The sequence below is a fragment of the Gobio gobio genome (genome assembly GCF_949357685.1).
Source record: "Gobio gobio genome assembly, chromosome: 21".
Lineage (NCBI taxonomy): Eukaryota > Metazoa > Chordata > Actinopteri > Cypriniformes > Gobionidae > Gobio > Gobio gobio.
The window spans coordinates 27,543,979-28,471,130 of record NC_137117.1 but is presented as its reverse complement, the minus strand read 5'-3'; the positions used below and the strand labels follow the sequence as shown (position 1 = coordinate 28,471,130).

Genomic DNA, 927,152 nt, shown 5'->3' with positions numbered 1-927,152 from the left:
GAGAGAGAGAGAGAGAGAGAGAGAGAGAGAGAGAGAGAGAGAGAGAGAGAGAGAGAGAGAGAGAGAGAGAGAAAACAATTCAATAATAAACATCGGCAGCTCCTAAATCTCTATTACCTTTCCAGTTCTTTATGATTCATGGCTAAAAGCTGATTCATACTTCAGCATCTGACCTGCGCCATAGCCTCTACGCCATGGGCTACGCGCCGATTTTCATTTATACTTCTGCATCGCGACATGCTCAGGGAGGGGTTCTGGCAGACCAATCACAGCCCCTGTGGTCCGCGTAGAATTGACGTGTTTTTACATTTTTGGAGAGATGCACGTCAGGCTACACCATGAGGCTCTAGGGCTGTAATCAACCAAAGAAAATCTTGGTCGACTGAAGTCCTGAAATTTTCGACTAAAAATCGACTAAAAATGACGTTAGGGAAAAAAACGTTAAATTAATTAGCTGCGCACTGTGCGCAGTACTTGGTAGCCTTGTTGTCTGCATAAATGAATTATAAATAAACATAAAAAACTAGTAGGCTATTTGCAGTATATAAATAGTTTTTGAGCTGATTATTTTGCACTGAAATGAGTCTGACACACGAGTCTGTGTCAGCTCTGACAGCGTTGCATCACGTTGCACCTGCGCAATATCATAGCCTATGATTTCCCAAAATATAGTACTATTGTCAGCTAGATATCATCACAATAACTTTTGAGGAATATGCAACATAATTTAGACAATTGTTTTTGTCATATGTATTATAATAACTGACAGACAGTACAATTTCAGCCGCACTGTGCAGCTCGAACAGGAGCTGGAGCTCAGCTTCGCGGCTGAGACACGAATAGACTATTAACTTAAAGTTTTTACTCTTAAACACAAAAGGCACGTCCACTTTAATAAAAAAATGAATATTTATTAAACAAGCCAGATCAAGAGCAGAAAAAACGCTCTCACAATTAAATAAATAATATAAGTTACAGAAAACTAGCCTTCTTCAATCTGTCTCTCTTCTCCAGTGGGTTGGGCTAATCAAAAGTGAAAACAATGGGTTCTGTTTTGAAGACAGACTGTTACCTGTGAAACAGGGGTGCTCTGAAAACACCCCATTAGCAATTAGTGCTTTCCACCTGATGAAATGAACGCGGCGCGGCAAAACTGATGAAATGAACGCGGCAAAACTGATGAATATGAACGCTGCAAAACGGACAGTACAGATCCACTTTTGCGGCACGACTGAAGCGTGGTGTTGTGACGCTGTATGTTGATGGGCGTTCCTCAAGTTTACCGCTATTGGCGTGCGTTTGAGCCAGCGGGGAATGAAAAACAAAGGACGGGCGAGAGACTTCTCTTCGCCAGTTGGTTGGGCTAATCCAAAAGAAGTGAAAACAATGGGGGTGTTCTGAAGGCAGACTGATACCAGTGAAACAGGGGTGCTCTGAAAACACCCCCATTAGCAATTAGTGCTTTCCACCTGATTAAATGAACGCGGCGCAGCAAAACTGATTAAATGAACGCGGCAAAAACTAATTAAATGAACGCTGCAAAAAAAAAATCGACCAATCAAAATTTTGGTCGAGCCAGAACAGACGTAATCGACCAATAATCGACTAATCGACTGGGAGATTACAGCCCTAGAGGCTACATGTGGTACACACAGCCTACAGCATAGCTACGGTGTTCACTCGACGCAGAAGTATAAATTGGGCGTTAGGATATTAAATATCAGTTTATAATTATCTATTAAAAAATATTCATCCGGTCAGCAAAAAAAAAAAAAAAACAATTTAAGAAATTTTTACTTTTTTCAGGGGGACTTTTTTTTTTTTTTAAATACATCAGTTAGACATATCTCAGAGGTAAAAATTGATATTTACATTAAAATTGTGCAGTACAGTGAAATATGTTTAACAGAGTTTGACATGGAAGGCATAATGGTGGTTCTTCACCTTTCAATAAATTATGAACTTTAGGGGTTACTTGATCATAACTAGATTTTAAATTCAACTTATTTTACTGTAAAATATATCAGATACTGTAATCGCTCAACTTATACATTGTGAATATTTATTATTATAAGGATTTGTATTTGTGTCATTACATTTATGCAAAATTATCGAAAATGTATTTTAATCTCCATTTTGGGCTATAAAATATTCCACTGCTCACTTAAGAGTAAATGACTATAAAGTTAATTATGCATATTAATGATTGATATACTATCAATGAAGTTAATAAAAATACAGTTAATGCAAACATAACTGTTCATTGTTAGCTCGTATTAGTGTAGATCTATTAAAAAATATTAACAGATACAACTTTTAATCTTAATGTATTAATAAATGTAGAAATTAATAGCTTTATTAAGTATTTTTCTACTAATGTAGTTAACTAATGTTAACAAATAGAACCTTACTGTACCAATAACAATAATACTAACAAGAGATGTTTCCCCTCACAATGTCACTAATTTCTGAAGTTTTCAGTGCTGGGAATTGCACATTTAGCATTCACTTGATATTTCCAGGTTTTTCCTGGTTTGGTTACAGCTAGGGGCAGTTTAATTATGCACTTTTAAATGGTAATAGATTTAACAAACTTAATTTTATATTATTTTACACTCACATCTAATCTAATGTGTAATGGATGAAATCCGATTTCAATTACAGTTTCACTTTACAACAAGAGCTAAATGAGGCCATTCACTGACACTTCTGCCCTTAAAAACGTCACAAATAAAAAAAAAAAATCACTCTAAATCATATTGAAATGTTTCGTGATGCTTTTCACATTAAAAAATAGATAATTTAACTGTTTCTCAGTGCGGTGTTCATGCTGAAGACAAACACATACATCAAATACACTGTTGTGTCTTATATTGAGCTGATATTTAGTTCTTATCGACAGGTTTATTTCAAACAACTTCTCACGTCTTCGGAAAGGCGAGAGTCAATGTTTTGTTTACAGGCTCGTTACAGACGTGTTCAGCTAACGAACTAGCATCAGCGCATTTCAAACCCGAAAACATTCAAAACCACATATTAACACAATTCAAATTCATTATATATACTTAAATGCTGTGATAAATATATGGTATGATGTAATAGGAAGGTAATTATTACCTTATTTAAGCAGTTAACAGTATATAAGTCTGCGCCAACACAGATCCACTGTCTGTCGGTCTTCCGCCAAAGAAACACGGCCCTGTTTACAGTCACCCACAGACGTTCAGGTCGGCCAACATCTTCAGCCTCCCCGAGCTGGAAAATCAGAATCGATGGTGATAAAGTAAATCAGATGAAAACGTCCATAAAAGCTCAGACAGGTGCAGACTGTCGAGGAATTCCCCCGCGATACTTCCGCGCTTCATCACACTGTGCACTGTTTCCGGGTAGTGGAATTATGGGAAGACAAATTACAGTAAAAAGTCACGGGAAACTTCTTCATCAGAGTCGTTTTGTTATTACCTCTATAAAATGAGTTTTTAAACCTTTTTTATGTCTTCAAGTCATTTTTGACATGTTTTGGTAAATAATTCGCCCGCGATCTTATAGGCCTAATATTGTTTGTTTACAACCAATACTGATACAGATTCATTATACCTGTCTGATAACTGATATCCAGAACAGATTATTAATTATTGTTTTATTTGTTTTGACACAATAGACCAGTGGTTCCCAACCACGTTCCTGGAGGACCCCCAACAGTGCACATTTTGGATGTGTCCTTTGTCTGACACACCCACATCAGGTCTTGGAGTAGCTACTAATGAGCTGATGACCTGAATCAGGTGTGTTTGATTGAGGAGACATGCAAAATGTGCACTGTTGGGGGTCCTCCAGGAACGTGGTTGGGAACCACTGCAATAGACTACCGAAAAACATTATCCACCACATATTTTATTATAATTATTAATAATGACCACAAATGTATTTTCTTCTCTGTTTTGGGCTATTAAATGCTCCATTCCTAACACAATCCAGTACAGCTCTTTCACCTGTAGTAGCCTACTGCAACAAATTGTATAAGAATTGACTTGTTGCAATGGATTTGAAAAGTTGGCCCATATTTAGCCTACTGTACTTGTCGTAATGAAGATGTAATGTTAAATATGCAGTTGTAATGTTCTTTGTTCTTTTATGAATACCATCACATTGCAAACATTTTTAGTTTGACCTCACAAATAAAAGTAAAAGAAAGAACAATATTTGATTCTTTTTAGTGCTTTGTCGTCTGGAATGACTGGAATGATAGTTAGGCGTCATGATTGACAGGGAGCACAATTATGAGAGATAATAGAATCTGTAGCCTATTGGCCAAGGATCAGCTTACATATTGCCTTTAAAATGTTATTGACAAAACTTGTAAATAAGAGAACTTGTATGTACAAATGTAAGTTTTTTTTATTTATTCAAATACATGTATGACATGATAACCATCAAAACAGACATCTGGCTTCATAGATAATACATGATCATCGCTCATTATATCAAACAGAACAAAACAAATATAAACAGATCATATGAAAAAGGAGGCTATTGATATTTTGTGTAATAAGGCTCTTTTTTTATTATGCTTAGAAAGAAACAAAATATCTTCTGACATGCAAATTGTATATCATTTAAAATGATTATGAATATATTATTAAATAAAAATCTTTAGGCTATAATAGCATGTAATCCTCTTCTTTGAATGGTTTGAACACAGCTCTCTTTTGTAACTTCGAAAGAGCATAAAAAATCCATTCATCACTCTTTGGAGAAAATCACATATATGCCACTGCAACAGCGAGCCACAGATTTGCAGAATGGAGCGATGAAGATATTAACCACACTTATCCACAGTGACCTCACACAGGGCAGGCAGGTATGACACACCTGAATACAGGGCATCACACACCTATGACAAGAAGAAGGACATAGAAGCAGTGACAGTATTTTTGATTAAAAACTTTACTTTATGTAACAGCTTTCATAAATAATTCACAAAATGAGCCTACCAGATGTGCATACAGGCCAGCAGGGCAAAAAGGCAACCACAGAGGCAAGAGAGGGGAACCGCACACAGCGCTGTCAGGCAGCGGTAACCCCACAGCCGCGTGGACTCGAAGGCGATCCCGCTGTACACCCACACGCGGTCGTAGCTGTGTGTGGACGCAGGCTCTGCCAAAACATCGTTAAACTCCACCTGGTGTCATAATGAACAGAAAGTTACGTGAATTTTATTTCTGGTTATGCCTTTTTCATGTAAAACATCCCGAATGTTCACCTTCAGGTGTTTGTTGACGCCACAGGGATCCCTTGTCTCAACCTGAGCGAGGGAAGGGGTGGAGGAGAACTGTGGTGGAGGATACGGGTGGATCTTCTTCACATCATATTCATCATCATCTTCTTCTTCTTCATCATCTTCGTCATCATCATCAATATTACATTCCACCAAATACTCGTCTCGCAACATATTGACTGCAAAGCAGATCACACTTTGTGTTTATGTGCAATTTATCATGATCATCCTTAAATCAGTGCAGAACCAAACAGCACAGTAGCCTACCGAGACTCTTTTTTATGAATATAGTTTTTTTTTTTTTTTTGCATAGGCCTATATCCGTTAAATATGTTAAATTAAATATTTTAGTTTATAAACAACACAAACTACAGCAGTGGTTCTCAAAGTTTTTTAAAGGTCCCATGGCATGACATTTTTCATTTTATGAGGTATTTCAACATTAATATGAGTTCCCCTAGCCTGAATATTGTCCCCAAGTGGATAGAAATGTTGATCGGTGTAAAACCGAGTTCTGGCTGTCTTTCTCTGCCTTTGAGAAAATGACAGGCCAGACGAGCCAATCCTGAAGTCTCCTGGTTTGACGTCCAAGCAGGAACGGTTTCCTCCCTTTCCTCCGCCCAGAGAATCTGGCACGCCCATGCAAACGCTCGAGAGATCATGGGTTGTGAACGAGTGAATGCTGGCAGTTTCTCAGTGTTTGGATGTACAAATGAAAACAGAAGTCTTTTTTCAGTTCCTTCTGATCTGTGATCAGTGATTTCTTATGTGTAGCTAATTATTTATTATTCGTGCACACACTGCGGCTTCTCTCTCTCCCGACAGAACGGTGTTTTCGTCTTTTCTATCTTGTGAGTCAGTGTTTTTGTACGTCCTCGTCGCGTCTATCTGTTCTTAAATGTGCATACAGTCGGGAGTTTCTGCTTAACATCGGCAGAGCCAAATCTATAACCTCACGCACGCCGAAGCTCGGCCTTCAACATCCCCGACCCCCAGTACTGCATCTGGCCCACAGCGGAGGCACCAAACGCGGCGTGAGATTCAGCAGACGGGGGTAAGCGTGAGGGTATCCGGCTAGGCTAGCCAGCTTTCCCCACAATAAACTGGATTACATTCGATTACTGCTGTTGTGTCTTTGTTTGCGCTGTGTAAGTTACTCAATGCGCGTCACTGACGCTTTTCATATGATTGGAACATATCTAGAAATAATGCTTTAATCAAACTTACTAACTCGTTCATCGCTGTAATGGTACATTGCATGTGTTACAAAGTTGGTAGAATAATGATGAAGACGGACTCTGCGTGACTGGGACTCGTGTTTATTCAGAACTCTCAGATACAAACACAATAAACTCGCGCTGACAGACAGCGCTCTCACAACTCAGTAGTTACTATAAATAACTTTGTTAGCGATCGCTCCGTCTCCGTGATGTCCGGTTGGCGAACGAATCATTCTTTTGAATCGGTTCTTTTTAGTGAACCGAACCAGTTCACCAAATCGGACTGAATCGTTCTAAACGGTTCGCGTCTCGAATCAGCGCTGATCCATAATTTACTAAAGTTACTAACTTTCTGACATGAGTGACAGCCCCTCCGACTAGAAATAAACTAATAACCTGAAGTATATGCTGTAACTACAACAGTTCACTGAAGTGAGACATGCTGAGAGAACTGATGAGAAGTGAACTCAGGTCCATCCGTCTCTCTGGCAGCAGCTCGTGCGTCGTAGACCTCGTTAAACCACGCCCCCTCCGCTCATTTCAAATGCAAAGATGTCAGCCAATCACAACAGTGGGCGTTTTTACTGAAGTCTCACAGCAGACACGCCTCTTGAAGCAGGGCATTCAGCCACAGGGCAAACAGCAGTATAGAAAAAATGCCTTTTATTTCTAAATTATGACATTTTATGATGTAAAAATCATACTAACAATATAAGTACACCTCAGGAAACACTATAAAATAATAGAAAAATGCCATGCCATGGGACCTTTAAATGCAAGGCATCTCATTGTCAAAGGCAATATTTGAAGGCCCATCAAGATATCTGCTGTATGACATAGGCTTTTAAAATAATAAAATATATTAAAATAATTATAAATAATAAAAATAAATTAAAAAAAAAAATCTTACAATCGCTGCACCTTTTTATTACTAATGGATTTACTTAATTCATTTACTTCTAGTTTGTAATTACAGGGTTTCCCCCCAATAAATATGATGACCTGTATATTATTATAGGGCCTACATTTGTTTGAATAGACCTCCATGTATAAATAAAAATGATTTTATTAATTCCAATACTTTTTCAGGTGGAAATCACACTTTTAGAATTCCCTCATAATGTATATATAAGAATAATCGTAAATACGAGTTTCCTATTTAAAAATTGGACATGAACGCCTTCTCAAAGCAAAATTTGAAGATGAGATCGTAATCACGACTTCAGAAGTGGGAAGTAGGAAATTTCCAATAGCAGATTGCCATGTCGTAATTACCGTAATTTGAAGACACGTTACGTTCCTATGGCAACACTATCAACGCCTAAATGGATCTGTAGTGGTCAGGTGGTACAAGTGCAAGCTCTACGAGGACACAAAGGCTTTTTTACAAGTTGTAAATCACGAAAATTACGATATGGCGTGAATTATTTAATAAAAAATTGCATTGTTAAAGATTGTTAAATAAAATAATTTAAATAAGAAATATTTCAGCTTACATTTTGATTTATTTTAAATAATTTTGAGCCATCTTGAAGTCCCCTTGGAAGTGTGCTGAGGCCCGCTATGGGTCCCGGCCCCCTGTTTGAAAACCACTACAGGCAACATGTGACAAATACAAACCCAACTGAGACAAGACACCCTCACAACTCTTGCTTACTATATTTACACATCATACTGTAATACATGCTTGTCTGACTGAGAAGTGATTACATGAACCCAACAGTACTGTATGGAATATGGGAGTACATGTCAAAATCTAACATTTCATAAATCAATAAGAAAACAACGTGCAGAAAATCTTATAGTAACTTAACTGTGGATAAATTAGATTATTCAGTTATGGAGTACTCATGAATGTAATGCAAAATATTTTTTAGCAATATTTATCACTTACCCTATTCCGTCCTGGTCCCAAAAAATCCTGTGTAGGTCAAAAAAGTAACTTCAGCAGTAGTTTATGACTATTTTGATTAGTATGACATATACTCATAAACTGTCTTGTCATCCAAATCTATGAATATATGCCGATATCATTCTGTCATTGGGCACCAGAAGGCATGGGGCGTCTTACAGTATGGCAGTGTGATCTCACTCTCTCTGCCTTGTGTTCTTTGCCATAGTCTAGTTTGTGGAAGTGTGTGCACCCAGTGAAGCATTAGTAGGCTGGGCGTAGAGTTATTTTGGGGAGAGGAATGGAGAGGGCACCACTAATCAGGTTACCGGACAGGCTAACCCTCTTCGCACACAGCCAGTTTCCTCTCATACCATCTAATTCTAGGTCTAGATAAATTGCACATTTTGGTAACACTTTAATTTACAGTGTCCTTATTACATATGTTACATTTACTTACCGCAGTAATAACAGTAAATTATATTTATTTTACCCTTAAAATAAAGTTGTTTTTTGTTAGGAAACATACAATGGCCCTAAAAAAATATTTGGACAGTTAAGTGACAATTAAATAAAGCTGAAATAAAATACAATATAAATATTAGATGAAAAAAATTAGAAACAGAAATAAAATTGAATAAAAATACAAAGTTAGGAATACAAAAAAAAAGACAAAAAGCAAAAAAAACATACTAGGCTACATAAACTAAAATTAAAATCGAATACATTAATAAATGCTATAATAGAGTTTAGATAATATTATATAACATTTTAAGAGTAATTATTATGCATGAAATATTTAGCAAGCCGACAGCATTTTAGAATCTATAATTTATTTTGATAATATTGTAATCCACATATCAATGATGACATCATCTACCAGAGACACACACTGCTAAGGGGAATGCATGGGTGAAGGTGGAAGTCAAGGGAGACCAGTAACCAGAGGCATTAATGTGCAGCGAAAAGGAAGTGAGTGCCACTGTACTTCCTGTGCCTACATGTGCCTTTTCACAGTTTGATCTTTTCTCCAATCACTTCTCTGTTGGACAGTTCCAGTTCCTGAGCTGCTCTGAGTGTTTGGTGGCACTTATCTTCACAGTTGTCTTTCCAGTTTTCATATGGAGCCGGCGGGATAAAAAAGGCTACAGAGCTGTGCTTATTTTGGCCGTCCCACCTGTTCCCACGCGAGACCATCCCAGCACATTGCATGCATATGTGCTGTTTCCTTTATGACAGAAGGCTTTTTAAAGAATAATTCATTGTAATGCAAATAATTGTAAAAATAGTAATGCAATTAAATGTAAAAAAAAAAAATCGAACAAAATTTAAATAGCAAATGATACAAGAAAAAAAAAAAACTAAATGAAAAACTGGAGCATTTTAATATTCATCATGTTGTACCTTGAACTACTTGAGCTATGCATAATATCAAAAAGCCACTGAATAAGAAAAACTCCAGTAATGAAGTAGAACTCTTGGTTCGTTGTGTAAGGTTGGCCTTCATAAATCTCTTTCTACATTCAGGGTTACACGTCTATATCTAAAATAACAGCGTGGACTCTGTCTGTCATGGACGTCATTCCCACAATTCACTTGCCGATCAGGATCTATGTGCTTTGAGGGACTCCATTGTACTCCATGAATACATCATCAGCAGATAGTTATGTTTCTCCAAAAGAACACAGCCTACACTACAGTCAAAAACGTCAGACACATTGGACATCACTGCGATGAAATATTAGACGGGAAGTAGGAAATTCTTGACCGAGGAACAGATTAACTGTTGTCAAAGCTAGTAAAACACAAATACAACCAATAATAGGATCAATGACTTGGTCTCACACGAAACGAAACCATAATCAGTTACTGTCAACGTAAAATCTTTTCGAACACAGTTGAGTTAATAAGGCGTAAAGAGTACCATATATTGTATGTCTGGAAAAATATATTCATATCTGTGATGAGTTTGCTGTTCCCCCAACATAGCTCATACTCAGATTCACTCGTATATCATCCCTTGTTCTCCCTCAGTCCTGTTGGTCTTGGGGTTTGAAGAGACCTCTGCTGCGCAGGCCGAAGCCTCCCTTCTTCACCGGAGGTCGAGCAGCAGCAGAGGGAACCGAAGCGACAGATGCAGGGGGAGAGGAGGGAGGAGCGCTCGAACCCGAGACTTCCAGAGGAGGTTGACGAGACAACAGCTCCTTAAACACTGAGTTCATCTGGCGACTGACCTCCTATGAGGGAGAGAGAATTGTTCATTAACCCTTGTGCACTGTTCGATTTCTGCTTACACCCCTTATGGTCCGGGTCAAATTGACCCTAATTGGATTCAATACAATTCCCCAAAAATCACACTATGAAAAAGCACATACAATCAGGTACAAACAATTAACTTTTAATATCAATACTTTTCACACATTACAAAGAATAAATATCTGAATTTACGATTTATAAAAATAACTTTTAACCATTTTTATTTTTAAGATTGGCCCTTAGGACACTTGCCTTTATACATTTAGAACAATACTATCTTAGTCTAAACCTAAAGTAATCTTGACCAACTATATAGCATTTGAAAGATTTCAGACTCTAATTTTCATATTTGGTGACTGATTTTCAAAAGAGATGACAGAGCAGTAGATAAATAGCAATAGATTTGTCATTTGTGATGCGGTACCAAACTATAACGCACGTTTTGACTCTGTCCATATGTTTTTTTTATATGCATTTTAGAGATTGAATTCAAATCAAATATTAACATTACTGCCCAAACTACTTCTCAATAGGATGTCTACTTCAAAGATATTTTGAAAAGTATGAAAATATAACGTTCAGATCACTCAAACCATATATGGAAATCGAAGAGTCTGCATGTCATCTAGTGGAAAATGTTGGTACTGCGCACAAAAACTTTTTTTTTTTTTGAGATATCAACCTAAAATTTGGTACAGAATTTCAGATATTTAGCTTTGATTTTCATGAGGTTTTAGAATTTAACATGTTTTGTAAAATGTATATTTTATATAAAATATAAAAATATATGTTATATATTTTCATGTTCATAAACTTCTATAATTTGTTTTAAACTTTACTTTTATGACTTATACAGTGATGGCTGATTTCAAAACACTGCTTGATGAAGTTGTTAATAGTTGAAGAGTTCTGACATACACAGTGTTTTGTATTTTGTGTCTGTACTGTACTTTTGAATATCTGTCCTATACGGGTCAAATTGACCCACAAACAGCAAGAGTGTATAAAATTTTGATAATCACATTTCACAACGCATTATCATGTTGAAACTTTGCATGCATGTTAATGACCCTAAATGAGAAAAGGTCACACAATTTCAAGAAAAACAATGTGGGTTAGATAGTATTTCAGATAGATTGAAAAAAGAAATTATAGCTCATTTTTACCATTTGTGGCATACAAAAAATATTTCTGTATTGAAAAAATGGGGAAAAGCTAATTTTTTTAGCTTCATAGGTTAGTAAAAGACTAAAATAACAAACTATAACCAAGAAATGTTATTATTTTGGGTCTCTACAATTTCCTTAGAACATTAAAATATGCGGGTCAAATTGACCCGTGAACATCACGAACGTAACAGTAAATGTGTGTGTATATGTCAAAACACATCAGCGTGTTGAAATTTTGCATGCATGTTCATGACCCTAAATGAGAAAAAGTCACAAAATTTAAAGAAAAAAAACATAGCTTAACTGATATTTCAGACAACTTAAAAATCAAAACGGGTCAAATTGACCCGCAACATAACACAAGGGTTCATTAAAACATTAGGATTTTCAGTTGGGTTTCCATGTTCATAGATTTCAATCGGTGGTTCTCAGCCTTTTTTATTTTAAGCTGTATGTCCACCAAAGCGTTTTTTCCTGAGGAGAGCATATTTTTCCAATTGTTTTCAATGGGAGCGGCGCATTTTTAAAACGTCAGAAGCGTGATGTGGCTGTTTCACACTGAGTGCTGGGCGTTTTTTACCGGCCGCAGAGAGTTGAAGACTGTTCAACTTTGGGTAAAACGCAGCACTCATCAATGTCATGTTTTACCCAGCCATCCAATCACAGTGGAGGAGGGGTGGAACAAATGCAACACCGACCAACTGCCACATTCTCCTTGTACAACGTCCACCAATGACAACAACAAGAGCCAGACAAGATCATTTAAAACAAGAGCCAGAGCAAACACTTTACACTGTATCAACATTTTTTTAAAGAAACAATACAGAAACACACTATCTGTGAAACTAGATACTAGTAATACTTCCGCTGATTTTCTGTATCATAGCAAGCAAAGCGCTCAACTGGAAAAAAACCCCCGCTGCACTGCCGAATCACTCTCAAGCGCCCACAGCAAGGCATTTTCAGCTGGCTAAAACCCTTTGGTGGACACGCGGCCCCCATTGTCCAAGTAATATACGAAGGTAAGATATTTCTGGTACTTCTGCTGTAATGACAAAGCTGCTTTTTTCAACCTTTTTTATTTACAGAGTGGAAATATATTAAAATAATTTATAATCAAAAATTGAATTCCATAATTTTAGAAGTTTCAAAAACTTTTTTTATTAGTTCATGGGGGATTTTTACAATTTCTCAGCAATTTCTACCTGATAAAATATTTGGCACCTTATAAAGCATTGTATGGTCTCATGAATAATTGTAAACACAGTTATAATGCATTATAACTCACTTTTATAAAGTGTAATGCATTAAAACATAAACAACCAATTTCAGATGTAACAAGTAATATGTGAATATTATAATGCATTTTAACTTTGGTTATAATTACTTATGAAAAGATATAATGCATTCTACCATACATTAAGAATACCTTCATAATGCATTATACATAAAGGCTTTAAGTAAAGTGTTACCAAATATTTTAGCTCATCAGAACTACAAAAATGTATAATCATTATAGAAATGAGAATCAAACCTTGTCGAGATGTACTGTCTGTCTGTCTGCTGCTCCTCCTACTGGCCTAAGACTGTCCAAAGTGTGTCTGCGCTCTTGGTGACTGAAGAGAAAGAAAGGCATAGAAAAGGGAATGATGAATGAAGGTTATTGATGAATAAAAATATTCAATTACTTGTAACATACACTACAGTTCAAAAGTTTGGGATCGGTCTCTCAAGGCTACAATTATTTGACAAAAAATTACAGGAAAAACAGTAATATTGTGGAACATTTTAATAATAATAATAATAATAATAATAATAATAATAATAATAACTGTTTTCTATTTTAATATTTTATAAAATAGCCATGAGATAGCAAAGCTGAATTTTCAGCATCATTCCTCCAGTCTTCCAGTGTCACATGATCCTTCAGAAATCTAACATGCTGATTTGCTGCTTAAGAAACATTTCTTTTTAGTTGTGACTAAATTTTTTTTGTTATTTTTGTGGAATCGTGATACATTTTCTCTGGATTCTTTGCTAAATAGAAAGTTCAAAAGAACAGCATTTATTTGAAATAGAACTCTTTTTGTAACATTATAAATGGTTTAACTGTCACTTTTGACTAATTTAATGTATCCTTGCTGATACAAAGAAATCATATACTCAGATCATGTCTCACACATGTGACTTTCAGCAGCTGGTACCATCAAAACAACACATTCTGTTCTCCTACCCTGAGAATTGGCGTCCAACTGCAGCTGACTGAGGAGGAAGGATGAGTCGTCCCTCGGGCACCTGTAGGGTGAGCTTCCGTATGGGGCTCACATTCCCACCGCTGCCTCCGCTGCCGGTCCTCTGCCGGCAGGGCAAAGAAGCGCTGTCGCTGTTCACTCTCATCCTGGGGAGTGACAGCAAACACAGTACAGATAAGATCTCAGTGGGCCTGTGTAGAGCATCCATGGTGCATTATTATCAGTGGTCTGAGAGAATGTACCGGGTGCTCTGTTCAGACTGCTGCTGTTCTTCTGCTAGGTTTCCTGTGCTTCCCCCTCTGCTGTCCTCCTTCTTCCCTCGTTCCTTACGCTCCGCCCTGAGGATGAGAAGACAACAAGATGAGGTTACCAAAGCTGAGGGGAAGGTAATTGCTTAAAAACAAAAGAGCAATATGTTTGTTTATTATCGGTTTTCTTTATGTCTCTGCAATGGTTTCCATAGACTTGAATCAGTTTAGACCCCATGTATTATTTAATGCTAATAAAAACAAGGCTGTGAGGGATGGATTTACAGCCATCTCATTCATAAAATAATAAGAGCAAATTATTCATAAATCCATTCTTACAATGGTTGCAGTGAACTGAATGCGACAATTTACGCAAGATGGTTGTAAAAGTTTGCTCTTCTTGCATTTCATAAATGAGGCCTATTATGTCTATGTACCTGGATGTTGATCAACCTTAGGCCTTATTTTCAGTATGACATTGAATGGACTGAACTTTTGTCCCGCACAGTCTTGTTTTTGTTTGTGACTAATGAAATATGACATCTACTCTGACTAAAGTCTATTAGAGACATAACTGACTGATTTCCTATGCTTTGTATCAGTTGTTTGAAACAACTGTTTTGGTTAGCAAATTATACTCATTAGCTCTGTTTCAAAAGCATTCAACACTGGAAATATTGACAAAAAATGTTCAGTGTAATATTTTACCCTATGTTTGTGTGTGCTATGTATCTTTATGTTTACACTACCATTCAACATTTTGGAGCTGGTAAGTGTTTTACGCTCACCAATTCCACATTTACTCATAAATACATTAAAACAGTAAAATCGTAAAATATGATTACAATAAATACCTCATTTAATGTAATCTATTTTAAAATGCAGTTTATTTTTACGATGGCAAAGCTGAATTTCCATCATCATTAAGAAATCATTCTAATATGATGATTTGCTGCTCAAGAAACATTTCTTATCATCATCAATGTTGAAAACAGTCAGTTGTGTTGCTTCATATTTTTGTGGAAACTGTGATACATTTCTTTTTTTCAGGATTTTTTATAATTAGAAAGTTCAAACAGCATTTATTTTAAACAAAAACATTATATATGTCTTAACTGCCACTTTTGATCAATTTAATCAATCCTTGCTGAAAAAATTTATTAATTTCTAAAAAGCTAAAATGACTTACCCCAAAAGTTTGAATGGTAGTGTATAAGGGAAGATGTGGAGTCAGCTTAGCAACATGTAAACTCTACTAAAAACAATAGAGTCAAGGCAAGAGACACTATAGTGGAGCACAGAGTTGCTGTCTATAAAACATATGTTATAAATCAATCCCTTACTGGGTCAGGATGCTGTCTGTGTCACTAGTAAGATTAGGATTGGGCTTTGAAACGGAGCTACTGTAATAGTAATATCAATGCAGTGTTTGAAGGAACCTCATGTAGTTTATGGTGAATATGGTCTCACCCCTCTACCATACTGATGTACTTATGGGGGATCAGGCCTCTCACTCCTCCTAGTTCCCCTCTCCACCAATCAGGAGAGACCTTGCTGTGTAGTAGGAGGTGGTCACCCTGCTTGAATGACAGCTCGGCTGCAGAGCGTGCAACATAATCAAACATGGCCACAGCCTCGCTCTCTGCTCATACAATGCATACACACACAACACGAAGCATGGCAACAAAAATGCCACATATGCCGAAATCCAACATGGAATGTCCACAATGCACAACAGCACACAAAAACCCAACATAGAACACACACGGACACATTAGATAGGCAATTACTTAAAACATCAATGGTTTAAAAATAAATTGTCATGATTTATGTTGTATTTTCTTACCATCTTCACTGGGAAGATGTTCAATTTCTCCCTCGCCCTCCTCTGTGATGGGTTCACTGGAAAAGGAGGTTGGCGTTACTTAAAAGCAAAAAAACACTAGAAAAATCCAAGCAAGAACTGCTAACTACTCTCTAAAAATTAAGATTTTTTGTGTGACACCTACACAAAAGACGTGAGAGTGAGGAGATGACAGAATTGTTATTTTTGAACAAACTATCCCTCTAAAAGCCCCGATATACTTGTGTGATGTCATTTAAAACAAAATCAGGCCACAACAAATTTCATTTGGAGTTTGAAACCATTCACCAAAGCAAACTTTCCGGAGAAGTTCGCTCTGTCTGGTTAACACCTTCGAACTACCATTGGTCTGTGGCAATTCTGTACTAGGAGGGTGTTGCTCTTTTTCCGGTTCAAGGTCAGGATCAGACTTTTATGCTTTTTGAAATTTAAGTTATTCTAATTGAAAACAACACTTTTTTCCATGTTTAATGCTGTAAATATCATGTAAATCTGACTTGTTCCGTGTTTAAGTGCTTTAATCAAGTCCCCGGTGCATTTACCAACCCAGAAAACGTGAAAAAGGAAAAACTAGTAACTTTGTTCTGGTAAGCCTTTTTCTACAAGCATGTGAAAAACGAGCCGCTCAGATTTCTCTCCCCTTCAGAGTAGGAAGGGGATCTATTGTAATATTACGGCCCCTTAATCTGCAGTTTCCACCCATGGTGCTGACAGACTGTTCCGTATTAGCATAATTTCCGCCCTCAGCCAGTTGTACACTGTCCGCCATTTTCTCCGCAGTCGAGCAGCTGTAGCGACAACAATGTCTTGTAATCAATGCAGGAGCATTTCCTGAATGAGGGACAACTCAAGGCAGGTTTTGCTAAAAAGTTAAAGCTCAAGGATGGATCAGTACCAACTATTCGTGATCCAGCTGAGTTTATAGTCTCCGGAGCGATACTGGTCACGGCAGTAATGAAAGGGAGAGCGCACACTATATAATAGTTCATCTGAGTTGTTTTACGGATATAAAGTTGACCAGTTTATTAAGCACCCCCTGAAAAGGCATAAGGTCAGTATATATTTGTTTACTGTTAGTTGTAAGGAGTGTTTTTGTGTAATTCGCTGTGTATGCGGAATTTAACTAAACTATACCTGTTCTGTGTCCATGCAGCATACTGTATATTCTCTGGCTCTGTAAGGATTATTGTTCAACTCCGTTAGTTTCTGACATGTTCTGTTATTATTGTTGCATTAGCGATTGAAGCACGGCCCTCTTCTTGAAAGAACAGACAGGGAGCACCAGCTCATTTGCATTTAAAGGGACATACACAAAAACGGTGTGTTTTTGCTTACCCCAAAAAAGTGGCAATTATAAACAGGCTATAAAACATGATCTGTAGGATATTTTGAGCTAAAACTTCACATACACACTCTGGGGACATCAGAGACTTCTTGTAAAAAAGGGCATAATATGTCCCCTTTAAAGCAAAATATTGTATAAAGTGCTATATAAATAAATGTGACATGACTTTATTGGAGTGCCGAATTGCAGAGCTGGTGCAACCACATCTATATCACTCTGATCAGATGATTTCTTAACTGCTATTTCCTCACCGGTGTTTTTGTTGTGTTTATTTTGTTAATGAGAGGAAAGCATGCAGCCCATATTTACATATTCATCTAAACCAGGGGTGGGGAACGTTGATCCTAGAAGGCCACTCTCTTGCAGAGTTTAGCTCCAACCCTGAAAAAAACACTTACCTGCCTGTAACTTTAGTAATCCTGAAGACCTTGATCAGCTTCAGGTGTGTTTGATTAGGGTTGGAGCTGAACTCTGCAAGAGACTGGCCCTCCACGATCAACCTTCCCCACCCCTGTTCCAAACACTGCTCGGAGCAGTGTGGGCAGTGTCTGGATTTTCGCTAACAGTATACCGCTGCTCAGGTGTTTCAAACTTCTTTTTACCCTTAAATGAAGATACGGCGGAAGTATATCGGGGCCTTAGGACTCACCAGTACTCCTGTTCCAGAGTCATGCATTTCTCATAGACAGGGCCCGGGAGTTCGGATGGCCCCAGGAAAATGTTCTCGTAATGAAGGATCATGGTCTTGACAAGGTCATTTATCTGAGGTGCCAGGGTCACTTCATCACTACCCATCTCCACCCCTCTGAGCAGACTGGGGCCGAAGCACACGGCCAGGTTATACGGCTGCATCATGTTCTCATCACTGTACTGAGAGACACTGAACAGACACAAACAAAACAGGTTACAGACTGTATCACTGCACACCATAATCAGGTTTGGAACGATTACGAGGGCCTTTAAGAAAAAGAGAGCAGGACTCACTGGTGAAGGAAGGCGAAGAGATAACGCATCACTATAGCGACGGGTCTATGGAAGGTCGAGACTATCATCTTTATCTGCGCTACTTTTTCTGTCATGTTTTCCATCTCTGAAAGAGACAAAGAGTTAATAGTCAACTCAATTAAGACTTTCAAAACCAGTAAGTTTAAAGCAATATACACTAGCATTCAAAAGGTTGGAGCCAGCAAGCTTTTTTTAATGATTTTGAAAGAGGTCTCTTCTGCTCATCTGCAATTATTTGATCAAAAATACAATAAAAACAGCAATATTGTAAAATATAAATTTCAATATAAAGCATCCTTACAGCCTCCAGTCAAACACTGTTCAAGAAACATTTTTTATTATCAATGTTGGAAACAGTTGTGCTGCTTAAATTTTTTTTTAACATTATAAATGTCTTTACTGTCACTTTTGATAAATGCTTACTGACCCGTTTGTACTTTTGAATGGTGCTACTTTGTGACCACTTGGTTAAAAGTCATTGCAAAATAGCACAGAAAAGTAAAGTTCTGAGAAATGCTCTAACATCATTTGCTTGCAGACGCCACTAGGTTGGATATGTTGTTATCTAATGCAAAGTAAATGTCCAAATACTTTTTGGGTAAAATGCAAACATGAAAGGCATCTTACGGACACACTCCATGAGCCGGCTAAAGCTCTCCTCAGGGAACAGAGGTTTCTCTAGACCTCTGAAATACAGCTTCAGAACCCCAGCCACTGAATCAATGTCACTCTCACTGTCCGTGAGCGGGTCCTCTCCTGCTTAACCAAATAAAAGAGAGAAGTAAACAGTTAGCGAGAAGAGAAAACAGACAAGAGACTGAGCAAAAAAGCATATTTGTATAGAAATATAAAATATACACTACCAAAAGTTTGGTCTCTTATGCTCACCAAATATTGTGGAATATTATTACAGTATACAGCTTAAAATAATTTCATTTCAAAATGTAATTTATTCCTGTGATGTCAAAGCTAAAATGTTTTAGCATCATTACTTAAAGGACCAGTGTGTAAATTGTAGCGGCATCTAGCAGTAAAGTTGTGAATTGCAAACACCACGCCCTTTCGAAGCACATAGAGAAGCTACGGGGGGCGACACAGGACAAAAAGGTGTTGTTGGAGACAGCCGAGAGTGACTAGCGCTCTGTATCAGTTTGTCCGTTTAGATCTACTGTAGAAACATGGCGGTGCAAAATGATGACTTCACTGTAAGAGGAGCCGCGGTGTATGCATAGAAATGGCTCATTCTAAGGTCATAAAAACATAACGGTACATTACGTAAGGTCTTTATACACCACTGAAAACAGTTATATATATTATATTGCATTTTTTGTCAAAAGATCCTCATAAATATTACACACTGCACCTTTAAGCATCACATGATCCTTCAGAAATCATTCAAATATGCTGATTTGCTGCTCAAGAAACATTTCTTATAATTTTAATCAATGTTGTGCTGCTTAATATTTGTGTGGAAACCATGATACATTTGAAAGGATTCTTTAATTAATAAAACATATCAAAACAATAGCATTTATTGTAAATAGAAATCTTTTGTCACATTATACATGTCTTTACGGTCATTGTATTCATCCATTTAAACATGATCGTACCTCTTTCAAAGGCATCCCTGATATGATTGACTTCAGTCTGTGATCCAGGAACTCTAAAAATGCCTTCATGATGCAGACCTGTTAAACATCACATTTATATTTACACATACATAAACACTCACTCTCCTTTACATTAATAGTACCACCATTAAAGGTGCTCTTAGTAAATGTATTAGAGGTCGGCTATGAATAATTTGCACTTGTTTTAGGCTACTGATATATGACTATAGTCATTCATTATATGTGATTTTAAATCATTTCAAACATATTTTTGTTTTCGTTATGTGTAAAATGAAGGAATTTCTCCTTATTTAATGAGGAGAAATGACAGAGTGTAACTATAATAAGGGATTTTCTTGCAATTAACAGTTTTACCGTGCAGGTTGATGAAGCGAATGCAGCTCTCCACCACCAGGGGGATCTGTTGCCCAGAGCTCTGTTAGAAAGAGAATGGAGGGAAATTGGGAATAATAATTATGCACATCTGGATGGAAACCGAGTTGTATAGGAATCAATCATGAAAGAAATAAAACAAATATACATATGAAGTATAGTAAACATAATGTGCCAAGAGACAAAAAGTGCAGAAATACATTTTCCCACAAAAACAGATGCACACAGATGCATGCATGACAGGCGAAACAGCTGTACCTGAGTCCTCGACATCCGCCTCCTTCTTCTACAGTCACAGCCAGCCAAGCAAGGAAAGAAAGAGACAGGAGGGACATATAAAGGAGGAGCAGATTGTTTGGCATGACCAGAAGGAGTGTGTAATGTGAAAAATACGGAGAGAATGACATAAAAGCAAACAAAAGCAAAAGCCGTCAGAAAAAGGGACGAAAAATTGGGGTAAGGGATAAAGACAAAAGCAAAGAACGTTTAGATGAAAAGCAACATGTCAGGGATGCTCCGTTTTAATGTAGAACTTGCTAGACAAGAATAATGGGCTTAGCATGAAATCAAAATTAGATAGTTCATGTTTTGTTATTTATATGCTATTGTACTCCTGGACGTTGACAAAATACACTTTTAGTAGATATCTAAAAGTTTTACAATTTTGTACTTTGAAAGCGTTTCGGAAATGTCACACCCCTTACCATAACCGCAAGTTTCAACACACAACTAACACAACTCAACTAGGCCTTATCCCCTTTTTTTACGCATTTCTTGGGTGGGAATTATTCAAATGAGTAATATTGTGGCGTGTTTGTTCCTGGAAGAAAACTCAAGACTACAATTGAGGCGTTTCAAGGAGCTTACTGATATAGAGAATAGCTTCCTCTGGAGTGACTTTGTGCTAACATTACAGACCTTTTTCATGCTCAAACAGCAACGTTATGTAAAATGCATATATATATACACATTAATGTAAAAAGCATAATAGGTCATCTTTAATTAAGTAGTGTTTAAAAGCAAAGAGCTGCTTTGTGTACAGCGATGGGGAAACCGCTCTAATTCTGCTGTTCCATAAGCGCCACCTACTGTCAGAGAGTGGATTTTCATTCAACCTGTCTACCATTTTTGTTCGGACCATGTCCTAGAAAGTGAAGCCAAAGTGTCTCGATCGCCCCCAGGTGGTTGGTCCCAGTGTAGCTCATAAACCCGCCCTCTCCATGTATCCAAATGGGACGCGATACAAACTTAACTTCAAATACATTTTTTCCAAAGATGGTTTCTGTCATTTTAGGTAGGTTTTATCATGCAGAGTTCAAGTGTTCGTTTTTTTATGCTATAAAACGTGACGTCATGATTGACAGCTGTGATTGACAGCTTCTATGAGCGAAGTTGTCACTGAGGCACCAACAGACTTTTTTTCGGGATTTTCAGGAGGAGATTGGAGGTTTAGCTTTAATTTCTACATTTCCGTAACGTTGAAATGTTTATTTCACACCGACATAAGGAGTTGTTCTGCAGTAAACTGTACTAACAGATCCTGCGGGAGCGCGGGGTTTGATATCGCGGCTCTACTTCCTGCTCTCTCCCAAATCAGCGCAAGATGTCAGCCCCATATTCGGAAAATGGCGTCTTCACTTTTCTCCAATGGAAGATAGTGAAGGGGCGTCGTCCATCTTTTTTACAGTCTATGGTTCAGACCATTGCAAAAATCGGACCAAATGTTTATGCACTGTTGTAAATATTAAACGGTTGATGCAAAATAATCTAATGTGCATTCTAAAAATCTAAACAATTCTGATATAAAAAGTATCTAGAATTATTAAAGGAGCAGATATAATACCTATAATCATTCATTATTGTATCCTTTATCATAAAAAAAAGAACAATTACTTCACATATCTCACCCAAACATCTTGTTTCAATGGGAAATTTGTCAATATTGGACACAAAACTATGTTCGTTAAGGGATTTGGGGTCTTTTAGTGTCAGAAAACAACATGTTAGTATAGCTCGATGCCAACAATGTTCCTAAATCGGATTTCAATCCACTTTGCCAGAAGAAAAAAGAAGTCAATTTTACTGGGCTGCACCCATTGATCAACCAATCAAGCCCAAAAAAAGTGTTGTTGGCAAAGCAGTTCTGTGGCCCTGACTGCATTATCCAATTATTAGCGGTGTAACGAGAGTGCACATCTCAAAGATTTACTGTCCACTTAAGATGAAGAGATACAGAAGCCATTGCTAATGCAGGATGTAGCAGACACTGTTAGACACTTCACCACAATAGAATAAAAGTGTGAGAGAATGGAAGCGAGTGGACGAGGGAAGAAGGAAGTCATTTCACATGGTCCAGAGAGGCAGATGGCAGAGCAGTGCTCTACAGCCCTGAGCTCCCAGGAATAGAGAGGGACAGAGAAACACAGGGTGGGAATCTCAGAGAATAGAGAGCACCCTGCTGAAACCACTAGCATGACTGCTCACCAGCATATGCTGTCTGATGGACGCTGGATTCCCCAATAGGTTTCTTAAGCTTAACCAGAAAGATTACACTCGCTGACCAGCTTCACCAGAAAGACCATGCTGGTTGACCAATTTGACCTATGTTCAATGTTTGTTTCGCTCAGACCAACATTACATCACCCTTGAATAGCATAGAAATAGAAAGTTGACAAAATAAGTTTTCAAGAAGTGACAGCAGACATTCTATATTTTTAGACATAATTATCAAGCAGTAATTATGGCCTCATATTAACTGAGAGACTAGATGGAATTTTGTATGTTTATAAATTCATTTGTCACACTGCAGAAACCGAGACCTGAGTTTCTTTCATCTGTTGAACACAAAAGAAGATATTTTGAAGAATGTTGGTAACCAAACAGTTGGCGGTAACCGTTGACTTCCATTGTATGGGAAAAAATATATTATGCTGTTTGGTTACCAACATTCTTCAAAATATCTTTTGCGTTCAACAGATGAAAGAAACTCATATAGGTTTGGAACTAATTGAGGCAGAGTAAATTATAACAGAATTGTGAGAGTGAACTATCCTTTTAAAGAAAGGAGATACACAAAAGAAGATATTTTGAAGATTGTTTGTAACCAAGAAGAGAGAGCAACCATTGACTACCATAGTAGGGAAAACAATGCTATGGTAGTCAATGGTTGCTCTATCTGCTTGGTTACAAACATTCTTCAAAATATCTTCTTTTGTGTTCAGCAGAACAAAGAAACTCATACAGGTTTGAAACAACTTGAGGGTGAGTAAATGATGACAGAATTTTCATTTTTAGGTCCCATTGATTAAAAATGGTTAAAAATATACCTAAAAAATATATTGTTCCCTTATACATTTATAAATGAAATGGTTTATGGACATTATTTGTCAACCACCCAAGCTGGTCTAAGCTAGTGTTTTCAGCAGGGTGGTCTGAAAGGCGGACACTGCTAATGAGCCAAGGACATCAGGTGCAGATAAGGCAGAAAGCAGGATTGACAGCTCTTAGATGGTGCAGAATTTAGCTGGTTTTATACACTAGCTGTTGTGAGCTCTATGGTAGCAGCTAGGGTATAAGCTCAAAAAGTGAAACACTTGAAAGTGTTCAGTATGGAGTTCCCCATTGCTATCAGAGGACTACATCTTGAAACCGCTCTGAGTCAGTTTGTAAAACACTAAGTCAGCAGAGCAAATGAGAGTTAACCAAAGGAAGCATCATATGATGCCAATTATTAAACCCATTCGTTTTTCTCCATATAGATTTTTAAGACAACATAAAGGAATCTATACTTCTGTAGAAGCCACAAGAGTCATTTTACATATTTTTTAAAGAGAAAATATGTGAATTTGGAGTAAAGAACTATGGCACCCAAAGAGTGAAAGACAAACAACCCACTCAAATAAAGCATAAGTAAGATGTAATCAAGAAATAAATCAACAAAGATGCATATCTGGTACATAGCTGAATATTTAGTAACCATAAATAATAATAATAATAATAATAATAATAATAATAATAATAATAATAATAATAATAATAATACAATTATTTAATATACATTTTTTTATTATTTTAATTAATTATAATTATTGAATTATATTTATAAACAATTATAAATAAATGTATATATAATTTAATTCTCATTTTATTATAATTGATTTGTCTTTCATTATTTAAATTTACGCTCATATCACTCATGTATTCATTTATAATTTGCTCATTTATAAATACATGTATAAATATGTTAATAGTTTAATATTGTGCCTTTGGATTTTTATTTGATTAGGTCATTCATAATGCTTTATGGGATTGTAGTTCATTGCCTGTTTTTATTTTTAAATCCCTATGGAGAAAACAAGGAAGAAATTCCAGAACCAAGGCTATTAAAAAAAACAGTCAACCACAATTGTGCACTTTTGGCAGCATTTTCAATGAGAAGCATTTTTATAGGCCTTAATAACATGGAAGAGGCATTAAATACGAGCATCAAGAAACATTGCACTGAGCAAAAGGCTGTGATAACTGTTGAAATGATGCAGTATTCAGAGAACAGCCAAGTGTATCTTATAAGCACACGACACATGCACTAAAATATGCATGCCTTCACTCACACTCACACACAGGTGAACAACGAAGGTTGCTTGGCTGCACAGATGCCTGGAGAGAAAACTGTGAGAGCCTCTGTCTCACCCGATTTAATAAGCAGCCATGTCACTTTATGGAAATAACGTAGCATGTCATTTCAAATAAGATTCGGTCACACAATCGTGCAAACCGCTCTCTAACCTTACTGGGGAGCATGAAGTGATCAAATAATCTCCATACATGTTCTCCTTATTTAATATCCCCTTGTAGATTTACAAGCCAACTGGTCACCCCAAAATTCACAAGTAATCATTAAAGCAGATGCAATAATCAGACAGAGGGATGTCCATGCTCAAAGCCATATCAGAACCGTACAAATGCAACACACATGACCAGAAGCACATGAGAATGAGGCACAAGTGTTAAGGAAGCCATGGAGGGAATGGAGTTAGAGGAACACAGCAAGAACATTACAGAAGTCTATCTGTAACAGAGCAGAGGGCTGTCAGCCGCAGGGCTATACCTGAATGAAGGAGAGCATGTCTCCAGAGAAGAGTTTGTGGTTGTACTGGGAGCAGGGCCTGGCTTTCCGCACACGCACTGCCCTACCAGGCTGCATTCTGGGAAATATATACACCGGCACTCCACTGTGACACTATGGCATCAGTGTACTCATGCAAACATGCTAACATAACAGTAATTCACACAGAACAGACAACACAACAGAAATGTACTCTAGATCATGCACACTGTCTGGGGTCAATACACACTCTATTTATCCCACAATGAGATGTTCTAGCCTCATTATGAAATTGATTGTGTTCTGTTCGATCACTTGAGTCATTTAAACTGATCGTTAAATCTCTCAATGGAGCCGTCTTAATTTCTGCTGAACACGCAAAGACCGTCGGCCAGGAAACAAGAGCAGATGTTTGCTGGATTGCGGCCAATGTTGTCAGCACATGACTGTGTGAACAGTACATAGTTACAGAGAGACAGATGGGATGGGAGACGTACCTGGAGGGATCGCTATCAGTGGCCTCAGCTGCAAAAGAGAAAGAGAGGGAAAATGAGAATAGAGAGTTGACAGACTTCCTCATCCTAGGGTATTATAGTTACTAAAGTCACTGTTGCTACAACAAAACTGTGGCAACTTTTATTGTGGTAAGGCATCTTACACCATCTTACTCTATATTTACCAATTTCACACATGCATGTTGATTCATTCGGTCTTCTTTTATTTACCGTTTTTATTTTTAGTTGAAGAACTGACCAGTTGTGGTTAGTTACCTTTCTGTATGGCCTCTTTAAGTAGGTCGTGCTTGGCTTCGAGTTTCGAGATCAGAGAGCTGCCGCTTACATGCTCCTTCACTTTCTAAAAAAAATAAAATACATTGAATAAATCAATGGCCATGTTATCGTTCGTCATCAAGGTATTTACTTTTCTGCTATAAGATTTGCGTGAATATTATAAATCCAAAAGTATACAGTACACTACCATTCTTTTTGAAAGAAGTCTCTTAAGGTCACCAAGTTTGTTTGATCCAAAATACAGTACATTTTGCACAATATTATTACAATTTTAAAATACCAGTTTTTTCTTTTGCAATATATTATTTATATTGCATTATATATCATTTATTTTCTGTGATGTCAAAGCTGAATTTTTTTTGCATCATTCTTCCAGTCTTCAGTGTCACATGATCCTTCAGAAATCATTCTAATATGCTGATTTGCTGTTCTAGAACATTTCTTATTATCATCAGTGTTTTTCAGGATTCTTTGATTAATGAATTTTGATATTAATTTGAAATTTTGAAAAAAGTTTACTGTCACTTTTGATCAATTTAATGGCACATTGAAGTGCACCATTATTCAATGTGATGACGTAATTTCCCCTGAAACAGGAAGACAGGGTGGGACATATCAAGCAGCTCCTCCCCTTTTTTAAAACAGCCAATAGCGTTTCGTTTATATCGCAGTTTGACTAGAGCCGTTCAGCTCGGTAAAGCTGCAGTTTCCTCCTAATCTCTAACCGTTTATCATCATAATCTCCACTATATCGCTTTGAAATACAGCATTCTGTGCAGAATTCAAATGGGTCCGATATGTTTTGTTGCCTGCGCCGACTCGCGCATATGATCCGCTCTGTGCTTTCGTGTCTCTGGACCGGAGCAGACGTGTGTGTGCGCTGCGGCGGTGCTCGTGAAACTAGCGTGAAACAAGACTTAATTCGTCTCAACTGAAAGTATATTTACACTGTCTGAATCGTTCCCTATCCCCTACATAGTGCACTATGCGCCATTCACCATGTAGAAAATAGTAAAAGTGACCTATTTCAGCCACATCTTCAGCGTCTATTTAGGGGGCGGGACATTTCAAATTCTAGAGAGCATTTGATTGGACAGAAAATATGACAAGAAGCTAAAGTCTGCGTTGATAAAAGCACATGATCCATTTTAGCGGAAGTGAGAGACTAAGTTTTGACAGTCAGTTTGACAGACACTCATTACCTCAAGGCTAACATATTCATACTAATAGCTAAAAAAATTCAAATTTGATTTCAGGGGGCCTTTAATGAATCCTTGCTAAATAGAAGTGTCCGCTTATTTTTGGTCATATGGCACATCAGTCCATGTTGGAAAGAGATCTTACTGTAAAGTAGAAGGTCTCTGTGTCCTGTTGATTGGCTCTGCGTTTGGCAAGGCTGGGTTTGGCTCCTGTTCCGTCACCTGTGCTCTCCACTGATGGAGTGGCGGAGGCGTCCAGAGTGGGGTTGCAATCATCATCACAGACGCTCTCCAGAAGGTTTGAATGTGTTGCCTTAAGTGTCTTACTGACCTGAAGGAATTTCACAGGTGTGAGATGCACAGAGGTTTGTTCAAAGATGCGCATGATAAATGAAAATAACAATGTGAAAGAGAAGCATACTGCTGCTATGTGCATCTCTGGAGGAGTGCACCAAAATAAAGAGTGTGGCATAGAATTTACCTCATCAGTTTCCAAGGTAACAGATGCCAGTCTGGACTGAAGCTGCTGGAATCTGGTCTCAAACTCATACCTCACCTGGCCTTCTGCGCTCACCTCACACACCTGTCACACACCAGATGTTTTTATTCTACATAACGCTGGCCCCTCATGATGGCAACATGACCAGCACAATATTACTCATTTTATCTTATTAACACCTGATTATCAAACCCTTTCAGTTGCCAAAAAAAATAATTATATATATATAAATATATAATTGGTGGTCAGTATAAAATGTAAAAATAGTTATTTTTACTTATGCCTTTAAAAAATTTATAAAACTTATATTGTATATAAATAATAGATTTAAAATAATTTTCTTTTTTAAACTACACTACCATTCAAAAGCTTGAGGTTGGTAAAAAAAATTTATGTTTTCTTATGCTCACCAAGGCTACAGTAAAAACAGTAATATTGTGAAATGTTATCATTTAAAATCTATTTTCTATTTTAATATATTTTATTATCCTTCAGAAATTATTCTAATATGCTGATTTGCCGCTCAAGAAACATTTATTATTATTATTATCAATGATGAAAACAGTTGTGCTGTTTAGGATATTAGAACAGTATTTATTTGAAATGGATCTTTTTGCAACATTATAAATGTCTACTGGTTACACGCCAATTTAATGCATACTTGGCTGAATAAAATATATCTTGTATTTGTATTAAAACATTACAAAAGTTTAGTTTCTTAATATATTATATTACCAAACCGAAGTATTTTTAAGGATTTAATTCATTCAAGAGTTACTGAAAGCCCCACTAAAACATATAGTCATTTTCATGATGTTACCTGGTCTCCTTCATGGGGCTGGTACTGAAAGCGGAAGGGCAGACAAAATGCGGTGTTGTGAGCCTGAAGCAGAGCATCTCTATCCTGGCTCTGGCTGAGTCCAGTCACTGCTGAGTCTAGTTGCTGAAGGCCATTTTTCATATTCTGGAGGGTTCGGTTTCTGTTGGAGAGGTATCCACGTATGACCCGAGACACAGACAGGTGATACCCCAGATCTGTGCACTGCATTCAACATCAGCCAGATGGCAAGACAAAGACAAAGACAAAAAGAGGAAAATACAGTCATTGTTTGAGCAAACATGAATGTTCAGATTCCCGCTCACTGACTAAACCTGCTGTGATGTTTTTGACGTGACATGTTCTACAATGTGCCTCAGGCAATGGGAATAACAAACCATCTGACATATTTCAGAGCTTACTTGAGAACTGAAGATAACAGTGTTACAAAATATGCACACTATCTATCAAAAAGCAGAACAATAGTGAAGTCATTGAAACTATGAAATGAAAACAAATGGAAGTGTGGGAATTATCTAGTGACTTCATGAGATGCAGGTCTTGAACATTGGGGGGGACCAATTTTTTTTTTAGAAACAGAACAGTGAACGAAATTCTAGGTCTAATTCTAGTGTGGAAATAATCATTTTGGGGCTATTTGCAAATAACATTTGCATCAAATATATCGTTAGTGAATAAATACATAGACCGCTTTTGACACTCAAATTCCTTGGTGGTCTGGTGGTAGAATGGTGGTGAATTTTTGTAAACCATGTCGAAGGTTACAGGTTCTAACCCGCCCTCATATAGTTTTTTTTTTCTTCTTCTCCATTAAAATCAAAGATGTCTAGTGATTGTATATTAAGAGCATGGACACGTTTGTGTGCATTTTGTTTTGTGATTTCACAGTCCCTGCAACGGCATTAAGCGATAGATTTATGCGCTCGTCTGTGTGTGAAGACTGTGCAGGAGCCAAAAGAGAACGTAAACCCCGCCTACTTTGATTTCATTGGCCATCTCAATCATTTTGACATTGACGAGCGCTTACAGACCTAAGGCAGACCAGACTAAAAATTTAACTTTTAAACCTATTTGTCATCCTAACATGCAGAGTGCTGCATAATGAAGTGTAGTGCAAGAATTTCAAATATTGGGAGGGACAATTTGGCCATTTCTAATTATTGGGGGGACTTAACCCCCTCAATGTCTATGGTGGTTACGGCCCTGGTATGATGGATATGTGTTGGCTTGTTTCTTTCATATTTGTCTTTTAAAGCTTGTATGCATAAATCTTTAGATCAAAAGCTGTTTAAGACCTTGAGAAACATAAATCAGTCAAGTGTGTTCATTTATTTTTTTTCACTGGTAGTGTAGACGTCTCTAGTGTCTTTTGTTTCTCTAGTATTTTCTCAATGGATACATTCTGCATACCGTCAAATACATTAGACAGAATGGTCTGTACTATTTTTGGTGAGAGGTCAATTCAAAATGAAAAGGGAACTAAAACAACCACGCCTTAAAGAGTGTCTAGACAGATGGTAATAGGACAGCAACAGTGTGTTAGACTCACATCAATCAGAGTGCAAATGTCCTGTAGATAGTACTTATTCATGGAGGCATTAGCTGCTGCCAAGTTGAGCAAGTAGTCGTTACGAGCTTTAGTGCACTTCAGCTGAGTTTCCTGTACTTTCCCTTGTCTCTGTAAAGAAAACACATGTGCAGTGGAAACCAGGGGGTTAGAGATAAAAAGTGAGATCTTGCTCTTCCTGTGCCATCTTCACAGAGCAAAGCTCCGGAAGTTACATTTTCACAAACCACCGCTTTTACCTTCTCCATCAGTCTCTCCATTTTTTTCACAGAGCTGCGTCTTTGCCCCCCTGATTGGCTGAGCCCGAAGTCAGCTGACTTGCCCGTCTGTTTCTCCTCCAGTCGTGTGGCCTCTTTGAGCTTTCCTTCAGCAGCCAGACAGTCGATGTGGTACTGATGATAAGTCTTCAAAGCCTGTAATGCACAGAAAAAAAAAATGTTCTCAATTCATATTTGTGTCATTTTCCAGTAATATCTAAACATCTTTATAACAAGGTAAACTTACTTGAGAAAGAAAATTGTGTCAATTAATTAATTAAATTAATCATATTATATATGATAATAACAATAATAAATCAGTTTATTTTTACTCCATGTGCAAACAATAAGTTTTTATATTTTAAGTTTATCGTTAGATTCATGAATAAAACAAGATAACATATAACACTGTCTTGTTTTATTCATGGGCAAATAAATGCATGTATTGTTTTTAACATAAGCCAGACATTTGAAGCTTATTGTTAGATCTATGGATAAAAACATATTTTAAAAAATGTATTATTATTATTATTATGAAAACGTTTATTTTTACTGCATGTGCCAATCTTTTTTTATTACTTAACATAATAAGCCATGGCGCGGTTTCACAGACAGGTCTTAGATTAAGCCTTAGTTCAATTAGGACATTTAAGTAGCTTTTATAAAAGTGTCTAAGAAAAAAATATATCTTGAGACAAACCAATGGCACTGACATATTTTAAGATATGCCAGTGGAAGCTTCTGTCAGTAAAAACAGCTCAAGCTCTAAAAGCACACAAATGTGCATTTTAGTCTGAGACTAGGCTTAATCCTTGTCTGTGAAACCAGGGGTATATATTTTAAGCTTACGGTTCGATTTATAAATAAAACAAGTTAAAAAAAACGACTTGCCAATGTGACATATTCAATTACGTCCTATTTTACACACTCGTATAAAGCCCTATTTTTATGATCAAGCTTAGCGCATTTATTTTCAGAGACATTAAATACCTTCTAAGACTGCAAAAAGACATACGTGCAAACAAAAAATATCACAGAGCCAAGACACTTGTGGTAGGCAAGCTGTTTGTCTACTGGAGGGTAGAGAGCACACAGCTGCTGTCAGCCAGGGTCAGTAGGCTTGATCTTGCAGCTCTGACCCAAGCTAGAAAAATTAGCTCTGGCAGTGCACATGGGCTTTTTGTGCTACAGGATGGACCAAAATGCACTGAGGTCTATAGAAAGACATGCATGCAGACACATTCAATTGTGAATGCTTGAGCAAATACGTGCATCATGTGGTATTTAGTCGAGTTTAATCATGCTGTCTTTGGCCGCAGTGAGATTATGTAATTCAAAGCTGATGCCATTTGGACTCTATTTCAGTTCACTAGAGCATGCTGCTCAGTGTAAATTTAGCATGTTCACAGCAAAACAGCCTCCGACCTACCGTCTGCATCTCTGTGGTCACTTTCAAGAGCTCATCTTGCATCTGGAGTCCCACCTCCTTGCTCTGAAACAGAGAATAAGAGTCAGTGTGTCAAATAGGGAAGATGCTTTGGCTGTGTTTTGTGTGGGAGTGTTTCTTGTCGGTAAATAAGAGAGGAAGAGAAAGAGGGAAAAATTAGATGTTGTAGCTGGGGATTCTGTACCCGCTTTGCCAGGCGGTGTGTGTCCTCTATGCAGTGTGAGAGCCGCTGCGTGAGTGTGTTGCCGCAGAGCTCACTCAGTGAACTGTGATCTCTACTCTCCTGCCTGGTCTGGGTCAGCAGAACAGACCAGCACTGAGCCACTGACAGGTCCAACTGCTCCTTCCTACAGAGACAGGAGCAGAGAAAATTAAAGAGATGGTTAAAGTCGCAGTCTAATAGAAGTAGCAACATATCTTTTCATCCATATTGTGACGTACTTCAGTGTGAAACATGAAGTATGTCACAATATGTAAAATGTATTCCGGGGAAGCAGGAACTTGGTTCTATCAGTGGTTTGTTGATTGAATGAAGGCAGCTCTGAATGCGAGCTTGCAGTGATTGTAAGAAATGAGCAGTTTTAAGCAGTAGTCTGGCATACGTCACCAGAGAGAAGTCTTGTGTTTCACCAGATAAATAATCCATGTGTAGCATGTGCCTAAGTACTAACGTGCCTAAGACAGACTTCTGCACAGTAATGCATCTATTTATATATAGATTTGCATTCATGAGTTTAAAAATAGTAGTAAAAACGTGCCGCACAGAACGCAGGGGTCTAGAGACGGTAAAACCCAGAAATAACATTAACTGCTTACAAATGATACACAGTTGATTAAGATATGGCGCAATGGTCAAAGACATCCATAAAGCGCATGTTTACATGGAAGAACAATCAAACAAAGAGTCAATATTGAGTAGCTCACATTTTAGACACAATATTGTCAGTTACTTTCGCTATGCCAATGAAAATATTTCAGAACAAAGCCACAGCCGTTGCACATCTCAGAGCAACAACACAGTAGTGGTGTTCGAGAGTGGATCAGTGTTTTTGAACAAATTGGCGAGAGAACGATTCAATGACTCACTCACAAGTCACTTATTTGGTTACTAAATGAAAATGGTGTTTGAACAAATCCTCTATCTATCCATCCATCCACCTATTAGGGCTGTCAAATGAAAAATATTTGTCGAATTTCAAATATAAATCAACATTCAAATGATAAAACGTTGCGTTTGAATTTTAGGTGTGCTTCCGGCAGCCTTATTAGTGGCACACGAGATGGGATGATGACGTAAGAGTTGTTTCATTTTAATGTTTTTCTTAGCCGAATCCAGTTGAACCCACTTGATCCGGTGCTACTGTGCTTCAAACATTGAACAAATAGAGAAGCTCAATGCGGATGCATCCTTAACCAAGCAGTTCATACAGAACATATTTTCTGTGCTGCTTTTCTATGTAAACATGGACTCGACGGACTTTTGCACTGAAGCACTGTTTAAAAAGCCATGTAAAGTTAAAAGAAGTTCAACTTTTAAAAAATATGTCTTGAGACTTTGTGGGGGTTTTTTCCACTCCACTGCATCTCATGTTTTTAAACGCAAAAAAGTATATGATTGGCGCCTCGGCTCTTTGTTTAAAACTATGCATTAAAACATGATGCAGTTTTGTTCATAAGTTGATTTATAAATGTTAAGTTTAAACTATCATGCCCTTTTTTTGTAAAGGCAGTCATGTTATTTCACTGCTTTGAATAAACAATTTAATGTGGTGCATTAATATTTTTCTCATTGCGCTCTCTTATGGCCTCGGGAGATAAGCCAAAAACGTTTTCCCCCTAACTGAAAAAATTTGATTATATAATTGTAATATATTAGTCATTTTCAAGTTTTAATTTAGTTTTTGACAGCCCTACCAGCTATCCATCCATTCATCCACCCATCAATGCTAAAAGTGAGTACCTCTTGGTTTTCACTGTGAACTTCTCACTGAGTTTCTCCAGACAGCGGGCATATTCTGCCTCAATCTCCCCCCGTCTGCGCAGGTACTCGCTTAGATCCTGCAGCTGCTGTGTCTTGACCTCCAGCTGCGCGTCTAGGATTTTTAGCTGCTCTGATAGCTGCCCACGCACCTCTGAGCGAAGATAAAGAAGGGAAAGAGAACATGTAAGGATGGTTTTCAGCACAAAAAGAGGCATAAACTAATGAATTTGTATCCCCCTGCACTAGTGGCTCTGGCCTGGGGCTCAAAGATGATTGGATGAGGGAAGACAGCATCCCTAATACTGCCTATAAATACATCACAGCGCAGGCCTACATCTCACACATAAAACACACATTACATTTTGAGATGTACATTAGTCTGTACTACCTAGCCAAGTGAAAGAAAGAGAGCATGAGATCAAATTGATTTCCTTTACCTTTGATTTGAGTCTCATACTCCGCCAGACTCCCCTTTTCCTTTCTCAGTTTTCCATGTGATGTCATGGTCTCCTTTGCTGGTGTAGCGCTCCTGTTGACTTGTTCACAGTGGCTCACAGTCTGAGATGTTCACACACAGATTTTGTTCCTCTTCACGAAGCAAATACTCGAATTCCGTATTGGCGTTTTTATTTAGCAAAATTATTTATATTTCCATTACAGACAGACATGTCATGTTCGGTCTTGAGTTCATACTGGGCAACGAAAGAAAAACCTTTTCACTCTCTTTGGTCTTTCAATCTGTGCCCTCAGCAGAAACAGAACAGGGAAGTCTCTGTGTGCATGTGTATGTTGGTGTGTGAGTGTGTGTGTTTGTGAACACGGAGGGAGTTCCAATCCAAGCAATTCTCTCTCAGCACTGAGCTTGTGCATTTAAATATTTGTTTTTAGAGCAGAGAACGTTGCATGGGACTGATAGTTTTCTAGTTCCGTTTCCTGAGACCGTGGTTAAATGTGATTGTCCTTGCCTGGAAGAGAGAAGGAAGAGACGTTTGGTAAGAAGGTGTGACAATTGTACAACACAGAAAAAACCATAAATGGAATATGGAAGTAAATACAAGATAAGAGAGAGACAAGAGAGGAAGATACAAAAAATGTTACTTCAAGTTCAATATGACGTGTCACGGGCACTTCCAGAAGACGAAAACGGTTAAGCAAAATGAACACACCTGCCCACATCCTGTTTATCTTCTATAGTGTGTGTGTGTGTGATTCAAAAAGAATCTCACATGAAGACATCCTGTCAATCCTAAATTAAGTATCCACACATTTTACTACATTAAAAAAAGTTCTCAACAGTTTTAAAGTACTTCACACTGGATGTCAAACTGTCAACCCAACAGAGTGCCAAAAAATATTTATTTTTGTACAATGCACCCTGTCGATGTTGGCACCTGCCTAAGCTGGCTGCTTCCACCAAGACAAAAATAGTGTCTGATTGGACACACAGCCATTGATATCAACAACAAACAATAGGAACTGTTTTCTTCTTCTTTTTTCAATTATGTGGTTAGTTGCATTTTATTATTTGCATTTAGCATCTTCAATGCTGTCTGCAATCTAATCAGACAAACCCGCGACCCACTTTTGGGTCCCGACTCGCGACCCACCAGCTTAGAACCAATAATCTAAAGCTTGAGCTAATAACTCAAATTAAAGGCCTTAAACACATCAGAAAACGAAGGGAGGGTTTTTTAGGAAGATCTGACATAGCTCTGACTCTGTCTTAGACAAGCTACGTGACTGAATGTTTGTTGTAGGATGGCAGCCTGAACTGCGCAGGAGTTCCTGTGAGTTGCGCCAGTGATGGCCGTTGGTCTTATGAGAGGGTGGAGGGACCTGAGTCATCATGGCTCTCGGCACAAACACACACAGTCATAGTCAGACCAGGGAGTGCAGCTCCAGCACTGTGCATTAAGAATTTAGAGTACCACACATCTTTCATGACTTTCTTTGCATGTAACCTGAGAAATGCAAAAAGAAAAGTTTGGCACATTGTGAGTTAATGTAAATACATTTAATAAATGGGCCTCTCAAGATTTGAAGATCAAGTCATTTGTCTCATGTATGTATTTAAATGTGTTGGTGTGCACACGTGTTTTTACAAACTTTTTGTAAGCCAAACCATTTTGACGTGTTTACTTAAAGTACCCCCTGAGATTTTAAGTTAATATCTAATTTGCATGGTCACAGTTCTCCAATGTTGTTAATGGTCGCATATATCTTTTTAAGCAAATGTTTTACTTTGTTATTATTTTACAAATATTTATTTCTTTAATTTTGTATATTTTTATGATTTAATAAATGATTAGCTTTTCATTACAAATTCCAGTTTTAGGTTGATTGATTTATAAATTGATTATTTATTTAATTAATTAAAAAATAAATAATAATATAAAAAAATTATCTATATAATTTATATACTAATAATATATTGTAACATATAGAGTAAAATCAAAATTATTTTTCAACGTTTTTCAAAGTTTCAGGTTTAATTCAATTTGGTACTTACCAATTCTTCATTGTAATTATTTGTTACATTTTCTTTCAACTTTCTTTTTATTATTATTTGTTAAATTTACTAGCAATTACGGAGTGGAAATTGTTTCAAAGTAAATCCTGCACCAATTCTTTTTTTAGCCCTGTCACATGAGCACAAAGCGTTTCATGTAACAATGGCAAAAACTATATAAATAAATATTGCACTTTAACCATTATTCAAATAGTATAAACATTATTTTTAGGCAACACATTTCCTCGTCAACTGATTCCATGTAAAAGGCACATCATGCACTCTCCGTCATTCAGCAGTCATGAAAGTCTAGTCTTCACTTCCTCCATCTCAGTGTTTAGAGGTCAAAAGCCTAAGCCAGCCAATCAGAGCTCAGCAGAGACTTCATTATGATAATGCTATTATTGATTCACAAGAGTTGAATCGGATTTGTGCACAATGGGGTTGACTTCTATTGCATTAGTGTATGCCAAATGCCAGTGCTTTTTTGATATATACTCTTGGCAGTGGTTTCTCCATTTTGCTAAAAAGATTGAAACATTTTAAATAGTTAATTCTAATCTGATATTTCAGGCAAACAGATTCTGCATTCTGCAAATGGCTGCATTAAAAACAAGTCATCGGATAGCATAATGCATTTAGCAATTCACAAATAAGCAAATCTATTATATATATATAGGCCTATATGCAGGGCCATAGCTGGGGTATCCATGGCCCCAGTGCCTCTGGGTCCCCTAGAAATCTGTCAGCTACACATAAGTAAGCATATATATTGATCCAGCAGTGGAATGCCTGTGTGAAACCACTCCGGTGTCCTGACTGAGTGAATGTGCCTGTTTAAACTTGATCTGTCTGCTGGTATTGAGTTAAAGAAACTGAGGGGAATTGGAGATCCATGGGATCAATCCTGTTTTACGCTCCCAGTGGAGGCTGGGAAGAAGCTGAGCTCTGGTCTTATCTCTCAGAACAGAGGACCAAAGGGACCCCGCACACATAGACACACACACCGCTGTGCTCTCTCTCATTGCCATGGAGTGATGCTCCTGCACCACGGACAAAGGCACAAATATTAAAGGCTGAATGTAATGTAAATCACTAAATATTTATCTTAAGGGATAGCTCACCCAAATATGAATGATCAAGTACATTTACACTCATTCTAAACCTAATCTTTCTTTCTGAATGTCTATGCTGTGCTTTTTTTTAAGTGGTAACCATGGCTGTCAAATATGACTTTCAAGGCACATTTTGCCTTGACAGATAGACAACTCACACAAAGCTGCAGTATAGCTTCAAAAGACTTTTCGCAAACAGAATATGAGGTGTACGGACTAGTTTAATGGTTGTTTGTTTTTTTGTAATTTGACCTCTACTTTGACAACATGGAAAAGGGCAGCTTAAACTAATATCTCATTTTGTATTCCAAGAGAAAAAAAATCATGTGAATGTGAGAGAATGACAGCAAAATGTTTTTGGGTCACAAGCTGTGGATGTGGACATATCCTTCAAAAGAATCTCTTATGGTTTTGAAAGAAGAAGTGTCATAAAACCGTTGAACGGCATTCAAAACAAACAGTTAAAACACACCATGTATATTTCCCAGCAGCACTCGCAAACTCTTTCCTGCCGATATGCCAACACAATACTCAAGTTAACTGAAATGAAGTGAAACCATAGACCGTAAAAAAATATGGACGACGCGACTTCATTGGCTTCCACCGACGAGAGTTGGCGCACACGGCGCTGACATCTTGCGCAGATTTGTGACCGAGTCTGCGCAGTAGCGATCTCAGGACCGGAGTTGCGCAGTAGAGAGCAGGAAGTAGAGGTGCGATATCAAAAGCCCGCCCACACTCTCACAGATGCAGAACAATTCATTATGTTGGTGTGAAATAAACAGTTATGGAAATGTAGAAATTAAAGCTAAAGCTCCAATCTCCTCCCAAAAATCCAGAAAAAAGTCTGTTAGCGCCTCAGTGACAACTTCACTCAGAGAAGCCGTCAATCTCAGCTGTCAATCATGACGTCACACCCCCCGTTTTTATAGCATCAAATAACTCACTTTAACTAAACTTATTTAAAGAACGAACACTTGAAATGAAATCATCTTGATAAAAACTGCCTAAAATGACAGAAACCATCTTTAGGAAACAATTATTTGAAGTGTAATAAAAAAATTTTAGTTCGTCTCGCGTCCATTGTAATACATGGAGAGGTGGGGTTTATGAGCTATACTGGGACCAAACAACAAACCGACTTGTCTAATTACACAACAGTAAACCACAACATCATACCTACACAACAGTACAGAAACTCATGTGATGTGACCAGTGATAACGCATACCACATCCGTCACACAGTTAGTCCTCACACTGTGATCTTTATATTAATATCTCGAATATGGCCTGAGACTAATAAGTTGATTGATATGCCTTTCTCTGATGGCTGCCCATAGGGATGAAACATCATGAATTAGATCTTTGTAGAAACTGTCAGCCATGTGATTAAAGGGATAGTTGACCCAAAAAAAGTACAATTCTGTCATTAATTACTCACCCTCATGTCATTCCTAACCTGTAAGACCTTCGTTCATCTTCGGAACACAAATGAAGATATGTTTTGATGAAATATGAGAGCTTTCTGACCGCTCCATAAACTGCAGCACAACGACCCTAACTGGAGTTGGCATTCTGACAGAGCTCTGCAGTGTTTTTATTTACTACTTCAGCAGCATAGGAGATTGTCACAGAAGAGAAAAAAATTCTTCAATAAAGTTATTTTTGTTTGTTTATGTATTGTCGTCGCTTCATAACTTTTAAGGTTGAACCACTGGAGTCACATGGACTATTTTAACAATGTCTTTACTACCTTTCTGGGCCATGAAAGTGTTAAACAGCTGTCTATGGAGGGGTCTTAATCAAAAATATCTTCATTTGTGTTCCGAAGATGAACAAAGGTCTTACGGGTTTGGAACGACATGAGGGTGAGGAATTAATGACAGAATTTTCATTTTTGGGTGAACTAACCCTTTAAGTCTCCTGTTTTTCTTCTGAGGAAAGGGTCCACCCATTAAACACAGAACATTCCCCTAACATTCCCATATGGTCCCTGTTTTTTGTGGAACCAAATAAGAACGTTCTCTATTGGATGTGTTTTTGTATTGACGTCCATTCATCCGTCTTCCATACCGCTTACTATATAGGACGCGGGAGTGGATGATTACTGTACAGCAGGGTAAATGATATCGGAGTAAAGAGGTTAGGGGAACGTTCCGGGAACGTTCTGGGAAGGTTAGGGGAACATTCTCCAAACCAACAGGAAACGTTCTATTGACTTAAAGAAAACTTTCCTGGCTAACATTCCCAGAACGTTCTGGGAATCAAAAATTGTTATCTGGGCAGTAATCTCATTCAGAGATTCAGAAGAGACCTCAACAATAGCTATGTTTCCATCAACCTATTTTTATGGACATTTTGGGATATCACATAAAAAAAACCTGGATGGAAATGCTAAGACACGTAAAAATGTGCTCAAAATTGGGGGCGGGTACATTTTCTTATCTGATAAGAAGACATACACAAACTACAATGGAACCACTTTAATGAATAAATCCCTCTCTGAACAGTGGATGCGATTGGATAACTGGACTAACTAGTAGACCAATCACATCGCGCAGTTGAGATCTGTTGAAAACTGTTATGCTGCTTAATATTTCTGTTAAAACGTATCTAGATGAAGAGAACATTCAAAAGAACAGCATTTATTTGGAATAGAAATCTTTTGTAAAATTTTAAATGTCTTTACAAACATTATCATCTCCCATAACTCACTTGAGCTATGAAAGAGCAACTTTTGAGAAATACAATTTTCTTCTGGACAGAATGCAAAGATAGCAGAGCTTTGAGGGGCAGCTCAGAGCAGTAAATGTAGGAGCTGAGTAGAGGTCATGCTGAGATGAGACTGCTTATCTGACAATCACGATTGCCTTTCCTGCACTGTCGCTCCTTTTCAGCTTGTGTACATAAAAACACACACGGACACGCTCTCTCACACACACACACTCACTCTAATCCCATATTAAGAAGCTTGAGTGTTGAGTCACTGTATTCTTTCCTGCATTTCCCCTGAAGTCTGACATCGTGTTGTTCTTTGTGGGTACAGGCCAGAAAGACACATCTCTCATCTGCCTGCATTTATCCCTTCTTATCTGCCAAGTTTTGCCTCTGAAGACACAAAACATCCTTCAATCCCCCTTTCTAGGGAGCATCTATCCCAACTGCTACATATCAGCTTTTAAAGGGTTAGTAGTTCAGCCCAAAATGACGACTCTGTCATTGTTTACTCATTCTCACATTGTTCTGAACCTGCATAATTTTCTTTATTCCATGGAACACAAAATGAGAAGTTCAGCAGAATTACTTCTCTTTTCCATAAATTGAAAGTGAATAATAACCAGTGACTGTCAATGTAAAATAAAAATAAAAAAAATTGGCACAAAAGCACTATAAAAGTGGTCCATATGACTCGTGTCTTATAAGCCATATTGTACAATCGCTTGTGTGAAAAACAGACAGAAATGCAAGTCATTATTTATCTCTCACAAAACACCCGCTTGTAATTTCAAACCTGTATGTCTTTCTTCCGTGGAACACAAAAGAAGATAATTTGAAAGATCTCTCAGTGCTTTTTTTTTTGGCCATACAATCCAGAGTTGTTTTCGACCCCATTAATTTTAATAGCATGGACAAGATATCTTGTTTTGTGTTCTGCAGAAGAAAGTAAGTCATACAGGTTTGAAAGACGTGAGGGTGAACAGATGATAACAGAAGTTCCATTTTGGGATGAATTCTCCCTTTAAATTTCATCCATGTACATGTAGGTTGGACACCAGTGATGCAAAATGTAACTGGACCGTGTGTGTCTTGTAACAAGTCGTGACGCCAAATTTGAATATAAATATATGACTTGAATATTTGTATGTGTTTAATATTTGAATATTTGAATCCCATAACTGAGATTTGAGATTGAGGGTAGCATAGATTTCATAAAAATGCTTTTTTTTTTTTTTTTGTCTAAAAACCCCTGGTCATCATTTAATTTCACTGTATGGAAAAGGGCAGCATGAACACTCTGCCAAACATCTCCTTACATGACAGAAGAAAGACACGTCATACAGGTTTGAAACAACATGAGGGTGACTAAACAATGGCCAAACAATGACATTTTCATTTCAAGGTGTACTATCTCTTTAAGGTTGATTTGAAGTGTGAAAATGAAAGGCAAGAGGAAGAGGAAGAGAAAGAGAGACAGACAGACAGGGAAACCCTCAGCCAAATGACAACACCACGGAGCTAGAGGAGGTGAGAGGGGAGGTGATGAGGTGGAAGATTGAAGCAAAGAGGTGGGACAGACTGCTTGATAACAATCAATGCTGCTGAGACACCCTGAAAGAGCTCGTCAGTTAGTTTCTTTCTCTCGCTGTGTGGTATTCATGCGCACAACCAGTCATGTATGCAAAAGCACTAAGCTTATGCGTGGACGCGTTTGGACGGATCTGCCAAAAACACACACAATCATCCTATTGAGGGGATAATGCATGCAACTACGAAATACTCGCTATCATACACACACAAACATGTCAGTGAGCCTCCACTGTGTGTGTGAGGAGATGGAGGGAGAACATACAAACGGTCATGCTGAGAGGAATACACAGTGAATTTATAGTCATAAATAATAAAGAAAGCCCATGTCTTACCTCATTCTCCTAGGATCTGTCTCTCGCTGGACACTGCGTTTGAGTCACACAGATTTCATGCAGCCAGCTTGATTTCACCGCCTCTGACACATTATACACACGACTCTTTCTCTCTCTCTCTCTCTCTCTCTCTCTCTCTCTCTCTCTCTCTCTCTCTCTCTCTCTCTCTCTCTCTCTCTCTCTCTCAGGAGCGCAGTCAAAATAAGGTGGAAGCACACACACACAAACACACAAGCATGAAAGCTAGAAAACAGCTCCCCTTCTTTGGTTCACACACACATGCATGCACAGCACACGCGCATGCTGAAACACAACCTCTCTCTCTGTCTCCTCCGCTCTCAGGCAATCAGAGAGAATGTCATAACCGAAGCCACGCCCTCTTCGCCCCCCTCCCCGCAGGCTTACTATAAATACAGGGATGGATATGAATATGCTGTCTTGTTCTCTTTCCCCCCTCCCGCTTTGTTCCATCTCTCATTCCTAATATTCCCTCTCTGTGGCCATGAAATGCTTCTCTTATGACCTTGCATTGTGCTCGCGGACTACCACCCCCCCTTTCTCTGCACACATAAACACACGTACAGTCATGAATCTATTTAATGCTCTTGCAGATGAGCTATAAAACTGATGCTAATGCCAATCCAAAAGGGAATGAATGGGTAAGAGCTATAGCTGGGTGATAAACAAACAATGGCCGACGCGTACACACACATAGCCTACACACATACACCTGCTGCTGGCACTGTAATGGCCGGTTTGCACAGAACGCGTTTTTTCCGCAACATTGCGCTGTTTTTTTTTTTTTGTTTTTTTTTTTGTAAACATGCACCGTTTAACTTTTTAAAAAACGTCATTTCCCATTCTATTCTACTGCGCATCGTCTCGTTTTTAAATGCAACACGTTCAGTGTGAACATTCACCACGCGCGCGCAGTCATGTGCTAATGCATTATCTGTCACATCTAGCATGCACTGAATGTGCAAATATTTATGTAGCTCATTAGCTCCATTATTGTTATGCATACAATAAGAGCAGGGTAGCCTATAACGAGTTTTTAGATGAGTTCACACCTCACAGGAAATAGTGCCCACATAACCGCCAATTTACTCAGCCTTTACCCAGCCTACAGCAACCACTAAGAGCACTGAGAAGTGTTGAGTGTGGGTCGAGACTTGTAAATGTGCCAGAATCGTTAAATTTGTTGTTGAAACATAAATATGCTTGGCTAATAAATTTATAAGAGGCAGTTATACATGTTTTATCTTCCTGTAAATATACCGGCTTCATTAGCATATGCATGAGAATTGAGAAGTTTAGTTTTGTAAATGAGAAGATCTTAAAGGTACAATATGTAAGATTTTTGGATTAAAATATCCAAAAAACACTAGAACCGTGTTATATATTTTGTTGATTTGTGTACATTATCCCAAATGTTTCCAAGAATTTTACAGTCCAGAGAAATAAGCTATTTTAACCAGGACTGTGTCGCCTATCAATGACATCATACCTGCATCTATTTTGTACAAACCATGAAAAAAATCAAAGCTTTAATATATATGGGCTATATGTTTTATTGGACAAACTGTTTGGAGACATTTATTGACAGAAAATAAATTATTGCACAGTAATACAGAATTTTCTCCATCATACAATATGTTTTAAAATGAATTGCTTGTCATTTAGCAACACAAGCCATCCAGCATTTATTCATATGATATTCTAATATGGATCTAGCTCACTGCAGTGTGCAACAAGTGTCTCATAGCAGCCGCGGAGCGAATATACAGAATAACGTTCTAACATAATTTTTAACGCACACTCAAATGTATCTAATATGATAAAACAGCGCTGCGTTACCCCACATACCCTTGACCGGAAGAAGCGGAAGCGGCAACTGTGGCATAATAAAAGTTCCGCTGCTGTCACCATGTGTCACGCTCGTTTCTCATTAGCAATCGCTCCAACGGCTTCGTTCAGCTCCCACAACACTCGGCCCTGCTCTGCTTCCTACTACAGTAACCTTAATAATCTCATCCATGAACATGATTTCTGCCCGAGTCCCATCCCGATTCTTTTCCACCGACTGTGAGGTGAAGATTACGAATTCCAAGATTCCGCGCTCAATCTCGGCGTCATCAAGCTACGACTTAGTTTTGAAAAGGCCACCTCTGGTGGTGAAAAACTACATAGCGTGCCTTTAAAGGCATAGCAAAAAACAAAACGAAAATAACACGATTTCATTATTTACTTATCCTCACGTCGTTTCAAACCTGTAGGACTTTCTTTCTTCTTCTGGGCACAAAAGAAGGTATTTTGAAGAATGCTGCCGACAAAACCGTTTTGGGTACCATTGACTTCCATATGGACAACACTTTTTAAAAAAATTTTATATCTACAAAAAGAAAGTAAGTCAAACTGGAATGACAAGAGTGTAAAATAAATGATTCGAATTTCCATTTATGGGTGAACTATCCCTTTAACGTCTCAAATGAGAAAGTTCAATGTAAATGTATCATTTACATTTTGTGTTTTAACATTTAATAAATATTTAATTGAATAAATAGTTGAATATTTCTGGCCAGCTGTATGCAAGTGAAATTCCTGTTCTGAGTTAGGCACTCTTAGATGAAAAGGTTAGAATCTTAAATGTTCTGTCAGGTGCATCATAGGGTTATTTTAGGGGTTCCCATATTATGGATTTAGTTTGAATTAATTTAGTTTTCATTTTGAATACATTTAATGAACTTAAAAGCTTAAACATACTTTATCACCAGAAAAAAAAAAAAACTGAAATAACCTTTCGCATAAACATAAAATTGAGTCAAGAACCCTTGGGTTCTATATTGAAACGCATTTAATCTTTTTTTTTCTAAGAGTGTGCAACGAGAAGTTCAACCCCTTCACCTCCCCCATCTTTCCTGTGCTTGTTTCCTTCCTCTCTTGGGTTAAGCCTGTGTTCACTCTCTTTCTCTCACTATAAAATCCCCAGGATGTGACAAATAAAGGGAAATTAAGCCCCCTAAATCCTATAATGTGAAACATACACACACAAACACACAGACAATATATATTTACACACACAAGCAGAAACACACACAGCTGAGAGAAACATCTGCAGCTGCAGTGCAGCTCAATCTCACTAGATATAAAAAGATTGATGATTATTGATCCCTAAAGAGAAATTCAGTGCAGAGGCCGCGATATTAAACAGAGTGCACTCTCAACACAACTATACATGCTTTCAGTGAGCATAAACAATATAAATGTGTGATGTTGTGTGCAGTTGGTCAAGAAGGACTTATAAAATCATGGATATAATACAAGGATTGTTGCACATGCTCAAGCTCCCTTGTGGCAAACGAATGGTCTACGGGAACCATCACCCCACCCATGATGAGTGCTTGGAAAGGCGACTCCACTGTGAGGGTGGCTGGGGGGAAGTCATGATGTGACGTGAACATTATAACAGGTTGTCAGAATTGTGCAATACATGAAGCGACTTATAAGGCCCAGCAGGTAGCAACCATATATGCGGTTTAACATGGTCGGCGTTGACTCTGATACAATTGTTTCTATATTTGCCCCTCTTCCCGCATCAACCCGTACTACCCCGGCCCGTCCTCCCTGGGGACAGTTCAGTTTCCACTTGGTCAGTCAGTCCGCACAGCTTTGACCTACTTCATGTCTCTGGCTTCAAACACGTACTCATAGCCTCGCATGCTCAAAACTGCACATGCAGCGATGCAAATGAACGCTGAGTGGAGATAACAAAGCTGATTTCACGTGCTGTGGTCTGATGAACACATCAACAAAGCTCCTGTTCAGAGATGCTGATGGACTGCAGAACGTGGCAATGACATAAACAGACGATATAGACGTGTGCATTGATCATAGAGTTGGGTTCAAATGTCTGAAACCACACTGAAAATCTGAGATTCAAAATAATTTTTAACTTGGAAATAAAGAGGAGGCTTATTTGATGAAAACAATGCAAACAAAAACCTAAATGAATAGGAAATATTGTAATAAAAATTTACAGGGCACCTATTAAGCAAAATTCACTTTTATATGACGTTTGAACATAAATGTCCCCATAAATCATAAGCAGTATCTCAAGCTGTTTGCACATTCTGGGCAAAGTGATGTCACTTTGCACAGGCCCCGCCCACGACTGTTGACAGACGTATTAGAGTAGACCCCGCCCAGAGCGAGTTGTACACATAGGTGTTACACAAGGGGGTAATCCAGCACCAGGAAAGCGTACCTTCCTTTGGGGCAGCCATTGCTAACCAATGCTGTTAGCATCCCATTGAATCCCATTCATTTTGGCGTAACTTTGACAGCGAATAACTTTACATCTGAGGCGTTTAAAGACTCCATTTTGCCATTGTTTATTTCTAAAGAAACACGACAATGTATTAAAGGCTCCATTACCTTGTATCTTACACTATCGCCCGTAGAAGCCGTTTTTGTAAAAACAGTCTAACGATTGCGTCATAGCCACGCAACTCTGTCGCATAGTAGAGGAATTACCATATAGACCTGAGGAGAAGCTCGCAGGCAATCTTTTACTGTCTATGAGGCAATCGGGGGGACGTGGAGGCATAAAGTCCGATAAAGTCAAGGGAGAAGCATGGGGAGAAGCCCATAGAGAGCCAAAAGCAACGGGACAAAATATTTCAACAACGTGATTCAGATTTCACTTTGCACAACTACTAGAAGACTTACAAATGTCAGACAGGTTGCTCACGTCACATCTACGTCGTCATGCTCAGTCTGAGGCTGCGCAGTACGCTCAGCCATCAGGAAGTGAGTGCTTCTAATTGACTTCACTTTTCCCCGTTGAAGCCTATGGGGTCGCTGTGTCCATTTCTTTTACTGTCTATGGTTGTACACTGTCCGCCATTTTCTCCAGGCCAGAGCAGCTGTAGCAACCAGAATGTCTCGTAAGTAACTCAGGTGTTTTGTTGTTGGATGTAAGAGAGAACATAACAGTTTTCGTGTACTCCCAACATCAGAGCCACTGAAGACACAGTGGATTACTTTAGTTTTTTGAAGGGAATGTGCCTCCGTATAAAGTTACCTAAATTTGTTTATGTCTGCACAATTAATTTTACACCTGGGGGGTATTCCAGAAAGCAAGGTTAACTTACCGTCACATATACATTTGAACTCTCGGTTGATTAACCCAAACCTTGCTTACTCGAGGTACTAGTTCCAAAAAAACGAGTCCGGGAGTAAGTTCAGACAACTCAGAGTATGTTCCCGGTTAACACACAAGACATTCTCAACAGAGACGAATCGATGATTCACCATGGAAACAGATGCAAAAAAAGCTTTTGTTCTTCTTTTGTTTAAAGGCGGTTTACATTACCTACTTAGTGCCAGTGTTGGGAATAACGGCGTTACAGATAAACGGCGTTACTAACGGAATTATTTTTTTCAGTAACGAGTAATCAAACGAATTACTGTTTCTCTCGTTACAACGCCGTTAGCGTTACTGAGGGGAAAAAATGCGGCGTTAGTCGCGTTACTATAATTGAGCTCACTGAAGCGCTTTTCATCCGAACAGGCTCTCTGTCAGTTGGACCTGCAATGTGTGTGTGTGTGTGTGTGTGTGTGTGTGTGTGTGTGTGTGTGTGTGTGCGTGTGCGCGCGCACCAGCCATGCGTGTTGGGGGTGGGTGCGGTGGTACACATAACTGATGATGATTGGTGGGTGGGAGACAAGGTTGAAGTTGATAGGTTGAGTTCACACCTATTTTTTTTCACGGTCTATGGTTCACACACACACACACACACACACACACACACACACACACACACACACACCTATGACGCACACGCATATGCACGTTCAGCGATAGTCCAACGACTTCAAAGGTAGCTTTCGCAAATTGGAAGTATAAGCGCTACTTTTCCCTCGTTGAGGTGAAAGGTAAGAATATTTAAGTAACGTGCAACTTATGCCCAGGAAGAAAGAGTCTCTCCACGCCGGTGGCAAGTGATTCTGAAGCGCCTCACATCATCATATGCCACAAAATTAGTGGCTAAAAACCCAGGTGATAACGTGAGCTCCACTACCACAGGAAAGTATAGTACTGATAATATTTACACAATATTTACACTATAGTAGGCCTACTGATAATATTTACAATAATGCATTGAATTTGATAGGTGTCTCTCACATTGTCCCACAGCAACATTACAATAGTGCACATTAATGTACAATGTTTTATAATAATAATTTATTCTATTTAGTGTCCAATTCATTCATTTAACATATCTAATATTGGGGGCATCCAAATTATTTGACATATTTGAACATTTGAAAGGAAAAAAAAGTAACGCAGTAATTACTTTCCCTGGTAATTAGTTACTTTTATAATGATGTAACTCAGTTACTAACTCAGTTACTATTTGTAAGAAGTAACTAGTAACTATAACTAATTACTTTTTTAAAGTAACGTGCCCAACACTGCTTAGTGCACATCGCCACCTATTTGGTGGTCATGCAATTATTTTTTCAATGTTTTCTTTTAATAAGTAATCTTTATTCACTGAAAATAAGGATTTATTGTTTGTTTGATGCTAATTAATTGAATGCAGATCCATGTGTGAGATGACAATAAAATAAAAAAAATATATATCTTCAATAATATGTTCATCTGAATTAACATTTAAACTTATTTTTTATTCTAATTCTTTAGAATTAATATATAATACTGAATGTATTACATAACTGAAACAAATTTGGTTATATTAATAACTATATTAATTATATAAATACCTCTGAATACCTCTTAAGCAAACTAACCCTGGAACATAACCTGCAGGTTATGTTCAGAGAGTGAGTTGCCATGGTTACTTACATATCCTGAAAGTTACCTCCGTTTTTGGAACCGAAAGTTGAGGTTATCCGCTTAAGTACTTACCCGGGTATGTCACATAACCTGCTTTCTTGAATACCCCCCAGACTGCTTTGTGAACAAGGGTCAATATACAAAAAAAAGTTGTTACTCGCTGGATTAGCATTAACGGTTTGTGATCCAGTTTATAGTCTCCAGAGTGACACTGGTCATGGCAGTAATGAAAGGGAGAGCTTTATTAAATGATGAACTTTATCTGAGTTGTTTTATGAATAAAGAGTTTACCAGTTTATTAAGCACCCCCCGAAAAGACGTGAGGCTGCCGCTGCTGATATGAGTTTGTTCATCTTGTAAAAAGGGGCATAATGTGCCCTTTAAGCAAATTTGCAGCATGTGACTCTTTATTCAGATGGGTCAGATGTTCTCTCTTCCATTGAAGTCCAAGATGCTCTTTGAATCATCTAAAATAAAGCCTACTGGAGAACATGATCACCAGGTTTCACACAAACTTGTGGCATTCATGAAGCTTGAGTGCTGTTGTTAAATGGAAGAAGAAGAAGAAAAACACTAGGAAATGTTTCATTTCAACTTTCACTCCAATTCTTATGTTGATAATATAATTTGTAATAAAGAGTTAGAAAATTAAATGGGAAATATAAACGTTTTCACTAGTGGTCTCACAATTTTAGACCACTTGCTTGTATAAAACTCTCTTGAAGTTAGCAGTATGTTTTCCAGAATTAATAGCAAGGAATAAAAACAAATAAAAAAAACAGGCAGAAAAAGTTTCATGCTGAAATTGCCACATCATTTTACAGTGAATTTACAGTTAACAGTGAATTACTGAAAATGCATCCATCTCATGAGTCAGTCAACAAAGAACTCTGAATAATGGAATTTATGAGAATTCTGAAAGACATGAATTATGTAGAACAGTTTCATACTTGAAAAGGGGAAGCTAAAATGAGACTTACTGCACTCTCACTTCATTATTGATGGGCACAGTTTAAACACTACTATGTTTAATGTATACTGTTATGTAAAACAACAAGTCATTAGTAAATTTCTCTAAAAAGTGTAAACACTGTACCGCTATTAAAACATTGCTGTTTGTTTGAGAAGTATTGTGCAACCAATGGTATGAGTCTAGGGCGGGACTCTCTGTTTGCTAACTAATAGCAGATAAGAGAGTGTTTGAAAAAAATGTATTATTTGTACAATTACACACTGCAGCTTTCTCCTACAGCCAGATATCAAGAATTGTTTGAAAAAGTGCCTGTCAAATAAGGCAGCCCGTTAGCACAACTCTGTGGCCATTCTAAGTACTGCAACTGTGATGTGATTAAAACCTCAGCTTTGATACAAATTGAGAAAAGACACAAGCGAAGCCTTACATGTAATTTGTTTATTAGTCTAACTAGCATGCACAATTTCTCTTGCAAACATAACTTTCATAGACAGTTCTGATATGAATTCATCAAACAGTATGGCTTCACTGCCACAAGGATAACAATCAGCTCTAAGCACCTATGCATAAATAATACATTTACATATGTAAATTATATGCGATCATATTAAAAAATAAATTACATTTTTTTTAGGTATAATTATTGCAACATCTCAGTCATTAATTTGCTTCATTTCTGCTCTAATATTGCAGAACAGGGACTATTAACATATGCAAAACTTACATCAAACAATCACAATCCTATTAAGTGAATCCGGGGTCATGAATTTTTAGTGAAATTATGATAAACAGTTAAGCTTCTATTAAACAGGTCTGCACCTTTGAGACAGTATATCTACAGAGAGTGCATGCTGTACATGGATGAATCAGGAACTGAGGGTAGGGTGAGGACAATAGGGAGTTTCTACTGGCACTTGGGGGGGGGGGGGGGGGGGGGGGGGGGGTTGGGCTACTGTGATGTAGCTGTAATGGCCCAGGGGTGAAAAGGCACCGCTGTGTAAACTAATGTCAGTGCGGATCATCGCTGTGTGTGCGTCTCATCTGCTCAGCCTGTCTCACAGCCTTCTCCAGCTCCCCCTGGGACAGCAGCCCACAGTGTTTCAGGGCAGAGAGCAGCTGGGCCCGAGAGTTACTAATAAACGAGTGGGACAGGAAATAGGGGAGACCACCTCCATTCTTAAGGAAGTAAAGTGGGACTCGAACCATACCCAAAACCTGGGGACAGACAAGAAAATTGCATTATAAGAGTTTGTAAGTACATTTACACACACATTAAAATAAATAAACAGAGCATTTACCTCTAAACCATGGTCTGTGGCCGTGGTTACAGCTGCTCTCTCTATCTCTTTCAGTTCTGACTCTGTCATCTTCTTGATGTAGAAGTGCGTGATGAGCCGAGGGCAGGATGGAGAAAGGCAGGAGGATATGTGATCGTCCACAACCACGGGCACGGCCACGCCCGCCTCCTCGTGGAGCTCTCTGCTAAGCCCCGCCTCCAGCGTCTCCTTAGACGGGTTCACAAATCTACAACAAAATACACTCCATGAATAACTACAGTAGCTACATTTATATGCAACTTAAAACAAATAATTTATAAATTTTTATTAAGTTATTTATTCGTGCAGAAAGATGAACTCACCCCCCAGGGAAACCCAGCAAGCCATCAAAGCGCATCTGCATCTGAATAACAGTCATCTGAACTCAGGTTCATAAAGTCAGGGCGTTCATTCACACATTATTTTTGAACTTCCTGTGCACCTGTCGTAGTCGCACTCTTCAAATAAATGTGCAAGTCACACTCTTACTTACCAGTACTATATGTTTGATCGGGGTTTTCCCAAAGAGTTTGGCACTAGAGTCTCCGTACAGCATAATGTGACACGCATGTCTGAAGCCCTCTCGTGTCAATGCATCTTCTCTCGTGATCTGTTCCGCCATTACGGGACGAGTGATAAACAAACAAACAAATCAGTTAACTGTGGGTTTAATGACGCGTATTGATAAGTGAGATAACGCTGACTACAGCGAGCAACAACGAGCCACCTGACATTGACCATTTCAAAATACTAGTCCACTGAGTGAACGCAGCTCTTCATGCCACTAAACCGTATAAAACACAAGTTAACATGCATTAATAAAACGGTGCACATTTTTCTATTTACCACATCTTTCAAAAAATAAATGACAAACTATTTCACAGTTATTCTAAAGAAGCAACAATAATTGTATTAACCCATTTCCTCTCCCAAACTATTGTTAGGCTACCATCTGTAAGGTTGGACTTGGCCACACTTATTTATTATTTTTGTATCTAGACCGATACAACAAATGACAACGATATACAAATAAATGTTTCTTAATAATATAGGCTACTTTGTTTATTACAATATATTGAATATTAATAAGTTATGGACAGGATGATGAATGTAACATTCTGTTGTCCTATAGATGGCAGTAGCAACTAAATTGTGCTCCTTATGAGAAAAAGAAAGAAAGAACAGTTCATGCTGAAAGAAGCCAGAGGAGAAAGATAAAGTGAATAATAGACACGGTGCTTCCCCTTCTCTCTTGTGTCACTCTGAATCTATGCCACCTGTGCATAGCACTAGAAATAACCTCTTATATTTAAAACCAGTGTGGCTTCAAAAGCAAAGCTGATTCATCTGCCATAACTGTTAATTCCTCACGCATGCACTGACTCTTGTCTCATATTGTCCAATTAGTTTGAAAAGAACCAGTGAATTGATGTGGCCCGAAATAACATTTCTATGTATCCAGAAAAGGGCTTTTGTGACAAAATCAAATGTAGGCTATACACTGCTTCCATTCCAATGTACAGGTTTCTTCAGCAGCCTTACAGGGCTTTACTTAAACCATGATGCTACTATCTCTCTAACCTGATCACCGTTGCGAGGTGATAACTGGAGGAAATATTTTGCTTCACATCCACTCCCTTCTTCATTTTCAACAAAAATGATGTCTTAACTCCAGTGACAGTTGGTCGGACAGTGGAACATGGAAACCGGTCTTAAATAATATATGATGATATAATCAAGTTTATACATGGAAACATTTTTAAACAACTAAAATATCAACATACGTAAGCACAGCTAACAGATTCACTAACTAAAAGGCTAGGGATGAGAACTGTGGGTATTGTTGTGTATGCGTTCTCCAGCAGTTGTTGCAATGTTGGCTACGGCTAATGTGGGTTTTCTGAGTCAGCTGTGTGGATGTTTCGATCAATCCCTGGGCTTTTGAATTGTTAAGAGACCTTTTACATGGCAATATATGGGAGACTGACTGAATTAAGCCATATCCACTTCCCATTCCAATCTGTCATGGTTTCTATTGTCCCATGGTAGGAGACCGTAAATGAATGTGGAGAAGTGCAGGTGTGTTTAAGTGGAGCTGAGAATTTTAATTGCCGTTATATGCACTATTTAAATACTAAATACGATAGTGGAAGCCTATGCTGGGAATGTTAAGAGACAATGAGACAGATGGAGAGATAAAGTGAGGTTATGAGGGTGTGCATATGGTCACAATTCACCGTTTTATCTTTTTAATCACTGTGTAATGTATAGCAGTTAAACATTCTGAAGTGATAAGCCAGAAAGGATGAGCATTACAATGATTTTACTGATTGTTTTTTGACCAATTTTCAATAATTACATTATATTAAAATAAAAATTTCTCATCATTACTATATTAATAATAATGAGACAGCAATTGTTCCAGCAATTAATATAGTTCATTAGCCTTATATGGGATGTTTACATGGTCACGCAACAGAGCGACCTGGTGAATTAAGATGTGCGGCCACAGGTCTGTGTGTGTGTGTGTGTGTGTGTGTCAGAGCCATAGAGAGAGAGAGTTGCGACAACGGAAGTTCAAAACGCTTGATAGTCACGTGATTCATGTAGACCTCGAATAGTTCCAGGAAGTGCTTTGACGGGCAATTCAAATTGATAGTCACAGTGACAGAACTGCGCTTTTTGGTAATTAATAGTCAATAAATGCATTGATTTTCAATAATTTTATTACACATCGACATGTGTATGTAGCATGAGTATGTAGTTACAGCGATGTTGTTTTTAAAATATATATTTTTTTAATGATGAATAATCTACACAAGCAGGCTTTAATGTACAAGTTATTTTGATTAAAATGTGCTGATCATTTAAAATCTTACTGATTAAACGTCTTACCTTTTAAAAGTGCATCACAAACGGTCTGTTCTGCTGTAACTCTATGGCGCGGCTGCTACTTCCGGGAACTATTGAGAGTCTCCGTGAGCCGCCATTGCTGTAAAAAAAACCGTTCCATTGGAGTCTATGGAGTTGTCGCAACTCTCTCTCTATATGGCTCTGGTGTGTGTGTGTGTGTGTGTGTATATGCATATTTTACAATGGCTTTAAATGCAGTTCAGAATTTAGAGGCAAATCTATCCATTTTATAAAATGTAACTGAAACTTTGAGCATCTGCACAAGTTGACTTAAACAATCCTAGATGCCTGATTCACGTCTGTGTTGACTCAAGGCCTTGTTAACTCTATCCGTCCTCTCTGGGCTTACCATGTGGCAGAAGATTGCGCCAGAATGGCTGGGCTATTCTTGAGCCTGAGCGCTTTCTAAGTTTAAAAGGTTTATGTGAGCTGCTGGCTATTGTTCTGGTGAAGGCGTCAGGGATTGTTACAGGGGATCTGGGGGGGAGAGATATACTGCTGTCAAAATCCAGACTAAAATAGACAGACAGCTGTGGTTGCTCATATCTAGGCTATGTGTTTGAGTGTGATGGTGGTGCAACGGAGAGCTAACACAATGCAGACAGGCCGTGCGTTGGAGCTGGATGGGGAGAATGGCACTGGTCATCTCCATCCATGAGTCACTTGCTAAAAGACTGATTAGCTTACATTACTGCCGATTTGTGGGGATGGACTGGCTGGTAATCCTGAGATTAGGACATCTAGGGTTTCCCAAACTCCTTCTCTACATTCTCGCTTTCAATCACACACACAGGTGCAGGGGGGTTTGGTGTGTGCCAGGGTCTTAGGAGACTGTCAGAGGCAGATCAGCTGGAAAAATGTATGTAGAATCCAGAATTGTGAGGGAGCCGAACGTTGCTCAGCTGGGATCTGGTTCATATGTCTGCGCCTGGTGGATAGATCACACATAGGATTTAAAAGACCAGAAGATACTGTATGTTTTGATTGGCAAGAGGAAAATATTCATTAAGGCAGTTTATGTGTATTGTCATTGCCTCCATTGAGTGTGGGTATACAGAATGTGACCTCCCCCCTTCCACCTCTGAACTTTTAGCCTCTGTGGAGAGGCTTGTGCCACTGTATGAGAGCTGATAATCTGTAACAACTGCTCACCATGTGTAGAACTTCAAACCCTGGTTCCTGGAAGCTTTGTTCAGGTTTGCCATTTTGTTTGCTCTTTTATGGCAGGTGACATTGTAATGAATTTTACAATGTTGGATAGTAACTAACTAAAAGATACTTCTAGACAATGCTTCATTAATTGTCTGCTAAATGAAATAATGTAAAAATAGCAAATAAAAGTACTAACTAAAACTAAATTTTTAGTAGTGATAGCAAGGTACTTTTTACAATGAGTACCGCCATGGTCCACTCTCTGTTGTTTTGAGGAAAGTCTGATTAATTCTAGTGAATCAGTTCATCTTAAACGATTCTCTATGTAATATGTAGCATTGGAAAGTCTGATTCATTATAATAAATGAATCATTTTTAACGGTTTTCACTGTTCTATTTTAGTGTTGGAAAGTCTGATTCATTCTATTGAATCGGTTCATCGTAAATCGCTCTCTCTGTCCAATGTGTAAGTAGGCCCTGATAATAAATCGGTTTGTCCGAATGAACGTTTTTAGTCTATGTATAAACTATGTATAACTTTAATTTACTTCCACCCTAAATTTTCATGCATTTAAAAGCACTTATATCTTCGATTAAAATGATAACTCATTGAATAATTGTGTATTTTTTATTTATAAAAAAAAAATATTAAGCAACTTCAGTATAGCTATTTTTGTTCTTGCTTACTACGTTTTTAAAAAGCAGTTTACTCAACAAGGAAATTGCTGTATGAAGTAACCCAATTCATTGCAACATAATTTCTGAAACTACAAAAATATTATATATAAATAATGCTTAGGCTACTTATGAACTGTGTTTAACAGCACTTTTAACAACCAAACATAAATGGTGACATCTGTGTACCTCTTTCAGCGTTTATAGGGTTGAGATGTGTAGACGCTCTTTCAGTGTTTAATCACTGGCTGATCACTCTCAGTAATTTCTAAGGGAAACAAAGCAGAGCACCGCCTCTTTAACCACAAACCAATGCCAGACAGCATGGCTATCTCTGCACGGAATGCTGGCTATTGGGAACAGGAGTTGTATTCTCTTCTATTTTCGGACTACATAGTGGGCTCTGGATTCTGCTAGAGGACACTTATCTCAGCTTTACCCCTCAAGGTCGACAGCTTCTGAGGCGCCTATTTGCTAAGGAGGATCTGATTGTATCAGTAACTGAGTATGAACGTTATGCAGATCTTGTGTGTTATATTGAACATGCCACTGTGTCTTTCAACCAGTCTGTCAAATCAGGCAAAGATAGATACCCTTCTACACCCATAGAAATGGACTGCACAAGTTTTGACAAAAAAAAAAACAAAAAAAAATCATTGTCTCAGAAGTTAAAGGAAGCCTTAAGTTATAGGCACAGACTAATCCCATTCTTTTCAAGACAATATTTCATGTCATAACAAAGTAACAAATGCCAACTCTTAAAAATCCCCTGATAGTTCTCTGGATTGCCTGAGCTAACTAGCCCATGTTGTATTCAGTCTGGTATGCTGTTAATGTGTAATAATCATATTATAAATATACATTAAGCAATAAAAATATAAATAACCTACATTTCCTATTGTAATAAATATAGCTATAGGAAATAAAAATGTAATTGTATATGTAGGCTAGGGTTTTGTACGTTTTTGTTACCCGTCTTACAAACCCCTTCTTTACAGCCTACATATAATATAATATTTCTATTTCCTAATGTAATAAAACCATAATATCACTGTTTTGTCAATGTACCGTCCGATACAATCTGACGGAAGTCTCGAGCACCTGTTGTTATTGTTACCACAGGTGGACGCGACGTCTGTCCTCAAGCGTCAATTTAGTGCGCTGTCACTAATTTATAATCCAACTTTTGTGTTTACAGAAATATTGTTTGAAAATGCCGTTGTATGTACAAAAAAATACCAATTTCCCCTCCCCAATCTTTTGCTTTCACTCTCATATGGGGTTTCAAGCCTTAATTAGGGTCAGAACCCTCCAAAGCCGTAGGTTTGTTTTTACTGTGACCACTTTTTTGGCCATTACAACATCATTTAAGTCTTTAAAGAAATATAGAGAGGTCATGCATTTAACCTCTGGACAGCAGCGCATAAACCACAAGCAACAACTATGTCGTTTTAAAAATAACCCCTTACAGTACGATTCGTCAAACCTGTTTGCCTTTTGTGATCGTGCAGGGACGGACCGCACGGCCACGCAGCCAATGAGCAACTGAACACACACGGACACATGGGGATATCTGACACATCTCCCCAACTCTGACCTTGAGGGAAACAATAAAAGAGGACCAGGCCACTTCTTCCGAGGCCAACCCGTTTAGACATTTCAGAGGTTAGTAAATGCATGTGCTTTCCACAGCGCTGTTTGGATAGTGCGCCGTGCCTTGCATGTGGCGATTCTTTTTGTACACAAATACTCAACAAGATTGTGGATTAGAGATTTTTTTTCAACACATGCCTATGAGAAGCAAAACAAAGAGGAGAAATATTTTTTCTAACAAAGTTTCTACGACGTTACAGGTGTTTGAGTTCAGGTCCGGGACCGGAAGCGTTAATCATGTCCCGCTTTATGGAATTGAGGGAATTTGGAGATGCAGCCACATTCCTGCGTAAAACCAACCTGGAAAAACTCGCTGCGCAGTCCCATGCGTTTGATGGTACTGTCAAATGTCCTGGTTTTTATTTATTTATTGGAGGCCAAGCCTATCAAAATATTCAAATCATTAATTTTTAAATCCTATCCAATTCTGAATGAGTTACACATTAAGATGAGCATGTATTGTGCATGTGAAAACATTTTGTTTAAACGTTACATGTTAAGCAATACAATATATATTTATATTATAGGCTAAATTATATACATTAATGTAATTATAACAATATGTTTAATTGGTGTATTATATGCACAAGATAAAATCTACCATAGTTTGTTATGTTAGTTATCTGACAGTTCAATTCAGATAAGAGGTGCCAAATACTTCTGTGTGCAGGGAAAAAACGTGTTTGGATTGCAGATGAGAAAGAAGCCTACATTGAGGTGGAGATCAAAGATACTGATGGAGACAAAGTCATGGTGGAGACCAAAGATGGGATGGTCAGTGAAGTTTAAACTGCCCATTTTAACTATTTTTGTCTTATTTTTCAAAAATAAGAGACACATTTGATGTTTCTTACTTCATTGGTAATTTTTTTTAAGCAAAATCTGATAAAGAAAGAAAAATAAATTTAAGTATTTTTTTTACTAGAGTATGTGTATTGTATTGCATTTATAGCTAGTACTAATGTGTGTTGTATTGTATTTAAAGCAAGGGACTCGATTCATTCAGCAGCGGAAAAAGAAAATATATCACAAGGTGGTGATTAAATTCTTTAATCTAATATTGACAGATGTTAACAGTGAAAGAGGATGACATTCAGCAGATGAATCCCCCGAAGTTTGACATGATTGAAGACATGGCCATGCTTACGCACCTCAATGAGGCCTCTGTTCTTTTCAACCTCTGTCGGCGCTACAGTTTCTGGATGATCTATGTGAGACACGACTTTATCATTTACTGTTAAACAGCTGTCTGTGTCTAAAAGAGTTGTAAAAATAACTCGAGAATCAAGTGATCTGTTTCTTTAACGTTCTTTTGGATAATACTTCATGTGTGTTCTTTTCTGTCTGTCCACAGACATATTCAGGACTGTTTTGTGTGACAGTTAACCCGTATAAATGGCTCCCTGTCTATTCTCCTGAAGTGGTTGCAGCGTATAAGGGAAAGCGTCGCTCAGATGTTCCACCTCACATCTATTCCATAGCAGACAATGCCTATAATGACATGCTAAAAAGTATGGTCTGAAACACATTTCGCTTTTGATCTCTATTTCACACAGGCCTTCATTTGTCTTGATTCTGAATAGCACTTTGGTCAAGCTCTTAGTCTTTACCATGTCAACTTTTTTTTTCTTGTAGATCGTGAAAACCAGTCAATGCTTATCACGTAAGTAACCTTCCACCATGAACTTCTACTACTATTAGGTCAGAATGATCTGAGAATGCTCATCATTTAATCATGAAGCGGTATAAAAATGGGTTTTTTTATCATTTTGAAGAGTTTTCTTTTTTTCTTTTTCAATCTTTCTTCTTGGATTTAATATTGTTTCATGTATATTTCACATAAATTTTGTCCATGCCTAGCGGAGAATCCGGTGCTGGCAAAACTGTCAACACGAAACGTGTAATTCAGTATTTTGCCATTATAGCTGCTCTTGGCGAAGCAGGGGGCAAAAAAGGAGTAAGGGCAGAAACTTCACTTCTCGGCTTCTTTTTGTCATCACCCATCCTTATCCCTTGTCTCCCTACGAGTCTTACTTTTGTTCCTCTACATCTTGTTTTTTGGGATTTTTAATAATGTCTAAATGTTTATCGATTCCTTTTGGATTCACAGACATCCTTTTAACCGATAAGGAGTGACCCTCAGAGTTTTGTTACCCAAGTTTTGTTTTCCCGTTCCAGTATGTTTTTATGAACCCTTTTTATACCACTCTTTACATTGCCCGTTCCCCTTTTTGCAATGTCTCTCATTTTGTCTCTTGTTTTTAACATTATAAGCTCCTTTTTCACTGTCTTTTTTGGAAAACAACAAACAACAACAACAAAAAAGCAACAACAACCCTGATTTCATCTGTTTTCCCCTCAATCATGATGGATAATATTTCATTTCCATTAGTTTGTTCTGTCCCACTCATAGATATCATTTTGGTGTTCGATTATAAACTCACACATTTCTTTTTTCAACATAAATAGGGCACATTAGAGGATCAGATAATTGAGGCCAACCCAGCTATGGAAGCTTTTGGCAATGCAAAAACCCTGAGGAATGACAACTCATCCCGCTTTGTGAGTAACCATCCTAAGAAAAGCACGACCTCTCACTTTCTTTCAATATTGTTCTCCGTTTTACTTTTTTCCCTCTCTTTAACACAGGGCAAATTCATACGAATCCATTTTGGTCCTACAGGGAAACTTGCATCTTCTGACATTGACATTTGTGAGCTGATTTGAAAAACATTACTTTTAATAGATTATATACATTGTTATTCCTTCAAAAACTGTTCCATTTCACATTCTCTTTTGTTTAGATCTTCTAGAAAAATCTAGAGTGATTTTTCAGCAAGGCGGAGAGAGAAGCTACCACATCTACTACCAGATCCTCTCGAACAGGAAACCAGAACTGCTAGGTATTCCGAGGAAACAGCATGGCTACTATTTTAGCTGAAGAACTGAGTTTATACCAAGTATAGATGTTAATATGCCTGCAGTATTCCATCCTCAGCACACTGTGTGACTTAAAAACCAAACCTCTTCCATGTGTTAAACAGACATGCTGCTGGTGTCATCAAATCCCTTTGACTACCACTTCTGCTCGCAGGGTGTTATAACTGTGGACCACATGGACGATGGTGATGAGCTGCTTGCAACTGATGTAAGTACTGCTTGTATGATGGAGATCACTGTAAAGAGATACTTATTATAAGATGCTTATTATTCCACATAAACACTGAATGATCACTCACTTATAATGCAACTTGCTTACCTTCCTCTCTAGCATGCCATGGACACTCTTGGTTTCACTCCTGAGGAGAAGTATGGCTGTTATAAGATAGTTGGTGCCATCATGCACTTTGGCAACATGAAGTTCAAAGTTCGGCAGAGAGAGGAGCAAGCAGAGGCAGATGGCACTGAAAGTAAGAGGGATTCTGTCATAAGCAAGGCCAACATCTTCGGTCAGAGTTTTAAGCGTTGTGATTTTGTTACTCAGGTGCAGACAAAGCCTCCTATCTCATGGGGATCAGTTCAGCTGACCTCATAAAGGGACTGCTTCACCCTAGAGTGAAAGTGGGCAATGAGTACATTGTTAAAGGACAGACCGTTGAACAGGTCAGTTTGGTCAGTAAATGATGAATTAGTATCCCTACTATATAATTTCACCTAGCAGTGAGAGTATTTGTGCTTTTGTGTCTTGACAGGTGACCTATGCGGTTGGTGCTTTGGCCAAAGCCACGTATGACCGCATGTTTAAATGGCTGGTGAGCAGAATCAATAAAACCCTGTACACGGCCCTCCCTCGTCAGTTCTTCATAGGAGTGCTGGACATAGCAGGCTTTGAGATCTTTGAGGTAACTATGTCAGTCATCGTCAGAATTGCTTGTATATTGCTTTGCATCACTCCTTGCCACTGTCTTCACATCAGATGTGGTACAGGATACAAAATTAGGGCTGGGTAAAAATATGTATTTTCTCTATTAATTGTCATTTGATTGTCAAGATTTTGATTCTTAAATACTCAAGATCAATTTTTTTGCACTGATTTTCGGTGACTCGTTTACTCTTATGAACCGGTTCTTGGTAGTAAATCAAAAATGTGAATTGCAAACAGTGTAGTCCAATTCACAAACAAATTACACTTTTGAATCAGTCTTTTTAATAAATAATTTAAAAACACCTATGAACTCAGTCTGACGAATCATCCACTGAATAAACTCTGAAACTATCAGAGTGGTTAATGAATCAACATTAAGTTATTATTACTTACAGTGATGGAATATTTTAATATATGTAACAGTATATCAGAGAATATATATCTTTAATATGAGCCTATCATTTCACATTAATATTACACATTTTTATAATAATTTAAATAAGACAATAAGAACTGCAATTTCTGCACTTTTCACATTTACTTTAAAAACGTCTTTGGTTGTGTTAAATCACAATTAAAGTGCATCCTTTGAGCCCTGTTGTTAATTTACCAAACTATTTTTCACAATGTACCAATTTAGAAAGTTTCCTGTTTACATCAATAGCTAAGAGAACATTTTGGTTACACTTTATTTCAATAGTCCATTTGAGAGATTCTACTAACTAGAAGTAACTTTGCAACTACATTCCAACTAACCCTTAGAGTAGTAAACTGTTAAGTTAGAGTTAGTAGAATAAGTTGACATGTACTTGAAAAGTTACTTATAGTCAGAAGAATGTCTTTTGGAAACTCCAAAAATGTCCTTTATATACTATAAGCAAAGTGGACATTGCAACTGAAATATACCTAAATTAATAGAAAATGAATCACATTCAATTAAAATCAAATTGAATCGAGAACTTGTTAATCATGAAGTATACATTATTCAGTACCTTATTTGTAAAACTCTCTCTTCCTTTTCCCTGAACAGTTCAACAACTTTGAGCAAATGTGCATCAACTTCACCAATGAGAAACTGCAACAGTTTTTCAACCATCACATGTTCATCCTAGAGCAGGAGGAGTACAAGTCAGAGGGCATAGAGTGGACTTTCATAGACTTTGGATTAGACCTGCAAGCCTGCATTGACCTCATTGAGAAGGTTGATATAGAATTACATACAACTCTGTGAAAGCATGTGTATGTTTGTATAAGATAACTATACCAAGCAACTCTAGCTGTTACATCCTTCTTGTGTTGTTTGCAGCCGATGGGTATACTGTCTATTCTGGAGGAGGAGTGCATGTTCCCTAAAGCCACAGAGATCAGCTTCAAAGCTAAACTCTACGACAATCACCTTGGCAAGTCTCCCAACTTCCTGAAACCAAGGCCAGACAAAAAACGCAAATATGACACTCACTTTGAGCTGGTGCACTACGCTGGAGTGGTGAGTGAAAATAACACCATATTCACACACATATTTACCATAGCATACAATAATAGACTCTTTATAAGCCGCATAACTGGAGCCATTGGAATTTGTTAAGCAATTTACAGTATGCAATGCCGCCAGACAATGGCACCATTTAAGTAACAAGGATAGTCTGGAGCAAGCTGAGGTTAAGTGCCTTGCTTAATGACACAATGGTGATAGCTCAAGGGTGGCAAAGGATAAATCACTTGATCACTATAATTCACTTAACATATAGTATCAACTCACATCCATGTATGTTGTCAGGTGCCGTACAACATCAATGGATGGCTGGACAAAAACAGAGACCCTCTAAATGAAACTGTGGTGCTAATCTTCCAGAGGTCGTCCAACAAGTTAATGGCAAGCCTCTTCGAGAACTTCATCAGCTTAGATTCAGGTGTATATTAATACAACTTATATTAAAAAGATAATTCCACTTGGCCAAATTGTACTGAGGTGTTTTACACATTGTTACAGGTTCAGAAGCAAAGCCAGGGGGCAGAGAGAAGAGGAAGAAAGGAGCATCATTCCAAACTGTTTCCCAGCTACATAAGGTGGGTAAAAGTGAGGAGATACGGAGAAGAGATTTTCTATAGGTCTATTGTATTATGTCAGAATGCACCAGAAAAGCCACTTTTCACTTCTTTAAAAATCTGCAAATGTTGAAACTAATTAGATATTGGAAATGGTGTTGGAAAGTGAGCCAGTTAAGACTTGCAGTGATGTTTAGGTAATCTGACCCATGAACATCACTTTAAGTCTGTGCTGGCTCAGCTTTCACCAGCTGCAGATGCAAAGACGCAGGTAAGATCGGACCCAGTAGGTAGCGGAACTAGCATGGAGACTGGGAAATTATTTTAAATCTTAACATGTTGCATTATGGACTGCATTTTGAATGACCTTTGCTTCTATATCACTCTAGGAGAATCTAAACAAGTTGATGACTAATTTGAGAAGCACTCAGCCTCATTTTGTGCGCTGCATTATCCCCAATGAGACAAAGACACCAGGTACAAAAAGTTCAGTTTAGAGGATAAAACCATTTGTTATGCTACAAACCTACCGTAAACACACCATCAGTCTTCAGTTTCTGTTCTTGTATCTGATAGGGATGATGGAGCCATTTCTGGTTCTGCACCAGCTTCGCTGCAATGGTGTTCTTGAAGGAATCCGCATTTGCAGGAAGGGGTTTCCCAACCGGATTACATATGCAGAGTTCAAACAGCGGTGAGTTTTTCTTCATAGATCACACTTGTACTTGGGGTAACTGTAATTAAAAGAAAATGCAACAGTTTCTGGGGACCTATCTCTTTGATTTTCACTACTTTAATTCTACTTTGTTGTATTTAAAATTTGTATTAGCAATTTAACAATTTAAAAGCTATTCTCTGGTCAATTCTGAATGGTGCACAACCCTAATAGAAAGATGAATAAAGATATTTAACTAAACCGTCATGATTTACCAGCTACCGTATCCTGAACCCTTTGGCCATCCCAGAGGACACCTATGTAGACAGCAGGAAAGCTGTAGAAAAGTTGCTTGGGTCTCTGGATATCGACCACACACAGTACAAGTTTGGCCACAGCAAGGTACATGAAATGGTTCTCTCTCACTCCTATCACGCTACACTATTTTCAGTTACTTAAAACTCATCCCTGGCTGCACTGACCTGTGAATCTGTCCTCCTTCAGGTTTTCTTTAAGGCTGGACTTCTTGGGCTGCTGGAGGACATGAGAGACGAACGGCTGTCTGAGATTCTCACCTTGTTGCAGGCCTTCTGCAGGGGAAAACTCATGCGGATGGAGCGCAGAAGGATGATGAAAGAGAAGTATGTGCCATTTGGATGTCCAAACCATGACAATAGTCATAAAGCATTTAAATAGCCGAACGCAAATAGTTCTGCTGTTATTCACTGACTGAAGAAAGTGTCAGATTGCAGATATCGCTTCCTTGAGCTCTTTCTAAGCATGGCGATAAACTGTTGAGAGTGTGCATAGGCCTATGAGCCTGTAAATCTATGGGAGGAATGTCTGATGTGTATGCGGACTATGTTGTGGCGTGTGTCTGGCGTGTGTCTGTATGTTTTGTGTGTGTGGTCACTACAGAAAAAGCCAGTTAAACCCCCTCCACCCCAAATGGCATTTACAAAAGCAGGTGTGGAGGTGGGTCATATATCCCGCAAACAGTGCACATACCAGTTGTTGACGGTTCCTTACCAGAGTGCCCCCTCCCATCTTTATTATAAGTAACCTTCTTTTGTCCAGAATGGATATGGCTGAGAGCAGGCTGAAAACTGCTGAAATGCCCTCCCAGGTGACAGGAGATTAAGTCCTCTTGTTTCTTCAGAAGGGTTCAGCTTTAGATAATCAACAACCTCTGCCTGACCTTTGACTGTTCCTGATTGTGTTGCCACTTCAGCAATGCGGAATTGATTTACTCTTTAGGCATGCTCAGTATCACAGTGGGATTACTGATTTAGAACACACGAAACAATGGCGTGTGGCAGCCTGGCCCTATTTGGTGCTAGACATACTGAGCTAATTTAGAACAACGAGGGCAGGGAGTGTGAGGTGCAGGCTACAAAATGGATAAGGGTTCTTTTACCCTTAGACATAAGGAGGAGACATAAGCCACTGCCCCAGAGAAACTCTCTGCACAGCCCTGAATACATTGGATTGATTTGAATAACTGGAATGTATTTGAAGTGTGCACCAAGCACTAGGAAAATACAGATATCTGATCGGGACTCGGTATCTGCAGATATATATTTTAAGATGTACACTCACATGTACTTAGATGTCAGGAAAATATGCTATTATATTTTACTTCATGGTTGAACAAGATGACAATTTTGGGGTCAGTATATTTAAACTTTTCCTGTTTTTAGGAAAAACTAAAAACTATGTTTTTAAACCAGGTTTTTCTTTATCGTGGATAGTCATATAGAGTATGTCATTGATCCTGATTGTCTTCACTCAGGGAAGCTCTGATGGTGATTCAGTGGAACATCCGTGCCTTTTACGCAGTCAAGAACTGGCCATGGATGTGTCTGTTCTTCAAGATCAAACCTCTGCTGAGGAGCGCAGCTACAGAGAAGGAGCTGGTTACACTGAAGGAGGAGTTCCAGAAGCTAAAGGAGGCTCTTGAGAGGTCTGAGGTGAAGAGGAAGGAGTTTGAGGAGAGACAGATCTCTTTGGTGCAAGAGAAAAATGATCTCTCTTTACAACTTCAAGCGGTGAGTGTAAGAGTGGATCATACCAATGAATAAGAATCACATAGTTAGCAATAATATTTTAATAGCTTTTATGCATCATACACTGGTCAAAGGAAAGATGGAAAGAATTAATTTTGACATTCTGACCCCAGGAGCAGGATAATCTGGCTGATGCTGAGGACCGCTGTAACCTGCTGATCAAGGCCAAGATCCAGATGGAGGGTAAAATTAAGGAGCTGATGGAGAGGCTGGAGGACGAAGAGGAGGTTAATGCCACCATCCTGGCCAAGAAACGCAAACTTGAGGATGAGTGTATTGAGTTGAAGAAAGACCTGGATGACCTGGAGATTACTCTGGCCAAGGTTGAGAAGGAAAAACATGCCACTGAGAACAAGGTAACACAGATACGTTCATGGATGGGTCAATGTGGTCTAGGTCAGGTCCTCCAATGCACTGATTAACAAGTTCTCTCTGGTTGACTCAGGTGAAAAACTTGGTGGAGGAAATGGCTGCATTGGATGAAACCATTCTGAGGCTCACTAAAGAGAAGAAAGCCCTCCAGGATGCTCATCAGCAGGCTCTGGAGGACCTGCAGACTGAGGAGAACAAAGTGAACATGCTGTCCAAGGCCAAGATCAAACTTGAGCAGCAGGTGGATGATGTGAGTATGAAGTAAAACCCTATGAGAAAACCTCAGAGTCTGTAACAATCCAAAACTCCTTATCCACAGCCTATTAGCCTACACAGTCTAACCTAGCACAATGGTTGAGTAATACATTTCTTAGATTTCATTGTTTATTACTATTTGTTAACTGGAACAGTTAGAGGGCTCTTTGGAGCAAGAGAAGAAAGTGCGTATGGATCTGGAGCGAGTGAAGCGAAAGCTTGAGGGCGATCTGAAGCTTTCCATGGAGTCATCCATGGATTTGGAGAACAACAAACAGCAGCTAGAGGACAGACTAAAGAAGTGAGATTTGATAAGCATTAAGCAGTCATTGTCATGTCAAATGAAAGTACTGTATTATTTCCTCTAATATGTTCTCTAATGAAATCTGTACTTGGTCTTTTCTGTAGGAAAGACCTCGAAATGGTTCAGATAGGTGCAAAGATTGAAGAGGAGCAAGCCTTGGTTATTCAACTACAGAAGAAAATAAAAGAATTACAGGTAAAGTAATTATTTGGCTAATAACAGAATGTTACGTGTTTGCATAATGAGTTATTAATCTAACAGTATTATGGTAAACTGTTTACAGACACGTATAGAAGAGCTTGAGGAGGAACTTGAGGCTGAAAGAGCAGCTCGATTAAAGTCGGAAAAGCAGCGCAGTGATGTGTCAATGGAACTGGAAGAGCTGAGTGAACGTTTGGAGGAAGCAGGAGGTGCTACCACGGCCCAGATCGAGATGAACAAGAAGCGGGAGGCTGACTTTTTAAAGATGCGGAGAGATCTGGAAGAAGCCTCTCTGCATCATGAAACCACCATGGCCATGCTACGGAGAAAGCATGCGGACACTGTGGCTGAGATGGGGGAGCAACTGGACAACCTGCAGAGGGTCAAACAGAAGCTGGAAAAGGAAAAGGCAGAAACCAGAATGGAGTCTGAAGATCTGGCGTCTAACCTTGAACATCTCTCCAGAGCTAAAGTAAAACATCTCAATGTGCTTAACATGGTTTCTGAGATTCATAATGCCATTATGTTACTATCCATGGGAGTTTATGGTTAAAACAGAGTAAACATGAATTGGGTTGAAAAAAAATGATATTTATTGTTATTGTTTATATGGTACCAAATGAACAGTGGGAGAATTAACAAAGAGACTGACGTTTGCAGGCCACAACAGAGAAAATGTGCAGGATGTATGAGGACCAGCTGAATGAGTCTAAATCTAAGGTGGAGGAACTCCAGAGGCAGCTAATGGATGTCACCTCTCAAAAAGCACGGGCTCAGACAGAAAGTGGTAAGTGTCTTGCACTTTGAAACGGAATAAAGATTAGGAGCTGGAAATATATTATACATTATGATTGGAAGTCTCCTACAGAAATTATGATTTACATTTTCGTTAAAAACAAGTGCCAACACAGAGATCAAGTAATGTAAGAACAAAGTACCTGGCACTTGGTAAAGTACCAACGGATGTTCCCTCTTTTCACTCTTACAAATATCAGCCGAGGTCAGCCGCAGACTGGAAGAGAGAGAGGTTCTGGTCATGCAACTGCAGCGAACAAAGAGTGCTCTCACCCAGACCACAGAGGAGCTGAAGAAACAGCTAGAAGAAGAATGCAAAGTGAGCCTGATTTTAGATACATTGTGCCATAGCTATTAGGGCTGTCAGTCAAATGTTTCACTGACAGTGCTTATATGTTTATCGCAAGTAAATCACATTTAATATTATATTGTGTGTTTGTGCCAGGCAAAGAACAGTTTAGCTCATGCGGTACAGTCCTCCAGGCATGATTGTGAGCTCTTGAGAGAGCAGTTTGAGGAGGAGCAGGAGGCCAAATCCGAGTTGCAGCGTGCTCTGTCTAAAGCCAATGCGGAGATTGCACAGTGGAGGACAAAGTATGAGACTGATGCCATTCAGAGGACCGATGAACTAGAGGATGCCAAGTAAGAGACCACTCTGTCATCCGTTGATGTAATATAGGGTCACTTTGCTGTTTTATTTAATTTAGCTGATTCATCTGTCTTCAGGAAGAAGCTGGTTGCACGGCTCCAGAGTTCTGAGGAGGCAGTGGAAGCCTCCAATGCCAAATGCGCCTCGCTGGAGAAGACCAAGCACCGTCTGCAGACTGAGATTGAGGACTTGGCGGTTGACCTGGAACGCTCTAATGCTGTGGCTGTTGCACTGGACAAAAAGCAACGCAACTTTGATAAGGTCAGGACAAAAAGTACATTTACTGTAAATATTTCATTTAACCAGCATTGTTTTTATTTATTTTCTATTTCTACCACCACATATTTTTATTATTATTATTATTATTATGTCCAGGTGCTGTCTGAGTGGAGGCAGAAGTTTGAGGAGACACAGGCCGAGCTGGAAGGCTCTCAGAAAGAGTCCCGCAGTCTCAGCACAGAGCTCTTTAAACTCAAAAACTCCTATGAAGAAGCCCTTGACCAACTGGAGACAATCAAAAGGGAGAACAAGAATCTGCAGGGTACAAATCTGTACATAGACTTTAGGAAGAATATATCTGTGAAACTTTGCATACATTTATAATAATCAAGAGAGGTCATATTTTGGTCCAGAATGTTTTTCAGAATGAGCCTAACCTATATATTTGTTTTGCAGAGGAAATCACTGACTTGACTGATCAGATAAGTCAAGGCAACAAGACTATCCATGAACTTGAACAGGTGAAGAAGGTACTGGACCATGAGAAGAGTCACATTCAAGTAGCACTGGAGGAGGCTGAGGTGATGAATATTACCTGAGACACCAGACTATGCTCACCAACAGACATTTATAATTATGTACTTGGATGAAAAGCTAATGAGTTGCTAACCCTGTGTGACCCAGGGCACTCTGGAGCACGAGGAGAGTAAAACCTTGCGCATCCAGCTGGAGCTCAGCCAGACAAGGACTGAGGTTGAAAAGAAACTTGCAGAGAGGGATGAAGAGATTGACAATCTCCGGTAAGGAACTTTTATATCTATAACACCCAAAAAAAAAAAAAAAAAGCTATTGAAATCACAATATAATTAAAACATGCATTTATCTATGCAGTCGAAACCATCAGCGGACTCTGGACTCCATGCAGACCACTCTGGATGCAGAAACCAGGGCCCGTAATGAGGCAATCAGGGTTAAGAAAAAGATGGAAGGAGATATGAATGAGATGGAGATCCACCTGAACCACGCAAACAGACAGGCTGTGGAGTCTCAAAAAATGGTGCGCAACCTACAGCTTCAAATCAAGGTGAGAGGGGAGGGCTGGTTGTATTACTATGCAGATTTAAAAAGATGATCAACTATACACAAACAGAATACTCTTTAACTACAACTTGAGAATCTCTAGAGATGCACAATATTACGATTTTTTTATCGGTATCCATTGATATTGTATAATTGATTGTGCTCAATTTCTTATTTTTACATTCGGATTACCTCAAAGTTTTCATACTGTACATTATAATGTTGTGATGCCTTGATTCACTTGTAGCATTTACTTTTTAAAGTTTTATTTTTAATTTACACAAAATAGAATACATATTAATTTCAGACTTGACATAAAATAACTGTATTGGCCAGTATTTCTATATTGGTGCATCCTGTCTAATCTGTATAACATACATTAAAGTAAATTTAAAAAACGCAAATGTCAACTGCAATTGTTGTGTCTTCTAAGGAACTGCAATTAGAGTTAGATGAGTCTATACATCAGTGTGAGGACCTGAAGGAGCAAGTGGCAGTCACAGAAAGGAGAAACACCCTGCTAACTGCAGAGTTGGAGGAGTTGCGTGGAGTGGTGGAACAAACAGACCGCATGCGTAAAGTGGCTGAGCACGAGCTTCTGGAGTCCAGTGAGAGAGTGAACCTGCTGCATGCTCAGGTATGATAAATTAATGAAACAAAGGATCAATAATCAACGTCATGATCTTACCTCACAATCCACTGATCTACACAGAACACGGTAGTGTTGAACCACAAGAAGAAGCTAGAGAGTGATCTGTCCATGCTGTCAGGAGAAGTGGATGATGCTCAGCAGGAGTGTCGCAATGCTGAAGAGAAGGCGAAGAAGGCCATAACTGATGTGAGTTTCTTCTGGAACAACAATAGTGTGCATTCGTTTCTGCCCTCGTTTTCTGATCCTGGAAATATTTTTTACATTAATGTTTTCCCCATAGGGATTTTAGGAAAGTCTTTAAAAAAGACAAAGGTACTTAACAGCTTTAGTGACAGAACGAACTACAACCCCATGTGTGAAGCATAGGGAGAGCATAGGGAGATAAACTCAATTATGTAATTCATGGTGCTTCATGGGATTGGGCGTTACCCGTAGAGCTCTTTTGGCGAGATTCGCCGCCATTCTCTGATTGGTGTAATTTTCTGCTCAGCATCATGGGTAATGTAGTTTTCCTGTAGTTTCTGCTGTTAAACATGATTATTTAAAAAAAATACGTTGAAATAATGTGAACAGATGGCTTCAACAAAAGCATACACCACCGATTAACAACCTCAGATCTCACAACAGGTCTGTCTTTAAAGGTTTATAAGGGTTAAAAATTTTTAAAAAAATGCCAGATTGTTGCGCTCTATAAGGGTTAAAAATGTCCAAGAGCTCCCATTAGTACTGGAAACAACCCAAAATGCTTTACAAGCATCCTAGCAACCACCCACAAAACTCTAGCAACATGAGTGAGTTTTGCATTGGCAGAAATTGTAAAAATCTATTCTTCTTCTTATCTAATTCTTCTGATCACATCAATAAAGCACAACACTTAAACTCTTGTTTTGAGTGTGCTGTTTTATATTAAAACTCTTAACCAAACATATCCATCATTAGGCGGCCATGATGGCGGAGGAGCTGAAGAAGGAGCAGGACACCAGCAGCCACCTAGAGAGGATGAAGAGGAACATGGAGCAGACCATCAAAGACCTGCAGATGCGTCTGGATGAGGCTGAGCAGATTGCTCTCAAGGGAGGAAAGAAACAGATTCAAAAAATGGAAATTCGGGTGAGCAGAAAAAAAAATGTCCATTGCAGTTTTGGTCCAGACATGAAAATAACATGTTTTATGGATTAATCTGTATCTGTGGGACCGTTTCAATCATCAGGTGCGGGAGCTAGAGGGAGAGCTGGAGTGTGAGCAGAAGAAGAGTGGAGAGTTCCAAAAAGGATTACGAAAATATGAAAGGAGGATTAAAGAGCTCACTTACCAGGTATTACTCACGGGGATCCACGTGACGCAACAGAAAAACAGTGTGTCTCATCTCCAGTTCGTCTAAAACTTTGTGTTCTCTGCGCAGACAGAGGAGGACAGGAAAACTCTCCTGAGGATGCAAGACCTGATTGACAAACTACAGGCAAAATTAAAGAGCTTCAAGAGACAAGCTGAAGATGTAGTACGTATTTTCCATTCACTTGCAATATTAACTCAGTGAGTTCATTCTTTCGGTACATAAAAAATAGGGTCCATATGGCACAGGATTTTTATTTTGGGAAACTTTTACTTCACTACATTCTAAAGCATAATACCATACTTTTTACTCAAAAACATGTTGTTCCTCATTATTTTGAACTGAAGAAATTGTCACGTGCTCAGAGAAAGAGCTGATTATTTTCAATTAACCTGTTAGATCGGTTCACAAATCGCACTGAACGATTCATTTGTGAATTAGACTGATTCGATTGTATATGTTTTCGAGTAAACAACTCACTGATTCAAATGATCCGGTCGTTTTTCCTCATTTTTATATACTATATGGTATGTTTTATTAGTTTGTACACTTGAATTATAAGTAATTATCAGTAGTATTTATCAGTGTATGACAAGTTTTGGTATTTTGAGCAGTAGGATAGAGTATATAAAATTGCGAAATATACATTGTTCACTTTTTACCTATACTTAATATATAATTAAAATTGAAAAGGAGTACTTAATACTTTTACTGGAGTAATATTTTATTAGTATCTGGTACTTTTACTGAAGTACTTGGTTTGTGTAGTTTGTCACCACCACTGAAATGGTATATGCAAATATCATCATGTGACCTGTCAGACAGACGATATGGCATTATCCATTTTTTAAAGACTACAGAGCACTGTATCTCGTTGTTGTATGGCAGGAGGAGCAGGTCAACTGCAATATGACTCGGTTCAAGAAGATCCAGCATGAGCTGGATGAAGCCGAGGAGAGGGCGGATATGGCCGAATCTCAGGTCAACAAGCTGCGTGTGCGCACCCGAGAGACTCATGTTGTCAAGGTAACATACAGTAAACTAATCTCAGATACTTATAGATTGATCACCCAAAAAATTTAATTCTGTCAATGAATTGCCACAACAAAACTGGACCCCATTGGACAAAACAAACAAACAAACAAAAACACTGAGACATTGCAAAACATCCTCTTTTATGTTCCAAAGTCATCAGAAAATAAAAATGACAGAATTTAAATTTTTGGGTGAACTGGCCCTTTAGTGAATAAACAAGAAACGATAAAAGTGAGTCATAACAAACATACATTTTTGTTCACAGATTGTGGAGTGAAGACTGACTTAAAGCAGATGATTTTTAAGAGTTGTGTAGCTTGTGACAAGTACCTTTCCTTCATTTTTGCTCTTTGTAAAATGCTGCAAGGCACAAAGGTTTTGGAAATGTTTAATGCTTAATGTTTTAATGCAATTGCAGCCTGCAAAGATAAAATGCTGATTTTCAGATATCAAACATTAGTCTTGACAAGTTTTTAAGCATTTGTTCATACATACTTGGAAGCAGCTCAGGCTGCAGAGCTCATCATTTGCAGTGTTTTGGAAGATCACAGTGTCATTACACAGTCCAGCTGAAGAACAGCACAGGAAGACAGTTGTGTTCCTGTACCCTTCACATTTCAATCTGGACTGAGTTGAAGGACCCACAGGGTATTTGCAAAGCTATTTGGACATGATAAATAAACAGTGCCTAAATGGAATTGTTTGCATGATCATGTCAAGTTGCACAGAAATGAATTTGCAATAAAAATGCTAAGAATGTGTTGCTCTTGTTTTTCTGTTCTAGCCTGCATCACCAAATAATATACCACACCCAATTTCCACAAAGTGGGATAATTTACCACTCTATGTTCTTTCTAGGGATGCAAACTCACAAAGGGTGAAAGTTGAGAGTCACAGTTTGTCTCCTAGAAAATGTTAACCCTCAATTAAAAAAAAAAGTGACTCATAGGTCCATGGAGGACAAAAATGTCCATGTCAAAAAACTGTGAATATTGAATATTGGGAGCACAGACTTAAGTTTAGTCTCATTTTAAAGTAGACCATTGGCAGATTATTGTTGAAGTCAAAAAAGTTTAAAAAGTGAAACAAAAAAGGTTTATGAAAATTATTTATGAACAATATTTTATATAAAATATATATTTTATGAAACACGTTGAACTCTAAAACTGCTAGAAAATCAAAGGCACGAATCTAAACAAGTTGTGTTCCAAATTTGAGCTTGACATCTCAAAAAATTAGCTTTCAGTAAGATTTTGTTTGGGCGCAGTGCAAAGTTTTTCCCCATTAGATGCCAGCAAAACTCCACTGGTGCACACAGCGGTTGGATTTGTGATTTGCAGTTGAGTTTTTGCATATAGCTGCATAATTTATCCAATTGACTTTATATTGCATAATCAGAAAACAGGAATAAAGTGAGTATTTGCTTTATAGGCCAAACCGGAGAAAAAAATAAAATAAATTTAAATTACATTTTTGAAGCCTTGCCAACAAAATGAAAGCCTATCAACAAAGATTGCATCATTTTATAGTTAAATGGCCCTGAGCTTAAAAATTGCAGTTTTAATGGGTTTCAATGGTGACATTTTTTGTCTAAATGGTGCTGAGGAACTATTTTGTGTACCTAGTGCAACAATTATTTTTTTGAAGGAAACAGGGGTGAAATAGTAAAATTCCCATAAAAATACACACCTGTGCCAAAATGTATGTAGTTTGAATTAACAGAGGCAAAATTATCAAAAAAACTACACTGAAAAAGACAAAAATGTCCATAAGGATGCACAAGGGTTAAATAACTTATAATGCTGATTTAGAAATAGTTACAATCTTTACAATAGAACATTATCTGGCATCTGTGAAAAGGGGAATCTTTCTAAAGATCACTGAGGATTCTTTTTCCATAGCTCATGGTCTGACCCGTGTTTAGCTGGTCTCATACCAGTTTACAAACACCAAAAACTGTATGAAGTAAACCCAGCAAAACACTCCAGCCTAACCATACTGGGGGACTAGCTAATAAGCAAAAAAAAAAAAAAAAAAGTTTTCTCAACATCTGAAGATTGCGATTAGACTACATATCTTTAAAGGCAGTTTTCTCAAAATTAGTTTTTTTTCTCACATGCACAAAGCCATAAATCTCCAATTAAGTATAATTTATATACACCACATTTTAGTTTTAATTCATATAAATATTCCGAAGGGGTTTGTTCTTATATAATTTGCCAAATTTATACAACATTTCATTTTTAATAAATAAAAAAAAATTCTCTAGCTGTCGATGTCCATGGTAAAGAGATATCTAAAATTCCTTCTTTAAAAAACCCCCCCCTTAGCCTCTATTATGTCGACATAAAAATGTTTTGAACCTGGCTTTATCCAATGTTCAGATTTCTGTTCTGGAAATGTATGCAAATTAGTGCATGTTTAATTAGATTAAAATTTACCATTTGCATATTTTAACATATTTTAGAAAATGTGTAATGCAGAAATTGCAAAAATGTTTGCAATTCTTAATGTAATCAATCCACTGGGAAGGTATGATGATGATATTTATTAGTTTTTTTTCATCCTTGGCCTTAGGCTAATTTCTTTTCGTTAGCAGTAATCTGACAACAAAAGAATGATTAGTTTCAAGAACACACTCAAGTGAAATGATCATTTTGAACTTTAAAGTAAAGAACATAAAATTAACGTTGAGATGGAGGGGGTTACGCAAGAAAAACATTTTTATAACTGAATTGAACAGCCAGTAAGTTTTATATGCTTGCATAGGCTTCAATGGATTAGCTCTATCCGTCTTAATATGGTTTTGTACTAAAATTAATCTAACAAATGAATGTAATTCACGGAATGTAATAAGTAAAAATACCTCACCTCAGAAAACGAGCCATTTCTGCCAGTTACCGTGAGTGCTGGGTGCGCGGGGTACGCTAAAGGGCGCATGGTCGATCATTTTGGAAAACGCACCTCTGATTTGTAGAAGAAGAAGAAGAGGAATAGGCTAGTGACAATGCCCCCAAATTTTTGAGATACCCCTACCGGAGGTAGAGCTAAACCCAACAATGTTTTTCCTCATCTCTAAGGTGTCCCATATATGAAATGGATTCTTGGCTAAAAATATTTTACTGCTAAGATTGTTAAATTAACAGATATTGTTATACACCCCAAAACCAAAAAAGGACTAAAATATAGCCTGTCCGTATGGGAGTTAAGGCATATAAACTAATGCAGATCAATCACACAAGCTCTGAGAGCTTTGAAACTTGACATGTTTGTAGTCAGGAAGTTGTTTTAGCTACTAGAAAAGACTGGATGTGAATATCTTGATGTATGGAATAAATAGAGACATATAAACACATACCTAAAATAAGCGGACATGCACAAATTGAATACCTATGCAGAATGTTTTCATTTACTTTGTGGTTGCTTTGCCAGGTATTATCATAGAAACACATATGATGACTTGTTGGAAAGGGGGGGGGGGGGGGGGGGGGGGGGGTTGTGCCGAATCCAGCAATACCAAATATGTAAATATAGCATGACGAATCAGAGTGTTCTGTCACTCAATGTATGAGGTGTCCAAAATGAAAGAACACCAGACAAAATAGTCTCAAGTCCAAATCACATTATCAGTGGTGAGAAGAATATTGACAAATGCATTGTTACTGCAAAGCAAGTTACATTAGGTAAGTGCTGATCTATATTTGATACTTTGATACTACTATGATACTTTGAATAATAATACATTTCATAAGGTACACTATACAATTCATGAAAAACACAGATCCAATTGAATACGGTTAACATTGGAATGGAACACCTTTATTAAAATATGTTTATCCTCTTGAATTTTGTTTTGGTCAAGTCATTACTGAATAATGGAAAATAATGTTGTTAGCTTTTTTCTGTCCAGACCAGCAGTGGGCAGTAGAGCCTACACTGCTTACTTCACCCCATTGGTGTGATCTTTGAGTAAATAAGAACAAGGTATTAGATATATTTAATTTGAGTTTTTGATTGGTCTAGTGAGTTGACTACTGTTAGGCTAAAGGTTGGATCCAGCTGTAGCTAGCTACTTGATTGTCTTTATCAATATCTTCATAACCAGACAGGTAAATCATTACAAATATTATGTCAAATGAAAAGGCTGACCTAGCCTATTACAAGTAGCTAAATAGCTAGTTGAAGAAACTGCTTAGCCTAGCTAAAACAAATACTTAGCCCTCTGACTAATGTTGCATGTGTAATTCGACTTGATTTGCATTTCAATTAAAATTCTGAAATGTATATAATTTTTCCTTTTTACTAGTCTCTTGAATTATGGAGAATTTATTACAGACATTAGATCCAAAGCTTTGTATAATTTGTGGGAAACATTTTAAAAAGGGCAAGAAAAAAGATCCCTATGTCCAAAACCCCACAGTAGAAGGCCTCCAACGGATACTTACCCTTGCTCAGCAGAAAGATGATGATGTCCATAAAACTCTGGCTCCGTATACAGATGACATACTTTCCTCCAAAATCAAAGTTTCATATCATGTTTCATGTAGAGCGAACTACTGCAGTAAGACAAAAATCAGTGAGCAGCAGCAAGATGCAATTGTTGAGAGTGAGAGCACATCTGCACCTAGAAGGCTGAGTAGGGCTGATACAACATCATTTAAAATACGGAGAGATTGTTTCATTTGTGGGAAGGCCAGCTCTAGACCAGAACCTCTGACAGCCATTTCGACTGGTACAGGTGCAAGTACCAGAGACAAGGTCCTTCGGGCAGCTTCTGAAAGGCTTGATGAAGATGTACACCTTCGAATTCTTTCATGCCCAGATCTCTTTGCATATGATGCCAAATACCATAAAATGTGCCTTGCACACTACATCTCTGAACGAAATATAGCAGGTGCCAGACGAAGAAAGGAATCAGAAAAGCAGACCAATGTCTATGACAAAGCCTTTATTAAGCTCACTGAAGACATTGATAAAACCGTATTGTCCAAATATATGAATGTGAGGACTCTCAACTCTTTGATATATGATAACATACTTAAGACCAATGCTGAGGAAGAAGGTGTGCCCATAGTTCAACACAAGAAATATAGATCCTGGAAACTAAAGGAAAAGCTGATACAGCATTACAAAGACAGGCTTGTATTTGTTCCACGTCCAGGACAGTCAGATCTGATCTGCTCAGATAGTATGACCATAGGTTGTGCACTGAGGGAAGCTGCTAAACTCACAGAAATAACAGAAGACTGTGAGACAACACTTTCACAGACAAGTCAGAGTCTTTCCGAAATCCAAATATTACACAGGGCTGCAGACATTTTGAGGAAAAGCATGGAGCAAGTAGAGCATGACAGTCAATCATATGTCAGCAGTGACCGTCTATCACGTCTCCAATGCAGCAAGTATGTACCCAACATCCTGTATGACTTTGTCAACTGGTGTGTTGATTCACATGCCCACAGAGATTACCAAACATGTGATGATGACCCAGCTTCAAAGGACAATCTGTGTGTTATCGCAATCTGCCATGATCTCATTGGACAGAGCTGTCACATCCACACGCCAATCACACTAGGACATGCCATTTTGATACATCATGAGTTTGGTAGTAAGACACTCATCAATGAGCTCAGTGCAATGGGGCACTGCGTTTCCTATACAGAGGTTAGGCACTTCCTCACATCTGTGGCAGCAGACCAGATATCAAGGACAGAGACTGGTGTCTACATCCCAACTGGCCTCACTGGAGTTGCTGAACATGGAATTGTTGATGCAGCCATCGACAACTTTGACCAAAATGAAGACACCCTGGATGGGAAGCGTACAACTCATGCTATGGCGTCTGTTGTGTTCCGTAGAGGCCAAGTCTCCACAGCAGATAAATGCCTAGCACGGGTTCCACAGAGGTCCCTCACCACCTTAAACACGTTTGATATGAATGGAGATAAACTTTACAGGTACATTGTGTTCATTCTTTTTTCTCTGAAATCTATTTTTATGTTGTTTTTGTTTTCATGTTATGGTATTCGCTTAGTCACATGAAATGCTAAAGATGAATACAAATTAATGTTCAATATGAATGTATGTTGTGAGGTTTTAAAAGTGATTTGATATTCAATGCATATGATCATAAGCTTATCCTCTCATTTCAACTGTGATTACAGATACATCAAATCTACAAAGCGACCCGAACCACCTGAACTTGCCCAACCTGAGTTACTGCACACAAACACAACAATCTCTAAAGCAGCTGAAGACAGAGATCTGGTATGGAAGCTGTCCCGAAATGTAATTGAGAATCAGCAGCATGTCCCTGCTTGGTCTGCATTTAATGCCTTCACGTCAGAAACTGCTTGTTCAGTAGCCAGTGTAATCTACCTGCCCTTTATAAGAGAATCACCCTCAGAATTGTCCACCATCTACACATATATGATACGACTTGTACAGCTTGCTGCAGAACTGGGACAGCACCATATTCTTGTGACAGCAGACCTCGCTATTTATAGTAAAGCACAACAGATCTTGTGGAGCAAACCATCACCTTTACAAGGAAAGATCACAATGAGACTGGGAGGTATGCATATCACGATGGCTTACCTAGCAAGCATCGGAAAGCTCTATGGTGATGGTGGACTTTTTGACATACTAACTGAGTCAGACGTGTATGCAGAGGGAACAGCTCGACAGTTGCTGGAAACAGCTGGCAAGAGGAGTAAGAAGCATAAAGCTAGCCTCTCAGGCTCTGTTCAGGCTCTTCTGGCAAGCCATGCAATCATGGCTTGAAAAACAAGGCCAATGTGCAATGACTGAAGCTCAAGAGCAAATTCTACGAGATGTACAGCATGCATTTCATGGTAATGACAAGGCCACTGCTCAACAGCTCATCAGTGAGGTGGAGACTGAACTTCCTGAGATCCAGAATAGAATCCAGATGTTCATAAATGAGGGAGTTAAGCAATCAGCAACCTTTGGATACTGGTTAATGTTCCTCAATGGTGCTGATCTATTGCTAAGGATTCTTCGTTCAGAACGTGAAGCTGACTTTCAACTTCACCTGAATTGCATGTGTGAAGTGATGCCTTGGTTCAGAGCTGCTGGTAGGACCAATTATGGCAAGTACATGCCAGTCTACGTTGCAGAAATGAAAGCACTTGAACATGAACAACCAGAAGCATACACATTCATGCAGCAAGGTGGGTTTGTTGTTCGCCGGTCTGAGCATCGAAGCTTCAACTGTGTGGCTACTGATCAGGCACTGGAGCAAACCATTAATCGAGAAGGCAAGAGTCAGGGTGGAGTTGTTGGCTTCACATTACGAAAAGGAGCTCTCACAAGATGGTTGATGACAAGACATGTGACCACAGCATATGTGGATGCCATGAAAGAGCTTTGTGACACTGATGATCAGAGCTCGAAAGCACACAAGGAGCATGGAGCATCCAGAATGGACCGAGACGAAAGAGACATACAGAAGATAATGGAAGCTGTGGAGCAGAGGCAGAATCCCTTTGATCTTGATAGCATTCCTGAGGAACTGATCAACATTGCAAGTGGTCAGGTTGCATCTGAGAAAGTTGCAAAAGAGCTCTCAAGTTTCCTCCAAGATGGTGCGAAGCAGAATGCCATCTTTATTGAACAACGTCTGGCAAAATCAAAAAGAACAAAGAGCTTCTGGGAGCCAGAGAGAAGAAACCAGTGTGCAACCTTCAAGGACATGAAAACATCAGTTGGAGTCAGCATATCTAGAAAGGTTCACATGGACTCAGACGTGCTCTTTCGAAGATTACTGGCTGTCTCCAAGCAAAGAGAGGTGTCCATGGAGACTGTGATGTCTCACGAACTCGCAGCTGTCCCACCCTCTTTGTTTTATGATGATGTAAGCATGAGGAAAACAACAAAAGCTGACCTGGCCAAGAAACTCGAGGCTGTTGTTGAAGAGACACAGCAGCTGCCAAATATTAAAGAACCATCAGCATATATCATTGATGGCATGGCTCTTCTACAGAGTCTCAATGATTCAGCCTTTCAAACGTTCAATGACCTGGGTGAGTGTGTCTGGAAAAAGGTTGCAACTTTATTGGGAAAGGAAGGTAACAGCTGTGTCGCTATAGTGTTTGATAGATATGACCACCAACACTCAGTCAAAGATCTTGAAAGACAAAGAAGAGGCACCATTCACACCAGCAGACAAACACATATCATCACAGGACAAACAAATGTTCCAAACTACAGAAAATACCTCAGGATTAGCGGAAACAAGGCTGCTCTATGTAGCTTTGTCAGCACCTACATCGCCAGTACTGGGCCAACGAGAATTTCTTCAGGGAACACTGTCATCTTGGCAGGTGGCTTTGAAAATGGTCAGGAGGTTAAGAGGGTTAGCAAGTCAGGCATTGACTGCTTGAAAGATCTTTACAGTGACCAGGAGGAGGCTGACACGAGGCTGGTGTTACATGCAATACACCTTCACAGTCACATTCTAGTCTAATTGTCAAATGTGATGATACAGATGTACTAGTTTTGCTTCTGTACTATTTAAGCAAAGGGATGTTTGGATCCTCAGTAGTGTTTATGCACTCTGGACATGGCCTTAAGGAAAGATTTGTCCCTATCTGTTCAATCGCTCAGAAGCTTGGAGCAGTGCTTTGTGAGTGTTTACCTGCATGCCACGCCCTCACGGGTTGTGACACCACAAGCAGTTTGTACAGAATTGGGAAGGCCACTGCCCTCACAAGACTGAAGACCCATCTTTGTGAGTTACAGGAAATGACCAAATTTGGACTCTCTGGTAGCCTGGAAGAGGCTTTGCCTGTGGCAAGAAGGTATGCCCTCCTCCTGTATGGCCAAAAGAAAAAGGTGGATGGGCATCCTTGCACCAACCTGGATGAGCTGAGGTACACACTAGCATCTACCACAGATTTGTCAGCAGCAAATCTACCCCCAACAGAAGATGCCTTCCAGCAACATGTGCTGAGAGCCTTGTACCAAACAGCAGTGTGGCGTCACAGCCACCTGGCCAAACCTCTTCTCTGGAACCCAGTTGGTAGAGGATGGAGGCTCAGAGAAGATGGGTGCATTGAACCTGTGATGTTCCAGAAGGCACCAGCACCTAAAGAAGTTAGAGACATCACCCACCTCTACTGTAAAGACGGAAACTGCAACGATGCCACCAAATGCCAGTGTCTTTCAGTGGGCTTGACCTGTACAGAGTTTTGCTCTTGCCCTTTCCCAGACTGTCCAAATATGACCCACTTTGTCACTGATGACAATGTGGATGAATGACAGTGGTGTGTTGCAGTTGTTACATGATGACCTCAGAATAGCTAACAAAAGCAGTTCATGTTCCAAATGGTTGCTGCTAGAAAAAAAAATCACAGCCTGAGAAGACAGGGCTCATTCCCCCACAAAGTGTTTGTTTAGTTTATTTGTTTGATTTAAGACAGTCATTTAATTTGTATTGTGTGAAGTTAAGTTATAGTTTTATTAAGTATCTAAACTTTTCCTCTCCAGCCATCCTACCACCTGTCCTCTCGATCCCATTCCCTCACACCTCCTTCAAGCCATCTCTCCTACTCTCCTTCCTGCACTCACACACATCATCAACACATCGCTCTGCACTGGCACTTTCCCTACCACTTTCAAGCAGGCTCGGGTAACTCCACTGCTTAAGAAACCCACTTTAAACGCATCACTCATAGATAACTACAGACCTGTCTCTCTCCTGCCATTCATAGCAAAAACTCTTGAACGAGTTGTTTTCAACCAGGTTTCATCCTTCCTCTCACAGAATAACCAGCTGGACTCTAACCAATCCGGTTTCAAAAGGGGCCACTCCACAGAGACTGCATTACTGTCGGTCACCGAAGCCCTGCGGATAGCTAAAGCTGAGTCCAAATCATCAGTCCTCGTCCTCCTTGATCTATCTGCTGCCTTTGACACGGTAAATCATCAAATCCTTCTGTCCACCCTCTCATCACTGGGCATCACAGGGACTCCGCTCCATTGGTTTGAATCTTATCTCACAGGTAGGTCCTTCAAGGTTGCCTGGAGAGGAGAGGAATCCCAAGCACATCAACTGACCACGGGGGTTCCTCAGGGCTCAGTGCTTGGACCTCTCCTTTTCTCCATTTACACTACTTCATTAGGTCCCATCATACAGGCACATGGCTTCTCATATCACTGCTATGCTGATGACACTCAGCTCTACCTTTCATTCCAACCAGACGACCCCACAGTAGCTGCACGAATCTCCAGCTGTCTGGCTGACATCTCTGCATGGATGAGTAAAAATCACCTACAGCTCAACCTGGCAAAGACTGAGTTCCTCATCTTTCCCGCCAGTCCCACTATGCAACATGACTTCACCATCCAGCTAGGTGCATCCCTGATCTCCCCTTCAAAATCAGTCAGAAATCTTGGAGTTACATTTGATGACCAGTTGTCCTTCAGAGATCACATTGCTAAGACAGCTCGCTCTTGCAGGTTTGCGCTCTACAACATCAGGAAGATCAGACCGTTCCTAACAGAACACGCAACACAGCTTCTTGTCCAGGCCCTGGTTATTTCTAGACTTGACTACTGCAATGCGCTTCTGGCTGGACTCCCCTCTTGTGCGATCCAAACACTACGAATGATCCAGAATGCAGCGGCACGTCTGGTCTTCAACGAGCCCAAAAGGACCCACGTCACACCTCTCTTCATCTCTCTGCACTGGTTACCACTCGCTGCTCGCATCAAGTTTAAGTCGCTGACGCTTGCCTACAGAGCCACCACGCACTCAGCTCCTGCATACTTTGACTCGATTCTACGTCGCCACACCCCCACCAGAAGCCTTCGTTCAACCAAGGAAAATCCAAAAAAAAAAATCCCTTTCCAGAACATTTTCATTCAACGTTCCCAGCTGGTGGAACGATCTGCCCACCGCCATCCGAAATGCGGATTCATTGACAACATTCAAAAGTCAACTAAAAACTCATCTCTTCCGTGAGCACTTAACCTCCTAAAAAAAAAAAATAAAAAAAAAACTTCCTCTTTTCCTCCTCTTTCCCGCCCTACTCTAGCCTGTGCAACACTGAGACCAAGTATTTCAGGCACTTGTTGCGCTCACTCGACTCTTCACGACCAATCGCTTATTGTACCTGTAAGGTGGTGCCGATCGGTCTGGGCCGAGAGATGCCGTTCAGTCTGAACAGAGAGACCGTGATTTCCCGGAAACAAAGGACTTTCCCAAAGATTACCATTTGAACACTTCCCCAAATACACAACAGCCCCACCCGAGACACATCACACTGAGACACACACACCACACATTCACACCCTGCACAGCACCCTCTGTATAACTCACTCTCACCCACACTGAAAACTCATTCAAAATCTATGCAACATTAAATGTATACAATGTGTAACTATGCATGTTTAGTATCATTTGAAACGTATCAGTGCGTCTGGTAAAATGGTCTCATTCTCCTAATCATAATGCAAACCTCCAAGAAGTTATGTAAGTTGATAAAAATACTATGTCTCACCAAAAGGTGACCCCCCACAGATCATCTACTCAAGTGCCTCCTGTATGTAAATAAATGCCCTCCTTTGCAGATGTCTAGAACCCATTCAAACACAGATCCTGATTGCCCATTTGTGACCCCCCTGGATGAGGGACCAAAATCTAATTATAACCTCAAACACCACCATTTGTGGTCTTATTGAATTATCTGGGTATTTAAGGGAAGGTGATACAAGAATCGTGGAGTCTGTATTGAGATTTCCCACACTGCTTGTGTGTAGTTTTTCATGACCAGGTAAAGATTTCTAGAATCCTTGATTCTTGAATTATTGTTTCTGTATATGATTGATTGATGCTTTTTTACTCTTTGAGTTGACTTTTGATTGATGTTTCTTACCTGGTTAATAAATCGTTATGCTTTAAACTTACTGCAACGCATTTTGTGTTATTAACTCAGTATTTCATGTTATAACCATAACAGTACGGATATCTGCTCAGGTTAGTTTAACACGGACTAAGACACGGTTTTGGTGAAGCTTAAAGAGCACACCGGATCGATGTTTTAGAGCTCCGACTAACACATTGGCACTAGGTAACGTATACTTGGACTGTAGAGGTTGATAGGCTAAACAAGTCTTTCCGTTTAGAACAATAGTAAATTGTTAGACCAATCTAAATAGGGCAACCTCAATTCCTGATTATTGCAATATTGTTCTAATTAACGTATACGTGGGAAACCACGGCATGATTATAGAAAGTTATCATCAGAATTAGCAAGTTGGTCGCTTGATTCTGTGATAATGGTCATGGCCTCTGATTAGAAACAGTTTTGCATTAATTAAGTGAATTCAGATCTAAGGGAACTGAATAAAAATATTCTGGAATGATCAACGTATTGCACGGGCGTCCAGAATATCAGTGTGTCGCCTCTGCCTAGATGACCAAGACTGACTGGTCCGTAACAGAGATCGTAAACCCGGCCGGTGCGAAACTCTAGACCGTTACTGGAATCTTGAATGCTGAGTATAACATAAGATAAACGATTTAAATTGAAAGACAAAGTATAAATCTAAAGTTAATGGTTAACAAAATCATTTAACACATTTTCATTTAATGGAGTCAGATGAAACAACAAGGTAAATATATACAAAAGAATGTGTTTAAATTGAACTGTTTTATTGTGTAAAAGGAAAGACAGCGATACGCAGAAACACCTTCTCCCTGCCATTGGACGCCGAGAATTGGACCAGTGGGCGGGGTTTTACATACCCCCAAGTTGTAAGTCGCTTTGGATAAAAGCGTCTGCTAAATGCATAAATGTAAATGTATTAAAAGGCTCATTAAGGTCAAACTGCAATCCTGACTCCTGGTCTCCTGTTTGTGCTATGGTAAGGTGTTATCTTTCGATTTCAATCTTTGTTTCCATATAGTACAAGGTGCCATATGAAATATTTAATTATTAGATGTATCTTATATTTGAATTTCTCAACATTCTTCTCACCACTGATAATGGGCTTTGGACCTAATTATGTCAGTGTTCCATTTTCATTCATTTTGGACACCTCATACATTGAGTGACAGAACACTCTGATTCGTCATGCTATATTTACATATTTGGTATTGCTGGATTCGGCACAACCCCACCTTTCCAACAAGTCATCATATGTGTTTCTATGATAATACCTGGCAAAGCAACCACAAAGTAAATGAAAACATTCTGCATAGGTATTCAATTTGTGCATGTCCGCTTATTTTAGGTATGTGTTTATATGTCTCTATTTATTCCATACATCAAGATATTCACATCCAGTCTTTTCTAGTAGCTAAAACAACTTCCTGACTACAAACATGTCAAGTTTCAAAGCTCTCAGACCTTGTGTGTTTGATCTGCATTAGTTTATTTGCCTTAACTCCCGGACAGGCTATATTTTAGTCCTTTTTTGGTTTTGGGGTGTATAACAATATCTGTTAATTTAACAATCTTGGCAGTAAAATATTTTTAGCCAAGAATCCATTTCATATATGGGACACCTTAGAGATGAGGAAAAACATTGTTGGGTTTAGTTCTACCTCCGGTAGGGGTATCTCAAAAACTAAAGCACTTTTTGACTATTTGTCACTAGCCTAGAAGAAGAAAACAGCTCCAAAACAGCTACACGTTTTTTTCCCCTGTAAGAGGTAGGTGGTGTTGTTTCTGAATTATCGAAACAATAATTGCTTGCTTAATTTCACTGATCATCAAAACAAAAAGTATAGATTATATAAAATATAAAGTAAAGCCAAACCGCCAAGAAAAAATTAAATTAAAACGTCACATATGTATGGGTTTTTAGAAGAATAAGCAATCTACCGCTATAGCCATACAGACAGAAACATGCTTGTGATAAAACAATTCCTTTATTTTCTTTTGTGTTGCCACTCAGTGAGTTCAGGGCTTAAAAGTTAAATTTTGAAGTCAAGTAAGAACTACGTACATAACATACATAAATATACAGGCAGTATGTAAACTAAGCCAACCACCGACATTAGACATTAGGATGTCCCTGAATGAAACAGCCTTTTTTGCAGTGAGGGACAGTGGGCAGTGAGGCTCTTCCTGACTACTTTCAGGAGTTTGTCTAGATGTGTCACTGACAACTCAACTTACAGGAGGCAAGAGAGATCAGCAATAGAGAACAAGGCAGCTGTAACTCTATGACCCAGCTGAAAAACATCCAGACTTTAGTGCCATTGCAAACACACACACACACACACGCAGACACACACTATACACACCTCTAAAGTGGCATTACATATTCCCAAGCACATTCATTTCACATTTAATACTGTGGGCCAGCACGCTCACACACACACACACACATGCTGTTGAACACAAGCAGATCAATAACCTCAGTGCCATGAATAGCCAGATACACTTGCACCCACATACTTATAATTTCACGCATACACACACACACACACATACTTATAATTTCACGCACACACACACACACACACACACACACACACACACACACACACACACACACACACACACACACACACACACACACACACACACACACACACACACACACACACACACACACACACACACACACACACACACACACACACACACACACACACACACACACACACACACACACACACACACACACACACACACACACACACACACACACAAATATTCTGTAATGCATCTGAAGGGACTAGGTCTTATAAATTTAGGCATGATGTAATTCTGATGTAAAGAGAGTCCTCTCAGTCTCTATAGTCACAGCTCCATGAAGTCTCTGTCCAGGTCCCTGTAGGCTTCATCAATGTAGGTGGCAATGGCACATTGTGAGCTTCTACCGGAACCCAGCAGCACTGATACCGTCTCCTTCCAGTAGGTGAATGGAATACAAGAACTCTGCAGAGAAAGAGATACAAAAGGTAAATGCCTTCTGAACTCCCAACCATGACCGAAAGCTTGCGTTTGGTCAATCAAGTCAAGCTCACATTCTCCAGGCAGGTGCTGTCCTTGTCTTTGTTGAGGTAGTGGTGCTGCCAAAAACGCAGCAGGTTGTGGAAGTTGTTGAGCAGGCAGCCGGGGTATTTCTCTGCATATTCCTTCTCTCGTAGAGCACTCAGGTAGAAAGGTGACTTCCCTCGCCTCCGTGCCAGCATCAGAATCACCAGACTGGTGTTTAGACAGCTCACATTCTCCTGTGATTGGTCAAAATCACAGCAATCAGTTTTAAAGGTCCCATGGCATGAAATTTTCATTTTATGAGGTATTTCAACATTAATATGAGTTCCCCTAGCCTGAATATTGTCCCCAAGTGGATAGAAATGTTGATCGGTGTAAAACCGAGTTCTGGCTGTCTCTCTCTGCCTTTGAAAACATGACAGGCCAGACGAGCCAATCCTGAAGTCTCCTGGTTTGACGTCCAAGCAGGAACGGTTTCCTCCCTTTCCTCCGCCCAGAGAATCTGGCACGCCCATGCAAACGCTCGAGAGATCATTAACGTTACTTGTGAACGAGTGAACGCTGGCAGTTTCTCAGTGTTTGGATGTACAAATAGTCTATCTTCAGTTCCTTCTGATCTGTGATCAGTGATTTCTTATGTGTAGCTAATTATTTATTATTCGTGCACACACTGGGGCTTCTCTCTCTCCCGACAGAACGGTGTTTTCGTGTTTTCTATCTTGTGAGTCCGTGTTTTTGTACGTCCTCGTCGCGTCTATCTGTTCTACAATGTGCATACAGTCGTTTCTGCTCAACATCACCTTTACAGTAACACCTTTAGAGATAAACTTCACACACGCCGAAGCTCGGCCTTCAACATCCCCGACCCCCAGTACTGCATCTGGCCCACAGCGGAGGCACCAAACGCGGGGCGAGATTTAGCAGCCAGCTATCCCCACAATAAACTGGATTACATTCGATTACTGCTGTTGTGTCTTTGTTTGCGCTGTGTAAGTTACTCAATGCGCGTCACTGACGCTTTTCATATGATTGGAACATATCTAGAAATAATGCTTTAATCAAACTTACTAACTCGTTCATCTCGCTGTAATGGTACATTTCATGTGTTACAAAGTTGGTAGAATAATGATGAAGACGGACTCGGCGTGACTGGGACTCGTGTTTATTCAGAACTCTCAGATACAAACACAATAAACTCGCGCTGACAGACAGCGCTCTCATAACTCAGTAGTTACTATAAATAACTTTGTTAGCAATCGCTCCGTCTCCGTGATGTCCGGTTCGCGAATGAATCGGTTATTTTTAGTGAACCGAACCAGTTCACCAAATCGGACTGAATCTAAACGGTTCGCGTCTCGAGTCAGCGCTGATCCATAATTTACTAAAGTTACTAACTTTCTGACATGAGTGACAGCCCCTCCGACTAGAAATAAACTAATAACCTGAAGTATATGCTGTAACTACAACAGTTCACTGAACTGAGACATGCTGAGAGAACTGATGTGAAGTGAACTCAGGTCCATCCGTCTCTCTGGCAGCAGCTCGTGCCTCGTAGACCTCGTTAAACCACGCCCCCTCCGCTCATTTAAAATGCAAAGATGTCAGCCAATCACAACAGTGGCCGTTTTTACTGAAGTCTCACAGCAGACACGCCTCTTGAAGCAGGGCAGTCAGCCACAGGGCAAACAGCAGTAAAGAAAAAATGCCTTTTATTTCTAAATTATGACATTTTATGATGTAAAAATCATACTAACAATATAAGTACACCTCAGGAAACACTATAAAAAAATAGAAAAATGCCATGCCATGGGACCTTTAAGGGTCAATAATATTTAATACAGAATTTAGTTTTACATGTTCAAAGTTCTTAGAAATGTAATCTTTGTATTCATTTTGGTTTTAGGATTTTTTTTAAGACTAATAATACAATTTTCCTTTAAGAAAATTGCATTTTTCATGTATTTTTGAACAGATTTATTGATCTGGACAAAACATAATTAGTGTAATGTCAGTGTCCTTTAAATTATCTCTCATATTTGATTCATTTGAGTATTACCTGGCAACAGCGTAAAACGGGTCAGCAACCTTTTGGTCATTAAGTGCCATTTTGATTTTTCCAAGTAAATCACTGTGCCATATGCATGTGTGTGTGTGTATATATTTAGTATATAAACACATACATACACAGTACTCAGCATTGTTAAATAAGCAAATTAGCCAATTTTGCTTACATGAAGGTTTGCAAAACGGAGTACACCCTTGATTAAATTCAACAAACATACAATATTCTAGTGCATTGTATGTCCTCTATAACCAAGTATACTGCTCTGACCCTTCTTGGCAGTGAGTATACAAGTTCACAACAAATGAATGACCTCCTTGCGTGTCCTGATGTGAGTGTTGCTCAACTTGGCTCTACAAAATCCACCCCAGGTGCCTAACAGTAAGGTCATAAATCAGTGTCATGTTAAAAAAAAAGTGCCCAATAGCACATGGAATTAAGAGAAGGTAGCATCTTCTGTTTCACACAATGGTGAGTGAATTCATGACACCATAGATTAAACACTACTCCCCCCACCCTTTCAACCCTCATTCAACCTTTTACAAGAACTTTACTACCACCGAACTTCAGTATTGAGCCCAGGCACTTCTCACAGTATACTCCTCCCCTGTGCAATACCATACATTTTGGATGCTGCTAGATCCAAAATGATTAATTTGGTCTCATGAGACCAGAATATTGATTCTATATTTTGTTAATACAGGCCTCGGAAAAGACAACGAGTTTCTTGTGCTTTGGCTACAGTAGGTAGTTCTCGTGTGCACAAGAGTCTTTTTGGAGTTTCTGTGTTACTTTTGCTATATTTTTATACTTGAAACATTGCTTTGGTAATCCTCTTGTGCAAAGAAATAAGTCTTCTGACAATTTTCTTAACAGTGGTTCCATTTTTCAGTAACTAGTCTGAGAATGATTCAACTGGCATTTAAAAAAAAAAAAAAAGCCTTTAACTTGCACCAGAAAATGTATTTTTAGGAGGGTGTACTAATTTTTGCAACAACATTTTATCACTTTGATAAGAAAATCTTATTTTCCTGATTAACATTGACATGCTTCTTTGGTAACAGATTCAGCAGACTTGCTGGAACTTTACCCCTCCACACATTAATATTGGCACTCGCACCATAGGTTGCCGACCCCTGACATAAAAATAAATGTTATAACTTGCCTGAGTGAGGGTTTGTACATTGATGATGCTGACCAGTCTATAAAGGAAGAACAACCTGTTTTCCACTTGAGCCATGTAGGACAAGAGGCGACATTCTGAAAACACTTCAGCCACTGAGGAAAAAATGACAAAAGAAACAAATTTAAAACATGTCTTGTCTTTCATCCATCTCTCCATTAATTATTCAATCACTTAAGTCAAACCTTTCATGTCTTTAGTCTGGCTCTCAAAGCGGTCCAGAGACAGGACGATACATCGCACCAGCATGTTAGAGTCCACTAAAGAGCTGTTGATCTGAGTCAGGAACATCTGAAACTGAGGTGTCAAAAGAGAGTTTTGAGATCTACTGAATCACTTAAGTGTGTCCCACAAGAAAAATCAAGGAAGATCCGACTCTAACCCCACCTTCTCCTCAGTGTTGACATATTTGTTAAATCTTTTGAAGGCATCAATGTTGAACTTCATAAGCTCACCAAGTAGGTCAAAGTAGCTCTGAAGGACATCATGTGACTTACAGCCACTGTCGATGATGCAATATAGAATGTGCTGAAAGGAAAAATATATATATTTTTATTCTTTTAACGTTTTTGAAAGAAGCCTCTTATACTCACCAAGGCTTAATTAAATAATAAAAATAATAGTAAAAACAGTAATATTGTGAAATATTATTACAATTTAAAATAACTTATTTATCTGGATTCTTTGAAGAAACTTCAAAAGAACAGCATTTATTTAAAAACAGAAATACTTTACAGTCACTTTTGATACATTTTATGCACCTTTGCTGAATACAAATATGAATTTCTTTCAAAAAAACGGTAGTGTGTAAACGCATTGTGTTTACCTCTAACAAGCCTCTTCTGAGAAGGAACACTTGATCGGCATAAGATGGCGTTCCTCTCAGAAAACTCTCCACTGCTCTTGCCTGCCAGAACCTTTTACCGTGAATTGAAAAAAGCCGAAAAAGACATGGAGAAATGTCATGTGATCAGTCAAACTCAAGGTTAAAGATGTCTATTAGATGTCTATGAGGAGGACAGCAAGTGGAAGGAAACATTAGGAATATAATTGAAGATCTCACCTGAATGAAGAGTCAATTGGCTCTTTCTTCATTACAGAGATTAACCGTGTAAGAAGACCTTTTTTACCATCACACACAAGGTTCCTGTAACACAATGAACTCAAGTTAATGTAAACCAATTAACCAGCAGTTCAAAATATGAGAATAAGCAAGCACTAAAGTATATGATATGAAAAGGGTCCCCATGCCTGTCTGTGTTATTCAGTGCCTCCATTTCAAAGATGTTCGCACTCAGGTAGATGTCACTCAGTTCATTCAGCTCCTGTCCACTTAGAAGAAGGTACTTATTCCTGTGATCAATAAATAGTTGGTTTAATATCAGTCGAGTATTTGCTAAGAAACTTTCCCTGTTCCTTGCATCTCGGTGTTATACTCACTCATGGTGGTCACTGAAGCTCTGCAGCAACCTGAGGAACTGGATCTTGAAGGAGATCTCCTGATGTGCAGGAGGAAAGAGGTTAATTGACATTTATATGTTAAAAGTCATTTAAATAAGTCGGAGTAATGAAGGGCTGCTTCTTACTGGACTGCAGTCACAGTTCTGGTTCTGTCGATGTAGGACATGACCTGATGGCTGCTTCCTCCAGATCAGCTTATCAAACAGGTTATTGAGTCCAGGAATTAACTTGAACTCTGCCAGCATTCTGTGAACCTGTGTAACAAGAGTAAAAATATATAATCAAATGCTTTAAAATACACAATCGTTCAAAAGTATGGGGTCAGTTTTTCAAAGAAACTTTGTCACTGCCCATATCAATGAATGAGAGCGTTCACATCGGAAGTGTGGCGGCCGACCCTCTCACGGTGCGTGTTCACTAGCGCGGAACAGAAAGTGTGTTTTCAATTAATTCCTATGGAAGTTCATATGAATAAATTGGAAATGCTCGCTCTGCTCCACTTGCTTCGCGCCAGTGGACGTCATCATTCATTAACATGGGCAGCTGCAAAACATGTGCTGTTCACGCTCCGCTGACACTTGCGATATGAAAAGGCATAATCGACATAGCAGAATCGCGGAATGAGATCGTGTGGGTGTTTGAATCGAGATCGCAAACTTTTAGCGATTAATCGTGCAGCTCTACCCATCACATTTACATTTATGCATTTAGCAGACGCTTCTATCCAAAGCGACTTACAACTTGGGGGTACAATAAGCGATTAGTCGTGAAGAGTCGAGTGAGCGCAACAAGTGCCTGAAATACTTAGTCCGTGTACATTTCTCAGTGTAGCACAGGCTAGAGTAGGGAGGGAAAGAGGAGGAGAAAGAGGAAAGGAAAGTTTTTTTTTTTTTTAAGAGGCATAAAAGGTCCATCACATTACCTGATTTCGCTGTCTGCCCATAAGCAGCACACACAGTACATAGAGAACCTCCACTTTGTACATGATCTCGTGCACGATCTTCATAGATTGGGGCAGCCTGTGTCTGAGCGGACTGGAGAGGGAGCTCTCATCAGATGACTCTGAAAGACAGCCAATCAGAGTGGGTGAGACCAAGTAACAGCAAGGAAATGATAGAGAAGAGTCAGAGCTAATGTAAACAAAAGAGTAAGAAAGAGAAGAGGATCTCACCTGTACTGCTCTGCTCCGCTTCCTCAATTGCTAACTGCATGAGAGCGTCCAGCACCAGTGCGTTGTCAAGCCAACTATGCCAGTCCTCCAGCTCCAGCCGGGCAGAGGCACCCGCCGCCTCTGTAACTTTCCGTGTAGCGAGCTTACAAAGGCGCTCAATAAAGCCCGGGATATTCAGCAGAGCCACTGCAAAAAGATCGGGGCAAGTGTGTGATCACATGATCACAGTAAAACGTATATTACTATTTTATGGATTTGTAGCAGTCATGTTTTCTAACCCTGGTTGCTCTCAGAGCGTGAGGTGCACGTGCTGGTCTTTTGCTGGGTACTGCGGGCCAGGAGGGTGTGTTTGTCATCTACACCAACATCTGGCTCTGATATGGTGACCGAGAGGATACGACAGAAGTTGGCCAGCTGCTGCTGGTTGAAGCTTTGGACCAGACTGGCCAAGTTGGGAATTTTCTCTAGGTGGATGATTTCCTAAAGTTAAAGTTAAAATTTAAAATAAATTATTTACTATGTTGCAAAGCATGGGCGTCGGAAGCTAAATAAATGTGAGTGGGTCTACCTTTTGCTGAAGAAAAGGCATTTATAAATTAGAAATAAAGCATCAAACGTGTGTTTATTAATAAGTGTTTATCGGTTAGGGGTAGGTGGACAGAAATGTGCTGAATTAGAGACGATAAAAGTGAGTGGGTCCAATATCATTGGTAGTAAAAAGTGGGTGGGTCTTGTCCCACCCACATACAATGGTTCTGACGCCCATACTGCTAAGACACAGAGAGCATAAAAATCATACAAAATACACTCTTAACATATTTTAAAATGTAATTTATTCCTGTGAATTTTCAGCATCATTAATCCAGTCTTCAGTGTCACATGATCTTTCAGAAATCATTCTGATATGCTGATTTGCTTATCAAGAAACAATTCTTATCATTATAAATGTTGAATACAGTTGTGCTGATTAATATATTTTAAAGAAAACCGTGTAACTTTTTTTCAGGATTCTTTGATGAATAGAAAGTTCAATAGAACAGCATTTATTTCAAACAGAAATCTTTTGTGACATTATAAATGTCTTTAATGTCAATTTTGATCAATTTAAGGCATTGCTTGCTGATTAAAATAATTTCTTTAAAAAATGTAAATATATAATGTGTGTGTGTGTGTGTGTGTGTGTGTGTGTGTGTAAATGCATTTGCTTTTACCTTTCGGACGCTCAGAATGTCCTCTATAAGAGTGGCAGTTGGTAGGAAAACCTTTTTGTTGGACATGAGAGTGAACAGGAACATGACGAAATCTTCCCTCGCTGCAAGGCTTTTTGTAACGCCCTCTGTCTGACAGACAAAACCAGAGGCTGTTACTCATAAGGAAACAAGAGAAATAATTCAGAATTATAATTTTTCGTCCTTTCAGAGTCATGCACATGTTATTATACTTACACATATACAGCAGTTGTAAAGTCCGCTTAGACAATCCTTGATGAGATCATCACTCACTGAAAATAATGAAGCAAACCTTTAATGAAATTGCAAAACATCAAACACACTCGGTTCCTAAAAAACACTAAGCAATAACAAGAGTGGAAATGATAAAGCTTGGATTTAATATTTAAATAAGCTTACATATGGGTAGGTCTCCCTTTACTGTGAGCGTTGGCCGCATCAGAATCTCTACAAATAGCTGTAGACAAAAGACAAAAGCATACTAAGTAACTACAAAATCTATATTCTGTGATTACCGGTATGATAATTACGATAACAGCCAAACTGCTTCCTTCAAATATTATGATTCCATCTAGTTAAAGTGCTGGTTGTAAGATTTTGTATGTTCTCAAGAGTGCAGTGTCTGCTGTCTTTTCCACACCGCAAGAGCAGAATAAGACAAAGCCAAGAACATGCAACACAACGCTTATTAATAAGACTCACTGAGTTCTTGTGAGCATGTCACCATACAATTACCAAGCGTTACAATATTTTACTGATGGTTGTAAATAGAGCATGACAGAAAATTGAATGATGGATTGACAGTGAAAGTACTGTATATCAAAGTGGCATTATTTAAAGCACAAAAAAGAAGTCCCTTATAATCATCACCAAGGCTGAATTTATTTGATAAAAAATGCAGTAAATAATATAGTAATAATTCAGTAATAATAATATTTAATAGTGTTAATTTTAAAATGACACATTTAAAATAAGGTTACATTTGTTAACTAAATTAGTTAACATTTTTACATTGTAAATTTACTAAAATTAATTAAGTCTATAGAAGCAATGTTCATTTCAACATTTGCTAATACAAAAAGATCAAAAGTCGTATCTGTTAACATTAGTTAATTCACTTACTAACATGAATATGAAAATTTGTATTAACTAACATTGACAAAGGTTAATAAATGCTGTAAAAATATTTCGTTTTAAATGTTAGTGTGCGTTAATGCATTAACTGATGTTAACAAATGAGACCTTATTATAAAGTTAGTAACAACTCTACTATTTTAATATATTTTAAAAAGTAATTTATTCCTGTGATGCAAAGCTTTTAGCATCATTACTAAAGTTTTTAGTGTGAAATGATCTTTCAGAAATCATTCTGATTTGCTGCTCAAGAAACATTTCTTATTATTATCAATGCTGAAAATTATGGAAGCTTGTTTCCTCCATGGAATTGTAAAAATATACAAAAGAAAATTGTGACTCTCACACTTTTGTTTTTGTTTTTCTCGCAATTGCGAGTTATTAAGTCCAGATTGTGAGATATAAACTCGCAATTCTGAGATAGAAGATAGAAACGCAAGATAGAAACGTCTTTATAGTATACTGTCTTTACCGTCACTTTTGATCAATTTAATGCATCCTTGCTAAATAAAAGTATTATCATGCTGACCCCAATTTTTTGCAAGGTATTGTAACTATTTTAGGGACTCTTGAAAAAGAAGAACAATTGAAAACTAGATGAATAAGAACAGTCATTCACATGAATGCCTTCAAAATGAATACAATTGAATTGATCAAGATTAGTCAGGCATTATATTTAATTACAAGAAACTCACATCAACTCCTCCAAACAGGTCAAACGTATATGTATTAGGTGAAACCGACTCCTGTGGCGTTTTACGCTCCTCTGTGACAAATGACATGGCCTCCATAGACAGCAATGATGACAGCTCCTGCACAAACACAAAACAACTCAATTGACGTCTGATCACAAATTATAAGAACAGGTTTCAGCTGATGCATTTTGTTTGAATGGACGACGACATTTTGAATACCATGACCATGCTGTCAATCTTGGAGAGATCACTGTTAGGATGGCTGCTCTCGTGAAGTCTCCTCAATAGCACTGGTATTCCCTGCCATTGAGCTCTTTTATCTCTCTCCTCCAGCAGAGCCACAGGAATCTGCATTCGACAACACAAACATTGTAAATATAGTTCAAATATATGAATTGTTGCTCCTATTATTGCCATTGACTATTGTAGCACTAAATACCTAAGCAAGCAATGCAAATACATATAATAGCAGTATCACATAGTTAGATCATAAACTAATCATGTTTGCCAAGTTGAAAAGCAGGAAGAGAATCACTGAGTTTTTTTTAAGTACAAACCTACCACCACACATTTGTCATCCACACTACACAATTGGTTTGTCGGATTATCGCTCTCAATGAAATGCGATATATGACTCTTTGAGAGTTATTTTGTATTGAGGGCTCTTCAGGCCCTCGTATGTAAACAGTGTCTAAGAAACGTATCGGAGGCCGTTTGAACCATCATATAACTTAAAATCTCACCTGAGACCCTCTAGTCAACCCAACACCTGTGATTTGGCCTTGCCGTATTTTATTAAAAATGTTTTTGCATGAATTTCCTCGGCTTGTTTGGGTCCGTGAAAACCCAGAGCGCCTTGTCGCCATTGCTGTTTCGCTGACGTTGTGACGTTGAGAAGTTTCCACGAAACCAGCGGGGAGGATAGATTTAATACTGCTCCCTACAGGACTGGAGTGGTAACTACAACTGCCCACTGCTGTTTGTTTCATGTCAGTGCCCCTTTGTGAGACTTTATTTGCAAAACATGTGAATGCGTGTGATTTTATTTTAGACGTTGTTTAGGAACATATATTACATATTTATGAAAATTCCCATTTTTGACTTGAACATGCTATTATTCACAGAACTCGTATAGATTGGCTTATTCATAACTGAATGCGACGGAACGATAAACATTTTGCGGTTGGTTTTGGGATATTAGACTTACAAATGCATATTTTAAAATAAAATTAAAAATATTTGCAAATATCCCAACCTCCCCCAAATTATAATGAATTAATCATATATAGTTTTTAAACTTTACTCAAATCACAAAATAACAACAATTATAACAATATAAAGAAATAATAGTTTGGTTTTTAACCCTGACACATTTAACACATAAAATACAAAAAACTTAACTTTATTAATAAACTTAACTTTATGAACTAATATGAAATTATTTTAACATGGCAATCTCTCTCTCTCTCTCTCTATATATATATATATATATATATATATATGTAATGTTAAAGTGGCTGACAACAGTAAATATTCTTATTAGGAATAAACTGTCTCGTTTTTGAACTGTGCAGAGCTGTAGCTGAATAGTTAGGCCTACTACGCTACTTTATTTAAATGTTGGTCATTTTTGTGGTACTTGGAGAGCCAAACATTTTGTGAGGTGGTAGGCTACTTGGTATAAAAAGTTTAATTTAACAGATTTTTTATTCCATTTTCAGATGTGCTGGAGAGAATCTGCAGAGCAGATAACAGGTAAAAGAAACACAAATGTATACAGCACAACTGAAATAGCACATCGTAAATAATGTTTTCCCGTAATATGTACCAGACTCATAGTTCCAGGTCAGCTTTATCAATTCCCACTTTTAAGTCTTTAAAAATTTATTCTTTAGCTTTTGAATAGCTTTTAATTAATTTTGTATTGCTCTCTCTTTCCATATTTTATGTAATATAGGCTACATTGAACCATTAAAACAACACATTTTTATAATGTATATGTAACAAGGTTTACAAAATTACTGATAAATAGACAGTAAGGAAACCGTTGTTCATTAACAACACCAATAAAAGTGATTAAACTTTTTAAAAATAATTAAGGCCAATTGAAAGGTAATTTATGATATTCAGAAATGTTTTAATATTAGGTGTTTTGTATGGTGTGTTTATTTTGGTGTAAATAAGTGTAAACAGCTGTGCAGAATTTGGGCTTTTTCAAAATGTGTAAATTTGTAAAATTTCTGTAAATTCAACTTGCCTGGACAACTACCAACAAAAGACTGTGTACAGACTTAATAAAGAAAAAAAAGTCACTATTAATTGATTGAAGATGACAAGCTTTAATGAAATCAGCTGCAGAGTTCTCTGTATCTTCATAATCACACATGCTATCATCCATCACCATCTCCAGTGCCTTCCAGTGACCCTCACCAGCCCCAATGTCTTTCAGTGACCCTCACCAGCCCTTGTTTCTTGCGGTTACCTTCACTGGCCCCAGTGCTGTGGGGTGACCATTACCGGCCCCAGTGCTGTGGGGTGACCATTACTGGCCCCAGTGCTGTTCAGTGACCATTACTGGCCCCAGTGCTGTTCAGTGACCATTACTGGCCCCAGTGCTGTTCGGTGACCATTACCGGCCCCAGTGCTGTTCAGTGACCATTACCGGCCCCAGTGCTGTTCGGTGACCATTACCGGCCCCAGTGCTGTGGGGTGACCATTACTGGCCCCAGTGCTGTTCGGTGACCATTACTGGCCCCAGTGCTGTTCGGTGACCATTACTGGCCCCAGTGCTGTTCGGTGACCATTACTGGCCCCAGTGCTGTTCGGTGACCATTACTGGCCTCTGTGCTGTGACCATTACTGGCCCCAGTACTGTGCGGTGACCATTACTGGCCCCAGTGCTGTGCGGTGACCATTACTGGCCCCAGTGCTGTGCGGTGACCATTACTGGCCCCAGTGCTGTGTGGTGACCATTACTGGCCAGAGCGCTGTGGGGTGACCATTACTGGCCAGAGCGCTGTGGGGTGACCATTACTGGCCCCAGTGCTGTGCGGTGACCATTACTGGCCCCAGTGCTGTGTGGTGACCATTACTGGCCAGAGCGCTGTGGGGTGATCATTACTGGCCCCAGTGCTGTGTGGTGACCATTACTGGCCCCAGTGCTGTGCGGTGATCATTACTGGCCCCAGTGCGTGGTGGTGCCAGCCCGAATGTCTTACAGTGTAATATCTTACAGTGTCTCCATTCCTACAGAAGCCTCTCCACTGAAAGAATGAAAAAGAAAGAGAATTCATGTTTGTCCACTCAACACATTCATTACCTGTATAACTGTGCACAACCAGATCATTCTCTTTCTCACTCTGACATGAAAATGTTTTATAAAGATCCTGCCGCTTACCTGCCAAAGCATGAGCAAAACATTCTCACAAAATTTCCTAATCTTTTATTCAATCGCCGAAGTCGTCCAACTTTAGGCAGCTTTGATCTGGAAATACATACACAGAACAAGCATGAGGAAGGTCTGACAAGAACTATACGATAAATGAGTTATGAAAAACCCATAATGACCAGCATCCATGTGTACATGTTTGTGGGTGTATGTGATCTGTGCATGCATTTGATCAACAACTGTTTGCTAACAACACGGCTCTGCATGTGTGTGTGTGTGTGTGTGTGTGTTCTCAGCATACGTAACATACCTGATTTCTGTGAGTGGCAGGTGTTGGACACACTCTTCATCAATCGAGTCCTCTGCCTCCTCAAACACACAAACACATTTCTAAGCATTTTAAATCTCTCATACACTCTTACACACTAGCAATGAATGACTAATAATAATAGTTTAACAATGTTCTGATTAAATTCATAACCCAATCACACAGATACCAATATCATCTGAAACAAACTTATAACAGTATAAACTCACTGCTGTGTTGCCGGTGGATGCATGAGGGTACATGTTTGGCAGCAAATGTTTCAGGTTGTTGAGCAGGTGCTCTGTCAAATCGTTACACAGCTCCTGTTCCTCAACCATGGCGGAGCCGAGAGGAACGCTACACACACAGATAACAAACATTACTATATAGACACCTCAGTCCTTGAGTTATGTTGTAATGTGCGTTTAATTACAGACTATATCAGATTAATACACAAATACAAACACTTACTGAAAGATAGTGGGTCCAAAAACTATTGACAAGTTCTTGGATGTCATAAGATTTATATGACTCTCTGCAGCCACACGGGACAGGAAGAACAACAGGTAGCAGAGGACGTTAAAATGTTCCTCAGGAAGACGGTTCAGGATCGTCCTCACAGCCTGATTCAGTTCTTCCTCTTTTAAATCTGCAAGATACAATAAAGAATTCAAGAAGATTTAGTTAAATCAATTTTGTTGTGCAGCAGGAACCCAAAATGTTCTCTCATCCCCACCCCAGCTTCACCTACCCCTGAACACTTTCAGCAGTTGTGTCCTGTGTAGCTCTGGAATAAGTCCACCAGGCAACTCCCTGAGGAAAAGTTTTAATAAGGAGGCAAGAGTAGGAATATCCCCACCGTCAAACTCCGGAAATCCTCCTTGATCAAAACTTGTCCTCAATTCCTTGCAGAGTTTCACTTTCCCACCAACCCTGAACAGGCCACTTTCCCTGAGACCTAAACACAAACACATCTCAGCATAGATGAAGCTATTGCATTGACCAACACTGAGAAACACACGAGCCACGGCACTCACCATGCTTCTCCACAAACTCCACTATGTGCATGAGCGCTACAGGAAGACCCAGCCTCATCTGTCCACTCTTCCTCAGGTCGATCAGGGGCACACCAAACACAGCTCTCTGTGTTTCCACCTGCACAAGGCAAAAGTTCATGAAAAACAACAAATCCGGACAGTACTGGTAAATACTGTAGGAGTGCACAACATTTTTTTTTACATGAAGCTGTCAACAAGTATCCATTGTAGCAGGGCCGTGCAGAGAGATGTATATGTGTATGTATGTGTGTATGTATGTATGTATATATATATATATATATATCCTTATGCTCATCAAGCCTGCATTTATTTAATCAAAAATACAGAAAAAACAGTAGCCTAATATTGTGAAATATTACATTGTTCTTTTTAATTTTTATTAATCAAAGAATCTTGAAAAGAGTATCACAGTTTCCATCATTGACATTAAATCATCATATTAGAATGATTTCTGAATGATCATGTGGTACTGAAGAGTGGAGTAATGATGCTGAAAATCCAGCTGTGATCACAGGAATAAATTATATTTTAAATTAGTTTAAAATAGAAAATCATTATTTTAATATTTCACAATATTGCTGTTTTTTATCAAATAAATGCAGGCTTGATGAACATAAGAGATTTCTTTCATAATGCTGCATAATATAAAAAAATGGTAATATAATAAAGTCCCTTCACGTATTTCGTCAGCCTACACTTCACATAATAGGCCTGTAGGTGCCGGTGGCACTTGGGTTTGTTTAACTTTGATAGTTTAATGAAATAGTAAACGGTGTATCAATATACATAATACAAGTGAATTTAACACTAATGTGACTTTTGCTGCTGCATGGTTTTGTGCAGGGATTTGTTTGTCAGTTAAAATCCATTTTGTCAGTGAAGCAATTTAAAAAAATGACACAAACCGCAGGAAGTCGTTCCACAAACGATGTGGAATCGTCTCGTCTGTCTATGTAATTTTCAAGCGATTTATAAATAAGAACAGAAAATTACCTCCACTTCACATCGCCCAATGGAATTTGAACTTGCTTTGCCAGATCACGATTGGTTGGTGTATGCACATGACAAACGGGCATTGGTGAATTGTGTAATACTTTAAAATATATAATATATAGATTTGTAATTAAATCAACACATTAGCTCTGATTATGGATTAAAAAATTATATATTTTTGGTTTACTTTTTTCCGTAAGGCCACACACTCTCTGAAAGGACCATATTTGGCTCGAGAGCCGTTTCCGAACAGTGGAAAATCAGCAGTCAATCAAAATGCAGGCAACCCATAGCAACGCGTCATGGCAACGCCACAACAGAAATTGTCCGACTTTTGAGCCGTTCGTTACTATTGTATACATTGTCATGTTAAAACATTACTACATGTATTATAGCGTTCCTCCATGTACACAAACACCAATTTACAGGATTGTCGTTCGTTAATATCAATATTTAACAGAGAATGCTGATGTTTAAAAATGTCATAACACATTAAACATTAAGTTCTTTACCGAAAGTATTTGTGAATTGTTAGTCTGCTGTGTGCATATCGCATACTTACACACACTGATAAAACTCCGACCACTCCCATTTTCATGAAAGGAGCTGCCGACCAATCCGAGGAGTCCGAGGCCGAGAGTCGAAACCAGAAAAGGGTCAAACACGGGAATCCAAAACAGTCAAAATCGTGAGTCAAAAACCAAGAGTCAAAATCTGTCGCGAATCCAAAGCCGATAGTCAAAGTCCGAAAGAGAGTCAAAAACCGATAAACAATAATCAAATATATTCAATAACTGTAGAAACTCGCCAACCGCAAAAAACACACCAACTTCATCAATCGCCAAAAACACCCAACAGAGAGAATTCCATAAAGAATGTTCATATGCAGCTGAAATTCACGTCATAATGACACTTTCTGGAGTCCAGCTGAGTTACCATAACAACACATGATGTGCACACATTAACATTAACATAAATCAGAAAACTTAAGGCAGATATTACAATAATTAAACAATAGAGTGAAAACTGCTAAAACTATCGTTTTAATAAAAAACTAAATTTGAAACAACTTCAGAAAAGGATTTTATTAGAGGGCAAATTCATTCACAAACCAATGCAAAAAAATATGTAGCCTACATACATTCACTTAAAACACATATACAAGACTGAACAGCAAACAACTAAAAATAAACTAAATTGCAACACTTAAATTAGGTTCCATTTGTTACAGTTACAATAAAAATGGAACGTTTACTTATAATGCATTTATTCGTCTTAATTTCGGCATTCACTCATCCGTGAAGCACGTTAAAGCATTAATGCTGCCTTCACGTGCTCTCGGAATTATCGTAAATACGAGTTTCCAGGTAAACATTGCACATGAACGCCCTCACATTTTGAAACTTGAATGCAATGCGCTCGTAATCACGACTTCAGAAGTCGGAATCATAAAATTTCCGATAGCACGTGAAGGCAGCATTAATACGAGGTGTAAACTTGCTCGCTCGCTCGCTTTATTGTTATTTATTGCCTTCACGGGCAAACTTCTCGAAGTCGTGATACGAGTTTGTTGCATTCAAGTGCGTTTTTTGTCGGAATGAACATGAATCACGGAGGACACCAGGTTTATTATTGGGGAAAAATCTTATTAAAACCAACAACATTATATGTAGGCTAGTATCACATGCAATGACAACCTGATAAATATCGATGCCCTCCAGATTCTGTAATGTCGGTCAAATGCAGGCCATCTTCGCTGTGTATAAAACATATACACTAACTTAACATTTCATCTGACATTCATTATGAAGTTTAATTAGGAAATTAAAATATCCAGGTAAAATAAAATATTTTTCAAGGGCCTTCTCTTCCCTTGGGGCCCTGGTAATCAGTACTGGTTTTACCCCCAATCCGACGCCCCTGGATGGGCGTGCCATAAACTTTAAGCCAGTGGTTCTCAAAGGCCCTGTCCCAAATGGCACACTTCATATGCGCTTTCGGTCTTGTGGACTTACAAACGTGCCGCGTGTCCCTGTAAAGACAATTCTTTTATTTTTCTAAACGCATTATAGATGTTAGAAATGTATTGCTGAAACACGTTACAAAGACAGATAACTCTGTGTAAGTTAGTACTAAAGCGGTGGCTCGATGACTCACTGGAGCCACTGAGCCTGGCCCCTCCCCTAACACTACCACAACTAGAGCATAGTTTTACAAACTTTCATCGGAGACAACTGGGATTCACTGATAATCCACTGCAGAATGGGTCCGAAGTGACCATCTCCCGCGACGGCCTTCATCCTCCCGTCCCGCCGACATCTGGTGCCATCGTTGACAGCACGTGCCCACCAATGATACCCCTTTTCCACCAAAGCAGAGCCAGAGCTAATTCAGAGCCAGAGCTAGTCCCAGTTCTGAGTGTTGTCTTGTGTGCTTAGTTAGTACTGCAGTCTGCAGCTTTCCCGCGAGTGGGCGTGGTTTCCGCGGTCGGCGTGGGTGCGATGTCGACGTGGGGGGGAAACGGGTAAGCGGAAGTCAATGAAGTCGCGTCGTCCATATTTTTTAAGGTAAAACCGAAAACTTGTCTTGGTCTTGTGCTATGAAATTGACATGTCATCAGTGTCACAATATTATTAGAATTACTGACAATAGCGAAGGTTGTGTCTGTCATGCCAGCCCCCCTAAAACTATCAACTTTAAGGTACAACACATTTTAATTTAATCATGATTATTTCATTTTTTTTAATATACATGTATGAAAGCACAGTGCAGTGTTAATGTACAAACTGTGTATATGTATATATATGTGTGTGTGTGTGTGTGTATATATATATAAGTAAAAATGCATGTTTTGCTTAAAAAAATGCATGTTTTGCTTAAAAAAAGTTACATTACAATTCTAAATTATATATATATATATATATATATATATATATATATATATATATATATATATATATATATATATATATATATATATATAATTTAGAATTGTAATGTAACTTTTTTAAGCAAAACATGCATTTTTACCTATACAGCAATTGTTATGAGCTTATAAAATAACACACAATAATACATTTTTAAATAGACTAAGAAATAGATTGAGTATGAGCACAATAATGCATTGCTTTCAATACAATGGACAGATGTATTTACAGTTATGGCAAGATTGTATTATATGGCAGTGCATTTGTAACACTTGCAGAAATAATATAGATATATAAAGATACTATAACACAAATAAATAATATGTTTTTTTTCTACATTTACTGTGCACAGCAGGACAAATAAACATTGAGGTTCCTGTAGTTTTGCCCATTTAGGTGGCTTTCCCATCCAATCTCATGGGCGATGATGAATGAAACCAACTCGCATAATCGACATCATCAAAGGAGATTCAAGTTATGATAGAACCCCATAGGAACTCAGCGCACACCCTCTGAGATGATAAACGACTGCAAGGAAAGAGAGACGTGTGCCCATGCTCATGCGTTTCCTGAACACACAAGGAGGATCAGATGGGACTGTGTGCAGGACAACAGAACTAACCCAACATCAAGGAAATGGGCGTTTCTGAAGTTGACCCCACAAAATCATCCAATTTACTGGAGCTGAAAAGGGAGGAGAGTAGCAGCAGACCTGAATAAACACTGAAAGAGTCGATACATGGTCCATTTGCCTCAGCTGGATTTGGATCAAATTTGGTGAGTTTGCCTTTATTTGATCTGCTTTTATTGTTTATGGTTTGATATGTTTTTTTTGTTTTGTTTTTTATAAAAACAAAAGTCACAAAACACAACAACTTAAGATACTTTACCATTTCCAACTCTACTGTGAAATATAAAGTGATTTTAACAAGGGAATGAATCTGCTTGAACATCATAGTTTTATTATAGTCAGACGAAATGTTTAGAAATGTTTTTTTTTCCTTTCTTCATGTAAAAAGTGTTTGAGAATGATTAAGACTGGTTATGAGAACATGACTTTTCCCAAGGCTGTTTACAGTGTCTCAAGACTTGGAAAAGTCTGAAAGAGAGCCTTCATTTCTCAGCTCTGGGCTTCAGCCATAGTCAGTTTACTTAGTATTTTTACTTCCTGCCCTTTTCCCTCTCTAGGTTAAAAGCAGATTTGTTAAACCTTTTGTTCTCTTGAGGTTAATCGTACAATTATGCAGTTGTGTCTTGAACTCTTAACATCAAATATAAAAACAACAGTAGTATTTTATTTATTATATAACAATAATGTTTTTGTTACATCATTTTATTATAAATATATATAATAACATTGTAACTATATAAATAAGAAATTGTTTATAAACAATTTAATACATGCATAAATTATGCAAAATATTTTAAATCGTTTAAAATAATATTGAATAATAATATTGAATACTTAATATTAACTGAAATGTATGTAAACAATTACATATTATTAATAATAAGCAAAATATTTAAAATGTGTTAAAAGTGAAATATGTGTCCTGATTTACAACACAGAAATACACAGATGAGAACGTTTCAGATGTTGACAGGTGCTGTTTATCACCATGGCGTCCCTTCTGATGTTTGTCACGCTGCTTCATCTCATCACACTGGCGGTTCTCTTTATTGCCACCATGGAGAAGGTAACTATACGAAACACTTTATCCCCCAAAATCTAAATAATGTGCATACATCTGAAATCATGAATGCTTATTTAATCATCTGTATGATCAGTCCTGGTGGGTTTGGCACGGCACAGAAAACTCAGACCTGTGGTACAACTGCCGATTTGACAATGAAACAGAGGCGTGGTTTTGTGCGACATCAGAAGAGACAGGTAAAATAACACATTTGAGCACTTGGATATGGGAATTTATTGCAATAAGCGTCACCAATAAGAGGTTCAAAGCTGCCTGGTATATCTTCGTGTTTTGTTTCCACCAGAGTGGCTTCAAGCAGTCCAGGTTCTGATGGTCCTGTCCGTGGTTTTCTCTTGCATTTCATTCCTGATATTCCTGGGACAACTCTTCACCATTTCTAAAGGAGGACTCTTTTACCTCACTGGCGTCTGCCAGGCATTTGCCGGTAAGTTCTTTGAATTGATTTGCTTTATTAGGTAAACGTCTTCAAACCAAGCCAGAATACATACTCATTTCTTAAGTCGAGGAAAAATGTTCTCTGACCTTTTCTGTCTCCTTTCAGGCCTCAACGCCTTCACTGCCGTGCTCATTTACACTCTGCACAATAAAGAAATCCTTCAGGACACTCGAGAGTTGAGCTCGGGACACTTCGGCTACTGCTTTTTCTTGGCATGGGTTTGTGTACCTTTGCTCCTGTGCAGTGGAATCATGTACATCCATCTGCGCAAAAGGGAATAGCAAGAGTCTCTTAAAAAAAAGAAAAACAAGCCATTCGAAGAATGCTTGCTGTTGACATACTCCACTGAGTGATTATATACTTCACGATATCTCTATGCAACAAACAAGACATTTATTTTTCTCTTATTTAGGCCGTATTTAGCCACACATAAATAAACACGGCTGAAATATAGCCCAGCCACAGCCCATGCCAAAGATCAGCACAACTTGGTTAACTCTTAAAGGGCAACCATGACTAATATATCTGATTAGCTGAATTATATCTAATTTAATATAAAGCGGGCCATATAACTTAATCTCATTTAATACTGAAGGGATACTTGTATACATTACAGTGGTATCTATAGGCTAAAATGTTGAGATGTATTTTTATAAATAAATCCAATTAAGTCATTAATGTCCGATTTCAATTTCATTACTGTGCTAAATGTGAAAAATATTCTTCACAAATACACTGCAAGCCGGTGGACTCCGCAGACCTTGGGAGTGCATGACAAACTCATGACTCCAGTTTCTGAACTAATAGCTTCCATCACGCCGTCTAGCATGATCTTACGATAAACAAAGCTTTCAAAAACAAACTGCTTCCTGACATGCAAAGGTCTCATTTTTTTGGGGGGGGGGCACCTGGTGGTCCCATACTCTGAAACACTCCCAAAAAATAAAGCGCTCTCCAATGCCAGACAAAGGGGTTTAATATCAGGTTTACCACAGCTCACAATCACGCAATACGTCCAGATTTATAGTCAGTTTCTGCATAGAATACAGGAAGGCCGCTGATACGTTTACCAGCAGCAGTGTCCGAAACTGAAGTTGGCTCTTAATTAACCAACTCATTTTGTTTTATAATCAGGCAAAATACTCAATAATATAGTGTGACAACCTAAATAACAAAAAAGCCTCAAATCTCATAAAAAAAATGTTTTGTAAAAATAAATGTTTTGATCATTGACAGTTGAGGTTGATCTTGGAGGTCCGTGTCACTGTATGGGGTCAGAATATAAGGCTACTTTATTTTTAATGACAGTTCTGAGAAATGTTAAGAGATGAATCACAGAACGAGGAATAAAACTGAGGTGGTAAAGCCGAAGCAGCATAGAGCTGCAAGATAGACATCGAGGTAAAAGAATGTCAAAACTCTTCAGACAGCTCTTTATATCAATCTGAATATGTTCAGCAGTTACTCTAAAATCGTAAAACTTGTCAGATCTTCGCTTCGGTTGCTCTCTCCTTTCCTTTAACTATATCACAGTGTGATTGCTTCCCCTTCATCTCCATTTTGTTTAACCAGATACACCCACCACCCTCAAAACTGTCACAGAGGAATAACATATCACTAAAGAAAACAAAATTAAGTAATTAGAAGTCCTTCAGTCCTGGTATCTCCAACTCAAGAGTGCTTTAATAAAGCCAGGCCACCGGATGGCGCTGTCACTTTAGCCGCTGCACAATGACAGCATTCAGCAGGTTGGCTTCCTTCAGCGTCTGGCTCTCATCTGTCAGCTCCTTGTTGGGGAAGGTGGTCATGAGAACAAACTCGGTGGCGGCTAAAGCTGGACGAGCGCTCGCCACAAACTGACGCACATCAGACACCCTGAGATGGAGAAAGATTTAACAGTCAGTCATGAGGAAGAATTTCATGCCATAGTATTCAAAGCATTTTAGTAACGCTTTTACCTATGGGTGTGGTTGAATTTCTGCACCAGCCGGCCTCCATCGGCCATTCTGATCTGGATGCTAGTAACAGGTTGAGAGCTGTCCACACTGATGGAAGCACTAGCCTCAGCTTCACTGGTAGCCTGGTCCTGCGGGTTGTTCTGGAGCGACACCAACTCTGGAGTGGCGCTGAGGGAAGTTAGTGTAGAATGAGGACAAAGTTCAGCCGTATTCAATTATATACCATATAATGTTCAAGTGTTAGGAAGTAGACCACAAAGTACAATGTATTAATAGAACTGTAAAGTGCTCATGATTTTCTAGGGCTGCGTGATTAATCGAAGCAAAACCGAAACTGCAATATGGCCTAGTGTTATTATCAATAACAAAATATATGCATCTTCCCAAACTTGTAAAGATGTTGTCATCAAAAGAGCAGCTTTAAGGTGTCCCAGCAGTTTACTGCCAAAATAAAAGCTTGATGGTTTAACGTTTGAAAATTAATACATTTAGACAGCCATACATATTAGTATTGCAATTTTACAGTTGTTCCATTAAAAAAAAAACTAGCATTATTATTATTACTATATTGTTTTTCTTATACTCAATGTTTTTATTTTACAATGATATTTTACAATAATAATAGGGTTTGTTCACCCCAAAATTTTAATTTTGTCATTAACTACTCTCCCTCATATCATTCCAACCAGTGAGATTTTTGCTCATCTTTGAAACACAAATGAAGATCTTTTTAATGAAATTGAGATTTTTTCCCTCCATTGACAGTCTACGCAACTACCACTTTCAAGCCCATGAAAGGTAGTAAAGACATCATTAAATCCCCAGCGCATGTTCACGAGAGCACCACGACGCATGCATGTGTTGATGTGAGAATAGACGTTGCATGAATGCGCGATGAAGATTAATTTTTGGTAAATAAAGTGGTAAATTACTGGAGTCACACAACCACTGGAGTCACATGGGCCACGTACACACTGCAACTTTTGTAATTTATGTGAAAACCACATTTTACAACCGAATTAGCTCCCGAAAATGCACGTAGTGACAACAGCCTTTACAAAAATTCTACGCAGTGTGTGCGGAACCAAACTGAACAACTAGTTATTAATGACATACAACGAGAGACATAAGAGATGACAGTTACAAGTTACACATCTCTGAAGCAATTTAAAGTACATATTTTAACATGCATTAGAGATGTAGCTAGCTCTCTTCTGTATGTGCGGTGCAAGAAATCACAGGGAAAGCAGCAAGAGCCTGACTCGCATTGCCAGATCTCGAAAGCAAATCAGCGAACAAGAACAAGCCCACAAAAAACTAAATAAATGGAAATGCTTTATGCCGAAAACAAGACCGAAACATTGCAACACGCACCTGCTCACTTTAATAACTCCATAAACTTGATCTGGACCCACTTTATATTAGGTGGCCTTAACTACTATGTACTAACATTTTAATTAATCAATTGATACAATGCACTTATTGTGTACATACATGTTTTTACATTGTACTTACATTTAAAAAAATACCTGCATGTAATTACGTCTGTAGTTACTTTCTGTAGTTACATTTGTAATTACACAGTTGACACTTCCCTTACACCTAACCCTACCCTTAAACGTACCCATACCACCACACCTGTCCCTAACACTACCCGTATCCCACCTCAATATCAGCAAAGGTGTTTTGTAATACAATTTGAACACAGCAAGTACATTGTACTTATTTATTGATGCAATTACTTAAGGCCACCTAATATAAAGTGGGGCCCTTGATCTCTTTATGAGCCAAGCTTAAACAGTAACCCCGAAAACGTTTATAATATGTTAACATGGCAACACTGCAAGCACGCTCTGTTAAGCAGCCTTAAGCTTAAACAAAACACAATGTATTTGTCGACTGTGCTTTAGTTAAAAAGTCTTTTGTCACTGTAATATTACTTTAGTTAGAATAGCAGATATTAACACACGAGAAGCCAGAACGTTTCAGGAGTGAGTTGTGTTTTGTACACACATAGAACGATAATTTAGGGGACTCGGTCTAAATTATAGTTTAGTATTTTAGTCATAATATAATATATATATACATACACACACACACACACACAAAATGATGGGGCCAAAATGTGCAGCCCTACAAACAATTTTTACCAGTATTTATCAGAATAACCCAAATTAGATTTATAGGTATGAAAAAGCTGCTCAAACAGTCTTTTCAAGCACACAGTATAATTATTTCTGTCTTACAATCATTAAAATGACCACAGAAGAACTGGAATAAAAGTTTATAGTTCGGATATAAACACTGACGTCTATAGCAGCGATTCGAATAGAGTAAATCACCTTTTGAAAATAACCTGACACTTCAAATATTATATCAATTGCATTGTTACGTGGCGACAAATGAAAACATTTATTTCTCATTGAATCATTCATTCAAAAGATTTGTTCAAAAACAATGATTCATCCAGTAATGAAACAATTGAAGACTTTTGAAGACCGTTTTTTAAAGGTGCAGTGTGTAATATTTATGAGGCTCTATTGACAGAAATGCAATATAATACACATAACTATGTTGCCAGTGGTGTATATAGACCTTACATAATGAACCGTTATGTTTTTATTACCTCAGAATGAGCCATTTCTATCTACATACACGTGGTTCCCCTTACAGGGGTCACCATTTTGCGCTGCCATGTTTCTCCAGTAGCCCTAAATGGACAAACTGCTCTACGGAGCACTAGCTACTCTTTGCTGTCTCAGACGACAACATCTTTGTCCTGGGTCGGCCACCGTAGCTTCTCTATGTGCTTCGAAAGGAAGGGGCGAGTGGTGGGCGGAAGCAAACATAAAATCATGATTCTGAATTTACCCAGAATTGTGCAGCTCTATTAGCCTAATTAACATTATAAAGAGTTTCATTACGTAATTAAGCCACCCTCAGTTCAGTGAAATGAAATCAGAAGAGAGAAGGAAGAGTTTTCCAACCTGCCGAGTTTCTGTCCTTCTCCAGTAAAGGCCCTGAAAGCAGGCTTGGGTTTGGAAAAGTCTTCATCCCGATGGTCCTCCATGTCTAGGTTTACCTGACCACCTCGGAAACGCTGTCTCAATTCCAGAGGAATCTCCCTGAGAGAGCCAGCAGGTGACAAAGAGGTTTAGTGTTTGACAACTAGTTAGCATTGAAAATCTTTATTAGATAGTCCCTAATCTATGTCAAGAAGGCCCAACATTTCATGAAAAATGTTGGATGCTTTTGAAAGTGACCTGAGGGGGAACAATAACTTCTGCCAATCAGCTAAACTTCTGCCAAACATCAGTGAATTAATTCAGAGCTCACCCTCTGCGGATAGACTCCAAGAAGAGAGCGTTTGCGGGATCACTGTAGTTCCTAAGCTCTCCATCATCAAGACTAAACCCAGACTTCCAGAGCTTCAGCACCACATGCACCTGCTGGCACAGCACAAATCACTGAAGCAGATCTCTCTCTACGTCTGAATGACTTCAGCAGGCACAGGCTAGGTGACTCACATCTTGTGTACTGCTGGGCTGTCTCCGAGCTCCTGCCACATAAGTTGACTCCTCCTCCGGTGCTGCACCCAATCGATAACCACCACCTATAAATGGCTGTAGAACGAGAAATGAAAAGTGAGCAAATCAAAATCACATGAGATATGAGTACACAAAAAGCATGCATATTATCTTTAATTTACAGAAAAGTTTATTCTGTGGAAGAACTACCTTAGACTTGCTGGATTCTCCAAGTCCTTTGCCTGCTTTGTCAACAGGAACCGCCCCATGCTCCTTAGCTCCTTTAAACAAGTCCTCAACCACCTCATTTGGGCTCTTCTTTTTGGGAGGGCCAACAATCTGCTGCCCACTGCGTTCTGAGCCACCGGCAAAGAACCTGCAGGAGGAGAAGTCTGATGTTACTCAAAAAAACCAGATCATTAAATATGTGTAAACATTACTTTAAAGGAACACTCCACTTTTTTTGAAAATAGGCTCATTTTACAAGTCCCCTAGAGTTAAATAGTTGAGTTTTACCGTTTTTGAATCCATTCAGCCGATCTTTGTATCTGGCGGTAGCACTTTTAGCATAGCTTAGCATACATCATTGATTCTAATCAGTCCATTAGCATCTCATTCAAAAAATGACCGAAGACACTTTCAATATTTTTCCTATTGAAAACTTGACTCTTCTACAGTTACATCGTGTGCTAAGACCAACTGAAAATTAAAAGTTGCGATTTTCTACACCTATATGGCTAGGAACTACCTTCTCATTCCTGCGTAATAGTCGCGGATCTTCGCGGCCGTACCAGGGACAGCAGTGTCTTGGAGGGTCACACTATTTTATTTAAAGGCTCACTTAAGTGCCTTCGATGAATTTATGTAATTTCCATTGAAACAGAAAGACAGGACAGGACATAGAGCAGCTCCTCCCCCCTTTTAAAATAGCCAATACCGGTTAGTTTATAATCAGAGCCAGAGCCGTTGACCTCAGCAATTGAGAGCCACAGTCTAATAGATTCCCCTTTTATGAAACTACTCAAGCAAAACAGTGAACACAATCATGCTGAGGATGTTTGAAAAGTTTGCAATATATGTTGGTGCATGGCACCGGTGTTCTCTCTTCTACGCCTCAGTGCTGTTTCTAACGGTCTGTCTAACCGTTTCTCCTCCATATCGCTTTAAAATATTGCATTTTGTGCAGAATTCAAATGGGGCCAATACGTTTTGTGGTCTGCGCCAACTCGATCATATCATCTGCTGTGTGCTATTGTGTCTCTAGACCGGAGCAGACTGTGCCGTGCATACTGCGCCGGTGTACGTTACACTTAACGCAAAACCAGACTTCATTCGTCCAAAAGGAAAGCATATTTACACTGTCTGAATCATTCCATTTCCCATTTATAGTGCATAATGTTCCATTCACCATGTAGAAAATAGGTATTGTGTGAAAAAGTGACTGATTTCAACCTCAGCTTCAGTGTCTATTTGGAGGCGCGTCTCGTCAGAGCATTTGAATGGACAGAAAATCTGATGAGAAGCTGAAGTGCAGAGTGATGTCATCAAAATCGTTGATCCATACAGGCAGAAATGACTAACGTCTGTTTCACACTGGACGCAGTGGAGAAGCTGTGCGTATGAGCGGGAGCAGCAGGCTCCCATTGTGTGTTCACACTGACAGCTGAACCGTTGCGTGTGTACTACAAATACAGATGAGTATTGTCCATCCTGTCACCTTATCCATGTGCTTTGATTTATGATGGGCACTTGGGCAGCATACTCTGCTGTGATGCGACTAGTGTTGTCAAAAATATAGATGTTTCGATACTGAAATATCTGAAACGATATGATACTCCTTTTCTACAGTGTCGATACCAGCTGCGCTCTCCTCTCCGACCGACAGTGAGTTGACACGCACCCGCCTCCTCTCATTCAGTCCAGTTAACCCTCTGAACATGAACCCTTTTCTAGTTAGTGTTGCTGTGACCGGTCTGAATTTCGCGTTGGATTGCACATAACGTTAATTCTACTCATTCCCACAGATTTTGCGCTCGCATCTGAAGCGCGTGCACACTCACACACACACATCGTAATAAAGCCGCCTCTAACATACAAGTGCAAAAATGAGCTCCTTTTTCCAGCTTATTAATGGTCGAATACACTCAAAAAATGTCTCAATGCCCATCTTGGTGAGTATTAACGTAAAAAGTCTTAACCAGTTCAGGAAGAATGTGTAACAGGATCAGTGTTTGGGATCCATGCGTGCGTCGGGTCTTAAAGGGACAGCAGTTATTTATTATTCAAACTACAAAAAGACAAACGATCACTTACTGCTCTTGACTCATTAATAGGGTTGGGAACCGAGAACCGGTTCTTATGCAGAACCGAAACTGATTTTTGAAAAATACCAGAACCGCGCGAAATTCCTAAGTTTCGGTTCCGAAAACGGTTCTGGTGCAATGTGTGTGCGAAGCGCTGGAAGCGTATCCTTTCATAGCGAGTGACAGCCAGTGTTGCCAACTCCGTGATTTTCCCGCTTTCCACTGTTGCCGCGGGCTGTGTTTCATGTCCGCGGGTTGAAACGATTGTGCAATTGTGCGGGTTTTGTTGTGAAAACCTGGCAACCCTGGCTCACCTCATCATGAATATTAATTACGTTGCCTGCCGCTTCCAGGAGTGCAGCAGTTCAGCCTGAAAGCCCTCGCGCTACACATTTACGGTTTTGCGTCAGATATTTTCTCGTTGACCACCAGCATAGCGAAGAGAAAGTCACAAGTATGGATTCATTTCCAAAGAATGAATGATAATGAAGCAAAATGTAACACGTGAAAAGTTAATAACATGCAAAGGAGGCTGCACTAGCAATTTGACAAAACATGTGCTACAGCACAGAGTGCCACAGGGCTTATACCAGATTTATAGTGAAAGGCCTATATATATATAGCCTATATATATATATATATATATTTGTCAACCATTGAGTCACCATGGTTTAGGTAAGCGTTTAGGCACAATTAGGCTACCTTTGTAATGCTGAATTGCAATTTATTATTTACAAGTTCACTGAATTACTATTAAATTAATATATAACTAATTAATAAATATAACTAATAAATATAATTTATAACTTGGTTTTATTCAGAGACAGAGAGATAAAATGTAATAAGACAATTTCAGAGGTGTTCATTTGAAAAAAAATGTGTTGCAAGAATGGCTTAATTAATACTGTAATATATGTACAGTACAGGACTTTTTTGACATTGCCAACCTGTAAATAAATTTTAGAGCAAGTAATAAACACAAAATGGATTGTTTGAGTTGCGTATTGTGCCTTTTTCCTTTACCACTATTTGTTTAATAATTTTAATGGAACCGGAATCGGAACCGGAATCGTTAGGCGGAACCGGAACCGGAACCGGAACCGGAAAATTTCTCACGATTCCCAACCCTACTCATTAACTTGTGTAACTTCAATGGATTAATCTGCATTTAATTTTTTACAAGGAAGATTATCCAGTGTTATTTTAAATTTGATTACTTAGTTTTTTTTTTCTTACCTGAATAGCTACTGTCTGAAAAAATAAAGCAGTCTATTTCATTTGTATCTTTATTCTATTGTATTTATTTGTGCTATTGTTTGTAATTTGTTTATTTGTTCTTATTTTATTACTGTTTACTCATCTTTTTAAATTCAATTTGAAATCAAGCTTCCTTGTGCTGTATGTAAGCTATTGCAACACAATTAGTTAGCAAATATTTGTGAGATAATTGTAATGGTAATTGATCAACGTTTATACATGACAAAAAGCTTAAAAGCTTTATCATATAAAGTGTACTCTTCAGAAGAATTTTTTAATTGCCTAGACTTTCAATAGACAGACAAAAAAAATTATTATATTAAAAATATCAATTTGACAGTATATGCAGTGTTTTTTCCCCGTGGTATCGAAAATGGTATCGAATATCGATATTTTTTTTAGGTATTGTATCAAAGTTAGAACTTCCAGTATCGTGATTTGACCATGTTCCCCCTCTGTCCCACAAACATATGCATATGACATGCAGTATATAGGTAGTTTACATGATAAAAGTAATCTTAATATTAAGATATACCTCTGGTTTAAAAAAATTTAAACAGGCCTTTTAAAGTTTGGGCAAGGATTTGTTTTCATGCATTTCATTTTTTTTCCTCACAGCGCTGATTATCATATGGTAATTGTGAAACACTTACATGATTTTATAGTGAAATTAGATTTTTTTTCATGAAAATCAGGTCAATTTTGATCAAGAACAATGGATGTGGCTTTAACACGTGGCATTTAACATGTGACTCTGCGGCGAAACGATCGGAGCTCTGCTGCTTCCGCAACGCACTACTGCGCCGCCTCTGCGTCCGTTGTGGATGCTCTAATCTGTTAACATGGGTGCCGGAAAAAATACATGCTGCTTACGCTCAGCTAACGCGTGCAGAGTGAAACCGGCCTATGGTTAGAATGCTTATCTTCTAAATGCACATTTTGTCATTGTTTTGAAGCACACTAGCTTATAGACAACCTTAAGACTAGCATATTCACACTAAAAGGCAACAAAAAAAATTTATTTCATGGGGACTTATATACATTATATTTTAATTCTAGTATAATTATCGTACATGCATTTATGATGATCACTTATTGAGATTTTACTTTTAATATATATTTGTCACCACAGGACCATTGGAATGAACAGCAAAAAGCTAAAACAGTGATTATATACAGATTATATACAATATAGTATACCCATGTATAACAGTTTCTCAAACAAGAAAAAATTATGTAGGGGTGAAATTTGAATGTCCACTGGAAATTGATTGGATCGCTGAATCAACACTGAACTGACTTCAGCTGAACAGCCGAAATGCATCATTTTCCTTTCATCACTGTAAAGCTGCTTTGAAACAATCTATATTGTATAAATCGCTATATAAATAAAGGTGATGACTTAATTTAAAAATAAATATTCCGTAAGTAATTATGATATTACTCCATAATGATATTAACTCCAATATTAAGAAGTGTAACGTTACATTTAAGCTGTTATTAACTGTACAAGATATTGATACCTCTGGCCTTCCTCCTCACCACTCTCATCGTCATCCTCATGCATCAGATCTCTAAAGGACGTCACTCTGTGCTCACTGAAATCAGAAGAGATTACATTAAAGATTACACATATACCAGCACAATTGTTATTATGACTTTAACCGTATAACTGATACTGTATAATTGAGAAGCCCAAACAGTTTGTGGGTTGATGACCTGTGTTACCTTGGCCCTGTGGATCGAGTGACAGAGCCAGTCTCTGGCTGAGGGAGGGTGGCAATATCATCATCTCCTCCATCTTCAAAGAAATTAGCTAGAGCAAGCTGAAGAGACAGAATAGAGAGAGCTGTCACTTCATTTCACAGACAGACAGTTGGTGAATTACACAAACAAAACAACAATTTTTGCTTTCAGTAATTAGATGCACCAGATTCATTATATTAACGACTCCAAAATTACACAATTTAATATAGTTCAGGATGAAGAAGAAGAAATAACCACGGATGTAAACATGAGCATCAATTGAACAAGCTAAAGCTGCTAGCTTATGGGTGACTTTCTATGTAAAATAGACCAGCACAATTTAAAAACATCTAACGTTATCTTCTTCAATACTGACTACCAAATCCTGACGTGTGAATAGCATCATTTATGATTGCCGAGCTAAACCAGTTTAAGATACTCCTGGTGATTTGAATGAAGAGTGACTTGCACATTTCGTTAGCCGGTTATAGATTTCCCTGTCTGCCAGTGGAGGCTTAAAAGTCTGTTGAATTATCAGCTGCAGTGCTTGTGCTTCACAGCACAATATTTCAGTAATAAAGTGATCAGTGTGGCGCCGACCTGTAGGTCCCAGCCGGCTGACTCGAGGAAGAAACGGGCCCTTTCTTCATCAACATCAGTTACAGCGATGAATCCCCTCACTGCTTCTTCCCGCTCCGCCATTTTGATGTGTGACGCTCAGGAAAGATTCGATGGGAAACGGGGGAAACGAAAGCTTAGTTCCGCTGTTTGGGAGCACAAGTTTAGATGGGATTTTTCTGTTTTTAATTCCCTCTCTTTTCATTTAATCGATATTAATGTTGGCAATGGTTTTATTATCACACACATTTATTATCACCCATTGTTTTATTATGACACACAAAAACGAGAAAATCTAACAAATATTGATTTTTACATATTTATTTATTAGGGTCTATATGTTGACATACTTATTATTGTATTATATTTTATTAAAAAAAATATATAGTGCAGATTTTACTAGTAGCACGTGGAGAACAGAATTCAGAGAAATTCAGAGATCCCTTCCCTAACACTTGTAACCAGCAGATGGCAATATAGTCCATTCTCACATATTTGTCACATTATTTCTAATCCCTAATACGCAGTAAATTTTCAGACCCACATCTAGTATGTTTTGTTATATAGGATCAAACGTTATGTTTACAATTTTAAAAGATGGTAATTATATTAGTTAGTTTTCGTTAATCACAATATCACAATTAAATGAACAATTGGTGGATGGTGCCACATTTGTCATGTTCCATGGCTTTGAATCTAACAACTAACATGGAAAACTGTCAATTTCTATGAAATATTCAAACCAAAATAAACATTTATGATATCAAAAAAGATAGCTACAACATAGCCTATATTTCAAGTTGACACTGACATGCAAGCTAAATTGAATCTTGTGTTCTTATAGAAATATGTATAATGTATCATAATAGGTTACTATTAATAACAGTAATAGAACAAATACAATGCATTCTGTGTTTCAAATGTTATGCATAATAGGAAACAGGTCTAACTTACAGTGTCTCCTTTTCCACGTACAATAATTTAGAAATAATATGTATGCAACAATTTTTCCAAAGTAAAAAATAAAATCTGGGTTGTAACAGTTCTCACATGCACGTGATTTCAAACCACAGAGCTTTTACACACCAGCAGACAATAACTTATTTATTGTGTGACCTGGATTTTGCAGGACTTTCTTCCTCTAATATTCATTCATTAGCAACTGCTGATTCAAAGGTCTCTAAACAGAAGCGAACTATGTGCTAAATTAGTTTGGGGGTATAATAATTTAGCACATTGTTTCTGGAGAGAAACTTGGCGATGCTTTGTTGTTTGTTTTCCAGTGCACTGGCTCGTTTGATCTTCACAGATAATCGGGTTCTGGTACATGACTAAACACCAGAGCATTGCTGTCATCATTCACCCCCAAGCTTTCCTTTCCTATCACACTCAATGCAGCTTTTGCAAGAGAGCAATATGCCCTCAAATTTTAATCATCTTGCCGGCCCTTAAGGGAATAAAACAAATTTTCTATTTTTATATGCATTATTGCAGCATGTTCTTATTGATTTAGAAAAGTGTGTCGTCTTTCTGCAGCTATTTGCAATCAGAGATTCGCTGCATTACAGACTTAAATATGTCCCATGTTCCTCAAAAAAAGGAATCAAAGAATAATCTGATTTTAAAGGTGCATTAATCAGATAAACCTGATTCTCTAAAAAAAAAAAAAAAAAAAAAAAAAAAAAAAAAAAAAAATCACTCTCAGGAGATTGAACAGATACCATGCATAAAGTATGCTAATATGTGTACATTTACATTTATTTATTTAGCAGACGCTTTTATCCAAAGCGACTTACAACTGAGGAATACAGGAAGCAATCCGTCATGAAGAGTGCCTGAAATACTAAGTTTTGAACATTACCCAGAGCAGCACAGGCTAGAATAGGGAGCAAATAGAGGAAAATACAAATATTATTATTTATTTTATTTTTTTAGATGAGGTTAAGTGCTCACGGAAGAGATTCATTTTCAGCTGTCTTTTGAATGTTGTCAGTGATTCTGCATTCCGGATGGAGGTGGGAAGATCATTCCACCAGCGAGGAACGGTGAATGAAAATGTTCTTGAAAGGGATTTCATGCCTCTCTGTGATGGTACCAGAAGTCGTCGCTCCTTAGCTGAGTGAATACTTCCGGTGGGGGTGTAGACTCGTAGGAGTGAGTCGAAGTATGCGGGTGCTGAGTTTGTGATGGATCTGTAAGCAAGCGTCAATGCCTTGAACTTGATGCGAGTGTCACCTTGTGACCAGCGTTACATAAAATAAATCAGGTCCCAGCCACAGAAACAAAACAGACAGTCAATGTGTGGATACAACAAATAGTATTTTTTGGGACAGCAAGCACTAAGAGATAGTGTTACGTAGGGGAAAGAGTTCACTAAAATGATGTCTCTGAAGCCGTTTGGAAAAAGGTTAAGGTTCGGTGGCTTCACGTCAGTTCGCTCCAGCTGTCCTCCCTCCAAAAAGTCAAGCGGACATGTCCAGAAGGTCACGTCAATCGTCCGACACACAGGAGAAAGTTACTGTACTCTCGGCAGCAAACAGCAAACGCTGAGGGGAATTCCGGTGTAACCAAGGCAGTCCTCACAGCAACACTGGGCCCAGGAGCCCAAGATGGATAATCCAGAGGCTAGAAGAGAGCACCAAGAATGACCACCAACATCATAGATAGCAGGTCACACTTACACTGTAGTACGATAAAATATAATTACGGCCCTTCAGGCAGCATTAGAGAGCGTTGAGGGAGGTTCGAGGATTAGAGAGCGTTGAGGGAGGTTCGAGGATTAGAGAGCGTTGAGGGAGGTTCGAGGGTTAGAGAGCGTTGAGGGAGGTTCGAGGATAGCCACAGTCTTCAGGACAATGCCAGCCACTGGAACCATACGATAGGTATTGCAGAGGCTAAAAGCAAACGACCACAATGAACACCAACACCACAGAAAAGGGACACACATTCACGATGTGTGGTAATAAAATATAATTACGGCCCTTTAGGCAACATTAGAGAGCGTTGAGAAAATCCAGCTGCGGTACACCAGTGGTCAAAAAGAGATGCCTGGGAACTTGGGCTTCATGTGCAGGGCAGGGAAGTGCATGGAACACAAAATGGCAGCAGACCAGCAGCCACCAAGCAAGACCCCTCTCTGTTCCAAAGAGCCAGTTTTTATCTCCTTCAAACTAGGCATGGCCAGCTGTTAAAGAATTAGTCACTAATTGCCATTATCAGCGGCAATGCAGAGGCAATAATAAAGTTACTCAAATCACAGGAAGTGTCGTCCAAATATGGGCAGAAAGGTGGAGCATGGTGACAAGTTCTAATGAATTAATTAAGTCACATTAGCAGGGAGGAAGCACAGTCCAAATATGGGCATAGCAATACAACAGGAAGCGGGTTGCCAGGTTTGTCCATGAATGGGTGTCTATAAAGAGTCAAACAGGGCAGATTAAGTAGTTACAAAAACCCACTACAAATTTGATGCACATGCACAGTAAATAACCACTACCATTCAGAGTGCCAATATATTAATGCACACAGTAAACACCATCACACATGACACTGCACACAGTAAGGCCCAAATGTCTCTGCTCAAAAACAAACAAAATACTGAGTCAACCTGTGACACGAGCAGCGAGTGGTAGCCAGTGCAGAGAGATGAAGAGAGGTGTGACTTGGGCCCTTTTGGACTCGTTGCAGACAAGACGCGCCACTGCGTACTGGATCATTTGAAGCTTTTTGATCACACACAATGGAAGTCCATCCAGAAGCGCATTGCAGTAGTCAAGCCTAGAAATGACCAGGGCCTGGACGAGGAGCTTTGTTGCATGCTCTGTTAGGAATGGTCTGATCTTCCTCATGTTGTGTTGCGCAAACCTTCATGACCGAGCTGTCTTTGAAATGTCTCTTTGAAGGACAGCTGGTCATCAAAGGTTTCTCCAAGATTTCTGACCGATCTTGAAGGGGAAATTAAGGATGAACTTAGCCGGATGGTGAAGTCGTGTTGTAGAGTCGGATTGGTAGGGAAGACAAGAAGCTCAGTCTTTTCCAGGTTGAGCTGCAGGTGATGTTTTTTCATCCATGCCGAGATGTCCGCCAGACAGCTCGAGATTCGTGAAACTACTGTGGGATCATCTGGTTGAAACGAAAGGTAGAGCTGTGAGTCATCAGCATAGCAGTGGTATGCGAAGCCATGTAACTGTATGAAGGGTCCCAGTGATGTAGAGTAAATGGAGAAGAGGAGAGGTCCAAGCACTGAGCCCTGAGGAACCCCCATGGTCAGATGATGTGCTTTGGATACCTCCCCTCTCCAGGCAACCTTGAAAGACCTACCTGTGAGATAGAATTCAAACCAGTGGAGTGGAATTCCTATGATGCCCAGTGATGAGAGGGTGGAAAGGAGAATCTGGTGATTCATAATGTCAAAGGCAGCTGATAGATCGAGGAGGATCAGGACTGATGATTTGGAAGCAGCTTTCGCAATCTGCAATGTGTCTAACGTTCACTGATGAAATCAGCATTACACAAATCGGGTAAGCATAAACTCTTTCTATAACAGTTGTTGACAATGATGTGTGGGTGTGTTCGAACAGTTAGAAAGAGGAGAAAGAGGAAGAACCAGCCTTATCATGGGGAAACGAACACCGTCAGCCTGGCTGTGAATGTGGGCCTGCAGTCACTGATGTGTTAAAGGGCAGGGAAGTAATTCACAACACACAATACAAAGAGCAAGGGCCTGCGACCCTTGACTGAAGTAGGAAGAGCAGTCAGACAGTATCTCAGGGCCAAAATGAGGAAGGACCGGCATATGCCAACATATCAAAATAACAGCAATTTCCTCACTGGGTGTGATGCTAGAGAAAACATACAACTGTAAATTAGCAAGATAGCTATTAGCAGTACTGTTCAGACAATAAATGTTACATTATCTACCACTTCCACAATAAAGATAAACATGAGTATTTCTAGCATATATATGATATGTGTGCTTGGATAAACACAGTCTTACTCACTGACAGATCAGGAAGAGCACCAGAGAGGAAGACAGAGGTGTGGAACAGGACGTTTAGGGTCAAAGGCTGCAATTGTAATGCTCAGAGTCTAAGTGGAAAAAGCACACATGGACACAGACTTTAGAGAAATATTAATAATCCTGTGTCGATACATGTTCAGTTGCATCACAAGTATTATTTTAATGTTTTGTTTTGTTTTTTTGCTGCGTTGAGCCTTGTAACAATCACATGTTTGTTGAGCACACGGCCAAACAGAGGTGTTTAAAGTTGCTGACACATAACTCAAGCTCACTGACGGTCATTTTCGTGGTTCTCATTATATCAATAAAGTGTACAAAACATGATGTTAACAAGAGATTTATTGTGCACTGCAGACAATTGATTAAAAAGTCAAAATGATGACATTAAAAGTTATAATTATAATATTAAAAAGTCAGAAAAATGAGATACTAAATCACAATTGTGAAATTGAGTTATAGTCTAAATTCTGTCATAATAATGAATTAATCTCATAATTTGGATTTTTTTAAATCATAATTATCAAAGCATTCTTTTGTGAAATGGGCTTCCATATGTTTTGGATGTGTAGCCTACATAAAGAACATTACACCATCCCCCCAAACTCCCCCACCCCATAATTTATGGAATATAACATGTCTGAAAGATTTTGATCACTGAATGGATTTGCATTTAATGGCTCACACAATGAAAGAATGTTTATAAGTTGTGAAGAGTTTGACAGTTTCACTGAGAATCAACGTATCAGTTTCGATCAACAAGCCATGTGCATTTAGTCATTGTGCAGATTGTAGACAATAATATTTTGCACACACGTGCCAAAACAAATGCCATTTGCTTAAATCAGTAAGAAATTAAAATCTGATGTGAACAAGAAACGAATTGTTCAGAGATCTGAACTTATTGTTTTCAGGGGGGAACAAAGTCTAATTCGAGAATTGGGCCAAAGCAATTGAGAAAAACTGTAAAAGAAAGTGAGAGCCAACGTTATGTGCACCAATTTCTGTGCTGATAATGACCATGATGCATCTCTCTTCTGGGTGGAGTCTTAATGGGCAAACTGATCTTGTGAATTAAGACTAATTTTCCACTTTCTAAAAGTCACTTGAGAAATAATTGCATTACTGTTGCGCCAACAGGATCTCTCTGTTCATGCCACCACCCCTCCACCTGAAACTGAACACCATGACCTTTGACTCATGAGCCTATCAGAGATTATGACTTCCAAAGAGAACTCAGTTTACTTCCTCTCTAACAATGGTCACCTTTACTAATCGATTCCCATGTGCACTACAGATGCATCTGGTCTATCCCATCCATGAATGATCCATGAGACTTGGAGGATACTCTCAGTTTGACACCGTAATATTTGGACACCAAAGACTAGGGAAATGGTTCCGTAATTACAAAGATGATAAAGTATACTGTTACACAGCTATACAAATTAGTTTAATCTTAATTTACATCTTTGAACACTGATGTTTACTCAGCAAGGCCGCTTTCCCGTGCTATCTGTTCCTCTCCTGGGATTAGTTCTGTTTATATGGAGCTCTATAGCTCTTCACAGGGATAGATATGGAGATAAAGTTTGGATCAACAGGAAGAGGCCTGCTCGTAGACCGGAGAGTCATGGGATTATCCTCCCATCCCTTGTCATCTTTCCCTTTATATGCATCTTTTCCATATTTTTGCCATTGTAATCATCAGTGGGGAACAATCACGTATATCTCTTTTTTCCCCTGTCTCTTTTTTATGGAAGCTTGTTTCCGACATTGAATAAAAATATAATTGCAACCTTTTTAAGTCATAATTCTGACGTTTTTCACAAAATTGCGAGTTTACATCTCACAATGCTGACGTTTTTTCTCACAGTTGCGAGTTTCTCACAGGTATTTCACAATTGCAAGCTCTAAACTCATAATTGTGAGCTTACATTGCGAGATGTAAACGGAGAAGTCGGAAAAAATAGTCAGAATATTGCAAGATGTAAACTTGAAATTCTGAGGAAAAAATCTGAGGAAATTCTGAGGAAAAAAATCTGAATTTGTGAGTTACACAACCCCCCCCCCCCCCCCCCCCCCCCCCCCCCCCCTCACCCATTGTGGGGACCAGCCAGCGGAAAAAAAGGCATTAATAAACATAGTAAATTATGTTTTTTTGAAAATGTAAAAATGCAGCAAGTTTTCTGTGATGGATGGTTAGGGTTAGTGTGAGGGGATAGAATATACCATTTCACCTATGGACCCCACAAAGATAGCAAAACCAAGTGTGTGTGTGTGTGTGTGTGCATGGTAGCATCCTAAATGTCCCTCACTTTGACCTGTCATTTTTCACTCTGACAGTTTAATCAGAGTTCAACTACACTACTGCAAGCTTCCCCCGTCCTGACCACCTCTCCTCCCTCCTGTCCCTCCCTTTTTCCATCTTTTCCACTTTTGTCCCTCCCATTTTCCATAAATCTGCCTCCATCTGTCTCTCTCTCTCTGTCAGCTGTCTATCCACTTGTATGTATGCAAGATAGACCCAAAGTGGTTTCACTCCACTATAAGTCCTGTGGAAGGAACATCAAACTGGGGAAATCAAAATCATATCTTCTCTGAAAATGAGAAAGCGACTCATTTGTGTGACCTAGCCTGATCTTACGAGAGCCCACAGTGTTCAAAGGCAGCGGAGAACAGAGGCACACAGGTTATAATACAGAGAGGGCAGATTGATCGCCCCCTTGACAGAGTGAGAGTAGTAAATCTACTGTGAGCGCACTAGCAGTGTAACTCTATCTATCTTTAGTGCACTCTAACCAGAGCCCTTTCTTCAGTCAACCTTTCCCAACCGCCGTAAAAACATTAATTAAACAATGCTCGGTGAGTTTGCTTTCATCTTCGATATTAAACCCAATCACTATGAATAGCTTTACTTATTAAACTATTTTCCTCATATGATTCTCTTAATTTCTCTTAAAATTGTATTTCCTTTTTTGTAAATCTTTATAAAATAAAAATAGACAAATGAGACAACTGCTGAGTATAGAGCTATAAAATAAATCTGCATAGTATCTTTTGTATCTGATGAAAAAGTTGAAAGTTTATGTATTATGTTTCATAAAAAACTGCTGGATTTTATTGATTCACTGAGAGAGTCTCGCTGTTTTTCTCTCATACAAAAAGCAGGAGACTTACGCAAAATCCTCCAATTGCTCGCCATTCAATCTCATTGTGTAAAACAAACAACCGAGACATTTCCTTCGTGATATTTCTATCCTTTTGGCACAGACAGAAGGGGAAAGGGAAACAGACATCACTGTTAGAATAGGTGTGACATTTCCACAGTTCAACCTGTAATTATTTAAGCAATCAACAATTAGTCAGAGTCTGTGAATGTTTTTATGACACTATTAGTGCAATGAACCTCTCGGGTAAGACAATGAAAGTCAGACAAAATGACAGACATTGACAAACCAATACCAAAATGTGTGTGCAGGTCTAGAGACCTTTACGGCCTGTTATCACAGCGTCATCAGATCTTCTCTCAGACACTAAGACTCCAAACATCAGGGTCTTCAGCTCAGCATTCCTCCTTCAGACGCCCAGGCAATGGTCTCTCTTGCTCAATAAAATAGTGCGAGGAGTCACCATGGCAACCAACGAGGACCTCATCTGGCTAAATAGACATCTAAATGCCTGGGATATCAGTGAACATTTGGCTGCTCTGTGACCCGTGTGCATGCATGTGTGTATATGTAGGTTGAATTATGTGTTTGAGAGGGAGGGGAGTGTATTTAATAGCACTGATGGGATTAATTTGAATTGTGGTTCTGTTGTTAGGTTTAATTAAAGCATTAATGAGACATGCATTCTTGGATGTCTTTTTTCACTGGCCTCATTGCAGTGCATATTGGGATATTGTCTTCTCTGCAAAAGATGCATTTGATGCTGCCATAGAATTTGGTTAAAACAATATATTTTAGAAGGCAACATAATTACGATGCCTACTTTCTGGTTTCTTCTAGTTGGGATCTCATCTATGATGCCTAAAAATGCTTCCTCAACTGGCAGATCACTAAGATAAAAAACAGAAAGAAAGACTTTTATTCAGCAAGGATGCATTAAAGGGACATTTCACCCAAAAACAAAATGTCTGTCAAATCTGTCATTAATTACTCACCCTGATGTCGTTCCAGACCTTCGTAATCAACGTAATCACCATTTTGAAGGCCCAGAAAGCTAGTAAAGACATCAAAATAGTCCATGTGATTCCAGTGGTTCAACCTTAAAGGTGCAGTATGTAATATTGATAGCTAATGGTTGAAATGGGCACTGCAATCCAAATTCAATATACTGGAGAGAGTTGTTTCCCCCACCCCTATCAATTTATCAATGTTTTAATATGCTCCCGTTCATAGAGATTTTTAGATGGATGTCTGGTAGAATCTGCCCTCTCTGACCCAGTTCGTTCTCTGGCTTCCGTGGCAGCAATACAATGTGTTTTCTGCCAACATGCAACCCGGGGTGTCAAAATACTATTGGGTAAACTGGCAGCGTGCGGTATCGCACAGACCGAAACAAAAACAGACATTCCGCCATGGAACGCACATTTCAATGCCGAATGACTGGCTGTAGCATTGTTTTTTAGTGTAACGAGTATGTGAACTTAGTAAAAGAACTCAATCAAAAATTTCCTAAATATCTGCCACCATATTAGGGTATTTTTATGCTTTAGTAAAGTCAAAAACTTACTTACAGCACCTTTCATGTTATGAAGCGACATTAATACTTTTTGTGTGCAACCCCGCCCAAAAATAACAACTTTATTCAACAATTTCTTCTCTTCATGTTGTAAACACAGTGCATCGCTTCTGGGTTCTACGTCAGAATGCTGGCTCGTTATTGGCCGGATCCTGCGTCAGCATCAAATGCATGTGTCGTGGTGCTCACATGAACAGTATCCGAGACTGACTCAGAAGAGAAGAAATTGTTGAATAAAGTCGTTATTTTTGTTTTTTTGTGCACAAAAAGTATTCTCGTCAATTCATTACATTAAGTTTGAACCACTGGTGTCACATGGACTAGTTTAATGATGTCTTAACTATCTTTCTGGACCTTGAAAATTGGCAATTACATTGCTGTCTATGGAGGGGTCAGAGAGCTCTTGGATTTCATCAAAAAGTCCTTAATTTGTGTTCCGAAGATGAACGAAGGTCTTACAGGTTTGGAATGACATGAGGGTGAGGGTTCATATTTTGATGAACTAACCCTTTAAATTGACAGTAAAGACATTTATAACATTACAAAATATTTCTTTTTCAAATAAATGCTGTTATTTTGAACTTTTTATTAATCAAAGAATCCTGAAAAACTTTCTCTGGTCTCCTGTCTCAACTGTTGTCAAAATGTATGTTTCTTGAGCACCAAATCAGAAATGATTTCTGAAGGATCATGTGACACTGAAGACTGGAGTAATGATGCTGATAATTCAGCTTTGACATCACAGGCATGTTTTAAAATATAATAGAAAATAATATTCAATTGGAAACATTTTCACAGTTTTACTGTATTTCTGATCCAATAAATGTAGCCTTAGTGAGCACAAGAGCATAAAAATCTTATCCACCCAATACCGAACATTTGAGCAGTGTATGTGTTCAGGAAAGATCATGTCTTCATGTAAGAACTTAGTTCAGACACAAGGAGAGAAAGAGAACTGAACACAGCTGCACTTCAACAGCTGTAATCAACACCATGACTTGGGAACATTGAGGGAGCAACAGGTGCACAGGATCTGGAAGAAATGTGAGAGCTACAATGCAGACTTGTGAATTTCTTAGAAAAAGATGGAAAAAAGTCAGTAGTGCACATTTTAAGATTACATTCATCTCTGTAACAAGGACACACGTGCAGCTGTGGTGCTGCTTTACAGCTGCTGTAATAAGAAACTCATTCACAGTCCAATTGACCGTTGGGAAAAGCAGGCCTGCATATTAAAATCAGATCAACTTCACCTCATAAATTTGAGCTTGATCATGTTGTTATGGAAGCTTGCAGGACCGACGGCCAGGATGGGGGCTTTACCACAGCGCCCAAGGATACCCTGCATGGAGATATAAACACACTGAGAGTATTAACCACAGGGTCTTTTACTCAAATATGAAATGGTCATGGGTATAATATAGCCTTAGACTGAGAGAATGTGATTGATGAGTGAACCCCTTCATAATACACACACTACCGCGCTACAGCAAGAATGCATTTGATCAAAAGTCACAGTAATTTCACTTAAATTTCCATTCCACAAAAATATTAATCAGCACAACAACTATACAACATTGCCAATAATAAGAAATATTTCTTGAGCAGCAAATCAACTTATTAGAATGATTTCTGAAGGATCATGAGAAACTAAAGACTGGAGTAACGATGACATACATGCACATAAAATACATTCAAATAGAATGCAGCTAAACGCTACTGAACCTGGAATATTCCTTTAATGGTTCTTGTTGTTCTAACAGTGTTCTGGCTACAGATTTCTGGACTGTGACATCAACAGTTGTGTGGTGCAGTATGTCCTTCCAGTTTATCTGCTGTGTGGGAACCTGAGGACAGAGCCAAACACAGACATATAAAGTCATGCACTGATGATGAAGTCATGCAAACCTCACATAATCGAGAAAGTTGCGAGGCAGCTGAAAGAAATTAGAAAGGAGAGAAAATGGGGCTAGGGAAGAAAAACATGCACATCATGAAACACAGTATTGAAGGCACAAAAACAACAACATCATCAAAACCTCTTCTTTCTGTGTATATTCTCCACTCACTTCCCTCTTCATTCACTCAGCAGTGGATTCTTACAGATAGTAAATCCCTCCTCTAATTAAAAATGCAAAATCTAGCCCACTTTCGCTTCCACTAATGTGCGTTTAGAGCTATGATGCGCCTGCCGCCGCAACTTTCCAATCCTCTTTCTCTCGCTTCTCTCTGTCTCGCTTTTAGATCTCAGTAATATAAGTCTCTCTCACACACAACACACTCCTGAGCCTGAGGTGTGGGTGAAGATTTTCCGACATCAAAAATACAAATGACTTTCAAGTTAGCAGGCAGTGATTCATGCAGAGAGATTCATACTCTGGCACATATATCTCACCATTTGCTCAATTGCAGCCTGGCATTTCATTAAAAACCTTATTTAGCCTACATATCATATTTTATTCATTTTTTTCAGCCTCTCTTTGGTCTATCTATCTATCTATCTATCTATCTATCTATCTATCTATCTATCTATCTATCTATCTATCTATCTATCTATCTATCTATCTATCTATCTATCTATCTATCTATCTATCTATCTATCTATCTATCTATCTATCTATCTATCTATCTATCTCTCAAGTCATCTATTCTCTAGTCTATATCTATTATTATGCACTGATTGGGTGAAACAAATAGCTATTGTCATGCCTGTAAAACACACTTTATTGCACTGGATTGCTAATATTTTTATTTTCTTTTTATTCCTATCCTACGCTCTCTCTAATGGGGATGTCATGCTGTGCAGCTCAAGCTGCCTTCAAAAAGAAACAGTAATGTCTCAAAGGCAATGTCTCCAAACTGGGTCGTCTGAGTAGGCATGGGTTCTTACAGACGGAGGAAAGCTGTGGTTGACGCTGAGAACAATGTGTGCACAGAAAGACTGTTTTGTGCTCTTACAGTTTTCATTTGTCTTGGGAACTGCAGGTACCTTACAATGCAGTCTGTAAGAGATTCAGTTACAGTTAAAACTGAAATGCAAATTATTTTCTACTGAGCATTATTTTAATTTAGAGCCATGGCAGCCATGGAGGAGTATATAAGGATGCACTGTATGTTCATAACATGAGTGTTTGTCTTTTGGCAAATTGGAAAGGATCTATTTGTGTCTTGACATACTTCCTACATGAGTGTGATATGTAAAAGCCGTCAGTGCAGGATTGGGCTAAGCTCTGAAAAGTCTCGCTCAAATATACTTTTTGAAAGGTTTTGCAATTCCCATGATAATTATTCCATCTCTCTGTTTGGAGTCATTCACAAGCAGTTCTCATGAAAAATGCACTTCTTCATCGGCAAGATTTAACACTATGAAGTGAGCTTGTGCAAGCAGAAAATACGAAGTACATTACTGAACCCGAAAATAGGTTTGCACACCAACACTCACACTTAGACACACGCATTCACTCCCTAAGGGAAGCATGTGAGCAAACTAAGGGCAAAAAGCAGGGTGAAGCTCTGGCAGACCAGTGATTAGAAATGAAACAGGAAATGCTTTTAGAATTAATCCAGTTTGACAGTTTGAGTATCTGATTTATAAGAGAGAATTTAGCTCAAAAATAGAAAGGATCATCTAAGGCAGGATCTACAAGCAACTTCACACAAATAGTAAGAGATTTGTCTCATTATTGAGTTTGCAATTTAGCATGTTGCTAAGCTAATGGTGCAATAATCTAATACGACACATCAATATTGGATACAATTTTACATTTTTAGTTAAACTGAACTATTATTATCTATATTTTTTAATATTTCTCTTGCCCTTGCATCATCTTTGAAACAGAGCATCTGATACTACAGAATGTTAATCAGATTGAATCATTATATTCTCTTTCACAAATATGTTCATATCTGGATAGATCGCAGAGACTATTTGGGGGAGATCAGACTAGCTTTGCCTGTCCTGTGGTTCAAAGCCTCTTTTCTTTACCTGAACAAGACCTAATTCGATGATCCCCTCCCACAGAGCCCAGGGGAACCTCCTGTTGGTGCTCCGAGACACAGATCAGCACAGTCTGGGGTGAAGGAGGCTCACAAACACAGTGCTACAAAAGTGTGGAGGAATATTTAAGGATTTACAAAAGCCTCTAATATGAGATCAAGGGGTCACTGTGATGTGTAAATCTTATGTGCAACTTTTAGACAGCTATTGGAATTAGCTGAATGGGTGGCTTTAAAACAAAAAACAAGACTGTTCTTAAACTGGGAAGTTATGTGGACTGTTCAGAGAATGTGTTTTTACATTCTGCTCTACTTTTACATTATTTTTATATTTAAACGCGATTTAGACGAATGTGGTTGCGCTCACGTCTTGTGTAGCATTTTGCATATAACAGAGAGTTCTAAAAGCATGGAGCACAAGTCAAAAAACACATCTAAAGACAGTGTCCTGTGTGAATGCTCTCTAAGGATGTTTTATAACTTCAAAAAACTTTTGCCACGGCAAATAATTGAGAGACTATACCAGCCATAATATTTCTTAGAATCCATTTTTTTTTCTTACTTTTTTTTACAGGTGGGGCAGAGTCCCACCAAAATATTCATCCAAACATAGACCTCTATACACTGAATTAATAATAAATTACAGTGAAGTGAGGTGACATGTGGCCAAGTATGGTGACCCAAACTTGGAATTTGTGCTCTGCATTTAACCCATCCAAGTGCACACACAGTAGTGAACACAGACCCAGAGCAGTGGGCAGCCATATTGCTGCGGCGCCCGGGGAGCAGTTGGGGGTTCGGTGCCTTGCTCAAGGGTCTCACCTCAGTCGTGGTATTGAGGGTGGAAGAGAGCACTGGTTATTCACTCCCCCCACTGACAATTCCTGCCAGCCATGATGAGATTCGAACCCACAACCTTCAGGTTACAAGTCCGACTCTCTAACCATTAGGCCACGACTGCCCCGTGTTATACATGTGTTCAGCATTCTGCAACAAATATTTTTCGGATTTTCTAGACTATTTTAAGTCGTAAATAGAGCAGGATATATAAGAATGTAGCGCATGGATTTGGCAGGCATGTATTCATGATACTAAGAGGGGCAGCCGGTCTCGGATCCCTCCCCAGCTCTACAGCGCCCCACACATTTCCAATGTAAAGCTGTGGTGAAAAATGGAACTGCAGCGTGCTCTCAGAGAGAGCCATTGTGGCAGATTTCTGGCTGCCCATCTTATTTTCATGTGACGTTACCTCACGTAAACCTCATTCCAGACCAATATGATATTAGTCCATCAGATTCAGCTTCAGCTAGGTCAGTAACTAGTTGGCATGTCTGTTCTTCCTATCTGGAGTAGTGTATCAAATTATTGAGATCATAAACCCTTTCATTTAAACATGCTCATATGAATAGACTTTATATACAGTGGGTCTGTAGTGTTTGTTCTGAGAATAGACATGACTTTATTTTCCTCACTGGAATTCCTACATAACTTGTAATATTCTAAAACAACATTCGGACGCAATAAATACTACATTAAAGGCAATTCTAAGATGGCATTCTATGCGTTTGTCTTGTGTAATAAATTCTGTCAATCATCTTTAGAGTGCCATCTTCAGGAATTCTGCCAAAAGTGTGTCTGAGGTGTTCAGCGATTAGAATATAAAGCTTACAAAATGGTTATCATAAACTAGCACTAAGATTATCCATTTCAATAGCGATAGTCGGCAAAACGAGCGAATGAGTGAAAGATTGCTGTAATTGAATTTAAGTAAAATATAATAAAATGTAATTTAAGTACTAAGAAGAAGAAGAAGAAACACAATAGAAGTAACAGTGTTATGCAAATGCATTATTATTACACTTTCATTTATGTAGGTTGTCATTAAGAATAGCCTAGATATCTAACTCCGCGCTGCATGTGTTATGTTTATGTTCACATTACTTTTACATGAAATAATTTGTGTACATTGGCAAAAGTCAATTACACGAATTTCGAAATATTACGAAATAATTGATTATTTACGTTTTACAGCTGGAAGTGCCGTAATTTTTCTCTGCTTCCGCGTGAGGTGCAGCGGTCACGTGCGTGGTACAAGAGAAGTTCATGAGAAATCTTGTCCTCCTGTGAAATCGTGTCCGCTTAGGACCCCAGAACGATTCTATTGGCTGAAATAACTTTTAATGGGTAATCTGTTCAGAGCCTGATTACAATTCAAAATCACGTTTTGATTTTTTGTCATTTAAATGATGTTAAAATAGTCTTTAACATCTTGCAAATCATATGTTTCATATACTAGTATATAACCGAAGCTATGAGTTGTGAAATCAAGCATATCTTGTTTTTTTAGTTAGCGTATGTTCTAGCATAGCATACAGCTACTCCATTATCTTATACACTACGTTTGCACTTACCCTACATTTTAAAAGCCATAGCCCGCTTTAATGTTTATACAATTAAAAAAAACTAAACCTGTTGTATTTATTTTGTGCACCTGTTCTGAATATTATAGTTTTTTTATTCTTTATTACATTACTATGTTATGATTTTGTATTGGTATTATTACTTAGTTTATAAATTGAAATAATTTACAATGTTAGGCATGTTATTGCTCCCATTTTGATCAGGCATTACCACGTTGGGTTCTAAGTGGACACTATTTCACAGGAGGACACGATTTCTCATGACACCTGTCACTCTCAGAAAACTCCCAGTTTACAAGCTGTAATTACGAGCTCTACGAGGACGTGAACACTTTTTACAAGCTAGAATCTCGTAATTACGGGAATTACGAGGTGGCTGAACGCACCTTTAAAGGTCCCGTTTTTCGTGTTTTTTTGAAGCTTTGATTGTGTTTACAGTGTGCAATATAACATGTGTTCATGTTTCGCGTGTAAAAAAACACATTATTTTTCACACAATTTACTTATCTGTATACTGCTGCTTTCACTGTCCTCAAAACAGCTTGAAAGATTTCCCTGTTCTATGAAGTCCCTCCTTCAGAAATACGTAACGAGTTCTGATTGTGCCAGCGGTTCCCGTGTTGTGATTCGACAGCAGCTTAGGGCACGCAGAGCGCACGTTACCGGAAAGGTCACGCCTCTCACCATAACAGGGATGCATGCGCTCAATGATCTCGAAGTACAGCGTCCCTGGGAAAGCCAAACAAAGGTGACTTGACTCCGGGATGAAAATAACAGCGTCTCGACGACATGGCGACAAACAAACTATACAAACGCAACCGAACGCAACACTTCCTATTCTCCACGCGGGAGCAACAAGACCACGCCCCCTTTTTCGCGCGTTCTTGTGGGCGGAGGTTAGTCAACATACTGCTCTACTGACGTAATTAAAGCAGGAAATACCAGGATGTAGTCCTAACCAGCCGTTCGCTGTAGGCTTTGAAAGGGAACTTCTGTTAAATAAAATATCTCGCTTGGCATTGAACTTTGAGCTTTATAATTTTACAGGTATTATAAATGCTCTAACAGCAACATTACACACTAACTAAAGTTTGAAAAATGGGATCACGAAGAACAGGACCTTTAATTCTGCCATATTGCGCGTTGCGGTTGCAGTAATATGAGTGCACCAATTTGAATATCTAAGGTCTTTGGCTGCATTTACAAATGTGAGACACTGGATTGCACGTGTTAAACTTTTTTTCATTTGCGCCGCTCACGTATGAGCACTATAAAAACAGGGAGACAGGTTTTGGGAAAAGGGTCAAAGATGTCCGCAGAAATTATTATAAATGAGTTAAAGCCATATTCACGTTGCATTTCCTAATACAGTTGGCCAGTATTGACAAAGACCATTTTTACATGCTTCAGAAACCACTCACTCTTTTGACATTGCAGGTGTTTCATCATAATGGCCAAAATGTGCGTCATTTGGGGGAAAGAGACAGGAAGGGTCTGAAATAATATGAGGCGTTTATTGTGGTTCAGGCACTATCTATCAGCTCTGCTTGTAACTAATTGTGTGTGGGGGGGTTAAGGTCTACATTTATCTGTCGTCAGCTTTACTGCCTCGGTCGCTGACGTATGACCACACAACATGTTGAGTCTGCAGTCTGTGGCTTAAGGTCAGCTGTAGCTCCACAGAGATGTTTTTCAGGACTGTTTTTAGTGGAGGAGTCTCACAGAACTCAGAAGGTCCTTTGTTTGGGTTGTTCTTTGTTTTTGTAATGCAGTTCTTGAGAACAGCCCGGTCTGAGATAGCGTATCTGTTAATTGTGGCATTGAATTTGCGGGGAAGTTTCAAACTTTTTGATGACTTAGATCACCAACTATGATGATGTCCTTAGGATGGATACCTTCCTAAAATTACAGTTAAATATTTTCACATATAAAAACCCATTTATTCAGAGAAAATATAAATATATGTAAACTATTAGGTGGAAAATATTTACTTCATTTTTGTTTAATCTTTTTTTTCTACCAACAATTAAGAGTAGATGTATATCTAGATCTGAAGAAAAACATAAAACTATGGCTGTCAGTAGAATAAAATAATAGGCTACTGATTATTTAACTTTAAGTTAACTTTCCTTATTAAATGTACTAATAAGTTTATTCATAATAATAATAATTATTATTAGGTTATAGTATTATTATTTTATAATATAATATTATATTGGTATTAAAATTATTCTCATTAAATTATTATTATTAATCAATTTTATTTTGTTACTTTTTTTCTTCACACTTTTTTTCTCCCGGTGACATTTAAAATTCTACTGTCTATTTAAAAAATGGGTCCTTTGTTGTGTCTCACCCAAAAGAAAACATGTTCTAGTTAACCAATTTCATGATATATTTATCATAGCCTATTTAAATATTCAAAATAATATATTCAGTATAATACTGTTTACAAGAGTTTTCATAAGACCTGTTGAACATGCAAAGAAAGCAAGTGAGAGAGAAGCAGATATTAGCAGTGTAACCGGAGGCAGAGACAGAGGAGAGGTGTGGAATTTCACCGGATTGAACCGCTTGTTGTTGTCTAATGCGCCCTTGCTTGTCGCATTACTCATCTCGTGCGTGTAGTGTTGGATAATATCATGCAGGTTCTTTTCATCTCTTGTTTTTATGCTACATCATTTTTACTACTCGCCCCAGGCCCACACTGGCACATTCTGCCCAGTCTTGTCAAAGATGACCTGACCTGTCCTCTGACTCACCTGAATCCCTTCAGAGCTGTGACGCAGATTGCTCCAGTAAAGGTGATCTAATCTCCGGATCAACTGACATCAGACCTCGGCTCTCTCCACCCCAGCCACCTGCATGCTGCGTCTCCCTGTTGAAAAAAACAGCGTTAGGTATGTTTTGAAACACGGCAGCTGGTTTGAGCTGGTTTAAATTGGTCCTTAGCTGGTCATGAGCTGGTCCTAAGAAACTAGCTTCAGCCCAGGACCAGTTTAAACAAGCTCATGACCAACTAGGACCAGCATAAACCAGCTGCCATGCTTCAAAACATACCTAACCAGCACATGCTGTTTATTTCAACAGGGCTGCCCTATTGTGGGTGCTGAGTTTCTGGGGCTCTGATAATGAAGCTCCCCTTCCGACTCCTCACCTCTCCTCTCACACCCGTCCTCCATGCTGTGAGTTTATGAGCAAGTGTAGAAATTCAACTGTGTTATTGTTAAGTCAGCTCATTTTTGTTCTGAATCATTGTGGTTCAGGATGAAACCATGTTACATTGGCTTGTATATGGTTTATAATTTGTTTGTGTGTCTGAATATGCAAAAGTGTAAGCCAAAATTTACCACACATACTGTTTTTGTGTCAAAACATAAAGGATTAGCTACTAGCGGCAGACTAGCGAATCTTCTCTGTCTCCTGCTGGTTTCAGTTGAATTGTTTTGATGTAGTTTGTGGCCAGTCACAGCTGCATATCTGTCATGCCGGTTACTGTCCCATTCAGACAGACATGTTTTGGAGGGGAGAATGTGGCGATTTGGGGAATGTAAATTACATGTTGCAAGTTCCCTCACATAAAGTAGCGGAGCTACAGCGCAGCAGTATATAATGCCGCTTCATTTAGTGGGACTAAAATGATATGCATGCCGTCTGTTTGTCCATCTTTCTATGCACACACTGAAAGAAGAAATCCTATCTGCACAAAAGTGTGCATACCTCCATGACAACAGGCACATTATTCCTTATGAAAAATTGAAGGTGCATTCGGGTGAGCGAGTGTCTTTTGAATATTTCATTAAAAGTTGTCTCTTTCTTGCTCTTGACGTCATTATCCTTCGGCATAGAACTGGGACAGGATGCCACTGCAACTTCCTGTCTGATAACAAAGACCAGTGAGTGCTTTACAAATAATTTTATTGAATATTTTTGTAGGATTTCAAATAAACATAAAAATTTACATTAATAGTAAGTGGTTAAAAGATACATGTTACTAAAAGTAAATATTTTCTAAAGCTTTAGTACAGTGACAATATTTCTTAATCTTGCTCACCAAGGCTGTATTTATTTAAACAAAAAATACAGTATAAGCTTCACATTTCTGCATTAAAATCATCCAGAAGTCTGTACATCATATCAAGTACACTAAATTCTGCCCACACTCAAAGGACAGAGCGAGGAATGACTTTTAATCAATGCTTTGTTAAAGCTTTCCAATTGTCTGAAGCAGTTTCTCTTCAATAATGTATGCCCACAACATAAATAACAGACATGTAGAGACAAGCAAAACCAGAGTGATAAAGGGAAGGATTTTGGGTGCACACACAAACAGACTCCGAGATTCAAACAGGAACCAGACAAACAGTCTAGCTCTTATCTACAAAAACACCTGCCTTCAGTTGGGACATGGTGCAATTTCAAAGAATGATGCAAAGACGACTGAGAGTTAGACACAACTGCATATCTGTTCTTGAGTGAGGGAATGTGAAATAAAGTTTATAAGGTGCAGACGCCTGGTAATGAATATCTAGAGACAACAGGAAAGAGGAATTGAGCTAGAAATAAAGAAGTAGAAGAAGAAAAAAGCAGAAACGTTACATAAAGAGTCTGAAGACAGTTGGTAACATTTTTCTAATGTAATTGTTTTAAATTATAATTCAATTTATTTAATAATACTACATAATTTTACCTTCGCCAATACATTTATACAATTGTGTCATGCCAATACAGCAGAGTTAATTAAAAATAATTTTTTGAACTGAACTGATAATTGAAAAGAGAAATACAAAACAAACAGCGAAATACTAAATATTAAATACAAATATTTAAAGAATTGGTGTTGCCTGCATTCAAACATCATAAAATGGTAGTATACGCTGTATATAAATAAATCTGTGGATGCCTGTACAACAAAAAGCACAGTAAAAATGTAAACAACTTTACAGAACAACCTGTACATTTTACTGTTTAAAACTGATGTATTATAAAAAAAGAATTAGCATCACAAAATTACATGACGTTTTTTTGTGTACATTGAATGCACTGCCTGGAAAAAAACTGAACAACCAGTCTGAAGGGAGGGTGGAAGTGACATCACATGACCTGGTTTACTAGTCAGAGTTCAAATCAAGCGCCACTCATCTATCAGGGCCATGAGCCATTGATCTGTTGAGTCTGTTTGTTGACGAGAAGGATGAAGGACCCACTGACACACATCTGATATTCTATGGCAGCTCAGTTTGGAATTTTAAAACACTTGTCTAAAAAAGGTTTAGTGTTCGAAGTGTTCAAATTATTTACAGCCCTGGATTTTGATTTTTTCTCTCTCAGTTGTGTGTTGCTTAAAACATTGGCTTGATTCTAGAATACACATCAAGACATTGCACATGATGCACAAATATGAAGGGCTGTTGGTTTATCTCACGAGGACCACCTGTTAGTCTGAAATAATAAATAACCATATGGTCAAGGTCTTTACATGGAGCTGTATATTTTAAGGCACATTTTTACAACTTACAGCAAGAATAGCAAAGCAATAGGTCAAAGTCCAGATAAACACGGCCTTCATCCCATTGGCTAACCCTCCTTTATCTCATGAGTTTAAACCCAGAGCAGACAGACATAGGAATGCTCTACATTTCCTGAAGAACTTTCCCAAGCCAGGATCCATGGCTCTCTCCCACCATATATATTGCTTCTCACAAATAATAAAGCCAAAGAAGCAACTTTTACTGCCAGGGAATTGTCAAGATACTTACATCCAAGAGGGATGCAATTTTAGTTTTCTACGGGTCTTTAAAATCAGCTGTCATATAATATTATGCATGACTCTTGACTGAGAAAGTCTAATCAAATGTCCATAGGGTGCCGTTCATGCCTGTTGAATAGTAACCCTCTTCTGCGTAGTGTTTCTCTCTCGGATCTTTGAAGGTGATGAAATATTGAGTAGGCCTCAGTGTTTGCATCCACTCCATTAGTGTTCCTTTCAGAATTCGGCCATTCATACGTTGTATCTTTCCACCCTTTTTTTTTTTTTTTTTTAAATCAATGAGGTCTTAAAGGATTAGTTCACTTCAAAATGAACATTTCCTGATAATTTACTCACCCCCATCTCATCCAAGATGTTCATGTCTTTCTTTCTTCAGTCGAAAAGAATTTACGTTTTTGGAGGAAAACATTCCAGGATTTTTCTTCACGTAATGCATTTCAATTGCAACCAACGGGTTGAAGGTCCAAATCAATGCAGTTTCAAAGGGCTTCAGAGGGCTCTGCACGATCCCAGACGAGGAATAGGGTCTTATCTAGCGAAACCATCAGTCATTTTCTAAAACAAATAAACATTTATATACTTTTTAACCTCAAATGCGCGACTTCTGTTTTGTTCTTCTTCACGGCGTATGAAGTCATCACTTTGGAAATGTCACGTCCGTGGCGTAGGTGGAAGTACCGACCCAGTGCCGAAAAACTCCATCTCGTGTTCTCCTCCAACTTTAAAATTGTTTGGCAATAGCTATGTTTCCATCCACCTATTTTTATGCGCATTTTGGGATACCGCATCAAAAAATGCTATATGGAAACGCCACAATGTGCATAAATTCTAAAAATGCGCATTAAAAACGTATGCGCTTGTTTGAGTAGGATACATTTTCTATCCGAAACGAAAACATGCGCATAAACTACGATGGAAACGCATTTACCGAATAAATTCCTTGATGCGCATAAAGAAAATCATGTGACTTTCGCGATGTAACAGCATAACTGTACTAACCAGCGGAAAAATCTTGTTTGCACAGCATCTAAAATGCTGTTTTGGTGTTTAAGAAGTCTGTTGTCAAAGATGCTCGGGATATTTCCCTCCTAGAACTGTCTTACATTACTGCATTCCCAAACAGCACATCTGCCTCTGAAAGCATGACAACAAGTTTCTCTGAGACGCAAATCATTTATTATATACGAAAATGATTATATATGGTGGCTTCTCCTATGTTTCTTAGAGATTTTTTAGCGGCAGTTTATCGGGAAGTGGCGATTATGTTCTCTTCGACTCACTGGATGAAAACGGTGCTTTATTCGCAAATGTTTTATGCGATATTGCATTTTTGCGCATAAATTATATTTGCAACTTTGGATGGAAACATAGCTATTGTTTTACCTTTTTTTTGTATAGGGAATTTGATTTAGTCTTTGCACGTTCGTTTAAACACTGGGACAGCACTTCCATGCATGAGAGGCATACGCAGTGAAGAACAACAACACGAAGTTGTGCATTTGAGGTTAAAAAATATATAAATGTTTTTTTTTTTAAATCACCAATGGTTTAGCTAGATAAGACCCTATTCCTCGGCTGGGATTCCCTTTAGTGCCTTCTGAAGCCCTTTGAAAGTGCATTGATTTGGACCTTCAAACCGTTGGTTGCAATTGAAAACCATTATGTGAAGAAAAATCCTGGTATGTTTTCCTCAAAAAACATAATTTCTTTTCGACTGAAGAAAGAAAGACATGAACATCTTGGATGAGATGGGGGTGAGTAAATTGTCAGGAAATTTTCATTTTGTAGTGAACTAATCCTTCAAATTTATATACTGTGTAAATAATTTTTTTTTTTATAAAATAATTTTGTTCTTGAACATGTTTTTCCCTTTGATAAGAGTAAAGTTTTTTTTTTATGATCCATAGAGACCAATCAGATCCGATCAGGACTTTTTAAAGGGATAGTTCACAAAAAAAAGTAAAAAAAAAAAAAAAACCTTTTACACTTATTTGCGGAACACAAAAGGACATATTTTGAAGAATGCTGGAAACCATACAACATTGGAGCCCATTGACTTCCATGGTGGACAATATATAAGTGTGAGTAAAAGTTTCTCATTTAAGTAGATAGGAGTTGGTCATGGAAGCCCAAAATAACTACCCGGACCAGAGGCGATAGATACTAAACTCCATACAGTCTCTGCTAAAGCATATGCTTAATACGTCAAAGTTCATTCCCACCAGTAATAGATTCTGACGCTTAGAACAAGCCATAGCTGACATAGATCTGTACAGCTTATCTCCTTAAATTCAGCCGCTGACAGTCTGGTCTCTAAGCAGATGAGTAGTGAGGGTTAAGTGGCTTCAGCTCATTGCAATTGAGGCTGGTGAGAGCAGACTCACCAATTCTCAACGCACATCACAGTCAGTTTGGTACACACTTGCAGACCCATCTGCCTTGTGCATCTAATCAGCTTATGACCACATAAAATGCTGTTTTGGTGTTTAAGAAGTCCTGCTGAAGTCACGCAATACTTCCTTCAGATCAGGAGATGCACAAGCCTACAGTACATCCAGAGCTAACCTGAAGAGGGGGATCAAAAAGGCCAAGCACTGCTACAAGCTAAAGATAGAGGGTCACTTCTATAGCGTGAGGGTCACGCTATTGTTGGGAGTCATTGTTCAGCTAACCTGGAGTTTCTCATGGTTAAATGTAGACCGTTTTATCTACCCCGGGAGTTCACCTCCACTATTCAAAAAATGCTATATGGAAACGCCACAATGTGCATAAATTCTAAAAATGCGCATTAAAAACGTATGCGCTTGTTTGAGTAGGATACATTTTCTATCCGAAACGAAAACATGCGCATAAACTACGATGGAAACGCATTTACCGAATAAATTCCTTGATGCGCATAAAGAAAATCATGTGACTTTCGCGATGTAACAGCATAACTGTACTAACCAGCGGAAAAATCTTGTTTGCACAGCATCTAAAATGCTGTTTTGGTGTTTAAGAAGTCTGTTGTCAAAGATGCTCGGGATATTTCCCTCCTAGAACTGTCTTACATTACTGCATTCCCAAACAGCACATCTGCCTCTGAAAGCATGACAACAAGTTTCTCTGAGACGCAAATCATTTATTATATACGAAAATGATTATATATGGTGGCTTCTCCTATGTTTCTTAGAGATTTTTTAGCGGCAGTTTATCGGGAAGTGGCGATTATGTTCTCTTCGACTCACTGGATGAAAACGGTGCTTTATTCGCAAATGTTTTATGCGATATTGCATTTTTGCGCATAAATTATATTTGCAACTTTGGATGGAAACATAGCTATTGTTTTACCTTTTTTTTGTATAGGGAATTTGATTTAGTCTTTGCACGTTCGTTTAAACACTGGGACAGCACTTCCATGCATGAGAGGCATACGCAGTGAAGAACAACAACACGAAGTTGTGCATTTGAGGTTAAAAAATATATAAATGTTTTTTTTTTTAAATCACCAATGGTTTAGCTAGATAAGACCCTATTCCTCGGCTGGGATTCCCTTTAGTGCCTTCTGAAGCCCTTTGAAAGTGCATTGATTTGGACCTTCAAACCGTTGGTTGCAATTGAAAACCATTATGTGAAGAAAAATCCTGGTATGTTTTCCTCAAAAAACATAATTTCTTTTCGACTGAAGAAAGAAAGACATGAACATCTTGGATGAGATGGGGGTGAGTAAATTGTCAGGAAATTTTCATTTTGTAGTGAACTAATCCTTCAAATTTATATACTGTGTAAATAATTTTTTTTTTTATAAAATAATTTTGTTCTTGAACATGTTTTTCCCTTTGATAAGAGTAAAGTTTTTTTTTTATGATCCATAGAGACCAATCAGATCCGATCAGGACTTTTTAAAGGGATAGTTCACAAAAAAAAGTAAAAAAAAAAAAAAAACCTTTTACACTTATTTGCGGAACACAAAAGGACATATTTTGAAGAATGCTGGAAACCATACAACATTGGAGCCCATTGACTTCCATGGTGGACAATATATAAGTGTGAGTAAATGAAAGCTATTTTATATATTTAAAAAATATATATTTTTGAAGTCTTCAAATGGCATTGTGAGTTTCTCATTTAAGTAGATAGGAGTTGGTCATGGAAGCCCAAAATAACTACCCGGACCAGAGGCGATAGATACTAAACTCCATACAGTCTCTGCTAAAGCATATGCTTAATACGTCAAAGTTCATTCCCACCAGTAATAGATTCTGACGCTTAGAACAAGCCATAGCTGACATAGATCTGTACAGCTTATCTCCTTAAATTCAGCCGCTGACAGTCTGGTCTCTAAGCAGATGAGTAGTGAGGGTTAAGTGGCTTCAGCTCATTGCAATTGAGGCTGGTGAGAGCAGACTCACCAATTCTCAACGCACATCACAGTCAGTTTGGTACACACTTGCAGACCCATCTGCCTTGTGCATCTAATCAGCTTATGACCACATAAAATGCTGTTTTGGTGTTTAAGAAGTCCTGCTGAAGTCACGCAATACTTCCTTCAGATCAGGAGATGCACAAGCCTACAGTACATCCAGAGCTAACCTGAAGAGGGGGATCAAAAAGGCCAAGCACTGCTACAAGCTAAAGATAGAGGGTCACTTCTATAGCGTGAGGGTCACGCTATTGTTGGGAGTCATTGTTCAGCTAACCTGGAGTTTCTCATGGTTAAATGTAGACCGTTTTATCTACCCCGGGAGTTCACCTCCACTATTATCACTGCAGCCTATATTCCCCCGGATGCTGATGCCAAGCTTGCTATGAAAGAACTTCACGCAGCCATCAGTAAACAACAGACTGATCACCCGGAAGCTGCGTTTATTGTTGCAGGTGACTTTAATCATTCAAACCTAAAGTCAGTGCTACCCAAGTTTCACCAGCATGTCTCCTGCCACACCAGAGGAAACAAAACCTTAGACCATGTATATACAAACATGGCGGGAGCTTACGTTGCGACACCCCTCCCCCACCTGGGACAGTCAGACCACCTCTCTTTGTTTCTATCACCCAAATATTCACCCCTCATCAACCGTGTGAAGCCATCAGTAAAGACCATCAAGGTGTGGCCTGCGGGGGCAGACTCCACACTCCAGGAAAGGTTTCTAAACACAGACTGGAGTATGTTTGCTTCTCAAGCCACCAGTGGCGCTCACACGGACATTGACTCATTCACTTCCTCTGTATTGGATCATATCAATACCACCATCGACAGTGTTACAACCCAGAAACAGATCACCACATACCCTAATCAGAAGCCTTGGATGAACAGGGAAGTTCGACTCCTGCTGAAGTCACGCAATACTTCCTTCAGATCAGGAGATGCACAAGCCTACAGTACATCCAGAGCTAACCTGAAGAGGGGGATCAAAAAGGCCAAGCACTGCTACAAGCTAAAGATAGAGGGTCACTTTTCCAACTCTGACCCTCGACGCATGTGGCAGGGCATCCAGGCCATCAGTGATTATAAACCCACCCACTCCACCCCCGCAGCCACTGATGTCAACTTCCTGAACGAGCTAAATTACTTTTATGCTCGTTTTGAAAGAGACAACAGAGAAACTGCCACCAAGCTCAAACCCTCAGCTGACCACCCACCAATCACACTCTCCTCCACAGATGTCTGCAAGGCACTGAGCCGGATCAGCGCACACAAGGCTGCTGGACCAGACAACATCCCTGGACGTGTGCTCAGGGCATGTGCGGAGCAGCTCGCTGGGGTTTTTACAGACATTTTCAACCTGTCTCTTGCCCAAGCAGCTGTACCGACATGCTTTAAACGCACTTCCATTGTGCCAGTGCCAAAACACTCTAACCCGAGGTGCCCTAATGACTACCGCCCTGTAGCACTCACACCCATCGTTATGAAGTGCTTTGAGCGGCTGGTCCTGGAACACCTAAAAGACTCTCTACCATCCACATTGGACTCACACCAGTTTGCCTACCGCAGCAATAGGAGCACAGAGGATGCCGTTTCCATGGCACTGCACTCTGTGCTCACCCATCTGGACCATAAGAACACGTATGCACGCATGCTGTTTGTTGACTTCAGCTCCGCATTCAACACTGTAATCCCATCCAAGTTAATAGCTAAACTTGGAGACCTGGGCATCAACACTTCAATGTGTAACTGGATTTTGGACTTCCTAACTGACAGACCCCAGAATGTTCGTTCAGGATTCACCTGCTCCACATCCATCACACTCAACACTGGCGTACCACAGGGCTGTGTGCTAAGCCCGTTTCTCTACTCCCTCTTCACCGCCGACTGCAAGCCTGTGTATGGATCTAATTCTATCGTCAAGTTTGCGGACGACACTACGGTGATCGGGCTCATCAGCAACAACGATGAGACTGCCTACAGGGAAGAGATCCAGCACCTGGCCACATGGTGCGCTGATAATAACCTGCTCCTCAACACCACCAAAACTAAGGAGCTCATCGTGGACTTCAGGAAAGAGTCAAGAGGCACACACGACACCATCCACATCAATGGAATGGCTGTTGAACGTGTCTCCAGTTTCAAGTTCCTGGGGATCCACATCTCGGCGGACATGTCGTGGACGACCAACACCTCCAGCCTGGTCAAGAAGGCTCACCAGCGCCTCTTCTTCCTGAGGACACTGAGGAAGAATCAGCTCTCCTCTGCTATCCTGGTGAACTTCTACCGCTGCGCAATAGAAAGCATCCTGACCAACTGTGTGGCAGTATGGTATGGGAGCTGCTCTGTTGCGGAGCGCAAGGCACTGCAGCGGGTGGTGAAAACTGCCCAGCGCATCACAGGGACTCCACTGCCTGCCATCGAGCACATCCAGAGGAAACGCTGCCTGCATCGAGCTCGCAGCATCCTCAAGGACTCCTCTCACCCAGCCCACAGACTGTTTTCTCTCCTGCCCTCCGGCAGGCGTTTCAGGATCCACCGGACCAGGACCAGCAGACTTAAGAACAGTTTTTTCCCCAGAGCTGTCTCTTTATTGAACTCAAACCCCCGTTGATCCACTTCCCTCATAAACTGATAACTCTCCTACCTCACATCTTCCTTCACTTTGTTATTTGCACTACCGACTGTTTATCACAGTAACAACTGTTTACATATGCATCTTACACTGCCATATCTTAACTGGATTATGCTCATTTGCACTGCCGACTGTATTTATAGTACCAATGTTTACATTTGCATTTTTGCACTGTACTTCTAAATGTAATATGCAACCACTTTCCACTGCACTTTACACTTTTTTTTCCAGATAGCTCTGTCCATAATTTATTGCACTACCCTAATCCACTGCTATTCCTCATATTAGCCTAACATATTATTGTATACCTCTATCTGTAAAATTCTGTTTATAGTAATAGCCATCTGTATATTGTATTCATAGTACATATTCACCTGTAAATTCTGTTTATAGTAATAGCCATCTGTATATTTATTCACTGTACATATTCACCTGTAAATTCAGTTCTGTTTATAGTAATAACGTCTCTCTATTTATACATATTTATACATATTCAGTACATATCCATGTCCTGCACTTACGCATCCATTGTATATCCTGCACTTGCTGCTATTGCACTTCTGGTTAGACCTAAACTGCATTTCGTTGCCTTGTACTTGTACTTGTGTAATGACAATAAAGTTGAATCTAATCTAATCTAATATCCCCGCCTGTTAGTGAGCCCATGGCTGCTGTGCTTTGTGGTTTACAACAACACAACACCACATGACCACTGAAAATAAAACAAAAAAACAATAATAACAGTAGAAACAACACATAAACTTCAACAACGGTGACAATCAATAAACTACAAAGTACTTTATAAGCTCTTTAAACCACCACCACCACCACAAACAACATCAGCATAAGAAAAGCCAGTCAATATAATAAAAAACTGCATAACTTATTCATGCTGCCATGAATGCATGCATCGACATGACATTGTTCAAAGTGAAACTGTTACATGGGGGACTATTGTTTGTCTAATGTGTTTTATATAGATTCAAAGTAATTCACATTTCTCATCTGCAATTTAAAAAGCCCCTGGATATAACGTAATTCCTTTATTTACAGCTTCACTGGTGCGTCCCCCCCCCCCCCCCCCCCCCCCAAAAAAAAAAACACTGCACACACCAGTCTCATTGCTGTAATGTGTTTAGTATGTGATCTCACTGTAATATCTAATGAAAGCAGGGGACTATTCTGAACACTAGATCTGATTACTAGTGCATTATACACTCAGTTACACCAAGAAATGCTTATGAAACAATTGTTTCCATTATTATCCAGAAATGAAAATTAAAATAAATTGCCGGAGGCTTGCAGGTGCAGAAATGTTTACTGTACTTTGTGTGCTCTTGAATGAAGCAGCTGGTGTGACTGTAAATACTGTTTGAGTGCACTCCTCCCTCAGCATCTATAGTTCACTCGCACTCTCATCTGTTTACATGAGTTTACCTCACAGAGATAAATACACCTTACCGCAAACCACCTCACTAGGGAAGAGTCCATTACCATAAATCTTATTCGTTCCTTCCACCGGTTTCATTTTCTTGGATTAAAATGGGAGGTTCTTCAATAAAAACTAATTGGCCTGCAGAAGATGCTGTTAATCACACCTCTGCCCTCTTCATCTTCTTACATGGTCACATCCCCCGCTCTCCCTGGCCGTAATTCTTTGCTTGTCTTCTCAAGGTTGGACATAATTCACATGTGACTGGGGCAACAGGCTGCTTCTGTGACCGAGCCACAGACTCGACCTCAGGGCACAGTATTTTACAATATATAATACATTTGAAAGCAGAGACAGAGACAAAGAGATAGTTCACCCAAAAATCAAGAGCCTGTCATTTACACACCCTCATGTTGCCTCTTTCTTTCGTGGAACACAAAAGGTTTTTTTTTTTTTTGGACTTTTTTTTACTTTTATTGTTTCAGGCTTTCATAAAACCCACATTCACAGCTGTGTCAAGATGTTTGAATAGGAACATCTGGTTACTTTGGATCCTGCCTCATGTTGGGTTTTATATGCCAGCTTTATATTCAGCACTACATACTCAGAATGACGTCTTCCAACTTCGGTCCTTCGCGTAAAGTGGCTTTCAACAGTGCTGCACCCTGGATTATTCTCCAGTAGATCAAGATTAAGTTAAACTACTCAAATGAATCATACAGGAAATAACGAAAAATCACAACTTGTTTTCAAAAACATCATTTTATTGACATTTTCAAAAGACCGATTTTGCATTCGACTCTTTCCGAGTCAACGGTAAACTTCAGAGAATGAGCAGATCCACCATGTTCTTCCTTCAATAAGTACTGCGCTGAACCGTTAGAGTGTTTGTACCTTTGTGTGTTATTCTTTCTGAATGTGCTGCAGAGCAATGCATTTCAATGTATTCAAATGTTTTGCGTTTACCTTTTCATGCATTTATGGCTATATTTAGATTGCACAGTCAAGTAAAAAACAATCTTGATTATTGTGCTTTTAATAAAGCAAAACTTTCTCTTAAAAACTCCCAAACAAAAGTGAATGTCTTGCCTATGTGCACATATTCAACCAACTTCCATCAAAATAACTTTTTTTCTCTCTTTGTAAGGCATTTCCTTTTCACTACACGTGCGAAAACTCTGCAGTGAACAGATATAAAAGCTTTGATTCCCCTGAGAGTATCGAGCCAAACACTCTCTCTCAGTTCTGTCAGCTCTCACACCTCACCGGTCTATAACATAACCTCTCCAAAACAGGCAGAAGGAACGGTCACAAACAAAACCCAAACAAATCCTATATAAACTGAATGGAATGTGTTTTGGAATGCATGTTTGAGGAGTGCACATCGTGCAACTGTGCTTTGCCACATAATACAGCTGTACATCCACATGTGCATGCTGACAAGAGGCTCTCACATGCTTATATTTTGAACGTCCAAACGTATATTTAGCAATAACAGTCTAAAAGCCATGTTTGCAGAGGAGCAGAGCCTCTGTGAAAGCTCTGAATTCTTCACAGTATCATAGTCTTGCCTTCAAAAACATCTACACCAAACATCTGACGCATTTGTGAATTTGACACCTATGGAGCAAAAGGGTGTGAACAGTGAGCAGGGGTTTGTGTGTGCATCTCAGTTTCTATATGCGTGTACTGGTGCGGTGTCTGTTCTAGGTGTGGCTTATTAAACATGTCCCTGAGGTCTTACTACAACCGACACCAAATGACGACCTCATAAACACAAGCATCCTAAACAGCTTCAATCATTCTTCAATTCAATACAAAGATCTCTAAAACTAGAAAGTACCTGCTTCATTTCCAATACTATAAACACAATGGTTCCTAGAGTAATTAGCTTAGGCCATGGGTCCCACAGCATTGCTGTTTAATAGAGACTTTGTACCTGAACAGCACCAGCACAGCAGATCGACTGCTGCCTTCATCATCATCCATTCAATCACTTTTAGTGCCTTTAGCATTAGTCTTATTGCTTGAATCAAAATGTATCAAAGTCACAGTGTTGAGAGTCTGTAGTATTCCACATCTGGAGGAACGTAATTTTTGCAGAACATCAGACGCTCGAAAAACAACAGGATGTCCATGTAAATTCTGTGTGACGAACATCATTAACATTATCCTTTTAGTAAGGCAAATACAAACATGACAAACATTTGTCAGAGCCTTCAAACAAGACCGCAATAAATATTAGGTGTGTGACAGACATCAACTGAATGCTACAGCAAGTTCCACTTATATTGTCTATGTCTGGACAGCCAGAGAGAAGCTTCTAGACATTGGAGATGTTTTGTGAGGCATCCCGTGCTTGTCGGATACCGTAGAGCCACTTAATGACGCGTGCATTCCTCTCAATGACCGAGATGCCGTAAGGAACCCGATCACCGGGCTTGATGGGCCCATCGTCGTCCTCATCTTCCGCTTCCCCTCGCCGTCCATCCCCGCGCTCTGAGCTAGACGTACTGACGCTATGGAGCTTGGAGACTGAAACAATGTCCGAATTGGCCCGGGCGAAACGCTCCACGCCACCCATTCCTTCCACCTCATCTGGGTCCAGCCCACAGTAGTTGAAGAAACGCTCCAGGTCAGCTGTGGCCCGGGAGTAGCGGTCGCTCAAGTCTGATTTTGACCGATGGAGGGAGGGGTGCTTCCGGCTTGAACCGGGACGTGACCCCCGAGAGCTGGCTGAAGAAAGGCGAGTGAAAGCAGGGGAAGCTGGGGGTAGGATGCCCGGGCGCAGAAACAGCGGGCTGGAGGGTATGCAGGGGGATGGATGTTGTGCTGCTGAAGGTTGCTGCTGAGCAAGAGGTGTGGGAGGCGCCTGTGGCTGGGCTTTCTGTGGTTGAGCAACTTGGGTTTGTCTAGGTTTGGGTTGTAGAGGCAATCTCTGAGGTTTTCTGCTCTCTGCCTGCGGTCGCACATCTACCCGGCGCACAGTTACAGAGTTGGGTGGTCCGTAACTTCCCTGTGGTACCAATCTGGGAGCTCTGGCTGGGACCGGAGGTGGCCTTCGGCTGGGCTCCGCAGGTGAGGATTGATTGTTTAGAGGAGAGGAGGTGCGAGAGGAGTTGGGCGTTGAGGCAAGGTGTGCTTTGAAGTTGACACAGTGCTGAGGTTCTGCAGATTGTCCACTACCAACACTGTGAACCCCAGAAGAGGGAGATGAGCCTGAGGGAGAAGGAGAGGAAGGGGTAGGGGAGGATGCAAGCGGCCCATCGCAGACATTGATTAGATTATTCAGTACTTCCAGGTTGAGTTGTGGTCCTCTGCTTATGCCATGGTCCGGTCCATTCTCTGCCTCAAGTAGCCGCCGGGTAATCTTCCTCGCGGGTGGAGTGTTTATTCTGCATTGCATCATCATGCTTGGTGATAACAGCGGTTTGCGGATGATTGGAGGCTTCACAGGTTCTTGCTTAGTGAGTGCCACTTGCTGACTCTTTACGTACTTGGCCTTGTCCGCTTCCAGGCGCTCGACTGCACTCAGCTTCCGTGTTCCTGTCTCAGGCGCTCTGCGGAAGTAGCCGGGGCCTTTATTGAGGATGCGGAAAGGCATGGCAGAGGTGAAGGGACCCCCATTAAGACGGCCATCTGTAGGACGGAGGGTCTCCACTGGCATGATGGGTAGCAGTGGGATTAAATTTAGAGGTGAAATAAAGACTAAGGGTCAAGTTTTCTTTGCGATCAAAAATGTCTCAAGAAAGACTTTTGTAGTCACAGGTCTCTTTATTCCTCCTCCTTTGTATTTGAAGCTCTTTTTTCCCCACCTTAAAGGCCCCCTTTAACTTTCTTACCAGTCTGAACACTCCTGCTGCTGTTACTTCACTCTTTTTTGTGTGCCGGTCTCTTGCCTCTATTATCTGCTCTCTCTCTCGAGTCCGGCTCATTGAATAGAGGCCCGTGGGATGGGGTCATAAAGGGTCACATTCCACATCAGTCCGGCTGAGTGACCCACCAGGACGGGGCAGATCCTGAAGTGAGCTCTCCGCAGCTGAAAGGTTAGCAGAATATTTCTGCTGAAACACGGTGGCTGGGTCCTTTCCTTTCAATCTCCAGATGTCTCAGACTTGTAAAACGCTCCTTGAAAACCAGAAACTCTTTTTCTTGTAATCCTGCACTCTTTTTCCTGGAGGAAGGAGAGAGAGAGAAAAAGATGCTGTCAGACATGAGTAGGCAAAGAGAGGACCTCCTTTCACTCCCTCTGCTCCACACATAACAGATACTGGAGTACTCTAGTGCGAACGGGGGCAGACGTTGGGTTTTAATGCACTGTCTGGCCCCTCCCACTACACTCTTAAAGCCTCCAGATGCTGCATGTGTGAGCAGCCAATCAGGAAAGAGAAAAGTGTTGTAAGCACAAGAGGAGGAGAAAGGAGTAAGCCAGCAGATGCTCTCTGATTGGCCGAGGGTTGAAACTCTGACCAATTGCACCCTTCCCCCCACTCACAACAAACACTCCTACTGAATTCTCATTCAAATGTGATTCTTTGAAAAGAAAAAAAAGAAAAGAGCAGAGCTAAAGAACAGCTGCAATCTTTTACATTTAATTACATCAAACAGTGGCGTTTTATGAAAATATTTAAATGTCCTCTTGTTCAGTGTTCATGAGTGCACAAAGGCACTTTGTGTAGTGTCTTTAGAGTTCATTATAGGCAGATTATCATGTTTTATACTCGGGTCTCAGACCAGATCTAAGCCAAGGCTCATTAAAATCTGTCTGAAACACTCATGAGCATCCACACAGCTTTACAGTAAAACCCTCTTACCTTCAGAGCTGCTCTCAAATCTGTTCTGGCTCAAATTTAGACTCTTCTATCACTCTCTCTGTCTTCACAATTTATGATGCTTTCATATTCTCTTGATCCTTAGTGTCAGGGGAGTGAAGGCAATTTTTCCCTTCCCTATTCTCCTTTTTGTTACTGCATTAAAGGTTTGGATTACATCATCAAGAGCGCTGAGAGGCTTGTTCCTTGCCATTTCTCGCCATCATCATCATTATATTCAAATACACATTTTTAATTAATCTTTTTATAGCATGACTTTGTGTCTGGGCCCTCATCTTCGTTACGCTCCCCCTCCCTTTCTTCCACTAATAAGATAGAAAAGACTCGGTACAATAGAAAGATAGACAAATTCTCTTACCAAGCAACAGTTCACTTGGAAACCTAAATATAGTCTTATACTCTAATTACAGAACAGAGTGAATTGCCTTTAGAGAAAACTTTTAATAACCTTACTGACATTTGCCCAAAAGACTGAACAATAAATAGCTCAATTGCTTAAATGAGCTCCTCGGCTTGCACTGCCATTATTTCCGCCATGAAATCAAAGTTGACCCCATTTACTTTCTTAATGCATGTTCCTTAGTGCATGCTTGTCCTGATATTAAAATTGTGTGGCTTTGTAAATTGTCAAAATGTAGTAGCTTGCTCTTCCTCTGGAACGACTTTCCTTTTCTGCTGCCATCACTTAGGCTACACCGGCTAATGGATAATCACATATAACTAGTTTTAACAATTTCACAATCGTTTTGACTCGATTTTGGTCTGGAACGCCCTCTTTTCACAATCCAATCCATTCCCCATGGATGAAACCGAACCACGTTATGCAAGTAAAACAGGTTTCAAGAGGTAATTCATTTTAACTTAATGTTATGCTAATTATTAGGGATGGGTTAAAAATATTGATTTCAGTTTTTTCTCATTTTGATGAACCATATTTTGATTCTTAAATCCCAATAATCGATCTTTTAGTCTATGCTGTTTTCAGTTAATGCATAAACTAAACATTAATTTCAGCGTGCCTCCCATTCATTAATTCGCAATAATCTTTGTGCTCTTACTTTTCATAAGAAACAAAGTCTTGCCAATTTTTGTGTGTCATGTGTCATGACAGATCAGGGTTGCTGCCACAGTTCAAGTGAAGCGGTTCAATGACCATAACTTGTTAGTTTAAAAACTAACTAAAAATGTATTTATTTATTTATGATTTAATGCCATATCAGCAACAATAAAAACTAACTAGAGAGGTGAATTTTGATAAATATATGCACTATATTATATATTCATTAAAAGGATGAGAAACAGGTTATGTAAAAATATAATCTATGTTTGAATAAATCCATTATGAAAACAAGTTATGACAGCCACCGTTTAAATGTTTATTCTCCGAAAACGATTGAAGTAGAAACAATGTCATAATGCCATAAAGTTATAATTATAACATTATTATAATAAAAGGTTTTGCCTTAATTGCAATTTTAATGTTTGTATCCATCTTATTTTTAATAGTGTAAAATATTAAAGGCACGGCCATTTATAAATGTAATAGGTGTGTTTGACTTGAACACTGATAGGTGTTTCACATCAAAGTACCGCGAGAGCGATTAGAGAATAGATGGCTCTGTATGCTTTCCAATTGCTCTTGCTGCACTTTGATGTACACCGATCGGTCTGCGCAGTACCGCTTCAAAACGAACACACCCAATGGTTCTGTCGGTCTTTCGGTGTCATTCGCTTCCATTTATTTTTTTGTTGTATATTGTAAACTGGTATTTCCTACCAAATTACACACAGGTTTGTAGCACAAGTAGTTTTACCGTTTACAGCACTTTGTTATTCTTCTAGTTATTTACCTATAGCCAGTGCCTACACTTCTGGAGGCCCTAAGCTAAATTTTGTGAAGGGGTCCACGTCGAAATGACCCTGCAGGGTGATTTGCTTTGGATACAAGATTAAAAACTATTACTGTTGCCACTAATGATTCCATTCTGGTTTTTGAAGCATTCAGATGTGTGACTCATACGTGACTACGAGACTGAAACAGAGTGACAGGTAAGTTAAAAGTAGGTTAGCACTGGATTGAGAAATGTCTTGTGTAGTGGTGTTTCTATTACTATGGAAATGCTTGGCATGCCTCTATCTATTATTGTGTCTTATAAGAGGCTTATGGACAGAGTAATGGAATAAATGCTTATCCAGGTCAAATTCTGTGGTGCATTTAGATGATGATCCACATACACACACACACACAAACACACACAGCTGTCTCTCAATGGCCAGGCTTTTAATAGAAAGCACAGTTGCTCAGGACCCTGCCATGCTGCTAGGGGTGAGGCAGCTCTAGTGTCCAAAAGCCAAAATGATTCATCATTCCTTCCCCTTCACATCTCTGTATTCCCCAGTGCTACACTGGCCTTTACCAGGCACCAACATGGAGTAAAGCTCTTCCACAGACAGGGACCATAGACCACTAGGGATACACCAAAATTTCACCCGCCAAAAAAGGCTTTTTTTTTGGCCAAAAGAGAAAAACAGCCGAAAATATATGCCACCCCTCAGTGTTCATCACTCAGTTTTAGACACGCTCTAACCGTTATCATTGCGCGGTGTGACGCATCGCTCAATATTCCACTCTATACATGTGATCTCCGCTCAGTTGCTCACGGCCCATGTGAATGCTCCACTCATGTACCACTCGTGCTCCTTGGAAAAACAAAGTCCGCCAAATAACAAGTCGACAGGAAATTTCTATGTAGTATACTTGTTTCTATTTGCAATAGCCCTAATGTGCTGTAACATGGTATGGTATAGCCCTGCTGGGCAACACTGGTAAAATAACGCTACCCTCTCGTTCACTGAATTGAATAAAGAATAATATATTGATATTTAATACATTTTCTGTCCAATTCTAGTATGTTACTTTCAATAAAAGTATGGTTATTTTATTGGCTTGTATTTTTTAAATTCAGGATTGTTAAAATGATTGAATTTCATTAAAAGTTTAATATTATTACAATAATTTATAGCTAATTTAAAAAAAAGAGGAAATAAATCATTTAAAAAAAACATTTTCAGTTTTCGACCAAGGCCAAAGTCAAAATTCACAAATCCTGAATTTTTGGTTTCAGCCCACAATTTTCATTTTAGTGTATCCCTATAGACCACAAGCATGAGGGCTTAGAGGGACAAATATGGATACAATGAGAGCTAACAGAAATTCTAGGCTTGTTAAGTCATCAGAGCCCTCTCTCCAAAATATTTAACTGCCTCAGGCATCAGTGAGACACAAACAGCAAACTATTTAATAATAAAAAATATTATTATCATAGATACCAGTATTTTCTTTGTATGGCTGATAACATAATTGGCTGATTTTAAAAGTCTATACTATTTTGTTAAAACAAATACGCTAAAAGTCTTTTTAAATGCTGCAAATTTCAAAATTCAGGCATCATATATGAACTTTATATGAAAAATGGGTCTTTATATTTTGAGATTTGCTAAAGATTATATTTAGCAGTGTTATTAAATCAAGAGGGCTTGCCTAAGTAAACAGGGGACATTAACATGCAATTAAATATCCAAAATGAACAAATACAAACCATTTTACTATCTCTAATATGGGCAGATAATATCATTGAATGAGTAAAAAATACAGTTCTCCTGTGCAGACGGTAATAAGCGGAGTTTGGTTCCTAATTTTGGGTTGCAGCCCACCAGCTGAGAACCAATGTTTACAGCAATGACATACTCGGTCCAACAGGAGTGGAAATAACGCTCATCTTACAGGACACAGTGATCCCAAAAACCATTAAAGTGTTTACTTCTACTACTTCTACTACTTCATGTAAAATAATATCCTCAAACAGAAGCAGACACACGGTGGAATGTGAGGACCACAGGGGCGAGTGTGGCACGAACAGCCCACAGCTTTGTGCACAAGCGTGGTGTGAACTGATTGAGATAACAGAAGCATTTCAGCGCTGAGCCAACTGGACCCGGAACACCGAAGAAGACGTGGGGAGAACCAGGAATACACACACTTAGAGCCACACACACCCACGGCAGACTGCCACAACCACAGAAACACACAGGCATCTCCAAAGCAAACCTTTCTGAGCACAAAATAAAGATCTGGTCTTGATTTCTGAGAGCTGATGTAATGTTCCCCACAGCGTTTAGTGGTATACTGGCCTGTTGGTTGGGCCGCAAAAAACGTGACTGGAAAATGTTTGCTAATGGCTTGAGCATGGCATCTAACAGCGATGTTTTTGTGGGTGTTTTTAAAACCGAATGGATGTATAATTTCCAATGTTCATTTTATTAGTGTTTAATGATTTAATGATAGTACACTACATGGAGGAAAATGTGATGCAAATAAGCTAATCCTAAAAACCATTGGCGAACTGGGTGAGGGCCGGTCGAGCGCGGCGGTCTACAGCTGCAGGGACAAAGTAAAAAATGACTGTACTAATTTTGGCTGAAAGAAACTCTGCAATGTAATTAGAGGGGAATTCTGCGCGACTGAAAGGGATCTGCTACTTTAAGAATATCTATCAATTACTGCTGCGACAAGAGGCCTGACATGAGAGATACACGTGAGGGGGAAAAAAGAGCAAGGAAGAGAAAATGAAAGGGAGAAAGTGAGGGAGAGAAAGAGAGATGTGGGTCAGGATAGATATCTGAAAAAGATAAAAAGAGTGAGATAGTTGATAAACAGTTTTCAGTTGAAAAACAGATCGAATACAAAAAGACAAAAGAAATTAAGTTTCCTTAAGATAACGCGAGTGTTGCTTACCAAAGAAAATCTCATCACCACAATGTCAAGGTGTTGCTACGGTGTTCAAAGTTTTTTTTTGTCTGTTGCTAGGGTGTTCTGGGTGGCTAGGTAGCTTACTGGCTCAAATCAAAAAACCCAGTCTCTATGATTCTGGTCCTTAGATATACTTTGGCTAGAAACATGACATCACATCTTTTCTCAACAAACTATACAATTTGTGGCATCATTCATGTCTATAGCACATGTGTTATGTGCCAAAATGTAACTTGTATTTAAGCATTTTGAAACGGCCCCTAACTGTAATTATGAGTATTACTGCACTAAAGCAATCTGGTTCTCAACCAGGAGGCCAGGGCCCACAATAATGAGTCCTCAAACTTTTAACCAGGCCACTTGATGACTTAAAGGGTAACTCAACCCCAGGTCAGCCTAATTCCACCCACTGGCAATATTTGAAAAATGCTGGAAAAGTGGGCAGAGCCCAGCGGAGACAGAGGGGACGAACCTAGGGCAGGGCTGAGCGGGGGGCGTGCACCTGAGACCCGCAGTGACGGATTGATTGACAGCTGTCAGACTCGCAAAGATAGCTTTGCAACAGAGTGGTCATTCGAAGTAGAGGTCTTTTCCATTTTTAATGAAGAACACACAAAATGAATTGCCTTTCCAAGCTCTTGGATGTCAGATTGTCTATGTGAGGCCTTTGTGACTGGAGACTGACAGCTCTAACCAGATCAAAACCAACATTTCCCGCTTCAAGCAGCCTGGAGGGATTCACTCTGAGGCTGAGTCATCTGTGCAAAGTTACAGTTACATTCCTGTTCTGCAGACTACATGCTTTTCATCATTTAACGTGTCAGGAAGTTCCTGTGAATCTTCTCAGGTATTCCGAAAGGATTGAACGCAGAAGATCTGACGTCATAATGAGTCATGACAGAATTCAGGAATCCCTCTAAACTGGGAACATGAGCCATCCTGCAGACATGAGCGGAAGTTGTGTAAGGAAAAAAAAAGACAGGAATGTGTAAATACAACCCAGGTAGAGACCATCACAACACTGTGTAGTAAAGAGCATATTACCTCTGCAGAGTCATTTTCTGCATGCCACCAAATGAGGAATCGGACAAGGAGAGTCAGATAAGATGAATTGTGGACGCGCCCCCCATATTCGGCAAACAGTAGTTATATATTTCTAGCGCTTTTATGTGACAGTTCTCAATTGATTTATTGAAAACGGCTTGTTTCAGATGTAACAGCTTTGTTTGGATGTGTCCGACAGATGAACCTCGTTTGTGGGCCCGCTCACTTAAAGATTTGACCTCTTGCACCACACTGTAAGTGTTAGGTGTAAGTACAAGTTAACTAGCATCATTCCCAAGGGTTTTCTCAGTCGGCTTTTACTGCATTGACAGAGTCACACCTCTCACTCAACTCACCTCAGCGACCGCGATAAAGACGCCCCAGAGGATTCAAGCCTTTAGCTTGATAACCTTTCACACTGCCTCCATCCATAACCACCACAAAGCTCTATCGGCGAGGGACAGCCGGTTATAAAGGGTTTTAAACAGCCTTCTCTTCTCAATGTGTGGCACCCCACAGCACAGCTGTTTCCCCTCCGTCCACAGCAGGCCAGGATGACCTCTCAACACAACATCATTAGACAGAGCCTGGTATTGTACTAAACGTCCCACAGCTAAACCAGGATACAACTAACATTGAACGTCTGAATGAGCCCTCAGGATAATATCATCATTCATCTCACATTTATTATTACAGCCAATATGTGGATCCCTAAAGAGATGCAACAGTTGCCCTTAGTGCCACACAGTTTACCCAACTAAACCGATGCATAACAATTCTGTTGTTTTCAAATAATGATTATAGCATTTTTAGAATTATTTATAATTAATATAAAAATTGAAATACCTAACAATTATTTTGGTAATCAATAAATTGGTCAAGTATTTCTTTGGTTAATCAGATAAAACATTTATTTTATTTTACAAAAACATACTATTCAAGTATTGTCCTCTAGAAAAATGTGAAGGTTATGAAAACAAATATAGTGAAAGTATCCATGTAGGCTGTTATACATTATGTGAAAGTTTTTTTTTTTTTGTCAGCAGCTATGAAGCAGAACGGCAGTTTAAAAATCACCATATTAAAAATTATATTAAAAGAAAAACAAGCACATTATTTTATTATCAATTCATTGTTGCAGCCCTAATAATCTTTCATTTATAAATGATTTTAATTATGATGATGAATAATTGTATTTATTAATCAAATATTTTATACATCTTATATAATTTTTCTATAATATTTATATAATTTTGGGATAAAGATTTTATGCCTAAAAGGGTATAAAAAATATAAAAATAAAAATTGGAGAGACATTCTGAAATCCAGTATGGATAATCTTATAACAGCCGAACATAAGGTTATTAAAGGGGATAGTTCTCCAAAAAAATTAAACATTTGTCATCACTTACTCACCCTCATGTTGTCCCAAACCTGTATTCTTCTGTTGAACACAAAATAAGATATTTTGAAGAATGTTGGTAACCAGACAGTTGAGGTAACCATTGACTTGCATAGTATTTTTTCCCCTACTATGTAAATCAATGGCTACCATAAACTGTCTGTTCAAAAGAAGAAAAAAGGTTCGGAACAACATGAGGGTGAATAAGTGAAGACAAAAATGTATCATTACATTAGTAGAAAAACTTACAAAAGTAGTGTCACATAATAATGGTTATTTGTCACATGTTAGAGAGGAAACAAGCAGAGAATGTGATCGGTCTATTCCTCCATGAACTATAATAAGATAATCAGATGAGAGCAAAAAGTCCATCTGTCCGTCATGGCCATCCTCACTGTTGCCATAAATTCTCCACATTTCCCTTCGTCCATCACTTTAAAACTTCAAATCGAAGAAAACCAGATTAGATCAAATCAGATCCCTGGAGTTTTCAGATCATGGTTAAACGTCACAGCAGATCTAGACACTCAGCAGATCAGCACAGATGTATCTGACCCCAGAGGCATGGGTGATCTGTCACTTACAAGATTATTAGTGATTTACCGTTTCCACCGGATGAAGCTCTGCAGTACCAGCTGCACATTTGAGGAAGAACACTGTGGTATCGAGGTCACATTAAACTCTCAAACCAGTCCTGCTGATCAATCGCCTTGGCAACATCCTCACAGCGCTGTCAGCGGTGAAAAGAGAGATGCAACTTGCTGTCATATTGATCAAGCAAAATGGCCTGATCATCCCCTAATTACAACCATGGCAACCTTGTCCATGTCAGACTCATCTCAGGAATCCATGACCCCCAGGTCCTTTAAATGGACCCTGACCCTTTGGCCTGCCACAGGCCTGACAAAGAAATGTCACTCACACATTTAAATGCCAAATACACATACACACTCATAACTGCAGAGAAATACAGCCTGCTAGGTGTCTGCCAAAGACAAGCATGCAAACAGACACACAAAAGCATATACGTGTGGACAGAGTGTGTAATCACAAAGATTAGATGGTTTAAGCCTCAGTCCAGAGTGTTGTTTTTACCTTCTTCCATCGCAGCTACCAAATCCGCTTTCTCACAGTCACACACACACACACACACACACACACACACACACACACACACACACACACACGAACAAAAGAACAACAAACAACTAGTAAAAACTAGAGCACAACACAAACACAGCCTCTAAACATACATAAGCAGAGGTCACCTATTAACCCAACAACTAAGCTAGGAATGTTAATGGATCTCAGAGAGGGAGAAATAGATATTTTCCTACATGAATATACAACACACAATATAGCACAGAAATACCTCATAGTTGTTGTTGTTATTACATGTACTGACTCAGTTCCTCATTTCACAGTCACTATTGTTTTGACACCATCCATCTCAGGGATGCACAATATATCTATACACGTTTATTATTCATCAGTATTGTTCAATGTTGGATTTTTAATTAATTTTTAGATTACAATTTGGTGTCAATCAAGCTCACTTAAAGTTCATCTTTAAAAGCACTAATATTTTAATAACTCTGGTTATTGTAATCTTGAGCAAACGAATGTCCATTTTTTTATACATTATAGTGTGATGCCTAAATTCACTTGTAGCATTTAAAACTATTCATATTTAGTGACTTTTAATATCAGCCATTTAATGGTTATTAGCAATAACATGAAAATAATAACGTTGTGCTTCCTAAATTCACTTTTAGTATTTAAAATGCATTTAATTTTGTATTTATTTAGACAAAATGGTATAAAGTATAAATAAATAGTAAAATAGTTAAAAATCTAACTTTTAGTATTATCCAATAATCAGCCAGAACATTTAAATAATTATCAGCTTAATAAATAAATATCCGCCAGAATTTTAATATAGGTGCAGTCTTAACAATGGCACAAAACAAAATGTAGCACCCACAAAAACCAAAGTAATCTAGCAACTGAGCTCATAAATGCAAAGCAACAGTTTCCACTGTTTTACAAATATAATAAAAGCCCTAATGAGATGGACAAATACCTGGAGTTTATCTGTATTTTATTTGCCTAAAACCTGAACTCAATCACCCTACACTCACACGATTCTTACTGATCCCATATAAACAACCATTACGTCCTACTAGGTAATCAGTCCAGTCCCGACACGCTTAAATTAGACTCATTAGAGACTCACATCCTTCATAAATGAATGATGAAATGAGAGGACATGACACGAGTTTCACTGTTATTGCAAATACAATTGATGATAAAAAAGCAAACAAACAACTGATACAAAGCCAGAGTTCAACAGATATCTCACATAGTCAACAACACAAACTTCAGTAAGAATTTGACAAATCCACTAGTATATAAATGATTGGACCATCTCTGTTACGGGTTGTTAAACTTACCAGGACAAGTGTTCTCCGAGAGCAGGATGAAGCTCTCAAGCTGTAGAGCCTTTTGAAGTACGGAGCTCTGCAGAGAGTCAGCGCTCCAGTGCATGCGTGTGCGAGTCTGTGTGTGTGTGTGTGTGAGCGCGACTGAGATGGCAACTCAAATACTTCTCCTCCTCCCTCTTCCCTATAGCGCCTCCCAGCCAACTCTTTTAGGAAGAGCAAGGCTGAAGAAATACAAGCAGGAAGAACAACAATTTCCTACGGACACATGACCAAATGAATTCATTCATGCACCACAGTGTTTCCACCATATTACCACCACAAATCCTTTGCCTATTCTTGGTCTCGAGTGGTTTCCGATTAGAGCTTTTGCTTCCGATTGGAGTTCACCTCCTGGATATTTGAGGCAGTCATTTCCCAAAACACCTCTCAATAATCTTTTCCCACATTCCACCTAGACTACGAGAGGAAGTGATATAAGAGTGTCCGTCGGCTTCTTCAAAGTAAACAGTGCGCTGAAGAAGACAGAAAGACAAGCAGTGGTTGCCATAAGGATATCCCGTCATTCAGTTGGACAATTTCGGGAAGGTCTCAAAAGGAATTACCTGAGAAAGACTGGAGGCAATCATCTATTATGACTATTTCTGTTCTTGGAAGCAGAACGCTAAGAAGAATTTGTGGTTTCTCGGCTGTCAAAATATGAGTCTGGGTTGAGCATCGCCCTCAAAAAAACAAGTTCATCCCATAAAATCCTATAAGAGCAGGGAGTGGACTGTATCCAACTCAGAGGGACAGGAAAGAAAGAAAGTTGTGAAACAACACTTTATTTTCACTGACACGTCAGTGTGCACCTCAAACTCACTTTGGAGACTCCACCTCTCCATTTTAAGTATGATTAACCGGATTATTTAAGGAGTGGTTGAATGAAGTCAGGTTTGGCAGACCACCATTGTGTGAAAGTGAATGTTCTCCTGATAACATCTGCCATCCAGATGCACAACAAATAACAAGTCTGACCATAATAGCTCCTCTTTGGGTCTATTCATTCAGTCAAGTCCAGGTGTGTATTCTTACCCAATTCCTCTCCATTTGGCTGCCTTTGAAACCCACACCCTCATGCCAAGGGGGCATACCTGAGTCCCACCATAAACACAATACCCACAGAATGTGTGCCTGTGGCTATGGTAACAGATCTCTATGGGAATGGCTGTCGCTCGGTCTGTTTTGAGGGAAGTGAATCGAGCAGATGCTACCAAAAGTGTTAATGAAAGAATGACGATTAATTATTGTGTATAATTTATTAGATCAAATATTTTAAAATGATTAATAGGCAGTGTGTGAAAACACCGTCTATATAGGTATCTGAAGCGTATCTGCACATTGAGTGGCGTCACATTTGCGACTGGCATATGAAAATAAAGTAGGCTAAATAAAGATGTTACAACATTTTACTGTCTATAAACAATGACTACATTTACTGAAAACACAGTGATAGTGTGATAGAGACAATGATAAGCAACAAAAAAAAATTCTGCTTGCCCAATCGGGGCAACACTTGCCCTGCCATTATTTTCACTACATACATTATACAATTTATAATAAATTTAAATTGCAATACATACACATAGTACCGGTCAATAGTTTGGAAACTTTTTTTTAAAAGTAGTTTCTTAATCTCACCGTGGCTGCATTTATTTGATAAAAATAAAGTAAAAACAGCAATATTTTGAAATATATTACAATTTAAATAACTGGTTTCTGTTGTAATATATTATCAAAGTGTAATTCATGCATGTGATGGCAAAACTGAAGTTTTAGCAGCCATTACTTTAGTCTTTAGTAGGGCTTCATACTACAGTAACGTTAATAATCACATCCATCAACATGATTTCTATCACGAGTCCTATCCCGATTCTTTTCCACCGGCTGTGAGGTGAAGACCACATGTCCCAAGATTCTGCGCTCAAACATGGCGCCATCAAACTACACCTTTGTTTTGAACAGGCGATCTCTAGTGGAAAAGTTACATAGTGCAGCTTTAACCGTTAGTTAACTAAAAGAGGCTTGGTCGACCAAAATGTTATTAGTCGTTAGGTCGCAGAAAAAAAAACTCCACAGGAAGTGGAAAAATCACGCAGCCTGTGATGGACAGATCGTTAACGGTAGGAAATCCAAACATTAACCCATCATTCATTGACCTCAAATATGGCTTATCACTTGAAACATGCAGGTAGTAGCAACTACTTGTGTAGTGTGTGTGTAGAAAGCGCGCTTACTGCATGACATACAGAAGCCGGCACGATCACTTGCATTCATTGGTCATACAGGAGTAATGCAAACTGTAAAAGGCCTACTTTAATTTCTGTGTTTTTGTAAAATAATGGGGGGGAAAATCAGGATGCACTTGATCTGCCGTCTCAGTGAACTTGAGCAAGAAACAAAATTAAACCAAAACTCAGCATATATATTTGCCTCACAGACATGAGAAATATAGCCTATCTTTAGAAAGATTGAAATGTCTACTTTTAAATTAACCAATTTATGTAATCCTGAAATGAGATTATGTAATACTGCAGAGATGAGAGTCAGCAACGTCGACAATCTCTGCTGAAAACGTCACATTCATAATTATTATCTTTGCCGGTGCGCTACCTGTGGCGAGCTTTATGCATGCGTTTGAGCGCGGATTAGGCTATGTATTTTATATATAGGCAATTAAAGGCTCATTATTATGATTTATGGCTTATTAATATAAATGTGCGATTAGTCAACTAATGGCTAAAATGGTCGACAAGAAAAATCTTTAAGCAAGGGCAGCCCTAGTCTTTAGTGTCACATGATCCTTCAGAAATAATTCTAATATGCAGATTTGGTGCTAAAGAAACATTTATTATTGTTAAAAATAAATGTTAAATAATGTTGTGCTGCTTAATATTTGTGTGTATATTTTCAGGATTCTTTGAATAGAAATTTCAAAGAACAGCATTTATTATAAATAAATTATTATAAAACTTTTTTGTAATACTGATTCATTTCATAAACGTCTTTACGATCTTTTTTTATCATTTTAATGTGCCTTTTGCTAAATAAAAGTATTAATTTTTTTTTTTTTTATAAATCTTACTCGCCTCAAACTTTTGAATGCCAGTGTATCATGATTTCCAAAAAATGTATTAAAATAAAATAAAAAATTAAGCAGCTAAAACAATGAATTTCAACATTGATAATAATAACATATGATCTTATGATTTATGAAAGATCTACTAAGGCTGTTATAATTTATTTTACATCATCTTACCTGAGCATTCCAATGTGCAAATATTTTCATAACAACATGAACCGTCTGGAATGAAGAAAGTGATCAGCATGATTGATATTCAAAATGGTAAGCAAGCGCTGTTTTGTTTACAGTTTGTCTATCTGCAGTCCTAGTTTCGGTCTCTGTTATCATCAATGGAAAATACATAAAACTAGACAACATTTTTTATTAAAATGGATAAAGAACCCAAATGCACTAAAACACATCGAACCATTTTAATTAACCAATACTTTGATTTATTTTGAGTCCTCCACATTAACATGAATTAAAACACCTCTGGTCTCAAAATCCTTTTGAATTTTTTACATAAGCTACACTAGTTGATCATGTTATCATGTAATTATAGTTTGAATGCAGCACTTTCATAACCATCATCAAGTGTAACTGACCATTGAGTTCATATGCCTTTCATCAAATTTATAAACATCTTCAAACTCTTTGCAAATATGAAGACCTCTGATCTTTCACCTTATGTCGTAACTTCATCCCTGCCCAAGTTCCTGAAGTGTTTACATTGATGCTGCAGGATCAACGCTAATGTTTAAGAGCCTGGCTGCCCTGTGTGCCACATTGGTAATGCTGTCAACACTGATCTGTTTGGGTGAAGAATGCCAGTGTCTTTGAAAGAGAGGATTATGAAGCAGTGCAGGATTACTACTGCTGCCCATCTTTCATTCTGAAGATCATAGACCATGCTGTAGGCTCTGAGCGAGACACACACACACACACACACACACACACTCAAAGGGTCAAATACGAACATCTCCTTTTACAACTCCTATTACACGCAGACATGTCCAAACGGGCTTTCACACCACTAAATCGTCACAAATACACACACACCCCTCTGTGAACACGCACATGTGCACATAAACATGCCTGATCAACTTATTAATCAAAAACAGTGATGAAAATGGCTCAAAACCAAAGTGAGGTCACCTACCATAACAAGCTGTTTACATACTTAGCTGCATTTGAATAAGCGGTTCAAATTTGCATGTGGGTTACATTCTTTATCAGAGGCTAGAATAGAAACAGATACCAGTCCAATTCCCTCTGAATTCAAAAGCGGCATTTAAAAAAGCAGGTCTTGATGGAATATGTGTCATTTTATGCATGAAATTCTGCAGAACTGAAGGGTGATGCATCTATAGTTTCCAATTATGCAGAAATATGGAGAGTTTTCTGCTGAATTTCGTGTAGGCCTGGTTATAAGTGGGCGGCACTGAAAGGCCTGTCTAAAATAGCACCTGCTTCAACACAAGCACACATTGAGAAAAGCTTCAACTGTTTGCTATACAGGCCATCCAAGTCAATACCGTAGATTTGGAGGTTACGCAAAAACAAGAGCACCTGAGCCAATCAATGGATAGAGAGAGGGAGACCAGGGGTTAGTGAACTCTCAGTTGCAGTGCCATACAGGGGAGGAGGCCAGATCCACTCTCTCACGTGCTGCAGGGAAACACAGCCCTCTGGGAAGGGCGGAGGGCTGGCTGGACTAGCACTGTTTATCTTGGGAGGGCAGTTTTTAGGGAGAGGCTGGAAAGAGCCAACTCGCATTCCTAAGAGAAAAAAACTGGAGATTTAGAAGAGTGTGCGAGGAAAAGGGAAAAGCTTGGTCAAGTTCTGAAGTCCAAACTTGAGGAAGCAGTAAACGCATGCGGGCAGTTGATGTGTCAAACTTCTTATGGGTCAAAAGCATCATCCAGAGATAAAAATAAAAATAGACTGTTTTTTAAACTATTTGTATGGTTGATCATATTTGTGGAGCATTACAGAATTTCATACTTCTGTAATTTCAATGCTGTCAGGATGTTTTTCTCTAAATAAAATATTTATTAATTTAGTGTATGCTTTTATTCAAACTGATTTACAAATGAGAAAGCACAAGCAATTTATTATAAAAGTCAACAAGAATAGACAATATGGATTTATGTTGGATTCTCATGCTAAACATGGCCAAAGATTCAACAAACGAGTTTGACGTATGATGGAGTATTTCTGTTCCAAATACACTCCTTCAGGATTCATATAAGTTTCTGGAATTTTTTTGAGTATGGCCCTGTATGACATCACAAAGGGCAGAAATCCTTGTATGGGCACTTCTCCCGGATGAGACTAGAGCGAGTGCAAGAGCACGTCCATCAACAAGCTTTGTTCAGGTTACAAAAGCCGTCATCAGCGCTGTCATTTTGTTTTTAGACCTCGAAATCAACAATGTCACTAAAGAAGTGTGTTTTTGGTTGTGAGGGAAAGATAACCTTGTTCAGCTTCCCAAATAACGCAGCGTTAAAGGGTTAGTTCACCCAAAAATGAAAATTCTGTCATTAATTACTTACCCTCATGTTGTTCGACACCCGTAAGACCTCCGTTCATCTTCGGAACACAAATGAAGATATTTTAGTTGAAATCCGATCCCTCAGAAAGGCCTCCATTGGCACAATGCACGGTTCACTCTCAAGACCCTTAAAAGGTACTAAAGACGGTGTTAAAAAGTCCATCTCACTACAGTGGTTCTACATTAACTTTATAAAGCGACGAGAATAGTTTTTTTGCGCAAAAAAAACCTAAATAACGACTTATAAAGTGATGACCGATTTCAAAATAATGCATCATGAAGCTTCAAAGCGTTATGAATCAGTGAGTCGAATCATGATTCGGATCGTGTGTCAAACCGCCAAACTGCTGAAATCAGTTGACTTTGGCGATTCAAACCGCTGAATCGACTCACTGATTCATAACGCTTCGAAGCTTCATGATGCCTTGTTTTGAAATCGGTCATCATGATACAAGTCGTTATTTAGGGTTTTTTTGCACACAAAAACTATTCTCGTCACTTTATAATGTTAATGTAGAACCACTGTAGTGAGATGGACTTTGTAACGACGTCTTTAGTACCTTTTATGGGTCTTGAGAGTGAACCGTGCATTGTGCCAATGGAGGCCTTTCTGAGCGATCGGATTTCAACTAAAATATCTTCATTTATGTTCCGAAGATGTCTTACGGGTGTCGAACGACATGAGGGTAAGTCATTAATGACAGAATTTTCATTTTTGGGAGAACTAACCCTTTAACTTTTTTTTTCGGAGCAGCAACGGAGTTGTGCAAGTGTGTTTGTTTGTGCATTTCAGTGACGAATGTTTTATAAACAAGGCCCAGTGCGACGCTGGATTTGCAAATCTTTTAAAACTGAAAGATGGAGCGATCCCAGCGATAAAAGACCCCATGAGTCGAAACCGCAGGCGGTAAGTGAAACTGCATCAAATGTCTCTGTTTTGTTGGCAATCAATATATGTAAGTGCATATAATGTAAACAACACAAACGTGTAGTGAACAGAAAGTGTTCCAGGGATAATGCTATGATGTAGTGTGTGTGTGTGTGTGCGCTCGTGTCTCTTTAGCTCCGCCCACTGCACGCCTCCATGAGCTCGGCTTTTTCCGGAAAGAACCGGCACAGTGTATCTGTCTTTTATAAATATGATAAAACTAAAACTAGACTCTTTGGAGATATGAAGGATGCAATACTAATCTATAGTACTCAAGATTAACATGAGACTGGCAGAAACTGTGTGTTATACCCTTTAAAATATACAAACATTTGTTGATTAGCAACCATTTCTGAAGTCCATAATAAACTTAATACAGGTCTGTGGTCAAAAAGACTCGGAAAGCAATGAATCACAGGCATAAGTTTCAAAAATCATTTTTGCTTATTGGAGAGGAAAGAAAATATAGGGACATGGAACATGGTTCAAGATATTCTATGGAAAGCCTATAAAATGAGTACAAAACCATTCTAGCTCAATTAGGCTACAGATTGAGCAAAGCACATGAAACATTATGTGGGTCAAAGGGAACAGTGTCACAGTCAACATCATATTCTGCACTGCAGTGGCTATTGTGTGTTTATATCCTGGTAACAACCCATCAGCTATTGAGAAATCAACTCAACCTCTTGTTTATACATTGACACAAAAATATTCTGCAATTTAAACAGAATATCGCCAAGAGTTGTTCATTCTTTGAAACATTTTAGGGTTTTAGGAAATTTAATGAGATCACTAAGAAAACCCAAAATCTCTCAGATGCTCTCTCTAATCCTCTCAACTCTACTGAGCATATGATCATATTTTTTATTCGCAGGAGCCTTGAGGCAGTCAGACTGTCAACTATCACTGAGGAAGAGACTGTGGTGCTTCACATGGTTTGCAAACTAACTGGCTTAGGACCTAGTGGCTAGTCTGGGGTTGAGGATGTGTGTGTGTGTGTGTGTGTGTGTGTGTGTGTGTGTGTGTGTGTGTGTGTGTGTGGTTTGAAAAAAACAGACTTTGCTCTGCCAGAGACGGAGAATACACAAACTACATACATACTTATCTTTACTTAACAGTGCCCCCCGCTCTCTATCTCTGCTGATAGACCTCTACTACTCACCGCTGACTAAACTCCTAAGCAGCAGTCATCCTGGAAACTCACAAAGCACAACCAGAAGAGATAGAGGAGACTATTAAGTCATGGACTTCTCCTGTTTTATGACATTCAGACAGATCCCACATTTCCCAACACTACTGAGGATGGTTTCAGAACTGACATCAGCACTAATACTTAACTAATGAGTGGACAATTTGCCACATAAGGGGAGCTCATATACTTCCTTTTGCATTCCGCTGCGTCTAGCGCACAATTGACCTATCGGTAAGCCCCGCCCCCCTTAGTTACTGTTGCTAACTCGGACAAACAAACGGAGTTGCTAACAGTCTTACAATGACAGCTGTCAGTAGGTGCGTTTACATGGAGCACTGTAATCGGTTTAAAAGTCCAATCCGAATAAAAATACTCCATATAAACACCTCAATCGGAATAAAAATGGCCAAACCAAATTAAATTGTAATCGGTTAGAGAGGGGTGGGATAAACCTTTTCATGAACCGATCAAGCGAAAAATTCCTCCATGTAAACGATCTGATCCGATTACTTTGAATGCACGTCTTTCTGTGAGGTGATATACAGCGCGCGCCTCCTCAACTGAAGAGCGCGCGCCGCGCTCACACCAGGCTAATGTTGACAAGAGAGGAAAGTTCATTTTTCTAAGGTATTAAACTTTTTATTTCGTAACATGTTATGAACATGATGTTGGAATAATGACACAGACATAGCCTGGCTACACCATCTCATCTTGACAGCGTTTGTCCGAGGCTTCAACTGCGCCTGACAGAATAATTTATTTTTCTGAGGTGATTCTTACACTTTACGACAAATAATAAATAGCTTTTATAAAACTGTACAAGTCCTGGTGGCCTGGTGGCCGCAGCTCTCAACGGGGAACATTCAAGCTGCTCTCTGTTTCTCGTTAGTTAAGTTAGCTATAAAAAAAAAAATTCAACAACTGCTTCAAATTGGTTAAGTAACATTACCCATAGTCTACTTTAATTACTTTTGTTAATATTTATACCTTTGTGAAAAAATATTTTGAATGAAGGAGTCATGTCTCATTCATCAAGACTTGTTTCATTATTTGATGAATCAGCATTTGTGAATCTCTTGAATGAATGATTCAATGACGACAAACTTTTTTACACAGTCTCTTGTCACCACTTAGTGGCGTAATAAGCAATGACTTGTTTGTATTCAAAAAAAACATTTTTTTAACACTTTTGAAAGTGTCAAAACACTTTCAAAAAGGTGATTTGCTCTATTTTGATCGCTAGATATCAAACCAAAACTATAAACTTTTATCCTGTTACACATTTTTTCCTTTCATATAATGTTTATAGCCCATAACACACAAAAGAAGATATTTTGAAGAATGTTTGAAACAAAGCAGGTAGAGCAACCTTTGACTACCATAGTAGGGAACAATATACTAAGGTAGTCAATGGTTATTCTCTCTGCTTGGTTACAAACATTCTTCAAAATATCTTCTTTTGTGTTCAGCAGAACAAAGAAACTCATACAGGTTTTGAACAACTTCAGGGTGAGTAAATGATGACAGAATTTTCATTATTGGGTAAACTATCCCTTTGAGGCCTGTACGAATAGTGCGCGCTTATCAATATGTTTTTTTTTTTAAAAAGCAGTGTGTGCTCGGCAAGACCAGTTTTGAGCTTGAGCACCACCAAGTCGTGTTTTATTATAAAATTTTAGCAGCTCCAGGCACGTGAACAAAAGCGCCGTTCTCATTGGTCGGCCAGTTTAAACGGCTGCCGTTTTGCGCGTCGGTGTGCACACTCACATTGGTGCTCTTTGTTTAGTCATGAGGCGTTAAACGTTGGCGATAAAAGCGCGCGAAAATCGTCCCGGTGTGAACAGGCATCACCAAATGCAATGCAAAGTGTCAGATGCAGTGGTGTAAAGCACACCGCCACTGGACTCTAGAGCAGTGGAGACGTGCTCTCTCCAGTGACGTATCACACTTTTCTGTGATACTCGATGGACGAGTCTGGGTACTTGCCTGACTGCATTGTGCCAAGTGTAAAGTTTGGTGGGATTATGGTGTGGGGTTGTTTTTCAGGGGTAGGGCTTCATAACACCACAAAGAAAAGGGGCACTACTAGTGAAAGAATACATAGACATGATGACAGAATAGCAATTCATGTTTGTTTATATGCTTTAGGGCTTATCGTGTACAAAAAGGTCAACATGATTCAATTCACTATTTAGACAGACACAAAATGATAATGCCCAGGCTATCAACTAACAGGAAATAATAAAAACATACTCTGTCTGAGCGTAAACTAATCCCTTTTCAATTTCCTTTGCAGTGGAATCAGGTCAGAACAACATGAAGAATAGTAGCCTATTTGTGTACATTACAATGCCAAAACAATGCCAGTCTGTCTTCTTATATAATATGATCTGTTTAATTTGGCTTGGTGACTAAATATATGCAGACGTGCGTACAAGCACATTCTTCCAAACAAGGCCTTATCATAATACACAATCTAGTACCGAACCACACAAAAGTCAGCAGTTGTGCAGAAGAATGTCAAGGAAGCAGTCAGGAGGACCAACTTATCCATATAAACAAAAAATCATCACACTGATGTGTATAGGCCTGTATATTAAAAAAATATTATAGTACATATATTTGTATAATAAAAGAGGAGAAATAACTTTACTTTTCCTGGATCATCCAAAAAAAAAACCCTCTCAATGAGTCTGAAATTCAATAACAAGGGAAACTTCCTGAAACGTAGATGAACGGTTCAAGTTCCTGTGGCCTCTGGGTCAAGTTTCCTTATTAACAAAATATGCTCTATCCACCCACAGCCGTCACTTAAATACAAAAATAGTGCTACAACAACACACAAAAACAGTAACGTGAAAAAGATAGGAAGCACCTGTCACTTACTTGTGTGCAGCTATTTTGTTACTTCAGTCAGTGCTGCAGTCAAAGTTAAATCACTCACGAGAATGTGTGTGGTAAACCTTCACTCTTCACTCCAGAACTCGCCCTGGGCTCCACTTTTAACAAGACTGAACATTCATTTTCAACGCCTTGTTCGGATGCAACACTGACATCCTGCAGTAAAAGTGCTCATCACCCATAGTTAATTAGGGATAGAGAGGACTGACTCCTTGCCATGAATCGGTTCTTTCGACAGTTCATTTCAAAGGAAAAGAAACGGGGCTTCTTTTATTAACGTCATCACGCGGTCACAAACTGCCATAACGATCTCATAAATTGTACTCATATATCTCAGTTCATATCTTCAAGAACACAAATATCACCTGCATTTACGTTAAACAATATTAAAATTCATTCATATCACTTCGCTGAAAAAGACTTTACGCCAATCACTGAACGAATCATTCATTCAAATTGTGAACCGGTTCAAACGAACCGCTAGAACAACATGATCATACGCCGATATAAAAACACATACTGAATGTGCTCAAAATAATTTTAAACGACAAACTGTGAGCGATGACTGTTTGCGAGCGTCACGTTTACTTTAGCACTTTGTCAACATTGTGTGAATAATCCATTAAAGACCGTTAGAATGTGTTTTCAGCGTTACAATTGCTTCTGAAGCTGTCGATCGGATATCCCATACGCAATAATCTTTTGACTAGCATAAGTTGTCATTCAGTCTTGTGTATAATTCATTCATTCGTTCGTTTAAAGTTAGCACTCACCTCAGAAGCGACACTGCAGCGTTTCCGAAGTAGACCTCAAACAGGTCAAATTCACACCAGATTTTAGTTAATAGCTGAAATGTCTTTGAGACAAAAAGTGAGAGTAGCTACATTTTCATGAACACTGATAGCGAATTGAATTTCTGCGGGGAATATACCATTATCAAACCATAAAATATGAGGGTGCAACGTCATTGTTTTTTAAGATAGAACAAAAAAGTCGTCAGCGATAACATGTGAATTGTACGAATAACACAAATATATGCTTATTTTTTATAAATATGTTATTTCCAAAAAATTAACAAAATAAAATAAAATCAGGACAAGAACGCGGGTTTGAGTGTCTGCACACCGTGTGAACACCCCCAATACTGCAAATAATAGTATGAGCCGAATCCCGCCATTGGTCGCTTCCCAGTTTGGAAAACGCAGGATAGTTTCCAAGGTAACCGCCCCTCAATGTGTTACTTATTACGTAATTGTTTGCCTCCGTTCAAAACTCACAGTAACTGATAATAAATATGGGTAAAAAAAAATAAAAAATAAAAAAAATATTATATATATCTGAAATAATTTGGTTTTATTCTGGTATATACTTTGTTCACATTAATTCTTTCATTCTGTCAAGGCCTGAATCAGGTAACGTTAACTCAGCTATTTTCCAATGTGATTTGTGGGCGATGTTATATGTCAGCAATGCTAACAACACTTTATAAATAGGAGGCTTTACAAGCTGAATACATAAACCCTGACCTTATAAATGTGTTTATTTAAATTCTGGCCTAGACTCTTTTTTTGTTGTTGTTGCTGATCAGTAAGGCAAGAGCAAACTTATACAGAATGATGGATAGTTTACAACTCCAGTAATATTCATCAATCAGCAGATGAACCTACATTTGTGACTTTATCTAAATCATGTGTTGAGGGCCCAGCCAGCCAGACAGGGGTGTTATGGGGGGGGTGGTGTTAATTCATTAACTGGCACAGATTCACTAGACTAGTGTGTTTGTTCTCGTCTGCGTATACAATGAAGCTACTGATAAAGTAAAGTAGCAGAAGGTGAATTCAAAGTGATTTAATTAACTTGCAAAGCAGCCTTTCACTTTTTGTCATCTTTAGGTGATATTGAGTTGCAAAAGACAAATGCAATAGCTTAACGAAATTGAATTTACAGACTGTAATTGTAATTTAATTTATTTAATGATGTATTTGATGATTGATATATATATATATATATATATATATATATATATATATATATATATATATATATATATATATATATATATATAAAACATTATTAGATTATTTTATTGATTCAACAATGAAATCAAATAAATATAAAAACTCGAACAAAGCAATGCAGGCATTGTAGAGAACCATATTGCATCAAAAATAATATTGCTGCTAATTGAAGATGAGGTCTGTGCAGACTAGATGAGACGAGACCTAATTAATAAAGAGAGGCAGAGAATAAGAAAGCTGTTTTGTATAAAAAAAAGCTGCAGCCTGATCTTTAAACCCCCATTCTTCACTCCCACTCTGGACTCTGAGAGGCCAAATGGCGTATGCATCTATTGTTCAATGCTCGGTTTAACTGTTAGCCATGACAGAGGAAAACAGAGAACGCTGAGACACAAAGACACAGTCCCCTGGGCCATGAACCTCAACCGTCAATCCTCTCCCATTACAAACATGTCTCATTAAATGCCAGGCTACTGCTGATCTGTCTCTCTACTGAAAATAAACGGTTGAAATAGTGAAGTATATCAGTTTCACTTCCATATCAATTGCAATAACAGAGGTTCGGTTTTTATATGCTGACATGTAAACAAAACAAAAGAGCAAACAGGAGGACCTAAGGAATACCAAGTTTATTGCTTATCATTTAAAGAAATTATTAGTGTACTTGATTTAAATACTACTTAACATGAGTAAATACTGCCATCTGTTTATCTCCTTTACTTCCATTTTGCTTTCTCTTTACTCTGAAATTTGATCCATTTTATTCATAACTACTGGATGCGAAACAATGCCATTTATGTCACAGTCAGCTGTAGTTGCTTCTGAGAAAACCTGTCTGATGAAGACCTTGTGGAGAGCCAAGTTATTGTCTGTTTTCAATGACTTCCATTTAACTGAAGCCGGCCATAAAAAGCACACCTTGACACACTCTCAAAGCTTCTTTTGTTGTTTTTATGTAGTCTCTTCACACTGAGGACTGATGAGGTGTTAAGAGTTCTCTCATGCAGATCTTGTCTTGTGTTCTGGCTGACTTTCTGAACATCTACTATAATTTGGTATGTAACAACACTTGCTTATCTGAAATTCTGTCATCTTTTACTCACCCTCATGTCATTCTCATGTCAATCTGTGTGCATTTTTCTTCTTCTGCAGAACACAGAAGATATTTTGTAAAATGCTGGTAACCAAAGAGTTTTGGTGCCCAATGGAATCCATTGCATGTAAGAAAAAAAAAATCAAAATATGTTATTTTATGTTCCACAGAAGAAAGAAAATCATACAGGTATGGAATGACATGAGGGTGAGTAATTGGTGACAGTTTTTTTTCTTTTGCACAAATTATCCCTTTAATAATATATGAGCATCTTACCAACCCTCTAATCATAGATTGATAGACAATAAACTGCACATACTTTCATATTCTCAAACTACATCTAAAAACTGCATCTTTTTCCTTGCACTGAGGCAGAGATTGGCAGAAAGCCAGTCCAAGATGCTACTATTCAATCACCAATGACAGTCTCTCTTTCTCTCTCTCTCTCACACACACACACACACACACACACACACACACACACACACACACACACACACACACACACACACACACACACACACACACACACACACACACACACACACACACACACACACACACACACACACACACACACACACACACACACACACACACACACACACACACACACACACACACACACACACATTTTCATTCTCATAAACAAATACTATTTTCCCCTTTCCCTGTCTATTCATAGCACCCTGACTCTCTCCCATTGGATGATGGACTCATGGGAAAGGACCCATGCTGTTGGGGATGGGAAAGGTTCTCTTATCTCTTACCTTTCATTATCTCACCGGTTAAAACAGAGAGAGAGTGGCAAGATGAAACAGGAAAGATAAGGCCATCATCTTTGGATAACAGAAAACTACTAGAGAGACAAATAATGAGAAAGCACCAGATGACAACAGCGATTAGTGTGCGAGTCTGTGAGATGTTTCATAGATGATAAAACGCTCCATATGGCCACAAACACACTTATAGTTTCACAGATTTAAAAGAATGAAAAGTGCCTTGCACAAAAGACATTTGAGATACGAAAAATGTTTTGACTAAGCATAAGGTCACAGTCTAGTGACTTTCCATAAAGCTTACAAGAGAAAGAGCAGTGCATTGTCTTATCAGTCCACAAACACAATCACTATACTTGAAGCAATAGCTCAAAAATGAACATGCTGTTATTATTTACTCACTAATCTTCGAAATTGCAATGTTAATATATCAATTGACTTGAAAATCAGCTTTTTCCTTTAAATGTACTGATAACCACCATCACATAGATGTTAAAATAGAAAACCACATGATGATTCAGAGCTTTTGTATTTTAACTGTTTGTTTTTTTCACAATAGCTAATATGTAATTAATCATTTTTACTATTTGACAATTTGACTATTTTACAGTAAAATAAAACAATGCAACGTTTAACCATTTCAAGTTTTTTAATTGTACTGTATATGGTAAGGTAACTTACTGCTATATCATTCAACATGTTTTACTGTAGCATTTTATAGTCATTCTTTTCCACATTTAAATAAATGGTATGGCTTCAGTCAGTGTGTTCAGATAATGTGAAATTATCTTTTATGGTGTTTTCCACATTTTGGAGCTTGACAGTCCAACTTTCATTGTATGGAAACGAATATTGTGAACATTCTTCAGTTGTGGTCAGAATTATTGGCACCCCTGGTAAATATGATCACAGGTGGATGTAAAAATGAATCTGCATTGTTTTCTTTTTGATCTTTCATTAAAAAAATTGCAAAAATCTAACCTTTCATTGAAGTAAATGAATTGAAACACATAATGAAATAAATGTTTTTCTCTAAAACACGTTGGCCACAATTATTGGCAACCCTAGAATTTTTTTGTGAGTAAAATATCTAGTTAGAAGTTTCCATTAATATTGGGGCGACTAGGAACATGGAATTGTATAAATATGAGGAAACACAAAGGCCAAATTCCCTTAATCATTCATCACAATGAGTAAAACCAAAGAATATAGTTCTGATGAAACTATAAAAAGAGCTTTTTGGCAGCAAACCCACCAGATGGGTTTGGTCCAAACAGGGATAAAAAGTATCCCATGGTTTAAATATACTGCTGGATCTTTAATATTGTGGGCCTATTTTTTTTCCTGGAGGTCCTGGACATCTTGTTCAGATGGTATCATGGATTCTAGCAAATACCAACCGATCAAAACCTGATGGCCTCTGGTAGAAATCTTATAACGGGACGTAGTTGGATCTTCCATCAGCACAACGATCCAAAAAAAAAAAAACACATCAAAATCAACACACAAATGTGTCACTGAGCACAAAATGAAGCTTCTGCCATGGCCATCCCAATCTCCTGACCTGAACCCTATAGAAAATGAGTGGGGTGAAATGAAGAGAAGAAGCTCTAACAAGGACCTGGGAATCTGAAGGATCTGGAGAGATTCTGTATGAGGAATGGTCTCTGATCTCTTGGCATTAGGAGAAAACTCAGAGCTGTTATCTTGGCAAAAGGAGGTTGCAAAAAGTAATTACAGTTTTTCTCAGTCGTTTTGGTACATTTCTCAGATCAGAATTGAAATTCTCAAAGCTACCTGTTCAATCTTCACATCATTGTGTCACTTGTGCACATCAAAAAAGCAGTTTCTCATTTCTTTGAACAAGTTGCAAATGCTTGTGTACATCCATGCAAATGATTATGTACAATTCTCTGCTGTTTCCTACATTATCAGTTGCTTATGTCATGTTGATCAAAATGTATTATAATGGGTCTCTGTTGAATAGTCTCACCCCCACAACATTTAGGCATTAGTTCATAGCATAAGTCTTTACATGCAAAATGAATGAACAAGTTGTCATAAAATGTCAAGCATTTTCTATACATTTCCGTTAGACGTTCACATTTCTACTTTTGTTTTTCTGGGGGGGGGGTTTTCTTTGTGCTATGCAGTGCTGTCTTTTCCTTTCTGTATCGCAATGACATGGTCTGTCAACAAATTACAGTTCAAACAGTAAAAGCATAAATGTGAATCTTGTCCAGTCTCTTGCATTCAAACTCCCATATACACTAAGATGTAACCTACAATTTACAATAATTGTCATCAAAATTTTAGCCATATTTACATCAGAACATCCCTCCAGAGTGCAGTTATATTGACAATATGACTAAGCAATTTGTCTTATTCATACACAATGACACAAGGACTTGTCATTCTGATGGCACTGACATGTTCATTGACACAGATATTTACTTTTGAGAGATGAACTAAGGATTTTGAGCAAGAGACTGGCTTTTGCAGGTAATCCATGGTGTTTTGCTATTTGTACGAATTGTTTTGAGAAATGCACTTGCTGTTTTGCAAATGTCGAGGATGATTCGAGAAATGTACCAAGCGACTGAGAAAAACCACAGAAGAAAAGTCATACGTGGAACAATGTGAGTTTGACCATCTCTTTAAAGGGGCTATATGCGTTTTTCTGAAATTTAAACTCGCAACTGACACCTGTGGCCAAAAAACAGAACTGCTCTCATTTTCTGCTCGCTCTCGCAGCGGTGGTGACGTCACATCCGCAGACAGCGCGGGAAAAGACGACCCGCCAGAAAATAGGAAAAATAGGATACAGGCTTATAGGTGCACCCACTGTGAGCGGACAAGGTGTCAGTATGCTCATCAGGAGATGTTTGAGTCATAAATGGTAAAATAAAAAGGCTATTGTTACGTTTATTATGGGGAAAAAGTTGCATATAGCCCCTTTAACTAATGTATCTGACTTCTGTTCTCTCTCAATACACCTCATTTCCACCATCTCTGGTGTTCTCCTGTTCCCAGTGGAGTTAGTGAGGGAGTCCGCCCAGCAGGACCATGACAGAGGGATCAGCAGATGCCAGGCAGCAGAGAATCAAACTGAATTAAACAGGTTTGGCCACCCCCACCCCCTAACATGCATAAAAAGATTCACTCTCGCACACATGCACCATCTACTCTCCATCAGCCTTTATCAGGAAATATAGAGACAATGTAAACAATAGTTCTTTCAAAGTCAAGGCTGCGTCATGCTTGCACATGTGTATACAAATCCAAACCACTATTGTGCCGGACACGTTGTTTAGGGAGTACTTGAATTACATGTGTCTCGGAATGTGGCTACTTGAGAGTGTATTAAACTCCACTGCCTCTTTAGAATTGTTCATGTTAACTAATCACATTAAGAGCATGTAGAAGAAGAAAGAGGAAGAGTGGCACGTGGAAGGTCCATGTTTTGATGGTGTCACTTGGAGGGTCAAAGATGTAGCATCTGTCCATACAGGTTTAAATTTGGGATGAAGAAGAAAATGGTGATGATGATGATGATGATGACAACAATAGGCCTTCACAAACAAAAACAAACCTTATAGAATGTAAAGACGTGTATTTTATTGTAAAGACAAATAGTTAGTCGACAGGAGGACTGTGTTACAAGATACAGTAACCATTTTACTTGATTCCTTCCTTTCATCTTTTCCCAAATACCCCGTCCACATCCAAATCCTCTTTTCTTTTCTTCATCTAGACAAGCAGCTGCTGTCCTTCTCGCTCTGAATGGAGAGCCCCAGGAGAGAAGGAGGATGAGTGTGACTAGACGCTACAGGTCAAAGGTCAATACTGCATTTCTATATGGCACATCAGTTAGGCAAGTGCACACACCTACTAATCATCATATATATGCACAAAGCACCAAAAAATCTTTAAAAAGGGGTCAATTTAGACAAGTAATGTGTTGCATTGTTCCATCTCAAGCTAAATTGAGCGATTCTAATGTCGGGATTTATTTATGACTTCAGAAAGACGAAAAACATGAGACAAAGAGACTTACTTCATTGCCTGAAAGCATTATGTCATTAAAAATTAGTTTTTATCAAATAGTTTTATAGTTCATTATTTTAAAAGAGAAACACTATATTGACACACAACCTGAGAACACAATAGTTTTTTCGAATAATTCAAATAATACGTCATCTAAAAACCAAACAATATAAGAAGGAATAAAGACAAAATATATTTCCATATATTTTTCATCAAAATTCAGTAATATAACAAGGAAAAGTTGGGAACGCAGGGGTGGAACAGAATTATTTTAGCGTTTATTAATAGTTTTAAACGTTCATTGTTTCAGTTTTCATTTCAATTTTAGTTTATGTTGTTGTTAAGTGCTTTTGTCATTAACTTAAAGCTTGAATTTATTTTTATTTCAGTTTTATTTTTAGTAATTTTATTACTTAAACTTTTATTTCAGTTTGTTGCCAGGGCAGTTTTTTAAACAACATCAGCACTGGGGTGGAGATAAGCCAAACAAGGCACCCTCGTGACAAAATGAAAATAAATTAATTAATTAAAATGACTGGATTTTATCCAATGACTGTGTTTATATGAGACTATAATATAAAGATAAGATTCGCTGCTTTCTTATGTCAATGTTAAGGCAAATTGACTGTGAAATCAGCCATTAAACCTTCAGACACAATTGTTCATATTACGCTACTGCGCATTACACAATGAGGATACGGAATCCAAATCAGCTTTTTCTTTCCCTAAAACACACCCACACACACATTACTCGCTCGTTGCTGTGTCAAAGATCAAAGCCCAGGGGAGCTGACCTCATCACCAAAGCCATGAGACTCTGAGGAGGAGGTGTTATCCCTTCCATCCCAGATACACTTCCTTCCCTCACTCCCTTCTCACTCTTTCCATCCTTCCAAACTTCACTGATCCTTCAGCTATTAAGCAACAAAATGACACGAGGCACATGTTCATGCTCAGAGACCGCATCCCTGCACGCAGAGGCACTCAGTTGAATTATGAATATGAATATCATTATGAATAATGAATGCAGGATAATGTTTTTGTCCTGAAGCTGTGCAAAAAGGGACGAGACTTGCAGATGTAGGACAAGGGTTTTGCTTCTACAATGGTTTGTGGTAAAGGCTGGCTTGTTTCTTTATGATAATCTTTTATCATAAAGCAGCAGTAATGCAGCCCTCTGTTTTACATGCTTTCTATATTAGTACCGTTTAGGTCGATTAGAAACTGTAACTAATTCATCACAAATTTTTCTGTAATAGAAATAAATGTATACAGGCCTATAGTTATTTGAGATAAAATCTACTTTTTATAGCATTTGTTTACCAAGTATTGCCAATAGTAATACATTTTTAAATTTTGAGGATAAAGTGACTAATAGCATTCAAAAAATATTTGGTGTACCGTTTTTGAGAAATAAATATTTCTGTTTCATCACTCTATCAACTTGAATTGATTACAGTCTGTTCAAAGCTTATTTCAAAGCATTTAATAATAATATTAATAATAATAATTAAAGGTAGCACTATTTTAAGATGACGTACATGTACTTACTATACACTGTAAACCCGAATAAGTTGCCAAAACTCAAAAAAATTAAGGTAATCAGTTAGGCCTACATCTAATTTTTTAAGTTAAGAAATTTAAAGTTTAAGTAAGCATTAAGTAAGTATTTTGCACTCGCACATTTTAATTGCTCTTAACTTGAAATAACTTTAAACGAGTAAGCTAATTCATACATTTAACTATCATGTAATCTCAACTTAAATATTTTTAGTAGTGGAAACTTGGCTAGCTTCAACTAGCTAATTCAATAAATACTACCTTGCTAATTGGTTACAATTGGTGATTTGGTGGCATTAGCATAGCATAGCACTTGCTGAAAGAGTACAGCAATATAAAATGTTTCCACAATTTAGACTGATAACATGTAGTGCTAAACATTGATACAAGGGGCACCAAGTAAAATCTTGCCTATAGGGCAGCAAATTGGTAAGGGCCATTGGTAATGCTCCACTCATTACCATGATGTTAACCCTACAAAAAAACAACATAACAGAAACTCTTCTAAACGGGCATAAAAAAAATCTCCACCTTAACATTAATCTCCCACCAAAAACATAATATAACACTTAATTTTGGCATTTACTGTCCCTTTTGAGTGTCATTGCAAAGCATGCTGGGAAATATAAATATAAAATATAAATAAAAAATAAATTTAAGTTTGTCAAAATTTAAAGAAAAAAACTTCATAAAACTCAAAACAATGAAACAATTTAGATGACTTAAAAAGTATCAGTTTTGTGGAAAAAAAGAAAAAAAAGAAAGTTCTAAATACTCATAAAAGTTATTTTGATTGAATTATTTTGAGTTGGGTCTTCTCAAACCAATTGAGTGTCAGGGTTTACAGTGTAAAAATTATACATAATTACAAGTAATTAACCTTAAACCAAACAATAACCCTAGACATAACTCTATAGAACATGTAGTTAATTAATACTCAGTAGTCAGTACGTCACCTAAAAATAAAGTGTAACCTACTTTAATATTCACTATCAGTATTTTGTGTGTGGATTAATCATCTCTATTGGAAGTATTCTATCCACACTTACAAAGTACAAGAACTTTCTTTGAGCACAGCAAGCTAAATAAATATTACATGTAATATTAATACATATTACAAATAAATAGTTAAACATTTACAGAAATGTTATTCAGTTTAAGGTTTTAAAGTGTAGACCTGCTTAACAGAAATGCTTTGAAACAAGTTAGCACCAGAAGTTACGCAGAACAGAATGAAATGTTATCATTTTCAATGAAGTATATGACCCAACTGTGTTAAACAAATTAATATGAAAACATAATCTCAATTAGTACTATATATCAAACGATTAATTCCATGAATTCTGTAGATAAATAAGGATTTGTAAACATGTGCTTCTATGAATGCTCATACGTAAATAATTTACATTTTAGATGCTGTCAGTATTGTATGTTTTTGTTGTCTATGCAAATGTAAGTAAATGTTAAAAGTACATAGAAAACATAAGAATACTCATGAGATCATGTTTCTAATACTGCTAATCTGTATGTCATAACTTCGGCAATACTGCAGTACTGTGAAACTGCAGGAGTACTTACAAATCCTTAAAGGGAAATATTTTACCCTGTTTTTGGTTTTATTATTTTTTCCTGATATCCGCTTAAATGTAAGTAAAATAGTTAATACTTTACAGGTACACATAACGTTGGTAATACCTAACAATAAATCATCTACTCCTACTCTTTCATACTCAGTTCGGAGGAAAAGCCACGGGTTTCCCTCTTGTAGAGCTTTTACATGTACATACACTTGAAAAGGGGGGGAAAAAAAATATTTCCTTCTCCACCCACAAATAACGGTAAGAAAACACTTACACACTGAGCAGTACTTTCCAGGATATCCATTACACTAAAGCTTCTCATAAAACTACACACGAAAACAAAAAGCTGACTCAAGAGGACCAACATCTCTTTCTTCCTTAGAACTCAGACAATGACATTTAATTCAATGTTCACAAATAACACATCATATCTTAGCATTTATATTTCCTGTAGCTCAAATAGTAGCGCAAAGTGCTAGCAACAACAAAATCATAGTATTTGATTATTCGAAAATTATGCTTTGGATAAAAGCTTAAGCCAAATTCGTAAATGTAGGTACATGTAGGTACAATTTTTATAATGTTTTGCTTTTGCAGATATGGTGAAATGATGTGATCATGTTGGACCATGATTCGTGATGCCTGGTAACGAAAGCTGCTTTGAAACAATCTACATTGTTAAAAGCGCTATATAAATAAAGTTGACTTGACTTGACTTGACTGGTGATATAGCACACATCAACAAATTTGGAAATAGCAACTTTTAGTGACATTAAATATAATTAATGTAATTTAACGCCATCTCTCATATCGTGATGCTTTCCAGACTCTGCTGTGTGTGTTCATGTGTTTTGAAGGAGGCGTGGCTTTGGAAACGCTCTGAAGAGAGGGTGGGATCTTATACTTTCAAAGCTAGCTTGATATTGCTAGCCTCTCCGAAATTGCCTACCCTACCTTTAATTTCTGCAATCACTGGATCAGTTGAATTTACAGGACAAAAACTATTTTACGAGGTGGATGTATGAATGTGAATCGTATGAAAATTTATGATTTTAGGGAAAAACCGCTTGAAGGTCCACACCTAAATATAACCATCACTGTGGCATGAGCAGATACGAAAACGTTAAAAATTCACCAAAACGAATCAGTGAGAACTGTGAACCGGTTCAACTGGTTTATAGAAAAAAGTCGACTCAAATTCACTCAAAAATCAGACATTTTGATTTCTGTACAAAAATATCTGAAATGTGGAGGAAAAACATCAGATATGCTTCAAAAAGTTATCTCATCTTGCCTTTAATGAATGTTTTAGTGCACAGCACATAAGGATTTTTTAAGATGATGTGGAAATGATTTGAATATGCATGAATGAAATCTCTTTGGTATGATGTTGAACTTGTTGCTTATGTTCACAGTGTCTCTTTAGGGGGAAGGGCGCTAATGTTACACCCTGAAGCAAAATGCTTAACCTCATTTGCCTCATTACATCTCCTGCCAACAGATAATATGGAAAACTCTAAGCAAGGTAGCTCAGCCTAATAATCCTGTCACGATAATAAAACTGAACGCCATTATTATCACCAAACGTTTGGCAGTGCCAGTTTGAATAGAGAAAATAAACAGTGAGAAGCTCTAATTGGTGTGTAATGCAGGTCATTGTCCCATCATCCATCAGGGCCATCATGGAGTGCATCATCTGACATCATGTGCACTATTCAGAAGCATAACATCATTGAACAAGAGCCAGAGGACAAGAGGGTCCAGATCAAACACAAAGCTGTAACCACATGAAATGAGCGGCGAAAAGAGCAGCCACACTTCTAACGAAAGGCGGTGGGAGAATGACCCATTTACCCAGCATGCCCTGGGGGTCTGAAAGGAAAAGGCTGTCTTATGGTGCCAGTATGCAAAGTAGGTTGGATGTGAATGGAAGAAGGAAAGGAACAGTGAGAGAGGTGGCTCAGTAAACCAGGACACTGGCAGAAGAAGGTCTAGGTCAAAGATGGCATTTTATGTATGGCATCCGCCCTTGGGCATATTTTGATGGCAGGGTTTGTCAGGTTCACCCTCATATTTATGGCCTCCCAGGCGTTGGAGTCAAGAGAGTGAATTATATATTATCACTAAAGTAGTGCTCTTGCAGATTTTGGCATGAGAAGGCATTTCCCTACAAGGCTGAATGAACCAAACACAGAAAGTAATGAAGCATCTCTTTAAATTTCACTTCAGTGACAGAAATATCTCATTGCTAGGTCCATCTTTCTGCATGGTGAAGTCTGTGGTCATTTTGCAGTTAAAATAAGGGAGAAGAGAGACTCATTTTTTGGCTTTAATGTATGTAACTCAGTGTTTATTTACACACACACACACACACACACACACACACACACACACACACACACACACACACACACACACACACACACACACACACACACACACACACACACACACACACACACACACACACACACACACACACACACACACACACACACACACAAATATAAACACTGAGTTACATACATTATATAATTTCCCCAAAAGTATCTGCTACAAATTTGAATAAAGTTGTTTTAAAATATATAAAAACATGTAAATTAATGTCAAATACAAGCACTGTAGTTAAACCTCATTTTATATTTTGTACATGCGTTTATTTATTTTTTGTTAATTAAATGACTTGTTCAGAATTATTTGTGTGTGTGTGTGTTTCCTGATTTAGGAAATAACTGACATGCATTTTTTTCAGATAAACTGTTAGCGAGTTTCATCTGTTTGGATGTGGACATAGACAAATGGCATTGACCAGACTGACTTCACGTTAACGGTCAAGAGGGTAATTTCTCCTTCAATCTTCATCTTTGGCTTTTTGTTGTGAAGGGACAAGACAATGCAAGAAGCTTGGGATGGGTAAGACAAATGGCATACGAGTTTCCTCTAGAGAGCAAAAAATGCTAAATCTGAGCATATAATAGGACTGAGCTGGAGGAAGGGGACTAGGAGATAACAGTGGGTTTAACGACAATAGCAGGGGGGATGTGTTCTCTCGTTTTAAGCTATGTTTAGGTGGGGGTGGGCAAGGACACGTGCCACTCTTGGTAGGAGGGGACCGGGTGGAATTGAGGGAGCACAGCCAGTGGTGCCCGATCCGGCCCTCTGCTTTGTTCTGCCAGCTGTTGATGTCACGGTCAACACCCGAGAATCAATGGACCCTAAAAATACAGTCACCACCTTAATACTCATTAACACACAGATAACACTAGGGAGGGGTGAATTGATCTTGAAATAGTGAGGCTTCCAATTGAAAAAATCAAACACTCAAACATAAATGTTTTACTTAAAGTGCTCTAGAAGATATATTATTGAATGTTCAAATAATTATTTTTCAAACACAGATGGCGATGAGGCAAAAGATCCGTAGTGCAGCACTGAATAATGATTATTTATCTATCATGATCATAGATTTATATTATAAACTTAAAAAGTATGTAGGCATACTTTTGCAAATAGTTGTGAAAGACAAGAACTATTTCCCTCCACTCTCTCCAGCATTCAAACAGGTAGATATTTCAGTGTAATGACAAAAAAGCTGGAGTGTATCAATTCACAAGAAATAACCTGAATATGGCATTTACTGTAGGCTTATAGGTTTGCATGCTGTTTGATATAAGTTTAAACTTTAGAAGTTGTTAAATGATTGACAGTGTTTTATAATTGTTGATAAATGGAAAGAGGAGTAAGAGGAGAAGTGTTTAGGGCTTTTTAATGGTAGGCTAAATGGCTATTTTATTCACAAAATGTTTTCATTTTCCAGCCATAGATTCTCTCAGGAATTTAATATGGGTTTTTAGAGCAGTAGTTTTTATTTGCGAATGAAATCAGGTCTGTGTGGTTAACATTAGGCTACCACATAAAGCAGACAGTAATACCTCAAGCTTGAATAGGTCCAGGTTGGCCAACAAATTGATGTCATGACAGGAGTACAATTTGTGATGTTGTCCTTTTTTCCAGTCTTCAAAGCAAACAAGCTTTTGTATTCACATTACAACAAACAAAAAGCCTATCTCAGATAAAAGATACTCCTTATTTGTTACTCCTTATTTGTGTGTCACGCTTGAAGACATGTTCAGTCAGACTCGCTGTTGCCTCCTGTCCTCGTCCTGTATAAACTGCAAGACCTGCAGTTGGCATCATGTGAGGCTTACTGCTGCCATCTAGAGGCTTCTGAAGGTTTTCTCCATCACACAAATGAGCAGAGCTCTTATTATTTCTCTCAAAAAGACCTTAATGACCTGTTCTCTTTAATTTCATCACTGGAACACAACCAGTGAAATGCCTTGTTTACAGTCTGGAACTGGTGTGGCAGCTTTAGTTTGAGTTTCATCCAAAGAGAACTGTCCCAACTTGTCCTGCATTTTTTGTCGTTGGTTTGATCTAAAAAGTGACAGTGACAGCCCATATTCAAGATGTTGTCATCTACACATGGTAGCTCTGTTTCAGCATGCTTGAATGGCCAATGAAAACAGGTCAAATTCAGTTATATACACAAATGCTTAAAAGATAAGCACTGAGCAGGTCATTTCAGGTCAAGAGTTCAAGCGTAAATATAGGTTGCGCTTCAGGTTTTTTTTTTTATTAACACATGGTTATGAAGAGTAGATTAGTGTGTCTACAAGCACTGTTAAATAAATATTCCAGTTTAAATATAACTTAAGCTCTATCAATATCATCGGTGACATTCTGCTGATATTACGTTGGGATATTCTTATCGTGGTCAACAAAGTGATTAAAAAATAAAAAATAAATGTACAAAGTAGTTTACATATTACATATTTTAGCTCAATTTGTATTTTTAGAATTAAATTTGAACTTAGCTCAAATTTTAAATGATTCCAACAGCTTATAAATCATACTAAATTATGTTTTTTGAAAATGTAAACATCATTATGGAAAGTCCCCATAAAACATGTAACAACGCGTGTGTGTGTGTGTGTGTGTGTGTGTGTGTGTGTGTGTGTGTGTGTGTGTGTGTGTGTGTGTGTGTGTACAAGTATATGTGGTTTATGATAACACAAATGTGTATAATGACATGGGTATTACAATGTAAAAAATGGTTTATGAGGACACTTCCTGTGCCCTCGTAAACCAAATGGCTTAAAAAACATTTCGACATTCAAAAAACTGTGATGAGTAGGTTTCGGGTAGGGTTAAGGGTATAGAATATACAGTTTGTACAGTATAAAAACCATTATGTCTATGGAGAGTCCCCACAAATATAGCAAACCAGACATGTGTGTGTGTGTGTGTGTGTGGGCATGTTTTTGTGAAATATCAGGACACAAAAGTGTATAATGACATAGGTATGACATAGGTATTACAAAAAGAGGGTGAAATATGAGGACGTTCTCCATGTCCTCACTTTTCAAAATGCTTATAAATCACACAGAACAAGGTTTTTTTTCACAGAAAGTGAACTGCACAGTCTCCTGTGATGGGTAGGTTTAGGGGAGTGTAAGGGGATAGAAAATACGGTTTGTACGGTATAAAAACCATTACGCCTATGGAATGTCCCCACATTTCACAAAAAACCCCCTGTGTGTGTGTGTGTGTGTGTGTGTGTGTGTGTGTGTGTGTGTGTGTGTGTGTGTGTGTGTGTGTGTGTGTGTGTGTGTGTGTGTGTGTGTGTGTGTGAAATATGATGTTGATAGAGATTAAATTGTATTTAACATTCCTTCAAAGCAATGAGCTGTTGCATAAAGCAGAAGAGCAGGACATCTGCAGTTATTGTCGACAAATTCTCACTTTTCTAAAACACTTAAATTACAGTAAAGCAGAGGAGAGAACTGAACTGATAATAGAACATTTGAAGAAAGTACATTTAAGGACACCATTTTACCATATTTGATTGTCTGAATAACATCTTTCTCTAGATATATCTTTATTTGTGCTGAGGGATGGAAGGCATGTGTTGGAGCAGATGGATATTTCCCAGAAGGTTTGTACTTATTTGACCCTATGTACTCCTCAATATTTCTCTGATATCTTTCTCCATCTTTCACTGCTTGAGCGGTGAAATATATCCCACTCGCAAGCTCACTACCAGACTTCTGAGGCAGACTTTAGTTCAGGTTGCATTGGGCTAAACCCATATCAGGACTGGACATGAGCCAGATAAACTCCCCGCCTCTCTCCCCTCACCCCTGACCCCCCCACCCCTTCTGGTGTTTTCTTCAGAAAATCTTCCATTTCACAAGCAGGGGAAAAACGCATAAAACGAAGTGTGCACATTTTCTTTCTTTTTCTTTTTCTTTTTGCAATATTTTCTTATTTGTGATTTTGTCATCGTCTAGTCTCTCAGGAAAACTGTGAGTACAATGAGGGAATTTTCTAGAAGCAGCAGGGGGAAAAGGGTAGTAACCATGGACTGCAAAACAGGGAACAAACTGCATTTGTGCAAAAAGCACATTTAACTGTGAAAAACAACCTTTTTCAACGATGCAATGTTTACAAATTCTGCAGTAAGACTGAGTAATCTTTTTGCTTTTATAAAAATGGATGGATAGGCCAGTTTTCAACAGCATTACAAAGCATACAGATGAGTTTAATGCATTTACATAATGACTGTCTGTATTTTTACAATATAAATTTATTGTAAAATAAAGTAAATTCAAGACATGAAAATAAGTTTTAGAGCAAAATACAGCAGATACCTGACTTTTATAAAGCATTTGTTTATTTGTGTGAGAGTTAAGAGTGTATAGGGGTCATTATGAACTCTTGGCTTGAGATTTTGAGTTTCGTCCATTTTAGCATATTTGCCTCTCTCCCGCTGCGCTGCACATGGAGAGTGCATAAAGTTTCAGCTCTGCACAGATTAATAAAGGATGTTATATAATTATAGCATGATCATTGCATTCTAAATGAAATAGAAAAAAAAAACATTAAATTAATAAAAAAAATATGGTAACATCTTACAATAAGGTCCTATTTACTAACATCAACAAATGTATACTGTAACATTGTTACAGTACTTATTAATCTTTGGTAATGTTAGATAAAAATCCAACTGTTCATTGTTCATGTTAGCTCAGGTCCATTAAATAAACAGATTTAATAATGTATTAGTAAATGTTGAAATGAAAATTAACTTTTTCCAAAAAAGTGTTTTTATTGTTATCTCTCTTCTCAACTATTGTAGTTAATAATGGAACTTTAACGTAAAGCGTTACCAGTAATTATTATAACGATTTTTCCCACCCAGAACTGTGTACCAAGACACAGACTGTTTATCATGAATGTTTATCGTGTGCATGGTTGAGTCTTACTGTAATTAACAGCAAAAGATGATTATGTGACCAGACTGAACAAGCTGGGATTTGGATTTGATCCAGAGCAGGAGGAACTAAAGCATCATGAAGTTTATAGCCATACCTTTATCGACAGTATACATGCAAAATAAAATAAATGGCCAAAAAGTCCTAAACTCAAGACTGTTCCCTTTACTTTGACGGCTACTAAAACTACTGTAGACTGTAGAATTGTCACGAGTTAGTCCAGATGAAGATGAGAGTATAGTCGTACATCAAATAGTCTTTACACAAGAAACTTTAATAAAATAACAGAAGGTTCAATATCTACATAAGCAACACCTGTGGCCAGTTGCATAAACTACTTAGACTAGTCTTACTAGTTAGTCTATCATTTTTTTCTTAAAAGACTGATCATAACTTTTTTTTAAAATAAAAAAATAAATAAAAAAGGCAGATTGGTCTAATTTGAATTCGAAAGGTAAGTTTTTAACAAATTGAAGCATTTAAACTGATATAATATACTATAAATACTTCCATTAGTTTTTATATTATAGACTATTATAATTGTATTATAGTGTAAGCCTAATAAAGAATTGATCTCACAAGGGGATTGTTTAGGGATCCTTGCCATTAAAACGTTTGAAAAGCCCTGATATAGAAAATCATAAGCAACAAACAAACATTTAATATAGATGGTTTAATGCTGCCATGTCACCAATAAATGTACAAAAACACATTAAGAACCATCTCAGTGTAACTGCTTAATTATTTTCATACCATATTATATTATAAAGAACTGAACTGTCCTGGGGGAGATTTTAATTTCTTGGTAAAGAAGACTACAATTAACAGCACTGTAAAATGCGCTTAATTTAGTGACTTCTGAATGAACTGTTTTTTATTTTTTATTTAATATATCAAGTTACATCAATGCTTAAATAAAATAGAAATGGCACATTAAAGTTAAAAGTTATAACTGCATGATGAAACCACTTTTTGTGTGTGTTTACATACGCTGTACAGGTAAAGAATATTTTTGCTCATGTGACCAAAATGTCCACCCAGTAGAGAAAAGTTGATAACACTTTACAATAAGGTTGTATTAGTTAACATTAGTTAATGCATTAGTTAACATGAACTAACCATGAACAACACCTCTGTTCAGCATTAGTTAATCTTTGTTAACATTAGTTCATAAAAATCCAGCTGCTCATGGTTTGTTCATGTTAGTTCACAGTGCATTAACTAATGTTAACAAGATTTTAATAATGCATTAGTAAATGTTGAAATTAACATTAACAAAGATAAATACATGCTTTATAAGTGCAGTTCATTATTAGTTCATGTTAACTAATGTTGTTTCCTAATGTTAATGAACCTTATTGTAAAGTGTTACCGAAAAGTTTTGCTCAGCGAGAAAAGAAATTAGAGGGAACATTGGTTGTAACCCTTTTTGTTTGAGCATCAGTAACTCAGTGGTTGTGTGTGCAAGAAGTCTCAAATTGTGATACATTGTAGCCACATTTGTCTGCTACAAATATAACTCACTTGGACATGTACTACACGATCACAGATTATGTGAGTAAATGTCAAATACAAAGAGTTCTGTTGTTACAATATGGGGTGAGTTGTAACACTAGCTGGGGATAGATGTAACACTACAGAGGTAATTTGCTGAAATAACATCCACACTATCAATTTTTTGCATAAACATCTTTGAAGAACAAAGAAAAAACAGTGACAAAAAACAGAACATTATATTGTAGTTTTTTTTTTAGAACATTAAATTGTTTGTGTGAGTGTGCATGTAGCCTACTCATGTCACACAAGGGTTCAGTCACTAGCTATTTTTACAAGATTTTTTTTTGAGATATTGCATGAAAAATGCTGGATGAAAAGATCAAAATGCGCATAAATTATAATAATGTTCACAAAAAACTCAGTTGCATTCAACTGAGGCAGATCTTTGTTAGCACCTAAGAAGACATGTGCATAAACTATGAGGGAAACACATTTACTGAATAAATTCCTTGATGCAACAAAAACAAAAACCCACATGATTTTGCCTCAACAGAGGATGTGATTGATAACTGGACTCATTGGAATCTTCATAGGGGTTGGTTGTAACATTATTAAAAATAAACTGTTAAAACTATCCCCACCCAAACAGCCATAACAAGGTTAACTGTTTTAGCATGTGGGTTTGAAGTTAGCATAAACACACAGCATCAAATTAAACTAGAGAAATAGCTACTTCAGGTCATGCAAGTGAAGTTATTCATTGATTGCAGGCAAAAAATAATCCTGGTGAAAAATGTTACTGTCTTACCTGAAAAAGGTCCGTTTTTGCTCAGTCACGTGCAATTTCTCCTGTGAGCTAAAAAGGAAGAAATGAGTGTATGATATTGACAGTGTTACATCTAACCCTGTTACAACACTCCTCGGTCTCCCCTACCTCGATTAAGAGGATGACATTCAATGTGGCTGAGGATTCAGGTTTCTGAATAGCCCTGAATAATACTGTAGATCACAGATTTAACCTCTGTTATCTTTCTGAGGGATTTTGGGTGCTTTTTCTTTTGTGGATCAGATGCTGCACTTGACAGCCGGACGTGTAGGGGGGCTTTTGTCCAGACGGGGAGTGGCTGCATTCAGCTCCAGCAGTGTCAAGATGGCCAGCCATGGGCATGGTAATGTTCAATGTCCTTTTAAAGCCAAAAATATAGTAAAAAACAAACAAACAAGGAAATTAAAATAAAATCTAAACAACTTTGACTATGTAAACTTGTGTGATTAATGAGTGGCCGCTGCATCAGTATTATACCAGTATGATTTTATACACAAGATTTCTACTTTACATCTGAGATGCCTGCATTTTTCTCTCAATTGATGAGTTCTTTCTGTTTTCTCAGGTGAAGTGACAGAACAGGCGGACATGTCTGTCCCCATGTACTGGGGCCGTCTGGACACTCCTCTACCAGACAGACCATACAAAGACACCCTCAGTGCTGCAGACAAGAGCCTGAAGCAGAAGGAGAAAGGCCCCTGGAACAACCTCTCCAAAGAAGAGAAACTTGCCTGTTGGTACTTCTTCCTGTCCATTCTCTTTCTGGTCCGGTGTCTTTTATTCAGTACTTATTTGTATTCGAAAGGACACTTAAAGAGAGAACAAATGTTTATATTTTATCTGACTTTCCATCTAAGTTTTCTGTAAGAGTCCATCTAAATTCTTAAAATGTATAATTAAATTTTAGCAGATTTAAAATCATAACTTTCTCTTACGAGAAAATGAACCAAAAATACTGATCGCATTTGTGAGTGTATCCAAATTAATATCAAATGCTCTCTGTAATTACGTCCTTTCATATCATCTACCTCTGACTAGCAATAGAAAGTACAAATCATGATACCCTGGTTCATGGTGTGTGATTTAAACTAAAGGCTATTGGCGAATTTAAAGATACAAAAAAATACAAAAGCAAGCCCTTTGATACACCCTGCCAACTTTTTATGGGGTTTTTAAGGACAGAAACTTTCCTGAGAGGGCAAAGCACAATCATGGAGAACGGGTAAAATATGTTGTAATCTTTATTTGTGATCCTCGATGGCAGTGTACAGGATGATGTTTAAAGAGTCATTCGCGGAGATGAAGAAACCAACGGGTGAGTGGAAGACGGTGGTGGGTGGCATGTTTTTCTTCATTGGCTTCACTGGCCTGGTTGTTCTGTGGCAAAGGTACTATGGTAAGCGATCATCTTCACTTTTGTTTATTTTTAATTCAATGAATATGCCTGGATTGAAATAGGTCTGGGTTCAACAGACGGTTTTGCTTTCCCAGTGTATCCTCCTCATCCTCATACCCTCGATGACGAATGGCAGGCCATGCAGGTGAAGAGGATGCTGGACATGCGGGTGAACCCCGTGGAGGGCTTCTCTGCCAAATGGGACTATGAGAAGGGCCAGTGGAAATAAATGAAGGGAATGCAGCTGTGAGCATCATGTCAACACCTTGCCAATGTATCTGCCATTCTTTATACATTAGTATGCCATCCTTTATGCAAACACTTGAATATTATCCGACGGGCAACAAAGAGAAATCTGAACAAGTAGATGAGTGAGACAATGCCCACAACACTGAATGAATCCCAAGTGTTTCCTCTTGAATGACAGAAGTAAAACCTGAAAGAATAACGTCTTGTGTATCTTTGTATTCATTAAACAAGAGAAACAAACACATAATAACCATGAGAGGTCTTGTGAATTCAAATGAGTCTTTATTTAATTTAAATGATATCAGACACTTAAAAAAAGTCTCAAGACATAAAACAATTCAGGGGTGAAGCTGTTTAAATAAACCCAAAACCTTAAAAAAATAGTTTTCATTTTTGTCCCCTTATGTTGAAGGTTAAGTTGGCTAAATACAAACACAATGAACAGATACACTTCAAAAGAAATTATGGAGTTTAAGGCCATAGGAAGGAACAATATGCGTTTACACCAAATATCATAAATAATTTCAAATCAACAAACGCCTTAAATATTTTACTAATCTATGATGAGCTAGTCTAATTGTTATTTAAGTTAACTAGTTTACATAGTGTCGTGCCAATGCTGGTACATTTCACTCTTAAGCATACATTACTCTCAAACTCAGTAACCACACACACGAACACGCACACGCGCGCACGCACACACACACACACACACACACACACACACACACGCAACACGACAGACAAACACGGACTAAGCATGCAAGCAGCAAATTTCATAACACGGAATGTATTCTGTGAAATCAGTGTCTATAGAGCAGCAAAAAGTGTAATGTCGGCAATTTCAATCTGCTGAGACTCACCAACTATAAATGTTCAGGCTACATCGCTATTTAAACAGTTCACTCACAATTTAGGAGTTTAAAAGAGACTTCTGGATCTAATGTGGTCACATAAAGCCTCTTTAAATTTCAAACTTAATTTTAAAAATCAACATAATCGTATTCGCAACCCATTTTACGTTTGATTTGTGACGTATTTCTGAACGAAACATGGAATCGCTGCAGTGAGAGCGTAACAAGCGGATCCCAGCGACTCCAGATTGTAACGATGTTCAAATGTAGCCTATGTTATTGTACATGATCGGCATTCAATTATTGTAAACAATAAAACTAAAGGGCAATTTCAGAAAAGCTGTATATTAAAAGAGAAGGATTGAATCACGAGCAAAAGACAATATGGTTCCCTCTTTGGATTATGGCTAATCGTTCATAAAACAACAACAACAACAAAAACCGTGTATTACGATTCAAGAAAAGGGTATTTTTTATTTTATGTTGACTTTAAAACAAAACACTCGAACTCTGGGAAATTTAATTTAATAATAGGCTAGTTCTTCTGAGTGAATCGGGGAGAATGAAATCTTTTCTCATACCTGCTAAGTTAAATGTTAACTTCCCGCGGAGACCTGCGGCAGGCGTCTCTTTTCTAGACTGGGTCTCAAAAGGACGTTTAGGATTGGTATCTTTGACTTTGACTGACACATCAAACGATCTCAGCATCTCCGTGAGATCTCCAAACCGGGGTTGAAGGCTGGAAACACACCTGTACCACCATTGCTTTCATCACTTCTGTGTGAATTAACCCGCTCGTCAATCATTACTAGTCGGAACAGGCGAGGAATATTCAACTTGACGTCCTATTTGAATTAATAATGGGTTGAGGCCTAAAGATCATTTCTCCACATCTCCGAGCGTTTTAACGAGTTTGACACACACTCAAAAGCAGCAGGCGCGCGTGCGGATTGACACGCGCGCTTAACCGCTCCGACAGGAAAGCGTTTAAAATGAGATTCGGCGGGAAACAGGAGCTCCGAGGAGACCGAGAAGATCGGAGAGATTTATCCTTGCTATTCTAAGGTTAGCTTTCGAAAACTTGGATTAGAAAAAAACGACGAAGCATTAATTCCTACTCTTTAAGAGTTAAAAACAATGATTTAGTCAAATACTATTTTTTTTGTTTGTTTATTTGTTTGTTTTTCCAGGACAGCACCATGATGTTATTTGACCCAATATTATATGTCTGTCAGTTCAAAACATTGTGGACCATTACACGGTAAGACCCAACTCGACAAATCTATGAATGCTCCAATATCTGTGGAAATATGAATGCTAGAAGACCAGAACTGAGATAAGCATTTTAGCCTGGCTCTATACATTTAAATGTTCTGCAAGTGTCAAACAAACTTTTGCTTACCAACAAAACCACTGCATATATCATTTCATACCTCTAATTCCAAATAAAATAAAAACTCAACGACTATTAGCTTGTTTCAAATGCTAGGCCAGTATTCCCAGCACTGGTTACATCCTTATTCCAAAGACCATACAAGACACCAAGCACTCTTGTGGCAATATGGTTTAATCTAATTACTTTCAGCTTAATGTGTTACATTTTCTGTGTATAAAACACAGTTAAGTGTAGTCACAGATACAACAGGAGTGACCTGCTCACTCCTTGTGTAGCCGTGTCTGCTCTAGCTCTAGTTACAACAATCTCAAAAGGTATAAAGAGTTATATGTGATATCACATCTGAAGCTGAAAATTAAGTTTAATAAAAATCAAACGGCACCAAACATACAGAACTGTCTCTCAACTCAAACTGTTGGCAGTCTCTTAACTGTTGGTCCTTTTAGACAATATAGGTGCTTCAGAGGATTCAAACCTGCCCATGCAGGCAGTCACACACATTTAACGCTCATCAAATCTGCATGTGAAAAGGAACAGAACAATAATTTGGGGAAAAAACTACAACATAAAAACACTCACACAGACACGTTTTATCTGTTTGCCACGCTTTTCTAAAATGGTAGAGATTGCCGAGGAAGCAGGCAATCAAGTGTAGTGCCGGGCCCATAAGATGCCTCTCTGCTCTCGAGCTGATATCTGGCACTCCTGACAGCAACAATGTTCCTCAGAAATGTCAGTGCTGATTTATTGACTGAATACTTCAAATTCAGTCCAGATTCAACGCCTCTATCATTCGGTCAACTCAAGAATCACAAATGAGCTTAAATTAGAATCAAAGATAAAATGTTTGTATCCTTGTCAGTTTTGCCAGTCTCTTTGAAAATGAGAGAATAATATGGATACTTAAACAGATTGATGATAGAGCTGAAAAAAAAATTACAGACATAAAGAACAAAGATTTGAAACTTTTTTCCTTGACTTTTAGTCATTTTTCTCATTTCGTTAAACAGGGTGTAAGGAGACGTGGCCTTGCTTTTTCTGAGTCGGCTTACACCAAAGCACCCTCATGCAGTCTGGGTCATGTGATTTGACATCACAGATGCGCTCCACTCAGTCAACAGTACACGGCGGGACGTGGGATGTAAACATGACATTTCTTGGCAATAAAAGGGAGACAAATAAATCCAAAACATAAGCATTTTTGAAGTTCCTTCATGTTAGCTGGAGGTCTAAATGAACCAGTAGGTGTATTTGGATCTTCAGTTATTCTGATCCTCACAGGCGTTTCTGTGCAATGAGTGACCCGACCACGACACCCGTGATCAAGGTCATCCCCGCCAGCAACCACTTCTTGAAGTTTTCTTGTGACTTTCTGCTCTCTGCTGCTGCATCTTTTCCAAAGACCTCTGCGAATCGCTCCTGCACAAAAACCAGAGAATATCAATCAGATTTGAAAATATGTACACATGTACTATATTATGTCATTAATGACTGAAATTGGCTGAATATTTTGATTATGGGGTGAAATCGGTTTCTAAAAAAAATTCTCCTAATTGCCAACTTAATTGATTACCACAGCTGCAGCACTAGTGCAGTGTAGGGAATATTATAGTGCTGTAACAAATATTGTCACAAGCTAATTCATAAAGCAGAGGAAAATATTACCATGCTCAACCACCCAATAATTATACTTCCGACACAAACTGACAAGCTCATTCCAGGAACTCCTTCAGTGTCCCTTCCCATCAGGCCTTTCCTTAATCCCGCACTTCCTGTGACAAGCTTGTGTGTGCAATAATGTTTTCATGCAATGACCACCAGGGGGCAAGATTTACCATGCCTGTTTACTTCACTAACCTAATTTCTCAGCAGGATTCTGTAGCAGCCCCAATTTTATTTGAAAAGCTAAAAGGGGATTTCAGGCTTTATAACGTAACCCGTTTCCTCAGGGAACACACACAAAAGTAGAGCTCACCAACTGCAGACGGAGGCTGAAATAACTCAACCAGAGCACTGCAGTAAAAAGCAAATATGACTCATAAACATCTATGAGTTCATACTACCCCGACGATTTCTGCGAGGACAGATTTTTTTCCTCTCTGTAGTTTTCTCAGTTGGATCTTCAGTGCAGATTCAGGGTCAATATGATTAGTTTCACTGGCATCACATTTTTGTCAGAGGTATTACAGCAATGCAGTGATCAAGCCAAAAACATTCAGTGCATGCAGTCTATTACAACACACACACACACACACACACACACACACCTATTTCCACTCAAAAAGACTGATGTCATCCTCCAGTCTTTCCCTTTGCCCTAGTTATCTACACAAGCTTGAAAATATGGGAAGAAGAATGTGGAGAACTGGATAAAACCATCCAACACTTAACACGCGCACTGTGGCAACATTTTGTAGTCACAACAGAACTGGGTTTCTCTTTACAGTGAAACAAAACTGGAGATGTCATAGCAAGTAGCAGGATCGAGTTGTGTGACCATTTATTTAATTTGGCCTTTTTAGCATAAAAAAATTATATGTATATATATATGTCCATCATGTTTGATAGTGTGTCACCCATGGCTTCTCCATTTTGGCTTAGTTTTTGTTAAATAAATAATGACAAGAGTGTAATATGTCATGTGTTGCTGTTCATCTGAGGTTGTAATTACCACATTTTAAGACCTGCCAATAGAATAGGCTAATAGAATTATAGCAATTAAGACTTAATATATAAAATACAAAAACAAAAACAAACTTTGGTTAAATGGCCAAGCAGGCCAAATATTGACAGGTTAATCGCAAATGTATAGGACAAGTTAGTGGATAGGAAATGCTGGGGAGAAAACGAAGAAATGGGATCAGGGTAGTACACAGCCTAGACGCTATAGTTGCATATGCATAGCAGCTTTATAAGTTGTGTTGAGAACATGTCAACCACTAGGCCACAGCTCCAGTGCTTTGTGACCATATTTCTGCATATTAATACTCATCCATAATCTATGCAAGCTACTAAAGCAATCGGTCAGGTTTTATATGAATTGAGAAGGATTGTCAATGCTGAAACATTACAAATATCTTTACACTATCATCAATGCACTAAAAATATTATGTGTCTGATGGAAGGATAATTCTCAACAAAAATGCTAATGACCTATGGTAAATTTCACAAAGCCTCTAGTATATAATCTGGGGTGGAGTTGTCAAATTTATTGACAAGTACATTGTTTTAACTGACAGGAGGCTGAAAGGGAAATTGATCAAAAGGAAGTAAGAGACAGAGTCAAATAGGTGTGTTTTGGATATGAAATGTGTGACAATGTAGTCAAAGTGATGTTCGTCACATAGATGTGTGCATAGGAATGAGATCAATTTCATAGGAAATGATTTCGTAAGTGTGAGGGAGGGGTGATGGGAGTGGCAGAAGCTGATAACAGACATGCAGTTCCAGAGCAGAGGGGTTATCACAACCAATGACGCAGCACATGACAAGTCAAGACCGTAACTTACTTTTGCTTACGTTTAACACAGATACCCAAAAACAACCTCAAAAACACCTTATAAATTCTCAAATCTATGATATACTATAATAATACTAACAATAATACTACTACTAATACTACTACTACTAATAATAATAATAATTATTATTATTATTATTATATTTGATTATAATTTTAATATAGCTAACAACTACATGTTTACAATTTTGTATAAAGAACGAATTGGACTTATCTATGAAGAACTACACCAATTTACAAAATCTTCCCCGCAACAGTACTAGGGAGTTGCTAAGCATTTGCTAGGGTAATCATGAAAAAAATCATGGCCTGATTGCTTATAAAAGTAATACTTCAATAAACCGCACAATCTGATGTATGATTCATATCTGTAGCATAAAAAGTGCGGAACGAATGTCAAACAACCCCAATAGGATAGTGATGCTTGAGTTGAGCAAACCAAACACCACATTAAAAAAAACTCACACTCACACTCACACTCAATTAGAACAATGAACCATAAAAGTAAACTACCATTTCATCGCACAGTGACTTGAAAAGTAAATATAATTTCTATCATGCACTTCCTCTGGCACACCTTTGTCAACCTTGGATAGTTTAAACATGACCTGTGCTGACCTGACCATGAATGGGGAACAGAAAAGGTGTGCTACAGTCAATACAGTAAGGTGGCAGAGGAATTTGTATCATTCTTTAATAGGTACATGAGTAACCCCTGTAGGAATGCTAACAGTATGACCTGGCAGCAGAACCAAGCCTAATGCACACATGTTAGAGAATATCAGTGTGTGAAACTGTGAGAACAAGGTAGGAACAATGTCCAATGGTATGAAAAGAATGTGGCTCTTTGATTACAGCCCGAGTCATAAATCTAAGACATGTTAAGGCATGTTTGTTGGCAGTAAGATTATGGTGCAACACAGCCTATAGCACATAAAACAGTAGTGCAATCATGTAAAGGCACAGGCTATACATGGTGGGTGGATCCAGGAGGTGTGTCGTCTTTCATGCTGGAGTGAGTAAGCTAAATATCTCTGTGTCATGCAAAATAAGCTTTTAATTAACGAATCATCAGCTGAAACATCACAGGACTTTGTCTAAATCTCCAAGAATAAGCAATAGTGATGGTTGCTTAGAAAACCAGTAATAAGCCTTCGGTGTCCCAACTCGATGTTGCATGATAAAGTATTAAGCAATTAAAAGCATCTCTTTCATGTTCAAACTAATTCCATAATAATCTTTATTTTACGCAGTCACAGAACAGGCAATACAATTTGTACAGTTTCCATTTCACCAGGCAGCAGAATTATTTCTGATGCTTCCCATCAAAAGTGAATGTTGTATCTGTGCTCAGATCTTCCAATGTTTAGCATTAGTATATTAAAATGATTGTTCACACAATTTTTATTCTGTCATCAGTTACTAACCCTAATTCCATTCCAAGCACAAGACTTTTTCATTTTTGAAAACCAGATATTTCTGTCCCTTGATTGAAAATCCATCCACCCAAAACTTTGATGCTTCAAAACATTCATAAAGAGATCATAAAAGAAGTTCATATGAATCAAGCAGTTTAATACATTTTCTAAAGAGGCACGATCACTTTATATGATGAACAGATTTAATTTAAGGCTTTTATTCATACAAACATTGATCGATGCACATACATAGAGCTAATCAAATATGGAAAATGGAAACTTAAACTTACTTGGCATAATCTGATTCATTTGGATATGGATTAGATTCATACAATCTAACTTTTTGAAGCATCAACATTTTGGTTGCATGGACTTCCATGGCCAGAAATCTCTCAGGTTTCATAAAAAATATCTTAGTTTTTTTGAAAATGGATGAGTCATATGGGTTTAAAACAACATGAGGACGAGTAACTGAATTTACATTTTTGGGTGAACTATCCCTTTAACAATTGTAGGGGCTTATTAATTCCATGACCACCAAGCCAGGTACAGCACATGCCCTGACATGTCTCCAACAACACAGTGTAATATGCCTGACCATCATGACAGCATTTATGACTCGGTTTTTAAACAGTTCATTAACCAATGTGACTCTTTGTATATCTTGCAACTACACCTTAAAAGATCCACTCCCAAACTCTGATCCACTATAGGTGTGCCTGAGTAAAAAAAGCATTTTTACACAAACACAATCTGTCAAGAAAACCTGATTTTCACTGGCTCCAAACAGCGCTGAGGTTGTGCGAATGCTCCCAAGAGATATCGGCTGCTAGGCAGCGGTGACTGCCAGGCGTTTTCCACAGCCCTATCTGAACAAAGAGCACATACAAACCTGGCCCTACAGGAGAGAGTGAAACCAGGTGCAAGGTGACTGCGTTTGTTAGTTAGCATAGGGTAATATCCAAATAGAGGCCAAGAAAGGGGCTGATTCTGATCTTGAAAGAAGCACAGTGGGTGAAGGAGAGTTACTGGAGGGGTATAAAAGCTGGCACAGACGAACAGAGGCGGATCGCAGAAACACAGAGTCATCCTCACCACTGTTACAATACAGTTACTGAGTTACTCTGCTGACATCAGTGTATTACATCAAGTATGTCCAACCTCATCTTGTTAGAAGATGAGCAAATGTGTGTGTGTGTGTGTGTGTGTGTGTGTTTGGGAAGTTATGAGAGGATAGTACAGAGAGTTCAGTTGGTTCGGTTGAGTCAGAGCACTGGGTTTCTCCACTGTTACACCATCCTGACCCCTTAACCCTCACCATGGCGTTTGTGAAGCCACTGACTTTCTTTCCAGAATAGCTTGTTCTGTTTTCAGCCAGATGATTGATGATACACACACTTAACATAACAGGTTTCATACAAAACACAGCATGTCCACTCGTTTGTACTGGTATGATAGCGAAGCTAGTTTCTTATCAATATATCTACTATAGTCTTTTCTTGCTTGGTTGACCAATGAGCATCCTTTGAGAAACAATGAAAATAAACAGAGCAATTATAATAGGGTCCTCCAATGGTGCTCGGGCCCTAATAACTAGATTTGCGTGCACATTTTCTGCATAATATGTACAAGCCTCTATGCTGGATGTTCTGTACGGTTGCTAATGTGTTCTGATTGGTTGCTTATTTAGTCCCCAAGAAACTATAATCTATGTAGGTAATAGGAGCTGTACTTGTAATATATCTATTTTAGTAAAGTACCAAAATCTCCAAAAATATCTGTCAAAACTACTTTTAAAATGTGTCAAATCTGACAACAGTGGTATCATAAATGCATCTTTCAACTCACACGAAAAAACATTGTAGGCTGGTCTACTTAAAACGAATGCACAAGTAAATTATAGAGTAAATACAAAACACCATTGACTTTTTAAACTGAAAGGTGGGACTTATATAGAGCATTACAATTACTCTGTATCCTACTCCTGGGATGTGTTTGAAATTGCATTCTCAACTGTTCAAAAAATGCATGTTATATATAGTATGAATATGTATAGTAATGTCATCCAGACATACTACATATTTCATGTTGTCATTGTCATTCCCTCGTGGAGAGTGTCCACTGGATATGGTGGAATTTTGGTGGTAGTAGTACATCCAAGTACTTTTTGCTCACTAATTTATGAATATGAATATGTGAAAGGTAGTAGATCCAAATTCACAGTACTGTTTTTTCGTCAACTGAATAGTAGGGAAGTATGCATATTCAGGCTAAGGGTTGAACGGCTTCAGATTTTTTTAAGTCAACATTTTTGTGAAGTCAAGTCAACTAGTCGCTGATGACGTCATTAATAAAGAAATAAGCCTGAACTTTCCTCGAGCTGAGACTAAGGCTGCGTTCACACTGCAGGCTGAAACGACCCAATTCCGATTTTTTTGCCCTTATGCGACCTGTATCTGATCTTTTCATGACAGTCTGAACGACACAGATCCGATCTTTTCAAATGCGACCCAGGCCACTTGGGTATGTGGTCCAAATCCGATACATATCCGATCTTTTGAAATGCGTCTTCAGTCTGAACTGCCAGGTCACATGTATCCGACCCGCACGTCGTTGATACGCGACAAACGTCATCATTGTAACTCCCGTTCCTTACTCCAGTCCAGTGGTGGCGGTAATGCACAAGAAATAGTTGCTAACCGCCAATAAAAGAAGAAGTACGCACCTGTTGCTAGCCAATACACTCCAACTCCAACGCGTTTCTGCACTGTTATGGGCCGGCGCAGACGTGTCTCTTCCCGTGACAAAGTTAGTTGAAGGCGCTCGCAAACACAATTGAAGGTGGATCTGGTCATTCTGAAGTTACTGACGAATTCGGTATCAGTAAAGCCACTCACATCAGTATCCCACCACTCCTGGCTGCGACTCCGCTCCCACACGTTTCTCTGTACCGACGTTGCTACCACTGCTCCACAAAACGCCATGGCCAAAAACCTTGCTCTCCTCCTCTTTTTTAATTTTCTTCTTAACATGAGAAGGTTGTAATGGTGCTGGCTCCGTTGCGAAAATAACTTTAATAAAGCTAAACGAACTCCAATGCTGACACCCATATTTGGCTACTTCCGTAAACAACAAGTGACGTCGTTGACCGTTGAGTACTCTTCTGCGCATGCGGGTCACTTCTGGGTCATTTCACGTTCACACAGGAGATCACAAAAGGTCGCATTTAATTGGAAATGTGAACGGCCTTGCAAAAAAAAAAATCGCATTTTTTCAAAAAATCGGAATTGAGCATTAAGCCCTGCAGTGTGAACACAGCCTAAGAGATTCAGAGCTATGGCATATGACGCAGAGCTGCCCACAAGGCTATTGCTCCTACATAACAGCTTATTTTTTTTTATCACTTGTGTGTTTGGGTTGTTATATTTCTGCACGTTATAACTCAAATACACAAAGTAGCATGTAAAATTTACATTTATTGATTAGTGAGAGAGCATGTGAATAAATTCTACCTTTCAGAACCTCTCCACTAATAGTAAAGCTGTGGGTTTTAGTTACTAAAAACTTTCAAAATTTCTAAGTGATTTTATTGATAAAAATCACAGAACAGTGTTGGCATTACATTTCTGCGCTACTGAATGTTTCTGTGCGCGCACGATCTGCCCGTGATGTGCGAGCTATGCAGCAGCACATTAATTCTGACCTCGATTAACTTGAGCTGTTCAAAATGTGCATTCACCTGATCAATATTGCGCTCCAGATGATATAATCAAACATGTCTTGTGGAGCACTCTAAGAGTATGCATTTATTTGTCATTTTAACTGTTGAAAACAGAGCGTAAAAGTGGACTACAAAGATTTCTTGTCCTCATGCGCCCTCTGTAAGCCACGATCAGCGACTAGTCGATGTCAAGCTTAAAAGAGTCATGGCAGAGCATTAAAGTCGACTAGTCTGTGCAACCCCTAATTTGGACTTAGCCCTGGTCTCTTCCAAAGTCAAAAGTAGAGATGCTCCGATCAGCATTTTTGGGGCCGATCACCGATTACTGATCACCAAGATCATGATCTGCCGATTGCCGATCACTGCCGATCACTGGCAATGGCAATCTTTTATCTATAATCTTGCAGAGTTTGCACCATTTGTAGAAATGAAACTAACTCTAAATTAACTGAGTCAAGATCTTGAAGAACCACCAAGTGTTTATTTTAGAAAATGAGATAACTTAAGGCTACTGTAGGCCATCTTTCCCAAATAAATGTATATAATAAATGTATATAATTATCTCACCTAAATATTTGATCAAGCAGTGCATTTTTGTTTTTAAAAACAATTTTTCAGGTAGGTCTAACATTAGTATTGAGGTAAGAAATACTAAAGACATTTAATAAGAAATCAAATGTAAATTAATATTGATCTTCCCTGATAAATTAAATTAGATTAATCCTTACACTTAAGGTTGCAAAAGTTAGTCATTCAAGCAGTGAGTGTCATAAAGGTTCATCAAACACCACAAGACAAAGAGAAACTCAGAGACAGCAGCAGTTTATTCGACAGCTGTCACTTTAAGAGCGAACACGGATACGGTTACAGCTGCACAAACGTTCACTCGCGAGTCACGACGGGATTTGTGTGTATCTGACCATTTCAGCGCAATTTGTACTCACAAGCTTTTTGTGAGATGGCCTGTGTGTGTGTGTGTGTGTCTCTCTTCAGACCGTGCGCGCGAGTGCTGAGCGGTTTGAACACTGGCAAGACTTAAAAATAAATGCAAATGATAAACTTTAGTGACGATGCGACACTGCCTCGATTGTGCAAAGTGGCCAATCCTGTGTCAACTGAGCAGCTCGATTTTAGTGCACATGCGATGCGCTGATGTGAAGCCATTTGAGCATTTTGAAAGGGAGAGAGAGAGCGCGCGCACGCAGTGATTCACGCGCACTGTTTGTGAATTTACGTCCCACAGAAAGTTTTCAAATGAGTGCGTAAGTTATTTAATATAGAAATATGAATTGTACCTCACCTTCAGCATTTTAATTATTTTACCCGCGCCGGAAAGAGAATGAGACGGTGTCGCTGCATATCATGCCCTAGCTCTCACGGCAGGCACGGGTTTTATGTGTCGTCAGCGTGCGATCGGTTCATGAGATCGGCCTTTTTGGAGACCGCCGATCAATCATCCCAAAGCGATTATCGACCGATCGAGATTGGTTGCCGATCAATCGGAGCACCCCTAGTCAAAAGACTTCAAATTTCTTTAGAGAGAAGTGTTATTTTTCATATTTTTACCCAAAATAGGGTAGTGTGAGTATTATTGAGCACTATAAAGACATGTAATATTTGTTTCATTAATACCAGAAGCCGGAGGGCGCCCACACACAGAAAGTCCAAATATGCCTCACAAAAGTAATTTGACTTATGACGTTCCAGGAAATCCCAAATATGGACAAAGGCATCCAGCTATCGCTGTAGCTGAATAAAAAGAAGATCGAAACGCTTCGACTTATTAAACATGAAGACAATAAACTGTGACAATATACACTCACCTAAAGGATTATTAGGAACACCATACTAATACTGTGTTTGACCCCCTTTCGCCTTCAGAACTGCCTTAATTCTACGTGGCATTGATTCAACAAGGTGCTGAAAGCATTCTTTAGAAATGTTGGCCCATATTGATAGGATAGCATCTTGCAGTTGATGGAGATTTGTGGGATGCACATCCAGGGCACGAAGCTCCCGTTCCACCACATCCCAAAGATGCTCTATTGGGTTGAGATCTGGTGACTGTGGGGGCCATTTTAGTACAGTGAACTCCTTGTCATGTTCAAGAAACCAATTTGAAATGATTCGAGCTTTGTGACATGGTGCATTATCCTGCTGGAAGTAGCCATCAGAGGATGGGTACATGGTGGTCATAAAGGGATGGACATGGTCAGAAACAATGCTCAGGTAGGCCGTGGCATTTAAACGATGCCCAATTGGCACTAAGGGGCCTAAAGTGTGCCAAGAAAACATCGCCCACACCATTACACCACCACCACCAGCCTGCACAGTGGTAACAAGGCATGATGGATCCATGTTCTCATTCTGTTTACGCCAAATTCTGACTCAGAAATTGAGACTCAGACCAGGCAACATTTTTCCAGTCTTCAACAGTCCAATTTTGGTGAGCTCGTGCAAATTGTAGCCTCTTTTTCCTATTTGTAGTGGAGATGAGTGGTACCCGGGGGGGTCTTCTGCTGTTGTAGCCCATCCGCCTCAAGGTTGTGCGTGTTGTGGCTTCACAAATGCTTTGCTTCATACCTCGGTTGTAGCGAGAGGTTATTTCAGTCAAAGTTGCTCTTCTATCAGCTTGAATCAGTCGGCCCATTCTCCTCTGACCTCTAGCATCAACAAGGCATTTTCGCCCACAGGACTGCTGCATACTGGATGTTTTTCCCTTTTCACACCATTCTTTGTAAACCCTAGAAATGGTTGTGCGTGAAAATCCCAGTAACTGAGCAGATTGTGAAATACTCAGATCGGCCCGTCTGGCACCAACAACCATGCCACGCTCAAAATTGCTTAAATCACCTTTCTTTCCCATTCTGACATTCAGTTTGGAGTTCAGGAGATTGTCTTGACCAGGACCACACCCCTAAATGCATTGAAGCAACTGCCATGTGATTGGTTGATTAGATAATTGCATTAGTGAGAAATTGAACAGGTGTTCCTAATAATCCTTTAGGTGAGTGTATGGTTTATCTGTGTTCTTCAAGCCATCCCGGTTATTTTCATAAGAATAAAGCATATTTATAATGCAATGTCAATGGACATATGATTAATTACAGTATAAAATACAAAAGTAAAAACATGTAATGTTTGACGCATTTTGCTTTTCAAATGAACATCATAAGTGACTTAAGCTCACAGCACTTGCAGAGATGGAACAGCATTTACCGAACCGATTGAGCCGCTCTGATCACACTGCCGTTAATTTTAGTCATTGATGTCCGTAGCACAAACAATGCAGGTTGAGTTATGCAGCAAAGTTTATTCCTTGGGATAATGAGTTAGGTTAAAATCCCTTAGCAATAGAAACAAGAGATTCCTAGGAAGCACCACTATTGAATCAATGCACTCAACCTAGATATTTACAGCCCGAGGCTGGCCAGCAAAGCAGCTGAGCTCCCAGCAGATGAGAGAACAAACTGGAATGTTAAAGAGGTTTCACAGAACAACAAAATGGGCTCTCGGCCCGAGATACTGTCTGGCCTCTTTAAAATGCATTTAGCCTGAGTATTGAGACGAGAGGAAACCAGTGGGATTCTTTTCTGCCGTTAACCTCACACACCAGCACAGAGCAGAACAATTACAGAGAGGCCGGAAGGGCAGGATTTCCTCACAAATCGCGGAGGAATGCTGGACACCCTCATTCCTGTGTGGAAATCAGCTGATATGAAACGTGCTTTAAGGGAGGGAAAAAAATTCAATTCTAACTGTGCGGCATCAAGAACAGGCCTTGCTGTTTCTCACTCAATCTCTGCTGCGTCATTCAGACTTCAAGCTGAAACCAGAAATTTCCAGACCATGATTAAAGTGATGGTGGAGAGAGTGAGAAGGAAAAATAAGAGGTAAACAAAAAAAGGTGTAATGAAGCAAAACTAACCCAGTTAAACTATCACAAGGCAGTATATGTGACAGACACAGTCAGTCGAAAATTACTTGTTGCAAAACAAACAGGATGTCTTTTTTTGAAGGAATCACATTTTTCAGGGTAAAAATAAACAACAAGGTCAAAGATTGCATTTTCCACAGTTCATTTATCTCTGATCAAATTGATGGTCATCTCTTTGGTTTAGGACGACAATGTGATCTCACTTACTTTAAGAGGGAGGCAGATGCTTCACAGCAAATGGGATTTCTGATGTCAGCCTGGTATTTACCATTTAGATGTCAATGACATCAGCCCACACCTACAGGCCAGGCAAACATTTATTATAGAGAGTCTCACTTTTTATAGAGAGCAACTGTCTCTCTCTGGATAATGGCCTGTGGGTTTAGTGGTTCACAGTTAGAGTAGCAGATTCTGCATCTCCTCCATAATGGTACCTTAAATCTCAATAAAATGATTGAAAGATACAGTCAACCTGGTTCACTTAGCCACTTTTATCCTGGGCTAAGATACTTTTTTTAACACTTGTAATTTTGAAAGGTTGTTAGCACTGCTTGTAACCCGCTGAGTTGTGAATTATTCAAAATATCCTGAATTGTGTTGCCTAATGTATAATGTGAAACAATTAATGTAGTAGGGCTGTCAATAATGATTATTTTGGTAATAGAGTAATCAGATATTTTTTGGTAATAAAAATAGACCTAAGCAAAGACCTAAGCCTTTAAAATGCATATATAATAACAACAACGAGGCAATAATATTTGGATAAAATCAAGTAATTATATGGTTTTATAGAACAACACTGTTAAAATACATAGTATATATAAAATGTTTTGCGTTACTCGATACGGGTAAATTGCTATTTGCTATTCTATTAATTTTTTTTTTTAGAAAACTCAAATTTAATCAAGAAATCGTGACAGCACTAAATGAATGAAATGCTAAATGTTGAGTGGTTTATTGACAGGAAACCAAGCCTCAGCCTCATTAATTATTAAGTTCAAATGACCCCAAGCTTAACATTTTAACAAAGTTCTGCATATATAAATGCAAATATAAATTTAATTTATGGCTAATATTAAAATTCTATACTAATTTTGTCCAAATATATAAACAATGAATGGCTAAAAATCAAAAATGTAAATGCTTATGTTATGAAAATGGATATTCATTTTTAAATGTCCTACAGATTACATTTAACAGTAGTTTTAGATGACAGTAAATGTAATTAGTAAATTGGTGGTTTTAGATGTAATTTAAACGTAAAAACAGGAAAATAGAGCAAGCCAAATTAAATATTCAATATTGACTAATAAATGGATTAAAAAAATAAATAATAATCAGCCCGTTCTAAAAAAAAAAAAAAAAGTCTGGCAAAACAGACATCAACGAAAAGGTTCTCTAACCGTTTAACCTTTGTACATTAATCCAAATACAGGAAAGCAGAACCCTTGATGAAAACCAAACATCAGTTTCCCAAGCACAGAAAGTACAATCACCTTAAAACTACAGCAATACTGGCCTGTACAGATGATGTTTCAAGCAACTCAGTTGCTTCATTCACATTAACTGGACTAACTGTTCTCAGCATGGACAGACTATCTATTCTCCTACATCCAATTTTTCCCAATTACATCAGTCTTTGCCCAGAAACATTAGTGTTTCGTTATGTAATCGTTTAGTGTGAGAACACCTGAAACATTAAACTAGTCTAAAGCCCTGCGCCTCAAATTTAGCTGATAATTGGAGCAAAAAAACAGACTCCACTAAACCCTCAGCCCAAATTAAATTTAGATCACCGAACATCCAATCAGATCATGCATATAAAGTAATCGGAGCAGCACACCTCCCCGTTTTATTTTAGGTCATATATCTGAGGATCTGTCTGTGGGAGGTGTCTTTTGTACCCGCCTGGCAATGTGGCCATGTTTGTGCGTACCATAAATGAATTAAAGAGAAGATTAATGAGTCAGGAGAGTGGGGCTCAGACTCCAATCTGTTCCTTATCTCACCGGGGAGACATCAGCTCCCATTCTGTCAGGCAAATCCCAGTGAGCTGGAACACACACAGATCACATGCATCCACATACATACGGACCAAAACACTCATGCATGTTCTTGGACACACATATGCAACCAGATTTACCAGTCGCTGACCTAAACCCCCACTTACAGACAGACACAGCCTCTGGGGATATTTGTCAGGAAACAGACATGTAAGACTTATGCATATTGGATGGCACACCAGCCTGAGACAGAGCATGCATGCATGCAAGTACATGAATGGTGTGGTGCCATGGTCAATTCCATTTGCAGCTGCACTTGCTGCTATTACACTTCTGGTTAGACCTAAACTACATTTCGTTGTCTTGTACCTGTACTTGTGAAATGACAATAAAGTTGAATCTAATCTAATCTAAACATGTAACGAAAGGGTCTGGACAAACACATTGGAGTAAAAGTATCAATTTTCTCTTAATTATTTAGTAAATTAAAAGTTGTCAACAAAAATATTTATTCTTGAGTAAAGTACAAATATGCAAAAACTGTACTTTGAACTTCGTTACTATATACCACTGAATTGAATAACTGTGACTTTATCAACTGTGTGTGTGTGTGTGTGTGTGTGTCCTGGTATTCCCTACTTTGTGGGGAAATGTCTCCACACTGATGATAATATTATTAGTTGTAAATGATTTGTAAAAACAATGATAACACCTTTGAGCCTGTCAATATTATGCGAACATGAAATCTCAAACACACAGTAGCACTTGCTAGTTTTTCAGTAAGAGTTGTTAGTTTCGTTTAGTTTTAGTTTTTCATTTATTATGATTTTTTAATTTTATTTCAGTTTATGAAAATGTTTTTTGACCAATAGTTTTAGTTTCAGTTTTCGTTCACGAAAATAACCTTGCTTGCAACTGAACAAGCCCAAAACTACAGCTGGTCAACCGATTGGTCAACCACTGGCAGGCCAAAGGAGAGTTCAGGAATTGTCATTTTTTAAATTCCCTTTAGTGATGTTAATGGAGCAGAAAAGACACATTTCTGCACATTTTTGTTGCCTCTGGCTTGGCGTGCTCAGTTGGGGACACAAAATTTTTCAACTAAACATCGAAATACATCTAAATAATAAACTAAATTAACCATTTAAACTAAATTACTGATCAAATTATTGATCTAAAGCCCACACTGTCACTGTATGATACTTGAAATTTTTCCAGAATGGCTATACAGCTGAATAAAATTATGCTGCATTATTTTCCTGTTTAACACTGTAAAGCTGCTTTGAAACAATCTACATTGTTAAAAGCGCTATATAAATAAAGTTGACTTGACTTGACTTGACTAAATCTGAGGAGGTGAACAAGATGGAACCTAGAAAAAGAACAACAATGTGACTGATGATCATCAGAGATGATACCATCAACACACTTTATCAGTAACTTCAAATCCCTGTGACTCCATCGTCATGGCCTTTATTCACAACTGTGTCTAATCCTACTGATGGGCCTCAGATTTTTCGACATAATCTGATCTCAACTAGAAGCTACACAGAAAAGAGGGAAAGCTGGATATAAAGAGGGGCTTTACTGAAGACAGAAGGAAAGGGATGGACAGAATATGAAAGAACAGAGGATGAATAATAAGTGAGAGAGAGAGAGGGAAACTGCACATGACCTGATTTTCCAGCATAAGCCAGTTCAGTAGGAGTAGAGCAACAGTCATGCTATGTCCAGAGCGGCATAGACGAGAAGCTGATCCCCCACCCCCTTAATCTGCTATCAGCCAGGCATCACACACTCAGACTAAGCTTCCATTCTGAGTCAGGGCTCTCTTTCAGTCTTACCTGAGACATCTCTGAAGCACCGTGGTGATCTCCGGTCTCAGATGACTTCATTTCAAGACTACAAACATGCTTATGCAAACTCAAATGCACATCAAATAGCAACTCAATTCAGACTCTATTGTTAATTTTAACCTTTAATATTATAGTAATGTATCAACTGACAGGGATCCCTGTATAGTTTACAGCATTAGTTGAGAGATTGTTTTCCTTAAGAAAAAAATGTACTGTACCTGACATATCTACATGAACTGAAATCAAATCAAGAGCTTAAGAATCAGAATCGAATTGATTAATGAAATCTGTATCAATACCCAGCCCTATTATTTTGCATGATTTACAATGAAGACGCCATATTGGAAAACCATATGCTGAAGCATATGACTTACAAATATACATTTCCATTCGTATTTCTATCAGTTGTCCTTCTCCTCTTCCTCCAATAGTCTACTTTACGATTCACACACACTTGGACCCTACGCTCTGCCTAGCTAGAGGCTGTTCAGAGCAGTACATTATGAGCGAAAGTGAAGCGCAGACGATCCTTCACGAAAACATAAAACACAGTTGCTTTTTAAAAGTCATAATTCTGTATGATGAACAAGGAGCTTAATGTGGTCCACTGCTCAGTGAAATGGCGACAGAGCCACTAAAAGGTTAGCAGGTCCTTTCAGTGGACCATTATTTGTGTTATTAGAGGCTAATTGCAGTGCGGTTCGATGACGCTGGCTAATCTTGGCTAAAGTGCATTAGGAGAAACGGGCTTAAAAGATGCAGGTTGCTCTTCCACACGATTGACCATGACATAGAGAAGTGCATGTATGTGTGTGTGTGTGTGGAGATTTTTAATTAGCTAAGAGGAGCTGCAGCTAAGAAGCTAAATCCACTGGAATTGAACATCATACACGTAAACAAACACACTGGCAGCGCCACAAAAACATAACGTATGACAAAAATGTGGGAGAAACTTTGCTAAAAATACACTAGGTGTAGTCACAAACACAGGGTGTATTCACAGCAAGGTGAGAGAAAAACTGGTGACACAGACTCAATAACAGACTCAAACGTGCTTTAGTTGAGCACATGCATTTAAACAGACAGTTCACCCAACAATGAAAATCCTGTCATTTACTCATTGTTTCAAAATATCTCAATGGAGCAAAAGAAGAAAAATTTAGATACTGCTCTTTTCCATACAAGTGATTGGTGTTGTTCTGTCATACATCTCCTTTTTTGTTTCACAGAAGTCAAACAGGTTTGGAAACGATTCGTTTGACAGAATTTTCATTTGGGTGAACAACCTACATCATTTAGCCTCTACTGTTAGTTACATGGACCAAAACAATCCTTTCCAATCCTTCCCTCTCTCACGTTTGGGATGATCCGTCTCCCCCTGTGACCCTGGCATAATGGATCAGTCCAACCTTCCTTGAAGGTGAGGCCAGAACCCCAGAACCCCCACCTCCCCATCTCCCTCTGCCTGTGACATAAGATGAGTGCACTACTACAGTACAGCGCAAGTCCTTTTCTCTATCTCTCTCCCCCCTCTTTTTCTCTTTCACTGGTGACAAGGCTGCTGGAACAGAGTGAATCACACCATCTGTTTACTGCCATTTTCACTCAGTCAGCTACACATAAACCAAGCATAAATGCATGTGCACGTCCTCCAAAAATGAAATAACATCGTGAAATATAAAAGAACATTTAAAATGAACCAAAAGGTCAGGGGTGAACTACAACCTTGAAGATAGTAATGTGCGGTGCCACTGACAACAGCAGCAAATACCATAAACATTAGCTTAAGCACTAACTGTCAGGGTATAAATGATGTCTGTTCATGTCTATGGAGGAAAACATCACATCTGGATCGCCGTCTCCACTGCTGTTGTCACTGTGTATACAGCCAAGCTCCTCACCTGTACTCTGCAGGCGTGCGTGTGTGTGCGTGTGTGTGTGTTCACCCGCAGCTCCATTGTTTAAAGTAATCACATGCTCAGCGTGTGCTATACCTTTAAATAATTGCACAACTGAGAGGCACATGCGTGTTAACATGCATGAAATAGAATAAAAATAATGCACATATTGCATTTTAAATGCAATGTGTATGATCCAAACCCAGACACAATTGACCAGGGACACAAAAGCAGATGTATAGTGTTATGCGACACACACAGGCACAGAGTGGGTGGTGCTGATGTATCGAAGCTTGACGAATGATTGCGGGAGGCGTGTCACAAACACGCATGGTCTTCACGCCTGCCAAATCAATAGAGATGACCAGTAAGGTGGAGGAATGATGGATGGACGGATGGACGTAGAACGAATGAGACATAATGAAGGGGTGAACGGGGACACTAACGGTGGTGACGCGGGCATGTTGTTGCATGTCTGATCTGCAACACGTCCAACCACGTGAGACCGAGGGAAAGGCGGGGGAGAACGACCGAAAGAAAGAAACGGAAGAAAGGAAGGACACGAGCTGGAGGCGGGAGAAAAAGTAAAAGTGATGGAGGATGGGAGTAAGGGGTTGTCCCGTGGGTGTTCCTTGTGCAAACATGATAGACAATGGGACGAGTGTGTGTGTGTGTGTGTGTATGTATATGGTGCGCATGTTTGTATTTGCACGCGTATACGTTTGATGAAACTCCCGGTAACAGCCTTACGTCACACAAAGACTTCTGTTGTGGTGACAGTGATTAAAACATGATAAAGGCGGGCCTTTGTTTATCAGCATGCATAAGCGCTTCACTGCTATGTGTGTGTGTGTGTGAAGTTTGTGATTAATCATTTGTTGTGTTTGGTAGTCACTGTTCTAGTTAGGTGCAGAGTGATAGTGAAGGAACCTTGCTGGACACTAATTAGGGTTTCATAGGGACTACACGCGCACACACAAAAATCTGTAATAATGAGAGTGAAAAGGTATGGATCCTGCCTGCTGTATCATTATTTTGGCCTTTTACTCTCATCAACTGCAAATAAATAATCCTGTACTAGCCTATCTGAACAAAGGCAGTTACCCTGAGCACATTCACATATAATTCAAGCCTAATTGGTAATATCCCCACCCCCTCAGGCACAGGACTCTACTAGTGGCAACTAGACAAGACTCTTATTCACGTCAGTCAATCCTCTTTTCACGTCCCTCTGTAGAATGAGGAACTATTTAAAAAAAATAATAATACCAGAACCGAACTCGCCCATGCATTCATCTCCAGAAGCATTTCTCTGTACTAAAATGCTCTTGCACTATTTATTTAGAGGTACCGCAACAATAGGGGTGTATTGATATACCCTCATGTCACAATTCAATATATATAGCAAAACTCACGATACAATATTATTGCGCTATTCCAAGACATATGGTAAAAGGTTAACAAACAAACAAAAAAGTACTGTTGATTAAAATGTTAAATTTGGTATTACATTGGGGGTGGAAATGAATAAGCATGGACTTGGTGCTGGTAACCCCTTCCTGATTGTCCTGACTTTCTCAATATTTAGATTTTTTTGCACCTTCAGATTCTAGATTTTCAAATAGTTGTGTATCGGCCAAATATTGTCTTATTCTAACAAATCATACATCAATGGAAAGTGTATTTATTCTGTTCTATTTAGTAAATTAAACATGTACAGCTTTTTACACTGAACAAAATTATAAACACAACACTTTTGTTTTTGCCCCCATTTTTTTTACTTTTTCTATGTACACAAAAGGCCTATTTCTCTCAAATATTGTTCACAAATCTGTCTTAATCAGTGTTAGTGAGCACTTCTCCTTTGCCGAGATAATCCATCCACCTCACAGGTGTGGCATATCAAGATGCTGATTTGACAGCATGATTATTGCAACGGTGTGCTTTAGGCTGGCCACAATAAAAGGCCACTCTAAAATGTGCAGTTTTACCATTGGCGTCCGAAAACCAGTCAGTATCTGATAGAGCCCGACCGATAAAGGATTTTTAAGGCCGATACCGATACAAATATTTGGTCACTTAAAAATCCGATATTCCGATATATCAGCCGATATATATAAAAAATAAAAAAATAAAATAACAGAAACGCGTAAAAAAACACAAACAGATTTCCCTTATACATCAGTTATTTGTAGTTATTCATGATCCCTCAGCCTCTCTAAAATAATATGATAATGCAGTTTAAAAATAAACTTGTTTGTTTTATTGTTACAACAGAACAGAGGAACATAAAATATATTAAAGTTCTGATAAATAAAATGTATAAAAATACAAACTTAAGATATGAAACTTAAAGTCGTTTGGACGAAAACACAATAGGCTAACAAAAACAAAAAATCAAAGTTACCAGTATTAATAGATGTGGTAAGCTTTATAAATATAACTTTTAGCAAGACTGGAAAAAAAAATATTCAGTTAAGTTCTAGAAGTTCTGATAAATAACAACAACAGCAAAATATAAACTATATACAGTATAAATATGAGCCACCTTATAATTACAATGTCAACTTGCTTATCCCTTTACATGCACTTTTAATTCTATCCATCAAGCTACAACAAACCATTTTCAATCATCATTTGCTGCCTGCCTTCTAAAATCTACTAACGTTACTGATGATGCAGTAAATCCATTATTTGACTCGTTAATGCGGCGTCTGAACGAAGTCACGCACTTTCGTTCACTCTTCACGAGCCTAACTTACGATTTACAATGCAGAGACTGGAACTACAAATATACTAGTTATAAATACAGTAATCATTACTTTATTTAGGCAGAATAAGTTTGTTGTGTTTTTCAAGGCGCATTAATGTTAGCGGTCTCCCACTGATAGCCATGGCATTAGCTAGCTTTGTGGTTAGCGTCTATGATAAGTTATAATTTAGAAATATGTATACTTTTTCAAAATAACGGGCAGGGGAGAGATGATACGTCTCATGATGTCAAACTGTCAGACTATTAAAGAAATACATTTTATTCAGTCACATTGTCCGAGGTAAAATAAGTCAGTCAACTGTAACCTAGCGTAATTACCAGCTCTCTTGGCTTACATGTAACAGCAAAACTGGACTTGGCAGTTACAAATTGTGTCATGTTATTTGAGTTAAGAGAACTGATGGGGATGTTCTTTTAACTGTTATTCAATTCAAGCAATGTATGTCTCGTTGCCAACTTACATGCATTTCGCGGATGATCTGTGTTGTGAATGCAGCGCTCAGAGCGCTGAAGCTCAGCATGACTCTGCTGGATCAGCTGGTGGTGTTGCCAGCCGGCACGTTGTAGAGTGCCCTCTGGTGGACAAACTATGAAACGCCAACACTCAATGTGTTTGAGAGGTGTTTCGTCCGGTTTTTTTATTTTTAAAAAAATATTCATTTATCGGCCATCATAAATGCCGATACCGATAGTTTGGAAAAAGCCTAATATCGGCCGATAATATCGGCCCGCCGATATATCGGTCGGGCTCTAGTATCTGATGTGACCACCATTTGACTCAAGCAGTGCAACATTCTCCTTCGCATTCGAGTTGATCAGGTTGTTGATTGTGGCCTGTGGAATGTTGGTCCACTCCTCTTCAATGGCTGTGCGAAGTTGCTGGATATCGGCAGGAACTGGAATTATTATCATGCTGCAACATGAGGTGATGGTCGTGGATTAATGGTAAAACAATGGGCCTCAGGATCTCGTCAGTATCTTTGTGCATTCAAAATGCCATCAATACGAACAAAGGTTCGTTGTCCATAACATGCCTGCCCATACCATAACCCCACCGCCACCATGGGCCACTCGATCCACAACGTTGACATCAGCAAACTGCTCACCCACACAACGTCATACACGCTGTCTGCCATCTGCCCTGTACAGTGAAAACCGGGATTCATCCGTGAAAAGAACACCTCTTCAAAGTGCCAGACGCCATCAAATGTGAGCATTTGCCCACTCAAGTCGGTTACGACGACGAACTGCAGTCAGGTCGAGACCCTGATGAGGACGACGGGCATGCAGATGAGTTTCACTGAGATGGTTTCTGACAGTTTGTGTAGAAATTCTTTGGTTATGCAAACCGATTGTTGCAGCAGCTGTCCGGGGGGCTGGCCAGCCTAAGGCACACCTGTGCAATAATCATGCTGTCTTATCAGCATCTTGATATGCCACACCTGTGAGGTGGATGGATTATCTCGGCAAAGGAGAAGTGCTCACTAACACAGATTTAGACAGATTTGTGAACAATATTTGAGAGAAATAGGCCTTTTGTGTACATAGAAAAAGTCTTAGATCTTTGAGTTCAGCTCCTGAAAAATGGGTGCAAAAACCAAAGGCTTGAGTTTATAATAGAGATGCACCGACTGCAATTTTCTTGGCCGATTCCGATTTTCTTTCTAAGAGCTATAATTGACAGCATATACAAACAAAAATCCACTTTTTCTTCAAAGCAATTTTTTTTTTATTCTAAAATAAATTATTAAACATTACAACAGGATCTTCTCTCACTTAAACAACTCTCAAAAAATAAGTGTTCTGTGCCTGGAAAGAAGTAGAAATAACAAATAACTAAAAATCAGTTGCTTTATGAAACAAATTTTTTTGTTTTACTTTTTTCTCCTTTTTACTAAAGTACACAAGATACTATGAATGAAAAATCCTGAAGTGTACAATACTCCTCCAAATAATAGTTCAGTAATTTGGGTAATAAATGTTGCCAGCTAGGGATGTCACAGTACCAAAATTCCAGTAGTCGGTACCAATACCATAAACATTTTATGGTACTCGGTACCAATTTCGGTACCACAGCTAAATGTTATATATATATAAAATTTTACCATTTAAAAAAACTTAATACATTTAATAATTTATTATTTATGATGATAGTCATAAGTAAATAATACATAAACATTTAAAGGCTGTATGCTGTTTAAAAGTAAACATTGTAAATAAAAAAAAGATCAAGTGAAAAATAATCAACCATTTAAGCATAATGATTATTAGTAGTAGAGACATATTATTTTTACATAGAGCCGGCACGAAATCTACTGTAGGCTACAACAGTAGCCTAATATATTCTGTCAATTAAATTTTTTTTAAACCAAACTTTTATTTTGACGGGTTGCCGTGAAGACGGGTTGCCGTTGCCCTTGAGTGTCTGTGTTCATGATATGAAAGTTCTCTCAAATGAAACGGTAAATTCTCATGAAGTGATGGTTTATGCGTTCGGCTGATCATCCAGCGCCATGAAGTCCATAATTTCTTTGTAATTGCGTTGGTCTTTTCGCTGCTTATACCAAGGAAAGATAGGAGAGGCTGCTGACCTGTGGCTGGCTCTGAGCTCTGGCCAGCTTTAGCCGTTTTACCTTTGCTACCTTCTTCCAACTGGGCATGTTCCGCGGGGTGATGGAGTTTTAAGTGTCTAATTAGGTATGTCATGTTTTGCACTTTCCTGGTGGTTCCCCCGCGGTTTATTAACCTTACAAGTTTTACAAATGGCATAATTAATGTCCACTTTGGCTGTGAGCACGAGCGTGGCTGTGACGTCAACTGCGTGGCCGCGCTCTTGCTAATAGCCGCATGTAGACCGATCGGCTTAAAATCGGAGACATGTGAGACTGATCGGCCGATCACCGATCATGCAGAAAATCGGCCAATTCCGATCCCAGGCCGATCAATCGGTGCATCTCTAGTTTATAATTTTGTTCAGTGAACTAACTGTGAGACTTCAGCGTAGTTACCAACTGGTTACACACACACACACACACACACACACACACACACACAGTTTGTGTTTGGTTAGTAGTATAACGAACTGGAATAGTAACTGAGCTCCTTGCAATTATCATCCGTATGCCTCCATGTCCTTTCTGCATCTGTCAACTGTACTCAATTTATTCCCAATTGCAAATTTCTGTTCGACAATCTTTACCACCACTCACCAAACCATCATGGCGAACATACAAGAGGAAACAGACATGATGCGGCCGCGCCTCTGGGCATTATTACAGTATAACATCAGATCCATCCAGAGCAAGAGAGAGACCCAGTAATCAACACAGCCTGACGTGCAGATACTGCGATACACCTGCATCATACAGCTGCCAGCCACTGCATAGGCAAAGAGAATGAGACCAAAAGGTGGTTAAAAATGTGTCTGCATGTGGGAGAGGAGAAACACGCATGCACAAAAAAAATCTTGAATGCGAGAATTTGTGAGTGAGAGAGTGAAACTTGAAATGGGCTTTCCCAGCTTCTTCCCGCACCAAGGGAACGTCCCACTGCAAAGGGCGCGCTTTGGTTTTGCGACAGCTGCTTTTAAATCTCACCACAAAGCAGAAACTGAGATAAATAAATAGCATGAGAACCCCCCGCCACCACAACGCCTCGATGCGTGGAAAATGCTCACTAGAGAGAGATCCTGTTCGACCGTGAAATTGAGCGTGCATGTGTGTTTATGCGTCCCCCCCCTATTGCCACAGCGCACAGATGAGCTAAACTGGCCTGATTGAGATTGAGCATCCGAAGGACAACCAAACTGAAATTGATGCAGAATGCGACAGAGATGAAGTGGGTTGAGTGGGAGTCTGCAGAAAGGCGGCCTACATTCATGTAACACATGCACGTCTGCCTTTTGTATGACACGCAGACCTCATTTTCCTTCCTCATTGAGGAAGTGACATGAAGAGCACGCTTTTATAATTTCTGTTCGAGACAAACCCAAACTGCAGCTGGGTGCAAAACCTCAGGATGTGAAACTTCAAAACTTAATTCATTAGCCCATTGTAGTGCCATTCAACTCTCCGACTTGGCATAATAAATCGCCTGACACCTCCCTCATCCAAAACAGTCCACTGGGTGGCGTCTAAAATGCCAAAATCTTCTAACCGGACAGTATTAATCTCATTAACAAAAATTACTGATGAAAATGTTAACAAATCGAAGACAAGACAAATTCCTATCATGACAATTACATTTAAATTAGTAATTAATACAAACGGCTGACAAACATATGAAAGATATTATCGGTGCAGTACTGTTTTTGAAGAAGAAAAATCTAGGTTAACAACAACGTTTTCAAATGTTGAGATGTTTAAATTAATAAATAAAATGTCTGAATATTTGGTTTATTTATGCACTTTCCTGTCAACTAAAATATTATTGTAGACAAAAATTAGATAACCTGTTAGTTAGTCCATAAAATGTAATGAAATATTAACTGAATATAATTTGTCAGAAATTGTCATTTACTTTAGAAGTTGACAAAAAAAACTGACCAAAAACAACCCTTAATAAAATAGATAAAATGGTCTACTCTAGACCTTCTTTATCCAACCAATGGCAGAGCTCAGAAAACCTGTTTACTCCTTTTAAATACTCAATCTTTAAGGACTGTTTGTTGTGAGCCATAATGTTCTCATTCCTGTGATCACATGATGAGAGATTCAAGATCCAAATTTAGATAACGTATTGACGTATTTAGATAATGACTTTTGCTTTCTACACAGTTCCAGATTTGTGCAATCAAGACATCACAAGATAGCAAAAATGAACGTCAAAGGAAGAAGAAAAAAAAAAAACAAATGCACGACTTAGAACAACACATTGGCAAATGAAAAAAACAAATGTCTGCAGTAGAATAAATAACATTAACAAAACCAACCTGACAATCAGAGAGTCTTTTCTCTGCACCATCCAATAAACCAGCCGTGTTAAAAATGACCTTTACAATCCACTTCCATATCTCACCCCCACTACCCACCCAATCACATCACAGCCCTGATCACAAAGAGAAAAGGCTGACTTGGCCAGGACCCCTCCATTACCTGCCACTCGTCCAGCATACATAAAGAAGAGAACCAACACAAAGGGTTTTCACATGACTTCTCATTCCTGCCTTTCATCTACTGGACAGCTGACGAGGGGGAAAAAACATGGGGAGAAAAAGTGAAAACAATAAAAAGACACACAAAAAAACAGAGAGCATCCCCCTCTATTCTCAACCATATGTGCTCATCTCCCACACGCTCTTGATTCCATTCTGTTCTGTGGTTTATTTTGGAAATTAAGAGACTATGGAGATCAATAATCAGCTGACCAGAGGTTGTGGCTCTGCTATCTTATCTCCCATTCCTTTTCCCTCCACCGAGTTAGAGCGTCCCCACCCAGGCCCAAGAGAAGGCAGGCGCTAAAAACAGCCCCCGTCTGGACCCAAGGGAGCCAGCATATTTGGCCATGCAAAACACACCGTTTCATCAATAACATCCACTTATCCTGGACTATTACAGTCTTTTAAAGTATTTGAGTCACAAATGGCTACAGAGGTCTTGAAATGATACGCAAATATCATCATAGCAATCATATCTCTTCTCAAGACTTTATTTATGCTTCATTTTATGACGCCTTTGGAGCTCCTAAATTCTTTTGTGTTTCGAAGATTACCCAAAATCTTACATTTGGACAGAATTGTACATTTTTGGGAATACTACCCCTTTAAAGTTGAGTCTTTTACATTTGGACTATTTTACATCAAGGTTGGCAAAGGGAGGTTTGAACCCAATGAAAGGCTGTTTGTGATTAAACTGAAGAACATTAACAAGGTAGGAGAGAAATGTAATTTTCCACTCACCCATCCTCCTTGGCTCTGGATCCAGGGCTGAATGTGGTTGTCCAGGTAGACGGTCATCCATTCTGCAATGCGTCCCACTAATGGGCTCATCTCCTTCTCCACACACTCGACGCACAGAGCCCCTCCGAAGGCAAACAGCCCCACGATGCGTCCCCAGTTGACGCCGTCGCGGAACACCTCATCCATCACGCTCTCGAAGCTCTGGTATGCCGTGGCGGGTGTGATGTGGAGCTGTGAGGAGAGGTCGTTGAACGCTCGGGAATAACGCAGCTCAAACTCGTTGGCAGAATCGCGGAGCGCCTCCTTCACCGCGTCCAGACCCCCAGTCCCGTTTGTCTGATGCTGAGGGGATGAAGCGGGGGATCGTGGAGGGGTTCTGTTCATGGAGCCGTTAATGAGGGTCGTCGTTCCTGCCGCCCCCTCGCCATTCTCTTCGGCCCCATCAGTCCGATTTGTGTCTTCTGTAAGTCCAATGTGGTTGCAGGGGTAATTCCTCTGCGAGAGTTTATATTTAATAAAAAATACCACCAGTTCTCGGTTATAGTAAGACATAGTTCACGTCGTTGCTTGTCCTTCTCAAATGTCTGAATATCCACTCGCTCGTTCTTATAACACAGTGCACACCCTTGCGTCCTTCTCAGGCTTCTGCCGACGCTCAGGGATGGTGCAATGGCTCATACCCTGTGGTAAGACAACAGTGCAATGAATTGATCTGTAAATACGCAATCATTTTCACAAACAGCAAGAGGAGGGGGTAAGGGTGAAACTTTGGAAGAGGTTAAGGGGCATTGAAGATAAACAGCTTTTTTTTTGCCCTCTTACTTAATGGAGAGGCTTGATCAAAAGAACAGATGGTAGCCTCTCATCACCTGCCTCCTATGAAAAACATGGACAATCGCCCCGCTCTCCTTGTCCAAGACAAGGCGAAATGTACACTGACCTTGACATGAGTGAATTTTAAACAGCAGGGGGCACGGACAGCCAAGCGTGGCTAGAATTATGATTCCCTCATTTAAACAAATCTATAACCGACCATAACTGTGGAGCCAGAAGAACCAGCCAAGAGTCACAGACAAAAGACACCCAAGTGACATCATGACATTTTTCACTAGGAACGCCTTTTAAAATGTCCTGACAACTCATGTATAACCTATTTACTCCTTAATGTATTTGATAGGATAGACTAAACTGAATACCATCATTTATAATTACATAAATGTATTATAATATAGTATCTTAGTCAAATAAATCTGGATGAATGGATGCAGTAGACAGACAGTTCTAATGAGAATATATACTTTTTTAATAACTATTATTCAATAAACAGATTAAGTGAATCATTTCTGCTGATTTCGTCTTTTTGAACGCATCACGAGCGCGTTCACGCGGTACTGCTCGCTAGTGGGAAGAGCGCGAGAGTTCTCTGGAAACAACTGGATCAGCCAAACACGTGCTGACAACAACGAGGCACGGAGCACAACACATGGCCGTTTCAAAAGCTCTGTCTGTCGCGGGAAAATGACAAATATAATATTATAAATAGAATTCATATATATTAATTCGCATCGTTTGGTACGTAACAAAAAATTACTAATTCTTAGTCCGAATATGACGCACACTGTAATATATAGTAGTAGCAGTGATAGTAGTAATATAACTATTATGTATATCCAGTGATGTGGTAGCACATATTGATGTCGCTGGATTGATCCGCGGACACTTCCAGGACTGAATTCATCTATTAGACGACACGCAGTGTTTACAAACACAGAATTCCTACATACAGCACACGCGCACCCGCGAGCGTGCACGCGTACCTAGACGAACACAACGCTATTCAGTGTTTTATATCAGTAATCTCAAGAAACAACATTTCAAAAACATAGTAGTCTAATACAGTAGTGAACCATTCTCTACAGATCTGCATTTACTGAACCAAAGTTTGTATCGACCAACTGGTTAGAAATGAACAGAAACAAAGTCTAACGTTATCATATTTTTCTACTTTATCTTACGTTATCCTGCTTATTGTTTACGGTCATGACAACACAGAGTAAAAGAGCATTCATCTTACCATAACACAATCTGCTTACTGTTCTCGTAGATTATGGCAAACAACTCTTTTGAGTCAATATCAATAGCGACAATATCAAACCGCGGCAGATCAAAAGTAATACTGTATGTGAGGAAAGAACGAGACAGTGCTCGATATTTGTCTTTAAAGCAGACCTCCCCTCTCTGTGATAGGATATATGATTACCTATGCATGACGCTAGCGCTGCCTACCAGCCATTACGTAATAAGGCTCCATGGAGGGCCCATTACAGAGGCCGAGCGGAAACATCCAGTCAGTTCTGCTGGGCAAGCGACCGCAGCACGTATCGCTTTCAGAGAAGTGCTCGCACACAATCACTCCAGCACGAGAACACGGACATAAAAGGACCAAATACAGAATTATTAGCCAAACATTGCTGCTGATCAGAGGCAGAGCGCGAGAGCGAGGGCTTCCCAAATGTCGCACGGTCTATGCTGAGAAGAAACACAGTCTGGATGTAGATTATTTCATCATTTCTACATGTTTTATCGGTCATCTTCCTCTTATAACTTGCATAAATGACTTGCGCATGCAGGCAAAATTAAACACCCATTCATGTTTCATTTACGAATGAATGCAGGACATTTACTGCATTTCTGCACGCAATAAAGTCACAAAAACACTAGCCAGAGAGCAAATTAATATCAAGCGCTATATAATGTGTGGTTCTCGCTGGCCAAGAATGCATTTCCTCTAAAAAATCCAAGCCAACTAACGTTACGTCAATCTTTCCCTCTTCGGCTAGTTAGCCGTGTAGCTAGCGTCATGGAAGATGGACAGCCTGTACAGGGAAACACGGAATAATTTGCTAGTATACAGATCAACCTCCCATCTCAAACCGCATCACATACCCTTGGTACTTACTCGGATATTTGGAAAGGCAAATTCCCGATCTCCCGCATGATCGATATCGGCGTGTTTCTCCTCGGTCAGAGTGCAGTCGCTGTAGAGCCGCTGTCAGCAGCGCATTCAGTGCTCAGTTCAGTTCCGCCCCTTCAGAGAGCTGCTCTTTAAACCAAGGGCCTATTCATTTATTACAGCAGCTACATCATATGTGGACTGCCTAGGCTGGTTTATGGAGTTACTATTATACTACGCTAATTAAAGTTTTTAATCGTTTGAAAAGCAACACTCTTTGGCAGATATGTTACAAAATGTTGAGACGCGCCATGCAGCGTAACTGCTACTAAATACTGGGCTAAATCTTAACGAACTCGCAACTTTTACACATTATGTTTGTTTAAATGACTGATATAAAGTACTAATAATTTTCTTAGTATAACTACATATGTTTTAATAAACACAATTAACTGGCGTTATGAATGTATATATTATTAACCGTAAACGGCGCGAGCTCACTAAACAAAGAGTGGAAGTATTACTATGGTAACCTTTGTTACCCCAAAACGCTCGTTATGCCTCGAACTGTTACAGCGACATCATGTGGCGAATTCAAATGAGTACAAATCTCCTCTTTACTAAGATCAAACTTATCCTTCATTGGAAATGTTGGTATTGTCGAGATATAAAGCAAGCAGGGGTATTAAATATAATGTCGAAAAAGAAACAAAATATAGGAGAATATTCAATGGTTCAGAATTCAAACTTTATTGATTACTTCACCAAATGCTTTTAAGATTACATCACAATATGTATAGAGTTGAACATTATTCTGTATATTTTACATGAAAACTTTACACATTGTATTTATTCATATACTATATATATTTATATTCCCCTGTCTCAAGTGAAGTAAAGTAGACATCCATAGTTGCAAGGGGAAGGAATGCTTTTCAGAAAATATTTCAATGCACTTCAAGAATGAAATACATCCTTAATGAAAATGAAATGGGATTTGAATCTACACTGGTAATACACTACTAAGCCATATGCTGCTGCTTGGGTTTATTTACCTGGATTATACAGTAAATTTGTATTCCTGTATTTCTCCTACTTCATTCATTTTTTGATAATGACATCAGTGACTGGCATCCATCGTGTAAACTTGCCGATTCAGTCCGACTCCGAATTAAGAGCGAACAGCATTTCCAAAAAATAAAGATTAAAAAAAAATAATAATAAAGCAACTTTAGTGCACTAAAATAATATTCATTAGATGTCTTAAGATTTCAATGATAAATATGAAGAAACAAAAATCAGAATGCAGAATTAGCAAGCCTCTCAAAAACAAAAAAACAAAGGAAACCAAAAGAGAATTGTGTGTGTGTGTGTGTGGCATGTAAGGAATGGTAGTGTCTGCCTGGTCTGGATTAACAATTGTAATTACAGACACATGTGAAATAAACACCAAATGCTTTGAAAGCAACCGTTACATTCTTAGCACAATTTGGGTTTTAGTGTGAACACACCAAAACCAAATTCATGTCCTTTGCCCAAAACGAAAAGCATTTTAAATGCAAAAAACTCTGGGGTTGCTTGAATGAATTTGAATCTGAGATGATGTTTAATTGTATGATGATTCAAAAAAGGACAATGATAATGGGCATTTTGGGACCGATCAGTAACAAATATGCCGCTGCTCAAATAAACCCATTGCACACTGGGTGTCACCTACAAGATCTTCATAACAGGGGTAGATCTAATTTTGTATGTTTTTGAGATGTCTATATTTGTTCAGCCTTTAAAACAGACAACAAATAAACAGATAGGACAAAAGCCAACAAAATGAAAATCAACAGACGATCAAAAACCAGATATTCAACAGTACTGGTAATAAATTATTGTCGCAGCCATCCAGAAAAAAAGTCAAAATAAACAAATATGACTAACAACACAGACGGATGACACAGCAGAAGCGTCACCCTGCTGTTCTCTCATAAGGGAGCGACCAACGGCTGATGAGTCAGGACTGGCAGAGGAAAGAATTGGACAGTCACACACAGTCATTCTTTGTTCCTGTACAGTCCTTCAAATCACAGGAAGGGTTTATACGCTCTGACCATCCATCCACCCACTTTACAGCCCCGGTTTTTCCTAGTTCATCTCAGAGCTGTGTGCCCAGTCCTGATCTACTTTATGACGATGAAGGCTGCGCTCGGTTTAATTCAGGAGCGGCGATGTGGAAGACGGAGCCGATGCGGAGGAAAAATCGCCGCAAAGCAGCACGAAGCTCCGGAATGAGGTCAAACTGCATCATCTCACACAAATGGTGGTAGTAGCAGGAGGCATGAGGCTTGAACTGAGGGAGAAATGACAGTGTTAGACATTCATGGAAAGATACTTTTAACGTAACACAAGTCTTTTCATTTAGAGGTTTCCCTAAAGAACTTTTAGTGGCGTCTCAATCTGGAGTGGAACACCACGGGAAATGCCTGATGTTATCAACAGTGATGAATGGAAAAGTATATTTTAGTTATGGACAGGGAAGATCCCCAGGGCTGCGTAATGGCACAGGTCTCTTTTACATATAAAGGTCATCACACTGACAAGCTGGAGATTCTGCAGAGTGCTTCCTGTAATAAAAGCCTTAACTCAGACCCCTGAAGGATAAGAGAGATATCCAAAACATTGTCGTTTCCAACAGGAAATAACACCCATTGGGTTAATTATCAGCCCACCTGTATGGTTAATAAGGGCACTATTTTTACTATCCGTTTTTAGATGGGACATGTCAATATTTAACAAGTTCTAATTTGAATGTATAATATACAGTTGTAAGAAAAAAGTATTTGAACTGCTTGCAGGTTTATTTTAATTTTAACTAAATAAGAGATAACACAAAAGGATGTTATTTTTTATTTAGTGCTGTCCTGAATAAGTAGATAATAAGTAGTAATAGTGCTGTTTTTTTTTTTTTACATATAGTCCAAAAGACAAAAAATAAATAGCTGAATTCATTAAAATGACCCCGTTCAAAAGTTTGTGAACCATTCATTCTTAATACTGTGTGTACCCCCTGGCTCTTAATGCATCGCGTTTCCTTTTGGAGCATCAGTGAATGTTTGAACCTTTTTTAATCGTTGTGTTCAATAATACAGTCACTGCTGGAAAGGGTTCAAATATGCAAAAGATGCTGGACCACTGAAGAATTTGCAGGACCTGGAGGATTTTTTTTGAAGAACATTGGGCAGTTTAATGGCAAACAAGGGACACAAGAACAACCATAAAAAAAAACCCCAGCCGTGGATCATCCAGGTAACAACACACAGTATTAAGAATCAATGGTTCATAAACTTTTGAACGGGGTCATTTTAATAAATTCAGCAATTTTTCTGTCTTGTGGACTATATGTAAAAATGTTTTATACAAAATATCTTATTCAAGACAGCACTAAATAAAAAATAACGCATTTTGTATGATCTCTTATTTAGTTAAAATTATTCACTGCAAGTTCTGGATTCTGCAAGTGGTTCACAATCTTTTTCTTGCAACTGTATATTATACATTAATTTATTTTAATTAAAAAAAAAGCATTATTTTAAACAAAATTAATCCACATCAATGCCCAATTCTGTCCACCAAACAATAAGTAACAAAGGCTATGAAAACAAATGTAGTGAATGTATCTATGTAGGCCATGCTGTACATTATAAGCAAAAAAGGGGTAAAATACATTCTAAACCTAAAAACATCTGATTGCTTACTATTTTAAAGTAAAATTAAAACATGATAATAAACAAAAGCACAAAATGTTAACTGTTATTACTGTTACTGTTCCCATGAATATGATTACTCGTGTTATTTATATATTTAAAAAATACACTTAGTGTTTCTTGGTGGTGGTGGACCTGCGCCCAGAGAAGACCAACACAGGACCCTGAAGTGTCTGCAGAGACCGTGATTAGACTCCCCCTGCAACTGCCTCATCGACACGGCATCTCAATAAACCCGTCTCCGGCGTGTTGCCTCCGATCATTCGAATATTGCACTTTAATAATTATTTAATCAACATCATCCTCAATAAACCCGTCTCCAGCATGTTGCCCCCGGTCCCTCGAATATTCTGATCTATTATGACCTCTGAGCTGTAAAGCTGCCAGAATAATAATAATAATCATACGCTGTTTGTTAATTGGCCAGAGGAGAACTGGCACCCCGACTGAGCCTGGTTTCTCCCAAGGTTTATTTTTCTCCATTAGGTCACCTGATGGGGTTTTGGTTTCCTTGCCACTGTTGCCTCTGGCTTGGCGTGCTCAGTTGAGGACACAAAATTTTTCAACTAAACATCGAAATAAATCTAAATTATAAACTAAATTAACCATTTAAACTAAATTACTGATCGAATTATTGATCTAAAGCCCACACTGTCACTATATGATAATTTAAATGAACTGATGACATCAGCGTTTTTTCCAGAATGGCTATACAGCTGAATAAAATTATGCTGCATTATTTTCCTGTTTAACACTGTAAAGCTGCTTTGAAACAATCTACTTTGTGAAAAGCGCTATATAAATAAAGTTGACTTGACTTGACTTTCTTGTGTTTGTCAGTGCCGTTTCATATGGTTTAAACTATTTTAAATCACATTTGTGTTCTTCGCTGAATTCAAGCGCTTCTCACTGGATCTCACAGCGCTGTTTAGTGGTCGCGTGATCAAGATCAGTCAGCGAGTAAACACACTCTGCTGTTTGAGCCGAGTGGATAAATGGTCCTTGTGGCGCGGTTCAAACGAGTAATGCTGTTTTGTTCTGCTTTTGGTGCATAAAAATTATATCGTACATTTATCAAACTTTTGTTATCCTTTCATCAAGGAAAATTATATTGTGATGATTATCGTTATATCGCCCAGCCCTACCGCTGACCAATTCCTCTTTGGTAATATCTCCTCTGTCTTTCTACAGTCCCCTTGCTCACTCTCTCTCCTCCCCCATCATGACTGTATACAGGTGTATTGCTGATTGGCTACAAGTGTGTTTTGGTGCTACGTGGATCAGTCCGATACACAGTTTTTTATCCTATTTGCACAGCCAGGACTATGTACAAAGACAATATTTTTTCAGCACACACACACAGAACAGACATCTAACAAATATTCACAAAATTGTTTGTTTAGGCGTTGATCTCTCGCAGTCAAACGTGACTTTAGAGTAAACAAACATGATGGACGATGGGCAAGAACAAATTGTGTTTGGATTGCTTTTTACAGAAAATTTGTGGGGGGGACGTGTTATGCGTCCATCTTTGTTTGTATCACAAATTTTCAAGTCAAAATAGCTGAATATTTTATTTAAATGATTATTTTAATAAAAAAACAGAGAGAGAGAGAAAAGAAAAAAAAAAGTTTCACAGCTGGTAAAAAATATTTGCTGGCACGCGAGGCGAAAAGTTCATTTTGGGGCCTGCATCTAATGTTCTGGTTCAGTGAGAGGGTGTGTTTGTTTATGCATGTTATTACTTTGTCATCAGGCAGTCTGAGTGTCCGGGTGAGGAGCAGCAGCAGGAGGCTCGTCCAGGCTTCCCGGTGGCTCTCTGAGGTAAGACTGATGAAGTAAGCCAGGGCTTCACTACATACTCTAAATCAAACACACACACACACACACACACATTATTACTGTCCTATACAGCACATATGTGACTCAGTGTTTTACATAAAACAGTTCCTACCACTTTTTCTTTTCAAGAGTCATACATCTGATTTGTACGCAATATAGTGATGAGTGTACCATTTAATCCTTTCTAATTGTTAATAATGTCAATATAATTTAAATAATTACAGAATAATAATCAATCAACTCAAGTGCAATTCCTTCAAATAATAGGTGCATCTGAACACATAGCACAGGTGAATTGTGTAAAACCCGCCGTCTTTGTGCTGAGCTTGGTGATTAATGAATGAGGCAGACGGCTGCACTCACTGCAAAAGGCGTGTCTGAATATCTAGCCAGGAGTCTTGCAGCTGTGTGTCGGAGTACATGCGAAAGAGGATCCTCAGACTGCAGGCTAGACTGCTGGTCTCCTGCTTTAGAAGATTCGGTTTTGACTTCCCCTTGAAGCCTACACACAAGATTAATAAAAGACATGCATGATAAAAAAAAGACTGTCACCTTTAAATGACAGCATTAACACAACCCAGACGAGGAAATAAAAGAGCCCAGACCTGCTCTCCAGAGCGCTGTCCTCTGCTCATTGTTGGAGTTGAAGTCCTTGGCAAACCTGTGGGACTCAAGAAGGCAGTCGAGCAGTTTGAAGAGGTGCTGAGATGACAGGTGTCTGTACATCCCCCGATCGGGCTCCGTCTCTCCCTCCTCTGCTTCAAGTGCATCTCGCTATTGGGAAAAACAAAGAGACGGAAAAAAAGACACTTAAAGTTAGCACACTACAACTAAGCCGTTTCTTGGCTTGGCTTTCTTGGCTTGGATTTTGTCAACACCACACAGGCCACGTTCTTGCAGTTGTCTATGCTGTTTATTAGTTGTAGTTTCAATGTAATCATGTCAATGATCACACATTATAAAGCTGATAGTTGAATGGACTTGGGTTAAGTGAACAAACCTGAGCAGCAGCCATGTTTTCAGCATCCTCCCTCTTGCTGGTTGCCGGGTAGAATACAATGTTATCTATGGTCTGAATCAACTCCAGCTGTACAACGCACTTTATAAGCAGCCCTGCAAACAGCCTGTGGTCCGAGACCCCTAGAACATAACATGTAAGAGAGTAACATGTTAAAAGTCACAGAAGGACAGAAAGGCTCAAGAGCTGGGCAACCAGGTTGTCCCAAGGAGTTTTAATCCACATTCAGATCAGCCTTCAATTAGCTTGCAATTAAGTGTTCCAATCAAATCGTGCTGTAGAATTTTTTCTTCTTCAATAAGCAGGTTTCAACTTTTTCAATAAATGGCACAACAGGGAACAAAAGTTGTGACTTCCGTTTCATGACGACTTTAAAAGAGGAAGAGGTCATATAGTTCAAAGAGAATGTGGCTGTTGGTGGAAACTCTGGATGACAACGTTTCGTGGGCAGCTTATCAGACGTCTTTGTACGTCAGACAAAGCAGGTAAGCTGTGTGGCATGAGGTTGTGTTACAATGTTCTGCGAAAAACTAGGAAAGTGATGAAGTCATAAGGTGGTTTCTCAGTACAAGGGCAAATCCACCAAAACCAAAGGGTTTTGTCTGTTCTTTAATGGCTCGTTTCCACTGAGCGGTACGGTTCAGTACAGTTCGTTATGGAATATTTGCTGTTTCCTACCCTAATTCCAAACTGTACCGTACCACTTTTTTGGCACCCTCCGTTGGGGTACCTAGCACAGTAGTTCGGTACTAAAGGGTGGAGCTAGACTCATTGCAGAACGTTGATTGGTTGACAGAGAATTGTCACTTGCGTGTGTTGTGCTAGCGGCTGTTTTTCCTTGCAGCTTTGGCTCAAACAAAGCGTGTCTTCTTGTGACAACAGCCACATGCCGAGAAGCAAGAACAAGATCTGTGTCGCTTTCTTCTTCGCGTGAGAATGACATTGATCGCTACTCTATGTCTATCATAAGGGTGCTGTTGGCGGTGGAAACGCAAGCTGGATTAGGGTTTAGCATCCCAAATTGTACTAAACTGTACTTTACTGAACCGCACAGCTCGGTGGAAATGAGCCATAATCCAGTAAAACAAATTACTTATAAAAAAAAAAAAATTAAATTTTTTTTTTTTTTAAAAAAGGTTAATGCGATTTTTTTTCATTACGGTAATGGGGAAATGGAGGCTTAATTTTCTTTAGGCAAATATTTTGGTATATACTTTTTTGATTTATATATATATATATATTAGGGATGCAACAATACAGTTAGTCCACGGTTCAATACATACCTCGGTTTTTAACCACGGTTTTCGGTTCGGTTCTGATGGCTTGTCACATTAGTTTTTTGCTATTCTATTCTTAGCCAACAGGAACAGCAAGAGGTTATGGAGAAAAAATAAAAAAAAATTATTGCAATACTCTTTCTTTATTTTACTTAAAAGAATTGAAAAACCTTACTTAAACTTAAAACTTTACTTAAAAAAAAAACCCTTGTACACATTCCTAGTGTATTGTATAATATAAAATAAATATATATATATATATATATATATATATATATATAAAGATTTACACTGGCATATCAGAGCTGTACATCAGTATTTAAGTATGAAATTGAATGAATAAATGTAAAAATAAAACACTACATAGACTTCACTATGAAATATACAATGATTTTTAGCTACTGTATTAGTTTTTCAGTCAAGAGCAGCGAGTGATTTTCTCTTTGTCTCTTGTTGTCGTATTAACATTAAAGGGATAGTTCATTCAAAAATGAAAATTCTGTCATCTAGAAATGAATACAGGTTTGGAACAATATTAGAGTAAATAATGACAATTTTAGAACGCCGTACCGAACGGTTCAATATTATATTGAGAATTGTGGCATCCCTAATATATATATATATATATATTTGAGAATGAAATGTATTCCTGTGATGGTAAAGCTGAATTTTCAGCATCATTACTCCAGTCTTCAGTGTCACATGATCATTCAGAAATCATTCTAATATGCTGATTTGATGCTCAAGAAACATTTCTTACTATCATCAATGTTGAAAACAGTTGTGCTGCTTAATACGTTTTTGGAAACGGATATATTTTTTGCAGAATTAGCATTTATTTGAAATATAAATAATTTGTATAAATGTATTTGTCACTTTTGATCAATTTAATGCATACTTGCTGAATTAAAAAATATAGTAAAATATGGTAATGAGGGACACATTTTTATGAGAATCAACATAAAAGAGAGAGAGGCATTGCAGCGGTACGTACTGGTCTGGGACCTTCCTTTCCAGGTTTCATCACTGGCGGTGGACATCTGACTATGGGCTCTCTCTGATAGAGTCCTCTCAAAGCTGCTCTGTGACTGAGAATCCACCTCAACATCCTAAAAAAAAAATACAGAGACAAACACACACATATACATATGAAAACCAGAGCCTAATATGCAAATGTCTACTATAAATAGCAAGCAAAGTCTGGTGGGTGTGTCAGTGTTAGCAGAAGGGAAGGACGCAGCAATGTATAACAGAATAAGGGCTTAGAAGGTGCTAAGGCATTTCCTCTCTCTCTCTCTAAATATTTGCAATATTTATTTATTTATTTATTTATTTATTTATTTATTTATTTATGTGTTTGTGATCTCACCATGTGTTTTCCTTCTCCCACCTCCTCCTCCTGTCCAGCTGGTCGCCATGTCAGCAAGCTGTTAAGAACAAAGTCAAAACCAAACTGAGAAAGTATTTCAAAATCAGAGCTAGAGGAGCTTGAGTTTGTTCAAACACACTCCGATTTCAATATCAGTGGTTAGGGGTGGGCAAAATAAGTTCTTTTTGACACCTTATTGGGCTTGAACGGTCAAATACACACACTTGTGTCAAAATGCCCATCTTTGCAAGTATCCTTTGTAAACAGTAATTTATGTCGTAAGTGAACGTTAACTGTTTCGAAAGCACATGTGTATCAGTATATTGGATCGGTGCATTCGGTCTTAAAGTGACAGCAGCCTAATATACCGGTGACTGCTCTGGACTGAATCACTTTAATAAGAATAAAATGTATATTTCATTTACACAGTGAAGACCATGCAGTGTAGTTTTTTTTAATTACTTTTTACAATTTATGTAGCATTTCTTATTTAAAGTGCTTGAATTTTTCAGGTAGGCCTATTTCATTTGTCTTTGTTCTATTGTGGTTTGTTTTTCTATATGCTTGTAATTAGATTATTTGTTGTTATTTCATCACTGATTATTATTTATTATTTTAGTTGTCTTCAGTAATCTTGAGTTTTCTTTTTTACTTAGGCTAGGCAAGGTTTTTTTGTGATATTAAAATTGGTGACAATAATAAAAATGTCAATGGTTTAAATTTTAATATCATAAAAAACCTTAAAGCAAAAATAACGATATCATGATTATATATAATATATAATTATATTATATATATAATATAAATATATATATATATATATATAAATATATATATAAATATATATATATAAATATAAATATATATATATATATATATATATATATATATATATATATATATATATATATATATATATATATATATATATATATATATATATATATATATATATATATATATATATATATATATATATATATATATATATATATATATATATATATATATATATATATATATATATAGTGAAATAAAATTACTCATATCACGATATAAGATTTTGATCATATCGTCCATCCCTATCAGTGGTCACCGTCAACACCCATCAAGATTTTGAAATATGTTGCCACGTCTTACAGACCCCCAAAAAGGTCTTTTTTGGGGGAAAAAACCCTTTCAGATTAAGCTAGAAATTACAAAAAATTCTGTAGTGTGATTATTTGCATTTATTTAGACTAATTGATTATCATACCATGTAATTTATTAGATTATTTTAATCGATTGACAACTCTAAATCAAAACACATCCAGATGGAAGGCCGTTAAGTGTCATTGAAACAGATGGTGGTGTGCAAGAGTGTCATACGCATGAGGGCTGGTGGTCTGGAAGATATCCAGCATGCAAGCGCAGGTGATGTCCCACACCTCCGGACTGAACTTCTCCCCGTTCAGGATCACCAGGTTCTCCAGACAGTTTGTGCCTGACCGCGCCAGCTGCTCATTATCTAAGAACAGAGGCAAAGTTCTGAGTGTAACACACTAACACTTTCCCTGTATCACCACACCCTGATGATTTAAAACACTACCACCCACTGGGCCAGTATGTTTTCCCAAATGTGACATGTGTAGGTGTCACGTTTGAAATGTCCATCTGGAATGAAGTATAGCCAGTAGCAGGGCAGGTCTTAAAATTCACAAACTCTCCCTCATGATTAGCGCAACAGATTAGCAAAATCCCCACCTTGTTTCACACACCACTGCAGCTGTGCAAAAATATCCGCCAGTAGCACCTCGCTGAGAGGCTCATAAAATTGTGTGAACACATCACAGATAGCGTAGAGGGCATGGTTACATGTTGTCGTCATCCACTCTGTTTTCTTTGAAAGAGAAAAAAAGAAATGTATAAAAAAAACTTTGTCATCATTGATTGGCTGCAATGTATCTACCTTATTTTTCAATGTGCAAGTAAGCTATTTTCTTGTGAATGTGTGAGACTTCTAATTCAATAGCCGCTACAACTAGAAGAATAACAAAGTGCAGTAAAACAAACCAGTGGGTTTACGATTACAATATTAAATTAAAATAATTTGATTATACCAGATCAAAACAGACTATTTTTATACAGCTAAAATAACTAGAATCAACAGAAGCCAGAAGCCTCAACATTTAAGTTACAAATGACAGCGTCTGCTTTTATGTTAAAAATATGTGGTGGATACACAACTAACAAAAAAGTTCAAATCAGCTAGCTACATTTAAGCTATAAAAGGGGGAAATATCTATTAAATTAGATTATATGAATCAGTAAAAAATATCAATAAATCAACAAGGAAAAAGCATAATATGAATGAATGAATGAATTAATAATATATTTAAGCATAAACGGCATAAAAGAAATCTAAATCTCAATTGCACATTCTGGGAAAACGCTGCACAGGAACACAAATGAGTGATGATTCAAATGAATCAGTGAACTGTTTTTTGAATCAGTTCATTAATAAGAACACACTGAACCAACAGACTCTAAATGAATCAGACTTGATCAATACTACTACTCTAGTAGACATGTTAGTGAAGTATGTTTGATTATTACTTCAGCTCGCTTGGTCGCAAGGCTGCATGCACAAAATAATGTGACTAAAACCGTGATGTAACATTTTGTGCTGTTATACTGATATGGGGGAAAAGTAGCTTGTTATTGGAAAATCTCAAGTAGTTTGAATACAATGCCAATGTGTTTTCCCCTTTTATTTATCTAGTCAAACCAAAAATTATTCAGACACCAGATATATTACTAGTGTGTGCAGGACACTATAGTTCATTTATGCAAGTGAGGATAGCAAAATAATGTAAACTGTGACATTATATAAAAAAAATCCTCAGTAGACTACCAGTAAGATTTATACAAATTTGGGACCAAAATTATTCAGACATTTTGACTTGACCATGTTTTGCTTAAGTGTTTTTTCTTTAATTGCTAATGCGACCTTTCACCAGACTGAACAAAATTATTATTTAATTGTGTAATTAAAATGTAACAGCTGACAGCTGATTGTAATCCATTACAGACCTTTCGATCAAAGTTATCGGACATTATCAAGATTAATTTGTTCTGACAGTTTAACTCGGAGTCCTTGTCATATTTTAGTACCATTTTCTAAACTATAGCGAATAAACTGTAATTTTGAAGGTGTCTGAATAAATTTTGGTTTGACTGTATGTGTTTGTATACGTCTATTACTTTGGCAATATTGTGCTATTTCACACAGTCATGCAAATAAGGCTAATTTCAAATGAATTGAACAGAACAACGAACAATTATAACATTATCAAAAATGCTGTTAAGTACTCCGCTATGTTGGAGTATTAAACTCATGATTGACACTCACTTCAGTTTGCTGCTCAGGGAGCTTCATGTTGTCAAATATTCGAAAGATGATCCGAAAGAGGTCATGCCACCAGTGCTTCTCAAATGTGTGTCCGTAACTCTTCATGATTTCAAACATTACAGTCAGACCCCTGAAACACCAAAACACACCCTCTGAATAAGCTTCATAAAGTGTTTCTTTAGGAAATCATGAGAGTAGCAAGGTTGATGATGGGGACCCACCTGGTCCTGACGTCTAGTTTGCAGCGGTTGATGATGCAGGAAAGCTCAAACAGGATGGGGAACCAGCCTCGCACCCAAACACGGTCACATGGGGCCACGTTCATATCGTCACTAGTGTACTCCCTCAGTGCCTGGAAAGAGGAAGAGTGACTAATCTTTGAAGCTCAGACGTCACGGGTTACAAAGACTGAGGTGACAGCACTCACCTGCGGCCTGTCAGATACGTATTTAGCGCAGTGGCGAATGAGTCGAATGGCTTCCATACTGGTGTCAGGAAATGCAGCATTACACACAAACTCCGACAAACACTTCACTGCATCCTGGAAAGAGTCAATGGCCGCAGCAAAATGCTGCTGAAACGTGTTCACTGTGAGGAAACAAAGAATAGACATGAGAATTAAAAAAAAAAAAAAAAATGTTTATTTAATATTCAAGATGCAAGTTTTAAAATTATGTGCAATTGCCTGTACTTACTAACAATGTGCCCTGTGGTCTGAAACGCTAGGTCCACAATGTTCTCATCGTGATCTGATGCTGCTTGATGGAACACAGAGAAGATGTTCTTCCAGCCAGAGCGAATATTAGCAGCCTGGGAGTTCACCATCTGTGCCACACAACGTATCACCATGTCCCGGATAGTGGGCGACCTTTAGAAAAGGACGAGGAAGTTAGTGTAGAAGAAAGTAAAATGCATGGCTTAAAATGGAAAAATGTTCTAAAATAATGAATTAAAATAGGTTTCCAGAACACTTCTATCTTTATAATGGTCAAACAAATAGTTAGTTCAGCCCCAAACTCGTGCCATTGTCAGACAGGTTAAGTGTTTCAAACAAACAGAATTTTGATGCACCAGTGTTGTTAGGGGTAAATAATTAATCAAACTAAAACCAAAATCATGATTCAGCTTAGTGTGATTGCCATATCGCAAAGGCTGCAATTTATTTAAATAAATATACACATTGTGTAAGGGTTCCATGTGGTTTTCCGTCAAAATGAAAGTTTGAAGGCTTAACGTTTGGATTAAGACAGCCACAAATATTAGTATTGTAATTTTATAGTTGTAATTATTATTATGATTTTTCTTAAATACTCCGTTGATTATTATTATTAATATTATTTTAATAGCTCACATATGTCATATACACCTAGGATGGCTTGAGGGTGAGTAAATCATGGGGTAATTTTCATTTTTGGGTGAATTATCCCTTTAAGTGTTTACATTTAACAGGTTTCCTCATTCTTTATTTATCTCCTCAATCACTCACTTCTAACTCCCTTCTCCTCACCTGTTCTTCTTCATGATGTGTTCAAATGGCCTTAAAAAGTCCTTTTGGAAGCGGAAATTGGCCAGTTCTCCTTTCTCTAGAAACTTCATTGAAAGTTGTCTCAGGGAGTCAACTGCAAAGATGGCCACATCCTCATTAGGATTACAACCCACCTGTCAAACCAGAAATAAAACACAATCAGACGGCTGTTTTACGGATTCATCAAATCTAGAAAAAAAAACTTTATTGGCATTTTTAAGGTACGGTCACATTAGTGATATTTTCATATAATTTTGCTGGTCCATTGTCAATATAGTGTAGCACAGCTCACACAGCAGTACATTTCAAACCAAGCTACTTTCTGTTGGTGAATGTGGTGAAAACGTGACACCACATTGATATCGTTGCAAAATCTGCGTGGTGAAATCTTTCACCCTTACACGCAATTTCTGATTGACGCATGGATTCCTATCGAAATGACTGGATTTTGCCAACGAACCTTCACAGAACAATGGTAAATGTGACCACCCCTTTAGATAAAGGCCACAGACCTTGTTGAAGTGATCTCCGATGACCTGCCAAATGCGTGACCACTGCAAACGGATGCGGTTCATGTTGTAGTAGGAGATTTCCACTATCTTCTGCAGACTGAACATGCGCGGCTGGTGCGCAGAGGCCAGCTCGTCCATGGACACCGCACATAGCCAACGCACAAAGTCAACTGGAGAGATGGAGCAGAGTTTAGAATTCACGCAAATCTCAGGGACATTTTGCCCCCAAATACATTACATGTTCACTGTCTACTGGCAGAACACATTAGTTTGACAGTTTAGAAGAGTGTCTGTGTGCATGAAGTGTAAAAGTGAATTAACGTGGGATGGAAGAGTGAGTCAGTCCTGAAGGCCATTTTGTGTGGCGGTCGTCTAATGGTTATGCTTCATAATAAAGTAACTAAATAAACTTTCCCCCCAAAGAGTCTGAAACAGATCTTTTTCAGCCACTCATACACCCACAACCAAGACATGTAGCAATTATGTGATAGAAAAATAGTTTTTTTTTATTTTTTTAAATAGCTCGTTACTAACATTTCCTGAACTATTTTTGCAAATGCTTACATCATTTCTGATTCAAAAAGCCCTAATGTCTTCTGTGAAAGAGAAGCTCCGTCATGAAACTACACGTGTACGTTTAACACAAATAAGGGAAGTTTATATTTACTTCTGAATTCAGAGTACTGGAAACAGGTAAATTCAATTCACAATTAGGAAACATAATTCTAGATAGACAAATTCAAGTTTCTTCCTACATTTCTTCTTGTTTTAGAAGTTGTTTCACTTGGATAATGTCACAATAAGGTAGGCGATTGCAATTCAGGATGGCTTTAGAAGCAATTCAGACTGAACAACCACCACCCCTTGTAACTCACTTCCTTATGATGTAATGGACCAAATGAATGAACGTCAGACTAAGAACAAATCCAAGTTTTGGTGAACAGGATCACAGCGTGGACGCCCACTTAGACTAAGAACTAATTTTCCATTGCTCATGAAGCTAAAAGATATGTTAGGAATGCAGTCATTCGAGTTTGTTTCTTTGTAATTTCCAACAAAACTCAGAACCCACTGACTCAAGTTTACTAGAGAATTAAAAGTATCGTCATAATCAACCCACACAGATATGCTTTCAAAGAGTGTTGGTGTGAAACTTACATATAGGGATACTTATAACTTCGCAAAACACCCCTCAGTAGCGTGACTAGCTAAATTTTTTTCAAAATAGTGTTGCTTTTCCAGCTTTCCAGCTTTTCAAGCTTGTTTATTCCAACAAGTAACAGTGGAGTGACACAACCTTGTATGTCACATTGTATTGCATATGTCTATAAGGATTACAACAGTTGTTTGATTTGCCAAGCATGTAAACTTGCATCCTTGTGGTAGTTGTAAGTCTTAATTTAGCAACACAAATGCTTCATAATTCAAATTTAAGGTTTGACTGTATGTAAATAATGTAGTAGAACAAAACGTGAAAGTCTTTTCATGTTAACCACAGACTTTATTTAACTCATAAACCCAAAACCACTACTCAAACTATTTAATAATTCCTGATGAATTATGCTAACCCATGCTAATTTTATTGTTCATGTTTAACAACTAAAAACGGAACGCTCTATAAATCAAACCCCTAGCATTTCTCATTTGCAGCATTGGGGAATGTTCAATTCCTCACTGTTTCGGGCTGAAATTAGAGCATTTTACTTGTACATTTATTTGTTTATAAATGTAATGCTGCCACATGATGTAACTAATTGTGACAATTTATTTTGCGCTTTGTAAATAAGGAATAATAAATAATATAATCTGATAGTTACACTATTGTTCAAATGTTTGGTGTCAGTAAGATTTTTTTTTTTTTTTAAAGAAATAATGTAAACATATTTCAAAAAGTAAATGCTGTTCTTTTGAACTTTCTATTCACCAAAGAATCCTGAGAAAAATGCATCATGGTTCAAGCAACACAACTATTTTTAACATTGATAATTATCAGAAATGTTTCTTGAGCAGCAAATCATCATATTAGAATGATTTCTGAAGGATCATGTGACACTAATGATTCCAAAAATTCAGATTTACCATAATAAGAATAAATTCGATTTTAAAATATATTTAAATAGAAAACAGCAATTTTAAGTAATAATATTTCACAATATTACTGTTTTACTGTATCTTGATGCAGTCTTGATGAGCATGAGAGACTTATGAAATCTTACCCACCCCAAACTTTTGAAAGGTAATGTGTATATTTATATTGCCCACATCAAAATTTTATGCAAATGTTACGTTAAAACAAAAACAAAACAAAGAAACCCTACCAATTGCATTTCCATCAAGCCTGGTGGATCCAGTGAAGATTCTGGCACACAAAACAGAGAGACGAAAGGTCAGACAGAGGATTATAAACAGCAAGAACAACATTGTATGTTTGCATTGTCCTGTGATTTCAATGCACCTGTCCACAGCCACCACAACACTCTGAGAGCTGGTCTCCCCTACTGACTCCTGGATATGAGCCATCTGACGCTTGTCTGGACCTCCAACCAAAGTACCTGCAGGATACCAATAATATGTTTTTGCTCCATAAGCAACACTGTCAACACGATCCACACACACATCAATAAACAAACAATAAACAGACTGAACACTTGGGCCCCATCCGTGAGCTATTAACTGCAGTCATACAATAGCTTACCTAAACCGAGGGGCATGAATTCCTCTCCCCCTGATGGGAAGCCCTTTATGCTGCCTCCCTGGTCCCGGACTACACCGGAGATATAACGCGTCTTCACCCCTGTTCCAATCAACTGAGCCAACTCCAGCTGACTGATACACCGCAGAATCTACGCAGGGAAACAGAGCAGGCAGACATATAGAGTCTACAAAGAAACGTTATCTATTCAGTGGTTTTGGAGGAAAGCAGGGGTCAATGCCCACCAGTGGAGTGGAGTTGCATGACTTTACAGGGCTCAACAATAAGGATGACCTGCTGGCCTGGGGCAAGTGTGAGTGCTTTAGACCAGTGTCTGAATGTTACATTAATTGATCTACATCAATTTTTCAAACCTAATCGTTTGGTTTTCTGTTTTCAAATTCTGCTGATTTGTCAGCGAGATAATATTGACTAGCTAGAAAACAGATGTGTCAATTTTGTTGGATTAACAAAAAATTATTTGCGATAGTCTTGAAATTATCAGTAATGCTGCATTCACACAGGGCGTCGCAGTTAACGCTAGGCTGAAGCTTCGTGCTGATGCGACCGTCATAGTGACAACAGCCAATCACACATCTGCTCTGGGGTAGCATGAACGTAATTGGCTAGCGTCTGCTCTAGGATATTTGCATAGGGCGATCTGATTGGATGATGCCTGCATTGGCACTTGAAAAGTTGAGAAATCTTCAACTTCTACCTCTTGCAACGCGACAGAACTCACAATTCAGTTTGGCAACGCATGACGTCACCCATTCAAAGTAAATGAGAAGCGTTAACGCCGATGCCCTGTGTGAATTAGTGTTGTTTTCGTCAACGAAAAGTATGACTAAATATCTTCGTCAACGAACCTTTATAACGTGACGAAAACGAGACGAGACGCAACGTAAATGCTGGTCATGTGACGATGACGAATAAAAACGAGAATAAATGTGGTTCACAAAATAAAAACTATGCTAAAATGTCTCTTCATTTTCGTTGACGAAAATGAGACGAGACGAAAAGTCATGTTTTTATTTTGCAGTATTTCTGTGCGTCTCAATCAGGGGCTGCATCAGGTCTCACTGCGCAGACGCAGGCCACATCACTCTCTTCAAACCCCACTCGCGCGGCGTCTCCGGTGAGTGAACGGGTCCGAATCCGATGGCCGGCCAGTTGGGGTTCGTAAGCCCTATTCGGACGGTAATTGTTTGTCCTGCGGTCGTAAGGTGTCTTCATTATTTACAAGAGCTAGTCAGTGATTTTATTGTCGTCTTAATGCAGAATATCAGTGTTTTTCTCCCACCACCCGTGTAAAAATCTCCGGCCGAATTACCTAACTGAATTACTGTTTGACAAACACCAAGGTCGTGGGGTGCCGTCTGAATCCACATCTCTGAGTTTTCAATCACTTCAGAATTCACGGTTTATATCCTTTTTGGCCACTGCAGAGCACCGTGCGGTTGTGCTTCGCTGTTATTTTGATGCATTTTAAAGATCTAGACTTGTATTACTGAAATATTGGCAAGTATTTACAAGAGCAAGATATTTCATCACCGCTCAAACAAACAAAGAAAGAAAAGCACGTAAACATTTGAAATGTGCCGTTATAACGGCAGCAATTATATATGTTAAAATAACCGCAGCATTATGAATACCTCATAAGCGAATAAGAGGCTATATTCACTTATTTCCACTAATTTCCATGTGGAATAAAATTACATCCTTTATTTTGAGATAAAATACAAGACAGAAAAACATTTTAACTATAATGTGGGTCTAATTTTAAACATAAATAATTAAATAATAATTTGGATATTATTTTCCTATTAAATTAAATATGCATTTATTCTTATTAAGACATTTGGAAAAACTTTTATTACATTGAAGTGGAAAATAAAACGGGTGTTGTGGAAATAGATGGGGAGAAATGTGGCCACAAAAATCACAGGAAAAAACACCACAACCCTTAAAGGGTTAGTTCACCCAAAAATGAAAATTCTGTCATTAATTACTCACCCTCATGTCGTTGGACACCCGTAAGACCTCCGTTCATATTCGGAACACAAATGAAGATATTTTAGTTGAAAGCTGATGGCTGAGAAAGGCTTCACACAGGCCTCCATTGGCATTCAGTACATTGACACTTCCAAGATCCATGAAAGGCACTTAAAACGTCGTTACAAAGTCTATCTCACCACAGTGGCTCTACAATAATCATACAATGCGACGACAATAGTTTTTGTGCGCAAAAAAAAATCAAAATAACACCTTTATCCAACTTGTTCTTGTCTTCCGTGTGCGCCTCCACGACGCATGCGCGAGAATATGACGTAGCGCCGGTGTTCGGGAATCGATGAAATACACACTTAAGCTCCATTTTGAGCACTACGCCGAGACCTAAAGCACGATCAATGTAGAATCCAACAGCTTAGACACGCGCGTCTTCCTCTGCTCGTAAACAAATCGCTTCTGGGTCATATGTCCGAACGCCGGATCTGCGTCATATTCTCGCGCATGCGTCGTGGAGGCATACACGGAAGTCGAGAACAAGTTGGATAAAGGTGTTATTTTGATTTTTTTTTGCGCACAAAAACTATTGTCGTCGCATTGTATGATTATTGTAGAGCCACTGTGGTGAGATAGACTTTGTAACGACGTTTTAAGTGCCTTTCATGGATCTTGGAAGTGTCAATGTACTGAATGCCAATGGAGGCCTGTGTGAAGCCTTTCTCAGCCATCAGCTTTCAACTAAAATATCTTCATTTGTGTTCCGAATATGAACGGAGGTCTTACGGGTGTCCAACGACATGAGGGTGAGTAATTAATGACAGAATTTTCATTTTTGGGTGAACTAACCCTTTAAGAGACATCTCAATGTTTTTATTTATTTTATTTAAATGTATGTGTGTGTACTTGTTTAGTTGGTAAAATAAATATGTTGTAACTTCAAATCGGAGCGTCTTCCGTGTCTGGAATGGATGTATTCTTGAGTCTATAAGGTAACAATAATATAATAAGATAACATTGTTTGAAATGGGTTTGGCTAAAAGAAGATTTTGGTTTTGTCTATAATACAGTACGTACTTATACTATATTGACTGGGTTAAATAGAATTGCATTACTAAAAAGAGACTAAAATAAAATTTTCATAGACTAAAACTTGACTAAAATGTCATTAGATTTCGTCGACTAAAACTAGACGAAAATAGTCATAGATAATTCTGACTAAAATAAGACTAAAATGCTCAGACTTTTAGTCGACTAAAACTTGACTAGACTAAAAAGAGTATGACTATGACTAAAACTAATAAAAACTAAAATGACTGCTTGACACAAAGACTAGACTAAAACTAAAATGAAAACAGGCCGCCAAAAACAACACTAGTGTGAATGCAGCGTAAGAATGTGCTGAAAACTACAAACCTATCAGTAATGTTTCCCAGTAAAAGAGTTTTTATACATCTATTTGTATATTGATGAAAAATCTAAATTAATTGCTAAAAATAAAAATAGATTTTTATTTTGTTGGCAACCCAAGTAAAAACCCAAGTTTCAAATTACTATTATGTTATATAAACAATAAAATACAAATATATGTTTTACATTACATAAATATACAGGCTTCTTTGTTCATATGTGTATACATATATATTATTGGCATTAGCATTGTTCATATTTTTGTCCTTTATATGAAAAAAAACTGAAAAAACAAATCTAAACTTTAATTGAAGTAAAAACAATTAAAAATGGGGGGGGGGGGGGGGTCTCACTATAAAATAAATGTCTTCCTCCAATACATGTCGGCCACAATTAATGGCCCACTTTTATTCAATACTTTTTTCAACCTCTTTTTGCCAAGATAACAGCTCTGAGTCTTCTCCTTTAATACCTGAGGAGTTTGGAGAACACCTGACAAGAGATCAGAGATCATTCCTCCATACAGAATCGCTCCAGATCCATGTTGAAATACTCTTTTTTGAGTTTTCTAAAGGATTCCGGTCAGGGGACTGGAATGGTCATAGCAGATCCTTCAATTTGTGCTCAGTGACCCATTTTTGTGTCGATTTTGATATTTATTTTGGATCATTGTCCTGACGGAAGATCCAACCACGGCCCATTATAAGATTTCTAGCAGAGGCTGTCAAGTTATGTTTTTATCTGTTGGCATTTCCAGGAATCCATGATGCAAGATGTCTAGGACCTCCAGCAAAAAAATTGGCAGACAATATTAAAGCAGTCCAGCAGTATATTTAATTGTAAATATTTAAAACCCTCCCAAACAACTGATGTAGGTGGTGTTTGATATTTTTTTGAGGCTTTGTGTCCTGTTGATTGGAGCTTGTTAATTATTGCCAACGTTTATTAGAGAAAAGCATTTATGTTATAATATGAGTTTCCCCCTACATTAGTTTTACTTCAATGAAAGTTTATATTTTAGTGGTTTTTCTAAATGAAAGATCAAAAAGAAAAACAATGCAGATGAATTTTCAAAGCCTTCTTTGATCATACTTAACAATCAGTCAATAATTCTGACCACGACTCAGTGATATATATATATATGCTCTGATGCCTACCTCATGCCAGGAATTACCCAAGTAGTTTCCGTCGGTGTGGGCGACCATGATGAGTGTCTTAATGGTGTCAATGTTTTTCTGCTTCATCTCTGTGATACTTGAACTGGCTGTGAGCAGCGTAAACCGGGCCAAGGCCTGGATGTAGGCATCTCTTTCCAACTACAGAGAGAATGAAACAGAAAAGAAAATAAGACTTGGCGGAAGGAACTAAATAAAACAGGCTTAAATAAGATCAGTCACATGAAAAGAGTAAAAACACAAACCTGCATGTTGAAGATGCAGGCGATCCTGATAGCACAGCGAATTCCCTCCAGACAAAGAGATGCCACATCCTGATCGTCACAATCCTGGAGTCCGACACTGAACGCCGCCAGCAGGGGAGTCCAGGCCAGCTGTTTTACATAAGCATACAAGTATAGAGAAATGAACCCACAGAAAACATACTTTCATTTCCAAGTTTAACTTCCTTTCGACCTTTCGAGATTTGTGTGTGAAGCCACTTCCTGGAACAAATCAGATTATGTCTCTTCCATGACCTGCTCATGATCCTTTTGACATATCAATGATTTTGTGTTCCAGTGCTCAATGACACCAAACTGCTAAGATGTGTGGTTTTGAAACGGAAAATAGCGAAAAACTGTGTTGTGATGTTGTTACCTTGAACATGGGCCGGACGTGCTCTAGGTGAGTGGCACTGAAGAAGGGAGCCTGAGCGTGACTAACAGCCTCCATCAGAGCTTTAGCCGTTTTGGCCATCTGCTCCATCTCCATGTTATACAGCAGCCTTCTCTGCTTCTCATTGGCTACATCTAACAGGAAGACAACCAGCTCGCATCAGCATTGTTTTTTAAAATCCTAACAAAGGAAATTAGACGCTAAAGATCAATATTATCTATATATCTCTTACTCTGTTTGCTGGATTTGGGAGTGATGGAGTATTCTTTACTCTCCTTCATGGCTATCTTCTTGCCTGCAATTTCATCATAGATGGAGGAGAGATACTCCTCGGGCAGATCTTTACTATCATTAATGCCACGGTTCATTTTTATGTACTGCTCCTTCGTCATCTTGTTCTTTACCTGAAGAGAGGAAAAATAAAAACAAAACTAGATTTTGGTATACAGTTGCAACCACCTAGCAAACAACCAGAACACCCTAGCATCTGGATATCAACACCCTTATAACCACCTAGCGTGTTGCTATGCAGTTGCTGGTTAGTTGTAGGTATCTTAGAAAGTCGAAAGCAAAGCAAAAAGAGAGAAAGGAGACAGTGAGTAAAAACAAGTAGTCTTACCTGTGGACTGTGCAGGTCAGTGGTTAACATGATGATGGAGTAGGCCAGAACGTAAGCGGTGTCCGCGCTGGCAAACAGAGTCTGCCTGCAAACAGAAAGCAACAGACAGGTCAGCACAAAGGCTACACAAACCCCCAAGCAAGCCTCAAAAATATAAAACTCCTCCTCAGACTACAAAACTCACCCCTGATTGCACTCCAGGTAGCGGGCGGCAAACTTCTCCATAAGCCTATCAATTTTCTGGGCTTCACCTGGAAGCCTGAAGCCTTCCAAGAAGGCACGGAGTGCTGACACAAAGTCTCTGCCACAGAAGTCCAACCGGTCCACGTAGCAGTACATCACCTCCTTATTAAACTTCACATTCTCTCCCAGGAACTCACCAACCTGAGTCTGATCACAAGACACAGCAGAGCCTAAGTAGCTGGAGCACGAAATTTCTTGGTTCACCAATTTATCCATGTATGAAAAGGAGCATGAACTTACCGTGTCCAAACGCTCCTCTTGTTGCAGGAACTGTGCGATGTCTTCTGGTGAGGTTCCCAGCATGCCTTGTTCCTGGAGGTATTGCAATCCCCTTTTTGGTTTCTTGTTAAACCTTTAAGAATCACAGAAACAGTCAAAAAAATTAAAGGAAAAAGAAATAGCTGATAAAAAAAAAAGGAAAACTCACAGTTCAATGCCATGCTCAATGATCTCTTTCTGCTGCTTGATGACTTCATACTGCTCAGGGTGATCTGGCTGAGACTGCTGAACTCCAGAGGACACAGTGGAGTCCAGAGAGCTCGCACTATCTCTGCGAGAGGAAAGATGCTCAGGGAGCTTCACATCCACACTGTCGCCCTCTGCTGGACGTTCCTGACCTACAGCACAACACAGTCTATTAGACTTGCAAAATGATGTTGTAAAATATAATGCAGACAGTTAAAACAGACCCCAATATTGTCTTACCGAGGTTGGCCTGCAGGTTGGGGTTGACGTACATGTCTCTGCTCCACTCCACCATGCACTTCAAAATGGACACCAGACACTCCAGCCCTTTCTTTCTCAAACTCAGCTCCTGCAAATGAATCATTAACCGATCAACTCGGAATTATTACACACAGTGAATCATGCACCTGTTTTTACTGGATATGTTTGCAATATTCTGGAAATATATTTGAAATGTAGTTGTCTGGCACTACTAATATACTTAGTTCCTTATGATTAATCACTTGATTTTATAAAAAATATATATATTTAAAAAAATATATTTTTACCCCATTAAAACATTTCAGATTTCATTAATTTGTTAAAAGAAATCTAAATTGCATGACGTTAATATCAAATAGTACACATCTGTTTTTAACTAGAAATGTTTATGCTATTCTGGTTTTCTTTTGAAATGTAGTTTCCTGTGTTGATATTTACATTTACATTTACATTTATGCATTTGGCAGACACTTTTATCCAAAGCGACTTACAGTGCCCTTATTACAGGGACAATCCCCCTGGAGCAAGGACACACTGGTGGTGACCGCTGGGATCGAACCAGCAACCTTCTGTGTGTCAGTTCCATGGTTTAACCCACTGGACCACCATCTACTATCTATTTTACCTCATTTAAATTGTTTCAAACTTAAGCATCTGCTAAATGAAATCTAAATGACATATGCTCTATTGTGTACATTTAAAAGAATAGCATGCCATGTAAAGTACTAATGTTGTAGTTCAAAAATGATGATAGCTACCTGTAATGGAGTCATGCCGAGCTCCTGTCCACTCCTTCCCATGGCGATTTTAGACAGGTCATTTACCAGCCGCTCAAAAATGTTGGCAGCGTTGAGATCACAGTCATAGTTCACATAAATGTCCACCACACATTGTGCATCTGTGAGAAGAACAGCAGACTGATTCACCATTGAGTTTGATATTTAGGCTAATTATCTGTGAGATGCTTCTGTGTATGTGTCTGCAAGTGTACACTGAGGTGCGCCAACCTGCACATATTCGAGTAAGAGTCTGAATGACCATCCACTTGTGCTCAAAGGAGCTGGATGACGTCTCCAGGATTGTTAGAAAGATCTCCCTGAAGAACACCTGAGCAAAAAGTAGTGGCAAGAGACAAAAAAAAATTAATACCTTTTTTTTTTATCACAGGCAAAATGTATATTTGTCTGCAAAACTAATTTCATGCATTTAAGTATAAGCTTTTAGATCAGAATGTTTTGAATATCATGAGAAAATCTAAACATCTGACCATATTTTACCTCAATTTGCATCTTAAGGTGCACTTTGAAGTGGGAGAGCAGGGTAAGGAAGATGGCAAGAGACAGTTCAAATACTTCAGGCACAGAGGAGACCCCGTTTTTAGAGAGTGCCACACACAGGTACTGCTTGATGGCGTTCACAAACATCTCATGGGTTCGAAATACAGGTCCAGCACCCTGCAGAACTGACAGCAACAGCTGCAGGGAAACCACCTTAGAGCGCAACTCATGAGACCTGAAAGAATATAGAAAAATGATAGCGGTCATTCGAATGTTAAGGATGTTTGCATGAAACTGAATACCTTTAAAGATTACGGTGAATTAATTCAAACAGGGAGTGTCCATTGTGGGACCAGAGCAACATCTATTCTTCATTTGCAGGGCTGCTTGTCAGTTTATAAAGTCTTTCATATAAAATAAGAAGCTTAAAAATACTTTCTTGACTCATTTATATTCTAATGTTTCTAATGTTAAATACATTTTCTCTCCATGTTCTTACTTTGGGTCTGGTGGTCCATCAGCCAGGGGCTTCATTGACAGCTTGCAGAGGGAGCGGAACACGAGGAAGGCGTCTTTCTGTAGAATGTGCGAGAAGCGGGCAGCTGTTTGACTGCCCTGAATGGTTTCTACATCCTGCTCAGACAAGAAATAAAAGACCAGTCGGACCACACTTGACCCTAAAACAGGCAAGACTGGAAAATTATCATTTCATGTCTTTTTATATCATCTGAATTTTTGATATATTTTGGAATTTATGAGTTGTATTTCCTAGGATACATTGTACAAAAACACCAAAGTCATCAATATGTCTATGATTTATTTGATGCAAAAAAATATATATATTTAATATGTAAATTATGCTGCATGTATGACAATGTCTAAGTGTCCTAAAATTGAGGCATATACATTTCTTGTATTTTTACACTGCTGAACTGTCTCGTCAGTTCTAGCCCTTGAGGTTTACTGCTCTGCAGGGTTCAGCTCCATCCCTAGACTTTGGTTAGATTTTTCAGGTGTGTTTGATCAGGGTTGGAACTAAACTCTGCAGGATGCTAGCCCTCCAGGAATAGGATTGGACACACCTTTAAGGGAGGGCCTATAAGGATCTTCCCCAAGTGCCCCAGCCCTGGAATGCAATTTCAACTGAAGGAGACTCAATCCCCTCAAAGTGATTTATTTTTAATCAGTTTACATTGCGACACCTCTCATTGTCAATATTGTGGATTAACCTTTTTTGTTACCCTAATCTGGCAATGTATCTCAGGGGATACGGCCATTTCAAAATGCAGTAAATAACAGCATGAACAACATATGACTAATATGATTTATTTTCTTTTTCAACATCTTAAGACAATGTTCATAATTAGTATTAGCTGGGGAATTGCATTTTTTGCTGAAAAGAAGTAAGATTAATAAATGCCTACTTTCTATAAAGTCAGAATGTCCAGCACCATCCCAGCAGGCACCGTTGGACCCCAACGTCAGACAGATATTGCATTTTGGTTGAAAATGAAAATCGGGTTGACATCAGAACACAACATCAGATTGAAGTTGGGTTCTGACGTCAACCCGATTTTCATTTTCAACCAAAATGCAACGTCCGTCCAATGTTGGATGTTGACATCAGTCTGACGCTGTTGGCTTGAGACGTTGGCTCAACGTTAGATTCTGGTTAGTACCACAACCTAAAACCAACAAATGATCAACATCTAATGATGTTAGAATCTGACGTCAATATGATGTTGGCTCGATGTTGGATTTTGGTTACTTTACAACACAACCTAAAAACAACTAAATATCAACATCAGCTGATGTTGGTATTGGACGTCAAATTAACTTTGGCATTAGACGTTGAGCTGGTGGTTGAATTTTGGTCACCTGACGTCGCAACCAAAATGTCACCAAATATCAACATCTTATGACGTTGTGTGCCTGCTGGGATAGGTGGACGTGTTGGCTTTAGGTCAAACTGACAAAACGAGCACAGAAAATTTGAACCAGGTCATGTGACGCACATTCTCCAACTATGATCAACTATGATAATCATAACCGAATTAGGCAAAAAATTATTTGTCATGCCACCTACAAGAGACTAAAGAGTACATATCATGTGGTGCACATTGCCTGTTTAAGGGTTAAAAATAGTCCAGTTATGTATCTTTTGTGGATAATGGGCCTCATTCTAGAAAACTTTCAAAAATATATGAGTAAATTCATAGCAATTTGTGCATAAAACGGACCTTCCTGACAAACGATTCGTAAACATCAGATTTGATAGTTAAACGTGTGTATGTTAATGAATTCCAATCATTCATAAATATGCATGCATGCATGCTCAACCACAATTAGCATAATGTAAATTACATGTCCAGGAATGCTGTGGAATCTTCTGGACTCTTATCTCAGGTTTGGCTCCAGTATATTGCATAAATGCAAAAAAGACTAATAGGCCATATGCCAACTGAAAAGCCAGGTGCTCTTCTGAAAATGCCCAGCTGGAGGCGCAGTATTTTTCAAGCATTTCATTTTGAAGAATATTATTGAATATAAATGCAGTTATTACTAGCACTAGTTATAGTTATAAATAGTGAAACAAACAAACTCGTGAAATATTATTTATAGTATATAGTGCATCAAAATGCAGTCATCAGTTTACCTAAAAGAACACAGAATGTTTGAATGTTTTACGCACCATTTACACGTGGTATGGAGCAGGTGTACATTTTTTTCGTACCAACTAACATGTCGAAAATTTAATTTTTCTTGAATTCGAAAATTTACGCCAGAACAGCTTTACAAGCCATTTACACACAAAAATAAATTCTGCTCGTGTTTCATGAATGAGGCCGATTGTCTTTATACACTTTCATTAAAATGTTTGCGGTCGTAAGATTTTTAAAAAGGTTTTTCAATGTCTCTTCACCAAAGCTGCACTTATTTTATCAAAAATACAGTAATATTTAAAGTAACCGCTTTCTTTTTTAATATATTTGAACATTTATTTTGTAATGTTTTTACTGTCACTTTTGATAAATGTATTGTGCTGTTTATTGTGTAATTCAATTGCTTAGTAAAACGATTAACTGGAATCTTAAGATGGCAGAATACCCTTTTAAGTGAGCGGGGAGTCACAAGGGCTGGAATTGAGAGCCCCTGTCCTAAATCAAAAACTGTAACCCAAGAAACACACCATGATGTCTGTTGAGGACTCTGAGCCACGGTCATCCACCATTCCGTTCATCTGCTGCATGTCTATTCGGACAACAGGGGGCGGCACTTTGGTTTCAGAGTCAGAATGATGATCTAATCCTGTAGTAGAAACAGAAGCAGGAGTGACTAATATGTCGTAGGTCCACATAAAGGTACAGTAACCTATTTCCAGTGTGACGCACCTCCTTCCACAGAGCTATCTCCCAATCCACTGTCCGGCTCGGTCTCTTCCAGAACTTCAGTGTCTGCTTCTGTTTCAGGCTGCGGATGGGCTTCCTCTCTCTCCGATGGATCGGCAGTTGTTTGGTCTGACTCCTGAAGCTCTTTGTCTTTAAGAAGTCAAATTAAATAGCTTCTACTACCCAAATTAAACACATTAAAACAACTTTCAAAAACGTAACTGGAAACTGCCAGAACCTTATAATTTTAACTTAGGGTGGGCAATATGACCAAAATTATTTCACAAGATGATAATTTTTACTATACATCACAATATAGTTATTTTTGTTTTATTTTTGTTATTAACATGCTGTGTATTTGACTATTTAAGCATATTAAGCCATGAAAGAGAACTGAATTTGGGAGCGCATGCTGTCTAAGAAAGGCAGTATTCTGTGTGTGCCCACTTTAGGTGTGTCATTCAGCGTAAGTGTCGCATTGGTTTACTTTTTATGGCTTATTGAGCTAAAAAAAACACTAATTCATGCCATAACTTTAAGTAGTACTGTGTACCGTGATATAAACCAAAATCTATATAGCAAAATCTCTAAAAATAGACTCTTTATATCGTCGCCACGGTATATACTGTCATTCCACCCAGCCTCATATCCTGATCCAAGTGATTCCCCATACCTGGGTGTTCAATTTCCTTTGTGCTCTGTTGATTTGTGGCAAACTCCTCCTCTGACTTGGACTCCTCTGGCTGGCCATTGATGGAGGATGAGTCTTGGGGGGTGGAAGGAGTGGATGGGATCTCTGGTGGGCTGAGAGAGGGGGATGGTGGTCCGTTCTGTTCTAAGCGGGCTCGTCCGAGCCATGGAGATCCGGACCCCCGACCAAGAGTTGGAGAAGGGTTTTGGGTCACAGGTGAAGGGTTACTGGACACTGGGGAAGGATTGTGCAGCTGCAGACGTTGTCTGTCCTTCTCCGCTTCCTGAGCTTCCAGAGCCTGCAAGACAGTCATCAGAAAGTCAAACATAGTTTCCTAGATTTAGTGTACTTTTCTCAACCCATAATGACACACATAGTTCCTCTAGGACAGGGGTGTCCAATCCTGATCCTGGAGGGCCACTGTCCTGCAAAGTTTAGCTCCAACCCCAATTAAACACACCTGAACCAGCTAATCAAGGTCTTATTAGGCATACTAGACACTTCCAGACAGGTGTTGAGGCAAGTAAGAGCTAAACTCTGCAGGACAGTGGCCCTCCAGGACCGAGTTTGCACCCCTGCTCTAGGGTGTGATACCACACAACGAAAAAAAGGGTTGTTTTGAGTCTGCAAAATGAGAAGCTTTATACTAACCGCCTGGTTCTCCATACGGGTGAAGATGACATTGAGCATCTGTGTTAGAGTGGCCTTGGCTGTAGTTTGGTTGATTAGGTTGCGGCTGGCAAGGTAGATGTTGTAGCAGGTGCGCACAGTAAGGAGAATCGTTCCCTCGTGGATCTCTATGTGTGGTGATGTCACAGCAGTCAGCAAAGCCTATTGAGCAACACAATGATCTGCATTATGAAATCACAGATCTAAAGTAGTGGGGTTCAAAAATCTGAGATGACATTTAAAATCTATTTAAAGCTAGAAGTTCTGCAACTAAATAGAAAGTTAAGATTTTGAAAAATTCAAAAGATATATTTCAGATTCTGCATACTGTGACATTGAGCATGTGATTTTTTCTTTTTTTTTTCTTTTTTTACAATTCTTTGTACAGATGGTCAGATGCCCTTCCACTGAAGTTCAAAATACTCTTTGGATCATCATTTCCATAATCTCAAAACTTGTGGAGTTCGTGCAACTCGAGGGCTGCTGTCATTAAAGCAAAAGAGGGACAAACAAAATAGTAATACATTCTCAAATTCATGTTATCCCTTTTCATTCAAATTGTTGTTCAAACCCAAATTGCAATAAAAAAAATTGTGGTAACACTATATATATAAAGCCTTTTTGATACATTAGAAATGCCTTGTAATGCACCTTATAATGTATTGAATGGTCTTATGAATAACTGTAACCACAATTATAATACACTATAATTTTATGTATTTAGAAAATATAATGCATTTAAAGGGGTGATGAATTGAGAAATCAACTTTCCTTTGAGCCTTTGGTATATAAAAGTTCATCGTGATATAAGAATATCCTGTAAGTTTCAGAGCTGAAAACGTCCTTGTTAGTCAAACAAAAGCTTTTATAGACACCAGGCCCAGAAAACGAGAGCTCTCACAATATGTCGACCACTGACGTATTAGGATGCAGAAGCACCGCCTCAAGCCCGCCCACCGACTCGTGGAGCTAAACGGGTCATGCTACCGAGCAATAAACATGCCGGTTCCAGCTCACGTGCGTAAGACATTGCGTTTGTTCGCTTCATTTCACCGCGGAATCAATTGTAAACAAGATAGAGGTCGAGACTGGATTTGCAGACATATTGAGATTAAAACACAATGCTGTGCCTTCTATATTGGATCCGACAGGAACGGTGCAACACACTTTTGTGAGTAAAACATTTTTTTTATATGTGTTAGTATTCAGGGTATATACAGAACTTCTTAAGTTGAATTTAATACCTTTTACTACCTTTTTTAATACCTTCAAAATATTTTTTAATACCAGCGCGACTTCAAGCTGCAACTATAGTAGCGTAAATGTAATATCTTTCCAAATGGAATAACATATTGCATCACAATGTAACGAGGTAATTATAACTTAACATCAACTGCCCACAGAGATGAGAATAGAAATAAAGACAGAAGAGGAAGGAGACATCTTCTTCATAGTTCGTGCTGAAGGGTCAAGGGTCAAGCCAAACATCACTTGTCTCTTCATCAGACACATATCCTTCAAGAATGATTTTATGTTCAATATTAAAATAAGAATTAATGATAATCAAGTTATAACCATTTCCTACATTTGATAAATCAGTTCTCTATATTCAAGGAGTGATTTTGGATATTGTAGTGTTTTTGTTGCTGTGTGCTTTTGAATCCACATTATTTAGGTGCTGCTCTGAGTCTGTGTCAAGACGTGCTGACAGGCGAATGTCCTGGGTGTTTGTAATAACACTCCAGGGAGTGAAGAGTGCTCAGCATGTGTTAACTGTATGTCTTACTAAAGTGACCCCTGGGGTCATCTATGTCACAGCTATGGGACTCTTTGGGGACTCAGAGAAATGTACCTCTTTGATATACTTTTCTTTCTTACTAAATAGAATAAATTCACTTCTGTACTCAATGTAGCATCAGCATGTTTTGGAGAAGTGCTTTGTTGATAGTTAGTTAAGATGTTCCCGACCTTGATGGAAACTGCTATTCTGTGGAGCATTGTGTGTGCGTTTCATGATTCTGTGCAGATCCAGTATTGGAGATGGTCCTTTCGGCAGACGATTCTAGACTTGGAGGTGTCTTTTCTATGACCTCCGAGGTCACTAGGGACTAATCTGGGCCTGGGCGACATCAAGTCTACGCATTTTTAGTGATATATGCTCCTATCTGTCTACGTGTGGAAAGTTGCTTACATTGCATGTTGCTAGAACCAATCAGAATCATTCCACATGGCAGTAATGACGTGGCTAGACCTTGAAAACAGTATAACTGTTTAGAAAATTGTATGTACGTTAGACGGAGGCGGGGAGACTGTTAGAGGGAGTGCGGCCTACGAACTCCTCTTGAGCTGGCTTCTGCTGATGAAACTGAAAACTATTCTTCAGAAAAATTTTCTTTAATTAATCCGACTCCTGGTCTTCATTTTTCACTACTGGTCCTGGGTCCAAAGCTGTTACCCCAACAGTGCAGTGTACAGAGGGAAACGAGATCAATTTTCACGGCGCAATATAGATTTTTTTTCTTTTTCGTTTTAAATCATGAAGGCGAGTCAGTGGATATCACACAAAAACGCAATGTGCGCGAGAGTCGGTGAAGTCTCAAACCTAGTCAATTATTCACTACAGAAAGTGAAAGTAAAATCTGACAAGCTTTCGGCGCATTTTGTCACAGAGACAAGAGATATCTCTTTATTTAGATAAATCTGCTTTAACATATGCTGATAACGTATAGCCTATAACTGTCTGAATTTATATTCTTAATATTTCACGTGTGGCCCATATTGTGAAACAAATTAGAAGAGAAGTATAGGCCCAATTCGTGTTAAACAAGTTGTTTTTGAAATAAAGCTGCTCTTACTTTCTGATAATAATAATACTGATATTATTGTAGTGTTCTGACATATTATAGACTGATAATCATTTTAATTATAGGTCTATAATTCCTTGTTTAATTGGGCAAAATGTATTTAAATAATGAGGAGTAAGCTAATCTATCTATTCGTTTATTATGCAGCGTGTCGGTAATGCTTTGATGCACTATGAAATTATCACAGGGGCAAATTAAATGTAATATCAATTTAATAACAAAAGTAGGCCTACCCTAATAATAATAATCATTTATATACATAAATTGTAAATGCTAAATCCTCTTGATATCGATAGCTGATGCATTTGATAGGCTATCTCTCTATTATAGGTTTTTCGCGCATATTTCACTCGTACAGTGTGAGCAGACAAGTCACGCTCGGCGATCCGCACAGTGTGAGCCATGGTGTGAGCACATAAACCGTGAGCTTTGGCTTTACATCGCATGCGATCTACTCGCACAGTGTGAATAGGTAACCTTGCTGAAATCGCACAGAAACCGCACAGTGTATGCCCAGCTTTAAGCAACTTGCATATTTCGAAACAGCTCTTCAATGCCATCGTTCAAATTGAAAGAGTGGTGTTTAGTTGCAAGGTCTAAACACCACAGCACCTCAGCTCGCAATGTAGCGGTGGTGATAGGGCATAGCGTCTGCTGTCTGATGTCTGTCACACACCTGTTGATGCTGCTGCTAGGACTAACGTTAGGCTACTGCTGGCAGTGGTTTGAATCGGGAGAGCAGTCGGGGTTGAGGACAAAGCAGTGGAGGTTGAGGTCGTTGATGCATCCGTAGCGCAGAACATTGATATGGGAAGCTGCTCGCTACGTCCGCGCATCTTGGTGGCTATTTGATTACATATGCGATTTGATGCCATTCACCCCCACCCAGGTTATATTAATTGTCTTTTGCAGACATGGCAATAAGCCTCGCGGCTGTTGCAAACTACTGGCCTAAGCCAGTCTTTAAATCGTGAGTCCTCCAGCCAGAGGTCCGAGAACTTGCATTTCCCCATGCTTTAATTACTGAATGGAAGCGAGCTCACGGACATGAGCAAGCCAGCCGGGTACCCAGTTTGTTTCAGCGCGCGCGCGCGCGCGAACGAACACCACCTCACATGATATCGCGCAGGTCCTACTCTCAACATATAAATAAATCCACGCGAATTTTAGAAAAAAAGGCCTGTACTTAACACAAATTCAGATGACGTTTCCTACTTTTTACTACTTTTTAATGCCCTTAATTTTGGCTAATTTAATTTACTACCTTTTACAACCCCGCGGACACCCTGGTATTGCATTATTACAGATCGTTTGATATCTATTGATTACATACCTTAGTACGCTGTCAAAGGCTGGAGAAGGCGTTATTGAACGGAACTAAAAAGGAGGCTTGTTGCTACCACTTTCTTGTCAGTGCTGGACTATGGCGATGTTATATACATGAATGCTTCCATCACAAGCTTGAAACTGTTGGATACTGTTTATCATGGAGCTCTTAGGTTTATCACAAACTTTAGAGCACTTACTCATCACTGTTCTTTGTATGATCGGGTTGGTTGGTCTGCATTGTCCACCCGTAGACTTAATCATTGGTACATTTTTATCTACAAGGCAATTCTTGGTCTGCTTCCCCCATACCTTCAATCTTACATCGAAAAGAAAAGTACAGGAAGATATTGTCTTCGCTCTGAGGACTTATTATTATTAACTGTCCCTCAAGTCCGGACAGAACTGGGAAAAGGGGCTTTCAAGTATGCGGCCCCCTGCACTTGGAATCAGCTGCAAAATGTGCTGAATCTTAAGGAGCCAGTTTCGTTGGTTGATTTTAAGTTACTTTTAAAAACCATGGAAGCTACACAAACTGACTGTAGATGTTATGACTGACTGAGTTATGACGGACGATCCTTGCTGTTGTTTATCGCTTGCGATAATATGTGAAATTCTGATTTCTTATGACTTTATAATTATTTATTACTTGTACAAATTGTTATATGTTGATGTTATATGTTTTTATGTCTGTAACCTTGTTAAATGTGCTGCTGCCTGTCTTGGCCAGGACGCTCTTGGAAAAGAGATTTTTAATCTCAATGAGTTTTATTCTGGTTAAATAAAGGTAATAATAATAATAATAATTGGTTCATTCGTGATCAGACTCGGACTTGTAACGCCAGCTCGCAAAGCCCCGGGGCTATGTTTTTTTCAGACGGGCTATCACCTTTCTTGCGCGCGCGTGTGTGTGTGTGTACGGTTCGCGGTTATATTCACTGATGATCGGGCGAAATGATACAGAAATAACATTCCAATCAATCGCAGGTGAATGAGAGATGAATCATTGTGTTTGTTTGATAAAGATATTTTGAGAGACCTGTGAGCGTTTCCCCAGACGCTTTCAAAACAATCCCCACATGTACTGAGGGGAGCTGAAGCTCATTATGCAAATCTTATCCAATCATAGCCGTGGGCGTTTACTTCCAAGTCTTCAGAGCGGCACGTCAGTTCATGACACCTTTAAACACATGATAACCAATTTCAGATGCAAGAAGGAATCTGCCAATATTATAATTAATTTTAAATTAAGTAAAGTTACAATTATTTATTAATATATATAATGCATTATATATTTACATTAAGAATAGCTTTATAATGCATAATACATAAAGGCTTAAAGTAAAGTGTTACCAAAAATTTGATTAAATTAAGAAAAAAAACTAAAACTTTTGAACCTCACTTATAAGACAAATGTGATTCTGGCGCAATGGTAAGTTTATGGCTTAAAGGATTATGCATGTAAATAATGACACTGATGAAAATGAGATCTCTAACGGGATCTTTAACTCCCGTGTGACTATGTACACATCTCACTGGTAAAACTAAATCTTACTGCAAGCTAACGTAGTTGAATAACCCTGGTGACATTTTATTTAAGACGCTGCCCAACCCCACTACACTCTCTATGTACTGTAGGCTGCGCTGCCTTTTCTCTCCATTAAAAGAGAATAGAATACTTGTAGATTCGTCACACAGCATGCCTATCTACAATGATAAGAGTTAGGCTTGGATAAAAGAAAAGACTTTGTACTGCTCAGCTTATGTTGCAAATGCTGTAAGGTAATGACAGTGTTCTCATATATCATTATTTAGCTGCCTGGTAACTAAAGTGCCTTGTGTGACTCAAATGTGTGGACATAAGTGCTAAATACAGAGGCAGCTTTGATTACTTTGGCATGATCTCCACTGCAGTGACCAGGTGAATTGACTGCAAGGTCAAACAGAGATGTATTACGAATGATGAAACTATAAATTGATTTAATGTTGCAACTTTTTTTCCAAAATAGATTACATTAAAACATTTAAATTTAGAGTAAATACTTTTTAATGAAGTATTCATTTAATAGCTATATGTTATATTTTGTAATATACATTACCGTTTTGGGATCTGTTATGCTCACCAAGGCTGCATTTATTTGATCAAAAATACAGTAAAAACAGTAATATTATGAAATATTACAATTTAAATAATTTTCTATTTGAATACATTTTAAAATGTAATTTATTCCTCACAAACCTGATTTTTTAGTAGTCATTACTCCAATCTTCAGTGTCACCTGATCCTTCAGAAATCATTTTAATGCTGATTTGGCGCTCAAGAAACATTTCTTATTATTATTATCAATGGTTATTTTTATTAAAAACGTTGTGCAATCTTTTTTGGGATTCTTTGATAAGCAGAAAGTTCAAAAGATCAGCATTTATTTTCGTAACAGTATAATATAATTTCATTGACCCCAAACTTCTAAACAGTTGTGTATGTATGTTTGTCATACACATCATCCATCAAATATGGATTTCAATAAGAAAGTGTCTGTCTGGAGATTTGGAGAGTCAACTGAAGGGTCAAGGGTCAAGCCAAACATCACTTGTCTCAGACACATATCCTTCAAGAATGATTTTATGTTCAATATTAAAATAAGAATGAATGATAATCAAGTTATAACAGTGTCCTACATTTGATAAATCAGTTCTCTATATTCAAGGAGTGATTTAGGATATTGTAGTGTTTTAGTTGCTCTGTGCTTTTGAATCCAGACTTTGATATACTTTTCTTTCTTACTAAATAGAATAAATTCACTTCTGAACTAGAGTTAGTATCAGCATGTTTTGGAGAAGTGCTTTGTTGATAGTTAGTTAAGATGCTCCCGACCTTGATGGAAACTGTTATTCTGTGAAGCTTTGTGTGTGCGTCTCATGATTCTGTGCAGATCCAGTATTGGAGATGGTCCTTTCGGGAGACGATTCTAGACTTGGAGGCGTCTTTTCTATGACCTCCGAGGTCGCTAGGGACTAATCTGGGCCTGGGCGACATCAAGTCTACGCATTTTTAGTGATATATGCTCCTATCTGTCTACGTGTGGAAAGTTGCTTACATTGCATGTTGTTAGAACGAATCAGAATCATTCCACATGGCAGTAATGACGTGTCTAGACCTTGAAAACCGTATAACTGTTCAGAAAATTGTATGTACGTTAGACGGAGGCGGGGAGACTGTTAGAGGGAGCGCGGCCTACAAACTCCTCTTGAAGCTGGCTTCTGCTGATGAAACTGCAAACTATTCTTCAGTAAAATTTTCTTTAATTAATCTGACTCCTGATCTTCATTTTTCACTACTGGTCCTGGGTCCTAAGCTGTTACCCCAACACAACGATAGAGTTGTCTCACCTTAATGATCTGTAGCTGTACCCCCTCATCAGTCTGGGGTCCCTGAAAGCAGTTACAGATGGTCTCCAGCAGCCGGTCAATCAGCCGTTTTCCTGGAGCTCCGCTGTCAGGGGCGTTTCCCGTGATGTGCCCATACGCAATGAGTTTCTGTGATGAATGGAATGGAGTCATATAGTGCGTTTAAAACCACACTTAAACAGATTTGTCACACAGGGCTAAAACTATTATTTACAAGAATTAAAAACTATAAACTGAAACAATCCTTTTTAAATGTATTAATGACTTGAGTATGATGAAACCCTGCAGTAGAGTGCAGTGGACGAGAACTCTGCATACCTGTAGACAGTCAAGAGACGTACTGACAATGCGTGGGGACTTGGACTGACATGCCAGCTCAAAAGGCAGGACGTACTTGTCAGCCTCAATGTAGTTGGCTCTTGGAGGAACAACAGTGCCGTCCCTAGCACATACAGGATTCACAGCACAAATCAATATGCAGCACTTAAACATGCTTTATTTAAACAAGTAGCCCGTTAGCATTACAGGGGGCTTTTTTTCAGCATGGACATGAGCGCATGGACATGGACATTATTACATAAACATGATGGTTCACAATAAAGATGACGCATTATGCTTCAGAGAGCCTTTTCAGAAAAACATAATAAGCGTTCTCTTAATGTTACATCAATGTGTGACAGGAGACTTTTGGATGGATGGTGCATGTTGGTAAATGAGTTGTAAACTTACTTCTGCTTTTCCAGTTCATGCTTAATTTCATCTAAAAAAAAAAAAAAGAGAGAGAGACAATTTTACACATCAACTCAAGACCATTCGTGACTCCTCCTTCAAAGCAAACAAACCTTAAGAAAGAAGAGAAGAGTGCTAATGCCATTCCTAATATAAAACACTGCCTACTCAGCAAGATACAAATCATCCAGGACAAACTTGTTCTTAACATCTATAATTTTCACTGAAGGTAGCAATGAGACGAAATATATCTATTTGCCATTTTATTAGCTGCTCAAAATTAAATTAAATCAATAATTCACCCAGAAATTATAATTTGTTACCTCATGCAATCTAAACCTGTATAAAAAATATATTTTATGTGGAAATAAAAAAATAACAAAAAGTGCTGGTTGCTCTTTTTTACACAATAACAATGAATGAGGACACAAAAGGACCATAAAAGTGTCCATTACACAGAATTAAAGTAAAATTAGAAATATTTTATGTGTGCCTGTGTATGAAAGCCATTTGCTGCGTCCCAATTCGCCTAGTACTTATACTATGACCTAAAAGTATATGTACTGTTTTTGTGAAGAAAAAGTACATACTTTTGAGTGTGTAGCAGAAGAGTATGCAAGCTTTGGGACATACTACTTTGTCATCTTTAACGGGCGCTCTGTAGCTTAGATACATGCATCCTGTCCCCGTTTAAACTGCCCTGTCAATCATTTTGTCACCGTTAAAATCCTCCACATTCAATTTTATTTAAATTCGCTACCATTTTGGAGAGAAATGTAGTAGCACGTTGATCTGTCATTCAGGTCTTTCATGCGGAGACTCTCCTCATGTGTTTACAATTTGAATATAATGATGCATTTAAAAGTTAATGTCCAAACATATCATTACAAAAGTTCTCAATGCTGTTGCAGATGAAATATAATGTGGATAACACTGAATAAATATATTTTTTTCGTCAGGTTAGATACTGATAATTATTCACTCAAACCCCTTTATCTAAACCCCTCTGCGTAACCGTCGGACTCGCACATCTGCCATCTTTGTAGTTTAACACTTTTTATCCGCGTTTGTAGTTCTAATCGAATTTTCGTCTAATTCACAATGGGTTGTGGGCAATATTAGCTGTTAGAGTTTGCACGGATCTGCACTTCGAATTCTAACCAAAAATAGTAGACCATCCAGGTATCTTTGGAATACTCTTTTCAACATACTACGATTTGGGACATAGGCCTACTAATTCTATTTTCAAATACTATTTAGGACAGATAATATGCGAATTGGGGCACACCAATTGATTCCTATGGGAGTATTTTTGCATTCTGAAAGAGACCCAGAAGTCCAGATAAATACTATACTGTATAATTTTCTTGGCAGATTCCAATTTCTGATTTGCTTTGTAAGTGTGACCAGCCGATACAGATTTTTGCCAATTCAGATTTTCTTTCAAAGAACTATAATTGACAGCACATACAAACAAAAATCTACTTTTCTTCAATGCAAAATTCAATTTTATTTTCATTAAAAGACTAATAAAATGAGAACAAATTAATTTCAAACAAACAGCACAAATAAATGCAATAAAACAAAGAGCTTTACAGCTTTAGGCTACGTGTTTCAGGTGGGTTTAACAGTAGTTTAGTATTCAGGTAAGAACTATTACAGAATTCAAAGTAATCAAATGTTAAAATACCAATGGATAGTCTTCATTGTAAAAATTAAATACAGATTAATGCTTACAATTAGTTACAAAAGTAATTCAGTCTACAGCAGAGAGTGGTTTTATTTGTCTTTTATTAACATGAAACCTGTGGGAATTAGTAAAATGATATGCAATACAAGCACTATTTAACTGGAGCGAATGAGACGAGTGAGTGAGAGGAGGCGGGTTTGTCACTTTGCGAGAGAACATGACGTTATTACCTGTGCCACTTGCAACTAAACGGAACGATCATGGGGTAAATCGGACGATTCTGGTCCCTGGCCGCTTGATCAGTGCATCTCAAGTAAATAACAATAAAAACATGTTTCAGTAATTTCCATCTCATCTGTTTACAGGAGGCAAATTTAATTCTGACACTGACTGTCTTGAATTTGTAGCAGATGTCGCATCAGTGCTCCATTGGATTGAAGAGCCAAAACCTCTCTAGTTTGAAGATCCCTTTAAATACACACCATCACTAAACATCTTAAACTCACTTGTCAACATCACTAATCAGCTAGTTGGCTGTTAAATGGCTAGTCAACTATCCCAAACTATCCAATTTGTGGATAAACGGTTCTTTTGTTTTGTGTCTTTTCAATGAATCGTTTGATCTGGTTCACAAATCAGGTCTAAATGATTCATTCACTAATCAGACAGATCTAGTTCTCGAGTTCTAGTTCTCATCCAGTCACAGTGGTGGTAAACACCTCACTGGAGGGGGAAATCATCTAAAGTCTCTCTATTGTCTACCTTTTGAAGATCTTGAAAACCACAAATCATTCTTTAAAATTTCTGACAATTTTCTGACATAAATTATGACAATTTTCATTTCTGGGAGAACTATTCCTTTAAAATCCCTAAAACAAGGTTATTAGGATGAGCAAGTTGCATAACGTGACATATTTATACAGATTTCTTGCCTCTGATATTCAGGAACTATCAACAAATGGATCATTATTCACTATCAGATAGCCATCTGCTCACAAGAAGGGACAGGAAACTGAGCTTAAGCAACACCACATTTCATAAGATGCACATTTTAAGAACTATGTTTTTAAAAATCTGTATCCGGCTACCTGTAGTACTTAAACACGTGTATTCAGGCAGGACAACAAAAAAACAGTCATACTAGTCTATATAAGCCATTGCCTAGCAGTGAATCCGGGTGGCCGGTGGACTGTGTAAATAGGTCTATATGGTAATCAACCTCATTCACTCACATGACAGGGTAATGAGGGAGTGTCTGTTTGAATGAAGTGCTACTGAGAGCATTCAAACAAACCCACGGTGAAGCAGCATTACATTAACAGCTAAATGAATGATCACTACAGCTCTTCACTGGATTAAAACCTCAAATATACCCAGCCAAAACAACACAAAACGCAATGCAGCTTTTATGGATTTGGTATAAAAAAAAAAAGACACAAAAGCGCTATTTTTGTTTTAGATTGACACTCCAGGACAAAGGTTAGTGTTTGGAAACGTTCACGAAGAAACCAGAGCCTCCTGTCTCAACATGTGCTCATTAACTTAGTAAATAAGTAATACAGCGCAGACAGGACGAGTCAAATGAGTCTAACCTGCATATCCAGCTTCCTTATAAAAAGAGGGATGGATATCCCGGAAGTTACAACAGGAATGTTATAGGCTACTACAAATTAAAGAGACCGTTCACGCAAAAATGAACACTGTTATTTAAGTACCCTCAAGTCATAAAACATACAAAAGACATTGTGCGAAATGTTTCAGTAGTGTTTTTTTTTTCTTCTGTCCATACAATGGAGGCCAATGTGACCAAAAATGTTTGGTTACCAACATTCTTTAAAAAATGTTCTTTAATGCTCCACAAAAGACAGAAAGTCATGCATGTTTGAAATGGTAATGGAGGTAAGTAAATGACTGAATTTAATTTTTTGGATGAAATATTCCTTTATTAGCACTAACAGTAAAACACATAAAATGTGGCCAATGCCAAGGAAAGCCTCAGTCTCCATTCAATGCCATTGTGTATGGAAAAAAGATGCAAAGTGAATGATGACTGATGCTGTCAGTACTGAACACTGTGCCAGAAAAAAGATAAGACAACTCTTTAAGGGTGAGTAAATGACATTTTTTGAATATATTTTGGTGAACGGTTTCTTTAAAATGTCACTCACAACACAGATATTCTGTAAATCGGTGAGTGATCTTTAATCAATAAGAGAGCAGTAAAATCGCCAATCTGTCGAGTCGCCATAACAGCCTGAGCAACATACATATGTATATGTTGGATAGCAGCTGATCCCAGCTAACACATGCTAACATGCTTCCAGATAAACAAAACACCAAGACATGTCATTTACTCTGTTGCCAACATCTCATTCATCATAATGTAACATTATATAGCCGATGGGACGGATGACAATGTCAGCTTAAGGAAAATTGAAACAACCGATTCCTGACACTGACGCGTGCTGGAATGACGTTAGCTCGCTAAGCAGACTTTAAGGTTCATTTAGGATATCAGCATTATCAGGGGGCAGTAGACATGTCTGAGGCCTGAGAGGAGATAAATAGAGAGAATCTTACCTAATGCCACTTGACAAGCCTTACGCAGCTGGTTGTGCTGGCTCCGCTTCACCTCCTTATCCGCGAGGATTTTCTCCAGCGCTCGAGACAGAAACATGCTCTTGGTGCTCAGGCTTTCTGTCTGCGTATGCCGTCGATGGATTTCCAACGCTTCCTGTTCTTTCATCTCTCGGTAGACGTGTTAAAAGCAGTCCGTCAGGCCGTCATCGCTGGCCCGTTCCCTGCGGTTTGGCAGGGGCGTGAGGGTGCCAGGAATGGGCCGATGTTGTCGCTGGTTCAGTCGGGCCAGTTGGACGCTGCTGCTACTATCTCAGCACTGCGTCGCCATGTTGGCTGCACGTCACGTCACGTGATCCGCAGGCACTTACAATGATGTGTACATTCAGAGCACGAGCACGGTTTGGCTGAGGTGGAAATGAATGGAGCATGTGTTTGGTGGGCTGTTTGGGTTCAGGTAGTTAGTTTGGGGGGGCATGCAGTGGACATTTTAGGACTTCAGTGTGATCACCAATCATTTATTTAAAGTAAATCCCTTAAAATGAATGCCAATAAATCCAATATTTATTTTTTTTAAGTGTAAATAAGCATTTTTTAGTTGAAAGTTGTAGGTGTCTATAAATAGTTTGTAATTTGGAATCATACACATATTTATAGTTAGTAGTTAGGCTTTTACATATGCTTGTTCATATATAGTATAGCCTAGCCTACATTTACAGTTGCAAGAAAAAGTATGTGAACCGCTTGCAGAATCTGTGAAAATGTGAATAAGTTTAACAAAATATGAGAGATCATGCGAAATGTATGTTATTTTTTATTTAGTTCTGTCCTGAATAATATATTTTAAAATGTTTTAAAATGTTTACATATAGTCCACAAGACAAAAAATGACCCTGTTCAAAAGTTTCTGAACCATTAATTCTTAATACTGTGTGTTGTTACCATGATGATCCTCGGTTGTTTTATTGTTTTGTGATGTTTGTAACTGCTCAGGATAAAAAAAGGGACTCAAGAACAACCATCACAAAAAAATAAAACGACCGTGGATCATCCAGGCAACGACACACAGTATTAAGAATCAATGGTTCAGAAACTTTTGAACACGGTCATTTTAATAAATTCAGCTATTTTTTTTGTCTTTTGGACTATAAAAATTTTAAAAACATTTTTAAATATCTTATTCAGCACTAAACAAAAAATAATTCTTGAATATGTGGGTTACGGGGACTCTTCATAGGCATAATGTTTTTTTTTTTTTACTGTAAAAACAGATCAAACTGTTCTATACCCCTACACTACCCCTACCTCTAAACCTACTCATCACAGAAACCTTTCTGCATATAAAAATAAATAAATACAAGTCTGTTGGTTTATGAAGACACAAGAAGTGTCCTCATAAATCATGTTTGCTTTGTAATACCCATGTCATTGTACACATTTGTGTCTTCATAAACCACATATACCTGTACATATGCACACATTTGGTTTCCATTTGGACATTACATAGACGCAATGATTTTTATACTGTACAAACTGTATATTCTATCCCCTACCCCTAAACCCATTACAGAAAACATTCTGCATTTTTACATTTTCAAAAAACATCACTTAGTATGATTGATAAGCCGTTTTCCTCATGGGGACCAAAAAATGTCCCTTATAAGGATTAAGGACAAAGATTTTGGATATTGCCATTTTTGTAGGGACATTTAGTCATCATAATGTAGCGTATTCCAAGGGAGACAGAATATGGGAAGTTGTGTGTGGAGTGATAAATCACAATGAAACACGAGTTGCATGGTGATGCTCCAGAGCGGTGTCTTCGAAGATCTGGTGAGAAATATAACAATAAATTAATCTCTAGCACAGTGCATGGAGGAAGAGTGTGTATTTAACACTGTGTGAAGAGCTTTTTTATATGCTGTATTGGTGAGATACTTCACTGTGAAAAGTCATTTAATGCTTTGAAGTACAGAAGAATATTGCAGAATGGCTTGCTTCCCACAAATTAAGTTATCTAAAGAGGAAAGATCAGAAGTTATTTTTCAACAAGACAATGCTCCTGTCCAAATTGCAAAGACAACCAAGAAGTGGCTTGAAGTCCATCAGGCGCATATTTGGCCTGGTCAGAGTGCAGATTCAAATCCTATAGTGAATATTTGGTTTCACATTTAACTTAAATGAACAGGGAGACATTTTTCAACTATGAACTGTTTGAAGCCATTAACATTGAGTGGAACAACACTGACTCTTCTTCCTGTAAAAAGAGAGCGAGCTTTATATAAAGACATTTGCCATGTCAGAAAAATCACAATAAAGAGGTGTAAGGAAGAACTGAATTCAGATGTTGTAGCATTTTACCACTTGTATTAAAACAAGAGGTTCTGAGGGAATTATACTGATATTTACTGTGCTTATTGAATAAAATGCCAAAAAACCCAGACCATGTGTATTTTAATATGTGCAAAGGCATAGATTATATTTCAGAAAATGAATCCCTTCCAAATTTAGATAAAGCAACACTTTTGAAGCAGAAGTGTGGATGCTGTTACATGCTTTTAACCACAGGGTGGCCTCCTGACATCAGCGTTCAGAGATTGAGCTTGCTCTCTCAGCACTATAGTGTAGTCGTGTCTGAACTTTGTAAAGCAGCACCAATGCAACCTTTATGTCAAGTTCTGTAATTATATGTATGTATGTATGTATGTATGTATGTATGTATGTATATGTATGTATATATATATATAAATCACTGGCTGCAATAATCAAGTTAACACGAAGCAAAATCAATTTCATATCATCCAATAATTTAGCAATGGTAACTGTAGCAGAAGATATTTATTGGCTCCATCATTCATCATACACATTATGTTATGTTAAAGCATCTTCTATTAAGCGGTTCACTAGGACCTAAATACATTGAAACAAAACATTTCTATAGAGTTGCTTTGAAATAATATGCAGTGTAAAATGCGTAATATATAAATAACATTGACTTGTATTAATCCTGTCACATATTGATTATCACAAATAAAAATCATCTTCATGACCAATACACCAAACTATTAAGAAAGGAACAGCATCAGTGGATTTCATCATATTAGTTTATTTCATCCAAGATTTGACTATAATACATGTGCAGCTATGTCATAATATAGTATTTATCCTTTTAAAAGTTTCATTATGTGAAACAAATTTACATCAAGTAGTACTAATAAGAAAATACTGATGATTTCAGTACAAATCTATACCTTAAGATTTATCTGACAAGCTCATTATCAAAAAGAGGAATTGACACATGAATGATAATGCTTGAAAGCCTATTTCTAGGTCTCTCAAAGCAGGTGCTCATAGATATAAGGTCTCTCCTTTAGCAAAGATATTCACAGTTTGGAAAATAGCAAGTTTTTCTTCATATTTATATTCCCCCTAAAGGTCTGAGCATTAAGTTCCACCAAAGATGCAAGTGGAAGAGAATTAAAACACCATTTTGTAGAGATGATCTAAATAAAATAAAAGAAAAAAAAGAAAAGAATGAAAATCATGAGGTTTTTATGTCAGCTAAAACAAAGCAAGTAAAAATACAGTCTATTTTAAAATAAATAAAACTTCTGTGGTTACAATCCCAAATCGTATGTAGTGGTTAATATAAAATTAAATGAACACAGCTAAAGACTCCATTCAATATGTCGTTTGTACCACAAGAATGAACGATCGGGATGAAGCGTGAATGATCACAGCTACAGTGCGTGTGCTACTCCAAGCAGGTTTTGGTAATGTAAGTGCCATGAAAAGCTCTGTGTGATGGGTAGAGGAACCGAGCAGACGTGTGCTTCGCTCACAGACGCCCAGTGATTAGGATTCTCACCAGCAATTATAAAGAGAGAAATGGGGAGATGACGAAAGGCTACTTCGGCTGAATCTCCATCAGCAGGTCCTATAACTGTAAGAGCATAGGCACATCTGTTTCTTGTCAGTCTCTTCCAGTGCATCTGCTGACACAAACTCGGAGATCATAAAAGTTTGTATTGAAGCTTACAGCTTTGACATCATGCATATCATTATGATATGTATGTATAAGGACAAAAATGGGAGAAATGTACCGACAGTCATATGAACTTAAAGGAATGATTTGAAAGTAAGAGCTTAACATTTGTTCATTTGTCCAGTCATTCATATAAGAGGTAATTTTTTTAGAAATTAGAATTATCACTCAAGTAGGAAGGCCCCACTCACTGAAAGTGAAGGGTTTGTGAGGGTAAAATGATAACAGTGTGCATTTTTTTCATCCAGTTGAATTAAAGTCTACATTGACCAAATCAAGCCTGTCCCATAATAATGACGAAACTAACCACATCATTTCAAAAATTCTGAAGTTTGGCTGGTACGCAGCTGCCCAAAAAAACAAACATCAATAAGGAACGATATTGAATATTTTGATAGACATTCAAAATTCATAGTAATTCAATAATCACTATAAAATCAAGGGTTGTTTTCTCCATTATTCATTTTCAACACTTATTGTTAGAGAGGTAACACTTTAAAATAAGGTTCAACTTGTTAATATTAATTAATGCATAATGCACCAAAAATGAGTTTATATAAAGCTAGTATATTAATTAATATTAATATTGTTAATATTGTTCATTATTCATTACACATGAACTGTTAACTTATACAACTTGAAATGTTAAAAATGTACACAAAATGTTAATAATGTAAATAATTGTTATTTCATGATACCTAATGCCTTAAATTTATAGCCCAAAAATGTTAATTATGTTATGATTTACTCCACCGTGTTGTTCCAAACCTGTATGACTTGAATATCTTTGAATATGTTTTGTTTTTGTCCATACAATGAAAATCAATGGGATCCAAAATTGCACTGGACCCCATTGACTTTCAATGTATTGAACAATAAATATTTTACAGTTTCGGAATGACATTAGAGGGAGTAAATGATGACAATGTTCATTTTTGGTTAAACTATCCCTTTAAATAATTGTAACAAACTGAACCTTATTGTAAAATGTCACGGGACACTCTTCATACATGAAACAGCTTGGTGTCCATTCAGAGTGCTCCTTTGAAACATGACAGCTAATGATGATCTATTTCAAAGCCCCAAAAGGGTTATCAAGTAGAGATCAGTGGGTAAAATAAACCACAGGTAGCAGAGAGCAGGATGATAGCCCTTGTCATAAAGAAATATAAGTGGTACAAATAAAACATAGCACAATGGAAAATATGACATTAATCATTTGTCTTTTTTTGGCTATGAATAAAAACTTTTGAGATAATAATAGACATCTGTATCTCAAGCGAGGCAGCAGTCTACAACCGTTCTGAAATGTCAGATCAAGTAAAAACACCTCCAAATCATTCGCTCAAGTGCCACAAATGTTCAAAGAATCGGTAATCTGGGTGTGTTAGTGTTGCAGACAGGAATTGATGAAGAGCATATTTCAGTTCCTTCTGAAGTTCTGTAGCTCAGACTCAGTTACCATAGTAACACAGCCCATTGTACTTTGTTCACTGTCATAATGCTAGAGCCGCGTGGCTCGAAAGGGAGTGGTTGTCAAAGTAAAAAAAGATTGTCATGATTCATACGCTGCCGAGTATCTGTTCTCAGTCACGTGACAGGCCTCTGCATTCATTCAATCGCACTGACTCATGAAGTTCATTATTACTCAAGAAGCAGCTATATTTGGTGCTGTGCTGTTCTCCATGGGTTCAATGATGGGGACTACCTGGTCCCTGTGGTTATAGAGAAGTGCTGTAAGGTGCTGTGGTGACTGTCCTCCTCTTTTGGTCTGGGACTCACTGGTCACCCAAATATAAAGACATGCATTTTCAGTCCTATGGCACACAAGAGTGTGTATTGGCATGTGTGTGTGATTATATGCTGCGCGTGCGTCCTTACAGTGTAATGACTGTGCCGTCTTCCTCCAGATTACGCTGCTCCAAACCCCTGTCGCGGGCATTCAGAGACCCTGCGCTTGCGCTGGTCGACATGGTACCATTCGAGGGGCGGAGGTCGAGGTGAGGCTCATATCTGGGCAGAGCGGGCATGCTAGAGCTTGCCGTCGCCCGCGCCGTTGCCGGTGGAATGAGTTTAGTCCCTCCGTCCGCCTCGATCACCAGATCCTCCTCGTCCTCGCTCTCCTCGTCCGGCTCATAGTTCTGGATAATATGGGACGGGGTCATAGCCATGGAGCCTGCTGTCGAGTAACCGTAAAAACTGGTGCTGCTGTCAGAAGATCGTCCTGAGCTGCCGGATGTGGCTCCGCCTCCGCTGTTGCGTACCACGTTATTGCGCTGATTGGCTGGTTTGACGGTTATAATGAGGTTGTGGCTATTAGCAATCATCATGTCCGTTACTTGGTCCAAAGACTTTCCGCTCACCTCAATGCCGTTGACTTCGAGCACCTCGTCATTGACGGCCAGCAGTCCCGTGCTCTCTGCCAGGCCCCCGGGGACCATGCGGGAGATGAAGATGCCCGGGACCTTTTCCAGACCCTGGGGTGTAACCCGCACACTGGAACCGTCGCGGATGTAGAAGCCCAGTGGTTTCTCCTGACCATGTTTGTATAGGCGGACACGGCGATGCGTCTCTGGGAGGATGTCCACATCGATGATGGAGGACACTGGACGGAAATCTTTGGGCAGGCTAATGATGATTGGAGGCTTCTTCTTGTTGGCGTCCGGGCGAAGGAGGACTGCTGCAAGCACCGCTGGGGTCTTCTTACGGGTCACAGTGTCCGTACCAAATGAAGAGTAATCTGCCTCCTCTTCATAAAAGGAAAAAAAGAGAGAAAGAGAATGTAAATTTGAGGGTTAAAAACAAGTTATGTTCTATTAGGGGTGGATTACAATAGTCAACTAGTCGTTGAACCACAAAGTAAAACAAATTATAAATCAAAACAGGCAATATAGTCCAATAACATTTTTCATCAGCTCTTCAAATGCAGTTCAATATCGGCGTACTCTGTACAAGTTTATTTAGACTGTACAGGTTTTATTTGTTTTTATGTAAAGCAGCCATATGTAGGATTCAAAAACCCTTGTTATTAGTGACACTAGTGGCGTTAAATTAACTGCAGCCAGCAACTACTTATTGCTAGTGCTCGCACTCTTGCACATGTAACGTTCAAGAGACTGAATGGGATTCAATGCCCCCATATACTCACGGTGGAGTTGTTTTTCATTCTTTGCTTAGAGGTAAAAAGGAGTTGGAAATAACTTTGCAGTGATATACTTTTAACAAACATCCAGACGCCATCCACTCTGCTGAGAGCGACGGTAAGATGAATAGGGCTGGGATGGTATGGATTTTTTCTTACCGCGGTTGAAAAGCAAGAAATTCCCGCGGTTCAGCGGTAAACCGCTTTAAATGGCTCCCGCTGGACTTTCGCGCACAGCCGCACACGCACACCCCAGCGCAGGCAATTGAACATAATAAGGAACATGTTTATTTTTTCACGTTTAGAACAGGAACAATTAGAACAGAAATGGAATGATATCTGAAAAAAAAGTGCTGGCAAAACGAAATATTGACTAGGCTATGGTTTACATCCCAGCCTTCATATTTTTTCCTGAGAGAGCAGATCAGATCACGACAGAGATTTGATGATGGAACAGCATAAACAAAGACAAACAAACATTTTTATTTATCGGTATTGATCAGTAATATAAATTTATTTGTTTATTTATTTCCCATATTTTTACTTTCAGATTACAGTCGTCGTCATTAAACAATCACTTAAACTATAACGACTTTTGCGCACACCCGCCCATATAATAGCCTATAGCCTAATATATTATTTATATTTATAGTATTTATATTTTTATATTACATATTTTAAAATATTCAGGCTATTAATTTACATTTAGCTACAATTTACACCTTGTGTGTGCTTTTGTCTCAGTGGTTAATGAAGAATAACGAAGGCTCAAGGCTATTTAATTTAACAAAGTGTAGTCACTTGCTGCTCACACTACCTTGATTGTATATTATGCTACTTTTATTATTTATATTTATTTTTTATATTTTATAACATTTACATATTTATATTATTTTACATATCTCGTGTGGTGTGCGCTTTTGTCTCAGTGGTTCAAGGCTATTTAACAAAGACTTTTTAGGCTAATTTAACAAGGCTATTTAGGCTAATGATTGTATCACATAATTTGTTACATTTATATAGCGCTTTTCTAGGCACTCAAAGCGCTTTACATATAGAAGGGGGAATCTCCTCAACCACCACCAATGTGCAGCATCCACCACCAATGTGCAGCATCCACCTGGATGATGCGACGGCAGCCATATTGCGCCAGAACGCCCACCACACACCAGCTGATTGGTGGAGAGGAGACAGAGTGATGAAGCCAATCTGTATATGGGGATGATTAGGAGGCCATGATGGAGAGGGGCCAATGGGCAAATTTGTCCAGGATGCCGGGGTTACACCCCTACTCTTTATCGAAGGACATCCTGGGATTTTTAATGACCACAGAGAGTCAGGACCTCGGTTTTAACGTCTCATCCGAAGGACGGTGCTTGTTACAGTATAGTGTCCCAATCACTATACTGGGGTGTTAGGACCCACACAGACCACAGGGTGAGCACCCCCTGCTGGCCTCACTAACACCTCTACCAGCAGCTACCTGGTTTTCCCAGTTGGTCTCCCATCCAGGTACTAACCAGGCTCAGCCCTGTTTAGCTTCAGTGGGAAACCAGTCTTGGGCTGCAGGGTGATATGGCTGCTGGTTACATACATATACATTATTTATATTTATGTTATTTATATTACATAAATAATTTTTACATATTATATTATATTAGGCCTATTTTTACATATTTATATTAATTTATATATAGGCTATATGCCTATCTCGTGTGCGCTTTTGTCTCAGTGGTGCTATTTAACGAAGGCTATTTAATTTTACAAAGTGTTGCTGCTCACACTACCGTGATTGTATAGCCTATTACTTATTATTTATATTTCATATTTTTACATATTCATATTAATTTATATATCTCGTGTGCGCTTTTGTCTCAGTGGTTCAAATATTTAACGAAGGCTATTTAATTTAACAAAGTGTCGCACACTACTGTGCTTGTAAGCCTGCCAGACGGATATCTTTTTCGATAGCCTTTTAATGAAATTGGAATTTCAGAATCGCATAGCCAACTTATATTTAATTGCCTACAATAGATTATTTATTGATTATATTGAATGAAATTTCGCAGGCTCAGCTTATTTGTAGTCAATCTTTCCCAAACAGAGTTGGAAGAGAGTAAAAACTTACCAGTACTAAGGAGTGCTGAGGCAGGTCCAGCTCAGTTTGTTCTTTCTGAAGCCGTTTTTTTTTTTTTTGCCAGCTATGGGAGAAATCGGTCAGCGTTCGGCACAAACCCATGGCCCGGGCGGTGCGTTCTTTTTCTGCTTTCATGACTTCTATCTCCCTACCCGCTATTGTCGGCTGCGCAACCATGTGAGAGAATTGTGTTAAGCACGTGCAATTAAAAACTGAGGTCCTGCTTATGCGCCTGTATTTTATGCTTTAGTAAAATTAAATTCAAATTATAGGCTAAAAGACATTACACAGGTACAAATGGAATGTTATAATGGAACATTGCGCTCCCAACTCGCGAAAGGTCGGATTTGCTCCATCTTTTGTTTAGAAAACCTTGAATCCATATAAGACACACATGTCATTAGACACAATCCATGTCATTAGAATCAATGAATCCATGGAATTAGACACAACGTGCACACATGGGCAGGCCAATGTTTTTTTGTTTTGTTTTTGCGGTGATGGCGGTGACGATCTCAGACCCGCGGTAGGCGTCACGTGACCGCGGTATTGCGGTAATGCGGTAACCGTCCCAGCCCTAAAGATGAATATGTAAATATGTGCTGCACGCTTTCCTCTCAATAACAAAATAAACAGAACAACATTGACAGTGGTGAGAAAATGACAGTTAAGAAAGCATCTGATCAGATTGATATGGATATGTTTGCACCAGCTCTGCACTGGCATCATGTCGACAAATGAGGTCATTCAAATTACACTTATGATAGTTTGAGTATATAAGTATAAGTATATTTGAGACTATAGATCTGAGAGTATAGTTTGACTTAATCCCTTTTCTTTGCATGACACATTGACATCGCAGTACAGAATAGCTCTTTCGGCATTATCCTGAACATTGTATAAGCACTCATTTCATGTGTCAGTGAACGGAAGAGAGGCTCTCGGGAGCGCACATAAACATCACATCCTTTCAATTTTCCTGGCAAAAACATACCAAGTTCTTCACATAAAAATCACTCTACAGGCTTTCATAGACAACCTAGGAAGTCAAGGAAGGTCTAGTTTTTTTCAAGTTGTGTTACAAGTTGATCACACATTGGCAATAAAAAAAACAAGATTAAATGCATGGAAATCCTTACATACAGTATAGCTCTTTCGAATAATAAATTAAATTAATTTAAAATAACTTTTTTTTTGTTTGATTTTACTTGATTTACAATAAAATGTAATAAAAAAAATAAACTAAAATGTCCATTAATAATATAATGCAGTAAGTAAAAGTGTCTGGGCATTGACACTTTTCAGCGGCTCAGTAAACAGTTTAAAATCAGTGTATTGTTGTGCATGTAAACACACATTATCTGTGCAAGTTCATTATTTAACATGTTCAAATGATCAAGTGTGGGTTCCCACAACTTTGTAAGGAGAGACCTGCAGGGGATACCGTGGTAGAGAATGCCTGCTTGTTAGTTTCCCTCCGCCTCTCAGCTAATGTGTAATCTACTGTAAACCCAAGCCTCCTTTCAACCTCTCTCTCTCTCTCCCGCTCTCTCTCTCTCTCTCTCTCTCAGCTGCCCTTTATGAATTCCTCAGAGGCTTAATCACAGCCTTTCACCTGCAAGACATTCATACTCAAGATCAAAAAGGAGAATAGAGTAGGAAGGGAGAGAGGATATTAATGTATGTAGGTAAAGGATGGAGATGTCTGAGAGAGTTCAAAGCAGTACCATGTGTTTTTCGGAACTCCTATTTACCTGAACAAACAATGGTTAACCTGAGAGATGTAATTATTAACAAAAATAACCATGTTATGAGATAATTACTAACATTATTTACTAACTCAATTATGTTATTTACTGATCTTTTGTATCTAGGTCCAACAAGTTTTGTGACTAAAAGCCATGATTTTTTTAATGTACGGTCTTTGTTTAACCAGGACCATGTTAGCAGGGACGAGCCTGTGTGATCTAGCATGTGAACAGATTTCACTTCAGCCCAAATATAGTCAAAACACACTCACACAAGATTGATTGTTCAGTTAGAGAGAGTAAAGGCCCCCTGCCAGTTCCCACCAGAAAACTACCTGGATCGTCCTTGTGTTTTGTTTCAATGTGAATATGCAGCCCTGTGTTGACATTTTTACAATCATTTGGCAACATGCCTTCAATACTTGCCACTCGCCAAATCTCCTTCTGACCTAACAGAGCCGAGTTATATTCACAAACACGCAGCATGCACACACAAGTCTCAGCTATCCAAGTTTGGCTGGAGCAGCATGTATGGAGATCTATTTTCCTCTCCTCCAGCGTTCTACTCTCTTCCTTCCTTATCTGCTCCACTCTTCCATATTAAAAGCTTAACAATGGCTTCATAGTCAGTGTTGAAGGGCAGCATGGGAAGTCCCTGAGGGCCACTCAAACAGGCACAAACTAGCTTTTCTGTGAAGCTCAGAGGTCCAGAAGAGAAAAAGTGAGAGGATGCATAAAGCAGCGATATATATGCATCATGCTGACGGACACACAACTTCATCATCTCAATTCCTGAACACAACACAGTTGGTTCTTTGTGAAACCTGATGCTCTCACAACAGAAACAATAATGGCTAATCACAAATATAATAGAGACGATCATCATGTGTTTTAATCAAACATAGACAACAGGCCTTATTACACCCCACCATGCACTGGGCTCTCTACAATCAGGGGATACAATCAACTCTCATCACGAACAATTCATTGACATGAATTTCCATGATTTTTAATGTTCCAGATGTTCATGATTACAGCATGAAAACTTGTGGTATTTAAAATCAATAAATATTCTTAGTGCAGAAAATTACTGGAATTTAAATTTTTACTTTTCTTAAGAGACTTTTGAAGTAAATATACACTACGATTCAAAATTTTGTAGTCAGTAAGATTTTTTTTCAAGCAAGAAATTGATCAAAAGTGAAAGTGAAGACATTGATTTTACAAAATATTTCCATTTCAAATAAATTATGTTTCATTTATCAGAATTCAATGTTTCAACATTGATTGATATGAATAAGAAATGTTTCTTGAGCAGCAAATCAGCTTATTAGAATGATTTCTGAAGGATCATGTGACACTGAAGACTGGAGTAATGATGCTGAAAATTCAGCTTTGCCATCACAGGAATAAATTACATTTTAAAATATATATTACAATAGAAGAGTTATTTTAAACTGTAATAATATTTCATAATATTTGCTGCATTTTAGATCAAATAAATGCAGCCTTGGTGAGCATAAGAGACACCTTTCAATGTCTGATCTCTTGTTTTAATATGCAGTCGAAATGTGACACAGGCTTTATCTGATACTGTGGTCACCATTGACCATGGCAGTGCAAGCACCGTCCTCACTTCCTGTCAGAGGACACCAGGATGCAGTCTGTGTAATCAGTCTGCCATGTCAACCAGTGAGAGTAGTGTGTGTGTGTGTGTGTGTGTGTGTGAGAGAGAGAGAGAGAGAGAGAGAGAGAGAGAGCGCTTAGTGAAATGCAGCCCCACCTTTGCTAGATGATCAGTATCCCATTACAAAGGGTCTTACATTCCCAAGGTCAGGTGACTGTTTGTGTATTCTGAACTGTTCTGCATTTCCAAGTAATTGATAAAGAGTCAATATTAAAATACTATTTAGCTAAATAAATATAAAACACTAAAAAGTAAATGCTACAAGTGAATTTAGGCATTGCAACAATGCACAGTATGAAATGTGTTTTGCTAATGATAACATTTAACAGTTCGATTATTTGTGTTTTTAAAGATTAGCGAAGATGTGTGTGTTAGATGATTTTACATGTAATCTAAATGTAAAAAGAAGGCAAATGAGCACGAACAATTGAATGACCAGTACCTGCCGATACCAAAAAATCTCTATCATCCCCCGATAACGATACAGTACCAAAATATTGTGCATCAGTTAAATAGGCCACTGATATGACACACATCAGGATATATCGTATTAAACATATCTATACTATCCATGTCTTATAGGTGTGAAATGAAATGTAAAAGTAACGACTACATAAATATACAAGATCTCTCAAGAACAATGAAATGTGCAACATATTAGAATGTCTAGATGTCACCTATTTGATTAGGGACTATTGAGTATTCATTGTCAGTTCAGAAGTTCACAGGCACATTTCGTGAGCAGCATCCCTCGAGGAACGTGAAAACAATAGAGATGTCACACCGTGTCTCTGCTCACCGCAAACTGTGAGAGACAGACTCATCTCATCCAATATTCAGCAGGCCTTATGAAGGCCGTGATGGCTCATGTTTCACTTTTGTGAATGTCTCATTCAGGGTTTTTTTTTTTTTTTTGCATGTGCTACTTTCTGTTTACGGTCTTGCTCCACAAAGCTGCTTGCAGAGAATTGTGCGCCCAGATTATTCAGATGAGCAGCCACTGACAGCACGACAGCATCTGTGAAAACATTTCTGCTTTTTTTAAGGTTGAGTCCAGACATCTCCCACATGAGGAGTGTGTACCATCCCGTTCCAGTCACGGTACGACAGAGGAGCGGGGAGAAGAGAGGGTGGAGAGAGGGCTATAATGAGTGCTTATTAGGCCAGGGGGAGAGAACGAGAATGAAAGAGTGAGGGATGATGGGTAAAAAAAACTTTTGAATAGAGAAACTTTATGAGGTGCTTATATTCTGGGCCTGCTGAGTGCATACTTCTGTGACACAGCTATGATAAAGTGAGACCTCTTCTGATAACAGAGGGAGAAAAGCAAAGTCTGAGAGCTATGAAACATAGCCCTTGAGAATAAGATACACAGAGAACATGTGGAAAAAATAAGGTGCACTGTGTATGAAACTTGCATGGGAATCATTACAGCAGTTTCTAATTTAAGCAAAAATGACAAGCCATTCAAATAGCTTATTATGTATAAACAACCTTGAGCAACTAAAACACATCATCATCATGCATTTCCTGTGAACTGTACAGACAACAGAAGACCTGGTGCATTAGGTCCAACCGGTAACCTCCCGCAGTTTCTCTTGAAGCCAATACGGAAGTGCCTTAAACTGCAATTCATCGACTGGCCGCTAGGGACAGGCTCCAGAAGGGAGCAGAATCTCATTGAGCCCCATGTTAAAATGGTCAACTTTACAGCATAATAAAACATGTTTACAGCCTGGTACAAATTGTGGTTTTGGTCTATACGGCTAATTTTGCCCTTCATGACAACTGTGAGGGGGTGAATTTTTTTATAACTCATTCGTTTACATTATATAAAGCATTAAAGTTCTGCATAATTAAGGGCGTGGCCACTTCGAGTGACAGGTGGATAGCCATTTATCTGCTGTCTGTTAGTCATCGCGTCACTTAAGCTCCGCCCACGTCCCGCCTTTTTGCCCATTTTCTGTTATCCGGGAGTGACGCGCTGCCAAGATGGCAACGGCCATCTCGTCCATACTTTGCGCTTCAAAACGGCTCATCAGAATCCTATGGGTGACGTCACGGACACTACGTCCATATTTTTTTACAGTCTATGGTTAGGTCTTTAAGCAAAGACATTTAAAAGTGCTGTATGTAAGTTTTTGACTATACTAAAACAAAAATACCGTAATATGTTTGCAGATATTTAGGAAACATGCTGAGTTCACATACTCTTTTCTCTGAAAAACAATTAACAAGTGATTTTCCTTTGAAATGTGCGCTCTGTGTCAGAATGTCTGTTTGTTTTGGTCAGTGTGATGACACGCGTTGCCAGTTTACCCAACAGTATTTTTGCCAGTTGGTGGAGAAAACGGTGTATTGCAGCCATGGAAGCCAGCGAACTGGGTCAGAGATTGCAGATTCTACCCGACCTAAAAAGCCTCGGAATCCATCTAAAATCTCTGAAGCACATTAAAAACGCGGATAAATCAACTCATCTCCTTGCCTTCCATTGTCAATTGCGCTCATTCCTGTTGTGTCGTTAAACTGGCAACCTGCATGAGCGTTGAGTCTGAGGAGGAGGTGGCAGGGCAAACTATATTTTAAATTTGGACTGCAGTACCCATTTCAAGTAGTCATTCCTACAAACAGCACATTTAAGTGTTATATGCACAGAGTCAGACTGTTGACTATCAGCATATCATATTTGATCCATTTTGCAACTTACACTTAGACAGGAAGAGAACATCTGAATGATATGTACAGCAACTAACCATAATTCATTGTGTTTTTGTGATTCAGTGTTCAAATAAGTTTCGGAAAGTTTTTTCCGAGTATGGCCCTGTATGACGTCATAAAGGGCAGAATTCCTGTAGCATGTTGTTGATTACCACAGAAAATAATTCCTTAATTTAGCATTTATAATGTTGCATAGCACAAGACAGCTTTCATATATAGTTCCTTAATGCTAGAGCTCTGTGAACACCTTTATGGTCAAGGACACATTTGTAACAAATTTAAGACCAAGCAGTATGTACGTTTAATAAGAGTGTGTGGGTAGAATGACTCCTCCATGTCATGTAACTACCGCTGCCTTCAGTTTAATTCGTGCTGACGCTGCTCATTCTTCTCTCTCCCACTTTATTCCTTCAGATCATCATCTTTATCCCTCTGACACATTCTCTGTCTCTCAGGGAGTGACTGTGACTGCTTTGCTACTCAGGATGTGCTACTTCAGCTGGGCTTAGCTTGTTTCTGTGGGCCAGTGTTTGGGGCGGCCCAAGAATAAAATTATTATTCTATGGCATTGCTCCAAAAACCCTCATTTGGAAGCTTTATTGTTAAGAGTGTACAGTCTATTCATATCATTCGGATGCATACTCCAAACAAACATTGCAAACTCCAATATGACTGGCTGGCTTTAAGCAATTTCCAGGAATCAGTCTTTAATTAGTCTGCCTGGAAACAAATTTGTACTAAAGCAAACTAGATATACATGAGAATAATTATATACTGCATACCTTTTTGTTTAGGTTATGCCTGTGAAATAATTGGCACTTTCACTTTTGGATAGAAATTATGATCAGTCTACATGTGTTTTTCAAGAATTGTGGAGCAGAGACTTCCTGTACTCAATAGTAGCTGGCCTGGGACACCCTGTCACTCTTTCTGATAACCTGCACCTTCTCTTGTCTTTGACTGTGAAGAATGTGAAGGTCACTGGTAAAGGTCACATGGTCAGAGTTCAGTTTGGAAGGTGCTTTACTGCTCTGAGGTTAATCATACACAGAAGCATCATAAAACACTAAAGTCATCAGCATTCAAAACTTGTGACAGAGGCAATAAAGAGCAAATTATCCAACATCAGACTTGTGTACTGTGAGAGTTTCAATCTCTCTCATGGATGGGACACAATGGTCCAAACTGTTCATTCAAAAACTAGCTTATCTATATTTTTTATTTTGGTATTTTAGCAGCAGTGCACTACAGTGTGGTGTGCTTGAATGGTAAAACTCTATTTGAAAAGATGCATCTTTATGAATCATCCATTTTAAAGCACAGCCACAAGTTGCATCTTAATATTCAAAAGTTTAGAGCACTGATTTTTGCTTTAAACTCTTTTTAAAAAGTTTTAAACTTTAAAAAATCTTTTAAAAGTGTTTTTAAACTCTCTGGTTGCGCTTCATCTAACCGTTTTTGAACACAGGAACATCCATCTAAGAAACACGGCTGATCAGGGTCAAACCTGAAACTAGCCTAACTATTCAGTCCTTCCACTTCACTGACTAGTCAATTTTGAAAATCCCTAGGGATGCGCAAATAGCTCTGCACATCCCTAGAACGGTACCTCATCGAGCGGTCTCCAAAAAAGGTTCCTTTCTTATTTAGTTATTGCTTATTTAGACGATCTTCATTACTTCAATTGGACTAGAAGTTACATGATTTCACATATTAGCATACACTAACATTCAAAAGTTTGGGGTCAGTACATTTTTTCTTTTTGTGAATGAAATTAATACTTTTATTCCACAAGGATGCATTATATTCATCAAAAGTGACCAAAGAGATTTATAACGCAATACAAGAATCCCATTTCAAATACATGCTTTTCTTTTCAACTATTTATTAAAGAATCCTGAAAAAAAAACAAAGACAACACAAAGACAGCACAACTGTTTTCAACATTGACGATAAGAAGAAATGTTTCTTGTGCGTCAAATAAACATATTAGAATGATTTCTGAATGATCATGGAACACTTAAGACTGGATTAATGGCTGCTGAAAAATCAGCTTTGACAGAAATCACAGGAATAAATTACATTTTAAAATACATAAAAAATGTTTTTAAATCATAATATTTCCCAATATTACTGTTTTCACTGTTTTTATCAAATAAATGCAGCCTTGGTGAATATGAGAGACTTCCTTTGTATACATAAAAAAAATCGTACTGACACCAAGCTTTTGAATGGTACATAGATACAAGGATCTAAAGTATTGATACAATATTGTGAGAAAAACTCAACATACAGTATGATAATATCGACACCTCTTCTACAAACGAAGCACAACAACAACTCACTTTGAACACAAGTTGACTACAAACAGTGTTTGAGAATGACTTGCCCTTTTATCCAAAACAGGACTAACCAGTGACCAGGTTTTTTTTGACCACTATTGTTTTTTCCCCCAACAATAAGGTAATAGCAGAGTGTTTTCCCACTAATAACTCCTCCTTACACTCCCACCTCTTTTTCCATTACCACCTTCCTGGTCTGGTCCCTCTCTACAACTCCATATGTTCACAAACTTCTTCATTCCTCACACACATGTGCAGCCATCCTGTCCTGTCTAATCTAATCAGCAGAGGTGATCAGAGGCTGACCACATTCCACACAGTGTGACGCCTCCCCCCCAAACCTGCAGCTAACTGCCCCTTCCCCCCCACAAGTACAACCTCTTCCACCACGCAGCGAACCCTCCACCCCTCCTTCATCCCGCTCCGCTTCATTGACAACACCAGAGAGGCACTGGGCCGATCACACTGGCCATCTCAACCCAGGCATGATGACATAATAGTGTTCCAGTGCTTCTGTGTTTCAGTCTGACATTCCTTGACCCTGGAATTCCTCCCTCTTATTAAAGCGGCTCCTCCTAAAACTGAAACGGCAATAAAAACTGCAGACGTCACAGGTGTCAATAAAACACAAACCCACCCCTGTGCCCTGATTCAGCTGATGACATGAATGGAAAAGTAAACAAATTAGTGGTTTCATAAGAGTAGAGGAGAGGTAAAGCGAGAGCGAGAGAGAGGGAGAGAGTGGGCAGATTCCTAAAACGTAAGTCACGGCACTCTCTAGAAACTATGCCATTTGCTTTCCAGAACCACACCTCTCAGACAGGTGAGGCCAGCAGGGAGGATCCCAGAGCCATGCGAAGAAAACTATGAAAGGAATGGAAATTATGCGTAATGAATGACAATAAAATGAATCACAGCGCTATTATTAGAAACATATGAAAGCTTTCATTTTAGTGAACAAAAGACAGATTAATGCTAATATTATTAGCCAACTCGTTTATTAATCTCAGCGGAAATTGAAGCTTTGTTCAAAACCAGCATCCTAACCGAAATGAAACCTCATAAATGACAGATTTAGGACACTATGCAGAGGCAGTAAGTCCACACTCCACATCAATAATGATCCTTGTGTAAAGCTCTCAGGATTACTCTTTAATCTGCATGTTGCTAACAGCGCGCAACAATGCAATTTTTAGGGTGACCGCAAAGCAAAATTTGGTACCCTCGTGTCAAAGGATTGCCAATGGGAGAGAGGGTAGGAGATCACCGTTGGACGCCCATCGGCTATATGTTTATGACACCTATGCAATGCATATGTTCCATAACCCTTTTCTGTCCTGCTGGTTGCTAAGCTACACTATATAAAATCTGCCTAACACTGCATAATATGTAATTGTATTGCAAAATACTAACATGTATAGGTTTTGTAAGAAAAAAAATCTATGAATTACCATATAATTTAAAGTGAAAAACAGCAAAAGGACATTCCCAGTTGTCTGTGTAACAAATCACATATGGTTATATTTTTCTTATTATTTTTGTGTAATTAGGGTGTTTTGTGCTGCATTTTCTCTTCTGTTATGTTTGTTGCATTAGTTTAGCGTCAAGTGAGATATGTTCAGAGCCTGTATTATTAAGGTGGTTATCACACTGTAAAAAAAAAATAATAATTTGATATTATCACACATTTTTATCAATAACTAAAGTGGTTCAGATAACTTTCTACAGTCTCTTTCACTGTATTAACTAAATGTTTTAATGTCAATTAACTCAAAATTAAGGCAACCAGGTAACTAAGTTAAACCAACAATCATGTTTAACAGTGTGGTACATTTTAAGATTGTCAATTCAAGTATGTACAACCCCAAATCAGAAAAAGTTGTGACAGTATGGAAAACGCAAAAAAAAAAAAAAGAAGTGATTTCTAAATTTACTTTGACTTGTATTTCATTGCAGACAATATGAACACAAAATATTTCATGTTTTGTCTGGTCAACTTCATGTCATTTGTTTCCTTTTGGCACAGTACAGTTTTAACTGGCATTTGTGGATGTAACTACGTATTGTGGTACTTGACAAAGGTTTGCCAAAGTAGTCCTGAGCCCATGTGGTGATATCGCTTATAGATGAATGACGATTCTTGATGTAGTGCCGCCTGAGATCGGAGATCACGGTTGTTCAGCCTAGGCTTGCGCCCTTGTCCTTTACGCACTGAAATTCCTCCAGATTCCTTGAATCTTTTAATTATGTTATGCACTGTTGAATGTGAAATATCCAAATCTCTTCCTATCTTTCTTTGAGGAACATTGTTTTTAAACATTTCAATAATTTTCTCACATATTTGTTGGCAAACTGGCGATCCTCGGCCCATCTTTGCTCCTAAAGGATTAGACCTTTCTTGGATGCTGCTTTTGTACCAAATCATAATTACAATCACCTGTTGACATCACCTGTTTCAAATCACATCATTATTTAACCATTTTACCTCATTACTAGCCCTAAATTGCTCCTGTCCCAACTTTTTTTTTTAAATGTGTTGCAGGTCTGAATGACAGGAAAGGATGCATATTTACAAATGAAAATATTTACAAAAGTTGACCAGACAAAACATGAAATATTTTGTGTTCATATTGTCTGCAATGAAATACAAGTCAAAGTCAATGTAGAAATCACTTCTTTTTTTTTTTTTTTTTGCGTTTTCCATACTGTCCCAACTTTTTCTGATTTGGGGTTGTACATATAGATCAATCAAGATGACATACGCCATCCCATAATACTTTTTAAAGTTATTTTCTACAGGGCATAAACATAATGTTAATAAGCATATTAATACATCACATTGTGTAAAATAGTTTTGATTAGATTAAGCTTTTTTTGTCTTTCTGTATTACATGAACTATTGAGAAAAGAGGTTGCTGCAATGCAGCCCAAAATAGGTATATTTGTGGGCTGCATTACATTGAAGGAACATCAAGAGCGCTGTTGATGCCTTAAAACACTGTCAAAGGAGGTTTTGGAAGAGAGGTTATTTCCCGGAGAATCAGTTGGTACATTTTGTGAATGTAGAGCACAGAGAATATACAGAGACCCAATATTATGACATAGCAGCAGCTGAGCAGGATGTCTGATCAGGAAATCACATGATGCAAATAGAGACACAGGTGCCACCACCCCTTAAGCCAGCAAACATGTATCCACAACAGACAGGCAGTGCCAGAACCACCATAGACATTGAGGGTGGGGGACATCCTACTCAGTATTCAGATTTTCAATGGTTGATTCTTAAATTAATACATTTGGTCCGGTCCCGCACAATCCTGATTCCTGAATGTAGTATCTATCCCAGCATGCTACAATCACCACTCATGAATCTCTTGTCATTAAACCCAATCAGCTCGGGCTCTTCACTGCTGCCATGGTAGCAGGTAAACAAGCATGGGATTAGTGTATTGTGGTCATCCTGAACATGATTGTCTGAAAAAGCATGCACGTCTGTGTTGGGACAGGACGCCTATAGAAACACATAAACCCTCTTTTGGAGTTTTCAGATGTACATTTACACCCTACAAAACATCCTCATTAAAGATCCAATAAGCTGAGCTCAAGTCAAGCCACTTGAATATGCAAAACAGGCTACGGCAGAACAAAACCCAGAATTCCAAACACAATCCACAGACGAGGCGCACCGCTCAAGAATGCCTCAGACCCCCCCATCCCCCACGTGAACTCCAACCACGGCGAAGGCTATCTTAACCCAGATCACTGAATGTGTGCCATTCAATGACGGCAAGACACTGCACAAAAGATTTCGGTTAGTTTGGCAGTCTTACTACTGTGCACCTTGATGTGATTTCAAACATGGAGCTTGTTTTTTTTATGTGTGTGCTGGCTTCCATCAAAGTGCACAAAGCATTCTGGATCTGATGCGTTCACGTTTTTATTAGTCTTTATTTCTCATAACTTGTGTGCCTTTTCTGAGCCAGTCGGAGTGAACTGCTGCGCTAATAGAGTAGGGCTGGGACAATAAATCGTTGCATCGCAATTCGTGGATCGATTTTGAGATTTTCCGTATGCATCGTTATTCTCTCTCCAATTGATTCTGAGCTTAGTTTTTAACTGCAGATGGATCTGTAGGCTAGTTTTTAACCACACACTCAAATGCTAACGAAGAGCGCTTGTGCATTCGGTTGGGTGCTAGATGAGTCCACGCAAGTAGTTAAATGTACACCTCAGAATGCTTTTTTTGATGCAAAATTAATGTAAACACACCCCTTGTAATTTGCTTCAACCTTTTCAAACTTTATGAAATATTATTTAATGGAAGATTCAAACAATGTGTAAGGAATTGGAAGCAAGCAGAGTATGGCTGTTTCTAAAGCACGCAGCGTTATCTGCTGTTAAAAACGAAGCTCAGAATCAATTGGAAAGAGAATAACGATGCATACGGAAAATCTCAAAATCGATCCAAGAATCGCGATGCAATGACTTATTGTCCCAGCCCTATAATATGCCGCTTTTCCACTGCATGGTACGGCTCGGTACCGATTCTGAAATGTAAACACTGTCGTCATTACCATTATATGCTTTGTGACAGTGATATAGCGATTAAGAACCTAAACACAATAGGCTTGTTCGAGATGCATCAGCGCTGCACAGACCGATCGGCGTAAGACATCAAATCACTCTCGCGGTATTTTGATGTCATACGGCGATCGGTCTGCACAGCGCAGATTAATCTCGAACAAGCCAATATTAGCTTACCCTCGTGCGCCGCTGAGCAAACCAAGTGATGTCGTTGTCTGCACTTTGTTGTGCGAGTTCCCAGACTCTCTTGGTTTTTTTAGCAGTATTTTGTTTTGCTGCCATCAGCCTCCTTTGAAACAAACTTCTTCATTCTTGAAGTTAAAAACATCCACATGCTGAGAAGTAGAGGCAGCGTAACTATAATGACCATTATATAATCCCACCCACTTTGAAGCGGTATTAATTGCAGTGGAAAAACAAACCGAGCCAAAGTGAGCCGAGCCGAGCCATGCAGTGGAAAAGCGGCAATAGAGTCGAATGAACGCGCATGTTGTGTAGCCGTGCACAGAAGACCAACAGTCAAGTTCAGGATTTTCTTTAAATAATACATTAATATTTGTTTATTTTACTAAACCCTATTGTATACCCCTAGAACATGTAGAGTTTAGATTCTCTGCCCGAGCCCAAACTTGACCAGACCCTGCCATTATCCTTGGGCCGGGCCCTTGATCAAGCATTTGTGTTTTTTTAATCATTGCTTTATTAGCTTAATTGGGTGGAGAGAAAGCTATGCCATAATCAGAAATATTATATCTATTTTTAACAAAGAAGTAACAAATGTGTACAAAGTTATGTTTCTTCATTCAGATCCATTTGTGATCCATTCCATTCTGAATAAACAAACAACGCAGTTTACATGCTTCGTCCTTGTTGCAATATTCATTAAAGGGATAGTTCACCCTGAAATGAAAATAAAGCCATCTTATTCTCACCCTGCTCTTGTTCCAATGCCCATCTTTTTCGGACCTCAAAAGCAGAAATAAAAAAAAAAACCTCCTGCTCGCTCTCCTCCATATAATGGCAGTAAATGGCGGCCAGGCTAAAATTTACCAAAAGGATACAAAAGTATCACGCAATGATACAGTAAGACGCGCGCCATATATGGAAAGTGTTCAGGAGGCATACTATAAGGTTTTGCGAGAAAGAAACCTTATTTTTCAGTCAAAATACTGTGCTTGACCGTTACTCTGTGCGCGTTCCTGTGAGTGTGTGCGAGCCGTCAGCAGTCGCTCATGCTCACTATAACTCACACTGTTGTCATGGTACCCAGGATAGGAACACACACATGCACCATTTTGAGAAATCAGGCTCAATAGAAAAAACGCGACTCTCATCTTCTCTATAAGGTATATGATAAGAAATAAATGTAGTCTAAACAACTCGAAATCGTAGTTGAGAACATCAGTTATAACGGCCCACGTATTAAAAAATGGTCGGGTTTAAATCGGGCTCGGGCTCATAATTACAGTTAATGTGTCGGGCCGGGTCGGGCTCAGACACAACGTGCACAAGCTCGGGTAGGGTCGGGCTTGATTTTTTGGGCCCGATCTAAGCTCTAAATATATGGCATGTGTTGCATAGGATTATTCTGTGATAATTTTGTGTCTTTTTAAAAAAAACGTTATATGGATAAGCACAAGCAGAATTTTTTGGTCCGAAAAAGAAAGAAGGGCATATGGCATTAGAAAAACACCAAGGTGAGTAAATGATGACTTAATTTTCATTTTAGGGTGAATTATCCCTTTAAGAATATTGACAGCCAATCAAAATCAACCAAACTTTAAAGAGCTAAAGCATTTAAAGCAGCATTTATTGCTTGTTGGTATGGGCGCTAATATGGTTATCGTTCTTGGCTTACCATGTTTAGAATTCCCCTTAAAATCCACACAAACTGTTAAAAAAAGAAATTTCATCTGGACTTAATCAGCCTATAATCAAGTGTGCATATTAACCTCTGTTGCATTTAGGGCACCAGGCTAAACTTCACATCTAGTTTTTGGAATAATGTCTGCGTACCCCCTACATAAACATGCATGCACATGTGATAAGATAGGACTCCTCCCCATGCGGAGTTAAAACGTGGGTGGGTCCTCATGTGCTTCTGTGTCACATACTCTGCCATAGCAACCGGTCACAGCATGAAGCTAGCGTCGCCGTGTAATTGAAACGCAGGCCACACAATGTTACACAGTGACCCCTCTAATCTCCACCTGACAAAGTGGCTTACCATCTACAGGTCATATGGCACACAGACACAGCTTATAGTGGGGCACCCCACAGCCTAGGGCCACGACAAAGCAAAACCACACAATAACTATAAACTGTGTTACTTTAACTATATATTGTTCCTTTCAAATAAGCTCAGCCAAGGGTTTAAAGTCTAAAAGTCTGAAGACTTTTAACCCAAATTAAGAAACAGTTGGCCACATTAGTTAAAGAAAAACACATCAAGAAAGATTATGCAATAAAATATGCCTTGTGAAAGGTCTTAAATATCATAACCACACAACTGCAATTAAAATTTAAGATACAATATCAATAAAATAAGCAAGCAATGATTAACATTTAGAAAAGATAAACAGTAAATCTTTAAAAGCAGCTGTGTTAGTCACACGATTACATGCATTACAAAGAGAATTTATCTAGAACTTATAAGAGACTTAACTAACTAGCAACCAGGTTACCGCACAGAAATACTTGCTTTTCTTAGGACAACATAACCCGACACATTATAATCTGATATAACTGATATATAAACAAAAGCACCACTTCTGGTCTGACAGCTTTCTGAAGCACAGCTATTGCCTCCACATATATTATCAGTTGAAACACATTTGTGCATACTATACAACTACATATAAACTCTCACCATACAGATGAACAAATTAACTACAACTGACCATAAGGGATCTAAAGGAAATGATGTCCGAGTACGGCTGTGTGAGTAGCATATGGAGTTGAAGTTTGACCAATGACCCACTTCAAAAAAACAACCCTCACCTTTCCGTTGCAAGAAGAGGCGGAGCAGGGGTGCTGCCACAGAGATTGCTTTATGGTAGTTGTCATCGTTGTTGATTGGCAGCAGGTCCCCGTGAACATCGGCGTAACCCACAAGCAGGTCGACGTTAGGGATCCGATGCACATGCTGCAGTAAGCCATAGAACTCATCAAAGCGCCCCGGCTTGGACCGGTCCAAAGAGAACCGCCTGAATTCTGCTCCAAACTAACAACATGGAACAGACATCAGTACACATAAATAACATGGTAAAACAAGAAGAACAACCCATTTCACAAAGTTTTTATTGTATAACTACAAAAATGTCCTAGTCCTCTGAAGTGTGATTTGAGTGACAAACAGAATGAAATTTGAAAATTACTAAATCTATGTCTACGAACTTCTGTTATGATTCTGTTGTTTTTGCTCCCTCTTTAAAGCTTTTTAAGCTCCAGATGCCACTTACTGTAATGGATAAAATAGCTGATAATGGATAAATGGCTGATATTAAAAACGTATACAACTTTGTTTAGAAAAGAAAATGAAAACGGCACACAGCAGCTCACTCCAACAAGCCATAAATCTAAAGTTTTAGATGACGATCTAAATCTTAAATTAGTCAGTGAAAATTAAAATCCCAAATCTGCTAATACATTTTTAATATTCATCAATCCCAATAAACTAAACAATTGCTAATATCAGCCAAAAAACGATATGGTGCCAACATAGGGTGCATCACTAAAAAACGAATTCAAATTCTTCTTTTTGCTAACTTATAAGCTACAACAAATTCTTCATTTTTGGGTGAACTATCCCCTTAAGGGGACGTAAGCATTCGATTTCAGTATAGAGCAACTAAATATAGAACAGAAGCATGCATGAGTAGCAATCAAGAAAAATAACTAAAAATAAACCAGGAAAATCATGGGCAAAAAATGTGATGTTAAAATTAGACTCCTTAAATTGTTTCATGATATGTAATAAGTTATGAAGTGGTGGACCTAAAAAATGAGTGGGAGGATTGAGACTTAGTCAGCTGTAACGTCATCACTAGCTAAGCATGGCTTGTCCATTATAAAGGAGCCCTGTAAAGCTTTGTGTTGGTGGAGTGAGTATGACCAGACTCTTGTTTACAATGTCATCTGTAATGATTAACACAAGAAAAACATATACTAAACATCATACACATTCCTCTGGTGGTGAATATCTATCCCTAGATTCCCCTACCCTACCTACAACAACATGGACATAAACAAGAAAAAGCAGTGAATAAAATTTAACTGTCTACCTAGACCTACATTTCCAGAACCCTGTATCGGATTATTAGTTTTGAGACTAAACCAATATTTGATTTGTACATCAGAGTACAGCGGTCTAAAGTTATAAATAACTTCTATATCGATGTTGAGGCATTTATAATGCCTGTCAAACTGCTCTCACGTCACAGTTGAGATAAAGGGTCAATCTGTAACAGTTATTTATTTTATATATCACACGTGCAGCTTGGTATTTGATTGAACTTATTTTGTTGAGTCAATATTTAATTTCCTCAAACCTGATCTTGTCATGTGGATGTGAAGTTAGGAATCCAAAACGAGTGATCATCAGTTTGTTTACCAAAAGACCAAGGGAAACATGTTTAGGAGCAAGAATGACTTTTGATAAACTGCTACACGGCAATGGCAAGACATTTTAGCACTTATTAAAACAAACTAATATGTGTTACGAGCACTTAAAAAACTGTACTTATTCCAATAGGAATTTTTTCAATTAGTCTTTGCTAATAGTTACTGGTAACATTTTTTTAGTTTTTCCATTTAATTTTATGGGGATCTGTGGTTCTGATATCAGTTATTCATTTCCAACTAGCATTATTCTGGTTCTACTAGAAAATAAGCATTAGTTAGAGACCTTTTATTTTGTTACTTGTAACTACTCTAATAATAGTACTATCTATTCCAGTTTTTCCAGTAGCTACTATTTGAACAGACACAAGTACTTGTTTATTAGACATTAGCATGGATTCCAGTTGGCACTAGTAACATTTTTAATTGAACTACAAAATACTCATTATTAAATAATGAGTATTTCATTATTAAATCATTATAAAATAAGACAACAAAAAAAGTAAGTATAACCATTGAGATATTAAGTGTTATAGATACTATAGATATGTGTGTATCATACTGGCATAGTTCTAATTATTAACATGCTAGAACCTAATTAATAGCTACTAGTAAAACTGGAACAGGTACCAGCAAGAACTACTACATTCTAGTTTGACATGAGCACATCATCTAAAAGCACAGATCCTAATAGATTTCAATGGTAGCAGCAATTTGTTCTCAGCAACAGTGGGATTGTAATTCGTCACTATTGGGAGTGACTAGCAAAGGAATAAGTGCTAGTATGAAATATTTGAAATAAAATTGATGCCAGTAAATATTAGTACTTAAAATATAGTTAGTTTAAATAAATAATTATTAAACAGCTTGCCATAGACTGGGAGATATTGTGGATAAACGAACACACACGGGTTACTTTTGTAACACTTATAAGACAACTCAAATAAAAACTATAATGTAGGCTAATAAACACCTGACAACATGAGATAAGACCACCTGTCAAAACACTCTAATACTCCCCAACAACAACTTACAACGTAGTGTTAAAGCATCGATTTGAACTCACAAGGTTGGCAAAACTTATAAGGACAGTGTGATTGTGTCTTAACACCCAAATGTACAGTTAAGTCTATTCCTAACAAGAAGACTAATCTTTCTTTGATTCAACACTAATTAAAGTAATTGGCCCGCTGGCTACGCACCTTGCTCTTCACCTCCACGGCGTTCAGAGATCGGTTGCTCGGCACTCGGTGGTTTTTGTTCATCTTTCGCTAACAGGACCCCGCCGCAGAAACACACTTGCCCTCCCGCGGGCTGCACTCATCCGCCTTGAGCTCGGTCCGTCCAAAACGGCTTTTCTCGGCTTAATCCGGTTAAAAGGGTGTATCTCGCGACAGCTCCGTATCGTTGCTTGTGTTGTTATCGGAATCGAGTAGCAACGGCGACGCCTGTCAACTGAACGTGCTCCGAAACTCTGCCTCTGCCCCAACCCTGCCTCTCGCATGCACGCGCACATACGCTCTGCCACATAGTCCTGGGTCTGGGACCGTGACGCTGCGTGCACCCAGGAAACAGCTCAGCGTGAAGAGCTGATATCAAGCGCGCCCCCTCTGGTCACAAAAGCCATTCTTTTGCCATGAACAAGTCAAAGACTAACAAAAAATATTTTGTTCTTTAAACAAACCTTGGAGTTCCATGTAAATACCGCGAATGCGCTATCAAAGCACATGCTATTACCATCTAATAGCACCAGTCCCTTTAAGGATACACAGAATAAACTCACTGACCTAGTCTTATGTAAAAAAAAAAAGAAGAAAAGACAAGAAAAAAAGTCAAAAGACGCATCACAAACAAAATTCAGAAAAGTAGACTATATTAGTTTATACTTATTTGCTTTGCATTTTCATTCTACAATAAATTGATTATTTATTGATTAAAAAAACTGGCAGAAGTTTTGGCAGAAATTTAAAAATAGTCACAATGTGCTGGCATTACAAGCAAGTAATTTGGGGTTAAGCAAAACGTCACTGGTCCCACTCATCGTCTTAATCACACACTAGATTTAATTATATCACATGGAACCAACCCAACCGACATAGATATTATACCGCAAAGTGATGATGTCACTGACCATTACATGGTAACTTGCATACTGCGTACTGCTGAAATCTGTCATGTTGCGCCACGTTATCGACCAGGCAGAACAATCCTTCCAACCACTATAGATAGATTCTCAAATAGCTTACCTGATCTGGCTCAGCTGCTCAGTGAACCCAAACAAACAGATGAACTAGAGGAAATGGCTAGCAGTATGAGCACGATTTTATCTAGCACATTAGAAATTGTTGCACCAATTAGATTAAAAAAGGTTAGAGAGAAAACTAAAGCACCATGGTACAACAGTGCTACACATGTTATCAAGAGAGAAACTCGTAACTTAGAGCGTAAATGGAAACAAATTTAGAGGTCTTTAGAATCGCGTGGAAAGATAGTATGTCACGTTATAAAAAGGCCCTAAAAGCAGCCAGGGCTGAGCATCTCCGCAAAATAATAGAAAATAATCAAAATAACCCAAGGTTTTTATTTAACACTGTGGCTATACTAACAAATAAACAAACATCGCCTGAGCAAAATATTCCGTTACAGTTTAGTAGTAATGATTTTATGAATTTCTTCACTGAGAAAATAGAAAGCATCAGAAACAAAATTGTAAATGTACAATCTTTAATGATGTCTTATGATTCAACCGCAACTATCGCCCGTCAAGAACTACTACACCGCTTTACAACTATAGGACAGGAAGAGCTAAATAAACTTATCATTGCATCTAAACCAACAACATGTTTATTAAATCCAATACCCACTAAACTACTGAAAGAATTGTTACCTGTAGTGGAAGAGCCTCTTCTCAATATTATTAACTCATCTTTATCTTTAGGTCATGTTCCAAGAATATTCAAGTTGGCCGTCATAAAACCTCTCATTAAGAAGCCACAATTAGATCATAATAACCTAGCAAATTACAGACCAATTTCAAATCTTCCATTTATGTCTAAAATACTAGAAAAAGTTGTGTCCGCTCAATTGTGCGCTTTCTTGCAAGAAAATGATATCTATGAAAAATTTCAATCAGGATTCAGGCCGCATCATAGCACAGAAACTGCACTCGTTAAAATCACAAATGATTTACTTCTAGCTTCTGACCAAGGCTGTATCTCAATACTAGTTCTACTCGATCTTAGTGCTGCGTTTGATACTATAGATCATAAACTACTCTTAGATCGACTTCAAAATTATACTGGTGTTCAGGGACAGGCATTAAACTGGTTTAGATCGTACTTATCAGACCGCTACCATTTTGTCTGTCTAAATGGGGAAAAATCAAAGATGACGTCAGTAGACTATGGGGTGCCGCAAGGATCCGTGTTAGGCCCTCTGCTATTCTCAATATATATGCTGCCACTTGGTAATATTATGAGAAAACATGGAATTAATTTCCACTGTTATGCTGATGACACTCAATTATATATTTCATCACGACCGGATGAAAACGCTAAATTATCTAAACTGACAGCGTGTGTTGAAGATATTAAATACTGGATGACGTGTAATTTTCTGCTATTAAATTCAGATAAAACGGAGGTGTTACTTATTGGTCCAAAAAACTGCCCACAAAACCTCTAGCAATACAATTTTACCTTGTAAGGATGTCCTGTCACTTTATCCACTACAGTAAAAGACCTGGGTGTTATATTAGACCGCAACCTGACATTCGAAAATCATATTTCATATGTTACAAGAACGGCATTTTTCCATCTTAGAAACATTGCCAAGCTACGTAACATGCTATCTATTTCTGATGCAGAAAAGTTAGTTCATGCATTCATGACCTCGAGATTAGATTACTGTAATGCTTTATTAGCTGGTTGTCCTGCATCCTCAATAAACAAACTACAGTTAGTCCAAAACGCGGCTGCTAGAGTTCTTACTAGGTCAAGAAAATATGATCATATAACACCAATTTTATCATCTCTACACTGGTTACCTGTGAAGTTCCGTATCAATAACAAACTATTGCTACTAACCTATAAAGCCCTAAATGGTTTAGCTCCAGTGTATCTAACGGATCTTCTATCGCCCTACAATCCATCGCGCTCTTTAAGATCACTAAACTCTAGGCTTCTGGTCATTCCTAGGATATCTAAGTCCACTAAAGGAGGGAGGGCTTTTTCACATTTAGCTCCTAAACTCTGGAATAGTCTTCCTGATATTGTTCGAGGTTCAGACTCGCTGTCCTAGTTTAAAACTAGATTAAAGACGCATCTCTTTAGCCAAGCATTCACATTATAATTATCTTTTTATACTACAGTTAAATCGGATCAAAAGCATTAATATAATATTCTGAACAGCAGCTACGCTAATCATTTCCCATCTGCTTTTCTGTTGTTATCTCGGGACACTAGTCCCGAGGTAAATAGTTCATCAGCTCCAGTTTGTATCCAGCCTCTCATGGAGACTTCGGATGCCCCGACACCTGTGATGAGACGACTTCACGCCTGTGAAGAGACGACTCAACGCCAGCGTTGTTATGGCCTAAATTAATACACGATTGATTAACTTTTTCGAACATTATTCTTTAACATTGTCTTTCTAACATTTTTACTGTACATCTATGAAATGCACTTTCTGTAAAGCTGCTTTGAAACAATGTGTATTGTGAAAAGCGCTATACAAATAAATTTGAATTGAATTGAATTGAATTAATTTGGCACCTGTATATTTTACTCTTTAAAACCATGTATTATTAACTATAATGTTAGTACACTTGCACACTCAAAAAAATGCAGGGTTAAAAATAACCCAAGTTGGGTTGAAAATGGACAAACCCAGCGGTTGGGTTGTTTTAAGCCAGCGATTGGGTTGTTTTAAGCAAACATTTAAGTCAAGTCAAGTCAAGTCAACTTTATTTATATAGCGCTTTTAACAATGTAGATTGTTTCAAAGCAGCTTTACAGTGTTAAACAGGAAAATAATGCAGCATAATTTTATTCAGCTGTATAGCCATTCTGGAAAAATTTCAAGTATCATACAGTGACAGTGTGGGCTTTAGATCAATAATTTGATCAGTAATTTAGTTTAAATGGTTAATTTAGTTTATTATTTAGATGTATTTCGATGTTTAGTTGAAAAATTTAGTGTCCCCAACTGAGCACGCCAAGCCAGAGGCAACAGTGGCAAGGAAACCAAAACCCCATTAGGTGACCTAATGGAGAAAAATAAACCTTGGGAGAAACCAGGCTCAGTCGGGGTGCCAGTTCTCCTCTGGCCAATTAACAAACAGCGTATTATTATTATTATTATTATTATTCTGGCAGTTTTACAGCTCGGAGGTCATAATAGATCAGAATATATCAGTATATATCAATAGATCAGAAATTTAACCCAACCGCTGGGTTAAAACAACCCATTCACTGGGTTAAAACAACCCAACTGCTGGGTTTGTCCATTTTCAACCCAACTTGGGTTATTTTTAACCCAGCATTATTTAGAGTGCAGTCTATTATTCACTTAATACTTGCAGTACTAAGATTCACTTTGTATCTTAAAATGTACTGAAAACCTACAGTTGGTAAAACAGAAAAACTCAGGATAAATTAAAGTTCATCAAAAAGAGCATGAGCAATGAACATGAATAGATATATGCATATACATGCTAATAAACATGAATAGAAAGAGCGTGTTAAAGGGTTAGTTCACCCAAAAATGAAATTTCTTCCATTAATGACTCACCCCAATGTTGTTCCACACCCGTAAGACCTCCGTTCATCCTTGGAACACAGTTTAAGATATTTTAGATTTAGTCCGAGGGCTTTCAGTCCTTTGAATGTAAGTGTAAGCACACTTTGCTGTCCACGTCCAGAAAGGTAATGAAAACATCATCAACACGTCACAGCGTCTTACGTCAGCAGCGTCACTGTGGCGTCGTGAACGCGGATTCAAACAAAACTGGAAGAGAAGACAATGCTTAATAAAGTCTTAGTTTTTGTTATTTTTGGACCAAAATGTATTGTCGACGCTTCAAAAGAGTCTAACTAACCAAATGATGTCACATATGGACTACTTTAATGATGTTTTCATTACCTTTCTGGACGTGGACAGCAAAGTGTGCTTACACTTACATTCAAAGGACTGAAAGCCCTCGGACTAAATCTAAAATATCTTAAACTGTGTTCCGAGGATGAACGGAGGTCTTACGGGTGTGGGGTGAGTCATTAATGGAAGATATTTCATTTTTTGGTGAACTAACCCTTTAAATGCACTAATTAAATGTTGAATCCACTAATGTTTTATATAGAGTTGTTCTATACTCTACATACAGTATTTAATGCAATTACATCATAAGTAACTGTAATTCAATTACAGAAAAATTAAGAGTATACTCCCTTAATTTACTTTTTCAAGGGAAAGGTAATTAAATAACAGTAGTTAATGAGTTACACCCAACACTTTTAAAACCATCAGATTAAAACATGTCTATATTCATGTCAATAAAATACATGTCGCATGACAGAATCACATGATTTAATAAAAAGGGGGAAAATTGAGTAATGTGAGAGCGTAATGAACATAACTGTTTACAAAAAACATTTTAAGAATGTAATGTGATGAGACAACACTTACAGTTTTTCAACACAAATTTTATATATATATATATATATATATATATATATATATATATATACACTGTTAGACATTTTATTGTATTTTTGCGGTAACTTACTGGCAGCACTATTGCCAGTAAGTTACTGTAATTGCCCCTTTACAGTAGCTTACCTGTAAATGTGTTTTACAGTATGATGCCCTTACCGTAATTTAATTTTACAGTATGATGCCCTTACCGTAATTTAATTTTACAGTATGATGCCCTTACCGTAATTTAATTTTACAGTATGATGCCCTTACTGCAATTTCATTTTACAGTATGATGCCCTTACTGCAATTTATTTTTACAGTATAATAATTTTTACAGTAATTTTACTGTAATTTATTTTACTTTTTATTTTACAAAATATGCATATGTTAATATGTTATTACTTTATTTTGAATATTTTACATGAATGCAATAAAATAAATAATACATTTAATAAATTCCAAATAAGAGACTTGAGTCCATGTACATCAGTATATTTTTTATTCACCGTCACAATCAATTACAAAAAACAGAAAAAAAATAGAGAACTGAATTCATTACAACAAATCAAAGCAGAGATCATGACGATATGGCAACAAAAAGTATGAACAAAATACCCCAGTTGGTCTTGGCTGGCCTCCCTACTGGTAAACTACTGATGGCTGATCTGAAACAAAACAGAGGGAAAATGTGTGAGAAATGGTTTATCTCATCTAAATTTGTTCATGGACAGATGAGGTAACAACTTGTGCAACAGCAGTTATTCATAGTTATACTTGTTATATTATTATTATTCATAGTTATACTTATATTATATATCTCTATCCCGAGGACAAGCGTGCGCGCTTTGGAGATTATCATGTGAAACGCAACAATACCCAATCAGAAAGCAAGCTGCTGACGGAAGACACCTCCCTCCAGCTCACGCTGGAACATGTAAAGGCCATGTTCACACCATCTCCATTACTTCATCTAAACATTTTCCTTTTCCCCCCCGCAAATTTTCTTTAAAAAGCATTCCATACACTATCAGGGTATATACAGAACTTCTTAAGTTGAATTTAATACCTTTTACTACCTTTTTTAATACCTTCAAAATATTTTTTAATACCAGCACGACTTCAAGCTGCAACTATAGTAGCGTAAATGAAATATCTTTCCAAATGGAATAACATATTGCATCACAATGTAACGAGGTCATTTTAACTTAACATCAACTGCCCACAGAGATGAGAATAGAAATAAAGACAGAAGAGGAAGGAGACATCTTCTTCATAGTTCGTGCAGTGTACAGAGGGAAACGACAAATTTTCACGGCGCAATATAGATTTTTTTTCTTTTTCGTTTTAAATCATGAAGGCGAGTCAGTGGATATCACACAAAAACGTAATGTGTGCGAGAGTCGGTGAAGTCTCAAACCTGGTCAATTATTCACTACTGAAAGTGAACGTAAAATCTGACAAGCTTTCGGCGCATATTCTCACAGAGACAAGAGATATCTCTTTATTTATATAAATCTGCTTTAACATATGCTGATAACGTATAGCCTATAACTGTCTGAATTTATATTCTTAATATTTCTCTTTTGGCCCATATTGTGAAACAAATTAGAAGAGAAGTATAGGCCCATTTCGTGTTAAACAAGTTTCTTTTTAAATAAAGCTGCTCTTACTTTCTGATAATACTGATATTATTGTAGTGTTCTGACATATTATAGACTGATAATCATTTTAATTATAGGCCTATAATTCCTTGTTTAATTGTGCAAAATGTATTTAAATAATGAGGAGTAAGCTAATCTATCTATTCTTTTATTATGCAGCATGTCGGTTGTGCATTGATGCATAATGAAATTATCACGGGGGCAAATTAAATGTATTATCAATTTAATAATAAAAGTAGGCCTACCCTAATAATAATAATAATCATTTATATACATAAATAGTAAATGCTAAATCTTCACTCATACAGTGAGCAGACAAGTCGCGCTCGAGGATCCGAGCCATGGTGTGAGCACATAAACCGTGAGCTTTGGCTTTACATCGCATGCGATCGTACAGTGTGAGTAGGTAACCTTGCTGAAATCGCACAGAAATCGCACAGTGTATGCCAAGCTTTAAGCAACTTGCATATTTCGAAACAGCTCTTCAATGCCATAGATTCAAATTTAAAGAGTGGTGTTTAGTTGCAAGGTCTAAACACCACAGCACCTCAGCTCGCAATGTAGCGGTGGTGATAGGGCATAGCGTCTGCTGTCTGCCGTCTGTCACGCACTGTTGATGATGCTGCTAGACTAACGTTAGGCTACTGGCAGTGGTTTGAATCGGGAGAGCAGTCGGGGTTGAGGGCAAAGCAGTGGAGGTTGAGGTCGTTGATGCATCTGTAGCGCAGAACATTGGTATGGGAAGCTGCTCGCTACGTCCGCGCATCCTAGCTTGGTGGCTATTTGATTACATATGCGATTTGACGCCATTCACCCCCACCCAGGTTATATTAATTGTCTTCTTGCAGACGTGGCAATAAGCCTCGCGGCTGTTGCAAACTACTGGCCTAAGCCAGACTTTAAATCGTGAGTCCTCCAGCCAGAGGTCCGAAAACTTGCATTTCCCCATGCTTTAATTACTGAATGGAAGTGAGCTCGCGTACATGTTTGTCAGCAAGCCAGCCGCGGACCCAGTTTGTTTCAGCGCGCGCGAACGAACACCACCTCACACGATATCGCGCAGGTCCTACTCTAAACATATAAATAAATCCACGCGAATTTTAGAAAAAAAAGGCCTGTCCTTAACACAAATTGAAAATTTATCTAAAAAAAATTGGGCTCGAAAAAGCCCAATAATGAAAATTCTGTCATTAATTACTCACCCTCATGTCGTTCGAGACCCGTGAGTCCTCCGTTCATATTTGGAACACAAATGAAGATATTTTTGTTGAAAGCTGATGGCTGAGAAAGGCTTCAGACTGGCCTCCATTGGCATTCAGTACATTGACACTTCCAATATCCATGAAAGGCACTTAAAACGTTGTTACAAAGTCCATCTCACCACAGTGACTCTATAATAATTTTACGATGCGACGACAATAGTTTTTGTGCGCAAAAAAAAATCTAAATAACATCTTTATCCAACTTGTTCTCGACTTCCGTGTGTGCCTCCACGACGCATGCGCGAGAATATTACGCAGATCCGGCGTTCGGACATATGACCCAGAAGCAATTTGTTTACGAGCAGAGGAAGAAGCGCGTGTCTAAGATGTTGAATTCTACATTGATCGTGCTTTAGGTCTCGGCGTAGTTCTCAAAATGGGGCTTAAGTGTGTATTTCATGGATTCCCGAACGCCGGATCTACGTCATATTCTCGCGCATGCGTCGTGGAGGCACACACGGAAGTCGAGAACAAGTTGGATAAAGGTGTTATTTTGATTTTTTTTTTCGCACAAAAACTATTGTCGTCGCATCGTAAAATTATTATAGAGTCACTTACCCCTTTTCCACCAAAGCAGAGCCAGAGCTAATTCAGAGCCAGAGCTAGTCCCAGTTCTTAGTTGGTTCGACTGTGGAGCTTTCTAAGAACCGTTTGCTTTTCCACAAGTCGAGAGCCACAACAGAGCCAGGTCTTACGTCACTGTGTATACGTCATATCTTTCCCAGCAACGCTAGCGCGCTAGCGCCAAACACAAACACACCATCAACAATGGCGGACGTTGCGTTGCAATTGATGTTCATGGCTTTGCGGACTTACATCGGCATCCAAACACGGCGGATCCAACGTGTTCGTGCGGCTCGCCGTAATTTGTACAGACGGAGATTACAGGCGAGAGTAACGGTATGTACATAACATTTATTTTTAACAATAAGATGTCAACTTTAGCCTCAGCATGTTGCTACCATCCTAGCATCGACTTTGCTTATAATCAATCACATTGTTGTTAAATAAAAATGTATTAAGCATTGGTGTAAGAAGTTTACTGCTTTGTAAAAACTCTACTAGAAGTGCAATTTACCTAAGTAAAAGTATGTCTGTATTATAAGCAAAAGTCACTCACAATATTAAAACCAAAAGTAGTTAATCTGCAGAAAAATGTGTCCATTGTCAGTTGTTCTATTCTATATAATATTTTTAATTTTTCTTACTGCTGCTTTAATGTTTAGCCTATATTGCATTGTACTGCTGTTGCCAATTTTTATATCATATATACATACATACATGTATATATATATATAAAAAATATATAAAATGCACAGTCCCTCTATTGCCCATAAATGAGACTTTTTTTTTTTTTTTTATCTTTACAGGCAATCTTGCAGCTGAAGGCAAGGAGGAGGTCACCTGTAATGTGGGCATATCCACGATCTGACCACTGGTGGGACACAATTGTTCCGGATTTTACCCCGTTACAATTCATGCAGAATTTCCGTGTGTCCCCAGCATCATTTGAGTATATCTGCAGTCGGGTCAAGCATGTCATGGGGAGAAGGAACACAAACTACCGTTTGTGTGTCCCAATCCGAAAGCGTGTTGCTATTGCCATCTGGAAACTGGCCACGGGTGGTGAATACAGGACCATCAGCCATCTTTTTGGAGTAGGCCTCAGCACTGTGTTTAATTGTGTTCAGGAATTCTGCAACACAGTCATCACGGTGCTGCTTCCTGTCCACATGAAATTTCCTGATGCTGACAAGTTGTTAGAAATGGCCACTTTCTTTAATAATCGTTGGAGAGTTCCACAGTGTGTTGGTGCAATTGATGGCAGCCACATTCCAATAATTGCACCAGAGGACTATCCACGAGACTATTTTAATCGGAAAGGCTGGCATTCTATTGTTCTGCAAGCAGTTGTGGATGGCAAAGGTCTTTTCTGGGATGTTTGTGTTGGCTATCCAGGGAGTGTGCATGACGCCAGAGTGCTCCGACAGTCACATTTGTGGGAGGTCCTAAGTGATGGGGAATTACTTGGGCAAAACAAAGTGACCATCTCTGGCTGTGATGTTGGACATTACCTGATAGGTGATCCAGCGTACCCAATGCAGAATTGGCTCATGAAGCCCTTTTCTGACACTGGCAGACTGACCCCTGATCAACACACCTACAACTACAGGCTGAGCAGTGCACGATCGGTTGTGGAGATGTCTTTTGGGAGATTAAAAGGACGATGGAGGTGCCTCCTAAAAAGAAACGACTGCAAGCTGGAGCTGAGCAAGAAGATGGCACTGACCTGCTGTGTGCTCCATAACATTTGTGAGGAACATGGTGACAATTTCACTGAAGAGCACCCAGACAGGACTGTAAACATTCAGCCTCCTGTCCAGACAGTACCTGAGCATGCTAACGCAGAAGGGGCCGACGTCAGAGCTGCATTAATGATGCATTTTAACGGAGGGAACGAGTGATTCTTTCAATACAACAATTCCATATTTTTGTAACACCGCCATTTGTGTTTAAGGACTTCTGGACTGTCATAAATTGTATTATGTATTATTCTCTTCCATTGATTAAAAAACTGAACCAGACATTTGTATTAAGAAACATGTTTATTTAAACCAAAAAAAACTAATACAAATATTTATCAAACAGTGCAAAATGTAAAAATGTAAAGTGCAGTAAATAAATTGTAAATAATTTAAATAAAAAGTGTACATAAAAAGAAACCAAAAACACTGGTGATGTGCAATTCTTGTGCAGTTCTTTGTGCAAATTTTTGGCGCTCATTTGTGCAATTTTTGGGCGCTCATTTTTGCACTTGTGCCTCCATTACAGCCACCATGCGCCCCATGAGTCCAAGCAGCGAATGTGTGTCCGCTCGCATGTCCTGCCGCAAGGCATCGTCCAGGTCTTTGCTGTGCTGCAAAAACCTCTCATCTGCCCTTTCTAAATACTGCACCAGTTCTGAAGTGCTGTCTCTCTTCCTTTTTCCTGTGTAAAACAATAATAGCAGATGACAGATCAATGTGTTGTCATAGCATTGCAAAAAAAAAAAAATTCTGCAGGGAAATATGCGTATGCATCTGCTATATGATTAAATACTATTTTATATTATAGCATTATACATCACTATCACTTCACATTTTGCTCATGTCCCATATTATTTCCTACGCATAATATTGTATAAAGCAAGTTAATGTAATTAATGTTACATATCAAAGCATTTTGTGTTGATGTTCATTAAGTTAAATGAAAGGAAAAAACGTTATTTCCGTATCTTTTAGATAGATACATACATACACATGTGTGTATATGTGTGTGTGTATATATATATATATATATATATATATATACACACACACACACTCACACACTTACATATACATACACACACACATAGAATGTTTGCATAGTGTACGGTGTGCCCATTTGCACAGAAAGTCTTACCCCGTTCAGAAGATGTAATGTTATCCCCAGAACTGCTACACGACGGCGTGGGAGAGCTGCAGCCCAGCGGTGGCGGTAACGCGACGGTTTCATCACCGTCGTTGATGGCAGACAATTCTATAAACAAAAACAAGACAGTGCATCAATAAAAAACACTTTTTTTGTCCACTGTTTTTTATACACGGTTCTGCTGATACTTTAAACAATGAAATCACAGATACAACTATCCTAGCTATCAACATTGCAAACACTAATATGAGTAATTAGTACCTTGCTAAACATCTAAAAACACAACTGACTGGGAACAAGTAAAATATTGTAAAAACAGAACTTACCAGGATCATTGCAACTTTGCTGCAGTGAATCATCCGCCATGGCCTCGAGCACTATTGTCGCCGAATTCAGTGCCCCAGTGACCTGGCATGCCGGTCGATCGCAGAGGACCGAGTCGAGGACGTCGAAATGGGGGTTTCGGCGTGGGCGACCATTGCCGCTTCTACCGAGATCCTTTTTTTGGTCCCTGTAGTCTTTTTTTAGTTTTTTCAGTTTGTTGCTTATCTGGACGATGTTCCTGTCGAACCCCGCTGTAGCCATGTCCCGCTGGATCTGCTGTAAAACTGGTTTCGTCCGTGAAGCCCCGTCTAGTTTACTCTGGACTTCTGCAGAGGACCAGAGTGCTAAAAAGCAGCTAATTTCCTCCTCGGACCACTGTTGCTTTTGTCTAAGCGCGTCCATTGTTGTGTTTAGCGTTAGCTGCTAATTCAAAAATGGCGGTCACAAGTTTGTGGTCTTGTTGGTCATGGTAACCCCGCCCCCAGCCGCTGACGTAGGCGGTTCTTACTTCTAGCCCTGTTCTAGCCCAGCAATGTTTTGGTGCTACTTAAGAACCACTTTTCCTGGCTCCGAGGTGGTGCTTTCGGTGTGGAAACACAAAGAACCGATTTGAAACTAGGCTCTGGCTCCGATCTAGCTCTGGCTCTGCTTTGGTGGAAAAGGGGTAACTGTGGTGAGATGGACTTTGTAACGACGTTTTAAGTGCCTTTCATGGATATTGGAAGTGTCAATGTACTGAATGCCAATGGAGGCCTATCTGAAGCCTTTCTCAGCATCAGCTTTACACTAAAATATCTTCATTTGTGTTCCGAATATGAACGGAGGTCTTACGGGTGTCCAACGACATGAGGGTGAGTAATTAATGACAGAATTTTCATTTTTGGGTGAACTAACCCTTTAATGCATTAGTTAACATGAACTAACCATGAACAACACCTCTGTTCAGCATTAGTTAATCTTTGTTAACGTTAGTTCATAAAAATCCAGCTGTTAACTATGCATTAACTAATGTTAGCAATATTTTAATAATGCATTAGTAAATGTTGAAATTAACATTAACAAAGATAAATAAATGCTTTATAAGTGCAGTTCATTATTAGTTAATGTTAACTAATGTAGTTAACTAATGAACCGTATTGTAAAGTGTTACACAAATTTTTAAGTGCATACAATGAATCATTTTTAATTACTTTGTCATGTTATGCAGTGACATATCCCACATGAGACTAAACAGTCACAACAAGATAACAAATAGATGCCAAGTAGGAAATGTAGGCAACAAGTATTTTTGAAATAATAAAATGTTATGCATTAAAAGACGTTAATCACATAATGTTAGTCAAAATATATACTTACAAAGCCAAAGATGCTCAGTGCTGTGGCTCTTTCTGGGGTGTTGTTAGCTCCTGTTGACACAAGAGAGAAAAAGAAGAAATTTTCATTAATGTTTATTGACTAATGGTGCCTAAATGTTATGCACATGATAATTCACAGATATAGAATGACTGCTAGATTGACCACTTACACAATCAAATGACTATCAACACTGAAAAAAGAGAGAAGACAATAATAGAGCCTACAGTGGCATGTAAAAATGAATTCATATGAAATAATATAATAAATAAGGAGAGAGAGAGAGAGAGAGAGAGAGAGAGAGAGAGAGAGAGAGAGAGAGAGAGAGAGAGTGCGGGCGCGCGAGACAGCCTTTGACACCGCTCAGGCGCTAACGTTACTTCAAATGGCGTCACACACATTTAACTGTCAACGAAAATATGTAACTATAACTGGCCGTGAAAAGACGGAAACCATTGTTCGCGTAAATACAACATTTGGTACATAATGTACAATGCAGGTAACAGTTAGTCAATTGTATGCAAATTTAATGGGTTATGAAAGCGGTTCTTGAGGAAAACGAACAGTTCCCCGAGACTGTCGTAATAGCAATTCGATATTATTATTTACTTTCTTCATGTATGTAGCTATATTTAATGGATATTGGTTTACGTTTTAAAAGTATCAAAGACATTTGTGATAAATTTGTCAAATAAAAACTTCTTACCTCAGGAAAGCTCGCAGCTGGTGTCTGGCGATCCGATCCATTCCACAGGCAGGGACGTCCGTTATGCGCGCACTCGACACAAACCTCATTTGCGCGGGCTTGGCACGCGAGTAAACAATTTAAATTGTGTGAGGTGTAAGCAAAGTTTATAAATATATTTTTTAAACATTTAAAAATTACATTTATATCACCACACTTGTACTGGTATTACTCTGGCATTAAAATAATAATAAATAAAATAAAATTACGGATCATGAGAAATAAAATGCTAACAGTAGGTGTGTGTGTGTGTGTGTGTGTGTGTGTGTGTGTGTGTGTGTGTGCGTGTGCGTGTGCGTGTGTGTGTGTGTGTGTGTGTGTGTGTGTGTGTGTGTGTGTGTGTGTGTGTGTGTGTGTGTGTGTAGCCTACCGTTAGCATTTTATATCTCATGATCCGTCATTTTATTTTGCAACGTACATTTATAGCCGAAAAATAAACAAGTAATGAAACTTCACTTTGCCCTCAGCCTAAACGATTTGCCAGGGAACAAATTATAGATCCATGAGAGCAAATATGGGCCGTTAAATCTCCACAAGACTAATTATAGCTGGAGACGCCACAGAGACATCAGAGCCAGCGGCAGACGTCAGAAGGACTGGCCGAGGAAAGTCTACTCTCGCCGGGTAAACAAGCGCTGAACGCCGCTGACTCACTGGAGCTCACATCTCCGAAAACGCCAGATAAAATGTTAAAATAGGCACTCTTCTTATAAATAAACCACAGATTTGAGCTTTAAACAACTACATTACCGACTGAAAAAGTCTTAAAACTACGTTTTGTCACACATTAACAGTTTTAACACAAAAAGACGTGTAAACACAGCCCATGTCAGTCATTTCTCAACGAGACGAGCCGCTGGCAGAAGCTCCTCCTATGAGGCGAATTCGAAATACATTTATAACACTAATACTTTACTCTATTTATTCTATACTCTATTTTTTCCTCTTTTTGAAAGTTGTGAAATCACTATTGTGGAGTTTTTCTTTTGCTATTTGAGCAATTGGGCACACAAAAAATATATAATTATTGTATTCTCTCATTCACCACTATACAATTTAACCCAACCATGACGACTTCCGCTCTGAGAAACCCGAAAATGTGAAAAGGGTAGGAGAAAATACTAAATATAAAAATTACTTCTTTGTCTCCCACAAAGAACTAATTTTACATCCTTCCATCCACATGTTTTTATTTAACTTTTAAACATCCAGTGTGTGTGTGTGTGTGTATTCTTTGTTTACAGTAGCACTACTGCTTTTACGTAAACAGTAAAATACTGCAAATTCCCATATACAGTAAGTTACTGTAAATTTCATTAAAAATACCCACAATGCAGTGCATATTACAGTAGCTAACCGTAAATAATATAAATGGTATTTTACTGGGCTTTTTTGCGGTAAGTAACTGTAAAATTGCGGTAAAGTCTAACAGTGTATATATATATATATATATATATATATATATATATATATATATATATATATATATATATATATATATATATATATATATATATGACAGCTATACAATTAGGTTTGTTAAGATTTTTACTGTAGTGCTTTTACATTATTTCCTTCCAAAACTCCTATATAATTTACTTGGTAGGCTAAAACTTGATGGCAGTTGGTAAAATTGACCAGCTTTCATTGGTAAATCTGTATCAGGCCTATATATTCTTTCAGGCAGAACAAGCTTTCAGTTAAGACAGCTCAAACTTGCATTTTAGTCTGGGACTGGGACTTTCGTCTATGAAACCGGCCAAAAAGAGTAGCCTACAAGACGTACGGTAAATATATTTTCAGTTCATTCCATGCCGCACCTGTAGAGGGCGATTGCAGACATTCATTGTGAGATATTTGCTGTGGAAGAAGAGAGTGTGACAGTAACAACCATCACTTAAGTAGGTAAACGAGTTCACTTATGTGTCATTATTAACCTTGTTTTATACAGTCTATGTTATAAACGTGTTCTAGTTTAAATACTCATGCATGTCTATCGATGCGCTAGATTTAAAATGAGTGCAAAAGACTTTGCATCACAGTGCTAACAGGTCTCGTGATAGCAGCCTTCCATGTAGTCTGCGTTTAAGTTTCTTTTGTCTCTATAGTTATTTGTTCCATCAAATAATATTGTTATTTTTAGGTTTTCTTCGTCATGACAACATTCCAAGTGCCTGATTGTCCCCCCGCTGAGACGTCTTGGGTCTCCGCGTGTCCGGGTGGTCTGTGGGAGGTGCGCCGAAGGTGGCTTGAAGAAAGACAACGAGGGGACAGCACGCCTATGATGGGGTCACTGTGTAAGGTCAAGGTGCGGAGAAAGACTGTTACAGGGGAAAACACACTGCATACTGTTTCTCAAGAGCAAGAATCAACAGCCAGCGTCGATTCTAGCGAGCAAGCCACCTCGTATCCCCGCTCGCAGGACTCTGTACTGCAGGTCCAAATGGATGAGTGGTTCTTGTTGCGCATGGGCGAAGGACAGTGTGACATTATAGAGGGCTGCCTGGAAGGGATGAGAGCTGGAGAGATGTGTGAGGTAAGGGTAAATATGGACATTATGCTAAAACATAATTTTAACAATATTTTACTGTAAAAGTACATGTATTGGTAACACTTATTCTAATGTAGTTAACTAATGTTAACTAATGACCAATATTCTAAATGGTCATTAGTTAACATTAGTTAACTACATTAGTTCATATTAACTAATAATGAACTGCACTTATAAAGCGTTTATTAATCTTTGTTAATGTTAATTTCAACATTTACTAATGCATTATTAAAATCTCGTTAACATTAGTTAATGCACTGTGAACTAACATGAACAAACCATGAACAGCTGGATTTATATTAACTAACGTTAACAAAGATGAACTAATACAGTAACAAATGTACTGCTCATGGTTAGTTCATGTTAGTTAATACATTAACTAATGTTAACTAATGACCATTATTCTAAAGTATTACCCATGTATTGTTTAATTTTTTTTTCTTTCTTTAAATTGGAAGAAAATTCCCATCTCTGGCCTGTGTTAACGTCTTGTTCACAGATTTCATAATATTTCCACACAAATTATCACACAATGCAGTTTGTGTGCAAATCCAGAACACAGAGTAATGAGGCCAAAATAAAATAAAAAAACGTCCGGTTCCGATCAGTCCATCTCTAGATGTCACAGAAGGGAAGAAAACACTATTGCAACTTCTGTTTCATGTCAACTTTAATATATTATGTATAATATATCATGAGAAAATGTGATGTTCTCATCTATAAACATTTTTGCTTTTTTTTTGCAGTTCACTATAAGTGCCTGGAACGCAAAGAACTCCAAAGCAGCATGCAGTGATAATGGCACCCAGATTGAAAATACAACAGAGCAGGGATTGTCACAGCAGGCCGACTGCTTTACACTTCAGCTTCACTCTTTGACCCCTGGGCAGGAGTCTTGGCAGATGACACCTGGAGAGAAGTGGGCTTGGGTGCTGTCTCACAAGCAGAGGGGTGGTCAGCGGTTTGGGAAGGGAGATATCTGGGGTGCGGCAGACTGCTATTGCAGAGCTGTAAAGCTGGCAATTACTTTAAATGGCCAGACAAGAGGAAACCCAGAAGACGAGATGTCTAAAGAAGGTGTGGATGGAGATGATAATGATGGAGCTTTGACATCATGCTATGATAAAGAAAACGAGCAGGCAGAAAGTGCTGATGATTCCTCCATTCCAACTGAGGAGGAGTACAAAAATGTAAAAGCAGAACTTCACTGCAATCTCTCTTTATGCCAACTTAAGTTAGGCCAGTTTGGTAAATCCAGAGACAGCAGTATCAAGGCCACCGAGCTGAACCCAAAGAGCACTAAGGCCTGGTACCGCCTTGGGCAAGCTTGCATGCAGCTGGGCGAACTGGAGGAATCCCGCTTGGCCTTTGGAAAGATTCTGGAACTCCAACCTGATTCTGCATCCGCTCGCACTGCTCTAAAGCAAGTGAACTCTAAATTAAAAGACCTTAACAGTAAACTTGGTCAAAGGCTGAGCAAGATGTTTAACTAGGAAATAACTGATAGTTTGCAATTACAAAACATGGAGTTATACAAATTATATTGTGATGCTGATTACTGTAAAGTGCCCATAAGTTATGTTTTTGGACTTTCCTTGCAGCTCAATTTCAGTTTTTTTAAAACTTGAGGTATGTTTACTGAATGGGTACTATCTTAAATGTTCAATGTTGTAATTTGTTAATGTTTAAATCTACATAAACTTGAAAGTTGTGGAAATTTGTAAGGCTACTTGGGACATTTACTGAATGTACTTACAATTTTTGTTTATTTTTGTAAAATAAGAGCATACTGCTTTGATGGGTTGTTCTAAACAAATGTTTTATCCTGGATTTATAACTGCTGTAGACAATTATCAATTGCCAAGTATAACTTATTCTTGCATATAATGACATTAAACAATGCTATTTATAAAAAATATTGTTTTATTTGTAATAGGTTAACACAAAAAATGAACAATTAACACACATAAGGCATACCATTTAAAACAAAATGTCATTAAAATATTTAAGGGAATTTGAGAATATATCTTATTCACTCATTGAATTTTCTGTTATTTAATGATCTTAAAGTTTGCAGAATATATTGAAATTATAAAAGCGTCTTTAATGAGTTAATTGTGTATCCAATGACATCACGTTCTTCAGGTGGAGGCGGCCAATCAGACGACGCCTCCTCGCTATGTTCACAAATATCCAGATGAGCAGCGACTCAGCAAGTGACAATAATAATTAAAAGAATAAAACCAGAAGAATAACCACGTTTGCAATCGCTACAAAGCATAAGTTAGTTGGAGAGGTAAGAAGATTCTTGTACAACGACTAAGTAAAAAACAACAACGATCTATTAATTCGATTCTTACAGTAAGTTAACGTGTTTCTTGGTGGTGCTGTGCTGAGTTGTGACGAGAACTATTAACGTTAGCAAAACTGCTTCACAGCTAATGTTTGTATAACTAAAAAAACAGCTACAACGTGACAAGTAATAGAGCAAGGTATACACATAATAGAGCATGTCAGTGAATGTAGTTATTAATATAACCTAGATGATTAATATTCGATTGTAATAGCGGCCCAGGACAGTGACATTACATTTTGAAATGTCGGAAATGAACCAATAAGTTACCCGATGCCAAGAAAATCTGCATGTCCCGAGGATGTCTGCTCAACAGTTAACGTTACCTATCGAAATAATCATAATAAGCGTAAACATCTTAAAACAAAATACCGGAATATGTTGTTTGCACGTGACGTCGCTGCTGAGGCGCGAAAGCAGATGGAGGGCAGGAAGCTATTTTCTACATAGGAATCACAAACTCAAAATGCCGATGTTTTGCGTGGTTTATTGTTGTTCAAATCGATCAAACCGAGAAACCACACAGAGCTTTTATCGTTTACGTAACTTTGATCACTTTTTTATTTTAAAATGTGTTGCCTTTAATGGCGTTTTGCGTCTGCTGATACTTAATACGGATACGGCTTACCTTTATTTTCGACTTGGTTAAATATATACATTCATCTTGGTATCGTTTGCAGGGAAGAAAATATATTTTATTGCATCGCATGCTCGTTTTCACTGGCGTTTGAAGAATTCGGTTCACTTTGTTGATCTGGTTACCGTGAAAATAATGTCGCGCGCTGGGCACGCTGCTGCTTCAGACATCATTATAGGGTAGAAATGTGTCCAAATAAAAATGTGTTCAACAAGCTGACAGAAGTCGATCTATTTCTCTTATTGGAAAGGTGTAAATGTAACTGAAGCTGATTGTTGTCATTGTAAATTTTCACTTTCGCCTTATGACCACGGAGAAGAATCTGAGAGGGTTAACGTACATTCAGCGGACAGACACCGACACTATTCGTTTTTAAAATATTTATTTCAACAAATTACAACCAAAATCACATCTATGAAAGCTTCTGAATAGTTTTGAAGTGGCTGTTCTGTTATTTCACAAGCCCACCATGTACACCAAAACACTAACGTTAACCGTTATTGTTTATTTTTTTAAAGCAGTTTCAAAAACATTTCCTTAGCGGTATAATTTCCTTGTCACTGCCACCCTCAAATTGAAAATTTAAAATAATTTCCAAAGGGAATTGCAAAATAATGGCAGTTTCCAAACAGGTTTTTCAAACATTACTGCCGCTAAGATATACTGCAACCCCACACTGACGCCATTTGTTGAGCTAGTGTTGTTTCAGTTATTACGAGTGTAAGAGTTTGGTTTGACAAATATTAATTAATTATATTCTTTCTTAATTTGTACTGTATATAAGACCATCAATAAAATATATTTAATATAAAATATATTTTATATAATTTATCATATAAAAGTATTTATTTAAATGATAAAAACAGGTTGTGTACACAAACTAAACTGGAAGACACATTCACATTAATTGCAAATAACTGTCTAGTCAATATTTATGAGCTGAAATTAAGTTTAACTGTTTTGCAAGAAAACTTCTTAAGATTATATGCGTGGAAAGTGAATACAATCCAGTGGAGAGTTGCGTAAAACTTAGCCTCTATTTTGACCAACTCGCAGTTAGTTAGGGATTTTCATTCTTACTTCTATCTTTTTTATGCCATTGACTTTACAAAGTTAGGACCAATCTTGAAGAAAAAAAAATTAGATGCCCAAGTTTTAATACTAGTCAGTCTATGCAACCGGCCACAGTACTCACTGGAGGTATGGGGAGCCATGGTTATTTGAGTGGGAAAATAAAACATGTTCACTTTCTTTGTTTACAGATAATACCCACAGCTATTTGCAAACTACGTTTATTGGCAACCCTGCAAGCCCCTGCTAGAAGTGGTATGTATTGAAACGAGGTATGTTTCAGAAGTGATTTTCCTGGGTAATAAACCGGTTGTACTTATTGCGGAATCATTGGAGAAGGAGACACCAGTCTCTGTGGCGCAATCGGTTAGCGCGTTCGGCTGTTAACCGAAAGGTTGGTGGTTCGAGCCCACCCAGGGACGAAAAGATTTTGTTTTTATGTCTTCAGTAATTCTTCGAGTAATTCATGTGAATGTTGCATTGACACGGCAACATTTATTCACAACACTTATTCAGACTTTATGGTGATTCACTAGTGATGTCTCTGTACATTTAATGAGTGCAATCAGATAGGTCTGCAGTTAGTAATCACAGTTCGTAGCCACTGACTATTCATTTATCTCAGTGATTCTGAAAGTAATACTGATTTTAGTTTATACACATCTACCCTCAAAGCAGATGGCAACACCATTGAATATAAAGCCTACTTCATTAACATTTACACTTAATCACAGTACAATATGCACTAGAATGTATTGATAGTATGTGTTATTGATTGTACTTTATTGATAGTATGTGTGTATAGTTAGTCATGATTTTAAACATGCATTAGGCATGACATACAGTAAAAAAGTTAGGAGTTCATGTGACAAATGTAGAACACTATGCAGAGTTACTTCACTCCTCATGCATTCTTAAAGGGCGACATCTAGTGTCAAGCTCAGAGTGTAACTACACCTTCTACAAAGCAGCGGCCATCATGAAGAACTTAGAATTTCTTTTGTGCAATTTATCTTCATAATGTGTGATTTATATGTGATAAAAAAAGGCTTTTAGGCTTTTCTCATGCAGGAGTTCAGACAGAAAATGTTTCTTCTTACTGAAACATACCAGTGGTCACCACCAGGTCTCTGTGGCGCAATCGGTTAGCGCGTTCGGCTGTTAACCGAAAGGTTGGTGGTTCGAGCCCACCCAGGGACGGTTAGTCTTTATGTTTATGCTTTATTTTTTAGTAATTGATGTAAATGTTGCATGGACACGCTAAAGGAACAACCTAATAAGGCATGGTATTAATTGATATTAAATGTGAACTGAAAGGCCTGCAGTTTGTACTAAGGCTGCATCTGAAATCACATACTTCCCTTCTATTTAGTGGGTGAAAAACAGTATGTGACAAAAGAAGCATGTCCGAATTCACAGTAATCATAAAAGGGTAGGCAAAAAGTACCTGGATGACCTACTTCTTCTGGTGAAATTCTGAAGTGTGCATTCGATGGACACTTTACTATCCCATATAAGGCCAGGGGAGAGGATTTATGAACGGCAGTGAAGCGACGTAACTGATGCTGGTGGTCACATGAGAATGACAACATGGCGAATGTAGTACGCATAGATTACATTCATACTACACACATTCCTATTATATAGAATGCACTCTTTTTTTTAAGTGGTTGTGATGGAATTATGTATATTGTGTATATTTAAATACTCACGAAAGTATGTGCTTTTGGATGCAGCCTAAGCTTTCTTTGTACAATTTTTCACATTTCTTCATCATAATAATCTTCACAAATGAACAGTGTTTTTATGACTTGAAGCCTGAATGCAATTGTCAGAAGTAAAAAGCAACTCTTTCAATCTTTATTTAAAACCATTTTCTCTGAAAGTTTGAGTTAGAATAGTTTGCAAGAAAACGATTATGAACGCAACTCATTTTCGGGTTTTGGCCAACAAAAACACAGCACTCATTATATAGATTGCTGAATAAGCTTCACTTGGTCAAAAACACTAATACTAAAACACCAATACTTGCAAATATATGTAATATTATCATGCATCGTGCCAGGTAGAATTATGATTTTTAAATCTTAATTAAGCAGGAAATAGGTGACAAAATGAGCCTAAACCCTTAGTAATTCTTGATAGGAATTTATGAGAGCTGTTTCAAACATTATAAAAGAGCGACCCCTTGTGTTACGTTCAGAGTAAAACTAAAATGTATAAATTCCCCCCTTGCTTTTCCTGTAGAGGGCGATAGAAAACCACCAGTAGGTTTCTTCTTAGATCTTTGCTGTGTTTCTTAACTGGTAGATCGCAAGACCGTTTAAAAAAAAGTTTTAATGAATCGAGACGTTTGTTTTGAAAGACGTGCGTGAAAGCTGTTGAATCTTCTGTCAGACTCCGTTTAAGTAAACAGTGCCTGAGAAAAACGCGTTGTCCTGATTCTGTATCTGCGATCAGATAAGATGTTGTCAGGGTATATGTCAGTGTCGTTATTCTAACGTTATTTTCGTAACTCGTTGTTACGAAATTAAAAGGTCGCACTTCATAAAAAAGAACATTGTGTCCTGTCAGACGTTATTGTGCTAGTATCGCGCGCTGTGCTACTGGAGGTGCAGGCGTGCAGGCACTCATGCTCATTCTATTCATCAGGATCCGCGTCTGTATGTTTAATCAACAGTTCATGTTAGTAGTGTGTATTTACCATGGCAACTGATCCCATATAGTGCCACTCAATTTTCACTTTGTGTTATTTTTGTATAGCCTATTCCTAAATGACTAGGGGCTCATACCAACTTACTAACTTTATTGTATTAACAAAATAGCCTAACCTTATACTATTTATTCATCAATTTGAGTCATATTCTTACAATTTATGTGTATGTTAAGTGGGATGGTACATGTGTGTGTGTGTGTGTGTGTGTGTGTGTGACCTTTAATAACATTGACCATTTTGGATACACCACATGGTTAGTAAGCGGATAAATTATTTCCCTAAATCAAGAGGGAAAACTCATCTGCTGCTATTTATACATGGATAATTACTGAAAACTCAAGTTAAAACAGTCAACGGGTACCCGTTTTTCAAGTGTTTAGAATGGCTGCTAAAATATTATAATAGTTATAAGGGTTTTGTTCTGTAGAAAGCATAAATATTTGTTTGTTTTCAGATTATGTCCATACAGAAACACAAAGCCCATGGGGGATGGGAAGTGAATATCCTGCTGGCTGATGTTGGCAACAGCCCAGCTTCCCATAAAGAAGTGTTTTAAGAAGGTATGTATTACCAAGAAATACTACTACTAAAAAGTTTACCTTCATCTATAAACCGTCCAAGTTTGAATGACAGCTAAACCAGATCTTCACAATGTCCCACCCACATATGTGTGACATCATCTTAAAGGTCAAGTCCTCTTAAAGTCGTAGAAGGACATGCAAATTAGATACCATACATGATTTTTGTAACTAAAATTGTCTTTTGGGAGTGAAGTTGAATGGTATGTTTCTCAGTGGTATTATTAAGTACTACTGGTCACTGACCAAAAAATTATGGCTTCAGTCCAGTAGGGGTCCTCATAGCCGAAATAGCTCAGTTGGGAGAGCGTTAGACTGAAGATCTAAAGGTCCCTGGTTCGATCCCGGGTTTCGGCATTTTGATGTTTAAATATCGTATTATTTCATCATTCTTTTACAATCTCTTGTGTAGTGTTTTATTTTTATTTTTATAAATCTCCACAAAGACCACAAAGCAATCATGTATTTAATTGATGGGTATGCAATAAAATCAAACTGAGCCATATATAAGGTCTTTTAAAGAACAGATTAAGCTTAATATTTAGGCTCAGAGACAGACACTGTTTGGTGAAGTGGCCTTACAAATGCACATATTGGTGGTGGCAGGTGGATGCTGCACATTTGTGGTGGTTTAGGAGAGCCACCCCCCCCCCCCTTCCCTTTCATGTAAATCACATTTGAGGTCCTAGAAAAGCGCTATATAAATGTAACAAATTATTATATTCAAAGACTATATTGTCCATTGTAGAATAAAAAAAAACGTATGCCCCTTATTTTAGGTACCCACTCTCATTGTGTGTGGCTCTTGAAAAGTGAGCAGTTACTTATTCATTTGCAACAGAACATAAAGGCACCCGAGCAGAGAAAATTGATATAGTGCAACTTCTGGAGCAGTATTATGAGCATTTATTCAAACATATTTTCATTAATGTAATGAATATGACATTACACTTCAGGCTCTTATCATTTTCTTCCAAGTGAATCACTGTATTATAAAATTACATATTTAAAATACATCTCAACATATTGTATATGCTATCAAGAACTGTGTACAGAATTTCAGTTATTTTCTTTCCATATTCGTTCTAGCTTTTTTTAGACTTCCCTTTCAGTGCTTTATCAAACATGGATTGACAGGTAGATAGCTGACACCATGAGTCTGCTATAAGAATGAGAGGGATGACAATCCACAAAACATTCATAAACACAAAGTAGAACCAGAAATAGATGGGGTGACCATATTCGCTGTGAATATATCCATCTCTGTGCTCAGTGAAGAAGTAGAGGACTGCACCATACAGCTGACCTGCAAGTAATGTTGGACATTAGACTGAATTGTGAATTGTTTCTCAATTTGACAAAATGTGGAATAATAACTATTTAATAAATAATTATAATTGCATATGCAGTAGGAGGACACTTCTTACCTAGAGATACAATGAGCTGCAGGACAAATCTATAAGGACGGTTATACAGGAAGGCCAGAACAATCCATATGCTGAAGGGACCCCACAGGCACGCGGTCACTGTCTCCATACTAACGGTGAAATTATCCGCTCTGGAGAGAAGATCCCATAAAAGGAGTTCAGGTACAATGCAATGCATAGACTCATTTTTTTAAGCTTAAAAACACAAGCATGTGTATAACTTACATTGCATATCTGCTGTCTCCTTTGGAATATTCTTTCCCTATAGAGGATGAAAAAAGTGTTTTCAGTCAAACGTATGAATAATGAAGCAATCAAGTAGACATGAATTGAGTGCATGTGCACGCCACTGCAATATCATAATTACGAGTGGGAACCTGTAAACTAAATGAACCCTGCAGCGTCTGTGGTAAATTTGTTGTAGAATTACTTTTTTAATTTACAATAAAACTAGCTAAGTTGCATGTATTACTCCCACGGTACTTTGTCTGCGCAGCACTGCTTCAAGTTGAACACACCTCTAACGTAGTAATTATGTCATGATATCCGAATTATCGTAAATACCAGTTTTCTAGTCCGAAATTAGACATGAACGCCCTCTCAAGTTGTATTTACAGGGGAATCTCAGATAATTTTGATGCCCAAGTTCCCGAGTAGGGTAGGCCATAAACTTTAAACATCATGGAGGAGGAAATTGATGCCATGATTATTAAAATTGTCATTTAAAATGTATAATTACATATATGAATAATCATTTGAAGCATATTGTATACACAGGGAAAATTCCAGAATCGTAAGCAAGCCGACTATCTAGAAAGCGTGGTGAATGTTAATCGTTGTCAACGAATGGGACACTACATTTTATTCAAAATTGAATATATTCAAAACATGTTGGCTTAAATAAGATTCCCCCAAATAGGCAAGAAAAAACCTGGTGTCCTCCATAATTCCTAATCGTTCCAACAACAGAGCACTTGAACGTGACAAGCACATAATCATGACTTCAGAAGTGGGAAGTAGGATAGCAAGTAAAGATAGCATTAGTACTTCCCAACTTGTAAATACGTACTTCCCAGGATGACTTGAACGCAGCTTATGTTCACATTTGCTGGACTGTGCATTAAAAATTTAGGTCTTTGATACTTTTCCCTTAACGTCTCAAACATTATCATTACAAAGTATTATCTCAAAACATCCTAATGATAAACTGAGTCAAATAGACTTTGAACCTCACTCACACAGTTGAGAAAGGAAACTCTGGTCTTCAGGAATGATGGTGTAGTATAAAGAGAACCATCCCTCAATGACTCCGTGGATGAATCCACACACAGTGAACCAGCACAGAGCTAACCTTCTCCCTCCGCTCAACCTGCTCCCAGACACCTTACGCCCAGTCAGTGACCAGGTGGCAAGCAGCAGTATCCCAGACACAGAGAACAGGAATATGAGAATCTCTGACATTGAACGGTCATTAGCCACATAGTTGGGAATAGACAGGTTGCGTGGCCAATAGGGATGGTTTATAGTTTCTGCTTCCTTCAACATCTGTAAAGGTGAATGAAAGCGAGGAAAAAAACGTTATGAAACAAAATTTATAAATAGGTGCATCATAAAATCAAACTCATAATCTGAAGGTACATGTTTTATCTTGCACCAAATAACGTGGCAATAACATTCTACAATCGATGGGACTTACTTTGTGTTGAATTGTGAAATATCCTAGAAATGTGATTATTTCCCACGTTTGATAATTTGCTCTTTATGTTGCATATACTTGCATATACAGTCCTCTCGGAGCTGGAGAACGCGGCAATGAACAGGGTTACTGTCTGCTCTATGAAACTACATAATCAAATTGCAGAAACATCGCGCCACCGAGTCACATCCTACTATGCCTACGTGATTGTTGCTACCCAATCACCATTTGGCTCCGTGGGAGGAACAACCCCTCGTGATATTTACAAGGCTTGCAGTTGGACGATCTCCTCGGAACATGCATGTCGTCACATGGGATAGCGGAATTGTGTAAATGCTAGTAAAAGACACATTTTGTGAATGAACACTTTTTGTCTTTTACATTGCCTGTAGCATCTAGAAACAAAGCAAAACTTAAAACAAAGTGAAGCTTCCAAAAGAGTGAGGAAAAAAGCACACTCCTATGCCGTGTCAGGGAGTCTTCCCTGCCGTGACCCGGATTCGAACCGGGGTTGCTGCGGCCACAACGCAGAGTACTAACCACTATACGATCACGGCGCGCTACCGGAGGTGGTGGAAGAAGCTAGTGGAATAGCGCTCTAATACTTGTACATGAACGTGTTTTGTCAGTTTCCTATTTAAGTGATTTGCGAATTTTATTTCAGTAATACACGAGAATACTACCCTTTTAGCCTGCTATTAACATACGCAGTATGTTAGCTTTTTTGGGTGATTAGTGAAAATAAAGTGAACGTTGAATGGTGAAGTTTGGTAAGTTTAATCATTGACTTTTGCAACGCTGGATACGACATTTTAAAAAGATCTAATACGAATGGCGGTCACTATGATAATACACATATTATTTAGACGCTAAATATATATAGATGTCGCCTTTAAAATGGTTGCTTTCAAGCTAGTGTGTATCTCCCATATGGTCTAGCGGTTAGGATTCCTGGTTTTCACCCAGGCGGCCCGGGTTCGACTCCCGGTATGGGAAGTAAATCTTTGTTTTTTTTTTTTTTTTGCCATCGTTAATGCACGATTACAAAAAATAAAAACAAAACTTTAGAAACAGAGTCTAACCAAATACATAATTTGCTAATTAGATATTTAGTAAAGTCATATTACACACAAAACACACTTATTACAGTCCAAGCTTTTGGGTAACAATTTGTGTAAATTATATACGTGCTTGAATAATGATGTCATCAGAAAGCGCAAACGTATAATAACAATTCTGTAAAGTATACATGTTATTCGCATAAATAATACTAACCTACACGAGCTCTACGTAACTGATGTCACGTGACTTGTCACATGACCGGTAAAGAGTCTAAACATCTCTGTGGCGTTGTACAGGAATATATCTGATTCATTATTTAGTCACTTATTTTAAATCTAGTCGAATAAAACGACAGAAATGCGTGTTGATCAACATCTTCGTTTGGACGAGCAGTTGCTGCTTTTCATGGACCAGCTCGAGGCTCTTGAGGAGAAGCGACAGAAACTGAATTCCCTTATAGAAGAGGTGAACACTTTACACTTGATTAGGTTAAACATTTTCATCAATAGAATCAATTACGTGTTGTACACGATACATTTTCATTTGTAATTTTTCTGAATATAATTCTCTTAATTCTGTTACACAGGGATGGTTTTCTATCGCCAAGGCACGTTATTCAATGGGAAATAAGCAAGTCTCCGCTCTGCAGTACGCTAGTGAAATGGAGCCGCTGGTTCACGTTGAAGCCAGGTCCGTATTTCATCACATGCATTTAAATAATACTTCCTTGTGCATTAGACTTATTTATATATAATCATGTGCTTGTCTTAATAACAGTTTGTTGGAAGGTGGAACAGCTGAGTTCAAAAGTGAGAGAAGAGAGAATAAAACAGCAGAACCGACAGTAGAAGACATTGGAGCGAAAGAGACGGGTAGGCATGACGTACTAACATTTAAATGAATGTACATTTTTTTGTATTTATTAAGAGTCTTTCCACAGTGTTGCCTATTTTTGTACGATTTTCTATTTGTGACAAAACCATTGAAAATTTCAGGTCTTAGGAGGCGAATAAATACCAAACAAAAGGGGGTTAAAGAGGAGGAACAAGAGACAGACCCTCAAGTAAAAACTAAGGCAGAATCATCCACACCAGAGCACAGAGATCCTTTAAAGTGGTTTGGAATCCTTGTACCACAAAATCTGAAACAAGCTCAGTCTGCTTTTAAAGAGGGTGAGCTCGTCTTCTATAAATATGCTTATGCTATATATAATTTGATCTCTGTGCATTATACTGATGTGATGTGCTTTTGCTGTGTGGCTTAAATTTGAAGTATTATTTCAGCACAATTTATTTGTTTTTAGGGAAATGCTGTTTCCTGTAGCCTATTCTGGATTTATTTAACTGTTAACAATTTATGTAACTAAAGCACATTTTCTTCCTCCCAGTCATCACTCTCTCAGCAGAGATCGCATCTCTACAAAGTGCAATACTTACTTCAAGGAAAGAGATGCAGGCCCTGATGAAGAACAAACAAGAGAAGACTCAACCAGAAATAAAAGAGGAATAACAGTGACCTTATTCATGTTCATCTATAATCTTTATTTATCTTGTTTCATGAACCATATACAGTATACCTTTGTTCTTAGAACAATTTCACTATGTTGAATGTTTGACGTGTCAAGGGGACCACTGAAATCACTCTTGTTGTATAAATACGTTTTCCTAATAAATTTTTTTTAAATTCAGACAAATTATAAATGTTTATATTTACTACAGATTTCATTCATTTTCAGTTTTTTAGAACCGGCTTGGTTGAACGTTTTAATGAAATTTTCCTTTTAAATGAAATAACTATAATAATGGCAGTTATTATGCAGTTATCAGATAGTTAATTTAGTAATATACACCGGTAAGTAAACAAAGTCACTGTTATTAATTATTTCTATGTGGCTGAATCATACCTTTCAGATTATAAAATTTCATAGTAAATGCATGTGGTGGCAAATTCAGAGTTTCATTAGTTTTCTATTGGAGAACGTTTTCTGATTTTTAACAACGTCAAGCCATAAACTGCGCTTGCCTGAAATAAGATAATAATGGTTTCTCAAATCCAAGCAAACATTTAGTAATCATGTTAAATGTGATTCTTCTACCCAGTACCGTCAAAGAAACATTTTCTTGACATTAAAAATTCCTTCTGAAACATTAAAAACAACAACAAGACGTTGTAAACGTGCACGAGCAGTAAGTATCAGGCGCGTCCTCGCCGCCTTGTCTGTTTTAGCGACAGAAAGATTAGCTATATTTAATCTGCATTTAATTCGTGTATATACAAAACTAGACATATATGCTGTTATTTATTGCGTTTATTTCATTAGCCTTGTATCACGTTGTGGGTGCCTGTTCACGAATAAACAAAACAAATAGAGGAGGAATGGGAAATAAATAATTAAATTGCCCATTCGCTGTCTACTTCCTGGTGCTCATCTCAAAAGAGCTGCTAGCGGATAGCGATGTTTACGGTCGGAGCTGATACCGGGCATAATACATCTTCTGCGCTCTCACGCAGAGCTGACGGACGTGTGTAATGTTTTTATTGAGACGTGTATCCGAGAAGATATTTTCACAATGATAGGACGACGCTATCAGTGTCAGATCAGGTGAACACGCTATCTCGGCCAGATTATTATCCTTTTATCTCTATGGTGAGACGAGGCTATTAACACTGAACCCCAAAGCAAGACAGATATTTCGGAAAACAAAAGAGGATATCAAATTTTCCCCCTTTTTTATTCGGAGTTATTCTTACGATATTGTTCATATCGTGGAAGATAACAAGATCACTGATGGCGTCAAAATCTAGGGTCTCCATTCTGGATTATTTTAATATCGTCTGTGAGGGAGAAAATGGCAAAATTGAATCAAACTGCAAAGCTTGCGGCACAAGGATTCAGGCTAAACGGACAGTTACTTCTAACTTTGTTACACATTTAAAGGTAAGGGTTAATTTTGATACGTAACACTGTTTTGTATCTAATAACGAGACAAATGTGGAGATCTATGCATGACCACTTTTAATATTTACAGTCCCCACAGTCATGGAAATTAAAAGATTATTTAAAAATGTAATTTTGAAAAATATAATTATACAATATATTGATAAACTTAGCTTTATGCAATTAAAAAAAAAAAAGATTCTTAAAAATGTGGTTTATTCATCACGAATGATTGACTGGAAAAGCCAGTCAGAAAGTGTGGGAACGCTTAATGTATTTTTTTTTTTATTGTGCATGTGTGTGTTTACATATGTTATGTATTTACATTGTTTTGTATATTTGGGTTCTACATGTATTTTATCTGTATATAATTATATCCACAGCGCAAACATCAGGCCATGTATGATGAGTTTGTGAGGAAGAAAGATGTGAAAAGGGAGGCAATGCAGAATTGCACTGGCCCACCAAGTGGTCGAGTGATCTCTCAAAGCAGTCCTGGGATGAACAAGTTTGACTACAGTGACCCTCGGCAATCCCTCATCTCGGAAGCCATCGCCAAGATGATCATCCGAGACCTGCAGCCCACACAGATAGTTGAATATGAGGGCTTCCGTGAGCTTCTTCAGCTCCTAGAGCCCCGTTACATTCCGGTACCATGCCATTACATACAACAGCAGCTCCTGCCAGCCTATGTCTCCCAAGTGCAACTAGCTGCCAAACAGGCTCTAAAAGGAGCGGAGTCCTGCAGTGTGACCCTTGACCTGTGGAGAAGCAGCTCTGTGGCTAACAACTGTGGTGCTGGGTATCTTGGAGTGACTTGCCACTTCATAAACGCAGACTGGCACATTAGATCCGCTCTTTTGGCATGCTTACCTCTTACAGACCACAGCAACACTCAGCAAATTCTTAGCGAGTTTGATGAGATCTCTGAATCGTATGGCATGTCTGGAAAAGTGTTCAGAGTCGTTGCTGACCTGTCGCTTTGTGAAAACAGATCTCTTTTTCGTTTTCCTGGGTTCAATCTCATAGGAAATGGTGAAGAAGATGAGGAAGGCGAAGAAGATTGTAGCGATGAAGAGCCTGGAGCAGGAGAAGCCAAAGAAGCTATTGGTAGCAACGAGAACCACAAGTCTTTAGAACAGTGTCTTGGTCGAAGTAGGATAGACTGTTTTGCTCGATTGCTAGCTCAGTGTGTTAAGGAAGGAGTTTGCGCTTCCCCTCAGATATCACTTCCACTAAACAAAGCAGCCCACCTCTATAACTACGTAGTTGCTACAGTGGCTCCCGAAAAACTTGTCCAAGTGTTTGGCTCAACAAATTGGCAAAGACCCTCATCCATGGACAAGTGGAACACTCAGTTAAAGGTATTGCGCCAAATGGTGGAGTCAATGGATTTTCTTGAAGACATTGTGGATAGAAATGACCTAGTTCTCGGTAACTTAGAAAAAGCGTTGCTGCGGGAGCTGGTTGAAGTGTTGGAGCCTTTCGAAGAGGCCTCAGACATGGTACAAGGAGACAAGCACGTGTCCATCAGCCTAGCCCTGCCCTGTGTGTTGGGTCTGCGCAAGCACCTGGCTGAGGTCGTAACTCACCAGTGCTCTGGGATTGTGATGGGATTGTCTCAAGCTCTAGACCGCAGACTGGCAGGCATTCTTGAGGACCCTCTTTATGTAACAGCCACCACCCTGGACCCACAGTTCAAGTTGTCCTGGAGCAGTGACAGCGACTGGCACAAACAGGTGCTGCTGGAAGAGGTTGGAAAGCATACTCGGCCTTTGAGTCCACTAGAGCATCACTCGGAGGCCCAGCCGTCACCGTCCAAACGCTGCAAGCTGTTCTCTTTCATTAAGCAGCGGCCGACCGCCCAGGCCAAGACAGTGGAGCAGGAGCTGTCCACATATCTCCATGAAGAACCCACAGATGAGGATCCTCTACAATACTGGAAACGCAAATCCATCGATTTCCCATTGCTCTCACAAGTAGCCAAGAAAGTTTTTACCGTGCCAGCTACAACCACTTCAGTGGACCAGATATTTAACCTGGTTAGCAAGACGCTCAGGCCAGAACAATGCAGATTTCTTCCAAAAAACTTGGACACTCTGATTTACTTGAAGGCTAACTATAGGATACTTTGGTCCTAACTGCAAAGAGGGCTTTACAGAATTTTCTTTGTACTGATATCAAACCAAACACCTCAAATGCAAAATGGGAATTGTGCCTGACATGTATCTCTCTATAAATACTTTATAATTTCCACAAAGTAAGCAAAATACTTTTGTCAGCAAATAATTCCTTTTTTAAATAAAGTACAAAAGGCTAGACTTAAATGATATAAAATCAGCTAATTATTATGGGTAACAATTTATAATAATTTTCTAAAGTTCATATTACATACATATATGTATGTATATTTTTATATATATATATATATATACACATACATACATATATACATGTGCTGTCAAATTGATTAACTAATCACATCTAACATAAAAGTTTGAGTTTATATACACATGTATATATGTAGACACACACACACACACACATATATATGTATGTATGTATGTATGCATATATATATATATATAATATACATGCATACATACATACATACATACATATATGTATATTTGTGCTGTCAAATTGATTAACTAATCACATCTAACATAAAAGTTTGAGTTTACATGTATATATGTAGACACACACACACACATATATATGTATGTATGTGTGTGTGTGTGTGTGTGTGTGTGTAATGTATACACAGACACACGCACACCCCCCACACACACACATATATATTTCAAAATTTTGTTAGATGCGATAAATCACGATTTGACAGCCCTAATATATATATATATAGTGTGTGTGTGAAAATACACTATATTGGCAAAGGTTTTGGGATGCCTGCCTTTACTCTCTCATCCATGTCTTTATGGACCTTGCTTTGTGCACTGTTGCGACATCCCTAAACTGTTCCCACAAAGTTGGGAGCATGAAATTGTCCAAAATGTCTTGGTATGCTCAAATTTTAAGAGTTCCTTTCACTGGAACTAAGGGGCCAAACCCAACCCTTTTATGTGGCTGAGTTGCTGTTGTTCCCAGTTGCTTCCACTTTGTTATAATACCACTAACAGTTGACCGTAGAATATTTAGTAGTGAGGGAATTTCACGAATGGACTTGTTGCACAGGTAGCAATCTATCACGTTACCACATTTTATACACCTTTGGCCATGAAAGTGATCACCTGAATTCAATGATTTTGAGGGGTGTCCCAATACTTTTGGCAATATAGTGAATGTTCAAATATATGTTAGGAAAGTTATTATATAGTGTTTACTCATTATCATATAGTGGATACTTTTTTTGTAGAATTTTTTATTTTCTGTGTACTCTTTCACGCCCCAATAATGCAACAGGATCAGATAAGTACAGTGCAAGTAATTGTTAAATATTTATATAATAATTCTCCTAACATCAGCATGTTATAGAACCCCAGAAAAACTTTTCTTGCAGCCAAATGCTTCCTCAGAACACCCATATTACTACATTATTAAATATTTGGTGTATAATAGTTAGCTTTATATTCATTTAAGGAAAGAACTGGTTAAACAGTAACAGGATAGCTGACATGCTTTTTGTGGGGGTTCTTTGTGTACAAAACCTACCCACTAGAAAGCTGCAGGCAGGTTCTGTAATTGAAAATCATTACGTTTCAGGAATATAGGAAATTGGAGAACACTGATGGTGGACTGTAGTCTCTCCTAGCTTGCAGAGCTGAATCAAGAAAAATCAAGCCTGTGGGATTTCAAGAAGAGTTGGTGTGCATTAAAGACCTTTTGTGTGAAAAAGACTTCCATTTCAGTAAAAAGTGTTTCATCAAACCTGACTTCTTGTCTTGTCATAACTGTGAAATACTTTGTCATGCAATAATATGCCAAATGTCAAGCAATTTCATTGTCTTCATACAACCGCTTATGTCAGTGTGTTTGCATTTACAGTTTAAGTACATCACAAGTTGTGCATATAAACAGTAGAGTTTGTGTGTGCTTGTATTCTGATCATGTGGAGAAGAAAATAGCAAAAAGGACATTCAATCAATAAACTCAATTTCAAAGAGATTTATGTGCAAGGCGGGGCGGCACTGCTGCAGTGCAGATATAATGAACGTTTGTATATGGGATGTGAATTCTGATTTCAGTTTCCCCACACAGTCTCAGTAAGACTATCATATTCTGGGCAAAATTGCAATTGCATTTTCTATTTGTGCACACGTAATTTACAACGTCTGCCAAATTTAAAATGGAAAAGCAAAGTCCATTTGACGTTTCATTTCCAACATCCGTGCAGGAATGGCACAGCCATATTGAAACAGCAGTAGCATGGCTCTGGTTGCAATTTCCTTTCCTCATTGTCACGCTCCCTTCCTGCCAAACCTCAAAAGAAATTGCAATCCTGCTTGTAATTGCAATCTCTATGACAACAAAGGATGCCTGTCAATCATTTGCTGTGAATGTGATGTGTAGGTGTGTTTGTGTGGTAAATTGGTCAGTTTTATTTGCTATGAAAATAACATTTAGCACTGGCATGGGGCATAACTAGATTCCAATATCAGGGGCTAAACACAACATCCATTTTATATACAACATATTCAAGCTGTTACATTTGAAATATTTCCAGTATTACTTTTGATTTGACAACTATATAGGCTAATGTTTGATTAATTTAAAAACTATTCTATTATACATAAAGAGAGCTTAAAAAAAATCCAAAATCAAATGTATGCTGCTTTATAACTAATATTGGGTAAAACCAAATGAGAACACACTGAATTCACTAACAGACTAGCTTATGAGCCATTTAAAACTGAACATTAACACAGTTAGGTATAAAAATATTAAGGATTATTTTACAATCATTCAAACGCAGAACAGTTTATCAATAATACTGTATCATCTAATAATCCCGGAGTGACTTGAAAATTACATTCGCTTTGCTATGAGATAGTTGTAAGTCACACTATATTACACGTAGCTGATATAGTGTGAATTTGTGTTAACGTGATTTCTACCACTTTAAAAATGAAAGCTTAGATACACCAAGTAAAATTAATAAGTTTCTTTTGTTTTGCTATAGCCATAATAATGGAAGGGATCAATCAATGGTACAGTTCAGACATGTGTTTGAGCAGTAGCTCAGAGTGAGCTAAATACTGTGGCTCATGGGAGGTGAGATACCATTGTATTTTACACAATGTGTATGTCCACTTTTATAACAGATGATACATGACCCAACACTTCAGTTACTCGCAGGTCTATATTTAAACCGTTCATAACTGAAACATTTCTGTTCTTAGGATGTGTTCTGTATTTATAAAACCGTGATAGCAATATGACTAAAATATAAAAAAATATTTAAATATTATATACCATTTACCTGCTTTTTATGGTCAACAACCATTGTAGCCTCGGAGATGTGGGACTGCTATACTCTTACTCTTACTATTGCTGCAGTATATATTATGTATACAATGTACATTATGTTAGAGGATATCAGCCAAAAGATACTGGGCAGATTTGTGGAATTAAACATGTATATTGATCATTTTTAACATGAAATAACGCCTTCTGTTTTGCATCCTATTTTTAAAAATAGTAGGCAGTACACAGTGTGTACTGTGCACTATCCAGTAAGTGTGCTAGTATTCTGAACATAGCCCAAACCATTGGACTTTCCCCGGTTTCCCAGCTCAGGCAGAGGTTCAAGAATGTGTACAAAAGCTGGCAGGGAACTAGTAATGACTTGAATTGTTAGAGTGGGGACATCAGCACTCTGTACCGGAATCGAACTTTAAAATACACTGTATTTCACATCTGCGATGGTTATCTTCTAGAAAGTGACTCAGTTCCTCCAACACAACTCAAGTATCTGTAAACGGTAACGACACAGATTTCTAATGAGTCAGTGAGTGCCAAAAATCGAGTCCTTCAGGGACTGGTCAGTGCAATGCTGACCTTTAGACGACCTTGATGTGAGGGTCGTAAGGGCCCAAACTGGACTATGGCATTCACTATGTGAAGAGACTGAGTCATTCTGAACTCTCTGCCAAACTACAGTTATTAATAAACTGCCCGTTGTTGGTGTGTGATCAGCAATAATATCTTGATCAAAAGGGAAGGGAAATACCTGGTTATATACGTGGCTATATGTCAATGCTCATTACATTATGCCGGGAAAAAAAGGCTAGTTGAAGCACTTGTTGAACAAAATTGGGCGGTGGTGTGTTTAAACAATGAATGTGTGAACCCCCCCCTCCTCATTGTACTTTGTCCTTTTTATAGCATGGAAACAAGAGAGCAGCTGCCCTTCAGTCTCCCTCCCTTGTGCGTTCTCTGACCAGCTCCTGTTTGTGACAGAGAGTTATCTTTATCTTCATCTTCAACTCACAGACTTAGGAACATATTCAGCCTGTCATCTCTCTGGCTCACACACTGAATCAACAGCACCCCTCACACGCTCCCATCTAGCAGACTCATTTCATCGCACAGCTAAGGCATGGCGGACAAAAAGGACAGCAAGACTCCCAGTAAAGGCAGCCTGATGAAAAAGAAAGAGAAGAAAGCCGAGAGTAAACCTCAAAAGGAGAAAGAAAAGAACAAAGTCAAAGATGAAAATGTGACCAAGAAGCCGGAGAAGACCCCAGAAAATCAGCCAAAAAATGAGGAGGTGACACAGGGAAATGGGGAGATAGCAGAAGGAGCCAAAGGCCCAGTCAAAGAAGAGGAGTTTGAGCTGGAGCCTATGGAGCTGCCTCCATTTGAGATCATTGTAGGGTATGTCAAACATCTTTCACTTATTCCAACTACATCCCACAGTAATATTTCCATTACTGTAACTTATTTACCCCTAAATGGTTCCTAGTAGTACTTTAAGTGTATATATTAGTACTTTTTTAAGGTACTGAAATATAACTTTAAGGTGTAGACTCTTTAAAATTCACAACCGTACACTAAAACCGGCAATAAAAGTGGTTCTTTGGCTCGTAATCATAGGGGAACCACTTTAAGTGCTGTAAATCTCGGTGCTTCAGTGGTTCTTCGGGATGACTGAGGTGCTATATAGCACCGCTACCATATACAGAATCTGTTAAGATATGGTGCTATATAGCACCAAAAGTGGTTCCCCTATGATTATGAGCCAAGAACCACTTTTAGTGCCATATAGAACCATTTTTTTTAGTGTAAGGGCATAAACATTGTGTGACAAATATTGAATTTCCTCTAATATGAAGGTAGCAGAATTTTCTCTAAACAACATACATAAATATTCACCCTTTTAAGATTACTTTGCCACTTAAAATACATTTTAATAAATGAAAACATTATGATAGATGAATGAGTATCGATCACTCGAGAAATATTACTTGGTGGGATCACCTCTGACAACAGATACATCTCAAATTCCATTATGCTGAGTAACATTGTGTGAATTACACCAATTCATTGTTTTTTGGAATATTTTATTCTTTAGGATTTATCTGTGCACTATTGAGCTCAATCAATTACTCTTTGTTTCTTTATAATTTTTCCTGTCTTTGCCACAGACAAGTAGGCCTATCCCTAAATGATAAAGCTTTTGGCACTTAATGACTAAGTATGTGGACGCCGCCTATTAATTAACCAGTTTCACTATTTCAGCTACACCCACAGTAACAACAGAAGCAATCAAGCATACAGACAGACAGTCTGCAATATCTTAAAAGATTTACAGTACCAAAGAGCTCAGTGACTTCTAACATGGCACTTCACTAAGTGAGGTCCAAAAGGTTTACTGAGCCTAATGTGGAAAAACTTGAGTTACCTGAAACCACACTGGGATGAATTGCTCTCATGTTTGAATGGGAGCTAATCTCCACAACCATGATCCAACTATCATGCGCAAATCCTTCTCTGAAGAGTGGAAGCTTAGAGGACCAGCTTACTATTAATGTCTGGTTTTGAAGTCCAATGTTCAGCAAGCACATATGGGTGTGGTGTTTAGGTGGCCGTTGCCTTCGTCATGTAGTGTACTTGAAGGCCAAAAGTTCAGTTTTGTCAGTTCTTCTTCCAAATATCGCAATAAAACTCAAGATTTTATTAGAATATTTTTCAACAAAGAGCTCCCTACAAGTTCATTAACTCCTTTTGAGGCACTGTAGGCCTATTAGTGGTCACCCAAGCAGAAACGCTTCATGCCAAAAGTTAATGGATTCATTTAAAAAAAAAAAAAAAAGCTGGAATGCACCACACAAAGTTTTTGCCTGATTTTGCTTAAATCAGAGCTGCAGATTTTGGCCAGTCGGAAATGACAGATTTCACAGAAAATCGCATCCAGATTTGATTTCATCAGTCAGAGAATTTGCGTTTGAGAACACGTTTGATATTTGAAAACGCATTATTTTCATCTGTCATGTGTCTCCTAGCAGTGCTGTGCATGAGTTAGGTAGGACTAGTCTAGTAGTGTGTGAATCTCAGTCTTATATGACACAGAAAAACCATTCAGAAGGTTCAATTTTGTTAAATTGAGAAGTATACATCATACGAAAGCTGAATAAATAAGCTTTCCATTGATGTGTGGTTTGTTACAATATTTGGTCGAGATACAACTATTTGATAATCTGAGGGTGCAAAAAAAATCTAAATATTGATAAAAGTCCTTAGCAAGGCATATTTCTAATAATTATAATTTTTGTTGATATATTTACGGTAGGAAATTTACAAAATATCTTCATGGAACATGATCTTTACTTAATATCATTATGATTTTTGGCATAAAAGATGGATAATTTTGACCCATACAATGTATTGTTGGCTATTGCCACAAATATACCGTGTGACTTATGACTGGTTTTGTGGTCAAGGGTCACATATGATGCTCAGTTTTCCTCTGTAAACATTTACAATAGTGTGTGATGCCTAGTTTTTTTTTAAAAAATTGGTGTGTGTGGTGTATTCCAGTGTCTACTTTAATCTAAGTCACATTCTCACAATGGAATGTGATAAAAGTCCATTGGTTTATGTCTTAGGCATTGTTCGCACTGATTGCTGGAAAACAGGAAAGCTTATAAAAATGATCAGGCATTACTTAAGACTCTAAATGTCCTTCTTCTTCCCACAGAGACAGAATGAATCCCACCTTCTTTAAATTCCAGTTTAAAAATGTGGAATATTCTTCCGGGCGCAATAAGACCTTCCTGTGCTACCAGGTAGACATTCAAGGGGGCGCTACAGAGACAGACGGTCTTCGTGGTTACCTGGAGGATGAGCATATGGGTTCACACGCTGAAGAGGCCTTCTTTCAACAGGTGCTGGCCTATTACGACAAGTCACTCCAGTACACAGTGACCTGGTACACGTCCTCGAGCCCTTGCGCAGCCTGCGCCTCTAAGCTTATCGAGATCTTGCGAGCACGCAAGACACTGCGCCTTAATATCCACTGCTCCCGACTTTTCCAGTGGGAGGAACCAGAGATACAGGCCGGACTTCAGGCGCTAGCTAGGGCGGGATGCAAACTACGCATGATGAGGCCTTTGGATTTTGCGTATGTTTGGTCTACTTTCGTTGAGAACGAGGAAGATAACTTTACACCCTGGGAAGACTGTCAAGATAGCTATGATTATTATGATGAGAAGTTGTGTGATATTTTAAAGTAGGATAAGGAGCTGCGGATGGCCGATTAAGATTTTTTAATACAGCCTGTGAACTGCCTTTAAGGAAATTGGTACTTCAAAGCATATTATTACAATCACCCTGTCATTTTAGCCGCGTTGTTTCCTCTGTCAACACCATTTCTCTTGTAACATCACATGGCTGACTTTACACCTTTCAGGGCTAGATAAGGTAAAGAACAAGCTGTTGTACCCCAAATGGTATCATTTCTGAACATTTTTGTCTGGCAGTATATTCCTATTTTATGGAGTAAAATCTTTAGAAGCCAAACATCTGGGTTTAAAGTAAAAATCCAAGCATGAAATTGATTATTTTCCAGTTGATTCTAAATATATTATTTTGCAAACCAAAATATAGTTTGCTTTGCTCTAAGTATAATGCTTAAATATTCTTTTTTTTCTCTCTTTTAAATGATTTTTTAAAAAATATTTTGAAATGGGAAAGTGCCAAATGGTGTAGTGAATAGTCTCCTTGTATGTTAATGCAATAAACATGAGTCAATTTCCTATCATGAGCATAATTTAAGACAGCAGTATGAAGGTATGATGCTTTTTAATGCTGCTTACAATATACTAAAGCTGTTGATCAAAAGTGCACATTTTAGTTGCGTCGCATTTCGAAGGCTACACACACAGGTTTCATTTGTTTCCAAATGTAAAGAAACGACAGTAATTATGCCTCACGAAGAAGAACAGTAGGATTTATAATGGTTGCTTCACTGAAATGAGAGAGCCTCGATGATGCATGCGGACAACTAATGCGACCTTTGGAGGGTCAGTCTTCGAAATGAGACAAGCTGAACTGTATAATACTATTACTATTAAAAGTACAATGCTAGTATACGTTTTTAATTAATCAACAACTTTTGAATGTCTCCAGGAATCAATTGAAAATAAGAATATCAGAATAATGGTGAAATCATTATTTATGCGTAATTTATATTTTAGTACACTTAATTAGTAATGTTTTACTGGAAAAATGTGAACTTGAAGGCATAAATTATAAAACAATATCTTCATTTTGAGACTCAAACAATCTAATGAAACAATGAAAATAATATTTTATTATTTTAAATTGAGGATCATTTCTAAATGCTTTTGCAGAGGTAGTCTAAGGCAATCTTGACAAATTTGAAGAGAACAACAGTATGACATGCACCCTCTAGTGGTGAAAAGAGCATCTAAATTCCTATTATATATAAATAGAACAGTCTTAAGAATTTGTTTTTTTATGTTTCCCAGAACAAGACTAATAAACACCCACCATACAGCATGTTGTGAAATTCCATTGGAACAAAAAGCAACCCCTTGACCATTCTTTAAGAACGGTTAAGAAATAACGTGAGTTTCAGACCTGCTGTGGTCTAGATTGTGTACACAGTGATGGAGATGTTTGTGTCCTGGAAGACATCTGTAATAATGGGAGACACATTTTCCCATTTCAGTTTATCCAGACCACAGCCAATCCTAGCAAGAGAAAATGACATCAGTTATTGTAGTCTATTCAGCAGAACAAAAAAATAAACCTATTTAAAATGACAAGTTACGCTAATTCTTTTCAAAATTAGTATTTAAAAATGCAATTATCAAGTTATATTTCTGCAAAATAATTTTTCATTGTTTAAAGTCATTTAGGTAGAATCATATTCAAAATTTAAAATCAAAATGTGACTATTATTAAACCTGTCAGTTTACCGAGGCATGGATATACTGTTAACGCCATTGGCCAAGCAGTGTTCCCTCATAGACACAAGGCTCTTTCTGAGAATGTCATAGGTGGGTTTTTGGTAGTACTTTTTCTTTGTGACCTAGTGCAAGAAAAAGGTGGACAAGGTAAGTTTTGGATAACAAAACAAAGAAAGTCGTAAAATCCAGAAAACTCTACCCTTATCGTAATTGATTTAGTAAAACAGAACATTTTAAATAAACGCTACAAGCCATCTTACCAGGTAATACACAAAACGACTAGATCTTTTAAGGACTGCACATTGCCCAGGTTGCTTCTCTACACACACACACACACACACAAAAAACAGAATACAACAAAGAAAACTGAGAATCAACTGGGTGCGATTTGAGTGCTACATGTAGTGTACTTGTCAGTAATGAAAATTCACACTCACCCTGAGTCAGTAGCTCCTCAACTCCACAAAACTTTTTCTTGAAGAGCAAAGCGACCCCTGCTCCCATGCGGCAATCTTCACTGATGCAGTGTGCCAGGGCATCGGTGGACGGACAGGTGAACAAATCTCCTTTCATGTGGAGCAACCGCCATCCTGCGCTGCACGGGAGCTGCAACAAAAGAGGAAGACCAAAAACCCAATCATGACATGACACAAATCCCTCCAGTCCACTCTCCTGACAATGGCATGCAATACCGCATCTGAATTCACACAGCCAACACCCAAAACTTGTATTTTATTTTAGTTTAGTCATTTTAAGAATAATTTCTAAATGCTTTTGCGGAGGCAATCATTACACAGATTTGAAAAGTAAAATAGTAAGACTTCTGCCCTACCTTCGTTCGCCCTATCTTGTCCATATTTGACATGAGCAGGGACTTCACTGTGGGTATTTTTCCACAAACTATATGTATCTAAAATGTATGACAGGCGTATAGTCAATAAATTCCTCATGAAACTGTAGAAATCAACAGAAAATGCAATTAATCATTGTTTAAAATGAAAACATATATATAAAAAACCTAACAATTACGAAGAAGTAAGGTATTATTTACAGCATTGAGTTAAAGAGCCACTGGTTAGATACGTTGCGTTCTGACTAGAAACGCTGGTCAGAAAACTTACCACAACAATAAAGATGAATGTGTGTTTTGAGCCCCTTTAAACGTTCATATAGTTCGAGTCAATAACTGTAAATAAAGAAGCAAGAAAGACCACAAAAACCAAGGTTTCACTTTTGGCGTTCGAGTGCAGGTTTACATTCGCTGTTTTGAAAGGCTTGAGTGCCATCTTGCGTCAGGGAGTGCAAGAGCATCCTGTTTATCCAGTGACTCTGTTGGTAAATGCTGGTGAATTGAAGGTTAATGAAGGTTAAATCGAAATGACAAACCTCACTAACGTATTCATGAGTTTGTTTGTTAATTTAAACCGTTATCAGCATTCAATGATTATTCTGCTAATAATATTTTATAAAATGAATAGCCTAAAATAATAATAATAATAATAACAGCCATTTGACCATTCTTTAAGAACGGTTAATAAATAATTTTTAGACCAAAGGGGTATTCCAGATTCACCATACCATACAGTATGTATACATATCTATTCATAATTACAAAACAATTATATGTTGCTGTAGCACCATTGAGTAAATTGTGTAATAATTGACAACTGATGACATCCTGAGGCTAAAGGTTATTTGGAATGAGAGGATAGCAATAACCACAAAATGTTTTAATTAATTCCCTTTTAAAATGTGTCCCTTTATTAAAATAAATTATTTTTATTACCATATAACACAACAGAGAAAATTGCATGTCACCAAATTGTATATAACTATATTGTGAGCTTGTAAAAAAGTGAAATTCCTTAATAGTCTATTTAATGTATGATTGATGAGTTTTATTTTTGAGAAATGTACAGATGCAAATACTTTTACAGTTGTGGCCTTCAAGAGACTTCAGTCTTTACAATATTCATATATTTACAAATATCAGGTATGCCCATTTGAAACTGATGGCTGTTATTGATAAACTGAGTAATATGCCTCATAAAGTACAACAAATGCACATCATCATCAGAATAATAGATCAATATTTAAAGTGAGCCATTCACAGACCCTAGAGCAACAAGAATGAAAGAAACAATAAAGAAAACATGAATATATACATGCAAATAAAATGAATTCTGTTTGTCAAAAAAAGAAAAGAAACGGGAGATAGGCATATACATATAATTTGTACTGATGACTCAAGATTCACTTTCATGAACCATGACTAATACCTTAGTGTAGTTGAGAAACTAAGCATGTGTATATGTTGGTTAAGTTAAGGGTTGTTTTGGTGAATACGGAGTTCAAGAGTTGGAGCTGCGGCGTCTCTGTTCGTTGATCCAGTCCCCAGGGTTCACGTCCATTTGCAGCATCTTCATGACCCACTTGTCACGTCGTGCCCCGTCAATGAACTCATCCAGAGACAACTCCCCTGTGGACACAGGGCTTTATAAAGGCTGCCTTTAGGCAGAAAGCTCACATTTTTCTAAAACTCACTTAATAAACACAGGCTATATGCAATGAAGGAAAAAGAGTTTGGCTAGTCATTTCGTGTCTAGAAAAATAACGAATCATAGTAGGTTTTACCATCTCCGTTCTCATCCACTAGCTCAAATATTCGGTCCACCACCTGATCTGGGGTCAGTAGGTTACACTCTTCATCCAGCTCACCATGGCAGGCTTTCTTTAGTCGGTAGATTGACTATAAAAGTAAAGTAAAGGTGCCTATTTTAATCATAAATGCATAAATATCTTCTTTACAGTGCACTGATAAACAGTATTATAGCATCTCTGCACACAAATGTCCTGCTATCACAGAGGTAATCTGGATTAATCCCCTTTTTAAGATTTAATGTCACGGTGAAAGTGATGAAATGTAATTGTAATCTTAGTACAAATGCAACCAGAACACACAGAATTATTCATAAGTCGGTCTGATTGACAATCGGAAAAGGGCACGAGGGATGATTACCTCCACAATCTCCTTGAGCTCTGTTTTGTCGATGCAGCCACTCCCATCCTTGTCATACATTTTAAAAGTCCATTTCAGTTTGTGCTCCAATTTTCCTCGCAGAACTAGATTCAAGGCGGCAACGTATTCCAGAAAATCAATTGTGTTGTCCTATGAAAAAATGAAAGGAAAAAATAGGATTGAACTGTCAAAAATTCAAAAAATTCTGAGAATAAATTTTGAAAGAGGTCAGGAACATAATATTACATATGTTAAATATCTAGTAGGCCTATATTATAATAACTAGCTACTCACTACAGTGTGCACTAACTTGGATGGGTTATGCAGATGACAGATTTCGACATACTTGGCCTTCACATGTCATTTTCATTTGATTGTATTAGATATTATTTTTGAGTATCAAGAGTTTTCTACATAGCCAAGTCTCCTACAGAGTGTTTATGCCTTTTTTGTAAGGTAACTGAAATTTAATCACTTACCCCATTTTTATCAAAAGCACGGAACATGTTTTCTATGTAATCAGCCGCTTCCTGATTTCCAGTTACACCGAAGAAGCTCTTGAACTCGTGCATGAAGAGGGTTCCACTCGGACATTCCACCACAAACTTTTTATACCACTCCTGCAGTTCAGCAACATCAATCTCTTTGTCGTCAGAATCCTCACTCAGTCGCTGACCCATCACGAAAGATGACAATAAAAAAAACACAAGCTTCTCTGCTTCTCAACAAAGAATGTCCATGATCACATCTGGCAGTTTCACTTTCCTGGAGTTCTCCCTGATTCAGACATCCCAATAAACCTTTATGCCCCACAAAATGATGATCCAACACTGAAATTGTCGGATTTAGTACACAAACGTGTATCCCTTTTAAAAAAATATCTGAAGTTAAAATTCGCCAAAGTCTAAAACTAACCTCCACCTTTCAGCGAATGGGCTCTACTGGTTTGGGATTCAGCACAAGGGCTATTTTGGATCACATGACTGCAAGAGATTATTCATATCAATCCATGTCTGAATCAATTAGCTTGAAACAAGATCAAGAGCTTTGCTATAATTCAACATTTAGTACACAGAGTGTTCCATTCCTCATTTCAGGTTCAAGGGCTCCCTGAGGGTCTCATGTCAGATCAGAAAACACGACCAGACTATTTTTACCTGTTAAAATCATTTAGGTTTAAGGCCAAAGAATACTAAAGAAAAATCCCACTTCCACACTTAAATGTATTTTTTTAACCAATTCCATTTTTTAAGACATATTGGTCCCAGCTCTGGGTCTCCATTAAGGTTTTGCAGTGGGTTTCAAAAATATTCCATATATTTTAAATTAATAAATGTGGTACATTAATGATATGTAAGCAAGTATTACAGTAATGTTTACTAAAACTAATAATCAAAGTTATATAAGAAAATCGAATATATCATTTTTAGGGGGGGTCCATTTTTTGGCTGAGAGTCTGGAAGGGGTCCCTGGATCCAAATATTAAAACCCCTGCCCGCATATATCTCTTGATCACTCAATCCAGACAATCTGAGTCATAATCCCTTCTGCCCTCTGCTCTTACTATTTATAGTCTTTCAAAAATAGGATCTAGAGAAGTCTGGCCTAGTTCATGAGGGTAGTGCATTTTGGTAAAATTTTACCAACAACAATAAAAAAATACCAACAACAATAATAGTCCAATGGCTTAATTTTCTAGTATAGGTGATATAGACCAGAAACCTGTTTAAACATGATATGCTGTGTATGGGCCTGTCTCCAAAGTGACAGAAAGTATCTACAGGTATAATGGTGGATTTGATTCTGTTATCAGTAGCCTACTTATAAGGCCACGATGTTGATAGTTCTGCAGTGAGATATAGGGTTATATGTCAGGTTGTAAAACCTCAAAGAAACGGGATTATATACAGTATGTCAAATAGGCAAAACAGCACACTCATGGTATGATTTAACTATAATAATCTTGTTGTGGAGAAGTATTACAATGTTCACAGTGCTCTGATTCATTGTACTGTGTTTATACAGTACACACACCTGCATGTCAACATATTCGTCAAAGACGGTCAGTTGTGTTCAAGTGCTAATATAGTAGGCTATAAGGTCAGTGTTTTGTCAGTCCGTGAACTTTAAGGACCTTTTCCAAAGTGCTGACTACATACTTCATGAGGATAAGCTCCTCTGGCCTAGAGATATCCAGGCCACTCATTGCATAATTAATGAATAATCTTATTGGATTAATTCAGAATGCAATAACAAATAAGGATAATTTACACAACACATACATTTAATAGTGTTTAAGCCTAGAAAACCCCTTTATTATTAATTTCACTCATAGATTACTTGTATTTTGCTTTTTTACCATGCACCAGATGACAAATCTTTGCCAGTGTTATTACAATGCCTTTAAAATCAATTAGATCTGAAAGGGATTTAGTTGTAATGTCATAACTCCAAATGAGGCAGTAATCAGGACTGACTGATGGAGAAAGGAGCACTCTGATTAAGTTCTTTGAATGTGCTTAATTGCAAATCATCCGTGGATATTTATATCTTTAGTTTTAATAAACTGCTGAGCTGTGCTAATTTTTATGATTATTATAGCCTATAAAATTATTCATCACTGGTCTAATCTGATATGACACTAAATCAGTTATCATGACACAAATATAGACTACCAATCATTAACATGAACTAGAGAAGACTTGAGAGAATTAATGTAATTAAAATTTAAACAAAGTTTTTCTAAAATTCCCCTTTACAAAAAATTTAATAAAAATACTAACAGATGCCCCTGGGTGTCAGTGTTACAAAGGCTACAGTTTAATACAATGACTGGTTGGTTGATCGTTTTCTTTAGCCTATTTCTTTTAAAACACAATTAATACTTAGTGGTGATTGGTTTACACACAAAATATAGTTTATAACTGCTCGGATTAAAGACTGTAAGTCATGTGAGGATTTAGTATATTTTTTTATTTACTGCGTTCACTAATGTAAAAGTAGGCCCTACCTCAGAATGATGTCTCTGCATTAGTCACCGTACTGACCGCGGGAGTCAACATTATGCAATCAAAAAGGACACGGAGAGGAAAGTTATTCATGGCCCTGAATTGAGATTAATGTCTGATCCAGTTGCCAGGGCAGTGAATAAATATTTCCTCTGTCTCTCAGCCCACCTACACAAGCCCCTCGCTCAAAACACAACAGGGAACTGAGAGTAATATTTCTGAAGTTACATCTCGCTCCTTTAATCAGAATGAGCAGGCTAATAATGATCCACAGCACATACACACTGCGGGGAATTTAAAAAGCAGAAATTAGGATAAGTACTGGCTGCGGCTGTTTAATTAGGTTATCAGCAGTTACCTGAGCAGATATTCAAAGGCTTATTAAAGCACTTTACTGTTTACTGTTCATTAATTTTTGATCCAAATAAATATTTTTTTTGGCCACAACCTTCATCTAACTATTTGTGCAGCCTGTTTGAAATAAATGGATTAATATTATATATATATATATATATATATATATATATATATATATATATATATATATATATATATATATATATATATATATATATATATATATATATATATATATATATATTTAATATTAGGCTACAGAAAGAAATGAGGTGGGGAAAACGCAAGATCAGTGTCATTTAGGCAGCTGCCAGAACACAAAGTCATAAATCAACCCCAAACAGGCGAGGCAAGAAACAAGACATCTTAATCTCCGTCTTGCCAAGAGTTTATAGTGACATTTGAAGATGTTCTGGTTGTGTACTTCATCCAAAATAGATGAAGGTGACCTTTTGGGGAAATTTGTTTATCTTTTTTTTGGAAACCAGTCAATAAAGAAAATATAAATCACAATTCACTTGGGCTGGTTCACACAGAAAACATTTTTCTCGTTACACTGAGCCGGTTTAAAAAATTTTTTTAATGTAAACATATGCTAGATTTTCGACTATGCGCCTTGCCCGTTGCGAAACATCACACATTAGCGATCGGTGTTGGGAGTATCGCGTTACAATTAATGCGAGTTATGTAATCAAATGAGATTAGTAGAGAGTAGAGATTAGTAACGCAAGTTACTTTTCATAAAAAGGAACTAAGTAACAGTTACTTTTAAGGGAATAACGCAATATTGTAACACATTTTAAAAGTAACTTTTTAAAGAGATATATATATATAAGCCCTGATTTTATGTGAAGGACTCTGGACACTTTTGCCAGGAAAATCAAAAAGATGTGATGTTTAAGCGCACTCCCGAGAGCCTCTGTTCCGTTCTATGACACATGAAATAAATGCTTATAAGCATGTTGTATATAAATATACAGTCATGGCCAAAAGAGTTGACACCCCTGAAATTTTTCCAGAAAATGAAGTATTTCTCACAGAAAAGTATTGCAATTACACGTTATGCTATACACATATTTATTTCCTTTGTGTGTATTGGAACAACACAAAAACAGAGAGAAAAACAAAAGCTAATTTGGCATAATTTCACACAAAACTCCAAAAATGGGTCGGACAAAATTATTGGTACCCTTAACTTAATATTTGGTTACACACCCTTTGGAAAAAATAACTGAAATCAATCAATCCTATAACCATCAGTAAGCTTGCACCTCTCACCTGGAATTTTGGACCACTCTTCTTTTGCAAACTGCTCCAGGTCTCTCATATTGGAAGGGCGCCCTTTTCCCAACAGCAATTTTAAGATTTCTCCACAGGTGTTCAATGGGATTTAGATTTGGATTCATTGCTGGCCACTTCAGAACTCTCCAGCGCTTTGTTGCCATCCATTTCTGGGTGCTTTTTGAAGTATGTTTGGGGTCATTGTCCTGCTGGAAGACCCATGAGCTTGGACGCAAACCCAGCTTTCTGACAATGTAGTTCCCTACATTGCGACCCAAAATCTTTTGGTAATCCTCAGATTTCATGATGCCATGCACACAGTCAAGGCACCCAGAGCCAGAGGCAGCAAAACAACCCCAAAACATTTTTGAACCTCCACCATATTTGACTGTAGGTACTGTGTTCTTTTCTTTGTAGGCTTCATTCCGTTTTCGGTAAACAGTAGAATGATGTGCTTTACCAAAAAGCTCTATCTTGGTTTAATCTGTCCACAAGACGTTTTCCCAGAAGGATTTTGGCTTATTCACGTACAGTTTGGCAAACTGTATCTTGCTTTTTTTTATGTCTCTGTGTCAGCAGTGGGGTCCTCTTTGGTCTCCTGCCATAGCGTTTCATTTCATTTAAATGTCGACGTATAGTTCGCGCTGACACTGATGCACCCTAAGCCTGCAGGACAGCTTGAATTTCTTTGGAACTTGTTTGGGGCTGCTTGTCCACCATCCGGACTATCCTGCGTTGCAACCTTTCATAAATGTTTCTCTTCCGTCCACGTCCAAGGAGATTAGTTACAGTGCCATGGGTTGCAAACTTCTTGATCATGTTGCGCACTGGGGACAAAGGCAGGGGCGTAGCACAAGATCCCAGGCAACTTCTTGATCATGTTGCGCACTGGGGACAAAGGCAGGGGCGTAGCACAAGATCCCAGGCCCTATACATAGGTAGTCCTGATGGGCCTAGTTATATAAAATATATTGCAGATTTTTCAAGGGCCCTCTCTCCCCTTGGGGCCCTGGTAATCCATACTGGTTTTACCCCCAGTCCGATGCCCCTGGACAAAGGAACATCAAGATCTCTGGAGATGGACTTGTAACCTTGAGATTGTTGATATTTTTCCACAATTTTGGTTCTCAAGTCCTCAGACAGTTATCTTCTCCTCTTTCTGTTCTCCATGCTTAGTGTGGCACACACAGAAACACAATGCAAATAATGAGTCAACTTCTCTCCTTTTTATCTGCTTTCAGGTGTGATTTTTATATTGCCCACACCTGTTACTTGCCCCAGGTGAGTTTAAAGGAGCATCACATGCTTGAAACAAACTTATTTATCCATAATTTTGAAAGGTAGCCAATTATTTTGTCTGGCCCATTTTTGCAGTTTTGTTTCTGAAATTATGTGAAATTTGCTTTTTTTCATCTGTTGTTTTTTGTGTTGTTCCAATACACACAAAGGAAATAAACATGTGTATAGCAAAACATGTGTAATTTCAATACTTTTCTATGAGAAATACTTTGTAACTGTAATGTATAAGCATATTACATATTGTATAAATACAATGCTCAGGTCAGGATAATGCCGAAAGAGCTATTCTGTACTGTAATGTCAATGTGTCATGCAAAGGAAAGGATTAATTCAAACTAAAGTCTCAGATAGCCAGATAGTCTAAAGTCTCAAATATAGCCTACTTCATAATCAAACTATCATAACAGTGTAATTTTAATGACCTCATCTGTATGATCAGATCATCTGACAAATAGATCTTTCTTAACTGATGCTTTGTCATCACTGTCATTTTTGTAGCGTTTGTTTTGTTATTGAGAGGAAAGCGTGCAGCACAAATTCATCTAACCGCCGTTATGGGTGCACGAGCGAGAGCACGACCAATAAGTTGCTGGCTGCAAGTCACTTAATGGCCAACAGTGTAGCTAATAACAAGGGTATCTGAATTCTACATACAGCTGCTTTAAGACTGCATGTCATTCGTTCATTCCGCTGCACTGCATTTTAAATGCATTACTTTCTATGTGAACGGAACCTTACGTTACATTTCAAAGAAGAGACAGTGAACCACACAGAATCACATAGAAATGTTCAAAGAGTTTATTACAGAAATCGCAGTAGAGGCACTACCTCACATATATAGGCACTGAACTACTGAACTGGACTCGCAATTGTGTGTCAACACTGTTCAACACAATTCAGATTTAAATCCAAAACATGTCAACTCATCTATTAAGTTTCAAGTTAAGTTCCCTATGTGATATGCAGCTCAAATCTCCGCTAACATACAATGGGGGCTTTAACCGGTGCCAGAGATTTCACTCATCATCTGTGCATTTTATATATTGCTTTCAAACCATTCTTCATTCTGATGACAACAAAGGTGCTGTAAGCAATGTTGGGAATACCACACTTGAAAATGTACTAATCTGACAGATATCAGTGAAATAGGGGTCCTGAGAAATCACAACCTCTCTGTGGCAGAGCAATATTCTGTAAAAAAAATAAATAATTGAAAACCAGGGGGTGTCCCATGCTATTTTAGCCAATTCGACTCTGTCAATCATTGAATGGTGGAGAAGTTTCAACAGAGATTGTGTGGTTTAAATTAGCAAAATACTGGAACACTACCACTTACAGTACAGCACCTTTACCGAAATAGTTCACCCCAAAATTTAAAAATGAATTTACTCACCCATATGTCGTTCCAAATCTGTATAACTTTCTTCAGCGGAACAAGTTTTCAAACAGTTAAAATTTTGGACTCCATTGACTTGTATTGCATGTTCCACAGAATAAAGTAAGCCATCTGGTTTAGAATGGCTTGAGGGTAAAATGACATACAGAATGTTAATTTTTGGGTGAACTATCCCTCTAAGACAACAAATATTAGCAGTTTGAAATAAAGCTTCAATCAACAGCCATCAAAAGGTATGAATAAATGTTGTCCCGACTCGCACAGGTTCATGCCTACAGTGATCATACAACATCAATTCTACTGTCCCATGGTTCTTCACAGAATAAACGTGGATAACAGTTACCAGTTTTTCAAAGTGTAACAACAGAGGTTGAATCAGTGTGTGGTCGACAACAGTATGCTAGAGGGTAAAACAGCTTTCGCTGTGTGAATGTGTGCAGTGTAATCTCATGGGACATTCTGAGTTCCCCTGGGCCGGCCGTGTGTCATCGCTCATCTACCTCAGTGTGAAACAATCCTCCATGGCAATATTTCAGATGTGGAAAAACACGACCTAAAATTGTATTTTCTGCTCAGGGCTAAAACCAAGACTTATCAGTCTAGATTAGCGATTATGCAGTGAAATAATGTGGATTTTGATTGATTTTTTATGGATATTATGAGTCAGAAGCTGAAATGCGCTCAGAGTATCGGCACTGCATATTGAAGACTGTCAGAGGCCATCAGCTATCACTAGTACACCACTATATGACGGCACAACATCATATTGAAAGAACAGACCATCTCTACAGCTCCTCAGATTACAAGTCAACATGACAACCTGTCACCTCACAAATCAACAAAACAAACAGGTTAACCCACGAAACACTGAAGAAACTGCATTATTTTAACAACCCACCACAATAATATTCAGAACATGGAGAAACATGAAAAATCACCGCAAAACAACTGCTACTTAAGAGTTTAGGTGATCACACACACAGCGTTTACTCCAAAGTGATTTACATACAAATAAGGGTAAAAGACGAAATGCATTTGAACATGTTTGTATAATAAAAAAAAAGCCCAGATTCCGATGATTTTAATTCCCTAAAGTAATTTAAAGCACTGTGGAGAGGTCTGAACGACACCTCAGAAATAAACTCGAGTAAACCATTTCGCACCTCTAGATATGAAAATATGAGCTCACTTCACCCACTGAAGCTTGTGGTCAAATGAATTCAGAAAACAGCCTGTTTAACATCTTGAGATTTTCTTTCGTGAGTAAATATGTTCAGCTTTTCCATTTCGCAGAGGCAGCAGAAAGGAGACTCGAGTGAAAGCGAAACATATAATGTGTCATGTTGCAGAATTCGTAGACAAGAAAAAATAGAGGTATATTTCTCTCGGCATTATCTCTTTCGCTTAGATCGTCTATTCACACATTGCCGTCTGCTGCGGTGCTGGAGGGCGTTTCAGATTCGAACCACTGTGACATTTAACCTCATATAAAGCAAAGTGAAAATGAACTCGCCATCTGAGTTAGCCTGCAGCAGAGCCTACATCAATGGTGCCAAACTAAAATAAAATAAAATCAGCTCATCTTCTGACGTTGTCACACATCTTCCAGTCCTCTGTTGTCTGTGAGCAGGATGACTGTCAAGGCTTCATACAGGCAGAAATATCCATCTCCACTGTGACATGATGCACAAGACCGCTGTCAGCCAGCACATCATCACAGTCACTGGGGAGGCGTAAATCTATAAGTGTGTGGATAGTATGTGTTTTTTTTTTGATTCTGATGTTTCTAAGAGGCATTTTAATGTTGGATGTAAACCAAACTGACATACAATCCTCACTATCCCAACTAAAAACACACAAACAGCCATTTGCACTCAAACAACGGTCAGTATGAATATGTATTCTGAACGCCTTATTGTGCCCTCAGGCAACATATCGCCCCATAACAACATGTTAGCAAACCATTTGAGACCAGAACATAATTTATACAAACACACACAGACCACCCTGACCTCTCATAGTGAAGATCCACCTGAATTTAGTGCATCCAAACAGCTGTCACCAAGCATTGTGAATTCCTGACATGCATGATTTCTGTTCTCGGCATGCTAAATGAGCTCAGTGACCCAATACCCTTGTCAAATCATCAGTGGGGGCAATACAAGACCCTCACACAGGGCACCGAAAAATGAGGTACGAGGTCTACGTCAAGGGTTTTATCTCATCACAAATTACATGAAGTGAGCCCTCTGTCCTCCTCCACGTCCCCCTGAGAGCGTCATCTCTCGTGCTGTAAATGGGTCACTCAGAAACAGTTAATGTGAGCCTTGAATTGCAACTACATTGACTAGATTTAATTAGCTCTCACCCTGAAGAAACAGTTTCCAATTAAATATGAATATCACTGCATGTGGACTTGATCGGCAAACACATTTCCTGTGTGTTTAACGCGCTGAGTGTCAAATAATTTTGTGTCAATGTTTACCGCATACAGCACACTCCTGAAAAAGGAACACTATCAGACTTTCCCTCTCTCCAAACTTCATTAGCATTAAAGGAATGTTCTGGGTTCAATACAAGTTTACTTACCCAAGAAAATAAGTGCATCAGCTAGTACAAACAAACCAGATACGCGTTTACAGTAATGCTCTTACAGTGATCAGTCTGTTGGGCAGGGCATTACCCTAGGATCACCATTAAAAGACACATAAAAACGAAACATTATATATGCTGCTAACATAAAAAAACTAATAAAAGTTTGAATTTTTCAAATTCTGGCATGGCTGGTGTTCTGAAAATCAGACATATCCATACTATATGTGTGTTTTTAGGGTAAGGATTATGTACTATCCCTACTGTAAATTTATACATGACTTTCTAAAACTATGTCAGGGTTTCACACAATATATAGCTATATATTACATTTATATTATTATATACTAATATATTTAGCAGCACAACCATTTTCAACATTGATAATAAAAATAAATGTTTTTTTGAGCACCAAATCAGCTTATTAGAATGATTTATGAAGGATCATGTGACACTGAAGACTGGAGTAATGATGCTCATCATGGTGATCATCACATGAATAAATCTTTACATTTACAAAATTCTAATATTTCACAATGTTACTGTTGTTTTCATCAAATAAATGCACCTTGATAAGCATAAGAGACTTCTTTCAAAATCTTAACCACCCCAATCTTTTTTTTTCTACAGAATTAATTTAACCACTTAAATAAAAAAACATGTCTTGCCTGATATACCTACAAAATGAGCATTAGTGTAAACACATTTTTTGGTTGTTTTTACCAACTGATGGACACATGGGAATTATTGTCTGTGCTAATTGACAGTATGTCGTAGATACTCTAAAGCTTAACCTGTTTTGAACCCGAAACATTCCTTTAATTAACCAAATTCTCATCCATCTTCATGCTACAGTGAGGCATCAGTGATTTGCCATTATAAGAGTTGCTTTTTCCACTAACAACAATGCTCTAATTCACACGTTCATGGCTGTGAAGATACAAAAACACACGTACACGCATCCGCCTCCCACTTCTGAAGTCTCGCGCAGAAGATTCTCTGTTCGTCAATAGTACAAAAAAGTGCTAAACATGCTACCTCAGACGGGTGCTGTGGCAGCGTGGTGGATATGGCCCTAAGTTCCTCTTTAGTTTGCCAGAAAATTACCCTGCTTTTTACTGAAAAAATGCTGTACAGTTCAAAGGCGCCTGGAGTGTTTGCGTGTGCCTGTCTGTGTAGGTCTGCACATTTATATTTATCTATAAATATATACTGCTCTGGAAACCAGAGCTGTATATATTTGTTATTCTATATATTAATAAATATATGTATTAATACATTGTTATAATAAATATATATGAATATAGTTGAATATGAATACCTCCAGTTCAAAACTCTTCTGTTCAGAGGTGTGGAACACTGTCCAAGCTCCAGTAGATTGTCTCCACTATTCAAAGTATAAAGCTGATGCGTCCTCTGAGGGGAAAGTCTGTGAATATTTGCCAGAGACACACACGTCAACTTGACATCAGTATGTGTGTTTGCAGAGCCTACACTCTGGAAAGTACAGCATGTGAGGATTTGTTATAGTTGTCCATTAGTGTGTGTGTGTGTGTTTCTGTCAGACGGTCTCTTTCAAACAGAGGGCTTCCACAGCATTGCTTGGACCCTGGGACACCCCTCCAATGAGGAACAGCATGTTGGGGGTCTGAATGGAGGCACAGGAGCAGCGAGGACTGGGTAACGGGGCCACAGGTTCCCATCTCCTCTTCAGCTGGTTATAACTCTCCACTGATGCCAGCGGGGACGGCTGGTTACCTGACAGCACACAATACAACACAGAACAAATCATTGTCACAATTAACACACATATAAGATAAATATGTTCTGAAGTTCTCAAAATGCGTAACCAATGCATGACGATTTGAATTTAACAATGGCTTTGATATAAACCATGAAGTATATTAAATGTTCCCTTTTCATTTAATAGGAGATTTGAGGTAATCTATATGCAAGTGCAAAAGCTTTCAGTGCTTGGGGGTCCATTTGACTTTTGACAGATTTTTTTTTATTTTTACAACATTTATTTTTATGCCTATTCAAGTTAAATAAGTTTGTTAAATAGCAAGTTAAATAAGCAAAATAAATATCATTATTATTGGTAACACTTGTTACATGAACTAACAACGAGCAATACATTTGTTACAATATTTATTAATCTTTGTTTATGTTAGTTAATAAAAATCCAGCTGTTCATTGTTTGTTCATGTTAGTTCACAGACTGCATTAATTAATGTTAACAAATACAACTTTTGATTTTAACAATGTATTAGTAAAGGTTGAGATTAACATGAACAAAGATTAATAAATGCTGTAGAACTGCAGTTCACTATTAGTTCATGTTAACCAATGTAGTTAACTAATGAAACCTTATTCTAAAGTGTCATCCTTTTATTATTATTATGATGATGATGATTACTATTACTATTAATACATATTACATTTTACATTTATTATTTATTTATTTGTTTACATATTTTTCGATTAAAAAATATATATATATATTTCATTCTGCTTTTTTTATTTCATGTATTTAATAAACATATACTATATACATGTTTTGGGGGGCTTTAGTCAAATGTCAATAATAAAAGCCAATTATTTAATTTTAGAAACAATGTGATATATTTTAATAATCATATTAATGTATATTATATAGAAATTAAAATGAACTTTTAGCAGATATATGCATTAAAATGTATTTAAAAAATTTATAAAAAAATGTCTCTCTTGAGAAAATGCACTTAAAAAATATTGATGACTCATCCTGCACTACACAGATTTTTGTCCAAACAGATGCTCTCTAGAATGAGAACGCTCCTCCCCCAATAACCTCCTGATTCAAGAAACAGAGAGTGAGAGCGGGACATACAAACTATGGCTGCCACTAATGACTATTTTTATATCGATTAATCTATCGACTAATTGATTGATTAATCACTTAATCTATCGACTAATTTATCACAATCATTTTCAACAATTTTACTTAAAAACATGTTGGCCTTGCAAATCAAATTCAAACAAGCCCTTGACAAAATGTAAAACTAAAAGAGTAAAAATTTAAAAAGGTACAAATTTGTAAACCAACATAAAAAAAGAGAATATCAGCAAATACTTTTTATATAGAATAGTGTTGTCACGATGCCAAAATTATGGCTTCGATACGATACCAGACTAAAATACCTCAATACCCATAGTATCGACCAATCGCGACAGGCCTAATCCAAACACACTGCTCGTCCAGAACTAAAAGTTAGTCAAACAAGTCTCCCAGTCCACATGTCAAAGCCTAAAGAAAGCATTTCCACATTTAGTATTAAATATTTCAGTGTGAGCAGCCTATATGAGTTGGAGTCACATGCAGTTGTGCAGAAAGCAATGCACATTAGACAGCCTCTCCAGCCATTCAATCAACACAACACCCTCTCCACATTAGCACACATCATCCACAGCGCTCTCACTCTCACAGCACACACACACAGCGCATGTTTCTCGCAGATGAAGCACTTGCCACCTGGTGGGTTTTGGGACTAAAACAGGTTTGAACAGGTGGCACCATGCAGATTTCTTCAAATTATGTAACTCCTACAGATTCTGTGGCTTATGCTTCAGGGAACTTTTCCTCTGATGTTGCAAAATAAATAAATAAATAAATAAATACAAAGTTTCCCTAGTAAATCCTGGCTAAAACACTACAGTCGCAGTGAACAGCGAACATTTTTTCATTTTCCCCCAGGGTCAGTTAGACTAGACTGGGTGTTTTCAATCCTTTGCCTTCGGTAATGAGACCTAAACCCTCATGCGGTACCTGCCACTAAGTTTCCATGGTTACTCAAATTGAAGTGCAGATGATATGGACGGACTGGTGCGGTGACTATTGTTATCATAATTTCCTGGTAGAACAAACACTTGGGCGAATCTTCTTGCGGTTATCAAAAGTGTCACGTCGAGCTGTGCTCCGGCACTCGCGTCAGGAGCTCCTGCATGTTGCTATGCATCCTCAGGTGCTCATGTTCAGACAAACACACATTTGAAAAGGCAGATTTGCAGAAGATGTTTTTGCAAAGGCTGGTTCCCAAACTGGAGTACGTGAGGTGACAGGGAGTACGCGAACAAAATGCCGTTCATTTAATTCTACCCCACATTAAAATAACATTAAAACCGAGCATGTATTTCTAACAGGCAAAATGCTATAAAAGGTCAAATACATAATATAATAGTTCCAACAAAGGCCAGAGCAGAACTGCAACACAGCAGTGTTTCGTGAAAGAATCAGGAGTCAGTGGGCCCTTTCATACACCCGGCGCAATGCAACGCCAGGTGCGAGGCAAGTGTTTTTTGCTCGTTTCAGCCCGACGCATTTATCATGTTCACGTCCAGCGCCATGTTGTGTAAATAGGAAATGCACACACGCCCATCTGTATGCCCATCTGTTCGCCCACGGGTGCGCTGGTCTGAAAACAAGGTGTGTTCAGGCACATTTGTTGGCGCGTTGCTATTTTGAGGCAAATGAAAACACAGTATTTTTTGTGTTATTTAAAGGCCGCATTAGTATTATGCACCTATAAGGCAGCGTAAGCGCACGAAGGTACCTTCTGAGGCAGCATAACTGTTTAATGATCTACAGCAAAATAAAGCGAGCTTTGGTGAGTACTAAACAAATATTTAATTACTACAGTAGTTATTTCTCGCTAGATATGACCTCAGAAGTGGAAAACGTTGGTCAAAAATGTACATTTACACACAAACTGACCAGCAACTGTAACTTTCAGATTCAGATCTTACTTTTGCTAGCTCAACTGTCACGGAATGGAACGCATAGGATTGTGGGATATCAAAGGCAACAAAGCATACATCTATGCTATATATGTATAAGTATCTATATTATTTCTACTATATTATGTTATTGTTACTTTCTGTCAGACCTAAGATGAACCAAAAAAAATAAATCCATTAGATGAAGGTATCTCAGGAGGCAGGAAGTGAAGCTAACATTGGAATCGGATGTGCCTTGATGCACTTCCTACCTTGAAATGTCCTCCGAAGGCAGCATTTTCCAGATTTCGGATGCATAAATAATCACTTGCTTCCTTACTGAACGAACGAATGGCTCTATGGGCCCTATTTTAACGATCTGAGCGCATGGTCTGAAGCACGGCGGAGGTGCACTTAGGGCGTGTCCGAATCCACTTTTGCCAGTTTAGCGACGGGAAAAGGTCAGCGCACCAGTCGCATGGTCCAAAAGGGTTGTACCTAGTCTCCTAGTCCCCTAGAGTTAAATAGTTGAGTTTTACCGTTTTTGAATCCATTCAGCCGATCTTTGTATCTGGCGGTAGCACTTTTAGCATAGCTTAGCATACATCATTGATTCTAATCAGTCCATTAGCATCTCATTCAAAAAATGAACAAAGACACTTTCAATATTTTTCCTATTTAAAACTTGACTCTTCTACAGTTACATCGTGTGCTAAGACCAACTGAAAATGAAAAGTTGCGATTTTCTACACCTATATGGCTAGGAACTACTTTCTCATTCCTGCGTAATAGTCGCGGATCTTCGCGGCAGTACCATGACTGCAGCAGCACAATGATATTACAGCGCCTGAAAGTAGCCCCCAGCTAGGTAACTTTCAATGTGACCGGCACTAAGTTTGTGTAGTTGCAGAGAGAGTTTCAGGCTTGCAGCCGACAAATTGTGTTGTGGATTTACCTGTGTGATTAGCCATGGTTCTGTGTGTTGTAAAGGTCTGTGATAGTAAGTCGAAGGTGTAACTACCACCCTGTTTCACAGAATACCAATGAATCATTGCGCCGCTGCAGCCATAGTACGGCCGCGAAGATCCACGACTATTACACAGGAATGAGAACGTAGTTCCTAGCCATATAGGTGTAGAACATCGCAACTTTTCATTTTCAGTTGGTCTTAGCACACGATGTAACTGTAGAAGAGTCAAGTTTTAAATAGGAAAAATATTGAAAGTGTCTTTGATCATTTTTTGAATGAGATGCTAATGGACTGTTTAGAATCAATGATGTATGCTAAGCTATGCTAAAAGTGCTACCGCCAGATACAAAGATCGGCTGAATGGATTCAAAAACGGTAAAACTCAACTATTTAACTCTAGGGGACTTGTAAAATGAGCCTATTTTCAAAAAAAGTGGACTGTTCCTTTAATGAGTCATGGGTGTGTTTTGGGCATAACGTGCAATAAACCAATCAGAGCCTCATCTCCCATTCCATGTAAAAGCCAGTTGCGCTTGCAACGTGGCGGATTCGCTATTTACATGACGGAATTTAAGAGCGGACCGACTGAACACTTCTCCAGTGTTGTTGTTGTTGTTGTTGTTAAGTACAATGACCGTATAAAATACACCGATTTGTTTGTTCATAGAGTGTCGTAAATATCCAGTGTATCTACATCGGTTGTTATAGTAATGATGTAAACACAATGACAGGTTTTCTCACGCTACAACAGAGAGCAGACGTCAGAGTGGAAAGAGAGGATGGAAAACTTAAAATTATGTCTCTGCTCATGTCTACGGTGACATCTTGCTGAACTCACAAGACACATAAGCGACTGAGGCATTTTACGCAGTCATGCATGTAATGCACAGAAGTGTCATATCATTGACTATCGTGAATGGGACTAGAAGGAAGAGTGTGAAAAATGAGTCACCCTGAATGACAAAAAGGACAGAATTTGATTAATTCTGATTCTGATTTTGACAATCATTCAAATATGACAAACAAAGCAGCCTTTGAGTAAATCAATCCTAATTAAAGCTGCTAGCAGCGATGAAAGGGCCCTCGCACATGCACCGCCACCCGGTGGCCTCAGGAATACAGTGAATATTGGGCGACATGTATTTAAGCGGGTCAATATAGGAGAAATATGGCAAACTCACTTCAATGTGCCACACTTCCTTCTGCCTGCAGGTCGCGCTTCGACTATAACTGAATATTGCCATGTAGAGTCTTCAGGTCAGGACTATTATCAAACGTGAAGTTTGAGGCAGATCGGACATTGTATACCTGAGTTACAACAACTTCCTGTTTAATGGCGTAAATCACATACAGTAGCACGTATCCACGTGTTGCAAGATTTATTGTGTTTCTAGCATTTTTGGTATTTCATGGCATATTTAAAAGTGTTTCTGGGAGTGAATTATAGTATAAAGCATGCCATTTCCTGTTGCCAGCAGGAGGCGCTATAACTAACTGAATATTGGCATGTAGATGTGTTTAGGTCAGGACTCTTATCAAACATGTGAAGTTTGGGGCAGTTCGGACATTGTATGCCTGACTTACAACAGCTTCCTTTGTCATGGCGAAACATCAGACTTTGTCAGGCCACCACGGACACGCCCTTCAGGGAAAACTCAAGATCTTCACAATATAACATCACCAAGGCCTTTAGATAAGACTGACCACATATGATGTTGATCTCAATGAGGAGTTAATCACAGTGTTAAACATGCCATTTCCTGTTGCCCACAGGTGGCCCTATGACTGTCACTGAATATTGGCATGTTGATATCTTCAGGCAAGGACTCTAATAAAACATGTGAAGTTTGGGGCAGATCAGACATTGTATGTCCGAGTTACAACAACTTCCTGTTTCATGGCGAAACAACGAAATTTCTGAGGCCGCCACGGACACGCCCTTCAGTGAAAACTCAAGATCTTCGCAATTTAACGTTGCAAAGGGCTTTAGATTAGACTGACCAAATATGATGTTGATCTGATAAAATCTCTATGCGGAGTTGATTAAAGTACAACATCTGGAAATGGGAAAATTTGCAACAATTTAGTAAAGAAAAATCAAAATATCTCACTTCCTGTTGGTTTTCAGATTTCGTACCAGGGAACTTTTTTGTAGGTATTGGGCTGTTACATGTGTGTACCTAATTTCATACCTGTACGTGAAACGTAGCGGGAGGGGCACTTAGTTGAAATGTTGTAGGTGGCGCTATGGAGCCATTTTGCCACGCCTAATTCTGAAACTTATATGTAGATGTCTTCAGGCCAGGACTCTTATCAAACATGTGAAGTTTGTGGCAGGTTGGACATTGTATGCCTGACTTACAACAACTTCCTGTTTCATGGCAAAACATCAGATTTTGCGAGGCCGCCACGGACACGCCCTTCAGTGAAAACTCAAGAGCTTCGCAATTTAACGTTGCAAAGGCCTTTAAATTAGACTGACCAAATATGATGTTGATCTGATTAAATCTCTATGCAGAGTTGATTAAAGTACAACATCTGGAAATGGGAAAATTTGCAACAATTTAGTAAAGAAAAATCAAAATATCTCACTTCCTGTTGGTTTTCAGATTTCGTACCAAGAGACTTTCTTGTAGGTATTGGGCTGTTACATGTGTCTACCGAATGTCATACCTGTACGTGAAACGTAGCGGGAGGGGCACTTAGTTGAAATGTTGTAGGTGGCGCTATGGAGCCATTTTGCCACGCCTAATTCTGAAACTCATATGTAGATGTCTTCAGGCCAGGACTCTTATCAAACATGTGAAGTTTGGGGCAGATCGGACATTGTATGCCTGACTTACAACAGCTTCCTCTGTCATGGCGAAACATCAGACTTTGACAGGCCTCCACGGACACGCCCTTCAGGGAAAACTCAAGATCTTCACAATATAACATCACCAAGGCCTTTAGATTAGACTGACCAAATATGATGTTGATCTGATTAAATCTCTAGGAGGAGTTAATCACAGCGTAAAACATGCCATTTCCTGTTGCCCACAGGTGGCGCTATGACTGTCACTAAATATTGGCATGTTGGTGTCTTCAGGCAAAGACTCTAATAAAACATGTGAAGTTTGGGGCAGATCGGACATTGTATGTCCGAGTTACAACAACTTCCTTTTTCATGGCGAAACATCAGATTTTGCGAGGCCGCCACGGACACGCCCTTCAGGGAAAACTCAAGATCTTCGCAATTTAACGTCGCAAAGGCCTTTAGATTAGACTGACCAAATATGATGTTGATCTGATTAAATCTCTAGGAGGAGTTCGTTAAAGTACAACGTCTGGAAATGGCACATTTTGCAACAAAAAATTAAAAATATCTGACTTCCTGTTGGTTTTCAGATTTTGCTTGTCCTCACACCATCGATGTCCTCACACCATCGGTGCTCGGGCCCTAATTATCCTAATTACCTTGATAGATTCACCCTGGAAATACGTTCATTCAATCATTTCTTTACACTGACAATGCTATAATACATGAACTAATGAGCATATATGGGCATAACTGAGTACATTTGAATGAGGCCATAGATGATTGAGGGACAAATCATCTGAAGAGCAATTTCCTAAACATAATCTCCAATATGGACCTAATAGCAGCCATTCATTTTGGAAAGACATGAGGAGCTACAGGGAATGAAGCATCTCTTACAGTTATATCACTATATTTGTGTGTGTGTGTGCGTGCAAAAGTCTGTATAGCCTGAGTGTCCAACAACGGCTGTTAAAAGAAGAGCAGAAGAAAAAGACGATGAAAAGACAGAAAAACCGCCACGGAAAGGAGACACAAAAATTGCTCAGAAACAGCACCAGATAAAACAATAAACAGCAACAGCAGTGACACTAAAAACAAAGGGAGGAAAAGAGACACCTGCAACATGACATGATGACATGAAGGGGGGGACGGGGTAGAAAGAGGTAACAACAACTAAAAGTGGATAGATCGAGCAGGTGAATAAGGAAGTAGTGGGACGCTCAAATGTGGATGTTGTCACATTCTATGAATAATGAAAATACGCACGCAGACAATCCTCCATCAACTCCTATGATGCCTGACATTCTGTCTATTTCTAGACTTAGGAAAAGATGAAATAAAAATGTGCCATGTATAATCTGCAACGCTCTGCCCTAAATATCAGTTTTTGGGAAGATGCAGAAATTTCTCGCCCACTCTTTGAGCTGACATTTATTGAATAAATCTCTCTTTCTCCCTCTAGTAATGTAGCCACAGACAAACAGACTGGAAAGAAATAAGGCAGTATTTGAGACTGATCAAATACTTTCAGAGCTTCTTCAATGGAGCGTAAAGAGCCAAATGAACAAATCATTTAGTTTAAAGACAAGCCAGTCTAGGGAACAAGCTGTCGCAGAGCCATTTCACATGTTCATTGATTCATAATGAAGCTAAGTGTGATTCTTTGACTTTCCAATTAAAACTAAGTTCTGCTTATGAATAAAACAAATGGATAAGGGACTGTTGATCGAACTATCAATGCAAATTACGCAGACTGCTTCCTAAGAAAAGGTTGCAGAGTTCGTAAAGTCGTTTAGATGTGGCCTGAAATTGTTGTCGATGTACTGTGAGGTAGATTCTAGTTGCTAGGTGACATTAGTGCACAGTACTTACTCATGGCTGCACATAAAGACCTGACATAATGAATCCATTTGCTTGATATGGCATTTTATTAAGAGGCCGTTTCTGCCGCAGGTTGTTCTGAAAAATGACAGTCCCTGCGCTGCGCTTTGTAGATTTCTTTCCTAGTTTTCTAAGCTCAGTTGATCCTATTTACATAATCTATTCAACATCTGCAGTTACTTACCGAGTCCCCCCGCAGCGATGACCCGTCCACCGAGACAGCCGACTACGAAGTCCGCCCGCTTCTCTCTCATGCGGCAGCTCCGCGTGGCCTTCAACCACACACCTGCCCACAGGTGAAAACAACCACCAGAGGTTAAAGGTCAGAGAGGAGGTCAAGATCACACCAGGGTTATTATTGTTCACTAAAACGAAAATCAGTTTTAAAGGGGTCATATGATGCGATTTCTTGTTTTCCTTTTTCTTTAGTGTGTTTCTTTAGCTTCTGACTCCCTTTATGACCTGTGACAACCTTGTCGTTTCTACGATCACAAATGCAGACATGGTTTTATGTTTACATAGTGTTCTCCCCCCGTAGCATTGATCGATCAGCTTGGTCATCTGCATTTTTCCGGATCAGATTCGGGCTTGAATTGATAAGGTAGTACCAACATTATCACCTGTCAATATTGCTTTGGGAGCTGATGTTCCAAATATGATAAGGGGCGTGACATTTCCATCACACGCTTAAGGTATTCGGGTCAATCACGATGCACTGGATCGCTGGCCAATCAGAGCACACCGTGCTTTTCAGAACGATGAGCTTTGTAAAAAGTTTCAGAAAGCTGGGCCATAGTGGAGCAACAATAACGTACGGTATGTATAAATCAATGACTTTTTTTTAACCTAAAACCATGTAAACAGATTGCATTAAACCAAATATGTTCTTTTTAGAACCTTCATATGACCCCTTTAAAAAATTATACACTGAAATAATACATAAACAATGTTTTACTCCAATTTTATTCCAGCTAGTTTCCCAAGGCAACATTTCTCATTATACTTTAGGTTTAAGTACTAATGAAACTAAAATGTAATATAAACTATATAGACTTTTTTTTGTGGTTTAAAAAAAAAGAGAGAAAAAAACACAAAATTACTAAAACTATAATAGTATATCAATGATACTAAAATAACACTGGATTACTGCTGCTGCTACCACACCATGGGGCTCTAAAAAGCAACTTTCTCCATTAACAACCATCCAAAATTAGTTATATATATTTAATTTGTCAGGTATTTTAGATTTTACTGAATTATTTAAAAATTATTACAATTATATTATATATATTATATTATATTTATTTATTTCATTTATTATATTATATTACATTTAATGGTTATAATAATCAAGTATGTAATAGGTTCCATTATTGAAACAAATATTTCATTTAATTAGCATTGTCATGACATCATCATTCCTGTGGCTCCAGTCACATGGCCTTCTTGGCTCGGGTGATTGGCTCAAAAACTTCCATGATTTCCATGCACACTGATGGCAGATTGTGAACTTTCGGGGGGTCCTTTGCTAGTTGAACAGCAGTTGTTGAGATCTCTCCAGCTATTATACCCTCCTTGGGGTCTTCACAAATCAGTATAAAGCTCCAGCATATGTCCCTGATTCGCTCAAATTTAGCCAAATGGGGCATGTTGCTCGTGGTCATTTGTTAGCATGTGGGGACCGGCCATAGTTGACATGGAAACCATAATGTACCATAATGGCTGCAATAAAATAAAACAAGCGGGCACTGAAAGTCAGAGTCAGAAAGAGTTCAGACTCACACACAGTTGATCTGCCCTGAAAATACAGATGGCTTGAGGCACTTTAGTGATGAACAAACAGCTGAAAAGTCGTATCGCTCTCTATTTTTAATGCCCTAACATTGCATGAACATGCAATCTCCAGAAAGTCTCCCTGCATGACATCTGCCTAGGAGAAAATGTATGCCCTCTCTTATCTCTTACCTCTCTTATATCACTCTTTTTGAGGGAACTTTAAAATCTATTCGCTCCATTTCCTTTCTTTGTTGTAACCTTCAGCCATCTGCAATCTCTTTAAACTATTGTGATCTCTAAGCTCTTCAGCATCTTTCAATTCATCCCAAATATTCTCCCTTCTGTCTGAAAAATACTCTATAGGCCACTGTTCCTCACCTGCACTCTCTTACCTATCCTCATTGGACTAAGTAGCCCTCTTGCTCAAGGTATCAGGATGATGTGCTGAGGATGAGAAATACTCAACTGTAACCCAACCTTGTCCTGACTGATGGCACAATCTGCAGAGCTACTCTGAAATCTGTCTAGGAATGAATCTCTTCCAGAATCGTTTGACTGAGGATTTTACCACTTTAATGGGTTCATAAGAAAAAATAATTTTCCTTGATATTCTGAGGCCAACAGAGTTGTACTTTAAAGGTCCCATGGCATGAAATTTTCATTTTATGAGGTTTTTCAACATTAATATGAGTTCCCCTAGCCTGAATATTGTCCCCAAGTGGCTAGAAATTTTGATGGGTGTAAACCGAGTTCTGGCTGTCTTTCTCTGCCTTTGAGAAAATGACAGCTCAGACGAGCTGATCTGAATTCTGATCTTGAATTCTCCTGTTATGACGTTATAACAGGAACGGTTACCTCCCTTTCCTCCACCCAGAGAATTTGGCACGCCCATGTGAGCGCCATATTTGTTTGTCCTCGAGAGATCATGGCTTGTGAACGAGTGAATGCTGCCAGTTTCTCAGTGTTTGGATATACAAATGAAAACAGAAGTCTTTTTTCAGTTCCTTCTGATCTGTGATCAGTGATTTCTGATGTGTAGCTAATTATTCAAGTTCACACAGAATTTTATTATTTGTGCACACGCTGCGGCTTCTCTCTCTCCCGACAGAACAGTGTTTTCTGTCTTGTGAGTCAGTGTTTTTGTACGTCCTCGTCGCGTCTATCTGTTCTAAAATGTGCATACAGTCGTGAATTTCTGCTCAACATCGGCAGAGCCACATCTTTAGAGATAAACCTCACGCACGCCGAGGCTCGGGCTGCACTGGCCGGTCGGCCTTCAACATCACCGACCCCCAGTACTGCATCTAGCCCACAGCGGAGGCACCAAAGCGGCGCGAGATTAAGCAGAAGGGGGGTAAGCGTGAGCGTGTATTTTTATATTAAAAATAGGCTAACGATTGCGTCACAACCACGCAACTCTGTCGCATAGTAGAGAAATTACCGTATAGACAGGAGGAGAAGCTCGCAGGCAATCTTTTGCGGTCTATGAGGCAATCGGGGGGACGTGGAGGCATAAAGTCCGATAAAGTCAAGGGAGAGGCATGGGGAGAAGCCCATAGAGAGCCAAAAGCAACGGGACAAAATATTTCAACAATGTGATTCAGATTTCACTTTGCACAACTACTAGAAGACTTGCTACTGTCAGACAGGTTGCTCACGTCACATCTACGTCGTCAAGCTCAGTCTGAGGCTGCACAGTACACTCAGCCATCAGGAAGTGAGTGCTTCTACGTGACTTAATTTTTTCTCTGTGAAGTCTATGGGGTCGCTGTGTCCATTTCTTTTACTGTCAATGCGTAGACCTCGTTAAACCACGCCCCCTCTGCTCATTTGAAATGCAAAGATGTCAGCCAATCACAAAAGTGGGCGTTTTTACTGAAGTCTCACAGCAGACACGCCCCTTGAAACAGGGCATTCAGCCACAGGGCAAACATCAGTATAGAAAAAATGCCTTTTATTTCTAAATTATTACATTTTATGATGTAAAAATCATACTAACAATATAAGTACACCTCAGAATACATTAAAAATAAAATTCCATGCCATGGGACCTTTAAGAACATACTGTAAATTCAAAACAAAACCAGTTTCTTTTGGTCTTCAGATTTGATTGGCAAATATGAGTGAATTGTAATGCTAATACACAGCACCAGCACTGGGACTTTACACTGTTTTTATCACACTGTGAATGTTTGAGCATGTGAGCGAAACTTTGATGTTTAAGTAAGGAATAATTGTCGACGGGCCATTGAATTATTAGAAAAATAATGCACACCCGAAGTTGTAATGCGGTCACAACCCAAAGCGGATGTGCATTATTTTTCTAATGATTCTGCTTATACTACGGTTACCAAACCTCAAGACATTGTTCAGAGCTGCATTTCCTGACAATGTTGTATCTTAGCGCGCTACGAAGACTCTAAAGGTATAACCATTTCTAGTTGTGTTCCCCGAACTATACCTTAAGAGGTTGCTTTAAGTATACCTTCTTAAGTGTGGCGTTACCAGGTGCTGTCCGTGGCGGCGGTGCTGACTTGGTTTATCAATGGCTCAAAAATCGATTATTCACTCTATGCAGTGGCTGTTTAACTGCGTTATTTGTTCTTTATAAAAGAAGCACTTGAGAAATAGTTGAAATGGCATTTATCAGGACTCCTGCGATCTTATAAATATAATCCAAATCGCAAACTAAATCCAACTGTGGATATTTTATATAATTTTGAAATGATTGTGCGACCCGCAACCTCTCATGCCCAAACATTTTATGAATCAACCCACTACACTAACTGGCAGTATGACATTTGCATTATCATAATATATTTGTCTTCATTTAGCCTACTCCACAATCAGGTTAATTACCTGCATCACATTATTGGTGTAAATCACACATTTCTGTTATTGGATGACCTACTCACAACACGCAAAACATAATCAACAGCTAGGTCTACTATAGCGGAGAAAAAAAAGACAGAAAGAGAAGAGCTGCCAGCTGCTATTAACGTTAAGATACACCTTAAGGTATAACTTAAGAAGGACGTAGTGTTAAGAAGGTTTCGGGACATCTAGTCCAGATTATTTAGTCCAGATTATTTATTCCAAGACATTTATCAGGTTATTGGGCCTCATTCATGAAAAAGTCATAAATATACAAGCAAATTCTGTGTAAACTAAGTACCTTTACAAGAACTCTCCTCCGGATTCACAAACGCTTCGTAAACATCAGATTTGGTAGTTAAACGTGTGTATGTTAATGAATTCCAATCATTCGTAAATAGGGCACGCGTGCACGCTAATTCACAATTACCATAATCCCCGCCCATAAATTACAACTGACAACCATATAAGGATGTCATAATATGAAGTGAAAATTTGGTTTTCAACATGTCTTCAAAAATAAATTCTGACGCGGAAATAGAAGCTTTATTGGTTGAAGTACATTCAAAACGCAACATTTTATTTACAAGTGTACACAGGGGCATATCAGGACCTAGAAAAAAGGAGGCTTGGCAGCAAACTACAGATGCTGTTAATGCAGTTTCATCTCTTAATCGAATGGTTCAAGAAGTGAAAAGGAAATGGTTCGACATGAAATTTGAGAGTAAACAACGCATGGGTAATTATCTAAAAAATCTTGCACAAACTGGAGGGGGACCACCATCATCGGGCGTATCCATCTGTGATGAATGCATCATCAGCATAATTGGTGAAACGTCTCTGTCAGGTGTAATTTCCGATGGTGACAGTGATAAACACCCCTTGCAGGAAAACACTTCTGCACAATCGGACGGTAAGGCTACATAGTTTTTATTGTCATCAAGGTATATTTGGAAAAGCAAAACGATATTATACAATTTTTGAGGAGAAACCCACAAAGTAATGTATGTTGAGTTTAAATTTTAAGAAATGCTAACTGTGTCCAGTGTGACCACTGAAGCAGCAAACAGCCCCGTTCATCCAGCGGCACCAGGACCTGTTTATCTTTCTTTTGCCGAAGGTGCCCAGTAGCATGATCTGCCTGCTCTCCAGCCCTAACCCGACTGCCTCGCTGATGTGCTGTCAAGGGTCAAGCCAAACATCACTTGTCTCTTCATCAGACACATATCCTTCAAGAATGATATTAAATATTAAATATTTAATCAATATTAAAATAAGAATGAATGATAATCAAGTTATAACCATTTCCTACATTTGATAAATCAGTTCTCTATATTCAAGGAGTGATTTTGGATATTGTAGTGTTTTAGTTGCTCTGTGCTTTTGAATCCAGATTATTCAGGAGCTGCTCTGATGTCTGTGTCAAGACGTGCTGACAGGCAACTGTCCTTGGTGTTGTAATACACTCCAGGGAGTAAAACGAGATCAGCATGTGTTAACTATATGTCTTACTGAGGTGACCCCTGGGGTCATCCATGTAACAGCTATGTGACTCTTTTGGGGAGAAATGTACCTCTCTGATACTTTTCTTTCTTCATAGAATAAAGTCACTTCTGTACTAAATGTAGTATCAGCATGTTTTGGAGAAGTGCTTTGTTAATAGTTAGTTAAGATGTCCCGACCTTGATGAAAACTGGTATTCTCTGGAGTATTGTGTGTGTGCGTTGTATGATTTGTGCAGATTCAGTATTGGATATGGGCCTTCCTGCAGGCGATGCCAGACCTTTAGACGCTTTTCTGTGACCTCCGAGGTCACTGGGGACTAATCTGGGCCTGGGCCACATCAATTCTACGCATTTTTAGAGATATATGCTCCTATCTGTCTACGTGTGGAAAGTTGCTTACGTTGCATGTTGTTAGAACCAATCAGAATCATTCCACATGGCAGTAATGACGTGTCTAGACCTTGAAAACAGTATAACTGTTCAGAAAATTGTATGTACGTTAGACGGAGGCGGGGAGACTGTTAGAGGGAGTGCGGCCTACGAACTCCTCTTGAGCTGGCTTCTGCTGATGAAACTGCAAACTATTCTTCAGTAAAATTTTCTTTAATTAATCTGACTCCTGACTCCTGGTCTTCATTTTTCACTACTGGTCCTGGGTCCTAAGCTGTTACCCCAACAGCATGTTTCCGAGATAGTTCACACCAATCGGTTTGTGGGAATACAAGCATCTCTCCTGTCAAGCTCCTCCTGTGGGGCCTGGATGAAGATAGAAGGATGTGGCATCAGGTGGGCATTTGGTGATGTACTCTGTGGATCTTTTCACCTGGATTGGCAAACATGAATCCTCTGTAACAGTCTTGGTATAAGACAAGCAAATATATTCATCACCATTTTCATCTTTTTTAATGACAAATTAATGCTTTCTTAAAGGTCCTGTTCTTCGTGATCCCATTTTTCAAACTTTAGTTAGTGTGTAATGTTGCTGTAAAAGCATAAATAATACCTGTAAAATTATAAAGCTCAAAGTTCAATGCCAAGCGAGATATTTTATTTAACAGAAGTTCCCTTTCAAAGCCTACAGCGAACGGCCGGTTTGGACTACATCGCTGTACATCCTGCTTTAATGACGACAGTAGAACAGTTTGTTGACTAACCTCCGCCCACAAGAATACGCAAAAAAGGGGGCGTGGTCTTGTTGCTCTCCCACGTGGAGAAGAGGAAGTGTTGCGTTTGTAGTCTGTTTGTCGCCATGTCGTCGAGACGCTGTTATTTTTATCCCGGAGTCAAATCACCTTTGTTTGGCCTTCAGGGACGCTGTACTTTGAGCACATGCATCTCCCTGTTATGGTAAGAGGCGTGACCTTTCCGGGCAACGTGCGCTAAGCTGCTGTCGAATCACAACACGGGAATCGCTGGCACAATCAGAACTCGTTACGTATTTCTGAAGGAGGGACTTCATATAATAAGGAAATCCTCAAGCCGTTTTTAGGACAGTGAAAACAGCGATATACAGATAAGTAAATTGTGTGAAAAATACTGTTTTTTTTTTACACGCGAAACATGAACACATGTTATATTGCACACTGTAAACACAATCAAAGCTTCAAAAAAACAGGAAAAACGGGACCTTTAACTCTCGATTTCCTTCACGCCAGGTTCAGCTGAATATCAAACCAGACCTTGCGAACCAGCCCGGCTGCTGTATCTGGTGACGGATACGGAGAGTTGCGAATGCGCTCTATTTCAGCGGTCGAAATGGGAGGATGATGAGAACTGGAGTCTTTCCCAGCCTTGCGAAACCTTTTGAGGACAGCCCTGAATACGTTGTTGGATGACTTGAATTCCGATTACCCAACGATGTTGTGTTTGGCTATATGGCGGTTCAGTCCAGCTCTAAGGGAGAGAAAACTTGAGACTGAATTTTCTGCGTTTCGGACATAGATGGCATAGAACGCCCGCAGCTGGGTATTTAAAGCATCTGCCCCCTCTCTCTCTACTTTGTCCACAGACGTCTTTTGGCCTTAAGCCAGTCGTTAAAAACATTGACAGCCCAAGCTGTTGTCTTTTGGTGTTTTCTTCATTTTTTTCGCCCTCGAGGCTGTCCAGCTGTTCTTCGCTGATTGTTTTATGCCTTTTGTTGTTGCCGGCTGCCTTTGATGTCCGCTTCCTTTTATTTATTTTTTCATCTGGACTATAATCCATGTTCACCATAAATATTAAAATTTACTTTCGGAAAATAGAAATTATCTGTCATTTTGTTCTTGTTGTCTGTATGCTATATTGGTATTGTATGATGTATCCTTATTTTACAGTTGACTACACAAAGTGATATCGAACTGTAATGCACTGCTCCAGAAAGTCAGTCTGAGCATTAGTGATGGGGATTTTTGAGACTTTTTTTCTAAGTATAGTTATGCTAGTAGGTGGCAATAAGGAAATGTCTTTATGAGTGTGTCAGTGAATCGTTTAATTAGGGATTCATTCAGACCATAGACAGTAAAAAAAATATGGACGACACGACCTCATTGGCTTCCGCTGAAGAAAAGTGAAGCTTCCGGAGGTCTGAATATGGCGCTGACATCTCTCGTCCCAAATCGGCGCAGTAGTGACCTCGGGACCGGAGTCTGCGCAGTAGAGAGTAGGAAGTAGAGCCACGATATCAAAAGCCCACCCACACTCTTGCAGATGCAGAACAATTCATTATGTCGGTATTATGAAATAAACAGCTATGGAAATGTAGACATTAAAGCAAAATCTCCTCACGAAAATCCTGAAAAAAATCCGTTGGTGCCTCAGTGATCAACAGCTAGGCCTACTATAGCGGAGAAAAAAGACGAAGAAGAGAAAGAGAGGAGCTGCCAGCAGCTATTAACGTTAAGATACACATTAAGGTATAACTTAAGAATGATGTAGTGTTAAGAAGGTTTCGGGACATCCAGTCCAGATGATTTATTTCAAGACATTTATCAGGTTATTGGGCCTCATTCATGAAACAGTCATAAATATACGAGCAAATTCTGAGTACCTTTACAAAAACTCTCCTCCGGATTCACAAACGCTTCGTAAATATCAGATTTGGTAGTTAACCGTATATATGTTAATGAATTCCAATCATCCGCATTCACAATTACCATAATCCCTGCCCATAAATTACAACTGACCACCATATAAGGATGTCATAATATGATGTAAAAATTTGGTTTTCAACATGTCTTCACAAAAGAGAAGTAAGAAGAAAAAAAATTCTGACGCGGAAATAGAAGCTTTATTGGTTGAAGTGCATTCAAAACGCAACATTTTATTTACACGTGTACACAGTGGCATATCAGGATCTAGAAAAAAGGAGGCTTGGCAGCAAACTACAGATGCTGTTAATGCAGTTAATCGAACGGTTCAAGAAGTGAAAAGAAGTGACACCTATCTCAGCTGTCAATCATAACGTCACACCACCCGTTTTTATAACATCAAATAACTCACTTAAACGAAACTTATTTAAAAAGCGAACACTTGAAAGGAAATCATCATGATAAAAACTGCCTAAAATGATAGCAAATGATACCAAATTTGGGGAAAAATTATATGAAGTGTAATTTGATTGTTTAGTTTGTCTCGCGTCCATTAGAATACAAGGGGGGGTCGGGGGTTATGACCTATACTGGGACCAACCACCTGGGGGCGATTGAGGCGCGTAGGCCTCAGTTTTTAACACGAGTGCTACCGACACACGGGCTGAATCCGAAATCGCCCCCTAAACCCTCATTAACTATTCCCTATGTTACTCCACTAATATAGTTCACTTGAAGAAGTGAATGAAAACAAGTGCGTGAAGTCGGAAAGCCGCTTTGTGTACATTGGCTGTACACTCGATTATTGCGGTGCAATGTGGGATTGAAGGAGTGCACTCAATAAAGTCCACTATGGTTTCGGACACCACTACAAATGGCTGTCCCCTCAAATAGTGCCCTATTTAAAGGTGTAGGAGGCGATTTCGGATTCAGCCCCGGATTAATTCACAACGACTCATTTAAACACACCAATTCATTCAGGAACAAAACGAGTGACTGTCTATGTGAGTCAGTCATTGAATCATTTAGTTAATTGTTTAGTTCAAACACACTAATTCATTCATGAAAAAAACTTCCAGTGCAACATTTTGATTTGTAGTACAGAAATCTTGACTAACATTATAAGTAGATCTCAGGGAAAATATGCTAAATTGATACTAATATTAACAGGCATCAGTGGTGGTTCCTCATTTCATGTGGTGGCTTATAATAACTATAATTATAATATAATATACAGGACACAGACACATGGTTGAAGACAACAATGATTCAAATACTAATAATACATTGCTTCCTGACAGCTGTCAAAAACAAATTCCAAGTCAGAGAGAGCCAGAAAGACATTTGTTGTCTTGCATCGTCTCCTCTGATAATGAATCTCTGCATTTAAGCACCTCCTTTCTAACAAAACAGATGTGTTGAGAAACACTGAGAAAGAAAGCAAAAGATCAAAGATATAGGAAAAAGCTTTCTCAACCTGTCTGTCTGTCTTAGCCTTCACACACACAGCAAGGCAAAGCATGGTAGTTAATGAAGTGTGGCGGCCCAGCGTGACCAGTAGTGTTGTAGTCAAGACCACCTAAACCGAGACCAAGACAAGACCAAGACTTTGAAGGGTCGAGACCAAGTCAAGACCAAGACCAAGACAGGCCGAGACCGAGTCAAGACCAAGACCAAGACAGGCCGAGACCGAGTCAAGACCAAGACCAGTGCAAATCCCCACATTGCATGACACACTTCTGATAAAATGTGGAATATGCATACGATTGGCACTTCTCTCGTGTGTGTGGGTGTGTAAGAGAGAAGTTTTGATAAAATAATCAACAGGCATTGCTGATATGTGGGAATTTATCTTTTTAGCAAATAAATGCGAATAAACACTTAAGAGCTGAAATGAACTTAACCATTTATTCAGAACTCCTTTTCAATGGTTTGCCATCCACCTAACACGATGCAGGCATTTTGGCCAAAAAAATTACAAAAATTGTAATTGGGAGAACCTCAAACATTGATGACATTATATGCCAGACCTGAATGAACTGCCGTGGCAAAACACTTCTAACAAGCTTGCCACCAAGGACAAAACATAAAGCTGTAGTTAATGAGAAAAATTAAATAAAATCTGATCAATGGGAAAAGTGGGTAAAACTTTACAATACAGGTGCACTAGTATGCATTAATTCATCCTTAATTAATGCACAGATAATCATGAGTTAATGTATTACTAATGGTGAACTAACCCATTTATTAATGATCACTGCATCAGCAACTAATGAAGATTCTACATGATTAATAGATTAAGTCATCATTAAATTGTTATCAGTTAAATATATCATAATGTATTAATTCCTTAATAACATATTATACTAACTAATCATTTAAATTAATTACCACAACGGGTCAAAGCCACGCATTTCAACTTCCAGTTGTCTGCTTTAATTAATCATTAGCTAATGATTTACAAATGTGTCATTATGTTATGACTTGTTGAGGCACATGACTATTAACTAATTGATTAAGTAATATTTACTTGTGGTTATGGGTTTTGAATTAATTTTGAATTAGTTAATAGTCATGTGCCCCAACAAGTAAAGTCATAACACAATGATACCTTTGTAAATCATTAGCTAATGATTCATTAAAGCAGACAACTGGAAGTTGAAATGCATGGCTTTGACCCATTGAGGTAATTAACACGTTGCTTTACATTATTAGTTCATATAATATGTTATTAAGGAATTAATACATTGACACATTTAACTAATAACAATTTAATGATTACTTAATATATTAATCATGCTGAATCTTCATTAGTTGCTGATGCAGTAATCATTAATAAATGGGTTAGTTCACCATTAGTAATACATTAACTCATGATTATCTGTGCATTAGTTAAGAGTGAATTAATGCATTTTAGTGCAAATGTCGATAGAAGTTTGACGTGGTCCCAGCCGTCTCAGTAAGCGTCGCGTTGCAGAACTTACACACTGCTGTATGTTTTCTTTTGGATGCATTTTTGCAGATGAACTCTTTGTGGTTTAGGTAGCCAAATTGTATAACAGAAGATTTGGCTGACATCTCTCCAACAGCCACGGTGACGGCACAGCTTGCTCTCCAAGCATTCACGTGTGGAGTGTGTGTGATGCGATGTGGGGGTTGGCGGCGCGGTGCGGCGCGGCGCAGCGCAGGGAGGAGAGGGGAGTAAAAACTAAAAGTATTTAAAATTAGACACGAGTCAAGCTTTTGGTCTGAAGTTTTTTGTCTAATCATCACAGTAATGATGTTAACAAATAATTTCGTGATATGCTCTCAGTTGTGGTCTTGACCGGTCTTGAAATTAAATCCCGAGTCCTCTGAGTCCGAGACCGAGACGAGACCGAGTAAAAATATGGTCGATTCCGAGACGAGACCAAGACCTTTAAAAAGTGGTCTCGAGACCGGTCTCGAGACCAAGACCGATCTCGAGTACTACAACACTAGTGACCAGTCAAACAGTTTTTTAAAAGAGAGAAAGCCATTCACCACCTCACTATAGGTACAGGTAAGCTCATTGTATAAGATTACAGCACATTGAACGGAGAAAGAGAGAACAGTACAGAGAAGAAAAGATTTGGATGGAGGGAAGAAAAGAGAAACAGTTAAGCAGGAACAATTTCCACCTCCCGCTGCTCCTTCTGAAACCGCAAGATAAATTGGTTGAAATTGCCAATGACTCCACACTGACAGGAGTCTGAGTGTTTGTCTCTTTCTCTCAATGTGCATGAGACGCTAATGGAGATGAATTAGGGTCAGAGGTCACAGATAACTCTCTGAAGCTTTACATCACACAGACATGCTCAAATCTGATAGTTTATGTAGCCATGTGTACAGCGATGATGGCTTCTCTCCATATAAGATCTCATCTGTAGACCACATTTCATTCTCAGATTCATCCGTATTCATCAATTAAACGACAGGTGAAGGGAAAATATTCCAGGTCATAGCTGTTCACGTACAAAAGGTCAAATTTATACTGTAAACTATTACAGGAGCCTACTCCTTTTTTAAGTATGCTTCCTTTTCACTGTCTACAGTTCGCTGGAGCCAAATCTGGTCTGCAGTCCACTAATTGGGGAGCACTTCCCTAGATAAACTTATGATGAAAATCTATTCTTATATGCCATCATGTTATCATTTCGAGAGCTGAGAAAAAGAAAGGAGGCGTCATACATCATAGCAAAGTCTACAAAGCACTGCACTTTCCCTTTGAACTGCTGCTTTAGATTACCTGTCTGCTTGCCTGCCTGTCTGTGTGTCTGTCTGTCTGTCGACCTGTCGCTTGCTATTGAACCAGACATGCACACAGCTGCGCTTCTCTCTGCAGCTAAAGAGCAGGAGGTGTTGCATGATTGACAGTTCTGCAGGCTCAGAACAACGACCCAGCTGGAGATGAGACCCCGTGTTTATTTAAAGCCCACAAATCAATCAACTCTCCTCTTTCTATTACACTCACACATGCGCACACAAGCCTCGTTCTGATCTAAAATAATTTTTGTGAGCGTTTTCAATCTACAGATCTCTATGTATGTCTGTCTACCTATTTTTTTCATGTATTTTAATCGTGACTCACCTTCAACCGAAGTCCCTTTCAAGTCAGTTCACTCGGCGGCCATATTTTAAACACCTCTGGGCAGATTTCTTTCGTGCATGCAAAAGCTTGGTAAAAAAACTTTTTACCAAAATCTTTGAACTCACATTTATAAAACATTTCAAGACATGAACCGAGCCAATCAGCTACGAGGTCAAATACAACTACAAACTTTGATTTGTAGCAAAAAAGTTTTGAAAATCTGGGAAAAAAAGACAAAGTTATTGAAGACTGTGTACTTAACGCTTTTGGTGAGGTAAAGAACTACAATCCTATGCATAATTTAATTAAAACGATGGAGAAATATACAACTTCTCATTTACATATAAAAAATATATATCTTAAATTTATTGCAAAATGTAAGTATTGTGAGAGCACAGCGAGATCGATTTGATTAGCCATTTTGGCGCGTATTGCTTTTTCCAACTTTTTTCAATATGTATACATGTATAAAAAATGGTCTTGATGGGGGAAGGAGTCAACTAGGCTATGCATAGGTACGGCGCACATTAGCGACTAGCGATAATATTAAGCTCCATATCAAGAGTGATCATAATGGAGGGATATTAAATATGAAGCAAAAGTCTGCAGACTTCTAGCACATCTCTGAATAGCTCAACATATAAAAACAGACTTTTTGTCCTCTTGTAATCTGCTATTGGTGAGTAGCTACTTTGGTGGCTTAAGGTTTCAATAAACCGTTATTTATTCAAAGAGTATGACAAAACACATGATAAAGATCAGATAAATGTATTACATTTGTTTAATAACTGTGCGAACTTTACAACGTGACCTTTAAAATGTATAGTTTTAAGATTTAGATAAAAAAACTGAAAATGAAATAAAATGCAATAAATGCATAATATTTAATTTATTGATTTAATTTATTGATGCAGAATGCAAAAATTCTCAGACCCAGCCCCCCCTCCTCCTTGAACTGTTAAGCCCTCTCTTAGCACCCCCAAGATAACTGCGGAAAGGTTCTGCTTGAAACAGAACTCATAATTTTAAGATACACTATATTGCCAAAAGTATTGGGACAACCCCCCAAATCATTGAATTGAGGTGTTCCAATCACTTCCATGGCCAAAGGTGTATAGAATCAAGCACCTAGGCATGCAGACGCTTTTACAAACATTTGTGAAAGAATGGGTTGCTCTCTAGAGCTCAGTGAATTCAAGCGTGGAACCGTGATTCGTGAAATTTCCTCACTACTAAATATTATATGGTAAACTGTTAGTGGCATTATAACAAAGTGGAAGCAGTTGGGAACAACAGCAATTCAGCCACAAAATGGTAGGCAATGTGAAATCACAGAGCAGGGTCAGCACATGCTGAGGCGCACAGTGCGCAGAAGTTGCCAACTTTCTGCAGTCAATTGCTAGCGACCTCCAAATTTTGTGTGGCCTTCGGATTAGCTCCAGAACAGTGTGTAGAGAGCTTCATGGAATGGGTTTCCATGGCCGAGCAGCTGCATCCAAGCCTTACATCACCAAGTGCAATGCATTATAGCGTTGGATGCAGTAGAGTAAAGCACGCCACCACTGGACTCTAGAGCAGTGGAGATGTGTTCTCTGGAGTGACCAATCACGCTTCTCTGTCTGGCAATCCGATGGATGAGTCTGGGTTTGGCGGTTGCCAGGAGAACGGTACTTGCCTGACTTCATTGTGCCAAGTGTAAAGTTTGGTGGAGGGGGATTATGGTGTTGGGTTGTTTTTCAGGGGTTGGGCTTGGACCCTTAGTTCCAGTGAAAGGAACTCTTAATGCTTCAGCATACCAAGACATTTTGAACAATTTCATGCTCCCAACTTTGTGAGAAAAGTTTGGGGATGGCCCCTTCCTGTTCCAACATGACTAAGCACCAGTGCACAAAGCAAGGTCCATAATGACATGGAGGAGCGAGTTTGGTGTGGAGGAACTTGACTGGCCTGCACAGAGTCCTGACCTCAACCCGATAGAACACCTTTGGGTTGAATTAGAGCGGAGACTGAGAGCCAGGCCCTCACGTCCAATATCAGTGCCTCACCTCACAAATGCGCTTCTAGAAGAATGGTCAAAAATGACCATAAACACACTCCTACACCTTGTGGAAAGCCTTCCCAGAAGAATTGAAGCTGTTATAGCTGCAAAGGGTGGACCAACTCCATATTAAACCCTACAGATTAAGAATGGGATTAAAGTCCATGTGCATGTAAAGGCAGGCATCCCAAAACTTTTGGCAGTGTATTGCTGCGTCCCAATTCGCATACTATCCGTACTAAATAGTATTCGAAAAAATAATTAGTATGTCCCAAATCTTAGTATGTTGAAAAAAGTATTCCAAAGATTCCCGGATGGTTTACTATTTCCGGTCAGAATCCGAAGTGCAGATCGATGCGCACTCTAACGGCTGATATTGCCCACAACCCATTGCGAGATGGACGAGGATTCGATTAGAACTACAAACGCGGATAAAAAGTGTTTAAAAACTACAAACATGACGGTTACGCGAGTCTGACGGTTAAGTGGAGAGGATTAGATAAAGTGGTTTGAGTGAGCAATTATCAGTATTTAACCGGACGAAAATATATTTATTCAATATTATCCACATTATATTTCTCCTTCAGCAGCATTGAGAACTTTTGTAATGATGCGTTTGGCCATTAACTTTGCTAACACTTGAGAGGAGTCTCTGCATTAAAGACCCACGAAAGGCAGATCAACGAGCGACTACATTTCTCTCCGATACGGTAGGAAATTAAATTGAAAGTGGGGGATTTGAACTGTGATGATGATTGACAGGGCAGTTTAAACGGTGACGGGACGCACGTAACAGAGTCCGTTAAAGATGATGAAGTAGTATGTCCCAAAGCTTGCATACTCTTCTGCTACACACTCAAAAGTATGTACTTTTTCTTCACAAAAAGAGTACATACTTTTAGGACGTAGTATAAGTAGGCGAATTGGGACGCAGCCTATGTTTATTAAAAATGTCACTTTAACAATTAGTGTAAATTAAAAATATATATACAGTGAGGAAAATAAGTATTTGAACACCCTGCTCTTTTGCAAGTTCTCCCACTTAGAAATCATGGAAGGGTCTGAAATTGTCATCGTAGGTGCATGTCCACTGTGAGAGACAGAATCTAAAAAAAAAATCCAGAAATCACAATGTATTTTTTAACTATTTATTTGTATGATACAGCTGCAAATAAGTATTTGAACACCTGTCTATCAGCTAGAATTCTGACCCTCAAAGACCTGTTAGTCCGCCTTTAAAATGTCCACCTCCACTCCATTTATTATCCTAAATTAGATGCACCTGTTTGAGGTCGTTAGCTGCATAAAGACACCTGTACACCCCATACAATCAGTAAGAATCCAACTACTAAGCAGATACCAAAGAGCTTAGGTCTCTTGAACTCATTCAAGAGACCTAAGACACTAGAGACAAAATTGTACACCTCCACAAGGCTGGAAAGGGCTACGGGGAAATTGCCAAGCAGCTTGGTGAAAAAAGGTCCATTGTTGGAGCAATCATTAGAAAATGGAAGAAGCTAAACATGACTGTCAATCTCCCTCGGACTGGGGCTCCATGCAAGATCTCACCTCGTGGGGTCTCAATGATCCTGAGAAAGGTGAGAAATCAGCCCAGAACTACACGGGAGGAGCTGGTCAATGACCTGAAAAGAGCTGGGACAACCGTTTCCAAGGTTACTGTTGGTAATACACTAAGACGTCATGGTTTGAAATCATGCATGGCACGGAAGGTTCCCCTGCTTAAACCAGCACATGTCCAGGCCCGACTTAAGTTTGCCAATGACCATTTGGATGATCCAGAGGAGTCATGGGAGAAAGTCATGTGGTCAGATGAGACCAAAATAGAACTTTTTGGTCATAATTCCACTAAACGTGTTTGGAGGAAGAAGAATGATGAGTACCATCCCAAGAACACCATCACTACTGTGAAGCATGGGGGTGGTAGCATCATGCTTTGGGGGTGTTTTTCTGCACATGGGACAGGGCGACTGCACTGTATTAAGGAGAGGATGACCGGGGCCATGTATTGCAAGATTTTGGGGAACAACCTCCTTCCCTCAGTTAGAGCACTGAAGATGGGTCGAGGCTGGGTCTTCCAACATGACAATGATCCGAAGCACACAGCCAGGAGAACCAAGGAGTGGCTCTGTAAGAAGCATATCAAGGTTCTGGCGTGGCCTAGCCAGTCTCCAGACCTAAACCCAATAGAGAATCTTTGGAGGGAGCTCAAACTCTGTGTTTCTCAGCGACAGGCCAGAAACCTGACTGATCTAGAGAAGATCTGTGTGGAGGAGTGGGCCAAAATCTCTCCTGCAGTGTGTGCAAACCTGGTGAAAAACTACAGGAAACGTTTGACCTCTGTAATTGCAAACAAAGGCTACTGTACCAAATATTAACATTGATTTTCTCAGGTGTTCAAATACTTATTTGCACCAGTATCATACAAATAAAAATCATACATTGTGATTTCTGGATTTTTTTTTATAGATTATGTCTCTCACAGTGGACATGCACCTACGATGACAATTTCAGACCCCTCCATGATTTCTAAGTGGGAGAACTTGCAAAATAGCAGGGTGTTCAAATACTTATTTTCCTCACTGTATATATATATATATATATATATATATATATATATATATATATATATATATATATATATATATATATATATATATATATATATATATATATATATATATATATATATATATATATATATATATATATATATATATATATATATATATATATATATTTATTTATTTAAATTTGTAATAAATGTTTTAATTCATTTTGTAATTCATTGCAAGTTATTATGTGTGCCTTTCAAATAAGAATTAATCTTTGGAAACACCCCAGTGCCAAAATTGTGCTTTTTTACTTTTGTACAGTTTATCAAAATAGAGTAACATACAAATATACCAATACATGCACAATGGAATGAAAGTGGCATTTTGATCTCTACTGTGAATTGCACATCCACGACCCAGAAAAATCTCTGATAGTCTCCTGCACACTGTTGGACTGTGGAATTGATTAGAGCAGATCGATGAGCTAATCCACGAGAGCTGTGCATTTTATCAGTCAGTGTGATGCTGCAGAGGAGCGCATGTGGAGTTTGTGTTATCAGAGCCGCTGGTCCAGATGGCCCTTGTGAGGCAGGAGAGAAGAGTTGAAAATAAGGAGAAATGACAGGAGTGTATTAGGAGGGAATGTGTAAGGTCAGCCTGAGAACAAAAGATAAAGCAAGAGAGGAGGAGTAAAAGATGTGACAGCAGGACATCAGCGACAAGGACTCGCAAAGTGGATAAACTGTTTTTATCATACCTTAAAAACCTTTAGGCAGGAAGTTTGTATTAAATCCTGCGTTGGTGATGCACACAAGCCATTTCTGCATGATGTTACTGTGAATAAGGATGAGGGATCAAGCACTGTTGCTAACGCCACACTCATTCATGTACAAAAAGCCCCGAGAACACAAGCTGACAATAGCAGCCTTCACGTCTAATGAGTGAACACACTGCCTGTACGGCACAGCACATAGCGGCATAAAATCAATGGACACCAAAGCTGTTCTTTTAAAATCTTTTGTGTTCCCCAGAAAAAAGAAAAGCCTGGAACGACATGGGGACGATTAAATGATGACAGAATATACATTTTAGGGATAACTTCCTAAAGATTCAATAAAAGCCTCTTTGCAAAGCCTGTGTTATTCCATCAACTTATTTGTATGCACATTTTGGTATATCACAAAAAAAATTTCATTGAAATGCCAAGACGTGCATAAATTCAAAAAATGCGCAATTGCGCATAAAAAACCCTGCATGCGCTCAATTCATAATTTTTTATCTGATAAGAAGACGTGTATAAACTACGTTTGAAACACTTAAAGGGTTAGTTCACCCAAAAATGAAAATTCTGTCATTAATTACTCACCCTTATGTCGTTCGAGACCCGTAAGACCTCCGTTCATATTCGGAACACAAATGAAGATATTTTTGTTGAAAGCTGATGGCTGAGAAAGGCTTCAGTTAGGCCTCCATTGGCATTCAGTACACTTATACTCCCAAGACCGATAAAAGGCACTTAAAATGTCATTACAAAGTCCATCTCACCACAGTGACTCTACAATAATCTTACGATGCGACGACAATAGTTTTTGTGCGCAAAAAAAAATCAAAATAACACCTTTATCCAGCTTGTTATTGCCTTCCGCGTGTGCCTCCACGACGCATGCGCGAGAATATGACGTAGCGCCGGGGCTCGGGATTCCATGAAATGCACACTCTAACCCCATTTTGAGCACTACGCCGAGACCTAAAGCACGATCAATGTAGAATCCAACAGCTGAGATACGCGCGTCTTCCTCTGATTGTAAACAAATCACTTCTGGGTCATCTGTCCGAACGCCGGATCTGCGTCATATTCTCGCGCATGCGTCGTGGAGGCACACACGGAAGGCAGTAACAAGTTGGAAAAAGGTGTTATTTTGATTTTTTTTGCGCACAAAAACTATTGTCGTCGCATGCTTGGCCGGTAAAGAAAACGGGCCACCACATATACAGACACTTCATTCGAACTGACGGGTGGTTACGACGGGTGGTTACAACACCCTGTCCCATGAATGAGGGAACGGCACCTGCCGGTCTCCTTCAAATTCACCACACCTTGTCTCATGAATGAGGGAGCGGCAACGCCGGTCGCCTTCAAATTCACAATATCTTGTTATATGAGTGAGGTAACGGCACCGCCGGTCACCTTCAAACTCACAACAGCTCGTCTCGTAAATGAGGGAACGGCACCGCCGGTCTCCTTCAAATTCACATGAGCCTAGTACCGAACTTACTACCAGTATGTGAGCTATGTCTGCGCAGAACCACTGGGCAGAACCAACAGCCCTATTGAACTGATAACACTTTCGCCTGTAAGGCAGGAACTTCCAGATTGTAAAATCTCACGAACGTAGAAGGGGAGGCCCAGCCTGCCGCCATACAGATATCGTGGATGGAAATCCCTCTGGCCCAAGCCCACGAAGAGGCCATGCCTCTGGTGGAGTGTGCTCTGACACCTAGCGGGCACTGCAGGTGTTTGGAAGCGTATGCAGTTGCAATTGCGTCCACTATCCACCTGGACAGGGTCTGTTTCGAGGAGGCGAGACCCTTAGTGCGCCCACCAAACGAAACAAATAGCTGCTCAGAACGCCTGAAGGCGGCGGAGCGTGTGACATAAACCCTCAATGCCCTGACAGGGCAGAGGATATTGCCACCGTCCCCCTCATCGGATGCTGGCAGAGCCGAGAGGGAGATAATCTGCGCCCTGAAGGGAGTGCCGATCGCTTTGGGGACATAACCATGCCTCGGTCTGAGAATGACCTTAGAGTCATTAGGACCGAACTCCATACACGTCGGGCTCACTGAGAGCGCGTGTAGATCCCCCACGCGTTTCACTGAAGCCAGAGCTATCAGAAACGCGTTTTTTAGCGAAAGGAACCTTGGTTCCACAGTCTCGAGCGGTTCAAAGGGATGAGCCTTCAGGGCCTCTAGGACCAAGGCCAGATCCCATATAGGAACCGACGGGGGCCGCGGGGGATTCATCCGTCTGGCTCCTCTGAGGAAACGGATGATGAGCTCGTTCCTTCCTAGCGTGCTACCTAGCGTCGTCTGAGCGAACGCTGCTATAGCCGCCACATACACTTTGAGCGTGGAAGGGGACCTGCCCAATTCCAAAAGCTCTTGGAGGAAGGAGAGCACCCGCTGGACACCACATTGCTGTGGGTCCAATCCCTTGGAAACACACCACTTAGTGAACACCGACCACTTAGAACTATATAACCGCCTCGTCGAGGGGGCTCTAGAGTGTGAAATCGTGTTCATAACCCCTTCGGGCAGGTCAACGGGTATCCGTTGGTCACCCATACATGCAGAGACCATCGCTCTGGATGGGGATGCCAAACTGACCCTCCTGCTTGAGAGAGAAGGTCTGCTCTCAGCGGAACTGGCCAGGGGGGTGAGTGCGACAGCTTCACCAGCTCTGGGTACCAAATCTGGTTCTCCCAGCGCGGTGCTATAAGGAGCACCGGGCGGCGCGTTTCCCTGATTTTCGCTATGACCTGGGGCAATAGGGAAATCGGCGGGAAAGCATACAGCGGGAGGCTGGGCCAAGTTTGGGACAGCGCATCCTCGCTTTTGGACAGAAACGTCGGGCAGCGGGCGTTCTCTTTTGTTGCAAAGAGGTCGAGCTCCGCTCTGCCGAACAGGCGCCATACCAGCTGGACTGTCTGGGGGTGCAGGGACCATTCTCCTGGGAGAATGAGGCCCCTGGACAGCTTGTCCGGGCCCACATTGAGGTGGCCCGGCACGTGCGCAGCTCTCAGCGAGCGCAGCGAGCTGTGTGCCCACACGAGCAGGCGTTCTGTCAGATTGCCCAGACATCTGGACCTGACACCGCCCTGCCGGTTCACGTAGGACACCACTGTGGTATTGTCCGACCGGACTAACACGTGGTGTCCTCGTATAAGCGGGAGAAACTGCCTGAGCGCGTTCTCTACCGCTATCATCTCCAAACAGTTTATGTGTAGGAGTTTTTCCTCGCTCGACCAAAGGCCCGAGGCTGATCTGCCCTCGAAAACGGCGCCCCAACCCGTGGTGGAGGCGTCCGTCGAGATGACCTTGCGGTGTGAGATGGCTCCCATCGTCACTCCCCTCTGGTACCAGTCGGCTACTAACCAGGGCTCTAGGGCTGACACGCAGCCCTGAGTCACTCTGATCCTGAAGCCTCCGGACGCCCAGGCTCTGTGAGGCACTCGGGCGTTTAACCAGCATTGCAGCGGGCGCATGCGCATTAAGCCCAGCTGGAGCACAGCTGCAGCTGAGGCCATACGTCCCAGCATCCTCTGAAAAAGCTTGAGAGGTGCGATTTTGCCCGGCCGGAAGTACGCAGCCATGCGCCGAACTTGGCGCGCGCGTTGGGGTGACAGGCGGGCTGACATTGCCACAGTGTCCAGATTCAAACCCAGAAATGAGGTTGATTGCGTTGGCACTAATGAGCTCTTGGTCCAATTGACCGTGAGCCCTAGGCTGTCCAGATGGCTGAGCAGCATTGCCCTGTGGGCGAGGAGCTCGGCCTCCGACTGCGCCAGGATGAGCCAATCGTCCAGATAGTTCAATACTCGCATCCCTCGATTTCTCAGAGGAGCGAGGGCCGCGTCCATGCACTTCGTAAATGTACGGGGTGCTAGTGACAGGCCGAACGGAAGGACGGTGTATTGATAAGCCTGGCCGTCGAAGGCGAATCGTAAGAATGGCCTGTGACGCGGCGTTATCTTGATTTGAAAATATGCATCTTTCAAATCTAGGGAGATTAGCCAGTCTCTCAGGCGAATATGCGCGAGGATCTGCTTGGTCGTGAGCATCTTGAACGATCTTTTCATAAGAGCTTTGTTCAGACGCCTCAGATCCAGAATCGGTCTGAGCGACCCATCCCTTTTTGGCATGAGAAAATACCGGCTGTAAAAGCCTGACTCGCTCATAGAATGGGGAACCGGTTCTATAGCCCCTTTGCACAGCAGCGTGGCTATTTCTGCTCGAAGTAGATGTGCTACTTCCTCGCTCACTCTCGTCTCTGTACGCGCAGGGCGAAGAGCGAACTGCAGAGTGTAGCCGTGCTTCACTGTTTTCAGCACCCATTCTGATACACCTGGAATGGCTTCCCACGCTCTCGCGTGCGCCACACGGGATAGAATGGCCTCCGGGCTCGAAACGCTGCGCTTCGCGGGTTTGACGGCCTGTATAGGAGGGGCGGGCGCAGTGCGCGCGCTCTCTGTGCTGTGGGCCAGCCGATCGCTCGCGATGGCTGGCCGCCCTACACACTGCATCTCTGCCGCTTCGAGCGGGGAGTGGCTTGTGTGCGGCCCTACACTCATCGCTCCGGCCACCCTGGGCGGAAAACAAATGGTGTGTGGCGCGGCGCGTGGCGCCTGAGGCATAATGTTCGCAAAAATGTGTGAGCGCGTTTGAGCGGGCACAACTCTTACGCGTGGAACATGACCGGTTAAGAGTGGCTGTGTGACAGCGCGTGTGGTGGTTAGTCGTGGACGCAAACAAGCGGACACGTGACCTAACTCTAGCACTCGAGCGGCCGGTGGCCGCTTTATGTGAGTGGGGGACACGGGGTTTATAGTGCTTGTATGCAGGGGTGAACACAGAAAAGTGGGCACATTTACTGCATTTGAAACACATACGGCGTGAGCCGTGCAACCAGAAATAATGCAACTTTTGTGATTTCTCTGGTTCGCCGTAAAAACGGCGGTTATTGACAGGCGAGAAGGCGTTTTTGCCGGCTCGTTGGCTGCGTGAAATCCATCTGCAGCAGCCACAGTGGTGGGGGCTGACAGGAAAGAGAGTTTTGACGGTGGTCCGGCCGCGGCGGGACTTAACCGTCGTTTCTTGCCTCTGGCTAGGAGGACTTTGGAGGCTCGGGCTTCAGCGCGATCCTAGGCCGGGGGCCCCGAGGTGGAGGCGGCTTACCACGGCTGGAAGAGCGCGATCGGGGGCGGCCGCTCGGTCTTCGCTGAGACGAAGGGGGCCGCGCTGGGCGCTGCGCGGAGCTCGTTGCTGGCTGGTCACGAGGACGGCGAGCAACGGAGCTATTGCTAGCGCCGGGGCGTCGAGGCAGGAAAAGGTTCATGGCCTGCGTCATTTTCTGCACTTCGGAGAAACGGTCGACAATCCCCTTGACCGCTGGTCCGAAGAGCCCAGACGGAGAGAGCGGGGCATTTAGGAAGGCCGCGCGCTCTGTTTCTCGCATGTCCGCGAGCGTGAGCCAGAGGTGGCGCTCAGCTACCGTGAGGGAGGCCATAGAGCGTCCGAGGGCCTGTGCTGCGGTCTTGGTGGCGCGAAGGGAGAGATCCGTCGCGCTTCGCAAATCCGTGATTAACTCAGCGTCACAGCTTTTCTCGTCCAGATCGCGGAGGAGATTAGCTTGGAGGATTTGCAGCACGGCCATAGAGTGCAGAGCAGACGCAGCTTGACCGGAGGCAGCGAAAGCGCGGCCGATCAGCGATGACGTCACTCTGCAGGCCTTAGACGGGAGGGCAGCCTTTGAGCGCCAACCGGAAGGCGGGCAAAGGTGCGCTGCGACCGCCTCTTCCACCGGAGGGATAGCGTTGTAGCCTTTCTCAGCCGCGCCGTCAACTTGTGAGAGCGTCGAAGAAGCCTGAGACGAGACCCTCGCGGAGAATGGCGCGTTCCAGGACTTTGCGAGCTCCTCGTGAAGCTCTGGCAGAAAGGGTGCAGTCCTGGAGGTGGGCGCACGGCGGCGACTGTTTAGGAAGCATCCGTCAAGTTGGTTCGGCGCTGCCACCTTGGGCGGGGCCCATTCAAGGCCTAGCTGCTCGACAGCCCGGGCGAGAAGGCGCAAAAGTTCGGCGTCCTCACCCGCTCGAGAGCGTCCGGAGCCCCGGACTGAAGAGGTCGCGGAAGACCAGTCCTCGCTGTCGGAAGCCATGATGGAGCAGCTGTCGGCGCGTTCCGCGGCCGCATCCGCCTCATCCCCGGAGGCGGCAACAGAAATGGCGGCCTGGGGTGGGGGCGGGGAAGGCGAGAGTGAAGCGGGCGGGAAAGGTTCCGGCGAGCTTCTCTCCGCGAACTCCGGAGTCCGCTGCGAGCGGCGCTTCTTTCTGCGCGGCGTAGCAGGGACTGGAGGGATATCATCGTCGAACAGGACGAGTCGAGCCCACAGGGTCGACATCGTCAGTTCTTCGCACTCCTGGCATCCACCGGCGAGAAGTGCGGCGGCGGCGTGATCACGGCCCAGGCAGAGAGCGCAGATCACATGGCGGTCCCCGGAGCTGAGCTGCGCGTGACACGAGCCGCAGGTGGAACGAGACATTTTGCATCAAACGCTCGGCTCTTTTTGTGAAAAGTGTGACGCAGCGGCGACAACACTTGAGCGTAAAGGATATGGGCTGCCGGATAGCAGAGCAGGCACGGATGGCTGAAGGTGGCGCGATGCTGCCGGCTTCCTCAGGCGCTGTCCTCTGCTTGCTTGTCTGCGCGGTCACGGCGGCGGGTTCCAGATCCAGCGATGCGAAGGGCTTCGCTGAAGAAAAGAAAATCGAATATGCAGCCCGTGAGCCCTGCTTATATACACGTGGCCACGCCCCACCGGTAGGCAAATGAAGCCAGGTGGGCGCGAAGCGCCCTCATTGGTCGCCACGTCACGCGGGCTCACCGATAGGCTGCTGCAGTTGCCAGCAGAGCAGCCAATAGCACGCTGGAATAGCCTGCTATGGTCTGCCAGGCTGCCGCACTGCGTTGACAATGTTACAAAATTAAGGATAATTTTGGGTTTTTCAGAAATCTCGAAGAAAGAATACTTTCCCGTAGCGTAAGGAACTTACGCAATACGAGAGAACCTCTCGTAAGAGAACTCCTAGCTGTGGGCGCTTGAGAGCGTTTTGGCAGTGCAGCGTTTTTCTTTTTCTTTTCAGTTGAGACACTTTGCTTGCTATGATACGGAATATCTGCGGAAGTGTTACTAGTATCTCATTTCACATTAAATTGGTTTCTCTACTGTTTCTATATAAAAATGCCGATACAATGTAAAGTATTTGCTCTGGCTCTTGTTTTAAATTATATTGTTTCGTTATGTTGCTTATTGTTGTCATCTTTGACATTGTACAAGGAGAATGTGGCAGTTGGTCTGTGTTGTATTTGTCCCGCTTCTTCTCCACTGTGATTGGATTGCTGGGTAAAAAGTGACAGTGATGGGCGCTGCATTTTACCCAAAGCTGAACATTCTTCAACTCTTAGCGACCGCTAAAAAACACAGAGCACTCAGAGCTTGAGCGTGAAATAGACGCCCAGCGCCTCGTTACTCATGGCGGCGCTCCCATCGAAAACAATTGGAAAAATACGCCAGCCACATGAAAAAACTTATACAGTAGGAGGCGTTACTTTGTATCTTCTGAAAGAGTACAGAATCTCCGGATCTAAACACAGGAAGAAAAAAAAAGCAGTAACAAGCGATAAAACCATTGCTTATGCACGTTTTGACAAAACACAATTTTCTCAGCTTTTTGCTCAAAATTTTGCTTTTTAAAAATTAAACACCCACATTCAAATGTGGATAAGAATGCATAAAGCTAGAATACATTTTTGTTATTGTTGTTTATAAGCAGAGCTCTGTTCTTTCTTTTAATATAGTGCATGTTCAGATATTCATGAAAGTTTTGTGAAAATGATCAAAAATGCTGGTGATGGCTGGCAACTTTTTAAACTTGTTTTTATTACAGGATCACATTCATTCATTTTGTAAATGCAACTACAGTGTCCATTGATATGACAGTGTAATATTAGTGATCTTAACTGGGAGCCTTTTGTTCATGAGAGACATATAGCAATATAATTCAATTACTCATGCTCAGTGTTTTTGCTGGCAGAATGATTTAGCTACATGTTTCTCTTTTATGCTGCATTGGGTGGGCGACTTATGCCAGTCATTGAGCATCTGCTTCCATTTTTTGTCTGCCCTCTTGAAATTGATTGCGATTGAAATAATAGTTTACCTTGCCATTTAACAAACAATGGGTGAATGTGTTCACAAAAGCACTGTAGAACTTTCAATTCAGAGTGACTGGATGCTTTTGATGCAGCACAAACTCTCATATGCAAAAAATGCATTGCATATTTATGTAAAACTGTAGCTAAGCGCTAAATGTCGTGCCACAATATTGCTCATATACATAAAAATCTCTAATTAATGCAAGCTAAAAGTTCTTATTCATCAGTTGAATTGAATTTGTGCAATTACGAGTCATATTTAGTCAAACTTACAGTCATAACAGCATGCTAATGCATATCTTAATATGCATGCTAACAAACAATGTTTGATCTGTCGTATCATATTTGCATGAAGCTAAGGATGACTGGCCAAGAAAACAAAGTTTCAAACATAAGCAACGGAATAAAGAGAGGAAAAACGACATGAAAGTATTAAAGGTGACAGCACAGGAGCAATGAGACAGTGAGTGACAGAAAATGAATATCAGAAAAGAAATGGGACAGGGAGAGAACGAGAGACAAACAAGCATGAAGAGCACTGTGGAAGGTGTTTGATTATGCTATGATTCCTCTAAAATGTCAAAGGCTCTTTGCATGCAGTGCACTCTCACTTAGCTCTGACAAAGAGCTAAAATCTCAACTCATAAATACTGGCAGATGGACAAGAGGAAGCTGGCCAGAAGATAATCAGACCTTACGGGCAGCGATCCTCTAGTGCACACTTCACTTTCATCCACACACATTTTCTTAATTGATTTGGCATGTTATAAACGTTTAAAACATTTATGTGCAAATGCATTATAATATTTCTGTAAGGGTCACTTGGATTTATTGTATGACACAAAACATTTAAATGGATAGTTCAGCCTAAAATTGTATTCTCATTTACTAACCTATACTTTGTTCCAAATCCAAATGACTTGTGCACTACATAAATAAGGAATAATTGACGACGGGCCATTTCATTTTTCAAGTAAGTTAAGTTGCTAAACAATTTTACTGAAAAAAATCGCCAGAGTAGCACTGACAACATGTTTCTGTGAGAGTGTGTGTCCGTAGTGTATATGTGTGTGTGTGAGTGGGAAAGCAGATAGAGTGGAAGAAAGAGAGTATGTGCATTTCGTACATAATTAAACATAATTTTGTGGGAAAACTAAAATTATTTGTCGTTTTTACCCTATTGTTTACTATATTTTGTTGGTCGATGTTGGTGTGGGTTTTGGTTATGTTGCTGTTGTATGCTGTAAAGACATTTAAAATAACTGAAATTATTTGGTCAAATATGGAACTGTAATGCGGTCAAGACATGCCTGGAACTACCTTTGCCGTGCGTTTGCCTGAAAATAATTGCACACCTTAGAACGTTCATCAGCCAATTAGATTCAAGCATTCAACAGCCCAGTTGTATAAAAGAATACAAATAGTTTTGTGTGAGGACTGAAATTTTATTCATTATTCACCAATATTTCCCTCCATTCAAATATGGATGATGTGTTTCATCAAAATGCACCATATGGAAAACGTCTCGGGTTATGACTATAACTCTTGTTCCCCGAGAAGGGAACGAGACACTGCGTCATCGTGATGACACTTCAGGGAACGCCCCTCGCGTAAAGCGTCTGAAGAAACTGTAGAATCAGCCCAATCCGATTGGTGTTGCGTGATGACGTAGTATGTGACGGCATACCCGGAAGATACAAAGAGACGTCTGAACGTAACAGAGATAGCGTTCTTTGAGATGAAGCGAGCGCTCTGATGATTGGGTGGACACGAGACGCAGTGTCTCGTTCCCTTCTCGGGGAACAAGGGTTTTAGTCATAACCCGAGACGTTCCCCTTCGAGGGAACTCGAACTGCGTCATCGTGATGACACTTCAGGGAACGAGTACCAACTATCCCGCACCAATCATACCCACCCCAGTGTGAAGCTGGAAACCAGGCACAACTAGGGGGCGAGCACTCTCGCGCCATGTGTCTCAGGGAGATGCAGACTATAAAAACGAATGAAGGTGTGAGGGGTGGCCCACCCCGCCGCCTCGCAGATCTCCTGCATAGAGGCTCCAGAAAGGAGGGCCACAGAGGAGGCCATGCTCCTAGTAGAATGGGCCCTCACGGCTAAAGGTGAAGGCAAGTTGCGCACCTGATAAGCCATGGCTATAGCCTGGACAATCCAACTACTGATCGTCTGCTTGGACGCAGGCAGCCCCTTCTTGGGTGAGCCAAAACACACCAACAACTGGTCTGACCTTCTCCACTGAGCAGACTTCTCCAAATAGATCCTCAATGCCCGCACGGGGCAGAGGAGGTGAAGTCGGCTCTCTTCCGCCGTCACGTGAGGTGGAGGATGGAATGCCTGGAGAACCACTGCCCTGTTGGATGGCACCTTGGGCACATAGCCCTGGCTGGGATGCAAGATGGCTTTAACCATGCCAGGGGCAAACTCCAGGCAAGTCGGCGTGACCGCCAAGGCCTGGAGGTCCCCCACTCTCCTCAGAGAAGTGATGGCAAGGAGAAAAGCCACCTTGAAGGTCAGTATTCTCGCCTCAGCCGACTCCAGCGGCTCAAAGGGGGCCTCAGCCAACCCCTCGAGCACCACTTATCCTCATCCTCCGAGCCCCACGTAGGAATCGTACAACCAGATGGTGCCTCCCAATGTCACATCACCTAAAGGTGCGTGGAAAGCCCCAATGGCAGCCACATACACCTTAAGTGTGGACGGGGAAAGACCGGCGGAGAAGCGGTCTTGAAGGAACTCCAGCACTGAAGCCACCGGGCAGTTAACTGGGTTCACCTCCCGCTCTCTACACCAAGTGGAAAATACATTCCACTTTAGGCTGTACAACCTCCTGGTGGATGGAGCTCTGGAACTGAGTAGGGTCTCCACAACACCCGCCTACAGGCCCTCTGCTAGGAACTGAGCCCCCTCAGGGGCCAGACCCAGAGATCCCATACCTCTGGCCGGGGGTAGAAAATCGTACCCCTGGCCTGAGACAGCAGGTCCCTCCTCAGAGGGACCTGCCATGGGGGACCGTCCAGCAGGTCGATGATGTCGGAGAACCATACTCGAGTGGGCCACCGGGGTGCTACTAAGAGAAGGCTGACGCCCTCCCGGCGGACACGTTCCAGAACTCCCGGGAGCAGAGCAATCGGGGGAAAAGCGTACAGACGCAGCCGGGGCCACGTCTGTGCCATGGCATCCAGCCCCAGTGGGGCCGGATGAGTGAGGGAGAACCACAGCGGGCAGTGGGACGTCTCTTGAGACGCAAATAGATCCACTTCCACCTGGCCCAACCGCTCGCACATAGCCTCCACCACCTCGGGGTGGAGTCGCCATTCCCCGGGCCTCAGCCCCTGCCTCGACAGGATGTCTGCTCCCTGATTTTGGTCCCCGGGGATGTACATCGCCCTGAGGGATGACAACTTCCCCTGGGACCACAGAAGGACCTGATGCGCCAGTCTGCAAAGAGGGCGCGACCTCAGGCCCCCCTGGTGGTTTAGATACGATACTGCCGACATGTTGTCGGATCGTATCAGGACATGGTGGCCGCGGAGGTCCGGGAGAAAGCTCCTCAGAGCCTTGTAGACCGCCAGCATTTCCAGGCAATTGATATGCCAGGAAGAATGCCGGAGCCAGTGCTGCATCCATACACTTCGTGAAGGTGCGAGGGGAGAGAGCTAGGCCGAAAGGAAGAACCCGATACTGGTACGCTTCGCCCCCGAAAGCGAACCGCAGGAACTTCCTGTGAGCTGGAAGGATGGAGATATGGAAGTATGCGTCCTTCAGATCTATCGTGACGAACCAGACCTCGAACTGGATCTGAGTCACGATGGCTGGAATTGTGAGCATCCTGAACCTGTATCTCCTCAGAGACCGGTTTAGATGCCTGAGATCTAGAATTGGACGCAACCCCCCATCCTTCTTGGGAACTATGAAGTACCGGCTGTAGAACCCGGACTCCCTGTCTGGTGGAGGAATACATTCTATAGCCTCCTTGACCAGCAGAGAGCGTACTTCTTGCTCCATCACCCGCACCTGCTCGGGACCGACCACAGTCCGAACCACCCCGTTGAATTTCGGGGGAGGGAAACCGAACTGCAGTCTGTAACCCCGTTCCACAGTACGCAGGGCCCACGCAGATATACCCGGAAGGCATGACCATGCGCCGAGATAATCTACTAAGGGAACTAGCCTCTCGAGGCCAGCCTCGGGTGTTAATCGAGCCTCTACTCCAACTCCCTTGAGCGGCTGACCGGCAGGGTGCCGTCGGGGAAGAGGTCTGCAGGGCGCACGCGACTGCTGAACTGTCGCAAGTCCTAATGGAGGCGACTGGTTCAGTGCGCGCGCGCAGGGAATGGATGCGGCCCGAAGCGTCTTGGACGGCGGGAGCGCAGCAACGATTCCCCGAGAGTCCCAGAGTGGGAACGACCTTGATCGCTCCACCCTGTGGGGGACGACTCTCAGTGGTCCTGCCGAAGCTAGGACCGCTTGGGAGCCTTCTTAGCCTGGATGACGTCCCTCAGGTCGCTCTTAGGCTGAGAAGGCTTCCTGCGAGAGCGCCGCCTCCTTTGCCAAGCTCCCTTAGGAGGGGCGCGGGAGGCGACACTCTGCCTCTGCACATCGCGGTGCGATGAGCTGGATGAGGGTCCGGGCTGCCCACCCGGGCCTGCTCTAACTGCACAGCCCGAGCGGCGAGGGAAGAACTTCTGGAAGGCGGCTGACTGCTTCCTCGCCTCCTGAATCCTCTCGACGACAGTATCCACTGCCCCGCCGAAGAGGCCAGAAGGCGAGATCGGGGCATCAAGGAGAAAATGTTTCTCGCTCTCCTTGATTCCCGACAGTGTCAGCCAGAGATGCCTCTCAACGCATACCATTCCAGCCATAGAGCGGCCCACAGCGCGAGCCGTCTCTTTGGTAATGCGGAGAGACAAATCCGTTGCCTTCCTGAGCTCGGTGACGTCATCCGGAGATGGTCCCTCGCCCTCATCCAGCTCTTTGAGGAGGTCGGCTTGGTATGCCTGCAGGACCGCCATGGTGTGCAGACAACCAGCAGCACGACCTGCCGCACTAAAAGCCCTGCCGACTAACTTGGACGTGTCGCGGCAAGGTTAAGTGGGCAGCGACGGAGCCTTCAATGATGCAGCGGCCCCGGGTGAGAGGTGGCCCGCAAGCGCCTCTTCCACCTGTGGCAACGCTGCATACCCCAACTCAGCCGTCCCCAGCACATTAGCAAAGTCGAGTACTGGGGGATTTGATATACGGGCTGAGAAGGGTTTTTCCCACGATCTACACAACTCGTTATGCAGATCGGGGAAAAAAGGAAGGCCCCGCCGTGGAGGTTGAACCCGACGCCTGAAAAAGCGTTCATCCAGCTTAGATGGTGGCTGGATGTCCACTATTTCTTGTGGCCAATCCAAACTCAGCTTGGCCACAGCGTGGGATAAAACCTCCACCAGCTCCTCCATAGCGGGCGTGTGGGGTGGCGAAAGCCCCACATCATCCACCTCGATCCTCAAATTGTTCCACACGGGCGGGAGGATATCAGAATCGTCAGAGGAGGATAGGGAAGATGCCTCAGCAGTCCCATATCCTCTTGACAGATCCCGCTGTGAGCCCCACGATCTACGGCGCCGCGCTGCCTCAACAGACGCAGGCCCAGAACCGCGGGGCTCACGAAGCTGACCGGTCTCCTCAAAGACGGCCAGCCGCGAGCGCAGCACCCTCAGCGGCAGCAGTTCACAATCACCGCAAGCCGCCCCCTCAAGAGTGGCCTGGGCGTGCTGCACGCCGAGACACTGCACACAAAGCTGATGTGTGTCCGTGCCCGTAATGTAGCGCGGACACGGGTGCACACACAGTCTGAAACGCTCGCTCGCCATAATATACTTTAATATACTTTCTTTCACGTTGTAACAACACCTTCAGACTGAACAAACAGAGCGCTCACGCTGAAGAGCAAAAAAGCTATCTCTGTTACGTTCAGACGTCTCTTTGTATCTTCCGGGTATGCCGTCACATACTACGTCATCACGCAACACCAATCGGATTGGGCTGATTCTACAGTTTCTTCAGACGCTTTACGCGAGGGGCGTTCCCCGAAGTGTCATCACGATGACGCAGTTCGAGTTCCCTCGAAGGGGAACTGACTCATTTTGTGCATAACTGTCATACATATTATTCTGCTTGAATTCGGGTGGAATTCATTGAAAAAATTGCTTTTGAGTGTTTGAAAAAGAAATGCCAGGAAAACCGTCTGTGTACAGTGAGCATAGCCTCAGTCTATAAACCCTCTAAGATGCAGAATAATAGTCTAGACTGTATAATTTTTGTGTGGTATTATGTGATATACTGGCTTGGAGCTAAAATGGGGCTTTTAGCAGAGCTTCAGCGCCGAGCTGGGAAGGTCAACCACTGGCCTCAATGAGACTTGTGGGACTGAGGAGGCTTGAGGAGATTTGTAAGCCATATGGAAGAGAAAAGAGCCAAACAGGCAGGCGTTTTCAGCAAATAATACTGAGACACAGTTCCTCTAGTGTCTGCCGATTACACTGATGAACTCTGAAACCAAAGTCAACAAGTGGGATGAAAGAAAAACAAAACACAAGGGAGGAAAAATGTGTTAGGGAAAGACCAGTGACTAAAATAACCCAACAACACTCACAAAATGGATTATATTGATTAAAATTAGCAATAGGAACATAATTCTACAACATTTTGTTACATTCAAGCAATGTAAATTCAACGCCTATCAGCATATCATCGCTTTTGCTGGCCAAAAAAATGTGATACGAAATATGAACTAATGTGTTAAACCACCAATCACATACAGACCAGCACTGTACATCAAAAATGACAGTCCGGCATATGTATATTGGGGGCACAACTGTCACCCTTCCCAGTTTGAGCACTGCCCATATTCACATGAATACTAAAAATGTGTTTGAGTAGATTGATTCATCAGAGGAGAGCATGTGGTCTGATGGTTCACACAGTACATTAGAGTTCAAATTCCACTCAGTCCTTCTCATTGCATTTAGTATGCATAACCAAGTTAATTTGATCAAAAAGACTACTAGACCAAATCCATTCAAACTATTTATTTTTGCTGTAAAGGCTTAGTTGTTTAATTGCATGGAAAAGCTTCCTTATTGAATTATGTAAATTTTAAATTTTTGAACGAACAAAGGAGTGGAATGTGATAAGGGGAAGAGTTTAGGAATCCATGCTCGGGAAAGTTTATAGGAAAGGTTCAAAGGAAAGGAACAATATACTAAAGCGATTATAATGAACCAATGCAAAAGAAAGGTTCTCCCTGCTGCCGAGGAGAGCTGAGGAACAGGCAGACAGAGAACGCTCATACTAATGATTCATCTCTAACAAGCCTCCGCTTGGTCTTTTATGTGGCACTGCTCTGAGGAAGCTTGAGGGAGAGATTCCTCTGTCAGACGTTCCACCATAGACAACCAAGAGAAATCGTGCTTTACCCATCGCTCGTAATTGAATAGATCTGCTACAGGCTAAAGGAAAGACAAAATTCTCAGGTGAAATGTTTGTGATCAGAATCACATCACCAGATCAAATGTTTAACTGTTGTTTCTCATTCTGCAGCGGCGAGAATAACCAGTGTTGTTATTATTAACCCCTTAAGCCCTGAAGGAATTTATAAAGTTTTTTTTTTTTTCTGAGTGACATACACAAAAGTAAAGACTCATAACTCCAAATATAGCAAGGAGAGTCAAAAGGTATGTTTGATAAAACAAACTTTTTACATTTTTAGAAAAAAAAATTCATTACATTTGGACATTCTCATGCTGAGAAACTGCTGATAAAAGACAAATTTGACATATCTTTTTTATTTGACATGCAATAACGTCTCGGTTACGTATGTAACCCTCGTTCCCTGAAGGAGGGAACGGAGACGTACGTCGGAACTGACCGACTGAAAGGGAACTCAGGATAACTGAACTCATGAGGGGCAGTTTTGGTGAAGTTCCCCTACATGTGAGCTGCATCTAGATCAAATTTTGTGACGATAGCATAAAGTAATCAAAAGTTACAGCAATCAGAACCAAGGTAGCCTTTTTGTTAAGCCCTTGACACCCAGAAGGCATTTTTAAAATTGTTGTTCCTCCGTGAGGAATATCTGGTGATCGATGCAATGGATTAAGTTGATTTTGGAATCATTTCAATAGGGGGCATCCACTGTTAGTAATTATGTGCCATTTTCCGCATGTTTCATGATGTTATGAGCGAAAACGTGACAAATGTATCTCAATCTGTAGCCTATATTATTTACAAATGGGTCTGGGGGTGCTTCATGTACAAAAACTTGCTAGTTTAGTCAAAGCCCAAAACAATTTAGCTTGTTGTATTCTACTCTGAGAGACCTTTCAAATGACATATGACACATGACTATTTGAGCTGTATTATGTTTTTGACATATTACAGTACATAGTACAAACAAGTATTTCATAAATTATGAAAACTTTTTTTTATCAGAAAATAACTCAGCACTACTTAGGAGTTAATCAAATCGTAACATGCTACATGCAGTGTAAAGTTCAGACTCTAAGCTTTCAAATGACACCTATTTTGTTTTGCAGTAGTTTTGAAAAATAGGATTTTTAATTTTTTCGTAGCTAGGTGGCGTCGGCCGGCAGTACACAATGTTTTAGAGGGACTACTCAGCACTCGTTAAAGTGATAGTTCCCCCCAAAATGAAAATTAGCCCATAATTTACTCACCCTCAAGTCATCCTAGTTGTATATGACATTCTTCTTTCAGACGAATAAAATCTGAGTTATATTAAAAAAGTCCAGGCTAATCCAACCATTAGAATTGCAGTAATAGTGGATAAAAAGTGCATCTGTCCGTCAAATAAAATAATTTTAAATAATAAAAGGGTGTTAATAAAGGCCTTCTGAAGCGAATCAATGCGTTTGTGTAAGAAAAATATCCATATTTAAAACTTTATCAAGTAAACTTTCGGCCAACCAAAATGGATCAAAATGAGATGCATTAAAACACTGAGTTTCTAAGCTTATTAATTATACCTATTTGGTGTTATTTCATTCAGTGGTTGCTTAGCAATATGTTTTTTTTTCACTTAACATAGAAATGAAAGCTAAATTAAAATATGAATAAATACTAGTATAATAGTAAAGAAATAACCACAAAATAGCACTGAGAAGAACAACGCCACAGAAACAATTGCGTCCCTTGATAGCATTTACAATGTCTGCATTTAGCATCCAGTCCATGCAAATCAGGTGTTCAACATGCAAAAAAAAAAGCATCCATTGTTCATCTGGATGTACGTCTGGTCAATTTTCTGCATCATTGGAACATCTGATAAATTTGATTAGCTGCTGCCATGATCAATAGAAAACGTTAATCAACAACTCTTCATAAAATTCTGTTTAACATGCTTTCTGTGGACATTAATAACTCCACAGAAATTGAACCAGGATCTCTGTAAATAAGGTCCAATCAATAAAAAGCCTACCTTACACAAAGAGAAATTTAATCACTTCATTTTGCAAGGTAATATCACAGACTACTTATTTGGCCCCAGCGAGCTCCAATGACTAACAATCCTTATTTCACAGCTCTCTGTAATACTTCATTCTGATTAACCAGTGACGACATCCTGCAATCACTTTTTTTTTTAGATAATGATCACTAAACTGTACAATTGACTGCTGTTCCAGGAAACGGATTAGCTGTGCTTGTGTCAAGTCTCTCGTATCAGCCTCTTTCTTCTCGTTATTTTGCGAGAATGACCGGTTGACCGCATTTTATCCCATACAAATAAAGCTTATAGATTACAGTGACATCAAGGCTGCAATATACAATGCAAAACACGATGCACAAGACGTGCGTTGTAATGCAGGACGACTCATAAATACACATAAGAACACACATGTGGTCCTATGCGTATTGAATGGGGAGATTAGAGAGCAGTAATGTGTAATTGAGGATATGGCCTGTCAACGTGGGCCGGTAATTACACTGGGCGGCTTTTCTCTACGGCCTCTACAGTAATAGGTAAAGTGATAATGGAATTAGTGATTGCCACTTACACAAGAAGGACTCGCGCTATACCTCCATTAACCGTACACACTCATCTATAGACCTGCGCACGCACACACACAGTCTTTTTCACACACTTACAGCACAGAATCTGAGCACGCAACTGCAGCATTTAAATGCAAATGCATCTGATTAAAAGGTAAAATTGAGCTGGTTACAACCAGTCCCATTTGCGTCACCCCGGCACCTTTTATCTCACGCTTGCCGTCACCAAATAAATGTATTTATTTTAAACTTAAACTAAATTTATTTTCATAATTTTTTTAATCTAAAAAGCATGTAGGGTCCAAAAAGATGGCTTGGTGTTTAAACATCCTTTTTACTTTGATATTGATTTTTTTTCCCTTCTGTCCTTCTCTATTTGAGTGTAATAGATAGAGACATTCGTGTAGCAAAGGTTTAATATATAGGCAGGCAGGAATATAATTTAAGATGTCGGTGAGCAGGGCCGGATTAACATAAGGGCTAGGTGGGGCTGAAGCCCCAGGGCCCGAGCACGGAAGGGGCCCGTGATTGGCCGAGGAAATGATTGACAATCGATCGGGAGCACCTAAAGTTTTCCTTTTGGGCCGCTCGCCAAACCACACCACGCCCCCACATATTAAGCGCTGTTATATTATTTAGGCTACTGGAGTGCTGCGAGTGCATGGGAAAATCAAAAGCCAGGTGAAGAAACGGCGCTGAATAAACCGTGTGCGCATCCAGCAGTCGCAGCGCGAGAGCAGCTGGGTCGTCTCACGCACAGCGCTGACGAACTCATTTGGCGCTTTCGCCGCTCTTTTGAAGTCATAACGAGCACCAGGCAGTTGAATTTGATACAAGCTCAACATCATGTGTAGCCTACAGTAAAGGCTCTCTGGTGAAACTGGCTGAACCAGACTGAAAAGCTCCGACCATGTCTGAAGTGTTGAGGTAAATATAGGCTGTCTACACGATGGCCGTAGCCAGCTATGAGGTCTCCGAGGTCCGGACCTTTGTATTTTTCCGAGCAGTAGGCTATATAGCTAATAAATGTTGTGAAATAATTGACCACCAAAAGAGTGCTTTATGTACACAGAAGCTGCTGCGGGAGTCACGCGACGCTTCAGTAAACGGTGTGAGATGTAGGCTAAGTATAGCTAAACATTTCATATTTGACAGCTGTTTTAGGATAGAAATGTTAAACAAGGAAAAGACTATCAGCCAGAGCTCAGCTTTAGGAGGGGAAGAGAGAGGGCAAGAGAAGGAGACTGAGAGAAAAAGAAAGAGTAATGGAAATGAGAATGAGAGAGTGATGAAATGAGGAGAGAGCAGGTATGACCAGTGCAGGCAAGACAAATAAGCAACCACAGCTTCAAAAACAAGCCCAATATTATTATATTATTTATTATCATCATCAATATCATTTATTATCAATTATTTTTTATCAATAAATGAGCCTGCAACATATTAAACTGAAACCTCTCTGAGTTTGAAAACAGATGTGATTTTACAAAAATCATCAAATTGCAATAAAGGGCACAAAATATCCTCCGATCAGCTGTGAACAGAAGAGGTTTGGAGATGGGAAAAGTGACATGAAGGCCAATTTAGTTGGAGTTAGTGCACACATAGGAGCAGAGTAGTGAACACGCACTGCAAACCGTGAAAAAGACAAGCCCTGCATCTCAATGTGCATATACTATCTGCCCTAAATAGTATTGAAAATTACTAATGTCACATGCTATTCAGGATGGATAGTATGCACATTGGGATGCATGCAAGCACTAAGGGAGTGCTGCAATATAGCCACATATTTATAATAAAATAATTTGGAACCATACCTACTGTTAGTATACTTGTTTTATTTTTATTATAGCCTGTAATGATAAATATGTTATACAAATATTTAAAAAATTAAATGAGGTGCCTGTCCTCCCTGTTTCCTCTCCATCTCTGTGCATCTCTGCTGGTGGCATTGTTTGTGGAAATGTATACGTCTATTTACGTCTACTAACTATCATTACGTGAATTTATAACGTCACATGCCTGCACGTTGAATGCACTTTTTCTTCAATGAGGGGGAGAAGGAGGCGGGATGTGAGGTCAAATTACTACAGCACTTGTATCATTGCACTGATTGGCTATTAGCTGTGAGAAGACAGTGTCAGTCAATGTTTTGGACAAAACAGCGACCATAAATGTAAAGAAACGAAGTTGCTTGTCATATTTTCCTAACAAGCAACCACATTTTTTAAAATAAGCCCAAAAAACTGCAACACGTGATTTTTTTTTACACGACCTGCTAGTGCTGGGCGGTATACCGGTTCATACCGAATACCGGTATTTATTTTTGTTATGATATGAATTTTGATGATACCGCAATACCGGTATATGTCGCTAAACAACGTTCGGAACGCGGCGCAGCGCGTCATTGTTTGAGAGGGGACCGATTTCACTGTTGCACTGTACTGGTGAGAGCAGTCAGAACACAGCTGAGATCGCATCTAAAGCCTATGGCTGAATCCGAATCTGAAACCCCTATACCCTCGTTCACTATTCCCTACGTTATCACATTATTTGAAGGAGTGAATGAAAACGAGTGCGTGAAGTCGGACAACCGTTGTGTGTACATCGGCTGTACACTCGTTATTGCGGTGTGATGTGGGATAGACTGAGTGCACTCAATAACGTCCAATGGTTTCGGACACCTCTACAAAGCGCTGTCCCCTCCAAATAATGCCCTATTTGAAGTTATAGGGGGCTATTTCTGATTCAGCCCTTGATTATAGCGGAGAAACTACACGCGGCGCGCGCGAGAGAGCAGTTTCTGCGCGGAGCGCCGTGATGAGATTAACAGCGTTCTCCTCATGGATCATATTGCACATATATAGACCGTTGCGAGCGCGTTTAAGTTTTTAATGGACATATTTCATATACTCTAGTGCTCTGAACAAGTACAAGAAGCGTGTATGCGCACATAATTCATCACATCTTCTTCATTTGGCTACACTGAACCATATGATCACGACCATATGACACGATCGATTATTCTGCTATACAAAAGACAATGAATGATGCAAGTTAATAAATAAACTGACAATTCAAAGAAGAATGGGCAAAAAAGTAACTGCTTTATTCTTTCTGTTAAACTGATGTGTGTCATTTGTTCAGAGAGTGCTCTTAAATGTATTGCAAATATCCGCGTTTCTCCCTCGTTTTGTCAGTTTGTTGTTATATAGGGTTAGATTTTTAAAATGCTTAAGGTGCCCTAAACTCTGTTTTTTTTTTCTATCCGTGGTCATATTTTAATATTCATGTGCCTGTAATGAGTGTGTTGTAGGTCTATGTTTTATTGTCTCTCCATAGCATAATTTTGTGGGGCTTTGCAAACCTGTATTAACTCTAGTGTGGAGTTTTTCTACAATATTCACCCGTCATGACAGTAAAATAGGGCATTCCAGTCAATCTACTGCAGTATTTACTCTCTCAATCAGTAGAAAATGTGGTTAACACCCGGTCATGCATAGGGGAAAAAAATACCGTCATATACCGTGAAACCGATATAATTTAGAAAAATACCGTGATATACATTTTCGGTCATACCGCCCAGCACTACGACCTGCCATAGAAAGAAGCCCAAAGTCGCTTGTTATACGCAGACTTGGCAACTATGGGTATATGACAGATAATCTACTGCCCACTAACATGGTTTTGAAAGCTATTTATTATTACATTTTAGCCTTCAAACATCTTAAAATGCACATATAAAGATCAGAGAAATCAAAATTTTCTTGGGGGACCATGCCCCCCAAACCCCCCAAAATACCTCTTATTTGGGACCTCACAGGTCTTAAAACTCCTTAAGGCAGTTGTATATACTCAAAAGTTGTTGCTTTTTCTGGAAACCGGTTTGCTTTGACCTCATATCTGGAGTTAATGCATTTATGCTGTTAATGTGTTGCAGCCTGGAATATTTATATATAAGGCCTTTTGAATATTAAAATGGAAAATTCAGACAGTATATACTCATTGTATCTCTGTGCTTTGAAGATTTCGTTTTTGAAAAATACTAATTATTTCTGTGGTAGAAAACGTTGTGGCACTAAGATCAGCTACTATGGGGGCCCTTGGGTTTGTCATAGCCCCAGGGCCCTACATGTTCTTAATCCGGGCCTGTCGGTGAGAGTGACCCTTATATCAAGAGGACAGATCAGACTTCATTCTGTGTTGCAGAACGTTCACGAGTCTGACAAACACGTACACACATACAAACTGGCAAACGCAAAGGGAATAAGAAGGAAAAGCGACAGAAGATGAAAGAGACAACAACACATGTCTTTGTGATAAGGGCCGGTGGCCCGTTGGGGTTTGACTATTTATGTGAAAATGAGAGAACACTTTTTTTAGCGCAATTAAAAGCTCCTTGAGTGGTACTCCTGGGATGGGGAAAATGGTTCAAACAAAACAGAGAATTATAGTTTAATTAAATGCCAATAAGGATGGTGGGAGAAAACTAACACAAAGGAACATATACCGTGGGGACCAACATTTTGAGAGCACTAGTGACAATGTTTATTTTTTGCATGTTTCAAATGTAATAAAAATTATTTATTGATATTTATTTTATTAAATATTAAATGATCTTAAAATAAAAAAAACCAAAGAAATGACAAATAAAATCTTAAAATAAAAAGTTTCTTTGTTCAAAATCCTAAATCAGATTTTGAAGCCCATAGTTTTTATGTCGTCTCAGACTTATGTTAGATCAATGTGAATATTAAATCTGTGTGAGTTGAATACGTATGATTTTTCCCCCTCGGTTTTATATCAGATCCTTTATGCAAATGAATAACTATGTCTTGAAGATTGACTTACATTTTATATACATCGCAGGATGTTATTAAATCCAGGTCACCAGTACATTTAAATATCTCATAAACTCTCTTAAAACTGTGTATTGGCCAGTCAGCATAATCTAAAGCTAATATTGCTGGATTCTGTGCATACTGACTGAATAACACTTCCTGTGCTCAGAGGAAGGTGAATAAATATTCAGCGGGCCCCTGTTGATTTCCCCAATACAAGAAATGGATTAAAAATGTGCATTTTATAAGACCAGGCGACCGACTAAGCAGTTTGCACATGCCCTTATATGAGGTGTTCGCCAAGAAAGCATGTTGTTATACCAGTGAACACTGTTGTGCAGAAAGAGAAAGAGAGAGAGAAACAAATATATTTCCACCCCTCTGGTGCTGTATGTACAGTTAACACAACAACACATCAATCTTTCTCCTGACCATCACATAGCGAAGCTGAAGAGATTGAAGCCCAACTGTCAGAGGTTTCAACCACAGCAAAAAAGCAACAAAACAAAAACGTGTATGAAGTACCACATGATCAGTTTCATGATTGGATAAAACATGTAATATTGCTGTTAAGTTTTGATTACATTAAATTACACCTATATTATAAAAGCATGACTTGCAGTCTTTTATGCACCAAATTTTTATTCATTTGATCTTCACTGATTACAAACACTACTGTCATCACATATTGCCACCACTAAATTCCAACTTACATTCTTATTCGGTGATGACTTAAAGGATTAATTCCCCTCAAAATGAAAATTTCCTGATAATTTACTCACCCCAATGCCATCCAAGATGTCCATGTCATTCTTTCTTCAGTGGAAAATGAATACATTTTTTTGAGGAAAACACTTCAGGATTTTTCTCCACACAATGGACTTCAATTGCAACCAATTTGTTGAACGTCCACATCAATGCAGTTTCAAAGAGCTTTGAAGTGCTTCAAATGGTACTGCACGATCCCAGCTGAGGAATAGGGTCTTATCTAGCGAAAAGATCTGTCATTTTCAAAAAAAAAAAATCAAATGTATATACTTTAACCCCACTTTTTAACCGTCTTGTGCTGGTCTGCAACAAGCCAGTCATTATGTAACGTTTGTTGAAAAGGTCACACCGAACGTGGGCGGAAGTACCGCCCCATTGTTTCAAAGTGTGGAGAAGGAGGATCGTTCAAATTTTATTGTATGTTGAATGACATTTATTATTTAATTTATCATTGTTTTACCTGTTTTGTTAAAAAAAGCGTTTGTATTAATCTTTGAATGTTTTCTTTGTAAACAATGGGCGGTACTTCCGCTCACGTTCGTCGTGACCTTTTCAACGATCAATTGAGGTTAAAAAGTATATACATTTGAATATTTTTTTTAGAAAATGACAGATCGTTTTGCTAGATAAGACCCTATTCCTCAGCTGGGATATTGTTCAACATACTAGTTAGGGCCCAAGCCCTGAAAGGGCGCAGAGCCCTATTGTTCTTCCTCAGATTATTCTTTGTTTTTTTTTTTTTTTTTTTTTTTTTTTTTTTTTTCGACTTCTCGGGTACTTTTGGGGCACTTAACATGCTCGAAAACTCTTGAAACTTCGCACAGGCGTCGGAATGCGCGGCCATCAGAGCCGGGCTGAAGCTGGTACCCGGGCGTGGCAGGGGGGCTCGACAGCGCCCCCTTAAGTGGGGTCTGAAAACTTGGTCCATATATCAAACACACTTGCACGTACATGTATGAAACTCGGTACACATATAGACCTCATCGGGCCAAACAACTTTCGTGCTCATAGTTATGCGTCAGCCCAACAGGAAGTGAGCTATAATCGGTTGTTCGGAAAACCCATGCTCTGGAATTTAATATACTCCTCCGAGGCCATTGTTTCGATCATCGCCAAACTCGGTCAGCATGAAGAGAACATATCCAGGATGCTAAATTGCGAGCGGATTTTTGATATCTCATACGGTTTGGCCGTGGCGAAGCAACGAATTTATGGCGAGAAAAGGGAAACAGGAAGTGTGTTATAACGTCAGCAAACATTGACTGATTTGGATGAAACTTCAGCTGTGTGTTCGTTGTAAGAGGCCGATCACATGGATATGACTTTTATGAGTCAAAGTTATAGCGCCACCAACTGGCAGCAGGAAGTGTATCACTTTCAAAAATGCTTTGAATCACCATCTTATTTTCACCAGATTTATTTAAAACTTCATCAGTATAATGTGAAAACATGACAGATAGAGACGTATGAAATGGATTCCTGAAATTTCAAATACTGTTGCCATGGCAACGTGTCAAAGTTTAATAATCTTTTGGCTGTTTTGAGGCTCTTAGCATGCTTGAAATTGCTTGAAACTGCTTGAAACTCAACACACACATCAGAGATGTCAGTCAGTACACATTGGCAAAGCATCAGAAATGGGCGGGGATGAGGGCCTCTCTAGCGCCACCTTTTGACAAAAGTGGGGGGGTTAGTTTTATCTTCAGTCACCAAACTCGGTACATATATTGTTCTCTTTGAGCCGGACAACTTTCTAATTTACAGTCATTAGCTCCGACCAACAGGAAGTCAGATATTTTGGTTTTAAGGTGAATTTTTGGTTAAATCGGGGTCTGAGTTTTTACGTTCTCCTCGTAGGCGATTTATTCAATCTCCACCAAACTCGGTCAACATGAAACAAAGATACTGAAGATGCTAAAATGTGAACGGATTTTGGATATCTCAAACGGTGTTGCCATGGCGAGGGATTAAATAAGGACAAAAAAGGGGAACAGAAATTGTCTCATATCTTGTAAAATCATATTTTGATTTCAATTAAATTAAGATTGTATGTTTGGCAATTGAACTTAGATTAATTTTAAATGACTATACTATTTTTCAGATGAATATATATATATATTTTATAAATATTTATTTGTATAATGTATTGCGCCTGTGTGTGCCCTCCCCTCAATGAACACAAGATGGCAGCATTGTGTTAGTTTTGAAACAGGATATAAAAAAAAACATTCCATCTCTTCAGGGATTTGTGTGTGTGTGTGTGTGTGTGTGTGTGTGTGTGTGTGTGTGTGTGTGTGTGTGTGTGTGTGTGTGTGTGTGTGTGTGTGTGTGTGTGTGTGTGTGTGTGTGTGTGTGTGTGTGTGTGTGTGTGTGTGTGTGTGTGTGTGTGTGTGTGTGTGTGTGTGTGTGTGTGTGTGTGTGTGTGTGTGTGTGTGTGTGTGTGTGTGTGTGTGTGTGTGTGTGTGTGTGTGTGTGTGTGTGTGTGTGTGTGGACTGGTAATCCCTGATGTTGGGTGCTGCCCCTTTAAGGACGTTGTTCCGGTGAGCCCAAGTGATGTGATCGTGCAGGAAGAAGTGCAGGGAAAAACAAACTGAACTTAGAGAACTGAGTGAGAAAGCCATGTTGATCTCAAATGAAGATTTGAACATTTAATAATTCCAGCTAAAACTATTATCTTACATTATATTCCCAGCGTGGTGAGTAGTGTTATGTTGTTTAAGTGTTGTGATGGTTTGTGTATCACTATGAAGATCGCTATTTGCGATTAGCGCCTAAACGCCTATATGTTATATATTTGTTTTGTTTTAGACATTTACAGTTTGTATTGCCTGTAAAATATGTTGCATTTAGTTAAACAAAGTTTAATGCTTAGTACACAAAGCTGATGTTACAATGTTTTAGAAACGTATTTGGTGATGTGAACATTACTAGATAATAATTGTGAATTGTTTTGTGTTTGCAGTTTGACCACACACGCACACACATAAATGTGCACAAATACTCAACTAAAGTACCACCAAACTCGGTCAACATGAAACGGAATGACTATACTATACTTTTTTAAGACCTTCTCAAAATATTTAAAGACCTCATCGGCGATGAGAACTACTGTTGAGCAATAAAATAAAAATATATAATCATAAGCTATAACAAAAATATATATTAAATTAGGTGAGTGGATAGTTAAAAAAATTTGCAATTACAAAAAGTAATTCTTGAAAAAACATCTCTGGACTAATTTTATAAAATCTAAAAATGTTAATGAAAAGGTACAAATTACTTTGTGTTCTTATTAAATACATTTATAAAAAAAACTATTTATATTTAATTTATATATGAATGTAAATAATTATATGGGCCTACACAAATAATATAACATTTCAAGATTTATAGTTTATTGTAAACGTAATGTGCAGCTCTGTAAAGGGGCAACAAATATATGATAGATACGTGAGAACAAGATTTTTTTTAATCATCTTTAAGTGCACAAAACTATGAAAATATATGAAAGCGTGGCACAATGCGCTTATGCGCATCCCGGGTGCAGAATGATGCGCTTAAAGCAACATGGAGTCAGAGGGCGCAGTGCACCGCGAGTGCACATTAAAAAGTTCACGGCATAAAGAGACGATGAGCGTTGAGCGCACAAATCCTAGTCTACTATGTATATCGGTCGGTTTCTTCACAGTTTTAAATTCCGGTTATTGTGCGTGTGATGCCTTGTGTTGTCACCCGGGTAGGGAGCACAACATCGTTCAGAAACCGCTAGATAAACTCCAGGAAGATAAATTATTTTATCTGCATATCAAGTATTACAACGGGAATATATCATCTTGGAGTGAGCTTTACCGAGCAGCTGACTGACTGTAACCAAACATGACGCGCAGTTTGAATGCTGAACGGAGAATGATGGACAGCTACAGAGGAGGAAAGACATTCAGCTATGGAATGGCTTTAGATGACTTTGTACTAGCAAATCATAAAATACTAATAATGATTGCTGAAAGATCATGTGACAATATATATTTCTGATGATTATTTAATTACCACGACATGCCTAATCTGAGCAAGTGACTGCCTGTCTTGAGTTTTGTCGACAGACGGAGGTGGCACGAAATGTGACGGATGCGGCCGCTATGCAGGAAAAACCATAGAAAAACCCTGCGGTCATTGTTTAAACTCATCCTACTCCAACCAGGAGTCCGCAAATTTACATTTCCCCATTTCGGAGTCTGTTTCGCAACGTGTGGAGGGCGACACATCACCTAACTGCGCATTTCGCAAAATACGTGACATCACCCATAGACGGTGTGCGCGCCCGAGCTGATCTCACTGACATATCACTATTCAGACAGGACTAGTTTTTGTAAATTATATTTGAGTTACAATTCTCATCACCCAACATCTGTGATTTCAAATATATTCAAAATAATGTTTTCAGAGATTGAAGTAAAAAAAAACTTTCTCCCACCATTTAGATTCTATTTCTTTTTGTTGTTAAAATCTTGTGAATCTTGTTCAATGTGCAGATTGCCTCTCTCTCAGTCCTTCCCCTCCCCCCTCACTCTCAGGCTCACCCTTAATGTGTGTGTGTGTGGGGTCTCTCTCTCACCCTGTGAGTTTGTGTGTGTGCCTTTCTCTCTTGATGATGATAATTTACCCCTTTCATATCATAGACTATCACAAATAACTATCACTTGTGAATAAGTAAAAAAAGAACTATACAAATACCTTGAATTAAATACTGGCCTTCTGGACTTATAACATTTTGAGCAGGAAAAGATAACTTTTCACATATTTGAAAGAGATCTATTTCATCCCATGACATTAAAAATCATCTACATTTAAATTACATCATGGGTGTGGCTTGTGGTGATAGTGGCACCAGCTGCTGCAGTAAATGTGACATATTCGAGCGATTTAAAAAAATTATCCTGTTTAAATGCATATTGCCTGCAGTGCACAGTTAAGCTGATGCCACCGGCGTGGCGGTGCCACCGGCTTGGGCCCGTCATCGCTGCTCGCAGCTTTAATTACAATTGAAGTCCATTGTGAGGAGAAAAATACTGCAATGTTTTCCTCAAAAGACTTTCTTTTCCACTGAAGAAAGAAAGACATGGACATCTTGGATGGCATTGGGGTGAGTAAATGACCTGGAAATGTTCATTTTGAGATGAACTAATCCTTTAATGGAAACGATTTAAGTAAAAACAATCCTCCATTATTTAAGCTTGCCCTTTGTGTGAACATTGAGATCCATTTATCCTCCTAAGTGAAGAAAAACAGCTACAATGCTTCTTATTTACAGGCCTAACCAAAATGTTTTAGGCTTTATAGCACCTTTCCAAAGCTCAAGGACACTTTAAACATGTAAAACGGCATATAAATTACTGTTCAAATGTCTCCAAAAGATTTTCATTTCAAATAAATGCTGTTCTTTTGAACTTTATATTCATCAAAGAATCCTGAAAAACAAAATCACGGTTTATGCAAAAATATGAAGCAGCACTGTTTTCATCTTTATAGTAATAAGAAATGTTTCTTGAGCAGCAAATCAGAATGATTTCTGAAGGATCATGCGACACTGAAGGCTGGAGTAATCACAGGAATAAATTACATTTTAATAGGAAACAGTTATTTAAAATTGTAATAATATTTCCCAATATTAATATTTTGTACTTTATTTTTGATCAAACAAATTATGCTTTGGTGAGAATAAGAGACTTCTTTCAAAAACAAAAACAAAATCTTACGGCCCTGAAACTTCTGAATGGTACTAATGCAATCACCAACCTTAGCAAAGCTTGGCTTAAAAAAACATACTTTTTACAGTACAACTATCAGTTATATTTATTATTCCAGTGAATAATGTCTAGACATACTAATGAGCTGACATATTAATATTAATATTAATATTTCTGTTGTGTATTGTTTTGACAATAAATATTCTGGAAAAGAGATTACTCACCTTGCTCACAATCAAATTCCTCTACAGTGGAGACGAAGTGAGGTCTGGAGTAAAAGTTGTGAGGTCCTGGCTGCTGAAGGCCGCCCAGGCTGAAAAATGCCCTGTCACTGGCAGCACACGAGGAGAACGCTCTGCGGCTGGGGATACATGGGTACCGCGTCCAGCTCTTCATCTCAAGGTCGAAGGCCTCGAATGCGGTCACTGGCAGCTTGCCTTGACGCCCACCTGTCGAAGGGGAAAGTAAGAAGAGGGAAGGAGGATTAAATTGAAGTGTGTGTGTGTGTGTGTGTGTGTGTGTGGGGGGGGGGGTCGGTATCTCTCTGATACGATTCAGTCAGTGTGTCACGTCTCTGTCCCTGCAGGGAGCCAGTGTGTGCACGATTACCACATGTCACGACTCACTGACAACGCTTTGGTCTCCTCAGACAAGCTGACAGCCTATATCATTGGGTCTCTGACACACACACACACACACACACACACACACACACACACACACACACACACACACACACACACACACACACACACACACACACACACACACAAAAACACACACACACAGATATAAATATGCATCTAACAGCACATCTACAGCCACTAGTGGACGTTAACAAGTATTTTTACTTTGTTACTGTACTAAACATTTTAGTATCTGTTCATCTGAGCATTTTTATTTTGGGAAACTTTTACTTTTATTTCACTACCTTCCAAAGCATAATATCGTACTTTTGACTTATTTCTACATTTCATTTTGAATTGAAGCAATAGTCACCCACTCAGAGATGAGATAACGCTGTCCGATTCTCTCCAATTAACCTGTTAAAAATCGGTTCACAAATCGCACTGAATGATTCATTCGTGAATTAGACTGATTCGATTGCATCTGTTCTCGATTCAACAACTCACTGATTCAAATGATCCGGTCAGAGCGAGTCTCCAGTTAACAATTGACTGAATTCACAACTCTGACTCAAAATGAGCCAAAAACGGGAGATCCTCGGAGCTTGAGTGTACAAATGACTAATGGCGCAAAAAGTACATTTTAGGATTTAATATTGTAAATGAAAATCATATTTAGGTCACAACTGTCAGTTACTTGTGAACTAAATCTGCTGTTTATAAAGGGCGAGCTGTTTTAGCCATGAGATGCTTGAATGTGAATATGCCCACATTTGTGTATTACCGTCTGAACGGGTAGGTTTTACGTAAAATATAACATTAAAGTAACGAAAATGAATGCCCATACATCTTCCCCGCATTGCCATAGCATTTTAAAATGATGTTAAAATTATTATGTTTGCATAGCGAATATCTCTTAAAATGTTAATGCATTTTGCCCCGTGTGATGTTTTATTGTAACCTATGTTTATATTTGTCAAAACACATTTAGATATAAATTTTATAAAATTATAAAATTATAAAATTGCTAAATAAATAAATAAACATCCATCAAGCAGTACTTTAAATACTTAAGCACTTTAAAAAAGTACTTTTACTCAAGTAAAATTGAAAAGGAGTACTTAACACTTTTATAGGAGTAATATTTTATTTGGATATCTTTCACTCAATTACTTGATTTGTGTACTTTGTCCACCACTGCCTACAGCCATACACAGGCTTGAATGTAAAAACTAATTTACATTTATTCATTTAGCAAATGAGACGAAGGTACATGACGCTTCTGACTACAACACAAATGATCATCCAAAGGAGACAGAAACATATACACATGCAAGTAATGAAGAACTAGAAAGCCACATTAGGACACATCAATGTTGTCAGCTAATGGTTTTGTTTCATTACATGAATGCATTTGGCAGACACAAACCAAAGCAAACCCATGGTCTTATCATTGCTAGAATTAGACAAAAAGGCTAAAAGCTCAACTAGACTGCTCAACCACAATTAAACAATCACAGAAAGGAAAAATTATTTATGCACTTTCACCAAAAGTGACATTTCAAACCAGCTCTTCATACTCTACTGCTTAGTCTACACAGGAAGTAGTACCGGAGCTGTCAACTTATTAGTTATTACTTATTAGCCACTGTGTTGCTTTCTATATACAAGCAGAATGGTGTTTGTGTGTCCCTATTTCATCTCTCAAGATTAATTATTATTTCATTAATAAATCAAATGATCTTATTTCTCTAGTCTTGAGGTCACGTGAACATGGTGTTTTTGTATGTGGAATATGTATGGAAGTAAAATAATGCAAAATGTTTTTGAAGCAAAAAAGCTTGTTGCATTGTACTACTTGAAAAAATATGCATTACATTAACCATGCTTGCATATTAATGCATTGCATGTTTTTAGGGCTTGCATTTTTATGGGCTGAAATTCAACCTGGTTGAATGTTTATAATTTATAATATTTATAATATTCGACAGGCAATTTTCGCTTTACAAATTCGCATCCACAAATTCAGTGGTTCAAATTCGACAGAAAATTCAACAGTTCACATCCGGGAACTGCAGGAATAGCAGTAGATTACCGAGCATAATCTCCATCTGCTGTTAGTCGGCCTCACCAGCAGGTGGTGTAAGCGGCTGTTGATGAAGACCAGAGCAATGTGTAGAGCATTGACTGTAAAAAAAATATGGACGTCACCCATAGGATTCTGAAGAGCAGTTTTGAAGCGTAAAGTAAGGATGAGCTGGTCGGTGCTATCTTGGCAGCGCGTCATCGCGCGTCACTCCCAGACAATAGAAAATGGGCAAAGAGGCGGGATGACTAACAGACAGCAGATAAATGGCTATCCACCTGTCACTCAAAGTGGCCACGCCCTCAATTATGCAGGACTTTCAGGGTTTATATAATGTAAACCAATGAGTTATAAAAAAAATTCACCACCCTCACAGTTGTCATGCAGGGCAAAATTAGCCGTATAGACCAAAACCACAATTTGTACCAGGCTTAAACATGTTTTTATCTGCTGTAAAGTTGGGCATTTTAACATGGGGCACAATGAGATTCTGCTCCCTTCTGGAGCCTGTCTCTAGTGGCCAGTTGATGAATTACAGTTTAAGTCACTTCCGTATTGGCTACAAGAGAAACTGCGGGAGGTTGCCACTTGGTGTAGAGCAGGGGTCTCAAACTCCTTTTACCTGGGGGCCGCTGGAGGTAGACTCTGGATCAGGCTGGGCCGCATCAAGTATTACACATAAAAAGTGTTTCAAGTATTCCAAAAAAAAGTAGCACAACTGATCCAATCTTCTCAATCTTTATTATTAACAGTTCTTCAACATGAATGTTTCTTCTGAACATGAACTGTTCCTCTGAATTTGAACTAAATATAGCCTATAGAAATTAAATCGTGTAATATGAAATAATGAATGATTTTAATTTTATTTTAAATAATAGACTAATTCACAGCAAGTCCGTAATCAGGTCAAACAGAACAGTGAGCGAAATTCTAGGTCTAATTCTAGTTGGGAAATAATCTTTTTGGGACTATTTGTAAACAATATTTGCATTAAAGGTCCCATGGCATGGCATTTTTCTATTATTTTATAATGTTTCCTGAGGTGTACTTATATTGTTAGTATGACTTTTACATCATAAAATGTCATAATTTAGAAATAAAAGGCATTTTTTCAATACTGCTGTTTGCCCTGTGGCTGAATGCCCTGCTTCAAGAGGCGTGTCTGCTGTGAGACTTCAGTAAAAACGCCCACTGTTGTGATTGGCTGACATCTTTGTATTTTAAATGAGCGGAGGGGGCGTGGTTTAACTTGGTCTACGAGGCACGAGCAGGCACGAGCTGCTGCCAGAGAGACGGATGGACCTGAGTTCACTTCACATCAGTTCTCAGCATGTCTGAACTGTTGTAGTTACAGCATATACTTCAGGTTATTAGTCTATTTCTAGTCGGAGGGACTGTCACTCATGTCAAAAAGTTAGTAACTTTAGTAAATTATGGATCAGCGCTGACTGGAGACGCGAACCGTTTAGAACGATTCAGTCCGATTTGGTGAACTGATTCGGTTCACTAAAAAGAACAGGTTCAAAAGAAAGATCGTTCGCGAACCGGACATCACTGACGTACCAGAGACGGAGCTCAGCGATCGCTAACAAAGTTATTTATAGTACTTACTGAGTTGTGAGAGCGCTGTCTGTCAGCGCGAGTTTATTGTGTTTGTATCTGAGAGTTCTGAATAAACACGAGTCCCAGTCACACCGAGTCCGTCTTCATCATTATTACCAACTTTGTAACACATGCAAAGTACCATTACAGCTGTCGAGATGAACGAGTTAAAAGTAAGTGTTGATAATAGCATTATTTTTAAAATAAAATAAAAGCGTCAGTGACGCGCGTTGAGTACACAGCGCAAACAAAGACACAACAGCAGTAATCGAATGTAATCCAGTTTATTGTGGGGCTAGGCTGGCTAGCCCGAATATGCTCACGCTTACCCCCCGTCTGCTTAATCTCACGCCGCGTTTGGTCCCTCCGCTGTCGGCCAGATGCAGTACTGGGGGTCGGGGATGTTGAAGGCCAACGGCACAATTTGAGAAACTGCCAGCATTCACTCGTTCACAACCCATGATCTCTCGAGCGTTTGCATGGGCGTGCCAGATTCTCTGGGCGGAGGAAAGGGAGGTAACCGTTCCTGCTTGGACGTCAAACCAGGAGACTTCAGGATTGGCTCGTCTGGCCTGTCATTTTCTCAAAGGCAGAGAGAGACAGCCAGAACTCGGGTTTACACCGATCAACATTTCTATCCACTTGGGGACAATATTCAGGCTAGGGGAACTCATATTAATGTTGAAAAACCTCATAAAATGAAAATTTCATGCCATGGGACCTTTAATTTGTCAAATATATTATTAGTCCCGATAGTCTTCGCATGAGTGAGTGAATAAATACATAGATCCGCGAAAGACTTTTGAATTCTCTATTGGTCTGGTGGAAGAATTTTTGTCAACCGTGTCAAAGGTTCCGGGTTCTAATCATCCGCCCTATAGTTTTTCTTCATTAAAATCAAAGATGTTCATCAATGATTGTATAATAAGACCATGGACACGTTTGCACTTTGTTTTGTGATTTCACCGGAAAGAATAGTCTCTCTCAGCAACAGCATTAAGCGATAGATTGATGCACTCGTCTGTGTGTGAAGACTGAGCAGTGGTGTGCACGAGACGAAAGAGAACGTTAACCCCGCCTACTTTGATTTGATTGGCCATCTCAATCATTTTGACATTGACGAGCGCTGTTAGACCACATTCGTTTCAACTGTCTGATCAGCTTCGTTCGTCTGTTCCTGTCAATCATGCGGTGTCAACCAAATATACTGCACGAGGGAGGGGCGAGCCAACTCTCTCTCTCTCTCTCACACACACACACACACACACACAAAGGAGGCAGCAAGCGCGACAAGCGCTGCACACGCAACGATTCAGCAAAAAGGTGCTTTTCAGAACAACGCGCGGGCCGCACTAACACTAAACTTTGATGTCAAGAAAGGGGCCTCAAAATATCATCCTGCCCCTGACCCCTGGTGTAGAGAGAGTCATTCATTCATTAAATGGAGTCATAGAAATGGAGCAAGTGACGTATTTGTGATGATTATCAGGGCCAGTATGGAAAAAATGATTAAGACACAAAAGCAGTGTTTACATTTAAGTCTTCACGGTTACTTTTGTACATGTAAGCCTCTCCCGCACATAGATAGCACATTTAGGGACCGTCTCTAACGTTATGTGTATACATGTTTCTAACTTCACTAGCATTTGAAGAGAATGACTTACAGTCATATAACCAACTGTAAAGTGTTCATGTAGGTGTCAGGCATGATGCACAACTTTTTTTTTTTTTTTAATTAAAGAAATTAGAAACGTGTATACACATGATGTAACTTTAGAGACAGTCCCTAAACGTGTGGCTATCGTCCAATATCATTGTCAAGCCAACTTTATGCCAGTATCACTGGTAAATGCTTAGCGTGAAACTTTTCCCGTTATGTTCATATTCTGAGTCCACCTGCTTGCCTGTAGCCTATATGCGAGGTGCGAGTTTGGTCTTTTATATCACTGTATTAAGCTACGTTAAGTGTCCCGACGGCAGGGGAATCCTGGAGTATGGCGTATTGAGGAAACCCCCAGTATTGCAGTACAGCGCTGCGATATAAAGTTAAGGAAACTAATCAACCGAGAGAAATATATGTCTACCTCAGCTGTAATGTTTGATCTGTACGTCTACGTAAGCATCGGGGAATAACATTATAATCTCGTTCACGGTAGAGAAAGCTGCTTACATGTACAAAAGTAACCATGAAAGACTTAAATGCAAACACTGCTTTTGTGTCTATATCAGCTTTTCCATATACAGGTGCTGGTCATTTGATTAGAATATCATCAAAAAGTTGATTTATTTCACTAATTCCATTCAAAAAGTGAAACTTGTATATTATATTAATTCATTACACACAGCCTGATATATTTCAAATGTTTATTTCTTTTAATTTTGATGATTATAACTGACAAGAAAATCCCAAATTCAGTATCTCAAAAAATTAGAATATTGTGAAGGGAAGGAAAAGATGTGGTAGAAAAAAGTGTACAAGCAATAGGGATAATCGCACCCTGGAGAGGATTGTGAAACAAAACCCATTCAAAAATGTGGGGGAGATGCACAAAGATTGGACTGCAGCTGGAGTCAGTGCTTCAAGAACCACTACGCACAGACGTATGCAAGACATGGGTTTCAGCTGTCGCATTCCTTGTGTCAAGCCTCTCTTGAACAACAGACAGCGTCAGAAGCGTCTCGCCTGGGCTAAAGACTAAAAGGACTGGACTGCTGCTGAGTGGTCCAAAGTTATGTTCTCTGATGAAAGTAAACTTTGCATTTCCTTTGTAAATCAGGGTCCCAGAGTCTGGAGGAAGAGAGGAGAGAAACACAGCCCACATTGCTTGAGGTCCAGTGTAAAGTTTCCACAGTCAGTGATGGTTTGGGGTGCCATGTCATCTGCTAGTGTTGCTCCACTGTGTTTTCTGAAGTCCAAGGTCAATGTAGCCATATACCAGGAAGTTTTAGAGCACTTCATGCTTCCTGCTGCTGACCAACTTTATGGAGATGCAGATTTAATTTTCCAACAGGACTTGGCACCTGCACACAGTGCCAAAGCAACCAGTTACTGGTTTAAGGACCATGGTATCCCTGTTCTTAATTGGCCAGCAAACTCGCCTGACCTTAACCCCATAGAAAATGTATGGGGTATTGTGAAGAGGAAGATGCGATATGCCAGACCCAACAATTCAGAAGAACTGAAGGCCACTATCAGAGCAACCTGGGCTCTCATAACACCTGAGCAGTGCCACAGACTGATCGACTCCATGCCACGCCGCATTGCTGCTGTAATTCAGGCAAAAGGAGCCCCAACTAAGTATTGAGTGCTGTACATGCTCATACTTTTCATGTTCATACTTTTCAGTTGGCCAAGATTTCTAAAAATCCTTTCTTTGTATTGGTCACGAATACCTATTACTTGCTCCATTTCTGTAAATCCATTTAATGAATGAAAGACTCTCTCTACACATTGCTCTGGTCTTTGTCAACAGCCGCTTGCACCACCTGCTGGTGAGGCTGACTAACAGCAGATGGAGATTATGCTCGGTAATCTACTGCTATTCCTGCAGTTCCCGGATGTGAACGGTCAAATTTTCTGTCGAATTTGAACCACTGAATTTGTGGAAGCAAATTTGTAAAGGAATATTGCCTGTCGAATATTATAGGTTGTATTTTTAAACAAAATTAATATTTTGCAAGTGAAATCTGAGAGGTGAATATGGACTGTGTGAAATGTTTTGAATTGAAATATTCACATCATAAATATACAACCATATTGATTTTATAGGCCATAAAAATGCAAGCCCTAAAAATAGAATGCATTAAAATGCAAGCATGGTTAATGCAATGCATATTTTTTTCAAGTAGTGCAATTCAACAAGCTTTTTTGCTTAAAAAAAAATTGCCATTATTTTACTTCCATAAATATGTCTGAGGAGCGTTTTATTATTGGGATTTTAAAACTGCAGAGAGATGATACAACAATGAGCTCTTCTCAGTGATAACACAAGAAATGTGTTAGTTGGACTTCTGTGAGCGTGTAGCTACAGTAGCAGATATTAGCCACAGCAGACAGCACATTTAATGTGATGAGAATGAAAATGAGGCTGTGATGGATGGAAGATCATGTTATACCATTGTGCATCTGGGTACAAATCATTCAGCCGATGAACACTGAATATATGGTCACAGTGGACAAAGTAATCTGGAAAATCTCAATAGGATCTTAAAATGCGACATACTAGATGAACTGTTCTTTCTATTTCATCTGATAATAATTTTTCACTTGACATTATCTGAGTCAAATTAAATATGGCCTCTACCTGTCAGGGTTCTGTCACTTCTGTCTAGTTTATTCATGGTTTTGTGACAGAGCCCTGACACTCCTGTATTGTTTGTCTTGTCTTGTGTGAGCGCGCAGCTTTGAGCATGCTCAAGCTGCGTGCTCTTCTGTCCTTGTGTTTTGTGTGCGGGCGTGGTGTTCGGATCCCAGCACTTCGGTCTAGTTTGGGTTTCAGTTTTGTGTTGGGATTCGGACATTCATGCTCCGCGTGTTTGTTTTGTCATGTGAGCGTGTGCTCTTCTGTCTGTGTGTTCTGTGTAGCACACGGTTCATGTTTACATCGGCCGTGTGCTTTCATGTTTTGTCTTATGTTGTGTAGCACGTGGTTGGTGTTTTTCACTGGCTACGTGCTACGTCATGTTGTCATGTTGTCATGTTTTGTGTGAACATGCAGCTGGTGAGTTCTCATTAGCTGCATGTTCATGTCATGTTTGGTGTGAGCACATGTCTTGTTAAGTGTTTCTTTGTGCCATGTGCTCGTGTCCATTGTCTAACCCCGCCCACCTTGTTTCCTGATTATTGGTTAATTTGCCCCACCTGTCTTCCCTCGTTACCCTCCTTTGTTTGTTCCCTATTTAATCTTCTTGTGTTTGCAGTCCAGGGCTGAATCGTCGTCGTATGTACCTCCTGTTTCCCTGCTCCCTTCAAGTCAAGCCAAGCCTAGTCAAGTCTGTTTTTCCCCCTCGGGGTAGTTTTGTTTTTGTCTTGTTTTATTTTATTATCAATATTAAAAGCCCTTATTTCTGCATTCTTGAGTCCTCGCTCCTTTCCCTTCACCAACCCTGACAGAACGATTCAGCCAAAATGAGGACTCAGCAGAAGAAGGGCTCACCCCATCCACCAGCCTCCACTGTCTCCAGCCCTCTCTACCAGCACATGCTCCAGTTCAGGGCCTTGAGCTCCCTTCACCAAGAGGGGGCTGATCTAAGAAGGTTTGCCCTGGAATTCAGCAGCGCTGCTGAGGGTCTGGGGTTCAACGACGCTGCTCTCAAGGACCTTTTCAACTACGCCCTTGATGAGCCCCGTGACTGGTGGGTTATGAGAGCGCTGGATCACCTGACATTTGGGGAATTTGTGGAGTTTCTCTTTCACCAGGTGACTAAGTCAGCCATTGATGCTGCAGCTCCTCCAGCGGCGGCTGTCAGCACTTCAGCTCCTCCAGCGGCGGCTGTCATTACTGCAGCTCCCCCAGAGGCGGCAGTCAGTGGAAGCCCCAGCCCTCCGATGAAACGGAGTAGGAGGAGGAAAAAGAACCGGCCCGACTCAACTGTCTCCAATCCAGTGGGGGCAACACACCCTGCAGGTTTGCCCATGTTGTGTGTGTCCGCTGCAGGTTTGCAAGAGTTGGCCGAAGACTCTGCAGCATCCACAGAGGCGGCTGTAGACGCTGCAGCGCCCCCGGAGGCAGCCGAAGAGGCTGCAGCTTCCCCGGAGGCGGCCTTAGAAGCTGCAGCACCCCCAGAGGCGGCCGTAGAAGCTGCAGCATTCCCAGAGGCGTCCGTCAGCACTACAGTTCCCCCAGAGATGGCCGAAGAGGCTGCAGCTCCCCCGGAGGTGGTAAGCACCCGACCACCGCCTCGTTCTCGGAGGAGGGGGAGGAGGAGGAGGAAGAAGGCTTCCTCCATCCTACATGGCCCAGAGGCCATCCCAGAGCTTGCTGCCAGCCCAGAGGCGCCACCCAGGCGTCTTGCCCTGCCCGCGCCACCCAGGCGTCTTGCCCTGCCCGCGCCACCCAGGCGTCTTGCCCTGCCCGCGCCACCCAGGCGTCTTGCCCTGCCCGAGCCACCCAGGCGTCTTGCCCTGCCCGAGCCACCCAGGCGTCTTGCCCTGCCCGAGCCACCCAGGCGTCTTGCGCTGCCCGCACCACCCATTCGCTTTGCCCTGCCAGCCACAGCCCCTGACCCGAGGCCGGTGAGGTCTCCGGCCCCTGATCAATGTCTGGTATTGACTCTGTCTCCTGTCCTGCATCCGGTCATGCATCTGGCTCCCGTCCTGATTCCTGTGAGGGGCCCAGTCAGCCTTCCAGACCCGCCAGAGCCCGCCTGGCCCGTCCGTCTGGCACCACCCTGGCCTTCAGCCAGGACTCCTGACCCGCCGGAGCCTGCCTGGTCCGTCCATCTGGCACCACCCTGGCCTTCAGCCAGGACTCCTGACCCGCTGGAGCCCGCCTGGTCCATCCCTCCGGTCCCACCCTGGTTGTCTTCCGGGGTTCCTGATCAGCCGAAGCCACCCTGGTTCGTCCCTCCTGCTCCGCCCTGGCCTTCTGCCGGGACTCCAGACTCGCCTGAGCCTCCCTGGCTCAACCCTCCCGTCCCTCCCTGGTCTTTGCTAGAGACGTTCTGCTCTGTCCTGCTGGCTCTGACTTGGCTCCCCTCCCTCCCCTCTTTGTCTCTGTGTTTTGATTTTCCTGTCTTGTGTTTCGTCTGTGTTTCTGTCGTGTTATCTTGTTCCTGTCTTGTTTTTGGTGTCCCTCGTTAGGGACGCCAGGTGGCGTCCCTTTTGATGGGGGGTAGTGTCAGGGTTCTGTCACTTCTGTCTAGTTTATTCATGGTTTTGTGACAGAGCCCTGACACTCCTGTATTGTTTGTCTTGTCTTGTGTGAGCGCGCAGCTTTGAGCATGCTCAAGCTGCGTGCTCTTCTGTCCTTGTGTTTTGTGTGCGGGCGTGGTGTTCGGATCCCAGCACTTCGGTCTAGTTTGGGTTTCAGTTTTGTGTTGGGATTCGGACATTCATGCTCCGCGTGTTTGTTTTGTCATGTGAGCGTGTGCTCTTCTGTCTGTGTGTTCTGTGTAGCACACGGTTCATGTTTACATCGGCCGTGTGCTTTCATGTTTTGTCTTATGTTGTGTAGCACGTGGTTGGTGTTTTTCACTGGCTACGTGCTACGTCATGTTGTCATGTTGTCATGTTTTGTGTGAACATGCAGCTGGTGAGTTCTCATTAGCTGCATGTTCATGTCATGTTTGGTGTGAGCACATGTCTTGTTAAGTGTTTCTTTGTGCCATGTGCTCGTGTCCATTGTCTAACCCCGCCCACCTTGTTTCCTGATTATTGGTTAATTTGCCCCACCTGTCTTCCCTCGTTACCCTCCTTTGTTTGTTCCCTATTTAATCTTCTTGTGTTTGCAGTCCAGGGCTGAATCGTCGTCGTATGTACCTCCTGTTTCCCTGCTCCCTTCAAGTCAAGCCAAGCCTAGTCAAGTCTGTTTTTCCCCCTCGGGGTAGTTTTGTTTTTGTCTTGTTTTATTTTATTATCAATATTAAAAGCCCTTATTTCTGCATTCTTGAGTCCTCGCTCCTTTCCCTTCACCAACCCTGACACTACCCTTACTGAGGTGGTTCTCAACTGGTTGGACCATAAAGAGAGTTGCCATATACCATATAATTGTGCATTTAAAGGGATAATGCATCCAACAATGAAAATAATGTCTTCATTTACTCACCCTCATGTCATTTCAAACTTTAATGATTTAATTTCTTCTGTGGAATAAAAAATAATATATTTTGTGGAAGGTGGATAACCAGGCGGTTTTAGTTAACATTGACTTCCATTGTCTGGACAATAAAAACCCCACTGAGACAATTATCAAAATATCTTCTTTTATGTTCCACAGAAGAAAGCAAGTCATACAGGTTTGGATGATGAGTAAACAAAGACAGAATTCTCATTTTTGGGTGAATCAAACTAAAAATGATGAAAAATGAATGGAGTAGAACTTGTCTCATTGACATGTTTTTGTTGTTGACATCAAAGGTCCCATGCCCAATTGAACACTGTGATATTTAAGTACTAAGACTTCTGTCACTGGGTAAAGGAGCCAAATCAGGCATATGCCAACATGGACAGGTTGTGGGACATATCCTCATCCTTGAAAACCATGAAAAATAAAAATAAACAAATACAAACATGCAACCCTAAAAATTCAAGAGACCAAAATTGTCAACACTAACCAATTTAACTGTTGATTTCAGTGAATTAAAAAAGTGATTTACTTTTCTACGATAAATAGTTTTGGTTTTGTGTTGGTTCACTACTTGAAGTCCAATGGGTCCTGAAACAAAATCAGTTGTGACTGATCTATACAACAAAGATACATAAACCTCTCTGGAGAACAATGTAAAGAGTACAAACTCTAGGGTGTGTATCATTGTTTATGTATGTGAGAGCTCAGAATGCATCAAAACTGTCACGATTCCAGGTATGCCTTCATTTTTTCCCCTTCTTATTCTTCCCCTCTCGCACGTTCTCTTTCCTTGTCTATGCATTCACAATGTGACTGATCTCCTCCCAGAGTTGGCATTACTGAGAGCCCTCTGGGACAGAACAGAGAGCCAGGGAAAAAAACACACACAAGAGAAAACAAAGGGAGGAGAGAAAGAACCTGTCTGAGAAACAATGCGGAAGAGAGAAGTGATGGAGAAAGGAGGCCAAAAAATGGAAATGCAGTCAAGACAGTAACAGATAGAGGAAAAAGCGTTGAGAACAAGGCAGCGTGTCTCTCTGAGAAGTGAGGCTACAGCAGTCCATTTAAGAGGACTTGTTCTCTTGACCTTTCTGGACATCTCCAATTAACTTCTTTCAGCTCTTTCAGCCTTTCGCCTTCAATCATTAAAGCCTCCATGGTCAAAATTGTGAGAAATTAGCTGAGGGGACGAGGGCAAATACACAAGCAGATTCAACAGAGACGTGTATGGGCGAGATATTGAGCTGAGTGAAGTGAGGCTACTATTGGCTCAGACCCAACCACAGACAGATTTGAAGACAGACGGTCTCTGTGTAACCAGAATCATGCACACTCGCCAAAAAGTAAAAAAAAAGTAAAACACACATCAACACAAAACATCACACAGTAAATCCGTCAGTTAATCTGAATTTAAAAACAAAGAAACATGAGATCTTGAATATGTTACAGGAGGGTCATCAACGTCAAACTCCCCCTATAGGTGGATAGAAAGACGAAGCCGGAACCATGTTACATAATGCATTGGATTTTAAACCTGGCCTATAACAACATAGTAGCTTATATTGACATATGTATACTTATATTTATATAAGTCAAGAAAAGTAGCTCCAATTGCTTAAGAAGTTAATGCTGGTTCTTTATAGAAAGGTGTCAGAATACACAGTGCATCGTAGTTTGTTGCGTATGGGGTTGCATAGCCGCAGACCAGTCAGGGTGCCCATGCTGACCCCTGTCCACCGCCGAAAGCACCAACAGTGGGCACGTAAGCAGCAGAACTGGACCACAGAGCAATGGAAGAAGGTGGCCTGGTCTGATGAATCACGTTTTCTTTTACATCACGTGGATGGCCTGTGCGTCGCTTACCTGGGGAACACATGGTACCAGGACGCATTATGGGTAGAAGGCAAGCCAACGGAGGCAGTGTGATGCTTTGGGCAATGTTTTGCTGGGAAACCTTGGGTCCTGCCATCCATGTGGATGTTACTTTGACATGTACCACCTAACTAAGCATTGTTGGAGACCATGTACACTCTTTCATGGAAACGGTATTCCCCTATTTCCAAACTTAAATTTTTACTTAAGTTCACTTAATATTGTATTAGTTTTAAACACTTTTTTCAGACAAAAATTCAAGACATGAAGACCCCTGTGTTGCAGTATAGAGCTTTTGTGTAAAAAATATGGGCAAGTGTGTTGGCACAGAGGTTTTTCAGTTAATTTCAAATATCAACTACTGGCTCATCCAATGGCGTGAGTTTGAGAACTACACTTTCATTCAAAAGTTTGGGGTTGGTAAAAGTTGTATTTATTTATTTATTTGTAATAAAGGAAATCTCTTATTCTCACCAAGACTGCATTTATTTGATCAAAAACAGTAAAAACAGTAATATTGTGAAATATTACTAAAATAACTTTTATATTTCAATTGAATTTCAAATGTAATTTATTCTTGTGATGTCAAAACTGAATTTTCAGCATCATTACTTCAGTCTTCAGTGTCACATGATCCTTCAGAAATCAGAAATGGTGATTTACTGCTCAAGAAACATTCCTTATATTGAAAACAGTTGTGCTGCTTAATATTTTTGTGGAAACCATAATGCTATTATTTTTCTCAGGATTCTTTGATGAATATAAAGTTACAAAAAAACTGAAATTATTAGAAAAAATTAAGCAAGAGCTTTCTGTCCCTCAATAGACAGTTACGCAACTACCACTTTGACGCTTCAAAAAGTTCATAAAGAGATCGTAAAACTAATCCATATGAATGGAGTGGTTTAGTCTAAAAAGGCAAGGTTGCTTTATATATGATGAACAGATTGAATTCAGGCTTTGATTCACATATAAACAGTCATCAACTCATACATGATTTGTGGTAAACGGAAGCTCAAGCATGTTCGCTTGACATGCGAGAACCAATGAGATTCATTCTTGTGTTACGCAGCTCATTTGAGCTTCCGCAAGAACCAATGATTTTTGTTCTCGCGCATCAAGCAAGTTTGGTTGAGCTTCTGTTTGTTTGCTGATCAATGTAAATGTGAATAAAAGACTAAATTCAATCTATTCATCATATAAAGCAATCATGTCTCTTCAGAAAATTTGGACTAAACCACTCAATTTATATGGATTAGTTTTACGATCTCTTTATGAACTTTTTGAAGCGCAAAGTGGTAGTTGCGTAGCTTTCAACGGAGGGACAGAAATTGCTGAGATTTCATTAAAAATCTTAATTTGTGTTCTGAAGATGAACAAAAGTCTTATGGGTTTAGAACGACATGAGGGTGAGTAATTAATGACAGAATTAGCAGAATACACATTTCATGCAGCTTAAAACTTTCTCTGAGAATGTTCAAGTTTCCATAAATAGAGTCACGTCGCTCTCCTGCCTGCACCAGCGGTAACGATATTAGCACGCACAGTAGGGATTTTATTTTGGGGAGATAGCGTGGTGCATCTGGGTGACATGTGATCGAGTGTCTGTGCTCAGTGATAGACCTTGCGGGGCGCATCTCAAAGTAAATCAAAAGTAAATGAGCATTCTGTGATACAGGCTCATTCCTCATTCTTGGCCCTAATGTGATTCTGCTGCGGCTCTATTTGTGGTCCAGCAATCCGACAAATAACAGAATTAAGTTTCTTAACTTTACTGCTGTCACCAAGCAGAAGATCTTCAATGCAAAACTTTTTCTAAGTGTCAAACTGTATCCAACACATCACAAGCAATACAAAGGCGAGTGGTCCATTGAGGGCAAGTGAGAGAGAGAGAGTGAGAGAGTGAGAGAGAGAGAGAGAGAGAGAGAGAGAGAGAGAGAGAGAGAGAGAGAGAGAGAGAGAGAGAGAGAGAGAGAGAGAGAGAGAGAATAGAGATAGAAAAAAAGAAAGAAAGATGAAGACTTCAAGGAGGGATATAAGAAAAAGCAAGGGTTGCATACAAAGAGACTCTGAATGAATTATTCCCTGTGATGTCAAATCAATGAGTTTAAGCCTAACCATCAAGACAAAACTGTGTCACAGTGTAGGAGGAGAATCAGTCCAGTCCAAGGGGAAAATATCCTTATTTCTTATTTCACTTACTTCACACATTATATCTCAATTTCTAATAATTTTATGAATGGTTAAGTTTTTGAAGGTTTGTAAAGGAGTTGCATTTATCCAATTCCAATAAAATGAATCTGTGCAGAACGAAGAAATAAAATGAGAGTTTAAAGTTACCAGGGAAATCTATAAACATAAATAGTTTAAGTGAACACTTCACTTTAGAAAAATCCCTTTAGTTTTTACTCTATTGGTAATAAAATTCCTTAAAACCATTAAAGCAAGATGAAGTTCAAGATAAATCCATTTATTTTTCCCAGAGGCAAATGGGTGGTGATATTTAGGAGGACACGCACATTAACATATTCTCCTTAATCTACATTCAAGCCATCTCGGCTGAATTCACCACATTTCTATTCAGTATGAGCTGTAAAAATAAACCAAACAAGACTATATAAGAAGTTAAAAATGCAGAAATTGTACTTGCAGAGAGAGAATGACAGCCCAGGTGTGTAACAGTAATGAGGGTGCGTCTGCTTCACCAGGCTGATATGTTGGCATCGGAAGATGATCTTGCCCATCACTCTTGTGTGAGTGTGTGTGTGTGTGTGTGTAGGGAGGCAGTTTTAATGACTTCTCAAAAAGTGACAGGGCAGTTGATCTTTGTGGCTGACCTGAACAGAATGTCTCACAGTGGAGAGAGGTTAGAAAGGACAAATCTGCCAAAACAAGACCCCATATTGACCACTCCACATGCTCATCATACCCATGGGCACTCTGATCAACTATCAAACTTATACATACACAGTCTAACCACTCCACATGCTCAACAAAGTACATTGTAGTTAAGGTATACATTTCTTTCAGTTCATGCATTCCCAGACACACACACGCACACACCACCTAACAAACAGTACCTAAATGGTAAATGACTAACTATTAACCCTAATCTTTACAAAAAGTCTTTGGCACTTAAAAAAAAAAAAAAATTACAGTACATTATATGGGTCAATGACACAAAATAAATATTTTTTTGTGTCTGGCTCTACTAATTATATAAACTAAAAAGTGAGGTGTGACTAACATTCAGGAAAAAAACTGTCTTGACTGTGTCGATGTCAATAAGTCTCTTAAAACATCCAACAATTTTACCTTTTTATGACAAGGCAAGGTTGATTCAGGTTGTAAAATGCTATTTGGTGCAGCATCCCAAAAACATAATAATTTTTATGAATGAATAATTCATGTTTTTCAAAAACATTTGACACCAACATAAATAAGACCACCATTTTTAAAAAGATTTTTCCTTTACATTCTAATGGTCATTCCTATTTTTCATTGACCCATTTTATGAATAAGTATCTTTAAGAACATCCCCAAATAGCTCACATTTAGCTAACTTCTGGGGACAATATTTTGTCAGTAAAAAATTGTATATAATTACTTTTTGCCACACCTGACAATGGCAAGTGACATAAGAAAATGTACTGGCCATAAATGTTTTTTATCAGCCATGAAACATAAATTAATCCTTATTAAAGTAAGAAATGTTTCTCAGTTCTTTTGATGTTTGATTAACATTAAAAACACAGACAGTAGCAGGAATATTAGGCTGCCTTCACTTTAAGAGTTAATGCACAGATCCAATATACTGATACACATGTTTCCTTTCTCAACTGTTTACATTCACTGACTGAGTTTAAGAGGATACGTGTCAAGATGGGCATTCTGACATTATTTTGTTTGAATATGTCTGTTCAACTACAAGACGACGTGAAAGAGAGCTCAATTCAGTATTTGTGCACTGTCTGAGACGCAGATTTCTGGGCGCACGCTTCGGATGTTTGTGCACAGAGTGCGGGTAACGAATTGAGTTCCCTTTGCATCCTCTTGCGCTTGAATATTTAAATTGGCAAGGCAGCAATCGTGACAATACAGCACTGGGCCGTCAACCATTCTGAGCATCGTTCACATTTGTTCTTGTTCTCACAATTTTGCATTGTTACGGCCAACTGGTGATTGACACCGCTTCATATACTCGCCAACACAGATTTTTACTTGCATTTGGGGCTTGGTGAGTGTTATTTTTAGGCCCTGCTTATATATAAAATATACATGAGCAAACATGCATACTCTTAGGGTGTACTCACACTAGGCGCTCTAAACCGTGCCAGAGCCCGTTTGACCCGCGAAGCCTGGTTCGTTTGAAAAGTGTGAGTGTTCCGTTCCTTGCCCTGGCGCGGTTCATTTGGCCGACCCTAGCCCGCTTGGAAGAGGTGGGCCAGAGCACGGTTTGCATGCAGTGTGAGCGCTAACTGTGGCAGAGCACGGAACCGCTGTGCGCTACTGTCATTATGACAACAAACACCAAACTATTACTACTTGGATACACTTTTCGAGTGTAATCAAGTATATTTAGGTTTATAACAGTCCTGGTTCTCACCTTATTGATGAGCATGAATTGTAGTTTGCAGGTAAAGCTGCAAATTCCTCCATCAAAGTCAGCTGTCTCCGTAATAATCACGCTCGGGCACGGTTCAAGGCAACCGTGCCTAGTGTGAGTACACCCTTACACACAAACACAAACATACAGAGTAGCAAATAGCCACTTAGGGTGTGTGTCTCTTTCACTCAGCCCAAAACTGGCCACTGGTGGCAGTAACTTGCAGCCTAAGGCTGTGGCTCTTTTAAAGGTCAGACTGTATCATGGGAACCTGCAGTGTAGCTTTCCATTTAATGCTCTTTTGTGATTTCCAACACTAAGGTAAGAATTGAACAGCTCTGCTGTAGACCGTCAGATCCCTGCAGCATATTGCAGTGCAGATTTCACTTCCCCCCACTGAAAAATGACTCCACTCCACAGTTCTTATCAGCCCTGGCATGGCATGAACAATTACCAGGTGTTGTTACCACATCTGCTGCTCCTGGAGAATATTGTGACACAGTCTGACACAGAAAATAAGATACATTATAATTATTGCCTAGTCTACACAGTCTGCTAAAAGAGCAATGTATGTTTATATATTTATAACACTACCATTCAGAAGTTTGGGGAACTTTTATTTAACAAGGACGCATTAAATTGATCAAAATTGACAGTAAAAACATTTATAATGTTTCAAAAGATTTCTATTTCAAATAAATGCTGCTCTTTTGAACTTTACATTCATCAAAAAATCCTGAAAGAAAATGTAACATGGTTTCCACAAACATATTAAGCAGCACAACTGTTTTCAACGTTGACAATAATAAGAAATGCTTCTGGAGCAGCATATCAGAATGATTTCTGAAAGATCATGTGACACTGAAATAATGATGCTGAAAATTCAGCTTTGACATCACAGGAATAAATTACATTTTAAATATATTAATTTTAAAAAATGTTATTTTATATTGTTATAAAACTATATTTCACAATATTACTGTTTTTACTGTATTTTTTTAATCAAAAAAATGCAACCTCAGTGTGCATATTTTTACATTTTAAAAAAATGTGTCTTACTGACCACAAACTTTTGAACGGTAGTGTTTAAATATACAAAAGCACGATTACTCATGTTACCACCGTCATGTTGCTTGAAAACTGTATAATGTTCAAGTTTAGCAGCAGACAAAATGAGAAGAATTTTTTTTTTTTTTTGCATTTTAAAAAACTATGTTAGCTTGGGATTTGAGCTTCGACTCGCCTTTCACACTAAACAAAAGTTTTACCATTAGACTCTGCTCTATATTTGCCTGCACTTTTTTATTATTTGGTCATGTCTTATTATTCCTAGGGCACCAAGACTGTGTTTCTGACAAACAACAGAATTATTCAGATTAATGAGACAATTTTGTGAGGGCTTACCCAGAACATAGATCTTGTTACCATGCAGGAACGAGAATGCTCCGTAGCGGGGTGTGGGCATGGAGGTGAGGGGCAGCCATTGGTCTTTTGTCGGCTCATACAGCCTCACTGAGGCCTGAGGGGTTGTGTCGGCTCCCATCCCGCCTAATGCATACACCTTGCCATCTGAGAAGAACAGAGAGAAAGAGAGAGAGACCGAAATTAGTTTGAACTCGGTTTCCAAGTCTCCCGCATCCCTTATTAAACAAATTAATAACAAACAAATCAGGAAATGAGAGAGCAGTGGAAGTGAGTCACTAGTCTGAAAAATAAATGTTTTCTCCATGCCAGAGTGGAGAATCTCTAGAGACGTGCTTTTTTTCCCCTCAGCTCCAGCTATTTTAAGGTTTACATAAATTCCACCTCTAAACCTCACAGTCCACATTTGTTCTCTTCCCCTAAAGGACAGAACATTAAAAATGAATGTGTTCACATACAGTAACTGACCCAAACTTTTGAACTTCCACACAAACTTTTCTATTAAAGCTCTACCAAAAGATATAGTATGTTTTTCTCTCAGTCGCTAAAACACATTTATTGAACCCATCTGGTGAAAAATCGGCTTATCCTGGCATGAATTCACAAGCTTGTTCAGGCTGGTTAGTGCTACTTTGCTGATGGTGGACATGTTTAAGAAGCCTGGTGTACTGACAATAAATATATCAAAACTACAAACTTAATGTTACAAACCTCAATATAAAAGAGCCCAATTTACATTTAGAAGGTATGTTGTTCCTCAAAGGAAAGGCAATGACTTCATTCAATACTTATACTTTTCCTCTAATATGAGCACTATCTACATTGTTTGGATCCAAAGCCAAGAACTCATCTGTAGCTATTTTTACAAAGCCCATTCTAACTGCTGTGTGAACTAGTTTGCATACTAATGTTCACATAATGAGAATTGTGTGTTAACTGACGTTGTGAAGACAATGTGATGCTAGTGCTTTCAACACAAGAATGGTGTGAAATGATTAAAATGATTGCGTTTATAGTTTTGAGAAAGTAGTCTGCCTTTGGACTATAATGACTGATATAGATATTCTACCGCAAAGTGATGTCACTGATCACTACCCTGTAACGTGTATACTGCTGATATTTTCCATACCGCGCTAAGTTATCGAACAGGTAGAACAATTATCCCAACCATTATAGATTGATTCCCAAATAACCTACCTGATCTGTCTAAGTTGCTCAGTGTACCCAAACAGACAAATGAAGTTGAGGAATTGACTAACAGTATGGTCACCATTTTTCTCTAGTACATTAGAAACTGTTGCACCCATCAGATTAAAAATACTGCATCATGGTAAAACATTATTACTCAAGCTATCAAGAAGGAAACTTGCAAACTAGTGCGAGAATGGAAACAAACTCATTAAAGAGGTCTTTAGAATCGTGTGGAAAGACAGCATGTCACGCTATAAAAAGGCTCTAAAAGCAGCCAGGGCCGAGCATCGTCTCGGTTACGGATGTAACCCTCGTTCCCTGAGGAGGGAACGGAGACGTAACGTTAGTGACTAACGAATGGGGGTTTCGCTTAGAAGCCTATCAACTTCGAGTTTTGAGAAAACGCCCAATGGCGTGCCAATGCCATGGGGCATGCGGAATTTGCATACGTAGCTCCGCCTCACTGCGTGAGTATATAAGGAAGTACGAGGCAATATCGCATTATGTTACCTGCTTGAGGAGCCAAGACTGAACTCCTGCGTTCCAGGTAGCACAGCTCGAAGTGGCAAGGGGACGTTACGTCTCCGTTCCCTCCTCAGGGAACGAGGGTTACATCCGTAACCGAGACGTTCCCTTTCGTTCAGTCACTACGACGTAACGTTAGTGACTAACGAATGGGGGTCCCAAAATAATCCCGCCACTCAGCTGTCTTCCAGTGCCCTGCGTTAGTGTGAGTACCCTGTCGTAAGACTAGTACGGACGAAGGACTCCCACTTAACACAGAAATACCAAGGTACACTGGGAAGCATATCCCAGTGAGGGAATGCCAAAGATGCCTACCCGTGGGGAGGACTTAAGAGACACATATGACCCGGAGAGGGTTGCATATGGAAGATCTCTAGGGTACCAGCCGAAGGTGGATTTTTAACCCTAGGGGTGGCGGGGACACGCCAAGGGAAGAAACCCGCTCACTGCGGAGACTTACGGTGAAATACACATGTGGGGGTCGCCGGAGGGAACCATGCACATGGGGCACCTGGCCGGACATGAGGGTCTGGGCTCGAAAGGGCAGACTGAACTGATGTCGGCGTCGACAGTGCTGGAGGAGCGCAGGGCTCTCGGGGAGCTCACCTGAGGAAAATATCGCACGTATCCAGTCCGTGGAGTGGAGTGGCGAGCAAGCGAAGACACCTGAGCCTGGCCCATCACCGGCCCCTCGGGGGGGCGAGTACATAGTCGGACACTGGCTCCACTCGGAGATTGTAGAATCTGGCGAATGTGTTGGGTGTCGCCCAGCCTGCAGCTCTGCAGATGTCTGCTAGCGAGGCGCCATGCGCTAGAGCCCAAGAGGAGGCCACACTCCGGGTGGAGTGTGCCCTCACACCAAGGGGACATGGTCGGCCTTGCTGCTGGTAAGCCAAAGCAATGGTGTCCACTATCCAGTGAGACAACCTTTGCTTTGAGAGAGCACTTCCCTTCCGCTCTCCACCATAACAGACAAAGAGCTGGTCTGAGGTCCTGAAACACTGCGTCATGTCTACGTAGGCGCGAAGGGCGCGTACTGGACAGAGCAATGCCAAGGCTGGGTCTGCCTCCTCCAAAGGCAGCGCTTGCAGGTTCACCACCTGGTCCTTAAACGGAGTGGTGGGAACCTTGGGCACATATCCAAGCCGGGGTCTCAGTATCACGTGAGAGTTAGCCGGCCTGAATTCCAGGCACGCTTCGTCAACCGAAAATGCCTGCAGGTCCCCGACCCTCTTGACTGAGGCCAATGCGGTCAGCAGAGCCGTCTTCATAGACAGAAACGTAATATCAACCGACCGCAAAGGCTCAAAGGGAGGTCTCTGCAGAGCAGTTAACACTACTGCGAGGTCCCAAGAGGGTACGAGAGGAGAGCGAGGAGGATTCAGTCTCCTAGCTCCCCTCAGGAACCTGATGACCAGGTCGTGCTGACTTACCTTTTTGTTCTCCAAGAGATCGTGGTGGGCAGATATTGCGGCCACATATACCTTGAGGGTGGAGGGAGACAGCCTTCGCTCCAGCCCCTCTTGGAGAAACTCAAGCACGGACCCGATCGGGCATTTCCAGGGGTCTTCTTGGCGGGAAGAGCACCAGGTGACGAAGAGGTTCCACTTCAACGCATAGGCATGCCGAGTGGACTCTGCCCTAGCGGAAGTGATGGTGGCGACCACCGTAGGTGGTAGGCCACTCAAACCTGCCGGGTCCCGTCTAGGAGCCACACGTGGAGGCTCCAAAGGTCGGGACGCGGGTGCCAATGGGTGCCCCGTCTCTGAGTAAGGAGGTCCGGTCTCAGAGGAATAGGCCAGGGAGGGGCTGTCGCAAGGAGAATGAGTTCGGGGAACCAGGTCCGGCCGTGCCAGTACGGGGCGACCAAAAGGACCTGCTCCTTGTCCTCCCTGATCTTGCACAGAAGCTGTGCGAGTAGGCTCACTGGGGGGAACGCATATTTGCGTAGGCCCCGCGGCCAGCTGTGCGCCAGTGCATCCGTGCCGAGCGTGCCCTCGGTCAGGGAATAATACAGGCTGCAGTGGGAAGAGTCGTGGGAGGCAAACAGGTCTACCTGTGCGTCGCCGAACTGTTCCCAAATCAGCTGAACCGTCCGGGGATGGAGTCTCCATTCTCCCGGGAGAGGCTGAAACCGCGAGAGCTCGTCGGCTGCGTGGTTCAGGACTCCCGGAATATGGACAGCACGAAGGGACCTCAGGCGCTTCTGACTCCATAGGATGAGATGGCGGGCGAGTTGAGACATGCGGCGGGAGCGTAGACCGCCCTGGTGGTTGATGTACGCTACTACGGCCGTGTTGTCTGTCCGGACAAGCACATGTTGGCCCTTCAGCAACGCTCGGAAGCGGTGCAGGGCGAACCGTACTGCCAGCAACTCGAGGCAATTGACATGCAGGAGGCGCTGGGGTCCTGTCCAGGAGCCCGCGGCTGCTTGTCCATTGCACATGGCACCCCAGCCCGTGGCAGAGGCATCCGTCGATACGACAACATGCCTGGAAACTCGTTCTAAGGGCACACCGGCCCGTAGAAAGCTGAGGTTCGACCACAGGGTGAGTGTCTGTAAGCAGGCCCGAGTCACTTGGACCCGGAGCGTGCCAGACTGCCATGCCCATCTCGGGACTCGATCGCGAAGCCAGTGCTGAAGCGGTCTCATATGAAGCAATCCGAGCGGCGTTACCGCGGCTGCAGATGCCATATGCCCCAGGAGCCTCTGAAATAGTTTCAGTGGAACCGCATTCTTGCTCTCGATTTGTCGGAGGCAAGTCAGCAGAGACTGCGCGCGCTCGCTCGAAAGCTGCGCGTACATGGCGACCGAGTCGATCTCCATACCGAGAAAAGAGATCCTCTGCACGGGGCAAAGTTTGCTCTTCTCCCAGTTGACCCGAAGGCCCAGACGGGTTAAGTGGTGGAGAACCAGATCTCTGTGTCCGCAAACCTGCTCTCGAGAGTGGCCTAGTATGAGCCAGTCGTCGAGGTAGTTCAGGATGCGGACCCCGTGCTGCCAAAGGGGCGCAAGGGCTGCCTCGGCGATCTTCGAGTTTTGAGAAAACGCCCAATGGCGTGCCAATGCCATGGGGCATGCGGAATTTGCATACGTAGCTCCGCCTCACTGCGTGAGTATATAAGGAAGTACGAGGCAATATCGCATTATGTTTCTGCTTTCGGAGCCAAGAGTACCTACCTCTTCACTCCTACAGCCTTCTGAGACTCTGTCAGCTTCTTCGAGACGAGCAGCTTTCCAGTCGGTGTTGGTGGACAGAGATAACCCGAATGGGAGAACTGCGTACTGGTATGCCCGCCCCTCGAAAGCAAACCGTAGGAACGGTCTGTGTCGAGGAAGGATGGAGACATGGAAGTAGGCGTCCTTCAGGTCGATCGCTGCAAACCAATCGTACGGACGAACGCATTCGAAAAGGCGTTTCGCAGTCAACATCTTGAACGGAAGCCGGTGAAGGGATCGGTTCAAGATGCGAAGGTCCAGGATTGGCCGTAACCCACCGGTTTTCTTGGGTACAATGAAGTAGGGGCTGTAGAACCCCGACCTCATTTCGGCTGGAGGGACAGGCTCGATCGCACCCTTCGCCAGTAGAGTGGCAATCTCCGCACGCATGACGGGGGCATGGGCCCCGGTCATGGTATAGCGGACTCCCCTGTAACGGGGAGGAGCCTGCGCGAACTGAATCGCGTAGCCGAGCCTGATGGTCCGGACAACCCAGCGGGACAGCCCCGGAAGCTGAAGCCAGGCTTCCAGAGACTGCACCAACGGGGTCATACGGACGACAGACGTACCCTGGTTGGGGCAGCGAGGCAGCGTTACCGGCGCGGACAGGGGAGGCTGTTGGGCGTCCCCGGGTCGGAGCACGGTTAACGGCTGCGCCCTGACAGAGGAGACCAGGGAAGGACTCGCGTTCCACTGGGGTCTGCTCTGCCAGGGGGCTGGCGACAGAGAGGGACGAGAGTGGCGAGACCCGAGGGTGGCGCGCACTGCCGTCACCGATCTCTGGGGGCTCAGGGATGGGGTTGTCAGTTCTTTCTTTAACCACATTAGGGTGCTGCTGACCCGGGGGCCAGCAGCTGAACAAAAGATTCTCCCCCGGCCCTCCACCGGGGGAAGGAGCGGCCCTGCCGCCGTCTCCTGGAAAGAACTGCCCATCCCTGAGCCGTCCGCATCAGGAGCGCCGCTTAGCCTGGCGTTTCTTCGCGGGCTGCGGGGCTGGAGCGGACTGGGACGCCTTCCTGCGGCTGCCTCTGCGCGGCCCGGGTGGAGGCTGCTGCTTGGGTGGCGCAGAGGCGGAGGAAGCCGCGGGAGGGCGTCCTCGGCGGCGAGCAGGCTGAGGCACCTGTGCGGGCGGTGGGGTGGAGGCAGCAGCTGACCGCCGGGGCAGGATGTATTTTATTGCCTCAGTCTGCTTCTGAGCGGCCGAGAACTGTTGGGCGAAGCTCTCGACCGCTCCGCCGAATAGCCCATCCTGCGATATGGGGGCGTTGAGGAAACGTGTTCGCTCAGCGTCGCGCATATCAGACAGGTTGAGCCATAGGTGTCTCTCCTGGACCACATTTGTGGACATCACCTGACCCAGGGAGCGTGCGGTCACCTTCGTCGCCCGGAGAGCGAGGTCGGTGGCGGCACGCAACTCATTGCTGAGTCCTGGATCAGCCCCTCTCTCGTGCATATCACACAGCAACTTGGCTTGGTAAGCCTGAAGAGTTGCCATGGTATGCAAAGAAGCGGCGGCCTGCCCCGCAGCTCTATAGGACTTCGCCACCAGGGATGACGAAAACCTACAGGCTTTGGAGGGGTGCTTTGGGTCACCACGCCAGGACGAAGCGCTCTGAGGACACAGTTGCATCGCAACAGAACGTTCGACTGGGGGGACCCCAGTGTACCCATGAGCCGCAGCTCCATCAAGAGAGGTGAAGGCGGAAGAGGCCGCCAAACGTTCACGGGAAGACAACGGGGCCTTCCAGGAACGCGCGACCTCTTCATGCACCTCGGGGAAGAAAGGTATTGGAGGAGCGGCCGGACGGGTGTCCGAACGCGCCGCCCCCAAAAACCAATCATCCAACCGCGAACGCTCGGGCTGAGGCGGAGGGTTCCACTCCAGCCCAAGCGCTGCGGCGGCCCGAGATAGCATAGCTGTCAACTCTGGGTCCGACTCGGGCAATGCTGGCGCACCCGAAGGTGGCAGCACAGCCGAATCATCATCCTCAGATGACTCCAGCCCACCTTGTGATGCGGCGATAGACATCACTTCCTCTTCCGCCGCGCCAAACGCCACAGTCGGGACAGCAGGAGCCGGCCCCAATGTAGACGCCTGAGCGCGGACCGGGTCAAGTGCCTGAGAGGGGGGTGTGGGCCGAGGAACTAGCGTCGGAGCTTTGTTCCACACCGTCACCCTCAGATCACCCTGGTCACCAGCCAAAGTGCCGCCTCCAGAGGAGACCGCAGATTGGGGGGTGGCGGAGGGGACTCTCGTTCCGGCATCAGCACGGAATTCACGGAGTCTCGATCGAAGCACTGAGATGGCCAGGTTCCCGCACAGGGAACATGAATCATCCACGAGCGCTGCCTGAGCGTGCTGAAAGCCCAAACACGTCACACAGCGCTCGTGCCCGTCAAAAGAAAAAAGCGATCTACCGCACCCAGAAGTGCACGGACGAAACATCCTGAAAAGGACGTGTCACGTGCAAGCTCTTTTATGAGAGGAAACTTTGCAGCCGATGCCGAAGCGCCCAGGGAAACACACACCAGCTGGATGCAGACCACTGCACAGATCAGCAGGCAGGAAGTATGCGATCACTGGAACGCGCCGTCACACCAACACCGACTGGAAAGCTGCTCGTCTCGAAGAAGCTGACAGAGTCTCAGAAGGCTGTAGGAGTGAAGAGGTAGGTACTCTTGGCTCCGAAAGCAGAAACATAATGCGATATTGCCTCGTACTTCCTTATATACTCACGCAGTGAGGCGGAGCTACGTATGCAAATTCCGCATGCCCCATGGCATTGGCACGCCATTGGGCGTTTTCTCAAAACTCGAAGTTGATAGGCTTCTAAGCGAAACCCCCATTCGTTAGTCACTAACGTTACGTCGTAGTGACTGAACGAAAGGGAACTCCGCAAACTCATAGAAAATAACCAAAACAATCCAAGTTTTTTTATTTAGTGGCTAGATTAACAAATAAAACGACATCACCTGAATGTAATATTCCATTACAGTTTAGTAGCAATGCTTTTATGAATTTCTTCACTTAGAAAATCAAAAGCACCATAAATACAATTGTAAATGTACAACCTTTGACAGTGTTTTATGATTCAGCCCTTCAAGAACAACTGCAGTGATTTACAAATATAGGACAGGAACATTTAAATAAACTTATTGCATCTAAACCAACAACATGTTTATTAGATCCAATACCCACTAAACTACTGAAAGAGTTGTTACAGAAGAGCCTCTTCTCAATATTAGTAACTCGTCTTTATCGCTAGGTTATGTCCCAAGACTGTTCAAGCTGGCATTTATTAAGCCTCTCATTAAGAAACAGCTAGATCCAAATGATTTAGCAAATTACAGAACCATTTCAAATCTTCCATTTATGTCTAAAATATTATAAAAAGGTCTGTCCAACTGTGCTCCTTCCTGCAAAAAAAAAAAATATATAACAATGAACAATTTCAGTCTGGTTTCAGGCCCCACCATTGCACAGCAACTACACATTAAAATTACAAATAACTGTAATTACAATTTTTTCTGATCAAGGCTATCTCAGTACTAGTTTTACATGATCTTAAAATCATAAAATACTCTTAGATCAACTACAAAGTTAAAGGTATTCAGGGACAGGCATTAAGGTGGTTTAAATCTTACCTTTCAGACTGTTACCATTTTGTGTATTTAAATAGGGAAAAATGGGGAATAGGTAAAAATAGGGGAAAAAATAGGGGAAAACAGGGAAAAAAAGATAACGTCAGTAAATTATGGAGTGCTGTATTGATCTGTGTTAAGCTTTCAGTTATTCTCAATACATGCTTTCACTTAATAATATTACAAGAAAACATGGAATTAGTTTCCAATTGTTATGCAGATATCAGTTAAACATTTCATCACGATCAGATGAAATCTCTAAATTATCCAAGTTGACAGAGTGTGTTAATATAAAATAATGGATGACCTGTAATTTTCTTCTATTAAATTCAGGTGAGACTGAGGTATTACTTATTGGACCAAAACCTGTACACAGAATTTCTTATAATACAATTTGCATTTAAAGATGTACTGTTAATTATCTTTACTTAATGTTATGAACAGCAGCTACGCTAATTATTTTCCATTTGCTTTTCTGTTTTATCTCAGGATGTCCATCCCAAGGTAACTAGAGAGTATGTCAGCACCAGCTTGGATCCAGCCTCTTATGAAGACTTAAAGGGATAGTTCACCCAAAAATGAAAATTCTGTCATCATTTACTCGCCCTCAAGTTGTTCCAAACCTGTATGAGTTTCTTTGTTCTGCTGAACACAAAAGAAGATATTTTGAAGAATGTTGGGAACCAAGCAGAGAGAGCAACCATTGACTACCATAGTAGGGGAAAAAAACACTATGGTGGTCAATGGTTATTCTCTCTGCTTTGTTACAAACTTTCTTCAAAATATCTTTGTTTGTGTTCAGCAGAACAAAGAAACTCATACAGGTTTGGAACAACTTAATGGTGAGTAAATGATGACAGAATTTTCATTTTTGGGTGAACTATCCCTTTAAGATGTTAACCCATCTTAAGAGTTAACCCTCTGATGGCGAACGCGCCAGTTGGTCTGATGGGTCAGAATTTTGCAATGGGATCGATACCGATTATTTTCCTTGTATCGTATCAAAGTTAGAAATTCCAGTACCGTGACAACACTAGTGTGAAAACGTGAAAACAACTAACTAATTATAACTGCAACTAATCCAATGTGTGTAATGCATTTGACTATAATTAAGCATTGCGCCAGAGAAAATACATTATATACCTCTATGATATGACTTGATACATTTGAAATAGCTGTTAGCTTAGGCTTAACCCTAATGTAAAAGTGACCTTGACAAAGTTTTCAAGGGAAATTCTGAAATGCAGCACAGCAGTGAAATTAGAATATGAATGTGGAGAGAAATGCAGCATCAAAGAGAACAGCCCTGTTGCAGCACAGCCAAGAGCTAATAGAGACAGAGAATTTAGAGAGAGAGAGAGAGAGAGAGAGAGAGAGATAATAGGCATGAGAAAACTACATTCAATGGTGGTAGAGAACAGAGAAAAGCATCCTAATATTAATTTGTCTTAATTTAACTGAACTGTCAATGGGATGCGAGCATATGAGAGAGGGCATAGGAGTACTGACTGACGTGCGCATACAGGTTATTACAGCAGAAAAACACACGCATCAAGACATCAGGATCATCCCAGGAGGAAACTGCATTAATGATCACCATATGGAGCACTTAAGCCTGCGAGAGAGGATGTACAGAATGTTAGTTAAACGCAGTCTCTGTATGTCTGTATTTCCCTTTTAGCATGACTGCAGCAGCTGCTGACTCAGACATCTGCAGTACTCTGGGACAGCAACCTGTGACTATAGTTAAATGCGGTACAAATACAGGGTAGTAAACTAGGTGGCAGCAGAGAGCACAGGCAGTCCTGCATTACATTTCTCTCCAAATTTTTTAAAATAAAAATAAGGCACTAGTAAACATCTGTTATAGTAGCAATATACAATTTATGCTCCTTGAAAAAAACTGTTAATTTAGTCATAATAAACTGCGAATTTCTGAATGAACGCTAATGAAGAAAGATGTTTTTTGGTCATCTACCACCATCCACCAGCAGGGCCTAACTAGACTATGCTAAGTTAAACCTTGACCCCCTTGGGGCAGCTCCTATTCAATTCTTAATTCTTTCTCTCTTTGTCCCTCCCCACTGAAAAAGCTATTTTAGAGCTACTGTATTAAAATGAAGAGCAATGTATGTGCATTAGGTGTGTAATTGGTTGTCACAAAGAATGATAAGAAGGTAGATTGGTAATGGTCATAAACCCTGTCTCTTTAAAAACAGGATAAATGAATAGTATTATCAAGCAAGCTTCATCAACAGTACAGCAAATGCAGACAATCCAAATTGTACCCTCAGAATTATCTGGGGCATCTCCTCTCAGGAGGCAAAGAAAAAACTAGATAAGAACATAATCAATATTACAAAAAATTAAAACAATGCAAATATTACAAAATGTGACATTAAAAAGTGTAAAAGTCACTCGTTTTTATAAAGTAACACTATCCAACAGCGGCACCTGCAGGTGAAGTTACAGCGGGAGTCCACGTCTCTTGTGCCTCCTCTGATCCCATTGACTTAAAACAGAACCCCTAATGTGTGCGGTGGGTTTAGTGGGGGGGTAATTGAGAATGAATGGGGGAAAGTCACGTGAGAGGCTATGATTGGATATAATTTGGTTTGCACAATAAATCCAACCTCTTGTTTTCGTGCACATTCTCATCATTATGCCGCTAATGGGAATACTAATCAAAAAGTACATAAATCACTCAGCCACTTAGATATGACTGTGGGGTTTTCTAGTGAGCAATCAGCTTGGTTTTAATAAATAGAATAGAACATTACATTAGAATTGTTTTTGGTATCTCTTTTTTATGTAATGTTTATATATATATATATATATATATATATATATATATATATATATATATATATATATATATATATATATATATATATATATATATATATATATATATATATATATATATATATATATATATATATATATATATATACACAGTGAGGAAAATAAGTATTTGAACAACCTGCTATTTTGCAAGTTCTCCCACTTAGAAATCATGGAGGGGTCTGAAATTGTCATCGTATGTGCATGTCCACTGTGAAAGACATAATCTAAAAAAAAATCCAGAAATCACAATGTATGATTTTTTAACTATTTATTTGTATGATACAGCTGCAAATAAGTATTTGAACACCTGTCTATCAGCTAGAATTCTGACCCTCAAAGACCTGTTCTGCCTTAAAAATGTCCACCTCCACTCCATTTATTATCCTAAATTAGATGCACCTGTTTGAGGTCATTAGCTGCATTAAGACACCATCTACTATCCAACTACTAACATGGCCAAGACCAAAGAGCTGTCCAAAGACACTAGAGACAAAACTGTACACCTCCACAAGGCTGGAAAGGGCTATGGGGAAATTGCCAAGCAGCTTGGTGAAAAAAGGTCCATTGTTGGAGCAATCATTAGAAAATGGAAGAAGCTAAACATGACTGTCAATCTCCCTCGGACTGGGGCTCCATGCAAGATCTCACCTCGTGGGGTCTCAATGATCCTAAGAAAGGTGAGAAATCTGGTATTGGGACCAACGTTTCCAAAGTTACTGTTGGTAATACACTAAGACGTGACTTCCGGTTGGGCCTCGAAGGGATGTAGTCATGTCTAACTGAGCTCTCCCACATGAACCTTAAAATTCGTGAACAAGACACTTTTTTCGTTGTTTAAAGCCATACAGACACCATGTGCATGGATAAAATGTGAGAATTTTTGTTTTTATTCTGTTAATCGAGTTGAGCCGCTTATAAATATGCCGGACCTGAGGAAGGCTGCTAAAGCTAACGAACCAGCGGAAAGCACGAGCTCGGGGCAGTCAGCTATATTACAAGCAATAAATTCATAAGAAACGAACTGCTGGCGAAAATGGATGAGAAAGCAGAGATACACTAAGAGGTCATGGTTTGAAATCATGTATGGCCCGGAAGGTTCCCCTGCTTAAACCAGCACATGTCCAGGCCCGTCTTAAGTTTGCCAATGACCATTTGGATGATCCAGAGGAGTCATGGGAGAAAGTCATGTGGTCAGATGAGACCAAAATAGAACTTTTTGGTCATAATTCCACTAAACGTGTTTGGAGGAAGAAGAATGATGAGTACCATCCCAAGAACACCATCCCTACTGTGAAGCATGGGGGTGGTAGCATCATGCTTTGGGGGTGTTTTTCTGCACATGGGACAGGGCGACTGCACTGTATTAAGGAGAGGATGACCGGGGCCATGTATTGCAAGATTTTGGGGAACAACCTCCTTCCCTCAGTTAGAGCACTGAAGATGGGTCGAGGCTGGGTCTTCCAACATGACAATGACCCGAAGCACACAGCCAGGATAACCAAGGAGTGGCTCTGTAAGAAGCATATCAAGGTTCTGGCGTGGCCTAGCCAGTCTCCAGACCTAAACCCAATAGAGAATCTTTGGAGGGAGCTCAAACTCCATGTTTCTCAGCGACAGGCCAGAAACCTGACTGATCTAGAGAAGATCTGTGTGGAGGAGTGGGCCAAAATCCCTCCTGCAGTGTGTGCAAAACTGGTGAAAAACTACAGGAAACTTTTGACCTCTACTGTACCAAATATTAACATTGATTTTCTCAGGTGTTCAAATACTTATTTGCAGCTGTATCATACAAATAAATAGTTAAAAAATCATACATTGTGATTTCTGGATTTTTTGTTGTTGATTATGTCTCTCACAGTGGACATGCACCTACGATGACAATTTCAGACCCCTCCATGATTTCTAAGTGGGAGAACTTCCAAAATAGCAGGGTAGAGTGCCGAAGTAATGACGTCACTTTGTAGGCCAAAACGCGGAAGTGAGTTAGCATTTTAGCCCTATGGGTTCCCTCGCCCTAAAGTCTATGGGTTTTTTGAATGGGTTTTTGCTAAATCGCCTGAAATAAGGTCTGTGGTTAACAAAGCCTCTATATATTTTCACGTTTTAATCTATGACATAAAACACACTAGTTATAACCTGCTTGGGATTTTTTAAGACTTTATTGTGTCTTAAAAACGATGGTTGCTAACAAGTTGCTAAAAGGGACTACATCCTTTGGCGGGGACTTTAGACGTCATCGTGACAAACAGGCAATCTCTCATTAGCCCGCGTTTTAGCCTAAGAATGAAGAACTTATGTGGCGTGAATAAATCGCGCTATTCGCGCAAAGTTGGATGCTTGAACATTTGGAGTTTACTCTCTTCACATGTTTGTCTCGTTGAGAAATGGCTGACATGGGCTGTGTTTACACGTCTTTTTGTGTTAAAATCTACTGTTAATGTGTGACAACTTAGTTTTAAGACTTTTTCAGTCGATAATGTAGTTGTTTAAAGCTCAAATCTGTGGTTTATTTATAAGAAGATTGCCTATTTAAACATTTTATCTGGTGTTATCGGAGTTGTGAGCTCCAGTGAGTCAGCGGCGGTCAGCGCTTGTTTAGCCGGCGAGAGTTGACTTTCCTCGGCTAGTCCTTCTGCCGTCTGCCGCTGGCTCTGATGTCTTTGTGGCGTCTCCAGCTATAATTAGTCTTGTGGAGATTTAACGGCCCATATTTACTCTCATGGATCTATAATTTGTTCCCTGGCAAATCGTTTAGGCTGAGGGCAAAGATAAGTTTCATTACTTGTTTATTTTTAGGCTATAATATAACTGTACCGTTGTAAGTTAGCCGACTAGAACTGACTTTGAATGTTTGACTGAATTGTTTGCTTTATTTCATGTGTAGCTTATTATACGTTTTGTATTATTGATCATACATAAACTTGCATTTAACAAAAAGAGACTGGGTTGTGTTTCATGTCATTTAATGTTATCACAGTGATAATCAATTGTCTGAAAAAACATTAACAAAAGATAAATCTCAGAGAGGCACGCATAAACAAAATTAGTTTCTAACATTTTTGGAAAAAACGAATGGGCAATATTTCTCATGAAAAAGTGGATAAGTGTTCATACACAGCGCAGATCATAATGAGCGAGCGTGATTTTAAATAAAGTTTGAGGAAGCTTGATGATGACGTTGATCCGCGACCATGTTGTGCTGTAGTCCGTTTATAGCCTACCGTTAGCATTTTATATCTGACGGCTTTATTTGGGCTTCAAAATGTATACATTTTGGATTAACTTGTAAAGATTATCTTGGTAGACAAAACGTGTAAGGGTCATTACTCTTTGTTGAACACAGATCTTATTTTTTGCGATTTTCCAAAAATCTATGGGGAAAATGAATGGCTTTTTGATCGAGGGAACCCATGCGCCGCTAACTTCCGGGTTGGCCTACAAAGTGACGTCATTACTTCGGCACTCTATATACACAGGAGAAATTCCCCAGTGCGTTCCAGTGAGAGAAATTCCCGAATCTGTTCCTGTGAGTGAAATTCCAGAGCCTGCCCTTCCTCAGGCTCACTCATATATAAAAAAATGTGAGTGTCACACGGTTGCAGCAGAGATGAAACAGGATCTAAGTGCAGCAGGGACTAATCAAAGAACCGAGACACAGCTGACATGACTACAGAGACAATGAATGAACAGGTGACAGGAATACAGACATACATGGAAACATGAACTGAACACAGTTTAAACGTCTATAGAAACAGACATGAAGACTCAAACCGTGACAGTACCCTCCCCCTCACAGAAGGCGCATCCTCGCGCCGTAATACATCCAAGGGGTGGGCGCCCCCGACAGTTCAGGGGAGCATGGCGGCACAGGTAGCTCAGGGGACCAGTAGAGATGTATAGCACAACCAGGGCAGACAGGAAGGGCAGGCTCTGGAATTGCACTCACTGGTACGGACTGGGGAATTTCACTCACAGGAACAGACTCTGGAACTTCTCTCACACTGGAAGAGCCTCTCTAGGTCAGGTCACGGCCAGCCAAGTCCAGATGGAAGATGGCATGGGACATGTAGATGGGCACAGAGTGGGTGACACCATCACCAGAGTCCATCTTTACCAGATCTAATTTTAAAGGTCAGTTCTTCTGTCACACGTTGGTTGCAGCAGAAATGAAACAGGAGTGAAAAGTCCAGCAGTCTTTATTCACAAACAAACTCAAAACAGAACAACCAACTAAACATAGAACTAACAACTGAACTGAACCAAACACAGGGTTTAAAAACACAGGGACTAATTAAAGAAAAGAGACAGCTGACATGACTAACAAGACAATGGATGAACAGTTGACAGGAATACAGACACACATGGAAACATGGGTGGCGTCCGAAACCTGCAAAATGCTGCCTTCGGAGGACACATTTCAAGGCAGGAAGGCATCAAGGCACGTCCAAATCTAATGTAAGCTTCACTTCCTGTCTCCTAAGAGACATTCATCTGATCGATTTTCGAAGGCAGCATTTATGTATCCTTCGCTGCCTTTGATTTCCTACAATCCTGTGCTTTCCATTCTGTGACAGTTGAGCTGGGGAAAAAAGATGGCGTCCGAAAGTTGCGTTTGCTGGTCAGTTTGTGTGTAAATGTAAATTTTTTACCAACCACTTCTGGTGTCATTTCTAGCAAGAAATTACTAATGTAGTAATTAAATATTTGTTAAGTTCTAACCAAAGCTCTCTCTATTTTGCTGTAGATCATGTGTAAACGATTACACAGCCTAAGAAGTCTTTTGTGAGGTGCCTTCATGCACAAACGCTGCCTTACAAGCCATTGTCTGATAAGGCAATGAGGCAACGAGTCAGCTGCCTAGGTTTTTGGACGCAGCCATGAACTGAACAGTGAAAACAAATCTAGAAACAGGTGACAGAGAGGATTTATAAAAAAACCTCATTTAAAAAAAAAAAAAAACCTTGCACACCACTGATCTCATGATACTAATTTGCTTCCACCATAATGCTTTAATCAGTTTTTTTATTGTTAACTAGAAACTATAAATAACATACAAATAAAATGAAGCTAAAATCATATAAAATATTAAACGAAAAACTTAAAAATAAAGTAAAATATATATATATAAAACTGAAAACTAAAAAAATAAAAGCCTTGACATGTGCCCACACATGATTACTTTGACATGATTATTGCATCTTATTTTTGTGCTGCGACAGAGAATGATTGCAAATGTAGTTTTGCCACTAACCTGTCACCTCTTTAACTGCCTAAGTATATTCTCTATTAGAAAGAATTTGTTTAGCAATTAGATATAGTTTTTACAAATTTGCATTGATGATCATGGGTGGTAAGCAACAGCAATGTTCTTAACAGCACTCCAACACACATTCTACTCAATCTCTTTTCTTTGGCTTTCTATATCTGTGAAAATAATTTTTGGTAAGGATTTTTTGGTCCTTTTTTAGAGCTTGACAAAAACAAGTCACTTTAAATTGTCTTTGCATGGCAGGTGTTGCAAAACAAGTCCTGGAACAAAAATATTTAAGAAAAAAAAAAGAAAAGAAAAAAGAATACAGGTTCGGAACAATTTTAAATTTTAAATTTTGGGGTGAACGGTCAATGTGACTGTGAAAGGAGAAAGTATACAGCAACTGGAAAATTACACACCTATTACATCACCATCCAGAAAGAAAGGAGACAGTGAGAAAGCAACAGTGAAAGTAAGAGGTCTTTCAAGGCTTGTGTGTAAATGACAGAGGAAAACAACATTCAAAGATCATGACCACCATCTTCACTTTCATCCTCTTCACTGAATTCACTCTGATGACCACAAATGATTTCTCCAGTTTGATTCGATATGGTCTGACATGTTCAAGACTGTGTAAAGCATGACAGAGACTGAGAGAAAGAGCAGGACAGAAATATCTGAACAGTGCACAAGGATCTAATGGCTTAAGAAACTAATGTTTTCCCACTTTATATTAGGTGTCTATCTTTAACTACTATATGCTAACATTTAAATTGATATTAATACCATGCACTTATTGTTACATACATGTTTTTACATTGTACTTATATTTAAAAAATACCTGCATATAATTACATAAGTAATTAATTTCTGTAATTACATCTATAATTACACTGTTAATTACACAAATAGACTTTTCATGGATGTTTTCTATAAAAATGTGCAATATATTAAGCAATTCCACAGACAAGACATTCCACAGTTTTTATCATAAAAATACAACGACAGAGGCAAACAATGAGCAGGACATTTTGCTGAATGTTTGTCATATATTTTGTGGTAGACCTGCCCACTGTGAGATCTCCAAAATCTCCCTCTTCATTAATGTCATTCTGATTGCTTTTATGTCCGACAGCGCATGGTTTCAGTCCAGTGCGAAAGGACAAACTGCCAGTTGCTAGAACATATAGTGTTTGGTTAGGACACACTGTCAGTTGTCAGACAACAGACGGGATACAAATGTCTGAGTACACTCATTAATGAATGCCAACCAAACCTGTCTCACACAAGCCATCAAAATGATATCCATGTATTGCACAGTACATATTCCTGACTGCCCATAAAAAAACTATAACTTTTTGTATTCTAAGTACTTTTCAACTTTGTCACATCAAGTCCCTGGCCATATATTTCAACCAAATTAAACAAGGCTTTGGAAATGGTTCTGTCCTTTTTAATAGCTCCTCTTTCCCCTTAGGACAGCATCAGCGCTTATTCTTATCACGCATCTGACATCTTTATAATATCTTGCTCATGCTGAAAAAAATATTGAATGCTTTTAGAGTAGCTGTATATTGTTAGGAGATTTTTAAAGGAACATGTCTTGTACAAAAACTATTTGGTATATTATAATCCTAATAACTGAATAATAAACATTATTAAACTACTGCAATTGTTGTGTATTGTTACATAGCTTAAATACAATTCATGCTGTGATTGATTTATCATGCAGTGTGACAAGCAAAATACTGTCTTAGCATATGATTTAATGTCACGCTGTGTTTCACGCTGTTAGGTCAATCCGCGACCAAACTGAACTCAGCCGGACATTGTCGTAACAGTCACTCGTTCTGCATGGAAAGCCGAAATATTGATGCTTGTAATATAAATCAAAGCACTTATATAAAATGCATATAAATATCAATTGTCATTCTATATCGCCCAATGATATGTCTTAGTGTTATGATCAAATCTGTGCAGTTTATTAGTCAAACTTTCAGTGGAGCAAGACAGTACAGCACATGCTGGCTCTTTATACACATAAATGCCATTAGAGAATTATGGGAATGGTAGTCTGGGAGCACAGTGCTTTGCAATCAAGGATACATAGTGAGTGAATCACCTTCACCCAAGCCTCCATCTACAAACTGTTTTCTTCAATCAATCTAAACTCAACCCACCCACCTCGAATTCATCTATTTCTCCCCTCTGCAACCTCGCTGAGTTCATCACCCCCTGCAGACTGCACTACCCAATCACACAGTCACTTCTAATTAGAGCTCTCTGTTCTGATCTCCATTCGTCGCCCAGGGAGACCCCATAGCAACCAAACACGTACTCTGAGACAATTAGGAAGTAGTGGCCTGACAAGAAAAAGCAGAGAAAAACACACATGCATTAGCTTACATCAAGCCAAAGCATACAACTGAACAAACAATTCACATTGTAACTATAATTTGGTAAACAAATGCACAAACGTGTTCGTCCGCTCCTGTACACACAGCAGTTTTGAACCTTCCCTTATAACAGAAAGACCCTTATTAAACAGACCACCTGCTGCTGGTCTTCCTCTTCTATTTTCATGACTGCAAGCAGGAAATATGGTCTTCATCTCATCACATCTCTTTCTGGCAGTGTAAACTGGTTAAACCTTATCCCAGAATAGAAACCTTGCCTAAAGCCAAAGCAAATGATCATTCCTGCAGTTCGTCTTCAGCTTCGAGATCACAGCACCCTTCCAAATATTCCATATACCATGACACTGATCCCAGAACAGGGAGACATCTGACTAGAGTAGTGACAGCGAGAGACTCGCACAGGACTAGTTGTCCCTGAGGAGGCAACTAGTACAGATACTTTTGTGATTTGAATCCCATCTGAATACAACAAGTCTGTGTTTTCCTCTTTGGTAAAAAATACTTCTGTAAAAATAATAGATCAAATGATCTACTACATTTTGGCTAACTTGGAGGTCTTCTAATTCTAAATCTAATGCTCCTTTCCTTTACATTCAAATAAAAATATTTATGATTGCAATATATATTTTCCACAACATTTCCACAACCTTCTTATTTTGACCATCACTGAATAACTTTTTAGGTATACTTTTTGATATACACCGATAAGGCATAACATTATATCCTAATATTGTGCTGGTCCCCCTTTTGCTGCCAAAACAGCCCTGACCCGTCGAGGCATGGACTCCACTAGACCCCTGAAGGTGTGCTGTGGTATCTGGCACCAAGATGATAGCTGCAGATCCTTTAAGTCCTGTAAGTTGCGAGGTGGGGCATCCATGGATTGGACTTGTTTGTTCAGCACATCCCACAGATGCTCGATTGGATTGAGATCTGGGGAATTTGGAGGCCAAGTAAACACCTCAAACTCGTTGTTGTGCTCCTCAAACCATTCCTGAACAATTTTTGCTTTTTGGCAGGGCGCATTTTCCTGCTGTAAGTGCACACAGCCACCAGGGAATACCGTTTCCATGAAAGGGTGTACATGGTCTGCAACAATGCTTAGGTAGGTGGTACGTGTCAAAGTAACATCCACATGGATGGCAGGACCCAAGGTTTCCCAGTAGAACATTGCTCAAAGCATCACACTGCCTCCGCTGGTTTGCCTTCTTCCTATAGTGCATCCTGGTGCCATGTGTTTCCCAGGTAAGCGACACACGCTCCCAGCCATCCACGTGACGTAAAAGAAAACGTGATTCATCAGACCAGGCCACCTTCTTCCATTGCTCCGTGGTCCAGTTCTGATGCTCACGTGCCCACTGTTGGTGCTTTCGGCGGTGGACAGGGGTCAGCATGGGCACCCTGACTGGTCTGCGGCTATGCAACCCCATACGCAACAAACTGCGGTGCACTGTGTATTCTGACACCTTTCTATGAGAACCGGCATTAACTTCTTGAGCAATTTGAGCTACAGCTTGTCTGTTTGATCGGACCACACGAGCCAGCCTTCACTCCCAGTCCCTACATGCATCAATGAGCCTTAGCCACCCATGACCCTGTCGCCGGTTCACCACTGTTCCTTCCTTGGACCACTTTTGATAGATACTGACCACTGCAGACCGGGAACACCCCACAAGAGCTGCAATTTTGGAAATGCTCTGACCCAGTCATCTAGCCATCACAATTTGGCCCTTATCAAACTTGCTCAAATCCATACGCCTATTTTTCCTGCTACTAACACATCAACTTTGAGGTCAGTGGTCATAACTGTTATGCCTGATCGGTATATATATATATATATATATATATATATATATATATATATATATATATATATATATATATATATATATATATATATATATATATATATATATATATATACTAGGGTTGACTCCAAATAGTCGCTTCGATAGGAGGAGCCTGATTCGACTACCAATCTCACAGATGAATCTTCGCAGAGGTATTATGAAATGAGTATCATGCCATTTTGGCTATATGGAGGTGCTCAATGTCTGATTTTACATTATAGAACTACCGGTTTTCTCCCAATAAGTTAATATACAGCCTATTATGATAATGCTGTAAATAAAAATGTGAAAAGAAAGCAGCTTTTAATAAATATTTTTGTAACGTGCGTGAATAAATCCAAAAAAATGAATGACTTTCCATGATCAGTGACCGACAGAGGAGCATCTTGGCGGCAGGGATTTAAATCTTTAACAATGTCTGGGATCAGAACATTTATAGTGTGGATGCACTTTGAAATGGTAAAAGATTCACAGCATCCCGTCTACCTCCACACCATCAGAATTGATATTCTCCAAGGCTGGATTTATCATCAGTAAAAGCAGGAGCGCACTTCTGCAGTACAACGTTAACATGTTTTCCTCGCACACAATTTGAAAAGACACAAAGGCAGAGTGAAAGACTTGATTAAGGTACAAGTTCGGTACCTTACCAAGGTAAAACCTTTCAGTCAGTTCTAATTTGATTTTTGGATGCTGTGAACATGTTTAGCTAAAAAGACTGCCACTCCAGTTTATCATTTTGTTGTCTGCAGTTAAAAAGACAGTTAACAATTCTGGCTATACTTTCGTTATTTTAATAATTTCTTTATTTTTAATTGTATTTATTGATCACTCAGGGTTATCTAATTTAACTATTTGTGGCTTGGATATAATGTTCCCATGCACTTTACCCATTTTGCACACATTTGTTCAGCACCTTGTGACTTGATTCTGACTTGTTTCGTTTTTATTTATATTTATTAGAAAGGTATATTGGGTTCTAATTTAATTCTTTAAATACATTTTTGATAGTTTTTTTCAGTGCATCAATGTTGCGCTGTACTTAGAGCTTGCTCACACAGGCAATTTAGCCCATTTAATTAGATTTGCCGGCATATGAAATGCAAATCCTGTCTGCAGTGTGGCCTTTCTGCACTTATTTATTTGTTATTTTTAAGGTTTATTGATCCAAAAGGTTTATATACATTTTTTTCTATATCTTTGTGTGATGTTTTGTACATTGTGGCTTTAAAATGTTATGAGGAATCGTTTTATGAATGTTTATCAACATTGCCTTTTAGTTCAACTTTAAAAATATAAAAGTGCATTATCAGTTTCGTCTATCACTTGACAGGCAGTTTTGGTCTCTTTATTAGAAAGTTGTTTCTGTGTGCCATCACAGGAAAAAATTACATTTTAAAGGGGACATATTATGCCCCTTTTTACAAGATGTAAAATAAGTTTCTAATGTCTGTGACCAGTATCGCTTTGGAGACTATAAGCTGAATCACGAATAGTTGGTACTGATCCATCCTTCATCCTTAAGCTTTAACTTTTTAGCAAAACCTGCCTTGAGTTGTCCCTCGTTCACCTGCATTGATTACAAGACATTGTTGTCGCTACAGCTGCTCGAGTGCGGAGAAAATGGCGGACATTGTAAAACTGGCTGAGGGTGGAAACTATGCTAATACGGAACGGTCTGTCAGCCCCGTGGGTGGAAACTGCAGATTAAGGGGCGGCAATATTATAATAGAACCCCTTCCTACGTCAGAAGGGGAGAGAAATCTGAGCGGCTCGATTTTTCACATGCTTGCAGAGAAAGGCTTACCAAAACAAAGTTGGTTGTCCTTTTTCACGTTTTCTGGGTTGGTTATTTTAACTTGTAACAGTTAACAGTTATTTTTAACTTAGACCCTTGAGGGTCTAAGATAAAAAGACAAAACTGCGTGAGATATTAATTAAATGTTTAACACAATGATTTATTTACATTCTACAAATTTGAAATTAGTTACATTCTACGTACTGAAGAGTGGTCACATTTCATTCATTATATTTATCATGCTTATTTTATTCAATTATCAGCACTAGTTTTTAAAAGGAAAAAAATATAAATTGATTTTTATGCATTTAGTAAATGGGTCCTTCACAAGGGGATCCACACATTTATCGTTTCTTGGCATCAAAAAGTTGCCAAGAAAGAAGTTGGTTTACAAAACTCCAGTCGTAAAAAGCATAGTTTTACAAAAATGTATCCTGTTCGAATGGTGCTTTGGACAGGAATTTGATGCATCTTGAAATGAAGTAAGATCACTGTCAAAGAGCCAAAACTGATTGATCTCCAAAAGCAGCGCTGCATGTCCAGTGTGACAGGAGAGTTAAGTGACTGATATTTACAGAGAGATTTTGGAGGTGGTGTGGCAGGAGATGGGCACAGTCAGTGTTTTTATAAGTGAGCTTGAAGACTCCAGTATCCTCAACAAGAGCCCTGTCTGCTGATAACACAGGCATCATCGCCCATCATGCCATTTAAAGGCCACTTATTTCTGTCTTTCACAAAAGCACAATCAATATTCAAAATCACTACTAGAGGCTCTCAGAATATGGAACTGATAACAGCAGGATATATTCTCTACAGAGTCTGGAAGGAGAAGGAGAGAAAACGTCAATAATTCACTGAAGGATGAAATTTAGGAAGCCCGCACAGCTTTTAAACCAGGAATAGAACCAGGAATAGAAAGCGTTTGTAACTAAAAGACACAGTATGTCATTCAGCTCTGTGTGAGCACCTTTTTTGCTCCTCAATCAACACGGTGCTCTTGAAAGAAAGAGGTGGAAACAGCTTACACATGCTGGAAAACATCGTTCCCATCAAGCACCATAGACGGGTGACTCACTGAAAGACAAACAGTCCTTTTTGATATTCAGAGAACAGAAATAACGGGACCTTTTCAATAGCAAATGCTTTGGACAGAGGCCCTCTATTATCCCATAAAATTCAAGCCATTTCAAAGAAAGAAATGATAAAGGCATGATATTTCAAACTGGAACACCAAAAAAAAAAAAGAGAAAAAAGAAATGGTGCTGAATTGCAAGAGAGACTTTGCTGTACAAAGTCTTTACAATACATCTCTTAATAGAGGCAGGTCTGCTGCTGTAAATATCACCTATAAAGGACACCAGCAGGTCTGAACTTTATCTCAAATTTGCTCTTCCAACTTATACGTAATATACTTGCAAGACATATTTAATTGAATGTGAACAAAAATGAGGCTGAGAGGTACAGTTTGTTCGTACTGTTTTAAGGTCATTTTGTCATGTTTAATTTTAATACCATGTTATTTCCCCCCTGGAAATGTATGGAAAGATGTATTTTCAAATGTTTCTTAGGCGGAATGAATGACATACATAATTGTAGGGCACATTACGACATGAGTAGAGTGGATTTATGCGTAAATCCATAAAATTGTTCTTGCCTTTTTACTGTATCAATGAACTAATTGATGTAAGAATGGATTTTCCAATTGATTAACACAAACATTAATTCTGCCCATTTCATGAACGAGGCCCATTGAACAGATTGTAAATCCATCCCTCACAGCCCTGTTATTGTCCATGTCTCCATCAATTTATATAAAAAGTTAATCCAAAAATACTAATTGTAACCATTTATTTCCTTTACTTCCAAATAAGTACTAATACGTTTACTTCCAAATGCATTTTTTAATCCATTTGAATTTCTTTCTTCTCCAGGCCACAGAAGGAGGTTCCATACAATGAAAGTAAATGGTGACCAGATTTACTATTAAAAGAAGAAAAAAAAGTGCATGAAAGGCATTGTCATTTTCGTCAATCACTTGACAGGCAGTTTTGGTCGCTTTATTAGAAAGTTGTTTCTTAGTGCCATCACAGGAAAAAAATACATTTTAAAGGGGACATGCTATGCCCCTTTTTACAAGATGTAAATTAAGTTTCTGATGTCCACAGACTCAGAGTGTGTATGTGAAGTTTTAGCTCAAAATACCCCACAGATCATATGTTTTATAGCCGGTTAAAATTGCCTTTTTTGGGGTGAGCAAAAACACACCGTTTTTGTGTGTCCCTTTCAAGAAGAGGGCGGAGATTCAATAGCTTGTGCAACAACAACAACAACAACAACAGAACATGTCAGAAACTAACAGTGTTCAGTTCGATCCGGAGTCGAACAATAATGCCTACAGAGCCAGAGAATATACAGTATGCTGCATGGAGACAGAACAGGTATAGTTTAGTTTAATTCCGGGTTTAACTTATGTTGCCATTTTACTTTTATCCACTTTTAGTACAAGCATGTGGTAGCAGACCCTGTCCAAAAGATGGCCAAAACTTTACTGATGAATTTTATGAAGTTTATTGTTCATCACACACAAGATGAATTACTCCAGAAAATCACTGTAAGAGCTGAATAAAACACAGCACAAGAAGAGCGCATTTAAGTCTTATCCATAAACACTCTCTCTCCCTTGCATTATCATCAGCATACACAGCGAATTAAACAAAAACACTCCTTACAACTAACAGTAAACAAATATATACTGACCTTATGCCTTTTCAGGGTGTGCTTAATAAACTGGAAAACCTAATATCCGTAAAACAACTCGGATGAACAAGTATGCGCTCTCCCTTTCATTAGACTGAGCTACACCTGTCTATAGAAGTCAGCAAAGTCAATTTTGAGAAAAATTTAGTTAAAGTTTTCTGAAGGTTCCAAAACAAAATCACCTAGCAACCATACCTTAAAATCCCTGGTAATAACACCAAATTTGACACGCACCAAGTCAACACCAAATATCTACAGGAAAAATATATATTACACTTTTGTTTTCCATGATACCACAATTTGATTAACATTAATGAAACAGACAGTCTATATATTAAGACCTACTGTACTGCACGGATCTAAAATGTAATGCTACTTCTCTCCGAAAACGTACAAAGAAAGATACTTTAAGATGTTTAGTTGTTATTTGGAGCATTGGGACCGCTAGACGAGGGCTTAATTAATACATTTTTGTGAAAACCTCAAAAGCACATTCTGACTCCTTTGTCAGCACAGGTGACATATTATGTTGTGTCACAGGATACAGAAGACCCAAATGAAGAATATGATGTCAATCCTGGTGTAACACGCCATATCTGAATAAATGAATGTCAATGAGATGTTATAGCTATGATAGAGAGTTAGATTATCAGTAAACTAATTACATTTGAGTCTTTATCTTCACACAACGCTATCATGTCAATTGGAATATAAAACACTTCAAGTCACTTGCATTGACTGGTTTTATGATTTTTAGAACCTGACAGACTCTAGTCACCTTTCATTCATTATAATATAAACACAGTAGCAAAAACATTCTGCTAAACATCTTTTGTGTCCCAGAGAGAGAGAGAAAAAAAGTGATGACAATTTATTTATGGGTGGATTTTCCATTTAATTATAGCATATTTTCTGACTAAAGCCAATTACTTCTTTCTCAACAGGTTTCTCCCTTTCTTCCTCCTTATTTGGTCTTAGCTTCTGGTACATTTCTCTGTTTCAACCATTCTCTCTCTTCTAAACACTCTATCATCAGTGCTCTTTCAGAAACTGTCTTTAGTATTCATAGCACAAACGAAAAACATGCAGCAAAACAAGTTCATAATGACAGATTCTCCTCCTCTCTTTTCTCTAATGATCTTTTCCTCTTTAGGCCAATGATGAAAATGAGCCGTTGAAGTGGTAGTGTACTATTTCACACTGACCTTTACTCACCACAGCCAGAGCCACACATTCAAACACACACACACACAGACTGGCTACAATGCAAAAGAATAATTAAATAATAACAAGCTACCATTAAACACAAGAGCTGTTCAAGTCTAACATTACATTGTGTGTGATGAGCTGAAGTTCTGAAGAGGACAAAAAAATATATATGTGAGGACTATATAAATATGAAAAATTCTCTAACACTGCAGTGACAGGAAGAGATGAATAAAAGCCTCTCAGCTGACCTTACTATTAAAAATATCAAAATAATTAACCTCCAATTCTGCTCTACAGTACATGTCTATGAACAATAGTAAAGGAACTACTTCATTCACATTCAGGACATACCACATGAGATTAATGCAGCGGGTTTGGACCAATCCATAATGGGATTGAATAATTGTATGCAATTAAGTGAAACTCCCAAATAGAAAGAGACAAAACTTGAAAGCACAAAATTAATTCTGTTTACATTCTTAAAACATATTCCCGGTTGTATTTGTGATTGACTCGTTTTTTTCCAATAATTAAAAAAAAAAAAAGTTTGTCCTGGTGGTAATCTTTGTAATAACTTCTAAAAAATTACTTTGCTAGCTGACATCACAAATCTCTAGGGATCTGATATTAAAATGCTCATTTAAATTGTTTAAAATCAACAATGGTTTAATAATGCTGTTAAAATCTAATCTCTAAATGAATATCCATTTTTCATGCAGTACATTATAAAGTTAAGATGCTTACTTGTCTACTTGTAGTGAATTGTTCATTAAATGTAGACATTAAAACAATCCATTTTAGTTCTTTTTTATTTATGTCTGCTCCTGGACAAAGAAAATGGACCAAGTCAAAAAAGATCTTTGATCATTTTAAATCACAAATAGTCCGGAAATTAACAAGAACTGCACAAATACTGTAGATAAATTAACTTAGCACGGAAAAGCCTTCCCCAAACTTGCAGACAGCTTTTTACAGGAAGAAGAGTCACGGTTGTTCCATTCAATGTTAATGGCTTTAAACAGTTCATAAGTTGAATAATGTCTCACAGTTAGTTTGAGTTTGTGTGAGATCAAAGATTCACTTTAAGGTTTAAAAAAATAACTTTTATAATAAATATTAAATAATAAATGTTGAAAAATAACATCTGATCCTTCCTCTTTAGATAACTTTTCATTTGTGGGAAGCAAGCCATTCTGCAATGTTCTGCTGTACTTCAAAGCATTAAATGACTTTTCACAGTGAAGTATCTCACCAATACAGCAGCTAAAAAAGCTCTTCACCCAGTGACACTCTTCCTCCATGCTTCACTGTGCTAGAGATGCATTTATTATTATATTTCTCACCAGATCTTCGAAGACACCGCCGTGGAGTATCACCATGCAACTCGTGTTTCATTGCGATTCATCACTTCACACACAACTTCCCATATTCTGCCAAAAACTTAATTCTGTCTTTGATGTTTTTCTGTGACAGCAATGGCTTTTTAAATTGAGAAAAAATTCCTGACAAATAATTTGTGGTTAAGACAATTAAAAGCTTAGAGTTTGTTTAGCCATTTTACAACAATATACAACAATACACTATCAGTTAATGGCCATAACACAACTCACATCTCTATTTACAGAAGCTTATTAAATCAGTTGTCTCTTCAAATGAGCAGTAAACATTTATCCTAAGGTTTTGAACAAGTGGACATAAGTCCATTTGCTGAGTGCCATGTGACCATATGTGACCATATGACCAAAATATTTACTGATGATTAGTTCCTCATTAGAGAGTGTTGTTTACGTGCAGAGCTGACACTCTTAACATGATTCTCTCTCATATACAGCAGCAACAGACCATGACAGACCTCTCACATCATACTGATAGTAGCCTACTAAACACAAGCTGTGCCGTGAATACCAAGGCGATGAGTCTGAGATCCTCAGTTAGATATAAACACGAAGTCAAACGCATAGGCTACAGTACACAAACAATATGGTTTGCAGCATTTGTCAAGCACTAAGCAGAGGAATTAACCTGAGGTGACAGACTGGTGATAAACAACAGCAGCTAGAGGCTGTCTGCGTGAAAACAAACCAAAGAACGTGTGCACACACAGGCACCCCAGAGAACACACCTGAGTGATTATGCAAACACAAATCAGAAACATTTACAAAGTAGTGCGAGAACAGTGTGTGAGACTGAGAGAGAGAGATACTCCTCGCTGTCTGCAGTCTACGGCAGCATACTAAATTTCATGGAACTACTGAATTCTGAATTTCGCGCGGGGTTGCACATAACGTTGATTCTAATAATTCCCGCAGATTTCGCGCTCGCATCTGAAGCACACAGACACAGGCCTACCGAGATAAAGCCGCCTCTGACATACAAGTGCAAAAATTAGCTCCTTTTTCCAGCTTATTAATGGTCAAATACACTCAAAAATGTCTCAATGCCCATGTTGAGTTTTAACGTAAACACAGTCTTAACCAGCTCCTCACAGGAACAGTGGGATCCATGCGTGCGTCAGGTCTTAAAGGGACAGAAGTTATTTATTATTCAAACTACAAAAAGACAAACGATCACTTACGAGCACACATATTCTGAATGCCTTCGGCAGAATTCAAATGAGCCATTTTAATCTAGATTAATATAGATTAATCTTGGAATTAATGTAGATAAAAAAAAAATCTATGCCCACCACTAATATATATATATACATTTATGCATTTAGCAGACGCTTTTATCCAAAGCGACTTACAACTTGGGGGTACAATAAGCGATTGGTCATGAATAGGGGTGTAACGGATCGCAGTTGATCCGTGATGGTTCGGCACGCACGTGACCCGCGGATTTATTGCGCTTTTTTTTTAAACTTGTGGATTAATCTGAATTGTTTAGCGATCGCAGACTAAAAGACAGTTTTTCTGCCGATATTGCTTTTTAAGTGATCTCGTTCCTTTAAACTCGATGCTGAGTTTCAGAGAAACACGTGTTCACGTGAACAGGGCATGTTAATCAGTCAACAGTGGCTATCGGAGAAGCAGAAGAACTTGAAAAGCCTCCCGCATCATTCAAATCGCGTGTATGGGAGCATTTTGGCTTCCCCGTAAAATATAATGATGACGGAAGAAGGGTGGTGGACAAAACTGTAACAGTATGTAGGCACTGTGGCACGAGAAAGCCGTATGAAAGTGGCGCATACATCGAGCATGGCACCTGCTGACGCCCATTTCACACTCCGTTTGCAGTGCGTCTGCGGTGCGTATTTTTTCCGTACCCATGTTAACGGATACAGCTTTCACACTGCACGCGGCTTCGGTCCGTCTGTGCGTTCCAGGAGCGCCTAGCCATAGCCATACAGCTGTGCTGCGATCGTTTCCGCACAGTCTATTTTTTGATGTGCTGGCGCTGAATTAAAGTGACAGCGCATCCGCATTAAAACAAACATGTATCGATGCGAAAATCTAATAATTCCACCACAGATGCATATAATGTAAAGTCTACACTGTTTCAAAGTCATCAAATGGCTTTTTGACTCGAGTAAAGCAAGGAAAACGGCCTTTAAGGGCGTTTTCACACCTGAAAGTCCGCACCAAGGTCCGAACCGAAGTTCATGTTTTGATACTTTTTATATATTCGGTTAGTTTTGGTTTGGTTTCACATTGCAATTATGTGAGCGGACTAAAGAACTTTACATGACGCACTTGCGTCCACTCGTCATCATCTATGTGGGCGGCATCTGGACATTGATTGGTTTGTAAACGGACGTGCGTCTGACGTCAGCGTCTTTGACAAGTTGAATGAACGGACGCATATCGTTGCCACTATTGAACAGTGCGCATTGCTTGACTATTTTTTTATTTGTTACGTTTAAAAGTGGACATTTCAAGCTTTATATACACATATTTCTCATGTTTGTGAGGCAAGTAGCCTGCTGAGTTTCGGTTTATTTGAGACTCGCTCCAGTTCATGTGTAAAGCATGTGATCGCTCCCGTGATTATTGTCTGCTATAGACTATTTGCTTCTTATGTATTAAATCCAGGCAATTATATGATTAAACGTTGATTAAAATTAAGATACAATTTATACAAAACGAAATTCCCATAAAAGAAATGCTTTCTAAGCAAAATCATACAAAATTTCGTTCAAAATTATTTCTGACTTTCTGTCTACTGACATATTGCGCATATTTTCACTTTTCATAATCAATGTAGCCTAGATTGAATTTAAAAATAACGTTATAATATTTAAACATAAACAGGAACTTCCTGTAAATGGTCTGAAAGTCCGAACCATACAGAAAATGCTTTCACACTAGAAACGAACCAAACCTTTGTTCAGTTTGATCCGGATCGAGACTACCTCTTTTCGTCGGACCAAATTTCGTCCGTTTGGTCCGGACCGTGGTACGGTGGAGGTTTCACACCTGCAATTTTGATTCGGACCAAACTGAAAAGTCAGAAAATCCGGACCAAACAAGGTAGGTGTGAAAACGTAAACAAGGAGTAATAATGGAGAGCACCTGTCCTTTCTTGGAGGTTCTTTATGACCTGCAGGATTTCTTGTAAAAAGATTTAAAAACAAAAGAAAAGACGACAGTCGGTTTTTGTCTATCGTAAGTTTTAATTTAAAATGTTTATTTTAACATAGTCTATTGTCTGTTTTGCAACTTGAATGAGCAACGTAATATATACATCTAAAGTAGGTAGGCTATATAAATATAAAGTAATGAATTCAATAAAACGTTGTTTAAGTGTAGTGCGTTTAAACATGATATCTATAAAATAGTGTATAGGCCTACAAAGAGAATTGCAATGCTGACAAGTGTGAGAGGTCTACTCTCTCCCTGAGAATGTTGCCATCCTAATCTTTATTTTAAAAAAAAGTAAAAAAAAAAAAAAGCTCAGGCCCATTTTCACATCTCAGGTTGTTTTTAGTCAAATTTGATTTATTCAGATGGTTATTTATTTATTTTATTTTTTGTTAACACCAAAAGTTTTTATTTAATAAATGGAAAGCAAATAAAAATAGTCTCCTCCCCCTTTTATTCTGATCCGAAAAATGATCCGATCCGTGACTCATGATCCGTAGTGTGATCCGAACCGTGAGTTTTGTGATCTGTTGCACCACTAGTCATGAAGAGTCCAGTGAGCGCAACAAGTGCCTGAAATACTTAGTTTGTGTACATTTCTCAGTGTAGCACAGGCTAGAGTAGGGAGGGAAAAGGGAAGAAAGAGGATTTATTTTTTATTTAATTTTTTTAAGAGGTTAAGTGCTCACGAAAGAGATGAGTTTTTAGTTGACTTTTGAATGTTGTCAATGTCAACGAATCAGCGTTTCGGATGGCCGTGGGAAGATAGTTCCACCAGCTGGGAACGTTAAATGAAAATGTTCTGGAAAGAGATTTTTTGCCTCTCTGTGATGGTACCACAAGTATTTATATATATACATATATATATACATACACACACCGATCAGGCATAACATTATGACCATAATATTGTCTGTAACTGCTCCAACACACTTACGTGGTCTACCATGAACACCTTGATTAGCTGGTTCAGGTGTATTTGATTAGGGTTGTCCACACTAATACATTTTTATTTGAAAACACATTTTCCAAAAAAACACTCTCCGTTTTGGCCTTCTGTCCACACTGATACAACATTTTTATTAACGAAAATTAAGCTTTTTGAAAACACTGTGTTCACATTGTAGTGTGGACTGTGAAAATGGAGGTATTTGAAAACGATGATTCATGTTTAGTCATGTGACATTTTTTACCGATATATTAGGGGTGCAACGCTTCAAATTACTCATGGTTCAGTTTTTATCACGGTTTTAGGGTCACGGTTTCGGTACGGTTCAGTATATGTTCAAGGAAATTAAGACATTTACCAGATAAAAATAAACAAAATAAGAACAAATAATCAAACTACAAGCAACAGCACAAATACATACAATAGCGCTTAAGACGCATATAAAATAAATAGGACCTAGTGCTTTTCAGGTACAGAAATTGAATAAAGTAATCAAAAATAAAATAACATTGCAAATTATAATCTTCACTATATAAATTAAATAAAGATGAATAATTATTAAAGTTAAAAAAGCTATTCAGTCAAGAGCAGTGAGTGATTTCTTTGTCCTTTGTTATTTGATTAACATTAAAAACACAGAGAGCAGGAATAGGCTTCTTTCCCTTTAAGACATAATGCACAGATCCAGCATACATACTGCTACGCATGAACACGTCATGAAGACATAACCTACAATGTTTGCTAGGATACTCGCCAAGATGGGCATGTTGACATTTATTTGTGTGAATTTGTCCGTTCACACGCAAGACGTGAAAGAGAACTCAATATTTGCGCGCTATCTACGATGCACCGTGTGCGCTTCAGATGAGTGCACGCACACACATATAAACACACAAAAATCTTCTCTCAGCGTGCGCAAGCTCTCTTTCGCATCTTGCTCTTGAATGTTTAAATGGCTTAAATGAGTGTAGTTTAAAGGGATAGTTCACCCAAAAATGAAAATTAGCCCATGATTTACTCACCCTCAAGTCATCCTAGGTGTATATGACATTCTTCTTTCAGATGAATAAAATCTGAGTTATATTACAAAAGTCCAATCCAAGCATTAGAATTGGATTTATAGTTGCTCTGTTTTTGAAGTCCAAAAAAAGTGCATCTGTCCATCAAATAACGTGCTCCACACGGCTCTGGGGTATTAATAAAGGCCTTCTGAAGCGAATCGCGTTTGTGTAAGAAAAATATCTATATTTAAAACTTTATTAAGTAAACTTTGCAGAGAGCAACTATAAATCCAATTCTAATGCTTGGATTAGCCTGGACTTTTGTAATATAACTCTGATTTTATTCGTCTGAAAGAAGAATGTCATATACAACTAGGATGACTTGAGGGTGAGTAAATTATGGGCTAATTTTCATTTTTGGGTGAACTATCCCTTTAACACAAATAGCAACATGTGCTGTTCAGGTCTCACCAGCGCTCGTGCGCTATCAACACCGGGGTGATGATGGCTTAAATGACTGAGTGAGTCACATTCGAGCATACGGCACTCTGTTTTGTCCACGCTTTTTGATCATTGCTGTTGTAATGTATTGGGAAGCCAGAATGTGTATCCATCAACAGAAACATACAATTGCTAACTCTGTATGTTTTATGTTACGTTTACGTTATTTTCAACAAACCATATTATAGACCAAAGTCTAAAGTTTTAGTGAATGATGAGATATTATTCTAAATAAAATGATCCTGCCAGAAGAATAGAGTAATAAATGAATTATATCTTGTTCCGTCTGTATCACCTCAGTGAGCTTTCATGAGGGTTTACACATGCGTAGTAAGGAGATTTGAGTGTTTTCAATGTTTCAGTTTGGAGAAGAAACTTTTGGAAAATGCTTGAAAATTCTAGTGTAGACAGAGAGTGTTTTGAAATGAAAACAACCGTTTTCAGATGTATCCGGATTCATGTTGAAGTAGCCTGAGAAGCAGGGTTTGAGACCCCATTCCTCCTTTTGTGTTCCACAAACAGAAAGTGATACATGTATGAATTCAAATGAGGATGGCTAAAATATGACAATCGTTTATTTTTTAGCTAACTATGCCTCTCTTTATAATGCCTACCTTTAGGAACAACTGTACAATGCTTCCTCTTTAGGAACTAAGTTTTAGAACAGAGAAAGAGAGAGAGAAAGAAAAGTCTCTGTTTTCGCTGGCAACCGTGATCTAGAAGAAAGTGCTTGTACTAATAGAATTCGTGACACGTCTGATTAATCACAGTGAGAGATGTTGCTAGACCTCACCAGCACGAAAACACATACACACACCATGCCGTATCACAAACATCCATCAATATCACAAACAACCCCATATTTTTTTCACATATAGCCATCCCACTCTAGAAACAGCAAGACAAACAGGAAGTCACAGGACAAACAAACCATTAGCGTTATAGAAGGGCACAAAACAAAAGCGGAATACAAAACACAATCATCCAGAGCATTTCTACTACTGGCGTCTGAGGCTTAAAGGAAAATTCCACCGTTTTTAGAAATAGGGCTTATTCAACATTTTCCTACATTTAGATATGTGGGCAAATGCATTTTTGTCTCAGTGCATGCATTGTTTTAGTTTGGCAGGGTCGCCACTAGCTTAGCTTAGCATAAAGAATGGAATCCTATGTTGCCAGCTAGCATGTCCCGAGTAAAAGTGATCCAAAAAAAAAACCCCCACCTAATTACTTCTTGTGGCCTGCGTATTCACAACGAGTACAAATAGCGATGCAGATTAAGACTAGGCGATTTCCTTGGCAGATATTGACATGGGACTATATTATGGGGAAGCACAGGCGAAGCACTGCTACTATATCATGCAACACATGAAATCCCCGTGATATCTCTGCGCCCAAGTAGCAGTGCTTCGCCTGTGCTTCCCCATAATATAATAAATAAAACTTGAATTTGCCTGAAAATATGATGACTGCAGGGAGTTTTAGTGAGCGGTCAGTTTGGGGAAATTAAAAGTGCATCTTTGTGTCTGTGACCAGTGTGTACAAGCTTGATACCTGCTGAAAAAGTTGACTAAAAAGAAAAGCTGAACATTAGTAACAAATAATATATATAATGAACAAATAATATACATTGTTTAAATTGTTACTGCCTTTAATGATTCTTTTGGAATAAATGTAAACATGCATAGAAACACTAACTTGATTAAATTAGTTAGTGCAAAAATATAAAATTGAATTGTATTTGATATCTCTTTTTTAAGTAATTTATTTTTATTTAACCAGTAATTTTTTTAATGTAATACGATTAGGACTATAATAGGTAGTCCTAATCGTTTCCGGTTGAGTGAACGCTGTGCGTGTGTGTCTGCCGCTACTCACCGGGTGTCTCTCCTTCCCTGCTGGATTTCTCTGTGTCGATTCACCCCCGTGGATTAGCCTACCATATTCCTGGTGTCTGCAGAATCTTCCTGCCCTGTCGCTGGAGCATTGTTGCTTTGCTGCTGTCAATTCGTGGATTATTGCTACAAACTTTGCTACAAACTTTTGCTACAAACTGCTACAAACTTTTCTACAAACTTGCTCCCCTGGTGTTTGCTGAATTCTCCTGCCCTGTCGCTGGAGCATTGTTGCTTTGCTGCTGTCAATTCGTGGATTATTGCTACAAACTTTGCTACAAACTTTTGCTACAAACTGCTACAAACTTTTCACAAACTTGCTCCCCTGGTGTTTGCTGAATTCTCCTGCCCTGTCGCTGGAGCATTGTTGCTTTGCTGCTGTCAATTCGTGGATTATTGCTACAAACTTTGCTAAACACTTGCTTCTCCAGTTCTGTCTGCTACTGCCCGGCACACCTGCGTTTCCCCTGCATGAGCTCTCTTCCTCTCTCCCCTCACATTGACTACTTCAGCGGTGAGTGTGTTGCTACCCTCTTGTCCCGTTGTTGTCCCCAGTCTATTCTATGGTTGGCGTACTAAAATGCGCTGATTACACTTTGGACTGGGTTGTGTTGTGAGCTTGGTTGGCTAACATGTAGCATTAGTGCGGTGTTGCTGTGTCGCTTGTGACAACTTTACTGTGTCGAAGTCATGTTTTCCGCTGGCAGCTGGATTAAAATCCTTTCAGCTTGCTTTGTGTTGTGGCTGTGTGCTTTCTGTAATTTAGCAATGGAGCTTGTTTACACCCCTGCTACTCTCAAACTTTTTCGCTGCTACGTTCCCCTGCACCCGACGCTGTATAACCTCTGCAGCTCACTTGGAATTACTCGTCGTCCACGTTATATTCATCGCTCCAAAAGAGGTCCGACTTTCATCTATAGACATGATGCTCAAATTCCAACTACATACACGCCTGACTGTTGTCGACGACCCCAGCTAAAGAACAGGGGAATTAACTTTGACAACCTCCGTCGCCCCCCCAGACTGCCTGCTCCTGCCTCGTCGTCACGTCAGAACTTTAATATTGGTCACCTAAATGCGCGCTCAATCACAAACAAAACGGCCCTAATAAATGATCTCATCCTTGACAAAAAATGTAACTTGTTTTGTCTCTCAGAGACCTGGCAACAACCTGGTGATTGTATTAATTTGAATATGCTGACTCCCCCAGGCTACTGCTACATATCCAAACCCAGATCTGTAGGGAGAGGGGGCGGGTTGGCTGTAGTTTACCGCGCTGATCTAACTGTTAAAGAACTAAGGCCATTTGAAGTGACATCTTTTGAATACATTGCTGTAAAGGTTGTTTCTACCCTACCACTATTACTACTGCTAATCTACCGCCCCCCCAAACTGTCTGCAAATTTTTTGTCTGAACTGAATGAACTGCTCACTGTTATTTCATCTCTTTGTTCTGCTATGATTATGTTAGGGGATTTTAACATTCATGTGGATACTAATTGTTCTTACACCTCGGAGTTTAACTCTGTATTGGACTGTTTTAGTTTGACACAGCATGTGGACTTTCCTACTCACACCCATGGCCACACTCTGGATCTGCTCTGCTCTTCTGGTCTGAATGACATCTCTGTCTCTGGTTCCATTTCTGGTGTCTCTGATCATAAGCTCATTGAATGCTGTTTTCATATGATCATTCCTCCCCCCTCCTCTGAGAAAACAACTATCACAGGTCGTAACATCAGGTCAATTGACCACAGCATACTTGCTGCCGCTATACAGGCCTCGCCGCTGTTTGACCTAGACGAGCTCTCGTCCCCAGATAACCTGGTTGCCATGTACAATGGCACATTGACCAGCCTGCTTGATAGCTTAGCCCCTGTCAGGACTAGGCTTGTACCAGCAAACCGTAAATGCCCCTGGTTCACCCCAGAGCTCAGGCAAATAAAAGCCGCTGGCCGCCGTCTTGAACGGCTATATAAGAAAACTGGCCTTAAAATTCACTCCATGCTCTACACCGAACATACTCAGACATATAGGGATGCCCTCAATGCTGCCCGCTCAAACTATTACTCTTCTCTCATAACCTCCTCCATGTCCAGGCCAAAAACTCTATTCAGGACCGTAGACAAACTCCTCAAACCACTTGTCATTGCCTGTCCTAAGACCCCGGAGCAGTGCCAGGCCTTCTTACACTTCTTTGAAGATAAAATTAGCCAAATTTACCACTCCTTCAACTCCACTGCTATTACTCTCTCTTCTTCTCCACCCTCTATGGGCCCTCAGCTCTCCCATTTCATCACTATTGACTCCCTCACTATCACTGACATCATTACTAAGTCAAATTCCTCATCATGTCAGCTTGACCCTGTCCCGACCCCTCTACTTAAGGCCTGTGCCACATTCCTATCTAAACCCATTACACTGATTGTAAATACCTGCCTCAACTCTGGTGTTGTGCCTGCTGCTCTCAAGACTGCTGCAGTTACACCCATTCTCAAAAAACCTGATTCCGACCCAACATCACTGTCAAACTACCGCCCTATCTCCAACCTACCCTTCTTGGCCAAGGTACTGGAAAGAGTGGTGGCGTCACAATTACACACCTTTCTTAACAACCACGACCTGTATGACCCTTTTCAATCAGGCTTCCGTTCATGTCACAGTACAGAGACTGCCCTACTACGCATAGTTAACGACCTCCTCCTGTCCGCTGACTCTGGTTCATTTAACATTCTCATCCTCCTTGACCTTAGTGCTGCTTTTGATACCATCAACCACAGTGTTCTAATCTCCCGTCTGTCTGCTATTGGTGTTTCTGGCACAGCCCTCAATTGGTTTCAGTCATACCTCACTAACAGAAAACAGTTTGTCACACTTGGTCCACATCAGTCTACCAAGTCTCCAGTCACTCGTGGTGTCCCCCAGGGTTCTGTTCTTGGGCCCCTCCTCTTTCTCATATACATCCTCCCTCTTGGCCAGATCATCCGCAGACACGGTCTAAATTTCCACTGCTATGCAGATGACATTCAACTCTATCTTACCACTACCTCTCCCTCTGACCCCCCACCACGCTCCCTCACTGACTGCCTTTCTGATTTAAAATCCTGGATGCAAAACAACTTTCTCAAACTCAATACAGATAAAACAGAAATTCTGCTGATTGGCCCCAAAAGCATGCTCTCCAAACCTCAAACTGTCATTCTTAACATTGATGGTTCACTTTTCCACTCCACCCCGGTTGTCAAAAACCTTGGCATTCACCTTGATTCAACCCTCACCTTTGACCACCATATCAAATCACTCACTAAGACTGCCTTCTTTCACCTCCGCAACATTGCCCGCCTCCGCCCCTTCCTCTCTGTTAGTGATGCACAGACTTTGGTCCACTCATTCATTATGTCCCGTCTAGATTACTGCAACTCACTCTTCCTTGGTCTCTCCTCTAAATCCCTTCAAAGATTACAATACATTCAAAACTCTGCAGCCAGGCTCCTCACCCATACCAAACGATCAGCACACATCACCCCCATTCTCCATCAACTTCATTGGCTACCAGTTCGGTCTCGGATTAAATACAAAGTACTACTACTCACTTTCAAAGCACTCCACAACCTTGCTCCCCCATACATCTGCGACCTCTTGACCCCTTATACTCCCTCCCGCTCACTCAGATCCTCTGATCAAAACCGCCTAGTCATCCCCCGTACCAGACTCTCCACTCTGGGTGGCAGGTCCTTTAGTGCCTTGGCCCCCAAATTCTGGAACTCCCTCCCCCAACCTCTTCGTGACTGTCCATCTCTTCCCCTCTTCAAAGCACATCTCAAGACCTTTTTGTTTAATGATCACTTCTCTTCTACACCCAACACATAGCTCCATACACAGCTTATTTTGTTGTATTGTTATTGATATTATTTTGTTTGTCTGTTTGTTGCTATGCCTCCTTCTGCTATGTTAAGCGACCTTGGGTTTGAGAAAGGCGCTAAATAAAATAAACTTATATATATTATATATATATATATATATATATATATATATATATATATATATATATATATATATATATATATATATATATGACCGAAATGTTAGCAATACAATTTTTTTGATATATTTTGCAAGTATCGATAGTGTGCGGGCGGGGATCTCCTTTAACTTTTGAGATTTTTTTATATTTTTGATCCTCTTTCCTATGCACCTACCTACTGGTGTGCGATGGTAATTGTCAATTGATATATATAAAAAATGTGAGGACTTTACCTCCTCATTTTAAAACACCACAGCACACCAGTATACTAATATAGCACACTAATATACACACTATCAATTTAATATTCATTTAATATTTGTACAGGGATAGATTAATAAATATTCCCTCACATAAACATCCTGCAAACTCCACCTCACACACACACACACACACACACACACACACACACACACACACACACACACACACACACACACACACACACACACACAGACAGACACGTTCTGCTGAAACGGACTTTAAACTGAATAACTTCCCCACAGGGCTGAGTGGATGAGAGTCTCTTCAGGGAAGTGGGTTAATCGTCAGTTTGATTACATCATTAAGAGATGTTTTCCAGTGGCATACAGGAGAGGGTGTTGAGCTAGTCAAGCAGAAACAGACAGATGCTTCAAGTCTCATGGCACAACCAGCAATGTTATTACCTCAAATACACTCAAAGTGAAAAATATGAGAATTTGTCATTTCCTAATGATTGAAGGGAATTGTAATGCATTTCAAAATTTTTATAATACAAGAAATACTTTTCAAACCAGTCAACTCGATACATGGTGTTGATTAGAGTAACTGCTTGATTGCTACTGGAACAGCTGAGCTTTTACTGAGAGCTGAAGAGGGAATTCCAGCCATTTTATGCGGAAGTGATTTCTATTCCACTCTAGCACCTGCACAAACATCTGCCACATGCATTTTTTATCTGATAATAATCTTGATTTTAAGTATGAATATTCTTGTTTTAATCATTTGAAAAACCAAAAACTTATGTTTATTCCCTTTAAGTTATTAAATTATTTCTGTTATTGAATGTGGTTTCAAACAAAAGTAGGCTACTATAAATAAGCAAAACAATTAATTTATTTAGCAGTACAACTTTTTTAAAGCTACACAGCTACAGCAGTTGCATGCGGAGGAACATTAGCCGCGTTTCCTCTCTCGGGCCAAAAATGGGCGTGCTAGTGCATGCCAGGGCCAGTCGCATTTCCACTGTCACTTCTGGGGCTTTGGAGTTTGGAGCCGCGGAAGATTTCATATACCAGATCATCAACATTAAATTCATTTTAGCTCAAAACTCACTTTCAGACAGCAGCAAGTCTTTGAAATAACTTCTGTTTGTGATCCGATGTGGATTCTGACCACTGTATAAGGCAGAAATAGTGATGCAAAAGACTATTTGCGCTAACCATTACCATAGTAAACATGGTAAATACGACTGCTTGAAGAAATCAGACAAATCATATACCAATCATGTATTTATTTTATCTGTCAGTAGGTTTCATCTCTTTATACCAGACTGTCTGATATTATCCATATTTAGCGCCGTACACTATGTCATAAAATAAAGCAACTCCAGTTTTTCGGGAGCTTCCGCTGTTTCTCTGACTGAAAATATAACTATTGGGACTGTCACTGGAGAGAGTGCTAAAGCTGCTCAGGTCGAAAATTTGTAGAAATTATCATTCTTTTGGTTTGAATGTGATTTAAACACTGTCCTGTAACTACAAAAAAAACTGAAACAGACAAGACTGAATAAGTATCCGTGTCAACTTACTTTAGTGAAATAACGGTAAATACCACTTTATTGCTGTATGACTAATGTGCAATCTCGACACAAATTAATTATGATCAATGTATCACTTATTATTGTAAAACTGTGGTAAACTTCTGTGACGTTGCTCCAGAGAGGCGTGTTATGGCCGGGTTTTAGTGAAGCGCCCGATGGAAACGCAGCGTGGTTTTGGGCTCGGTGCAACAGGCCCGAGGCTATTAGCCCAGCCGGCCCGTAGAAAGCCCTGGCCTGACAGTGGAAGCATGGCTATTCAGTTCGGTTGTGCTTCGGCTCTAGTATTCTGTGCAGATGAATCTTGATGCGCACTGCTGTGCCCATAGTTGGAGATAATCAACAGCAACAACAACAACAAAATACGGGTATCTGAAAAACATGTCTTATGAGTAAGAACCTTATACCTCGTTGTTGTTTTAAACAAATTGTTTTAAAATAATGTTACAAATGTTGCCAACGCTGACATAATTGCTATTCACATCACATAACAGAGGAAACTGTACTTGACAATGCTATTTAAAGGGTGTTGGGGTAACAGCTTAGGACCCAGGTCCAGTAGTGAAAAATGAAGACCAAGAGTCAGGAGTTAGATTAATTAAAGAAAAATTTACTGAAGAATAGTTTGCAGTTTCATCAGTAGATGCCAGCTTCAAGTCTCACAAGGAGTTTGTAGGCCGCGCTCCCTCTAACAGTCTCCCCGCCTCCACCTATCTTACATACAATTTCTGAACAGTTATACTGTTTTCAAGGTCTAACCACGTCATTATTGCCATGTGGAATGATTCTGATTGGCAGAGAAAATCAGTCATGGGAAATTTCCACACAAGGATAGATAGCAGAGCATATCACTAAACTAGGTAGACTAGTTGTCAGTTTCATCAGCAGAAGCCAGCTTCATTGTTGACCTCAGAGGTTGCAGAAAGGCGTCTTCAAGTCTGGTGTCGTGTGCAGAAAATGTCCATTAAGTCTTAACTACATATCAACAAAGCACTTCACCAAAACATGCTGATAACATGCGCTTTTCTCTCAGCCAGGGGTACAGACAATAGTACAATTGTATTCATACAATTCTTTACGGTTTCAGTAAAAGGTAATATAAAATGGTATAAAATAAAATGAAAGCCAAATCCATATTTAATCTCTGGAAGCCGTCACCACTCAGAGACCAAATACAAACTTTTAGAAAATATAAAGGAAGAAACAATCATTGGTCCTCTTGATATAAGCAAAATCATAACTGGAAAGAATCATTAAAATCATAATAATTATATAGGAGGATGAATATTGATTGAGGATTTGATTATGAATTTATAAGAATATATACAATTATATTGAAGTGGTAGTGGATTTCAGAATCCATCTTTCAAGGGCAAATAGAACAAAGTAGTAAATTGTTTAGAGATTGGCATTGTTACCAACATAAACAAGGATTTGTGAGCCTAGTCAATGCACAGCAAATGTGATGCTATTATGCGACAGCAGCCACAGTATAACGGCGCCAGTGCTCTCACCACACACCAGCTATTGGTGTAGAGGAGAGAGGGTGATAGAGCCAATTCAATGGATGGGAATTATTAGGAGGCCATGATTGGCAAGGGCCAATGGAGGGAATTTGGCCATGCAGGACACCGGGGTTACACCCCTACTCTTTTACGAAAAGTGCCATGGGATTGTGTCCCATCACTATACTGGGGCGTTAGGACTCACACAGACCACAGGGTGAGCACCCCTTGCTGGCCTCACTAACACCTCTTCCAGTAGCAACCTAGTTTTCCCAGGAGGTATTTTATTATTTACCTAAATATATATAATTACACTTTAACATAGAAACCTTAAAATAAAATGTAACGACATGTACTTATTGCATTAAAAATTAGGCATACAAAATATATTGGTAGCATAAAGGTTACTGGCTGATATTAGAGGGTTTTTTTATAATCTGTATATTGTATATTTAATCGTTTTATGCAAATTATCAGTTTTTTGTATATTTATATTGTTGGCTCACTTACAGTTCATTATTAAAAAAGAATAATTTAATAACACTGTTAAATGTAATCAATATCCATTATTCATAGTATATATTATAATATTGTAATGCCTAATTCACTTAGCATTGACAATTATTTAAAAAAAATTAACATTTATTTTATTTTAGTCAAAATAGTATCAAACCTTAATATCAGCCATCCATCTCATGACATAAAAATAATTGTCAGGCTATCAGCATCAGCCAGATTTTTTAATATCAGTGCATCCCTAACAAAACCTAATATTTAGAGCTCAGTCTGACCACATGCTTCCCTTCTGCAGCACAGTAATGAGGGAGCAGGTTGCCGGACATGCTGGGCCACTGCTGTTGCAGTCTGGACGCATAACCACATATACTAATTAAAACCCTTGGCTTATAGACATCGCCCAATCAGAGAGCTAAATACACGCCACTGGGATGAATGGTACTTTAGTGCAGCGTTATACTGAAGTCTGGCACTGAGCATGAGGATGAGGAGAGCAACAGTGAAGGCTGACTCATGCACTCCGGCAGAATGCGTCAGCAATGTGGAGATGAAAGCCCAAACGATCCCCCTTGATTTACCTGGCACTGCATTAAAGCAAAGGACAGAAAGTAAGCCATTAAAAGGACAGAATTTTCTCTGTTGTTCCAAATGAGAGATGAATTTGACAGCCCGTTATCTTTGAAGACAATGAGCAATGGGAGAAAGAAACTGGAAAACAGTAGGGAATTAATCTGATACTTTTGGTAAATAAATAAACTCAAATAAAGTGGAAATAATTAAACTAAAATCCACACAAGTAGTGGCTCGCCCTGCATGGGTGACTAGCACAAAATATTACAATAAACGTGCAATGCTTTGCTGTGACCAAAGCTTTAAATTGCACTGAAAAAGAGGCAAGGGAAAGTAGCCTTGCTCAGGCTGCTGTCTCAGTGGGGTTGATGTAGAACAGCGCTTAAAGAGCCTGTCTGGTTACGTTTGGCCAGAACCCAACACAATCATTACTGCTTAGGACAAAAAAAAAAAAAAATCAATCAGCAAAAATTTGGCACATGCTCAGAACTGGCAGTACAGGATGCCAGGCTAAATCTCAAATGACTCGCAGCCTGAGAGCCACAGAACCAGAATCACAACCCTGGAACCGACATGTCACACTACTGGATGTTGTAGGGCAATTTCACAATAATCAACTATTAAAGGGACAGTTCATCTGTCATCTTTTAATCACCGTCATGTCACTGGTAATTATTCCCAGTTAATTTCACGTTCCAGTCGTTCAAATTTGTAGTGTTTCGGTGAAGAACAAATCAGTGTTTTTTAAAGATTCATGTCATTTACTTCCAGGTAATGACTCATATTTCATTCACTGGCATATCTTTCTTATGAAGTGCATTACTGTATTAAACAAGCAATGATTTTTGTTTGTGGATGAGGACCATGCACTTTAACTATGCACAATTAAAATTAAGTAACAATGTTACTAAAAATGTAATATGATTTGTTCTGGTTAATGAATGGTTTTTGTTTTTCAACAAATCTATTTGTCTATATAGTGAATGATTAAATGACTCACTCATAAATAATGCGCAAAAAGTCACTAGTCACTGTCTACTAGTTGTCTAACAAATTTTATTAAAAATAATAATAATAATAAATAAAAAATAAATAAAATTCAGTTTAACGCGTTAAATATATTTAACGCAATTAAAGCAGCATCCGTTTTTCCCCATTATCCTTTGGTTAGCATTGTATTAGCCTATATCGCCACGGTCTTATTCATGCAAATGCTTTTAAACCATTCAAGCGTGGTAAGACACAAAAGAGAACGCGGTGTGATACTGGCACGTGTCTGTGAATCTCCTGTCTGTGTGACACACACACACACGACTCGTGCGCACAGAAGTGCGCCACTTCAGACAGCGCTTGAAAAGACAAAGAATTATGCCAAAATGCCCGTTTTGTTGAGTATCCTCGCAAACCAAGCGAGTTAAATGAAACTGAACTTAAATTAACTAAATTAACTTAAATTAGTTAAATGAAGTTTTGAACGTAAAGAGTTGTGACAAAATGGGATGCGTGTCAGATCATGTTGCGGCAGGTCTTAAAGTGTTAGCAGCCTAATAAACCTACTGCTGTCTGTCTTTAAGGATGATCAAAGAACAAAAGAAAAAGAGAAAATTTCTCACTGCTCTTAATTAAATACTTTTGTAGCTTTTATAAGGATTAATCTATATTATATATATATATATATACAGTGAGGAAAATAAGTATTTGAACACCCTGCTATTTTGCAAGTTCTCCCACTTAGAAATCATGGAGGGGTCTGAAATTGTCATCGTACACTGAAAAAAATGGTGTGTTGGATTTACATGATTTAATCATGTACATCGGTTCCACATGATTCAACTAAGTTAAACAAACATAATTTGTTCACATAATTTCAACATAATGGAATTAAGTAATTTTTAAGTAACCGAATTGAGTAGTCTCACAATGATTTTAATATGGCTCCCTAACAACAGTGGTGCACACGGGGGCTTGAGACCCTGCCTCTTTAATCAAAACACATGTTTATTTTTGTATATTTTTGTAGTCACTTGACTGATCTATAACGCTGTACTCAGTAGCTTTCATTATATTTGCCAGCAATAGCACATCATATATGTGCTAACTGTGAAATGCTCTTTAATGACATGTGCTGAGTCAGTCCACAGCCTAAGCAATCGCTCTGCTCTTCTCCACTATGGTAACCCAGTGTAATTTAAATGGTTCGAATAATTCCAACATAATTAAACATTAAACACTAATAAACAATATAAAGTCTCCCCCTTTTTCTCATTTTGCCCAAAAACACATAAAATAACACTTAATTTCAACAATTTTACTCTAGTCGTCAAGTCCCAAGCAAAGCATGCTGGGAACTACAGTTTCAGCAAAAATCATTTTCGAGTACTTAATTGGTTCACATTCACCCCAAATAATTGAATCTAGTAGATTGCACATTTTAGAGAATTACATTAATCGAAAGCAATGAAATCATGTTTAGAAGAGAAACACAAATTTGTTGCGTAGATCATAAATAATACGATTAAGTAAAATGGACAACATGTGTTTTCCTGTTTTTTCAGTGTAGGTGCATGTCCACTGTGACAGACATAATCTAAAAAAAAAATCCAGAAATCACAATGTATGATTTTTTAACTATTTATTTGTATGATACAGCTGCAAATAAGTATTTGAACACCTGAGAAAATCAATGTTAATATTTGGTACAGTAGCCTTTGTTTGCAGTTACAGAGGTCAAACGTTTCCTGTAGTTTTTCACCAGGTTTGCACACACTGCAGGAGGGATTTTGGCCCACTCCTCCACACAGATCTTCTCTAGATCAGTCAGGTTTCTGTTCTGTCGCTGAGAAACACGGAGTTTGAGTTCCCTCCAAAGATTCTCTATTGGGTTTAGGTCTGGAGACTGGCTAGGCCACGCCAGAACCTTGATATGCTTCTTACAGAGCCACTCCTTGGTTATCCTGGCTGTGTGCTTCGGGTCATTGTCATGTTGGAAGACCCAGCCTCGACCCATCTTCAGTGCTCTAACTGAGGGAAGGAGGTTGTTCCCCAAAATCTTGCAATACATGGCCCCGGTCATCCTCTCCTTAATACAGAGCAGTCGCCCTGTCCCATGTGCAGAAAAACACCCCCAAAGCATGATGCTACCACCCCCATGCTTCACAGTAGGGATGGTGTTCTTGGGATGGTACTCATCATTCTTCTTCCTCCAAACACGTTTAGTGGAATTATGACCAAAAAGTTCTATTTTGGTCTCATCTGACCACATGACTTTCTCCCATGACTCCTCTGGTCATCCAAATGGTCATTGGCAAACTTAAGACGGGCCTGGACGTGCTGGTTTAAGCAGGGGAACCTTCCGTGCCATACATGATTTCAAACCATGACGTCTTAGTGTATTACCAACAGTAACCTTGGAAACGGTTGTCCCAGCTCTTTTCAGGTCATTGACCAGCTCCTCCCGTGTAGTTCTGGGCTGATTTCTCACCTTTCTCAGGATCATTGAGACCCCACGAGGTGAGATCTTGCATGGAGCCCCAGTCCGAGGGAGATTGACAGTAATGTTTAGTTTCTTCCATTTTCTAATGATTGCTCCAACAATGGACCTTTTTTCACCAAGCTGCTTGGCAATTTCCCCGTAGCCCTTTCCAGCCTTGTGGAGGTTTTGTCTTGTGGAATTTTGTCTCTAGTGTCTTTGGACAGCTCTTTGGTCTTGGCCATGTTAGTAGTTGGATTCTTACTGATTGTATGGGGTGGACAGGTGTCTTTATGCAGCTAACGACCTCAAACAGGTGCATCTAATTTAGGATAATAAATGGAGTGGAGGTGGACATTTTAAAGGCGGACTAACAGGTCTTTGAGGGTCAGAATTCTAGCTGATAGACAGGTGTTCAAATACTTATTTGCAGCTGTATCATACAAATAAATAGTTAAAAAATCATACATTGTGATTTCTGGATATTTTAGATTATGTCTCTCACAGTGGACATTCACATACGATGACAATTTCAGACCCCTCCATGATTTCTAAGTGGGAGAACTTGCAAAATAGCAAATACTTCAAATATATATTTTCCACACTGTATATATATATATATATATATATATATATATATATATATATATATATATATATATATATATATATATATATATATATATATATATATATATATATATATATATATATATATATATATATATATATATATATATATATATATATATATATATATATATATATATGTGTATATATATATATATGTGTATATATATATATATATATATATATATATATATATGTGTATATATATATATATATATATATATATATATATTAGGGATGCAACAATACAGTTAGTCCACGGTTCAATATACATATTATAATACATATTATGTCCAGAACTCAGCTGCCAGGGTTTTAACCCACACAAAGCCCTGGCAGCATATCACTCCCATCCTCAAACAGCTCCACTGGTTGCCAGTCAAGTCACGCATTGCCTACAAGATCCTCCTGCTCACCTACAAATCTCTCCATGGACTCTCACCACAATACCTTACAGATCTCCTCCACCCCTACACTCAGTCGCGTTCCCTGCGGTCCTCTGACAAGGACCTGCTGCCCACCCCCCGCACCAGGTTGCGGACTTTTGGTGACAGGGCTTTCTCTGTCAATGCTCCCACACTTTGGAACACTCTACCGCTCCATGTCCGCTCTGCCCCGTCCCTGCCCATGTTCAAAAAGCACCTCAAAACATTCCTTCTCACTAAGTCATTTGACCTCTTACCCCCCCCCCAGCCCCCATAATTTGTTAAGCGACCTTGGGTATCATGAAAGGCGCTATATAAGTCTAAGTTATTATTATTATTATTATTATTATTATTATTATTAATACATACCTCGGTTTTTAACCACGGTTTTCGGTTTGGTTCGGTTCTGATGGCTTGCCACATACATTTTTTGTTATTCTATTCTTAGGCGATAGGAACAGCAAAAGGTTAAGGAGAAAAAATACTATTTTTATTGCAATACTCTTTCTTTATTTTACTTAAAAGAATTGAAAAACCTACCTTAAACTTTAAAATAAAACCTTGTATTCCTAGTGTATTGTATAATATAAAATATATATATATATAAAGATTTACACTGGCAGCTCAGAGCTGTACAGCAGCATTAAAGTATGAAATTGAATGAATGAATGAATGAATGTAAAAATAAAACACTACATAGACTTCACTATAAAATATACATTGATTCTTAGCTACTGTATTAGTTTTTCAGTCAAGAGCATTGAGTGATTTTCTCTTTGTCTTTTGTTAACATTAAAGGGATAGTTCATTCAAAAATTTTAATTCTGTCATCGAGAAATGAATACAGGTTTGAAACAATGTTAGAGTGAGTAAATAAAGACATAATTTTAGAGGTGAACTGTCCCTTTAAGGATCGCGTGTTCACTACTGCGCTGTTGTCTAATATACTGCATCTAATATAAAGACACGCAATTTTACTTTCACTTTAGACATAGACTGTTTATGTTAACCTTGTGTGTATTTGACAGTATTAGCGCAGTAAAACGATTATTTAGTCCTGTAATCACGTTTGACAGGCGTTTAGTGCGCGCGCTCCGAAAAGCAAAACCACGCTCGCGAATGAAACCGGCAAGGCTTTAACACGCATGCAAATAATGAACTTTCGTGATTGTGAATAACTATAGTGTTCCGTGAGTATAAATCTACCACTAACGTGTGATGTGAATGTATGTCGCGTTGTTCAGTATATTGGGATCTAGGCAAATGATAGAATTTGTAGAAAAATACTTAATTAAATGCAAAACCGAAAAACCGCAATTCACAGGCGCGTATTGAAACGTGAAGGCCGTACCGAACGGTTCAATATTATATTGAGAATTGTGGCATCCCTAACACACATATATTATATATCATTTGATATATATATCAAAGATGATTGATTGACTATTAGCATATAGTTTGGATTGGAGGTATGGTTCTGTTCTGGGCAAGAACTCCCTGTACATCCATGCAGCCTAGCATGGATAAGAGCAGGGAGAGCAGCAATAACCCACCTTAGGGTAAACAGAACAGCACCAACATAATGTATTGCAGATATCATTAATGTTGATATTAAATGTACAATATAATTCAGGAATTTAGTCAGATTCAAGGGAAATCAGAATACCAAATCCTGACTGACAAGAGGAGGAGCTGGGGGTGGAGGAGGGTAAATGAGCTCCGGAGAAACGCGATAGCTGCTGATGATAGTACTGAAGGAGCTTATATATGTATGCGGTAGACATCGTATTCCTATAGGTAGACGTGATCAGCTGACAGTCAGCTGATGCGAGTTTGACTCCAAAATACTCCATTCGTGGTACATGCAAGGTATCAGAAGTTTAACTAACCTTTTTATGGGTTATTTTTTGCACTTTATTCTAATAACAAAGCATTTTATGATGATTACAACCCTCTTTTTAGGAGGGTGGATATTAGTATTTTCTAAAAATGGATCAGAGAGATACATAATTTCATTTCTCCGTATGGCGCACTTAGCCCTACCCCCATGTCCCCCGGTAACTATTTAGTGTTTGTGAAGCCCTGCGCACCAATTACAGACCTTTCTAAATATAGCAACCTCACAGTGGAGACATAAGTGCCCCTCCTACCATAACCACAGCTGTGTTTCTGTGTTTGTTTGTACATGTGAGTAACTCTGTGGGGGTGTGTTCACGCGTTGGCCATCTCATATTAGCTCAAGTTACTTCACAAGTAACTAAATATCATATTTGACGCTGCATGCAATATGTACAGGAGTGTGTGTTTATCTGTGAGTAATATGGCACACTGAGGAAAAGATTCACCACCCACTCAGCGTCACAATCAGTGAGGCAGGGGAAATAAGTACATGAAATATACATTAGAGTATAACTATAGCACAACAGCAGAGCTGCAATGCAGTGAGAGAGAAGCACAAAAATGAAGAAACTTCAGATAACCATGTGTGAGACAGCACTCATTTTCAATAGTGGTCTGTGATAACTCCAGTTAACACATATTACCAAAAGTGCACGTGAAAGCACAGTAAAAACACGTCTATCAATAATAAATTAAGCAATGCATAACTCAACATGTGAAGCTACAGAAACATGAATCAAAGATGAGGGATGTGCATGTTTCAAAAAGCATGCACATGCTTCACATGGCATATTGCACACAAAACTGGAAAGCATTATTCTGACTGGCTGACTTTACACAACCCTGCTGGGAAACCTTGGGTCCTGGCATTCATGTGATATGTAGGCTGCCACCTCCTAAAGATCGTTGCAGACCACACTAGAGGTCTGCGTGGAATTGATTTTTCAATCCCACTCCCGCACGCTTATCTATTCTCGCCTGCTTCCGCTAAAAATGCCCAACCCAAAACGTTCACGTTTTGTCTCGTTCCTGCCCACAAAAGCCCAAAGGATTATAGGTCTATAGGCTATTTTTTTTTTTCAATTTCCACACAACGCTTGAGATCTCCAGTTACAGACTTCTACATGCTGTTAATATTAGATAATTATATTTTGCGGGAATGCACAAGTCATTTCTTACTCTCTCAGCATCTTCCCTCCCGCATCTACACTTAGCGGATCCAAAAACCGCACTCTGTTGCGTCAGGTCCCCAGATTGCAGACCTCTAATGTACACTCCTTCATCGCAATGGTGTTCCCTGAAGCCATTGCTCTCTTTCAGCAGGATAATACACCCTGCCACACAGCAAAATGTGTTCAGGAATGGTTTGAGGAATATGACAGTTCAAGGTGTTGCTTTTGACTTCCAAATTCCGATCTCAATTCAATTGAGCATTTGTGGGATTTATTTATTTATTTTATTTTATTTGTAGAAAAAAAATACAAAAGGGACAATACATATTAATGAACATTTTTCACAAATGTAAATATGCCAGATTATAGCCAAAGGCTAATTTCCATCTGCAGACCCCCAAACAGGTAGATGTTACACATAAATACACATAACTACATATAGACACACTATGCACAGGCTATACACAGTGAAGCAAGGACAATAACAGTGATCACAACACACAAGTCCATAATACACTATATCCATGCTATACTAACTCCTATTACACAACCCATATCACACCAATAGTTCTATCCCCTTTATTTTTATAAAACACTAACTCGGATGAGCTGGACCAAAATCGATACAGGTTCCACCTCGCAACTTGCAGGACTTAAGGGGAGGGCTAATGCTATTTCATGCATTCTGACTTTTCTTTACACTGTTAAAGAGTTGGATTCTCATGCTAAACATGGCCAAAATAAAAATAAAACGAGTTGGATGTATGGTGGAGTATTAAGTACGTTTTGGAAAGTTTTTTCGAGTATGGCCCTGTATGACTTCATAAAGGGTGGAATTGCTTGCATGGATAAGCACATGTGCACATCAACCAGAGCGAGAGCAAGAGCACGTCCATCAACAAGCTTTGTTCGGGTAACAGAAGCCGTCGGTAGCGCTGTCATTTTTGTTTTTATACCACAAAATCAACATGTCACTAAAAGAAGTGTGTTTTTGGTTGTGAGGAAAAGATAACTTTGTTCAGCTTCCCAAATGAACCAGCATTAAGGAAACAGTGGATGTAGTTTGTTTTTCCGGAGCAGCAATGGAGTTCTGCAAGTTTGTTTGTTTTGTATTTTGTGTGTGTGTACTTGGGTCTCTTTAGCTCCGCCCACAGCACGAGCTCGGCTGTTTTCGAAAGAATCGGTACAACGTATCTGTCTTTTATAAATATGATAAAACTAAAGACTCTTCTGAGATATGATGGATGCAATACCACTCTATAGTACTCAAGATTAACATGAGACTGGTAGAAACTGTGTGTGTTATGTACCCTTTAAAAAGTCTGCTGCTATTGTCTTGGTGCCAGACACCACAGGACACATTCAAAGGACTTGTGGAATCCATGCCTCGACGCATCAGAGCTGTTTTGGCAGCACAAGGGGGACCTACATAATATTAATACTTTTTTTTCTAAATACAACATTAAAATAAATGTTATTCTGTATAACATTTATCGACGCTGCCATGCCATTACTTTTTCCTCGCTGGTCTATTATGGTATAATACATTTCACATAACCCCGCCTAAAAATAGCATGTAAACACGCACACACACACACACACACAAAAGTTACTGTAGATCTGCCTCTGCAACATGACATCATGACTTTGCGTAAACATACACGCCACTTTCTAAAGCCAAATGGCGTGTTATCTGTACGCATTTTGAGCAATCCGCGTGTATGTCTACGCCGTGTCATTCCATGTGTATGTGTACGCCGAAACGAACCATAATCTCTGCGTGTATGTCTACGCCATGTGATTCCGCGTGTATGTCAACGCTGTGTGATTCTGCGTGAATGTAAATGGATTTATAAACATACTAAATTATGTTTTTTTGAAAATGTAAAAATGCAGAATGTTTCTTGTGATGGGTAGGTTTAGGGGCAGGGGCAGTGTATGTGTGTGTGTGTGTGTGTGTGTGTGTGTGTGTGTGATGGGTAGGTTTAGGGGCAGGGGCAGTGTGTGTGTGTATGTGTGTGTGTGTGTGTGTGTGTGTGTGTGTGTGTGTGTGTGTGTGTGTGTGTGTGTGTGTGTGTGTGTGTGTGTGTGTGTGTGTGTGTGTGTGTGTGTGTGTGTGTGTGTGTGTGTGTGTGTGTGTGTGTGTGTGTGTGTGTGTGTGTGTGTGTGTGTGTGTGTGTGTGTGTGTGTGTGTGTGTGTGTGTGTGTGTGTGTGTGTGTGTGTGTGTGTGTGATGGGTAGGTTTAGGGGTAGGGGCAGTGTAGGGTGATGAATGAAACAGCGTTGATAAACAGGCTAAAAAGCGATTATGCGTCTTGATAGCACGCCAAAATGGCGTAGCGAATTGGCGTGTCATACATACGCTATTTCATGAGATCAGTCTGGCCATTTAGTCAAAGGTGTGGCAACACGTGGGCATATACTCGAATACACCTATGAACCAAATGAGTAAAAGCTAATGAGGCCGATCCCCTTTTGCACAAAGGAGAGGAAAATATCTTATTAAAGAAATGCTGTTACATAAGACCCAGGGCACCACTTCTTGCTCGACTGAGGGAATCATATGGAGTAGCAATTTATGGAGCAGGTGTGGTGGAAAGGGTTAAACAAGTAGTTTGTGTGAGAGAGAGTGAACATGAGAGAGAGAGAGGTAATGAAAGGCTAAGCAGTCGGTGATGTTCCATTGAAAGTTGCTGTCGTGCTGAGTGCTACCATATGATGTCTGGAAACAAAGCAATCTAAAATTGGAATAGAGTAGAATGTGATTGGGATTTTTTGCTGTCACTCAGATGTTGTAAATGACAGATCCACTTTCTGTTCAACATCTGCATGTACATGTCAATGTGTCCTGCTATATTCTGTCTAGCTTGCAAAGCTGTGAACAAAAGCTTTTGTCATCACTTCAGAATACAGGTGTAAGAGGGTATATATCAAATATTATAAAAAAAGGAACCCTCATGTTGTTCCAAACCTGTATGACTTTTCTTCTGTGAAACACCAAAGGAGACTTTTATCTGAATTTTCATGCATCTCTTTTCCATACAGAAGATCTGTCAAGCTCCAAAACTAGCCAAAAAGGCATGTTCACATCCACACGAAAGACTATGGTTCAAAAGTTATTAGCATAAACATTAGTGCAAATTTGAACAGTTGGTGGCGCTAGAGGGTTCAAGTTAGAGACTCCAAATTTGCTATGGTAACAGATAAGACTGTCCTCCATCTGTGTGCCAAATTTCATTGGGCTGCCAAAGACCTCCATGGCGAGAAGAAAGAAGCATTTTGTGAAAAAAAAATTGCATTGTGTTTATTTATAAAGTGTTTATTTTTGAATGTTTCTTCATATCAAACATACATAGAGTTTGATGAGACTACAGCAAATGTGAGTGCCATTTAAATACCTTAGATATCTCACTTACCTCCCACATCCACTGGTGTGCGCAAGTTTAAGCAGGTTAGTCCAAATTTGGACAGGAGTACACAGTGATCCCAGTGTTTTTACGTAATTTACGTCATAGTCACGCAACAAAAGAGCCCATCTCTGGCAGTACACAGCGTTACGCTCCATGGTATATTTGGAAAAGCACTGGCAGGACTACACAGTGTGTTCTCTTCAAACGGTTTATTCAGTGTGTGAGTGAATATGTGTATGTCAGAAAGAGAGAGAGAGGGAGACTGAGGGTGAGCGAGTGTTTACTGGAGCATGACACATAAAATCATTCGTTTTTTACTTGTAAAAAGAAAATATACATGTTTTATGTTGTGTGAATGCACATTTGTGTGCCTTTTTCAGCAATATCATTTGGAGGGGAAGAATTAAATCCACCTACAATTTTATTACATTCATCCAGAATAAACATCCTAATGATGCTCAATTTGCCGAGCCAAGATGAGCTGCAGACTAAATAGAAATATAATAACCCAACAGCCCTCTTGCTCCCAGTAGCTCAATCTTAATAAAAAAGCGAACTGCACTGGCAATCAGGGAAGAAGTGAAGTTGAGGACAGACAAGAAATCATTTTCATTTTTTAAATTGTTTCATTTTCTTTTCTGGAGTCTTAGCTCCTCCCTGAGACACAAGGACGGAGGAATCAAAAGGGAGAAATATTGTATGTGTACTGGACATTTAAATGATGTCAACTTCTGATGACTCTGCAGAGCTATATTACCTTAAGCAGCACTCAAGGGATCCGCCGTTATGTTATTATTATTATTATTATTAATTATTAAAGGGGTAGTTCCCCAAATTATAATGTTCTTCTCTGAAACACAAAAGAAGATAGTTTGAAAGTCAATCAGGTCAAAAAATAACATTGGATCCCACTGACTTTCATTTTATGGCTATAAAATGAAATGGTGGCAATAGAAAGTGCTTGGCGATGGAGATGATTAGAAATACAAAGTCTTTAATCAAATAGTAAACTCAGCAGAATCACGACCACGTTCAACACAAACAACAACCTACAAAGGACTGAACAGAACAGGGAGTAAATATACACGTAGTAAATGAGGGAACTAAACAGGAACAGCTGGACAAAGATTAACTAATTCTAAACATTACATAAATGTGAAACAGAAATCATTCTAATATGCTGATTTGATGCTCAAGAGACATTTCTTATTATCAATGTTTAAAATAGTTGTGCTCTTAATATTTTTGTGGTTTTTACTTTTTTTAGGATTTTTGATAAATAGAAACTTGAAAAGAACGGCACATATTTGAAATATAATTTTTTGTAAACATCTGTTAATCAGTTAAATGCATTCTTGGTAGTGGTGCAACGGATCACAAAACTCATGGTTTGGATAATATTTTTGAGTCAGGGATCAGATAATTTTTCAGAAAATGTAACTTGGCTTTCCATTTATTCCTTAAAGCACACTTTAAGTTCAATACCACAGCAAAAACTACTAGCTTAACTAATAACGTTCAAACATTATTAAAGACAAGTGAACAGTCAGTAATAAAATAAGAGCAAATACACAAATGACAAGCATAGATAAATATAATATCACAAAGTTACAAATAAACTAAAGTCTAACAGTAGTATTCAGGTACAGAAATGTAATAAATGTCAAATAACATCATATAGGGTTCAATGTATAAATTAAATCTAGATTAATCCTGGTTAAAGCTGTTTTGTTGTTTGATTAACATTAAAGGGTTAGTTCACCCAAAAATGAAAATTAGCCCATGATTTACTCACCCTCAAGCCATCCCAGGTGTAAATGACATTCTTCTTTCAGACAAACACAATCAGAGTTATATTAAAAAATGTCCTGGCTCTTCCAAGCTTTATAATAGCAGTGAATGTTGCTCTGTTTTGAAGTCCATAAAAGTGCATCTATATCCATCATAACTGCTCCACACATCTCCGGGGGGGTTAATAAAGGTAAATATTTAAGGAAAATAACCATATTTAAAACGTTATAAAGTAAAACGTCTAACTTCTGGCTTTGTCTTCTGTATTCAACTTACGTAAAAAGTGTTGCGCCCGTGCCTCTCGCAGTTCAAAATGCTTACGCTACGTCTGACGACATTGGCACACCAGTTACTCTCGTCAGACGTTCACTGCCATTATAAAGCTTGGAAGAGCCAGTACATTTTTTAATATAACTCTGATTGTGTTCGTCTGAAAGAAGAATGTCATGTACACCAAGGATGGCTTGAGGGTGATCAGCTGACAGTCAGCTAACGTGAGCCAGAACTAACGCAATACGCTTGATTTACGAGAATACTAGTCGAGACGGGTATTTTGACAATTTTGTGTGTATAACGCGAAAAAGAACACAATTCTGTGTTTGTGCACTATTGAAACTGGCTCTCTGTGCGTGTGCTGTGCATGAGTACTAAATTGAGTTTGCCTCTTCTTGTGCTTGAATGCTTAAAAATCACTTAAGTGTATAAATTGTCAAGATGAAACACATGATAAACTTTCACTCTATGATGGTTAATCTTTGCAATTAATCTGCAAATATATGACTCACAGATCAACTACGATCCGTTACAACCCTGATCCTTGGTGAATAAAAGTAATCATTTCTTTAAAAAAAAAAAGAAAAAAAAAAGAAAGAAAACAAATCTTACTAACCCCAAACTTCTGAATGGTAGTGTGTCTTACACTCCTGTCCAATCTGTCTTGCTCCTGTGGAGAGCCCCATCCCTCTGAACAACTGCAAGCATTTGTATGAGGTGCGCCAGGGGAATCATGGGTAATGCTCTCATCTCTGTCAGTGTGGGTAATGAAAGGAGAGCATACCTTTGGGTTGAGACAGACAGAATGGGTGGGCTCAACACCAAGCACATACACCACGGTCATCTGGGAGTGTGTAAATTGTCGCTATGGGAGATGCATTCAGGGGAGTCAGGTCTACTGGGCTATCGTATCTGCCTCAGTAACAATAAGACAGAAAGAAGAGAACATGAGGAGGAGAGCGAGAGAGAGAGAGTCTGAGAGGAAAGAGATGAGGGAGTATGATATGAAAGGAACTGTGCCACAAGCCAAATAAAACTCTCCTCTAAGCCTGAAGAGCTCAGAAACACAATCACACTCACACACAGATATCGGGTGTTTTTTGTTTTTTTCTTCAACTTTTGACACTTTTGGCCTTGTGGACTGTGAAAAATACACTCTTGAAACACACTTTTCGCACTCCCACCTGTTTATTAGGACATACATGCAATGCAACAAATAATTCTATCATATCTATCCAGAATGTCATAAACAAATATTATTTCCAGCACCTCAGATCACTAGACTTTCTTTGGTGGAAATTACACTTTTGTCTTACCAAGACTAATGTCATAGCTATTGTGTTAATTAAATAATAGTTTTAATACTTTTTTTTGTTGCTTAATTTGAGAAATTACAACTTAATTTAAAAAAAAGCAAACTATATATATATATATAATACAATCTTTTTTTCACTCATATGCATCAATTTCATCTCAGCTCTTCACTTCCACTGTCTCCCTGGTAACCAAGAACACTAAATTTGAATAAAACTATGACTTTATCTGATTATCATGAACAAATATTATCAACTGATCTCAACGGATCCCACAGATCTCAAATCACCTTTAACGGAAATGTCAGTGGTGGAAATGACCTTTTAAAATGGCTGAATAAGGCTAATACCAAAGCCAGCATGTTATGTATGCTAAATACACACAATTGAATAATATTTACACACTTTTTGCATAATTTGGAAAAAGAAAATGCATAATTTTATTAGTGGCAAAATTGTTGGTCATGATGGAAATCACACTGTAACACTGTAAAGGGTCCTTTGTGTAAAAATGTACACTTCCAATCAAAAGTTTGGGGTGAATAAGATTGTTGTTGTTGTTGTTGTTTTGTTTGTTTGTTTTTCATTGTTGGCCTTTCGTTGTAAAAACTTTGGGCACCTCTGCCTTAGATTATCTTAGTTTTGATCATAGTTATCAAGTAATGATTAATATTTTATGAATTCTCACAGTTTAAGATTGAAAGTCTGGGTCTGGGACAAGGTTAAGACAATTAAACCTATACAGAATATAAAATAAGTAATAAAAAAAAAGTAGCCATGGCAGGGTTAAAGGGGTCATAGAATGGTACATGCACTTTTACAAGTTGATTATACGGAAATGTGTGTTGGCAGTGCCTGTAATGATCTATAACCATCCTATAATGATAAAAATACATCCAGTGTTTTTTTTTAATCTCCTTATATATTTTCCCCTGTCTCAAATCGAGCCGTCTGATCGTGTGACGTTACACGGTGTACGCCCCTCCTAAGATTGTTGATTGACAGCAGCGTTTCAACACAGACCCGCCCTGAGCGAGCTGTCATCAGTCCGCCATTGTTGATACTCTGGAGCAGAATGGCGTCTAAGCGATTGTGGTGTTGTGTTGTTGGGTGTAATAACGAACACAGCAGTCATTTTGATGTTCCTAAATCCGAACCGCTGAAGACCCAGTGGCTGCTGAGTTTTGTTTTCGAAGGGAATATTCCCCCGATCAACTTCAATGTTTGCGCGAATCATTTCTCAGCAGACTGCTTTATAAACGAGGGTCAGTATAAAGCAGGTTTTGCTAATAGGCTGCTCTTGAAAAAAGGATCGTGTTCCTGCTGCACCTCAGGAAGATGTGAGTGTAACGTTTTATTAACCTTTATTTTAATCTTTGCAAATCGCTTGCACGCTTCACGATGAATGAGGCTAAAGTTTACAGGGTAAGTTACATTACGGCATGCTTTCTGTGTATGGCGTTCTCAATATAATTCATAATCCCACGTTTATAATGAATAACGCGTTATGTTTGTTATTACAAACTGTGTACTCGGGTGATAAAGTTAACGTGGTAACACTACACTAAGCTTACTTTTGTACATGGTTTATAACGGTGTCTGTTACTGATTAAGAAGTAATGTAAAAAAAAAAATCTTATAACATAACATCAATCTGTCAATGAACAAACACATCAGTAAACACATAGCAACTACACTACTCTGCCAGTACAAAGATAGATCAAAGTGACATGACGTTAACCAACCATTCAGAAACGTCCTGTTCGAACTTCGATGGGTTCGTCATCTGTTCCTGGTCCGACTCAGGTTCAAAATGATATGGTTGCTCAGATGTGTCCTCAGAGACTCCCGTTGCCATTATTTCTCGAAAATATACCCTCAAATGTTGTCAAGGCAACACTCCATGTGTGTTGTGGTGTTGTGTCGGGTCGAACCGAACGCCCCACAGAGCAGAGGGTGATTATCATTTAAAGTCACATACACTGAAATGACTTGCTGAAAACTGAGCTGGTTTTGACCAGGTAAATTGAGTGTTTTCTTACAATACTAATGAGAATTTTTAATTAAAGCATATTACAAACTTTTCATTTAGACACTAAAGAATCATATTAACTTGTACAAAAATGTCATTCTATGACCCCTTTAAGAGTTTATGAGGCAGTTTTTATGCAAAAAAAAGAGAGGTTGCAATCTCTTAGTTTGAATAAACCCCTGGGACATAAAAGTGCCTGAACTCGAAGAAACAGCCATGTATATATACAAACACATCAACACCAAAGCCATTAAATGAGCAGAGAGATGAAATGAGACTAATCTCAGAGCTGAGCCAGAGAAATCCGCCTTTTCAGCTTTCACCATCTGGAGCAGAAGAGCACGATGAGTCGAATCAGTGCCACACACACAGATACACACACACATATAGACTGTCAACCACTCACACTACAAAAAGGGGCGTGTAGGAACACCAAACATTTGGCTCCTACTTAAAAAGTTAATTCTGCTGAGTATCAGCACACATATACTTTTGTACAATAATCAGCTTACAGCAGCAAGTGTCTGTGCGGTCAAAGCGAAAGACTGTGATGAGGATGAGGATGGCGCGTGGGCGGGTGGCAGTCGTGTGTGTGTGTGCGCGCCATCCTCGCGACTGGCTCTCCTCTGCAGTATCACCCTAAGCAGCTTTCTGCTGTTCACTGTCTTGTGCGAGTGTGCAATGAAGACAGACTAACAAGAGACTCATGAGTCTGAGGCTCATTTAAAGGTGTGCATATTAGGAAACTAATATACTGTACTTAGGGCATTAAAACATCCACCATTACAGTCTCATACTCTCAATGTTTACACATTCACACGTGCTGCTCTAACGAATGCGTCTTAAGACGATCCTACAGTTGTTTGCACCACAGTTTTTAAGCTTATTGATTTTACTTGGAAAAATGTTCATTGAAAAATGCATGCGTCTAACTTGTACAATTATATTTCTAGGGGATTATTAGCCTTAAAGGTAGGGTAGGCAAAACATTTTTTATGAACACTTTGTTACTGGTTGAAACTCAATTCACATCTTGATAGCAATCAATAATAGAAGTGGTCTAAATATTACGTACATGTACATATATCTTCTGTGGAAGTCTATGGTACAAAAAAAAAGGTTGTCCAATCATTGCATTCCATACCTCTGTGCACCCTGCTCACGCAGACATCACACATCATCAGTGCGTTCCGTAAGGCAGAGTTGTAGACAGACAGTCACTAGGGATGCAACAATACAGTTAGTCCACGGTTCAATACATACCTCGGTTTTTAACCGTTCGGTTCGGTTCTGATGGCTTGTCACATCAGTTTTTTGCTATTCTATTTTTAAGCGACAGGAACAGCAAGAGGTTAAGGAGATTAAAGACAATTTTTCTATTGCAATACTCTTTCTTTATTTTACTTAAAATAATTGAAAAACCTTACTTAAACTTAAAACTTTACTTAAAAAAACCCTTGTACACATTCCTAGAGTATTGTATAATATAAAATAAATATATATAAAGATTTACACTGGCAGCTCAGAGCAGTACAGCAGCATTTAAGTATGAAATTGAATGAATGAATAAATGTAAAACTAAAACACTACATAGACTTCACTATAAAATATACATTGATTCTTATTAAAGCTACTGTATTAGTTTTTCAGTTAAAGGGTAACTAAACCCCTGCTCAGAGCTTAACTCCACCCACTGGCAATTTTCAAAAAATGCTGGAAAAGTGGGCAGAGCCCGGCGGACACAGAGGGGACGAACCGAGGGCGGGGCTGAGCGGAGGGCGTGCACCTGAGACCCGCAGTGACGGATTGATTGACAGCTGTCAGACTCGCGAGTCGCAAAGATGGAGAATGACTGGAGTGACGCCAGCTTTGCAACAGAGCGGTCATTTCTCCTACCTTCACCTGAAGTGGAGGAGGGTGGATTGTCTGTAACAGACTCAAACCCGGAGCCTTATCAATGCGAGCCGCTGCTCAAACTGCGTTAACTCCCGATGCAGACGATGCTAGTGAAGCAGCCGCGCAAGAGAACTGACCTAATCTATCTGCGTCCGCGGCAACCACTTGCGTGTCAGGGTTTGAAAGCGCGTCTCATGTATGAAAATTATCTGTACACATGACGGGCGACAATAATATCGCAAGAAAAGCCTGACGTGTACTGACAACTGCATTATTTAACAGTATTTTCTTCAATACAATGTTAAAGCAAGTATCAAGTGAGTTTCATTCATAATGTTTACTTCATGTAACATGACAGTTCATACTGGAGTGAAGCCGTTCTCATCTTGTGATTGGGGGAAACATTTCTGAGGGCGTGGTGAGCTCGTGCCAGGGGCGCGGATAGTGAGCCGTTGGAGGTACCATCCTACGTCACGATGTACCACAGCGTCCAATAGGAAAATTCAACTGCAGTAGCCACCGTTCAACCTTAAGAGGGCAGCACTTTGGCGGTTTTACACCATATTTTATAGAATTAAAACACTTTATACTCAAATGTCAAAACATTTACTCGAATCAATGAACAGCATTAATAAAGCCCCAGTATTACAGATCATTAACTAAAAAAAGTTGGTTTAGGGTTTAGTTACCCTTTAAGAGCAGTGAGTGATTTTCTATTTGTCTTTTGTTGTCGTATTAACATTAAAGGGATCGTTCACTCAAAAATGAAAATTCTGTCATTGAGAAATGAATACAGGTTTGGAACAATATTAGAGTGAGTAAATAATTACATAATTTTAGAGGTGAACTGTCCCTTTAAGGACAGCGTGTTCACTAGGCTGCGCTGCTGTCAATTTAAGACCTGCGTGCATCTAATATACAGACACATGCTGACTTTTATTTCACTTTAGACATAGAGTAATTACGTGTTTGACAGGCGTTTAGTGCGCGTGCTTGGAAAAGTGCATGTTAAAACCGTGCATAAGCACGTGAATGAAATGTTTAACCGGCAAGGCTGTAAAACGCATACATATAATGAACTTTCGTGTGAATAACTAGTGTTCCGTGAGTATAACTCTACCACTAACGTGTGATGTGAATGTATGTCGCGTTGTTCAGTATATTGGGATGGAGGCAAATGATAGAATTTGTAAATGCAAAACTGGAAAAAACTTTCACAAGCGCGTATTGAACCGTGAATGCAGTACCGAACGGTTCAATATTATATTGAGAATTGTGGCATCCCTAACAGTCACTGAGTGCCACAAACAAACAGCAGCTGCCTTTTCCTCCTGAACCAAAACAACAATCTAATGCTGTGTTCATGTCATGTCATAACCGCAATTACTAGATGGCAACCCGTAACGTTCTACTCGGAGCTGTCCACGTCCTCAGACTCAAATTTTTGCGTTTCTGTGTCAATGCCATCAACACTAAAATGAATCTGCAGCAGTCAGGTGGTACAAGTAAGAGTTGTTTACATTCAATATTATTGCAGTGTTATGTGCTTTGAGATGTGATGTAATTTAACGCCATCTCTCGTCTCGTGATGCTTTGCTGACTCAGCTGTGTGTGTGTTCATGTTTTTTGAAGGAGGCGTGGCTTTGGAGAGACGCTCTGAAGTGGGGGTGGGATCTCATGATTTCAAAGCTAGCTTGATATTGCCAGCTTCTCCTAAATTGCCTACACTACCTTTAAATCTTAGGGATGTAATATTGATCAGTACCATAATGGTTATTGGTCGATATTAGATTTTTAAATTAATTATACATGCTGATTTGCTGGTCACAAAAAGTGAATCTTCAAAAACACCTCAAATTGAATAACACTGATAAATGCAATCTTTAGCAATATATTATTGTACATTATAATATTGTGATGCCTAAATTGACTAGTTGCATTGAAAATTATTTTAGTTTTTAATGTATTAGTATTCATGCAAGTATGTAGGGCTTTATTTAAATATTTTTTGAAAAATGAAATACTTTGCTACATTGACACTGCTACTGAACTGAATTGAATCAACACTGAAATAAATTGTGGTAAATAATGACACTATCTTCTGTAGAGCTGCTTTATAGCTGAATTTTATTTGTTTCTTAATTTATGGATTTTACATTACCACTGTTATTTTCACATTTACTACTCTGAAGCTGCTTTGAAGCAATCTGTATTGTATAAAGCGCTATAGAAATAAATGTGACTTGACTACGCAATAGGCTGTAAAGAACACTGGATGCACAGACAAACATTACCACCACAACCATTTACTCCACAACTATTCCCTGTGTCAGATTAATATCATATCAAACCGTGTGACCAAACTCATTATAAATCCAAAAATCTAAGTCCTGGAGAAAACCGGGAGGATTTCAAACCTGGTTACTATGGCAATAATCTAAGTCAAGCAAACGTTGAACCATGTAGTGATCACCGTATGAGCTGCGGCTTTAGCTCCTGTGTTATGGTACTGAATTTCCAGGCTGAATAAAAGTTGACAGAGCAACAGTTCTCTGGAGATTTATGAGTTTCTGTACTCTGACTGCAGCAGTGGCATTTAAGCAGAACAAGATGAATGCACATGTCTGCAGGAGAGGTTCAGAGACATATGTGCTAATGAGTGAAAGTTCTTCATCAGCGTGTCGCTGCATTGACGACATCAAAATCACAGCGGCAGTTGATCACCTGGTGAAAGAGTCTGCGTGTATTTTTGGACTATGAAAAAAAGTTTAAATTCCACAGGTGCAAAATAACCAATGAATTCAAGAAATCAACAAGCGCTGTGTTCTTTCATGGCACCAGATGAAAGCAAACACATTTTTCCAGTTTTTTTTAAAAGAGATGCAGTGTGAAACATGCTGGGTAGTGAAATCAAGCTGAGCAGATAAACATTTTCAAACAATTGCCATTTAAGATAGAGGTGTAGGCACACAACTTTTGCTCTCGTTCAGGCGCTGCCAAACACATTTGCATGCTTATGTATTATTCAATTAATAATTTTATAAGTTTCTTCAGGGACTGATTCAAATGCACATATAAGCGTTACATCAGTATGTTTTCTGGAAAATTTTGTTTCATCTGTATCTAATCGGCCCTCTTCTTGACCATGAGCTGATCTGGCTCAGAGGAATATTTCTTGTCTTCAAGGCTGTGAGTTGGAATCTTGTTCAACAGCAACTTTTAAGGAAATTAAAATGTAAATGTATATCAGTAACAGAGCATTTGGTTGCATTTTATCTTGTAATTTCACTAGAATGGGAGGCATTCGTATGATGTTCACCAAAATAAATGATAATTTATAGAATTAATTAAAAACAAACAAACAAAACCAATAAACCAAAAATTCTGATCTTTAGAATGTGGAAACCTACAAAATAAGATCTAGAGTAGTCATGATTGTTTTAATTAGATAAAATAATAAATAAATGTAAAATAATCTAAACTTCATCTGTCTCCGTGGGCTCCACATCACGACTTTACTGTGTCAGTGTCAACTAAACCACACGGAGGGTTAATTATTTGCCAACGGTTTGACTTTTCCACAGAGCTACCCATCGCCATAGAAACAGAAGCGAAAATGAACTACTTGTGATTTGATATTGAACGAACATGACGTGTGCTTGTTTTATTATTATTATTTTTGGGGGAAATAAAGTGGGAAGTGGAATGTATGCGTGTCAGAAAGCAGAACGCAAAAATATTTTAAACTGATTTAAATTTACTGAAGGATGTAACAAAAAGCTGTGGATGAAGAAACGCTATAAAAAGAAAGACAGACAGGTTGAAAAGGAATATCTAATAATAATGCGGAGGACAGAAGGAAGAGAAAAATCAGTGAGAGATGAAGATCAACATGACTGAAAATATGATGGGTGGAAACAGAGTGCATTAAATTTATCCCCATTGGCCCTCTTGGCCCTCCATTACTTAGTGGGCCGCTTTGGAGTAAGTGCCAGAAGAAGCATTAGCTGAATTGCTGGTAAACCTCCTCTTAAATGGCCCCACAATTCTCCCTGAGGCTCAGTCGAGCTGAAAAAAAAATAGATGTACACAGGGGCCAATAACTAGATGCCCATTCAATCTTCATTCAAGGTTCGCCTGACCACAATCAGGCATGTTTCTTAAGGGGTGTTTACATAAGAAAAAAACAGAGCATCTTAAAAACCTGTTTTTGGCAGTGGCATGTGTATGGATGTACTGTAGTATAAACAACTTGTTACGAAACAAAACTAAATCAAATCCCCAAAAAGGATCTACAATAGTAATGTGAGTCATGGCCAGTGCTTTGAATTTAAAGGCTTTTCTAAGAATGTTTTGCTCTGCAAACTGACTACCAGCACACTGCTAATATGCTAGTTAAAGCACCACCACTAAAAATCAAGGGGGGGGGCGGGGGGGGGGGGGCAACAACATTTAAAGCCCTAGATCAGGGGTTGCAACCTACGGCACACAGCAGGGTAATCACTGTTACGTAAGTAATAGCAATTACATTACATTTCATGCCAAAAAAATTCAAACCCCATGACTAGATAAACTAGGTATTCGCACCAATTGACTACACTCTAAAAAATGCTGGGTTAAAAATAATCCAAGTCGGGTTGAAAATGGACAAACCCAGCAATTGGGTTGTTTTAACCCAGCGGTTGGGATAAATGTTTGCTTAAAAAAAAAAAAAATTGTTGGGTTAAAAAAGCCCAATCACTGGGTTAAAAAAAAACAATTGCTGGGTTAAAACAACCCAATCACTTGGTCAAAACAACCCAATTGCTGGGTTAAAACAACCCAAATCACTGGGTTAAAAAAAAAATTTGTTGGGTTAAAAAAGCCCAATCACTGGGTTAAAAAAAAAACAATTGCTGGGTTAAAACAACCCAAATCACTGGGTTAAAAAAAACAATTGCTGGGTTAAAACAACCCAATTGCTGGGTTTGTTGTACTTGGTTTTTTTTAAACCCAGCATTTTTTAGAGTGTAGTATATTAAGAGTTTTTTATAAGGAGATTTCTAACGTCTTCTGATCCATCCTGAACATTCAAAAATGAATAATTTATTATTTTATTTATTTGGCAGGGTGCATTTAAAATCCATTTGATTCATAATCTGATGTGGCATGTTTGAATGGGCATGACGCATGAAGGGGGAAAAAACAACAAAAGGCACTGTGAATGAAGTCAGTGATGTAAAACCAACTAATTTTCCTACTTAGGGATTTACAAGTGGATCAGTGGACATTCATCCAGAGAAGTGGATCACTGGACATTCATCACTGAAGTATACAGTAAATATACAGGAGAACCCACTGAGCCAGAAAACTTAGGTCATTAAGAAACTGCCAGATTAAACATTAAAAACACTGAGTGTAGTTTTTAACCTGCTATTTTCTCTGTAAAGTACATTGCATTCTCTGGAACGATTCAAGTTGGTATAACATATCTTAAATTTTGTGATCAATCGCAGGTCCAAGGAAAGTTACTTAGACCAGATAGCGTTCTCCCATGTGTGCTCTTTTACAAGCAAATCCTTGCTGTGATGGAGCATCTGCCTTCCCTCAAATTGATGCTGCCTAGCTACGTGCAGACATCCCAGCGGGAGCGGGAAACCAAAAAGCCAGCAACGATGGAGTCCTCTTCCCACTGTATCATAAGGCATTCTGGATGCTTATTATGTCCTTAAATCCAGCACTGCATCTTGATTCCTCATACAGGTTCAATGCATGCTCAAGTAATCCTCAAGGTCAATGTACAGTGCAATGGCAGCAGGGACCTCTGACAACTGACCTTCAGTCATCTGCGTATGCTCACTGATCCGTGTCTGAGAGACAACAGCATCTACAAACAACTCTAGCAAGCTGCCTTACCTGACTGTTACGAAGTCATCTCAGCCTCAGATGGCAAGCCCACAGCCCACCCACAATCCGTTCACACAGCGTCTGATGCATATTGCATACAAAAATGAACTCACCAATGCTAGTTTGCTTTTACAGGAGTAAAGAGGATATTACAGTCTTCATGGAGCTTTTTCCATATGACAATTCATGGTGGCCACATCTGTAAAGCTCCAAAACTTACAAAATGTACAATATAAGCAGCATAAAAGTAGTCCACGGTACTAGTTTAATTCACTAAATTTTACAAGCTGTATGTAGAATTAATTCATTATATCATTATTTGAACAGGAAGATGGTATTTCAGTACATAACGACTACAATAATTATCATATGGCTACACAAACATAAACAGTTTTAAGGGAGCACATTTAAAGATGATTCTGGATGTAGAGATAGGGGAAATAGAAACAAGGCACTGTAAATGGAGTAAATGATCAAATAAACAAATGTTAGCCACTGAGCCAGAAAACTCAGGAAGTTATGATTTATGAAACTGCAAGATAAGTAGCCAATTAAAATGTTAGTGTGCATAGTTTGTAGTCTGCTATAGAAAATATAAAATAAAATCCAATTATTCAGGTTTGGAACAACACAAGGGTGAATAAATGATGCTTTTTAACCTTTCCTAAGGGGCCTGTTCCTGCGATTAGTTTGCTGGAGTTCCTCTTGATGAAAAGCATCTATTAAATGTGAAATAATCAGGAGAACATGCTCAGGTGTAGAGCGGCTCAGCTGGGCCTCAGGATAGAGTGGGGAATGATATATGGCCAACAAGCTAGTGTATTAGAGACCATTCAGCACTGAGTCCCACTGGGCCACACCACTGTTCACAAAGACTCTGCAAGTGTAACAGCTGGCACAAAGCAGCATACAGTGAACTCTTGAGGCTAGGGATTGTGGGATAGAATAGTCTTCTGCCACCTGCTCAAGGGGAGATACGGCTTTCTCAAAATGAGCTCTGACCTCTATCTCTCCTCTGTGAAACTCTGAGAGCACTCTAAATAACAGCCGCCGGGTGAGTCAACACAGAGGACTGGTGAAAGGAAGCTGCCTGACCCGCACATCTTCTCTGTGCTCAGGTACGTCCTTCTCAGCAGGAGCTCAGACAGCTGATGCCTAGAGCACACAAACACTGAAATTACTTTGAAGTCTGGTCTGATGTAGAAGGAAATACCAATCATCTCTCGCTATCATTTCCGTTTTATGCTTTTTGAACTGTTGCAAAGTATGTTTTTTTGAACGTGCATTTAAAAACACCTTCAGACTGCAAATTTGGTTGATAAATGAGAGAAATATCAATGTCTGTTTGTTTTTCCATCCAAATACAGTTGCTTTTCTTTAAACTGAATAAATCATGAATAGCTTAACTGATAAGTTTAAATATCATAGAGAGTGAAATAAAATCACATACTACCTTAAAGCCAACATGAGGTTAAAGTTGATATTTATTTAAGTTCCTGGTCTTGTCATGTAATAATTGTAATAATTTTCATTTTTGGCCGATATTACATACAGGATAGGTCACACAGGCTATTACGATGATGTTAAAAAATGTCACAATTAGCCCTTTCCGCACAGTAATCCCAGTAAATGTCATAAAAAATACCAGAACAACTTTTCCGGTAAATACACAAATGTGCTGTTCACACAAGCAATGCCGTTCTGTCTTTTTACCGGAAAGATACCGTTCACACATCAGTACAAAATAACGTTAAACTCTGTGATATCAATCATCGGGAAAGACCTTTAAATGCTGAGCCGTTTTCTTCATCCACCTGGATGATGAGAAGCACTTTAGTTTCACTCTCTTTCCAATTTGACTACATTTATTTAAATTTGGAGTGACAGGAGTAATGATCATACAGAATGCGGTTTTGCTCTGAAAAACACAAGACACATAATAGTTACTATATTATTGCAGTTAGTATAGTACATAATAACTGCAGATGATGAAGAGCCACACTGCTCAAACCATTACTTTTGGTGAGAACATGCAATAACTATTTTTCTACTTTTGGAGATGTGGTGTACCAGCTACCAACCCTCATTGAGCTTCGTTGTTTCCAGGGTATGTTTACATAGAAAAATAATTAAAAGTAGCGGAGCTTATAAGTACTCAGAAGCCTCATAAGTACTCATACCGGTAATCCTGTTCTTAGTTCACACACACCATACTACTGGTAATGTTACAACTTCTTTTTTTTAAATTGCCCCTATCATGCTATTTTAAAGTTTCCAACAACAGGTTTACATGCATCAAAGGTAAAAAATACGCTTTCATTTTCTCATAATATACACTCACCTAAAGGATTATTAGGAACACCTGTTCAATTTCTCATTAATGCAATTATCTAATCAACCAATCACATGGCAGTTGCTTCAATGCATTTAGGGGTGTGGTCCTGGTCAAGACAATCTCCTGAACTCCAAACTGAATGTCAGAATGGGAAAGAAAGGTGATTTAAGCAATTTTGAGCGTGGCATGGTTGTTGGTGCCAGACGGGCCGATCTGAGTCTTTCACTATCTGCTCAGTTACTGGGATTTTCATGCACAACCATTTCTAGGATTTACAAAGAATGGTGTGAAAAGGGAAAAACATCCTGTATGCGGCAGTCCTGTGGGCGAAAATGCCTGGTTGATGCTAGAGGTCAGAGGAGAATGGGCCGACTGATTCAAGCTGATAGAAGAGCAACTTTGACTGAAATAACCACTCGTTACAACCAAGGTATGCAGCAAAGCATTTGTGAAACCACAACACACACAACCTTGAGGCGGATGGGCTACAACAGCAGAAGACCCCACCGGGTACCACTCATCTCCACTACAAATAGGAAAAAGAGGCTACAATTTGCACAAGCTCACCAAAATTGGACAGTTGAAGACTTGTTGCCTGGTCTGATGAGTCTCGATTTCTGTTGAAACATTCAGATGGTAGAGTCAGAATTTGGCGTAAACAGAATGAGAACATGGATCCATCATGCCTTGTTACCACTGTGCAGGCTGGTGGTGGTGGTGTAATGGTGTGGGGGATGTTTTCTTGGCACACTTTAGGCCCCTTAGTGCCAACTGGGCATCGTTTAAATGCCACGGCCTACCTGAGCATTGTTTCTGACCCTGTCCATCCCTTTATGACCGCCATGTACCCATCCTCTGATGGCTACTTCCAGCAGGATAATGCACCATGTCACAAAGCTCGAATCATTTCAAATTGGTTTCCTGAACATGACAATGAGTTCACTGTACTAAAATGGCCCCCACAGTCACCAGATCTCAGCCCAATAGAGCATCTTTGGGATGTGGTGGAACGGGAGCTTTGTGCCCTGGATGTGCATCCCACAAATCTCCATCAACTGCAAGATGCTATCCTATCAATATGGGCCAACATTTCTAAAGAATGCTTTCAGCACCTTGTTGAATCAATGCCACGTAGAATTAAGGCAGTTCTGAAGGCGAAAGGGGGTCAAACACAGTATTAGTATGGTGTTCCTAATAATCCTTTAGGTGAGTGTACACTGCACATCACCAGTGTTCAATGATTCTCAAACCACTCGTTGGATGAAGCGGTCTCTCTAAATCCCTCCTTACCACGAGAATACTCTGCTCTGATTGGACAGCTGACCCAGTCTGTTGTGATTCGTATACTGCTTACAGCGCACGTCAGAAACAAACTTGCATTACCATAACTATTTCAGCTCCATGCGGAGGCTTCCTAAAGCTCAGTGACGTCGACCCGTTATTCAACCCGAACATCCATCGCAAGGACGACTTAAGCAGGGCATTTCTCAGTGATACGCTACTCATTTCGAGGTACATTATGAGAAGTTGCAGCTGTAATTCCTCACATCAGCATTAACAAGAGTATGTACATCAACAAACCCATGTGTATATTTATAATTTATGGCGGTGCACATACAGGAGCTGTATTAACTGTATCAATTCAATAACGGTGTATACGTTAGTTAGCCCAGCACTAACAAGAATGACTGATGTGACATTAAAATTACACTTCACAAGTGATAGTGTGAATAACTATTAATAAAGCACGTTCAGCTTTACAACTTTACAGACTGTTTACATTCACATACAGCTACATTACATACTGCATGAAAGTTAATTTTCAAAAATCCATAATAGGGGCACTTAAATGGAATTTTTGAAAAGGTCTTGCTCACACCTGATCTCTTAGTTGTAATTTACTGGTAATTTACCAGTAAACAATGTATGTGTGAAGGGGTTACTGTTAAAGCTTTCGCCCGTGATCCATTCTGCAACAGTTATTCATGATCTAGGCCATTCCTGATGGATAAAATCCAATCATGCCCTATTTTTTTCCTCATTCACTCAAAAATGCAAATTACAAAAGTAAAATGGGTTACAAACTACAATTCAGGTTGTCTTTAAGGTTATGGCTTAAAGGCTTAAGGCCAATTTATACTTCTGCGTCGAGTGCACGCAGAAGGTACTAGTGAGGTTCTTTTTTCATTGTTAAAATACTCCAATACATTTCTAATATTTAGAGACAGCTACTATTAAGTAATTTGCAGGTTGATTTTATAAAAAGCGTCAACACTTGTTGTGCTTAAAGAAAATTGCTTTTCTTTTGAGTGATGAAGAATGTTTATAATATCTTGAGGAAGCAATCCAAAATTATTCCAATTTACCTCAATGGCAGCTGTTCATAGCCAATCAGCCTTTTTGAGCCAATCAGCGGAGCCATAAATGTCTTGACGAATCACTGTGAAGGCAAGTAATACGCTAACAATGTTGATAGGTTGATGGCACCACAAAAACACGCAGTGTAAAACCTTTCACTGGTGATTATACTGTGACGTTAAAGCAGACGGGGAGGAAGCTCTCCTCAAAATGACAAAAAATAAAAAACAAATAAAACATCTACCATACTGTAATGAAATACTTGCCATTTAAATGTTGCTTATAAAAAAACTATGGCTATGGCTTCTTAAGCTAACCAAAAAAACTCTGTACGGGACAACTTGTTTGAAGGGTGGTAAGGGTAGCCATTATTTTCTGTTCTGTAATTTAACTACATTTCCACAAACCCAAGATTTTCTGAATACATTAAAGACATGGCAACACAGTATCTATGGCACTATGTACACGCATGAGAACAGATTGTGAAAAGTAAAGACATCTGCTGGGTTTTATGAAAGTGAGCTCAACACTTTAGCTGTGGACTATATCTGTGCCTGCGGCAAAAGCATTGACTGTCAGAGAAGCTCAATCCCCCAAAGCTCCTCTGAGGGGAAAAAAATCATCTTTAAGTGGGGTGAGGAAAGTTACAAGTCGCTAACTCTGAGACAATTACTTCTTGTGGGAGAAACTCTCTAATCATCTTCCTTGCAGAGCGCTAAATTGTAGCAGAAGCTCAAGTATACAGAGGGATTTCTCTAAAGCTAACCTGATGAAGTCTGTGGACGCATAACAAGGTGATTGATGAACATTCAAAAGGACAGAATAACAACCCCCCCGTTTCACAGACAAGGCTTAAGTCTAGTCCCAGACTAAGATGCATGTTTGAGCTGTTTTAACTGACAGCAACTTGCACTGACATACACTATATTGCCAAAAGTTTTGGGACGCCTGCCTTTACATGTACATGAACTTTAATGACATCCCATTCTTAATCCGTAGGGTATAATATGGAGTTGGCACCCTGTGCAGCTATAACAGCTTCAACTCTTATGGGAAGTATTTCCAAAAGGTTTAGGAGTGTGTTTATGGGAATTTTTGACCATTCTTCTAGAAGCGCATTTGTAAGGTGAGCATATGGAGGTGACATGAATTGTCCAAAATGTCATTAGCATTTTGAAGCATTAAGAGTTGCTTTTCATTTTTTTCCATTAAGCTCTCAACGCACTATTCTTGAGCTAATCTGAAGGCCACACGAAGTTTGGAGGTCTGTAACAATTGACTGCAGAAAGTTGGCAACTTCTGCGCACTGTGCACCTCAGCATGCACTGACCCCGCTCTGTGATTTTACGTGGCCTACCAGTTTGTGGCTGAGTTTCTGTTGTTTGTGTAATATTACCACTAACAGTTGACCGTGGAATAATTAGTAGTAAGGAAATTTCACGAATGGACTTATTGCACTGGTGGCAACCTATCACAGCACCACGCTTGAATTCACTGAGCACCTGAGAGCGACCCATTCTTTCACAAATGTTTGTAGAAGTATCTGCATACCTAGGTGCTTGATTTCATACACCTGTGGTCATGGAAATGATTGGAACACCTGAATTCAATGATTTGGAGGGGTGTTCCAATACTTTTTGGCAATATAGTGTATCTTAAAATGTGTCACAGTCATTGTTTTGTCTTAAGATGCACATCAGTAATGTGTTTTAAGTCACGTTTATAAAAGCTACTAAAATGTCCTAATAGAACCAAGGCCTAATCCTGGCTTAATCTAAGCCCTGTCTGTGAAACCAGGCCTACATTTCCCAGAATGCTTCAGACTAGTTCTAATTTAATGGGTCTTATGTCTGTTCTTACCATGGCAAATAATAAAATGCAACTAACTGTCAAAGATGGTGTGATCCAATCAAACTCTACTGTATTTTGGCACAAATTCATCGGTCATTTGGAAGATGACAAAATATGCACATCAACATGGACAGGTTGCATAACGTCCTCCACTTCAAAAACCATGTAAAAATTAGGGGCGTTGCAATATACCTGTATTGACGATAATTGTGAAATTCAAAGCATGAAATATCGACTTTGTGTTAATTTAGGGTGTGACAATATAGCGTTATAGGTGATGACCACAATATTTTAAATGAATAGGACTCTTATTATAACATGACACAAATACTCCAGCGCCAGTACCTGGTTGATCTCTCAAGTGGCAGTATTGCACCTTAACGCTGACACCTCAAACAAGAAAAAGACGCAATGCGCAGCTACTCCGAGAAGAACCATGTCGTCCGAGCAGGAGAGTGAGAGGCTCTGTCCACACCCGAAAAAAGTAAGCTTGCAGTATGGGAGTTTTTCGGCTTCAAAGAAAACAGCTCCTTAGACAGCCAAATCTGCAGAATGTGTCGGGCTACTGTCAGTGCGAAGGGGGGCAACGCCACCAACCTTTTTACCCACCTCCATGTCCATAACCCTGCGGATTACGCCATTTTACAGAGACGACGGGTCAGAGCATCTCCAATACTGCAGCTCTTGTGGGGTGTTCCCGGTCTGCAGTGGTAAGTATCTATCAAAAGTGGTTCAAGGAAGGAACAGTGGTGAACCGGCGACAGGGTCATGGGCAGCCAAGGCTCATTGATGCATGAGGGGAGCGAAGGCTGGGCCGTGTGGTCTGATCAAACAGACGAGCTACTGTAGCTCAAATTGCTCAAGAAGTTAATTCCGGTTCTGATGTAAAGGTGTCAGAATACACAGTGCATCGCTTTGCGTATGGGGCAGCATAGGGCCAATTTTGGCAGCAAAAGGGGACCAACACAATAATGTCATAATGTTATGCCTGATTGGATATTTATGAATAAAAAAAAACTTTCTAAATAAATATAAATACATTCATAAATGTAATTTTTTAGATGTATTTAATATTCAAGATTATAAATAAAAATTCAAAAAAACACATAATTTTTGTATGCTTTGATAAAAGTTTTAGTTATTTGTTGAGTGGCCACCTGATGTCCTGATGTAAAATAATTTCAATAAGGGCTGGACCAGAATGTTTGAATATTCAAATATTCGTTCGGTGGGTTGATATTCGATTTTCAAATTTGGTATTCGAATATTCGTTGTCGTTTTTTTCCCGCACATCTGGCATCCCCCTTTAAACGGTTCTCATTCGCGCGCGAATGTGTTTACACACGATATACAATACTCTTATTTTACAATTATCTTATAGCTTAGCCATTTTAATAGGATGGACAGTTGAATAGGAACCTAACTTTGTTATACTTGAATATATTTGCTTCTTCTTAGCCTAAGTGTTCCCTGCAACTGAGTATTCTCTGTCTAGAGTGCACAACTGCATGAGCTTACAGTTTATGCAAGAAGCGCATGCCTGATTTTTGAATTTTGAGTTAAGCTGCGTTGGTTTGACATTGTGGAAACTAGAATAATAGAAACAATGTTTTTACCCATTAGGGATGTGCTTGTGCACTGTGACGGCCGTGAACGAATGACAGTGCGGCCGTGTGCATTTTACTTTCGGTTTAGAATTAGTGCCAATTTGGGGGCAGGTTGCTTGAATGGTGGGTTCATTAGCCTATTATTCTTAATGAAAAACACAACAACAAAACAGTACAATTACAAACTCATTACAAGGCGTATTTACATTTCGCTTTGAAACCAAATCTTCCGCGATCATCTTGTCATTCAGTTCCCTTTCAGTCGGTCACTACGACGTACGTCGGTAATAACCGACGAATTGGGATCACTTCAGAGAGCCCCTATCAGCTTCGAGAACTTAAGAACAGGCCAATGAACAATTGGCGTGCGAGATTTGCATCTCGCGCTCCGCCCCGCGCCGCGGGTATAAACGGGAAGCGAGAGCACCGCACTGACGTCATTCACTTCGGAGCCGAACCGGCGTTTGAAGTTGCAGAGACTGCTTTCCTGTCTTTTCAGCGAAAGAGAATTCATCAGAACAGAGAAGAGGATCGTGTGCTGGTGTGACGGCGCTTTCCAGCGGGACCGCGAACTCAAGCTGCTAGAAGGAACAAACTGCTGTTATCACAGCAATCTGTTGGTATCGGTGGGCGTTCCTTTCTTTGAGTGCAAACACAGGCTGCACTATCCCCTGTGTGTTGCCGCGGTTTCCCTGGGTGCTTCAGCACTCTCTTAACCCTTTAAGACCTAAGGGTATTTTTACAATTAATTTTCCGCCTGGTGTTATTTACTAAAAAAGCTTGTAAAACATCAACCCTGTTGAGCACAGACAATTGACACACCTCTTTTTTTTCAAGAGAAGTTGCACTGTCAGTATTTTTGTGTTGCATTGATGTCACCTGAATGTAAAATAAGTTTAGGGGACCATAAAGACAAATGAAAACATAAAACGGAAATTGAATCACTCAAATATTTATTGAAAACACACACAAATAAATAAAAGCTAAGCATATTTCCTCTGGAAAACAGTTTGTTCAAGTCTTTGGAGTCCTGGAACTCAGGAATAAACATGATAACTTATACAGAACCAAAACTATTTACATTTTTCCAAAAAAAGTCCAGGCGCTTTTGGCCTCTTTGGATTTTGGATATTTACTGGTGCCAAGCCTCAAAACAGTTCCTATCAGGAACTTCTCCACAAACTTTCTTCTCAAACTTTTTCCTCAAACTTTCTCCACAAAACTGCAGCGCGTCTCTCTCTCTATCTCCTCAACACTAGCCGTGCGCCTCTCTCTCTCCACAATAACAGAGCTGTGGTAATGCGTAATGACGCACACCAACGTGGATGACGGATCAGCCTGTCATTGGTCAAACCCTCATCCAAAATGGCAGCTAGCATCGCGCTAGCGGCAAAAATGACGGAAAATGTATAAATTATGGACATCAAGTGGATATATCTTGGATGTAAGCGTTTTGATTTATTGCTGAACAACTCCAAAAAGATGCACATGTTCCAGGCTGGATAGAAAACCTTCTGTAAAGGCTACAAAGACACCAAAGACACCCCCGTGATGGCTAGCTCGTTAGCTTTCTGCTGGAAAAAACGGTAAGAAAATCGATAAAAGTTTCATGAAATAATATAGATATTTATCGGAGGTGCCGTGTGACGTCGTGGGCGATGCCGTCGGGCTCTGAGGGTTAAAAGAGCGTTTCCTCACAAAAAGAGCAACACGGGTGTGACACTGCGTCTTTTTCAAGACGTCATTCCACTCGTGCGTTTCTGGATGCGGTTGTTTCCTGTCCTGACGGCCACGATCCCTCTCGCATAAACATGTTGAGACTGTGTTCGTGGGTGATCCGTGTTCTCTCAGGGGAACGGGACCACGTCGACGCGCTGGTCATCTCGCCTTCCGCGTGAGGGTTTGAGTGTTCAGCGCGCCGTGTGCCGTCCAGCTGCCGAGTGACAGCGCGGGTTGCCACGGCAGCTCAGCGCGCGTCACTCGGCGGCTATGCATGTTGAGACTGTGTTTGTGGGTGGTCTATGCTCTCTAATGAGAGCATGGCCACGTCGGCGCGCTGTTCATCTTGCCTTTTTCATAAGGGCTTGAGTGTTCAGCGCGCCGTGTGCCGTCTCACGGCCACGCCCACTGTCTCACATGTCTGCCGGTAGCTTACAGATGGGATTGCTGGTCCTAAAAAATAAATAATTTAAAAAAAAAAAAAAAAAAGGACCTAGCGTTTCGTTTGGGGCTCTAGCAGAGGACAGATGTCAATCGCTGCATCGGAGAGAGGGCTGTTATGTGTTGAAAATGAAGATGATGCTGAGATTCCCACTATAATAGTGGGCGCTCGTGCTGAATCCGATTCATGCTCGACAGCCATGCTTTCCCGGGTGGCTGAGGCATAGTGCAACGCATAATTCGCCTTGCCTGCCTCTTGCCTTTCCCGGATGTGCGTTGGGAGGCTTTTGCATTATGGAACTATTGGTGGCAAAATATGGAACACCAATAGGGCCATAATCTGTATAAAGTTTTCCTCTCTCTCACTACCCTCATCGGTGGGGTGGCAGTGCCACTGGCAGGCCACCTCCGCCCTGCTTAGGGCATGAGGGTAGTTCTCAGCCGAGGTTGAGCTGCGCACAGCGCTGGCCCTTGGCTAGACGATGTCCAGAAACACCATTGACCCGGATTTGGTTCGGGACTGTTCTTCCCCCGGAGGAGGGCCGGGTAAAAACCATTAGTAATTCTGTTCCGCCACTGGGGTTAAAAACAGCCAGTGGTACCCAAATATATATATATATATATATATATATATAAAAAAAAAAAAAAAAAAGAGAAGAACAGTTCCAATATCTCTGGGTCTCAGGAGTTCAGGAATGGCAGCGTGTGACGCTACAAGCCTCGCCGCCCTCATTCCCCTCCCCACAAGAGGGCGAGAATGGCAGTGTGTGACGCTACAAGCCTCGCCACTCTCATTCCCCTCTTCTCAGCGGTGTGTGGACGACAGTGCGCGACGCTATGCCTCGCCGCTCTTGTTCCCCGCTGAGGAAGGAGGTGAGGCAGACCGTATGCAACGCCACAAAGCCTTGCCACGCTCAGCCCCTCCTTCATTTGGAGAGCGCGCTGGGCGGTGTACAACGCTCCCATGCCTTGTCAGCCTCTGGTGCCTCTCCAAATCGCCAGCAGGGGGTGCCGGCTGTGGGAACGCACTCAAGCGGCCTTCCCACACTCGCGCACCCCCTCAGCGGATGCAGGTCGTGTGTCAGACCCAGACCCCTACACGGACCACTCCCATGTCGTCCTGGGGTCCCTGCATTCCGCCTCGCTGCCCTGCTGCGGGTACGTCTGTGGTACCGATGACCCCGCTTGTTCGGTCTCTGGGGGCCTGGCTAGTGCTCCCCAGCCCGTCTCGCTGGGTCATCTGTACCATCAGACTCGGCTTGCGATTCAGTTCGCCCGGCGTCCGCCCAAGTTCGAGGGCGTTCACTTCACGTCTATTGCGTGGGTGGATGCCCCCGTGCTTCGGGCGGAGATCGCTGTCCTACTGGCGAAGGACGCGATAAAGCCGGTCCCTCCAGCCGATATGAAGTCCGGGTTCTACAGCCCGTACTTCATTGTACCCAAGGAAGGTGGCGGGTTACGACCGATCCTGGACCTGCGTTACCTGAACCGCTCCCTCCACAGGATGCCGTTCCGAATGTTAACCCAGAAACACATCTTCAGATGCATCCGTCCCCAGGATTGGTTTGCAGCGATCGACCTGAAGGACGTGTACTTTCATGTCTCGATTCTCCCTCGACACAGACCGTTTCTACGCTTTGCTTTCGACGGACAGGCATACCAGTACAAAGTCCTGCCCTTCGGGCTGTCCCTGTCGCCCCGTGTCTTCACGAAAGTCGCGGAGGCGGCCATTGCTCCCATGAGAGAGCGTGGTGTTCGCATCCTCAACTATCTCGACGACTGGCTGATTCTTGCCCAGTCACGGGAGCAGTTGTGCGAACACAAGGACATGGTGCTCCGGCACCTCAGCCAGTTGGGTCTTCGGGTCAACTGGGAGAAGAGCAAACTCTGTCCCGTACAGGGGATCTCTTTTCTTGGGATGGAGATCGACTCGGTCGCCATGACTGCGCGCCTCACAGAGGAGTGCGTCCAGTCGGTGCTGAGCTGCTTGAGTACGCTCAAACGCAGTACAGCGGTTCCACTGAAACATTTTCAGAGGCTCCTGGGGCATATGGCAGCAGCAGCCGCAGTAACGCCGCTAGGGCTGCTCCATATGAGACCGCTTCAGCACTGGCTACACGACCGAGTCCCGAGATGGGCGTGGCACAGCGGGTCCCTCCGTGTCCAAGTGACGCCGAGATGCCGCCAAACCCTCACCCCGTGGTCGGACCCTTCATTTCTACGGGCAGGAGTGCCTCTAGAACAAGTGTCCAGGCATCATGTTGTCTCCACGGATGCCTCACCCACGGGTTGGGGGGCCACGTACAACGGGCTTGCAGTATCGGGTCTGTGGACGGGGCCCCAACTGCAATGGCATATCAATTGCCTAGAGTTGCTGGCAGTTCGTCTTGCTCTCAGCCGCCTCAAAGGGTCGCTCAAAGACAAGCACGTTCTGGTCCGGACGGACAGCACGGCGGCCGTTGCGTACATCAACAAACAAGGTGGTCTACGCTCCCGCCGTTTGTCCCAACTCGCCCGCCATCTCCTCCTGTGGAGTCAGAAGCATCTGAGGTCCCTTCGTGCTATCCACATTCCGGGCCTGCTCAATCGTGTGGCCGACGAGCTGTCACGGTTGCCAGTGCTTCCCGGAGAGTGGCGACTCCACCCCCAGGTGGTCCAGCTGATTTGGAGTCGCTTTGGGGCCGCACAGATCGATCTGTTTGCCGCCCACGACACGACCCACTGCCAGTTGTTTTATTCCCTGTCCGAGGGGACCCTCGGCACGGATGCACTGGCACACAGCTGGCCCCGGGCTCTGCGCAAATATGCGTTTCCCCCAGTGAGCCTTCTTGCACAGACACTGTGCAAGGTCAGGGAGGACGAGGAGCATCTCCTCTTGGTAGCTCTGTACTGGCCCAACAGGACGTGGTTCCCGGAACTAGTGCTCCTCGCGACAGTACCTCCTTGGCCCATTCCTCTGAGGCAGGACCTTCTGTCTCAGAGACGGGGCACCCTATGGCACCCGCGTCCAGACCTCTGGAAACTCCATGTCTGGTCCCTGGACGGGACGCGGAGGTTCTAGGTGACCTACCGCAAGCGGTAGTCGACACCATCGCTTCCGCCAGAGCCCCCTCTACGAGACGGCTTTATGCGTTGAAGTGGAACCTGTTCGTCGACTGGTGCTCTTCTCGCCGAGAAGACCCCCGGAAGTGTTCGATCGGATCTGTGCTATCTTTTCTTCAAGACGGGTTGGAGCGAAGGCTGTCTCCCTCCACCCTCAAGGTATATGTTGCCGCCATCGCCGCAAGCCATGACCTCATTAATGGTGAGTCCTTAGGCAAGCATGATCTGATCGTCAGGTTCCTAAGGGGAGCGAGGAGACTAAATCCTCCTCGCCCTTCTTCTATACCCTCTTGGGACTTGACTCTGGTGCTGACCGCACTTCAGAGGGCGCCCTTCGAGCCTTTACAGTCAGTAGAGCTTAAGATCTTGTCTCTAAAGACAATACTCCTGATTGCATTGGCCTCAGTTAAGAGGGTAGGGGACCTGCAGGCATTTTCGGTCGACGAATCGTGCCTGGAATTCGGGCCGGGTGATTCTCAGGTGATCCTGAGACCCCGGCCTGGATATGTGCCCAAGGTTCCCACTACTCCCTTCCGGGACCAAGTGGTGAGCCTGCAAGCGCTGCCTTCGGAGGAGGCAGACCCAGCCCTAGCTTTGCTCTGTCCCGTCCGTGCTCTCCGGACTTACGTGGACAGAACGCAAAGCTTCAGGACCTCAGAGCAGCTCTTCGTCTGTTACGGAGGACAGCAGAAGGGAAAGGCTGTCTCCAAGCAGAGGATGGCCCACTGGATAGTGGATGCCATCGTCTTGACGTATGAATCCCAAGACGTGCCCTGCCCGCTCGGGGTTAGAGCTCACTCCACCTGGGGTGTAGCTTCTTCCTGGGCGCTGGCTCGTGGCGCCTCGCTGACAGACATTTGTAGAGCTGCGGGCTGGGCGACACCCAACACGTTCGCTAGGTTTTATAGCCTGCGTGTAGAGCCGGTGGCTTCTCGTGTGCTCGCTTCCCATAGTCAGCTTCACTGAAGTGCCCGTTCTAGTGTCGGCTTGCTGCGCCATTCCCTTCCCCTGGAACGGATACGTGCGCTTATTTTCTCCAGTCGAGTTCCCCAGGATAGGCGAACCCTGTTGAGTCCTCCGCACCCCTCGGCAGTCGGATGTTGCGGAGCGTCCGACGCCAGGTCTGGCACTCGTATGCATTGGTGGAACTTGTGTCAGGCTGGGTTCCGTATGTCGTGACCCCTACGGCGGTCCCATACGTGTATTTCCACGGTACAGCTCCCTACGGCGAGCTCGTGTCTTTCCCTTGGCAGAGTTCTCTGCCGTCTCAGTACGGTGTCGTCCCCCGCCTGCATTAGGCCGGGGCCTCCCCTGGGACTCCGTATGTTGTGCTGCCCACGGCCAGCCCATACGTGTTCTCCACATGGTAACTCCCTCCGGGCATGATGTGGCTCCCGCAGCGTCCTTCGGGCACGCTTTCCCAGCGTTATCCAATCAAGTCTGCTGAATGGGTCTTGCGGAACAGCAGTATGACTCTTCTAGCGTGAATCTTCCCGCCCGCTTCAGAACGGGGTCTGAGGGGCTCTCGCTGGGCGCTGGAAGTGGTAGTAACTGTGGCGTTTTCCATAGGGATCCCAATTCGTCGGTTATTACCGACGTACGTCGTAGTGACCGACTGAAAGGGAACGTCTCGGTTACGTATGGTAACCCTCGTTCCCTGAAGGAGGGAACGGAGACGTACGTCCCGTCGCCACAGTTCCTTCCATCACTGCTTGGCCGAGTCACTGGTTCGGCTCCTCAGTGAAAAACGTCAGTGCGGTGCTCTCGCTTCCCGTTTATACCCGCGGCGCGGGGCGGAGCGCGAGATGCAAATCTCGCACGCCAATTGTTCATTGGCCTGTTCTTAAGTTCTCGAAGCTGATAGGGGCTCTCTGAAGTGATCCCAATTCGTCGGTTATTACCGACGTACGTCTCCGTTCCCTCCTTCAGGGAACGAGGGTTACCATACGTAACCGAGACGTTTCTCACTCTCGTGATGAATGAAATCTGACTCCTTCTGCTGGTCTGTGCTGCGACTCTCCTTCGGCTTACCTACGCTGTATTAAGCAGACACGTTCAGTTTTTATTTGTAATGTCTGTTCTCTAACTGAACAAAATAATGTATTACTATAAAAATAATCAAAACGATGGTGGTGGGCAAGTGATTTAACCGGTGTTATGCCTGAACACTGGTAACACAACTATCGCAGCAAGCCTATTAGTCGTTATTATCAATGTAAATGAATCTACTGCGAAATAGGAGCTTGTTACTGGGAGGTAACAGACCTGTGTGTTTTGTATCACTAGTGCAGTGTCCGTTCTCGGAGCATATAAGCCCTGCCCAAGTGAGGCGCGCCACTTCTCGAGATTCCTGCCTTTATTAGAGAGAAGAATATGTTTAGCCCCCTCCCTCTGAAGCTTCGAATATTCAGTGTTAATTACTACCGAAGCTTCGACAAGTATTTTAGACAACAACTAAATAGAGAGTGAGAATACAGTTTGGTTTGGGATTTGTATGACTGTGTCGATACAGAAAGAAATATTTAATATATTTAATATATATTTAAAATAACATGTTTAGGTATTGAGGGCAATATGACTTCAAAAAAGATCTGCGAATGAAACAAAGGACAGAATCAAAACCACACACACACACACACACACAGGCTGACTGGTTTCAGAAGACTAATGAGCTCCACAGTGATTGAGGATGCATTTAGATCAGCTCATTTAGATGAGCATCAAATAAGCACCTCAACACAGGTGTCAGGAAAAAAAGAGAGATGGGACAGAGAGAGATGATGGAAATTAGAGTTGTATGTATTCTTCCCTATTCTTCACGCTTCCTCAGAAGAAAGTGTCCCGCACACCACACAACGATCAAACGTGCGCCACACACGGAGGTCGCAAAGCAACATCAAACAGCCTTTGCACAATGGCAGAGAGGAAGGGACTAATGGTTTCAGCATCTTTTATTTCAGATTGCATGCGTGTGTGCACGTAATGAAGGCTTGCGGTCAGGAATCAGGATATCCATGTGCGTGCAATACATACATTGTATTCTTTGAGCACCATCTTTGTCGGAAGTTACCACATCTAATGATGAAAGTATTAGGAGGTGAAACTTTCATTTTTCAAGAATTTTAAGAGTTTCAAATGTGTTTGTTTGCACAGCTGTCTCATCCCTACGTGAAGCAGAGATGGATGTGTTTCCATAGTGATCTGCATCTCCGCTCACTCCCCAGACGAATTTATAAAATGAGATCACACAAACACATGCACACACAAACACAACATCATTTTCACGGCTGTGGTGATAACCAAATGACAAACACATGCTAGCCAAGTAACATTCTATCAGCAGCTTGCACACCTACACGCAACATGGACTGCATTTAGACATGCGCTAACAAGGCCAAATCAGATGAACTGCACATCTTGCCTTCACATAATATCATTCCAAAACAACATTATCTGTACTGTAAATTGGAACAAGAACACTGCGGCTTGATTATGAAAAACTTTTTCCACAGACTCATCAACTGTTAAACATCCAAACAAACGGACAAAAAGAACATCCATCCAGCCATCCATTTTGAGTGTTTTAACCGACTACTGTATAATTAACCAATTATATATGTCAATCAATACGGAGGAGTCTCGAATGTTATTAAAAATGCAAATGCTCATTAAAGTAGGCTTTATATTCAAAACAGTTCAAATGCAAACAGCTCAGCATTTATCTCTGCTTTAAGTTACAGACATAAATATTATTTCATTTATAATTTAACCGTATTTTAATTCGTAAAATAATTAATAAATAGCTACAGCTTCCCCTACACTTTGTAAGCAAATTTTCAGCATTTTCTTGCCCACATGCCTCTGTTTAGCATTAACACAATCTTATGGCAGTTTTAGTGCTCAATAATGAGGAACATTGTTAGAGCTGACCTCGATTTTTACATGTACAGTATAGCTATCTTTTGAAGAAGCAGCACTTTCACTGCGTTTCTGCATAATTCACTGAGGGAAAGCTCACTTAGCCTGAAATCACATACTTCTGGGAAAAATGGACCAAATAGGTCCACTAGGATTACAGCAGAGACATACTTTAAAAATCATCTCCAGGGGCTACTGTACAACCCAAAAGTTTCTTTTAAGGTGCTTCTGTAACAGATGGACAAACTGTCCTTAAACACAAGTACTTATTTTAAAAGAAAGGGAGTGTAAAAACTACAGAGATGCACATAGCTCCGGTGTGTCTACTAGAGAACATAAGGAGGAAAAAACCCTGTTTGGGTCAAACAGATGGATTATCAGAGCAAGTGAATTGGGAGATTCTCTTCCTATGGTGTATCTGAAGAACACAGAGGGCATTATGGGTATTAAGGGGGCAGAAGGGCAATAAGCACTTCTTTTTGCCTCTCTTGTGAAGAGGGAAAGAGGCGAGTAGCACAGCAGCGAGTGAATCATGGATTGGCATTGCAACTCAGCCTGTTCCGTTCTAAAAATGTCTCTGGGTCAAACACACACACACAAATGCAAACACACACACACAAAGATTTACACACCTGTTGCCTAGCAACAAGAATGCTCTCTTGATCAAATGATGGGAGGGAAGTGAGAAGGATGGTAGAGTGGGAGATACAGATAGCAGTAGTCTCGGAAAGAGAGAGAGTCCCGTGCCACAGGCCCATAGGTGTGCTGTTTGGAGGGTTGCAAACTTGAGCAAAAGAAAATAATGGACAGTTTCTTTCTATGACAACCTTTATCTATGTACCACATATGCTTTTTGAGATGCATGTAAAGTGTTAGTGGCAGGTAACTGTCACTCTGTAGCACTTCATTTTTGTTTACAGTTTACAGACGCATGTGTACAAAAAATATCTATCAATCATAAAATGCATTGAGATCCAAACACTTTTGCCTACTTTTATCTGGATGATAGATCAGAAACTATACAACAAATACTTATCTGCCAGTATTACTGTTTTTTATGGATGGACTAGTAGTAAAATGCAGGCTGAGACAGATTAAGTCAAGTTATGGCCAATAATCACATATCAATTTAGCTACCTAGGCAAATTATGATCAAAAATTAGTTATGATCAAAATCTGGTCATCTGTTTTAGACCATAATCTGTCCGGTAATTGACAAGTTTGGCTTAACTATGCCCACACTCATAAAACGTTTTGAAAATGGATGAAAATGGCACCAAATGACTTGACCAAATAAATGTGCTACCATTTAAAAGTTTGGGGTCAGAAATATTGTTTTAAAAGAACTTAATACTTTTATATGCATTATATTGAGTGAGAATAAAATACATGTATAATGTTACAAAAGATTTCCGTTTCAAATAAATGTTCTTTAGACCTTTCTATTCTTTAAGAAATTTCAAATATTAAGCAGCACAACATTGATAATAATAAATGTTCTTTGACCAGCATTTTTGAAGGATCATGTGACACTGAGGACTGGAGTAATTATGTTGAACAATATTGAAATAGAAAAAACGTTTTTTACTGTAATGGTGAATATATTCACATTTCATTTGCAACTTGCAGAAAACATCTTGTTTCACATTCATAATTTGCTATTTGTTTTCCATTCCATTCTGTAATTTATAACACTGACACTAAATTGACACAAATGCCAAAGTGTTCTCAGCTGGAGCAGGAGCAAAACACTAAAACGATCCCACACTAAAGCATCCCATTTTGAGTTTAACACAGGATGATTCTGTATTATGTAGTATGGTTGGCAACCCTAGCTGACAGTCATATTGTCTTCAGAGTCCTAGTCTGAAATCAAAAAGACCATGTCTGCCTAAATACCCATCCAGTCCAAATGCGGCCCCAGTGACAAACAGGTCAGCATGATTCTGACACGTCCTCACATCACAGCACAGCACACACTCTAACTTCTATAACATATATGAGATAGGACTTCTGTGGTTTCAACCGGTCACAGCTGCACTTCTCCAGCTCGAGTCTCTATTATTGTCATTATCACAAGCAGCATCAGCTAAAAAACGATTTTTCTTCCTAAACATTGAGATCAAATCCAGTATGGGATGTGTTATTTACAAGATCCCGATGGTTTGGCTTAGACCCAGATTGATATTCGGATACAGAATGTGTCCAATAAGGCAAAGGGGTGAGAGGAAAATGGGATTTCAAAGCCATACAAATACAGATTGGACCCTCAAAGCAATTTGTCTCTAAGATGACGTGAAGGATATCAAAGAGAACAAGCTCTGCTGACAGAAAGAGAGAGAGGTGAAACAGAGGTCTTTGATAACAAAGCCTAGAACTGAATTATGGCTTCAAACGGTCTGTTTCAGGACCTTAATGCACGAGACGATAAACGAATTATGATGATGTACTGATAGTAAAGAGTGACATGATGGACTGTCAAATGAAAATGAGAGAAAAGTTGTGCCAGGATCGCCTAAAGAACAATCTGGTGCTAGACAGTGGTTTGTGAAGAAATAAACCTCGTCAGGATGATACAAAACCCCTTTAATTTGTTGAGGTCCTGATCACCATATTGGGATTTATTTTGCGAAATTGTGATAAATTATTATTAATTATTTAATTATTATTAATTGACTGCTAAGTAATTAAACAAACAAATGTACCTGAATTATCTGAAAATGTTTTGTCATGCGAGAAGAAAGACGGTGGAGAGATGTGTATGAGGTCGGTTGCCATTGACAATGGTCAAATGCACAATTTAGCGGTCATTAAAATATTTTACCAGTAAGAAACAAGTATTCCAGAAAACTCTATAATAACATCTTTCAAGTTTAATTATCAGTGCACATGGTGGTGGCATATGGCAATTAGCATGCACTTGTTTTCATAAGGCTAGGCATGGATCATGCTGGTATTTATATTCTTGTATCATTTGTGTGCCCAGAAAAGGAACACAACTTTAAGGAGAACAACAGAGGCATAATTATGAGCGCACTAATGCACATGGATAAACACACAATCCTGCAGCTCCTTCCCCGGTGTGCTGGTGTTCTTTTACACACAAAAGAGGCGACAAATTCATATCAGTTGTACCTGACAGTAAACCTACCATGTCTAAGCAGTGTTACTCGTTTACATGCAAAGAGGTTAGTCAATCATAGCAGAGGTCATTCATACCTCTTAAAGATACAGTAACAGGTCTTAAAGGTACAGTAGCAAAATAAAATCCTGTAACTATTTACTCATTCCAAACTCGCATGACTTGCTTTCTTCTACTGAATACAAAATGTGGCCACTCTTTTTCTCACAAAACATATGACTTGACTATGATTTTGTGTTCCACTGAGGAAATAATGTCATAGAAGTTTGGAACAACACAAGCATGATTACATTTTCATAAATTCTTCGTAAATTCTTAATAATATGTATTATTAATGATTAATAGTAATAATAAAATTGTGATCCCTAATAATACTAATAATGATTTATTATTAATTGTGGGGAAAAAGGCCAGACTGGAAGTAAAAATTGTCAAAGAAAGGGCACAAAAAATGCCACACAAAAGTAAATAACTAGTTTTTGGTGCAAGGAACCTTGACTAAAATTAGAAGCAGACCTAGAAAAAATACAATTAACATATTCATGATATGGCCTCTTTAATGTGTCTCAAAATGATTTCTTAATGGCAAACTTCTAGCTCACAACTCGCATGCTAATTTCAAATGCTCCGATGCTCTAGGTAAATGAGAAGACGGGTCATTTATAATTCTGTGGACTGAAATGGATTGAATCAAAAGTATTGGTAAAAAGACCACAGGCTCATGATCTCTCTCCTGCACATGAATCCATAGGTCTTGCTGATAGTTTTAACATGGACCCACAGACAGAACTGATCTGCCCCGTCCTAAATGCGGCTCAGCTGGTGGAATGCGTATTAGCAGAAGCCAATCCCTGTGAATAAACACTCTTCCTCTGGGTCTCAACCTGGATAAACGGTCACCTGAACACACACCTAGATAAGCTGGAGAGGAGGGAGGATGTGTGAAAGAGATTCTCTCTGCACTGTAAGTCTTTGTGTCACAGTATGGCATGACTGATGCCTTGATTTGGAGCTGGTATATCTGGAGCACTCCAGAGGCGCTGGCTACGAGAGGCATTTATTAGAAGCGCAGTGATTGTACCAAAGATAACAGCATCCGAGATTATACGGCTAATCGTGCTCTGACGGGAAGCAACACAAAGACAAGAGAGGAACCAAACTTCGTTTTTTCCCAATTACAGTCTGATGCCTTTCTACGCACCGCTGCTCACTGAAACAATGACAGTTTAGTCTGAGAAACTACAACAGCAGAAATTCATACACTTGTAGGGACAAGACAATGATGTGGGTACGAAATATTATTGTCTTGTTTTCCCGTAGAGAAAAAAACAACAAAAAACTAACCATCCTTATAATCAGATCAATTTGCTTGGTCAATAACATGATGCTATTTTTGTAATTTTTTTTCTATTCATTTATTCTAAAATACATTAAAATGCAATTCATGCATACAATACATTGGAATATTCTCTATGATTAGTAGGTTTTTAATTTCCATATTAAAACTCAGTTTGAAATTTGGGGGGACATAAAGCCAAAACATTACTTTTTATTGATCATTAAACTTTTCTAGGATTTTTTTTTTTTTTCTGGATACGCTTATTGTCATTGACCATAAAATATAATGGCTTGTTTTCAGAGATTATGCCTGTAATTAAGTTTATTTTTCTTACCCCATTGTCAAATTATGCATAAACTAACCATTTTTAGTCAGGTACATACATGACTTTGACAACAGGGTAAGAAAAATAAGCATAATTAAGGGCACAGCCTCTGAAAACAACTCTTAAAATACTGCACAATTTTGTTTCAAGTCAAGGATTTTTAGACTTTCTTTTAATTGGAAAAACAGTGTTATAAGAAAAAATAACTTGGCTGGTAATGCTAGTTGACTACTACAATTGATCTGATGAGGCGGATCAACCAGTGCAGTCTTGTAAACCAGTATCTAATGCGGGTCTTTTCAACAAGGAATTGGTCAAAAAGAAGAGCCAATACTTCTTACCTTTCTCCAGCATGGTGATGCCCATGGAGGGTTGCCCCAGTCCTGTCTTCCTCTCCCACTTGCCCTCATCAGGGTGAAATACTTCCACAGAGGCCAGTGGGCTCTGCTGCGCATCCATGCCTCCCATGATCATCAGCTGGTCTCCAACGGCCACGGCGGATGCCCCGGCCCGAGCGGTGGGGAGAGGGGGCAGCTCGCACCAGCGCTGGCTCTCCAAATCCAGCACCTCGGCAGAGTCCATAGGGAGGCCGTTCTCGCTGCAGCCCCCCAGCACATAGAGGCGCCCAGCCCAGAGCACGGGCGTGCAGTACACCCGCTGCGCGGCCATGGAGGGGAACACCTCCCAGTACAGAGACTTCACCGGGCTCAAAGCCATCTCTGGGATGGGCATGGCTCCAGGACGGCACGCCGGCAACAGAGCATGACACGGGCACGGATGGGGAGGGCAGAGGAATGCAAAAATCAAGGCAAATGCATCAACAAAGCACCAGGCTAGAGAGCAGGAGAGGCTGCAACTGTCAGTCTGCCAAAGACCTCAGTTCTAGCTCTCGCTCGCTCGGAGCCGGCAGGTGGGGTGAGAAGAGTGTTTCCTTCAGCGCTGTCTGTGAAGAACTAGCCCTCACACCCTCTGGATGATTTATTCATTTTTGTTGCAGCTCTTAAAAGGTGCATCAGGCCCTTTTAAGTCTTTCCCGTTGTCTTCCACAAGCTGTGCAGTTGTAAAAAATATGGAAAGAATGTGTAACTCTGACACAAAATAAAACTAATTTATCCACGTGGAACGTGTAGCCGGATCCTTTTCTGTAGTCCTGCCAAACATGTCAGTGTGACCCACATGCCTGGCGCTACGAGAAAGAGGAAAAGAAAGAGCAAGTGCAAGATAAAATGACAATATAAATCAAATTAGTTCAGTTTACTTGAATGACATGCATAATAGTTTGTCACTTTTTATTTATTAATGTACATTAAAGTACATTAAATGTATGCATACAATAACTTGAATACATCTTTTCTACAATGAGTAATTTCTATATTAAAATTAAGTTAGATTTTTTTTTTGGGGGGGGGGGGCATAAAGTAAAAAAACTGCTTAAGTATTATAATATTTGAAAAACGTATGTTTGTCAAATCAAAGTCATGTGTTAATGTGATAACATCAGAGAGAGGGAAATTTAATTCCCCTAATTCCCGCTAATCAAAGAGAAAATTCCCAGATTGTAGAAGGCCGATATGTGGTGGATATTATGGGCCAATCTGATCCGCTTATTTAAATAAACCATGTTATTCAATGGCCAGAGCATTGACATTTACTATTCACTATTTACTGCCAGAGGCTCAAGGGTTGACACGTGTGTGTGTGTGTGTGTGTGTGTGTGTGTGTGTGTGTGTGTGTGTGTGTGTGTGTGTGTGTGTGTGTGTGTGTGTGTGTGTGTGTGTGTGTGTGTGTGTGTGTGTGTGTGTGTGTGTGTGTGTGTGTGTGTGTGTGTGTGTGTGTGTGTGTGTGAAGGTGTTGGGCCACAAAGCAGCAGTCTGGCCCTCTCCAAAGGTCACTGTGTCTGCGGGGACCAACGGCCCTGGATGGTCACTGAACCAGGCTAATTTGGACTTGTGCATCATTAATTAAATTATTAGCTTCATTATGGTGGGATGTGTGAATGAATGGGATGTCAGCGCTGGAGAGAAAGAGAAGCACTGGAAAGGTTACAGACATTAAATGCAAAAAACTTACTAGGTACATGTGTGGGAGACAGCAGGACCTCTTGGGCATCTTTTAGATAATAGCATAGGTAAAGATGACAAACAAAAAGAAAGAAGATCTCTAAATGGCAGCAAATGTCCAGATGTAGAGACGTTTCTTCCGTGGTCTAAATCGATTTGGCTGTGTAATTAAGATGCTGTGGATGTTGAGCCCAAGCCGCATGCTACAACACACAGTGCGGGAGGGCTAACGACGGGAGGAGCCAAAGTGCTACTGCTGGGCGCTCAGACTGAGTACAATCAGTCCAGATCATATGACACCATCAGGCTCTTCTTTGGGTTTAGAAGTAAAGGAGCAGTTTTGTAAGTAAAATGAATCCTGTCGGTCAGCCTTTTATATACTTCCCTTGGCTTTTTGTCAGACTTTCCTCCATGTAGAGAGAAAAGACAGATGTCTCAGTCAGGAACATGGGAAAAATCCCAATTTTTTAAGGTCTAGTTCCCTTACTGTAGAGTGTATTCCACATAGAAGGAAGAGTCTCCTGGAAATAGTGGGAGATGATAATGTCACTGGGATACGCTGTCCAGTAGATCCACGGGATAAACATCAACTCCAGTCTGCGTTGCCTAAAAACACAGAGGAAGTAACCATTAGAAACTAAGTACTGGAAGCAAAAAAAATGAAGAGAAAAGGGCAGAGAGCCAAGAAGAAGAGAAACAGATGTTTATGTTATGTTCCTGGAAGAACTGCTATCTATAATTAGGCCGAGACATCATGTCTTGCATAAAGAGTCATATTGAAGCTAAAAATGCAGATGGCAACAAAACTAGAAGCATATAAGGCTGTGTTTTAGTGCTATAAAAATATCTTTGAACAATAAAAAAAAAACCTTTCATAATAAAAACACAGACTATGCCCCTTCCGCGCCGCGGGACCTCCAGACGCGCGTCAACGCGCCTTTCCATTGACTTAACATTGAAATCACTCGCGCCTGACGCTCAATTCGCGTTTGGTGTGAACGCAGCATAAGAATCTTTTTTCTCCCTATTGAGTGGACACACTTGTGCCATTATGTTATAAAAAACCTTTTTGGACCTGGCGGTAATGGTGTCCTAACCTACAAAATTGATTTTCTATGAAGTGTCTGCTCACAGGGAGAATTTTCTACACTCACGTCTCCACACTAACTTAAGGCTGCATTCAGACCCAGAGCCCTAAAAAGGCACGATTTGACAGAAACTAGTGCATTTTAAGGGTGCTGTATTCTACCGAAGAAGGTAAAAGCTGTTTTTCTACTTATTTTTTTCCGGTAACAATGTCAAGTGGCAACTATGAGACCCTGAGACAGGAACAGTCTTCATTTTTGTACATTTCTCAATTTCAGACAGTTAGAGGCTCTTGAATCCTCAGAGCACACAGCAAAACTGAAAGCACAGACAGCTGTTAAAGTTTATAAAAGCCCAAAAAGAAGACATAAGGATTTTTTTTTTGAAGCTTTAAAACTTCAGTAACCACATTTAATGCAATTAAATACAGTCAGAGGAATTAAAAAACAGATGCACAGTTATGCTGCAAAAAATATGTCACGTATAAAGTACAAAACACATCAAGTATAATGTGACAAAATAATTTTCCTAATGGGTATTTTTATCTTGTTTTCCATTAGAAATATCTAAACATCCTTAAAAGAAATGGTCAACATAACAATTTGTCAATGGAGTAAAGAATAAACTTTTGCAAATAAATGAGTCTTGTTTTGAGAAGGTTTATATATTTTCAAATGGATAAGACATAAAATACTAATTAAGACAAAGCAGATTGCAATAGGTCTATATACATTTATTTGACAAATGGCTGTCTTGTTGATAAATCCAAAGGATTAAAGCCTGCAAAGACAAGAGATTCATAGACGGCAGTGATTCATGCAGTAGAGACAACCTGTAGGGAATCCCATGGACGTATTTTAATTCATTAGGATGCTTGATTAATAGGATGAATTATAATTGCTAAGCAGGAAGAGTGTCAAACTGTAAGATGGAAACCCTGAACGACACAATACTGAAGGAAAAAGATGGATTGGCCTTGGGCACAGCTGACACTTGTCCAGAAACATACTGTTGGATGAATCAAGTATTCTGTACAAACAGTTCTTGGCTTCAGCAAAGGCCCCATGGCTGTTTAGTAAGACTTCTGGTTCTATCTGCACTGGAAAAGACGCAGAAGCATTATTCCCTCTTAAAGACAGGTTCAAGTCTGTGCCTGAGCTCCAGATAGCATTTAGAAGACAGATCAACCTTAATCCCACAACTTCACAACTGATCCAGGCTCAAAGAGCGCACTTTCTTCAGCTGTTCCCATTATCACTCCACAGTCTGAATTTTTCATGCATGTTATCGCTTACGTTCTGTCCAACACACGCAAAGAGCCCCATTCCCTTGTTTCCATTCTCCACCATCCACTCCTGCCTAATGTCAGCCTCTCTCTTCTCACTCCCATTGACAGATCCCCCGCATTTCTCAGGCGTTTAGCCTTTAGCACAAAAAAAATATTACTTCGGCATAAGAGTTTCCCAGGGATAGGGAGTTGAGCCAGTTGGGGCACTGGAAAACTTGCAGGGTGTGTTCAAATCAGCATCAAAGTAACACAAAACACTTAGACAGATGCTTAAAGGCATGATAATACTGTATACACCAGATTTCTTCTATAATGTGAGTTGCAAAGGCAGCATCTCAATCTACGACATGTTTGATGTAAGCATACTCATAGTTAAGCCAGATTATACAAAAATTATTTTAAATGCTTCCTTCCTTAGATACAATACTTAAACAAGCATTTAAATGATTTTCTTTTTGCTTTTCGGCTGTGAAAGAGGACCAAAAAATGAAGGAAACAGAAGCAGTCAGCAGGGGAGAACTACATCAACAGAGCATAAGGTAAAATAAACAAAGAAATTTTAAAGATGTAGCGGCCTGGGGATGCAAACAAAGAAAGACGCGGAGAATGGGTTTATATCGTGTGTGTGTGTGTGTGTGTGTTGTGTGTGTCACCGCAGCAAATATATTCCAGGATTCCCTTGGAGAATCAACTAATCAAAAAATTTACTGCCTCAACACTCAATGTCTCTACTAAAGGCAGGAAACAACATCATGTATACACATATACACATTACACACATGTTTGTTTTTCCATCTTGGTGATTTTAATTTGAACCGACTTTGACGACTTTTATTGCTTTTATACTGAGCTAATCATGGGCAAAATAATTCCCGATAACAATATATTGTGATATACTGTTATAACGAAATACATCGAATTCGCAATATTTCTAAATCTTGTCAAATTCATCAGAAGAAGAAGAAGACATTGCATACAAAAGGAACATTTATACTTAATGGCAACCAGTTTGAAATAACTTGATGTGGCTTCTTATCACAGAATGAGGCATAAATGATATTATTTTATAATATTCTTTACATGTTGATTGGCATTGCATTATAAATATGCATTATCCTTATGAAAACCTAAGATGGCTTGAAGAACACAGATACTGTCGCAATGGTGTGTTAAATATCTCCCATGTTTAATCAGCCAAAATGTCTCTATCTGCGTTTTATTCAGCTACAGCGTTTGGTGGATGTCTTTGTCCATATTAGGGATTTCCTGGAACGTCATAAGTTTTATTGCTCCTATAAGTCTCACTTGTGGACTTTCTGTGAGAAGTATGAATGAAACAAATTACATGTGAGAGTTAAGCGTTTCATAATGCTCACATTGCAACAACAACAACAACAACAAAAAAAACAAGTTAATCTAACATTTTCCATTTCAGGACTAGCAAAATAATTGCAACTTACTCTCTTTACAGTGGCCAAATCTGCAAGATAACAGGTTGGTGGTTTTGCCCCATTTCTGTGCTCGCTGTTGATCGGCAAGTCATTTTAAACAAGTCATTGAATATGTATAAACATTATGTACATATTCAATATTCAATGTATAAACAACTAATTTAGACAAAATCTGACCACTATAACCACATGCTCACCTGGTCCCCAAACACATTAAAGTGGCACAGAAAACGTTATACGTTATAGATGTGACAAACTCACATCTAAAGGCACAATTCTGACAACTTCTCCTTACAGCCTGAAAACCTATCATTATCTCTCAACTCCATTATGCACATCACTACAATAGTAAGCGATGATTATACAGGAAATTTATGCAACGGGAACACACTGTCTCACAAGACCAAAGAGGTTATTCTAATGCCTAGCCTGAGGGACCCTGCACACATTCATCTTACTGTCCCACCACAAAGAGAGAAAAAGATCTCTCTTCTACTTTATCTGATCCCTGACCCAACAATCTATTTCTTAAGAGATAAGAAAAACTAGTCCGGACAGCCAGAGGAAAAAGAAAATAACCCATCATAAAGTGAATTACAGACTGTACACAAGTTAGAAAGATGCTTTGGTTGGGTAATGTTTTGTATGTGTTTGTGTAATGTTTTAAAGCGATAGTTCACCTTTAAACATCATTATTTACCATATTTATATTTCTTCTTCTGCACAATACAAAATCCATGTTGTCCATGTTATGACCCTATGATTTGTGTTTTATTATATTTCTGTTGTTTTGTGAGTGTGTGTGCCTGTCTAAGAACGTCATCTGATTGGTTCCTGCAGGCTGATTGATGCTACAGTATGTCCTGATTGGTGCACAGTACTTTAAAAAGCATGTCATAACTTCCTATGGAGGGATCTTGTGTTCTGAGAAGAGAGAGTTTGTTGTATAGTGCAGAATTTGTGTGTGTTATGAGAGCTTGAATGTGTTAAGAGTATTAGAGACTGAGAATTCTGCTTGTGTTTGACTTGAACCCCTTTTCGGGTTTCAGACACTGATTTTTGGATTGCCCTTTCAATGTTTTATTTGCCAGGCTTTGTAAATAGATATATATTGTAAGTATTGAGGGTTTGGAAAAGTAAGGAGTCTGATGCCACTTTTGTTTATTGTAAATTGTTAGTTTTTGGTTAGGGAGTTAGGTTTGTATGTATATTGTATTTTATTTTAGGTTAGGGTTTATGAAAAGTTTTTAAAATAAGTTTTGTTTGTTATTTTGGCCCGATCAGCGCCTGAGTCCAAATTTAATTCATTGTTGTTCCAAATTCACTGCATTACATAGTCTTCATGTTGCACCCTTTTCACAAACAGGGAGTAACAGCCCTTACAATGACTGTCAATGGGGTCCAAAACACCACTGTACTTCATAGACTTCCATTACATGGACAACATGTTATTTTCAAAATATTTCCTTTTGTATTGCGCAAAAGTAGAAGAAAAAATCTGGAACAAAACGAGGGGTTTTTTTGGGTCGTGCACAGAAGTCCAGAGGCCAAGGTCAGGATTTTATGTTAAATACATTAGATTTTGATTGTTTTCCCACCAAACCCTATCATATACCCCCTGAACACTTGGGACACATGTTGCATGGCAACATTTTGTGATATTTTGCATCTTTTTTTAAAACTTGATGCTGGTCGCCACCAATGTCATTATATGGAGGAGTGTGTGCAGGATTTTTTAAAAATCCAAAAAAGAAAGATGGACATACGGTATTAGAACTTGATTTTAATTTTTGGCTGAACAATCCCTTTAAGGGTTTAAATCTGGATTATTAATAATAATACAATTCAGATAATAAGGGCTTGAATCTGGATTGAAACACACACACACACACACACACACACACACACACACACACACATAAAAGGATTCAAAAATAAATTGCATAAATGAAATGTTAAATGTCTGTGCAGCCATCCCTGTTAAACTTCTAAAGATTTGCAGAAAAGCAGTTTGCACAGTCTGTCAATGTCCAGGATTGCGTGCAAATGACCCATTTCACTTCCTTGCCTCTGCTTTCTTTTCTTTTTCACAGAGAGCTCAAGGAGACATGTCTTTTTAAACACTGACCTTTTGAAATATGCTGGAGTGCTGGGACTGAAGCTGGACATTGAGCTAGAGTGTCTTTAATTAAAAGAACTCTCAGAGTCTGTAACACTTTAAAAAAAAAACCTTCACAGGTTTAGATGTACCCTATAAATACCACAGTTGTGTCATTTAGAATTGAATTGAACTGAAAATGCCTTTTAAATTCCTGAGTTTGATTTGAGGTATGCAGAATTGTGGTCTGAACTGGAATAAGAGAAATAGAATAAAAACACTGTTAACTACCGTTAAAAAGATTCTGTAAGATTGTTTATAGCATGGATTAAGCAAGCATTCAATTGTATTACACAAATTACATTTCATTCACTTTTTAAACATTTGGGACAATATCCTTAGAAGCGATCTATTTCAACTGTTTGCCCATGTTTTTTGGACTAATAAAGTCATATGCTTTGTGAAATCAATGGAGTGGAGCTAATTCAATTCAAAATCACTCCATGAGTTGTGAAGGAGCCAATTGTTCAAGGTCCTTGCAAAGTTCTCTAGATTTAGCATCGCTGTTCTTCATGTACTTTAAATACTGATACCACAATGATGTTGACGGTGGCAAATACAAACACAGCTCCTTAGACAGAACCTAATGGGATCTGTTAACTTTAAAAAAAGACTGACTGAATTAATGTAGTTTTCTTGATTTCCAGTTTACATTCATTTAGCAGATGCTTTTATGCAAAGAGACTTACAAGTGAGAAACATCACAAACAATTAATCATGAACAATATTTGTAGTACACAATGCCAGATTTAACTAGATTATTTGCTTCTTCAACTAAGGCCAACATTTGAGTGAACGATTTGGAAGCGGAAGATTTAAAAGTGGAGGGCTTGTGCAATTTAGCTCTTAAAAAGTCTTAAAAAAAGGGCAAGCAAGGAGAAAAGGATTACCATTGTACTAATCTGCAGTCCAGTGAAATGATCAGGACCACTTGAGACAGAAATAAAGCCAGCTTCCTGTACAACACCTCATCTCCTCACTCCTCTCTAGAATCTTCCTCTCTTGCTCACACACACATATCCTCATTCCATAATCTTCCATGTGAATCACTTGTATTACTCTTTATAAGCAGAGACCTGTCACAGGTCCAGTGCCTAAATAAAATAAAGGTAACACTTTACAATAAGATTCCACAAGTGAACTAAATTTGTTACCATGAACTAACAATGAAAACGCATTTATTAATCTCAGCTTATCTTAATTTTGCATTATTAAAAATCAAACATTCTGCCTGTTAACATTTATTTAACAAATCTCTTCTTACATGAACTAACAATGAACTGAACAGTTGTATTTTTATTAACTAACATTAACACATTATAAATACTTTACCAAATATTACAGATTGTTAGTAAATGCATTAACTAACGATAATGGGAAACAAAGTGGCTTTGTTGAAAATTCTTTATTTTGTTACTTTGACGTTTTCTTCTACAACATAAATTACACACGCCAAACTGTCTTATATTTACTTATAAGAAACATACATTTTCAAAAGTAAACAACCACTTACAAGTGTGTGTTTTCGTTATGGATGTGTGTAATTTACGTTGCAGAACAAAAAGTATTGTCATGTTTACCACAGGCTTTATTTTACTCATAAATTAAAAAATCCCATAGGAAAATCTTGAGGGAACCAGTGGCAAATTAGTCTTCCAGGGTTTTAACCTCATCCCTGCACCACTCTATTTTTGCAAGTGGGATGGAAAGTTATTTTGGTTAAAGATTATGAGGGAACATGTGCATGGATAAATAATTTATATTAAGTACTGGAATTCCATAGAAAACAAGAATTTTCCATTTTTATTTTGAGGTTTCTTAGGCTCATTTACTCATGATGAAGCGCAAGTACTGTACGAGCTGTACTGCACATCTTAGCTTTTAAGTTCACTATTCACCAACAAATGTGAAGTTACCAACAACAAAATATCTGTGTGCATGACCTGAAAAACATTGTTATAGTATATACTGATCTTGTTGTAGAACATTTATAAATGCTATTTTATAGAATATAAAGATACTGTGGTCCTTTCTTCTTTCTGCATGCAAATGAAAGTCACTGTTTCCAACCTTTCGCCAAACAGTCTGTGTGTGGATAGGTGTGTGAGTGGGTGGTGTGAAATTCAAAGCATATTAATGTAAGCATGTTCTCTGGATAGCTATTAACAAGTCTATAATTAATGTTGTAAACTCAGTAGGATACAGGTGCTGTGAAGGGGAACCATGGGCCGCTGGCTAAGTGAGTGTACTGAGAGGCCATCCATCTCTTGTGACCGTATCATTTCTCTGTTGGAAGAGCACTCCACAGGAAGTCGGGCCCTTTCTTACATTTAGGAATTAGAATCACTACAGGCCATTATTAGCTATCACATAGTTCCCTCTGGGTTATGTATTTGAGGAGATCTGAGGCTAACCTTTGGAATATTTATAAGCAAATAGAGGGAAAGACAAACGAGAATATAATAGTAAATCTATGCACAATCGTTTTTTTTTTCTTTTTTCAAACACAAGGATTTTGACTTAATACGCCACTATAATGTCTCTGAATGTGGCATCACCTCAGATGTTTGACAGCACAGTGTGGGGCTGAAATAATGCAGATTGTGATGGGCCAACCTGCTCAATGAAAATCAAATGACTAGATTAGGCAGTTAATTGCCCAGCGTTCGGACATGGATTGGCATCCATGTAACAATTACACTGTGAACTGATGGTGCTTTGAGGATTGATAACGCTTTGCTAATTTACATTTAGTCATTCTTTTCTTTAAACGATTGTTGCACAGGCTGCAGTTTCTAGATATGACTTTCTGCTTTCTGTGAATCAGCCTTCGAGAATCTCTCTTCATGGTGCTTGGGTTAAAGGGTTTACCAGTTCTCTGATTCTGGGAACTTTTGTGATATTTAGCAGAATTGGTGTCAGGTCACATTGAATAGGGGGTGAAGAGGCAAAAACTACAGAGAGCCATAAAAGACGGCATTTATTGGGAGCACACACAGAACTCATTACACTGCTCATTAATTACCAGATGACAAAGCAGCCACTTGCATATCAGCCTGTGGTGCAAATGGGAAAAAGTGCATGTTCATTTTTCTAATGATTATGCAAATGATCGCCATGCAGACGAAGGTTATCACGTCCGCACGCAAGGCAGTAATTACCATCTCCAGGGATAAGCACGAGACGAAATCATTAAGCAGAAGAGTTTCGTGTGATGCAGCAATGCATTTAAAACATCACCTTAACAATCAAACAGAACTAAGTGGTCAAACTAAAAAGTTTGCCATTTAGAAATGAATAGAAATTTAAAGGTACGCTGAAAAAAAAACAGTATCTTAGCATATTGATATCCTCCCCTTAGTAGTTGTAACACTTTAAAGTTTGTTAAACTGACGTCTTGACGTTGTGTAAACTGCCTTCCTTAGGCTGAGTGTTACACAGTAAGTTTTACCTGTTCCTAGTCCAGGGGTATCCCAACTCTGTCCTGAAGGGCCACTGTCCTGCAGAGTTTATAGCTCCAACTTGCCTCAACACATCTGCCTGGAAGTTTCTAACAGTTTCTAACAAGGGTACACTGTTCACTATTTGTGGATACCATAGAAATGAATGTGAAGTGCCCTAAACTGAATAATACCCGTCGCGCAATTGTCTGTGACTTCTCTTATGAAACAGCATTTTTTTTCCGGTGTAAACTCTAAATATAGATCAATCCAAAACCAATGTTTAAGAGTAAACATTAGCCGATGGGCTGACGATTCATTAAATGATAAGCCGTTTCCTCACAAAAGTGGTTTATTCAGCGTAGTGAAGCCTCCTCTATTGATATCCAAAAACGGCCTTGTCTCCTTCCCTATGTATCACAGTATAAACAGGCATTATGCTTAAGGCTGCAGGGTTGCCTTCAAGTGGCTTTGGGTGCGTCTCATTCAGTTCCCTAGCTCCCGAGCTCCTGAATCAGTATATTTGGTGTACACAAATTCAGGCACTGGTAAGGACAGTAAAGGACGCTGCTGGCTCACTACACATTGGGACACTGATGACTCTATTTCCGGCGACGTGACAATGTCCTCATTGTGCAACATCATTACTGGTATTTATGAACAACAGCAGAACTGACATCTTTCTGACATTACTTGTAATGTTATTTAAAGTACATTATGATAAATACTTTGCTTGTTACATATATGTACAACATTTCAGCCTTAAATAAATTATAAATGTAAGCTAGATTGTGTTCATTACCTGTCTAACGATGTATGTTTATGCTGAAATATAATAAAATAATGTTTTTAAAAACATTGCGTATCGTTCTCGGTCATTAACTCATTATGTTTAGTGAGTTGGTTCACGTGATTTGAGTTTCGCGCTTCGGAATTTCCGTTAAGGGAGCATAGTGAGCATCGATACACCCTGGGTTTGTGGGACTTTTTAGGGAGCGAACATTTCAGTGCACTGGAAGGATTCTGCGATTGAGACAGCCCTTAAAATGGCCGACTCCCTGATCCATGCACTGACTACTGAATAGGGAGCTGATTGAGATGCACCCTTTGTTTCTAGTATGCCTGCAAGACCTTGATTAGCTGCTTCAGGTGTGTTTAATTGGGGTTGGAGCTAAACTCTGCAGGACAGTGGCCCTCCCGGAGCAGGATTGGACACCCCTGTTAGCCAGTACCAGACCCCAGCTGAGGCAACATAGGCCGCGTCCGAAATCGTATTATCTCTTGAGTAGGTTATTATTTTACCATTCACAAATCCTCTCCTGTGGCCTCACGTGACCATCGTATGCACACTTCAGAATGTGGGACTTTTTTTGCCTACTCTTTTATGAGTACTGTGAAATCGGACATACTCGTCACATACTGTTTTTTACCTACTATATAGCAGGGAAGTATGCGACTTCGGATGCAGCCTTATACTTGCTTAAAGCAGTTTACAAGGTGAGTACGAGGCACAGCCCCCACAAACAGCTCCATTCTCAAAGACAATTGTCCATTCCCTCTCATCTCACTAAAAAATTGTATTTACTTTTTAAATACTTGTTGCATTGTGAACAATTCATCAGTGCATGTTATTCCAAAAGACAAAATGTGTTCTCATAATCTTTAATCAAATGTAAAAACGTGCTTCTGTTGCTTCGCCATTCATTGTTTTAAACAATAGCCAAATACTATTTATTAGCCACTGTTTTTGCATCCATTCTGATATGAAAAACACATCGCCCAATCAAATTCCAATGGTTGAAATCAAATACCAACCTATTTTTGTCTCATTCAAAAATATTCACTCCGAAATACATTACAAAAATAAAAAGGGTTGTCAAATCACATTGACTTCAAAGCAAATTACACATCTCCAGACCCTAAACCTTCATTAAATCTATGACTTTTAATAAAACTGCTAATATTGTTGGCTCCTGATATATATATATTTTTCTCATTGATAAGTCACTTAAAGGGAGACTACTCCCAAAAATAAAAATCTGTCATCATTTACTCACGCTCATCTTGTTCCAAACCTGTATGACTGTCTTCTGAGGAACGCAAAATAAGACATTTTTAAGAATGTTGGTAACCAGACAATTTTGGACACCATTGACTTCCAGTGTATGGACAAAAATATCTTGAAATATCTTCTTTTATGTTCTACAGAACAAACAGGTTTGGCACGAGTATATAAAAAGTAAATGACAGATTTGTTCATTATTTTTAGATTAACTATCCCTCTGCTTGGCTGAATAAATAAATATTGTTAATCTAAAAAAAAAAAAAAAACTTTGTTCAGGTGAAGGCTGTGGAAAGCCTACATCTGAAGACAGGTTACACAAACCATGCGCATAAAAAGATAAAGACTACAACAAAGGGTTTCATTACTGTGAGCTTGTAAAATGTTTTTGTTGAAACATTCATTTAAAATTGTAAATGCTGTTTTAGATGAAAGAGGACAGCCATGCAACAGGTGATTAAATTAAGCGTGGTTATTATTGCTGTACTGTAGCCTAGTGTGACAATAAAGCTCTTGTTATTATTGGGTTTGTTTAATTAAGCGAATAATAAAGTTAGATGCCTCTCACTAAACAACCATTCTTTTAACAAATCCTTGAGATAGGTAGCAGTTCAGCTTCATAACAGTTGGGGGTTGTGCAGTGCTGACCTAATGCGGAACAGCATCTCCAAAACACACTGCACAGACAGCCTTACCCAGTCGTGAACTCAAAAATATGCATTTATATAAAATAGTACGTACTACATCGACCAAATATCCTGAAAGCAAGATTAAATCATAAAGATACCAAACATTTAAAAGCATCCGCGTTCCTAAACACGGCTGTAAGGTTTTTTATTTGATACGCTTTTCATACGACGGTAAAATGTTTTATAGAAAATAAAATATAATTTAATTTTGTCTTAATACCGAAATACAGATTAGTCTATAGGTGGATGTTCAAAAACAGGCACAAACAGCACCATGTGCCTCGAGTAGGCTAATATGCAAAATGACACGACAAAACTTTCAAAAAATAACCTTCTCGTGCGTATAAAATTACCTTCTTGTTTTATCCTGCTGGAGCGAATCTCCACAAGTCCGTGAATAAGAGTGAGCTTCTTCAAAGTTCAATCAGATTTTCATCTCAGCGAGCATCACATACCGGAGACAGTAGCGTTATGCCAGCGGTTAGTTTGTGTTTCGGACAGATGCTTCTCGCACGAGTATCTCCATTGGCTCAGCATCACTTACTTCGCCCTCCCCGAATGCTCACACGCGCTGTCTGCATCGTGCATCCCCTAGTTACTTTGACAGAGAACTACAAAGTGAACACTTGGGATGAAAACAAACAAGTGTATATTTACTTTACAGCCTTTTAATGTAACTTCAAAGTATTCAATTGGTAGACTGCTCAAGACAAGAAATATAGGCTAGCTTATTCTCTGTTAATATTTGCAATGACAGAAAATTGCTTGTTACTAAAATTATAATCATTGATAAACTAATAGCCTAATAATTCATTCATACTTTGTCTCAAATGTATGTTCAGTTACGATTGCGCTCATCGTCACAATGTCAGTTAAAATCTGTGTTCTCGTCATACAGAAGAAAAGAAAGAAACGCGTGATGTACACTTTCGAAATGAAGAATTAGTGATCCTGTTGAGATCCTCCCTCGATCCCTCCTGTGCCTCGCATGCTCCGACTATTATAACAAATGACTTGGGTTATGGGGGTGCTGTGAATGACAGCATACTAATGAATTGCAACGGTGTAAGCTTTCATTTTGTAACACTACTGCCACCTTTCGGTATTTAGTAAAATTGTCTCGTATCAGCAACACTGTGATTAGTTGTCACACCTTTTATTCCAGTGAATATTTCTCAAGAAATTAAGTTTCTGTCTAGCAAAAAGGCCCTTATTTTAAAAGGCCACCGTTATGTGTAGCCGAGGCCTGTATAAATAGCATCAGAACTATATATATATATATATATATATATATATATATATATATATATATATATATATATATATATATATATATATATATATATATATATATATATATATATATATATATATATATATATATATATATATATATATATATATATATATATATATATATATATATATATATAATCAGGCATAACATTATGACCTGACTTGAAGTGAATAACACTGATAATCTCTTCATCACGGCACCTGTTAGTGGGTGGCCTATAATTAGGCAGCAAGTGAACATTTTGTCCTCAAAGTTGATGTGTTAGAAGCAGGAACAATGGGCAAGCGAGTTTGGCAAGGGCCAAATTGTGATGGCTAGACGACTGGGCCAGAGCATCTCCAAAACTGCAGCTCTTGTGGGGTGTTCCCGGTCTGCAGTGGTAAGTATCTATCAAAAGTGGTTCGAGAAAGGAACAGTGGTAAACCGGAAACAGGGTCAAGGCTCATTGATGTACGTGGGGAGCGAAGACTGGCCCGATCAAACAGACGATCTACTGTAGCTCGAATTGCTCAAGAAGTTGATGCTGGTTCTGATATAAAGGTGTCAGAATACACAATGCACCACAGTTTGTTGCGTATGGGGCTGCATAGCCGCAGACCACAGGTTGCCCATGCTGACCCCTGTCCGCCGCTGAAAGTGGCAACAGTGGGCATGTGAGCATCAGAACTGGATGGCCAGGTGCGTGTGCGTGGCTTAGGACGCATTATGGGGAGAAGGCAAGCTGGCGGAGGCAGTGTGATGCTTTGAGCAATGTTCTACTGGGAAACCTTGGGTCCTGCCATCCATGTGGATGTTACTTTGACACGTACCACCTACCTAAGCATTGTTGCAGACCATGTACACCCTTTCATGGAAACGGTATTCCCAGGTGGCTGTGGCCTCTTTCAGCAGGATAATGTGCCCTGAAACAAAGCAAAAATGGTTCAGGAATGGTTTGAGGAGCACAACGAGTTTGAGGTGTTTACTTGGCCTCCAAATTCCCAATATCTCAATCCATTCGAGCATCTTTGGGATGTGCTGAACAAACATGTCCGATCCATGGAGGCCCCACCTCGCAACGTACAGGACTTAAAGGAACTGCTGCTATCATCTTGATGCCAGATACCACAGCACTCCTTCAGGGGTCTAGTGGAGTCCATGCCTCGACGGGTCAGGGCTGTTTTGGCAGCTAAAGGGGGCCTAACACAATATTATAATGTTATGCCTGATTGGTGTGTATATAGTCATGTAAAAAAGAAAGGACACTGTATAGAATTTTATGATTTTACAGATCAGAACATAATGAAAATCTTTATGGTTGTTTGCAGGTCTTAAAATTAGGTAAAAACAACCTCAAATGAACAACAACAAATTACATATTACATTGGGTCATTAAGACCATTTATTTAACAAAAATAAAGCCAAAATGGAAAAGCCATATGTGGCAAACTAAGTACACCCTATGATTCATTCGCTTGTTGAACCATTTTTAGCAGCAGTAAGTTGAAGGAATTGTTTTCTGTATGACAGTATTAGTCTCATCATTCTGGAGGAATTTTTGGCCCGCTCTTCTTTTCAACGTTGCTTTGGTTCATTAGGGTTTGTGAGCACATGTTTATGCACAGCTCCTGCCGCAACATTTCAGTCGGGTTGAGGTCTGGATTTGACTGGACGTCTGTCCAAAGGACATTGTTTCAAAAGTCTTAAGGTTTGTTCAGATGCAATTTTGCAAACCTAAGCTGTGCTGCTGTGTTCTTTTTAGAGAGAAGAAGTTTTCTCCTGGCAACCATTCCAAACATGCCATACTGTTCCAGTCTTTTTCTAATTGTACTGCCATGAGCTTTAACATTTAATATGTTAACTGAGGCCTGTAGAGTCTGAGGTGTAGTTCTTGCATTTGGGTGTTTTGTGATTTCTCTGAGAATTCCACGGTCTGACCTTGGGGTGAATTTGCTGGGACGTCCACTCCTGGGAAGATGGCCAACTTGAATGTTTTCCACTTGTGAATAATCTTCCTTACTGTAGAATGATGGACTCCAAATTGTTTGGAAATGGCCGTACAACCATCCCAGATTGATGGTAGCAACAATTGCTTCTCTAAGATAATTTCTGATGATCAGTTAATCAACATTTGATTAGCAGCGCTGATACTTAACCTCTTCATTTTTATGGAAGTAGTAAGGGTGTTTGTCACCCATGGCTTTTCCATTTTTGCCTAGTTTTGATCAAATAAATAATGACACAGTGTAATATGCCATGTGTTGTTGTTCATCTGAGGTTGTATTTACCTAATTTTAAGACCTGCCAAGGAACAGACAATTTTTTTTATGATGTCCTGATACATATTATCATATAATTCAATAGGGATTTCTTTCTCGTGACTGAGATTATATATATATATATATATATATATATATATATATATATATATATATATATATATAAATTATTATTATTTTTTATTTTTTTTCTTACAAATAATCAGCTGTAACCACAAGTGAAGCATGACACAATTAAGGGCAAAGCAGATAAATTAGTCATGGGTCTGTCTCCTTGGAAATTGAGCTATAATGTAACCTTTGCATTATTTTCGAGTCATTAGGCAAGAAAACAATACTCCTAGCTGTGCTGTGGCCCAAGAGCAAGTTGTACAACACTTTAAATGTAGGCTAATTATTCACCAGCACCTCATTTAGCCTGTAATGAAAAATCTCTGACTACCACAAAGATAATTAATGAGTAAAAACACATATTGGGGTAAGGAGTTAAAATGGAAATGTGCATTGGTAAAACAAAGCAAAAATAGAAGAAGAAGAAGAAAACAGGCTGCTAAAGTATTTGATCCATATACATGAGATAAAAGACATTTCAGATGAATAGAGTGAATAGTGTTGCCCTGTTAATTGTTTGTTCAAGCAATAACAAGTCTTATTGTTACAAAATATTGAATGCAATGAATAGGCCTCCAGTCAATCTGAAGAACAGCTGAGTCTTGCACACTAACAAAGACAGAGATCCACATGAACAAACAGACAGACAACACACACTCAGACTATTCAGTGTAACTAATTATGTCTCTCCTCACTGCATCCATGGTGAACTCGTTCAATTGATCTCATTTTCACATTCTCCTGAGGAGGAATTACTGCCCGTTGTCTCCAATCGATCACCTCTGCAGAGTCTCTGTGTGAGTTTACTGCTGAAGACAGGAGGCCAGCATGCAGGAGGAAATGAATGCTTGAGTCAAACTCCTCAACCACTGCACTGACAGGCCAACACAAAGAAGGAAGAAACAAACAAAAAGGGGCATTTTGTCACACTAAATGGGGCATGATGTCAGAAAGAAAAAACAATAGAGTCCAAAAAAGAAATCAGCATTTCATAACATGTTATAGATAGTCCAGAGGTCTTCAACCCTGTTTCTGGAGGCCCACTGTCCTGCAGAGTTCAGCTCCAACCCTAATCAAACACACCTGAAGCTGCTAATCAAGCTCTTCAGGTTTGCTTGACAATCAAAAGCAGCGTCTGAATTCGATTACTCTCTTGAGGTTGCTACTTATTTCGAATAAGTAATTACTTCACGACCGCTTTAAAAATTATCTATATAGTAGCCTATAAATGTGTGTATGAATGTAATCTAGACATACTACATTCACCATGTTGTCATTATCATGTGACCTATACCAGCATACGTCGCTTCACTGTCGTTCATAAATCCTCTTTCGTGGCACACTTCAAAGAAGTAGGTCATCCGGGTACTTTTTACCTACTCTTTTAGTAGTGAATTTTTATTAGTGAATTCGGACATACTTCTAGTCACATATTCTCATATTGTTTTTCGCCTACTTTATAGGGAAGTATGCGATTTTGGATGCAGCCACACTGAAGCAGATTCTATAAACTTTGCAGGGCAGTGGGCCTCCAGGAGCAGGGTCAGCTAGGTATAGGTCAGCTATTCAGTGGCTTCTAAACAATTACAAAACAAAAACAAAATAATGAAAAGTCAAAATCAACCACTGTTGTAGTGTCCCATTCAGCATACGTTCACTGGACTAAAATCATGCCATTTGTCACGTATGCAAGTGCCTCCACCTCCTGGTTGTTTATATGAATAACCTATTTGATGATTGCAACGTCTATGAAATTAATGTTTTCTATGATATATACATTTTCTAATATATTAAATAATAATAATACAAATTATTACATTAACTAATGGAAAAGTAGTTTAGATAAATACCACTGTAAAACGTTTGGACACAGGGTGCAAAAAGACCTCGACAGTACACTTTCTAAAAATAAATAAAACAAACCTGACTCTTCTCACCCTGACGTCCTGCTAGAACGCGCGCTTAAACAAATCACATGTTCCAACTCCATCGGACTTTCCAAAAGGTGGGAAATTATTATGTGATTGAAATTTAATTTTAGAAATGTTTTCATCAAAAACTGGCAAACGTTTTTCACAAAGAGAGACTCCGATTTGAAAGGTCAGTTGAATATAGGCCTACACATAAGAGTTTATTAAATGGTGTGTCGTCACAGAAAATGTATAAGTTCAGTTAATTTCCCACACATTCAGCATTTTGTGTGCCCACATCATGTGAGTGTAGAGTAGATATACTGTGCAAAGCTGTTTTCAGTCATTTTCTGGAATACTGTACGACTTATCAGTGTTTGGTCTTGTGTGGGGGAGTACGCTGTGCTTCTGTCAATGTGACTGCTGCCAGCATCTATGCCATGCATCAGTGTTTCTGAAGAGATGCCACCCTAACAGAATGCCACTCTATAAAAACAAACATCCTAATTCTATTTCACAGCTTTTGATTCGTCACATGCTGTGACTGATTAACTTGCCTTGACTCCAAGATCTATTATATTCCAAAACATTATGCTTGGATGGGCCTCATTTTCCACCTACCTACTAAAACATGGACATATAAATTGAAGGTGGATATCATTATAGAATTATTTTTCAAAAGAGATAAAGAGGTTTGCCCATAAAGTTATAAAGATATTCCAAATCATTTAGATGAAATATCAATACTACAATTCAGATGTACAAGATGATGACTGTGGGAGACACTCTGCTAAAGGCTTCTGGAGAAGCACAAACAAACCAAGACCAATGCATTGTGACAGCAGTCAGCTCCCTCAGGACCACCATGACCAAGACAACCGACAACAGCTGCCAAACACCGCCTGGCAGCGGAGATGAGGGGGAGTCAAAGCTGACTGGTACCTCGTGCTATTCCAACAAATTCTCTCTCATCCAAGTCCAAATGTTCTGATGATTTTCATGAAATGTAAGACGATAAAAACACACAGCATCCGAAATCCTGTTAAGAGATGTGCTGTATGGGGGCGGGGGTTGAAACGGAAAAAGATGAATCCAGAGGGGATTAAAGGAACTAAACAATAGGAGAGAGAAAGAGACAGAGTGAGACGTAGAAAGAAAGATTTAAAAAAAAAAGAGGGAGCCGTTTCAGGAATAATCACAACGTGAGAGGGAGAGACATGAGGCGGTGCTCTGAATAGGAAGCAGAGGGAAGGATGGGAAGAGATTAGTGCTGCGCTCTGTGGGCTCATCACTTAATGAAAGGGCACTCTGCAAACAACAAGGGTGCTCAGCCTCGGGAGAACTGGGAAAGGTGCGAGTTTCGTTTTAGGGATATATAAAACTTACTGGAATACGCGTTGGAGTTTCTGGATATTTTCAGATCAGGATAATCGGTTCAAACAACTTCTAATTATGGATTGTGACATCAAAGTAAGAACAGAGGAACCAGATTCTATGTGACTTTTCTGGTAGGCTTTCCTGTGTATGTTGTGCTAAAAGAATACTTTAACCTAATGTAAAACATACATTTTAATTATATATAGTATTTTTTTTTTTTATTCTTAGGGCATTCCTTGCCCTAGATTTTGTCCATCTGCTCTTATATTACAGAGGAAATTAGATGCCCATATGTGAAATACAGGAGGACATGACAAATGTAAAACTAGGATTTAAGAGCAAAGGGCTTCCTGTGTTGAGTGTTTCTCCAACTGTGCCAGCACTGTTCCTGATGTAATCCTTTCAGCGTGCAACTAAAAGAAAATGACCTCTACATCTTACATGGTTTTGATCTCGCTCTTGGTTCGGATCTCAGGCGCTAGTTGTCCTCAGGGCTGCCTGTGCACCTCCGACATACTGAACTGTGGCTCTTTAGGTCTGGATAGATTTCCCAACCAGCTTCCATTCACGTCTTCTGTCTTGGACCTTAGTCATAACAGACTAACATGGCTGGCAGCCGGCAGCTTCTACGGGGTCCCAAGGCTGCACACTTTGCATTTGTCCCATAACCGCATCTCCTTGCTTAGTCCAGGAGCTTTCCATAACATCAGCAGTCTACGATACCTGGACCTCTCTTCCAACAAATTGCAGGTGGTGGGAAAGTATCACTTCCAGAACCTGCCAGCGTTGGAGGTGTTGTTGCTGTACAACAACCGTCTTTCTCGCGTGGAGAGCAACACGCTGATGGGGCTCAGCAGTCTCCGAAAGGTTTACTTCAGCCTCAACCAGATCACAGACTTCCCGTTCTTCTCAGTTCGCAAGCAAAGCCACCCCAACCTGGTTATGCTGGACCTCTCCTCAAACCGTCTGTTTCGTTTGCCCATGGATGACCTTGTGCTGTTGCCTGTTGCAGTACAAAAAGGCCTGTTTCTGCATAATAACAGTCTGGAGTGTGATTGCTCTGTGTACCGCATGTTTTGGCACTGGGAGCAGAAGGGATACGCAAGCGTGAAAGACTACAAGGATGACTACAAGTGTCTGATGTACGGTGAACCTCAAATCTCAATAAATTTTCTGCGCTTTTCTCACCTCTTTGAGAACTGTACAATTGAGAAGATGATATCCCTGATATCCCCAAAGGCTGATAAAGTTGTTTACGAGGGTGAACATGTGAAACTGGACTGCACTGGAACACTGAACGGAGAAGACCTGTCCTACAGCTGGATCATTCCTCATCAAGAGAACATCTCTCAGCTGATCCAGAACGGAACTCTACGTCTCAATCAAGATGGTAGCTTGGATATTCTTGCTGCCCAGTCCATAGATTCAGGGGTCTACCAGTGCACTGCTGTGGATAATACGAGGATGATAAACGAATCACGAGAAGTCAACCTAACTGTGATAGCCCAGCGATCCTCGGAGGAGCCGTTCAACACAGGCTACACCACTCTTTTGGGGTGTGTTGTGACCCTTGTCCTGATATTGATATATCTGTATTTAACCCCATGTCGCTGTGGTTGCTGCAAACCTCCTCCCCCCTCTCCAGCCATCTCAACCTTTGGGGAAGACCGCTGCACTCTGACCTCTATCTTTGCAGCTCCTTCGACTGATCGACTCAAGGGCAAGTCTCACTCCGACAGGCACGTAGTGTTCCTTGAGCCACTCGAGGCAGGGAAAAACAGCCATCCGAAAGCTGCATTTGTTGTTGAACAGCCTGCAATTGAATGGGACACAGAAAACTTTACCATTATTAGAGAAAGAAATTACTCAGAGTAGCACATTTGTGACTTCAAAATCCTACCGGATTGCTTAAGCCTGTTTGAATCATAGGTACAAGCATCACAAATTAATCTGTCATCATTCCCTAATAAATTATTTTGATCCTCAGATTAAGAGGGTGTCTCCTGTCTCACCGTATGAAGTGATCTATTTGTTCATGCTGAATGCTTGGGGCTGCACTACTAGTGAATGTGCTGTAAATCCAAAGCGGTGAATTTTATATTTTAGAGATCCAAAAAGCTCAAAAGTCACTGTGATGAACAAAAGACATTACAGTCGCAATGTTTGGTGGCCAGCATTGCAGTTATTTGCACAGAACAAAAACTATCTGAGCTTTGATTTTGTCAGTTACACATCTATCAGCTGGGAATATCTTCATGTATAGTTTCTCAGAAAGGTAAAGTCCCTTTGAAGGTAGTCAAAAACATCTAGGTGCTGTAGATATTATACTATAAGCAGACAGTGATTTAAAGAGAGGACATTTCAGTAATCTAAATCCTCAACAGAAGGCCATCTAGATCTATTTAAGACTACGGTTTAATCTCTGCAGTTGTGTCATTACCATTAGATATATCTAATCCTTCATGTCAAGAAAACATGAACGTTTTGGTGCGGAACCATGACGGAATGCGAAAATAAATGTTCTGCTTGCTCGCACCTAGCAGTTGTGAAAAGCAAATAACAAGATAAATGAAGAAGCAGCAGCGAAATCAATGTAGTGATGTCTGTTTATGTGTAATATTCATTTCTGCACTTTGCATTAAGCAAATTGCTCTTTCATTACAGAGATGTGCTGTGGGAGAGGATTAACGCCCCTGCCAGAATTTTCCCTCCCACACCATGCACAGTATGCAAACTAAAAGCAAAATATGAAAATGAAAAAGCACCAAGGTACAGAGTTAATCCATGCAGCCCATTTCCAGATGTGATCAGATTTATCTGTGGCAACCCACTTCCACATACGTAATACGACGACACATGTCCCCTGGTTGTTTGTCCACTGTTGTGCAGTTCACAAAGCCCTGCCAAATGCAATGCTACCAGATGTTTAAATAAAAAACATCTCTTTATGTCTGCAACATGTACATCCTATAATGCCAAAACATTAATTAGACTTACCAAACGGATCTGATCTTGTCATCAAACTCATCTCATTTTATGTTGTTAACATCAAGTCTCCCTGTCTATTGAACAGAGGAACAACGGAAAAACCGTTTGTAACAGCAACTTTTCTTTATATAACAGTGACTGCCCCATTACAGCCATGTGTTTGTACTAGTGTTGTTTTGAGAGATGACTATATTAAATGAGAGATGAGATGACCAGGGGTCAGATTTTAGCAGATTACTCTTTGGGGCAAAACTAGGTACAATTTTTCAGCCTTCTCTTAATCCTTTAAGCTTTCTTTTTTTTCCATTCTGCTGCTGGTATGATTTGGTCTAATCTTTCTTTCTAACCTATACTGAACTCAGGTGGTGATAAATGTAACCAAACGACAGATCTCTCATACCTCTCAGCCACACCTGACATCCACTTGGGTTGAAATGTAGAAATAGCAAAAATCTTGCACATTGTTTTTAGAGAGTCAGCTGTTTATCTGGTAAATAGTAACATTTGTGAAATGCCCTGAGGTATTTTCAACAGAATTTCAGTTAATTATATTCATGTTTGTCATGTACAATGGGCAAATTCAGAGTCAGTTTTGAAATCAAGATGCATAATCTGCTTTATATATTTAAACACATTAATTCATTGATTTTTGACAAGAAACAAACCATTTAGAAAACTGCATCAGACCGGCAGAATCAATTAAGAAATTATGCCCTCTTCTGGCCAGCTGTAAAACCATTAGGTCGAATGTTGCCGATGCACACATATGAAACAGCTTTGGCATTGATTATCCTCATTGGAAAAGAAAATCTGGAACCATTTTTTATATAACATCATAAATAACTATGTACATGTACAATGATTTCAACCATTCCCAACTGTGAGTTAATACTGAACACAATATCACAATGTTTGATACAACCTTGTTTTAATAGAACATCTGTACAACCAAGAATGTAAAAAAAAACAAAAAACAGCTAAAATGAAGAACGACTCACTTTCTCTCTTTAAAAAAATATTGTTTGCATTTTGCTCCTTGTTCACAAACCATTTTTTGAAAATCCGAACGAAAAGTATTGACAAAAATGAAACATTGAAAGGCAATTACATTTCTTGGCAATATAAATATAGTGGTATGAACAAGGTTTCTCAAACATCTTGTTTAGGAAGAGCATTACTGAAAACAGTGAAAATCTGGCCACCGTCTGAGTCACCAATCTCATTTATACAAAACCAGATTTCTTAATTTTTTTCCTTTTTTATTTCAGATGATATTTTGATGTGCTCTTAAATGGTAAATATGTACATTCCTAATGCCAGTAGTCTATGAGGGAGCTTGGCATCCCTATGGCATTTAGTTGTAGGTGTAGTCCGAATAGTAGTCTGATCGACCACCCCCTCCCCTCCCAGGGGGATAGCCCCAGTTACAGGACGGGCCCCCTCTGATGTGACCCCGGCCAGGTCTAGATCTCATGGGATGCGGTGGTACTCCTCGACCCCTGAAGCCACCACGCATCATATCAGGGGGTCCCCCCCTAGGATTGTACATGCTATTGTTGTGTCCGCCTCGGCACAAGGCTCCCAGTGTGGCTCCAGGGATGGGTAAGAGTCCTCTGTTTGAAGTGCCACCCCTGGTGGGAGGGGCTTGACTGCCGCCCAGACTCTCAGAGGAAGAGTTCACTGGAGTTCTGCTGCCTTGGCCACATGAAGTCGAACCTCCCAGTGTACTTCCTTTATCTCTACCGCCCTCCTGCTGGCCCACTTTAGAGGTGGCTGAAGCAGGGACATCTTCCTCTTGTCCACGAGAGGTTCCACTCTCAGAATCTCCCATCCACGATCCATCTGCAGGTTTAGCAGCCTCAGTTTGGGCGGAAGGTAGAGCGCTGTATCCTGCCCCACTCTGTCCAGCCGTGTATCCTTGCTGGGCTCCCGGTGTAGGAACCCAGCTGTAAAGTGGTGGAACAGGGGGAATTGGCGTGAGGGCTGGAAAAAGCGTAGCATCTGGGTAGGAGGGAAAAGTTGTGTGACGAGAGGACGAGGAAGCAGTCTCTACACCCATTTTAGCAGTTTGAGAGCCTCCCTGCTGATTAGCAGTGTTTGCAGTTGCTGCCCCAGGCAGTCCCACACTGTCAGGAACGGGACCAGGTGGCTGAAGAGAGGAGGCTGACTCTGGAGTAGGAGGCACCTCCACCGAGCTAATCGGCAGCTGCGGGAGGGAAAGGGGAAGGGCAATGGGTAAAGTAGAGGTGTTTGTTAGAGGTTGAGTCCCAGGAGGAGCGGCAGTTTGACTGTACTCTGATCCCCTGGAGGCCACGCTGACAGGAGATGAATATGCCGAGGACATGTGGTATGCAGGAGAACCAGAGTAAGGGCTCCACTGTGCTGAGCTGGGACACAGGTAGCTCTGGTGGGGGTTCACGCCGAAACTGGCCAGGGTGTCCTCTCCTTCAGGCCTAGGTGTACTATCCTGAGTGGCAGCTTTATATTGAGCAATGGCAGACTTCAAAGCTGCATAATCAGTCAAGTAAGAGCCCTGGGTAGGGTAGGTGGTAGGGTTTGGATGCACAAGTGGATCGACAATGGGGTCCAAAGAGGGTTGGTCAGGAAGGGGAGGACGAAATCCATCAGTCTGAGGCGGAGGGGGTTGAGGTGCCTGCGGTTCCGACAGGTCATTTTCAGTCTGAATGGGAGTCTCGGTGATAACCAACATGTCATCTTCAGAGTCAATAGACATGTCCTCCTCATCTCGAACTGCATCAGGCTCCACTGAACAGTCAAAGAGAAGATACGGTGTCAACATTGAAATCTACAATTTCTTTGTGAATTTTGTAGTAAAGTAGTAAAGGACTGTGTAGTCTTTACCTGGATCAGGTAGTGCAGCCAATGCTACTTCTTCTGGGACACTGATCAAACTCTGGAAGTTGTTCATGATGTCGTTCATACCTGCAATGATGACTCCACTGCCGGAGAACTGTGAGAACCTGTCGTCATGCTTTTCTGAATGTGAACAGAGCACCGATTGATTAAGAAACATTACAGATGACCCCACATAACCCCATCATAAATACCAGCCTAACTAGACCTGTTGCGCATACCTGTGAGGAAGATGAGGTGCCGTAGCTGTGTGTGTTGAGCTTGCAGCTTTACCAAACAGTCCAAATCAGGAGCCTGCCTAGATGGAGTATCACACTCGTGATAAGGCAGAAACTCCACCAGGTGTTTCTTCTGGTAAGTCGTCAGCAGGTTCAAAAGATTCAGGGCCCTTGTGTTTAACCTGTGAAAGGAAAGATGTGTGAGATATTGGAGACTAGGAGTCTGTCAGGAATGGTGAATTAGACTAATCATTCTGTCTCTAACCTGCTGAGCTCTTTAAGCTTCTTCTGAGTCTTACAGTGCACCTTCCACTTCCAAGGTGAGCCCTGTTCCTCCAGGAACTTAAGAAATGCCTTTAGCTTCTCTGTAAACACAAATGTCAGTTATTGAAGTCTTGACGTAATGAAAGTAGAAACAGATTTTTTTTCTTCCATATTGTGACATATCAGTGGAATGAATTATCAAAATGTATTTGATAGAGGCCGTTCTGAATGTGAGCTTGCAATCATTTGGAATAAAGGGGCAGACTAATGATTGGAGAAGTACGTCACCAGAGAAATCTGTCATTTCAACGGGAAGATCGGGTTATGTTTTGAATAAAAAGTATGGAGGTTAAATGCTGACTTTAAATGAAAAGATACACCAATTTTTGCATTCACAATTTAAGATATGAAGCGCGCACAGTACATTTTTGGACAAATTGTTTCAACATGGAGGATTTTGTAAGCCCGTCTACATTCAGCTCTTACCTAGTGTTATATTGTCAGGGTTAAGAATGAGCTCATCCGACACAATAAGACCTCCAGACACGAAGAGCTCATTGTAAGTGCGATTCTTCACATCATCCAGACTGTCCACTCCAGCAAAGTAAACCGTAGGCAATTTCTTTAGAGACACCAACGCTGGGATCTAAATGTGTTATAGAGGGAACCAGGTCTCAAAATAGATACTTTATGCAACAAATTAACTAAGAAACAGAAGTTTACAATGGCGAGTTATTAGTTACCTTATGTACATGAGCTGCGATATCCTCATTCTGAATAATGATCATAAACTTTTGCTGACTTTTAATCTCTAGGTAATTCTGAGGGTTGCAATCGATGTTTCCAAGACTTCTTAAATACCCCTGTAAAATCAAACAAAGGAGGTTAAAGATTTTTAAAAGGTTGTTCAAAATATTAAACCACACTGAATATTCTGACATTTTATACTTTCAGACCTTGATCTCAGTGCAGAGTTCACTCTCCTCATCTCCTCTCTGAATGTAAAACTTTACTGCATTCTTCTGCATAATCTCCATCAGTGTGCACAACACATCTGGCTTGAGTTGCCCGATAACGCTGCCCCCCACAGCGCTTGAGGTTCCTGCAAGAGTAGGCTCTGAGGGCATCTCTGGGACTGAAGTGATTCGAGGATGACTGGCACTTCCTGCTGATGGAGAACACATAGGACTTCCCACAACATCTGAACCCTTGGGGTCAACTGATTTTTCTGCTGAAAACAGGTGGACCTCTTTGACGGTGCCAAGGCGATGCTTGACTGAAGAAGAAGGTTTAAGGGTAGCGTGTGGCTTGGTCGACAAAGCCTTAGCCTTAGGCACTGGAGATGATGTTTTAGTGCGAGGATGAGCAGAAGGTGAGGGCAGCGTGGGTTGGGCAGGAGCTGGCATGACAGAAGGGGGTGGAGCAGGTGGCAAGTGGGCGGGCACTGGGGCAACAGCAGGTGGTGACACAACAGCCACGGGTTCTAAAGACGCACTGGGAGAACGGATCATACGGTCCATCTTTTCACAGAGACTGTTAACGTAGCCCTGCACAGGCAGCGAGGAGACATATTTGGATACAAAAGGTGAGAATGAGCTCGACCGTTTGGCCTGATCTTCACGTCGCGGCAACGGAGTTGATGGGGTGTAGGCTAAATGTTGGTCCTCCATCATTTTCTGGATCCCTGTGCAGAGGTTCTGGAACTCGCTGTCAAGGATAGTGTCTACTACTTTGCCCGTAGTGTGTACTTGCTTCTCCCCTCCAGCAACAAAAGGTTCACAAACACCCTCTAAAGCTAAAAACAGAACGTATTTATTAGTTTTTTCCATTCATTATTTTACTTTAATAAATTCAATTTATGAATAAAAATTGTTTTGCACTATACAAGATTTGACTTTTTAAATCTTGGCATTTTTAAATCAATAACTGTTATACGAATGTAATATAGTAACTATAATGACTAAAACAGAAGAAGCACCAAAACAGCATATCAAAATGATTTCAGAAGGATCATGTGACACTGAAGACTAAAGTAATGGCTCCGGAATATTCAGCTTTGCCATCCTATGAATATATTTTATTATATAATTAACAAGAAGTTATTTTAAAATTGTAATATTTCACAATAAAAAAAATGTTTTACAATATTTTTTAAGGAAAAAACTAAACGTAACTGAAGACTTCTTTCAAAAATGTTTTTTTTTTTTTTAAATATAACCCCAAACTTTTGAACAGTAGAGTATATTAAGAACAAGTCTGTCGCAAACATGCAGTTGAGGACGAACCTGTGGCGGACGCTGTCCAGAGATGGTGGCTCTGATGTGAGGCTTCTGCTGGACGGGAGGGCTGTTGCTCCAGCCTGGGAGAGGGACTGTACACATCCACACTGCTCCTGCTGCAGGCTATCTGCTCCTACACACGCATATTAAAGGTTAATTAAAACAGAAATTGAGCGTGGCTTTAGATATCATAAGGAACAGTCCACACCTCCAAATAATCCAGGTTAACCTGCTCCTCATCAGCACGCCTGCCACGCAGGTCAAGATCACAGTGGGCGGCTGAGTCAGTGGGCTCGTATCCCTCTACTTCTTTGGGGAGCATGGCAGGCTGGCTGCTGGCAGTGTCAGAGTTCTGGGCCATCCTGTTGAGCGTGCTGAGAAAGAGTTTGAGCAAAGCATGCGTGTCTCGGAGGGTGGCACTCTGAGTTACTTGCTCCCGCAGGTCCGTGTCACACAGCCCCATGCTGTCCATCACCACTAGGAGAAAGAGAAACCAGCTGTCAACAAGGAGCTCATGTCTCTAAGGAACTGCAGTCATACTCTATTGAGCTGGAGCAAAATTTTATTTTTCATTTTTTATTTTGAGATGACAAAACCCAGACATGCTCCTGACAGGTTTCATGGGATTCACCTTTTAGTGCTGGTGTAATTGGAAACAAAAACATGAAAGAAATGCACACATACAGAAAAAACACACTTCATGAAGCAACTGTCATAAAGTAACTAAAATTTGTTGCAGGCAAATTCTCGCAAATATTATCACTTTTAATAAGGTCCTCAGCAGTTACTCTTAGGGTTGGGCGGATGCATCAGCCTCAATCTTCTCTCTCGGCGTCTCTGGACCTCTTTCGTGCAAGTAGATAGAGCACCTTGTCTCTAATTAGGCTCACTGCACTTCTTTCAGACATGTGACGCTTCACATGACCCGTTGAATACCCCCTTTACTTAAATAACAGCACTAAATAAGACAAATGTGTTTTTTTAAAGAGCATTTTCATATGGATTTCTAGAAACAGAGTTTTTCTAAAGCCGCATTATCCTTTTTCCTTCATAATCATTTGAGATTTTATATATAAAGCCTTCACTTTAACACATTACAAAAAAATAAATGTTAGAAATGTAATCTTGCATAATCGTTATTAAAAAGAAAAAAAGAACCCTGTAAAGTGAAGGGGCAGGATTCACCATCCCTCTTCTTGTATTTTATAAATGAAATGGAAATCATAGTTTTCATGTTTTGTTTCTGACAAAAACTCAGCCTTGAAGGTAAAAGATATTGCCTATGTTTTATCTAATTGTTCCTGCAGGGGATGTTTATTATTTTTTAGAGACATGTGACCTTGCCAAAGGAATAGTATCCAGGAGAGTTCAACAGCAGCCAAGATGAGTCCTTCCGGAATTCATGTGACCCTTGCAAAACTTTCTTACTTATATTGGATAAAGCGTGTCAAAGATATAATGACCTCATTTGCGTAAAGAACAGAATGCTATGTTTGGATGCTGCTAGAATGATCTGTACTGTTAACATATCAGAACCTGTAGGAATGACGTCCACTGATTAACTGTAAGTACTACTGTTTCTGTATCCTAAGTTAGTTTGAGGCTGGATCCTCATACTCATTTTCTACAGCCTTTGGAAGTGTGGAGAACTTTGTCTTCAGTAAACTCACAGTCAACTGATTGAACTTCAACTTTGACTCCTGTTCTTCATTGAGCATTTTGGTCTTTTTATGTGGTCTAACTGCAGTTCCCCTACAATGGTATCCAACCTCCATGCTGTTCCCTCCTCTACATTATTTCAGCAGAGACTTACCTCTCCCCGGCTCTCCATTCAGTAGACCTGTCCTAAGGTACTTGCTCACACCTCCAGGACCTTCCCTCTCCAGCCTCCTCTTCAGGCCAGCGGCGTCCCACTCCTCCTCTCTTTCTGGCCCACTCCCCTCCTCCTTGCTCAAAGTCCGTTTATGTAACTGAATCAACTTTAACAATTTCTCCATCTTGTCTTTGTCATACTCACTCTGTGGCCTCTGAGCACCACCGTTAGACTGAGAAACCCCAACTGTACTGCTGCTTGACGCCTGTCTATCCGACCCTCCCCAGTCTGAGACAGGACTGTACTCTTCTGCACCTGCTGGGGGAGATGCTGCCTCCTGTCTGCTTTCCATAAGACCCTGCTGCAGCGCCTCCACAGGCAGCTGGAACTGTCCCGGACCACATATGTAAGAGTTCAGTGCCAAATCCATATTCTTAGGACGAGGCGGCGGGTGTTGGTTGGTCCGATCATCCAGACTGTGCCGGTACTCTACGATGTGAAAGGGCCGGATAGCACCTTGCTCCTTCTGGTTGAGGTAGTCCAGCGCCTGACGTTTCAGTCCCACCGCGAGCTCTTTGGGTGGATTGGCACGCAGCTTGTAGAGACCATGATGCAGGGCGGGTACACAATTATCTAGTTGCTGGCAGATTGGGTCTTTAGGCTCTAGTGGAGGATCCTCATCTACTCCAGAGTTCTTCAAAACTTCACAATAAAAGAACAAAAGCCATTAGAAGGACTGCAAGGTGATGCATACACACTTAAAATGCAAACAAACCTCAAGAAACTACCAAAAAAAGAGAGACACTTACTCAGTTTAGAGATCATTCTTTGCTCTTGAAAAACAAAAAGCGCCTGCAAAACCCTGTCATTTCTTCCTCGTCGCTCTTTAAAGAAACAAGAAAAAATATCCTCCATTATTTCATGCCAGTGTCAATGCAGTGTACAAGGTTAAAGGCTATGCATATACCTACCAGTGGTAGCGAACAACTGAGAGGATGAAAGGAGGAAGAGAAATCCTTTGTCTATCAATGGCTTCACCAAAACCTAGAGTGAAGAGATATAGTATAAAATGACTATAATAAAACATCAGCAGTTTGACACAGATTCTATCAACAGACTGATGAAACCGTGTAGAGGGGAGAGGGTGGGCGGTAATGGTTAGAGTAAAGCTGCGGACATTAATTCAATCAAAGTGTAAAGTGGGCTGTGAATGAGCTCACCATTCTTTCTCTCTCAAGCCGGTGCAGAAGTCCCGAGAGACTGTTTTCCTGTTTATTCTTCCCCATGACCTCATACAGGCTGCAGTACATCCCACACTTCAACACTGCAAAATACCACAAGACATTATCATGTCAATACTGACATATTAAATGTTTTCCCATGTATTGGGCTGAAAAGCATCACTGGTACTCATCCTACCCTCTCGTGATCCACTGTACGCCTCCCACGTTAGCAGAACAGGCGGGATCTTTCTCTTCACTTGATCAAGATGCATAGCCATATTGACGTCAAGCTTGTCTGGTCTGAAGAAGAAGGAAAAAAACAGCAATTTAAAACCAATGCACAAAACATCAGTTCAATATAATTGGTCAAAAGAAAGAAGACTCACAGTTTAAGTGGAAGGTGAGCGAGACTTGAAGACCGGATGTACACCTGATAGACCTCCTCTCCTTTATTCACCAGCGAACCACTCCAAACTGTATATCTTCGTCGAACTAAAGCATCAAATTAAGTAATAACAATACAGCAAGTTAGATAATATGCCTCATCATCTAATCATTGTATTAGGCTGCTATAAAGAGAAATACAAATCATACCTCTTTGCCCTTCATATAACATGCTGTTTAATCTGCTAAAAGAGATAATAAATTGTTAAAAATAAATCAAAACAGAGTGTAATAAACTTTCTACACACATCACCAGTTATTCCATTCATACCTGTGTGTGGCTGTGGCCGACTCTTTGCCTTTGTATTGAAAAGACACAATCGCATATGGCAACACATGTCTAGGCCTTGACCGTAGCTCCTCAAATGCAAATTCATAGTAGTATTGCTGGAATAAAACAGAAGGAAATGAGATGCATAACAGGTCATCTATCTGAACAGCCATTACAAAACAAAAGACCATATTGAAAAACTCACTCACCTGAGTGTGCTCAAAGGCCCTATACGACAATAATGAGGTCACTTTGCTGGCATTTTTGTACACATGGCTGTCATATTTAAGGGCCGGCTCAAGATTATTTTTCGGCATGTTCTCAAATATTGTCTTCACTTTACCCTGCAGAAAAAGACAAAAGGTCACAGTTGTTTTTGAAACCACAGTGAAGTTTGTCGTTTTTATTTTTGAAAGAGACTGTCACATTTGATGCTTGGCATGTGTAAATGTTGGACCCCGTCAATGACTTACCTTCATGACTTTAAATATTATTATGTCTCCAGCAGCACCCACTTCAAATGGATTCATTTGTAACAAATCTGAGTATTTTGAGAGGTAAACCCCTAAAAATAGAAAAAAGTTGGAGTTAATCAAGGATAGGAGAGTTACTTGGGGAGACATTCCTGTGACCCATAAAAAGCCCTGGGGTAATCCCAAGAAATTTGTTAGCAATGCATGTGGAATGCAGAGTCTATGTTTGCTCAAATTAAATATTTACAGAAACTATTTCATTTCACCAGTTAAGGCGAACCTATTCGCATTTACAAGACTTACAAAATTGGGTTTGTGAATGTCTCTAAACACACAGCAGCTGTTTCACTAAACCATACAAAGATCATGTCTCAGAAATTTGCCTCAAATCCCTGACAAGAAAGAAAATGAACATAATGTTACTTCTAAAACCTCAAACACGCTCTGAAAATAGAAAGAGGTAATAGGGGTGACCAATATATAGAACAGATGTTACTTAAAACCAAAAATGAGCGTCTGTAGCAAGTTTGGTTTATTAACATTTATTTGACCCAGTGATAACAAGAAAGTATGAAGCAGTGGTCTTTTTGGCCCCGACCAATTCAACTACCCCAAACCACAAGATCAAGTGACCACAGAAATACAAAATCCTCCCAGGACTCCTGTCGCAAGCAAAGGATTACATCTAAACAGACTCACTGGAAGCACAACACTCACCTTTGAGAGGGTTTCCCAGATTGTTGACCCGCGAATGTCCCACAGTAAGACCCTTTTCGCAGATCAATTGAGCCTGGTAAAGAAAATCAGATATTCCTTTGGTTGGTCATACTTTTAACCAAGACTTATCGCTAAATGATGCTCTTTAAAACCCTTTCAAAGTAATATTTCTCACATTTACATGTTATGCCATATATCCTCAAAAGTTCTAAGTACTGCCAATATTATAATTATTGTAGTAATTATGTTGTAAATGCATTATAAACACTTTACAATTTAGTAACTTAACAGGAACGACAAAACGAGAATATTACGAGTACGAGAGTAATACGAGTTCTGTTTAGGATATGTAGTAGTACAAAATTCTGAGGTCAAGCTCAGACTGCACAAAAGTCTTAGTGTTAATATTACGATTAAAACAACACTCACAGACATCATGCCACGTTAAACAAAACTAACACAACCTCACCTTATTCCTCTCAGGTAGCAGAAAAGCATAGGATTCTGCGAGTTCTGCCTCTGTCCTACTATTCTGCTTAAGTTCCCTTTTCTTCTCGATGAACTGTGAAGACAAAAAAAAGTCTAATTATTCCATATCAGTATTTGATTCACTGAAAACTGCCCCCAAGTGGCCTGACCAGTATTTCAATCATCTAGTCTTTTACTATTGCAAGCAGCGCTCACCTCTTTCTCCAAGAGTTCATTGTGAACGAGAGAAGCTTTGGTGTAGGTGAAAGTCCCACGGGAGGTGGCGTCCAGGTAGAACGAGGACAGAAGCTTCACAACTTCCTCAAACTCTCTGGAATCTGGAGACAAATGCTGAAGGAGACCTGGAGGACAGCACACATTAAAGACATTAGATCAGAACATCAATACATTCAATAAAATAAACTGGCAAGTAAAATATAGAAGCTGTATAGTGTCTTTTGATTATTTTTTTCTCAACAGGAGTGCATAATAAAGAGTTGCGCATCACCTGACAAGACAATGTGATGCATCTTGCAGTTCAATGCAAAACAAGATAGATCAAAACTAGTGAAATTGGGTTTTAATAGGCGACGGTTAAAGTATGTTGATACTAAATAGCGCTGCCAGACAAGACACAATAATAATAAAAAAATAAAAAAGCATAATCAATAAGTAAAATATCGAATATTTTGTTGCTTTCGTTAATCGATGCCCATAACCTCATAATGGCCAAACGAAACAGCTTGGTCGATTCACTTATCAAAACATTTACGAAGCGACATTAACCGGGGTTAAAATGTATTTAAAATGGCTAATCTTCTTTAGAATAATTATTTAGACAGTTTTTGCCGTATAAAACAGAAGATAAAGCGCCTACAAAAAAAAACCTTGCACTATACCAACAAGTTTCGCTTGTTTTTCTGTTGGCAAGATATCATATCTTTAATTGTTTCGCGCTATAAGGAAATAGTACGGAATGAATGAGGTGTCCAAATAAGGCTGGTTGTTCAGGACTGACAGGTGTTTCAAACGGCGTGCAGAAATGCAGTGGTCAACGGAATCACACTGGTGCCATTGATGAGGAGGGGAAGAAGTGTGTCATGTGGTGCGGCAGTACTGTACGGTGTAGGAGGAGGAGTGTGCTCAGTGGAGCCCAATAGCAAAGCAATGACACCGGCCTCGTTGAGGTTTACAACCGTGAGACGAAAATGCACGTCTTTGATATTTGCGTTGAATGCCTCGAAGGAATCGAAACCTCACGTGCTGCTGCGCGAGTTGCATTAGAGCGCCTTAACGTTACGTACCTGCAGCTCCGAGCAATGCACTCGCACAAAATCAATTTAGTAACTAGTGCAAACCTTTCAGGCCGATCACGTGGTTCGTTATATAGATCCCCCGTTTATATATCAATACAGGTCTATTAATTTCACCCCAAGCGCCAAAGAGCGCGCTTTTAGCGAACTTGAAAGCTGCGAAACAGAAACAGTGCATTTCGGGAATGGCAGTAGTAGTGGTAGTAATGGGGCACACAACCTTTCCGCTCCTTGATTTTCCTCGGAATCTGAAAATTCCTTCTTGGCAGCTCCTCGGTCGACCTCGGTAGTGTCGAAGGCGAACCGCCGCAATTTTTCAGGTCCGAAAGCCCTGCCCTCCGCCGCTCAGAAGCATCTTGTTCAGACATTTGCTCGTCTTCACATTCAGCTTGATCGCCATTTTGCTTGGATGTGGCCGTGCTAGAGGCTGACAACAATTGTTTCTTGCTGTCGCCATCCTCCAGTGTTAGGCCGCCGGCCTTGCTGCTCTCCTTGTCGATTTTTCTCTCCTGGCTGAAATTGCAAGCCATTTTTCGGACCTGCGGTCACCTAATCAGCTGGCGATGAAGTTGGTTTCAATGCCGCTTCTCGGAGTAATTCCCCTTCTCAACCAGCCTCCGCCATTATGCCTGTGACGTATACCTTCCCCACCACTGCAAAACTCTGGCGTCACTCTGTTTACATTCACGTAGCCTGACGCCCCCCAGTGGCGCTACTGTGAACTGCGCAGCGTCTGGACGTCTCTGGCGCACGGGGAGCAGCTTCACAGATGGCCAGAACGTTTACACGAGGAGCCAAGAACGAATCGTCGAGCTGTCTGACAAGAAACTCTTTGGGAAAGTCACTGCGTATATTTGTGCAATTCCTCCCTCCCAGAAACATTACATTTATGCAATATAATCACGTGACATGGATTCAGAAGATGGAGGCGTAGGCTATTACATAATTAATTTAATTCTAACATACAGGAGCCTACTATAGTGAAAATGCTTCTATTTAGTATATTTCTAATAGGCCTACAAATATATCCATTACAATATCATTGACATAATTTGAGAGAAAATGGAAATTGTAAAAATCTTAGTATTAAAGTTCGATCTTCTTTGACTTTGAGGACAGCGGCACTCCAGCTGCATGGCCTCCACAAATTTGTGAGAAACATAATGCATGATTTGACAGAACATCTGACAGCTGTACAAAAAGTCACATGACCAGTTTCACAAATGTGCTTATTTGATTATTCACCTCGAAATATAGTAAAATTATATATTTGTTTCAAGTTTTAAATGAGCCAAAATCCTAAACCATGTCTTTCCAAATTTAAATTACATTTTGAATCAAAGATTTTCAATGTGACCCCACAGTATTTTAAACAAACTTTTTTCAATAAAAAGTAAAAAACAACATATCCATAAAGTGTTGTTATCAGCTTCTCATGTACTGATTTATCCAGTTTTACTCCTATTCTGTCATACTTCCTCTACTGTAAATATCATACTCTTTGAAGCGAATATAGTCTTTGAGACTGGCAGGCAGAGGCAGGAAACTGATAAAAACTGGAGCCCTCAGACGCAAGCGACCCAAACAATCACGAATCTTCAGTCTGCAGAGATGCTTCAGGCTTCGAGTGTTTTCTGATGAAAGCAGAAAACATACATTAATATATTTTGAAGTGCTGCGTTTCAATCTATTTATCTAATCACTTATGACAAGTATAGCACAGTGCATTTGAGAACTATACATCAGGGGCCAGTTGCATAAACATAAAGCCAATACTGTGTCTTAATTACTAGAAGTTAGTGTAATCACTCTACTTTTCGGTATCAAATTAGACCAATGTACATTTTTATGTAACTGACTTATGAAAAAGTTATGAAGTCTTAATCCTCACCTGTCCCTCGCACTCGGTAACCAATCAGTCCCTCGTAAGTCAAAATGACATAAAGCCCTAAAATGATACTTTGCGTGGGGCATGACCAGAAAGCTTATGTCAATAAAAAAAAAAGCTTTATTTTTATTTACTAGATTTTATCGGTAATATAATTTAACTTCACATTCATTCAATTATATTATATTATTAAATTATTAAATTCAAAATAACTCAACATTTCTAAGGGGGTCAAATTGGGGGACTGATTTGTTACTTTTTTTTTATTTCAACCACATAAACTCCTCTCATCCAGACAATTTTTTTGTGTGTATTCGTGGCTCAAGTGCAACAAAAGTCCTAGGGTCTTGTAAAAATTGAGTGTTCATTGGAGTGGTCCATTTCATTAATTTCGGGTCAAAATGACTAGAGGGACGGAAAAAATGAAGACTAACTTGTAAGACTATTAGCAGTTTATGCAGCCAGCCCTTCTGAGAAATTCATGTTAAAGGTTTTCTGAATCTCAATCGCAAGATGTGACAGGAGACTCACCTTGAATCTTACATATTTCTGGCCACTGTTTTTGCTCAACCAGAACAGTCTTCAGTTTGGAGCAGAGAGTCACATGATCAACATAATCCAACATGATTCTCACTACTTGGGCTGAGATGTGCTTGAGCCAGTACACTGTGATCACCTCACAGAACTGCACAAAAATAAGTTTAGATTTATAAAGGGATCACCCAAGAATGAAACTTCTGTCATCATTTACTCATCCTCATGATGTTACAAATATGTATGACATTCTTCCTTCACAAAAGAAGAGTCTCATTCTTTTTTCTGTTTTGTTTGTTTGTTTTTGTGGATAAAATGAGTCAGTGGGGTATAATTTTATTTGGACCCTACATTCTTCATAATATCTTCTTTTGTGTTTTGCAGAAGAACGAAAGTTACACTCTAAACATGTGAGGTTGGTAAGATTTTTTTATATTTTTGAAAAAAAGTCTCTTATGCTCACCAAGGCTGCATTTATTTTGATAAAAAATACATTTAAAAAACAGTAATATTTTTTGTGAAATACAGTATTATTTAAAGTTTATATATATATATATATATATATATATATATATATATATATATATATATATATATATATATATATATATATATATATATATATATATATATATATATATATATATATATATATATATATATATATATATATATATATATATATATATATATATATATTCCTGTGATGCAAAGCTGAATTTTCAGCATCATTACTCCAGTCTTCAGTGTCACATGATCCTTCAGAAATCATTCTAATATGATGATTTGCTGCTCAAGATTTCATATTATTATCAATGTTGAAAACAGTTGAGCTGCTTAATAGCTTTGTGGAAACTGATAAGTTTTTTTTCTTCTTCAGGATTCTTTGATGCAATAGATGAAAATTATAAATATCTTTTCTGTCGCTTTTGATAAATTGAATGCGTTCTTTCTGAATAAAAGTATTACTTTTTTTTATAAAAAAAAAAGACTGACCCCAAACTTTTGAACAGTAGTGTTTGAAATGACGTGAAGGTGAGCAAATGATCACAGATTTGTAATTTTTTGGTCGATAAAAAACAACATCAGATCATATTCCTTGATACAGACACATCAACTGGTCTTACCACCACGTCTTTGATGACAGAGGCGCTCCAGCCCTCATAATCCACAGGCACATGTGAGGCCTGTCCGTACGGACAGTCAAAGCAGCGTTGCACATCATAGCCATTATTGAGTAGCATGCGCAGCATCACCTCATCCTTTAGTGCGTACTGAAGGGCGGAAGGGAAGTGGGTGGTGTTGACACGGGAGTAGTAGTTTACGTTAGCACCGTAGCGTAGCAGAGTGTTGATGAGCTCGTAGTTGCCCAGTCGCATGGCTACCTGCAGGCAGTTGACTGGGTCTTGATTGGGCATGGCTCCGGCCTCCAGAAGCAGCCTAGCTGACTGGACGTCATTATTCGATACAGTGAAGAACAGCGCTGACCTGCGCTCGTCCTCATAGTTCCTGCGCACTCTGGGGTGTAACATGAAGTTAGGGTCAAACCCAGAGCTCAGGAGCAGATCCAGGCACTGCGAGTGACCGCCTGCCGCGGCAGAGTGTAAAGGGCTCATGCCGCTCTCTTTGATCACCTCTTTCTTAGTCACTGGGATCAGCTGCTCCAGCGCTCTATGAAAGACACAAACAGATTTTTCTGTGACTTCTGGTTGGATCAAGGGTAAGCACTATGTTGATTAACCCATCAGTGAGTTACTCACAGTAGATGCCCGCGGTAGGCTACACGGTGGATGGGCAGATGGCCTGTGTCGGTGGGCACGTTGGGATCAGCTCCATACTCCAGCAGCAGTGAAATGATATCAGGGTTTCCAGAAGCCGCAGCATCGAATAAAACTGAGGCTGAACCTGGAAAATGAGGCTTGGACCACACACTGGCCCCTGAACATGAGCGGATTAAATATTATTAGAAGTGGTCAATGTCCAGCAGACAGACAGATAGCAGTAAAAAAACACTAACTGAATCAAGTCAGATAGGCTACTGAATTTCTAGCCACAGACACATTTCAAAATCACCTTTCTGAAGTAGAACCTCCACAACGTTAAAATGTCCAGCTTGAGCCGCAAGTCCTAAAGAAGTATGTTCACAGACATCAATGGCATCTGGGTCAGCGCCAGATTGTAGGAGCAGGTATACAAAGTTGTCCAAGCCAAGCACGGAAGCTTCATGCAGGGCGGTTCTTTGAAGACTTCCTTTTTGGTCCACTGTGGCATTGTAGCGTAGCAGCAGCAGAGCCAGGTCATACTGGTCATTCTTTACAGCTGGAAAAAAGTTAATTTATGTATTTAGTAGTACTTGTGTCAAATGCAGTCTATCATCTCTAATAAAGGATGCAATGATGTTAAAATTCAGGCTTATACCAATAACTGTTTTCATGTTGTATACTTAAAAAAAAAAAAAAAAAACTAGTTTCATAACAGTTTTCGACACTACTTTGTCTAAATACATTTAAAATAAAACGGTAACACTTTACAATAAGGTTCATTAGCTAAGATTAGTTAACTACATTTGTTAACATGAACTAATAACGAACTGCACTTATTTATCTTTGTTAATGTTAATTTCAACATTTACTAATCCATTATTAAAATCTTGTTAACATTAGTTACTAACATGAACAAACCATGAACAGCTGTATTTTTATTAACTAATGTTAACAAAGATGAACTAATGCTGAACAGATGTGTTGTTCATGGTTAGTTCATGCTAAATAATGCATTAACCCTTAAAGACCTAGAACATTTTTTGGGGGTGCCTGACTTGCCTCTACTTTTCTTAGTTTTTCTCACCCATTCTAATAGTTAGCATCAAGTGCCATATATCATTTTAAACAATTTTAAACCATTTTAACCTGACGTTTCCATCTAGCTCATTTGAAATCCCAATTTTACATGTATTTAGTCTGAGAATGGATAAAATTAATATAATTTTAAGAAAAAAGGCAGCAAAAATGAGGTGTTTTTACTGTGAACTCAAACAGAACTTCATGAAGTTTGGATTTTTTTCTTTAGAAAGTTAGACTTGGTTGTTTTAGACTCCCAGATTAAATTTTGTCTACATGTAACAATCCCTCAGCAAGTTATAGCCATTTATTATAATATTATTCTAGGTGTTTTTGAGTGAAAACAGGTGTATTTAATTTACTGACAATGTAACCTTATTGTAAAGTGTTACCAATAAAACACTAAAAATCAATCATGATTTTAAAATCAAATTCATCAGTGGTTATCAACCTTTCCAAGGTCCTCAATTGTCCCCAACGACATTCAAAGGATTAATGATCAGGATTTAAAAAAAAAAATTTTTACTCACAATTTCTACCCAATGAAATGTTGTAGAGCCTGGCATAACTGTATATTCATTATAAAAATGCCTACCATGTTTTAAGATATTATTCATTAACATTACTTTTTTCACGTCTATTAATCACACTTAAAAGAAATAAAAATTAAGTTAGTTAAATAATGACAATCATTTTGATTTAAATTACATTTTAATTTAATTTAATTTAATTTGAGTCATCTTGATGCCCTAAGTTTGCTGAAGCCCTCTAGTGGGCCACGGCCCCCTGATTGAGAACTTCTGCTTTAAGTGAAGTGATCACACAACATTATGCTACAATATGAAAAATGTATATGTGGAGTCAAGAGAGAGAGAGAGAGAGAGAGAGATTTACTAAAGATTACATTTTAATAGTGTTATTAAATTAGTGTTTTTTAAGTATTCACTTTAAGTGAGCATTAGATGACAGCATAGGTCATCTAAATGTAAAAATATAGGAAATGGGTATGCAGAACTTAATTAATACAAATAATTAAAAAAATATCTAATATTCCAGTATATTGTGTGGCTTAAACTGTATATTGTGCATCCCTGGCCTTGTCTTGGTGCTAAACTTACTTAATACTAAAGGAATACACTGAACTGCAGAATGTCATTTATCATTTATCCGTATAACATGAATCAAAACAACAATGCGACTTAAATCTCTGCCTTGTGGTTCTAATCTTAAATGTGTGCTTACAGTAAACAGTTCGCTATAAATAGCACTGTGTTCCACACCTGCAACCAATGCGGAGTCATCATCCTCGTTTTTGCAGTCAGGGTCACAGCCGTTCTGCAGCAGGAATGTGGCATTCTCTCTGAGGCCGTGGAAAACAGCGAGAAACAACGGAGTCTCCCCTCTAAGAGTACGGCACTGGCCTGACCCCTGAGGAGAAGCTGAATGAGGAAGCCTCATTAAGAAATAATTCAACATGGTTTTGGGGGGTTAGTGAGGTAACTATAGATATATCTCATGGACCTGCATAAGTGATCTCCAGAATGCTCCTCTTGTGTTGCACCGCTGCCTCATGCAATGGGATCCAGCCCTTGTTGTCTGCGTTAGACAGAGCCTCTTTACGCTGCACCAGGACCCTCAAAGCATCCTCATTACCTGGAATGAACGGAAGACGTCACAACTTCTACAGAGGAACACTGAAAATGCTCATGAAAATTTTTGGAGGATTTAGCTCTTACCAGCTTGTATAGCAGTGAAAATTTCCTCATGGTCAATGAGGTCTAATGGATCACTGCTGAGGCACATCAAAACAAAATGTTCGATCATGAGACACACACTATTAGTGCATTAAAATGGTGGGATTTACCTGTACCTGGTAGATGAATCAGCATGTTTGCTGCACTCCAATAGACTCTGTTCAATCATGTACTGAGTGGCCTCATCTTCATCCTCATCCCAGTCATCCTCCGCAGCATCATACACCTCCTCCATCTTTCAGTAATTTACTAATTTGGCAACCAAAACCAGAAAATGGCCTTACAATGTTAATTTTTTTTTTGTTTATCAGTATACACTCACCTAAAGGATTATTAGGAACACCTGTTCAATTTCTCACTAATGCAATTATCTAATCAACCAATCACATGGCAGTTGCTTCAATACATTTAGGGGTGTGGTCCTGGTCGAGACAATCTCCTGAACTCCAAACTGAATGTCAGAATGGGAAAGAAAGGTGATTTAAGCAATTTTGAGCGTGGCATGGTTGTTGGTGCCAGACGGGCCGATCTGAGTCTTTCACTATCTGCTCAGTTACTGGGATTTTCACGCACAACCATTTCTAGGGTTTACAAAGAATGGTGTGAAAAGGGAAAAACATCCAGTATGCGGCAGTCCTGTGGGCGAAAATGCCTTGTTGATGCTAGAGGTCAGAGGAGAATGGGCCGACTGATTCAAGCTGATAGAAGAGCAACTTTGACTGAAATAACCACTCGTTACAACCAAGGTATGCAGCAAAGCATTTGTGAAGCCACAACACACACAACCTTGAGGCGGATGGGCTACAACAGCAGAAGACCCCACCGGGTACCACTCATCTCCACTACAAATAGGAAAAAGAGGCTACAATTTGCACAAGCTCACCAAAATTGGACAGTTGAATACTGGAAAAATGTTGCCTGGTCTGATGTGTCTCGATTTCTGTTCAGACATTCAGATGGTAGAGTCAGAATTTGGCGTAAACAGAATGAGAACATGGATCCACAATGCCTTGTTACCACTGTGCAGGCTGGTGGTGGTGGTGGTGTAATGGTGTGGGGGATGTTTTCTTGGCACACTTTAGGCCCCTTAGTGCCAATTGGGCATCGTTTTAATGCCAAGGCCTACCTGAGCATTGTTTCTGACCATGTCCATCCCTTTATGACCACCATGTACCCATCCTCTGATGGCTACTTCCAGCAGGATAATGCACCATGTCCAAAGCTCAAATCATTTGACAATGAGTTCACTGTGCTAAAATGACCCCCACAGTCACCAGATCTCAACCCAATAGAGCATCTTTGGGATGTGGTGGAACGGGAGCTTCATGCCCTGGATGTGCATCCCACAAATCTCCATCAACTGCAAGATGCTATCCTATCAATATGGGCCAACATTTCTAAAGAATGCTTTCAGCATCTTGTTGAATCAATGCCACGTAGAATTAAGGCAGTTCTGAAGGCGAAAGGGGGTCAAACACAGTATTAGTATGGTGTTCCTAATAATTCTTTAGGTGAGTGTATTATTCACCATTTATACCCAGAAGGGTAAATTTGCCACCACAATAAACGGACGGGTCTTATATAGGAAAACATTGTATATTATGTAAATTACAACTAGCATCCTGCTAGCTTGACTCTATTCAATGTTAAGCACATTTTTTACAAGAGACCATTGTACATGCAATGCGAGCATTGGTTTACAATAGCCGGAGCTGAAAATATCTGCTCTAGTTTCAACTGATCTGGCTTGAATTACAAAAGGATGTAACCGGCACTCGAAACTCTGTGGTTGTTGCTTTAAAATGTAAAATTCATATTTAAAATGAATGTAAAGGAATAGTAAGAGCCTGATAACTAGCTGCTTTGGAACTTCATTTGTTAAATGACTGTCTAATATTACTTTGAGAATGTTTTGTAAACATGCAACACATCCCATGCAATCTATTTATGTAGCTAGAGTTTTCCAGGAGGAATAATCAGTTTACATATGCTCAATTCAAAGGCAAATGTTCATTCTACCTTGAGGCAACAGGAAATGTTGAAAACAGTCGTGGCAGTTGTATCTGTACTGTGTTTTTGGTCGCTTTACACTCTATTTATATCCCTGCATGGTTAAAAATATTCGCTCATGGGGCCTGGGCCAACCAACCAACACCTGGCTTTGACCCACTGCAGTCAGTCTTGCAATTCTACCCTACCAAACAGCTGACCTGAGAGTTAATGTTCTTAGGAACATATGCAATAGGCCACGCTTTATCTTGTATTCCGTTGCCTATTTTAATTGAACCTTCACCACACAGCTTGAAATTCACAGTGGACAGAAGGCATATACTCTCAGACAAACAGGAAGCTGTGCATTGATTAATAAAGCAAAACCCACCAGAGACGCACATTAACACTGATGTATGAATTATTAAATCACAACAGAATTTCGTTTTACAATATTCCTTTGTACTTAAAAGCAAGAATATAATATATTCACACTCTGATCCACCCTATTCCATTCAATCCTAAAGTTTAATGTACAGTAATGTAGGCCAGTTTGTCGGAAAGCAAACAAATATGTCCTTTTAAGCACTAAGCTACATTTGCTAAGAACTTAATAACACACTGAAATATATAACAATCTCTCCCTGAGTTGAAAATATTTTAGTATATTAATATAGACTGTATCATGGAGAAATGTTTTATGTTTACCGAATTGTTTCTACAAAATATAAGCATTTAAGTTTAGCATTTTTTACAATTATGCATAATATAATATATCCTAATAATTTGTCCTTGTGGAAGTTGCATTTATTCGAAGTATTATTTTAATGCATTTAATCCATAATGTTTTCAGTTATGGACAGTATAGAAGATTACAACAAATATATAATATTACTGGACTTTCAGTGTTCTTTAGATCTTATTAAAATTCTATACTGAAAAATTATTTTACCTGCCTCGTTCTCATGGAATAAAAGATCAATGTAGATATTCTAGAAGTACTTGAAAACCACAATGACATGGTAAGAGCACAATCCTATCGAATTATGACGGTGTTTGTTAAAAAATATTTAAAATCAATTGCTGAGATAATCATTTATTTAATGGACACAGTGGAAAATCATAAAAGCCGTGTGTGAGAACAGTAAATAAAGTGTTGGTTCAGAAGTCAAAGGGGTTTGGAATCAATCATCTAGTTGACAAAGCAAAGCCACGCCTCTCTTGATCCAGTGCTGAGGACGCTTGCTTGTTTTGAGCATCATGCTGATGACGAAGTTGGTTGAATGGCCAGTGGTGGACAGCGTACCTTTACGCTCACTGGTCTTGTACAGGGGACACACATAGATGCTGTGGGGGTTTTCCATGCCCTTCTTGTCTGCTAAAGACAAATTGAGAAAGGTTGCTGAGCAAAGTAACAACAAAAGCATGAGGTGATAGATATAGACGTATTTAATAATTATCACATAACATTTATTATCTTACTTGGTTTGATCCAGATAATAGGGACTGCATCAAATAAAACTTTTGGATACTGTTCGGCCAACACTCCACTGCAAGGAAAAACATATTTCATTAAAATATAGTTCAAAAAGGATTATTTCCAGCATCTTGCCTCTCATCTCTTGCCTTTTTCTATCCCACCGAGCGCCATCCAGGAAAAGGCCATGAATGTAGACTCCATCTTCAGGAGATGAGTCGGAGGTGTCGAATGGCAGAACCTGAAGCAATAAAGAACAAAATGTAGCTCTCAAATAGTCTCTTTCTGATGAATGTACTCTAAAACTGTTGCAGCAGAGGATACCTCATAATTAAAGCCAAGCATGTCAATAGGGATGGAGTACTTCCTGGCGTAGTTCTGCAAGGCTCCTGTTATGAAAGCCTGAGTGAAGAAAAACCCAGACAACCAGAACACATGGGGCTTCTGGGTGTCATACCACTCCTGGAAAACAATAAGACACATTAACAAAGAGAAATAATATTTTTAAAGTTAAATTTACTTGATTTGACAAAAAAAATACAATAAATATTGAAACATTATTACAATTTAAAACAACTATTTTCTATTTTGAATACATTTCAAAATGTAATTTATTCCTGTGATAACATAGTTGAATTTTCAGCATCATTACTCCAGTCTTCAGTGTCATTTTTTCAATTTCTTTAAAAAAATTTCAGCTCAATTTTTTTTTTCACTTGTCCCCCTCAATCGCAAAACACCATCAGGGTAACACACATGACTAAAATAATGCAATAAACATTAACTAAATAACATAAAATGTAACACAAAAACACACTAATGTACATTACTGATAACAAAAATCAGAAGAAACTAAATTATTTCTAAAAATATAATATGTGATGTATAACGCAAGGATTTCTGGGAATGCCGTTTGTTACTGTTTTGTTTTTTCCCCCGTAAATTATCTAGTAATTCATTGTTTTTACTTGCAGAAAAAATACATTTGACAGTATTTGACAGTAAAATTAAATGGAATGTGATGTTAAACCCTTTACAGGTAACTTACAAACCAATTAACATGTTACAAACATTTTTTACAGTGTAATTTCAAGTTACACTTTATTTTAAGGTGTCTGTTACAATGTAATTATACATTTAAGTACTGAGTAATATTAAGTAACTACGTGTACTTAGGATTAGGGTTTGGTTTTAGTTTAGGGTTAGTTTCATGTAATCATTCATAATTTATAGTTATAGTAACTACATGTAACATATGTAAAAATGACACTGTAAAATAAAGTTTTACCCAATTTTCACAAGTTGTCTGATACCTTTGGCCTCTGTGAGGAGTTGTCTGTGTGTGGTCACTGACCTGCAGAAATTTGAGTCTGGCTAGGAAGTCGGTGACATAGCTGCCCAATGGCTTGAGACTGGGATAGGAGCATTTGGCCCACTTTTCTGGCACTTTCCCCACCAGCAGACTGCCAGCTATAGCCTCTAGCTCTGCATCCATCACCACCAGCCCCTTAATGGCCTTTATCAGGTTCTGCAGACTCACACGTATAGTACTGCTCAAACTGAGAGAAGAAAGTACACAGAAATGATTGAATAAACGTCTTCAAATATGAATTGTTTCTATAGACATTTTGGATCCAAAATGAGCTCTGAGGACTCACTTGTTATACCGCTGCATCTCCTGCACAAGCACCGTATTCATGCTCTCTTCATAACACACAGGGAATTTGACAAGGGCAGACTCAATGTCAAAATTACCTGGAAGCTGCATGACCGAAATCAGAACGTCAATAAATCGCTGGCACATTTGCAAATAACTTTTTAACCCAATAACTATTTCTAATCCTAAGAATGATGAGTTACTTTAGACAGGATGTCATTAGCAATGTCCAGTAGAGTGGTATCCCCGCCAGAGCCGCCCCCTCCCTTTGAGCCACCACCCTGGGTCAGGATGAGGGAATCAAATAGTAGTTTTGTCTGTTGAAGGTCTTTGGAGATGTCCACATTCTCGTGCATGCCAAACACCTCGGGATGCTGGGTAGAAGGCAGGTTCTGTGGAGCATATGCAATATTATCATTGCTTCATGAGAGTTTGAATATAGTCCGAGGTCAGCAGCTATCATAACAAAGTCGTACCTTGATAAACTCCACATAGTCTTCATATATGGACTTCGGAGGTGCATGATAATTGCCACTGGGGGAGAAGGAGTACCGTGGGTGGTCAATAATGTCTTTGTTGTAGAAGTCAGCGAGGATTGTCATGAGGAGGCGACGGTCCCAGTCATCTGTTACACGTCCTCCATAGTTACACTCTCCAGTCAGATACGTGATGGCCTCAAAGGGAACCTCCTGGTACTCATTCACAAAGAGCTGAAGAACAGAAAGTAAATTATACCTTTTAACAATCTTTGTTCAACAGATTTCAACTGTTATATTAAGGTCACATTAAACTGTCTAGGATACTTTTTCATGCCTTCATTTTTGTATAGATTTCATTATTATACTGGTAATACTTTTTTTGATGGTCCCCTTTAGACATTATGTTGACTATAAGTAACGTTGAATCTACATGTCAGCTAACTCTCATTAGAATATTAGAAGAGTATTAGTAGACTGTCTACTTAATATCTGCTAACACTTTATTTTGATGCTCCCCAAAAGACATTCTACTGACTATAAGTAGCTTTACATTCTACCAACCCTAGCCCTAACGGTCTACTAATAAATACTAATTGAAATAAAGTGTATCATTATTTTATTACAAAATATTTTTACATTTTTGAACACTATGATAATATGAACAATGAGTTAAATAAGCATACACCATTACAATATATATTGTGTGGAAAAATAGTTTGGGGCCAGTAAGATTTTTTCTTTAAAATAAATAAATATCTTTTTTCAGAAACAACTAATTAAATTGATCAAAAGTGACAGTAAAGACATTTATAATACTTCATTTGGCTGTTCTTCTGTGTCATGGTTTCCACAAAAAAATATTAAGCATCTAATCAGCATATTAGGAATGATTTTCTGAAGGATCATATGACACTGAAGACTGGAATAATGATGCTGAAAATTCAGCATTGCATCAAAGGAATACATTTAATATTTTAAATAATTTTAAAATATTAATAATAAATGCAGCCTTGTGTGAGGATAACACAACTCTTAAAAAACATTTTATAAAATCTTAATGGCCCAAAACTTTTGAACGGTACATAACTTAAATATAATTTGAATAATAATATAAATTTCCACAATACCAAACAAAAAGTGACCCTAAATTTAGTACCCTTGGTGTACATTAAGAGCTTGAAATGTAATATGGGACATATTATTTAAATGAATTCAGGACAAATAAAATGCTTGTTATGAAATTAGACAATAGAAAGATAAACGAGTCTGGAATTTTATTAATCTAAAATTAATAAAGTACATTTTCATTTCCAGCAGAGTGCTATTAAACACAATAAATAATGTGGTGACACTGTGGTGAGAATTCAGGTGCTTTACCTGCAGCTGTCTAATACTAATGCGCAGATCTGACTCGTTAAATCCATAAGGAATGTTCCATCCCAATGGCCCAAACTTTTTCCTCTCCTGGACAAGAGCATGGAAGAAGCAAACCCCGTACAAGAGCTTCTCCCAGACCTACACAACAGCAGTCAGTAATAAAATTATCTTACAGAATATCCAAAACATGAGGGAGATTCACCATAAGACCACAAACAGTTACTGTACTCACTGGCTCTTTATTAGGACAGGCTGCAAAAAACTCAGGGTCAGAGATGGGGTCAGAAATATACGACTGCAACAGATTTAACCTCAAGCCAGTTGGAGGCTCATTGGTCATCTTCACTCCATTCTGCAAGATGGTCACTGGAAACTAACAGAGCAAACAGATTATATCCTTCATACAGGACATACTGGAACATAAAGAACTGATTATACAATAATTATAGTTCAAAGTAAAGTGTCTACTCAGAAGTGTACAGTATGTGTACCATGGGTGATGGGTAGCTGGTGAGCCAAAGACGGAAGTTTGAATGGCATGAGTCCGGGGAGAGGTCCTCACAGATCTTCTCCAGAGTGGACATCCAGGACACGGCCAGGTGGCAGTTCTGCAAGCACACCCAGGTGCCCTCCTTCATGGCCGAGCGGATCATCTTCACTGCTATGGGACCCTGGCCTTGTCCCAGAGAGATGGATTTAAATTGGGAACCACCCATGTTCTTATCATTGGCAAATTTCAGCAGACCTAAGGAAAAGGCAAAAAAGTGTTTCAATGTAGTATTTGACAAGTTTAACACGAAACTGATATTATACACCCCCACCAGGGTTTGCCAAACCTACTTAATTTTAAGAAAACTAATTATGAATTTACTTACAGACGTAATCAAATAATATGTGCTATAAACACAAAGATGTCTTTTCCATCTTCTATATTCTAGATATACATTCACACATATCCTGCATTCAGTCTGCACTATTTACTAATTGTCAACTACATTTGTGTCAGATGGATGTCTTTGTTTTTCAATGACTCTTGCTTTTTCCTTAGTGGAAAATTAAGCATACTCTAAATGAGAGAAATATATTGTCCTATTTAAGCTGGAGTGATTCAAAAAACTCACTAGCCATAGGATCTGCTCCAGGAGAGAGAATGAACACCAGTGGAATGGTGCAGTTGGAGTCACAGTAGCTCTTACTGAGGTCAAACGGAGGTGGTTCAACAAATCTCTTTCCCAATTTGTCAGTCACAAATTTGCTGATTGCTGGCTCAATCTTTGAGGAAAGGATAAAGTCAAATTAAAATAGCTATACCTATGATAAGAACATGTCAATTTTAAACTCAATGAGAACTCACTTTATCAGGCCTAAGGCATCGGTAAATGATCATTTTTTGAAGTCCGTTGAGTTTATCACACCAGGGCTTGGGCAAAGCTGTGTTGTATGGCTCCTTATTGTCATAAATGGGCAGGAAGCTCTCAGGACTCTTAATGAAGCTCTCCCTATATTCAGCCAAAGAATGTGTCATATTATCAGCTGCACAAAACTTGATATAACATGCAAATGTAAAGGCCAATTCACACCGCAGTTTGTTGGGTTTTGTCGGATCAGTGTGTTACCCCAGTCGGCCTCTGTTGGCGTTGGTCAGGGTTTGTTGTCACCCGACTGAACATGTTCAATCAGCGTTTATTGGTGTCTGCTGGGGCAGTGCGAACATGACAGTTTTTTCATAAAATTCTAATCCAACTGCCAACTTGTTTGTTGGTGTTTGTTGGCGTTTGTCTGTGGGGTGTGAATTGGCCTTAACATTTCAGTCATTTCAGATGGCATGGCAGAGACTTCATACTTGAGGCCCTGAAGGGCAGGAAGATCACTGGCCCGGCAGATCTCATCCCAGCTCTTGTCAGGCAGCCAGTTTGGATCAGGGTTGGAGACGTTGTTCTGAAGGCCAACACCCCCAGTAAGCAGGAACATAAATTCAGAGTACTCAATCTCTTTCTTAGCCCTTAGAAAGATCAAGTTTATTGCACAGATTAAATCAACACCATATTGTAACATGACAATGTTGTATTCAGGACTGTATCAAAGCTTGATTTGTTTGAACTTTGAACTTACAGCAGTAAGTTAGAACAGAGTAGGAAAGAGAAGAGAAGTTTGTCCTTCTCGAAGAGAGAACGGCACACGTTGCAGTACAGGTTATAGGTGAAATGATCAGTCAGGTATCGGAGTCTCTTCTCTAGATTCTTAGATTTGTTGCTGTAGAATACATATGCACAATAAGTGTGATGCAAAGAAAACTGCATAATTTGTAAACTCATGTGTAGTTATTCCCCACCTGTCATGTATGGAGTTGACATAGAGGTTGACAAACCAGTTGAGTGAGTATTGATACATGGGGTCGATGTTGGCCAGGTCTGCGATACTGAAGAAGAGGATGGAGGAGTGCTTAGCGATGGCTCTGTAGCCCTCCCTCGACTCAGCTATTTCAATCTCAGTTTTCTCTGCGATCTGAAAGTTCACAGCAAAGCACAGAGGTTAAACTAGAAATTATCACGGTATTAATAAAGGGATTTCTTCTAAACCTGCTCTTTGATGCACTACACCTGCTGTTTCTTAGTAATCTCATTAGACATTATCTTGGAAGCATCCAAGATCTGGATGGCACTCTCGTCTTCCAGGATGTTCCCCTCTGAGGATTGCAGAGTCTCCAGGATTTGGTCCTCAATCTCCTTAAGCTGCTTCTTATTGGCTGCAGACTGAAGGATCAGGGCATTTCTCTCCTCCTCTAATTCAGGTCTGAGGGAAAAAACAGAAGTGAAATATCATACAGGGACATTAATTCTGAATCATATTTCTCAGGGAATCAAAAGAATAAAACCAGAAACTATGCTCTGCTTTACGAAATGTAATCATATTTTTAGTACCATTAAAGGGCGGGTCTAATGCTATTTCATGCATTCTAACTTATTTACACTGGTCAAGAGTTGGATTCTCATATTAAACATAATTTCAAAAAACGAGTTGGATGCATTACGGAGTATTTCATTGCCATATGCACTCCTTCAGGAAAGTTTTTTTTTTCGAGTATGGCGCTGTATGATGGCATTAAGGGCGGAATTGCTTGTATGGGCACTTCTCCCGGATGCGCATATCAACCAGAGCGAGAGCAAGAGCGCACCCATTAACAAGCTTTGTTCGGGTTACAGAAGCCGTCGACAGCGCTGTAATTTTGTTATTAGACCACAAAATCAACAATGTCACTAAATAAGTGTGTTTTTGGTTGTGACGGAAAGATAACCTTATTCAGCTTCCCAAATAACCCAGCGTTAAGGAAACAGTGGATGCAGTTTGTTTTTCCGGAGAAGCAATAGAGTTCTGCAAGTGTGTTTGTTAGTTCCTGGTCATGAGTCGAAACCGCAGATGGTAAGTGAAACTGCATCAAATGTCTGTGTTTTGTCGGCAATCGGCACATAAGTGCATATAATGTAAACAATGTATACTGTATAATGTATACGAACGTATAGTGAATCGAAAGTTATCCAGGGATAATGTTATGATGTATCTTGTGTGTGTGTGTGTGTGTGTGTGACTCTTTAGCTCTGGCCACTGTACGCCTGCACAAGCTCGGTTGGTTTCGGAAAGAATCGGTAAAGCATATCCGTCTTGTATAAATATGATAAAACTAAACTAGACTCTTCGGAGATATGAAGGATGCAATACTACTCTATAGTACTCAAGATTAACATGAGATTGGCAGAAACTGTGTGTGTTTTGTACCCTTTCAGATCTGTTTTATTATTTTCATGACAATTATCACATTACCATAAAGCATCTGGAGATTTTTTTCGTGATTGCCATTATTCTCAATGATTTTCTTTACACAGAATCTGACACAAGCGCTTCCATGAAATATAGCTACATTCTATAAAAATAAGATCATGCATTATTTTTGCATTACAGTACTTAGAAAAAAGGGGAAAATTTTCATTTGTAATGAAAATAATGCCTAAAATAAATCAATAAATGTATTTATTGATTTATTTAGTATGCATGAATAAATTAATAAATAAATATGTATTTATGATTCATTACATTCTGGCTGTATGATTAATTAAATACTGGCTGGTTTTTGCTACTTATTAACAGTTATGCATATTTGTATACATGTAAGAATTTTTATAACTAACTAATAATTGAATTAATAACCTCTCTTTTGCTACCACAATGCCAAGCAGCTGGTCTTCAAGGCCCTCTGGTGTAATCATAAAGTTCAGCAGGCAAACTTTGGTAGCTAGTTCAGGCAGGTAATGAGGGTTCCTCAGCTTTGTAGTGATGTAAAAGCGGAAGTCAGTCGAGTACTCAATCACACTCTCGCCCAATCTGATACAGTCCACACCCCCTACAAAAACAAAGCAGGAACTCACTTTTATTTCTAATCCCTCTTTTAGAGTCAAGTATCAACAAAAAAAACCCAAATCAAATAAATTATTGTTTTAGGTTTAAGGAAGATACCTTGTTTGAAAACTTGTTTGAGCAGCAGCGGCTCTAAGGAGGGGTCAAGCTCCTCTCCTACATTCTCCAGCAGCAGTGGAGTACCAAACTGGATGCAGTTCTCAAGTGTTCTCATGTAGTCGGCATCAGTTAGCTTAATCACATTCAAGTTATGCTCCCTTTCTGAGTTTTTCACCCATTTGTTGGCTTGGCCCTGTGGATCTATCATTAACGGCCTGGCAATGACAAAACTTGGTTGACATTTTGGTTCTGAAATCTGATGAAAAGATTTGTCATCTTTAACAAACACAAATTTTGAAAGGTTTTGGCTTTGTTGAGTCATACCATCTTCTGGAGTTGCTCACTATAACGCCATTGTCAATGGAGAAGATGTCGGTGGGCAGGCCAGCGATATTCCAGGCCCTGATCTTGATTGGATCTCCAAGCGTTTTACTTAGAGAGAAGTCATCAGAGGATGGGATCTTCTTTGACTGAGTGGACCAGGAATAGGAATATAAATTACACTGAATGTTCATTTTGCAAACAAGACCAGTTTTCACAGAGAGGAGCAGTGCTGTACCTTGCAGAGCTTGGCCCACATTTTAGTACAGTCATTGCGGAAGCTGGCAGTGAAAGCTCCCAGGTAAGCAATAACACCAGCAGATATCAGCACATCACCTGTCAAGTTATCATACGTGCATTGAAGATCATTGGCTGCTTTCAACCACCTGTGTAGAGATACAGGAACACATACTCGGTTGGCCTGAATATAGGAATTAACTGTTTTCTTAGTTTTATAAGATTGGTCATGGATGATTGAAACCTTGATTTTTCTCCTCCTAAACCTCCAATAAGTTTCTCGGCTCTCTCCAGCTTGCGAGCACAGAGGTCCACCTGGAACTCCAGCTGAGCTTTCTCTTCAGTCTTTTCCTCCAAAGTCTTCTGCAGTGAGGCCAGACGATCCTCCACTTCCTTTAGCTCCGCCCTCTTCTGGTTCAGCAGGGCCATGGTGGTGGCCAGAGATTCCTGAGCTACAATAAGGTTAGCTTTCTTAGGTCCCACCACCTGAAAGAGAAAATAATTATGATTTTGACACATAGTATAAAACAATAAAGAAAAATATTTTAAATTAATAAAATTAATGTAATAATTGAATATAAAATATTTTACAATATAGAATACATAAATAAATGTGTGGGTATAAATATAAATTGATATAAAATAATACTGAGAGTAAGCTAGACAAATTTTATAAATAAATAAATAAATAAAAACACAAAATATCTGATTTGAGAAGATATTGAAGAAAATATGTGATGTAGAAGAAAACTCTACACGGTGTGAGATACATAAAAGGTTTTGCCACTCCACCTTTGCCACTCTGTCATAAACTTCCATTGCAGTGATCCATTTGCAAAGCCCCTCAGCAGCAGATGAGGCCTTTGCAACTTTGATGGGGTCAAAGTCGGGGTTGGTCATGTACTCACTACGGATTTTAAGCATCACTTGGACCTATCACAAAACAACATCAATAAAATACATCAGCCACAGTGTTACAAAACAACATTCACACCCTACAATACAATAAACACTTACAGGTATGTTGTCTTTGTCATATTCCTTCAGGTCTTTGAGGAAATTCATGTCCCCAAGCAGCTTCTTGCTTGGACCCCAGTAGTCAAGAATCTATTAGAACAGACACCATGCTGTCGGTAAACATAAAAACAAACAGAGCTCTTAGCATGTGACCTGACTAGACTTGCGTTTGACCTTCTGTCCGGTTCCTGCAGGATCATTGATCTTCTCTGGCTTGATGTCCTTCATTACACACACTGCTGCCATCACCAGCTTGACTCCTGATGGAGGGTTCTTCATTGCTTTTACAATGGTCACATCAGCCGGCTGAAATCACAAATCAACCCACATCTTACATAATAATCTAGCATTTTATAAATCACAATTTCCAACTTTTAATCATACATGAATTATTACAGGTCTTTATTGATATTTTTTAAACATTCTGAGAAGGGTTTCATCTAAACCCCCATCCCAAAGTATGACATTTCTGCAATTCTGCATTCAGCATGGACGGCTTACACATACAGACTTAAATGTAAAATTTTTATCCGTTTTGTAAAACGGAAAAATGAAACATCAGAACAAGATTAAAATGTGAAATTTGTGAAAATGTGCATACTAAATTGTGATTGGTATTCATTATTGCATTAATTTGCATACTTAATTGTGACAGGTATTGTCTTCCTTGCATGCCTTTAAACATTTAAAGCTGCCTTCACACAGCACAGTTACTCTACAGGCATCTGAATATGCCTACTTCTCTACTATATAGTATGTGAAAAGCAGTATATAAAATATATAGTTGACCTTGAGTGTGTCCAGGGCAGACAGCGCAGCCTCCAGTGCAGGGATGGCCTCAGCCAAGTCACTCTCACACTCATTCTTCAAAGCCTGGGCTTCGTTCGCTTTTAGAGTAGCCGTTTCTTCATCCACACGGACAAGCTTGCTCTTTGCCTCAACCTCGACTGACTCAACCTCTATAACCTGCAGATGAAAAACATGTAGCTAACATATGTAGGACCACAATAGGAATAACAGAAACACTGTAAATCTATACATCGGCAGTACAACATAAACACACAATTATTTGCTTTAAACACAGATACTGTATGATAGACGTTAGGTTTCTTACTTTCATTATATTGGTGTTGTCAATCTTAGCTTGCTCAAGTTTAGGCTGCAAGTCCACCAGCTCCTTCTTCATTTCACCCACCTAAACCAGCATAGATGCATTCAAATCACTGCCTTATTGACCATAATTAAAAAGCTATGAGGTTATAAAAAGATCAATTTTAGCATTATATACACCAATGTATGGAATGAAAAGATACAATTACCTGCTACTTTCTTCTTTACATTATTCTTAGCACATTACCTGAGACTCTGCAAAAGCTAATTTGTCCAGTCCATTTGTATATCTGTTTTTAGCACTCATAACAGTGTCTCGTTTTTGAGTGAGAAGAAGTCTGAAGGCAGCTATTAGCTCCAGGTAGGAAGTTGGAGTCACATAGTTATGGCGACCCAGCTCTGACAAAAACCTGCAAACATGAAACAATTTTACTCTTGCCTGAAAGAATATTTGTGATAACTTTACTGTTCAACATTGCAAAGTGCCTGTGTTCTACAAGCCACAAGTTAAAGAAATGACCCATCTTCAGTGGTTTTTGGAGGAACTACCTCTTTAACGGAGCATATTAGCTTAGATATACGCATCATACCTGTGAGACAGATCAATAGCAGATGTATGGAAGGTCTTGCAGATTGGCACGACTTCCTGTCGCTCAAGATCACTCAGCTCCAATGTCTCCAAAAACTTATTGGCCACTCGCTCCAAAGCCTCTTCAGGCCATGGCTGGGGAGATCAAAAGCTTTAAATTCACTTTCAGAGAAGGTTTATATTCAAAATGACCATAATTACTAAAACGCTTAACCATCTCTTCTCTGGCCTTGCCAACCTCACCTGAAACCAATCTATGGTGCAGCAGTTAATGAGGGAAGGGAACTGTCTGAGGCGGTTTCGGAAGGCATCTCCTATTGGGCTGAAGGCCACTACTACATGTAGGTTCTCTCTGCAGCGAGTCACAAAATAAGCAAACAGAGCCAGAGGGCTGAAATCCACATTTTTATTCCCAGCCTGAGCAATGGGCCGTACAGCCTGTAGGGGACACAGAGAAGAACCCACAGAAATAAAAATAAATTATTTTCTTACAATACAATACAAAACACACATGAATAAAGAGTTTTAGCATTTATTTAGTCAGTATCTTACCTCCAATATTTCTTGCTTTTCATCCACAGCAAAAATATTTGGTACCTCTCCTGTGTTTAAAATGCTGTCCACATCTTCTAAAAAGGCCTCATCCTTTATCTGAGCATCAGTGAGCAGGAACACCATTTTCTGGCCCTTTACTCCAGCATTCTTCATCAGGCGCTAAACAATACAAAATGTGCCTTCTAATATAATTTTAACACAGCTCTTTTCCATTTAACAAAAATTCTAAGTGACCCAGGGCTGTTAAGTTACATAAATATTGTAATATACACTTGGAATATTGCACACAAGTAGTATTTCTTACTTTTATGGTGCTTTAATGGTGTTTTTGTGCTTTTTTAGAGCTTGACAGCCCCTGGTCACAACACATAGTAGTGGCATGGAAATAGCTACATGAAGATTCATTAAAAAACTTTTGTGCTCCATGGAAATAATAACAGCATACAGGTTCGAAATGACTTGATGGTGAATAATTTAACTATATAATACCTTGAGATCATCTCTCCATTCATTCATGCCATAGCTTTTGGAGATCTCAGGCTGGAACAAAGTCATATTAGCCATAAAAGTGGCGAGCCTGGTGATGGACTGACGGCCGCTGCCTCCAACTCCAACCAACAGAGCATTTCCCCCAGGCTGTTTTAACACACGGCTGATCCTGGACAGGTGCTCCAGAACGTAACTACACAAAACAAGGGAGACAATCAATCAACACTGTCAGACTTTTGATCTCTTAGATAGTTCTTCTTATTGGAGAATCACAGTGACATTTTGCGCTTTCGAAAAGTTACCGGAATATGACCAAGTTCATGCGGTTCTTGTGGGTTTGGTTGTACTCGTCCAGACAGGCTTCTACCACCTCACCAAAACGCTCAATGGAGGGAACCTCTGCATACAGCCTCTCACTTTCATCCACATCAGGGGTCATATAATCACCAAATAGCAAGTTACGCATGTTCTCATCACAAAGCTAGGAAAAAAAAACATACAAAAAACAAATAATCTTTGGTTTTACAGGGTGAGACGTTCCTTCATATTCACCACATTCATCAATTTCAAGATATTATATACTAAATTATAGTTATGGCTACAGAATGAGAAAGCCTTGGATGTTTTTTATACGTACATTGCTACCATCCTTAAGATGTTCGAAGACTGTTTCAAAGTTCTCCTTGAAATGCTGCTTCACAATATTGCTTAGGAGTGTGAAGAGCCAGGCTCGGTCCTGGTCGTCTACCAGGCGATCATAGAAAACGCGGTACACTTCGTGTACAAAAAGCCGGATCATTGTTCGCTTGTTTGCAAGTGATTCCTTCTTCAGTAGCAGGCAGCCCTGCACCACTCTTGAGAAATCTCTTAGGTTGAAAGTGTAATGAGACTTAGCTGGAGTGGGAAGGAGATTTTCAATGGCCTTTTTATAAACCTATTTCCCACAGAACACAGAATTAGACCATATAGAATAAAAGAGACTAAAAACAAAAAATGAAAATATATACTGTTCAAAAGTTAAGGGTGAGAAAGCTTTTACTAGTTAAAGAAATGAATCATGTTATTAAGCAAGGATGCATTTTTACATTTTTACAAAACATTTCTATCTCAAATAAATACTGAACTTTCTATTAAATAAAAAAATCCTGGGAAAAAATGCATCATGGATCATATTCCACAAAAATATTAAGCAACACAGCCGTTTTCAACATCGATAATAATAAGGAATGTTTCTTGAACACCAAATCAGCATATTAAAACGATTTCTAAAGGATCATGTGACACTGAAAACTAGAGTAATGGCTGTTGAAAATTCAGCTTTGCATCACTGGAATAAATTACATTTTAAAACATCAAAATAGAAAAATTATTTTAAATAAATATTACACAATTTTAGTGTTTTTACTGAATAATTGATTAAATAAATGCAGCCGTGGTCATCATATGAGACTTCATTCAAAAATGTAAATATCTTAGCAACCCCAAACTTTTGAACAGTATACGTATTAAAAGCCTTTTTACCCCATGACTCACCTCAAGTGTTGCAGTGACTATCTGATTGCCAATCGTGAAACAGTCAGTTGGGAAATCATTGATCCGGAGGTAAAAGGCCACAACATTAGAGAAAATGCGCACCATGGTCTCATCGCTGAATGAATTGATGCTGCAGATGTTAAAATGGCGAAGGAAACGAGGAGTCACTGCATTCCTGCCACCACCAGGGGGGCCCATCGCAGATATCAGTTGTATGTCCATAAGTGTGATCTTTGAAGTGTCCTTGAGATCATACCTACAACATAAGGACTTGATTATAACAGCAAAGGACATCAAAGAATCAAAAGGACTAGGACAGACAATACTGATTTATAGTGTACTGTAGGCTATAAGTGTAGTGTAGTGTAGTTTACCAGTTCCCATGGTCAAAATACTGACGAAGCAGCTCAATTGGAGGTTGTGCACCAAACACCTCTTTTGCTGGCATATTCATGTCATCCACAAAAATGATGCATTTCTTTCCCATGGGAGGTCCATACACTCCCTTTCGCCTTTTGTCTAGTCTGGACATAATAATGTTCTAGAGGATAGAAAGAGAGTTTGTGTTTTGGAAAAATACCACTGATAGATTAAGTGGATTCATTGTAATATATTGAAAATATGGTGACTGTGAAGTGGTTACCTGGGTCTGACTGGCACTGGTGCGAGCTGAGAAGTTGATAAAGAAGGGAAGGAAAAGGTCTTTGTCGAGATTGTTCATTAATTTTTCTTTCACATAAACAGACTTTCCAGTGCCAGTAGGGCCGACGAGCAAAAGAGGCCTAAGTTCAATGGAAAAATAAGATGAGTTTGGGTGAAGACAATAATATAAAATCTATAGCTTAACTAGCCCATGATTTACTCACCCTCAAGCCATCCTAGGTGTAAATGACATTCTTCTTTCAGACGAATACAATCGGAGTTATATTAAAAAAATGTCCTGGCTAATCCAAGCATTATAATGGCAGTAAATGGCCCAAAATTGGAAGCACAAAAAAAGTGTACCAATCCATTATAAAGTAATCCACACTGTTCATCGGGGTTAATAAAGGCCTTTTAAGGCAAATCGATGGGTTTTTGTAAGAAAAATATCCATGTTTAACACGTTATAATAAATGTATACGTTAGGCTATAGTGTAAGCATTTTGAACTGCGAGAGGTGTTACACTTTCACCGTAAACTGAATACAGAAGGCGGTTCGCCGTAAGCTAGATATTTTACTCATAAGTTTTAAATATGGATTTAAAATTTTTCTTACACAAACTTCACTTTCAAAGGCCTTCATTATCCCCCTGGAGATGTATGGATTACTTTATATTTATCCGTCTGAAAGAAGAACGTCATATACACCTAGGATGGCTTGAGTAAATTATGGGATATTTAAAATTTTTGGGTGAACTATCCCTTTTAAGGCTAAAAATATTTGGTCTAATTGGTACTAAATTATTAATATATATACAAATAATGTAACTCTAATCTAAATTAAAATGTTTCTGTTAATAAAAAAAGTTTCAAAAGCTTTGTCATAATTACAAAAAATCAACAGCTTTGTCATAATTAAAGCAAAAATATCTTACCCTATATTTGGGTGTGGTGGTGGGGGGGGGGGGGGGGGGGGTAATTGGTTGAGAAGCACTGGTCTAATATTTGTCAAGACATTAAAAAAGAATACTTACATCCCATATCGAATGCAGAGATCCATTAGATAAGTGTATCGTACAGTGTCAATTGTGGGGACAATGATATCCTGTACTTTGGTATTCTTGTCCCCTAATGGTACATTTCTGATCGACTCATTCCAGTGTACCCAACGTCCTTTTCCTTTGAACTTAATTTGAAGGGGGGGGAAAAGAGACTGGAGTAATACGTCTCAAAATCTCATACTACTAAACTTCTATGTACCAACCTCATAATAGTAGTCATAGACAAGACCTTTCTCGTCAAAGGGACATTCCCATCTTGACACAGTAGCAGGTATGGGGTAGTCTTCTGCATTTCCTGAGATAATTTTCCTCAGAAACTGATCAAATCGACTGCAACTGTCAGTATCACAGCAACCACCGACAGACCACACCAGGGCAAAGGTAAAAGCTGCCTACATAGGCCAAAATTCATGCTTACATTAAACTGTGTTCTGACAAGTTGTATATTATACCTTTTAAATTAATAATTACCATGATCCATGAGCGTATGTTTTTGTTCCCTGGGTCTTCATTTAAAGGTCCAGTCAGAAGCATCTCAAAGAGTCGTGCGAGAGACACAACAGTATTACTGTTGCTAGTGGGAATGACCTCCTGGAATATGAAACTTAATGTAACTCAATGAGCTCATACTGATTTGTTGACAACATCTAAGATCAAAATAATCTAACATGGTTATTTTATATGAAATTCATAGCATAAAGCAATTACCCGGCATTGTTTGCGTAACAAAACAAGTGCCGGAGGAAGTAACCACTCAAAGAGTTGCTGCAGTAGTGTGGAATTGTCTTGTGACTGAAGTGGGTCAGGAAGTGTTCTCATCCAAGATAGTACCAGAGGAGACCAGCCTAGCTGAGACGGCTCCATGTAGATCATTCCACAGCGACTCACTGTGGCTGGCTATTTCAGAAATCAAAAATTGTTAGCATGCTATAGATCATGAAAACTGTAGTGGATTTGAATATGCTGTATAACTGGACAGTGCTGAGGTTCAATATTAAATATTGTGACTTACAGAGGCTTGCGACAAATCCATAGCCTCAAAAATCAGACTCATCTGATTGGACATCTGAATAATCTCCCCACTCATGAGGCATAGCTAAAACAAAAGAGAATAGAGAATATATTTGATATAATATATTATATAATATTTTATTTTTTATATTATATATTTTATATGATTATATAATATAATTGCCTTCTTGTTGTCATCCAGCACAGTGTTCATGCTTTCAATCCACAGGGTGTCTATGGGGCCATCGAACACCACCCATTTCCTGTCTGGGGTCTCACTGGAGGCAAATTCTCGAAAAGTGTTTGCCACAATCCCATCAGTCCACTAATAAAACAGAAAGGAACAGGTGAAAAAAATGCACAAATAAACAAACGGTTATTTTTTATAATCTGTCTGATGTAGAATTCAAACTCTCACCTCATGGGACACAGGATCGAACTGACCAAACAGTTGACCCATCGTAATAGATTTAGGATTGACAGTTTGGTACACAACTTTTTCTTCTTCATTATAGCCCAACTCATTCATCAGGGTCAAAGTATCAGCAAGAACATGAAGTACTTTGGTTTTTCCAGCAAATGGTTCTCCGACAAGCATAAACCTATGGAATATTTTAAGAGAATATTTTATTATTTGTTTCAACCTTTCCATTGGATAAAAATCATCTTGTTTGATAGAAAAAAAAAGAAAATTTAATAATATAACACCTAGAACAAAGTAGATCACCATGCAAATGTAGAAGAATGATTACTCTATTATAATATTACTATTATTAATATTAGTATTAAATAAAATTTAAAGGGTTAGTTCACCCAAAAATGAAAATTAGCCCATGATTTACTCACCCTCAAGTCTTCCTAGGAATCATCTATGACATTCTTCTTTCAGACGAATACAATCAGAGTTATATAAAAAAATGCAAATGCTTCCAAGCTTTATAATGGCAGTGAATGGTGGGCAGTCCAAAATATGAAGACCAAAAAATTGTATCCATCCATCATAAAAGTAATCCACACGGCTCCGGGGGGTTAATAAAGACCTTCTGAAGCAAATCGATGGGTTTTTGTATGAAAAAAAATCCATATTTAACATGTTGTAAAATATCTAGCTTCCGGCAGACCACCTTCCGTACTCAACTTACAAAGAAAGTGTAGCGGTAGCGCCTCACGCAGTTCTACGTCCGACGCCATCGTCGCGCCAGTTACGCTTTTTCCGTAAGTTGAATACAGAAGACGGTCCACTGGAAGCTAGATTTTTACGTAATAACGTGTTAAATATGGATATTTTCCTAACAAAAACCCATCGATTGGCTTCAGAAGGCCTTTATTAAGCCCCGGAGCCGTGTGGAGCAGTTATATGATGGATATACATTTTTTTGGGCTTCAAATTTTGAGCTGCCCTTCACTGCCATTATAAAGCTTGGAAGAGCCAGGATATATTTTAATATAACTCTGATTGTATTCGTCTAAAAGAAGAATGTCATATACACCTAGGATGGCTTGAGGGTGAGTAAATCATGGGGGAAATTTCATTTTTGGATGAACTATCCCATTAATATTACACTTCCTTTTTTTTTGTTTGGCATACAGCTTAAAAAAAATATATATATATTTTTTTTTTTACATATATTTTACATCACCTGTATTTTTGATAAGGAAATACCCACTTACCCATGACGAACTATCATCATCTCATAAGTTTGAATCATTTTGTCCAGGAAAGCCTTGACAGGTTGCACATTGTGCTTTTTGCAGCACTTTTCAGCACATTCCAGGAACAACTAGTGCACATGAACAAAGATGTAATTAAAATCTCTTATTTCTCATTAGCAATCTAAATGAGAAACTAAACAAACAAGAAAAAGCATACTTTATAATCTGCCACAGGCAGAGAAATTCCTGGGAACAGGTCACTGGTGATTCCATTGAAAAGAGGGATATCATGGGAGAGAAACTTAGGCTCATTGACATCCTTGATGGACCGGAGAAGCTAGCAACAGAATGAGGATAACGTATCAGATTTCAGCCAACTTAGGGTATAAGATACTATGCTAACTATTCTTTTATTTAATTTACTTACAAGCATATCCTCGTTTTCATCTGGAAATTTGAGTTTGAGGTTGCCAGCAGCCACCAGCACTGCTTTAACAGCTCTCATGCCATAGTCATAGTGAAACTGAGAAGACAGCTGCTCAGAGCACAGCCTGTAGGTCATCACAATCTTCACTGAGAGAGGCTTAGCATTGAGGAAGCCATATGAGTATAAGGAGATCTCAGCGATCAGTGCATAGTTGGGCACCATCATGGCCACTGTTCTAAACAAGACCTGATTAAAATGAAAAAAGAACAGTATAGTTAAAGCCACATCGGACAGCCTGATGTTAAAGTCCTCATGAAATCAAAATCAATCTGATTTACTTTGTTAGTACACATTACACGTCTTAGGGTGAACAATTAATGCGTGCAAGTTAATACACAGAAAAAAATGGTTTGCCGTGGTAATCTTTAATCAAAATCTGAAAAGTAACTTCTGGTCTGGAATGGTGTTCCCTTTCCGATGACGGCAGTTTGACGGCTTGGGTTTGAATATCCTTAACCACTCCCCTCCAACCATTAGTCTGCTATGAGCGAGAGATGGAGAGGAGGAGCGCTGAAATAAAACCCTGCCCTCTATTCAATATTCCATTTCACTTGGAAATACGTCACAGCACTGAAATAAAATCAGTTGCAACTTCCGGTTCACTGGGACTTTAATGAAACAAGTTACACATAATACGGGAAAAAAAAAACACCTTCAGGTTATCAGGAAGTTCAGATCGGCCAGCGTATCCAGGGTTCATGGTGATGGCGACAAAACAGTTGGGGTTGAGACGTAACTCTGTGCCCTCAAAGTCAAAATATTCAAGCTTCATTTCGATGGCCCTCTGAATACACAGGATCTGCTGAGCCACCACCGACAGCACCTCCAACTCAATCCGGTTAAATTCGTCAAAGCATGCCCAGGCACCAGTAGACGCCAATCCCTTGAAGAACTAGGAAATATAGTCAGGCAATTGATGACTTAATATAAGAGTTTTCATGTTATTCCCAGAGCCCATTGAGTACATTATAGATAAACTGGTGAACATAGCCTAATGAAATTAAAATGTGTAAGAGATAAACATGCTGAAGTTTCTGAACTATAACCAGATACGAGTCCTTGATGTCCAGAACACCAGCTTTATGTTTGAAATGTAAAAACTGTCACCTTCCCCATGGCTAGGTAGTCAAGGCCATCTGAGCAGTTAAACACCACACATTGAACAGCAAGGGCTTTGGCCAGATCTTTGGTGGTTTCAGTTTTGCCTGTGCCTGCAGGTCCCTCAGGAGCTCCACCCAAATTCAAGAAAAATGCTCCAATCTTTGAAAGAGCACAATAAACCAGATATCAAAAATAATTATGCCTCAAGCTAATCACAAAAATGATAAAAACATTTAGCTAGCCTGATTAGCGTCAATTTGATTATTGTTTCAGATTGAATACATTGTCACAGCTGAGTATTTTCTGTATTCTCATTATAGAATAATAAATTAGCCATTTAATATACCAAAGTTCGGTAGCATCTGTCTGTAAGTGGTGTGATGACCAAGCGAGGAGAGTTTCCAAGGTATTCATAAGCATACTTGACATCACAGTTTATAATGCGGACACGAACATTGTCATTAGCCCAATAGTAACGTAGCTGGGCAAGCCACTGGAAATCTGTCTCACTTGAAACACCTGAAATAGATATTGAAAAAACAAAAAAGTACAACACATTAACCACAAATTTAAATAATTATGTCACACATTAAAGATCACTTTTCAAAATGTTTTTACAAGATTGCAGAATGATTGCTTTATAAACTACATAATATCAGAGCGATAAACAAGAGAACCTTTCTCTATCATCTCCATGATAACATCCCTGGCATGAACATCTATGGTCACTAGGGCTCCAAGAGTGGTGCGTGTCTGCTTGGGCAGCTTCCCCCTCACCAGCTCTACGATATCGTTCAACTGATTCTGCAGCTGATCATAGTAGTTCTTCAGACCCTATGAAATCATCAACATCTTAGACAAATAGCAAAATAAGCACAAAATTCAATGGTCCACTGATATTCAGAGTGATTTCCTTACATTAGCTCCACTCCTGATGGCCTCATGTACCTCCAGTGTCCAGTACATCTGAGAAGTACAGAGGACCACCTGTCCAGGCCACTCACGTACCCACTGACTCCTTTTAGTGTTTGGATATGCCTGAACACAGTAATCACAGAAACATGGTGCAAAAAATATAATAAAGATATACATTTTAAACAAAAAGTGCAAATAGGAACATGGGTTTTTACCAGCCTGGAGTGATTAATCACATCCCTGATGCTTCTCAGCATTATGTCTTCCACCTGCAACAGCCACTTTTCCACAGCTCCTCGAGCTTCAGAGGTAGAGATCCTCTCGATGAGCTCCACGCGCTCCCCCTCACTGCTGTACATGGCCTGGATGTCCAGGTTGGGCAGGAAGTCCAGTTTGGCGATGCCTTCAAAGCATTTCTTTAAGTGAGGCTGCACTCGCATGGGATCTTTGGTTTCTGAGAGAATCTCCAGCATCTCATCATTTGAAAGAAAAAAGAATCTACAGAGTGTAAAAGGATTATTCATAAATATGGAGGTTATATGACAAACATAAATGAAAATGAGAAATGATGCCTTGGTAAATGAATTAAATAAATAAGAGAAAGTTGAAATACTAAAATAAAAATTAAAACAAATTAAATATAAATTAAATAAGAGAAATTGCTAAAATAACACAGCAATTGTGTAGTATCACAAATGGAACTGCAAAAATAATGACTATTTCCAAACATGTTTCCTAAAGAAAACTCCTGTCTACCATTGGTCAAAAAAAGCCAGTGTTGCTGTGCTGAGATTGTCAGATTACACCTTTCTCTAAGATCTACTTATGAATGTCTTATTTTAACATTTACAAAATTCCATACTTTAGCTTGAAACATGCAACTTTTTAAATATACTACCGTGGAAAAAACAATCTTTTCTTTTCAAGGTATGCATTCAGGCCCTTCATAATGTTCTCAAGGAGGTTGTAGGACTCTTGCAGTCTTTCGAACAAGCCAGGAAGTGAAGTTGCAGGTAGAATCTGTGCAAACGGGAGGATTATTTGTATTTTATTTCTTTCAAAAATAAAAAAAACGATGAATGAGGTTCATGCTAGCCCATGAGCAAAATTATTTCTAAACCTCCAATTTTTTTAAATAATTTTATTTTGTTTAATCACCTTTGGGTCCTTCACACAATGTGTCATAACCTCCTTCCAGTGTTTGTTTACGATCTGGAAGAGACGGCCCTCCTCTGGCATCTGCTTCATTATATCCTCTGAGCTGAAGATGGGCTCCAGGTATAGCCACTGATGTTGTACCTTCAGCCACTCATCTATAGTGTCTTGGATACGGATCAAACGCTCCTCCCAGACCTGGTTTGAATCAGTAAAAATCTAAATTAGTCTTTCTAAATAAACTCAGTATCCCTTGACCACGATAAAGAAAACTGACAGACCGGAAATGAGCTCATAATATGTTTTTTACTTGAATATCTGTCTGAATATTCTTTATGCAGAAAACTTAACCAATTGCTAAGAACATTAGACTTAGACTTCCTTTATTGATCCCTGATGGGAAATTGCTAAAATAACACTGCAATTGTGTAGTATCACTAAATGGAACTGCAAAAATAATGACCATTTCCAAATTTGTTTCCTGAACGAAACTCCTGTCTACCATTGGTCAAGAAAACGATAGCCCCACCCCAAACTCACATAATTGGTTAAGCCGGTGTTGCGGTGCCAGCCACTTGTCAGAATGATAAAAACAAATAGCACTTACATTTTTCAGTAAATTTCTAGTTATGAATGTTTTTTTTTTTTTAATTAAAAAAAATTACATAATGTAATGTGAATCAATAAAAATGTGGTAGTCTTTATATAGACACAAAAAATGCACATTAAGCTCCAGGTGAGTGGAAAAGTTTTTATTAGATTCATTCCGTTTTTGTTTTTAATATAAATTTTTTTAATGATTTGAAATACCCACAAGCTCACCTTAATTTCTGTCTCGAAAGGCTTGATGAAAGGAGAGCCTCTCATGGTTTGGGTTTTCACTATCTGGTCATCTAGCATGGTTTGAATCTCATCCACAGAGGAGAGAATGGAAACGCCAGAGTCCCTGTATGGATGATAATGAAATGACACCGTATCCCAAACCTCCACCATATTCTGCATGGCTCTCTCCAGAGCGAATTCCTGAAAGTGAACAGTTTCAGTTTAGTCTCTTTACGGCATATAACTGCACCAAATCATCTTGGGTGGATTCACAGTGTTATTACTTTGCTGGCTCCTGCACTGATGCTTTCAAAAGATTCCAGGTACGGGGTGAGGTTCTGTTTGAGGATTTTGCGCAGAGTGCTGCCAGAATCAGGGATCAAGTCTTGGCCCGCAACTTCTGACATTTGCTCCCAGTGTCGGGGTCTGATGCCGGGGTTACACAGGATAGACACCATTGGAATGTACTCCTAAGAATATAAAACATATAAATTCTGTCATTAATCTTCCGTCATGTAATTCCATGAGGGTGAGTAAATGATTGTTCATTTTTGGATGAACCAATCCTTTTATCTGTAGGGAGGAAACACTACCTTGAACTCTTTGACCTGCTCTATAACACTTGAACAGATGTCAATAGTGGCACTTTCCCGTTTGATTTCCTCTTCATCTTTGGGCTTCCTCTTTTGTCCTGCTTTTTTCTCCTTTTCTTGCTCAGCCTTCTTTTGTTTCTGCTGGAAGAACTTCAGCATCTTGTATATTTCTCTGGTGTACTCCTCAACCTCCAGCTCTATACTCTCACCATTCAAATCCAAGAAAGACCCGTCCATCCATCTACACTCAGATGACAAGACAAGATAGCATCCATAAAAGATAACATAAATCAAGTTTTTGGAGTCTGAAAATAGTGGCAATAAAGTGATGCATTTCATAATTATGGACCAGAGGAACATCAATCCACAAACCTCTTTCTTGTGCGTTGCCATTTCAGAACCAAGTTGAAGAGCTTTTGATAGGGCTCAATAGTTTCCTTGATCACGTCAACCTCTGGGTACAAGGTTTGGTCCCATTTGTAAAGGGCTTCTTCTTTGTTGATAAAGACAATTAATTCCTCAATGTCCTGGATCCTTTTCTGCACTTGTCTCACATCAGAAGCATACTGGAAACGAGAGAAAGTATTGCAATACTATCTTTCAGAAGTCCAATAATCATGATCAAAGATCAAAGAAATAGTTTAGCCAAAAAAGTTTTGTAATAATTTTCTTGCCTTCATGTCATACCAACTATGTATTTACTTTCTTTCATGAAATACAGCAGGAGATCTTAAACACAATGTCCAAGCTTTTGTTCTCCATTCAATAAAATTGATGCAAAAAAGAAAAAAACAGAAGCATGGATGTTCTGCCTGACAGATATCCATTTGTGTTCCAAGGAATATGGGGTCAAAATGAAGTGACTGACACAATGTTCATTTTGGGTGAACTATTCCTTTAACTGGATTTAAGTTTGTAATATACCTGTTGAATCATATCGACTTCAGAGCACTCTGCAAATTCCTCCATCCTGCGGCCTACTTTCTCTACTTCCAGCAGCAGTTTCTCTCTTCGACCCACAAGTTCCTGCTGACCCTTTTGCTTGGCTTCTTCCATCACCTACAAAAATGTGTGTAAGTCCTTCTAACTGAAAACCTACAGTTTCTATACTTGATATTCATTCAAATCCATCCCTGGACATTTATTAAAAATATCACCTCATCACTTTGATCGAAAATCGGGTAAATGTTTTGTGGCCAGAGCATTACTGTGGCGTTCAGTTCAAGGTGCTCTGCATCAAATATATGAACATCCATCAAATAATTCATCCTGTGTTGTATTTCCTGGAAAAAGTATTTGAAAAAGCAACCATTTTAATAGTTATCCATACTAAGAACATGTAAAAGTAAATAGTTCTGAGGTACCCACCATTATCTTATTGTTGAGCTCCTCTGTTTCCTTGGTTTTCACCTGATTAATGTAAGTAATCATTTCTATCATGTCCTCTGTTGTTTCAGGGACTTTCAAAGCCCTGTCCCGAATGGCCTCAAACTCTTTACAAATCCTGAAAAACAAAACAAATATATATTATATATTTAAAGAGAAAATTATTGTTCACCTTAAAATTGTTACACAGGTTTTGAAGACATAAAGGTGAATAAATGATGATGTTCATTTTGTTTAATAAATGACACGTTCGTTTTAAGGTGAACTACTGCTAACACATCGGCAAAACACTGATCTTACTGAAGACTGCTTTGATGGTGTGAGCTGACGAGCTTCCCCACAAAGATTTCGGAAAGGGTTTTCACTTTCTTTGCAAGACCTTGTTTGAGCTCCTCACAGTCCAGTTGCACCATGTCAAAATGGATCAAAGAGGGAAGACCAGATATCTCTTGCGACAGGGCCCGAAACCTTTCCACTTCCTGACATGCAGCCATTTAAAATGTAAGAATACAGACATGTAGTGTAAACAGATTAAACACAAAACAATAAAAACAAACACCTTAGTATATAATTAAAAACATATTACCATTCAAAGATTTGTGGTCGGTAAGATTTGCTTTTTCTTTTGAACAAAATGAATAAGACTTAGTATATATGACATTGTTACATTTCAAATAAATTCAATACAGTTTCCACAAAAATATATATCAGTAAAACTGTTTTCAACATTAATAATAATAAGAAAGGTTTCTTGAGCACAAATCAGCATATTAGAATAATTCCTGAAGGATCATGTGACGCCGGAGACTGGAATAATGATGCTGAAAATTCAGCTTTATCATCACAGGAATAAATAAAACATTTTAAATATATTCCAATAGAAAGGTTATTTTAATAATGATATTTAAAATTTTTACTGTATTTTTGATCAAATAAATACAGCATGAGACTTATTTCAAAAACAAAACTATAAAAAAAAATCTTACTGACCCAAAACTTTTGAACAGTAGTGTACATAATGTATTGAAATAAATATGAGCAGACCTTGGTGTACTCATCGTAAGAATGCTCTTCTTCCATTAATTTTTCCACTTCAGACTGTGCCACCCCATTGACTATCCAGTCATAGCTGTCAACTAAATAATATCAATGATAAAACATACAAAAATAATTCAGCAGGGAATAGTAGAGTCATGAAGTACATTGCTAACATCTATGTGGTTTTAGCACATTGCTATGCGGTTGCTAAGGTGTTGCTAGGGTGTTTCGGGTTTTGGTTACTCACCATAGCTCTGGAAGTGTTTGGCAGGTCCATCCAGGTTTATCCGTACAGCATTCCTAAGAGTGGTCTCTGCCCACATCTGAACATGATCTGAGAGCTTGGCATCCACTACAGAAACATTGCCCTCTGCTAGCCATGACTGGATCGTCTGCACATTCTGTGGGACGGGCCGGACTTAATATCGAACATAGATCGGTCCGTTTTTTTTCATATAGACAGAATAATTATGTGAAACACAACTGCACAACATTATGTTTCCTAACCTGCATGGTATTGCTGATCAGGTTTGCAATTTCAAGCACAGCCTGCTCTAGATCATGAAAATTAGGATAAAAATCCATCTTCTCGTCATCAAATATTAAGTCCATCTTGAATAGGGGGAGTTTGCTGATGTTGAGGGGATCGAACAAACTGACGAATGCCACCACACTTCTCTCAACTAGAGCCTTTAGCTAAAAGAAAAACAATGGGTAAACAAAACCAATTATTAAATTACCCTTAGGCAACAAAAACACCAACTGTTGGAAATAAAGCTCATGGTTACTGCTAGCAGATATTACGAAAAACAATACTCAGCAGCTCACCTGATTGGATAGAAGCGTTGAGGCACAGTTGTAAAAGGAGTCAAGCTTTTTGGGTTTGACTTTCTGCAGAGTGCCTTTGCTGGTGAGCAGTTGAATGACTTTGGGGAACCAGGCTTTCATGAGTCTGTCCTCCACTCTCTCACACTCCACAGCCACTTTGTTCTTCAGACTCTCACAGTCTACAGGCCCTTTGGACCTTTATAACAGGTTTCAAGAAGTACATTACTCATTCACATTTCAAGTCATATGAATAACTTCTTTAATATAGTTTTAATATAGGTGTTGCGTGTGACTGTCCAGAGTTTGCACAAAAAAAAGTCTCATTAAAAGGCTAATATTCTTTTTTGTTTAAGTAGTTTAATTATTACATATTTATTATTTCTTAAAAGTAGTTTTATATTTATTTTATTTTATTCATATTTACGGTAATAACTTTTATCAGCCAAAGTAAGTCATGTAGGAAGTCATTTTACTGTCATGTAGCAAGAAAACCATTAAAATAATTATTAAATAATTGTAATAATGTTTGAAACCCACATGAATATAAAAGATGGCATATTTGTGCAACTTGTGTTTTGATTTTCAAAAGATTTCTCCTTTTCATCATTGACCCAAGCAACAAATACACAGCATGTAATGAGAAATTGAATTGATTGATCCCAGATCACAAACATCATCATCAAGAAGTACCTGCAGTCTGAAAGATCAATAAGGAGCAGGTGGGAGAATGTGCTGTAGCAATGATCAAGGACGCTCTTCATGGCTGGATGCAATATGTGTAGATTCTTCTGTATCTCTTTTCGACTCTGCACAAAGCTGTCATGCCATGGACAGGAGAAATCTAGAATCCTGGGGAAGCAAAACCAAGATCATAAGTTGTAAGACACTTTATAAACTGGCCATATTAAGATTATTATGATAAAGGTTGCTAGAACATGTACATTTTTATTTGTAAATGTGTGCACACTTACTCAGCAGATCTGTTGCTCTCTTGAGAAATTGTGTCAGTTGACTGTGGATCTTTTAGTATAGTGCTTACTAGAAAAAACATTAATAACAACCTAATAAAGACCCAGTATTCTTCATAAAAACGTTAAAACGCACAAAAAACAGATCTACAATTTATATTATTTTCTGTAAATCTAGTCATTTTCTGGAAAATGTCCTAGTTAATCACAAGAGATAGAAAAATATTTTAATGAAAAATGAGCAGGGCCAATGTGTTTTTGAATGACCACTTTGACATTATCAAGACAACAATGACAATGTGATGTTTTTATTTTAAGAGCAACGATTGGACTCACCTCTGTGCTTGATCATGACTCTGAGATAGGTCTCACCGACCTCCTTGCATATGACTTCCAGCAGCTCTTGTCTGCCAGGCCCCTGACGGAGCCGATGGGACACGCGGGTCAACATGGCATCCAGCCACTGTTGCTGAAATGGCGCAACAGGACTTTGCTCAACACACTCTTTCAGGAACAAGTAGTTCATCTACAAGGAGAATGTGGAGGGAAAAGTATAAAACACAATTAAATGAAAAGATCCACCATGTAAAAAGAGGATAACTGCGTGGTAAAATATAATAGCATACATATTGTTTCCTCTCTTCAGTGATCATCTGAAAAACAAAATTAAATGACATTATTAACAAATGCAATGCATCTTTATGAGACTGCTTAAAGTGTGTGAGACGTATGAAAGAGTAAAACGTTCATACTGTTGCAGGAAGCTCTGGTTCAGATGAAGGAGATGCTGGTCCTGCTTCCTTGGCCTTCATGTAAGCTTGCATTGCCCTGTCAACTCTAACAAAATTGCAGTTATCCAATTACAATAAGACTCGATTATATTACAAAACACCATTATGTTATATTACATAAACAGCAGCAATATCCTGATCTTTTATCTAAAGCTAAAATATTTTTTTTTTTCAATTTTTTGTATAATTTTCTACACATGCTGTTGTTATGACCATACATTAATTAAGTGATCCCTTATTTGATTGTATAGCCTACAATAAAACTTTACAAATTTGTTTAATTGAACTACAAAAAAAAAAAAAGTGATTACAAAAGAGAAAAACTATTTACTCAATATAACCTACACTTCAAAAGTTAAGGTTTTTAAATGTTTTAGAAGGAAGTCTCTTCCGCTCACCAAGGCTGTATCTATTAAACCAAAAATACAGTAAAAACAGTTATATTGTGTAATATTATATACATAAATTATAATGATTTAAAATAACAGTTTTATATGAATATATTTTAATGTAATTTATTCCTGTAATGGCAAAGCTGAATTTTCAGCATAATTTGTAATACATCTTATTATGTATTATTGCACAAAAATGTACAACTATTCCTGTCTTCAGTGACACATGATCCTTCAGAAATCATTCTTAATAGGTCGATTTGACCTATTAATCGACCTTGTCGATTTTTGAAAATTATTTCTTTTTGTTTTTTTATTATCAGTGCTGAAAATCGTGGAATGTTTTGATAGAATATTTAAAAAAATAAAGAAAAAGCATTTTATTAAATAAATATTTTCTAACTTTATACATCTCTTTACTGTCACTTTTGATACATTTAATGCACCCTTGATGAATAAAAGTAAGCTAACGTTACCTTCTTTTTTTTTTCAATTACTGACCCCAAACTTTTGAACGGTAGTGTACTTTTATAATGTTCAGTTAAACCAACATTTTTATGTTAAATAAAAACGCCCAGGTTAATTGTGAACAACCTATTAACAAATAATAAACAATAACAGCGATTAACGTTAAATGCACCAACAAAGCTCTTACATCATGTTTTGGAGCTGTTGTCGCTGCTCCTTGCTCCTCCTGTGTCGCAGGAGTTTTCTCCTCACGGCCAGCCTGCTCTCTGGAAGGCCTGACTCTACCTCCTGGACCGGAGGGCTTGGGATAGGAGGGAGGGCATTGTACCTCCTCAGACCATTCTCCTCCCGAGACCTAAATGTCCCAGATGAGGTCGGCATTTCAGCGACTGAAAGAAATTACGATATTTGTTCCGTTTAAACATATATTAATGTGTTTTAAAAAAATCGTTCGTATTGCTAGAATTATGAGGGAAACAAACTGCAGAGCAAAGTTGTGTCCGTACCTAAATAAATTAAAAATAAATCTTGAAGTGATTACGCATTTTGCCGTTTATCGTAGTTTTGACACGTCATACGTTCTTCCTCCTAACGGTTTTTTTGAGATCCTTGCTCCAAACTGATATAAGTTTGTTGTACTTGTGGAATTTCCGTCAACATATGGGTTACCATGGATGCACAATCGGAAGTGCTTTGTTATCAGCGAACACAAGAAGCGCATTGGGGAAGGTCAGAGAGATATCTCTTAAAGGGATAGTTCACCCAAAAGGAAAGTAAAACTATTCTGATTTACTCATAATTATGTCTTTTCAAACCTGTATGACTTTGTTTCTTTCAAAAGTATATCAGTTATGATACAAAGCAAAATAATTCACTTTTACTGTCTGGTTAAAAGATCCAATGAAAGTACTGCAAATGGTGAATTAGGATGTCAGTCCCTAACACTCTAATAATGTTAATAATGCTTATAACTTTTCACAGAAAAAAGAAAGTCATGCAGGATTGGAGCAACATGAGGGTGAGTAAATTGACAATACACCTGTTTTGCCTTCTAAACTTATTTTGTTAAAGGGTTCAATATACTATGTTGAGATGTAATATTTTATTTTTATTATATAATTTTTATATATATATATATATATTTGGTGCTTTTCATTCCTAGTTATGTAAAGCCTGACAAATTAAATATTTAAAAAATGGAACAATTTATTGAACCTTTAGACAAAAAAAAAAAAAATTAAATCCTAAAAAAGTTTGCATGTGTTTTATGTTTTGTATCATAAAAACACCTTGATTATTTATATTGCCAAAATCAAGATGCCATTCTGATAGCTTGTAATGTAAATCAATGAGATCTTTGCATAGAACAGACTTGCATAATAAAAATGCATATAACTATCAGTCATCACCCTATATTTTCCAATAATATATCATATTAAGATGATAGTCAAATGCTTAGTTTTATGATCAAAGCTCTGTCGTTTTTATTGAGGGAGGCTAAACATATAATTCAATGCAACACACTGAAGATGAGAGAGCATCATGTGATACTCACATTTTAAAATGATATAAAATTATTCTAAACAATTATATATAGATAATCAGGTAAACCCAAGTTGCTTCAGTCCAGTAAGTGGCCATCTTAAAATATTACTAACAATAGTTATTAATATTTTTTACAACAAAGTTATTCTTGATTTGTATACAGTAAAAAGCCAATTATACTAAAATGCCTTTTACTTGCTAAAAAATTAAAACTATTAATCAGAAGGAAGCAAGTAGATTGTATAACAGGTTTTTCAGCAAAGTTTTGATCATGTTGATCATTTAGAAATGCTCAGGCTTTAGGGTTAAATCTGTACATTTGCCCTTTTTCTTTATCCATGTATTTTTTTTAATACCTATGATGCATGTTATAATGTGGATGTCAAGAATTAGCGAGTATGAAGTATGCATTCATCACTCGTGATATTAAATAAGTTGACAAGTTGAATTTGTGAACATACACACCACAAGATGGCAACATTTTCCCAACATCATTACAATTAGGCGCATGGTGTGATTGATGTGGTGCTGGTAGATGCCCTGTAGTTTAATTACCTTCCGAGAGATCCTACTTAGTCTGTCTGGGTGTGAACAGTCTGGGTGTGATTCATTTGCAGCCACTGTGGTCCAGTAAACGTCCTTGCCCTGAAAATGACTCCTCGTGTAAGCAAAACCATAATAAAGGGTGTCTGGGGACAAAACAGCCTGGGTGGTTCCAGATCAGTTAGCAATAACATTAGGCGTCTTAAACAGCAAACTAAATTTGGCCTTAAAATAGGCCCCTCATGTGTTAGTAGTTTATCTTTAGAGCTAAAAAAACATGTTTTGCATTTTCTGCAGTGTCTAAGAGACAAAGGAAGCTATTAGCATGTTTCGTGCCATTCTATTATGAATAAGTAGCACAACGCATTAGTCTACGCTGCACTTCACTGTATTAAGGCCAGTGTGAAGGCGACATTAAAATAGGTCTGTCTTACCCAATGAAAATGACTGACAGTTGTCACTCTGCTTATCAATCACACTGTAAGCACATTCGAGACAAGGGGCAAATGACCCACTTGGCTCACTAAAACCATTCTGCTGGCATTCAAATCAACACAAATCTAGATTACAAGAACTTTCAATATGCAAAAATCTAGCTTCTTTAAAGCATGTTATACCATTAAAGTCAATGGGGTCCATGGTGTTTTGGACCCAATGACGTTCATTCTATGAACAAAAACTGTGTTCCACAGAAAAAAAAGTCATAGGCCTACAGGTTTGGAACGACATGGGGGTGAGTAAAAAGATTTGCGTGAATTATCCCTTTTAGATTATTGCACTGTGATGGTTGACAAGGGGGTTTCTACTATTTGATTCATTTTGGTTATCAAAGCTTTCAGTGTAAATCTAGGTCAGTTGTCATGACCTTTAATTGAAACAAATTCACGCTCTCAACTCATTTTTAGCCGTGCCAGATATCAAGTTCTTATGAAACCGGGTTCCTGAGACTAGAGTTGAAACAACTAAACCCCTTTGCTTGAGGTTGGCCGGCAGCTACTGTATGTTTGTATGAGACAGAGGGTGCAGAAGAGAGAAAAACGATAGGGGAGGGGTAGAAGAGTGTGTTTGTGAGAGAGAGAGGGTGTGGGGAGAGAGAAAGGCTGCAAGAATGAAGGCTGTGAGGCGAATGACGCACGATTATCTCCCCCCTGCCCGCTGATTGGCTGCGCGGGCTGCTCGTCAGAGAGCCCAGGTTTAGGGATGTGCGTTCAGAGCAGATTATGAAGCAGACCTCATCTCTGGCAGTCTCGTCAGATTGTCTCAATGGCTAAACACAAGCTTTTCCTGTTTTTTTCCCTGTTACTGTGTGTGTTTATCTCTCTGTCTTTGCCCTTCGATCAAGTGCCTGCGATCCTGGACAGGAGGTAAGAGCTGCGCTTTCAGCTCTAGCGTGGGGAGGGGGAATGGGGCAGTGATGCTGTGCAGCTGATGCACTGTCTTAGTCTTTTACAGTGGGCAAGAGCCACCAAGAAAATGCGCTTTATTAGGAAAATGCTGAAAGAGCATTCATATTCAACTCATACATTAATTTGACGTACGTGGGCTCTAGATTCAGAGTGTGTTGTGGTTTTGCTGCAGTTTTTCTTCTCTGTAAGTACAAGACATTCAAACATGGCTATGACAATGGGACAGCAGGCAGACCCTATCCAGTGTCTGTAGGAGTCAGTTTACAGATGCTACTCCAAGAAACAGAAGAACGAAGTGAGATTCCGATGGCTCTGGCTATATGAGCATCTTTGAATATACTCAGCCAGTTTATTGTTCAATTTGACAGTTGCTGAATTCCTTTACTCATATCAAAGCTGGATTAGGATAAATATGTTAATTTAGTTACATTTATGTATTTATCAGTGATTGGCTCCTCTGATATTACTGTATATGAGAGTGGGTAAAAATATAATATAATACTAGTTATGAGTAATTTATAGCTCACCACACAGGGTGTTGGAGTTGGTTTAAATTTAAATTGAAGAGAAATTGAAACATTCAAATTTCCAAAAAAGTTTCACAAAAAATAAACATTTTAAATTTCTATTTTACTGCTGATTTTGTGTGTGTGTGCATAATCTAACTTTTTGTATATTTTAAATGAGATTTACAAAGTGTCTACTGTATATATTAAGTTAAACATCAGCAAACTTTAAAATTATTTAGTTTATCCCTTTGCCTGGATGATGCTTGATTTGTCGCATTAAATATTTCTTTTTTATGTGTTTTTTTATGAGCATTGTAATCGTTTGAAATGAATAAGATCCAAGTTGAGGTTCTTGGCATTTTTAATTTGATCAAAGAGTCAAAATTCCATTTAAAGAAGCAAGTGCTTATTCTTTTGTGTTTATCTGATATCTGTTGTCTCCTAGAATTATTGATGCATTTATATGCGAATATATGAATAATACATGTTATATGATAGAGATGTCTTCCTTTAGTTCTGTAAACTGCAGCTGTAAACAACCTACCAACTTGCCCATCCCTCCCTAGATCAAATCTAAAGCTTAGGATTTATAGGGATAAGAGCAGCATTGCAGGCTATTGAAACATTGGGGATCTTGTTAGTCCAGAAATGTGTTTTAGGAGTAAAAAGTGTCGAGTGGTTTACAACCCTCCTCAAGTTTCTCAGGGTCAATGCATATAGCAGACCAAAACAGACGGTCAAGAATGGCAGCAAGTGGAATTAAACCAAAGGCTATAATCTTATTACCATTTAACAGACAAATCTATTTTAAAGCATTGTTGTGTTTCTGGAGTACCGTGCTAATGTGTGCTAGTGTACTGTGCTAATCTGTATGCTAAACCTAATCTATATATGCAAAAGATGATATTGAGCTCTGACAGCGCCAGTGAGGTGAAGACATAGTGTGAGCGCTGCTTTTCATTACATAAATGCTCAATTCAGCACTTAGGCTACTGTGTCCAGCCATAACCAATGACAGCAGCGCAGTCCTCAGCTGCTGACCTCGGTAAACTGGCATTAGAACAAAGGCGAGAGTCACTCCTCGTGCGCACACACTCCTCAGCAGAGCTCTGAAGACCATATTTGCTGTGCTTACATTGTTTTTATTTTTTAGCAGACCTGGAAAGAAGAAGAAAAAACAACTACAAATGTAGTTCTCTTTATAAGTTTATGTATTTTCTGTGCTTGTGTTGTTTTGGTTTTATTTTTTTTTTAGCAAAAATACTCGAAAAGTAGTACAAATGTACTTCCAGAGATCTTCATGTCATTTTTTTTTTCAGTTTTCACACCTGAATTTGAGATTTATTGTCACCTTGATTGGATTATAGGGGTTTTATGTGCCACATCGCTGTTGATTCAATGCTCATATCACGCTTGGGAACTGAATGAACTTAAATGCTCCATGCAGTAATCTCTTTATTTTCCCCACAAGACTGATGTTTTGCTGTATTCTTTAATCTCTTACATGATCACAAAGCACTAAATTCCAGTGTAGTAAAGGTGGGTGGGGTGGGCGAACTGGTGTAGTACGTAAGAGGCGGACCGAATCATCTGCTGCTCTGGTTCACAATCACACACCCTACTGACTTTGCTGCAGGTGAACAGACCTGAATCTAGGCCCAGCCCTGGATGTCAACACGTTCACACAGCAGGAAACCTTCCCGCAGATAGGGCAGCAGATTCTTAATAAGGTTTTAGGAGATCGTCCGCCAAGCTCATTATCTCTGTGATTAGACGTATAAACGGTTCATCTTTGGATAATCCAGCAAGTTCCAGCGAGAGGGATGAGGTGGCACAAGATAAATATACATGTGCGTATGTACACGCAAGGTGCCATTAAGTAATTTTTAGCCCCCACTTTGTTGATGGACTCAAGGTGCTAAGCACGTGAGAATCATGACATTCGACTAAATGTCTTGTCTTCTCCGGAGACACTAATCTGGACTGAAGATGTCAGACTTGTAGTCATGCATGACTGGTGCATCAAGCTGAGTGGATCTATGGGAAATCTGTCTTAGAGGTTGATAAGTAGGCCACAGTCTGACACAAAGAGATCAACCCCCTTTTTGTTTTGCTTTGTTTTTCCATCACAGCTCGGAGGTCCCACCATATCAAGCTGTGAGAATTAGAACAGGTCAGTATCTATTACTTTAATGGGAGTTATGCTTTTTGGGTTTGCCTTTAGCTTCTTTTAAATATAGTACTCTCATTTTCTGCTGAGTGTAGTTTTTTGTCATTTTAGTTAACTTTGTGCATAACAGTGTAAGGTCAAACTTGTGTTTATCTATTGTGTTATTGAGCACTGTGTAAGCTGCCAGGTTGAATGAAACCGTTTTATGCTACATTATAAATAAACAAGAATTTAATATTGCAGAATTTACATTTTAGGCAATATTTTAAGTTAACAATTTTTTCTCCACTAATGAAAATATATCCAAACAATATAATTTAACATACAGCAGTGGAGTTTAGTTTCACTGCTCCGAATAACATACAACAGTGGAGTTTCGTTCCTGAATGTTTTGAATGACGTGAACAATTCAATGACGAACCCACAAAAACTTAGAGCAAATCAGTTACCTAAAAATTACTCAATGAATCACTTATATCATCACACACTGGTGAAATGATTTAACCTGTAGAAAGAGTCATTGAATAATCCCCACCGCCAATCAAATTCGAGAACTGGAAATAGCTGTTGTTTAATGACATATTAAGCATTAGCTTTTATTTAAAAGTTTATTAGAAGCTAATGCAAATGGAATATGATCTCAGTGTGAAATAAACAATTTACTAGTGTGGATCTATTGCATATTTTGTCTCTTAGATCTCTTTCATCTTTTAGAATTTTACTTTCATACCGCAGAAATGAAAACTACAACTTTTTCGAGCATATTCACGTTGCGTGCTTAAAATATAGTGATTCTCTGTGCTGAAAGAACTCACCATGCCATCTCCCCCATGGTCCCATTTCAACATTTTGTGATGCAGATGGAGAACATGTTGAGAGTCCAAGTGCCTCACACGAGGAGAGTTATTCGCCTGCAGCTGAAAATCCACTCAGAAGAATACTGCAGGTATTGCATTTTCCCTGATAGTCAATGTGACCTTGGATTCCATAAGCAACATCTCTGCCTTAATTCACCCAGCATCCTACAAGACCAATAACACAGTGACAGATTTAGAACTAACATATTATGAGGGGGGGGGGCATTTGTGGGCCAGGAAGTATCTGCCATCTTTGGCCTGATTGTTTCCTTTTATAAGAAAACATATGAGATCAGAGAAGCCCATCAATAATGCATGTTCCATATATTATCGCTCAGTTTATCTTGTTATCATTTTCAAACAGCCTTATGGGTGGCATCTGCATGCCCAGCCCAGAACCAAACGGAAGTTACTACAGTCTACCAGCTCGGGACCCTACTCCCCCCTGACTGTAGCTTACAATGGCAAGATATGCATCCTCTTCAAAGCTAAGAGACTGGCTATTCGATACAGGAACAACACTTTCCTGGACCTCACAGAGAGGGTGTTTGGACCCAATGCACAAGTAGACACCAAAGGCTCTGTTTGTGCAAAGGACAAGGCCACGTGAGTATTCTTGAAAACTCTTTCTGCCATAATAAAGTAAAAAATTTGGTAAAATTACATTTAAAAAACATATATATATTGAATTTTTATAGGCTATCATTGCATTTGGGTGATGTGGAAGACATCAGGGGACTTGTCATCAGGTAAACACTCTTTTTCTTCTTCTACACTCATCTTGACGTATCAGAAGCTTGCACAAAACCTCACAGGCTGATAATTACATTCAGTTGTTAATTACTTCCTCTTGTCTGTTTTCTAAAGGCTTCAGATGTCCAACACATTCTATGAATCAGTAAGCCAGAACTGGTTCACTCTGGACAGTGTTCACATCCACTACAACTGGACTCATGAGGCCACGTTCAATGCCACGGAGGTCTATGCCCCCGCCACCTATTCTTACCACTGCCAGCATGTCAGCAGCTTACAGAAATATGACACCCTACTAGTGCCCAGCTCCCACACTGACAGCTCGGCAAACTGGCACATCACTTTCACAGATTTTCAGGTAGCTGCCACGAAATGTGCTTAAGTGTTTTCCAAAGTTTACTGAAATGTTGTATTTTTGAGAGTCACTGTGGTTTTTGCTGACATACTGTATTTGGAAATTAATTTAAGTTTATGTATTATAAGTTTATTCTTTATTGACATGCCAATATTCCGTGAAGAACCTTTAACATCCATGAAGCCTTTCCATTCTACAAAAGGTTCTTTGTAGTGGAAAAAGTTTCTTTAGATTTTTCAAATGTTCTTCACACTAAGAAAAAATTGTTTTTTTTAAGAACTGTTCACTGAAAGGTTCTCACAGCATCTCAAAAAATTAGTTTATGACAAAGAGTGCTGAAAATGAGAGATGCATTACAAAATTCTAAGTTGTCTATTTATAGTATGATAAACATAAAACCTAACAAATATTTTCAGCATATTTTTGTATTTCTTTAGACATTTCGGTTTTATACATCAGTCAACAGACCCAGGTCTAGTTCCTGTTTAGGTTCCCAGTAAAAAAATATAGGAATTTATTTGTTATTTACAACTTTCTCAGACAGAAAACGTAAATTTTATACCTTTTTTCAGATCCAGGCCTTTAATGTCCAGTCCAACAAGTTTGCTTCAGCAAGTGACTGTGCAACTTTCTTCACTCCAGCCATCTTGATGGGCCTAATCACCTCTCTGATTCTGTTACTGGTATTGGCTTATGCCCTGCACATGGTCGTCCACCTCAAGCACATTGACCGCTACGAAGAGCACAAGACCACCGTCTACTTCCCCCGTACCCCTGAGGCCGAGCTCCCAGACAAGAACAGCGTGTGAGGAGCGAAAGACCAGCCAAAGACTGGCGTGGAAAGGATTGCTAGTTCTGATTCTGGATGGCTGCATTGTCCTCTTGGTCTTCCTCCTGCCTGGCACTAATTCCTCCCCTTATCACTTTTTTAACCTTATTTCTTACAGTCAGAGGATGAGATTACCTGATGCATCAGGTGTTAAAACCCAGACTGGAGCCAAAACCTGGACATACAACGGCTTTCCAGGACCCGTACTGGGAAGCCTATGAAATGAGGACAAAAAAAAAAGAGAGAGATTGCCTTTTAATAGACCACCATTCTGGTGGACTTTTCAAAGCACTTCACTGACTGGATACAAGTACTGTGGTTAGAAATATACAAATTGACAAGGCAGAGATGGCAGAAGAGAAAAGACTGTGAAACAGAAATGACTGTGGTTTGATATGGAAGTTTTTTTTTTTTTACAGTACTTCATAAATCACCATCTCATTCATCCGTAATGGCGTCTGTAGACTGATCTGCCACTGCTTACAAGAACTGTTATATGACTGCCAAAGTGGTGCAAAATTGTTTGTCAACCTTGATGGGTAACTGACAGTAATAATGTGAATACGAAACATACAAAACAAACCATAAATGTACAGTGCTTAATACTATTTATGTATTCCAGGACTTTACAACATAGATTCAGGAACTCCATAAATATACTCATTGGCTTTAAATGATCAGCGAGATGCTCATATAGATCTAGAATCAACTGCTGTTTTAGTAATTAACAAACTTCCAGTATTAAGCACCTTCAAATCTATAAATATTAAGTGCGTAAAATGTATAGCAAGAAAAAGACCTTTTTTTAGCTTCGGAAACTGATATATTGCACAGAACATTTTTATATGATCTCATAATTGCTAGATCTATATGCTGTCCCTTTTCAGGTGGATTATATTAGGACTAATAGATGAATTTAGCATCCCTTAAGAATTTATAGTACAGACAGTATAGCTATAGTGAGGTAATGCTGAAAGAATGCTGTACAATTATTCATGTAAGTGTTTAATACCCTCAGTATCATAATCAGTATACCTCTATATCTACAATTATAACATCAGTAACTCATTATCACAATAACCTGCAGCATGACAATGACTAGAGATAAACCTCTACCATGGCACGTCTGATTCTGGAGGTAACAATGTGTTCATTTGAATGATGGTCATACACACTGAAGTGCACAAGAAGTTTTCTGAACATCAGTCAATTCAGTCTGAACAATAAACAGTGAACAGATCAAAATGCAAAGTGCGTCATACCTTTATATCTTAATAGTAGATAAATGTTGCATGCGTTTGTTGTGCTGTTCTCCTTGTACTATGGTAAAGCAGTGGTCATGGCCACATGCTGCTGTAGGGATCGCCGCCTCATGCTGACCGTCTGCTATGGCCCCGGATTTTTGCGGTGAATAGGCAGCAACCCCCTCCTGTTCCATTTTTCCTGCCCTTTCTGCCATCTGCTTTCATCTCACACTTCTCAGCAGGAGCCTGCGGCGCTGCCTTCTTACCAGGACAGTTTACCTGTCTGCCTGCCTGCCTGCCTGCGAAACAAACTTTACTCACACATGCTCTACATTCTGCGTCACTGACTCTCACAGCACCGAGAGTGTGTTTTCCTACAGGGTCTAACAGCTTCACAGCTGGCATTAGTCTGGCTTTGTGCTGCAGATACAAAGAATATCATGTTGGTTTAGTCGTGGCTAAGTGCTACTTAATAATTGTTATCTCCTTAATTATTTGGTTTCATTACACGGCCCTCTGGAATACTAGGTTCTGATTGGTCAATCCGATGTCCATAGTAGCGTTGCAGTCCGCTCATCCGGGTTCCTAAAACTGCAGCTACTTTCATGTTTCGTGCAGTCTTGTTGCATATAAACTACTTCAGGAGCCTATTAATATTACTGTAATATTGTTGCAGTGTTCGTCTTGTTGCTTGGACGATTATTTACATTCCAAGGCATTAATTTTTATTTTGAGGAAAAAAAATATTTCACTCCATTTCACTCCACACACCACATATACTTATGCATGCACACACACACACACACGTTACTTTGCTGACTGACCCCTTGACCCCTGACCTCCTGTCTCAAACCTGATTCAGGTATCCACTCTTCCTGACTCTCCTCAAGCTCACTGTCCTCACTGTCCCAACTGCTCGATCATGTTCCTTCCGCCCATAAAATGTTCTTGTGTCCATTTCCTGCAAGTATCTGTAGATAGCAAAAACATTAACTATTGGTGCATTCAAGTCATGTCAGAAAGATTGGATTTTACGAGTTGAACGCACATGAATGCCACCACAAAGTCGTAATTAAGAGTGGGAAGGGACTACAACGAGCTTCTTCACAAATTTGTGATACCACTAACCCAGACAGAATGATGCTAATCAATGACTTGAAGATAGTTAACTCCACATAAGCTACATAAATTGATCAACTGACCATTCAGTAACGTCCTGTTGCATACATATTTGGGTCTCTCCATCATTGTCCGACTCCGGTTTGAATATAAAAGTCTGAACAGTTTCAACTTTCATAGCTTTCCAGTACATCTGCATGAGGTAATCACGAGCTCTTGAAGCTCCTCCCTCTTCTTGAAAGAGCAGCTCATTTGCATTTAAAGGGACACAAAAAAACGGCACGTTTTTGGTCACCCTCAAAAAGTGACAATTTTAACATGCTATAAAGATTATCTGTGGGGGGCATCAGAGACTTACTTTACATCTTGTAAAAAGGGGCATTTTAGGACCCCTTTAAAGGCCCCCTGAAATCAAAATAGAAGTTTTTTAGCTTTTTGTATGACTATGTTAGCCTTACAGCCTGTGCACACCAGGACGATTATCGCACACACCAGCGTTTTTTGAGACGTTTTTCAGTGCATTCACACACTTTTGCTAACTGGCAAAGCAGCATTAGCGGCTCATCTTCTTTGTCTACTTCCTCTTCGTCGTATCAATGTGCTCGGCAAAACCGTTTTGTGCTTGAGCGCCACCAAGTCGTGTTTTACTGTAACTTCAGCAGCTCCAGGCACGTGAACAAAAGCGCCGATCTCATTGGTCGGACAGTTTTTAACGCCAAAAAATGAACCCAAGGCGTTTTTTTAAAAAAATGACCCTTTTATGCCTGCCGTTTTGCGCGCCGATGCACACACTCACATTGGCACCCTTTGTTTAGTCACGAGGCGTTAAACGTCGCGATAAACGTGTGTGAAAATCATCCTGTGTGAACAGACCTTTTAGGTTATGAATAAGCTAGTGTGTTCCAAAACAATGACACAATTCGTATTTAGGAGATATAAGCTTTCGAAACTTACAGTCTCTCACTTCTGTTAAAATCAATCACAGATGTTTATGATATCACCACAGACTTCAGCTTCCCGTCACATCTTCTGTCCAATCAAATGCTGTCTAGAATCTGAAGTGTCCCGCCCCCTACACTATAAATAGACGCTGAAGCTTCGGCCGAAATCGGTCTAGACTAGAGACAGGAGAGCGCAGAGCGGATCATATGTGCGAGTCGTCGCAGACAACAAAATATACCCATTTCAATTCTGCCCAGAGTGCTGTTTTTCAAAGCAATATGAAGGAGATTATGATGATACACGGTTAGAGATTAGGAGGAAACTGTGGCTTTACCAAACAGAAAGGCTCTATTCAAACTGTGATATTAACGAAACACTATTGGCTGTTTTAAAAAAGGGGAGGAGCTGCTTACAGCTGGAGCCTTTTCATGGGGAAATTGTCAACACATTGAATAATGCTGCGGGTTTCAAGGCACTTCAGTGGGCTTTTAAATATGGCTTTGCTTCATGAAAAGACTGCTCCACCCCCAAACAAATGGCCACACCCACTTTAGCCCCTCATTTCATTTAACAGACATGTCAGGTGATATTATATATATAAAAAATATATTAAAATTAAAGGGGTGGTGTAAGGTCAAAAAAGGTAGTTTGTTGCCCGAGGGCAACACCATGCCATAGAGCTTTAATATAAATAAATTAAATATATATAAATAATATTTCATGGCCACGTATTCATTTTAAAAAAAAAAATTGACATTAGATGTGCAGGATAATGTATAGTCTGCGTTTGTGCAAAGAGTATCCATCCCTGTAATTTTAATAATTATATTTTAACGTATAATTTTAGATTTTTGAAGAGGTCTTATATGATAATATTATCATAAAATAATAATACTGATCATAATAATAATTTAAAAGGCAGATTCTTTTAAATGTTGTTAAATTGTGTCAGTTCTTTTGTCAGCTGTTGAAGACGTATCATTGATTCAAAGTACAGATCTCGTAAAACCATCTAGCATTAAATGTTGTTTAAATGTTTTTTCATAGTTGAAACAACAACTGACATTATTTCAACCACATTTCAGTGTTGAAGGTTGGTCATGTTCTGACATGCAAATAAACCCCTAAAAACCTTTATATACATTATATATAACATATTTAAGCTAATAATAGTGAATATGAAAATATTAAATGCAAGTTAGAGAGGACAAAAGAGACAGGAAAAGAAATAGTCTTAATCTTCTTAATCTAGCCTACAAAACACTGAATTATTCAGGCACCCATAAGACCCAATTTTAGATCCAAATCTTGGACAAACGCAGCTTCTTTTTATTGTCATTAAAAGCTGTAGATCTTACACCGCAGAGATTTATGACCATGACTCATCCCTTTCAATGATTCAAGGTTATAGTGATGCCACTGGACAAGGTGACTTCAATATTCTCTGCTGGTGACCGTAACTGATTTTTCTCAGTCTATCTTGTGCGGTCAGAATTTACAGGGCAAGAACTATAAGTGAGACAGGTTTGCTCTGTCACCATGACAACAAAGGAAAGATCCATACAAACCCTTTCAGCCTTCCTCTTAGCATGGCAAACCCTCCTAATTCCACATCAGTATATCCTTGGTTGGTCAAATTTAGAGAAAGTAGCCAGGACAATTCAGCCTTATTGAGAAAACATAATTATTTCATAGAGACAAAAGAGATGGTACTGGAAATGCAACGTTTATGTCTAATGCAACAGTAGGCTATCTATAGGATCTACATATAGGCTACATCTAATGTCCTGCTAATAAATTATCATATTTTATATAATAAGGTAGGCCTAATTCTTATTATAAGATGTTACAATATGTGAGACATTCAATCTAAAAGTTTCAAATATCAATTTAAAACAACATAGGACGTCCCTGATCATGTTCAAGTATTTTAAATCACAGATTTTGACATGGAAATTTAAAACTTGAGGATCCGTCACTCAAAATCATTGTTGTGTTTACATCTGGATAAACAAATAAATAAGTTACCATGAACCATTATTAGCAAGTGCATGTATTTTTTTTTAGAGGTCAATTATGAAATTGCATGTTTTCTATCGAATGATCGGTTTGACATTCAAAGTGATTGACATTTTGACATGCAATGCAACTAATAATATAACATAATTGACCGAAATCACAGTGCTTTGGTTGGCACTGATACAAGCACGAATGACCACTATTGTTAACAGTTTTTACATAAGAGACGGCCTAACAAGTAAAACAATGGGCCTGAGTGTATTCGACCATGCAGCTGCAGCCTCTTTTTAGATGCCTCAGGACGCTTGTATGCCCATGTGAGCGAGACCTCCAGACCATCACCTGCGGGGGGAGGGCGTCACTTGACGCGGCATACAAAAATTTCCACAAAGAAAACGACACTTCAGAGTACAATACACTTCAGCAGCGCCCTTATAGCGTAATCTTCTTCATCTCCACTCTAACGTTACTGCCTTTTTTGTCGAGGGAACCCCCAGACCAGATATTTAGATGCGTCTGTGTCCCCCGCCCTTCAGAATGGACTCGTCCAGTTCTCATCACCAGAGCGAATCGATAGTTAAAGAAGCCTGAATATTGCAGCTCTATTTCGACACCGACAGAACGTGACATCACGAGTCTACAGGTAATGGCATCTGTTTTTAGTCCTCAGACTTAAGTAAAGGCGATGAGTAGTCTTCCTAATTGATGCAGTGATGCTAAGCTGTATTATATAACTGGCATGACGTTATGCTTTGAATGTAAGCTATAATTTGACGTTTAAAACGGGAAAAGATTAAGACGTGTGTTTATTTCCGTGCAGATCGGTTGCCCTTTTTGGAAAACTGTGATTATTTTAGTTCTCCATCTCAATAACTAGCTGAGTCATAATTGGCACCACCTGGAAAAATTCATATTAAAATGTCTTTACTATTCAACAAAATGTCTAACTTCGATTAAAAAAATATTTAAAGTTCATATTTTAAAGTGGTATTAACATAATTGCTCTCGTGCTCTGTCACAGTTGGGAGAACAATGGAGGAGCAGAAGCTGAAAGATCCTATTAATAAAGTGTCTTTGATCAAAGGTAAAAACACTTTATTGCTCTTGAGTTTCTATAGTTATTTGCTATTTTTTTTTATTATTATACTTGGAGTATGTCAAGGTACTGTTTGTCTAAAAATAATGATTGTTTGACTGTAAGGTATAAAGTTATTTATACCTTATATTTGTGTAAGAGTTATTTGTGAGCAATTGGATTATTTAATTATTTGAGATATATTTATGTAAAATAAATTGCATTAATGAATAAAAAAATGCATTTTTATTAAGTTTAACATGGAACAATGACAGACAGTGAGGAAGACAATTCATATTTGGTTTCAGTGAAATTTCTGTAAACTATGCTTTTTGTATTTCTGTAGTTTTATGTGTCAGCTCAAGTGCAATGAATTAAACCTTTTGTTCTGAACAAGCAATTTTACAAATGGATTATGCACATTTTATGCCCAAATGGAATCATTCATGGCAGAGTTTTGTTATCATTAGTTGCGACGGGACAGTCTCCAGCCTCTGCTAATACTAATATTTTCTGAAGATATTTTGTCCATCTCACGGTGTCTGTCTTCCTCTTCCACACACTCAAAAATAAATTAGGCCAAAGCATTCCTATGTGCCCTACTCTGCTGCGAGATTGAGTTCTTGATGCAGAATGGCATCAATAAACATCCACCGCAAAACCTCATGAAACGTTAATGCCTTCGTCCTCTCTGCTCTAGCAGTTGTGTTTGGCCTGCACAGGATTTCAGTATTTTAGCTTAGTCATCCAAGCAAGGCATGTGAAGATCAATTTTCTAGAATTATGTGTCGCTGATTGCAATGATATGTCCTTGATATGCCCATGTATGGTATACACCCTTGAGTTTGTAAGATGAGGTCATATCTTTCTGGAGCATTTGATAAGGTGGCCTGGTTTTCAGCAAGAGGAACAGATTTGTTTCTAAGTTTAGGCAAACTAAATTGCAGCCAGTAAACGTAACTTTTGCAGAGCAACGGATCTTTATTTAGTAGTTAAAAATCTTCATGAATGTTTTATCATAGAAGTTTCTGATTCATTATAAAATGGCAGCGCATAACATTAGAACCTTTTAAAACTTTTATTCAAATGGCAGTTTTATTGAAACCCTGGCCATCCTTTTTGCAGATCCCAGTTTAAACCGTACTGATGACATTATGTTTTTAGGATAGATCTATTCTGAGTCAAGTTATTAATTCATGGAATAGGCCCATTTTCTGACCTCCAGGGAAATTACCATGCGATTCATTCTGATTTAATTAACCTTTGGAGACAGGGTTTGCACTTCGTCAGAGGGCAGAACAATCCGGCGAAGTTGAAATGCATCTGATTGACGCTGATACAGAGATAAAGACACCGATCTTCCATTAACTGTTGATGAAAGAGTGATGAGCGGCAGAGCACCATAATAGTGTCTAATTATGCATGTAATAGTTCCCATTAGATAATGCAATAATTTCTCCAGATGAGCTGAGCAGGAGCACTGTGGAGGCCAGTGAGTCTGAGAAGGTCATCCAGCGGCTGAACCAGGAACTGCAGGAGGCCAATGAACAGGCCAACTCGGGCAAACACAAGTGTGTCGAACTCCAAGGTAAAGAGGGGACTTGAAGAATTTGTATTTGTTCATTGTGTGTTGGTCTTCTACATTAGGATATGAGAGACAAAACTGAACTCAGCTTTGCCTCGCATATATTTTTATTTATTTGACTAAGCCTGTGAACATTTTAAATTATTTGTAATGGCAGACATGCTCAATAGGTCCCCCTGATGGCTTGTGCTGTGTATTACAGGTCTACTGGAGGAGGAGAAAAGAGCCAATAAGCAGCAGGCAGAGGAGTCAGCAAAACAGATAAAGGTCTTGCAGAGTAAGTGAAGGAGGATGTGTGTGTGTGTCTTAAGTTATTACCCAATGTATTATACCAAATGGTCTTTATTTGTGTCTACATGTGCATGCAGCTCAGCTCCAGAAGCTGCAGGATGACATGGAGAATCTCAGGGATCAGAAGGACAGTGCGGTCTTCAGCATGCGTCAGGAAGCACACGCAGCTCAGGAGGAAGTGCAAGTGTTGCGCCGCACTATGGAGAAAACTGCAGCCGAGCGAGAGCATGAAGTCAGTGCGCTGAAGGGGAACCTAGCAACGCTAACTTCTGAGCTGGAGAAATGGCAGTTGGCTGCAAACAAGTACGAGCGTGAGCTTGACAGTGTACAGGCCAGTCACCAACAGCAGAGCCAGCAGAGAGACAGAGCTGCCAAACAGCAAGGTACCCACAACCCCACAGACCTCGCCCCTCACAGATGATTGGACCGACCTACAGAATCTTTAACCTACATTTTAATACTGATTTCTTTAATTTGTAGAAATCATGAAATTATGTGAGAACATCAACATTTCTTAGCCAATGTTTTTTTTAAACCAAAATGTACATTCATTAATATTTTTGATTCCACATTAATGGGAAATATTGAATTTAATTTTGTTGTTTTTGTTAATGATAATAATAATAATAATAATAACAACAGTACATTAAAATAAAAAATCCATACCTCTTAAAAATAGTAAATATGACCTCAAATTACCATTAACAAATCAGAATTTTTCTGAGAATTTTATAATAATAATAATAATAATAATGATGATAATAATAATCATCATGGTAATTTAAACATTATTGTAGACTGTTGAAAGTGTTCATTAAAAATATATATATATTTAATTTATCCGAAAACTCTTATTTCCTTATTTCAGTGTACAAAATGAATAAATGAATAAAATGAAATAAAATAAAATAAAATCACATAACTTTAGCCTCACAAGACTAAATTCCTGTATTTTGATCCAGTTACATGTGTCTTTTGCACATTCATTATCTATTAGAGGAATTTGTCCTCTTTTCTCATAAATCTGATGAATGAGGAAAATGTGTTCGTGGAGGTTACAAATCAAGCTCCAGGTTCATCAAACAACAGTCATGGCAGTGTTTGCAGTAATCTGACAGATATTCAGAAGATGACTCGCGTTTCTCACATCACTTCCACCATTATGTAACCGAGTAGCGTTTTGAGTCAGTTTGTGTGTGTGTGTGCACGCATTTGCTACATCTGTGAGTTTGTGTGCATGTCTTTGGGTATGCTTTAAATGTATGTATATTTGTGTGTGTGTGTGATGCAGCGAGCGAGCTGGAGAGGCTGCAGAAGGACTGTGAGGCCCTGAGGAGGGAGTGTGCGTCTCTGAGGTCAGAGAGAGAGCAGCTGGCTGATAAACAGCAGAAAGAGAAGATCGGCCTGCAGAGTGAGAGCAGCACCCTGCGCTCAGAGAAAGAACAGCTACTGAAGAAACAACAGCAGCTGGAGAAAGAGCTGGACAGGTCTGTCCCAAGCGGTATCTGCTACAGCTAATTTAAATGTGAAGTGTGTTATTTCCGTGCCACTTGAAGCTCCAAATGTATTTGCCAACTGTTTTCAAACCGATTCCCACACTAAACTCGCGCTATTTGTTGCTGTGTCAGGTTGCTCTAAGAAACAGTTTTTATTAAGACACAATGTTTAAACTTCTCAGGGAAATTAAATGTATAGTTCACACAAAAATGATATCATTTTCATTTACACGCCTTCATGTCTTTTGTGTGAGTAACCGACTGAAATTTCACTGTATGTTGCAAGTTTGATGTCATTAATGCAATGACATTTGGATGTCATACAGACTACTTTCATGTTGTTGTTGTTGTTGTTGTTGCTGTTGTGTAAAACAATTATTAAAGCGATAGTTAAGGGATAAAGTTATCCCATAATTTACTCACCCTCAAGCCATCCTAGGTGTGTATGACATTCTTCTTTCAGACGAATACAATCTAAGTTATATAAAAAAATGTCCTGGCTCTTCCAAGCATTGCGCTATTTATTAACCCCCTGGAGCTGTGTGGAGTACGTTTATGAAGATGGATACACTTTTTACTGCCATTTTTAATGCTTGGAAGAGCCAGGACTTTTTTTATAAAAAAAACTCAGATTGTATTCGTCTGACAGAAGAATGTCATATACACCTAGGATGGCTTGAGAGTGAGTAAATCATGGGCTGATTTTCATTTTTGGGTGAACTATCCCTTTAAGATTCTTCTAAATTCTACATTTTGTGTTACATGGGGAAAAATAACATCATGTTTGGAAAAACATGAGGGTGAGTAAAGAATGACAACATTTTTCTTTTTTGGGTGAATTATCCTTATAAGCTTACTTATAGTTGGATGTTAAATTGGATCGGAGAAAATATTTACACATGAAAAAAAATGACACCCTTCACTAGGGCTTGGTTGAACCAATATCGATTATTAAATCCCAAGATCAATCTTTTTGTTGATGATGCATGGGACAATCTTCACCAAACGTTTGTAGTTGTAAAAGCTTTATTGCTTTTAACATTTAAACAAAGTCTCAGCTTTCAAATTCTGTCAATCACAAAATTTGTGAGTAGCGCTTTATGTTTAAATAAATCTGTCATGAAGTTTTGCAGCTTTGGTCAAGAGACCCCCCCCCCCCCCCCCCCTTTAAGATAAAAGGTCATGCTGTGCCTGATATCCAAATTAATACATTTTTAATTTAATCTAATCTGTATCAACTGAAATCAAGTGCTTCTGACTCTAAATTGAATCGAATCGTGAAATCTGTGTCAATACCCAGCCTTACACTTCATCTTTAAATTGGAAAAAAGATCCTTTTGGAGACTTGTGATTATAATGACGTAATCTATCTGGAATCTGAACCTGCATTCTGCCTCAGCTCCAAGAAACAGACCACAAGCCTGAGCAACACAATCAAGACTTTGGAGAAGACGCAGGCGGACCTGGAGGAACGGCTGAGCGTCCTGCTGGAGGAACACCAGAGAGACACTAGCCAGCTGGAGCAAAACAATAACCGGATCAAAGAACTGCAGAAAGAGGTTATTTCCCACCATAGTTGAGAAAGTAGAACTGCCTGAGACTCATTAGCAGGCATGTCACATAAGAGCTCTGCACCTAAAAAAAGACCTGGCCCCTGGACACACAGAGTGTGTGTGAGTGTGTTATTGACTAGGCTCATTGCTTCTTGTGAAAGGTTTTCTCTTTTTCTCTCTCAGTACGAGGAGATCCAGTCAGAGCTTTCAGGCCTCAGGGAGAAGCATGAGAATGTAGAGGAGGAGAAATGCTCCATCAGTCAGGAGCTCCAGCAGAGCCAAGAGCGCCTAAAGCTTCTGCAGGACAAAGGCAACCATGTAAGTTTTCAATAATGTAACGCTGATATTCAAACACAGGGGCACTGACAATAGGGACAGTTCAAGAGGAAAGAGCGCATATTTTGCATTGTTGTTTGTCCTTAAAATCACAGATGAAAAACATAGCATCGTTTGTTTGACAATAAACTTCCACAGTTTGTCTAAACATTTTGTATAGCCTAAAGATGAAGTGTGTAATTTATGTGGCCAGTAACAACTCCAAATGCAGTTGCAGACTGTTTCCAATAAGGTTTCTACCCAGGGTCCAAAATTGACACTCGCCATAAAAAAGTAAATACAATCAAGCATGTGTTGCAATATGCAAATTTGACCTCAGTACAAAGTCTAGTACAGAATGCATACGTTTTTTCCCCCAGAATTCCTTGCGACGACATCAAATACATGCTGAATATTTCTCAAACATGCCACCAAAACAAAAATGAGGAAGTTGTTTCATGTATGATTAAAATATATATATATATATACATTAAACACTTATTTATATAAAATAAAAATAAAAAATAATAATAAAACATTTTATATATATAAATAAAATAATAATTCAAACCAATAATTCCACAATTTCAGGCTGATAAACAACTGAGAGAAGGCAAAGGCTTGCTGCTTCCGCCCATGCCATTGACAAACCGGGGTTACTGCCCCACACTCATAGCATCGGTTAAACCAGAAGTTGACATGTCATATTTAAACAAACAGTGGCGATGTCTCTGCACATTGAACTGGGAAAGGGGAAGTGTTTTAACAATGAAACAATTACACACTTCACCTTTTGATTTCCTTGTCTTGATGATGGTAAAATTCACCAGTCCAATAATAGCGCACATAAACACAAGCCAGTCATTCAGTAATATCCCTCCCTTCCCTCCTTTAGCTGTCTTTATTGCAGCCCATCCTAGCCGTAGCCATCGGCCTTGTCCTGGCTTTGCTGTATTGGTGCTTGGGCCCATTGTGGTAGAAAGGTACACAGTGCTCCTGTCCCGTCTCATTCCTCTGCTTAAGCATCCATCATCCTCAGGGCTATGCATGACCACTAAACGATTCTCTGCTTAAGCTACCAAATACTGTCCGCCCGGTCATTTGCAAAATGCTTCTGTTTCCCTACTACAGGTCCGCTTTGTATTATAAGATGCACACTAACGAGTGTCTCTGACGAACTCCATTTTGTAGGTTGTAGTTTTCCGGCGTAGCTCTGAGGCATCCCGGCTCTTTGTCCTGCTCCGTATGTCTTCTGCTGTCCTCGTCTTTTTGTGTCCTGACCTCTTTCTCCATGTCCCGTCCTTGTGGCTTTTGTGTGCCCGTCTCTGCTCATGTGCATCCTTGATTGTACACATGTTCTGATTGGTGATGCGGTGCTACAGATGATGTCATCTCTTGTCATGTTTGTTTTTGCAGGGAAAATGGGTCCGGTGGATGCCCGTTGCTGCTGTAACCATTGCTGTGACGGGGTATTTGCTTTCAAAGACCTCAAAATGAACAACGTGATGAACCAGTAACAAGCACGCACACCGTGACATGCATACCTAGTCAAACCTGTTGACATTTTGTGTCCTTTTAGTCTGTGTGGTGTTAGTTTGAGTAAAAAGTGTTTAAATGCAACTTTCTACTCTTACTTTCGATGGCCTTAGAATAATAATATCACAAGATTCCCTCAGTTGCACCATATATATATATATATTTTTAAATATGATGTTCTGTATGCATAGCATTTGAAGTATCTGGCTAATAACAGGTATTTTATCCAACACTTTTGCTTTGCCAAACAAACACTTAGTGAATTGCCTTATATAACATACAGTAGCATCAGGTAAACAAACGTTTATACCTTCCATGAGAATTGATTGAGAATTGCAAATCCCACTGCAATAACACATTTGACACATGATGCATCCATCTATGTTTTAACTTGTTCATACATTCTGTGGCTTAAAGGCCTAAATCCGCCATGTAATGTGTATGTGTCCTTGCACCTTATACGAAGCCATTAGTGATTAGTCTATGCACTGTACTTTATTGTGATAAGAATTTGACATATTATTAATGATGATGATGATGATGAAAATGATCACTGTTCACTTAGGACATTAGAGGGCTAATTTGTCCTAAAGAGACCTATAATAGAGTGTTTATGATTTATGTTTATTATTACTTGTACAGAGATTTAAGGAAAAACTACCTGATCTAACAAACATGCTAATTGCAATAAATAAGCAAAAGTGAAGTTAAGTCCCTGTTTAATTTGTTATCATCTGATATGCATAACGGATTTACACACTTTAATGCATTCGGTACCATTAACTAGCAATAAACAATGTTTACAGCATATACAGTAACCACCTAGGTTGATGTAATATTATTGAAAAAGAAATCCATATTTTGTCAATCGGAGTTTGCAGCCTGTATTGAATGTAATGCAATAATAAGACCAATGTTTGTTGATGTTATTTCAAGGTACATGGGCATTTAATAGCAAATGCATTATTCAGTTGACTTTGAAATATACAATTTGACCATTGTAGTCTAATTCGCAAACAAATCTCATATGTGCAAGTTCTTTTTAGTGAATCAAAAAGATACAGCACAACCAATTCTAGTCCGATTCTTTAGACAAATGTCTTTTTAGTAAATCAAAAACATACACTTCGACCGGTGTAGTCCGATTCCCGGAAATGAATAACTTTCATGAGATGGTTATTTAAATTAATTACTGCCTTGTATTACTTTGTGTAAGAATGTTTAAAACCAAGTGGACATTTATAACTACACTGAATCAAATCAAGAGCTTGTAATCCATTTCATAATTTGATTATGATTTACGAGTGCTAAGAACCTTATTGTGAAGTATTAAGATTTCCAGTATACACCTAAAAAAGAACACCCCCACGAAATGATGGCCTCATAACCAATTTTGTCATAAATCTGCAGCCAAAAACACACGCTTCCATGGTGTAATGCAGTCCGCCCCAGTGAGTCATCCCTCCTCAATGCCGCATGGGAAAAATGAGGACGTGCCCCGATCAAAAGAGCTCTGGCAATAATACGCTCAGTTTATTCTGGAGTAAATGAAGTGTAACGTCACCAGCGATAAGGTTATCAGCAACAGTGATGTCAGACCTTCATCTGGCTGCAGGTGGGAATTAGCTGAATTCCCCAGGCCTGAGGATCCTGTTTCTGACCCCTGTATTTCGAGTAAATACATTCTTCAAGCACTGATGTAACTAGAATCTGTTTTTATTATTCCTTTGCACGATGTGGGGCTGCGGCATGATGACACGGTTAATGTCAGAGTAAAAACAGCTCTCAGAGGTGCTGTATGATCATAATTATGGGCCAGAATAGGGGGTTGGAAGGCACTCCCACCACCAGCAAAGCTACATGAAAGCTTCATACTACTATAGTTTGGTATAAAAGGTTTCAGACTCCACACTGATCAGAGAGAGCGATGGGTGACTTTAAAGATAGTGTTACTGCAGCTGCAATCAACCTGGCAGATGATGCCCCGTGGAAAAAGATACAGAAGAACACCTTCACACGCTGGTGCAATGAACACCTGAGGTCTGTGGAGATGCACATCAGCGATCTTAAGTTTGATCTGAGCGACGGCCTTGTCCTTATCTCGCTGCTGGAGGTCCTGAGCCACAAGAGGATGTTTAGAAAGTACCACACGCGGCCCACCTTCAGACAGCTCAAGCTAGACAATGTTTCGGTAGCTCTGGAATTTTTGGATCATGAAAAAGTTAAGTTGGTGTCTATAGGTAAGTTGCAACCTGCCTGAACTCTTTCCAAAGAAGTTGTTTGCAAAGATCTACAGTATTAGTTTTCTTGAGAGATTTTCAAGGCTCTTGAACAACATTTTAAAGATGTTGTTTCTGAATATTGTTAAGTTCGTAATGAAGCAATCTGCTGTTTTAATGTGAGGTGTGCAAAGTAGGAAATCTTTACGGTACAAGGCCAATTAAATAAGAATAAAGATGGGTTGGAATGCTATGAAAGACATCTGATCAAGTTTGTTTTATAGAAGCAGAAACACCATTGGCACTGTGCCATGCAAAAATTAAAGTGCTTATTCCACAAATGGCTTAGGTGAAATTATCACTATGTAGTCACTTGAATTAAAACCATGTAGTAATTAGAACGAACAAACCATAAATCACCTTTAATTATACTAATTACACTAAATATTAAGTATAATTGTCTTGACAAAAGCCGAGGCTGTTAAACCATATCGGTTAATATCAGGTATTAATTTGGTTGCAGTAAAGTATTACTTAAAACATTCAACTTTTTTAATATTCATTTAATTTTCATATATATATTTTTTAAGTAAAAATGATTACTTCATTAGTTAATAAGGTCAGCAGAAAAGTCAATGATCCTGTACCTGTTGTCTGAAAAGCATTTATTCAGAAGGACATTATCACACAATTAAATTGCTGCTCCTACACTGACACTAAAACATATTGTCCTGTGAATTCCTGTGGCCCCTTCCCTAATTAGGGAGGGAAGGCCTTGGGTCAAAGAGTTTTTTGTGTCAAATTGGGGATGGCACTTCAGTCAATTAGCTGTGAGCTGGACCAGAACAATGTTCCCAGTTGAGCTCTCTTGTTTGAATGTAATGGCTAAATAACAAAAAGGCATTTGGTGTATTAAAAAGAAAAAAAATGTTACTAAGAGAAGGTCTCAATCTTGAGAACAAATAGACCCACACGTTCACTGTCTTCATACAGACAGTAAGGCCATAGTGGATGGGAATTTGAAGCTGATCCTGGGTCTAGTTTGGACCTTGATACAGCATTACTCCATCTCCACCCCGGTGTGGGAGGATGAGGCAAATGATTCCGTCTCCAAACTCACTCCAGAGATGAGGCTTCTGGGATGGATCCGAAACAAAGTCCCTGAACTGCCCATCAGTAACTTCAGCCAGGACTGGCAGGATGGCAAGGCCCTTGGTGCATTAGTGGATGGACTGGCACCAGGTAAACCAAGTCTTCTCATGAATGTGACATTTTTATTTATTTTTTCCCATGTGTTGAAAGGGGAAAGTGTTTTTTGGCAAAGGTTTTCAATGTATTATTTGTGTTTACGCAGGCTTGTGTCCCGACTGGGAGAGCTGGGATACAGTGCATCGGGTGAGTAACACTAAAGAAGCCATGCAGCAAGCAGATGACTGGCTTGGAGTTCCACAGGTGAGTTCAACCAGAATAGACTACTTGGTGTACATACATTTCAATAACATCCTCAGGGATTCTGTTGTCCTCATTTGTCAATTTGTAATTATTATTTTGTTTTATTACATTTCTTAAGCTCATAGCCCCAGAGGAGATTCTTGATCCAGCTGTGGATGAGCAGTCAGTGATGACATACCTCTCCCTTTTCCCTAAAGCCAGACTGAAACCTGGAGCCCCACTCAAGCCAAAGAAAGGTTTAGCCCATTAGAAAACTATTTCGTTTTTTGATGTCGTCAACGATAACGAAAACGAGATAAAAGATGTAACGTGATGATACGGATAAGAACTTTTTTTTTTATTAGAACATAGTTCGCCTAAAAATGAAAATTAGCCCATGATTTACTCACCCTCAAGCCGTCCTAGGTTTATATGACATTCCTTCTTTTAGACGGATACAATCTGAGTTATATTAAAAAATGTCCTGGCTAATCCAAGCATTATAATGGCAGTGAATGACAGCCCAAAATTTGAAGACCAAAATAAATGTATCCATCCATTATATCCATGTTTTTGTCGGTGGAGCAAAAGAATATTATACATATGTGTCTAAAAAATAAGTTGCTCAATATTAACTTTATTGAACTGTTATGTAAAAGCAATATCACACTTGCAGTGAAGCTGTTGTAGCACCTGTGTCCTCATTCCTACAGTCAACAACTTGATGCTGTTTTGTTTTGTATGTTTTTATATCACCTTTCTTTCTTTCTTTTTTTCAGTGCCAAAACCAAAAGCCTGTCGTGCCACAGGACGCGGATTGCAGTCCAAAGGCTTGAGAGTAGGTCAGCTGGCTGAATTTAAAGTGGACACCTGCAAAGCTGGGCCTGGAAATCTGGAGGTTCTTATTAGAGACCCCAGTGAGTCCATAATCATCCCATAATCTATATTAAGATACACACAGTATGTAACCCCTTTGTGGTTTGAATGAAACGTCATCCTTTCTGTCAGGTGGCAAAGCAGTGCCTGTCAGACATAAGGATGCCCTAGAAAGTGTATATGCCTTTGAATATACACCAACTGCTAAAGGAGATCACACTGTGGACATCACCTGGGTTGGTCAGCCCATTACCAAGAGGTTGGCTCTCATTTACACAAGTTCAAAATGGAAACATTAATATATCATTTCAGTAATATGTTTTTTTATTCTTTTCTATTACAGCCCGTTTAAAGTCCATGTTGGTTCGGAAGCTGGTCCACAGAAAATCCGGGCATGGGGACCAGGACTAGAGGGAGGGACTGTGGGCTTTTCAGCAGATTTCATGGTGGAAACTGTCGGTGTGGACTCTGGCATGCTGGGTGAGTGAATGTTTATGTACGTAATTTATTACGCACTAAGAATGGCATAGCTGTGCTGTGTTGTTGATCACTTTTCACCAATTATCCTTCCAAGGTTTTGCCATTGAAGGTCCATCTCAGGCAAAGATCACATGCGATGACCACAATGATGGCTCCTGCCTCATGCGGTTCTGGCCAACTGAGGCCGGTGAGTATGCTGTGCACGTAATGTGTGATGATGAAGAAATCCAGGACAGTCCCTTCATGGCTTCCATCAGACATAAAAGAAAAGACTTCCACCCTGAAAAGGTAAAAAATTCCTATATTCTCTCATATTAATCTGTTTATGGTGACATGTATTCAGTGTGAGAGCTCTTTCTCTTTTAAGAAAGATCCATTTCATATGAATTACATTTTCATTAGATGTGAAATTGTTCCTTAAGTTATGCACATTGGGTTTCAGGTGAAAGTAGAAGGACTAGGTGTTTCCCAAACGGGGTGCATTGTGAACCTCCAAACCCAGTTCACTGTGGATACCAGGCAAGCTGGGGAAGCAGAACTTAAAGTTTATGCAGAGGTACTAATATAGTGAAATATTTGGGGTTTTATATTTTCAAATTAAAAGCACTTTGTTTGACTTCTTGGTTGTTTGACTTCTTCACAGAGAGCAGATGGAGAATGTGTAGATGTTAGTGTTGCCTCTGAACAGTCTGGTGTGTTTGTCTGCTCCTACATCCCTTCATCTCTCTCCAAACATACCATTGTTGTGGCTTGGGGAGGAGTCATGGTTCCTGGCAGTCCTTTCATTGTAAGTGCATATATTGATCTCAATAAACAGCAGAAAATATGGTCTTCAGAATTCAATGTGCATAATCCCAACACATCTAATGCTCATTCTAATGCATTTCATTTACATAGTCTGATGAAGGTAGAGAGAAATAATTTTCTCAATTTGTTTTCCATCATGTTGCATTGATGTTCCAGCATCTGTTGCCTTATTGAAATTCCATTTCATCTCACAATGGCTTTAAAACTGTCTGGTGATGATGTACAGCTTCTTAGCGCAGCAGCCAGAGCTCACAGGAATGTAATAGGATGTTTATTGGTCTATTTGTACTGGCATTCCCTCTGTCAAGAGGGAATGAAACTATGCTTACTGAAATCATATGTGAGAAAACATGCATTAAGAAATGAGCCTATGAGCATCAAAATGTAATCTTCAGTGCTTTTTGGAATCCTTGCGACGCTGTGATTTTTGTATGATTGCTGTGTCATTACTGTTTCAGGTGACACCTCACAGGATTAAGATTACACTATGTAGCCCAGTCTGGTTTAAACCAGATGGATCGGAAATGTATTACTCTGGTAAGTTTGAAGGAACAGTTCTTCCAAAAATCGTTTACTTATCATGTTATTCCAGACCTGTATGGTGGTATTTTTAGTGAAATGCAAAAGGAAACTGTTTGAAGAATCTTCACACAGTACTTTTCCATACAGCGCAGTGCATGAATGACTAGATGGGACAGTTAAATAAAAAATAAAAAAGATTTTTAAAAAATGACGGAATCAGTTCATAAATAAAAATGTAAATAACTTAAACGACATTTAAAATTGACAGATGAATTGAATTTTTATTTTATTCATGTTTAAAAATGTACTTAAAATAACTATTATTGATATTTTAAAGGGTTAGTTCACTAAAAAAATGAAAATTGTTATCATTTAGGCTATCTTTGGAACACAAATGAAGATCTTTTTGATGAATTTCTGTACTCCATAGACAGATACGCAACTGAAACTTTGACACTTCAAAAAGTTCCTAAAGAGATCGTAAAACTAATTCATATGAATTGAGCTGTTTAGTCCAAATTTTCTGACTAGACACGATCACTTTATATGATGAACCGATTGAATTTTAGGCTTTTATTCACATATAAACATTGATCAGTTTACTTTACTCATTTACCAGTGGGGTTAAAACATGCATTTATACTATTGGGAGCAACCAAATATGTTAATTAGGCATAACTGCATCACAAGTGCCATATTTGATTTGAGATTTCTTGCAATACCTTCGATGTGAGCAAAATCCCATGTGGTCACAGGTGGAACACTTGTGGATTTATACAGGTCTCTGAATTTTTTTTATTTTTATGTTATCTGATTGTGTAAAGATGAAGAGGTGGACCTTGATGAAGACTTTCCAGACAGTGTACAACCTGGTGGTCATGGAGAACTTGTTATGAACGTAATGAGCCCGTCAAACATCCCAGGCGATGCCACAAAGGTATTGAGTCATACAAATTCTGTGAATTGAGAAGGAACAGTACAGTTAGATGCTGTTTATTTCTTCAGGTAAGGGTTCATGGTCCAGGCCTAAAAGAAGGTGTTGTCGGAGAACAGGCAGAGTTTATCATTGACACAAGCAGCGCAGGCAGTGGACGACTTGCCATAAGAGTGGAAGGACCCTGTGAAGTTACACTAAAATGTCTGGACAATCAGGATGGCACTTGTACAGTGTTTTACCTCCCCACAGAGCATGGAATGTACAAAGTAAATGTCCTTTTTGACAACTCTCACATAACTGGCTCTCCATTCGAGGCTGTCATACAGAAGCCGATTGACCCATCTAAAGTTTTGGTAACAGGCCCTGGTCTGCTACAGGGGAAAGTCGGGGAACCTTGCATTGTAAATATAGACTGTGCGATGGCAGGGTCTGGAGATCTATCTGTGCAGGCTGTCTCTGACACAGGAGTCATTGTCCAAACTGAAGTGAAGGAGAATGAAGATGGCACCTACACAGCTGTTTATGTGCCTCTAACTGGAGGCGTATACACGCTGCTTCTGAAATATGGAGGAAAGATGGTGTCCAACTTCCCCGCTAAAGTTATTGTGGATCCAAAGGTCTACAAAAGCCATGTAAAAGTGAGCAGGCAAGGTGAAAAGGATCCTACTTTTTGTCACATGACAAGTATTGCACTCGGATTATGTTTGTTTGTCCTCTCATCCAATCTGCTTTTTCAGGGGGTATGGTGGTTGGTGAAAAGGAAACTGACACATGTCAAGTTGTTGCAAATGGTTTGGGTCTCCGAAAGGGCCTCACTGGACATCCTAATATGTTTAGTGTAAATGCCAGGTAAGCTAGTAGTTAATTTTAGGTACGCATTCAGAGCCAAAAATGATTGACAACCACATTTGATCCATAATGTTCCTCTTTCTCAGCAGATCTTCAGTTGACGATCTGGGCATAACAGTGGAGGGTGCGTCTGAGTGTCAGGTGACATGCAAAGACAACGGTGAAGGCATGTATAATGTGGAATATACTCCTTTAGTGCCTGGTGAATATAAGATCACCATTACCTGTGGAGAGAAAAACATTCAAGGTAACCTTTAAATTACAAGATTTTTTTTTTTTTTTTTTTACATTTTATTTACTTCAAAGATGTGAAATAAAGCCTAGTATAAGAAGAATGCTTTGTAAATTCTGATATAGGTATGGTCAAGTTTTTACTAGGTGTTGTTTAGGTCAAAATGAAGATTTACACATGGTTATGTATTGAAAGGTGAAGAACTATATGAGGTGAATCCAGGAATAAATCAAGGAGTTAATTATTGTTATTTTGAAAATAGATATGACCAGGTTTTATATGCGAGATGTCGAATTGGTCAATCAAGACCTTTATTGAAATATTTATTGCAAAACATATTTTAATAGAATGTCCATTTTTAAATGATATTCAACAATGTTTTTATTCAGAAAATACATTAATGGACATTTTTAAAAAGGTTTCACCTGGAATCATTTTATTGATTTTGCTTTGACTATAGCCATTGCTGCTGATATGGCATTAAATCATAAATACATTTTTATTCATATATATGTTTAGCTGACACTATCTACAAAAGTGTCATCTGAATGTATTTTAGAATATTTGTCTTGTGTTAGTATTAAATGTTTTTAAATAATTGTATGACTTTAATTATTCACTTTGGTTCACTTTTAGTTATTTCACCATGAAGATAGCTGTGCTGCTGACATAGCTCTGAAAAAAATAATAAATGCATATTTACTACAATAACAATGATGTTTTACACAACTGCCGTCTGTATTCAACAGGAAGTCCATTTATTGCATCAGTAGAGGATGTTTCAAATACTGCAGATTCTGGAGTCTGTCTGCAGTCAGGGATTTGTTTATCTTCAGATACTGTTGCTCATCATGGTAGGTTAATTTTATTTTTAATGCCAAGACATATCTGCACAAGTGCACATTATTTTAATTGGCGTAGGTACTGAAATGACAGAGATCAAATACAATGGAGATGGGATGAGTCTAGATCCATCAATGGAAGACAGAAAGTCTCTCATAGATCCTCAGAGTCCTTATAGAAGCAGCAGGTTAGACAATCTTTTAATAAAAAGTAAAGCAAATTATCTGAATGGCTTGGAAGCAGAATACCTTCAAAAAACTGATTGTATCTATTCTTGACTTCTTTTTTTCCCCTTTTTAATCATAGTCCCATCCAGTTCCAAGCTCTGCCTAACTGTGACTGTGATAGAGTCCCTTTAGAGCTTCCCTCAGCTCAGGGCGTGAATATGGCAGAGATCATTGTTCCAGGTTTTAAAGGTAGAATCTGTGGTAGAACTTCACAAACTTTTACGGTTGGCTGCAATAGCGATGGAGAAGCACCTGAGACTGTTGCTGTGGTGAGACCTGATGGTGAGGACAAAGTAAAATGATTCTAAAACCTATACTTGCAATCATTGGAAAAATCTATCTCTGAGATGCTTTGAATGTTTGCTCTGTAGGTTCCATGGAGATCCTGGAGATGAAAAAAAGTGGAGACGGCACTTATAGCGTTGTCTATTTGCCCACCATGAATGGTTGTCATCTATTAACAGTGAAATTCACTAGTGAGGAGACTTTTAATAGGTGAGAAAGTTACATTTATTTGCTCAACAGATGTGTTAAATTTCATATTAGTTAATACCAAGTCAAATGTAATTTGTTTTACGCAAGAAGCGTCAGCCCATTTTAAATCAATTTTCTTTTTACATTTAATTCAATGTTTGTTTTGTTTTTTTTTTACATGAAAATATCCTTTTGATTATTATTTAAATATATTTTATTTATTTATTTATTTACAGACAATTCAAGTTTCAAGTGTTGCCGATAGATGATAAAGCTCAGGTTAATGTAGCCGGTCCAGGTCTGACATCAGGAACATGTGCCTGGCATCCTCAAACATTTACTGTCGACTCCACTTCCACAAAAAAAGTTCCACAGTTTGTTGCCATAATGACACCAGATGGTATTACACTGTATTATATATTAGATCACAACTACTAATGTCATATTGCAGTAAAAATCATTAATGTTGCATGTCTTATTAATCATTAAATAGGTTTGACTGAGGTATTTGAGGTCAGCGATAATGGCGATTGGACATATTCCGTGAATTACACCCCTTCAATGGAAGGCCTTCATTCTTTGATGGTCAAATATACTGAAGATGCTTCCTTTTGCAGGTATGAGCATTGAATTTATAGGTGCGAAATATTGACTAAATGCATAGGTCATGTCATATAGAGATGGGAGTCAGCAGATCCACCTTCAATTGAAATGACAAATTTCCTTAACCATTATTTGGAGGATTACAATCAAGCATAATATTTTGATGCATGTTATTGTTAATTCACAGTCCTTTCAAGTTTCGAGTGCTGCCTATGCCTGATTCTAAATATAAGCCAGGCTTGAGGAATGGGACTCCAGTTTTAGAGGCACAAGTGTGTGTAAACACTCCTCAGACCTTCACAATTGATGGCAGTAGCTCCGGAGAGCCGCCAGAGACTGTAGCTGTTGTTACACCTGATGGTGAGAATGTAATTGAGAGAATGTGTTTGTTTTGTTGGGTGTTTCATGCCATTTTAAACAATAGAATTTGACTAACTGTTGCACTTTGCAGGCAAAATCATATTATTAAGTGCACAAGACAATGGAGATGGAACGTACTTGGTGGCGTACTCCCCTTCTGTTGAAGGATCTCACTCAATTATAGTCAAATGTACCAACGATGATTCCTTTAGAAGGTAAAGCAACAGATAAATTCGATTTTAGTGTGAAGCCACCCAGTACATGTAGTCCATGTCCTCAAGTTCTTATATCATCCTATCTTTCAGTCTTCTCAGGTTTCATGCTACACCTTCTCAATCTGGTAGAAGGGATGAAGATGTATTAAATAAAGAGGAACCTTCGAGTCAGAAGGGAAGTGTCAATGCTAAAGCTCCTCAAACATCTGCTAACGGATACAGTGTGACACCTGAGACCATCACCATGGTGAAAGCTAATGGTCAGAGAACCATGTTTATGATGTATTGCTGACATCTGCATGACTGTTTTTGCCAGGGTAATCAGTCACATGGGGTTTTTACATTTAGGCTCAATCAAACTCTCCACAGATGTGATGGGCCACAGGGACAGAACTTGTAAGACGACTTGCGCCCCAAATACAGAGGCCTCTAATTCCATGATGGATAAATACACCTGTGAAGAGACTTTTAGAAGGTTTGAAAGGTGTATTTAAGTCTGTTTTAGGCCCTACTATCATGTATTATAAACTTTAAACATTTTATTCCTTCTAGAGAACTACCAGAAACATGATGTTTTATTTGTTTCATAGGCTGTCTGAGTTCCAGGCAGACATGACTGTTGAAAATACAGAACCAAAGATTTGTGCTCAAATTCCTCAGTCATTCAAAATCAACTGTAGTAAATCTGGGAAGCCCCCTGAGTGTGCGCTGATGATCACCCCCAATGGTGAGGACCAGCTTCTCTTGAAAGACGGTTCAGATTTCTATGGCTGTAACTGACAAACCTGCATACCTACAGGAAAGGCTGAACTGACAGAGGTCAACGAACACCCAGATGGGACTTACTCTGTGAAATATTCTCCCACCATAGAAGGTCTTCATTCTTTGATGGTCAAATATGCTGATGATGATTCATATTGCAAGTATGATTTTTTTATTTTTATATATATATATTAAAAGTAAAATAAAAGTAGTATTTATAATAGTAAAATATAGAGTTATGTTGTTTTTATTGTAAGAAAAATGTATAATAACTTTTTTTGTTTTGGTAACATTTGAATAATACTAATAGTAATGTATATTATTGATGATGATGATTATTTTTTTATTATTTTAACATCTTTTCATGGTTTTTAATAAATGTAGTAAAAAAAACATATTTTTATTATTATTATTATTAATGGTAATGCAAAACTATTATTGATAAGAACTTAATTTTATTATATTTTTTTAATTTATCATTTTTATTTTATTAATTAATTATAACACTTCCTCATGTCTGATTTCATTCATACTATTTGTTTTTCAGTCCATTGAGGTTTCATGTCCTGGCTCACTCTGCTAGTGATGATGACCAGGGGATAAATACAACTGAGGTTTGTAGTAGACAGTTAAAGGAAGATGTCTGTGCTCAAATTCCTCAAACTTTCACAGCTTGCTGCAACACTAATGAGGCCCCAGAGACAGACATGTTGAAAGCTGATGGTGAGGCCCTGATTTTACGATCATCTGCATCTGTCTGTTTGGAAGTCATCAGATATTGAGCAGAATTTAAAAGAAACCTTGTTTGTTGTGGTATTGATTCCTTAGGCACTAGAGATCGGGTTGAAGTGTTAAATAATGAGAACCAGACCTATGCAGCAACACTCTCACCCTCCGCTGAAGACTCTCACTCCTCAGCTGTCAGAAATCCCAGTGAGGAGGATTCTCAAAGGTAAAATGGCCATTACAGTCAAGTCTAAACCATATGCATTAATCAGTCTCTCTCAGTATCCCAATTCATTATTCACTAATTTGTGCTCTGTTTATCCCTTAATTAATTGTGACACAAATTATAGTCACCAGCCATCATCCTCACACGCGTCAAGCGGTCACATTGGTTTTCAAAACAAGGTATGAATGTGTGAAGCTTCTTCAAGGTTAATTTCAATCCATTTAATAATGTCTTGAGTCCTTGAGACGTTTCATACCTTGAATGTCTTCAACATCTTCATTATTGCTCATCAGGTTGAGGGCAGAGATGTAATTCCTCTTGGTGCCATTAATCAAGCAGGGTTTATATCCTGTGATATAGTCCTGCCATCCGACTTAAGTGAAGGTGAAATTACAGGTGAGATGTTGCTCTGGATTTGCTCATTTTAATGATTGCATAATGATCCTTGCATCATTATTTTAATGGCATTCATAGGTGAGGTGATCACACCGTCTAGAAAGACAGCACAGCCCGACGTGATTGATAACAAAGACGGTACCCTCACTATAAAGTTTGATCCTTCAGAAGAGGGTCTTCACCAACTACTTATTAAATCGACCGGAAGCGATCTACCAGGTTAGACCGCACACATCCTCTGGAAAACATTCACTTGTCCCTCTTCTTTTTAATCCTCTAGCAAATATTTAAACATTTCACTGTAAACATTGCAAATCTATGGATTAAATATGATTCTCTCTCCTTCCTGCAGTACTTCCCCTGCAGTATTATGCAAATAGTCTTGCTAATCGCAGCACGATGGCCTATGGACGTGGACTTGTGTATGGAATTGCAAATGAGATGGCAACATTCACCATCTGTCAGGAGGATTCAGCCTCGAGTAAGCATTTATTTTCTGATTCTATAATAACAGACTGCACATTTTTATGCAGTTGTACTGTATATTCTTGGTGCATCCAAAATTGGTTGAGTTTTCATTGTGTGTGACAAAAAGAGCCAAGAACCATGACGAGGAAAGTCAAGTGGAAAGTGTGCCTTAAATCTTTTTGTGCAAAAAAAAAAAATAGCTGGTAATGAAATAACACTGTGCATTAGTGCCAGCCCATTTTTTCGGCTTTGAATTGTTTTCATTAAAGCATTATACGCCATGAACCAAGCCAACCTACAAGTTGAATAATAACAACAACAACAACAACAAACTTTTATTTGAAGCAAAAAAAGTGTTTAAAAATACAAAGGTACACTTTAATGAGGCTTTAATTGACTGTACAATCCTATGAAGCATTGTGAATGACAATCAAATTAAACTGGAGAAATATAAACCTGTTTATTTTCGTTAATTATATCTGCATATTTAGCAAACCTTAATGTACTAAGTATTTTGACAACATGGCAAGACATTTTCGGTACTTCATGGGTTTGGGCGCTCCCTGCACAGCTCTTTTGGCATGATTTGCTTGCCGCAATTCCGATTGGTGAAATGTTCTGTATAGCATCATCATGGGTAATGTAGTTTTTCACCACAAATTCAGCTGTTAAACATGATTTTAAAAATATTTTGAAATGCAGACTGATGGCTTCAGCCTCATTGCTCCCAAGGTCTGTCTTTACAGATTTTTAAGTTATATCGTTAATTAAGGATTTCCCTATGGAGAAAATGAATGGCTGTTGACTGTTGCACACCATGAACCCTAAAGTCATTTATATGTTAATTGTTCAGGTGATCTGGACATCACAATCGAGGGTCCATCTGAGGCAGAGGTGCGCTGCTTGGACAATGCTGATGGCACTTGTACTGTGAGCTACCTCCCAACGGAGCCTGGGGATTATGAGATCCAACTTCAACATAATGACATGCCAATCCAAGGTAGCCCTTTCAAGGCTAAAATTACTGGTATGGCAACCCCACCAAACCTCAAAACACTGTTCATAACGGTATAGTGCTCTAATCTTAAATTTTCATTTTATAAACCCAATACAGATGGAAATGTGAGAATGTCACAGGTAAAACTGGGCAGTGCTGTTGACTTCACCATCAACATCACTGAAGAAGACATTAGCCAGCTCTCTGCCAGCATCATGTCACCCACAGGCAATGATGTACCCTGCTTACTGAAAACACAACCTGACAGCCATCTCGGTGAGCCATCTATTAATGTACACACAGCTGCTGTTGGTAAAAATAAAATGACTTGCATTAATGAGCCTAAACAAAAGTTTTAGCATTTGACCACCTCAAATGCGTCAAGCATTCCCACATTATTAGTGCTGGTGAATGTGATTTCACCAAGTACAACATTCCAAGTCAACCAATCAGATTTGAGGGTCAGGTTCAAGTTTACAACCAGGGTTCGATGCTTCTACATCAGTGTTATTCACCCACCATTTCCCTCTGATTTTAGGGATAAGTTATGGGTAGGGATAGGGTTAGGTCTTCATTTTTGGACCGGAATGTTCTTCCAGGATTAACAAAATATGTTGATCAAGAAACATGGTGACCCCTTAGTGCCATTGTCAAACTTCATCAGTGGTGCACTTTGTTTATGCAGGTGTATCATTCATCCCCAGAGAGGCTGGTGAGCATCTGGTCAGCATCATGAAAGACTGTGAGCATGTGAGCAAGAGTCCCATCTCTCTTTCCATCAGTCAGGCTGAGATAGGAGATTCCAGCAAGGTGAAGGCCTTTGGGCCAGGCTTGCATACAGGGCACACCTTCTGCATGTCTGAATTTGTGGTGGACACTTGGGATGCAGGTATGATGCTATATAATCCAAATTAATTAATTTATGGCTTATGTTGAGATTTGGATTGTATGTTATGATGGTTAAAAACCTTATATGTAGTCCAAAACTAACGTTTCATAAACTTTATGCAACCTGCAGGATATGGTGGGCTAACGGTTGTAATTGAAGGTCCCAGTAAAGTAGATGTTCACACTGAAGAGATGGAGCACGGAACCTGCAATATATCGTACCACCCAATCAAGGCTGGGACCTACAAAATCTCCATTAAATTTTCAGATGAGCACATTCCAGGTTTATAGAGCTGCCTCTTTATAATTTTAATAAGGTAACACTTTAGTTTAGGGTCCAATTCTCACTATTAACTAGTTGCTTATTAGCATGCATATTACTAGGATATTGGCTGTTTTATTAGTACGTATTAATGCCTAACTTTAATCCTACCCAATACCTAAACTTAACAACTACCTTACTAACTTTTAATAAGCAGTAATTAGGAGTTTGAGGCAAAAGTCGTAGTTAATGGTTCGTGAGAACTTGACCCTAAACTAAAGTGTGACCAATGATAATAATTTTTATATAGAATTCAATGAAAGAAATTATCAACAAGTATGCATTACATTGATCAAAAGTGACCGTAAAGACATTCACATCGTTACATTTTTTTTTACTTTACATAAATGCTGCTTTTTAAACTTTCTATTGAGAATTTAACACAAAAATTTTAATATTAAGCAACGCAACTGTTTTCAACATTGATAAAAAAATAGTTTTTCTTTTTATAAATGAAGTGGTGTACATTTAAATGAATATTAAATATTACATTCCTCTTCGCCAGGGAGTCCTTTTACAGCTGTTGTGACAGACCGTGGACTTATGAGAGAGAACATCACATACAACCAGAAAGCAGCTCCTATTGCCAACATTGGGAGTGAATGCAGCTTAGGCTTTAAAATCCCGGGTTAGATTAATAGCACATCACACTAATCCTTGTACTATATTTCACATCTCAAGAACTTTGCAATGATGTTAACAAACACATTCCCTTTCCTCACAGGGACTGATTCTGAGACTCTGTCAGCACACGTGCATGAACCATCAGGAACTCTAGGGGAGGCTGTTATTGTTGCTACAGGCAGTGACACCTATGCAGTGAGCTTTCTAGCGAAAGAGAAGGGAGTTTATAATGTGACCATAAAGAACCAAGGCCAGACAATCCCTGGCTGCCCACTCCAGTACACTGTCGGCCCACTTGGAAATGCAGGATGTGAACAGATCCAGGTGTGGGGACAAGGCCTTCAGACAGCTCTGGCAAGTGTTCCAGGTATCCCACTAATATTTCTCTCTTTCTGTTTTTAGTTAGAACGAGGGGTTTTGTTATGTACTGTGACAGCTGGCTAATTCAATTGTGAGTCATAACAAAAGTATGTGTTGATTTTCATTTTGCAGCTGACTTCAATATTTGGTCCCGTGAGGCCGGAGCAGGAACACTGTCTGTCTCAGTAGAGGGCCCTGGAAAGATTGAGCTCCACTTTGATGATCATCTGGATGGTTCTTACAATGTGTCTTACACGGCGCAAGACCCTGGTGAGTAATTGCTGTTATGCAGGATACTGTATGTATTCTATGTCCAGACAATGTCCATAAAATATGTCAGAAATATCCAGTCAAGCTCAGGTACTTACATTTTAATTATGTAAAACTTGATTTACATAATGAAAACAGTTGTGATAATTTTTTTGACCATCTTTTGAAGTTTTGATATCATCATAACGATTTCTGTAGTTGTATCGAAGAGAATGAAATGTTTAACAGCAAGACACTTTTAATACCACAAAATATAACATAATTCATCAAGTCCATTGTTACTACAACTGTTTATTTTTTTCCACTTAAAATGATGTGACTTTCTGGAGAATGATGTCATTAGGGATCTGGAATGATTTTAAATGATTTATAAATACATTTGTTTTTAGTATGACACAAAGTATCTAATATTTTCATCTTTAAAAAGTAAGTTTAGTATTTTATCCAATATATTAAGACTTAAGGGCTGTTCAAATTAAGGACAATAACTATAATGACAACGATAAAGTATTAATAATCATTCTTATTCTTGGAGAATAGGGATGTCCACTCCACAGCTATAAAGATAAGGACACAGAGGAATGATATCTTTAGGAATCACTTTCAAAACATTTTTTTCCTAGCTGATCAAAATCCACCCTGCTTTAAAGAACTCTGCAAAAAAAAAAAAAATTATTATTAATATAGTTAACGTTCTTGGTCCGAATGGGCCATTAGGTGCATAAAAATGTACAGTATAGTCATAATGACACCAATAAAACTACTCCATCAGCATATTGATTAATGATTTTATGAGGAAGAGAAGGGCCTATTTGAAGACATATTACCGAATTTGTTTTTCTGCAGGTGACTATGAGGTTTCAGTCATGTTTAATGAGGAGCATATTTCCGAAAGCCCTTTCCTTGTGTCTGTCAGTGCCGCCACACATAAGAGTCTCACACAAGGACAAAGTGGCTCTGGTATGAATTTGCAATTTTTTAAGACAATTTCCTTTTTGCATGGAAGATATTTGAGTGTGTATGGTCTGATATTACTATCTTTTCCGCCCATATATAGATCATAATCAGATATGTAACAGTTATGAGGAACCCTCTCCGTCAGAGATGGAGATAAACATATCATCTGACAGCAGTGCTGAGCCAGTTTTCCTGTCTAACGCTAGTAAAGTCATCTGCCATGGTCCAGGCCTAAGTAAGGGCATTCTAGGACGCAAAAACACTTTTTATGTGGACTGCAGTAAAGCTGGTGAGTGCAGCTTGACATTAGCTGGAATATTAAGTAACTCGTTTCACTTAAGTAATGCAAAAGAAATGTCTCTCTCAAAACTGAGTGTAACTGCATTTGTGTTGTAGGACGAAACCTTCTCTTTGTCGGCATGCATGGCCCTACTGTCCCCTGCGAGCGGGTGTCGATCATTCACATGGGTGGGCTTCAGTACAGGATCAACTACGCCGTAAAGGAAAGGGGCAAATACATATTAGCAGTGAAATGGGGAGATGAGCATATTCCAGGATCTCCGTTCCATATCAGTGTTTCATGAAATCCATGAATCTGTGTATGTGTGTACATACACTACCATTCAAAAGTTTTAGGTTGGTAGGATTTATAATAATAATAATATTACAGCAGCAGTAGTAGTTTGTGATATTTCAAATAACTGTTTTGTATTTTTATAGATTTTAAAATATAATTTAATCCTGTGGTGGAAAAGTTAAATTTTCAGCATCATTCCTCCAGTCTTCAGTGTCACATGATCCTTCAGAAATCATTCTAATATGCTGATTGCTGCTCAAGAAACATTTATTATTATTATCAATGTTGAAAATGATTGTGCTACGTAATCAGAAAAAAAAATCAGGATTCTTTGATTGATAGAAAGTCCAGTAGAACGGCATTTATTTGAGAGAATTTTTTTGTGACAATATAAAAGTAAAATTTCTCCATAAAAGTATTAATTTCTTTAAAGAACAATCTTACTAAACCTTTGAATGGTTGTCTGGCTATCACCAGATCAAGCTCAATTTAAAATTGAACATTGGTCTGGGAAGTCTGCTATGTATTTTCTACTGCATAATTCAAATGACTCTGTACACAAGTGGATAGTCCTTCAACCAATCAGACCACAAGAGGCGTGATAAACGAGCATAATTCAACTGACACTGCATGCAATTGGATAGTCCTTCAACCAATCAGACTACAAGATAGCACGTCAGGTGGATAAGCCAGTCTGTGATTGGTTCCTGCAAAAGTGTAACCGAAGCAGTAGAAATGAATGTACAGGTTTCCAGACTGAGTTGCAGGGCGAAATCAAATCGCCGGCAGATCAGGCTGGGTTTACCCAGTCTATTTGAATGGAAGTGTACACTCATAACATTAAATAAATAATCAGTATGATTTTGTTTTTAATTATAATGACAAATAAATGCATTTTTATATAAAAAATATTATTTTTTTTAAATGTATTATAATTCTCACATTCTTAAATTTTTTTTCACTATATTTGATGTAAAACTAAATTGAATGGCTGGTTAAAATAACACATTTGAATTTCAACTCAATAGTGAATTAATGGTGGTTTCCATAATTTTGCTCTCATGTTCTGATGCCTTTAGACATCTGGAGCGTTTCATCTTGTGAAAGTTTTTAGAAATTTGTAAGCGGTCACAATAAATATGATGCGAGCATAATTTCAACTAAATGGCTTTAAATGTTAAATGGAATTTATATGCAAAAAATGTACGTGATTTATGAAATATGACATTTTTGTTAGTCCATTATTAAATGCATCGTCTAATTTGATTTATTCCCTTTATTTATTTATTTTGAGTAAGAGAGAAATATTGCATTTTCCATCTGAACTCATTGATTTCTTGATCACGGGATCACCACACACAGTTTTCTCTGGATGCCATCTCAGTGTTTATTGGGGTAAGCAGACAGCTGACTTTTATTATATTAGAAGCGCAGGCAGCACACTGACCAGCTACATTAGGATGTCTAAATGGGACTTTTAGGATCTGTCATTTGAAACTGCATGATTATGACTGACTTCACTGATTACGTCCATGTAGGATTAACCTTATGAAGTAAGTTCATTGCTTTCAAACTCTTCCAAATCTATTAGTTGAGTCATAGGGCAATTGTTGTTATTTAAATGATTTATACTTTTAACCTCGATTCAAAGGTTTAGTTGTCTTTATTGTACTCTACTAATTAGCTCAGGTCACCTGTTTTAAATAAGGGAGATAACAAGAATGGTTTGAAAACCACTGGTTTAATGGCGAGGTATTGTATAGAAAGATGCATGTTCAGAATTGTAAAATCTGTCTGTGAATGTATAAAAACATAAAGAAAACAAAATATTTATTGTAGGCAGTGACACTAAAATGAAGGGATAAAATGATGGTCATGTAAATATTTGAAGCGCATGGTGAGATATCTAGGTTACATATATTGATCAGACACAAACCGATGCTGCGAAACCCTCCCCTGTCCCTCACCCTCTTTGAATCTGCCCTGTACATATGCTGCCTTTATAGCAGAACAACAAAGGTATTTTGAAGTTTTTCATCATTCCCTAACATCTGTAATGTTTGGCAATCATTGCAGCATTTCTGCTTGTAATTGTGGGCTGTATTATTCTGCAGGGTGTTTACCAGATAAACCCGAGTTGCCATGGATCAGGATATGGTGAATATGTTTGCCATTGCTGCAGGGACTCTAGCTATCCCTCTCCTCCTTTTCATGGCCTCCTTTATGCTGTGGCCATCGTCGCTCATCAAAGTCTATTACTGGTAAATACCACTTATAAATAATATATACATGCATTTAACTTCATTGTAATATGTAAATATTAAAGCCCTCACTGAAAAGCTATAATGAGAAATATTTCAGATTTTTAGGAACAAATTTGGTTAAAACGTATTTGATTAAAGTGCATATAATAAATGCTGTATTTTAATATAATTTTTATTAAATCAGAAATGACTGCATAAAGCATTTTCACTGTCTTTTGGACTGCACTGTACTGTATGTTTATAAATGTATAATTTATACGAACATATTTTAAAACTCTACATTTACCTACATGCATCTTTTATAGCTTTACATTTGTTTATTTTGTCCATGCATTATATACTTTTTATTTTCTATGGTAAAGTTTTATTTGTTAACTTCATTAGGTAACTTGAGCTAACGTTGAACAATAGTTCTACAGCATTTATTAATCTTAAATGTTATACACATGTTATACATTGTTATTTACCAACAGGTTTGCAGTGATGCATATTAAATGTAAATGCACATGTTTTGTTCATATATTCTGACCCATGAATGCTTCGTGTTTGTGGAGGTACTGGAGGAGAACTCTGGGTCTGCAGGTATGTTATGCAGACTGCGGAGGTTATCGCTTTTGTTACTCGCACAGGGGAAAACCAGGCCTCAGGCCCTCTATCCTCATGCTGCATGACTTCTCTGCTCATAAGGACACATGGCTTCCCATGGTGAAGGTATAGTACATGTTTACATGGAATTCTCATTTTCTACCCTGGCCATGTACAGTATATTGTTAATTATACCAGCAATAAGCAGTTTGTGTCTTCATCCTAAACAGTACCTTCCCAAACATCTGCACCTCCTGTGTGTCGACATGCCAGGGCATGAGGGTACAACACGTACCAGCATGGATGACTATTCAATCCAGGGCCAGGTCAAGAGAATACGCCAGGTAATGGGTTAGGTACCTTTTTCTATGAATAGGGTACACATAGATGCAAATAGAAACAAATCAAGCATATAGCGTCAGTTCTGGCAGGTCACGTTAGTCAAGCTCGCATCAGCTGAGCACGTCTACCTGTAGGAATACGACGTCTATCACAGCATGCATATATAAGCTCCTTCAGTACTATCAGCAGCTATAGAGCTCATTTACCCTCCTCCATCCCCAGCTGCTCCTCTCGTCCAGCCAGGATTTGGTATTCTGATTCCCCTTGAATCAGACTAAATTCCCGAATTATTTTGTACATTTTAATATCGACATTTAATGATATCTTGGGGGGGGGGGGGGGGGGGGGGGGGGGGGTTATTGCGGCTCTCCCTGCTCTTATCCATGCTAGGCTGCATGGATGTTCAGGGAGTTCTTGCCCAGAACAGAACCATACCTTCAATCCAAACTATATGCTAATAGTCAATCAATCATCTTTGACGATAGTGGTCCTCCTGACAGAAATACTGTTTGTTGTGAGAATTTACTAATTGTATTACCAAATCCAAAATAAGCTAGTCTGTTTACTGAACTTAATTTAGACTAGAAAATAATAGACACGTAGGGTTTTAAACTTAATGTACCAACATTTGGTAACAGGAAAAAATACTTTTGTTCTAAAATTTGGGGTCAGTACGATTTTCTTTTTTTTATTATAATATTAATACTTTTATTCAGCAAGGGTGCATTAAACTGATCAAAATTAACAGAAAGTAAATGTATAAGCTTCTATTTCAAATAAAGGCTTTTCTTTTAAACTTTCTATTCAAAGAATTTTGAGAATTTCCTTTTTTTTTATCACAATTTACACAAAAATATTACACGGGAACAATTCAACACATAAACTTATGAGCATCAAATCAGCACATCAGAATGATTCATGAAGGTTCATGTGACACTGAAGACTGGAGAAATTCTGAAAATTCAGCTTTACCATCACAAGAATTTTAAAATGTATTAAAATAGAAAACCGTTATTTGAAATTGTGATATTTTCACAATATTTCTGTTTTTACTGTATTTGATTAAATAAATGCTGCCAGGCATAAGAGACTTCTTTTAAAAACATTTACAAGCAATTATAAAAATCTTACCAACCCCAAACTTTTGCATGGTAGTGTAAAATTAATAGAAAATAAAACAACTCATTTATTTTGTAAGTCTTGAGTATAACTTACAACAAAACCTCCTGAGGTTTAGAAACGACTGTTCCTAAAAGTTAAGCAATTTCTTTAACTTTCCATTCGTAATTAAAGATTAACGCCTGAATTAAATCTTATGATCACAAGCCAGCATATTACATGTTTGTGTTGGCAGCATTTATGAATATTCCCTACTTTTTGCCCCACTCAGTTTGTAGAGGCCATTCGACTAAACCGAAAGCCATTCCACCTGGTGGGGACTTCAATGGGTGGCACTGTGGCAGGAGTGTATGCAGCCTGCCATCCCTCTGACCTCTACAGTTTGACCCTCATCTGCCCAACCGGTTAGTCAATATATTTTGTTTTTGACACAGAATGAATGGATAAATTCATACAGACATGACATAAATATAAACTAAAATGACTTAATATCACTCCTGCATGCTCACATTTTTTCTCTGAAGGTCTGAAGAACCAAAACGAGAGCAAGTTTGACAGTCAGATGCATGATGTGGCGCACAGCCAGTACACACTGAATATTCCTCTTATTCCATCCACCCCGGAGGAGATGGAGGAGATGCTGAAGCTCTGTTCTCACGTGCGCTTCAGAGTGCCTCAACAGGTTAGTCACACACATGTCATGTAGAGTTACTCTTGATTCAAAACACACATTCACACGCCATGTGTGGCTTTTACCTTCGTTTATAGATTCTTCAAGGCCTGGTGGACGTACGGATACCACACAATGACTTTTATCATGAGGGTCAGTATTAACATAGGCCTACTTAATGCATTTACTTTAAATATGCAATATGCTATAAAAAGTGTTGTTTTGCATAAGTACATTGCCTAAAGTATCTTCTCTATAAACTACCACAGTTTTCATGGAAATTATAAGTGAAAATTCTAAGTATGCTTTGCATGAGCATATGCAGCAAATAACTACCCCTTTACAAGTCATCTGGGGCAAACAGGACCAGGTATGTGTAAGCATGCATACTGGAACTATACATAGAAAACACACACATGCACATTGTACAGAGTTTAGTTCATATCATTTGAGATGCTGATGTAGTTCTAATAATATTTTGAATTAAAAAAATTTTGTTTAGTAGTTTGATTCGTTAGTTATTTTAGTACATTGTTAAACTAAATGAGAAATGTTGCCTGGGCAACTCGTTTTGAATATTTTATTTCAGTTAAAATATTTTTTCTATGGTTTTCATTACCTAATAACCCTGATATTCCTGTCTTTATTTTCAGGTGGTGGATGTGTCTGGCGTAGCGGTGATTGCCGAGGCTCTTCCACACTGCCGTGTTGATCTGCTGGAGAACTGCGGTCATTCTGTGGTTATGGAGCGACCACGACAAACAGCCAAACTCATTTTGGATTTCATCATCTCTCAGCAGAGCACAGAGAGCTCCAGCACGAAGAAGAAATCCTGAGATGGCTCTGCAATCAACCATATTTTGTTTAATACTTAAATGCAGCACCCCACTGACCCTGAAATAACAAACTTAGGAAGAAATAATAATCATAGTAATAATTTTTGCAGTGTTTTTCAGTTTGATTGATTAAAGAAAGAGATGATGCTTATAAAAAAATAGATGCTAACACTTTACAATAAGATTTTACTTACTAACATTAGTAAATATGAACTAACAATGAACCGTGCATTTATTAATCGTAATGTTAATTTCAACATTTACTTATACTAATTTGAGGTTAGTTAATGCACTGTTTGAGAACTAACATGAACGACTGATTTTGTATTAACGTTAACAAAGATTAATAAACGGTGTAAAAAAGTTATTGCACGTTGTTCATGTTAATGCATTAACTCATATTAAAGTCGGCATGAAATGGAAGTTGCGAGTTCTTCCCTGTTGGGATGTATGTCTGAGTAAAACGGCTTCGCGAACAAGAAAAAATTAGGGCGGGGCTTGATTTTTGTCCATCGGGAGTTGTTTGGATTATTGTTTGCTATTGCTGTGATCTCATGTGAGTGACAGGTTGTCCCGCCCTCGTGTCAGTAAACACGTCATCAGAGAAGAGATGTTGCTGCAAGAGGGAGGGGAAGTTATTTTGATTCAAGATTACGTGGGCAGGGCACATTAATAAACAACGAGACCTTGCTGTAAAGTGCTGCAGTATATTTATGGCATAGTTATGGCATCAAATGGTAATACCATGGTATGTTTATGTATACCATGGAGCTGATTGTGTACCAATGCACTTAAATGAATACCCTCATAGTTCTGGGTCCTATGATTGTTTATAGCATTGGGCACCATACCTCTTTTTCAACAAAATAAGGTAGGAACGTGTCCAGAGTTTACGTAAATGTGTAATTTAAACATTTTTGAATTTAAATATTAAAATGAGGATTAGAACATTAATATTACTTGCATACAAACTGTTGATTAATTAAAAGCAGCATACATTGAATTCATCATTTACATTTAAATAGAATTTAATTCATATTAAAATGCATATTAATTAAAATGTATTGTAATGTAATTTATATTTATTGATTATATAGAAGTTACTACAATTATCCTGCTTGAATTGCTGTGGGCATCATTTCGTCAACATACTATACAGTTATTACTATGGCACATGTCCAATAAACTATGATTTGCCAGGTCCAAAAAGTTATTGTTGATAAAATTCTGTAGTTATATAATATTTGTGCAAAGCAACATTTTATCCCCAGTCTTAACCTCTTGGGTGCCATTGTCCTCATACAAGGACATTATATTTTAGTGAATTTCTCTGACACCATACACGTCACAGTTAGATGTCCTGTAAAGAGCAAATTCAGGGCTTTTCAGAGATATATCAATATTTTACAAATATATAATAGAGATATAAAATATATATAAATATTTTACCAAATATTTTGAGGCGTCACCAGGACAATAATTTCTCCTTGGTCTTTAAAAATGACTGAATGATCAAATTTAGCACTCTTATCGAAATAAGTAAAATAAATTAATAAATTAATTTACATCTGACACATTTTCAAATAGTTTGTTATAAATCAACATCTCATGAAAATGTTTGGGAGTTTCTAATCAAAATATGACTTTCTGTTACAAAACAGGGCATTGATTTCATACATTGATTGGACTTAAAGCATGTTTATCAGGCATTTTGTGAGACACAACAAGTGAAAAGGGAAAGTAACATGTTCCTATAAAATATTAGATATTATTATGAAAATGGGCTATTTCCAACTATTACTCCCATTATTACATTTCTTGTTTGTTTGTTTTTTCATTACATGTTGCTCAAAAAACACATTAATATGCAAATTTGATACGGAGTATAGATATTTGCACTGAATTGGAAACATGGTCATTTTACCCACATATTGCGTAAAGTAAAATGGCATATCAGTTCATTCCGTAATATCTTTCGTAGACATAGAATCATATTTAAACAAAATTTGGATTAAAAAAATAGTGAAACCTGAAAAATGATTGGTGAATGAAAAAAAAAACACCCATCATTTTTTAAAAATAATTTTTCAAATATCAAATTCCCATACGTTTCTTATGCTCTAAACAATGTAATGACATGAAAAAGAGGTTAAAAGGCAATCTAGAATTGCCTTAAATCTTCCGTAATGGACGCTAGTGTAGGTCACGTGACAGTGCGGCTGCTGTATTTGCGGCTATACAGGAGAACACTGTGTTATAGCTGCTCTATCAAAACCGACGATTAAACCCCTCAGCTTTGGAGACGGGTAAGGATGGAGTTATCTCACGCAGTATGACTGTCAGGAAAAACCTGTATTTTATTAATTTAAGTCACCTTTACATTAGTAGTTAGCAGGGAGCTAACTGTATATTATGGTAGCTGGCTAGCAAAGGTTCCTAGTAAAAACTAAAACGCTTCATTTTATTAAAACTTATTCATGTTTTTAATGTTAGGTACATCAGGTACACTCGCTGGACGTGCCTAACTCTTCCAAACGGTAAGTAATTACGTTTGAGTGAACCTGTTTACTTGTCTTACCAAAACAGCTAGCATGCTATTGAGCATCTAATTCATTGAGCTTCCTCACACAGCAATGCATCTCGTTGTGCGCGTCATTTACATCTCAGAAAACATTCAAAGACCCTTAAGTGGGACTATACATGTGCCTTAATTTATGACTAATAAGTGTCTTTTTTGCAGGTGTGATCAAGTATAATATCCGAGCTTCTTCTGTGTCAGAGCGGTCTACCTATCCTTATCAAATGGATAATGGGGACTGGGGGCATAGGGTATGTATGTGGTTGTGGAGAAATATTTATTATATAAGTATTAAAGTATATTGGTGGTTATTAGAGTTATGTGCCATGCAGTATTGAAATTTGAAGAAGTAGAATTAAAATGTATTAATTCAGACATTCATATTACTGAAATAAGTGTATTTCTTAACTAGACTAATTAGTTAAGACAGCCTTTTAATGTTAAATGCTCAAGCGCTTTAATTCGGGTGCATTCTGATTGGCTGTCAGTGTTTTTATCGTTCATCATTTAAGTCCTGAAAGGGATTCCAATGATATCATTCCTCTGTTATGTAGACTTCACTATTCTCATAGAATTAGAGTGATTATTAAAATAATGGTATTTATGTTTCCTTGTTGTGAATAGCCCTTTATAGTTTTCTTGTACTAGATGGTGAAAAATCCCAAAGACATGGATTGCCATTGAAAATGTCTAATTGTATTTTTTTCAATCTGCAATCCACAAACTCGGTTCAGACCTGCAGCCTGTTCTGAATTGACTATTTTCTAAGTAATCAGATTAAAGGTTTTTCCATAAATGACATTCAAATAGGTCAAAGTTTCCGTAGATAGATGGGCTATCTGTTTGTCTGTCTGACTGCAAGGTCTGTGTCGCCTTTGAATTATGACCTTTACACTTTTAACAGTATTTTAAAGCAAAATGTCAAGCCGACATGTTTAACAAACCATCCTTTTCTATTTCCAGTTCAACACCTTGTACGTTTTGGCCAATTTGAGGAATTTTGAGTCATTTCCAAAAATGTTCCCAGATCCTGTTATTAGTGATGCAGCGAAATTTCGGAAATTCCGCTGAAACAGCAAAAAAAGAATTTTTCAGTTTCGGCTTAAATTGTTTTGGAGGCCCAAAATCATTGACCGAAACATTGGCGCTTGATTGGTACTTCTCTGATGACATATTTTGATCGTGTCAGTGGCGCTGCGTCTGAAATCGCATACTCTTTTGATTAGGTACTTATTTTGAAAAAGTAATTACTTCACAACCGCTAACGTTAAAGTACGTTCTATATAATATGAATGTGTGTAGTTAGTATGAATGTAATCTAGACATACTACATTCGCCATGTTGTCATTATCATGTGACCTACCAGCGTGTTACGTCGCTTCACTGCCGTTCATAAATCCTCTCCCGTGGCCTTATGGGATAGTTAAGAGTCCATCGAATGCACACTTCGGAATCTTGAAGTAGTAGGTCATCTAGCGGCTTTCGTCTACTGTTTTATGAGTACTGTGAATTCGGACATACTACTTTTGTCCCATACTGTGTTTCACCTACTATATAGTAGGGAAGTATGCGATTTCGAATGCAGCCAGTGTCTATTTTGTGCACCCAACAGGTAAACATGTCAGTAGTGTGGATGCACTTCACCATGACCAAAAGTGACGCTAGAGTACAATTTATTTGGCTGAAATATAGAGTGACTCTCGTTGCTGAATAACTTTACGACTGGTTTAATTTATCAAACTGAAAACACAACACCCTGAACAGCATACCGGTTTCAATCACCCAAACTTTATTTTCTACTATCTTTAATTTAGTTTAAAATTGATGCATCACTCACCTGTTATTTACAGAGCCCCTAAAGGGACATGGTGAAGGAAAATAAATATGAGATGGAGGAAAAAAATATTTGTCAATGCTTTTGCATTCTCTCGCAAAAATGTTTGTGTTCTCTCCTAGAAACTTTGCGTTTGCGAGTGAACGCAAAGTTTCTTTGGGGAACGCAAAACATTTGCAAGAGAACGCAAAAGCATTGACGTTATTTTTTCTCCCATCTCATTTTTTTTTTCCACTACCATGTCCCTTCAGGGGCTCCGTAGTTATAAGCGTCTATACAGAACTTTTAGTTTTTTGCTATTAACAGATTACTCACATTAAAATCCCCAAAGAAACAACTTTTTGATTATGTGTGATGAGTTGCATTAAAATTTTCTCATTATTGTCCATCTCTTTTAGTTGACTCACCCAGTCACCTTAAATGTTGGAGGTCACCTCTACACGACCTCTATCACCACTCTTCAGCGTTACCCAGATTCCATGTTGGGCGCCATGTTCCGCGGCGACTTCCCCACCACGCGGGATGCTCAGGGAAACTACTTCATCGATCGGGACGGGACGCTTTTCCGCTACATATTAAACTTCCTGCGCACATCTGAGCTCACTCTTCCTCTTGACTTCATGGAGATGGACCTTCTGCGTAAAGAAGCTGACTTCTATCAGATCGAGCCTTTAATCCAATGCCTCAGTGACCCAAAACCTCTGTACCCACTGGACACTTTTGAGCAGGTGGTGGAGTTGTCCAGCACCCGCAAGCTGTCTAAGTACTCAAACCCAGTAGCGGTTATTATCACGCAACTAACCATAACCACCAAGGTCCACTCGCTGCTTGAGGGAATATCCAACAGCTTCACCAAGTGGAACAAACACATGATGGACACCAGAGACTGTCAGGTGTCTTTCACCTTTGGACCCTGTGACCACCATCAAGAGGTGTCTCTAAGGGTCCACCTCATGGACTACATCACCAAACAGGGATTCACAATCCGGAACACACGGGTGCACCACATGAGCGAGCGAGCCAACGAGAACACAGTGGAGCATCACTGGACTTTCTGCCGGCTAGCATATAAAGTTGAAGACTGACCAATTTATGAATGTGGTTGCTGCTGTTTCCAATGCAATGTTTAAATATGTCGAAAAAATTCCATTGTCAGTTGAGGCCAAGCAACAAAAAGGGGAATGAAATGTTTCAAGATTTGTTCAAAATGAAGGCATCAAAACGATATGATATAAATACATATTCATATGATACTCAAGCAACTTTAAGTAATCTAGGAAACCTTGACCATGTAAAAAAAAAAAAAATAGATTTGCCAGAAAATATTAATTCTATATTTAAATAATCATTCATTCATTCATTCCATCAGATGATAAATCTGTCCAACATTGTGCACTGTGTGCAACATCAAGATGTTAGTGTGCATGTATTTCTAACACATTCTTTAAGTATTAAATGTCCACATGCTGTAAATGGAAATCAATTTCACTGATTTGTTTATCAGATTATCAGAAAGCATCAACGTGTGACAATTATCTTATTTTAGTCTCTTCACTGAGAGTGATTGAAAATTAATCAGAGAAGCTCTTTTTTCCAAGTTAAAATGTTATTATATATAAATGTGTATGCTTCGTGCCAGTAAAAGACTATGAAAGGGACTTCCCTCTCTTATATCAGATTTGGTAGAGTCCTGCCAGTGGACCAATTAGAACACACTATCCATGACGTTAACGCCGCCATGTTTCCTTTTCTGTCAGCGAAGCGGGTACATGCGTTAAGTACAAGATCAATGTTGAAGGGCATAACTGTTCAGATGTTGTATTCTAGCGTGTAAAACACATTTTTGTTAGTGGATATTGTTGTGCTGTCCTTTAGAAGTATCTATCTGGTAATTGTGTTTTGAAAGAAAAAGATGTTTAGAAAAAGTCGGAACCTAAAGTATATGTTAAGTCTTGTGCCTGGAAAAGGACGATTTGGCACGTACAGATTTCTGCCCATTTTCTTCTGTATCGGTGGTGTCATGGAGTGGATCATGATTAATGTGAGAATAGGACGAGAAACGTTTTGTAAGTATGCAATCTTATGTATACATACACGCCCATCTCTTTGAGGCGTTTTTGTGCATTATTCTGCGTCCTCATTGCGCAGCCCTACCAATTTTACGTATGTGCTCATGCAACGTGTTACGTGAATGATGATTTACTCAAATCTTTAAAACAGATTTTTAATGTAATCTTAATAGGGTACAACGGTGCTAAATATTCACAGTTGACATAATGAATACCCTTATGTAGGCCTGTGAATCACTATTAATTCTGTATTGGTTATTGTCATGGATAAATTGTTACATTATTTTCTGCCTCCACAGATGATGTGTACAGAAGAAAGCAATCAGAGAGGGAATACCAACACAAGATTGATGAGGGCTTGATTGTGATCACAGAGTCTGAAGTCAAATGAGACAAACATCACAACACACTGGAAATACATGATCATCACGATGAAGAGACTGAAACCAAAAATATTTTGACACTTTTGCACGCTAACACACTTTTGGTATAAATCAAAAATGGGGATCCTATAATATTATACATCTACTATGAGGCAGCTGTGACAAGGATTGCGTAATTATGAGGACAGATGAGGTGCAAAAGACTATTTCTGTACAGTGACAAGTTTTGTATTGACTAAGAGATAAAGATGCTATTTATGCTATACAAATTATCTGTATGTTCTGTGATTCTAAAAAAAAACTGGTCTGCAATGGTACTGGCATATTTAAAGATGTGTCATTGCAAGTTTCTTGCAGTTAAAACCGCTCAGACATGCATTTTATCTTCATACAGAAAAAAATCTAACAATTTACTGTCTTGTGATGAAAAACTCATAATAAAAAACGAAAAATTATTGCTTGGTATCTCATAATGAGAAACATTTTTATAATTATGACAATATCTCATAACAAAGAGAAACTTTCTTGTATAGTCTTTGCTCATCTCAATAAGGAAAAACCTGCATACTTATAGAAACGCACTCATAATAATGACTTAATGACAGCCTTTCTTGTAATGACTAGCTTTATCATTATTATGCGCTGTTAAGTCAGTTACAAGAACATTATTATAATATGGCCTAATAAGTCATTGTGAAATGTTATCAATATAATGAGAAGCTAAGCCATAATTATCAAAATTTCTCATTAATGTGACTTACAGTCATGTTTTTAAATCAACTGTGGCATAAACATTTTGCTCGTACTTTGCATTAAAGGGTTACTTCAGTGATTTAGCATTAGGCTTTGTATCAGTAGAAACCCGGTAGTATATTCAAATTATGGTACTTTCCCCCCTCATATCCCTCTGAGACGAGAGAATTATGCATTTTATTTCTGGAAAAAAATCCTCCGATGACGCAGAATATCGTCATTTTGCGTCATCGGAGGATTTTTTTTGGCCAGAGGCTAGAGACTACAGCCACTAGATGGAGCTGTTCCGCGTGCTATCAACCTGCCCATAGGGAAGAGATCTCGGCTCACGCACAAGACACAGACGGCCGCACGGACATTCAGAGCAAAGTGAGTGTTTCAACAACTTTTCAATGAATTCCTGTGATAGTTTAGCTTCCATTTGCGATCTGAAAACGTGTCAGACTGGCGCTTAACGTTACCTCAGCTCAGCTCTTCGTGATGAATGAAATCTGACACTGCTGCGTCTGTGATGTGACTTTCGTTCGGCTCACTCACACTTTTTTGAAAAGACACGTTCAGTTTTTAATTGTAGTGTTTATTCTCTAACTGAACGAAATGATTGTATTACTATGAAGATCAAAACTACGGTGTGCGGAGTGGCCTTGTAGGGCAGCGAAGCAAGTGCATTCTGGGAGTTGTCTTTCATCCACATGAGACAAAAATACATTGTCTGTCTTGGTCTAAAAGGCACCAAAATCAAAAATAATTTCACATTTCTACTACATAAATGACCCCGTTTAAATACAAAGCTTAATGCTAAATCACTGAAGTAACCCTTTAATAAGAGGAAGTCCAGCAAGTCTGCTCCAAAAATGAATTTATTTACCAGCAATGAATGTCAGTAAAAGTACCACTGAACATTGTTTTCCCATTTTAGACATTCTTTGCCTCACTTTTACTGCCAAAACTTAAAAATATAACAAAATGATTACACTAAAATAGTTGTTTCTGCCTGTATATGCGTCTTAGAAATGATATAAATGATCTTAAACATCTAAATGTGTGATGCACTGAGGAGTCTATATTTATTGTGCTGTTAAATCTTTGTGAATGTGCTGTCTAACATAACAGCAGTTGCCAGTTGGACGATGATTGGACATTTTCTTCTTTTCATAGCATTACTTGTAGTGTCCAATAGGTAGAGCTCTCAAACAGATGAAGCTGTTGGGATGTTGGGCCAGCGTTATCGGGTTTCCATCGAGCCGAACCTCCTGCATGCTGTACCTGATGTAGTGCGTGTTGTTTCCTTTGCAGAACGTGTCATCCGTCAGTGACGTTATGTTGTTGTTCTGAAAAATATTTTACAAGTATTTATAGGGAGACTCTAAATACTGCAATAAATGTAGACTATATAGAGATGAGAAGACCGTACATACATGTAGATGAACCACACGCAGACTTTCCGGCAGCGGTGGGACGGCCTCCAGCCCGTTGTCGCCAAGGTACAGGTATGCCAGCTTGCTGAGTTTCTAATGTAAAAGATGGAAGTCATTTATGATGAGTAAGACAAAATAGTGTATCGATACAATTTCAGATTCTTGATTTGGTTCATTTTTACCTTGAAAATGCTTGCTTTCACTCCCTTTGTTTTAAGTAGGTTGCGATTGACATTGAGAGACACAAGTTTATTTGGCAGCATTGGCAGTTTGACCAGCTTGTTCCCAGCGAGTGTTAGTTCCTCAAGCTGATCGAGTTTTGAAAAAGCTCCATCTTCTATCTCAGAGATGAGGTTGTCAGACAGGTCAATTCTCCTCAGCGTGGCTGTAAAGCAATACAATATGGACGTGGTCCATATGGGTATGTTTACAGATTTGGACATTACAATGGAGGTGCAACTGAATTTTAGGCTTTTCAAAAACTTCATCATTGTTATCAGTTACTCACCCTCATGCCGTTCCAAACCTGTATGACTTCTGTGGAACATAAAATAATAGTGTGGAAAAATGTCTGTTTTGTTTAGTTTTTTTGTCTGTCCATGGACTTTTAAAAATAAAGCTTCCAATCTGAAGAACCCCTTTCCAATAAAGAACCTTTTATGCAATGAAAAGTTTCCATGGATGTTAAAAGTTCTTCATGGAACCATAGACGCCAATAAAGAAATTAGGTTTTATTAACAAAGTTCACGAGGAGCATGTTTAGATAATCTACCCAATCAGCACAAGGGGAGGCCTATATAGCCGACTTACCTCTGTCCCATGACAGTTTTCCAGCATCTTTCCACCACCCCAACCCCTCACTCTTGATTGTTCCTATCCCAGGGATGGGGGGGGGTGGGGGTGGGGGGGGGCTCCTCTCGGACAGCACGCCAAATAAGCCTATTTTATCTGATTGTATATAAGTGTGAACATTTGAACCTTTATTTTCAAGTCAATGAGGTCCAAATGTCTAAAGAAAGAAAGTCAAAGGGTTTTTATAATGAAATGATGGTGAGTAAATGATGACAGAATTTTCATTTTTAGGTGAACTATCCCTTTAAATGCACAAAACCTTCTAGATTTGTTTCCCCTTCTGTACCAGCGACTCTAAGGGACCTTTCTCGGTTCTGTATGTCAGAGCCTTGGCTTTTAAAATAGTCTCAAGGAAAATTTCACTCAGTTGCTCTGATTACATTGATCCGGTTCCAATCATTACACAGTGGGTTTTTGGTGGACACACCCAAAAGCTTTTCTAGCATTCCTTACCAATATCAGCAAAGTCTTTGTTGGTTATTTTAGTGATTTTGTTGAAGCGCGCATAGAGGTAAGCCGTTTCCTTTGGCAGTGGTGGAACTGTTGTCATGTCAGGAGAAACCTCCTCACAATACACCGATCCAGTTAGACACACACACATCAGACAAGTAGGAAGTTCTAAAAAATAAAAATAAAAATGGAAATGAATTGGCTCAAATATTATTTTTAATCAAATGAAAGCAACATTAAAGGAAATAATAAATACCCTTGTCATCTTTTTGGTCTGCTTCTGGACTTTCGTCATCTTTATCAGCTGGACTATCATAGTCTGGGCTAAGAATGACCTTTTTCTAGTAAAGCAGATGATAAGAAAATGATTTATGTTTCCTCTCAATATCAACACATTCAACCAGTTCAAATTATAGTTTGCCTTTCACTGAGCTTATGAGTTCCCAGATAACTTGCCGATTGTGCTGTTTTCCATTGGACATAATCCCATTATGGATTTAACAGGTTTTTCCATTGCATACCTTTCTTGGAACAGATTTATGATATCTGGCATTCTGATCATACATTCATTTTAGCCATCAAAAACATCAGTATGTTAAGCAAAATTATATTTTAACACAAATTTCTGTATACAAATGCATTATCAGCATTAAATTGAAGTACCTTTGGTTTCTTGGCTTCCATGACAACTCGACTCTCTGAGATTAATTCATCATCTACTATTTTCAATACCCCTTTGTGTCTAGGTACCACTTTATTGGTTCTTGCTGTATCACAAAATATCCACGGCACAGTCACGAAAAAGAGTAAAATCCTCAGATCCATCATCTTGTGTTGAGAAACACTTCTTGTCCTGTGTGTAGAGCAGAGAAGAGCAGCGCAGTGTGTCACAGCCTCTGAGTAAAATGAGACCTTTAAAGAGTTTCTCTGCAGTGACTGCCTGTGAACCATTAAAAAACTGGCCTTAACCCACTCCGTGCTTTCCTAAGGTTATTTAACGGATCACTTGCTCCCATTCCTGCCAAAATAAAACTGTAGTGAAGATGTATTGATTGCTATAATCCATTTTATGTCCATATGCATGTGTTTTGAAATCGTGCTTAAAGGGAGTAAATGGGATAAAAACACTTTGAAATTGATATATTTAGCTGTCTTCTTGTGAATGCGCATTATCTTACAATAACTAGTAAGACCTGTTCCTCCCTTTAGTGATATAATGAGACATTTTCAGGGAACACTGTGATCTGGAAAATAAAGGGAAAATATAGGAGAGAATGAACAGTGCTGGCTATGGAAATAAAGGATGGAGTTCAACAGGAAATTATTATTAGTTCAGGAATCTTGGACAGCATTTTAAAATATGGTGAATTTTTAAAACTCGCAAACTCAAAAAAGCAACCGATTAACGTCATGTGAGTTAAGATTATGAAAAGAGTGTGTTGTCCAACTCTATGTGACGTTCAAAAGCTTTATTGTTAGAAATGCAGCTGGGTTTCTTTGGTAGGTATCAGGGGATGGATTAAGAGAAGAGGGAGAAAATCTTCTGTCCCCCTGTTTTTCATTAAAGGGATAGTTCACCCAAAAATGAAAAGTCTGTCATAATTTACTCACCCTCAAGTTGTTTCAAACTTGTATGAGTTTTTTTGTTCTGCTGAACACAAAATAAGATATTTTGAAGAATGTTTGTAACCAAGCAGATTGAGGGGGAATAAATGATGACAGAATTTTCATTTTTGGGTGAACTATCCCTTTAAGCCAAAACGAATTCCTGATTTGGGCAAGATAAATAATATCATATTTATACTGGAAATGAACACAGTGTTGTGAAACAGCTTTCAGACATCATTCAGTTGACATGCCGAATGATATAAAGTACATAACTTCACCTTCTTTATATCTCCATGAAGTGAGAAAGATCTGATGGCTTTAACAGCGATCCACTGGGTTTTGAGCTCTTTTGGAGAACTGCTTGTTTTCATCGGATAACCTGGGAGAAGAATTAAACAGGTGTTCGAACAAATGCCAAGACTTTTAAAACGCACTTCCTCGACCTCCCTCTGGGTGCTGTTACTTAACCTGATGAATCCTAGACAGACTAGTTTACCATATAGACAAACAAAAAGGACAGCAAAATTATTATGGAAGGCAAAGCATCTTTGTGGCAAAGTCCGGATATTATTCTGCATGGTTTGCCTGCAGCTCTACCAACTGATGCATAATGGAGAGAGTGTGAACATTTCAACAGATGTGAGAGTGAATGAGGCGCTTAATGGACTTCTATCAGGCAAAATATATTTGTAAAGTAACAACTACACAGAGTCCAACAGTGAAGATACATGGAAAAGCCTTTATTATCAAGCTTATGAGAAATAAATACAAATAAGGGACTGCAGTCCTAAAGGTCCCATTTGGGGTAAAAGGCCCTTTAAAAGCGTGCGCACTTCAACCAGAGCGAGAGCAAGAGCACATCCATCAGAGCTTCGTTCGGGGTTACAGAAGCCATCAGCAGCGCTGCCATTTTCTTTTTAGACCATTTGGTTGTGAGAGAACGAAAACCTTGTTCAGCTTCCCAAATAACCCAGCATTAAGGAAACAGTGGATGCAGTTTGTTTTTCCGGAGCAGCAAAGGAGTTCTCGAAGTGTGTTTGTTAGTTCCCGGTCATGAGTCGAAACCGCAGGCAGTGAGTGGAACTGCATCAAATGTCTGTGTTTTGTTGGCAATTGGCGCGCAAGTGCATATAATGTAAACAACACGAACGTATAGTGAATAGAAAGTTATCCAGGGATAATGATGTATTGTGTGTGTGCCCATGACTCTTTAGCTCTTTAACTACTCTGTAGGTACTCAAGATTAACATGAGATTGGCAGAAACTGTGTGTTTTTAATATTTATAGCTGTCTTTCAATTAACACAGTTTTTTTAATAGTTCTAGTTTAAGTTAACAATAGTAACACTGTTATGCATGAAATTACATTTGCTTTTGAGTTAATTTTTACAGAAATTTGAAAAATGTCATATGTATTTGCTTTTGGTGACAAATTTTGCCATGTCACAATTGTGCCCCTTTTTTTTTTTTTTACACAAATTATGCTTTTCCATTATCCATAATCCAAAATTAAATCATCATGATCTTTGTGGACATATGTAGGATGCAAAGTTAATGTTCCACATTCATTTACTCCTTTAATGCTTTAAACAAGTGCAGAATGGACTGGGTTATAGAGAGGGTTTCAAAATCTCTCAAAACAGATGTTAAACCCTTTTGATCACTTCGATTGTCTGGTTTTCAGTTTCTCCTTCCTGTGGGCTGATGTATCTGCTGAGGAGGCAGTTTTAGTCCGTAGCGGTGAGGACTTGTAGAGAACACAAGTGGATCCATCCTCCCCGATCCGATAGGACACCTCGGAAGGGTCCACCCACAGTGTCAGCTCTATGGGAAGTGATGAGTAAAGCTGCTCTTGTGCAAGTCCAACAGCAGAGGCTGCTTTTCCAATGAGAGGGTCCATTTTACGGTTGATCCGTAAACATCTGTAGCCAGAGCCTCTGCAGGGAGCATGAGGAAACCAATGGTGCTGATAGTACTCTAAAAGAGAGACATATCAGGTGAATAATAGCAACAAATACAAAAATAGCGTGCATACTAACACTTTAAAGTCATTTTAAAGCATTTACTTGTCATAAAAAATAATACTAGATTATTCAGTCTTTGTTTAAAAAATATATTTTAATAAAAAATAGGCTACTTTAAAAAATAACGTTAAAATACAATAAGCAATTTAAATGAACAAAGATATTGCTGGCGAGTTAATACTCAATTAGTAAAGAAAAGCCAGCTCACACAACTTCTTCTCTCACCTAGTAGCGCATCAGAGAGTGTGTGAGTGAAGAGCTGCAGCTGATCTCCAGTCAGAGACGCCCTGCCTCTGCTCAGTAAACCGCCGATGAAAGTAGCAGCGACTGACACCTCTGTTTTCATCCTGTTTTCAGCGAGCATATGTTCTTCAATAAAAAGATACGAGCTGTCGAAACAAATAAAGGTAACTTACAATGTAGGCAACTCTACAAATGCAGTTATTTATCTTAAATAGTTTTGCATAACTCACCTGTAGGTTTTCAACGACACAAAACGCTAAAAAAAACTGATTTATTTTTAAGTATAAATACCGTCGGACTAAAACAGACATTCAATTTAAACTAGAATAGTAGCTACATTAATTAATTGCTGGACGGGCAAATATTAATGAGTAAAACTAAAGCAGAACCTTCCAAACAGTTACGTCATAGTGCAGAATTAGCGCGCTTCTCTAGCGCCATCGCTTGGCAAATCAAGTCACGTGTGCAGAGACATTTCTCAATCAGCTTGATTGTGATTTTAATGTAGTTTTAGACCAGCTTTTACATTAAACTGGCTCAGAAACAGTTATGATATAAAATGTTGAGAGAAAATCTGCATAAGGTATTAAAATGTGCGCGATATGGAGCTGGTAGCACATGGTATGCTAACTAAGCATGTTCCAATTATCCAACATATTTAAAAACAAACATGGGAGGGGTGGGTATGTGTAGAACTGTGAATAAAATGCATTCCAGTTCTGTGGATATCTGCAGTTTTCTGAGGAATTTTGGGTGTGTAGATTATGTGTGGGCCTGGTGATAATTCTTCAGCATTTCATTTCTTTTTGTGAAGCAAGAGTTCACTGAATAAATCAAATCTAATTTTATTTATGAAGCACATTTAAAATCAACCTTGGTTGGCCAGAGTGCTGTATGAAAGCAAAAACAGGAAAGACAAAAATCAAAATCAAAGCAGGAAATACATTAGAATTACAAAGAAAATATGAGTTTTAAGCATGGATTTAAATTCAGCTAATGTAGAAGCAGTTCTAACATGTAGTGGTAAGTTATTCGATTACCGATAGGAGATGTTGATCTCTTGACCTAAGTGATCTGGCTGGATTGTGAGTGACAATTAAGTCAGAGAGATATTTAGGGGCTTGATTACAACAAGCTTTGTAGATTGTACTAATATCAAATACTGTACAATATTGAATATTGTGCATGAATAAATATCTTACACAATAGTTACTACACTAGTAACTACATATTTCATAAGGCTTATTTTAGGCTTAATCAAAGGCTTAATCAATCTGTAGCTTTTCTGGAATTTGACAGACCTTTACACTTTTTGATTTAAAACTGTTTTGTTTTGTTCTCTGCAGACACTAATCCAACTATACTTAAGCAACTATGTTGTCATATTGTTGAGTAAAAGCAGTGTCCTAAACCGGAAAGACCTGAAAGACGAGAAGAGAGTAAACAGATTATACACCACACAATTCCGTTATTCATGCATATGTATTGTATTTACCATTTATCTCTATTGCAGGGTGTGGAAAGCCCCACACTCCATACATTAGCAAGATAAGCTCCTCCCTTTGTCCACAAATAGCAGAGCAGAGGGTGTGTCCTCAGTCTCCCTGAGTATAATAACACCAGTGGAAAACTCTTCTGCTGCGGAAGGAGAAGAAAGAGAGACCTGCATTGTTGAAGTGAAACCCAACACATTTCAAATGAGGTAAGGAAGTCTGCTTTTCAGTATATTAAGCTTTGTATGTTGCTCTGCCACAGTTTGTGAGCGTGTTGAGGCTTTCTCTGTGCTGAGATTCCCATGTTGTAGCTACTTGGCAAATAATTGCTAGGAAAGTTCTTTGGAGAAATGTGTGGGGAACAAAAACTATTAGAAAGCTCTAGAACTCACAGATCATGTTTCAGCCTGTTATATGCAGTCCGGATTACTTCCAACAACAGCATAGGCTATTAACTTCACAATAGGTCCCTTACCTTTAAGCAGACACATCCTGATCGTTGACACTGTCTATCATTTGTTTAACACACATTCACTTTCTGATCACAGGTCTTACCTAAAAAGCAGTTAAAACTTTGATCAGAACATGATTAGGGTTGTTAATCAGTCTTTCAATAGCAAATTTAAGTGGTTTGGGGTCTTCCAATTTCATAAAAACTGACAAATTGTTATTGTCTTTGTGTGTTTTTATCAGTGATCTTTTTGGGATCGGAATGGGGAAATTAGGACTAAAAAAAAAAAATCTTTAAAAAATGAGAACTTTCCATTCCACAAACCACAATCATATGATGAAGTATCACACATCAGTTTTCAGATCTTTTTTTGCAGTAACTGCAAGTCTGTAACAATACAGTCAAATGAGTTTATTTAGCTGAGTTATATGATTTAATTCTTGTCTTTTATTCTCCCTTGTCCTGCTTCTACATTCTTGTTTTTTACACTTCTACAGTGTCTTCCTGCATACGACTCATCTATTCCTGTTAATATAACATTTAAAGGCTGTTCTTTCCCATTGAATTGTGAAGCTATAACTACAGGGGTCTCTCTCTAACGCTTTACATGCAGGATGACCGTCAGACTGTTCCTCTTCACCCTCTTCATTCTTTCTGGCTCGCTGGCCTGCTATGGCTTCAAAATTTGTGCCTTTAATGTTCAGAGTTTTGGTGATTCAAAATCAGCCAATATCAAAATCATGAACTCTCTATCACGGGTAAGAGGATGAATAGTACAATGCTTTTAACTTTATATATATATATATATAAAACATGTCTAAATGTGTACTGTTTTGTTTTGTCTTGCAGATTGTAGCTCGTTGTGACATATGTTTACTCCAGGAGGTCAGAGATCAGAAAAAAAAAGCCATCACACGCCTGCTTGATGCAGTCAACAGGTAAACAACATGCAAGTATTAAAAATCTGAACTTATAGTGTAACAAATCAGATTTAAGAGAAAAGCAAATATATATAGTGCATAAATGCTGTTATGTTATGTTTTGTTTTCAGTCTTAATAATAATGATTATGACTATGTGGCGAGTGAACGTCTCGGGAGAACAAAAGCATATCAGGAGCAATACGTTTTTATTTACAGGTATGTGTTCAGAACTTTGTACTTTAGGACAATATGTAAAAGCTAAGGATGCACAAGATATTGGGAAAATATTTAAATTTAATATTGTTAATTTAATCAGCAGCGTTGGGGAAAGTTACGCATTACAATATTGCGTTACTACCTAAAAAAGTAACTAGCTGCATTACCTGTGTTACCTTTGTCTCATCTGGGATGGGCTTGCTTGTTTGTTTTTAACCCTAACCCAAATTCATGCGTGTACAGTAAAGGGCGCAGCTTAAAACAAACCTTTCAGCTGTGCTGCCATTCTGGAAAGCAGAAGAATAGGACACAGGAGTAGAACGTTCAACACTCTTACTTCAGCAATAAAAAATAGATAAATAAAAAAACGTGATGTTTATCTAAAGTCATTTTTGCTTATCGGTATGGTTGAATTGGATTACCGAAGTTCAGCAGCAAAAGCATTGGTTAATAAAGTGAGATTAAATACATAAAGTATCTTTGTGTAATTTAACATTTAAAGGGATAGTTCACCCAAAAATGAAAATTCTGTCATTAATTCCTCACCCTCATGTCGTTCCTAACCTGTAAGACCTTCGTTCATCTTCGGAACACAAATTAAGATATTTTTGATGAAATCGGAGAGCTCCCTGACTTCTCCATAGACGGCAATTTAATGAACACTTTCAAGGCCCAGAAAGGCAGTTAAAACATTGTTAAAATAATCCATGTGACTCCAGTGGTTCAACCTTAATTTTATGAAGCGACGAGAATACTTTTTGTGCGGAAAAACAAACAAAAATGACTTTTATTCAACAATTTCGTTCTAGCCAGTGTCAGTCTCCTACTAGGTGAGAGAGCTCTCATTTGTGTTCCGAAGATGAACGAAGCTCTTACGGGTTTGGAACGACATGAGGGTGAAAGACAGAATTAAAATCTTTGGGGGAACTGTCTCTTTAACTGTTGCAGGTTTGCAATTCACAGTTTTTATTCATTTTTGAGGAATACTGAATCTGTTTTTGTGCACGTGAGATGAGTAAATGCCTGCTCACATTTAGTCTACAACTACAATAACCATCAAGTTTAGACAGCGCACACAACACCTCCAGATTTCTCTCAACATGAGGACAGAAGAGGTGTCAGTCAATACATGGGAAAACAATGTAATTATTTGAAGAAGTTATTTTGTTGTAAATTATAATGTGTTACTTTACTAGTTACTTGAAAAAGTAATCTGATTACGTAACTTGCATTACTTGCAATGCGTTACCCTCAACACTGTTTATTGGTATACTAATTTCCCCTATTTTTGCATTAAATTAGATTTGCTGTCATCTAACACACTTACAGTTGTTTAAAACATTAATAATTTAATGACACCGTCTTTAGCAAATCTCAATATATATATATATATATATATATATATATATATATATATATATATATATATATATATATATATATATATATATATATATATATATATATATATATACAACCCCAAATCAGAAAAAGTTGGGACAGTATGGAAAACGCAAATAAAAATAAAAAGAAGTGATTTCTAAATTTACTTTTATTGTAATATTGTTTGTAGACAATATTGCAGACAATATGAACACAAAATATTTCATGTTTTGTCTGGTCAACTTCATGTCATTTGTAAATATGCATCCTTTCCTGTCATTCAGACCTGCAACACATTTCAAAAAAAGTTGGGACAGGAGAAATTTAGGGCTAGTAATGAGGTAAAATGGTTAAATAATGATGTGATTTGAAACAGGTGATGTCAACAGGTGATTGTAATTATGATTTGGTACAAAAGCAGCATCCAAGAAAGGTCTAAACCTTTAGGAGCAAAGATGGGCCGAGGATCGCCAGTTTGCCAACAAATACGTGAGAAAATTATTGAAATGTTTAAAAATAATGTTCCTCAAAGAAAGATAGGAAGAGATTTGGATATTTCACATTCAACAGTGCATAACATAATTAAAAGATTCAAGGAATCTGGAGGAATTTCAGTGCGTAAAGGACAAGGGCGCAAGCCTAAGCTGAACAACCGTGATCTCCGATCCCTCAGGCGGCACTGCATCAAGAATCGTCATTCATTTATAAGCGATATCACCACATGGGCTCAGGACTACTTTGGCAAACCTTTGTCAAGTACCACAATACGTAGTTACATCCACAAATGCCAGTTAAAACTGTACTGTGCCAAAAGGAAGCCCTATATTAAGAGTTTCCAGAAGCGCCGTTGACTTCTTTGGGCTCGGAGGCATCTGGGATGGACCATCACACAGTGGAAACGTGTACTGTGGTCAGATGAGTCAGTATTTCAGGTATTTTTGGGGAGGAATGGACACCGTGTGCTTCGGACCAAAGAAGAAAAGGATCATCCAGACTGTTACCAGCAACAAGTCCAAAAGCCAGGGTCTGTCATGGTATGGGGTTGTGTCAGTGCCCTTGGCAAAGGTAACTTGCACTTCTGTGAAGGCACCATTAATGCTGAAAAGTACATAGAGATTTTGGAGCATAAAATGCTGCCTTCAAGAAGACATCTTTTCCAGGGACGTCCATGCATATTTCAACAAGACAATGCAAAACCACATTCTGCACACATTACAAAGTCCTGGCTGCGGAGAAAGAGGGTACGGGTACTTGGGTACGGGTCCCGACCTGTCTCCAATAGAGAATGTGTTGCGCATTTTGAAGCGCAAAATGCGACAACGAAGACCCCGTACTGTTGCCCACCTTAAGACTTGTTTGCAGGAAGAATGGGACAAAATTACACCTGAAACACTTCATCACTTGGTGTCTCCAGTCCCTAAACGTCTTTTAAGTGTTGTGAAAAGGAATGGCAACATTACAAAGTGGTAAATGCTTTACTGTCCCAACTTTTTTTTAAATGTGTTGCAGGTCTGAATGACAGGAAAGGATGCATATTTACAAATGACATGAAGTTGACCAGACAAAACATGAAATATTTTGTGTTCATATTGTCTGCAACGAAATACAAGTCAAAGTAAATTTAGAAATCACTTTTTTTTCTTTTTTTTTTTGCGTTTTCTATACTGTCCCCACTTTTTCTGATTTGGGGTTGTATATATATATATATTGTACATTATAATATTGTGATACCTAGATTCACTTGTAGCATTTAAAATGATTGATTTTAGTTCTTTGTGTTACAAAATATCTTAGAATTTGAATATGTTTATCAGTTATCAACCATAACATGAAAATAATTTTTGGCTTATCATTATTGGTGCATCCCTAGTTAAGGCAGTAATGTGAATTATTATTGGTTATGTATGTCTTGTATTACTTTCATTAATACTAATATATTCTTGATCATCATAATTGGTTTTAAGGGATTTCAGGCTTTGCACAATAATTTTCCTATTTTTTTCTTTCCTCAAACAGGAAAAGCACAGCAAAACTGAAAAAACAGTATCAGTATCCAGATACGCAGAATGGGGATGTTGATGCTTTCTCCAGAGAACCCTTTGTGGTACATTTTCAAGCCCCTAAAACAGGTCAAATTACAAAAAGGAAAACTTGCTCACTGAATTCATTCAAATCATTGTAAGTTTTGATCATGATCTGATAATGAATGTCTCTGTTAACAGTGGCCAAGGAGTTTGTCTTGATTCCGCAGCACACTACTCCTTCAAATGCCACCAAAGAGATTGATGAACTTTACGATGTCTTTGTGGATGTTAAAGAGCGATGGAAAATTGAGGTGTGATGACGGATCTCCTATATTATATAGAGCGTAATACCTTGAGATCAAGTCTTAAACCTTGCTTTTTTGTCATCTTGCCAGAATGTGATGTTTCTTGGGGACTTCAATGCAGCTTGTGGTTATGTGGCTAAAAAGAACCGCAAGAACATCAGGCTATTCTCTGACCCGACATTCATCTGGCTGATTCAGGATAACGTGGACACTACGGTGAAACAGTCAACTGATTGTGCATACGACAGGTATGCTTTCGAAACGTTAATATATCAGCATAATATAATAAAGCTGCTTATGATTTGCATGTAGACACTGCATAACGATTCGTATTTATGGCTACAATCCACAGAATTGTTGTGCATGGAGAGCCATTTCTCAGAACAATAGAACCGTTTTCAGCACAGCCCTTCAATTTTCCCAAGGAACTGCATCTTACAGAGGCTCAGGTAAGCCAAATTCAGCATTTACCGTTATTTTGTGCAATTTCACGTCACTGAACTTTGGATTGTCTGTTATAGGCTTTAGAAGTAAGTGATCACTACCCCATCGAGGTGGTCCTCAAAACTCAGAAATCAGGGATTTTCCCAAGAAGCAACAAAGCATCATGTCTTTTGCCTACAGCGTTTGTCCTGAATGTCTTGCTGCTACTGCAGATGATCATATGAACACAAATCAGCCAGAAGTGGATTATTCATCTCACCTAAATGAAGTGAAGACTTTACTTTGCTGTTACACAGCTGCACTGTACTTGAGCTCGTACATATCCACTACTGTTTACATCTACAAAATGTGCCGCTTATTAGTGGATGTGACTGAATTGTTTTACAGCTTTTAAAATGGATAATCATAGAGAACTGGCTCAGGTCGTATATTCCTGTTGTCTTTTTGACTGTATAAATTAAATTTCTCATTTAGTCATGCAAGTTAAATGTTTTCATTTTGAGATTTTTATTTTTGTAATAAACTCTGAAAAAACATGCAACTGTAAGAATGAGTTTAACTTTTCACACCCCAATGCACATTTTGTTAGCTGTCATTAGATCAATCGAAAAGTTCTAATAATCGAACCAATACAAATCAGCCTGAAACTCAAAACACATTGTTAATGTAAAAGTTTCCAAGTAGTTTAACCAGCAGTTTGTCAAATCAAGTCATGGCCAGAGGTTTATAAGGAGCCATGTGACAAACCCAGAAATTAGCTGACAAAGTTTGAGTCTGATTATCACGCTTTTTGCTTTAAAACAAAGTTTGATACAAAACTAGACAGCCAAATGCCCAAACAATCCCATCAAGAGAATCTATAACTTTAAATATTATGTCAATTCTGGAGATATTTGAATTAAACCAACTGTATTACCATGTTTGATTTTCCCTACATACACATTTTGAAGGCTGCGTCTTCCAGAGGTCACATTTGAAGGCTGCATACGTCATCATCGAGGCAGTCTCATTTAAGTAAAGTAACTTAGATTGCAAAGAAAGAAATTATTGTATTTTACACCTCACGAGGAACAGTCAGAAAGAAATTATAGTGTTTTACACCTCACAAGGAATAACGGTCAGTTTTATTATACTTAAGATATCCTTGATGACATATGCCGCCTTCAAACGCAACCTCTGGAGGACAGCCTCCGAAGTGAGATGCAGCTTTAATCATTCACATTCTAGAATTCCACACAATTATATTACATTTATTAAACTACACGTTCAAAATGCAAGGCAAAAAAGAAACAACAAGACTGTAAATCAAAGAATGGACTTTATTTGTGGCCATTAGAGCCCTGGGTCACACAGATGCACTGAAGTGTGTGGTGCTTAGTTGGCGTGCAGGGCCTTCCAGCGGCTCAGAGGTCCATGGCTGGGGATGTATTTCACACCACAGCCGTCGGGGACCAGACGCTTCTCCGCCAGCATTTCATCAAAGTCGCAGGCGTTGAACTTTGTGAAGCCATACTTCTTGGAGATGTGGATCTAAGAGGGAGGAGCACAGTCAGCAGACCACTTCTACACAATTAACAGACCAGTGGTTCTCAAATAAAATACCCCCCCGGACACAATTCCTTTGAAATAGACCGAGTAAACCTAGCCTGATCTCCCGGCGATTTGATTTCACCCTGCAACTCAGTCTGGAAACCTGTACATTCATTTCTACTGCTTCCTTTACACTTTTCCAGGAACCAATCACAGACTGGCTTATCCACCTGGTGTGCTATTGCTGGGTTTAACACAAGGATGGATAGAGAAGCGATGGGTCGTTGCCCGTTGATCACGCCACTTGTGGTCTGATTGGTTTAAGGACTATCCAATTGCGTACGGTCATTTAATTAATGCTAGTTTATCACGCCTCTTGTGCAGTAGAAATGTAGCAGACTCCCCAGACCAATGTTCAATCTTAAATTGAGCTTGATCTGGTGATGGCCAGACAACAAATAGCCTTCAGATGAGATTAATCAATCTTAAAAAAAATTTTTTTTTAAATGGTCAAACGGAAAATTCTATCAAAAATAAGCAATGTCATGTCTCAATGGTCCCTTAAAGGGCCCAGCACTGCACAGCCAGGCTCATACACAACCAAATAATTACTGTCTGCAGCCTTTGCACACCACACAAGTACAGACAACTTGTCTAGTCGGCTTAATAAGCTGCAGGTAAGAGTCACAGATGCTCTAAAGGCCCATTTATACTTCTGCGTCGAGTGTACGCCGTAGGCTACACGCGTAGCCGACGCCGTCGTGAGCATTTATACTTCTGCGCTGTTGTCTGCGTCAATGTGCAATTCCACATGCAGACGCTAGAAGGCAGTGTCCTCGGGCATGTTGGTGTAATCAAGACAACAGCCGAAGAAGAAGCAGCTTGATGTGTAGAATCTGTACATTCATGTCGGAATATCAGCAGCAGTGAGAGAGCGGCTTTTCTTGCAGCTTGAGTTGTTGTATCTCTAGTTGATTAGTAAAGTTAAATAAGGCGATCTGGCGCTGGAATGTGTTTGTGAAACCATGCGGAGCTCGTGGCCGCTGTTTTCAGCAGCGGTGGCTCAGCAAGCGATTGTTGTTGCGGAGACTTCATTCACGAAATATACCCTAATGTGTCCCTGTTCTTGATATACAATTACTGATTAACATCTTTGGTTTTAATGAGAAAATAAATAAACTATATTCAGCGGATCTATGTATTTATTTACTACCATAAAGAATCGCTGGACTGCAAAATATTGTGTTATAGCAGACGTAAGGAACTATCATCCAATTTCTGGACACACACACACACTCCTATCGCAGATTTTTTATTTATTTATTGACCAGAGGGAAGGGTTCTGGCAGACCAATCACAGCGCTTGCGGTCCGCGTAGAATTGACGCGTTGTTACATTTTTGGAGAGGTGCGCGTCAGGCTACGGCGTAGGGTACGGCGTATCCAACGCGTCTATGCGTAGGGTACGCCGTACCCTCTGCGTGCACTCGACGCAGAAGTATAAATTGGCCTTAAGTGTGCGAATAGCGGTTGGCGCTCTACCTTCATAAATCAGCACCAAACACCAATTCCACTGAATTCCTCTTCAGACCATTTACTTTGCACCATCTGAACAAGCCTGACATTCCTTGTCATCGAAATGCACCTCTTCAGTCGAGGACATCACAAGGTGTTATTGTGAACGCGCAGTTCAGCAGCGAGAAGACACCGAGCTTGTGAGGAGCCGCCAAGTGCTCTCACTACAGCCACTGATAGTTCATACAAAGCATCACTGAAATATTAATTTAGTTTTTTTTAAGTTTAAAGTTGTTCTGATTCATCTAACGTTTCAATTGCATTACAAAGTGAAACTATTGCAGATATTTAATCATCTAGTAGTCAGAGATGGGGTGGATTTTTTTGGTGGGGGTGGGGGGGGCACATGACCAAAAGTTGAGAACCACAGATCTAGACATTTTTCAACTTCATGATAAGTACCTTCTGACGGCCAGGGAACTTGAACTTGGCTCTCCTCAGAGCCTCGATGATATGTTCCTTGTTCTGGGCCTTTGTGCGCACGGACATGATCACCTGGCCAATACACACACGGGCCACTGTGCCCTGTGGCTTACCGAAAGCACCACGCATACCAGTCTGGAGCCTGGAGAGGAGATGAACATTAAGATTAATTCACTCAAAAAGGTAAAAATGGAAATTCTATCAAAAGTAAGCAATGTTATGTCTCAATGGTCCCTTAAAGGGCCCAGCACTGCACAGCCAGGCTCATACACAACCAAATAATTACTGTCTGCAGCCTTTGCACACCACACAAGTACAGACAACCTGTCTAGTCGGCTTAATAAGCTGCAGGTAAGAGTCACAGACAGCACGTGCTCACCTATCAGCTCCAGCACAGGACAACATTTTGTTGATGCGGATGACATGGAAAGGGTGCAGACGCACACGGATGTGGAATCCATCTTTACCGCAGGTCTTCACCATGTACTTGTTGGCGCAGATACGGGCAGCCTCAAGAGCTAGACAGCAAATAGCAGATTAAAGAAATGTTAAGACTATGTATCAGAAAGTGCTTCATGTCATGTTTAAACTATGGACAAATACATTATTCAAGATATAAACACCAGTATTGTATGAAGACACCATACCTTCACTGGACAGCTGCTCATACTCATCAGATACCATGTGACCGCACAGGGGGAACTCATCCACCTTAGCCTTCTTCCTGCCCAAGTCGAAGATCCTGATCTTAGGATCTGAGTTTGTGAGTAGGACATGCTCAATCAGAACAAATCTCAAACTACATGATTCATTAATCAAATCAATATCACCAAATTTGAAACACTTTTTGGCTAATAAATTCTAGATAAAATAGAATAGCAATGTTATGTCTCAATGGTCCCTTAAAGGGCCCAGCACTGCACAGCCAGGCTCATACACAACCAAATAATTACTGTCTGCAGCCTTTGCACACCACACAAGTACAGACAACCTGTCTAGTCGGCTTAATAAGCTGCAGGTAAGAGTCACAGATGCTCCAAGTGCGTGAATAGCGGTTGGCGCTCTGACTTTATAAATCAACACCAATTCCACTGAATTTCTCTTCAGACCATTGACTTTGGACCATCTGAGCAAGTCTTTATTGTTTTTTTAAAGTTAAAAGTTGTTCTGGTTCGTTATTTAATGTTTCAATGGCATTACAAAGTTAAACTATTGCAGATGTTTTGCACAGCACGTTTTTCCATTTAAAATCTTTCAGTTAATCATTTTAGAGTGAAATTATCTAGTAGTCAGAGATGGGTTGGATTTTTTGACCAAAAGTTTGAGAACCAGACATTTTTCAACTTCATGATAAGTACCTTCTGACGGCCAGGGAACTTTAACTAATAAATTCTAGATTTTTTGTAGTTATACTATTAAGACTATAAGGGACTGAGCTTCAAATTAACTTGAATAATTTCAAACCGTTACTATGTATTGCAAGTTAGTTTAACCTTACACAAAAGCAATGATCAGCAGATGAAATGTGCACTAAAATGTTATCAGCTAGACAAAGTATATTCATTACAGAACCTTCAATGACAGACATTTAAAGGCTTAGAAAAAGGCATTTTAAAATTATCCTGATGGTCCTCCATAACTTACCAGGAACACCTCGACAGAAACGGGACTTGGGGTAAGGCTTGTTCTTACAGTATCTGTAGCTGAAGCAGATAAATTGACAATTAGCAAGGCTAGTAAAAAAAGAAAGAAAAGCAAGTTGTATATAAAACATCATGACATATTTGGGCGCTTCAATCATGACGCGTATCAAATATCTAAGAATTTATCAAATGCATTTTATTAGAAGCCAATATAATCAGCACAGTCGTGTTAACAGCAGAAAGTAGTCCATGTCAGTGTAATGTCACTGCCGAATGAGGCCGGTGTGCTGCACATGGTTAGCGGGCCTGCCATTTTCAGTACGGCCAATTTTTAAAACACTAAATTCACTAACTTACCAACGGGCTGGACGGCGGCCCATGGTTGCGATCTGTAATATAGACAATAACAATAGTTTTAAAGACAAAATGCGTATTTATAAGTGAATAAACACGTTGTTTTTTCGACAAATCTGAAGAGAGCGGCGAAGCGCGCTCTTACCACGCACTCACCTAATGGAGGAAAGGAAGAAAACTGATCTTCCGCTGCGTCATAATGCACCGATAGAAACTACTTCCGGTTACATATTAGTGGCCCATATATACTACAGTTTATTATAGTTAAAAATAAATACATAAATAAATAAATACCGAGTAATGCCCATTCATATAAGCGTGTTGTAGACAAATTATAGTTAGTCAATTTCTGTGCTCTTACGCCAACTGGGAAGTGTAGTTATGCGCTCCCTAATATAGCTGGTATTTGTAGTCCATGTCATGAGCATCCTTGTCCTTTGTCAGCGAGAAAAAAAGCCCATCATTCAGTCCAAAACCTACATGTGAAGCTTGCAAATGCCTCTACGGGACAGGTAAAGGCATTTTCCTAACCAAAAGACTATCACAAAATAAAAAAATACAAAGCATACGAACGCAATCCCCCCCGTCAAAATGCAACGACATTAACACGCTTTTCCGATCATGTATTCCTTGTAAATACAGTAGTTGGCCTACATGAATATGTGGGAAACCTTCAAAAGCCTGGAAGTAGTTTCACTATGGTACTGGCACACATTATGCTAATTTTTAAAAGGTAAGCTTGAGAAACTTCAACTAGTGCTGTGTCGTGTAGAAACTAAAGTTTCCGTTCACTTGCTTGGTCAGTAATATGGTTAACGTTAGCTTGTAAGATATTTATTTTTACGTTATAGTCATGCAAATAAAAATGATTTGTAGTACGACTGATGTTGACGCATTTCACTTCTTCAGAACAATCTTAGAATCTACTAGAATAGATCACGACAAAGCAACCATATCTGAAGACACAAGAGGACGACAAACACCTTCGAATGGATCCACTGGTTGCTCGTTCCACATTGTCTCGAGGGAGCGCTGTTGCTTTGTGCTTCTGCAGTTCGGATGTGGTAATGAAACCCCTCCTGCACACTCTTAATTTTTAGAGAGATGACCTAATATCTTTGAACTGTGGATAACGAGGACCAAATGCTCGGGTGGTCATTGAAACCAATGAAATCACAAATATTCAATGTAAAAATGACGTGACATTACAAAAATCCTCCTTCTGCTCTAACATGTGATGGAAATGTTGAACATCAGTTCAGATGTAGATCACTAAAGCAGCCATCATGTAAGAACAATAAAGGGAGAGATTTTAATCAGGCTTCAACAAAGATCATTTATAATCTAAGGAAACATCCACTCTATCCAAAGCTGAGGCCCAAAGCTTGTGAACAATCTGAAATATTCCTCTTGTCTACGTGTTCTTCAACTAACTGGGGCAAGCACATTCTTACCTTAGATGGGGCTGCGCACAGGTCAGGCCAAGTCAAATCTGTCTCCTCATTTATTTGATCTCATAACTCTGTTCCAGAGTCAGTCTAGACCGGCCAACTCCCACAGCAACAAAGTCTGGAGATACGCAAAGCATAGGTCTAAGACTTAATAGGCACGGGCCACGGCATATAGGTAGCCTATAGTGATTATGTAATAAAAATAGATAGCTTTAGCTAAATAAATAACATGTCAAGAACAATTTTTAGATAATATTCATGGATTTTTTTGTATAGTGATATTATTATGATTAATTTAAATAGCTTTAACTGAATAAGTCAATGTCAAGAACAATTTTGGCACATTTTCCATTGATTTCCTCTTGTAAGCTTACATGCTTAATGAATCAGACAACCGTTGCAGTTCTTATGTTAGAAATGTGCACATAGTGGTTTCAAAACTCACATTTGAGGTTTCACAGTGTAATTTATATTGAACAAATGACAAATCTTTTCAAGTAATGTTAACAACAGACCTCTTTTCGATCTTAAATTGAAAATCATTATTCTAAAAACCATCTGAAATTCTCAAGGGAATCCATGTTGAATTTTGCTTTGGCTTACACATTGAGGTCATGACTAAACATCTATTTTATGGGATCATGATTCAAATATGCAAAATAACGAACAGTGTTTTTGTATTATTTATTGTTAAGATTTAATTAATTGCTTAAACCAAATTTGGTTTACATAAAGCATGAAAAAAAACTGAATGATGTTTTTGTAACCACTCATTAGTGTAATGCAATGTTTTTTTTTTTTGCTTCTATAGTTTGAGTGTTTTTAGTTGCCCTTGTGGTTCTCTTTGTTTGCATACAGTATATGAGAGTAAGAAAATATGTTATTGTGATGGTGGTCTTTAGTGATGGTAAACTCGCTCTTTATAAAGGGTCTTTCCTTTCAGCGAACCACAAACTAGGTGTGGGTCTTCAGATACCACACCCAAAGCCTTCACACATCAGTGTAGAGGAGTTGCATGGGCTCATATGATGCACAGCATCAGCTTTTGCTTACAAGGAGAATGAGTTTTCACATGCCATTGTGTCTTGGCCTTGCACAGGTCCTGCGCAGTCTGTATGTGCAGGCTCTTGTGCAACCCTGCTTGTGTACATGTGCATGTATGTGCATGGTTTAAATGTGTGTGTGTGTGTGTGTGTGTGTGTGTGTGTGTGTGTGTGTGTGTGTGTGTGTGTGTGTGTGTGTGTGTGTGTGTGTGTGTGTGTGTGTGTGTGTGTGTGTGTGTGTGTGTGTGTGTGTGTGTGTGTGTGTGTGTGTGTGTGTGTGTGTGTGTGTGTGTGCGTGTGTGTGTGTGTGTGCGTGTGTGTGTGTGCTGTTAGGTGGGGGCACATGGTGTATTTTTAACGCATCAAAATGTGAGAAGAAAAAGAAAATGAAGAAGAAGAGAGAGCAGATCATGAAGTTAAAGAGGAATTAAAAACTATTTGAGGAAAGGGCTGGGTCGGACATTACTCATAACTACCCCTGTGTAAAACAACATTAACTTATGTGGTTTACTAGATGGCTTAAACTGGTCTATCTTGTATTCTCCTAACCTGACCGTGCTGGTGTTTAGCTGGTTTAGCTGATTGGTCAGCTGCTTTCCCAGCCTGGCCAGCAGATTGTTTTCCCATGCAGCAGGACTCTTATCATTGTTTGTGTCCACTTGAATACATGATTAATCAACCTAATATGTATATATATTCACCTTTTATGTTAGATTTGATTAATTGCAATTCATCGATCTGACTGCACTAGTTAAAACTAAAGCAATATTTTTTTTCCCTTCAAAACTTTTTTTCTTCTTACTTCTTAGAAAGACAAAATAGGTATTATGATAGCACTGGGAAATTTGATGAGCTGGCATACTGCACCATGGCATCACCTTAAACAGGAAGTGAAAACATATCCGTTGCTATAGTGATGACCACTGGTTTGTAAATAACAAAAGTCAGAAAAGCCCACAGCTACGGTATGACACATCATAAGTTTTCCGTCTACCATTCTGTAGAAATCGCCAAACACAGAAGAATTCCCTGCATTCCCGTCTCCAGTCTACTGATGTGTGGAGCAGGGGCTGCTCAGGGTAAACCTGTGCTGACATGTCAACTACCATAGTCATGAGATCATGTGATGTCATCCAGGGTCAGTTAAAAGCACATGTCATAACGGGGTGTATGAAGGGGCCCTGTCTTCAGGTTTCACTTTTTTTGTTCAACTGGGATGACTGAAAAACTCTTATAATTCACCATGCTGTCCTTAAAGTGTTAGTTCACCCAAAAATGTTGTTCCAAACCTGTAAGATCTTCGTTCATCTTCAGAACACAAATGAAGATATTTTTGATGAAATCCGAGAGCTTTCTAGAAAGGTAGAAAGGTAGTAAAGACATTGTTAAACTAGTCCATGTGACACCAGTGGTTCAACCTTAATGTTATGAAGCGACGAGAATACTTTTTTGCGCAAAAAAACCCCCAAAACAAAGAAAATTCTCCTACGCTATTTACGTAGTAAACACAGTGCCACGCTTCCAGGTTCTACTCATTATTGGCCGACGCTGTTCACATGAGCAGGGTGTTTTTCTATGGGATAGTAAAACACTGTAACATGACAAATCAAACAATAATAAAATCAGAAATGGACTCCCGCCCTTAGAGACTGTCTGGGATTCGTGATCCTGTTTCACGCGCATGCAGAGCTTTTCAGAAAGTCAGCGTGCACCATTAATCTATTTCAGAGTGACAGTATGAGATTAACACAAAGTTTCTGCTCACTCTATTGTGACCTAATGCAGATATTATACATAATAAACTGACGCATAAATGTATTATGAGACAAAACGCAGAAGTTTACCGTCACCGTAAGGTGGGAATTATTATCGCGCAATATTGACTGATGGATCGTTAGAGAATCATCTTTCTGTGAGTCATCAAGAAATTATGGTTTAATTCTATCTAAATAAATATTAGGTAAACATGTGAATACGTATCTCTCCAAACGTGCGCACTTTTAGACTAGTTTGTAGCCTATATTGTGTACCGAAGCACTGTGATAAAAAATAAATGGGAGCAAACGCGATTGAATTATGTACAGGTTTGTGTCTCATTGTTCTATTCAGAATATCAATAACCACCGATTGATATTGCATAATGTTGCATTCCTATCAGAAATTAAGAATTATTAGCGCCATTGTAAATAGTTGTCAAAAATCGAAACTATCTAATCTAATAATTCAAAGCAAGGTTAAATCAGAATATTTATTGCAAAAATGTTTCTTTAACAGCTGCCAATATATTCTATTTAGGCCATGCACGTGAGCACTACCACACATGTGTGTGATACTGGCGCAGGAGTCGGCCAATACTGAGCCGGCGTTCTGACGTAGAACCTGGAAGCGCTGCACTGAATTAAATATAAAAATAAAATATTTGTATAAAAAATATTGGGACGCTGGGGGCCATTGGGACATTCAATTGCACACAGCTGAAGAAACATAATTTACAGTGGGACAATATACAAAATATATGGAAAGTATATACATTTATATGGAAAGTATATACATTTATAGAACGTGTATACAAATGTATAGTGTGATTTGCAGATGTGTATATTTGTGTGTAAAGAGGTGAGTAATTGTGCCATGGGTGGTTAAAGTCTTAAACGAAAAGAAACCATCCAAACACCTAAAAAAAGACAGTGCAGTATAAGAACAAGCATTGTTCTCCATTGTAACCTGGTTCTTGGTGTTTGGAATTGAAATTGTGAAATTTAGACCGCTGAGCCAAGTGTTACTGCTCATTGCACAATGATTTGACACGTAACAGTCTTGCAGTCAATGTTCCCTTTATAAAGCAGCTTTACTGTTCAGCGAGGACACAACGTAATCCTCCATGATGCACGCATAGATTGATATCTGTCAATTTTTTAACACATCCTCCTCCTGCTTTTGAACTGATAAGTCCTGGAGGACAAACAGTCTGGATTCTTGTTCAGACAGTTTAATTTGCGGTCTAATTTCTAAATTGCAGTTTCTCACTCTCATAGGCTCTCAAACACACATGAGCAGAGTCTGCTGAGGGGGGGCAGACAGTCTGAGCTCCACATGTGGTGAACCAGATAAACAAACACTGCCAGCACTGCCATCCTCCCCTCAAAAGTGACATCATTATGTATCTGCCTCAAACATCTGCTTTGATTATTCAGTCCAGATGCAGGTATAAAAAGTCACTGTCACTGTTTCATGCAGATTCATTGCAGTGTGATGTTATGTGTGTGTTCTATAAGAAGTTATGTTAGATGAGATTATGTGAATTGTGTCATAATAATGATATGCACAAATACAGCCTATTATTAGTTACTAATTTAGATGGCAGATCTTTTCAAATCATTTCACACTTGTGCACAACAGCAACCATATATATATATTTTTTAATTTAAAAGGTTGCTCAGATGCTCAAAAAAGTAGACAGCTGCTATCAAAGACACATCTCTCATTCTCTCGCTATGTTCTCGACATCCTCCACATTCCTCCTCCCAAATAAGGATAAGGTTGCTGACATACCTCTCCCTCTCTGAACCCCCCCCCCTCCTCACTTTTTTTTTCTTATTCTTGTTCTTTTTCTTACACCCTTTCTCTAACTTTCGAGGCTAATATTCTCAAATACAATAGCTGGTGCTGATATGCAAGTATTAACAAAGATCATGGCGTTTATTTTGGTCCATGTACTTTAATGCAGTTGATGTTGTGTCGATGCTGTGTCTGATTAGGGAAGCGTGTGTGCAAGTGACGCAGCACAGTGAGGATATTTTTGTTATTCCTCTGAGGTTTGGATGTGTAGTTAGGCATGATGTGAAGAAGCAGTGAATATGGATAGGGCTCTTGAGGCTCTAATATTAACTTTTCAGGGCCCCACTGTTTAATTAACCCCTGCCTGAATATAAAAGTTAAATTTTTGTAAAATGTATTCAAACTAAAATATATATATATATATATATATATATATATATATATATATATATATATATATATATATATATATATATATATATATATATATATATATATATATATATATATATATATATATATATATATATAATATATATTAGTCAAGTCGTCTTTATTTATATAGTGCTTTTTACAATTGTTTCAAAGAAGCTTCACAGTGTTAGACAGGAAGATAATGCAACAGAATTTGAATCGGCTGTACAGCCACTCTGGAGAAAACAGTAATGTCATCCAGCTCAGTTCAGTTCTCATATAGTGTCAATGCGGGTGGATCAGTAATATAGTTGAATATTTAGTGTCCCCAATTAAGCAAGCCAAAAGCCAAAAGCCAAAAAAATCTTGGGAGAAACCAGGCTCAGTTGGGGTTCCAGTTCTCTTCTGGCCGACGAACACACAGTGTATGATTATGATTCAGGTAAACATTATAGGTCAAAAGTCAGTTTAGATCAGAACATTCAGAATAGTTGTCCAGTTCCATCTGGTTGAAGATCAGAGTCATCACGCAGGAGACGGGTTTGTTGAGGATCAGTGCCATTGGATGTCGTGGTGATGAGGCCTTCACAGGGGAAAGTCTAGTTGACACGGTCTCTGCAGACCCTTCAGGGATGCGTTGGTCGTGTCTAGGCACAGGTCCACCATCTGATCTGGATAAGGCTGACTACAGTAAATCTCGGGATACACCGAGAGACTAACATTAGCGTAGATGCCATTCTTTTTTATGATGTAACGAGTACATCAGGTGTTTGTTCCCGGTTACAGCAGACTTAGTTAATGTAGCCTAACAATCATTTAATCATTTGAATAATATAAATAAAACATGTTTTATGTGTATGCCACAGTAAAGAGATGTGTTTTTAGTCTAGATTTAATCTGACAGAGTATGTCTGCTTCCCGAACAATGCTGGGAAGGCTGTTCCAAATTTTAGGTGCTAAATAAGAAAAGGATCGACCGCCTGCAGTTGATTTTGATATTCTCTGGCCAGAATTTTGAGGCCGCAAAAAGTGTGATGGAGTATAATGCGTTAAGAGCTTGTTCAAATACTGGGGAGCTAAGCCATTTATTGCTTTGTAAGTAATTTGCAAGATTTTTTAATTTATACAATGTTTAAAAGGGAGCCAATGCAGTGTTGACAGAACCGGGCTAATTTGGTCACACTTCCTGGTGGTTCTAGTAAGAACTAGAGCTGCTGTGTTTTGGAGAAGCTGAAGTTTATTTATTAAGTGAGCAGGGCAACCACCCAGTAGAGCATTACAATAATCTAGCCTTGAGGTCACCAGAGTTGTTTGATGTACTCGTAAAAAGGCGTGTGAGAGAAAAACAGGAGACCCGGATGCACGGATGGCAGGCTAACTGGCTAGCGAAATGCTAACACGTAATGATAGTGATTTAGATTAAAAGCTAGCGATGTCAAATTTAATGTGATAGGCAATATTAGACAATATATGGTGATGAGTGAATTATATTTAGCAGTATAAACAACAAGGAATGATATCAAAGATTCAAAAGCATAGCTGTACGGAGGCGAAACACTCAGCAGCGGGGCAGACAGGAGCAATATACCAGATTTATTCCTCTTTTTTTCTTTTTGTTTTGGCATTTCAATAGTATACAACAGCAGTGGGACGTTTCACTGTTTGTATCGTGACGCAAGTTTTTTTTATGCCATGCGCTCAGATCGTTAAAATAGGGCCCTGTGTATTAGTGGTGGGGATTTTCAGCGACTCTTTCTGCATGTTACAACCTTACACAAGTAGGTGGCAACAAGTGACAGTTTTTATGAGTGATTTATTGAATTATCAATTCAATATTTTTTTTTCAAATACACTTCATTTCGGAACAAAACGAATGTCTGTCTTTATGAGTGAATCACTAAATCATTCATTCAACAGATTTGTTTCAATCACACTGATTCATTTAGTAATGGAACGAAAAGCGTTCAAAAGTTAAAATGCTGCTTTTGAAGGATGCATTCCAAGAATGCATTTAGGCACATCCAAATCCAGTGTTTACTTTACTTCCTCTCCCCTGAGATACCATCATCTAATACATTTTTGAAGGCAGCATAAATATTAAATATTTTAGGTCAAATATTTAGGCAACAAGTCAGTTGCCTAATATTTCAGACACAGCCTCTATCTTTGAGTAAGCCATTGAATCATTCACTCAGCCAAATCATTAAAATACACTGATTTATTAAGAAACGAAACATTACTTCCTCAGAGATGAGATACGATACCCTTACAAAACCTGCAACATGTGAGAAGTGTCGGTACACACTACAGATTAAAATATAGAAGTGCCACTTCATGCTCAGGACTAAATGGGCCCACTTTTTTGTGTATAAAAGTCAAATTTTAAGTAAACTTTAAGTGTAACAGTATAAACTTTGAGTACACAACTATAGTTTACAACTAAATTTTTCATTTGTACTGCAACTATACTACAAGTATACTACTACCTTATAGGTATTCTGATAGTTTACTAGTTAAATATTTATAGTATACTTGTAAGTTTTCTTTAAGTGAACTTGGTACATGATACTTATAGTGTACTATTTTATTTTTGAACTTTAAGTATACTATGTTCCTATTTAGGTATTAATTATTATATTTGAAATATACCTTTAACTACTTGTATGATATTGCTTGATTAAATAATAAGTTATTTCATTTCTACTCAGAAATAAGCATTGTAATAATAAATATTCACTAAATATTAAAATATATTTAATTTTATAAATAGGTAAAGCTCACTTTAATTTGTTTTCATTCAATGATTCCCAAATTGTTTTGTCAGCCGAATCCATGTGACCTAAAATATTTACTTGAAACACTCTCTGAGATTTTAAGTTAATATTTAAATCATTTAACATCAGATTTTGCAGTTATAACAAATGTAAACAAATGAAATATTTCGGCTTTTATAGTGTGTTTTATTTTGATTGTTTTTATTTTTAGAATGATTTATTTAAAATTTGACTTTATTGTGGTTTGTTAATTACTCACAAACCACAGTTTGGGGAACCCTGTTCTAGATCATTTAATTAGATTTTATGTTCCTTGAAAGACTGTTATATCAAAATATTCATTGGCTGACTAGAAAAGCACAATGCATTATGCTCTGGCTCCACAGATTCTTCTTAACTGCTGACAGTATTAAATACCAATCATTTACAAGCCAATTCAGTGCTTACTGTAAGCATCCACATTACATCCAGATGAGGCAAGTTTACTTCATTCTACCATTGAGTAGGTGAGTGTGCAAAACCACATTCCTCGTCTGTTCAGCAAACATCAGACCTCTTTCCTCACTGCAGCTCTGAAGGCCCACCAAGCCTCACTCTGCAGGGGATCATCATTCTTTATTTTAGTGCAAACAAGTGATGTCACACGTAGTCGGCCAGTCCACCAAAAGGAAAAAATTACAGCTACCGGTCATAATGTTTATACAGTCTTTACAGCATCATGATTTTAGGGTTGTTCAAGGCGTGGCTGAAATAATCAATGCGCAGATGTTTTCATGATGGAGGGTTGTTTAGTTCTCTGTGAGAGCAGATCTTTCTTTCTCTCTCGCTCTCCTTGTCTCTCTTACCTCCACAAACACAGCTTACCATATATGGCTGTGTTTGTGGAGAGGAAAAGGGTAAGTGCGTGTCTCTGCGTTCAATTGTGCGACTTTGTGCCTACACATATAAGTGGATTTGTGGGTATAAGTCACCATTCAAACACAACTTTTGAATGAGAAAGAAAGTGAGAACAAATTGGCAGGGAAGTACTGAGCGATAACTGATGAGGGATTCTTTGGCTGTGATTCAGAGTTTACTTAGTAGGCTTACCTTTTAAAGGCATCATGAATCAAGTAAGCCGGTGATGAAGAGAATGTAACGCACTATATTACAACATAAGTAGAGAACGGTAACACTTTAATGTATTAACAAATTAATACATTTGTTACAGTATTTATTCATTTTTGTTAATGCTAGTTTATAAAATACAACCTTTCATTAGTTCATGTACACTCAGATACATTAAATAACGAAGATTAATAGCCTAAATGCCTAAAATAATATAGTTAACTTAAATTAACAAATGGAACTTTAAGTGTTGCCTAAAACTGCAATTTTCAGATATCAAATGTAATTCCTTACTTCCCCTTTCATTGAGCCAATAAAGCACTTTCTAGTTCACTGAATATAACTAAAGTTTACCAACTACTGCCAGCACATTGTTTTATATGCACACATTTGCGCTGGAAGGCAGGGTGTGATGTAATGTGTGATTTGTCAAGCTTGCTTGCCTATGCCTGTGTCTGACAACATTCTTAATATGGTAAGACTTCCCAGTTGGAATGAATTAGAGAGTGAGAGAGAGAGAGAGAGAGAGAGAGAGAGAGAGAGAGAGAGAGAGAGAGAGAGAGAGAGAGAGAGAGAAAGAAAGAGAAAGAAAGAGAGAACATGAGGAAGGAAGAAAAGTGAGATCCTCAGACAGCATGACCGCCGCTCTGTAGGTTATTGTGTCACACTGACCCTTGTGCAGTTAAAATTTCTGAACATGTCTCAGCATCTCCCTTGAAAGCAACACAAAACGCCTGTAAACTGGGAATAAACGATCACGTGCAGATAATGTTCAATGACTATCATTATCTCAATCCCTCTAGACATTAATGTCTGTTTTCCCTTCATTATAGAGAGAGAATAAACTTGGCCTTATTTTTCACACTACAAAGATTTTGCACACAGTGTTCACAGACAAAATGTCACATTTCCGTGCCTCAGGGGAATTGTTCACTGTCGATTTGTTTACAATTCCTTCTTCCCACAAAACTTTTGGATGAATGTAAGCAGACCGAATTGATGACGCATGAAAATTCTTGGCTGAAACAAAATCCCTTTAACTAGGAATTGTATTATGTTATATTAATAAGCCATTTAGTGATTACACTTAAACTTCCTTCAATTGGTGTAACTTTACAATCACATCATCCAAAGGGGTATTCACAGGATTGTAAATTCAGAGCAAATTTTTTATTCATTTACGTTTATTCATTTTTAGTATTTAGTAATTTATTTGTAATAAACATATTAAATGTAAATTGTAAGTGCACAGGCTCAATTCTTTCTAAATAGGATACATTTTGCATGTGATGCTTTCTTTCTTGCAACTGATCATAATTCTTGAATCTGACGTGCGGTATCACACATGAACTGTACATAATGTGAAAACTGTGTCTCAAAGAGATAATCCTACTCGAATGCAATTCCACCATTGGTGTTCTGTAAGGTGGGCACAAGTTTTTTGTGTTTATTTTTATTTGCTGTGCAGGCACTTTTATTGTAAATGACTGTGTAAACAACAGCTCAATAACCCTTTTATTTAAAGGCTTAATTTACCTCCTGTAGACTGGTCCATTGCATTACGATTGCAAGCAAGTAGGCGATCGATAATGTAAAAAATGTGATGTGCAGTCAAATGTCCAAGTGTGTATGGTTCTACCGATACGCTTGTTGTGTTTTGTGGAGTTTTGACATGTTGTATACACTCAATAGTTTTGCTTGATTAAATGTGATTTTATGCATTGTGTTCCTGCCATATATGCAAATAAATGTACCTGTTTGAGTTTTACCTCAGTTTTGGGCCTTGTGTCCAAGCATGACAGAAGGTCAGACCAAACAAGATGAGCACAGCAGGATTTCCCTATCCCTCCCCCTTTTACAAGATGGCCATCCCCTGGAAGACTATATGGAGGAGTTCCTTGAGCTGTGCCACCTGGAGTCCTGGGGCAATGGCACTCCATAGACTTGTTTTTGGGGTGGGCTCGATGACCACCCGCTTCTACGTCTCCCAGCAGGAGCAACCACCTGCACACTGGCACAGTACATGGATTATGCGCTGTGGCTGAGTGGCTTGCCATTCACGGTTGGAGATTGTGGCAAGGTTGACGAGCGAGAGACATGGGAGGAGCGAGCGAGATCGGTGTGCGTGATTGAGAATGAGCGTCACCTGCGAGGCACACCGGTCACGAGTCCTCTCATGAGGGAGCACGGAGGCATATAAGGACGAGCAACACCAGTGAAGGACGAGAGAGGACCAGGCCTGGAAGTTATGTTGTGTTTTGTTTACATTTTGGTATGTGTGTGTACGCGGCAGTCGTCCGTGAGGGGATCATTTATTTGATTAAAGTCTTTTAAATGTTCACCGGTTCCTGTCTCCTTCTTTCCTGAACATACAAACCCCATTACATTGGTGCCGAAACCCGGGAGGAAGGAGAGACATGCTGTCGGAGAGCCCTTGCTGCTGAGGGGGATCACGGTGCTGAGGAGGTCGGGCAGCGCAGAAGAGAGAAGACCACAAGTGGCTGCCTGAGGCGGTGGTGCTGGAGCGAGTGAAGATCCTGTGGGACGGAGAGCTTGCTGCCGTGCCCCTGGGTCGAGGTGGGGTGGCTGGCGTCCTAGAGGGAGTGGAGGAGTCACCGGCGTTCACCATGGGCCGGAGCCTGCTGCCGTCCGCCATGTCGGGGAGGAGCAGGGAGCGCGGGACTCGCTGCCGGCTTCCCTCGACAGGAGGAGCCACCGCCGGCCGGCAGGGGGCGGAGGAGGATCGAGCCGTCCACCGAGCATCCAGTACCATCGCATGGCACTGCGAGGAAGAGCCTCTCGGTGGGCTGAGGACCGATTTTTTTTTTCCTCTCTCCACTCTCTCGTCCTATCGCTGTCTTTCTCCGTCTCCCGTTTCTCTTGTCTCATCTGTCCATATCCCAGATGCGGAGATTGGCCCCCGCGGGGGGAGTAGGTGCCGCCTCGGGTGTGCGAGGGGCGATAGGGGTATGTGGCGAGGTTGACGAGCAAGAGACATGGGAGGAGTGAGCGAGATCGGTGTGCGTGATTGAGAATGAGCGTCACCTGCGAGGCACACCGGTCTCGTGCCTCTCATGAGGGAGCAAGGAGGCATATAAGGACGAGCGACACCAGTGAAGGACGAGAGAGGACCAGGCCTGGAAGTTATGTTGTGTTTTGGTATGTGTGTGTGTGCGGCAGTCGTCCGTGAGGGGCTGCCGCTTTTACTTTCATTTTGTTCATTTTTTTGATTAAAGTCTTTTAAATGTTTGCCGGTTCCCGCCTCCTTCTTCCCTGAACATACAAACTATGTTACAATGATATAGAAGATGAGGACCTTACTCAGTCACACCCTCCCACTCCCCCCATCCAGTCAGCAGTTTTCCTCATTCCAGTGACCCCCCTCATTTTTCCTCACTCCTGCCACAAACCAAGAGCCAGTTCCAAAGCCCGCCAAGGACTCAAATCCCAAGCCAACAACATACCCAAAGCCCCAATGTCCAGTCTGGAGCTCGAGCCTGAACCAGTATTCACCTGAACTCACCATGAGCGTGAACTACAAACCAGAGCCCCCGCAGACCCAGAGCCAAAGCCTGCCAAGTATATAGAGTGCTGGTGGAGTTTGACATCATGGAGAGGAGTTCGACATATCCTCATGCCCCTGAAGTTTGTACCTCATGTGAACACCTTGATTTCTGATTCCCCTCCTACATTCAAGCCTTGTTGCCACCATTGGTCACGTTCAGTCCCAAGTCGTCTTTGTTGCCATTGGCTCTGCCCAGCTACAAGTCGTCTCGCTGGTCGGTCAAGCCCAGCTCCAGGTCGTCTTGCTGGTTGGTCAAGCCTAGCTCCAGGTAATTTTGCTGGTCGGTCAAGCCCAGCTCCAAGTCATCTCGCTGGTTGGTCAAGCCCAGCTCCAAGTCATCTCGCTGGTCGGTCAAGCCCAGCTCTAAGTCATCTTGCTGGTCAAGCCCAGCTCTAAGTCATCTTGCTGGTCAAGCCCAGGTCTAAGTCATCTCGCTGGTCGGTCAAGCCCAGCTCTAAGTCATCTTGCTGGTCGGTCAAGCCCAGCTCCAAGTCATCTTGCTGGTCAAGCCCATCTCCAAGCTACAGACTTCTGGTCCTCCGGTTATGCCTCATCCCTCCACTCCTTCGGCTCCTTTGGCTCTTCCTGTCCTCACTCCCACTGTTTCGACCCGGTCTCCCAAGTCCCGTTTCTGTGAGCCTATGGTTATACCTCGACCCTGTAATTCACCAGTGTCACCCCAGATCTTTCACCTCACCTGGATCTCCATTTCAGTTGGACAGGCTCCTGACACCATCTTGGCTCTTCCCTCCATCGGTTCCACCATGGGCCTTTGTCTTGGCACTGCCCTGGATCACACTATGGCCCCTCACTCCTTAGACTTAGACTGTTCTGTCAGCCGTCTGCTGTCACAGTGTCGGGAGCTGCTGTACAGGACGGGGGAGTAATGTCACGGACTGCATTTCCCATCATTCTCCCTGCCACCTAACTGTACACACCTGGAACTCATCTCGCCTTCATCACAAGCATTAAATAGAGCACACACACTCCCTTAGTCATGGTCTGACCTCATTTGATGCTACAGACTACTTACCTTGCCACTTACCTGTTTTGTTGTTTGTTTCCTCATTACCTTGCTAGCTACTGCGATCTCCAATCATCACATCACCCAAGTTGTCTTCCAGTCATCCCTCCTGTGTGTCTGTCTTGATTGCAATTTAATGTCTTCAGTGAGATTGCTGAAGTCATGCACACATTGTTCAACTGGATTTCTCTGTGCACCTTTCCTTGAATTTAAACGTGGGCTTCTTCCGACAAGATATCATCATCAGTATGATTTAACCTGGATGATTTCATATACACACTGCTTTCTTTGTCAATTTAATGTTACACGATCTATTATATGTCTGTTTTTGGCCTGTTTTCTCTTTCAGCTGGCAAACTTTTGGCACTTCCATCATCAGCTGATTCAGTTCTCCAAACAACATAAATGGATGCCAATCTCATTCCAATCTCATCGCAAGGATAGAGAAAAACAAGAGTGGGCATGTATTATAGTGCCCAATCTAACAAGACTAGCTCCTATGTAAAATATTGTTAGACATTGTAGGCCACACAGTAAAAATACAATCCTTAAAAAAATCAATTTAGATGGGTTTTTTTGTTGCTCGTAACCTAATAGTCCTAACCAACACTACTTTTGAACTTTTTTATTCACTAAATGCATCTTGCAATTTCATCATTTAACCCATCCCAATTCTGTAGCACACGGTTCGGCATAAGTGCCAAGAATGGCAGATATACTCTACTAGCACTATTGCCACTTCTACCACTCTGTGCATTTACTTTAAAGTTTGAAATTGCTTTATTCTGGGCTGTGTTTCTCAAAAGCATTGTAAGTCTAAGTAAACCATTGGCAGCAACTTGGCTCACAATGGCTTTTTTATATAAAGAAATTAACATTTTAATTTAGCAAGGATGCATTAAATTGATCAAAAGTGACAGTAAAGACATTTACAATGTCACAAAATATTTCTATTTTAAATAATTCATGTTATTTCACAAATCAGCATATTAGAATGATTTCTGAAGGATCATATGACACTGAAGACTGAAGAAGACTGAAGGCAGTCATTTAAAATTCTGATAACATTTCACAATATTAGACATTTACTGCATTTTTGATCAAATAAATTTAGTTTTGAACGGAAATGTATTTACATAGCTTCAAAAGAGAGGGGATGTGAGATTCAATGCAGTGTCATCTATACTTGAAGATTGTAGTTTGGTTACTCAAAAAGCCGCTATAGCTTGCATGTAAATGTACTTATTGAGAAGTTTAACCAATTCTGCCAAGCGTGGTTGGAGAGAATAATGGAATTGTAAGGGAATGGCTCTTTTTTTTTGCCAAAAACAGGACGGGAATGATTTAATTGACCAATTCTGTGATTTTTCCCCAGATACCCCAGGGAAGGACAATGTGCTCCAAACACCACATCTGCTCTCCTCCCAGAGTCACAATCAGGCAGTGGTTATACAGAGAGCTGCAGGCTCGGGAGGAGGAGGGGGGGGGGGGGGGGGGGATTCATGAGAATCATCAAGAAGCTACAAGGCTTGTGATTTATATTGTCATGCTACGAAAGCCTGATGACACCTCCTGTTTTTTAAAGAGGTATGGCAGAATGAGACAGACACGACGGGTGTGGCATCGGTGATTAAGTAGGTGGCGAAGGTCAGAGATATCAACACTGTTTATGTTTCCACTATATTGCTCTGCCATTTCTCTCTCTGTGTGTACTTGAACCGTCTGTGGGATCAGAGTGTCTGTACAGTCAGTCAACCAAAAGGCTGTTCTGTTTTCTGTGATGTGCAGGGAATAAAGATGCAGTACAAAGCACTGGAGCTGATGACACCCATTACACACTTCTAGAGCTTTTGACTCTGACTCATTCTGCTGTAATATCCTCTCAAACAGTAACAGATGGTACCAACTCTTTCACTGCCTTCAGACATGTTTGTAGGTGAGTGCTGGTAGTGTGTGCATGTCTTTAAATTAGTGTTGTACGTAATAAGACTTTTCCTAAGCACACTAATTAACCCCAGTCTGATGTGTTTTTTATGTGTCTGATGTGTTCTTGACTTTAGCGCTATAAAGACAATGAAGAATGACTGCTACACGACATCGTCCTGTGAATTTGAAAACCTTGAGAAGGAGACATTCATTCTAATCTTTAACTTGTGAAGACGACACAACATAAGATTAAACCGTAGCATAACATGAAACATAAATAAAGTAAATGAATATATAAATTAATACATATAGAGAGAAGTACAACACTGATGTATGTTTGCTCTCTTGATATTCACTCTTATGTCTTTTAAACAGATTTTTTTTTGTTTGAAGGTCAGTGGGCAATTGGCTTGCAATGTATGGACGTTTTTTATGCTTTTCTTTGTTGTGATCAGCAGAAAGTCATACATGTTTGGAATGATGTGAGGGGGAGTAAAGACCAATTCACACCAAGGACGATAACTATTGCTTCTATGAGAAAAGGGAAGCTGATAACAACACAAAGGAACAATATCATTGGAATCACTTTCAGAGTTTTTCTCTAGCTGATTAACAATAAAAACATTGGCAGCCCAGAATCCAGATGCGACTGAAGCGCTTGAGCATTTAAAGAGGCAGACGATTTAACTGCAGTAAATGTTATAATGCGTTGGTGTGGACGCTAATATAGTTATTGTTATAGTTATCCTTGAAAATGGCCTTAAATGATGACAGAATTGATTGTTTCTTGTTAAACTATCCCTTGAACTCAAATTAGATTCTTAATTTCCCCTCTTATTACAACATTTACATACATTGTTTAAAAATGGGTAAAACTGATTAGTAATCGATTAAAACAAATATGGCCCTTCACATGGATGGATCTTCAGTTTCATGGTGGATGTGATTTCACCAAGTGATTTTCACTATCTTTGTTGATTCTGGAACAACATTCCATTCAACCAATCAGATTTAAGAGACAAGCTTTTATGTAAACAGGTTGCGTGCTACGTTCATCCAATCAATGGCACTGACCCTGCAAATATATAATTTAACCCTGGGTAAATTATGAGCAGTGTGAAACGTGACACAAGATATCCCAGGATTCAGGGTTAACTATTTCAAGTGTGAAAAGCCCTCAAGTTAAGGCTTACAACCAGGGTTAGGTGCTTCTACATCAGTGTTATTCACCATAATTTCCCTCTGATTTTAGGGATAAATTATAGACTTAGGTTTAATGGTAGAGTTAGGACTACATTTTCAGACTGGGAAATATGTGATTACAAAACGAAACAAAACATTTTGTATTGATACAAAATCTACATAATCATGATAATATCTACATGATAATACAATCAAGAGCTTGTATTGACAATGCAAGAGTCAAGCACTCTTTAAAGTCTACTCCAGCACATCCCAAAGACTTTCAATTAATTCTTGACATTGTCATCTTGGAATATGGCCGCAACGCATGCTAAACATAATAATCACTGCAATAATGATCCAACCATTGACTCTTTTTGGCATTTGCCAATTTAAATCCAAACAGCGACTTTTATTTGGCCAGGAAGTGTTATTCTGTATGTCGGTGGCTGTCAAAAATACAAAGTGTCCTCTGAATGATACGGCACAGTCCTTGAAGGCCGTCAACATCAACCTATGAAAACACAAAGAAGAGGAAAACAAAGAAAGTCTGCTATTTTTGAAAAACACATTTGTTTTGCCTGGACGTCTGGCTTCATTTACTGATTTGGATGGATCTTTGTAGTTTTTACGGATGTGCTGAATGTATGATATGTAATTCTAACATTATGTAAAAAAAAAATGTTAATATGGACAGGATTACAGTAACAAAATAAGTCTGTGAAACAAAAACTTACTTGACCTCCTCCGGAAAACATTGTAAAAAGATTATTGGCTCATGCTTGTTTTCAGCCTTCATTTTGCTTCTGTCTGTGTCAGAATGGTGCTGTGAATCACAGCTCAGCTATATCATCCTTGTTTTTCAGTTAATACGATTAACAACAGGACCCTCTTCCCTCAACAGATTGTATCCATCCTTCCAAAGAGCCACACATTCCTGTGGAAAACATGCCGTATCTGTCACTACAGCTTCCTGTGTTAACGAATTACACCCAAAAACGGATGGGTCACAACAGGCCCATCTCTCTCAATCTTTCTGTCTCTCTTTTTCTCTGTCAATAGTGTTTCATAGATTTGATCAACAAACAAATACAGTACTTGCTTTTAGCTTGACCCATTCCTGATAAACATTAATGCCTTGGTAAACTCACTGATATTATGTTGCTGTACTTCATAAAACATAATTAGACAGATGTCCAGTGAATTTAAACTGTTCAAAATGTTGCTCTGGCTTCTGTTTAACAAACAAATGTGATGTCTAATGCTCAGGGACTTAGGGTGCAAGTCTCACTAAATAAATAAAAAAGATAATAGCAAATTGTTTTCATGTCTCATTCTTTCTGTCCAAACTTATCTTTGAGAATAAATTGCTCTGTTTTTCTAAACCAATAAAACAAAAAAAAGGAATGTAAACAGAATTCTTGGGATTACAATGGGAAAATGTAAGCGCTTCACATAATTCTCTCCCTACATGTCATTTCTCTTTTATTTGCTCCTCCTTGATCTCTTTGCCTGTTACTGTACTAATTCTGTATTTACTGTCCATAAAACTGAGCGTAATATTTTATTCGCCCATATTGAGACTCCATTTACAGCAATGACAACATTTTTCCTGGTCTTCACAGTCTGTTAAACAAGATCACTACTGCCTCTTGTGTGCATTGTGAACATGTTTTGTAGTGTATTTGTGATATTTTGTGTGATTTGTTAATTATATCTAATTTAGGACACAAACGGACCAATAAATAGACATCTTCAAACTCTATGAGATCCTGCACGTCCCTCCATTTCTCTGTGGCCATGCCTTCTTTTCTAAGAAAGCACCAAAATTGTATGTACATTAGCAAATGAAACATAGAAGCAGGTCTTCACACATCATTTGGTTAAGCACGTTTAACATACCCGGGATGTTTTGCTAAACTTAAGCTCCTGGTATTTGTACGATTTTGGACTGTTCCCTCTTAGATTCATGGCCTTGTTGACACCTTGGCTCTTTTCATTTACTCTCCATTGATATCTCTCTGCTTTTCTTTCAAGAGCCAGATTGCTGCCAGAAGATCTCTACCCATCTTGTCTTGATCTAGATTTACATGATCACACTTAAGGGAATGTGGGCAAAAAACAAACAAACAGACAAATGAGATTTGACCCAGCACCAAGTAATGCAGTGTCAAACCCCATATGGCGCAAATGATACCTGGTTTCAGACTTCTGGATTCGTTGTATTGGGGTCATCCCGCTCCAATGTTCTCTGATAAATTAGGCAGTTACAGCTGGTCCCCTCTCTTTCCCTCTAAGGAATGAAGCACTGGGAATGTTTGCAGTCAAAAACAGTTACCCATGGGAGACTGGCTGTCTACACCAGGTTTTATTGGTACCAAGAGGGTTGTAGAGTCTCATAGACAGGCCCATACTGGGCCATTATAAGATCCAGCTGAAATAAATGTAATGTATTAAACAGCAAGCCCTGTCTATTTAATTATTACAAAGTGAAATACTGTCTCGACTCATTGTATAAAATGAGCAATTGGTCCCAAAACTATGTGAAATAATATGAATATATTTCGAAATTATTCTTCTTGTCTCACACACATTTGGTTTCACTATATTAGTGAGCACATGGTGATGACCTAAAATGGTTATTTAAAAGAAAACAGGCTGATTAAGTCCCAAATAATGAGGACCACTTCAAATGTCCTCACAAGTTGGGTTTCGACGGTTCATTTGTGAGGGCATTTTTTCAAAGCACACACAAATACAGTAGAGGTTGAATGATCTCACCAGGAAACAGACCCACATGACACATGTATGCTGTGCAGTATAAAGGTTGGATGAAATCCAATGTGACTTGAGAGAAAAAAGTTTTGTCTTTATGTCAGACTGTTAGTCAGTAAGGTCATTTTATTCACTAAGACGATGAAATGAAAACTAATGGATATTATTTCCTTAGGACTTGCAACAACTGTTGGTGTTAAACAGCCAGCTGAAGCCCTTTGTCGAGGAGCAGCAGCAACAGTGTTCAGGCAGATGGAGCAGATACAGGCGCTCTGAACAGGGTGACATCATACCTTCACAATCTGAAGGCGCGGCCGCCGGTATCACGTCAGCTCGAGACGCGCTCGCGCGAACACAAGAGTAACCCCCCTCTTTGATAGGCTACTTTACCAATTAAGGTTCTCGCATTAAGAGCAGAGAGGACAGAAGGAGGCAGAAAAGCCTAAAGAGTGTCACTAGTGTTTTTTTCTCGAGTTCAGCGAACAAGCTTTTCCTCCAGGGACACTCGTCCGGTCCGGGAGGGTCGTACAGTGAGATTTCTGCACTGTGGTACAGTGAAGTTCACCCTCTGCTGCCTGTGCCACACGCAAACTCTGAAGGGATACAGCAACAAGAATTACTTCAAGACAATAAGCAAAATGTAAGTTATAAAACCTCTTTTTAGCGCTGCGAGGCATGTTTTGTCTTGCATTAAGTGCTGTCGAGTCCAACGTTATGGGAAAGTTACTCTTATTTTGCGTCAAAACTAAATTCGCTTAGGGTTAAATTCGTAGAAAAACAACGACGCAGACTTTTTACCACAAAAATGTCTTGTGTTTTGCATAAATGTTTCGTGTAGCGGGATGGGTGCGTGCAGCGTAGTGTCCGTAATGGTACTGAATGACATATCATAGGCTATATTGCGTGCCTATTAGTGCCCTGCATGCATAACGAGATGTGAGATGGCTTATCTATACAATATTGCGAAGAACTAGGAGACAGAATAAAAGGAAAAGCTATAGCCTAACGAATATTAGATAAATCGCCTAACCTACATCAAAGGCTTGTCTCTAAATGCAAATCCAACCATTAATATTTAATTCATATTAATACGCCATATTAAAAGTGTATAAACCCGATGCTCTGCAAAGCTTTTGGCGCATCACTCGTAATCTAATTAAGGCCTCCTCACCAAATAAGGGAAAATATGGAAAAGTCCGCGCGCCCTACATCCTTTGATGTGAGTTGCGCGCGCCCTCCCATGCTCGAGGAGAATCTTGCACGAAACATCCCGACCTCACCTGGATGAAAATCGTACGACAGTAAGATAGGCTATTAGGTTTTTCAGTAAAAACAATTTTTTCTTGCTATATAGAGACGGGGCTAGTTGTCACACAACTGTATCAGTCCGCTAGTCAAAAAGTCAAGTTACAAATGTGTGTTTTCTCTAGCAGTCGTTTTGTTAGTTGGTTTCATGGTTTAAGAGTCAGAATTTAGTAAAATTACAGTATCATTATATATTTTTCCTAATATAGCTGTTGGTTCAACAAGTGACCACACAGACGAGTCAAATAAATAATGAAAGTAGATTTTAACTGAAACGTTTAACTGTTTGTCATGACAGGGGAGGTTTTTTTTCATATATGCAGAGTTTTTAAATTGATCAGGCTCCATTGTGACAGCTCACCTCATATAGTCCTCACTTTGGTCAAAAAGTTGTGACATTCTTTCTTCCCTATTAAGCCTATCCAAGTGAAACCTCTTATCGGTTAACAATGGTGAAAATGTTCACTAGATGTTTTTGTAGCCAAGACTGTATGGTATGTACCTCAATTCAGTGTCAAATGTAAACCTTCTCTGAGAAATCTTCACTGGAGTACAAAGTGTGACAACTAGCCCCAAGCAGTGTTATAATTATTTGCATTTAAGAATGATATAAAACACAGCTTTCTATTTGGTTTCTTTGTGCACAACAGGAATGCCACATCCTGTTGACACAAGAATTACACCTTTACAAAAAAAATACCCATAATGCCATCCTTCCCCTCTATGTGCAATCTGTGTTTTTCACAGATGCAGATGAGATGCACATCAGCCTTTGCGGTTGACAGCCAGCATGTGGGTTAACCACTTTTCAGCATGGCTGAATCATGGCATCACGTGCCATCTTCACTTCACTATTCTGTATCTGTTCTCAAATGAACCTAACGTTTTGCGATTAGTCAAATGATAACATGGATGTTGGTTTAACTCACTACGTTGAGATCATGTTTTGATGATATGAATGTTGAAATGTATGAACTTACTCAACAATGATTATCAGTAGGTTTTCCTTTAGATAAGTTCACTTTTGTCAACTGTGAGTTGAAAGGGATATAGTTCATCCAAAAAATGTACTCACCCTCAAGATGTTCCAAACATATTGATATTCCATATCATTTTTTTTCCCATACTATGGAAGTCAAAAGTGCCCATCAACTGTTTGGTGACCCATATTCTTCAAAATATATTATTTTGTGTTCAGCAGAAGACAGAACTTAAAACATACATACAGGTTTAGAACAACTTGAACTTGAGGTTGAGTAAATGATGACAGAATTGTAATTTTAATAGCCTTCTGTCATACGGGAGTGTTGCTCAGTGTTCTTTTCAATTGTCTCTCAAACCTGGACAATACTCCAATATTTGTCTGCTACATGTTAGAGTGCCTAAGAACTATACAGTCCCATTTGTGGTCCAGTAAAAGTACATTGGAAACTGTTACAGCCCATTCTGCCTGGTCAGACATGATATATGATACATATTTTAAAAGCTGGAAAGTTTATGTGAATGTTATACATCAAATTGAGAGATAAGAGGACCTGCTGATTTAGATGATTCCAGTTCTTTAATTTAACATCCATTACTTTTTTACCATCAATAAGTGCTGTGTGGAAAATCATAAAATCTGCCTGTCATACTTTATATTTCCTGCAGGTGACGCCAAACTACTGGGCTCAGCAGTACTGGCATGTTCTGAATGCCAGACTTGTTTGTTCTTCTTTTGTTTCTAAGCAACTGGCCTATTTACAGTTAGACTGTATTGTGAACATTATGATATCAAATGGGATTTGAGAACAACAAGACATTGGTGACTTTGTTGACTTACAAAATTAGATGTATGGTTTATACAATGAGTATAAATAAATAGTTATGAATGCAGCTTATGATCTTGAGTCTGACACAATGTAATCTTGTTGATTTTAGGTTATGTTTTGAGACTAATGAAAACCTGAAGGCTAGCCTGAGCCTCCATTCTGCTCATCTTATGTTCTGTTAAAAAATATCAGGCTTTCCCTGAGCAGAACTCTGAATGAGGCAGAGAACAAGATTATAACATATTCTGTGTGGCTATAGATGTTTTTTGAAGGGGGCGGGGAATTGGAGAGGAGGTCAGGGGGGCATCGGTGGCTCATTACATGAAGGGCATTCCACAGATTCTCCTGGAGAGACAAATGCTGAAAAAAGGCTCTAAAGGAAAACATTCTTTTTGGATTGCGTCCTCACACACTGTTTTGGCCCATTTGCCTTATTTAGTAAAATGCTGGATTAATGCAGCTCTAAATTGTTCTATTTTGTGACTTTCTCCAACAAAATGGGTACAAGGAGGTTGGAAATCCTGCCAAGATTTTTATATGCACACCTTTGGTATTCAAGCACCACTTTAGACATATTTTCAACTTTCTTACTCATCTGTTGTGAATTTTCACTTAAGTCATTTGAACACCTTGTCCAACAGCAGTTCATAATTTGATAATAAGTGGTAGCCTATACGTCAACACATGAATATGGCATATAGAAGTTAAACATTTGCCTAGATTAATCTTTAGGCTAGGTGTGTTGATAAATGCATACACCATTTTAGAATTAATGTCCATATAAAGTTTTATATGGACATGCTAAAGATTATCATTGGCTTTTAAATGTTCAGTAAATCAAAAGTTTTTTGTTTTGAAATTTGCTTTCACATGTCTGGAACAAACACATGCTCAACAATATCTTTTCAATATGTTGATGTCTTCTTTACACTTACAGATAGAATACTAAATGAATGACACATTCATTCAGCAACTTCTTAAAAACGGAAGACGTTTTATAGAAAGAATCTAAGTTTGACCAAGTCCACATACTAAAAAGTCATTCAAGTGTAATTAAACGCCCATCCCATGTGTATTTTAGCCTGATTTTATTCAAATCTTTTGTCTTTCTTCTAGCCACATAACTTTGGAAAGAAGAGCACACAAATTGTACAATTCCTCAAGACTCCACCCAAAAAAGCGAGACAGCGAATTAGTGCAGGAGACCCGAGTCGATAAAAATGAGTCAACACACACGCCCCCACCAGTCAAGCGCCGCCGCCGCCGCTCCCCTATCCAACGCTTCTCTCTCCCCGGACAAGGACGCAGACATGCCCGCTACAGAGAAAGATCTCGCCGAGGACGCACCATGGAAGAAGATCCAGCAAAATACATTCACGCGTTGGTGCAACGAGCATCTGAAATGTGTCAATAAACGCATAGCGAACCTGCAGACGGACCTGAGCGATGGGCTCCGGCTGATCGCGCTTCTGGAGGTGCTCAGCCAGAAGAAGATGTTCCGCAAGTACAACCAGCGCCCCACGTTCAGACAGATGCAGCTGGAGAACGTTTCTGTGGCCCTGGAGTTCCTGGACCGGGAAAACATCAAGCTGGTGTCCATAGGTAGGCAATGTGTGCTTTTCATTCTCCGTTTGATCGGGTTGAACATCACACTTTCTTAAATATAGTTACTAAATTATTATACCATGTGCTTTTGGAGTTTATTCCCATGTTTGTTGCATCCACCTATATGATCCGACTTCTGAATGGCCAACAAACAGGGCATGGCATTTTAAGCAGGCCACAAAATAACGGGAAAGAGTGATGGAAATGAAGGCCTGTGGCTACATACTGTTTTGTGCAAAGTTGTATCATTGCTTCACAAGTTGCACGCGTTTTGTAGCATTTTGTAACTTGTTGCTCACGCGGTCGGTGGTGAAAATAAGATATTGCTTTAGTCTCCTTTGCAGTTTAAAATCTGACAAAGAAGTGAGGATTCTGAGGAACCATAGTCGCTCCATTCAACTGTTGCAAGTCCAGCCCAGAATGTCGTAAAGCAGCAGTAGATGGCGGATAGTTTAGGGTAGTTTGACCATATTTGCGTGCTGAATGAGTCAAAGCTCAACTAGTGCACCCAGACTTTTATTTTCTGTTAAATGTTGATGCAGTAGCGCGAGTAGGGTGGAGAATTGAAGCGTTCCTCTCAGAATGTTTACTACCTCGGAGGTTTTTGACATATTTTATTTGTCGGTCTATTGTTATTATAATTCTCACGTGGCTCTCAGTGAACATGGCATTCACCAGGCCAGTCGAACAAAGTAGAAATATCGATCCGCGAGGACACGCCTTCCTCTCATAAGAAGGATATTTGTCTGTCTTCATCAGAGTTTAAGATGGTTCTTTTGGGGTGTAAACGTTTTAACGGAGATATTAGAACATCAAGTTACACAACATTGCCTGTGTTAGAAATGTCCAGACATGGTTCCCTCATTCAACGCCGGTTGTGATTGATGACTAACACAGGGACACGCCCTCCAGTTTATGGCTCATTTTAGACACTAGGGGTGAAGAGTGAATCAGTCCTGAACGTGTGCAGTCTGCAATAGAATTTTAAGTTTTGAGAATTAGATTTATTTACTTTTACGTTTTGGTTTGTCTCTAAGAGCGGACATCTTGGTTTATTCAAGTTATGCAATCCTAATCTACAGTCTGCATCTACTTGATAGTCCTACTGAGATTTATTCAGGAAAATATAGAATAATGAAAATAGTCATCTACAAAACAATCTTCATCTAACTAAGGTTCATGTAGACCTTAAGAAGTGAAAAAAATAAAACATAATAAAACATTTTGTATACATCTTAATGCAACAAGGTAATGGACCATTTCAATTTGTGATTCATTTACATTTACATTTTACATTTATGCATTTGGCAGACGCTTTTATCCAAAGCAACTTACAGAGGCCTTATTACAGGGACAATCCCCCTGGAGCAACATGGAGTAAAGTGCCTTGCTCAAGGACACACTGGTGGTGACCGCTGGGATCGAACCAGCAACCTTCTGCGTATCAGTTCCATGGTTTAACCCACTGGACCACCAACTCCACATTCGTAGCCTATTCGTAAATTTATGAATTCTCACCTTTTTTTTTTAAACAAACAAATCCATATGAATATGCAAGGAATATTCGATTCAACTTTTTTAGATTTTTACTGTACTATTGAAATTTGTAAATCTTAAATACGGGCTTAAATATTTTGAGTGCAGCATGCATTTGTGAATGTCTTGATGTTTAATTGATCCTTTTTGCTTTAATGGCAGCTTTATCAGGGTTTCAGATTTCATTTAGGCTTTTATTCACATTTAAACATTGATCAGCGAACGGAAGCTCAACCGAACCTGCTTGACGCACAAGAATTGGTCACAAATTGGTTCTTGCGGAAGCTCAAACGCGCTGCTCAACATGAGAATGAATCTCATTGGTTCTTGCACATCGAGCGAACATGCTTGGGCTCCTGTTTACCACAACTGAGTTGATGAAAGAATTTATATGTGAATAAAAGCCTAAGGCCAGATAGTTTTGTTCTGTCTGAGTGTTTTAATATAGTTTGTTCTCTTTAGGAAGCTCATGTTTTCATCATCAGAGCAACAGCTCAATGGCTGTAGGCTTTTGCTCAGCAGCCCAGAGGGTATGAATATGGATAAACATCCTTTCAGATGTGTTGCAATCAATGATTATTCAGCAATTGCTCAATATTTGTATTGAGAAACCCCTTCATCCTTTTGTGTTAATATGAGCATACAAAGTTTTGCTGGACTCTGAATTCCTTACACACAGATGATGGTGCGATTGTCTTTATTTTATGATGTCATCTCACCGCCAGTGAATTAAAGGGTTAGTTCACCCAAAAACGAAAATTAGCCCATGATTGACTCGCCCTCAAGTCATCCTAGTTGTATATAACATTCTTCTTTCAGACGAATACAATCTGAGTTCTGGCTCTTCCAAGCTTTATAATGGCAGTGAATTGTCTCATTTTTGAAGTCCATAAAAGTGCATCTATACATCATAACTGCTCCAGGGAGTTAATAATAAAGGGCTTCTGAAGCGAAGCGATGCGTTTGTGTAGGAAAAATATCCATATTTAAAACTTTATAAAGTAAAATATCTAGCTTTCGCAAATTGGAAAAAAGCGTAACTGGTGTGCAATGTCATCAGACGTAACGTGGCGCATTTTGAACTGCGATAGACACTACACTTTTTCCGTAAGTTGTATATGGAAAGCAAAGCGATCTGGTGGAAGCTAGATATTTTAAATATGGATATTTTTCTTACACAAATGCTTCGCTTCAGAAGGCCTTTATTAACCCCGCGGAGCCGTGTGGAGCAGTTATGATGGATAGAAAAAAAGAGACCATTCACAGCCATTATAAAGCTTGGAAGAGCCAGGACTTTTTTAATATAACTCTGATTGTGTTCGTCTGAAAGAAGAATGTCATCTACACCTAGGATGACTTGACTGTGAGTAAATCATGGGCTAATTTTCATTTGAGTGAATAATAATATTAAAACGTGTGTGAACATACAAAAAATTACTAAATATGCACTTGTGTGTGCTTGTAAGTTTATGCAAGCATAAAAGTGGTATGTGTTCCCCTGTCATGACAGGCCCCATATTTTACTTGTCTATACGAATAGTTGCCCTCTAAGGTGGGGAAGAGCATGACAGCCCTGTATCTCTGTCTTCATCTGGGTGGAGCTCATAAAAGAGCCTTCAAGCGTGGTGCCTAGAGATGCTTTAATCGGTTTCTTCATCTGGCGTGTTAGTACTTAAATGTGACACAACGGAGCTTGATCTTGATCAACACAACCTCTTTAACCATTTATGTTACTTAAAGGGATAGTTCACCCAAAAATGAAAATGAGCCCATGATTTACTCACCCTCAAGTCATCCGAGTTGTATATGACATTCTTCTTTCAGACAAATACAATCAGAGTTATATTAAAGTCCTGGCTCTTCCAAGCTTTATAATAGCAGTAATAGTTGCTCTGTTTTTGAAGTCTATTTGGAAGAATATTTGATGCTATTCAGTAAATAAATTGCTCAATTTTACCTTGTACTTTTAAATGCAATAATTCTGCATGGAGTCAGAATAGTGAATTTGGTCAGGATAATTGCCTTTGTTAAGGTTGTCAAAGTGAGTTGCATGTTAAGACTTGATTCTGTTATGTAGGCAGTAAGTGTATATACCTATAGGTGCACTTGTGCTGCAGGACAGAATTTATTAAACTTTTGTGGCCTGTTGTGTAACAATTCAGAGCCTCCAAATGCAGTGAGCTTAAATTCAGATGGAGTGCAATATTCCAGTGTATTGGTTTTGCTATTAACATTTGGACTTATCTTGAGTTTATGCTGTTAGTTTGCTGCCTATGTTTCTGTTCATCACATTTAAATGTTAAAGGTTCTCACTATAAAATGCATGTTGAATGCATTTAGCTTTTTATTGTTTTTATTTATCTTAATGTTTTTCAAAAATTGTAACTTTTCTTAAGATATTTTATTCTTAAAAGAGTCATAGAGTTAAAGCTACACTATGTAACTTTTACGTCCACTAGAGGTCGCCTGTTCAAAACAAAGGCGTAGTTTGATGATGCCACGTTTGAGCGCAGAATCTCGGGACATGTGGTCTTCACCTCACAGCCGGTGGAAAACAGTCAGGATAGGACTTGGGCAGAAATCATGTTCATGGATGCGATTATTAACATTACTGTAGTATGAAGCAGAGCAGGACCGAGTGTTGTGGAGCTGAGCAAGGCCGCAGGAGCGATTGAAGAGCGGGACTGTTATTATGGCATAGTCACTGGCGGGACTTTTATTATGACACGGTTGCCGGCGCCACTTCCTCTTTTCCAGTCATGAGTATGATGTAACGCAACTCTGTTTATCGTATTAGATATATCTGAGTGTGTTGAAAAGGAAGTTATGACGTTCGCTCGGCGGCTGCTATGACACTTGTTCACACTGCAGTGAGTAAAGTGTTTCACTGAATAAAACCGGAAACCGAGGGTGACGCAGATATGACGCAATCGACAGGCGCCTCCCTCACACGCATAGCTCACACTTCCCGGTTCCTTGGTTAAAATGGCAATTTCTCACGATTTACAAATAGTTGGAAACATTTGGGATATTCTAAGTACTCAACTGAACAAAATATATAACACTGGCCTGGTGGTTTCTGGATATTTTACTGCAAAAATCCTACATAGTTCACCTTTAAATGGAGAGGTATGTAATTATTTAACAGGTCCATGGCTAGTGAGGCCTCCTGATGTTCCTGTGCTTTATTGGCAATGCCAGGATTTCCTGTTCATTTGGGAGACAGACAATACTGCGGCATGGAGCGCAGCAGCAGGGCTCTTTTTCAATTGCCTTGGTTGCAGAAGTATTTTTCCCATTTATTTTCTTTATGGGGATTAAAAAAGAAAAAGTTCCAAGACTTTTTTTTAGCTAAATCTCAGCATTGATTTGAAGTACAAAACGTTTCTGAATATTGTCTTTTATACTTAATTATTTTTATTTGCAACTACAATCCCATGAAGCATTGTATATTATGTAATGGAACACTGTAAAACAAATTACGGTTTAAAAAAAAGTACCGCTGTGGTTGCCAGAACTTTACCGTAAAATATATGGTAGCAACGTTTTAGGTTTTACAGATTTAAGTAAAATTTACAGTAAATAACCGTATGTCATTAACTGAGATAATGTTACATTACCAACCTATTGAAATGCTAATCTGTTATGTAGCTTTGATACTGACAAATACCAATCACAGTGTTGATTAGTCACATGATGAATCATAGCTCACAAGCAGTTTTTAGGAGGACAATACTAATATATAGAAGGTGCACAGTGTCATTCCCACAAACACTAAACACCATCATGGTAACAGGCATGACATTTAAAAAATGCAATAAACATTCATTCAACAACATTAAATGTAGCATAAAACCCTAAAGTACATAACTGATTAGAAAAGACTAAGAATAAACAGTTATTTCAACGAAAATGCATCAAATGTTAAGTGTCACGCAGGGAATTATGGGAATGTCAATTTAGTTTTTTTCACTGTAAATTACACAATGACTTGTTCTTTTTCACTTCTAAAAACTTCAACAAAAAAAAATTAACCGTATTTTACTGTAAAATTACATTAAATGTAAGGTTAGATCTAGAGTTGTTCTGATTCCGATACTAGTATCGGAAATATCACCGATACCACAACAAATGCTGTCATCGGTATCGGCGAGTACTTGAACCCATGTACCGATCCAATACCATTTTCTTAAACAAGATATGACCGCGAGCTTTGCCTAACCATTGCGCGGTTCTTCTTCGCTGCTCAGAATGCATTACAAACAGTTGCAGAAGTTGTGCTGTGTAACCACTGTTAAGAGCAGTTAATATATGTTAATATACATTAAATAATTATGTATATCTATGATGTCCGCTGTTTAGCAGTATTTCGTCTCTGTGTGGATGGCAGGAGCCCGCGCGCGCACACGTGCGTGACACTCGCTTGGTGTCTTCCGAATCTCTGCCGCGTGTCACTATCCAGCGGCAACCTCCCCCAGTTACTCTACGTCCATTTAAAAAAAAAAAAGTCTATGGTCACTTTATGAGGACACGAACGCATAAACTGTCACTTCATGAGAATTTACCGTTTCATTTGTGAAAACTGTCATATAATGAACACCGAGACTCAAAGATCTTCACGGCTACCCGTCAAAATAAAAGTTCGGTTTGAAATTTTTTTAATTGACAGAATATATTAGGCTACTTTTGTACAGTAGATTTAGCTACGTCTCTATGTAATAATAATAATACGTCTCTAATAATAATAATACCTAGATGTTGCTAATTTTCACTTGTTTTTTTGTAAAGAGATTATTTTCTGATTATGTAATTTTTTTTATATTCCTACATTTATTTGTTGCACTGTTTTTTATAAAGTTATATTGTAAATCTAAAATACCTTTTTTCAGTTTGCAGTGTTAGATTTGTGGCTGCATTTAAGTTCTTTTTTGCTTAAGGAAAATAAATATTACTGTCAAATGTACGTCAGATAATAAAAATACTGTAATAAATACAGTAGTTCACCATGTATTTGTTCATGTTTTATTAAGGGATAAGTCTGAAGCACACCATAAAATAATTCTAGCAATTCATACAGGGCTAGTAGTATATACAGATACACACCCAGGTATCGGATCAGTACTCTGTATCGGCCGATACCCTGAACCCAGGTATCGGTATCGGGAAGGGAAAATGGGTATCGGAACATCGCTAGTTAGATCTATTACAGTTATTCACCGTATATAGTATGGAATTTTTCTGTTAACTTGCTTTAAATATCTGTAAAGTTGGCGTAAACTAAAATTGTGTTCATGCATGCTTGCACCAATGAATAAGTGGCATGTGTATAAGTGTGCGTGATTGTGTACCCTCACACCCTTCACCACACTGGAAAGCACCCTATGGCAAGTATCGCAACCCGACCTCAGTGTGGTTTTACCGTTTAGTTTGTCTTCTGTGCTCTTTTAATTGGTCATACTTGAATCTCCAAATTTCTGCATAAACCAAGAATAAGGTGATATTGCACTTGAATGACTCCGATGTTGAAGTTCCACTTTACTGTAAAACCCTTGAAAGGTTTTTTTAGGGACATTGCCACCCTGCTAGACAAAACAGCTGCATGGAAACCACATGAAGACATCTGCCACGCGCATACTCCGAAAAGCCTTGTGACAACAAACCGAAACAGACAAATAGGTAGGTAGACCAGATAAACGAGGACGCAACCAGGAGAGGAGGTGGTGAATCGAGATGAGTAGAATAGACTGTGGCTAGGAAACTGATGAAAGGGGGGTTACCTCTTTCTCTGTTGAGCTGAGATTGCTGCAATTAAGCCCCCCCCTCCTTTTGGAGATGACATCAATTGAATTTAGTTGGAGTTTATAAGCTAATGCAGAAAAAAAACTTTTTTTTTTGCAATATTTTTGGACGGTGGTTATGTTTTCAGTTTGGGAGAAGGGAGGTGGATCAAAAGGGGATGGATGGCAAATAAAATAATTGCAAGTGGGATCAAGGAAGGGTGGAGTGGTGGTGGGGGTTTCCTAATGGGTATAATTGCATGGCACTTCCTTGATCCGGCAACCCATAGAAGAATTTATTAAGCATTCATTTTATGCGTGCTGATGTAAAACTCCTTGTAAGGATTGTCTAATGGAGATGGCAGGGGTGATTCACCCATGATGGCTTTAGGAAAAGAATCCAGCACAAGTGGCACTTATCAGATTATCCCAAGGCATTTATCTCCACCCTTATTTAAAGGCAGACATTTATGTGCACAGTCACACTGGCAGGCAGAACTACTGATGAACGGAAATATAACTGAACGTGGCTAGATCTTTTGCAATCTTGTTAAAACGTTAACTGGCCTTGTATGCCTGCGTGATATATGGATTGTGGCACTAAACACACTCTATGGGCTTTGATGTAATGAAAAGAGTATGTTTAAGATGGACACATACTCTCCTGGCCTCTTGTTTGGGGTGAAGTTGATGGAACTGGGTTCCTTCCAGACACTAAACATCCAAGCCAAATGACAATCCAGCTCTGTCAAAATGGGGTTTTACAAAAGCACTACTGCAGCAATTTTCTGTTCTAGTCAGTTTTCCCTCCCTCACTTTTCTTTCTTTCCCTGCCTCCTCCTACTCCCTCCCTTTCCCCGCTGTAATCAGAAACCCCTGTGCAAGAGAATGGGTGGCCTGCCAGGATCAAGTTTGCTTCTGCCCTTTTAAGGCTAAAAAACCAAGGGGAACATTTCCAGAGAGAGAGTGAGAAGGAGGGAGGGAGGAAAGGAAGGAGGGACATTTGGAAGTCATTGTAAGAAAAACTTCCTTTTCTTTTACTTTCTGAGTTCATGCTACTAAAATCATGCAATGGATGTGCTCTATTTTGAAAAGTCGGAACGATCAGAATTCGCCATTTCTGTGCCACATGGTTCTCATTAAAGGAACATGCCACTATTTTTGAAAATAGGCTCATTTTCCAACTCCCCTAGAGTTAAACAGTTGAGTTTTACTGTTTTTGAAACCATTCAGCCGCTCTCCGGGTGTGGCGGTAGCACTTTTAGCATAGCTTAGCATAGATCATTGAATCTGATTAGACGTTAGAAACTTGCTCAAAAATTACCTGAGTTTCAATATTTTTCATATTTAAAACTTGACTCTTCTGTAGTTACATCGTGTACTAAGACCAACGGAAAATGAAAAGTTGTGATTTTTCCAGGCTGATTTGGCTAGGAACTATACTCATTCCTGCGTAAATAATCAAGGAACTTTGCTGCTGTACTATGGGTGCAGCAGGCGCAATGATATTACGCATCGCCTGAAAATAGTCCCTAGCTAGGAAACTTACAACGTGACCGGCACTAAGTTTGTGTAGTTGCAGAGTTACAGCTGGCAAATTAGGTTGTCACGTTGGGTATGTTAACGGATGCTAGCCTATTTTCAAGCGCTGCGTAATATAATTGCGCCTGCTGCACCCATTGGACGGCACAAAGTTCCTTGATTATTTACGCAGGAATGAGTTATGAAAATCGAAACCCTTTGGTCTTTTTTTTGAGCAAGATGCTAACGGTCTAATCAGATTCAATGATCTATCCTAACCGTTGATTTCATGTTTTTTTAGGTTCTTCAAACTGCAGCTATTAGATAAAGAAACATGCTAACTATTGCTAGTGTCATTGTGGGCATCCCATGTGGCAATTTTGTCCTGGCGTTAAACTGAAAAACATTGAATCGGATCGAATGTTATATATGAGGGCCCAAAGTTTGCAAAAAGCTAGATTAACCCTTTGTCCTGAAGTGGAAATTCACCCAATCTATGTTCTAAATGTATCATATTAATCTTATTGCGGACAATCCATTTGCAATCATAGCCTCCTAATAATCCCCATCAACTGAATTGGCTCAAATGCTCGCTCTCCTCTCCACCAAATACCTATAGCTGGTGTGTGGTGAACGCACTGGCGCCGTTGTACTGTGGTTGAGGAGAGACCCCCTGAAATTATTGCAAAGTGCTTTGGGTGTACAGTAGTACATAGTAAAGCGCTATATAAATGCCCCATTCATGTTTTTTTTGTTGTTGTTTTTTTTTGCCTCCAATATTGTCAAACTATGTTGTAACTTGATCTTCTGGTGAAGCATCAGACTTCTCTTTGCTGACGTATACTGGTCTTCTCCAATCATTTATTACATTTAAACCCTGTACCTTCCTTACAATCAACTGCAAGCTCTCATTCAGTTCTGCCTCCATCCAATTAACCAATTCACCCTTCACCGAGAGTTTGATTGACAGGCCATTTGGCCAATCATAATCCGCCGAATCTGCCAATTTGCTTGACAAAACAGTCAGAAGAGTTGCATATTAAAGAGCCACAAAACGGTATTTGTTTAAATTACTTTAATAAATGACAATTTGAGAGTTGAGACGGTTTCATATTAAAAGTAACCTGCTCTGTCCTGTCTGTTCAGTGTCCTCTGTGCTCTACGACATTTCCACTGCGTGAGAACGTGTGGCGTGAGAGCGCCATGGCTTGTCGGACATGGCAACAGTAACTATCCGTTGTTACTTCCATTTATTGTGACATTAACTTCCATTAAAGTTAAAAATCAATTCAATCCTGTAGTCCCAAACTTATTTGACTTTATTTCTTCTGCAAAACGTTGGATTCCAAACAACACAGTCCATTTGATGAATGTTATTGGGGTCCAATGAAAACATGAGACATTTTTGAAAATATCATCTTGTGCTCCACAGAGGAATGAAATGCCTTATTAGACTAAGAGGAAAGAAAAGGGGGTCATTTGTGTTGAATTTTCCGTGTCTCTGATTGCGTTTGTGTATAAGACGTCCTGACCACGATGATAAGACCTTTTTGGAATGTGTGCCATTTCCTCAATCCTCCTCTACAGCTGTGTGCAAACATGAAACCCCCACTGCTGGAAAATGACCTCAACTTTGTGAATGAACAGCTAATTATCGAACTGAAATATGTGACACTTCCTATGAAATGTATCTCGGTACAAACACTCCTCCCTTCTTCAGACATCTGCTGCAGTGTTTTATGTTGTCCGGTGATGTTGGGTCAGGTCAAGGATTAGGGCTGATGTCAGAGCAGCTGAGGTTATTTGGCAGGTCCAGACAGAGGGTGAGTCATGGGAATGAATTTCTGCTCTGATCCACTACTGATGATTCAGCACTCCCAAAATGGATCCAACAGGAAGGCCACAACTCACCAGCCCAGTCTCAGGCCCTCCTCGTCTAAGTCTGTGGTTGTGTCCGAAGGCTTGGCAGGCAGTGTATAGGAGGTAGGAAGGTAACCAAGCACATCTGACTCCATCTGATCGGCAGCATATCATTGCCTTTATCCCACAATCCTTTGACGCTTGGTGGAAAAAATGGTATTCGATATAGCCATTTAAATAAATTTGGTAACAATATTTTTTTTTTATAAGGTTCCATTCGTTAACATAAACTAAGAATGATTAGTTGTAATTTAACCATTTTTAAAAAAGATAAATACTATTACTAACAATAAGCAGTATTTTTGTTAATGCATTACTAAAGGGACCCTGTTGAAAAATCTTACCTTGAGAAATATGCATTATTGACACTTTGCCAATATGCTTTGTCCAAATCTCACTTAGATTTGTTTTAAATCATCAGACATGACGTCATTATGCCTTCATGCAGAAAACCTTTTGTTTAGTCATCAAGTGACTAGACAGGAATGCAGCTTCCTTGCGTTTTGGACACAGGCTATCTGTCCTTTTATATATATGTGTATATATATATCTCTATCTCTGACTGTCCCTCTCTTATTCCGTCATCCATCTCTGTCTCCTTTGATTCATCTTCTCTTACTCACTGCCAGCATTCTTTCTCGGACATGAAATTCATGTTTTGGGAATTTGATGGAGAGCTGTGAACACAAATGTCCTTAAAAGGAATGAGTGTGCTGTGTGTATGTTTTCTGCAGTGTGTGGTGGGAAGGCTGCAGTAACACAGATTCCTGTCATGTTTCATATGTTTGCCATTGTGTTCAGTGCGTCACCAGGCACTGCCCCCCCCCCCTTCCAACCCCCTCCCACGTCTAGTTCAGGATGGTCAAGTGGTCATGCACGAATCAACTAGTCGATTACTGTGGTCAACTAGTTTACAGAAAAATAAAGAAAACAAAATCTAGATAGTGATACTCTGAAAAGAGACTGAATTTCGAATCACCACTACAGCCCACAAGCATTGTCTAATGCGTTAAACACCTTTTGACAATAAGTTTCAGGTAAATTCAAGTCTGACTGTTATTTTGTTATCTATAACCCATAGTTATTTCATTTATTTTCTTCTAATGTGTATGTAGAGTAGACCTAATAGTTTTGTGCAATTACATTGGTTTATGCCATTGGTTTAGTCTGAGTATTATTATATAATCCAGTCTATTTACACATGCAGGTTGACATTTTCATAATTTTTTTTATTTAAACATCATACCCCATGAGCGTTAGCATTTTTTTTTTAAGTGTAGAAATGTCTAAAATTTTGCTTTCATTTCCTTTATGCACTTCATTCAGCTTTTATAAATGCAAGAACGCATTCCAATGTGACCAACCCTTTGAAATGCTTCTGATCAGCTTTTGCCGCCATGACTCTAAATCAGCCTAATTATACAGGACTAAGACAGACTAGTAGACCCTTCATTCAAACATCCCCCCATTCCAAATGCACCCCTAAAAAGATCTCCTGAAACATTTAAGGTTTATATATTTTTGTGGGAACCACAAATGCCTGCATGCTGTTCTGTCAGTGAGGGAGGGCCCCTGGGAGGTGATAAGATGGCATGAATTTTGGGAACCCCCACTTAAGCCCAATTATAGTGAGTCTCAAGGTCTTTACTCTGACTTTGACCAGATAAAACGAACCACCAGGTTTTTGAAATGTCAGAAACCAATCATCCCACAAGGCCCTCAAGGCCAAAAAAAAATATGCTGCATGTAAAAAAATAACAACTGTGGATAATTTTAATTGTCTGTGATTGTTGGCCTTCAGGATGTCTTAAGCCCTGCCCTGGCTTGCGTTGATTAAGTCCGCCTCTAATACCTTAAACAAGCACCAACAAGTTCCCATGTAATAAGACTTGCATTCTGTCTTTGTTATGCCAGTGAAATGAAGACCGAGAAATAACAGTGAATCTGATTGCTATAGTCACTCATCATAGTCTGCACTATTGTATTATGCTGACTGAGTTGGCTTCTAATATATTTTTTTTAGTTCATTCACATTCAGTGCTCTTATAGGAATAAAAGTCACAAAGTTAGCATGATCTACAGGATGTTCCATTTGAGCTGACTCTAGAAGAATTTGGTGATGTTTAAACTTCCCTTTCCAGCATTAACCATAATGGCACTTTTTTATGGGTTTATAAATTTCCATATTATTGCCCTGTTGCCGAATTGCATGCCCAGTGTGTTTGGTCTGAGAATAAAGGGATCAGCGACGGTTCAATAGCACCTTCACCAGAAGCCAAGATGAATTCCTGCAGACTCTGGGGTCTCATAGTTTGTAAACCGCACCGGGAGACCAGAACTAGAGAAAAATGTAACCATTTTACATGGCCAAACAAGCACTGTTGAATAACTGGAATGGGTCAGGAGGGGGATAAAATGTTATGTGAGCTCTCACAATATACAATGCATTCATTTTGAGTCCATTTCTGAACAAATCAAGTGCTTTCTTCCCTCTTTGTGACAATGTTTTGCTCCGCTAGCTTTGTTAGGTTTTAAAATGAAAGTTCAAAAGTTTCACTCCAAAATTAAAATAGTCTCTTACTCTCCCCCATGTTGTGCCTCCAGTGAAAGTCCATTCCCTTAACTTTGACATTTCAAAAAGTTAAATGCAAAATGTATCCTTCTGAATTGTAATCCAAGCAGTGTAATCCAAGTGTTTGCCATATTTGAAGAGCTCGGTGCGATGATAAAGATTGCATTTTATTTAAGCTTCAAGGTTTTGGTTTAATTAAATTTCAATGAAGGGATGGATCTCAAGTTTCATTGTAAAAATATCAGTAACAATTTAAAACAAAAGCCCATTAATTAATTAACAATAACATTGACCAATACATTTGTTGCAGTATTTATGAATCTTTTGTTTTTATTTTCTGTAAGTTTTGTGTTGTGCATTTTAATGTGTTGAAATTGACTTGTGTTAATAACTAGCACGCTGATTTTTGGGTTATATTGAAATGGTCTCCCCTCCCCTTTTGTCCCCTGCAAGGTTAACTGCATCCTCAGTGGAGCATGATTCAGTTAAAACAGGAAGTTGCACTGCCCTGCCCTGCCCTGCCCTAGTCCACCCTAATGGCATGAGAGCACTGTCAGTGAACAATTATCCACATTATCTTTAAGCATCTCTGGATTCTCTCAATGTCCCAGCTTGGATTAGACTTCACTTAAATGCTAAATGCAGTGTAGGAGACAGTGAGACTGTTCTGTCTGTGCTTTGAATTGTTTCAATTGTCTTTTGTGACTCTGGACACACGTGCAAGCCTATAACCACATTCTGGATGGGCGTATGCTCTTGTTAAAGAGAAATGGCAAGTGAGAGGGAAGTGTGAAAGTGTTGTATGAGGGTGTAGATCAGTGTGTTCAGATCTTGATGTTGACACAGGGTGGAGTGACTAGAGGTGGAGATGGCTTTTACATTTATTTCTCTCTTTTTATAGCAGAACTTTATAATAAAAGGCTATCAGGCTTCCTCTGGCTCTTTCAGATTTCAAATTGAAATTGTCCTGAAAAGACCCTCAGATTGGTCCGTGCCAACCATCTAGACGGTTTAATCCACACGTCTCTTCTGATTATTATCTACACTCTTGAATGTGAAGTCGTGCCAGCTTTAAGTCTGAATGTTTCAAATATGCAGTGCAGATACAACGCTTCATTGTTTGGTGCCAATTTCTAGGATGGTCAGTAACATATTGCACCATCTTCTGCTGAATGGTAAAAAGATTTGTTCCAGCTTTATGGGTTACAGATGCTCTCAGATGATTAAAAATCAATTTACCCCAATGTGTTTTGGCAGTCTTTGTGTAACTTGTCTCTCCGTCTCTGTGTTACAGACAGTAAGGCTATAGTGGATGGGAACCTGAAGCTGATCCTGGGTCTGATATGGACTCTTATCCTGCATTATTCCATCTCTATGCCCATGTGGGACGAGGAGGAGGAGACCGAAGAAAGCAAGCAGAAGACGCCCAAGCAGAGGCTGCTCGGATGGATCCAGAACAAGCTGCCAGAGCTGCCCATCACCAACTTCAGCCGCGACTGGCAGTCAGGGAAAGCCCTTGGCGCGCTGGTGGACAGTTGTGCTCCAGGTGAATGAGGGATCTGAGAATTGAGCGATCTCAAGATTTTGTGAATGTTTTGAGTAATAAACATATCGGTTTTCAACTGTTACATGGAAATGACTCAAACTTAAATAGTTAATAAAACTCAAACACCTTTTAATGAGAATCTATTTTATGCTCTCAAGCAAGACAATGATGTTTTTATAATGACGAGTCCTTGTAAAACGTTGATGGCCGAATACAGTTTATTTATTATTTTTCTTTTTGGATTGTAGGTCTTTGTCCAGACTGGGATTCCTGGGATCAGACCAAGCCTGTGGACAATGCCAGGGAGGCCATGCAGCAGGCTGATGACTGGCTTGGTGTTCCTCAGGTACTTAATTTTAGTTCAGTTATCTCTTGCCTTTTCACTAACTATTGAATAATCAGAGAACAGCGTTCTAGAGCCCCTACCTTGTGTGTTTCTAATTCAATGCAACAACCACAGCTTTTGTAGTTTCATCATGACCTGAATTGCAAGGAAGCAAATAATTTGGCTCTGTCACACCACGTGCCGTTTTCACCTTGGTCATAATGGTACAGTTGCAGTATGTAATCTCCCCTAGTATTACAGAAGTGCTTATGATTTTATAAATCTTTTACTGATATTATTTTTTTGAAAGATTAAACACACAAGGAACTGAGTCAAATCACTTTCTCTACTGATGTCCTGAAATGACCCAGTGAGGTTTTTTTTGCTTCGGTGCGTGCCAAGCCTGACATATTGCGTGCCGTCGGTTATGCATGTGGTTAGATATGTTTCCGTCCTCAGGGTAGAAGTTACTATGATACAGACTTTTCTTCTTGTGTGTCTTTTGCCACTCAACATACATTTCCTGCTGCCATGTGGGCTTGCACAATTAACCATATTGCACAATGAACACTTTTACGAAAAATTACCTTTTTTACAATGAACATGCCTTGTTTCTTCACCAGGTGATCACTCCAGAAGAAATTGTTGATCCCAATGTGGACGAGCACTCTGTTATGACTTATCTGTCCCAGTTCCCCAAAGCGAAACTCAAGCCTGGTGCTCCCCTGCGGCCCAAACTCAACCCTAAAAAGGCCCGTGCATATGGACCAGGTAATTACTTATCGCAGTTTTGTTTGCTTTGGTTTTTAGTTTAGTGATGTTTGCTATAAATCGTTTTAATATGTTTGAGAGTCAGTTCTTGGTTAAGATAAGAATCATGGGTATTGTTTTCTGCCATGCAGGTATCGAGCCCACAGGTAATGTTGTGATGAAGAAGGCTGTGTTCACTGTTGAGACCATCAGCGCTGGTCAAGGCGAGGTACTGGTTTACGTGGAAGACCCAGCCGGCCACCGCGAGGAGGCTAAAGTCACAGCCAACAATGACAAGAACCGCACTTACTCCGTATTCTATGTACCAAAAGTCACTGGACAACACAAGGTACCCAAAAGTTTACAGACACCTAAAAAAGATCAAATAGAAAACATAGAATGGGACAAAGCACAATATATGATATTCAAATTAAGGTCAGTGCCTCAAAGTGTGGAAGAAACAGTCTTGCCTGGCTATTAATGGACTGACCTGTGTCTGTTCTCCTAGGTGACAGTGCTGTTTGCAGGGCAACACATTTCCAAGAGTCCATTTGAGGTGGATGTGGGAATGGCCCAGGGAGACTCCAGCAAGGTCACTGCCCAGGGCCCAGGACTTGAGCCTGCAGGCAACATTGCCAACAAGACCACATATTTTGATGTCTACACGGCTGGTACTTGCCCACAGTATATCATTCATAGTGTGACATACATTTTTTAATTTATTTTTTATTTATTTAATCTAAACAAAAGTAGTCCAAACTAAAGTTTTCATTTTATGTTTAAGTCCTATTTATGAAACTCAATAAATACTGAATAAACAACACATGCAAATAAAAAATGAATATGCAAAATAAGCATTTTCCTTTTTTAATCCAAGTAAATGATGTAAGCTAAATAGGCTTATAACTTCTCTCTTAGGTGCTGGAATAGGAGAGGTCGAGGTGGTCATTATGGACCCCAGTGGAAAAAAGGACACTGTTGAGTGCAGTATTGAGGATAAGGGCAATAGCAGCTACCGATGCACATACAAGCCAACTCTAGAGGGCCAGCACATCATCTATATCACCTTTGCTGGGGGCCAGATCTCCAAGAGCCCTTACACAGTCCATGTGGGAGAGGGTAAGTTCCGGGGAAGAGCGAAGCATGAATATATTCCGTTTGAAAGACAGGAAAGGGAAGTAGGTCAAGAGGATATACACACAGAATTCAGTTAAATGAGGCATGGAAAGGCCATTACCACTAACTATTGTTTATATAACAATGAGAGTTTAGGTTTGTTATCTGTCCTTGCTGCATGTTCTTTTGTCTGCATTGCTTTTCTTGCTGTCTTTTTCCCTCTGTTTTTCTTCACTGGAAATTGTGTCTCTCCTTTTGAAGGACGGGTGCTGTCTACATCCACTGGTATCTTTCCTTCTCTGTTTGGATCGGCCTCCTTTTGGCTTTTGATGTCATTTCCTGTTTCCTTGGATATGTCTTGGGTACTTGACCTGCTGCTTTTGTCAATGTCCTTTTGTTTTCTTGTTCAGTTGCCCCTCACTTTAGGCAACAAACCCTTTACATTATAGTGCCAGTGATATTACGTGACATAATTTTGGACCACTTATTATACTGACCTGAAAATGTTTAACAGTCCATCTAAGTGCTAATAGATGTTCGTTTCTCAGGAGACGCATAGACCATGTTATCCGTGTCGTTGGATGCAAAGCAAAATTCCTGTGACTCAGTATTGTGTGGTACAGTAGTCAAATGGAACATTTAAAATGGCATTTTATTATCAGACAGTTTTTCTACCAGTATTATTCAGCACTTAGTCATTCATTCCACAGACACTTCCTTTGGATCAAGACAGAAAAAGATAAGAATTTACTCCATGAGCAGAGCCTAATATCTCTCCTCTAACACGCTCAGTTTTTTCCTTCCTTTTTAAAGAATAGTTTCAATAGAAGTTTTGCTCTATCAACAGCTTTTGATATCATAGAAGAAAATAATTGAATTAGTCAGTTTAAAAAAAAAAAGCTTGATAACTGTAATGCAGTGTACAAAGGAAGTCGTGTGGGTGTGGATCTCGATATAGATGTATTTAAATATAAAAAACATTTCTTAAATGTATACATGCATGTGTGCATATTTTTACACACATAATTATACATGCATATGTAAACACATTTTTATTTTGGATGTGATTAATCAATTTGACAGCACTAAAAAATTACAAATCAGAAATGAACTATTTCTCATAATTGTGACATTTAACAGTTACAACTTTATATCAGACAGTGTGACTTTTTATTTTAAACTCTCATAATTACTGGTTTTATTTTTCTACCTTTAACAACCTATAAGAATAAATTACTTTCCTTTTTGTAAATAGAAACCATTAACTACAATTTATACTAACTTGATTGTCTTTTCTAACCAGCCTGTAATCCAAGCCTGTGTAAAGCCAAGGGCCGTGGTCTGCAGCCTAAAGGCTTGAGAATCAAGGAAACCGCTGAGTTTAAGGTTTACACCAAAGGAGCTGGTACTGGAGAACTGAAAGTCACCATCAAAGGGCCCAGTGAGTGAACGTCACACTCCTATTCACATTCACACTGCCAGAGCCCTCTGTATTAACTTGTGCTACAGTACTAGATGTTTTATGATCTAGTTACTCAACTATAGTATTTATTACACAGAGGGTCTTGAGGAGCCCTGTAAGAAGAAGGATCTGGGAGATGGTGTTTACAGCTTTGAGTATTACCCCAGCACACCTGGGAATTACATCATCACAATCACATGGGGCGGACAACACATCCCACGCAGGTTAGAACACATTTATATTTCTACATTGGTCAAGCACTTTTATCCCATGTGACATATGTCACATATCAGTCCATGTTCTTTAACCCATAATTTTGGTGTTGCTAGTGCCATGATCTACTGTTTAAACTAGAGGTGATTTAGACTAAATGTCTCCCATCTCTCATCCAGCCCATTTGAGGTGAAGATCGGATCTGAAGCAGGACCGCAGCCAGTGAGGGCATGGGGTCCAGGTCTAGAGAGTGGTGTTGTAGGCAAATCTGCTGACTTTGTGGTGGAAGCTGTCGGGGATGATGTGGGAACTCTGGGTATATTTCACTAGCTTGGTCTACTTTTATCTGCCTGTTTGACCAGAAATAGAATTTTTGAATTGAATTGCAAATCCAGAACAACAATTTCAATTTTGGGAATTCTCCATTCAGGTTTCTCAGTGGAGGGCCCATCCCCGGCTAAGATTGAATGTGATGATAAGGGAGATGGCTCCTGTGACGTGAGGTACTGGCCCACAGAACCAGGCGAATATGCCGTTCATGTGCTCTGTAAGAATGAGGACATCCAGCTCAGCCCTTTCATGGCTGAAATCGTGCCTGGTCCGGCAAAAGACTTTTATCCAGACAAGGTAATGAATCTGGCTTCCTTCTTGAGGTTTGATGCTAATATGAGCAGTTGGTAGTCCATATTGTACAGATTTAAATTAGGCTGTTGTTGTGACTCATTTAAAATTCAGGTGAAAGCTTATGGTCCAGGTCTGCAGAGCTCTGGCCTGTCAGTCGGCAAACCAGCCGAGTTCACTGTGGATGCCAAACTAGGTGGCAAAGCTCCTCTAAAGATTCAAGCTCAGGTGTGGATCTTGCTTTATTGCTCATAACGGAACTACATCTCTCTAAATCAAAGCACTAACAAGCTCTTTCCCTCTCAGGACCGTGATGGAAACCCAGTGGATGTGCAGGTGAAGGACAATGGCAATGGAACATACACCTGCAGCTACACTCCTCGCAAACCTCTCAAACACACTGTGATGGTGTCATGGGGCGGAGTCAACATCCCAGAGAGCCCATTCAGGGTGGGTTGTAATTCAGATATGGTTAAGATATTTATAATTACTATGCTAGCAATTTACTTGAAGTCTTTATGTATTATATAGGTATTAATAAAAATTATATATATATATATATATATATATATATATATATATATATATATATATATATATATATATATATATATATATATATATATATATATATATATATATATATATATATATATATATATATATATATATATATATATATATATATATATATATATATATATATATATATATATATATATATATATATATATATATATATATATATATATAAAAAAATAAGCTTCAAGTGTTACCATTGCTGTTTGTTACTTAATGCATTACTTGATCCTCCAGTTTCACAGACAAGCCTTAAACCTAGACCCATACTAAAATGCATGTTTGAGCTGTTGTAACTGAAAGCAACTTGCACTGACATATATTAAAATATGTCAATGAATCACTGCCATTGTTTTGTCTCAAGATGCACACCAGTAATGTTTTTTTTAAATTGTTGTGTAGATGAATATTGGAGCAGGGTGCCATCCCAATAAGGTTAGAGTATCAGGACCTGGAGTAGCCAAGACTGGCCTGAAGGCATTTGAACCCACATACTTCACTGTGGATTGCGCTGAGGCTGGACAGGGTAAGAGCTTTAACTGTAAAAGAACGATGTGAACTAATATCCTCATATCTTTTTATGGTCTAATAAGCCTAATATATTTTTTTGGTCTCTCTTTCTAGGTGACATCAGTATAGGCATCAAATGTGCTCCAGGTGTGGTGGGACCTGCTGAGGCTGACATCGATTTTGACATCATTAGAAATGACAATGACACATTCACTGTCAAATACACTCCCCCTGGTGCAGGCAGCTACACAATCATGGTGCTATTTGCTGAACAGGTAAGCGGAGAAGCACATGTGTATGTGGTGAAGTGGTCTAGTGGGGGATTCTTTTATAAAAAAAAAAAAATCTTTTTTTTTCTAGACCATTCCCATGACTCCCATCAGAATCAAGGTCGATCCCTCTCATGATGCCAGCAAAGTTAAAGTAGAGGGGCCTGGACTCAGCCGCACTGGTGAGATAAATGGCAAAGACTAACATGGGCATCTCTGTCAGCCGTCATGCTTGTAATTTGTTGTTGAACAAGTAAATTAAATGTTATTGTTTACATTTCGTTCATTAATTTATTTTGCACACTCCGTTACTTTTGAAGAAATAATTAAGTCCAAAATAAACCAAAATATGTTTGGTTTCCCCCCTCAGTTTTGTTTATAGGTTAAAGGTGAATCAAATAGTATAATAGTGAACAAAAATAGCTCTTATTTCTCTTCAAGGTGTGGAGTTGAACAAACCAACTCACTTCACTGTGAACACAAAGGCTGCAGGCAAAGCTAAACTTGACGCTCAGTTCACTGGACCCAACAAGGGAGAGGCGGTCCGTGACTTTGACATCATCAACAATCATGACGGCACCCACACTGTTAAATACACCCCAGTCCAACATGTAGGCACACTTTTTATTACTATTGTTTGGTTTTGAGCTAAATATTGTATTGTTTTTTTTTTAAGTGGTTTTCTAAATCTAATTTATCTATTGAGTACTGGTAGAATCTAAGTGATCATTTTCTTCTTTAGGGCAATATGGGTTTGAATGTCACCTATGGGGGTGATCCCATTCCCAAGAGCCCGTTTGCTGTAGCAGTTGCCCCATCTTTGGACCTCAGTAAAGTTAAAGTGGCTGGTCTTGGCGAAAGTAAGTTATCACTTTCCTTGTCTAGCTTGTGACCAATTAACCGGCAATATGAACACCCACTTAACAATCAAATTATCTGCTCCTTTTTTTCCCAGCAATGGCGGTTGGAAAGGATCAGGATGTCACGGTCAAGTCTAAAGGAGCAGGTGGTCAGGGCAAGGTTGGCGCAAAGGTTACAGGCCCATCTGGCAAATCAGTGCCCTGTAAAGTTGAACCAGGCCTGAGCCCAGAAACCAGCCAGGTTCGTTTTATCCCCAGGGATAAGGGACCCTATGAGGTTGAACTGACATATGATGGTGCCCCCATCCCTGGCAGTCCATTCCCTGTGGAAGCCATTGCACCCTCTGACCCGTCTAAGGTGAGGCAGTTTGGAAATGTTGCTCAACCTAGGAATTAAATATTATTGCTGGTTTAACAAGACGACAAAGGAATTAGGAAATCTCTTGTGGGGTGTTTATTCTACACACTGTAATTTGCTTAATGTTGCACAACTTCTCAGTGAGTGGTTTTGGCATCTGAGCCCCTAATTGGCTTTAGTGCACGCTTTCATTCATATCCCAAAATCTTCTCATGTGTAGGTGCGATGCTCTGGGCCAGGTCTGGAGAGAGCTAAGGTTGGCGAGCCAGGAAAGTTTGTGGTCGATTGCACTAATGCTGGTCCTGCTGAGCTGACTATAGAGATCATCTCAGACAATGGCACCGAGGCTGAAGTCCATATTCAAGACAATGGGGATGGAACTTACACCATCACTTATATCCCTCTGTACCCTGGAGCTTATACACTCACCATTCGCTACGGTGATCAGGATGTGCCAAACTTCCCAGCCAGACTCAACGTGGAGCCTGCCGTGGAAACTGGTGGAGTAAAAGTGTTTGGACCCGGAGTAGAGGGCAAAGGTAGTGTGGTCTTCTCAGGTTTAGAAGACAGGAATTCCTTGTCTTTGCTCATTTATTCACTTTGTTCAATTTGTTCATCTGTAGGCGTTTTCCGGGAGGCCACTACTGATTTCACTGTGGATGCTCGTGCTCTCACCAAAACGGGTGGTAATCATATCAAGACATGTATCAATAACCCATCAGGCAACCGCACTGAAGCTCTGATCAGAGACCTGGGAGACGGCACTTACCAAGTGGAGTACACGCCTTATGAGGAGGGTGAGTTTCCGTTTATATTTTTATATTATCTTGGTCATCTAATGCTCAACTAACATTAATCTTTAGAATTAATTTAATTGCACTAATGTAATACCACTTAAATGGAATCCTTAGCAAATGTCAAAAGGAATGACCTTTTTTTGTATGTTAAATTGTAATGTGATGCTTTGAATTTATTTGTTAATTTTAGTTGTTAGGGTTTTATTTAATAATTTTTTATATATATTGTATTGTATCCATCTTAGCTGCATTTGTGGTAAGTTTTACATGGATATGCAGTGCACCACTTTTAAAGTGTAGTAGATTACTGCAATATTAAGGATTGTATTTCCGCTAATCTTCTGTGGCGTATATTAATAGGCACACACAATGTTGAGGTCGCTTACGATAACACCCCGGTACCCAAGAGCCCGTTCCGTGTGCCGGTGACCGAGGGTTGTGACCCGGCACGTGTGCGTGTACATGGCCCAGGACTTCAGTCTGGCATCACCAACAAACACAACAAGTTCACAGTGGAGACCCGGTGGGTAGATTTAACACTCTGCTTTTTGTTTGATTTTGAGCTGCTGTACCTTGATCAAATTGGTCACTGCGTCAGTAAGTTGAAGGTTTAAAGGTTCTCTGCCTCACTCCTCGTCTGTATCTTGTGCAGTGGGGCCGGTACAGGTGGATTGGGGCTGGCTATGGAGGGACCTTCTGAGGCCAAAATGTCCTGCACTGATAACAAAGATGGCAGCTGTTGTGTTGAATACATCCCATATGAGTCAGGCACATACAACCTCAATGTCACCTATGGAGGCCAACCAATCACTGGTCAGTATTTTTGCATCATGTGTTAGTGTTTTAGTTATTAGTTAGTGGTGTAATGATCACAACTCATATTATAGTTCGAGTTATGGATAGGATGGGCAAAATGGAACTTTTTCTTTACTTTTATTACTTAAAGCACACTTTAATTATTTTGATATTACTTTGAAACAGGAAGCCCTTTCTCTGTACCGGTCCACGATACTGTCGACGCAACTAAAGTGAAATGCCAGGGTCAGGGGCTTGGAAACAATGTGCGTGCCAATATCCCACAGGTCTTTTCTGTGGATGCAAGCAAGGCTGGAGTGGCTCCTTTGCAGGTCAGAGTGCAGGGACCTAAAGGTGAGCATGACTCAAGAGTCATCTTGTTTGTTTGGATGTTTTTTTCCCCCTCCATTGAATTGGAAGATTGTGACGATTACTATTTGTTATGAAGGAGTCGTGGAGCCTGCTGAGGTGGTAGATAATGGTGACCGGACTCACACTGTCAGCTACGTACCCACCAGGGAAGGGCCATATTCAATTAACGTCCTGTATGCTGATGAGGAAATCCCACACAGGTAAACTGCAACCTCAGATCTGTCACCACCAACCTTTTACATGTCTGCAAACTTTAGGCCACCTTATGCTCAGTCATGTGGTTTATTCTGTTTCTGTTTAGGAGACACTTGAAAAGGTTAATGTCAGTCTAGAATCAAAATGAGTTTTAAAAATGGACCTTAAACATCTTATGTCTGTTTTATTGTTTTATCTATTATCTGTCAACATGAATTTTGCAATAAATATAAAAAAAACTAAAGTTTTAGTTTAGTGCCGTCAAAAGTGCCAATACCAAAGTAAAGAGTCTACGCTTAAATGTTACCATCACACTTGCTACAGCCCTAATAGTGAGTACTGTCAATTAGAGGAATATTTTAATTGTGTTTTATTGTTTATATTAATATTTAACAGCATAAAGTAATGTATTCAATAGCAGATTGTTTTTTCTGTAGTGTTGAAATTGGTATTGGCATCGACCTCTAATATTATATCAGGCCTGGTGCATTTTTAAATTCCCTTGGTTCCTGTCCTTCCTTGGTCTTTAGTTCCCCTCACACACTGTTTTTGGTCTCTTTATTCAGTCCTTATAAGGTAAAGGTTCTGCCCACTCATGACGCTAGTAAGGTCCGTGCCAGCGGTCCTGGTCTGAATACCACTGGTGTGCCTGCCAGTCTGCCCGTGGAGTTCACTATTGATGCCAAAGATGCAGGAGAGGGACTCTTGGCTGTCCAGATCACTGTGAGCTGATGCTTCCCTTTACAGCCATAAAGTAGCTACTGACTCTTACAACCTTTTATGTATTGTTTGGTTCTTAATGCTTATTTTAGGACCCTGAAGGGAAGCTGAAGAAGGCTAACATTCGTGATAATCAGGATGGGACATACCTTGTGTCCTATGTGCCTGACATGACCGGCCGTTACACCATTCTCATCAAGTATGGTGGTGATGAGATCCCATATTCCCCATATCGTATCAGAGCCCTGCCCACAGGAGATGCCAGCAAATGCACAGTCACAGGTATGTAATGCTCAGGTTGTATCAGGCAACATCATTTACCAGTCTGTGCATTTACTGATTATATGTACCATGTAGACCCATTTCTATTTATTTCAGAATTAACTATCAGCTCTCTCTCTAAAGTTCATAATATAGTAGGGCTGTACAATATATCGGAATAATATCGATATTGCGGTATGGCTTAATGTGATTATTATAATCGTAGCCTTCACGATTTGATTAAATATGAAGCACAGCTAAAAAAAACTATCATGAGCTGTACCATGCTTTACTCTGAAACCGATAGCACATTGTTTGCAAACTGCCAAAGTAAAATCACAATGGTTTAATGTTTAAAAAATTAGGAAATATTAGTATTGTAACTTTTAAAATTATGCTTAAATTATAATTTTTTTAATACTTTTATTTAAAGCTGTTTTAATATTACACTTTTAATTGTATTATTGCAATGCATTTTTGTGTATTAATTTAGTTTGTTTTTAAATTATAGTCCTATTGAATAGGTCACAAACAGTTGGAATTTGGCTTAAGTGAATATGATTACTGAGTTTGTTCTTGTGAGGATTTTACCTAAGTGTGAACACTCAAGGTTTTAAAGTTTGTTTTTTCCCCCCAAAAATTGTTCAACCCTGAAAATATGGTTCGTGCTCAAATGTTTCAGCTTTTTGAAGTTTTTGTTTACTATGCCGATACACACACACGCACCAACCAAAATCACACTAATCACTCTAGAACAATTTATTTAAAAAAAAAGATTTAAAAAAAATTCTGGGGGGGGGGTTTCATATCGCAATATGTATTGCACAAAAACTAAATATTGCAATTAGTGTTTGCTCGTCATGCAGTCCTAATATATAGATATAAACGCCTCATATTTTCACTGCAAAGTGAGCCAAACTGCTTGTTATCCATATTACATAAAAGAGAGGGCAGTGTGCTTCTTTATTTACCCATTTCTTGTGTCTGCCAGTATACACACTGAATGGAAGGATCAGAATAATCCTGTGGTTTGGGAACCACTGGAAACTAAATGTTTTGATGACTCTCCTGTGTTCTTTGAGCCTTTTTTGTCTAATCTATAACTTAATGTTCAGGCTGGTTTTCACAAGGGAACTTTTTTTTTTGTTCTTTTGTATGAAGTGTGTAAAGTTTCTGTGTACTTCTCCCATCTTCATCCCCCACCCAGACACACACACACGCACACACCTCCTGTGCAGTGCTGCTCACATTCCCATCACTTCATTCCCCACTTTTGTTTTATCTCTTGCACACATTTTGTTGTATTTTACCCTGATTGTTACTTTTTCACTTTTTCTTGCTCTGCTTCACGGTCTCAGTCTCAATCGGAGGTCACGGTTTGGGTAAGCGCTTTGAATAATGCTGTAGTCTTATAGTTTGGATCTGCATGCAAAATTGCATTTGTATATGATAGTCCACATTTAGATTATCTTGCATTTCCTGTTACTTCAAAGTGACTTTGACTTGAAGTACAATAGTGAATTAGTTGTCGACTGCAGGTGACTAATCACTAACTTACTGTATCAGGTCTTTAATATGGAATGGAATGGATGGGATGTACTCTCAGCTCAGCTTTTTACTGGTTGCATTGTTAAATGGATAGTAGGACTCTGGAAATTGAGGCAACAGGATAGTGGATCCATCTTTTATGTAGTCACCGAGGAGGAAAAGACGTCTAGATCAGTGATTCTCAACCTTTTTGATTTAAAAGTCTTCGAGTAGTGTGTTGGACAAATGGAGGCGAAGATATTTTCTGTATTTCTGCTGTAATAACTTTATTTTTTATTTTTTTATTAACAAGCTGGGAATGTTGATTTAATTAATAAATTACCCCTGGTTAATTTTGTGATTCCAGAAGATTCAAGAACTGTGTATTCAATTAAAAACAATACTGAAAGGAAAGTTAATATCTTGATTTGTTTTTTAGCATTTAAATTTAATACATTAAAAGTTTTTAAATTAATAGATTGAGTTCAATTTTTTTAAAGTCATCCTGTGGCCCCCTGGTTGAGAACCACTGGTGATGGATCCTACTTTTAAGTCATCTGTTGCCTTGGCGTTCCAGACATTTTGCATCTAGTGCATGGTGGAATGTAACTATGGAGGGACGGGTACTAAACTTGCTAATAACAAAACAGCTGCCTGCACATTATCTGTGACTAAACCCCTCTGTATTATGTAGGAGCTGGAGTTGGCCCAACCATTCAGATCGGAGAGCAGACCGTCATCACTGTGGATGCAAAGGCTGCTGGGAAGGGCAAGGTGACATGCACAGTGTGTACTCCAGATGGAGGCGAGGTGGATGTGGACGTAGTTGAAAATGAGGATGGAACATTTGACATCTTCTACACAGCACCCCAACCAGGGAAATACGTCATCTGTGTGCGCTTCGGTGGAGAGCACATTCCCAACAGCCCCTTCCAAGTCACGGTACATATATGCCATACAGATCCTTTATTCATATGGATCACAGTATATTCATTTCACGCGGTGGACAAACTCTTACAGGTAGCCCTTGTAGTGGGATTGTGCATTAAATATACACTGTGAAACTTTAGTGCAAAACCATCATTACGGTGTGAAGGAATTCCTAGCTCATTGTTGCAATTACACTGTGGTAAGCATCAACATGCAATTTAAGGGATTAATTCCCCCCAAAATTAAAATCGTCATCCTCATGTTGTTCCAAAACGGTATTTCTTTCATCCATGAAACAAAATGTAGAAACTTAGATTAATGTTTTAGGTGCTCTCTTGTGGGGATTGGAGTGTTCAAGTTTAAAAAAAAAAGGATACAGCAGTGTCAAAAGCACCTGAACTACCATAAAAATATCACATAGTAACTCATGTGCTGTATTTCCTTCTGCAGCCATGTGAGAGCTTTGAGTGGTGAACAGATGGAAATTTAAGTATAGTTGTTTATTGATAATTTCCCCCTCTAGTGAGTTGTTAACTGTTTTGACTGATCATTGGTCGCATCAGTTGAACTAAAGAACTGAACAAGTTTGACTTGTAAACAAATGTTTGGCCAGTTATGTGAACGGCAATTGCTTTATTGAAGGAAAACCAAAAACACATGTAATGAATCAGATGCTGCTAGTTTTCCCATGTTTCTAGGGCAGTGGTTCTCAACATTTTTTACTTTGTCTTTAAAAAGCAAAATCTAATGTTTTAATGTAAAATAGTTTATGCAATGTGTTCATAGCATATTTTAGCACTTATGGCATAAGTTTTAGCAAATTGTTAGAATTTTTAGCATGTAGCCGGCATATTTTAGGATGTTAGTAGGTGTTAACATCTCGGTTGCAACTTAAGTTACAACTTAGCCTAGTTTTGATGTAAATGGGCACTAAGTTAGAACTCACACACTGAATGTTATTGACCATATATATAAAAATACCTATTGTGTTTTTCATGGTTACGTAGTATCGTATTTAAAGGAAATGTTAGTTACGTGGGGCAAAAAGTGTTCGAATGAAGGATATACTGAAATTCATGGCATTCATTGGTATTTGAAGGCTGCTAGTGGAATATGGAGGGTAAACATATGTGACTACACATTACTTTACGGAGAGCTTGCAACCTACTTCCTACGTTCTGCCTTAAGAACAAATGATGCAACCGAATAAAGTACAGAGTTGGTTACAAACTAGAAAGCAGTTATTAAACTTCTAGTGTGGACTTTATGGTCCAATTTAAGTAAGAACTACCCAGGTGTTTTTAGTGTTGCTATAGGCTTATGGGTGGATGAATGAATGGATAGATTTGAATTTGTTTAAATTACATTTTTTGACAGTTGGAGTTTGCAGAGTCTCTGCTCATTTGAATATTCCATTATTGTAAGTGGGATTTTGAGGAGTTTTAATCGTTGATTTAAGAAAAACTAAGTATGATTAGTTAGAAAACACATTATCTACATAATCAGAACATCCTGAAGGTTTGTGTTGAGTTTGGTGGTCATCGCTTGAAATAATTAGGCTCTATTAAATACAGATTGGTTATTTACGGGAGTGACAACCTCCATTCTTGACAACCGGGTGATTTAGATCTGACAGAAGCACTCTTCCATTGACTGGACTTATCATTTCAAATGTCTGTAATATTTAAGACCATGACAGTGTCGACGTCTAAATAACAATGAGCTTAAATAGTAGAGCAGTATGTTATTGAGGGGGAAAAATAATTTGGTTACATCTGTGTGTACGTTTTATTCATTGTTATCCCGGGGCCTCATCGTTTGCTGTTGAGATACTGTGCTAGGGCAAATATTAAGGTTAACTTTTTGACCAGTTCCTCAGACAAAACTAGTGGTTTTGGAAAAATATGAGGGTAAAGAAATTACACCATTTTGGGATGAACTATAGTTTTGAAATGTCAAGAATCTTAAACTAAATTTCTTAGTGGCGTCCTGGTTGAGCCGCTTTGAATCAGAGATGGTGGTTGTAATTGGAGGGATTTCATCTTTGATTCTGTTGCCCTGTCTCAGGCTTTGGAAGGTGACTCCCCTGACCAACTAATGCAGCAGACCCAGAACCTGCAGTACGCCTACGCGCCCAACATGGGCCAGCCATGGGTACTGACACGCCCCTTTTTCCTCCCCGTCTCCATTTCCTGCTCTGCTACTGACAAGTCCCCAATCAGTCCTACGTCCTTCCCCCTTTTACCCTACTGTTTTTGTCTTCCTCCAGGTTTAGGTTTCTTTAATTGTATTTCCCATGATTCTTCCTTCATGTGGATTCTTCAATACATTTTTGATTTATAGAGTGACAGCCATTTTGGAAAGCAATAAATGTGGGCAATCTACATTTGAACAAAATGGCTGATTGTTGCAGAGCTTAAGCTGTGTTTGACACCGTCATTGTCTTTTTGTGTTGGCATTTCAATTGTTGTTTTTTTGTGTGTGGTACATCATCGTTGCGTTGGTCACATTGCCACTTGTCTGCTTGGCTTTTTCTCCACCCCCTTCTCCAGATTGGTCAATCACTGACTCATCCTGCCATTTCTCATTAGAATGTCATTCTCTCCTCTCACAGTGTTGGTGGCTGCATCATCATCATCCTCGTCATCTCCATTTATTGTTTTTCATCTGCATTCATTTATTTATTTTAGGGTTCTGTTGTCATGTCTGCTGTTTGTGCTCTTCATTTGTGTTTTCTTGACCAAAAACAATATACACTACAGTTAAAAAGTTTGGGGTCAGTAATGTGTGTATATATATTTTTAAATATCCATTTAACATTATAAAAAACATTTATAATGGTCCCAAAGATTTCGATTTCAAATAAATGCTTTCTATTCATAAAAGAATCCTCACTTTTTCCACAATATATTAAGCAGCACAACTGCTATTAATATTGATAATAAGGGGGATCATTTTAAGTAACATCACCATATTAGTATGATTTTTGAAGACTGCAAAAGGTAATTGCTGCTGAAAATTCAGCTTTGCTAACTTTTTCAAACTTTTTAAACTGTAGTATATGGACATCAGCCGTAATTTGATATGCTTAGTTGAATATTATTGTTTGTCTGTTGAATTTTATTCTTGAGTAGACTCATGACCTAGTAAAATACATTGAACATACAGTGAAATAAAAATGTATATTAAACAAAACTAAGTAATTAGTAAATTCAGATTACAGAAACAAACACATTAGCTTTAGATTTTCAGGTTCTGATTTCTATCTGAGTTGAGTGTCCACCTCATGGTTAGTTTTGATCTGTCTGATTTCCCTCTCCTTCCTCACAGGCTACAGACAGACAACTGGGTATGAATGGACTGGATGTAGCTGGTTTAAGACCCTTCGACTTGGTCATTCCTTTCACCATCCAGAAGGGAGAAATTACAGGTAATGTACTCTGCAAATCCATCAAATAGAAATGTCCTCACTTGTATGAGAAGATTCTCATGTACCTAATGTCTCACAGGTGATGTAAGAATGCCTTCAGGAAAAGTGGCCAAGCCTGATATTACCGATAACAAGGACGGCACAGTCACAGTGAAATTCGCCCCAACTGAGGCTGGCCTGCATGAGATGGACATCAAATATGATGGAATACACATCCCAGGTATAAGAACCTGGACTTGTTTGTATTGGTGGAAAAAGAAACAAAAGTGACCAAGTATACTAGAGAATGAAACCATTACAAATGACCAATTGAGGATATTCTTTAAAAAAGCATTTGCCTTCATGGATAATGAATATAGTGGTTCTTAATTATGAATTCTTTGGCCCTCTTAGGAAGTCCACTGCAGTTCTATGTGGACTATGTCAACAGCGGTCACGTGACTGCCTATGGTCCTGGTCTCATTCATGGCATGGTCAATAAACCTTCAGTCTTCACTGTCAACACCAAGGACGCTGGAGAGGGTATAGACGCTCACATCTTGATTGGCTCGTATATTGCATGACTAATTTAAGCTTTTAATTAATGTTTATCCTTAATTATTTCCTCTTTGGTTAAAATGTATGCATCTAGTGCTTAAGCCATTAATTTAGGATGGTGAGTAATACCTCTGGTTTGAACAGACAACTTTAAATGCTGTCATTTAAACAGTCCACAATGAAAAGCTGATTTATGATTTAATTTTTTCATTAGGTGGTTTGTCTCTGGCCATTGAAGGGCCGTCAAAGGCAGACATTAGCTGCACTGATAATCAAGATGGTACCTGCACTGTGTCTTACCTCCCTGTTATTCCCGGAGATTACAACATCATTGTCAAGTACAACGAAAAGCACATTCCCGGCAGCCCTTTCATGGCCAAGATCACAGGTGCTTTAAACACTGCTTTGATATTTAGAGGGGGGAGAAGTCCATTGTTTGTAGTGATGTCATCAACTCAGTGTCTGTCCACAGGCGATGACTCGATGCGCATGTCTCATCTGAAGGTGGGCTCAGCTGCTGACATCCCTCTAGACATCGGTGAGCTGGACCTCAGCCAGCTGACCGCGTCTCTTACCACCCCCTCTGGTCGGGAGGAGCCGTGCCTGCTCAAGATGCTCAGGAATGGGCATGTGGGTAAGTTTTATGATGGAAGTGACAGACATGAGAGGTCAGTGTGAAGTCAGCAGTTGTGCTAATCGCAGCCCTCTATTTCTGATGTTTTTTTCAAGGCATCTCATTTGTGCCGAAGGAAATTGGCGAGCATCTTGTTAACATTAAGAAAAATGGACGTCATATTCCTAGTAGCCCCATTTCAGTCATGATCAACCAATCGGAGATTGGTGATGCCAGCCGTGTGCGTGTGACTGGTCAAGGCCTGAGTGAAGCCCGTACCTTTGAGCCTGCAGAATTTATCATTGACACCAGAGATGCAGGTGAATGAAATGTTTAAAAACGAGGGATTCATTTTAATAATTTTTTGCTTTTGTATTTCTTAATATTTGTAATAGTTTAAAAAAAATCTGTTTATTTTTGTATTTGTTCTATTGAATTTATTGAATTATTTGTATTTTTTTAATATTTAGGATATGGAGGACTTAGTTTGTCTATCGAGGGACCCAGTAAGGTGGATATCAACACTGAAGATCAGGAAGATGGCACATGCAAAGTCACATATTCCCCCACAGAACCAGGAAATTACATAATTAACATCAAATTTGCTGACCAACATGTTCCAGGTATTTACTAGCATTGCTATATTTTAAGAATGGCAGATTTAATTTGTCATGTATCGCTGTGTGATTTGACAAGCGCTTTAACTTCACGTGTTATGTTTCTCCTACAGGAAGTGCTTTTACCGTGAAAGTGACAGGAGAGGGTCGGATGAAGGAGAGCATCACCCGCAGAAGAAGAGCAGCATCTGTGGCCAATGTTGGCAGCCAGTGTGACCTCAGTCTGAAGATCCCTGGTAGGACTTGTGGGAAAAATAACATTAACATAAATGTAATTTATTAACAATTCCCTCCTCTAATGCACCTACATTTGTTGCCCTCTGTACTTTTGGCCCACAGAGATTAGCATTGCAGACATGACCGCTCAGGTGACCAGCCCATCTGGCAAAATACACAAGGCTGAGATCATGGAGGGAGAAAACAACACCTACTGCATTCGCTTTGTGCCCACGGAGATGGGTGTGCACACAGTCAGTGTGAAGTATCAAGGTCAACATGTCCCTGGATCCCCCTTCCAGTTCACTGTGGGTCCTCTTGGAGAGGGAGGTGCCCATAAGGTCCGTGCTGGAGGCCCAGGATTAGAAAGAGCAGAGGCGGGTGTACCAGGTATGATTTGACCAGTACGTCAAATTGGCTTTAATGCCCTGAAGATGCAAAAAAGGGTCATTGTCTGTTGTCACACAGAAGTCACTTTCGAACAAAGCAGCTTTCTGTTGGTCAGCGTGGTGAATTGGCATAACTTGACATGTTGAGAAATCTTGCCTTCACACAAAAATCCAGATCATTTGGGAACCTGTTGAAATGACTGGATTTTGCACACAACAACGGTAAATGTGACTGCAGTTTAATCCCTCGTGTGTTCCCCACGTACAGCGGAGTTCAGCATTTGGACCCGTGAAGCAGGAGCTGGTGGTCTGTCCATTGCAGTGGAGGGACCCAGTAAGGCGGAGATTGCTTTTGAAGACCGCAAGGATGGATCTAGCGGTGTCTCCTACATTGTCCAGGAGCCTGGTGAGGCTTTTTGTCCACTCTATATACAACTCATTTATACTATAGGAAGTTTTGTTTATCCTCATGGTATGTTGTAAGTGTCGAAGCTGACTGGTCTCCATCGGTTTCAGGTGATTACGAAGTGTCCATCCGGTTCAATGATGAGCACATCCCTGACAGTCCATTTGTGGTGCCCGTGGCCTCTCCATCTGACGACGCCCGCCGTCTCACTGTTGCCAGTCTTCAGGTGAGGCTTCGAGAAAGACAGACATTTGTCCACCCAAAACAACTCCAAGTCAACCCTTGGCACAGCAGCTGCAATGACAATGAAAACAGCACCATGACATGAAACCAAGTTTGATTTTTGTTTTAATGTGAGGTAGAATATATCAAGTGCAAACAGAAAAGGAGAGGTAATTGTCCTACTACACCACATGCTCACATACATGCACACATTTAGTAGCTGCGTATGTTAAATGTGTAGATCTTTAACTGTCTGGAATAGGTTTCAATTGATAACATTGAAACTCAAAAGGTTGCATGCACTAATCACACCAAACAGGCCACAGTTATCCATTGCTGCTGTGTTCAAGGGGTGTGCTGGGGTTTCTGGGATATTGAAGGACTGTTTGTATTTCTCGTGCCTTGTCCTAAAGGCTCCCAACAGCTCTTCCTCCAAAACAGATGGAAGTGATAGGCTAAAGGGTTAAAGAGGGCAAAAGAGGCTTGTTTGTCTTTGTTCTTTGACTTCGAACTACTTAATTTTGTGTATTACTGGGGATGGAGGGCTTTCATTTCTTGGTCTCTCAAAGCCTCTCTCTTTAACCCTGTTAGCCTGAAGGTAAGAGATTGTAGAGACATATTGGGTAAAGAGCTGTTGCATATTTTAACTTGTTGTGCTGAGCACCAGACGTTTACTCAGTTTTTGATCCCGAGTTGAGTTTGGCAGTGTCGTGTTAATGCAGGAGTCCGGGTTAAAGGTGAACCAGCCGGCCTCTTTTGCTGTGAGTCTAAACGGGGCGAAGGGAGTCATCGACGCTAAAGTTCACAGTCCATCCGGAGCGCTTGAAGAGTGCTGTGTCACAGAGATCGATGAAGGTAACAATGGGTTGAAGGCTTGTTTCTTGTACTGTAAAATGGTCCAAGAAAATCATTGAGGGATTTCCATCTTTTGGGGGAAATTAAGCACCCAGGAGAGAGATTAAGAGCTTAAATTGTATATACACTATTTAAACCATATTGGTTTGATTGGCACCAACGTTGCAGGTTAGCCTAGTGGTGAAGTTTTAGCAAAACTAGTTGTGATTTTTAACTGATCTTCAACTGGTTTCCTCTTACCTTCTTTCTCACAGATAAGTATGCTGTGAGATTTATCCCCAGGGAGAATGGCCTGTACCTAATAGATGTGAAATTCAATGGTTCTCACATCCCTGGAAGCCCCTTCAAGATCCGTGTTGGTGAGACAGGCCAGGCTGGAGACCCAGGAATGGTGTCCGCTTATGGAGCTGGTCTGGAAGGAGGCAGCACTGGTATAAAGAAATTGATATATCATGTACAGTGTGATCCTATAGTTGTCAATGTGTGCAGCTGAACTAAACTGACCCCACACCACCACCTCTTCAGGATCACCATGTGAATTTGTTGTGAACACAAGTTCAGCTGGTCCAGGTGCTTTGGCAGTGACCATCGATGGGCCTTCCAAGGTGAAGATGGACTGTCAGGAATGCCCAGAGGGCTACAAGGTCACCTACACCCCTATGGCCCCTGGAAACTACCTAATTTCTATCAAATATGGCGGACCATACCATATTGTTGGCAGCCCATTCAAAGCTAAAATTACAGGTAAGAAGAGATGCTATCAGGTTTAAATACAGTGGCGCTTTTTGTGGTGTTGAGGAAAAAACTAATAATTTAACTTATTTTACTCCATTTAAATCTAAATGGGTAATAAATTGTTGTTTTTATATCACTGATTTTTATAACACTTATTTCAACTTGTATTGTCTAGTTCTGGTCAACTGATATCTAATTGTTTATTTTTATTTTATAACTAATTTATTTGTGCTTGTATTGTCTAGTTCTTTTCAACATAATTTTTTTTTCTCCCATGGTATCGAATTTTTATAATTAATTTAAATTTGTTGTCTAGTTTTTGCCAACTTAAAAATGAACAATTAGATACCATAAAATATTGATGTTGCTATGCAACATGAGTTTACATAAATTAGTTTATCGTGGTATCTTATCAGACCTGCCAACATGTACGCATTTTTCGTACTCGGCACGCATTTTGACCCTTTGGTACGCTTGTACGATTCGCTGCTCTCTATGTACGCATTTTGTTGCATCTCGCATTTCGCCGGTTTCAGTGCAGTCTATGACGTTGATTCTGCTGCTGAGCCACAGCGTGAAAGTGGAGTGAAAAGCTTTCGGCCAATCAGAGCGCTTCATTACCTCCGCTTACATGCCCGCCCCTCCTAGACAAATGCTTCGAGTCCGCGCCGCGCGCGTTCGTTTCATTTCAGTGCCTCAAGCAAGCTAGGCAGGCCGGATAACTGCAGGCTTGCATGCCATGGCTGAACCGCGTCACAGAGGTACGCTGTTGGCGGTTACAGCCGCGGTTGACTTGACGAAAAATTATATTTTAAATAAATTTGGGCGAGTGGCGGTTGAACCAATCAAATGGGAAAAAATATATGCATTCTTAAATATTGTTACAGTGTACTAAGCAAACCTGCAAGCTATGAGCCCAGCTGTCAGTATGGAGGCCTAGACTTCTTCTCGTAGATATTTTAAAACAGCCAGTCATTGTAGCCTACCACTCGGGGAATAGGCATTTAAAACATAGACAGATTATGGAGTGATATAAAAATGGCATCGGGCAATGGCAGCGCGAGATGTTCAGAAGAACACAAGAGCTAAACTTCTACAAGCTCAATAACATCCAGAGCAAAAAAAAGGAAAAAATAAGGTAAAAAAATAGTCGAAAAACTTTGCCCATCGTTTATTAGCAGATGTGCAAAGCAAGCGGGCAAGTTTTGGGGTTGTTATGGATAATTAAAATGAGAACATGCACGTTGCACAGTTGTTCGGTTGACTTTCAGCGAATTTTAATGAATGAATAGAGTTTGCGTTTCTGTAATATCAAAGCTCCATAATTCGTTTCTTGTATGATTTTGTTTGACCTGCTGGTATAAAATGAATTAACGTAACTGTTGTGTTGTGTTGCGTCGCGTCTTGCCACATTCAATGTAGAAAGCATTGCTTTCGTTTGAGGGTGCTTAACTCGCGTCAGTAGACAAAAAGTTACCTGATTGTGACAGATGGTCGAATTCACATGACACATTATAAATTAGCATTATAGTCTGCCATAGCCTACCCTACAGTATCAAAAAGACCAAAGCCCTCTGATGCAGGGAAGATGAAAAATGTGGATAAAGACAGGTAAAGTGATGTAATGAAGGAACAGTTTATCTAATTGCATAGTATTAAGATACTAGTAAATGAATGGCAGTTATTTTTACCTTAAACTTTATGCTAACAATTGTGCTGGGTTGTCTAGAGAGGCACCAGACAGTGTGACTTTGCCTTAATCTTGTCAGATTTTTTTAACGCATGGAATATCAGTTTTTTATTAATGTTTTTACTCTACAGTTGTGTAGTTTTGTGTAGTTGTGTTAAATTATATACATTTTTATTTATTAATTAAAATTCATATTTAATTTGATTAAATATTAAATTAAATGTACATAAATTAGTAATAATAGTCTATTTATATAATAGCAACATTTTATGTCAAATTCAAATAAAATATCTACTACTCAGTTTCATTCATAGTGAAAATATGAAATGTGCCATAGTTTAGTGGAAGATTGCTGCCATCTACTGGAAAACAAACACCTTTGCTATTGAATACGGTAGTTTGTTATTAATCTTACTATTTGTGTTTAATCTGTCTTTTGTTCTATTTTTTAACCATCATCAGCCTTTTTTGTATATAATATCCTGAACACAATGATGGGTGTGCAGTAACTGTACAACATTTATGGTCTACTTGTATTTGGTTATGGAGTAACTAATAAATCGTAATTGGTGAAAGTATATTGTGTATATTATGTATTTTAGTGTTAGGTATCTCATAGATTACTTACTGGTGTGTGGACAACGGTGGAGCGTACATTGGCGGTGGGCTGTCGGGTGCGCTGGGGGCCCGTGGTGGGGGGGGGGGGGGGGGGGTAGGGTGTACTCATAAAGTTTCTTCAAGGTTGGCAGGTCTGTCTTATTGGTGATGGACAGAAACTAGTCGCGTATAATTTCAAATGTGTCCTTTGCAGGCTCTCGATTGGTCAATAGCCACAGCATGCACGAGACCTCATCAGTTCTGGTTGACCCAGTGACCCGCAGCGTGACAACCAGCCAACAGGCAGCGCCAGGATGGGCCAGCTCCGACGCCAGCCGTGTAGTTGCCAAGGGTCTGGGACTCAACAAGGGCTTCATAGGACAGAAGAACACTTTCAGTGTGGACTGTAGTAAAGCAGGTACGGGTCAGAAATGTATTTATTTATTTATGCAGTTGGTTCTTATTAATTGCCAATATTTTACTATATATTTCCATATGTCCACACAGGGAGGAACATGCTCCTGGTTGGAGTGGACGGACCCAAAGTGCCCTGTGAGGAGATCTTGGTGAAACACTTGGGTAACCGTCTCTATAATGTGTCCTACCAGCTGAAGGAGAAAGGGGAGTACATCCTGGTGGTTAAATGGGGCGACGAGCACATCCCTGGGAGCCCGTATCACATCACTGTCTAATGGTTCTCCACCAAAACATTCAACACCATCTGAGGCTCCTACCAGCATCAAATACCTGAACACTGAAAACTCTTGTCCTTTTTCCTCTATATGATCCTCTCATCCAGTATTTTCCTGCACCACTATTCAGTTTTCAAGCAAGAGAGGGATTTAAAAGAAGCACCTTGTCACTGTATGCCAGTAATTTTTGGATCCTGTTACATTTTCTGCATTCAGTAATCAATTAAAGCAGAGGGTCCTGGTGGCTTTTGCTCTGTGTTATGGACAAGATCAGTAACAAACTGGTGTAAACCAAACACTGAGTAGCTGCTACTATGTTTTTGCCTGGTTTAGGAGACTGCTGTTCCAGTCGTAACTGTACAGAGGAACCATTTCTAGTAGCAGGAGAAATATAGATGTGATTCAGCCGCTTGTTTAACACAGATTTGTTTTCAATTAACTTACCATTGGGTGAAGTGACGCTTAGCCGTAGACTGAATTTACACTGGTGCCAAAGCTCTGTGGGTGTGCCCTTCCGTCTGTGTGTTTTGAATATTTTACAATCTACAGAGCTTCATGTTGCCTCCATTTTATCTTAAAGACATTTTTGAAAATGTCAATTAGATGCCTTTAAAACACTGATTGTGTGCCAAGTGATTTAGCAACACCAAAGGGAAATTACATGGCTGAATAAAGGCCCCACACTTGGCTCTTGGCTCAAGGTGTAACGAAAGGGAGATTAATGTTGCATACTGCTTGTTCAAGTTATTGTTGGTTATGCAAAACACACTTGGAAGTCTTAACATTTGTTTGGCTAAATGTCACTTATTTGCTCTCACTTTGTCAGCTCTTTAGCCTTTTGTGCTCCAATGTCAATGTATAATCAGTATTCCAGAATTTAAAAAGTTACTTACAGTATTTTGATACACAATAAAGTTGTCTTAACTATTTTTCTGTCAATTAAGATGTGTAAATCTCTTCATTTTCTTATGTCTTTGTGTGTGGTTTAAGAGTTGCCTCTTGAATTGTCAAAATCGCACTAATGGTAAAAGGAATCCATTACATTATTATTGAGTGATCGGAAATATAAATTATAATTGGGGATATATAGTGCATAGACTTAATATATTGAATGTATATGGTATTGATGTAAATTATTCATTTAATAGTATACCCAAAACATTAAAATAACTTCCTACCTACCCTTAGAAAAGAGGTCTTGATGAACACTGGGGAAATAAGTAAAATGACTACTGACAGTGATTTGCTTCGTTACTGATGCATAAAAAAACAAAAGAACTGGCTCCTAATGAAATCTTTTAAGCAACATTAAATCAGGTTGACGCCTGTCCCTGGCATGCAGATGAGTCAAGACAGACTATAAACAAGTAGCTGTACTCTGCCCATATATGGTATGACCGGCCCAGGCCTTTAACCATGGTTTCCAGCCCTGGATCTGTTTATTACTTCAGGTCCCCCTCGTGAGGTCCTTGTTGAGGGTGTTTGTACCCCCAGAATATTTTGACCACCTAGTGAAGGACCTCTGTTTTGATTTAAATAAAAATGGCGATTCGATTGGCTTGTTTACACCGTTTGACAACAATAAATTACACTGGTAGCTCTGCTCAAGCGGCACTGGTTAAAAGGAAAGATAAGCTACCCGTCAGAGAAACGTAACAGTAATAGTGATTCATGTTATGGCGGTCTGTCCATGCCAACGTGAAAACAAACACCCGTTTGGGTTTACTCCTACCTTCAGAAACTTCAAAGACCTCTTTCAGCTGGTGCGATGTCGCCCCTCTGTGGTAGAGAGGTGCACTACTGTTGGTGTTGTCTGAGCCAGTATAAATGTCTCATTTGCTTTGAAAAACAGATCAAATTTCGACTAATGGTTAGCCTTTTTTCTTTCTTTAACAAATTATGCTATACATATGACGTCATCCGAAGTCATATGATCACCAAACAGACTGAAATTTAGGTCGTTATTCACAAAAATTCTGACATCCTTCTCATTTCTGCTCACGATGTATAAAATGAAGCCAGATATTTTAAAGAATCTGTTGAGCCAGTTCTCAAATAATTTAATTTGATGATTATCAGTTGCAGCACACTGGAGGTAAAGATAATCGTTTTTCACTTATAAACTTTTTTTTGTTATGGGCTATTTTCTTTGAATATGGTCTTTAGTATCCCAAGAGAAATGTGTGTAAATATTCCAAAGTATAGGCTACTTGTTTAAACCCCAACCTTTCAAAGGTTTGGTCAGTACATTTTTTTAATGGTTTATTCACCAAGGCTACATTTAGGCTATTTGACCAAAAATACAGTAAAACTTTTAATATTGAGTAGTTATATATATATATATGTATATGTATATGTATATGTATATATATGTATGTATATATATGTATATATATGTATATATATATATATATATATATATATATATATATATATATATATATATATATATATATATGTATATATATGTATATATATGTATATATATATATATGTATATATGTATATATGTATATATATATATATGTATATATATATATATATATATATATATATATATATATATATATATATATATATATATATATATATATATATATATATATATATATATTCACATTTTATTCCTGCGGTTAAAGCTGAATTTTCAGCATCATGTTTCCACAAAAAATATTACGATTATTTGATTAAATAAAATTCAAAAGAACAGAATAGAAATCTTTGTGACAATGTTAGTTTTACTGTCACTTTTGATCCGTTTATGCAGTCTTTGGTGAATATAACGTTAAGTATTAATGTCTTTTTTTTTTATCTTTTGACGGTGACGTAGTAGGCTAGTGTTCGTTTCACTAACATGTTTTTACAATATCATAGGCTACTTGCTATTTTTTCAGACTAGTAATGGGTCTTTATACATTAAAATATAACTGCCTTTACTGGAAAACAACAGTGTGAGAGCCAATTTAGTCGCTTCGCACAACATTTTACACTTTACACATATTCAGCGGATCTATGTATTTATTTACTACCATAAAGAATCGCTGGACTGCAAAATAGTGTGTTATAGCAGACGTAAGGAACTATCATCCAATTTCTGGACACACACACACTCCTATCGCAGATTTTTTATTTATTTATTGACCTGAGGGAAGGGTTCTGGCAGACCAATCACAGCGCTTGCGGTCCGCGTAGAATTGACGCGTTGTTACATTTTTGGAGAGGTGCGCGTCAGGCTACGGCGTAGGGTACGGCGTATCCAACGCGTCTATGCGTAGGGTACGCCGTACCCTCTGCGTGCACTCGACGCAGAAGTATAAATTGGCCTTTAGTGGGGGAAAAAAAGCCTCGACGCTTTGAACACGTCAGGACTGGCGTTGGCGTTGGCAAGGAAGTAATAATGCGTGTCTCCTCCTCTAGTGCGACACGCCCAGCTCAGGAAAGCGCCTTTTTACGTCCTGGAATCGTTTAAGGTAATTTAATTATGACAAAATAGTATTTTTTAAACATAAACGGTCTATATATATGCAAGAGAATACACGAAACTATTGCTATTGCAAAGCTATGGCTTGCCCTTCTATCCAAGTCGTGCTAAATTCGTTGTTGAAGTTGTGTCATGGTTTCGCTTGCGAGCTCGAGCCCGATAAATCAATTCTCTCTCCTTTTGTTCGCTTTAAAAACGTTTTTGGAGCTGTTAAATCCCAATTGCTTAGGTTTAATGTATTTTAATCTGACAGAAGATTCAATTTCGCTTGGTCTTAATAGGAAATATATTTTGTTCATAGTACCTCTCAGTTTACAGCTGTTACGGTTTGCACGTGTATCATCCAGATGTTGTTGTAGTCTCACACTGAAATACCTTCTTTATTCTTGTGCAGTGCTCAAGAATACCTCATATATCTGTGATATACTGTTTGTGTTATTTCAGACTCTCTTTGGGGATAAAATAAACTTACTTTTATGTTACAGCTCTCAGCAAAGTAGGCCTACTGGTTACCTGCATACTAGAACATAATTATGAGTAATCTCAGTCAGTTCTCTATTGTGTTGATTTTAAAATTAATTCTAAACCTTAACATTAAAACAGTTGTTGCAGATATGTCTACATTCAGTGGGAAATCTGATAAGGAGATCAGTCAGCTGCTGGATGAATATGGCATTAAACATGGGCCCATAGTAGGTATGTGTTGTCTTTAATCTGATTAGTTAAAACATTTATAGTCATTAAAAATATAATAAAATGTGTTATTCAAAGAGTATGTTATTATATTTTCTTCATTACATTTAAGCACTAGTCCAGAAAGGGTTTTTGTCAATCTGGCAAAAGTTGTGATGTATTTGGTGGCGGTTTTGTTTTGCAGAATCCACTCGGAAACTCTATGAAAAGAAACTGAAAGAAGCCATGGCCAAAAACACAAAGCCTACCTCGTCTGACAGGACATACTACAGAGAAGAACGTAAGGCTTTGCTTAAAAAAAAAAAAAAAATAACAAACAAAAAAAACAAAGAGACAAGCGTTGATATCAACCTTATTAAGGTGTAGAATTACATTTGTGCAATTTGCTTTTGTTTTCATAGAGGAGGAAGTGGAATATGTTACCTATCAGCCCGTAAGTAAAAACTGACCTGAATTTTAAGGGTAAGTGTCATCAGATTTGTAGTCTTTTAATCAGTCAATATTCATATTTTGCAGCCACAACTGACAAGACACGATGGATTTGGTGATGTGTAAGTAGCTTTTTGTTCTTTTATTGAATATGAAATATTCCTGCTGAGATTACAGATAATTTCCTTCATCTATGCTGTTTACAGTAATTGTATAAATGTGATCTCTCTCCCCAGCACAAGGAGGACAAAGGTTACAGATGCAGATTTTGCTCAGGAGTGAGTGAGATTAATTTATTTCTTTTTCGTCTCAATTGAGGTTGCCACCTTCTAAAAGCTAACTGGATGCTGTCTCTCCACAGCATAAGGAGGTCAAAGTTTACTGATTATAGAGATGATGATGATGATGTAGACCATATCAATGAGTGAGTTTTTGTTTTAATAATATTGTTTCAGAATGTTTCTATTATTTCTTTTGTTCTGAACTTAAAATATGCTTGACTTTAATGTTGTACTGCAATGTTAATATTCCTGTAACCTCACTGAAAAATAAATGAAATGTCCTTTCTGTCTATTTTGAAGGTCCGTTATCAGTCCAACTCGAACAACCTATCAGAGTTCTTCTCGCCCAGGCCCGTCTGTCTCTAAATCCATCCAGCGTGGCGCCAGTCCAGAGACCAGCAAACGTGGAGGTGTGCCGGTGTGGCTGCGTGTCTTGGTGTTTCTTATCGTTGCTGTGTTTCTTTATTATGTGTACACGTGTATGGAGCCTGCAGAAGAGGTTCCCATTAAAACCATTCAGTAGAGGAGCAGTGAGACATTTTAAATATGTTCATCAGCCCCAACTAAAAATTATTCAGTAGAAGAACAACCAAAAATAGAGCCTGTAATATATTCAGTAAGAATACAGATTGTGAGCGGTTTAATACCAGTTATTATACAACCATGAACGTGTGCATAATGCATAGTTTTATTCAAATATTTGCTCAGCATTTTTATAAACTGACAGGAACCGATCTGGAAGTCTGACCAAATCAAGATATTTCAGATTTTTTAATGATAATTGTGGCATTTAAGTGCCTTTATTTTCTTTTGTGTTCATGGGACATTCTGTAACGCACTATTTGGTACGCTGCTTCTATTCACTGTTTTTTATGAATTCTGGGGTTCTGAATTTAAAGCATTAAAGGAACATGCCGACTTTTTGGGACTTTTGAGTTAGATAAGTCCATACATACCATTCTCATCTCCGTGCGTGCCATAACTCTGTCTGACACACTCACTGCTAGCCTAGCTTAGCACAAAGACTGGAGGTAAACGGCTCCATCTAGCCTACTGCTCAATAAGTGACAAAATATTACGCAGCGCTTAAAAATAGGCTAACTTCCGTCAACATAACCAACGTGACAACCTGCTTGCACAGAGAGCGTGCTGGGGACTATTTTCAGGCGCTGCGTAATATCATTGAGCCTGCTGTACCCATGGTATGGTAGCCAAGTTCCTTGATCATTACGCAGGAATGAGAGAATAGTTCCTAGTCATATCGGTCTCTTTTCATTTGCCGCCGGTCTTAGTATACGATGTAACTAAACACATCACAACATGTAAATAGGAAAATGTTGCCGTTATTTTGTCACTTTTTGAGCAGTAGGCTAGCTGGAGCCATTTACTTCCAGTCTTTGTGCTAGGCTAGGCTAGCGGCGGGTGCGTCAGACAGAGTTATGGCACGCACTGAGATGAGAATGGTATGTATGGACTTATCGGACTCTGGGGGATACGGGGAATAAGATAAAGTCCCAAAAAGTCGACGTGTTTCTTTAAGAGCATATTTAAGAAATAAAGCACACAATATTAGGCTATTTAGTGAATAATAGTTTCAGCGATTGGTCGTTGTTAGGTACAATGCAACACAACCGCTTCAGTCAAGACTACATTCACAATATAGTAAAACCTTGAGTGCCTTAATACAATTGTTATAAAGTTTTGTAGTTACATATAAATTGTATAAATATAATTCTTTTTGTTATTAACAGATTCATTAAGTACTATCCTTCTGCTACACAGTATTGTCCCTGACATGTAAACACTACCAGTATGTTTTTAGCTTATGCTTTTGTTTTGAATGTTATATAGTGTACCCAAAAAGTATTTGGACAACGTAAGCCACACATAAAATACAGTATATGCAGATGAGCCAAAACATTATGACGCCAAGGCATTACCAGCAGATCCTTTAAGTCCCCAGTAACTTCTGAGGTGGATCGAACTTGTTGATCCAGCACATCCCACAGATGCTCAATCAGATTGAGATCTGGGGAATTTGGAGGCCAGGGCAACACCTTGAACTCTACATTGTTTCTCAAACCACTCATGAACAATGTGTGCAGTGTGCATTATTCTGCTGAAAGAGGTCAGTGGCATCAGGAAAACCCATTGTCATGGGAGTGTACCTGTTTTACAACGTGTAGGTGGCACGTGTCAAATGTACGTGAATGGCTGGACCCAGGGTTTCCCAGCAAAACATTGCCCAGAGCATCATCCTCCCTGTTTCTTGCCACTGCTGACCAAGAGCAACCCACAAGACTTGCCGTTTCAGTCATACTCTGACCATAACAATTTGGCCCGTCAAAATCTCTTGTCTTTATTTCTGCTGCCTGCATCCACATTGATTGCAAGGACTGCTTTTTCACTAATCATCTACTTAGAACATGTGACCTTTTTAGAAAATGGTCAACATTTTTTGCTTCACCCATGTCTGGTCACAATGTTTTGGCTCATCAGTGTATGTTGTCATTGCATTGAATTGTCATTAGATAAGTGAATGCAAGCCAATGTTGATACCAAAGCTTTTATCAATTTGAAAAGTAATTGCACATCCAAAAATTGTCTTAAATTTGAACAGTATTTTATCATTCAAAGCTATACAAACTTATTTTTGTAAAATGTTTGCTTGAAAGCTTGTGCTGCCTTTTAATGCCACTTGGTTTGAAATTTTACCTAAATAAGTGATATTTGTATAGGGATTTTTTTATGTTCATATCAGCTTGATTAAATCCTTTTGACAAAAATGCTTTGTTTTAATGAGGTTTTCAACTTTTTAAAAATGCAATTCTCAAGGAGGAACATGTCCATAAATATTACATTGCTATCTCTAACTGTTCTGCTTTTTATTTCTTGACTGCTGTCAATGAAGTGAATAAAGCCACATTAGAAAATCCAGTTTGTTACAAAACATCAAATTACACATTTGCTCAGAAAGTGCTTTATTAAATGAAGGTATCATATATATGGAGGGACTGCAGTATCAGATGCAGTTTCTAAAACACAAAGAAGAGAAGCAAAGTCAAGCTTTTGCAAATACTCAATGTGTTAAACTATTCTAAGACTCAATTTCCTGCAGACTCATTCAAACTGCATTTACTGCTAACCGGAAAAGCAATTTAATCCATCCGCTAATGAGAATCTGCTCACCCTCCAGACTCAAATCCCAACACTGTGACGATGATGTTGATAAGAACAGTAAAGAACACAAAAACAGTGGCCATATTATTCATTGTGTTCAGCCTCGGCTGTTTCTTAACGTCATTCAGGTCATACTTCACTGAAGGAATCAAGAGAAAGATCAGTGAGAGGAGATCAGAATTCTTTCAATCCGACATAAGTGAGCTGTAAACTAACCAATGAAGATGAGTAGGAGGCCAACAATGACCTGCAGTGAGATGGACAGTGAGATCAGAGCAATAAGAGGGACGTAGAAGCGGTGCTGAGGTCCGTTCCCTGTGGCATGATTCTGACGGAGTGAACATTAGATTATAACATTCAGTGGCCTGTGCACTCAAGAACATGAAATTAGTCAATATAATAACAGTAGCTAATGAGTGCAAGGCAAAAGTTATAACACATTTAAATGTTTGTTCGAGTTATTTGCACAGAACAGACTGAAAGCTCAAGCAAATAAGAAAGTTCACACAGCACTGCTTGTACACAGAACTAAAGGACATTTTCAACAAAGTATGACCATCACTTAGGTGCCATTAAGTGGATGAAATCCTGACAAGCCTGCTTGCATGTAACAGAACATTATGTTGAATAAATGACTTCATATAAAAGCATATTAATCCCACTAAAGAGCTGCTAGGTGTTCTCTGCACTACAACAGATCAGGAAGCACACATCTGTTACTCACCACTCCTTGTTGATTGAGGGCTTGATCCTCCATTGGCTTCAGGTTTTGTTTAGCAGCAGAAATGTTTAAAAGCAGCTCACAAATGACTCAGCTCACCATGAGAAGTGTTTTACACTACAATCCCTGGCTCTCTCCAAAAGATGTGCTTTTAAAGATTGAGAGAAAGACCCTCCCATCAGTCACTCTCACCAATGTGTGAACAGACCACTTTGAAACGGATGACTTCTTTAGTTTACACATTTAAATGTAAAATATCTATAAATTAGAAGAAAAAACACCATGTGTTTTTGTAATGTAAACCTTTATTTAAAAAAAAAAGACATGTCATGACATACTGCAGATCAAAGATAAACTTGTTTCCTACTGCATCTGCATTATTTGGGAGTCAAAATGTACTAATAGCAACTCAAACACAACCCAACATGGAGTTTTATAAAGAAAGGATTGTTTCTTATAGCTATTAGGAGTATATTATTAGATGGAACAATTTCATCATTAGTTGGGAGGTCTATTAATGTGACAGCCATTTATTTACAGTATAATATAAATCTGTACAATAGTGCTTGGCATAGTGGTTGTAAAACACAAAGGGCTAAGGGCACAGTCCTGGTCATGTAAATAAATGGACTGATTGAAGTTTTTTTTGGCCCTTTTTACCATTAAAAACGTAAATTTAAGCAATAGGCTGTAGATTTCCGTTGAGACAGTGAGAGTTGTCCTTCAAGTTATGATTGGTGAAGGGAAAGAAAAGCCACGTATCTGTTCTTCAGCTCCTCCAACTGTTTGGCTAAAAATAAAAAAAAGCATCTTAATTGAATGTTTGTGTAAAAGGTTTGCTCAAATCCAAGACATCCAAGAAAATACTCACGTAGTGTGTGCTTTTCTCCTTTAGACCAGTACCGTCTGTCTGTCTGCAGCTGTTGCACTGTTTGTGTAAGAGACGACGATGTTTCAGACAGCTGCTTAAGAGCCTCCAGCTCCTGAAGAGTAAATGAAGAATATGCTAAGTATTTGTACATGAATATTATATTATATAATATATATATATATATATATATATATATATATATATATATATATATATATATATATATATATATATATATATATATATGTGTATGTATGTATGTATGTATGTATATATATATATTTATATTTATTAGGGGTGTAACGGTACACAAAACTGACGGTTCGATACGTACCTCGGTTTTGAAGTCACGGCTCGGTACAGTAGTTTTACAAAATTGCTTATGTATTTTTATTAAACAGTGGTTTACTGAAAAAAAAGTGTCCTTAAATGAATTATAACTAAAAGTTTATTGAATATATTGCTGTAAACTATAAAGGGAGCCCTTAATTGCACATTAATACTAAAGGTTAACAACAGAGCCCAAAACTATTAGCCTAAATTCAGTTGCTATTTATTTTTAGATATAATAATCAACACTCAAATTACACATTGTATGTAAACTTCACATAAAGCAGTTTGTGCATTAACTTCTAAATCTAATTACAAATGTATGTTTTTACTCCAATTCGTTGTTGAAATATAATCATTTATACACAGTGGCTGCCTAGGCTAATATAGTGCATATATTTAGTAAAAGAGTTAATTTCTCTAGTGAACTAACAGCTGTGGACACTGAATGACTTTCCTGAGGTAAATGCTACATGACATTGTTTACAAGGCGTTTTATTGACATCTTTCCGCGGTTAAAACACAGAGTTGTTTGTAAGTTGTAATGTATCCTCAACATACCGTCAGCTGTTGATTCATGTTTATTCTTTGACTAGGAAGACATTATCGCATTCGCTCTTGCACCGCGCCGACACATACACTCACCTATTATTAGGAACACCATACTAATACTGTGTTTGACCCCCTTTTGCCTTCAGAACTGCCTTAATTCTACGTGGCATTGATTCAACAAGATGCTGAAAGCATTCTTTAAAATTGTTGGCCCATATTGATAGGATAGCATCTTGCAGTTGATGGAGATTTGTGGGATGCACATCCAGGGCACAAAGCTCCCGTTCCACCACATCCCAAAGATGCTCTATTGGGTTGAGATCTGGTGACTGTGGGGGCCATTTTAGTACAGTGAACTCATTGTCATGTTCAAGAAACCAATTTGAAATGATTCGAGCTTTGTGACATGGTGCATTATCCTGCTGGAAGTAGCCATCAGAGGATGGGTACATGGCGGTCATAAAGGGATGGACATGGTCAGAAACAATGCTCCGGTAGGCCGTGGCATTTAAACGATGCCCAATTGGCACTAAGGGGCCTAAAGTGTGCCAAGAAAACATCCCCCACACCATTACACCACCACCACCAGCCTGCACAGTGGTAACAAGGCATGATGGATCCATGTTCTCATTCTGTTTACGCCAAATTCTGACTCTACCATCTGAATGTCTCAACAGAAATCGAGACTCATCAGACCAGGCAACATTTTTCCAGTCTTCAACTGTCCAATTTTGGTGAGCCCGTGCAAATTGTAGCCTCTTTTTCCTATTTGTAGTGGAGATGAGTGGTACCCAGTGGAGTCTTCTGCTGTTGTAGCCCATCCGCCTCAAGGTTGTGCGTGTTGTGGCTTCACAAATACTTTGCTGCATACCTCGGTTGTAACGAGTGGTTATTTCAGTCAAAGTTTCTCTTCTATCAGCTTGAATCAGTCGGCCCATTCTCCTCTGACCTCTAGCATCAACAAGGCATTTTCACCCACAGGACTGCCGCATACACTCTCAAAATTGCTTAAAATCACCTTTCTTTCCCATTCTGACATTCAGTTTGGAGTTCAGGAGATTGTCTTGACCAGGACCACACCCCTAAATGCATTGAAGCAACTGCCATGTGATTGGTTGATTAGATAATTGCATTAATGAGAAATTGAACAGGTGTTCCTAATAATCCTTTAGGTGAGTGTATATCAGTCATGCCACATTATCGTTTGAATTTCATGATAAAATGGACAGAATACTTAATATGTTCGTGTGGGAACTCGGATTTAAGTACCGCGTTTAAAACAAGCCGACTGTTAACCATTAAAGATTGCTTTTGGAACCGTTCGGTACATGCGTGCACCGTACCGGAAGTCTTGTAACGAAACGTATCGGTACGAATATGTGTACCGTTACACACCTAATATTAGGGCTGAAACGATTAATCGAGTAACTTGATTGCAAAAATTCCTCGAGGGAAAAATTCTGCCTCGAAGCCTCGTTAAATTCCTATGACGCGCAGGGATCTGATTCACACGGACCGCTGTTCAATGTTCAGGAAACACACCATAGCGTGATACATTTTGAATTTAGTTGGCGCGATGGCGGAGAGTAAAGATGTCCATAAACTGCAGAGAATGTCTAAAGTTTAGGATCATTACATTCTTAACAAAGAAGAGAACAAGGTGCAATGTGTCTACTGCAAAGTAGACCTGGCATTCCACAGCAGTACGACTTCAATGGTAACGTAGCCTAAGCCTATACATTGATGTTCGCTGATTTTAATCCCATACTGTATTTGTAGCGATGTCGTGATGCAGTTTGACTAGATATGATGTTTAGCTTTGATGTTTTTAAGTACTATGGTATTCACGTTCAATTGCAAGAGCTGGCCTAAAAAAAAGAACCCCCGCTTCACACACACGCGCGCACACACGCGTTCTATTGAAAATGAATGTATGTATTTCTGCCGTACCAAACTGCAATGAAGCAACTGGTCTGACTGGGGCATCACTCTTCCTCACGCACACACACGCGCGCACACACACACACACACACACACACACACACGCGCGCACACACACGCACACACACACACACACACACACACACACGTCAAGTCAACTTTATTTATAAAGCGCTTTTAACAATGTAGATTGTTTCAAAGCAGCTTTACAGTGTTAAACAGCAAAATAATGCAACAGAATTTTATTCAGCTGTATAGCCATTCTGGAGAAAACGGTGATGTCATCAGTTCATTTCAATTATCATACAGTGACAGTGTGGGCTTTAGATCAGTAATTAGATAAGTCATTTAGTTTATATGGTTAATTTAGTTTAATAATTAGATTTATTTGGATATTTAGTTGAAAAAATTAAGAAAAATTTAGTGAAACACACACACACACAGGTTGCTAGATTCCCATAGCAAATAGGCTAACCCCAGAAATTATATATTATTTGTTAGTAGCCTAATGGTAAATGCTGCAGGTGTAGAAATCTACATAAAACATATTTACTTTGATGTCTAGATTACAGCATGAAACCTGTTGAGCATGTTAATAAATTAGATTGCTTTTCCTCTTCATTTTCGTTATGCATGATTTGTTTTGGTTTTTAAAAATATTTTTTTTATTTTATCGATTAAGTGCTAGATTAATCGATTACAAAAATAATCGATAGCTGCAGCCCTACCTAATATATATATATATATATATATATATATATATATATATATTTTATGTATGAAGTCACTAAGGGGACATGGTGATGGAAAAATATGAGATGGGAGAAACATTCCCTTTTACATTCCCTTGCAATTTCCCCCCAAAATTCACTGACTAAACGTTATCATTCTCTCACAAAAGTATTGCCTTTCTCCAAGAAACTTTGCAAAACATTTGCTTTCTGTCGCAAAGTATACTGCATTTCCCAGAGAATCTTTATGGTCACTCGCAAAACATTTAAACATTGTGTTCACTTCACTCGCAAAACATTTGCTGCGTTTCCCAGATAAACTTTGTGTTCACTCACAAAGCATTTGCGTTCTCTCGCAAAACTAATGTGTTCCCCGAAGAAACTTTGTTTTCTTTTCGTTTTTGTTTACCAAAGCAATGAAATATAATTTTGCCTCTCACCTTATATTATTTACATCACAAAAGTTTCTAGGGGAATGCAAAAGCACTGAAATAATTTTCATTCCATTCTGTTAGTCTACTGCAGATAAAAGATGTCTGAGGTTTTACCTTATTACAGGAGTGCAGAAGCTGATGTACAGATTGAAACACACTAGTGCCCGAGCTGAGGGCCGGAGGGGCTCTCTGGCAGTACCCTTTAAAGTCAGTGTTGTAGAGGTGTCCGAAGGCTGTCATAAACTGAGACATGTCCGAGATGGCCACTTTCAGCACACATGGGGACAGCACAGCTGCAGAACCTGAAGAATCTGACTGCAGGAACTCACACTGAAGAACAGAAAGGATCATGCTATTATACAAACCAGACTCATGATATCAGATCCGAAAAGCGGCACATGACGGTCCCACCTCTTTGTGGAGCTCCTCTAATGTGCTCTGGGTAGACTGCAGCAGTGCTTTGGCCTCTGACAGGCTTTCTTCTCCATGACTTCCAAGTCGGGAATGTTGCTCACTCCTTCAACAGAGGTAAGTAACAACGGTGTTCAACAGTCTTGATAAAAAAAATGCACATGGCCACATAACAAAATGACACTAACCTGTTAATGAAATCACGGGGTTTACTGTGGTTCCCTTTCTTTTTGTTGTGAGCGGACTGTGTGCGTATCAGATGTTCACGGATGTGTGCGGGCCACGGGTTGCAGGTTGGGTTCAGGAGCATATCCAGGTCAGATAAGTGATCGTGAAACATCAGCTCGCCGAGAAGATCATCGTTCTTCACACTGTCATCTCCAGATGATGACTTCTGGCTATGTCGATCCAAACAAAGCACAAGTAGGTCAAAGAAACAATTTTTTTTATTTTAGGAGGGTCTGGCTCAATGTTGATGTTAAATCAATTATATAAAACACAGCAAATGCCAGATACCTAGAGTGTATGGAGGAGTCTGCTTGAATGACCATCAGAAGCTGCTCTTGAAACGCCAGCTGCCGTAACGGTGGTGCAAGACCCTGAAAATATAACAGATGCAATAGGACAGATTCATTCAGTCTGCTTTAGTTTATACATTTAAAATTATTAGATAAGAATGGCTGTACCATAGCAGTTAAACAGCCAAATTAGCCTGATTTATTCAACTGTTGTGTATGAAACAACTTGAGTAAATCAATGCATTTTTGGACAAACATTTTTTTACTTAAACTTTCAGCATTGTTGCTATACAGGTGCAATAAACAAGGGGAAATTCCTCATGTAAAATGTACTACTAGACAGTATAAAGATCAACATCATATAACTCCATACCTTGATTAAATCCTGGTCATTAGCTTTACATAACATCATTTCATTACCAAACCGCGTGAGTTCTGTGTGAGAGAGAAAGCACAACAATAACAAAACAATGAGCATAAGAAAATAAAACAATACGAAAATTTGCATTTGTTGGACTTGCCTTGAATTATATCCTCATTCTTCGTTGCTTTAGTTGTGGAAAACTTCTCTCTTAGGGATGGACAAATGCTTTGTAAAAAATAAACACAAACATAGTAAAGCATTTTAGTACATGCATTTACTTATAACAAACACACTTGGCACCACTATCATCATGTTTAATAGTCAATCACAATCAGGCATCAGACCTGGTACAAATCCACTTGAGTATATCAGTCCTGTGTAACGAAGGAGAGCAGAGGAGCTCCTGCATGCTCTCTGCCTCCCTCAGGTACAGCCCATCCACCAGAGGACAGCCCAGACTCTGAACACAACATTAACACTTATTAGTAAATTACAATTTAAACATATTGGCCTGGTTTCACAGACAGGGCTTAGATTAAGCCAGGATTAACCAGATGTGCCTCTTAAGACAAAACAATGGCATTGACATAATTTAAGATATGTCAGTGCAAGTTGCTTTCATTTAAAACAAGTCAAACATGCATTTTATTCTGGGACTGGGACTAAATTTAAGTTTTGATTCTGAAACCTGGGGCTAATCTCATCTAAAGCATCAGATAGTATCACAATTTCTTGGACTAAGTATCACAATGACACTATTGTTTAACCAGTTTCTTGATTGTGTTATTGTGGCAATTAGCCTAGGTCCAGTTCCTTACATATGATGCATGAAATCAGTTTTCAAACTGGGGTCGACAAACAAAGGGAGTACAAATACATTTTAGAATGGGGGTCCCACGCGAAGGTGTTACTATTTAGGGTATTGAAATCCCCTGCTAAACTCTGCATGACAGTGGCCCTCGAGAATCAGGGTTGAGAATGCCTGGGCTATAGCATACACAGATTCTGATAAGAGAAACTATTATTTTTCTACATTATTTCTATTACACAAGTAAATCTGTTGTCTACTAAATTGTGGACAGCAAATAATTCCCTGAAATATCTGTTATAAATACAAATTTATTTAGCGTTAGTTGATAACTTTCGTAAATTACGAAGCAACAATTAGCTCCAAAAGTAGCGTTGACGTCGATAACTAACTTAGACACTAAACAGTACTGCACTCAAAACAGCCAGTTTTAACTTTGCGAAACATCAAACAATTATGTAATGTCTCCTTACAACGGGTGGTGAGTCTATGAAGATGTGGACGCTACCTGAAGGATGTTGTAAACTCGCAGAGACAGCTGCAGCTCTTTTGAATCGCCCGCCATGTTGGAATTCCTGCAGTGAGTCTGTTGGCTGTGCGGAAGTGTCATTCAGCGCCTGCGGCTACAGCGACGCCCAGCGGCCACGCGCATATTACAACTAAACAAAAACTACAGTATATGCTATAATTACACAGAATACAAAAGCAGGTATTAATTTGGAAGCATATGGGTAGCAATATTCAATTTGAAATGTAATATGCAAAATGACAATGTATTTCTGTATTTCAATGTACATTTTCCACACCAAATGTGCAACGTTTGGAGCAAAATGCTAATGCAAAATGCAATCGTGTCTTAACTGTGAGTGTAAATGCAATTAAGAAAAACAACATTCAAATTAACATTTTGCTACAATTTTTGCTTATATATATCTAATCTTAGATATAACATATCTAATCATTTATGTAATACATTTTTAATTTTGTGTTTAAATTATAAATTATATCTAGTGTAGGAAAAAATGGCATTTTGCTCCAAACGTTGCACATTTGGTATAGAAAATGTAAATTTAATTACTGAAATAATTGTGATTTTACATATTGCATTGCCATTTTGCATATTACATTTAAAATTGAATATTGCTACCCATATGCTTCCATACCTTATGATTTTTAAAAATGACAAAGTATATTAATTGAGTATTGGAGCTTTTTTGTGGTAAATTACTAGTTTTTTTTAAATTATTTTCTTTTATATCATATGAATTTAGTATCAATTCATCCCTTTTTTTCTTGCTGGAACAAATCAAATGTCAAAAGTACTGTATGAAATAGCTTTAAATAAAAGTATTTTGGACAAAAGTGTTTTATTTCAATGAGGTTTTCAGCAGTGTTGCTCTTGGAAAGATAGATAAAGAAAAATAAAAAGAGCACATTTTCACAAACATTTTAATGTGATCTCTATTTTGTTCCTTATATAAAAGATTATCCTTGATATCTGCTTTCTTTCCCATAAACCGAGTTAGTTAAAAATGTGCTGCCTAAAGATAAAAAACATCACATGAATATTGCTGAAATGATATGGAGTACAGTGTCCTGTAATCTGCTGGGTAAATATCTTATCAAATGCATGATGATGAAGGCAGGCTGAGTGTAAATACAATCACATGTGAGCAGTCCTTGTGTGCTTGCTTATACATCATCTGTGCTGTTTAAAGATCTGGTCTGAGCGAGTGCAGTCTCAAATATTACACTGCCCCTGAAACAAGGGGATGAGATGTAAAGTTAGTACAGTCTGACTGTTATTCTGATGTGAGAATAAAGAAGGCATATGTCCAGATTCTGGCATTTCCTCAATTAACTGAGCTGTAAATAATCGACAGTATTTTTGAAAACAAGATTTAAAATACATCTATTTACTGAGATTTTGCTGTTACTCTGCTCACCCTCCAGACGACTCAAATCCCAACGCTGTTATGAAGATGTTGATAAGAACAGTAAAGAACACAAATACAGTTGCAGCATCATTCAGTGTGCTCAGCCTCGGCTGTTTCTTAACGTCATTCAGGTCATACTTCACTGAAGGAATCAAGAGAAAACAGTGAGAAATCAGTGAGAGGAGATCAGAATTCTTTCAATCCGACATAAGTGAGCTGTAAACTAACCAATGAAGATGAGGAGGAGGCCAACAATGACCTGCAGTGAGATGGACAGTGAGATCAGAGCAATAAGAGGGACGTAGAAGCGGTGCTGAGGTCCTGAATGCAGCACCGTCTTCAGCTGAGAGGAGTTCGCCATCAGAAGAGCCACATCCAACATGCTCTGTGCTGCACTCTTCTTAGTAGCGTAATGATTCATGTTGAAGGGACGCAGACCGTTCCCTGTGGCATGATCCTGACAGGGAGTGAACACTGTTAAACCTATTCTATGTATTTTATATTTCCTCTTAAATAACCACTTCAACAAAGGGGATTCTAAAGAGGAATGCAGAAGAAACAATGCCATATGGCATTTTTACAAGTTACAGGTTCATACTATAGAAATAGAATAAACTGGTATGGTAACTAACATAAAGCAGGGATGAATAAGATTGCAGTTGGATTTTCATTTGTATGTCAGAAATCTGCACAAATTTAATCAATAAGCCAAAAAGAATGCCCTGGGATTTGTAAGGCCATTACATGATAACTATAAAGGTGAGTAAAATTAATAACATGTATTTAATATAATTATTTCATCATACTTAATAAAGTTGACATGCATGAGTAGTGTGGTCAATGTAGCATCAAATACTGTCTGCCATTTTTCGCATTTCAGTAACATGCCTACATAAGAAAATGTTATTTTTAAAATGGCTCATAATCTGCCAACAAATTACATGTTTTTTTTTTTTTAGTTAATTAACAGTAATTTAAACAGATGATCTACTGTAGCTCAAATTGCTCAAGAAGTTAATGCTGGTTCTGATAGAAAGGTGTCAGAATACACAGTGCGTCGCAGTTTGTTGCGTATGGGGCTGCATAGCCGCAGACCAGTCAGGGTGCCCATGCTGACCCCTGTCCACCGCCGAAAGCACCAACAGTGGGCACGTGAGCATCAGAACTGGACCACAGAGCAATGGAAGAAGGTGGCCTGGTCTGATGAATCACATTTTCTTTTACATCACGTGGATGGCCGGGTGCGTGTGCGTGGCTTACCTGGGGAACACATGGTACCAGGATGCACAATGGGAAGAAGGCAAGCCGACGGAGGCAGTGTGATGCTTTGAGCAATGTTCTGCTGGGAAACCTTGGGTCCTGCCATCCATGTGGATGTTACTTTGACACGTACCACCTACCTAAGCATTGTTGCAGACCATGTACACACTTTCATGGAAAAGGTATTCCCTGGTAGCTGTGGCCTCTTTCAGCAGGATAATGCCACAAAGCAAAAACGGTTCAGGAGTGGTTTGAGGAGCACAACAATGAGTTTGAGGTCTTGACTTGGCCTCCAAATTCCCCAGATCTTAATCCAATCGAGCATATATGGTCAACACAATATTATATATATATATATATATATATATATATATATATATATATATATATATATATATATATATATATATATATATATATATATAAAATGTCATAATTTTATGCCTGATCGGCACAAATATATATATATACACTCTAAAAAAAAAGGTTCTATATGGCACCAAAAATGGTTCTTGGCTCGTAATCATAGGGGAACCTCTTTAAGTGCTATATGATTACGACGAATAACCATTTTTGGTGCCATATAGAACCTTTTTTTAGAGTGTATATATATATATATATATGTGTGTGTGTGTGTGTGTGTGTGCAACATCAAAATGGGCACAAGGCTTGACTGTTCAAGGCATGATCGTAGCTAAATTTTAGGATATTCAAACATATTCTACATTCAAGTTATACGCATAATATAAGTGTCTCATATGCATCCTAAAAATGCAACATATGTGTGTGTTCTACTATCTAGAATGTCAAAGATTCTCAAATTGTTCATAGGCTATATGGATTTTTTTATTTTACATTTCTTGTTAAAAGTTTGAGCTTGGTCAGCATGGATTAAAGATATGAACTCTGCGTTGGTTAAATACAAAGGATTGGAATGATGACATTTCCAGGGCAAGCCTGTAGTCTGTCAGCATAGCAGTTTAGGGTGGTGATGAAGGGTGTTCTCCAGAGAGCAGCAAACAAACGATCACTCCCTAATATGATATATAGCCTACTGTTACAAAACAGAACTGGTTTAATTCCTCTTTCACACGTCAAATGCACTGCAATAGATGATGAGTTACAGTATTTAGCTAATTGATAAACCTGTAGCCTAAATAACAGATAAAAAATAAACATTTTATGGTAGGCGATAAGCCTATATTTTTCATATTAAAACCGCACAACACGTCTCCATTCTTAATTCTTCTAGCGTGAAATTAAACTGTTTTAGTTTGTTTAAAAATATCAAGAAAAAAAAAAACTCTACCTCCGATTCTTTGAGAGCTCGGTTCTCCTCCGCCATCGGATGCTCAACTTTCATGAGTTTCGCTTAGTAGAATTATTTGAAGGAAACATTCGAGAAGCTCACAAAGTAATAATACAAACAATGCGTGATAAAGTAATGATTTCTACACTGAAACATACACGGATTTCCCTTTTTAGCTCTCCCCAAGATGTTCTGGCAGTGGGCGTGCTTTCTTTCCAGGTATTACGTCCTTTATATAACGCCCACTTACCTTAACTCCACGTCTATTTCTATACAGTAGTAAATATGACATATTCTTTATTAATTAAGCAGACCTCCATTAAGGACAGCAAGACAATTGCTTTACACGTTGTCTCCCATTATCTTTTCAGATAACCCTGCCTCTAAACAGCACATAAAAAAGTGACTTTGTCAATATGTCAAAATAAGTCAAATGTTCTGTCTAAGTGGGCAGTTCCTGGACAGAATACCATGCAATGAGAACCAGACTTATAACAGTGGTTTTACTTCAAAATCAGTGCTGTAATCAATGTTCCCGTACTTAAGCTATGCTCAGAATATGAAGTTTAATGTTACCTGATGAAAAAGTGTTGGAGACCTTGTTGCCCATCTATTCATGGCAAAAGGATATATCTGTCCAATAAAGGTTTTCTTTAAGGGAAGAGGTGATCTGGCAGTCTTGTACAATGTCATCAGGCCGAAGAAAGAATCACAGGCACACAATGAAACACAACCACAGACACTGGTCAAAGTTATTATTGTAGAATACTTTGATTTGATTTTTTTATACAGACAAAAAGTGTTGACTTATTTTCCCATTAAATTCTTAGATTCCATACAGTTTAGTCTACAGTATACAGCTGTGTTCTTTCATCATAGATAGATACTTTTTTTCTCTTAAATAACAGGCAGGTAATTAATATATTTAATAGTTTAATTTTTTTGTCTTTTTTTCCATTGTAGAGCAGTAAGTGTATGTTCAGGAGAATGTGCAACTGTTTTTTTCCATCAGCTAAAAGTTCACTGATGAAAAAAGACAATAATAATTATAATAATAGTCATAATAATCATAATAATGTACAAGCTGTTCAATTTTAATTCTTTACAAAAAAGCAAAAGGAGAAAGAAAGAGGAAGAGACAATAGAGTAAAACAAACCAAAAAATGTGCTTAAATCGTAAACAAAAGATGCACATGTGCACATTTTGGCAAAAATGTACAGTGATGGTGCAGTTGTACAATAATTTATAACTTTTATATTAAATATAGTATATTATACATTATACTCTTTTTCACATTACATTTTTTTTCACCTTACCTTGCGTGATTTTTCTACAACAGAATGGAACAAAATGAAGGCAGACGATGGAGTTTTGGATTATCTGTTTTCTTTTCTTTTTTATATATATATAGGCTATATATATATGCGTATATATATTTGTCACTCTATCAGGAGTCTCGATAAAGTGTCTGTCTGTTGTGGTGGAGACGAGGGATATACATATGCCACTGTAATATACATCATCACTGTCTGGAGAGTTCAATGATTGGGGTATACGTCTTAGATATAGTTAGATTTAAAAATTATTCAGAGACGAGCATAGCTTGAGGCCTATTTTGGTAGTTAAGCTTTGCTGAGGATAAGATAAGGTTAGGAAATGTTTCTTTATAATGGTTTAGCAGGTTCACTGACCTGTCCTCCCTGACCACCACTTTGGCCTGCTGATTGTGTCTGGGCCTTTAAATGGGTTCAATCTGTGAGACCTGCCAGCGCTCTCCACACTAGAGACTCCACTGAAACTGTCTGAGCCCGATCGAACTCAGCCAAAGGTCGGACACATTCATGCAGATATAACACAGTTTTGCTTGAAGGCATATTCCGGGTTCGAGTTAAGCATTTGTGGCATAAATGTAGATTAGGCTACTATTTTTTGTTTGTTTGAAGAAAACAACTATTTTATAATTATTAATAATAAATTATATAAGAAGCAACAATTAAGGTTATGGCAAGAAATGAAATTGAATGAGTCCAATATTTGGAGTATTTAAAAGAGGGAATTGATTCTGTTAAAATGTGTAGCCTATTATTTGCTGTTTAAATCATAATTTTTACAGTCATTTTAGGGTGTATGGTCTATCTATGGTGTTGTAAAATTGGATTTCATTTTGCACAGAAAAGGTTAGCAAGTGTTTCCCCCCTACATTTCAATTCATGTTGACATGGCTAAACTATGACTTTTTGTATGTTTACGGATTGGCCCTATTCACTTCCATTGCAAGTGCCTCACATTTGTTAAATAAAAGAATGGACTGAACCCAGAATATTCCTATAAAAATGGTTTTCCATTTAAAGATCCGACAACAAAATGTTCTGCTATTCGCAGAACGGGTCAACCCATTTTAAGCAGCGTGTCTGTTGGCATTTAACAAGTAGTCAGATTGGCAGTGTGACACTGCTCCACCTCCAGGCTCCACGCCACGAACAGGGCAGAGTATCAGGAGGAGAACACCAGCATGGACAATAGCACATAATGACAGCACAGATGCGCTGGGAGGAGAAACGTGTGTCCACCTGAAGCATCGACAGACGAAAGTGAAGTCAAACAATGACGGCAAAGAGCGAGCGCTATGATATCAACATGCTCCGCAAAGACACGATCGACCAATGCAATGACATGATCTAGTGACGCTCATGCTTGCATTGTCTGCTTTCGATATTCGCCAGTTTCTCTGAACTGGACAATCTAGAAAAGTATTCTATACAGATAAAGGTTTTTTTCGAGATCCATATGTACATGTCGTGAAGCGAATTTCACAGAGCTGTGGGCAGGGCAGTCTGTTGCATAAGTGCCGGTCTCATTCCCAAAATGATTGTATTACGTTGCAATGCATTGACTGTAGCAGTATGATAGTAACTGTACCATTCCAGACGATAATGGGGTGTAAAAGGAGGTAACCCCGGATGGTACGGCTGATCAATGGAACGTCAACGGAATGTAACTGAATCAAACATACCATCATCTGACATGGAGAATCATGCATGTCTTTATGTATGTAAGAGGGATTATTGTTTTCTGTGCAATGATCTGAAAGGCTAACCTATGGACCAATAGCAGGACGGCGTGTCTATCGAAGTCCATAGTGAACGTTTGCTCAGTGAACCTCGATATTGTGCAAAAGTAATGATACCCTCACGGATTGTCCATTGTTTTAGTATCTTTTTTTAAAACTATGGTGTGGCAGTATAAGATGGATTCCCCTACCCTGGTGACCACAGTCTGCAGATACATACACAATCACAATCTGATAAATATTTCACACGTATGAGGAAAGCAAGTGTGAGCGCGAATGCATTTAAAGGGCCAGCAGGTAAGCATGTACTCAACGAATAGAATTATTTGAACATGTTTAAAGGGTTGATGCATTTGTTGGTGTCATCTGCACAACATGGATTCTTATGGCTTTAATGAGAAACAAATTGAAGACACCATTAAATGTCGAGTCTGGGCAAACCCACTGAAATACTTAAATTTCAGCTACTTTGAACAAGGTAAGACATTAACAAGGCCATTTTGTCGTAAGGCTGATTGCCATTGCTGAGATGGAAAACCACCAAAATCCCACCCACGTCCATTGTATCGCTGTAATGGGATTGCCCAAATCCTCTACCCTGTAGCATATTTTAAACATAAACAGCTTGTGTAAATGTTTAAAATATCAAGAGCATGATGGCTGGGTGTTTACCCTCACTTAGAGTAAAGCAAAAAATTGCCCTCAAATAACAGATTTTTTTTTTTAACATAAAATGCTGTAAAACAATGATCGTTAAAATGGTATGCCGACACATTTGTCTTCTTTTTGTTATCAGCAGACGCATTATAATTGAATTGGTCTAAGCTTCAAATTAATTTTATCTTTGCTTTGTTAGTACTTCTTTTTTTCTTGCTTTTTTATGCTTATAGGACAGACACAACACACACGGACACATAGAGAGAGAGAAATAGACAAAGTGAAAATGAAAAATAAATGGTGGTGATCACAATAAATAAATGAATAAATAATCGAATAAATAAATACAATGTTTTAAAGCTTATCCATGAAGAATTAGAGCAATAAGTCATATTCTGTTATTTCGCAATGATAATCCGAGCACTCATGATGACGGTGGCGATAGTAAGAAGTCAAACATTATAATAATAATATTGATTTTAGTAACACCGATAAAAAGTAAAATGAATGGACCCCTACTCCGGCCGTAGGGAACATATTCCTTTGCATTCCGAGAAGTCAATAGTCACCAGCACTAAAAAAACCACTAAAATCCATCGGGTCTGGATTCCTCACCTTCTCAGGTCCGTCCAAAGGAGCCACAGACACGCAGCAGACTTGCCTCCTCTCCACACGGTAAGAGGAGAGGTGTCTGTGGGGCTGTTGAGACATGAGGAGTGATAGTGCTTTCGGTGGATGGTGGTAGTGGGCGGATGTTGCAATGGGATGACCCTGTCTTGGTGTTGGGGGTCTACCACCTACAACTTGTCCGTAGGAGCCTCCCCAACCAGCATGACCCGCACAAGTCTGCATCCTCAGAGTTTTTAGGGTCTGGAGCGCGGTCAGTTATAGAGAGGTCTCCAGAGCGAGGAGGGGGTACAGTTGTCGAGAGGGGGGTGTCCAGTGCCCATCAGGGCCTGTGGGGAGGTTCAGACGGTAGACGCTGCTCTCAATGGCGTTATTGTTGCGGTTAGGTGTGGTGGGGAGGCTGTACTGGCGGTAAGGACGGGGCGGCGGACGGGAACGCTGCGGTTGCTGGACCGGAGGAGGAGGGGGCTTTCGGAAGGCCGGATGCAAGTGGTGGTTGTGCCTCGACCACTCCGATTCGTCGTCAATGTCTGTGTCGTCGATCAGCGGGATGTTGTGGATGTAGTCATTGATGAGAAACTCGGGGTGCGCCATGAAGTTGTGGATGGAATTCCTGGACGCGGGTTTCTCGATTCCTTCATAAAGGGAGCTACGGAACGCTTTCACCACCCGCATCTACACCGGAACAGAGGGGACGAGGTGCAGAGGAAGACAGAGAAGTGAGGACAGAGAGAGGGTTGAGACAGAGGAGGGTGGGAGCAAAGACATCTCTCAGAACATGTGTGATAAAAAGACCTGAAACACTGTAGAACCTGTTCTGAACATGCCTTACAATGCACAGACAGCTCAAGATCAGGTTGCTGCAAAATTTTCAATCTGTTTCTGTCATTTGTTTAGTAATGATTATTTTAGTACTTAAAAGTGCAATGTGCAATTTCTAGTGAGAACCAACAGAATTGCAAATAATTGGGACTTTTTTGGGACGGCACCGGGACTTTTCACTGTTTGTATCACTCTGTGTCTGAGTTTGCGTTGAACCATTGGCTGAACGTCTGATGGAAATGGCACAAAATGGGAAACACTACTGCGTTATTTCTCTCCAAAGTTATGAGCAATAAAACAATGTTGCTCTTATCTTTTAATTCCCCCCACAAAAGCGCTTGTAAATGCAGGTGTGTTTTTTGTTGAAGTCTCAAGTAGTTTGTTGTTGTTCTATCGCCTACGTTCCTTGATGGACTGTGACAGAGTCTTCGTTTTGTAGACAAACTAACTAATGCATAAAAATTCCAGGCTCATGTGTGAGCTGAATGTACAAACCATGCACATTGCGCGCGCACAGTAAGTGTGTACTATGCTCAAGCCTGTAGCACTCCTGTCAGAAACTCAAGCCTATGCGCCTCAATCGCCCCCAGCTGGCTGGTCCCAGTATAGGTCATAACCCCCACCCCTCCGTGTTTTCTAATGGACGCGAGACAAACTAAACAATCAAATTACACTTCAAATAATTTTTCCCCAAAGTTGGTTTCTGTCATTGTAGGCAGTTTTTATCACGATGATTTAATTTCAAGTGTTCGTTTTTTAAATAAGTTTTGTTTTATTGTTATTTGATGCTATAAAAACGGGGGTGTGACGTCATGATTGACAGCTGAGATTGACATTGAGTGAAATTGTCACTGAGGCACCAACAGACTTTTCTCTGGATTTTTGGGAGGAGATTGGAGCTTTGGCTTTAATTTCTAAATTTCCATAACTGTTTATTTCACAACAACATAATGAGTTGTTCTGCATCTGCGAGAGTGTGGGCGGGCTTTTGATATCGCGCCTCTACTTCCTGCTCTCTACTGCACAGATTCCGGTCCAGAGATCACTACTGCGCAGACTCGGTCCCAAATCTGCGCGAGATGTCAGCCATAGACTGTTAAAAAATATGGACGTAGTGTCCATGACGTCACCCATAGGATTCTGAAGAGCAGTTTTGAAGCGTTAAGTAGGGTCAAGCTGGCCGTTACCATCTTGGCAGTGCGTCATCTCGCGTCACTCCCAGATAACAGAAAATGGCCAAAGAGGCGGGAGATGGGTGGAGCTGAGGTGACGCAATGACTAACAGACAGCATATAAATGGCTATCCACCTGTCACTCAAGTGGCTACGCCTTTAATTATGCAGAACTTTAAGGCTTTTCATATAATGTAAATATAAAAATTCACCCCCCTCACAGTTGTCATGAAGGGCAAAATTAGCCGTATAGACCAAAACCACAATTTGTACCAGGCTGTAAACATGTTTTTTCTGCTGTAAAGCAGAGGTGGGTAGTAACGAATTACATTTACTTCGTTACATTTACTTGAGTACATTTTTTGGGTAACTTGTACTTTTAGAGTAGATTTAAAGATGGGTACTTTTACTCTTACTCAAGTAAATTTCTTGTGAAAAAACTGTACTTTTACTTAGTTACATTCGGTGGCGTTCCTCCGTTTCTCCGTTACTGTCAAATGGTAATAATTATATTATATATATTAAAATAAGTGAATATGACTTTCGCAAGTCTCGCGAAACTTTGGAGAGGCTGCTTCGCGAGAGGTTGCTACGCATCACCCGCTTATAATTAGCGCGCGTTTCGTCAGAAAATGATAGCCGAAGCAGAGGAAGATGTGTGTGAGCTACGGGAGGCAGATTGCCCGTGGCCTCAAGTTCAGTCTATGTTTTCACTCTAAGATGTCAAAAAGAATAGTTTCATAATGCGATGCATGTTGTGTGCACCAAAACGAACTGACATCTCTCAGCATACAATAATTCCACCCTGAAAAGAACATGTAGCGGTAAGTGATACAATGATGCCTATATTTGAACACTATTAACGGTCATTTTGGTAACTATGGGAAATTTCCCCTTATTATAATACTATTTCACACACTGTCCGAGTGTTTTCCTCATATGCGCTCTTGTGCAAGCAATGAATCGTTTGAATCCTCCAAACAACACACGTCCACGAACAAACGTTCTCATCTTCACATTTACATGTCCTTTTCTTCACAAAACGAAACAAATTGAATAGCCTAATGTGACGTCTTGCATTTATACACAAATCCGGACAGACACCTGTCTGAAGTGTAGAAAATACACACAAATAAAAACGGTATTGTATTTTATTCCTACCTAAAGAATAGCATAAGAACAAAGTATGTTTTAAGAAGAGCTCTAGTTAGCCCTGCACACCATTAATTTACACTGTTTAACCATTAATCACACACACACACACACACACACACACACACACACACACACACACACACACACACACACACACACACATATATTATATATATATATATATATATGTGTATATGTATATATATATGTATATATATGTGTGTGTGTGTATATATATATATATGTATATATATATATATGTGTATATATGTATGTATTATGTATGTGTGTGTGTTTTTATATATATATATATTTATATATATATATATATATATATATATATATATATATATATATATATATATATATATATATGGTTCATTAGCTTACATTAGTTAACATTAACTAATAATGAACTGCACTTATTTATCTTTATGTTAATTTAAACATTTACATACATGCATTATTAAAATATTGTTAACATTAGTCAATGCACTGTGAACTAACATGAATAAACCATGAACAGCTGGATTTTTATGAACTAACGTTGACAAAGATTAACTAATGCTGAACAGAGGTGTTGTTCATGGTTAGTTCATGTTAACTAATACATTAACTAATGTTAACTAATACAACCTTATTGTAAAGTGTTACAGAGAGGTGTGTGAAAGCTCTCCGAGTAGCCTGAAATTCAGGGTTTTCGCTTATCAATCAGATCGAAAGTAACTAGTAACTAACTACTTGAGTAGTTTTCTCATCGAATACTTTTTTACTCTTACTCAAGTAAGTATTACGATTGTTACTTTTACTTTTACTTGAGTAAATATTTCAGTAAGTACTTGTACTTTTACTTGAGTACAGATTTTGGCTACTCTACCCACCTCTGCTGTAAAGTTGGGCTTTTTAACATGGGGCTCAATGAGATTCTGCTCCCTTCTGGAGCCCTAGCGGCCAGTCGATGAATTGCAGTTTAAGTCACTTCCGTATTGGCTTCAAGAGAAACTGCGGGAGGTTACCGCTTGATGTCAGCGCCATATTCGGACATATTCGGAAGCAAAAGAAGTCACGTCGTCCATATTTTTTTACGGTCTATGGTATGAGTAAAAACCGAAGTGTACTTTCGCCAGTTGAGGTGCCGATTTTTCAGTGACTCTTTCTGGATGTTACAACCTGTCTTTTTGAGTAATTGAATCACTCATTCAAGCAATTTATTCAAACACTGATTCATTTAGAAATAAAACAGCACTACTGTTTGTTGCTTTGAGACATGATGGTTAATCCTTGTGTGGCTTTGTTTCAGTTTTTTTGTTTTAAATTTGAAATATTTATTGAATTGTTGAATGAAAGCAATACTAATACTTGCAATCATGCTATTCTGTGCTGGTCTGAATATTAGCATTCTTGATTGGACAATATTCCTTATTAGGTCGGGATTTATTACGTGGCCCCTTGCACACTAAACAAAGACTGTCCCACTAGTTTAACACATCTTATACATTCATCAAAAAACCCTACACATTTTTAAAAACTTTTTCTTTTCTTTTGTCATCCACCAGTGCATGATGTCCCTGGCCACATCTCATATGCCGCTCAAACAAACAGATTGCAATTCTGTTTTAGGCATTTATGCTCAAGAAATTACACAAGGCACATTCCTGATTTAGATTCTAATACCTATAATCTAAGGCTTTACACTTAAGCTGCGCAACCAGATCCTAAGAGTTTCTCAAAGAAAGACAGGTGACAAACAAAATAAAACCAAACATAAGGACAATACACAGGAAATGAACCCAAGCTGTCAGTTCACAGTTATCACTCAAAAATAAAGGTGATGGACATTCTCATAAACTCAAAGCAAAAAAAAAAAAAAAGACTCAAACAAACATATGAATGGACACACAAAGTACCAAACAGATAGCCAATACAAAACAAATGCCATGTGTGCATATCGACTTATTAGTGGTGAAAACTGAAGGAGTGATGAGGAGAGAGAGACAGAAAGGAGGATGTCTTGATACACACATAGACACACAGCCAATGGAAGAAACAGAATCTGCCAGAAAGTGCTAAGCAAAGGGGATGTGATGAATAGACAGATGCATGACTGGGGGTCCGGCTAGAGGTAGGACGCACCTACAGTGATGCACTATGCTGTACTCAGTCTTGGAGGAGCTTTGACTTCCTCCTCATTGGTACTAGCAGCATTCAGGGGTGTGGTAACAATGAAGCAATGCCACTTTAGTAACGTGATTGTGATGTCATAACAGAAGCCATGGAGACGACATGCGTAATGAGGCCATCAGCCAATGATGTAATTTAATGCCAATGAGTGAAAATAGGTCATAAGCTGTGAAGATATACTGTAGCTAAGATGTATTAAATATCATATGATATGTAATCTTATCTAGGGATTTATCTGTCTTCCTGATCAGCAAACTGAGTTTTATTCCAGTCTGTATTCTACTGTCACGATTTACAATAGTAATTTATTATTATTCCTTAATAATAAATGTTATATAAAACATATGGGTGTTTCTTCAATTACGAGTATTTTTATTCCCTTAAAGCACTTTTTGCATTCTCACTAGTTTATAATTGAACTATGTAGTTAAAGTGTAATTTATGACCATAAATCATACATGAATCATACATCCTTCCATCTTTTTTGAGAGGCATTAACATTTCCACCACATCTCAAGTTATGTTTTGAATAACATTCTGTGGTGAAAATGGCATTGTAACGACATTGAACAAAATTACAATTTGATTAGAAGTCATACTCATAAACGCATTACAATCTCAAGTTGTCTCTTTGCGATTCAAATGTAAACATTATTACAGTTAAAAACAATGTTTGCAAGTGAAGTTATGTCACAACTGAGGGGCAGACACAATAAATATATCGAAATGTACTATGATTATTTCACTCCTTGTTTAGGTTATATATTTTTAGGAAGAGCTGAGAGACATTATATATATATAACATTTCTCTAAGCCTGTGTGACATACACAAGTGCCCATAGTTGAAGAAACACCCACACACAGATGATCTGCAGATATAAGGTCGCTCTAGTAGGCTTATATGATAAATTGCTTCACAGGTTCAGATTACACTGACTGCCAGGGGATAAGTTATAAAATTTCCAGAGACATCATCTAGATGGATGATGATGACTTCTCTGAGACTAGTCACTTCCTGGCACTGAGCCATTGATTACATGACACCAACTGGTGTGACAGAAGACCTTAACAAGCACTATCACACTGACAAGAACAAAGCAGGCACAATAAACAAGGTCGCAGCATCTCTGGTTTCTGCAAAAGTCACCTTATCAGCACAAATGGATCACACCTTTGTACAGTGTCATAGGCCTGGAATTGAATTTTGTTTGCTATCTCGGTAAGGGCCACTAAATTTTGGATTAGTGTTTAGATTACACATTCAGTGGATGGTAATAGAGGTGTGGAAAAGCACATTCAGTGAGAGAGATTGAGAGAGTGCGAGCATCTTTTGGCATGCAGCAGAGCAGTTGAGTGCAGATAACAGACACAGAGAGAAGAATAGCTGAAGAGTGTTGATGAGATCTGCCTCAGTCTAGATGCAGAGAAAAGGAGGAGGAGCACGGGCACCAATCAGAAAGCAAAATGCTCATTCCAGTGCAGCTGTCTCGTTGTGGTGTTACAGGAACAGAAACAATGAAAGTCGAAAATTTGAATGCATGATGGTAAGCAGTCAGGCTCATGCTGTAAGAGTAAATCAAAAGCAGCTGGAGCACATATACACACGCATCTCTCGTGTGTATATTCAGAAGGCAGGAGATTTAAGAGCGCAATCCTTTGCTGTGGCCACAGGCCGGTGCAGCCCATCCCAACCCCCATTTCAACACTCACCCAGCAAAGGAAAAGAAGCTAAAATGACCCAGAAAGAATTTACAAGAGACAAAACAAACAAACAAACAAACAGGAAGGGACGGTCAAGCATTTGGTTAAGTGCTTATCTGTTTTTCCAAAGAGCCTGTTTGTTGAGAAAAAGTCATGCAAATCTGAATTGAGAAATTGTTTGTTTTCATTTTTTTTGTTCTTTGAGTTTCTTTCTTTCTGTTTTTGCATGGATACAGGTAAACGTTCGAGTATATCGCCCACTTTTGGGAAATGTGTGTGTTTGTTTAAAACTGATTGAGTTTTGTTTTTCCTCTTTTCTCTGGATGTTAGCATGCCAGATTACTATCCACTGTCTTCCCCACGCTGTCCTTCAAAGAAAAAAGCTTGATGGAAAAACGTTTGTCATTAAAAAAGAAAAAGACTTCTTTACTCAACAAATATTTCCCAAAGATGTCTGAAATGAAAATAGAGCTACATAGAAAGACTGGAAGCAGACAAAGTGATAAGATGCAGGAAAGGAGAGGAAGTAGTTAACGAAGCATTGATGAAATAATGACATGTTGAATTTGTACAAATACATTCAGAGAGGTTTAAGCATAAAGATTGTGACACGTTAAAGAGCAATCGCTAGACATGGCCCTATTTTCACTCTTGATAAATGGTGAGTAATGAAACTGGACAAAAACTACAGTGAATTATCATTATGTTTAACCGCTGTCTTAAATTTGACATCATCAGTTATGCTTGGAAGAGGCTACAAAGTGCTTTCAAAGTCCATTTAGAGAAATACAAATCCTACTGTGAAAATTGTTCTGTTGAATTTTATTTTAATGTAATTAAACTTTTTTTCTCACATTGGAACTTTTTTAAACTTTAAACTTCAAATAATGGGTTATTTTTAATTATACAGGGTTCCCACTCTTTTTCAGCAATCATTTTCCAGGACATTTTAAATTTTACTACGGCGGGAATAAAAGACAAGGATCACGCTAAATATTGCTATCTACGTTTTTAAAAGGCATACAGCTTTTTACTGCCATGGCAACTATAAAAACGTAATGAGTTTTTAATATGAGCTCATGAATCATACATTAGGACTATGGAAGCTTGTTTTCTGCCACAGAATAAAAAAGGTCAAGTACTTTTTATCTCGCTATTCTGACTTTTTCTCGCAATTGTGAGTTAACATAATTGTGATATAAACTCGTAGCAATTGCCAGTTATACAATCAGAATTGTGAGACATAAACTCTCAATTCTGAAAAAAGTCAGTCTTTTTTTACCTCAGATTTGGACTTTATAACTCACAATTGCGAGTTTATAGCTCACAATTCTGAGAAAAGTAGTAAGAATTACAAGATATAAACTATAAACAAGAAAAAGTCAGAATTGCGAGTTTATATCATAAATTCTGATTTTATAACGCAATTGCGAGTTTATATCACCCATTTCTGACTTTATATCTCAGAATTCTGACTTTATATCACATTATATCACAATTATGTAAACTCAATTATGTATGCGTTTAAATAAGTTGGTCATTCCTAAAACTTTGCAGTGTGTATACTTAGAAGCATGAAAAATAAAACTTTTTTCAAATTGTGAGTGGGTTATTTACAGACAGCAAACATAGAGCGTTCCCTTTATAATCACTACAGCTGTCTATCACTTCAGCGCAAGCTGTTGTGAAAACTCCTGTTATAATCAATGAAGCTGGCTATACACTGCACAATCAATCTCTTCTTGACCTTATATTGCATTCAAATGATTAGTTAGCAAGTTACTGAATTAGATAGCTGCTTACCAGTTAACATTCGCTGCACACATCTGAGCAGTTATTAACATGATCTAACTGCTGCAAGTGCCAACACAAGAGTAAACATCATCATTGAAAATACTACTCTCACGTGTCAAAACTCAGCATTCCTCAACATTGCACTTTTTGTAACTAGCAGTAATTGTTTTGGGCCAGTGATACATTCTTTGTTCTTGGCTTTTTCCAAGGTTTTCCAGGACGAGTGGGAACCCTGTTATACCAATATGTGTATTTTGTATTTGTATTCTTTTTCCTAATTTGATTAATGCTTTATCTCACATATTATCATCTTGAATAATTCAACTACAGTGATCTTTATGCAATATTAGTGAATGCACTGTTTAAAATACTCTGCATAATCTGATGGAAGAATTCACAGTCACAGTGACCAGACTATGAATATGATTATTTTTATCAGATGGTAAAAGCTAGGACAACTTTAATAAATTAACATCACTTACTGATAGTGAGCTTCTGTTTTAGGCAGTAAATCATTACCGTACTTGGATTGTTGGAGCAAGTGAGTGAAATAAACATGAATTGCAGCACTGCATCTCTTCTGGACCTCTGGGTTACAATGTAAACCCATCTTACAAAACCTAAAATGAAAACAAACTTGATCCATAGATCTGTCAAATATTTTTTACAAACATTTCTGTGTGTGTGTTTGAGACAGCTGTGAGGTGGGGGGGTGGTGGTGGAAAACGCATGTTTTTGGAGAGCCGTGGTCAATGATTGATCTAAATAAAGTGTTTCCTTCTCTGAAGAGCTACATGCCTGGTATGAAATGATTTTAAAAGATATTCACCGATGATGTATAAACATATACATCATAAAGGATATCAACACTAACATCAACTAAATGTTTTTGTAGTCTTATTTCTAACATGAGGTTGACAGAATGATGTTAATGTTTGGTTAACAAATCTCAGTCAAAGTCAAAGAAAATTAGCGTGAGAAAAGATTAAGAGATGTATAGAGCTGAGAAAAAGAGAAGAGTGGCATATTTCACCCACATAAGCACAGTACACACAGAGTGAACAAAATGTGATGACAAATGTACAGATACACATGAAGCACGGCACAGAGCAGTCAGCCGCAATGATATATGGTAGTCGTAATTTTAATATTTCTAGCCTGAAACAAATAAACCAAAAAAACCCACAAAGAAATGGGATTTTTTTTTTAAAATATAGAATCGGTTAGTCCACTAATTCCAGAAAAAGAAATACTAAATTCTTAAAATCTCTATTAAAGTGCTATTAGAGGTTAGTATTTTGGGTTCAAAACAAGTTAAAAATTATTTCACTCAAATTATATATATTATATATAAATTCAATAATAATTCTGTCATCATTTATTCACCCTCATGTTGTTGGACTATTTCTTCCATGGAAAGCTGATCCAAGTCCAAGCCCAAACTTCTCTTTTCCATTCAATGAAAGTGAATGGTGACCATAGAAGGACTTTCAAGCTATTTAATTGTTTGTTTTAAGATTTTAAGTGTGTAATTACTATTACAACGCTTTCAATAAACCATCCACTCTCACTGTATGGAAGAGCAGTGTGAGCATTCATCAAAACGCAGTATTTTGTGTTCCACAGATGAGGGTGAATAAATGTATTTTGGGGACATAATATACATTTTTGACTTGACTATCATGACAGCATCTGTAATTTTCAGTTGTTTTGTTGTCAAGTTGATATTTTTAACAGTATGCCACAGATGCTATCAATAGAACTGAACTTGTTTTAAACCCTCATTTTGATCCTTTAAAGAATGATATCTAGACATGTGGTAATGTACAATGTTTGATAGAAAAATGAAAGTTAGTTTAGAAGCGTTCAGAAGATGCCTACAGAGGAGAGAACAGGAGACAGGTATAAATAGAATTGAGCCATGAACCATGTGAATCATGGGACAGAGAAAACGATTGTGAGGATCTGTGGAAGGGAGATGCAGTCAGTAGCACAGAGACATTAGAGGATGCTTTCACACAGTCTCATGATGGAAAATACAAGATGCATTATCTGGGAAAAAAAAGTAATAGAGGGACAGAGAATGGAAGAGAGAGAAAGACAGAGAGAACTGTCAGAGGGAGAAGAACCTTATAGGGCTTATACTCGAAGGTTTACCCCTGTGTAGGCTCAAAAGCCATAGCAGTGCAGCACATTGACTACCTCTGCTTACTGTAAAACCTCATCTTTTTAGCAAACCACGCTTGACAACAGAAGCCTCTCGGAAAATAAATCAGTGCCATGTACTCTCTGTATTCTCTCTGTGGATGTTTGGACTGAATTCAGTTTAAATACAGGTTCAGTACCGGAGCAATAATCAATGTCCAGAGATTTTTTAAATTTAATTTAAGTATTACATTTTATTTCAAAAATCATAAGGATATTAGGTAAAGAAAATGTTCCATGAAGATATTCCTACCATAAATATATATATAAAAAAAATATTAGTAGTAGTAATTTGCCTTGCTAAGGACTTCATGTGCACAACTTTAAAGGCGATTTTCTCAATATTTTGATTTTTCGGCACCCTCAGATTTTCAAATAGTTGTATCTCAGCTGAATATTGTCCTATCATAACAAACCACACATCAACGGAGAGCTTATTTATCAGCTGTCATATGATACATAAATCTCAATTTAAAAAAATGTACCCTTATGACTGGTTTTGTGGTCCAGGGTCACATGTTGTCTCCAATTGCATGGGATTGGGGGTGGAACTATCTGTATGTCCAATCAATGGTTTATGCTCATGAAATTTGATCACACTTCAAAAAAACAACACTTCAGCTTTAAACAATAACCCAGGTTTGAGTAAAAGAAACTGTTCTGTTGTAGATTATCAGTTGAATTTTGGACAGAGAGAAGACGGAGAGCGGCTTATCGAGAAAGGGATTTGAAACAAAACCAACACCTTCAGACAACAAAGAGGAACCAAACAGCAAGAGAAAAGGACCGACACAGCAAGACAGCACACAGAAATCGAGAGAAAGAGAGGAGGGACTCGGGAAAGGAGACACAAACGGCGGCCCATAGAGGATCAGTCAAAGCCAGACAGGCCATCTTGCAAAGAGCCACTCAATCACAGAGAGACGACTACAGAGAAGGTTTCAAATACAGAACAGAAGTTCCACGGCACACACGGTGAGGTGTTGCATGTGCTGCTGTGAGTGAGGAGGAGTGCCTGGTGCATGTGTGAGTGTGTTTGTAAGAGATCATGTTTTGTGAGTGTTGTTGAGTGTGTCTGACACAGGGAAAGCAGGGAACTCACTCCCAGGAGCGGCGCTTGCATTGGCAGTGGAGAGAACTACATGAGTGGGGGTAGAAATATTGGTTACGTCATGGAGCTGGCTGAGCACTGAGGATCGACGTCTCACTGCACCCTGAAACGAACCACTTCTCTTGAACGTACTCACTACCTCCATCTGCAGGAGAGAGAGAGAACCACATCATATACACACTTCAGAGTAAGAAAGAGAATGAGAGAAATAGGAAGAAAGGGAGCAGAGCGAGGAGAAATATGCTTGTGATTATACTTCACCCGGTAGGAGAAAAGAAAGCTAAGTTGGCATTGTGTACTAAGGGGTACATCTTTCAACGTTAAGGGAGAGTTCTCCCAAAAATGAAAATTCTGTCATTATTTACTTACCCACGTGTTATTCAAAAGCATTTTTTGTTCCTCACACAGCTGTTGAATGACTACTTGTAATTGAGTTGTATGGACCACCGTTATGCTATTTTTATGGTGTTTTTGTCCTTTTTTTTGGTCTGCAATGACATAATTATTCTTCAAAATTTCTCCATTTGTGTTCTACAGAATAAAGAAACATAAGGATGAGTAAACAATGACAGAATTTTCATTTTTGGGTGAACCATCAAAGTCAAGATATAATCAAAATTGACCCAATTTACTTTATTAGTAGACATTCTTGGTCTGATTATGCATATCATTACAAAGAAAAAAGTCTTTATGATCTTTCATCAAAATGTAGTAACTAGCTCTGCCACTAAAACAACTTTTCGCTGACCAAGAACTTGCATTAAGATCACTTTCCACGATTTGCAAACGTTGGCTTTAAAGAAACACACACCCTTGTCAGTTAATTTATCAGAATTCTGTTCGCTACTGTTTTTTCCCCACACAAATATCGAGACGGGATGTCATTGCAGTATTCTTTTGTTTCTAAATGGCTCCTTTAAATGATCAAATAGATACTAGATAAATTCTCCAAATATCATTTTGCAATAAAATAAAACTCACTGAATCAATTTTACAGGCCAAACCAAAATGGGAAATGCCGTAAGAATATGCAATCATCTTATGTAAGACCTCATCGATAATTAATCTGCAAATACCCTGTGTCAAAAACACATCACTGAGAAATGGAGGTGCTTTGTTCAGTGGAGCCATGCTGGATGAAAGCCGTGATTAGATTTGGCTGACTGATGATATGAGGCCAGCTGCTATAATGTGTGTCGTGTTTTGCCTACTCAGTGTCGAGCAGTGAGGAAATCGATGGAAACCTTGTAAGGAGCTTTACAAGCACTTCAGCAATCTATACCAGGCACTCAAAATTTTAAAGAAATATATTTATAATGCTCTACCATCCCATCAAGTCTGCTCACTGATGGTGCATATTAGCAAGAACATGGCCAAAAAGAGTGAGTGCCAGATTGTGCTGAGCATATAAGTGTTTGTGCTTGCATGTGCTTTGAGAGCATTTTATTATAAAATGTCTTTCTGAAGTTACAGTGCCATAAACCAACAGGCATCACGGCCCACTTCCTCTACGCCTGAAAAACTTTGTCATGTATGTGCCTAGTAGCGTAGTTCTGCTCAGGAAAAAAAATGTCCCAAAAAGTCCACCACACAACAGATCCTTCAACAAGTCTGGACTGAGAACTACGATTAGCATTAGTGCAATTCATTCAGCATTGGCCTCAAATCAAACTACTTCAATAATCTAAAACAAACTGTGAGCTGAAGTTCCGTAAAGGTTGAAAATTGTAGAGATAGAGATAGGGAAAAGAAATGGACAGAGAAACAAGAGAGTATAATAAACATTTGGTTACTCATAGATAACAGGTCAAATCAAAAGATTTTCAGCAGGGCCCTTGAAATGAGCAAACTATAGAGGCAATATGCACAAATATACTAGACACATATCCAAGTATTTCTAATCTATTCTTCTCACCAAAGTCACCTACTATCGTAACTAGGGTGGACACATTTATTATAATAACATTACAAGCCTTGATGTGTAAGACATGGATGCACTATAAACATTTTTTTATTATTATCGTATCGCTAGATACACTACTGTTCAAAAATAAGCAAGAAGAAATTGCAAATTTTCAGCAAGGACACATTCAATTGATTAAAAGTGACAGTACAGACATTTATAATGTTACAAAAGATTTATATTTCAAATAAATGCTGCTCTTTTGAACTGATTCATCAAATAATCCTGAAAAAAATGTATGAAGGTTTCCACAAAAACTTTATAATAATATTGATAATTGTTGAGCACCAAATCACTAGAAAATTCAGCTTTGCCTTGACAGAAATAAATTACATTTTAAAGTATATTAAACTATAAAAGTTATTTTAAATCGTAATAATATTTGACAATGTTTTACTGTATTTTTGATCAAATAAATGAAACCTTGCAGAGCATAAGAGACCTTAAAAAAACTTACTGAGCCTAAACTCCATACTGTACATAATGCTGTGGTGTCTAAATTCACTTTTAGAAATTAAACAAATTGCAATTTATTTAGACAAAAATTATAGAACTTTAATATCAACCACAACATGACAATAAGTATCAGCTTATCGTATCGACCAGATCGGTGCATCCCTACTGTCAAACATTGTTCAGATCCTCATCACGCTCTATAAAGTCTGAGGAGCAACATTCTCAAGTCCCATGCAGCGCGCCGGGATGCGACGGATTCGGTGCTGTGACTCTGAGGCAAATGAGACACTAAGCAATAAATTAGGACTTTAAAGGACTCAAGTTACATAATAGAGTGACAAAACCGAGCTCTGAACACGGGACGGGGGAATGTTATAGATTCTTGATGGGGGAAATCTATACTCATTTAGTGAGGGTCCCAACAGTGGGCAGCAGAGACAGAGATAGAGTAGCGAAGGAGAGGAGGAAAGGGAAAAGGAGAAGGCAAGGATGAGCTAATGTTGGTGACTCAGAGAGAGTCTAGAGGGAGAAGAGGACAAAACGAAAGGAAAAGCAAAAGAGCATTCTTTGAGGAGACTAGTTCTACTGTCTGTGGAAACCATCTTATGTGACTAGTGCACTAGTTCTACCACAGGGATTGATTGATCAGAGGTAAGGGGGCTCATGCACAGCACCTGAGTCTGGATACGGTTAAGGCCTCTAAACCAGAGGATCTGCCCCCTGCGTAGTTCTCTCTCAGCATGGTCGATCTCCTCCTCGTCCTCGGCCAGCTCATCCTCCGTCATCTCGTCTGTCCCCCGCCCCTGGCCCGCCTCCTTCAGACACTTCAGGTGACTAGTGGGCACAGTGGCGATCACCTGAGATGAAGAGAAGAATTCGTTTAAAAGGAGTGGAATGACCTATATGACTATGGCCATTGGTCGATATACAGTAAATAAAATACATGGTCCAAAATACGTATACATCCCTTCTAATTAAAAGTGCTGCCATTCTAGAACCACTAAACATGCACCTTCATTCCAAAACCCTGCCCAACAAAGATAAAGCTGAGACCCCACTGGAATAAATTACATTTTAAAATACATTAAAATAGAAAACTGCTATAAAATAGAAAACCATTTTAAATTGTAATAATACTATACAACATTACTGTTTTTGCTGTATTTTAGATCTAATAAATGCAGCCTTGTTGAGCATTTAAAAAAATATATAACTTTTAGCATATAGTTTAAAACAACGTTGTGTTTTATTTTTTACATTTATTTAGGTTAAAAAAATATTTTATCATCCATATATTATGAGCCATAACATCAATATATCAGCGTATAATACCGGTTGGATCTTTAATATCTGCGCATCCCTATTGTCAAACACTGTTCACCTCTATCAAGCCTCGAGTTGTTCCAAACCTGTATGAATTTCTTTCTTCAGCTGAACACAAAATAAATATTTTAAAGAATGCCGGTAAACAAACAGTTGATGGGCCCCATTGATTTCCATAGTATTTTTTTCCCATACTATGGGTCATACGGATTTAGTAAACCACATTCTTCAAAATATCTTCTTTCGTGTTCAGCAGAAGAAAGAAATTCATGCAGAATTTCCATTTTTGGGTAAACTATCCCTTTAACTTGCATGATCCACTTCCTCTACCAAGCTCTCATCTTACTGCTGCCCATATATGGACTGCCCTGCAAATATGGAAAATGATTGACAAGCAGAAAGTACCTCAAAAAAATTTGGGTTTGAGTATTTAAACAAAGAATCTGTGGCCTATAAATTCGGTCAGGTAATTCTGAGCACCATTTGATTAAAAAAATCGCTTAAACGGTTTTGTTTATTTCGGCTACACCGATTCTTGAGACATTCAGGTGCATAAAATGAATGCATCTGAATACATCCTTGGGCAAATATTTTGAAGTAAGATGAGAACCAAAGAGCACAACCACCAATAAAATTCTGTATTAAGTCTGGCGTGGAAGATCTTGAACCCAACTGAACACCCGTGGGATGAATTTGGGATGAGCCAGACCTCATTACCCAACAGCAGTGCCTGTGCCTGACCTAACTGATGCTCTTGTGTCTCAGCGGGAGCAAATTCACACGGCTATGTTCCAACATCTAGTAGAAAAAAAGCCTGCCCTGAAGTGTAGAAGCTGTTAAAGCGATAAAAGGAAGACTAACTCCAAATTAACCTCCCTTGTTTTGAAATTAAATATGGCACATGGTGTGAGAGTGGGTGTCCTTATACCTTTGGCCATGGGGTATCCATTACAAAAAAGAAGTGTGGTATTTTTAGTATACTTCTTAGAAACGGAAAATAAGAAAGTATAATTTCAGTCTACTTTTTATGTACTTCTCAGAAAAATACTTTCACAGAGAAGGCTTAAGCCTAGTCCTAGACTAAATTACACTTAAGTATACTGACAGAAAGTCTAAGTATATTTGGCCTATATACTTGTACTCAATCTGTTGATCGAGATACTTAAAAGTATAATTAAGTATTCCCACTTAGCTTGGCTTGTAGTTGTGATTACTCTTTTGATTGAGTAGCGTAGTTTTTTTCACATAGTTTTACTTATAAACTAGCATTGTTTGAAAATATTGATTTATAAAGAAAACAGATGTGTTCCTAATTCTGAGTATGTGAATTTTTGCATAGTCTACTGGAAGCGTATGTAACGGAGGCCAGCAAGTAGTCGCTGTGTGAGTAATCCTCACTCCTCTGATCTCAAGAGATGCTCTAGCGACTGATGCTAGAGGTTGCAGCCTTTAGCCTCCTTGTTAGAGAGTGCGACTCTCATGCCGGCAGATCCGAGTTCGATTCCCACTTAGAGCGGGCAGGTTTGAATAGAAGGGGTTACACGTACATAGTCTTTCCTCACCATTGACGGAATTTTCCAAGAGGTCCTCGCTGCAGCCTGTAGTGCAATGACTGAGGATATATTAATGGTTATCTGAGAGTTAGCCGTTTAACTTGATGTCTATGTCTGTAAATGTAAAAGCTTTAATGTTTAAATTAATCCACGATAGCATAACATGTTTTTTCTCCCTACTGGCAGCTTCAAAGCTGTATGCAATTTTGAAATGTTGGCTATGCATTTTGTATTTTATCTCCAATGAAACTGCCTACATTAGTGTTGTATTATTGTAATCCATTATTATAAGTTTACACGAAGCACTGTAACTTGAGAAATATGCAGAAGTTGCACTATAACTAGTTAACTATTAGGATATCCATCACTCTGACAGAGTTAGCTGAGTTTAAAAACGTCTCTTTTTTGTCTGTTTTTATGCGTCATGCAATTTCGCATATACGTAATGCCATTCCATTTTGTATGTAGATTTTTATATAATTCTAATATAGCTAATATAAACATTTTCAACAATTAAAAATGACATTAAAAAACAGGTTCACATGACTAGTAATGCCTCAAATGCAGTCAAGTCAAATAAATATATAAATAGTAAACTATAAGTATGATGTTAAGTTCACTTTAAGAAACCTTACAAGAACTAGTAGTTTACTGAGAGTATACTTTAAAGTGTAGTCTCGTGCTACAAGTATTTAACTAGTAAACTATCAGTATATCTAAGTTTACTTGTAGTATAGTTGCAGTACAAATTAAAAATGTACTTGTAAACTAGTTGTGTACTCAAAGTTTATTGCTGTAACACTTAAAGTACACTTTTATACACTAAAAATTGGGCCAATTTAGTCCCAAGTAGTACTGAAATAGTAAACTTACAATTATACTACTTAGTACATTGATATTAGTATACTTACTACAATAAGTTTACTTAAAAATACTTGAACTTTACATAAGTATACTTAAAAAAATGAACTTGAAGTACACTTTGTTTTTGTAAGGGGGACTGTATAATACAATTTAATAAAAGCAAATAAGATGCTTACAAAATAAAGATTTATTCAAAACACAAATTGCATTATCTTATAAAATCTGTATAACATATGACAACCTTGCAACTTTGTTTGACAGGATATATTAATGATTATCTAAGAGTTAGCCGTTTAACTTGATATCCATGTCTGTAAATGTAAAAGCTTTATTGTTTAAATGAATCCACGATTTAAAAAAATAATAATATCTGTGAGAATTTTGAAGAATCTTGAACTTGATGAAATATTCGACACCTTCAGGTCACACAATCTTTGATAGTGGTTCTCCTTATTGGTTCTTTGACTCTTACTCTCCTACCTGACCCCACAGCAGCTCTCCAACTCCCACGAAGAGGCACCACAGCCACTGTTCCATATTGAGAGGGGCACAACTGAAGGGCTTGCCCCCAAACTGCACAATCACAATCTGCACACAGATCAACAGCAAAAGAGCAAACATCATCAACAATCAGACCAGATGAAATTTAGCCACCCAGAACATCAGTCACCTGCTCATGTTACCTTTCATACAACCTCATGGACAGTCTCAGATGGAATTTTTTTCACACGCTTTTTTGTGGAGCAAATCTGTTAAATAAATGTAAGAGTTTCCAAACAAATTAAGTGCAAACTTCGCCCCACAGCCGATTTCATTGGTAAACTCAATCACCTGTCAAAAAAGGTTTAGGCTTCATGGATTCAGTTCAGACTGTTCTGATCACGACACAGCAATGCCATCTATAAGGTTGTGCTACCAACACTATGCTAAGGTTAGGTTTAGGGTTCGGATTTAGTATTTATTTCGGCAGTGTGTGGGAAACAAGCACTGTGATTGGCATGACAGAATCAGCTGTGGGGCGGGATTCGGCTTTTCTGGTTTAAAATAAACACATTCGAGTGTGTAATACACTGTTATTTGTAGCTGCAAGCATTATCAAATGAGTCAAAATACACTACAAACCATTACAGTTGAAAGCATAATCCTCAGTTAATTTAGTAAGAATTATTCTTTAAACAAGAAAAAAACTATTTGGGGTAAGAAAAATATATGATATAATAAATAATAGTAGAATTAAAGTGCCCTTATTATGCTATTTTAAGGTTCCTAATTTTGTTTTGGAGGTCTCCTACAATTTACTTGCATCCAAGGTCAATAAACACTTTCATTTTCTCATAATATACATTGTAGTATCACCTCTTTTCTCAAAGTAACTGAAACGGCTCAATCAAGGATCCAGTCTCTCTAAACCCCTCCTTTCCTCGAGCCTACGCTGCATTGACTGGTCAGAAGGCCCAGTCTGTTGTGATCGGTCTAGCTCTTACAGTGCGTGTCGGGGAAAAAAATCCATTAACATATCTGAATATCAGCTAAGGACTCGGAGGATTCCTTAGCACTTGTACACAGTCATACGAACTGTAATGAACGATGCCGTCAGTTTTCCTGTGTCAATTCAAGCCAGACTACTCATCCTTTGAAAGTGCATGCAAAGTGGATTTGCTTTCGCAGAGCAGAAAACAGCATGTCAACAATACGAACCAAACACTTCCAGTCCTCAGCTACAACTACAGTGTCTGAGGAAGGATTAAAGCAGACGTTGATTACAGACAGTTCAGAATCGGTTCTCTTTTGGGAGACAATAGGAGACTATTCATCATGCACTTTGATCTTTGAAACTTTGCAGACCTTTTATATATACAAAGCAAACAGCTATATTACACACTAAAATTAATATCCGAAAAAAGCATTATTGGGGCACTTTGATAAATTAATTCAAGACATATTCTCTGAAAACTAGTCCTAATATCTTGTGCAATTTTGCACTTCAAATAAAAGAATCTTGTTAAAACAATGATTTGTTTTTTTTAATGCAGTGTATTTAATAAACTAACACACAAGGGGTGAGAGATGTGCAGAACTTTGTTAATGAAGGTGTCTAAATTCTGCAGAATTCTGGAGGACCCGCTCATGGAGCACAAAGTAAACTACAGTAGCTCTGACCTGCACTCCAAATGTTCCCAGAACAATGCTGCAGAAGATAGGGTTCCCGAAGATGCCGTCGAACACGTTCCTTTCGCCGTGAATCTTGCGAGCGTTGATCTCGTTGAAGAGCTGCATCAGGACAAATGTATTGAAGATGATGGTGTAGTGTTCAGATGGGGGGGAGTGTAAGGGTGCATTACGGCCGCAGTCGATGTTGAAGATTTTCTCTCCTTGGTAGGATAAAAGAGATGAAGGCATACAAAATTAATATGTTCATATGCACTCAGTCACTCACTTATGCTTTTACTGCTCTCATTTGTAAAATGCTTCTGCTAAATGAATAAATGTAAATACATGTAACATGTGAGGCTATTATGACTATAAAGTCTGAGATGTAAGCTGCTACACGATCAGTCAAGTTTCATCCTAATTATTCATCATATAAATAATGCAAAACCACACATATCGATCCTTGAACTCTCTGTCCTACCAACAAACAGCAGGGTGAAGATGATGACGAGCTGATAGACTCCATGACCCAAGATGTTCTTCATCATTGTGAGCGAGATGAGGGGGTTGTTGCGGCCGTAAGGTTTTCTAAGCAGCAGGGCTTCGGTGGGCGGCTCAGTGGCAAGAGCCAAAGAGGCAAACGTGTCCATGATCAGATTGACCCACAACATTTGTACGGCTTTTAGTGGAGAATCCTAAACACAAACACACACAGATTACAGATAAAGGTACTGAACTACACTTTTAGCCAGTGGAGTGTATGCAGTAACACCAGTCTCCAGCAGGAGGCTCAGTGTCTGGTTTAATTGCAGCTTCCTTTTTCTATGAGCTTGAGAGGTGCAATGCAGTCAGTTCCCCTAACCTGCATGACACAGAGCTATCAGCGATCTAGAGTGGCCGTTTCACTGCAACACTATGGGCTAAGACAAATGATTAGAGGGGACGCAATGTTTGAAGTGAGTGAATTGCCCTTCCTTATTTGTTTTAAATCAACACTGAACATTTTTTATTGAATATTGCAGTACTTATGAATGATTTATCTGTGCACATCATTTTTTCCCTCGTAATCTTTAATCAAAATAACTCCCCCTCCTTCTTGCAGTGACATCTCTTCTCTTCTCTGTTGACATGTTTACTGGAGGGCGGGACAACCTGTCACTCACACGAGATCGACAAACCACAACAATCCAACGATGGGAAAAATCTCGCCCTACATTTGTTCTAACTCGAGATGACGTTTTACTCAGATAAAGGTCACAGTACAGAAGAAAAGACGATTGCAACTTCTGTTTCATGCTAACCAATACAGGAGCTCTTAGAAATCACAAGTCATGCTGGTGAAATTTGAAAGGAATATTCCAGGTGCAGTTACAAGTTAAGCTCAATCGACAGCACTTGTGGCATAATGTTGCGTACCACAAAAATTATTTTCCACTTGTCTTACCTTTTCTTTTAAAACAAAGCACTTTCAATGGAAAGTGAACGAGTTAAAAAATACTCACTGTTTAAATAGAATAGCCACAAATTCCAGGTTCAATACAAGCACACAAATTCAATACACAAATGTGTGTTAGCAATATGTGTGTTAAACACATGGTTTTAGTATGAACACTTACTAACCTTCTCTGTGCAGTTATACTTCATTTTACAACTGGCATGACGACATACATGGAACTCAAATAAATGAATGCAAATGCATTTGCCATTTATAAAAGTAAAACAAATTTAGCTTTTAAATCTTCCAAAAAAATTTTTAGTTTTGGAATATTTTTTTTTCCGTGGTAATCAACATTATGACAAATGCTGTTGACTGAGGTTAAAGGTGTGGTATGTAGGATTGACATGTACGTAGGAGAGGTGTTTGCCCCGCCCCCTCCTCCTCCTCAGACTCGACACTCACACGGGTTGCCAGCTTGAGGACAAGCAACAGGAGCGAGCGAAACTGACAATGAAAGCTACACTAAGTTGATGAGTTGATTTATTCGCGTTTTAATATGCTCTCATTCATAGAGATTCGGGTAGAATCTGTGATCTCTGACCAAGTTTGTTTGCTGGCTTCCATGGCAGCAATACACTGATTTCCGGCAACTGGCAACCTGTGGTGTCAAAATACTATTGGGTAAACTGACGGCATGCATTATTATATGGTGCACTGGCTCTGCACCATTATACCTAAATTCGCTTGTTCAGACTTACACACCCTCCAGGAGCTTACGTTCTGTAAATAAACAACGCCTTGTCGTGCCATCCCAAAGAGGGATGAAATCACTCTCACGGACCTTTTCCTGGACCGTTCCCACCAGGTGGAATGACCTGCCTATCTCAATTCGAGCAGCCGAGTCTGTAGCCATTTTCAAGAAACATCTAAAAACACATATTTTCCAGCAGCACCTGACCAATCAAGAATAGCACTTATCACTCTATTCATTTTCTGTTTGTCTATTTAATAAAAAAAATCTAGATTAATTGAGACTTGTTACAGCACTTGCATATCGTTGCCCTTGACTGTCCTAGTTGCTTCTATTGCACTCATTTGTAAGTCGCTTTGGATAAAAGCGTCTGCTAAATGACTAAATGTAAATGTAAATGTAAAATTACAAAAACAGACATTCCGACACGGAACGAACATTTAAAAGTAGAATAACTGGCTGTAGTATTGTTTTTCTGAGAAACAAGTAGGTGAATTTAGCATGTTTCCTACATATCTGCAAGTGAAAAACTTACATACAGCACCTTTAACATGTGGTCATTGTTATGTTATGCTAATTTTTTGTTAATTTAAAATATTTTTTCAGTAATTAAAATAAATATGAAATAAAATCAATTATAAATATGACAAAAACTTAAACTTAAAAATGTAAATAAATAAAGTTGAAGTAACAAATATTAAAGCTATAATTAAAGCAATATAGAAATATATATATAGAAACATTAAAAATATGAAAATAAAAGCTAATACAAAATATGCACAAATACTATATTAGCGTATTAATAATACAAAAAAAAAACACTGGTGTATGTGTGTGTGCTACCTGTGTAATGCAGGCCCCAGTGAAAGCAACGATGACGGCCACTACATTGACAGTAAGCTGAAACTGCAGGAACTTGGAGATGCTGTCATACACATTTCTCCCCCACATGACAGCTTTCACAATGCTGGAGAAGTTATCATCGGTCAGGATGATGTCAGAGGCTTCTTTAGCTACATCAGTACCTGCTATACCCTAGAGATAGCAAGAAAGACAAAGAGCAAGACATTTAGGCAGATTCAATGGAGAAAATTGTTTTTTATTCACCAGAGATCTTCCTATGTTATCATACACCCTGGTTGGGTGAACATGATATAAGTGGAGCTTCTAATAAATACATATTCATCTCTGATCATTACTCATCTCTTGACAACCTCTTGGATGGAAGGATGAATACATGAATAGATTAGAGGGATGTGTTCATCAGATGTGCTTACCATCGCAAAGCCCACATCTGCCTTCTTGAGAGCCGGTCCATCATTGGTTCCATCACCAGTTACGGCCACCACCTGTCTCTGCTCCAACACAGTGCTGTCAATGATGCCTACACAATGGCATCATCACCCAGCAAACAATTACCAGCTAGCACGCAACCTTGACCAATCACTGAATACAACTACTGTCACCACAGAACATGAACATTCATCCGTCTGATACATTTTAATTGACTGTACGTACGGCCTACTCAGTGTCAAATTTACATTGTAAATACACTACAGCACCAGCCAACAATTTGGACGCATTTGACTAAATTTACACTACCGATCAAAAGTTTTTTTTCCAAAGAAATTAATACTTTTATTCAGCAAGAATGCATTACATTTATAAAAAGTGACAGAGTAAAGACATTTATAAAAGATTTTGACTATCCAAAACCTCAAAAGCTTGCAATGACTTCAGTTATTACTAGAGAGTTATTATGCTTTTTACTTTAGTAATTCCTTCTGAAGGATTTAGTAATACTTGCATTACTATAGGTTACCATGATCTTCACATTAGTATTAATTATCATTACAACATTAATAATAATATGTAAATGCTTCCTGAGCAGTAAATCATATTAGAATGATTTCTGAAGATTCGTGTGACTCTGAAGACTGGAGTAATGATGCTGAAAATTCAACTTTGCCATTACAGGAATAAATGACATTTTAAAACATTTTAATATTTTAAAAAACAACAGCTATTTAAAAATGTTATAATATTTTTACAGCATTACTTAATTTGAAATGTGATTACATTTTTTAAAAATAAAATAAATAATTAAAAATATAAGTATAAAATAATAATATATATATATATATATATATATATATATATATATATATATATATATATATATATATATATATATATATATATATATATATATATATATATATATATATATATATATATATTGCACCGTGGACTAACTGTATTGTTGCATCCCTAATATATATATAATATTTGTTTAGCAATTTTGGACATTACATAATTTCCATACTGTACATGTTAGTGTACAGTAATATTCAAGTAAGTCTGGGCATGAGGAGTAGATGGAAAGAGCGTCTCACCTTTTACGAGAGTGTGTTTGTCTGTGGGGGAGGAGCGCGCCAGGACTCTGAGCTTGGGCCAGATCTTATCAATCCTCTCCTGCTCAATCTATAACACAAACACACACACACACACACACACACACATGCACGTACACAGAGCATGGACATCCATGATTCAGTTTAGTCTATATTGGTTTCGAGCTGAGATGTCCGAGATTCAATTTTCACTAACCTCTCCTTTCTCATTCCTGATTCTTCGGTTGAATTCTTTACCATCCAGGCACAGAAAGTCATCCCCAGGCTGAATGATGCCACACTTGGCAGCAATGGCTCGTGCTGTGTTGATGTTGTCACCGGTGACCATGCGCACAGTGATGCCTGCCCTCTGACACTTCAGAATGGCATCAGGGACCTGCGGGAGAAGCAGACAAAGGCTTGAAAAGAGAAAACGCATTTCGAGGATACAGAATACATGTTCTCTCTACATACCTCAGGTCGAACGGGATCCTCAATCCCGACGACAGCGATGCAGGCCAGATCGACGACAATTTCAGCTTCATTTTCCCAGTCAGGCTCGGGGTCGCAGGGAAGATCACGATAAGCGATGCAAATGGTTCGCAGGCCTTCACACGCCATGGGCTCGATCACTTTCTTCACCATCTCATCTCGGTCTCTTGGCTTGAAGTTTCGTGCTTCACCGTTGGAACCAAGTATGGAGGAACACCTGAGGTAGAGGTCAAAAAGAGGACTACAATGACAACCAACACAAGAAACACAAAATTATAATTCCTAGATCTTGTTGTGCTTTACTCACTTTTTCAAAAGGATCTCAGAGGCTCCTTTGCTGTAGAGCCGAAAGTTTCCATCAGGCATCTGCACCACAGTGCTCATGGACTTTCGTACAGAGTTGAAAGTGTAGACTTTATAAATCTTCTCTTCTGGGATCTGCTCTCTCACAGGGACGTAGTCTCTCTTCAAGTCCAGCAGAAAGCCCAGCAGACCACACTCTGTCTTATTACCAACCTGCTTGGGCAAACCCCCTTCCATATCCGGAGGCTGAAAGAGAATTGAAATGAAGCAAGAGACACGGAGAAGAGAAAATGAAAAAAGTTTAACAGGAAAACTTTCTATTTATATTTGACAACCGGGTGCAACAGTGAATTATTTATAGGGTAATGTTTCTCGGCTTAAAAAAAAAAACATCTTACACCAACCTAAGCTGGCTGGCATTGTAAAAATCTTTTTAATCTTAACGGTAAAATACTGTAAAAATGCTTAGGTAAAAACCTGTTAATTGGTTCCCTTACTATATATGGTGACATTTTTTTATCTAATGAGACATTTAAAGTAATTTACAGTAAAATACTTAAAGGGTTTGTTCACCCAAAAAAGAAAATTCTGTCACTAATTACTCACCCTCATGTCATTCCAAACCCATAAGACCTTAGTTCATCTTCGGAACACAAATGAAGATATTTTTGATGAGTCAGTCTCCTATGCTGTTCATGTACTGTAAACAGTGTAACGCTTCCGAGCTCTATGTTAGAACGGCGGCTCACCAGTTGTTTGTTTTTTGCACACAAAATGTATTCTCGTCGCTTCATAAAATTAAGGTTGAACCACTGTATCTGTGTGTCTAACAAGGGGTCAGAAAGCTCTCGAATTTAATCAAAAATATCTTAATTTGTGTTCCGTAAAAGGTCTTACGGGTTTGGAAGGACATGAGACATGATCTTATAATTCAAAAACCATAAATTTACAGTGTGGTTAGGATGCTGTTTAAAGGAGTTTTGAGCACTTTTCAGCTAAAAACAGGCTGGCCTGGCTGGGAATCCAGTTAGACCATTTGAGGACCATTTCGACCAGGCTGAACCAGCTAAAATTAGCTGAGGCTGGTTTAAGCAGTTTATTCAGCAGGTTTGTAAATCACAATATCTAATCTCTCACCAGGATCTTGGAGGTATAGGCGCAATTGATAGATACGGCATTGACAAGCATCTCAAGGGTGTTAGGGTTGATCTGGCTGGGATCCGGGATCTCACGGTAGTGCTGGTCATTTAGATAGGCCTGCACTACAGTCATGCGGTTGGTTGTGAGGGTGCCGGTCTTGTCGGAGCAGATGGCAGTCGCATTGCCCATTGTCTCACAGGCATCCAAGTGACGTACTAGGTTATTGTCCTTCATCATTTTCTGAATTAACAACAGTAGACGATTTGGAGGGTGAAAAAACAAAACAGTGTTGACAAAAGCAAAACATGCTAAAAATATTACATAACCACCCCCACCCCCACCCCCTGCTAATCACACACACACACACACACACACTGTGCACCTGGTCTTTCTCACCTTAACTGAATAGGCCAGGGAGATGGTAACAGCAAGGGGAAGACCCTCAGGCACAGCTACCACGAGCACAGTCACACCGATGATAAAGAATTTGACAAAATACTGCACGTAGATGGGCGTGCACTCTGGCATCCAGGTCCGCCCCTCCACCACAAACGTCTCGATCACAAAGTACAGCACCAGGATAATAACTGTAATGGCTGACATCACAAGACCTACAAAAAAACAACAGCAAAAGCAGACTAAATAATCCTCAGGATAATATTTTCTATTAATATTATGTATGAATGCAGCTTGCAGAATGTCTTCAGTGATGCGGTAACATGTTACACACTTAATCTATTGACTGTAAATACCAAAAAAGTAGTTCATTATTATCAAACTTACATCATTATATCTGATTAAAAAAAATAAAAAAGTAGCATTCCATAAAAAGTAACACGAACATAATTACTGAGTGCTTCCTGTGAAAATGTAGCACAAAAGTAACTTAACATCCGACTTGGCATATAAAGTAACATTGTCAGCACTTTCACCTGATTATTGGTGAGAAAAGTAGCAATGTGTTACTTTCCATAAAACGTAACAATGTAATAAGCAAGTACTTCCTCTCAGTTAACAGTGAGAAAATATAACACAACATTTAAAATTACTTTCCATAAAAAGTAACAAAGTAAAAATTAATCAGCGCTTCCACTCAATGGTGAGAATATGTAAAAACGTAACAGTGTAACACATTTAGTGAGTGCTTCCTCTCAGTTTCCCATCCAAACAGAATATTGTAACACTAGTTTTAAATGTAGCAGTCTCCAGCACTGAATATATTTTGTATGAGGATAAAAATAAAAAAACAATAGGATCAGCACGGTAGTGCGTGAGTGTGTCAGAGTGAGGTGATTTATCTTTCCATATGATATCACCTCGTAATTGGCCACATGAAGTCCCACGCACCTGCTTTGCCAATCTGCACAGCCAGTTTAGTGAGTTTGCCCTGCAGTACAGACTTCTCCTTCTTGGGCACATTAGATTTTTTCTTTTCTCTCTCCTCCACTTCTCCACCCTCCGCACTCTTCAGAGGCTGCATCTCCATGGCAACGGCTCCATCCTGCTTTTTGGCTGGTGGGCGGGACATGAGTTAGCGTCACTACATATGGACAACAAATCTGTCGTGTCACAACTCAGAGGCATCGGTAGAGGCCTCCGGCATGAACGAGACTCATTCAAAGCTCTGAATATCTTCATGCCACAAATCAAATATTTCGGCAGTTACGCTCAAAGGGCCATACACACATACAATGGACACACAACGAAGGAAAGCAGGACAAATGTGGACACGCACAGGATAAACACTAACATCGGTTAGAGTCGGACCACAAAAGCATCGCCCCTCTCAAGTTCTATTCAGCGAAATGTGTTTGGGAGCTTTCCCTCGACACTGGAAACAATGAACTACAGTTACAATACTCAGGAAGCAGTCGTCATGTATGCTGTTGAGCAGCCGTGCGTGTGACGTTACACAAAGAGTGTGTTTCTGCCTCTTTATGCATGTACCTGTGTGCATACATGGTATTAATGCTTATATTTCCCGTTGCTATCCTCATATAGCAACAGCGTAGCTGAGGAGTCCACAGAAATTTTTCTACAACAAGAGAATAATTAACCCCTCATTCTCTTCATTCATCTATTCTACTATCCCTGTGGTACCTTTATTCTGATTGGTCTCCACAGCTGCCTCTGGCTGCTTGCCTGTGAGAGAGAAAGACAGACAGAGAGAGAAAAAGAGAGAGAGATAGAGGGGAAACAAGGGAATAAAAAGCGACAGACAGAGACAGAATGAGAGACAGGGCACACAGTGTTCTTTGAGTGGGGAAAATGAGAGCGCACAGAACTATGGAAACAGACACACAAACGCAAACACACACTGAACTGCGCTCTTAAACTATGAAATGTTAAACCGGGGAATACACTCCACCACAATTCTGGGCTAATCCGTCTCTATACAGTGCTGACTGTAGTCATTTTATCTACGCTGAAGGTGTTCTGTAACTCCATTGGACTCAAACAACAGGGCTGTGGATTACGTACCATTGGTGATGCCGCTTGGCTTGGCCATAGTTGTGAGTGAGTAACTACTGTCCTCTGATTGGATAGCAAAACAAAAGGATAATGTGGGTGTGGAGGAGGGGGATCGTGGGAAATTGTTAGGATTGGGTGGTGGTAGAGGTAAGAAAAAAAAGAGAAATCAATGATGATCATTTTGTATTAAGGGGAAACTGAAAAAAGTTGCATGTAGGTAGATACAGTATAAAGTTTAAAGCACTGAGATCACTGTCCTGCAGCTTGACTTCTCTGCAAGACTATTTTGCTTCATCTAAAAGATTTTTCATGTATAACAATTATTAGGTAAAATTTGTAAAACTTGTAAATTAGTAATCTAGTTCATTTAATGTATTATCAGCAAAGACTAATGAGCATCTTAAGAGATATTTTTAACTACATTTAACTGACAGTGTCTTAAAGGAACATGGCACTATTTTTGAAAATAGGCTCATTTTCCAACTCCCCTAGAGTTAAACAGCGCCTGAAAATAGTCCCCAGGTAACTTACAATGTGACCGGCACTAAGTTTGTGTAGTTGCAGAGTTACAGCCGGCAAATTAGGTTGTCACGTTGGTTATGTTGACAGAAGTTAGCCTATTTTCAGGCTCTGCGTAATATCATTGCGCTGCTGCACCCATGGTACGGCACAAAGTTCCTTGATTATTACGCAGGAATGAGAGTATAGTTCCTAGCCATATCGGCCTAGAAAATCACAGCTTTTCATTTTCCGTAGTACACGATGTAACTACAGAAGAGTTTAGTTTTAAATTGGAAAAAAAAATCGAAACTCTTTGGCAATTTTTTTTAGCGAGATGCTAACGGTCTAATCAGATTCAATGATCTATGCTAAGCTATGCTAGTGCTACCGCCACATCCGGAGATTGGCTGAATGGTTTTGAAAAAGGTAAAACTCAACTGTTTAACTCTAGGGGAGTTGGAAAATGAGCCTATTTTCAAAAATAGTGGCTTGTAAAAATGCAGCACAAGTTGCTGAAAAACTGTACTGGTCAAAGACATAGATCAATCATTACTCTCTCTCTCTATATATATATGTATATATATATATATATATATATTATATATATATATATATATATATATATATATATATATATATTTAGGGGCTTTTCTCTGCATATATTTATACATCCGACTAATTGTGATTAATTTGATTTATAAATTTGAATCAACACATTGTGTAATTGCTTATTTTCATTTATGGATAGCCCTTATTATTATACATGAAGTTTTGATGTCCTCCTATCAATTAAGACACAACATAGAATATTTGTATTTTAAAATTCCACATGGCAAGACTGCTAAAAAAAAAGGTGGTAAAAAAGAAATCAAACAAAAAAAATATTATTTAAAAACAATTGCTGACCACTTACTGCACCTAAAATAATTTTCGCATAAGCAAAAAGACAATTCATTTGTAATCGTGAGGCAGTTATAAGTCCGTCCGTGGCTGATGACACATATAGAGCGATTCAGTGGGACAGTAACAGAACATGGCGCCACTTCATCCTTCATCCACCCACATCCAACCTTTGCTCTCACTCCCTCTCTCTGTTTCTCTCTTTCGTTCCCTTTCTCTGAATAATTAATCAGCCTCCTCCAATATAACTCCTAATCCTTCTTTATTCCCCTCTCTCCAGTCTCCTCTCTGTTGGCTGCAGGTTAAATTACCCATGGGCCATAAAGTTTGCAGCAGTGGAGCTCTGCTTGTTTCTCTTGCTCGTCTTACCATTCATAAATATTCCTGCAGGCTCTGAGCCCACTGGTCCTCCATTCACATCAAACCCATCCCTCTCTTATGTAAGGATCTCCCACCCCCTCTCTCTCCATTCTCCACTGTCTGGTAGTGCTACTCCCAACGTGTTAGTGTGCAGTCATTCTCACAACATCCTACACTAGCCTCAGCGTTTTCTCTGACTATTACAATTTATGTTTTGGTTGGCGTTTGATGCTCTTCCTTCTCACACCTACCTTTCTTCTCTTTCTTCTCCTCCTCCCCTTCCCCGGCTCCCAGTAGAGTGAATATGATGCCACTCTGAGAGTTCACTCCAACTGCGGTCACCAGCATTCTCCCTGATCCCTCCATTACATGGGTACCTGAGAAAGAAAGATCGAGAGAAAGATATAGACATCAATGTTTGATACTTTATTGCAGCACATTGGAAAGACCCGAACAAATTTCCCCCAAAGGGTGCCCAAACTAGCCTGATAGAACAAATAATCATTTCACACGGAACAATGTTGCTGATTTGTGACCTCCAGTGCAGCATCAATAAATAATGATCTTCCCTTCTCTTTTGAAGATTGTAGTCATGTAAAAGTATATAGTACACAAGCAAAAAAAAAGAACAAAAAAAGATATACTTAAATATACTGAGCTGTGAAATAATAACAATAATATTAATAATGATGTATAAATTAATAATAAAACAAATTATAAAATTATATAAATAATTATCTTGTAAAACGACCTCAAGCTATATAAATTAATTATTATTTTTATTATTATTATTATTATTGACAACAAAAATAGTTTAACCTATAGAGCATTTTTTTCAAAATTACAATTTTCTAAATATTTATTTATAATAATACAAATAATAATTTAAATATAAAACTCAAGGTCGTTTTCCAAAAATTTTTTAATGTTCTGTAATAATAATATTAATGTTTAAATGAATAAAAATGTATAATAATTGAATAATAATACAAATAATTAAATACAATTTTCATTTTTAACTTTTTCTTGTGAAGTGGCCAAAAAAATCATAATAATTCAGTTTAAATTATATCATTTGTTTAAAGCTCAAGATTACTTTCCAAGAAAACAAGTTTTCTTACATTTCAAACAATAAATCTATGATCGCCTTGACAAGAATATACAGGCTGAATGAGACAAATTACATTTAGTGAAATTGGTTAAACAAAGTGTTAATGAGGGCAATTATTACGTCAGTTGTTGCAGCTCATATTTTCCTTGATTATTTTCACATTTTCTCAACAATTTCATTTATACAGTGAGTGACTATATATCTGCAAATATAGACAAGCTGGTCTGCTGAAGTTCGCCATTAGCATTTGACTTACACAGACACCAGACCGCACACAACAACAGCCTCCATACATCAACTTCACAGAAATATCATTGGGATATTATTCAATAATATCATCAGTAGAGCAGGACAGCCTCATAAAGAGAATGGAGTTATCATCCCAAGTGTCTAAGAATAGCATGGAGGAAGGGAGAGGGCATGCACCAGTGCTCACAGCAGGAAACAGAGATTCTCAGATCTAATTAACAACATCTGGATGCCACTGCAGCATCTCAGTTATTCTGACACACAGAATGCGGATGCTCCGAGCATGCTTTGTGCCCGCTGACTGACAGCTGAAGGAGCACAGCCGAGAGCAGAATACAAAGCCACTTCAGACACTTTTAAGAAAGCTGACCAGTCTCAAGTAGAGTGATGGCATCAACCTTTAAACAATGATTTTACTTATAATTTCATCACTTTTAATGCACAGTGACTTTTCTACCAATATAAAAGGCCTGTAATAAAGATAACTATATTAGTGTCCACATCAACACATGGTAACGTTCTGTTTATTACAGTGGAAGCTGCAATGATGTCTCCAGCCACTTTAAATGCTCAAGCTCTTTAAAACAGGATGGATTATGATTGGCGGTCAACGAATTTATCATTCATCAGCTAGTGAATAATAAACATTCTGAAAGTGATTCCATCAATCGTTTTTGTTATGTGGTGTGGATTTGCCCATTCTCGTAGAATTAGACGATTATTAAATTATAGTTATAGTTATCTACCTTGGTGTGAACAGGCCTTAACAAGGTAGAATCTTTAAGGTGATGTAAGCAATTCAAGCAATCCAAGTGACTTAAAGTCACTTTAAGACTTTAATTTTTTTTAAGTAATCAAACAAAATTGCATCTCTCAGTAAGATGTACATCAGTAATGCTGATATACAGAGCATCCGGAAAAGTATTCACAGCACTTCACTTTTTCCACATTTTGTTATGTATGCAATTCATTATTTTCCTCTAAATTCTATAAACAATACCCAATAATGACAATGTGAAAGAAGTTTGTTTGAAATCTTTGCAATGTTTTTTTTTTGTTGTGTTTTTTTTTATGGGGGAAAAAAATCACATTCTCAGTATTCACAGCCTTTGCCATGACACTCAAAATTGAGCTCAGGTGCATCCTGTTTCCACTGATCATTCTTGAGATATTTCTACAACTTGATTGGAGTCCACTAGTGGTAAATTCAGTTGATTGGACATGATTTGGAAAGGCACACATATAAGGTCTATAAAGCTCTATATAAGGTCCCACAGTTAACAGTGCATGTCAGAGCACAAACCAAGCCATGAAGTCCAAGAAATGTAGACCTGTAGACCTCCAAGACAGGATTGTGTCGTGGCACAGATCTGGGGAAGGGTACAGAAAAAATTTCTGCAGCATTGAAGGTCCCAATGAGCACAGTGGCCTCCATCATCCGTAAATGGAAGAAGTTTGGAACCACCAGGAATCTTCCTAGAGCTGACCGCCTGGCCAAACTGAGCGAATGGGGGAGAAGGGCCTTAGTCAGGGAGGTGATCAAGAACTCAATGGTCACTCTAACAGAGCTCCAGCGTTTCTCTGTGGAGAGAGCAGAACCTTCCAGGAGAACAACCATCTCTGCAGCACTCCACCAATCAGGCCTGTATGATTAGTGTGCCAGACGGAAGCCACATCTTAGTAAAAGGCACAGACGTTTGCCAAATTTGGAGTTTGCCAAAAGGCGCCTGAAGGACTCTCAGACCATAAGAAACAAAAATGTTTGATCTGATGAAACAAAGAAACTCTTTGGCCTGAATAGCAAGTGTCATGCTTGGAGGAAACCAGGCACTGCTCATCACCTGGCCAATACCATCCCTACAGTGAAGCATGGTGGTGGATGTTTTTCAGAGGCAGGAACTAGAAGACTAGTCAGGATCAAGGGAAAGATGAATACAGCAATGTACAGAGACATCCTTGATGAAAACCTGCTCAAGAGCGCTCTGGACCTCAGACTGGGGCAAAGGTTCATCTTCCAACACAACGACCCTAAGCACACAGCCATCATAACAAAGGAGTGGCTACGGGACAACTCTGTGAATTTCCTTGATTGGACAAGCCAGAGCCCATAACTTGAAAAAACCCATAGGAAAATCTCGAGGGAACCAGGGGTGAATTAGGCCCTGATCACACAGAATGCGTTTTTGCAGCTAGAGGTGCCTTTTTTTAATAGATTTCTGATGGCAGAGAGTGTTATGGGCGTTATGCTTGTGCTTATGCCTCGCATTTTAAACAAGCGGTAACCTCCCGCAGTTTCTCTTGAAGCCAATACGGAAGTGAATTAAACTGCAATTCATCGATTGGTCGCTAGGGACAGGCCACAGAAGGGAGCAGAATCTCATTGAGCTTCATGTTAAAAAGCCCAACTTTACAGCAGAAAAAACATGTTTACAGCCTGGTACAAATTGTGGTTTTGGTCTATATGGCTAATTTTGCCCTTCATGACAACTGTTAGGGGGGTGAATTTTTTTATAACTCATTCGTTTACATTATATAAACCCTTAAAGTTCTGCATAATTAAGGGCGTGGCCACTTTGAATGACAGGTGGCTAGCCATTTATCTGCAGTCTGTTAGTCATCGCGTCACTTCAGCTCCACCCACGTCCCGCCTCTTTGCCCATTTTCTGTTATCCGGGAGTGACGCACAATGACGCGCTGCCAAGATGGCAACGGCCAGCTCGACCCTACTTTACGCTTCAAAACTGCTCTTCAGAATCCTATGGGTGACGTTACGGACACTATGTCTATATTTTTTTACAGCCTATGGTTTTAAACGCCTGCGTTTTAGAAGGAGCGCTCTGAGCGCCTGAAGTTGAAAAAAAAATGAATGGAGAAGCGGGCCTTCCGTTGTGGTGACAGTTACCTTGATGAGACTGACAGGACAGCTGATTCGGGCTGCATAACATAAATGTTTCCTAGTAACATAAAAAAAAAACGCAGCGCACTGCTATTTTCTAAATTGAAAAACGTCGACCAATAAAAGGCAGTGCAGTGCGCCTCGTGTTTTCAAACCTTAAAAACGCATTCTGTCTGCCTTAGTCTTCCGGGTTTTGACATCATCCATGCAGCTCTCTGTTACTATAAAAATAACTATAAAAATAACAACTATTTAATATTTCTATTGTAGTTATAATAAATACAGATATTAACCCCTTAGTTGTCACCACTAGCGGGACGCTTGGTGCTCTTTTTATTTATTGCCTTTTTTCATTTCACATATTTTAGTAATTATCATAAATTAGGTATCATTCGAAAGCTTATGAACTTAAAATTCATCCTGTGAAAACTTTGCATTACCATGGAAACAGTACTCTAAATTCTTTTCGATATTGCAACTATTTATTTTAACTACTAGCTATAAATAAAACCTTTTCTAATCTTGACAAAACACATATCGTCGGAAAGGTCTGAGTCTCAAGGTTCCATATTTGTCTAACAAATTGATAAATTCCTATCCAAATTTCACTTCTATCACAAAACAGTGTCTGTTTTGTGATAGAAGTGAAATTTGGATAGGAATTTATCAATTTGTTACAAGAGAACACATTAAAAAATAAAATAAAATAAATGGAATGTGGCTAACACCCGGTGGATACTTTTGGTACAGCGCCTAAACAAAACCTCATTGGAACTTCAATTTTTGTGATAACCTCACATTTGGAACACAACTTGGTTAGACATATGGCTTTGATTTAATAGTAATTTTAGAGTAAATATGATTTTGTAAAATATATATTTGATATAAAATATTTTGTACAGTACATTTCATGTACAGTAAATTAAAGCTTTCATTTTCACTTTTGAACTGCTTTCACTTTAGCAATAATCTGCAGAGTGTCTTCTTTAAAACAAGACCAAATTTACGTATATATTCAAAGATTCATAGATTCTATATTCAAAGCATTCCTAAATTACAACCATTTAAGTTTGGATAGAGCATTTTCATGTCTGTTCTCAAAAAGGGGGTGACAGTTAAGGGGTTAAACAAAATTAGAAATACGAACATACACCGTTTATACATATGTGCAGCTCATGATATGATATTTCAGCATCTCAGAGTGGCTTTACTGTGAACAGAGACGCAGAAAATCCTTTACAAATTTTATATTTGCACTAAGCCATTTTGCAATATCTATTTCATTTTGATATATCGTTCTGCCCTATTTGGAACAGAGAACATTTGCATGGGAGATGGGATGGAGATAATGCTTATACGTAAGGAACCTTCAATTTTTCGAACTTGGATACGGAGAAGAATCATGGTGAAATTACGTAAGATATCTTGCAGATCACACCATCACAGGTGATTTTTTAGGGGGAAGAGATGTTGAAGCCCCCATTAAATAGGGTTTAGCAACATCTGTGACCACACATGTACGCAGCGCTTACCAGAGAGAAGCATGGGGTCCTTGTCGGCCGACTTCCGCACATGGTCTGATTCACCAGTTAATGAGCTCTCGTCGATTTTCAGGTCATTTGCCTGAATCAGGATCCCATCAGCAGGTAGGAGGTCACCTGAGAGAGGAAATGAAAGTAGGACAAATAAACATCACGTGATCAGCAGGGCATCCTTACCTTAATATCCCAAAAAGCATTAACTGTTCTTACCAATAATGCTGTATTACACAGGGTACATTATCAACAAATGAGTTTCCACTGTGATTTGTGGAAATGAACATGAAATGAGTGAACATCACTCTAAAAAGATTTCTGTGTTAATCCACACCTTCCTCATATTAGATGAGTTAAGCCTAATTCTCAGCATTCATTCAATTCTCTGGGCTCAGCAGAACAGGAAACTCACCATATTTGACCTGTGCCATGTCCCCAACCACCATCTCAGCAACGGGGATCTGGATGACGTTTCCATTGCGCACCACAGCGAATCGCTGCTCCAGCTCGATGCGGCTCTGCAGTCCCCGGAACTGTTTCTCTTTACTCCAGTCGTTGAAAGCGGTAACCAGCACCACACAAATGACGGATAGCAGGATGGCTGCACCTTCAATCCATCCTGCCTCTGCCTCCCCCTCGTCTTCAGCTCCCCCTGACACGTTTCCACAACCTGCAGAGGGTTAAGGTCGCTATTTCATGCCTGTCTGGCATACTTGATTCTGATTGATCAATAGCAGTATCGAGCAGTCAAATATTTAGGTACATAACTGTTAAAACTGGATTTTATCATCGGAACATGACAACATTTGCCAAACGTAAACAGTTCACAAATTAATATTAAACGTTTTGTCTCTTAGAAATGCACATTTGACAGTAGCTTGAGTTAAGATGCATATGTATTTTCATTAAAGCTGCAGTCCGTAACTTTTTGTGCTCTAGCGGTTAATAAAAAGAACTGCATGCGTCTTGCAGAAGAACATTGCAGCTGGAGCTACTTCTCTCTGTTTATGTCTATGGCGAGTCACACAGGGACTGTGCTCCTCCGAGGCTGTTCCTACCAGACCGGTCTGAAATAGTCCCAATATAAACACTTATTATAAGTGTACCATAATGATTCACGGTTAGACAAAAACACGGTTTGGAAAATCGATTCATGTTGTACATTCTTATATATTTTTTGTAAATCTTGAACATAAAAAAAGTTACGGACAGCAGCTTTAACAAAAACAGTAACATCTGTAAAATTGTAACACCCTCAATTTATAGGATAACATTTTAAAGGGTAAAAATGTGGTCTCCTATAATATTTAGATAATGTTAACCACTGGTAAATCTACACACTGAGCCTCACTACCTAACTACAGTATATGGTATTTATGGTATTTTTTTTAATGAAAGTCCCATGGTTTAAATTAGTGTTATTACAGTAAATTATGGTAAATGTAGGCGAAGCATTCTAACTGTATCAATGTGGCTCAATGTTCCTCCTGTTTTCCACGTCAATGTTGAGAATGTCAGAGCTGTTTTATCTGGCTTTAAACTAAAATCACGAGGCATTTGTTTTGCGGTTTGTATTGAAGTCGAAGAACTCTGCACCGAACTGCAACACTTTTCACTGAATCTCACAGCCATGTGTAGTGGTCGCGTGATTGAGATGGTCAGCAAATACATTTCTTTTACGCTGTGGTGTGTTTTGAGCCGAGCTGATAAATGTTCCGTGTGACCTGGGGTTCAGTTTAGTTTCGCTTTTGCTTGCAATACATGATACACAAAAGAAATGGCAACACTTTGGTAATTGGTAATGTCACCAATGCGACGGTCCGCAACACGTATGCGCAGCATTGTTTTGAACTTTTAATATATCATTTTATTTAGGAAAATGAATATCAACTGAGACAACTTTATGTGTTTTTGGTCTATATTTGTGAATTAGTCCTATAGAAAACCACTTTGTGTAATTATTATTCATCATAGAAATATGATCATTATTAATGTTGTTTAAACCACATCAAAGGCATAACATATATTTTAAACATAACATATATTACAGAAGCAACATCATTTCACTCCGCGCCTTCTTTCAGCTCAAAATGATTAGCAGACTGTAGTAAAGCTGGATCATGTGACACAGAAGACTATAGAGTAATGATGCTGAAAATTCAACTTTACCATCGCTGGAATAAATTTGATTTTAAAACATATAAAACATTTTTTTTTACAATATTACTGTACTGTATTTTTTATCAAATAAATGCAGCCTTTACTTGAATTAAAATCCATATTTAAAGCAGCACTAGGTAGGTTTTGCTCTCGGGGTCCCCCTACAGTTGGGAAACAGTATTGTCCTCTACTACTGTCGTAAACTCTGTCAGGGGATGCACATGTGCATTTGTTGACATGACAACTATGATAGCCCTGAACACTGCAGGAGGAGTTCACATGCAGGTGTTCTGCTTGCATCGCGTGTGAAATGTCTTCATCCAAGGTACAGTGGTATATGTTTCAGCATGTCATATGAATTTAATTTCATGGGTTTTATTTTTTTTCAAACGCCAAATGATCGCGATGCTCACGTTTACAAGCCAGCGTCATTATAGTAGCCTAGTCTATTGGTTACCGTTTTACGGAATCTATATGATACTTCAATTCAATGTTTGAGAGTTAGGTAATAACCATATATTGTCAATATTATAATATCAAGCAAAATCGATTTGCATCATAGCTTGAGGCAAGACAAATAAACAAATATCACAGACATGTTAGGTATCCTAAAATATGATTTTGTACGTCTTATGTATTTACTTGCAAGAATGAAGCCCCTCCTCCTTCAGCTCACGCCAACGAGCAAACGCTGGCCAAATGTTGATCCTCGTCCTGCCTTTAATCCGATCACTTTCTCGTGTCCACTTTTTGCTTTCCTCCGAGAAAACCTTTGCTTTCTTATTTTTCTGTGCTGCTTCGGCCATGACTATAACATCTGGCAAACAAACAAACGATAGTTGGGCTCGGGCTCGCACCTCCGAATTTAAGGAAGTGGGGGTGGTGGTGGAAGTGACGTATATGCCGTAAAGCAGTCGAATTTTGTAGTTCTTTTTGTTCTCGGGTTACTACCCGAAACCCGAAGTTTAAAAGTACGATTAAAAAAGATACAGACCCCGTCAGGCTATGGCAGACGTGTCATTCAACCTATTGTAAGTCGATGTATCATCACAAGAGTCTTGAAAATATATTATGAAGGCTGAAGAGTTACCTAGTGCTGCTTTAATGTACCTTTATTCAATTGGGGGGGGGGGGGGGGGTGAAATGAGTACAGCATGTGACGTTGACGGATCAAGCGTGAGTGAAATGCCCGCGCACCAGTCATCTATGAATCTACCGGTAAGCAAGTCAGTGCAGAGCGCGCATTTTCATGCCTCAAGTACATTTCTTTCCCCGCTGAGGTCTACAATGAAAGCGCAGGTATTGAAGGACATTCTTTTCGAACGTTTAAATAAGCAGTACGGACTTTAAGCTCAAATAGACTGATTTAGGCTAGTTTATGGATTTTGTTTAAGCCTGTCCAAGCAGGCTACTAGCATCTATCAAACATTTTTCCTATAGTCTTTCAGATTGCCAATACAGGACAGGTCAATGTTTTCTATATAGACGGTTGATGCTTCGTATTAAATGGTATGTTATATTGCATTAAATGATCAAGCTTTATTAGCTGACTGAATTTTATTATGTGATGCAAGGACGTGTTGCGCAGTGTTTGCTTTGAAATTAGCAGTTGACGGTGCATTAAAAGAGCATATCCAGTTTATTTATTCTTTATTCATGCAATTTTTAAAACAAGTCATGTTGGAAAAAAGTTATGTACAAAGAATGTTATCACTCTTCTGAAAATAATTCGGCATAAGAGGGCCACTTTAGATTGTCTAACGCTCCATTAACGGTCCGCTGTTTATGCTTTGTAATTAATGCATGTATTTCTGGTTTTAAAAATGTTATGAAATAAATATTCAATTTTAATTACCATGCGTTATATTATTATTGAGTGAAAATAAGTCTATTTATACATATTTGTTTAAAGTATAGGCCAAATTAAAATAACTTTATTAACCGGTATTTTTTCTTATCAAACCGTTTTCGGAACAGTAATGTTTATTGAGGAACGCAAAAACGGAAACGCTATAATATCGATTCTGCTCGGAGTGAACCGATTGATATTTTTTTCCGTTTTTAAGCCCTTGTGCGGGAAAGATAACCCTGTTCAGTTTCCCAAAGAACCCAGTGTTAAGGGAACAGTGTATGCAGTTTGTTTTTTAAGTGTGTTGCTGGCATTTTCGGTGACTAATGTTTTATAAGCAAGGCCCGTTGGATTTGCAGATCTTTGCAGGCGGTGAGTGAAAATGCATCAAATGCCTGTGTTTTGTTGGCAATCGGCGGGTAAGTGCATACAATGTATACAACACAAACGTATAGTGAATCAGAAGTTTTCCATAATGCGATGCAGTGGTGTAAATTTGTTTTAAAAAGTGGGTGAGTGGGGGAAGTCATGAGAAGTAACTTTTCACGTGATAGTTTCATCCTTAACGTTACATCTCCTAACTATAGCATAGTACAATAATGTCAGTCCCGAGATTCTTTACATAGATTCAGGGTCCAGTGGTAGAGCGTTTGTCTGGCGAGCGTGTCTGAGTTTCAGTTCTGGGCTTTTTGAGATATGAAGGATGCAATACTACTCTATAGGTACTCAAGATTAACATGAGATTGGCTGAAACTGTGTGTTTACCCCCCCTTTAATTGGTAAACTGCCATGTAATTAATGGGACAATGTAGGCCTACAGTAATAAAAAAAAAAGGGAGATCTTCAGAGATCTGATTAACGTGCCAGGGTTTATTTTATATTTTATAATGATTGGCTTGTTGTACATTATCCCTTATTTATGCAGAGTGATGTTTACATTATGCAGCACTGTCAGAATTCTTTTCCACACAACATGTTGTACTGTTTATTTTTCCCCAAGTACCCTTAAACTCCTCCCTCTTATTTTCTCTCTTTTTCTGCATTCCTGCTTGACATCCTCTTTTCTCAGTCCATTTTCTCACCTTCATTCTCACCTTTTTCCTCCCACACTCCCTTGATTCAGTTCTCTCTCTTCCCTCCCACTCTCTATCCGTCATTGCCTCCTCCCTCGACCCACACCATTCCTTTAACTCCCTTCCTCTACACACCTCATCTCTATAACATTCCTGTCTTTCTCTCTCATAGCTTCCCTCTCTCTCTCACCCTCAGCCTCGTGTCCGGGTGGTTGATAGAAGGACAGGCCGAGAGAGATGATGGCTGCAATCTCCAGGATGATGAGGGTGACGTCTTGTAATGCCTCCCACACCAGCTGAAGGAAGGTCTTGGGCTTTTTCGGGGGTATGAAGTTTTGTCCAAATGTCTGTCTGCGCTTCTCCAGATCTGCCGGGTTATCTGACAAACCTGAAAGGAAAGGAAGAAGAGTCAAACCAGGGTAATCACAATTTTTTTAATGGTGGGCACCCTCTCTCCCAGGCCAATGAGTATTGTATAGCCAGACCTTCAGACGGTCGACAGAAGGTTTCCATAGCTGCTTTTCTCACAGGCCGTCTGACAGACATAAAAAAACACCAATCACAGTTTGATTTGTTCAAATGCGTCATGTTTAGGGTCGTGAACATGTAACTACAATAACAGACTGCTGTCTAAAACTATTGGATGTATTTTAAACAGTCTATGCTGTGAACATTCAGTTTGGTTGACCCTGATAAGCGCTAATTGTCACATTTGTAAACTTTTTTCTTCCATGAGGGGTTTTGGCATCACAACGGCTTTGTTTCCAGGCACACTGTTAAAGAATGCGACACACACGTCTCCCAGAAATCCTGTAGAATTCATCCAATCAGATGATGACTTAGAAACTCCAGAAGTTTTTCCAATTTTTGTGTGCCATATGCATCAAACATTCAGCCAATGGTCTGTGGGTGTGACGCCTGAGGCGGAGACTAATGAGTAGGATATACTGTACCATAGAGGACCTTAGTGTGCCGCTCTCATCACAGGGCCCGGGACTTTCCTTTTGAGTTTCAAAGCATCCTGTGCATTCAGCTTCACCCAATGCAGGACACATTGTTTTTATAATATATAAACACATAAACACATGAAGTTGGAAAGATGCATCTGAACAAATGTGTAAAAAGTAAACTACCTATTTAGTTTCTGACCATTTGCAAAATCAAGTGAATATTACTTGTACAACTGTTTAGGTTACAGCTATACAGCTCAAGAAAATGTAAAAATGCTGTTTCTAAAGTCACCAGAATTTAACATGGTGCTTTTCTGAAGAAGAAAAAAAGAATCACAGAGAATCATGCTGCCCCTAGTTTTGTTTGATCTCTTCTTTCAGTAGTATGCCATGGACCAAACCTACCCTTACAGCTAGAAGAAAGTGCATATGAATAAAGTTCATATGAGTTCAGGTTCCTACTGTGAACAACTCCAATACCATTTCACACAAACACACACACTAGCTTTAAATACACCATGGAGCTAATTGACACCTTTAATAGCAAATGCACTGTTTCCCTTTCCTATTATCACCACGCACTTCAAAAACACATTTAGCCATCTTACAATCTCAAAGACTCAAATGAGGATCACTAACGTCACATGTGTGTATGATACAATAGAAGATAACAACTGACAATAATGACCCAAGCGCAATATATTAGAACATAACGATTTGTTAAAGCAGATTGTTCCAAAGTAAGAGGCAATGCAAGTCAGACTGAGCCACATATATTGAATTTCTGATGTAAATAATTAATTGCATATTTCTGCTCATTTCAAAAGGCTCCTATATAGAATGAGGGGCTGAGAGAAGACAGGAAGGATGATGAGAAATAGATATGAAGACGTGAGACATACTGCATTTAATGTGCTCAGCCCCCCCCCTCCCCCCTTCCTCTTTCCCCAGCCATCTATGTCTTTCAGTACTTCTGAGTCTTTCTCTTACTCTCTCTTTCATAGATTTGTGCAGTTTCCATGGCGATGAAGATATCAAGCACAAATTGTGCCGTACTTCAACTTCCTGTCTTCGGGCACCTTTTCGCCCAGCTACAGATGATGTCATTGATTCGGTGCAGTCCATGCAAAACTTATAACAGATTTTTGATTGGTCCACTGTGAAAGCTGTTTTTGGCAACAGTGAGTCTTTTAGAGCTGGAGAGAAAATTCATGATGTTTTCAGTCAGTGTTGAAGTCAGTAGAGTCACCCGGAGTTAAACAGCATTACAGCTCAGCTGAATGAGGCACTATTGACGTCAGTCTATGATTGTGCATGTGTGTGCGGTGAACATGCTTCAGGGACGTATTAGGACAGGACAATCCAACCAGAAAATACTTTAAGTGGACAAAGGAGGAATGTATGGGCTGGTATGTATATCGCGACTGAGTCAGAGCATTAGTCCAACTGTTGACAAGAGCACCTGCGGGTTATACACTGATCACAGTCACTCCATACCCGCACTCAGCACTAAACCTTGCTATTACCATTACGGAATGCATGATTATACAACACTCTAGATGAGAAGTGGATGTACGAGAGAGAGAGAGAGTCAGGAAGGACAGAAGATGAATGAGGATGACAAACTCATGCCATCTGAAGGTGTTAAAGTGATAATTCACCTAAAAATTTTAAATCAGTAACACTTTATAATAGGGTTTCATTTATTCACATTATTTAGCAAAGAACAAAACTTAAAAAAACAAAAAAATATATTTTTATTTACATTAACAAAGATTAATAAACGTTTTAAGAAATATTGCTCATTGTTTTCTAATGCCTTATTAATTTGAAAGCGGACCTATTATGCAAAATTCACTTTTACATGGTGTTTGAACATAAATGTGTGTCGGCAGTTTGTGTACACTACACAACCACCCTATAATGGTAAAAATCCACCCCACTTTTAAACCCATAAATCATAACCAGTGTCTCAGGACTCAGGACTTCAAAGTCCACGCCTTCGAAGGCCACGAAGGTCGGACTGAGCATTGTTTAATAGGACGGTATAGCCTACTTGGGTAAGTTTAAACCTAATACTTGCATTTAAAAATTTAATTTGTCAATTTCTTTAAAAAAATCCTGTCATCACTGGCGCACAATGAATTCTGGGGTTGGCAAGACCGTGAAGGATCCATCTGTTGTATCCTTCATTTCACGGGAAACAAAAGACGCATTTGGAGGCCGTATTTGAAGGAGCCTTTGAATTGGGACAGTTTCGTCGTGCAGCAATTTGACAGTTTAAGCACAATAAGATGTGAAAGAGAACGTCTCGGTTTCGCATGTAACCCTCGTTCCCTGAAGGAGGGAACGGAGACGTACATCAAAAGTGAACCGACGAATTGGGATATCGCATGAGAGCCCTATCACCTTCCAGTGTGTACTAAATTACCCAATGAACATTGGCATTTCGCACTCCGCCTTTGTTTTTCACTGAGGAGACGAGCAAGTGGCCCGCGCTCAGTGGCAGGACAGAAACTAGACTTGGACAACACTGGGAAAGCGTGCCAAGGGGAACACTACGGAGACTACCTCCTGCCCGAAGGGAAGTAACAGGTGGCAATACACAGAGGGCAGAGCCACATATGGAATGTCTCTGGGATGGCTCCGGCCACAGAGGGGAGGTAACATCTGGCAGGGATGACAGAGTGGACTCTGCCCAGGGAAAGACACGGGCTCGCCGAGCCTTGCCGTGGAAGAATACACATATGGGGCCGCCGTAGGTGCCGCAACATATGGCACCCAGCCAACGTAGCAGAGTGCTGGCCTAGTAATGTCTGAAGCCAAAAGGGGTGGCGGAGGAACTTAACAGGGTTCACCAGAGGGAACTTACTGAAGCATATAGTGCACTTATCCACTCCGAGGAGGGAAATGGCGCAGAAAAAGCGAAAAAACACAAAAAAGCAGGGCTCCAGGCGTTACTGGCCACTAGGGGCGAGCACGTGGGAAGCAACCATTTCTACACGCAATAGTTCGTTAAAAAATCTAGCGAACGTATTTGGTATCGCCCACCATCCAGCTCTACATATATCTGTCAGCGAGGTGCCATGCGCCAGAGCCCAGGAAGAAGCTACTACTCTCGTGGAGTGAGCTGTCAACCCGAGCGGGCAAGGCATGCCTTGGGTTTAGTATGCCAAGGCGATAGCATCCACTATCCAGTGGGCCATCCTCTGCTTTGAGAACGCCTTTCCCTTCTGCTGGCCTCCGTAACAGACAATGAGCTGATCTGAGGTCCTGAAGCTTTGCGTTCTGTCCATGTTTACCCGCAGAGCGCAGACTGAGCAAAGCTAGGGCTGGGTCTGCATCCTCGGAGGGCAGCGCTTGCAGGTTCACCACCTGGTCCTGAAAAGGAGTGGTGGGAACCTTGGGCACGTATCCGGTCTCAGGACCACGAGAGAGTCGGCCGCTTCGTCGACCGAAAATGCAGGTCGTAGTGCAGGTCCCCTACCCTCTTAATGGAAGCCAATGCAACCAGGAGAACTGTTTTCATAGACAGAGTTTTTAACTCAGCTGATTGCAAGGGATCGAAGTGTGGTCTCTGCAGTGCGGTAAGCACCAGAGGGAAATCCCAAGAGGGTATAGACGAGGCGGATTTCAGCTGCATTGGGATGTGCGGAAATAGAGGCAACATACACTTTAAGGGTGGAGGGAGACAGCCTTCCCTCCAACCCTTCTTGCAGGAAGGAAAGCACTGACCTAACCGAGCAAGCTCGGGGGTTCTCCTGTCGAGAAGAACACCATTCGATGAATAGGTACCACTTCAATGCATAGAGGTGCCTTGTAGAGGGAGCTCTAGCGGAAGTGGTGTCTACCACGCCCTGTGGTAGGTCACTTGTGCTGCGTTCCACTCCACTTTTAGACACACTTGCGAACTTCCCTAAGCACTTCCCCATGCCACCATTTTGAAGTGCGTTCCACTTCGTGAAGTGGACAAGGGAAGTTTATATGGACCTCGATTTTGACAGAGGGAGCAAGTCTACTTCATATGTACACTTCAGGCAGCTTCATATATCACAATGCAACACGATTGTGACGTCACCACATATCGTGTTTAATGTACCCCACCACAAACAACTCTATGATATTTTAATTATTTTTAAAAACATTTAAAATAACCCAAACACACCTGTATACTTATAGAATGCTGCATTAAACAATTTCGTAAGGGAAAAACATAATAATAAATAAACTCCATTGTGGATTCCAAGTTATCAAGGGCTTAGGACGTTCCAGTTAAGTCCATTGCAAAGGTTCCGCCAGTAGTGGGCACTGGAGCAACGTAAGCAATGACGCACATCCGAGTGAACGAGACGGAGGGAAGTTAGCAAGTGAAGGGCATAATAAAAACGAACTGGAACACAGCACTAGAACCTCAGCATCCCATCCAGGGACCAGGCATGGAGTTTCCTGAGGTCCGGACGTGGGTGCCTGAGGGTGCCCCGTCTCTGAGTCAGAAGGTCCTTCCCCAGAGGAATGGGCCAAAGAGGAGCTGTCATGAGGAGCATCAGTTCCGGGAATAAGGTCTGGTTGGGCCAATTCTGTGCAACCAGCAAGACCTGCTCCTCATCCTCCCTGACTTTTCACAATGTCTGTGCAAGAAAGGCTAACTGGGGAAATGCATACTTGCGTAGGCCCCGGGGCCAGCTGTGAGCCACTGCTTCTGTGCCGAGGGTGCCCTCGTCATAGAATAAAACCACTGGCAATGGATAGAGTCTTGAGAGGCAAACAGGTCTACCTGTGCGGCTCCGAGGAGGTCCCATATCAGCTGGACCGCCTGGGGATGGAGTCTCCATTCTCCCGGAAGCAGAGGCTGCTGTGAGAGCTCGTCGGCTGAACAGTTGAGCACGCCTGCAATATGAATGGCACGAAGCGACCTCAGATGCTTCTGAGTCCAAAGGAGGAGATGTAAGGCGAGTTGCGACATGCGACGGGAGAGTAGACCACCCTAATGGTTGATGTATACAATGGTCGCAATGCTGTCCATATGGACCAGTACGTGCTGCAAGACATGTAGTACAAGCAACTCGAGGCAGTTGATGTGCCACTGCAGTTGAGGCCCCGTCCACAGACCCGAAACTGCATACCTGTTGTGCGTGGCCCCCCATCCGGTGGTAGAGGCATCCGTGGAGGCATACTCAGGCAGTTCAACATTGACTGGACGCGCCAACTTCATACCGAGATAAGAGATCCTATGCACAGGGGAGAGTTTGCTCTTGTCCCAGTTGACCCGAAGACCCAACTGGCTCAGGTGACTGAGCACCATGTCCCTGGTGTTCACACAACGGCTCTCTTGACTGGACAAGGATGAGCCAGTTGTCGAGATCATTGAAAATGTAAACACCACGCTCTCTCATGGGAGAAATGGCCGCCTCTGTGACTTTCCTGAAGAGAAAGTCAGGGCTAGCCCGAAGGGTAGAACCTTGTACTGATATGCCCGCCCCTCGAAAGTGAATCGAAGAGAGGGTCTGTGTCGAGGGAGAATCGAGACATGAAAGTACGTGTCATTCAGGTCTATTGCTGCAAACCAATCTTGAGGACGGATGCATTCGAAAATGCATTTCTGCTTCAACATCTTGAACGGCAGCCTGTGAAGGGACAGATTCAAGACTCGCAGGTCCATTAACCATTGAGATTGGCCGTAACCCACTGCTTTCTTGGGTACAATTAAGTAAGGGCTGCAAAATGCCTTCATCATCTCCCGATCCTCCGGGTCGCCTGTCTCAGGGCAGCTTGCGTGTCCGCTCGACCACTTCGCTGAATAGGCCAACCTGCGACACAGGGGAACCGAAACTTGTCGGTTTTCCTCATATCAGCCAGGTTGAGCCATAGGTGGCGCACAAGCATGGCATGGAGGTTGCGCACAAGCGTGGCATGGCATGGAGAGCAGAGGTGGCCTATCCACAAGCTCTGTAAGCCTTGTCCGTTAGGTTGGACAGGACTTACAGGCCTTGGATGGGAGCCGCAGATTACCCCTGCAATTGGCTGCCGTCGGACACAGCTGCATCGCGACGGTGGCCTCCCCACCATCCAGGGTGGTGAAGGCGAAAGAGGAAACAGGGTTTCCACGACCGGTAACCTCTTCATGCAGCTCCAGGAAGAATGGCACCAGGGCAGGGCGGGGCTCTGAGAACCAGCACGGGTCGCCCCGAGAAGCCAGTCATCCAACCGAGAGAACTTGGGACATGGTGGAGGGTTCTGCTTGAGCCCAACCCACTCGGGGGCCCGGGAAAGCGTAGCTGCCAATTCAGGATCTGGCTCGGGCAACACTACTCTCCCAGAAGGAGGCAATGCAGCTGTGTCGTCATCTCCCGGCAACAGCTCACCTTCCGTTGCCGCGATTGACATCTGATCGTCGGCAGGTGCACCAAAATAGACGACTGGTCGCTCAACGGAGGGACCAGCACACTCTTCTGGCAGCACGGCAAGCTGAAGTGTGCTGGAGGGAATAGGGGCCCGCAGAGGTTGTCTCGGCGGAGAAGCCCTAAACGTAATCCTCAGGTCCCCCAGCCTATTCGCCAAAGTAGCACTTGCCTGGTTTCCACCAGAGGGAACGCTAGATCGGGGCATTGGCCTCGAGAACCGAGGTAGGCAAGCCTGGACCGCAACACTGTGATAGTCATGTTCCCACAGTGAGAACATGAGCTAACCACAAAAGCTGCTTCAGCGTGCTGAACGCCCAAACACATGATGCGCATCCAGAAACAGGCGGAACGACATCTTGACAAAGATGCAATGTCCATCTGTATACTCTTTTAGTGGAAGGAAAAAGCTCTTTTAGGTGTGCTGAAGCGCACAGGGGAACAGCCGCGGCGCTGCTGTAGGAGATAGTGCAGCCTGACAGCACGCTCTCACTCTCTTGGACCGGCCAACGCAACGTGCTGTAAACAGCTGTAGAGACACATGAGCGTGCGGTCGCAGCTGTAGTGCATTCCCGCCAACACTAAGAACTTCTCCACTTCTGTGTTTACTCACTCTTGAAGTCACATTCTCCAGAGACATTCAGCAACACTGTGCCTGAAAGACAAAGGTGCGCTTGCATGTACTCATAAATTTATACCCGCTCTGCGGGGCAGAGTGCGACATGCAAATCTCACGCGCCAATGTTCATTGGCTCGTTAAGTACACACTCGAAGGTGATAGGGCTCTCATGCGATATCCCAATTCGTCTGTTCACTCCTGACGTATGTCAAACATGACCGACTGAAAGGGAACTTAGTTTAACACTCACGGGATGTGCCGTCTGGCATCCAGCTCTCTGAGCTTCAGATATGTGCTCTCAGAAAACCATTTATCAGAAGAAGTTTAGACTGATATGGCTTTGAAACCCATGCAGATGAACTTTCATGATGATGAAGAACTGCAATGTCACATGAGTGTGACTGCAATAGAGATGTTTTAGTTTTTGGCAGAGTATTGGAGGCACAAGCTGTAAAGGCTCCCCCCTCTTCTGGAAAGCGAGTGGGGGGTAGCAGCTCATATTTTCCATTTAAAAGATACATGCACAAAAATGGGCATTTACAACATGGTACAATTAATGATCATTGGGGTATTTTGAGCTAAATCTTTACAGACACATTCTGGGGACACCTGCGACTTATATTATATCTTGTAAAAAGGGGTATAATAGGTCCCCTTTAAAAATGAGAACTTATTGTGAAATTTTACTGAATATTATTTACTCACTCTCTTGCTGTTCCAAACCTGTATTATGTTATTTCTTCTATGAAACACAAAAATATATACTTTGAAGAGAAATTCCATTGAAGTACAATGAATAGGGACCTTTCAAGCGTCAACAAGGGCATAAAAGCACACCAAAAGTATCATAAAGTAATCCATACAAATCGTCCACTGTCTTCAAAGTCTTTTGAGTCATATGATAGTATGGTGAGAGAAAAAGACTTCTGAAAGACTGAAAAAAAATCTTCCTAGTCTCCTTGGCACATTCATGAGAAAGGCAGCTATGTCTGATCAGTGAAGGAATCATTTTTGTTTACAAAAATATTTTCTATGATTAAAAAAAAATCTTGTTTGAAAATTGGTTTAAATTTGTAAACGAATTAGTTGATCTGATTCACAGAATCGATTGGACAGATTTGTTCATGAATCAGACTGATCTAGTTTGCTCACTAACTGGTTGCAGAGACAAACAGAAGAGAGAAAGATTCTGAAATGTAAGTCATTATTTGCTGAAAATCTCACCTAGCTATCCTTGACACATTTATGAGAAAAGCAGTTAGGTCTGATTTGCGAAGGAATTGGTTTCCTGAATCAGATATTTTCAGTCATTTGTCTGATTGATTCACATATCTGATCCATATGATTTGGACTGATCCAGCTTACAAAACCGAATGATTAATTTATGACTCTAGTTTACTCAGTAACTGCAGCTTGCTAGAGGGGATTATCAATTAAAAAATCTATTAATCAAAATCAGTACATTTCAGTCTGTTCCTCACAAAGTTATTTTATGACTTCAGAACACACGGAATAATGTACAGCAAATGTCAAGTGAAACCCTCTTATGATAATTTTGTAACTATATCGAAGCTCTAAAGTTCCAGTCCCCATTCATTTTAACTGCATGGAAAAGAGCGACCAGCACATCTTTAAAATGTATCCTTTTGTGTTCAACAGAAGTCACAGAGGTTTAGAACAACAGGAGGGTGAGGAAATGAAGACAAGGATTTTTATTTCTTGATGAACTGTCCCTTTAAGAAAAACTGCTGAGTAGCCATGCCTGCATCCATTCGCTTTAAAGAATCTCTTGCTTTTCAAACATCCCACCTCCTTCTCCTTCTCCCCCCACCCAACTCACTCACTCTCACTCTCACTCTCTCTCGCCATCTCCCCTTGGTGTGTCCTTGACAATGCGGCAAGCTGTACCAGAATTCCTTCTCTCTCGTTCCATTCCTTCCTAACCTCCCTCTCTCTTGCTTCTCTCGTTCATTCTCTTTCCACCCTCCACCCCCACTGCTCTTGGATCTCCATGTCCTGCTGCGGCAGAACAGGTATCTGTGTACGTCCAGGCTGATAGATTGATACGTCCACTGAAAACAGTATTTACAGCAGGCTGAGATCCATGGATCTGCGGTCTGCACACTGAGGCTCAACTGAAACGTGTTGCTGGAGAGGATGGAGAGACACTAATGGACTTCCATTTTCAGGGCCTCATCTTCACAGTGTCAGCCTTATTCAGCATCACTTCATCTCCACCCCCTCTGGTTTCCTCTCTTCTCCTGTTGTCTCTGCTTTGTCATGGCCATGTAACAGGATTAGTTCTGCTTCTACTTGCACTTAGAGGCAAATTCCACTTATTGTATGACTATTAGCATCAGGAGCATCAGGTTTTGTTATCACCTGTCAACAGAGCGGTTCCTGATGACAGCTGTTAGTTATCTCCATACATATAGCTGGTCTGAAAGCTTTCACGTCTTCTCAACCATTACACAGGTGGAGGTTCATTTTAGGTGTAACTCCTGAAAGAACTTTTGCACAGTAGGGTAACATCTGATATTCTAACAACCACATTCTAACAACCACTTCTGTCCCTCAATGGAATGTTCATTGAACCAAAACTTTGACTGTTCATTACATTCATAAAGAAATACAAATGAATCGAGAGGTTTAATAGATATTACATTTTTTTGCTTTTATTCACATATAAACATTGATCAACGCACATACAAAGAGCTCATTAAATATGCTCAGCAGATTCTCAAACGTGCTTGCGTAACACAAAAACAAATCTCATTGGTTCTCTCGAGTCAAGCAAGCACATTTGAGCGTCCGTTTACCATATTTGATGAGCTCTATTTATGTGTGTTGATCAATGTTTACACAGCATGTGAATAAAAGCCTAAAGTTAAGGACAGGTTTGGCGAAATTCAACCAGCTTTTTTTACAGTGTCATAGTATATGTAAATGAACAATGTGTACTCTTTCTCAATGTTACGTGCACCCAGATCTCTCGGTTTAGTTATCTGCTCAGGCTTTTAGTAAAACTACAAATCTTACTTTCATAATTTTGTATCAATGTCGGATTGAGCCCATTATGGGTGTTGAAGTTTCCCTGTCTTTTTGACAAAAGAGAACAACACAGCCAGTTTCTTTTTTTCTGCATAGACAACAAAGTTTTCTGTTTACAATGTTTTTATCAACTTTTTGAACCATCATTAAATGGAGGGACAGAAATCTCTCGAATTCCATTAAAAATATGTTCATTAATATGAACAAAAGCCTTATGGGTTTGAAACAACATGAGGATGAGTAACTGATGACAGAATTTTCATTTTTGAGTGAACAATCCCTTTAAGCGAAATGTCTAAAAAAAACATCTAGTGAATGAAATAATAGATTCTTGCACTTATTTCATTCTGGACTTTACTAAAAAAAATAATTCCAATCAGCTGAGATGTATTGCGTGATATGTAATATTGTCTTCAATAGAATGAAGTTTAAAAGACTCACACAAGAAGATGGGTTCCTGCTTACTACTGGCACTTATTTGATTATTAACTATTAAGGAAAAAAAAAAATCTAACTGGGCTTGTTGTAGTATGGTTTTACACTTCTAATCTTCTTTCAAACTATGGTCTACCAATCAGCTGAACAAATATTATTAGGATATTGGGATAAGGGATATTGTCACGGCCAACTCGTTCCCAGCCGTCAATACAAAAATATAAGTTACAAGAATAACACCATGTCTAGGGAATAAACAATAAAAGAAAATAATGATCCAATGGGGCAATAAATGTTGATGGATATTAAACAAAAGAAATGGGAGCAGCAATTTGGAGTGGGTGACTTCTCTGGAGAACCGAGTTCCACCAGAGGAAGTACAACAAACTTTTATACTTTCTAACCACATTTCTAACCAATTAACAATGAAGTCTCCAGCCAATCACATTTTAACATCATACTGCCCCCAAGAGGTAAAATGTGGAAGACAACAATTTTCACTGTTGGAAGAGCAAGAGTTGCGCAAGCTCAATATTATGCATCACTGTGCTCCCAAAATGTGTTAGATAGCAATGGACCAGCATTAGTCAGTTTGCATCGTAACTTCCGGTGCAGTGCAGGGTATGGAAATTGTGAGAAAATTAAGAACAAAATTAAATCTTGAGGAAGTGTCACACAACAGGACAAAGCAATACAATCCATATATAATACTCAAGAGGCCTAAGCAAAATTCCAAGGGGCCCTCAAGATGACTTATTTAAAATAAGAAAGAAAAAAAAAACTTTAAAATGAGCTAAAACAACTAACAATAAAAATATTTCTTACTTTAATTAATTCTCTTTTTGAAGAACCAGGATTCACACGGTCTTGGAAAACCGGGATACATGAAGACTCTTTTTTTAAGTTTGATTATAGATTTGGAAAATCTTAAAACTCCATGGACATTTTCTAGTTATGTTAAATAATATATAGAGATAAATTAGCAATAAAATATATGAGATAAATATTAGATGGAGAGGAAATCCATATATGGGGCCTTTGATTATTGCTGTGGATAATGAGGGCCTTGGAGTCAAAAAGGTTGAGAACTACTTCTATACTGAAAGCTTGCATAGATTTTAGCAGAAATATGTAAGTAGTTGGCATGCATGAGTCCATTCATAATAACGCAACACAAGTATGGATTGCATTCTCAGTGTGGCCACAATAGGCGCTTTAATGGGCATTGTGCTAAACTATCTTCTGCTATTGTCAGCCTTTCAGGTGAACTTCTGTCATGACAAAGCAGATTGAAGAGACTCTAACGGAGCATGTCAACATGTTTCTAGTTAGCTGAAACCGGAAAAATAAAACATTTGCTTTAATGACACAGATATTTGAAGGTAACTCTATTGCCCCCTTGAGCACTGAGGTTTCTTAACGCTACGGTAATTTAAGAATGCAAATGTGAAATGGTTTTCAGTGCATTGGCTAAACATTTGGGTCTGTGTTTGCATACATTTGAAGAGTATGTTTATAGCCTTAAAGTGGGAATAGGGGGTGAGATATTCTTTACACAAAAGCAGGATGCGGTACTAGAACCACTGAGCAAAAACTGCACAGTAGGCATTTACCCCTCACTGACATCCAGCAGGGAAGAAAATCACACATGAAATCTCGGTAATATCTCAGATGTTTCTCCTAGTCACTAATGAGATGAAATAAAGAGCAAATTGAAACTTTTGCTTAGTAATCTCACATCTGTCTCCTTAAGCAATGTCACAATCTGTATTTAGATTTGCCACAAAGTCAATACAAAAAGTCAGATTGGTTTTTCTCCTCAATTTCTCCAAGACTAAAATTATATTCACATTAATTTTACAGTTCTGGTCTTTTACTATATGCAAACATTTTCCATTTCTCCTACGGAAACTGAGTAGAAACATCATAGACAAATCTAATATTTTAATAAACTATGAAAAATCTACCTCTAAAGAATAAAAAAATCCTTTGCTAATTTTTATGTGCTCAAAAGTCACAACACAAAAAAAATTGGTAACACTTTATGGTTACACTTTATCTTAAGGTCTCCTTGTTACAGTGTAACTATACATTTAAGTACGGAGTAATATTAGGGTTAGCTGCATGTAATTATGCATAATCTATAGTAATTACTATACATGTAACGTGTAACAAGGACTACCCAATTTATTTTAAGGTGACTTACTATAGTAATAACAGTAAATTATGCATAATTACAAGTAATCAACCCTAAACCAAACCCTAACTGTAACTCTATAGTAAGTTCATGTAGTTAATACATATTATTCAGTACTTATTTAAGTACAATGTAACAGCACCTTAAATAAAAGTGTTACCAAAAAAACTAACAAAACTAAATCATACAACATACATTATCTGCTGATATCAGATTTATATCGATATTCATAGTACATTATAATGTTGTTATACCAAAACTTAGCTGTACAATACAAGTGAAAATGATCCATTTTCATATTAATTTAGACAAAATAGTCCAGAATTTTAATTTCGACCATAACATTGAAATAATTATGAACCAACCATAAACAGCCCCCACACCCCATTGTCAAAGCACAAAAGAACTATAAGCAATAGCTTTATCATAAATCTATAAATACTCTCAATCAGTATAATTCAATTTGAGTTTTATGGAGTTTATCTGTTTCTCATGACTGAGCATTATCTCCTCTGCCATCTAAATTCTCATCTGCAGTCATCATAGCGTATAAAACATCACAGCAACACATTCAATTACGAGTCAGAAGAGGATGGATGGATATGCCAAGAATTGTGATCACTGCAGGGACCTTTCGAGTCACTGACTCTAGTGAGTTAGTCTCTCCAACTCTGTTTACCCAGTAACCCTTCGCTCTACACCCACCTCACCACCGACAGCGCCGTCGCCTAGCAACCCAACACGACGCGTGCACCCAGAGTGGGAAGTTGGCCGAGTGAGACAGAGAAAGAGGTGGTGGACAAGTAGTGTGAAGAGGTGAGAAAGAAATAAAGAAAAAGGAGGAAAGAAAGGGAAATATTTGGGGTTTAAGGGGCGTTTTTGAAGGCACAGCTTGAATTTAAAATACGCTACATCTGAGGAGAAATAATGAGCTACATTCTTAAAAATAAAGATTATTCACTGGCATCTATGGTTCCATGAGGAACCTTTAAAGGGTTCATTCACCCAAATATTTTTATTCTGTCAATAATTATATGTAAATAAAAGCCTAGATTCAATCTGTTCATCATATAAAGTGATTGTGTCTCTTCAGAAATGTTGGACTAAACCGCTCAATTCATATGGATTATTTTACAGTCTCTTTATGATTTCATCAAAAAGATCTTCATTTGTGTTCTGAAAATGAACCAGAGTCTTATGGGTTTGGAGCGACTTGAGGGTGAGTAATTAATGACAGAATTTTTGGGTGAACAATGCCTTTAACATCCATGGAACAACTTTCCATTCCATAAAAGATTCTTCATAGTGGAAAAGGCTTTTTAGATTGTTAAAATGTTATTCTAGGAATAATGGTTCTCTTAAGAACCTTAAACTGAAAGTTTCTTTGGGGAACTCAAAATAGTTCTTCTATGATGTTGCGGTGAAAACCCCTTTTTTTGGAAGCTTTACTTTTAAGAGTGTAGGGAGAGGGGAACATTTAAACTGCCTCAGAGTTCAAGAAATCAAGACATAAAATAAGTAAACATTTCTCTCACCATCACTGGTGGAAGACTTGAGTCTCTGGCATAGGCCTTCTACATCTCCAAAGCTCTCCTGAATTTTCTGCAAGGCCTCGGGTCCTCTCAGCTCCATCAGATCCCGGAGCTCATCCAACGAAACCCCAAAGTCACCAGCATGGTTAGATTCTGCGCTTCCTCCACCCCGCTTGGGGTAAAACTCGACCGCACTGTTGGCCATCTCACCCATGGTCGCTGTGGTGGACATCTTGAGTCTTAAGTTGTTTGGTCCACAATGTTTGATCTATATGACTTCTTCTCGTCCAGGAGGTTTCAGCAATGTGAGGTCAGTCTTAGTGACGATTCTTGGCTTGAGATTTTGTTTGGGTTCGAATTTGCTCCACCACTCCTCTCCCTCCCCGGTAGTTCCTCTCGTTCTTCTAACTCTCCATCAGAGGTGGGAACTGGGACAACTGCAGCCAGACACTTAGAGTGTATTTGGAGAAATCCTGTCCTCTCTACTCAACCCCCTCACCCCAAGGGTCAACAGAACGAGGGATCTGGCCTCTTCCAATCCATCAGGACACAGAGAATGAGAGCAAAGAGGGGGCGCAAAACCGAGCAGGATATTTTGTAGATCTGCAGTGCTGATGCGTTAGGATTCAAAGGGTGCGGGATGTTGGGATTGGCGAGGAAGCCTGCAGAGACACACAGACAGAATAACACATTACAGTCTTTAAAGTGCTCGTGTGGGCAGCAACTCAGAGTACAGTGGGCATTCCTTAAGAGACAGACCGAGCATACAGTCAGACGGCTCCGAGCTAATGCTTTCAAACATATCAGCACATTTTCACCTCAATTCAAAGGTCTTTTGTGTTTTAATTGAGTCACACACTTCCCTTAATCTCATTAATGAGGTATTAGACAGGCCTTTGCAACATTAATTATGCTAAACAGACAGGTCAGTCCATTTCGAGGGCAACACAACTAAAATCCCTGGACATACAGTGAGGTATACAGTATGAGGAATGTGTGCTCTCACAGATGGTGATGCATATAGCATATACTGTATCTCTAGCAATCCAGACCACTGCATTGGCCCATAGTTGCCATGGAAACCTACAGATGCATCTGACTCCCACAAAGCTCCTTCGGCCTCGCTATACCCCGACACACACACACACTTGGTTCTTATTCACACTCGCTCACAAACACAAACACATTGACACTAACACAGAGTTTTCTCTCTATCATTTTGGCCCGAATACCATTTTCTGACCTCGTATTTCTCTTTTTTTTCTTTTTCCTAGCATGCCTCTGTTTCTGTCCCTATGTTCTTTTAGATGACAGTCTCAGCCTCAGACGGCACGCCCACAGACCACCCACGGTCCGTTCGCTGAGCTTCTGATGCACACAGCACACAAAACTGGAAAGAACTTTCTCAATCTGGAAAGGTCTAAATTGATTGGCTGACTTTATGCAACATCCGGAGTAAAGACACACTGGGGGTTTCAGCAGTCCGTCTGGAAAAAAAGTTGTGTTTATGTATCGGTTGATAATATTAAATATGGAAAGTTTTATACAAATAACTAAAAATATATGTAACTTTTTAAGAATAATTTAATGTAATTATTTCATTATTGTGATATAATCTATTTCAGATAAACCTTCCCTGAATGACAAAAAAACCCCACATTGCAACTGATTCATCAGGGACCTGTGAGTTTTTCATCAGTCAGTCAGGGGGAAAAAAGTTGGAATTAATAAAATAAAATGGATTGGAAATATAATTATATATCATAAACATAAATAAATATATATAAAGTTTGAAAATGTTCCAATGTGGTTCACGGTTCCAACGTGGACCAGGCTGCATGCGGTTTAGTCAAGTTCTGGCTGTGCAAGACTGCTTATATGATGATGAGTCTGGGGTATGCAGCGTGCTGTGTGAGTATGCGTGTAGGCAGATAGGGCCGGGAGTGACATAGAGGGTGTCATCATTCTCATGCTGACTCACTAACCCCAGCCTTCCTTTCCCCCTCCTTTCCCTCTTCTTCTCTGATGCACTGCATATATGCACAACAGGAAGGATCCGCTCAGTAAACAGATAATCAGGGGTCATGTGCAGGCCCAGACACAATCTATGGATATTTTTCACCTTTTCTGCACTGATTTTGAGGAAAAAATATGCAGAATTGAGTTAAACATGGTTAAACGGAACTAAGAGTAATGTGCTCTTATTTGTAGCTGAAAGCAAATTATCCAAAGTATATCATAAATGAACAGACAACGAGCTGAGTATGTGTTAGTCTAGTGTACCCAAACAGGACTTTTTTTGCAGCTTTTTCTGGCCAAGAACCGCCTACTTAGATGGGAAAATACTGACTGAGTGCCGTGTAACGTGACCAACCACAGTTCTTTTTTTTTGTTGCGTTTAGGGCTATCTGAAAAAGATTATACCCTGCAAAAAAAGATACTACCTAAATTGTGGTGAAACAGTGTTACAGAAAACATTTCTGTCCATTAAAAATGACTAATCATTGATTAATTCACAGAAATACACTACCGTTTAAAAGTTTTAAGTCGTTTTTTTTGGAAAAAAGTCTCTTATGCTCACCAAACCTGCATTTATTTGATCAAAAATACAGTAAAAACAGTAAAGTTGTGAAATATGACTACAATTTAAAATAACTGTTTTCTATTTTAATATATTTTAAAATGTACTTTATTCTTGTGATGGCGTTGCTGAATTTAGCGCTTTTTTACTCTTCAGTCTCACACGATCCTTCAAAAATCATTCTAATATGCTGATTTTGCTCAATGAACATTTCTTATTTATTATTAATGCTGGAAACTGTTGGGCTGCTTAATGTTTTTGTAGAAACCGTGCTAAAAAAATTTTTTTTGACCAATTTAATGTATCCTTGCTCACAAATAAATCTTTCAGTTCCCAAACTTTCCAATGCTAGTGTATCAAAAAAGTTTTTTAACAAATTTGACGGATATCTGATTAGCTTGCTGCTAAATGCATCAATCATAATCAACATAATGGCACTAACATTCACCCTTTAAAAGTACTCATTGCATCAACACGGTACCCCCTGAACTTGAAAGCAGCCAATCAGATTGCAGCAGTTTCCGGGTAACATGTCAGACATGAAATCATATCTTCAATTATATATTGAAGTACATTTGTGTCGTTTGCGGCCGCTGGCATGAGACAGGTTCACTTATGGGTCTATGCAGCTCCAGATTTCCCTCACCAAGAGACTGCTTAACCGTGCAGTTATGTTCAGTGTGCAGGAGGCAGATGGTCTGGAGATTATGCTGAATATTCATATCGATCCGTGTTTTCCCAAACCTCTCAGCAAGTGTGCTCTAGTACCATTCGGTAAGACACTGTTGATAATCTACTGAGCGTTCCCAGGTCTGCCTTGCTTAGACCGGCCCTGACTACCACGACCCAACCCAATCTGCTAAAGTTAAAAGTGAGAGACAGAGGGCCAGCATTACATAAATTGTTCAGCGTCTTATGTAATGTGTCTAAGTAACCAACAGAGAAGTACTCGCGCTCACACCCACTCATGGGAGCAGACACACACACAAACACAACCCCCTAAAGCTAGAAGAAACTCTAACCATATTCAAACATTAAATAAGGGCCACACACCAGTCTATCCACCATATTGACACAGGAGCCAATGATCTGACACTGTCAAACAATGCAGAAAATTACTTTGTTGAATGGCAAAATGTACAATCCAGAGGTCTGCAGCACACAAAAAATAAAAATAAAAAAGCAAGCAAGGGTCGATGAGTCAGTGCTTTGCTCATTTCACTCTTCTTACACAGACAGACCACTGACAGAGTCCAAACGAACACACACCCCAAGCGAAGTAGTTTAGCTGCATTTCTGCCACTCGCATCCAGACGTCAACTATAAGGACTTGTTTAACAAGGCATGACAGTTTCTATGGGGAAAAAAGGCACATATTCAGTCATCACCTAACAAATGAAAACACATATGAACACCAGTTGTATGAGACTATTGTGACCGAGGCAGATTAAAATAGGCCTCAAAGAAAGAAGCTTTTAGAGTAAAAACAAACTGAGATGTTTTAAAGGGATAATTCAGCCAAAAATGAAAATTCTGTCATCTTTACTCACGCTCCTGTTGTTTCAAACTCGTATGGCTCTTTGTTCTAGCATGGAACACCAAAGTAAATATTTAGCAGATTCTGCAAGCTGCTGTTTTCCATATGAAAATGAATGCATGGGAAACAAAACTGTTTCCATTTTCCGTGTATGGAAAAGAGCAGCTTGAACAATCTGCTAAATCTTTTTTTGAGTGTGTATGTTTTCCACACAAGAAAGAAAACGACATGGAACAACAATGATGGCGAGTAACTGATGTCAGAATTTTAATTTTTTGTTTTGACTGTTTTAATTGACTGTTTAGCAGATTGTCCAAGCTATAATGAATGTGAATGGGGACCAAAACTGTCTCCCCCATCCATTTCCACTGCAGGGAAATGAGCAGCTTGAATAATCTGCTAAATATTGCTTTTTGTGATACACACGAAAAAGAAAACAGGTAAGTAACATAAATTTATTTTTATTTTTTTGTGGACTGTCTCTTTAACAAATTACAACTATGACACCAATTCACGGTCAGTGAGTTTCTTTAATCAGAAAAAAAATGTAATTCTGTTCGGTTTCTAAAAACGGAACAAAGAGATATGATATAGAGAGAATAAAAAGGAAAGAAAAATCAGTCCAGCCCTATGCTGCTTTGATGTCAGTGGACAGATATCGCCGGAGTTATTTCTGAAGAATGACAAATTCAGCTACACTTTACAGGACTCATCTAATTGTCACCAGGTAGTTTTTTTGTTTTTTTTTAAAGAGCAGAAAATAAACTTTTCTTCCCATGAGCTCCCTGTTTATGTAGTGTCTCAGTGACAAGGGTAAATACAGAACAGAGGCCTGTAGGCCTGCTGCTGACAGGGCTTTACTAACTGGATCAAACTCAGTGGTGGTAATGAAGGGGCTGTCTTACTGAGGGAGAGAAAAAGATGATTTGCCAAATTGACGAAGTAGGACATAGCAGACACAGTCCCTCTGGAATATGCTATAAGGTAATAATTAAGAACAGGCAACAACTCACTGGGAGAAAAAGCCTTGGGTCAAAATGACTCTGAGTGTTGCATAAGATGCTTTTGTTTACTGCCATTCTTCCACATCCCCATTTGACATGACACTTATGGAGTCTGAACACACTGCTGGGATATGAAATTAGCTAGCCAGGCTCGTTTGTGTTTTCTGAACTTTTTTATGCACATTCCACAACAAAAACCTGCTTGAATTACCTCATTTAAGATCATGCCTCCCTTATCTTCTCATGTGGGCACAAAACCACTCAGCGCATGCTACTGTAAAGTAAGTGAACATTACCTCCTCTCTTTATAAGTTCATAGGATTCCACCCCCCTCCTCACACACACTCCATTATCCTCAATCTTATTCTCTGTCCATCTGTTCTTTGCTCTTCCATTTTTACCTCCTCCCATCCACCTTCACTGCAGTGGCCTGTATTCGTTACACTGGTTTCAGGCTTTCAAAGCGAGACATGGACTGCATTGGCGTAAGAGCCTGTAGGGAGTAACATAAGCTGCTCGGCTTCGATTGGCAATACCTGCTCGTTGCCCAGACATTTATATGATGTTGACCGAATGCACAGGGATGACATGATTCTTGTTCTATTTATGCGTCGCAAACAGGCTGGAGTCATGTTTATGTCATGGAGATGAAATATAACCATGAACAACCATCACATGGGTCATTTGTTTTCACCATGCCTGAGTCTATACATGTTATCTAACCCAGCATCAGCTCTGCCATTCATGTGTCAAGACACATCCACAACTCTACACGCTCTACAGGAAGTATCATTGTCTTATAAGAGTGTATACATGTATATTGATATTCAGCCCTTGTGGGATGTCACAGTTGGTTTTCCATGGCTTTTAGGTTAAAAAGACAAATTATGTAAAACCTATATATATATATATATATATATATATATATAAAACGTTATTAAACAATGTAATTTTTACATCATTTTTTTAATCCATAGAAGACAGCTGCAGTTTTGTCCAGACATCTTCTAGGCCAACTTCCCTTATTGCTGCAACAACTGCATTCCAACTGGGGCAACATGGACAGAGAACTGGAGCACCAGTAACACTTTTTTTTCTTTCTGCAAAGTTTACGAGCACTTTTTGTGTAAGATTAATATTACGCTAACATATATAAAGTTACTTGCATTGGGGGAAGAAAAAAACTGTCACGTCAAGTCAGTCAAGCATCAGCCTTAATGACACCAAACACCAAAGCATAAACTGACATTGTAATAATCAACGCAAAAAACCTTACAGCTGTACATATCAGTGCCAATAAATAAGATAAACATTGCAAATCAGTTCGTTAGGGGAGACAAAGTAGTATTGTAACAGATTTTGCTTAAATTGATAGTAATTATCCCATAATTTACTCACCCTCAAGCTATCCTAGATGTATTTGACTTTCTTCTTTCAGCCAAACACAATCGGAGTTATATTAAAAAAATATCCTGGCTCTTCCAAGATTTATAATGAGAGTGAATGGAACCATAGATTTTGAAGCCCAAAAAGTGAATCCATCCATCATAAAAGTAATCCATACAGCTCCAGGGGGTTAATAAAGGCCTTCTAAAGCAAAGCTTCTTGTAATGGCCAAACGCAAGCCTAGCTCCGGTGGCAGAGTGACCTCTGACCCGATACATGACGTATTGACGAGCGTGAAGCAACAGGGGATAGTGCAAAACAAAACCCCGGTCACGAATTAGAAGTCTAAAATTATATTTTTTAAAGAGAAATGTCAGAGGACCTTGAGTTTGTTGCCCAGCCCTATTTGTTTGAAGACGTCTCTCACCTACGCATACGCTACTCCAACATACGTCAGGGGTCACTCTTCCGTTGGAATTCGACTTGTGTGCAGCCGTTACCGGAAGCCAGTGATTATAGTTTATAAAGTTATAAATATGAATGAAATAATCCTTTAAATATTTTACTCATTTAATTTTTTAGATGCGTTTCAAACTTTGATATAATATTCTCATATTTGTCTGAACGTAAAGCAGTTTAGACATTTACTACTTATCACTATACCGGTGTAAATGAATGTATATTAATATATATTGTTAATATTGATAATATTATAAATATTATTATTCATAGATTATAAATATACATATATAATACAATTAAGCATGAGAATTTACCATCTAAAATGCATTAGCATGATCCCCAACTTAATAAACCAGATGTAAAATTATACAAAAAATATTTTGTGTCCGGTAAATCATTCGTATTCTTACACCAAACAACTTCTTTTGTTACCTCAGGAGGATGGTGACCTGAGATTGATTTTACCCCCGTAGGTCATTTGTAATTGGTAAAACTGATGATGAAATAATACTCAACACAGCCAAATCCCCATAAATTGAGCAAACAAACACACAAACACAAATAACGTACACACTTTTAAAAGCCTGATATATTGATTAGCCTGAGAATCAAATGCTGCTCTAAAGCCATCAATTTGTACAAAAAAGGAACGTACACAAAAAAACAAACAAAAACAGTTAATATCGATCAGCCAGTAGACACTGGTGTTTTTCAGATCGCTGGTAGTCTCCTCACAGTTGCACTGCAACAGTCTCAATTTCTCTGAAATTATGTAAACCCCCCAGAACTGGGATCCTGCTTTGACGGTCATAAGTAAATGGCCAATCAGAGTCGAGTATAGATTTACGGACTCATACACGGTCACCGGGCTGTCTGAGCCATGCGAGACTACAACTACCCCTCCTCTCCTCGTCCCACACCCAGCATAGGCTACTTCGCACACCTTGCAGCAAGAAGGGTGAAAAAGTCCGCACGGTTGCCAAGGGAAATGACAGCCGAGCACCTTGAGCAACTAAGACAGTGAAGTTCCCACACCGCGCTCCATGAGCCAGGTGTGTTTCCCATCGCGCTGTTTTCCACAAGAAAATGACCTTTACTGGTCACCTTCAGAGGGCGACCGGTCCTCACACAAAAGCCAGTGTGACAGCCCGGATGGTTACAAGCCAAACGTGATTCTTTTGAGTCTCGTGAGCGGCTCGCGATGTTAATTGAATTAATAGCGCGAAGATGCTGCTCGTGAGAGGATGGTGCGCCACTCGCATCCGGAATAAGCGCAATGCCCCTCCGCAAGGTGACCAGTGTGGGTACCAGTGCGAGATGCACACACTCACAGAGATGTTAGACAAAACAACACAACTATCAGCTGGATGTAAGTGTGCTTGGTGGGTTTACTAACAAAATGAGAGTGCACGATACATGTTCTATGTAGGAAAATGTCAGAACACCCTGGGAAGTCATACAGCCCAATATAATTAAAAGACAAGGGATGGTAAATAGTCTCCTCGTAGATGAGAAAACATGTCATTGGGAATAATTAGATAGCTAGTAGATTGTTAAGGCTTCAATGCAGTAGTTTGAACGTGTCTGACAGCTATCAAAATACATGACAAAGAGTTCTGCATTAGAAAAACAAATGCAGGGACAATTGAACAGTATGACAGAGAGCGGTCATTAATGAAAACGAACTGCCAACTGTTACCATGGCAAACACATCCTGATTAGTGTAAATAGCAGATACTCACCAGGCCATGCTCCAAGGACATTGCCGTGGTTTGTTGGGAAAATTGAATATCCTGGAGAAACACAAGAGCGAATGGATTCACTCAGTAGCTGTTATCATGTCGTCCTCTATCACCCAGGTGTTCAGCAGTGAACTACGGATGGAGATGATGGATCCTAAAATAGTGCAGTTGTTGCCTGGTTAGATGGAGGTTCCGCAGAGGAAAAAAGGAGAGATGGAGACATCGTTTTGAGATGTCTGTCCCGACCAATGTTTCAGAAAAGGCTAATGTATTTTCTTTGTTTTTAAGCTGCTTCTTGAACGTGTAAACCAAAAAGGTGGTGAAGCGCGGTGATGCAGTATTTGGATTTTATATGCGATGTGTGATGAGAGCCCCCTCGCTGAGCTGCGCGCTGAGGACCGTGGACGCAGCATCCGCGCGGGCTGCTATGCGCGCGGATGGAGAGGACGGAAAGGAGGAGGCGCGGGGGAGGGGGGGCTCTCTCTCTTCCCACCCTTAAATCCCTCCCACTCTGCTCCGTTACAGTGCCATCACGTCAGCTCAAACAACATGCCACATGCGCCGAGTTCAAACCTCCGAGTTAACGCAAGAACAAAACGGAAAGGTGCGACCAGGTCATTCCACGAAACAGGTTTCATTTAGCCTACATTTCCACAAGGTGTTTTAAAGTAAATTATTAAAATATATATAGTCAGTGAGACAAGGAAAAGAAACTGCATTGTCACCTCAAAATTTATATATAGGCGTAACAAAATTGATGGTAGCAGTATCAGGGTTGACTTGTGCTCAAGGTCATGAAACTATCTAAAATATAAAGTTGTCAATAATCGGGTACCAAATCATGGTAAGCAGGGTCCGCTCTTGGTGATCGTTAAAAAGCTTTAAAAATAAGAGAAGACACTCGTCCTTGAAAGGGTTCATGATGATGATGATGTAGGCTAATTGTGATGAGGTTATTAGTTATGGAAATGTACATATTTTGAATAAATAAATATTTACAATACAAAATATAATAAGGTTTAGGCTATATAAATTAACAGCTCAAATTATGTATTTGTTTATATATTACACACACACACAGAACGATAGAATGAGCAATTAGATGGATGGATTCTCACTTTTCCATTGTATTTTCAAATAATAAATTCAGACCCCCCACCCCCACCCCCATCACACCCACGCAGGTGTTATCTTAGTTGTCTCCAAGCATACAGGGCTCAAATCTAATAGCCCTAATGCAGGAGGCCTCTCAGACCAGTGAGAAAAAGCTTTTATGTGCTGACGAGTGCTCAAGTGTGCCTCTTCTGAAGCCTTCATATGCAAACACACATGCACACAAGCACTAAATGCTCTTCCCCAGATGTCCGTGTTAACTCGAAAGCACAGAGGGAAATACCAAAATTGGATCAGAGTTTTTGCTATGTTGCACCTAGTTGTCCACAGTATACTCCCAAGGCTAAGCTTGACACTTCTACATAGTGATGGGGACACTATCCTGTCAATAAGCACCGTCCTTCGGATGAGACGTTAAACTGAGGTCCTGACTCTCTGTGGTCATTAAAAATCCCAGGATGTCCTTTGGAAAAAGCGTAGGGGTGTAACCTCGGCATCCTGGCCTCTATTAGCCTCTGTCCATCATGGCCTCCTAATAATCCCCATATACCCATTGGCTTCATCACTCGGTCTCCTCTCCACCAATCAGCTGGTGTGTGCCCAGAAAAGCGCTATATAAATGTAACAAATTATTATTATTAAATTATTACTACACCAACAATCCACGTTTTATTGCAACCGAAATGGAAAGAAAAGAAAACAAAAGCCTGCATAGACCAATTTGGCATGACTCCAATTGCACACTCAACACCTCTTTCTTTCCTACTTGTGCACACAAGACTGCATGCTCACACTGAAATATTTGTGAGGCACGTCCGGGAAAGTAAAGAGAAAGTTTCAGATGTGGAGTTGTATCTATAATTCAGAGGTGAGGGTTTAGGAGATGGCTATCCCTCTGGGAGCTGCCATGCATTAGCCCTGCAGGTAGTGCATCACAGCCTTGGAGCCCAACCCAACAGATGGAGTCTCACTGTCAGTCAAAACGCAATCCGCCCAATCGTGTGTTACATCTCCCTGCTTTACTGAGGAACTCCATACAAAAGCTACCAGAGTGAGGCCGTTCCATGTCTGTGAACTCTAATCCACATCTCCAGGATTCAGCATGAATGTTTTTCATCTAAAGGCTCTCTATTCTGGGATGGAGATTAGATTTGAACTGCTCACCATTTTTGCAGCTATACTTTTGCAGAGTTGTTGAGCAGAAAACATTTAGTCACCGCAGCATTAAATCAAAATTCTGTCATCGTTTACTATCCCTCATGTCGTTCCAAACCTGTATGACTTTCTTAAGAGGAACACAAAAGAAGATATTTTATGAACTGACTGTTTTTGTGCATACAAGGACGTTTTTGGGTGAACAATTATATTTATAACGGCTAACCAACCCATTTCTATTCCAATTGACCTTGTTTCTAGATCACCCTGCACTTCTTTCCAGATCACCCTGCACTTCTTTCCATCACTCATTGTGCTGTAAATACGGAAAGATACATTACAACACTTTCATTTAGATTTGCTTAAGCACTCTCTAAATTGAACATCAATAGTTTGCCTCTTTGAGAGTTGATTGATTTGGCTGCGGTCCCAACTCGGGCAGGAGTTCTGATGTCAAGAAGAGAAAAATGCTACATCTTTGGTCTGCAAAAGATATTGTAGTACTCCCAAAACGGTTCATAGACAAAAATAGGCAGAGATAATTTTCAGGGGGGATTGGGTTGTTTGCAGGTTGGGCCGTGTACTGAAGAAACTAAACAATTTGAGAAAGAATAATGTAACAAAACAATTGTACTTGCTCAAGTATGCCTGTACAGTGATTGCAGTTTGAATGGCTCATTCACCCAAAAAACATTGCTATAATTTACACGCCCTCATGTTGTTACAAATTTGTATTACTTAATTGTTCAGCAAGACACACAAGCAGATATTGTGAAGAACTTTTTTTGTCCTGACCTGACCAAGTGCCGAGGTGTCCATGAGCAAGACACCTAACCCCAGCTGCTCCCGACGAGCTGGATGGCGCCTTGCATGGCTGACACAGCCGACGGTGTGTGAATGAGTGTGTGAATGGGTGAATGTGAGGCAAAATGTAAAGCGCTTTGGATGGCCGTAGGTCTGTTAAAAGCGCTATATAAATGCAGTCCATTTACCATTTTTACCATTTGTCCATTCAATTAAGGTCAATGGGGTCCAATGTTGTCTTTCTAGTTGATTTTTCTAAATATCTTCTTTCTTGTTTGTCATACTTGATATGTTCAAATGTATATTGAAAGATTATGTGTATTTTCCGCCATCTTTAGTCAGATGCATTTACATTGTGAGTGAGCCTTAGAGTTGCCATGGGGTGTTATTGTATGTTTATGGCAGGAGGTCCTATCAGGTCATCATCAGGCTACAATACCATTGGCTCTCCATGGGGTGTCATTGTATTGTTCGTGGCACATTTGTTACAAGGTATAAAGCTCTGTCACACAGAGAGAACTTTGGGTTGAGATTATTAAAAGGACGACATGCTAACATCGGTGCTGATGAACTGCTACACAACACACCTTCATTAAATTCTTCTCCTCACAAGAACTCTGGTCAAGCGTACTTATTTTATGTATTAGAGAAATCGAATATATTAGCGAGCCCCCAAACAAGTGTTCAGCCAAATACAGCAAAATCTATCAATATGTAGAAATTAACATAAACCAAGGTTAATAAATGCTATAAAACTGTTAACAAAGGACACCTACCTCTGGTTTCACAGACAAGGCTTAAGCCTAGTCCCACACTAAAATGCATGTTTGAGTTGTTTTAACTGAAAGCAACTTGTACTGACAGTTAACAATTAGGAGTTAACCTGGAGTTAATGAATCCTGGTTATTTATAATCTTAAACTATGCCAGTACCATTGTTTTGTTTCTAGATGCACATTATGTTTTTTTCAAAGGCATGTTTCTAAAACAAAAGAGCTACTTAAATGTCCTAAATGAACTAAGGCCTAATCCTGGCTTAATCTAAACCCTGTCTGTGAAACCAGGCCCTTATGTATTAAGTAATGTTATTGAATTTAAACTATATAATAAAGTGTTAACAAAATAACTTGTAATTTAGCTAATACAAACAACGGCCCCTTTGAATGTCATGTCATGGAAATTTTCAAAATATTTTCTTTCATGTTCCACATAAGTAAGCAAGTCATGGTATGAAATGACAAGTTATAAAACGATGACAGAATTTTAATTTTTGGGGTGAAGTGTTCCTTTAAGAATCTGTACATTTTTCCCCAATGCATTTAAAAAGGTCTGGAATCATATGTATATATAAACTTAAGCACCAGCAGAGGAAAATGAAAGGGAGGAACATTAGTAGAGAAACCTTGAATGGGAGAAAAGAGTTGGGAGTTATCTGTAGTATGAGACAGTGAGGAGAGAGCACAGAAAAGAGATGAAAGGCTATGAGATGGACTCCATGAGAGAGAAGCGCAGAGCCAAGGATGTAACAAATAGGCTTGCTTTCACACAGGACAAAATCTTGGAATGAGGGACACAGATTGAAAGTAGAGAACCAAGAGAGATGGCAAAGAGAGTAAGGTTTGAGTCTCAATCAATCCCTCCTTCCTATTCCCAGCACTCTATCCCATAGTGAGGGCCATGCTGATGTTTTATTGATGGAAGAGAATCCGGCTGCACATGTACCCTCTCCATAATTCATGATGCCCAGCATTAGGGCCTGCCTGCTGAGAGATGTGTGTGTGTGTATACACGTAACTGTGTGCGCGTGGCAAGGAGAGAGAGAGAAGCAGGAATGTTCAGATTTTTCCCAAACATAATCCCTAAAATGACTTACCGCAAAGAAATTCATTCATCTCCATCGCCCCAAACGATAGTGTGAACTGTAAGATTTGAACACTAAAACTCTCCCATATGATTTTAGTGCATCAGTTAATGCATTAAATATAATTAATTAACAATGAACAATGATTTTTACAGCATTTATTAACTTAGGTTAATCATGTTCAAATTGTTGATAGTTAATTCATTTTTGTTAGCAATAATTTAACTTTTATATATATATATTATTATTATATGTATATTTTATATAATTATATTAATGTAAACTATTACATTATATAAATTAAAACATTAAACATGTTTTAATATATGTAGAAATTAACATTAATCAAGATTAATAAATGCAGAGAAATTGTTAGTGCATGATGCTAAATGCATTATGTAATGTAACCATATAATAATTCAGAGTTGATCAAATTTATGCAAACAAATCGCCATTATTGTAATATTTTGTAGTGATTAAATACACCATTCCTAAATCAAACTGATTCCATAATCCGTCTTGTTCAGGGATCTGGATGACAGATAAATGTTGCACATACTGAAATCCCTCAAAGAGCAGTTGCAGTCACTGGTCAACACAATTCAGTTAGCAGGGGAAACAGCTGTTTAACATGTTAGCAAAGACTGATTTGGTAAATAATGACTAAATTAGTACATTTCCCCGACCGCAATTATTTGATGTGCTGAGGTTGACAGGTGTGCTATAATGGATTCTCACATTTGTATGTTTCAAAGGCTCCCTCCACAATAGCAGTTGCCATAGTAACTTATTAAGATCCACTCTAGAGCGATGTTCTGACCTAACAAGATCAAAAAATTTGAAGAAGAACATCATAGATGGGGAAAAAATTACAAAGAAAGACTATTTAAAGGTGCTGTTTAAAAAAAAAAAAAAACAATAGAGCAAAAAATTTTTATTAGAAAATGCATTTTTAAATATAGACCTTAGAAAAATCTGTCTGTCAGCTCAAGTTCATCGGAAGCTGAGAATATGAAAAGTTTATATCAGTGAAGGTTTTTGTTTTTGTTTGTTTTTTTGAAGTTTGAAATAGAAGTCCGGTGTCAAATAAAATGATGGTGCTTTGCTTTACAGCATACAGTAATTCTGCTTTTGGGAGTTACATAAAGAAGCCTACTGGGACAAGTTCTGTAGGGAGAAGAGGAGAGTAATTAAATTAGAAAATATAAACGATAATGGCCCAGATCTCACAACGTTTTACCTCACAAATTAGCTTGGGGGGCAGGATGGCTCTTGTTTTGTTTCATTCTTTCTTACACCAGCTATTTCATCTCTTTTGTAATTTCTCTCCCCCTCTTTAGGGGAAAAATAGCACAAGGTAGGAGAAGAAAGTAGGTCTGAGGTGGTTGGAAATTGATTGATGTGCTGTGGCTGAAGTCTGACTTTCATACCTCCACTAACAAATCCTGTTCCTATATATATCTCAATTCCCCTTGTCACTCTTAATTCTCGAAGAGTCTTTAAAATCTTCATGTTCTGTGATGTAATTAACATGTAGAGCTAATTGGGTTACATCACAACATCAAAAGAAAGAGGCTTCAATGCACGTGTTAAGTTCATTGTCACAGATCTCAAGTGATCAGTGTGTTGTGTCCATCAATTTTAGTACCAGTTTCATTTTGTCTCTCAGGTACACTTGGCCTCCATGTCATAGAGCTGCAGCAATTCATTCATGATGGTCTCAATCTGAGGCTTGGTGATCTCTGCACAAACAACCTGCAGGGAAACAAGCAAACAAACATCAATGCAGATTCCAGAGATGGAGTCGGAGATGACAACTAAATATTAGTTTTTCATTTTGAAGATGGCCAAATGTGGTTTAATTCCAGAGATAGTGGTATCTCAATATGGCTGAAATAATACATTGTTAAATTGTACACAATTTCAATGATCAAAAACCAAATGTGGGTCATTTTGCATTCAGCTGATAATTTATTCTTTTTTTAAGATTAATGTCTTAAGAAGAAAAAAAATATTGAAACTATGAATGTACCCTCTATGAAAATAATTGCATTGAATATTCCTGTCTGAGTGCCATAAATATAATTTTTCCCAAGTTTGCATCCCTGTAAATATTCAAGAGATCTCCATTTAATTTTACTTTCTGGTTCTTAGCAAACATTTATTTTGGAATGCTGATTTTTAACACCCTATATTGTTCAATCTCAAATCGACTCAATGCTCAAATTGTTGAATATTACCCATTTTCAATGGTCAAAAACCAACTAGAAATGTTCAAACTAGAAATGTTGTCATAGAGATTAGTATCCACTGTTAAAGGGCATATTTGGTGGAATCACTGACATTTAAGGGCTCTCACACTTGAAATTTGCTGTTCAAACTGCTTACGATGTCTGATGAGTGTGGCGAACTGCGGGAGGTGCTACACTTCCGTAAGTTGAATACGAAAGGCGATCGTCCGGAAGATAGATAATTTACTTTATAACGTTTTAAATATGGATATTTTTCTTACACAAATGCATCGATTGGCTTCAGAAGGCCTTTATTAACCCCCTGGAGCCATGTGGAGCAGTTATGACGGATACAGACGCACTTTTATGGACTTCAAAAAAAACAGAGCAACATTTATTGCCATTATAAAGCTTGGAAGAGCCAGGACTTTTTAAATATAACTCAAATTTTATTCGTCTGAAAGAAGAACGTCATATACACCTAGGATGGCTTGAGGGTGAGTAAATCATGGGCTAATTTTCATTTTCGGGTGAACTAACCCTTTCAGTCAACAGATTTAACTAATAAACCTACCAATCTCTGTGTAAAATAAAAGGTAACACTTTAGAATAATGGTCATTAGTTAACATTAGTTAATGTATTAACTAACATGAACTAACCATGAGCAATACAGTAGTTACTGTATTTGTTCATCTTTGTTAACGTTAGTTAAAATAAATCCAGCTGTCCATGGTTTGTTCATGTTAGTTCACACTGCATTAACTAATGATAACAAGATTTTAATAAAGCATTAGTAATGTTGAAATTAACATTAACAAAGATAAATAAATGCTTTATAAGTGCAGTTCATTATTAGTTCATGTTAACTAATGACCATTATTCTAAAGAGTTACCAAATAAGATAATGATGCTGCCATCTTTATAAAATATTTTTTACCCCCTGTAATCTAGATCCAAATCTCTGGTGAAAATTTTAATTTTCTCAGTAAATATTCATCAATGTCATGAAATATTTTGGCTTTCATTTATTTCATTTTAGTTTCAGGCTCAGATGGCATTACATAAGGTTGCACAGATTTTGACAGTGTGATAATTATTATATTTAATAATAACCAATTATTATTTATATATTTTTCGTAACCGATATTTTGTCTGATATTCTGGTATCAATCCAGATCTCCATATGCATCAAATAACACTAAACATCATATATAGCGGAACACAACTGCAGAAAATAATCTTTCGTATTCCATTATTATTTAACGAATGTCAGCCCCTTATAAACTATTGGATGAAAAAAAACATTCATTCCTATGGCCAATTTTGCCCCCACAAATGTTAGATGGAAAACATAGCTATAGCAAACATAAAGAATACAACAAATATACCAATATAATAAAGAAATAGAATACCTGTGTTCTGTGCCATGGATAAAATAAACTTTTAAATAAACACAAGTCATATTTACAGCAGTGGCCAAAAGTGATGTCCGGAGTGGATATTTGTTTCTAATGAGTTCCATTAAGCCATCAAAATATGAGGAAAATATTCTATATTTCTTAAGTAGCCTATTTTAAATATGAGGGGAAAACAAAACACTAAACTTGATGAAGGTATTTATCTGACAAAATTATTTGGCAAAAGAGGGTATCCTACTACAGCTACAGGTTTATTTTACTATGCAAAAAAATGCATAGAAAAACTAAAAGCTTGCAGGCATACATTGTATGCGTTTATAATTTTCTTGTATGACAGCCTGGACAAAAATTATGTCTGCACAGTTTGACATGTTTCATTGTGTTACCACAAATAAAACAATTGGCGCTACGTAATATGCTTTCAAAATCTTTTTCAATGTTTTAATAATATTTGAATAGAGTGAAGATGTCAATTTTCCTAGGCCGGACATCACTTTTTCAGCAGCCTAGCTGGAAATAAAGTCTAGATGAAACAGGAAACATATTTTCAATGATTACTGTACAACCATTTGCAGACGCTGCCAGACTATTATTTGAACACGTTTTCCACATCATTATTTTGACAGAGATACAGCTATACCTGCACTAAACAATATATAAAACAAAACAAACATGTTGGTCGCTTTACACGCCAGTCTGATGCTCTCTTCTTGTCTAAAAAGATGATTATTGGCCAGAATAAGATCAAATGAGTACCAGGAATTATGCCGCAAGTCTACAAAGCTTCTAAAATGATCTAGAAAAACAAGTCATGGCAAATGTGTCTCAAATTAGGAATACTAAGTCAAAGGCTTTAACCCCTTAAGCCCTGAAGGCATTTTTAGAGTGACAAAAGTAAAGGTAGGTATCGTTTGATAGAAACGTTTTTACATTTTTAAAAATATATTTTAAATATTACTTGGGGGTGTCACCAAGGGAACTTGTGTGAAAGACAAAGCTATTTCTCTCAGACCAGGCAGCAACCATTAGGTGCCCCTATTGCCATGGGAACAACATCCAGCACTCTAAAGGTTACTGCAATCGTGGCTCCATTGATGCCTGATTCAGCTCTGGTACAAGGGAGACTCAAACTAGTCAACGTTCAGTCTCTGTGACTCAATGCAGACACAGCATGACCCAAATGCTGCCTGGACATTTTATGTTTTTCGCCACATGTAACTGTAAAACTCCTACCTGCCACCACTCTTGTTCTCCTCTGGGGAGCTGCACTCCATATGTCTGGAGAGCAAGATAGAGGGAGGTGAGGGCAAGGTGTTGAGGCTTATGGCGGACACACACAGAGCCATGGTAACTGTCTTTTAATAGAGCCAGGGCAGTCTCTGCGATGGGCGTTCGAGACCAGGCGTGGCGATTCAAAAGACTCCTCACAGAGAGCAGGTAGTGCAGCAGGTACTGGGGCGCAGCAAAAAGAAGTTTGTTAGAAGGGGCAAAAATATAAATTATGTTTTGACAGCATTAATTAGAGAAGGTACAAAGATGAGAGTAATGTTGCAACATCTAATTGATAAAATTAACAAGCTGAGAACGAAAATAATAAATCGATCAATTGAGTCTTGGCACTGTGCATAACTTTTGCCAGTGACACCACTTTAAAGAGTGTTATTTTAGTATCTTTATGCAGTGAAATCCAGACAGAGGAGCATAAGGAGATTATGTAAGAGATCAAATTTGAATAAGGAATAACAAATTTCATTTAAGGCATAAAAAAGATCTAGAATTCATAAAGAAAAGATGAATAAGATTCATAACAAAGACAAATTAATAAAATAAATCAATAAAATAACAATAACATTTTAAAAATTAAAATATGAAAGATTTTGCACACACCAGTATTACTTATATTATAGTTTTTATTAATATGTTCAGTTTTGTATTAATTTATTTTTATTTCAATTTTAGTTTCATTTATTCCCAAGTAGTCATTTTAATGTTTCAACTTAAATTTATTTCAGTTAGTTGCCAAAGCAACATTTCCAATTTTCATTTAGATTTAATATATATTTAGATTATATATATATATATATATATATATATATATATATATATATATATATATATATATATATATATATATATATATATATATATATATAAAATGTTTTTAGTTAACAATAATAATAACCCTGCTTTAAGTAGTAAAAAAACATGAACTTACATTTTACAGTTACCTTGTGATTAAATGCAAGCATTTCATTTAGCAAAACTAGTTCTTCATTATTGTAAATTGATTACAGTAGAGCATTACTATTATTTTTACATAATTGCATATTTTACACAGAAGGTACAGTATACATTCTAGAGACTTCAATTTGCAAACCATCCGATACAATAGTTCACCCAAAACGTAATTCTGCCATCATTTACTTACCCCATGTTATTTCAAACATATACAACTTTCCTACAGATATATCGCTGATACAAGAAAAACTAGCTGTGAACAAGTTAATCATTGCATGCATTACCTTGTGTGGATGCTCAAAGGACACTTGGAAGTTAAGCTGCCGAAGGATGAGGAGCTCACACTGTACGATACTGTCCCTCAACTCCCAGAACTTCACATCCAGTTCCAGTGCTTCACTGTCTGGGTGAAAATACCTGGATTGAAGAGAAAAACAAGAAGGGAGCTACTATGCACGGACTTTGAGAACTAAACAGCTATTTAATATCCCCTTTTATACCTGTGACAGACATTGATGATGTCTCTTGTCCTGAGATGCTGCTCTTCTACTTTGCCTGCGAGGTAGATGGCAGACATGGCCACTAGGTAAGGCTCATAGACCTGCAGACTGGCAGACTGGAAGAACCTGTGATACAGCACACATGCTGTAGCCATGGGCACAGATCTCATGCCTAACTTCACTCCTACAGATGGGAAAAACATTGGATGCACTCAACCAGAAACTGCACAGCAAGTCATCCTTTGACAATAATAATGAACAAGCGAGCAGCTACAGTACATTCAAACTGACCGTTATTTAAATTAAAAACACATCTCTAGATATTTCAGAATTGCGAAATGCAAATACCCGTCTCGGTGATAAACCGACAGACTCTGAAGTGTGTTTTGGAGTTCTCGACATCTTCAGCACTACTTCTTCTACCTCTCGCCTCATTGACAGCTGCAGATGTTGAAGCCTGCGTGCTCATTTTACGTCTTGCAGCAAACTAGCACCGTTTCAAAGCGTGTTATTCAGTTTAGACTTACTGTTTGAGTGCATTTTCACAGTAAACTTAACTACTTAGTTAGTACAATTCGTGTGTCCCAAAGAGGTTTGTCCAAACGCTGTGCAGATAGCTGAGCCTTTCCTTCGGCTGATCAATAAGCGCGCAACTTAGTGCTCCATTGGTTTACAGCGCCCCCAACGTACGGGATGATACAACTGAGAGCTGAACGAAAAGTAAATATTTATTTTTATATTCAACAGTTATATAAAATAAAAAAGATGATTTGACGCTTACAAATGGCCATTTTTATAAGAATTTGTCTTAAACAGTCAAAGAGCACAAACGGTAAACTGATTTTGAAGGTATAATTCTCCTGACATTTGAGAGGTTGCTAGGAGACCACTGCCAACACATCCGAGCGGAAAGATGTCGACTAGTTACTCTGCAAACCAGGTCGTTAAATTGGCACTTTATTCTACAATTATTTTTGTTAAATTGAATCACCATGACATATTTAACATGTTTATTGTGATTTCTGCAGTATGAAAGCGCCTTTAGGTCGCAAAAGCTCCAGAATTGGACCATCCCAAAACATTTCAAGGAGGTAAGTTAACGTTAACGTAATTGGGCAAGGACTTAACGTTACATCTTTTAAGAATAAATGTCTTAACTGCCTCTTTTTTATCAATTTAATGCATCCTTGATAAGTATTAATTTCTTTCAGAAAATCTTACTGACCACAAACGTTTGAACTGTAGTGTATATTTTACTGTTAGTGAGCATTTCCATTAGGCAAAGCATTGAAAGCATGCACGTTAGTTAAACAGAATGTCAACATTATAAATATCTTCACTTTTTAAAAAAGAAAAATGAATTCTTGGCTTCGTTTTCCCTTTAAATGATGCCGTTACACAAATTGGAGAGAATAACTGTAGTCCATATACTTGTGTTTGGTCCATTTACTTATTTTTTGTTACTCAAGAGACCAGCAGCAGCAGAAGGCTACACTACATTTATAGCCACAGACCGTGGCCATCTTCTACCTGGCGTGATAACAAAGGTATGTTTGATGATTTACATGAGTTGCATGGAATTTAAATGTAATCACCAAGCTTACTACTTTTTGCAACATACTTTCGCTGTCATTTTTCTATGTATAAATTATTTCATTATTAGCGTGGAAGTGCATGGCCAGCATTCCAAGGCACATGGGATTTACCTCGCCAAATCCCCCCTGCTTCCATAAACCCCACTGCCCGCTCACAAGAGGGACAGGATCGCCTCAGGACCTGGGGAAGGATTACATTTGCCACAAATCAGGCTCATGAGGCCCCTGGTAGCAACCAGGCTGTAAACAGGTCCCCTCACAATGTGGTGGGTATTTAATATAACCTACTTATGCTGTTATATAAAAAAAATTACATTGTTTATTAATTCTGACTAAACAATATCCTTACAGGAAAACATAAATGTGGAACAGCCTGCTGAAGACTCAAAAGTACCTGTGAGTGACCCAGACCAAAATGAACCAGAGAGGCCTAAATCAAAGAATAGCCAAGATCAGTCTAGACCAACAAGCCAGCAAGCCCAGTCTAAGTATAACCCACTAAATCTTCAGGAAAACCAAGTCCAGTTTAGATCTGGAAGTCACCACAGCCAACAGGCTCCATCCAGACCAGCCACGCAGGAAAGCCAAGGCGAGTTAAGACCACCAACCCAGAACAGCAGACCGGCATCACAGCAAAAATAACACCAATTTTAATCAGATCCCCTGCATGGGCAGTTATAAAAGATTTTCCATGAAACGGCATTACATAAGTGTAACACTTTCTTCATTGAAAAACACTTACTTTAAAGATATTATTTTCGTGTTTCTGTTGATTTATAACTGTGCTCTCTGATTGTGCATAATGTGTGCGTGTCAGAACACATTAACTGAATTGTTTCAATGAAGCTAAAGCTGATTAGTTTTACTAAATGGCTTTTGTAATGGAATCTGCTTAGATGAAATGCTGCCTGAATGCAGGGTCAAGTGTCACCAGAAAATATATCAGAGTACCTTAATATCTGTATTTTTAAAATAGAAAAAAGATAAAAACATCATTAGAGATTTTCAATATTTTTTTATTTGCTCAATAATGCACTGACAAACCTTTAGGCCCCATAGAACACGAAATCAGCTTGATTCACTAGTCATCGGTTAATGTTTTTGGTGCCTGGAAGCAAATGAGTGATTTTGGGAGTTGATACTGAAAGCTCGGGAAACTGAAGTTGAACTTAAAGGGATAGTTTACCCACAAATTTAAATTCTGTCATTGTTTACCCATCCTCATGTCATTCCAAACCTCTATGATTATCTTTTCTTTCTGTGGAACATAAGAACGTATTTTCAGAAATGTCAAATGTTTGTCCTTAAAATGGAAGTCAATGGTCACCAAAATTGTCTGGTTACCAACATTCTTCAAAATATCTGCTTTTGTGTTCTGCAGAGGAAAGAAACTCATACAGGTTTGGAACAACATGACGGTGAGTAAATGATGATAGAATTTAAATTTTTGGATTAATTATCCATGTAAGAAGTCAGTCACAGGTCCTAAAGATGAAGGCCCAAGACCCTTATAAAAAATTCCACTCTCTGTTGATAAACATACAATAAAACAGCGGCATGGTCAAATCACAATGTTACAATGTTGTCAATGTGTTTATTTATAAGATAACTGATCAGTTGCAATATCTGTGGCAAACTTCAATATAACTCAGTCAGCACAGATGGAAATGCAGAGCTTCAGAGGCTCCATATGTATATATGTGTGTGTGTGTGTGTATATATATATATATATATATATATATACATATATATATATATATATATATATATACACACACACATTATATATATATACAAACACACATACAGTGTTGGGGTAACACATTACAAGTTTACACATTATGCAAGTTCCGTAATTAGATTACTTTTTCAATTAACTAGTAACATTAATTTAAAATTTACAAAATATCTGAATTACTTTTTCAAACAAGAAATGCAAGTTACTTTGTTTTCCCATGTATTGACTGACACCTCTTCTGTCCTCATGTTGAGAGAAATCTGGAGGTGTTGTGTGCGCTGTCTAAACTTGATGATTATTGTAGTTTTAGACTAAATGTGAGCAGGCATTTACTCATCTCACTTGCACAAAAACAGATTCAGTATTCCTCAAAATTAATAAAAACATTGAAACTCATAATATTACACAAACCTACAATAATTAAATGTGTTAAATTACACATATACTTTATGTATTTAGTCTCACTTTATTAATCAATTTCTTTGCAGCTGACAAAAATGGCTTTAGATAAACATCTCATTCGTGTTTAATTTTTTGTTTTTAATGCTGAAGTAAGAGTGTTGAACTTTCTTCTCCTGCATTTCAAAATGGAAGCACAGCTGAAAGGTTTGTTTGAGCTGCACCCTTTAATGTACAGGCATGAATTTGCATTTATTTCAGCCTGAGGTTTATTCATTTCGCTTTTGGTGTGAAAGGGCCTTTACATTTGCAAAAAATATAGCTCTTTAAATTAAAAAAGTCCAGCCCAAGTGAGAAAAAGTAATGCAAAAGTAATGTAACATTACTTTCCTTAATAAGTAACTAACACAATTAGTTACTTTTTTACGGAGTTGCGCAATATTGTAACGCATTACTTTTAAAAGTAACTTTCCCCAACACTGTATATGAACCAACAGTCATCATAGCCAAAACAAAATTGCATTCAAATCCATAAATCACATCTAAACTGTTAATATCAGATGGTGTTCTCAAGCTAGAGACTATTAGGCATTAAAGTAGTTAACACTAATTCCAAATATTTGATAGAAAACTATATACTTTAATAATTATATGTATACAAGGGTCTTGCAAATATGCTAGGATGAAATATATTTACCTGCCACATGCATGTCAGAATACTGTCTTGAATTATATACAAAACACTTTTTGTAGTTTTAATACAAATGCAAATCTTATGAGTTGGTCATACTAATAATTGTAATAATACTAATAATATATACTGATCTTTAAACAAACTCTTTGAAATGTATATCTAGGTTTGAAATATGTTGTACATACATCAAGATATGCACCGTGTCACATGATGGGGTGGAATCTCGATGAGTACCTTCAGACTATCATTTACAGCAAATGATTTGATCTTTCTTAATAGTCTGTAGTGGAAAAATGTCAGTGTATCTGCTAATATAACGTGCAATGCAATTTTATTTTCAAAAGAAAATGTCTGCCGCTGATATCTTTGTTCTTCAAATGTAGCTTATACTCAAGGATTGTATTTAACACAGAGTGCAGCTTAATTTATGTACTGAAAAAGTGCCATGGTGGTGATGCAACCAATATTTTTGACTAACAAATCAAATAAATAAAATGAATCCTTGCTGCTATATAACTAACCATAAAAGTACCAATCAATGTTTATAAAATCTTAAAATGTCTACTAACATCTTACACTAAAATCACGCCTTCAACCTAAACCATCAAATCTATTCAATTTGACAGAAACATATTCCTGAATTCAAATAACAGAAGTCTATAAAGATTGTAAATATTTGTTATCACTTTATCTGCTTATCCCAATGATTGTCTACAACCAAAATGGAATCCAACAAAGGCACCACACAATACCTAAAATAATTCAACTCTTTTACACTATCATAAAACTATTAATAGCTATCTGAGCAGCTAAAAGAGAAAATAAACCAGTGCTCTCACTATCAAAGATCACACCTTTCTAAGTTTGTACAGTTAGACCAAAAATAGACCACAGTGATACACGTCTGCTCAAGCACTAGATCACAAAGCAGTGTGTGCTGATTAGATATTAAAAGAAGAGAAAAATAGATAAACGTGGAATGAGTGTTCGACTCTAGTATTAATAACAGTGGTGTACAGTAATAATGCTTTTGACTGAGTCATGGCATGTTGATAAGAGACTGGTTCAAGGGCAAGAAAAGGCACAGAAAAACAGACCCACACAGTGGGATGAAGAGCAGCAGCTGGCAGCAGGTCGGCTCAAAAACACGGGACGTGCACATGTACGTCAATAGGTCACTTTCGTCAGCCCGTTCTGATACGACTTCTACTACAGCAAAATGAGATCTTCAGCAAATGATTCCAGACTTGTGCAAATGTCACCATATCAGCAGCTGAGCAACATTCAGAGGTGGCAGAACAGCTTCTGTCGACTTTCAGTGGAATGAACTTATTTGCCTAGTAGCAATGCTTCACAATTTAAAACAAAGCGCAAACTGGTATTCCCTCCATTGTCTGTTAATAACTCACCCTGTGAAGTATCTGTGGAAACTCGATTATCAATATCACCCTACTTCTTGGCTCACAGGAGCTTTTTTAACAACATTAGAATTTTCATTAATGGCCTTCCAGTGGGTGGGCTCTACTTTTGTGGTATTTGTGATGGCCACGCCCACTTTTTCTGTCTTCGTCTTATTAGTTGGAGTGGGTGAAGGCAGTGACTTCCGGGCTGGAGCCTTCAAAGGGTGTGGATCATCCCCAATGTTGACAGTCAAATTGGTGTACAAAGGCTCCAACTCTTTGGACAGGAGCTTATAAGTGAGTGAGTTCAGTCCATCTGAGCGCCAGTTCAGCCTTGTGCGCTTCAGCAAATCAAACCTACGAGAATCAAGTCATGAAGAGGAACAGACTCAATAAACAGACTGAACAAATGGATCCATCTGCCCATCCATCCATCTGTCTACAGTATTTTGTTATATTATCCTCCTGGGACCCACGAATAGACTTTTGTCCACTGTAGTGGACATTATATTTTAGGGAATTTCTCTGACATCATAACATGTCACATGTCACAGTCTCGATGTCCTGTAAAGAGCACATTCGGGGCTATGCAGAGATAACAACTTCTTGGTCTTTAAAAATGGTTGACATTAATGTTTAGCACTCTTATGGAAATATGATAATATTTTTTAATTATAATTTAAATCGGATTAATTTTCAAATTGCTTGTTAAAAATCAACATCTCAGGAAAATGTTATGGGGTTTCTAATCAAAATATGACTTTCTGTTACAAAACAGGGCATTGATTTCATTAATGTCCACTGTAGTGGACGCCAGGATTTAAATCATGTTTATCAGGCATTTTGGAGACATAACAAGTGAATAGGGAAATAAATTACATATCAATATTCCTATGAAATATTAGATATTATTATGAAAATGTTGCCAATTATTACTCCCATTATTACACCTTTTTTTCATTACATGTTGCACCAAGAACACATTAATATGCAAATTAGATGCAGTGTATAGATACATTGTATTGAATGGGAAAATCCAGGTATGGCCATTTTACCCACATATTTCATAAAGTAAAATGGTATATCAATGCATTTCATTATATCTTTCATAACATAGTTAAAAATCATCTTTAAACAAAGTTTGTTTAAAAAAAATCATGAAACCTAAAAATTGATTGGTGAATTAAAAATAAAACCCACTGTTTTTGCCTATACATGCAATTTCATGTCATTTTATTTTTTAAACAACTGAGTCCTGGTGTCAACTACAGAGGACATATCATAACATATGAATAAAATATAATTTTTCAACAAAAAAAAAATGTTTTCCATTTGTTTCTTATGCTCTAAACAATGTATTGACATGAACAAATACTAAATTCAAAACACTTTTTTTTCTGGGTCCCAGGATATTATTATATATCACATAATACATTTCATTTATAAATATAATTTGCCATGTGACATCACCTTCTCGGGTTTTGCTCATTACCCTGATCTCCTCTATGTTTGATCATCTTATAATGACCAATGGCCAAAGGAGGACGCATTATCTTCATCCCAGAGAGACGGACTCTAAAGACAAAACCACAGGGCAAGTAGTAAATATTAATACAGTATATAAGGGGGAAAAAACATCAAGAAAAATGGTATGAATTATCAAAAGGACAGAGACAAAAGAGAGAGCAACACAAAGCACAGCAGGACAACCATTTCCAGCAGAGTCCGCAAGGTGGGCCAGATGGATGTGAACTAACTAGAAAACTACTATTGTTGAGGATTCTTATGTAAAAAGGTTCTAAACACAACTCAAAACCCCCAAAAGGTTCATCTAAAGTTGGAGAGTCTAATCCAGCTTTTAAATACTTAAAACTTTGGGGTTTTGCCTCTGGTACAGCCATCTGAGTCATCCGAGTCAGGATACCAACTGACGGTTAATTATGCGACAGTCAGGTTTGCAAATCACCATGAGCTGATATGCCCTTCAAAATGTTCTCCAACAACACATGTAACGTCAGTTTTCCCAAAACGCATAAAGCGGGCTCCTGGATTATCTCCGCTAAAAATATTTTTTTGTCGGCGACTAGATTTGATCTGCACACTATGCAAATAAATTTGACTGAAAAATTGCTCATGGTGAATCAAACCATGTACACATATTAAACAAGAAGGAATACAAATAAAATGACGTTCAGCAGCAGGCAGAGGTGTCATGCCCATTCAAATGAGCTAAATTGATTTTTAAATGCAACTTCACCAACTTTTACATTTGATAATTCAGTTTCAAGGTTATTGTAGGTAAAAAATTATTAGTGCTCCAAAGTCATCAGCTTTTGCTGAATTTCACCGTTTTTGAAGCCAAAATGGCCTAATTGACCATTTCTTGAGATATGTATTATATATCCAGATATTGCGAAAATGACTTTTGCCGAATTGCGTTCAGTTCCTTTAACGTGTATTCTTCCGCCGATGTGGATGGAATAGGCTACCGTACTAAAGCACTTTGACAGTAATGCACATAACCGAACACTGCTATTAAATGTATAGTGCGAAACAGTCTCAGATTGCAGAACGAATGATCATTACGAGCCAGTTCTGTGTAATGAATTAAAACCATTCAGCAAGACCAGTATAGACCATCGAATCCTGACCGCATGACCTTTTTAGTGAATCAAACACAAACCAAACCAGTATAGTCAGATTCATCAATGAACAACTCTTATGATTCAGTTTTATTTTAGTGAATCAAACACATACAGCGCAACCAGTGGAGTCTGATTCACAAACAAAACACACACAAGACTTATATCAGTGGGTACTGACTGGTTGTTCATATGGCAACTTGAAGCTAAACATTATTTATTTAATTAAATTATTTAATACAGTTAAAGCGATAGTTCACCCAAAAATGAAATAGTGTCATCATTTACTCACCCTCAAGTTGTTCCAAACCTGTATGAGTTTCTTTGTTCTGCTGAACACAAAAGAAGATATTTTGAAGAATGTTTGTAACCAAGCAGAGAGAGCAACCATTGACTACCATAGTATGAAAAATAATACTATGGTAGTCAATGGTTGCTCTATCTGCTTGGTATCTTATAATATGTTCTTTTGTGTTCAGCAGAACAAAGAAACTCATACAGGTTTGGAACAACTTGAGGGTGAGTAAATGATGACAGAATTTTCATTTTTGGGTGAACTATCCCTTTAAGGCCAATTATAGTTTATGTTGCCTCTAAAAAGACAGTCAAAGGTCTATGTAAACATTGAATTAGAATTACATTTCCTTTTACAAATACACCTTCCTCAAAAGTTCTAAAAGAATTGTTAAAGGAAAAAATCACTATGGTCTAAAACTATAAAGAAAATGGGTTTCAAATCCTCAACACTATCTACTACACCTGACTCATTCTGGCTTCAAGGCTTCAACAACTTCAGAGTTTTAAGTTTCTCATTGTCAAAGAAATATGTTACTTGACTTTATAATTGAATCAAAAGGCAATAATCAGTGAAGTAATACTGACATCTAAATAGTTGGAAGCCTTGAGTCCAAACTGGTGATTCATGCATGTACTTACTGGTCCCTCCTGTGGCTATGCGGGGGAGGGCATGAGGGATAGATGGATGCAGTGAAAATGAGAATAATGACAAGAGACCGATGCGAATGTGAACTGAAAACAACATCATGATGGAGAGATGTGCAACACAAATGCCTAACAGGATGTAGACGTGCCAGTTTTTGATCTACATTTCAGGTTTGTTTATGCTGACATAACTCATGCAAGTGCATTATAAACCGTATTCTGCCATCCTCACCGAGCTGCGATGTCATCGTCCTCCCCTCCCCAGCCCCAGTACTGGTTCGGAAAGCCGTTCATTTTGAGGTACTGCTCCGGAGTCACAGCAGACACACCTCCGAAATACTGAGAGTACGGAAGCCTGCGGTGGAGTCAGAGCGTGATTTGGTGAGGCACAGAGGAATAAGGTCATCTGTCTCTTCATCAATCATTCCATCTGAAGTGTCACAGCTTCCCCTGCAGTTTAATGTTGGTCTGTACCTCTGCATTATGGGTGGATGGGAAAACCTGGACCCCTTATAAAGTAACAAAGAATGCTGATGAAGAATGCTAATACTTTTTAGAATAGCATACTACCATTTCAGCAGTATAAAGTATGTACAGTGTATAGTATGCAAATTATTCTATACACTGAATGACAAAATGTGCAGTATGCAACAGGGCTAGGCAAAATTTAACCCACAATGCAAAAAATGTTTTTTTAGCTGCCAAATGTTAAAGCTACACTGTGTAACTTTTTTAGTTTATTCTTAGCTAAAAACACTTAGTTCTTTCAAAAATATATGGGCTCATTAATGTATATTTACTTCTTTTTCTTTCAAGTATTCTCGTAAGTTTATAATATGCCATTGAAAATACATACAGGTGAGGGGTTCGAATGCCGGTCGCCATGTTGCCCCTCCATCTTGAAAGTACATTAGCCAAAGAGGGACATACCCGTAAATTCAAGCTTCGCCTTTCGCGTTTTAACACTCTATGGCACCGTGTCGAATGTGGACAAGGTCGAACTGGAAGCCATGTTAATCTTGGACTAAATCGGCCACCGTAGGAGTTAAAACGAAATCGGAATTGAGAGGAACAGAAAATAATATTCACTGGATGGTCATATACCTTTTCACCGCTAGATGGGGGAAAATATCACACAGTGTAGCTTTAAACAAACTTGGAAAACAAAACCATAATAATCTGTATAACCATGAATGTGATTTCATTGTATTTCCCCGTGTTCTTCGTATAAATTAGAAAAAAAAATGGATTGTAAAAGCAACTGATGTGTGTTTACTGTTTACAAATGTACCGTTCAAAAATGTGGGGTTGGTAAGTTTTTTTTCATGTTTTGTAATGCTCAACAAGGCTGCATTTAAATTATGGTTTTCTATTTTAATATATTTTTAAATGTAATTAATCTAGGCAAAGCTTATTTTTTAGTCTTCCTGTCTTCAGTCACATGATCCTTCAGAAATGTGCTGCTCTAGAAACATTTATTATTATCATCAATGTTGAAAACAGTTGTGCTGCTTAATGTTTTTGTGTAAACCGTGATAATTTTTTCAGGATTCTTTGATAAATAAATAAAAAGTTCAAAAAGAACAGCATTTATTATACATAGAAATATTTATTATAAATATCTTCACTTTCAATAATTATAATAATAATTTCTTTAAAAAAAAAGTCCTGTCCTTCAGAAATCCCTTGTACACCTGTTCTAAATTTTTAGAGCTATTCGTTAAATTTTGAGAGATAGCTAGATGAGCTGCTGCGATGTATCTTTCTTCCCAATCTCTCTGTATTTCTACCCAAGGACTAACTCTCTGAGTCATGTCTGAATGCTTTACAGCCTTCAGTGGATTCATCACAGAGAGGTCCTGATGCTGTCCTCAGCCTTGGTGGACTGAATATATGGGTTGTTTTCTCTGCGATCTTTCCATTCTCAGTGAGTGTTTATATCTAGGTGGACATTGTGGCTGCAGAGTACAGAAATGCATACTCGGTGACCCGAAATGTGCAGACCTAGATGTTAATTTAGAGGACCAGACCCATGAGCTACTGCATACACCTGTGTCAGCACTAATAATATATGAACCACATTTCATGTCTATTTTACCATGCGTGAAGAGGATGAACTTTTGGATTCTAGGAGTTCTCTATGGCAGCCCATAGAACCGTATGATAAAAAGTTGTGAAATTTGGCACATAGATAGAGGTCAGTCTGAACATTAACCACAGCAATTTTGGAGTCTCTATCCAAATCCCAAAGTTGCATTCATGTTTATGCTAATAACTTTTGAACCATAAGGGATACAAACAATATTTTCTCCCCCCTGATTCAACGATTCGAATCCAATTACACCATTTTCCAACATGACACTTTTTACACCGTTTTTGATTTTTCCGAAAAACATACTTTTTCAAACTCCTCCTAGATCGTTTGTCTGGTTTTCATTCTAATCGAATCAGATCATCTTCAGATCATGCCGACACAAAAACATAAAATTAACTTTTTTGAATACTGTGCAACAAATTCGACAAAGAGCATGCCAAAATGGACGCGAGGCTATCTCTGTAACACCTTAGCATATTCTGATTATTTTTTTACAGTCTATGATTGTGACCAAACTTCTTGTGTGTTATGACAACCATTACCGGAGGCTCCTTGCATAGTTTCAGCACAGTGCCACCTAGTGGTCAGGAGAGACGCAAGATGTCCATTTTTGCTTATAACTTCTGAACTGTTTGGCTAAAAATCAAAACTGGTCTCTTTGGATCTGGCATGCCGAGTCGAACATTTAGAATTTTGTCATAAAATGCTATATTTTACGAACGCATTGGCATATGGTTATGAAACTTGTTAAGCATGATTGGCACTATGCCCTGAAGGTACTCAAAAATGTTTCAGGGCAGTGCCACCATGTGGTCAAGAATTACAATGAAATTTCAAGAAATGCTAATAGCTTTTGATTAATTTTCTAATTTTGTATTTTAAATGTTCTATTGTAATGAAACTTCCTGTCCACCATTTACATTTTATTTAAAAACGTAATTTTTCAAACTCCTTCCTAGACCATTGTTCCAATTTTCATAGTTTTCAGACCATCCTCAGACCAAGCCGACAAAAAAACATGGAATTCAAGTCAATTCATCAAACCATTCTCGATTAACGCTAGGGCTGCACGATTAATCGAAATTGAGCCGCGATTTGTCTTATGTGCGATTATGAAAGCATAAAGGCTGCAATTTTAATGAAATATATGCCCAGTGTGTCAGTTAAGAGCGGTATGAAGAGCGGAGATTACTCTGTGATCAGTAGTAAACACTGCTCCGTCTGAGTCGCTTATAACGTGCTTCTGGAAAAAAAAAGAAGAAAACGTTTAATAACGTTTTAACTCATTTCATATCATCAGTCGAGTGTTTGATATTTCCTTTTTGTGAGCTGATGTGGCTTCTTATCACAGAATGAGATTATTTCATTATTTAATAGAATTCTAGAAATGAAGTCTATGTCGATTAGCACTGCTTTATAATATACTTTAATATTATGAAAATACCCGAGAAGGCTCAAAGAACTCAAATACACCATATTGTCGCAGTCTTGATGTTTAATCAAAGTGTTTCTATCTTCTTTTTATTCAGCTACACAGAAAACAAACGCCCTTATATTACTTCTCTCTGAGGCAAATGTGGTGTTTCTGCTCGAGGGCGCCCTCTGGCCTCCAGTATGAATGAAACATGAGTGTGTTTAGTGCCCAGCAGTGCTCACTCTCTTATTTTGGGTAAAATATTGGAAATATAATACTTCTCTAAATAAATGTATATGTTAAATTGTAAAGAAGTATTTTAAATATTGTAACATTGCGCAAATCGCCATTTTAGCCAGAATAATTGCAATTCTGTATTTTCCCTAAATCGTGCAGCCCTAATTAACGCAAAAATAAATTTGACGAACAGCACACCAAAATGGACGTAAGGTTATATCTCCGCAATACTTCAGCGGATTCTAACCAAACTTGGTGTGTGTTATGACAACCATTACCAGAGGGTACCTGTACAGTTTCTGCACAGTGCCACCTAGTCGTCACGAGATATGAAAACTTGGTATTTTACTTATAACTTTTTGAACAATTTGACCAAAAAAATCATGTAACTAGATTCTTTAGATTTGATGCAGCACACATATTGTAAACTGGTCTTAATAGATTACTTGGGTCATGCCAAGAACATGGATAATAATTTACAATAGTTGGGCCAACTTCTTGTCCACAATTTAGATATTTCGAACTCCTTCTAGAACGTTTGTCCGATTTTCACCAAATGCGAATCAGAATTGCCGGCAAAATGCTATGGATTTCGTGGCAATAGATTAAACTGTTTTAATATAACGCATCAACAATTTCGATGACATAAAGTCAAACTGCATCTCGCTACCTTGGAATTATAAGGTTCTATCTGCATTCCGACTGGTTTGGAGATATTGAGCTTTAAAGTTTTTTGCATTCCATTTGACTGTGTAGAAAGAACCTTTTTATTTTCTAAATAAAAAGATCCAAAAAGCTTAAAAACTTAAAAAACAACATCACATAATGTAAAGAAGTTGTCACAGAATAAGAATATGTGAATAACTCAATTTTGACAAAAATGTCAGATAGAACCTTATAATTCCAAGGGGACGATCTGAGGCTGAATCTCTGGAAAGATTTGATATATTGACACAAAAAGTAATAAGCAATTATGTCACATTACAAGTGATTGCATTTATGGGCTTTCAACAATTTTGCTTACAAAAGTCTCCAAATGTCCTTTTATTTTTGCAGTTGCTCTTTTCTTTGTTTCTTTTTATTATGAAACTGCCTAATTTTAATTGAACGTTATTTATTATAATATTATTTACTTACTTAATTTACACTATCATTTAAAACTTTAAATTTAAAAAAGAAATGTTTCTTGAGGTGCAACTCATGTGACACTGAAGACTGGAGTAATGATGCTGAAAATTCAGCTTTGCCATCACAAGAATAAAATACTTTACATTTTTAAATATAAAAAGGTTAATTTGCAATACTGAAATAATATTTCACAATATTACTGTTTTTACTGTATTTTTGATCAAAGAAATGTAGTCTTGGTGAGCATAAGTGACTTCTTTCAAAAACAAAAGCAAAAAAATCTTACCAAACGATAACTTTGACACTGTTCAACTACCAACATTTTTTTTATTTAAATGATTATATTACACTAACTATATAATATAATGATTATATAATATTAAAATTAATCATTTTATTAATTAATACAGTTATTTTTTTAAATATTGTGTCTATACTAATATGACTGCAAACATAAAAGTGAATAAAACAATTTCATTAAGAAAAAAAATCCAGTCATAGTGGGTAGGGTACCTGTATCTGAACTTGTCCATAGCCACAGAGAGGTGTGTAGGGTACTGGGGGTGGCAGGTGTAGGTATTGTGGTCATTCTCAGGTAGCAGGTCAACGTCATGCAAGAAAATACAGCTCCAGTCCTCCTCTTTCAGCGCCTCTCGCACTCCAACATTCAGCAACTTTGCTCGGTTAAATGTGGAGTTCCCTGACTGATAACACAGACTATGAGGAAATCAACTGTACACCAATGCATTCTTTGGCAAGAATTAAGCACTAATATAGCCTGACAATAAGCTATGAGGTATGTTTACCCTTTGTCCCAGCTACTTCCTCTAATTACTGCTAGGACTTTTTCCATACAATAGATGTGACAAGTCAGCGTAACGACAAACAAGAGACCTGGTGCACAATGTAAATGCCGTAGTGGACCTGCTGGCGCTGCAAAAAGGGGTGCAGATGGTAGAGGAGAGCGCGGAGGTGGGTCTGGCGGTTCCGGTAGGGGACCACGATGGCTGTGTGGTGCCGTGGCTCACAGTCTGGTGGGCGGTAATGACCCCCTAAGGTCACCAAGGGGTTCTTCTCTTTTATCTCCTCCAGGGAGGGGGGTGAGGAGAGGTGGACAGAAACAGGACCCACTGACAGACAGCAGGGGGAGAGCACACATGCATCTGTTGTATAAAATCTGTTCTACAACATCAAATGAATGGAATAATTGTCCTTAAAAAATGATGCCATTATTGAATTACTGTTATGTTGTTCCAAACCTGTATGACTCTCTTCCTTTTTGTTGAACACAAAAGGAACATTTCTGAGAAGGGATGCACAATATATTAGACCACATCAGTTACTGCACAATATCAGAGATTTTTTATTTATGTATTGCATTGGTTGATATTGAATATTTAATTGTTTGTGCTCATTTTTACATTTAAATTACCTTTGCTCTCAAAGCTCACTTAAACTTTTAAACACTAAGAATGTAATTTCACTGTTAAATGTAATATTTTATGGAGGACAATGAGTGACAGTTATCAATTTAATCATTCAAACATAAAAATGGAAATTATTATTTATTTTTTTATTTAAAAAATTATTTAATTTAAGTTTTAAAATTAAGTTAAAATAATTAATGAATCATGATTAAAATCAAAACTATATTGGCATATTTAAAACTGTTTGTTTAATTGATAATTATGTCATTTTGTTTTTAAATGTCACTCCAGGTCCCACATAATCTTTAGCATATCTTAATAAATATATTTTTCTCATAATGTACATTATAATGTTGTGACAGCTAAATTCACTTGTAGCATTTTAGATTTTAGAGGTTTTATTTTTTATTTATACACAACTGTAAAAGGTAATATTGATTGTCAACAATGAATTAAAAATAACAGGCATAATCCAGAACTTCAATAATAGAAGGCATGGAATTTAGTGTACATGTCATGATATTTTTATGATGCTTGTAGGTTCTTTTTGAAGCTTGAAAGCCCCAGTCTTCATTCGTTGTAATTGCATTGAAAACAGCAACAAGCACATTCTTCAAAATAACTTTTTGTGATCCACAGAAGAAAGAAAGTCACAAGTTTGGACAGATAAAAGTGTAAATAAATTATGACCTTAATTCTTGGGTGAACTAAACTCATTAAAGTGTGATTGCTACAAAGTGAATTAACAAATCCAATTACATTTGATCAATGTCTTAATCACTTCAGTGTGGATTTATATCTACCCAGCAGTGGAGAGGGCAGTGTACAATCCATGAGCTGCTGTTCTGGTCCACTGGGTCCTGGATGGTGGAGGAGCAGAGAGGTGAGGTTGGTGTAGACGTCATGCGGTCGAGAGTAGTCGATCTCAGGCTCGGTGGAATGAACCAAAACAGACACTAGGCCACGAAATCCTCCCAGAGAGAAGTAGAGGACAAACGCAAATTGGAAGCCCACCAGCAGAGCCAGAGTGCAGGGGGAGTCCAGTGCTCGACCGCAGCACACCATTATGACATCCAACACAGAGCAGGAGTGACAGAGGTAGGGAGGATGGGAACGTCAAACGGGGTGGACAAAGGAAAGAGAAGAGAAGAGAAAGGGAGTGAAGGCGGAGCAAGATGCATGAGAGAGGGAAGAGTGGAAGGATAGCAGGGATGACAAGGAGAAAATAAAGTAAGCTCAGTGAGCTAAGGGAAGGACATATATGGCATGAGTGGGAGTCACTGGAAGAACAGAAGAACACAAAAATCAATAGTGACAGATCCATCACATCTAACTAGAAAGGAAAACTTTAAAGTGCCAGTGTGCCCGGGATCAATGCCAGCTCTCGCATGAAATCAGCAAAGACCATAGAGTTTTTGGGTCATTCCTATTACAAAATAATTTTTGGAAGACTTTCAGAATTATGCTTGCTTGATTATTTACACAATGCACAAAAATATTTTTTTAAATAAGTTAATGTTGATCTGAAGGTACTTTTTTGATAGTATCATAGCAATTTCTAGAACTTTACCTAACCTAAAAAGAATGAACCTAAAATTATATTTTGAAAGTAAGATCAAAATTCTAATACCACAAAACATAACAGAATTCTTTAAATCCATAGCTATTACTTGTTAATGATTGTACTGGTGGATGATGTCTATATTAGTTATGGTTTATTAGTTATGGAAAGTGAAACTGATAGCTCATGAAAAACTGAAATGACCAATTATTTCCAAACAATATTTACAAGAAACCCAGCTCAGTCTGAAACATTTCTATCAAGGAAAATATGAAAAAATACCTGAAATATTTCATAATAAATGTATTTGTATTATTATTTATCATTTAGAAATGCATGGCACACTCAGACATTGCAAAAATGGCAACATCCACTTAAACAAACAAAAACAATATAAAATGTACTATTATGTTCAATTAATTTTGATTTTGCCAACAGATAACTAATATGATCTCCATGTTTAAAAACTGTGGGTAAATTATTTTAACATACTAAGACGTGGATATGAACATGCAACAGGAATGAGCCTTTTCACTGAGTATCAAAGTGCTATTCCATTTGAGTAAGTTACCTGTGCTGACTGGTCATAAACACAGGATTGACAGACCACTGTCCTCCTCCTCCTGTCCATCACAAAACATTGTGCACCTTGAAGACACAGATAGTTCTGGACTGATTAACGAGATCCCCTGCTTATTTACAAACCAGCTCATCTTTTGCATTACGATAAAACTGAAATGTATTTATTATGCAACCATACATGCAGCGACGACAAAGGCAAGCGCAAACCAAACAGCAATTACTGCAAAATAATCGTCAATATGACGGATAATTTCACCACTTCAGGTCAAGCGTTTCCTCTGACTCACCCGGATCACATGCGACGGTTCAAATGAGGCTCCAGCGGCTGTCGATAACTAGGCCTTTATTTAATATTAATCACTCGATTGTGAATAATCATTCCTCCATGGCACACAAAACCGTGGATAATACCCGCAGTCGCATTGAGCGCGTCGCGGATCGCTGAGGTGAAACGCGTCCTGAGCGCGTCAGACGCTCCGGCTGACAGACATGTTTGATGCGGTGACGCGCTACCGACGGGCATTCTTTGATGCTGTTACAATAAAAGCCCTAAGATACCTGTGTTAAAATCAGAGTGCTGCCTTCTAGTGAGAAAACACACGACAGGTTTAATACTAGAGGCCGTTTTCATACGACAGATGATCTTGTGATGACGATAAAGCGAGATTAATTTGATGAAAAAGAGACACGATTTGTAATCATGCGGATTATATCTAAGTGATTTTATGTGAATTATGGCGTCTGTGAAATTGTCTCTGTCCTCAACAAAACCTAACTAACCTATGAGTACAAAATGTTTTCATTATAGAAGCTGAGAGGATTCTGCTCAAATTTATGCACAAAAATTGGTCTAAATAATTTGTATTGCCTCTTAATTCTTCTTCTGTGAACTATGCTTTATAGAGAACGGTTCTTTCAAATATTTAACTAACAAAGAGATCTATTACCAAAAAATGTGAACTTTGGATTTTCAAGAATAGCACAAATACTGTAAGCAACAGAGTAACCTTCCCCAACTTGCAGACAGCTTTTCACAGGAAGATAAGTCAGTGTTGTTCTACTCAATGCCAATGGCTTCAAACAGTTCACGAGTAGAAAAATGTTTGAGTTTAATGTGAGATCAAATATTCACTGTCTGGTTTACATCTCTGACCGGGCCAAACATGAGCTTGATGGACTTGTTCCCAAGCCACTTCTTGGTTGTCTTTGCACTTTGGGCAGGAGCATTGTCTTGTTGAAAACACATCTGATCATTTCTCTTTACATAACAATTATTCATTTGGGAAGCAAGTCATTCTGCATTATTCTCCTATACTTCAAAGCATTAAATGACTTTTCACAGCTGAAGTATCTCACCAATACAGCAGCTAAAAAGGCTCTTCACACAATGACGCTCTTCCTCCATGCTTCACTGTGTGGTATTATTATTATATTTCTCACCAGATTTTCAAAGACACCACTCTGGAGCATCACCATGCAACTCGTGTTTTATTGTGATTCATCACTCCGCACACAACTTCCCATATTCTGCCCAAAATTCGAACTGTCTTTTAAGTTTTTCTGTGACAACATTTGCTTAAATCTTGCTAATTTCTTGACAAATAATTTGTAGTTAAAGAGGTCCTATAATGCCCCTTTTTACAAGACGTAAAATACGTCTCTGATGTCCGCAGAGTGTGTATGTGAAGTTTTAGCTCAAAATACCCAACGGCTCATTTTTGTAGCATGTTAAAATTGTCCCTTTTTGAGGGTGAGCAAAATTTGTTTTGTCCCTTTAAATGCAAATTAGCTGCTGATCCCGCCCCCTTTCAAGAAGAGGGCGGAGCTTCAAAAGCTCCTGTTAGCAGCTCAGATTACCTCAAGCAGACACACTGGAAAATGTTGCTACTGTTCAGCCTTTTATGTTCAAACCGGAGTTGGACAATGATGGAGAGACTCAAGAAGAAGTGACAACATGTAGAATGCAACAGGACGTTTCTGAACGGTTAGTTGATAAAAATGTATGTAGCTGATGTGGCGTTAACTATCTTCAAATCATTGATTAGCATATTCTGTCATGATAATCAGGGTTTATGTAAATTTTAGGGTTAGTGATGTCACTAACCTGTGAATAAACTTGTTGTAGTCCCTACCAGCCATTTTTTTGTAGTCCTTTAAAAGCAATTTCTTTAAAAGAAAATATCTTCATTTGCTTTGAACTTTGAGAATCATAACTTTGCAGATTGTTGTTTATGCTCAAACAGCAACACTACACACTAACTAAAGTTATTTTGGTCTTGGCCCATTTTTTGCCCTATATATATATATATATATATATATATATATATATATATATATATATATATATATATATATATATATATATATATATATATATATATATATATATATATATATATATATATATATAAAATCCAGTAAGTACATAAATACATCTTCCAGTTTTAATAATTTTATTTTTATGTATAAAATCTGGAATTCCGCTGTCATGGTTTGCAACAAGTAGAATGATGACCCATTGACATTGTGCTTGATAATTCACGCAATCAATATTTGGCGTCCATGTTAACTCAAGTTTTATTAGTCACAGCTTTCAAACCATGATGGTACACCACTTCTGCTCCTGAAGTCAAGCTGAAAGATATTTTATTGGAACATGCAGCAGTGTGCAGCACAGTAGCCTACATGCATGCAGTGGCACTGCAAGAGAAAAAAAACAACAGTCTACAAAGAAAAGGTTTGGAATTCATAGAGAAACTGTGCAAAACAACATTATTACAATCCTTTTCTGAATCAGCCTCGAAACCCAAGAGGGCTGGGTAAGAACATGAGGCATCTGACTGACTGAATCTTGAAGACATAGTTATATTTGTATACCTCAATTGCCCTAAAGTACTCCCACAACAATAAAACCCCTGAAGCAAGGAAGCAAGGCAATGACACAAAAAAGAAAAAAGTAATCTAAAACTTGACAAACAACACAGATACACTTATTATAAGCACCAGGAATTTAACATTAAGATTCAACGTTACCATTTCAACATCCCATCCTAACCTTACTATTAATAATTCAGCATAAACTTATATGAAATAATAACAATATAACAGTACATATCAATAATATTAGTATAAAAGTTTTGAGCAAACAAAGAGCCCTTACAAAGTGAACTGATAAAGGTAAGACTTTACGGTAACACACTTATGAAACAATTGCCATTATACTGGTTTTGCAAATAGAGCCAGTTGAAAGAGATCAAATTACGCAGGTTTCTTTTTAAATTTTCCAACACTTATTTTTATTGTTCCTTCCTTTTCTCTTTAGACTTCACAAACAAATACATCCAAAGATACACTTTTAAAACAATTTGGAAACACTGTTTGTTGACACCATTTTGACCCCCTCCCACTTTCTCCAAGATTTTGTGTCAATTCCAGCATTATTATTTGTCCCCAAACCTCCCTTTCATCCTTTCTCTATTTCTTATAGTTTCCAAACTGAATGGCCAATCGGTCATTAACGCAGCGGAAGGTGGCAGGCTGCACCTCCCAGTAGTTAACTGGGTTTCCAAAGAGGCTGATGCCATTGTAGAAGCTCCTCTTCATGCTAAAACCTTGAGGGCAGAAGTCATTAATGTGTACTTGACTTATGTTGTTTGAATGGAGGTAGACCACCTGAAAAAGAAGCAAGAATCAATGATCGTGCATGTGCATGTGCGAATGGGATACTTTTCATTCATCAGCTTGATATCTCGCACCTGCAGGTACTTCATGTCTGGCAGGCCCCTCGGGACGCGGGTCAGACGATTGTTTTCCAAATGCAGCTCCCTCAGATTAGCGACGTATGATAGGCTGCCATTCTCAATCATGCGGATATGGTTAAAACCCAGACCCAATCTGGCAAAGAACGACAAGCACAACAATGAATAAGCACCAGACAATAGATGGGCCGCACACATTGTGACAGACCTCTGGTGAGGTGGAAACACAATAGACTGGAAATACTGTGAACAGGCACTGGGTCAACTGCAGCCCCGCAGGACAAGCTGCACTATAAAATCAAGCACATGCAGGAATTTTGAGCAAAACATTTCTTTTGTGTGCCTCTAATTCCTGGGTTAGTATAGTTTAGACATTTTCACTTGTTCTTTTATTTTCTTCTTTTGGTTTTCAATTTCAATTTAGTTTTAATTTTGTATAATGAAAGTGATTTTTTACATTTAAGTTCCTCATGGTTCGTGTCCGCTGAGGCCGCGCGCTGTCTCAGATTGTCTCACCCTGCCAAACAACATCTGCTATGACGGTGGGTTGGGCTGGCTTATTCCAAAACTATGTTTCTGCATAGGTCCTCTATTAGCGATTTGTGTGCTTCAGTGACAGGTTGCCTAGAAAGGGATCCCCAGCCTCAAAGCAGACAATCAGTAAATGGATTGATGAGGCAATCTCTACGGCTTATGAGGTGCATGGTTTGCCTTCACCTCTGCTGATTAGGGCTCACTCTACTAGGAGTTTGGCAACTTCTAAAGGAGGAGTGTGATGTTGTGGGCTGGGCCCACATATTTTATTATTTATTGATTTGTCTGTATAATGAGTGTGTTGAAGGTTTTGTGTTTTATTGGTTGTTTTCTCCCCTCTTCCCACCCTCTACAATCCCACTTTTCCACAGCTAAAACAGGGGGGGTTTAATGACACTTGAATATTAATTTCAACTTTTAATATAAATATGAATAGAATATTAATTGAATACATAATTAAAATCAAAAGTTGAATTTGTTAGTATTGTTTAATGGACCTGAGCTAACATGAACTAACAATGAACAGATGTATTTTTATTAAAAAACATTAATAAATACTGTAACAAACATATTGCTCAATGTTAGTTAATGCATTAACTAATGTCAACCAATAGACCTTATTCACCAGGTGGCACTGTTGCTTTACAGAAAGCCCATAGGCAGAGAAAAGGCAAATTGTGTTTTGGAGTGCAGGAGAGTCATGAGACGGTTCACCTGTACAGGTGTTTATAACGGCTCAGGTCCTCCAGTTCAATGGCTTGGATCTGGTTATTGTCCAAATGGAGCTCATGAAGACTGTCAGGGAGGTCTGGGAGGAGAGGGACATTCATCATTATATTATTGGAAGTCGCACCACGTCTATGCTCTTAACATTACATAAAAATCATGCAAATTGTGATTTATTGCCAAGGATATTCCTAAAACTCATTCAAGTGAGAAATTGCGCAAAGAAGAGTATTATCAAAATGTTCTTTTTGAAAATGAATATGAGACTATTACTCTTTAATGACTTGATTAATGACTAATTATCATAAAGAATGACCTTTTGGTATTCCAGTGAGTTTGGCCTCAGAGATGCGCAGGTAGTTGAGTTTCAGTCCTTTGAAAGCGCCAGGCTCAAAGCCACTGTTCTGAATAGGGTTTCCGCCCATCTCTATAAGAAGCATTCAACATCAGACAGAATATCCCATCACAAAAACCAGCAGGCTCCATCTAAAAAAGGAAATGGTTTGGTCAGACTGTAACCTCTATACCACATAATGGCGAGCGCGCATACAAACCAATGCAGTTCATGCTGCCCAGACCAGAGAACGTTCCTTGTGCAACCTTCTTAATACGATTCTCATGAATCCGCAGCTCCACCAGGGATGGGGGAAGGTTCTTGGGTACCACTGTCAGGAGGTTCCGGGAAAAATAAAGCTTTTTTAAGTTTCGGAGGGGTGTGAAGGCTTGTGGGTGGACTTTGGAGATCTTGTTGTTGACCAGTGACAAAGCCTGACGGGAGACAGGAAGAGGTCAGCATTTGGTGCATGGAAACTCATGAAGACATGATTAATAATATCTTGACCATGATCATTAAATATGTACACAAAATCAAATGACTTATAAATGATGATATAACTTAATGTCTTGATCTTTTTTTCTTTCACAGGCCATGTCAAATATTGTGTTTGGTGAGAGAGGCTGAATAAATATTAGGGATAAATATTGGGGATAATATGAGTTCTAAGAAGGGAACTAAAACATTCTATTTGGCACCGGCATGTGTTTCCAGAACTACAGGAACATTCTTCTTCAGCGACTTTCACTGTGTGAACATCCTGTCAGGCTGTTTTGCACAGATTGCCAAACATAAAGTAATGCGTGCCGCAAACGACAGACCGATTTTTCAAGAGTTAGCCAAAACATGCTTTAAAGAAGGCTGTATTGTTGTTTCTCATGTAAAATCTGTAAAAATAAAATGCGAATATTCAATCTAAATGTACAGCTAAATTTTTGGTATTAAAGTAAATAGTGACATATGGAGCTTGATGCGCAGCATTAGCCAACAACGAATAACCCCCCCCCCCCCCCCCCCAAAAAAAAAGAATCAAGCTGTGAAACTAGTGCACATCAGTGTACAGCACAAGAAACTATCATAAAGTTATACAGTTTTTTACAATCGCTAGGACCCATTTCTCATTACTTAGGTCACTTCAAAACTCTTCACAGTTCTTCTAACCAACTTTCAGCTTGACACAACAGTATATTTCACATCCAAAATGCACTAAAACTACTTCATATATGTCTCAAAATCAATTCAAAATACAGTTTCAACTTTTGTATAGTTCAGCTACATCTATTTGTTTTATTAGTATTTCATTTTTGGTATTGGTATATTTTATGGTATTATTGTAGCTATGTAGCACATTGCATTGTATTAGGATTTGCACTAACAATTTATTTTTTACAATTGCTGGGACACATTTCTCAATACTTTCTCAAAACTCTTCACACAGTTCTCCTAACCAACTTGCAGCTTGGCACAGCAGTACATTTCACACTTCATGCATGTCTCAAATCAAGTCATTCTTCCATAACACTAGCAAAGGTTGTCACACTAAAAACACTAACAACAGGTAGAAATGTTGCAAAATCCTGACTGACCAAGAATAGCAGGCTGTGGTCAATTTGGTTTGGGCTATCAATGATATTCGCCTTACAGACATTCGGAAGCACATCTTGGACAATGGCGACATATTCAACTAGAAATACAGATAAGAGTCAAGAAACTGAGGACTATGTTCAGGTATGATCAGTTTAAAGATGCCCGAATTGTGAAAAATTCTATATCTTTGTAATGAGGAACTGTTTTTCCTAAATATCTTTTTAGAGGGTGATGGAACTAGATAAAAAACATCACAAATTCATATTTTTGGATGAGACAGGCTTTGAACCTGCCCAAGACAAGGAGAAGTCGGAATTTAATTGGTCAGCGGGCAACCGTCCAAGTAGCTGGACAACATGGAGCCAATATCACTATGTGTGCAGTTTTATCGGAAGATGGTGTGGTGGGACGCAGACCTCGTATTGGGTCATATGCTTCTATCCTTGTAACCTAAATCAGGTCTGTAGAGCTGATGGTCGGACCTATGTAATAGTCTTGGATAATGTTCAGTTTCACCATGCTCAAATGGTGTGTGCATGGTCTCGGGCCCATCCTCAATTTACCACCATGTATATAGTCCCCTTTCCTTAACCAGATTGGGGAATCTTTCTCCACATGGAGGTAGAAGGTATATAGGCACCCTCACGAACAAGTCACTCTTCTCCAGGCCATGGATGACGCATGCAATGACATCATGGCAGAGCACTTTCAGGTTTGGATTCGCCATGCTAGAAGATTCTTTCCAAGATGTCTAGTTAATGAAAGCACCCATTGTGATGTGGATGAGAACCATGTGGCCAAATCCACAAGATTGATGGAAACAGAAGTACAGTGCGGAACACTACAGTTGACATTTTACTGTACTGTAGTACAGTACAGTTTTTTTGTAGCTACATTTTTCCTTTGATTTAAAAACCCATGTTGTGATTTGATTATTTCATCAATACATTTCAGATTTTGTTCAATGATTCCCTGTTCTCTCTAGTCCTATTACAGTGTATGTGTAGAACCATAATGAAACCTGCATATTTAAAGGTCCCATGGCATGAAATTTTCATTTTATGAGGTATTTCAACATTAATATGAGTTCCCCTAGCCTGAATATTGTCCCCAAGTGGATAGAAATGTTGATCGGTGTAAACCCGAGTTCTGGCTGTCTCTCTCTGCCTTTGAGAAAATGACAGGCCAGACGAGCCAATCCTGAAGTCTCCTGGTTTGACGTCCAAGCAGGAACGGTTACCTCCCTTTCCTCCGCCCAGAGAATCTGGCACGCCCATGCAAACGCTCGAGAGATCATTGATGCTTGTGAACGAGTGAACGCTGGCAGTTTCTCAGTGTTTGGATGTACAAATGAAAACAGAAGTCTTTTTTCAGTTCCTTCTGATCTGTGATCAGTGATTTCTTATGTGTAGCTAATTATTTATTATTCATGCACACACTGCGGCTTCTCTCTCTCCCGACAGAACGGTGTTTTCGTGTTTTCTATCTTGTGAGTCAGTGTTTTTGTATGTCCTCGTCGCGTCTATCTGTTCTTAAATGTGCATACAGTCGGGAGTTTCTGCTTAACATTGGCAGAGCCACATCTTTAGAGATAAACCTCACGCACGCCGAAGCTCGGCCTTCAACATCCCCGACCCCCAGTACTGCATCTGGCCCACAGCGGAGGCACCAAACGCGGCGTGAGATTAAGCAGAAGGGGGGTAAGCGTGAGGGTATCCGGCTAGGCTAGCCAGCTTTCCCCACAATAAACTGGATTACATTCGATTACTGCTGTTGTGTCTTTTTTTGCGCTGTGTAAGTTACTCAATGCGCGTCACTGACGCTTTTCATATGATTGGAACATATCTAGAAATAATGCTTTAATCAAACTTACTAACTCGTTCATCTCGCTGTAATGGTACATTGCATGTGTTACAAAGTTGGTAGAATAATGATGAAGACGGAATCGGCGTGACTGGGACTCGTGTTTATTCAGAACTCTCAGATACAAACACAATAAACTCGCGCTGACAGACAGCGCTGTCACAACTCAGTAGTTACTATAAATAACTTTGTTAGCAATCGCTCCGTCTCCGTGATGTCCGCTTCGCGAACGAATCATTCTTTTGAATCGGTTCTTTTTAGTGAACCGAACCAGTTCACCAAATCGGTCTCGAGTCAGCGCTGATCCATAATTTACTAAAGTTACTAACTTTCTGACATGAGTGACAGCCCCTCCGACTAGAAATAAACTAATAACCTGAAGTATATTCTAGTAACTACAACAGTTCACCCTGAACTGAGACATGCTGAGAACTGATGAGAAGTGAACTCAGGTCCATCCGTCTCTCTGGCAGCAGCTCGTGCGTCGTAGACCTCGTTAAACCACGCCCCCTCCGCTCATTTCAAATGCAAAGATGTCAGCCAATCACAACAGTGGCCGTTTTTACTGAAGTCTCACAGCAGACACGCCTCTTGAAACAGGGCAGTCAGCCACAGGGCAAACAGCAGTATAGACAAAATGCCTTTTATTTCTAAATTATGACATTTTATGATGTAAAAATCATACTAACAATATAAGTACACCTCAGGAAACACTATAAAATAATAGAAAAATGCCATGCCATGGGACCTTTAATGATTGTACTAACAACTACACAGTGGCCCTCATTTATCAATCTTGCGTAGAAACGGGCGTATATGTTGGCGTAAGATTATGCTTACACTCCTCTCACCGCCTGATTTATGAAGCTGTGCGCACCTTTGAAATCCAGGCGTACGCAATACCTGCCCTTGATAAATGCCGCGGCTGAAAACGATCGTCATTAGAATAACACGCCCCTATATATTCAAGTCTCTCTGCCTCCCCCACGCCCTCATTTTACGCCATGGACACTCGGAAGACGGCAATGAAGCGAAACTTCTCTGACGTGGAGATCGAGACCATCACCAGGGAAGTGGAAAAAAAACTAAATTGTTTTATTTGGGAGTTTAAAGAGTGGGATTAAAGGCGCCCACAAAAAGGTGTAGGTTACGGTGGAAATCCAATTGCTTTTTGGATGAGAAATTACCTATCACAATTCATTATTTTACAGCACGTGTTTTGAAATAATATGCATTTAATTTCGTATCACGTCACATGTATTGGGGTGTACAATAGTGATGATGATGTGATGTGGAGTACCATTCATTCACATTAATATAATTGCATGACAATTTGTTAGATTCTTATTATTATTATGATTTGTATTATTAATGACGCTTATTGTTATTTAGAACAGTGGTTCCCAACCACGTTCCTGGAGGACCCCCAACAGTGCACATTTTGGATGTGCCCTTTGTCTGACACACCCACATCAGGTCTTGGAGTAGCTACTAATGAGCTGATGACCTGAATCAGGTGTGTTTGATTGAGGAGACATGCAAAACGTGCACTGTTGGGGGTCCTCCAGGAACGTGGTTGGGAACCACTGATTTAGAAGAAGAATGTCGTTATTATTATTTATTTTATTATTATTTAAAAGAAGAAGAATGTCATTTTTATTATTTTGTCAGTCTGAATTATGTTCAGTCCCAGTCCGTGCGCAGCTGCCGGGCCTAACCAACTTCAGGTAAAGCGCACAGGCTCGCAACTGGAGGAATACATATCAAATGCTTTGGTAAAGTCACACAAATTAAACATTGAAGTCCATGTTGCACAAAAATAAACACTAAAGTTTATAATTACTTCCCTATTCGCACGGGATTAGTATATGTGGGGAGCTCTGGTGATTTGTAATAATCGCAGAGAATGTCTGTGATCTTAATCCCGTGCAAATCGGCCATGTCTGTAATATGTAAAGTAAAAATTCCCCCGCAAATGACCTACCATATTTCGCCGAACACCGAGGTCCTGTGATAATATTAGTCCCGTGCGAATCGGCATCTATTTGGCCGGGATTAGGCGGATCGTATATAATTTTTGCAAGGTTTTTGTGTCCTGTGCGCATTTCTATCTTTATCTTTCACGAATGGAGCTAGGCTGCATATAATGCACACCTTTATGAATTCCTGTGCGGCCGCGCGGATTATAGGCTACTACTTCCACTTTAGAATGAGCACAATTTGGGAGTAATTGCTTGAATGGTGTGTTTAATATTATTCTTAATGAAAAACACAAAAACAGAACAGTATAATGACAACTCGCTTAAATGGGCACTTTTACATTAGCTTTGAAACTTAATCCGTCGTATATTGTTATTAGGCCTACTATATTGCTCAGTTACGTTTTTAATTGCGTCTGTTCTCTAACTGAACGAAATTATTTGTATTACTATAAAACAATCAAAATAATATAACGAAAAAACATTTTCAAGTAACATCATATTCGGGAGATAAGTCAGTAAATTCGAGTAAAATCACAGCTTATCCCGTGCGAATGCGCCACGCAAAATTCAGATGTGGGGGAGTAATTTCTAAATCACACGAGGTCCCCAGATAATACTTATCCCGTGCGAATAGGGCTTTATTTGTTGTTGTTGTTGTTGTTGTTGTTTTTACAGTGGGCCATAATATAGCATATCTTTGTCAGTGCGTTTTGTGGTGTTAGGAATTGTTTTTCTGCGCATTTTCGCACTAACTCAAAACGTGCGCACACCACCTCCTGAGCTGGTGTAGGATTTGAGCGTGCCGTACGCCAACGTCATATTGATAAATCTCAAAGTCACCGTGGTTTTGGGTGTACGCCAGGTGTACGCTGGAAAATTGGTGTACGCACTTTTGATAAATGAGGGCCATTGTGTTAAAGGTATGGTCCACAACAGATGGATGTTGTGCTAATTGTGTTTAGAGTTTTGAAAATCTGACTACAGATTGGACAAAAGCATGTAGCAAACTGTAACTGGTAAAACTGGCCTGTAGGTACATAGAGTTTTTGGAGTGTTTGTGTCTACTTAGAAAAGAATTAAAGGAATAGTTCACCCAAAAATTAAAATTAGCCCATAATTTACTCACCCTCAAGTCATCCTAGGTGTATATGACATTCTTCTTTCAGACGAATAAAATCGGAGTTATTTTACAAAAATCCAGGCTAATCCAAGCATCAGAATGGGATTAATAGTTGCTCTGTTTTTGAAGTCCATAAAAAGTGCATCTGTCCGTCAAATAACGTGCTCCACGGGGCTCTGGGGTGTTAATAAAGGCCTTCTGAAGCGAATCGACGCGTTTGTGTAAGAAAAATATTCATATTTAAAACTTTATCAAGTAAAGTTCCAGCCGATGGATTTCCTTGGAAAAGTGTTGAATGTTGAAAGTGAAACTCAAGATGTGTACGTGACGTCATGACGAGCGGACCTGGTCGCATTAGTCTTTCGATCGGCAGGGGAACTTTCAACGATTTTTCCATAAATTGAACAGGGAAGGCGTCGGTCGCAAGTTTACTCGATAAAGTTTTAAATATGGATATTTTTCTTACACAAACGCATTGATTCGCTTCAGAAGGCCTTTATTAACACCCCAGAGCCCCGTGGAGCACGTTATTTGACGGACAGATGCACTTTTTATGGACTTCAAAAACAGAGCAACTATTAATCCCATTCTGATGCTTGGATTAGCCTGGACTTTTGTAATATAACTCAGATTTTATTCGTCTGAAAGAAGAATGTCATATACACCTAGGATGACTTGAGGGTGAGTAAATTATGGGCTAATTTTCATTTTTGGGTGAACTATCCCTTTAATGTTTTTTGAAAGTAGTAGTCCTTTGGATGCATTTTGCGCCAAAGCAATGATAAACTTCTGTTGTGATCACTCTGTGAAGTGTCTTGAAAAAGTGACCTAACTATTGAGAAAATCCTCCAAGCCATTGTATAAAAATCTTTTATATGAACTTTCTCATTTGAAAAATCACTGTTTTGAGGAACACGTACAAGCCAAAAACGTACTACACCTTCTCTTTTACTTAACTGGCACTTTATTATATGTTCAGCCTCATCTATCTTTATTTTCCACTTATCTCATTATTAATGAAGAGTAGAATTCATTTGTTTTCTTTAAGCGGCCATCACCCTTTCTGGTTCTCATTTCTTCAATCATTATCAGTGTCTTACATAGAGGTTTGTAAGTCCTTTGAAGTCGTTCTCCTTCAGTTCTGTTATACGGTTGTTCTGTAGGTCCAGGAGTTTGGTGTCTCTGGGAATTTCCCTGGGCACTGCAGTCAAACCTAAACAAGATATCAACATGTTTACATGCTAATTTAAAGCATGTAGGTTATAGAACATACAGATTTGTAAACAAAAACACCATTAGCTCACCATCTGGTGTGGATTTCCCCATGAAAGGGCTTCTTAATTGACATCAAAATAACAGAATTAAATAGTGAACACAATTGAAACTGTTAACCATTACAGCATGTCTTTGACAAGGTATTTAGTTAGATATGAACCAGTTATTATGGCCAATTGTGCTTCTTGGTCATTTTCTATTCTGTGTGAGCTTTTGGAGGCATACTACTATATCTTTATATTAGCGTGACCTGAGGATGTTTTGCCACCACTTTAAATGTACATTTTTAAAACATTTCGGTTCTTTTGCCACACATGGACCACATCACAATAATCTAAACTCCAACAGAACCACATCAAGAGCACAAATCCAGCATTGTGTCTGTTTTAGCAGTGCACTGTCCAAGATTCTAAATCAGGCCAATGATTCATGATGATTTCCAGCAGAGCACAATAATTTATACTAGGCTGGGTTCAACCTCTGTTCCCCTCCAGCAATTTATAATGTTCTTGAGCACCACAACTGCCTGGCCCTCAGGCCGTCTTGCTTCCCTCAGAAGAATAAAGTAAAATCATTGAGATATTAAGCACATTAAAGAAATACATCTTGGATTAAATAATAATAACTTAATCTCTATAGACAGCATGGCCTATGTGGCCAATTGCCAGAGAAAATTATTTTGACTTCAATGTGAAACAAAAAAAGTCTGAATACCTTAATCAACTCAAGTATTTTCACAGAAAACGGAATGTGTTGATGTGTGTTGTAGTGTTTAATATGCTCCTTATTCACATTCTAGGGAGGTGCAGTTATCACATATCACTATATCAGCATGTTGAAGGTCTTTACTCTTTTCCTTTTATGATTGTTTGTAATGTCTAGTGTCTTGGTTCTGTTTCATGCTCTTATTTTGTTATGTTCAATGTCATGTTTCCTGGTTTGTCATGTGATTCCATTGTGCCCTCATGTGATCATGCCATGTGCTTCATGTCATTGGTCCTTGTGTATTTAAGCCCTCTTGTTTGCCTTGTTCCCTTCTCTAGTAATATTCCCTGTACCGCAGTTGGTGAGTTCTGTGTCTGTTCGAGTCAAGTTTTTGTTTTGTAAATAAACTGCACTTGGGTTCTTAAAGCTTGCCTCCAGTGGATCCATACCGTTACATTGTTCTTCTTTTAAGCTATCTGCCCACCTGCCACTCCAACCAACAAGTTCTCTGTAACTTTAACCAACCAACCAACCGCTGACGAACACAATGCCAAACCCCCAGAGTAAAGCTGGGCTTTGACAGCTGCCCAGCACATCACAACCCCCCAACCACATCTACACCCCCCTAATAGGAACATATTTTATGATGAATGCACAAAACCACCTAAATATATACACAATTATGAACATCTGTTATGAATAAGCACCGCCATCAATTCAATTACGGCCTACATGGCAGAATAACTTCCAGATATACGAAAGAAAATAAGAGCGCAGTGGATGGATCAATGTATTACATGGAAATCTTCATCACAGCGGGAGGAAGCGTATAAAGAACCGCCTAAAGCAAGGGCTGTATTTTCCGATTTTATATCAAATCCACAAGCATAAACAAAGATGCAATGACATTCGCAAAAACAAAAACACTCGCAAAGACCAAAACACATGGCATAAAGCATTCATGCACATAGGCACACACAGTTATACACGCACAAACTAAAAAAAGAATACATATAATTAAAATAATAAGCTCCAAATTCCTATGTTTTTGTTGCTTCTGTCAGTTCAATGGCTGTAAATGTTCTATGAGGATCATAACTTGACCAAACTTGGCTGGAGATGGAGAGAGTGTGTGTATCTGTAAGTAGGACTATAAGGCTACGGCGGAGCTTCAATGGGCGCTGTTGGTGCCATGCTGAAAAAATACACAAACTAACTGGACACATTTGTCTGAAATATAAGGCTTTAACCAATTTCTTGAACCTGCATCTAACACTGATCTTTTCACTTTACCACATACTAAAAAAGCAACTTGCACACATGCATGGTGGTTAGATTGTTTGTTTTGTGTTTATACAATTCTTGTACATTTTTGTACCCACAGTTTGTGTATTTAGATTTGCAAACTGAGTGATCACTGAAAAACATTTACTTGATTGACAACAATTCCTACTATTCAATTCATACTAATACAATTCAGTTAACAGTAATGTTTCCTCTTTGATTGTAGGTCTGTTATTTCCTATCCTTGGAAAAGAAAACAAGAGCATCTAGAAGAAATCACACTGAAATTAAGTGGCCCCTGTCAAAACCCTCAATTTTTAGGCCCAAATGATGCGGATGTATTGCTGACAAGACATAACCCAAGACTATTTCCGGTCATTCTGAAATAAACAAATGCTCATCAAAGACTTCCAAATCTTCCTCTTTTCTTATTCTCCCTCTCACTTTCCTTCTTACTTTCCCTGTATATCTCTCACACACTGTCCTCCAGTAAAACATCCTGTGTGTGTTATAAAAACAACAGAGAACCCCTCCTACATGTCAGTACGAAATTGCACAGGCCCCAGTTTTCTTTGAGACTAAACTGCAACAAACTGGACAAGGACAGCTATTTTTGCCTGTTTGGATGCAGACTGTCAAACAGTCTTTTTTAAGATGCCACTATTATGAAATTGAACTAATATTAGAAAAAGATCCCCAAAACCTTCAATCAAACTATCACTCTGATGCACTTTGATCATGCATTGTATAATTAATGTAAATATCTTTAATGATTAAAAGCCCATTCACACCAAGAACTATAATCATAAATAAAACTACAGTATACAGTAACAATAACGATTAGAGTTCACATCTATGGATGATAATGCTTTGTTTATTATAAACACATGCTGCAGTTATGCCATATAGACTCAACAGCATTAAATTCTCAGGTCAGGTAGATCTGATATGCTGTCAATGATTTTATCATTCATTAGCTGGGGAAAAAAATTATTCCAATGATATTGTTCCTCTGTGTTGTTATTGTTATAGCTGTGGTGTGGACTTATAGATAGATACTCACTCAGGTCTGAGCATTGCACCACGTTGAGTTGACATTGGCAACCAAACGGGCATATAGACACATCCGGTGGTAGCTCCTCCACAGCTGATCCCTCTTCATCTCTCATCATTACCGTCGCCAGATCTCCTCCTTCTCCGTCCATAGCAAAGTCCCAGAATCCTCTCTGCTCAAAGGGCAGAGTCAGTGAAGGAGCAGTCAGGCTGCAGACACCGAGGAGCAGCAGCAGGAGAGAGCGGCAGGAGAACATCACTGAGATACAGAGACTTACACACACTGACCTGCAGGATCAGGAGAGAGAGAGAGATTAATCATTTAATTCGAGGTGTGTATTGTATTGGGCATTATTTTTTATAAACTCTTATACACACAGGCCTATTAAACTGAGCCTTTAGTTTTCTTGGAGTTAAAGTGTTAACTACACAAGGGGCAATGTGTCGTGCAGTTATTTAATGAGACTGACTCTGTCTTCTTGTCTTCAAATTCAGCCCGCAACCCATTTCCTTAGCTCTGTTTATAATCATTAAAACAGTTTTCACAAAGTACATCAAAGGAACTGGATGGGTCAAGGTTGTTATTTGGGGTTTTGGGAGGATATTGTAACTTTGCCATCCAAATATAAATACATCATTCAGCACAGGACATGCCCTCCCTGAGAAACACTAAGAAAGTGTTGACATTTGTCATCAGGGCACATTTAAACATTACTCAAAAGTACTAAAGGCACTATTATTCAAAAGTGCATAAAGAAGTTTGTTTCTTGATCTTCACCTTTTGGTATCATCTGCAATTTTTTTTTTTAAATATATATAATGTAGGGGAAACTAAAGAGACAATCGGTGAGTCTGTGTCTGTAGCACACGTCTGGTCAGACAGTGTGTGGTGGTGGAAAAACTTAAACTGGCCTTCTTAAAACATATCTTAAAACAAGCCATTCATTAGACAGGAAGGAGGTAGGAGGAAATATTTCTGACAGTCTCTGTTTGTGTGTGTGTGTGAGCCAAGAAGGGTGGGGAGCTGCTATGATGTCATTTCTCAATGTGTTCCAGCTGAGTCTTGTGACATCATCAAATGTGGGGGCTGAGATGTGGTTAAGGGTCTGGGGTCTGCAGAACCCACCAAAGGTCCGCCTTTAACCTGAACCACAAACTCGATTCAGCCACATACCCTACACCTGTCAGTTCCTGACTTAACCTCGGCCCTTGAGGTAAACCTAAACTAACCGAGGGCTAAAATGAAAGCCAACACCTGTTCTAAACCCAAATCGACCACCTAAACCCAACCTTCATCATGAACTTTGACTCTGAATCATGTATACTCCGAAACCTCACACTAAATGTGATATCTCATGGCAAAAGAACAAGCAACATAACATTACAATTATCCTTTAAATCCATCCAGCTGGGATGACAATTCTGTAAATCTCACTGCCAGTGCCATCATAGTTGATTGTCCACACAAGTGTGTCTCCCAAGACTTGCCACAACACTTTAATGCATACTATTCCCTATACATGCTGGGAAGAAACACATGTGGATGAGCGAGAGAAGCCAGATGTCAGAGGATGTCATGTGTCCCAGGAGAGAAACTCAATGTCTTCCCATCACAATTTACTGCCACATTCAAATTGATTCGCTCAATAACAAAAGTCAGGATGTGAATATTAAAAAGGCATGAAAAGCATTCATCCTCCCAGATACTCAATCAAATGCAAATAAACAACTCAGAATAGGTAATAAGTATCCTAGACTTTGTCTATTGTGTTAGCCCTAATCTTTAAGAATAATAATATAATATCTAAATAATCTACATTTTTAAATCCTAATTCAAGAACACCTCCCAAGAACTTTATTTTTTTAAAGTTAGATAATATCTGCAGTATCATTTGTCAGTCAAAGAGGAAGATTGAGTTTAGTTGTTATAGACTAGCCTCAGTTCCTATTTATGCATAGAAAACTCCTAGTAAAGACTCCCATTATCTCAGAGTTATCCCACACAAATGTTGTGCATGTAAATGTGTCTGCTGAGTCCTTTATGTCTCCCATTTCACACAGCGTCTGTGTCATTAACTGAGTAATGAGCATGGATGCTTTTGCCGTTCCCCTTGGCTACTCCTCAATCATTTTCTGTGAACATTCACGCTTGTTGTCTAGGTCTGAGGCAACAGAAAGATCTTTGAAATGGACTTATAAACAGACATTTACATTACAAATTTGTCACGGTGGCTGACAGTTCCCAGAGCTGACCATATGGCTGATCCAAACATTAGCTAAATATCAGTTCATCCAAGGTAGACATTAGAGCCTAAAGTATCCAATGGAATCCCATTCTTCATCCTGACGTGCCAACATCTATGTGTGTTCCTCTCATATTGTCTGCCCATCTTTCACTTTAAAGTCAAACACTTGGGAAAGCGACAGCCGTTTTTTATGCCACTGACCTGAAATAAAAGCAAACAGGGGAAAAAAATGTACCCATTTGTAAAAATAGCGGCTAAATTATACCACGCTCCCCAAAAAAGGTCCGGTTTGGACTGGCCAGAGGAATGCGAGGAGAGGGCCGAGGCACAATTATACACAAGTCCTTGCATCCTGCACTCCATAGAAGAGTTTGAAAACTATATGCGTTATTTATGAACACATGCAACATAATATGCGTAAGTATATGTGCCATTTTTATGGAATAAAATACTGTTGCGCTCAGCACTTCCATGCAGCAACTCTTTAATGAGCAGCTGCTCAACAAAACAAGGTGTCTTGAGTAGGATTTCAATAGTTATGTTCGCATATAATCAGCAGAATACGATTGCATGCTGACCTCACTGACCAACTAGTCGCTTCTTGTTGGATGAGTGACTGTCCATTTTGTGATCCATCACCACTGAAGATGATTGACTTTGATGACCTATTTATACAGATATTCAATCTGGTTTGTCTGCTGTTATACTGAGCATATACGCTTGTCAATCCCAAACAGTGCTTGTGTGAAAAAGCAAAATCCACATACATCTGATGCCTTTGACAAAAATCAAGCGCAGCCTTAGTTCTGGCAGGTCATGTCAGTCAAGCTCGCATCAGCTGACTGTCCATCTATATACGTAGATGATATACGTCTACCTATAGGATACGATGTCTATCACAGCATACAAGCTCCTTCAGTATCCTATCGCGTTTCTCCGGAGCAGACTGTCCTCCAAAAAACGACTCTATAGGTCGCTTTTCAAGCACCTTATTACGACCTTTATTGACCTTTTATTTACAAATCATGCGCCCTCTAGCTGGCGTAAAAATAATGACAGTGTCCTGTTATGTCTGTCGTCATGAAATGACATATGACTGTCGTTACCAATCAAAATGCATGTTCATTTCAATGCAATGTGTGGACTTTTACCACCATTTTTGTCATATTTCCATTTAACAAAAATCATGTTTTATTAACAAATACATCCCACCCCACCCCTAAACCTACCCAGTGATTTATAGTGCATACACTTTATGAGCACATGCGTTACCTGGGATCGAACCCACGATCGCATGATCACATGACTACGTGATGTTGTATTTTGCAATGCTCTATTAATTGAGCTTATCAAAACCCAAAATATGATGCAAATAAAAGGAAACAAAGCATTAAAATGAAAGTGTCCTGTTGTCGATAGGGGCGCAATTTTAGTAAACTCTCCCATGGGTCGTATTTCTGGGAAGTGAAGTTGGAGGACATGTTGTTCCGGAGCTAATTACCCCCCTCCATCCCCAGCTCCTCCTCTGGTCAGTCAGGATTTGGTATTCTGATTCCCCTTGAAGCAGACTAAATTCACAAATTATGTTGTACATTAAATATTGACAAATAATGATGTCTGCAATACATTATGTTGGTTCTGTTCTGTTTACCCTAAGGTGGGTTATTGCTGCTCTCCCTGCTCTTATCCATGCTAGGCTGCATGGATGTACAGGAAGTTCTTGCCCAGAACAGAACCATACCGCCAATCCAAACTGTATGCTAATTGTCAATTATCTTTGACGATGGTGGTCCTGACAGAAACACACAAACATTAGCTGACACAAAGATAATCCTATCCCACGGCCTTAGCCAAATACATCAGTGGACAATCCAAAGCTCATTGCACTTACGACTCCGACATTTTGAGTATGATTTTTTTTTACAGTGTTTACCCATTTAATCGAATAACATTGTGTTGTGTTTTAGGGTTGAAGGAAATGTCTGTATATGTAACTGATATACTGTTAATTTTCTGCTGTTTCTGTGTTTTTTGTTTTCTTGCAGTGTATACCAGAGTTATAAAGACCTGTCCGTTTGGACTGGATTTGGTCCGGATGGCAAAGCTGAATTTTCAGCATCATTACTCCAGTCTTCAGTGTCACATGATACTTCAGAAATCATTCTAATATGCTGATTTGATGCTCAAGACACATTTCTTATTATTATATTATCAATGTTGAAAACAGTTGTGCTGCTTAATATTTTTATGGAAACCATGATACATTTTTAAACTTCTATACAGTACCAGTTCAATTATGTTATGTTTTTGTGTTTGATTTTGTTTTGAGTTCTGAATTCAGAAACTTTGCAATGTGTAATAAATCATGTAATAAAAACCCATTATAAGACTGATTGTGTGATAGTACATATGTTTAAACACTGGGAAAATAATGCCTGATAAGCTTACTAAACAATGCTGTTTAATATTTAGACCAATACATCTTTTCTCTGCATGAAAACAATTAGCTACTGTCTAAATCTCCACCTAGTCTGGTGTTTCTTAAAAAGTCAGACAGTAATTAACTAAATGTCAGATTTTAATAATAGAGCGCACAGCAGACGCCTCTCCAGAAATGACAGAGACTGAGCAGTACCCACACAGAGATCTCTCTGAACACCGCAGCATGTTGCCCATGATTACAGTAAGAATAATAATAAAACACCACACAAACACATTAGCCCAAAAAGGGATTTTCCCTCTAAAATGTATGAGGCATGTGTTCATGTCTGATTTCTTTAAGACTCATTTGTAGAGTTAAGGCTGAAAAGCAAAAAGCCAAGGCTGTGGCATGTTTGCATGCTTATATATTGAGTTCTATAAATGGGACAAGAGATAAAACATGTCATTTATTTAATTCACGAAATAAAAAGCATTTAGAAAATCTCCAGCATGTTTTATAATTACCCAAAAAATCCAACATATTTCACTCCTCACGCACATTATCATGTCCATCAAAAACTTAGGAGTTAACATACTCTACAAACTGTTACTTATAGTTAGTAGAGTGTCTAAAGTGGACCATCGAAATAAAGTGTTACCAAATGCATTTTTCATCTTTTAGAATATGGCCATGAGGAGATGAATGTTTAGTGTTAAATTATGGCACTTATCTAACTAACATACCAAAGTTGGGAGGAGGAAGTTGTTCAGTTTACAGTGAACTCGCATGACCCTGCTAAATCTTTGGTTTGTTACATTAGCTTTATTACAGTAAAGCATTTTTTTCAAAACAGTGTTGACATTAAATGTGGTTTGATTGTGAGTCCAATGACACTCTTGCTTTCGATGTTCAACAGCCAATAAAATTCTGACATCACTAACTAATTATATGAAGATTCCCAATAATCTGTTCTCACTAATAAAGTCAATCATCTAAATTGAGCCATTTTGTCTATTGCATGCACGCATGTGGGCTGCTACTTACTTTTCTCTGTCTCACTGTTCTACACTTTCTCTCCTGACAAACTATTGGGAGGTTCTGGCCATTTGGCAGGAATTAACTGCTGGCTTGACTGTAATTTGTTAACTTCAGTCCCTAAAAAAGCTCCTGCCTGGCAATGTCTGTTAATGCTCTGCTTGAATGTGGTGACTGGCACAACAAAAAGTGAAGGCAGAACTTGTCACCAGAGCAGCTGGTTGTTAAAAGAGTTATATAGAGTGTGAAACAGTATTGTTTAAAAAAAGATAATGGCCACAATTAGATATATGTATATACAGTGGGGAGAACAAGTATTTGATACACTGCCGATTTTGCAGGTTTGCCCAATTACAAAGCATGTAGAAGTCTGTACTCTTCAACTGTGAGTGATGGAATCTAAAACAAAAACCCAGAAAATCACATTGTATAATTTTTAAGTAATTAATTTGCATTTTATTGCATGACATAGGTATTTGATACATCAGAAAAGCAGAACTTAATATTTGGTACAGAAACCTTTGTTTGCAATTACAGAGATCATACGTTTCCTGTAGTTCTTGACCAGGTTTGCACACACTGCAGCAGGGATTGTGGCCCACTCCTCCATACAGACCTTCTCCAGATCCTTCAGGTTTCGGGGCTGTCACTGGGCAATACGGACTTTCAGCTCCCTCCAAAGATTTTCTATTGGGTTCAGGTCTGGAGACTGGCTAGGCCACTCCAGGACCTTCAGATGCTTCTTACGGAGCCACTCCTTAGTTGCCCATGCTGTGTGTTTCGGGTCGTTGTCATGCTGGAAGACCCAGCCACGACCCATCTTCAATGCTCTTACTGAGGGAAGGAATTGGCCAAGATCTCGTGATACATGGCCCCATCCACCCTCCCCTCAATACGGTGCAGTCGTCCTGTCCCCTTTGCAGAAAAGCATCCCAAAAGAATGATGTTTCCACCTCCATGCTTCACGGTTGGGATGGTGTTCTTGGGGTTGTACTCATCCTTCTTCATCCTCCAAACACGGCGAGTGGAGTTTAGACCAAAAAGCTCTATTTTTGTCTCATTACACCGCATGACCTTCTCCCATTCCTCCTCTGGATCATCCAGATGGTCATTGGCAACCTTCAGACGGGCCTGGACATGCACTGGCTTGAGCAGGGGGACCTTGCGTGCGCTACCGGATTTTAATCCATGACGGCGTAGTGTGTTACTAATGGTTTTCTTTGAGAATGTGGTCCCAGCTCACTTCAGGTCATTAACCAGGTCCTGCCGTGTAGTTCTGGGCTGATCCCTCACCTTCCTAATGATCATTGATGCCCCACAAGGTGAGATCTTGCATGGTGCCCCAGACAGAGGGAGATTGACCGTCATCTTGAACTTCTTCCATTTTCTAATAATTGCGCCAACAGTTGTTGCCTTCTCACCAAGCTGCTTGAATATTGTCCTGTAGCCCGTCCCAGCCTTGTGCAGGTCTGCAATTTTATCCCTGATGTCCTTACACAGCTCTCTGGTCTTGGCCATTGTGGAGAGGTTGGAGTCTGTTTGATTGAGTGTGTGGACAGGTGTCTTTTATACAGGTAACGAGTTCAAACAGGTGCAGTTAATACAGGTAATGAGTGGAGAACAGGAGGGCTTCTTAAAGAAAAACTAACAGGTCTGTTAGAGCCAGAATTCTTACTGGTTGGTAGGTGATCAAATACTTATGTCATAAAATAAAATGCAAATTCATTATTTAAAAATCATACAATGTGATTTGATCTGGATTTTTGTTTTAGATTCCATCTCTCACAGTTGAAAAGTACCTATGATAAAAAATTACAGACCTCCGCATGCTTTGTAAGTAGGAAAACCTGCAAAATCGGCAGTGTATCAAATATTTGTTCTCCCCACTGTATATATTGACAATTCTGATTAGAGAGACTGAGAGAGAGAGAAAGTGAAGTCAGATAAATAAAATTGTGCTTTGGAACATAAGTGCTTCAATATATGATAGAAGTCATAACCAGACAGACTCATAGAGCAGATTTCCTGTTCTCATCCTGTTCTCTCATCTGAATTCAGCAAGAGTATATAAGTCATCATTCATTCAACATCTAAACATCCGTCTTTCCTGTTCATCCACCCTCTCCTCTTTAGTGTTCACATACCACTGCCCTCCATATATGTAGAGGGACGTTGAGGAAACATAAATTCTGTAAAGTGCTAATTTCTTAGCTTTTATTGATGTTTCTTTAATCACATTAGCAAAAATGTCACTTTTCTGCAATGAGTGCTACTTTATATGGGGTGATGATGTAGCAAACAAGAAGGAATGCTGAGAATTTTAGACTTTTTCTATTACATAAAACAACATATATTTGATTCAATATAAAGTAGGAAGAGGTATTTAAAAGATCAAAAGTTTGAACTCTTTAACTATCCAAAAATAATGAAAGTAATGCACCACCAGACAATAATTTAGAGCATCAATATCTTCACAACTCGACTTTGCATCGGAATAAAGAGAGAGCAACAAGTTTGCCCAAACATCTATATCGCCTACTGAGAAAGTTTCGGTGCATTGGTATGTGCTTTAAGGCTTGGTAAAGCTTAAGTAGTCTAGAACTTTATACAGCTAAATGTTCAGTATTCAAATAATCAAAAAGAGGGAGGGTAGACCAATCAAAATGACAACATAACAGAATATACAAAAGAGCAACAAAAACATATAGCCTACAAGTAAAATATCTAGAAAACGCTAAATTAAATACCTGCACTTACCTTAATTTGGGCTGCAGTATTTCCACTCTGAGCTCCTACCGTTTATCTTCAGTGTTTGTTATGTGGGCTTTAAAGTATGCTATATATTCTCTTCGCCGTGACTTGGTCTCCTAGTAATAACTATCTCAACTAACTCCAGTGGATTATCAAGCCTGTATCTGTCAGTGAGGCGGAGAGCTGGACTAGTGTACACACACGGAGGAAATAGGCGAAGACAAGCACGCGGATTTTGGTGGGTTGGACAGTGCCAGAACTTCTGCCAACTGCTCTCATACAGTGATGCGCACTTAGTAGTGTGTAGTAGGCTACTTATTGCGCAACACATTTATGAAACGATTTCTGACAGGTTAGATCCATGATTTGGTGTTTTTACACGTCTTCAAGTGCAATAAAGCAAAGAAAAAAGGGAAATGATGAAAAAATGTTAGGCTAATAGTTGCGTACAAGTTATCAGCAAATATATAGCTAATAATTACGTTTTTGCATCATTGTAGCCTCGATTAGCCTACATTTAACAAAGGTGTTTATAGATTTAATAATAATCACAATAGCCACTGAAATCTCTCTTAATCTACAATAAAACAGAAGTAATGAGGATGTTTTGTGTGCACAGATGATGATGGACATGTTTAACTATGAGGAATGTAATACCCTACGGTGACTGAAAATCATCCAAAATCAAATGAATCATTGGGTGTTAATATCAGTTTTGCTTGTCAAAACCAATTACAAAAGAACATTGATTTCGTTCTAGTTGAGAGAGAACGCCTGTCTCTTTCAACAAGCTAGAGGAGGTATTAAAAAAAAGGCAATGAAAGAAAAAATATTATAGCCTAATCTTATAATAATATCAAAAAGGTCATTTTTCTGTCCTCTCAGCTATTTCTCTATCGAAAAAACGTATACCAAAATGTAAAATATATTTATTTCATACTATACTACAAATCCATTAACATATTTACTGACCTATCGCGTGAGACTTACTGACATATTATAATTAAACTTTATGTGGAGTACTTCTTTTAATTGCACATTTCTTGACATTAAGCCTAAAATGTGTTAATATCACTATTAATAAGGATAGTATGATGATGATTACTGTATGATATCAGTCTTTAAATGAAATATATTTAAAGTGTACCTTAAGTTGCAATAGTTCCACTTTAGCACAATCAAATATATTAAGTTCATCTTTAGTTGGACCTCAGCAGGCCTTCTTCCGGATAACATTAAGTACAAAATTAGTTGTTCCAATTTAGCAGACTTTAAGTATACCAATTTAGTATACCAAAAGTAGCTTACAATTGCAGGGTATTTAAATTGTATGTGTAGTGTTTAGTATATTTATTATGTCATTGCATTGTCTTTTGCATTTTGAAACTGTTTAACCTTAGTTACACACTGCAACTTGTAGGCTACTTGTTTGAGCGGTAGTTGTGGCCTTATAAGTATAGCACTTTCTGAGGAGACAGTCTACTGCAATAAAGTGAATCACTCCAGAGAAAGCTGCAGGCAGGACGTTAGTCTGCATTAAAATGTACCCTAACGTTGGACAGTAGAGAGCTACATAATCTAATATGAAAACTACTACTTTTCTTCATCATGATCTATGGACATGCACATTTAATTCATGTAATGCTGAGCTAGAGAAAACACAGTTTAGCTCATGATGATGCTGCTTCAGGTCTGTTTTCTATTTATCATTGGCAACCTGCGCTGTTATTCATTTCAGCATTTAGTTAATTCTACTGCCAGCACCCACTTACTAGCTGGAGGAATGAGAACTGAAACTGGTAGATTTTCTGAAGCAGACCAAGGAAAAAAACATTTTCCTGATGATATGTGCACTAATTATAGAAAAGAGGTTCAATGTCAGTAGGCATGAATACCTTTTATAGTTGGTTAAACAGTCCTTTCTTATATCACACCTGAAATTCACCACTCCATCATGTACACGCATGAATTTTGGAGACTGTTTACTTATTCATTGCTCACATTTCTTCCACCTCCGTCTTTCTGTCAGCTGTCCTCTTCATCTGAGGTCTGTATTGTGTGAGCTCTTCAGTGGTCAGCGAAACTACACTTGTGGATGGATGCAATGCAGTAATGTACTGAGAATCTTGTATCTTGTGTGCTTTATCTTTTCTCACTCATTCCATTCTCTTTTCACTCTCTATAATGGAATGCCCTGTGATTTGGATTCACTGTCCTGTAGGGGGGTTTATGAGCCGCTGCCCCCTTCTTGCTCCTCTAATAACAAACACAGGAAGCTGCTGTCGCCGAACAAGGGCAGAAAGAGGACAACACAGATAGACAGATTTTTTTAATTTAGATTTTATTTTTGTACCTTGTGTTTTTGACATATTCATTTGTGTTATTTAGACAGCAGGTGCATAGCTATAAAGTAAAGTTTCGGCCGACCGCCTTTTGTGTTCAATTTATGGAAAAAGTGTTGAAAGGTCCTCTGCCGATCGAAAGACTAACGCAACCAGGTACGTTCGTCATGACGTCACGTATGCATCTTGAGTTTCACTTTCAACTTTCAACACTTTTCCATGGAAGGCAATCGGCTGGAACTTTACTTGATAAAGTTTTAAATATGGATATATTTCTTACACAAATGCATCGATTCGCACCAGAAGGCCTTTATTAACACCCCGGAGCCGCGTGGAGCACGTTATTCGAGGGACAGGTGCATTTTTATGGACTTCAAAAACAGAGCAACTATTATTGCAATTATAATGCTTGGATTAGCCTGGACTTTTGTAATATAACTCTGATTGTGTACGTCTGAAAGAAGAATGTCATATACACCTAGGATGACTTGAGGATGAGTAAATCATGGGCTAATTTTCATTTTTGGGTGAACTATCCCTTTAAGTAAAGTTTTTGCACACCTTTTTTTTAAAGTAAACTTCACATATGGAATCAAGCATACTCTACTTAACAAAGTTAAGTAAGATTAACAAAGAAAATAAGTACTTGGCCAGTAAAAGGTTGAGTAATTTCTACTGGTTGAAGTTTCCTTTCCAATACTTTTGACTCAAAAAAAAAAATCACTGAATTAAACCACACTTTTAAAGTGTATGTTTTACTTCAAAACATCTAAGTAAATAACAGAATAGATATTGTGTAGATACCATATCTATAGTAGTAACGCCGTACCTGAACACAGAGACCTCAATATTACAATACACCGTGATAGTAACATTCAGTTGATTGTTTTTGAGTATGAATGCGCCATTTTGAGTAGAAAATGAACTCCAAATGTCACAAAATGGCAAGTTACTAAACCTTACAACAAAAGCAATGATATACAAAAGTGTAAATACAGCTGGAAAACAGCGGAAAATCAACCTCATTAACTATTCAAACCCCAGTGCATGAAGGGAACACATGTTTGAGAAAATTTGAGTAGTTTTACTTAATTTTATAACGTTGATGTTTAAGCGCTTGAATTGAGTACTAATATAGCATTTACTTAGTTTTTTACAATTCTTGCCTGTACTAACTTGTTCATGTATAATTTTTTTTTTCTGTAGTATTTACTTCACCACAGAATAATTTTGTACAGTGTTTGTCTTTAACACTCGTAATTCTTTCAATTGCAACATTGTTTCCCATAATTGTGACTTTATAGCTAGGAATGTAATATATTTCAAAATTGTGACTTTAACTTTCACATTCACAGCATATAACATCAGAGCCCTTACATGGACATGTTGATGGAAAAAGTATGAGAGGAGAGGGAAAACAATTATCAAATTTCAATGATTTTCCATTTGCTGGCAAAACTTTTGCATTCCTCCACAAACTTTAAATTTGCTTGCAAAAGTTTTGAAATAAAGTTAGACCTCCCACCTCATATTATTTACATAACCAATTTTGCATTCAAAGCAAAGTTTCAAATTTTTGCCCCCTCATGATCATGTCTCTTTAGGGGCTTTATTTCTTATTTAAAGCTTTATCCAAGAATGACTTTTTTTCCCTTCTTTTCTGCTGTTGAACTTTGACATTTTAATTTATGGAATTCATCCAATTGACGACAGGTTTTTCTTTAAAACTAAAATAAAATAACTAGTCTGACAAAAAAGAATCAGAGAGAATATGAGATATTTTTGCATGTCTGTGAGGATGTGTGTAGGCCAGCCTTTGCTTCCATGGCAGAGCCCGCTTTACATGTGAAAACAGCTTGAGGCTGAATAAAGAAAGAACAGAGCTTGTCCGTGGGCCAAAGAGGATATGAAGGATAATACGGATCTCCTCTGGGTTGAAAAAAATGTATCCTCAGTGCTCTTATTCTCAAGCGGAGGAATCTGAGCCAGTCACAGATTATGCCATCAAGTTAGTGAGTCCAGTCGACAATGGATCTCTGTAACCACCTTATAGATGGTCCCCTGCAGTGACTACAAAACTCATGAGGAACAACAGATGATATGTATCATTCATATCACACGGCTGGGGAAGATTTTGAGATGGACTTAAGAGTAAATTACATTTTTGCTTTATTCACAGTATATACAGCAAGCTAAAATCACTCAGATGTCATCTGAAAACCCAGCAGGAACATGAGCAGCATGAATTTTGTTGGTTGTGGTGGCCACTTAGACAGTAAAGCACTGTTTTCAAAATGACTGTACAATTATGTCAAATTGAGGTTATTTTGCGTGCAGATCGGATAACCAATTGCACTGGCCAACTCAATGGTCCTTAGAAATAATGTGTCATTATATGCTCAGCTCAGCTGGGAGTTAGAAAAAAGTTTGTTGTACTTTCTGTTACAATAGACATTGTGAGTTGTACTACTTATTGGGTGGCTTCAAAAACTCCAGATGTATGTAATTTTGTTCTATACTGCAGCTTTTTAGGATATAAGGCTTACTTTATAGGCTACCACATGCAGTGTTAAAAACGGCCATAAATTATAAAAAATGTAATCAGGAGAGAACTACAGTCATGATTGTTAAAAAATATAATTTACATTAACAGGAAGATCACATCAATTTTAAACGATATATATTTTATATAAAATAAAAATCACTAACATATACATATATATATATATATATATATATATATATATATATATATATATATATATATATATATATATATATAATCTACACAAAGAGAACTTAATCACATTTATCTTATCACTTTATTTTTTATTATACTTTCGACTTCTTATCCAGTAAAATATATACAAAATTGCTGCTAACAACTTGAATATTAGCTTTGATAAAGTTTCTGTGAGTTGCGTGGGCCAGTGTCTTCAGAGCAGGAAACTGGCGAATTAAAGCATTAAGTGTGATGCGTGTGTGTGTAGTGACTAATGGAGATGAATAATGTTCCCTAAGCATGAGACAAGTAGGATTACTAGAATCTCTCAAACTTCCCTCAGAAGTCTGCTTGCTGTCAGATTATAAAGACTGTTCACGAGGAGAAGACTCTATATATAGAAGCCTAAGAGGACTTGAATAGAGAACAATAATAATAATTGACCTAGTGTGTATTTTACAGCAAGCACAGGATTATGTGCAAGTGTGCTACAAATTATACAGGTTTTCGTAACGAGGAAGGCTTTAGCATCCTGAAAGGCTGTTTTGATTACTGTGCATGTTTTTCATTAATGCTTGCTAATAAAATGTCAGGACAAAGAACGTTGGGAACCAAGAAGTCACTTTGTTAACAAAGCTGGAAGGACACCAGGGTTTCCGCAGCCTGGATGTGCTGGAGAGGATCACAGATCCTCAGCTTGTGTCTTTCTGCTTGGCCCCGATATCTTTAATAGTATTTTTTCCCTTTTGGGGCTGCAAGAATACAAGCATTGTGTTTTGCAAACAGACCAATTACACTGTTATTAAACCTCTCCTCTAGAAAAAAAGGATCATCAGGAAACATGCCCATTTGAACCTCAGAGCCATTATCCCTAAACAGCAGACAGAAGCCCTGCTGCCTTTCATGTGTCTTGACATTTAGGCCATGACACATTTGAGACCAACATATGTGATCTTTGAAATCATGTAGCGTTTCTTTTTTTCCTGCATGCCCTATTTGAAATCTCCAGCTGCTCTTTTGCTCCCAAGATGTCGATGGAGTCACATGCGTGTAAATGTTTTTTGGTAACACCATTTTACAGTGTCCTTGTTATACATTGCATGTGGTTACTATAGTAACTACTATAAATTGTGCATAATTACATACAACTAACCCTAAACCACACCCAAATCCTAAACCTATAGTAAGTAGTAAGTACATGTCTTACTACCTGGTACTCTTCCTTTAGGGGTCACACTTGACTCCTTCGTGGTCCCCTTGTTACAGACAGAGACAGACAACAAGGATGGTTAGAATGACAATGAGCTTTGTTAAATGCAGACGGAGAGGTTGGGGGGTTGGATGTGTCTATTTTGCACTCTTGATATTTTGGAGTCACCCCTTCATTGCTGTACACTTATTTTCCTTCACAGTGGCTGCTAGTTTGTACCATCAAAGGATTCTCTGAGTTTTCGTATTTCTCATTCATTTCTTATGTCGGCCATTTTTGTCCAAGAGTGGATTTTTATTTCCTGACTATTTAACATATCCGAATCATGTCCATGAATTTTTTTTTTTTGGTGTTTACCCAGCTAATGTGACAAAAGTCACCAAGTGTCATCCCATTCTGATGAAGCAAAACATTTTTATATTTCAAAAAATTTAAAAATGTTCAGTCATTTTAGACCGAAGAGGCCCAGAGGGGTAATTCACTTTTATTACTCAGTACTTAAATGTATAATTACAATGTAACATGGACACCTTAAAATAAAGTGCAACCCCCCCCCTTTCCAAAGAAGTGATTTCCACAAATGTTTTCCTCCAAAAAAAGTTTTGTCCACTACCCTGACTTAAAAGGACTTTGAATGAGTCCAAATGCCTTCAGTGTAATGCAATTCAAACTAAATGTGTCATGCCATAAAATTTGATTTGAATGATCAGGCAAGGTCATTGGGGGCATCCACAGCTTGATGTAAATCATTTAGAATTGCGAACTAGACATGATGCTTAAAGAACCTCATCTTGAGGCGCTTTGCGCTTTGAAAGATTTCTTGGTTATAGAATTCTGAGGTACTTATGTAAATCGCATTCAAGTAACCCGTTCTAACCCAGAGGCAGTGCTGCTGAATGAGCACAGAGGGGCCCTTCTCAGAGCTGTGGGCGTCATTCACACCTGAACTCAGCAGACATCACAGCTCATAAGTTCTATCTCATTACCTTTCCATTCTAAACATCATCTTTGCTCAGAGGCCTCCAGCCGTTCACCTGAGGCTTCACTCAAGAATCCGGCAGTGTCAACTTGAAAGTCATGGATAATAAAAATGTTGTCACATCTCACCTCTCAGTTTCAGACTACAAAAAGCAACAAAAAAAATTATATATATATATATATATATATATACACACACACACATATATATGTGTATAAAACCATTTTTGCTTTGTAGTAGGGTGCATTATCCTGCTGAAAGAGGTCACAGCCACCAGGGAATACCGTTTTCATGAAAGCGTGTACATGGTCAACAATGCGTAGGTAGGTGGTACATGTCAAAGTAACATCCACATGGATGGCAGGACCCAAGGTTTCCCAGGTAAGCGACGCACACGCTCCCGGCCATACACGTGATGTAAAAGAAAACATGATTCATCAGACCAGGCCACCTTCTTCCATTGCTATGTGGTCCAGTTCTGATGCTCACGTGCCCACTGTTGTCGCTTTCGGCGGTGGACAGGGGTCAGCATGGGCACCCTGACTGGTCTGCAGCTATGCAGCCCCTTACGCAACAAACTGCGATGCACTGTGTATTCTGACACCTTTCTATCAGAACCAGCATTAACTTCTTGAGCAATTTGAGCTACAGTAGATCGTCTGATTAGTTGGACCACACGGGCCAGCCTTTGCTCCACACATGCTGGATCATGGGCGATCCCGGCGACATGACCCCCGCTGTTCCTTCCTTGGACCACTTTTGATAGATACTGACCACTGCAGACCGGGAACACCCCACAAGAGCTGCAATTTTGGAGATGCTCAGAATTGTGATCGTCTAGCCATCACAATTTGGCCCTTGGCAACTAGCTAAAATCCTTACGCTTGCCCATTTTCCTGCTTCTAACACATCAACTTTGAGGAAAAAATGTTCACTAGCTGCCTAATGTACCCCACCCACTAACAGGAGCCGAGATGAAGAGATAATCAGTGTTATTCACTTCACCTGTCAGTGGTCATAAATGTTATGCCTGGTCAGTGTATATATGAATGTGATGAATGTTTTCTTTTAGATCACGTGGATGGCCGGGTGCGTGTGTATTGCTTACCTGGGGAACATGGCACCAGGATGCATTATGGGAAGAAGGATGGGAGATGGGAAGCTTTCAGCAGGATAATGCGCCCTGCCACAAAGCAAAAATGGTTCAGGAATGGTTTGAGGAGCACGAGTTTGAGGTATTTACTTGGCCTCCAAATTCCCCAGATCTCAATCCAATCGAGCATCTGTGAGATGTGCTGAACAAACAAGTCCAATCCATGGAAGCCCCACTTCGCAACTTACAGGACTAAAAGGATCTGCTGCTATCATCTTGGTGCCAGATACCACAGCACACCTTCAGGGGTCTAGTGGAGTCCATGCCTCGACGGGTCAGGGCTGTTTTGGCAGCAAAAGGGGGACCAACACAATATTAGGTCAAAATGTTATGCCTGATCTGTGTATATTTTTAGAAATTTAGATGGTACCTACCTGGGCTGTGAACTTTGGTTCCATCATGTCTGACAGACAGTTTTAAATTGTGGTAATTGTTAACATTTAGCATTACATAAAGGGTTTCGAAAAACATTCACTCGCTAAATTAATTATTAAGTATTATACATTTGTTTTATTGTCACATCAGACATATTAATACATTAAATAATACAATAAACTTATAAATATAAAATCATTGCAAATGCACCAAAGTATAAATGAATATTGTGAAAGAAAGCCATTAATAACTGTCTGAGCCAGGGAGTTTCTGAGCCTGCTTGTGACATTAACTTATAAGAAGAATGTTTATTACATACAAAAAGAAACATAATAATGTATTTTATACTACAAGTTGCTGAACATGACCCAAATGTGCATTTAAAGAGCAAGCGTGCACATTATTAATAGATCTAATGGATATGATGTTTACAGTATTTAATCTTGGAGTGTCTAAGAGGTGGGGCAGAGGGAAGGCTGTGAAGTGAGAGGGTGATGTTTCTGAAGTTCACTAGCCCTGTGTTTGGCTCTGGGGCTCCAGTATGATCTTGTTGGGGTCCCGAATGCAGGAGAAAGCAGCACGAGGGATTTTCTGCACATTGATGTAGTTGTGCTCTAAATGGACAGTTGACAGGGGAGATTCCTCCGTCCTTTTAACCTTACAGAATGATTTCACTGGGACAGAGCTGAAAACACAAAGCCATATGTACGAATCACTATCAAATGTTTCATTGTAGGGATGTAGATATTTTCATCAGTATTTCTGTAATGTTTTGCAATAAAAATATCTAAACCATTTTAATTTAAACTTAAAAATCTGAAAAGCATAAGTGTGCAAAAAATAAGATAAGAAACATAATTTCTGAAAACAATTTAGAGTATTTGTTGGAAAAAGTAGAAATTTAGTTGTGATCATTGTATAAACTGAGAGGGGTTTTGTATCCATGGGTATGTAGCCAAACGCTATGGGTTTGTTTCAAAACTTAAGATGCTTAAAATGCTAAATGTATTCAGCTCACTAAGGCATTCACGCTGTGCTCCATATGCAAAGATTACTCTAAACATTATGCTGCCTTCTTAGATACCTCAGGTTAGTAGCATTTTATATATATATTTCTTTTGAGAATAAGGCACCCCAGAATGCATTACAATGAGCTCAGTGAAAATGTTCAGTGTTATATTCACTGTTCTTGTCTTTTAATTCATGTGCCTGTGTTTCTTGTGTTTCCTTTCAGTTTGGTTCCCTGTCGGTTATCGTCATGTGTGGATTATGTCTTCTCCTGGTTTTCTCCTATGTGAGTCTCTGTGTGGATTAAAGACTTTATATTTAGTACCTGCATCAAGCGCTTGGGATTGGACCAATCTTATGCTTACCAAGGTATTCATTTGACCAAAAATACAGTAAAAACAGTAATATTCTTGTATATTCTCAGTAAAAATTATTACAATTTAAAATAACTGTTTTCCATTTTTAATTTATATATTTTTTATAAATGTAATTTATTCCTGTGATGGCAAAGCTGAATTTTCAGCAGTCTTCAGTGTCACACTTTCATCCTTCAGAAATCATACTAATATGCTGATTTGCTACTCGAGAAACACTTATTATTATTATTATTATTATTATTATTATTATTATTATTATTATTATCAGTGTTGAAAATAGTTATGCTGCTTAATATTTTTCTGGAAACCATAATACATTTTTGGGGGGATTCTTAATGATGAATAGAAAGGTCACAAAATAATTTAGCATGAACACAGCCTTAATTTGAAATCGAAATCTTTTGTAACAATATAAAAGTCTTTACTGTCACTTTTGATAAATTAAATTTCTTTTAAAAAAAAAACATCTAAATACAACATTTGAATAATAATGTACATACATTTATTTTACAAATATTTTACACAATTATTTGTGTGCTGTGTTTTTGTCCCCCTGTAGTTCCCCCAAAATTACATATTTAAAAAAAACAATCCTGTGAAAAAAATGTATTCATGCCTTAAGATAGCTTGAATGTAACTGTACACCCTTGCTTCATTTAGTATACACATTCTGTATCAGAATGGTAATGCATTTTATGTATTGCTCTCTACAATGTCGGACAAAACAGTAATTCATATGATTGGCCTTTTGCTTGACTACATTACCAAACAGCTAATAATGTGTTACTAATGTTACACAAACCATGTTCCTGTTTGCCATCTCAGTCTGCCTTCTAAAAATCAGTATCCTTAGAAACGTTTTAAACAACTCAGAACGTCGGTGGAGAAAGGCATATAGTTCATCATAATATCGTAATATAATCGTACCTGATTTCTCATATCAACAGAAAAATATACCGGGATAATCTGGCTTCTTTTGAGACTCCCCTGCTTCAGAGAATAGTTAATTATATGCTAAAGCCCACCCTCACATTGATGTAACTGATTACAAGGTAGTTTGTGACATAAGAAACACCGGCGATTTCAAACCACGTTTTTGAGAAGAAAATACTCAGCAATGGTGTTGACTTATGAATTTGCACATGGTTTGTCTAACAAAAACATAGACAAGTAGCATATTAACAACACCATAGACATATAAACAACATTAAAAACTTGATTTTCACCACAGGGGGTTTAACTGGTTTAGTAACATATTAACGTCAGACTCCACTGGAATGAACTAAAATCACTTGTGTGGATCTCAATATATAAAGATAGTCACTGCTTATGACAGTTGAGATGCTGCCTTAGAAAGTAGCAGTCTATGGGCCAGATTTACTAACAGCTCGCATCAGCGCAAACCGTCTTTTGGTGTTAAAAAACGACTGTTAGGATTTACTAAAGACACGCAGTGAAAAATTTGTGCTGGAAAGGCATGGACAGTTGTTTTTGCGGCTGACCATATTACACATGCATTTGTAGGAGTTTCCTTTTCAGATGCAAAATTTACGGGAGGAGAGTATTTAAATAAATCATGCAAGGTGATTTACTAAGGTTTGCACTCGTCAATTTACTGGTATTTGCGCCACTATTTACCGCCCAAAAAAGTATGTTTTAAACAAGACTCTAATTAGCACTACTCCAGTAGACTGCATTGGTCATTATGGAAATAAATCGGTTGGATCTGTGTTCTTTAATTTGCGTGTTGCACGCACAGAATTGTGCTTTCACGCTAATATGCCCAGTTTAGTAAGTCTGGCCACTCACTAGGTAAGGATCACAGCTTATGTGTACATACCTTATACGGTTGTGGTCTAGATGCAGAAGCTGGAGGTTCTTGAAGTGACGCATATTGTGGGGCACCCTCTCAAACCTGTTGTTGTCCAGGAGTAACTCCACCAGTGTTTGATAAACACCACGAAAGGACTTCCCCAGCACCCCGTGCTCCTCTAACAGGTTGTGGGAGAGGCGTAGGGACTGTAAGCCTGGGCGGAGGTGACTTAATGAGTATGGAGGAATGGAGTGAATGTGATTGTGCTGCAGGGAGAGTTGGCGCAAGGCCCTGGGCAGATCTGTGGGCACCACTGCCATCTGGTTATGGGACAGGTCAAGAGCTTCCAGCTTCCTGAGGAAACAGACAGAGGTGTGGTTTTACATCATGGGGAGTGTATTAGCACCAAGATTTTATGTCACAATATGATTCATTCTATTTTGATAATGATATAAAGTATATAATAAGGTTGTTATGGTACCAATATTGTAGATACTGGCGAAATTTCACAAATCTCAATACCAATTTTGGTGCCACAGCAAAAACAGTAAATATGGTTAAATATGTAATATTTAAATATGTGGTCACTGATCCAATCAACACAATCATTTGATGAATCAGAAAAAAAAATGGTGACCAGATAAATTCAAATCCCCACCACTAGTAGTGAAACCAGGACCATGCTTTGCTGGACTACCAGGCAGACTTGTTCTAACCAGCATGGACCACGGAAATTCATGCTTGTCCAAGATGGTCTTTACAACTTGTATTTAAACATGTTAGAGTATTGATGGTTAGTGTACATTGGTTGCAGCATATGTAGAGTTTCTCTCAAGTGCTGGAGGAGCTTGTGAAGTATTCTGCTGTGTTTGCACAGAGAAAGGGCCCCATGGCAGGTCATTAACCCAGCACAAGACAGCTAGAGCCAAAAAAGCCTGAGCGTCAACTTCGGTTAAGTGCATTTGAGTGTGTGTGTGTGTGCTCTGTGGAGGCACAAAGGCATAGAGCAGCAGGAATGGGTGAATGCGTTGTGGGGGAGGAGGATTTCGAGTGAGTTAGAGAGAGAATGCCTTGAAAGAAATGGCAGTGTATGAGAGGCTTTTGTGGTTTTCGAGAGGGGTCTGGAGGAGGCAGCTGGTGTAAGTTTACAATGTTAGTCCCGGCAGGAGTCAGGAGCACATTTCCTCTGCCTCCGTAACACTGACGGCTGCCCAGTCCACCGGCGCACTGAGGAGGGTCTCATATAGCAACGAGTGTTATTATTACATCAAAAGCTACACTGACCTCCATGTGGTTTTCATTCACCCAACAAGCTCTGATACTGACCTTGTGATGAGAGATGAGACTGTAGAGGATGCAGACTGAATATCAATCAGGATATCTGGCAGTAAATGTAGCTGAAAGTTTCAGTGGGAACCCTGAGCTATTATGTTGTAGTTTTAAGTAAAATAAAGCAATTATTGGTGTCATCTAAACTGTATATTTTAAAAAGCCTTTGAATAACAGAGCAAAAACAGTTTCAAATCATGTTTCAGATTCATTGTTTGTATTTTCTAAAACTCTGTCAGAAATTTGGAAAATCAAACAATATTGTTTCTTATGGCACAAAGTGGGTCGAGACTGCCACTATTGCTACAAAACAAAATACAAATACTGAAGGTGCATGATGTTCCTAGTCTTTGTAAATAAGTGTAAATGCTAAGAAACAGAGTGAATTTTCCCCTCTCTTTAGGAGATTTTTATCAACAGTTGGGTTGTTAAATAAATCAATAAATGTTTTATTATGCATGTGCGCAACGGACCACTGTCACAAGGGAGCCAACAAAATAATTTACAGCCAGACGCACACTTTTGTGTGATTTGAGTAGGAGCTAGCAGACAAGTATTGTTCTTTATTCTCATACTTTCTTTTTATTTATATTTTTGATTATATATTATAAGCCTATTTTTCTTTTATATTAGAAGAAGCATTCCACTGCCAATGCACTATATCTAAAACAAATACCACCCTAAAAGCCTTTAAACATGTACAATACCAGATACCATCCAACTGGCAAAACTGCCATAAATAAAAACTTTCATTAAAAAATCAAAATATGAAAAAATCATCATTAAAGAACACAAGAGTCTCAGATTGTAAAGCAGTTTCAGGATTATTGGCTTCTGATGTCTTAGTCAGATTTGTGTTGTGGCATTGTTCCCACACAGATCTCCCCCACCGACAAGCCAATAACGGTGGGCATCCTCAGGGAGCACTGCCATTATGAGAAACAGAAGAGCGTGGCTGCCACCACATGTCCAAGGGCACCCACAAACGTTGCACAACCGCCCTTACGTAACCTGGCAGGCAGGACAGGAAGACCACTGTCACGACGAGGCACATTTCGTTAGATCTCATGTTATATCATGCATGCGGGAGACTCAGGCTCAGCCAAACTCAGCCCATTCGTTTCGCGCACTGATTTGAACTAGCAAGAGCAGGCAATGGGATAACCATCTCCAGCTGTGGCTCCGCAAATTCATGCTCTTTTTCTGACAAGATTCAGAAGACAGGTTTTAAATATTTTCACTTTAAAAGAGTGAATGGCGTGAACGTGTGGGTATCTCACCTCAGAACTGCTGTTTGTCTCCTCAGGCAGAGATACTTTATATAACTCATTATGAAATAAGATGCACTAAATTGCATTCTTTTTTGTCTCCCTGTGTGAGAAAACAAGCAGCGTGTGTCCTCTGTTTCACCCCCCTGCCTCATTCCCGTAAGCTCGGTCCAGCTAGCGCATCAACATTGTCCTCGCCATCCATCAAAATCTCAATCTCAGGTCATTGGCCTGCAGAAAAGCCCTCTCCCAGCACACCCTGTTCTTCACCCCGAGAACCAAAACAACCCTCCATGATGACAGAGGGCCTGTGGTGTCAATGCACACACACACACAACAACATTGTGCACCTATATAAACACACCAGCATATAAACACACACACAGCACCATGGTCATTTATCCCCAGGTTGCAAAGATTCCCATGACATTTTGCTGCGTATTGAAGTTTTGTCACTTTTAAAGAAACTTGTGACTCCCATTAGCAGCTAAGAGAAATAAACCATGAAGGTTAAGTGAAATTAAGAACCGTAATTAAATTTTATAGGCCTGGCACTTGGATCTTTAAAAGAGAAGGATAGAGCTCTCAAGGAGATGAGGATATACACACACAATGTTTAGGGTTAATTCAACCAAAAAGGAAAATTCTGTCATCTTTTGATCACCCATACATCATCTCAAAACCATAAGACTTTCATTCATCTTTGGAAAACACAAATTAAGACATTTTTAATGAGAGGTTTCTGTCCCTCCATTGAAAGTCCAAAAATGTCATAAAGGCGTCGTAAAACGAATCCATATGAATCAAGCGGTTTAATCCAAATCCAGATATAATTGCATTATATAATAATTTACGGGTTTATTTAACTTTTTATGATTAACGCACATACACCAAATATGGTAAACACAGAAGCCTAAACATGCATGCATCACATGCTAGAACAAACCTCACTGGTTCTTGTGCGTCACACACGGATGTTTAAGCTTCTGTGTTTACCATTTTTGAGTACTCTATGTATGTCTGCTGATCATGGTTAAAAAGCCTAAATTAAATCTGTTCATGATTTAATGAATGGACTTTAATTTGAGAAAAATAAATCTCTCAGGTTTATCTTAATTTGTGTTTCAATGAGAAACAAGTCTTATGGGTTTTGAATGACATGAGGGTAAGTAACTGATGTCAATTTTCATTTTATTGGGTGAACTTTTACGCGTTTATCATCAACTTCACTGAATTGTAACTTGAAATTACATGACAGGAAAAGGAATTTACTGAATTGCAATTCAGAATGGCACATAAGCCAGAGTAGAACGGGAACTAGTGCAGAAGTATAAATGAAGAAGGGCATAAAAAAGAGAAAATAGTATTTATCGGCACCATGGACCCAGTCTAAATACCACTGTAAATCCCAGCAATTTGTTTATATGCAGGGGGTCTATAATAGCTAGTTGTTGATAGCATTCTCAATCATTTCAATGGCAAATCTGGCACAGAATTACACAATTACCCAAATACCCCCCAGAAGTACACAATTTGTCATCTTTAGACCAAATTCTAAGCTAATCAACTCATCTAGCACATCTATGATCACAGCTGGAAATGACTGATCACAAAGAAGCTTCAGGAAAATATTGTCATGGCTACATCTTTTTGTATGTGTATATATTGTATGTGGCTGTGTTGCTAAATGAGTGAAAGTTTGAGAAATGGAGTGGTGAGGAGGTGTTGATGGAGCTGGGATTTACAGCGGTATTTAGACTGTGTCCATGGTGCCGAAATGGACATTATTATGGCCGTCAGGCACTCATTAAAGGCTGAAGAAATTAAAGTAGACAGCAAAAGACCTGCCTCAACTCGGGGAGGTTCACAGATTTTGTGCCGAGACAATAGTATAGTGCTGCAGCGTTTGGGCTCACATATGTAAATGCATGCACACACACATCTACAGTAACAATTAACAGCACAATTTGGTTACTATGTTATTTTTGAAATAAAGAGGCTGCAAAGTTGAGCTGATGGCTGATCAAAGCTTACTTGCGCTCACTGCAGCTAATCACTGGTTACCTTAAAAAAGCAGCTGGAAAGCAAATAGTGCATCAGCCATGGCAACAGTTCCAGCAATAATGTCCGCTTTCCTTAGAAATGCAGTTTGATGAGAGTGAAAGAAAGAAAGAAAGAAAGAAAGAAAGAAAGAAAGAAAGAAAGAAAGAAAGAAAGAAAGAAAGAAAAAAAATAGAAGTTGCTTCTATTCCCACTTTGAATGGCACCATTTCAAAAAGATTTGCAATTCGCAAGAAAAGAAAATGAGTAAAAGATGTTGGAGCTGAATAATGTATAAGTATGAATTGCTGACGGTATGAGAGTCAGTGTGAGAGCGGGAATGGAGGGGATGGAAAAGACAAAAAGCTTATGAAGCAGAGAAAGTTGTAATGAAAGGCCTCATTTTAACATAAGCCGACATTTTCTCACATAAAGCTATTGTATGACTTCAGAAGGCTTGGAATATAAGTCATATAGGCTACTTTTATGATAATGTTATGGTGCTTATGTGTCCTTTTTAGAAGCTTGAAAGCTCCAGTTCGCATTCATTGTAATTGCATGGTAAATAGCAACCAGCACATTTTTTTCCACAGAAAAAATTAAGTCATACAAGTTTGAAACAAGTAAAAGAGAACATTTTCATTTTTGGATGAACTTTGGATGTCTCTTTACAGTATAAAGTACTGATTACTGTTGCATCTTTTCTTTTTCTAGATTTTAGCAGAAGTATGGATGGTTTAGTGTGCTAACCTAGTATCTGTACTTTGGCAACTCGTATAAATGACAAAATATCTCTCTACAGGAATGCTTGAGCATCACGGTCACCCCTGTATGAATCATACCCACGCATAGCCAAGCTATTACCACCAGTGCTGTAAACCGCACCATTTGGCTGATCAGCTGCCAGCCAAACATCTGGATTCACCACAGGACAAGTGCAAACTGTTATCCACGAGTGAGCTTATCCTTAATTACAAAATTGACCCTAGTAATCTTCAATATACGATCGTAGATAAAGTCTTTATTACTCATGGAATTAAGTTTGGATTTACAAACAGCTGGGACATGGTATGTTCTCTGGCTTGTTTTTCTAACTTCACCCCATCTCTCAGTGTGTTTGACAGGGCAAAGGGCAGAGTGAGTGATGAGTGAGTTCTCTGTCACTTCTGCCTCCCGTATAACACGCTCCTGAGGATGAGTGATGTGAGACCTTGGAGAAGCACATCTACTCTGGTCGAATTGAAACTATGAGGCAGATGCAGGGTGACAGCAGGGCTAAAATAAATGATCACCCTCCTTCAAATGATTCTGATGATGACGAACACACAGGATTTGTGTTCTACCAAAACACATTCACTGGGTTAGACTGCTCTCAAAGTGTCTGTTGTGCACCATCTAGTGGCTAACAAGGAAAATGTCCTATATATATAATCACATCAATACGTAAAATTAATAAATAGTAATATTTCATGTTTAAATACATTATACAATTATAATTTATATATTTATATACACTTAAAAAATTAACAATATATTATGTGAAATGTTTTATATAGAAATATTAAAAGATAAATGTATGTTTTTAATATTCATGACAAAATTCAATCAATTTGATTAATTTTGACAATTTATATTAAAAATGTTGTATAAAATATATTCTATAATAATATATAAATATATTTTTATACAATTTATAATGAACTAAGAATATATTAGAGCAGGTTGCTATTCTTCAAACAATAAACATAAACCTATAATGTGTATTAACTAAGTATGAAAATGTGCATGTGAGACTCACGGCAGGTTGATCCAAGCCTCAGGGTAGATGCTGTTCTCTTTCAGGAGGTTGTGACTGAGATCTAACACCTTCAGGTGAACACACTGATCCAGAAGCCTGTCCTGCACCTCCACTATTTGATTTTCCTGCAACCTTAAGTCCTGCAAATACACCAAGACGTATCAAAATATAAAACCCCTAAACTTAAACAGAGACGCAAGTGACTGAAACATTGGCTGGATTACAGAACTGACCTCTAAAGATGGGGGTAATCCCGCTGGAATGGAACTGAATCTGTTTTTATCCAGTCGTAAATACTTAAGGGCCTTCAGAGGTTTGAAAGCCCAAGGTGCAATACTGCCCTCATAGAGAATGTTTCCTGTCAGTTCTAATACTTGCAGGTTTGTCAAGCCTACAAAAAAAATAAAAAATAAAAAATAAATTTTTTTTTAGTTATTTTAGTTAAAGGTGTATTAGTAATTTTTGTTTATTTTGAGCTGTCCTGGACTTATTCTGACACCTAGTGGTGTGGATGTAACCTCACACAAAAGCAAAAGCTTCCCGTTATTAAAATGATAGTATTAATGACCTATTAGCAGTAGTCTAATTTAGGTATATAATTTGAGTAAAAGTGTCCAGCAACAAGTGACAGTTACTACGATAAAGCAAGTAATATTCGACTGATTATGCGATCTTAACGATTCTCTCTCAATGTACAATAAAACATAATCTCCTGTGAGTATTTTAAACATTATCTAAAAGTAGTATTCAGTTCTTTATCTGTATTTTTTTTAAAGGAAAAAATGAAGAACTCTGACTTCCCTCATAATAATGTTTCTACATCTAAACTCACATAAATACATACCAAAGCCATTAATAAACTAATGTTTTTGCAGCTGGCATGAAAACAGCACAAACCTTTGAAGCTGTGTGAAGCCAGTTGGTTTATTTTATTGCTGCTTATCTTAAGATCCTCCAAAGAAGATGGCAAGCGTGGAATTGTTGTAAGTTCATTGCCATCAAGTCTCAGACTTTTTAGCTTTGTCAGATTCTGTCAAAAAAGCAGAAAAAAAACCACACACTTTTCAACAAATGTCCCTGTCTGCTTTGGGCCAAGTGAAAAGTTTCCACTGTGCCTACCACCAAATGAAAAGCCTCAATTTTTCATGTTGGTTAAATTATTTTAATGTTAAGACATGTATTTCAAACTCTGCTGCCCCGGACTACTGGACCTGTATTGTTTTTTCATATGTGGAATGTCATAAATGGCCACTGTGAATTGTGCACTTGTTTCCCTCCTCAAAGAACATTTACTCTTCATGCTAATTTCACTGACATTGAGTTCCTATTTTCATGGTGCTGCGTTTGCTCTGGGAGTGGTGTGTTTGGTCACTTCTCAAGGTCTCCCAGTGAGAAATCCAGACTTAACTTGGCCGGACATATATATTTAACAGTTATAATTTGAAACTTTTTTCCTTTTAATTTGTATGTTCTTAAAAATCCAGACTTATTTTAGATTCGATGTAGAAATGTACAGTGTTTGCACTTTAAAGGTTATAGATGTATATAACTGGTGTAATTAAAGGGATAAAGAAATGCCAGTACCATAAAGAGACTTAGGTCGAAAGAGGAGTCGTCCAGCATGTTCAAACTTAGGTCAAGCTCTTCAAGATTTGGCAGTCCAGAAAAACCACGAGGAGGAATTCTTGTCAAGTTATTGCCTGTAAGACAGCATACTGGTTAAAACGCTGCACGGCTGGGCTTATTACAAGACATAACCGACATAAATTATAGAGTAACTCAGTGATCCATATACTTATGTTGGATCTTTCAGTCTGTCCAGACCTTACCAGGCAGCTCAAGTATGGTGACTTCCAGGTTCGTGATGACGGGCAGGTGGGACAAGCCAATCTGCTTGCAGGATATTCTAGTTCCTCCCAATTGGCAGCCTTCTGGTAACGAGTCTATGAAACCATCTCGGGTCAAGGTGCTGTTAGAAGCATCATTCTCCTCCTCTTCAGCTTCTGCTTCTTCATTTCCCTCTTCCTCCTCCTCCTCCTCTTCTTCCTCCTCCTCCTCTTCTTCTTCTTCCTCATCATCATCATCTTCTTCTTCATCCTCTTCCTTTTTCTTTGTTTTCTGCTCCTCCCCTTGGTCCATGAGGCGTTTTTTCTCCTCGTTGAGTCCCCTCAATATTGCGTTTAGTTTTCCTGCTGTGGCACCCCATCTCTCCAACACTGCATTGAGCTCCACCCACACAGCCTCGGTTCGCCCCATAACTGACTGATGGGACACACGTAGGGAATCAAGCCCATTAGAGAAACAGGAATGACCAGAAACACGCTGAACAAACTAAACAAACTAAATATAGTAGACAAATAGCACAGACAGGAATAAAGGAGGTGGAAAATGAGAGGTTGAGCATTAAGACAGGAAGCAAAAATAGACTTATAATTAGCATTTATGGTATGGTCGTGCTGTCTTGGACTGCCAGAATACACATACTTGTTCCACTGTAACAACAGTAGCAGCTTCTGCAGCAAACTATGGGACACTCGTATGGCCACGAATTCAATATTTACTGTTTTCTATTTATTTCATTACACTATTTGAGGATAGTGACGCTTTGACTGCAGAAATACTCACCTGTGTATCTGTGGTAGTGTCGCTCGATTGCCTCGTTCTTTGTGCTTGATTGCCTCCCTTTTCACCTGCAAATCCAGTCATGATTCAACACAACAATATCGAAATCAGTGAACACAGAACTATGAACCAACAACTGCACTGTTGAAAAAAGGAGATTTTTTTTAAAGAAACTAATAGGCAACTTTTATGCAGCAAGAATGCCCTAAATTGATCAAAAGTGATAGTAAAGACATAACATCTATTTACAATAAATGCTGTTCTTATGACCTTTCTGTTCTTCAAAGAATCCTAAAAAAAAAAGTATAATAGTTTCCACAATAGCACAGCTGTTTTCAACTGATAATAATAAGAAATGTTTCCTGAGCAACAGATCAGCATATTAGAATAATTTCTGAAGGATCAAGTGACACTACAGACTGGAATTATGATGCTGAAAATTCAGCTTTGACGTTACAGGAATAAATAACAGTAATAAAATATATTAAAATAGAAAACAGTTATTTTAAATTGTATTAATATTTCACTATATTATTGTTTTTACTGGATTTTGATCAAATAAATGCATCCTTTGTGAGCATAAGATACTTTAAATGTTGAAACAATATATATATATATATATATATATATATATATATATATATATATATATATATATATATATATATATATATATATATATATATTCTAGACTAGTTGTCATATGTTAGTGGGTCATATTCCTAGTTGACGTGATTAACTACACCTGTGGTTACTCTGCTAGGACACCTGTGTTAACTTGAGGAGAACTAATTTCTTACATCAACTAAAATCACCCGAGTCCATGTTGAGAAGTGGAGTTAGCTCAGAGAAAAGCCATAATTTGTTTGCAAATACCTCCTGCTTTTTTATTTTATCCAATACAATATAAATCATCCATTTTAAATTAAGCTTTATTAAGTGTTCGAGTACTCTAAAATGCCACTCTAGATGCAGACAGACACATGTTTTCAAAATGTTTCAAAACATTTCCAACAGCTTTGTGGCAGATACACTCTATCACAACATTTTTGTAAAGGAAATTGCTTTTACCTCTATTTTATTTCTCTCAAAATATCTCTTTTGATTCTCTTTAACAGATTTGTCAGATGTATGTTACTTGTTTGTTCTCTTATAAAAGACATTTCAATGAGTTTTATCCTAATTAAATGAACTTATTTGAACAAGAAAAAGCATAACAGACACCATGAACTACTTACAATGGGAACAGTCCTGAGATTGCATCCTGTGCTACTACTCTTGAAATCATAATTACTATAATTATTGCTCTACTCACTTGAAGCTGAAGAAGAATCCACCGGTTGATGCTGTGAGGATGAAACATCAGTCTCAGGTGACAATGCGATGAGTGAATCCAGATCATTCAGTGCTTCTCCGTCCACAGCTAAAACTCCTAAGCACAAGCAGAACACCAAAAGAGCCTGCATGGTTCTGATCCGATCTGTTCAGATGCTCACCGTGTACCTGCAGGCTCACCTCTAGCTGCCCTCTTAAATTCTCTCTTAGTCAGAAGTGAAAAGGAGGAGGAGGAGGAGGAGGAGGAGGAGAAAACAGGGAGGAGATCACAGTACGTGGTTAGACGTGTACAAGGACCTTCATTTCCAGGAGTTCACAAAAATATCAACCCCTCCTTATAAAGTCAACGGTTGTGCCAACAAACACTAGAGCTGGGACAAAGAGAGAGAGAGAGGCAGGGAGATGATGGTTAATGTCAGTCACGTCATGCCACAATGACACAGTGTTCACACCTTGTAGCACTTGAGATGGACAAATGAGAGAGTTGTCCAAACAAGAGGGCAGTGAGAGAGCAGCCTGACTGACCCGTACAGAGCTCTCTCTCCGGCTCCATGTCTCGTCCTCAACATGTTCCAGCCTGGCACTCTGCCATTAGCACGTATGTAAGAAAAAGACCTTGCCAAAAGAGAAAGACATGGTTCTCTAACTCATAAAACAAACACTTGGAGGCAGACAGGCATACAGACAAATGCAATGTGTCCTCAAAGCATACAGCGACACACTCCTATTGTTTATGGAGATTATAGGCTGATATATATACAATAGATAAGTCGCATTTAAAATGTCTGGCATTGGATAATTAGACAGCATTTCTTGGGCTTTCTTTAAAATAAATGCCACTCGCTTTAATATTTTGTTTTCTAATGCAATGCCATTTATACATTTTAAGTGCGGTGTCAGTACTCTTTTTAAATAACATTTTTAATTTCAATCACTAGTGTGAAATCAGAGATTTGAGAAATGTGGGGGAGGACAGAAGGATGTTAAAAAAAGGCTGAGTTAAGGTTGGACAAGGGTCTCACACACACATACAAATAGACAGGCTCTCAGGGTCACATTGTATAGGGAGAGATTGTTTGCATTTACATTTACTCCATAAAGTATCACTGCAGGGCGAGATACTGCCTTGCGACTCTGTTTAAATTTGCTCAGACAACACAGGCTACAAAACGGGGCAACAACTCTGTATGTTGACATAGGAAGCATATTTTTATGTGCACAACTTGAGGAATCTTCATACATTGTTTTTCAAGTTTTAAATTAGATTTTTTAATAACTTTAAAAAAATAAAATGTTCATAAAAATTACATTTTCTCTCTCACACACACATCTGGTTCACTATCTTTGTGGAGACTCTCCATAGACGTAATGGTTTTTATACTGTACAAACTGTAAATTCTATCCCCTTACACTACCCCTATCCATCACAGAAAACTTTCTGCATTTTCACATTTTCAAAAACTCATTCTGTGTGATTTATAAGCTTGTTTCTCCATGGGGACCTCAATATAGGTCCCCACAGTGACACGAGTCCCCAAGAGTCTGTGTGCATTCAGGTTCAAGTCCTCACCATGATAGAAAAACATGAACACACACACACACACAAATTGCATATATATATGCACTAAAATTATGTTTTTATTTCATTCATTTTCATAAATAGTAACTGAGTATGCATGCCTGTTGCTTTCAAAGTTACTTAAAGCTAACGTTACTAAAATTTGTCACAAAATGTAGGCTTTTTCTAAAATTCTCCCAACACAACCAAGATTCCTGAATCTCTGCTTCTTTAAGTACCATTTTAAATGGAAGACCCTGTATTACTTTCCAAACAAACTGTGGGTAAGAGTGAGACAGTATCTGTAATTTTACGCTATCTGGCAAAACCACTTTGCCAGACTGCTGCTTCTCGTACAAATGTCTGTCCGTAGTGAGTCACTAGTGTATGCTCTGCTGACCTGTCCGGTGTCCAACCACTCTGTCCTCACTGTCCCACACACACCTTCAGTGTCTCAGCTGTTACATGTTCTCAGGATGAGGTGGCTGCGGTCGGTGAATGCCGGCCGTGGATAAAGCTGCTGAGAACACGGGAAGAGAAAGAGAGAAAACCAACATCTGATCATCAGCTAGACTTCCCGAGTGAAAGCAAGAGAAGATTCCCCTAACACAGCAAAAGTTTGTGAACTGCGATAGCTAAATGAACCCAGATTACACTTTCATACTTCTTATGAAATTATACTATTTGTGAATGAATTGTATGTACGTGTACTTTGTAATCTCCTCCTCTGAGTCTTTTAAGGGAAGGTTCATGGCTAGTTGGTGGTTCTTTATTTAGGCCAGAGGAATCCAGAATAGCATAGCGTATCATTGTGATGTCAGCTCTGGAGCCATTAGTCTATGCTTGATGCTTTCATGAAGCTTGCCTTGTGGCCTAATATGACACTTTTGCTGTCTCATTTTGACATAACATATTGATTGATTTGTAGAGGAAAAAGGGAAGAAAAAACAGAAGGACTGATGTAATCAATCACAAAATAAATTCAAGCTTTTAAGCAGCTCAGGCACAAGACGTGCCTTGAGTGCTGGGTTCCCTTCGTGGGACTTAATTATAGAAATAAAGGTGGACTTGTGCCACAGTGAAGCAGCTGTTTATACATCACTAACCTTAGGACTTGAATAATTAGATGTTTCCCCTGATCTTTCATTCAGAATTGCATTTAAAATGGTTACTTCAGTCAAAAACATATTCTTTTCATCTGCGATGGACAAGAGAAAAATCGTTTATGGATTCAATTATCAGAGGTTATTTGCATATGCTGTACATACGGTCTGAAACCTTTAGTTAAAGTGCCTCTTTTGTGCCTTTTTTATATTTAAAAAGAAAAAATATCACTGCATCTGAGGATAATGTTCTCCAACATGATTTAAGGTGATCTAAAGAGCATTATGAACTTTAATAGAAGCAAGTACATCTGACCGTACAAAGAGCGGTCAAGAGCTTTTTGGTTATTCGAGTCCCATGTGTGGTTCTTTGGCCAATGAAAAACTTTGAAAGGGCCAATATTAATATTCAGTTGTTTAAAGGACACACACCTTTATCAAGCCCACACATTGGTTAAGATTTAACAATAATAAGTGCTATTGGCCTCTTTGATTTTAGTCATTTCCATGCATGCATACGACCAGTGCCTGCCACAAGAATGGAGTCGTGATGCTTCTCAACAATGATTGGCAAATGCAGGTGACCGGTGGATAAGTTTAGAACTTGATATGGGGTTGTTGAACAGGCTGCCAGGGAGACCAGTGCCAAGGACTTATTGTCATAACTCGAGTTCTCCTGCCTGTTGTCTCTGACATTCCTCCTCTATTTATAGCCCATACCATCCCGAACCCATTCTGCCCCGCTCCCTTTCCTTTTTCACCCATCCCTTGCTCTCTCAGATAGGGAAGGGGAGTGACAAAAGGCTTTGTCTTTTCTGAGCCATCCATTCCAGCCATAAAGACCAAAGCAGGTGGCTCTGGGACTCTTCGTCCTGTGTCTGCTGTAAAGAGAGGAGCGCTGGTTGACAGGGTTTCAGTGCTGGATTACCTGTGCGGAGTTTAAAGACCATTTTAAAAAGAAAACCCCTAATCCAGGACAGCCATGGATGATGTATATAAAGCCGCGGTAAGTTACGAATGCAATAATTATCAGCATTTCATTAAACCTCAGACTGCCTGTAAAAAAGAGTCCCATACATTTTTTCGTATGAATGTCTCAGCTAAATAATAACTTAATAATTGTTCATTTGACAGTTAACCATGTCCTTTCTCTGTGACATATTTCAGTATTATAACCAATAATCTGCAGGAGAAATCAATCAATCAGTGCAGTCGCCACGTTAGCACTCAAGGTTAAATCAATAAATGAAAATGGGACGGCAGCAATTTGGTGCCCTTTTAAGGGTATATAGCCTAATGGGACAGAAAACACCTTCAAAATGAATTTGTTCCATAAATGAACACAACAAAACAATTGAAAAGTTTAGGTTTAGCATATCCCACAATAGCTGGTGAAATAGCGAATGGTCATAGGCACTGAGGCTAAAGCATTTAACAATGGGGCAGAGGGTGTCTGGTGTCTGAAGGCCGTTAAGCGAGTGACAGCTGTCATTCCTGTAAAGAATAGACCTTGGTCAGTCTCTGACGAATAACGTGCTATATAGTCTTACAGCATATTGTATTTTTAGTTCCAAGTCAATTGGAGCAAAGCTTTGAGCTTTCTCTTACACCTAATAGGTGGAGAACTTGACAGAAGAACAGAAAAATGGTGAGTGTCTCTTTCTAATCTGTGTGTTTGAACATATAACTGCATGCATTGTGATCAGACACAAGAGTGTCGTTGTTGACGTGTGACTTTTGTGCTGCTGTTTGACTGTACCTGGCAGAGTTTCGTGCTGCGTTCGACATCTTCGTGCAGGACGCTGAGGATGGCTGCATCAGCACTAAGGAGTTGGGGAAGGTGATGAGGATGCTGGGCCAGAACCCCACTCAAGAAGAGCTGCAGGAAATGGTAGATGAAGTAGATGAGGATGGTATGTTGGATATTAGATGAAGATATTCATATTCATGTGTAGCCTAGTTGATGGCATAAATTGGGATTTCATTGTTGAGTGGTCTCTGTGCTTTGTAGGAAGCGGGACAGTGGACTTCGATGAGTTCTTGGTGATGATGGTGCGCTGCATGAAAGAGGAGAGCAAAGGAAAATCAGAAGAGGAGCTGGCTGAGGTCTTCCGCATGTTTGATAAGTATGATCTGTATTTTTTCCCCAAAGCATATTATAGTAGTTTAGCATGATCATATTACCATCTAAAAGTGGTTGTTATACTAAATACATGATTTATCGTTATTTCTTTAAGGAATGGAGATGGTTACATTGATTTAGACGAGCTGAAGAACATGCTGGAGTCGACAGGTGAGGCCATCACAGAGGACGACATTGAGGAACTCATGAAGGACGGAGACAAGAACAACGACGGCAAGATCGATTACGACGGTAAACGCACGCAGCAAAACATTTAACACTCAAAACATTTTACTTTTATATTTACTCATAAAATGACTAATTTCGACACCTGAAATGCTTGCCTTTAATACCAACAGAGTTCTTGGACTTCATGAAGGGTGTCGAGTAAAAATCCCACCTGACGGATTCAAGTCATTCCCTGACCCAAGCCAGCCTCTCTGACGTCACCACACGGACACTCAATTTGGAAGCAACGAAAATGATCTACATTTCGTATAATTGTTGAAATAAGTCAATGGTGTCATGTACCGCTGCCCAGATTAGTTATTTGTGTTCAAGTAAAAAACATTTTCTGTACCAGGTTGAACGTTTTGTTCTCCATTATGTCTTGCACAAATCTACTTCTTACCGTTTAATTAAAAAAAAAAAATGAGACCAAGAACCAATGAAAACAGATACTTAAATTTGTGTACACACACACACACTAACCAAGAAGCAAATAAGCAGATTTTCTGGGCAGTCAAATTTATTAACACATTAAATCAAATTCAGTGAAAACTACAGATTTAAACAAGCAATAACAGTTAGGTTGTCTCAGTAACATGATACACTTTGTCAAGTCACCAAGACCAAACCATTGATGTACCAATTTTCCAAAACCGGGTTGTCCAGTAGTTCATGCAACAGTAAAAGAAAAGTTTTACATTTTATTACTCCCTGAAAGCACCTTCACGCACCATTATCAACAAATTCAAATTTATTTAATTTTTCAGGATACTGGCTTGTAATAATTACAGGAAGCACACAGAGTTAAACGCTAGACATGACAAATTATGAAATGACAAAGTGAAATGGTCTTTTTTTTTCAAATGATGTTCAGCTGGAATTGGAACGCACTCTTATTTAATCTAATGATGCACTATGAAAAACGTACAAACCTTTAAAAAAAAAAACACTATTAATGCAGCATTAAAGATTTCAAGAAGGCAAACCTGATAATGACGCAAAATGAAAGCATTTTAAAGCTATGGGCGACACTATTGACTATAGTGCACAAGTTAGAGTATTTTCACACACTACGAAGTTAAGTATATCTGAAAGCCATGAGCTTCTGGAATGATACAGATGTGTGGTAAGCTTGACTCTAGGGTCTGGGTTAGGAATGGAGAAAAAGGAAGGGTGTAGTTCAGGGTGGTTCAAAGAGTTTCAGTTGGCGAAGGTACGCTTGACGGCAGCAACGATACATTTGGTACTGATGCCAAACATGTCCAGAAGCTCCTGCGGTTTGCCGCTATGGGGAACACGGCTCACAGCCAGCCGTTGCACCACAATGCCAGGCTCTTCACCCACTGCAGACAGGACAGCCTCGCCCAGACCACCTACAATGAGACCATTGGAACAACAAAATATCGGTCACAGCAAAAGGTGGAACTAAGAAAGTAACAGGAAGGAGGTCTACAGTCTTCCCATCTGATCTTGATGGTTTTTCAATTTTAAAAAAAGAAAAGAAAAAAGGAGCTCACCCTCTTTGTAGTGGTCCTCTACAGTGATCACCCTTCCTCCTGTGGCACGAGCACTTGCCACAATAGTAGAGGCATCCAGGGGCTTAATGGTGAACGGATCGATAATCCGAATGTTCACACCTGGCAAATAGATCATACATTTAACAGTTTTATTGTTTGTTTTTTGTCAGCAGCATGGCTATCTTCATGGTGAGAACAAAGTGAATAGTTCATACAATTAACAAAACATAATAAATTAGTTAATTGCAGGTCTATGGTCAAAGGTGAAATTGACAATCTGAAATATTTAGGCCAAGAGCCTCCCAAGCAGCATTTTCACAGACATTTGAGCTTGCATATATAATATGACAATATACAACATAAAGTTAACTAAACTTAGATTACGAATGTCAATCTGGGGTACTGTTAAGATAGTATGAGTGTACTGTAATGTCGTATTACGGCCAGTAGGCGCCCAACAAACCTTCTTTGGCCAGTTGTTCATATGCTGCCAGAGCCTCATGCAGTGTTACTCCAGCTCCAATAACGGTCACCTGATCTTTGTTGGACTGCCGCACCACCTACAGGACAGAAAGAGAATTGTTAGTAAAACTGTTGTGAACCAGACAGTTTTCAGCTGCCCAACAGGAGGCCTCATTTTCTCACTGCAGTACTAAACAGATTACACTGAACAGTTACATTTCAGCATGTCTGCCAACTTTAGCCTTCCTTACTGTAGTATGAAACTAAATTTAGAAACTAAAAATAACTTGATTAAAAGTGTGCTGGGGCCTCATTTATAACCATTGCGTACGCACAAAACAGGCCCTGAAAGAGGCGTACACCACTTCCGATGTGATTTATAAAAACAAACTTGACAGGAAAATGTACGCACATGCACGCAAAAAAAGCCCTTTATAAAAAGGTAAAAATATCACAAATATGCAGATTTAAATATGTCAAAGCTGATTTAACACTGAGAATATTTCTTCAGAATAAATTATATTTACAACAAATTCTTTACTCGGACAAGTGAGTGATTTACTTGTCCGAAGGACGAGCACGTGAACCGGCTTAATGTCGAGCCCTGCACATGGTTTTATAAATCTGAAAATGTGTGCGTACACAAAATCTAGCTTTTGTGGGTACGTACACTTTTAGGATGAAATCTATGGAAAGTTTTATAAATGACGCCCCTGGCCTATTTTTTTTACTCTTACCTTGGCTTTGCCAATTTCAAATTTCTCTTCAGCATCATAGATGACTGCAGTGTCAGGTCGACTGGTGCGGATGAAACAGATACCCTGAAAGCAGGAAATAGCATGAACACGGAGCCAAAGAACAAACAGATTAACTTTCTGGTGTCAAAATAATACTGACTGTACCAATGAGGCCATTAAGTGGAAACCATACCTTTGTATTGGCTGCAAGTTCTACGGCTCTCTCAGTAGATACTCCATCACTAGGGTAAAACAATGTGCATGTTGGAATGGCACGAAACATTGCGAGATCCTCCAGTGCCATCTGTGAGGGGCCATCCTCACCTGGACAAAATTAAAAGTTATGGGGGGAAAAAAATGAAAAAAAAGATTACACTTCATAGTCAAGTCTTCTTTTTTATTTGAAATAAGTACAGATTAAATGGCAAAAATACATGTACTACACATCACAATGCCTTACCAATGGAAACGCCACAGTGAGAGCCGACCAGGTTGACGTTAGACTGGGAGATCGCTGCCATACGGATGTGGTCATAGGCACGAGCAAAGAAGGCAGCAAAAGTGCTGGCGAATGAAACGGTGCGATCACGAATGCCACAACCAATAGCCACACTCACCTAGATAGCAGCATAATTAAATACATTTAACACATCATTTTTAGATGAATGATATGGATATTTTATGCATTACATTTTATAAATTAAATATACTTGCACTACTGTTCAAAAGTTTGGGGGTCAGTATGATTTGTTTTAAAATTGTTTTTGTCTCGTTCACAAATTGAATTTATTTGGTCACAAAACAGTAAAAACTGTAATAGAGAAATATTACAATTTAAAACAACTTCAGTATTTTAATAGATTTTAGGATATTGTGATGCACATTTCTTGCAGGACTCTATTTATAATTTTATTAAAAGTATTAATTTGTTAAAAAAAAAAAAAAAAAAATCTCCAAAAAGAATCCAAACTTTGAACTGAAGTGCATGTATGCATGTTCTGTTAGTAATTATTTTAAACCGTTAATAAAATCACTAAATACAACAAACTACTTATTGCTGAAATTTATTTTTAATAAAACATTTTCTAGATTTGGACATGTTTATGCAGGAAGGAATTCTCTCCCTCTCTCACTGTGGGAAATCATGTCCCATTTAAGTAAGCACTTGACATTGATAAATATTAGTCAGAAAGTGAAGAGTAAAAGATAACATTTTAACAGGGTGAGGTCAGGTATTTACAACGCACTGTATGAATAGTGCACCACACCTTCAACTTATTACAAAGTGCTCCACAAACACAGTTTACAAACCTATTCATCTGTGACAGACACTCAAGTAATATACTTTTGCTTTGCCATCATGACTTGTTAATCATTAGTGTAAAGGGGAAGAAAAATCCAGTTACACACCATGTTCTGCTCAGCAATGAAGCACTCAATGTAGCGATCAGGATGGGCCTTCTTGAAGATATCAGCGAAGGTTGAGTTCTTGGTGTCACCATCCAGGGCCACCACACGAGGGCTGGCATCCCCCATCTTCTTCAGGGCAACACCATAAGCCTTTCTAGTGGAGATCTGAGAGGGTAAACAAAAGCAGAAGCGTGAACAAGCTTTCTTTTGAGGAACTTTAGAAGACGGGAATCATTTGCTCAAAGAAATGCATCAGTCAGAACTCCAACAGCTATGAAGTATAATGTCTCAGTTCATCACCTTGTCTCCGATCTTGTATTCTGGAGCGGTGAGCAGGTGGATGGGGGTGAGGTCAGCTGGAGCAGTATCATCATTGGGCAGTTGAGGGTGGAGGGGCTTATTGGGGGACTGGATCTGACTCAGGAGGTCATTAATCAGCTCCTCTGCACGTTCTTTTGGCATAGGCTTTCCATGCCAGTTCTCCTGATCCTCAATGCCTGAACAAAAGAACAGGTCAGACAGTCAGCATGAGGACTGTCATAATAATAGACATCATTAATGCTGTTCATCATGATGTGCTGTTGGTCTTGCAGTACAGGATATAGTTAGTTACCTTTGAGACCTTTGCCTTTCAAAGTTTTGGCTACAATGGCAGTGGGCTTCCCTTTTATTTGTTTGGCATGCCACATAGCCTTGCACAGCTCCTCCACATCATGGCCATCCACCACATAAGTGTTGAAGCTAAAGAAACAAATTGGTTACATGTCAAACAAAATACAGGCAAGGAACGTGGTTGTGTTCTGAATGGAAAGCTAGCACACTGCTTATAGCTCAGTAGGCACAGGCACTGTACAACACAGCACAATTTAGTAGATCAGCAGTTAGTGAAATACTCAGACCAGCCCATCGGGCACAAAACCATGCCACGTTCAATGTCACATAAATCACCTTTTATCCCCATTCTGATGCTCAGTTTGAACTTCAGAAGATCATCTTGGTCATCATGCCTAAATGCATTGAGTTGCTGCCATGCGATTGGCTGATTAGATTTTTGCATTAACAAGCACTTGCACAGATGTAACTAACAGGGCTGGGTATTGACACATTTCACCATTCAATTTGATTTCGATTCAGAAGCTTGCAATTCGATTCAATTTCAATTTGATTCAATATTGATTATTTTGGATATATATCAGGTACAATATATGGCACATTTTCTCAAGCAAAACAAATCTACTAGGCTACATTAGCCTACTATAACATTGAAGGTAAAAATTAACTGATATGTATACAAACACTTACATTTTCTATTATAATAAAGTTATGAAATAAACATTTAAAGGGAGGCGGTCATAAACTTGCCAGATTTATTCAAATATGCATTAAATATGGAAGAACATTAAAAATTATGAATATGAAGCCTAATATGGTGCATATATTTATCAAAATGCTCCTCTCTGGAGTTCATTTTTCTAGCTAACAAACGAGTTTATGGTGACTGGATATGGTTTTTCTAAGCTGTTACTGACGTCTTTTCACCATTGAAACACTGAATGAGCAATTCCATGTGACATGATACAGACTATTGTACTCTCTCTTTTAACACACTTTCAGATGCTCATTCATGTTAATTTTGCGCTGTAACTGATCTTAAAGGGGATGAGTTCACGTGAGCTCCACGCTGCCGCTTCTCGAGCTGAGCGATATCACACCACAGCTCCAAAACGGTATTTATGTTTTTCAATTTCGTAATAAATTGGATGTCATTTGAAACCTGAGACTATGTTTCATATCAATAGTAACAAAGCACAAAGATTATTGCGATTTATTGGATAGGAGGCGCGCTACAATTTCCCGTTCATTCATCAACCGAAAACAGGATGACTAATCGATTCTTGGGGTTTAAGAATCGATATCGGTTTGTAAAAATGAGAATCAATTAAAAATCGAGAAATCTATATTTTTTTACCCAGCCCTAGTAACCAATAAAGTGGCATTGTGAGTGTATTTACCATAGCAAGAGCTAAAACCCAGCAGTATCTGTAAGACCTACCCGAAGGCCTCGCAGCGGTCCTTGTAGATGTTCATGTTGTGCTGCAGAGGTGCTGCTTCACTCTGGCCCAGACGGTTCACATCAAGGATGGCCACTAGATTGTCAAGCTTGTAATAGGAGGCAAAAGCCATGGCTTCCCACACAGACCCCTCTGAACACTCACCATCTCCCAACATGCAGAACACACGGTAGCTAATGAGACAGTGAGAAAAGACAGACACATCTGGTTACAACACCATCAAATTTTCCTCTACAAGCCCTAATCAGATGGGACTAGTTTTCTAAATGTCGTTTTAGTTACATTTCTTATCACTCGACATCTAGTCATAGATTGTGCACCAATTCAGAGAGACTAACATCTCTGCGTTTATTACTCTGTGTGTGTTTTCTAGATGTGGACATTACAAAAGGTCTTCTGCTATGCTTGCATCAAGTATAACGTACATGTCTTTATTCGTATCATTCTAAAATATTATAAGAATCCCATTTAAATAAACTTCACGAGTTTATCGACATGCACGTTATACTTAATGCACGCAAGCATAGCAGAAGACCTTTTGTAATGTCCACATCTAGAAAACACACACTCCCAACTCTGTAATAAACAGAGATGTTAGTCACGTCCAAATCTCAAAATACGCATGTGAAACAAATTTCACTAATGTCCTCCAGGGAAACATGTCCCATCCAAATAGGGCTTATTACACCATTATTAAATTATCAACTATGATGGGAGCAAAACCTTGTTTGGACATGATCATTTTTTAATTTGATGTACACCAAATTACTTGCGTACTACAGTGGGTCATGGTAGGATTCATTAAAAAAGGGAAATAATGTGAATCAAAACGAGACAGCATGCTCTGGAAGAACACGCGTACCTGGATTTATCAAAGTATTTTCCGGTGTAGGCCATACCACAGGCAGCACCCAAACCCTGGCCAAGAGAACCTGTCGCCACATCCACAAACGCTAGTTTCTGAAATGAACAGAAGTGAGGTTATTTTCATGGTAACTGGTTATGTGAAAGACTTGATAAACTAAATCAGTATGGTTGTGTTTAAAGAAATAAAACCTTTATTCATACAACTTTTTACACGCATTAAATTAAGAGACAGTCAAGGCATTTATAATGTTTTCTGATCTTTCTATTCCTCAAAGAATCCCTAAAGAATGCTTTACGGTTTCCACAAAAATATTAAGCATCACATCAGAATATTAGGATGACATCTGAAGGGTCATGGACACTGAAGACTGGAGTAATGATGCTGAAAATTCAGCTTTGCATCACAGGAATAAAATTACTAGGAGTAAAGCGGAAGAAATTATTCGTTCACGTGCGCTTCGTGCTGCCAATTCGCTTGATCTGAGGCGGCAACAGCGATCGGTCACACCACATTAAAGAGCACCAAGCGGTATGTAATGTTCAAAATTCATAATTAATTCGACAATTTGAAAGCTGACACTTTCATATCAGAAATAAAGCATAAAGTTTATTACAATTTATTGGACACAAGGTGCTGGCACGCTACAAAGTTGTGTTCATTCCCCAAATGAAAACAGTAGAGAACTTTTTTTAACCCAGACCTAGACATTACATTTTAAACGCTTGCATATAATTTTTAATTGTAATCATTTAACAATATTACTGTTTTTACTGTATTTTTGCTCAAATAAACACAGCCGTGGTGAGAATAAAAGACTTCTTTCAAAACAAAACAAATCTAACCAACCCCAAACTTTTGAAAGGTAGATGTGGTGATAAGAGTAGTATTACTCACAGGGGTGGGGTGACCCTCCAAGTCAGAGTCGACCTTACGCAGGTTTAGCAGCTCAGACTCTTTGATGAATCCAGCCTCTGCCCAGGCAGCATACAGAATGGGAGCAGCATGGCCCTGAAAACAGTAACGTGAGGAGTGGAATACATTTAATCTTCGAGTACTTAGAGGAAACTCAAGTGCAATGAAGCCCATAACCCAACACAGAACGACAGCCCACCTTGGACAAAACGAAGCGGTCGTTGCAGGGGTTACGAGGATCGTCGGCTTTGTAGCGCATGGTGTGGAAGAACAGCACTGACATGAGCTCTGCAGCGCTGCAGCACGAGGTGGGATGTCTGCGAGAGGGAATACATCAGTATCAATCCATCCATCAACTATTAACCACCGGCTCAAACATGCTGGATGTTAAAGACCAGACGTGCAGGTTATCTTTCACTTCAAAAACTAGACCGATTGCAAATGGTACTAAAGGGCAAAAGTTGCTACCGTCATCATTGGGGTTTGAGGTGTAGTAATAGACCTTATCAGAATCAATGACTTCAACTACTGCCAAAAGAGGCACATAATATACAAGCTATATAAAAAGTAGTAGGGTCGTAGCCTCTAAAATTCAAATAAAGCGACTACAGTGTTAATGTCTCAGGCCAATACACACATCTTGTTTATATTTTGAGGTATAAAGCTTAAGTAATAGAACGTCGACATTCATTCCAAAAAATATGCAGGTTTGGATTTAAGCTTGAAAGAGTTGTTTGAACATTATTCTAAATTTCTCCTATTGCTTTTCATGAAAGTCAAACAGTAAGAGGACTGAAACTTTTTTTTTAATGGGACCAGTTCCTTTAAGTGTGGCAGCACTGGTTATTGTCAAACAAACAGTTAAAAAAAAAAAAAAAAAATACAGATGACCAAGTTTGTACTTCAATTAAGGGTGCAGTACAACTGTTAGTTTGTTTGTAAGAACTTTAAAGTCAGAGTTTGGAAAGCACTCATGCAATTGAGTGGTCACAAATCTGCCTGTTGAAAAACCTGTTACAATTTTATTGTGAGTCAAAATACATGCAGTCCTATGTTATTGTTCACTCTATTTCTTCATTTTCCACCAAACATAACACCATTGATGAATTACCATTTTTGTTGTATAGTGTGACTCATTTAGGCTGAAATAAGAAAAAACAACAACGGTAAAGGTGTTAAGAAACAAATCCCCATTGATCAGATTCAGAATGAGATTAGATTTCAAAAGGTGCAGACAAAAGTCTGAGTCATGATCAGTACTTCCTTGATACCTTGTTTAACCCACTACATGTCTAGTTAGCGATAACTACTTGAGATGAGAAAAAAAAAAGGACATTCACTCAGAAATGAGAAGAAACAGAATAAGAGGAAGTGTCACAACAGTAAAACAAATAGTATCAGGTAAGTTTCAACACTCAGGGAAATTCCTATACAAGATTTACAATAAATGAAAGATTGTTGCATACCAGCGAGGGTGTGTCCAGTGTATTGTAACAAATTAACCCTCTGATGCATAGACCACACACACCAAAAAAAAAACAAACTTTAATATGCTTTTACTATTTTATCGTATATAATTAAAGCATCTAATAAGGCAGCCTTTCTATCCTCTATTCGTATAGAAACTCCCCCTTTCGATTTCAGTTCATGTTGAGAAATGACCATCTGTGGCAATAAATTGGTCAGCCTCAAAAAAGGAGAGAACTGCAGAGATTGGGCAATGCAAACAAAGCAACGTTTTACTTTTAAGTAAGCTTCATTTGAACTCTCCTTATCACCACATACATTAAGCTATGGTATGATGAAAATCAAATCTGAAGCATGCTTTATTCATGGAGGCTAACAGCACTTTAACCCGTAGCACGACGGATACCACGAGTCCCGCACGCCTCCACGTGACAACCTGTAGGAGAAACGTGCAGCCACGAGCTGGCGGTATAAATTAATTAGTTACGGGAAGTCCGAATCGTTTCCGCAGACCGGTTCTTACGAACAGCTCGTTTCAAAGAACCGGTTCAACAAAAGATCCGATTCAAAAGAACAGTGCGTGGTACAGAGGATTTAAAAGCAATGGTTAATTTAGAATGTACACACATTGACACTTTATAATCCTTCGTGCAGTCCCGTGCTAATTATAGGGGCGATGAGAGATAAGCCAATTTTAACTAGTCTGTACTTGGAGGCCAAAGTGGGCTAAAAAGCTGTCAAATATAGCGCGAGACACTCTCGTAGCATTAGTGCAATGCTAAGGACTAATTTATAATATGTAAAAAGGTCGAAAATAACAGAACTGTGTCCGGCCCCCTCGACAAGTTCACGTGTTGTGCAGGAACGTTAAGTGAACATTCGCACAACAAATGAGCAGAACACCGTTGCAAACCTGTCGTTCACCGTCCTAGAAAAACGTTAAGAATGCATTTGAATAAGTTCAGAAGATTTTACCCGGAGTTTGAGGCGCATGTTTCCTTGATGGAGTGAATCCTGAGCTTGTTCGCGATGTCTTTCAGGCCCTGCAGAGTTTTCTCGTCGGGTTTGTGATAGCTCATGTTTGAACTGTGTGGGGGAAATGAGATGAAATAAACGCGAGTGCTGTAACTCAAATAAACTCTTCTGACTCTACGTTAACCTGTATTTGCTGAGATAAACGCAGTAACCAGCAGAGCCGAGCACGGTGTGGGGCGCGGGGAACGTGGTGCGCTGTAGCTTTTAAGAGACGCGTTACGTCAGCTGTCAACTCATCCGCTGAGGCCAATCATTGGACGAAACGCTTTTCGCAACAGGACAGCAGAAGAGAGGTTGCCAGATCAGGGGGAGAAACCGCAGAAACACAGAGCTCTGTTAAATATCACAGATATAAGATTAGGCTTTGACATAATTTAGTTTTTTCCTCTTTTAAATACTGAAGTAAAACCTTCATTTGCACTCACTGTTACAAAAATTGAATGTTGCGACTGTTGTAAAATCACTGAAGGAGTGGCTGATTTAATCAATGATTCGTCGAGTCATGATGACAGAATTGAGGAAAAAGATTGTGGAAACTATTTAACCCTATAAAGCCGACTGTGTCACAATTTCTAAGGCCTCAAATGACCAAGAAAACTTTTCTGGAAAACACTATCTTCTACATGATAGTTCATAATGTTTTAGCGAGTAAATGGCCTATACATTTTTATATTTCTAGATGACATTTTTTTTAGACTGCGGGAAATTTTTTCTAGATTATTTACATCATTGTTGTTTAGAAAAATCCTGTTAGTAGCCTACTAAGACAGCATTGGGAGATATTTATGATTCACATTTCAAGCTATCAGAATGTCATCTCATCAAAAAACCTACACCAAATTACATATTTTTGTTCAGTTTTGACATCTAAATAAAACTATTGTGCCCCCTATGAGCTCCATATTCTCACTATATCATAGTGTATAGATAGACATTAAAAGCCTGTGTATCACATATGATGTAAAACTTGACACGTATGCAAAGGGTTTTTTATTTATTTATTTAGATTTTGACTAAAGGTTCAATAAACTGTCCATTAAAAATGTTTCTGACTATTTCCTATGTCAGGCTTACAGGGTTAGAAACAGGCACTGCCCCTTTAATGGGGGAAATAAACAAAGGGAAGTAGCATTTTTTGTTCTCACTTGGTAGAATACACATTACAGAAAATTAAAACATATGTATGAATTAGAAAATTAATGCTTGAACAATTAGGTTGCAAACCTTGAGATGCGTTTCCTTGTTCTCTTCATGATAGGCATTAGATTACAGTGATATGTACCTTGCTATCATAGTGACAAGTGCTATTCAGTAGCCTATCTTTTTTCCCCTCTACCAACAGCTATAGCTATAAAGATCACATCAGAGGCTATATTACAATAAATGAAACCACTTTTTTGATAGCAGACTTTATTGAAAATAAAATTATATTTACAAGTATATTTCAATGTAGCACAGCCTATTCAGTTATCCTCTTGATCTTCATCATATTCATCTTCAAATTCCTAAAAAAAAGACGTTGTAATAATGCAAAATTACAATATTATCTGAGAAACCTTTATTGACACAACTAAATGAAAAAAGTAGGTAAATTAAAGGTGCAGTGTGTAGTATTTATGAGGACCTATTGACATAAATGCAATATAATATATATAACTATGTTTTCAGTGGTGTATACCTTACATAATGAACTGTTATGTTTTTATTACCTCAGAATGAGCCATTTCTATCTGCATACACAGCGGGTTCCCTGACAGTGAAGTCCCCATTTTGCGCCATCATGTTTCTGCAGTAGCCCTAAATGGACAATCTGCTTTACAGAGCGCCAGCTACACTCTGCTGTCTCAGACGACGATATATTTTTCCTGTGTCGGCCACCATAGCTTCTCTATGTGCTTCGAAAGGAAGGGGTAAGCGGTTGCAATTTGCAACCTCACCGCTAGATGCTGCTAATATACACACAGTGCACCTTTAACAATAGCATATGCCATACATGCCTTCTCCTGGGCCGCAGACTTCTCTTCAGTTGTGATTGGATCCTTGTCCAGTCGCTCCAGCTGGGAAAGATGTGAGATCACATACAACCTGTAATCGTCATTCTTCGCTAAAGGGTTCTCCCAGAGCACAAGGGCCTTCAGTGTTTGCCCGACACTCACTAGATTTCGCAAAGCCCTCATAGAAGATAAAAGGTTGCCCCTTAAGATGTGAAAAAAAGAGTTGTCAGAGAGTGGTATTAAGACTGTCTATAGTGAAACAAATTCGCTTTCAGCCAGACTGAGAAAATGCCAAACCTGGTGTGATTGCATTCTGTTACCTGATATTAAGATATTGGAGACATTTCATGTCGGGGCTGAGTCCATCCAGTGTTTCTAACTGGTTATCTCTGAGATGAAGAGTGTTGAGACGCTCAAGCTTCTCTAGACCCTCCAATCGCTTTAGGTTGTTCTGAGCCTAAATAGTTGTGTGAAAGTGCCAGATGGTAATTCTAATCAGTACCACATACTTTTATATAACATAAACATCAATACGAGCAATTTTACCAGATACAAGTGGCGTAAATTGGGGAGGTAAATGGCATCTGTAGTTTCCAAACAATTTCCTCTGAGCTCGAGAGTCACCAGATTGGTTAGATTGTGATATTCCAGGCCCTGCATGTTCTGGATACCGTTTCCTAAAAATATAGACATGAAATGTTGCTGTTTAGTGCTGCGCATGAAGGTTAATGTTGTATGGTTATTGTCTAGTGCAGATTACAATGAAATGTGGCCAGTGCCAGTTTATAATGTATTGAATCACATACTGTTTGCTACATAGCTAAATACGGCACTCTAAATTTGCTGAAAGAAACCAGTGTGGTTGGTACTATAGTATAAAGATCTCACTGTCACTGTAAAAGTACAATAACCTACTAAATGGACATAACTAACCAATGAGATTGAGGGTTTCCAGTGCTGGGCCTCCAATGCCCTTAACATCAAATAGGCGGTTGTTGGCAAAGCTGAGCCACTGTAGATAATCGAGCTGGCCAAATGGCTGACCCTCAAATCTCTGAAGCAGGTTACCGTCCCCCTTCACCCAAAGCAGCTGGGTGAGGCCGGCCAATGGGGAGAAGTCTGACAAATGATTGGAGGAGATGTCCAAGTAGCGCAGATGGATGAAAGAGCTGATCAAAGCCAGGTCTGTCAGACCCCTGGTTTAGTGGGAACCAATTTAAAATGAGCACGCTCAACATTGTGAGATACAGTAAATGTGCATGGAAATATATTTTGGGAGTAATGGGAACAAGAAGAAGAATGTCCTAGACAAGCTTACTTGCTTTTAAGGTCAAGTCTGACATAGGCATGAGACAGACCATTCCCTGTGCGACACAATAAGGACAAGCTTTTCGCCATCATGTCCTGGGTTAGTGGACAGGATTCTAGCTGTTAATAAAGTAATAATAATAATAAAAAAGAAAATCATGGACAATCCTAATGTCAGTCTAATAATTATTTTATTTATTTTTTAATTATTATAGTATAACATATGTTAATATAACAAGAATAACAAAAAATATATATTTATATTATATAAAATGCATACAATCTTGTTTACCTGATCCTCTTGTCCTGAAATCTCCTTTTTTTCTACCTCTTCATCCTCTTCCTCAGACCCTACTTTCAACACCTCATCTTCATCAGAGACGGACATTACTCTGCTGTCTTGTTTAACGTTTCCTTGTTGATCAACTTTTCACGTTTTAAAATCAATGATTTGACATTTAAATGGATCAGTCAGTTACTGCAAAAGATCAGCACGGCTAGTTAACTTTAGCTCGCTTGATAGCCACTAAATAAATTTTTTTTTGGTTAACATTACACCAAAAAGAAACTACTTACTCTTATACAGTTTTCAACAAACAAATATTGAACTAAAAATTAATTTACTTCAATATGTATATCCGAACATATTTTCTGTCACTCACCTCGCGCTGAATCGTGTTTATGGCCGTTACCATAGTAACACCATTAGTCTCCGAGCGCCTATGCATATATGCGTGTTAATATTTATATATTACATGCTCAAAAGTACATTAAAACCTGAAATGAGGTGAAAATCCAGAAGCTGTTTTTCAGTAGCAGACAGAAATGTTTAAATGCACTGATTTTCGTCATTTCTATTGAATCCAATCCGATTTTAGATTCGTTCTATAAAGAACTATTGTTTTGCCTTGACGTCAAATCTAAAAATAAAGCAGACAAATATGTCAGAAGAGTAAATGTTCAGTTAATATTCAGTCTCAGGTACATATACACGTAAATAAACATACACATGTGTAAACAAATTATACAGACATTAATAAACACAGGCAATAAAAACACATTACAAAGAGACCAGACAATAAAGTCCAAATTATTTATTTCTGGGGGAGCAGTTCCCCCCCACACAAAAAAAGGTTATACAAAAAAATAATAATAACTTCAAAATTGCCATCATAAATAATTAATTAAATAACAATACACGCTAAAAGCAGTAACTGTGCAACGACAAACTTCAGTAGAATAACAATCTCCCCTTACAGTGAGATGAAACGGATGGAATTTTGATTCCACAGGAATCAAAAAGCATTAATTGTTGTTTGGATTATTTAATAGAAAGGATGTAAACATTAGTGTGAAACTGCAATGTGATTTCAATAATGGCAATATGAAAATGTAACATGTAAAAATGCATAG

At 38.9% G+C, this 927,152-nt stretch overlaps 49 protein-coding genes across 89 annotated transcripts; 20 read left to right on the top strand and 29 right to left on the bottom strand.

Moving 5' to 3' along the window:
* Positions 1-4,379: 4,379 nt before the first annotated feature.
* On the bottom strand, positions 4,380-8,620 carry cav4b (caveolin 4b). Of its 2 annotated transcripts, none has more exons than XM_079802279.1 (4): positions 7,995-8,395; positions 5,264-5,457; positions 4,995-5,182; positions 4,380-4,894 (listed from the first exon to the last, which is right to left on the bottom strand). In XM_079802279.1, the coding sequence occupies exons 2-4, from the start codon at positions 5,450-5,452 to the stop codon at positions 4,744-4,746; spliced, it is 528 nt and encodes a 175-aa protein (XP_079658405.1). In that variant the 5' UTR covers positions 5,453-5,457; positions 7,995-8,395; the 3' UTR covers positions 4,380-4,743. The 2 variants fall into 2 exon arrangements, with proteins under 2 accessions (XP_079658405.1, XP_079658404.1); XM_079802278.1 differs by having other exon boundaries at positions 4,383-4,894; positions 8,393-8,620.
* Positions 8,621-8,859: 239 nt separating this feature from the next.
* Positions 8,860-42,822, bottom strand: arhgap4b (Rho GTPase activating protein 4b). 4 transcript variants are annotated; one of them, XM_079802275.1, is made up of 24 exons: positions 42,479-42,822; positions 34,652-35,179; positions 34,194-34,365; positions 32,418-32,580; positions 32,216-32,278; positions 30,769-30,942; positions 30,512-30,640; positions 28,945-29,166; positions 28,107-28,208; positions 27,771-27,956; positions 26,406-26,490; positions 26,133-26,160; positions 25,639-25,735; positions 20,514-20,574; positions 20,139-20,216; positions 19,156-19,284; positions 18,508-18,613; positions 18,173-18,403; positions 16,161-16,216; positions 15,785-15,911; positions 14,309-14,404; positions 14,048-14,212; positions 13,349-13,430; positions 8,860-10,626 (listed from the first exon to the last, which is right to left on the bottom strand). In XM_079802275.1, the coding sequence occupies exons 2-24, from the start codon at positions 34,716-34,718 to the stop codon at positions 10,420-10,422; spliced, it is 2,826 nt and encodes a 941-aa protein (XP_079658401.1). In that variant the 5' UTR covers positions 34,719-35,179; positions 42,479-42,822; the 3' UTR covers positions 8,860-10,419. The 4 variants fall into 4 exon arrangements, with proteins under 4 accessions (XP_079658401.1, XP_079658402.1, XP_079658403.1 ...); XM_079802276.1 differs by lacking the exon at positions 25,639-25,735 and adding an exon at positions 20,790-20,817 and having other exon boundaries at positions 15,785-15,956; XM_079802277.1 differs by lacking the exon at positions 25,639-25,735 and adding an exon at positions 20,790-20,817.
* Positions 42,823-50,731: 7,909 nt separating this feature from the next.
* Positions 50,732-52,382, bottom strand: LOC307117381 (U8 snoRNA-decapping enzyme). The gene is made up of 4 exons (XM_079802202.1): positions 52,123-52,382; positions 51,953-51,993; positions 51,612-51,837; positions 50,732-51,528 (listed from the first exon to the last, which is right to left on the bottom strand). Exons 1-4 carry the CDS (start codon positions 52,249-52,251, stop codon positions 51,322-51,324), a joined length of 603 nt encoding a protein of 200 aa, XP_079658328.1. The 5' UTR covers positions 52,252-52,382; the 3' UTR covers positions 50,732-51,321.
* A 2,733-nt stretch (positions 52,383-55,115) lies between these two features.
* myh7bb (myosin, heavy chain 7B, cardiac muscle, beta b) lies at positions 55,116-74,312 on the top strand. 3 transcript variants are annotated; one of them, XM_079803227.1, is made up of 44 exons: positions 55,116-55,738; positions 57,881-58,034; positions 58,223-58,359; positions 58,693-58,796; positions 59,090-59,233; positions 59,377-59,533; positions 59,658-59,685; positions 59,883-59,979; positions 60,492-60,584; positions 60,672-60,735; positions 60,827-60,925; positions 61,067-61,170; positions 61,294-61,432; positions 61,507-61,625; positions 61,715-61,864; positions 62,918-63,088; positions 63,194-63,373; positions 63,665-63,797; positions 63,878-63,954; positions 64,323-64,410; positions 64,510-64,627; positions 64,867-64,990; positions 65,093-65,229; positions 66,381-66,636; positions 66,768-67,010; positions 67,100-67,276; positions 67,437-67,582; positions 67,690-67,780; positions 67,869-68,258; positions 68,447-68,573; positions 68,782-68,900; positions 69,027-69,223; positions 69,308-69,491; positions 69,606-69,771; positions 69,906-70,030; positions 70,134-70,249; positions 70,341-70,533; positions 70,963-71,166; positions 71,242-71,367; positions 72,121-72,291; positions 72,392-72,496; positions 72,584-72,679; positions 73,403-73,540; positions 73,815-74,312. In XM_079803227.1, the coding sequence occupies exons 3-44, from the start codon at positions 58,260-58,262 to the stop codon at positions 73,824-73,826; spliced, it is 5,808 nt and encodes a 1,935-aa protein (XP_079659353.1). In that variant the 5' UTR covers positions 55,116-55,738; positions 57,881-58,034; positions 58,223-58,259; the 3' UTR covers positions 73,827-74,312. The 3 variants fall into 3 exon arrangements, with proteins under 3 accessions (XP_079659353.1, XP_079659352.1, XP_079659351.1); XM_079803226.1 differs by lacking the exons at positions 55,116-55,738; positions 57,881-58,034; positions 58,223-58,359; ... (1 more) ...; positions 59,090-59,233; positions 59,883-59,979 and having other exon boundaries at positions 59,421-59,533; XM_079803225.1 differs by lacking the exons at positions 55,116-55,738; positions 57,881-58,034; positions 58,223-58,359; ... (2 more) ...; positions 59,377-59,533; positions 59,658-59,685 and having other exon boundaries at positions 59,724-59,979.
* Positions 74,313-87,432: 13,120 nt separating this feature from the next.
* Positions 87,433-98,350, bottom strand: trpc4apb (transient receptor potential cation channel, subfamily C, member 4 associated protein b). The gene is made up of 19 exons (XM_079801852.1): positions 98,206-98,350; positions 97,682-97,810; positions 97,463-97,579; positions 96,033-96,090; positions 95,850-95,905; positions 95,616-95,744; positions 94,683-94,884; positions 94,405-94,590; positions 94,156-94,295; positions 93,359-93,487; positions 93,213-93,271; positions 93,024-93,125; positions 92,836-92,919; positions 92,599-92,689; positions 92,160-92,300; positions 91,958-92,069; positions 91,755-91,867; positions 88,557-88,763; positions 87,433-88,467 (listed from the first exon to the last, which is right to left on the bottom strand). Exons 1-19 carry the CDS (start codon positions 98,326-98,328, stop codon positions 88,330-88,332), a joined length of 2,316 nt encoding a protein of 771 aa, XP_079657978.1. The 5' UTR covers positions 98,329-98,350; the 3' UTR covers positions 87,433-88,329.
* An 8,339-nt stretch (positions 98,351-106,689) lies between these two features.
* On the top strand, positions 106,690-109,479 carry emp3b (epithelial membrane protein 3b (MAM blood group)). 2 transcript variants are annotated; one of them, XM_079802288.1, is made up of 5 exons: positions 106,690-106,912; positions 107,740-107,832; positions 107,924-108,026; positions 108,134-108,274; positions 108,392-109,479. In XM_079802288.1, the coding sequence occupies exons 2-5, from the start codon at positions 107,755-107,757 to the stop codon at positions 108,565-108,567; spliced, it is 498 nt and encodes a 165-aa protein (XP_079658414.1). In that variant the 5' UTR covers positions 106,690-106,912; positions 107,740-107,754; the 3' UTR covers positions 108,568-109,479. The 2 variants fall into 2 exon arrangements, with proteins under 2 accessions (XP_079658414.1, XP_079658413.1); XM_079802287.1 differs by having other exon boundaries at positions 106,692-106,912; positions 107,705-107,832; positions 108,392-109,139.
* nsfl1c (NSFL1 (p97) cofactor (p47)) lies at positions 109,240-119,976 on the bottom strand. Of its 3 annotated transcripts, XR_013815437.1 has the most exons (10): positions 119,678-119,783; positions 119,060-119,157; positions 118,855-118,929; positions 113,982-114,147; positions 113,772-113,867; positions 113,581-113,690; positions 113,232-113,369; positions 110,245-110,412; positions 109,898-110,161; positions 109,240-109,596 (listed from the first exon to the last, which is right to left on the bottom strand). XR_013815437.1 is itself a non-coding variant. In XM_079802286.1 (9 exons), exons 1-9 carry the CDS (start codon positions 119,777-119,779, stop codon positions 109,999-110,001), a joined length of 1,116 nt encoding a protein of 371 aa, XP_079658412.1. In that variant the 5' UTR covers positions 119,780-119,976; the 3' UTR covers positions 109,240-109,998. The 3 variants fall into 3 exon arrangements, 2 of the variants coding, with proteins under 2 accessions (XP_079658412.1, XP_079658411.1); XM_079802286.1 differs by having other exon boundaries at positions 109,240-110,161; positions 119,678-119,976; XM_079802285.1 differs by having other exon boundaries at positions 109,240-110,161; positions 113,581-113,693; positions 119,678-119,841.
* Positions 119,977-150,595: 30,619 nt separating this feature from the next.
* LOC307117524 (protein FAM110A) lies at positions 150,596-176,174 on the bottom strand. Of its 2 annotated transcripts, none has more exons than XM_079802416.1 (2): positions 164,655-164,788; positions 150,596-154,287 (listed from the first exon to the last, which is right to left on the bottom strand). In XM_079802416.1, the coding sequence occupies exon 2, from the start codon at positions 153,778-153,780 to the stop codon at positions 152,437-152,439; it is 1,344 nt and encodes a 447-aa protein (XP_079658542.1). In that variant the 5' UTR covers positions 153,781-154,287; positions 164,655-164,788; the 3' UTR covers positions 150,596-152,436. The 2 variants fall into 2 exon arrangements, with proteins under 2 accessions (XP_079658542.1, XP_079658543.1); XM_079802417.1 differs by lacking the exon at positions 164,655-164,788 and adding an exon at positions 176,097-176,174 and having other exon boundaries at positions 150,602-154,287.
* Positions 176,175-192,614: 16,440 nt separating this feature from the next.
* On the top strand, positions 192,615-197,836 carry cox4i2 (cytochrome c oxidase subunit 4I2). Its single transcript, XM_079802385.1, has 5 exons — positions 192,615-192,768; positions 196,304-196,403; positions 196,626-196,793; positions 197,325-197,456; positions 197,552-197,836. The coding sequence occupies exons 2-5, from the start codon at positions 196,304-196,306 to the stop codon at positions 197,683-197,685; spliced, it is 534 nt and encodes a 177-aa protein (XP_079658511.1). The 5' UTR covers positions 192,615-192,768; the 3' UTR covers positions 197,686-197,836.
* Positions 197,837-197,969: 133 nt separating this feature from the next.
* On the bottom strand, positions 197,970-230,069 carry bcl2l1 (BCL2 like 1). Of its 2 annotated transcripts, none has more exons than XM_079802383.1 (3): positions 229,937-230,069; positions 226,978-227,658; positions 197,970-201,374 (listed from the first exon to the last, which is right to left on the bottom strand). In XM_079802383.1, the coding sequence occupies exons 2-3, from the start codon at positions 227,527-227,529 to the stop codon at positions 201,231-201,233; spliced, it is 696 nt and encodes a 231-aa protein (XP_079658509.1). In that variant the 5' UTR covers positions 227,530-227,658; positions 229,937-230,069; the 3' UTR covers positions 197,970-201,230. The 2 variants fall into 2 exon arrangements, with proteins under 2 accessions (XP_079658509.1, XP_079658510.1); XM_079802384.1 differs by lacking the exon at positions 229,937-230,069 and adding an exon at positions 229,052-229,767.
* Positions 230,070-230,658: 589 nt separating this feature from the next.
* arfgef2 (ADP-ribosylation factor guanine nucleotide-exchange factor 2 (brefeldin A-inhibited)) lies at positions 230,659-273,122 on the bottom strand. 2 transcript variants are annotated; one of them, XM_079803086.1, is made up of 39 exons: positions 272,772-273,122; positions 268,502-268,532; positions 268,091-268,214; positions 267,755-267,901; positions 260,157-260,336; positions 259,488-259,803; positions 258,818-258,964; positions 258,616-258,734; positions 255,925-256,058; positions 255,426-255,660; positions 255,156-255,255; positions 254,907-255,046; positions 254,128-254,236; positions 253,850-254,039; positions 253,663-253,774; positions 253,364-253,569; positions 253,180-253,264; positions 252,793-252,964; positions 252,543-252,694; positions 252,149-252,277; positions 251,886-252,044; positions 247,315-247,462; positions 247,075-247,171; positions 246,938-246,978; positions 244,620-244,789; positions 244,090-244,241; positions 243,278-243,450; positions 243,010-243,170; positions 242,804-242,934; positions 242,583-242,712; positions 240,935-241,070; positions 240,560-240,698; positions 239,192-239,249; positions 238,817-238,931; positions 236,528-236,667; positions 236,133-236,301; positions 235,891-236,029; positions 235,431-235,548; positions 230,659-232,271 (listed from the first exon to the last, which is right to left on the bottom strand). In XM_079803086.1, the coding sequence occupies exons 1-39, from the start codon at positions 272,935-272,937 to the stop codon at positions 232,107-232,109; spliced, it is 5,535 nt and encodes a 1,844-aa protein (XP_079659212.1). In that variant the 5' UTR covers positions 272,938-273,122; the 3' UTR covers positions 230,659-232,106. The 2 variants fall into 2 exon arrangements, with proteins under 2 accessions (XP_079659212.1, XP_079659213.1); XM_079803087.1 differs by having other exon boundaries at positions 255,925-256,001.
* Positions 273,123-275,588: 2,466 nt separating this feature from the next.
* On the bottom strand, positions 275,589-301,363 carry pard6b (par-6 partitioning defective 6 homolog beta (C. elegans)). Its single transcript, XM_079803219.1, has 3 exons — positions 300,994-301,363; positions 298,172-298,394; positions 275,589-279,562 (listed from the first exon to the last, which is right to left on the bottom strand). The coding sequence occupies exons 1-3, from the start codon at positions 301,054-301,056 to the stop codon at positions 278,691-278,693; spliced, it is 1,158 nt and encodes a 385-aa protein (XP_079659345.1). The 5' UTR covers positions 301,057-301,363; the 3' UTR covers positions 275,589-278,690.
* An 8,800-nt stretch (positions 301,364-310,163) lies between these two features.
* LOC307117879 (uncharacterized protein) lies at positions 310,164-312,121 on the top strand. Its single transcript, XM_079803103.1, has 2 exons — positions 310,164-310,307; positions 310,778-312,121. Exons 1-2 carry the CDS (start codon positions 310,176-310,178, stop codon positions 311,870-311,872), a joined length of 1,227 nt encoding a protein of 408 aa, XP_079659229.1. The 5' UTR covers positions 310,164-310,175; the 3' UTR covers positions 311,873-312,121.
* A 4,879-nt stretch (positions 312,122-317,000) lies between these two features.
* Positions 317,001-319,853, top strand: fkbpl (FKBP prolyl isomerase like). 2 transcript variants are annotated; one of them, XM_079803104.1, is made up of 3 exons: positions 317,001-317,187; positions 317,426-317,818; positions 318,580-319,851. In XM_079803104.1, exons 2-3 carry the CDS (start codon positions 317,438-317,440, stop codon positions 319,324-319,326), a joined length of 1,128 nt encoding a protein of 375 aa, XP_079659230.1. In that variant the 5' UTR covers positions 317,001-317,187; positions 317,426-317,437; the 3' UTR covers positions 319,327-319,851. The 2 variants fall into 2 exon arrangements, with proteins under 2 accessions (XP_079659230.1, XP_079659231.1); XM_079803105.1 differs by having other exon boundaries at positions 317,131-317,183; positions 318,580-319,853.
* A 6,222-nt stretch (positions 319,854-326,075) lies between these two features.
* On the bottom strand, positions 326,076-328,508 carry ebp (EBP cholestenol delta-isomerase). The gene is made up of 5 exons (XM_079802110.1): positions 328,312-328,508; positions 327,854-328,160; positions 326,841-326,877; positions 326,616-326,746; positions 326,076-326,494 (listed from the first exon to the last, which is right to left on the bottom strand). The coding sequence occupies exons 2-5, from the start codon at positions 328,158-328,160 to the stop codon at positions 326,274-326,276; spliced, it is 696 nt and encodes a 231-aa protein (XP_079658236.1). The 5' UTR covers positions 328,312-328,508; the 3' UTR covers positions 326,076-326,273.
* Positions 328,509-328,807: 299 nt separating this feature from the next.
* vma22 (vacuolar ATPase assembly factor VMA22) lies at positions 328,808-331,060 on the top strand. Its single transcript, XM_079801861.1, has 5 exons — positions 328,808-329,838; positions 329,960-330,063; positions 330,151-330,245; positions 330,369-330,545; positions 330,761-331,060. Exons 1-5 carry the CDS (start codon positions 329,731-329,733, stop codon positions 330,880-330,882), a joined length of 606 nt encoding a protein of 201 aa, XP_079657987.1. The 5' UTR covers positions 328,808-329,730; the 3' UTR covers positions 330,883-331,060.
* A 722-nt stretch (positions 331,061-331,782) lies between these two features.
* Positions 331,783-334,635, top strand: LOC307117137 (zinc finger BED domain-containing protein 4). Its single transcript, XM_079801860.1, has 2 exons — positions 331,783-332,311; positions 332,695-334,635. The coding sequence occupies exons 1-2, from the start codon at positions 332,162-332,164 to the stop codon at positions 334,450-334,452; spliced, it is 1,908 nt and encodes a 635-aa protein (XP_079657986.1). The 5' UTR covers positions 331,783-332,161; the 3' UTR covers positions 334,453-334,635.
* A 4,007-nt stretch (positions 334,636-338,642) lies between these two features.
* On the top strand, positions 338,643-342,525 carry apobec2b (apolipoprotein B mRNA editing enzyme, catalytic polypeptide-like 2b). The gene is made up of 2 exons (XM_079802386.1): positions 338,643-339,145; positions 341,469-342,525. Exons 1-2 carry the CDS (start codon positions 338,868-338,870, stop codon positions 342,001-342,003), a joined length of 813 nt encoding a protein of 270 aa, XP_079658512.1. The 5' UTR covers positions 338,643-338,867; the 3' UTR covers positions 342,004-342,525.
* On the bottom strand, positions 342,428-345,830 carry oard1 (O-acyl-ADP-ribose deacylase 1). Of its 2 annotated transcripts, XM_079802388.1 has the most exons (6): positions 344,826-344,985; positions 344,537-344,658; positions 344,142-344,310; positions 343,965-344,023; positions 343,714-343,826; positions 342,428-343,485 (listed from the first exon to the last, which is right to left on the bottom strand). In XM_079802388.1, the coding sequence occupies exons 2-6, from the start codon at positions 344,567-344,569 to the stop codon at positions 343,383-343,385; spliced, it is 477 nt and encodes a 158-aa protein (XP_079658514.1). In that variant the 5' UTR covers positions 344,570-344,658; positions 344,826-344,985; the 3' UTR covers positions 342,428-343,382. The 2 variants fall into 2 exon arrangements, with proteins under 2 accessions (XP_079658514.1, XP_079658515.1); XM_079802389.1 differs by having other exon boundaries at positions 344,537-345,830.
* On the bottom strand, positions 344,537-347,710 carry guca1b (guanylate cyclase activator 1B). The gene is made up of 4 exons (XM_079802387.1): positions 347,203-347,710; positions 346,724-346,873; positions 346,339-346,453; positions 344,537-346,183 (listed from the first exon to the last, which is right to left on the bottom strand). The coding sequence occupies exons 1-4, from the start codon at positions 347,401-347,403 to the stop codon at positions 346,056-346,058; spliced, it is 594 nt and encodes a 197-aa protein (XP_079658513.1). The 5' UTR covers positions 347,404-347,710; the 3' UTR covers positions 344,537-346,055.
* A 10,507-nt stretch (positions 347,711-358,217) lies between these two features.
* On the bottom strand, positions 358,218-540,989 carry klhdc8b (kelch domain containing 8B; the record flags this gene model as incomplete). The annotated part of the gene is made up of 7 exons (XM_079801795.1): positions 540,892-540,989; positions 528,375-528,970; positions 526,646-527,490; positions 435,905-436,069; positions 416,146-416,370; positions 367,247-367,348; positions 358,218-358,414 (listed from the first exon to the last, which is right to left on the bottom strand). Exons 3-7 carry the CDS (start codon positions 527,034-527,036, stop codon positions 358,218-358,220), a joined length of 1,080 nt encoding a protein of 359 aa, XP_079657921.1. The 5' UTR covers positions 527,037-527,490; positions 528,375-528,970; positions 540,892-540,989.
* A 6,322-nt stretch (positions 540,990-547,311) lies between these two features.
* Positions 547,312-551,429, top strand: LOC307117569 (amphoterin-induced protein 3). The gene is made up of 2 exons (XM_079802494.1): positions 547,312-547,622; positions 547,720-551,429. Exon 2 carries the CDS (start codon positions 547,915-547,917, stop codon positions 549,364-549,366), a length of 1,452 nt encoding a protein of 483 aa, XP_079658620.1. The 5' UTR covers positions 547,312-547,622; positions 547,720-547,914; the 3' UTR covers positions 549,367-551,429.
* tasorb (transcription activation suppressor b) lies at positions 550,789-563,493 on the bottom strand. 4 transcript variants are annotated; one of them, XM_079802489.1, is made up of 23 exons: positions 563,057-563,493; positions 561,740-561,885; positions 561,525-561,617; positions 561,056-561,128; positions 560,339-560,430; positions 560,075-560,209; positions 559,866-559,981; positions 559,745-559,779; positions 559,537-559,642; positions 559,347-559,450; positions 559,148-559,251; positions 558,899-558,971; positions 558,737-558,811; positions 557,928-558,629; positions 556,323-556,591; positions 556,121-556,247; positions 554,792-555,630; positions 554,579-554,698; positions 554,322-554,481; positions 553,837-553,936; positions 553,575-553,753; positions 553,342-553,476; positions 550,789-553,245 (listed from the first exon to the last, which is right to left on the bottom strand). In XM_079802489.1, the coding sequence occupies exons 1-23, from the start codon at positions 563,364-563,366 to the stop codon at positions 551,834-551,836; spliced, it is 5,505 nt and encodes a 1,834-aa protein (XP_079658615.1). In that variant the 5' UTR covers positions 563,367-563,493; the 3' UTR covers positions 550,789-551,833. The 4 variants fall into 4 exon arrangements, with proteins under 4 accessions (XP_079658615.1, XP_079658617.1, XP_079658616.1 ...); XM_079802491.1 differs by having other exon boundaries at positions 558,132-558,629; XM_079802490.1 differs by having other exon boundaries at positions 559,745-559,776.
* A 158-nt stretch (positions 563,494-563,651) lies between these two features.
* Positions 563,652-571,945, bottom strand: asb14b (ankyrin repeat and SOCS box containing 14b). 2 transcript variants are annotated; one of them, XM_079802488.1, is made up of 10 exons: positions 571,872-571,945; positions 569,969-570,101; positions 569,835-569,890; positions 569,620-569,751; positions 569,379-569,537; positions 567,332-567,577; positions 567,019-567,196; positions 566,386-566,929; positions 565,256-565,409; positions 563,652-564,470 (listed from the first exon to the last, which is right to left on the bottom strand). In XM_079802488.1, the coding sequence occupies exons 2-10, from the start codon at positions 570,085-570,087 to the stop codon at positions 564,298-564,300; spliced, it is 1,761 nt and encodes a 586-aa protein (XP_079658614.1). In that variant the 5' UTR covers positions 570,088-570,101; positions 571,872-571,945; the 3' UTR covers positions 563,652-564,297. The 2 variants fall into 2 exon arrangements, with proteins under 2 accessions (XP_079658614.1, XP_079658613.1); XM_079802487.1 differs by having other exon boundaries at positions 563,671-564,470; positions 569,963-570,101.
* A 1,061-nt stretch (positions 571,946-573,006) lies between these two features.
* dnah12 (dynein, axonemal, heavy chain 12) lies at positions 573,007-603,186 on the bottom strand. Its single transcript, XM_079802539.1, has 74 exons — positions 603,009-603,186; positions 602,690-602,891; positions 601,604-601,688; positions 601,478-601,504; positions 601,188-601,377; positions 600,855-600,921; positions 600,574-600,732; positions 599,884-600,079; positions 599,563-599,751; positions 599,303-599,456; positions 599,062-599,153; positions 598,318-598,496; positions 598,000-598,135; positions 597,789-597,914; positions 597,556-597,690; positions 597,004-597,197; positions 596,632-596,872; positions 596,323-596,508; positions 596,039-596,239; positions 595,220-595,414; positions 594,960-595,081; positions 594,277-594,559; positions 594,065-594,184; positions 593,824-593,980; positions 593,493-593,665; positions 593,153-593,305; positions 592,698-592,937; positions 591,986-592,231; positions 591,776-591,895; positions 591,577-591,686; positions 590,324-590,507; positions 590,090-590,230; positions 589,907-589,990; positions 589,603-589,791; positions 589,366-589,485; positions 589,098-589,286; positions 588,868-589,019; positions 587,835-587,973; positions 587,566-587,732; positions 587,192-587,447; positions 586,296-586,592; positions 585,961-586,139; positions 585,659-585,851; positions 585,167-585,328; positions 584,858-585,052; positions 584,616-584,749; positions 584,273-584,435; positions 584,030-584,110; positions 583,705-583,881; positions 583,090-583,221; positions 582,916-583,005; positions 582,691-582,831; positions 582,143-582,384; positions 581,900-582,047; positions 581,665-581,810; positions 581,341-581,555; positions 581,035-581,227; positions 579,432-579,624; positions 579,164-579,336; positions 578,944-579,084; positions 578,675-578,833; positions 578,186-578,330; positions 577,953-578,103; positions 577,323-577,576; positions 577,064-577,204; positions 576,832-576,969; positions 575,452-575,685; positions 575,179-575,367; positions 574,977-575,080; positions 574,673-574,877; positions 573,643-573,780; positions 573,468-573,559; positions 573,305-573,391; positions 573,007-573,188 (listed from the first exon to the last, which is right to left on the bottom strand). The coding sequence occupies exons 2-74, from the start codon at positions 602,881-602,883 to the stop codon at positions 573,026-573,028; spliced, it is 11,886 nt and encodes a 3,961-aa protein (XP_079658665.1). The 5' UTR covers positions 602,884-602,891; positions 603,009-603,186; the 3' UTR covers positions 573,007-573,025.
* Positions 603,187-605,694: 2,508 nt separating this feature from the next.
* On the top strand, positions 605,695-612,717 carry atp6ap1lb (ATPase H+ transporting accessory protein 1 like b). The gene is made up of 7 exons (XM_079803273.1): positions 605,695-605,954; positions 608,638-608,678; positions 609,536-609,621; positions 609,897-610,138; positions 610,231-610,281; positions 610,400-610,643; positions 611,213-612,717. The coding sequence occupies exons 1-7, from the start codon at positions 605,854-605,856 to the stop codon at positions 611,447-611,449; spliced, it is 1,002 nt and encodes a 333-aa protein (XP_079659399.1). The 5' UTR covers positions 605,695-605,853; the 3' UTR covers positions 611,450-612,717.
* Positions 612,718-617,163: 4,446 nt separating this feature from the next.
* On the top strand, positions 617,164-625,571 carry slmapb (sarcolemma associated protein b). Of its 2 annotated transcripts, XM_079803728.1 has the most exons (10): positions 617,164-617,436; positions 617,815-617,877; positions 619,331-619,456; positions 619,656-619,730; positions 619,822-620,127; positions 621,036-621,231; positions 622,640-622,799; positions 622,977-623,111; positions 624,004-624,091; positions 624,525-625,571. In XM_079803728.1, exons 2-9 carry the CDS (start codon positions 617,826-617,828, stop codon positions 624,085-624,087), a joined length of 1,134 nt encoding a protein of 377 aa, XP_079659854.1. In that variant the 5' UTR covers positions 617,164-617,436; positions 617,815-617,825; the 3' UTR covers positions 624,088-624,091; positions 624,525-625,571. The 2 variants fall into 2 exon arrangements, with proteins under 2 accessions (XP_079659854.1, XP_079659855.1); XM_079803729.1 differs by lacking the exon at positions 624,004-624,091 and having other exon boundaries at positions 617,180-617,436; positions 624,525-625,460.
* Positions 625,572-626,444: 873 nt separating this feature from the next.
* flnbb (filamin B b) lies at positions 626,445-645,355 on the top strand. Of its 8 annotated transcripts, none has more exons than XM_079802862.1 (43): positions 626,445-626,884; positions 627,857-628,105; positions 628,218-628,315; positions 628,434-628,551; positions 629,074-629,211; positions 629,303-629,429; positions 629,514-629,650; positions 629,745-629,938; positions 630,093-630,206; positions 630,294-630,437; positions 630,916-630,994; positions 631,804-631,916; positions 631,985-632,567; positions 632,654-632,765; positions 632,855-633,012; positions 633,747-633,851; positions 633,919-634,027; positions 634,147-634,349; positions 634,439-634,562; positions 634,778-634,941; positions 635,035-635,158; positions 635,332-635,504; positions 635,596-635,719; positions 635,810-635,979; positions 636,068-636,203; positions 636,310-636,446; positions 636,519-636,642; positions 637,029-637,204; positions 637,310-637,433; positions 637,558-637,612; positions 637,727-637,829; positions 637,908-638,048; positions 638,182-638,310; positions 639,151-639,324; positions 639,412-639,570; positions 639,980-640,183; positions 640,313-640,465; positions 641,010-641,132; positions 641,229-641,495; positions 641,621-641,758; positions 642,605-642,718; positions 642,816-643,004; positions 643,112-645,355. In XM_079802862.1, the coding sequence occupies exons 1-43, from the start codon at positions 626,572-626,574 to the stop codon at positions 643,297-643,299; spliced, it is 6,807 nt and encodes a 2,268-aa protein (XP_079658988.1). In that variant the 5' UTR covers positions 626,445-626,571; the 3' UTR covers positions 643,300-645,355. The 8 variants fall into 8 exon arrangements, with proteins under 8 accessions (XP_079658988.1, XP_079658990.1, XP_079658992.1 ...); XM_079802864.1 differs by having other exon boundaries at positions 632,852-633,012; positions 633,934-634,027; XM_079802866.1 differs by having other exon boundaries at positions 632,852-633,012; positions 636,089-636,194.
* On the top strand, positions 644,621-650,312 carry abhd6b (abhydrolase domain containing 6, acylglycerol lipase b). 4 transcript variants are annotated; one of them, XM_079802870.1, is made up of 9 exons: positions 644,621-644,687; positions 645,407-645,553; positions 646,111-646,267; positions 646,372-646,485; positions 647,874-648,006; positions 648,127-648,284; positions 648,371-648,425; positions 648,542-648,642; positions 648,926-650,305. In XM_079802870.1, exons 2-9 carry the CDS (start codon positions 645,435-645,437, stop codon positions 649,106-649,108), a joined length of 1,020 nt encoding a protein of 339 aa, XP_079658996.1. In that variant the 5' UTR covers positions 644,621-644,687; positions 645,407-645,434; the 3' UTR covers positions 649,109-650,305. The 4 variants fall into 4 exon arrangements, with proteins under 4 accessions (XP_079658996.1, XP_079658995.1, XP_079658998.1 ...); XM_079802869.1 differs by having other exon boundaries at positions 644,670-644,845; positions 648,926-650,312; XM_079802872.1 differs by having other exon boundaries at positions 644,675-644,845; positions 646,186-646,267; positions 648,926-649,529.
* A 965-nt stretch (positions 650,313-651,277) lies between these two features.
* On the top strand, positions 651,278-655,177 carry kctd6b (potassium channel tetramerization domain containing 6b). The gene is made up of 4 exons (XM_079801791.1): positions 651,278-651,414; positions 651,602-651,645; positions 651,849-651,937; positions 653,919-655,177. Exons 3-4 carry the CDS (start codon positions 651,911-651,913, stop codon positions 654,603-654,605), a joined length of 714 nt encoding a protein of 237 aa, XP_079657917.1. The 5' UTR covers positions 651,278-651,414; positions 651,602-651,645; positions 651,849-651,910; the 3' UTR covers positions 654,606-655,177.
* A 111-nt stretch (positions 655,178-655,288) lies between these two features.
* uqcc5 (ubiquinol-cytochrome c reductase complex assembly factor 5) lies at positions 655,289-656,029 on the top strand. Its single transcript, XM_079802102.1, has 2 exons — positions 655,289-655,586; positions 655,889-656,029. Exons 1-2 carry the CDS (start codon positions 655,433-655,435, stop codon positions 655,978-655,980), a joined length of 246 nt encoding a protein of 81 aa, XP_079658228.1. The 5' UTR covers positions 655,289-655,432; the 3' UTR covers positions 655,981-656,029.
* Positions 655,733-660,343, bottom strand: ognb (osteoglycin, paralog b). 5 transcript variants are annotated; one of them, XR_013815424.1, is made up of 7 exons: positions 660,109-660,341; positions 659,702-659,786; positions 659,449-659,613; positions 658,326-658,528; positions 658,144-658,236; positions 657,500-658,056; positions 655,733-656,921 (listed from the first exon to the last, which is right to left on the bottom strand). XR_013815424.1 is itself a non-coding variant. In XM_079802101.1 (6 exons), the coding sequence occupies exons 1-6, from the start codon at positions 660,271-660,273 to the stop codon at positions 657,886-657,888; spliced, it is 882 nt and encodes a 293-aa protein (XP_079658227.1). In that variant the 5' UTR covers positions 660,274-660,343; the 3' UTR covers positions 655,734-657,885. The 5 variants fall into 5 exon arrangements, 1 of the variants encoding a protein (XP_079658227.1); XR_013815422.1 differs by having other exon boundaries at positions 655,734-656,921; positions 657,008-658,056; positions 660,109-660,343; XR_013815423.1 differs by having other exon boundaries at positions 655,734-656,921; positions 657,187-658,056; positions 660,109-660,343.
* Positions 660,344-662,712: 2,369 nt separating this feature from the next.
* LOC307117253 (protein BTG2-like) lies at positions 662,713-663,422 on the bottom strand (the record flags this gene model as incomplete). Its single annotated transcript, XM_079802045.1, has 2 exons — positions 662,713-663,029; positions 663,302-663,422. The coding sequence occupies 2 exons, from the start codon at positions 663,420-663,422 to the stop codon at positions 662,713-662,715; spliced, it is 438 nt and encodes a 145-aa protein (XP_079658171.1).
* Positions 663,423-664,776: 1,354 nt separating this feature from the next.
* On the top strand, positions 664,777-671,473 carry dnase1l1 (deoxyribonuclease I-like 1). 3 transcript variants are annotated; one of them, XM_079802858.1, is made up of 10 exons: positions 664,897-665,021; positions 665,877-666,021; positions 666,113-666,201; positions 666,315-666,401; positions 669,294-669,399; positions 669,801-669,913; positions 670,007-670,119; positions 670,204-670,361; positions 670,466-670,562; positions 670,635-671,102. In XM_079802858.1, exons 3-10 carry the CDS (start codon positions 666,189-666,191, stop codon positions 670,779-670,781), a joined length of 834 nt encoding a protein of 277 aa, XP_079658984.1. In that variant the 5' UTR covers positions 664,897-665,021; positions 665,877-666,021; positions 666,113-666,188; the 3' UTR covers positions 670,782-671,102. The 3 variants fall into 3 exon arrangements, with proteins under 3 accessions (XP_079658982.1, XP_079658984.1, XP_079658983.1); XM_079802856.1 differs by lacking the exon at positions 669,294-669,399 and having other exon boundaries at positions 664,777-665,021; positions 670,635-671,473; XM_079802857.1 differs by lacking the exon at positions 669,294-669,399 and having other exon boundaries at positions 664,923-665,021; positions 670,466-670,566; positions 670,738-671,085.
* Positions 671,474-671,856: 383 nt separating this feature from the next.
* On the bottom strand, positions 671,857-676,234 carry rpl10 (ribosomal protein L10). Its single transcript, XM_079802859.1, has 6 exons — positions 676,085-676,234; positions 675,729-675,787; positions 674,732-674,839; positions 674,464-674,602; positions 674,064-674,226; positions 671,857-672,087 (listed from the first exon to the last, which is right to left on the bottom strand). The coding sequence occupies exons 1-6, from the start codon at positions 676,105-676,107 to the stop codon at positions 671,932-671,934; spliced, it is 648 nt and encodes a 215-aa protein (XP_079658985.1). The 5' UTR covers positions 676,108-676,234; the 3' UTR covers positions 671,857-671,931.
* A 21,035-nt stretch (positions 676,235-697,269) lies between these two features.
* flna (filamin A, alpha (actin binding protein 280)) lies at positions 697,270-741,091 on the top strand. 2 transcript variants are annotated; one of them, XM_079803150.1, is made up of 47 exons: positions 697,270-697,540; positions 701,133-701,618; positions 716,242-716,493; positions 716,742-716,839; positions 717,442-717,589; positions 717,721-717,917; positions 718,077-718,239; positions 718,487-718,687; positions 719,988-720,125; positions 720,244-720,370; positions 720,539-720,675; positions 720,790-720,986; positions 721,095-721,208; positions 721,287-721,430; positions 721,962-722,085; positions 722,184-722,344; positions 722,430-722,520; positions 722,780-722,949; positions 723,081-723,198; positions 723,294-723,556; positions 723,777-724,095; positions 724,180-724,353; positions 724,714-724,876; positions 725,006-725,166; positions 725,335-725,502; positions 725,597-725,720; positions 726,282-726,438; positions 726,528-726,717; positions 728,055-728,078; positions 728,918-729,165; positions 731,221-731,307; positions 732,484-732,583; positions 732,663-732,803; positions 732,977-733,105; positions 733,335-733,508; positions 733,593-733,754; positions 733,850-734,053; positions 734,204-734,356; positions 734,464-734,586; positions 734,690-734,956; positions 735,224-735,361; positions 735,472-735,587; positions 736,306-736,438; positions 736,693-736,869; positions 736,964-737,182; positions 739,675-739,878; positions 739,968-741,091. In XM_079803150.1, the coding sequence occupies exons 2-47, from the start codon at positions 701,237-701,239 to the stop codon at positions 740,150-740,152; spliced, it is 7,665 nt and encodes a 2,554-aa protein (XP_079659276.1). In that variant the 5' UTR covers positions 697,270-697,540; positions 701,133-701,236; the 3' UTR covers positions 740,153-741,091. The 2 variants fall into 2 exon arrangements, with proteins under 2 accessions (XP_079659276.1, XP_079659277.1); XM_079803151.1 differs by lacking the exon at positions 728,055-728,078.
* Positions 741,092-743,367: 2,276 nt separating this feature from the next.
* On the top strand, positions 743,368-747,907 carry emd (emerin). 3 transcript variants are annotated; one of them, XM_079802727.1, is made up of 9 exons: positions 743,368-743,622; positions 744,237-744,329; positions 744,511-744,606; positions 744,728-744,759; positions 744,843-744,877; positions 744,992-745,033; positions 745,117-745,179; positions 745,337-746,091; positions 746,203-747,907. In XM_079802727.1, exons 2-8 carry the CDS (start codon positions 744,248-744,250, stop codon positions 745,557-745,559), a joined length of 573 nt encoding a protein of 190 aa, XP_079658853.1. In that variant the 5' UTR covers positions 743,368-743,622; positions 744,237-744,247; the 3' UTR covers positions 745,560-746,091; positions 746,203-747,907. The 3 variants fall into 3 exon arrangements, with proteins under 3 accessions (XP_079658853.1, XP_079658854.1, XP_079658852.1); XM_079802728.1 differs by having other exon boundaries at positions 743,455-743,622; positions 745,337-746,005; positions 746,453-747,817; XM_079802726.1 differs by having other exon boundaries at positions 743,483-743,622; positions 745,337-745,555; positions 746,403-747,906.
* A 314-nt stretch (positions 747,908-748,221) lies between these two features.
* Positions 748,222-748,973, bottom strand: LOC307117252 (ninjurin-2-like; the record flags this gene model as incomplete). The annotated part of the gene is made up of 3 exons (XM_079802044.1): positions 748,222-748,355; positions 748,433-748,544; positions 748,941-748,973. 3 exons carry the CDS (start codon positions 748,971-748,973, stop codon positions 748,222-748,224), a joined length of 279 nt encoding a protein of 92 aa, XP_079658170.1.
* A 255-nt stretch (positions 748,974-749,228) lies between these two features.
* haus7 (HAUS augmin-like complex, subunit 7) lies at positions 749,229-756,488 on the bottom strand. Of its 2 annotated transcripts, none has more exons than XM_079802239.1 (10): positions 756,406-756,488; positions 755,434-755,549; positions 755,247-755,314; positions 755,099-755,160; positions 754,724-754,806; positions 754,396-754,605; positions 754,208-754,313; positions 753,911-754,126; positions 749,809-749,920; positions 749,229-749,727 (listed from the first exon to the last, which is right to left on the bottom strand). In XM_079802239.1, the coding sequence occupies exons 1-10, from the start codon at positions 756,460-756,462 to the stop codon at positions 749,666-749,668; spliced, it is 1,092 nt and encodes a 363-aa protein (XP_079658365.1). In that variant the 5' UTR covers positions 756,463-756,488; the 3' UTR covers positions 749,229-749,665. The 2 variants fall into 2 exon arrangements, with proteins under 2 accessions (XP_079658365.1, XP_079658366.1); XM_079802240.1 differs by having other exon boundaries at positions 749,522-749,727; positions 749,809-749,917.
* Positions 756,489-757,589: 1,101 nt separating this feature from the next.
* Positions 757,590-758,255, bottom strand: LOC307117251 (ninjurin-1; the record flags this gene model as incomplete). The annotated part of the gene is made up of 3 exons (XM_079802043.1): positions 757,590-757,656; positions 757,844-757,976; positions 758,063-758,255. 3 exons carry the CDS (start codon positions 758,253-758,255, stop codon positions 757,590-757,592), a joined length of 393 nt encoding a protein of 130 aa, XP_079658169.1.
* Positions 758,256-764,360: 6,105 nt separating this feature from the next.
* On the bottom strand, positions 764,361-831,155 carry atp2b3b (ATPase plasma membrane Ca2+ transporting 3b). Its single transcript, XM_079802127.1, has 23 exons — positions 830,727-831,155; positions 822,018-822,676; positions 807,023-807,220; positions 802,163-802,420; positions 801,748-801,873; positions 796,211-796,336; positions 794,208-794,261; positions 793,827-793,868; positions 793,074-793,238; positions 792,123-792,337; positions 791,724-791,966; positions 790,591-790,832; positions 790,266-790,500; positions 790,009-790,188; positions 789,795-789,882; positions 788,676-788,782; positions 788,242-788,433; positions 785,691-785,904; positions 785,219-785,430; positions 783,539-783,646; positions 779,993-780,175; positions 776,958-777,044; positions 764,361-765,433 (listed from the first exon to the last, which is right to left on the bottom strand). The coding sequence occupies exons 2-23, from the start codon at positions 822,244-822,246 to the stop codon at positions 765,017-765,019; spliced, it is 3,921 nt and encodes a 1,306-aa protein (XP_079658253.1). The 5' UTR covers positions 822,247-822,676; positions 830,727-831,155; the 3' UTR covers positions 764,361-765,016.
* A 4,800-nt stretch (positions 831,156-835,955) lies between these two features.
* On the bottom strand, positions 835,956-842,682 carry ccnq (cyclin Q). Its single transcript, XM_079801825.1, has 5 exons — positions 842,395-842,682; positions 842,047-842,230; positions 841,831-841,963; positions 840,542-840,760; positions 835,956-837,413 (listed from the first exon to the last, which is right to left on the bottom strand). The coding sequence occupies exons 1-5, from the start codon at positions 842,513-842,515 to the stop codon at positions 837,324-837,326; spliced, it is 747 nt and encodes a 248-aa protein (XP_079657951.1). The 5' UTR covers positions 842,516-842,682; the 3' UTR covers positions 835,956-837,323.
* cfap126 (cilia and flagella associated protein 126) lies at positions 842,667-845,211 on the top strand. Its single transcript, XM_079801826.1, has 5 exons — positions 842,667-842,986; positions 843,075-843,137; positions 843,516-843,593; positions 843,710-843,907; positions 843,993-845,211. Exons 1-5 carry the CDS (start codon positions 842,960-842,962, stop codon positions 844,281-844,283), a joined length of 657 nt encoding a protein of 218 aa, XP_079657952.1. The 5' UTR covers positions 842,667-842,959; the 3' UTR covers positions 844,284-845,211.
* Positions 845,212-847,452: 2,241 nt separating this feature from the next.
* On the bottom strand, positions 847,453-860,403 carry b4galt3 (UDP-Gal:betaGlcNAc beta 1,4- galactosyltransferase, polypeptide 3). The gene is made up of 8 exons (XM_079801824.1): positions 860,188-860,403; positions 859,890-859,966; positions 858,561-859,037; positions 857,225-857,460; positions 856,844-857,034; positions 851,689-851,811; positions 849,343-849,447; positions 847,453-848,229 (listed from the first exon to the last, which is right to left on the bottom strand). The coding sequence occupies exons 3-8, from the start codon at positions 858,820-858,822 to the stop codon at positions 847,917-847,919; spliced, it is 1,230 nt and encodes a 409-aa protein (XP_079657950.1). The 5' UTR covers positions 858,823-859,037; positions 859,890-859,966; positions 860,188-860,403; the 3' UTR covers positions 847,453-847,916.
* Positions 860,404-862,338: 1,935 nt separating this feature from the next.
* bgnb (biglycan b) lies at positions 862,339-884,878 on the bottom strand. The gene is made up of 8 exons (XM_079802156.1): positions 884,582-884,878; positions 876,132-876,409; positions 872,905-873,017; positions 865,473-865,686; positions 865,235-865,345; positions 864,907-865,000; positions 863,656-863,794; positions 862,339-863,572 (listed from the first exon to the last, which is right to left on the bottom strand). Exons 2-8 carry the CDS (start codon positions 876,376-876,378, stop codon positions 863,375-863,377), a joined length of 1,116 nt encoding a protein of 371 aa, XP_079658282.1. The 5' UTR covers positions 876,379-876,409; positions 884,582-884,878; the 3' UTR covers positions 862,339-863,374.
* Positions 884,879-893,473: 8,595 nt separating this feature from the next.
* Positions 893,474-907,116, bottom strand: LOC307117209 (extracellular matrix protein 2). Its single transcript, XM_079802001.1, has 9 exons — positions 906,927-907,116; positions 905,615-905,679; positions 904,819-905,251; positions 904,574-904,689; positions 903,887-904,019; positions 903,223-903,380; positions 902,990-903,129; positions 896,582-896,908; positions 893,474-894,041 (listed from the first exon to the last, which is right to left on the bottom strand). The coding sequence occupies exons 1-9, from the start codon at positions 907,075-907,077 to the stop codon at positions 893,867-893,869; spliced, it is 1,698 nt and encodes a 565-aa protein (XP_079658127.1). The 5' UTR covers positions 907,078-907,116; the 3' UTR covers positions 893,474-893,866.
* Positions 907,117-910,385: 3,269 nt separating this feature from the next.
* Positions 910,386-912,944, top strand: tnnc1b (troponin C type 1b (slow)). Its single transcript, XM_079803195.1, has 6 exons — positions 910,386-910,613; positions 911,225-911,255; positions 911,374-911,520; positions 911,619-911,733; positions 911,845-911,981; positions 912,089-912,944. The coding sequence occupies exons 1-6, from the start codon at positions 910,590-910,592 to the stop codon at positions 912,118-912,120; spliced, it is 486 nt and encodes a 161-aa protein (XP_079659321.1). The 5' UTR covers positions 910,386-910,589; the 3' UTR covers positions 912,121-912,944.
* tktb (transketolase b) lies at positions 912,460-922,910 on the bottom strand. 2 transcript variants are annotated; one of them, XM_079803194.1, is made up of 15 exons: positions 922,378-922,657; positions 921,047-921,077; positions 920,135-920,252; positions 919,918-920,031; positions 919,018-919,115; positions 918,137-918,328; positions 916,697-916,824; positions 916,384-916,580; positions 916,084-916,248; positions 915,134-915,290; positions 914,867-914,997; positions 914,674-914,757; positions 913,938-914,034; positions 913,475-913,594; positions 912,460-913,330 (listed from the first exon to the last, which is right to left on the bottom strand). In XM_079803194.1, exons 3-15 carry the CDS (start codon positions 920,216-920,218, stop codon positions 913,158-913,160), a joined length of 1,740 nt encoding a protein of 579 aa, XP_079659320.1. In that variant the 5' UTR covers positions 920,219-920,252; positions 921,047-921,077; positions 922,378-922,657; the 3' UTR covers positions 912,460-913,157. The 2 variants fall into 2 exon arrangements, with proteins under 2 accessions (XP_079659320.1, XP_079659319.1); XM_079803193.1 differs by lacking the exon at positions 921,047-921,077 and having other exon boundaries at positions 922,378-922,910.
* Positions 922,688-926,127, bottom strand: lrrc23 (leucine rich repeat containing 23; the record flags this gene model as incomplete). Its single annotated transcript, XM_079802042.1, has 7 exons — positions 922,688-922,770; positions 924,407-924,633; positions 924,752-924,888; positions 924,978-925,108; positions 925,365-925,627; positions 925,750-925,859; positions 926,032-926,127. 7 exons carry the CDS (start codon positions 926,125-926,127, stop codon positions 922,688-922,690), a joined length of 1,047 nt encoding a protein of 348 aa, XP_079658168.1.
* Between the last annotated feature and the right edge of the window lie 1,025 nt (positions 926,128-927,152).

Excerpts from the sequence above, each read along its gene's own strand:
- guca1b (XM_079802387.1), bottom strand. The coding sequence starts at position 347,403 with ATGGGTCAGCGACTGAGTGAGGATTCTGACGACAAAGAGATTGATGTT. Across the intron at positions 346,454-346,723 it reads AGCTCAAGGAGATTGTGGAG|TCAATCTACCGACTAAAGAA; the intron begins GTAATCATCCCT and ends TTACTTTTATAG. Across the intron at positions 346,184-346,338 it reads AGTGGATGAGAACGGAGATG|GGGAGTTGTCTCTGGATGAG; the intron begins GTAAAACCTACT and ends CTGTGTCCACAG.
- tktb (XM_079803193.1), bottom strand. The coding sequence starts at position 922,481 with ATGAGCTATCACAAACCCGACGAGAAAACTCTGCAGGGCCTGAAAGAC. Across the intron at positions 919,116-919,917 it reads TGGAGGGTCACCCCACCCCT|AAACTAGCGTTTGTGGATGT; the intron begins GTGAGTAATACT and ends TGTTCATTTCAG. Across the intron at positions 913,595-913,937 it reads TGAACAACTGGCCAAAGAAG|GTGTGAACATTCGGATTATC; the intron begins GTTTGTTGGGCG and ends TCTATTTGCCAG.
- slmapb (XM_079803728.1), top strand. The coding sequence starts at position 617,826 with ATGGAGGAGCAGAAGCTGAAAGATCCTATTAATAAAGTGTCTTTGATC. Across the intron at positions 619,457-619,655 it reads CAAGTGTGTCGAACTCCAAG|GTCTACTGGAGGAGGAGAAA; the intron begins GTAAAGAGGGGA and ends TGTGTATTACAG. Across the intron at positions 619,731-619,821 it reads ACAGATAAAGGTCTTGCAGA|CTCAGCTCCAGAAGCTGCAG; the intron begins GTAAGTGAAGGA and ends ATGTGCATGCAG.
- LOC307117381 (XM_079802202.1), bottom strand. The coding sequence starts at position 52,251 with ATGGCGGAACAGATCACGAGAGAAGATGCATTGACACGAGAGGGCTTC. Across the intron at positions 51,838-51,952 it reads TTGCTGGGTTTCCCTGGGGG|ATTTGTGAACCCGTCTAAGG; the intron begins GTGAGTTCATCT and ends ATTTTGTTGTAG. Across the intron at positions 51,529-51,611 it reads CCACAGACCATGGTTTAGAG|GTTTTGGGTATGGTTCGAGT; the intron begins GTAAATGCTCTG and ends GTCTGTCCCCAG.
- emd (XM_079802726.1), top strand. The coding sequence starts at position 744,248 with ATGTCTACATTCAGTGGGAAATCTGATAAGGAGATCAGTCAGCTGCTG. Across the intron at positions 744,760-744,842 it reads AATATGTTACCTATCAGCCC|CCACAACTGACAAGACACGA; the intron begins GTAAGTAAAAAC and ends CATATTTTGCAG. Across the intron at positions 745,556-746,402 it reads GTTCCCATTAAAACCATTCA|TAGGCTAGCTGGAGCCATTT; the intron begins GTAGAGGAGCAG and ends CTTTTTGAGCAG.
- trpc4apb (XM_079801852.1), bottom strand. The coding sequence starts at position 98,328 with ATGGCGACAAGGCGCTCTGGGTTTTCACGGACCCAAACAAGCCGAGGA. Across the intron at positions 94,296-94,404 it reads AGCGGAGCAGAGCAGTACAG|AGTCATCTGATGAGAGCTCC; the intron begins GTGAGATCCTCT and ends GCTGTCTTTCAG. Across the intron at positions 88,764-91,754 it reads ATGTACAAACCCTCACTCAG|GAGAATGTGAGCTGTCTAAA; the intron begins GCAAGTTATAAC and ends GACCAATCACAG.
- dnah12 (XM_079802539.1), bottom strand. The coding sequence starts at position 602,883 with ATGCCGACCTCATCTGGGACATTTAGGTCTCGGGAGGAGAATGGTCTG. Across the intron at positions 589,020-589,097 it reads TCTATGACTACTATTATGAG|TTCAAAGGAAAAGGACGTTG; the intron begins GTTGGTACATAG and ends CTTCAAATTAAG. Across the intron at positions 573,781-574,672 it reads CCAGACTCAAATTTCTGCAG|GAGTGGTATGACACCCAGAA; the intron begins GTCAGTGACCAC and ends ATTGTTTTCCAG.
- ognb (XM_079802101.1), bottom strand. The coding sequence starts at position 660,273 with ATGATGGATCTGAGGATTTTACTCTTTTTCGTGACTGTGCCGTGGATA. Across the intron at positions 658,237-658,325 it reads TGAAAGCAAGCATTTTCAAG|AAACTCAGCAAGCTGGCATA; the intron begins GTAAAAATGAAC and ends CTTTTACATTAG. Across the intron at positions 658,057-658,143 it reads TGCGTGTGGTTCATCTACAT|AACAACAACATAACGTCACT; the intron begins GTATGTACGGTC and ends AATATTTTTCAG.
- asb14b (XM_079802487.1), bottom strand. The coding sequence starts at position 570,087 with ATGGAGGAGGTGTATGATGCTGCGGAGGATGACTGGGATGAGGATGAA. Across the intron at positions 569,752-569,834 it reads TTTCACTGCTATACAAGCTG|GTAATGAGGATGCTTTGAGG; the intron begins GTAAGAGCTAAA and ends CGTTCATTCCAG. Across the intron at positions 567,578-569,378 it reads TGACTCCGCATTGGTTGCAG|CTGTAAAGAATGACCAGTAT; the intron begins GTGTGGAACACA and ends ACTTTTTTCCAG.
- ccnq (XM_079801825.1), bottom strand. The coding sequence starts at position 842,515 with ATGAGCACGCAGGCTTCAACATCTGCAGCTGTCAATGAGGCGAGAGGT. Across the intron at positions 841,964-842,046 it reads ATCATCAATGTCTGTCACAG|GTATTTTCACCCAGACAGTG; the intron begins GTATAAAAGGGG and ends TCTTCAATCCAG. Across the intron at positions 840,761-841,830 it reads CCTTTGAGCATCCACACAAG|TACCTGCTGCACTACCTGCT; the intron begins GTAATGCATGCA and ends GCTGCGCCCCAG.
- flnbb (XM_079802861.1), top strand. The coding sequence starts at position 626,572 with ATGGGTGACTTTAAAGATAGTGTTACTGCAGCTGCAATCAACCTGGCA. Across the intron at positions 639,571-639,979 it reads ACAACCTGACAGCCATCTCG|GTGTATCATTCATCCCCAGA; the intron begins GTGAGCCATCTA and ends TTGTTTATGCAG. Across the intron at positions 642,719-642,815 it reads ACAAGGACAAAGTGGCTCTG|ATCATAATCAGATATGTAAC; the intron begins GTATGAATTTGC and ends GCCCATATATAG.
- pard6b (XM_079803219.1), bottom strand. The coding sequence starts at position 301,056 with ATGAACAAAAACCACCGAGTGCCGAGCAACCGATCTCTGAACGCCGTG. Across the intron at positions 298,395-300,993 it reads CCGTGGAGGTGAAGAGCAAG|TTTGGAGCAGAATTCAGGCG; the intron begins GTGCGTAGCCAG and ends CCATGTTGTTAG. Across the intron at positions 279,563-298,171 it reads CCTCTTCTTGCAACGGAAAG|AGGAGGCAGATTACTCTTCA; the intron begins GTGAGGGTTGTT and ends CCTTTTATGAAG.
- fkbpl (XM_079803105.1), top strand. The coding sequence starts at position 317,438 with ATGACAACATTCCAAGTGCCTGATTGTCCCCCCGCTGAGACGTCTTGG. Across the intron at positions 317,819-318,579 it reads GAGCTGGAGAGATGTGTGAG|TTCACTATAAGTGCCTGGAA; the intron begins GTAAGGGTAAAT and ends TTTTTTTTGCAG.
- oard1 (XM_079802389.1), bottom strand. The coding sequence starts at position 344,569 with ATGTCAAATATGGACAAGATAGGGCGAACGAAG. Across the intron at positions 344,024-344,141 it reads TGAGGAGCTACTGACTCAGG|AGAAGCAACCTGGGCAATGT; the intron begins GTGAGTGTGAAT and ends GTGTGTGTGTAG. Across the intron at positions 343,486-343,713 it reads AACAGTATATCCATGCCTCG|GATTGGCTGTGGTCTGGATA; the intron begins GTAAACTGACAG and ends TTCTCTTGCTAG.
- rpl10 (XM_079802859.1), bottom strand. The coding sequence starts at position 676,107 with ATGGGCCGCCGTCCAGCCCGTTG. Across the intron at positions 674,227-674,463 it reads TCCTGTGCTGGAGCTGATAG|GCTCCAGACTGGTATGCGTG; the intron begins GTGAGCACGTGC and ends TCTCCTCTCCAG. Across the intron at positions 672,088-674,063 it reads AGTTCCCTGGCCGTCAGAAG|ATCCACATCTCCAAGAAGTA; the intron begins GTACTTATCATG and ends CCTCCCTCTTAG.
- atp2b3b (XM_079802127.1), bottom strand. The coding sequence starts at position 822,246 with ATGTCCACCACAGCGACCATGGGTGAGATGGCCAACAGTGCGGTCGAG. Across the intron at positions 790,833-791,723 it reads CCTATACCTCCAAGATCCTG|CCTCCGGATATGGAAGGGGG; the intron begins GTGAGAGATTAG and ends ATTCTCTTTCAG. Across the intron at positions 788,783-789,794 it reads CAAACACACTCTCGTAAAAG|GCATCATTGACAGCACTGTG; the intron begins GTGAGACGCTCT and ends GCCATTGTGTAG.
- uqcc5 (XM_079802102.1), top strand. The coding sequence starts at position 655,433 with ATGTTTAGAAAAAGTCGGAACCTAAAGTATATGTTAAGTCTTGTGCCT. Across the intron at positions 655,587-655,888 it reads AATAGGACGAGAAACGTTTT|ATGATGTGTACAGAAGAAAG; the intron begins GTAAGTATGCAA and ends CTGCCTCCACAG.
- bgnb (XM_079802156.1), bottom strand. The coding sequence starts at position 876,378 with ATGTTCTCCTGCCGCTCTCTCCTGCTGCTGCTCCTCGGTGTCTGCAGC. Across the intron at positions 865,687-872,904 it reads AAGGACTTACAAACCTCTAT|GCTTTGTCACTGGTCAACAA; the intron begins GTAAGACACTGA and ends GTCTCCCGTCAG. Across the intron at positions 865,001-865,234 it reads ACTCACTGGAATACCAAAAG|ACCTCCCTGACAGTCTTCAT; the intron begins GTCATTCTTTAT and ends CTCTCCTCCCAG.
- LOC307117524 (XM_079802417.1), bottom strand. The coding sequence starts at position 153,780 with ATGCCAGTGGAGACCCTCCGTCCTACAGATGGCCGTCTTAATGGGGGT.
- cfap126 (XM_079801826.1), top strand. The coding sequence starts at position 842,960 with ATGTCGACTAGTTACTCTGCAAACCAG. Across the intron at positions 842,987-843,074 it reads CTAGTTACTCTGCAAACCAG|TATGAAAGCGCCTTTAGGTC; the intron begins GTCGTTAAATTG and ends TGATTTCTGCAG. Across the intron at positions 843,594-843,709 it reads TACCTGGCGTGATAACAAAG|CGTGGAAGTGCATGGCCAGC; the intron begins GTATGTTTGATG and ends TTTCATTATTAG.
- bcl2l1 (XM_079802383.1), bottom strand. The coding sequence starts at position 227,529 with ATGTCTTACTATAACCGAGAACTGGTGGTATTTTTTATTAAATATAAA. Across the intron at positions 201,375-226,977 it reads TCCAGAGCCAAGGAGGATGG|GAGCGATTCGCAGAGGTCTT; the intron begins GTGAGTGGAAAA and ends GTTTTTGTGCAG.
- ebp (XM_079802110.1), bottom strand. The coding sequence starts at position 328,160 with ATGTTGAAGGAAGCAGAAACTATAAACCATCCCTATTGGCCACGCAAC. Across the intron at positions 326,747-326,840 it reads GGAGACAGCAGATATGCAAT|AGCGGATAATTTCACCGTTA; the intron begins GTAAGTTATACA and ends TCTTCTCTCCAG. Across the intron at positions 326,495-326,615 it reads GCAGCTCATTGTATCTCTAG|GTCAGCTGTATGGTGCAGTC; the intron begins GTAAGAAGTGTC and ends CATTACTTGCAG.
- cav4b (XM_079802278.1), bottom strand. The coding sequence starts at position 5,452 with ATGTTGCGAGACGAGTATTTGGTGGAATGTAATATTGATGATGATGAC. Across the intron at positions 5,183-5,263 it reads GCGTCAACAAACACCTGAAG|GTGGAGTTTAACGATGTTTT; the intron begins GTGAACATTCGG and ends TTATGACACCAG. Across the intron at positions 4,895-4,994 it reads CTGGCCTGTATGCACATCTG|GTGTGTGATGCCCTGTATTC; the intron begins GTAGGCTCATTT and ends TTCTTGTCATAG.
- arfgef2 (XM_079803086.1), bottom strand. The coding sequence starts at position 272,937 with ATGAAAGAACAGGAAGCGTTGGAAATCCATCGACGGCATACGCAGACA. Across the intron at positions 268,215-268,501 it reads CATGAACTGGAAAAGCAGAA|GGACGGCACTGTTGTTCCTC; the intron begins GTAAGTTTACAA and ends TGTATGTGCTAG. Across the intron at positions 235,549-235,890 it reads ATTCAGACACGCCTTTTGCA|AGTATGTAGTGAAGCCCTGG; the intron begins GTGAGTGCAGCC and ends TGTTTGATTTAG.
- atp6ap1lb (XM_079803273.1), top strand. The coding sequence starts at position 605,854 with ATGGCTAAACACAAGCTTTTCCTGTTTTTTTCCCTGTTACTGTGTGTG. Across the intron at positions 609,622-609,896 it reads CACTCAGAAGAATACTGCAG|CCTTATGGGTGGCATCTGCA; the intron begins GTATTGCATTTT and ends ATTTTCAAACAG. Across the intron at positions 610,139-610,230 it reads TGTGCAAAGGACAAGGCCAC|GCTATCATTGCATTTGGGTG; the intron begins GTGAGTATTCTT and ends GAATTTTTATAG.
- b4galt3 (XM_079801824.1), bottom strand. The coding sequence starts at position 858,822 with ATGGTGTGCTGCGGTCGAGCACTGGACTCCCCCTGCACTCTGGCTCTG. Across the intron at positions 857,035-857,224 it reads GCATTTACATTGTGCACCAG|TCAGGGAACTCCACATTTAA; the intron begins GTCTCTTGTTTG and ends CTGTGTTATCAG. Across the intron at positions 849,448-851,688 it reads GACGATGACATCGCAGCTCG|AGTCCGTCTCTCTGGGATGA; the intron begins GTGAGGATGGCA and ends TTTTGTCTTTAG.
- apobec2b (XM_079802386.1), top strand. The coding sequence starts at position 338,868 with ATGGCGGACAAAAAGGACAGCAAGACTCCCAGTAAAGGCAGCCTGATG. Across the intron at positions 339,146-341,468 it reads CCATTTGAGATCATTGTAGG|AGACAGAATGAATCCCACCT; the intron begins GTATGTCAAACA and ends TTCTTCCCACAG.
- cox4i2 (XM_079802385.1), top strand. The coding sequence starts at position 196,304 with ATGCTGCACTTGACAGCCGGACGTGTAGGGGGGCTTTTGTCCAGACGG. Across the intron at positions 196,404-196,625 it reads GATGGCCAGCCATGGGCATG|GTGAAGTGACAGAACAGGCG; the intron begins GTAATGTTCAAT and ends CTGTTTTCTCAG. Across the intron at positions 197,457-197,551 it reads TCTGTGGCAAAGGTACTATG|TGTATCCTCCTCATCCTCAT; the intron begins GTAAGCGATCAT and ends TTGCTTTCCCAG.
- tnnc1b (XM_079803195.1), top strand. The coding sequence starts at position 910,590 with ATGGATGATGTATATAAAGCCGCG. Across the intron at positions 911,256-911,373 it reads GACAGAAGAACAGAAAAATG|AGTTTCGTGCTGCGTTCGAC; the intron begins GTGAGTGTCTCT and ends TGTACCTGGCAG. Across the intron at positions 911,734-911,844 it reads GTCTTCCGCATGTTTGATAA|GAATGGAGATGGTTACATTG; the intron begins GTATGATCTGTA and ends TATTTCTTTAAG.
- LOC307117137 (XM_079801860.1), top strand. The coding sequence starts at position 332,162 with ATGGCGTCAAAATCTAGGGTCTCCATTCTGGATTATTTTAATATCGTC. Across the intron at positions 332,312-332,694 it reads ACTTTGTTACACATTTAAAG|CGCAAACATCAGGCCATGTA; the intron begins GTAAGGGTTAAT and ends TTATATCCACAG.
- myh7bb (XM_079803227.1), top strand. The coding sequence starts at position 58,260 with ATGTCCCGCTTTATGGAATTGAGGGAATTTGGAGATGCAGCCACATTC. Across the intron at positions 69,772-69,905 it reads GGAGAACAAGAATCTGCAGG|AGGAAATCACTGACTTGACT; the intron begins GTACAAATCTGT and ends TTTGTTTTGCAG. Across the intron at positions 72,680-73,402 it reads AGAGACAAGCTGAAGATGTA|GAGGAGCAGGTCAACTGCAA; the intron begins GTACGTATTTTC and ends GTTGTATGGCAG.
- vma22 (XM_079801861.1), top strand. The coding sequence starts at position 329,731 with ATGCGTGTTGATCAACATCTTCGTTTGGACGAGCAGTTGCTGCTTTTC. Across the intron at positions 330,246-330,368 it reads CATTGGAGCGAAAGAGACGG|GTCTTAGGAGGCGAATAAAT; the intron begins GTAGGCATGACG and ends TGAAAATTTCAG. Across the intron at positions 330,546-330,760 it reads TCAGTCTGCTTTTAAAGAGG|TCATCACTCTCTCAGCAGAG; the intron begins GTGAGCTCGTCT and ends TCTTCCTCCCAG.
- haus7 (XM_079802239.1), bottom strand. The coding sequence starts at position 756,462 with ATGGCGGGCGATTCAAAAGAGCTGCAGCTGTCTCTGCGAGTTTACAAC. Across the intron at positions 755,315-755,433 it reads CTCAAGTGGATTTGTACCAG|CATTTGTCCATCCCTAAGAG; the intron begins GTCTGATGCCTG and ends TTTTTTACAAAG. Across the intron at positions 754,127-754,207 it reads TAGAGGAGCTCCACAAAGAG|TGTGAGTTCCTGCAGTCAGA; the intron begins GTGGGACCGTCA and ends TCTGTTCTTCAG.
- LOC307117209 (XM_079802001.1), bottom strand. The coding sequence starts at position 907,077 with ATGCAGGCTCTTTTGGTGTTCTGCTTGTGCTTAGGAGTTTTAGCTGTG. Across the intron at positions 905,252-905,614 it reads ACACTACCACAGATACACAG|TCAGTTATGGGGCGAACCGA; the intron begins GTGAGTATTTCT and ends GTGTCCCATCAG. Across the intron at positions 903,381-903,886 it reads GGCTTCACACAGCTTCAAAG|GCTTGACAAACCTGCAAGTA; the intron begins GTTTGTGCTGTT and ends TTTTTTTTGTAG.
- kctd6b (XM_079801791.1), top strand. The coding sequence starts at position 651,911 with ATGGATAATGGGGACTGGGGGCATAGG. Across the intron at positions 651,938-653,918 it reads ATGGGGACTGGGGGCATAGG|TTGACTCACCCAGTCACCTT; the intron begins GTATGTATGTGG and ends CATCTCTTTTAG.
- arhgap4b (XM_079802274.1), bottom strand. The coding sequence starts at position 34,718 with ATGACATCACATGGAAAACTGAGAAAGGAAAAGGGGAGTCTGGCGGAG. Across the intron at positions 32,581-34,193 it reads TTCACAGTGAAAACCAAGAG|GAAGGAGCAGTTGGACCTGT; the intron begins GTACTCACTTTT and ends CTGTCTCTGTAG. Across the intron at positions 19,285-20,138 it reads CAGGGATGCCTTTGAAAGAG|GAGAGGACCCGCTCACGGAC; the intron begins GTACGATCATGT and ends TTGGTTAAGCAG.
- emp3b (XM_079802288.1), top strand. The coding sequence starts at position 107,755 with ATGGCGTCCCTTCTGATGTTTGTCACGCTGCTTCATCTCATCACACTG. Across the intron at positions 107,833-107,923 it reads TTATTGCCACCATGGAGAAG|TCCTGGTGGGTTTGGCACGG; the intron begins GTAACTATACGA and ends CTGTATGATCAG. Across the intron at positions 108,275-108,391 it reads CGTCTGCCAGGCATTTGCCG|GCCTCAACGCCTTCACTGCC; the intron begins GTAAGTTCTTTG and ends GTCTCCTTTCAG.
- dnase1l1 (XM_079802856.1), top strand. Across the intron at positions 669,914-670,006 it reads TTTTCAAGCCCCTAAAACAG|TGGCCAAGGAGTTTGTCTTG; the intron begins GTCAAATTACAA and ends CTCTGTTAACAG. Across the intron at positions 670,563-670,634 it reads TGCATCTTACAGAGGCTCAG|GCTTTAGAAGTAAGTGATCA; the intron begins GTAAGCCAAATT and ends TGTCTGTTATAG.
- flna (XM_079803150.1), top strand. The coding sequence starts at position 701,237 with ATGAGTCAACACACACGCCCCCACCAGTCAAGCGCCGCCGCCGCCGCT. Across the intron at positions 733,509-733,592 it reads TTTCATGGCCAAGATCACAG|GCGATGACTCGATGCGCATG; the intron begins GTGCTTTAAACA and ends GTCTGTCCACAG. Across the intron at positions 735,362-735,471 it reads CTACATTGTCCAGGAGCCTG|GTGATTACGAAGTGTCCATC; the intron begins GTGAGGCTTTTT and ends CATCGGTTTCAG.
- LOC307117879 (XM_079803103.1), top strand. The coding sequence starts at position 310,176 with ATGGCGGACGTTGCGTTGCAATTGATGTTCATGGCTTTGCGGACTTAC. Across the intron at positions 310,308-310,777 it reads GATTACAGGCGAGAGTAACG|GCAATCTTGCAGCTGAAGGC; the intron begins GTATGTACATAA and ends TTATCTTTACAG.
- LOC307117569 (XM_079802494.1), top strand. The coding sequence starts at position 547,915 with ATGACCTCTACATCTTACATGGTTTTGATCTCGCTCTTGGTTCGGATC.
- tasorb (XM_079802489.1), bottom strand. The coding sequence starts at position 563,366 with ATGGCTTGCAATTTCAGCCAGGAGAGAAAAATCGACAAGGAGAGCAGC. Across the intron at positions 560,431-561,055 it reads TCTGGGAAACCCTCTCAAAG|GGGTTTACCTCTCAAAATAC; the intron begins GTGAGTGTTGTG and ends TTCTATTTTTAG. Across the intron at positions 554,699-554,791 it reads AACTCTGCACTGAGATCAAG|GGGTATTTAAGAAGTCTTGG; the intron begins GTCTGAAAGTAT and ends TTGATTTTACAG.
- abhd6b (XM_079802869.1), top strand. The coding sequence starts at position 645,435 with ATGGATCAGGATATGGTGAATATGTTTGCCATTGCTGCAGGGACTCTA. Across the intron at positions 648,007-648,126 it reads GACCCTCATCTGCCCAACCG|GTCTGAAGAACCAAAACGAG; the intron begins GTTAGTCAATAT and ends TTTTCTCTGAAG. Across the intron at positions 648,426-648,541 it reads CAATGACTTTTATCATGAGG|TTTTCATGGAAATTATAAGT; the intron begins GTCAGTATTAAC and ends AAACTACCACAG.
- nsfl1c (XM_079802285.1), bottom strand. The coding sequence starts at position 119,779 with ATGGCGGAGCGGGAAGAAGCAGTGAGGGGATTCATCGCTGTAACTGAT. Across the intron at positions 114,148-118,854 it reads GGTGAGGAGGAAGGCCAGAG|GTTCTTTGCCGGTGGCTCAG; the intron begins GTATCAATATCT and ends CTCCTCCTGCAG. Across the intron at positions 113,868-113,981 it reads GAGAATCCAGCAAGTCTAAG|CCATTTATAGGTGGTGGTTA; the intron begins GTAGTTCTTCCA and ends CTCGTTCTACAG.